At 36.0% G+C, this 1025167-nt stretch overlaps 4 protein-coding genes, 5 long non-coding RNA genes and 1 pseudogene across 26 annotated transcripts; 5 read left to right on the top strand and 5 right to left on the bottom strand.

The window, feature by feature from the left end:
- Positions 1 to 226368: 226368 nt before the first annotated feature.
- LOC309627307 lies at positions 226369 to 233510 on the bottom strand. The gene is made up of 2 exons (XR_014243668.1): positions 233226 to 233510; positions 226369 to 229881 (listed from the first exon to the last, which is right to left on the bottom strand). It is a non-coding gene; the product is annotated as an uncharacterized lncRNA (long non-coding RNA).
- Positions 233511 to 290497: 56987 nt separating this feature from the next.
- On the bottom strand, positions 290498 to 302674 carry LOC309627300. Its single transcript, XR_014243661.1, has 2 exons — positions 301054 to 302674; positions 290498 to 294149 (listed from the first exon to the last, which is right to left on the bottom strand). It is a non-coding gene; the product is annotated as an uncharacterized lncRNA (long non-coding RNA).
- Positions 302675 to 354763: 52089 nt separating this feature from the next.
- Positions 354764 to 362655, bottom strand: LOC309627310. The gene is made up of 2 exons (XR_014243671.1): positions 358822 to 362655; positions 354764 to 358751 (listed from the first exon to the last, which is right to left on the bottom strand). It is a non-coding gene; the product is annotated as an uncharacterized lncRNA (long non-coding RNA).
- A 109903-nt stretch (positions 362656 to 472558) lies between these two features.
- LOC309627290 (dihydrofolate reductase pseudogene) lies at positions 472559 to 473341 on the top strand (annotated as a pseudogene). The gene has a single exon. The product of its transcript is annotated as a dihydrofolate reductase pseudogene (transcript).
- Positions 473342 to 536719: 63378 nt separating this feature from the next.
- Positions 536720 to 625542, top strand: TACR3 (tachykinin receptor 3). The gene is made up of 5 exons (XM_082389087.1): positions 536720 to 554707; positions 580306 to 580494; positions 582251 to 582401; positions 620545 to 620741; positions 622168 to 625542. Exons 1-5 carry the CDS (start codon positions 553692 to 553694, stop codon positions 622478 to 622480), a joined length of 1866 nt encoding a protein of 621 aa, XP_082245213.1. The 5' UTR covers positions 536720 to 553691; the 3' UTR covers positions 622481 to 625542.
- Positions 582441 to 876124, bottom strand: LOC309627298. Its single transcript, XR_014243659.1, has 4 exons — positions 876022 to 876124; positions 870864 to 870941; positions 639252 to 639354; positions 582441 to 600120 (listed from the first exon to the last, which is right to left on the bottom strand). It is a non-coding gene; the product is annotated as an uncharacterized lncRNA (long non-coding RNA).
- Positions 876125 to 876164: 40 nt separating this feature from the next.
- On the top strand, positions 876165 to 950093 carry CENPE (centromere protein E; the record flags this gene model as incomplete). Of its 7 annotated transcripts, none has more annotated exons than XM_082389055.1 (51): positions 876165 to 876367; positions 877876 to 877967; positions 880349 to 880438; positions 880555 to 880673; positions 881814 to 881933; positions 882379 to 882460; positions 882619 to 882686; positions 882764 to 882829; positions 888816 to 888867; positions 890347 to 890434; positions 890781 to 890910; positions 891879 to 891998; positions 892865 to 893023; positions 897298 to 897439; positions 898100 to 898188; positions 898797 to 898964; positions 902747 to 902821; positions 903046 to 903165; positions 904814 to 904936; positions 905018 to 905183; positions 905577 to 905731; positions 906226 to 906540; positions 906654 to 906926; positions 907081 to 907239; positions 910305 to 910508; positions 912228 to 912386; positions 914221 to 914511; positions 914637 to 914795; positions 915697 to 915987; positions 917222 to 917512; positions 917662 to 917820; positions 918045 to 918338; positions 918441 to 918593; positions 918775 to 919062; positions 919634 to 919792; positions 919963 to 920244; positions 920925 to 921083; positions 921764 to 922054; positions 922991 to 923149; positions 923346 to 923636; positions 925599 to 925703; positions 927678 to 927896; positions 929885 to 930082; positions 930753 to 930956; positions 933049 to 933267; positions 935368 to 935553; positions 941399 to 941511; positions 942949 to 943046; positions 944914 to 945097; positions 946727 to 947013; positions 949737 to 950093. In XM_082389055.1, 51 exons carry the CDS (start codon positions 876165 to 876167, stop codon positions 949829 to 949831), a joined length of 8712 nt encoding a protein of 2903 aa, XP_082245181.1. In that variant the 3' UTR covers positions 949832 to 950093. The 7 variants fall into 7 exon arrangements, with proteins under 7 accessions (XP_082245181.1, XP_082245182.1, XP_082245180.1 ...); XM_082389056.1 differs by having other exon boundaries at positions 925596 to 925703; positions 946748 to 947013; XM_082389054.1 differs by having other exon boundaries at positions 925596 to 925703.
- A 4257-nt stretch (positions 950094 to 954350) lies between these two features.
- Positions 954351 to 976612, top strand: BDH2 (3-hydroxybutyrate dehydrogenase 2). Of its 4 annotated transcripts, none has more exons than XM_082389152.1 (10): positions 954725 to 954849; positions 958415 to 958506; positions 959330 to 959408; positions 960966 to 961062; positions 962742 to 962850; positions 968057 to 968117; positions 969320 to 969433; positions 973387 to 973445; positions 974045 to 974137; positions 976382 to 976612. In XM_082389152.1, the coding sequence occupies exons 2-10, from the start codon at positions 958435 to 958437 to the stop codon at positions 976433 to 976435; spliced, it is 738 nt and encodes a 245-aa protein (XP_082245278.1). In that variant the 5' UTR covers positions 954725 to 954849; positions 958415 to 958434; the 3' UTR covers positions 976436 to 976612. The 4 variants fall into 4 exon arrangements, with proteins under 4 accessions (XP_082245275.1, XP_082245278.1, XP_082245277.1 ...); XM_082389151.1 differs by having other exon boundaries at positions 959303 to 959408; XM_082389150.1 differs by lacking the exon at positions 976382 to 976612 and adding an exon at positions 956969 to 957077 and having other exon boundaries at positions 954772 to 954849; positions 959303 to 959408; positions 974045 to 976375.
- Positions 968386 to 974038, bottom strand: LOC309627306. Its single transcript, XR_014243667.1, has 2 exons — positions 973945 to 974038; positions 968386 to 969120 (listed from the first exon to the last, which is right to left on the bottom strand). It is a non-coding gene; the product is annotated as an uncharacterized lncRNA (long non-coding RNA).
- A 2418-nt stretch (positions 976613 to 979030) lies between the features above and the next one.
- On the top strand, positions 979031 to 1024854 carry SLC9B2 (solute carrier family 9 member B2). 8 transcript variants are annotated; one of them, XR_014243646.1, is made up of 13 exons: positions 979031 to 979476; positions 991329 to 991458; positions 992119 to 992296; positions 997106 to 997276; positions 1002231 to 1002373; positions 1003255 to 1003382; positions 1004596 to 1004771; positions 1007763 to 1007869; positions 1010113 to 1010262; positions 1018063 to 1018171; positions 1021437 to 1021573; positions 1023384 to 1023500; positions 1024489 to 1024588. XR_014243646.1 is itself a non-coding variant. In XM_082389098.1 (13 exons), exons 3-13 carry the CDS (start codon positions 991369 to 991371, stop codon positions 1024708 to 1024710), a joined length of 1611 nt encoding a protein of 536 aa, XP_082245224.1. In that variant the 5' UTR covers positions 979040 to 979476; positions 987750 to 987810; positions 991329 to 991368; the 3' UTR covers positions 1024711 to 1024854. The 8 variants fall into 8 exon arrangements, 7 of the variants coding, with proteins under 7 accessions (XP_082245226.1, XP_082245228.1, XP_082245227.1 ...); XM_082389098.1 differs by lacking the exon at positions 1023384 to 1023500 and adding an exon at positions 987750 to 987810 and having other exon boundaries at positions 979040 to 979476; positions 1024489 to 1024854; XM_082389097.1 differs by lacking the exon at positions 1023384 to 1023500 and adding an exon at positions 987750 to 987871 and having other exon boundaries at positions 979040 to 979476; positions 1024489 to 1024854.
- The last annotated feature ends 313 nt before the right edge of the window (positions 1024855 to 1025167 follow it).

Raw genomic sequence — 1025167 nt, 5'->3', positions numbered from 1 at the left:
TTAATTATGCTTATAGAAAAATGCTTGCTTTTATTTATGACAATGAATGCTTTCAATCTAATTGGAATACCTTATTTAAAATAAATGGTTAGACTTCATAATGACTCTCTATCCATATTTATGAATTTTCAATTTATTTGTCATTCCTGAGTCATTAGTAGAATATATACACATACATATTAACAGTGATTTTTAAAAAACAGATGGTAGTCATCCTAAAAACAAGACATTTATGCTTACAACATTGATAACATTAATAAATTCACATATATAAAAGCCTAAATGATAGTTGACATAAAGAATTCTTATATAATTTGATATTAGACAATTCTTATATAATTACTGCTACTTTTATTTTTCTGTAACATTTCACACAAGTTATTGTTCAATTACTTATTTGCATGTCTCTTCTTCAGGATGCAGAAGTCAACTAAGTGGATCCAGTGTTCTGTTCAGTCCTAAAAAGGTAGCTTCTTAATGTCACAAATAGCTCACAAACTTATATAATTACATGAATATTATATTTCTCAAAAGCTTCCACTAAAACAAGTATGCAGTTAAACTAGACACCAAACAAACATACATTTTAATAAGCCTCATCTACATTTGATGTCCGTATCAGCATGACATTAATTTTAGTTTATTTTGCTTTTTTAAAGGAATGATTGATATCCTTCTATATCATTTTCTATTTTGTAAGCAAGAACATATTACAAGAAATGGAAAGTACTGAAAAAAATCACTAAACAAACTGTAGCAACTTTAAAAGAAGCTGCCTCTGTCGAGGTCTCCCTCCTACCCCGCCTTCAGCCCTGAAAACCCTCTTTCATCCAATGACAAATAGTCCCGTCTTAATTACTACTTAATGATTTTTTTCTATCAGACATCAACACATGTGTGGTGATTCATTTTTAAATGAAATAATTCATTCTTAAATGTATTATCCTTTCATATACAATCAGGTATACTTTCTCAGATGGATGCGGCCCCATCTCTTACTTCACCAGAGCTCTGCTAAGGGTGAATGAAAAGGCCTCCTAACTGGGCCTTGGGGTTTGGCGACTGCTCCAAGGCAAATTGAAAAAGGGGATTACTGACCTCCTATTATTTCCCATTGGTTAGTCAGTCATTTAAACATACCTATATTATTTATCCACGCCAAGGTATATGCATTATTACCTCAAGTTTTGAAAAAGTTTAGATGATTTTCAAACATCTGATTCCTAATCCCTTTTTCTTTTCTCACCCCGATTTCCCAATTATTATACTCCCAGCAACATTTGTTTATGTTAAATACTTGCCATAAATCACCAGTTCTCACTAAAACACATCACTGAGGGGTGAAGACATGCTTTTAAGGTGAATGATCAGATTTGGACCTTAGTTTCCAGCCTCATTTCCTATTTTTGCTCCTATAAAACCTTTGGCTGACTGTGTTTACTTTTTGTGTTAGTATAGGTTCACCTAGAAGCACACAATCATACAGGATGAGAAGCACAAGAAATTTATTCTGGGAAGGATCAGGAGAAGGTGGGGAGAACCTTTAGAACACAAGGGATGTGTGACTTGTATAAGGAAAGTGCAGGATTAAGAACTGGGTAGCATGAGTATTGGCAGGTAGCACAGTTTCAAGAAAGATCTGCTTAAGCTGATCTATGCAAGCTGTGAATTTGCCCATTCCCTGAGGGCCTTTGTCAGGATGCTAAATCTGGAGAAAGCTGAATCTGGAGAAAGTGCCCCTTTCCTCCAAGTCAATGAATTCTTCCCTATCCAGTCTTACATTCTGGCCCTCTTGATGAAGCACTTTCTAGATGCAATCCCAGGGCTCCTTTCCAGGCTCTTGCTGGTACAGGCTAGCTAATTCTTACAAATACATTCAAATATAGTCTCTGTGCTCCCTTATCAAGCCCAGCAACACCCAGCTGGATAATTCTGGGCTTTAACTTTAGTTAAGGTCCTGGAAGCCAGGAGAGGAGGTAGGGGTAGGTCCTTTAGGGGATACGCATTACCATGCAGAATTGTGGCCTCTGCAGCATCTTCTAACATGGGGTGGGGGGAGTGAAGCTGTAGGCCACCTTTGCAAGTTCTGAGGGGTCAGTGCAGAGCAAACATCCTCAGTGGCAACTGTCTGCATGTCCGCATCCCATGTTTCAAGATCCCAGGTTTCCCAAAGAGAGCCCTGAGTTTAGTGTAACATCTCTTTCTCTTCTGAGCATTCTAAAGTCCGTGGAACTCTGTGACTTATCAGATCTTTGGTCTGCTACTTAGCTGATCTGCTCTTCCATTCTAGGAGACAAGGGCTTTTTGTAGGTTACTAGGAGTCCCTCTAGTTCTTATACTTATTAACTACTTATAATGGCTCTTAGTGTCTTACTCTCTGTAGGGTGTCAATATCAGTACAATTTAGCAGTAATCAGCCAACTCCACCCTATTTTAAATGTCTGAACCATTATAGTTGAAAGGCAAATCATCATCCACAGTGAAACCTTTAGCAATTGGGCCTTGTGCCAGGGACTTTCTGCAACCTGCCTTCCACTCAGAATGGGTGGTTAGTGAGACATAACCAAATTCCCATCTTACCCCTTGTTTTCTCAGACCGCACTTTGTACCACGTGCCTTAGTTGGGGCTCACAGAAAAGCAAATGACAAAAGAGGGTTAGACATGGAAGAGGTTTATTGGGGGAAGAAGCAACAGAAGGTGAGGGCAAGGTTCAGATCATGATATAGGTTTGACAGCTGTGGTAGAGGCAAGGAAGAGGAATTAGGTAGAGTCTCAGACTGTAACACAGTTCCCATGAAGATTTGGTTAGGCCAACGGGAATCCTTGAGCTAAAATCCCCACTGGAGGAGCTCCATACGTAGCCTTGCCATGCTCAGTCATTTCATGGGAGCAACTAGTAAGAAGTGTAGCATTAAAATGAACGCAGAGGTGGACCTAACAGGACAGTAGTCATGTTGGGGCATCAGTCAATCATGTTGCCCATAGGAGATGTAAGCAGTGCATTTGCCTGGATACCACAGTTGCCATTTCCTGTAAAAGGATGGCATAGTGACTGGGAACATAGATTTGGCGGTCAGATTGCCTGAGTTCAAAGACAGCTGGGCCACCTACTAACTACGGTAGCTTGGCCAAGTTAATATATATGATCTTCCAGTTTTTCATATTTAAATTTATAATTATAGTTGTGCTCATAGAGCCATTGGAGGATTTGAAGGCGATCATTCACATAAAAGCTCTCATTATCATGGAGATTATGTCCACAATTCAGTCATGCAAAAAAATGTAATTATCTTTTTCTACAACTGAACTTGTTTTCATGTTGATCCCTAAACCTAGCTGGGGTTAGAAACTAAATCTTAGGTAGCACAATGTGTCTTCTTTAGATAGCACAAAATGATTATGAGCCCTATTTAGAATCAGACTAGATTCAAATAACAACTCTGCCATTTCTAACGGAATGATTTTGGATAAATTACTTACCTCTCTGTGACCTACTTGTATCATCTATAAAATGGGAATACTATAATGGTCAGTCCCTCATAATCTGGTTATGACTCAAAATTTGGTGAGAATAGTGCCTGGCCTTATTAAGTGCTTGATCAAGGCTGGCCCTTATTGTTCTTATTTTTGGGTTTGAATTAGTCCCATCCTGTTTTTGGTATCTCAAGCCTAAAGGTTTAATTATACCTTCCAAAGTTAAGGTAGGGCAGAGGGCAGGGTCCTTTTCAGGCATCTAACAATATCTAAGCCCTAGCTTCCTCCTGGGTTATCTTCCATTTTTTTCAGTCTGTGGAATCTTTATGTAGTCTGAATGGGGAGGTATGGTTCTTTATTCCTTGTTAATGGCATAAACTTTATACCTTGAATGGTTCAGGGCTTAGTTTCTTTCACTGCAAAAGCTTTGCCTTTTGAGATTTAAAAGCTTTAGTTTTTGAAAATCAAAAGGTTTTTCTTTGTATATAGTGATATTCTATCTTTCCCCTAATGTGAGAGGAGGAATACAGGGCAAAGAGTAAAAGGAAATACATTACAAGAAGCAAATCTCAGTTAATATCTCAAAATATTATTCCCTACAATGTTTCTATTTAGGCTCCTCTCTGTTCCTGAAATTCCTTTTTGTTACCAGTTAGAATCCTATATATTCAAGTTGCAATTTGGATGCCTTCTCTTCTTGGAAGCACTCTTTAATCTCTCCAGTCCAAAGTGCTTTCTTTTTATAATTTTCTTAATGCAGTCTTTGTCACATACATTTGAAATGGGCTGGTACATACTCTATTTTCCCCACTATACTATGTGCTACTTGCGATCCAGGAATAAACCCTATTCATTTTTTATACCTATATTCTCTTTAGTACCTAACATAGGGCTTGACACATAGAACTACTTAAAAATGTTAATACAACTAAACAAATTATAAGAAGCTTTTATAGCAAGGGCTTACACTCCTGCCTGAATCTCTACCTATGTTTTCTTGGTCTTTTGAACAGGCCTATGTGCTATGGATCATTGATACATTGATACTTATATAACTGTTGCAGGAAGGGGGACCCCTTCCAGGGCCCCAGAGTGGAGTCTTGTCTAACACAGGGAAACGAATTGTCCGAGGAGACACGTGCTGACAAAGCAAAAGACTTCATTGGAAAGGGGCGCCCGGGCAGAGAGCGAACCCAGGAGAAGGAACCCAGGAGAACTGCTCTGCCACTTGACTCACAGTCGCAGGGTTTATGGTAATGGAGTTAGCTTTCTGGGTTGTCTCTGGCCAATCATTTTGCTTGGCCCATATTTGGTCTGACCTCAGGGTTCTTCCTGGTGGCAGGCGCATCTCTCAGCCAAGATCGATTCCAGTGTGAGCGTTTCTGGGCGGTCGGCAGGACAGGTGGGCGGTGTCTCCTCCCTCCTCTTATTGGCCCCTCCCAAATTCTTCCAGGTTAGCTCACAAGCCATATTATGGGCTGGCGTCTCCTCCCTCCTTTTGGCCCTTCCGGAATTCTCCCTGTTAGTTTTTCTCAGCAGCACCGCATTCAGGATCTCCTGTTCTTAGACAACTCAGGCAAGTGGTTATTATCGTGACTGACCAAGGCAGGCGGTTTTGGTCAAAAGTTCCCTAACATAACTAGATACAACGTATTCATCTGTATTTCAGTTAAAAAAATATTAAGTGCACTATGTGCCAGCCATTTTAGCAGACTCAGGAGATGAAAAATTGAATAAGGCTTGTCATCAAAGATAGAGGTTCTCAAAACAAGACATTTAAATGACACATATACCTAGCACAGAACCTGACACATGGTAGCTCTGAGAACGTTATTGGAGAGGGAATGAATAAAAAACTGATGGAGGTATGCATGGGTTTACTTGGGAGCACAGAGCAGATAACTTTTGTTCATCCCAAGGAAGTCTTGAAGGAGGCTGTGACCAAGCTGAGTCTCAGAGGATGAACAACAATCGGGCAAGGAAAGAAAAAGTAGAGGGACAGGCTTGGCAGCATAAGCAAGAACATGGTGGCGAAAAGCAACAAAATTATGTATTTTTCTGTAAAAAAAAAATCAGATTGGTTTATATTTTAGCAAAAATACATTTTCTGTGCAACGTAAGATTATGGTTTACAGTGTGGACTCTGGAGCTAGACAGCCTAGGTGTAAATCTTGGTTCTATCACTTATAACTTGCTCTATACTCTTAGTTAAGTATTTTATCCACTCCGTGCCTAGGCACTCCACCTGTGAAACTGGAAATCGAACCTCTTAATGTTGTTATGAACTTCAGATGAAACAGTATATTTTAAACCTTCAGAAGTGTCAAAAGAAGGGGGACCTTCAAGATGGCGGAGGAGTAAGACGTGGAGGTCACCTTCTTCCCCATAAATACATCAGAAATACATCTACATGTGGAACAACAACTACAGAACACCTCCTGAACGCTGGCAGAAGACCTCAGACCTCCCAAAAGGCAAGAAACTCCCCAAGTACCTGGGTAGGGTAAAAGAAAAAGAAAAAACAGAGACAAAAGAATAGGGACGGCACCTGCACCAGTGGGAGGGAGCTGTGAAGGAGGAAAGATTTCCACGCACTAGGAAGCTCCTTCGCGGGCAGAGACTGCGGGTGGCAGAGGGGGGAGGCTTCGGAGCCACGGAGGAGAGCGCAGCCACAGGGGTGCGGAGGGCAAAGCGGAGAGACTCCCGCACAGAGGCTCGGCGCCGAGCAGCACTCACCAGCCGGAGAGGCTTGTCTGCTCCCCCGCCGGGGCGGGCGGGGCTGGGAGCTGAGGCTCGGGCTTTGGTCGGATCGCAGGGAGAGGACTGGGGTTGGCGGCGTGAACACAGCCTGAAGGGGTTAGTGTGCCACAGCTAGCTGGGAGGGAGTCCGGGAACAAGTCTGGACCTGCCAAAGAGGCAAGAGACCATAGTTACGAGGTGTGCGAGGAGAGGGGATTCCTTCCCAGCATGCCCACAGAAGGCAGCACACCGCCTAAGCGAGCTCCAGAGATGGGCACAAGCCGTGGCTATCACCTCGGACCCCAGAGATGGGCATGAAATGCTAATGCTGCTGCTGCCGCCACCAAGAATCCTGTGTGCAAGCACAGGTCACTATCCACACCTCTCAGCCTGTGCAGCCTGCCACTGCCAAGGTCCCGAGATCCAGGGACAACTTCCTCAGGAGAACACACAGCGCACCTCAGGCTGTTGCAACGTCATGCCAGCCTCTGCCGTCACAACATCACTAATCATTAGAGAAATGCAAATCAAAACTACAATGAGATGGGACTTCCCTGGTGGTGCAGTGGTTAAGAATCCACCTGCCAATGCAGGGAACACGGGTTCGATCCCTGGTCCGGGAAGATCTCACATGCCATGGAGCAGCTAAGACCATGCACCACAGCTACTGAGCCTGCACTCTAGAGCCCGCAAACCACAACTACTGAGCCTGTGAGCCACAACTACTGAGCCCACGTGCTACAACTACTGAAGCCCACGCACCTAGAGCCCATGCTCCACAACAAGAGAAGCCACCGCAATGCAAAGCCCGCGCACCACAATGAAGAATAGCCCCCGCTCTCTGCAACTAAAAAAAGTCCGCGTGCAGCAACGAAGACCTAACACAGCCAAAAATAAATAAATAAATAAATTTATTAAAAAAAAAACAAAACTACAATGAGATATCACCTCACACTGGTCAGAATGGCCATCATCAAAAAATCTACAAACAATAAATGCTGTTTCCCACTGTTGGTGAGAATGTAACTTGATACAGCCACTATGGAGAACAGTATGGAAATTCCTTAAAAAACTGAAAATAGAACTACCATATGACCCAGCAATCCCACTACTGGGCATATACCCTGAGAAAACCATAATTCAAAAAGAGTCATGTACCACAATGTTCATTGCAGCTCTATTTGCAATAGCCAGGACATGGAAGCAACCTAAGTGTCCATCAACAGATGAATGGATAAAGAAGATGTGGCACATATATACAATGGAATATTACTCAGCCATAAAAAGAAATGAAATTGAGTTATTTGTAGTGAGGTGGGTGGACCTAGAGTCTGTCATACAGAGTGAAGTAAGTCAGAAAGAGAAAAACAAATACTGTATGCTAACACATATATATGGAATCTAAAAAAAAAATGGTTCTGAAGGACCTAGGGGCAGGACAGGAATAAAGACGCAGACGTAGAGAATGGGCTTGAGGACACGGGGAGTGGGAAGGGTAAGCTGGGATTAAGTGAGAGAGTGGCATGGACATATATACACTACCAAATGTAAAATAGATAGCTAGTGGGAAGCAGCCGCATAGCACAGGGAGGTCAACTCGGTGCTTTGTGACCACCTAGGGGGGTGGGATAGGGAGTGTGGGAGGGAGATGGAAGAGGGAGGGGATATGGGGATATATGTATACGTATAGCTGATTCACTTTGTTATACAGCAGAAACTAACACAACATTGTAAAGCAGTTATACTCCAATAAAGATATTTTTAAAAAGTGTCTAAAAAGTGCTCGATAAATTTTAGCTTATGAAGATTAAATGTCATTTTCTTTTTTTTCAACTTTTCGTAAGAAGTAGTTCCCATTTAACATTACTGAGATCCTTGTTTTCTGCCCATAGATTCTCAGTAGGGACACAGTAGGAAGAATGGTCCACTCTCTTAGAAAACTCAATAGAGTAATTTAGGGGTCATTTAAAATCACAGATCCATTTGGCTTCCCTCCTACACCCCAATTTCGGAAGTACTGTCACTGCTTTAGTGAATCACTGTTAGTGGAGGGGGGGAGTGCACTGTGACGTTTTATTCAGGGATGTTGGGGCGGAAGAACGACTTTGAATTTTATTTTATAGGCATTCTAGATACATAATAGAGACAGTTAGTTCTAGATTAAAATAGCTGAAATATCTGACCTCAAGTCTCTTCTCTTACCAGTTTGCGTTGTTGCCAGAACTAGGAAAATACCACGGAGGCACACTTGTTCTGGGTATACTGCAGCCTCAATGACTTCTAGTAAGTATGCCATAACCAACCCATTTATTTGCTTTCTTCTGATGAAAAGATATTTTTTGAACATTTTTCTACAATGAGTCAAGATAAATTAGAAGTGAACAGAAAAAATTTCAGTGTTTTGACTCAAAAATCATAAATTTTAAGTTATGGCAGAGAAATTCCACACGATAAATATTACTTTATGCAAGAATGGATTTTGGCTTACCTGTAATTTTCATTTGTTGGAGGAAGTAGTTGGGAAGTGTGGTGTAGGAATATGGAGCGTGTTTCAATGTTTTTCTTGGCTCAAATGTATTAATTCAGTATTTAAAACCTGTTCAATTTTCAGTTAGAAAATTGCATCAATTATATTCACAAATACTTTCACTTAGCTAAAAGTGATTAATCATTAAGCTTTTATTTCCATGTGTTTTATTCCCGACTTATACCACAATTTTAATCAAAACAAGTCTTACCTATTTGGTCAGAAAAACCCACTATGTGTTAAGCACAGGTAGTTGCTTTATTTGTAAAGTGAAATAACTCTTGAAACTAAGATTCAGATGATACAAATACAGTATGCTGTGCTCTATTTTATTTGTTAAAACCATGTAAATCAATAAAAATGTAATTTAAAAAACGGGGACACTTTAAGACATTGTAGTTTCGTGACTAACATATAGTTAATTCATAAAATAATATTCTGCATTCATCCATCACTATAACTACAGTTAACCCTTGAACAACACGAGTTTGAACTTCACGGGTCCACTGAATATGTGGGGTGTTTTTTTCCAATAAATACTACAGTACTACACAATCTGTGGTTGGTTAAATCTGTGGGTGCTGAATTGTGGATACTGAGGACCAACTATGGGACTTGAGCATCCTTGGATTTTGGTATCTGCAGCAAGTCCTGGATCCAATCCTCCGTGGATACCGAGGGACGCTATAATGCAATGTGATGATCCAACGATCCAATATAGGTGTGGCATTTTGATATGCTACAAATTGCTACTTTCAAACTACTTTTTAGATCAATTCCCCTATACCAGATACATCATAAATAATTATATGTAATAATGATGATATCATAAATTTGTGCAATATTTCCCAACCTTCAAAATATAACAATTTTTAAAGGTTCCTTTCAATCTCATACACATCAAGTAAAAAAGTAGCCTCCATTAGAAGTAACAGTAGTTTAGGATTTGAACGCGTGTCAGACAGACATTGTGTTAACATGCATTGACTATGTATAATTTAAAATGTCTTAACTCTTCTAATCCTCATAAGAAACCTCTGAAGGAGGAACTGGCGTTAACCTCATTTTACAGAAGAAGAAACTAAGATGGAAACCAAGTTAACATAACTGCTTGCTAGTAGAGCAAGAATTGACATAAAGATATGTCTGATGTGGAGTTCACGTTCTTAAGCACGATGTCACACTTCCTCCTATAACTTTTCCTTGTTGTCATTGATGAAGTCACCCATTTCTTTCAAAAACAGTACCTGGTTAGGATATTTTGACACCACATGATTAGAACCTTAATCAACTATATGATTCATTTGAAACTCGTTCCTTATACACAGAGTGTAAAAATGATAATCAGCTTAGCAAAGAATTAATTTGTGCATGTACAGTTAATGAAAGAAATCTCTAACTAATTGTTGGGAATGCATTTGTTTCTATCCGGGTGGCCTGGGTCCAGATCTTCTCCTCTTTTGGTCTTATTTCCTTGTCTTTCGTAAGAGCCTACATTGTCCTTGCAGATCCTGCTGGCTGAGCAGTCTGTCATTTCTTGGACAATCTTTCCAAGCTGGCAGACATGCTATTCCAAGGCGCTCACAGTTGTTATAAGTTTCATGGGAGATTTACAAATTCCTTCCGCAGATATCTCATTTTCCTGCTGATACTACTGCTTGATTTCCTTGCAGTAAATCCTTATTATCTCACTTTATTTCTCCACTTTCTCCTTCCTTTCTAGCCATGCTGCTGCTACTTCTCTCCACTCACTTCTCTTTATCCCTGTGCTGTTGTCATTCTCATTTAGACATCAGTCTTGTTATATCTACTTGCTTATTTGTGGTGGTATGCAGGCCTTCCTAATTTCTTTGGCATCTATCCTCCATAAACAGAACCATTTTGTTAGAAAGGACCACCTTCTGGGTGACACCACCAGGAATACATCTCTCCCCCAGGAAATAGGACAAAAACCTTTCTCTCCAATGCTTCCCGTTCTTTCCCTTTAAAGCATTTCTCTGCTGAAGCAGCTAAGTGGCTGCACAACATAATCCTGTATAAAGCTGGCAGAAATGCTATTTCAGAGCATTTGTGTTTAACTCTTTATTGTCCATTTTGTACAAGTTGCAAGGCACATGAATAATCCTTCAGTGAGTTTTCACTCAACATACACCTTTTAAGCAATTAGGATCTGTCAGCCCCTTTAGACCCTGCACAGTATATCGTTTTCCTTTGTTGTTCCAGTGTGCTCTTCCCTCAACTGCCACCCCGAAAAGCTAACCATGTGGGCTACATTCATTTCCCTCTGGCTTGTGGGTTGGGTTCAGAATATGGGAGACACTAACAGAGACAGAGGACGCTGAAGCAGGAATATTTATTACCTTAGTTCTCTCCCTATTGGGTCTGCAGGCTGATGCCATCTCTGTAGAAAAGGCCACAGCTTCGGGGTCACAGGAGGCCCTTTCCATATAACGACCCTCTCCGGGTTCTGTAATTACTTCCTCCCCTTATCCTTCAGTATGGCTTTCCTCTATGTTAGCTTCCAAGTCCTGACTTATCCATTATTGGTCCCCCAAATTCCCACCACACCCCTTGAAATGAGCCTCATTATTAAACACCCCCCAAATTACAGACTCTGAGTGTGGCATCTGTCTTCTGAACTGACTGACACAGACTTGGGAGTACACCACGAGAAGTTAGATATAGCTGTTACCTTTAAGGAAGTTGAACTGTAGAAAAAGAGTCAATCATGTAAACACATAAGTGAATTATGAATTATAGAACATGTGATAGAAGCAGATATAAGGTACAGAGAAATCACACAAGAGAAAGTGATTTGTTCCATCTAGGAAGAGGTTATCAGAGAGGGCTTCTTGGAGTAATGCTTGAGTGATGCCTGGAATAATGAACCAGTTGTCAAGGTTTGATGAAAGGATTGGGCTGGGACTGGGGCAGAAAGGCCATTCTCAGATGAGGGAACAGACCTGGTGAAACAAGAAAGCCTGGGACGTCATTCTGTGTGTAGACAACTTCAAACTCATGATAGCCAGAGCTTATAGTGGGAGAAGGGGCATGTAAGTCCAGACAAGTCTGAAGATCTGAGAGGGTTTAATATATCATACTGAGGAATTTGGATTTAATTCTGTATGTCATAGGGGAGCCCCATAAGTTTGTACCCTATAAAGTAGAAAAATAAGTTTTGTCTTTAGACAGAGTACTTTGGTGACAGTGAAACTCATTTGAAGGAGAACAAGACTGGAGACATGGAGAAGAACAAAGAAGCAGTGGAAGAGGCAAGAGACTGATTAAAGCAATTATAATATAAAGTGATATTAAAAAGGTAGAACTGATAAAACTTGTCCATCTATTGGAAATGGAGGTGAAGGAAAAAGAAAGCTCTAAGATGATCCCAGGTTTCTGGCTTGGTGGTTGGTAGTACCAATTCAGGAGACTTGTAGTTCACAGGAAGGATACGTTTGGGGATAAAATAATAAGAAAAGACAGTTCACTCTGAGGTTGAGTTTTTCTGTGGGACACTCACATGTAGAAACTGGAGTGTAGAAGAGAGCTCTGGACCAATGATATCGATTTGAGCATCACCACCAAATAGATGTAGCTGCCGCTGTGGAAATGGTTGAGATTGCCTGGGAAGGGTGTTTCTCTTAGTAAGTAAGAGAGGGACAAGGCTAGTACCAGCCAAATTTATGTAATGATTAAAAAAAGAAACAGAGTATTCAGAGTATGCTAAGCATTTCAATAGTCACTTTCTTCTGTATCTTATTCAAGGTGTACCATATAGCTAGGTTGTAGACGTCTTATTTTCCTAATTTCACAAATGAAGAAACTCTGGCTTAGAGAGTTAACCTAAAGTCACAACACACTAAGGCTAGAAATGAGGCTAGAGTTCAAACCTTTTACCTCTTTTCCAGCACATCTTATTGTCTTACTGCTTTATTTTAGCAGTATTTATGAACAAAAGGCAAGAAATAAAGAATAGGAAAAAATATAGACAAATGACTCTTGGGATCCACCAAAAATAGCTCTAGTGATAGAAATGTCTGCCTTTACTCTATAACGTGCCATTGTTTAAAACATATCATTTTGAGGAATGCAGCCTTTTTTATTTTACATTTTGGAAAGTGCACTTCGAATTTCATTTGTTGAACTTTTTTATGCTCTAGTTTTCTTAACCTAAACCTACTTTACCCTTTCTCTGCTCACCCTGACTGCCCCTATAGCATTTGCTTGCTAGCTCACATGTGTGGTACATTGTAAGCTTGTTAAAAAATCCAGGGCTCTAAAGACAGGCATAGCCTTCTTTCAGAACTGCCACAATTTTCACTTATAGTTCAGTATTATAGGGGGTATAGATCTTGAAACTAATTTGGAAACAGAAAAAGCCATTAATACCAGGTTCGTGCTTCACATTTACTTCCATATTAGTTTCCTGAATCATAATCTAAGGCTATGAATTGGAAATGCCTTGTGAAGAAAATGCAAAGATAAGAGCCCTTAGATTAATGTTAATGCTCTGCATTATGCAACATGACCCATAAACCGGAATATTCTTATTCCATGGTGCAATCATTTACAGCTGACTTGCACAGGATGGAGTCATGATTTACTAAAGGAAAAAAGTTCATCGGAAAAGTCTTTATACATATCCTAATGCCAATTTCTGGGTATTTTGCTAAAGTCTTACAAGTTAGCTTTAAAGAAACAGATTGGCTCAAGGGAGACTCATCATATGGGCCTGTTTCATTCTGCAGTTGAGAAGAAATAAATCTGACAGAATGCTTCCATCATCAAATTAGATGCAGATTTATTTGGTAGGAAGAGGATAAGGAACCACTTTTACAAATTGCTAATTGCTTCTGTTTCCTCAGTGAAACAGGAAACAAAGTCAATCTGAGAGTCAGTGAGTGAGAAGGTGTTGGTGATAAGAAGAAAAAGGAGGGGAAATGCAGATAAGTTTGGGAGAACAGGAATGTCAGTTGACTGGAGAAAAGTAGTAGGGCTTATCAGGCTGGGGTGAAGGCTCACTTGGAGTTTGTGGTCATTGACTAAAAGTAAAACCTGTCAACATGGTTGTGAGTTTTCCTCCATCTATGGTCACCAGAGGAATGTAATCTAATATAAATAGAGAGTTAGATTTAGCAACAAAGAACTCTGAAGAGATAGAAGGGGCAAGGGAGCTACGTTTAGGTAATGCGGTGATTATAATGACATAACACGGAATCTAAGATAGTTAAGGGGAAAGAGAGCATGAGGGGATTGTGGGTAGTAAAAATGAGGACATTCAATCGATTAAACTGGTGAATGTCAGAATGGGGCTACCCTAGGGAATGAGATGGATTCAAAAATAATTATCTTAAATTTTTAAAATTACTGAATGAGAAATTGTTTAAAAAAATGGTAAAAGAATAGTAAATACTCTAGATCTTAAAAGTTTGAGAATATTGCAGCAAAAAGGTATGAGGACAGACATCAGGGACATTTTTTCCTTTTGCTAGACATCTGGTTACCTAGCTTAAAGTACATATTTGAACAGTATTCTCTTGATTATCTGCTAAACAAAGTGAGTTTGTTTCTTGCATATAAATGTATGAACATCTCACAGTTAGGTACTAATTGATTTGTACATAGTAAACCTATCACATAAAGTGGGATCAAGGTATAAGTGTCTGTTTAAAATGTTCTCTTTTCAAAAGGCTCTAGCTAAGAAATTATTTTAGCCATATGATCTCATATATCATAATTTCTTGACAAGATTGTCCTATATTTTATTTTTTCTCCCTAAGAAAGGAGAATTCTGAAAATGCCAATGGTATGAGCTTTCTGGAAAGGTATTTACTAAGTCAAAATTTTAGGAAAACAAAGGCTCTGATAAATTTGGGAAAATGATTTCAAGAGAGTGTGTAGCAATTAAACTCCTAAGTTAGTGTCTCTGTTTAATACATCTTCATCTCAGTACTGGGTTTTATTATTGTATCATTCACTAAGTTTATGACAAAATAATATCTCATAGATATTTTAATTGGCATTTGTCTGGTTACTAGCATGATTAAAATCTTTCCCTCATTTTAGTCTCATATTTAGTTTGTTAGGTATCAATTTACATCTTTTGTCTATTTTTCTACTGAACTTTCAGTTTATTTCTTAACAGTTTGTAGAACGTTTTCAAATATAATATTAATCCTTTAAATTTGGGGGCAAATATTTGTCTATTTGTTTGTTTTCATCTGATTATTCAGAGTTTTTGACATATGTATTTTATATGTAGTCATTCAAATTTCATAACAATTGTGCACAATAAGCATTACTCTTCCCATTTTGCATATGAGAAAATAATGATTCAGACAAGGTTGAATAATCTGCCCTAGGTCCCACAAAGTGAAGTTTCAATGCAGGTTTTTCTGGCCGCAGAACACATTCATTTTTCTATGTTACACTGTAACTGGACGCGCAAAGTCTGATGATGAGAGCATTTTAATAGGAAACATTTAAGAAGGGGTATAAAGTGAAAGCATAGTGAAAAAGGGCCATATTTGGGAAGTATCAGTATAACTACAGCAAGAGTTGAAGAAATTGGATCTATAGAACAAAGGACAGTGATGAGTTGACAATTATTCCAAGATTTCCTGCATGGCTGGCAGCTGATATAGTGGCATTACCCAGTGTGACAAAGAAGCCAGGCACCGAGCTCTGTCATTGCAAGATGATAAGCTGAGTTGCCTTCTCCACATTTCATTTCTGTTAGTGACAGTACATACAGTTTGAAATGCCTTGTACAGAAAACTCTCGCCAAGTTGGGTGGAGAGGCCAAGTTCACAGTTAGACAAGGAGATCTGGACGGGTTTTCTGTACACAGATGGAATCAGATGACATGCCCAATGCTGGGTGTGTGGTAAGAGGAACAGGACACCTATTAATTTCCAGAGGAAACTCCATAGAAGCAATTTAAGAAGGAAGAGGAAGTTCAGGGCAAGGAAGTGGAGGAGTTTCTGCTATAACACAATATACAGGTTTCTGAAAACCCTTGTGTTCCATAACATTTACAGAAGAATAGCAGGGCATAGAAGAGGTTAGGTTTGGGGTAGACCACTTGAAACTTTTAGAGTTTCATGAAACTTTGGAAGTTTGTAATTAATGCACTAACAAAAACCAGTAACAATCCTAATAAAAATACTAACACAGTTTAAAAGATATGCTAAATTCCTTATACATGGAGAACTACAAGAGTAAATACAGGAAATTTGCCCTTTTTAAAAAATAGGTGAAGATAGGCTTATAAAAGAGTTTTTTATCAAAAGGTTGAGGTTGCTGCGTTATGGAGACAAGGGGGAAAATGCAAAACCATCAGGGAGACCGTGCAATAAATACTGTTTTCAAGACAGAGCATGTGGCCAGACTGAGCTAAGAGCCAGAGACTGAGGTGAGTGGGCACAATGTCCAGTCTGCTACCCCTGTGCCCTCCTTCTGGGTTCAGCTGTGAGAGAGCTTGGAGGAACCAAATCTTAACACCAGCTAGGGAAAAAACTATTCGTGAACCAATGCAGCTTCCATGTTTTACTGACATCGTTCTCTTATTTACAAACCATGATTGAGGCAATTTGCCCACAGAATTAGAGAACACTGTATTTCAGAATTCAAGGCCATGGAGGCTCCAATTCATAGTCCAAATTAGTCCTCCCACTCCTGGTACTCTTTTGTTTACTATATCATTTTCCTTCTTGAATTTTACCACAATTTGTATCTTTTCCCCACTTGACACTAAACTCTATGAGGGCAGGGATTTTAATTATTTTGTTTATCACTATGTCCACTTTGTCTAGCGTAGTGCCTGATGTATATGGTATCAATAGATATTTGTGAATTGAATGAATACAGGCAGCATAATTATTTATTGATTCAAAGATAAATGCATACTATATGCCAGTCCATGTGTAAGCTGCTAAATATACAACAGTGAACAAGTCACAGGCTCAGATTTGGAGAACGTAACTAGCTAGATTTAGTGGGATAAACAGATAAGTAGGCAATTGTGATACAATGTGTGTGCTAAGTGCTTAAACAAGGTAGGCACTAGGTGTTCTGAAATCTGTACACTAAAGAAGTACAGATTTGGTTTTGGGGAAGGGTATCTTTCAGAAGAAATAGAGTTTAATCTAAAATCTGACAGGTGATCAGCAGTGAGAAAAATTAAAGGAATAAGGAAGGCAGAGAATTCTAGACATTTAACAGTAAGTGCCAAGCCTGGAACTGAGTGAACACTTGAAACATTCCAGGAAAAGTAGGCAGCTGAGGTCAGGCTATCGGATCATGTAGAAACTAAGAGGATGTTAACTGCTATTAGAGATAAACCACAAATTCTAATCCACTGCCAGTGTTCCTGGGGTGTGGTGGGGGGGGCCAGTCCTCCATGTAATAATTCAGGGATATGTGCCTCCTTTGTCTTATATGACTATCCTAAGTCCTCAAAGTCCTCTTTATTTAGCAGGCAGATGCAAAAAGACACCATGGGGAAGATGCACCTGTTTCTTAACCAGTGTGACTCAGAAGAGACACTTTATTCCTGCTCTCATGCCATTGGTCAGATTTTTGTCATATGGGTATAACTACCAGCAAAGGATGCTGAGAAAGGTAGTCTAGCTCTGTGAACAGTTAAAAAATAAATTTAAAAAAAATTTTTTTAATGTTTTATACAATTTTTAAAGGTTACTTTCCATTTACAGTTATTACCAAATTATTGGCTCTATTCCTCGTGTTGTTCAATGCATCCTTGAGCTGACCTTATACCCGATAGTTTGTACCTCCCACTCCCTCACCCTTATATTGCCCTTCCCCCCCTCACTGGTAACCACTAGTTTGTTCTTCTATATCTGTGAGTCTGCTTCTTTTTTGTTATATTCATAGGTTTGTTCTATTTTTTTAGTTTCCACATATAAGTGATATCATACAGTATTTGTCTTTCTCTGTCTGGCTTATTTCACTTAACGTAATACTCTCCAAGTCCATCCATGTTGCAGCAAATGGCAAAATTTTGTTCTTTTTTATGGCTAGGTAATACTCCATTGTATGAATATACCACATCTTCTTTATCCATTCATCTGTTGATGGACACTTAGGTTGCTTCCATATTTGGCAATTGTAAATAATGCTGATATAAACAGTGGGGTGCATGTATCTTTTCAAATTAGTGGGGTTTTTTTTAGGTTATATACCCAGGAGTGGAAAAAAAATGCAACTGTGACCTGGTCATTGCAACTTAATAATTTCAGAAAAAAAATATATAACTCTTATGGAACAAATTCTTGGTCTTTAAGTGTGAGAAAAAAATAATAAATGGGTTTTAATGAACATACAGAAGCGTCTGCCACGGATGGGAGTAGTAAACTTAAAAATGGTAAGGTTGGAGAATCAAACTAGGACCAGTTTATGAGGGACATTTTATTACATGTTTAGACTTTACCCTGAAGAAAATGAAGGCCAAAGAAAAATTCTGAGTTGAAGTATGGCAATATCATAGTTGGACTTTGAGTAGACAACATATGCAACTGTTAAGAATGGATTGGATAGAGACAGCTTAAAACTGAGTAATAATGCAGATTCTAGTCTAGAAATGATGGCCTGGATGGGGGTAGTGGCAATGACGTTGATTCCAGAACTGATAAAGAGGCGTTATAAAAAATAGGACTTTTCTAGGTATGTGAGGGACCATGAAGAGGAGAGAAGGGTCACTAGTTTCTAGCTTGAGCCAACTGGGTGGATAATGATGATGGTATTTGTAGAGATAAGGGGCGAACAGAGGTAGGTTGAGAAGTGGTGATATAGATGATGAACTCAGAAATAATGAAACTCTTTAATGACTGTAGTATATTGCATTCCTCAATTTCCAGTCCCTGTGTTGTACTTATTACAGGGCCCAATTGATGCATATTCATTATTAATCCAAATGGAGTGATTCACTGACTCAGATCTGATTGGCTATTTGGAATCAAAATTTCAGTGGAATGCAAAGAAAGAGTATACAAGAGAGTATCTAGAAAAGATTTTGTCACAGGGAAGTTAATACATATGCTGCAAGAATTTGGTTAAAGCCCACTACCTCCATTTTATAGTTGTGTCACAGCCAATATCCTAATAATATGGTACATAACCTTAGAAATTAAGCTCAGAAACATCTATTATATCTTTTTGGAGACTTGCTTGGGATTCTTCCTTAAAATATGCTTCCAGTGTTTTCCATATTTATATATACAAAACACTGGAAACATATTGCTGTATGTATACATATATGTATATAATATTTCTGAATTTGACAGAAAGTTATTTCCTGATATTGACTTTAATAATGGAGCAAAGAGGCTTTATCAAGTATAAAGATTAATTACAAATGAAAATGTATCTGTTAGGTTCACCCAACAGAAGTCATCCCAGGGACTGAGAAGTTATCTGGTAAATTAATATAGGTAAATAGTCAGTTTGGATAATGTTTACCTGTTGCTACTAATCTCACTTTATTTGGCACAAATCTCATCCAGAGCCACTAGTTAATTCAAATAAGTTTTGCTGGAATTAATTATCTGGAAGGATGGTACATATACTAAGATCATTCCTAGATAATTAATCCACTTTCTTTTTAATTTTGACTGTCTACAATACACTGTTATGAGGACCTATGGACTCATTGACAGAGAAAAGGAAACAGAATTCTCAGTTTATGAACTCAGTTGTATAAATGGTACATGTGCATTGGATGTATCACTCGACACTTGACACCCTGTTCCCAGGTCTTATATGGGTTTACTTGCCTTCATCCAGTTCACATCGCCCTTTGTGAAGTTAATGAGGTAGTATGTATAAAGCTCTCTGAACCAAAAGGGATTATACAGCTACAAGGAGATATGATAAAGTAGCCAACTGTGATGAATGAGAGTTTGCTGGAAGGATCCTGGCTGGATTCGTCTTGATAGTTTAACTGCTATCAAACATTATTTTTACGAAGGAAAGGACATGGGAGAAACAGGCTGTTCCACACTTTATAAGTCAACCCCTTTCCTCCAGGTATTTTTTAGAGGCAGACTGGAAAGATGATTAAAAAAAAGGAATTTTTTTTGAAGAGAGGTGTGCCATTTTCAGTCCACATGGGAAGAGAGTTCTTCAATCATAGTGCGGCTGCTGTTGTCTTGTGGCTCCTGGAAAAATGGGGAAATGCTGGCTGAAAAGCTAAATGATAGTGCTTTGTTTGGTGATATTATAACTGGGTTTGTATTGCTTACACTCAATCTTACATGACTTTTGTGAGTAAAAGACAGTAAATGTTCATATCACTCTCTCCTACCTCACTGATTATATTAATATTTAGTTATAGCTTCACATGAACCTTATTTTTATATGGCATTTAAAGAAGAGGTGATCACATTATCATTTGCAAGAATGGACAATGTGTGTGTGTGACTTTCCCACAAAAAGAATGCTGCAACTCTTTTTCTCTGTTATATTTTAGGCACTTGGAAAGAAATCTCAAATTGCAGAATAAATCAGTGGTAAAGAACGAGGGACAGCAGGAGAGTTTACCGGCATTTTGAATGGGGTTGTATTTGACTGTGATCCTCAGGAGATTTGTGTCAGGAATTTCAGCTGAGCACGCTCTATAGAAGCCAGACAGACATTCAGTAAGGGGAACAAGTTTTACCGTAATTTTTTAACATCCCCTGAGCACATTTGTTGGTGTGGTTACATTGTAGCAATGAATCACAATACCCTGGAACTACAACTTTCTGCTTCTGCATTGATTTCATCATTGTATTATTTTTAAATATTTTTAAAATTTTAAAAATTTAATTTGACTTTATTTTTTATTGAAGTATAGTTGATTTGCCATGTTTCAGGTATACAGCAAAGTGATTCAGTTATATAGATAGATAGATAGATAGAGGTAGATATATATTCTTTTTCAGATTCTTTTCCATTATAGGGATTTCACCATTTTAAACAAATATTTATGTATCACCTAGTTTGTGTAGAGCGCTGCATAGGCTGGGGAGATATATTTTGTCCCTGTCTTCACAGGAAAACACTAATTACCATATTCTAAAGACCAATTTAGTGTCAATTGATACCAAATAACTATCTCCTATCCCACTCTGATGATGAAAAATGGCTGCTTGGAGCACTGTGTTTAGAAGGATTATGAAAGTAACCCTGAGTTCCAAAAAAAAAAGTACCTTGATTAGTTTTTGATACCTGTCCATGGTGAGGGAGAGAGAGAGGTAGTGCCCGATCTATGTATAGAAATTACAAGTTACAAATTTTAGAATGTCTGGAAGTTAATAATTTTTTTTCATTTTATTAATTCAAATACTGGATAAATAATAAATAATTAATAATTAATATTTATTTATAATAATAAATAATTAATATTTATTTATAATAATAAATAATTAATATTTATTTATAATAATAAATAATTAATATTTATTTATAATAATAAATAATTAATACTTTATTAATTCAAATACATTTTATAATTCAAATTATATAGTACTAAGCTATATAATAGGTGCTTGTGAGTAAAACATACGCCATAATTGCCTTCATGACCCGATGGGTTTGTCATCTCTTGTGTCTGTGTGTTTTTTTGTTTTTTTTTTTTAAGTTGACTTGAATTTGAATTTTGGTAAAGGGAGTTCTTAAATTCACTTGAACATTTTTCAAAACATATACACACACACACTCACACTGGATGTCAAATTCCAGTGAAGGCCACTGCAGTATATTTAGGTGTGGATATTTGGGGGTTGTTCTCGGGTAGAATGAGGAGAACAATTTGATAAAAAGAATGACTTGATTGAAGGTGAAAAGGCAGAAAAATGTGAATAATGTCCAGGGACCAATGAATTGGAGCAGAGGATTCATGTAAATAAATCTTATAAGATTGCAATATTAGTTACATTTCAGACAGTAGAAGTTCTTGAATTGTAGGCCAGCTGGGCATTTATCGTCTTGTGTGCTGTGGAGAAATATTGAAATTATTGAGCAGAGGAGCTATGTGGGCGAAGCTGGACTCTATCTTATCAGATCCTATAAGGGGAGATGAAGTATCCTAAATGTTGTAGATAAACAGAAGTTGTTGACTGCCTGTTATGGGACTTTGTATTTCAAAGCTTTTACTGCATGCAGTCATTAAGTTTTGATAAACTAAATACCGCCTGAGTATGTGTGTGTGTGTGTATACATATAAAATATAAAACATAATATATATTTTATATAAATATAAAATTAAGATTTGCTATAGTTAAATACTGTTATTTTTTAATTTTAAGTAATTTATTCCAATAGAAATATTTCAGAAAACTGTACTTAAATTCATTTTAAGTTAGCTTATGCAAACACACTGAAGAGCCACACTCACATTTGCACATTGAACAGAAACAAAAAGTGAGAGAGGACCCAAGCTGCACGTCACTCCAGGAGGTCATAGTGCAAACGAATACTTCATCTTTAGAACCTCAAGTTAACGGGGATGAAGGAAAATAAAAATGGCTTGTGTTTTCCTGTATAGTATCATCATTGGATATTTATCCCTACAGGTGCTCTTAACTCCTTTAGATTACACTGCGAATGAGTTCCCCACCCCCTCCCCACACATACATACTTCAGTCAGCTGTAAAACAACGGATTTGTCAATAATCAAGGTAGAGAAACTCTTGAGAGGCTGGTGACTTATTATCAGCTACTCTGTCAGACCTAATAAGTCAATAATTATTGGACTATATCTGTGAATAGTTCTAATAGGTGATATCTTCATGGAAAAATTAATATTTGTTACCTGATATCTAAAGCACAGCTAATTACAAAATCTTCTACTTGTCTATTTTTTAATAAGTTCAATCCCAAAGCATTCTAATTATGTATTCCTTTAATCCCATCACCACTTTGCAGTCCAAATGACTAGAATCAAACTTTAAATACTACTAATAACCCTCAAGGACCAGTTAACCCTTCATTTGACTTTAAAGACTAAATTTACTTACCTATTCTAGAACATACTAGCCCTTTAAAAAATGTGAAAAAAGCATCTTGACTCAGTTGGACAACAGTGGCTCCAGATCTTGCAATAATCTCAGAGAAGTGAAATGCTTCCAAGTTTTGCTTTTACTGAGGAAGCTAGCTTAGTCTCTTAACTTCTCTTTAATGTATATTTTGGAGTTGTTTTCACTTTTCTGACATAATATATTCAAGTAAACAATAACTGGTAAGTTAAGAGACTGCTTGTTTGTTCTGAGTCTTATTTAAATATAAGAATGTACTGAAGGAAATCTCACTTCTGGGCAAAGGGACTCTTGTTATGGACTTTATAATGACTGTTATAATTTGGGACTATCTATCAAATGTATTTTGATTAGAACAGAAATTTTTAAATGTTCCTTGAAACTCTAGGCTTCTGCATAAGTACTTCAGGAAATCTCCTAAGATTCATTTGGAATTTTATGGATCCTGACTTGCAAGTATCACCTAGAATCCCTAGAACGAAAAACTTTCATTTACCAAAGCAGCTTTATTTATTCTCAACAACTTTTTAGTAACTTGTAATTTGTATTATAATACATGTGAACTTATAATTTACATGCCTGCTTTGGTCATTTACTGTGTATTATTGCTTCTTCTTAAAACTTCATTTGAAAAAATATTGGTTTTGCTGCCAAAAACATTAGGAGATCGCTGGAGTTGAACATGATTCTAGGCTGAGTTACCAGTCCTTTCTCTATTACGTTTGTACATTTTATATACCCCCATTGTTCATTCAACAAATACTATTTGAAAAGCCACTGTGATGCTTGTTTGCCTATTGTCTCTCAGCTCCGTTTCCACCCTTCATTGTTCTCCTTTGTATCCCAGCAGGCTGAAAGCCTGCAAACTACTTTTCTAGACTCCCTCATCAGCTGGCTTTTCGTTAGGTTCTGCCAATGGGAGGAATTAGTAGGAGTTTGGAAGACAAAAGGAGAAAAGAAGCCTACCCCTAGCCAGTCCCAGCTGCAGGAGATGCCTCCCACAGTGGCCAGCAGCAGGGAGGACAAGTTCTGCTTAGGTAATGCCTTTCTAACAGCAGAAGCAGCAGTACCTCCAGAGAGATCAGCACAAGCATATGCTCTTGAGTCTCCTTCTTCAGACGTGGTGCAGTTCCAATAGTGTCAGAGCAGTAGTGAGTACAGGCTCCTGGCTTCAGCCTGGGGGCAGGAGCAAGTCCCTGGTCTCTGGGTCGTGCTGTTCTCTGTAGTGTATCACCAGCCCCAACTTTCTTCTTTTAGTTCCTACAGATCTTCTAACTCCCTTGTAAGGATTTCCTGGCGTTAAATTCCCCTTTCCTGGAAATACCTTGAGTGGCTTCTTTTGTTTTTCTGATTGGACATTGACTGATTGATATGTCAGAGCAAGACTGTGCTTTGGGGCTACTGGTGAGTCAAAGAGACAGAAAACCAGACTTCACAGAACTAGCGAATACATTGAACTTCCTATATAATACTTTAAATATTGTTTGCAGGTCATTCTCCTCTATTAGAATATACACGCTATGTGGGCACTGAATCCTATTAGTCCTTTTATTTGTAGAGCCTGTCACATTGGCTGAGACTAAAAGATACCCAATAAAAGCTGCTCTCCAGTTGGATCCATGGAAATGTAAAGGAAGGCCATGGGTTCAATGTCAAGTTTATAATTTCACAGGGAGAAGCAACGCACTTATACTTCCCTTTCTTCTACTCTTTCCTTCTTCCTTGTATTTGTGATCTATTTAGTCAAACACTGTATTCTTATGGACCAAAATATTGAGATAAAAGGAAAAGAAATGAACAGCAAAGAAGAGAACTACTTCAAACAGAAATAAATGACACTGCATTTTAAATCTCTGTATAGGATATTCCTATCTCATTGGAAAAAAGGGCACAGAACTTGAGGAACAAAGCCTTTTTCTTTTAGTTTTGCACAAAATGTCAAGATATGAAGCTGCCCTTTTATGATGCAAGCTCAGACTCTTCCTACATAATGGTTTGATGCTAGGTTTTGAATTATCTCTAATCCCAGGTAGGAGCAGAAATTGTTGAATGCATATTAAACTTATTCTGCTGGGTGGTGAAATCTACATCAGTGACGTTGACTGAAAAACAAAGATTTGATTATTTTAACTACTATGTTGGAGAATCTATTAACAAAGGAAAAATTCTCAGTTTTCTTGGCTAGATGGACAGATCCATGAGAAATTTTAATAGTTACTTCTCATACAGTTCTAGCTATTGTAGAAGCAGTTGATATTTAATGAATATAAGGATGTTATAGAGTATAATTCTTCAGTTTTTCCATGTTAGATATAATTGTAGTGACACTATCAAAAAAGAAATACCAAAAAGATGATGAAATTTAACAACAGGGTATTTTTTCCAACTATGGGGATAAGAATATTAAACAAAATATTATCCTTTTTACTTTTTGTCATCGACATTCGTATGCCTATGCTCATTTTTACCACATATTTTGTTACTGCTGTTGTTTATTTGTGTTTTGCTTGGTTTAGGCTTAGAAGCCAATATATTGATAAGAAGTCACCTTCAAAAATTATCCTTTTTACCCTGACTTTTACTAAATTTTCTTAACAATAATTACTTTTATTCAGCCAGTTTAGAAGCACACGGTTTAACACTACTGCCTAGGTGTTTCTTTCCTCCTCCCCACCTTTCTGGAAAAAAAAAAAAAAATTGTTAAAAGTCATCATTAAATAAAATTCCATCATAATTCCCCTTACTATTGCTAAAAGCTTATAGCCACTGCTTCACAACATTACACCTCCCTGGGAGATGCAGAAAACACAGATTGTTTGTTTTTACAAATCTCTAATTGAAGGGTTGAGAGAGGGAGGGATTTGGCGGGGGAGGAACTTGTAGACAGATTAGACTGCTGGGGATTTCTCATGTTAGATCATAACTGTTTGTGTTACATACCCAGTTGAAAGTTGAGCTAGCTGGCTTGTTTTCTGCACACTGGAGGACTGAGAAAAAAGAAATGGCTCTAGTGGTACAACATTTTATAAACATTTACATTTTATTTATGAGTTCTTGATGATACTTTAAATAAAGTTAGTACATGGAATTCCATTTCCTCAACAAAGAAGTCAAAAAGCAGTTTGGTTTCTTGTGCTTTTAGCTTTTTTTCTTCTAATAATTCTGAAGTGTGGTTACAGATCACTTAAAAATATACCTATGGCTTAGCAGCTCTAAAACGAAATAAGCATGTAAGAGAAAGTGCTTCAGAAGGGAGTTTTCTTCTATGTTGTCTAGGAAACTTGTGCTGAGGAGTATAATAAGTTTAATTAGTTCACTTCCTATTAAAATTATTTTAAAATTCAGTAAGTAAGCAGAAAAAAAGAGTTTTCTTAAGGGTATATCTCTCTTTTTTTTTTTCAAACAATTGAGTTGATATCACTCTAAATAAATCCTAAGAAGACTGGGGTAGTTTTTTTTTTTTTTTTAATTTATTTATTTATTTATTTATTTATTTATTTATTTATGGCTGTGTTGGGTCTTCATTTCTGTGCGAGGGCTTTCTCTAGTTGTGGCAAGCAGGGGCCACTCTTCATCGCGGTGCGCGGGCCTCTCACTATCGCGGTCTCTCTTGTTGTGGAGCACAGGCTCCAGACGCGCAGGCTCAGTAATTGTGGCTCAGGGGCCCAGCTGCTCTGCGGCATGTGGGATCCTCCCAGACCAGGGCTCGAACTCATGTCCCCTGCATTAGCAGGCAGATTCTCAACCACTGCGCCACCAGGGAAGCCCCTGGGGTAGTTTTAAAGGCAGCTCCCTAATGACCTGAAGGTTACCAGCTGTATGCTTCCTTTTTGATGTTTCCAGCATCCAGCCCCATCTCCCTGATTGTATGCTATGGCCTCACACACCATCCAGAGAAGGCCCAATAAGCAGTCAGAGCAGTTTCAGAGAGTTGTCAGGTGGATTGTGCTGTGCTAAGTAGGTATGCAGGAAAAGAAGAAAAGAAAAAAGAACCAAACAAACAAAAAACCTGAGTCATAAGCCAGTTCCTCAACCTTTGGTAGGTTGACAACCTCCCAAGAGCTGAAGATGGCCCAAAATGATTGCCTCAGGTAAGGCGTCTCTTGGTGTCACACCTCCCAGGGATTTGAACCCAGCTGGCTATATGAAAAGCCAGATGAATGTATGTGAGGGTTACAGCCCACTTCCCTCTTCCCCATTCATGCTAATCATGATAATCCCACCCTTAGTACTGATGGAGCACCTTAGCCAGTTGTTTCTGGGCCCTGCACCTCTGTGCACTGAGCTGGAACAGCTGTCTCTGAGCACTAACCTGAAAACAAAGAGGAAACAACACAGAGTCAGGAGACTGGCTCCTTGTCCCCTGCACACAGCTTGGACCTAAGCCTCTTTGCACTGGGCTCCGTCCCCAGGCTGCCCAAGAAGGGGCATATTCATCAACAAGGGTGGGTAAGGCGGAACATTAATGAACCACTTTCTTGCCCATGTATATCTCCAGATATCTATACAGATATAAGAACAAATCATGACATAATTGCATGATGGTGATAAAATTAATTTATGTTATCAAAGAAAAGAAAAAAGGAAATCACTCATTCAATAATTTTAGTGTGAATATGAAAAAAGACCATATGCAAAGGTGTTCTCATCTACTATGGGAAAAATGACTTTGCTTTCCATATATTATGAGTTTTTTCCCTCTTTTATATATACAAATCAAATAAAATAAACACCATTTGGTTATAGAACTCTGAGGTTGCTAATTTCTAATTGGATCCCCTTCCCCCAAATAATACATCATGAGCCTTAAAACAGAATAACTTCCTGTGACTCTAAACAGAAGTTAAAAGTAGCATTTTACTCTTTAAAGCTTTAAATTCCATCTTGTTTCTAATCAGCCATCTGGAGTGACTATACAAGGTTACACGGACCTGACTGATTTATGAATATAATTTTTGTTTTAATTGAAACAGCAACATTTAGGTTCCACCTTAACAGTGCACCTTAAAAGATTATCTCGGTTATTTCACAGGCACCGAGCCGGCACTAATAGTCCAAGGCAGATATTGAAAAGCAGCACAGGGCCAGGCAGATCTATTAGAAATTCCCATCCACGCGCCTCATACATATTGATTTCTGACACCAAGCAGCAGTGAAAGCCCCCGTGGGAATAATATATTTAGCAGGGTTCGCTGCGAGGAGGTCACAGAGTGCATACAGATTAGCTTCAGAAGACCAAGGCACTAGTGTTGGAGCCAAATGCTAGATTTTATATCATTTTAATCTGAACTTTTATAATCCTTTTAGTTCTTCTTTCTCTGGATGGCAGAGAGAAGGCTCCTTCACATGTATCATGCATCTTTTTCTTTATTCCTCCTATAAATGTGCAAACGCCGTTGTAATGGGGAGGAATGTTCTTTTAGCATAAGCAGCAGAGCCCTGACCAGATTTGCCTTTATAAACGGTGGTCAATTCAGATGAAGACATCTTTATTTAAAGATTTCTTTCTGTGGGGGAGGGAAAAATCACAAATCTGTATCTCCAGTTTTAAGATCTAAGCCTAAAACCTGCTCTTATTAAAAGAACCATTCCTCCCCTCCCCCGCCTTTGATGCTAGGGCTCATTGAGCAAAAGTTGCATTTATACTGTTATGTCTATGAAAACAAAAATCTAAACATTTTTTTAATTACCTTTCTGATGGGTGGGGAATGCCTGCTCATTATGCAAAGAAGTGTTGTGACTGTATCAGATAAAGGTGTCAGAGGAGAGTCAAACAGGCATTTTGGAGACTGGAGAGATGCCAGCAGTGCACAGGGAAAGGTTAGAGTGGACACACTTTGACAGAAGGGTGAAATACATTCAGACAACAAAGGGAAATAGGAGGTTTCACTCAACAGACACACAAAGGCTTATTGTCTTCTTCTAGACTGCATTTAAATTTTAGGTGTTCTATGAAAAGTTCCCATGATTACCAATAATCAGAAACAATAACTACATCTTTTGAATCCCACTTATTTTCTCTGGCATACCCAACAAGCATAAAAGGCTGGAAAAAAAAAAAGAAAACAGTGTAGGGCAAGCAATCAAGACTTATCCTTGAAAATATAACAGTAATTATAAGGAAAACGTGAATTTGAGTTTTGTTTTATTAATAAAGATTTGTTTTACCCATAAGGAATAATTAAAGTATCCAATTAAGACCTGGAATTTTGCCTGTCAGATTATCTAACTAAAATATGTCAAACATTCAGAATAGTTTTTCAGGACTGTCTCCAATGATATTATGTGAACTTTTATTTTATTTCCTAATATGTTCAAGCTGAGCACAGACCAGTAAAAGAGAGCCATTAAGTTTGGAAAAGGAGAAAAAAAGAGAAATTAAAATCTCAAACATAATTTTTAAAATGAAGATCTGCTTTGGGCAAATGCCCCTGTCAGAAGTGCTTGGCCATAGTGCTGTCTAAAAACCAGACTTAAAGCACACACTGAGCTAGCCAAAAACATTTAACTTTCTATTTGGCTTCTTTGTGGAATTACAAGTGTGCTGAAAGTTAGAACAAACCCAGAGTTCTTAGCAACTAGAGAAATGACAGGATTAAGGAGTACCTGGATGCTGAATAATCTGAGAGCCTCTCACTCAGATCACTCTGGTCTGAAGAGATTGTACCGAAACACTCAGATTATAGGAAGCAGGTGCAGAAAATCAGAGGGAACTGGATCAGCTACACTAGTTGACAAAACCAGAGGAATGGAACTCTGTAGAAGTTAGAAGTTCCTTCCATTAGAAAAGGAGAGTGTGTGTGTACATGTGTGTGTTCATTCTCATGAACTTGGTTTAATTTTAAATTGTGGTATAACAAAACAGAATGTTTGGTATAATCAGTCATATTTGCAGGTGCTGATGATAGGGCACATGGTGATCCAGTCGAGAGAAGTCCAAGGTAGACTTTGACCCAAGATTGGATCATGTCTTTGGTCAAGTCTCTCTCTTCCCTGGTGGAAGTAGCCACTCCCTTATTTGGGACATTTCTGCATGCTGTACCAACATCTATAATAAATGACTGTCAAGGTCTGTGCATGCTCTTTGGCTGAGGGAGATGCCTTCTGGTTAGAAAAGGAGGAGTGGGCAATCTTGAACCAAGGAGCCTGGAATAAGCCTGAAGTAAGCAACAACACACTCAGGACTGGGTGCAAATGTAACAAGAAAGCTAGAGAACCCTGTGGAAGCAAACTCCTTTATCACAGCACTGGGCAAAATCCTGTACCACATTTGGCAAGGAGACCTTGAATATAATATCACCCATCTTTCCCAGTTGTCAGCACATTTCTTAACTTCCTTGTACCTAGATGTTAGTCAGTAAATATTTGCTGACTTGAATAAATTATATTAGATAGAAGTTACACCTAGGGGACAGAGACCAAAAGATAATTGGCAAAAAGCAAAAACACAACCAAACAAAAAACAGCAAGTCATTCATCCAGCAGTTCTGTCTTTAAGGTGTCCGACATTCTGCTTGACTGCTTCTTTCTGAACTGACCCTGGATCTGTGTTAGGTAGACAGTCTGAGACGGATGAAGCTGTTCATTTTTGCCTGAAGGAGGAGGGGCATATTTTCCCTCTCAGAAACAAGCTCCTGTTAGTACAGGAGCAAGGAAAGTACAAGTATTGATGGCTGATCTGAATTTGACTGGAGTTCCACTGCCCAGGTGTCAGTTCACAGTTTACATTCCATTTTTCACCCTGAGCCCATACTACAGAGCTCTGTCATATAATCCCAGCTGACACCAACCCTGCTAGCTATCTGTCCTGATGAAAGTTTAAAAATTGAACATTACATTTCTTCCACTTGCAGCTCTGAGCTTGTTTTAGTAGATGAATTGCTTATGGGGGATGTTACCTGTTAAATTTCTAGTAACAACAACAAAAGAATCACCTAAAATAACTAAAACTACAAACCTTTATGTATCCTCCCTCCACCAGATATGTAAAATGTCCTCCTACTGTAAAGCCATTATTATGTTGCATTTATTTTTATTATACATGTTGATGAAACCCTGCCAGCAGGGGAGGGGACAATGACACTAGCAGGGGTTGTGAAGCTGGTTTGATTTCCTATCAGCATTTAACCCCTGGTCAGACCAGAGGCTTCATCCTGTCGGCCATCATTTGTAGCGCCTGCTTGGTAACTCAGAAGCTGTCCTTGGGCTTAACGACAGCAGAATGCAGGTGTTTGCAAGGCATTTTCCCATGCGAAGAAAATTCAGAGTTTTTATTCACTGAATATACTGTATAAGCTTGGAAATCCTGAAGAAACAGGCATCTTAATTTTAATTATTTATGTGAAATCTTCGCCTTAGTCAAAAGAAGCTGGGTGGTAGAATCTTTTTGGATGATTTTTTGAAAATGTAATGCTTGATTCCTACATAGTTAAGAGAGTATAAAAATAAAATAGAAATTAAGTGGTGGAATTATTCCTAAAATTAATTTGGGCTTCCAGCCTTCCTAGCTGGGTTAAATATTTCCTTTGTTTCCATGAAGAGCTTAAAAATAATGGGCAATGTGTGTGAGGAAATGAAATGTGAAGGTGTTATAAACCAAGAGCATAAACTATGCGTGTGTGGTCTACAATTCCAAATTCTGACAATGTCCACAGTGTAAGAATAAGACGCAGAGAGAATATATAGATGCATTTGTGAGCAGGAAACAGGGAAAAAGTCCCTTTTAGTTGAGGGCAAAAATATGCATTTACTTTCAGTTGAAGTAGACACACTTAAATCCCTGCTGAGCGCTGGGGAGGGGTTGGATGCGCTGTCTAGAAAGCATTTTCTCTCTCTTTATAATGTTAGAAATCCTTGGACTGCATCGTGCATTGCAATGCAAGGATTCTGCAGTGTAAGAGTACATCAGGGCATTGAGAAAGGCTTAATGCGTTCTCATTAGAGGAGGATGGGGGAGGGGGAGGGGGAGGGGAGGCGCCTTGGGGGACGAAGCTGAGCTCGACCGCTCTGGGAAGCATTACAGTTTTGTGCCTTCTCACTTCAACTCCCTGAGTCCCCTAGCTTTACATAGCTCTTTCACAGACGGTTCAGTAAAATTCCTCCCAAGCCTCGTGTAAAGAAGAGCAGTGTTGTATATCGTTGCTTACAGTTTAACAGTTTGTTTGCTCGGGCCTTTTAAATATTTTTTCCTTCCTGGGCTGCCTCCGCAAACCTTTTTCACATTCACTTCTAATCAGATGAAAACTGGAAAGGAAAAGAGGACCATCTGATCAATGAAAGAAAATCTAGATGCTTTTAGAGTTATTAAGCTCCGCAGAGCCACCAGCATGGAAAGTCCAGAAGGAGCCGCAAAGCAGGCTTTATAATTGGGATTCTTCATAGCTGGTTTGATAACTGTAATCTTCCAGACTAATTTACTTCACTTTTTTTTTTTCTTCCCAGTTTGCTTCTTTTCTAGGAAAAATCAAAAATAGACGTTTTTCTTTCTTTTTTTTTTTTCCAAGAACATTTTTTATGTGACTTGGAGATTTTAACTTGGAAAGAAAAATGACCATGTGGGAAGACTGCCCCCTGAGTAGCAGTTCATCTTGCGTTGAGCAGGGTGATGCCTCCCAAAGCCAAGGAGCCGGGTGAAGATAAGGTCCCTCAGGTATCAAATGTTGAAAATAGCTGGTGACCCCTTTTGTTCATTCTCTATGGTGCCTCCCAGAGGGACCAATGGAATTTCATGCTGCAGAAACAAGGCTAGCCTACTCACTCTTATGTCATGGGTTTCCTAAAGTAGATTAATAACCAGAGGGAAGTGTGAAGTTCACTCTAGCCATTCCAGTTTTGAAATCTCAACTTACTCTAAAAATTTTCTGCTTGGAAATAATTACAGAAACACAGATAATATGTATTCTCACAGAGAAAGCCACCAGACTAGCTAGACCACCCTTTGAGATTCTAGTGAAATTGGGGTCTTTGTTATCCAACCGGGATATTTTGTTTTGATGAGTTTCCTAAGTACAGTCTCATAAGAATTACATTTATTGTTATTGCCTCTACTGAAAAAGTAAATAGTTTCCAGCATTTACTTATTTTAAAAAGATCTGGCAGAACTGTCAGTCAGTCAGTATATATTTGAAGTTCAGTATGCTGAGATTTTCTTCTTGCAATCCTCTAAAATTTTAGTTTGGGGAAAATTAACTAAGAACTGTTTTAATTTTTTTCTAGACTGTGGGTGGAAGGAAGAGGCATGGCAATTAAGTCCTAACTGAAAGAGAGAGTAGTGAAAATTGTCAGACAAAATTCTATCTTTATTATAATTGGACACCTGTTCAATGAGGTGTTTATGGGATTGGGGACAAATACAAGCATTTGGTAACACAAATTAGAAATGATCTCCAAGGCTACTGGCTGTTGACCATAGAAACATAATTTCTAAGCTTTCTGAAGGATGACCATTTTGTATATCTTATTTTTAAAATAGCTAAATACTGTACTTTAGTTAGGTGGGGAAACTAAGTTTCTATCCCATTTACGTAACTTCAGTTTCACCAAAACCATGCCATACATACAGTTGCCATTAGACTGACAGTCATGGGTTGTGTGACATTACTATTATGTATTGTGTATGCCTTTTGAATTTTATAATTGCACATTGCTATGTGTTGAATATGTTAAACAGAAATACGTTGGATATTTTAATAGGATGGATTTTGTAGTTTTTGCTAAAATAAAACGTTGGCGAATTTTTGCATATTTACTCATATATATATAACTAAGTTGAATATAAAAAATTAAATTCATTTTTTCTCCTCATTCTAACATTGTCCCCCAAATTATAATTTGGTTAGATTCTAATTCTCATGATTTGAAATTGAGCAATTATTTTTTATTCCCATATTTTCAGAGAAGGTATCAAGTGATAGCATGGCAAAACACTATTTTACCCAGTTATCTTAACTGAAATCAAACCCAAAATAAGTGGTAGTGTGGCAAAACAGTATTTTTATCCTGTTATCTTAAACAAAATATTAAATTAAAAAGATTAAGACAAATAAATAAATGATTAAGTTATATATTTATCTTTATTTTGAAATTTTCAATGCTGGCTATGAATTTATTATCTGCTGATTCAATGTAAAAAGAGAGATTTTTGACTTTGATTTCTTTATGATGGTAATAATAATAGTTAACGTTGATTGAGTACCAGGTTCTATGGTTAGAGTTTTACATACGTGACTTTATTTAGTCTACACATGTTGCTATGTGGTAGTACTATAACTATTCTAATTTTAAATTTGAGGAAACCATGGCATAACTAGATTAGATAATTTACCCAAGTTTGTAAAGCTTGTAATTAAAGATGTCAGGATTGAAAGCAGGTCTGTTTGACTTCAAAGTTTTGTGCATTATGTTATACTGATTCTCTAAAGATTAGGAAACATTATGAATCATCCATTTTATGCTAGCCATTAGAGTGACTTTTCCTCAGAAGGTAAACAGAATTTTATCATTGATTGAATGGAAGCTTTTAGCTAATCTTTCCTCTTGGATAATCCATTCATTTATTTGTTCAAAAAGTATGGAGCACCAATTGTCTGGGTAATGTCACACTGCTTTAGGTGTTGGCATGCCTCAAACCTAAGTGAACAGCATGAACAGTGTCTGCCTTCATTGTATTAATGTTCTACTATGGCCATGGGAGAGAAATAATTATAAAAGTAAACGAAGTTTTAGGAGAGATTGTGTCAGAGAATGATAAATAGTTTGAAGGCAATAAAACAAGATGACTGGGAAGGATTTATCTTAGGCTGGTCAGCGAAGAGTTCTCTGAGTGAAGGCATTAGAGGTGCAATCTGAACGATGAGGAACCAATCACCAGAGTCTGGAGCAGAAAGAAAACAAGTGAATCGGAGTCCTCTGAGTGACAAAGGCACAGTGCTGTGACCCTGGGAGGTCGAGGTTGGCATGGCTATATTATTTTGTAAACCGTGGTAGTAACTGTGGATTTTATTTTAAGAGCAATGGGAGGGACTTCCCTGGTGGTCCAGTAGTTAAGAATGAACCTTCCAATGCAGGGGACGGGGGTTTGATCCCTGGTCGGGGAACTGGGATCCCACATGCTGCGGGGCAACTAAGCCTGCGTGCTCTAGAGCCCGCTCGTCACAACTAGAGAGCCTATGCGCTGCAACTACTGAGCCCGCGTGCTCTGAAGCCCACGTGCCACAATGAAAGACCCCCCATGCCGCAACAAAGATCCCGAGTGCTGTAACTAAGACCCGACACAGCCAAATAAATAAATAAATAAATATTTTTTAAAAAAAGCCATGGGAAACCTCTGAAAAATTTCATGCAAGCTAATGCATGATCTGTATTATTATTATTACTTGAGGGAGCTTTCTCTATGGCTGTGTGGAAATGGATTTTGAGGAGCAAAAAGATGGAATCAGCGCCAGGAAATGAAAGCTTTCCAGACTTTGTTCTCTTTAACATATGTGTGTCAAATTACATAATATTTATAATGTCATGCTATGATGTCATGTTGTGACATGTTATGTTATAATCACAAATTGTGTTTGATGGAGTTCTATGAGACAGTATAACATAGTCGTTAAGGTCATAGATCCTGAAGCCGAACAAACTGGGGTAGAATCTTGACTCTAACGTTTTATAGCAGTGTGACCTTGGAACTTATACTGACCTCTCTAAACCTCAGTTTCTTCATTTGTAAAATCAGGATAATTAGAGCCTCCATTGACCCCACCTCACTGGGTTGTTATGAGGCATAAATAAATTTGTAAAAAACAGAACAGCTCTTGGAACCTCGTAAATACTATAAAAATGTTTGTTAACTAACATTAATTAAATACAATAAAATGCGTACATGGCTTCTCACCACCAGAGAACTGGAGAAACACTTTGAGAGATCTGAGAGGTGCCTGTCTATTCTGGCTGGTCTGGATTTCTCCTTTTCTTGAGCTCTCTGAATCGTGTATGGGGCCCCTTCTGAGTACATCATGCTGAGCTGTGCTGGGATGTTCTTTGTTATTTCAGGCCCCTCATTCCTATCCCTTAGCAGGTGCATTTGTTTAAAGTTCCCATTAAATGCCTAGTTTTTATTGGAGGCATTACCATGGAAGCCTTCCTTCCTTCCAATGTTCTCTGTAGGATTCTCTCTGGCTGCCAGCTTCCCTCATTACCGCAGAGATGGCTGTGTGGCTCCCAGTCCTGTGGTCCTGGGCACAGACTGAATCCTCAGCCAGCCTCTGTGTTCTGCTGCCCCTGTCTTCTCTCCCAAAACAGAGAGGGGTTTAGTCCTGGTTATGGAGAGAGTACCTCTCTGAGCAGGCAGATCTGGTTAAAACAAATTGCCTCTTGGCAGGAACTGTTTAAGGCCTACTGTTACCTGGGAGCGATTCCCTAACTTTTTCAAGTCATGACTTTACAGAAATTATCATTTTTATAGAGTATTGTGAGAAAAATGGGCACAGCAGTTCAAGGTGTGAGGGGACACATGCTGGGGATCTGGCTAACTTGTTTCCCTCTCATCACCTGAGGATAACAGGTATAACCCATTCTCACCCATGAATCCCAGCACAAGTTGGGGAGAGTTCTGACCTATAGGATAAAATTCAAATCCTCTGGAATTTGACTTGTCTACCCTTCCGGATTAATTTCTAACTGTTCACCCTTTAGGCATTTAAAATCCTAGCATTTTAATGGCCTTTGCTCCTTTAAATTTCCTTTACTAGAATGCCCACCACCTCCCTTTCTTCTAAGTTGGCCCTTATCATCTTTATGTCTCTGTTCAGGTGCCACAATTTCCAGGAAGTATCATGGAAGTCTTTTCACTCCCACATGATCAAGCTGGTGAGTTAACTTTATTTTATACTTTCCAGCACGCAATCCATTCATTTGTCATAGCTCCTAACACACTATCTTAGAATAACTAAACCCCCGAGTAAGTGAATCTTATTCATGAGTGAGGGACTCTTACTCACTTTTGAACCTCTTGAAAAATTAACACAGTAATTAGTAAACAGTAAGTGTTCAAATTATATTTGTTGCATGGAAACTTGGATGCCTTGACCCTTTATTTTTAGATTTACTAATTATCTTCCTCAGTGAAGGAGCACAGGGATTTTCCATTAAACCACTCCTGGTCCATATAGACTATATTTTATGTTTTTTGTTATTTTACAAGTGATAAAGCTGAGGGGTTAGTGATGTACCCTCAGGTCATGTAGAACAGGCAGAATGGGGCCTGGATCCCATAAATTATGCACACAAATCCAGCAAAACTGAGATCCTCAGAACCTTAGTTATAATAGTTTTACACGTAAATACAAAAGTTATAAAACTATCTTTTCAAATTACATTAAAGCACACTTTTATATTGGACAATAAAAGGAAAAAAATAAGTATTTTAATTTATTTTTCCTGTTGTCTTTCACTTTTTTTTTTTAACATCTTTATTGGAGTATAATTGCTTTACAGTGCTGTGTTAGTTTCTGCTGTATAACAAAGTGAATCAACTATATGCATACGTATACCTCCATATCCCCTCCCTCTTGCATCTCCCTCCCACCTTCCTTATCCCACCCCTCTAGGTGATTGCAAAGCACCGAGCTGATCTCCCTGTGCCATGCAGCTGCTTCCCACTAGCTATCTATTTTACATTTGGTAGTGTATATATGTCCATGCTACTCTCTCACTTCATCCCAGCTTACCCTTCACCCTCCCCGAGTCCTCAAGCCCATTCTCTACATCTGTGTCTTTATTCCTGTCCTGCCCGTAGGTTCATCAGAACCTTTTTTTTTTGGATTCCATATATATGTGTTAGCATATGGTATTTGTTTTTCTCTTTCTCATTTGCTTCACTCTGTATAACAGACTCTAGGTCCATCCACCTCACTACAAATAACTCAATTTCGTTGCCTTTTATGGCTGAGTGATATTCAATTGTATATATGTGCCACCTCTTCTTTATCCATTCATCTGTCGATGGACGCTTAGGTTGCTTCCATGTCCTGGCTATTGTAAATAGAGCTGCAATGAACATTGTGGTACATGACTCTTTTTGAATTATGGTTTTCTCAGGGTATATGCCCAGTAGTGGGATTGCTGGGTCATATGGTAGTTCTATTTTCAGTTTTTTAAGGAACCTCCATACTGTTCTCCATAGTGGCTGTATCAATTTACATTCCCACCAACAGCAAGAGGGTTCCCTTTTCTTCACACCCTCTCCAGCATTTATTGTTTGTAGATTTTTTGATGATGGCCATTCTGACCGGTGTGAGGTGATACCTCAGTGTAGGTTTGATTTGCATTTCTCTAATGATTAGTGATGTTGAGCATCTTTTCATGTGTTTGTTGGCAGTTTTTATATCTTCTTTGGAGAAATGTCTTTTTAGGTCTTCTGCCCATTTTTGGGTTGTGTCGGTTTTTTTTTGTTGATAATGAGCTGCATGAGCTGTTTGTCTATTTTGGAGATTAATCCTTTGTCAGTTGCTTCATTTGCAAATATTTTGTCCCATTCTGAGGGTTGTCTTTTCATCTTTTTTATGGTTTCCTTTGCTGTGCAAAAGCTTTGAAGTTTCATTAGGTCTCATTTCTTTATTTTTGTTTTTATTTCCATTTCTCTAGGAGGTGGGTCAAAAAGGATCTTGCTGTCATTCATGTCATAGAGTGATCTGCCTATGTTTTCCTCTAAGGGTTTTATAGTGTCTAGCCTTACATGTAGGTGTTTAATCTATTTTGAGTTTATTTTTGTGTATGGTGTTAGGGAGTGTTCTAATTTCATTCTTTTACATGTCCAGTTTTCCCAGCACCACTTATTGAAGATGCTGTTTTTTCTCCATTGTATATTCTTGCATCCTTTATCAAAGGTAACTTGACCATATGTGCATGGGTTTATCTCTGGGCTTTCTATCCTGTTCCATTGATGTATATTACTGTTTTTGTGCCAGTACCATACTGTCTTGATTACTGTCGCTTTGTAGTATAGTCTGAAGTCAGGGAGCCTGATTCCTCCAGCTCTGTTTTTCTTTCTCAAGACTGTTTTGGCTCTTCGGGGTCTTTTGTGTTTCCATACAAATTGTGCAATTTTTTGTTCTAGTTCTGTGAGAAATGCCATTGGTAGTTTGATAAGGATTGCATTGAATCTGTAGATTGCTTTGGGCAGTATAGTCATTTTCACAATGTTGTATCTTCCAATCCAAGAACATAGTGTATCTCTCCAATCCAAGAACATAGTGTATCTCTCCATCTGTTTGTATCATCTTTAATTTCTTTCATCAGTGTCTTATAGTTTTCTGTATGCAGGTCTTTTGTCTCCTTAGGTAGGTTTATTCCTAGGTATTTTATTCTTTTCGTTGCAATGGTAAATGGGAGTGTTTCCTTAATTTCTCTTTCAGATTGTTCATCATTAGTGTATAGGAATGCAAGAGATTTCTGTGTATTAATTTTGTATCCTGCTACTTTAACAAATTCATTGATTAGCTCTAGTAGTTTTCTGGTAGCATCTTTAGAATTCTCTATGTATAGTATCATGTCATCTGCAAACAGTGACAACTTTACTTCCTCTTTTCCGATTTGGATTCCTTTTATTTCTTTTTCTTCTCTGATTGCTGTGGCTAAAAATTCCAAAATTATGTTGAATAATAGTGGTGAGAGTGGACAACCTTGTCTTGTTCCTGATCTTAGAAGAAATGGTTTCAGTTTTTCACCATTGAGAATGATGTTTACTGTGGGTTTGTCATATATGGCCTTTATTATGTTGAGGTAGGTTCCCTCTATGCCTACTCTCTGGAGAGTTTTTATCGTAAATTGGTGTTGAATTTTTTCAAAAGCTTTTTCTGCATCTATTTAGATTATCATATGGTTTTTCTCCTTCAATTTGTTACTACGGTGTATCACATTGATTGATTTGCATATAATGAAGAATCTTTGCATTCCTGGGATAAACCTCACTTGATCATGGTGTATGATCCTTTTAATGTGCTGTTGGATTCTGTTTGTTAGTATTCTGTTGAGGATTTTGCATCTATGTTCATCAGAGATATTGGCCTGTAGTTTTCTTTTTTTGTGACATCTTTGTCTGGTTTTGGTATCAGGGTGATGGTGGCCTTGTAGAATGAGTTTGGGAGTGTTCCTCCCGCTGCTATATTTTGGAAGAGTTTGAGAAGGGTAGGGGTTAGCTCTTCTCTAAATGTTTGTTGGAATTCACCTGTGAAGCCATCTGGTCCTGGGCTTTTGTTTGTTGGAGGATTTTTAATCACAGTTTCAATTTCAGTGCTTGTGATTGGTCTGTTCATATTTTCTATTTCTTCCTGGTTCAGTCTCGGAAGGGTGTGCTTTTCTAAGAATTTGTCCATTTCTTCCAGGTTGTCCATTTTATTGGCTTATAGTTGATTGCAGTAGTCTTTCATGATGCTTTGTATTTCTGCAGTGTCAGTTGTTACTTCTCCTTTTTCATTTCTAATTCTGTTGATTTGAGTCTTCTCCCTTTTTTTCTTGGTGAATCTGTCTAATGGTTTATCAAGTTTGTTTATCTTCTCAAAGAACCAGGTTTTTAGTTTTTTTGATCTTTGCTATTTTTTCCTTCATTTCTTTTTCATTTATTTCTGATCTGATCTTTATGATTTCTTGCCTTCTGCTAACTTTGGGGGGTTTTTTTGTTCTTCTTTCTTTAATTGCTTTAGGTGTAAGGTTAGGTTGTTTATTTGAGATGTTTCTTGTTTCTTGAGGTAGGATTGTATTGCTATAAACTTTCCTCTTAGAAATGCTTTTGCTGCATCCCACAGGTTTTGGGTCATCGTGTTTTCATTGCCATTTGTTTCTAAGTATTCTTTGATTTCCTCTTTGATTTCTTCAGTGATCTCTTGGTTATTTAGTAGTATTGTTTAGCCTCCGTGTGTTTGTTTTTTTTACAGATTTTTTCCTGTAATTGGTATCTAGTCTCATAGTATTGTGGATGGAAAAGATACTTGATATGATTTCAATTTTCTTAAATTTAACAATTTACCTGGAGGATGTTCCATGAGCACTTGAGAAGAACGTGTATTCTGGGTTTTTTTGGATGGAACGTCCTATAAATATCAATTAAGTCCATCTTGTTTATTATGTCATTTAAAGCTTATGTTTTCTTATTTATTTTCATTTTGGATGATCTGTCCATTGGTGAAAGTGGATTGTGTTACTATGATTGTGTTACTGTCAATTTCCCCTTTTATGGCTGTTAGCATTTGCCTTATGTATTGAGGTGCTCCTATGTTGGGTGCATAAATATTTACAATTGTTATGTCTTCTTCTTGGATTGATTCCTTGATCATTATGTAGTGTCCTTCTTTGTCTCTTTTAATAGTCTTTATTTTAAAGTCTATTTTGTCTGATATGAGAATTGCTACTCCAGCTTTCTTTTGATTTCCATTTTCATGGAATATCTTTTTCCATCCCCTCACTTTCAGTCTGTATGTGTCCCCAGGTTTGAAGTGGGTCTCTTGTAGACAGCATATGCATGGGTCTTGTTTTTGTATCCATTCAGCCAGTCTATGTCTTTTGGTTGGAGCATTTGTTCCATTTACATTTAAGGTAATTATCGATATGTATGTTCCTATTACCATTTTCTTAATTGTTTTGGGTTTGTTTTTGTAGGTCTTTTCCTTCTCTTGTGTTTCCTGCTTAGAGAAGTTCCTTTAGCATTTGTTGCAAAGCTGGTTTGGTGGTGCTGAAATCTCTTAACTTTTGCTTATCTGTAAAGATTTTAATTTCTCCATCAAATCTGAATGAGATCCTTGCTTGGTAGCGTAATCTTGGTTGTAGGTTTTGCCCTTTCATCACTTTAAATATGTCCTGCCACTCCCTTCTGGCCTGCACAGTTTCTGCTGAAAAATCAGCTGTTAACCTTATGGGGATTCCCTTGTATGTTATTTGTTGCTTTTCCCTTGCTGCTTTTAATATTTTTTCTTTGTATTTAATGTTTGATACTTTGATTAATATGTGTCTCAGCATGTTTCTCTTTGGGTTTACCCTTTATGGTACTCTCTGTGCTTCCTGGACTTGATTTCCTTTCCCATGTTAGGGAAGTTTTCGACTATAGTCTCTTCAAATATTTTGTCAGACCCCTTTTTTTTTTCTCTTCTTCTTCTGGGACCCCTATAATTTGAATGTTGGTGCATTTAATGTTGTCCCAGAGGTCTCTGAGACTGTCCTCAATTCTTTTCATTCTTTTTTCTTTATTCTGCTCTGCGGTAGTTATTTACACTATTTTATCTTCCAGGTCACTTATTCATTCTTCTGCCTCAGTTATTCTGCTATTGATTCCTTCTAGAGTATTTTTAATTTCAGTTAATTGTGTTGTTCATCACTGTTTGTTTGCTGTTTAGTTCTTCTATATCCTTGTTAAATGTTTCTTGTATTTTCTCCATTCTGTTTCTGAGATTTTAGATCATCTTTACTATCATTACTCTGAATTCTTTTTCAGGTAGGTTGCCTATTTCCTCTTCATTTATTTGGTCTTGTAGGTTTTTGCCTTGCTCTTTTGTAACATATTTTGTTGTTGTTGTTTGTGTGTTTGTTTGTTTGTTTGTTTTTTGATGGGTGGTGCTGTATTCCTGTCTTACTGGTTGTTTGGCCTGAGACATCCAGCACTGGAGTTTGCAGGCAGTTAGATAGAGCTGGGTTTTGGTGCTGAGATGAGAACTTCTGGGAAGCCTCACTCCGGTCAATATTCCCTGCATTCTGAGTTTCCCTGTTAGTCCGGTGGTTTGGACTTGGAACTCCCACCACAAGAGCTCAGGCCCAACCTCCGGCCTGGGAACCAAGATCCCACAAGCTTCGTGGCATGGTTAAAAAAAAAAAAGGAAGAAAGAAAGAAAAAAAAGGAGTAGTACAATATCAAAGAATAAAAAACAAAATAAAATTAGAAAGATAAAAAATATATTAGGAAAAATAAAACTATAATTGGAACAACTGCAACACGGTAAAATAAAACCACAGCAGAAAAAAGAAAAAACAAAAAGTGGGGGGGGGTCAACAAGCCAAAAGAAGAGATCACTAACAAAGTATAAAGAATAAAATAAAATTAGAAAAATAAAAGATTTATTAGGAAAAATAAAAATATAAAAGCATCAATAGCAATGTATCAACAAGGTAAAACAGAACCCCAATCCAAAAGAGGAAAAAAGAAAAGAAAAAAAAAAAAGAAAAAGAAAAACCTTGGCTATGTGGGTGGAGTTTAGACAGGGGGTGGAACTTAGGCAGAGGTAGGGTTTAGGGTTGGGCGGGACCTAGGCAGGTGGGGGGTGATGTTTGAGCGTGCAGCGGGGCCTAGGCAGGGCAACGTTTAAGCATGGGGCGGGGCCTCTGCTTAGTGCCTGCACAGAAGGGGAGGTTCAGCAAGTCGAAAGGAGGGCCTCTGGAGTGTGCATTTCTGGAGTCTGGAGGTAGGGCCCTGGGTGAGGGTGTGGAGGCGGGACTTGGGCTCTGTGCGGCCGGAGGGAGACTCCAAGGGCAGAGGATTAGGCCCAGGAGCCCAACAGGCTTCCAGGTGCCTAAGTGGACAGGGAAAGCACTGGCTCCGTTCCCTTCTGTTCCTTCACACCCCTCCCCCACTGTCTCCCCCAGGGTCTCCCCTGTCGCTGCTGGACCCCTAACCGAGGGTGGGTCCCTCTGGGTGTAAGAACTTCTCTCCTCCCCTAGCCACCCCTTAGGGGTGCCAGTCCCAGAGGTCTGGCCTTTACTTTTGCTCCCCCTTCCCTCCCTCCCATTCCCTCAGGACCCACGTGGCTGGAGGGGGTCTAGGTGGGCAGAGGATCAGGCCCAGGATCTCAGCAGGTTCCTGGGGGCCCAAGTGGGCAGGGGAAATCTGGCCACACTCCCTTTTGATCCTCTTCCCTCCCACTGGTTCCCCAATTTCCCCCTTCGGGCCTGAGATCCCTTCACCTCCCCCAGCTGCCCCTCAGGGGTGCCAATCCCATCCTGCCTCCACTTCTCCTCCCCCTTCACTCCCTCCATGCCCCACGTCCTACCTGGTCACTGGGGGTTACTCCTGTCCCCTTAGGTGTCCGTGGTCCCCCACGGGTGCCTGGTAGGTGCCCTAGTTGGGAGGAGACATGAATTCCGCATCCTCCTAGTACGCCATCTTGACTCCACCCTGTTATTTCACTTTTAATGTATCTTTAATAATTATTTTCAAGTGGTAATCATCCTTTAGATAGCTTATAACTGGGTTTGAATAATATTTTATTTAATCATTGAGAAATACTTTTGGAATCTTATTAATAATACTTTTTACTTTCAAAGTTCACAATCCCAATAATTTTAAGAAATCTGTTCCTGTGATTAGAAACATGTGGAAATTGATTTATTTGAATTAATATTTTTAAAGACTACCTCAAAAGACAGTGGTTAGTAACTTTATTTTTTAAAGGTTGTTTCCAAATAAAGTGATTTCCTTAGTTAAGGCATGTTCCATTTAATTTTTTTTTTTTTTTTAAAGTAGAGGGAAGGATTTTTTATTTTTTTATTTTTTTATTTTTGGCTGTGTTGGGTCTTCATTTTGTGCGAGGGCTTTCTCTAGTTGTGGCAAGTGGGGGCCACTCTTCATCGCGGTGTGTGGGCCTTTCACTATCGCGGCCTCTCTTGTTGTGGGGCACAGGCTCCAGACGCGCAGGCTCAGTAGTTGTGGCTCACGGGCCTAGTTGCTCCGCGGCATGTGGAATCTTCCCAGACCAGGGCTCGAACCCGTGTCCCCTGCATTGGCAGGCAGATTCTCAACCACTGTGCCACCAGGGAAGCCCCCGTTTAATTTTATAACTTAGTGAATCACTGGCCAAGATTTTTCTCATCCTTTCTTTTCCTCGGACATATTCATAGATAATAAAATGATGATTATGGCCTTTTCTGACAATAGAAACTTCATATTTGAAGTCCAAATTTGCAACATTTATAGAATTAACTGTTTCAGACTTAGGAAATGCTTGATTTTTACATTATCTTTAGGGTTTAGAAAACAATAGTGACATTAGTGCAATTTATAATTGGCTTGAAAATAAATTTGACTTGATGAAAATATCAAATTATTTATCATTAGTTTTGGTTTATTTCTTGGCCAAAAATAAATGTAACTTGTTGTTTTAAAAGTATGTATATACAAATATATTGAAAATATTTTTAATTTTTAAAGTAAACATTATTTTACTTTAAGTAAAAAGAATTGACAAAGTTACCTTTATATGCTTTTTACTTATTGCTCTGTCATTATGGGATAGAATATAGTCTTACTCATACCGTAAGTTATTGCTCTTTGAGGTATGTGTTGATAAAATAAAATCACAAAATATGAACAGAATTATTTCAAATAATTTCAGTTTACCAGACAAATTATCACAGTAACTACACACACTTTTATTTTTAACCCATCTTATTTTTCTTTAATTATATTCTTGAATGAAAAATAACCACAAAATTTTAAAGAATTAACCTGTTTGGAGAGTAAATCAGATTGGAAGGTAAAGCATTTGATACTCATTGAACAAAGACATAAAAATGACTTAGATTAGTGTGAATATGTGTCAAGAAAAGAGGAACCCAAATGACTTGATGAGTAATTCTCTACTTATCAATATCACTTTCCATGTGAATAACCATGTAATACATTCCCCATTTACTTACTTTAAAAATGAAGCAAATATAGCCATAAATACACAAGCATTTGCTTTAATCTTCTTTATTTGCTTGTAAATAAGTTGCTTTCTCTCTTTCACATTCTATATTGAACACTCAGAAAATTATATCAGCTTAACTGAAAGAATATCTAGAATCTGACCACTTTCACCATCTCCACTGCTATCATCCTAAACCAACTCACTATCATCTGTAGCCTGGACTCATGCAGTAGCCCCTGAATGCTTTCCCTATATCCCACCTTTCCTTCCTTGCCTACTGACATGTCTGCTTGGCACCCAGAGTAATGCTTACAAAACAGAAGTCAGCTGCTGTTATTCCTGTTTCCCTTCCCAGTAACCCCGCCTTGCTTGGAGTAAAATCCAAAATGCTTACAATGGTCTACAAGGTCTTGTATGATCTATTCATTAACTAATACCTGCCTGAACTCATCTTCCCTCACTTTCCCCTTGCTCACTCTCTTACAGTCACTCTGGCTTCCTCATGCTTTCCATATCATGCCAAGTATATTTCAACCTCATGGTTTCCTCTTTGTAGATATCCTTCCCTTAGATATACAAACAGCCATCTCCTTACCTCCTTCCAGCCTTTGTCCAAATCCTTACTTAATTTAAAAAATATTCCCATCCCAACTAAGAATTCTTATTCTCCTTCCTTCCATGCTTTATTTTGTTGCATGGCACCTCCCATATTCTTAACTAACATATTTACTTTGCTTTACTCATTTTGCTATTGTCCGTCTCCCACCATAGAATGCAAACTTTATGAAGACAAACCTTTTGATCTGTTTGATATTTGCGTGGAGCAAAATAAATGCTTAATACATATTTGTTGAATAAATCGATGGATGAGTCAATGTAAAAGAGAAGAAAGCTTCAGAAAATGAAAATGCTTGGCATAGACTTAATGATGTTTGTTGAGCCAATGAGTTTAATGAAAATTCTTTTGAAAGAATGTTTTGTGGAGAATCTTCTATGAGTTGTTTCAATATAATTCTAAACAATAATTATTTTTTAAAAAACTGTTATTTGAAATGAAAGTTTATTTATTGCCAGTCTTTCTGTGTTTGTTACCGCTTGAATCAGGTTATATCAGAAAGATGGAAATATGATTAATAATACCCGAAATACTTTTTCAGCAAAAACTGAAATGTGGGGCTCTAATTCCCCAATCTGCTGCAGGAATTTGTTTTTTCTGGGATCAAGGAGAAAAAAAAGAAAGTGGCACACTTGCCTCCCTGCTGCTGTCACGTTAAGCATGCTCACTTCACAAGCTCCTGCGGATGAAAGTGTAATTGTGTAGAAGGTGAATTGATTGCAATTAACCTCAGGACTTACCCTCAGGCTGGGGTATTCTACCTCCTTTTCTAGAAATGTGCCACCAAGGCCGTAATACATGGCTGATGAATACATATATCATACAGGGAAACACATATATTATGGGATAAAGTGCATAAATCATGTAGGAAAACATGCATTATACTGAGATGATCAAATTATAAATGAAGCACATAAATCATAAGATTACACTGTTGAGTTGTATCAGGAAACATAAATTATATAGTGAAATCCCAGGGTCACTAGAGGGTTCACTGAATAATGAAATGAGCTCCTATAACTTAAGGAAAAGTGGAGTAACAGTGAAAAACCCATTGTGCATTATGTTGAATATTCTATTTAATCCAATTTTATCTCCTATACCTCTTGTACCCAAGGAATCAACACTGTACAGTATGAGGAAAGGGGAATAAATAAACAACAAATTCAAGATTGAATGATGATATGCTATAAGTACATTAAAAAATATAAACTTTCAAATATAATGAACATCCGTAACCAAGTTTTAAGTCAAAGTTGGAAAGAATGGCAGTTCCAAAGTCAGCTACAAATATCAGAAGGGCAAAAGTCTCATTCTAAAATGAAGAACGTCTTGAATCTCAAGGAGAAAATCCTAAAAAGAGAGAAGAGATGAAATTAAGATTGGCTTGCTCTGAATGTAGATAAGCAATTGAAATTTGGATTGATTCACTGAATTAAATAATGAAGAACAAAAACACTTATTTTATATTATACATATAGAAAGACTTTGCTTGCCTTCCTTCGGGAATCATTTTTCACATTTGACTTTGTTTTTTCCCCTTTACTTCTCCGTACCTTTGTTCACACATGTATTAATAGGATGAAAGAGAAGCAAAATGGAAAAGAGAATTCTTTAACCTAGTTTTGCTTTTTAAAAGAAAGTCAAAAGCTGGTAGAGACCATTCTGCAAGGCTTTAAGAGAAGCTCAGGCTAAGACAGACTTTCACACACAATACAGGACAATGACACAAATCAGATCAATCTCGCAAAGTTTCTCAGCGCAATGTTCATCCATGTGAATTATGTTCTCACTAAAGCAAAGGGCTGGAATTCACATCCATTCCCAGCTCTGGTGAGTCAGGGTTATGGTCAAAGCTTGGTGTACTGAGGGATTCCTTAGTCATAAACAAAGTGTTTGACCCGCTCTGTTCCTCAGGGCAATAGAGAGCCAGAGCTAACTGAATTTATACAGTGGGAATTGATAGTTTATTGCTGACCCTGGAGGGGCAGGGGCGCTGACTCACATCCTATTTCTGGCTTTCTTGGCATTTGTTACTGCAGATAAAGGTAGATTGTGTCAAATGTTCTGCTGGTCCTGGAATACAATTCTGTCAAAATGCAGGTGCTAAATTTTATTTGAAGGGAAGCAATAAATTGGCACCCCAAACACCCCCTGCCTTCCCTAAACATCATATTTCAATTTCTCACTGTTACTCATGTTGAGTGCTAGTTAACACACCAGTAAGGATGTTAAAAGATAAATGTCCTGTTAATTGTGCATAAGTAATTGTAGAAGAAACTGTAGCGCCAAAGACACATAGAACTCCTTTGTTTTGAACAGCAAGTCACATACAAAATAATAATGATAATCATGAAGAGTTAATCCAGAAAAATGTTGCGTTTGTTATTTGTAAATTCAATTTTGGCCTGCTAACCAAAACTGGTTTGTCCTTAAAACATCCATAAATGGTTAAATCTGCTTGATATAAGGATAATCATTTTACTCTATGATCTATGTGTTTCATTAGTTGAGGTACACATTCTGCTGTAATAAATGTGCTTCAGTAAATGATCTATGCATTTCTTTCTGAAATGTATGTGTTTCACTAGAAAAGGTATGTGTTCATCAACTATGAATAATGTTCCTAACGGCACCACATTATATTACTTGGCTGGTATCAGCACAGCATTACACATCCACTCCCTCATGACCATGAGCACTGCATCCGCGAGAAGACACACATCAGCCCCTGTCACTCTCAGGTGTTGATGCACGTGTGCGTGAACTCTGCAGGCTTGGGAGACACAAATGGGGGAGAAGGGGAAGGGAGTCATTTTGTAGGTGAATATGTTTGTTAAATGAACAGGAAACAAGGGATTTTTCTAGTCCTGCCCTTTTACAACCCAGAGGAAGGAAAAACAATACAGCAAAATACAGTTGAGATTTTACCATTTCTCACAGGCGAAGTTCCTTCCATATACTTCAGTTAAACATCACTTGGGTAAAGGATGAAATCATATAATTCCAAGTTAAACATTAGAAACATTTTTTTAACTTATGTGATATATATTAAAATTCCACCAATTCCCTGATTTCAGTGAATTGGCATCCAAACTGATGAAGTGAAATTATCTTTATAGAGTGAAATTAATTAATTACTTAAAAAGTTAAATATGTTCTCCTGTAAAAGGTGTTGTTGGTATTGATGAGGGATTTTTGTTAGTTTACAATTTAAAAGGGAAAAGAGAGTTTTTCTTAGGTATTCTGAAACGTACAGTGATTTACTTCTCAACATATTAAATTCAAACAAATCAATTACCCAGTTGAACTCACAACCAATTCTCTGTGGTCTCCAACTTATCTGGAAGCAGTAACAAAAGCACATTTCTAGATTATCTATAGAAATCCCTATTTTCACCAAGTATTTGAGTTTCTTATGCCCAACTGTCAGTGTTTGGAAATGTGCTTGATTCTCAGAGATTACCATTAATTTCATAACTGTAACCTCTGCATGACTTTTTTCATTGTGATATAGAGCCTGTAATTCAATGTATAGGATATGGGTTAATATTGCCATGAGCAGACGGGATGAATTATAATCTCCTTATGTAAATGTGTTAATTATGACTCACTTATTTTTCTCAGATTAAAACTAATGCTTTGTATATGAACTTTCCATTCAAAAATCATTTTTCAATAAACACTGAACACTCTTTTACATATGACATCAAATAATTCATTATACATGTCTCCATTTAGTGACCTAATTTTCTCTACTTTACATATATCATTGCAGATATTTCTTTCGTTTATATCTGCTTTTTACATATTTTATTTACTGAAATGACTGAAACCTGGGAGTTATTTTTTACTATTAGGGGAATTAGGAATTTCTATAGACCTTATCAGCTAACAAGTCATTTATCTTATATTTGAGATATTCTCTATATAGGAATAGTCTACATTAAGTAGTGCTGAAATAATTAATTCAGTGCTTTTAGAGAATTGCTATAATTCTTTTACAGTAGAATGTTTTGATGTTACCCTTGCTCTCATTTTTGAAGAATTATAAACACACAGTATGAAAAAGGAGAAGGTTCTAGACAAAAGCAATCTTTCTGATAAAATTAGTTCAACATTAAAAGTGATTGAATTCAATCTATGTATAAAACTGGGTCAGCCACTAATATTTTAGGGACATCCAGAAGCCATTAAAGAAATAAAAATTTTGGTTTATACATAGGGATTAGACATAGTCCTTTTCTTTAATGCATGTTACACTAAGCATTATTTAGTGATCTTGTGAATCAAGTGTTAGTAATATTACAACTTTGTCTGATATTTTGGATATCACCAATAGATAAATTATTTGTGGTAGCCTATAAATTGTTGCTTAAAAACAGAAGCAGGAAATTGTGCTAAATATGCTTTCAGAAATTCTCACTGAGAGTTTTTGAAGTCTATATTGAATTTCCCTCTTACCAAGTTGGATTAATATCCTGAATTACATACTACATCTTACTTAGAGAAAGCCCTCATTGGGCTCAAATCAGTCATATGTGAGTAGATCATAAGCAAGTTCCTTGAGACCTGAAATGGTCTGAGTAACAAACATTTAACCAATTTAATTACACTCTGCATATGATTGTGTATCTGAAAAAAATCTCTTTGGTAAAGATTCCTTAAAGACCCATACTGAGATTAACCTGAAATCAAAGTATTCCACTTTGTGAATAAAGAAAATAATAATATATATGTCGTACTTTCAAAAATATAATATTTTATTCACAGATTTCCACCAGCATACATCTCCTGTACACATAGGTCTATAATATAGTTATAATGTCTACAGGTTATTTAAAGAATAATTTTGTTTAGTTTTATTTTTGCTTTGGTCTCATTGTGATTAACCTGTTTTATGGGTACCATGAGGACCTATATAATGTTTACTGAATCCCAAATGTGATCTGAATTAGTGCTCTCTGTACAAAATCTAGCTCTGGCTTTGTCTATGACCTGGATGTTTTAATACCATGGTATCTTTCCTGTGGCTTCTACGATACTTTGAGGGCTATATCATAAATTTGATACAAAAAAAACCCCCAAAAAACCTTCAGCCACTCTGAGGTGAAAAGATAAGTTGAATATTAAATACAACTTGAATATTCCTTTAAGAATTTGTGCAAATGCCAGTACATTTAAAAATCGGGTTAAAATCAGGTTATATTAGGCCAAACACACCTTGTATTGCTAAAGAGTTTCACTGTGACAATTTGGTCATCAACTGCAGCCATTATCTGGGGATAAATCAATTTGCAGCAGCTGTGGACAGCTATTTGAGTGTAGAGCAGAGCAGCTTAACTGTAGAAGCACGTTAAAAGTTAAAAGGCCAGAGTCCTGCTGACTACACGTAGGAATTTTTTTAAGGTAAAACCATAACACAACATTGCCTAGCTCTGAAGGCATCAAGCCACTCTTGTTAATTCATCCAACCTAATAGCTGATTTGATATGCTTTCTTTTCTAGCTCCCTTGTTAAGGGTGGTGCATATTACAGAAACTTGTCTAGATCCATTTTTTTTTTTCTTGTGGCAAATAATTCTCTTTAGAGGTTCAGTTAGTGCTTCTGGCAATGGCAGAACTAGCACTTTTATGGCGTTTTAATCTGATTGGTCTTTTAAAAGATTGTCCTTGGTTTCTTTAAAAGGTCAATATCAGGTACAGAGTTTTCAGCTGTAAGCAGAATGGTGCTATACTAGATAAGGAGGCTTGCAGCAAATGAAAAGAAGGGAGGTGCACAATTTGCCCCAGTTATACATTAGCTTATTTATAACCTAGAATTTGTAATCTTTTTACCTTTGTTTTTCTTACTTGACACAATAGTTTGTTTTCTAAGTTTCAGACCTAGAGTTAGAAAGTAAAATAATTTTCTGTGTTGTGTTTTATTTTAAATTTCTATGTTGGTATATCTAGAAAATGGATGATGGAGAGAGAGGAAAGGAAGGGTCTTTATAGAAAAAACAGCTTTCTGAATTAAGTTGAAATTATATATACAAATTTAAGTGTGCATCAATTGTGGCTTGTTTAATAGGTTTACTTTTCACAAAGTAGTGCATCCAATGTAACCTCAAATGCCTGAGACAGTGTACAAAGATGGTTCATATCCTGTAGAGTGATGTAATCTAATAAGGGCCAGTCATTGTTGTTGAAGCTGGAATAATGATTCTGTCAGAAAATATTCTTTGTAAGTAATCATTGCCATTGAAGACATGACATTGTTGTGGTCTGAAGCTTGTAGTGGGATAATATCAGTAGTCATCAGTCATGAAAAAATTGGATTTGAAATATCTGACACATTTTAAGTGCCCCACCCAAATGTTATGTGATAATAAAATTATTTATGTAATTTTACATTTAATTAATGGTAATTACATATGACTATAATTTTAGGAAAGAAAGAAAGGAAGAAAGAAAGACAAAGAAAGAAAGAAAGAAAGGGAAAGAAAGAAAGAGAGAGGGAAAAAGAAAGAATAAAAACCTGTTTCTACAGGCTAAATATGCTTGCTGGAAGTTGTAATTTGACTGATCCTAATGTTAAATTGAAAATTTTTAAATATATAAATATCATAAATTCAGCTTCCATACAGTTTGGTCATATGTTAAATTTTTTAAAATATTGAGGTAAATTAGTGTAAATTCCTGGCACAAGGATTATTTGGTGGTTCTACATAAATATTTTTGTGGGAACATGTCAGAATCTGAGAGAGCCTGAGTCTAAGTACTATTATCCTTAAATTAAAGGCAAAAATGAAGAGCATATAGATTCATTTTTAAAAGTGTGAGTGAAAGTATTTTAGGTTCACAAATGGATACTTTTTTAGCTATTAAGAACTGGCAGAAGCAGGATATCAATTTAAATTATTGGTCAATAAGCACAGTTACTGGCTAAAGGTTCTCTTTTTGAATTTACAGAAATGCCATTGGTGCACTCTATGGTAAAATCTCGAACTCAAAAATCCTGAAAAACTTCCTGGGAAAATACTTGACCTTACGTTATTAGCAAAGAATGAAAGGAAATATCTGTTGAGGCTCCTGTTAACAGTTCTTCAAATGAATAATGCACATTAATAGCAATAACCAACATCCATTAGTACCTATCTCATTGCCTGACACCTAGTCAGTGTTCAGTAAAACTTTGGTGCAAGTTTGATCAACATTCCTATTCTACAGATGAGGAAACTGAGTCAGAGAGTGAAAAGGCCTTACCTATGGCCACACCACAAATAAGTAATGATTTGGGGACTCCTAGTTGTCTCCCAATATCCATTCTCCTCTTCTCCTTTCAGTAATAAAACCCCTAAGTTTAGATTAGGCACGTAGCTTAAACCCCAGCTTGAAACTCCATTTCCCATCCTCTTATTTATTTATTTATTTATTTATTTAAACATCTTTATTGGAGTATAATTGCTTTACAATGGTGTGTTAGTGTCTGTTGTATAACAAAGTGAACAGCTATAGGTATACATATATCCCCATATCCCCTCCCTCTTGCATCTCCCTCCCACTCTCCAGATCCCACCCCTCCAGGTGGTCACAAAGCACCGAGCTGATCTCCCTGTGCTATGTGACTGCTTCCCACTAGCTATCTATTTTACATTTGGTAGTATATATATGTCCATGCCACTCTCTTACTTCGTTCCAACTTACCCTTCCCCCTCCCCGTGTCCTCAAGTCCATTCTCTATGTCTGCATCTTTATTCCTCTCCTGCCCCTAGGTTCTTCATAACCTTTTTTTTTTTTCTTTTAGATTCCATATATATGTGTTAGCATACGGTATTTGTTTTTCTCTTTCTGACTTACTTCACTCTGTATGACAGACTCTAGGTCCATCCGCCTCACTACAAATAACTCAATTTCGTTTCTTTTTATGGCTAATATTCCATTGTATATATGTGCCACATCTTCTGTATCCATTCATCTGTCGTCCCATCCTGTTTTGAAGTTAGTTATAGATAACCATGATACTATGTTTTTGTCAGTAGTTTTAAACTGAAGTATGTTAGTTGCAACTTCTGGGTCTTATCTTTAAAGGGACTGGAACTTATTCAGCCACGTGTCTGAAAGCTGTGTGTTAAGGGTGACAAAGCAACATAATGCAAGGAGCCTGAGAACCCAACAGTGTCAAACCACAAAGCCAGACTGGGACACCTTACCAGAGTTTTACATGAAAGGGATTAAGCCACCTTAGTTGTCTTTTTATACTTTTGTATTTAGGGTTCTCCCTCTTTCTTACTCTCTCAGCAATCCAATAGGTATCCTAACTAATATGAACTGAGTTTCAAATCCAGATCAGTTTGAATCCAGAGCCAAAGCTCTTAAGCATTATAACAAGTCCAATTAAAATTACTATTTATTAGGATTATCAAGGTCATTTTTGATGTAGGAATTCTTTAGTTAGTAATTTATGTCTCTAGAAATGTTGGATCAACTAACTTTGACAAAGAACAAGTAGAAGAGATGTATGGAAGGAAATGTTATAGGCTCTACTAATTTTCTTCCTGAATTAACATTCCCCAAATACTTTGAATTGTTATCAAAATACCGATCATTTATAGATTCATTTTGATAATGATGATATACAGAATTTTCTTGCCAAACAAGATACCTTTTATAAAATACCTCATGAATGGCTTTCTTTATATGTACATCAGAAAAGCAAAACAAGTTTAAGTGCTACTGGCTGGGGTGCTGAAGTGGTTTGTCATTTAAAAAAAAGTTAGTTTTGTAATTGTAGTCATTAAAACAGGATTCTACTTCAAATTTAAGGTGTGATTATTATTACTATGTAAAACAATGTCTTATTGCTATGTTTCTAATAGCCACAGTCTTGCTAACAACTGGGCAAGCATGATACTGTATCCATATGACAGAAAAGAACAAATCCACAGCAATTTATTGACCAGCACCCCAGTTACCAGAAAGAGTTAATTGCTTTGTCCAAAGTGCTTGATTGCTTTCAGGAAGATTTGTAGAGAGTAATAGTATTAGAGATTTTCTAATTAACAGTGGCCCTGTTCAAGCAATTTTACAATTTGAGTTAAAATTTATATAATACATAGGTCTTAGGGGTGCAATTCAAGGAGGTTTTACAATCATATAAACTTCTGTGACTGTCACTCTAATCAAGGTAAACATTTATATCACCCAAGTCACTGGTGTCCCATCCTATTGAATTCACAACCCTATCTCAGAGGTAACTACTGTTTTGTGTTTTTATTACCAAAGATAAGTTTTGCCTGTTCCTTAATGTCTAAAAGATTGAATCAAACAGCATGTATTGTTTTGACAGGGACTTCTTTTGTGCAGCATAACCTTTTTGAAATACATAAATGATTTTGTATATATCAGTAGTACTTTGTAATTGCTGAGTATTCCAACATACAAATATACCACATTTTGTTTTCTTATTCGCCTATGATATATATTCAGATTTGTTCTAATTTCCTGATATAATGAATGAAGCTATTCTAAAAATTCTTATTAGTCTTTTTGTGAGTATATGTTTTCACAATTTTCTATATTCCCAGCATCAGTGAATGAGAGTTACAATTGCACTATATTCTCAACAACATTAATTTATCAGTCTATTTTCATATTAGCCAATCTGGTGAGTGTGGAAGTGTATCTCATTTTGGTTTTAACTAATGACAACTAATGATGTTGAGCATCTTTCTCATGTACTGATGGCCATTCATATATCTTCTTTTTAGAAGTACCTGTTCAAGATCAGTTTTCTATTTTTTAATTGGTGGCTTGTCTTTTTATTGAGTTGTAGAAGTTCATTATATAGTCTAGACACAAGTCTCTTGCAAATTTTGCAAATAATTTTGTTCTTTGTAATAGTGATTTTTTTTTTTTTGGTGAGCAGAGGTTTTAATTTTTGATGAAGTCCATTTTAATAATTCTTTATTTTATGGTAGGATATTTTGTCCTGTTTAAGAAATCTCTGCCTGTACCAAGATCACAAAGATATTCTACTGGTTTTATATATAGGTTTATGATACCTTGAATAAATTTTTGTGTATGGGGCGAGGTAGGTGTTGATACTTATTATTTTCAATATGTTAATCTATTTTTTCCATCACCATTTGTTAAAAAGACATTTCTTTTCTTATTGACTTGACTTGGGATTTTATATGTGAATCTAATTTCTCTATATTCTATTCTGTTGATCTAGTTATATGTCTTCACATCTGTATCATGTTGCTTGATAATGGTAGCTTTATAATAAGTCTTGAAATTAGACAGTGTGTGTACTCCAGCTCTGTTCTTCTTTTCAAGACTTTCCTGCCTACTTTAAGATGTTTGCATTTTCATGTGATTTTTGGAAATAACTTCTCAGTTTATACACACACACAAAACTTTTTGAGATTTTGGTGGAAATTGCATTCAATCTACAAATCAACTTAAAGAATATTGATATCTTAAAAATATTGTCTTCCAATTCATAAGAATGGTATATCTTTTATTAATTTAGGTCTCATAACATTTTCATATATATGTGGTGAAATATAATAAAATATTCTTACCACAAAAATACCATTATAAGTTAGAGTTTTAATTTCCAAGGTAAATGTAAAATAATAAAAAGATAAAGGACAATAGAGAAATTAAAAGAGAATTCTAAAGATATTTTATTCACCAAAAAAGAAGGCAAGAAGTGAGTAATTGGAAAAAAATATAAGATAAATGACTAGAAAAGAAATAGCAAGAAGATAAACTTAAATCCAAGCAGATGGACAATTTTATTAAATATAAATGAATTATATTCTACAATTAAAAGCCAAAGATTGTAAGAATGGATTTTTTTAAAAAAGACCAAACTATATATTTTTTTACAAGAAATGAAACTTAAATATAAATATATAGATAGATTAGAAGTGAAATGATGGAAACAGATATGCCATGCAGTTAATAAGCATAAGAAAATTAGGGTTGCTATATTAATACAATGTAAAATAGACTTAGGACCAGAAGTGATTAGAAACCTTTTTTTTTTTTTTTTTAACCACACAGCACAGCTTGTGGGATCTCAGTTCCCCAACCAGGGATTGAACCCGGGCCATGGCAGTGAAAACCCAGAATCCTAACCACTAGGCCACCAGGGAACTCCCTAGAAAACATCTCATTAAAGGTCAATCCATGAATTTAGTTCTAGGTATTTTCTTACACCTAACACATAGGCTTTCTAGACCTTTACTGAGTAGTCAGGTTGCTCAGCAAGGTCTCTTAGTCTGGTTATAATTTCTGGTCTTACCATTCAGCAGTAAATTTCACATAAAGTGGTTACCTCTAGGCATTTTGGAGTCTTATTCTGTGCATACCCAGGCCAGCCTTTAGCCAAGGTTCATGTTTTGGATCCCCAGGAAGACTTCTGTTCTCTGACTCTATGCTGCTCCTTCTTATCTAGTACTCTGAAAATTCTGGCCACTTTAGCTGACTTGAACTCTTATAACTGAATCTGAAGCTCAACAAGACTGTTACTCAATTTGGGCTCAAAAACCCTGTATACTGGAGTAACAAATTATTTCCAGCCAGAAGCCAGGGTGATTGCAATAATTACTTCAAAGTTTATAGTCTTCCATTGCCTATTGTTTAATGTCTGAAAATAGCTGCTGCATATATTTTATCTAGTTTTATGGGTTTTTTTCCTTTTGGCAAAAAGGCAAATCAAGTACCAGGTATTGTCAAGACTGTAAGTGGAAATTCATCAACGTTTTGCCATAGCACTCTGTTTAGAAAACTTACACTTCTCTTACACTTCTCCTATGTTTCTCCTTTACTGTCACACTACCATCACACTCATAGCACTTTTGACACCAGACGTGTTGGGGTTTCTCTCATACCAAGCAATTCTGTGACATCAATTGGTACCCTACAATTTAACTCAACTGGCACTTTCCACCTGGAGATAGCATGAGATTTCCCCCAGATTAAGGCCTCAGTCCCACAAGACTGCCCCTCCCACCCTCTGATGCTAATTGCAAGTTCGGTAGTTACTGTGCTTCTCACTGACTGGCTACCAATTGGAGGTTCCGAAAACCCCTTCCTTAGGTTCAATTAATTTGCTAGAGTGGCTCACAGAACTCAGGAAAATGGTTTATTTACTATTCACCAGTTTATTATAAAAGGATACAATAATGAATACAATTGAACATCCAGTTGGAGGATATGTCTAGAGCAAGATAACTGTGAAGGGGTGCAGAACTTCTATGCCCTCTCTGAGCACACCACTCTCCTGGCACCTCCATATGTTCACCAGCCTGGAGCTCTCTGAAACCCATACTTTTGGGATTCTTACAGAGGCTTCATCACCTAGGCATGATAGACCATTAACTCCATTTCTAGCCCTTCTCCTCTAGAGAGTGAGTCATGGGGATGAAAATTCCAAGCTTCTAGTCATGGCTTGGTCTTTCTGATGACTAGTTCCCATCGAGGAGCTCACCAAGACTCACCTCATGAGAACAAAAGATATTGTTATCACCCAGGGAATTCCAAAGGTTTTAGGAACTCTGTGTCAGGAATTAGGGTCAAAGACCAAATATTAGAATGACGACATAATGACTGACATCATTTTCCATTCAATTTTTATTATAGACTATTTAATGATGTTTTTGTCAGATTTTATTTTATGAACATTTTCCTTTGATTGGCATAAAAGTAGAAGATTTTTTCTGACTACTTTCCTATATTCAGGTTTCCATAAAAGAATTCCTATTTCTGGGAAGAAACAGTATGGGAGCAACAATTAGAATTCATCTTTTTTCTCACCTCTTATTTTTCAAGAGAAGAATTGAAACCCAGCTCTTAATTTGTTTCATATTTGACCCTTCAGGCATAAAGTCAGCAGCTTCTTCTTAACCCAAACTGTACAAAGAATATAATAAATGAACACCTTAGTCTCTGTTACTTGTGAAGCATACAGGTGACTATAAATAAATTACTTTTAAAATAAACCTCGTCAAATTATAAAAGTGTAGTGGAGTAGCATACCCCTATCTAAGAAAGAGGGATGGTGGCATTGTTCTGGGCAGATTTTCTACAAGGAAAACCTCAGGTAATTAACGTGACTCTGGCCCTTTAACTTTTAACATGCTTCCCCAATTAAGCTTTCAAGGCCTTGAACTGTAATATCTGGCCACATCTGCTAGAAATTGATTTATACCGGGAGATCATTGGAGCTTCTGACCTCTCTGTTAGAGAATTTTATTTAGCTTTTTGGCTATTAGTCTCTTTTCTGCCCTAGAAGGAGGGTGAAAAGGAAATGATGTAAATATTTGTGTATGTTCTAAGAGGAGCTTTCACTATTTCAGTCTTCTTTTTTAGCCACTAGATAACTGTACTCAGTCATTATTCTGTGAATGTAGAACTATAGCTATTTAATGTTAATAAGCACTTACAAAAAACATAAATAATGCACGGAAAATTTGGAGTTGGCTTATCTCCTAAAATTAGAATAACCTGTGGTGGATATTTGCTTACGTGATAAGAAATTTTATTTCAGTCCAAATCCTCATGTAATTTACTATTATTACTATTATTTGGGTTGTTGTAGTATTTCTAAAATTAATGTTTAAGTATTCACCTAATAATAGGTGGAAAATGATCATCAAATGAAATTCTGTTCTGAGATGTGCTAAATAATCAAAGATTGTCACCATGGGTACAGGACCTGTATGGCCCTTTCCATTGGCATGCTGTTTTTTCCCCCTTTTTAATGGAGTTTGCAAGGGTTATATAAGTCAGAGACATGTCTGCTTTTTTAAGGAGTCGAAGCCTAGTCTGCACTGTCTTGACTCTGCTGAAGACCACCTCCTTGCACACAGCACCTCATATTTAAATGTGAGATCTGCCTTTAGAAGATTCCTTCCTCATCTGGGTCCTGGCATGTAGTGACCCCGTGGGACAAGGAACCCTCTCTCGCACTGCCTTTGCCTGCACTGCATTTTTGCTTGTTATCCCCCCTGCCTTGGTCCTAGCAGTTGTAACAAACCACAGGTGTTACAAACTCTAAATTGGAATTGGATGTTGGATTAAAACAACAACAAAAAAACAAAACAAAAAAAACTCATGATAATTACACAGCTGTTTTAAATTGTGGTTAAGTGGCCGAAAACTGCCAAGAAACTCCACCCACATTCATTACTGTCTAAACGAAAAGGACGTGTATACAGTGATTATGAGGTTTCGTATGAATCCCCCAAGCCATAAAGCAGAATTTCCTAATTGTCAGCTGGACTGTGCAGAGCTTGTTTAAAATAATTAGAGTGCAGCAGCAGCTTCAGCAGCAAACCTCGTGTTTTTTTTCTTTTTTTTTTTCCAAATCTCAGTGCAGGTTTTTATATCAGATACTATCAGCTTCCTGTTCATTTTGACACTATCATTCTGCCAGTCTGGAAAATGGGGAAGAGGGAAAAAAAGAATTATTCTTAATGTACACAAATGATGCAGCCCCCCCAAATCAGGAAGATCCAGCCCCATGTGTAAGATGGATGGAAACAATTCAGCAAACAAATCTAAACTGGGGGAAAAAATGTGATTCTCTCTTATTTTTTTCAAGAGGGATAGCTGAAATCTTTCTTAATTACCGCTTATTCCAATGACAGAATTGTAATTTATCATTTAGTTGTAATTTGACATATGTTCACACCTTTGCCATTTCCAATTTCCTCCTTCATTCTAATTGTCTGCTTCACTCGCCTGTCATGCGCTCCTCTTGGGATTAATTCGAGCTGTCTGTCTGCACCAGGCTACCAGCACACTTGGGGCTGCGGAGAGCGTGACAGTGTCAATGTGCACACAGTTTATCTATGGCATTACCCAGCCATCACACTCCCGGAGCCTCTCTTCCTTCACTGTTTACTGTTTATTCCACTTTGCATTTGTGACTTTTCCGTGTTTCATTAGACTCTAATTATGCTCTTGGCTGTCAGCTGTAAAGAGAGAAAACGTTACGTTAATTACAGTGGAGGGGGTGGTGCTTGGGGTCGGTAATAAATGGACCAGTAGATGTCTCTCTCTGTCTCTAAAATCCATGCATGATTTAAATACTCTTCTAGTTTCACTTTGGTTTGAATCTTTGATAGATGCCTATACTTAAACACAAACATGCAAATGTTCAAGCTAATGTACCTTTTGTGTGCAAAACCGATTTTTTCCCCATCTTTTTCCTTCTCATCTAAGGCTAGGTAAATTGGCATTAGTAAGACAGAAACGTCAGCTTTCAAATAACCATGGGTTTTCAAAGGTCAGTTGTGTAATCCATGGATGGTGTCAAAACAAGCACATTAGCGAGGGGTGGTGGTGGGGGCATATCCAGTGAGCACTGATATAGTTCAGCTTTTTAGAGGTAGATGTTGTTTTGGTCCATTGGCAACTGTTAATTTCTCCTTCCTAAGGGCATCTCAACCCATTAAAACCCAGCAATAATTTCTGCATTTGACCTCATTTTTTTTTTGTCTTCTTCAGAAAAAATTATTCTTGTTGTTTCAAGCCTACCTAAACCATAATAATACAGGTTCTCTGTTCTCCTGCTGAATAGATTTTCATTGCAGCTAAAACTTCCTGGTAATATGAAGCAGAGGAAATATATCTTCCCCGTACCCATTTAGTCCAGTAAGATGTATGGTAATTCCTTGAACTAGTTGCATCGTTCCCCCAAAGGTCTGAAAGAGTGAATGTGACTGCTTTGAATATCTAATTCTCTATGAAGATGGACTTATATATTTTATTCTTCTCTCAGAATTTCGTCAGTCATACTTCAGGTAATTGTGAGGCTGAGGATATCCTGTAGTTTAGATTTCGTTTCTTTCTTTCATAAGCCCAGCAATTAAAGTTCTGCTAATTATGGTTTTTTTTGTTTTGTTTTGTTTTTTAGCTTCAGACTCATAGCTTCCATTCTATATACTGTTAAAATACTGTGTAATATAATTCTATGGTCATTATTTTACATATTCTCGGCCTGTGAAATGGCTGTATTTCTTCAAGTAAACACATTAATTCACATGGCTAAATTAAAATTTTTATGAAAAACTAATAAGGCGTGAGTGAAGAAAGTAACAGCCTATAAAATATGATATATAAAGACAAAAGTTGTGAAATATTGTCCAGACTTTTTAAAAAAAGTTTCAAATAACAGATCACAAATTTCTGGCATTTACCTAAACTACCTGAACTATATACATTATATAGTAAGACTATTAACATCTCTTCTCTTTTCTTTTTTTTTTTAATTTATTTTTGGCTGTGTTGGGTCTTCGTTTCTGTGCGAGGGCTTTCTCTAGTTGCGGCAAGCGGGAGCCACTCTTCATTACAGTGCGCAGGCCTCTCACTATCGCGGCCTCTCTTGCGGAGCACAGGCTCCAGACGCGCAGGCTCAGTAGTTGTGGCTCACGGGCCTAGTTGCTCCGCGGCATGTGGGATCTTCCCAGACCAGGGCTCGAACCCGTGTCCCCTGCATTGGCAGGCAGATTCCCAACCACTGCGCCACCAGGGAAGCCGTCTCTTGTCTTTATTTAAAGCAAATTTTTGATGTTTCATTTTTATTCTTCTATCCTCACTCTAGAATAAATCAATTCTAAAATATTGAAGTCTAAATTGAGTTTTTTAAATGTCATGCAAATAGAATATCATCAATTATAATCAAAATTTCAGCAACCAGAATTTTCTAGTATTTAATGTTTTTAGCTGAATATATTTAAGGATAAAAAGTTCAAGAATAAGGGGATAGGTATGAAAGGATAAAGAAAGACAGGAGAGGAATGAGAGGACAAGTGCAATTTAAGGGTGACAAATCATCAAATTAGCTAAATGCAGTATTTAACTGAACAATCAAATAATGATATATAATATTTGAAGTCTGCTTTGATGGGTTTTTTAGCACTACACATGCCCTCTTCATTTGCTAGGTATGTTTCATTTTTATTTTCTGAAAACAGTGCAAGACCTTGATTATTGCACACCTATATTCCTGCAGCACATTTCCAGCTGGCTTTTTTTCAAGGGTGGAATCTCTCTTAGTACATGTTGTTTGTGATTCCCTGATGAATCTAGCTCAAATATTATTTTTATTTATTGGCACCTGCTTTAGCTCTTTTGCTAGCTTTCAAGGTCATCCTTAATTTCATCTTGCTCTGAATATGCATAATTATTTCCGACTACTCCAACATAAGAACATGCCACTCTCATTATTGATAGATTGATTGGTTCATTCATTTACTCGTGTTTGTTCAACAGGTGATAATATTGTGTATAAAGCAGTGAACCAGACAGAAACAGTTTCTACTCTGAGGTAACTTCAGCTTGTTCTTTGCCCTGATTCCCAAACAGTTATTATTTCTGCCTCTGTGCTCTTGCTTATATTTTTTTCCCTTCCCATGTACTCTTACCAGCTCTGCAAATCCAACCTGTTCTTAAAGGTCCAGATCAATTCTAATCTTCCTAATGAAGCCTTTCTAACTCACACTGTGCCAGAAAATTCAATTTTTAATTATACGTTATTTTATACATTTTAAAGTCCTTCTTGATTTTTTTTTTTTCAAATTTACTGAGTCAAGGCCTATTTCTTCCTTATCCTGCAGTGGCTTAAAGCAGTATTTCTCAGGAAAGACTGTGCATCCCAATCATTTGTAGAACTCTTTAAAAATCCACATGCTCCAATTTACTGTACCTTAGGGCTTAGGATCATCACAAGGGAATCTGATGCACTCTCCTGATTAAGAGTCATTGCCCCAACCAACACTGGACACAGTACACATTGATTAACAGATGAACTGATTGATCTGGGCACTAACTATGGCAGATCACTTCCCCTACATGGACCTAACCAAGTTAAATCACCTTGCATGTGTCTCTGTTTACACATTTACTGTATAAACATGGTAAAGGACTTTGGAATAATTGTATGAAAGATGATATCATACCACAATGTCTTATTTCATTGTCTTTTAGTTTTATTTATGGATAAAATTGATCATAGATGAATTTAAAATTGTATTGAATGATGAGAGGAAAATTACAAAAAATTTTAATATTTATTTTACTTTATACAAAACAAATTTTCATGACAGATTATACAATTAAAGAATAAAATAAAAGAAATTATATAGATAGACAATAAGTGGGTTATAAAAATATCATTATGAAATAAAAAATATCAAGATACTTCATGGAAAACAGGAGATGGAGAAAAGAGTTGTTTCTTAATACCTTGTAGTTGAAAGACTTCCTAGCTGAATATACGGACTTATTCTGATCAATTGTGGTGGAAGTAATTTGCTCTGCAAAGTGAAGTTACAGGCATTTGAAATTATGACTAAGTGGCCAAATAAGCAATTCAATAACCCATTAAGAAGGCATATGGTCAAGGTGCCTGTTTGTTTGAATGGGTGTGACTGTGGGAAGGGAACTTTAATGCATATCAATCTAAAAGATTGCAATAGGAGAAGATTAGAAGAGCTTACATAAAAACTACAAGATCTAAACATAAATAGGATTCTAGAGTCCTGCTGGCATTAAAAAATAAACAAAAAAATAACCTGAAATATATGTTAACTTTCATTAATTTGAGTGTTTTCCGGACATAGGTGAGAATACATTTCTGTGAATCTCCTTTCCTCCATCTGTATTTAGTGAGAAAAAGAAGATTATATGTACATACATTTTTCTTTCTGCATACAAAGAGAAAAAGCAAAAATTTATTTGGTTATGCCACATTAACTTGCTGCAGATCAACATCCCCAGCAAAAAATAATAAAAAACAAAAGTTGAACAAAATGTTAAAAACAATGTCTTTTTAAAGTCATCATTACAGGGGGAAAAAAAAAAAAGGAATGTATAACAAGTAGGACAAAGAGAAAACAAAAGAGTTAACCCCCAACATATCAGATATAACAATCAATATGAATTTAATTAATACTTTTTTAAAAGAGTTGGAAAATTACACTCCACAGGCTGAAACTGGCTTGTTGCTTGTTTGGGTTTTTTTAATAGATAAAGTTTTATTGGAACACAGTCTCATTCATTCATTTATGTATTGTCTATGGCTGCTTTTGCACGGCAATAGCAGAGTTGAGTAACTGTGACACATATTGGATGTAGCCCACAAGGTCTAAAATATTCATGCTCTGACCCTTTACAGAAAAAGTTTCCCAACCCCTGCTCTAAAAGACAGAGATTATCAAACTAGATTTAGGAAAAGAAAAAAAAATTATAGCACTTAAAAATGCTATCAATCTAAATATAAATGTATTGTAAATGTATATTATATAAATATAAATATACAGGAAGATTAAAAGTAAAAAAATAGAAAAATATATATCACACAAACACTAACTGGAAGAAAGCTGGTGGAGCTATGCAAATATCAGACACAATAATCCTTAAGGTGAGAAGCATTTCTTGAGATAAAAATGGATGTTTCATAATATTAAAGAAAAAAAAAACTAGAAGAGGAAATAATAATTATAAGTTTTTATGCACCTAATAGTAATATTTATAACACCCAAACTGATAGAATTGAAAGAGGAAACTTTATAAACACTCCTTTTAACATTTCTATTATTAACTGATAGAACAAACATTTCTGTTAGTAAGGGAGAAAGGAAGAACTGAACCACACAATTACAAACCACCTAATTGATTTTTGCTACCTACCTATCTACCTACCTACCTTTCTATGTAATCACTTGCAACCACAGAATAAACGTTTTCAAGTGCATGTGGGACATTTATCAAAATTTACAATACACTGTGCAGTAAAGCAAGTTGCAACAAACGTCAAAGCATAAAATTAGATAGAATGTGTTTTCTGTATTAGAATTAGTCAAAAAATCAATAGCAAACAGATCATAAGAATATTGCTAAATGTTTTAAAATTAAGCAACAAACTTGCACATAACCCATGGATCAAAGAAGAAATCAAAATGTAAATTAGAAAATAGTTTGAGCTGATTGATAGTGAAAATCTGACTTATCAAAACTAGTATATGCATACTTATATTGCATATATTTTGCTATAATAATAAAATTATTATAAAAGAAAAAGACTAAAATCAATGTTCTAAAATTATTCATCTCAAGCAGTTAGAAAACAGCAGCAGATTAAACACAAAGGTAGTAGAAAGGAGGAAATAATGACAATAATAGTAAAAATTATTACTATTACAAATTATTACAAATAGTAAAAATGTAGAAGAAAAACAGTACAAAGAAGATGAGGAAAGTCTAAACTGGTTCTGTGAAAATATCCGTAAAACTGATAAATTTGTTTAGCCTGACCAAGAAAGTAGAGGGAGAAGAAATTGCTCTGTCAGAAATGAAAAAGGGGACACCACTAAGACATTAACTATCAATATTAAAATGATAATAATGGCAAGTTGAAAAGAACTTTATTCCAAAGAAATGGAAAATTTAGAAAAAACTGACCAAGTTTCTCCCTTAAAAAAAAAGCTGTGACAATATACCAAAACTGACACAAGAAGAACTGAAAAAATGAAAGCAATGGTCTGATATAGATTAAATTAGTTGGCTCTCTAAATAAGAACTTTCCTCCAAGAAAAGCTTGACTGTGTTTATTTCAATAATGAATTCTGCAAATCATTTAGAAAAAATAAAATCATATATGAACTATTCCAGAGAAAAGCAAAGAGGGAGCAATTTCTAATTTATTTTATAAGGTCAGTAAATTTTTACAAGAATGGAAAAAAATATACCAATATCTCTTAAGTCCCTTAAAAAAAAGAGCAAAGCAAATCCAGTGATCTATAGAAAACAATACATCATAACCAAGTTGGATTTAGTCTATAAATTCAAAATTGAGTAATCATTAACCAATCAATGTAAGGTATCACATTAATAGAATAAGGGAGAAAAATCATTTGATTATTTCAAAAGTTGCAGAAAAAACAGCTATCGCAAAAACTATTGGTAAATGAGGAATATAGAAAATTCTCCTTTAGATAAAGGTTACCTACAAAAAATACTTATAGTTAGATTTCCATCTGAGATTAAAAAATAGTATAAACATAACTGCCATCACACTTCTATTCAAATATGTACTCAAGATTGTAGCCAGTGCAACATATGAAAAACAATTAGAATTCAAAAGGAAGAACAAAAATGTCTTTTCCAGATTATATGTATACATGTAGAAAATCCTTAAAAATCTATGGAGAAACTATTGGAATTAATATCTACATTTAAGATGGTCTTTGGATATAAAGTCAGTAAACAAAATTAATTGTATTTCTATATACCAACTACAAACGCTTACAAAGTGAAATTAAGAAAATTGTTATTATTTGCAATAACCTCAAAAACCACTGAATACCTAATAAAAAATCTCACAACATTTGTACAAAAATATTACATGGAAAAATACAAAATATTTTTGAAAGATTAAAGAAAGCCTTAATATGAAGAAGTGCATATTATGAATAAAAATGTCAGTGTTTTCCAAATTGGTCCATAGATGTAATACCAATGAAAATTCCAGAAGTTTTATTTTGTAAAAATCGACAAGATTCTAAATTTATATGAAAGTGCAAATAGCCAGGAATAGCCAAGCTTGAAGCAGAACAAAGTTTTAACACTTAACACTACAAGATTGTAAGAATTGTTATTAAGCCATAGTAATTGACAATGTGGATATATGGGTGGAAATATAAATAGGCCATTGACGTAGACTAAGGAGTCCATAAATAGACCAAAACATGTAAAGCCACTTGCCTCACGACAAGAGGGTGCTTTAGAGCAATAGGAAAAAGATCGTCTATTCAATAAATGATGCTGGTTCATTTGGATATCCCTTTGGGAAAACAGTAAATTTTAACCTTCTCTCACACCATAAACAAAAACCACTTCCAGGTGGATTATATTATGATTATGATTATTATTAAATTATATTTTTATATAAAAGATAAATCATGGGGCTTCCCTGGTGGCGCAGTGGGTGAGAGTCTGCCTGCTAGTGCAGGGGACACGGGTTCGATCCCTGGTCTGGGGGGGATCCCGCATGTCGCGGAGCGGCCAGGCCCGTGAGCCACAACTACTGAGCCTGCGCGTCTGGAGCCTGTGCTCCGCAACAAGAGAGGCCGCGATGGTGAGAGGCCCGTGCACCGTGAGGAAGAGTGGCCCCCGCTTGCTGCAGCTGGAGAAAGCCCTCGCACAGAAACGAGGACCCAACACAGCCAAAAATAAATTAATTAATTAATAAAAAAAAAAATGTCCTGAGATCAGCAATTTAAAAAAAATTAAAAAAAAAAAAAAAAAGATAAATCATGAAGCTCCTAGAAAATAACAAATGGAATGTATTTAAGGCTTTGGTGTAGGTGAATATTTCTTAAACGGGAAACAATTATTCCTAACCATAAAGGAAAAGATTGATAATTTAAATATACTAAAATTAAGATTTCTGTTTATTAAAGTTACTATTAAGAGAGTGATAAACCACAGTGAGTTAGAACGTATTTGCAACATATGTAACTGACAAATTGTGTATTGGTAGAATACATGAAGGACTCCTAAAAATCAATAAGAAAAAGAAATCCCTAGACAACCAAATAAAAAACTTGGCAAAAATGCATTAAAAAGTATTTAGGGAAATGCAAATTAAAATCAGAATTAGATACTACTGCACACATACCAGAATGGCCAATGAATTAGACTAACACCACCATACGTCAGGAAAGACGTAGCGTAGTTGAGACTGTCATACGCTGTTGTAGGGGGGTTAAATTTGTAGCGCCACTCTGGAGATCAGTGTGGTAGCATCTGCAAATCTAAATACGTATACCCTGGCTCAGCATTTCCACTCCTGGGTATACACCTATCAGACAAGTGCATGTCTGCATCCCAAAACGTATATACAAAAATATTCATAAATTGTATTATTTATCACAGTCAAAAGTGGGAAAAAACAAATGACCACCAAAAATAAAAGGGGTAAATAAACTGTGCTATTTTCACACAATGGACTACTATAAGGCTATGAAAATAAATGAAATATTGCTACACCAACAATATTGATGAATCTCAGGCTGTTACTGCAACTGAAGAAAAGCCAGACACAAAATAGTATGTATTATATAACTCCATTATATAAATTTTCAAAACAGGCAAAGCTAATTAATATTAAAAAACAATTAATGCCGTTAGACACTAGTATGGGCAGTGTGACTGTGACGGGAACAGGCACATTGGAGCTACTGAGATTTTTGCAATATTTTATTTATTAATGTAGCAGATTCACCAATCTGTGAATTCTCTATCTTCTTTAGCCCATGCTGTGGACTGATCTGTGTTCCCCACAATTCAAATGTTGAAGCCCTAACTCCCAACATGATGGTATTTGGAGTTGGGGCCTTTGGAACATAATTAGGTTAGATGAGGTCATTTCAATGGGTCTCTAGTCCTATGGGATTAATGCCTTACGGGTAGAGACACCAGAGAGGAAAGGTTATGTGAGGGCACAGCGAGAAGGTGGTCTCCTAAAAGCCAGGAAGAAAGCTCTCACCAGGAGCACAATGGGTTGCAACCTTGATCTTGGACTTCCCAGCCTCCAGAACCATGAGAAATAAATTTTTGTTTTTTAAGCCACCCAGTCTATGGTATTTTGTTATGGCAGCCTTAACAGACTAAGACAGCCCAGAAGCTTCAGGAAGAGAAAGACTATATTTTTAAATCTTGCATCTTCTGCATGTAGCACTATGCCTGTCTAAAAGTAGGCTTGCAAGAGATATTTAAACACTTCCTTTCAACATGCTCTTTCAGTGAAAGTAAAAATCTCACATCATTTCTTTAGCTTGTCTTACAAAAACGAAACCACGTTATCTACCATATATAAAAATTACAATAAGTAATATTGAATATGCTTTTTCAAATATACTACCTTGAAGTTTCACTACATCCTCTTGCTATTGCTCCCACTTTGCACTCTTTTGGATACTTTACCACTGGTTTACAATTCTTTATAGAATGAGTCACCTCACCTTCCAAATCAGTACTGCAACTTGGGTAAATCTATCAGAATTTAAATCTCAGCTGAAAAGTATGTGTTCTTAGTGCTGTATAATACACCTTCTTCTGTGGACCAAAAGGTATTATCTGGGATCCATTATGTAATGCAGGAGGCATATAAAGATATTAGTGTATATGATCATAGATTATTGGGAAATTCAATCCCACATTTTCTGAGGCATTCTATAATCTATATAATAATAATATGTATGCTTTTGGTTTTAACTCAATAGTGGGTGTGAAATAATGCAAATCTTTCAAATATGCATCTTTCATTCACTGACTTTCTTCTTTTTTAGGTTTTTACTCTCTTCTAAGCCTTTCTTGATTACTTGTTTTTTAGCCACTTTTAAACAGTGCTGCTAAAAAATGTATAGTCAAATATGGACTATATTTATAACTCTCATTTTAATTCTTTCAAATACCATTCCTGCACTCCCAAAAAAGAGAAAAAAGGGGAAACTACCCAAAGCAAGACACTGATTCTGTTTATATGAACATGCATGTTGAAATACAAGGACTTCAAAGTGTAATAATATATAGTGCTTTGCATTTATGTAGCTCTTTGCTTACCAAACAGCTTCACATACTTTATCTCCTTGTATCTGCATATGTATTTTATTAGTATATTTTTGATGTGGCCTATAAAAACATAAAAATTTTCTGTTATTTATTCTTTAAAATACCTGTGTTTCATTCTGTTTTTGCATTATCAGTCTTACATCCTGGTCAGTTATCTGCTCTTTGTTCTTTCAAACTAATACATTTCAAAACCACAGTGTTAAAGAGTAATTGTAAATAAAGAGTGCCCTTCTCCTGAATTATTTCATACTTAACTTTGTGTCTTAATTGTGTATTTTATTCTTTCTGGCATTTTTTTTTTGTAATAGAGTTAATCCTATTTTAAAAATAATCACGGTCAATAATTTGAAAAGGGGGATATATGTTATAAGGTCTATTCCAAAGAGCCTTAATTGATCACCACCTTATTGATCACAGCTAATTCTTTATCCTCTGTTGCTAACTAGTTTAAAATCCTCTCATATTTAACCATCTTAAATTGTAGGTTTTCAATATCTTTTATACCTTGATCCTCCAAACCTCTTACCCTTGGGAAGCAACCTCATAAGGGGTAATTTTGCATCTCTCCTTTTTTTTTTTTGTCCCACATTTTGACCTTTGGCAGTATTTTACCCTGAAATGTCATATCTCCTTTGAGCAGCATTGACAATCTCTGCTACAAGATTGAATCTCCTCCACAATGATTTCAGTTGCTGCCTTTCAATTGTTTGGGCTTACTGTTCCATAAAGCAATAAAAAAAAAAAAAAAAACTCTCCACAGAGATATCCCACATCCAGTTGGTAGAAGGCAAACATAATTAATGCATAAAAGACAAAGGATTAAAGTTGTTTTATAGTACTGTATGTTTCTAAGAAAAAGCTCCCCCCTTTTTTTGCTAAACCATCAACAAACATGTATTGTGCATCCTAATAAGAGTGTCGATTGATAAGCACATTACAGTCCCTCTTTACAAGTTTAATATATAGATTATTCCTAAAAATATTATGTAAAATATAGTAGCCAATTTTTTCATTCCCATTATATTTTCTTTATTTCTCATCACTCTAAACCAGTTTTTTATTGATTGTGGATGTTGAGTTTTTGCATTTATTTTGTTCCTAAGTATTCTTCTTTCCTGACATCATCCCAGTGATTCTGTTCTTCCAGTAGTTGTTAATAATGGACTTGGCATCAATATTTATAAATTAATTTATTTATCATTCACTACACTGCTGTTACATTGGGCCACTGTTTTCTATTAGGAACTCTATTGTTTAATATATACAGAGTAGAGGGTATCCTGGACTTTCTTTACATCATCTTTTCACATCAGATCTTATATAGCAAGTCAGAATAACCTCTGAAAGTCCAGAACAAGAGGTCTAGTTAGGCCAGAAGGCTGAAGAACATGGCATTTTGGAAAAAGAAAGAGTACAGTTGGCTTATAATGGGCATGGAAGTGCCATAGATTTAAATAGAGACACAAAATCCAGAGTCTGTGTGATCACAGTCAGGTTTTCAGTTAGATCAGTGATTTAACCCAAAGAAGCCCTTTGGTTGCAAGTAACAAAAATCTTAATCTAATTTAGTTTTTAAAAAATGCTGACATAAATACACTCTTACTGGCTTCAGGATTGTATAGAACCAGGGATTCAAGTAATGTCTCCAATTACCTCAAGAACTCCCTCAGAAGAAAGAAACTCTTCAGAGAGCTCAGACTAATATGTCCCACTGAGGACTTGGTCCACTCTGAGTCACGGGCCTGTTTCTGAAACAAGTGCAGTGCGTGTGGTGTGAATAGTGCAGTGTCAGCCCTACCCCAACCTGTGTGAAAAGCCCTCCTTCACAAGGAACAAGTGGCTCTATTAGTTGAAGGGGATTGGGGCAGTGGGCAGGGAAAAGCAATAGATATGCAGTCGCTGGTCAAATTCCGGATGGTTATGATCAAACAAGCCAGAGGAAGTAGGAACCAATCCTATAAACATATATAACTACTAGTGGGAGGCAGGGACAGTGAAAGAAGAAATACTGGCTACAAAGGGCCAGAACCTAGACAAGAAGGAAGGCTTGGTTGATATCTCCAGAACCCAAAGTCAGAAGGATTGGCTAACTGGGGTCAGAACCACAGCAGAAGTGTGTGCAATGGTTATGGAAGCCAGCTGCAAATTGACATTGATAATGAACCAATATCTTTGGAGGCATGGGCTCCTGGTACGCTTCCCCTTCAAAACCTCAGTTGATATACAGAAGCTGAAATAGAGTGTGGGTGGAATTAAAGTCACAGGCCAAGCAAGTAGGGGTGCATTCTTAGAATGGAGGAACAGTCACAAACCTTATAACGTGTATCCCCTTTTTCAAATTATTGACTCACTGCCAGGGAATTAGATAGACCTATCAGGTAAATATTATATTATTGCTCAAAATAAATGTTACTATTCTTTTTCTCCAAGCTGATGTTTGATATAGAGGAATTTGTTCTGTACAAGTCCGTATATCCCCACCTCGTTAAGAAGCCTATAATCTTGAATCAACTATTAAGTGGTATTTTCACACCTTGTTTATTCATTACTTTTTCTTGTTCCTGTTTTTCTAAGGAAAAAAATTATTCTAGCACTAACAATTCCATCTCTACTAATTATTATTACCTTGAGGATTATGAAGCTGGTCTAGGTAAAGCACCCAGCACAGATCTCGGCCCTTAGAAAGCACACATTCAATTTTTTTTCTACATAGGAAAGCATAACAAAATAATTCATGATCTGTACTTTTTCACACCATGGCTGACACAGTGCCTGAATTACCATATATTGAATGGAATAACACGAAGACAGAGTCTCAGCTGAACACAACATTCTGATAAACTGATGGGTCAGTGCCTCTGAGTTATCTATTTTCATGAGTTTATAAATGAGGGGAGCCTCATCCTTTGGGGACGTGTCTCAGAGGAAGAGAAGATGAGAGACAGAAGAATCAGGAATGACAGGATGGAAACTTTTCTCAGTTGGGCCTGAGAGTCCAGGCCTAAGTCTGTGGTAGAAGGAAAAATGGTTGAAATGAGATTTCTTCATAAGGGACTCGATGAGACTCAGGCAGAAACCATGCTATTTCTAGGGCCCAGATGACAAAAGTGCAACACAAACTTGGAGACATGAGCTTTCTACAGACTTTTTCATGATAGGCATTCTTTCTGAAATTGAAGGGTAGTTTGTCCCTGTGAAGATGTGGCAAATTGGGGAGACCAAGTTCAAGGGCAGTGCTACTCAAAGTGTGGTCTACATTTGGTCCCAATCCATGAACTATTGGTACAGAGAGTGAGAGTAGGCACTCAGAAACTTTGATAGCAATTTGACATTGCTGTGACTTTCAAGAATATGCTATTTTTCTAGAAATTCATTTTTATTGTATTTTACAAACGTATTGGTTTTTTGTCAGATTAGGGGAGAAAACTCTTCCTTCAGCTGAGGTAGTTTGAAGAGAACTGCTCTAGGGAATGTTCTGTGTATTACTGGAGATCACTGTCAGCTCTGTAGGGGGCAAGTCACCTCCCTTACATGAGTGTCTGGTAGTGAACATCAGTGAAAAACTGAAATGGGGAACGCTTGAATGAATTTATCCCCAAACATATGTGTGCTGAATAAACAGGTTCTGATGATTTGCTGTGTGCAAACATAAGTAAAATACATGTTGGTCTTTATTGTATATATGACCCCACTAGATTTCCAGAAAGAACTGGGAGAGATTTTGGCCTGAGAACTGAGATCCTGCATCAGGAGGTGAGGGGCAATGAGTCAATAAAATTTGGGTTATTAATATCACTGTTGGATTATTTGTTCCTGCCTAGAAATTTTGGGTTAATATCCTACTATTTTCTATATATGTCTATGTATAGTAAAATAATACTATAAAGTAACAGTTGAATGGATTGTTACAGGAGAAACAAAACAGAACAAAAAATAGCTGCTTGGTCATCCCAATAAATAATCCCAAATAATAACAGAGCAAAGGGTAATCTAAGCGCTTTAGCCAGCCCACTGAATAGGAGGACATCAGTGAATACCGTGGGAAGGGGACACCAGGAAAGGGTTCTGGTTGTATTTATTTGAGGACATACACCAGATCTGAGAAAAGAAACCAGAGATCAGAAATAATTTATAGCTTTTTTTGTCAATTAACTCTGTCCAAGTACAAAGTGAAGTGGATTGCAACTAGGGGGATATTCAAGGCTTTCACAGATAGAGAAAGGAAATTCTGGGTGAGAGATAGGCAGATGCCAGGAACTTAGATCTTGGTATCCAAAATATGCAATCATCGAGATAAATACTCATGTCCTATGAGATGGTAATTTCATAGGAGTATCAATTGATTTTAAAGTAAAGAAAAAGAAGAAATGAATTCTGACTTGGTGGAATGCAAGAGTTTCATTGTTTGATGGTAAATGACTTGAGCCTTGGGATTAAAAAAAGATTTTCAAGAGACTGAGTTGAGTTGGTGGGAAGAGTATATTCCACACTTCACTGACCTTGTAACGATGAGTGAGTTACTTCAGCTCTCTGTGCCTGTTTCCGCCTCTCTAGGAGATGACTAACAATAGTAGTGGTTTTATAGGTTTAGTTATAGAAAGAACGGAGGACATAGTGAGAAAGTGAAAATTAGTCCTGCTGAAGATCACATGTTCCTAAAAGAACATCAATGCTATTTGCAATGAGATACAATGAGGTCAAGAAAACAAAATGTTTTCAACAGGACATTCAGCTACACGATAACTAAAATCTTCTCCTTTTGAGTGACTGCTGCCTTCCACCAATGATATTCCAGGTGTGCTTTGTTCCTCCTGAAAAAGATTACATAGATATTCAATTGCTAGACTTGGTCTCACAACTAACCCTACCTGAGCATCAACAAGCACAAACAAGCCCTATAACATACCCCTCCTTATTATTCTCACTGAGGTGCAGCCAGGGGATCTGTGGAGTGAACTTTCCCTTTGCTGCAGCAAGCTAAATAGACCTAACTTTTTTTTTCCTTGGCTACAAGGGTGTGCCTCGTGGCCCTCAGTGGTATTTAACAACAGAAATCATTTACAATAGAGGATGCAATGGATAGAAACACTACACTCTGCCATGCAGGAAGGCCGAGTAGTCACCTTCCATTTTACAAGTGAGAAAACTAAAAGGAATATAGATAGTGAAGTCATTTTCTTCATCAGGACACAGAATACCATAGTGAATGGTAAGCCTGAGCATTAGCCAAGTATCCAAATCTGGTGTTTGACATTATTGTAAAGAGTTTTTGCCAGGAAACTCAGTTTGAGGGTAATGGAAGAGATGATAAAGGGCCAGAGTGGACAAGAATGAAGTCTAAGAATTGCAAAGCAAACACAGGATGCCTGGCCAAGGTGTTGGTCTAAGTCTCTTACTCTACTCAATGCCATGCTAACATTTACCAGCACCCTCCCTCACCCCACTGTCTTCACTATATTCAGCTATGGATGACTTCACTTCTTAAACTCGCTTTTCTGAAAAGGGTTCTTACAGCGCCACAGAACTACATCATCTAGTACTTTATTCTCCCCTTCTAGATACACAAAAGGAGAAAGTCTAGCTAGTTAGAAGGGAAGCCAAAAGTTCAGGTCTCCTTACCCTACAATGCTCTTCCATGATAAAAAGCATCCTAATTAGTTCCCGTGTTGTGACTTTGGCCACATCCTCTTCATTCACAAACATGTCTGCCTTTCTACAGTACATACTTCTGCCAAAGGTTGACCAAAACAGGCCATAATTTATAAAATCCTATGTGCAGACCCCGTGTCTCAAGAATTTTAGCTTTTCTCAATAGCTTCATTGTACAATTTTAAACTCTTGCTTTTAAAAATTCTATAACTTCTTATATCTTAAGAACACCACGCTCTTCACCCAGATATTCTCTCTTCAATACACAGTGAAAAAAATCAAGGAAATTCCCTAGTGCAGATTTTAATAAGACAGAATTAATTTGTTCTACATGTGTTAACCTGCTCTGTGACTGTAGAAAGTCACAGAAAATTGTGACCTTTTTTTGACAAAATAAAAGAATATCTACTCAAAAGAAGAAAAAAAATCAAGGAAATTTATATTATTTTTCACTTGATTTATTTAATAGATCATTAAATCACTTTCACTTCAAGTTTTAAATTATTTTAACATATCTACTAAGAGCACTTGATTTTGACTATCTTTGCTCTATTAAGTTACGCTGACTTTCCTTTGTACATCTCTCATTAATTCCTTGACCTTTGCTGTTTTTCTCATGGTCCTTCATAATTTGCCTGTGAAGGTTTCCACTCGCCATTTCTCTAATTATATTTATGTGTAAATAGTATACGGTTTTCACCCTCTTTAGTAATCCTAGAAATGAAATCTAGTAATCTGATAAATTAAGTACAGTACTTCTCACTCTTAGATTTCATGTATTAGGTGTTGACTTTAATTCACACAATTATAAATAAAATCTACCAAAGCCGAATAATTTTCTCCCAAATATACTTTCCCAACTTAATGACAAAGTTAATATTTATTGTATTTATCCTAAGTTGTACAGATGTAAAGCAGAGATGACAAATACTTGGCAATAGGGGATGCCTTTCCCTTCCTATGACAATGGTTTGTAAGACTCCTAAGAAAATCCAGCAGCTTCTTCCCTACCTCTCAACAAACCTACATTCTACTCCTCAGAGGTCACAGAGTTCAGTTCTTTTTGGTGTTTCTTCTGATACTTACCTCTGTATTTTTTTTAGTTTATTTTTTATGGAAGTATATTTAATTTACAATGTTGTATTAGTTTCTGGTGTACAGCAAAGTGACTCAGTTATATATATATATTTGAATATACACATGTATTTGAAAAAGAATATATATATATTCTTTTTCAAATTCTTTTCCATTATGGTTTAATACAGGATATTGAATATAGTTCCCTGTGCTATACAGTAGGATCTTGTTGTTTATCCAGTCTATGTGTAATAGTTTGCATCCAGCTAGTCCCATCCCAAACTCCCAATCCAATCCTCCCACATCCGCCCCTTCCCCCTTGGCAACCACAAGTCTGTTTTCTATGTCTGTGTCTTTTCTGTTTTGTAGATAAGTTCATTTGTGTCATATTTTAGATACCATATGTAAGTGATATTATATTACCTCTATATTTTTAAAGTACTATGTGTTTACTGATACTAGCTTTTAGTTATGATGGTTTAGCTCTCTTAAACGCCCCCTCATGCATGCCCATATTCTTCCCCCATCCACCACATTGTAGCTATATCGTAATATGTGCTTACACCAGTGCTGAGTGCTTACCTCTTATGAGTGTATCATTTTAATTCATAACTAAGCCGTATATTTTATGATAATTGCACATTTTTTGCACAATTCTTTGTTTTGTGTACAATTAATATTGATCCTCTTTTTTTGTGTGCTTAGTTTTTCACAAAAACATCACTAATATATTCCCAAACTCTTTGCCCATTAAAAAATCCCCTATCAATACGTGTAAGTACTTTATTAATCTTTCCATTTTATTTTCTGATGCAGATACATCTCTCCCTAAGCCCTCTGTTCTTCTGTATATACTGGTTGCTCTCTAAGCCTGATAGCTTGCTCTAAACCTATCATCTTGAGATCTCCCTTCCTTTGAGTCTAGGGCTTCTCTTCAATATTCTTCTCCTTTAAACACTTTGATTTCTTTTTCTTCGTTAAGTTGTTCATTTTGTTGGACTATCTTTTATAAGTTCCTTGAGAAATTGCACAAGGATGGTAAGTTTATGATCTTACATGTCTGAATAACTCTTTAATCTACTTTTAGATTTGATTGATAGTTAATGGATTCTAGGTTGGAAATCATATTCCCTTAGAATTGTAGAGGGATTATATGGTGAAGACATATACTTTGTTGTGCAAAGGCACACACTGTTTCATTTTCCTCTAGGCCTACTTTGCAGTTTGGTAGGGCCATGTGCCTGGGATTAAGTGATGAATTCCCTTTCCAACCCTGGCCCTTACAACCTCCTCATGAGCTGCCACACTCTCCCTTTTCCCTTGGACTGCACCCAATGCAGGGGGTCCAATGCAGAGCTCCGGTGAGTCCCTAACTGACAGCAGAAGCACTATATGAGAGAACTTAGGCTCCTCAGTACCACCATCTCAGATAGGACTGAGTCACGACAGAGCATTAATATTCCTTTTGCTGAGCCACTGGCATTTGAGAGTTGTTTGTTGCAGAAATCAGCCTTTCTTAACTAATAGACATATTCCATTGTCTTCCAGCTCCAAGATTTGCTGATAAGAGGTCTAATGCTATTCTGATGCCTGAGTTTTGTATATGACCTAATTAGTCTTCATTTTGTCCTTGTCGCATATTTTTTATGGGTCTTTCTTATTCCTTACTCTGGGCAATCTATAAACCACTTCAATTTGAAGATTCATGTCATTTAATTCTTGTGCCTTTCTTTTAATTATTTTCCCTCACATCTCAAATTAAATAGCTATTAATTAGAAGTTCGACTTCCTAGATTGACTTCTGTTTGTGTTTATCTTTTCTTTCTAATTTTACATCTCTTTCCAAGTTTACATCTTCTACATTTTAAAAGATGTCCTCAAATTTAACTTTTGACTGAATTTATGATTTCAGTCATATTTTTAATTTTCAATTTTCCATAACTCTTTTATTAGTCTTTGAATTTTACTTTTTAAATAATCCTCTGCTCTTATTTCATGGATTCAATATCTTCTCTTATTTCTCAGGGTTTATTTTTTCAAAACGTGACTGTTTCACTTAGCATAAAAGCCAAATTGTTTACATTTTTCTGGGGCTCTTGTAAGACCTCATACTATCTGACCCTGTTTTCCCTCTCTGACATCATCTCCCATTGCATTTCCCTGTGCTCACTGAATTTTATCTACAGTTTCCCTTCTCTGCTTTATTTTTCTTCTTAACACTTATTTTTTACTTACTCTCTTACTCATTGTCTTAGAGTGCATAGTAGAATACAAGCTCTATTATATTTTTTCTTTTTTTTTTTAAGTGCTAGTTCTCCAGTTCATAGAACTTTCTTGGAAGCTATTAGTGCTTATTAAACATCTTTGAATGGATCTTGAAATCACATCTGTATCCAATGCACAGTAGGGAAGGTGTAAGTTAAAACATAAAAAAGCTGTTTTTCTGAAAAACCTGCAAACCTTAGGGAGAACAATCAGTCTCTCTTTAGAACTCCTGCAATAGATGTAACATGAATTCTTATCAATGATAACATTTTCTGGCTCCAAAGTTTATTTATTTTGTTCCCTACCTTCTGATACCAACTTTCTGCAGCCATCCTAAAGAATACAGAACCATCTGACTCAGCGTAGTATTCAGTCTTTCCTTTGTTGTTTAGATGGTCTATAACAAGATTAGCAAGATACTGCTTTATCCTTTTATTTTTGATACCCTTCCCATCCCTTTAATCATTTAACTTTTCCTTTTTCCTTTTTGTCTTACAGCTCTTTCTCCGTTATCTAATGTCCATTTATAAGTCCTCATTGTTTAACATATTCTGAGTTCAAAATTGTGGGAGGAAGGAGTGGAGATACAGAAGTAGCCGAAAATGTAATGTTTATTTTCTGTGTTTCTTAACTGGATTTTTTTAAACAATCACCCTAACTTTTCTGTAAGTCTCTAGAGCAATTTAGCTATACTGTTGCTTGTATTTTTGATTTCATTTATTTGTTTTACTATTGAATTAAATATTTCCTTTTACATGTGTGCTGCAAAATATACTATTCTTTATCATATAATATTATTCCTCATTCACCTGAGGTGTAAAGTAGGATAAAACTGGAACATGTACAAAGGTCATATGGTACCAGGGCAATGGCACATTTGTGGAATTGAGGGAAGACTGCTATAGTGGAAACTGTAGTCTGCAACCCTGACCTCCCTTCAATGGGAGATCTGTCAGACCCTTTAGGAATTGCCTCATCTGTAAGAAACCATCTTGACCAAGGCCAAATTTCTTCCTAAATAGACTGCATCCAGTGACTGATGTGTGAAATTAAAAGTCAGTTCATTTTGGCCCTACTCAAGACAATTCTGAAGGGTCATTGAACAGCAAAAGCTGACATTGAGCATAATATTATATCTTGACTTCTCCTTTTACCCAGCCCCACTTCTTTCCCTTTCCTTCCACAGTTGTTGATACAGAGTTGCACAGAAGGCTTCAGAAATATTCAGAGGAGAGATATAACATAAACTGAGAAGCTGGAGGTATATAAGGAAAAGCTTCCATGAGGAAGAGATGCTTTAAATAAAACTTAAATACTTAAGCTGTAGAATATTAGGCAGTTGCATTAGTCAAGTGGGTTAGGTTGTGCTGTGGTAACAAATCAAGTGGCTCAGTACAATAAAAGTGTGTTTCTTTCTCATGTTGCATTCTAATGTGCACAATGGCTCTTTAGGATAACTCTCCTCTCAACAATCTAGTTTCCTTCAATAATGTGGCTTCACCATTTTAGAATCCATCATTTCCAGCTATGCAAATGGGGAAGAACAAGCTGGAAAGACAGAGCACTGGGTTTTCACTTAGATATGAAAAGCTGTATACGTTACTTTGACCAAAATTATTTTATTAGATCATGTGACTAGTTACTAGTCACATGATCTAATCCTCATGCAAATGAGGAAACTGAGAAATATTTAGAAGAAAGAAGAAATAGAATTGAGGTGTGAATAGCCATTCTCTGCAACACAGATGTAAAAGTGGAAAATATTTCTGATGGAAAGAAAAGCATGCACAAACACACAGAGTTAAGAGACAGTATGGTACATATAGCTTAAGATGAGGTAAGGAGGAGCAGGGAATGAAGTTAAAGTGGTCATCTAGGATCAGGTCATAAAGGAGGCTGGATGGCATACTAAGAGATTTTGACCTTTTGCCAGACATAAGACTGCCATTAAATATTTAAACAAAAGAGTGGTGTGATCAGAATTTTTGCTAAAAAAATTGCTCCATGCCTTGTTGAGGACAGAATGGGAGAAGAGGACAGGACAGGGTAGCAACCTGGAGGCAGGGAAGCTAATAATGATATGTAATATGCTGTCTATCATATATTTTGTTACCTGATATTAAATATATAACTGGATAATTGTTTCTTTTTTTTTTTAATTTATTTTTGGCTGTGTTGGGTCTTCATTGCTGCACGCAGGCTTTCTCTAGTTGCGGCGAGTGGGGGCTACTCTTCGTTCTGGTGCACAGGCTTCTCATTGCAGTGGCTTCTCTCATTGTGGAGCACGGGCTTTAGGTGCGTGGGCATCAGTAGTTGTGGCATGTGGGCTCAGTAGTTGTGGCTCACGGGCTCTAGAGCACAGGCTCAGCAGTTTTGGCACACGAGCTTAGTTGCTCCGTGGCATGTGGGATCTTCCCGGACCAGGGATCGAACTCGTGTCCCCTGCATTGGCAGGTGGATTCTCAACCACTGTGCCACCGTGGAAGCCCTGGATAATTGTTTCTTAACAGACATATTAAGTGGTCCTATGATTTGAACTATACCCAAGAGATATGATGTAGAGCTTCTTTATTCTGTCAAGCCATGTTTTCTCCCATTGGAATAATTTTTTTTTCATACTGAACTCTATCAGTTCGGTTTAAGTTCATCTTCATAAAACAGAATCTTAAGTAAGAATTGCTTAAATAAGAGAGAGGTATATTTCTTCTGCATATGAAATAATTCTGTAAATTATTACAGCACTGTCATGAGAGTTCTGTAGGCATCAGGAACCTGGGATTCTTTCCAGATCACTGCTTTGCCATCCTGGTCCAAGATGGCTGTTGAAGCTTTAGCCATTACATTTGTGTTTCAGGCAATAGGAAATGAAATAAAGGTTAAAGAGGGATATGCCTCTTCCATCCTTGCAAGAAGACTACTTGAAAGTTCTACATCACATATCCACTTATACCTCAGTGACCAGATTTCCTCACATGATCAAACCTAGTTGTAAGGCAAGTTGGTCTTTATTTGTGTGACAGTACACACAGCTAAAATCAAAATTATTTTCATTTGTGAAAGAATTGGAAAAAATATTTGATAGGTATCCAGAAATTTCTGCCACTACCTTTTCAAGTCACTGTCATTACCCTTTCAAGTTTATTTCACTCACTATCCACTATTAGAGTGTCCCTGTATACAGATTCATATCTCATTTATTGTTTTACTAGGAGACACTAATTTTAAGAAAGAAACCATTCTCCTTCACTGGTGTTTCCATATGGAGTGCCCTCTCCACATGGCCTCTCTTCACACCATTCCCACTCTTTGAGGAAGGAATGAATTGCTAATTGGTGGTTGGCAAAAGTCTGACATTCATTGTCCAAGTTTCTTTTTTGGCCAAAGCTAATCTAAAAAGAAAATGAAAACTCTGGAGATTAGCATTCTTTTCTGCCCTCTCTGCCTGAGACCCATGTGAGACAAGAATCTTGTGTGAGTCTGTTCTTTAGACGGAGTAGTAGTCCGCTCCATAGTCTATACTAGGAGGTGGGAACATTTGCAGACACATTTGGGCTCACACCTAAAGTCTCACCTTTTAATTAGTTTTTATTAAAACTATAGTTGGTATTTTGATCTTTTGCTTCTGAATTCTTTCTCACTGGGTTATAAGTTCAGGAGGGGAATTAGTACACGATTTATTAGCTCTCTAATTCTCCACCCTCCTGAAGATTCTAAACCATAGCCTGTAGGAGTCAGGTAAAAACACAACGAATGAAGCTGCTTCATGAAAAAAGACAGACAAACTGGAGAATTTTACTTATATAAAGAGAAAAGAAGTTTCTCAACTCTGTTAATGACTGACAGATAGGAATTCAGACTCACAGTTGTGAGATTTTCAGTTTTTGAAGAGAAGCTAGAAAAGTAGATTTTCATATTAAATCATCTGTTTTCAAAATATTCACTAAACTTAACAAAGAAACTCTAGTGAATCAAACAAAACCTGTCTACAGATCCTTTAGTTGCCAGTTTATTCTAAAACCTCATAATTATCTACAAATTCCAGTGTATTTATTCTAGAAAGGCAGGTTATTATTCCTCTCGGTAAAAGGGGTTCACGTAATTGTGACTGGGCACCTTAGATGAGAATAAAATATGACTTTAGGGAGAAAGTCCCCTAGCAATATGAAAATATTCATGGCCAAAAGTAAGGGTTACCTGGCGCAGTCTATATTTAATGACAGCCACTAGCTGGAAAAATGATTTGCCTTTGAAGATTTTTTGTTTGCTTGTTTGGAAGTAGTGACTAAATTTTTATAAAATTAAGACTGAGAAAATGTTAATTGTTACAAACACAGTCAAAAACTTGCTTATCATGGATATTCAGGTAGTAGAGAAGAGATACTCAGAATATTCTTACATATAAGGCAACCAGCCTGTTTCAGAGGCATAGTAGGACTTTAAAAATAGAAACTAGCTAAGGTATTGTCACAGGGAGCATCGCTAAGACTCCGTGGTGCGTTGACAACTCATATGAGCAAGGGAGTTTGGGCTTTCTCTCTCTCTCTCTCTTATTTCTTCTCTCTAATGTAGTGAGTATATTTCCCAAGAGTCGTTGCATATTTTTTAAATTTCACCACGCATTCATGCATCAATGTCTTTTTTTTTTTCAACTTCAGGACACAGGACTAAGTTTATTTTTTCAAATAATGGAGGTCAGGGATAAGCCATAGAGGTTGTAGCCTTGCTCTGGGAGGAATGCTCACATTTCATTACCAGGTGATTTCAGTTAACAAAGTACCAAATCCAAGATTTTATATAAAATCTAGAATATCAACTTTAACTCTTTTTATTTTTTTTCTTTATACTTTATAATGTTTGACCAATCCTGAAATGTAGACTTTTAAAAAATATATATTTGAGAATAAATCTATGGAGTAAATGATTTGATAGAATTTTATCATTTTAGCTTGAACTGTATGGAAAACTAATATTCTAGAACCACACTTTTATCATTATTTATTAAATTAAGTCCATTATATCATTGCTGATATATTAAAAAAAAAAAAAAAAAAAACTTCAAACTGATCCAGTGAATGTCACCTAACAGTGAAAATACTATCAACAGGTATGTAATATTTCCTTTTGTTCGTATTTCACTAAGAAGCACTTAACTTTAAATTATTCTTATTCCTAAATCTTATGTAAGACATAGGAACAATTAAGTCTCCTATTATCTTTAAGAGCATTCTGCTGTTTAGTTCTCTGTGTTACCTGAACGACTAAAGAATAATGTACACAGTAACTGAAAAGCTTGTTCATGTGGAATAAAAAAGTAAAGAACTGTCTATTCTTTTCTTGGGCAGGATATTTTATGCTCACACCCTCCTGAGGTATGGCATGATGAGGAAATTTGGGCACTTTATGCTGTAGCACAAGGCAGTAAGGTCAATTTCACTGTAAGGTGCAACTTCTCAGTGTAGCTTCTGGGGTTTGTTGGATATTTTTTAAGGGAGTCAGTCATTCATATACCTGGTCAGTCCTTATTCCCAGCAGATAGGACTGCCACATTCAGCAGCTCCCAAGAGATTTACAGCAGACCTATTACATTTATCAGCCAGTATGTCAGGAAAAAGCTTCAGGTTCAACTTCCTGCTACCCTTCAGAACTTGCTTGCTACCTGAGCCATTAGTCAAGCAAGACTTGCTTGCTACCTGACCCTTCAGAACTTGCTTGCTACCTGGACCTCTTTCACAACTTCTCCTTCAGCCTGGGATGCTGTCTTCTGGTATGTGTCTTGGCAACATATTTATACCTTCTTAGCCTGTCCTTCTCTTCACATAGATCTATTTCCAGAATCAATATTCTCTTCCATTGAACTATTTGTCTATTTTATATCAATAACACACTGTCTTGATTACTATGCTATATAATAAAGTCTTCTGACTTGCTTTCTTCAAGGTTATCTTTGATATTCTAGGTTCTTTCCATTTCCATATGTATTTTAGATATAGCCGGTCAATATGTACAGAAAAACCCACTGAGATTTTGATTGGTATTGCATTCAATCTATAGATCAATTTAGGGAGAGTTGATATTTTAAAGATACTGAGTCCTCACACTCATAAACATGATACATCTCTCCATTTATTTAGGTCTTTCTTCTTTCAGGTCTTTGAACCTATTGTCACAATTTTTCCTATGTGATATTCTGATACTGTTGTACATGATGTGTCTCTGTCTCTCAGTGTCTCTTTTTCTCAGAGCCCTTATTCTGAAAGAAATAAGCACTCTGTAGATGGAAAGACCCATGTGGCAAGGATTTGTTGTCTTGAGCCAATAGTCAGTGAAGACTTGAAACCTGACAATATTTATATGAGCGAGCTTAGAAGAAGCAGATCCTCCTCTAGTTAAAACTCAAGATGACTACAAGGCTGACCAACACCTTTGAAGGCAGCTTTGTGAGTGATCCAAAGTCAGAGGCTGCAAGCCACACCACATTATATGGCCCATTGAAACTGTGAGGTAATAAGTAGCTGTTGCTTTAATACACTAAATTTTGGAGTAACTTGCTACACAGCAATAGATATCTAATACAATGGTTTCTATTTACAATTAGTATCACTATAAATTACATTGCATAATATATTAAAATAAACATTACTTTTCTTTTTTACTATTTTAATAATGTTACATCAAAGTCTACAGATAATCATTTAAACTGAACCAATCAATTGATACCAACTAGATAGATGATCTGTTTGGGTATAATACTAGAACCATCTGGTTACATGTGATACTAGAAATGATCCAATACACACTATAATACAACAAGCATCCAACACACACTATAATACAACAGTGACATCTTACATGATGCAGTGTTTAAAGTGAAATTACTCCAACCAAAATAATAAAATTACATTTAATGGGAAAACATTTTACAATGCTTGCATTTTTTAATTTAAATTTAAATTAATGAAAATTAATAATTCAGTTGATCAGTCTCATGTTCTACATTTCAAATGGTTAATCGCCACATGTGGCTAGTGACAGACAAATGTTCTAAACAGGGCAGTCTTAAGATGTGTTCTGCTAGATTAAACTATCACATTGATAGATGATTTGCTATGTTGATAGGATTTTTTTAAGATCACAGAGCAAAGCAAAGACTGATTCAGAGACCCAAGTCACATCTCCTTTTTCCTGTTTCATATTATTATGCATTAATTCAGCTAGCTACTCCTCTGTTGTATATATTTGCGTGATAATAAACTGCAGTCTCTGCCACATATAGTAAGGAAGAATTTCAAATTCTTCTCAACTGCAAAAAGGTAAACTGGTCAAGGCTAAAGAGGCTCAAAGATAATGATGGACAGATGCAATTTTCAAGAATTTTCCTGTTTGGAAGGAACATAGGCAGATGTTACAGGGCTCACAAAGGCTAATATTCCATGGCAAAAAGACAATTTGTCTTATTTCTCATGTTCTGTACTGCCCTTTCTGAGCAAGGATTTCTTGCACAGGTTATGTGTCTCTCTTGTTCAGGTCAGACTTTGTAGTGCTTGTGGCATAAATTTAATCATAAGAGAACATGCTGGAATTCTCTAATGCTATTCACCTCTAGAAAAAAGGCAATGCATCACAGTTTAGTGCTTTTATGGCACCATCTTATTTGGTCAGATAACCATTGTTTAAAGAACACACTGACACTTTTTATGTGAAAGCTGTTAAAGTACTCTACTTGGGTCATATCCACATGGGAAACATGAAGTTAAAAGTTGCACAATTATTTAAAATTTTTAGGACATAATTGATTTTTTTTCTTCACTTTAGCTATCAAAATTTTTAATGAAAATTGTATCAACATTTCTTCTTTAATTTCAGGGACACAAATACAGGTAAAATTCTCTGTGTATGGGAACAAATCATTACAAGGTTGAATACACAAAAGTCAGAGAGGTGCAAGGATGTGAATTTATTTTATTTAACTGAACTGAGTTTGCTCATGAAATCCCGCATTGTGGTTCAATATTTAGGAATTCAAGATTTAAACCTAGTCACTGTCCAGTTTAAAAAATAATCTCTTTTGGGCTTCCCTGGTGGCGCAGCGGTTAATAATCTGCCTGCCAATGCAAGGGACACAGGTTTGAGCCCTGGCCCAGGGAGATCCCACATGCCGCGGAGCAACTAAGCCCGTGCGCCACAACTACTGAGCCTGAGCTCTAGAGCCCGCAAGCCACAACTACTGAGCCCACGTGCCACAACTACTGAAGCCTACGCGCCTAGAGCCCGTGCTCCTCAGCAAGAGCAGCCACGACAATGAGAAGCCGGCACACCGCAACAAAGATTAGCCCCCCCAACCCCAACTAGAGAAAGCCCACACACAGCAACGAAGACCCAATGCAGCCAAAAAATAAATAAATAAATAAAATTTATTTAAAAAAAAAATAATCTCTTTTAAGTTATTTCAGACAATTAAGAGTTTCCCCTCTTCTACCCTTTTTTCTTCACTGCTCCTCTACTGTCATCTAAGCATGGAATGATGGCAGGTTTCATGGAGTATCTGGGGGCAGATATCTCTGCCCCACTTTTTTCTGCTGTATCCTCAGTTAAATCCTTCCTGGCCTCCAGGATGTGCAACCAGCCTCCTCCTTGCTGGAGGGAATTTGGTGGAATTTGCTGTTCGTGTCCTCAGTTCCTCACAGGGTCTCCCTCTGCAGGGAACACGCTGCCGTTTCCTTGTCTTGGAGCCACACCCCAGCCTATCTCTCATCAGCACTCTCAGCACTTTCAAATCCTTCATAAGATCTTTTTGAAAATTCTAGATCTTGCCTCGTGTCATGTAATGTTTATGAGGAATTCTCAAGTTGATATGTGTGAAGTATGTTTCAGATATTTCTTTAATATATTATGCTACTATTTTGGTTCTACTCTGTCCACTCAGTTTTGGCAAATGACAATCTGTAAGGCATTTCTTCTCGCAGTTACAAACCAGAAGAGTATCACAAGCCCTCACTGCTTTTGTTTTTCCCGTCAGCTTATTTGAGAGTTCTATCATCTTACTCTTCCCCTGGACCTTAGGTTTATCGAGATGAAAGCGCTAAATCCTTTCTTAGCAACATGAGCAGTGTTTTACCTTTAGTCTTTTCTACTACCTAGTTATTCAGCTACTCCCTATTAGCCCGTTAAGTGCTTTCTCCTTCCTAGGTTTTAGACTGTTTTCTAAAAATGATCTCTTTGTTCTATGATATCTGTTTCTTCTATCTGACAAAATAAATGTCATTGATCTAATGGGCAGCGAGCCCCAGGAGAAGTTGGAAGTAGGAATAACGTCAGGAAACAAAAGGGAAAAAAAGCCCAGACAAAACAAAACCTTTGTACTAGGTCTGCAATACCTGCTTGCTTAGAAGTAGAAGGACACCTAGGAGTGCAGATAGTCTTTGCAAGAATGCAAAGATTTGCAAAGTTGGGAGGGTGTAGAATGCAACAGGTAAATCTGGAGAAGTACCTAGTTGCCTGGGTGTCAAGAGGTTATTAGAGTGACCTGACTGAGTATAATATGGGACCTTGTCTGAAGCCTCTGGGAGGAAGGCTTTTCTGCAAAGAGACAAGAGAACTTTCATTACACCAGACAAGAGAGAAGCTGAGATTAGTCAGGGTAAGAAAAACCGTCAGAGGCCAGTGAATATATCCCTTGCCCCATGCCACAAAAATATACAAGCCACCCAAAAAATTAACCCTGGGTGATTACGGCAGGAGATGTGGGAATTAAAAGAACACTGACTGTGAATTAATAGTTACAACAAGAGTCTTAGTTTTTCTCCTAATTTTTTTGGTTTGTTTTTGGTATTGTCTTTATGAGACTTAATTTTTTTAAAAAATCAACAAAGTATCATCCTTAAGGGCAGGATTTAGTCTTGCCATCTCAGCATCCATCAAATAAAATGGAGGCTTTAGACTTTATTGATGTAAATTATAGAATATAAAGTTATAATTATGCATTTTACACATATTTAAAATGCTCAAAGCTTGGCATATTAATATAAACTCTAAGGATGCTCCCAAAGCAACCCCTGCATCATATCACAGAAACATGGTTTCTTATCCTTGTAGAGCTGGAGGACCCCAGGAGATGGCTCCCAGCTTTTCTCTTTTGACTTTTTTCCTAATGAATCTTATAATTTAAGATAAATATTCTACGAAAATGAGTAATAGAAAGTGTAGATTTATTCAAAAAAAATTAACACTGAAAATAATAGTCAACTTTGGGGAACTTTGAAGAGATCCAGAACCCTTGGTTTATAAAAATTAATCTGAACGTGTTGAGTTCTCTCACTTGAATTGATCTCCATTGCTATTCCCATCTCCACTGAACAGCGAAACATATTTGGATCTATGCCTCTTTTCCTAGATTTTCTCTCCAAAAATCCCTCTCTCAGGGCATTTGTGTATACAGCAGAACTTGTTGAAAGTTTGCAGAGGGGTTCTAATCATAACAACTAAAACTCTTTAATATTAAATAGCAGACATATTTGTTCTTAAAAATTCTTTGAGCGTGAATCACTGGTAATTTCTCACTGACAAATTTTCTCTGCAGGCTAATGCCATGTAATTTGTTATTTAGTTCCCTTTCACTCTCCTCTCTCCTCAATCTTTGTTTCCTCTGGTGTTCTGTTTTTATTGTGAACTCATATTACTCAGGGTATAATTTGAATTCTATGAGAACTTGGTTTTAAATGTGCCCTTGCCAGGATGATATTCTTATGGCTGGTGTTGGAGGGGCCATCAACCCATGACTATTTTAAATTAAATCTTAAATGGGCTTTTCCAGGTCATGTAATTTGTGAGAATTTGAAACCCACACTCTTAATCCTGAGATATATTATTTTTATGCACTCAAACGAAGGGCTGAACTAGTTAGTTTCCCTTGCATCTACATTTGTGAGCAGGTGATTTTCTGGTCCACCGTTTTACTTTATATACTTTGGCTTCTTATGTGAATGTTTAGTCCAACTCTTCAGTGTACATGGGTTGAGGGTCATGTGTCTTTTTCCACATGTGCCTTTTAAACCCAGGAGTCTGAAGTAGAGGAATTGGCCAACTCTGCTAGGGTAGCCACCAGCTTTAGCCCCTTCTTTGATGTATGGATTCAGGCTTTCATTTCATTTTCATCTTCTGTGGAAGCCCGCTTATTACTTGCCAGCTCAGATGTGATTTTAAGAAAACTAGAAATATTTCAGCCAGCATTGTTTTGTATTTAATGTTTTGTAGACAGAGAGTTTTCAGGATATCTAGTCTACTGTGTTTCCAGAAGTGCCAGTCCCTCCCTTCTTCTCTCACTCACCACCAATTTCTGTTCATTTCATAGGCAGAGCTGTCCAGTTTTCATCTTTGTGGGGAGTTGTATTTGAATATTGTAAATATTGTAAATATTTCTTCTGGGCCTTGCCTTCTCTGCACAAAGAAGCCTAACAAGGTACTATTTTAAGCAAAGACAATTTTGACTTTAAAGGAGATGTCTGTGACATCTATTAAAATACTAATTCTTCATACAACTATATCATGTTTTCTAAAGTTTTACCCCTAAATCATTAACATTGGCAAGTAGTAGTAGTTGTTTGGTCTTTAATTTGTAAGGATTTTGAAAAAGTATTTATGAATGGACCACATCATGCTTGGGCCTTATTTTATTTCATCTTCATAGTGTCAGAGTTCCCCAGCCCTTGCTGGGGCTTATGCCCAGCTGTCTAAACTAGTGCTGCTCCAAGTGTGATCTGCAGAGTGATGTTAGTTCATAGATTCTTGGTATTGGTCTCTGTTAAGTAAAGTACAGAAATGAAGTGCTTAGAAACCTTTACAATTTGACATTTCAGAAATATCTAAACATGTGGTATATGAATTAATCTTATTGAGCAGGACATAGGTTGTGCTGATGGCAAACTCATGTGATAATTTGTTTTTGGTGGAAACTATGTGATAGGTGTGCATAGAACAAATTCATTTCAGTCCATGTAAAATGGGGATGGTAAGATAAAAACTGATCCTTTATAAAAGATAGTTTGAGAAAGATTGGTCTAAATAATAATGGGTATTTTATACCTTCAGATGAATTCAGAGAGTTACTGCTGGGGATATATACAGTTATTTAGAATATATCAGTGATAAAGCCCAATTCTAGATTTTGTTTTCTGAGTAGCCAGTGTCTTTAATCTGAAATTGTATACCTTTACCTCTTATGTGCATGCCACATGAAGGAACAAACAAAAATTCAAGTTATAAACGTATGTACCTCACTGGACCCCCATCAGCTGGTAATTGGTGCTATTACACTAAGCAAAGATAGCATAAAAGTTGTCACCATTCAAGAGTCAGTGTAGTTTGGGAGTTGAAAATCCCAGCTCTGAAATAAGAATGCCTAGTTTTAATCCCAAATTCCACCACTTAGTAGTTGTGTGATGTTGGGTAAGTTACTAAAACTTTCTGAGCCTCACTTTCCTTATCTGTAAAATGAAGATCATGGTAGTGATCCCATGTGATAAATTTGTTTGGGAAAATCTCAGTAAATGTTGTCATCATCATTTTTGTTACTATTTCATGTACTTAGAGCAGAGAAGAATGCAATGGTAATCCACGTGTCCATCAAGCACACATATGTTATTTTTTGAGCTTTAATAGTGAATGAGAAAATGCAAGTATGCAAGTTTTAAATGTGTACTTTTACTCTCCTCTTAATTTTCCTAACCCAATTTGCTTTTTGGTCCTGGCTCCTAACTCTTCTCCAAGCAGCTCTCTGTATCTTTGTTCACCACAATTTTCAAATATTCTTGCTTGTCATCATTCTTTACAAAATAAACATTCATTCAACACCTTCTAGGTGCCAGGCAGTGTTATTGGCTCTTGACATAAAGAGAAGAATCAAATACTGTTTCTGTTTTCAAGAAGTTTACAATTTGGGCTATCACATATGTAATAAAGATGAGTGTTGTGAATGTTATGATAAATATATGAACAGAGTAAGAGATCAAAAAAGAGAAGTCTCAAAATTCTGTGTGAGAGGGTTATGAAATATTCTGTGAATTAAGTGATGCTTCAGCTGATCATCAGTGATGGATGTGTATCCAAGAGGACTGGGAAAAAGGTGATCAGGTGAAATATTTGTTAGCAAAGGTAATGTAAACAGGAATAATTCCATACAGGCATATAGAGAAAACTTTTTATAAGAGGTTAGTGACAAAAACAAAAAGCCCCTCACAGTTAGACCCAAAGCCCTGACAACATTATATCCCCTAAGTAGGATAGAGATCAATGTTTGCACTCAGTATTTCCACCAGACCTTTCTTTTTCAGAAAATCTTTGATTCTCTTCATTCTATTTCCTTCATGTTGTTGAGGCCGAAGAAACAATCAGGAAAAAAAAAAATCATGAATTTGTTATATATCACAAAATGAAAATAAGCTGGTTACTTGCTCAGAGTAGGGAAGCAAAGTGGGGAAACATACCTAGCCAAGGAAAGGAGGGAGAAAGCCAGTAACTGCTGAACAAGAATGGGCAGCCTGGGGCTGTATCAAGCCGGGGAGTTGCCGAACAAGGGCTCAGGCATGCGCAGTACAGACGGCAGCTCTGCAATACAGTGAGCCAGGGGAGAATTTCTGGACTCAGTTAAGTGACAGGGAAATGCCAAACTGCAGGAACACTTCTTAATGAAATGAATACTCCTGCAGCAAGTTATAAATTGAATATATTTAAATCTACTACTGCTTTCCACAACTTAGTTCTGATTTCCTTGCATGCATTTTCAAGAAACAAAGATCGAAATGGTATAAGCTAGAATTTCTACCATTCATTTTATTCCTCTTTTCCTAAATTTCAACCTCTTAAAGAAATATATACAATAACACTTTTATTTCTAATCCATATTGCTAAGGCTAAATAAAGAGAGAAGGCAAGGCTTGTTTACACAAATGAACTAGTTGTTTCCTTTCTTATGTGATCACTTACTAAACATTAACTCACCTTTATATTTAACCTACACATATAAACACACACAGATAAACACACACACACACACACACACACACTCTCATGCACTTCAATACGTAGAAAGAAAATATTTTAGATACCCTTGACTAATACACTACAACTAAGTACTTAATTTAAATCTTTGCCAGGAAGCTGGGGAGGGGGGGAGGGAGGGGCGGGGGTATTTTGGATTTCAGCTTTAATTTGTGAAGATTCTCTGCCTGTTGTAAGTTACAGTGGAGAATGGAAAAGGATCCCTCTATGAAAACTGGGTTTTATGTGACTGACACATGCTGCATTTTTAATAACACAGACTGAAATGCATTATTCAGAATTCACTGTTGTCCAGTAATTCAGCTCTGCTGTAGATCTGCATACTTCTAGTAAGTCTGTTACCTGCAAAAATTCAAATTCTTTTGGTGATCAATACTAGTAGCCAAGATAGTATTTGTCTGCTTAAGTAGAATGTAGTGAACTAGCACAAGGGATTATCATATCATATTTCAAAATCAGATAATTATGAATCAGTATCTACTGTGAGCTATCTCAGTGAATATCTAAATGTATCTAGCCATTTTGATTTTGATTTTCCTTTGACTAGTGAGAATAACATTGCATTTACACAAGGGAAGCATTCCATTTCAGGTAACAATGCATAAGTATAGATATCACTTCTTAAAAGCTGTAACAGAGGCCTTATAGAGTTTCAGAAATTCTTGAAGCTCAGGGATGGTGTATTTAGAGGTGATATTATTTATTGTTATTCATCTAATAATGAATATAATCTCAACTTTTCAAGATCAAACATATATATTATATGGCAACCCAAACTACCAGAACTAGTTGAATAGCCCATACCCTTCTAAAATTAATATACATACAATAAGACAATCATATAAAACTTAGAATCAGAAAGTTTTTACTCAAGATCCAACTCAGCTACTTGCTCCTTACTGAGTGGGTTTAAGTCATTTATCTGATCTGAACATCATTTTCTTCATCTGTGAAAGAGAGTTTATATAATCCGTACTTCAAAGATTCTGTGAGATTCAAATGAGATAACATAATACATATGCTTTGTAAGTGATGTTATAAAGCCTTATACAAGGGTAAGTTTTATAATTATTGTTATTGCCAATGTTTTCATTTTTATGTCAAAATATTTGCTGCCATCACTTTGAAGCATGCTTTAAAGATCAAAGTTTGCTGTGATTAACTGTCAGTGACTTTGACTTCCACCTGCCTTATGTTAAGTTTTTCAATCTAAACTCATACAGGAACAGTGCATTAACAACAAGAAAAATTATTAGCATAACTTCAGAATGCTTACCTTGTATAGATGCAGCTCTTCCACTAGGATAATGTGATCTGTAAACTGTACAACTTTGGTATTTGGTATTTAGCATTCTTGCTTATTCCTATTCAAGAGTGACCACTGTAAGTTCATGATCTAGAGTAGTTTGTAATTAGAATAATAATACCTTCTCCATGGGGTTTTGGTGAAGGATAAATGAAGTAATATATGCATAATTCTCAGTGCAAATCTCAGTGAAACCTGGTAACATGTGTCTAGTGTGTGGGAATACAATCTCGTAAAGTTAATGATCATAAGCTAGCACCAAACAACTGAATTCAAGAAGTGCCAGGGAAAAAATAGAAGAAAGACATGAAGTTCCTAGGGAATGCATTTCAAATGATTGATGGAGATCCAAAATATTTTTCTTCTTTGTATGTCTTACAATAAAGAATATATACATATCTATCTATCTATCTATCTATAGTATTGGTTCTGGCTATCTGGAAAACACTAATACATTGAAAATCCACAAATTTTATCTTAAGTCTGAACTGCTCATCAAACCCTAAACATATATATCTAGCTTCTAACTTGACTGCATTGGAATGTGTAATAAGTACCTCCAAATTAACATGATTAAATCTCTTCCCAAATTCAACCTGCTCGTCCTTCAATCTTCTCCATCTCAATAAATATATATATATATAATAGTCTATGTGTGTGTATATATATATAAAGATATTTATTATAAGGAATTTGCTCACATGATTATGGAGGCTGAGAAGCCCCAAGATCTGAACTTGTCAAGCTGGAGACCCAGGAGAGTTTATATATAGTTCCAGTCTGAGTCTGAAAGACTGAGAACCTAGAGGGTCAATGATGTAAGTTTCAGTCAGAAAGTCAGCAGGCTTGAGACCCAAGTAAGAAGATTCAATGTTCTAATTCAAGTCCAAAGGCCAGAAAGGACCAATGTTCAGATCAGATCATTATGCAGGAGGCCTAACTAACCCTCTTACTCAGCCTTATTGTTCCATCAAGCAAGTCTTCAATTGATTGAATAAGGGCCAGCCACATTAGGGAAAGCAATCTGCTTTACTCAATCCATGAATTCAAATATTAATTTCATCTAAAAATACCCTCACAGATACACCCAGAGTAATGTTTGATCAAATATCTGGGCACCATGTAGCCCAGTCAAATTAACACATAAAATTAACTGTCATAATTACCAAAGATTTAAAGTCATGATACTGGATGAGATCTCCAAAGAAGATGCAAGAACTAAACCCTGGAAACTCTAATGTTTGAAGGCTCTAAAGATTAGGGATATTCAGCAAAAGACAGAATGGTGAGACCAAGCTGACAACATACCACTCAGCACAAATGACCAGAATGACCTTCCAAGTGATATGAAATTCTTTGATGGAATATTTGACAAGATGGAGAACCATGATGCTGAGCATATATGGAAATAACATCGAATAAAAGGTGGAAGAGTGTATCAATTGTCTATGTAGAGATCTTATGTAAGTTATATTAAGACATCTGACAAGGGACATACAAGTTGGGTTTTTTCGGTTTTAAAACACACACACGAGGATTAGGAACCAAGATGGCAGAGTAGAAGGACGTGCTCTCACTCCCTCTTGCAAGAACACCAGAATCACAACTAGCTGCTGGACAATCATCAACAGGAAGACACTGGAACTCACCAAAAAAGATACCCCACAGCCAAAGACAAAGGAGAAGCCACAATGAGATGGTAGGAGGGGCGCAATCACAGTCAACTCAAATCCCATAACTGCTGGTTGGGTGACTCACAGACTGGAGAACACTTATACCACAGAACTCCACCCACTGGAGTGAAGGTTCTGAGCCCCACATCAGGTTCCCAACCTGGGGGTCTGGCAACGGGAGTAGGCATTCCTAGAGAATCAGACTTTGAAGGCTAGTGGGATTTGATTGCAGGACTTTGACAGGACTAGGGGAAACAGAGACTGCACTCTTGGAGGGCACACACAAAGTAGTGTGTGCATCGGGACCCAGGGGAAGGAGCAGTGAACCCAGAGGAGACTGAACCAGACCTACCTGCTACTGTTGGAGGGTCTCCTGCAGAGGCGGGTGGTGGCTGTGGCTCACTGTGGGGACAAGGACACTGGCAGCAGAAGTTCTGGGAAGTACTGCTTGGCGTGAGCTCTCCCTGAGTCCACCATTAGCCCCAACAAAGAGCCCAGGTAGGTTCCAGTGTTGGGTCGCCTCAGGTCAAACAACCAACAGGGAGGGAACCCAGCCCCACCCATCAGCAGTCAAGTGGATTAAAGTTTTACTGAGCTCTGCCCACCAGAGAAACAGTCAGCTCTACCCACCACCAGTCCCTCCCATCAGGGAACTTGAAAAAGCCTCTTAGATAGCCTCATCCACCAGTGGGCAGACAGCAAAAGCAAGAAGAACTACAATCCTGCAACCTGTGGAACAAAAACCACATTCACAGAAAGATAGACAAGATGAAAAGGCAGAGGGCTATGTACCAGATGAAAAAACAAGATAAAACCCCAGAAAAACAACTAAATAAAGTGGAGATAGGCAACCTTCCAGAAAAAGAATTCAGAGTAATGATAGTGAAGATAATCCAGAACCTCAGATAAAGAATGGAGGCAAAGATCAAGAAGATGCAAGAAATGTTTAACAAAGACCTAGAAGAATTAAAGAACAAACAAATAGAGATGAACAATACAATAACTGAAATGAAAACTACACTAGAAGGAATCAATAGCAGAATAACTGAGGCAGAAGAACAGATAAGTGACCTGGAAGACAGAATGGTGGAATTCACTGCTGCAGAACAGAATAAACAAAAATGAATGAAAAGAAGTGAAGACAGCCGAAGAGACCTCTGGGACAACATTAAACGCAACAACATTCGCGTTATAGGGGTCCCAGAAGGAGAAGAGAGAGAGAAAGGACCTGAGAAAATATTTGAAGAGATTATAGTCGAAAACTTCCCTAACATGGGAAAGGAAATAGCCACCCAAGTCCAGGAAGCGCAGAGAGTCCCATACAGGATAAACCCAAGGAGAAACACGCTGAGACACATAGTAATCAAACTGGCAAAAATTAAAGACAAAGAAAAAGTACTGAAAGCAGCAAGGGAAAAATGACAAATAACATACAAGGGAACTCCCATAAGGTTAACAGCTGATTTCTCAGCAGAAACTCTACAAGCCAGAAGGGAATGGCATGATATATCTAACGTGATAAAAGGGAAGAACCTACAACCAAGATTACTCTACCCAGCAAGGATCTCATTCAGATTCGATGGAGAAACCAAGAGCTTTACAGACAAGCAAAAGCTAAGAGAATTCAGCACCACCAAACCAGCTCTAAAACAAATGCTAAAGGAACTTCGCTATGTGGGAAACACAAGTTTATAGCTATACAAGCCTACCTCAAGAAACAAGAAAAATCTCAAATAAGCAATCTAACCTTACACCTAAAGGAACTAGAGAAAGAAGAACAAACAAAACCCAAAGTTAGCACAAGGAAAGAAATCATAAAGCTCAGAGCAGAAATAAATGAAATAGAAACAAAGAAAACAATAGCAAGGATCAATAAAACTAAAAGCTAGTTCTTTGAGAAGATAAACAAAATTGATAAACCATTAACCAGACTCATCAAGAAAAAGAGGGAGAGGACTCAAATCAATAAAATTAGACATGAAAAGGGAGAAGTTACAACAGACACCACAGAAATACAAAGCATCCTAAGAGACTACTACAAGCAATTCTATGCCAATAAAAGGGACAACCTGGAAGAAATGGACAAATTCTTAGAAAGGTATAACCTTCCAAGACTGAACCAGCAAGAAATAGAAAATATGAACAGACCAATCACAAGCACTGAAATTGAAACTGTGATTTAAAATCTTCCAACAAACAAAAGTCCAGGACCAGATGGCTTCACAGGCGATTTCTATCAAACATTTAGAGAAGAGCTAACACCCATCCTTCTCAAACTCTTCCAAAAAATTGCAGAGGAAGGAACACTTCCAAACTCATTCTATGAGGCCACCATCACCCTGATACCAAAACCAGACAAAGATACTACGAAAAAAGGAAATTACAGACCAATATCACTGATGAATATAGATGCAAAAATCCTCAACAAAATACTAGCAAACAGAATCCAACAACACATTAAAAGGATCCTACACCATGATCAGGTGGGATTTATCCCAGGGATACAAGGATTCTTCAATATATGCAAATCAATCAATGTGATACACCATATTAACAAATTGAAGAATAAAAACCATATGATCATCTCAATAGATGCAGAAAAAGCTTTTGACAAAATTTAACACCCACTTATGATAAAAACTCTCCAGAAAGTGGGCATAGAGGGAACCTACCTCAACATAATAAAGGCCATATACGACAAACCCACAGCAAACATCATTCTCAATGGTGAAAAACTGAAAGCATTTCCTCTAAGATCAGGAACAAGACAAGCATGTCCACGCTCTCCACTATTATTCAACATAGTTTTGGAAGTCCTAGCCATGGCAATCAGAGGAGAAAAAGAAATAAAATGAATACAAATTGGAAAAGAAGAAGTAAAACGGTCACTGTTTGCAGATGATGTGATACTATACATAGAGAATCCTAAAACTGCCACCAGAAAACTGCTAGAGCTAATTAATGAATCTGGTAAAGTTGCAGGATACAAAATTAATGCACAGAAATCTCTTGCATTCCTATACACTAATGATGAAAAATCTGAAAGAGAAATTAAGGAAACACTCCCATTTACCATTGCAACAAAAAGAATAAAATACCTAGGAATAAACCTACCTAGGGAGACAAAAGACCTGTATGCAGAAAACTATAAGACACTGATGAAAGAAATTAAAGATGATACCAACAGATGGAGAGATATACCATGTTCTTGGATTGGAAGAATCAATATTGTGAAAATGACTATACTACCCAAAGCAATCTACAGATTCAATGCAATCCCTATCAAATTACCAATGGCATTTTTTATGGAACTAGAACAAAAAATCTTAAAATTTGTATGGAGACACAAAAGACCCCAAATAGCCTAAGCAGTCTTGAGGGAAAAAAATCGGAGTGGGAGGAATCAGACTCCCTGACTTCATACTATACTACAAAGCTACAATAATCAAGACAATATGGTACTGGCACAAAAACAGAAACATACGTCAATGGAACAGGATAGAAAGCCCATAGATAAACCCACTCACCTACGGTCAACTAATCTATAACAAAGGAGGCAAGGATATACAGCGGAGAAAAGAATGTCTCCTCAATAAGTGGTGCTGGGAAAACTGGACAGCTTCATGTAAAAGAATGAAACTAGAACACTCCCTAACACCATACACAAAAATAAACTCAAAATGGATTAAAGACCTAAATGTAAGGCCAGACACTCTAAAACTCTTAGAGGAAAACATAGGCAGAACACTCTATGACATAAATCACAGCAAGATCCCTTTTGACACACCTCCTAGAGAAAGGGAAATAAAAACAAAAATAAAGAAATGGGACCTAATGAAACTTCAAAGCTTTTGCACAGCAAAGGAAACCATAAACAAGAGGAAAAGACAACCGTCAGAACGGGAGAAAATATTTGCAAATGAATCAACGGACAAAGGATTAATCTCCAAAATATATAAACGGCTCATGCAACTCAATATTAAAAAAACAAACAATCCAATCCAAATATGGGCAGAAGACCTAAATAGACATTTCTCCAAAGAAGACATACAGATGGGCAGGAAGCACATGAAAAACTGCTCAACATCACTGATTATTAGAGAAATGCAAATCAAAACTACAATGAGGTATCACCTCACACCAGTTAGAATGGGCGTCATCAGAAAGTGTACAAATAACAAATGCTGGAGAGGGTGTGGAAAAAAGGCAACCCTCTTGCATTGTTGGTGGGAATGTAAGTTGATACAGCCACTATGGAGAACAGTATGTAGGTTCCTTAAAAAACTAAAATTGAATTACCATATGACCCAGCAATCCCACTACTGGGCATATACCCAGAGAAAACCATAATTCAAAAAGACACATGCACCCCAATGTTCATTGCAGCACTATTTACAATAGCCAGGTCATGGAAGAACCTAAATGCCCATCGACAGATGAATGGATAAAGAAGATGTGGTACATATATACAATGGAATATTACTCAGCCATAAAAAGGAACGAAATTGGGTCATTTTTAGAGATGTGGATGGATCTAGGGACTGTCATACAGAGTGAAGTAAGTCAGAGAGAGAAAAACAAATATCGTATATTCATACATATGTGTGGAACCTAGAAAAATGGTACAGATGAACCAGTTTGCGTGGCAGAAATTGAGACACAGATGTAGCAAACAAATGTATGGACACCTCATATATTAATGCATGTATGTGGAACCTAGAAAAATGGTACAGATGAGCCGGTTTGCAGGGCAGAAGTTGAGACACAGATGTAGAGAATGGACATATGGACACCAAGGGGGGAAAACTGCGGTGGGGTGGGGATGGTGGTGTGCTGAATTGGGCGATTGGGATTGACATGTATACACTGATGTGTGTAAAATTGATGCCTAATAAGAACCTGCAGTATGAAAAAATAAATAAATTAATTAATTAATTTAAAAAAAAAATGTATGGACACCAAGGGGGGAAACTGGTGGGGGGTGGTGGTGGTGGTGAGATGAATTGGGCGATTGGGATTGACATGTATACACTGATGTGTATAAAATAGATGACTAATAAAAAAATAAAATAAAAGACACACACACATGCACAAAAAAGATAATAGAATAAAAAGTGAAAGGTAATGATGATCAGCTCATGTATCATACTTGCTACATGCCAGGCACTACTCCAAATACAGTGTGTACATTGACTCACTTATGTCTAACAACCCTGAAGTGATTATTATTATTCCTGTTTCACCCAGGTAAACTATAGCATGGAGACATTAAGCAAATTGTCCAAAATCATGCAACTAATAAATGGCTAAGCTAGGATTTGAATCCAGGTAGTACAGTGCCAGACTTTGTGCACTTAACAGCAATGATGATGTCTGGTAGAAAAAGAAAAGGATATAGCAAAAGGAGAAGATGTATGGGTATAAACTTAGATGTAAGCAGGTGAATCAAGCAGCATGATAAATGGACTTACTTTGATTTATATTGAGTTTATAGGTAATTTGAAGATAGAGAATTCCTATAAAATTTTGAAGAACGATTAAACACACTTACGGATTTCTGAGTTTAAAATGTGTTCCTCATGATGAAATTATAGGTTAATTGTAAGCCAGAGAATTAGGGGAATTTGGAAAGCATCTTAATAGTTTGAGTGCAAGTAAAATTCAGCAGTGTGGATGTTACACCTTTTGTTCTTTAGGGGGAAGTAACGATGTTTGGTTACCAGTTAAAGACCTAAGCCTTCCGCACCTTTGAGAATGTATGTGCATTCTCAAATTCTTAACTGGAACTCACCCCCCATCCCCGGACCCAAAGTCATCCTCAAATATTAGCTCCATCCTGAAGTCTTCCTTCCTCCATTTAATAAATTCAGGCATTCTTTCCTCTGGATTTTCACAGAAAGTATTTTGTTCACGCCTCTGGCTTAGTGGTTATCATTGTATAGGCGTCCCCTGCTTTTTGAAAGTTTGCTTTATGCCACTTTGCTTTTATCAAAGACCTACATTAATACCTGTTTTTCTAACTGAAGAAGAGTTTTGTTTTTACAAAAAAGGCGAAAAGAGGAAATAGCATCTGGCATTTGTTTTGCAGCGAGACACCGCAACGGCAGTGCTCACCCCAAATGCTGCGAGATTCGCCCCACCAAGCTCCCTCCCTGGGGACTACTCTCAGCATCTCAGCAGAATCTCAGTCCAGCATAGCTTTGGACTGTGTCCGTGAGAATCTGTGCTTGATCTGGGTTTATTTTGTGCATCCGTTAGCAAGATACGTCCTACGGTAATTGCTGCTTCACTTTATGCCATTTCAGCTTAGGAAAGGTTTCATAGGCAAGCTCCACTTCTGGATACTGGGGAAACCCGTATGGACATTATCTGTAACTGTGTGCAGGTCATCCTGTAGTGCACTATTTGGATATCCCTTCAGGACTGAGACACTTATTCTTCCAGTTGAGACAAGGTTTGCCTGTTGACAACTTACAACTGTGTCCCTCTCGGTGAATTGCTCTCAGCAGAATGGTACTGCCTCACCTTCTTCCCCAGGGAATCTCACATTCAATAACTGTTTGATGCAGGAGTACAAAGACCTGGCCCATTTGCTCCAACTGGGGATAACCCTGAAGGGACAGCCGAGCTTCAAAACTCCCTGGGGGATTGACTAAGTTTGCTGTTGCAACTGCACTATGGTTCAGTTTCACCTTCTGCCCAGTGCTGCGTCATAGTTGTAACTAGAGCACTCTCATAAATCTGATGCATACAGATCTTTGGTTTCTTGAAGAAGCAGATCTTAACCATCTGTCTGTCTTTAGCATTAGAACTGTGCTTTTAGAAGGAAAAGACATTTCCTTTTTTCCATGGAATAACTTCTATGTAACTAACATTTTGGGTGCCTGCTATGGCTTAAGTGCAATGATCTATAATTTTTTATTACAACTCTTGAGTTAGGTAGTACCATATTTCAGTGATGCTAAGATCCATTGTTTATAAGATGCTTAATCAATTTGTAACAGCTATTAAAGATGAAATATGATTGTATAACAGATCACAGCATATGATATCCATACAAGTACATATACATATGTATTTTTATTTTTCACTTCTGATTTTTTCATTTGAACTCTCCTGCATTGTCAGTGTAAACAATCATCTGAATGTGTTCAACTTTTAGGAATCATCAGTGATACACTGACATTCATAATTCAGTCCTGTGATTTTGATTGATTTAGCACCTTTCAAATGAATGACAAAATTGAAGAGCATGTTTAAAATGCAGGAGGTTTCACTGCATTTTTTACATCATGAGATTTGTACAGTTGGCTCCTTAATGGAAACCATGCTTTCCTGAAATTTAAACACTACATCGGAAAAATCAGTTTACTTATATTGGATAAATGAATGAATGAATGAACAAGTAAATTGATTAAAATGAACTTGAGGGGTTCAAGACAAAATACCATCTAAACATACTTCAGACCAATGCATTGTGATGTTTAAGTTCAATTCCCTATAATGTTAGAAGAAAAATAATGTCACGGATTGCTAGAGAATCGACATTAGTCTGGTGACTTAAAGAAGAGAAAAAAGGGTGACAAGTTAAATGTAGTATTGGAGACATTGAGAAATATGGGCTGAACAAAGAGCAACTTAGCAGGCCAAATAGAATGGTGTGTACTAAGGAATACTGAGATCTATTTGCAAGTTTGTGTATATTCAAAAATATGAAAATTAGCTATCAACTTGGAACCTCTGGAGGTCATGAAACTTCTATAAGTATATTTTTTAAATGCATTGGTCTTACCTGAAAGGAAAAAAAAACTCCAATCATCAGAAACTCATGACTTCGCTTCTGGGGATTTAAAAGTTAGCTATTCCAGCAGGAAACACATGGATGAGGATCCTTAGGCAATGACTTGTTTTGAACTGTGACAAATTATATTGCTGGCATTACTCAGGCATGTGTATCACGATGCCTGTACAACTGCTTAAGGCCATGAGGCTTTATTTAAAAAACCATAAATGAACATTTAGTTAGTTTACTTTTTTACTTATTTCAAATACTTATCATTAAAGGACATAGTTTCCTAGTAGATTCATTTTACTATTTCAACATGAATTTTAGTAATGATATTTTTAAAAGATGGTTTTATGATTCCTAAGAGTTCAATGAAAATAGCTTTGTAATCTCCTGTCCAATTCTACTTATAAACTTTGAATTCAAAATCAATATAGACTTTTGCTAGATATGACTACTTAGTAATATTTATCAGGAGTATTTGCGTGGTCAGGCACCATGTGTATTCTCGCTGTGAGAAATGATGTTAAGTATATTATCAGACTGTGAAAATATATATATACTGGAGATTATTGTTATTTATCATTTTTCATGCCTTTAATTTAAATATACTAAAATATGAGCTCGTAGAAAATATAGCTATTTTTATATAATTACATATGAATTAATTCAGCACGGTATAAAGTAGCCTAGTCAATAAAACAAAATCATTCCCCTGAACCCCTGTTCAGCTTTTAGCAGAATACAGACACTTGGTGAAGTGTGAGAATTACACGAATTGATTCTGTATTCCTGAGTCTATGTAATATCTGCTAGATTTTAGGAGATAGTTTAGTGAGCAGACAAGTTTAAACTAGTGGATAAGTGAAGCAAAATGGCATTCAATTCCAGCTAGACTTGGATAAGCAAAGACCGTCTGAGATCATGGTTTTAAATAATGATTCAAAGTTCATTTTAATTTTTGTCAAAACTTTTCTAGTGTTTAAAATAAATATTTGATAACAGACCCTAAACAAACATAAATTTGAATCATTTCTCTCCCTGGAATTATTGGGAGTAAGACTCACTGAAGATTATATAGGGGCCTTGCCATCCATGTACCCCTTTATGTGATGAGGAAAAATGTTGCTTCTTTGTACGCTTAACCACCACGCCCTACAACCAAGGAAAACATCATCATCACATCATCATCATCATCAACAACAACGTAGCAATAAAACCACATCATAAAGGAGAATTCCCAACAGGCTATGTATCTACTCTAAAAATCAAAAAAAATAATTCCTAGAGGCTCAAGAAAACATCTTGAATCTTTCAAATTTATTCTCCCTTTATGTTCACTTATGGACATGAGGAGAATCTTCTCCAATTTTACCTAGTGTCCATAAATAGCCTCACTGCCCGGGAGAGTATCAAGGATATTGTAGGAACTAAGTGAAGTACAATTATGTGAGAAAGCACCATCATAATGATAGCTGGAAAATCGCAAACTGAATATCAACCAGTGCATTTCTACATAATCCATTGCCAAAATAATTAAAACAGGAATTAGATATCTTAAACTTTTTACTTTGACATAATTGTAGATTCACAAGCAGTTGCAAGAAGTAATACAGAAGGATTCCATGTATCCTTTACTTAGTTTCTCCCAGTGGTAACATTTTGTAAAATTAAAGTAAAATATTACAACCAGAATATTGACATTGATAAAGTCAAGATACAGACAATTTCTTTCCCTGCAAGGCTCCCTCATGTTGGTGTTTTATAACCAATCCATTTCGGTCCTGTCCCTCACCCCTCCTTAACCCTTGGCAACCAATAATCTACTTTTTAATTTCTGTAATTCTGTCATTTGAAGAATGTTACATAAATTGAATCATGCAGTCCATAATCTTTTGAGATTGGCCTTTTTTTTCATACAGCCTAATCATTTAGGTTGTTCTGTATATTAATAGTTTGTTCTGTTATATTTAGTTTTCTATGGTATAGATGGACCACAGTTGGTTTAACTAGTCACCCACTGAAAGACATCTGCTTTTTCCCTCCATTTTTCAGCTATTATGAATAAAACTGCTATTAAACATGTATGTGCTGATATTGTGTGAATATAAGTTTAAAATTCTCTGGCATAAATGTCTAAGAGTGCATTTGCTGGGTTGTATGGGAGTTGCTTGCTTAGATTTTTAAGAAACTACTAAATTGTTTTACACAATGACTGTATCATTTTATATTCCCACCAGAAATGTATGAGTGATCAGACTTCTCCACATCTTCACCAGCATTTGATGTTGTCACTACTTTTTATTTTAGCCATTATAAGTATATAGTGATAGCTTAATTTGTAGTTTATACCTGTAGTTCATATTTGCATTTCCCTAATGGTTAATGATGTTGAATAACTTTTCATGTGCCATCTGAATATTCTTTTTGTTGAAATGTTTTCATGTCTTTTGCCTATTTCTAATCTATTATCATTATTATTATTATTATTGAGTTTTGAGAGTTCTTTATATGTTTTAGATACTCATCTTTTTCTGGATTGTGGTTTGCAAATATTTTCTCCCATTTTTTTAGCTTATTTTTTCGTCTTTTTTATCATGGTTTTTCTCTGAGCAAAAGTTTTTGATTTTGATGAGATCCGGTTAATCAAATTTTTCCGTATGAATTGTGTTTCTGGTGTCAAAGAGTAATTTGATAGTGGAGAAATCTGACAAACGTTATCTCAGCCAGTTTATCAAAGTCAGAATCAATAATGGTGAGACATGTTGATAGTGTGTACCCTTGATAATGATGTGATGAAAATTGTACTTTATGTCTGTGGTTTCTCTCCTCAAAAAAAAACACAACTAAGTCTTACCATGTGAAAAATACCAGACAAATCCCAACTGATAGACATTCTGCAAAATACCTGCTAAGGTCATCTGAAACAAGGAAATTCTGAGAAATTGTCACAGCCAGGAGGAAACTAAGGAGACATTATTATTGAATGTGGTGTCCTGGATGGGAATATGGAACAGAAAAAGTGCATTAGGTAAAACTAAGGAAATGTGAATAAAGCATGGACTTTAGCTGATTATAATTATAGTACCATACTATAGAAAGATGTTCATAATAGGGAATTCTAAGTGTGGGTTATGAAAACTCTCTGTACTACCTCTACAATATATCTGTTAATCTAAAACTGTCCTAATATATAAAGTCTAAGAAATACATATTTTTTTCAGCTCTGTCCACTGAAAATGCCTAGAAACAATGAACAACCCAATAACAAGAATCACCCTAGTGGCCGGTGGGGCAGGAGTTACAGATAACAAAAGTTGTCTGTGTTTCGATAATTGTTAAAATTGTGTGATGAATAAATCAAATTCCCTTTATTATTCTCTCTTGTTTGTGTTTGAAAATTCCAAATTTAAAAATTAAAGAGCATGCATAGACCTTAAAACAGCAATATTGCTGAATGAATATTGTCTTTTATAACCTGATGTTAGTTATACCTGGACGTAGCTGAACCAACATCATCTGCACATTGAATAGGTATAGCCACTAACCCACTAGCATCCACCCATTCCCAGGCATGTAGGAGAAACCAACCAGTCTCTCTTGGGGACAATGACTTGTGAATCAAATTTATTTTAGCTAATGAATTATTACAGTCACAATGATTTTCAAGGAAGGCATTATGTCCAGAGAAGTACTGAAGCCTGCTTCTACTGGGTGGTTTACTTGGTTAACATTTTTATAGAAGCATAATAATCTTCAAGACTAATCTCTCCCTTCTTATTCTGTAGTCAGAAGTTTTCTTTTCATGGACAAAATATTTAAGTACAATGGGCTCTTTTATAAATGTGAATACAGATGGCACCAGGCACAAGGTTGGCAAATTGTGTTTTGATATTTTGTTGTTGTTGCAGCCATATATAAATGTATACCTCGTGGCCGGGGACCATGCTTGCTGAGTGCTAGAATCAAGAGTTGAAAAAAGAGAAAAAGTTGCTCAGCATCCTGCATAAGTGCCAACGAGCCCATCACAGCTTCTCATTGACTCTTTTTTCTTTTTTATTTGAAGTATATTTGACTTACAATATTGTGTTAGTTTCACGTGTACAGCAAAGTGATTCAGTTTGATATTTTTTTTCAGATTATTTTCCATTATAGGTTATTACAAGATATTGAATATAGTTCCCTGTGATAAATAGTAAATCCTCATTGTTTATCTATTTTATGTAACTTGTTATCTGTTAATCCCACTCTTAATTTATCCCTCCCCCCTTACCTCCCTTTCCCCTTTGGTAACTATAAGTTTGTTTCCTATGCCTGTGAGTCTGTTTCTGTTCTGTATGTAGATTCATTTGAATTGTTTTCTAGATTCCACATATAAGTGATATCATATAATACCTGTCTTTCTCTGTCTGACTTACTTCACTTAGTATGATATTCTCTAGCTCCATCCATGTTGCTGCAAATGGCAATATTTCATTCCTTTTTTATGGCTGAATAATATTCCATTGTATATATACATTCATCTGTCAATGCACATTTAGGTTGCTTCCATGTCTTGGCTACCTTAAATAGCGCTGCAGTGAACATTGGGGTGCATGTATCTTTTCGAATTATGGTTTTCTTTGGAAATATGCCAAGGAGTGTGTTGGCTGGATCATATGGGAGCTCTATTTTTAGTTTTTTAAGGAACCTCCATACTGTTTTCCATAGTGGCTGCACCAATTTACATTCCCACCAACAGTGTAGGAGACTTCCCTTTACTCTACACCCTCTCCAGCATTTATTGTTTATAGACTTTTTTGTCTCATTGATTCTTAACTTAGGCACCAGCCTCTTTCTGCTTCTGTTGCCTCATATTTGACTCATATTTTAAGATTATTCACTTTTCCTTAGTGTTTTACTGTGGAATTTTCAAATATATTTAAAAGCAGAGAGGGTATGTTAATCATTCAATTTTATATATTATCAATGCCAGCCAATCATTTTTATCTATAACCCCTGCCACAGTGGGCACTAAGGGTACATGTTGATATGACTTGGTCATTTCTCTCAGCCTTTTCAGTGATCAGAGCTAAGAATTTTTTCAGTTCATTGTGGAGTCAGCCTAAGAATTCAACCTGTAAGCCTGGGGGAAAAATTGCATGAGACGTCAGTGATTGGTTTGGGTGTCAGGAAAATTTCATGAAAAAAGAAGTTCCCATTTCATGTTATTAAATGCTTTTCCTTTAAAGAAGTGCCACTCCATGAAAAATTCCTGTTTGTTCCTTCACATTTAATGTTATGTTGTCTCTGTTAGGTTTCTTACAGTGTTTTCTGCTTTTTAGTATTTATGCTCAAAATGAAATTTTCAAAAAAACCCTAGCAAACAAGAATACAAACAAATCCCTCCATTCCTACCAGCATGAGCTTTCAATTTCAGAAATGCCTTTTGCGTACGGTTCTTCATATGTAAAGAAGACCTATGAGGTCAAATAGTACAGATTTTCTATTTTTCACATCACTGAACTACCAAAACTACAGCCTCCCATTTTATTAACATGTTAGAGAAAAAACACTCTCTTTCCTACTCATTCTATTTTCATAAGGGTTGCCTTTCTTTTGCAGTCCACTGAAATAGGAAAACCATGTTCCTTTACCAAATCACTATATACTAACATGCAGGCACACAAACTCTACTATAGTGTGATGGAAACACACTATAATCCCCCATCGTAAGGCAAACCTGTAAGTGAAGATTGCACAAACAAAAACTAGCAGACAAACTTACAGAGTAAGATTAGTTTGACAAAGCTATATATATTTCTACATATTTTTGTGATTTACATGCCTGATGATTTCTTCCCCAAATGCTTTGAATAAGGTGTTTCACACTTCTAAAATTATTAGGCTTCTCATTCCAATTCTGACTTTGGAATGAAAATTTCATTATATGTAACATTTATTTCCTAAAATTTTAATAATATACTTAAAAACAAAAAACCTTCACAACTAGTGGTCCCACTGAATTGGAATTTGAGGTTGAAAACAGGCCATTGGAGTCCCTCAGGGTACCAAACCACCTGGCAGAAAAAGGAATGCTCTACTGGTTGGGGGAAAGTTTTCCTAATTACCAAAGAGAAATGTGATTGCTGCTACCTGATGTGGCTATAGAGAAATCTGTTCATCTGTCCAGAATCTAGGATTATTTCTAGGGCAACTCTAGGATTTTCATTGTACAATAGAAACATATGACAGGTCCTCCAAGGATGTAGGTTTTGGGGTTTTTTGACAGGTAAAAAAAATGCCACCCAGCTTGAGCTATGGCTGCCAGCAAAGGGAAGGTAGAATTGATGGTGGAAACAAGGATTTTAAAGACCAATTTGGCCCCATAACCAATTGCAGAAATGAGAGCAGCAGTGGAATTTTTCTTTTTGTATTATTATGTATACATGTATATATTGACCATTATCTCATCCCTTTTTCTTTCCCATATTGTTTTTGGGTGGTAAACAACTTTAAAACTTAGTCTTTCTACTATATAACGTTAACGTTGGATTATGATTAAACTAAAATGTGTTAATATCACAGAGCGACTATTGGGAGTTTTGTCTTCCGATTTGGAGGAGAAATGAATGTCTTCATTTGTATTAAAATTAATTGCACCTTATTACCAAATTGATGTTATTATTGTTGCTATGATGAAATTTTTGTTATTTATTATACGTAAGCTCAGATATGAAAGAGAGTATTTTGACCCGTAAGAAGGGTGTCTCATGGCTAAGTACCATGTTTTTGAAGCTCCCTCTCAGGGGTCTACACACAGTATTCACAGGGCCCCTTTTCTCTTTAGTTTCCGTAATCCTCGGAGTGGTTATTACTTTTGGCAGTAACTCACCTCTGAGTTTCTTCAGCATCCATTTATGGCTTTTCCACCATCTGACACCTGGGTAACCAATTTTCTATATTAAATCACTTGTGTGTAAAATTCCATGGCTGGTTTCAATTAGGAAGTAATGAATCGCTGATAAGTATATCCACATTGATGAAAATTCTCTCTGACATATATTTTAGTAAAATTTTCGTGTCTTTAACTATATCCTTAGGCATATTGATAAAATCATAAATTCTATTTTTTAACAATGCCTGAAACAAATGTTTTTAAATGAATACCTACTTTTTAGTCATCCAGTTATACTAAAATTGCTCAATATTCGGGGAAGATCCTTCCATGAAGCTGATCTTAGAACAACTCCTTGAGTTACAAAATATCATTAGTTTCTTTATATCACATCTAGGTTTTAACCAAGAATTATATTACCCAACTCAGTTATCTTCCTTTATTTACCTAACTTGATTGAAAATAGTTTTGTTATTCTCCCCATCCCCAAAATATCTATATGCAAAGGATAAAGGAAGAAATAATTTCATAACTTACCAAAGTTACCATTTTGAAGATAATACAAGTTGTGCAAATGTGTGTCTGTAGTATGTATGTGTGTGCTCCTTTTCATTTATAATTTTAAATTAAAGGTGGAATTTAAAGTTTAAATTTATTCTGTATAACTTCCATTATTGGAGATTCTCCCTTGTGAACATTCCCCCCTCATACACACAAAAAGATATTTTAAACATTGAGACAGCTTATATAACCCTTCTCTTCTTTAGATTAACCATTGTTTTACTTCCCTTAATTATCATTATTTTTTTTTTTGGTAAAGAATTTTTTACTGTGGCAAAATATATTGGGCTGGCCAAAAAGTTCATTCATCTTGGGTTTTCCATAACATCTTACGGAAAAACCCGAACGAACTGTTTGGCCAACCCAACTCATAACATAAAATTTGCCATTTTAACCAGTTTTAGTGACATTAATTATGTTTACAATGTTGTGCAAATATCATCACTATTTCCAAAACTTTTTCATTACCCTAAACAGAAACTTTGCAACAATTAAACAAGAACTCTCTAATCCCCCCTCTAACCATACTCTAGTAACCTCTAATGTACTATTTATCTTTATGAATTTGCCCAGTCTACATATTTCATTTAAGTGGAATTAAACAATGTTTGTTCTTTGGTATATGGCTAATTTCACTTTGCATAATGTTTTCAAGGTTTATCCATGTTGTAGCATATATCAGAACTTCATTCCTTTTTATGGTTGAAAAAGATTCTATTGTATGTACATACCGCATTGTGTTTATCTTTTCATCTGTTGATGGACACTTGGGTTTTTTCCACCTTTTGGTTATTGTGAATAACGCTGCAATGGACATTGATTATAAGAACACTTTGAATTCCTATTTTCAGTTCTTTTGGGTATATACTCAGGAATAGAATTGCTGGGTCACATGGTAATTATATGTTTAGCTTTTTCAGGAGCTGTCAAACTATTTTCCACAGTAACTGCACCATCTTACATTCCCACTATCAATGTTTGAGGGTTCTAATTTCCAAGATCATAAAGTTTTAAATACAAATTAATTAAATACCACAGTTAAAAGACAAAAGGAGTCAAAATGAATTGAAATAAGTTTATGATTATTATAAGTTATTAAAATTAAATATTAGAATATAAACAGAATGAAAATAAAGAATGGAAACATTTATGTTTCATATAAACATTAAAAAAAAAAGATTGTTTAGCTACATTAACAAGGGAGAAATGTCAAGGCAAAAAATTACATAAGAACAGATGTTAAAAAAAATTGTAAAAGTCAATCATACTTCAGTAAAAAAAGAAAAAAAGTGTTAAAATTTACTACAAAGATATAATAATTCTAAATTTGTACAACCCAATAATATAGTCTTTAAAAAGGTTTAAAGCAAATATGATAAAAGCCAAAAGGAGAAATAGACAGATCTACAACCACTGTGGGGGTTTTCTATGCAACTCTCAATAACAGATAAGAACGTGTAGACAAGGCTTTGTGGAAATTCAGATGACCAAGAATGTTTGACTATCTTGGGGAAGCAACGGCATTTGCAGTTCCATATGAATTTGAGGACTGGCTTTTCCATTTCTGCCAAAAAGGCCACTGGAATTTTGTTAAGGATTGCATTGAATCTTAATTGCTTTGGGTTGTCTTATTGTTTAACAATACTGTCTTCTGTTCTATGACGTGGGATGTCTTTCCATTTACTTAAGATTTATTTAATTTCCTTTAGCAGTATTTTGTAGTTTTCAGTATAGTGTTCAGTCTTTCACCTCCTTGGTTAAATTTATTCTTATTTTATTATTTTAGATACTGTTGTAAATGAAATCGTTTTTTAAATTTTCTCTTCAGATTTCATTGCTGGTGCATAGAAACAGAACAGAGTTTTGTGTGTTAATCTTGTATTCTGCAATTTTGCTAAACTCTTATTAGCAGTTCTATTAGCTTTGTTGGTGAATTATTTGGGATTTTTTATGTACAGGATCATGTCATCTGTGAATAGAGATAGTTTTACTTCTTCTTTTCCAATTTAGATGCCTTTTATTTCTTTTTCTTGCTTAAGTACTCTGGTTAGAACTTCCAGTACACTGTGGAATAGCACACAGTGAATGTAGGCATCCTTGTCTTGTTCCAAAATTTAAAGGAAAGCTTTCTGTCTTTCACCATTTAGTATGGCTTAGCTGTAAGCTTTTTATAAAGGTCTTTTATAATTTTGAGGAAAATCCCTTCTACCCTAGTGTTCAGAGTATTTTGTATTATGAATATATGTTGGATTTTCTATGTCAAATGGGATGATCATAATAGTTGGAGACTATGTTGTGGCGTTTGACAAGATTTCATTCCTTTTTAAGGCTGGATAATATTCCATTGTATGTATCTATGTGTTCTTTATCCATTCATCTGTCAATGGATATTTGAGTTGCTTCCACTTCCTGGCTAGTGTGAATGGTGCTACTATGAACATGGGTGTCTTAATTGATTTTTGTAGTGTACCATTTTGATGGTCTTATTATTTCCTTTTGTGTATTTTTTAAGAAATTTTCTTACTGGTTAATGTAGTGATTACAATTAACCTCTTAAATTTATGATGGTCTAGTTTAAATTGATACAAGTTAGCTGAACTATCATACAAAAACTGTGCTACTGTACAGCTCTTTCATACCCACTTTATGTTGTTTTATCATAAATTGTGTCTTTATATAATTTGCTGATTAATATAGATTTACAACTTTTTTTTTACATTTATCTTTTTAAATTATAAGAGGGCTTCCCTGGTGGCGCAGTGGTTGAGAATCTGCCTGCCAACGCAGGGGACACGGGTTCGAGCCCTGGTCTGGGAAGATCCCACATGCCGCGGAGCAACTAGGCCCGTGAGCCACAGCTACTGAGCCTGCGCGTCTGGAGCCTGTGCTCCGCAACAGGAGAGGCCGTGACACTGAGAGGCCCGTGCACCGCGATGAAGAGTGGCCCCCGTTCTCCGCAACTAGAGAAAGCCCTCGCACAGAAACGAAGACCCAACACAGCCAAAAATAAATATAAATAAATAAAAATTAAAAAAAAAATTATAAACAAAGGTTACTCTATAAAAAACAAACAAACAAAAAAAAAAATTATAAGAAATAGAAAGAAGAGTTACAAACCAAAAATACCATAATCCTGGCTTTTCTATTTATCTCTGTTTTTACCCCTACTGGAGTTCTCTATTTCTTCATGTGGCTTCAAGTTTGTCCTTTTATTCCAACCTGAAGAACTCCCTTTAGCATTTTTTGTCAGACAGATTTACTAGCAACAAACTCCCTCAGATTTGTTTATCTGAAAATGTCTCATTAATCCCTTATTTTTGAATAGTTTTGCCAAGTATAGGATTCCTGATAGACCTGGTTTCCTTTCTGCAGTTTAAAAATATCACCCCACTTCAACAGACCTCCATTGTTTATAATGAGAAATCTGCTGTTTCCTTATTAAGAATACTTTGTACATGGTAAGTCACTTCTATCTTGCTGCTTTCAAGATTCTCTTTGTCTTTGGCTCTTGATGCTAATTATGTCTTGATGTGGAACTCCTAGTGTTTATTTTTTATGGAGTTTGTTGAGTTCATTGGATATGTAGATTTGTGTCTTTTATCAAAATTGGAAATGTTTTTCCATTATTTCTTCAAATATTCTTTCTGCTCCTCTATCCTCTCCTTCTGAAATTCCTATTATACATATGTGACCCACAGGTCTCAGGCTTTGTTCATTTCTCTTCATTCTTTTTTCTTTCTGGTCCACAGAGTGAATAATTTTAGTTGGTCTATCTTTAAGTTTGCTAATTTGTTTTTCTGCCTGCTCAAATCTTCTATTTAAATCCTCTAGCAAGTTTTTCATTTCACTTCTTGTACCTTTCAGCAGAATTTCTATTTAATTTATTTTTATAATTTCTTTCTCTTTTTTATAGTCCACATTTTCTTTTCTTTGCATGGTTTATATTTTTTTGTTTTTGAAAATGGAACATTTTTGAGTATTATAATGGGGGTAACTGAAAATCAGTTTGTTTCCCCCTCCCTAGAGTTTGTTTTTGTTGCCTACTATGTGCTGTAGCTCTTTGTTTAGTGTTTAGTGGTTTCTAAACTACTTTTGTAAAACCCATATTGTTTTCACATATGGCCTCTAAAAAGTCTGTTTCTTTAGCTTGTGTTTTGCTAGTTTTTTCACATAAATTTATTTGGCTTCTAAAGAGAGAGAGAGAGAGAGAGAGAGAGGAAACAAAGGAACAAAAGAAAGAAGGAAAACTCAGTCTTTGCAGATTGGCTCTGTGCTGTGTCATTCCTTTAATGCTTAGCCAGACTGTTTACAACACTGCTTTAGCCTTCACTTCCTGCTTGCTGTGAGCCTAGAGGTAAGCCAGAGGGAAAGCTTAGAGTCTTCTCAGGGCTTTTCTGAGCATTCATCCTGCCCTGGGCATGTGTGATGCTTTCTGAGTTCCTAAATCTATGCAGGCACATTTGAATGCCCTAAGTTCCCAGTGAAAGTCTCTGTTTAGCTTTTCCTCCCAAGATTTCAGCACTCTATTATTTGTCACAATTGTAATCTTTTGCTCTGAGCAGCTGCTGAATAATTCTTTGCCTTAGGTTGTTTTTGAGGAATGCCAGGGCTTTTCCACCACTAGCTTTTCTTAGGGAGTTCTGAGTTAGGCAAAACAAAGGTAAGTGCCTTGCATCAGTCCTTCAGGTAACCATCATACATATTAGAACAGATAAACATAAACACAATTCTTTGAGAAAAAGGTCTGTTCTGCTTCTTCTGGAATCAAGAGCCAGGATTACACACTGGGAATATAGGCTGCCATCTCCAAGACTGCCACATGGATACCACAGAGGGGATGAGGCAAGGACAAGTAAAAATGTCACAAAGCTTTCCTAATGTTTTTAAGTTGTCTTTTCTTGAAACATTCTCTGGGCTGTTGTAAACTTTTGACTCTTTTCCAGAATTCTGACAAAGTTGATTCTAACAGTTTTTACTGGATTTTTAAAATTCTTCTGTGTTGAGATGGGCCCTTGGAGCTACCTGCTCCACCATTTTTGGTGATGTCTGATTTATGTACTTCAAAAATGTGTGCTATATTTGTAGTGGATCTGTAGTTTGTTACACAAATGCACTCATCAGAATCATGACATTTATTTCCCAGCTGGCAGGCATGTTGGCTGCAGATAGTTCCTAGATAAATCTCTCCCCTGGAATTTCTCTCAGCTGAGGGGAGAGGTCTCTTCCAAGATTAAACCTACCTGGTGGCAGTTCATATCTAATGACTGGTTAATAAGAAGGAACAAAGACTTAATCCTCTTTTCAGGACATGTGATGATCCAGGATAACTCTGAAAGTTCATGACACCTGAAAAATCCTGTGGGATTGCTGAGCTTTTCTCACACTTTCATAGATATGGTTCCTTCTCAATACTTTCCACACACAGAATCTGAGGAATAGGATGTAAAACAATACTTAAATTCAAATGTTAAAATTAAAAAAAAAAAAAAACTGAGGAAAATAAATTTAGTTTGTGAAAACTTGCACTTTTTACACCCTGCCTCACTTCTGATCATTACCAATTATTTTCCTAACTTCTTACAAATAATATCCAATGTTTTTATAAAAACTTCCTAGACTGCAGTTCATGTTATTTACCTTCTTTGTCTTTTTTAAAATAAGGGAGAATTACCTGTATTTGTTTTTTATAAATTTATTCCAAAATTCCTCAATGATTACTGATACAAGGCAGCATCTTATTTCTGTGTTCTTTCACCTCCTGGTAAGTAACTAGTTACTACATAAGAGTTAACTTTTTAGAGTTATGGATTTCAAAGTTTGCAGTGAAATTCCCCTTTATTTCCCCAAATAAAATCTTATGCCAAACCTTACTATATGATAAAACAAGAGAAACTATTTGTTAGCATAATTTTATTTTTTTAGCATAATTTTATTTTTAAAGTCTGTATCATTTTCTCATTCTGCAGCCAATTGATGAAAACTATAAAGGTATTTTGATTAATATAAACATTTGAAATAGGAGCTTATGGGTGTAGTGATAGGCTTATTTTAGCCTCAGAATTCACTTAATTTCTGTACTTTGGTTTTGCATATGCAGTGTTGAAATAACCATCATTCCCATTAATACATAGTTTCAAATAGAAATAGAATTTTAAAATATTTCTACTGTGTAATGGCATGTTATGCTTTGTTTAAATAGATTAGTGGAATGTAGTATTCCACTTTTTTACTAAAACTATGCATGCAAAACCTAGGTAACCAAGTCAAGACAGAGTCTGGAAGACCACACACCAACTTCTAGCTTCACAGTGTGTCTGAGCCTCTGTTAACTTGGAAAACAAACTGGAGACACAATTAGCAATAGGGGAACTTAAAACAATTATATAAGATGGAGGAGTATTAAATGTGCCTATATAAAAAATTGAATTTCGATTGCTATTTATTGTTGAGAGAATTTACAATTCTGTGTTTCGTTTACTGAATCAGAGTCTTCCATCTTATTCACTTAACTATACTTTCTCTTCAGCATTTTAAACACAGTTTTAAAAAATTTCAGTGTGAAACACTAACATTTTAATGGGGGACATAATTTTCAAGTGTAAAAACAAAGTTTCAAGTATAAAAAAGTTTTTATTCTTTTCTTTCAGTTTTATTGAGATATAATTGCCATACAGCACTATATAAGTTTAAGATATACAGCGTAATGACTTGACTTACATAAATTGGGAAATGATTACTATAATAAGTTAATATCCATCACAATGTAATTACAGAAAAATTTTTTAAAAACCATAGTTCTAAACTCTTATAGACATAGTAAGGCAATACACTTTAAAGATGAACATAACAGTTTTATTACTAGACATACTAGAATAAAAAGTTAATCAAGATTTAAATTTGTTTGCTTTGTTGGATTGTATGCTCTCTGTGTGCCCAGTATGCAATGTAGCATTTGGCACCTGGTAGGTTTTCAAAAAATTCTTGTTGAATGTATAAATGAATTCAGGGTCTTTAAATAGGAATAATAGGATTTTTTTCAGAGATGAATAATTAATATATCTTATAACCACTGAATATTTGGCTAACAATTAAAATTCGATTTGTATTTTTTCTGACTTTGTTTCTAGACTACATGGCAGGGACCAGATAGGATTTTTACCAGATTCAAAGATCTCATTGTGATGATCTAATTCGGGGGCCAGCAAACTGTGGCAAGGTGACCAAGGGATCACCTGTTTGGGCAAATAAAGATACACTGGAAACTCCAACAACCCAAAATAAAATGTTATTTTATTACTTTTTTAAATTAATTAATTTATTTTTTGGCTGCTTTGGGTTTTCATTGCTGGGCGTGGGCTTTCTCCAGTTGCAGTGAGCAGGGTCTACCCTTCGTTGCAGTGCACAGGCTTCTCATTGCAGTGGCTTCTCTTGTTGCAGAGCACGGGCTCTAGGCGTGTGGGCTTCAATAGTTGTGGCACATGGGCTCAGTAGTTGTGGCTTGCAGACACTAGAGTGCAGGCTCAGTAGTTGTGGCGCACAGGCTTAGTTGCTCCACGGCATGTGAGATCTTCCTAGACCAGGGCTCAAACCCATGTACCCTGCATTGGCAGGCAGATTCTTAACCACTGCCCCACCAGGGAAGTCCTAAAATGTTATTTTAAAAATAAAAGTTTAATTTTAGAACAGTTTTAGATTTATGGGAAAATTATGAAGGTAAAGAATTACCATGTACCATACAACCAGTTTTATCTACTATTAATATTTTATATTAGTAGAGTGTATTTGCTAGAAATAATGAACCAATATTGATACACCATTATTAACTAAAGTTCATATTGTATTCAGAATTCTATAGCTTTTTCCTAATGTTCTTTTCCGTTCCAGGATTCCATTTAAAATACCATGTTACATTTAGTTGTATGTCTTCTTAGGCTCTTCTTGTCAGAGACAGTTTCTCAGACTTTCCTTGTTTTTGATGACCTTGACAGTTTTCAGGAGTACTGGACAGGTATTTTGTAGAATGTCTCTCCGTTGGGATTTGTCTGATGTTTTTCTCATGATCAGATGGAGGTTACATGGTTTTGGAAGGAAGACCACAGAGTTGAAGTGCCAGTCTCATCATATCACATTTCAAGGGTATATACCGTAAACTTTCTGTATCGCTGTTGATGTTGACGTTGATTACATAGCTTGAGGTCCTATTTGTCAGATTTCTCCACCATACGGTTATTCTTTTTTTTTTTTTTTTTCTTTCCATATTGTACTCTTTGAAAGAAAATCACTTTAAACAGCCCACACTTACAGAGAGAAAGCTATGCTTCAAGGTTGGAATATCTACACAAATTCTTTGGAATACTTCATGAGACATTTGTCAATTCTTTCCCCACTTATTTATTTATGCAATCATTTCTTTCTATCAGTGTGAACTCATGGATATATAATTTATACTTTGATTTATGATCCAGTTTAGTTTGTTGCTCACATTTTTCCAGCTTTAGACATTGGGGTTCTTTCAATTTGGTCATGCATTCCTTTGAAATACTCATCATTGTGGGCTTTTTGGATTTTTTAAAAGTACTTCCTGGCATTATATTGATAAAATGCTCCAGGTTCATTTTGTATATTTCCTCTCATGGTCCTAGAATTAGCATTTCTCCAAGGAATCTTGGTTTCTTTTATTGGGAAATGGTATTAGAAACCAAGTTCTGAGTGCTAGGTATGCTTGATTCTACTCAGAGGTTATTGCTTCTAGGCCCTGTCAGTTAACAGAGAAAGGCGATAATATGTATGTATAATAACCCATGTATATACATATATCTATACATATTTCTACGTATTACCACCTGTATCTGTAGTAAATAAAAGAGTATTCTGATGTATCCGACTCTAGTTCATTACCACCTAGAAAATTCTAGCCTTCTTCCCTTGCTCAAATATAACCTCCAACTCCAACAGTGAGAAATCTGGTTCCCACCACCTGCCACACATTTACTAAATTGTTCAATTCCAGTATACATGTATTGTGGTTTCAGAACCGTTAACCCACACTTTCATGGGAAATAACTTTTTAAATTAGAGTATAGTATTTATGTACAGTTCCTTTTGACTCTGCTTTTACAGATTACATTCATTTCCAGAGTTACTTGGATCAGAACTTGATTGCCTTACACTCTTTATTGAAGGTGTTTAATACATTGGTAATACATTTAGATTTTCTTGTCTTATTCTGTGTCCCATCCTGGGTTTTTCCAATCTTCTAATTTTTTTTTAACTTGCATATTAAGGTATACTCTTTGTGCTGTAAATTTTTAGGGGTTTCGACAAATCTTAATGTCTTGTAAGTACAAGACATTGTATACCATTACATTATGATACAATACCATTGCAATATCATACACAATAGTTTCACTGTTATAAAAAAATCCCCTGTGCTTCACCTATTCAGCCTTTTCCCTTTCCCCCTAAACTCCAGCAACCAACAATCTTTAACGTCTCTATAGTTTTGTCTTTTCCAAAATGTCATATAATTGGAATCATATAATATGTAGCTTCTGCAGACTGGTTTCTTTCACTTAACAATATACATTTAGGAATCATCCATGTCTTTGTCTTACTTGATAGCTCACTTCATTTCATCATTGAATAATATTTTAGTGTATGGATGTACCATAATCTGCTTATCTATTCACTGGTTGAAGGACATTTTGATGCTTCCAGTTAGGAGGGAATAAAGCTGCTGTAAACATTTGTGTGCAGACTTTTTATTTGGTTTGTATGATTTCTTACTGTTAAGTTTATGAATTCTTTGTATATTTTATATAAACAAATTCTTTATTATATACGTGGTTTCCAAATATTTTCTCCAAGTCTGTGGTATGTCTTTTCATTAGCAGTGTCTTTCACAGACCAAACAATTTTAATTTTAATAAAGTTCAACTTACCAAATTATTTCTTTCATGGCTTATGTTATTGGAGTTGTATTTTGAAAATAATCAACAAACTGAAGGTCACACAGATTTTTCTACTATATTTTCCTCATGAATTTTTAGTGTTTTGCATTTTACATATATGACTATGATATATTTTGAGTTATTTTTGTGTAAGTTCTAAGGTTTGTGTTTAGGGTTTTTTTGGTTGTTTGTTTGTTGACATATGGACATCCATTTGTTCCAACATCATTTGTTGAAAAGACTAGCTTTTCTTCACTGAAATCAGTGTCATTGCTCCATTGTTACATTGTATTTTTTTTAAAGTTAAACTGCCAAGTGTTTATTGCTGGTATGAAGTGCCAAGTATTTATTGCTGGTGGCCTTGCTATACTTATTAGTTCCAGGAGGGTGTTTTTCTATTTTTTGGGTCATGTCTTTGATTTTTCTACATAGATTTTTATGTCACCTGTGAATAGAGACAATTTTATTTCTTCCTTTCCTATCTGTATAGTTGCTTTTCCCTTTTCTTGTCTTATCACATTAGCTAGGACTACCAGTAAGATGATAACAGTGATGAGAGAGGACATTATTGCCTTTGTCCCATAAACATCAGTGATGTATTACATAAGCTTCATCATAACAAGAAAGCAAAAACCTATGGTCTATACACATACGTAAAGAGAAAGGAACCAAAACATATCACCACAGAAAATCATCAAACCACAAAGGAAGACAGAAAGTGTGGAATAAAGGAAAAGGGGAATTACAGAACAGCCAGAACACAGTTAACAGTATGGTAATAGTAAGTTCTAATAGCCATCTTCTTAAGAACTATGTTAAAAAACTCTGCATGAATTCCCCAGCCCCACCCCTTTAAAACTGCCTTACCTCATATCCTATGACTCCATTCTTGCACATTACAGTCCAGCCATATTGGCTTTTTTGGTATTTCTAAAAATCCAGTTATTTTCTTCCTGCAAACACTTTGTGCTCACTTCTCTTATCCATCTGGATGGCTACTTCCTTGTTCAAATGTCCCTTTTTCTTTCTTCCTCTTTGAGGATTACCCTCTTTACACTATTTAAAGCTGTCAAGGCTTCACAGCCCCCAGAACTCTCTATCTTTCTTGTTTAATTTTTCTTTATAGCAATTTAACTAGATAAATAATATATATATTTCATAAATGAAATAAATAATATTTCATTTAGTATCTGTTTTCTTGAAGTAACGTGTAAGCTCCATGAAGGGAGAAAAATATTTTTTAATGTTTATTTTACTGCTACATCCATAGCACCAAAAATAGTGCACTTATAGAAGTTAATAATAAATATTTGTTGAATAAATGAACAAATAAGGAAATGAGAATAAACATGCACATATACATTAAGAGTTCAAATATATTCATGGAGATAGAAAATTATTTATTTCAAGTTTTGTACCTATACATGTATATATTTGCATATATATGTGCAAAAGTGCTGTTAAGGTCAGCAGTTTTGATATCTTTAAGTCATATTCTGTGTAAATTAAACTGGTTACAATAATGATAATTTACATTTATATAGCATTGTATGATTTTTCAAAGCACTTTTCATATACTGTTTCTCCACTGGTATTATTGTTATAATTCCTCTTATCATGTAAGGAAACCGAGACCCAGTTTCCTGCCAGAGGGCACTTATCAGATGAGTATCAAAGTCTAAAATTAACTCTAGGTTTTATTATTTAAGTCTATTTTCCTTTCTTTCACAAAGTGCATTTGTGTTTCTTTATTGTTTGTCATGATTATAATTATATAGTAAATTTCTATCAGTCGCACAGGGTTAGTTAAAATCTGTCATGTAAAGAAATACAAAATGATTCAGTGAGTATGATTGACATGCTAAATAACTAAAAGTTTCATTAATTAAAAAGCTAAAGAAACCCTTATATAGTGAAATACTCCATCAATGCCTTTAGGAGGAACTTTGCTCAGTGTCCCTAAGACTAAAACTAGGATAAATGATGCTGCAGTATCTCCTCCCTATACAGATTTTCATTCTTTCTAAAACTGACTCTATTTGCTATGTTTGCTTTCCTTGTTATTGGCATCACTCTCCACCAAAATAAGAAACCTGAGAAGTCTACTTAATTCCTACCTCTCCTAGCATCACTACTATAACCAAATAATGACCAAATCCTGTTAACTTTACTTGGAAAATATTTCTGGAATATGTGTATTTTTTTATTTCTACTCTCACTACAGTAGTTGAGGCTCTCATCGTCTTTCACCTGACCTCCAGCAACAGCCTTAACTTTTCCTCCTTAAATGGTCTTAGCCAAATCTTCAATATATCCTCCACAGAATAGTATATCTGTATTCCAACCTCATTGTATCCTCTTCTGTAAAGGGACAGATAGTAAATATTTTAGGCTTTGGGATATACAGTCTCTGTCACAATTACTAAACTCTATCATTGCAGTACAAAAATAGACATAAACAATATATAAACAAATGAGTGGCTTTTTTCAATAAACTTTTATTAACCAAAGCATGCTGTGAGTTAGTTTTGGCCCATGGGCACTAGTTGCCAATCCCTGTTCTTAAAGAATAGGGCCTTTGCTATCATCTAGACCATCAGCATCTAGAAGGTACTCAGCACACAGTAGGAGCTAAATAAAAAATTATTGGAAAATAAATGAATGATTCCAAAAAAGGAATAAATAATGGGTGACCACAAGTCAAATATATACCCCAAGAGCATTTGGGTATAAGCTGGGATATTGATTTAGTCATTCACTTAAAAACTGTCCATGAGGAAAAAAGAGATATAATCTTCATCTTGTATAAAATTAAAAGTTTTCATAAGGTAGCTAGTGTGTTTGGTAGGTTCCAGGCTGGAGATGTAAATCTCAGAAGCAGTAGCATAGTAGTGGCATTTAAAGTCACAGCTTTGAGGCAGCTGAGTGAATAAAGAACCAAGGTCATAGGTAGAGAGTACCAAGGACACAAGTAAGGAGAACATCAACTTTTAAAGAGCTAACAATGAAACTAGATTCTACATAGAGAGGTCTGAGGGATAGCCAAAATGCAAGGAACAATTCTGAAGATGATCTTTTCATAAGAGTCATGGGTAAAAAGAGTTTAAAAAGTAGAGAAGTAAGAAACAGTGGTAAATACCACCAAGATATTCAATGAAGTTAATCCTTGGAAAGTGCTCATGAATTTAGAATTAAGTCACAAATCGGCTTATCAATTTAAAGCAGTGAAGGTAAAAGCCAAATGGTGCTGTGTTCAATAGTGGATGAAAAGTAAGAAAGTGAAGATAGTGAGGGTGCAGTGGCTTCAAAACAGAAAGAAAGAAAAAACACAGTAGAGCTATTGGGCATGTCATATTATGGTTTGTTTAGTGTTTATCTTGCTTATTTATGAGTTTCTGTGAAATGGAAAAGCTTTGTGCATGTCTAAATGTGTTGAAAGGGGTCAATACATAAGACTAAATTGAAGATTCAAGAAAAACTTGGTAGAAATGATGAGTAAAGTCCTAAAGACAGAGAATGGGGAAAATAGCTAGAGCAGAGTTAGCCTAAGAGAGCAGGAGAGACACATCTTCATCTGAAACTATGAGAAGAAGGTAAAGATAGGAGTAAAGAGAAGTACATTGTAGGCAAAAAAGAAGCTGAAAAAGTCAAATAAATGTCTTGATTTTTCTGCGTGGAATAAAATAAGGCGAATAACTGAGAAGGAGACAGAAAGGAAGAATTTAGAGGTTGAGGAAATGCAAGTTTCAAATAGCTTTTAAGGCAAATGGGAGGTTTTGATCATTAAGTACATGTAATAAAGTTGCAGAATAGTATGGAGGGCACAGCTATGAGTAAATCATAAATCTCTAATGGCACAATCTGCACTGTTAGATTTATTTTTGCAATATTCAGCAGGAAGGTATAGGTGCTGAGAAATTAGATGTTGAAAATTATCCATGGTTGGGTATCTGGAAAGTATGTGAAATCAAAGAGCAATGAGGTAAAGGAAGGAGCGTGTTACCAATAAATTAAAATAGAAGTGATATCCCATAAATCGCCAGTGTCACAGGAATGGGATCAAAGCTAAAAGGGAGCTGGTAAAATGGACACCAGTGACTGAAGATCACTGTAAAGTTAGGGATAGGTCTTATGGAAATGAGTTAGAATACCAGAAGGATAAGAAATTTTGTTCAGGACTTCCCTGGTGGCACAGTGGTTAAGAATCCACCTGCCAAAGCAAAGGACACGGGTTCGAGCGCTGGTCCAGGAAGATCCCACATGGCACTGAGCAACTGAGCCCCTGCACCACAATTACTGAGCCTGCACTCTAGAACCTGCGAGCCACAACTACTGAGCCCACACGCCACAACTACTGAAGCCCGTGCACTTAGAGCCTGTGCTCTGCAACAAGAGAAGCCATCACAGTGAGAAGCCCGAGTACCGCAATGAAGAGTAGCCCCTGCTCGCCGCAACTAGAGAAAGCCCGCACAGCAATGAAGACCCGACGCAGCCAAAAATTAATTAATTAATTAATTAACTTAAAAAATAAAAATAAAATCAGGGCTTCCCTGGTGGCGCAGTGGTTGAGAATCTGCCTGCTAATGCAGGGGACACGGGTTCGAGCCCTGGTCTGGGAAGATCCCACATGCCACGGAGCAGCTGGGCCCGTGAGCCACAACTACTGAGCCTGCGCATCTGGAGCCTGTGCCCCGCAACGGGAGGGGCCGCGATAGTGAAAGGCCCGCGCACCGCGATGAAGAGCGGTCCCCGCACCGCGATGAAGAGTGGCCCCCGCTTGCCGCAACTAGAGAAAGCCCTCGCACGAACTGAAGACCCAACACAGCCAAAAATAAATAAATAAATAAAGTAGCTATAAAATTAAAAAAAAAAAAAAAAAGTACTAACCATGTGCCACAAACTCAGGAATGACAACAGAACCACAGTGGTAGGGAGTTGATTTTCATTCTTAAAAAAAAAAAAAATAAAAAAATAAAAAATAAAAAATAAAAAAAAAAATAAAATCAGTAAGAACTTTAAGAAAAAAGCAACTTAAAAAATGTTTCTTAAAAAAACTTTAAGAAAAAAAAATTTCTTTTTTTTTGTTTAAAAAAAAAAGAAATTTTGTTCAGAAATAAGATACTGAAATTTACACCTCAAAAGCAGAGAAGTTCTGGGCAATGACTAGGACAAATTGTAGCTACAACCATTGGTGGATGCTGTAAAATGCAGATAAATGTAAACAGAGCTCATGACATCAGGCAAATGTGAGGCTAATGTGGTATAACCGCTATCCCATGTAGCTGACACTACAATGCCCTGCCCCATTCCTCCACCAATACCAATTACCAGGCTTACTTCTAACTGCCAATCCCTGTGCTTTTTTATTTTTAGCATGATGCTGTCCCTAGCTTTGGGATCCTGCTTTGCTATCTGTGAGGTAGGATGGAAGTTCTGGGAAATTAATGCCCTCCCTTCTTCCTAAAGCTCTTAACCAACAAGGGATCAACTCCCTCACCCTTTGGGTGGTACAACACTGACTGTGTGTTTTGCCCTGGTTCACAGAATTCCTCCAGGGAATTAAGTTTCAGTATTCAGTGGTAGCTAGCTATTCCCTTTACTGGTTCCATTCTCTTCCTTGTCTAACTCTTCCTTGTCTAACTTGTTACTTTAAACTCAAATTCTTATCTTAGGGTTCTACTTTTCCTACACACACTATGACATTTATACAGATCCTGAAGTTCCTTGCAATGATGCCAGGAGTGGGTGAGTAGAAGCAGCAGATAAAAGTCAGAAGGTGACTTCAATGAGGAGGGTTAAATGATATATATTTATATTTATATTATTTATACTTATATTACCATTTCCATTTATACACGTGGGTTGAAATAGAACAAAAAGCAAAAGAGGACCTAGAAAGAATGGTTGACATGGCCTCTTGTCCTAGTGACACCAGTGCATGATAAACCTCCACTGAGAAGACTCGAGGAAACATGGCTAAGAGAGCAAGTCCACAGTTGTTCAACAGACATTTATTGAATATCTGTTATGGGCTAGAAATAGATTAGGTGCCAGAGACACAAAAATAGATAAAGTACCACTTATAATCTTAATGTGTTCGCATACTATTAGCGTATTAATCCTATAATAAGAAAATTTTAATTCAATTGAAAAGTGATGACTAAAATATACATAGGGTACTGCTGGAATAAATGGGAAAGATATCTTAAGGTCTAGAGCAGTCAGAGAAGGCTTTGTGAAAAAGAGATTCCCTCTGAACTCAGTTTTAAAATTAAGTAGATATTAACAGGCAAAGGAGTAGAGGTAAAGAGGGTGGGTATTTTAGGAAGAGGGTTGGATAATATGTGTAGTAAATTACAAGAAACTTAGTGCTTTGGGAGCTTAGAAGAAAAGAAAAAGTGTATTGGAGAGCCAGGCAAGGAACAGATCATTTTTTGTATGCTGGCTCGTGGAAATCTATTGTTAGGCAATGGAGTGTCACTGAGGAATTTTGAATAAGCAAAGGAGTTTGCCAACACCTGTACTAGGCACAGAATTGTGTGCCTCTGTGTGTGTGTGTGTGTGTGTGTGTGTGTGTATGTTTGAGAGACGTTAATTAACACAGAAATAAATTTATAAACCAGAAAAATAGCAGAGATTGATAAAGAATTTATATTTAATGGTGTGATAATATATGGACAGTTCCTTTATAAGTGTTGGTTTAGTAAACCATCTCTGAAAAAGCAGAATTTAAAGTGAGATGTAAACGATAAGAAGGAGTCAGCTATGCGAAGATAGAGTAGGGCATCCAACCAGAGAAACAGCTAGTGTGGAGGGTGGAGGGCCTAAGGTGGATTTTGTTTGTCCTACCTGAAGAATAGAAAGACAATGTGGCTGGGATAGTGGTATGAAGGGAGTAATTTGGAGATAGTAAGAAAAGTCTAAATAAAGTAGGGCTTTAGAAGGTAGAGTAAAAACTTTATATTTTATTCTAATGCAATGCTGTGTGAGGAAGAATAATGGACCCTCGAGGAGGTCCACATCCTAATCTGTAGAAACTGTGAATATGTTACATTACATGGCAACGGGAATTAGGGTGGCAAATGGAATTAAGGTTGATAATCAGCTGACCCCAAGATAGGGAGATAATCCTGCATTATTTGGTATAATCCCAAGCATCCTTGACAGGAAGAGCAAGGCAGAAGGAGAGAGTCAGAGGAAGATATGGCTATGAAAAAAGGCACAAACAGACACAATGCTGATGGCTCTGAAGAAGGAAGAGACCATGAACCAAGGAATGGGGGTGGCCTTTAGAAGCTGGAAAGGGCAAGGAAATGGAGCTCCTTTAGAGCCTCCAGAGAAGAAGGTAGCCTTACCAATATTTTTATTTTAGTCCAGGGAGACTTGTGTTAAAAGTTCTCACACAGAACTGTAAGATGATACATTTGTCTTGTTTTAATCCACTAATTTTATGATAATTTATTATAGCAGAGATAGAAACTAATGCATGAAACATTGGGGACTACAATAACTGCATATGATTTTAACACTCTTCTTGTGATTACTGTATGGACAGTGAATTATGGTGTAAGAATAACAAAATCGAGGAAGTCAGTTATGAGTTAACTTACAGTAATTTAAATGAAAGATGATGGTAGGTTGGACAAGAGTAGTAATAGTAGATATGAAAAGAAGCAAATGGGTTTGGGAAGTTTTTGGAATTAGAATTGAGAGAAGATGCTCATTAGTTGGACTTAGGGAGTGAAATAAAAATAACTCTCAAGGAAAAACCATAAACGTGAAACTTGCACAACTGGGCTGATTGTGGTAACACTCACAGAGCTAGAGAAGACAGTGCAAATACCTTTGCTGGGGTAAATGAGGAGTTTTGAGACCATGATGTTTGTTTATATCCCAGTGGTTGTGTCATGTAGTGAGTTGGATATGTACATTTTTGAGTTTCTGAATTTCTGGGAAGAATTCAGATTTGTAGGTTTAGATTTGGGAATCATAAGTATAGAGATGCTCTTTAAAGCCTCAGGTCTAGATTCAATCATCAAGAGAGGATGTATCTCAAGAGAAAAAGAGGTGTGGCGCATAGCAATGTGACGCTGTCAAAACTAAGGGTAAAAGACAAGAAAATGAGGAACCTAGAAAGAGTGGTCAGGGATATAGGAGGACAATCAGAGTGACACGAGATGACAAAACTAGACGAAAGGACAAAGTGTTTCTAGAAGAACAGGTCTCAGATACTTTTGATAGGGTAATAAGATGAGTTAAAAACATTAGATTTGGCAGCATGGAGATAAGTAGGAATCTTGGCAAATTCTCAATGAAGTGGGGCCAATAAGAACCCAACAGATGTGAGCTGAGGTTAGACTCAGAAACCAGGAAGTATAGGCAGTGATTTCACGGAAATCATTTTAATAAATTTTGCTTCCCTTTTGTAAAGGGAAGCATCAAAATGGAGTAGGAATTATAATTAGGTGTTTTCATTATCAACAAAATAACTCTCCAGTAACACAAAGTGAATGCTTTACACATTACTTTTCTTTCTCCCATCTCATCCTGAAACACAGCCCTTAACTTACTTTCCACTTCAAGTGCATTTATTCACTATTCAGTCATTTGTTTATTTACTCATTAATTCCCAATAAATGTTTATTGAGCACCTACAAACTAGAAGACACTGAGATGCTATCTGGAGAGGGGTCAGATCTGTAAGTTTAGATTTGGGGGTCATAAGCATAAAGAAGACATATTAGCTATAAAAATATAGATGGCATCTGGCATCTAAGAATTATAATTTAACAGTTTTTCTTAAATTGCAGTTCTTATATTAAAAAAATGGATTGCCCAAAACCATAGTCAGGAACGGTTAATGCTTCTATTCAAAATTGCCCATGGTCCTTAAAACCATTTCCTTTTAATGGACTATAATGCCACTTTTTAAACCCATACTTCGTTATTTTCATATCTCAGCACTCTATCTTTTCCTTAACAACACTTTTTGTGTCAGTTCCATTCATAGAAATAGTAGCTGCAGAAACTTAAGGCCTCAGTCAATATTTTACTTCTTCCAGAAGTCTTCTGAAAAATCGACTATCCAACCAGAAGGAATCTCTTTGTTTTGAATTATTTTAACAGTTCTAGTATGTTCTGGGTAGATGGATTTATCATATTGCTTTACCTTGCCTGCAGAAAAGGGTCTCATGCCTTACTTTTCACTGTGTTCTTGAAAATAACTTTTCAGAGTGCTTAAACTTAGTAACTTTTAACGAATATATGCTGAATAGGTATTCTACAGTGCTTCGTGAAATAATTAGGGAAAAACAACACAAAACTGAACTCTCAACATGCTAAAATAATTGATTCAGCCCATATTCTAGCTGCTGTATTTACCAGTGGCTACAAACAAACCAACCCTTCCAAATCTAACAAAATGAAACAAGATACTACAAATTCTCTAAGGCATTTATTATTGATGTGTTATTCTGTGAATGCTATCTGCTTCTCTTTGGTATTCATTTGATAGAAGAAATAGTGAGTTATTTCATAATGAATTCAGATAGCTCCATTCAAATCTTTGTTAACCTCATTACATTCAAATGACATTACAGGGACTGAATGCTGAACTTAAACTTTGAGAACTTAGGTTAAATATAAAAATGCTTAGCCAGCAAGGTCTTTTATCAGCAATTGATTATTTTAGGCATTAAAATATAAAAATTACTCTTGAAAGTTAGGGAAAAAATACAGTTCCTCCCTCCCCACCACCAGATGATTTAAATTGAAATAATTCTGTATGTCATTGCGGAGAAAATTGTAAAAGATCAGACTTTTCCCATAGGAGTTTTAGTACTTCCAGGTTTGGGTTTAAGATATAAATATCTCAGAAACTGCCTTACTCATGGTGTTTCAAATTATTCCCAGTTGTATCTCTTACTGAAACCAAGATGCATGACTACACCTTTATACAGTGAAGGGAAAAACTCTCCAACTCTTTGAAAACGTTATATCTAGTTCAAGTTTGGATATGGCCTTTCTGTTAGCTAAACTAGCTTTTCAATAATTACAAAAAAGAAAAGGATTCGATGCTATCCTTGCCTGATGTGTGCATTTTATTTTATCTGGAATTGATCTCATAGGTTCTGGGCTTTTGGGGGGGTTATCCATCCAAATAACAAAAACATTGTTAAGACAAATGGCACATATCTCTCCATTTTTGTTTCCATCAAAGCTTCCCAACTACATGTGTGACATTTTATTAAAATAAAATTTTCTTTGCATACTGTCACATAATATTAAATCCTAATAAATAGTTTTCTCACATTTTAAAATCCTTAAGGTATATATTATATATTAAATTTATTGTATATTGTATACTAAATTAACAAAAGCAGGGAGTCACATAAGAGGGTGGCAAAAGTTCAAGTCACAGCAAAAAAGGAGAGAAATAAGGAATTTCCAGATATTTTTTGAAAGAAGAATCAATTCATTATTACAAAGAATCAAAATTCCATAGCAAAGAGGCAACATTTTTTTTTTTAGCCTGAACCCTACAGATTCTGTCTCTGAGCTTTTGGTGGTAAATCAGATTGAATCAGCAAAGGAAAATCCATCTGCTTTAGGAGTAGGTTAATAGACAATGTTAGCAAGATGTCAGAAAAGATAAAACAATTTTTGTCTTATTTTGAAGCCTTAGAAAATTAAAAATTTAAATATGCAGGTTCTTTATAAATTCTCAACCTCCCATTTGTATAACTATTTATTATTTTATTTCCTTGATTTACAAAATGAAAAATATTTGTTCCCTCCTCACGACTCCTAAAGTTATAACAAATAACTTCAAATATACTTGGTCAAAAATAACACATCTTGGAATGAGTAATATAAATTGAACTTTTTTTTCTTTTTAAGTCCAGCCTGAGAGATGTCAGAATGTGTTAGCTGCTTTCAATCCTGCTGGGAATTACACAGCAATTAGCATTTGGCCCATTCCCAGTTCCACACAAATAACAGTTTAAGAACTTAAGGTATAATAGAAGAAATCTGAGAAGTGCGATGATTTAAAAGACACAGAACTAGCTATGTAGCCGAAAGAGAAATTTTATGTCTCTAATTTACAGATTGATCTACTCTAACTTCTGGCACTTTCTTCCAGTAGTTATTCAAACATGCTTCAACATAGATGAACCTTGAAAACATAATTGTTAAGAGTTTAGCTAAACTACTCCATGGTATTGGTGACTTGGCACCCATTTTTTTGTAGCCTGTGAGGACCTTAAACTGTCACTAGCCCCTCATGCCCAAGTACATGCCAAGTACCTGCCCTAGATAGCAGCCCACAGTCACAGGCAAATGTAAGTTCCTGATATGACTCCCCCAGCATTTCTGGTGATCAAGTCTCCCTTGCTTCCAGGGCCTTCACCTTATTCGCCTCTTAGATAAGACCTCTGGGGGCTTTTCTGGTTTGAATTGACCAATTTGACCTTAGCCCAAGAAGCCCCAAACACTCCACTCAGGGACTCTAATAAAAGCATGTACCCCAGGTCCTATCATTCTCTCTGTCTGCACCCTGCCTCGATCTCCCTAAGTGGACCTGTGAGGCGTGTTGGGTACTTCCTTCAGGGTCTGTGAGTAACAGATTTTCTATTCCAGTTTCTCCTGTGGTCGGTGTTGACCACAACACCGTTGTAACCACTGTTCCCTCCACCATCAGGCACCCTGTGCTCTACTTAGCAATTGTCAATTTGACAGATTCTTAACAATAATGCTAAGTGAAAGAAGCTAGTCACAAAAAGCACATATTGTATGATTCCATTTATATGAAATGTCCAAAATAGGCAAATCCGTACAGACAGAAAGTAGATTAGTAGTTGCCAGGGGGGAATGAGAAATGACTACAAAGGAGAATGGGATTTCTTTTGGGGAAGATGAAAATGTTCTAAAACTAGATAGTGGTGATGGTTGCACAACTCTATGAATATATTAAAAACAAAACAACTGAATTGTACTCTTAAAAAAGGGTTAGTTTTATAATATGCAAATTTTATCTCAATAAAACTGTTATAAAAATAAGTATGGCAAATTTTGCATATGCAGGCAATGATTTTAATATTGTCTTTAATTGGCCAACTAAACAACATGTATTTAATACTATTGTTTATTTTTTAAATTGTCTGCTTTATACAGTGTTTTACAGAATATGTAGCACTTTTATCTACATTATCTTTCTAAAACCCACAATATCCCATTTACTGAAATAATTATTCTAAGGAAAAGAACTTTAAGACTTACAGAAATTGAATGATTTGTCCAGTGTTAACAGATCTAGTGAGTTACACTAGATCTTTAGGATAATTCTTTAGGATAATTCTCAGGTCAAGTCTCATGGTCTTTCCTTACATTACAGATGACTCCCTGAAGATTTACTGAGAGTAACACACAAATGGATAGGAATGAAATAGAAAGAGTCAGGATTCCAGAGAGAACTGGTTTAGGTATAACTATTCTGTCTAGAGAAAATGTAGATGGTGCAGAAGGGGAAGTCAGTAGCAATTTCTTATTTGATTTCTATGTTCCCATCACTAATGTAAAAAGAAACCACTGAATACGGGGTTATGATTACACAGGGAATACTGTTTTATAGGAACATTGAGAATAGAAATGATTCTGTAAAATTAGAAAAAAAAGAATATAGAAATTCTTGGGAAAAAGGAAAGAAGAAATTTTCTAGAAAAGTTATTATTATTAGAGACATGAAAAAATTGTTTGTAATCCTCAAATATCCTTATAATTCTTTATAAGGGCCATTCCACTAGTTCTGGCAAAGGAAATGTGAACAGAAGTGAAGAATGTCATTTCCACACAGAGGAAGTGAACAACTCATGCACTTCCTTCATTTCACTCTCTCTGCTGCATGAACTTGGAGCCGTCATGGTCCAGATTGCGTTACTGTAAGATGGACTCACACTAGATCATGAGGTAAGAGAGAAAAAGACTTTTTTTGTTTTAAGCTACCAATTTTTAAGGTTTATTTGTTCTTGTAGTAAGCCTATCCTGTCCTTGCTAACTTGAAGTTAAATGCTGCCCTACTCTTTAAAAATATGTGGCATTGTTGTAGCAATTGGCAAAAGCAGTGGAGAGACCAATTAGAAGCTCAAAAGATGGCAATCCATTTTATGCCCAAGCACAACAATAAAACAACTGCCTGATGCAACATGGGAGGCAGACTGCTTCGTGTGTGGACTACTGTTCACTGTGTTTGGCAAACTATTAAAAATGAAGAAACATCATTAAGAAAGAATTAACCAAGTCATAAGTAGAACTAGAAACAGAGAAAGTCGTTCGAACTCAGAGGCTTGACCAACTGGAAAATATTTTTTTATGGGATAAAAAAGTCTTTGATCAATAAAGACCCAATAGGCTTTCTCAGTTGATGCAGTATAGCACAGGGAACTCTACTTCACTTCGCTGTAGGTAGAAACTAACACAACATTGTAAAACAACTATACCCCAATTAAAAAAAAAATCACAGTATCTGCAAAGTGCAATAAAGCGAAGCATAATAATAATAATAAAAACTCCAATCAAGGGAGAGGTGTTTTCTTTCAAGCCTGAAACCTCAAGGTAGCCATCATTAAGGAGGTGGGGAAATGAGGATGAGAAAGTAAAAGAAAGCAAAGAAAGTGGATGTGAAACAGATGTCTCCAAATGAATCTGGGGTATGGATACTGACACACTGAACTGACTGGAAGAAAAATAGATACAAAACCAAATATTTGAAGAAAAAGGTATTGATAAAATGAATTTGAGTATTTAAGACTTAAAGAAACCCTTAGGTCTTTAATCTTTCTCAAGCTGAAACTGGAAAGTTGTCTATCCCCCAAGCAGAGCATATTCATCAACTCCCACTTTTAGACAGAGTCAAGAAAGATAATGGAAAGGGAAGAAACTTCCAGGAAAAGAATCTAGGAGCTTAGAAAAACTATGGACAAAAGAGTTCCTAGAGAGTGGAATTATGGACTAAAAAAAAAAAAAAAAAAACTCCCTTATTGCGAGGGTCAGGCGCCTTCACAGTGTTTGCTGTGTGTCTCCCACCTGTTTCCCGGTTAAGAGTTTTATTATGCTTGTGTTCTTGCTCTACTTTTTTTCTATTGAATGTGTTTGGAAGAGCATATAACTTGTCTTTTTAGTTCATATGACACAGCACTGATAGGAAATACTTCGGATCTAACGTGGATGGCCACGTGGATAAGCTTCCTCAATTTGCATTCTAAGGAGGTATAAGAGAGTGGACATTGGGAGGCAAAATGCAGTGTCATCCCACTGTATGACACCAATAAATATATTCCTGGCAGAAATACCCAAGGAAATTATTCACTTTTTTGCCATTTCATATTGAATTTAATATAAGCAAGAGTAGCAAGTGGTTGGATCTATATCTTGCTAATTTAGCATGGCAAATATTTATATATTCTTACTTATATAATGTTCTTTTTTAAATTTTCATTGAAATATAGTTGATCTACAACATTGTGTCAGTTTTAGGTATACAGCAAAGTGATTCAGTTATACATATATATATATAAAATATATATATACACACACAGTTTTTTAGATTCCTTTCCATTATAGGTTGTTCTTTATTTTTTTGATTAAGGTGATACAGGGGCATATGGAGAACCCTAAAATAATACAAAAAGGCTTATATTTTCTCACTGTCAGCTATCTTTAGATTACATGCGTTATTTTCCGCTCAACATTCCTTCTCTTCATCTTCTAGTAGTAGACCTCTCCTCCACGGCCATATTTGTGGGCATATCACCCAAACAAAATCAAACATAGTACTTTAGCCTCCTTGGTCAAATGACTATCTCCGAGGCTGAGCACACAGTCATAAACTTTACATCTGTATGACTTTAGCTAGTGGTCATGAGTTCATAAGAGAGTAAACCCAGGTTTAGATTTACCGTGCCTTGTGACTAAAGTTAATTTGATATAATTATATCAATATATGAGAAAGTTTCAGATTTTTTTTAAAAGGCAGACAGAAAAAATTCTGGGTTCATTTGAGTCTATGATTTCCAATATCCCCAGGCCAGCACATTTGCCTTTTCTTCTGATAGGTTTATACATCGAAAAAGTCACACTCCTCGCTTCACTTAACAGGTTGGCTTAAATTTTTGTCACTGTAATTCAAAACGACTTCTAATTAATTTACTTGTAGCCATACTTACAAGTTGTAAATGGTCATAATATTTCCTTGACTATTGTTTCAGAAATATTCCATCCATATATACACTCACCTGTCTAGATATAGCATATTTTACATACTGTTATTGTGAAACTTAATTTTCACTTGAGAGTAAATCATCTTTCCATTAGACTTGTTTGTTTGTTAGTTTGTTTCATAATTTCATGTGGTACCAGCCAACTTGAATTTACTGCAGTGGTAAAAATAGAAAAAGGCATTCTATTCAAGGAACTTATACGTAGACCCATGATCCATTTTGAGTTATTTTTTGTGTAGAGTGTAAAGAAGGGGTCCAAATAAATTCTTTCATATGTGGCTATCCAGTTGTCCCAGTACATTTGTTGTAAAGACTATTCTTTTCACGTTGAGCTGTTTTGGCACTCATTAAAAATCATTTGACCATAAATTAAGGGTTTATTTCTAAACTCTCAATTCTACTCCTTTGATCCATATGTCTAGCCTCATGGTAGTACTATACTGTCTGGCTTACTTTAGCTTTGTGTTAAGTTTTGAAATTTGAGAAGTGTGTGTCTTTCAACTTTTTCAAGATTGTGTTGGCTCTTTGCTGCCACTTGCACAGCAGTATGAATTTTACAATCAGCTTGTCAATTTCTGCAAAAACCCAGCTGGGAATTTGAAAGTGATTACATTTAATCTGTAGATAAGTTTGGGGAATATTACCATCTAAAAAAATAGTAAGTCTTCCAACCCATGAACATAGGATATCTTTCCATTTATTTACATCTTCTTTAATTATTTTCAACAATATTTTGTAGTTTCAGTTTTGCACTTCCTTTGTTAAACTTATTCCTAAATTTTACTCTTTTTATGCTATTGTAAATGGAATTATTTTCTGAATTTTATTTTGAGGCTATTAATTGCTGGTGTATGGAAATACATTTGGGTTTTGTATAGTGATCTTATACCCTGAAATATTGCTGAACATGCTTATTCGTTCTAAATTTTTGTGTGTGTGGATCCCCTATGGTTTTCTATATATAAAATCATGTTATCTAAAACATAAATAGTATTATTGCTTTCTTTCCAATCTGAATGCCTTCTCTCTTCCTCCACCTTCCTTCTTTCTTTCCTACCCTCCCTCCTTCCTTCCTTTCCTTTTCTTTTCTCTTTTCTTCCCCTCCCTTCTCTTTCCCCTTCCCCTTTCTTTCTTTCTTTCTTTCTTTCTTTCTTTCTTTCTTTCATTGTCCTTCCTAGAACCTCCAGTGTTGAATAGAAATGGCTAGAGTGGACATCCTTGCCTTACTCCTGACTTTTAAGGGAATGACATTCAGTCTTTCATTATTAAGTATGATAGCTGCTATTGTTTTTGTTTTCTGTTTGGTTTTTTTTTGTAGATGCCATTTATTAGATAGAGGTGGTTCCCTTCTAGTCCTAGTATGCTGAATGTTTTTAACATAATAGGGTGCTGTATTTTTTTAAATGCTATTTTGCATCTATTGAGAAGGTTACATTATATTATCTTTTATTCTATTGATATGGTATATTCTATTAATTTATTTGCAAATGGTAAACCAACCTGGAATTCCTGGGATAAATCTCAACTGGGCGTAGTATACAATCCTTTTTATATGTTGGGAATTTAGTTTGCTAGTATTTTGTTGAGGTCTAAATTCCCTTTGCCTGTTTTCAAAACATATTTTAAAATTATCTTTGCTTTGTGTATTTCTTTGAATCTCCTGCTTATATGCTATGCTCATTCTGAATTGATTTTTTTCTTATGTAATTTTAAGATATCTCTGTATATTACAGCTATTATAATTTTGTCTAACATAAGATTATATTTTAATTCAAATATCCTTCTTTTTTAGCACCTTTATGCTTTTATTTTTTCCATTTAAAATGTTGACCAGTTCCAATTTAGGGAGGGTGGGGGGGTGGTGAAAACTGAAGTAAAGATCCAGCTCCATTTGTTTTTCCTAATTGGCTACCCCTTTTCCCAAACTAAAACTTATTTTGTTTCCCACTATCTTCTCAGAGCCTAAGTCACTACATGCCATACAGCAGGCTCTCAATAGAGATTTGTTGAATTAGTAAAAGAAAACAGATTATTGTGTTTTGTATTAGGCTAAACTTTACATACAAACTTAATAAAATAGCAGTAATTTAAAAAAACCATGATAAAATGTACCTATATTTATTGACGTTTTTGAATTTTCATTATTAATTTTTAGTAGTTTCTAATGAAGACTGCTGCAAATAAACAGTGACATTTTCAGGCCTATGATATAGAATATAACTAATCAATATATGAAAAAGCTAAGACTAAACAAACTACAAGGAAATATTGAATATTTATTAGTAAAATAGCTATAAAATGTGGGTTGTAGCAAAAATTCAGAATAAAAAAATGTAAGAAGTTATTCACAGAAAGATTTTGCTGAAAGAGTAGATTTTTTAATATAGTTTGAATAGGAAATCAAAAGAGGCTTCCGACAAGAAAGCAGCAAGGCTTCAACCTGCAAAAATTAAGCAGAGTATTTGGGAAGATAAATAGGAGGGTCTTGAAGATGATTAAAGGATTGGACATCAAGAGCTAAAAGAAATAGCTTGGAGTCTTTCAAGATGGCAGAGGAGTAAGATGTGGAGAACACCTTCCTCCCCACAAATACATCAAAAATACATCTACATGTGGAACAACTCTTACAGAACACCTACTGAGCTCTGGCAGAAGACCTCAGACATCCCAAAAGGCAAGAAAATCCCCACGTACATGAGTAGGGCAAAAGAAAAAAGAAAAAACAGAGATAAAAGAATCGGGATGGGACCTGCACCTCTGGGAGGGAGCTGTGAAGGAGGAAAAGTTTCCACACACTAGGGAGCCCCTTCACTGGTGGGGATGGGGCATGGGCAGGGGAGGGGGAAGATTCGGAGCCATGGAAGAGAGTGCAAAACAGGGATGCAGAGGGCAAAGTGGAGAGATTCTCGCACAGACAATGGATGCTAACCAGCATTCACCAACCTGAGATGTTTGTCTGCTCACCTTCCAGGGAGGGTGGGGGCTGGGAGCTGAGGCTCGGGTTTCAGAGGTCAAGAGCCCAGGAACAGGACTGATGTTGGCTGCATGAAGACAGCCTGAAGGGAGCTAGTGTCCCATAGCTAGCCAGGAGGGAGTTGGGGAGAGTGTCTGGACCTGCCTAAGAGGCAAGAGACCAATGTTTCCAGGTGTACAAGGAAACGGAATTCCTGCTCCATGCATCCATGGAAGGCAGAGCACCACCTAAGCAAGCTCCAGAGACAGGCACAAGCCACAGCTATCAGCTTGGACCCCAGAGATGGGCATGAAACGCTAACGCTGCCGCCACTGCCACCAAGAATCCTGTGTGCAAGCACAGATCACTACCCACACTCCCCCAGGAGCCTGTGCAGCCCGCCACTGGGAGGACACACAGTGTTCCTCAGGCTGTTGCAATGTCACACCAGCCGCTGCCGTCACAGGCTCGCCCTGCATTCCAATTATGACTACCATATCCCTCCCCCTCCCTGGCCTGAGTGAGCAAGTGACCCCTAATCAGTCGCTGCTTTAACCCCGTCCTGTCTGGAAGGGAACAGTTGCCTGAGGGCAGCCTACACGCACAGGTGGGTCCAAAATAAAAGCTGAACCCCAGGAGCTGTGCAAACAAAGAAGAGAAAGGGAAATTTCTCCATGCAGCTTCAGGAGCAGTGGATTAAATCCCACAGTCAACTTGATGAACGCTGCATCTGTGGAATACCTGAATACAAAACAAATGTTCCCGAAATTGAGGCGGTGGACTTTGGGAGCAACTGTAGATTTGGGTTTGCTTTCTGCATCTGATTTGTTTCTGGTTTTTATGTTTTCATTAGTTTAGTTTTTAGAGCTTGTTAACATTGGTGAATTTGTTTATTGGTTTGGTTGCTCTCTTCATTTTTTTTATTTTTCTTATTAAAAAAATTTTTTTTATCCTTTTTTCTCTTTCTTGAGTGTGTATGTGTGTGTTTCTTTGTATGATCTTGTCTGTTTAGTTTTGCTTTTACCATTTGGTTTGGGGTTCTATCTGTTCTTTTTTTTTTTTTTCTTCCAAACTGTGGGGCTGGCACAGTCTTGGTGCTCTGGCTGGGTGTCAGGCCTGAGCCTCCAGGTGGGAGACCTGGTCCAGGACATTTAACCACCAGAGACCTCCCGGCCCCATGTAATATCAATTGGTGAGAGCTCTCCCAGAGATCTCCATCTCAATGGTAAGACCCAGCTCCACCCAATGGCAAGCAAGCTCCAGTGATGGATGCCCCATACCAAACAACTAGCAAGACAGGACCACAAACCCACCTGTTAGCAGAGAGGCTGCCTAAACATACTAAGTTCAGAGACATCCCAAAACACACCACCAGATGCGGCCCTGCCCATCAGAACACAGGCACCACTCCCCTCCACCAGAAAGCCTACACAAGCCACTGAAACAACCTCACCCACAGGGGACAGACACCAAAGAATATGGGAAATACAAACATGCAGACTGCAAAAATGAGACCCCAAACACAGTATGTTAGACAAAGTGAGAAGACAGAGAAATATGCAGCAGATGAAGGAGCAAGGTAAAAACCCACCAGGCCTAACAAATGAAGAGGAAATAGGCAGTCTACCTGAAAAAGAATTCAGAGTAATGATAGTAAAGATGATCCAAAATCTTGGAAGTAGAATGGAGAAAATACAAGAAACGTTTAACAAGGACCTAGAAGAACTAAACAGCAAACAAACAATGATGAACAACACAATAAATGAAATTAAAAATTCTATGGAAGGAATCATTAGCAGAATAACTGAGGCAGAAGAACGGATAAGTGACCTGGAAGATAAAATAGTGGAAATAACTACCACAGAGCAGAATAAAGAAAAAAGAATGAAAAGAATTGAGGACAGTTTCAGAGTCCACTGGGACAACATTAAACGTACCAACATTCAAAGTATAGGGGTCCCAGAAGAAGAAGAGAAAAAGAAAGGGACTGGGAAAATATTTGAAGAGATTATAGTTGAAAACTTCCCTAACATGGGAAATGAAATAGTCAATCAAGTCCAGGAAGCTCAGAGAGTTCCATACAGGATAAATCCAAGGAGAAACACGCCAAGACACATATTAATGAAACTATAAAAATTAAATACAAAGAAAAAATATTAAAAGCAGCAAGGGTAAAGCAACAAATAACATACAAGGGAATGCACATAATGTTAATCTTTCAGCAGAAACTCTGCAAGACAGAAGGGAGTGGCAGGAATATTTAAAGAGATGAAAGGGAAAAACCTACAACCAAGATTACTCTACCCAGCAAGGATCTCATCCAGATGTGACAGAGAAATTAAAATCTTTACAGATAAGCAAAAGGTAAGAGAATTCAGCACCACCAAACCAGCTTTACAACAAATGCTAAACGAGCTTCTGTGGGCAGGAAACACAAGAGAAGGAAAAGACCTACAAAAAAACCCCAAAACAATTTAGAAAATGGTAATAGGAACATACATATTGATAATTACTTTAAATGTAAATGGATTAAATGCTCCAACCAAAAGACACAGACTGGCTGAATGGACTAAAAAACAAGACCCATATACATGTTGTCTACAAGAGACCCATTTCACACCCAGGGACACATACAGACTGAAAGTGAAGAGATGGAAAAAGATATTCCAAGCAAATGGAAATTTAAGAAAAGCTGGAGTAGCAATACTCATAGCAAACAAAGTAGACTTTAAAATAAAGACTATTACAAGAGACAAGAAGGACACTGCATAATGATCAAGGGATCAATCTAAGAAGAAGATATAACAATTGTAAATATTTATGCACCCAACATAGGAGCACCTCAATACATAACGCAAATGCTAACAGCCATAAAAGGGGAAATCAACAGTAAAACAATAATAGTAGGGGACTAACAGTCTACTTTCACCAATGGACAGATCATCCAAAATGAAAATAAATAGGAAGCACAAGCATTAAATGACACATTAGACCAGATGGACTTAATTGATATATATACGACATTACATCCAAAAACAACAGAATACACTTTCTTCTCAAGTGCTCATGCAACATTCTCCAGGGTAGATCATATCTTGGGTCACAAATCAAACCTCAGTAAATTTAAGAAAATTTAAATCGTATCAAGTAACTTTTCTGACCACAATGCTATGAGACTAGATGTCAGTTACAGGAACAAAAACTGTAAAAAATACAGACACATGGAAGCTAAACAATACACTACCAAATAACCAAGAGATCACTGAAGAAATCAAAGAGGAAATCAAAAAATACCTAGAAACAAATGACAATAAAAGCACGACAACCCAAAACCAATGGGATGCAGCAAAAGCAGTTCTAAGAGGGAAGTTTATAGCAATACAATCCCACCTCAGGAAACAAGAAAAATCTCAAATAAACAACCTAATTTTACACCTAAAGCAATTAGGAAAAGAAAAACAAAAAAACCCCAAAGTTCACAGAAGGAAAGAAATCATAAAGATCAGATCAGAAATAAATGAAAAAGAAATGAAGGAAACAATAGCAAAGATCAATAAAACTAAAAGCTGGTTCCTTGAGAAGATAAACAAAATTGATAAACCATTAGCCAGACTCATCAAGAAAAAAAGGGAGAAGACTCGAATCAATAGAACTAGAAATGAAAAAGGAGAAGTAACAACTGACACTGCAGAAATACAAAGGATCATGAGCGATTACTACAAGCAACTATATGCCAATAAAATGGACAACCTGGAAGAAATGGACAAATTCTTAGAAAAGCACAACCTTCTGAGACTGAACCAGGAAGAAAAGGAAAATATAAACAGACCAATCACAAGCACTGAAATTGAAATTGTGACTAAAAATCTTCCAACAAACTAAACCCCAGAACCAGATGGCTTCACAGGTGAATTCTATCAAACATTTAGAGAAGAGCTAACCCCTATCCTTCTCAAACTCTTCCAAAATATAGCAGCAAGAGGAACACTCCCAAACTCATTCTACGAGGCCACCATTACCCTGATACCAAACTAGACAAAGATGTCACAAAAAAAAGAAACTACAGGCCAATATCACGGATGAACATAGATGCAAAAATCCTCAACAAAATACTAGCAAACAGAATCCAACAGCACATTAAAAGGATCATACACCATGATCAAGTGAGGTTTATACCAGGAATGCAAGGATTCTTCAATATTCACAAACGAATATGATACACCATATTAACAAATTGAAGAATAAAAACCATATGATTATCTCAATAGATGCAGAATAAGCTTTCGACAAAATTCAACACCCATTTATGATAAAAACTCTCCAGAGAGTAGGCATAGAGGGAACCTACCTCAACATAATAAAGGCCATATGTGACAAACCCACAGCCAACATCATTCTCAATGGTAAAATACTGAAAGCATTTCCTCCAAGAGCAGGATCAAGACAAGGTTTCCCACTGTCACCACTGTTATTCAACATAGTTTTGGAGGTTTTAGCCACAGCAATCAGAGAAGAAAAAGAAATGAAAAGAATCCAAATCGGAAAAGAAGAAGTAAAACTGTCACTGTTTGCAGATGACATGATACTATACATAGAGAATCCTAAAGATGCTACCAGAAAACTACTAGAGCTAATCAATGAGTTTGGTAGAGTAGCAGGATACAAAGTTAATGCACAAAAATCACTTGCATTCCTATACACTAACAATGAAAGACCAGAAGGAGAAATTAAGGAAACAATCCCATTCACCATTGCAACAAAAAGAATAAAATACCTAGGAATTAACCTACCTCAGGAGACAAAAGACCTGCATGCAGAAAACCATAAGACACTGATGAAAGAAATTAAAGACGATACAAACAGATGGAGAGATATATCATGTTCTTGGATTGGAAGAATTAACATTGTGAAAATGACTATACTACGCAAAGCAATCTACAGATTCACCGCAATCCCTATTGAACTACTAATGGCATTTTTCACAAAACTAGAACAAAAAATTGCACAATTTGTATGGAAACACAAAAGACCCCAAAGAGCAAAAGCAATCTTGAGAAACAAAAACAGAGCTGGAGGAATTAGGCTCCCTCAATTCAAACTAGACAACAAAGCTACAGTAATCAAGACAGTATGGTACTGGCACAAAAACAGAAAAATAGATCAATGGAACAGGATAGAAAGCCCAGAGATAAACCCACACACATATGGTTACCTTATCTTTGATAAAGGAGACAAGAATATACAATGGAGAAAAGACAGCCTCTTCAACAAGTGGTGCTGGGAAAACTGGACAGCCACATTTAAAAGAATGAAATTAGAACATTTCCTTACACCATACACAAAAATAAACTCAAAATGGATTAAAGACCTAAAGATAAGGCCAGACACTATAGAACTCTTAGAGGAAAACATAGGCAGAACACTCTATGACATGAATGACAGCAAGATCCTTTTTGACCCATCTCCTAGAGAAATGGAAATAAAAACAAAAATAAACAAATGGGACCTAATGAAACTTAAAAGCTTTTGCACAGCAAAGGAAACCATAAACAAGATGAAAAGAAAACCCTCAGAATGGGACAAAATATTTGCAAACCAAGCCACTGACAAAGGATTAATCTCCAAAATATACAAACAGCTCACGCAGCTCAATATCAAAAAAACAAACAACCCAATTAAAAAATGGGCAGAAGGCGTAAACAGACATTTCTGCAAAGAAGACATACAGATTGCCAACAAACACATGAAAGGATGCTCAACATCACTAATCATTAGAGAAGTGCAAATCAAAGGCACAATGAATTATCACCTCACACCAGTCAAAATGGCCATCATCAAAAATTTACAAACAATAAATGCTGGAGAGGGTGTGGAGAAAAGGGAATCCTCTTGTACTGTTAGAGGGAATATAAATTTATACAACCACTACAGAGCAGTATGGAGGTTTCTTAAAAAACTAATAATAGAACTAGCATATGACCCTGCAATCCCACTACTGGGCATGTACCCTGAGAAAACCGTAATTCAAAAGGAGACATGTACCACAATGTTCATTGCAACCCTATTTACAATAGCCAGGACAGGGAAGCAACCTAAGTGTTTATCGACAGATGAATGGATAAAGAAGATGTGGCTCATATATACAATGGAATATTACTCAGCATAAAAAGAAATGAAATTTAGTTGTTTGTAGTGATGTGGATAGATCTACAGTCTGTCATACAGGGTCAAGTAAGTCAGAAAGAGAAAAACAAATACTGTATGCTCACACATATACATGGAATCTAAAAAAGAAATGGTTCTCATGAACCTAAGAGCAGGACAGGAATAAAGATGCAGACATAGAGAATGGACTTGAGGACACGGGGAGGGGGAAGGGTAAGCTGGGACAAAGTGAGAGAGTAGCATTAACATATATACACTACCAAATGTAAAATAGATAGCTCGTGGGAAACAGCCGCATAGCACAGGGAGATCAGCTCAGTGCTTTGTGACCACCTAGAGGTGTGTGATAGGGAGGGTGAGAGCGAGGCACAAGAGGGTGGGGATATATGTATACATATGGCTGATTCACTTTGTTATACAGCAGAAACTAACAACACTGTAAAGCAATTATATTCCAATAAATATGTTAAAAAATAAATAAAAGGAATAGCTTATATAATTGTAGGTCTTGAAATGAGAGTGAAAGCATTCCTGGCCTTTTTCCTCAAAGGGCCTTTAGTGTCATCCCAATCTGAGTGGTTTGAAAATTTTTATAGAATGCTCTCTTTTCTCTATATTTAATTTCTTTTGTTTTTCTAGCTTCCATATATCTTTAGGATTAGAGTAATGTAAGATATTTTATGGGATATATATATAATATTCTGTTTACCCTTGAACAACATAGGTTTGAACTGCACAGGTCCACTTACATGCAGTTTTTTTTTTCAATTGTAAATACTACAGTTACTACACGATCCGTGAAGGCAGATCCACAGATCTGGAAGAACTTCGGTTATGGAGGAACTGCTTATACAGAGGGACAACTGTAAGTTATATACATGGATTCTCGACCTCATGGAGGGGTGGTATCCCTAACCCCTGAATTGTTCAAGGGTCAACTGTATATACACTTTTTAAATTATTCTGGTTTTCTTTTTTTTTTTTTTGTAGAGATTGAAGAGGTGGGAGGAGTAAGCTAATTCTAGGGCTAAGTCAGAAATTAACTGGTCTTAAATCTTTCTCTTCGGTACATTAAAATGCAATGGAATCAGTAACAGAAAATGAATATAATCCCTTCAGATCATTTTTCATGGAGTAAAGTTGGGGGCCCTATGGACATTTACAACCGGTGAATGTAGCAGCGCTAGTTTTAAAGAATTCAGCACTAACCTAGATCATGCTTGTTTCGGAGTATTTGTGTAAAATTTAGGTCATTCAAACCTGGATAATCATTATGAGATCACCTGTTTGATTATTTGTCAGGCATTATTAGCTATGACCTCCAAATGTTTTTTGTTATTTTGCTTTATTTGTTTGTAATAGCTTTGAAGTTCAGATAAAACTGAAATAAGGATGGAAAAGAAAATATAGGTTCTCTTTCATTGTTCTCCTCTGGCCAGTCCAATGTAGTGGTTTACAGCTCAGAAAATCCTGGAGTCAGAGCATGGGCTTGGAAGGTAGGTTTGCCACTAGCTGCACCCAGGTGAATTTGCACCGGTGAATTAGTCAATCTGTGCCTCATATAATTACACTAGCTATGGCATAGGATTACTATGAAGATAAAACATGTTACTATTTCTCATACACTTAAAATGGTATATGAGACATGGCAAGCAAATAATGAATAATGCCTCTACTTCTATGGAACTCTTTAGGAAATAACCAGTAGATTACTTGTTAACCATGGAAGAAAACTTCCTAGAATTAATAGGAAACCTTGGTAATTTTGATGAATGGATGGTGCCCGGTCAAGCATCACATTTAAAAATAAAAATAAAACCAAACAATATGAGAAAATTGCCTAATTTTCAAACAAGAGCATCAATATAATCACATATATCAATATAAATGCCTCAGAAACATCTCCCATGCCAAGCTGATACATGTTTACCTTGCAGAGTTTAAATAAATTGTATATTATTTAAGAGGATTTACATATTAATACTCCAGTTTCTTTTGCACTCGTAAGTCTAAATTTATATCTTTTTTCTTCTTGTTCTTCTTCTCAAAATGGAGTTTATTTGATCATTTAATAAACGGAAACTTTCAAAGGTCTCCTGCCTTTTTTCTATTATTTTGGAAATACTGGTTTGTTTTAATTTTTTAAGCATTCCATGTGATCTATGATATTCTCTCTTTCTCCTCGCCCCCCCCCCCCTTTCTCTCTCTCTTTCTCTTTCACCCTCTTGCCCCCTTCCAATTTGTTCCCACTTCTTTGGACACTTCTTCTTGCAAGAACTTAAACAATATGTTTTCTGAAGCCTTTCTAAATGTTGTCATTTTAACATTTTCCAGTGGCAAAGGCAGAGTGCTCCGTTCTGGTCCTCACCATGAAAGGAAGGATTTGTACTACTCACTTTATTCTTCTGACAGGAATTTTAATAATTTAACACCAAATAAATGGCTTAGCTTTCCTTTTCTGTATCCACTCAAAGCCAAGACCGTATGTCCTATTTTCAACATTATGCACCCCTTCACAAACACTTCTTGTTCTGAGATTTAAATGTCCCATGTGCAGTGAGATCCCGATGGATTAGAGTTTTTGAGCTGTCAAGGGAAAACATTTGCACAGTCTCACAGCAGAAGCCTAGGAGGGTGAACGTACATTTCCTCCAGTGGAGACTAAGGCCTCCTGAGAAGCAAGGCAATTCCAACTGTCCTCTGGACAGCAGGATGCTGGTCACCACACTAATGCAGTCAATACTTCACAGGGTCAAGGTAGAGAATCCTCGCTGAAATACAGCCTACTACTTGATATACATATATATATGCATATATGTGTAGCAATTTTACAAGGGACTGCTGTCTCTCGTTCCCACAGCCTCATGGCTGCCTCTCTGTAGGAACGGTTGAACACATCATTTCTATGCAGTCTGTCACTGCTGCCAGTTTTACTATTTCACTGTTGTACAAATTAACTATGAAGTACAAATAGAGACAAAGCCACCACACAGGGTTCCTCTTCTTACATACATGGTACAATACAGGACACGGGCCTGAATTATTATCCTAACATAAGTGAAAAAGCACTATTTTAAATCTTATTACCAAGAGAAATCATCACTAAAATTAACCTTGGACATTGAGGAGAACCAGTACATAATGACCATAATCTGTGCTAAGGGGTTTAGCCCAGGGGATGTGAGCTACCTATGTAGCTTTTATATGTGTATAAAATATATATGTATATATATAGTTGTGCTGAAGTCCACAGCCACAGCCTGCTCTGCTGACTCCAAGCGATGGTTCAGAAGGTTTTGAAAACAGAATCCAAACATGCTTCTCTGGTAAAGGTTTCTTTTTAAAAAATATTTTGTAATATGACTTGGGACAACCTGATTAAATTGTCTGTGATTTTGTTTGGTTCTCTGTATAATGTTACCCCTGTGATAACACTACACTCAACTGTTTTTTCTAAGAACTTGTAAAACCAGTCTTGGATTGAAAAATTAAAAAGATAACTGAAGAAAGGACTTGTAAAGGCCTGAAAGAAACAACAGATGCAGGAAAGAAAAGGGCTTGAAAGAAGTAGCATGAAAACCAAAGTATTTTTCTTCCCAAGTCTTGTTTTGTTTTGTTTGCAAATCTGTAGTTGTCTTTAAGAGCTCAAGTATTAAGGATATTTCTGCAGAGGAATTGTTAGCTGGAAATAAAGTGCCTGGGTACAATATTCGTATTTTGTTTTAAAAATAAGAATACTACAGTGAAGGACCATCACAAAATGTTAAAGTGAAACTCTTGGTATATTTGAGGCAAAATGAATAATTTAAAATTCTTAAAATTCAAAGCAGTTACTAATATTATGGCTGGAAAATAAAGATACACTTGCTTTGTTTTTTTTATTGTACTTGCAGAACAGCCAGTATTTAGCAACAGAGTGATTTCTTTGATGCTTTAATTTGGAGAACAGAAAGCTGCAAATCCTACTCTCTTCTCTGGCATTCAATATGGCAATTGCTATGACTAAATAATTTGTAGTAATTACTTTTTTCTTCAGATTGGCAACTAGTTTTAATAATGTCACAGATTCCACCTGTTGTTTAAGTATCATAAAAACATAGCCTATATGTCTGTAATTAATAACAAGCTACCCCACAGCTTACCTACTCTTTGCTACCTGCTTATTGCATAGTGATGTTGAAATGTAAGTTTTAAACTTAAAAATCATATCAATATTAATGAGTTCTTTGATAATATATACAAACTTGAAAGATAGGCAGACTTGAGGCAAATAATTGTATTTGCTAAACACTGGTTGTTTGGAACAGTGTGGGAACTAAAACTCTACCATTAAATATGAAGTTTGGAGGGAACTAAAATGATACCAGATTGATAGCATCCTTTGACTCTGAATAAAAAACATAAATTATTTTTTTCAAAGAATGAATGTAATATAGCAATTAAGATTTTTATCAGTTATGATCAATAAAATAAGTTTATCAAATGTCAAAAACGTATATAGAAACAGCAAGAGATTAGAATCCAAGGATATCAGACATTGGAATTATTAGATAATATAAAATATAAGCAAAATGTGTGAAGTGCCAAGATGAAATCACAAAATGACAGATGAAAATATGGCTATAAAAAGCAATTCAAAAGGCAGATTTGGGATAAAACAAAATAGAAATTTAGAATTAAGAATATAATCACTGAATTGTAAATTGACTGAATGTCTTGGTGTAAATATTAGAGACAATTGAAGAGAGAATTTGTGAAATAGAAAATTTACAGAGAGAAATTCCAAAATGAAACACAGACAAAATGTGACCATATAAAAGAAAGATTAAGATATATTTAAGATAGAATGGAGATATCTAGCATATGTCTAATTAGAGTTAAAGAAAGAGACATAGAAGAAATAGAAAAGAAACAATATTCAGTTATAGTTAAGAGTGTGCCAAAAGTTATGGAAAAAAATCCATTCACAGATAAAAGCAGAAAAACATATATTGAGACATCAGAAACTAACTAACTCATTCCAACCTTAGGAATAGTATATTTTTGCAGAACAAAAAGTATAATGAAACAATCAAAATTGCATTTGAAATAAAAAGTCTCAAACTAAGGAGAAGAAACTAGGCTGAGAACTGACTGCTCATATAATTCTCTACTGTTTTATAGGAAAATGCTATGACACTTTCAAAGAACAGATCATTTTAACTTTATAAAAATCTTCCCCCAAAATAAAAAAGAGAAATACTTTTTTAACTCATTTATTTATTTGAACTTTAATAATACAGATTATATAAAGAACTCTTACAAATCAATAAGAAAAAGATAAACAACCCAATATAAAAATGGGAAAACTATATAAATAGGCAATATTTATAAAACCTAAATAGTAAATAAAAATATGAAGACATGTTCACCCCCCATAGTAATCAGAGAATTAGTAACTAGTACTATTATGATCCACTATGTCATACCCACCAGACTGACAAATATTATAATTGACAATATAAGTTTTGGTGAGGATATGGATTAATGAGAATCTTCATATGTTGCTAGAAGGGGTGTAAATTAGTACAATCCTTTTGGAAAATAATTTGGTGTTGTATTTTAAGTATGAAAATTCTTATTCCCTACAACTCAACAATTCCACTTTGAGATCTACACCATAGAGAACCTTTATGCATATGTACCACAAGACCTGTACAAGAATATTCATAATACTATTCCTCTTAATAGCGAAAACTTAAGACAACCCAAATGACTATCAACAGAACGGGAAAAAATTTGGAAGAATCACACAATGGAATTTTAGATTACAGTGAAAATAGATGAATTACAGTTTTATGAAACCACATGAATGAATTTTTAAAATCTGCTGAGTGACATATCATCAAACTAGTTTTTAAAAGCAAAGAAATGGTAAACAGATTTCAGAAGGGTTCTACCTATGTTGGAAAAGTAGAAGAGTGGGGTCAAGTGGGATCACATACCCATTGAAGCCACACTATCGATGATGCTCTCTTTTTTTTATTTTGCTTTATAACCTGCATTAGTATGTACCAAATGTTACATAATTAAAACTGTTTTAGAGTATTCATCAAAGCTGCACACAAGGACGAAAAGATAGTGATCTGATATAGAATAAATTCTTAACTACTGTACACACACAACGCATAAACTGTTAGATGTTCCTTCTGAACTAGTGATAAAAATAACTGCCATTCTGTATTTGTTTTTGGAAGGAAATTTCATCTGCAAGCACCAATAATAAAGTTTTGCATTTGTATTGAGGTAATGACAGAACATAGTACTACCTTAAATGTTTTCTTCTGAGTGGACATCTTGGTAATTAGTACAGCCAAATTAATAAGAAAATTTAACTTAAGAAAGTGGAAGAATCTGTGATATTGTCAAAATGGGACATGCTTTTCCAAGAGTCCCTTCTACCAGTATTTCAGAAGAGCAGAGTGAATGAGAGCTTTCAAAATGGCATGTTTTGGCCTCTAGAATATTATAATTAATTTCTGTAAAAATGTGTCTGAAAGCAACTTAATTCTAATTTAACTGTAAGAAAAAGATAAACATAAATATTGTTTTATTCCAAACCTATTAACCTATGTTTTCATAAATGGAAAACTTTGACCAATACTTAGATTTAACCATTATAAGAAGATGAGGCACCATAAACTTCTAATACTTTTGACTTTCTTGTTTTTTATTTATAGACTTCCACAGTTCTTTAGAATAGGTTCCTTTTCAACGTCTTCCAGTTCTTATGTTCAACAAGGGCTCAGTTAAACCTCTGTTGTTATTAATTATGATATGAATTATGCTTGCTGCTATAGAATAGTCTTGGGCTTTTTCCTCAGTGGAGCCACTTTTCAGGCATCCTGGGTCTCTAACCCTGGTCCACAATTTAGCAATAAAGTTTCATCATTTAATAAGAAGCATGGTTTATCTGATCTCAGGGATGAGTATATTTTCTAAACATAAAACCCAAGAGATATCCAATAATGGATAAGACAAAAATTTTACTACTTAAATATTAAAGGGAAGACGGAAAAAGAAAAGATAATCAATAGTTTCCAATTTGGGCACTAAAATAAGTGATGTAAACATTCACTGCAAGAAACTAGATGAAAGCAAGATTTTAGGGGAAAGTCATTACTTCATTGGGGACAAACCAGAAGATGACATCTGGTACTCACAAGTGAACCCAAGCTGGAGATAAAACTCCAGCAAGTATATAGCTGGTACAGGTATGGAAGAGATTTCCCAGGGAAAAGTTAAAATTGAGAAGGGGGTCTAAAGAGAATTGTGATGAGCACAGATAAGGAGTTAGTTTTAAAGGCTGGTTCCTTAGTCCCACAACACTAAGAGTTTGATTAGTTTGATTTAGTATGTCGGAGTTGAAACAGAGAAACTTGTATTTTCATAAAGCATTTGTTCTCTGTACTATCAAGAGAGGCTAAACAGCAAGGAGGGCCTACTCTTTTGTTTCCTTGTGTTTTGTTTGTATATATGCATCATGTCTCACTTTCTATCTTTCTTTTCTTTTTGTTTTATTTTGAGCGCATCCTATCTTGGACTTTTTTGAAACATGATTTCTGACACTTGGTAATGAAAAACATAAATGTGGCCACTTGCATAGAAGAGTTTATAATCTTCTTTATAAGCCAATCAAAGACCTGAAATCAGAATCTTGCTCATTGGTACATTTGAAGTACTTTCTTCTTTTTCATTCTATATCTAGACCTTTACTTCTTTTTTTTTAAATGTTTATTGAAATATCATTGATTTATAATGTTGCATTAGTTTAGGATGTACAGCAAAGTGATTCAGTTATACATATATATATATACATTTTTTTATATTCTCTTCCATTATAGGTTATTACAGGATATTGAGTATAGTTCCCTGTGCTATACAGTATCTCCTTGTTGGTTATCTATTTTATATATAGTGGTGTGTATGTTTTAAGCCCAAACTTCTAATTTATCCTTCCCTTGCTTTCCCTTCGGTAATCATAAGTTTATTTTCTATGTCTGTGGGTCTATTTCCGTTTTGTAAATAAGTTCATTTATATCATATTTTTAGACTCCACATATAAGTGATATCATATGATATTTGTCTTTGCTGGCTTACTTCACTTAGTATGATAATCTCTAGGTCCATCCATTTGCTGCAAATGGACTTATTTCATTCTTTTTTTATGGCTGAGTAATATTCCATTGTGTACATATACCACATCTTCTTTATCCATTCATCTGTTGTTGGACACTTAGGTTGCTTCAGTGTCTTGGTTATTGTAAATAGTGTTGCAATGAACATTGGGGTGCATGTATCCTTTTGGATTATGGTTTTCTCCTGATATATGCCCAGGAGTGGGATTGCAGTGTCATATGGTAGTTCTATTTTTAGTTTTTTAAGGAACCTCCATACTGTTTTCCATAGTGGCTGCACCAATTTACATTCCCACCAACAGTGTAGGAGGGTGCCCTTTCTCCACATCCTTTCCAGCATTTATTATTTGTAGACTTTTTGATGAAGTCCAGTCTGACTGGTATGAGGTGATACCTCATTGTAGTTTCTCCCATTGTACAATGGGAGAAAATATTTGCAAACGAAGCAACCGACAAGGATTAATCTCCAAAGTATACAAATAGCTCATACAGCTCAATATGAAAAAAAACCAATCAAAGAAGTGGCAGAAGGTCTAAATAGACATTTCTCCGAAGAAGACATACAGATGGCCAAAAGGCACATGAAGAGATGCTCAACATCTCTAATTATTAGAGAAATGCAAATTTCACTTTATTTCTAAAGTACTTCCAAATATCTTTATTACATGAATGAGGGAGTCTTGAATGAACATGACAACACACAACAGAATTTGAAAATATTTTCAACTATAAAAGAAGGTACTATGTAAAAGAAAATTATACCTAACTGTATATCTGAAAATAGCTAACTTAACTATATACTTGAAAATAGCTAATTTTAGTTCAGCATAACTACTCATAACTGCAAAATAAGATACTGCAAAAACACATAAATTTCATATACAGAAATTATTTCCCTGAGTTATGAGAATATCTCTCAATATTGTGGTGAGAAACATGTGCCCAGTTCATGAAGAGCAACTTTGTGGTAAAATGTAAAATCATTTATTCAGATGAATTACAGTAGAATCACACGACTAGATAATCAGCTTATCCATTCCTCTAATTTTGGTGGATCTAAATCACTTCAGAACAATCTAGCAAAAAGAATCTACTCTAAACAAGATAATGCCAAAAAAATCTTACTGAAGGTAACTTATTGAAGCTCTGGTTCAGTTAGCTTGAAATTTAAGTATTTTGAATGCATTGGTTTTACCAAGACAAATATTTCAATTAATAGAAAAACATGGTATTAGTAAGAGTTTAATCATTTCACATCATTACAAACTTGAGTTTTCTTATGGGAAAAAGATGTATATTCACGATTGTCATTCTTGTGCTGTTAATAATATGAAAGAAATAGAATGATGAGGTATAACAGGCATTGAATTCACAGACAAGTAATAAAAAGTCATGGTGATAATAAAATATTAATAGGGACTAGATGGAATATAGCTAGATTTTTCATTTTCCTAATAAAAGATTCTAAAATCTGGTGTATTTTAGAAAAGTCCTTGATTGAAAATTCAAAATTACAAAGGACACCTTTTTTTTTTTTTAACCTTGTTCCATAATAAGATAAGAACAAGGAGATACCTGATAAAAATAAGGGGCAGTAAATTCAGAACAAATGGAGGTAAATAATGCCTTATAAATGTGTATAGTCAACCTGTGAAACTCATTGACTGAAGAGGTCACTGAGTCAAATACTATGGTTGAATTTAAAAAACAGCTGGGTAATTTTATGACCACTAATAGCTTTGGGAGCTCTGCTTAGCAAGCAGAGATAATGATAAGGGTAATCAAATCTCTTGTTTCAGGATGTAAGTTACCAACGGGGGGTTGTCCAATTCCATACCTTACTTTTGTCCTCTGGACATTTCTCGTAAACACCCACCTTCAGGGAGGTACAACAGACATTGGTGTTGTTATTCAGCACTTTTATGCTGAAGTTTATAGATGGGTTGTGTGTTCTTTCACCTTCATCTGAAGTATCTGCCTCTGTAACATAGCAACAATGATAACTCGTTTGGGAAATAGCATGTTCCATAGTGATAATCAAGATAATCAATGGTTTATGATTTTGGCAGGTGCCTTACAATATTGCTCTTGTGATTATTGAATTTATCAAATTAAAGTAGTTTGAAAGTTGGCAACCATTGCATTTTTGGGGAATGAAACTTGATGGTGTCATTATGTATACCATTTTGTAAAGTGCTATTAGTGAAGTTACCGTCCCTTTAACACTTCATTCTAAAGGTGTTGTATATTTTAACACAGCATATCACTGAGTTTTAAAGTACATTCCTCTTTAGAAATACTATTAATTGCATTTTGCTACTTCATCTTTAATCAGTGTCACAGGCTTATTAATTTTTATTTATTTGAGGTCAAAATTCAAGTTTTATTGTTTGAATCAGTTTTTTCCAAAGCAGAAAACTTTGACAGAAAGACAAACCATCTATAATCTTAAAATCCAGAATAACTATTACTATTTGTATATAACTACACCTTTACAAACACACAATAATTTATATATATTTTTCTGTTGGCTATACAAAATTGGGAGCATGTTATAATACTATTCTATAACTTATCTTTTTAATAACAGTTCATCATGAACAATTTACTATGAAATTAAATATTTCTGAAGGCTATATCATATACCTATGCTATAATTTATTTTACCAATTTCTTCTTTGGACATTTAGATTGGCTGCAATTTTTCACTATCATAACTGTAAAGACATCTGTGATTATTTTTTTATTGTTGGTTCAAAGTGAATGCACATTATTTTTGAGGCTTTTGATTCATACTGCCAAGTTATTTTTCAGGAAAATTTTAACATTTTACTATCAGTTTATAAGGGTATAATTTCCTTGAACAATCAAGGGATTATATATGTATACATGTTTAATCTTTACTAGTATCATTAGTAAAATAGTAAGAAAAAAGGGGGAACTCATTAATAATTAAATTTTTGCATCTTTGATAACACAGTTTGAACGCGAATTCATAAGTTTATTGATCATTTGTACTTCTTCTTTTGTGAATCGCCGGATCAAGTTTCTTTGCAATTTTTAAAATTTGGATGTTTAACATTTTCCCTTCTATTTGAACATCGTGTTGTTATTAAGGATATTAATAATTTGTCTGCATATATTTCCCAGTTTGTTGCATACTTCTAATTTTATTTATGACATATTCAACATGCAGAAATTTTATATTTTTCTGTTGTCAGTTTCATCAACTTTTATTTATCATTTTTGCATAAGAATACATACTCATTCTGATAATATTTACCTCTACTTTCCTCTGGTATTTTATGGTTTCATTTTTCATATTTAATTTCTTAAAAGAGTGATCCTAAATTTGCCCTGGTTTTATGTAGAGTAATCTGAACCTGCTTTTTTCCTTCAATAGCAAATATTTCCAGCTCAATTAATAAAGTATTCCTTTTTTTGCCCACTGATATAAAAATCATATCTTCACTGTATATCAAATTGATGTCAATAGTTAAACCAATTTATGAGGTTTCTATTGATTTTAATAATTATTCCTACATTCACATTATTTAATTTTATACTATATTTAAATATTTGAGCATAAAAATATTTTCTAATTATTTTCCCTAAAATGTTTGGATTAATGTTATTTGTTTTCTGATGACATTTTAAATAATTTTATTTTAAAGAATTAAATAAATATAAAAATTTTATTTTAATTTTCCTTAAAAATTCATCTTGCTTATTTTTGAGTACACACGTTAAGATAGTTTTCCATTTATTTTATTATTTTATTTTATAAAATTTAGTAAATTATGTAGCTGTATCATATTGTTTATGCATATTTTTTGTTTATTACTGGAAAATTTATATTTTTGCATTTACTGTAAATAAAGTATTCTTTCTACTATATTTTCTAATTGGATATTGATGGTATATAGAGAACCTCTTGATTTTGGTTTTGTTGTTTTGTTCTATTGATTTTTTACTGTCAATTTCACTGATTTCTGCTCTAATTTTTATTATTTATTTTCTCCTGCTTATTTTGCTCTTTTTTTCCCCTAGTTTTCTAAGGTGGAAGTTTAGATTAATTGGTTTTAGTTCTTTCTTCTTTCTAATATATGTACTCAAGGCTAATATTTTCTTCTAAGTATTGTTTTCACTGCATCCCACCCATTTTGATAGTTTTATTTTCATTTTTATTTAGTTCAAAATATTTTAAATTTTTCTTGAGACTTCTGCTTTGACCCATGTTTTATTTAGAAGTGTATTGTTTAATATCCACATATTTTAAGATTTTCCAGCTATTACTGATTTCTAGTTTAGTTCCATTCAAGTCTGAGAGTGTACATTGTATAATTTCTAGTCTTTTAAATCTGTTAAGGTGTGTTTTATGGTCCAGTGAAATATATATTTTTAAACTCCCCTTGGAATGTTCATAACTTTCCTTTTTCTTCAAATTTTCTTTCTTTCATTTTTACTTATTTCTCTTTCTTTTCTTCTTCCACTTTTTCTTCTTACCTACATTTGTATTTATTTATTTATTTGACAAGTCTAACCATTTTTAAAAGCCATCTCTAAATGATGGACTTGGTTTCTAAATATCCTAATATTTAACAGTTACTTAAGTCTGGGGCTAAAAGATGAGTTTTATTCCAAATTCCTTCATAAACTAAAGATGTATTGCTTTAGTTCTTCCTTAATTTACTGGAGGACCTTGAGCAGAGTTAAATTCCATTTTCATAGTATTGTGGCTTTTGTCCTAAAATACTAATAGATTTTCTTCAAGAAATGGACAAAGATTTAGATCAATCAATGAGGATTCTATTATTTTATGTCAGATTTTATGGTACTTTATGAATTGCATACTCATTTCCTGGAGTCAAAAGGAGCCAGATCATAAAAACACTTGATGGGAACTTAGCTAGGTTTTTGTGCAGAAGTGAAGGTTTCCCCACCATTCATGAGAGTTCTAGCCTTTAACATGACTGTCAGTCTGTATGTCTGGGAGCTTCAGTAACACGTGGGTATGCAAAGACTGTATTCCTTACACCGTTCTTCAGGGAACCTCTTACCTGTGAGAGACATTCATTTGGGAACTTTTATCTGGGTTCACACTGGATGTATAAAGTCAATTAAAGGCACCATTTCTCTGGCAAAAATTGAATTTTCTAGTTTGGTAAGAGAATGGAAGGCTCTTTTCCTCTCTGTCTGCAACATAGACACATGCAAATTCTCAATATGAGGAAAATTATCGTTGCTTGGTAAATGTTAATCACGCCATAGATGTGCGTAAGAAACAAAGTTAATATAGCTATTATCTATTTTAGAGTTGAAGTGTCCGAGGCAAAAAAATAAAATAAAATGGATGTCATTTTATTTCTGTCCCTCATTAAATAAGATAATATTATTCACACTGAAAGTCACTTTACCATTTCTATCTGAAATTTCCTTGGATTTCCTAGAACAAAAATAAGTTAACTTCTGTTTTCTTCTATAGAGAGTTTCCAGAGAGCTATCATGAGGAACCATAGTGGAAATATGAAGTAATCCAGTTGAACTATATCTAATATAGGTCTACTCCAAGGATCCAATTTCTAGTTTCTTGGTAATCTTGGGTGTGGGGGGGGAGAATTATTTGAAACTCTGTACTATGTATTTTATCAATTTCCTGATATATATTACATCAATAAAAAATGGAAATTGTTTCTCCTGAAGCAAAAGTCAATTTTCACTTTAAGGTGAAAAGTACACACTAAGCTTGAGTGATAATAACATACTCTTTGTGTGCATGCTATGTTCCAGGCACTGTGATGGTTACTATCCATGTGTTAAGTCATTTAATCATCACAGAACCCCTATTATAGGTACTAATACATCTAGGAATAATTGAGGAGATAGGTAGACTGTAGCCATATGGATCCTGCATATTTAACAAACATGCAATGAATAATACACAATTAAAAAATAAAAATAGACTCACCTGGTCTTTCAAACAGTTAGCAGAGAAGAAACAAGAAACAACTTCTTGATTCCACATCATAGTTATGTTGGGATGATTTAAAATCAGAACTTAAAAAGCACTCGGAGATTAAGTAATATTATTGGGTGGGATAGTTTTACTAATATCTGTACGTGTATGTACTTTCTGGGAAGTAATTACCTTTCCTCCAGCACTGTCAAAACTATGGGATTTTTCTGTAGGAAACATGTAGTTTCTCTCACTGTGGGTGAGAAAGAGAGAGATTTTGGATTGGTAAGCTAAGGCGCAGGAACCAAGCAGAGCCAGGATAGCAACCTTTGGGAGTCACGCTGTGGAAGGGCCATTGGTGCCTGTGGAACACACAGCCTTGGTCCAGAGATGGCAGCGGAAGAAGGCATCGCAATGAGCACAGTGAACCTACATGCAGCATTGTAATGAAGAAACCCCATGAAATGAGACACGACCAAAAGGCTGTTTGTGCAAAGAATAGCAGCAGCAGTGCCTGGATTGGCCTAAAAGGGTGAGACAACTGGAAAGAGGAATGGCAAAAGAACTTTAAAAATAGTATTTAAAATAAAGAATGGAAGGAAAAGAGAGATGACTGCATAAAGACTTGGTGACAAAGACATAAAACTAGAATCCACAGCATGTGCAGTGATCACAGCTAATACTTAGCACTTAATACATGTAAGGCACTGTGCTAAAGACTCCACATAGATTACCTTATTTTGCTCTGTGAAGTAGGTACTATTAGTGGTCAAATAAGGCAGACAATGCACACAGTGGTAATCTGCCCAATGCCAAACTCCTTGTAAGGAGATTAGCCCTAGAATCAAATCTGGCAGAGACCATGTTTGTAACTAGTAGGCATCAACTGCATTACACACACGGTAAGACGAGGGAAAAAGCAGAAGAGAATAGCATGAAACTTATCATGACAGTAAGACAGCCAGGACCCTGTCTACCTCTAACTAAGGAACACTTGTCAACTCCTTGTCGTTACTCACTCATAACAATCCTTTTCCAAAAAGAGTGAAAGTGGCTCTTAGTTTGATGTTAGGAGGGGCAACAATAAACCCATATAGAATTTCATTATTGATAATGCTCTCCATACAGTAAATTTAATGATTTAGTTATTGGATGTGACTTAGGCAAATACTCTTTATTGCACGTCCAAGTTTGAGAAGCCTACGCTAAAAATGTTTATTCAAGAAGTCCAGGTAGAAAAAAATGTGGCCCTAGAAATGGAGCCCATAGAAGGATACACAGTCCCTTGGTTACCTGCTCCCCAGCCCGCAGCCTCCCTAACACAGGAAGAATAAGAGCAGTTAGGTTCAGACGATTAAAGCCACGTAGCAGAGTTGTGTCAGTCAGATATTTGAAGTCCACAGATCAGATCAGCATTTTTCTGGTACCCAGAAATTATGAAAGCCGTCATTTAAATCATGGAATTTGCAACCACTAAACAAATAGCCCAAATTGGGTGAAAGGTTTGATAACTCATGTCATCTCTCTAGGAAGATCAAACTATTAAAAACTTACCAATCGGGCTTCCCTGGCGGCGCAGTGGTTGAGAGTCTGCCTGCCAATGCAGGGGACACGGGTTCGAGCCCTGGTCTGGGAGGATCCCACATGCCGCGTAGCAACTGGGCCCATGAGCCACGACTGCTGAGCCTGAGAGTCTGGAGCCTGTGCTCCGCAATAGCAGAGGCCGCGATGGTGAGAGGCCCGCGCACTGCAATGAAGAGTAGCCCCCGCTTGCCGCAACTAGAGAGAGCCCTCACACAGAAACTAAGACCCAACACAGCAAAAATAAATAAATAAATTAATTAAAAACAAAAAACTTACCAATCAGATATATATATTATATATATATATATCTATATATACCTATATCTATATATCTATATAGATATATACTGAAACTAACACAACATTGTAAATTAACTATACATCAATTTAAAAAAACTTACCAATCAGGAAGAGCTTTACAGACATAAATGTTCCCCATAAGTAAGACAAATTATCTGTTTTCACTGTATTTCCTGGCTCAAAATTATATTAAATTACCTACAAAATGTTAGTGCCATTTAAGTGATGATTCCCCCATTTTGAATCTAAGCAAACAAAGGGTTTTTTTGTTTGTTTTTTGTTTGCTTTTTTGGGGGAGGGGATTATTTTTCCTTTTTCTCTGATTTATCTTGTTCATTTTAGCAGAGTAAATAAAAGTCTCTGCAAGATTTTTAGGTTGTCTTTGCAGAAGAAAAGTGTTTTTTGTTTTTTTGTTTGTTTGTTTTAATATCAGAAGTGACAGGAGGAATGGATATCCCACTATTGACTTTTCACTGGGAAATGACCAGTTTAGTGATACACTTTCTCCATTCACTCATGAAAAGTTTATTGAGGGCTTTTTATTTGCTAGACCTTGGAGATGCAGATGTAAGTAGGGCAAATATATTCTCTTCACTCATTGAGTTTAGGTTTTATCCAGGGAAATATATCTTAAGCAAGTGTTTACACATATTAATGATTTTTATATCACTTGTAGTGCATATCATAAAGGAGAAGAATAGTATGTTTCTAGCAATGGAGACTGATCTAGACCGACCAGTGGAGTGGGGTATAATATAAGTTAGGCAAGGTTTCCTAAAGAAGAAACTGTTAATGTAAAATAATGGAGGAAAAGTAAGTGCAGAAAAGGAAAGAGCACAGGCAAAGTCTACGAAGGCCGGCAGGAAGTCGAAGAGGTAAACCTGCTGAAGAGGAAAACAGGAGAAAGTGCTGGTGGAGGAGACTGGTGGACAAACAGCATCATACAGTAGTGACTTAGAGTGACCAGTAATCCAAAAGTAGAAAAGCGGTTGAGCTTTGACTTAAAGACCCCTGTTGGCAACAGTGATCTTAAAAGCATAAGTCCTGTATTGTTAATAATTGATTAATTAAAGAAAAATTTATTCCCTTCCTAGCCCCACTTCCATTTTGCTGGTGATCAAACCAGTGATGAACTTGGAAAAGAAAAAATTTAGTTGCTAAATGTATTGTGTTTTTGGAGGAATCAATTTATATAAAGTACTTGAAGAAACCTTGAAAGTGGTACACTTTTCATGCGGTAGAGTTGTAGATCTATTTCTTATAGCAAAGTGGATTAAAATTAAAGGCCTAAAACCTGAAATGAGGACAAACTTATCAGAATGCCAGTTGCTTAGGTTTAGAAATAGTACCACTAAGTGCAGAGCAGCTTGAAGAAATGCAGTTACTTAAATTAGGATGCACCAGTAGACATTAAGAGTTTAGTATTTTTTTTCTATTAAAGAATGTTTAAGTGATGAAGGTAGAATATGAGTCTTACCACAAAACTAGCTTTAACTTGACTTTCACCCTGAGAGCATAACAGCCAATTGCACTAATCTGTCCTGCCAAACAAAATGTGCTTGAGTTTTTATTCCATCAGAGTTAGATATTGTTCCAAGAAAATCCAAAAGCTCTCTAAGCTGGCACTGAGCAAGACAAGGAACATATAAAAACAACGATTCACTCAAAAAAAATGTTGAAAACCTATCATGTATTGACACCTCTAGTTGGTATAGAAGACAGGTAAGAGACACAGTTTCTAACCCCAAGACATTTGGGGAGGACTTACATTTCCTACATGTAAAATATAAGGGATGGCAGGTTATAACAGATGCCATGTAAAAATGCTATACTACAGCAGAAGAGGGACCACTCAACTGAGATGGAAAATGACACAAGCCTCACAGAGAAGGTAGCGTTTGGATCCCTTTAAAGAATGAACTGAAATATTAATAATAAAGTCAAAACAATACAACAGAAGCTGCCTTTGTTGACTGTCATGTCCTAAGTGCTTTACATACATTTTCTCATTCATTCCTCACAAGAATTCTTTGAAATAGCATTGTTATCCCCGTTTTACTGATGAAGAAACTGAGGGCAGAGAGACAAAGCAACCTGCCTTAGGTCATAACCAGCACATTTGAATTCAAGCATGTCTTGCAATAAAGCTTGCCTCATTATTTATTTTGCATCTCAGGTGGAGGGTCCAGCAAGGAATAAAGATATAAAAAGTCAAAGCATATTCTGAAATACCAGGTGTCCTATTTGTCAAGGGAGCATATGGATAAGAAAGCAAATCCTGAAAGACCAGGAGTCCTATTTGGCAATGCAGGGGATCTTACAGCAAGAAAAACAAGCTAAAGCTAAACTTTACAGAGCCTTGAATGTCAAGCAAGGGAATGTCAGCTCTGATAGAGCCTGGAGAAGATTTTACAATCTCTGATTAGAAGAGTGTTGTGATGAGTGCAGCACTTACCAGGATTAGTCTGGCTGTGGTAAGAAAGGTGTATTAGAGCAGAAAGGAAACAGAGAGTGAAGAGAACACTTCAGTAGCCCAGGAGAATGATACTCAGAGTCTGAGTCTGGGGTAGCAGCAAAGGAACAGAAAGAGAAAAATATATATGAGAGACAGAAAAAAATAAAAGGAGAAATAGCAGTGAGAAGCTTTGAAAGGTTTTTAATTCAGGAACCCATCATTTTTTAATGTTTTGGGAGATATAAAAGGTCTCTAAGCAAAAAAAAAAAAAAAAAAAAAATCTTCCAGGGCTTTTCCTTTCCATCTAAAGATTCTCAGTTTACAGAATGGTCCACTTATTGGGGGGGGGGGGGCGGAATGTCCACGGTTGTGCATGCTGGGCCTGTGCTGGGCTACCTCATTATTGCTCCAGCCTTTGTGCCTCGCATCTTCAGATGGATGGCTTTTTCCATCATATATCATCACCATGACAGCACAGGGATGATCTACTACAGCAAGCACACGGTAACCCTGATGATGTGGATGGTAGTAATAACACAGTCTATTCAGGGGAGCAAAAGGCAGTGTGTTTTTTTCTTAAAGGTAAACTGGAAGGTGGAGAGGGGAAAATCGAACTGAAAAATTAAATACTGCCTTTTCAAAGATTCAGAATAACTACTGCAGTGTTGGCAAGGGGCAGTGTGATAAGGCAGAGAGCATGGAGAAATAGAATGCTGTGGCTAATACTGAAATTCACTCTGGGAATCATAGATGTAGAAATCAATTTTAAGATTAAAAAGTGAATTGGTAATTTTTGACCCACTCTGTGACTGAATCATGTGGATCATGGATCTTAATTAGAGTTGTATGCCCATCAAGTAAAACTCTTGGGGGTGTATGATGCAAAAATAGCATTTAAATGGTTTTTTAAAATAAAAGACCATAAATATGACTTGGAAAAATTGTTTTTCTAAGAATTATCCCACTTTCAGTTTTATTTTTCATACCATGAGAAAATTCCAAGTTCTGATCGATAAATTAAAATAATGTTGCAGCATACCAGTAAAATACTAGCCAGGAAAATTAATAATGCTGTAGGTCTCAATTTTTCCATTTGGAACATTGACAAAAGTCAGATTAATATTTTAGGGTAAAGGCTAGCCTCTTTAATTCAGTCTCCCTGCATATCTCCTAAACAGATTCAGTTTTTCCCTTAGCTAAACATCTTGGATTACTTAATTTTCAGATTTACAGCTGTGGCTTGTAAAGAGTTTTTCTTCCCTCCCTTATACACAGATCAATTCTCCCTGGGTGCTGGTATCTTAATCATATAATCATTTGAGTTGGAAGGACCTATGCTGGGGCACTAATCTATCCCTGTGAATCACAGGAGGATTGATTTTATTATTACTAAGTCATTCTTGATCAATGGGTATGGGGTTTCAGCCTTGAACCTCTCCGATGATGGCGATTCCACAGCCTCCCCTGGCAGCTGATGCCATTCCCAACTACTCATATTATTATAAAGTTAGTACTTATATTTAACCTAAATTTTCCCTTGTGGAATTGAAGTCGATTACTTCTTGTTCTGTCCTCATTGACTAATGAGAATTGGTCCCTATCCTCTTTATAACATCCCTTAACGAATCTGCAGACAGTTATGTCTCCCCCTAGTCTTCTCCTCTCCAGACAGAACATGCCCACTTCCCTTAACCTGTCCACATAGGTCTTATTTTCCAAACCCTTTATCATCTTTGTGGCTCTCCTCTGAACTCTCTTTATTCTATGTCTCTTTTGAAACGTGATGCTACAACCTAAATGCAGTGTTTCACTGGGGGCCAAAACAAGAGAGGGAAGGGCAGAAAAGCAGCTTTTTGCAGTGTATGACAATTTATTTTAACTACTTTACTGCCATTCAGTAGAACTAGTAGAAATGTAATGTATGTAAGTTGAAACTCACCCAAGTCCTGTTAATTTCATAAGTTAAGATAGTGGCAGATCCATTGGTATTTGCTTGTATGGTCCTTTGAAGGGGTCAGTGATTGTAGAAGTATTGTTCCACGGCAGACGCATCCATGAGATTCTCTGAACTTGGATTCTTCTTAATGTCCAACTGACCTCCACTCCCAACATCAGCAAAATAATAATAAACAAAAGCAACAAAACAAAATACTCAACAAATTAAAGTCCTAATTATCATTCACTTTTAGCCTATTTATTATTTCTGCCTTTGTTTACACATGATCAAAATCAAAAAAGAAACCATGCAAGGAAATGGACAAATATATATGTATATTTTTTTAAAAGGCAAAATAGTTTTAAATTTTCCTTTTCTAGTTGGTTATTTATGCATCACTTAGATGCAGACTTATAACAATTTGCAGTGTAACACAGTGGTAAACTTTCCCTAAATGTCACTGCACAAAACAATACCAGAACTCACAGAATCCTAGAATGTTAGATCTGGATGACGTTTTAAAAATATTAAGTTTATTTTAAGTTTAATAAAAACTAAAACCCAGTGAGATTAAAGGATTGCTTAAGATCTACTCTTAAGATTGATTCATTATCTAATAATTTTTTTTTTAAAAAGTGTAACTGTATACTTACTAAGTGCCAGTCAAGGAGCTTAGCATGTGACATATAAAATCAAATATGAAGTATGTCTTATGCTACTTAGTTGAGGTTACAGGTCCAGAATCCATGTCTCCTGATTCTCATAATTTATGTTGTGTGACAAAGCCTGCCTCACACTGGTCCAGTGACATTCCATTCTTGTCAAAATCCTAGAGGATTAGATTGCCAAAGCTCAACTTCCAAATAAAGATTTCCTCAATTCTATCTGAAGAGAATCTAGTAGGACTAGTAAAAAAAGCTAGTAGGACTTGAAGAGTTGTCAATGATCGTGCACTTCCACTATGACTGGAAGATAAAATCTCATTTTGGGGAACATAGTCGAGTCTTCCCACAGACTTAGGGTTGTGCTTTTAGAACCATGTGATTTAGCTCATGTCTCCATTGTCCAGTGTGCACTCTGTAGTTTATGCTCAGAGGTCATCTCTCTTTCATTAGAAAGCTCTATATTTATTTAAATGAAGGAGGAATAAGAAGGAAAATCCATACTATAAAAATTAATGTGTATATACAACTTCCAGGTATCTTACTAAAATGCAGGTAATGATTGAGTAGGTCTGGGGTAGGGCTGAAATTCCACATTTCCACATTTCTGAAAAGTTTCTAGATGATAACTTGTCCTCAGGACACAGTTAAAATATAAAGGTTCTGAGAGAATTAATTTAAGATCTATGTTAGCTTGGCTGGATTTCAACCAGTGGAAATATCAATGCCCTGAGGAAAAGTAACTAGGACACAGAAACTTCCCAGGCCATGCAAAGGTAGTCACACGATATCTTCTCTTGTTTAATATGCTATTTCAAAAAGTGGCTAAGTAAAATGTAGCTTTTCTATATCTGCCTTAAGACAAAATTAAAATAGTTAAATATCCTTTCCTTATCCAAGGACAATAAGCAAGGCATAGCAGAATTTGTCTGATATAATTATTGGCTTTTTAAGACATCATTAGGGTCATTTTTATATATCCTACATAGAAGCTATTCATTGATTTACATTAATTTCAGTGTGTTAATTTCTGAATCAGATGAATCTTGCAATTCTTGTCCCTGCCACTTTTACTTTTATTGGTTTCATCCATGTGAAAATCACTTCATGATTTTATGCCATCTGTTATTCTGGATATTTTTACAAGGTTAAAAAAAAAAAAACAAAAAAAACCTAGGCAGTCAATTTGGTCAAGTCAGTCAACGAAACCACTCAACTGGGTCAAAAAAAGATCAATATAATGGGTTATTTTGCTCAATTTCCAAGGCATTTTTCTAAATTTACAAGTTGTTTAGTTAAATGAGTTAGATTATCATCTATTCAGACACAACAGAATGTGCTGTTCTCTGGAGCAAGATATTCATGTAAGGACTGGATAGAGTTCACCTAAAAAGACTTCTTAAAATGCTTGATTTTCTTCTCATTCACCCACTTATTCATATCATAAAATGGTAGGATATCTATTGAGTAAGAGATTTATTTTAGTTTTAGTAATAGAAACTGCTATTTAAAAATTGTTCAGTGGAGATTTGAAGTTACTTTGGAGAATATCTTTTTATTATGGGAGAATCATTGGAATTGTAATGAGACAGTGTTTGACTTTACAAAGACCAGGGGCTTTGTAGACTAGGAAGATGGAATCCTGACAAGTCTCCTTACATAGCCCATCATTGGTATAGAGAAACATTTGCAGAAGAACTAAGGAGCTAAATGATGGAAAAGAACCTCTAATGCCTATTGTTCATTTCATGGGCTCTGTTAGATAGTATTTAAATTAATAATTACAGAAACAGTTTTTAAGACATAATCAAATAAGCATACTTTAGTAATCCTGAAATTTCTTCCTAACCACCCAAAGAGAGTTTTAAGTCTGGATTGGATTTCACATATTTGAGACTAATGTCCCAAAGACCATACACTCCTGAGGAGCAGGTTCCTTGTCTTCCTTGCTTAGTACAGTGTTGCAGTCTCAGTGCATGCAGACATACAAAATAAATAGTTGTTGAATGGATTATTAATTACATCACAATCTCTTTTGTCAATTTTATTGCCAACTGAAAGGTTCAGGCTTGCCACAGGAAGTATTTATGGTTTTGTTTTAATAGAGTAAGTCCAGAATATTTAGGGACCAAAGAAAGTAGATCCAGGATTTCTAGGACAACATTCCAAAAGTTGGAAAAGAACCAAATGCAGTTGGCATGCTGGGAAACCAAACAAATGGCTTTTTAATTTTTTCTTCAACATTAGGTATTATAAGAAACCTTGATTCATATTCTTAGATTCATCACGGATATAAAGAAGCCATTTTGGTACATATACCTTTTTCTTTCGCTGCCTTTACGAGATTGTTCCAAGAATTACTGATGAGGAGGTAACTGTCAGGTGTGGTACTCAGTTGTTTTTCAGTCTCCACAGTGCACTTCCCTCCACCACCACTCTGGAGACAGGTGTACTTCCATCTACCAGACTAATCTTATCCCATTCTTAACTTTGCTAGAAAATATTTTAGGCATCAGAATTAACACTATTACTGTTAGCATTAAGGCATTCTTGCTCTTTGCACCCAAAAGCTGTGAATCATCCGTCCTAATGATTCCACTTTTGCCTTGCTTTGAGACATAATCTAAATTTTTATACCTCAGGCCATTTGTTTAAAAATTTCCTTAAATTCACATTTTTCTAATTACAGTCATAATACGTGTTAATTATGTAAAACATAAAAAATATACACATGTATAAGTAGAAGCTAAAAATTGCCTGTAATTCCAGTAATTGTGCCTGGAACTTTTCCCTTGTACTTAAATGTGTCTTGATAACTAGACTTATACTCCAGTCATGTTAAGAATGGGGTATTGCCTATTCTTAGTGACTGAGAATGGCTCTGTATTTAATCCAGTTCTTTGATCCCTAATCCCCACTAAAATAGTTCTCTGAAGTTGCCTACTTGTGTCTCTGAATATAAACTGCTTTTAGATTCTCCATCTCCAGATTAAGTTTGTTTTATCTCTCAATTATTACAACTTCTTAAAATTGCCATCCTAGATTCCCACAGCATTCTAATCATGTTGCTTATTAACATATTCTTCTTCCTTCTGAGCAAATGCCTTAATTTGAACAAGAGGTTGGAGTTTTGGATTAGCTGCAAAGCAGATTCTAAAGAATACAGGACTAGCACCTATATGGAGAAGCCACTACCCCTCGGGCTGATGCAGAGCACCCAAACAAGGAACATATCTGCAAGAGGCAGGACACCAGGGCTGAGATCCAGACCTCCGTGCAGAGGGTACAGCTGTGGCCTCCTAGAAGGTGGAGAAGTTAGTGAAGTGCTACATCTTCAGTATTTGCTGGAAAGCTACCCATGGGGAAGTTTCACACTTTAGAACTCATTGTGAAGCCACCTAAGTAGGTGCCAGTGGAAACCACCCATGGGGAGATACCAATGGGATTGAAACTCACTGGGAAACCACTCTCTGGGGTGATAGAGGCAGCTACCCACAGGGAGATGGGGAAGCCTGCCAAGAATATCATACATCAGAGTGCCTACTAATGATGAAGCTTAACATCATGCCAGCTGGTGAGGAAGAAATGTTCCAATATCACAAGCAAGACAATGAAGTGTGGATTTGGAGTTAAGAGAAAATAGATTGGTAACTGAGACAACATTTAAATGCCAGACTCTCCCAATCTGTCCCTTTCTGCTGGCTATTTCTTAAGATATAAAAAAATAACAGTATAACGAAAGGTAGAAATCTAAAATACCTAAGCAATATTAGATATTGCTATAACGCTAATACAATTTTATTGATCAAGTATTTTGTGGGTTTTTAGGGGCATGAATTGTTTTATATTTGCCTTACTTCTAGCTTTAGTTTATGTATCTTCTTTTATTTTTTCTCTTTGCATGTTTTGATTTGTTAGGCTTTTAAATGTTTTCTTAAATACAAAAGGATTGAAATAAGTCCATATCATGAATTATTTCAAATTAGATCTAAATGGATATGAAGTACTTTCAAATTGATATTGAATATAATTTCTCTAAAATCTCCATAACATTTAACGTAAAAGTTAAGAAACCAATTTTCCACATATAATGTTGGTTGTATAGTCATTCATGTTCTTTTCAATTCAGAGTTTGAGGCTTTTTCAAAGGTTTGTAATAAATATGAGAAATAACAGTTTCATTTTTTTCAGAATGTAAACATTTCTTATAATTAATTAAATACAGAAAACAAGCAGGAATCTGGGAAAGATGGTGGTGGTACAAGACTAGATTTTTAATCTTTTTATGTATTCTCATAAGACCAGACAAAACAACTGTATAAAAAAACTAAAACCCATGGACACAATTCTGTTCCCAGTTAGAATATTTAAAAAATCAAATGGAACTGTTGTTTCTATCCTAACAACAAGAACAAACTGAAGACAAAAATCATTTAGCTTTTTGTTTCGTTTTACCATAACTGAGCAGAGTAGGAAAAGAGTCTAAAATAACTACCTTCCAGAAGATGCAGAAAGTTGTCTTTCCTAGAGGAAAAGATACCCATAACTGCTTTCAGGCAGATAGAGGAAGGATTGCCTTAAAAGGGGGTAAGGAAAAACCAGCCACCCTTTTAGCAGCTGTGTCCAGAACTTAATGTCAACGTGTAGCCTGTCTTGAAGAATTAGCCTCTAGAGGTGCCCGAGTAACAATGTCTGCATCTACAACTTCCCACAGGCCTTCACTGGATGAATAAAAGTTTAGTGAATTTAAGCCTGGGAAAAGGCAAGAGAGTTGAAATAAATTCCTTCCCTTCAGTGTATTTCCCCACGTCCATGCATGGGACAGGTCAAGAGATGAAGGAAATCTTTCGGGGGCACACAGCACTGAGTAAAATGTAGCATAGCTCTGAAGGCTAGGGACTCATCAGGAGAGCTGAGAGAAATCCCTCTGAGGCCACCGAGCCTTCACCAAGGACATAAAAATGGCCTTCCAAAGGCTAGGGGCAGGGCAGCTGGGTGAAGACAGTTCTCCTAAATCAAATGAAAAAAGCCCAGGGGAGGCTGACAGAGAGCAAAGATAATTCCCCAGTAGAGCAAAAAAAGCTGGTATGTAGACTGTAATGCAGAGAAAAGTCTCCTACATGTTTGAAAGTTAGCTGCTGAGCCGTAAAGTATAAAGAGATAGGCAAAGTCTCATAAGTACTGAGACTCAAAGCTCTACTGAAAATAAAACCCTGATCCTACCCTCAAAATATTTGAACTGTGTGGTGAAGTGAATCTAACTACAGCTGTAATGAAGCTCAGACCCAGCTCAATAGCAGCTTAGACTGACTCAGCCTTTGGCACTAGCAGCCTGGCAGGAAAACAGTGATGTCCTTTTCTGGAGTGTATATTATTTTCTTCATCCATTTTTTTACAGATACTGTCCAGCATAATATGAAGTTATAATATAATATAAGAATATATGACACATAATTAACAGAGGAGAAAGAGTTAATAGAAAAAGACCCAGAGATCTGCGGGTGTTGGGATAAATTGACAAGGACTTTACTATAACTAAGACATATATGTTAAAGGTTCTAGTGGAAAATTGGACAACATATCTGAATAGATGAGGAATTCCAGCAGATAAAGAGAAATCATGGTAAGAGGTGGAGAAAGAGAGTCCTGCTTCTGTCTTAGGGCGATGATCTCCTAAAAAAACTGACCCTTCATAGATAACAACTATAACTTCTGTCAAGATACACATGCCAATTACCGGAGGGCTCTGGAAAGTGATCAAAGCATGTAGACTTTGGAAAAGAGTTGAAAATGGAGTAAGTGAAAAGTACATAGTGAGTTATTTGTTTCTGTGGCTCTGCAGTTCTGGTGAGGACAGAGGGAAGCAAAAATTCCAATAGAAAGTTCAATGTATTTCTGTGTGGAAAATCTATGGGAAAATACCAGATAGTGGGGGAACACTGGAAAGGAGAAAGCCAAAAAAGGGAAGCCCAAATTCTGTGTATAAGCAATGTTCATTCTCAGACTGACTCCTAAAACATGCTAGAGTGGGACAGACTGAAAGCATTCTTAACAGAGATGTGAACCACCACCAAGAGAAGCATGACAGAACATGAAGTTTAAGCCTAGACAAATTAATTGCCTGCTAAAATAAAAACATCAATAGCAGCACTTATTGAAAGATTACTATAAAATCCAGAGTCGGTACAAAACCGACTAGGCATAATCAAACTACTGATCATCAATAACAAAGAATACACTTGAAAGCATCCAGAGAAAAATGACACATTACATATAGGGAGACAATGATTTGGATAACTGAAAAGTTCTCATTAGATTTGTAAAGGCCAGAAATCAGTGGAAGAGTATCTTTGAAGTGCTGAAGAACTTTTAAGTCATTACCTGTATAAGAGTGCAAAAAACTCTCACTATACCACTCTGAGTTACAGAGGTGTTTGGCTTAGCATCTTATCTGCCTTGCATGCTAAGCTTCAGAATATAATAAATGTATTAAGATAAATTTCACAATAACTGGAATCAGCTTTCCAACTTCTAATCTTGTGTCTGCAATTTTTCCCCCTCTCGTCCTATGAGACTTACTATCTACTGCTCATTTCTTTGTCCTTTTTTATTACCTGTCTTCCTGGATTTCTCATAAACTATTGGCTCACCTCAAACTCACAGTTCTTCCTTTTCAAAATTTGTTCCCTTAATCCTTGGTTTCCTTGGTAGCACGCCAATGTCTTTGAAAATTTTTTAACTTATTTCAACCACTTTTTAAATTGTTCTCAATGAGGACATTGGACTTCATCATTCTTAGAATTTTTATAAAACAAAATTTTATTGAATGAAATTTAAGGAAAACTAAATAAATGAAAAGATCAATATATACCGTAATCACAGACTGAAGCATTCAATATTATAAAGATATCAGCTTTCCCCAAATTCATATTTAGATTTCTAAAATATATGCAGAAGTCCAAAGGCTAAGATACTGTTGAAGAAATAGGAAAAGATCAAAGATATCTTAGCAAGTTTCAAGACAGGGCATAATATGAGCTATAGTTATGAAGACAGTATAGTATTTGGAACTAGGCCCACGAACTTAAATATTGACTATAAAACTCTCTTACATGTGTATGGAAACTTCATTTATGACAGACACCTTATTGCAAGATCAGTCAGAAAGGGGACTTTTCAGTAAATACTGCTGACAAAATTGAATATCTGTTTGCAAAATAATGAGATTGAAATCTTGCACCGTACCATACATAAAAAGCAAGTCGAGGTGAACTATAGTCCTAATACGAAAGTCAAAACTACTTAACTTTTAGAAAATGATATGAAATAATATCTTAATGACCTCTATCTTGGTATGTTTAATTAAAAAATGAACATGCAAAAAGTCCCAAATTAAGATTTTTTAATCAATATATACCATAATAAGAGATAAAAGGCAAGCTACAACTAGAAAATATTTAAGACACATACAAGGCTAACATCTACAATTCTGTGAAAAAAGACAACTCAGTGAAAAATTGGGCAAAATATTCCAATAGATATATACAGAAGAGATTCAAATGCTTACTGAACATATGAAAAGGTAAGTACTCAATCGCATTAGAAATTCAGGAAATGCTAATTAAAACCACAAGTAGAATTTATTTCACATTTATGAGGATGGCATATAGCCACACAACTCAAGGGGCCACATGGGGAAGTCAAGGCAGAGTGTGGATAGAGAGAGGCAGGACCCGGGACACACACCTTCACTGGGGTCTGTGCAAGTGCTTTGGGGTTCCTGGGCTAAAGCCAGTTTGGTGAATTCAAACCAGAAAGAGCGAGATTTTGGTAAGTTTCACAGGGGTCCTATTTCAGGGGCACACAAGGAAAAGCCCCGGAAAGTAGGGGACAGAGCTTATCACAAGGGCAGTCGGCAGGTCATATCAGAAACTTGTATTTACTTACGACTCTGCAGGCTGTTATCTAGGGCTTGTGCTCATGGGAGCAGCTAGTGTCAGTTCAATGCCTCTGCAGGCTACTTGGCCACACAAAGTGGATGCCAAGGCAGCAATATTATGGAGTAGTTTAGCTAAACTCTCAACAGTCCATGTGTGATGCCTTGGCATCAAGAATAGCAATCACTAGTGTAGCAAATATGTTAAAGGACATAGGTATTGTCTTCTGAAGCCATTGTAAGGCGCACTTAACCAAAGCAGTAACGATGGTGCCTCTGATGAATAGACTCTACTGTCTGAAATCCTGTTCTCAGTCATTGACCCTGGCAGATGTCGAGAGAACAAATCAGGGACCTCAGAGAGTGTGAGGCAGGGTCATGGTGTACAATGGGGGTTATGAATAAGATGTGGGGAGGAGTGGAGGTGGCAATTCAGATATCTGCCATACCCGTTAGCAGAGTGGACCCATATTACATCAGGCCATGGGGGGAGTAGACAGCACTCACCGACTGGTCATAGAGATGTGGCATCCCCTCATCCCAGCTTTACTAAAAGAGAGAGTAAATCATTGCCTTCTTTGCTCCCAAACAAAATTCTGGAAGGCTCCCTGGTGGGAACATGTGCCCCAGGGAGACAGACCTTTTCGGGATGGCAAATTGATTTTATCTGTCCACTGCCGCCCTCTGCTGGAGCTGATAGGTATGCAACACTTTCCCTGGACTCCCGGTGGTCGCTCCTTCCAGTAACGCTGTTTCCCATCATGTAATCTTTTTCTCAACCAGGTATGTACTCCTCCCCTTTGGCCATCAGCCGTTATAGACTCAAATCAAGGTACCTATTTCACCTCCCAAGCAGGTCAATCCTGGGCTCTAGAACTTGGAATCTTGTGGAATTTCCATCTGGCTTACTTGCCCCAAGCAATCGGATTTATAGAGAGGCACAATGGCTTACTCAAAGACATGTTCCTCAAGCTTTTAAGCAATAGATGGTCCCCTAAACGGGCAGAAGATTTACCCCAGGCTGTAATACTGCTTAATTCCTGGTCCTCAGTTCTCCAATCCCCACACACCAACTCGTGGTCTTCTCCAAAGATTCTCCTGTTAAAACTGACAGGGAACCCCTTTGGCATTAGAGAAGGCATCATTCACATCTGCTCACCAGGTAAATGCTCCCCTTACAATTTTGATTTTTTGGTAGTCTCACCATCTTCCACATACTTGCAACCTGACTGAGGGCAGATTGAACAGTATTAGGCTCTCTTATAATAGACAGCCCAAAGGGGCAAACCTTTACCAAATAGCTTAGACAGCATGATTATACAGATTTTACTGACCCAGATATGCTTTAGAAATATGGTACCAATAGACACATCTGGCTTAATTTGTACTCCCTTTAAATTTTTACCTGCTTTGTTTTGTAGGCTGTATGAAGTTCCTTTGGGGGAATTTAGCGGAGTTACCTGGAATTATGTTGACTTGGGCTCTTGTGTCCAAAAGAGCCAGAAATGTCTGGTTATTGCTTTTGTCCTTCCAGAGTGGTAAATGGGCAATTGTCCTTGGGAGGTGGGATAAGCTCTGGGGAGCTGTGAATCCCTAGGGTAATACTCTAGGGGTCTTTTAAAAGGTTATGCATTTGGGGGTCCTTGGAAATACTGGAAGTTGCCTTATTTCTGTGGTGGTGAGTAGTAGCTCAGAGCCAGTATTAAATACTGTCAAAAGCCAGTCCACCCTTCTTCTCCTACTCTGTGAAGTCTTTAAAAATATCTTGACTCTTGAGATACATAAAGTTTTGAGTTTCAGTTTTTAACTCTCTATTATCCCCACTGATTTGACCTTAAGAATTGTCACTGGAAAGACCTGCAGTGGACTTGTAGGTGGCCGTGTCCCCCTCCAGTGTGTCCCAATTGACCTCACTGGGATTGGGATCAGCCTCCACTAGTACAATGATGGCAGGATCATTAAGGCTAGCTCCTGGAGCATGGAACCAGTGTCTTGACATGTTGGGCCTCTGCAGTGTAGAGCAGCTCCTGGGCTGCTTCTGTGGGCATCTTTCATTTAGGGAGGAAGTTAACTTCCACACAAAAAGGATGGCAAAACAGCAATATTATGGAGTAAAATTAGCCAAGCTCTCAACAAGCCAACATCTAACATTATCAAGTATCAATGAGAATAGAAAAATAGAAATACTTCAACATAGATGGAAGAAACATAAATTATAGAAGTCTTGGAAAAATGGTTTGTCATTATGTAATAAATTGAAAATCTGCCTATTCTATACTTAGACAATTCTCTCATAGATATGACTTGAAAAAAATTCTGTCCCTGTTCTTCTGGATACATATACAAGATTATTCACATTAACATGTTTTAGAACAGAAAAAAGAAAACTGTAAAAAGCCCACATATCTACCAACAGAGGGATGACTAAATCAATTATGGCGTAGAGAATGCTATACAACAAAAATGACTGAGTCATAACTAAATGTACAACTTGGAAGATTCTCACCCACAAGTTGAATGAAACAGAAGATTACAAAAGACAACAAAACTATGATTACATTTATATGAATTTAAAACATATATAAATAAAATTATCAGTAACTGTACAGATATAACTATCACAAAAATCAAGGTGGCAATTAGCCTTTATGGGGATGGGAGAAAGGCAAAGGAATGCTTCTTGACTCCTAGCAGTTTTCTCTTTCTTGATGTGAGTATTGGTTAAATGAATGTCAGCTTAAAGTTTTACATACCTGTTATATGTATTTTATGTATGTATGATGTATTTCATACTAAAATATTTTTTAAAAGCTAAGGTACTTTTCCTTTGAATAAAATATTGCATGTCTAGTAATTTAGCCTACAGACTTTCACAAGAGTGGAAAATATATATACAAACATTGCAGCAGTTTTGTTAATGACAAACAATTGGAAGCAATATCTATAGAAGAAGTGTTATGTTGACTATTTCATGGTACAGCGGTATTTAGGTTGATATTAGAAGAGAAAGTTTATCTGTGCTGATATAGAAAGATTTCTAGATACAAAAAAAATCATAGTGTAGAAATAAATAAGTGTGAAGGTGTATTTGTGTATGGTATGTTTCATTGCAGTTTTTCTGGAAAGGTATATCATAATCTACTTTTTCTTCTCTTCTTCTTTCTTCTCTCTGCCCTTGGAGGCTGGTCAATATAGATTAAATCAATGAACTTCCTGGCACTTTGGCTTCTTATTGAATTTGATCAAAGGGGATCCTGGTTGGGTATGCAAGAAATGAAGGAGAGTGAATTCAAGATGTGTGTTCCCTGGTTCCTTCCTCATCTCAGGCTCCCTGAGTTTTGGGAACTGCTACCTCTCCTCTTCAGATTTCTGTGTTGTCTTTTCTCGTTCCCTTACAACTCAGCTACACTCTTGCAAATAGACCCTTTATTAAGCCCTTTTCAAATTATTGTAATTTGATTGTGTCTTTTTTTTCATGCTGCAACCATAATAAACATTTAGTACAATCATACTAAGGACCATGGTACTATTCAAAAGAATAAGCAAAGACCATTAATTCTATTAAAAACACTTTCCAAGATATATTGTTGTTGGTTTTTTTTTAACATCTTCATTGGAGTATAATTGCTTTACAATGGTGTCAAGGTATATTGTTAATGGGGGAAAAAGGCAAGTGAGGAATGGTTTAATTCCAGTCATATTAAAATATTATATATTCAGACCTAACTATGTAAATATAATAATGCTTTGATATACTACCTGGTAGGTTTTGTTGTTTCTGTTATTTTATGCTATACTGTGATTCTTCCCTTAATAGGGGCTAAGAACTTCTATGCTTCTTCATTCATTCAAAATGCTTCACATATAACAAAGTTTTTCTGAATAAACGAGTCAATCTTGGCTTTTGAATTTGAAAAGCCTGAGTCCCTGCACACTCATGACCAAAAGAACTCAGACTTTCACCATCCCCCCTTCTACGAAAACATTCTAGGAACTGGGAAAGGATTGAAAGTTAGGAGAATTTGGATGGTAAACTTCCCTGAACTAGGTCTCTGTGGTTGCATCTTTTTCAAAATGATATAATTACCAGACATGTTTAGCAAGTCTTAGGATAGAAGTGATCTTTAGCCATTTCCAGGGAAGTTCCCCCCCAAAACAAGATCTTAATTGACTTCTACTCAGCAGAGTATGAAAGTAGTGAAAATACCTATTTAGTTAAAAAAAAACAAAAACAAATCTGAGACAACTTTGAAGCATTTTCTAGGACCATAGCATAGGGTGCGGAGTAGTTGTAAGTTTCCCGTCATTCATTTGTTCATTTAAAGGACATTTATTGAAGGCTTTCCGTATGCCAGACACATTACTAAAGCCTTAGAATATAGTAATGAATGAGATTACTTGCCTTCACAGAGTTTACATTGTAGAGTTGGAAACATATGGTAAACACAGTAGAACATAAAACACGTTATATTACTGGAAACTTCTAAGGGATATATCAAGTATTAGCTACAGAGGAACAAATGTTTAGATAGGGCAGCTATGGAGCATCTCAGTGAAGAAAGTGACTTTTGAATGAACACTTCAAGGATATCTGTGTGAGGAGCTTTGTGAGCAGAAAAAATAAAGAGGCAATAGAAAGGCCTTAAGGTAGAAGCACACCTGGTGGGTTCACGGAACCAGGAAGAGACTAGTGTTCTGGAGCAGAGTGAGCGAGTGGACAATAGAAGAGGATGATGAGTCATGTGGGTAAAGAGACCAGATCACGAGGGCTTTGTGGATCATTGTAAGAACTTAAGCTGCACTCTGGATGAGGGGAGGAATCCATTGGAAGGGTTTAAGCAGAGGATTCGCATATTTGGCTCCTGCTTTAACAATTGCTCTGACTGATTATAAAATAGTCTGTAGGGAAAAGGAAGTTAGCAGGAGAATGGCTAAGAGATCATTGCAGTTATTTAGGTGAGCAATGTACCCCAAACCAGAACGCATATGACAGAGAACAAGTAGAAATGGAGAGAACTTGAAAATGAAAATGAGGGAAGGCCTGGGAAAGATCTCAGTGAAATGGAGGTCTAAGACTGGATGGAAATTAGGATTCTTTTGTGGATGCAGGTGTGCCCAGGTGACAGCACTCAGCTCCACTCTTGATGCCTTGATACCAAACAGGTCCTATGACACAACCTCAAATGAAGGGTTGAGGAATTTAGAACCAATGGAGATTAGGTTTCTAACTGGGGCACTTTATACAATTTTAGTCCAATTACAGAAAATAAAAGTTATTTTTCTTTCATACCTAAATTTGTGAATGGAGATTTATATCTGATATGTGTATGTATTTGTGGTCTGTGTCTAAGACTTCAAAAAAAGTCTAAACGTATTTTAAATTGTCAGAAATGGTTACCTGAGGGTTAGACAGTGGAATTGTTCAGGGAATGAGAAGATCTGAAAAAAGTTGGATAATGAAGGAGAATTTTTATTTTTTACTAGATTTTTACAAGGCTTATGTAAGAGTTTTATAATTTAAAAAGATAAAGTTTAAAAAACTAAACTATAGTTTTCTAGTATGTGTTGTAATGGTTCTATTGCTAGATTTACCTTCTTTAAAAATTAGTATTCTACAAGTGGGTATCACATACTCTGCAGATTTGAATACATTCCAAGTTACTTAGATATTTTTTCAACTAAATATGATTTGAATTTTGCCCAGTTACATGTTTTTCTCATTAACTCTTATTGCCCTGAGCATCCTGTTTCTATTATAATTGTTGTCAATGACTGAGGCAAAGTAGCTATTGAAATTCAACCCTCACCTTGACACATTCTGCTTTTTCTCATGTCCCTGAAAAGTAGTGAGCCCACCCTTCCTTGCGCATGCTTCGACTTTGTAATGGCTTCTAATCTCTGACATACTTCCCTTTATATCCTTTGCTAATGGTAAACTGTTATAGCTTTGCTGTTTTATACATCCCCTGGATGCCCTTACTAATTATTTTTTTTTCTCCGAGCATCATTTTTTTTAAACTCGCATTTATTCTCATTAGACGATTGCCTTCCTTCTGTTATTCTGTTGCTTTATTTATCTGCTCCTTAAGTAGAGAGGAATTCTTAAAAAGAATAAAAATAATACATTTTTTGAAGAGAAATTTCTTTCTTCTTTGTTTCTTGGGTGAAAAAATGTAGATTTATTTGGTTTTCTTGAAGGGCTAGGTTCCCTTTCCTATGCATTGCCTTTCAAGTCAGTGAGGCAAGCTTTTCTCATTTTGTACCCCACACCATTCTTGTGACTTAAAACATCAGTAAGAAATACTCATATGGTGGTGAGGAGAACGGTAATTTTGTTGTGAATGAAAAAAATAATAAAGCCATGGCAGGGGGAAAGGGGTTTTTTGAGCTGCTTATAAGTTAGTACAGTGTGAAGTTTGGATTCTCACTCAAAATGCCTTCTGGGCCCTTCCAGTCTTTTAGGAGAAGGAAAAAGGGGGTTAAAAAAAAAAAAAAAAAGAACCTAAAACAGGCTGATATTATAAGGGCATTCTGTTACCTAGCCACAATGCACAAAACCTAAGTAAGGTGTAAGGAGTTGGAAGAATCCAAACAACTTAAATAGACTAAAAAATGAGGGGGGTTGAAATTTTTCCTATGTACCTGGCAATGTATGTAATCTTATCCACATAACATTTTCCACTTGTTATTATATTATATTACATATAATATATATACTATATTTTTTACTTTCATTTGAGAGCTTCTGAAATAGCTGTTTTAACTTTGATAAATATTTAATAATTTTCAATTAATGTAGAAGACCAAGTAGGAAGATACTTTCATAGAAGGGTATGTATTTTTTTAATGGACATTAAATTTTAAAGCCATTTTAGGTTTATAGCAAACTTGAAGGAAAGTACAGAGAATCCCCACATACTCCTGCCTCCCAACATGCACAGCCTCCCCTACTATCAACACCCTCACCAGAACGCTACATTTTTTGTTAATATAATTGATAAACCTACATTAACACATCATGATTACCCATAGTCCAGAGTTACATTATGGTTCACTCCTGGTGTTGTACATTCTATGTGTTTGAACAAATATATAATGACATCTATCCATCATTACAGTATCCTACAGATAATTTCACTGCCCTAAAACTCATCTGTGCTCTGCCAGTTCTTTGCTCCCTCCCCACTAAACTCTGGCAACCATTGATCGTTTTTACTGTATCCATTGCTTTGCCTTTTTTTCCAGAATGTCTCATAGTTGGAATCATACAATTAGTAGCCTTTTTCAGACAGGCTTCTTTTACTTAGTAATATTTATTTAAGGTTCCTCCATGTCTTTCTGTGACTTGATAGCTTATTTCATTTTAGCACTGAATTCCATTGTCTGGGTGTACTAGTTTATTTATCCACTCATCTACGGAGGGACATCTTAATTACTTCCAGGTTTTAGCAATTATAAGTGAAACTGTTATAAATATCCATGTTCAGGTTTTTGTGTAAACATAAGCTTTCAGCTCATTTGGGTAAATACCACAGAGCATGATTGCTGGATCATATGATAAGGCTATGTTTAGTTTTGCAAGAAACTGCCAAACTGTGTTTCAAAGTGCTGTACCATTTTACATTCCCATCAGCAAGGAATGAGAGTTCCTGTTGCTCCACATCCTTGCCAACATTTGGTGTTGTCAGGATGTTTTTATTAGAGCTTCTTAAAGTACATTTATTCTTCCTTCCTCGATGTTAAGTGTTTCCCTCTAGTGAACAGACATTTTTTGTCAGTGTGGAGAAGGGAAAAGAATGAGTGCAGTGTCACCAGCGTCCGTGCTGGTGAAGAAGCTGTGGCCGAGCTCAGCAATGTCCAATAGAAAACACCGGAATATCTAAATTTGACTTAGTAAAAACGCTCACCCATGCTGACTAGTCTCATTTTAAATTAAACACGATGAACTTCAGGTGGGCCCATGGTGCTTCTGGACCATCCTACTACAATTCTCTGGAATAAGGAAAGTTTCTCACTCTCCCAGATAAGTATTTTAAACCTCCCCTCTATTTTCAAACCCCCAACACCATTTCCTATTTCTCTTTCTCAGTTAAGGACATTGCATCTTAGTTTTCTGATTGCTTAGAAACAATCAGGGGAGAAATTTTACATTCTCCAGTTATCAAGTGTAACACCAATCCTCATCTGAATGCATATACCTAAATTCCTCTCAGTTTTTCTAGGTGAACTGTCTATGCTTGTATATAAGGCCACATTCTCTTTTGGGCACTAGAGTACTTTTCAGATATTCAAGGATTTTACTTCTATATGTGTCCCCATTCTCTCCATCCTGAATCATCAGTTTTTCCTATTCTGATAAGTCTTTACAGGTAGTGTGTGTGTGTGTCTGTCTGTGTGTGTGTGTGTGTGTGTGTGTGTGTATAAAATATATAATATAAATATAAATATATATAATATATATTATATTTCAAGTATATGCATACACTTATATATAAGCATATATATAAGCATATATATATGCTTATATATAAGCATATATATATATCTTTATAAGATATATATAAAGCTGTATGTTATATAGATACATATTTCCCATCTTAAACAAAACAAAACTCCTGAGTCCCACATGCCATTTCAACTACCCTGCCCTTTTGCAGCAAATTCTTAAGAGAATTGTTAATAGTAGTGGTCAGTTTTCAATTCCTCTTTTTTCCTTCTCTCTTGAACCTACTCCAACCTGAGCTTCTAGCTTTATAGCTTCATGAAAAATGTTCTTTTCACCTCTATAATGCCCAACCCAATGGTCAAATTTCAGCCCTCTTTTTGTGTAAACTACAATCAACATGACACAATCTCACTTTCTTGAAATACGTTCTGCATTTGGCTTCTGCTTGTCTTAACTCTCTCTTGGTTTTCTTTTTACCTTAATGGCCACTCCTTTTCAGTCTCATTCATGGCTTATCTCATATATATCAGACCTCTAAAATTTGAGTTCCCAGATCTATGATCTCTTTCCTTTTCACTCAATACTTCTTTTGTTATCTCCTCACTACCTTCGTATCTCTACCAAATTGTTGTCAGATTATCAGAGAAATTGTCCTGGACCACACTATCTAAAATAGACTTCTATCCCAATCCCATCACTCTCTCTCCTCTTACTATCTTTAGTTGTTTTTTTCTTAACCTCTTTATTTTTCATCTTAATACACACTACCACCTTGTGAGTCATTCTAGAATATAAACTCATAGACTATATAAACTATTATTTACTATTGAATCATTTGATTTTTTATTATCCCCTGGCCTATAGTTGTCATGCAATATATATTTATTGAATAATTAATACAGTATTTGCTGAAACATCTTCCTAGACTTCCTTGAGTCTTCACTGAGTATAAGAGTCCAATCAATCTGGAAAATGTTGCCCTGTCTTCTACTCAATCAAAAAAAGTTCCTTTTTCTAAAGAAGACAATTGCTCACGATTGCTCTGGTAACCATCTTTAGTGAAGATGGTCATTGAAATGGGCATCAGCCTGGTCTCTCACTATTCTCCTTTCACCCACTAGAAGACATTACAAACAAAGGGGAGAGCAAATGATATGGAGACCTGATGACCCAGATACTACATGTGAAACTCAAAGAGCTGTGACATATGGGTGCTTGTGATCACATGTTTTATTATTGCTAAGGACACCTAAGAACCACTTCCCTAGACCAAAGAGAAGATCTTATTTATGGCATAAGTTATGTTATGAGAACTTCAGTACTTGGACAGTTCATTGTTAGGGTTGAAGGAACACTGAAGAGGTCAATGGACACAGATGTGTAGCCAGCCAGATGTGGGTATAGGAGATGGCTAGAAAAGTTTAACTCAGACCTAACCCATGTCTTCATAGATATCCAAATGGTTGATTCTCTGGTAGTATCTCCAGGAGACACAGCCCTCACAGGACAACATAATCATGTATGTACTCATCACCTAGGATGTAAAAACAAAAACCAAACAAACAAACAAACAAAAAAAGACTGAGAAGATGAAGATGAAATTTAGAGGGAAATGACTCAGGAGCTACAGATCAGTTTAAAGTAGAGTGTCCTGGAGCAGCTGAAGCGTCCTGGGAAGTTTTTTTCTCTCTACTAACCCCAATATTTGTTTATTCATTCACTCAACACATAATTATTGTTCATCTGTTATGTGTCTGGCATTGTTTTCAGGCACTGGGAATAGAGAAAATAAAATATGAACAAAATCTTCTGATTTTAAGAAATTTACTTTCTATTGGTGAGAACAGACAATTAAAAATAATCTCATTATTCTAGATGAAGATAAATGCTAAAAAATAAAACAAAGCAGAAGTAGAGGGATGGGTGTGGAAGTGTATGAGGAAAGACCTCATTACAACTAACATTTGAGTGGCAACCTGAAGGAAGTGGGGGGGGGAGTGAGCCATGTGAATAAATGTGTGAGTAGGATTACTACATGGAACTCTAAGGCAGCTTAGGGTAATTTCCCACTGACTTGTAATTTTTCTATTTCTAGTCACACAGCAACTCCTCTATTGAGATAGTTCATTAGTGATAACAATGTGCTGAGAAAAAGTGGTATTAGAAGTTTTACTTTTATTGTTCTTGAAAGCAAAATCTTCAGATGGCTACATGTAGAAAATATTGGTTTCTGGAGACTCTTTAGATGCATAGAGCCATGATGTAAAGTAATATATCTATGGATCATTTTCTTTGTTACCTTTCCAGAAAATGAACTTCTAATCATTGTCAAGCTGAAATGAGGCGTTGTTTTACCACTGACATATGATTGTGTTATATGAATTCAGGTATGCATATTTTCAGTAATGGATATATTTTCTGCTCATAAAATAAAAGTGAACATTTAGGGAATATATTAAAAACACAAGAAATTTGTTTCCATAAGCCTACATATAGAGAGAGATCCAAAGGTTTAAATTACATCATCAAGTCTGCTCACTAGCACTGTCTCTTGGCTTTGCTTTCTTATGTTGTGGCTCTATTTTCAAGCAGCCTCTTTCTCATGATGACAAAATAGTTGCCATCAGCTCTAGCCTTATATTCTACTTCTCAGCATGCTCAGTAAAATAAAAAGAACACTTCTTCCCTGTTAACTCCAGCAAGTGTCTAAGAATTAAGTCTCAGGCTCTGATTGCTCTGGCTTAGATTTTGTACCCATCTCTGAAACAATTGCTAGGGCAAGGAGGTACAGTGCTTCAACTGGCTGGAAATATATGCACTTAAGATAAGCTACATCAAAATTCTTGGACTGAGAATGAATTACTTTTTGTTCCAAGGGAAACCAGGTGCTTTTACTGGAAGGGTTAATGTATGCAAATAAATAGATGCTCATACTCTTACCCTTGGTACATTATATACAGAACACTATTCCCCAGAACCTAATGGGCCCAAAAGATCCCCCTCTCTCTACCCCCCGCTCTCTCTCTCTCACACACTCACACACACACAAACACACACTGCCACCTCCCTACCAGCATCCCTTTACTATCTCCCCATTTGTTTCTAGGAATGGAAACATATGATTACATGTCAAAATGCATCTAATTTAAGGGTGAGAATGGAAAAGGGAGAGAATTATCACTATGAGTTCTTCAATATCTCAGCCCTCAGGTAGTAAAGGAACCATGCCATAATTTTTGGTAGTTGTAATTCTGTCTGAATAAAGAGTATATCGTGAGGAACTAAATGTTTTTATAATTACTTTAACACCAAAAATTTAAGTAATGAATATTTTATTCTGAGCCATAGATTAATACTACCCACCATTTGATTTTAACCTTTGGTATGTAGGTCCAGCAGCGAACTGATGGTAAAAGCCTTACCAAAGTACATTTGCTCCCCTTCCTCTGCCTTTTCTTCAGATTCCACTGGTTAGGAGTTCATTCCTTTAAGACTGCCCTTCCCCCACTTCAGACACCAGTCGCCAACCCAGACTATCACCTGTGCTTCTGACCAACTGGCTACAGATTGGAGGTTCCAACAGTTCCCCCCGCCACCGTCCCCTGACCTTGGACTTCAGATGCCAATCACAAGTCAAGGTTGTTACCTGTACTTGTGACTGACTGGCTGTAGATCAGAGGTACCTATGACTTCCTCCTTGGATTTGATTACTTTGCTAGAGTGGCTCACAGGAAAGCTTTCTCCAGTACCACAATTTAGATTATTTACTGTTATAAGTTCCCCTAGTCCCCTTATCTCTCTTCTCAAACACACAACTTTCTTGTAGGCATGAATTGGGACTAAGACGTTCACCTCAGTATTGCCTTAATTGTTCACCTCAGGGGCTTAATCAAAAATAGTTGAATAAATATTAAAAATTAATAAATTCAAGAGACAAATATGACAGTTCTTTCTCTTTACCACAGACTCCCACACAGCTTCAACACTATAAGGGTCATTTTTGCTGGATCAGTGGTGTTGAGCAACATCAAACCCCACGGCTATTCCAAAGTGCTGTGGCAACTGGATGGCAAAGTATGGAATAGACTTAGTATCTGGTGGGATAAACTCATGGTAGACCAGCGACCTCAACTGCAATTCCAGGCAATGGGGAGATAAGGTCATCATGGAGCCATGGAAAGTAGGGGTAGTATTGAGGACATGCCATCCCAGTCGGTATGGGTAGTAGACATGCCAGGGTGCATGGCCTTAATCCTGAGCAGATATGTGATACTTTCTGAATACTCAGTTCATAATTTGGAAGTACTTTGGAAAGAATTGGAGTAGCTCTGAGTACACAGAGGCAGAACAAACCCTGTTTGAGTTATTACTCATAATATAGCTTCATGTGAGGGCAGGAAATTTTTTTTTAAATTCCAATTCTTTATTTTTTTCTTTTTTTTCCAGTTTTATTGAGATATAGTTGATATATAACATTGTATAAATTTCAGGCATACAGCATCATGATTTTATATATTATAAATTATTAAATGACTGCCACAATAAGTTCAGTAAACATCCATCACCTCACCTAGTTACAAAGTTTTTTCCTTGTACTGAGAACTTTAAGATCTACTCTCTTTACTTTCAAATATACAATACAGTATTGTTAGCTCTAGTCACCATGCTGTACATTACATCCCAAGAACTTATTTATCTTATAACTGGAAGTTTCTTCCTTTTGATTTCCTTCACCCAATTCTCCCACTATCTCCCCTACCCCTCAACCTCTGTTTCTAGGAGCCTTTTTTTGTTTGTTTTTTTAGATTCTACATGTAAGTGAGGCCATAGAGTATTTGTCTTTCTCTGATTTATTTCACTTAGCAGAATGCCCTCAAGTTTCATCTATATTGTTGCAAATGGCAGGATTTCCTTTTTTTTTTTTTTTTAATAAATGTATTTATTTATTTTTGGCTGTGTTGGGTCTTCGTTGCTGCGTGTGGGCTTTCTCTAGTTGCGGCAAGTGGGGGCTACTCTTTGTTGCAGTGTGCAGGTTTCTCATTGCGGTGGCTTCTCTTGTTGCAGAGCACGGGCTCTAGGTGTGCGGGCTTCAGTAGTTGCAGCACGCAGGCTCAGTAGTTGTGGCACACAGGCTTAGTTGCTCCATGGCATGTGGGATCTTCCCAGACTAGGGATCGAACCCATGTCCCCTGCATTGGCAGATGGATTCTTAACCACTATGCCACCAGGGAAGCCCAATCTCCTTTTTTTTTTTTTAATTTTTGAATTTTATTTCATTTATTTTTTTATACAGCAGGTTCTTATTAGTTATCCATTTTATACATATTAGTGTATATATGCCAATCCCAATCTCCAATTCATCACACCACCACCACTCCCCCCTGCCACTTTCCCCCCTTGGTGTCCATAAGTTTGTTCTCTACATCTGTGTCTCTATTTCAGGGCAGGAAATATTTGACTTATAGTTTTCTCTGATTTCAGCACTATAAACTAGAATAGCCAATTTCAATTCTAATCCCATTTGCCTTGCAGTTACCAAAAAGGAAATTTCTCCCAGATTCTAACAATAAGTTTACTGTTATTTCTAGTTCCTAGTTTTCAGGGTGGTGTGTTTTTTAAACTTTTTTTTTCTATGATTCCCACTTTTTTAAACATTATTTTTGGCCATGCAGTGGGGCATGTAGGATCCTAGTTCCCCTACCAGGGATAGAACTCGTGCCCCCTGCAGTGGAAGCACTGGAAGTGCAGAGTCTTAACCACTGGACAGCCAGGGAAGTCCCTCTGTCATTGCTATTTTAGGTGAAAGTTAAGTGAAATTGCATTCAGCAGACAATGGTTATTGTTTTTATTTTCCTCATTATATAAGTATTATAGACTCTTTGTAGAAATTTTAGAAATAAAGTAAGTAAAAAGTAAATAAGAATCACCTCTAATCCCATCACCAATGTTTACCATTCTTAGTATTTTAATCCTCCTCTTTTTTCATAAACATGCAGTAAGACTGGGAGAAAATATTTTTGAAAGTCACATCCGAGACTATTTTACAAAACATACAAGGAACTCTTAAAACTCAACAATAAAAAAATAATCCATTTAAAATACGGGCAAAAGACCTGAACAGACACCTCACCAAAGAAGATATACATATGGCAAATAAGAATATGAAAAGATACTCAACATCATATGTCCTCAGGGAATTGCAAATTAAAACAACAATGAGATACCACTACACATCTATTAGAATGGACAAAATCCAAAACACTGACAATGATGAATGCTGGCAAGTATGTGGAGCAATGGGAACTCTCATTAATTACTGGTAGGAATGCAAAATAATACAGCCACTTTAGAAGACAGTTTGGCAGTTTCTTACGAAACTAAACATATTCTTACAATACAATCCAGCCAACACACTCCTTGGTATGGAAACCAAGCAGGACCCTGTGGGGCTTCTGAGCACGGAAGCCTTTCTCTCCCCCATTGTTGACTCCAGGCTCCATGACCTTCCCTGAGTTCCAAAGAGCAGATTCCAACCATTGCTAATCTGGAAAGGGAAGGGATGCAGAGACAAGGGAGGGGCAGCCAAGAAACAATAGTGCAGCCTTGGGGCGGGGTCCTGGTTCTACCTTGAGAGATACACATAATAACGTCTTTAAGCTCTTTAAGATGTCAGCATTCTTCCTATCAGAGAAAGACCACCTGAGTCTACATTAAAGGAACCAGAGAAGCTCATCAAGAAGATTACCTCAGACCAGATTAGAGGAGTGCAGGCCCTGCACACACCATAATTTTATCAGAAATTTATCACTGTGGCATGGGATGTTGATAATGGGGAGGCTGTGCATGTGTAAGGGCAGCGGGTATATGGGAAATCTCCGTACCTTCCACTCAATTTTGCTGTGGACCTAAAACTACTCTAAAAAATAAGGTCTATTTAAAAAAAAAAGAAATGAATTTCTGCTATTCACTACAACATGAATGAACCATGAAAACATTATAGTAAGGGAATAAAAACAGACACAAGAGGACAAATATTATGATTCCACTTACATGAAATATATAGAATAAGCAAATTCGTAGTGACAGAAAGTAGATTAGAGTTTACCAGGGACTGAGGAGAGGAGGAAATGGGAAGTTATTGTTTAAGGTGTACAGAGTTTCTGTTTGCAGTGATGGAAAAGTTTTGAAAATAGACAATGAGTATGGTCACACAACATCATGCATATAATTAATCCCACTATACTGTACACTTAAAATGGTTAAAATACCAAGTTTTGTGTTATAAATATTTTACCACAAGAAAAAATTTTTAAATTTTTAAAAAGACCATGAGAGGGACAGTCAGACTCCGACATGTAATCTAGAATTATTTGGCAAGATAATACCATAAGGAAAAGTCATGTTTTCCTTAGGATTTTTAATTCTCTTTTTCTTCTTTATATTTTTTTATTGTGGTATAACATTTATGTGCACAGTTTGCTCAGTTTTGACAAACATATGGACTTTAACCATCACCCTTTCAAACTATATAATATTCATATGAAAAATTTCTATTAAAAATTCCTTTCTGAAATTTTCCAGTCAAACACCACCATCACCATCAGAAGCAACTCCTGTTCTGTTGGTTTTTTTTGTTTTTTGTTTTTTTGCTGTTCTGTTTTGTATCACAACTGCTTTAAATTTCCTTTTAGCATCCTCATTAGCATGTCAGCAACAAGAGAGACTTGAAGGTTGTTAAGGCACGTTTGAGTCAGGAATAAAAAGAATAAACTGTAAAGAAGTAAAAGGAAAGCCCATCTACTTCTTGATGGTCCAGGGGCAATATCAACCTGGGATGTGGCATATTAAAATAAATTTGGTGCATGACTGATGCCAAGAAGAGGAAAGCACTGAAGTCAGCCCTCCTAATCTACTATAATATATGACTCCATGTCATATACAGGATTCAGAAATAGCTCAGAGGCTGGATGGCTTGTCAAATATAAGATAATGGAGTAAAGTATATCTATATAAAAGGCTACTGAAAGGACTGTCAAAGCCAAGGCAAAAATGAGAGCAATGCTTGACCTGAGGGGATCAACAGTGCTCCCTGGAGCCAGTGTGAAGCCCGATGAGCCAAGGAGGAGGAGAGAAAAAACCATTCAAGCCAAGAGAAACAAAAACAGAGCTCACAGAGTTCAACAACAAGTGGGAGTAGAGCGGACTGACCCCAGGGAGCAGGTGCCATTGTCCTTGAGAAGAGCAGATGTTGCAGCCAACGTACAGCAAAGAAGAGCAGTAGGACTTTGGGAAGGAGATGCTTCTGCTTCGTGCCACAAACCCACGTAAGTATTTCTTTCCTTCTGATCACCTAAATATCATTTAGGGTAAGAAATGGCCAAAAGATATCCATCTGAGACACTGTCTAAGGGCTTGTTTAATAGAAAACAAACTTATGGAGAATTCCCTGGTGGCCTAGTGGTTAAGATTCTGGGCTTTCTCTGGAAAAGTTCAATCCCTGGTCAGGGAACTGAAATCCCACAAGCCTTGCAGCACAGCCAAAAAACCATCAAACTTAAGGATACCAAAGGGGAAAGGAGGGGAGGGGGAGGGATAAATTAGGAGGTTGGAATTAACAGATACACACTACTATACATAAAGTAGATAACCAACAAGGACCCACTGTACAGCACAGGGAACTATTCTCAATATTTTGTAATAACTGCTAAGTGAAAAGAATCTGAAAAAGAATATATATGTGTGTATGTATATATATACGTGTGTGTGTGTATATATATCTCTGAATCACTGTGCCATACAACTGAAACTAACATGGTGTTGTAAATCGACTATACTTCAATAAAAAAAGAAAATAATTCAAAAAAGAAATATACACTTTTAAAAGTCAAAAAAGTAAATAATAAAGGCTTGTTTAAATCATTGGCAACAGATTAGCTACAGATTAGACATTTAATTTAATTATCTCCCCTGCTAACCAGTGATATGGGAGATTGGAAGGAAGGCCAGATTAGTTATTGACAAAAAATAAAATAGTTCTATTTTCTGTGAACATCTGAGTAGCTGTGTGAGTTAAATTTGTGGCCTGCTGCCATTGCAATTAAGGGCCAGGTTCAATAAAAATTATGAACTCTAGCTTTAAAAACTGGGGTCATATCTAGCAAAGATGACATCACCAAACTACTTAAATTGTTCCTACACTCTTTTCTGAACTAGTGTTTGTAGTAGAAATTTTGAGCATTCATACTATTCTCGGGCTTATACCCTGGTTATTTTCACTTAACATTATGCAATGAAAATTTTACATGTTTAAATATTCTCTAAAAATATATTTTTAATATCTGTACAATATTCAAATGGATTTACTGAAATGTGTTTACATATTCTCCTATATTTGGACATGAAATCAAGTTTTGCAATTATAGGAATAATACAAATGTATAGTCAGTTTGTACTATATCTCTAAATACTAATTTAGTATGTTTTTCCTAAAATTGGAATTTGTGAGTCAAAATAGATGAAGATTTTAAAAGTTAGCATATACAGCCAAATTGCTTTCCAAAAGCTCTGTGAAAATTTATACAGCTACTAGTAGGAATGAAAATGCCAATCATAAAGAGTACCCTTGCCAGGATTATATAATATCACTGTGAATCTTTTCTAATTTGACAGGTCAAACATTGCATCATCTTTAATCAGAACTTTTCATTATCATTGAGCAATAAGATGATAGATGGTTACTGGAAGGCACCAGCAAAGATCTACTTTCTGGACCTGGAAATCCTAAGGATGCCATTTAGAACTGGACCACAGGTTCTGGATTTTAATCTGATATTGTTCTAGGGCTCTGTTTACTTAGAAGAACATTCAATGGTCAAATTTTATAAAATGGACTATTTTTCTTTTTCAATGTCTAACATTCATTGCCCCAGATTCTAGGTGATACATTTTTTAAAATGGGGCTTGATTTATGTGAATTACATACCTTTTGAAATAGCTTGAATATTACTATTCTTTCATTCAGGGAACACTTTTTTGTCACTTATGTGTCAGGTACTATGTTATGTGCTGATATGTCAAAGATGGCCTCTGTTTTCAAGAAATTCATAGTCTTGGGGGCAGGTGTAGGAGAAAGCAGGAGACCTGTGAATATATAGTCAACTGTAGTATAATTCTCTGAATATTCATTAGAAGTAAAGAGAGTTATGGACTTATAATAAAACAATGAAGTTTGAATCTCAAGAGGGAAGTTTACCTCTACGTCCCACTGAGAAAATCCAAAGACAATTTTTTGAGGGGCAACTTAAGTTTATCAGCTTTTTAGGGCTATTCACATGGAGGGAGATTTTAAGATTCACAAATTACAAAAATTATATCTTTATTGACAAATATTACTTTTTTCCTCTTCTATATTTTATGAAACAAGCTTATTTACCTCTTCACAAATTATCTTTGATATTAGTGTCATCTTTTTTTTATTACCAAAGCCACATTGATGATATATTATCCAGAGCACTTTGCCTTGCTTCTATTTCACTTGGATACTCTTTGAGTTAGTCTGTACCTTGATTGCTGGAAACTTTACTCTAGGCCATAAGTATCCATTCTCATAGCTTTAAGGGAGCTGGCTATGCATTTATCCTATAGGTGTATATTTGTGATTCCTGCAACTTGACCACTGATTCTATCACTTATTTCACCTTTTTTAAAAAAAAGTTATCAAATTATTATGATTTTACATCATATCTCAAGAATAAAATGAATAATAACTAAATTCACATTAAATTTCTTCCCTCTCTCTCTCTATTCAAAGTTCCATCATGGAGACTCTGTAAGCATCCAACACTGTTACTTGTTGAACAATTTTCAAGTGAGGTTGTCTTCAATAAATAAGACTTTATTTTCAAAATAAAGGAAAAAATGAGAGTACCCTGTAATACTAAAGGTTTCATAAGCAGAAGATTTCCTCTTTACAACAAAGTAATTTGGGGGAAATTTTGCCTTACATTAAGATTTAAAATATTGTTCTGCTTGAGGGACATGAAAATTGAAATTGGCCTTAAAGTGTGGATTAAGCGGGAATTTTTTCACGTAGGTGATAGGCAGTTCAGGAACAGAGGTCTGTAAGTTCTTGTTCTGTTAAGGTGCTGGAACTATTAAAACAGGGAGGAGGCATGGGGCATTACATCAAACCTGAAGCGCTGTGAGGGACAATGCGAAGGGTTCTGAAGTTTGTAATTGCTGACTAGCTTTTCTCAACATTTTAAAGTATGAACAATGGGAATTATGTACAATATCTTGGTACAAACTCTAGACAGTAAACACCTTAAAAGAAGGCCCTTCTCTTACGTATCTCTTTTGAACTGATGAATTAAGTAGATATTTTTGTTTCCTCATTTTTTGTTGTTTCTTTGTTTCTCTAACAAAGTTCTAAATATTACAGACACATATTTCCCCCAAACTTTAAACTTCCTACACTCACAGCAGTGGGAAGTGAAAGTGCAGGCCCAGTATCTTCTTCTATCTATTTTAAAGCCTTTAAGCCCCAAAACTGTGTGCTCAATCAAGGATGTTAATTGTATGAGAATCGGAAGATGGCATTTTCTTGAGTTGATATTTCATTAGATCTTCATGAGAGTGAATGGAAAGGGTGAAGAATGACCTAAAAATGTAGATTAGATTTGTCTGGAAAGGTAATGAACTTGTAAGTGAGCATAAGCTAAATTCAGATTCCTAATAAAATGGAAACAAGCCAGTTTTTAGCACTCATTAACAAAATTTTGTATGGCTCCAATCTTTATTCATTTCATGCTGCAAAATGTCTATTCTGACATATCTCGGTGTCTTATGATTTAAAAAAAAAACTAAGTCCCCTAAATTTTATATATTCTGTCATAGGAAATTTAGAAAAGAGTATCTTCATCATTTATTAATTATGTTTAATTTGCGTTTATATTACTAATATAACTGATACAGTTATTGTATATGCCTAATTTATAACTGATACAGCATGTGATGAATGTACCTATTTTGGAAAAAATGAATGAATAATTATGTTTATGATTTTGATATGTATATTATTATTCTAATCAACATAAAAATGGACTAATTTTTTATATCTTTAAATATTTAAGGACACTAATAAGAATAAAATTTAATTAGAAGTTTAGATTACTGTTGGTAAACTATAAAATTACCTTTGCAAATGGATAATAATTGACCTTTATATATTAATATCTTTGAAGAACATGAAAAAAATACTCTAATATATACTAATAAAAAGAACATTTCAGTAGAGCTATAGTTAACAGCTTATATTATTAAAGCAATACTTAAATTAACACAGGATGCAATAAAATACCAGTGCAACCAGATAATTTGGGCAATCCTATAGAGTTTATTGTTCATGAGAATTAAAATTGTTTCACACAAGAGACTGAGAGGTTAAGATCAAGACATATTTTATAATAACTGATTTAGTAATTAGGATGATTTTCCCTCAAGGCTCTGCTGGTTTTTGAAGAGAAATGGGGTATTCACATAGACTTGGTTAGAGGGGGACTGTGGATGTGTACTGTTGTCCATTCCATATGAGTGTGACCTGTTTCTCACTCTCATTTGGATGGGAATAGAAAGGATGCATTCACCAAATCAACGATGCTACATCATAATGGAGTTCCACTGAATATAAGACTCCACATATTACCTAGTCTTTGGACTACTCAGAAAAAGTGTTTGATCGTCATTGTCATATGAAGCTAGGGTTGCTGCCAGAGAAGTATGACAGAAAGGAGTGTGCCTGGGACTGTGGGAATTCACATGAGCCTCTCTTTTTGCTTCTGTGCTCAGTGATTAACATAAGAAGGACAGTTATAGCAAGTGTGGCCTGATAAGGTCAAGGCAGCCAAAAGCTCAGACCTTCAGGGTGAAAACTGGCTCGCCACACCATGAAAGCAACCTAGACCAGTCTAAGAGCTGGGTGAGTGTTTGGGAAATCTGATTTCATGCTGGAGGGAGAGGGTGATAAATATCAATTATGGCCTCAGGACCAGTTGCCATAATAGAGACTATAACTTACCTAAAAACCTTCCTGTCGTAAGTCCTTTTCTTTCCTCAGAGATCTCAACTAGGCATCAGCTTGAAGTGTCAGTAACAGAGTGGTTTTCAGGTACAGCATAAGTTGATGTGAGTAGTGCAAGAAGTTGCCTAACAAATGCATGTTCTTATTTAAAAAAGAAGAAATGCCTTCCCTCCCAAAGCTTACATTCTAACAGAGAAAGGCATGATCATTATTGACAGTGTATCTTTATCTGAATATGTAAGCTTCACGAAGAAGACTTTTCTTTTCTTCTAGATCTAAGTATGGCATATGGTTGTCACCTAATATTTTTTGAATAAATGAATATTGACACACTCCTGATTATAACCTTCCAAAAGCTTCATATTATTTTCGAAATTAAAATCCACAAACTCCCAACTACAGTGCAGGAGGTCCTAAATGATCTAATACCTGCTTACTTTTCCAAAAATCATTCTCTCTCTCTTCCTCTCTCTCTCCCCCACTCCCCAAACACACACACCCCAAACACACACACCCCGCCCCCCCCCCCCCCCCGTCTCTTTGTACTGTTGTGCAGCCGCACTGGCTTTTTTGTTGTTGTTATTTTCAGTCACACCAAACTTGTTCCAAACTCAAAGCCTTTATGTGTAGGTGTGAGACTAGGTTAGGTATGTGAGGTATGTGTAAGTATGCTCTATTGCCTGTGAATTTTATTTCATAATGGAATTTTTACAAAATGCTGGTTATGAAAATGTACTGTTGAGTCTAACAGTATGAGAACCCCTGACAAAGGGAAGAACTTTCTTAATAGCGATGTGGTTTTTCAAAATGGTTGCTACTGATATTCCTCAAAAAGAAAACAACTACAGTTTTCTTTGATTTGTAAGGCAGTGTGTTTCTGTAAAAATTTCATAAATGTTAAATCCATGCCAAAGGTACTTTGAGTTTATTTGTAAAATATCATTAAGTTCTTGGCTCAGATTTACTTCTAGATTCAGATAATTATGAGCAGTTCTTTCATTTGCAGGTATGTCCTGTGGGCGCATATAAAGGGCATAAGGAATGAGACACAACTCTTCACTGGGCGGGCTGCCCACATGTGGCAGAGTGACCACAATGCCAGGCCTCTGTTTACTCGATACCAGCACTGCTGCTCCCCAGTAATGGTGACAAACAAAAACACCCCTAAGAGGCAGATCCCTCCGGAGAATTACCTCCCAGTCCATCCAATAGCTTGTTTCCCTTTCTTATTCTGGTCTCGGTTCAAATTTACAACTCAGAAATGTGGCCATCTAAATAAACTAAGCTTTGGGCTATAAAATAATACCCCCTCTCTCTTTCTAAAATAGCAACATAAATATAATATAGATCTGATATAGATCCAATGGTCAGTCCAAATGCAAGTAAGGAAATCAGTGAAAAGAAGATGACTAAATGTCGCTGGTGTGATGGAGGTAAACCCCCAGAGAATATGGTATCGTCATAATTAAAGCCCCAGAACCACCTGTGAGATCCTGTCCACTCGGAACTTGAATAAGATTGCTCAAAGGATATAATTAGTCTTTATAATTGGATAGTGTTCTCCTGAAAAAAAAAAAAAAAGAAGCAGCATTGTAACTAAGAGCACCAATTTCGGAATCAGACATGCTAAAGTACAAATTCCCTTATTAAGAACTTTACTTGGAGAAATTCTGACCTGAAGAAAACAATTTAGCATAGATTACAAAATATAATCCCATAATCCAATTTTGTTAAAGTTTGTAGAGGACAAGTGGGGTGGAAATAAGTAATTAGAATATTGGGTAAAAGAATAAATGTTGCCATTTGATGTTCCCAGGATTTTTCTATTGGATTTCCAGAATATAAATCAATGAACTCATTTCAATTATACATGAATGTATTGGATTTGTGATATGTCAACTTGTCTGGGCTGAACTACACTCCCCCAAATTCCGTGGCCTACAAATGTTTCAGGTTAGAGTGGGCTACAAAGGAAGCAGTTGCTGTTTTAAAGCAACATACATACATCTTCCCCGATTATTCAATCTAAAATTAATCTGGGTGCTGCTGTGAAGGGATTTGGTAGATATTTTGCTAAAGTGAGTTTTATGAACACCCCCTTTGTTGGAATCTAAGTAAGAATAACATTCATTCATTTATTCAATTAATACATATTTATTGAAGAACTACTTGGTGTTGAGCACTTTGGTGAGTCCTGGAGTTGTGAGGAGTTCTGGGGTTATAGCAGTAAACAAGAAAGATTACTGTTTATCCTTTCATAGATGTTTGAATTATTGGTAGATAGACATTAAATAAATATTCAATTTGAAATAGAAATGGCAGTAGAAAACTAAGCTTAATTCGGTTTCTTTGTAAACAATTTAAATCCACTGTGAAGCACCTTATGGTTTCCCTAAAATTGATTTTTTTCCCTCACTTCCGCAGCCCTTATCTACTGTTGTAACTTGTATTTATTTGCATATGGGACATATCCCTGTATACTTATTAGATTTTAAGTCAACTGCAATGTAAACTTAATAAGTGAGGAGAATTTGTTTTGTTACAGCTAGATCCCCAACTCACAGAACAGTACATATTACATAAAAGTGCTCAACAAATATCTCTTGAATCAATAAAAGACTCACATACATGTTTATGTCCTTCTTTGAGGGAGAATCTGGGTTGCACATCAATCACCTACCACAGCTACCTTGTGCTACTTGGATTCATTTCTTCATATGTATCTTAAGAGCATTTTTAAAAATAATTTTGAGGGAAATTTAAATTAGCAATGTTAATGAGATGAACCACAGCCACCACTGCTGCAGCTCTAAATTACTCAAGGGCTCCAATCATGTTCTTTTTTCACTCTCCAGTTTCTAAATGTCCTTAACCTTCATCCCTCTGTTAGCCTGAGTGTCTTTCCTGACATTCATCCTTTAGGAGTCTGAGCCCCTTGTCACTGCTTTTTCCAAGTCAGCATTGCTGTACTTGTCTTTTGACTCTATAACTGAGCAAATGAGTAAAAAGTGTCCAAGTGGATCATCTAGATGCCAAACATATTCTTCCTTGCCCCCATGATGCAGCATCAGGTCTAAATCATCCTGGTGATCAGGGTCAACTACTTCTACAAAGATGGTGACTTTTCTCTTTGCATGCTCTTCTCTTGGCTCAATGACCCCAAAGTTCCCAGATGACAATTTTAACTTATAATTCAGACTTTTTTTTTCTGTGCCCCCCTGGGTGGAAATATTCCCCTTTGGGAACCAGAGTCTTCAAACACGCAGAACCCAGGGATAAAGCACAGGAAGTCCTATGTGGGTGTCTGAGAGTGATGGTTAGCAGAGCTTCTCTTTCTTCTGCTACTAGATTCTCAGATGCATGTTGTCTTCCTATTGGGGACCCAACATAGATAAAGATCTTTGGTTAAAAGTGTATATTGCATCCTGAAAGATGGTTTTCTCATTCTTGCACAGTATTGCCTCTGAACTGGTACTTCAGTTGTACCATTATTGAGGTGTTCCAACACTCTACGAGGTGAAGCTTCTGGTTATTTCAGCATTGATGCAACCCATAGATCCCACGATCATGGTCGCAGCTTTGTGACTTCTTTGCTGAATAGTGGGGACTCTGATTATATAAGATCCCCTGCTAATAGATAAAGATTTTGTAAGCCCTGATACAATAGGCTGATTGAGACCTTGCAGGTAAAAACAAAAACAAAAACAAAAAAAAAAACACCAAGTCCATTCCTGGAATAGAAGCAGACCTATTCCTGGAATAGAGCCTATTCCTGTCTGAATAAACTGCCATTCCTTCCGTGGAGGAAGAAGTACAATGTGACGTGTGACCAAGTGACCCATTATTATCTGCAAGGGATGCTCCATGGAGCAAGTTAGAACTTTTTTTTGTTGTTAGAACTTTTTTGTTGTTGTTAGCTTCTTATAACTTATTCCCAACATTATCAAAGATGTTGGTTAAAGATTAGGGACCGATGTAGTTGTAGTAGATGACATGGCAGTTTCAGCTACTTGTTCATGGGGTTTGCATACGACCTCTAGTTTCATTTGTGCTCGCCTCCACTTGTAGCCATTTCGTCTTAAAATATATTGCTGCTGAGCCCTCTGATCTTCTAAAGTGGCATATTTGACAGAACCCAGCTTATGCTTCTCACTTGCTGCCCCATTTCTGCCAGTGCCCAGTAGCAACTCAGGAGTTTCCTTTAAATGGTTTCTAATTATGAACCACAGATGGCATGCCACAGAGCACCCAAATTCCTAGGTGTTGTGATTCCACCAGAGAGGCTGTAAACTCCACTGGGTATTTTTTCTCACTATCAATATCTCCAATACCGTAGGATTAACTGAGTAATATTATTTACACTACAGCCAGAATAAACTTCAGAGCCCTCTCATGCTTCAGGTCCCATTCAAAGCTGGAAACCTTTTGTGTTACCCAGTATATGGTTTGGAGTCATATTGTTAGGTGTATAATTTGCAGTTTCAAGAACTTGAAGAGGCCTATTAAGGTGTTGTGTTTCCTATTTTGTGATGAAAGGTGCAAGATGCAATAATTTGTCTTTTTTTTTTTTTTTTTAGTTTTTTAAACTTTATTTTATTGAAGTATAGTTGATTTACAATGTTGTGTTAATTTCTGCTCTGGGCAAAGTGATTCAGTTATACGTATATATATGCACATTCTATACATATATATACACATTCTTTTTCATATTCTTTGCCATTATGATTTATCACAGGATATTGAATATAGTTCCCTGTGCCATACAGTAGGACCTGTTGTTTATCCATTCTATATATAATAGTTTGCATCTGCTAATCCCAAACTCCCAATCCATCCCTCCACCACCCCAGGCATTGGTAGTTTTTAAATCTCCCCCCGTAATCCCAGCATGAAGCCAAATTTGAGAATCTGTATCTGACCAGTCCTTCTCAAGCTCTAATATTCATGCAAACCACCTACGGACCTTGTTAACATGTGGATTCTAATTAAGTAGGGGTGAGACCTGAGAGTCTGCATTTCTAAAAGCTCACAGGTGGTGCTGATGACGTTGGTCCATAGCTCACACTGGATTAACAAGGTCCCAGGGACTTCCCTGCTGGCGCAGTGGATAAGACTCCGTGCTCCCAATGCAGGGGGCCTGGGTTCGATCCGTGGTCAGGGAACTAGATCCCACATGCATGTCGCAACTAAGGAGCCAGTGAGCCGCAAGTAAGGAGCCTACCTGCTGCAACAAAGACCCGGCACAACCAAACAAATAAATAAATATTTAAAAAACAAAAAACAAAAAACAAGGTCCCAGAGAAGCTGGGTGGGATATCAGGACTTCCAATGGGGGTAAAAGCCAATATGAAGTGTGGCCAGGTGCAGGGGGTGCTGTGAATTGTGTCCCTCCCCATCAGTTCCAGCCTCTTCTAGGGTGCCTTCCTGTATGGTAGAGACAAGGAACCTAAAAACCACATTTCCCATTGCATCTACGGCTCTGCATCTGATTCCCATTCCTCCAATCCTAAGTACTCAGGTGTATTTGAACTCAGGACTGAGTTCAGTGGGGGAGGTGAGAAGATAAGAGGCACCCATCTTGCTCTGTGGATGGTAGCAAGTGTTCTAGAGCTGGGGGGGGGGGGGCGCGGGGGTGAGGCAGGCTCCCAATGCGGCAGAGAATAATTTGTCTTTTATTTTAGATGCAATATCCCAGCCTGCCCTAGATCACTAGACGTTTAAAGAGTTTACTGGCATGCCAGGCTCCTGAAATTTTGTAGAGTTTATTCCAACACTCTGATGCACCTATGCCTTACCAAGGCTTCTAACATACTAACCATTTCTTGTTTTTCTATTCTAATTAGCTCGATGATATCAATATGATTGTTGCAAGCGATCCAAATGGTTCAGATTACCCATACTATATTATGACAGAAAGTAGGAGTGTTAACATAGACTTGGTTAGAGGGGACTGTGAATATATACTGTTGTCCATTCCATATGAATGTGAGCTGTTTCTAATCCTCTTTCGATTAGATAGGAATAGAAAAGGTGCATTCACCAAATAAATGATCACATAACATGTACTTGAAACTTGGTTGTCTGCTCTAGGAGTGGTGTGATGACTGCAATTGCAGCTAATACTTGGTTAAGTTCGCAATATTCTACTCTCATTCTCCAGGATGAATTGGCTTTTGCAAGGGCCATGGTTTTAAATTAAATCGAGATAAAATCATTACCACCACCTTTGTATCATTTATTTAGAAATAATTAACGTACAACCAATGTGCCCATTTACTGTATTTGACAAAAGCATACACCAGTAAAATCATCATCACAATCGAACTGTAAAAGAATCTCATCACTCCCCCCAAATTCCTTTATACCACTTCTTGGTTAACACTCTACAAATGCAAACCTAGGCACCGTCAGCTACTGTTCTGCTTTCTATCACTTTAGATCAGCCTTTCTTAGAACTTATTTTATATTTGGTTTCTTTTTCTCAATATAATGTCTTTTCAAATCCACCCAGGTTATTGCCAGTATTAGTACATCTCAAATTTACACAAATATATTCTGATTAAAAAAGAGCAAAGAGTAATTTGTTTCTCTTAATTTCTGAATAATATTCCACAATATGGATATACCACAATTTGGTTATTTATTCACCTGTTGATGGATATTAGGTTGCTTCCAGTTTTTAACTATTAAAAATAAAGCTGCTATGAGCATTCACATATGTCTTTGTGTCAACATGTTTCACTTCTTTTATAAATATCTAGAAGTAGAATTTCTTTTTATGTGGCGAGTATATAATTAACTTTCTAAGAAACTGCTCAACTCTTTTCCAAGGTGGTTGTACAAGTTTAAATTCTCACTAGCAATACATGAGTTCAAGTTTCTTAGCATTTCCTCCAAAACTTGGAGTTTTAAAATTTTACTCAGTGAATGTGAAGTAGTATCATATTATGCTTCTAGTTTTTATTTCCCTAATGACTAATGATGTTGAGAATTTTTGTGTGTGTCATTTATATGTCTTATTTTGTAAAGCCTTTCTTCAAATCGTTTGTTGTTTATTTTTTTAAATTTGGTTACTTGTCTTCTCATTATATATTTTGGATATAATTACTTTGTCAGATATATCTTATCCCAGGCTGTGTGTTGCCTTTTTATGTACTCAATATGGCTTGTGAAGAGGTGAATTTTTAAAGTTCATTTAATATTTTTGTTTGTTTTATGAGTTGTGCTATTATTTCCTAAGAAGAATTGCCTCCTGCAAATCGATGAAAATTTTCATCTTTATTTGCTTCCAGAAGTTCAGTTTTTATATTTGTCTGTAATAATCTTTCAGTTAATTTTTGTGTATATTATAAGAAAGGATTTTAAGTTTTTGATTTTTCCAAAGGGCTACCTCATTGTTCTAGCACCATTAGTTGGACAGTCTATTTGAATTAAAATTACCATTGAATTCTCTTGGTGACTTTGTCAAAAATCAATTGACCATATATATTTGTGCCTGTTTATAACCTTTTTTTCCCTGATACATATATACACACATTTGCAACAGTTCCACACTATCTTAATCACTGTGGCTATGTGGTGAGTCTTAAGTAGCGTAAGTACTCAGATTTTGTTATTTTTAAAAATTCATTAAAAATTTCTCTCAGCAATGTTGGAGTTTGCAATGTGCTGGGCTTGCTCATCTTTTGTCAGACCACCTTCAACCATTTCACCCACACTTCCCTAACCCTTGGACACTCTTGGACAAGAGTGTACACCCTTGTCTTATTCCTGATTTTGGAAGAAAAGTTTCAGAATTTCACCATTGTGCATGATATTAGCTATAATCTTCTCATATATTATCTTTATTATGCTAAGGTATATACTTTCTATTCCTAATTTGGTGAGTTTCTATGAAACTTTGGTGAATGAAGTTGAATTACATCAAATGCTTTTTCCGCATCTATCAGAATCATCATATGATTTTATCTTTCCTTCTGTTGATGTGATGTATCACATTTATTGATCTGCATATATTGTGCCAATCTTGCATTCCATGGATAAATCCCATGTGATTACAGTGTATGAGTCTTTTACTGTGCTGTGGAATTGGTTTGCTAGTATTTTGTGAGAATTTTTGCATCTATATTTATCAGGGATATTGACCTATGGTTTTCTTTTCTTGTAGTACCCTTATCTGGTTTTGTTATCATGGTAATACTGGCCTTGATAAATGAATTTAGGAGTGTTCCATCCTCTGAAATTTTGGAAGAGTTTGAGAATGATTGACATTATTTATTCTTTAAATGTTTGGTAGAACTAATCAGTGAAACCATCTGGCCTTGGGCTTTTCTTTGTTGGCAGGTTGTAAATTACTGATTCAGTCTCCTTATTTGTTATTGGTCTATTCTGATTTTCCATTTCATTATGATTCATTCTTGGCAGGTTGTGTGTTTCTAGGAATTTATCCATTTCTTCTAAGTTATCCAATTTGTTGGCTTACAGTTGTTCATAGTAGTCACTTACGATCCTTTATTTCTGTGGTATCAGTGGTCTTCTCTTTCATTTATGATTTTATGTATTTGAGTCTAGCTATAGGTTTGTCTGTTTTGTTTATCTCTTTAAAAACCAGTTTAGAAGAGATGACTCTTGAGAAGGTGACTACTTCATCATAGTAAGTATCTCTGCAGATTCCACAGATTTCATGAAGGGGATAAAGTAAAGAGGGATTCTTTAGATAAAGAGTTAGACTAGATGGCATCTAAGATACACTGTAAGATTTTATGATCCATTTGCATCAATGCCTCATTTTCCTGCCATCTCTCTTTCAAACAAAATAATTACTTTCCCTTTGTCATTCTGTTTTAGAAATGGTATATCTTTTATTTGTGACAATTAAAACATAATGTATGCTTGAGTCCAAAATTTTAAAAACAATCAGCAAAATACAGCTAAAATACAAATAGAAAAGAAACTCACCAAAGAGTTACTGATATCAAAACTTAAAATTGGCATGGCGAATTTTTACCAGTTTTAAGGGCAAGAATAATTTGCTCAGAAATGCAGAAGCCTAATTTATTTCACAAGAAGTAATGATATTGAGGTAGAGGAAGAGAGAAAGAAAGCAAAGGCAGACAGGCTGACTGCTGCTTTTATCCTTGACAATCTCACTGCAGGGTGTGGGCCAGAATCTTATCTATTTAAGCTGAACGGTAAGTTGTTCTGAGGAAGATCTATAATGCATAATATGCTGTAAATCCTCCACTGCTGTTAGAAAATTATAACCTAATAAAAACTGCTTGATACATAATCTGGCACCCCATTGCTTAATTGCAGATAGAGAATACGTGGATAGAAGCAGATTACTATTATTTAACATTTATTAGGCACCCACAGTATACCTGGTATTCTATAAAACATGGATGAATCCATCCCTTCTTAATATCCAACTTCAGTTTCAAGCAAAATTATGTGCACACACGGAACATTTTTTAAAATATCATTCATGCTATATGCTTAAGCCCCTCATATATGTACACTTTATGCATTTTATATGTATACATACATACAAAATATACATTTAAAAATATCATCCCATACTATATACTTATACATGCTAAATGCATAAGCCCTTCTTTAATCCACACACACACACACACACACACACACACACACACACACACATTAATAAAGATTATGGCAAAAATAAGTGGTAAAAACGTAGGTAATTAGAACTAAGGATGACCAACAGAGCAGAGTTGCTGAAATTGGAAAGTATAAGAGAGAAGAGCACAAGAAATCTGTTTCTCTTCAAATAACTATAATCAATTAATATTAATTAATTTCCCTAACTTTCATGGGGCTCTCCTTTCAGGCTATACAGACGTACACATAGATATACATATACATATAGATATACAGATATATGTGTATGTGCATGTGTTATGCATATATAATATTTCATTTTGTGTTGGAAGAAAGTAGAATAATGTAGAAAGAACAAAAGGAATTTAAAATATCAGGATGGAGGGGTGATCATTTATTCAATAATTTCGGTAACATTCATAAGACTAAGTGATTGGAGTGATAAAACTTAGAAGGGGAGGGATTAAAATGATGAAAGCTTATTTTATGATAAAATCGTGGAACATAAGTGAAAACTCTTCACTGCTATCACATTTCTGGTTTGTGAATTCTGTTCCTATTATCCAAGTTTTCTTCGTTTCTCATTATCTTCACCATTGCTAAAACTAAATAATGACTCTGTAGCTGCAAGCCTCTGTGGCAAGTTTTGGTTAGGGTTAGGGGAAGTCTGCATGTTAACACAAAAAAACATACTCACATGCAGGCATGTGCACAGTTCTCATTTCAATTTTCAGCACTTTAAGTTCATTTCCCCTGAAGGGGCATTTCCTTCCACATTAATTCCAACAAAGTCAGTTCAGTATTTGCTGAGCACCTGTGCTGTATCACGTGTTAATTAGGAGCTTAAGATATAAGAAGAATATAAAGAAGATGATAAAAAGACCCTGCCTGTGAGGAATTCATAGCCTAAAAGAGGACACAGAAATATTAATGAGAGATTTGAGGAGTATGGTAATAAGAGTATTTATAAAATGCTTTGGGGGACATGAGTGAACACTTGATTCTACCCAGAACTCAGAGAAACTCTCCTCTGAATATAGAAATAAAATCTATTTTCAATGAGCAGTGTAAGAAGCAACAGGTGAGGCCCTCTTAGATAATACTAGTTACAAACTATTTACTTAGTAACTAATCATGGATTCCCTTGTGATGTTTCCAGTATTGTTATTTTGTATAGTTTGCTACTTTTGCCTGTATTTATGACCCATTTCCCCAACTCTAGAGCAAGCTCCCTGTGCCTTGCACATAGCCATTTAGCTACTGGTTTCATTTCAGTTGTAAGATAGAAAGCCATTGCTATGTCTTCATTCCCCCCCAACCTTGTCAATGAGGCACTTTCTTGTCTGAGATCCCAAAGCACTTTATAATACCTTTAAGAAGAACTTATCGCTTTTCTTTTAAATTGAGGTTTGTATATCTGACTCCCCCAAACTAAGTCCCTTGAGGCCAGGGCCTAGGTCATATGCTGGGCACATAGGTAGAGTTGCCAAATTTAGCAAATCAAATGCTGGATGTCCAGTTAAGTTTGAAGCTCAGATGAATATTAATTTTATAATATAAATGTATATCAAATATTTCATGGAAGGACTTCCCTGGCGGTCCAGTGGTTGGGAATTCGTCTTCCAATGCAGGGGGTGTGGGTTCGATCCCTGGTTGGGGAGCTGGGATCCCACATGCCTCTCGGCCAAAAAACCAAAACATAAAAGAGAAGCAATATTGTAACAAATTCAGTGAAGACTTTAAAAATGGTCCACATCAAAAAAAAAAATTTTTTTTAATATTTCATGGACATAAATTATATACTTAGAGTAATATTTATATTTATACTAATACTGATATATTTATATTCATATTAAAATTATTCATTGCTTATCTGAAATTCAAATTTAACCAGGCATTCTGTATTTTATTTGACAACCCTACTTGGGGATGACCCAGAAAGTATCACTGTGGCGCATGAAAACATTTTTTTTTCCTTTTTGTGGTTTATTCAGGCTGCTCATCACATCTCTGCTGGTGTGGAGAGTGAGACAGATCGTATTATTGTCACTCTGCTAATGAAAGGAGTTCTTGGACTTACAGGTATGAGAATCCCACCAGATGAGACCCATGGGGAGTTCGGGCTGGGCCCACAGCAGGCGGGGCAACAGCTGCGCTGGGTGTGTGCAGACTCTGTGGCCGTCAGCTTCGAGCCGTGAGCAGGTCTAGGAGACTATGGGGAAGCAGAGGACGGCTGGTAACCTTCAGCTGCAGAGAGAGCAATAGAGAGTTTTCAGCACAATGAAACCATTTGATATCCATCTTCCTTTTTGAGGAGAGAGGTTTTAATAACTCAGTTTTCCTCTTTAGAGATTATCCAAAGTTCGTCTTTCAAGGGATGCCGAATCTGACAATTCAGGAGGCGGTGCCATACCGGGAACAACAAACACAGTACTGGAGTCAGACAGTGGATGTGGGTCTCTGTGCTACTCTCACTACTAATGGTGTCCTCAGCTTCAAGAGGGCACAGGGGGGCTTCAGCTTCACCCTTCAGATGATTGCATTTGCCCTTCCCTCATTTTTTAATATTATCCAGAGAGATATAAAATGCAGTTTCAAGCCCTGTCTTCCAAATGTCTTGACACTTTTAATACCTCCCCGTATGGAATTCTGAAACCACTCCTGCAGTTGTGAGTTCCTGCACACAGTCACCTTCTTTGAAGGCCATTTTCCACATCTGTCCACTGAAAACCCTATCACATCCAGTGTATTTAAATATAGTAGACGTGATGCACCTGCCACCCATTAGGCATTTGATAAATGTTAATTCTTAATACTATGTTTGATACATATGCTTTACTTTGTTTCTTCTCCGTTTGTGTGAGCTTATTCTCACTATAGGTTCCCCTGTCACTGCAGCTTAGGTGTTCACAAAGATTCTTCTCTTCTTTTTGAGGTTTCTGTTTATGTCATCATTAGACTGCCTACTGGATATCTCCTCTCGTGTGAGCCAAAGCGCCTCTCATTTCAGGCAGAATAAAGAGATTAGTATTGGGGGAATATAATTCCAAGAATTCAGAGAGAAGTGCAAAGCGAATAATTTCTTACATATTTTTAATATTTGGGGAATTCTGATAACTGTGACTGGCCACACACATTAATACCCTCCAGATGCTACAGGTACATAACGTTGTAGTGTTATGTTTAGATCCCTTGAATGGGAATCCTCTATAATATGGTTTTACAAATATATGTTTAATATGTCTTTGCTCTTCACTTATTTTCCCATGCAGAGCATTATAAGACAAGGTGTCAACATCAGAGATTAAAAATGAGACAATTCCACAAAGGAGAAAATAACCCGTTGCTTTATAAATGCCAGTGTAATAATCACCTCTGAGGGTGAGGTGCTTCTAAGTTTCTCATCATATTTCATGATCTGTGATGGTGCTCCAGCTGTGAAGCTGTTTCTGAAGTCAGTGGGCATTTCATACTCATCTGATTTGCAAGAGACTGAGTCCCTGGGGCTAAACACCATCTCACTTGTGAACTGGCTTCAGGGAATAAAGAATCTTACATCTCATTTCAAGACAATAACCATCCTGGTGTGTGATATGGGACAAGGTGTTTGGCCTTGTTAGGAGAGTTTTCTTTCCTAGTAAGAAATAGGGAAATGAATCCTGTTGATTTTACTTCAGTGATAACTTTTACTATGCTCTGTACTGTACATGCAAATTTTTAGAATGATAAATACAAGGAATTCACCATTCTCTAAATTTCTTGTCTTAGCCATGAACAGGGATCTACTCTAACATGTGGCTAACTACTTATCTTCTCCTATTTTTGTAGAGCCCACATTTTTTTAGCCCCTCTTGATAGACTTATTCATTCTTATATCATTAATTAGAAAGTAACACTTGAACACAATGAATGAACACTTTATTATGTTTTATTTAATTAGTTTTAAATATTACCAAATAGAAAATGCATCTTATGAACCTTTCAAAAAGTGGAATGTTTTCTTAGAAAAAATTGTGCATTTGTGGTTTCCTGTATAATTTAATAAATTTAAATAAGTGCATCACAACTCACTTGACTGAATATAGGTATCTATACTACAAGCTTCTCATCATATATTTTCTTCTGTCTAGGAGAAGTTTATATTTATTTCTTCTCTGAAAGGGTAAAAGAACCGTTTTGTGCCTTGTTTTTCTCATCTATAAATTGAGTGCAATAGTAACATCTATTATATTAAACAAAGATAAGTGAAAAATAATTCAACATGTAAGGAGCCTAGACTAGTGCACGGCACATATTAAAACAATGCAATTTTAGCTCTAATTATGATTTACTGTCACCCCATGAAATCCCACTCCATTCTTGGCATCCAGCTTAAATGGCTTTACCTTCAACAGGACATTGATTGTTCCAGGTTCCTTGGGACTCTCTGCTAGTCACAGGACACTTAAAACAATTCTCTACATTATAGTAATTGTGTACAAGTTCTGTCATATGTCTCCTGTTAGAATCTGATTTTCGGTGGTTGGTTTACATCTTAATTATTTCAGTACTCTTTAAAGGCTTTTAAGGAGTATTGAAATAATTAGACAAATACCCTGTACACCTATGTAGTTGAATAAATGAACAAAATCCAAGGTAAGACATGGATGCCTGAAGTTCAGTCTGGAAAACCTTCAATCCATTAAAAGTTACCGTAAGTTGAAAACAAGTTTATGTCTATTTGGTTATGTTAACTCTTTATGAAAAATTAAGTAAAGCTTAGTTAAGTTTTCTTACCTGATCTTGGGGACTATTCCTTCAAAGGAGTCCAGATTTGATTGAATTAGTCTGTAGAGAAATTTATGCTTCAGGGCAGAGTTAACAAGTGATGGAGCAACCAGCCAGGAATAAGTGGAGTTTAACAGCTGGGTGGTCAGGGAAAGAAACAGTTAAAGAGAGCGCTGCCAAACCCACTGTCATCGCAGTGTGACCGAGGACAAACTGAAGTCTGCACCTCTCTGAGGAACAATATAAGAGGCTTAACACTGTGAAGGAGAAATAGACTTCACTAAAAGAATGCAGCCGGTCATTAAATAATAAATAACCAAACAATTATAACAAGCTCCAACTGGGGGATGGGAGCAGTCCCCAGAGTCACTACATTCAGTTACTACTACCCAGAGCTACTATCCAGAGTTGCTTCAGGCTGCTAGCAGAACGCAAGTCTGTTAACCGGGATCTTCATAGTTCATGGCTGTCAGACTGAATTTTAACCTCTTAAACATGGAAGTTACCAAAAGAATCTAAGCGCTCACCTTGCTTAGGGTCCCACACCCCCCTGAGTCTTGGCCTAATAGTTGTTGAATATCATGTCAGCTATATAATATCCTATCTTTTAAGAAGAAAAGACATCTTAAAAATGTCTTCTAATACTTCTTATTGTCCTTGATGAGAAGGCTGGTTTAAACTATCTAGCTGGCCATTAATGGAAGCAAAAATCGAGTGATTAATTTGTACTTTTATAAAATCTTATTTTGAGAAATAAGAGTCATGCGTATACTTTTTCATTAAAAAAGAATTCTTCTTGGTAATGTACAGCAGAGAAACAATAGTTAATAATACTGTATTGCATATTTGAAAGTTGCTAAGAGAGTAGATCTATTAGATTCTCACCACAAGGAAAAAAATGTGTAACTACGACTGGTGACACATGTTAACTAGACTTATTGTAGTGATCACCTCACAATACGTACAAATATCAAATCATGTTGTACTCCTGAAACCAATATAACGTTATATGTCAATTATACCACAAAAAGAAAAGAAAAAAAAAAGAATGGTTCTTCCCAACTTTACAAAAGCAAAAGAACTTTTTCAGATTACATTCATTCAGTTAAATACATGCCTTGGTTTGAGCAATCATTAATGCTCCCCTGGAACTACCCGCACTCTTTCTGGCATTTATTACACTGTTCTCTCTTCTTAACTTTCTTATTGAAGCATAATGTAAATATACACACACGCACACATACACGTAAGGCTTGATGAGTTTTTACAAATCGAACAGACTTAGTCACCAGCATCCAGATCAAAAAACAGACCTTATGAGACCCCCAGAATATCCCTCATGTTCCCTGTCATTATTCCTTGCCAAGTGTAATCACAATCACTGTTTTGATCGAAATAGAATACATCAATTTGGTCAGTCTTCATAGTTGATTAAGTGAATTTAGAGTATGTCCTTTTTTTGTGTCAGCTTCTTTTGCTCAACATTTAATTTTTGACATTTGCCTACTGTTGTATATAGTGATCGATTGTTTATTCTCATTTCTACATTTTTTTCCATTTTGTGAATTTGTCACAGTTTATTTATACATTTTACTGTTGATGAGAATTTGGATAGTTTCTAGTTTTTGCCTACATGTATATGAGTAAGTGTGTATATGTGTACATTTTTGTTGAGTATAGACTTAGGAGTGGAATTTCTGATTCACAGAGTATGCATACCTTCAAGTTTAGTAAATACAGTTTTCCAACATGATTACACATATTTACATACCTGCATGGAGTGCATGAGCGTCTGGTTGCTCTATTTCCTCACACAAACTTGGTGATTTTTTCATTATTTCATGCCATGCCAGTGAGTTTAACGGGCATTTCCCTGATGAGGTTGAGAATTTTCCATACATTTAAAGACGATTTAAATATTCTTTTCTATGATGGGTCTGCTCAGAGTTTTGCCCATTTTCTCTTGGGTTGTTTGTCTTTATCTAAGTGGTTTATAGGAGTTCTTTGTATATACCTGGATATAAGGATTTTGTCAGAGATATATATGTAATATATAATATTATATATATATCAATAAATATAACAATATATCTGATAAAAATATAATACATAATGCATAATATATATTATTATATAATCATAATTTAGATAAAATATGTAAGTGTATTTTATATTTTGTCATATATATATTATATATTTGTAACATCTTTTCCCAACCTGTGGCTTGCCTTTTCACTTTTTAATGATTTCTTTGATGAAGAGAAGTTTTAAATTTTACTATAGTCCAATTTGTTATTTTTTGTTTTAAATGTACTATTTGTGTCTTAAGACATTTTTTTTTTTTTTTTTTTGGCCACGCTGTGTGGCTTGTGGACCCAGGCCCTGGGCAGTGAAAGTGCGGAGTCCTAACCACTGGACCGCTAGGGAATTCCTAAGACATTTTTTCACTCCAGGATCATAAGACTATTTCTATTTTGAAAAAAAATGTTTATTGTTTTACTTTTCACATTTATATTTGTAATTCATAATGATTTCATCTTTGTGATATGACATAACAAGCAGTCAAGATATATTTTTCCCTAAATAATCTAATTGGCCCAACTTCATTTATTAATAAAACCAGCTTTTTCCCACTGAATTGCAATGTGGCCTTACCTGTATATAAGGTGATTCTATTTAGATGGGCTCTTTTTGCACTCTCTGTTTTGTCCATTGATTAGTTTTTATATCCTTAATTACATAGCTAAATATCGTCTTTTCATCTGGTATTGTAGGTCCTTTAACTTTTTTCTTCTTCTTCAAGATTGCTTTTGCTGTTCTTAGATTTTTATATTTTCCAAATAAATTTTAGAACTAATTTGCCACTTCCACAGATAAATAAAACTTCTGGGATTTTGTTAAGACAATGTTGCATCTAAAGATTAATATGGGAAAGTCTGACATTTTTAACATATGAAATCTTCTAATGCAGAAACATAGTATATATCTAAATTTGTCTTTTTAAAATTCTCAGAAGTTTTGTTTTTCCATTTAGAATTCTGCACATTTTATTAGATATATTCCAAAGTAATTGGTGTTTTTTAATGTGATTGTAAATGGTACCATATTTAAAATTTTATTTTCTATTTGTTTACTGTTAAAATGTAGAAATATATTTGATTTTTACATATTTAATTTTACCTAGAAACTATGCTAAAATCATTTATTTATTCTAATAGTTTTAGATTCTCTTTGATTTTCTTAGTACACAATCATGTTATTTATGCATGTGTAATTAAATAATGACAGGTGTTTGTGATTGTTTTGGCATCTCTATTTCATGCTGTACTTCAGCTAGAGCAGCTGTACTCACCTGTTTTTCATCTTCTTCCTAGGGCTGAAGTGCTATCTGGTACCTCCTTATGAAAATGGTAGAGGCATAATATATAAGATTGCCAAATAAAATATAGGATGCCAGTTAAATTTGAATTTCAGAAAAACAATGAATAAAGTAGTATAACTATGTCCCATAATTAGTATAGGGTTCTTACAGATTTTTAAACTAAATCTGTCAATTCTAATAACAGAACAATTAAAAACATGCAACACCTCTTAAGGCATACTTTCATGTTTATCTCATTTCTATTGGCCAAAGAAAGTCACATGGCTGAGCCGAGGGAAGGAGCAGGAATATTCCACCTCTTTAATAGAGAAACTGAAAAGTAACATGCTTAAGGGCATAGGTTTGGAGTGAAGGCTTGGGGCCAATAACACAATCAGCCGCATAGCATATTGAACAAAAGTAGGATTTAATGTAAAAATACAAATATTTAAAGAATTAAAACTAATTGAAATGTAAAATAAAATTGAAGAGGAACAAACAATTGAGCACTTACCATGAGCCACATGCTTTCATGTATGTTCTTTATTTAATCATTCTAACAACACCTTTGTTTCCTTTTTTAGTTAAACAAACTGAAGCTATTAGAGATATAGTGACCTGCTCAAGGTTAAATAATTTTTTACAAGGAAGAATGGTTCTTTTAAGTCTCTGAGTCCAGAGTCTATGCTTTTCTACTTACAACTCTAGCTTGGAAGTGAACAAAAATATCTGGAGTTCATCTAGAAAAAAAAAAATCTCTAACAAAGTATAAAGAATAGTGGGATAATATAATCTCATGATTTGGTAAAAAGATGGGGAATAGCTTTCTCAGTGGGAAAAACAGGTAAACAACAGAGTATTTATGTCAAAAGGAGAAAGTGGAAAAGTTTGATTTGTAGATTTAGTATATTAAAGATCTAAATATTTCAGAGAAGATGTACCAGTCTATCTACCTACTTATTTATTTTTGCAGAAATTCCACTCCCTGGTTTGTGTAGCAAACCTCACTCACAAGGCCACACCTTTGAAGACGAATCCCCAGATTCACTGAGTGTATGCTACCTATGTGATCACTGTTTCCAAAATAGGTAGGCTTTCTCTTCAGATATTTTAGAATCGTATTGTTTTGTAAGTTTATTCTTGAAGAGTTTTGAGGCTTATGCATTTCAATAACATTTTCTCCCCTTCTGGCCTACATAGACAATAATATAAATAACTATTTCATAGTTTTTATGTGCTTTACCTGTTATATAGCACTCCACATTAATATTTGGCCTGCTAAAATAAATGGAAATTAGCAGAGAAGAAATATGAGGAAGAAAGTTGAGTAACTACATCAGATATGGGTGTTGAAACTGTGCTTGACTGTTCAAGTATTTGAAAACATGCAAGACATTAAAGTCATAGGATCTAAAATTGATTAAGCAATAAGAAGCTTTACCCTCATTAATATTTCAAAACTCACAAATGGATAAAAAATTCTTTAATCACCAGGTCAAAATGAATATATTCTTCATTTTAAAAATGTGTTTATAAGTGATTCTGTGACCAGATAATATAAACCCTGAATTCTATAAATATCCTGAGGGAGCAGTAAATTATTACTTTGTATAAGAACTATGGCAAAAGTTCAATTCTGAGAATAATCAAAATATGATTTATCAAGTCACGAAAAGACAGGATATCTAAACTTCCAAAGGAATTCACTGTCCTAGGTGCAAGCTGTTGCGCTGTCAGAAAACTAACAAAGAATCTCAAAATGTCCCCTTAGACAACGTTATTACAATAATATAATAACAACAATGGCTACCGTGTATTGAACTTTTATAAGCCAGATGTTGTTAAATGTTTAATATACCATATTTAATTTTGTGATAGCCATTTTTCATATTTTTATACCTTTTGAATAGATTCTTCTAAAAATAGATGATCTCTTACAATCTTTGTGTGCAAAACAATTTTTTACTCAATATTGCCTGCACATGTGCAAACTTGGTCATTGCTGCTCAAATTTGTCTTGGTTTCAACCCACTTATTCTACCACACATGTTAAGCTTAATTGCTATTTTAAATGAGTTTAAAAATTTACACTGGGTCAAGAAATTGAAGAGAAATATGTATGCAGAAGGGCATAGATACGAAACAGTGTATGCAGATAAACATGGAAATGAACTCTAAATGTGATATTCATGATTGAAAAATTCACCAGAGAAATGAGCACAATTCCATATTTTCTTGAAAAGCCACAGCAAAATGCTTTCAGGATCTAAAAAAGGAAGATACTCATAACCTCAATAATCTCTGTTATGTATTATTTCCGAGCTATATAAGGATTGCCTATCATAAACAAGGCGTTATAACTAAAAGGTAGAAATATTGCTGGATTCCTTAAAAAAGATGAGGGAAACTTCAAAGAAACCAAGGGTAGATATGATTGATTTTTCTATGGGGCAAAACCATCATTAAGACATTAAACATCAATTTGTCAGAAACCTTCTATCAACTTTGAACAAAAGTTGCTCATATTTCCAGCATTCTGTGATTGAAATGAGAGGAAAACTAAAATTTTATGTTTAGATAAACAGTAAAGTGCCAGCATCCACAGTTCCAGAACAAGTGTTAATAACGTGGGGGAAAACCCTAGGGATAACAGTGCATCATTTTCTTCAGAAATGCTTCAACACCAGCACTTTCGATGGTACAGAGAATGATACTATGATTTAATAAAGCAAAAAACAAAAGCTCAACAATATGGACATTGATCAATTTGAGTTTCAAAGTGACTTAAAATAGGCTCTGAAAATGGTTCATTTTGGTAATACCTAAACCAATGTATTTTTCTTATATTTTAATTTTACTATTTTAAAAAAACCTTAGAAATCTCTTTACATATGTACAATAGAAAATAGAAAATTCTAAATGAAATAAAGAATTATAGTTTTTTTTCTTATTTAGTGACACTAAATAAAGTGATACTAAATAAAGGTGACTATTAGAATAAATAATGCATTAGATTTGGTGAAATGTAAGTTATTTAAATTATTCCTCAAAATTTTAGTTATACATGTTAGTATTTTCAGTTTACATATGAAAAAACTGAGTCTTAGAGAGTCTTCGTACCATGTCAGAGGTCACACAAATCATTCTGTGCCTGAGAGTAACTCTAAAGACATTTTTGTTGAAATGTTGGCTGTCTTTTATGATGCGATCAACTTTCTACGCATTTCTGAGGCTCAATTTCTTCAAGTATAAAATGAGAAAATTGAACTAAAAATACTATAAAGTTCTTTTCGCTGCTGACATCAATGGTTTTGAGGAAAACCCAAGCTATTGTCCAATGTCAACTGCAAAATAAAGGAAATGTTTGTAAGTAATGCTAATATTAATTCAATATTCAATTATGGCTCAAATATCCAATTGTTTCTCCAGAATCATCTCGATTAAATTTAGTACGTTTCACATACTCTGTACCCCATAAGGTGATAATGAGCCTCATACATTGCAATCTATAGTAGAAAAAAGAAGTTATTTTTGTTTGTCCTAAAATCAGCATTATGTCGTAGAATCCATGGATTTCATGAACAAGTTTTCTTTCCCTCATCTATACCTTTAATTAATTTTAAATTTCAAATATAGAAACTCTCAGCTTTTATTTTTTCTTTTGACATTGACTAATAGTTTTTTATCTTTTCAGTCATAGACATTCAAAGAGAATCTCTAACATCTTGGTTAATTTTCCCTAGAATATCTATAGCTGTATTTTAATGTCTACAGCTACAATGAACAAAGAGAAAGGTTTGTAGGTGTGGTGAATCTCCGTTTGATCTATGGATTTTATATATATATATATATATATATTTTTTTTTTTTGGCTCCTCTTAATAACTTGGCATTTGAGCTAATATCTTTAAGAATCAGTTTGCAACAAACCAAAACCTTCTTCTGAACAGAGCGAGACTTCATAGTCGATCACTTTAGTACAATTTTTTCCTTTTTCTAAATGTGTTAATTGACCCTTACGGATCCAGTGTGCCTCTGCAATATTTTGACCAGTCAACAATCTTCTTATATCTTCCTGTGATTTATCCCCGTTAGCTTTGAATGACAGCACCTGAGAGCTGAGAATTCGGAAATCATTCCACCCATTTTACTACTTCTCCATCCAAAATACAGTAAGATATTTCAGAGATGTAATTTTTCTTAGAGTTTTTCTAACACAATCTCATCTGAGAGATGTTAAATGAAGTCAGATAAGTGAAATAATTTGACCAAAGTGTCACAGCTGTTCTATAGTAGGCTTGTACAAGAACCATAGCTCCAAAATATGAGTTCACTATGCCGTGCTGATTATTCCAAGTCTGTTTATTCCATCTTTCTAATCACTCTTATTACGTAAGCTTCCTGACCTCTAACAAGGAATTTCTTTCAATACCATTAAAACTCAGTTACCTCTTTTCTTTGCAATTGGACTTTTAAAGAAACCTGACAATTCAAAAGACTATCTTGAAGAAGTTGAAAGCATAGCCTTTGGAGTCAGAAATACATTGAATCAATTCTGGGTTACTATGATACGAGCCTTTGCTAAGTCATTTGTTTTTTAAAATTTATACAATGGGAAAAATAATATCTATTTATAAGATTATTGAAAAAAATTGTATAAGATATATGAGACTATATATCTTAATCCTGGGCCATACCATGAGTTTTTAATAAATGTTAGTAATTTTATTATGATTGAGAAAATGAATGAATTAGAGCAAAATGTGAGCAGTAAAAATGACAAGGTGAAGAAAAATCATGAATACTTATTCCTTTTATGTAACTTTTCCAAATACTGTATAAAGTCATTATAATAGTAAATAACAAATAAATCAATACAGTTAAATTGTAGAGAGCATAAAGAGAAAATAAATAGTTCTTCCAGGTTCTCTGAGTTGCCTGTGTTGATGGGGAAGTCTGGGAAACTAAACAGTTTTACTCTTGTCACTCATCACCCCAAGGTCCATCTTCCTGACAAATAAGCACAGAAGAATTAAAACAACAGACTAAAAAACACAATAAGATGCACTACATAGTTATTGGAATGACTACAATTTAAAAAGACTTAAACCAAATATTGGTGAGGATGTAGAGCCAGTAGAATTTATTTAATTTTCTGGTGGGAATGTAAAATGATACAACCACTGTGGAAAACATTGTGTTAGTTTTTTTTTTTTTTTTTAATATCAAAGATACACATATTCCACTTCTAGATATTTAACCAATACCTAGGAAAAAGGTATTGGAAAAAACATGTCCATTTAAAGACTTGCACAAAAATGCTCATAGCATCTTTATTTCCTACAGCCTAAATGGAAACAATACCAATGTCCATCTACAGGTGAACAGATAAATCATGATACATCTGTACAATGGAATACTATGCAGCAATAAAAAGAAATGGACAATTGATACTTATGTGAATAAGTTATTCAAATAATTATGCTGGGTGAAAGAAACAAAACACCTTCCCTGCCCTAAAAATAGTGTGCATTCTAATTCCATTTAGTGTGGAATCTAGAAATGTATGCAAAATTATAGTGATATAAAGCAGATAAATTGTCGTCTGAGGGATGGGGGTGGGAATAGGGAGTGAGAGTATCAGACAAATTTGGGAGGTGATGCATATGTTCACCATGTTGATTGCAATAATGGTTTCACAGGTATATACGCAACCTATCAAACTGTGAACTTTAAATAGTGGAATATATTATATGTCAATTACAGTTGGCCCTCCGTATTCACAAGTTCTGCATCTGCAAATTCAACCAACCATGGATATAAAATATGTGATTTTTTAAATCCATAAATTTCCAAAAAACCAAAACTTGAATTTGTTATACTCTAGCAAATATTTACATAGCATTTAGATTGTATTTACAACTATTTACATAGCATTTACATTGTGTTAGGTATTATAAGTAATCTAGAGATGATTTAAAGTATATGGGAGGATGTGTGCAGGTTATATGCAAATACTGGGCCATTTTAGTTAAGGGACTTGACTGTCCTTCGATTTTGGTCTCCATGGGGAACCTGAAACCAACCCCCTGTGGATACCGAGGGATGACTATATACCTTAATAATGTTATCTTTTCAAGGATTATGCTCTACAGAACATAATCTTCTCTCTCAAACAAATGTTCTGAGTCCCTATCTTTACACGTGACAAAAGCTGAAGCATACAGGCACAATTAGAAAAATCATGTTTATAAGATTATCTCAGATATTTTATTCTAAGAATTAAGTATTATTTCACTTTTATTATTTTTATAACATCTAAAAAAGATCATATTTATTTTCCTCATTTTTTATAGTAAGATACTGACCCAGCACATGCATGAAAGTGTTGCAGTGTGTGTTCCTCAGGGTTCATCCTCCAATCTGTATTGGACTGTGTCTAACTTGGCAACCGAAGGACCCAGAGGAAGTGGAGTAAGAAGCCTATTTGGGGAGAATGTAGCCACTTCACAGACTTCCCAGTAGCAAGAACCATTTTATGAAGGAAAAACAATACCTGAAGTAAACTGGGGAAAAATTTCCCACCTCACAGTGCAATCAAGAGATAAAAGAGACGTATGGGCTTTACATTTTGTTAGAATGCAGGCTGTAAATAATGTAAATTGTGTGATCACAGTTTTTTAGCGTCTCGTCTTCTCCATTTTTCTATACAAAGAAGGTAAGAATCAGTTACAGCTGTTTTCAACAATGGTCTATACTTTTAGACTTCTGTGAAAAGCCTACCCAAATGCACTTAAAAGACTGAACAACAAATATCCTCCTTTATGAAAATTAAGAAACCGGCAGAAATTAAGGGGCAGTCAAAATTCCTTTATAATGAATACCATAGGAGTGAACAGTTTTATCATAGTGGAATTTCACTCTATATAAGTAAATTGCCATGAATCAAATTCCCATCCTACAGAGCAAGTACTCAGCTTCCCATCTTTCTTTATAAAAACTGTCAAGTCTCAGGCAGGGAATTAGTATGTAAAGAGAAATATTTTATATAGGGCAGGTGTTCTGTGAATGTCTTTGACTGACAAGAATCCTACTAAAACCTGGACTGAAGAAATTAAACCCTACTGTTTGTTGTCATTTAAATTTGCGGGATGCTGGGAAGCTCCCCACTCTCAGAATATTTCTCCACTGGCCTGTCAAAATGCCTATAATTTCACCATTCGAAATTCACTCCTTTCAACCAGCTGAGGCCGTGAGCGAGCAGAGACATGGGAGAGGCAACACGTGGACGCATGCTCAGACCTGGGAATCTCTGATGTGCCTGAACGCTGGACAAAGGAAAACATCATTGCCACCTTGTGAAGACTTTCAGCTCTCAAAATTGTTCCGTTAGCCCATTTAGGGTGGAGCTGAAGTGATACCAGTTTAATCACTTAGCGTTATTTCAACCTATTTCATTACAGTGTAAAAAGGGAATTTTCTAGAACACAAAAATCAGTGATAATTTTTTTAAAAGCATTCGATTTAACTGAGTTGAATACATTAGTGAGAATGTGTGTATGTACATGTGTGTGGAAGTGGGAGTAATTTCAGTATCCTTACACAATTAAGGGATACTTTGAAGGGACTGTTAGTATTATGTCATAGTTTATGCCCATGGAGAGCCAAGGTTTTAATTATTCCTGCCTTAAGGCTCTTGAGTCACATAACAGTAGCAAGCATATACAGCAATTAATAAACAGGCAAAAGCCAACGTCTCGGTCTCCAGAGCTCTGACTCTCAGGAATGAGGCAGAGGAAACAAAGAATAACGAGAGGCCTGCCCAGGAAAGCGGTTTTGAAACCCTAGTCTAAATCTCAGGTGTGTGTGCTGGGTCTTCCCTGGCCTTATTGTAAGCCATCCTTCTGTCATGTGATTGCCATCAAATTCCATGCAGGGGCATGCGCTGAATTATTGTTGCTTCCCTGCCTGTACTCTCCTGACATTTGCTGTTTTCTGGGCGCTCTCATTTGCTCTTCCTGAGGCTCCTCTGCATTGATGGGGTTGTAACACAGAGGTCAGTGACCAGACACCCACAATATAAAATGCTCATCTCATCACATTCTATGCATTTTGCTCTTGGGGTGGAGGGTGTCCAATCTGCAGTGAAACCATTTCTATCTTATATTCTTCGGACAGGCATTACACCTGTGTAACGTCATCTGCTTAGAAAATGCAAGTCTTCCCTCTTCCCTCTCTACGTCCTCTTGAAACTATTGCCTTCAATTACTTTTCATTCAGACCTCACATATGCTAAAATTGGAATAAAATCAAAAAGCTTTAAAAAGAGAGGGAGATGCGTTCATCAGGATGCATTTGGTCAACCCTGCTGGCTTTTTTTCTTCTCCTTCTGTTCAGAGAGGGCAGCCTCTTCAGATGCACACTTTGCTTTTGACAGCTCTGCAGTGATTGGGTGCAGCAGGAAATAGTGCCTGACACATAGTATCCACTGATTCAACCTTGCAATATTTATTTCATAGCCAACATAAATAAAAATAAAATATTTCCTTGAACATTTTGCTCACATGCTACCTGGCTACGTTGCCAGCAACTTTGCAGATCCTCCTGTTAGAAAACTTTTATTTGCTTTCCTCTCTACTGTAAATCATCTTCTCTGATCTGACTCTCACTGGACCATCCTTTGTTGAATACATTGTAGATAACGCAATAAAGATAAAGATAGAATGAGTACAGTTTGATGAGGAAACTATTAGATTCATGTAAGATAAAGCCTTTCAAGAGAAAATTAAAATTTCTTGCTCTAATTATCAATTCCCTGGGCCTTGGTGTAGTGCACTATGAAGCTCAGGGATTTGGGCTTTTAGGTGATTGGGGTAACCACGACCTCGGTGAATCCAAATCCCAATTATTAGAGTGGGACCAAGGTAGTTCAGGAAACTGCAAACAAAATCAGAGAGATCATCACTTGTGGTAGATTTTATAGCCTCAAGTGAGTCAAATAAGAGCAAGCCTGATTATCACCAGAGCATAAAATCTAACTGAGTTTCACAGAGACAGAAAGGTGGGAAATCTCTGTTGCTTGGGAAAGCATCCGTGAGTGTGGTACAAGTTTTCCTCAGGTGGCAGGAAATCACTAGTTATAAATGCAACAAGGCTTGGTTACAAGAAAAAGCCACAGAGGGGTAGAAATTAAGTAATAGAGGGATGCCCTAATGGGGCCACTTTTGGTGAACGTAATTGAAATCTCTCCATAATTTGGCAACACTGAGGCACTTTATTTAATCCCCTCACTAATATGGATTTGGGTTACTTAGTAGCAGTTTTCAAAGTTTTTTAGTCTGACACCCTTAAAATAATTTTTTAAGAATTACATAATCCTTGCAAATTTTTTAATTGACATCTAAAAGTTTTTCATAACTTAATTGTAGCAAGTGATATAATTTACGTGTATTATAAATATTGACATTCTACATTCACACTGTTTTACTACTTTTTAATTGTATGTAACTAAATATAAAACTATAGCATTAAATTTACACCTCAGTCCATTAAAATTACATTATAGTCAAAGATTGTTATAGTCAAAAGTTACATTAATTTTTTATATTTGTGTATTCCAATTTCACTTTTACAACATAATTTTATTTTAATGTAATATATTTTTAAGTTTGAAAGACATTAATCACAGATCACACATTTCTGCAGTTTAAATGTGTCTTATGTGTGTCTGTGTGTTTGTAAGTCTCTGAATATTGAAAGAAATTGTGACAATGTCTACAGGATTAAAATCATGATGATTATTTAATTAAACAGTTGATAAAAAGTATATGATCAGTTTTGATAATTAATTATTAAAAGATAAAATATATTGGAAAAGTATGTTAATGTAGTAAGCTGGACGTTTCAAAATTGCTTTATTTATACACAAATGAATACTTCAGTTAGAAGGAAGCAGTGTTCAGCATGAGCTCTGTATTATTTGTTTTCATGGGTATGAGATTTACAAATACTTTTTCTTATAAGATTTAGATTGAAATGGAAGAGTTTAGCTATTTAAAAATGCATCTGTTTTATGTCCTCATCAGTGGTCCCCAACCTTTTTGGCACCAGGGGCTGGTTTCATGGAAGACAATTTTTCCACAGACTGGGCGGTGTGGGGGGATGGTTTGGGGATGATTCAAGCCCATTACATTTATTGTGCACTTTATTTCTGTTATTATTACATTGTAATATATAATGAAATAATTATACAACTCACCATAATGCTGACAGGAGGCAGAGCTCAGGCGGTAATGGGAGCGATGGGGAGCGGCTGTAAATACAGATGAAGCTTCGCTCGCTTCACCGCCCACCTCCTGCTGTGCAGCCTGGCTTCAGGGGTTGGGGACCCCTGCTCTTAGCTATATACCTAAAATCATATGGTGGTCCATCATAAACATTATTCTTATTGCTCTAAAAGCTCCTTCGGGTTTAACTAAAAGCAAAGAATTAAAAGCTGCCTAAATGGCAAGATGATTTGTTAGGCAGTCACCATGGTCATTTACTTTCTCAGTTTCCGAAAATCCTTTCAAAAGATTCAGCAATGATTATTGATGCTGCTCACCACCTTTTCAGTTAGAGGCATTTTATTTAGCCCAGTACGGTCAGAAAATGTTGGAAAAATTAAAATATTGCAAATTTTACTATCCTTTGCCAATGCAGTTTTTAAACAAACTGCATTTATCTTACCATGTGCTTTGAACATATGTCCATCAAAACCTTGACATACATATTTAACTCAAGTTATGGGATACAAACTGATTAGAAAAGCCAATTCTTATCATAACTACAATGAACCAAATGAGATTTACGTTCCATCAGAAAGAGTCTAATTTTGTGTTCAATTCAAATAATTATTTTAATATGCATCATTTTGACTGCCTTCTATATTCTGAAGTAAATTCTAAAGCAGGCAGACATAGATAGATAGGTATTTACATAGATAGCTAGATAGATAGCTAGATAGATAGAGTCACAAAACCTTCCCATGAGTTTGTTGCCTACTTAATACAAGTTGCTGCCTCCTCTGATATTTTTTTAGTGGTGCTTTCCTTGCTTTGTTCTCTTGGGGCTCTTCCTGGGCTAATATATACTTTCATAGAGATGGTTAATCGAAGATACTAGGTCACTAAACAGCAATTATAATTTTTCCCACCACTCTCTTGTAAGATATATTTAAGAATATCTTTAATGTAAACTACAGTGCAGATACCCAATTTTTAATGTCACATTTTGCCCTTAACAAAAATATATATAAGACTAGAAAGATTCAAAAGTTTGCCACACATTAACGATATATTGTTTAAAGGAGCTTCAGTGACACCAACATTTTCCATTTTCCATTTGTGTTTTGTGTTTGAAAACTTTTTACGTTTCTTATTACAAAAATTTTCAGAGATATACAAAGTGGAAAGAGTAATATAATGAATCCTACATATCCATTTCCAGCTTCAACAATTAACAACACATAGTCAATCTTGTTTTATCAATACCCCACCCATTTTCCCCAGCCTGAATTATTTTGAAGCAAATTCCACATAATTTCATCTGCATGTATTTTATTATATATAAATTAAAAAGAAAAGACACTTTACAAATAACTATTATCAATTATTTAAAAAATAAATAACAATTTCTCAGTGTGACCAACTAGCCACCTTGTAGTCATATTTTCCTGTCAATTTTTTTAAAAAAATTTATAGTTTGCTTAAATCAGAATTCAGAGAAGATCAATAGATCATAGTTTGTTTTTTTAAAAATGAATTGACATGTTATTTATTTATTTAGTTATTTATTTTTGGCTGTGTTGGGTCTTCGTTTCTGCGCGAGGGCTTTCTCTAGTTGTGGCAAGCGGGGGCCACTCTTCATCGTGGTGCGCGGGCCTCTCGCTATCGTGGCCTCTCTTGTTGCGGAGCACAGGCTCCAGACGCGCAGGCTCAGTAGTTGTGGCTCACGGGCCTCGTTGCTCCACGGCATGTGGGATCTTCCCAGACCAGGGCTCGAACCCGTGTCCCGTGCATTGGCAGGCAGATTCTCAACCACTGCGCCACCAGGGAAGCCAGTAGATCATAGTTTTTGATATTTCTCTTAAGACTCTTTTCAACTATGTTTCCTTTCCTTGCCTCCCTCTCCTCTCCTCACTTCTCCTCCCATATTTTTTTCTGTTGTTGTTTTTGAATAAAATATATAATCCTATAGAATTTGCTACAGTCTAGAGTTTGCTGATCTTACTCCCATGGGGTATATTAAAGTACATTAAATATTTACATTTTCATTGTGTTATCTGTAAATTGCTTTAGACTCATACACTTGATCAGATTCTTCTTCCCCTTCTTCTTCTTCTCCTTCTCCTTCTTCTCCTTCTTCTTTTTCTGTGTCTACTTCTGCTTCTCCTGCTACTGCTGCTGCTGCTCCCTCTCCTCTTCCTCCTCCTCCTCCTCCTCCTCCTCCTCCTCCTCCTCCTCCACCCGCTCCCCCTCCTCCTCCTCCTCCTTCTTCTTCTTCTTTTTCACAGTTGTGCTGTGTGAACTTTATTCAAGAGTCACATAATGTTGGTGATCCCATTTTAAGAAATATTACCAGCTTATAATGATTATCACTTACATCCATTAATTTAATGTTTCATAGGGTTGTAAAATATAAAATTCTAATCCTATCATTTCTTCTTCATTAAAGAGGTGGAATATTTCTACAAATATAAAATTATCCCTTTAAGAATTTTTTTTTATCATAAGATACAGTTTGTATAGAAGCAATAAGATGAATGTTTGATTCTTCCCCTTTTCTGAAATATTTTCAGCTGGTAAGTTGCTTCCTAACATCTTCCACAAGTAGCCAAAGTGTTTTTGAATATCATCATGAACTCATGGATTTAAATCTATTTTATGATTGAGTCCATTGTAATTATAATTATATGGAAATTCAAGTGGTCCCATCTTTTGCCAGTAGTTTGCCTTCTGAGTCCTTCTGCCATGATTTAATAATCTTTTTTAACTTTATAGCTTTCTGATATGATCTGATGGTTCAGATCTATCTTGCATATTTCATGCTCAGGTCTGAAATTAACCATTTCTCCAAAGAGAGCCATATAGTTTTATAGGGAATGGCATTTGAAAACCAAACTTTAGATACTAAAAGTTACTCATTCCACAGGATTGATCATTGATCATTGTTTCTAGGCCTTTTTTTAAATATACTTCAAGGGTTTTTTTTTTCAGTATACAATACATCTTGAGTTTATTCTTACACTTTCAAGTCAAATTCAGCACTACACAAATTATACTGACTCTCATTTGTATCTTCTTTCACCCATGATGAAATATTATTTCTTAATGATACCAATACAATTCCTCCTTTTATTGGTTCTAGAATATACCCTAACAATTTCATAGCAATCATATTAACACTACCACTAACAATGTGATTACTGATTTTTACTGAGTTCTTTTGTCTGTAGCATATACCCCATTAGTGATGTAAAATCAAATAACTACTTTAAATATAATTATGCAATTTGAATAATTCCTCCTTGTATGGTTATTCTGTTAAACATAGAGTTAAGCTTACAAGTTTGTTTTTCTATTTCATTTAGGGGATATTAAATGTAAAATTGTATTATTAATATGTGAAGTATTTACATGGTCTGAAAGTTAAAATTATGAAGTAAAGTATATTCAAGTCCTGTATAATCCAGTTTATCCCTTCTACACTCATAGGTGATCTTTTCTTTTTAAGTTTATGATTTACTTTCCATTTGAAAATGCCCTTTCTGCCCTTATTTAAGCAGGGAATGATGTGCTCAGGTTTATATTTTTTAAAAACCACTCAATTATATTGCATGAAATACTTTAGCAGGGCAAATGCGAATAAAGGGAAACTAGTTAGGAGGCTATTGCATAAATTTAGGACATGGTAGCCTGTGTTTGACTCTTTGGTACTTTGATATTTTGTCCTTTGTGATATTCTTGATATCTGTGGTACCTGTATGGGATATTTTGATTATGTGCTATGGATTAATTTTTATTGCCTTATTTCTTAACTTCCTATAATTTGTTCATATGATTAAGATGTTTTGGGCTTTATTAGTTTACTGTCAATAAAGTTCAATAATTTGACGACTCTAAAATAGATTCTTATTTTCCAATTTGCCTAAAAGTTGTAATTTCCTTGATCCAGTGGGAATATTTAAGGAGGCAGGATAAAGTTTCATTGGTTTTCACATCCAAACTGTGGCATCAAGACTCAAACTCCAAATGCAAAAGAAATTACGAATCAAAATGGATACATTTAAATATATTGAACTATTAATGTTAATATGGCCCTCTTAATACCAACATCAGTGAGTCCATTCTTAAAAGCGCATACTTATGCCCTTTAATTTATCATAAAACTATTTCAATTGTGCTGATATATTCTGAATATGATCTGAGCAGCTTGATTAACACACTAGCTAGGTAGGCTTGGGCTGCTTTATTTAAGCTTTGGGGAAATGAGAGGGCAAGGAAGAAAGAATTGTGTGTTATGTCAAGTCTATAACTGAGAAATTACTTTTCTGTGAATATAGTCTCATGTTTGAAAATTCCCAATCAAGGGAAATAGAAGGAAGGAAATAAAGAGCAAGGGGGAAATAAATGAAACAGATACTAAAAGATGATAGAAAAGATCAACGAAACTAAGAGCTTGATTTTGAAAAGATAAACAAAATTGACAAACCTTTAGCCAGACTCATGGAGAAACAAAGAGAAAGGACTCAAATAAATAAAATCAGAAATGAAAGAGGAGATGTTACAAATGATACAGGGATCATAAGAGATTGCTATGAACAATTATATGCCAACAAATGGACGACGTAGAAGAAATGGACAAATTCCTAGAAACATACACTCTACCAACACTGAATTATGAAGAAATGGAAAATCTGAACAGATGGATTACTAGTAAGGAGATTGAATCAGTAATCAGAAACCTCCCAACAAAAGAGTTTAGGCCCAGAAGACTTCTATTGTCATTTTAGTCTCTGTTTTATTTATTTCTGCTCTGATCTTTGTTATTTGCTTCCTTGTGCTAACTTTCTTATGCTCATTTTGTTTTTCTTTTTCTGGTTTCTTTAAGTGTAAACTTAGCTTGTTTATTTTATACCCTTGTGGGCTTTTTTTTTCCTAATGTAGGAGTTTATCACTGTAAACTTTCCTCTTAGAACTGCTTTTGCTGTATTCATAAATTTTGGTATAATGTATTTCCATTTGCATTTGTCTCATATTTTTTCCTATTTCTCTTTTGATTTCTTCTTTGGCCCATTGGTTGCTTAGGAGCATATTGTTTAATCTACAATTTGGAAATTTTCTGATTTTATTCTTGTAATTGATTTCTAGCTTTATACCATTGTGGTCAGAAAAGATTCTTGATATGATTTCGGTCTTCTTAAATGTATTAATACTTGTTTAGCAGCCTGATATATGATCTATCCTGGAAAATGTTCCATATGTGCTTGAGAAGAATGTGTATTCTGCTGCTATTGCATGGAATGTTCTTTAAATGTAGAAGCTGGATGTGACTTCAGATTATCTCCATTTAGGAGATTATGAGTGCATTTATAGTAGTACGTATGACAATGGACATATGTCATGTGGAGGAAGTTTTTGAATTGTGTATAAGAGAAGTATATATAAGTTGAGCAACTGAGAGATAAAATGTACAGTGGAGTAATTATAACTGCCCAGCTTACCCTCCAAATATGTCCTCAGCAGTCAGGTTACTATTTGTCCACAAGACCAAAAGTGGATACTTCACATGAGTTGGCACAATTAAATTTCTCTCTCTCTGTCACCCCTCTGCACACCTCCTCCCACCCCAGGGCTTTAAGAGAGACAAGGAGACATGGGTTTTTTAATAAAGCAAATATCAGAGGACTAGAGATGTTTTATTTATTCCTTCTGCTGATATCATTAATGTTTCTCTATTTTTAGTCTTTACTGAGCTTTAATTTTTCACTTGTTCTGTGAACTCCGTGACTATTTTTGCATCCTTCTACTTCCATTAAGTTGCCCTTCACATTTAGGCCAATCCAAATTGGCATCTGATACATGCAAGATAACAAAGACATATTTCTGTTTCTGGTGCTGCTTGTGATATTGAGGTTTGAGATTTTGGATAAATTGGATAAATTGATCCTGAGATTGCAATAGCCATGTCCTGAACTATGTGGATTAGTCTTACATATTACCAATCTATGACTGGAAAATAATTATTTATATTTTTTAGACATACTATTTTTATGTAGGGGAAGTAGGGAAGGAGACAAAGAAAGAATGTAGGACATGAGAAAATTTTCTGAAGGGTAATTGTTTTCAGGCCTTTATATCTGTTTCATCAATGGTGTCTTATGCATGCATTTGAGACAGAAACTTCCAAGGGCAAGAGCTAAGTTTCCCCTGGAATGAAACAGTACTTCAGCGGCTGTGCTCTTTAAATCAGAAAGCCTTTTTTTCTTTCCTTATTTGTTTTAACTTTGTTTGCCTGTTTGTTAGTTTCAGTTGCTTCAAGTTAAGCTGCCACTACAAAGAAGGATAGAGTTACATGAATCCCTCTCTCCTGGATACTCCTTTTGAAAGGGTAATATCTGAAAACAGAAGTTTTTATAATGTACTCCTAATAGCACTGGCCATGTTCCCTCATACATTCCACCTCCTCCCCCCAACAAAAAAATTCTTTCCATCATCTTGTTTCCTATTTGTTTTCAGATAATAATACAAACATGTGCAAAATACACACTGCAGGAAATTTGGAAGTTACAGAAAAATATAGGAGAAAAATAAAAATTGTTTGTTATCTTCCATCTAGAAATAATGTCTTAATATTTCTAGTATATTTCATTTCTTTCTGTGCATGTTCAGATATGCCTTTATATTTAGAAATTTGAGATTATAACATACATTCTGACTTACCTGACTTATCTGTTTTTTCTTACATTGTAATATCTTCATAAGTCTCTGGTACCAGAACCAAAAAAAAAAAAAAAAGAGTACAATAGAAGATGATTACACACCACTATATTCTATGAACTTAGACACAAAATGCTCAACAACCTATTAGTAAACTGTTTTCAACAATATATAAAAAAATTAGCCGGTTCCACATGTAAGGAGTTTGGAAGTCGACACTCCATCCTAAAACAACTGAAAGCCGAACAGACTGAAAAACCATCTCTTCTTGGACCCTACAGAAAAGGCAAATCACTGCCCCAAAGAGACAGGCAAATACAGGGAGTCACAGCTTATCAGAGCAGAGAATCACTAGGAAAAATCACCCAGTGAACCAGAGCCAGGGAAACCTGAACTGTAATTGATGAATTGCTAAAGGCAATGTGTGGAAAACTGAAAGTTAAAAACTTCAGGGGAACCTAGTCTTAACAAGGTCCCCATAATATATGTAAGATTTACATCCAGAAGCTCAATCAGGTTTCCACAGTAAATATTGGGGAAAAATATCCTCTTGAGCTTCCAGCAGGGGGAGGCAAAAAGAAACCACTTTGAAATATGCCAGAGCATTTCTTCTTCTTAACAAGACCTGCCCTAACAGAAACTAGTTAACCAGAGCCTGGCCTGCTGGAGTAGTATCGGAGCCAAATTGACCTAGGGGAAAAGAAACACCCAACTCCAGCTCACTTTAGCCATCCTGTCCCACCTAAATGGCAATCTAAAAAAAGAGAGAAACACTTGTGAAGTTCATAGTCTGGACACATAGGCTCACTAAAAGACGGAGATCTAATCATAGGACTATAGAACGCTTCCCCTTCCCCACAACTTATACCACATTACTAAAAATCTATGTGTAGCAGTTCTTTTTAACCAATAAAACAGGTCTGGATATCAACAAAAAATGACTAGGCATACTAAAATTCAAAAACCATAATTCGAAAGGATAGAGCAAGCATCAGAACAAGACATGACAGGGATGTTGGAATTATCAGACTGGAAATGTAAAACAACCATAATTAATATGCTAAGAGCTCTAAGATGCAAGAACAGATAGGCAATGTAAGCAGAGAGATGGAAATCTCAAAAAAGAGCCAAAAGAAGTGCTAGAGTTCAAAAACACTGTAACCGAAATGAACATGCCTCTGATTTCTTAATAGACTTGTAGTCTTTTTATTAGTGGGCTGGACATGGATGAGAAAAGAACCTCTGACCTAGAGGATATATCAATAGAATCCTCAAAAACCAAAAAGCAAAGAGAACAAAGATGGAAAAACAGAACAGAATATCCAAGGACTGTGGGACAACTACAAAATGTGTAACATATGCATAATAGGAATATCAGAGAGAAGACAGAGAAAAACAATAATGACTGAGAATTTCCTCAAGTTAATGTCAGACACCAAACCACAGATCCAGGAATCTCAGAGAATACTTAGCAGGATAAAAGCCAAAACACTACCCTCAATGTATCATTTTCAAAACAGAAAATCAAAAATAAACAATCCTGAAAGATGCAGGGGGAGCAGGGAGTGGGGGGAATCCTACCTGTAGAAGAACAAAGATAAGAATTACATTTAACTTCATGAAAGCAAGAAGAGTGGAATGAAAATTTTATGCTGTTGAGAGGAAAAAAACAAACCCACCAACCTAGAACTCTGTACCCTATGAACTTATCGTTCAGAAGTAAAGGAGAAATAAAGACTTTCTCAGACAAACAAAAATTGAGGGAATTTTTGCCATTAGACCTGCTTTACAAAAACATTTTAAAAAGTCCTTTAGAGAAAAGAAAAATAATATACATCAGAAACTTGGACCTACATAAAGACCCTCAAAACAGTGAAGGTTAAATGAAAACATTTTTCTTATTTGTAATAGATCTAACAGATAAACTTCGCTCAAAATAATAATAGCAACAATGTATTCAATTATATACTTATGTATATATATATGTTTAGATGAAATGAATTACAGCAATGCTACAAGGGATGGAGGGAGGGATATTAATCTGACTATATCAATAGTCACTTTGAATGTTAATGGTCTATGTGCACTGATTAAAAGAGATTGTCAGAATGGATCAAAAAACACAATCCAACTATATGTTGTCTTAAAAGAAATCTACTTTACATATAAAGACAAATATAGATGAAAAGTAAATGGGTGGAGGAAAATATGCCATGCTAATACTAACCAAAAGAAAGCAGGAGTAGTTAAGTTCATTTCAGACAGAGCAGACTTCAAAGCAAGGAAAGCCATCAGAGATAAAGAAGGGCATTGCATAATGATAAATGGGTCAGTTCTCTAAGAAGACATAATCCTTAACATGTATGCACCTAACAAAGTGTCAAACTATATGAGGCAAAAACAAATATAATTGCAAAGAAAAATAGATAATCCATTATCAGAGTTGGAGACTTCAACACCCCCCTATCAAAAAAAAGGAGAGATCCAGTGGGCAGAAAATCAGTGATGACATAGTTGAACTCCACAACACTAATTAACTGGATACAGTGGACATCTGTAGATTACTTCATCCAAGAATAGCAGAATACACGCTCTTATCAAGCTCACATTGAACTTCACTAAGATAGATCACATTCTGGAACATAAAAAATGCACATTAACAAATTTTTAACAATAGGAATTATACAATGTCTGCTCTCAGACAACAATGGAATTAAACCAGTCATCAATAACAGAAAGGTGACTGGAAAATTCCCAAATACATGGAGATTAAGCAACACACTTCCAAATAATACATGGATCAAAGAAGAAATCTCAAGAGAAATTTTAAAATATTTTGAACTAAATGAAAATGAAACAATTTATCCAAGTTTGTGTGATGCAGTGAAAGCAATGCTTAGAGAAAAATTTATAACATTAAATGAATACATATATTAGAGATGAAGAAAGATATGAAATCAATCATCTAAATTTCTATCTAAGGACACTAGAAAAAGAAGAGCAAATTAAATTCAAAGTAAGCAGAAGAAAAGAAATAATAAAATTTAGAGCAGAAATCAATGAAATTTAAAACAAGAATTAATAGAGAAAATCAATGATATCAAAAGCTGGTTCTTTGAAAAGATTAATAAAATTGATAAGCCTCTAGCTAAGCTAACTAAGGAAAGAGAGGGCACAAATTACCAGTATCAGAAATGAAAGAGTATATATTATTACAGGTCCCATGAACATTAAAAGGATAATAAAGGCATACTGTGAACAATCTATGCCCACATATTGGATAACCTAGGTGAAATGGACCAATTCCTTAAAAGACACAATCTGCCAAAACTCATGCAAGAAGAACTAGGCAATCTGAATAGGCCTATATCTATTAACAAACTTGAAGGACTTCCCTGGTTGTCCAGTGGCAAAGAATCACCTTCCAATGCAGGGGACTCAGGTTCGAACCCTGGTCAGAGAACTAAGATCCCATGTGCCGCGGGGCAACTAAGCCTGTGTGCTGCAACTACTGAGCTTGCACGCCTCAACAAAAGAGCCTGCCTGCCACAAACTACAGAGCCCATGCACCCTGGAGCCCATGTGCCACAACTAGAGAGAGAAAATCTGCACGCCACAACGAAGAGCCCGCGCTGCAATGAAAGATCCCGCATGCCTCAATGAAGATCCCGCATGCCACAACAAGACCCAACACAGCCAAAAAAAATTTTTTTTAATTTTAAAGAAAAGAACAAACTTGAATTAATACTAATAACCTTCCAAGACAGAAAGCACCAGGCTCAGATGGGTTCATTGGTGGATACTACCAAACATTTAAGGAAGAATTATAGCAATTCTCTACAATTTCTTTTAGAAGATAGAAGCAGAAGGAATACATTCTAACTCATTCTATGAGGGCAGCATTACCCTAACACCAAAACCAGACAAAGAAATTACAAGAAAAGAAAACTATAAACCAATATCTTGCATGAATATAAAAATCCTAAGTAAAATATTAGCAAATTGAGCCCAATAATTTATAAAAATAATTATATACCATGACCAAATGAGATTTATCCAATATATGCAAATCTGGTTTAACATTCAAAAATCAATTAACGTAATCCATCACATAAAAAGGTTAAAAATATAAATCACATAATCTTAACAATAAATGCTGAAAGAGCATTGGACAAAATCCAATACTCATTCATGATAAAAACTCTCAGTAAACTAGGAATACAGGAGAACTTCCTCAATGTGTTAAAGAGTATCTACAAAAAAACCTACAGCTAACATCATACTAAATGGTGAGAAACTTTCTCACTTAAGATCAGCTATAAGTGAGAATGTCTCCTCATGGATTTTTCTCAACATCATCCTGGAAGTTCTACCTAATGCAATAAGGCAAGAAAAGGAAATGAAAGAATGTAGATTAGGAGGGAAAACATAAAAGTGTCTTTGTTCACAGATGAGATGATCATCTAGGTAGAAAATCTGAAAGAATTGACCAAAAAAACCCTCCTGTAACTAATAAGCAATTATACCAAGGCTAAAGGATACTCTAATATACAAAAGTCAATTACTTTTCTATATACTAGCAATGAACAAGTGGAATTTGAAATTAAAAAGAATTATGCACTCTAATCTAGCAGGGTTTTTCCTAGTTATCCAACATTCAAAAGTCAGTCAAACCAAAATTGAAATATCAGCTGATCATAACCATTGATGCACAAAAAGTATTTGACAAAATGCAACATATATTTATGATAAAAATGCTCACCCAATTAGAAATAGGGGGAAATAACCTCAGCTTAATTTGTTTAACATACCCTACAGCTAAGTTCACACTTAATGGTGAAAGACTGAATACATTTCCCTAAGACTAGGAACAAGGCAAGGATGTCCGCTCTCACCACTCTTATGCAATATAGTGCCAGAAGTTCTAGCCGATGCAGTAAGGCAGTAAAAAGATAGAAAGCACATAGATTGAAAAGGAAAACAAAACTGTTGCTATTTGCAGAGGACATGATTGTCTAGAAGGGAAATTCCAAGGCACCTATATACAAATATCCAAAACTTCTAAAACTGATGAGAGATTTCAGCAACGTCAAAGGATATAAGATCAACTAGTAAAATCAATTGTGTATTTAAAAACAAACAACGAATATTTGGAAACCAAAATTAAAAGCACCATACCATTTACAATTGCTCCAAAAAATGAAATAATTACATATACACTTAACAAAACATATATAGAAACTTTGTGCTGTAAATTACTAAATGCTGATGAAAGAAATTTTTTAAAAACCTAAATAAACAAACATACTGTGCCACAAATTGGAATACTCCACGTAGTAAAGATGTCAAGTCTTCCCAGTTGATGATACATTTAATGCAATTCCTATCTAAATCACAGTAAGTTTTTGTTTTTTTTTGTAGACTTAGACCAGTTTGTTCTACAGTGGAATGGCACAGGCTCTAGAATAGCTAAAATGATTCTGCCAAAGAAGAATAAAGTTAGAGGAATCACTTTGTCCAATATTTAGGTGTACGATATAGCTACAAAAATAAAGACTTTGTGGTATTGGCAGAAGGACAGACACATGTATCAATGGAACAGAATAAAGAATCCAAAGACCACATAGATATGTTTAACTGATTTTTGACAAAGGTGTAAAAGCAATTCAGTGGTACAGTGGCATGATAAACTTTTCAACAAATGATACTGGAGCAATTGTACATACATAGACAAAATAATAAACCTCAAATATAATCTTACACCTTATACAAAATTCATTCAAAATGAATCATGGTTTAAATGTAAAACTATAAAACACTTAGAAAAACACGTAAGAGAAAATATTCACTAGCTAGACAAGGCAGAATTCTTAGATTTATAAGGATTATCCTTAAAATGAAAATTGATAAATTGGACTTAATCAAAATTAAAAATTTTGCTCCGTGAAGGTAAAGAGTATGAAAAAACAAGCTTCAGACTTGAAGAAAATATTTGCACACTCTGTGAGGTCGATGAATAACCTCCCTCACAGAGATATCTGCATACTAATCCCAGGACCTGTGGCTGTCACCTTACATGACAAAAGGGACTGTGCAGTTGTGATGGGGAGATTATCTTGCATTATGGGGAGGGGGGTTATGGGCAGCAATGTAATCAAGGGTTGTTATAAGAGAGATAAAGGAGGGCCAGACAGGGGGAAGACGATATGATAATGGCAGTAGAGACTGGAGTGATGCAGTCACAATGCAAAAAGTGAAGGTGTCCTCTTGAACCTGTAAGAGGCAAGGAATAGGTTTTCCCCCTGTAAGACTCCAGAAGGAGCCATCCCTGCTGACATCTTGGATTTAGCCTTGTAACACTCATTTTGGACTTCTGAACTTCCGAAATGTGAGATGATGTATTTGAATTGTTTTAAAAGTCAGTAAGTTTGTGGTAATTTGGTATAGTTGCAACAGGAAGCTAATACACCACGTACCTGACCCCCCCCCCCGAAAAAAAGATCTAGATTATATAAAGAAATCTCAGAACTTAATAGTAAAAATAACCCAGTTAGAAAAATGCTCAAAAGGTATGAAGAAACATTTCACTGAAGGGGAGAAAAGTGTCAAATAAGCACATGGTCAACTTCATTAGCCATCAGGGAAACGTAAATTAATAGCACAATGACATAGCACTATACACTTATCAAAATGGCTTATAAAATAAGTTACAGCACTAAATACTAGCAAGCATGAACAAAAAAATGGGTCACTCATACATTGTTCACGGGAACGTAAAACTTCCCCTCTGAAGAAAAGTTTTGGCAGTTTCTTATAGAAATAAACATTGTTGCCAAAAGACCCAGCAGTTGCACCCTTGGGCATTTATCGCAGAGAAATTAAAACTTGTGTACACACAGAAACCTGTACATGAGTGTTTATAGCAGCATTATTTGTAGCAGCCAATGCTGTAATCAGCCCAGATTTCCTTCAACAGATGAAAGGTTAAACAAACTTTAGTGCATGTAGGGTGGAATACTACCTATCAATGAAACGAAATGAACTATTGATACATGTTGCAATTTGGACCGCCTGTGCAGGGAATTCGCTGAGTGAAAAAAAAATTAAAGTTATATGCTGTTTGATTCAGTATATATAACATTTTTGAAATGACTAAATTTTAGAAATCGATGACAGATTAGTGGTTACCAGATGTTAGTAAGAGCTGGGGAAGTGGATGTGGTTATAAAAATGAAATCCAAGGGATCCTTGTGGTGATGAAACTGTTCAGTATTTTGACTGCCTTGGTAGTTACACAAACCTAGATGCGATAAAATTGCATAGAACTACACACGCACACACACACACACACACACACACACACACACACACACACACACACACACAAGAACAAGTAAACTGGGAAAATCCGAATAAAATCATTGAATTGCACCAATGTCAATACCCTGGTTGTTATACTATAGTTTTTCAAAATGTTACCACTGGAAGAACTGGATAAGTACACACGCACGTGGAATATCTCTATAATAGTTCTCACAAGTACTTGTGAATCTACAATTATTTCAATAAGAATTTCAATTAAAAATCCAGCTGTGAAAGTGACAATGAGCCCAAGTGAACACCTTTGACTTATTTCTCCTTTGGGAACATGAGTCTACAGTGAGAATACAGGATTCTAATTCCAAGGCTTTGAGAAACACAATTTCTTCTGTGGTTATAATTCTTAACTTTTTTGTGTTTATATATTTACCTTGTTGTGAAGGAATTTTGTTTGCCAAGACTTTGTTGATAATTATCAGTTTCTTGTTTCCATAGGGTAGGAAACAAACATGCTGCTAAGGAACAAATTGGTGGGGGATTTTTAAATGGTAATGCCTTAAACTGGGAATCGGTCCCATTTTTGTTTTAAGTCATTTATTTTTCCCATATTAATCATATATCTTGAGGACAAATAATGCCTAAGATCATTTCTATATCTCCCAGTGCTTGGCATAATGCCATCCTTGAACATAGGAAATTGTTATACATTTACTGTTCTATTGGCAAATAGAACATACATATTCTGTTGCTAATTAACCAATCATATAAACTGTATGCCATAAAAATACAGTGAGAAATGAAAATGTAAGTAAGCATTTTTATAGAGCATTTTATAAATAGCTGTCTCAAATTTTCATTCATAAATACAAAGTTTATTTAGAATATACATGATATAATAAGGTAGAACAAGACAAAGATATTTTGAAAACAGTAACATCATTTCAACTATATCAAATAACCCCTCACCACACACATAACACACACACACAAACACAATTTGAAACCCAAAAGTGAAATAAAGTAAGCAACTATGTCCATCTTACAATGGGATAAGATATATATAAAGAGCTCCATCTCTTCTTTTCCAGTACAGACTATCATATTCAGATTCATTTCTAACATTCTCATTAAAATTGTTTTGAGTATGGCTTCAAGAAATATTGCACAGATAAGCATACCCCCAGAGAAGCCCCCTCCTAATATGTTGATCTATACATTCGGTGACTAAAATAGAAATAAATTTGTTAATTAAATGTATGATGTATGTTTGTTTTCTGACTTGAATTGTTTGAATAAATAAAACATTGTGCAAATTAATTTCTACAAATATATATATATATTTCTACATTCAAAAAAAAAAAGATGTATGTTGGTTCACAAGTTGGCCCCCATGCATGGAGGGGAAGGAGAGACCAAAGAAAGAGGCAGACCACTCCAGATTGGTAGGTGGCAGGTTTAAAAAACAAGGGAACTTACTTATGTCTCAGGCCACCGCAAAATGAGTAGATCTCCGCAGCCACATGCTAGAATCTTACAAGTTTGCATAGCAGCCTTAACTGCGTTCAGTCCTGTACACCCTTCAGATGGTCTCAACAACACATTGCTCTCTCAAGGCTGCGTCCTTGAAAAGGCTCCAGCTATGGGAACAACGAGGAGAATGAGAGCTCATGAGTTAACCACACTGGTCGCCTCACCTTGATGACCTCCTCCACCAATGTATATGATCTGGAGTCCTGGAAACAACAGAGGAGTAAGTGCTGGGAAGTCATTCTGATGACCTGTTTAATGTTTATCCTAGTCATGATTTACCTGGCTCACAAAGTCATGATTGTGAACACGCTCTTTCCTTTTCTCTCTCTTTCACACATACACAGATGGAAGATGTTTGTTTTTATACTTGGACATTCTATACTGCTCTTGATGTGAAAACAAGTCACCAGACAAAGAAGATGCAGAAGAGAGATATGACTAAATGGGAAAGAACTACTGATGCCCACCTGGAGGAACATATCTTTTATTGTGTGTGTGTGAGCTGAGCTGGAGGTGCTTGTGATCCGTATTTTTTTATTTTATTATTATTTATTTACTTATTGGCCGCAGCACACAGCTTGCAGGATCTTAGTTCCCCGAGCAGTGATCAAACCCATGCTCCCTGCCGTGGAAGGGCAGAGTCTTTTTTTTTTTTTTCTTGGCCACACTGCACAGCATAGGGAACTTCCCCGACCAGGGATGGAACCCGTGCCCCCTGCCATGGAAGCACAGAGTCTTAACCACTGGACCACCAGGGAAGTCCCTGGAGGAACATATCTTTGCATGCAAATATAGAGATCTCAAGCATTTTCTGCATCTAAAGATAGACTTACTCACCAAGCAAAATTTATCCTCTTTTACATTGTTTGCTTGCAGGCAGCATGATAGGGAAAAAATACCATAAAGGGACTATAGAATTACTTAGGTAATTTATTTTCAAATTCAAGGAATAATTATTAGTGAAATTAGTGAAATCACTAAAAATTTAAATCACAGAAAAATTTAGAATCAGGGAAATCAACTTCATAATTGGTGTTATATTTATTAGTTCCTTAATTTTTGAAGGCCATTTTATATTGACCCTGAGAACACACAGTCTATGTAACAAAACATGCAAGAGTATCAATTATTTCAACTTGGTTTCATAACTTAAAGCTAAAGGGATTGCAGTTTCAATGGATGCTTCTCCTTGGAAATAGTAAATGCTGAGTAATTGTTGTAATAGAGAATATTATAAAGAAAAATGAAAATGATGTGTGGTTGTTCAAATCATATGATGAAGAAAGAGTGAATTACTAACTATTGAAAAAACACATTTAACAATTTTTAACAATAATCTACTATAGCATAGTAATTGAGAGTGTCTTCTGGGGTCAGGCTGGATTTATGTCCCAACTCATCACTTATTACTGTGTGACCCTGTACAAGTGCACTGCCATTCTGTGTCTCAGTTTATTTCTTATAAGATCAGGATAATTTAGTGCCTAACTCACTGGGCTCTTGTGGGGACTGTGTAAGATAATCTACATTAACAACAACAACAAAAACTTAGTATAGTGTCTGACACAAAGTAGACTCAGTAAGTGACAGCTGCTATGACAATGCCATTGTTTGCTAACAGAGTAAAAGGTAACAGGAAAAAATAAAAGCTAAAACTTTTAAGAGGATGCACAAAATATTGGAGATGCAGGCATATAAATAGCCCTGCTAAAAATAAAGAAGTAAGTTCTAGGAAATGATCTGGAAGGAGCTAATTACAGTGGAAATGTTAAGGGTGATTTCAGAGAAGAACATAATTTGAGCTGAGAATTGAAATTCGAATAGAATTTCTATGGTTTATGGAAGTAGTGGAGGAGTGGAGTGACAAAAATTTCCCAAGACAAAGTAGGCCTAAAGACATAGGGGCATCTCAGTAAATAGTACTCTGGGGGGGGGGGAAGTAATGTGGTCAATGGAATTTAAGGGCTGTGAACAGACCAGGTGGAAGTTGAAACTGAAACGTGAGATTGAGAAGACCTTCTTTCAGGTAGTCTACTGTGGAATTTTGTTAGTCATGGTAAAAAGTGTACACCCGCTGTTCACCAAAGATTTGCAGTCCCGTTCTGTATTACAGATATAATTTGGAATGGCTGATTTGGGGAAGCTGCTGCCAAGGCAGGGACCCTGCATTTCTGCCCAGTTTGCATCTAAGTGGGACCACATGACTAAACCTTAACAACAGAATTTGAGCGGAAGTGATGTGAGTCACTCAGCACAGATATGCTTCCTCCGCCATCACTTTCCCAGTTCTTAGCCTGAAAGGGAAGAACCCTGAAGTCCTAGAGATGAGAATGCCAAAAGATGACGATGGAAGAAGCTTATCTTCCTACTGGCCCCTGAAACCTGCACGTGTGTGTGTGTGTGTGTGTGTGTGTGTGTGTGTTTGTGTGTGTGTGATAATAGCTACTGTTATCTTACCTAATAATAAAAGTAATTTTGACTTTATTCTCAAAGTCTCCTGAATTTTCTAGGAGAGGAACTCAAACAGTATTGTAGAGGCAAGCTGGTTCTGACATTAGTGAAAACTGTAGAGCCAATAAGCTAAAAGTAGGAAGGCCACTCAGGAATCTATTCCACTAATTCTGACAGAGTTGGGAAGTGTACAGTTAGGGAGGTGGCATAAGAACAAAAGGGAATATGTATGAAGCCAGTCATTGGAGATAGGACTAATCGTGGTAGAACTGGGTGACTGAACCTGAGGAACACGTGAGAAGGGAGAGAGGAAAAAACAGTGGAGGTTTCGTGTCTCTGTGACCAGAAAATAAAAGTCACAAGATAGCAAATTTTGGCTTAATTTATGATGTTGGCTAACTATAAGTGTTATCAAAAAAAATGACGGGTAGCCTCAAGAGGGAGTGAGATCTCCGCTACTCAAATATATGCAAATCATATAACAATATAAATAATATAATAATAAATGACTATTTAGCAAGGGCTTGTAAAGGGGCTTTCCATGAGGAGTGGATTCTTGTAAGAATATAACTTCTTGAATTTATTACAATTCAAAGATTTTATAAATTAGCAGTGATGCTGGGCAATATTCAAAATACAGTATTTCAATACTTTGTAAGAAAAAAATTAGGCAAATTTTAAAGAACAGACATTTATAGAGTACAAATACATTTCATGTATCATTTTTGAAATAAAGATTTTGTTTTAGATCAGAATGATGCAGCAATTACAAAGGTATTTCAAATAGCATTTATTGAAATAATCTAATTAATAGAACTTTCTTATAATGATGAACAATTATAAATCTTAAATGTAGCACTACATATTTTTATTTTTTTTCCTGAAATAATTACCAAAAGTGTGTTTTTGTGATTTTAGAAGACAATCTAGCACTTACCATTTCTCTTTTTAAGCCCTTCCTCAGTCTTCACGGGGTCTTTGATTTATCCACCTGTGATATTTCATCTGAGGCAGAGAAGCATTTTCTCTGCATTAAATAGTGTCAGGAACTACACAGGTCTGTACGTTATTATTTCTGCAACTGCATATTCTGTGTCCACTGCTGATTTGCATAGTATCTGCTGTCACTTTGTGCTTTCTCTGTAGTTTTTTTGCATTCTTGACAGCTGCTTCAGGAGCACTTTGCCACTGGATTGGCTGTGATGAGGAGAAGATGTGACATGTTCAGATTCTGATGACACAGCAAACTGCAAATTACCCATTGGCAAAATGAAGTCTATTGCTGGCAAATAGTCTCTGGAATTCCATAATAGGCAATGTGGGCACTGCGGTACTACAGCACAGCAGATGCTGTTGTGTATAACAGTTCCATTTTCTAGTAGTCAGAGTGGTAATCAGCCATAGCAAGGTATTCATGACTGCCCACTGTAAACAAACACATCCCTTCCTTACTTCAAGAGACTCTGGTGATTTCCCAAACATAGCAGGGTAATGTTGGTTGTTGGCTAGGAGCATTGTCATTATCTTTATAAATTCCACATTTATAAGTCTCAGAAACTTAATTAATTGGTTATCATGGACTTTCTCCAGCATTGGCTGACAAATACTTCTGAGCTAATAAAAGTATCAATTTTAATAAAATAAACTATATTTTAAATTATGTAATTGCACTATTAAGGTGTAACATAACAGTAATTTGCTTCAAAGACTAGAGAGACTTTATAGCAGTCAAGATGGGATGTAAGAAACATGCTCTTCTCATACCTGGTTGGAAAGCTTTAAAGTCCTGATGGAAATAAATTTAAAGATGTTTTAAACCAAAATGGATATATTTTATTATATCTTTTAAAACATCTGCTGTAAGTTTCTTGAAGGCAAGGGAGTTGTCCCACCATACCACATCAGAAAATGTATAACATAAAACATAAATAGAATATTGATTTTATATAAAAAATAAGTTATACCAAAAAAGTTCTCTTTTATACTATGATGCTTTCCAAACCTAGACAATATTCCATTACTGTCAGAGAAAAAGCTTTTAAATACATATATTGAATACCAGTTACAGGTTTATTCTATGCTAAATCCCTCTTTGAAATTAATAGATTAGAATAACATCCACAAAATCTGAAAGGGCGAGATTCACAAAATTAACAGAAGTTTTGTGTTGAGATACCACAGCAGAGTTTAAAATTTAAAGGACAAGGTTGATTCAGTGGCGTTAATGAGTGGTCCTTGCTGGGAGCAGTGTAGAATACAATGCTCTCAACAAATAGCATGGATGACATTTTTCTACCATAAGTAGTTAATTTAACAGATTCTGTTATTGTGAAAATTGACTAGGTTTATATTGACCTACAAGTCAAAAATCTGTTTTAAGGTATACAGTGTGATGTACTCCCTTTTTAGAAGCCCTGGCACCCAAAAGGCCAATTAGTTCAGCAATTCAAATTTTGACCACAATTGTGCAAACATTCATTAAAATCAACAACATAAATTTGCAAAGGCAAACATTTTTGCTGTGACTGACGTGTGCAAAATTGTGCGTTTGAGTTGTGGGGTGCTTATCAGTAAATTGGTTGGACAGGAATAAATATATAATTAAGAAAAATTAGTTTAACAGGATAATCATTAAGATCAATTTCAAAAATATAAGATCCAAATAAAGTAAATATGTCCAGAGGAAAGAATAAATTGCATTTCTCTTTTGCAAAACAGGTAGCCATTAGTCCAAAGATTACAAAAATATTAGGACAATGATTTTGTCTTCTTTGCACTTTTTTCCTTTTTTTTTGCTTACTTATTAGATTTTAGGTCGTGTTTGGGATAGTGAATTTAGTGAATAAATGACTCAAAGTGATGTGTTAGGTCGATGATAATTACTTCAGAAACACCAGATGAGTACTGATGAATCCATCTTAGATAAAGAGTATTTCAGGGGCTTCCCTGGTGGCGCAGTGGTTGAGAATCTGCCTGCCAATGCAGGGGACACGGGTTTGAGCCCTGGTCTGGGAGGATCCCACATGCCGCGGAGCAACTGGGCCCGTGAGCCACAACTACTGAGCCTGCGCGTCTGGAGCCTGTGCTCCGCAACAAGAGAGGCCGCGACAGTGAGAGGCCCGCGCACCGCGATGAAGAGTGGCCCCCGCTTGCCACAACTAGAGAAAGCCCTCGCACAGAAACGAAGACCCAACACAGCCAAAACTAAATAAATAAATAAATAAAATTAAAAAAAAAAAAAAAAAAAAAGAGTATTTCAGTGAACTCTCTGGGGTCCTTAGAAGCACTCAGGACAGAACCCTAGAACCATAAAAAAAGAGGAAGATGAGAAAGGAAGGAGATGATCCCTGGTATTTGTAGTCAATGTGCATAGTTGCAGGGTTATGGTGGGTTAGGGAAAATTGTGTATTAGGGATTGGAGATAATGAAACGTTATACATTTTAGCTTCAAGGTAGATTAATAGGATAAAAGCTTTAATTATGAATTTACTTTAGTCAGATATCTATTTTTACTCAGAATTGTATGCTGTTTTTAGTTTCATTGGACTTGAGAAATTGGATCAGAGAAATTTCCTGCTTTGGTGGAACACTAGAATCTAAATATAAAGAATTGATGAATCATAACATATAGAAGTAATATAAAATATTTATTCAAATTTTATACAATTATAGGGACCTTAAAACCAATTAAAACCATTATTCTTAAAACTGGAATAATTTATTCTTAAAAACATATGTTAGAAGTGCTGTCATGTATGAGACTATCTCCCAGGCTCAGTGAGAGTGCAGCTGGTTAACTGCTTTAGATAAAATAAAAACAAATGAAAGTGAACAACAAAAAGGCAGCAGAATGAGGGTCTTTTAGTCTGCTTTAAAAAATGCAAACTAGTCGCCACTTTTGGCCTTCAAAAATTGGAAGTGCTATGTGACTCCTCACCTCTACCCCTCTGGCTTTGAAAGAGTGTCCTTTGAAAATGAAGGCGATGTTTCTAAATGTGCTAAAATATTTCCGAAATAAATTGTGAAATGAGGGAAGATATAAACATGCTTCTTCAAATTATTGCACTCCAAATTCCAGCTGAAAAAAGTTAAAGATGCTTATAATAGAATGTTGTCTTTAATGTCAGAGTTGTACAATAAGCTATATGGTTCTGTATGTTAATTGTGAATTCAATTGCTTTTTTTTTTTTTTTTTTGGCCTTGGCAGTGCCCCGCAGCTTGCAGGATCTTAGTTCTCCGACCAGGGATTGAGTCCTGGCCCTCCGCGGTGAAAGTGACCGCAAGGGAATTCCCTCAGTCGCATTTAAAAATGAAGTTAGGAAACATAAAGACAGGGGCTAAAAACTCTTTCTACAACATATAACCTGTGCGAGTTTGGATGAGTAAATTAGACTTTTAAATCACAGCTTTCTCAATGCTAAAGTAGGAAATATTATAGAACTTACATTTTAGGGTTATTGAGTAAATTAACTCATATAATGTATATAAAATATCTAGCACAGTACTTATATGTAAAGGTATTAAAAAACATAGGCTATTATTATTAATAGCTTCTGAAATGAATTAGTTCTAGATTAAAATGTGCACCTGTATTATATTGCTTTCTTATATTGAATTTCCAGGCAAATAAAAATAGGTATTTTTCATATTTTGTTTATATAACTAATGTTCATAACTAAATTTAATCCTTAGCATTTCAACCTTAAAATTCAACTATATTTCTCAAATTATAACATTTTAAATCTCCTGAAATCATTATTAACCTGAACCTATTTGATAGATTAACCATTCCACTCTCATTAGAGATTTGCTTAACTGATAGAAAACATTCAATAGAACAGAGCTAATGAAGGAAACTCTGTGACTTGTCACCGAAGGGCTCACCTTAGATTGTCATGACTCCATTTATTTCTCCTTTCTGCAAAGATTTCTAAAAACTTGTTATAAATTCAGGTAATTGCACAATTCCCAGTATTTCTATACCTTTAACATAAGTATAGATAATTAGATACTTTGCCTTATAAACTGCTGAAATCATTCTTCACATTCCACTCACCACGTATCCCTGAAAAATTGGAAGTAAGTTACTTCTGCATGGCTTGCTCTCATATTGGTTCCTAGTAATGATGGTTCTGTTTTCTTATATACGTTTTTATATTCCTTTGTTTAACAAATCTTTATTGAATAACTCCTATGTTTTATTTATTTTAATAAGTGATATGATGGGAAAACTTTTGTGGACAAAGAAAACATAGGTTCTAGAGTTGTGAGTCTAGTAGGGGGTTATGGGCAAGAAGACAATTATAATACAATGTGATAAATTCAATTATAGACCAAATTTATGATGACATATAATTCAGATTGTGTGTGAGAAGAAGGACCAGTTAGTGAATATTTCCTAGGAAAAGTAAAAATTGAATATTTAAGCCAGGACCAGAAGGAGAAATACAATTTAGCCTCATTGAGGAAAAAAGAGTGTTTAGCACAAAGGAAATACATTTACAAAAATAGAAGCAAAAGAAAATTTGGACTATAATGAAACTGAATAGGTTAGTTGTGGCTGGAGTGAAGAGAGGGTAGAGGTAGAGAAAGGAAGAGGCTGGAATTGTGAATCAGCTAGAACATAAGGCACTGTGCAAACTATTGCACCTCTTCTGTCTATAGCTGTTGCAATCGACTTTCCTTGCCCCACCTTTGAGTACTAGAGCAAGATTTGTACATTTCCATGTCACAAGCATATTTTCAAATTCCCATTTATTTTAGTTTTTATTAAGGATTGACTTGTGTTAACAGTCACAAGTTCAGTACATTGGCATATAATGTATTAATTTATTCTTTCATTTGTTTATTCATTTATCATATATATATGGCTGAATTCTGTCCCCAAAATTCATATGTTGAAGCACTAATCACTCAGAAAAAAGTAATTGAGTTAAAAAGAGGGCTTTAGGTTGGAACTTAATCCAATCTGACTGGTGTCCTCATAACAAACGGACATTACAACACACAGAGACACCGGGGATGTGTGCACACACACAGAAAAGACTATGTGAGGTCACAGTGAGGAAGCGATCATCTGCAAGTCAAGGAGAGAGGCCTCAGGAGAAACCAAACCAGTCAACACTTTGATATTGGGGATTTCTAACCTCCAAAACTGTAAGAAAATAATATTCTGTTGCTTAAGCCACACAGTCTATGGTATTTTTGTTACAGCAGCCCTAGGAAACTAATACAAGATGTGTGTGTGTGTGTGTGTGTGTGTGTGTGTGTGTGTGTGTGCATTTATATATATTTAACTATGTTCTGTTCCCTGCACTGGAGTGTTAGTTAAGAATATAAAGAATATAAATTAATATAAATTAAATATAAATTCTTGAAATTTAAGAATTGAGGGACAATGTATTAATGTAACAAAAATTACAAAATATTCCTATACAATAATATAGGAATACACATAAAGGAACTGCCAAGGAATTAGCTCAACACAATACGTGGATGATTCTTGGAGATGGAGATGCTTGGGCAAAATTTTGAAGGAAACACTGTGTTCAGCAAATGAAAGGGCTGGTTCTAGGTAGGAAGGTGGCCTTGGCTTTCTGGCTGGCCACAGAAATGTGAGGGCGCATGGCAGATTTTATAACCTGCAGTACCCAGTGCTGTCAGCACGTGTGTATGCATATTAAGGAGTAATAGTCAGGCACTTCTTCGGTGATCTTAAAGTGAACTCTAATTACCTTTTGTCCTTTCTGGGGCTTCAGTTCCGGATGCCACTTTTTTAATCATTTTTAGTATGCTGATTTTTTCCTTTGTGAAAGAAAGGAAACAAGTTAGCAATTAACTAATCTTGTCCATATCTGTTACCAGTTTCCTTTACATGACCTTTCCCGTGGCGTGGTTGTGGCACTTCTTGGTCCATATTTTTTACTCTAAAGGAATACTTTAAAATATGGCAATTCTTTTTCAGGCTTCAGCCTTTTTCCTGTCCATCAGTTCATGCTGAGGTTCTTCCTCTCAGCTTTTAACTTATTTTAACCTGCTTTAAGTTAATGATTAATACCTACACCAGCTGTTATATGCTATCAGTACACACAGTAGCACAAAAACACTTACCCACACTTAGTTATAACACTGTGGGCTATTTACTTACCTTTCTTCCCTTCCCCCACATTTGTTTGTCTTTTGGATCAGTTCCTTTATGCTACGTTTTAGCTTTTTCCCCTTGGATCTATTGTTCTTAAACTTTAGTTATGTATCAAAATCACCTTGCAGTTATCGTTAAAAATGCAGATTCTCCCCAAATGTTCTACTTCAAAATCTTTGAAGGAGTAGCACGTGAAATGGGAAATCATGTCTTAGTTATTAACTGATATGCAGGGCCTTTATTCATAGTACTCAGCGGTAGGTACACTTACAACCTTTAATGTGAACACTGCAGCACAATGTGTTTTCCCTGTGTTCTTGAGTCCACCTCTCATGATCACAGAATAAATAGCAGGGTTTCATCGGTAGACTGATGCCATGAAGCATATTTAACAGAAAGCTCTTGGATCCCTGCTTTTGTAAACCATGTATGCACAAACACTGACTTCTTGTTTTTACACCCTGTATACTACAATTCATGCTTTTCAGTCAGGACAACTTTTGATGGCAAACATTAAAGCAGCTAATCAATTTCTTATATTAGGCTTAGTTTTAAATCTATTGAAAGAGTTTAAGGGTCCTGTATTAGGACTCTTGGTTTATTTCAAGGTTCTCCCTAGAAATAAACCGACAGGAGATAAACATGGGAAAAGTTTTATAATAAGGAATTGGATCACACAATTATGAGGCTGGCAAGTCCAAATTTGCAGAATGATGTCCCAGTTCAAGTCTGAAGGCTGGCAGGCTGTTACAGAACCAGAAAAAGCTGATGTCCCTGTTTCAAGCAGGAAAATTCTCTTTTGTTTGGGGGATGGTCAGCCTTTTGTTCTATTCAGTCCTTCAACTGATTGGACGAGGCCCACCCACTTGGCTACCTTGGCTGCTTGTCTTTCACCTTCATTGGCTCCTTCCTTCCTTCTATATTTCCCTTTTATTTGAGGGGAAGAGGAGATTCCTTCTTTCTTTTCTTCTTTCTACCCTTACTTGCTCTCCTCCATTTCGATCATCTCCGACTTTATGATTTTCTTCTCTCTTCCCATCTCCTTTTTTTGCTTCCTTCTTTCCTATATAGCCTCTTTCTGTTTCTTTTCATTACGTTCATAAAAAAAGAGAAAGATGATTTACTTCTGGCAAGTTAATTTCTAATACCATTTTAAAGAAAAATATTCATCACTTACATACATAAGTTGACATTTCAGTTAGTAGTCATACAAATTTATACTATTATCTTCATGTTTCTCACACATTATAAATTAGATTGGTTCTTCCCTTGGATGTGATTTGACTGTAAAACCTCAAATGTTCCAGCAGGGGCTAAGGTTGGGGGTGGGAATAGCTTCTTGCCAAAGTGCCACCCCCTTGTGAATTCCAGGATAAAGCTGTCGTGCGAAGACTCTTCCATTCCTTGAGTGATCTGCTAGGTCAGTTTCCCTCATCAAATTTGTCAGTGTGAGTAGGTCTTTACTACTGTTATCAGCTTAAATTCCAGCCCTCTCATCACCATTTAACATTTCTCTGGCATGATTTAAATGGATTTTGACGGTATTCCAATATCAGAGAGCATATTCTGCCAGTATAAAACATGTTCAGTAGCTACAATCACAAAACATCTAAATTTATCCAATTTCATTTCTTGGATGCTTTTTCCCCTCACCCCACATGCCAAACTAAGGCATTTTTCCTGCTTAGTGTTACAAACAGGCCCCAAAGTATCCAATCTGAAAACATTAAGATCGATTTAATGCTTTCAACTTTCTTTCCATTACTCTTGTAACTCTGCATCCTCAAATACTCAAGGTAATATTTTACTAGAATTTGAATGCTGGGTATACTATAAAAGATTTTTTAAATGTTAGGGCTCATGTATCTGTCTTCCAAGCACCCAATCATACAGACGAAGAAATGTGATGCAGAGAAGATAAAAGATTTGCCCCAAATCATACTTCTAGAGATCGGCCAAACTGGTAATGCCTATAAAGGCATAGATAGGTTCCAGGCTCTATCAGTCAACATCAGTATATATTTGAGGGCAGTCCAGATGCTGTTCTAAGTGTTTTGGGGTAGGGATATTGACCATCTGCTGGATAATATTCATGCTTGTAGATTACTTATCAGCTCAAAAAGAAAGCATCTCTTTTATAAATACATATTCTTGATACGGCAAAATCTCTTTGCTATTCATTGTAGGAAGTTATGGGACATATTGCAGTCAGTCCTCAGAGACACACCATTTCTTGGGGTATCCTAATAGTAAGTTGAACCTTAGGAAACCACTGAACTATTTTTTTGAACTAAAAGTTATAAGTTAATATTATCTAATCTAATACTTTGATGACATAGTAAACAGTCTTTGGGAACAAGATAATGCCAAAACCTGTGTCATTTCATTTCCTAAGTGTTAAAGTGGAGGTGGGTGGGAGTGGATGGAGGAAAATAAGAATTTTGACCAATTGGAAAAGGCAAATAATCCAAAGGGAAACATTTCTTTTGTAAATCTTTCAAAAGAGCATTGCAACCAATGGAGAATAGATAAGAATTAAAATCTAAGCATTACAGATACCTGACAAAATCCCTTTAACAGCTTCAGATTGATTCATTTTTCCCTGAGTATCCTGGCTTACTCACTCCATCATATATCTGTAGCTTGACTGACTCCCAATTTTTGTTGATGAAGCATGTGGGAACGAGCTCCATTATCTTTAGTTTCCAGGGCTATAAAATATCTAATAAACTTAGCAACCAGAATGCCAAGTATATGCAATGCAGCCAGCTGGTGAAGTCTTGTTGCATATTAAAGTGAAACTGTGCTTTCATTTTGAAAGGAGGCTTTGGAATCTTTTCTTTCATATGTAATGTCTCTTAGAGTTTTGGATGCATTAATTTAAAACTTCTCATCGTAACCATGGCTTTTCTGTCTGCTGCCACAAAGAGGGAATACAAGTCATTATTGAGGCAACTCTTTTGTTACTAACTAGAAAAAAAACATGCAATTTGTTAGGAGATGAGCAAATTTATAAATTGTGAGGAATTATCTATACAATTAGGAAACAAGTATCTGACAGAGGATATTAAGGGTATTTGAGATGCATAACCAAACGCTTAGTATGTTCTCAGATCTATCCCAGTATTTCCAATTCTCTATTTTTGATATGGGTGCATAAATGTTCAAAGTTATCATTTGTGAATGTATAGTTTACGTCACTGCTAATTAACTCACTGTTTTCTTTATTTACCAATTAGTATCCTGATTTATTCTAAAAAAATGTTTTTGAGATGACTCTAACTCAGATAGAAGACCAAAGTGGAATAAAATAATTTGTTAACAGGGCTGAGACAATCTGAATTCATAAATTGAGACACATGAGGAGACATTTTAAAAGCTGTGACCATATGGATTAAATATAAGATATTCAGAATCATACCTTTGTGAGAGAGAAAATGAAGAATAGATTCATAGACAAGAAAGATGCATAGTCCAACTTCTCCCTTCAATTTTTGGGAAATATAAAGGACTTTTTTTTAAACTTCTAAAGTTACTTTGTGATAATCAAGGATTTCCAATCCAGTATTCTTCTACTATGCGATAGAGACATAAAATTATCAAGGCAAAATTCCTTTGGATTCACTGAAAGCACAGGAGATACACGTGCTATTTTTCTTCATAAAAAAAAGATTAAGGCTGGGAGAACTGATTTTTGCAGATGGAAAATTAGAATATTTTCTTGTTATCCTAGAATTTCCCCCACTGAAGGTGCCCAAGAGGGAATACAACTGCAAAAATTGCAGTAAGTGACAGTGTGGAAATGATAGGCCTGATGCTAGGACATATGGTCCAAAGAAATGAGGGCAATATAGTTTTCTGTTGTGTGTTTGATAATTTGAAGAGAGAAATAGCAAAGAACATGTGATAGTTCTCTGCAGCAGCTGGAGGGTGAAGGGACACACAAACATCTTCTTGCTCACTGGTATCATAAAAAATATGATTTTTAAGGAAGTAAGTGTTTAGGATGTCTCTGTTTATGTTATGACTGTAGAAGTTGGCTTAATAAGCAAATATTTTTCTCAACCATCATAGACATGATTTTTACTGGGTAAGATAACTGTCTAAAATTGATTTTCCTTAAAAAAATGAAAACAGATCATTGCAAATCTAGGAACAATGTTTACATTTAGTTTGGAAAGAGAGAGATTGGTGGTAAGGAGTAATCCAGGTATGCAACTCTCAAGAAAGGAAAAAATCCAGTGAGGTGAAACTTAACGATTTTTTAAAAGAAGGAAGAGACTCTCCTGAAAGTTGGGAAACAGGACATACGTACTGTGTGGAAGTGACAGTGAGAAATGAGTTGAGCTGAAGCCATCCAAATTAAATCCCCTAAAGGAAGAAAAGAAAGACTGAATAAAGATGGAACATTATTATTTAAAACTAAGTCATTATTTATGTGTGGACACATGATGACTATAGGGATTTGAAATGCAACCGATGGCAGGGATCTGAGAACTGATTTCCAAAAGATACTTAAATGTTTAATGTTCATTGAGTGTATGATCTTTAAGAATGAAACCTTAGTTCAGGTTGACCAAAACCCTAAAGGACCTGCCAGATTACCATTCTATATAATGATGCCACAGAGAACTGAAGGTTCTGGTAGCTTCTATGAATACACATGCATCCTGTCACAGAGAGTAGTTTTCTCCAAAGAATAAAATATTGGGGGTTAATGTTTTTCCAAGAGGTAGATTAGTGGCTATTCCTTAATGTGCATCTTCAAATATGCAACAGAATTAATAGAGCAAAAGTGGTAATTAACTTCTAGGAAATTCACCTTTTTCACAAATGTTAACTTTGGCTTGTTTCTTTACCTTCATGAAATAGAAAAAAGATTTCATATTAAGAAGTATTGGGGGGGTGGAATGAATTGGCAGATTGGGCTTGACATATAGGCACTGATATGTATAAAATAGATAACTAATAAGAACCTGCTGTATAAAAAATATATAAAATAAAAATTTTTTAAAAAGAAGTATTAAAAATGGATTTTAGCAATTACAATTAGAGTTGCCAACAGGAACTTTGTTTTTCCTCTCAAGCCTAAAGCCTCTTGGAAAGAAATTTTTGTATTTTAAAGTTGTATTTAAATCAATAGAAACAGGTAGGAAAGACATGCACTATTTAGAGATTCCAAGAAACAACCTTCTCTCCAATATGTTTTATATATCGCTTTTACATCTTAAACAGACCTCACAGACCCTAAAGATTATACCAACTGAACACTACCAGTCCAAGACCTTTAGATGAAGCATACCATCCAAGACATATAGTCATTTCTTCACAAGAAACTGTAATTTGTATGTTTTCACATAGATATCTGTGCACCAGTAAATCTTCACATCTCCAGCCCTATCCCCAATCCTTTCATGATGTGATTTGCACTTTTTTTTCTACCAGCATTTTTCAAGAAATGAATTACGCAGTTGCCCTAGTCTCTCAAACTCTGAAATCACATGATTCTGACATTAACTTCACCTTTCCCCAACTGTGTAACAATTTTACGATATGACCATAATGCTTGCTGGAATTCTTACTGCCACATTTGAGGTATAGAAAAAGCACAAAGATTTAAACCATTAGGAGAGAAGGAAGGCTGTGGTATTTATAGCAAGACAGGGTGGTACCGGTAACATTAACAGAGTAAGTTATAGCATCGATTTAGTTGGAAATGGCTCTTCCAAGTTCTGTCCTTGTGTAATTTTTTGTCTAGTTTTATTAGGGTTATTCTGGATTTTCTAGGTATTATGAATTGGAGCACTTTCCAACAGAGATCTTGTAATCTTGAGCTAGAATCTTTTTGCAATTATCCTAGATTTTTTTTCCATCTCCTTACCGTTGCTATGCACCACAATTGTTGGTTTTCTTCCCCACCCCTCCCTTTTTGTCAATATGGTGACAGAATTGCTGTGTAATTTTGTAGAGCTTTATGATTCTAGCTACATATTTTGGAAAAGAACACTCTTTAGTACGGGAAGTAGAATTTCCAGCAATTTTATTTATGTTTACCTTTCATTTTAATAACTTTTTGGTCATTCTTGAGAGAAAAGCATCCCCTTTAACATAACAATGATATTTCATTGTCAGGGGTTTTAGGATGAATATTTTCAGGGTAATTTTCACCTGGTAGCATTTGGAAAATTTTTACATCCAAAGCAACTTATAAATTCCAAATTAGCTCATTGATCTTGACCACTTTGTGTCTGACAGCTACATTCAGGCTTTCTACCTAGGTATTATCTCTAAGTAATTAAACCACTAGGCTTGCATTGTTAGATTTTTTTTTTTAATATATAGAGAGTAGATTATAAAAGAGCTCCAATAGCTAAAATTGTTCATACTCTTGAACTGGCATTACCCAAAGTGTGCTCCTTATCTTGGATAATAGTTACTTGCAGGGGAAAAATGCTGGCAAGAGGGCAGCAGAAGAGGCATTTAGTGGATCAAGAAGACCGAGAAACACAACGCAAAATCGATGTCTTCTCAAAGTCTCGAAAGTGCTAAAATTCATTCTGGTCATCTCAAGGGGTTTATGATATGACATGTATTCCCAAAGAAAATCACAGTATCATCTTCTTAAATTTAATGGAAGCTTTCATTATGCTAATATTCACAGGAATATATTTTGGAAAGCACAGTTTTGGTCAATTTCCTTACTTAGGCTAGAAATCATCTCTTGCCTTCTAGGTTTTCTCACTGTGCTAATTTGTATACCATGCAAAGGATATTTCTCTTTCGGATCCATCTAAAGTTGTCTGTAGGTGAGACTACGAGTATACCGGCTTCTTCACTGGATTGCCTTCTTTCGATATCTGCCCATTTGGTGCTTGCCCCTCCAGGCCTCTTCTTAAGTCAGCTAAGCCTGTGACGCCAGCCTGTACTCTGGGCTTACTCTTGCCACAGTCTCTTGCCTCTGTCTACATCTGCTGAGCTATCAGCTCCCTTTGCTTCAGAGCACAACGCCATGCTGCCAGCTCTCATGGACCCTGAAGATGTTTATGGAGATTCGCAGAACTCTCTCTCTTCTTCTGTGTCAGAAGACAAGGGCACTCACTTTTCTTGTTGGACTCAAGGCGGCGTTTCTAGTTGGACTTTTAAGTTAGAGGCTATGCCAGAATGACTGCTAAAATGGGAAGTTTGAGGCATCAGTCTAGCTAGTAAATATATGTATATATATTTGACTGTGCAAATCAATGAATCTCTTTAAATCTATCTTTATTCAAAGAATATATTTGAGCACCTTTTTTGTGTTATTCCTAAGATAGGTTTTGTGGGTAGAATGACTATGACGTTCACTCTGGCATCTTGAATTAGTAAATTCCTAAGGAACGGGAATGTACAATACCTCAGTAGAACAATGAGAAGATGATTTGGGGGAAAGTATGATCTTAAGATATTCATTTCAAAAATGATTTTTGTGGGGAAGGAATTAAGCTATATCTTCTTGGGAATTACCATACATGATTATATTTACCTAATAGACTGAATGCAAGCTTAGAAAATTAGTAAAGAAATGGCATTTTAAAAGTATTTGGAAAGTATTTGATGCTTCTAAAGGAACATGATAATAGCTCTTATGATGAGAATCAGAATTTCACTGAATTTTCACATATTTTATTGTGCACTACAGTGTTGTCTCACTTTAAATTACCTGTGTATTTGTTTTATTGGGCTGCTGTAAGAAAGTATCACAACCTGAGTGGCTTAAAACTACAGAACTGTCTTTTCTCACAGTGCTGGAGGCTAGAAATCTGAAATCACAGTGTTGACAGGACTGTGCCCTCTCTGAGGTTATTGGGAAGAGTCTGTCCCATGCCTCCCTCTTAGCTTCTGGTGACTTCTGACAATACTTAGAGTCCCTTGGCTTCAGCTTTATCACTCCAATTTCTGCTTTCATCTTCATATGGCCTCCCGTGTGTGTGTGTGTGTGTGTGTGTGTGTGTGTGTGTGTGCGTGTGCGTGTGAGCGGGCGTGCATGTGTGTATGTGTGTGTCCATGTCCAAATTTCCCTCTTCTTTGAAGGACACTAAGTATATTGGATTTAAGCCCATCCTTCTTTAGGATGACCTCATTTTAACTTGATTACATCTGTAAAGACTTTATTTCCAAATAAGGTCATATTCACAGGTTTCAAATGGACAAGTATTTGGAGTGAAGGGCACTATCCAACCTAGAACAGTAAGTGTGGCATGTTTTAATCAAAGAGCAAAAGTGCCAGTGAAATAAAGAGTTAGTGTAGGGCTTCCCTGGTGGCGCAGTGGTTGAGAATCTGCCTGCCAATGCAGGGGACACGGGTTTGAGCCCTGGTCTGGGAAGATCCCACATGCCGCGGAGCAACTGGGCCCGTGAGCCACAACTACTGAGCCTGAGCGTCTGGAGCCTCTGCTCCGCAACAAGAGAGGCCGCGATAGTGAGAGGCCCGCGCACCGCGATGAAGAGTGGCCCCCACTCGTCGCAACTGGAGAAAGCCCTCACACAGAAACGAAGACCCAACACAGCCAAAAATAAACATAATAAAATAAATAATAAATAAAAATTAAAAAAAAAAAGAGTGTAGAAAGTTAGCAGGAATATTTTAAGTCAATACAATGATTTTCTTTCATAGTTTTGCTTTTGATCCCAATATGAGGATATTCTTTTTAATAAAATTATTCATATAACTTACTTATATTTAACCTTCCACTCTCTCTCTAGAATTAAAGCTCCAAGATTGTAGGATTTTTTTTCTCTTTTTTAAAAGCAAAAACCCCTAAAGTGTTTTACTTATTACAGTGATTGAAAAACTATTAGTAGAATTAACTAATTACCAAAAATACCAAAATGATGTTGTAAGTATTACCTCTATTTCTATTTTATTCTTTTTACTCTTATGTTTCTTTAATGTTGTCTTTCATTTGTATTTTGTCATGTGAGGCATGTTTTATTTGCTTATTTTCTCTTGTATTTTGTAAAGCGACTTGAACCTTTCCTTAAAAAGATTCTAACTAAATTTTCCAGATGATCAAAATGCAGAAATAAATAATAATTTTACCTTCCAATATGAAAGAGAGAGAATTAATGCTCCCACTTTCTCCAAATTCTCAAGTTTTCTTAATTTATTCTGGAAAAATAAATCTAAATTATGGTTGTGATTATATATTATATAATTATATGTTAATATAATATGATTATATAGTATAATCTAAAAGATATAACTGAAAAAATAAAATAAAATAAAATAAAAGATATAACTGTATTTAAGTAATTACTACAGGCTTCTGGCATTTAACTTTATAGCTGGAGTTGCAGCAATTATTTGAATTTATATCAAAGTAGGTAATTGGTATTAGCACTCTCCAACAGCTCTTATTCTACAGATCTCCTGTTCTCCTGGCTCCTTAAATTTTATTGATCACTGGTAGGCCAGAAGGTATCCTCTAATATTTTATTCAGAAAAACTAACACAGGAATACATATTCTTTACCATATTTGTAAACACCTTTCAGTAATTTTTGCATAGTTATGAATGACAACCTGGCTGGGTATAGAATTTTATGTGCGCAGTCCTTCCTTTGTGCATTTGTAAAAATGATTTTATATGAAATCCACTTTTATATGTAAAGTCTAAGAGAAGCCTTTTTTTGAAGTAATTTGTTTTCAGCTTTAGATATTTGGTTGTTTTTCTTTATCTGTCAAATTGAAAATTATGACTAGGATCTGTGTAATTTTATGTCTTTTAATATTGGTTTCTCTTTTTTCAGGAATGTAGTAGGCTTTTTTAAAAAAATCCTTACTAAGGGAAAATTTTTAAATTATCTATGTAATATTTCTTATATAATTTCTTATAACTTATAATTTAATTATTTATTCTCTGTATTTATATCTATGGCATCCCTTTAATATGTGTGGGCTTGATTTTTTTGTACATTCTGAAACATCTTCTCTCTCTTTTTATGAACTTAGTTTTTTAGGTTTTTTTGAAATTATTTATTCACTAACAAATTAGTTTCAACATAGTGCTCAACGATAAATAGTGCTCTTCAAAAATTATACAAATAGAATTCTTTTTAAAAATAGAAAAGAACATTGTTCATGTGTGTAAACCAAAATTTTTAAACAATTTTATACGGATTAAGAAAATATAAGCAAAATACAGTACAGGCATACCTCATTTTATGGCACTGTACTTTATTGTGCTTCCCAGATATTGCACTTTTTTTTTTACAAAATGAAGGTTTGTGGCAACCCTGTGGCAAAAAAGTCTGTTGGACACCATTTTTCCAACAGCATTTGCTCACTTCGTGTCTCTGTGTCACATTTTGGTAACTCTGGAAGTATTTTAAACTGTTTCATTTTTATTATATTTATTATGATGATCTGTGATCAGTGATCTTTGATGTTATTATCATAACTGTTTGGGGCACCATGGACTGTGCCCATGTAGGACCGGGAACTCGATGAATACTGTGTGTTTTCTGACTGCTTTACCGACCAGCCATTTCCCCTTCTCTCTCCGTCTCTTTGGGCCTCCCTATTCCCGGAGACACAGCACTTTTGAAATTAGGCCAATTAATAACCCCTAGGTGTTCAAGTGAAAGGAAGAGTCACATGTCTCTCACTCTAAATCAAAACCTGGAAATGAGGGAATTTCCCTGGCAGCCCAGTGGTTAGGACTCTTTGGCACTTTCACTGCTGAAGGCATGGGTTGGATCCCTGATCAGGGAAATAAGATCCCACAAGCCACACGGCACGGCCAAAAAAAGAAGAAGAAAAACAAAACCCTGGAAATGATTAAGCTTAACGAGGAAGACATGTCAAAAGCCGAGACAGGCTGAAAGCTAGGCCTCCATGCACCAGTTAGCCAAGTTGTGAATGCAAAACTCTTGAAGGAAACTCAAAGTGCTACTCCAGTGAACACACAAATGATAAGAAAGTGAAACAGCATTATTGCTGATATGGAGAAGGTTTTAGTGGTGTGGATAGAAGATGAAACCAGCCACAGCATTCCCTTAAGCCAAAGCCTAATCCAGAACAAGGCCGTTACTCATCAGTTCTCTGAAGGCTGAGAGAGGTGAAGAAGCTGCAGAAGAAAAGTTTGAAGCTAGCAGAGATTGGAAGAACTTAGTTTTAATGTCACTACCAAAAGAATTCTTTCCTGATTGTCCTAGTCAACAATAATATATCTTCATGGAGGAAGGTGAGTAGTTGTAAAGAGCAATAGAATTATTTTTATAGCATGGTGAAACATTTTTTCTCACTATTAATTGTATATGGAAAGTCTTCTATACATATGCATGCAGTCACAGGCTTGACCAGGAATGCTTGAACAGCTTGGTCCTACTCTAATGTCAGCTGGACACATGCACAGCTTCAGCCAGTAACATGCTTGGCCCAGTTGTAATCACAATCTCCAGCTAGTAGAACCAAGCAGTTGGCTCTCACCTGTTTGCTTGCCTTCAAGAAGTCACTTCCGCTAATAATGCAAACAGGTGTGGGTATCACCCAACATTCCAAATAGAAAGGTTGTTTATCCTCACAGCTTTTCGGTCCTGATAGAAACACCACACTGAGCTGAGAGAATGGCACAGACTGCTGCTGCTCTTCTCCAAAGTTCAGCAGTTGTTCAAGCATCAGCACTTCTCCATTTCTGTTCCTTTGGCTAATTTCCAGAGCATTGAAATAATAGCTTCTGTCAATTTTGTGACAACATATAGTTGCTTTTTGGAGACAGAACTTGCTGATCTCCTCAGTTAAAGTAAGAAGTCTTGACTTTTTAAATTTGTCTATATTTTGCACCAAAATGAACAAAAACAAAAACTAATCCAAATATATCTTCATGGAGGAAGGTGAGCAGTTGTGAAGAGCAATAGAATTATTTTTATAGTGTAGTGAGTTTTTGTTGTTGTCCCAACATATCAACCATTTAAAATGAATTTTAAATTCTAGATGCCCACCTTATAAAAATAGTACGAATGTAAACTTTGCTGAAAATTCATGACAAAATGGAAAGGGGCAAATTGGTATATAAAAGGAATACTGTGAAAATATGGAGGAGTTGAGGATTAAAGCTAAAAATGAATCTAGGTAACGTGCAAGAAAATGTTGAAGATTGTCTATACTCATAAAAATAGAATTTTATGCATTAGAAGACAAGGGTGTTATACAGATCACTGAGACATTACAGGAAATGAGAACTAAAGCACAAAGAAAGATGAAATGTGAAGATTATACTCAATAAGCCACTAGTAATAGTGAGTATACATGTTTTGAAAGGCAACGACAGCATCTTTCCAAGAAAAAATATTGTTAAAAGCATACACAGTCATATTTGAATCTGTGCCATAAAGAAAACTTTTAGAGAGAGTTGACAATCACTGGGAAATGATAAAAGGAAAGGATTTAGGAATCAATGTTAAATCTAATGCTATCTAAGAAGAATAAATGGCATTGACCCCAAAGACTCTAAGATAGCAGCAATGTTGAAACAAATAAATATATAAAGTGTTTGGAAGAGGACTTGAATTAATGAGAAAAGAAGGGAGAGCTTTGTGTTTTCTGTATTTTTAAGGAACTGGCTGAAATAAACTAATGTATAAGTTTTTAAAATTTCTCAACAGGAATAAATGTAAATATGCATAAAAATTAAAAAAGTGTTATAACAGAATATCTGGAATTGTACCTAGAGGTCTTGAAATGACACATACCAAAGTGAAAGAAAGTTCATGTTTAATTATACTTGAATATGCATACAGGGAAATAAGACAGTATGGCTTTGGGGTTTTTCTCCACTATTACTGTTCTGTAAAATACAAAGGGATGATTAGAAAACTTAAGTGTTATATTACCATTTGAAGCAACAAAACAAATATTTGTAAAGTATATTCTATATTCTTTGAAACACGCTAACTACTCACTAAAGACAGTGGATATGAGGGATTGACAGCCTTACAAAGGAATATTGTGAAATCTGAAAAAAAATAATGCTTAGGACTGTAATTATATCAGGACTGATTTTTAGGTAATATCAGCTAAGAATAATTTTCTAGTGTAACATGAATATTACATAAATATCTTTAAAACTCGTGTATTAGCTAAACAAACAGCAAATGTGGAAAGTAGGTTTTCCTAAACTGTGCATATAGTCATTAGTGCTCTTATTACCTCTTGAAATGGCACAGGCTATTATGAAATGCTCTCTTTCCAGTCCAAACTAAAAGACTATTCACTGGACATGGAATTCCAGAAGAGCTGCTAAGTGATAATGGAGCCCAATTTACGTCACTGAAGCTCCAAACCTTTCTTAGCTCAAATGGAGTGAAATACATTCATTTTGCACTACACAAGCTAGCTGCTAATGGCCTCATCCAGCACTTTGGACAGTCGTTCATGTAACTACTTTTTGCTTGAAAGTGAGGAGGATGTACAGTGCAACAGCAGCTGCCTAATGCTTGGTTGTCCTTCTACTGTGTCGAGGGTTTTCACTTACCATTAGATGAACTTCCCACTCTGTTACTTCTGGTCAAAGACAAGCACTGCCTTTTTTTTTATTTTTATTTTTAAAAATTATTTATTTATTTTTGGCTGTGTTGGGTCTTCGTTTCTGTGCAAGGGCTTTCTCTAGTTGTGGCAAGCGGGGGCCACTCTTCATCGCAGTGCGCGGGCCTCTCACTATCGCGGCCTCTTTTGTAGCGGAGCACAGGTTCCAGACGCGCAGGCTCAGTAGTTGTGGCTCACGGGCCTAGTTGCTCCGCGGCATGTGGGATCTTCCCAGACCAGGGCTCGAACCCGTGTCCCCTGCATCGGCAGGCAGATTCTCAACCACTGCGCCACCAGGGAAGCCCCAAAGCACTGCCTTTTTAAATTTCAGAGAACCAGAAAGACCAATAAGATCTTTCAGAGCAAGATGATTTGGAGGAGAAGGCATTAGAAAATGGGCTATGGGAACACATTTTCAGGCTGCTCCTTTAATATTTGTTGTTCTCGGTGCCTAAGGAAAAATAAGACTATGTTTCCTAATAATAAAAAGTGAAGACATAAATGAAGAGATGCAAACGAGAGAAGCAAACAAAAGGAGAAAACATATTTTCATAATAATGGATACCCATTTTCTTATCTGGTTCTTTCAGATATCGGTATATTGTATGTGTAATTTAGAAGTCAAATGTCTTAATTCAGCAAGAGGTCATGGATAGGACTCCAAATGAGGTTAGTGGAGTTTACCTAGAGGGAAGAGTTTATGATCCACTAGGATATGTAAAAAAATCTTGAAAGTTTTATTTTCTTCCATTTTTATATTTTTTTGCATTTCTTTTGTATTTTAAATGAAATGTACCTGCTGAATTAATGTAGTTAACACCTGCATGTAATTTACAAATAAATCAGTACACATACTGGGGTTAAATACTGATTTCGATTTTTACTTATAAAGACATAAAACGTTGGAGATTATCAATCTAGTGGAATGATCTATGAGGTCATAATCAGAAGACCTAAGTCCTAATACCATCATGGCCTTGATTTATTCAGTAATCTTGGTTCCATTGTTGAATTTTTTGTGCCCCAAATGCTTTATCTCCAAAGCAGGGATAATAAATATCTTCTTTGCCTGTTTTCTTATGTTGCTATTGTTGTGAGAATAATGATATAAATCATGAAAAACCTTTTTAAAAGTTATAAAAAATATAAAATACATATACATTAATTTTGAATGGATTTTCTACTTGAAAAATATTGCTTTTTGGTGTGTATGTGAGTTAATCATTTATTCATTTTATTTAAAAAGAATTATAAATCTTTCAATCAACTATAAAAGATATAATATTAGCTGAGGTACACTGACACACAATTCAAGCTATAAGAGGACCCCGAAAAGTCAAAGACAAATGGGAGATTTGTTCTAACTTAAAACGGAAGATTAGTTACTTAAGGTTACCAGACAGAAGAATCTAGCCCCAAAATGAAGCTCAAAGAAGGCAGATTGACAAGGAAAATAATAAAAAGAAGGTTTCACTTCAGAAGAATGGCCTACCCTGATGGTTTTTGATGACGTGGAAATAGTACTCTGGTAATCAAGACAGGATAAACCAGGCCTTTCACAATCTCATGGCTCTTAACAGAATAGTGGTAGGAGTGAGGTTTGAACATGGATGTCTAAGCAGAACTTTGAATGTGTAAGAAACTAAACACAAATTTTACGAGAAGAAACAGTCCACATCTACTTTATGTTTTCTTTTGTGCTTTGGTTTAATATGTTAATTAACCATAAGTTTGTGATCCATAAAATGATAAACATCTTTATCCTCTTGGAAGTAATATTTTGATTGTATAACACTTGTAATTTTTGGACTGTAAGAAGTTGTGTAATTCTAAATCACTAAGTTGGATTGGTTTCTCTGTGATTAGGAGAGTCATAACATAAGTTATAACCTAAACAAAGCAACTAACAAGCCCTGATAGAATATGTCCCCACCATTGACAAAGAAAAATGTATGGTTATCATAATCCTTAATAAATAGAAACCATACCTCTTTGGATTTAGAAATTAATTTAAAAATTAGGAAAAAATTACTCATATGGTCAATGACTTTCAGATTGTTAAAGTTTTATTGAGTGTCCACCATGCTTAAGGCCACATCTTCAGATAGGAGTGTATGAAAGGGAACAGGACTTGTATGAGGAGCTTCTAAAATGAACCTAGCATCATTTGGAATTTTCCTTCTCTGCTTTGTAATAGTTTATATAGCATCAGTATTATTTACCTTAAAAATTTTAAAGAACTAATTCAAAAAAATGTCTGGTCTTAGAAATATATTTGATGATGTATATCTATTTCTCTATTATTATCATTGGGCATACAGTTGGTGATAATGAATTATCCACTGTTTGGTCATTAAAGTGGTTTCACATTTTCAATATTATAAAAAATGGAGTTGCTACCATTGACTGAAAACAAATTAGAAATAAAAAACATAAATCCACAAAATGAAATTATAAAGATTCAAAGTATAAAGAGAAATCTTTATAGATGCATGAAAGGTGGCTACAAACTCTCCAATGACCATGCTCCACTTGGATCTGAAATCCAGAAAACATTACAGTCATTTCCCTAACAGGAGCAGCTATTAGTTATATAAAGCTTGAGGCTATATAAAATCCTATGAGGGATTCTGAATTTTTAAAATAAAGGCACCTATGTCTATGTGATTCATATTTCTGTACCTTCAATCTGTGAACACTGTTGCTTCAGAGATTGCCAATTTCCTTGGCCAATATTCATTCCCTTTTCATCGATATAAATAAGCATTGTGATCAAGTACATGGGTCACCCAGCTATGCATTTTCAGTCTCCTTTCTTGCCAGCTAGGGTCACATGACCAATTCTGGCCAATGGTATATAAGCAGAATTGAAGTGCGCAACCTCTGAATCACGCCTTTAAAATAGGGCTTCTTTCACCACTCCTATGGGTTATAAACTGGACATTGTGACTAATTTCAACCAGGCTGATGAGGTAATAGCCTAGGGATGTCAAAGCCAAAGAAATGGAAGAATTTTGTGTCCCTGACACCTCTGAGTATCTTGCCAACCCTAAATCACCTGCCTGGAGAGTTTCATCTCAGAGAAATTCCTGTTTATCTTGTTTAAGCCACTGTACTTTAGGATACCTTGTCACCATGGCATAGCCTGTATCCTAATACAACTTTTGCTGAAGTTACACTGAAGGACACATAAGAACTCAGTTTTAATAAGATGGAAAATGTGGTTTCTAACTAATTTGCTAAGACTTTTGAGCATGTTTTTCCATAGTAGCCAATTAAGGGTCAACAGCATTTCAGAATTAGGAATACCAACTGTGGGTTCCAGGCAACATTTCTCTTAACTTAGATATATGTTAACTGCAATTATTATTTAGCACACAATAGAACAGAAATTACATGGTGACAATAAGTTTTTTATGCTTGTCCAGACATGGTTGCCGTCTGTTGATTACATTAGACAGTGCTATTTAAATTTTTGTTAATTTGAAGAAAGTCGCAGGCATTCTTTCACCCCATCCCCTTCTAGATCCCTCTCGACAGCTTGCTGGGAGTTTTTACCATGCATTTATACATTTAGAAAAGAAAAACTTTTGACAGCACAGGTGTTGTCGACTTGACTAATACTGTATTGTAAAGGCCTTCTCAGGATGCACAAGCTTCTTAATGGAAAAGCAAGTTTTATCCATTGTTGTTCTACATCAGATGTGGACACATCTTCAGGATGGTACATTGTAAAGTGGTTTATTACCATAAAGTAAACCACAGTGTAAGTATCAGAGGTATTGTTAACACACTTCTCTTTGCTTCCGCTTTGACCTCCTGATTTCTTATAATGGTGTGGTCTTACAATTCTTTTCACTACTCTCTTTCACTTTCAATGTATTATCCCAGTAAATTCTGTTAAACGTTAGCCACTGTTGAACGAGATTTCATGCCATCAAAACAGTCACTGCTCTCTTTTTGATCATCTTCATTTCAAAAGTCTCTTATTCCAAGTTTTCTTTATTTGAATTGTAACTTTCTTTCCTTTGAAGCTCTTCACTTGCAGGATGATTTTGGCTCCTTTCAGGAAATAATAATAATAATAAACATTATCCAGCAAAAGAGGTTCTATGCTTTTATGTAATAGCCTAGCATTTCTGTGGCTTTTAAGAACAGTCTTCTAGCTTCTTGATAGTAAAATTCCTCTAAGATCCACATTTACTTTCCTTTTAGTGCCTCCCCTGGTACATGTGATGCTGCATAATACAAGAATTTGAGGCAGGATTTCTGATGGGTGATATTGAAGTGTGACACGGACAGGTGTAGTCTCTGGGAATGCTGCCGACAGGCTGCAGGCTCTGAGGCAAATATTGTGAGCATGTCACAGGGGAGCTGCCCCCTGGTGGAGTTTATCAGAGAATTTCTGATTATATGCATTATTTCAAAAATAGACCTCCTCCACTCCCTTCTCTTAGACAAATTTGAATTCTTATGTGTTCTGGAGCTGATAATATTAATTGCAGTCTATAGCATTGGGTCTGGTCCAAACAAGTAGGAATTAATTTAGAGGTCTCTGCCCAAACAGGAGAGAGGATTAGGCTAGAAAAAGCATTTTCCTTCAGTCAGGCAGAAAAAATACAGGGAAAACTAACACAATCTAGCCAAAGCTACCTCTGCCTAGACATAGGTGCATCTCAGACAAGCAAGCATGTGGCCTCATAAAAGGTTTCCAGGTTTCTGAGAGGAAGTGCTGTGAATCGCCTCATACATAAGCGAGCCAGCTAATTCCCCATGGCTCAAGACATCCCCTCATGGATTTATGATGATTCTGTGGCATAGCCCACTAAATTGCTGAGGATGTGCAGTGAACTCTGAGAGCTTAAAGAAACCTGCCTCGTGGACAAATCATATTTTTGTAATAAAATGTTTTTCACGCTCAAGATTCTACATTTTTCTTCCCACCGGATATTAAAAATGTGCACCTGTTTCAGGTGTCCTTTGAATCATTTATTAAGCACTTTCATTTTCATGAACATCATTATTAAGAGAAATTAGTAATCTCCAGGATGATTTCTTGGAAAAGAGTTATTTTCCCCTTCATCCATGACTTTTTCTCTTCTACCCATCCTCCAACATTCCTCTTTTCTCACTTCAATTTTTTTCCCCTTAGGGAGCTAGCCAGATCACCCTCTAGTTCTGTGCTAAAGCTCCTTGCTCTTGCCTGACCTGGCCTGGTTTTCTGCATGACCATGAAAATGAATAGACCTGCTTTACCAAGTCTGTGACTGATGTTATAGCATTCATACCCCATACCTGATCCCCAAATCCATAGCACATATACCATTTAAAACAAAATCTGCCAAATTAGTTTTGCTATTGTCGTATGTTTTTATACATATAGGTCCTGGGAAACCTTGCAATTAACTTAAAGAAATAGTATATACCACCGAAGCCACATCAAAATTTGCAAGTAGGATAGAGCATTTCAAAAATCTGACTAAATGAAATGAAAGTGTGCGCTGAAGGAGAGAAAGTTTGCTCATGAAAAAAAATTTTTTTAATTCACTAAATTGATACAAATTGATAATATTGTAACTGTATAAAAATATTAACATTTTAACAGTTTTCTTCTGTCTCAGCTATTATTTAGTAAGTATAAAAATCATATTTTTTTTTATTCTTCTAGGTGGTGTATTTTATTAGTTTGAATGACTATTAACTCAGTAATGAAAATGCAAATTTCAGCTTATTTAGCATCTTTCAGCCTAGGATCTAAAAGTTGTGGCTGCTAATTTTTTTTTCTACTTAGCACTGAGCTTTGAATGACATCTATGTGGATTTGAAAGCATTATTCTTGCCTTTACAAAACCCTGGAATTCTCCCTTGCAATCACAGGATGGATGCACTCTCTAAATAATTCCCTGTTTTCTGAAGGAGATATTGCTTCAGGCTGTAGGATCTTCACACTGAACAAGGCACAAAGAGAAATGGACCCTATGTCTAGGCCATCCTATTCAATCATTCATTTTCAAGAAGGACAGAGAAGACAGGCAGAGGGGAGTAAAAACATAAACAAGCAGAGTACATTTGCTTTATTTTCTGTTTAGGAATGTACATAAGGAATTACTTTCTTAACAGTGCCCCTTTATCAGTGACATAACGTTTAAAATCTTGATAATAAAGAATTAGATAAATAGTGAAGCTTTTATTTTGTCAATATATCACAATTAACTTAACCTCTAGAAATATAAGCATATATAATAAGCTCACAGGAATATGATCATTTTTTAGCTCTTGGTATTATTTGTGTATGATTTGTGTTGTGAAATTTCAAGTGTCATTAATACACTAAAATAAGACATCAGAACTTTTCATAATATTTTAAAAGAATATGATATTTTTTAAAAAGTACACCAAAGACTTCCATTATAGTCTCTTAATTGAGTAGAACACACTAAAATTAATGGTGAAAGGAAGTTGAAGCATTATTGCTAAGTGTGTAAAGTCAAAGAATGTTCATTTTAATCATTCAAACATTGACATATATCAAAGCTATCATATCTATTAATATAATAAACATTAAATGTATCAAGTAAATATCAAATATATTATTTTTATCAATATCTATCAATTGTATAGTATTAACTATTTATACAGGAATTCAATCTTGCCTTTAGTGTCTATGAGTGGGGAAACCAAAAAACCCTCAAAATAAAGTGTTTTTCCTAGATTTCAGGTATTTGAGCTATCAAATCAACACCTCTCTGTTTACATGATTCACCTGTAAAGTGTTAGAAATTAGAACTATGTGATTGAACAAGATATAGTTTTCATTCAATATAACTCCACTTAAGCGAAAAACAAAATAAGGCCCTGTCTCCAGTTTTAATTATAATTCAAAAAAATACCTCCCATTTGAAGATTTCTAGATTATATCAAATAATGAGGTAGGTATACAGTTTTTGTAGATGTATCTAAGCTTTATTGTAAAAATTACTAATAAGAAATATAGTAGACATACTGATTCGAGGGCAGGTCTATATGGAGACCAGAAATATTAGAATACAAAATGCTACATAGTCAGCCTTCTGTATCTGTGCATTCCTCATCCACAGACTCAATCAACAACAAATTGAAAATATTCCAAAAAAAATTTCCAGAAAGTTTCAAAAAGCAGAATTTGAATTTGCCATGGCTTAGCAACTATTCACATAGCATTTATATTGTTTTTACAACTATTTACATAGCGCTTACATGGTATTAAGTATTATAAGTAATCTAGAGATGATTTAAATTATATGGGAGGATGTGTATAGATAATATGCAAATACTATGCTATTTTATGTAAGGAACTTGAGCATCTGGGGATTTTGGGTCCACAGGGGTCCTGGAACCAACCCTGACGGATACTGAGAGACTACTGTGTTTCCTCAAAGTAATAACTCAGATAAAATCACTGTTTAAAATCAAGCTTTGAAACTATATTTTAAAAACCAAGATCCCATAATACATTTAAAATATCATTTAATTTTTAAAAGATGATTACACATCACTCTTGAGCACTATGTCCATGGAGTCCATTCTTCTAGTATATTAACAAAATGCTCCCCAAGTATCTATGGTCACTCTTAATTAGGATCATATTCACAAATGGGCTTCTAGCAGATATGGAAGGGATACTGAAATTCATTTCAGCACATTAGCAACAGGAAGGTGATAATATGAAATTATCATACAATGGCAGCTAAAATAATATCGGATGCCCTACCCATTTCGAGAGGTGTTCTCACTACAAGGAAAAGAAAGATGAGGATGGCATGGCTGTCAGGCCAACCTGTGATCAGATAGGGAAGAAAAGGAAGAGAAAAGGAAGGAAAGAAGGGTTCCTCCTTGAAAAACTAGTTCTAGATCAGAGTGAAATTCCCAGTGCCCGAGAAGAGGTCTTGCTGTTCAGCAACAACAATAATGAAGCAGCCGTTTACTCCATCCTGTTCCTCCTGGGAGAAGAGACTATGTTAAGTCTATCTCACTTAACTTGCTCCACCCTCTGTCACACTAACACCTATTTATCTTGGTGATTTGCTTTACATATGTTTTAATTTTAGGACTCTACTGTCCACTTTACTCTTCTACCTGACATCATAAAATTTATGTGGAAAGCAGTAGTTTAAAATTAAAATACCTAGTTTGATGTTTGCTTCAGATCAAGATCAAATAAAAGGGGTCAAATTTACTTCTCCATCTAAAATAGACAAATTCCACACAAAATATTTAAACAAGAGTTTGCGAGACAGTGGACATCAGAAAATGAAGGAAGATGATTCCTGAGAAATTAGAAACAAATGAAGTGACATCTACAGGTGTCCCAGCTTACTGTCTTGGAGAGTTTCCAGGCCATGACACAAGAAGGAGGAGCTAAGGTGGGGCTCAGAGCATGCCCCGAGGTGAGAAGATGAACCTGAGAGTCTAAGTAGATCAAAGTACCTAGAGTTTTCAGGACAGATGCTGAAGAGAAGAGATCTACACAGGGAGAGAAATCCATTGTTCTGCAGATGGGCCCCTTGAGTAGTCAGCAGTGCACTGATCATTACATGCACTTCAGGAAACTACCCGAGGCCAGGGAATCACTGGAAAGGATTAGAGGTAATGAGGCCCAGCTCATACCCAGGGAGAACAGTGCCTGTTGCCATGAGCCAGTGTGGAAAATCTCAAAATTGGGGCAGAGTATAAAGTGCAGAGAGGCTCTTGCCTTAGAAATGGGGAATAATCTGGCCTAGTCTGAGCCCTGCTCCACTCTCATCTAACAAATTCTAAAGGCAAGATGCAAAAAAGGATCAAACCATTTCTAAGTAATTTGACTGCACCCCTGAGTAAAGGTCAAGAATATTTATAAAAATACATCCAGAACACTACAAGGTAATACCTGCAATGTCTGGTATCTAGTCAAAGATTACCAGGCATACAAAGAAGCAGGAAAATATGAGCCATGATAAAGAGACAAATCAATCACTTGAAACTGACTCACAACTGACAGATATGAGAATTACAAGACAAGGACATAAAAAAAGTTATTATAACTCTATTCCATATGCTCAAAATTGAATCAGAGACATTGATGATAATATTGAAAAAAAAAAACCCAAATTGAAATTTTAGAGATGAAACTACAATGTCTGAGATTAAAAATACACTGGATGTGATGCCAGATTTTAAAGATTTTAAGTTTTCCTGTGCTATTATTCATAAACTGTAATAACTTTTTTAACCTTAATCCACTACTCTGTAAAACAAAACTAATAACACCTGATTAAAGGTATTGATGCAAAGATTAAAATGAGATGATAGTAAAGTGAGTTGATAAGGTAAAACACTTAGCATGGTTTCTGGCACACTGGAAACATGCAAAAGCTTTGTATTTATTATGTTACTCCCTGCTCAGATTCATTTCTGGTTCCCTAATGCTCTAGGAATCAAGTCCAAACTTTCTAGGTTGATATTCAGTCATATAATCTGGCTTCAGTCTTTTGTCCAGCCTGATTTCTATATTAGTTTATGCAATTATATTTTAGTCAAGCTAAAATTCACCATTCTCTTTATATATCTCACAATTCTTTCCCTCACTGCCTGTTATAGGCTGAACTATGTTTTCCCCAAAATGCATATGTTGAAGTCCTAACCCCATTACCTAAAAATGTGGCCATATTTAGAGACAGGATCATTAGATAGATAATTAAGTTAACATGAGGTCATTAGGGTGTGCCCTAATCCAATATGACTGTGATCTTATAAAGAAGAGAACATCTGGACACTGACATGTACAGAGGGAAGATATCAATAAGCCAAGGAGAGAGAGCCCTGAAACAGATCCTTCCTTCATGGCTCTCAGAAGGAACCAAGCCTGCAGACACCTTTACCTAAGAATTCTAGCCTTCAGAACTGTGAGAAAATGAATTGCTATTGTTTAAGCTCCTCAGTCTGTGGTACTTTGTTACAGAAGCCCTAGGAAACTAATACACTGCCTTATTCACACTTCCCTCTCTGACTGCCCCTGTGCACATATCCAAACTATGAACTTTGTTCAAGATTTAGATAGTTTGTCAATTTCCCCATCAGAATGTATTTTTTCCCCAATAAAATGTAATCTCTTTCTCCTCAGGAATCCTATAGTACAATCTATATTCTTGTGGTACTTACCTTTTCTACATTTTGAATTATCATTAGTTATATGCCCTATTGCTCCAATTGAACTGACATTTCCTACAGAGTGGAGTCTATTTCTGATTCATTCTTATATTCCCCATAGAATCTAGTAGTTCCAGCATGAAGTAGGATCTCCATTAAGATATTCTGGATGACTTAAAGCATAAGTCATAGGTCAAAAGACAACTCATATAGGTATGTATCTGTGTGAGTGTGTATTGTATAATTTTAAATTGTGTTTCTCTTACCAGAGAATAAACTCCATGCACACCAGGGATTTTATCTATTTAATGAAAGTGTTCATTCAGCTTTCAAAAAAGCCCATACTATTCTCAAGCAGTAATGGGTTGGTTTTTTATGTGTATTAGGCAAAATAATACATTTTTCTAACAACTTCAAAAGGAAGTATAATTAGCAATTTTGTAATTTTTGCTACCAATTGTACTTCTCTTTTCAGGACTAATACCTTTAGGCATAATTTATCTGCTTTTAGGCAGTAATCCTGCCATTTCGGTGAAGGGCATCATTCTGAAGCATTCTCTAATGTACGATATTTTCTCTCTTTTCTCAAAGCCTCTATATTTTGGTTCATCACCTCCAACATCACCACCACCTCCATACTGACCCAGCACCATACCTTACCTTTTGTTTTCTTCATCTCTAGAGCTAACTTATTTATATTTCTTCTCTCCCAAATCAATGGAGAAAGGTAATAGTAATAATTCTTAATTACTTTACATAATCAAAAACTGAGAGGACAGGGAGAAAGAGGTTTTACAAGATTTACCTTGAATTGCCTACTCTATGAAAACTTTCCTTACCTGAAAGTAAAGTTCTTGTAGAGTTCTTGTCTACAAGACAAGAGAGTAGAATTCTTGTCTTCATACTTTTTGTAGAGTTCTTGTCTTCATACTTCTTCTCTTGTTCCTCTGTGGGGACATAATATATCAAATGCAATGTTTTATAACAGGCAATTTTTACCATGTTTCACCTCTTACTAAACTCTAGGCCCAATAATTACAAGAAAAATGTCTCAAGAATTTTTTGTATGTATCTCCATTATACAGCACATGTCTGACACATGAAAAGATCTTCCCATGTAGAAGTCACTAGCAACTCAGGCAAAAAGAGTTCAATAGAGAAGTCAGGATGCTGTGGGATTTATTGTTTATTATTTCTCCTTCTTATTATTATTATTACTACAGTTACTACTACTATTCATTGTTGTTGTTGTCCTCGTTTTTTGTTCTTCATTTTTCGGTCAAGTATTCCAAGGGAAGACTCACAGCTGGTGGAGGTGACAGCAACAGCTGCTGTTGCTTCCTTTTCTTCTTCTTCTTTTATTATTATTGTTATATTTTGCTGCCATTATTCTTAGTGTTACTCTTCTCTATCAGGAAATCCAAATTCAGGTTTACAAATGATTTTTTAAAATATAAGTAACACCAATGTACTCAGTGTAGGATGTTTGTTAGAAAGTAAAAGATTTGTTTTTATGAAATCCATGGTCCCCTAGCTCTTAATGAATAATGCTCACCAGAGTTCCTTGCCCTTTTACCATGATGATTTGCCTTTCAGGTAAAGGCACTTCCTTGTGGTTCACCCAGACCTCAGCTGTCTCAAGAGGTGGTTTCTCACTTTCTAATTTGCAGATTGTGGTCTTACTGACATTTATGGGCGTTGCAATGGGCAAGTAAAGAGTCCCCAAGGGGTTTAAAATTGTAGGAACACCCTTCTCTGTATAATTAAATGCTCTGTATTTCAGAATATTTTATGGCTGTTTACAATTATAAATTAGTGCCCTCTCACAAGGAAGCCACCATAATTGGGTTTCTGAAAAGAAAGATACTGCCATCACTGGGAGCTACTGGCTCTAGGACCTGGGGAGCATGGGCCTACAGTCCAGCAGATCCAAAGGACTGGATAATGTCTCTGAGACTAAATATTTTACTTAATTGCACACAGGGAAATATGAACTCCTAACAGAGGAAATAGACCTAAAAAGATGTAAGCACAAGTAGGTAAGTTCTAGGGAGAATCCAAAAAGGCAGGGTAAACAGTCAGTGAAGATCCAAACAGCAAGATATGAGTGGATGTTCATAGGAAAATGGATTGGAGGCACAAGTACAGAACATGGTATAATTCTGGATATTGGTTATCAGAAAATAATAGTGGAAAGGCATAAGCCCAGAGACTGGTGACTGTGACATCAAGTTAAATTAGGACCAACCATAAAATATTCTTGTTGATAGTAAAGTGCCCACTGATACAAAGCTTCCTTAATTTCTCCTTGTTTCCTTTATTAGATTCACCATTCCTCCAAATGAAAATCTGATAAAGGTTGAGCTTAGGCTGATACAGGCTCAGGAAATGTGGATATAAGCCACTGGAGTAAAATAAATGCATAGGAGACAGCAGGAAAAAATCAAGATTTGACTCAGGCTTATCAACTCCCTTTTGAGAGAGGTTGCTGGTGCTTTGCTCAGGTTCCTTTTACTGGGCCAGTGCATTTATCACCTATCAGCTGTGAGTGTGGACCATTATGAGGTACAACTGCACCCTTCTCCAGATGATTGTCTTTGGATGGCAGGAGCTATCTCACTAGAAGATGCCTGAGAACTTCAGCACACTCTAAAGAGGAGGACAGAAAACAGTCAATGACTAGCTGATATGGGGATGAAAAACTGCAGCCCCCAAGACACTTACTTCAAGGCATAACAACTCCATGGTGCCATTCACACTCCAGAGCTCCCCGTGGGATCAGACTCTGTCTAGACTTCAGTGAAAACCACAGTTTTGCTTAGCTTCTTGCCCTGCCATATCCTGCTTATGTTTATTTCCTAATAGGTTTCTTCTGAGAGCACTCCAGGAGTGCTTGCACCAAAATATTTGTCTCTCAGAAAGATGGTCTAAGGCATTCCTTTACTGATGTTTACTTACAAAATTAAAAAAAAAACAAAACTCAGATATGGTGTGGGTTCTGAATTTAGCGAGGAATAGATTAAGCCTTTAGTCTACCAGGTTTTGCTGCATGCCTCTCTGAGCCTCAGTTTCCTTATCACTAACATGGGAATAATAACATTAACCTCCTTACAAGGTTTTGGAGAGGACAGTTAATAATCTTTATGTTAATTATAATAGTCTGCATTTACATATTAAAAACCACATTAATTATATTTCATTTATCCATTCATTTATAACCCCTAAGTTCCTTCTATATGCTAGGCACAGTCCTATACTATATATATAGTCTAGCATACTATATATATAGTATAGTATATATATGCTATATACTATATGCTATATATATCTATATACTATAGATTCTGTAGTAAGGTGATGAACAAACTGTTCCTATGAAAAATTAAGTGAGGACAGCAAATGTTCAAAACAAGAAAAACATACATTGATTTAGATAAATACTATGGGAAAAATGCAGAAAATAGGTGTACTAATTTTTTAATCCTCACAACATCCCTATGTGTTTTACAGATGAGAAAAATGAGGGTTAGAAAGGTTAAATACGTTATTCAATATCACACAATCAATCAGGAATAAAGGACAATACAAATCCAGACATATCTAACTTAATGGCTAAGCTATGGTACCTCACAACATATGATAAATGCCATCTATAGTAACAACAACATTGAATAAATGAAAAACAAACTATCCCACCTACTGTCATGGAGATTTTCCCCTATGTTTCCTTCTAGGAATTTTACAGCTTCAGGTCTTACGTTTAAGTCTTTAATCCATTTTTAGTTGATTTTGTGTATAGTGTAAGGTAAGGGTCCAATTTCATTCTTTTGCATGTGGATATCCAGTGTTCCCAATATTGTTTATTGAAAATACCATTATTTCCTCATTGTGTATTCTTGGCACCCTTGTTGAAGATCAGTTGGCTGCATACGTGTAGATTTACTTCTGGGTGTCTATTCTATTTCATTCATCTATGTCTGTCTTAATGTCCGTACCATATGGTTTTGATTACTATAGCTTTGTAGTATATTTTGAAATCAGGAAGCTTGACGCCTCCAGCTTCGTTCTTCTATCTCAGGAATGATTTGGCTATTTGTGGTCTTTTGTGGTCCCATATGAGTTATAGAGTTGTTTATTTTCTGCAAAAAAAAAAAAAAATCCCATTGGGATTTTGATGGGGATAGCATTGAATCTGTAGATTGCTTTGGAAATTTTAACAATATTAAGTTTTCCAATCCATGAACATGAATGCTTTTTCATTTATTTGTTTCTTTTTATATTTTTCATCGACATTTTGTAATGTTCAGTATACAAGTCTTTTACCTCCTTAGTTAAGTTTATTCCTAAGTATTTTATTATTTGTTGATGCTATTGTAAATGGGATTGCTTTCTGTAACTTCCTTTTCAGATAATTTGTTGTTAGTGTATAGAAACACAAGTGAATTTTGTATGTTGATTTTGTATCCTGCAGTTTTACTGAATTTATTTATTAGTTCTAGTAGTTTTTTTAATGGACTCTTTAGGGTTTTCTATATATAAGATTGTGTCATCTGCAAAGAGGGACAATTTTAATTCTTCCTTTCTGATTTGCATGCCTTTTATTTATTTTTCTTGCCTAATTGCTCTGGCTAGGATTTCCAGTACTATGTGGAACAGAAGTGTCAAGAGTGGCCATCCTTGCCTTGGTCCTTATGTTAGAGGAAAAACTTTTACTTTTCACCATTGAGAATTATGTTAGCTATGGGCTCAACATATATGGTTTTTATTATGTTGATGCACTTTTCTTCTCTTTCTACTTTGTTCAGAGATTTTATCATGAGGGGGTGAAGAATTTTATCAAACACTTTTTCTGCATTTATTGAGAAGATCAAGCCATTTTCATTCTTTATTCTGTTAATTTGGGATATAATATTAATTGATTTTCATGTGTTGAACCACCCTTGCATTCCAGGGACAAATCTCACTTGGTATTGATACATGATCCTTTTTATATACTGTTGAATTAGGTTTGCTAGTATTTTGTTGAGAATTTTTACACCTATATTAATAAGGGCTACTTCCTACTGTGCCTCTATCTGTCTTTTCTGTCAGGGTAATGCTGGCCTCATAAATGCGTTTGGAAGTGTTCCCTCCTCTTCAACTTTTTGGAAGCATCTGAGAAAGATTGGTGTTAATTCTTCTTTAAACGTTTGGTAAAATTCACTAGTGAAACCATCTGGTCCTGAACTCTTCTTTGTTAAGAGATTTTCAATTACTAAATCAATCTCCTTACTTGTAATTGGTCTCTTCAGATTTTCTACGTTTTTCATAATTCAGTCTTGGTACATTGTGTGTTTCTAGGAATGTATCCATTTCTTCTAGGTTATCCAGTTTGTTGGCATATAATTGTTTTTAGTAGTGTCTTATGATTCTTTTTATTTCTGTGGCATCAGTTGTAATGTTTCTTCTTTCATTTTCTACTTTATTTTAGTGTTTTCCCTTTTAATCTAGCTAAAGGTTTGTCAGTTAAAAATAATAATGAGGAGCCATCCAACCATTATACAATTGGATGCCACATTCTAATGTAGTATGCCTCCCCCTGCCCTCAGAGTGTCCTGTGGTCAAAGGATTATGCCACAAGCTAGTTTGTCTACTGATAAAATACTTTCTTTTCTGCAAAAATTATATTGCCACTGTAATGAATAATGATTCTCTTCCATTGGGAAGATTTTACATCTACATAGTTGGGAAGAAGTTAGAAAATTATTCTTATTTCTTATCACTCTAATAATGATTTTCAGTCACCAGGATATTCATCTTAAGTAGCTAAGAAATGTCTCTTTCTAAGACAAATTATAATAACACAAATAGGAATAAATAATAGCATAGGTAAGGAAAAATAAAGAAGGAAGAACTATATTTATTGAGGCTAATTCTAGTTAAGGATATTCTAATATCTTTACTTGAAATCATTCTATCCCATTTCATATTATGTTGCCTTTAATGGAAAAATGTGTTCATCATAAACTCCCAGTGTTAATAAAGAAGACAGATGAATAGATTTCAACTCCTCTTAAAAAACAAATATATGTTAATTGACAGTAATTCAGTGACTTCTCTATGCTGGATTGAATGGATGCAGAGGGAAGAAAATGGGACCCAGAATTCAGAAACAAATTATTATTTTCCCAGAGGTCTTAAACAGATATTTTAAAAAATTAGTACCTAAGAAATGAATGAGCTACTCTATATTGTAGGCAATATTTCAGTATCTTAATTTTATTAGAAAATAATTATCTTAAATAATTTTGCTTTAATCGAGGTAGATCCCATATTTTATCACGTAAAGGTAGGATGGAAAACTAAGTGAAGAATCTGAAAGACGCTGTATTAGTTATCTATTGCTGGCTATAGATTATCCCAAAATTTACCCCAAATTATCCCAAAACTTAACAAATTTAGAAAACATTTATTATCTCTATGAGTCCAGAATCTTGCTGTGGCTCAGTTGGGTGTTTATGGCTTAGTCTCTCAGGAGTCTACAATCAAGATGTTTTGCGGGGCTGCAGTACTCAACTGGAGGGGAATACACTTTGAAGTCCACTCAGGTGGCTGTTCACAGGTCTCAGCTCTTTGCTAGCTGAAGGCTGGAAATATCAGCTCCTTGCCACGTGGCCTTCTCCAAGAGGCTTCTCACATCATGGCAGCCAGTTTCCCCCAGAGTGCAGATTCGGAGAGAAAGAACCCAAGAAGGAAGCTACAATTTTTTTTAAAACTTGATCTTTGAATTGACATCCCATCGCTTCTCCTATATTCAATTCATTAGAAGCAAGTAACAAAACCCAACCTAACTTAAGGCAAAGGATTCCATAAGGATGTGAGAATGAGGAGTCGGGGATCATTAGGGGCCTTCTTAGAGTCTGCCGTTCACAGCCAGAATCTACTTATGACCCTCAGTGCTAATAGACACATTTCCTTTTCCTCTTGAACATCCGAAAGCAGTTCACTTTTTTCTCTGATGTTTGGACATCATGAATGAATGAAAACCAGTGGGACCCAAGGGTAAGGGATGAGTAATTCTAATACTATAGTTGGGTTTCAGACCTTAAGGTGGACTAAATGGGGCATAGCCATGTCATCTCAGAATGGCATTAATTCCCTAATGTATAATAACAAGATTCCTGTCTTTAATTTTTCCAGGTATCTACAAGACTCTGTGTTTTTTCTTTCTTTGTTTTTTCCTCTGTTTTCCCTCAATTATATCTTGATTTTGATTCTTTACTCTTTGACCTTCATTGGAGATCATTTACCATACATCATCTCTATAAAAGCAAATTGGACAGATGGAAAGCCTTACAAAATGTCTTGGTGTCTGCCAGATATGGCTTCTAAGGAGAGGAATTAAGGAGGAAACATTCCTTTGTCTAATTTTTTAATCTAGCTAAATATAGCCATTTTTTGTCTGAGGTCACTAAAACTTTCTGTAGATTGAATTTCTTTAGGCACACTCTGAGTATACATACTTCAGAAATAAATTTAACCACAACAGAACATGCTGTTATTAAAAGACTAAAATATGCACTTTGTATTTTATTCAGGAGGCTTGGCTGTTCCCATGAGCTAACAGTCGGTTAACACTAGGGCCTGATTCTTGTCTTTTCTGCTGCATTTAAATCCCTATTCTAATGACTAAAGACTATAAACATATAAGCATAAGCTTTTAGTGGTTTGGAAAAGGCTGAATACAAAAGTTCTGCACTTAAGTTCTGTAGTTAAATACAATTATTTTACAGGGCTCAGTCTCCTTAATGCATCTTATGTGTCACACGCAATTCATAATTATGCTGGGAGAAAGGAATTAAAAGCGTAGAATTTTAATAGCATATTATGTTTTCTCAATTTTCCTATTTTTTACTCTAAAACCTCAAGTTCCATTTTGCTGCCATTTTTCTTCCTTTAATGACCTTCATCAAATTCTAAAATTCTCACGCCACCCCCACTTGTGAAAATGTAATGATAAAATGAACCAGTAGCAAAGTTGAATGGAATCCAGTTCTAAAATCCCTTGCCTCACTCAGCGGCTTCTTAGATACCTGAAACGTGCTTCTTAATTTAGAAAGAAGAATCGCAGTGAGGCTGCAATCCTGCATTTCAGAGACAAGGGAGCAGGAAATGATTTGCGGTTGATTGAAAGGTGGTGTTTGCACTTAGGATTTCCTGAACTTTCCAATTTTAACCTTGGAGCTTACCTACCTTTGATTTTAAGAATTAGATCCAACCCATATTCTGGTTATCGCCTCACTTTCAAGGTGCATCTTGGCTGTGGATAAGAAAAAATGAAGGCTACATGCTAGTCCTAAAAAAGGAAAGAGCAAAACAGAATGTGATAGAAATAAATGGAGGCTACATTTAGCTTTTCTCTGAGCCAAGGACAAGGAGCTAAAGTCTCCTTTAACTTAACCCTTGGATTGTCACAGAGAAATAAGGAGATCTGGAGAAGATTATTGCATTTGCCATTTTCAAGCAGAAAAATAAATTTAGAGAATGAGAAAACATTTTTTAAAAATGTTCTTTGCAAGATGCTGTGAGTAAATATGGTAGAACTGAATGTAAAATATTTATGCATATATACATATTTTTGTATGGGTAAATGTAAATAAAGTGTGAAGCAAGGTATAAATCTCATTCTTTTCCTAAAATGTAGGATAATGAGTTATGCCTTGAAAATAAACTTTATCATTCTTTGTTTAAAAGGATAGTCCGGGAAAATTGACTCTTGTCCAAGAGACTACTATTAACTTCTTATTCAAGGCCTCCTGTATCTGAGTTCTGAATTAACTAGCACAGCACACCTAGCAAGCTCTCAGTTTATATTGGTTAAGTATCTGAATAAAACAATGAAAGAAATAAGGAAGAAAAAAGGAGAGAGATTGAGAGATAGAGATAGAGATAGGGATAGAGATGGGGGGAAGGGAGGAAGGATATAAATGACACAAAACATTTTATCAACTGGATATCACAACTACAAAAGCTTTCTTCACTTGACTTCCAGGAATACTACTTTTCTGTTTTTCCTCCTGCTTCACAAGTGCCTTTTCAGTCTCCTATGATGGTTTCTTTTCCTCTCTAATTTCTAATATTAAAGTGCATTGGGACTTAGTCCTCAGTTATTGATTTTTCTCTATATATTGCCAGTTCCTAAGATGTCTCTTCAAATTTCGTGACTTTATTACACCAGTAATCCAACCCACCTACCCAGTATATCTCTAAACTGAAGTTCTTTCCTAAACCCTGGATTAATATTCTTAACTTTCAACTTGAACCCCCATATAGATATCAAATGGCCACATCAAGGTCAAGTTTTACCAAACAGAACTCTTGATGGACATATCCTCCCTTCTAATCTCTTCCTTCCTCAGTCTTCCCCATATCTACCAATGATATTGCCTTAACCCAGTTTTTCAAACTAAAGCTTGAAGCCTTAAAATTTCTTTTCTTTTACTGCACCAGTTATCCAGTCCTTTCACATGCCTGGTTAGTTCTGCATTCAAAGGAGATCCCAAATCTCATCATTTTTACCTTGTCTATGGCTGTTATAGAAACTTGTTCAACTTGTTCTTCTCTCATTTAGATGACTGGAAAAGTCTGACAATAATCCTGCTTCACCTTTCGCCTCTTGTTTCAGTCAAAGTCTGACTAGACAAACAAATCACGCTAGAGAATTTCCCATCCATAGGTTTATGTTCAAAAGGAGGAGGCATAACCAGAACCCAAAATTATGTTCACTGCTGATGCAGAACCACTGTAATTCACTCAGATCATACTCAGTGATGAAGCAGACAGAAAGAAGATTTAAAAAATAACCTGGCTTCTCTCTTTCCTCCACCTGCTAGTGTCTCACCTAGCAATTTCAAAAGGAGACCTAGAAAATAAAGTACCAAGGGTCCATACCATTCCTCCAAAGATATAGAAAGGAACTCAAGAAAGGAGAGCATGAATCTGAAAGCAATTGGGCCAAGGAACAATGAGCTCTGCCCCCCCTCCACCCCAAGCATAGCTTATTTGTCCTGAAAAAGCAAGAGTGAACTGTATGAAACAGAATACATATCATGCCAAGTGCCTAGTCTCAACTTTCCAATGGCTTTACATCATGCTCTAAATAAAACGCAAACTTCTTACCATGACCTATAATGCCTCATGTGACCTAGCCACTGTCTATTACTCTAATTTCTTCCTAATACTTTCCTTTTCTTCCCTCATTTTGGCACATACCCTTTCTTGCATTTCTTTGAATATGCCTAGCAAAATTTCTTCCCCAAGAGCTTTCCCATTTGTTTGGTAAGTGGTTTCCCTTGTTTACTAGGTTTGTTTCCTAGTTCTGGTCAGGCCTGTGCTCAAATGTCCCCTCCCCAGAGAGGATTCTGAACACTCATCTGCAAGAGTGACTCCCCCATTAATTTATGTCTCCTTGCCCTGACTTATTTTTTTTCTCAGCATTATCACTACCTCACACTATATAGAATTCATATTTTTTATTGTTTTTCTTCCTTCTAGATGATAAGCTTCCTGAGGGTAAACTTCATTTCTTTACTAATTATATGAATTTTTTTGTCTTAGGTTTCAAAATTGGTTGTTACCCAATAGTTTATTTTGAAGTAAATTCTTTGGAACCCAGAACACGTTTTAACAAACAGCTCTATTGATGGTAAGGTGGTGAAAAGCTTTTCAGATTATTCTGGTCAGAGTGTGGCTACGTCATCAATAAAAATAAAAATGAATGGGAAACCGAACAAGTAGATTATTGGTATTTAAATAATATAAATTTTTGAATACCAATCATTATAAAAAGTATACTTAATTAAGGAAAACATAAAAATCTCACCATACATATATTTTTGGCATTAAAACTAATCTTATATGTAACCTAGTCAAAACTCCAAGCCAAAGAGGAAATTGCATTTTGAAACAAACCTGTGAAATGGTCATCCACTCTGTGTGAACATATCTAATGAGAAAAACTAACTGCATTGTGAGGCACCATCCCTACCAGAAAAATCTGAGCTAGTTCTACAATTTATTTATGTCTATTACAATGTCTCTCATCACCTAATATCTGCCAATGTTTACCATTTTGTCTTCTGAATTTATACTGGGTAAATATAATCCCCTTTTACATAACAGTTCATCAATTATTTGGGGGGAACCACTCTGTCCTTCCTAAAATTCTTCCTCTCTATGCTAAATATCCTAATTCTTCCAATCCATTCTCATACAGCTTGATTTTCAGACCTCTTCATAGTTTAATCACCCTTCTCTATATACACTCCAGCTTTATAATTTCCAGTGCTGGATTTATTTATCAGTCAGCTGTTGAGGTATAACCACTTCAATACCCAGCAGCCTAAAACAAAAACCAATTTTTATCACTCATGAGTCTATGTATGATATTATTTTTCTGGTCTCAGTTGGGCATATTCTTACATCCTGGCCAGCTGTGGGTCAGGTAGGCAGTTCTGATGATGTTGGCTGAGCTCCCTCACGTTTTCTGTCCGCTAGTGCTAAACAGGTTCTGGAAGCTTCAACTGGGGCAACTGGCCTCTCTTCCACATGGTCTTTATCTCCAAGCAGGCTAACTCACGTTTGCATGGACCACTGAGAGACAGAAGCTGCACAAGGACAATAGAGACCCAAGCTCAAGACAGGCACCACGCCATTCTACTGTAATCTATTGGCCAAAGCTTGTTAAGAGTCCAGCCTAGAATCAAGGAATGGGAAGAAGACTCCACCTCTTCATGGAAGGAGCTGCACTGTCACATTGTAAATGTGGTAGATAAGTGGAGAGAAAAAATTAGAACTATTTTTGTAATCAATCTGCTACAATTTCCAACAGTTAGACTAAGCATGTACAGAAACATCAAAAGGAGAGAGACAGGATAGAGACAATTTGAAAGAGTTTTGTATTTAATATATTGCTTTCATTTATTGAAATAATTATCTTAGAAATAATTAAAATTTAGTTTGGGTTATTATATTTACTTTACAAATTAGTATTGATATTTATTTTGAGTGACATATGGGAAAGAAGGCCACCATAAGCCTTTCAGTGCTTCTGGCTAAAAAATTTCTTAATTCAAGCTTTTAGTTGATGCCCTTTGCCACCAAATTGCACCATCACCTGGCCCCAAAACAAGCTTGAGGATATTTTTGGTAGCTCAAAGGACTGCATGTTCCACTCCAACAAGACCTCACTAACTACATGCAAAAACCACCTCACCACACTGCCTGGTGCCCAACTTTGACCTTCAGAGAGGATTGACTGTTTTATACTCCTACTTTCCAAATCTCACAGAAATTTCTCTTGCAGCCAACCCGTTGTGAATTTAAGTTAATGTTTGTTAAGTAGTGCCCCAGGGTGTTGATGGTAAGCCAGAGTTCAACAAAAGACCATAAGGGAATAGAAATAGGGAAGTCTGTAATTCACAGGTCCTGGAGGAAGTATGCGGTGTGCCTTCAGGGGTCACGCAGGGATGTCAAGGCAGAGGGCAGACAGAGGGAGTGAGGCAGGACTTGCTGCACGTGCCTTTACCTGGGTCCACAGGAGGAGTGCTTTGGTGTTCCCAGGCTTTGGTGTTCCCAGGCTAAGGCTGGATTGATCAAGTCAAACCAAAAAAAGGTAGAGTTTTGGTAAACTTCCTCGGGCGTCTTTTCTAATGGGGCACAAGAGGAAGGCCCTAGGAGGCAGGGGAGAGGGCTTTTTAAAAGGGCAGATGGGAGTCATATCAGGATATCCGGAGTCACGTCACATTTACTTGTGACTCTGTTTTCTAGGCCATGTGCTAAGGGGTTGGGGATGGGCCTACCATCAGTTCAAGGCCTTCCGCAGTCCACTTGGAAACACAAAATGGATGCCATGGCAGCAATATTGTGGAGTAGTTTAGCTAAACTCTCAACACAACTCTAAACTGAAACCATAAAGGGAAGAAAGAAATTCTAGGAAATATTGTTCAGTTTAGCTAAGTCGACAAAATTGGAAAACAAACCAATTCACCTTTTTCAACTTGAGATATATGTAAGTATCTCTTAATCATAGTTATCCCCCAAAGAAAGATAAAAACAAAGTCACGCTTCCAACTAACATGAGGCCAGTGAACTTCATACGACCAAAAAAACACTAAACTTCTCTCAAAAAAGGATAAAAGTCCTCATGTCACTTTATCTCTTTTTCTCCTCATTGAGCTGAGGCACATTTTAAATGCTGAATAAAGTTAAGTAGTATTAGCACATTTTATATTAAATTATAGTGGTAATGGAATTTTAAAAAAGGAACTGATGAGTTCATGCACGCATATTCATATAAAAGTAAGGAAGAAACACTCATAAGTATTTAGTGTGTAGCCGATAGTTATAATTTGACACTTCTGTATTTCCTTTGCCCTCAGTGAGCCCCTTTGCAGGCCATGATTCCTTGCCTACAAGGATGACACAAACCTGCATTTCTGAAAGGTCTGGGCTTTAGCAGTCCTGCTTGTATTGAGTACTTTGTAGTTTTCCATTTCCTTTATGACAAAACATGGGGCACTAAGAGGGTACCCAAGGCATCTACTTCATTCCAGGCACATGTCTTCTTACCCCATAGTAGCAAATTGATTTTCCCTGAAGAGTCAGGATCACTTATTTCAGAGAATATAGTAATCCCTTTCTTTGTGGATTCATTGTCATGAGAATTCTAAAGTGGCCATGTGGCAGTCTCTACTTCTAGTTTAATAAAGCAATTGTGTCCCCTGGTGGGAGCATTCATTCCTTAGGAACTAAGACATATCAAGCAGCAAAGCCCAAAGACACGAGGGCAGGAAGTAAAACTTTCACTAATAGTTCATTTACTAGGGGTAAGAGTAAGAGAATTACCCCCAAATTTTATCCCTTGTTTCCTGAGTTATGAATGTTTGTTGTGGGACAAATAGCACTAAATATTGGTCACAACATATACCACATCCTGGGGGTTATTCTAACCCCAGAAGCTGATGTGCCCATCTAGCCCAGTAACAGAATCTCCTAAAAGCTTTTTCACTATTTTATTATGCTAGTTGCTTCAGGATGATGAGGACCATAGGAGTGAATAAATTCCATAAGCATGAACCAGTTTCCAGATACATCAATTTTTCCTTCACCCTGAAAGTCTTATCTTAACATGTTCCAGATATGTGGACTCTAGAAATTTCACTGAAGCAGCAAACTATTGAATTTTTATGGCATTTATCTCCTTCCCTCTGGTACACATGGATATTATCAATGTGTCTAGAGAAGCTACTTCCTCCTCCTCACCATGTCCAAGGAGAACTCTATCATTAATTGAATGACTTAGTGATGTTCTGCAATGGAAAGGTCATCAAAGAATCTATGGACGAGATTATGATATTGGACTAGGAAGCTGATATTGCCTTAGTATAGGACAGTGAAGCTGTTTTCCTGGCTCTGCAAGGAGAAAGCAAACAGTTCCCAATAAATAGATAGCATATATAAATCAAAGTAGCATTTGTTACATTAATTGATGCATTCCAGGTACTGGAGATTATGTCTGTTTGCTCCAGCGTCAAAATTACATCTGAAATAGTGGCTAAAACCATACTCATAAATGACCATAATTGCCTCTGGAAATTAAATGCCACAACTTGGTCCCTGCCATCATAGGACACATCATCCTTATTGAATCAAGGATCTCAATTCAATGGTAGTAGTTTCCACTGTCATTCCTGGCCTACAGAGAATAACCAGCACAGAGATCTTCAAGAATACTAGAATTCCCTTCTGGATGTATTTCTCATAGCTTTTGTGAAGGAAATCATCTCTGGACATTACAAAAAATATAATAAATTGAGTGGGTGAGACTTTCATGATAAGTTCACTCTGGAATTCTGATTTCCTTTAGCCTTTGGATGCCTTCCTCTACACTGCACCAAGGAAGTTATGGCATTTCAACTTCATTTAGTGTAGGCCATATTTGAGTTCAAAGTTTAGTTGCTATTCCAAGAAAACTGTTACTCCCAGTCACCAGAGCTAACCTATTGAATCCAGAATCTATGCTTAATGCAAGCATATCAAAAAATTCAACCTGACCCAACATTATATTTCCTCCATCCTGCCCCGGTAGCTTTAGGATCTATTCCCATATCTGGAGTGGTAAATCTCTGATGATTTTCATCTGCCTTCTACATCCTGGGTCCTGCCAGAACTTGAATCTGGTTATAGGTCTACAAGCAATGAGAACTGGTTACCCCTTCCCATTTTCAGGGTAAAATCCTCCCCACTCATTGCCCTACATTTAACACATGCAACCTTGTGATTTTACAAATTAATTTTGTACCGTAATGTAGCACTCTCATGATTAGACTTGAGGTTTGGTTTTCAGAAATCTTGGCCCTGTGCCTGGCTAAGGGCCTTTATTTTAGGGCAAAGTCCTAAAACTCTGCTTTCTTATCCACAGTTTAAGGTGGAAAATTAAAGCCCCATGGTCCTCATTTTCTTCCTTCAAGTTCTCCTATGTACTCTCAAGTAACGAACAAACTCCTTTACGGTCTTTATTTTCACAAAAATGTTCTAAACCAGCACCACTCGACCTAAAGTATAGCCTTTCATAATCACTTGATTTTAGGTGTCCTCATAATCATTTGACTAACTGCTTTGCCATTGTATGGCATGGACAACCAGTGTCACTTTTACCATTTGCAACAAGGTTATTAAGGCAGTTAAATTTAATAAGATCAGGGAATCAATTCCAGATATCCCAGAAAACATTTGGATAATACATCCTTAAGTTTTTATTTCTCTAGAACCACTTTAGTACCAATTTCAGTGTCAGGGTTTTAGCAGGGAGCAAAACCACAATATAGAATATGTGGTTAGCAATACGGAATAAGATTTGTGATAAAGATGATAAAGATTCCACAGATGTAATTCTTGGTAAAGTTTACAGGAAGTTGTTGCCTCTCAGCTGGTGTTGGATTAGAAGTCACCGTAGGTTAGCAGGGACGGTAGTCAGGAAGAAAAGTTGCACGTGAAGCAGGGGGAGATAGGGCAAACTGGAATCATTGCAGATGAAGTAGAATCTGTCTCTTGCCACCTCCAACCTGGGTAATGTGGGAGTTCTGAAGAAGCTGACATCTTTTACCTCCAATCTGCACATCCCTGGCCCAAAGGTAAAATAAGCTGAAGGAGGAGATCCAATGGAATCTGTGTGAGCTGTAGTGCTGACTGTTGCAGAGACCATCAGTTCAGTCCCAAATGCATGAGCTTCAGGAATGTCTGGTGACCTGCACCAACTATCCAAACACAGCAGATGCTGCCTCCCTTCCACTTTCCAAATCTTATATAAATTTTTCTTGTTGCCAACAACCTTATAGGGAAAAGAATTCTGGAAAATCTAGTTCTAGAATAGCTGATCACCACAGTAAAAATGTGAGAAATATTTTTCCACCTTTTTTTTTTTCTTTTTTTTTTTAAGGAACTTAACTTCAAAGCTAAAGTTGAATACTCTGGAGCTTGCAGTCCATATATTGTCAATCATACTGGGAAATCACTTTCTACATTTTGAGGAGAATCCCTGTCAACAATCATTAGGCAATGCTGGTTACTACTAATGATTTTAACATTTTCCCACATTTAATTTATTCCATGCATGGAACAAAGAAATGTTAGAAAAAATGCAGCAACCCTGATGGCAAGGCTTCAGGCTCCCTAGGTACTTCTGCAGGCATCCTACTACGACAACCCTAATATTTATGTGTGTGTGTTTTACATATTTTTGTCTCTTCATGTTTCAGTTTGGATATTTTTCTCTGCTCTTATTTTAGTTTAGTAATTCTGTCTTGACTTATATTTACCTTCTGTAAAGTCTTCCACTGAATTTTGCATTTTAATTTTTAAAATTATATTTATGTATATAATTTAAAATGTTCTATTGGTTATTTTTCATGCGTCTAGTTGTCTGCAAAAATTCTCAATTTTGTCTTATATTTCATTTAATATATACAGTATATTTATTTTAGTCAGATTTTAACTGTATTTATTACCTGAATACCCTGTGGATCTGTTCCTACTGTATGTTTTATTTATTTGTTTTAAATTGTGATTATGTTATCTTGAGTTTTGTATGTCTGGTTATTTTTGGCTAGGTATCTTCCATTGAATATTTTAAAATGTACAAATAATTTGATTCTTTAAGTTATTTTTTTCCTCCATACAGTATTTGAGTTTCCTTCTGGTAAGTGGCTAAGGTAGTAAGGATTGATCCATATCAAATATATAAAGTTCTAAGAACTTACAATAATAAGAAAAATACTTTCTCTGGTCAGCGTTGAAGGTTCCTAGGGCACCAAAACATCATTCTAAAATTAATTAATAAGAAAAAGAATATATATTTAATCAAGATTTTTCTACATAAACTGTAATAAAAGCTAACCAAACAGTTGATTAAATGTTTTTCTAAGGAGAATTATAGCTAAAAAGTAGAAGGAAAATATGAGAATTGAAAAACACCATTTGAAGACTCTAATGAAACGATTTTTTAAAAAACTATTTTGCTAAAATTATTAGGGTGAAATGCTGATGGAGGAATTTACAATGGAATAAAAGATAAAAATTAATTTATAAGTTTGAAAACCAGGGGTATGTATCTCATGAGCCCTTGTTATAGGGGAATCCACAAAAGCACCTTTACAGATAGATATATTGCCCCTCCAAATTGATCCTAAATATGATAAAACCTTTAGATATAATTAACAGTTTAAAGACACTAGTGACTAACTTAACAATCAGATAAACCTAAAATAGGGGATATTACATATATATTTAAAAGATCAGTGCAAAAAAAAACCGCAAGGAATAATGAAATAAAACCATTTTATTATGGAAAAAAATATTAAAGACATAAGAACAGAGAAAGTGTGGTAATTTTATTTTAGTAGACAAGCTATACTTATCTGATAAGTGGTTTTTATCCAGGAGTTATAGATGTGAGTTATTTATTTGTATCATTTGGTTAGTGATATCATTTTACAAGAAGTAGAATATTTTTGTAAATTCAGTCACATATCTAACATTAACTTATTTCATGCACAAAGTTTTAGGAATATATCTGATTGATTTGAAACCTTTAGTTACTCCTAAAATTTTAGTTTCCAATGTTTTGTCCCTTCTTTACCAATCCTAATACCTTTATAAAAAAGTAAATTGTTTGTAAATACTGATTGCATGCAGGAATTGCTGATATTAAAAGATTAATGAGTTATATTTCTTAACTCAAAAGCTCCCCATAAGTAAATATAAATGTGTTATATTTCTTCTTGTGAGTTTATATTAGGATGTAAACTCCAAAGCAAGTCATACTGCAATTTTTAAAGTTCTTTTTATCCTCAATGGAAATACACTGATGTTAACATACTTCAAAAGCAGAAAAGTTCAATGGAGAGAATTTTATATTGATATATAGAGAATAAAGGGCCAAAAAAAATATCCTACAGCATCTCTGAAATCACCTGAGATTTCCTTGAAATTTTATTTCACTGAGATGAAATTCAGGGAAATGTGTAGGTGCCACTGTGAGGTTGACACATGCATTCACTTCATTTCTGCCACTAACTCTTTAAACACTCTTGGTTATTTCTGCACATAACCATCCATTGTGAGAAATGGGTATTTTTAGATGCCCATTCCAGGGCAAGAGAATACACTATTCATGACAGGAAATACTAGTTTTTATGGCCTGAGGCCTAAAAGGAATTTGTGTATTCTAAACTTAGCAAATCAGATGAAGCTAAAATAAATATTACACATCACTTGTCTGTTTGTGTATTCATTTTAAAATGAAAGTTTTCTTGGTAAAATATTTGTGAAGTAACTGTGTTAGCTGGGTACAGGATTTTTATTTATGCACTTATTTAATTATTTGCCTAAATATAATAGAAATGGGAGAAATAGGGATGGGTGGGAATAAAAGGAGGGAAGAGTTGGCTTCTTCAATTTTGCACCAATCTTTAAGTAACATCTTACCATTTCTTTCTCAAAGCAATCAAGGGAGGAGAAAACAATGGTACTTATTCTCTAGGGAAAAAATAAAAGCCTCATAAATTATTGAAGATAGAATTGGAAAGGTGGAATAAATTTTTTGACCCACCTTCTAGAGTAATGGAAATAATAACAAAAATAAACAAATGGGACCTAATGAAACTTAAAACCTTTTGCACAGCAAATGAAATCATAAACAAGATGAAAAGACAACCCTCAGAATGGGACAAAATATTTGCAAACGAATCAATGGACAAAGGATTAATTTCCAAAATATACAAGCAGCTTATGCAGAGCAATATCAAAAAAACAAACAACCCAATACAAAAATGGGTGGAAGACCTAAACAGACATTTCTCCAAAGAAGATATACAAATTGCCAACAAACACATGAAAGGATGCTCACCATCACTAATCATTAGAGAAACGCAAATCAAAACTACAATGAGGTATCACCTCACACTCGTCAGAATGGCCATCATCAAAAACTCTACAAACAATAAATGCTGGAGAGGGTGTGGAGAAAAGGGAACCCTCTTGCACTGTTGGTGGGAATGTAAATTGATACAGCCACTATGGAGAACAGTATGGAGGTTCCTTAAAAAACTAAAAATAGAATTCCCATATGACACAGCAATCCCAATACTGGGCATATACCCAGAGAAAACCATAACTCAAAAAGACACATGCACTCCAGTGTTCATTGCAGCACTATTTACAATAGCCAGGTCATGGAAGCAACCTAAATGCCCATCGACAGATGAACAGATAAAGAAGATGTGGCACATATATACAATGGAATATTATTCAGGCATAAAAAGGAACAAACTTGGGTCATTTGTAGAGATGTGCATGGACCTAGAGACGGTCATACAGAGTGAAGTAAGTCAGAAAGAGAAAAACAAATATCATATATTAACACATATATGTGGAATCTAGAAAAATGGTGCAGATGAACCTGTTTGCAAGGCAGAAATAGAGACACAGAAGTAGAGAACAAACATATGGACAGCAAGGGGGGAAAGAGGAGGTAGGATGAATTGGGAGATTGGGACTGACATATATACACTAATATGTATAAAATAGACACCTAATGAGAACCTGCGGTATAGCACAGGGAACTCCACTTCACTGTACAGTAGAAACTAACACAACATTGTAAAACAACTATACCCCAATTTTTTAAAAAAACATAATTTTCAATAGCTTAAACATGAGAAACAGCCTACAGAGCTTGTACATGGCAACCTCCTGCATTCAGGTGAACTCAACATGTAAGACACACAAAATGAGACGTGCACACTCACCAATGGTCAGAGTGCACGGGGACTGAACGTGCCCTTCACACCTTCATGGGACTGACAGTGTCAGGACACACAGTTGCTGTCCTCAGATCCTCTGCGCTGTGAGCTGCAATGCAAAGGCTTCTCTGAATATTGTTCTCTGTTACTTAGAAGCTTCTGATTTGCATCTTAATTTAGAGGGTGCTTTTTGCCACAGGCACTGCCCCATGATTACAGAGGTTATACCAGAAAAATGATTTTGAACATGACAAGGTTTGGCACTTAACTGGAGGGTGCTGGGGAAAAAATTAAAATCCTGTTATTTTCACTCTTGAGTCTTTATTTTGAGGTTCCAGGAAAATAATGCATGGTATTTCTGGAAAATGAATGCAACATTCTGTCTTCCTCTCTTTCAAAATAGACTTAATCAGTCAGCCAGTATTTATGAAATTGATATTCGTAATAGAGGACCATTGTATATTGGTTCAAAGGCTAGAAAGTGTGTTCACATTTCTTTGTTACCTTTCTCTCAGTTCTACAGTGTAGATATAGGATAAGTGTTTATGATCCTCATTTTTTACAAAGGAGCTATTTCAGATTGAAGGAAGTTATTGACTTAACTGGTCAAACAGCTGGTCTGGCTTTCGTTGTAGCTGTCATCCCAAAATAGTTCACAGTCTAGAGCATTAAGTTGGAGCATAGTGAGATAGAATGACTGTCTGCCTCTTAACAGAATTTTTATTTCACCACTTTTAGTCCACGTATTAGATGCAGCTTGAAAGGAATATAATAACACTAACAAAATAATAACTGATTTTATTGAGCTTTTATTATGTACCAGGCACTATGCTAACTACTTTGCATGTCTCATTTCACTCAAGAATTGCAACAACCCCATGAAAGAGGAGCTATTATTGCTGCTATTTTAGAGATGAGAAAAGTTCCCAACTCCAAAATCTGTGTAGCTAAATACAGATAGTGATAACTCAGTCAAAAGGTGATTCCAAAAAGTCAGTCTCTTAATGTAAAGAAATTGGAAATACCTTAGCCAAATTATTTTTACATTCTCCTATTATGTATTTCCAGGACTGTTAATTGTATAAAAATGTTTAATTCTAAAACAACTCTTTCAATAAATATAAAATACAAGTTCTAAATGAGAAGAACACACTGTGCTGCAGATTAATGACACTGCCTTTTCTTTTTTAAAGGTATATAAAAATACTGGTGCACCTTATAATCTATGAGTTTTATATCAGACAAAATGTGGTACTTTTAATCTACTGAAGGCTTACTTAGTATTTTAACATCAGCAAAGAGAATAAAGGATTCAAAAAATATAAACCTTTATTTGATATTCCACTGCTTATTATCTCTGAGTATAATTGGGAGGTAAGCCAATCGAATTCTATAATTCTATAAGTTCTGTCTAGTCCTCATAGAACTTCAGTCTATGAACAAAGTCGTTGCTAGAATAGAGAAGAAATGCGTGTCTTGTTGACACAGGTAATCACCTGCCTATCACCTCCAACAAGAGAGCATGAACACCTCAAATGCCCATGATAAACCCAGTTCACCTTGGAGCACTGGAACCCCATGGGCAGTGCACATGTTTCAACTAAATGAACATGAAATCCCAAAGGGTCACCAGAGATTCACACCATGCTGCCCCAATATTCTTCCTTTGTATATTGTAAATATTTATATTTTCACATGTAAAATATTATGTAATTTATGAGTGTATGGTATCTGATGCTCCTCTCAAGTAGGCAAAATCTACCTGCAAGCAGAACATTTTTATCTCTACATTCTCAAGACCTAGAATATGCTGAACCTATAGTAATGACTTAACAGATATTTGTGGAACTGAACTAGATGCTACTTCTATTTTTCTTATTTACCTGGTTATTGACCATCAGCCAAAGATATAGATTTGCTGCTCCTAAACCACAAGCACAGTCTCAGAAGTCTCACATTTTAGGTTAAAAGCAAGGGCTCCAGACTTGAACAGATTAGGTTTAGAGTCTTGATGCTCCCTAACTAGCAGGGGAGACCTTGGGAAATAATGCACTTTCCAAATCTCAATTTAATCTCTATAAATGCATATAATAAGTATTACTTATCTTCTGGGATAAGTGATACATATCCCAGAAGAAGAGTTAAATGATTCGATTAAATAGAACATTTAAAACATTTAGCATAATGTCCAATATGTGGTAAGCATTCTGAAAGTTCTACATATTAGTATTAATATTATTGTTATTATCATCAGTCAAGGCTCCAACAGAAAACAAATCCAAAATAAGTGGTTCAAAGAAAGAGACAATCATGAGGGACAATTTACAGAGATTTGGGCAGGATTCAGGAAGCCAACTGAATCTGCTGGAGCAAGCAGAGATTAGAAACAAGGGAGAGGGCTTCCCTGGTGGCGCAGTGATTGAGAATCTGCCTGCCAACGGAGGGGACATGGGTTCGAGCCCTGGTCTGGGAAGATCCCACATGCCGCGGAGCAACTAGGCCCATGAGCCACAACTACTGAGCCTGCGCGCCTGGAGCCTGTGCTCTGCAATAAGAGAGGCCGTGATAGTGAGAGGCCCGCGCACCGCGTTGAATAGTGGCCCCCGCTTGCCGCAACTAGAGAAAGCCCTCGCACAGAAACGAAGACCCAACACAGCCAAAAATAAATAAATAAATAAATAAATAAAGAGTAAGGGTCGCTGATTTAAAAAAAAAGAAAGAAACAACGGAGAAAGGCTGCCTCTAGTCCTGATGGGGCAATGGGAGAAAGTGCATTCCTAGAACACAGTGAGGGCTTGAGTCTGGGCCGGCAGGATCTATAGTCACGAAAGCATGCAGGTACTGCTAGAAGTGAGGCTCTAAAGTTGGAAATGTGCAGGGAGGAAAGCGCCATACTTTTCTCCTTCCACCCTCCAATCTCTTGCCAGTCCTCCTCATTAGTTGAAACCAACAGGGTGACACAATTCAAAAGGTAGCCCTCTGGAAAATTAAGTGGGGCAGAAAAAAAAGATTAATTTGAAAGGGTAGAGGTGGCAAATTAGTACACTCTCTACACCCACATTGGGACATAATAAAAAATTCTTTAATCTTTCTCCCCCATGGTCCATCAGCTCCCATATAAATTTGCATGGTGTCCATGAGAATAAATTAATAATTTTTCTCACTACTACAAAGAAGAAGCAATTTGACTGTATCTGAAATACTTGGATATATTATGATAATGCATTTTAAAAATGGAATTGGGAAATAAAGCTATCGACAACCAGTCTCCGATACGGTCTCCCTTATGTTCTAACAGCAGCGCCTGAGTGGTCTTCTAAGGAAAAATTAAATGAAAAATTCATTGAAGTCAGACTCAAAGAGCTCAGTTTATGCTCAGAAATCGTATAACACTTCAAACCATGGTGAAGCAGCCCAAGCTGAGCTGATAATGAAAGGTATTTAAGATACTCTGGCCTTGGTTAATAGCAGATATAAGAGAAAAGATATTAAGAACAGGATTTAGGGAGGTGTAAAGACAATTTCTTCTTGATCTATTTCTCTTTATTGTTTTCTGGGTTGTTTCTTTCTCTGACTCTCCACTTCCCTCACTTCCTCTACCAAATCCCCCCCCACCCCCGTAACTAGAGTTCTTAGAATACTGTCTCCAAGATAGGAGAGAATCCCTGATTTGGGGAACATTATCTAGAGATCAGTAGTTATACAAATTTTGCAGAGAAATCAGGTTTACTAGTACACAAGTTTAGTTTGAAGCTGCAAACGCTGTAACTTAAAAAAGCCTTTTTGTACATATTTCAGCCCAAAGAGCCATTGGACTTCCTCTAAAAAGTGGTTCTTTTTTCAAAGAGAAATGAACCACCAGCCAAATAGGTATCTGTACATGGAGAAAACTGCACAAAGACCCTAAGCACTTTTCCCCTGGAAGCTTTGCATTATAAAACCATCAGATGTTCTGCACATAACAGCAAAGCTCCAGAAAAGCATGATTGGCAGTGTTTGTTGGTAAGAAGCTGTCATTTAAAAATCAGGCAAAGTAATCTGCAGGGCCTGAGACTGGGCAGGTACCTAGATATCTTGTTAAGATATTAAAATTGTCAGAGCTCTAAAAAAAAAAGGGAAACATAGAATGTATAAATATTTTAATATTGAAATTATTTTTACACGTGTCCTCAGAAACACATATAATTTTGGATCTTGCCTGGAAGAGGGGGATAAAATAAAGTAGTTCTATTTTTTTCTCTCCACTCGTATTATTTTTTCATCACCAATGTTTTTATCCTAATAGTTGTCAATCTGATCTCCTTCTAGACCATGATATACTTCTTGGTTAGAATTCCATTAATAAGAACAAAACAGATAATTAATTAAAAAATCACCAACAGCATTCTATGAGACACAGGATGTGGTGATCAATTATCTGGATATATCCATATCAATACTTTAATCAGCAAATTAGCATTTCATCGTATACTATTTTCTATTTTTCTTCATTTGTGACTTTCTCCAACATATGCTGTTTCTCCTTTTCACTTCCGAAAGACAAAGCATAAAATAACACCAAGCTGTTAGGAAGTTAGGAAGTAATCACAGGTGAATGGATAAGAAAATGTAGTATACACATGCAATGGAATATTATTCAGCCTTAAAAAAGAAGGAGATCCTGCCATATGTGACAATATGGATGAACCTGGAGGACATTATGCTAAGTGAAATAAGCCAGTCACAGAAGGACAAATACTACATGATTCCAATTATATAGAGTAACTAAAATAGTTAAGTTTATAGATGCAGAGACTAGAATGGTGGTTGCCAGGGACTAAGGGAAGGAGAGAGAAATAAGAAGTTGCTGTTCAATGGATGTAACATTCCAGTTATACAAGATGCTGTTCAATGGATGTAACATTCCAGTTATACAAGATGAATAAGTTCTAGAGAGCTGCTGTGCAACATTGTACCTATAGTTAACAACCAAAGGAACACAAGGAAACTATTAAAGGAAATGTACATGTCAATTACCTAGATCATGGTGATGATTTTATGGTATTTGCATAAGTCCAAATTCATCACATTGTGTACATTAAAGATGTGAAGGTTTTTTTTTGTATATCAGTTATATCTGAATAATGCTGTTTTAAAAAGACATTTTTTTAAAAAAATATACTTTTTATTTTATTATTTATTTTATTTATTTTTTTGGCTGTGTTGGGTCTTAGTTGCAGCACGCATGATCTTTTTTGCGGCATGAGAGATCTTTTTCGTTGCGGTGCGTGGGCTCTTCATTGCAGCGCGTGGGCTCAGTAGTTGTGGCACGTGGGCTTAGTTGCCCTGCGGCATGTGGGATCTTAGTTCCCTGACCAGGGATCAAACCCTCGTCCCCTGCTTTGGAAGGCGATTCTTTACCGCTGGACCACCGGGGAAGTCTCAAAAAAGACATATTTTTTTAAAAGGATTAATCAAAATGCTAACAGTCAAATAACTCACCTGGTAATTTCTTCTTTCTGTAACTGTGTATTATATAGTATACCATATAGTGGTCAGCCAAGATTGTGTCCAAAAATGGATATAATTGATAGAGTAGTGAACTGTTATCCTGGGGTTCTGAGTAATAATCTATGTGTAATATATTCATAGGCAGGGAAAGTAACTCTTGATTAATATTTCTTATAATAAGAGATTGTATATTGAATGTTTCAAATTCACATTAATGTAAAAGCTTAACTTCCTTCCAGGTTTCTATATGGAGCAGAAGAGAACTCTCGAGGCTCCATCTACCTAAATCACTAATAGTACCAATAACTCATATTAATATTAATGAGTGATCTCAAATAATTTTCCTACGGCAGTAATGTATTTCAGTTTCAATAATTTTATGCTTTATAACCCCCAAATATAAGCCTATAAGTAATAAAGAAAACTAAAATCTATTGCTTGTAATCTTACTGTAGATCCAGATCTGGTGTAAGTGTTTTTATCTAGCTTACTAAACTAACTTAGGTCCTACAACTGCATTGGAAGCTGTGTGGGATTGGATTTCTTACTACTTTATGAAGTCTCCTCAATCAATAAGGAAATAATAAAACAAATAAATATATGAATGTTTCCAAGCCACATGTAAAAGAAAGTTGATGGATACAAGACTCATTTCAGCAAGTGTCTCTTGGACTCATGGATTGCTATATGCACTGATGACACATCAAACAAATGAATAAACATCTACACAGCCCTATCTAATGTATCTTACTAATGTGTTCTTTTTACCTGTTGATTGGTTGGCTACAAATGTGCCTTTCCATCTTTCTTCATACAGTTAAGCCAAAAGTTTTGCAACACTCCAGTGACAACTGTGGTCAAGAAGGAAAAATCAGAAAGCCAGAAAAACAAGTGTGCATACACATGCAAACACACACGGGCAGAATGCAGACGGCAAGGTCAGGAATTGTCACTGCACACCTAAATTAGTATGGTGCCGCTCCATTACCATCCCATTCGTCTGGGTATGTTACCATTGTATTTACCTGCCATTTTTACAAGCAGTCAGCTGAGAAGATAACTGGGTAAAACCTCAAGACTGGAACTAGTATTTTCTGAACAAGTTTCTCAAAGCAAAGATTGTAACGGTATTTTAAAAGAAATAACCGCTAAAGAAATACATATTGAGATTTAACTTTATGTGGTTGCTATAGCCCTAAAAGTCTTCATATATTTTCTAAATATTTATTACTGAACCATAAAACACTAGTAAGATACTCATGAAGTTTAGTTATTGAAAAAAGAACATACTATGTATTTGGGGGTGGGTACTGAGGGAGTCTATTTGTTGCTATAATAATTGCTTTTGGAAAATGACCACAATGAGTAAATAGTAATTGCTTTCCTGAGCTTATTAGTTTTAATCCTGAATTATTTTGAATTCAAGTGTTTCTTTCTGACTTCCCTCCTGCTCACTACTACTGAAACCACACAGGAGTCTTTCCTTTAATTAATTACGGTGTAATTAAACAGCAGGTACCTACACAGAAGCGGAAGAGTCGGTTCCATCTGTTCTGCAGGGTCTCAGGGCGGTGACAAGAGAGTTCCCCCACGAATTCTACCTTAAGCAGTTGTTGTATTTTAATTTCCAGCTATCTCTTTGATAAATTGCTCTTATGATTTTACTCGATAATTCAACACTTCAAAATTGTAGCCCCTCCAGCATTTACCCTGAAAACATATAAAAAAGGATTATGAAGGGGAGGAGAGAATGTCTTTTATAAAATTCATATTGGCAAACGCAATTAAAAGAATACATCATTCACTTATTAATGTAAAACAGTGAGCAGACACCATTTCATGAGAACAATCAATTTTAATTTGAAGATACAGGGGATTCATAGACACAGAGAAGATTGACAATATTCCAGAATGTAGAATGTAGAGGGTGGGATGAGTTTTAGGGGAGGCATATATTAGTATCTTATTTTTAGCCTGGAAGAGTCCCCAAACTTCCAAAACCGGAAATGTAATTTTTGCTAAAAGAAAATTTTCAGAAAGGAGAAGTAAAAACATTAACATCTGGTTCTCAGATAACAGGACACGTATATCACTTGTTAATGTATATTCTAATTTTTATGAATCTCTCTTATTTCTTCTGCAAAGCTGTAAGTTTTGTGAGGGGAAGATGTCTATTTTGATTCATTTCTTTATCCTCACAGAAGATACTGGAGTGCTCGCTCAGTGGCTAGTTGCTGAATGGCAATAATTCAATCATCTATTTATTTCTGGCCCATTATAAAAACCCTACCTTGCTCCTCGATCACAGTATGTTCAGGTCTGGAGGGGGGTGGCTAGTGCTTTGAATGGTTGTCAAGGTCACAGCTTGGTCCTCTTTGAAGATAAAACTGATGCATTCCAGTTAAGTTTTCAGGACGCTTACCTCTTAAATAGAAAGATTTTAATGAATATCATGTAGTGTAGGATATTAGGGGGATGACAAAAATAAAGGAGATCCATAAGGTCTGAGTTTGTAATAGATGCTTATTTTGTCTGGATATTAGAAAAAAAATTAAATTTATTTGCCTACAATAGTAAGTTAAAACAATGCCACACTTTAACTAAGATTAAGAACCAAGACACATATTATCAATTATAATGTAATTATTAAACTAAACTATCAATCATTGATTCAATGAATATGTATTAACTTTATGTGGTGAGTAAACACAAACTAATCCCTGCATACATGGAGTATACAGACCTTTGTTAAAATTGACAAAATGTCCTTAGGACAAGGAAATTGCAAAATAGTAAACAGCAAGAGATCCTGTAGTACAGGTGTTTTACCAAGCCAAGGAGACCAGGAGATGACCCCTGAGTTGAGATGAGAACAGCAAGTCAGACCTGACCAGGTAGAAAAGGAAAGGAAGAGTTTCTGAGCACAGGGAACAGCACATGCAGAAACTGTCTGTAGGTTTCCATAAAACAGTGAGAAAGCTGTTGTGGTAGTCCAATGAGGATCAATGGCAGATTTGGCTAGGACGGTGGTGGCAGTAGTGATGGAATGATGCAATGAAATTATAGACATACATTACAGTATTTTTACATGATATTGCGACGGTTGTACACCACTCTGAGTTTCATCATCTTTATTTTTTTTATTATTTTTTTAACATCTTTATCGGAGTATAATTGCTTTACAATGGTGTGTTAGTTTCTGCTTTATAACAAAGTGAATCAGCTTTACATATACATATATGCCCATATCTCCTTCCTCTTGCATCTCCCTCCCATCCTCCCTACCCCACCCCTCTAGGTGGTCACAAAGCACCGAGCTGACCTCCCAGTGCTATGCAGCTGCTTCCCACTAGCTATCTGTTTTACATTTGGTAGTGTATATATGTCCATGCCACTCTCTCACTTCGTCCCAGCTTACCCTTCCTCCTCCCCGTGTCCTCACATCCATTCTCTATGCCTGCGTCTTTATTCCTGTCCTATCCCTAGGTTCTTCAGAAAACTTTTCTTTTTTTTTTTAGATTCCATATACATGTGTTAGCATACAGTATTTGTTTTTCTCTTTCTGACTTACTTCACTCTGTATGACAGACTCTAGGTCCATCCACCTCACTACAAATACTCAATTTCATTTCTTTTTAGGGCTGAGTAATATTCCATTGTATATATGTACCACAACTTCTTTATCCATTCATCTGTCAATGGACACTTAGGTTGCTTCCATGTCCTGGCTATTGTAAGTAGTGCAGCAATGAATATTGTGGTACATGACTCTTTTTGAATTATGGTTTTCTCAGGGTATATGCCCAGTAGTGGGATTCCCGGGTCGTATGGTAGTTATATTTTTAGTTTTTTAAGGAACCTCCATACTGTTCTCCATAGTGGCTGTATCAATTTACATTCCCACCAACAGTGTAAGAGGGTTCCCTTTTCTCCACACCCTCTCCAGCATTTATTGTTTGTAGATTTTTTGATGATGGTCATTCTGACTGGTGTGAGGTGATACCTCATTGTAGTTTCGATTTGCATTTCTCTAACGATTACTGATGTTAAGCATCCTTTCATGTGTTTATTGGCAATCTGTGTATCTTCTTTGGACAAATGCTTATTTAGGTCTTCTGCCCATTTTTGGATTGGGTTGTTTGGTTTTTTGGTATTGAGCTGCATGAGCTGCTTGTAAATTTTGGAGATTAATACTTTGTTGGTTGCTTCGTTTACAAATATTTTCTCCCATTCTGAGGGCTGTCTTTTCATCTTGTTTATGGTTTCCTTTGCTGTGCAAAAGCTTTTAAGTTTCATTAGGTCCCATTTGTTTATTTTTGTTTCTATTTCCATTTCTGTATGAGGTGGGTCAAAAAGGATCTCACTGTGATTTATGTCATAGAGTGTTCTGCCTATGTTTTCCTCTACGAGTTTTACAGTGTCTGGCCTTAAGGTCTTTAGGTCCTTAATATATTTTGGTCTTTAGGTCTTTAATATATTTTGAGTTTATTTTTGTGTGTGGTGTTAGGGAGTGTTCTAATTTCATTCTTTGACATGTAGCTGTCCAGTTTTCCCAGCACCACTTGTTGAAGAGGCTGTCTTTTCTCCATTGAATATTCTTGCCTCCTTTATCAAAAATAAAGTGACTATATGTGCGTGGGTTTATCTCTGGCTTTCTATCCTGTTCCATTGATTAATATTTCTGTTTTCATGCCAGTGCCATACTGTCTTGATTACTGTAGCTTTGTAGTATAGTCTGAAATCCGGGAGCCTGATTCCTCCAGCTCTGTTCTTCTCTCTCAAGATTGTTTTGGCTATTCGGGATCGTTTGTGTTTCCATACAAATTGTGAATTTTTTTATTCTAGTTCTGTGAAAAATGCCATTGGTAGTTTGAAAGGCATTGTATTGAAACTATAGATTGCTTTGGGTAGTATAGTCATTTTCACAATGTTGATTCTTCCAATCCAAGAACATGGTATATCTCTCCATCTGTTGGTATCATCTTTAATTTCTTTCATCAGTGTCTTATAGTTTTCTGCATACAGGTCTTTTGTCTCCTTGGGTAGGTTTATTCCTAGGTATTTTATTCTTTTTGTTGCAGTGTTAAATGGGAGTGTTTCCTTAATTTCTCTTTCAGATTATTCATCATTAGTGTATAGGAATGCAAGAGATTTCTGTGCATTAATTTTGTATCCTGCTACTTTACCAAATTCATTGATTAGCCCTAGTAGTTTTCTGGCAGCGTCTTTAGGATTCTCTATGTATAGTATCATGTCATCTGCAAACAGTGACAGCTTTACTTCTTCTTTTCCAATTTGTATTCCTTTTATTTCTTTTTCTTCTCTGATTGCTGAGGCTAGGAGTTCCAAAACTATGTTGAATAATAGCAGTGAGAGTGGACAACCTTGTCTTGTTCCTGATCTTAGTGGAAATGGTTTCAGTTTTTTAACATTGAGAACGATGTTGGCTGTGGGTTTGTCATATATGGCCTTTAGTATGTTGAGGTAAGTTCCCTCATGCCTACTTTGTGGAGGGTTTTTATCATAAATGGTGTTGAAGTTTGTCAAAAGCTTTTTCTGCATCTATTGAGATGATCATATGGTTTTTTACCCTTCAGTTTGTTAATATGGTGTATCACATTGATTGATTTGCATATATTGAAGAATCCTTGCATTCCTGGGATAAACCCCACTTGATCATGGTGTATGGTCCTTTTAATGTGCTGTTGGATTCTGTTTGCTAGTATTTTGTTGAGGATTTTTGCATCTATGTTCATCAGTGATATTGGCCTGTAGTTTTCTTTCTTTGTGACATCTTTGTCTGGTTTTGGTATCAGGATGCTGGTGGCCTCATAGACTGCATTGGGGAGTGTTCCTCCCTCTGCTTATCATCTTTAAATACATACACAAAACATGACTCATGAAGGGCAAATCAAGTTTGATATGAATAAGATTTTACTTGGTACCCATGGAAGAACGATTTCTGACAGGTAAGGTTTCCTTGCCATTAAAAGTCAAAATGCTATAGATTTAATGCAAAGGAAAGATTAGAAATCTCTATACTGTCAGCAGGATAAGCTTTATAACAATTACAGAGAAGCCGAAGAAGTTATTGAGGCCAATAGAGTTAATATGTGTGTGTGAGCAGTGATAATACAAGACTTTAATTAAATGAATACGTTTAATTTGGGCGACCATAACACAAACCTAACAGCAACAACCATCCACATGCACCTAAAATTGCAAATGAAATATAAACTGTCCAAATTAAAGTGTAATGGAAATGACCGATAATTTGATCTATTCCAAAAACATGACATTTTACATTACAGACACGGGTCATTAAAAGTCATTAACACTATTCACTTTGAGATAGAAATATAACAAAAATTTATCAGGAAATTTGAAAGCAATATAATACAAAATTCAGACTAAAAAAATGATTTCAATGATTCTTAACCATATCTTACGCATTATGTAGGATAAAATGACATTGTATTTCCGAAATCAAGCATCCTATAGATGCAGAAAATTCATGATAGCAAGTGACACTATAAATTGTGTGTGTGTGTGTATGTGTGTCTGTGTGTGTGTGTGTGTGTGTGTGTGTTACCATGGTATTATAATGTCTATAGGGTACTGAATGATGCAGTTATACTACTAAAATTTTACGGAAAAGCTTAAACCTCAAATATTATCTAACTAGTTAGCAAGCTAGCTATTATTAAGACCATAATACACATTGGATGGCAAAATTATTGAAATTCATCTGCTAGAATGAATTTTGGAACAAAAACTTTTTAAAGATGAGCACTTTGGCTAATTCTCCAGTTGTTACATGGTGTGTAATTTAAATACAACAATGGAGGATGTTGATAGTTTTAGTACCACCCATCTCTATCCCTATTTCTGTTTTTCAAAGGCCAATACTTGCAACTCCTGGTTTTCACTCTTTATCCCTTTTTAGACTAGTACATTTGTACTACTATTTATTGATTCACCAATTGTCTTCCTGTTAAGGTAGAGAAGAATTAAGCTCTTTTGCATCATTATCTCCCTTCACTTTCCCTCTATACTGTCACCTATTCATAATATTTAATTAATTCAGACAGATTTTATATTGTTATGATTATGCAAATGTCACTCACTGTTAAATCCAGTAGTTTTGTGTTACATTTCATTTGTGAACATATACAGTGAACATAACATCCAGAAGCTACTAGTTGCTTGTGTTTCATCTACTTGTTTGTATATATTGTGATTGATATTCTTTCTCCATCTATTCCAGTAGATTTTTAATATCTATTTTCAAATATGAAATATTTCCAAATGCCTCGACTGCTTTATCAGTTCTACAGGCTTTATCACTTATCTGTCAGAAACAACTTCCTTACACGTCAGATTTTTAATAAGAACTTTACTCTTTTGCATGAATCAGCTCCATTTCCCCCACTAAATATCTTTTTTTCTGGAACACTTCTTATTTCTTTTTCAATCTGAATTCTATGCTGTCCTGAAGCCATCAACCTAGGAACTTCCCTCAACACTTTCATGGCTTGGGTATCTGTTTCCTCGGTTCCTAATTCTGAGTCTGTTCCCTTGCCTGAATGGAGTACTTTTTGAAGTATACATTTTAAGTTTCTTTTGTTCTACTTCACCATTAGTAATGACTTTGGGTGTAGAATTCAAGATTTTAAAATTTTTTATTGCAGAATATATAGGTATTGCTCTACCGTCTTCTAGTGAAGTTAAAGATTCTTACTTGTTTTTGATACTCAAGCCTTTGCCTGAGACAAGTATTGCTTTTATTTGGGTGTCTTTTATTTTATGCCTAATGTTAAAAATTTCACAGTGATGTGATTTAATATTTTACAGTTTACCTTTTGTACTATGGGACACTTTCTATGTGAAAACTCATGTTTTAAGTTCTGGAAATGTTCTTTTATTATTTCTTTGATAATTTCCTTTCAGTTTCTTAAAAAATATGTGAGACTCCCCACCCTGAATTGATATTCTAATAGCCCTATATATATGATTGTTGCAAGGATCAAATGAAACAATGTGCGGGTATAATGAAAGGAAAGTGTTATTGAAGGATAACTTCTTAAACTCCAAGATACACAAATGTGAAATAATTTTTAAGACGATTGATAGCAAAAGTTAAGCAGGTGATACACATCTGATTCAGCTAGGTATGGTAATAAATTTCCAAAAATATGATGCAGAATTGAAAAATTAAGCCATGGAATATGTCATCTGGTATGTAGCTTAATTGAATCACTAAGACTGATTATATTTGGCCAAGAAACATATGGTTTTTGCCCCAACATCTTATTCAAGTCATTACAAATTAATATCTTCTGCATAAATTGATGTTAAAAACATGCAGAAATATGATTATGTAGACTCTAGGATTTTATTTCTCTTGCCACATTTATAATATTGTTTAGAGTTTATGATATGGGTATTTCCTATATGGCAATATTCATAAACACTAAATTGCAAATTTTTGGTCTCTTGTTAGTGAAACAAAAACCAGTGCACACACTTCAAACATACTGTGATAATTGTCACACCTCCTTCCGGGTTGGTACAAAAATTTTCAAGTAAGAACAGGAAGACCCTGAAAGTTAAATTTCCTATTCTCTCTAAGAATACCACCAGTGTCAAAAGGGTAAAATTAGACTAAAGTTTGAAATAGAGCATCATGTTAGGAAACTCAAGTTACACTGAGTGTTTCATTGCATGTCTTTTATATAAAAGCTTCCTGTGGGGACAAAGAGGAGCCTGAACCAAGATGGCAGAATAGAAGGACATGCTCTCACTCCCTCTTGTGAGAACACCAGAATCACAACTAGCTGCTGGACAATCATCGACAGGAAGACACTGGAACTCACCAAAAAAGATACCCCACATCCAAAGACAAAGGAGAAGCCACAATGAGACGGTAGGAGGGGCACAATCACAGCAAAATCAAATCCCGTAACTACTGGGTGGGTGACTCACAGACTGGAGAACTTATACCACAGAAGTCCACCCACTGGAGTGAAGGTTCTGAGCCCCACGTCAGGCTTCCCAACCTGGGGGTCTGGCAACTGGAGGAGGAATTCCTAGAGAATCAGACTTTGAAGGCTAGAGGGATTTGATTGCAGGGCTTTGACAGGACTAGGGGAAACAGAGACTCCACTCTTGGAGGGCACACACAAAGTACTGTGCACATCGGGACCCAGGGGAAGGAGCAGTGAACCCAGGGGAGACTGAACCAGACCTACCTGCTACTGTTGGAGGGTCTCCTGCAGAGGTGGGAGGTGGCTGTGGCTCACCGTGGGGACAAGAACACTGGCAACAGAAGTTCTGGGAAGTACTCCTTGGCGTGAGTCCTCCCAGAGTCTGCCATTAGCCCTACCAAAGAGCCCAGGTAGGCTCCACTGTTGGGTTGCCTCAGGCCAAACAACCAACACAGAGGGAACCCAGCCCCACCCATCAGCAGTCAGGTGGATTAAAGTTTTACTGAGCTCTGCCCAACATAGCAACACCCAGCTCTACCCACCACCAGTCCCACCCAATAGGAAACCTGCACAAGCCTCTTAGATAGCCTCATCCACCAGAGGGCAGACAGCAGAAACAAGAAGAACTACAATCCTGCAGCCTGTGGAACAAAAACCACATTCACAGAAACATAGACAAGAAGAAAAGACAGAGGGCGATGTACCACATGAAGGAACAAGATAAAACCCCAGAAAAACAACTAAATGAAGTGGAGATAGGCAACCTTCCAGAAAAAGAATTCAGAATAATGATAGTGAAGATGATCCAGGACCTCAGAAAAACAATGGAGGCAAAGATCGAGAAGATGCAAGAAATGTTTAACAAAGACCTAGAAGAATTAAAGAACAAACAGAGATGAACAATACAATAACTGAAATGAAAACTACACTAGAAGGAATCAATAGCAGAATAACTGAGGCAGAAGAACAGATAAGTGTCCTGGAAGAGAGAATGGTGGAATTCACTGCTGTGGAACAGAAAAAAGAAAAAAGAATGAAAAGAAATGAAGACAGCCTAAGAGACTTCTGGGACAACATTAAATGCAACAACATTCGCATTATAGGGGTCCCAGAAGGAGAAGAGAGAGAGAAAGGACCTGAGAAAATATTTGAAGAGATTATAGTCGAAAACTTCCCTAACATGGGAAAGGAAATAGCCACCCAAGTCCAGGAAGCGCAGAGAGTCCCATACAGGATACTCCCAAGGAGAAACATGCCTAGACACACAGTAATCAAACTGGGAAAAATTAAAGACAAAGAAAAAATATTAAAAGCAGCAAGGGAAAAATGACAAATAACATAAAATGGAACTCCCATAAGGTTAACAGCTGATTTCTCAGCAGAAACTCTACAAGCCAGAAGGGAGTGGCATGATATACTTAAAGTGATGAAAGGGAAGAAACTACAGCAAAGATTACTCTACCTGGCAAGGATCTCATTCAGATTCGATGGAGAAATCAAAAGCTTTACAGACAAGCAAAACCTAAGAGAATTCAGTACCACCAAACAAGCTCTACAACAAATGCTAAAGGAACTTCTCTAAGTGGGAAACACAAGAGAAGAAAAGGGCTTACAAAAAGAAACCCAAAACAATTAAGAAAATGGTCATAGGAACATACATATCGATAATTACCTTAAACATGACTGGATTAAATGCTCCAACCAAAAGACACAGGCTTGCTGAATGGATACAAAAACAAGACCCATATATATGCTGTCTACAAGAGACCCACTTCAGACCTAGGGACACATACAGACTAAAAGTGAGGGAATAGAAAAAGATATTCCATTCAAATGGAAATCAAAAGAAAGCTGGAGTAGCAATACTCATATCAGATAAAATAGACTTTAAAATAAAGAATGTTACAAGAGACAAGGAAGGACACTACATAATGATCAAGGGATCAATCCAAGAAGAAGATATAACAATTATAAATATATATGCACCCAACATAGGAGCACCTCAATATATAAGGCAACAGCTAACAGCTGTAAAAGAGGAAATCAACAGTAACAAAATAATAGTGGGGGACTTTAACATCTCACTTACACCGATGGACAGATCATCCAAAATGAAAATAAATAAGGAAACAGAAGCTTTAAATGACACAATAGACCAGATAGATTTAATTGATATTTATAGGACATTCCATCCAAAAACAGCAGATTACACTTTCTTCTCAAGTGCGCATGGAACATTCTCCAGGATAGATTACATCTTGGGTCACAAATCAAGCCTCAGTAAATTTAAGAAAATTGAAATCATATCAAGCTTCTTTTCTGACAACAACGCTATGAGATTAGAAATGAATTACAGGGAAAAAATGTAAAAAAACACAAACACATGGAGGTTAAACACTACGTTACTAAATAACCAAGAGATCACTGAAGAAATCAAAGAGGAAATCAAAAAATACCTAGAGACAAATGACAGTGAAAACATGACGATCCAAAACCTATGGGATGCACCAAAAGCAGTTTTTAAGCGGGAAGTTTATAGCCATACAAGCCTACCTCAAGAAACAAGAAAAATCTCAAATAATCTAACCTTACACTTAAAGGAACTAGGGAAAGAAGAACAAACAAAACCCAAAGTAAGCAGAAAGAAAGAAATCATAAAGATCAGAGCAGAAATAAATGAAATAGAAACAAAGAAAACAATAGCAAAGATCAATAAAATTAAAAGCTGGTTCTTTGAGAAGATTAACAAAATTGATAAACCATTAAGATAAACAAAATTGATAAACCATTAGCCAGACTCATCAAGAAAAAGAGGGAGAGGACTCAAATCAGTAAAATTAGGAATGAAAAAGGAGAAGATAAAACAGACACTGCCTAAATACAAAGCATCCTAAGAGACTACTACAAGCAAATCTATGCCAATAAAATGGACAACCTGGAAGAAATGGACAAATCCTTAGAAAGGTATAACCTTCCAAGACCGAACCAGGAAGAAATAGAAAATATGATCAGGCCAATCACAAGTAATGAAATTGAAACTGTGATTAAAAATCTTCCAACAAACAAAAGTCCAGGATCAGATGGCTTCACAGGTGAATTCTATCAAACATTTAGAGAAGAGCTAACACCCATCCTTCTCAAACTCTTCCAAAAAATTTCAGAGGAAGGAACACTCCCAAACTCATTCTATGAGGCCACCATCATTCTGATACCAAAACCAGACAGAGATACTACAAAAAAGAGAAAATTACAGACCAATATCACTGATGAACATAGATGCAAAAATCCTCAACAAAATACTAGCAAACAGAATCCAGCAAGACATTAAAAGGATCATACCCCATGATCAAGTGGGATTTATCCCAGCAATAGAAGGATTCTTCAATATATGCAAATCAATCAATGTGATACACCATATTAACAAATTGAAGAATAAAAACCATATGATCATCTCAATAGATGCAGAAAAAGCTTTTGACAAAATTCAACACACATTTATGATAAAAAACTCTCGAGAAAGTGGGCATAGAGGGAACCTACCTCAACATAATAAAGGCCATATATGACAAACCCACAGTAAACATCATTCTCAATTGTGAAAAACTGAAAGCATTTCCTCTAAGATCAGGAACAAGAGAAAGATGTCCATTCTCACTACTATTATTCAACATAGTTTTGGAAGTGTTAGCCACAGCAATCAGAGAAGAAAAAGAAATAAAAGGAATACAAATTGGAAAAGAAGAAGTAAAACTGTCAGTGTTTGCAGATGACATGATACTATACATAGAGAATTCTAAAGATGCCACCAGAAAACTACTAGAGCTAATCAATGAATTTGGTAAAGTTGCAGGATACAAAATTAAGGCAGAGAAATCTCTTGCATTCCTATACAATAATGATGAAAAATCTGAAAGAGAAATTATGGAAACACTCCCATTTACCATTGCAACAAAAAGAATAAAATACCTAGGAATAAACCTATCTAGGGAGACAAAAGACCTGTATGCAGAAAACTATAAGACACTGATGAAAGAAATTAAAGATGATACCAACAGATGGAGAGATATACCATGTTCTTGGATTGGAAGAATCAATATTGTGAAAATGACTATACTACCCAGAGCAATCTACAGATTGAATGCAATCCCTATCAAATTACCAATGGCATTTTTTATGGAACTATAACAAAAAAATCTTAAACGTTGTATGGAGACACAAAAGACCTCATATAGCCAAAGCAGTTTTGAAGGAAAAAAACGGAGCTGGAGGAATCAGACTCCCTCACTTTAGACTATACTACAAAGCTACAGTAATGAAGACAGTATGGCACTTGCACAAAAACAGAAACATAGATCAATGGAACAAGATAGAAAGCCCAGATGTAAACCCACACACTTATGGTCAACTAATCTATGACAAAGGAGGCAAGGATATACAATGGAGAAAAGATAACCTCTTCAATAAGTGGTGCTTGGAAAACTGGGGAGCTACATGTAAAAGAATGAAATTAGAACACTCCCTAACACCATACACAAAAATAAACTCAAAATGGATTAGAGACCTCAATGTAAGACTGGACACTATAAAACTCTTAGAAGAAAACATAAGAAGAACACTCTTTGACATAAATCACAGCAAGATCTTTTCTGGTCCACCTCTTAGAGTAATGGAAATAAAAACAAAAATAAACAAATGGGACCTAATGAAACTTCAAAGTTTTTGCACAGTAAAGGAAACAATAAACAAGATGAAAAGACAACCCTCAGAATGGGAGAAAATATTTGCAAATGAATCAATGGACAAGGGATTAATCTCCAAAGTATATAAACAGCTCATGCAGCTCAATATTAAAAAAACAAACAACCCAATCCAAAAATGGGCAGAAGACCTAAATAGGCATTTCTCCAAAGAAGACATACAGATGGCCAAGAAACACATGAAAAGCTGCTCAACATCACTAATTATTAGAGAAATGCAAATCAAAAGTACAATGAGGTATCACCTCACACCAGTTAGAATGGGCTTCATCAGAAAATCTACAAACAACAAATGCTGGAGAGGGTGTGGAGAAAAGGGAACCCTCTTGCACTGTTGGTGCGAATGTAAACTGATACAGCCACTATGGAGAACAGTATGGAGGTTCCTTAAAAAACTAAAAATAGAATTACCATATGATCCAGCAATCCCACTACTGGGCATATACCCAGAGAAAACCACGATTCAAAAAATACACATGCACCCCTATGTTCATTGCAGCAGTATTTACAATAGCCAGGTCATGGAAGCAACCTACATACCCATCGACAGATGAATGGATAAAGAAGATGTGGTACATATATAGAATGGAATATTACTCAGCCATAAAAAAGAAACAAAATTGGGTCATTTGTTGAGATGTGGATGGATCTAGAGACTCATACAGAGTGAAGTAAGTCAGAAAGAGAAAAACAAATATCGTATATTAACGCATATATGTGGAACCTAGAAAAATGGTACAGGTGAACCGGTTTGCAGGGCAGAAATTGAGACACAGATGTAGAGAACAAACATATGGACACCAAGCGGGGAAAGCCACGGGGGGTGGGGGTGGGGTGCGATGAATTCGGTGACTGGGATTGATCATTGTAATCATTATAATGTTATAATGTTTTTTTTGTTTTTTTTGTTTTCAGAACTGATTTTATTTGGGTAACTGACTGAAGGAGTCTCATTTGTAACCAAGATGGAATTCACAGTATGTTGTTACATTCACACTTAAAAAATATATCTCTATGTACAGGAATTTGCAAATTGATGTAAACATACATTACTTCCACGTACATTTCTCCCCTTCTTCCTAGAGTAAAAAGAATAGAGCCATCCAGCAAGTCAACCCCTTCAAAATAACTTTAACACAAAGGATGTAAGTATCTCTAAATCAAAAAAGTGGTTCAACTGACCTACAGGTGTCACGGGAGAGCACATCATGGAATGATGGCAATGACAACAGCTTGACTTCAGATATACACTGATATGTATAAAATTGATGACTAATAAGAATCTGCTGTATAAAAAAAAAAGAAAAGAAAAAACCTATTTATTAGGTTTATAGACATGTGTGCAGTTTAAAAAAAAACACTACTGTTACCTTGAAAATTAATTAATTAATTAATTAATTAATTTTAAAAAAAAAACTTACTGTGCCTCCAGGAAACTACCCTTCTGACCAGCTGACCCTTTATAAATTCTCTGCCTGGTACACAGTCTCACACTATTGATAAATGTTGATTAATAAATGAGATCTTTGTCATTACTGCTGATAATTATGATAATGGGCACTATGGTTTGGAGTTTCCTATATGTCAAGGCACTACTTTTTATGCTCTCCAGAAGGATTTCTTTAAAGAAATAAATGGATCTCATCTCAAGATATTTAATTTAAAATATATTCTCTCATGTATGGCTTTCAGAATAACTTTATCATTCCAATGAGAGCTGACTCTAAGAAAATGTTCTCCTACATAACTTTTGATACTTTTCAATCCTACATTTTTATTTCAAACATACAGCTTTCCCTACTTCACTAGGTCCCTTAGATGCTCAAGTGCTTCTTCCCCTAGAGTGCTGTTCCAAGGCAGGAATAGAGTTCCTAGTTTCTCTAATGTCCACATATCAGTTTCATTCTACAGGAGTAACAGGAACACTCTCCTTCTAAACATTTTTCACTTCAACAAAGGAAGGTAGAAATTTTAAATGCCTACCAAATATGGGCTCTCCTTATCTTTCAAATGATCAGAACACTGATTTCCTGCTGAAGCATTGCCACTCAGCTGGAAGACTCTATTTCCCATCCTCTCTCAAGTAGACAGGCCTGTGTGACTAAGGCATAGATAAGGAGATATATGTAGACGTGCGGTAGAGGCTTTCAGGAAACCTGCCTCCAAGTGAGGAGATACAGCCTTTTGCTTCCCTCTCCCATCTCACTGCTTGAAACATGGATATGATGACTGAGGCTCCAAAAGCATCTCAAACCATAAGGATAAGGGCTACATAATAGCTACAGAAAACTGTTCTATTGCCTTCCCAGTGGTAGTATTACACATTCCTAACACAGTGCAACATAAGGCTGTGTATACTCTAATAAATGAGCACAGAGCTCAAAAAGAAGAGCTCAGCCCTGTGCAGAAATTAAGAAGCAAAGATTGTTCAGAACTTTTAAAAACTATTGTGAAAACTTCTCTTTCTAGACTATTCCATAGAACATATTAAAACATTTGATCATTGTAATCATTATAATGTTATTTTCCATATATATAAAATACATGTATATGCATATATATGTATTTAACACTATGATATTAAGTGAACTTATTTTTACAGATACTTTTAAATTTAATAGTAAATATATTCAGTAAACTCCTTATCTGGTAATAATTTTAAGGTATTAATTAGTTAAGCATTAGAAAAATAATCAAGGTTAAATTCTGATAACATTTGTGACTTTGTAACTGCTTACATTCTTGATATGTTCAGGTTGCCAAAGGCAAACTCTGTATAATCTTTCTAGACTAGGGCCTCTAACACAAAACCCTGTGTTTACTTCTCCACTTCAAAAGTGCTTTGCATATCTTTTCCTCTTTTGCACTTCTTAATTTAAATTTTCTATGTATGCTTTCATTTTTTCCTGAACTTTTTCCCATTTATTATCTCATCTTCTTTCATATACATTTCTTTTCTTACTTCTGAGGCATCTTTCATTGTTTAGAATAAGCTTGTCCTGGTTATTCTCTTGCTCTCCCACTCTCCGTTCTATACCCGTTCTGCCTTGATTTATGCTCCAAGAGACACAGATTCTCAAGAACTGTACTCCCAAGGTCAGGGCTTGGTGCTGCCCAGGTTTATATTTTGTTCTGCTAGTGGAAGGATGAGGAGATAGGAGGCTGCAGGGAGAGAAGTAGAGCTTTTCCTCTACTTCCCCTCTCTGCTGTGGGCCATGTTTCTTGCAGTGGCTGATCACTGCATAGCCTCCGTGCCCACTGGGGTCCTCTATTTCCTTCCCTTTCCCCTTCAGATCTAGGGCTGGGAAGAGGGTAAACTTTGTTGGTTCCTTTTACTGGTACTCAAACCTTTGTAAGTAGTCCCTTTATTTTCCATTATTTGATAGAATGCTAGTGCTCATCTTGCCTTCACTGACTACCCACTTCCACAAAAAATGTACTGTCAATCATTTTCTTAAGTCATGAATATCTCTATGTATCTATCTGTATCTATCCATCTAACCTCTTTCTTTTTTCTCAATCTCTCTTTCACTAGCAAACCCACTAGTTTTAGAAGTAAAGTGAATACAATGTGACTTTGACACTCACCTACTCAACTACAATTATTCCTCTGAAGTTCCCCTATAATCTCTGTAATCTCAGTCCAATGATATTATTTATGGCTTCCTTCTCCTTAATATCTCTTAGGAGACTAAGCTTGATGACCATTTGCTTATGAATACTTTTTATCTCACTGTTCTCCTGTAATTCCCTCTCATTTTTCTCTTTCCTCGGCTCTTCTCTGTCTTTCCTTTATCTCGTCAGTGTGACACTTTTCAAAATTCTACTCATTCTTCCAGGTACTTGCATGGTCTTAATGATCACAGATAAATCTCCAAACCGGTGCCATTTGCTGAATTCTATATCTCCTTTAACTGTATAACACTTCCACAGTCACTCCTTCTCAAAACCTTAGGATCATCTAGATTTCTTCCTTTATCCCTTCATGTAAAGTCAAATGATTTATTTCACATATATCTTAGCTTCATCTCTTGACTCAATCCCCCTTTTCTTTCCCTCTTCATTTTCCCTACTGAAGACACAATTTCTTCTATATTGTATTATTGTAGGAGTTTCCTCCCAGCTTTTTCTAGCTACACTTTTTCCTGTGTATGATATCCCACCACAGTGTTATGATTCCATTGCTCAAAATTCCTGACTGGCTCTCTATGACATAAATCTAGATTTCTAAAGGTGATGCTAAAGACTCAATTTGATTTGGCGCCAGTCTGACTTTCCAGTTAATCTTAGTTTTCTCCACTTCCCTAACTCATTTCACTGTTTTTACTCACCCATCCCTCAGCCTGGTAAAAACCTTCACCTCTCACTTCATTTCTCAAAAGCATGTCTATATTTGAGACTTAACACAAATCATGGTCTACTTCCTGATCTCCGCTCGAAAATAGTTTTTTCCTTCCCAGTACTCCAACAACAAAAATATCAATTTTTAAAAATTACTAACTGCCTTCCTTTAGAGATATGTACAGTGCAAATCTTATTTCATATATTATTTTGTATGCAACAGAAGACAAGAATTATGTTATCACTGTATTCCTCAAAATGTCTAGCAAAGCACCTATAAGAATGAGAACCTTCTAAATAATTTACATTTTGATGGGTGTAACTCACTATGACTCACTGAGATGCTCCTACGAACATTGCCAGGTTCCCAAATTCTCAGCATTAAATCCATTAACCTAATCTTTCAGTGATGCTCTTTTCTATTGTAACCTAAAACGGGGTTGGTGATTGCTTAGTGTAATTGGATGTGCCAAAAGTTCAGTTGTTCCGATTCTCCATGGACTACCTAGACAGATGGTCAATTGGCAGGAGCCCAGAAATGCTAGTTCTACTTATTAAGGACCATCTAAACAACTAAATCTTACAAATTCTGACATAACTATTACATTTTATTGTGATGATTTGCTGATAGTTGCAACCATTTGCAAATAACTGTATTTCTTAAGGAAATGTATTTGGATGAATGAAAATATTTTAGAACTTGGATTTCAAGAATCACAGCTTATAATTTCTTCTTCCTAGCTTTGACTTATTACTTTTACTTTCATATTTTTAGGTAAGTGCTTCATTATGTGGAAGGGGGCACTATACCTTGAACTGTTTCAATTTAGTCTTGATTTAAAAATACTAAATTGGAAACTGTGCAATAAAGGACATTTGCATCCCACCAAAGTTAAATTAACTCAGTCAGCAAATAAGAGCCCAAGTACCAGAGGCAGGTAATACAAGAATCCAAAATGAATTCTATTCTCAGAGGTGACAGAGCACTGATTCTCCAGCATGTTTGGAGGAGGCCCTGAGATAAGATCAACTTGGATGGAATTTCCTGTTTTACTGCATGAAATGTCTATGATGAAAATGGAAGATGAGAGAAAAGAGAGGGGAAAAAAGAATGAAAACAAATGAAAAAGAAAAAAAACTCACAAAAATTGCATGGCTTCAAATTCCAGATATAGAGTTTTAAATAGAAATAAGTAAAACCACATTAACTTTAGATGCCCCGTTCAATCTGGGTTTTATTTTCACTATGGTGAGCATGCTTACACACACGTGCATAAAAAAAGGAAAGAACTGAAGCAGAAACCAGAGTCAAAAAGATTAAAATGACCACTTATTTCTAAAGTACAAGATGCTTGCGACCAAGGACATTTATCAGAAGAATATCTAAATTCTAAAATGTGACTAGTTTGATTGTACCAACTCAATTTATCATGCAAAAATAATAATACTGGTACTTCTGGGACTCTGTTTAGAAGCAGTTATAAGTAATGGTTACATAATTTTAAAAATCTAAAATTTAGATTTTTAATATTTTGACTCAGGCCTTCTGTTCTTCGCTTGACTTGTGAAGATTAGGCCCTGTTGCAATGTCATTAGGTCTGAAATTTTCTTTAAAATAATTTGAATGGGGTTTCGTATACTTCTTTACTTCAGCAACATAGCAGCAAGTCCACGGATTCACAACTTATAGGAAAATATAAGTGTTTAATATTAAATTTCTACTAGTTCAAATACCTACTGTATTATTTTCAAGTTCATTTGAGAAATATTTTAAAACAAGTAATGATATTATCTATCCAATGGCAGTTGTGTGTGAGGTTTAAAATATTAGAATTAAACAAGGAAAGAATAATATCATAGGAAATCACAGTCTCCAATGTCTACACTGTTTTTTTCAAAATAAATTAAAATAGGAAAAAAAAAAACCCAATACTCCCCCCACCAAAAAAAAGAAGAAGATCAGATAGCAGATTGAAAACCACAGGGTGAAAAGTTCATGGCTGTAAAATTGAAAAGGTTTTTATTCTTAAAAGATATAAATCAGGATTACTATTAGGTCAAGAGCATTACACAGAATTTTAAAGAGAGCATTAGTGGGGTGGTAACCGGCAATACTTCGCATCTGTAACCTCAAAACAAATTAGCTTTGCCTTTTTCCACCATTGACTAGTTAGAAAAAAAAAAAAATCTGATTTTCCTGCTTGCATTTTTTTCTCTGGATAAACAATTAATGAAGAGTAAAATCATCCACCACCTTCATGAAGGCTTTAGTCTAGCAAATACTTGTGAGCTCTTGACATGCATTTCAGGTACCAACTTTTTCTTAAACTTTACCTAATTGGTCTGGTGCTTATCTTTAGCTTATCATACTATTCTACCATACACATTTTTTAAAAATAGTGTGGCGCTGTATGTGTTTTATGTCACTTCAATTTTTTTTTATTTAGAATCTTATGGAACACGCTAAGGGAGGGCAATTTTTAAAAAATCAAAAAGCCTATCGTAAGGCTTAGAAAGGGTAATGGGAACAGCAGAAAGAAGCTGCTGGGCCTTGACAATCTAATGCTTTCAGGTGAAAAACTTTCTTGTCTGGCTAAATCAGAGCATGGGGTAAGCACTCTGGTTTACCCTGGTCTATCTTCTCAATAGAGGTGCCTGTGCAACAGTCATGTCAACCCTCCAGTGACCTGTATTGATCATCAAGATGGCTGAACTAAACGATTCCGCTGTGCTTGAGGGTCTGTTTGTTTGGACATACAGTCACAGCAAGATATGCACAGGAATATTAATTATGGAAACAAGCAAGAAGCAAGAGGATGCATGCTGGAAACCCCTGCAAAAGAAGCAGTCTCACCTCACGCAGAGTTCTACCACACGCACGCTCTCCTGCTCACTGAGCACAGGCAGAGCTGTTGCCCTGCTGCTTTATGTTAATTAGAGAATAAATAAGTGGCCAGCTGGAGTCTGTGGGCATATGTTGGTCAACTGTCTCTGTCTAATTAGGTTGTAAGCCCACTGGGCAGGGGCCTCATTTAAATCTATGTTCTGGAAAGAACTTAGTGCCTTTTTTGAGGCCTCGTGAATGTGAGAGACTGGGGCAAATAACTGAGGTTTAATAAGAAAAACTTTTAAGAATGTGTGTGTGTGTGTGTGTGTGTGTGTGTGTGAGTTTGGTATCTTGCAGAAAGCTAACTAAATCCTTTGGGCAAAGAATGGAATTTTACTTTTGATAGAAGAATGCCAATACGTAGCTCTATGTAGCATAATAAGCATATATGTAATTTATATAAAATTTGTATATAATTTAATAGATTTATAATTTAACAAAATCAATTCTCTATAACATATGTTTAATTTAGAAATTATGTAGAGCATTTGCAAATGTAATAAACATAAACAAAAAACGGAATAAATACCAGTTTAATTTGAATGCCAGATTATTTACACCATATATTGCATGTATGTGTGTGTGTTACACATATAAGGTGAGTGTGTGCGTCTGTGTTTATAGAGTGCAGTAATGTACTGTATGGTGCATTTAACTGCACACAGAGTTAACTGAGTATTCAGACATTTATTAAAATGTCTAAATAGTGGGTATTCTCTATTTTATATTTTTGTTTGTGTAATTCAGGGAAGTCTCTTGTCTCCTCCTGTGTCCTCTGATGTCTGTCACTCCATGATGTCTGTTGCTCTTAGTTCCAGAATAGTGAGGTTAGCTACCAGCAGCAAAGGGCAAGGAAACAGAAATTAAAATATACACATTTATATATGTGTTTATAGGATTTTTTGTGTTTAAAGGCTCCTTATTTCCTGTGTAGAGTCATCATTCACTTCTTTGCACACCTACAGCATTAAATAATATACTGTCTTCCATTTACACTTGTGTACATGTGAATGCATCTGTCTGTAACATGTTTCTTTCCTCAAGAGGCTATAAGATATCCAAGGATAGAGACCCAACCTTATTTTATTTTATGTTTCTAGCATTTCCCCCTTGTGCTAGCCAAAGTAATTTCCAACAAATACTTGACAGTTTATTAAAACTATGTTTATCTATTGTGTATTTTACAATTTCTACATTACGGCAAATTTGATAATTACGTGAATATTTAAACTACTTTATACTTTGAAAAGTATTAGTATACACATAATAGATAAGGAATAAACCAGTGGCTCTGGCAAGAAGAACCTGGATTAATGTATTGACTCATGTTCAATTACAGAATGTAAATATTAATGTATTCCAAACACCAATATCATTAGAAAACTATTGTCTAAAACACCTACTTTCTATATTCTCTCCCCTAGATTTAAAGAAACTTGACATTTTAGATTATAATTGAAAATATATGTTGGTCTTAAGGCCAAATTTATATTTTCTTCCATGAATCTCTCATGCTGCTCTATGGAGGCCCTCTGAAGACAGAAGACAGCCATTTGTGGCAATAGGAGAGCTATGACAAAGAAGTTCTATGGTTTGGTTATATATTTGTAGAGAATAAAGTAGAGATTTAAAAATTGGATCAATTTATTCACTTAAGCATTTCCTTTAGTACTATATTGTTTGAAGTAGTTACCTTCATATATCAAATTTGCCTGATAAGGCGTCCATACACTGCTCGTTCATTCTTCATCTGAAAGCTTTTGTTCGCTATTGCTCTCTGCCTCTTCTTTTTTCCTCCTCACAGTGAAAAACCACTGGCTCGCAAAGTAATGGCTTAGACTCCCAGAAATAATTCTAGGAAAAGAGGTCAAATCCCCCCTGAAATAATTCTCAGACACTCCAAAGCAAACCAAGAACTCAACTATGAAAAATAAACTCTTGCTTTACTTCTGAATCCCCGTCTTTTCCACATTCTGCTCTTCTACTCTCTATCTACCTTCCGTTAACCATGTGTTACTTCTTAAAATTGAGCTTTAGTACACTCTGCTTACCATTTTTTTAAATTTAATTTTACTTATTTAATTTTGGCTGCGTTGGATCTTTTTTTTTTTTTTTTTAATATTTTCTGTACCTCTTAGGGTTGTGATTTTTTTTAAATATTTATTTATTTATGGCTGTGTTGGGTCTTTGTTTCTGTGCGAGGGCTTTCTCTAGTTGTGGCAAGCGGGGGCCACTCTTCATCGCGGTGCACAGGCCTCTCACTATCACGGCCTCTCTTGTTGTGGAGCACAGGCTCCAGACGCGCAGGCTCAGTAATTGTGGCTCACGGGCCCAGCTGCTCCGCGGCATGTGGGATCTTCCCAGACCAGGGCTCGAACCCGTGTCCCCCGCATTGGCAGGCAGATTCTCAACCACTGCGCCACCAGGAAAGCCCAGCTGCGTTGGATCTTCGTTGCTGCACATGGGTTTTCTCTAGTTGCAGGGGCTACTCTTCATTGCGGTGTGTGGGCTTCTCATTAGGGTGGCTTCTCTTGCTGCAGAGCATGGGCTCTAGGCACACGGGCTTCAGTGGTTGTGACACGTGGGCTCAGTAGTTGTGGCTCGCGGGCTCTAGAGCGCAGGCTCAGTAGTTGTGGCGCGCAGGTTCAGTAGTTGTGGTGCACGGGCTTAGTTGCTCTGTGGCATGTGGGATCTTCCTGGACAAGGGCTCGAACCCGTGTCCCCTGCATTGGCAGGTGGATTCTTAACCACTGTGCCACCAGGGAAGTCCCTCTGCTTACCTTTTTAAAAAGTATGTGACCATGTTCTGGTGACTTTCTGGATATCATAGTCACCTTCTACAACCAGAGGCTCATATTGCCCTTGTTGATCTGCTCTCAGAGATTGGAGAATAGCAACTGCCCACAGCTTGGTGACTGGAGGAGAGCTTCTCACTGATAGAGCACCTGCCATCAGTTACTGCCCCACTGGGATTCACAAGCCTAGCTTTCCCTGGCAGCCCTAATATTCTGCCCTCCTCACAGATAGAGACAGATACATATTTGTTACTTTGTCTCAAGCTTTGTCTGTCCTTTGCTTTTCTTCCCCCAGAATTAGTAAATCTCAATTACTAATTTTTAGTTTAATATCTTCTTGGATGACACACTTGCCTAGTGGATATACCTTTTTTAATCAACAAAAGTATCAAAAGTTGGTCTAGTGTCTAGAACTAGATGTTGCCCACCTGTCTTTTCCTTTTTCACTTGTGTAATTCCCTCTCATCTATGATTTTTTTAAACATCCTCCTCAAAAATAACTTTGTAAAATCAGTTTAAGACCCACAACATCCATGAATTCTCTAAATGAAATCAATCTTTACCTCTTCTTCTATTTCAACACTCCAGCCAACAATCAGTGTTTTGGAGACATATGCTACCTCCCCAATTAAACAGAATTTTCTAGTTAGTGATAATTAAAATTATTATTGCAACTTTAATCTAAATGTGACTATACACTAAGCACTTAGATAACCACTTTATATTCATTATCTCATTTGCTCTTTATGACATCCATTTGTAGTAAGCATTAGGCCCAGTTTTAATGCAGAAAATGAGCATTAGAGAGAATAAGTTCCTTGACCAATGTCATCTAGCTAGTAACAATAGAGCCAGATAATTTCTTACCTTCTTGCTTACCATTTTGTAGCATATATTTATGTTTTTATGATTTGCCTCCCCCTCCACTAGAATGTAAGTCCTTAAGGACAGAGATTTTAATCTGTTCCGTTCACTGTTGTGTCTAGAACAACACTTGGCCTCTAATAAGTTCAGTCTCTGTTTCTCTCTCTCTCTCTCTCTCTCTCTCTCTCTCTCTCTCTCTCTATATATATATATATATATATATATATATACACATAGCAATGCATCATAAAATAATTAAGTAAATTATGTAAGCTAGAGCTAAATGTAAGACACAAATGCTTTTTTATCCATCAAGGTCTGCCTCAAATGCCACGCTGTGAATCTTTCCTGGACCTTCCACCCATCTCTCAAACTGGAATTGATCTTACCCTTTCACATACTCCAGCTCTTTCACCGCACTGAGTAGTCTTATAGTTGATTATTTACTTGTTGGTCTAAGTACAAATAAACATAAAGCACTTTGCAACATAAAAAAACTCTCAAAGTTAAAAAGTTTTCTTTTAATTTTTAAAAATGTTAAAGTATATATTTATTTTGGTTTTCTTTAACCTGCCCTCTCAAAGAAGACAATGAAGAAAAAGGTGGCCAGGCTGCCTCAGATGTGCCTAAAGTTCAAAAAGTCACTTTTCAAAGAAGGAAAGGGCACCAGTGGCCAATTGGAACATGGCTTTGTTTTCTGTGACTTCACTGCTGCCACACAGGCATGACAAAGTCAGCACCAGGCACATTCCTCCTCTCCAGGAAGGTGTAGTTAAGTGTGACTGGTGTCAAAAGGGAAGCCATCATTCAGTGGAACAAAACACCACGGGACTGACCAGCTTAGCGGAGGCTCCAACACCAGCTGGGCACAGCTGGTCACAAGCAAGGCACTCCTGTGGGCACATTGGCTCCCACCCCAGCCCCACCTATGCTTTTCCCTTGTATGAATAGATGGAAGGGATCTATTTTATATATGTATACATCCATATAAAACATATACACAAATATATATTCTACAGAATATTACTTATAATATATATATATTCACTACGTATATTATAGAAAGAATGTATATAATCCCATGTTGTACCCCTTTCCTTATTGATTGATTGATTGATTTTATATATATAATATATACATATTATATGTGTATACAAATACACACTGAGAGAACATGTAGAATATAACATATAATCAATCATATATAATCAATAAGTGAATAAATAAAGGAGTACATGGGAGCTACAATCTAAACACCTCTTTTATATTAAAAAATTATCCAAATACTATTTTATCATTACTTTTTAATTATTTTAAAAATTAGATAATTTAGATAAAACAATAAGATCCATTGTAAAATATCTAAATCAATTTATCTTTGTTGATAGTAGGTGAATAGAACATAGATATGAAACCTTATAAGCAACAAGAATCCAAACACTAAGAATACAGAAGTACTACATTTTTTGTTTACTGGTACTAATGTCCACAGCGCCTAGGGCACATTTGAGAAACTTCCTAAGAAAAAAATGTTTTATTTTTATTTATTTATTTATTTTGGAGTATAATTGCTTTACAATGCAATTAGTTTCTGCTTTATAACAAAGTGAATCCGCTATACATATACATATATTCCCATATCTCCTTCCTCTTACATCTTCCTCCCACCCTCCCTATCCCACCCCTCTAAGTGGTCACAAAGCACTGAGCTGACCTCCCTGTGCTATGCAACTGCTTCCCACTAGCTATCTATTTTACATTTGGTACTGTATATATGTCCATGCCACTCTCTCACTTTGTCCCAGATTACCCTTCCACCTCCCCGTGTCCTCAAGTCCATTCTCTACACCCGCGGCTTTATTCCTGTCCTATCCCTAGGTTCTTCAGAACTATTTTTTTTTTAAGATTCCATATATATGTGTTAGCATACGGTATTTGTTTTTCTCTTTCTGTCTTACTTCACTCTGTATGACAGACTCTAGGTCCATCCACCTCACTACAAATAACTCAATTTCGTTTCCTTTTATGGCTGAGTAATATTCCATTGTATATATGTGCCATATCTTCTTTATCTATTCATCTATCAGTGGACACTTAGGTTGCTTCCATGTCCTGGCTATTGTAAATAGTGCTGCAATGAACATTGGGGTACATGACTCTTTTTGAATTATGGTTTTCTCAGGGTATATGCCCAGTAGTGGGATTGCTGGGTCATATGGTAGTTATAGTTTTTTAAGGAACCTCCATACTGTTCTCCATAGTAGCTGTATCAATTTACATTCCCACCAACAGTGCAAGAGGGTTCCCTTTTCTCCACACCTTCTCCAGCATTTATTGTTTGTAGATTTTTTGCTGATGTCCATTCTGGCTGGTGTGAGGTGATACCTCATTGTAGTTTTGATTTGCATTTCTCTGATGATTAGTGATGTTGAGCATCCTTTCATGTGTTTGTTGGCGATCTGTATATCTTCTTTGGAGAAATGCCTATTTAGGTCTTCTGCCCATTTTTGGATTGGGTTGTTTGTGTTTTTGATATTGAGCTGCATGACCTGCTTGTAAATTTTGGAGATTAATACTTTGTCAGTTGCTTCATTTGCAAATATTTTCTCCAATTCTGAGGGTTGTCGTTTCATCTTGTTTATGGTTTTCTTTGCTGTGCAAAAGCTTTTAAGCTTCATTAGGTCCCATTTTGTTCATTTTTATTTCCATTTCTCTGGGAGGTGGGTCAAAAAGGATCTTGCTGTGATTTATGTCATAGAGTGTTCTGCCTATGTTTTTCTCTAAGAGTTTTAGAGTGTCTGGCCTTACAGTTAGGTCTTTAATCCATTTTGAGTTTATTTTTGTGTGTGGTGTTAGGGAGTGTTCTAATTTCATTCTTTTAGATGTAGCTGTCCAGTTTTCCCAGCACCACTTATTGAAGAGGCTATCTTTTCTCCATTGTATATTCTTGCCTCCTTTATCAAAAATAAGATGACCATATGTGTGTGGGTTTATCTCTGGCTTTCTGTGCTGTTCCATTGATCTATATTTCTGTTTTTCTGCCAGTGCCACACTGTCTTGATTACTGTAGCTTTGTAGTATAGTCTGAAGTCAGGGAGTCTCATTCCTCCAGCTCAGTTTTTCTTTCTCAAGATTGCTTTGGCTATTCGGGGTCTTTTGTGTTTCCATACAAATTGTGAAATTTTTTGTTCTAGTTCTGTGAAAAATGCCATTGGTAATTTGATAGGGATTGCAATGAATCTGTAGATTGCTTTGGGTAGTATAGTCATTTTCACAATGTTGATTCTTCCAATACAAGAACATGGTATATCTCATCATCTGTTGGTATCATCTTTAATTTCTTTCATCAGTGTCTCATAATTTTCTGCATACAGGTCTTTTGTCTCCTTAGGTAGGTTTATTCCTAGATATTTTATTCTTTTTGTTGCAATGGCAAATGGGAGTGTTTCTTTAATTTCTCTTTCAGATTTTTCATCATTAGTGTATAGGAATGCAAGAGATTTCTGTGCATTAATTTTGTATCCTGCTACTTTACCAAATTCATTGGTTAGCTCTAGTAGTTTTCTGTTAGAGTCTTTAGGATTCTCTATTTATAGTATCATGTCATCTGCAAACAGTGACAGTTTTACTTCTTCTTTTCCAATTTGGATTCTTTTTGTTTCTTTTTCTTCTCTGGTGGCTGTGGCTAAAACTTCCAACACTTTGTTGAATAATAATGGTGAGAGTGGGCAACCTTGTCTCATTCCTGATCTTAGCGGAAATGGTTACAGTTTTACAACATTGCTAACGATGTTGGCTGTGGGTTTGTCATATATAGCCTTTAGTATGTTGAGGTAAGTTCCCTCATGTCTACTTTATGGAGGGTTTTTTTCATGCCTACTTTATGGAGGGTTTTTATCATAAATGGCGTTGAAGTTTGTCGAAAGCTTTTTCTGCATCAATTAAGATGATCATATGGTTTTTACCCTTCAGTTTGTTAATACGGTGTATCACATTGATTGATTTGCATATATTGAAGAATCCTTGCATTCCTGGGATAAACCCCACTTGATCATGGTGTATGATCCTTTAAATGGGCTGTTGGATTTTGTTTGCTAGTATTTTGTTGAGGATTTTTGCATCTCTGTTCATCAGTGATATTGGCCTGTAGTTTTCTTTCTTTGTGACATCTTTGTTTGGTTTTGGTATCACGGTGATTATGGCCTCGTAGAATGAGTTTGGGAGTGTTACTCCCTCTGCTATATTTTGGAAGAGTTGAGAAGGATAGGTGTTAGCTCTTCTCTAAATGTTTGATAGAATTTGCCTGTGAAGCCCTCTGGTCCTGGGCTTTTCTTTGATGGAAGATTTTTTTTTCACAGTCTCTATTTCAGTGCTTGTGATTGGTCCGTTTATATTTTCTATTTCTTCCTGGTTCAGCCTTGGAAGGTTGTGCTTTTCTAAGAATATGTCCATGTCTTCCAGGTTGTCCATTTTATTGGCATATAGTTGCTTTTAGTAATCTTTCATGATCCTTTGTATTTCTGCAGTGTCAGTTGTTACTTCTCCTTTTTCATTTCTAATTCTATTGATTTGAGTCTTCTTCCTTTTTTTTCTTGATGAGTCTGGCTAATGGTTTATCAATTTTGTTTATCTTCTCAAAGAACCAGCTTTTAGTTTTATTGATCTTTGTTATTGTTTCCTTCATTTATTTTTCATTTTTTTCTGATCTGATCTTTATGATTTCTTTCCTTCTGCTAACTTTGGGGGGGTTTTTGTTCTTCTTTCTCTAATTGCTTTAGGTGTAAGGTTAGGTTGTTTATTTGAGATGTTTCTTGAGGTAGGGTTCTATTGCTGTAAACTTCCCTCTTAGAACTGCTTTTGCTGCATCTCATAGGTTTTAGGTCATCGTGCTTTCAATGTCATTTCTTTCTAGGTATTTTTTGATTTCCTCTTTGATTTCTTCAGTGATCTCTTGGTTATTTAGTAGTGTATTGTTTAGCTTCCATGTGTTTGTATTTTTTACATATTTTTCCTGTAATTGATATCTAGTCTCATAGTATTGTGGTCTAAAGAGATACTTGATACGATTTCAATCTTCTTAAATTTACCAAGGCTTGATTTGTGACCCAAGATATGATCTATCCTGGAGAATATTCCATGAGAACTTGAGAAGAAAGTGTATTCTGTTGTTTTTGGATGGAATGTCCTATTAATATCAATTAAGTCCATCTTGTTTAATGTATCATTTAAAGCTTGTGTTTCCTTATTTATTTTCATTTTGGATGATCTGCCCATTGGTGAAAGTGGGGTGTTAATGTCCCCTGCTATGATTGTGTTACTGTCGATTTCCCCTTTTATGCCTGTTAGCATTTGCCTTATGTATTGAGGTGCTCCTATGTTGGGTGCATAAATATTTACAATTTTTATATCTTCTTCTTGGATTGATTCCTTCATCATTATGTAGTGCCCTTCTTTGTCTCTTGTAATATTCTTTATTTTAAAGTTTATTTTGTCCGATATGAGAATTGCTATTCCAGCTCTCCTTTGATTTCCATTTGCATGGAATATCTTTTTCTATCCCCTCACTTTCAGTGTGTATGTGTCCCTAGGTCTGAAGTGGGTCTCTTGTAGACAGCATATATATGGGTCTTGTTTTTGTATCCATTCAGCCAGTCTATGTCTTTTGGTTGGAGCATTTAATCCATTTACATTTAAGGTAGTTATCAATATGTGTGTTCCTATTACCATTCTCTTAATTGTTTTGGGTTTGTTATGGTAGGTCTTTTCCTTCTCTTGTGTTTCCTGCCTAGAAAAGTTCCTTTAGCATTTGTTGTAAAGCTGGTTTTGTGGTTCTGGTCCTGAAATCTGTTAGCTTTTGCTTGTCTGTAAAGTTTTTAATTTCTCCACCGAATCTGAATGAGATCCTTGCTGGGTAGAGTAATCTTGGTTGTAGGTTCTTCCCTTTCATCACTTTAAATATGTCCTGCCACTACCTTCTGGCTTGCAGAGTTTCTGCTGAAAGATCAGCTGTTAACCTTATGGGGATTCCCTTGTATGTTATTTGTTGTTTTTCCCTTGTTGCTTTAAATATTTTTTCTTTGTATTTAATTTTTGATAGTTTGATTAATATGTGTCTTGGCATGTTTGTCCTTGGATTTATCTTGTATGGGACTCTCTGCGCTTCCTCGACTTGATTGACTATTTCCTTTCCCATATTAGGGAAATTTTCAACTATAATCTCTTCAAATATTTTCTCAGTCCCTTTCTTTTTCTCTTCTTCTTCTGGGATCCCTATAATTTGAATGATGGGGCGTTTAATGTTGTCCCAGTGGTCTCTGAGGTTGTCCTCGATTCTTTTCATTCTTTTATCTTTATTCTTCTCTGCAGTACTTATTTCCACTATTTTATCTTCCAGGTCACTTATCAGTTCTTCTGCCTCAGTTATTCTGGTAATGATTCCTTCCAGAGAATTTTTAATTTCGTTTATTGTGTTGTTCATCATTGTTTGTTTGCCCTTTAGTTCTTCTATGTCCTTTTTAAACGTTTCTTGTATTTTCTCCATTCTATTCCCAAGATTTTGGATCATCTTTACTATCATTACTCTGAATTCTTTTTCATGTAGACTGCCTACTTCCTCTTCATTTGTTTGGTCTGGTGGGTTTTTACCTTTCTCCTTCATCTGTTGTGTGTTTCTCTGTCTTCTCATTTTGTTTAACTTACTGTGTTTGGGGTCTCCTTTTCACAGGCTGCAGGTTCATAGTTCCCATTGTTTTTGGTGTCTGCCCCCAGTGGGTAAGGTTGGTTCAGTGGGTTGTGTAGGCTTCCTGGTGGAGGGGACTGGTGCTTGTGTTCTGGTGGATGAGGCTGGATCTTGTCTTTCTGGTGGTCAAGACTGTGTCCGGTGGTGTGTTTTGGGGTGTCTGTGGCATTATTATGATTTTAGGCAGCCTCTCTGCTAATGGGTGGGGTTGTGTACCTGTCTTGCTAGTTGTTTGGCATAGGGTGTCCAGCACTGTAGCTTGCTGGTCGCTGAGTGGAGCTGGGTCTTACCATTGAGATAGAGATCTCTTGGAGAGCTTATGCTATTTGGTATTACATGGAGCCGGGAGGTATCTGGTGGACCAATGTTCTGAACTCAGCTCTCCCACCACAGAGGCACAGGCCTGACACCTGGTCAGAGCACGAAGACCCTGTCAGCCACACGGCTCAGAAGAAAAGAGGGAAGAAAAGAAGAAAAAACTAAATAAAATAAAATAAAGTTATTAAAATAAAAAATAAAAAAATTACTAAAAATTAAAAAATTTAAAAGTAATAAAAAAGAGAAAGAAAGAAGAGAGCAACTAAACCAAGAAAGAAATCCACCAATGATAACAAGCGCTAAAAGCTATACTAAAAAAAAAAAAAAAGTACAGACAGAACCCTAGGACAAATGTTAATAGCAAAGCTATACAGAAAAACTCACACAAAGAAGCATACACATACACACTCAAAAAAAGAGAAAAAGGAAAAATATATATATATATGTATAAAAAAAGGAAGAGAACCAAATCAATAAACAAATCTCCCAATGATAATAAGCTCTAAATACTAAACTAAGATAAACATAAAACCAGAAACAAATTAGATGCAGAAAGCAAACCCCAAGTCTACAGTTGCTCCCAAAGTCCACTGCCTCAATTTTGGGATGATTTGTTGTCTATTCAGGTGTTCCAGAGATGCAGGGTACATCAAGTTGATTATGGAGATTTAATCTGCTGCTCCTGAGGCTGCTGGGAGAAATTTCCGTTTCTCTTCTTTGTTCGCACAGCTCCTGGGGTTCAGCTTTGCATTTGGCCCCGCCTCTGCATGTAGGTCGCCTGAGGGCATCTGTTCTTCGCTCAGACAGGATGGGGTTAAAGTAGCAGCTGATCAGGGGGCCCTGGCTCACTCAGGCTGGGGGGAGGGAGAGGTACAGAATGCGGGGCGAGCCTGCAGCTGCAGAGGCCAGTGTGACATTGCAACAGCCTGAGGCGCGCCATGCGTTCTCCCGGGGAAGTTGTCCCTGGATCACGGGACCCTGGCAGTGGCGGGCTGCACAGGCTCCCGGGAGGGGAGGTGGGGAGAGTGACCTGTGCTTGCACACAGGCTTCTTGGTGGCTGCAGCAGCAGTCTTAGTGTTTCATGGCTGTCTCTGCTGTCTGCACTGATAGCCACAGCTCGCGCCTGTCTCTGGAGCTCGTTTAGGCAGTACTCTGAATCCCCTCTGCTCACGCACTCCGAAACAATGGTCTCTTGCCTCTTAGGCAGGTCCAGACTTTTTTCCCGGACTCCCTCCTGGCTAGCTGTGGCACACTAGCCCACTTCAGGCTGTGTTCACGCAGCCAACCCCAGTCCTCTCCCTGGGATCTGACCTCTGAAGCCCGAGCCTCAGCTCCCAGCCCCCACCCGCCCCAGCGGGTGAGCAGGCAAGCCTCTCGGGCTGGTGAGTGCTGGTCAGCACCAATGCTCTACGCAGGGATCTCTATGCTTTGCCCTCTGCACCCCTATTGCTGTGCTCTCCTCTGTGGCTCTGAAGCTTCCCCTCCGCCCCCCCCCCATCTCCACTAGTGAAGGGGCTTCCTAGTGTGTGGAAACTTTTCCTCCTTCACAGCTCCCTCCCGGAGGTGCAGGTCCCTTCCTTATTCTTTTTGTCTCTGTTTTTTCTTTTTTCTTTTGCCCTACCCAGGTGTGTGGGGAGTTTCTTGCCTTTTGGGAAGTCTGAGGTCTTCTGCCAGCGTTCAGTAGGTGTTCTGTAGAAGTTGTTCCACATGTAGATGTATTTCTGATGTATTTGTGGAGAGGAAGATGATCTCCACGTCTCACTCCTCCACCATCTTGAAGGTCTCCTCCCAGAAAAATATTTTTTAAATAAACAAAACTGTGCAGACACCGTCTTGATTACATACTCAAAAGACTGATTAAGGGAGATACAACTCTAAAGTTAAATCACAGATTTTATGTTGTTAAAAAAAAAAAGTCAGCTTGGCAACACCAAACATCTTTCAGAATCTTCTGGGATTTTTAAACTTTCTCTTGAGAGGTCTAGGTTTTAAAAATTGTTTTAAGCATTCTGATTATTAATTAAAATGGGCATTTATATCAGTGAAATCAGTTTTGGTATACATTTAGTGCTGACATACTCTTTCCATGAGAGAGTTTTTATTTCAAAAATATGGATTAAAAATGACATAATCATAAATCTTAAAACACTTCCTTTATGTTTAACAAGAAATAACTTCCCAATGATTTGCTTCACAAAAAATAAAACAAAACAGTAAACTATACAAAAAAAAAAAGCAATAACAGTTCCACTGGGAAACAAAAATGACTTTCTTTTCTAAGTACTAAGACAATATCTATATGATATCAAATACACTAATCAGACAGATGTCATAATGAGGATAGAAGGCCTGTTTTTCTTCTTTCAAAATCCTGGTGAAGTCACCAGTGAAAGGAAGTCACAAGGATAAAAATGAGTAACTCATCTATTTATCTCCTTTTCATTTTCTTTCAAAATATTTTTATTGTGTAGTATTAGGCGTAAGTGGACTTAAGAGATTTATAAAGTATAATGATAAAAGAAACACCATGACTCTGATTCCTGATTTCATGTGCACAGAGAAACACTGTTAATGCTATTTGTGGAATTCTTTTCTCTTTCCTTTTATTTATTTTATTTATTTATGACATTTTAGGATTGGGGGCAGATAACTGGTTTTCTGCAATAAGAATCTTTTCTTCTTGAGTAACTGATCCAACAAGTAATACCTCAAAGGGAGTGAGCTACATGTTGTGAGGTACAAGCAGATAGGATGGGGCAAGTGTTAGAAAAATAATTTGACAGATTATTTCAAATTTCTTAGTGGCCCAAGATTGAGATTACTAATTGCTATGGCAAATTTCCTTGTCTTTTCCTATTGGTTTAACCTGCAAAGTGTGCTCAGAATCAAATTTCTTCAGTTCATAAATATTAAAATTAATTATTTCCATATGCGAGGCACTGTTTGGGGTGGTCAGTATATAAATAATATATTGTAATAAATGAGAGAGACAAAGCCCCTGTCTTGACAGTGCTTACATTCAAGTAGGGAAAAGGAATTGAATAAAATACTGAAGAGATAGACAATATTCAAAAGAAAATAATGGAATGATGTGTTTTTATATTGGTAGAGTTTATATAGTAAAATATCAAACAAGACATTATATTAGTAATTTCCCCTTCCACCTCTTGCTCTGTTTTTCTTCAAACATAGTATGTTTTTCATATTTACTCATAAAGAAAAAATTAAATATACCTTTTAGATGAAATAGCACTTTCCCTTATAGACAAATTATACAATGTGTAAATAACCTCAGAACTCTGAAGAGTTTTGTTACAGGTAAACTGAGTTTGAATATCAGCAGTCCTTTTACACTGATTTTCAGAAAAGTTGGTAAGGTTGTCTAAATGGAATAATATTTTAAATGACTTGTAAAGACTGTCTAGAGGAAAATAAAGAGCCTTGTTTACTCATGGATGCTGATGAATCAATTTACCCCTGAGGCAATGATATTAATATGTCACCTCTATAGATCGTCCTAGGTGATTTGGTGTATATAAAAAGCGGGCTACCCTTTCCTTATTGATTAGACTAAGGTATGTTAAAATAAGCCTCTCTAATCAATTTTTTAATCCAGCAAAAAATAATGGAAAATATACTAAAACATTTTCTCTGTTTTAAAAAATATCAAGGGGAAAGTTAGTCCTCATCAACTGCTTTTCTTTAGCATAGTTTCCATGCCTGGTGAACAATGGAATAGTTAGGCCATCTGCTGGTAAGTGGCAAGTAGGCAACGTTTTTCATCCAAACTCAACTAAAGCCACCTTGGTGGTATTTCAGGGACTTAAGGAGTTTATTAGCAGAGGTCTTGTTTTGTTTTGTTTTGTTTTTCCCTTACCCACATTAATTGGTAATCTTTCACTTTAAATATTTTCAGTCACAGTAATTTAACATCATAACTTTAAACCCTTCTAATTGAGGGGGAGCTACAACAGGAATATGCGACTCTAGTGCTTGCACCATTTACATATTCAACTAATATTTATTGAAGGTCTGTTATGGAGAAGGCAGCATTTTAAACATACAGCAATATAAACGACAGCTTCTTTACCCTCACAGAACAAATATTCTAGATGGGCAGGTGTTGCGTTAACTAGTAAAATAATTAAAAAATAATTTTTTCTTAAAGAATGAGTAAACCAAGCTAGAGTGTTTCATAGTTTATAGTAGATGCTGCAGTGTTTCAATCTGGTTTCTAGAGAGAAAGACAAGGATTCTTGAATCTTTTTTCTGGAAAATACTAACTTATTCTGTCAGCATATGTCAACCAAATTGAATAAATGGTGCTAAAATTCAATTCTGAGGATTCCTGGCCGTTGTAAATTTGACTGACTCTAATTTCAGTGATCTTCCCAAATTGTAGCAATCCATGGAAATGATATATCCCTGTAACTAGGGATTTTAAGCAGACTTTCCTTGAAGCAGTAGAGACTAACTCTCCTTTCAATGTGAAGGGCAGAACAAGACATTCCAGCATTGAGGATATCTGCATTAGGTCATCCCGAATATAATTCATTGATGTTACTGCTAAAGCTTCTGCTAACACAACAGAACCTGTTTTCCAGGTAAATTGAGGAATTCAATTTTCTGGGGACTTCAATTTGGCACCATTCCCAGGATCATACTCTCTCTCTCTCATACACACACACACACACAAAACCAGCCTTATAGGTTCATTTCTAGTTCATAGGATCCTGCAGCAGAAACAAATTATCTAATTAATACCCAAATTGCCTAATTAATATTCAAATCATCCAGTTAATATCAATTCTAAAACCATTTTATTTTGTTGCTGTCAACATCTTTCTTCACGGGATTCTCTACACTCTAGACCCTATTCCCATTTTTCTCTATAGATTTCATTCACAAACATTTCATGTTTCATCCATATAAGTTCATAAATCTCTTCTATTCATTCATTTAAATGGCATTAAACTCACTGCAAATCTTTACTGTTTGATTGCAATGGGCTTGACTCTCTTTGGGCTTCTGTAGCCACCACAACATGCCCACTGAGAGGAGAGGAAGAAGGAGGTAGGGTCCCCCAGGAGAATTTGTCCCTCTAGTGATATTTACATATTTAAAGGAGAAATATTTTATAAGAGGAGCCAACTTCAAATATGTCCTGGACTGCACCTGAAATTAAAAAGTTAAACCTATGGGGTTTTTTTTTTGTTTTTGTTTTTGCTTTTGTTTTTTAGTGAATGAGGTACTGAGGCAGAAAAGATAACAGCCACCAGAGTTATCTTCCTAAAACAGAAATACAGGACTTCCAATGTCCCTGCATTGCCTGTAAGAATGCAGGCAACCTTCGGCTGCAGTCTGCATGCATCAAGCCTGTCCTCCTAACTGGTCCCTGGCATGGGAATAGGTAGAGAAAGTCTTCAAGGCAAATATCTTGGACTCAAAAAGAAGCCTTTGAAAGAAAATCTTACTCCAAGGCAAGACCATCTGGCCACAGTGGTGGAGAGTGGGGAATGGTGGAGGAACGGCCTCATGGGAAGAATGCAGCTGCATTTCAAAACAACTAGGGCAGAGTCTCTGGACGGTGATGCAAAAATGCATCCAGTTTTGTGGGGTATAGCGTGGAGGACCAGGAGCGCTTGCGTTGCTGGAACTAGCGACAATGCTGCTGCTCTGCGTTGCCAGTTGAAGAGTTGCCGTGGTTAGAGCGTGGCTTTTATTGACTTTGAGGGTACTGGTCAATCTGAACTATGAGAAGAGCAGCCAGATTGGTTGAGAGCAATTGCCTATATCTTACATATTTCCCAACGCTTTACACTCTTCTTGACATACATACATTCTGCCATTAAATCACTGTATGACTTTGGGTAAAACACTTCACCTCTGTGAGCCTCATTTTTTCTGTTAGATAGAGATGATGACAACGCCTATCTCGGAGTAGTTCTGAGAATAAGGTGAAGTAATGTATATGAATACATTTTGTGGTTCTTAAAGCATTACACAGATGTAAAGTATCAAAGGTTGGAAAGCTGCTTTGTACTACTAATTCACATATTTATCCACACATTAACACTTTAGTGACTAAAATAGAATACTAATTATTGTATTGGTATTCTTCTATTCAACAAAATAAATAACATCACTTGTAAGGATATATATATATGCATACACACACACACACACACACACACACACACACACACACACACTGCCCCCCCCAAGACTCAAAGTTATTTTCAGTTTGAATTGAAAAAGAAATGTAGCTCATAAATATTTTGATGTTTTCTGCCTTGCCTACTTGCACAAAAGTTGACTACCACTCATCTATAAAAATAGCTCCAAAGCTATTAGTGGGATACAAGATAATTGCAAGTTAACCTACTTCTCCATTTCATCTTGCTAGATTACCCTCCCCTTATCTTACTACATCTTCATCTAGTACAGACCTCTAAATTTTATCTAGTCTGTGTTCTCTTACTCTTCCGTGCCTTTGAAAATGTCAATCCCTACTTTGAATTTCTTGTCCACTTTTGTTTATCTCTTTAATAAAAAAAATTCGTGTCCTTCAAGATGCAATTCATGTCACTTTCTCTGTGAAACTACCCCAGTTCTCAATCAGTAGTAGAATGTCCCCTTCTTTGTAGCCCTTCATACCCGTATTAAATATTAAGTGTTATTTTATAAATGCTTATAAGTATTTAATATAAACCTCATTTAAATAAGACTCTTAAAGAGTAGGAATACTTTTATGTACATCCTTGTATCCCTGTATGTAGCCTAGTGCTTAGCATTATTACTATTACTATTTCTACTATAGTAATTGTTAACTAAATATACATTAAAAAGAAATGTTCTAGGGACTTCCCTGGTGGTGCAGTGGTTAGGAATCCGCCTGCCAATACAGGGGACACGGGTTCGAGCCCTGGTCCGGGAAGACCCCACATGCTGCAGAGCAGCTAAGCCCGTGCACCACAACTACTGAGCCTGCACTCTAGAGCCCGCGAGCCACAGCTACTGAGCCCACATGCCACAACTTCTGAAGCCCGCACGCCTAGAGCCCATGCTCCGCAACAAGAGAAGCCACCGCAACAAGAAGCTCGCACACTGCAACGAAGAGTAGCCCCCGCTTGCCGCAACTAGAGAAAGCCCGCGCACAGCAACGAAGACCAAACGCAGCCAAAAATAAATAAATAAATTTAAATAAATAAATTTAAATAAATACATAAATAAAATAAAAAGAAATGTTCTAGTAACTCACTCAAATTTTGAATATGAGCCTCAATTTTATTTTTTCTCTCCTTTTTGTTCAGTTGTGGGAATAAAAAAACAAGAAAAGACCTTGAAGGAAGATTCATATGGCTGCCAGGCGCATAGTCTTTCCAAAAGTACTCTTGTGAAGGCAGAGTACTTAGTCCTTCCCAGTATACAGAGAGGAATGACTGAGGCCAAAGGGACAGAGAGAGTGAAGAGTTCTCATGGTTGGGGTGGTTGACATTGGCCTTGTGGCCCTCAGTCGATCTAAATGGGAGGGACAACAAGGTTAGTGAGGGTCCATGAAGCTCTGACGTACTGACTGTGTTTCCAAAGTGGAGTCCATTAAGAGACAAGGATAATCCAAGCGAGTGGCCAGCTAGTGGACAGTTTCGAGAAGCAAACACTGTCCACAGCCCTAGAATGGAGCACAAAAGGCTAAAACAAAGTTTAGTTCTGCACATAGGATCAGACAAATTTCTTGCAATGCACTGAGAGCAGAATATACAGATACCAGATTGTGCAAGCAGGGGAGGGATGCAATGAAACAATATCCAAAATTGCAAAAGCAAAATCAGTATTTTAGAACAAAATAAAATATTTTATTCAGAATATGTAACACATTTGAATCTGGACTTCAGAAAATATTCTTATACGTAGATTTCCCCTAGAAGCATTAGCGTCACAGAGAAAAAAAAAGACAATGATCTAAGCTAAGAAAGTTTCTAAATATCCACGACTAGAATATTTTACCAAATCTGGGTGGAAAGATATGTGCAATTAGATAGTTCTTAACTTGGTATGCACGTGAGTTACACTGAGTGCTAGTTGTACTATAAAAATAGGTAAGGAGTTTGGTAAAATATATGTCATTTTCTCATAAAGTGTATGGTTTTTTAAAAAAATGGCTTTCAAACCAAATAACCCAATTTGCATTTTATTAAAAAAGAAACACTCAGTACAGGAGAGGGTGAAAAATTACAACCTTAAATATGACTTTTATGACTACTTAGAAATTACCTTTGATTCTAAGAGACAGTTACACAGCAGTTAGTACATACAGGATACCAAACCTGTTGGAATTTGCTGTGTTTAATACACTTGGGCTGCAAAAGCATGGTGACTGCACCACTGGCATTGGAACTTTGTACTTTAAGCAGGACTCAACTTAAAAACATATAATATAGCATATTATCCCAAATGGTCCTAAATCATGTTCTCTAGAGGCAGAGCCTGAGACAGGGACTCAAGCACAGGTAATTTACTGAACACACACTCAGGAGGAAAAATACACTAAAGGATTGTATAGGACAGGGAGAGGGAAAGGGCCGAGCAAGGATACGTCTCACATATAGTCTAGACTTGGCCTGATCCACTGGGGAGAGCAGGAGTCCTGGAGGACATACTAAAGTTTGCTCAGCTGAATTGCTATGCCTTGAGGAGAAGGGGCTGGACATTTCTAACCATTGTGTTCCACATATTTCAGACACTGGTCCTATGGGAGGAGGGATGTGGTTGGAATCTCTCAAGCATACCCAGGCCAAAGACATTTCTCTGGAGATAGAAGCCTTCCGAAGCACATTTGCAGCAGCTGTGGGATGAGTGCTGTGAGGGCCCATTGAAAAGAATCTGGGGCTTCCCTGGTGGCGCAGTGGTTGAGAATCTGCCTGCGAATGCAGGGAACACGGGTTCGAGCCCTGGTCTGGGAAGATCCCACATGCCGCGGAGCAACTGGGCCCGTGAGCCGCAACTACTGAGCCTGCGCGTCTGGAGCCTGTGCTCCGCAACAAGAGAGGCCGCGATAGTGAGAGGCCCGCGCACCGCCATGAAGAGTGGCCCCCGCTCGCCGCAACTAAAGAAAGCCCTCGCACAGAAACGAAGACCCAACACAGCCATAAATTAATTAATTAATTAATTAAAATTGATGACTAATAAGGACCTGCTGTATTAAAAAAAAAGAAAAGAATCTGGGCTGAGCACCCCAAGCAACTACTGCCAAAATCCAATGTACGTATACCGAATTTAAAATGCGAACATAAATTTGCTTTTAATGTAGTCACTCAATAAATATACACATATAAATAAACACAAAGAATTTAGGGCCAAACATTCATAAATTAATTAACTGCATACATTCTTTAAGCGGATGAAACTTTACAAACCATCTTATTTCCATTTTTGTTGATGCAAGAAGTTCTAACTTAAATTATTGGAAAAAAGTATTTTCCCAAGTTTAACGATTTGTGAGTTTCTTTTTTTAGCTTTATTCCATTCTATTAGATATGTTTTTATTTTAAGGAACGTCAAAATTCATATTCTGGAAATAGGCAGGGTATAAATTATAAATAAGGTATCACAAGATAGAATGAGGCCAGCTGAAGCCTCATAACTTTTATTCTTTGACATCTGAAAACACTAGCTACCTACACTGGAAACTAAATATTCTAAACATCTTTCCACACTTTCCTGAGCCAATGCTTACTTATTTTTCAGACTTTGTAGTTGTGTATATTCAGGTAACCCACATAGCTTTGAAAATGCAAAGTGAAATGCTGCCTATAATGGTGAGAAAGATAAGATATATTTATTTCAGATTAGTTTCTGATTTCAGTTTAAGGAACAGTCTGGGAAAATAGCCACCTGTCACTGGAGACACATGATTCATATACTCATTTAAATGAACAAACAAACAAAAACAAACCAAAACAACAACTATATATATATATATAAAATCTTTGTGTTTTCACTATAGTAAGAGCTCTATAAGATATACAGAAGTTACAAAAATTATAAGGATATATTAACTACCCTGAAAAGAACTCACCATCCAGCAGTGTCATATACTCAACTAGCCACAGTTATATAACTTGAAAACTACAAGAAAGGACTGTTAACAAATGACACAAGTGCAAGAGGTTTGGGGAATAATATAGTCTTCTGGGGAAATCCAGTATCAAGAAGTTTTCATAGATGTCATCATTTGCACTAAAGCCTTAAAGTATGAGTTAAGGAAGGAAAGGCATAATAAGTAGAATGAGTGAAAAGGGTGCAGTCATCAGAAACTCTCTTTGGATAATTTCATATGTGAATGATAGGGATGACCCAAAAAGGTTGAAACATCAAGTTTCTGAAAGTACAGGGGCCAAAGCATTTTCTAACATATAAATACCAGAAACTAATAAACAGCTTTCTTTTCTCAAAGTGCTATCATCAAAATGAATTAGCTTTGACTATTTTCGGACCTTGAATCGCCTTTTACACAGTTTAAAATTCTAGAAGTTGTATATGATTGGCCTAGGTTGTGTCAGGTGCTCATCCTTTCACCAGAGGAAATATGCCAGTCCTTGATGAAAAGTTTTACTGAGACTACATCCAATGGAGAATGGAAAGATGTCCAAAGAAAATTGGATGTGCTGTATCTAGAAGAAGATGTAATCGATAATTAGGATAGAAGACACAAACATCCAGTTCCCTGTTAGAAGAAGTCAAGTTAGTGCAAATGCTCTCTTGCCCTATATCATTCCCTTGTCACATAGCTTAGGAATGTGAACAAATGCTGAGATAGATAAGTTGAGTATTTCATCTTCATTGTCTATACTTCCTCACCCTGAAACATACTAATAGAAAATGTGTTAATTTCTACAGTAGGAGAGAGTCAGGAAAGGGTGAGAGCTACACAAGTGTCCCTCGACGATTGAGATCTAGAATGGTTCCCTTCCATTGGTTCCTTGATGTATTGCTAGCAGAAAGGAAAGGAAACACATGACCCAGGTTATGATAAACTGTATAGATACATGCTGAACATTGATTGCACTTTTTAATTTTCCTGTCGGGATTAATTTTTCATCAATTGTCCAGAGAAATAAGTGATGATTGAACCACAATTTTGCCAAGTTCTTTGTTTCTCTCTTCTTCTTTCTACCTTGAAATAAACTTCTGCCACCAGACAGTTTTACTGTGTCCTGATGCCTGGTACAATGTTTTATCATTTAGTGTGTTGGATTTCAATTAAGCCCTATATTCTGCTGTATTCTGCCCTGAAGTCAAATGCAAACTTCCTATTGAAATCATTTACTAATCCACATATACTAAAATTATTAGAATTATTACACATTTTACTACTTTTAATATATGGTTTTCTTCCTAGTTATATTTCAAATTTTGCCTAGAACATTTTAACTTTAACTTTTATAAACTCTGATATAAACATTTGAAAAATTTGTTTTAAATTTATATTATATATAACAAAATTTCTTGACGCTCAGAAACAGAAGTTGTTTTGTCAAAATATCACTTCTGAAGTAAAAGTATTTTGAATTGTCTTATTGTAATGTAATTTATTTTGACAGTTATTTATTGAATGCCTACTATAGCCCATCATTGATCTAGATTCTGGGCATACTGCAGAGTACTAGTCCCATGGGACCTCTGTCCTCTTGTACAGGAGACAGAATAAATAAACAATCGGATAAATACACAAGATAACTTCAGTACTGTTAGGAAATTAAAACAGGGTGCTCTGATAGAAAATCAAGTGAAGGTGCATTTCTGAGGAGATGACATTTGATCTGAGACTTGAATCTGTGTTATGCTATGCTCTGGGCTGAACTGTATCCCCCAAAATTCATAAGTTGAAGTCCTAACCTCATTACCTCAGAATGTGACTCTATTTGGAGATAAGGTCTTTAAAGAGGTAATTAGGGTTAAATGAAATCATTAGGGTGGCCTAATCCAATATGGCTGGTGTCCTTATAAGAAGAGGAGATGAGGACACAGACATGCACAGAGAAAAGACCATGTGAGGACACAGCAAGAAAGCAGCCATCTACAAGCCAAGCAGAGAGGCTTCCAAAGAAACAACCGTGCAGACACCTTGATCTCAGACATCTAGCCTCCAGAACTGTGAAAAAATAGATTTCTACTGGTTAAACCAGCCAGTCTGTGGTATTTTATTATAGCAGCTCTAGCAAATTAGCGCATTCTACTATGAAGGCATTGAATATCTTGGGAGTAGGAAAATCTCCCATTACAACTCACAATCCTAAATGTCTGCCTACCCTCAATTTCCAGTTGTAATCAAGTACAAGAAGAGTAGAAAATACACAGTTATTCACAAACTTTCCTTGGATCCAGTGCCCTCAAGTTCCAAATTTTTATTGGAGCTTGTAGTAAGGAAGAAGGGGACCAAAGTCGACTTGTATCTTTTTTCAGTGTCATACCCACACTTTGGGGGAGATACTAATGAGTGAAGAGGTAAATAAAAATCAGAAAGCATGTAGTAAAAGAAAACACAAAAGTCAAGATATATTTCCTAAATATTTGAAAAATTTATAAACATATCAAACTACAATGTAACATTAATTATTGATACTAAATTATATCTTTATGTCATGTTTGAAGTATTAAGTCAACAGAGGGGTTAAGGTAAATGTTGTTGATATGGGGAGAATTAAGAAATATATCTTCAATGGGAAAGAAAGAAAGCTTCCCCTTTTGCATTCCTGACACATGTATAGAGCTGTGCTTGAGAACACAAGATACACTTTGTTTTTCTTCTAATACAGTCATGTATGTATTTGTTTTAATTAGTTAGAACTTTTGGATTGCAAGTGACAGAATACTAAATGGATTTAATTTAAGCAAATCAGTTGATGAGTTATTGACTGAAATAATCACGAAGAACAGAGAGGGAAATGACCTTCCAAAATGAGAACCAGAGACTCAACTGCCATATAGCCTCTGTCCACCCACACCTCATATCTGAATGTGGGCTACTACTGAGGACCAACTTTTTAATATGGCAAGGAACTTGACCATAGAAAGTATTTGGCCTTATTCCATATGTCTCCATAAGCAAAGAGAAAGAGGCTCTTCACCACCAGTTCTCATTATAAATGATGTAAGGAATGATTCATATTAGATTGGCTTGATCATGTACCCATTCTTGAATCAGTCATAGACAGATGAGATCCTATTGCCTTAGTCTTAATCATAGCTTTACCCTTGCAGTCAGGAGGAAAAATCTGTTACCTGAGGGAGAACTGGGAAGGGGAGGAGCAGACAAAACTATTAACTCCACACTTTCAGCAGATGTAAACTAGACATGGACCATTCAGTGCAGTCTTCAGCATACTTAAGACCCTCGTAAAGACCCAAAAGGGCAAGATTCTTATACAAAGTGGTCTGTTAATAGTTGTTCTACAGTAAGTTTGTTGGTGTATCTTGAAAAATAAATAGATTAGTTAGTGAATAAAATAAAATCAGTTAAAGTTGAGTAAAACAGTTTTAACACAGTGATGCTGAGTTGAAGTTTAGAAACTCAAATTCTCCAATTTAACTGAAAAACCTTTTGAAAAGTTTTATTATTATGTGGATTAAAAGAAAAAAAGAAGCATGATCTAAATTTTTAGACTTGGAAATTTTGGCACAAAGCCAAAAATGAAAATAAAATCTGACTGAATATATAAAAACTGCCCTTTTATTTCTTCTTGTACACTACTTTGCAGATTATTACTTGAAGAGTCTTATTCCTTTAAATGATAACACAGGAAAAAGAAACATGACCAGCATTAAAAATTTGTTTGCAAAATACCTCTGAATTTTCCCCCCACACATATCATCATGTATTAAGCTTATGATCTCTCTGATAATTCTTTAACCTTAAATATCTATAAGGTGAGTGATATATAGGTTGCTAGAACAGTAAGTATGAAATGAATCTAAAGGTCTCATCTTGTTATTCCCTAAGGTTTTCCAAACAAAGTCATGCGCTAAGATAACGATTGATTATGCAAACAACTACCTGTCATGGCTCATGATATAGAAGATTCAGGAAAAAGATGCAGAAAATACAATATTTAAAATTAATGTGATGATAATGTAGATAGCAAAGCATGGTATATCTGAAGTAGAATCACTTCACTAGAAGAGAACCTGAAGATGATATTTTAATCAAAATTCTCTTATTTTACAAGTGAAGGAACTTCAAATTTCTGTAAATGAAGACACATAACATATAAGAAACCAAATGTAGTCATATAAAAGTATAATTATCTCAGAGTCATTTAGGAAGCCAAATTTAGTGAAAGATTAGAAATCAAAATTTCAAAATCCCAAATAAATGTTGAGGTCACTTACCTCACACCCACATTGATGCTGGGAGATTTTGAGCTTTGTTTTGCTTGCAGACCAAACACAAAGCTTTCTTTATGAAAAGTATAATATTCTTGAAGTACATAAGCATTTGTGAGGACAAGCAAAGAGCAAATCTAATGCACTTAACTTAAGTAGTGAGGAAACTCAACATAAGTGAAAGATCATCGTGCAAACAAGTTAGTTGCAAGAGGTTCACATGTTTATTACAAATTCCCAAAATGCCAAATCCCTACTTCTCTAGATAAGAAAACGAAGAACAAGGAAAAAGGAGAGAAATCATTAGTGTTAGGGACATTATGATCATTTTTAATAATCACATTTCACCTGAATAAATACTCTTAACATGGTTTTCTTTTCTCTTTTTCACAAGTACTTCATACTAAAATTATTTGTTTCAATTTAACCCAAATATATTTCTATGTGCTGAAAAATTTTTAAAAAGGAAAAAGATATTATTGGAAAATAGGAACGGCTAAATATCTTATAAATATAACCTTTACTTGTCTTGCTATAGCATTTGGCTCTGGAAGAATCAGTTTTTACTTTAAAATATCCTAGTGATGAATTCCTGAGTTTCTGCATATCTCTTGAATCCCTATTCTAGACTGCATTTCTTTTACTAACTTTCAGCTAAATATAGTAGTGCACTGACTGTCAATAGCTATCAATCAGACAAGTCACACACCCAGCTGGCCTTTGACAAGGCACAAATCTGCGAGGCACTTCATGTTTGCACCTCTTACAGTCTGATGACCCACAAGGCACTGAGGAAATATTTTTCTAGATTACATAGATTCTTTCACTAAAGTCATTCATATTCTGTACACTCCAATCTTGCCTGAGTTTTAGAGAGCCTTCACATAAACACAGTGGATCCAACAGTCATTTAAAAATATACGTATTTTAATAATAAAAGCTGAAATGTATTTCACCCTGACAATGTGACAGACATTGTTCTAAGTGTTTAACATGCTTAACTCATTCACCAGGCAGCATGGTATGGTAATCAAGAGCCTGACTTCTGAAGCCAGAATGCTTGAGTTCAAATCATAAGTCTGCCACTTGCTACAAATGTGGCCTTGGATAAGTTACCTCGTTTATTAAATGGGGTTAATAATAGCAATATTTACTCTATAGGGTTGTCATGAAGATTAAATGAGTTAATACTTGTAAATTTGACTACTCCTTGGGCTCTAGTAAATACTATATAAGCATGTTAAATAGAATTTCAATTTTAAGTAAGTTTAAGTTCTGGCATTTTACCCATCTTATAGATGAGGAAACTGAGATAAATATGTCAAATAACTTGATCAAGGGTACATAGTTGGCAAGTGGTAAAGCCAGCTTCTCTAAATGTGGTGTCCTATTTCGTGTGTGTGTGCACACACACGTGCACACGCACATATGTGTGGTCTCAAAAGTGAGTGGAATAAAATAAATAATATTTTTAAATGGCTGAGAATTTTCTAAATATTTTGAAAAATATCAAATTAGACTTCTAGTTAACTAGATGTCCACTAGACAGAAAGTTAAGCACACAAAAAAAATCAACAAATATAGTTAAATTACTGAAACTCAAAGCTAGAGGAAATAATATTAAAAGAATATGAAGAAAAATGACACATATATATATAGGAGAACAATAATAACAATAACCACTGACTTCTCATCAGAGACAATCCAAATGAGATAAAAATAAGAAGATATATACACATATACATAAACTGTTAAAAGAAAAATGTCAATAAATAATTTTATATTCAGTGAAAATATCCCTCAAATAGGAAGACAAAATATATACATTTTCAGATAAAAAAGCTGAAAGAATGAATGCCAGAAGATTTGCCCTTCAAGAAATGTTAAAGGATGCTCTTCACACTAAACAAAAATGATACCATATGAAAACCAAAAGGAATTTACCAAAGGAAAAATGAGCACTAAAAATGGAAATTTGTGAATTAATATAAAGTTTTTCTCTTTTATTTTGTAATTTAAAATGTGCAACTGACTATTTAAAGTAATATAATAATAATGCAATACTTTCATCAAAAGAAGATAAGAAGGAGAAAAATGGAAGAAAAAATAAAAATAAGCAGAAAAAAGTCATGAAATGGTAGGTATAGAATCAATCATATCAAAACTGAAAGAACTTATCATTCCAAATTATAGACAGAGATGGCCCCACTTTTGTAAAAAAGGAAGTCAAAACAATTTGCTATTTAGAAGACATAATTTACCTTTAAATTATGGCAAGTGATATACCGTGCAAACACTAATCCTAAAAAAGAGCTGAAATGATTGTATTAATGTCAGATGAACTACATACTATAAGACAGAGTCTTACAGAATCATACAAAGGTAAGAGAACTTTCATAATGATAAAAAGGTCACCTAATCAAGAAGACATAACTTCCAAAATGTGTATGCAATTTTTATATGGCCAATAACCAACTGAAAATGAACCCAGGTGGATCTGGTGCACTTGGCGGATTTATGTCACAGTTGAGAAATCCTGAATTAATGAAACCTCAATCTTTCATAATGGGCAGCAAAGAAATCTGCCCAATCTTTGTCCAAAGGGAGATGCTATTTTTATTATACTGAAAGGACAACAAACCCTGTCCTCTGCTCTATCTATAGGAATATCCTTGAAAATATAGGCACAGATGTCCAGAAATGTGAGAGACCCATGGAGAGACTGTCTCCCAACAATAAGTATAAATGTAGAAACAGGTATGAATGCACTGACAATGCTGTCTCTCATATTTCACTGTATGTAAATACGTAAATAGCCTACGTGACATTTTCATTATGAAATATGACAGGGTCATTTCCAAAATACTAGTTTTGCATCTTCATAAACCACCATGAGGAACTTTTATTGTAACAAGAAAATATAAAATATCTATAGCGACACCATTTTATATTTTCCTGGGCTTTCTGACTACTTGGGGAATAGCTGAGAAAACAGATGGCATTTAAAATAAATACTCCATGAGAACTCACTGAGCACAAAAAACAACCTTGCTGCAGGTCCCCATGTAGATTGGTTTCCAGTATTAGACATGATAACTGGGATCACAGTAACGTAGAGATCCAAGTAAACTGCAATGGAGAATTGAGCCGATTTCCTCAAAGTTTTAGAAGGGAAAAATAGAGGTGTTGAAATAATGGGCGTTTTGGTAAATGACTCATATTCGTTAATTTAACAAACATTTATCAATCTGTGACAGACATGAATATAGGTGCTAGATACAGAATTGAGTTAGACAGCCCTTGTTTTCATGAATTAAGTATTTTAGAAGAGATAGACAATATACAAATAAACTAATAACTTCGTTTGCTATAGTGTAATCCTTGAGGATGACAGAGGGTGCTTGGATAACAATTTTGGTGCTGATCTTGGTGCTTATCATGTACCACACCAGGGGCGCACGAGGAGCACGGAGCAGACATAGGAGAGCTGCATACCACACCCCCTTCCGTTCACATGCTCTGCAGGGAGCAGACCACCAGCCGATCACTTTCCACCAGCGCTCTAGTTCTTGGCCTTTAGGGGCCACTTCTTCCTTTGAGGCTCTGGTGGAGGTGGGTGTCCTCCTCTGTAAGAACTGATACATGGTGTGAAGACTAAATGCCCAATTCTTGTTGCTAAGTTTTGATATGGAATCACGGCTACAATGATATACATTTTTGTCAGCATTTGGTTGGTTTTAAATAAAGTACACACTATTTTATTCTCTATGCCATATAAAATGTATAAAAATGAATAAGTGACCAGGTGGCATTTTTTTTAAAATTATAATAATCATAGATGGAGACACTTGAAATCTGAGAGAACTGCTACTGTGAGAAGATATGGGAAAAGCTTACTGGTGAAAGTAACGGCACTCTGGACATCTGGACCTGGAATAACCTTAGAGTATTCAAGGAACAGCAAGAAGGCTGGAAAGGAGTGGAAAAGAATAGTAGAAAATAATGCCAGAGCATGGGGAGGGGGTAGGCTACGGCAAAGATCTCAGTTTATGGAAATAAATTCTTTTCTATCTGCCCAGAGAACCTTTTTCCTTTCTTCTAATAACAGAATCCCTTTCCTATGGAGCTGACTTGTCTCCCCAGATTAAAGGCATAGGCACAAGACCCAGACCTGCACAAACAAGATTTAATCCCCTAGTCATTGCTTGAGGGTAGACGCATTATCTAAACCAGGCCAATCAGAGGCATTCTTGGGATTCCTCTTATGGAGTTTTTTGAGAAATTACATCTTTTATTCCATCTGGAGAATAAAACAATCAGAGACGTGTACACCTATGACATGAAAAGAGAGGCTGGGCCCTGATGATAATCAAGACTTAGAATCCAGCCATGTTGTATATCGACTTAGAATCCAGCCATGTTGTATATCAACTTAGAATCCAGCCATGTTGTATATCAGAGAGCCACAGAGAGTGGCATACACCTGCAAGTGCCACATATTAATTAAGTTGGTCTGATTTGAGTTTAGCAACTTACAGCTGAAAAAGTCTTGGCTAATATGCCCAGAAACACCCACTCCCAAAATCTTGTTTACTCTTGCCTTGCTGTTTAAGCAGAATCATCAGGGAAGTCCTCAGAAAGTCCCCATCGGCCACAGTTGTTTACTCATCCAACATATAGTTCCAACATTGGAAGAGCAGCCTTTAATGCTTATGATCCTAAGCTGATGGTTCTATAGCTTCCATAGCGTGCAGAGAGGAGTCTTCCTCTTCAGTGTAATGCATATCCATGTGAAATAAATGCCAAAGTTGGCCCGGGCTTCTAAAATTGGAGTTCTCGAGAGACACATATCTTTCAATTCACTTACATAGGACTTTTAAAAGATAAATCTGCTGCAACGATGGCTTCGTTAAAGCACATTCTAGTATCATCTGCCTCACTTTTGACTCTTAGTTGAGCTGTCAATCCATTATTCTTGCCTCATACAACTCTTATGGTAAACTGTACATCAAAATTCTTATTTCCCTTTTTTACCATATAACATTATTATAATTATCCCAGTCAGTATCCTGATAAATGCTGATAGCTTAAATTATCATCAGTATGATATTGTCTTCTAAATTTATATCTCTACTCCAGTCTTCAATGCTAACATATGGGGCCAGATAACCAACAACTCACTCAAATTTTTTACCTAGATACCTTAAATTTAGTTCAGTACTCAACATGCACATAATCATAACATGCACCATGTCATAATCTCCTTCCCTTGACATATGTCTCATTGATTTTAGCTTTTAAATAACATTACTGTCTTAATCTTTGTAACCATCAACCTAGTCCTATTACAAATACCTTTTTTTTTTTTTAATTTTATTTATTTATTTATGGCTGTGTTGGGTCTTCGTTTCTGTGCGAGGGCTTTCTCTAGTTGTGGCAAGCGGGGACCACTCTTCATCGCGGTGTGCAGGCCTCTCACTATCGCGGCCTCTCTTGTTGCGGAGCACAGGCTCCAGACGCGCAGGCTCAGCAATTGTGGCTCACGGGCCTAGTCGCTCCGCGGCATGTGGGATCTTCCCAGACCAGGGCTCGAACCCGTGTCCCCTGCATTGGCAGGCAGATTCTCAACCACTGCGCCACCAGGGAAGCCCCACAAATACCTTTTATCTGAATTTCTGTAGTATCACCATAACTGTCCTCCGTGAAATTACTCTGTCCCCTTCCAATTACTACTCCATGTTGCAATAAAAAATAATTTAAAATTCAGTCTAATCATTCCGACTCCATGCTTAAAATCTACTGATAAATAGAGGCTCATAAGTTTTCACATAAATATAAAAATCCTAAGCATGCTCCCTGAGGCCCTGCATAGTCTATCTCTTACCTTCCAGCCATCCGCATCTCAAATCGCTCTTCCCCCCATTAATTCCTTTGCACACATTCTTTCTACGCCTATAATACAAAAACCTGCTTCAGTTTTGCAGCTGTAAATTATGATATCTAGTTGCCGTCCTTATTTCTTCTTCCTCTTCCAATATCCGTGCCCATCCCTTTCTAATACAAGCATTCATACTCAGAACTAGGTGAATATTTTTGTTACTGTTTTTATTTTTCAGAGCGAGATATGATAAGGAATGTGTTTCATAGATAGAGAAGGGAAGAATTTGAATTGAGGTTTGATACCTCGTCTTGATGATAGATAATTTTTCTTAGTGACAGGAAGGTCTCAATAATTACACTTGCCTCTAATATGTTTACTGGGATGAGTAAGATATGGCACACAGGGACCTCCCTCAAAAAAAGTGTGTGAATAAGAAGTAAAAATCTTGACAATTACTGCCGTACACCACTAAATCTGTCCTGGGATAGAGTTTTATTATAGTATCCTTAAAAATTCCTGGATCTGAGCCTACAAATCGTATCAGGAATCTTTCTAATTCCTTTACTAGATGGGTTAATATTTTTTAAAATCTCTTCTAATACATAAGATACTTTAAGGGGAAATCTAATTGAACGTAAGGAAAAGTTGTCCTCAGGATTTACTGAGTGATACTAAGAAGGCTCTGGCTACTGCTATTAAAAAATCATGATTTTCCTGGAGTAACCTGGGAAAGAAGATGTCAGAATTTTATTATAGACATGGAAAGGGATTATCATAGCATCCTTTCTTTATTCCTTCAAAAGTAGCCTAATGTCTCTACATCTCTTTTGCACAGCTCACGTTTTCTACAGCTACTAGTTTAAACCTTAACTAGCCTCTGTCCACATAATTCTATTACATGAAAAAGTGAGATTTAATACTTTAAATTCCATAGTCATTAGACTAGAAAAATTATCAGCAGGAAATCTGGTCTCTGCATCCATCTGTGGAGAAAATCTCAGTTAATGTTGCTGTGCACAGTGAAATTCCAGAGGCAGACCACTAAAATTAACACAGGAATGATAACTCAAATCGATATTTTAGTTTCACTCAATCTCTTCACAGATTAAAGCATAATTAATTTCATTTGATGTGCTAAGGAGAATCCATCTCAGTTATGATTGTTTCATATAATACTATCCTTACACACTTGTTCCTAAACAAACCAAGTTGGAAAATAGGCAGAAGACATCCTAATTTCCTGTTTGTCTCAAACGTGGATTATTTTCTCTCTCTATAGATATAATTAGGAAATTTAGAAGTCACGATGTGTGGGAAAATCTTCAAGAACAGAATAAGAATTCAAAATGCTTATGAACTTTATATGAGAAAGAAAGAGAGAAAGAGAAAGGAAAGAAGGAAAGAAAGAAAGGGGAGGGAGGTAAGGAGAGAGAGAAGAAGGAGAGAGGAAGGGAGGAAAGAAGAGAGAAAAGAGAGGGGAAGGGAGGGAGGGAGGCAGGGAAGAAAGAAAAAGAGAAAGATGCTTCCAGTTTACACCTATGATCTCTGTGATAATGATCCATGTACGATCTCTGGTAATAAAAATTCTTTAACATCACATGTGTTACACACGTGACCTAATATGTTAGATCAATTCTTGGTCACTGGTAAAGGAAGAGAAAAAACAAAATAACACACATAAATTCTATTACTGAGAAAATAAAGCTGACATATTCTACACTATTTCTCTGAGCCATTAAACATTAAAAAAAAATTCTGATTCCAGATTTAATAAAAATTTATCTTCAGAAACTGTTGATTTTTAAACATTAAAAATCATTTTAAACATTAAAGAATATTTAAACATTAAAAATGCTGAAATTTTTAAAAAATATCCTTCTTAGTAGCTAGCTAGCTAGAAGGAGAAACGATAACCACTGATTTTTCTCCAAACATCCACCTATCATTCCCCACTCCTGGACCTAGAAGTAGTTTTTATAGCCTTGAAAAAAATGTCAGAACCATCTCTGTTGGATTTAAAGGTTGGCTCATGTGAAGGGGATTAGGAGAGCTGTGGGAAAAAGCAGGGCTGGAATGTGCTTCAAAAGCTGCAACTGTTACAGATGAGTCACGGCCCTGGGCTCCTCAAGCTGGGCAAGGCAAGTTTTGTGCAGGCAGGGCTCAGCCTTGAAGGGTTTACAAAATAAAAATAAATAAAATAAACCCGTTTCTGTAGACTAGACTCTATTTCAGGTTTTAAAAAAGAAAGAAAAAAATGTTTTAATGTCTTTGTGTCAGCTTTGTTGAGAAAAAATAGAAAAATGTGTATTTTAAGTGATTGTGGGTGATTTGCCTATGAAAAAAGGTAATTTAATTATTTTCATGGCAAACACATTCATTGAGCTTTCCCTAAACAGCAAGACCTCAATTAGCAGCAGCTGCTAATGAAACAGCAGAAACCCTGATAAAAGTCAAGGTAGAACTTCCTTTACCTACAATATTTTTGCTTGGAACGAAATGGGACAGTTAATGTGCCTTGAGCAGAATGTTTGTAGTAATTGGCCATTTGCTCCCCGCCTCTCCAGCACATTCCAGGATTCCTTCCCGGAAAAGTAAGCAAAGGAATTAGTATCCCTACCAAGGCAGCTGTGATTCTCCCACCATCACCCCTTGCCCCCTCTGCCCCCCAACTCCCTGACAGTCCTCCGGTCACGTGTATTATGGGGATTGAAGGACAAAATGAAAATCATGGATTTGCCTCTGAGACTTATGATATTCTAGTGCCATCTATCGCTGCTCTTATTTCTGATTTTCATAGCCAATTTTTTTAAAAGTCTAAGCAATTCAGGACTTTTTATCTTAAAAAATGATTTATTAAAATATTGAAGCTTCATTCTCATTTCATATGCAGTGACTTTCAGCACTGCTTTTCTCCTAAATAAAATAAGGAAACAAGACCCATTTACTATCTTGGTTTATAGTGGAACTCAAATGAGGTAATCCCAGTTCTGTTCTGTTTCTGAAAAGCCCTCCTTTTAGATCTGAGTTATCAGGCTGAATATCTCAATTCTTTAGTCTGAAAGAATCAATCAGTATTTAATGATTTCATCAATATTGGCTCTACCCAGATATCTAAGAATACTGGTGAGGGAAAAATACCGAAATTGTAGTTTCTTATTTTTCAATTAAAAATGGAATTTTTAATCTAGAATTGCCTAAAATTTTGTAGCAGATAAATCCCTCTCTTCCCTCTTGCCTGTATAGGTTTTGCTAGCACTAGTATTTTGTTTACATGAGCAACAAGAAAAGTAGAAATGAACAAAAATCTGACGTTCTTGACTGTTGTAGGTGATAATTCTGTTGGGCAGAATTAGTGTGACAATGTTTTCTATGCTGAATTGAAAGATAATTTTACTTGCATAGAAAGAGACACTACTGATTTAACAATCTAAATTCTAGGTTCTAAGAGCATAAGGTGGAAATTCCATTTGTTTTCTGGCTTGACCTGCTGATTAAACACTAAAATAAAGTGAGCCTCCCATGTGGAATGCATGTGTTCAAAAGATATCTGGCTGAAGTTGTAATTCCTGACTCCTACTTGGCAATGTTTTGACAGCACATTCTGATCATGTCAAAACTGGCTGTGATTCTTGACTGTTGATCAACTCCAAAGGCTATTCTAAAAGTGACAAGAGAAGTAAAATGTTTCCTTATTTTTAAAAATATTATTCTCTCAGCCTATATTTTTCTTTGTTTGCTTTTTGTTTGTGTTTTTTTCATTTTTCTTTAAGTGCCAATGGAGGAATGTGTGCTCAGGTTTATCATGGACAAAAAATATTCAGAGTTAAATAGGTGAACAAATCAGTGGTCAAAAATAATTAAGTACTTTTAGGCGTCTGATCGGGGTGTATGTTTGTGTGTGACAGAGAGAGAGAAACAGACAGACAGAGAGACAGACAGAGATGGAGAGAAGGCATGTTCTTAGTATCCTCCTATTATATCATTAATATATATATATATACATATCCTCCTACTATATATAAAACTACCCTGAATTGCTAAATTTAGCAACCTTCCCTTCTTTGCCATCCTTCATTCTTTTCTTTCCTTTCAAACTAGTTGAAAGAAAATATTAGATTCTTGCTCAGAATCCGATAATTGAAACACGTTTTACTAAGGCAAGGAATAAAAACATTAGAGACAACCTTTTATACTGTGCCTTAGAGAAAGATTAATAAGATTAAGAACAAGAAATGGAAATTGTTTAGAAGTAGTGGCCATCTCTTATGCTGCTGTGGCAAAAAATAAAACAGAGCAAAATGCACAAAATTTCATTAAATACGTCTGACTGCAAAAGGAAACTAATTAGAATATAAAGGGAAAATGAATCAGCTGGAGGTAACATGATTTGAGCAACGGTTTTATTAGAGGACCAGAAGAGGGCGCGCATCTCCTACAAATGACAGCAAACTTTAAACAAATGGCAATTGATTGAATGTTTCATCAAAAAATGAAAACAAGGGACTCACTTCTAATGTGTCATAATAATAGATTTCTCTAGCATATTTTAACGATAAAGGATAAGCTGACAATATTTTATAACATCAAATAAAAACCAAAAACTGTACAATTAATTTGTATTACTTTATTGGTAGCTGAAGACGTTAAGCTAATTTATTTTTTAAAAATAAATCACCAGCCTTTTCCATGATTTCATATTGAAATGAGGATATAGGAATGATATGCTTTCCTTGCTTTTGTTTTTCTTATTAAGAATAAAAGAAAAGCCATGACTAATTTCCAAAGTTAATTAACATCACTAAACAATTTGACTAAAGATAGTTTTTAGGACAGTCTCCAAGGAATTTTCTCTCTCTCTCTCTCTCTCTCTCAATCTCTCTGTCTCTCTTTCAATAATTAGATAGGTATACACATACATACACGTATGTATAAATACATGGGTGTATAAGCTGCACACACATGTAAGTATGCAAAATTATAAATCATTAATAAGACAGTGTGTTAGACTTACTAAAAGAGAAAATTACTCTAATTTTTAAATAGGAAAACATTATTTCACATGCATTATCTTTTGGTCCTCATTATAATTCTTGTAACTAGAATTTTAATCACTCCTAATTTTACAAGTAAGGAATCTGAATACTAAATTAATTGTCATGATATAAGTTTATTCAAAACTTTGATACATGAAAGAAATGTAGTATAATAAATAGAAAAGAAATATGTCAGTTTTGAGCCCAATAGGAAACAGGTGGAGCCCTCAAATCAGAACAAATCCAAGAGGTTTATTTACAAAGGGGCTAATTACAAATGAGTGAATAATATGAATGGAAACCCATGGGGAGAGTGCAGGAACCCAGGGAAACAAGAAATTGCTAAGAGGTTCCTGGAACAGAGGAGAAAGTCTGTAAGAACCTACTTTGAAGGATAGTGATAGCTCCACTAAGAGAAACAAGGGAATGGAATAAATATCGAGGCTCACTTGCCTGTCTCCCTCTGATCTCTTAAAGATTTACGACATCCCTAACTCAAGCACTGGGGTTTTTTTTTGTTTGTTTGTTCAGTTTGATTTTGGTTTGGGTGTTGGTTTTTGTTCTTTTAAGAGACATCAGGCTTCCAGAGTTAAGAGCAAAAGAGGAAAAAGCAGACTTGAGAAACAAATAGGTTTCCAGCACAACGGTATTTTTATCAACTGCCTATAGTGTGCCAGAAAAATTACTAGACACTCCCATTAAAGTTACTTTATTTATTCCCTAAAATAACCCTGCAAAGCTAATAATATTATTGCCTTTTTTGTAGAAGTGGAAACTGTGACTTAAATACATTATTTTGTTCAGGATCATATGTCTACTGAGTGGCAGAGGAGGCATTTTAAATTAGATCTGTTTTACATAAAAGCCCCCTTTTAAATTGTTACGAGTAAAGATATGGAATTAGAATCCTTTGTATAAATTCTACATCAGTTACTGAATAACTCTGTGAACTTGAGCAAGTCACTTACCCTCTAAAAGTCTTGTCTTCATTTGCACAGTAGTCACTATTATGTACCTTATAGGATTTTTTTTTTTTTTTTTTTTGGTGAGGTTTAATTTAAACACCATATGTAAAGGCAGTTAAAATGGTATGCCACCTGGATGGATGATTTAGAGTTGAATACAAATGTAAAGTGCTATGATTTCATCCAATTTCAATCCAAAGACAGAAATAATTTGAGTTAATGTTATTATTAGGGGAATAGAGTCAGTGAGAAATCCCAGTGGCAACTGATTACACACAGTGTATTGAGAAAAAAAAATTAGATGAGATTAAGTTATAGAGAGACTTACAGACCTACTTTGCTCCATGGGGTGTCAACAAATATATTCTTAATAATTCATAAATATGTCCCAAAGGAACACTGATTTTAGTATTATTTGCTGTATCATTGAATGCCATAAAAAAAACTAATAAGAACACAATTTATTGGACTATCTGTGTTATTATTTGAGAAGGATACATCATTCTTATGATGATATTTCACAATGAGGAAAAAGGGTATTAAAAGAACTAGATAATTATTAAGCAGAGGCAAGTGAGAAAGATACATTGAAAAATATATGTAGACTTCCACTTCTAATTATGAAGGAGTAATAAGACCCAGGCTTACACTCTCTTGAAAATGTTAGAATATGTGACGAATGTGTTTATAGACCTTAGACAACAACCAGCACAGGTCTGTGATCCCTGAGAAAAGTGAAACAAATAACATGAGCCCTACAGTATCTCCAGCTCTTTGTCTGGAAGCAACTTTGAGTGGAGGCACAGGAAGAGACAATCCAAGCAGAACATGTTTGGACCTAAAGGTAGCAGGTAAAATTATAAACTTTCTAGAAGAAAATATACAATAAAATCATGACCTGTGGAGAAGCTAAACTTTCTCAGAAGTACACAAAAAAGCAGAAACTATAAAAGAAACTGATTTGGATATTTCATGAGAACTAATATTTCTTACTCTTTGAAAGAAACCATTAAGACAATTTAAAGACAAATGAAAGACTGTAAGAAAATATTCAGAACCTGTGTATCTTACACAGGCTTAAAGAAAGCTTACAACTATCTAAAGAGAAGCCAAGCAACCCAGTAAAAATAAGCAAAATGTTCATACACACACTTCAAAAAAACAATATGCAAAATGTGCTCAACATCCTAAGCCATGAGGAAAATGATAATTAAAAGCCAAATGAGATACTTTGGTATCGAAAACTTGTACACAAAAGTTCTTAGAACCTATAGTCCTAATAGTGAAAACTTGTACACAAAAGATCTTAGAAAACTTGTACACAAAAGTTCTTAGAACCTATAGTCCTAATAGTGAAAAACACTGCCCCAGGGTGGGGTGTAGGGAATGAACATACCCAAATGTCTATCAACCAGTGAAAGGATAAACAAATTGATGTATATTTATATAATGCACACCTGGGGTTCTGCTTAGCTGGAGCATCTGCTTGACATGTACTTTATCCTCATTCTGGGAACCAGCAAGCTAGCCTAGTCATATTCTTCCAATGATAAAAGCAAACATTCAAAAGAGAACCAGAAACATGCAAATCCTCTCGAAACATAAGTTTAGAACCAGCATACTGTCATTTCTGCCTCATCCTGTTGACCAAAGCAAGTCTTATGGCTAAGCTGAGAATCAAAAGGGTGTGAAAGTGGACACTATTCCTTTAAGGGAGGGAAACACAAAGTCACCTGGCAAAGAACAGGGAGGTGCAAAGCATTAGAGTCACTAATATAATATACCAACAGACCTAATATATTTTCTGTGTCATTTTGTTTATAAATCAGTTTGTTTCATTTTTATATCTAAGGACACTATAATGTTGACTTCTACTGTGACTAAAATTATCTACTTTTATTACATTCACTAGATTGTTTTTATTGATGATCTAGAATGCTCTTGATTTTGTATGTCAGACAATTTCATTGATTTGAAGTTTCTATTTTCTCTTACATTTTTGGTATAGACAATAATATTTTCTGTTATTAAAAAGAAACTTCTCTCATTTATTTCCAGTTTCTCTATATGAATCACCTCTTCTTGTACTATTGCTTTGTTTATAATTTTAAGTACAATGATAAATGAAAGCAATACTTTTAAGGTATGCCCTCTTCCCCTATTTTAATTTTAACTTTTTAAAAATAATCCATTAAAATGTTAATATTGGTTTATTCAATATTTAATTCTATTTACCAAAATATTTTGTCAATTTCTGTATACATTATATTTTTGTACTCAAATTGCATATCTCTATATTCATTTTTTTCTCCTTTAATAGTTTTTAGTGAAGGTCTCTGTGTTATAAATGTCTTTACATATTTGAGAATGTCTTTATTTTGCTTTCACTCCTAAAATTACTGAGGCTGGCTACAAAAGTATTTTTTGACAGCCTCACTCCCACCCTGCCTTTGAATTTTAAAATATTGTGGCATTGTTTGCTGGCCTCTATTATTATTAATGAGAAGTCACTTTCTATCAGTCACATATATTTTTTATTGTAAAGCAATCTTATTTTTTTATAGATAGTAAAATAGTTTCTTTATCTTTGATGATAGAACGTTTCACTACACTGTCTAAGTGAACATTCATTTGTATTTTGTTAATTAAACTGCCTTTGTATTCAGGGCACATTTTCAATCTAAAAAGTAATTACTATCTTCAAATCTGGAAAATTATCTCAAATATCGTTAGTGCATTCTCTTCTTTTGCCAACATTTTGAATGGATTTTGGAATCTTGCAATCTACCCAGGTCTCTTAATTACACTTCATTCTCTATGCAGTATTCTGTGTGAATTTCTCCATTGTATACCTTTTTAATTTTTATTTTTATACAATTGTTAAAGGCTACTGTCCATTTACAGTTATTACACAATTATTGTCTGTATTCCCCGTGTTGTACAATAGATCCTTGGGCCTATCTTACACCCAATAGCTTGTACCTCCCTCTATTGTATATTCTTAGTTCAATAATCTGCCCTCTGACTTCATTTACTATAGAGTATATTCACTTACTCACTTTCCATTTAAGTGACTATATTTCTATATCTAAGATTCCTAATTATTTTAATAGATACCTGACCTTTCCCCACTTATGCCTGATTCTGTTTCATAACACTTTTTTAAAGAAATTTTACCTTTATATTGCTAAACATTCTCAAATGTTTAATATTTTAAACATTTAATATCTCAAACATTTAATATCTCAAAACACTTAATATCTTCAAGATGTTTTGCATAAAATAAATTGTATATGGAATAAATAATTATTCAGAGTGTTGATTTTATTGGCTGTCTTAAAAAGCAGGGCTTTATTTTTTGTGTGGAAATGTGTATTGCAGGCTCATTTTGAGCAAAAGATAGTTTTTTGTCACTCCCTCCCTTAATGATCAACTTTAACTGTCCAAATGTTTTGTGATTATCTCTTTCCAGGTCTCTAGTTTCCTGAGTCAGAAACAGCTCTAATAATTATACTTGGGTATTACTGTCCCACGGGGATATGGCAGATCCAATTATAGAACCAGTAGGTGATTGACTCTTTTCCCCCATATCCTGGTATCTCTCTAGGGTCACAGCTTTTGATAAAGGTAGAGCCCTTTCTAGTGGTCAAATCTATTCTTTGAGATTCCTAGAATGTATGGAGAAAGCTGCAACCTAGCCTTTGAATTAAAACATTAAACATGGCCCTATTTCCCAAAATCACACAGAGAAAATTGGTTCATTTTAACCCACAATAGCTAAACTGTGGCAGTTCATTATCTGCTTCTGGACACCGATATCAGCAGGTCTGTAGCTTCAGGACCCACATATAATTCTGTTTCTATTTAGCTTAGGTTCACAGAGATGTTCGTATCTTAGATATGAGCCTAGCTGTGATGTTCTGTTTTACTCTTTTTGTAATATATCCATTATTTCAATACACTTGTAGAAGAAAGGGCCATCAAAGCTTCAGATGATTGTGCCATAATCTATATGAGCAATATTTTTATTTCCTTCATATCTTGTGTGTTAATAACTTCACATGCTTCTGGAGTCAACTGCAGGAGCTTTGGGACATGTTATACAAATAGGAGGAGAAGGGAAAAAAAGGACATTTTGGAAACTATTAGCATATGAGGGTTTTTAAAGTAACCTTTTTGAACAATAAAATACATATATAAAAGTGCATAACAAATAAAAATATAACTCAATGAATTTTCACAAAATTAACACATAATTAACACACAGGTCAAGAAACAGAATAATACTAACAAATGTAACCCTTCTCATAGCTCAGTCTATTCATTATATCATCCAAAATAACACTAATTTGACTTCTAACACCATGAACTGGTTTTGCTTGCTTTTGAATTTAATAAAAGTGGAATTAAATAGTATGAATTCTTTTTGGTTTAGCTTCTTTCAGTCAACATTGTGTTGTAAGGTGCATCCATTTCTTTGCATATATTTATGGTTTGTTCATTCTCATTACAGTATAAAATTGTCTTATACACATATACCTACAATGTTTTTATCCATTCCATTTTCTATGGAATTTTAGATTTTTCCCGGTTTTTAGATACATGAACAGTGCCACTAGGGACATTCTTACTCATATCTTTATGTTAATATGGAGGCTTTATGTTGTGTTATACATATAAATATAATTTTGATCATTAAGTACGCAAATATTCAGGTCCAATAAGTAGTGTAAAGAAGTTATCCAAAGCAGTTGTAGCAAATAACATCCCAAACATCAGTGAGCTCCAATTATTCCACATCAGCACCAGTATTTAATACTGTCTGATTTTGTATTTTAGCTACTCAGGTGAATGTAGTAGTATCACACTGTGTGTACACATTTGTGTGTTTTGAGTTTTAACTGATGTAAAATTTACAGTTCTTAAGTGTATAATTCTATGAGCTTTGCGTTTTGATAAACATACATGCCTTTGTAATCATCTTCCTAATCAAGGCATAGAACATATCCATTACCCCAGAAAGTTCCTCCCTACCTTCTCCCCAACAATTTACATCCTCTGAAGCAGCACTTTGAAAAATATTATTTCATAATAGATTAGTTTTACTTATTCCAGAATGTCATTTAAATGGAAGCATAAAGTATATGCTCTCTATTTTAGGTATCTGGGTATCTTTTTGCTCAGCATAATGATTTGAGACTCGTCCACGATGTTGCATATGTCAGTAGTTCATTTATTGTATTGTTCAGTGGTGTTCTATTCATGAATATGTTTTATACATTCTCCATTCACCTGTTTATTGTCATTTGGATTCTCCCTGGCTTAGGGATTATGAATAAGCTGCTGTAAATGATCTTGCACAAGTCATTTTGTGGGCAGATGCTTTCATTTTTTTTTCTTGAATAAGCACCTGGGAGTAGAGTAATTGTATCATAAATAGATGTCTAACTTTGTAATAACTGCAGAACAGTCTTCCAAATAGGTGGTACCACTTTACACCCCCATTATCAATGTATGAGTTCTAGGTGCTCCAAATCCTTGCCAAATCCTTGGTTTTGTCAGTCTTTTTCATTTTAGTCATTCTTCAACATATGAAAATACATGCCATTGTGGTATTAATTTGCATTTCCTTTATGATTAATAATGTTCAGCATTGTTTCACATTCTTTTTAGCCACTCATTAGTTTCATTAAAGTGTCAGCTCAAGCCTTTCCCCTTTTTTAATGGAATTGTTTACCTTTGTATTATTGATTTGTGGAAGTTCTATACATATTCTGTATACAAGGAATTTGTCATATGTAGTAATTGGAAATATTTTCTCCCTTTTACATTTCTTAAGAATGTCTTTTATGAGTAAAACTTTTTAGTGTTAGTTCTGATTTTAGTTCTAAATTCCAGTTTATCCTTTTTTATGGTCTATGCCTTTTTATGTATTAATTGCAAAATCCTTGCCTACTCCCATGGTCTCCAAGATATTAAGCATTACTGTTCTAACTCTTACATGTAAGTTTATGACATATCTTGATTTGATTTTGTATATAGTAGGAGATTATGAGGTTAATATTTTTTCTCTTTATTTATACAGTTACTTTAGCACCATTTGTTGCAAAGACTTTCAAAACCCCATTGAATTCCTAGAATACCTGTGTTACCAATCAATTGTCCTTTTAGATGTATGTTTATTTCTAGCCTCTCTTTTTTGTTTCATTGAACGATATACCTATCCTTAGGCCAGTACTATACTGGCTTGATTATTATAGCCTTATGCTAAACATCTAATATTGATAGTGTGAATTCTCCAGACTTGTTCTTCTATTTCAAGTTTTTTTTCACTACTTTAGGTCCTTTACGTTTCATTAGAATTAACTACCACTGACTGCGGTATCATTAGTTCTGACATAACAAATATTCCTATTTATTCCCTGGGCACAATAAAATGATTGCACTTCCTGGCTTCTAGCAGTTGAGTGGAGTTCTAAATCTAATTCTGATCTATGAATTGAAAGTGGAAGGGATGCTGGTACTTCTGGCCTCAACATTGAATTATCAAGTTGGCACCTTCAAGAGCTACCTTGCTTCCTTCTGACATAGTTACCAACTATAATTCAGGTGATACCATCTCCCCCAGTCTGAGTCCCTAAATGGCTATGACCAGGGACCTTTTGACTTGCACTTGTTAAGGGAGAAACAAACAATCCACAACTTCTTTACCAACCTCACTGATATCTACCCTCAACAGAGATTCCATATATCAATGATTTATAAAAGTCTGGAAAATTATTTCCATCAGCATATGTTCATAGGTTCATTTTTTTTTCACATCCATCACTTTATTTTCTTTCTCTTTTTTTTTAAATAGATATTTATTGGAGTATAATTGTTTCACAATACTGTGTTAGTTTCTGTTGTACAACAAAGTGAATCAGCCATACGTATACATATATTCCCATATCCCCTCCCTCTTAAGTCTCCCTCCCCCCCTCCCTATCCCGCCCCTCTAGGTCGTCACAAAGCACCGAGCTGATCTCCCTGTGCTATGCAGCAGCTTCCCACTAGCTATCTTGCATTTGGTAGTGTATATATATCGATGCTACTCTCACTTCGCCCCAGCTTCACCTTCCCCGCCCGTGTCCTCAAGTCCACTCTCTATGTCTATATCTTTATTCCTGCCCTGCAACTAGGATCATCAGTACTACCTTTTTTCTTTTTTTAGATTCCATATATATATGCGTTAGCATATGTTATTTTTTTTTCTCTTTCTGACCTACTTCACTCTGTATGACAGACTCTAGGTCCATCCACCTCACTATAAATAACTCCATTTCATTTCTTTTTATGGCTGAGTAATATTCCATTGTATGTATGTGCCACATCTTCTTTATGTTCATAGGTTCATTACATTATGTTCATAGGTTCAAATACATTAGACCCTTGAACAACCCGCCGGTTAAGGGTGCCCACCCTCCCCGCAGTCGAAAACCTGCAAATCCGCATGTGAAATAGGTGGCCCTCCACATAAGCGGTTCCACATCCGTGAATTCAACGAATCATGGATTGACCCAGTTCAAACTCCTATTGTTCAAGGGTCAACAGTAAAGCGTTATAATTAAAGTCTCCCTAAATATACATTTCCCTAACCATGCGCTACAGAACATTTGTCCTAGGATATATTTGTAGAAATTCCTCTTAAAAGTATCCAATGTTTTAATAAAATTGATAAACCTGGTATACTCTAGACCTTTCTTAGGGAGCAAAAATACTAAGGACCCAAGGAGACCCTGCAGTTAAAAAGCTAGTTTAACTTTATTTAATAAAACTTATTTGAGTACTGATAAAGAAATCAACCCTTCCATGATAAAACAGAACCACATTTCATAATTTGAGAAATAAAGTTAAAGGTGCGGCACATTAAAAGCTCTGTGATGTTTAACTCAACAGACACTTTAATCTTTTTCAAATATATGCTATTAATGCCCTTTGTAAATATTCTTCTGAAGTTTGCCAGCTGTATCTACAGAGTGCCCTCACCTCCTGTGCTATGTATCATAAAGTCTTTTCTCACCTACTTGAGTGTCTGGTCCCCTCTCCAGTTGCTGACACTAAGGTGGCTCTCAAAGAGATCCTTTGGTTGCATCTATGTAAAAAGAAAACCTAAACGTTGTAAGCATTAAGGAATTAGGTATGAGGGACTCCAAGATTTTGACTATCGACCAGCTTCCTCTCTCCTGAAGATTTTAGTAAAATTTGGAGTTTGCGGTCTGATATTCCACAACAGCACTAGAACATCCGTTGATTAACCTTTGGAATGACCTTCTGCAGTTTGGGAAACACCTACCAAAAAATCCTGCTGTCCTGAAAGAAAGTCTTAGAACATCCTTTACCTACTGGCCAACCTGACTGGCACGGGTTACCCAACCTCGGCAAAGATTATACAAACCAGAAGTTTGCTTTTACATTTGAAGTCATGACCTCAACCTCTCCTGTGAATTCCTAGGTCTTTGATTTTACCAGACACTTCATAATCTAGTCAAAGATGTGTTTCCATTCTGTAATAAAAGGAAGTTAAAGTAGGCAATAAGTAGAAAGTCTAGGTAAGGGAAGTATTTTACAGCCAGAAAAAAAGAACAGAATGAAGGAAGAAGAAGGAAATGAAAGGTAATAGAAAGAATAAAAAGGACAATGAATAACCTTGGAGGAAAAATGACCCTTCAATTTTCCCCACCTCAGGACCTCCATATCTTCCACCCTTACAGAGATCCAAACATAAAGTTTCTGAGTTACAATAATCTTGACCTTCAATGCACCAATGATCATGATCTAATTCAGTGAATATCTGTGACACACGTATTACAAGGCTGGAATGGTGCTAGGTCCTGGGACTTTTAAAAAGAGGGCATGAAATAATTTTCAATAAAGTAAGGAAGACAGATAAACATTAACTGATGTTCCCCAACCCTGGTATCTATGGTGCTAGTGGAGTCATATAAAGTGGAATATGTCAGATCCCTCTGTTTTATTCCTTCATGTTCTGCCACTAATCTAGACCTTTCTCAGATGCTTTCAGAAAATTTAGTGTGTCTCAATAATTTTACTATTACTCATCTCATGTTCTTCTGCTTCAACCATCTGGTACCAGCGTTCTGAATGAGAGTGTGGATCGTTTGCCCAGGTGTTGTTTCCAAGTGGCCCTCAAAGTTGCAGGTGTGTGAGGTGCCAGACAAAATGGCATTCATCATTGCACAGAAATGGGGAGAATTCTCTCTTCCTTGTCTTTGTACCATACGGTCACCTACATCCTGAAGCAAAACTTGTCACTCAAAGTCTAGGCTACCACACCCACCCCAGACTCCATCTCCAATCATGAAAACTGGCATTGCTCTTTTCTCTGCAGTACTTAGTGCTAGTCACTGGAATTGGGTAGACAATAAATGCCATGATTTTGTTTTTTGTTTTTACAGATTCCAGATACGGAATACAGGTATGTCCTCTCCAAGCTCTAGTTCTCTAGTGTATCTACTCATGCAAATGATGACTAGATGAGTTGGCCCTCACCATCCTCATCAGATACTATAAAGCTCTGAATTTCTATTTAACCTTAGCTAGAATGACTACCAATAAATAAATAAATAAAGGGCAGAGGTACAGAAGCCATTCTTATCCTACCTGGAGACCTGGAGATACATGTATATCTGAAGATAAGTATGTAAGTACCAATATAAATGCAGGCTCTCCTATCTGCTACATGTAGCTCAATGTTATTGGAAATATGGAATAAGTTGGGAGGTGAGGGGTAATCCCGGACTGTCTTGCGATTACAATCTTCCTTATGTTTTCAAGTGACCACTGTGAGGATGGGTGCACCACAGGTAAAGGAGATCTGGGTAGCAACACACAATAGTAAGATTTATAGACATCTTTCATCACAATAGATATAGATCTGATTCATCAGTGTGAATGACAGTATTTCATTATGTGAATTAACCATAATGATTATCCCCAATGATGAACATTTTAATTGTTTCTATATTTTACTATAATAAAAATATTAATAAATATAATCAACAACAATAAATATTTTTAAGCATTGGATCCATTTTCCTCAGTGTAAATCATTAGAGATAGGATAGCTGATTTAAAGGTTATGAGTATAATTACATTTATATACATATTGCTAAGCTACTTTGTCCATATTTTTATTTACATTTCAATGTAACAAACTTTCAAAGATAGGATTAATTCTCTTATGTCGAGATACAGTCTCATTATCACAATATCGTTTTGCAAGGTAATTACGAACTTGCTTTTGGAGAATATCACACTATAAATATTCAAACTTTAAACGTTATTGAAACTTTTAGAATGAACTCTCTTTAACCTCATGAACAAAAATACAAAGCCATTTTGAGAAAATCATTGAAAATCTGGATTAAAATATCAATATTTCCACTGTAACATAGGGTTTTAACCTAATAAAATATAATGAACTTAATTTGCAACTTGCCCTTTTTAATTTGAAGATGCTTTATTTTCACGTGTCCCTTTGACCTAGTACAATCATCAGCTACATGACCATGACCCTGTGGCTTTGCTGCCCTGCAGAGTAGTATAAAATGCTGACATTGATATTATTAAATAAATATGCCCTTGTGTATAGGTAAACATACAAAATACAATTTATGTGCATTTTCATGCGCAACTTAACCCAGTTAAAATCGCTTTGCTCCACTAGGACTAAAGCTCATGAAGTTAATGCTCTGGGCAGTGGCAAAGGGGCTAGGAATTGGCACAGATTCCTCCAGGACAGAACTCCAAACCCCTGCTTGTCCTGCGTGTGCCATTAGCCCTCTGGCTAAGTGAAATCCCAACTGAAGAAAGCTTCCGAATCAAGGTAGGGAGTCTAACTTTCAAGCCCAGCAGAGTTAACAGTTAGTGCCACTCAGTTTGCAAATGTGACAATAATGACTTATTCATGCAATGTATTTTATGCACTTGTTAAATGCATCAATTTTATAATTCTAACTTTCATGAAGTATATAGGGCAGTTATTATTACTCCCATGTTGACGTGTTTTTAGTAATCAAGCATGTCTCACTTATTCTTCTGTCTCCTTTGTTAGTCTTTACTTCTTTGCTGCACAGCCTGTCTATAAGAAGTCAGTTCGGCAAACATTTACTGCTACTGGGGTTCTAGTATTATAAGACATGACCCCACAGAAGAAGGAGCTAAAGTCCAACAAGGGAGGCAGACAGTTGAGCCTGTGATAGAAGTGTGTGGAGAGTGTGTTTCAAAGCAGTGGCGCTTTATCCATATGTAATGGAGCCATGAAGACGTTACTCTTTGGAGGATATAACATATGAGTTCCTTAAGAGTGAGATGGAGTTTGTCAGTCAGAGTGTGGGAGGTTTTTGAGACAGCACAAACAATGGGGGCCAAGGCATGAAAACATGAAATAGGAGTAAGAGGAGTCCAAGCATTCTGATAACAAATGTGAAGTGTAAGACTAAAGAGACTTAAACTGAGGCTGGGGTTTTGGTTGGTCCGAGGCCTTTGAGGGGTGTGTGTGACGTGGATGGTTTCTAAGCCCCAAGTGCTACTGTTACTTGTATTGTATAAAAGATCATGTGAGCTGTAGTTATGGACAACAAACAGGAGTATAAAACCTTAGTGCAGATAAACTACTGTAATCAGATTTTCATAAAAGTTAAACCTAGATGTTTTAAGAATCCAAACAAGGGCTGTGGCAGTAGGGCCAGACATTAGGGGTCAATTTGAGAATTGTTTATAAGGTAAATATAAAAAGACTAAATTAGATAGTATCAGGTAGAGATAACAGGAAGAGGGTATGTGAGGGAGCTATAAGCACATTGAAAATAAAACTTGGAAAGTCTGTGTTCCTCCCACTTCCACACAGCCAGCTGCAGAACATGTCAGTGTTTTGCAGGCCTTAATCTTCCCTGCACTCCTTCTCCTCAGATGCTGGATTATAAGTGAAGCTGCCAACTGGACCTCAGCCTCAAAATAGCCAATATCCCCTTCAAATGTTCTTTCTCTCTGTCCTGGCTGGGGCACCTTCATCTTCTCAGTCTAAACGTTAAAATCCTGGGTCTCTTAATTGTTTTTACTAGAAGAATGAGAGAATGGAAATAATCGAGGCCCAGGATTTTAAATTTAATTGAGCACCAAGATCCAGAGACTCTATTTCTTAAATATGTCTTAACTTTATCTTCTTATATTGACTTCCACTCTTAGAGCCTTGGTTCAAACTACTTAGACTATCATAACTGTCTCCTAATTTGTCTTCTTACCTACCTTTCGTCCCTTCTAGTCAATCCTCCAAATTGTTGCTGGAACGTTATTTCTAAAATTTAACTATGACTTGTCACGCTTGTGCTAAAACCCTTGAATCTCCTCCTAACACTCACATACCTAAAACACTGTGTTCTCATCCCAAAATCTAACGGGCCCTAACTCTTTAAAATGGTATGTTAGGTTCTTGGTAATCTAACTACCACATGAATCTGCTATCTCACACTCCTCTGAAATCGGTGAATCACACAAGAGTAATCCAAAATATACCTGGGTCTCTCATACCTTTCACGCAATAGCCGAGCTCCACAGTGAATACGCTGCTCATTTTGTCCCTTAAGTCCTCTGCCATCCTTTGATTTTCTGATAAGCTCCTGATGTCTCCTTTCTGCACTTAGTTTACGCATTCCTTTTCTGTGATACTCTCTCATATTCTCTCACCCTTCATGCGACACAGAACACATTCAATCATATGCTCTGTAGCATCCTTCAGATCCTTTTATTGCGGCATGCACGGGAGGGGATTACAATGATCATTTATATGTGTGTCTCTGCTAGACGATGAACTCTCTACAGTGAGAGTTATGTCTTCCTCACCTTTGAAGCCACATCACCTGGAAGAGGGCCTGTCTCATACATAACACTTAAAAACTATTAGTTGAACGAGTGATTACACAACTAACAATTGTATATACAATTGATCCTGATATGATTTGCAAGGCAATGTTAAACACACCATTTTAAAGGGGGCATCTACATTATTTTGGTCTGTAATGACTGTGACGTTGAACAAATGACAAAATATTTTATTTCTTTTAAAGGATCATTTTGTAAAATCACCCTCTCTGACAGACCACTTATGTTTCTAGGAATCTGAGAGCTGAGACTTTATAAATGAATTAAGCCTCCATCCAGGGTTTCATCATCTACAATCCCAGCAAGAAAACACAACTTATAAATGTATATATATATTTTTAAAATCTCACTGTTGTGTATTTTAATAAACTTCCTTTACAGGAACTTCACAATGAATTTGAACCATAAAAATATAGGTAGTTTGACTGCTACCAAAAATCTAGGTCCATAAAATCTAGGTAGTTTGGTTGCCATTTTCACTGGCTGGGGGAATAATTACGCAAATCTAGTCTCAAGAAAAGCTCTGCACATCTCTTAGCTCTGTAAGCTCAATATAAAAGCCAGCCTTGGGTTATATATAAAAGTAGCATGCACACATACAGAAACATATATTAATACACACATGTTCAGAAAAGTAAAAAAAGTTTAAGTGTAAAGCTCATTGAGAGGAGAAAAGAGCTTCAGGAGAGACTCGGTAATTGTTTCTCTGATTCAGAAAAAAGGACACTATTCTTGGTGACTATTACAGAATGTGAAGTCAATTTTCTAACCTGCATTTACTCTACATTAACATTTCTGCATATTTTAAAGACATATTTTTGAATGTTTCCATGTTTTCTTGTTTTTAACCACTAGGATTTTTAGGGTTGTCACTTTCAACAAATGCCTCTTCGATTTCACCCTTATCTATTTTATATCTTATGTCTGAATGTGGCAAACAAGTCAAAGAAATAGTAATTAAGCTTGTGCTGATAAGCTCTTTGACGAGTGAGCTATAAATCTGCCTATCATCTGAAATAAAAAGAATGTCCATGACTTAAGGGCAGCCATAGAATTTATATTAATAGTCTTCTTAGAAACATGATTATTGATACTTCGGGCAATGCAGATGTCTTAGATTGTTTAAAGTTTTGATGTATAGTTCCACCTGCCCATATATTTTATCTGTTTCAGGTATAACAAATATACCCACCAATATTAACATTTGGCTGAATAATTTAAGTTGTAATTTACCCTATTTTGTTTCTGTAACATCGTCCTAAGTCATCGTTTTCTCCCTGGGCATCACAGCAACCTCATTTCTCTCCGCCTGGTACTTGCAGACAGGCATTTGCAGGCTTTATGGCTCATTTCCTTCCTATTACCATTTGATTTGTATCTTTTTTCTTAATCTTCACTCATTTCTGTGTATCTTTTCCCATTTGAGGTGCAATTCTAGAATTTTGAGCTTTTAAATCTTCCCAGTGTGCATATCCAATCTTAAACTGAGTCTGTCCTGGTTTTGAAATCCTCACTCAATGAAGAAGCCACACCGATTATTCTTTTAAGTCCTAATTATTTTTAATCTCTTTTCCTCATCAATTTTCTTTCATATTCTCCATTTATGATAATAAAAACATCTCAGAACAACACTCTTTATTTTGTCTCTTTTTCCTCTGGATTCTCTGGACTATTCTTGGTGAATAATGAGACAGTGTCTCTGTGTCTCTCTCCCGGTGTCAGCCCCACCTTTTTCCCTTTCACTTTCACAGTTTCTTACAGTCTATTTGAACACATTATTTTCAGTAGATTTTCATTTCTCTGGGATAATTCCATGAGAAATTCCAGAATATCTCATATATAATGAATATACATCATTCAGATATTAATTAAACTAAAGTAACCACAGGTTTTCTTAACTGGGATCCACACAAAGAGATACCTGAATCAACATTGTCGACTGTAATAAAAACGCACAAGGGGGCTTCCCTGGTGGCGCAGTGGTTGAGAATCTGCCTGCCAATGCAGGGGACACGGGTTCGAGCCCTGGTCTGGGAAGATCCCACGTGCCGCGGAGCAACTGGGTCCGTGAGCCACAATTGCTGAGCCTGCGCGTCTGGAGCCTGTGCTCCGCAACAAGAGAGGCCGCGATAGTGAGAGGCCCGCGCACCGCGATGAAGAGGGGCCCCCACTTGCCACAACTAGAGAAAGCCCTCGCACAGAAACGAAGACCCGACACAGCCATAAACAAATAAAAATAATAATTAAAAAAAAAACGCACAAGGTGAGAGCTGTGAGTTTCAGTCTTATTCGGGGACTTACTGAGGACTATAGCCCTGGAGACAACCTCTCAGATAGCCATGAGGAACTGCTCCCAAGAGATGGACGGAAGTCAGGATACATATGATTTTGGTGAAGGGGTACGTGCACTCAAGCACACATCTGTGTGGAAGGTTACTGACAGTCACAAGGAACAGATAAACCAGTTAATGATTTTAGAGCTTTCTAAGCAGAAGAAGATGCAAGAATCCAAGTTCGTAAAATACTTCTCCTGAAATATTTCTGACTAATTAAGGGGCTGTTTTGCCTCTTTTCCCAGAGCACAAAGTGCCTCATCCTGATTTTTGCCCTGAATTCCTGTCAGAGTGTATTGTAGGTCAGTGACTGCAATGGCTAATGACTTGATTCTTGTAGAACTGGATGGTGGGCAACATTTTTTGTTTTACAATATTATTATTCACAAACATTATTGGAATTCAGAATGAAAATTTTAAAATATGTAATTTTATATGTATTTTAAAATCAATTTTGTAAATACTCCTTAAAATATATTTTCAAGTTTGAAAATATTATATTACAATCTTGACTTTAAAAGGCTTGCTAATAAAGTGCACATTTTCTATGAAAGCTATATCATCTTTTTCACCATCTTTATATAATGTGCTGAATTTTATACAACAAAATGATGTATTAGACTCAATTAGATATGGGAAACTAAGATGGTTCTATTCTTGGACGGACTGGTGTTTTCTTCAAGTTTATAGATATCAATGTCTCAGCTTGAACACTTCAGTTATGTCACATTGTGACAGTGTTAAGGACTCAGATTTTCCTTGACCACGGAGTTAATAAATTTCTAAACTGAATGATTCACTAGATGCCACTTTGCGAGGTTTTATGAAGTATTTTGGAACATCAAGATTCACAGTGAAAATTTTTTACTGACCTGGGTACATCATTTGCCAAGGGCACCTCCCCCTCAACTGGTTCTCTCTTCCTGTAAAAAGACAAAATAGCTCTTTACAACAAAGTTGCCCTTATAACGAATGGCATACTCCCAAGTCAATTAAATAAAAAGGAAGAGGAGCAGGAAAAGAAAGTGCATTTCTTACAAGCTCATTGATTTCTTCTTTGGGGGTCTTATTTTATTTAGCATTCAGATTCATCTCTTTGTTGTATCTAATTCTTTAAACCCCTGAGTAGACTTTCCCTTAACTAAAACCAAATGCACTTAACTAATTTTGCTTTAAATTGTAGAGTGGAAATAAATACAAGTTGTAGACACTAAGCTTTTAGTAATTAAACAGATTTTTGGAGGGGAGGGAAGGAGGGATGGTGGAAGTGGTGCCCAGTGAATACCAGCTGTCATCACTAAAGAGATTGCTAACTGCCCGTGAACTAATTTCATAGAGTGTATTACATAAATGAAGTTTCCTTGGTCTATGTTTGGGGAGGACAGGTATATTGGCTTGATCACCTCAGGAATGCTGAATGAGCCTAGTTAAACGTAAAAGAGACATATATTTATCAAAATCTGAACTTATGAATGAGTAGGAAAAAATATAACTGTCAAGTGAGTCAGATATTCATATCAGAAGAGCCATTTTCAGTTTCTTATTTAAGAAAAACTATGAAAACTCAAATAATTAGATTATTTGATAAGCCAGAAACTGGCCTAAGAGATTCGGCCTAACAAATGTAATGTTAATGCTCAGTTACCTTAAGGTCTGATGGTCTGATGTCTCTACATGTATTGGAGAAATATATCATTAAATATATAATGAGACTGGATATTTGTACCAGCGTTTCAATGTATTCTTACTCTTGGAAAATACTAGGAAAGACTTTGAGAAGATACTACCATGACCATGACCACCAGCTCCTCATCCACCCTACCCTTGTTTCTTTGTTTGTGTGTGTGTGTTTTAATTCATTTCACTTTAATAGGTCTCTTATTAGTATAAAAATTTGTAATATAATAATGCCAAATTTCTTAGAGCTTTTAAAGCAGAAGTTAATTTTCTGTAAAGTGTTAATATCCTTCCTTATGTGTTAGTGCTCTTCTCTCTCTCTCTCTCTTTATATATCTAACTTGATCCATCATATGTTATAGCTTAACTCTCAGAAATGTGGGGTATCTTGCCTGTGTCAGTTCTCTAACAGTGAAAATGTTATTTTAAAAATAAGATTGGATCATTATAGTGTTAACAATGACACCCTCATATGTGCCTAGAGGTTAACGACAGAATTAGAAAACTCTACTGCTCGAGATGACTTGCTAGTTGGGAGTCTCTCTCATGGGTGAGGCAAGCACTAAGTTTTCTCAAGAGTTTGTTCCACCACCAGGAAACCTGGACTCTTACATCAACTCAAGGTCTGTTTTGGGAACTGCATAAGGATCTCATATCCTTGCGAAGGGAAAGGTCTCTTTTTCCTTCTCACTCTGGATAAAGTCACAGGAAAATGTAAGGCTCATTTTTCTTCTCTGGATATTAAATGGTGAAATTTTTTAAATGATGATTAAATGAGAAAAGTAATATATCTGTTTTTTTTATTTTGACTAAGTATTATTGGGAGGTAGAATTATTAAGCTATATAAATCTCCTTAGATGAGCCAAATTAAATATTTTTAAATAAAAAGTGTATTTGATATTAAAATACTAGGAAATTAGTAGAAATCTTTATTTATACTTTCTAATATATGTCAGGCTTCATTCTCAATGTTTTTCCCAGATATTATAGAAATGGAATGAAATATCTTATGCCTGATAGTCAAATACAAATGCATAAAATGTGAAAATCACATATATCTACAAAATCTACATACATTTTCTGCCTAAGGGAAAATTAAATTGTGTGGGATTTTGTGAGGGTTGGGAATGGACTGGGAGGTGAAATCCCGTTATCTCCCATGTTCACTATTATTTGCCATGCTAAAGAGTAGCATTGCCACTAGAGGGCAGTGTTTGACTGAAAATCAAAGAAAAATACCCATACAATTCCTTGCAGACAGAAAAGTTATTAACAGTATACAGTTGTCTTGTCAGTAAACCACTTGAGCTTCACCTCTGACCTTAATTTTACTTTGTTTTTGTGAGTTTTGCTTGATACCCATAGCATCCAGTGATCCAAAGATATGGTCCCCATCAGACTCCTGTGAGGTTACTAAGCAGGTATGTTTTGTTTAGGCAGCCCCATTCTTCTACTCTAAAACTATACTTCTGACTTGGCACTTCTTGCCTTTGACAGTCAGTTAAGTTCAATCAAGAAATAATGCCTCAGGTTGCTACCACAAGCCCTACACTTTAAGCTTTTCTCGTATATATATGAATGAGGTACGGTCCTTCTTCTCCAGGCAACAGTGTGCTTTATGCTGCCCACAAACCACTTAGGACCTCCTGTGATTGTCCCACAAATCCCACTTTGATCCTATTATTGTCCATTTCTTTCACACAAAACCCATGTTTTCTAAGCTCATAGTTTATTTATTCCTAGGAAATTGGTATGCTTACAGATGATTTTAACAGCAAGGACTAAAGTGAAAATAAAGTAATATTTGCTGCTTCTTAAAATGCACTTTCATGTTAGAATTCACTCCTGTTAATTAATAATAATAATATTCATTTAATACTAGCATTCGTATTTCATTTGATTATTTCTCTTTAGCTAATATTTATAAATGTTTTCCATATGGCTAGCACTGTAAGTGTAAGGTGACCCTGAACTTAATCCTATGATATAAGTACTACAATTATTTCCAATTTACAGCTGAAATTAGGGCTAAGGGTGTATTTTTAAACATTTAGCCAGTTAAGAACTGTGAGGTACTAGGCTTTGGCTTATTTGAGATCACTGTGCACATAAGTGGCAGAACTAGTTTTCCTGACCCTAGAGTTAGGAATACACACCTCTCAGGTTTTCTATAAATGCCAACTTAAGTCATCTAAATTGAAGCCCATGGTGACCTCTGACATGCTAAGCAGATATTAGGTTTATTAATATTTAAACGTAAAGTCCTATCGTTATATTCTTATTCTTACTAGATCAATTAATTCATTCATCAAATATGTAACATACTGCTAGGATTTGAGGGTACAAAAATGACTAAGACTTAACTCCTCAAGGCGTGTTAATAACACATAGAAACTGATTGTGGAGATTGTCTTTTTTGTGATAATCTTAACTCAAGATAAAACGGAAAAACAATTACACACTTCAGATGTCTCATATACACAAGGGCTGATTTGAGGGCAGAAGTTGTACTGAACGCAGACATGCTGCTTTCTGGCTGGAAATCAAAAGCCCACACAAAACAGCCCTCTTTTCTGAGGACAGGAGGAGAGTAAGTAGTCCCAGCTAGAAGTGTAAATTAAAACAACAGGAAATGACTATATACATATTAAAATGGCTAAAATAAAATATAGTTACAACACCAAATACTGGCAAGGATGTGGAGAGAGTGGCTCTCTCATACATTACTGGTGGGAATGCAAAATGGTACAGCTGCTCTGGAAGTCAGTTTAGTACTTTCTTAAATTAAGCATGCAGCTGCCATATGACCCAGCAATTGCACTCCTAGGTATTTATCACAGAGGATTGAACACTTATATACATACAAGAACCTATACACAAATGTCTACAGAAACTTTATTATTAATAGCCCCCAAATGGAAACAATTCAGATGTCTTCAGTAGGTAAGTGGTTCAACAAACTCACATACGACTTAGCAACAAAAGGGAACAAACTATTGATACATGCAAAAATCTGGATGAATCTCCAAGGAGATGCTCCGTGAAAAAATCCATTCACAAAAGATTAAATACAGTATTATTCCATCTATATAGCATTCTTGAAATAATAAGTTATAGAAATGAAGGCCAGATTACTGGTTGCCAGGGGTTAACAAGGGGACCAGGAGATGGGGAGGGGGTGGATGAGATAAAAGTGGATGCGACTATAAAAGGGCAACATAAAGGATACTTGTAGTGATGGAACGTTCTGTATCTTCACTACACCGATGTTGCACAACACTGGTCGTGATACTGTACTACAGTTCTGCAAGATGTTACCATTAGGTGAAACTGGGTAAGGGATACATGGGACCTCTCTGAATTATTTCTTACAATTGCATACAAATCTTTATTTTCTATCTGAAAATAAAAAGGTTAATTAAAAATAAAAAATTAGGGCTTCCCTGGTGGCACAGTGGTTAAGAATCCACCTGCCAATGCAGGGGACACGGGTTCGAGCGCTGGTCTGGGAAGATCCCACATGCCGCGGAGCAACTAAGCCCACGTGCCACAACTGCTGAAGCCTGCGTGCCTAGAGCCCATGCTCTGCAACAAGAGAAGCCACCACAATGAGAAGCCCACACACCGCAACAAAGAGTAGCCCCCGCTCGCCCCAACTAAAGAAAGCCCGCGCACAGCAACAAAGACCCAACGCAGCCAAAAATAAATAAATAAATAAATAAATAAATAATCTGTCTATCTTAAAAAAAATTTTTTTTAATTAAAAATTAACTGGTCTGGGTATTTCTTACCAGAACCCTCTCTCTTGGGCAAGAGAAATTCACATTATGTAGAAAATAACAAGGAACATCTCAGCAAAGGAAAAGACGAAGGCAAGAACTGAAGGGAAAGCTGTGGAAGGGGCAGTTCCTGGGGAACAGAAAAAGGAATCATTGTAAATCAGGAAGGAGATGTGTTATCAAGATGACAGACGTTTCCAGACTAGACCACCCCTCCTTCTGGTCTGGAGGAGACCAGACTTCAGAAAGGAATAGTGTCCTGAGGCCCACAGGGAAGCTCAGGACAAAGCACTGGGATTGAGGTTCTGAGAAGATCCCTGAGCCTAAGTAGGGAACAGAGAAGAACCAGCCAAAGCTTCCAAAGGACTATTCTTGACTGCACAATGAGCACAAGCATGTCAGCAAGTGCTGGTGGTACCAACACGCAAAAGAAATTCCAAGTATCTTCTGGACGCTATGAAGATCCTAGATCCACTGCACACGTGTTGGGTGGGGAGGGAAATAAGGAGAGGGAAACTGGATTTTCTACACATACCAAATTGATGGGAACTAAGAATGTGATTTCAATTTATTCTAGAAAAATAAAGCAAGTTAGTATTTTGTTGTTGCTGTTGAAGTTGTTGCTATCCTCCAGAAACATGGAGTAAAATTCATATCTGCCAGCAGACGTCCCAAGATCTTTTCTTACTGATGTACTGCACAAGGAAAGATTTGGATTTACATAATTTCAAGAATCGTATCTTCTTTATATTATCAGGAGTAAATAGCCTGTATCACTTTGACAAAAAGACGAGAGTTTTCAAAGCCAGGATTTCCTTTCTTAATTTTGATGATCCCAAGTTGAATATTTTTACATTCTAGAAAGAGTGAGGGTTTCTGTTTATTGTGTGCTTTCCTTTGAATATCTTTGTATAGACTGGAATGATCATAGGCTTATTAGCAATGGGGCTACGCCTAAGATAATTAGTTAGACAAACAGAATGATTAAAGGAAATCTATATGCAGATAATGGGGATCCAAACTATTATACTTTTTAGAGATGAATAAGCTTTATGTAGATACTAAACCATTTCTTACTATATTAGTAATTTAATTCAATATATTTTAATATTAAACCTCTATAAAATGTTAACAGAATAAAGTTATCCTGTTATGTTTTGAGGCACAAGTGAACACTTTCTGTGGCTTTTATGATGAAACTTATTTTCCCTTTGAAGTTGAAATTACTCCCAAATTACTCCCCACTGGTGGGCACTTTTTCCCACATGGAGGACAAGAAATTCACTTATTATTCTGAGTTCCTTGGCAACCAGACTTACCTATTTTAGACTTACTTTGAGAATTGGTAGTGGGCGAATACTGTCCCTCCACAATTCATGTCTACTCATAACCTAGATCATAGTAGATTAGTGTAGGCCCTAAATCCAATGACTGGTGTCCCTATAAGGAAAACCAAGGAATACACAAAACCACATAGGAAGAAGGCCATGTAAAGACAGAGGCAGGGATTAAAGTGGTGCAGGTACAGCCAAGGAACACCAAGGACTGTCAGCAACCACCAGAAGCCAGGAAGAGGTAAGGAAGGAATCTTTCCTAGAACTTTCAGAGGGAGTGTCACCCTGATGGCACCTTGATTTCAAACTTCTAGCTCCCAGAACTGATAGAATATATTACTGTTGTTTTATGTCACCCAGTTTGTGGAAATTTATTAAGACAGCCCTAGGAAACTAATAAACAATCAATCCTCAACTCCTTTTACTGGGGGAGAAAATGTTTGGATGTTTGGTTTGAATCAGGATATTCACTTCTGTTCTCCATGGAGCATGTTGACTTATGGTGCTTTGAGGAACAGCCAAGTGGTTCTCCAACTGCTTTTTCAGCTAACTGGGAGAGAAGCTGTTAAACTAGTTGAATGTATTCTTAAATCATTCAGTGCCTTTCTTGTTAAAAAGAAAAATTGGTTTCCTCAACTCTGAACCACAGCTAGCAGGAATTGCTGTTGATTAGGAAGACCATGGTAGCAGAAAAAGAGACAATCAGCTGAGAACCTGATGAAGAGGAAGCATCAAATCTAACTACAGCTTATTTTCTAGCTGTGTTTCCACCTAGCTCATTTGTGAAATTAGTAATTCTGGCATTTAAAAAATATTTTGGTATTATTTCTATATTCATTTATATGATGCAATTTTCTCATCTCTTTGTGGGAGGGGTAAAAAGGAAACTGTCAATGTATGGTAATATTTGTTTTTACCAAGAATGACAGGATTTTATGGACATTACCATTATATTCTAAGAATATTTTAAAAATATAAATGGGATGACCATAGGAATGGAGCTCAAAGGGAGATTTGGGGAAAAGGTGGAAATAAAACTGGAATTAAGAGGGCTTTTTCATTCTTATTTATTTACTTATTTATGTATTTATTTATTTTTGGTTTGTTTATAAGATCAACTTATCTTTACTGAAAACAAAGTAGCCAATTGGATATCCTCGGCCGTAACCCTTAAGAAAACTGAGCCTGGCACATAAGACTGGTTCTCTAGTAGAAGAGTCAGGGGAACATCATAGTAATTCTGCTCAACCCAGCTAGGTCCCTCCTAAGTGGAAATGGCAGACATTTCTCAGCTGGTGGGTACCATCTCTTGGTGGAGAGGACAGTGGAGAAGGAAACAGGGTTTCCTGGCCCCCTTCATCACCGCCTTTCCTAATTGCTGCCCACAGGCTGCTCCTCAGGCTGGGGCCTTAACACCTCACCAGACTGCCATGGAAGGACACAGTATCTGCAGAGATGGAGAAAATGTTTTCTTGTAGATCTGCTCTAATTGTGAGATTTTTGCAATCATTTTTCAAGATTTCTGACATGTCTCATTACATAACTTATTGCTGGCCTCCAAAACATCAATTCATTAAAAAACCTCAAAGAAAAGAAGAACATAAATTATTGAACTTAGCATTATAACAGTTTGCACAGCTAAGGAATTAAACATTTATTGATTTTGTTAGTGTAAGCTTTCAGATTCATATTTCACAAATGACAAAGAGTTTAAAGCTTATCCCTTGAAGAACAGGGTGTACTTTGACAGTGTTGTAATGTTAAAAATTTATTGGAATAATATTCTTTTCTATGACTTTACAAATCGTGGTTTACACTTTCAAAATTGGAACAGGTAACAGAAAACAGTCCACCCAGTCACCTTTGCAATTCATCTGCCCCTGTTCTTTCTCTCATCCATTACAAAACGTTTGTTTTCCAAGGATCAATACGTTCCAAAGAATCTCAAGGAAAAATAAGTCGCTTAGAAGGGTATTAGTCATGGCATAAAGTAGCAGAGCTTGTATCGTAGATATCATTATTTTTCTGAGGTCCATCAGCCAGGTCTGTGAGTAGATGTATGCTTGTGTGTGTGTGTGTGTGTGTGTGTGTTCGTGTGTGTTTCTGTGCATGCATTCGTGTGAGTGCAAAGGAGAGAGAGAATAAGAAAAATTCATTTGCATGAAGAAGGGAATATAAAATATAAATTAGGCACTTCATTTAATTTTTTATTACATTTCTTATTGACTCTCTTCTTCCATTAGGGTCCAAACTCCATGGAGAGAGGACTCAATCTGTCTGTCACTGCTGTAGGCTCAGTGAATAGAACAGTACCGGTCACTCAAAGCCCATAGTTTACCTTAGTGTTCACTCCTTTTTAAAAAAAATTTTTTATTAGCGTATAGTTGATTTACAATGTTGTGTTAGTTTCAGGTGTACAGCAAAGTGAATCAGTTATATGTATACATATATCCAATCTTTTTTAGATTCTTTTCCCATATAGGTCATTACAGAGTATTGAGTTAGGTTCCCTGTGCTATACAGTAGGTCCTTATTAGTTATCTATTTTATATATAGTAGTGTGTATATGTCAATCCCAATCTCCCAATTTATCCCTCCCCCGCTTTCTCCCTTGGTAACCATGAGTGTGTTTTCTACATCTGTGACTCTATTTCTATTTTGTAAATAAGTTAATTTGTACCATCTTGGTGTTATATGTTTTATGGGTTTTGATAATTGTAATGACATGTTTTCATAGAGAATAGTTTCACTGCCTTAAAAATCCTCTGTGCTCCACCTACTTATCCCTCCCTTTCCTCTAGCCCCTGGCAACCACTGATCTTTTTTTTAACTGGCTCCATAGTTCTGCCTTTTCTAGAATGTCTTATACCAGGATTCATACAGTATGTAGCCTTTCAGATTGGCTTCTTTCACTTAGTAATATGCATTTAAGTTTCTTCCATGTCTTGTCATGGCTTGATAGCTCACTGAATAATATTCCATGGTCTGGATGGACCACAGTTTATCCATTTACCTACTGAAGTTCTATGAATAGAACTGTTATAAATATCCATGTGGAGGTTTCTGCGTGGACACAGGCTTTCCACTCATTTGGGTAAATACCAAGGAATGTGATTGCTGGATCTTATGGTGGGAATATGTTTATTTTTATAAGAAACTGCCAAACAGTCTTCCAAGGTGCTTGTACCATTTTGTGTTCCCACCAGCATGATGTTGTATTTTCTCTGTTGCTCCACATTCTTGCCAGCATTTGATGTTGCCAATGTTTGGAATTTTAGTTATTCTAACGCATGTATAGTGGAAACAATTTCATATTTTAAAATTTGCAATTCTCTAATGATGTATGATTTATCTTTTCATATGCTTATTGGAAAAATATGAAATGTATCACAAATTTATGTCATCCTTGCACAGAGGACATGCTTATCTTCTCTGTATGATTCCAATTTTGGTATATGTGCTTCCAAAGTGAGCACTGTCCTTTCTTTTGTTTCCCAAGATGAAGGATGTAATGGCTAAAACAAACATGTAACCATGAGATAAACTGGAGTATGCCATTGACTGAAGAGTCATGTTTATTTCTATAAAATATAAATGAGATGAGACCTGTGAATGGAGAAGGAGCAAGAGATATCTAGAAATGCAGAAGAGAAAAAAGCAGTAGGAAGAAGGTATACTTTCAGACAGAACCACAAAGGCACCCTAGGTTCAATGGGTGCAGACAAAAACAAGGCAGGTTTTTAGAAGAAAAAATTTTTTTTTTAAAAATGGGGGCAGGGAAGTAATTAGAACTTAGCTTTGGAAACACTTAGCAAGTTTTCTTGCAATATTTTACTTTCACCTTTTCCTCCTGCCTCAAGCCCTGTTTACACAGAGTTTAGGAAAACAGTGTGACTCCACACCTGTAAAAAAGTAATCAAACTGTTTAGGACAGGAATATTATCTTAAACTCATAATTGGACACCTATATTTTCAGAAGTGTGCGATTCCATACCATGCACCAGGCTCTGTTTTGGCACTGGGAATAAAAAATGGAACAAAACAAATTTCCTGTTTCAATGGAAGTTATACCTCAGTGGCTGGAAGCAAACTATATATATATATTATATATATATATATATATAATATATATATATGTATGTATATATATATGTAGTATATGTAGAGCATTATATTATATATATATAATGTAGAGCAATAAAGCAGGTAAGTTGGAAATGTAACACTGATGTAGCTCATTGTTCTATAGAGATTTACTGGGGGAGAGTTTTCTTTTAATATCTTATCTGAGAAGAGTCCTGAAGCAGATGCCAAATTTGGCCACGCCGTGGGCCAAGAACATTTCAGATGAAGAAATAACAAATGCAAAGTCTAGGAGCAGAACTTCCTTGGCCTGTTCACAGAACAGCAAGGAGGCTTGTGTGACTGAAATAATGGTAAAAGAAGCTTGTATTTTGAGCTAAATGGGCAAGAAGAGAAGTGAAAAAGTTGAGGTAAGAAATGTAAGAGGGAAAATTATATAGGGCTGTGTAGGTCTTAGAAATAACTTACAGTTTTCCTGAGAGCAAGATATGAAAATGCAATCAACCAATTTGTCCTAGATGGCATTTACAGCACACTCCATCCAAAAAAGCAGAATGCATTCACATGCACATAAATCATTACCAAGATTGATCATATTGTGGACAATGAGATAAATATCATTAATTTAAAAGTGTTTTCTTTTTTTATTTTTTCAAACTTGTTAATTTTTTATACAATTTTTAAAGGTTACTTTTCATTTACAGTTATTTCAAAATATTGGCTATATTCCCCGTGTTGTACAATGAATCCTTTAGCTCGTCTTACACCTAATAGTTTGTACCTCTGACTTCCCCACCCCGATGTTGCCCTTTCCCCCTTCTCCTCACTGGTAACCATTAGTTTGTTCTCTTATCTGTGAGTCTGCTTCTTTTTTGTTATATTCACTAGCTTGTTGTATTTTTTAGATTCCACATTTAAGTAACATCATACAATATTTGTCTTTCTCTAACTTATTTCACTTAGCATAATGCCCTCCAAGTCCATCCATGTTGCTGCAAATAGCAAAATTTTGTTCTTTATTATGGCTGAGTAGTATTGAATGAATATGGAAATATAACATATCAGAATATGTGAAATATCACTAAGACAATACTAAGGGGAAATTTATAGCACAAAAAGTTTATAACAGAAATCATTGAGAGACTCAAATAATGTACCTTAGCTTTCACCTTAAGAAACCAGAAACAGAAGAGCAAATATAAAGTAAGGAGAAGAAAAAAGATCATAAAAATCGAAGTGGAAATCAACAAAATAGCAATCTCCAAAATGATAGAGAAAGTATAAGAAGCCAAAAACCAATTCCTTGAAATAAATAAATAAATTTGAAAAAAACTCTAGCCAAGTGAATAAGAAAAAGAGAGAGTAGACACAATTCTCGATATCAGGCTGAGAGAAGTATCACTACAGATTCCACAGCTATTAAAAAGAAAGTGAAGAAGTATTAAGAACGATTTTTGCCTATGACTTTGACAGTTTATACGATATGGACAAATTGCTTATGTGACAAACTACCAAAATCCTTGCAAGAAGAAACCGACAATCTGAACAACTCTGTATCTACTAAGGAAATTGAAACTGTAGCTAAATCCTTCCCAGACCCAGGGTTTCACTGATGAATTCTACCAAATATTTTCAGAAAATATAATACCAATTCTATACAAAGTTTTCCAGAAAATTTAACAGAATTGAATATTTCCCAACTCCTTCTATGAGCATAATCTTGAAGCAAAACCAAAGACATTATAACAAATGTAAACTGTTCTTATTGTGGTGATCATTTTGAAACGTACAGAAATATCTAATCACTATGTTGTGTAACAGGAACTAACATGGTATTGTAGGCCAATTATACTTCTCAATCAAACAAACAAGCTCAGAGAAAAAGAGATAGATGTGCAATTACCAGAAGTGGAAGGTGGAGGTAGGGAAGAATTGGATGAAGGCAGTCAAAAGGTACAAATTTCCAGTCATGAGATAAATAAGCAAATGTACAACATGATAAATATAATGAACTCTGCTCTACGTTATACATGGAATTTGTTAAGAGAGTAAATCCTAAGAGTTCTCATAACAAGGAAAATAGTTTTTCTATTTCTTTAAGTTTGTATCTATATGAGATGATGGATGGTCACTAAACTTACTGTGGTCATCATTTCATGATGTATATAAGTCTAATCATTATGCTTTATACCTCAAACTTATACAGTGCTGTATGTTAATTATATCGCAATAAAACTGGAAGGGAGAATAAGTAAACTGCACATCAGTATCTCTCATGAAAATAGACACAAATATTCTAAACAAAATATTATCAAATCAAATCTAATGATATAAAAAAGGGACAATGCACCATTTCCACCTAAGATTTGTCCAGATAATTTAAGATTTATTTAACAGTAAAAAACCAATCAAGTCTAGAATCAGTTAGTCCTCTGATTCTTTGCTCCTGAAAAACTATTTTCCTTAGGAGTTAGTCCCCTGGGCCAATATAATAATTTCCAGGGAATCAAGAACTTAGGAAAAATACAGATTCAAAACCAGTTGTTTTTTTAGTTTATTTTTAGTTTTGAAGAATATGACGCTTAATAGTATTTGCCTTACAACACTGAATATTGTTCACATCAGAGTGGTTGCAATCACTGACTGCTGAATAGCTAATGAAGGTGATAATTAATGGAAACATAGGCACAATACAATTCAATTGATTGACCTCCACAAGACCTTAGAAGAAAGCTACAGTGACTTGAAGAATTAGTTATGTTTTCTATAGTCTTTATTTGTTCACAAGTCAGCCTTTTTTGTTTTGGAAAATACTACCCTAGATTATTCCTAACACACACACATACATACATACATACATACATACATACATACATAAAACAACTCTGCTTTTATTTTTTTTAACTTTTTATTTTGTATTGGGGTATAGCCGATTAACAATGTTGTGACAGTTTCGGGGGCACAGCAAAGCAACTCAGCCATACCCATACGTGTATCCATTCTCCCCCAGGTTCCCCTCCTATCCAGGCTGCCACATAACATTGAGCAGAAAAGTTGAAAATTTTTTTAAAATTTTTATTTATTTGGCACAGGACCTTCGTTGCCACTTGCAGGATCTATTTCCCTGACCAGGGATCGAACCCGGGACCCCGAAATTGGGAGTGCAGAGTCTTAACCACTAGACCACCAGGGAAGTCCCAAACAACTCCCCTTTTAAACAGCAGTAGCTTCCAAAATATTTCAGACTATTTCCTACACCTTTAAATCATACATATGTAACAAATTTTTCCTTTTATAAGTTGTTTTAACACCAATATGTTATTCAAATGTAGACTATTTTGAGACATAGTGGAGTCTCAGTAAATGTACATTAAAAGCTTATATTTGGAACTATCTCCTCCTATTAGCTTGCATGGTCAGCTCTAGGATATTAGCTACTAATTTCCAAGGAAGATTATTTTTTGGGAAAATATTATTAGATTTAATTTTCAGTTATTTATAAGCAACAATGAATTCACTAAATTCACTTAAAATCTTTATTTCCATGAATTAATAACCTTAAGCCCAAGAAACATGAATAAAATTACATCAAAGTACATGATAAGCAGATTTCTCAAAAGCAGTAAAAAAGAGACTTTTTTAAAAGCCAGCAAGAAAAAAAAGACACACTAAGATACACTAAATAAGAAAAAAGATTTCTTGTTGGAAACAATGCAAGCAAGAAGAGAGTGGCCAATTATCTTTAAAGAAAGTACTAAAGGACAAACAATGATGAAACTACTATTCGATACCAGTGAAAATATCTTTTTAAAATAAAGGAGAAATAAAGATTTATTTTCTACCAGCAACAGCAAAGGAATTCTTTAGGAAGAAAGAAAACGATTCTAGATGGGAATATGAATTTTCACAAAAGAACGTAGGCCACCAGAAATGGTGAATATGAGTAAATATGCATTATCCTTTTCTAGTATTTGTCTCTTTTCAAAATGTTGTCCTTTAAGCAAAAATAAAAATAATGAGGTCTGAGGTATGTAGACTATGCAGATTAAAATGTTTGAATAACAATAGCAGAAAGGCTGAGAGAGAGAAGAAATAGAAGTATAATACTACAAGTTTCTTATGCTATATATGACATGGTATATGACACTTTAATGCAGACTGTTCTTAATAACCTAAAATTGGAAATAACTCAAGGGTCTTTCAACAGATGAATCAATAATCATTTTACGGCATATTCATTGTACTTAGTATTAAAGAAGAATGAACTATCAGTAACTGTAACAGCATAGATAAATCTCAAAATAAATATGCTTAGTGAAATAAAAAGCTAGACCAAAAAATGCACATAGTGTATGATATCATTTACTTGAAATTCTAGAAAATGTATGGTGACAAAAAGTGTGTTAGTGGTTGTCTGAAGGCAGGGTGTGGCTGGGAGGCATAGGGAAAGGAATTACTAAAGGGTATGAGGAATTTGGGGGACTAATGGCTATGTTCACTAGTTTGTGCTGATGTTTTCACAGGAAGATACTTTTGCTGAAACATTAATTTGTGCACTTTATATATTTATTTATTACAATTGGGTCAAACTTTATTTAATACATCATGCTTAAATTATTTTTATTTTAGGAATGTAAGTTGATTTTAAAATTGGAAAAGCTGAACAGTTATCACATACATGGGGAAAAAAGAAAATCGTTCTTATCTTGAGAGATAGAGAAAAAGCACTTGTTAATATTCAACACACATTCATGATAAAAACTTGTGATAACTATAACACACTACATGATAAATATTTCCTCACTTTGATAAAAAGCATTTGCCATATCTTTAATCAACATCATAATTAATAGTGACATTGAATTATGTCCCTCAGAGATGAAGAAAAAGAAAACAATACCTAAAATCACCACTTCTATGTGGCATTATAGTAGAGATTCTAATTAGTGCAAGAAAGTCAAACATGAAGAATGAATGAGTAAATGAATAAATGAATGAATGAAGAGATAGAATATTTGAAAAGGAGCAGCAAATTGTCATTACTGATAGATGGAATTATTATATCCATAGAAAAGTTCAACAGAATTTACAAACTATTTAGTTAAGGTAATTAGAGAGTTGAGCACAAAAAAGAAAAAGACTCTAAAGGAGATAGCATTTATCTTAAACATAAAAATGTTAAGGATAAACCTAACAAAAGATCTGCAAGATTTCTACACTAAAACCTATAAAATATTTAGTGAAATTAAAGAGATCTAAATAAATTTAAAGTGATACTTTTGTGGGTGGAAAGACCCAGTACTGTAAGGATGGCAATTTTCTCAAATTGGTAAATTCAATACACTCTCACAGAATGTTATGAGTATTTGTGTGTGTGCGTGTGTGTGTATGCCTGTGTGTGTAGACAACCTGATCTAAAATCTATACAAAATATAAATAATCAAGAAAAAATAAGGCACAATGCTAGACAATTAGACCAATGGAACAGAATAGAGAGTAAAGAGACATATACACACACACACACAAACACACACACACACACACACACACACACACACACACCTTCATCTGACTTAGGACAGTGGGAAACTATGGTTGATTTAATAACTGGTGCTGGGTAAACTGGATGTTCATATGGAAAAATATTTAATTTCTAACTGTACATGCAATTCCTAATGGTAAAATCATTAATGCTTTTAGAGGAAAAAGTGTAATCATGACATTGAGGTAGGTGAAAATTTCTTAAACATTATATTAAAAGCCCTATTAATAAAGATAAAAATGAAGCATTAATACATTAATACTAATAACTTCTGAGAATAAAAGGGATGCTATTAATATAGTGAAAAAAATCCCCAATAGTGGGATATATATATATCTGACAAAAGAATTTTATTCAGAACGTATAACAAGTTCTACACATGGAGATGTAAATCTCCCCCATTGATAAAAATTCTTCACCAGACACGTCACACAAAATAATATTCAAATGACAAGTAAGCATACAAGAAGGTGCTCAACTTTATTTTTCATCACAGAAATGCAAGTTATAAAAGAAACACTGCATACCCATCAGAACAACTACCACAAAAAAGACAGTGCCAAGTGTTAGTGAAACCTAAAACAACTGAAGCTCATAAAATGCTAATGATGTATACATATCTTTAATCACTTTGGAAAACAATTTGGTAGTATCTACTAAAGTTTTACGTATACCAAATGACTCAGCAAGCCTATGTCTATTTATCCACAAGGAAATTCATAGAAATATTTCCCAAAAGACATGAACAAAATTGCCCATAGCAGGTATTATTCTTAATAATGCTAAACTAGGCTATTTTAAAATATTAAGCACGGGACAACAAACATACAAAAACCAACTAAATAAAACTAAATTATTTTGTAATACTAAATATTTCAGAAGAAATATTTCTCTCTAATATAAAAATCTTAATTTAAATTCAGTTATATATTGATGAAATTCTAAAAGCTATTTATAAAATTTATTGGAAAGAATTACTGCATGAGTACAGAGAAGCAAATTTTAACAAAGAAGAATATGAGACGATCTTGACTAAATATATATTAAATTACCATAAAGTGATAGTAATTTAAAGAGAAGAGCGCTGATACAGAAATTTAAAAATAAAGCAATTTAAGAGAATAGAAATTTCAGAAAAAGACCTTTTCATATATAGACATATTTTACGTAATAAATAATACATGTCATATAATGGAAAGATAATGGACAATTGTTATCTCAACATGAGATAATGTTGAGATAATTGGCTATTCATTTTAGGAAATATTGTAAACATATTTCATAATACCAGCAGAAGTAAATCCCAGAAGAGTTAAAGCTTTAAGTTTAAAACTATAGGCTCCTAATTTCTGCTAATGGTCGTCTTGATTAATAAGATCCATCTTAGTGCTGAAAATAAGTATGCTAGATAAAGTTTTTTTTAAGTCTTAGCACAAAATGTCTGAAATACATACTGAGGTCAAAATATACTAAGGTCAAAACTGACGAGGAAATGGAACACAGCTGTGCTTTTTTCTAAGCGGCATTATCAAACCCCAGCAAACTGGGATTATGGTTCTGATTACCTCCCAAAGTAAAAGGGACATAAATCAAAACCCAGAGCCCATGCTGGGGATTCAACCCATCACAAAATGAAGTAGTAACCCAAAGTAAGACACCCTCAGTGGAAGCAGGAGCTGGAATTAAACCAGCCATCATGCATATTTACAGCTTGTGTTCACATGTTCTGGAAGGTCGAAGAAGCACAAGCCATCAAATTGTTTTAAAGTAGCTCTGGACTACAAAGGCCTTTAGGAGCACAGTGGACGTGGTTAGGCAAACCCTATACAAATAGATTTTGAAATGGTCAATGTGAGGTCAAAGATACCGCGTACAGAGGAAAACAACAATGCCTGAGAATAAACACAAATGACAGCCAGGAGAAACAGATAGGTGAAAACATCAGATACTGGACCAAATGGACATAGATTACTGAAAATATAAAACTATAGTAACTACATATAAAAATAAGGTAAAATCTTGGAAAACTTCTGAAAGGAAGGTAAAATTACAGAGAGTGTCATGGAGATTTTTAAAAAGAACCAATTAGTGTTCTAAAAGTAAAAACTCATTAGCAGAAGTATAAAGTAATCCAAATTTAAAACTAAGTATATAGAAGGAGTTCTGGTTTAACTAAGGCGGTGAAGCTCTCCAGAGTGCATCTCTGGCCCTTACTACAGCTAAAATTTGGCAAATACATACACACATGCATATATAAAAATAAAAAATCAAGCTATCTGAAGAATCTGAAAATTAAGGCAGGTGAATTATGGAATGGACTCAAACATTAAGAAGCAGCCCTGGGCTTCCCTGGTGGCGCAGTGGTTAAGAATCCACCTGCCAATGCAGGGGACATGGGTTCAAGCCCTGGTCCGGGAAGATCCCACATGCCGCAGAGCAACTAAGCCCGTGTGCCACAACTACTGAGCTTGCACTCTAGAGCCCACGAGCCACAACTACTGAAGCCCACGGGCCTAGAGCCTGTGTTCCGCAACAAGAGAAGCCACCGCAATGAGAAGCCCGCACACCGCAATGAAGAGTAGGCCCCGCTCACCACAACTAGAGAAAGCCCACGCAGCAACGAAGACCCAACGCAGACAAAAATCAATAAAAAAAAAAAAAAAAGAAGAAGCAGCCCTCACAAGGGTGAGTTTATTGTTTTTTGTCTTTTCCTTCCCGTGGCTTGACTTCTGTCTTGGGTTCCAGTCACAGTGGTGTCAGCAACTAGAACAGTGATAGACTTACCTCTCTGTTTATGACCAGAGGAAAATATTGAAAGGGTCTCAGGTGAGTGGGACCGTGAGCAGGAAATACTAGAGGGGACAGAGCCGGAAAAGGGGATCCCCTAATTCTTTTTACAGGCATACCCTGGAGATACTGCAATTCAGTTCCAGACCACCACAATAAAGTGCAATAAAGTGAGGCACACAAGTTTTTTGATTTCCTAGTGCATATAAAAATACATGGACATTATACTATAGTCCTTGAAGTGTACAGTAGCATTATGTCTGAAAAAATTCACATACCTTAATTTAAAATATTTTATTGCTAAAAATTGCTACCCATCATCTGAACCTTCAGTGAGTCTGTAGTAGTAACACCAAAATCACTGACCACAGATCACCATAACGATACAATAATAATGAAAAAGTTTGAAATATTGTCAGAATTACCAAAGTGAAACACAGAGAAGTGAGCAAATACTGTTGGAAAAAATGGCACCAATAGACTTGCTTATTGCAGGGTTGCTACAAAATTTCAGTTTGTAAAAAGCACAGTATTTGTGAAGCACAATAAAGCGAAGTGCAATAAAATGAGGTCAGCCTGTGTATGCATTCATGAATGTTGTAGCCTAATCCCTAAATCATGTCTGTGTGGGACAAACAAAAACCAGCCTAAGAAAGCCTCTGAACTGAACTGAGACTTGAACTAACCACACAGTTTCAATCTAATCCCTGACTATACATCCTTTGGACAAACCTAAACCAACATAGCAAAAGCTATAAGCACTGAATTGCTATTTGAACTGCTGTCCATAATTTATATACAAGTTATTGATTTTTGAACATTTAGATTTTTAACTTTACAAGAAATTACTCAACAGTTTTCCAAAGTTTCTGACTAGATCATATTACTCCTACCTAAAGAATCTCTTTTCACATTACTTGTGATTCAGACATACTAGTTATGAATTCTCTCAGGTTCTTTTGTCCCACAATGTATTTTGCCTTTATTTTTTTCAAGTACAGAATTATAGTATGATTTTGCTTTCAGTACTTTCACAACATTTTTTTATACTTTTATAATTCCTGTCTTTGTTCCTCTCTATGTGTTGTCTTTCTTACCCTGGCTGCTGTCAAGATTTTCTCTTTATCTTTCTTTAATTTTCAGCAGATGGAAGATAATCTCTCATTTTCTCGTGCTCCTATAAGACTTAGCCTCATGAGACATAGAACTTGCACAGGCATTATTTGGAAATATTGTGGGTTCAGTTCCAGACCACCACAATAAAGTGCGTATCACAATAGAGTCAGTTACATGAATTTTTAATTTCTCAGTGCAAATAAAAGTTATGTTTACACTATACTGTAGTCTAGTGTGCAATAGCATTATGTCTAAAAAACCAATGTATGTACCTTAATTTAAAAATATTTTATTGCTAAAATATGCTAACCAACATCTGAGCCTTCAGCAACTCAGTCTTTTTACTGGTGAAAGGGTCTTCCCTCGATGTTCATGGCTGATAACTGATCAGGATGGTGGATGCTGAAGGTTGGGTGTCTGTGGCAATTTCTTAAAATAAGACAACAATTAAGTTTGCCCCATCAATTGACTCTTCCTTTCAGGAAAAATTTCTCTGCATCATGCATGTTTGATTGCATTTTACCCACAGTAGAACTTCTTTCAAAATTGGAGTCAATTCTCTCAAACCCTGCCACTGCTTTATCAACTAAGTTTACTTAATATTCTAAATCATTTATTGTCATTTCAACAATCATCACAGCATCTTTACCAGGAGTAGATTTCATTTCAAGAAACCGCTTTCTTTGCTCATCCATAAGAACTAACTCCTCATCCATTTCACTTTTATCATGAGATTGCAGCAATTCAGTCACATCTCCAGGCTCCACTTCCACTTCTAGTTCTCTTGTTGTTTCCATCACATCTGCAGTTCCTTCCTCTGCTACAGCACCACCAATGTCATCCATGAGGACTACAATCAATTTCTTCCAAACTTCTGTTAGTGTTGATATTTTGACCTCTTCCCAGGAATCACGAATGTTCTTACTGGCATCTAGAATGGTGAACCCTCTCCAGAAGGTTTTCAATTTACTTTGCCCCGATCCATCAGAGGAATCACTATCTATGGCAGCTACATATAGCTTTATGAAATATATCTCTTAAATAATAAGACTTGAAAATTAAAATTACTCTTTGATTCATGGGCTGCAGAATGGCTGTTGTGTTAGCAGGCATGAAAACAACATTAATCTCATTGTACATCTCCATCAGAGCTCTTGGGTGACCAGGTGCATTGTCAATAAGTAGTAATATTTTGAAAGGAATCTTATATTTCTGAGCAGTAGGTCTCAACAGTGGGCTTAAAATATTCAGTAAACCATCCAGACTTTGTTGTGCCATTGATAGAGCACAGCCAGAGTAGATTTAGCATAATTGTTAAAGGCCCTAATTATTTCAGAATGGTAAAGAAGCATTGGCTTCAACTTGAAGTCACCAGCTGCATTAGCACCTAACAAGAGAGTCAGCCTGTACTTTGAAGCTTGAAGCCAGGCATTGACTTCTCCTCTCTAGCTATGAAAGTCCTAGATAGCATCTTCTTCCCATAGAAGACTGTTTAATCTACATGGAAAATCTGTTGCTTAGTGTAGCCACCTTCATTAATTATTTTAGCTGGAGAGTCTCCATAACTTGCTGCAGCTTCTACATCGGCACTTGCTGCTTCATCTTGCACTTTGATGTTATGGAGATGGCTTCTTTCCTTAAACTTCATGAACCAATATTTGCTAGCTTCAAACTTCTCTTCTTCATTAACAACTTGGCTGTTTGGTGCAAGACGCCTAGCTTTCAGCCTGTCTTGGCTTTTGGACATGCCTTCCTCACTAAGCTTCAACATTTCTAACTTTTGATTTAAAGTGAGAGACAGTGCAACTCTTGCTTTCACTTCAACACTTAGAGGCCATTGTAGGGTTATTAATTGGCCTAATTTCAATATTGTTGTGTCCCAAGAAATAGGGAGGTCCTAGGAGAGAGAGAGATGGGGAACAGCCTGTGGGTGGAGCAGTCAGAGCACACACATTTATCGATTAAGTTCACCATCTTATATGAGCTGGGTTAGTGAAACACCAAAATAATTATAATAGTAAAAACAAAGATCACTGATCACAAATCACCATAACAAATATAATAATAATAATAAAGAGTTTGAAATATTGCAAGAATTACCAGAACGTGACACAGAGACATGAAGTGCGCAAATGTTATTGGAAAAAATGGCGCCAATAGACTTGCTCCAGGTAGGGTTGTCACAAACCTTCAATTTGTAAAAAACTCAATGTCTGCGAAGTGCAATAAAGTGAAGCACAATAAAGTGAGGTATACCTGTATATGATATAAAGATCGGGAATGTTTGCTTTCACTTCACCTAGAAGCATTTCCCTTTTCACATACCATGAGAATTATATCTGCAGCCCTTTGTCTAGTTAATTGTTCTGTTCTGAGGGCCAAGCGGCTACAGCCTGGATGGGGTCCCTAAGCCTCAGGTGGGAGGAACTGAGGAACTGAAGCCTATCTCCCTAGGTATTTACATTTAAAAAGGTAGGAAGCTCAGACTTGGAGTCACCTCTAGTTGGAAAAAAGTTAGAGACATGCAGATTTATCAGGCCATCAAAAAGATTCATTTACATCCCAAAATACTATAGTGAGAAGGCAGGATCCTCCTCATCCTGTCTCAAAGGCGCTAAAGTTAGTTTTTTTCTTTTTAGGAGGGAAGGGGGATAGCTGTCTTTCTCCTGACTATAAACCGAGATAGTCCATTTTTCCCCATCACTTACCTATGGAGTGTCTGGTCACTATTTCATAGGAGGTAGGTGATTTTTCCATTAGACTTTCATTGTATTGCCCCAGAGCTAATGTCTGAGGCAAGGAAGCTGAATTCTAGTTATTTACTATAAACTAACTAACAAGTAGTTTGACTCTGATCCTGAACACCTTGTGTGTGCATTCAGGATAAAATTAATAAAGATGAATATTAAATTACTAACAAATGATCAGTTTTGATCATTTATTCATCTTTCCAAAGAATAAGCTTTTGTGGGGAATTCATTTCAGTTATTTGCTTTCCTTATCATTGATTTCACCTTTGATTCTTATTTTTATACCATCTAAATAATTGTTTTTAATTTTGTGTTGTCTCTTCCTGTTTCTCAATTTCAATATTGAATTTAAATTTCCAATTTTCTTTTTGAATGATACCAATTTAAATATGACAACACTACAAGAAAGACTATTTTTTTCTTCATGCTTCCCTAGGATAATGCTATTTTGTTGGTATTTAGATCCGTGAATCACAGTCCTTTTATTTTAAAACACTGTAAAACTGTTTTCATTATTTTCTATCTTTTCCAGATTTTCTATCCAATTTCCAGATGACAAATTCAATACCAGTTTGATCTTCTTAACATAGTATGTAACCTACTCATTCTGTCTCTATTATTGAGGTTCAGAAATTGTACTAGGAACTTTTTTGCAAAGAATCTGTGAGATCTTTCAGTTATATTATTCTCAGCTTAGAGAGGTCTCCTTTCTCTTTCTAGATCTTTCTTTATTTTTCTCTCTTTGTTCCTCCTCTTACTATTGCTCATATTTTGCACAGATGTTTTATTTTGTTTAATTTATTATATTTGTTGTGTATGTGTGTTGTTATATTTTTCCAGATACATACATTAGAACATTAGTTTGGTTTTTAGCAGCAACATATCATTTCAAAATTTCTCAGTTGTATGTTGTAGTTTGAAAATTGTGCTTTTGAACTCCAAAAGTTTTTCTTGAATTTTATTTTATGTTTTTTATACAGCAAGTTCTTATCAGTTATCTATTTTATACATATTACTGTATACATGTCAATCCCAATCTCCCAATTCATCCTGCCTCCCCGCCGCTTTCCCCCCTTGGTGTCCATACGTTTGTTCTCTACATCTGTGTCTCTATTTCTGTCTTGCAAACCGGTTCGTCTGTACCATTTGTCTAAATTCCACATATATGTGTTAATATATGATATTTGTTCTTCTCTTTCTGACTTACTTCACTCTGTATGACAGTCTCTAGATCCATCCAAGTCTCTACAAATGACCTAATTTCATTCCTTTCATGGCTAATATTTCACTTTATATATGTACCACATATTCTTTATCCATTCATCTGTCGATGGGCATTTAGGTTGCTTCCATTACCTGGCTATTGTAAATAGTGCTGCAATGAACATTGGGGTGCATGTGTCTTTTTGAATTATGGTTTTCTCTGGGTATATGCTTAGTAGTGCGATTGCTGGGTCATATGGTAATTCTATTTTTAGTTTTTTAAGGAACCTCCATACTGTTCTCCATAGTGGCTGTATGAATTTACATTCCCACCAACAGTGCAAGAGGGTTCCCTTTTCTCCACACCCTTTCCAGCATTTGTTGTTTGTAGATTTTCTGATGATGCCCATTCTAACCAGTGTGAGGTGATACCTCATTGTAGTTTTGATTTACATTTCTCTAATAATTAGTGACGTTGTGCATCCTTTCATGTGTCTCTTGGGATCTGTATGTCTTCTTTGGAGAAATGTCTATTTAGGTCTTCTGCCCTTTTTTGATTGGGTTCTTTGTTTTTTTAATATTGAGGTGCATGAGCTGTTTATATATTTTGGAGATTAATCCTTTGTCCATTGATTCGTTTGCAAATATCTTCTCCCATTCTAAGAGTTGTCTTTTCATCTTGTTTATAGTTTCCTTTGCTGTGCAAAAGCTTTTAAGTTTCATTAGGTTCCATTTGCTTATTTTTGTTTTTATTTCCATTACTCTAGGAGGTGGGTCAAGAAAGATCTTTCTGTGATTTATGTCAAAGAGTGTTCTTCCTGTGTTTACCTCTAAGAGTTTTATAGTGTCTGGTCTTACATTTAGGGCTTTAATTGACTTTGAGTTTATTTTTGTGTATGGTGTTGTACATTTTCTCCTTAAAATTTTTCATTACTTTCACAATTATATTTCTTTCGTACAATTTCTAATTGACCTGTTTCAACAAAATTGCCTCTTCCTACATTTTTAGTTCTATTAGATCTATGAAATTATTGAGTCCTCCAAAATGGATTGTATTTTTTTCTTTAACTTTTCATGACAATGGATGTTATTCTTCAGAAACTTATTCATGATAATGGTATATCTTGTGTAGGTTAAACTTTTAGCTGGAAGAATACAAGGTAGAAAGTATGTCTCAGTTGGTCTGTGGCAAAAGAGATGGAAAATAACTTTCTGCTCTGGCGCAGTAGAAGAAGCTTATTTTTCCTCTAGATGTAAGCAAAGAGAGGTAATCTTTTCCTAGACACATTGAATGACATCAGTTCAGTCCACTACTTCAATCTCTTCTCCAGAGATGGGTACCACCACTGGGCACCATACTGAGCAAGGGATTCTAGGCAGGCCATTCTTACTTTGCCAAAGGGTTCAATTTGGTTAATCTGACTGGTTCTTATATGACAAGAAAGAATGTGTAGTTATTTCCATAGAAACCAATAATCAATAAGCAGCCTCCTGTCACTGAACCTTTATTTTCTTTCTCTTTTTTTCTCCCTCCTTCTACAAACACTGTTGCCCTACAGACACTTTTCTGTTCTCTTCTCTCTGCATATCCGGGCTTCAGATTCACCTGAGATTCCCTCCAGGCTATTAAGTAGTTGAGTCTTCCTAACAGGTTATAATAAGGAAGGTAGCATCTTGAGTCAGCTTTCAGATTGTCAGTTCCATAACATTTTAGTTTTTATATGTTGTTGTTTTAACTCAGACATTCAGCACTGTGTTACATTTTTTTCCCTAATTCATAGCAGACAATTATTATAACTTCTAGACAATGCTATTGATTAATTTTATTTTAGTATTTCTTCCTCTTCATTCTTCATTCAAACAACCATTCCTTTTCCTCAATGCACACCTACTATAATGGGTTTAATAAATTTCTTCAGTTAGTTAGATATTTATCCTTGGCAAATAATATATATTGTTTTTTGGGGTCAATCATGAGTGTATGTGGTACTAACTATAAGTTACATGTTTACTTGTAGTAATCTCTTTCTGTTTTCACTCCATATTCTTTTAAACTATCTATTCCTCTTACTGTGCATTTATCTAGTTCTTCACTACTCTACTTAATAATATTTATCCATTACCAGAATGATGAACTCAGAATTTACATCTAGATTCCTGCTACTGGAAACAATGCTGTGGTAGGAAAAAAAAACTCCATCGGGCTTATTTACATCAAATTATAATCACTTTATAATGGTTTTGTCCATTTTCACTGGTGATAAAGAGCAATGGTGGGATGAGTGGGAAAGACAATAATGGGAAAACTTATAAATCTGTATCAGCATAACCATCAAAATATGTGATTCATACAGATGCGTGGATCCACATCATGACAATTCAATATATGGAGTGTACCACTGTGTCAGGCTCATTGAATCATACAAAATTACTAATTCACAGGAAAAGAATGTGCAACAATCTAATCTTTTTCCATTAGATTATCATTAACTTTCACCTTGAGAAAGAAAAGAAAATGAGTGATGCTTTACTGAAAAACAAAGTCAATATTTGCTATTGGTGGAGTCAATCATTAGAAATGCCTAGCTATGTTACAAATGTCTGCATTTTATGTTACAGTTTCAAAAGACCAGGAGTCTAGGGCTTCCCTGGTGGCGCAGTGGTTGAGAATCTGCCTGCTTAATGCAGGGCACACGGGTTCGAGCCCTGGTCTGGGAAGATCCCACATGCCGCGGAGCAACTGGGCCCGTGAGCCACAATTACTGAGCCTGCGCGTCTGGAGCCTGTGCTCCGCAACAAGAGAGGCCGCGATAGTGAGAGGCCCGCGCACCACGATGAAGAGTGGCCCCCACTTGCCACAACTGGAGAAAGCACAGAAACGAAGACCCAACACAGCCATAAATAAATAAATAAATAAATAAATAAATAAATAAATAAATAAATAAATAAATAAAAAAGACCAGGAGTCTCTTGTCAGATAAAATCACTGATTAATATTTCATTCTTGCTAAAGCATGCATTCCCAATTGCCTCTTATTTAATTTTTTGGATCTTTGAAATAGATTTTCATATTCCTAGACTGAATATTAGGTACATAACTTTTTAAAAAGCTCAATTCACATACAACTATAAAAGAAATTAAAGTCAATTTAAAGTTCATTGTATTTACTTTAAACTAGTTGTTTTCAAAGACCTGGGTGATGTCTATTTGTGGACAATGATTTTATGCTGTCTTAATGCCACCAGCTATAATCAATGTCCTTTGATTGTAGAATTAAAAAAAAATCATTGAGAAACAAAATAATCAGAATGATTATTATATAATGACACAATCAAAATAAAGCAGATGGAAAAACCAGTGAAAGATGGTTGTTCATCCAGATAAAATTAACAAATAATTATTTAATTAGCTATATTACTACCACAAAGGGAAATATAGTGGTAAGATGCCCAGATAACATTAAGAAAGAAAATCAGCATCATTTAAGTTAAAATTCATTGTGTAAGCCATCATTTTGCTATACCTTCAACATAGTACCCATGCAAAATATTTTTCATATTTATTACTACACTTAGAAATATTTCTTTAGGGAGCCAAGAATGTATTCCACAGATAGTTTCTGTAAGAGACAAGAATACTTTCAAAACAGTAATATTTTTTGTATGGCAATTTTCAAATTCAATTATTTTTCTTCACTCTGTCTGGAGCCTTATAGGCTTTTGAATGGCTTCCAAGCTCGTTCCCACCTTAATCTAATCCAAATTTCTGATTATGTTTGAAAGATAATAAGCAAATTATATTTCAGTGGGAAAGTGCAGTTAGCCCTAAGTCACTTGGTGGCTTTTCAGCATCATCCAGTCAGATCAGGATAACTGGGTTGCAGTTCTGTGAATCCAAGCAGAGAATTCACAATGTGAAGGACAATAGTGTATCCTCTCATAAAGTCTGTGAGTATATTATTATTACCATTATTAATGATAATTAGAAAATGCAATGAGTATCTGAAAAGAACTATGCATTCTGCAAAATATTATCAAATGCAACAAGTACCACAGTAAACCATGCTGTGAAGCACTATTATTATATGTCTATATAAATTAATGTTGATGGAAATATTTGGATCTGAAATTGAGAATTAAACAATTTTATTTAATTAACCCAATTTATTGAGTTAGAGTTAATTTTTAAAATATATTCTGTTTAATAAGATAGAACCACATTAACATTTATTAATTTTGGAATCTTATAAACAGGAAGAAAATAAACATTTGCAAGTCAAGGAGTATGTATCTCTATAGTGTCAGATATCTTTCTTATAAGTAGACAAAGATCCCATCTCCTAAAATAACGGCAGTAGTCTTTGCCAAAATCTGGGATGGAATTTCAATTGCATTTCACTAAAGTGTGCTGATGTAAATATTCTCAACATTTTCTTCTCAGAAAAGTTTAGATTTTTTAAACTAAAGAATTTTTTTGCATAAAGGGTGTGTCAAAAACATGTAAAATAAAGTTACTTAGATGAATGGATCAGAAGCCTGAAAACTGGAATAATGAAACACACACATAAAGTCTACAGCAAAACTGAAATGAAAAGTTAGTACAACAAAAGGCTAATTAGGAAAGGGTTCTAAGACTACAATGCTTTTATATTAAAGTAGATTATGGAATAAAACTTATGAAGGATTAGAATATGTAGTTATATCTGCTACTCAAGATGCAATCTTCTTAAGATGTTTTTTGAGTCATAATCAGAAAGAATGAGTGGGATTTTACCCTTGGACTTGGCATTTGGACTGTGATGGAACCTAAGTAATTTACTCTAGTTTCGATTCATATTATCATTGGTACTGAAATACTTCCTTGCCATTATAAGATCATGTTTATAGGATAATTTTTATAATAAATCATCTCCTTTGATAGAACTCATCCATTATCATTATCGTGTGTCAATATATTAATTTGTTAACTATGTCATGGTGCAAATATTTCAAAACTGGCCTCCATAAGCTTACACTTTTTATACTTTTCTGATAATATTTTATGAAAGAATTTGAGGAAACATGGCAAGAAACTGTTCTATTTAGCATTATAATAAATTTTAAAATAAATAAATGGGCCTAATTAAACTTAAAAGCTTTTGCACAGCAAAGGAACCTACTGACAAAACAAAAAGACAATTTACTGAAAGGGAACAGATATTTGTAAATAATATGACTGACAAGGGGTTAGTATCCAACAAATAAACAGCTCATACAACTCAACATCAAAAAAACAACCTAATTAAAAAATGGGCAGAAGAATTGAGTAAATTTTTTTTTTTCCAAAGAGGAAATGCAGATGGCCAACAGGCATGTGAAAAGATGCTCAACATCACTAATTACTGAGAAATGCAAATCAAACCTACAATGAGATATCACCTCACACCACTCAGAATGGCCATCATTAAAAAGTCTACAGGGGTCCGCCACTGGCGTCCACTTTCCACCAGAGCAAATGGACGGCCGCTGCTGTCAAGGTCCTAAGGTAGCTGGGTTCCTACTCAGCAGTGTGGGCCACTGAAGACACTGGGAAAGGAGTTCACAGACATCTGAAAGCAAGGAAGGGTGAAAGACATCCATTATGGCTGTGGAGACTGATAAGAGTAGCTACAAGAAATGGATTCTCTGAGTGCTTCCTTCCTGTCAGACTGAAGACAAGAACCTCTGGAGAGGTGCCTCTTCAACTCTGCACTACGGGGAAGGTATCAGAAACTCTCTGAGAGCCAGACTCCAGAGAAGGCAGTGAGTAACAAGGATATTAGGGTCCTGCTTTGACACAGCACATGCTGCGTGGCTGATAGAGTCTTGGTGCTCCGGTGAGGTGTCAGGCCTGAGCCTCTGAGGTAGGAGAGCTGAGTTCAGGATATTGGTCCATCAGAGACCTCGCAGCCCCTTATAATATGAATCGGCTAGAGCACTCCCAGAGATCTCCATCTCAACACTAAGACCCAGCTCCACTAAACAACCAGCAAGATCCAGTGCTGGACACCCCATGCCAAACAACTAGCAAGACAGGAACACAACCACACCCATTAACAGAGAGGCTACCTAAAATCATACTAAGTTCACAGACACCCCAAAACACACCACTGGACGTGGTCCTGCCCATAAGAAAGACAAGATAGAGCCTCATCCATCAGAACAGAGGCACCAGTCCCCTCCACCAGGAAGCCTACACAACCCACTGAACCAACCTTACCCACTGGGGGAAGACAACAAAAACAACGGGAACTATGAACATGCAGCCGGTGGACAGGAGATCCCAAACACAGTAAGTTAAGCAAAATGAGAAGACAGAGAAACATGCAGCAGATGAAGGAGCAACGTAAAAACCCACCAGACCAAACAAATGAAGAGGAAATGGGCAGTCTACCTGAAAAAGAATTCAGAGTAGTGATAGTAAAGATGATCCAAAATCTTGGAAATAGAATGAAGAAAATACAAGAAACGTTTAACAAGGACCTAGAAGAACTAAAGGGCAAACAAACAATGATGAACAACACAATAAATGAAATTAAAAATTCTCTAGAAGGAATCAATGGCAGAAGAGTTGAGACAGAAGAACGGATAAGTGACCTGGAAGATAAAATAGTGGAAATAACTACTGCAGAGCAGAATAAAGAAAAAAAGCATGAAAAGAATTGAGGAGAGCCTCAGAGACCACTGGGACAACATTAAGTGCACCAACATTCGAATTATAGGGGTCCCAGAGAAGAAGAGAAAAAGAAAGGGACTGAGAAAATATTTGAAGAGACTATAGTTGAAAACTTCCCTAATATGGGAAAGGAAATAGTCAAAAGTCCAGGAAGCGCAGAGAGTCCCATACAGGATAAATCCAAGGAGAAACATGCCAAGACACACATTAATCAAACTATCAAAAATTAAATACAAAGAAAAATATTAAAAGTCACAAGGGAAAATCAACAAATAACACACAAGGGAATCCCCATAAGGTTAACAGCTGATCTTTCAGCAGAAACTCTGCAAGCCAGAAAGGAGTGGCAGGATATACTTAAAGTGATGAAGGAGAAAAACCTACAACCAAGACTACTCTACCCACAAGGATCTCATTCAGATTCGACGGAGAAATTGAAACCTTTACAGACAAGGAAAAACTAAGAGAATGCAGCACCACCAAACCAGCTTTACAACAAATGCTAAAGGAACTTCTCTAGGTGGGAAACACAAGAGAAGGAAAAGACCTCCGAAAACAATTAAGAAAATGGTAATAGGAACATACATATCAATAACCACATTAAATGTAAATGGATTAAATGCTCCAACCAAAAGACATAGACTGGCTGAATGTATATGAAAACAAGACCCATATATATGCTGTCTACAAAGGACCCACTTCAGACCTAGGGACACATAAAGACTGAAAGTGAGGGGATGGAAAAAGATAATCCATGCAAATGGAAATCAAAACAAAGCTGGAATAGCAATTCTCATATCAGAAAAAATAGACTTTAAAATAAAGACTATTACAAGAGACAAAGAAGGACATTACATAATGATCAAGGGATCAATCCAAGAAGAAGATATAACAATTGTAAATATTTATGCACACAATATAGGAGCACCTCAATACATAAGGCAAATACTAACAGCCATAAAAGGGGAAATCGACAATAACACAATAATAGTGGGGGACGTTAACACCCCACTGTCACCAATGGGCAGATCATTCAAAATGAAAATAAATAAGGAAACACAAGCTTTAAATGACACATTAAACAAGATGGACTTAATTGATATTTATAGGACATTCCATCCAAAAACAACAGAATACACTTTCTTCTCAAGTGCACATGGAACATTCGCCAGGATAGAGCATATCTTGGGTCACAAATCAAACCTTGGTAAATTTAAGAAAATTGAAATCGTATCAAGTATCTTTTCCGACCACAACGCTATGAGACTAGATATCAATTACAGGAAAAGATCTGTAAAAAATACAAACACATGGAGGCTACACAATACATTACTTAATAATGAAGTGATTACTGAAGAAATCAAAGGGGAAATCAAAAAATACCTAGAAATAAATGACAATGGAGATACGACGACCCAAAACCTATGGGACGCAGCAAAAGCAGTGCTAAGAGGGAAGTTTATAGCAATACAAGCCTACCTCAAGAAACAGGAAACATCTCGAATAAACAACCTAACCTTGCACCTAAAGCAATTAGAGAAAGAAGAACAAAAAAACCCCAAAGCCAGCAGAAGGAAAGAAATTATAAAGATCAGGTCAGAAATAAATGAAAAAGAAATGAAGGAAACAATAGCAAAAATCAATGAAACTAAAAGCTGGTTCTTTGAGAAGATAAACAAAATTGATAAACCATTAGCCAGACTCATCAAGAGAAAAAGGGAGAAGACTCAGATCAATAGAATTAGAAATGAAAAAGGAGAAATAACCACTGACACTGCAGAAATACAAAAGATCATGAGAGATTACTACAAGCAACTCTATGCCAATAAAATGGACAACCTGGAAGAAATGGACAGATTCTTAGAAATGCACAAACTGCCGAGACTGAACCAGGAAGAAATAGAAAATATGAACAGACCAATCACAAGCACTGAAATTGAAACTGTGATTAAAAACCTTCCAACAAACAAAAGCCCAGGACCAGATGGCTTCACAGGTGAATTCTATCAAACATTTAGAGAAGAGCTAACACCTATCCTTCTCAAACTCTTCCAAAATATTGCAGAGGGAGGAACACTCCCAAACTCATTCTACGAGGCCACCATCACCCTGATACCAAAACCAGACAAAGATGTCACAAAGAAAGAAAACTACAGGCCAATATCACTGATGAACATAGATGCAAAAATCCTCAACAAAATACTCGCAAACAGAATCCAACAGCACATTAAAAGGATCATACACCATGATCAAGTGGGGTTTATGCCAGGAATGCAAGGATTCTTCAATATACGCAAATCAATCAATGTGATACACCATATTAACAAATTGAAGGAGAAAAACCATATGATCATCTCAATAGATGCAGAGAAAGCTTTTGACAAAATTCAACACCCATTTATGATAAAAGCCCTGCAGAAAGTAGGCATAGAGGGAACTTTCCTCAACATAATAAAGGCCATATATGACAAACCCACAGCCAACATTGTCCTCAATGGTGAAAAACTGAAACCATTTCCACTAAGATCAGGAACAAGACAAGGTTGCCCACTCTCACCACTATTATTCAACATAGTTTTGGAAGTGTTAGCCACAGCAATCAGAGAAGACAAAGAAATAAAAGGAATCCAAATCGGAAAAGAAGAAGTAAAGCTGTCACTATTTGCAGATGACATGATACTATACATAGAGAATCCTAAAGAGGCTACCAGAAAACTCCTAGAGCTAATCAATGAATTTGGTAAAGTAGCAGGATACAAAATTAATGCACAGAAATCGCTTGCATTTCTATACACTAATGACGAAAAATCTGAAAGTGAAATTAAGAAAACACTCCCGTTTACCATTGCAACAAAAAGAATAAGATATCTAGGAATAAACCTACCTAAGGAGACAAAAGACCTGTATGCAGAAAATTATAAGACACTGATGAAAGAAATTAAAGATGATACAAATAGATGGAGAGATATACCATGTTCCTGGATTGGAAGAATCAACATTGTGAAAATGACTCTACTACCCAAAGCAATCTACAGATTCAATGCAATCCCTATCAAACTACCACTGGCATTTTTCACAGAACTAGAACAAAAAATTTCACAATTTGTATGGAAACACAAAAGACCCCGAATAGCCAAAGCAATCTTGAGAACGAAAAATGGAGCTGGGGGAATCAGGCTCCCTGACTTCAGACTATACTACAAAGCTTCAGTAATCAAGACAGTTTGGTACTGGCACAAAAACAGAAATATTGATCAATGGAACAGGATAGAAAGCCCAGAGATAAACCCACGCACATATGGTCACCTTATCTTTGATAAAGGAGGCAAGCATATACAGTGGAGAAAAGACAGCCTCTTCAATAAGTGGTGCTGGGAAAACTGGACAGGTACATGTAAAAGTATGAAATTAGAACACTCCCTGACACCATGCACAAAAATAAACTCAAAATGGATTAAAGACCTAAGTGTAAGGCCAGACACTATCAAACTCTTAGAGGAAAACATAGGCAGAACACTCTATGACATACATCACAGCAAGATTCTTTTTGACCCAGCTCCCAGAGAAATGGAAATAAGAACACAAATAAACAAATGGGACCTAATGAAACTTAAAAGCTTTTGCACAGCAAAGGAAACGATAAACAAGACCAAAAGACAACCCTTAGAATGGGAGAAAATATTTGCAAATGAAGCAACTGACAAAGGATTAATCTCCAAGATTTACAAGCAGCTCATGCAGCTCAATAACAAAAAAACGAACAACCCAATCCAAAAATGGGCAGAAGACCTAAATAGACATTTCTCCAAAGAAGATATACAGATGGCCTACAGACACATGAAAGAATGCTCAACATCATTAATCATTAGAGAAATGCAAATCAAAACTACAATGAGATATCATCTCACACCGGTCAGAATGGCCATCATCAAAAAATCTAGAAACAATAAATGCTGGAGAGGGTGTGGAGGAAAGGGAACACTCTTGCACTGTTGGTGGGAATGTAAATTGATACAGCCACTATGGAGAACAGTATGGAGGTTCCTTAAAAAACTACAAATAGAACTACCATACGACCCAGCAATTCCACTACTGGGCATATACCCTGAGAAAACCATAGGTCAAAAAGTGTCATGTACCACAATGTTCATTGCAGCTCTATTTACAATAGCCAGGACCTGGAAGCAACCTAAATGTCCATCGACAGACGAATGGATAAAGAAGATGTGGCACATATATACAATGGAATATTACTCAGCCATAAAAAGAAATGAAATGGAGGTATTTGTAATGAGGTGGATGGAGTTAGAGTCTGTCATACAGAGTGAAGTAAGTCAGAAAGAGAAAAACAAATACAGTATGCTAACACATATATACGGAATCTAAGGAAAAAAAAAAAAAAAGGCCATGAAGAACCTAGTGGCAAGACGGGAATAAAGACACAGACCTACTAGAGAATGGACTTGAGGATATGGGGAGGGGGTGGGGTGAGATGTGACAGGGTAAGAGAGTGTCATGGACATATATACACTACCAAATGTAAAATAGATAGCTAGTGGGAAGTAGCCGCATAGCCCAGGGAGATCAGCTCGGTGCTTTGTGACCACCTAGAGGGGTGGGATGGGGAGGGTGGGAGGGAGGGAGATGCAAGAGGGAAGAGAAATGGGAACATATTGTATATGTATAACTGATTCACTTTGTTATAAAGCAGAAGCTAACACACTATTGTAAGGCAATTATACTTCAATAAAGATGTTTAAAAAAAAAAAGAACACTTCTAACAAAGATGTTTCTAAGAACGCTAAAAAAAAAAAAAAAAAAAAAATACATAAGGCAAAAGCTAACAGCCATAAAAGGGGAAATCTACAGTAACACAATCATAGTAGGGGACTTTAACACACCACTTTCACCAATGGACAGATCATCCAAAATGAAAATAAATAAGGAAACACAAGCTTTAAATGACACATTAAACAAGATGGACTTAATTGATATTTATAGGACATTCCATCCAAAAACAACAGAATACACTTTCTTCTCAAGTGCACATGGAACATTCGCCAGGATAGAGCATATCTTGGGTCACAATTCAAGCCTTGGTAAATTTAAGAAACTTGAAATCATATCAAGTATCCTTTCCGACCACAACGCTATAAGACGAGATATCAATTACAGGAAAAAAAGTAAAAAATACAAACACATGGAGGCTAATCAACACACTACTAAATAACCAAGAGATCACTGAAGAAATCAAAGAAGGAATCAAAAAATACCTAGAAACAAATGACAATGAAAACACGGTGACCCAAAACCTATGGGATGCAGCAAAAGCAGTTTTAAGAGGGAAGTTTATAGCAATACAATCCTACCTCAAGAAAAAAGAAATATCTCAAATAAACAAGCTAACCTTACACCTAATGCAATTGAGAAAGAAGAAGAACAACAACAACAACAAAAAAAACCCAAAGTTAGCAGAAGGAAAGAAAGCATAAAGATCAGATCAGAAATAAATGAAAAAGAAATGAAGGAAATGATAGCAAAGATCAATAAAACTAAAAGCTGGTTCTTTGAGAAGATAAACAAAATTGATAAACAATTAGCCAGACTCATCAAGAAAAAGAGGGAGAAGACTCAGATCAATAGAATTAGAAATGAAAAGGGAGAAGTAACAACTGACACTACAGAAATACAAAGGATCATGAGAGATTACTACAAGCAACTATAAGCCAGTAAAATGGACAACCTGGAAGTAATGGACAAATTCTTAGAAAAGCACAACCTTCTGAGACTGAACCAGGAGAAATAGAAAATATAAACAGAACAATCACAAGCACTGAAATTGAAACTGTAATTAAAAATCTTCCAACAAACAAAAGCCCTGGACAAGATGGCTTCACAGGCGAATTCTATCAAACATTTAGAGAAGAGCTAGCACCTATCCTTCTCAAACTCTTCCAAAATATAGCAGAGGGAGGAACACTCCCAAACTGATTCTACGAGGCCACCATCACCCTGATACCAAAACACGACAAAGATGTCACAAAGAAAGAAAACTACAGGCTAATATCACTGATGAACATAGATGCAAAAATCCTCAACAAAATACTAGCAAACAGAATCCAACAGCACATTAAAAGGAGCATACACCATGATCAAGTGGGATTATCCCAGGAATGCAAGGATTCTTCAATATACACAAATCAATCAATGTGATAAACCATATTAACAAATTGAAGGAGAAAAACCACATGATCATCTCAATAGATGCAGAAAAAGCTTTTGACAAAATTCAGCAACAATTTATGATAAAAACCCTCCAGAAAGTAGGCATAGAGGGAACTCACCTCAACATAATAAAGGCCATATATGACAAACCCACAGCCAACATCGTCCACAATGGTGAAAAACTGAAACCATTTCCACTAAGATCAGGAACAAGACAAGGTTGCCCACTCTCCCCACTATTATTCAACATAGCTTTGGAAGTTTTAGCCACAGCAGTCAGAGAAGAAAGAGGAATCCAAATCGGAAAAGAAGAAGTAAAACTGTCACTCTTTGGAGATGACATGATACTACACATAGTGAATCCTAAAGATGTTACCAGAAAACTACTAGAGCTAATCAATGAATTTGGTAAAGTAGCAGGATACAAAATTAATGCACAGAAATCTCTTGCATTCCTATACACTAATGATGAAAAATCTGAAAGAGAAATTAAGGAAACACTCCCATTTACCATTGCAACAGAAAGAATAAAATACCTAGGAATAAACCTACCTAAGGAGACAAAAGACCTGTATGCAGAAAACTATAAGACACTGATGAAAGAAATTAAAGATGATACAAACAGATGGAGAGATATACCATGTTCTTGGATTGGAAGAATCAACATTGTGAAAATGACTCTACTACCCAAAGCAATCTACAGATTCAGTGCAATCCCTATCAAACTACCAATGGCATTTTTCACAGAACTAGAACAAAAATTTTCACAATTTGTATGGGAACACAAAAGACCCTGAATAGCCAAAGCAATCTTGAGAAAGAAAAACGGACCTGGAGGAATCAGGCTCCCTGACTTCAGACTATATTACAAAGCTACAGTAATCAAGATAGTATGGTACTGGCACAAAAACAGAAATATTGATCAATGGAACAGGATACAAAGTCCAGAGATAAACCCCCACACATGTGGTCACCTTATCTTTGATAAAGGAGGCAAGAATATACAATGGAGAAAAGACAGCCTATTCAATAAGCGGTGTTGGGAAAACTGGACAGCTACATGTAAAAGAATGAAATTAGAACACTCCCTAACACCATATACAAAAATAAAATCAAAATGGATTAAAGACCTAAATGTAATGCCAGACACTATAAATCTCTTAGAAGAAAACATAGGCAGAACACTCCATGACATAAATCACAGCAAGATCCTTTTTGACCCACCTCCTAGATAAAGGGAAATAAAAACAAAAATAAACAAATGGGACCTAATGAAACTTAAAAGCTTTTACATAGCCAAGGAAACCATAAGCAAGACGAAAAGACAATGCTCAGAATGGCTGAAAATATTTGCAAACAAAGCAACTGACAAAGGATTAATCTCCAAAATATACAAGCAGCACATGTAGCTCAATATCAAAAAAACAAACAACCCAATCAAAAAATGGGCAGAAGACCTAAATAGACATTTCTCCAAAGAAGATATACAGATTGTCAACAAACACATGAAAGGGTGCTTAAACTACTAATCATTACAGAAATGCAAATCAAAACTACAATGAGGTATCGTCTCACACCGGTCAGAAAGGTTATCATCAAAAAGTCTACAACCAGTAAATGCTGGAGATGGTGTGGAGAAAAGGGAACCCTCTTGCACTGTTGGTGGGAATGTAAATTGATACAGCCACTATGGAGAACAGTATGGAGGTTCCTTAAAAAGCTTAAAATGACCCAACAATCCCACTTCTGGGCATATACCTGGAGAAAACCATAATTCAAAAAGTGTCATGTACCAAAATGTTCATTGCAGCTCTATTTACAATAGCCAGGACATGGAAGCAACTGAAGTGTCCATCGACAGATGAATGGATAAAGAAGATGTGGCACATATACACAATGGAATATTACTCAGCCATAAAAAGAAATGAAATTGAGTTATTTGTCGCGAGGTGGATGGACCTAGAGTCTGTCATACAGAGTGAAGTAAGTCAAAAAGAGAAAAACAAATACCGTATGCTAACACATATATATGGAATCTAAAAAAAAAAAAAACGGTTCTGAAGAACCTAGGGGCAGGACAGGAATAAAGGCGCAGACATAGATAATGGACTTGAAGACACAGGGAGGGGGAAGGGTAAGCTGGGACGAAGTGAGAGAATGGTATGGATATATATACACTACCAAATGTAAAATAGATAGCTAGTGGGAAGCAGCCGCATAGCACAGGGAGATCAGCTCAGTGCTCTGTGACCACCTAGAGGGGTGGGATAGGGAGTGTGGGAGGAGATTGAAGAGGGAGAGGATATGGGGATATATGTATACATATAGCTGATTCACTTTGTGATACAGCAGAAATTAACACACCATTGTAAAGCAATTATATTCCAATAAAGTTGTTAAAAAAATTATGTAACAGCTCCGTGCATTAACGTATGTTTTTGTTGTTATGCTTACTCCTCATTTGTTACACATCAGTAATGGAAAATAAAGTAAACATCTGCAGAAACTAAAATCAGTACTACTCTAATAGATGAATAAATATTTCCTTTGAAACTGCAAAAAAAAAAGAAGTCTACAAATAATATGGATAAACAACAAGGTCCTACTGCATAGCACAGGGAATTATATTCAATATCCTGTGATAAACCTTAATGGAAAAGAATATAAAAAAGAATGTCTGTCTGTGTATAACTGAGTCACTGCTGTACAGCAGAGATTGGCACAGCATTGGAAATCAACTCTACTTCAATAAAAAAAATTTACAAATATTAAATCCTGAGGAGGGTGTGGAGAAAAGGGAATCCTCCTCCACTGTTGTTAGGAGAGTAAATTGGTGCAGCCACAGTGGAGGACAGTATGGAGGTTCCTTAAAAAACTAAAAATAGAGTTACCATATGATCCAGCAATCCCACTCCTGGGCATATACCCAGAAAAGACAAAAACTCTCATTTGAAAAGATACATTCACCCTAATGTTCCTAGCAGCACTATTTACAGTAGTCAAGACATGGAAGCAACCTAAGAGTCCATTGGCAGGTGAATGAATAAGAAGATGTGCTACATATATACAATGGAATATTAGTCATAAAAAAGAATGAAACAATGCCATTTGCAGCAACATGGGTGGACCTTCAGATTTTTATACTAAGTAAGTCAGACAGAGAAAGACAAATATCATTTGATATCACTTATATGTGGAATCTAAAAAAAAATGATACAAATGAACTTATTTACAAAACAGAAATAGACTCATAGGCATAGAAAACAAACTTATGGTTACCAAAGGGGAAAGGGAGGGGAGGGAGGAATAAATTAGAGGTTTGGGATTAACAGGTACACACTACTACATATAAAATAGATAAACAACAAGGACCTACTGTATAGCACAGGGGACTATATTCAATATCTTGTAATAACTTATAATGGAAAAGAATCTGAAAAAGAATATATATGTACACACACACACACATAACTGAATCACTTTGCTGTACATCTGAAACTAACACAACATTGTGATCAACTATACTTCAATTAAAAAAAAACTGTATGAGGTCGTTTCCTTCATATATTTCAAACCAACACAATATATTGCAAAAATATGGAATGCAGAAATGGACATAAAAATTCATTTTTATGTCATTAAGCCAGATGTTAAAAGTGCTTGTTTGTGGTGAGAGTTTGGCAGTTAATGTTTGGCACGAGAGAACCTTGAGAAAAGATAAAACTCGGGAGACGTGCTTGGGGCTGCTTGGTCCAGTTATCCATACATCCAATTAGAGTTTAATTTTCTGATTTCGAGATTTTTGTTCCTAAATAGGGAATTTGTGTATAGATGCAGCTAATGTCAGCATTTTACCTGTCATGATTACTTTTATTAAGCCTTTCATAAAATATATAAAAAATTAAATATATAGATACACCCACCTACCTCTACCTTGACACTGAATCTGATAACTGATGCATATCAGGTAATCCAATGGCTTTTCTTCACCAGAAGAGAAAGTAGCACATTATCAGATAAAAATTCAGAAATAGCTTTCACTAGGGGGGAGCTTGTACTCAAGGCTAAAATTTCTTCCCAACTGTATACTGCACTATAAGGGACATTTATGTGTTTTTGAAGACAAAAATATATCACACAGAGGAATTTATATTTTTTATTTCCATAAAATAAAATCTGAAAAACCTCAAGGGAAATTATATTTGGAATGTTTAACATACTCAAAATAAAGTAATATTACTCAGGAATTAAGAATGACCTAAACTTAGGAATCTTCAAATAGTGTTCATCAAAATGCTTAAGTCCCCCAAATATTTTATTCTACTCAAATTTGATTACATTAAAGAAGTCAGCTACTGATGAATGAGCATGAGATGCAAAGAGAAAGGCCTTGACCTAGTGGATTGTTATTAATTAGTTTGATTTGGTTAAACACTGTCACCATCAACGAAATTAATGATAATAACAAATTGAGAGGAAGAAATGAACAGATGGGAAGCCACCATATGCTCATGCCACACTCTTAATTGATACCAATTAAGTAATTATGGAATGGAAGAAAATGTTAATTCAAATGTCTATGGCATTTGAAATGTCTGTTTATAAAACTGTGTCATTTATAATGGATACTGTTCCACTTGGCCCCTGAATTAGCTAGAAGTATTGAGGGCAAAGGAAAGAAATCACTCCAGTGTTTTCTAAAACATCCTCAAGTACTGACCACATTTATTAAGCATTTTTAAAAATATGCAGACTCAATGGAAAAATACAGAATTAATAAACAAAAAATTTACGTTTTACATAAACATAAAATTTTCTTATTCTTGGTCCCAAGACAGCAGGTTATGCTCCTTGTCACGGGGCATTGGCTACTGAGATGGCTGTGGATGGTGATTGATGTGATACTAGTAGCACCTCTTAGACATGGCTTGACTACTTCTGGTCTTCAGACTTCAGTTGCTTGTTCATAACAGGGAAGTCAGGCAATTAGGTCTGGGTTCAAAACATCATTCACACTCTATGAACAACAGTGTTCTGACTCCCAAAGTTTTCTTTTTTATGTTTCTCTTTTACCTAGTCTAACTCTTTTCTATCTTTTCATTATAAACAGATACCTTTCTTTGTTTGTCCAACTTTCCTAACAATTTTATTTCACATTAAAGTACCGTTTCCTTTTGATTTATTTACCCTAGAGGTCAATGATTAGAAAGATAAAGCCAGTTTATTATTGTCTCAACTAGTTTGCTTCTTTTAGTGAAAAAAAAGAAAAAGAAAAAGAAAAAAGAAGCCAGCTAGCAACACTATGAATTGCAATGATCTTTAAAATGTTATTTTTACTGTCACTTTATTTTATTATCATAGTACCTGCCTCGCATAAACAAATTTGACATTGATCTTCCTTAACCATTTTTATGGCGAGGTAATGAATTAGATAGAATTTAGAGAAATTCCTACTCAGATACAGTATTGATTCCTCAGACTACCTGAAGCAAGTGAATTTCCAGTGCTGGATAAAATTCAATTAAATACCTAGTATCAAAGAATACCAATGTTTATTTTCATTAAAGCAGGCAAATAAACTACATGTCCAATACCACAAGATGTGCCTTTGAGGCGTAAAAAATGATTAGCCTCACTCACTTGAATTTCATCACGGAATTTGAAATGCTATGACAGGTAATATATTATCCGATAAACAAATTCAAGAAAATGTTTCCTGAATGTTTTCTAGGGCTGCTATAACAAAGTACTAGAGACTGGATGGCATAAAACAACAGAAATTTATTTTGTTCTCACAGTTCTGGAGGATGTAAATTTTAGATCAAGGTGTTAGCTGGCTGGTTTCTTCTGAGGCTCCTCTCCTTGGCTTGTAAGTGGCAACTTCTCCCTGTGTTTTCCCTTGGTCTTTGCTCTGTGTTTTTCTATGTCCAAATTTCTTCTTCTTATAGGGAAACCAGTCATATTGGATTAGGGTCCACCCTCATGACTTCCTTCTAACTTAACTACCTCTTTGGAGACCTTATCCCCAAATACAGCCACATTCTGAGGTACTGGAGGTTAGGACTTCAGCATATCAATTTGGGAGAATACAGTTCAACCAATAACATATCTTTAGAGGTTAGAACATCTGATAAATTATTTTTAATTTAAACTATTCTTATTGACAATTATCTTTAAGCACATGCACAATTTTTTAAAAAAAATAGTGATCTCATTCATTTGAACTGTCACTGGATAGATAACTTAGGAGAGAGGCGACTCACGGATGATGACAAATTATTTCACAGGATATACAGCCATCTGGGGAAGTGAGCTCGTTCATGTTAAGACTATTAATGCTCTGTGTTATACTGTCACTGATCACACTCAGAGTTTCCCCATCTGGCTAACTGACCTACACACTGTGTGAACCAATGAGGGGTAGTAAATGGCTTGCTTTCCAAGATACATCTGACTCAGCCACAAGGAGGCCGCCCTGTCACATTAAGAGATCCCAACTTGAGTTTTGCAATTAAGCAATAGGACAGCAAAACAATTCATATAACTCTTTTAAAAAATTGTAATTTCATTTATTTCTTCTATTATGCTCTTCCTTATCTTTTTCATTGAAGTATAGTTGATTTACAATATTATGTTTCCAAAGATATATTGTATAGCGTAGGGAATTATAGCCATTATTTGGTATAACATTTAATGGAGTATAATCTGTAAAAACAAACTTTGAGAGACAAAAACAAAAAGCCCAATACTTGCTTGATTCTTTTTTTTTTTTTAACATCTTTATTGGAGTATAATTGCTTTACAATGGTGTGTTAGTTTCTGCTTTAAAACAAAGTGAATCAGCTATACATATACATATATCCCCATACCTCCTCCCTCTTGCGTCTCCCTCCCACCCTCCCTACTTGCTTGATTCTTAAACACTGATTTCTTTAACTCCGTTTCTCACAGACTTTTCCCAAATCTGCATAAGATTCAGTAGAAAGTATTCTTCTTTCTAAGTAACATGTTGAACACTAATGACATGCCACGTCCCAAACCAAGTATCTTATGTTTTATCTTATTTAAAAACTTAACAAGTAAATGTAGTATTTTATTTTATTATTTTCCATTTCACACAAAAATAATCTAAAACTTAGAATGTGTAAATAATTTGCCAAAGATTAACAAAAAGTAGTAAGTATAGAGCTTGATTTCAAATCCAGGTAATCTGACTCCATAGTGATTTTCTTAAGCTCTGCATTCTACTACTTCTACTGGGAATTAAAATCTCATCAAAAATTGGAGAAGAAAGCATTCAGTCTCAAGATCATGTTAGCTGCAGGTTTTTATATATGTCCTTTATCAGACTGAGGAGAGACTGTTTTATTCTGACTCCACTGAGAGTTGTTTTCATAAAGTATATTGAACTTTGTCAAATGCTTTTTTTTCTCTATCTACTAAAATAATCATACTGTTTTCCTTTTTCTTTTTTTGGCTTTTGGTGCAGTGGATTCTACTGATTAATTTTCAAATCCTGAACTCACCTTTCATTCCTAGGATAAATGCCACTATCAAAATGCATTATCAATTTTATGATTATTATTTTATTATTGAATTCAAATTGCTTATCTATTGCTATGGATTGTTGCATCTATGTTTATAAGGAATGGTGATCTATAGCATTCCTTTTTTTTCGCTCATGTAATGGTTTGTCTGGTTTTTATCTGGGTAATGCTGGTCTCATAAAACGTGTATGAAAGTGTTCCTTCTTTTTCTCTATGTTTGCATAGTTTCTCTCTTAAGTATCTGATAGAATTTACCATCGAATGCACTTAACCTTGAAAATTACTTGACTATCTTCTCTCTCAACCCTTGAATTTAGCCTATTTATTCATTACTCTTGGTAACAGTTTTCAAGTTGAATCAACTCAGGATACTAATAGTAAAGCTGATCTCAACTGAAGTTTGGTTTCTTTCTTTAAAACTACAGTAAGTTCATATCTAATCAAAATATCAATAGATAATAGCATTTAGTGAAATTCCTACATGTTAAACCTATTACAATGCTTCACATGAATTGTCTCATTTAATTATTACATTTACCAAGTTAAAATCTTGAACAAAGCCATTGCATACTAAGAAACAGACTTGCTTTTTTTTTTAACATGGCATTTGTTCATGACCCTTATGTGGTTCATACTGTTTAAAACATATATAAATGTCAGTTTTCATGTTAAATCATTTCAGAGAATTTTAACTACGTCAGAGAATACTATTGGCAAGAATAGAAATCTTCCTCTAGAAATGTATATGCTATTTAAACTAAAAAGTGGCATTTTCCAACATTTTATTTTAATAAAAAATTCTTTTCAGTTTGAATATCCTTACATCAATTAACTCTGATACAACAGTTTAGATTCAAATCCATAATGTATTATATTGCTAGAATTAACCTCCCCTGATAGTTAAAAGTGAGATATCAGAATTGCATGAAAATTTGAACAGAGCATACAAAAATATTTAGTTTTTCCTTGATAATTTATATTTTTAAACTTGAGCCCACTCTACTTCATACGTCATCAGGGAAATGCAAATAAAAACAACAACGAGATAACTACACACTTATTAGAATGGCCAAAATCTGAACACCATGACTACCAAAAGCTGGAGAAGACTTGGAGCAATAGGAACTCTCATTCACCATTTGTGGGAATGCAAAATGGTATAGGTACTTGGTGGTTTCTTAAAAAACTAAACATGCTTCTACCGTATAACCCATCAGTTGTACTCCTTGGTATTTACCAAATAAATGGAAAGCTTATGTCCACATAAAAATATGTACATGGATGTTTATAACAGCTTTATTCATAATTACCAAAACTTGGGAGTAACCAAGATGTCCTTCAGTAGGCGAATGGATAAACTGTCTTACATCCAGGCAACAGAATATTATTCAGCACTAAGAAGAAATGAGCTATCAAACTATGAAAAGGCATGGAGGAACCTTAAATGCATATTTTACTAAGTAAAGGAAGCTAATCTGAAAAGGTTACATACCATATGATTCCAACTATATGACATTTTGGAAAAGGCTGAACTATGGAGATAGTCAAAATCAGCAGTTGCCAGCGGTTGGAGGGGGACAGATGAATGGGCAGAACACAGATTTTCATGGGGGGCAGTGAAACTACTCTGTATGATACCATAATGATGGATACATGTCATTGTACATGTATCCAAATCCATAGTATGTACAACACCAGGAATGAAACTTAATGTAAACTATGGGCTTTGATGTGTCTATATAGGTTCATAATTTGTAACAATTGTACCACTCTGGTGGGGAATGTTAATAATGGGGGAGGCTATGCATGTGTGGGGATAGGACATTTATGGGAAATTTCTGTACCTTCCCCTCAATTTTTCTGTGAATCTAAAACCTCTCTTAAATAATTGTCTATGAAAAACAAACAAACAGGTGTGCCCTTTAATTTAAAAACCATTTTCAAAACTATAGCTTTCTTGGGACTTCCCTGGCAGTCCAGTGGTCAAGACTTCACCTTCCAATGCAGGGGCTGTGGGTTTGATCCCTGATTAGGGAGCTAAGATCCCACATGCCTCGAGGCCAAAAAACTGAAACATAAAACAGAAGCAATATAGTAACAAATTCAATAAAGACTTTAAAAATGGTCCACATCAAAAAAAAAAAAATCTTAAAAAAAAACTATAGCTTTCTTAATCTAAGATATCTAAGAATTAACCCACAAACTTAAAATGAATTACATTTTAAGAGTTAAATTTTACATTACAGTATATCAGTCTTTCCATATCAATTTGTCCTTCCTTTGTGTCATGAATTGCTGGTCTTTTTTGCTAACATCTCAATCTTGTCGTTTTGCTCAAGTTCTACCATCAATTAATGATCATTCCTGGACTATTCTGTTTTCTATTTATGTAAAACTCCCTGCCCCCATGTCCACTTTTTTTCATTCTAGGGCCCAAAAGAGGTACTGGCAGGTAAGAGTGGATAGTCCTGAATACAGATACTAAGCTGGACTTTGTATTGTTTTAGGCAGGGAAGGAAAAAAAGAGGAATGATGAAATTCAACGTATTGAGAACTGAGCTCATGAAAACTCATCTCCAAGTGAAGTGGATTTGAATGGCTATTAGACCTTACGGTAAAGGATGTTTCTGTAATGTGAAGTAGGCCATAGGCGATTGACACACAGGAAAATGATGTCAGTATAATATGAAATATCCTTCTTTCCCATTCTGCTTGGCCACAGGCTCTGTATTAGAAGTGTTAATTGCATGGTTCTTTTAATTTTTTGTTCATTTGCCCTTGTGTCCACATTGAGCAGCTTTAACACTTCCTTGCACAACTTTCCATTACCTTTTTAGAAAGTTAAAAAAAATATTTGTAGTATTTACTTATTGACAATTTGAAAGATCTTTTTAACCAAGGTAGAATTTATATTAGAATTATTATTATTAATTTTAGTGTTCTGGGTACAAAGTTGCTTAGGATTAGAGCAGTCTGCACCTTACCCTATTTTTATCATGAAACTACTGTTTTTGCTTGCAATTTTGCTGAACAAAGTACTTTTAAGAGATGCAAATATGTGATTAGAGTAGAATCTAGTGTTTACATTATGACTTTGATAAGAAATTCAATACCTTATGTATTAAAAATGTTGTGGAGAAAGTCACATATGTTAAAAATAAATAAATAAAGCAGATTCCTAGATCACAAAGAGGATACTTGACTGAAAAATCTGAAAAAACCTTCAGTGTTTAATCCCAATTTACTTTTTGTTAGGAATTGTTGAACTCAAAAATAGGTTTTCAAAATACTATCCTATAGCTTAGCATCACATGTCTAAGGGAATTAGAATGTTTAGTAATGGAAATATGGGTTAAAAACCTGAGTCCAGGAGGAACTTTTGAATGAATCTCACAATGAAGCCAATAGACAGGAAATCCCAGGCAAGAAATACTTGTTATAAAAACTGCCCCTTAAAAATCAAATATTATGAATGAAAGGAGTTGAAACAGTGCTGCAAATGGTCTAAAAATTTAAGTTTAACTTTATGAAAGGCTCCAGTATATTAATCCCTCCCAATTACCATATGATTATTTTCTTTACTAAGCCCTTTTCATTTATGCACATGGAATTTCATACTGTTCTGTTGCCTTCTCTTAAATGTCCTTTGGAATACTCTCAGCCTAGTTTTGTGTTTATTAAAGGTATTTAACAAATTAGTTGTCTTTATTGAAAAAGTGCTTTTACTAACTAATGGCATGTATTTCTCAGTCATTCTTGGTTCTTCTTTTTATAAATTAAATGCATCTTGAAATATATTGAATTTTATAGTGAAAGAAGATAATTGTAAGGCAATTATCCTATGTTTTGAATTTTATAGAGGCAAATTTATATTTTATTGGAAACATCCTATTTCAAGAGAGTACAGATAATGCATAGGATACACTTATTAAGTTTAAAAGTATTCTCATTTAGAAAGAATAAGTTGTTGCCGTCTTTCCAGTACTCATTTGTCTCTCTTACTCTTACCGTAGGTTTTCTACCATGGTTTCCTCTCAAACTTCTACTGAAGCACCAAAGCAATTTATAACTTCGTATCCATGGTTTCCTCCAAGAGGGATGTCTCAATTTTACTCAACAAATATTTACTGTATCTTCTTCATTCTTGTGTCTGAAAATTATAGCAGTGAAAAAGATAGGCATGCCCCCTTGGAACTCACATGATGGCAGATGTTTGAAACTGACACAACTGCTTTAGCACACCATTTCTAGAGCCATCAGTTCCAAAATAAAACAGATTCCTATTTAAAACACTTTTACAATTGAGTTAACATGTAGGACTTGAAGATTATATATTACTAAAGCAGAACAGCTTTACTGAGGGGCATTACTATATTACCAGCAAGTAGGTGTATCTAAGACATAGTTAGAAGTACAGTTTCTCTGTTAAAAGTACAAACATTTTGTGCCAAATGAAAATAAGTACAGACATCTGTTACCCTGCTTAATGATGTGGCTTAATAAACATGGAAACTAGTCTCCACTGGGGTCAAGCATAGATTTTGGGGGTGGGAGGGTAAGGTGGTGGTAGAAGGAACAGTTTGAGAGCTAATTCTCTCTGAAAAATGGCTAATGTGGATATTTTTGCCTTGTGCTACAATTAGGCTCACTCTAGTACAAATCAATGCAAATTATTTGAATTATTTACAGGAGAAGCCATATAAATCTTCAATGAGAGGTTCAACGGCAAACATCTGAAGATGGCTAGAAAATGGTACTTTTAAATCTTTAGTCAGAGCATGACTTTTTACTCTGGTACTATTTAGGACACAGTTTTCTAGCTGAATTCCTCAGAATTCTTTGCATTTTACTTAATATTAGGTACTGGATGCTTAGCTTTATTGCTCTAGCTATGTCTGGCCTGACTTCTTTTGCTTTTTCTGCCATGGGCCCACGCTTGACTTTAAGAACACAGAAGGAAACACTTCAGCAACTTTCAAAAGCCAAATCAGGGTATATGAAATAGGTTTTTTTCATGGGCTCATAGTAGCACATATGAGCTGGGATCCTTGAAGTAAAAGCTATTTGAGAATGTAACCATAGCTGTCGCAATGCAAGTGTTGGAAGTCCATGGCACACTAAGCACCCCTTGGCAACACTAGGACTTAATTTAAATCATAAAAGAGAGAATCATATCAACCTCCCCTGCCCCAAGAAACACACATACACTAAGGCACACAGTTTTCCCAACATAAAGGAAAACATCACAGTAAATGTTGGTTTATAGAGATGGTGAAAAAAGAGCATATTATAAAAGAGAAACTATAAGAGGAGTACCATTTTATTTTGATCTGGAAAAAAAAAAAAACCCCACAAAATATCTTGTAGTCATCTCATGGCATTTAAGAGAAAAAGAAACACCAGCATTGTGAGGTCACTTTTGATCTTCCTTTAATGAGCTTCTAATCACTATGTTCATAGTGATTTTGTTTATATTCTCCCTTTTTCTGTTTCAAACATCTTTCTACTAAGTACCCTCTCCCTGTAGAAAATCTTAAAAGTAAAACCATGAAACAATGACTCATTGTGTTTTCGAGAAAAATGAAAGATGCAACTTTTTCTTTAGAGAAAAAAAGACTATCTTCTTGTTTCAGAAGAAATGAAATTATTTTCATATGATACAGATTGAATTGACATAAGATATGAATATCAGTAACCACTGTATGGGACTTTTCTTTGTTATGTTTTTGTTATTTCACCTTAGCAGATAGGAATGGGGAGCAACTGTTAGCATATTTACCGAGTGCAGGCAAAAGCAGGCAATAATCTGGCAGCAGGACTAGTTAATTCACAGTATTACTCAACTTTGTTTCATTAAAGCAAGATTAAGGAGTTAAGACATTCAGAAGCACAACAACAAGTTATCAGTATTTTTTTGTTACAAGTAGCGAAATGCCTAGGTGAAATTTACTTAGAGAAAAAAGTGTTTGCTAGTTTAAAACTGAGAAGCACAAAGTGTATTAACCTTAATTATGGATTGATACAGGTCTCAAATTATTTAAACATCAAATGAGTATGCCATCTCTAATCTTTCTAAACCACATCCTTAAAGTGGGCTCTATTCTCAGGACTGCATTATTTACAGAATAATTGTCACAATTCCATCTGGCACACCTTCTCTTGTCTACATCATCTGGTAAGGGAAAGTCTTCTTTCCCCAGTAACTCAAGGAAAAGCTCTGTAATTGAATTACATTGACTTGATTGGCTGACTTGGGCCACGTCCTTCATCTATGTAACTATCTAACTATCATGATCAGCAGGAGATGGCACCGAATAACTCAGCAGAGGTCATAAGTTCCACAATTAGAATTGAGGATAGAATACGTTTTATTGGAACATCTAGGATACTTTCACCACAACAAATTAAAGTACTAATGCTAAAATAACGAGTGGACTTGTGGCTGCTAAACAACAAATGTGCACTACCTATCACAATCCTGAATGAAATAGAATGCTGACAAATGCCCCTTCACCCCTACATTACCCCAAGACTCATGTGGAGAGAATAAGAGCAGTCATTGTAAGAAATGGCTAAACACAGATTTCTGTAATTCATATCTTGTTTACTTGGATGTTGTTTTGAGAGTGAACCCTTCGGCTATCTCCTTGAATAAACAAGTGATGCCTAGAACCCAAGAGGAGCCAAGCTACAAACCAGAAGGCGTCACTACCATTATATGTTATCAGCTGGCTCTACCATTATATGTTACCAGCCACATCCACCTTGAGAAAGGACAACTACACAGAGTAGTATGCCTTACAGCCAGTTATGTATGTGTAGTTGAATGGGCTTTTAGTGTCATCATTATTAGCTGTACCCTATGAAATAGAAAGTAGTCCTGATTTTGAATAGACTGCTGTTGGATGCTTAATTTTATAATTGAACATAGGGAGTGTCAGGGTAATTTAGGGTAAGATGTTTACACACACACACACACACACACACACACACATATACACTTTTTAATTTCAGCCAAAAATTTAGATCATCTAAACCAGGCACATTTTAGAATATTTATTCTACTGGCAGATAGACACCAACGCATGTACAAGGGATGCCCCCAAATATAATATTGTTTCTGTATTTAAGGAACTCTCATTCTAACAATAATGGTAAGATTCTTGGTAGTCACTGAGTGCTTCGTAAGTTCCTGGTAACTTAACTGACAATAACTCATTTAATCTTCATACCAAATCTGTATTCTACGGGCTACTATTATCTCCATTTTAAGGAACAGGGAAGCAGTGGCATAATGAAATTGAGCTAATAAGTGGCAGATTTAAATTTAGGGACATTGGGACTTCCCTGGTGGTGCAGTGGTTAAGAATCTGCCTGCCAATGCAGGGGACATGGGTTCGAGCCCTGGTCCGGGAAGATCCCACATGCCACACAGCAACTAAACCCGTGTGCCACAACTACTGAGTCGGCACTCTAGAGCCCGCGAGCCACAACTACTGAAGTCCACGTGCCCAGAGCCCGTGCTCAGCAATAAGAGAAGCCACCTCAATGAGAAGCCCACGAACCGCATGAAGAGTAGCCCCCGCTCGCCTGTACGCAGCAACAAAGACCCAACACAGACAAAAATAAAATAAAATAAATAAATGAATTTTTAAATAAAGAAATAAATTTAGGGTCCCTGATTCGAAAGACAGATTTCTTAACTATTCTGTGATACTCTACAGTCTACTAGGAACAAAATAGAAATCGAGCATCATTCTAGGGGTTAGAAAAACTTGTAAACACATACGTTTCAGCAGAAATAATGTGTCCTAGTAAATATGGTTATGGTAGGAAAATTCTGTAATGAGTCCATATAATATTAGAAATTGAGGCATCATTTTCTCTTTGTGATGATTCTAGCATGTTTTGTTGTTACCATTAGTATTTGTGTCCTCAGCTGCACTCTTATCATGCTTTACTATAGCACTTCACACAACATAAAATACTGATGTGTTTACAAGTTTCATCTTCTCCATTAGTCAATAATTTATCCCAGAGCAAGGACCTAGCCTCTTTCATGATTGAATGTTTACCATTCAACACTATGAACACAAAATAAGTATTTATGTATAAGTAAATTCACATTAAGAACACTTCTTTGACTGGAAGCAAAATATTTAAACGCCCAAAGAAGACATTTGAAACTTTAGATACATATTTATTTTACTTCAAATAACTCCAAATAACGTTAGTTAACTTATAAGACAAAAAACTATCCACAAAGCTTTTACTAACTTTAAATATCTACATTTTCTCTACTTGCAAATATGAGTTGGGTGCCCTGAAACCAATGAGTTCCCTGTTTCTATTACAGCATGCCATCCATAATATACAGAGCTCTACTCATGTATACCTCAAAATACTACCAGAAAGTCACTGACAGTACATAAAATATCTTCCCCCATCTTTGATAAACCCATTTATTTTCTTCTGTCTATGACTGCTAAATCTTATTTAGAAATAAGACCTGTGTCCTTCAGAGTTTCTACAAATATATCACAACTCATTCTTCACACTATTATGTGAATTTCCACGGTCAGATTAAGTGGCCATCTGTATGTCTGTTTCCAAGACATTTATTAAGCAAATAACTATAGGGAATACAATATTATTGAGAGTCACATTTCTGAAAGATACAAATAAAAACAAGTTATGATTTAATATTAGAGGTGCTATAATGAAAATTAAAAGGTGCTATGGCAACTTTACCTAACCCTCAAGAAAGTAGGAGAAAAGGTATGAGCTTGGGTATTTCACAAGCAGACCAGTTTCACTGTAATGGGATGATGGTAAAATGGGTTGAGAAAGTGTCAGAGAGTAGAAAGGCAGGCTAGAATCTTTCCCACCAGAGCAACAAGTTTGTATTTTAATCTATTTACAAGGGGAAGAGTGAACATCGTTAGGCAGCAAGTTGATGTAATATTGCATTTTAAAGAACATCACTTTGCCTGCTGCATGGAGAATGAACTGCAGTAGGAAGCAGAGATTTAGCTTCGAAAGATGTATAATCAACTCTAGTTTTTCCCATCTCCATGGGTATCTCTAGCCACTCAGATTTGTATCTAGAAATCCACTCAAAATAATGTTAATCATGCAATAACATGAAGTCAGTATGAAAGTTACAAAAACACATTGATCTGCAGAATTTCAAAGAAGAACCACACCATTTCTAATAATAAAAAAAGCTCTGCCCACAGGTGGACAGATATATTGGCAATAAGTAAGTTTCTTTCAAGAAGAATGACATTGAGGGTACTGGAACTATTCAGATATGCATAGCTATGAAGTTATTTAGAAAGTTTAAGCACAGGAATTAGTAACTGACTCAATGTGAAGCTCAAGGAAACTCATATTGCATCTAGTGAACTAGGTAAATGCAGGCGTATCATTCACTAAAACAGAAAATTCAAGATGAAATTTGTTTAGGAACAAGCAGGTTTATTGTGGAACATGTTGTTTAACTTCCATGTAAGACATTCATAAGTAGAGAACTGAAGATACTCATCTGGGATTCAGGAGTAAGTTTGGGATCAGGATTAAAGATTGTTGAGGCATAAAATGCAAAAAGATGAAAAGAAACAAACTTAGTATAAGCAAGCAAGGGTGCCAAAATTTATGGGGCCAAAGATAGAACAAATGGGAACTAATATTTATGAAAGGAAAAACAAAACACAATAAACAAAAGAGAATCTCATAAAGGACACCAAATGCTATTGGCCACTTGACCTGAAAGAACAATTCTAGATAAAATATAAATGCTATTCTTCCCATATTGATATGATCCAGATATACCGGTTTTCCACGTATATGGGCACTGAGTAGCTTTTGACAGAGATATGAAAAATGTATCACTTGCATTACCACTCTTCCAACATCTTAAGTGGCTAATCTCATTATTTCAGGGTTCAGTGTGATATCTGATTTTGTTCAATTGGATAACACCAGCCAACAACACTTTTGGAACACACATTTCATATGAGACCCTGATTTATATATGAATTAATCTAATGAATAAATCTTAAATTATAACAGCAAGCACAAAATATCTATAATGTTTGGTCATACGTTTTTTTCAATTCATAAAGTTACATTAAGAAAATGAATTATTAAATGGTAAATGGAAAACTAATTTTTAAATGAGGACTATAATATGCTCATAAAAAATAAACTAAGTAAAATATTACACAAAACCTATATTCTAACAAATTTTTTTCTCTTTCTTAGCTGGGGCATACAAGAACTCTAAGATGTAATCTTTACCTCTCTATATATACTTTCTCCAATAATTCCTCTCCACACATCATACAGTCAAGCAGTATCTTCCCATGGGCATTTTTTTAAAAATGTTGTCTGTTGTTTATCTCTACAACTTTGTACACAATGGGAATATGTGCCATTCATAAAGCTTCAAAGTTAAATCTATTGTCCAACCAGGATCACAAACCATATCTGAATGATTGCATTGCCATGGGATTACATGTAATGAGCTCCAAACTATTGTAGCTTTTTCTATTACTGCTGTCATTCTTATTGTTAATTTAAAAAAAAATCTACATAATAAAATTTTAATAATTGCTATTCTAAGTGTTCTGGTTATATCAGTGAACAAAATAGAAACAACGGAATAAAATTTTAAACACCTTCTGCCCTCATAAAGCTTACATTCTTACAGAGGAGATAGAATGATAAGCAAATTGAATAGCATTCTACATGATAATAAATATCATGGGAAAAAAGAAAAACTATAGCAAGGTAAGGAAGAATGAAGTGTGTTGAAGGGTGGGTGTGGGGTTGGTTACACTCTTAAATGGACTCATCAGGATGGGCCTCATTAAGAAGACGTCATTTGAACAAAGACTTGGAAAAGTGAGGTTAGCCATGTGGATATATGAACAAAAGATAAATAACTGCATTTACTCAGAAAATCTAGGACACCATTAATCAAAAAATTGTTTTAAATTCAGCAAAGAATATCTTGACTAGTGTATTTTTTTGTAAATAAAAGACACATCTTTTGTCTTATAAATAGTAAATATTCTGCAATTATATTTTCATTTAACTTCTGGAGGCTGATATTGCATTCATCTTTCAGAGCCCCAAGCATAGAGGAATTGTGAATTTGTTCTATGTATGCATCTTTAACTGAACAGGACCCTATGGGGCCTTCCCAGGACAGAGCACCCCTACCCCATGTCCTCTGCCTGCCTCTTGTTTGTAGAAAAACTTTAGCCTCCTAGGCCTTCCCTGAGTTCCAAAGAATAAATTTAATCAGAGACATGAGAAAATGAAGAAACAAAGGAAAACAGTCAAGCAAGATAAAATAATTATAATTTAGCCATTAAACAAAGGACCTTTTAGTTCCTTCTCAAGGGCTATAGATAATATTCTCAGCCAAATCCTTTGAGCTATTTTGCAGATACTGAAACCCCCACAAGATGGAAGAAGTTAACTGGATGCTGCCCCCAAGCACGTAGACTTCAGACTGATTGGAATCAGAAGGTTGATGATGTTGACTCCCAATTACCTTGATTACCTCACCACCAACCAATCAGAAGAATGTCCACAGGCTGATCCCACACCCCACAACCCTCTCCCTCACCCTGTCTTTAAAAACCTTTCCCTGAAAGCCATGGGGAGTTCTAGTCTTTTGAGCATTAGCTACCTGGACTCCTTACCTGGAACCCTGCAATAAACACTGCACTTTCCTTCGCAACTCAGTGTCAGTAGATTGGCTTTTACTGCACTTGCACAAGGGGACTCAAGTTCAGTTCGGTAACACATCCATGAGTGTTTAAAATAATGCTCAGTTTTCTCAGTTACTTTTCCCATATGTGCTATTCAATTGATTCTCTTTTATAAATCATTTTCTCTCCCAAGGTTAAAAGTAATATTTTATCTAACTTAGCCTCACATGCAAATAATTCTAGATTCTGAGAATGCAGGCATCACGGTGAGGCACAGTACAATTTGGTTCCGTGTACATTTCATTACGAAGGAGTTTCTGGAGTTCTAGATAAAATAAATGGCTGTGAGGGTATGTTATGGGTGTTTCTGATTTTTACAATATTCTCCTGAAATCCCTGAATATGATAAAGTCAAAGCCTGCTATTTATTCAATACACTGATTCAAAAGGAAAGTATTATTTTCACATTTTATAATAATTAGCACTAAGAATTATTAATCGATCAACCTTTATTTTGGAAAGTTTTGTTCTTTTTAAAATGTATACAGTCATAAGAAAATCTTATGAAAACAATAGCTGCAATAATTTCACTTATCTACTGCCTTACAGAAACATGATTAGTAAAATCCTATTTAGCATTTCTTAACTCATCGGGTTGAGTTAATATTAATGTTTCTTATCTCTTTAAATTGGTCTATATCACCACATTTATGGACTCTTAGCAGCAATATTCTTTGAGTGAATACATATCATTCAATATTTTAGAAATGTAACCAAAATATGTACTTCTTCAGAGGTCACACATATATATATTTTTTCAGAAGCACTGTTGACCCCAATGTCTTAATTATGAACTACTAACATTTAATGGGTAAAATACCTGTGGTGAGCTTTATAATACTGAAATATATAAAAGGGATATTTACAATAATATTTCCTGGCATAGTTTTAGTATATTACACTTTTTAAATGGACTAAGCTTTAGAGGACTGATTTGACTTACACTATATGAGTGACTATGCCTAAATTAAAAGAATCCTTCTTAATGAATTGTTAAGATGACCCAAAAGTATGTAAATTAACATAGAGAATGACAGAAGAGGTAACTTTCAAATGTATGTATATTTTTACAAAAAAAAATTCTTAAAATAATTTTAAGGTTTCAGTTAATCCCATACATAAAAATCAGTTTTACACAGTTAACTGAATTTACTCTTTAAATAAACCCAAACATATTTGAGGCTTAAACACAATTGATATTTAAGTACTTTCAATGTGAAGCATACGATCTGAAAGTGGCTTTCAGTTTTCAACCCATCATCTGACTTAGATTTATTTATGTACTTACTGCTGAAGATTTCAATATAAAAGGGTATATATTGGTACTGGACAGATACAGTTAATCAACTGAAAAGGAACATAGGGAAGAACAAGAACTCAACTTGATTTGTCCAATAGCCGATTCTGTACAATCTCATTGTATTTGTTGCCATTCTTTCACCTCATAGTCCATTTATCTTAATATCACATTGTTGAGAGAGGAGCTAAAATGCATGTTCCAGAAAGACAGTGTGGTCATCCTTTATGTAACCCAAAGAGACAGTGTATTAAGTTGAATCTAAAATTGCCCCCCAGTGATTCTCATCTCTTGGTATTCACACTCCTTTGTAATGTCCTCCCCTTGAACAAACTGTGGGTCTAGTGACTTAGTTCAAATGAATAGAATACAAAAAATGTTATATCACCCTCTTTTAATTATTATTATTTTTATTTGGTTAACTTTTTTCAATTTTTTGTTGTGGCAAAATATATATGACTAAAATGTATAATCTTTACCATTTTTAAGTGTACACATCAGTGGCATTAAATACATTCATAATGTTGTACAATCACCACCACCATCCATCTCCATAACTCTTTCATCTTGTAAAACTGAAACTCTATATCCATTAAACAATAACACTCCATGTCCCTTTCCCCCCAGCTTTTGGCAGCCACCATTCTGCTTTCTAAGTGGAATCATACAGTTTGTCTTTTTGCTATGGGTCTATTTCACTTAGCATAGTATCCTAAGCTTCATCAATGTTGTAGCATATGTCAGAATTTCCTTCCTTTTTAAGACTGAATGACATTCCATTGTATGCATATATAACATTTTGCTTATCTATTCTTCAGTAGATGGACACTTGGGTTGCTTCCACATCTTAGCTATTGTGAATAATGTTGTTATGAACATGGGTGTACAATTCTCTTGTATCTCTTCAAGACTCTGCTTTCAATTCTTTTAGGTATATCCCCAACAATGGAATTGCTGGTTATATGATAATTCTATTTTAATTTTATGAGAAACTGCCATACTGTTTTCCACAGTGACTAAGAATAGCATATTGAAGTCTACAACTATTACTGTAGAACTTTTTATTTCTTCTTTTAACACTGTTTTTGCTTCATATATTTTGATGATCTGTCATCAGGTGCATAAATGTTTATAATTGTTATATATTCTTGCTGTACTGAACCTTTTATTAATATATAATGTCCTTTTCCGTTCCTTGAAAACCTTTTAAACCTAAAGTTTATTTTGTTTGATATTAGTATACCCACCCCACTCTCCTTTTGTTACTATTTGCATGGAATGTCTTTTTTCATCCTTTCACTTTCAATCTATTTGTGTCTTTGGATCTAAATTAAATCTCTTATAGACAGCATATAGTTAGATCATGTGATCTTATTTATTCTGCCAATCTCTGTCCTTTGATTGGAGAGTTTAATATAGTTATACTTAAAATAATTACTGATAAGGAAGAACTTAATTCTGTCATTTACTATTCGTTTTCCACATGCCTTATAGGTTTTGTCTCTCAGTTCCTGCATTATGTCTTCCTTTGTGTTCGTTTTCTGTAGTGAAATATTTAAATTTTTTTCTCATTTCCTGTTTTGTATATTCTATAGCTATTTTCTTTGTAGTTACCATGGGGGTTATATTTAGCATCCTAATGTTATAACATTCTAATTTGAATTTATACCAACTTAACTTCAATAACATATAAAATCTCTAATCCTTTAGAGTTTCATCACCATTCCTTTCAGTTGATGATGTCACAAAATTACATCTTTCTACATTGTGTGCTCTAAAACATAAACTCATAATTATTTTAAGTGCATTATAGAGAATTATATTACATGGAAATTACATAGAAAAATAAATGTAGAGTTACAAACCAGTTATAATAATACTAGTTTTTAGACTAATAATTGCTTTTAAAATATATTAGACTCTTAAATCATGTAGAAAACAAAAAGTATAATTACAACCTGTTTCATTAATATTAGCTTTCATATTTGCATGTATATTTACCTTAATTGAATATTCATTTCTTTACACAACTTTAAGTTACTCTCTAGTGTCCTTAATTTCACCCTGCAGGACTTCCTTGAACATTTGCTAGTCTAGTGGTAATGAACTCCATCAGATTTTGTTTATCTGGAAATGTCTTAATTTCTCCTTCATTTTTGAAGGACAGTTTTGCCAGATATAAGATTCTTTTTTTTAAAATTTTTATTGGAGTATAGTTGATTTACAATGCTGTGTTAGTTTCAGGTGTACAGCAAAGTGAATCAGTTATACATATACATATGTCAACTCTTTTTTAGATTCTTTTCCCATATAGGCCATTACAGAGTATTGAGTAGAGTTCCCCATGCTATATAGTAGGTCTGGATTGACATATACACACTACTAGATATACAATTCTTGGTGGGCAGTATTTTTCTTTTAGTACTTTGAATATATTTGTCTACTGCCTTCTGGCCACCAAAGTTTCTGATGAGAAATCTGCTGTTAGTCTTATTGAGAATCGCTTGTATGTAATGAGTTGCTTCTCTGTTTCTGCTTTCAAGATATTTTCTTTGTCTTTGCCTTTCAAAACTTTGACATAAGCTATCTAGGTGTGAGTCTCTTTGAGTTCATTTTCCTTGGGAGTTTGTTGACCTTTTAGATGTATATATTCATGTCTTTCATCAAGTGTGGGAAGTTTTCAGCCATTATTTCTTCAAATAGTCTCTCTGCTCCTTTCTCTCTCTCTTCTTCTTCTGGGACTCCCAAAATGTATATGTTTGTCTGTTTAATGGTGTCTCACAGGTCCCTCAGGTTTTGTTTACTTTTCTTCAGTATTTTTTTGTTCCTCAGACTTGATAATTTACATTGTCCTATCTTCAAGCTCATTGATTCTTTCTTCTGCCTGCTCAAATTTGCCTTTAATCCCTCTAGTAAGTTTTTCATTTCAGTAATAGTACTTTTCATCCCAGAATTTCCTTTTGGTTTCTTTTTAGGTTTTCTATACCTTTACATATATTTTCATTTTGATCATACATCATTTTCTTGATTTTCTCCACATCATCCTTTAGTTCTCTGATCACCTTTAAAACAGTTGTTTTAACATCTTTGTCTAGTATATCTGCCATCAGGTCTTTTTCAAGGACAGTTTCTGTTCATTTATTTTTTTCCTTTGAATGAGCTATATTTTCCTGTTTTTTTTTTATGTCTTGTGATTTTTGATCAAAATATGGACATCTGAATCTACTAATGTGGTAACTCTGGAGCTCATATTCTCCGCTTTCCCCAGGGTTAGTTAGTTTGTTTTTTTTTAAATTATTGCTTTCATTTATAGTTTGTTTATTGGTTGTTATAGGCTATCTCTGCAGCAGATCAGTCTGAAGTGTATACTTAAGGTCTTCTCAGGTCTTATCTGTGCCTTGCCCTGGGCATCCATGGTCACTTTCTGATTTTCCCCATACATGCAATTGTTTTTGAATAGTGTAGTCTTTAATATGTGGCTCCAAAAAGGGGAAAAGAGAAAAATGAAAGGGGGGAGAGGTCACCAACACTTTAAATCTCCAGGATTTACTTCAGCTGGAGGAAAAGGGGCTTGCAACAATGGAGGAAAGTGCAAAAACATTGGACACACACCTCTTGGTCTGTACCTCTGTGATTAGAAGTAGCAATCATCAACTGGAGCACAGATCCCCAATATTTGGAGGACAGAATCCTTTTTATACTCATGCTGGCTCCTACAAGCTGTGTGCAAGCTGCCCAGGTGCACAGCTGTCTGCCACAGGGCTGGGAATGGGAGATGGGCAGCTGCTACTGTTCCAAGAGCTGACATTGACCCGAATTAACCTTAATTACCATCCAATTCTTCCCCTGGAAGTTGCGACCCTTCAATAAATCCCAGAATTCTGAAATATTTACATCAGATAGAGTTTGCCAGTGAAAGCAATGTCTAGGTGGGGAGACAGATTCCTGGTGCTTAATATTCTGCCATCTTCCCAGAATCCCTTCCTTAGGACATTACTTCGGAGACTGGGTACAAAAATATTGTGACATATATTGGGTGCTCTATCTTAGTTGTTTTGCTCTCTTGCTCTGAGTGAAGCCAGCTACCATGTTGTGACCTGAGCTATTCAGTATCCTCATAGAAAGGAAATGAGGAAAATCTCCAGTTAACAGCCAGAGAGGAAGTGAGACCTTCAGTTCAAAAGCACACAAGAACCTAAGTCCTTCCAACAATGATGTAATCTTTTCCCAGTTAAAACTTCAGATGAGAACCGTGGCCCTAGTTGACTGACAGTTTGAGTGCAGCTTCATGAGAGACATTGAAAGTCTTCCAGATCACCTTTGTCCAAATTCCTAACATACAGAAAATGCGAAATAATAAATATTTGTTGATTGAAGCTTCTGAATTTGGGGATAATTTGTTATGCAGCAAGAAATAACTAATATATAGAACACAATATATTCCGATTTGTCTTCATTGTTTAAGTCTATTCCTTGATTCTTCAATGCTTACTGAATTTTTTACCCTGTGTCATTTCTTAATGTGTATTGATATTTTCTACCAGCTACAAAAAGAAATGCTTCTTTTGACTGGTCCAAAGTTGTGTCAATTTGCCTCTTAATTCTCAAGAATTAGGCTTATATTCCACACTTATCTATCAAGATTTTGCTCATTTAAAACTGCCATTATTTGGGCTTCCCTGGTGGCACAGTGGTTAAGAATCTGCCTGCCAATGCAGGGGACATGGGTTCGAGCCCTGGTCCAGGAAGATCCCACATGCTGTGGACCAACTAAGCCAGCGTGCCACAACTACTGAGATTGCGCTTTAGATCCCAAGAGCCACAACTACTGAGCCCAGGTGCCACAACTACTGAAGCCTGTGCACCTAGATCCCATGCTCCACAACAAAGAGAAGCCACCGCAATGAGAAGCCCACACACCGCAATGAAGAGTAGCCCCCACTCGCCGCAACTAGAGAAAGCCTGTGCGCAGCAATGAAGACCCAATGCAGCCCAAAATAAGTAAATAAATAAATAAATAAATTCATTAAGAAAACCCTGCCATTATGAAACTTTCCCCTGCTTCCTAAGATTCTGCCACTGTTTCCTTAGTACTTTGCACATATCTGTTATTAACACTTATCACACTGTCCCACACTTTTGAATTTATGAGTTTTTCTCTCCATTAAGCTGTGAGATCACCAAGAGAAAAACCAGTTCTGATGTCTCTGTGCACCACTAGTGCCTGCCTGTGTAGCCATCTGCCATAGTGCAGAAACACAGTAAAAGTTGTTGAATGACTGGGTGTCCCATAGCATAAGGTATTATAGCTAATATCACATATTATTATGTACTGGTATTATTGTAAGCACTATATGCCTATTAATGCATTTTCGTCTCACAAGAATGTTATGAGTGGTACTATTGTAGTCCAATTTTACATATGAAGAAATTGAGCCACAAAGAGGTTGTTACTCCTGAAAGATTATGTACCCAACTGCCTTGCCAATAACATGATATATAAACTTCAAATATATTCCCTCCATTCCACATGACTTTTATCACTTAACTATTAACTAAACTTTCCTTCTTTGAATCTCCCATTCTTATACTTTATAATTTAATAGTGGAAAAAATAAAACCAGAACTGGCTATACAATTAAACATAAAGAAATATATTGCCATTTTATACAAGTACAAGATAATATTTGTTTAGTTACTACTGTGTACTTGATGCCCTTTTCAAAAATGTACAGCACCTTGATGACTTTATTGACTGCAAAACTTGAAACTTGAATTAGTCTTGGACCTCAAGTTCTTTCCCAGATTCTCTAATATACTTAAACACCATCCCAATTTTCCTGAGACTTTTGGGTTTTCAGTGCCTAAAACTAGGACAGGCCCAGGAAAATTGGGACAGCTGGTCATCCTACATTTATTTGACAAACATATCATCTCTCCATAATATGAAATCACTGTTCTCAGCACAATGAATGCACAATTTCCCCCTAGGCTTAACAACTGAAATTTGAAATTTATTTGACACTTTTCTGTTTGTTTATTCATATTACAAGGTCTTCAAGTAGTTTATTCTTAGAAACATATATATTTGGCTTTGTACCTCATGTTAAAAATAACTTGTTTAAAGATTAATTCAGTCTCAGTACTAATGCTCACTGACACTCCAGGTATTTCTTCAATATGAAGGTATCCCTTGCATATTGAGTCATTCTTGTTATTTCTCTCTTTTTTCTTAGTGAGTCTAGCTAAAGGTTGTCAAATTGGTTTATCTTTTCAAAGAGCCAGCTCTGAGTTTCATTGATCTTTTCCATTGTCTTTTGAGTCTCTATTTAATGTATTTCCACTCTGATCTTTATTATTCCCTACTGAGTTTGACCTGCACTTGTTCTTTTTCTCCTAGTTCCTTTAGGTGTAAGGGGTTAGATTGTTTATTTGAGATTTTTCTTCTTTCTTGAGGTAGACTTGCATTGCTATAAACTTCCCTCTTAGTACCACTTTTGCTGTATTCCATAGATTTTGATATGTCATATTTTAATTTTCATTTGTCTTCATGTATTTTTTATTTCTTCTTTGATTTCTTCATTTATCCAACAGTTGTTCAGTAGCACACTGTTCAGTCTCCACATACTTGTGATTTTTCCAACTTTCTTCTTTTAGCTGATTTCTAGTTTCTTATCATTCTGATCAGAAAAGACACTTGATATGATTTCAATCTTTGTAAATTTATTGATTTGTTTTGTGTCCCAACATATGGTCTATCTGATCAGAAAAGACACTTGATATGATTTCAATCTTTGTAAATTTATTGATTTGTTTTGTGTCCCAACATATGGTCTATCCTTGAGAAAGTTCCATGTGCACTTGGGAAGAATGGCTATTCTGCTGCATTTGAATGGAATGTTCTGCATAAATCTATTAAGTCAACCTGGTTTAATGTTTTATTTAAGGCCACTGTTTCCTTATGGTAAAGATTAAGTCATTACTGTGTCATAAAAATAAATAGTCAGTGATCAACTTCATCATATTAGCTCCTAGGTGAGGATGAATGTATCAAAAAATAAAAGATGAATTGTGTCCTCAAGAAGTTCATAATGGTTTAGTAATTCAAGGGTAACACATAAAAACAATAAGAAAAATGGTAAACAGACTGCCTAATTTGGTTAATTTGTGGGAAACCAACACTAAAGATTTAAGATTTTGAAAATTGAGTGGGTTAATGTTATCAGAGAAATCCCCACTCTGGGGAGAAAACTTGGGTTAGACCTGAGAAAAAGAACTTTTGAATTATCAGAGGTGAGATAGGAGAATGAAGTAAGAGAGACGCAAAAAGGGTTTACTGATGTGTTTACAATGGGAATATAAAAAAGGAAGTAGAAGGAAGAAGAGTGATGGTTTTTAAGAATATAAACTTGTAATTAGTAGTAAATAAGCCATAGAGATCTAATGTACAATAGTACTAGACAATGATATATATTATGTAACTAAAAATATGTAATGTGATAAATATCTCTACATTGGCAATCATATTACAATATATAAATGTATCAAAGTAACAGGCTGTATACCTTAAACTTACACAATGTTACACATTAAATTTATTCAATTAAAAAAATAAAATGCATTGCTCCACAAGGCCCTATAGTACTTACCACAATTTGGAGTGCATGATAGATATTCATTTATTTTTTATTTGTTGAATTCACTTGTATTTCTTTACTCTAAAAAGTTTTTGGATCAACTTGCAACAACAGTTGTAACAAAATAATTTATTAAATTTATTGAAAACTTTTAAAAAAGAATCGTTAGATATTATAACCATCCCCAGATTTAAAATGCCCTAAATAAAAATTCAATAATGGTTCAAATTATACTAATATATCTCCTTCACAAAAGGAGAGGAATTATGTTTTTGGAGTCCAATTCTGGATATAGTTTTAGTACAGAAAGGAAGAGAAATCTAGGCATGTGATGTGTATGGAGCATTTAATGAGATGTACTTTCTTGTTTCCCCCTTATTTTTAAAAAACATTTGTCCAAAGATATCCTCTGAATATGTATCTTTTTGTATTAAAATAATGCAAAACTCTTCTTGACATGACATTGCTTAAAATTGTTCAAGCCATTCTATGGCTCACCAAAGTTCAGGAGAGCAGTATTGTCATTACTATACCTGGAAGACAATCTGTCTGCCATTCAGCCTAGAAGGAGATATTGTACAATACTTGAAAAAGCTTTCACAGAAGTGTTTCTCTTCCTCTAAAAGAATTATATTTATTTGATTCCTTACCAAATATTTTATAGATTTTTTTTAAAAAGATTAATTTTTATCATCATAGAGACTTGAGTTAAATTACTAAAAATTATAGAGCTAAGCTGAAGAATAGAATCACAGATTAACTTAGCAGGTGTGCAAAGGCACCATCAGCCATTTTACAGGCCCTATCAGCCATATTTTTTGCAAAATAGCACTAATTATAGCTCTTGTAATTAGAAACAATGTTACGCATTCCCAGATTGCCAAGATTATATAAATGCCTATCTTGGCAGAAATTTTAAATCACTATAATTTCATTCTATATTTTGATTACCATAATTATACTTTATTAAAACAACTAATTCACAAGAAAATAATACCAAAGCAGATGAGTTGTATTTTTTCATTCATTTGTGTCATTACTGAGGTAAGTAGAGTCATAATGAATTGGAGTTACAAAATTTTTGACTGAAATTGTGTTTTATCTGTGGCTCTCTTTTACACTAAAAGTGTGATGAAATTTGAATATTAAGAAAGAGTTTAGAGTTCAGAGGTTAATGTCCCTGCATATATACATCTATGCCAATTTTCCCTTGCTTTCGTCAAATGGGAAAAAAAAATCTCCCCCAAAAATGGATTCTCCAAATTAGATTAAAAACTTTACTCCTGTATTTATTTCATTCTTTACTTTCTCCAATTATTCACAATATAATTAATATTCATTTAGTGGATGATTGCTTTTTGGTGCACGCGTGTGCGTGTTTTCTGCTTCCTATTACACCGTTGAGTTATTTGAAAGAAGGGATCATATTCTGTGTGTTTTTCACTCTGTTTAAATGGTTTATCCTCATCATATCTGACTTTCTGTCTCTGTCTCACATACACTCACAGCACACATGCACGCACAAACCCAGAAGAGCTCATCCATTGAGAAACTATGAATAATGTAGTGAATAATAGGTGAACAAGTAAATAGTAATAGAAGTACCAACAAGAGTTATGATAGTTTGAGTGATTCAATTTCTGAAGATTTTCTAGTGTTTGATGAAAGTGAGGGGGGAAATCACATGTTGATGTAGCAAAAACATGAGAGGTAGGAAAGAAAGTCAATTTAAGAATTAGTTTTGTACCCATGTAAGGATGACTTCTGGCCATCCATAAAGAAAGAATATAATGCTGCCAGGTGGCCGACTGCTCTGCATAAGGGAACAGTTTGGGGTCTAAAGGTGAGCTACTGCCACTGAGTACAGGGCTCTCAACAGTGGAGAGAGCTGCAGAAACCTTGGTGAAAGGAAGGAGACGCAATGTTGAGAACACATTCTATCCATGAACATTTAGCTACTTGCATCATAAGGACAATATTGAACAAGTCCTGAGATGGCAGGAAAGAATGTGCATGTGTGACTAATCTATGCAGGAAAAGGAAACAACTTTAGGTATCTTAAGGACAAAAGGATCTAAAACAGGAAAATAGATACTTACAAATCATTAAAAGAGCCAAAGGCATGGAAGTCAGGGGCATTAACTGCACTGCTAGATTCAGGGTTATTAACCACTATGCCTGCAATCTGGACGTGCTACTATTTTTACCTCTGCTGCTTCAATACAACTGCCACACATTCATGAAGCTGTTGACTAAACATTAGAACATGGAGCTTCACCATCACAAACTTGCCTGTCTGTGAAGAGTCGCTTGTCAACTACCATAGTCATCAGAAGATGGCTTCTACCCCACTTCCATCTTTCACATATCACAGATCTGCATCTCCCTGGAAGAACCAAACTTTCATTCACAATCTTAAGTTTTATGCCTTATGAAAAATGTAAATTTTGTCCTTCTAATTCTTGTGATAAGGAAAAAATATTGAAGGGGGCGAGAAGAAATTCTACTTAACAATGGGCAATATCCAACACAGGAGGCTGATTTATTTAACAAGAGAGTTACTCTTTCCATTCTTCTATGCTATCCTGTTGATAAGCATTCACACTGAACACAATTCTTTTCATGCTCTGGGTTTATTAGGAATGTTTCTCCCACATACCTCTGAATCTGGGGGATCTTTATCTCTATCCCTCTATCTCATGCAAAGTGGACAAGAGAATGGTGTTCTTTTTGAGAGAATTTCTCTATTCTATTTCTATTAACATCATGTCATGCAGAACCATCTAAAAATCAGGCTGTACTTTTTTCACACTCAGTTAAGTTGCTTTAGAAATCATCCCATGAAGATCATACATGTTGGTTGAAGGAGAGATGACAGTGATTAGCATTAGGCATGCTGGGAACGCGGGCAAACATCCTATGCAATTTACTTGTGACCCCAGGGCCTATGCAGGCTGGCTCTGAGCACCTTATCACATGGTGCTGTCAGTTTTGCCTGACTTTCTATGTAGGAGGAAGAAATCATATCCAATTGATATTGGGTGGTTTTGATATTGGGAGTTGCATAGTTACTACCTGACGTTTTAAGATCAGCTTCAGTCTTTTTCAAAGGTTATTATATTGCCAGGAGCAATTCCTCCAAGGAAAAGTACTACATTAAAAAGTACACAAGAGTTTTGTTCCCAAAACCTAAAAAATCTGTAATGTGTCTCCTATCTCCAAGCAGGCCTTGCCATAGGCTCTTTGCAGTATCCTGTAGCACAGATGCTGCTCTTATATAAAAGCCAAACATGAAGCAGCCAGGTTGCTTAACTTGCAGCATATACCAAAACATGAGCCAAATTCATAAGTGGAAGTTCTGAGTTACATAGTAAATGCTCTGGAGCAGGAAACCCGAATGTAGTGTGCATTGCCTGGGCAATACAGAAAACCATGTTTTGTTTTGTTTTTTTCCTGTCTTAAGGAAAATGACAAATGGCTTAAGATGCACCTCTCCATATTTTGGTGGACACCAGGAGAGACTCTGAGCATGGATATATGAAATAGCATTTGTCGAGTGCGTTTCAGCCTATCAATTTCCAGTGTTGTGGGTGGACTGGCCCTTGTGGTTCTTATTATGACTGCAAGACGCCTTCAGCAATAACCATCAGGAAGCTTTGGGGAAAAAAAAAGATTTATTACTTATAAGGCCTGGAAATCCCATGGCACACCTGCGGCCTCACAACAAGGTCATGGGGGAGGTGGGGAGGTGGGGGAAGAGAGAAAATGGGCCTGGGGTTCTGCTTTTATTGGGGTTGAGGGTGGGGACCTGGGGTTTCTTGGTCTCACTCTATATTGGTGAATTTAAAACATAAAAGCAGGAATTTAAAGAGTGAGAAGGAAAAAAAAAAAGCAGCCCAAATTGTCAGTTATCAAAATCCACCAAGATCTCTAAAACAAAGGAGCCTGGGGGGTGGGTGGGGAGAGGAAGAGGGAGGGGGAAGTGACTGGCCAGGTGCTTTATCTAGCTGTATGGCTGGGGCAATGTGTTTATTTGAGATAGCCATCTTTGAAGTGAATGTCTTGGCACTCAAAGCTTAAGTCAGGCACTTATATCACAAAAAAGAAAAACCAACTCTCAGGGCTTACACTAAAGCACTGCACACATAGAGAACAGCAGACAATTCACTGCTAACAGAGCACAGATTATAACTGAATGTTATGAGACTGATAGATACCAGTCACAATGGATCTTGATAACATATTAAGAAATTTAAGCTTTATTTGATAAGAGATGGGGTTCTGTGCTTTGAGGATTAATTCCAGCAGGCACGAATTTATTCTTATTTCAGTAAAAATTACAAATGTACCTGGCCTGGCACTGACCCCTAGTCAGCATGTGACATATTGATTAACAGTGCTGCTTGGTAGCCATAGGTCTTTGAAGTTTCAGGGAAGTTTGCACCAGCTTCTAAACAATGAGATTTATGAATTGCCCCTAGTCTTGGTAAGACCCCTGCATTATGTATCCAGAATATGCCTACATGACTGGTAGGGTATAAGGAACCCCAACTGAAACTTAATTTTGGGTCCCCTTATTCTGAGGTGTTCCATTCACACATTGGTGGTTTCTGGTTCAAGAAAGGAAGTGTGTCATGGGAAGACCCTTAGAGAGGGAGGACAGCTGGAACTTACTCCTGGTCTCTCCAGACACTTTGCTGTGAGGCAGCCTTTGGCTGAGATACATATCCTTATTTTAATGCTGTGACTATATCGTACATCTTTCCTGCAATGAACTGGAAATTTGTCAGCGTTGCCACTTTGGGTCCTGTGAGTTTCCTTTAGCAATTAGCACTGTGTACCTGTCACATTAGGGCAGGCCATATAAAAGTGTTAATCCATGAATGGTATATTGTTGGATGTAGATGCGAGGGAGGGAGACCACTCGCATGTTTCTGGTTTGGATGACTATAGATAGAAGCACCATCAACTAACACTGGAAACACAGAAGACACAGATTTTCTCTGGAGTATAATGTGCATAGTGTCATCATAAGGTTGGATTTGGGTGTATTTTGAGCATCTGAATGAAAATATTTGGACAGTTGGATATATAAGCCTGAAAGTGAAGTAATAGTTTTTCTTGCAGCTGTAACAGTCATTTGCAGAGATTTTTGTAGAGCAAGAGTAATGAGATGAAGACTAATGATATTTAAACAGGTGGTAGAAACAAAAGAGCCCATATTTCCAATCCTTAATATCATTCTCCTAGATTCAGATGTCATCATTGATTCTGGACTAGATTATGTTGTTTATGAACATTTTCTGATTGTCAGGTTGAAATTTTCATTAATTGCAGTCAGGTAAGCATTTCACCTTTGCAATTTTATAGGGTTGTAAAAGTAAATTACCATGGATTGATCATTTTTAACCTATAAAATACATTATCACAAAGGCACTGATTCATCAATTACATTTTGAAATGTGACCTTTAAAAATAACTGTGTCAAATGAAAATTGGCTCCAAGATAATAATTAAAATATATTCAAATAAAAATGACAGTGCAAATAGATAAATTTATCTGCTGACAAGAGAGTAGGGATGTAATAACAGAGTTATTGGTTGCAAGGGGCAGAAATCCAAATGATAAACAGCTTAGGAAATAGTAGGTAAATTATTTACTCTAGTAAAAATGAAACAAGAAAAATAAATTTGGAACTAGCTTCTGGGTCCTTTGGAACTTGTGGTTAATTATCACCAAGTTATCTCTCTGTTTCTCTGTCTGTCTCTCTGTCTCTCTCTTCTTTTCCCTTGTCTATAAATTTCATTTACCACTGCTGATATCATGCCTACTAGTAACTCTCACTTATCTTTTCAGCCTTATCAAGAGAGACTAAAGGACCTGTTTAGTTCTAAATTTTTTTTTTAATTCTCAGGGAAGGACTTAAGATGGCTTGTGTCACAGACCCACTCTTTCCACCAAGCATTTTTATGAAGAAGTGAGGAAATATAAGAATATTGCATAAAAAAAAAATGAAATTCTGCCATTGCAGCAACGTGGATAGACTTAGAAAATATTATGCTTAGTGAAATAAGTCAGACAGAGAAAGACAAATACTGTATGATATCACTTGTATGTGGAATCTAAAAATTAATATAAATGAATGTATATGCAAAATAGAAACAGACTCACAGATATAGAAAACAAATCTGTGGTTACCAAAGGGGAGAGGGGAAGGAGGAGGGACAAATTAGGGGTATGGCATTAACAGATACAAACTACTATGTATAAAATAGAACAAGGATATACTGTATAGCACAGGGAATTATAGCCATTATCTTATAATAACCTATAATGGAGTATAATCTACAAAAATACTAAATCACTATGCTGTACACCTGAAATTAATACAATATTATAAATCAACTATACATCAATTTAAAAAAGAAGAAAATGGCAGCTGATACGGAATCATAAGTGGGGATGGTGGACAGGACTGGAGAAGAGTGAATCTTGAAAAGAGGACGATACTGCTCTCAGGACAAGAAGGAGGTACTGGGGAGAGACAGTAGTTTATGTCTGCTAAGAAGGTTATAGTAATCCCTTGATATCTTTGCTGTTGACATTAATGGTTTAGACTAACTGTAACAAAAAATAATGATGTTGTATATGTATAGCTGATTCACTTTATTATAAAGCAGAAACTAACACACCATTTGTAAAGCAATTATACTCCAATACAGATGTTTAAAAAGTAATGATGTTTCCTTATATATGGAAATATGTATTTTTATTGAGAAAAATTCAATCATAGGTACTCAAGACTAGTGATAAAAACCTAAACAAGAAAATGAAGCAAAGCAAAACTTCATCTGACCCTCGCCCTACCACATGTAGAGCAATCAGGGATATAAAGCGGAGATAGCATTTTACTAAAAGTTGGAAGCTCTAACAATGAGTTTGAGAATATATAAGAAATATTTTATTTTCCACTAGACTATGATTTAGAAAAAAGAATTTTTAATGAATAACTTCATATTAATTAAGGTTTGGGGTTTGAGAAATTATCTAAAGGCAGATATTAATAGTCCCTTTGTACATACTTGTTTTTATAACATAGATTCTGTTTGCTTATTTTTTATAAGTTGTCCTTAATTTTTTATATAAGACTTTACAAAAGCAGCTAAAGTAGTATGTGGTAATTCTAATAGAAACGAGATATTGTAACTTGGTAGGAAGCCACCACCATTTTTGGTAAGTGAAAATTATTTATTTGGGGACAGTAAAATGCACACAACAGACACCCGTAAGGTAATCTAAACCACTATATTTTAAGGAAAGTTTAGTTAGGCTTCAATTTTTCAATCATCTGAAATGAGAGCATTTACCTAATATAGTGGAATCATATTGAGAAGATAAGCATTCTTATCACATCTTTGTTATTAAATAAATGTGTGTTGGGACAAGATACTTATTCTCTTTGGGTCTAGTTTCCTTATTGAGAGATTTGGAATAAAATACAGTTTTTGAAATTTTTTGAATAGCAGAATTATTTTACCAAAGGCAAAAAAAAAAAAAAAAAAAAAAAATCCCAATATATAAGACAGAGAAAAGCACATAGCTACTATGACTGAAGTCAACAGCCCTGTACACTTCACGACCCATTATCTCAGGTCCCCTCACTGCTCCCACTCATCTTTGCCCAAAAGAAAACTCCCAGAACAGGATGTTCTGGGGAATATCACTGAACATCTGGATTAGATGGTTTTTAGGGTTTTACCCAGTTCTAAGATGATTTTTAACTCGAAGAAAAGGTTGGGGTGAGGGAAATGGGGAAATGATGGTCAAAGAGTACAAACATTCTATTATAAGATGAATAAGTTCTGAGGATCTAATGTACAGCATGGTGACTACAGTTAACAATACTGCATTGTATACTTGAAATTTTCTAAGAGAATAGATCTTAAGCATTCTCACCCAAAAGAAAAAATATGACCATATGAGGTGATGGATGTGTTAATTCACTTAATTGTGGTAATCATTTCACAATGTATACATATGTCAAATCATCACATTGTATACTTTAACTATATATAATTTTATTTGTCAATTATACCTCAGTGAGGTTGGAGGGGGAAGAGCTATTAATTATACTTAGTCTCTAATATTAGTTTAATGCTGTGAACAATTAAACATTACTATTATTGTAAATAAAATATCAAAATAAAGGTAAGTTAAAATCTTACTCCTTTAAGTTAGACCATAACTATAGAGGTTCATATGCCTCTGGTGTCTGGTGCATAGGAGGTTTGAATCAGTGTGAGCTTTATTCTTTCCATCCTCCGTACTATTTAAAGGCAGCAGAGCCCTGCTAGCATCCACATAGAGAAAAAGAAAACAATTAACTTAGAAGTTTGACTTATTATATCAGAGCTGCAGTTCGAATGGGCTTTGGAAAACACTGCTGTCCAATGAGTAAATGGAATCAGAAATCTAGTGATTATCACTTTTAACTTCAAAATAGATTATCATTTATTTATTTTTGGTAATTTCCATATAGTGTTCAGCACTGTATCTGGGTGCTCCAATTTTCTCATAAGCATACCCTACAAAACAGTTTTTCTATCCCACTGACAAAAACATTGTCTATTGTTTATTTTGAGTCTGTGAGACACAGATCCATCCTTTTAAAGTGAGGTCTCTACTATGCCAATGCTTAGGTCAGGGCATGCATGGCCTTGTGTGAGGTTTTCCTAATATGTGAATTAGGCTGTTGGTTCTGACAAAGTCAGGAAAGGCCCTCTTGAGTATCACTAGGGACAAATTACAGGAAATCAAGAACTTTCTCAATTTCATTCATACTCCATCAAACACTAGATCATATTTTTTAAAAAATAACTGTTAGCTTACTCTCCTCTGATCTCAAGGCTGAAGCTTCTGGCTTCCCTAGAGTGTCCTACCAGGCATTCATTCGCAGAGTTGATAGCGAGCCATTAGGTTAGTTTAACTGCTCCAGCAGTAACTAGTAGGAACTTAACTCTCCAAACTCCCCAACCCACAGCAGGCTTTATCCCAGTGCTGGCTGTCTATGTGTTAGACATTTACTGCATCATTGTCGATAATATAAGGCATTCCCAGTGAGCACACCATCTGCCATTCCCCTCTCTGTTACAATAAAGAATTCACTTACAATGTGGTCTCTGGGATTTTCTCAGTGAGGTGAGGGAATAGGATGGAATATTCCCTTCAGGCATCAACCATAGCTCATTTGGGTCTTCACACTGGTGGATGAGTTTTCCCAGAAAAGTCTGGTGCATTGAACCAGGTGTCTGATGTGTGCAGGTGGCAGAATGTCTGATCTCTGTTATTGCCCTGTTTTCTTATGGTTTCCATTCCCTACTTCTATTACCAGAAGTGGGAGTTTTGGGGCATTTAATTTTTGTCCACTTAGAACCTTTTTTTCTCTTTCTTCTGGTATCTGGGTTTCTCTGTAAAGAACTAATTCAATATGGTTTGGATGAGCTCCCCTGCTCCCCAGTGTACCCATCCCCGCCTCTCCCCACACACATACACATACTTTCTGGCTGCTAACTGGACATGTGACCTAGGTTTGACTAATCAGAATTCTCCATTACTCTGGCCACAGAGATAAGTTCATTGGTGAGCATATGATTTAAAGTGGATCAGAGCTTCCCTCGAGGCTTTTAAAATGTACACTGGGAGAGACTGGTTCTCTGGAATAAACAGAATGTAAAGGCCATGTAAGCCTGAAGGGGACACCTGCCATCTTCTCTACCATATAGTAAAAAAAGAAACTTGAGAATTAAGCCAACATAGGCCAATAAGAGAGAAAGAGTGAGAGAGAGAGAGCACTGATAACATTGAATTCCTATAGCCAACTATATTTGAGGTTTGTGCAATTTTGGAATTTCCTACTTATATGAAACATAAGCTATTTTATTTCCCCTCAGCTATTTTAGTTGGATCTCTGTCACCATTGAAAAAGACCTAATATTTTTGTCTAGTTCTTATTTTCCAGCTTTATAATATGAAAAGCTTTACAAATTCTAGTTGTGCTTATAGAATTATCAATCACCAATGAAGACAGAATAATCTCTGTTTATCTTTAGCAGTATTCAGTCTCACACGGCTCTCTACAATAGATATCTATCTTATGTTGGATGCAAATATAGAAGGTTAAATGAAATGATAACTGATATACCATGTTCTTGAATTGGAGGAATTAATATTGTTAAATGACCATACTACCTAAGATGATCTACAGATTCAATGCAACCTCTATCAAAATACCAATGGCATTTTTCACAGAACTAGAACAAAAAAATCTTAAAGTTTTTATGGAAACACAAAAGACCCAGAAGAACCAAAACAATCTTGAGAGAGAAGAACAGAGCTGGAGGAATCAGGATCCCTGACTTCAGACTATACTACAAAGCTACAGTAATCAAAACAGTATGGTACTGGCACAAAAACAGACCATAGATCAATGGAACAGAATAGAGAGCCCAGAAAAACACCCATGCACCTGTGGTCAGCTAATCTATGGCAAAGGAGGCAAGAATATACAAAAGAAAAAAGACAGTGTCTTCAAAAAGTGGTGCTGGGAAAACTGGACAGCTACATGTAAAAGAATGAAATTAGAACATTCTCTAACACCACATACAAAATTAAACTCAAAATGGATTAAAGACCTAAATGTAAGACTGGATACTATAAAACCCCCAGAGGAAAACATAGGCAGAACACTCTTTGACATAAATTGCAGCAAAATTTATTTTTGATCCATCTCCTAAAGCAAAGGAAATAAAAGCAAAAATAACCAAATGAGACCTAATTAAACTTAAAAGCTTTGCACAGCAAAGGAAACCATCAACAAAATGAAAAGACAACTACTGAGTGGGAGAAAATATTTGCAAATGATATGACCAATAAAGGGTTAATATCCGACATATATAAACAGCTCATACAACCCAACATCAAAAAAACAAACAACCTGATTAAAAAATGGGCAGAAGAACTGGAATACACATTTTTCCAAAGAGGAAATGCAGATGGCCAACAGGTACATGAAAAGATGCTCAACATCACTAATCATCAGGGAAATGTAAATCAATATCACCACAAGATATCATCTCACACTGGTTAGAATGGCTATCATCAAAAAGAACACAAACAACAAATGTTGGCAAATGTGGAGAAATGGGAACCCTTGTATGCTGTTGTTGGGAATGTAAATTGGTACAGCCACTGTGGAAAACAGTATGGAGGTTTCTCAAAAATCTAAAAAATAGAACTACCATGTGACCCAGCAATTCCACTCCTGCGTATATATCTGAAAAAAACAAAAACACTAATTCAAAAAGACATGCACCCCAATGTTCATAGCAGCATTATTTATAATTGCCAACATATGGAAGCAACCTAAGTGTCCATCAACAGATGAACGGATAAAGAAGTGGAGTATATATATATATATATATATATATATATATATATATATATACACAATGGAATACTACTCAGCCATGAAAAAGAATAAAATTTTGCCATTTACAGCAACATGGATGGACTCGGAGGACATTATGCTAAGTGAAATAAGTCAGATGGAGAAAGACAAATACTGTATGGCCTCACCTATATGTGGAATCTACTAAATACAGCAAACTAGTGAATATAACAAAAAAAGAAGCAGACTCACAGATATAGAGAACAAACTAGTGGTTACCAGTAGGGAGAGGGAGGGGGAGGGGCAATATGGGGGTAGAGGATTAAGAGGTACAAACTATTATATATAAAATAAGCTACAAGGATATATTGTACAACACAGGGAATATAGCCAATATTTTATAACTATAAATGGAACATAAACTTTAAAAATTGTGAATCACTATATTGTACACCTGTAACATATAATATTGTACAGTAACTATACTTCAATAAAAAAAAGAGAAAGATTTGTATTCCTAAAGCCAAACTCAAGGACAAAATTGGGGGAAACAAAAACAAGAAAAGAGGTGCTCCATAAGAGTGTGGTATTGCTAAAACAACTCATACATGCATTTCAAAATCTATTATAGTAATGAATTTTTTTAACTCTTCCTAGATACTCTTATTTATTTTTTTACTTCTTTTTCTCAAATAGCAAATTTAGGAGCTGGTGATTCCAGGGTTGGCTCAGTGGCTGAATGACATTATCAAAGGTCCAGGCTAATAAAAAAGAAACGAAATTGAGTTATTTGTAGTGAGGTGGATGGACCTAGTGTTTGTCATACAAAGTGAAGTCAGGAAGAGAAAAACAAATACCGTATGCTAACACATATATATGGAATCTAAAAAAAAAATAAAAGGTTATGAAGAGCCTAGGGGCAGGACAGGAATAATGATGCAGATGTAGAGAATGGACTTGAGGACACAGGGAGGGGGAAATGTAAGCTGGGACGAAGTGAGAGAGTGGCATAGACTAATATATACTACTAAATGTAAAGTAGATAGCTAGTGGGAAGCAGCCACATAGCACAGGGAGATCAGCTCGGTGCTTTGTGACCACCTAGAGGGGTGGGATAGGGAGGGTGGGAGGGAGACGCAGAGGGAGGAGATATGGGGATATATGTATATGTATAGCTGATTCACTTTGTTATAAAGCAGAAACTAACACACTATTGTAAAGCAATTATACTCCAATAAAGATGTTAAAAAAAAAAAGGTCCAGGCTATTTCCAGCTTTTCACTCAACCATCCTCAAAACATCCATAATGTTGGATGTTAGAAGGTGGTAGCATCTCCAAGTAATCCACACTCATAGAACCGTGCTAAATTCAGGAAGAACTGACAGGAAAGAAAAAGAGAGTTATTCTCTATCATCTCTCCCTCCCTCTCTCTCTAATTGGAAGGAACATCTTTTCCAGAAGCTTTTTAAGATAGTTCTTTTTATATCTTATTGTCCTAAAATGGGTCATAGAGCCTCTCCTGGCTGCAATAGCATTTGGGGAAAATATCAGCCTCTTTTATAGGAGTTGCTCATCTCAGTCTGAGTTCTCCAGAAAGCAGAACCTGAGACAAAGCTTGTGTATTTATTTATTTATAGTTCATTCTTAGGGGAACAGAAAAACAGGATAGAGGCAGGGAAGGGGGAACAGCAAATATAAAGATTCATTACAGAGCTGGCCACTCTTTGGTATCAAGCACAACTGACAGTGCTGTCTGTGGTAGTATGTGGGCGGTGAGAAGAGAAGGGATGGAAGGAAGACGTGCCCCTGGCTCTCATCTCCCCAGGTCAAAAATTCACCCACGGGCATTAACTCCTCCTTTCTTCTGGGAAGCCCTTGCACGCGCACTGAATTGGTCCTGTATAATCTCAGACCACTGTAGCAACAGGCTTGCCCCAGGGGTGACGGCTGGAAGCATGCCTCACACCAATGAGGCAGGACCTGTTAAAGTGTGTCCAGAGAGTGGTCATCTCCATGGCAGATGAGCAGCACCCGCACAGAGATGGTCCCCTCAGAGACAACTGGAGTGAAACACATCACCAAGGGGCCTGGAGATGAGTGGGTCAAGATGCTCTCAGGGGGGGCTTCCCTGGTGGCGCGGTGGTTGAGAATCTGCCTGCTAATGCAGGGCACACGGGTTCGAGCCCTGGGCTGGGAAGATCCCACATGCCGCGGAGCAGCTGGGCCCGTGAGCCACAATTACTGAGCCTGCGTGTCTGGAGCCTGTGCTCCGCAACAAGAGAGGCCGCGACAGTGAGAGGCCTGCGCACCGCGATGAAGAGGGGCCCCCACTCGCCGCAACTAGAGAAAGCCCTCGCACAGAAACGAAGACCCAACACAGCCAAAAATAAATAAATTAATTAATTAATTAATTTTAAAAAAAAAGAAAAAAAGATGCTCTCAGGGGGCATATGGAAGTGTCTTGTTACCTATAAGGAAGAAGAGAAAGGAAAATAGTTCTAAGTCATTCAACAGAGTCTCTACAGCAAACAAATTGAGGTCTGAAAGAGGTAATCAATGCCTTGGAAGTAACTGACAACAGAGAGGGAATTAGAAAACCGAAAGCATTTTACATTTAAGCCAGCATTCTTCTGTACACATCATACTTGTCTTATTCATGCCTACATTTTTACATTAATTTTCATAACATCTCTTTGAATTAAGAAGGAACTAACATGTTTCTGGTTCTGGGGATGATGAGTGTAGGTTGAATTGAACTGTTTTACAGTTAGGAATAGGAATGAGAAAGGGACCCTGCCTAGAAGCAAGGATTAACTTAAATCCATAAAATTGCTATTACTTATTTCTAATTACTATTTATATGAAGACTGATGTATTTGAGTATCAATTTTAAGGCCACTCTCAAATAGTTCAGATTTTCATTTTGAAAAGAATAATCCTATAGGTAAATGCTAAAAACTAACATTTGGTTCATAATAGCAGAATCCAGTTTTTGACAGGAATCCTTGAACAACTGTATGAGCAATATAGCATTTTTGATCAGTATGATGCAAAAGAAATCCAACACAAGCTATTAAAAACAAACACACACACAGAGCACTTACTGAGTGCTTGATATTTACCTGACACTGGGCTCAGCTCTGAGGAAGCAATGAATGTAACACAAGAAATTGGCTGCAACATATCACCTAGGGTTGAGATATCTCCAGGTGAAATTTCGATGAAATTGTTATACGTAACAGACTTTTTTGGTTTTGCAATGTAGTTTTACAATCTTCAGAGAGTGTGATATAAGGCAAATATAGTAATTCATGTTTAGGTTATAGTCTTAAGGACTGAACAAAAGAAACTTAAAAATTCCATTTACAGTGCTGATACTTCTAATTTTGTACTATTCCCAATGAGTTTACAAATGAATTAAAGGGTGGGACAGAAATTTTTTTTAAAAACTGAGAAACTTTGATTAATAATAAAAATTAGCACCGAGTACTGAGCATAAGGAAGAGAATAAAACTAATCATCATTTTTTAAGACTACTGTGTTAAACCGAAGTTAGAAAATTTTGTTTATACACTGGCTGTGTGACTTTGAGCATATTAGTTTTTCTTTCTAAATTCAGTTTCTTCAGTTAGGAAATAATGAAAATTATATAGTTCATTAACTCACAAGACTTTGTAGTAATCAAATAAAATAACAAAGCTGAAAATATTTCACACATCTTACAAAGCACAGAAAATATGTAAGGCAAATATTTTATGATGATGGTGGTTCTGATCGGTTTATGTTCGACAAATAAATACCCTTTTTAAATAGAAAAGCTGACACAAAGTCAAAATGAAACAATAGTCCCATCTCAATGAATTGAGTTTTGCAGAAACAATGCTACATTCCAGGAAAGTTAGAGAAGGGTACAAAAAATTGACATTTTATTAATAAAATTCTTATATGATCTTGTATGATCATAGTGATATTGATGGTGGTGATGATCATAATTATGACGCCGGGGAGGAAGGGGAGAAGGGAAAATATATTTCCAGTGGAGAGTACAGAGAATCATGTGATAGAAATTCATCTTTCTAACAGTTACCAGTCTGGGTACAAAAGGATATGAGTAGCTTATGCATTTAGAGGACAAAATGAAGCAAAATCCATTTAGCATTCAAAGAATGTGAGTGGGTCTTGAGTGGGTCATGGTGGATATTAGAAAGAATAAACAAGTGTATATTGTAATGTTAGCTGATTTTTAGTTTAACACCTTAATAACTCTGAGTGACCATCCCTTTCCTCACCCTCCTAGCCCCATATACATTTCTCTTCATTTGTCTGGGAAAGTTCTTTCTGATAGCAATTCATAAATTTAAAAGTACTGACCTAGAGATGAAAAAGTGTTTATACAACTTCATCTAACTTTTCTGTTTCATCACATTTTATCTGTGCTTTGATTTCAGAATGAGGAAGAGACCAATAAGGACAAGCTATCATGATAAAAATGTATTTATACAGTTAAAGATTTGGTTACAACAGTGGAGAGACTGAACTACTGCAGGGGGGACATTTTATTTTAAAAACGTAGTCCGAATATTTCTGTTTTTAATACAAGCCTCTCAGAGTAAGAATTGGTCTATAAACATATCTTGTGTTAAAATTCAATGATTTAGTAATACTTTCACTAAAATATAATAATTATAGTTTTATTAGAATAACGCATTTTAGAATATTTGATCATGAGATTTATTTTTTAAATTTTGGTATTAGGCAATTTTGGCAAGCATGACTTTGAAAAGATTTTCATTCATTATCTCCTGTCCTTACATGTACTTCACTGTACATGAGTGAAATCAGCTCTTCACCTTCTAAGACTTACCAGGGCATTAATGGAAAAATAAAGAGAATGGAAAGAATTATGAATTATGAGGATTATGATTTCTGATCTAAAGAAATGGACCTGGAAAATAGCTAAACTTCCAATAAAATTTGTTTGCATTGATAATATTTCACCTTTTCCTTCAAAGGGTGGATATAATCAGATTAATTTTCAGTGCAGGATGCTACATTAGGAACCCTATCGCTGTAGTTTGTATACATGTGTGCATTGCACTTTCATGACCAACTGTTTCAAAATACTTTACCAGCACCTTTATTGTCTTGAATACTTGGACTTCAGTGACACTGTTATTGCCACGTCCTAATCAAGCATCTGTTTTCTAAGGCTCAGTCTGCTGAATTCTTCTAGAGAAAAACTGCATGACCTCAGTAATTACATAATAAACATATCTGTGTTCAGATCCCAGAAGCCTCACTTATTAGCTGTGCAAATTTCTGTAGATTACTTGAAGAACAGAAGTCTTCTAGGTTTGTTGTGAGGATTAAATGAAGTTATATGTGCAAAGTGTTTACAGCTGTGTCTGGCCCATAATAAATGCTAGATATGAATTATTTAAAGTCTAGCCTCAACTGAGCTCTGAGTGTTGCTTAGTTGTCATTTTACCTGTATTTGATAAGTTTCTTTCCCATACTCAGAAAGACCTATCCAAAACATCTGTATCATTCTACCCATGCCTCTGAGGTGTTTGCTCTGTTCTCTTATTTGAGAGCAGCAGATAATATCTTTTTCTCTGAATTCATTTAAAATATAGCTTTAAAGTAGAAATACCCTCATTTATCTGTCCCCTCTACTATGCATTTTTTTCTAAGATAGGAAAAAATGAAGTATAGATAAATAGCTAGGTAGATAGATAGATAAACAGATAGATATAGATGACAGTAAGATAGGTGATAGGTAGGTAGATAGCTAGGAAAATATATATACACGTACATACATAGAATTCAGAGGTTCAGATACAGAGGGTAATCATGATTCTTATTTCTAACACCATAGATTCCTTTGTTTGTTTTTGAACTATAGATAAATGCAATAATTCAGCTCATATTAATTTTATCTGCTTATTTAATTCAGCTTTTCCATGTTACTGGTTCTGGCTGCAGTTTAGTCACTTTCATTGCTAAATGTATTTCTTTATGTAAATATGCCACAACTCATTTATCCATTCTATAGGAGACGAACTTTTAGGGTGATGGAAAGCAATGCTGTATGATCATTCCTGACCACAACACTTGTTGTGTGTGTGCTTATATTTCTGTTAGATTATAACTGGAATGAAATAGGCTGAGTTTAATTATAACTTTCATGGAAGATGGCAGGTTTTTATCCAAAGTGGTTGTTGCAGTTTACACAACTATCAGCAATGTATTAGAGTATCTCTCACTCCATAGCCCTGTCAATGCTCAGTATTATCAGTCTTTTTGATTTTAGCAATTCTGAGATTTATTAGAAATATCTCATTATGGTTTTAATTTTGATGGGGCATTTATTGCAATTATTTAGGCTTTGCTTTATGCACTTGAGCCAAATATATATATATATATACACACACACACACACACACACATATATATATCTTATACCTTCTTGCTGCCTTGCAACATTTATCGTTATATAAAGATATCCATTAATTTACATAAATATTTTTTCAGTGAATTCTATGTTGTCTGTTATTAACGTAGCTATACCTGTTTTATTCTGATTGGTATTTATTTGCTATATCTTTTTCTATTTTTTTATTGTGAATTTTCTGTGTTCTCATGTTTTATATAGGTATTCCGTAAACAACAGAGTGGTGAATATGTGTGCACATGTGTGTATATGCACATGTGTTCTATGATATCACACCGGCTTTGCATTGTTTGCTAGAACAGTTAAATTTTTTAAAATTACTGATAAATTTGTATTTATTTACACTATCTTATTTTGTGATTCTTATTTCTCATAGTTTTCTTATATTTCCTTTTCTGTTTGTTTGTTTTGACTATATTACTTTTTCTCACCATTTTTCCCTCTGTAGTTTGGAAATTATGCCTTCAATTTATATTTATTTAGAATTTATAAATTTTTTACAGTTAACCCAAGAAGCTAAAAGTTATTCTTCCAAAATAAAGATCATTTAACTGCATTACCTCTCCTCCAATAGGTACTCCATATTTTTAGTTCTAACATGTGTTGGCTTAACCCTTTAAATGAGACATTATAATTATTGTTCTCCACTTTCAGTGGTTACTTCAATCTACTCATCTATCTTTTTTTTTTTTAAATCTGTTGTCTTTAAAGGTGCATTCACCACAGTCTGGTTTAGTTGTATATAACACTTCATGTGTGCTACTCATATATCATCATAATGGTTAGTTGGATATATGTTTAGTTGTATATTTGCCTATATCCTATGCTACTCTGTAAGCTGTTTAAAGGTACATCACCTTTGACTCATTTTATTTACCCTGTACACCCTAAGTATCTATGTCTGTTACTCAGTTGTTATTTTTTGTTTAAATCAAATTGTGAGAGACATTTCTTCTTTATAAAATATATAAACATCTAATCTCAGACTTATTAATTTCCACTATATTTTATAAATTAATGATACATTTAATGTTTTTATGATACATTTGTTTCATTGGCTATTTTGGTGCTGTGCAGAATCCTTGCTAGCTCTTATTCTAACCTTGTTCACTTGAGAATAATTATTACTGAGATCCGTGGGTCTTGGAATTTCTTAAGTTATGGACTTTAAGTGAAGAATCTGCTCAATATTCTGTAGTAACCTAAATGGGAAAAGAATTTGAAAAAGAATAGATACATGTATATGTATAACTGAATCACTTTGCTGTACACCTGAAAATAACACAACATTGTTAATCAACTATACTCCAATATAAAATAAAAATTAAAAAAAACTAAAGTCATAAAAAATAAAATTAAATTAAAAAAAAAAAAGAACCTAATGAAAGCTTTGGGATTCTTTCTCACACTCCATCTGCTTTTACACGGGAATCTTCTGAAGTTCATCAAGGTCTCAGGTAAAGAGCTAAACAGGTAGCTGCTTAAGGAGGGTTTCTTTGCTCATAATTAATTGAAACTCCAAATAGCCACTTCATGTCAAATAAGGAACTAGGGTGACAGAGACAGCGTCTGTATTAATCTCGGAAAAAGCAGCAACAGTGGGCATGTTTTCAGTCTGAAAAGATGAGATAATTTTTCAGTGAGTGGGAAGAATCAAGTGCATTGGGAGCAAAGCAAGAGGAATCCAGAAAATCCCCAAAGCTACTTGAGGTTAAGCCAGTGTTGTCTGCAGAAGAAATAACAGAAACAAACTAACCAGGTATTGTGGAAGTCAGGGACAACTGTATATACTAAATCCTGGGAAGGAAGTAGATCAGAACATACTATCATCAGGACTTCCCTGGTGGCGCAGTGGATAAGACTCTGCGTTCCCAATGCAGGGGGCCCAGGTTCAATCCCTGGTCAGGGAAGTAGATCTCACATGTGTGCCACAACTAAGAGTTTGCATGCCACAGCTAAGGAGCCCACGTGCCACAACTAAGGAGCCAGCAAGCCACAACTAAGGAACCCTGGAGCAGCAACTAAGACTTGGTGCAACCAAATAAGTAAATGTTAAAAAAAAAAGAACAGAGGGAACCAAGTAGCATTCAAAAAAAAAGAACATACTATCATCATATATAATAGTATATATAGTATTTTCAGCAAACTGCTTTAATATACACTTGTGAGGAGAAAAAGAGACTACAAGGGAGAAAAATCAAAATGCCAATAATATCTATGCTCTAAATTTTCTATTCTGAACTTTCCTGTGTTTTCCTGGTTCTCTACAATGAACACATGAAAGAAAAAACGTTATATTTTGTGGTGCTGGTTAGAAAGAAGGTACACATCCAGAAGTCAGGAGCTTAGGTGCAAAGCTGATAGGAAGACAGCATGTAGTTTCAGGAGCCAGTGCAGGTGACAGAAAACAATAAGTGACCCAATCCATTAAGAGAATAGACAGAACTGGGTTTAAGTCCCAATAAATGGAACCAATAAAACAGCTAATCAAACCCCAGCCCTTCCTGGCTGCTCACAGTGGGAAAAAGAGGTTGATACACTTCTGATCAAATGGTTCATATTCAAAGTGCTTTGTTTTACTGCACTGAAATAACAGAAGTCAAAACTATTGAGAACTTACCAACATGCCAGGGACTGCTCTGAGCATTCTGTATGAGTTGTATGATTGAATTCTTATAAACACCCTATGAGATAGGAAACTATTATTATGTCCATTTCACAGATGAGGACTCAGAGGTAATGTATCCAGCTAACATCACAAAGTTATGTTCCAGTCCTGTTTTATTATAATATACTGCCTTCCTATTTCTAAATGTTAATGATTTATTGCATGAAGGTTGCTGTCCCTTCTCAATTTAAGAAAGATGAAACAGTCACTGGAGAACAGGAAGATCATGATAGAAACGATACAGTGGTGCTAGGGCAGGGATGCTAATCACTGCAGTCTGACATCTGAGTTTTTCTAATGATGGCAAATTTCACTTTCATGTGCCGGACTGTGTAAAGCAGCTGCACTGATTTATTTTATTTGCCTAATTAGTCTTTTATTTTCATTTTGTGCTTATGCCCAAATGATAACATGAATTGGAAATCTGTGATACTGGAAAAAAAAAAAACTACATCTTTTAACTTGTCTTTTACAAAATGATTAACTGAGGTGATATATTTACAATGACAGTACTTAATTTTCTTGCTTCATCCTTAACTGGACGTCCTGTCTGGTTTATGTTAGTGCTGTATGGTAAGAGATCAGGACCAAAGATTCAAAGCAAAGCAGGAAACAAATAATGGTCCTGGCACTGAAGAAGCTTATGAATTGGAATTGGCATAAGTTGGGGATAAAGAAGCAGCCAGTCAGAAACTTCAGGATTAATGCAGGGAACAAACAGAGACAAAAGTCAAGGTCAAGTTAATAGTTATGAAAGCAATTAGGGTAAGTAGTACTTGTAGCCTCAGATACAAGAAGACCTATATTCAGGTGACTTCTGTCTCAGAAGGCAAACATCATGGTTTCTACCTATCAAAACAGTCAGATATTATGAAGGCCACCGCAGGGCCCATGAATAAAAGTGAGTGAGCCCAGAAGTGTGTGAAGTGGTACACAGTCTTGCTTTGGAAGAGTGTGTAAGCAGGGTAAAGAAGATTCTATATATAATAATTCTTATTGGCATACCTAGCAAGGTATAAAGAAAAATGTGCAGCTATTTATCTGCTTACAAATAAAACTCTAAGCAGTTAGAGTTGAGATGCTCTTATTAGACCTTCAAAATTATTATATCATAAGTAAGAAAAAATATTTGACTTAGTTTTGGCCCAATTTTGGTTATGTAAAGTTATAACAATGTCAAATTATGTAGTCACTTGCAAACTTTAATTTCTCTTTCCAATATATATGGCCATGATGACTAGTCCTTGAAAAATTGATGAAAATCAATCCCACCAAGACAGTGAAAAAGAAGGGAATTCAATCTGTGTTACGAGGTCTGGTTTGATGTAACTGTTTTGCTTAAATATTTGAATAAGCAGATGAAAGGCATCCTAAAGAAAGTATACAATTTTGGAAATTAGTTCAAGTTATCTATTCCTGTGAAACAAACCACCTCAGTCTTAATGGCATAGGAGCAAGCATCCTAAGCCACTAGAAGTTGTATCACTTCTTACGACCTAACAGCAAAAGCCACATGGTATCACGTCACTATAGTCACAAGGCCATCGAGAGTCAAGGAGAGAAAAAAAAAAAAAAAAAGATTCAAGGAGAGGGGGCATACACCCAACCTCTCCTTGGAAGAAATGTTGAGGTAAAAATGCAAAAAGAACATGTGGAATGAGAAACAGTGTGCACCTTTTTGGGAAAATACAATCTGCCACAAAGTATGAAACACATTTGACAGTAAATACATCACACAAACAACATAAAAAGGTATAAATAAAGAAGAAAATATTATGAAAATAAGGTAATTTATGTCCAAATGTATGCTGGGAATATAGAAACCGCATATATTTATAAAGAAAGAAAATGCAAACCCCACTGTCTGATCTTTAGTCTCAGTGCCTTCATCCTAGAGATTAGGGGTCTTCAAAGCTCTTACATTTTCTCATCATGGCGGAAATGTCCACTTTTGTCCCTGAGCTTAAGAAATGGCCTGCTTTCTCGAGATTAGCAATGGGATGGTTTGTGAAAAGCCTACTGAAGGGTGAAAGCATATTGGAAAAATTCCATATCATTACTATCTACCATTAAAATTTAATTTTGTTTAAAAATCTAGGTTTATTTATACTAGTTTTTCAGAGAAACTGAAAAAAATTGTGGACAAATTGGTTCAGAAGATACTAAACATGGTGGAGGGGAAATCACATAAATTGAAAACTAAGACACATATTGATTTGGTTGATTTTTGAAAATACTATCAAGGAGAAAACTGCTAAAAAAAGATGAACATACTGATTTTAGTCAATTGCAAAGTAATCAGTATTCTTTAATCCATTTAATCATTAAACAATGAACCCTAAATTTTATTTAATCTAGGTATGAACGTTTCTGGTATTACATTTTTTCAATTATGTAGATTTAATTTAAGTAACTTCAAGACATATCTAACAGACATAAGTGTTCATATTCCAATGGAAGTCAGAAATTGACATAAATTTAAACTAGCCGGGACTTCCCTGGTGGCGCAGTGGTTAAGAATCTGCCTGCCAATTCAGGGGACATGGGTTCGAGCCCTGGTCTGGGAAGATCCCACATGCCACGGAGCAACTGGGCCCGTGAGCCACAACTACTGAGCCTGTGCTCTAGAGCCCACGAGCCACAGCTACTGAGCCCACGTGCCACAACTACTGAAGCCCGCACACCTAGAGCCCGTGCTCCGCAACAAGAGAAGCCAAGGCAACGAGAAGCCCGCGCACTGCAATGAAGAGTAGCGCCCGCTCACTGCAACTAGAGAAAGCCTGCAAATAGCAATGAAGACCCAATGCACCAAAAATAAATAAATTAATTAATTAAAAAAAATAAACCAGCCATACTTATATTGTACAATACTTACTTACTTTGAAATTTTTCCATTTTTTGAATTAGTTATAAGTTAATATTTCACACCTTCGAACCAAGCTCCGCCTGACCCTCAGTGCTCCCCTCAACTGCAGGAATCCTGAAATGCAAAACCTGTTCGCGGCAACAGGTTCATCCTTTACAACGGAACTATCAAAAGAATCTTCAGTAATGCCTTTACAAATGGTTGTTTCCTGGTAGACAACAGCATTATTGTATCTTCAGTCTGAGTTCCATCTGAACCTAAAAAGATGAATGTTTTTGTTATTGTTGTTGGCAAATTTAAAAAAAAATTTATTTTATATGGGAGTTGATTAACAATGGTGTGTTAGTTTCAGGTGTAGAGCCAAGTGATTCAGTTACACATATACATGTATCTGTTCTTCTTCAAGTTCTTTTCCCATTTAGGTTATTACAGAATATTGAGCAGCGTCCTCTGTGCTATACAGTAGGTCCTTGTTGGTTATCTATTTTAAATACAGCAATGTATACATGTCAATCCCAAACTCTAAATCTATCCCTCTCCCCAACCCTTCACCCATGGTAACCATACTTTTAAGGAAAGTGTGGGCAAATGAAGGACAGAACATAGGCAAGAGATCACAGAACAGTTGCAGTAACATTGAAAGCTCTCAATAAACAATTTTAAAGCCTAATTCCTTTCATAACTATTAACCTGACTTTGACTTTTGTCTCAGTTTGTTCCCTCCATTAATCCTGACTGATGGTTTCCGATGGTTATAACATTTATCTGAAGATATCATTTATTTTATAATTAAGACAAGTGTAGGAGAAAATTTAATAACATTTTTGATTTAGTTTACTATGATAATATTACAACTTCTCTGATGAATATTTTAAGAAGTATAGAAATTCTTTTTGGGAGAAGAAATTTCCCGATACAGTAGAAGCATCTGTCTCTGTTGTTAAATCAAGATGATCTTTTTGGCTCCAACTCGTCTCTTCTCAATACTGTATAACTTCTATATTATTGGTTAATTTTATTTTCTTCTAAGTAAAAATGCATAGCGGGGAAAAAAAAGGGTGTGTGGAAGTAAGAAGTAAAATGTAATCTGACTGCTGTAGCTGTTAAGGTTAGTTGCAAAGAAATGAAAGCAAGGGTAAAAGAATGTAAACATGTCAACCATTTCTTAATTTTTTTTTTTTTTTTGGTGAATCATACACGTTGTATAGATTAAATACAGACCACATTCAGGGAGAAATAAATCTTGCTAAAAGAGCAGAAAAAGATAATATATAGAGAAGAAAATGTATCTAGTATTGCTCACCCAAGAATATTCACTGTAATACTCAAATACCATCTGCACACAAGGTATATGTTTGTGTGTGCACAATAATAATACACATAGAAGTTATCTCACAGCTCTATAAAGATTAAAAATGAATACATTGAGTAAATATAAATTCACATATTAATAATATCATCACCACTAACAACAATAGCAGCCACCATTTATTATATAAAATATGACGATGTTTTGAGCTTTATATGCATTCTCTTTCAATCACTTTACCATCTCCATGGGGTAGGCAACATAAGAACTTTGAAACTTAGACAGTATAGTTTGCCAAATCTTTGCTTCCTGTACTTGGGAATCTGGTTTTTTTTCTTTAGCTTTGGGAAGTTTTCAGCCATAATTTCATCACATATATTTTCTACCCTTTCTCTCTTCCTTCTCCTTCTGAGACCTCCTATAATGTGAATATTAGTATGCTTGATGTTGTCTCACAGGTACCCTAAACTGTCCTCATTTTTTGACTTTTTTCTTTCTTTCTTTCTTTTCCTTTCTTTCTCTCTCTCTCTCTCTCTCTTTCTTTCTTCCTTTCTTTCCTTTCTTTCCTCCTTCCTTCCTTCCTTCCTTCCTTTCTGTGCTGCATGGCTTTAAGGATCTTATTTCCCTGACCAGGGATTGAACCCGGGCCCTCGGCAGTGAAATTGCAGAGTCCTAACCACTAGACCACCAGGAACTGGACCTAACTGTCCTCAGTTTTTAAAATTTGTTTTTCTTTTTGTTTTTCTCTTTGTTTTTCTCATTGGGCAATTTCCATTATTTTATCTTCCAGATGATGTATGTGTTCTTCTATATTACCTTGTCTGCTGTTAATCCCTTCGAGTATGTTTTTCATTTCAGTTATTGTATTCTTCAGCTCTATCTGGCTCTTTTTTATATTTTCCAGTACTTTGTTAAAAATTCTCACTGTGTTCATCTATTCTTTTCCCAAGTTCCCTTAGCGTTCTTATTACTAATGCTTTGAACCCTTCATCTGGTAAATTATTTATCTCTGTTTCATTAGTTGATTTTTCAGGGTTTTTCCCTTTTTCTTTCATTTGAAACATATTCTTCTGTCTTCTCATTTTGTTTAACTTTCTCTGACTCTATGAAATTAGGTGAAACAGCTACCTATCCCTGTCTTGAAGTTGTGTCCTTGTTTGGGAGCGTCCCTATGCAATCTACATGTGCCCAGTGGCTTTGTCTGTAGAGCTGGATCTGAAGTAAGCAAGGTTCATGTCTTCCTCAGGGTGTGCTGACAGCTATCACCTTGATGGGAGGTGGGATTGGAGATGGAGGGGCTGGGGCCATAGCCAGGTGTGAGCTAGGGCTTCCCCTCTGCTCAGTGGCTGTTACCACCCTATCAGAGGTGGGGTCTGGCCCCAAGGTGCTGGAGCAGAAGCCATGAGGGTCGGGTCTGAGTTGGCTCGTTTTCTCTAAGTGTGCACTCTCCTTCCTCCCAGCAACACCTTTGCCCCAGAGGAGAGCATCACTGGAGCAAGAGGGCCCAGAGTGGGCACTGCAAGCCAGTCAGAATGCCAGACAGCTCCTGATCCTCCTCCTTTGCAAGTGCCAGCAGTGGCCACCCTTGCCCCATTCAGATGCAGTGCCAGGTTCTAAGCCAACTCCATGCCCCCCAGTGCACACTTTCCTTGGCATTGGCAGTCTTCACACTAGTGGGTAGCTGTGGGTAACTGTGCTGGAACAAGAGGAGCTGGAGCATTGCAGGAAACTGACCAGACCCCTGGGCAATTTCAATCTGTTTTTTTCATCTTATTCCGGGAAGTAAGCGTGTGTGTTTTTCACGAGCAGAGTCTTGGTTTTCTTACAGTCCTCCTGTAACTCTCACTGATTTTCATCTTCCTGGTGTCAGACCCCAAGGCTGGGGTGCCCAATATATGCTGGAATCCCTCACTCCCCAGGGAAGATCTCCAAGCCCATGATATCCCCCTCCCCTACTGTGTCCCCTGCTAGGGGCATGGTCCCAACCTGACTCATTCTCTGCCCTTTCTACCCAACTCCATGTGGATCTTTATAGGCTTGGATGTAGAAGAGTCTTTCTGCCAGTTTCCAGTTTGTTTTCATGAGAGTTGCTCCACATATAGATGTATTTCTGATGTGTTACTGAGGGAACGTGAGCTCAGCTTCCTCCTACTCCACCATCTTGATCACTTCCCCCTTCTTTTCTATATGTTATCTAAGGTTTTGTCTTCACCATTTCTATACCTAATATTTTGTGTGTTAAAAAAACAAAATTCAACTGAGTAAAGATCTAATTGGCTTTATCCAATGACTCATGAATTGGGCAGCATCCTATCTAGTAAATAGAAAGACGCTCTGAGGAGTTGTACAAAGTGGAGGGTTTTTATAAGAGGAAGGTGGGACAAGGAAGTCATTACCAAAAAAAAAAAAAAAATTGTTTCAGGCCAGTCTTTTGAGGGAAGGGAAGGGAACGGCAGGGGACATGGCCTCTTCTTCCTTTGGGGGCTGGAGAGGGCCTATGTGACAGATTATCTCATTGATGCTGAACAGATAATTCCAGACTAGCCAGTTAAGGTTACGTTCCTGGAAAAGTTTAAACTGCAGTTAGGTCAGGTATTAAATCCAGGTTTGGTATCTTGGGATTTAGCACAAGTAATGCCATTTTGGACTTGTGGTTTCCCTTTAACAGCTTCAATATTAGAAATTTTCTGATAATGATATCAGATAAAAGTTGAATGTCATCAACTTTATGCTACTCTGTCAGAAAATTAAATTTATTAATTCATAAATTCATACTTACAGTCAATTTCCTTAAAGAAAAACAAAAAACCTAGGTTTGGGGGAAAAAAACCAATGATTCCTTGGAACAGAGTCCTAAAATCCATTTTTTAAATGTTACTTGAAAATATGTTAGCATGAATTTTAGCCTTTTTAAGAAATGAGATAATGCCATCCTTGATTTTACTTCTCTAAAATATGTCCATTTACAGCAATAAATTACAGTATATTCTCTCCATTAACCTCATAAGCATTAGGAATGTTGAAAAGAAACAAGCCCAAAATGGAGTCATTTGTGTTAAGCCCCACCACGACTTAATAACTAACCTAACTGCAGTTTCAGCCTCTCCCAGGAGGGGAATTTTAAACCAATTGGTCTGGAATTTCCTGATCAACACTAGTGAGGTAATCTACCTGATAAAACCCTCTGCCTTCCCCAAAGGGAAGGTAGCCTTGCCTGAAATAATCCACACATTTAATTTCTTTGTCCCAACCTCCTGCCTATAAAGCCTTTTTTTAAAATAAATTTATTTATTTTTGGTTGCGTTGGGTCTTTGTTGCTGCACACAGGCTTTCTCTAGTTGCAGCGAGCAGGGGCTACTCTTTGCTGTGGTGCGTAGTTTTCTCATTGGGGTGGCTTCTCTTGTTGCGGAGCACGGGCTGTAGGCGTGCAGGCTTCAGTAGTTGTGGCACCCGGGCTCAGTAGTTGTGGCTCCTGGGCTCTAGAGTGCAGGCTCAGTAGTTGTGGTGCACGGGTTTAGTTGCTCTGTGGCATGTGGGATCTTCCCAGACCAGGGCTCAAACCCGTGGGCCCTGCATTGGCAGGCGGATTCTTAACCACTGCGCCACCAGGGAAGCCCTAAAGCCTTTCATTTTGCACAGCTCCTGGGAGCTCCCTTCTACTTGTAGATGGGATGCTGCCTGATTCATGAATTGTTGAATAAAGCCAACTAGATCCTCAAATTTACTCAGTTGAATTTTGTTTTTTACCAGGAAAGACAATTGCTTTGCTCCATTTTTTAATTTCTCATTCAGTAAGATAAACAATAATAGTACAAACCAGAGGAAAGAACTTTGAGAAAACGAGACTACTGCCTTCTGGGATGGCATATCAACTAATCAACTCTAGCTTCTTCCTTCTGCTCCTGGCACTGGTTCAACCACGTTCAATTACTTTTCTCTATTCTAACTTGCAGTGTCAGGTATAGGGTTGGCAGATGTGTGGTCCTCAGCTCTTTTCTTCTTGAACAGCACAAATGATATTACAAAGCATACAACCCTGCTTGTATGCCTTTACGGACAATCTGTCCTACTCCTCAACCCAATAATTCACTTCAAGTTGAAGTCCAGTGTTTGTTTATAGGTTCTTTTTTTCCACCTGACTTAGATGTGGCACACATTAATGTATTAGATAGATCCTTTTCTGCTGGACTGTGCTTTCTGATCTTCACATGAATTTAAGTTGTAATAATCATGCATGACTTAAATGCTAATTGAAGGTCAGAATACCACTTCAGAAAAAAAAAAAAAAAGAACACGTTTTGCAAATGACCAGGCTCTGAAAAAAATTGGTCAAAAAAATGATCTATTTCCAGCTCTAAAGATTAAATAAGCTACTAGCAATTTCCCTGAGTCTGTAGGTATAACATAGCTTGCTACATAAACTAAGAAGATTTGAGATAGCAATTTTTTTTTTTCAATCCCTTCTTAGTCTCTGTGCCCTTTCTAGCGTTGACCTGAAACAGACTGCCAAATATTTCTCCAGCAAAGATGAGTTTATTTGGAATCAGCAGAAAATTGCAATTCAAGGTCTGCAATCATGGCAAGCCACCTGAAAGTCCCTCCCAGTGGCAAGGGAAGGAGAATACTTTTATAGAGAGGAAAAGGAAGTTGGAAGGGCTATAGCGAACAGAGTCCGTGGCTTTTCATTGGCTGAGCCCTTGCCAGGAAAGAAGAGTCATTCTTCTTCATGTTGGGCTCTGGGTATGGTAGGGTATGACAACTCCCCTTTCTGGTCTCCCGACTCTATTTAATTAGAGTTTCTGTTTATTAATTTTTTACACTAGGAAGGGAAAACTACCCTAGGAAGGGAAAACGTCTAATAAAGAAAAACTACCTATCTGCTAGTAAGACACTGTGTCATTAGTAAGACTAGTGAAAATGGAGGTGAGATGGATTTTTTAAAAATCTCCTGTGCCTTTATTGGTGCAGGAAGAAAAACAATCCTTGAGTAGAGGCTATAGGCACTGAAGTGGAACAGAATTTGCCACCCCAAAATACGCCTCTTTGCGTAAGGATTATCTTAAGCCGGTTATTTCTAAGAAACGTCAGACATAGGAGAATCTCTGCAAACTGAGTAGAAGTTAACCTTTGGTAAGGGACATTTACCTTTATAAGGGAAATCTCCATTTGTAAGGGCGTCTTCCTCTCTGTACCAGGAAGAGGAGGATGACTAAATCTTTAGAAATTCATATCAGTGGAGACAGCAACTGACTTAAACCTGCAAAACAACCTTACCCTTGTTTACTGTGCTTTGCCTGGTAACTGGCTTCCCTCCCTTACCAAGATCTTTTTTTTTTTTTCTTTAGCTAGAGATGATATTTAAGGTGGTGGCTTGGGCCATTTTGGGGAGTTACTCAGTTTTCTTGGGTCTCTCTCACTGATACAAGCGGTATACATGTTATTAAATCTCTGCTTGTTTTTCTCCTGTTAATCTGTCTTTTTATTACTGGGGGGGATGTTTCAGCTAAGAACCTAGTTGGATAGAGGGAAAATTAGTGTTACTTCTCTATAACATGAAATGAAAAATGTTAGTATGTCCCAGTGCACTCCTGGTTTAACAATGTGATTTTTCAGTACAAAATAATTTGTTAAAATTGATGCTGCCAGGTAGTTGGCTGGCCACAGAATGTGCTAAAGTCATATATACATTTGCTTGCCCACAGAAAATCACTGAGTAAGCCACAAGTCTCAATATTTTAGGAGTTTCTTCCCAGCCATATTTGTCATTCAAATTACTCCAAAGTAGAGGAAAATTGCAAGTACTGTAAGAGAGTATGCTGAAGTTGTAAAGCCCTTTGTACTGAGTTCAAAATTTCACTAGGAGAGGGGCTTCCCTGGTGGCACAGTGGTTAAGAATCTGCCTGCCAATGCAAGGGACACAGGTTCAAGCCCTGACCCGGGAAGATCTCACATGGCACGGAGCAACTAAGCCCCTGCGCCACTACTACTGAGCCTGTGCTCTAGAGCCTGCAAGCCACAACTACTGAGCCCACGTGCTACAACTACTGAAGCCTGCACGCCTAGAGCCTGTGCTCTGCAACAAGAGAAGCCACGACAATGAGAAGCCTGCGCATTGCAATGAAGAGTAGACCCCGCTCACCGCAACTAGAGAAAGCCCACGCACAGTAAAGAAGAACCAACACAGCCAAAAATAAAAAATAATAATAATAATAAATAAATAAATTTATTAAAAAAAATTTCACTAGGAGAATACAAAGAACTTTTACTCAAATTTGCTGATAAAGAAGAATGTGTTTACTTTTGTCACCCTAATCTAATTTTGGTCTTAATAGTGGCCCTAGGAGGAGCAAAAAAGTCTCTGGGTGATAGCTAATTAAATCTCTGTGGCCTTTGGTGTTTAGTTGAATCTCATTTCTACTGCATATAAATCATCTGGATTTGACAGAAAGAGAAAAGATTTACTGGGAGTCCTATATCCCAAAGGATTGCCCTGAAGAAAGAAGAAACCTTCATTCCATCAGAGTACACAATTAACTGATCTAAATAAAATACCGTTGACCTGGGAGTTCAGCTGTTTTTAATTACTGCTTCAAAGCATATTGAAGTATAATTTGTTAATGAGTTTAAGTAGTTAGAATGAATGGTCAAAGTCTTTATCTTTGGTCTTGCATATGAATTTTTCTGCAGTTATAATTACGAGCGATAAAATGGCAAACGACCCTATTTTGGGGTTGTTGGAAAGTAAGAAATTTTCCTCTATCCTTCTAGGTTCTTCTGGCTGGTCTAATTATATTGACATAGATTAACAGGAGAAACTCAGATAAAACTTTAATAACATGTATACCTGAGAGAGAGTCAGGAAAACTAAGTAACTCTCCAAAGTGAATAAAATCCTTACCTTAAATGTCAGCTTCAGACAAAACAGGATGTTGGGGGTAGTGGTTTGGGATTTCAAAGGGGAGGAAGGCAATTTACATAGAGAAGGAAAAGCAAATGTTTGGTACACAGACCTTTGCTGGGCCCTGCAGAGACGATTCAACACAGAGCGGACTCTGATCTCTCGGCCCTGCTGAGTTGCCTGCACCACACCCCGCACATATTCTTTTCAGATTTCTCTGGTGGTAGCTCGATTCTGGGAACAGCCCCTTTATCTAAATTCTTTCAGGCAGTTAAGGGAGAGGCAACAAGAAAATCTTCCTGAGTCTTCTGTTTCTTAAAATTCATCAGTCTAAATTAATCCTTATGTCAAAGAGACACATTTTGGGGTCACCAATTTTGCTCCCCTCCCGTGTATTCTTTGATCAGTCACATTGCAAAATGGGTTGTAGTAGGAATCTGGACAATTATTGTCCCTGTTTTTAGCAAACTTCCAAATCTAATGAGATAAACACTCAAATAATTTTCCTTCAGAAGTCTAATATTTGCTCTGATTCTATTCAGTTCCAATATATTTGAAACAAACGTTGAACACCTACTATGTGCTTTCATTTTTTATTAATTTGTAATTTCCCATTTCCTAAGAAGGATTTAAGGCAGTAAGTCAACTGAGTCAGTCCATCACTAATTTAATCAAAGGGATATTGCTAACTGTGTTTTCCCCACAAATATTCCTTAAGCAATTAACAAATCATGCCATAAAACTGGTGGTTTTAGGGGTAAAAATATTCCTGCAGCACCATGTTTAATAAGTGCTTTTCTTTTGTATCATTCATATTTTTTACAAAGCTACATAATTAAGTGATATCTATGCTGACATTTTTTCATTTAAGTAATATAAATGGGTCATACTTGATTGTTGAGAATAGCTATAGGCTAATTAATAATTGTATCCTTTTGCCTTGAAAGTATACATCTGCTACACACATTTTTTTTAACCTGAAATTTCAAAGAAGCTTTTGCTTAAAGAGGTTAGTAATTGAAGCCAAAAACAAACAAACAGAAATTATGCACTGAGAAATCAAACAAGAACAATTCCAAAGAACTCTATAAAACTGCACAAGTAGAGAATCATTTTAGCAATGAAATTCCTGTATAGAACAATATTGTAAATATTGAGAATGGTTTATTGTTTTCATTACTTCTTAGTCTTTGTCTTATCTCTTCGCATTAAATCACAAGTCCCGTAAGACTGTCTTTTACTTTTATTTTAGCTCTTAGTCTGGAGCACTAGAACTCTATTTCACAGCAATAGTGTTCAAATTGCTGATCATCAAAAACCCCTGGGAATTTTAAAAATACAAGTGAGACTCCGGATCCCAGAGACATCCTCAGAGATTTTGAATAAATCAGTCTGCAGGAGATCACAGGAAGATGTCACAGAAGTTCCATAAAGGAATTTGATGGTCAGCCATAGAACTATAAAGCCACAAACTATGCTGCTGTTGGGGCCCAGGGCAGACCACCCCAAAATATGCCTCAATGGCATTTTGATTATTTTGGATTAAAGTTACTTAAGAAACAGCCAATGCAAGAGGGACACTCTGACCCACCTCTGGGCCTCCCTGAAAGCAGGAAATAAATCTCTCGGGTGAAAGGTGTACTCCCTGCTTCTGGAGACAGAAGGACACTCTTATTGCCAGAGATAGGGAATTTGGGGCCAAGAAGCCTATATAAACAAACCTTGTTACTTCTTTAATTCACTATCCCAAGCCCAAACTCTTAGATTCTTCACTAATTGAGCACCCCAAACCTAAGTTTCTTAGTCCTGTCAATTCCTCAAAAATTGTTTTTTTGTCTGAAAAGTATAAAAGCTGCCTGCTTTGGCCACTTCTTGGGTCCTACTTCTATGAGACTTCTGTGCACACAAATTTTTTTCTTTTTTTTTTCTGTTATTCTGTATTGTGTCAATTTTGTTATTAGTCCAGACAAAAGAATGCAAAAGGGATAGAGGGTGAAATTCCTCTTCCCCAACACGGCCTTGTCATTTTCATATTAAGTATAATACATTAATGTTTGCCATGTGTAAAGTGACATAATTTGACTTGATTTAAAACCTATGCATTTTCACTAAGAAAGACCTTAATTTCCTGACTATTAATAATAACCTCTATTATTCTACTTTAAGTAGATATAACCTAAGAAATGTGGTAACATCTGTCTTGGATATCTGGGACATGTTAACATATTTTCACTTAAGGTTAAAAGAAAAGTTTTCCCCATAATATTTTATATTTTTGTTCTGATTTCTTTCTGTATTGAAAATATTTTCTTTTTTTAAATACATAAAAGTTAAAATGCCCTACTCATTTAATCTCAAATTTCTGTATTAGGATTCTGGCATATTTATCTAAAGCCACCTCTACTCTTCAAAACAATATACAGCAACTATATAAGATTAAAAATAAGGTTATTAACAAGTCATTTTATTTATGATAGAGGCTCGGCTGCTATAACAATCACAACAACAGAAAATTCTTCAAAGTAGGAGTTAATTTTGCTTTCACCTAACAGGTTGGGCATAAGAAGTCAAAGCTGGTTTGCTAACTGCCTGAGATCAGACATGCAGGGTCTTTCTATCTTGCTCCCATTAACCCTTGGTATTGCTCCTATCGATGAAAAAAGGAATCACTAGTCAATCTAAGAAAGAAATGGAGGACTGAGGGGGCGGGTGGCCAAAATTTCGCGCCAAACTGGCGGGTAATCCCCGTGTCAGTGTGATGTGCTAGCTCGGAAGTGTTTTCTGCAGCTATCATGGTTCGTCCGCTAAACTGCATCGTCGCTGTGTCCCAGAACATGGGCATCGGCAAGAACGGGGACCTGCCCTGGCCCCCGCTCAGGAATGAATACAGGTATTTCCAAAGAATGACCACAACCTCTTCAGTAGAAGGTAAACAGAATTTGGTGATTATGGGTAGGAAAACCTGGTTCTCCATTCCAGAGAAGAATCGACCTTTAAAGGACAGAATTAATATAGTTCTCAGTAGAGAACTCAAGGAACCTCCACAGGGAGCTCATTTTCTTGCCAAAAGTCTGGATGGTGCCTTAAAACTTATTGAACAACCAGAATTAACAAATACAGTGGACATGGTCTGGATAGTGGGAGGCAGTTCTGTTTATAAGGAAGCCATGAACAAGCCAGGCCATCTTAGGCTATTTGTGACAAGGATCATGCAGGAATTGAAAGTGACACATTTTTTCCAGAAATTGATTTGGAAAAATATAAACTTATCCCAGAATATCCAGGTGTTCCTTCTGATGTCCAGGAGGAGAAAGGCATTAAGTACAAATTTGAAGTATATGAAAAGAACAATTAATGTGAAAGTGTTTTCTGATCTATTTCAAGCCTCCTCCTCCACCCCCAAAAATTATGTATTTTTTGTTGTAGAGACTTTTGTTGACTTTAGATCTATGGATAATTATTTCTAAGCAAAGCACTTTTATTCCCCATTAACCTTAACTAGACTGTATCAGATACCATTTGTGAAACATTTCTTGCTGTAACTTCCTGAATGCCCATCAAGAGTCAAGAATAGGTGACCAGCACCTGCCTAGTGTAGAATATCTACCAAGACAGCCCAAAGTGGGAGAGTGCCCTGGTAGCATGAGTTGAAACCAGAGCCTATAGAGCTAGGAGCTAGGCAGGTGGGTCCAAAGGTCAGAAATGGATTATAAACAGAAGAGCTAGCATTCAGTTACTTAAATTAGATCAAAAGAGGGACTGTGAATTACTTTATATCACACTTCTGAAAAAAATTCTCTTCACTCAGACCAGGAGCCAATAAGTTGAAATCCACAGGGATAGTAAAGAGGCAGGTACGAGACTACCTTTTCGGTGGTTAAAGGAGAAGGTTTGAGACCTTAAAAAACTTTGTTTCTGATCTTCAGTGAGACTGCACGGGATGTTACAATGATACAACAAGAATTGGCAGCCCTTTACAGAAAAGAATAATCTAATATCAAACATAATGGCTAAAATTAAAAATTCAAAGAGGTAATAAATTGAGAATGAATATTGCTAGAAACCAAAATTAGTAAGTTAGAAACTAAACTTCACAGAATTAAAAAATGAAAATTAAAATATGTTTTACCCATCACGTTAGCAAAGATTTAGAATAAATATCCAAAAAAAATAGCGTTTTCTGCCTTATAAATTGGTACAACCTTTTTAGAGTGTAAGTTAGCAATATCAATTAAAATTCAAAATATTCTGGGTTTGGACCCAGAACTTCCACTTCTAGAAATTAATCCTGAACAAAGAAATGGACCCAAGAGTATTTGTTGCAACTTTTTTTTTCAAACTTAGAAACAGCCCAAATGTTGATTAATAAGAAATAACTAACCAATATGTCTATAAAATGTAACATCTGCAGCAGTTAAAAAGAATGAAGTACTGACAGGAAAATGCCAAAAATTGCTAAATAAAAGAAGCAAATTGTGTATAATAAAAAAAAAAAAAATGGAAAATTTTATTCGAGCCAACCTGAGGATTATAACCTGGAAAACAGTCTTTCAGAAAGCTCTGAGGACTGTTCTGAAGAGGTTAAGGAGGGGAGGCAAGTATGTATGTGACTTTGGCAAAGGGGTACGTGCAATCAAACACATACCTTGGTAGAAGGTTTCTGCTATTCCCAAGGGACAAATATCTTAGTTAATGGTTTTAGTGCTTTTATAAGTATGGGAAGATACAAGAAACTGGGTTCATAAAATTTTCTCCTGAAAATATCTAACGGGCCAGTTCTGCCAGTTTTCCCAGAGCACAGCGCCGCATCCCGATCTTTGCCCTGAATTCCTTTCAGGGTGTTTTATAGGTCAGTGACTGCAGTGACTAATGACTTGATTCTTATAGAATCAGATGGTGGGCAACATTCTTTATTTTATAATCCCCTCCCTTCCGGTCTTATTTGCGACCAAGGGTTGGGAGGAATTTTGTGACCAATTTATCTTATGGTACTAGGGATTCTCATTCCCAGATAGGCAAGGATTTCATTGATAGGCCACTCAGAGTGCTGTTACTGGACCAGGCCCTGTTAACAGTAGCCAAAATCCTCTGGACTGCCTGTTTTACTAGTCTGTTATGGTCCAGAAACTGGTTCCCTCTTCCCATATCTAGAGTTACACTATTACAATCGTTGATATTATAGAACTATATATTTGGTCAATTGTTTCAAGTCACCTAGTCATCATTATTTTTATAGGATGCTCTGTCACACATTTGGTAATTCAAAAAACAATAATCTTATAAAATAGGCAGAATACAAGTAATACAGCTAGTAACATTAATAAGGTTATAAGTAAGTATTTAAGCTAAGAACTTCCATTAGGTGTGGCCCAGTATATCCTCAGGTCATCTGGCCCAGTCTGCTCTGTACCAATCACTATCTTTAAGGGAACTGATATATTGGCATTGTGCATAAAGTTCACCAAAGATATCTGCACATACAAGGCAAGTGGTGGGTCACTGTGACCCCTTACAGGATTGAGAAAGGAATGTTACCTTCTAAGGAGTTACATGGCTGGCGTCAGAAGAAAAATTGATCTTTATTGCAGGTATTCTGCAATTGGGAAGGTCTGGTTAATGCATAATGCAGATGCATAACGCACACTATTGGGGAGAGGAGACCCAAATGGGCAGAGGAAAATTTTATGTTTAAATTTTTCTTGTCTTGACTTAAAATATGCATTTTATTTCATCACTCCCAACTACATGCTCCCAGGAGGCTTCAGCACAACCACATTTCGACCAGTGAAAAAGGAGCAGGGACAAGGGACAATGCCCACTTTCTCTAACACTGGAAGTCATACACATCACTTTTGTTCACACCTCTTTGGCCTGAATGCAGTTATAGCAGCACACCTAGCAGCAAGGGAGACTGAGAAATCTAGCCTTTAGTTGGACAGTCATGTACTCAGCTAGAAATTATGTTATTGAGGAAAAAAAGAAGAATGGATATTAGTTGGCAAGTAGTGGTCTTTACCATCCATCAAGAATAGGATACTTTACGTGGGGCAAGTGAAATGAACCAGCACCAACCACACCAAAGGCCAGTCTTCATCCAAAGAAGGTGATGTTGTGTATATGGTGGGATTGGAAGGGAGTCCTCTATTATGAGCTCCTTCCAGAAAAGCAAATGATTAATTCCAACAAGTACTGCTCCCAACTAGACCAACTGAAAGCAGCACTCAACGAAAAGCATCCAGAATTAGTCAACAGAAAACACATAATCTTCCATCAGCATAACGCAAGACTGCATGTTTTTTTGATGACCAGGCAAAAACTGTTACAGCTTGGCTGGGAAGTTCTGATTCATCCGCTGTATTCAACAGACATTGAACCTTCGGATTTCCATTTATTTTGGTCTTTACAAAATTCTCTTAATGGAAAAAATTTCAATTCCCTGGAAGACTGTAAAAGGCACCTGGGAAAGTTCTTTGCTCAGAAAGATAAAAAGTTTTGGGAAGATGGAATTATGAAGTTGCCTGAAAAATGGCAGAAGGTAGTGAAACAAAAGGGTGAATATGTTGTTCAATAAACTTCTTGGCGAAAATGAAAAAAAAAAAAAGAATAGGATACTTTAACTATGCAGGAAGAAAATTACCCCTTTTTTTCCGTAGGCGCAATCAAAAGAAAAATATTTGCTTTTAATATGATGTTAATGCAGTAACTGAATGTATTTGTTTTTATGCAAATGATAAAGTACTATCCTATTATATGTACAATCATTTTGTTAGGTGCTGAAAGGCAAAATATAAAAGGTACAGTTACAGCTCTCGAGGAGTTTATAATAATGGCTGATGTGAGTTGGAAGGCAGAAAACAAATACTAGTATTTACATAATTAAGTCAGGAGACTAAATAAGGCAAGTGCCATCAGAAATGTGCAGTGATACTGGGGGCGGGGGTATGGTTTCAGAGAAATGAAAGTTTGTATTTGGTTACAGGGTTCAATAAAGGATAAAATAGTACTTGAAGAATGGTTGTAGATCTTAAGGCAGAGATGAAAGAGCACATGAAAAGCAGATACTTTAAAGATGGGAAAGCTTTAAGGTCATTTGAGGTATAAGTAACTCAATTTTATTGTCCAGAGGAGCAGTGGTAAAAGATGAGGTCAAATTGTCAGTTAATAGGCATATAGTGGATAGCCTTAAACATGAGACCTTTAGAATCGGTTTCGAAGGCAATTAGGGGTTAGTGAAAGTTTCTTAAAATGAGGGATATATTGTAATCCACTCAACAGAAGAATTCTATCTTATTCATTTCTGTGTTCCCAGCATCTAGAGCAATGGCTCATGAAGTGCCTGTGAGATAAAACATTTGTGAATCACTGAATGGGTGACAGAACATGTACCAAAGGAAAATTAATCTACGAGTGGTGTGTTGAATAAATTGGAAGGAGATTATCATACTACTTGCATCATTATGATTACTGTTAACATAACATGCTATTAACATTTAGTGCCCAGTTTTTGTCAAGCACCTTACAAGCCTATCTCACTATTGACATCAATCGTATAATGTAAAATACAATTTTAATCTCATTTTATAGAAAAGGAAACTGAAATTCAGAGGGTTAGCAATCTATCTAAAGTGTCCAAACCCAGGTCACTGATCTCCTGTCCCCACACACTTAACACTACAACTGTGCTTCAACTTTCTGAGAAGACTTTGCTGTCTTCTCACATAAAAAGAGTTCAAGGGCTTCCCTGGTGGCGCAGTGGTTAAGAATCCGCCTGCCAATGCAGGGGACACGGGTTCGAGCCCTGGTCTGGGAAGATCCCACGTGCCGTGGAGCAACTAAGCCCGTGAGCCACAACTACTGAGCCTGCGCGTCTGGAGCCTGTGCTCCGCAACAAGAGAGGCCGCGATAGTGAGAGGCCCGCGCACCGCGATGAAGAGTGGCCCCCGCTCGCCGCAACTGGAGAAAGCCCTCGCACAGAAACGAAGATCCAACACAGCCAAAAATAAATAAATAAATAAATAAATTAAAAAAAAAAAAAAAAAAAAAAAAAGAGTTCAAGTAAGGCAAAGTCAGTCTTCTCAGGTAAAGCAAGGTATTAAGTCACAGGCTAGGAATGGGGGAAGTACATGTGGAATTAAATTTCTGCAGAGGAGGTTTTAAAAAGTCTTGATTTGATTCTATGAGCAAATTAAAGTACTGTTGTATCTTTGGCCCAAATGATGTAAAAAAGTGTGGAATCTAACTAACCCAACTAATCTAGGAGAGGAAAAATATCCAACTCTTGCCACCTCCAGCCTTCTACATGGGAGAAAGAAAACTCTCAACTCCAGCTTATTTTAGCCCTCCTGTCCCTCTTAAGGGGGAGGAAAAACTTGTGAAGTTCACAGTCAAGAGGTATAGGCTCAATAAAGGACTAAGACCTAATCATAGCAATAGAGAAAGCTTCCCCTCCCCAACACTTCACCACCACATTACTAACAGCCTAATTACAGCAGTTTGGTTTACACAGTACATCATGTCTGGCTATCAAGAAAAATTACAAGGCATACCAAAAGGCAAAAAAAAAAAACAAAAAAAAACAATTTGAACGTATAGAAGAGGCATAAGAAGCAGACATCGCAGGGATGTTGAAAATATAAGTTTGGGAATTCAAAACAACTATGATTAATATGCTAAGGGCTCTAATGGATAAATAGACAGCATGCAAGAACAGATGGGCAATGTAAGCAGAGAGGTGGAAAACCTTAAAAAAGAACCAAAAATAAATGCTAGAAATCCAAAATACTGTAACAGAAATGAAGAATGACTTTGATGGGCTTATTAATAAACTGCACACGGCTAAGGAAAGAATCTCTGAGCTGGAGGATATATCAATAGAATCCTCAAAAGCTGAAAAGCAAAGAGAACAAATATTTTAAAAACACAGCAGACTATCCAAGGACTGCGAGACAACTTCCAAATGGGAATACCAGAGGAGAGAAAGTAGTAGAAGAATCGTTTGAAATAATAATGACTGAGAATTTCCCCAAATTAATGTCAGGCACCAAACCACAGGTCCAGGAAGCTCAGAGAACACCAAGCAGATAAATGTCAAAATTACACCTAGGCTTGGGAATTCCATGGCAGTCCAGTGGTTAGGACTCCGTGCTTCCACTGCAGGGGACATGGGTTGGGGAACTAAGATCCTGCAAGCCGTGTGGCCTAATATATAAATAAATAAATAAATAAATAAATAAATAAATAATAAATATAAAGTGAGGTCACTTAGATGAGTATTCTCTTTTGGCATCAAGTGCTTCATAAGAATGTTGTTTAAGGCTTAAATAGATTTAGAAGTATGAACAGGGCTTCACACTTCCCTTTTAAAAAAAACAAAAACTACGTAGGCTTATCATTTTCAAATTACAGAAAATCAGACACAAAGAAACAATCTTGAAAGAAGCCAGAGGGGAAAATCTCCTTGCCTATAAAGGAACAAAGATAAGAATTACATCCCACTTCTCAGAAACTATGCAAGCAGCAAGAGAATGGAATGAAAAAATATCAGTGTTGAGGGGGGAAAAAAATGTACCAATTTAGAATTTTGTACCCTGCAAAGTTATCCTTCAAGATTGAAGAAGAAATAGACGTTCTCAGACAAGCAAAAATTGAGGAAATTTGTTACCAGTAGACCTACCTTGCAAGAAATGTTAAAAGAAGTTCTTTAGAGAGTAGGAAAATAATATAGGTGAGAAACTTGGATTTATATAAAGAAAGGAAGAGGCTGAAGAAGGATTAAGTAAAAGTAAAATAAAAACTTTTTTCTTATTCTTAATTAATCTAAAAGACAACAATTTGTTCAAAATAATGATACCACCAATGTATTCAATTTGTATGCATATATGCATACGTATACATAGTGTGGGTGTGTGTGTGTGTGTGTGTGTATAAATGAAATGGATGACATTAAGGATACAAGGTATAAGAGGGAGGAATTGGGACTATTTTGTAATTATAAGGTACTCAAACTACCTGTGAAATGGTATAGTGTTATTCAAAATTGGACATGGATTAGCTGTAAATATATATTGCAAATTCAAGGCCAACCACAAAAAAAAAAGGTTAAAAAAGGAAGTACAGCTGATATGCTAAGCAAGGAGAGCAAATGGAATCATATAAAATGCTCAACCTGGGCTTCCCTGGTGGCGCAGTGGTTGAGAGTCTGCCTGCCGGTGCAGGGGACACGGGTTCGAGCCCTGGTCTGGGAGGATCCCACATGCCGCGGAGCAACTGGGCCCGTGAGCCACAATTACTGAGCCTGCGCGTCTGGAGCCTGTGCTCCGCAACAAGAGAGGCCGCGATAGTGAGAGGCCTGCGCACCGCGATGAAGAGTGGCCCCCACTTGCCACAACTAGAAGAAAGCCCTCGCACAGAAACGAAGACCCAACACAGCCATAAATAAATAAATAAATATTTATTTAAAAAAAAATAAAAAAGCTCAACTAAAACTAAAAGCAGAAAAGACATGAAAGACAAAAATAGAACCAAAGAACAAGGGCAACAAATAGAAAACAGAAATAAATACAGTAGATTATTAACATAGCTGTCAATGATCTAAGTACACCAATTAAAGACAGAGATTGTCAGAATGAATAAAAAAACAAGAACCAACTATAATAAACTTGCTTTAAATATATAGACACATACAGATCTCAAGTAAATGGATGGAGGAAAATACACCTAATGCTAATCAAAACAAATTAGGTGGAGCAATATTAATTTCAAATAGAGCAGACTTCAATGCAGGGAAAGGTATCACGGATAAAAAAGGGCATTACATAATAAAAAATGATAAATGGATCAATTCTCCAAAAGACATAACAATCTTAGCATGTATGCACCTAACAAAAGAGTATCAAACTACGTGAGGCCAAAACTAATAAAAATACAAAGAGAAATAGATATAGCTACTATCATAGCTGGAGACTTCAACACCTCTCTCTCTCTGAAATGGACAGCTCCAGCAGGCACAAAATCAGTAAAGACGTAGTTGAACTCAATAACATCATCAATCAACTAGATAAAATTGACATCTATAAACTACTTCATCCAACAATAGCAGAATACATAGAGACAATATCAAGAGAAGTAGAAGACAAACCACAGACTGTGAAAAAATATTTGCAAAAGTCGCATCTGATAAAGAACTGTTATCCAAAATATACAAAGAAAATTAAAACTCAAAAATAAGAAACAACCCAGTTAAAAAATGGGCCAAGACATTAACAGACACCTTACCAAAGAAGATATACGAATGGCAAATAAGCATATTAAAAGATGCTCCACATCCTATGTCATCAGGGAAATGCAAATTAAAACAGCAATGAGATACCACACAACTATAAGGATGGTCAAAATCCGGAACACTGGCAGCACCAAATGCTGGTGAGGATGTGGAGCAACAGAAAGTCTCACACGTTGCTGGTGGAAATGCAAAACAGTACAGCCACCTTGGAAGACAGTTTGACTATTTCAAACAAAACTAAACATAGTCTTACAGTATGCTCCAGCAATTGTACTCCTTAGTATTTCCCAAAAAAGAGTTGAAAACTTATGTCTACACTGCACTCAGATGTTTATAGCAGCTTTATTCATAATTGCCAAAAAACCTGGAAGCCACTACGATGCCTTTCAGTAGGTGAATGGATAAATAAACCGTGGTCCATCCAGACAATGGAATATTATTCAGTGCTAAAAAGAAATGAGCTAATAAGTCATGAAAAGACATGGACTAACCTTAAATGCATATTACTAAGTGAAAGAAGCCAATGTGAAAAGGCTACATACTGTCTGATTCCAACTATATGACATTCTGGAAAAGGCAAAACAGTAAAAAAAAAAAAAAAAAAAATCTGTGGTTGTCTGGGGGTAGGGTGTGGGAAAGGGATGAACAGGTAGAGCACAGAGGATTTTTAGGGCAGTGAAATTACTCTGTATGATACCATAATAATGGATACATATCATTATACATATGTCCAAACCCATAGAATGTACAACACCAAGAGTGAACCCTAATGTAAACTACTGACTTAGGGTAATTAGGATGTGTCACTGTAGGTTCATCAATTCTAACAAATGTACCACTCTGGTGGAGGGTAATGATAATGGGGGAGGCGATACAAGTGTAGGGGTAAGGGATATAGGGAAATCTCTATACCTTCCCCTCAAATTTGCTGCTTACCTAAAACTGCTCATAAAAAATAAATTCTTAATTCAAAAAAATATATATTTTCAGGAAGGATATAGGCTTTCCAAACTTTCAGAGGTCCATAGCAGAAGAAAAGTTTAAAAATCTGATATAGACTATGTCAATGTAACAAAAGATTATTTTCTTGATAAGACATAAAAAATTTTCCTTTCACGAGCAACAGCGTGAAGAGTAGTGAAAATATAAAGTGTTATCAAGGAGGTAGAAACCTAGAGAGGAGAGGTAAATCTGATTTGCAGGGAGCCAGTGCAGAGATTTTTGTATGGCAGTGATAAGGATAAGAGATTATTTTAATAGGTGGCATGTTAGATGAAACTGGAAGGTAAAGTAATCAAAGAGAGTTTTATGAAAAACAAGATTGGCTGCACATTACAGGAAAGAGAAAATATCTATTTTGGTTTAATTTTCAGTTTAGACATCAATTATATTTCTTCATAAAGTTTGGTTTATGTGACGGTGTCATTTATTTTTGAAGAAGAGTCATCGTAAAAATTTTGGACTGCTTTCACAGAAAATTGAAATCAAAGTATTGTAATGCTCGGAAGGGCAGTAACTTGTTCAAAGATCTGAGATGAAGAAAACAGTTCCTATCCATACATTCTCTAGGCCTTTCCAATCCTTCCTTTTATTAGTCCAAATTCTTGCCATGGAAATAACTATATAACTAATCAAGTTATTGATAGAGCACATGGAACCAAGTGGGTAATTATTTCACTAAGAACGCTTGAATACTGCCTAAGGCTTAGTAGGCACTAAAATCAAGTTCTTATGGTGTCACTAATTTAAGTTCATTAGAATTTGCTGTATTTCTAGAGTAAAAGTAATCTCAAAGGAAGTTATTTTTTTAGAAATATAAGTTTAATGATAAAGAGCATTTAATAAACAACAGGAGTGAGAATGGAGTTCATTTTTTTAAAAGCTATGATATCTTTGGCTACAGAATATGAATGAATCAGTCAACTTCTGTGGGCAAATGGCCTTCCAAAGTAATTGAGTCCTAAATGCCAAACTAAAATAGTTTGCCATAGACTCAATGAAAATGTTCTGTTCTAAGAATGTTCCAACTGATAGTAAATTTAATAAAGTTTAGAAATGTCAAGTTGAGTTTTAATTCCAAGTTCATAGCTCCTAGAATGTAATGTGTTACAAATTCAATATACTGAGACCATCCTTCTCCAGCTTTTTAGATTTTAGCAATAAGAACTTCAGAGAGCAAACATAATCAAGACTCTATTTTGCTTATGTCATTCAGAAGTTCAAATAGCTGATCTGAAATACAAACCTATAGGGAGCTATTTTAAAATAAAAATAATAATAATTATTAGGTTCAGAGTCTCCAAATCAGGCTGCTTTTTTTTTTTCTTTTTGATAACTAACATTTATTTGGTATTTACTATGTTCTGTATACTTTTTTAAAAATTGTAGTTGATTTACAACATTGTGTTAGTTTCAGGTGTATAGCAAAGTGATTGTTTTATATATATATACACACATATATATGTTCTTTTTCAGATTTTTTCCCTTATAGGTTATTATAAATTATTGAATATAGTTCCCTGTGCTATACAGTAAGTCATTGTTTATCTCTTTTATATATAGTAGTGTGTATCTGTTAATCCCAAACTCCTAATTTATCGTTCCCCCCTCCTTTCCCCTTTGGTAACCATAAGTTTGTTTTCTACATCCCTGAGTCTATTTCTGCTTTGCAGATAAGTTCATTTGCATCATTTTCTTAGATTCCACATATAAGTGATATCATATGATATTTGTCTTTCTCTGTCTGACTTACTTCACTTAGTATGGTAATCTCTAGGTCCATCCATGTTGCTGCAAATATCATTATTCAAATTAGGCTGCTTTTTATGATATCAAATAATTTGGCTTAATTTTTAGTGTCTAGCTAGACTAACCATGGAATAAAGTTTTAAATGGTAAAACTGCAAGATATCAGTTAAACATCTACCTGTTTTATAAAAGATATTATTTTTCAGTAAATATTCAACTATCTTGCTTGAGGACAAAATAGGTATCTATGTGGCTAATACAAGTGAAATAATAACTTGATGTTTAAGTATCTTAGTTACCTAAAACAATTATTATATCAACAAATATGAGTCACAGCTTATATAAACAAAACAATTGATCTGGTTAATAATTTTAAAATTTTAAACAATTATTTTGTCATTTATGTAAATATAATTTAGCCTTACTAATAATATCTTACATTCAAGCTTGCGTAGTTATACCCTATAAAAGATAAGGATAAAATCTGAAATTATCTTTTAGGAAGGCATTCTATTACACATAAGTTAATATCTTATTGAAAGGCACTGTTTCACTCATTTATGAATGCTCCTATTATGTATTCTGTAATCCCAGAGTCTTTAGCAACATAACAAAATGTCTTGACATTCCCTTCCCCCTCCCTGCCATTCCCAAAGAAGATAGAAAGGTTCTTTATGAAATTCAGTCATTTTTCTTGAATAAATGGTCCTTGCATTTTGTAAGCCTTTAATTAATTTCCAGAGCTCTAAAAAAGTTGATTTTAACAAATTTGCCAGTTATCATTGCTTTTTTTTGAAGAGTGGATTTTCAGAAGTCCTTACTTTGATATTCTGGAAGTGTTTCTATACTTGATTCCATTTTAACATTTTTAATCTTGAGTTCTGATTTTTGATTACTAGTATATAGATATGTCATTGTTTTATATATTTATTTTGTATACAGTTTCCTTGCAAAACTTGTTTAATTCTAGTAGCTTTAAAAAAATATATTTCACTAAATTTCCTGCATAGGCCATCATGTCTTTTTGCTTTCCAATTTCAATGCCTTTTATTTCTTTTCCTTGTGTTGGAAGCTCCAGCATAACATCAAATAGAAGCAATAAAAGTGGATCTGTGTGCCTTGATTCTGATTTTAAAAGAAGAGTGTTCAGGTTTTCACCATTAAGTATGAGGTAATCTGTATATTTTTTGTAGATTCCCTTTGTCAAATTGGGGAAGTGGCTAAGATGTTTATATAAGGAGTGGATATAGGGTGTTGTCAAATGCTTTTTATGTATCTATTAAGATGATCATATGGTTTTTCTTCTTCAGTTGGTTAATATGGTTAACTACATTTATTGATTTATGAATGTTGAATCAATCTTGAACTTCTGTGATAACTACCATTTGGCAATTAATGTTTTAGCCTTTTCATGCATTGTTGGATTCCATTTGCTCAAATTTTGCTACAAAATACCTCACTTACTTTCTTGAGGGTTATTGGTCTATAGTTCAATATTCTAGAATAATTTGCATAAAATTGGTAATATTTATTCCTTAAATATTAAGTAGAATTCACCAGTAAAGCCATTTGGACCTGGAGTTTTCTTTGTGGGAATCCAATTCATTTAATATAGTGCTATTCTGATTATCTGTTTCATATTGAGTGAGCTTTAGTAGTTAGTGTTTTTCAAGGATTTGTCCACCTCATCTGGGTAGTAGAATTTTTTGGCATAAGGCTGTCTATAATATTGACTTATTTTCTTTTTTAATATCTGTAGATATTGTAGTGCTGATACCTCCTTAATTCCTAACACGGATAACTTTTGTCGTGTCACTTTTTCCCAAATCATTTAGGCTGAAGGTTTACCAATTTTACTGATATTCTCAAAGAGCCAGCTTTTGGTTATTTTGGTTTTCTCTACTAGATTTTTCTTTTTATTTCACTGGTTTTTCAGTCTAACATTTCTTATGCTTAGTTTGGGGTTTTTGTTCTTGTTCTTCTAAAAATTTTTTGTGGTGGCAGCTGAGTTCATGTATTTGGGAACTTATTTTCTAGTAATGACATTTTGTGATACCAATTTCTAAGTGTTCTTTTAGCTGCATCCCAAATAATTTTATATCCTGTATCTTCATTTCTATTTAGTTGAAAATATTTTCTAATTTCTTGTTTGATTCTTTTATGGAATCATGAATTATTTAACGGTCTTATTTAATTATAAATATTTTAGGATTTTTCAGATATCTTTCAGTTATTGACTTCTATTTTAATCCCATTTTGAGCAGAGAACAACTCTATATGACTTGAATTCTTTTAAATTTATTGAAACTTGTGTTATGGCTTCAAATATAGTCTATCTTAAAAAAGATTCTGGGCTTCCCTGGTGGCGCAGTGGTTGAGAATCTGCCTGCCAATGCAGGGGACACGGGTTCGAGCCCTGGTCTGGGAGGATCCCACATGCCGCGGAGCAGCTAGGCCCGTGAGCCACAATTACTGAGCCTGCGCGTCTGGAGCCTGTGCTCTGCAACAAGAGAGGTCGTGATAATGAGAGGCCCGCGCACCGCGATGAAGAGTGGCCCCCCAACTTGCCGCAACTAGAGAAAGCCCTCACACAGAAACGAAGACCAAACACAGCCATAAATAAATAAATAAGTTTAAAAAAAAAAAGTTTAAAAAAAAAAAGATTCTGTACACACTTTAAAAGAATATGTATTCTATTGTTATTGATGTATTCTATTGTTATTGGTGGAGTGAACACTAAAAACACTTTACTGGAGTAAAATATAAATAACTACATTTTAGTGTAATATAAACTCAGTACTGGTTGCTAGTTTACAGGAAGGTAGTGAATTTGTGTTCAGGTTTATCTGAGTAATATTTGATCCTTTCCAAATTCTATGTTATCGTCTAAGTCACTTTTAATCCTAAGCCTCATTCTTTTTTCCTTAAAAAAAGAGGGGGATTAATAATGCTTACATTACAATTTGGCCTTGATTATTTATCATGGGTGTAAATTTCTAAAACCAAGCTACTCACCTATTTGTTCTATTGAATAATAAGCTATAGAGGAGCAGGGAGCATGTCTCTACTGCTAAAGAGTTTATCAACTGTGCCTAGGATACTGCCTGTCAAATAGTAGACACTCTGAGTATTTGTTCCAGTTTCCCTTGTTACTCAGTATTAGAATGCTCTCATAACTATCCATTAAAATCTATTTATGTGTGTGCTTTTTATTTCATCCTTCATATAATTCAGTTTACTCTTAATAGATAAAAAATATTTCCCAGCTTCAATGATGAGTCATACCTGAGAGAAGAACAAATTATGGAAATTGTGTACTAATACGTGATTTGTGATGGCCCATGTTGCCTCTACCTTTTAAAAAAGTTTTATTTATCTGTGATTCTTTGAAAAATGTCATAAAGCTCTCTGTGAGTAGTCATTTGACCTACTAAGAATAAGGGTACATTTAAAATAATGAAAATAAATATCATTTGTAATAATAAATCATAAGTCAATGAACATCTTATTTTTATAGCTCATTTCCTCTCAGATTTACTTGGCTGGAAATGTAGAGTGGTTGATCAAAACCACATTATGAAACCCTTTAAACCTCTTTAACATTGCCTGTCTCTACCATGAGGCTGGCAAAGCTAAATCTCATTTTTTAGTCTCCTTTCAAACTTAGGGTTGTCTATGTGACATAGCCTTGCACAAGGAAGGATTCCAGTGAGAAGGCTGTTACTTTACTGATAAACGCATATAGATGCTACCTGACTTTTTGCTTGATTTATTTGGGGAGGTTGCACCTTTTTTTGCCTTGAATAAGAACACAAAGTCTATAGATCTAACGGTCATGAACAGAGATCATCATATAAGAATGGCAGAACATAAAGATGGAGATGATCTAGGTCTTCTTATGGAATTATCTGGTAGAGAGTTCAACATTACCAAGTACTCAAATCTAAATTTCTTTCATGTGAGAAAAATATAACAGGAATTATTGTTTGTGTCTTGCTGTTAGTTCAGGCCATATTTCTAACCGATAAAGTTGACTTTCCTGACAAGCAAATAGTATAAATTCACACATTATTTATTTTAGGGTTAACATAATATTTAGAACTTTTTGACTCCTAGTTATTATCTTTAATATGGGAAATGAAGACAGAAATAATTAATAGTCAGATAGAATCTGTCTTTCAGAGAAGTTTGGACAATCAAAATTAAAGTGATATATATCATATAAATTAATTTATATTGCATGTATTAATATAGATACTACCAAGTGCTTAACATTTCCATACACCCAAAGCCTAGTCCTGGTCCTTTGAACCCTCATAGTTAAATCACCTTATACTTACTTAATCTTTCAGGTAGGTAAAAGTGTTTTCACATATCATCTCGATCATTGAAAAGTCCTGTGAAGGTGAATATTTTTATCCCATTTTTTTAACAGATAAATACATATAATAGTCTTTCTGATTCAAGCTAGTTAACTAAAACAGAAAGTTTTCCTTTCGTCTTTCTGAATCCATAAAAATAAAATTATAGAAATACAAGTAATAAACTTACTAAATGTGTTAAGATCAAATAACATTCCCCCCAAAATAAAACCATGAAGTTTTGTTTAAAGATATAAAAGAAATCACAAATAAATGTAGAGATTTCTCATGTTTCTCTATGGACAAATTTGATATTGTAAATATATTATTTCCTCTAAACACAGTCTATGAATTCAAAAGAATTCCAAACAAATCTCAAAGGACTCCTCATGGAACTTGAAAATGAATTCTAAAGTTAGTTTGAAAGAGAGAGAATTGTTAAAGAACAGCTAATTTAGAAAGTTAAAAATAATAGGGCAGTAATTACCAGGTTATTAAAAACATATACATATGGTTTTGGTATAGGAATACTTATGGGATCAATGGACCAGAATGGTGAATACAGATACTGATTTCTGTTAATGTGAGAATTTAACATAAGAGAAATAGGGCATTTATTTTTTTGTAGATGAAATTTGACACTATTTTACAAATGGTTGTGGAAAAAATGGCTGTCCGTTTGGAAAAAAATATTAGATTTCTATCTCAAAGCATTTATCACATTCTAGACAAACTACAAATGCATGTTAAATACACACACACACACACACACACACACACACAAACTATAAAAACATTCAAGGAAAATACCTTAAGACAGAAAACTTCTTCCCAGGACAAAATTCAATATCATCAGAGGAAAGATTGTCAAATTTGACTACCAAAACACTAAAACCTTCTTTACAACAAAGATAGCAAAAAGTTAATGGACAAATGAACATGTGGGAAAATATTTGCAACATAAATTAATATTCATAGCTACAAAAAGCTCCTACAAATATAAACTAAAAGATAAATGCCTCAATAGATAAGTGCATAAGGATCAATAGATAAATATATAAAGGTTATGAGCCAGGTAATTAATAGTAGAAGTACAACTGGCTAATAAAAATAAGAATTTCAACTTTAGTATTTATCAGGAAGACACAAATTAAAAACAAGGATATAATATTATTCACCCATCAGACTTTTAAAATTTCTATTTTTGTCTGATTACTGTGGCTGGACTTCCAATACTATGTTAAATAGAACTGGTGAGAGTGGGTATCCTTGTCTTGTTCCTGATTTTAGAGCAAAGTCTTTCAGCTTTTCACCATTGAGTATGATGTTCTTTGTGAGTTTGTCATAAATGGACTTTATTTTGTTGAGATATGTTCCCTTTATGCCAAATTTGTTGAGAGTTATCATTAATGAGTGTTGAATTTTGTTAAATGCTTTTTCTGCATCTATTGAGATGATCATGCGATTTTTATTCATTGTGTTAATGTAGTGTATCACATTGATTGATTTGCAGATAGTTAACGGTCCTTGTATCCCTGGAATAAATCCAACTTGATCATCCTTTTTATATATTGTTATGATCTTTTTTATATATTATTAAATTTGGCTTGCCAGTATTTTGTTGAGGATTTTTGCATCTATATTCATCAAAGATATTGGCCTGTAATTTTCTTTCTTTTTTTTTGGTAGTGTCTTTATCTGGTTTTGTTATCAGAGTAATGGTTGCTTTGTAGAATGAATTTGGGAGTGTTTCCTTCTCTTCAATTTTTTGAAATAGTTTGAGAAGGATAGCTGTTAACTCTCCTTTATATATTTGGTAGAATTCCACTGTGAGGCATCCAGTCCTGGAATTTTGTTTGTTGGGAGTTTTTGATTACTGAGTCAATTTCCATACAAGTGATTGGTCTGTTCAGATTATCTATTTCTTCCTGATTCAATCTTGGAAACTTATGTTTCTAGGAATTTATCTATTTCTTCTTGGTTGTCCAATTTATTTAGTCTTGATATGTCTTGCTGTGGGTCTCTTTGAGTTCATCTTGGTTGAAACTCTTTGTTTCCTGTACCTGGATATCTGTTTTCTTCTTCAGGTTTGGGAAGTTTTTCAGCCATAATTTCATCAAATACATTTTCTACCCCTTTCTCTCTCTCTCACTTCCTTCTGGGGCCCCTATAATACAAATTTTAAGATGCTTAATATTGCCTCAGAGGTCCCTTAAATTATCCTCATTTTTAAAAATTTGTTTTTCTTTTCCCTGTTCTGACAGGGGAATTTTCATTATTCTATCTTCCACGTCACTTATGCATGTATCGCCTAATCTGCTGTTAAGTTCTTCTAGTGTGTTTTCCTTTCCGTTATTTTTTCTTCAGCTCTGACCAGTTCTTTTTTAACATTTTCTAGGTTTTTGTAAAATTTCTCACTGTGTTCATCTATTCTTTTCCTCAGTTCAGTTAGCATTCCTATTACTATTGCTTTGAACTATTTATCAAACAAATTATCTCCGTTTCATTAGGGTTTTTTCCCAGCAGTTTTTTCTTTGTTCTTTTGTTTGAAACACATTCATCTGTCTTCTCATTTTGTTTAACTTTCTCTGTTCTTATGAAATTAAGTGAAAAAATTACCTATCCCACTCCTGAAGGTGTGTCCTTGTGTGAGAGTATCCCCATGTAGTCTTGTGTGCCCAGTGGCTTTGGTGGGAGAGCTGGATCTGAAGTGAGCATGGACTACGTCTTCTCCCAGGGTATGCTGGAAACCACTACCTTGCTGGGAGGTAGGGCTAAAGTTTAAGGGGCTAGAGCCAGAACCAGGTCCAAGCTGAGGTTTCTCCTATGCTCAACAGCCATCACTGTCGTATCAGGGGATGGGTTGGGGCTCGAGGGCTGGAACAGGGAGTCCTGAGGTAGTTGGGTCTCTCCCAGGTGTAAAGGCAGTCAGTCGTTGCCTCAGTTTGGGGCTGCATTTCTGTGCTTGTTTCATTTTTCCCTATTGTGCATGCCTTAGTTAGAGGCTGGGTCAGCCTGGAGGGGTTGGTTCCACACCACTGAGCTGACCCCACCCCCACCCAGCTGTGCACACGGTTGCTGGCTCTGGTGATGGCACTCTCCACCCTGAAGCTAGCCTCACTCCCTTTAGAGTGTGTGCAAGGACAGGGGAGCTGGCAATGGCTACCTCCACCCTGGTCAGAGGTAAGGTTGGTGTCCAAGCTTCCTCCATTCCCTCCAAGTATGCACATTCTCGTTGGCAATGGCAGACTCCACCTTAGTGGGGAGCAGCACTGCAGCAAGAGGGGCTCAAGCAGGAGCCCAGTGCAGATTGTTGGGGGCACACTGGGGTAGTCCTGGCAAGATGGCCAGAGTCCCAGGCAATTTTCAATATGCTGCCTCTGCTCTGTGATTGGGAGTAAGCAAGTCTGCATGTACCCTCTTCAAGAGCAGAGTCTTGGTTTCTTACAGCTCTCCAGTAAGTCCAAATGGTTTTCAAACCAGCTAAGGGAGCTTGTCTCCCCAATATCAGACACCAGGCCTGGGGTGCCTAATATGTGGCTCAAACCCCTTGCTCCCCAGGGAGGATCCTCTAGTCTTTGATATCCCCATCCTCTTGTGTGTCCCCCACTCGGGGTGCAAGTATGCACATCACTTCTCCCTTCCTACCAGAGTCCATATGGATCTTTTTTTACAGCCTTGGTTGTAGAAAGGCTGTTCTGCTAGTCTCCCAGTCAATTTCATTGAGTCGCTCTATATTTAGTTGTAGTTTTGATGTTTTAGTGAAGGGAGGTAAGCCCAGTGTCATCCTACTCTGCCATCTTGATCTCTCCTAAATCTTAATTCTTAAATGAATCAGCCTAAACATTAAACATCAGCTTAATTCATTATAAATCAGAAGCATTATAAGTTTGATTTACCCAATCTCATTGACACTGACTCCAAATTTATTACGTATGGGGGAATAAGATTGTCGATATGCAACTTACATGAATTTGTACTGCTTCCTACTATGTCTCTGGCATATTTGCCTAGAGCTGATGAAAATATTTATTCATTATGTAAACTGATAGCAGTCTCATTAGGTCCTGGAGATAGAATAATGACTTACATTTAATGAATTCTATAACTGAAAATGAAATGAAGCAAACATTTTCACACATGGCTGGTAGATACATAAATTCATGTAAGTTTTCTGGATAGCAATTTAATAATATATATCAAGATCCTTAGAGATGCTCAGAACTTTGACTCACAATTCTGTGAAAAATAATTAAAACTAAGGTAAAACAGAAAAAAGATTAAGATTTATGTACAAATATGTTCATCTTAATATAATCTGTAATAGCTGAAAATAAGTATTAAATAGTTGCAAGACGATTAATCAATTTTAGCTAAATAAATTACAAAGAGAGTAAAACTAAGCAAGGGACAAAGCTAGAAGAGATACATACAAACTTATGTGTATATGTATATGGACACGTAAGAAAACATTATTTTAATTTGTAATGTTAACAAATTTTAAAAATAAATCTTCAGTGGAGAATTATACCAGAACAAAGATTCTGGGAAACTCTTTGTAACAAAACTTGACAGCTATATGTTTATAATGTATTGTAATTTGTTTTGCTTCCAGTAAAACTACTGTTGTTGGTTTTGTTTCCCTCTTCTCCTCCATCATAAAGTCGGTAAGTTTAAATTTTCCTCATGTGTCAACAACTTAGGAAGAATGATGATTTCATCATGGTGAATAAAGAAAATAAGAAGTTAGAACCACTAAGATTTCATGGTCTAGTGCTTGAAAAATTGCTGGTGTTTATCTTATGTAATGACAATAAATACGTAGTATATTTATTGCTAAATATATTGATGTTTCTGTTGTAATGATGTTTAATGTTCTGAATTGTAAAATGTTTTATTAAAGCTCTATTATTTAGTTTAACTTGAAGTATGAAAAGTTTATTAAATACTGAACACAATTTTTTATTTCTTAAATTGTTTGAGGGTAGGATTGGTAAGGAAAGCTATGATTTTTTTATGAAGTATATAAAAATGTTAAAAGAACAGTGGAAAGGAAATGCACAAAAGAAACTGTGTCAGAATATTACAATGAGCTTTCACATCTATTTTGTCTTACTGACACTACTTTTAAAAATATATCTGAAATCTGATGAATTCTCAGTGTCTCTACTTCCACTACCATATCCCAGCCAACAATTTTTGCCTAGCCTACCATGATAGATATGTTCTCCTTTATTTCACGTGGTTCCTGTAATCCTGATAAAATGCAAGTCATTAAGTTCACATTATATCACTTAATGCTGAAATTTGTCCAATAACTTAAACTTGCCTTAAAAGAAAAAGAAGACCTACACAGTCTTTGTTATCTGTCATCTTATATCTCCAAAATCAATTACCACTGTAATCTTAACATTTCACTCCACTTCAGCCAGACTGGCCATCTTGAGATGCTTTAAACATTTCCCTGCCTCAGGGCCTTTGCCAATTCCTACCACCTAGAATGCTTTTCCTCCAAATATTTCCATGATTCACTGGCTCTCTTCCTTTGGTTTTTGCTAAACATCATCTTCTCAGAAAGAGAAGCCTCTAACACCGTACCCTGTATTCCTTTTCTTTACTGAGTATCATAACGACTTTAATTTTTTTGAGTTTTAATATGTTTCTCCCTCTGGGGCAGAGATTTGTCCATTTCTGTTTGCTTGTTTTAAGATACTGTATCCAAAGTATATAGAATAGTGTTCTACACATAATAAGATTTATATTAGTTAAATCAAAGCGTGAATTTATCCTTAATAGATTATGATTATAAAGGTATCATACTGACTTTATAATTAAGGGCACTAAGTCTAGAGAAGCTTTTACTTGGTGAAGTGCAGAAGTCCACTCCCAGAACCCAGAGCTATGTCATTCTGAAAGGTATACCCTTTGGCATCACACTGAATGAACTCATTCCTCTTTATAGACCTGAATCATCTGTGGATCTTTGTAAAAATATACATACCTGAGCTTCATCCAGGAAATGTTGATTCAGTAGGTCTGAATTGAGGTTCCACAGATAAGACTGGTATGCAACCAAGATTGCATAATATATTATATATATATATTTATATATACATGTACTATTACATACTTTTAGAATTTTTGTGTCAATAATAATATACTATTACATATATGTATAAGTAATATACACTGTATATATATTAATGTATACACTATTACATATATCACCATAGCAACTACAATTATATATGATACATATGATATTGTGTATATATACAATATGCACATATGTAACAATGTATATTGTGTATATATACAATACATACATATATAATAGTGTATATATATAAATGATATATATCATATAAAATTAGATTCATAATATATAGGTCACAATGTTGACATATATATGTAATAGTATAAATATATATACAATATATTATATTACATATGTATATGCAATAGTGTTACAAATATGTAATGTTACATATTACACATGTAATTGTGTATACAATATCATATACTGTATATATGATATTATGTATATTAACTCAATATTCATGACAATCTTGATTATATATCTTTCTTGAATTTCTATTTAAAAGTATTTTTCTCGCTGGGAAAGAAAGTGGGAAGAATTCAACCCATAAAGGAAGCAGTTTTTTCCAATTCAGAAGAAAACTAACATCTCATTTTGGACATTTCAAAGATTACCTCATCTTGAAAGTGTTTTTAAAAGCCAACACCTGGAGATAAGCACAAAATGAACATGTAGTTTTAAAGGGAGCTCCGGAGAAAGTTGTATCCGATGGATAGAAAAGTTAATAGGATTAAAAGCTTAATTTCAAGACCAAGTGACTAATTGTACTGGCAGTAAACATAAATCTAGTACTATAGGGAGGCCAGATGTATAGCAGTAAAGACCATGCTGAATCCTGGTTCTGCAACCTGCTACTTATGTGACCTTGGGCAAATTACTCCACTCTATATTTGATTTTGTCTAACTGAAGATTGTTGTGAATATTAAATGAGTTAATGCATGTCAAGTGCTTGGGAAAACGCTTGACACACAGTAAGCACTATGTGAATGCTTGTTATTTTAATTTTTACAAGCTGGGGAAGATATAGCCCCAGAATTAAATAAATAAACAAACAAACAAATATCCTTCCTCAGGGAGTATTAATTCCTGTATGCCTGATTGTCTTCACATATATCAATTAAAAGTTGTTCAAAATATTAGAAGTGTTGGAAATTAAATCATTTTTAAATTATTAAAAATCCAGAAAAATAGAATAAAATAATAGCAGTGATCATAAATACCTTTGTCTTTCAGTACATAGTAAAACCTTGATAACTTTTGTTAAATAAATGAGTGAATTTATTATAAACAACATATCTAATAGGAATTCTGAAGATGAAGAGACCTCTGTTAGCTGAGGTGACCTGTGAAGATTTCAAGAGCCCAGAAAACACAGTGCAGCAATTTTCAATGTATCTAAGATCTTTGTCTTTTACTAACATATTCCTAGTTGGAAGCAGTTGGGAACATTGTTTTAACAATGATAATACTACTCTCTCCAGTAGCCAGCACTTGGCTACAGTGCAATACATATTATCTTGCAAAAACCAGAAAAACTGAAAATATGTCCCTTATTTTTCTTATATTGAAGAATATTGACTACATATGCTTCTCCTTGATTTCAATCTTCCAAGTAGTTTATTCCGAAAGCACCTATACCTAGTGGCATTGTCTTCATCAAAATAGATGGCATTTTCCTATTGCAGGAAGCATTGGCACAACTCTGTATAAATAAGGTTGAATATTCTGTATAATCATTTTCTCTGCTGTGTTCTATTTTACTTACAAAAATCAATATTATAGTTGGCCTCTGCACTGATAATCCACTCAGAGAGAACTCATATTATCTAGTAATACATAGGAAACATAGGTCTATTATTTAATGTTTAATGTAAATTAATACAATTTATTTTTCTTAGTTTTTAAACTAACATTTTCAGATGTAAATGAGGCCCCTGAGAACATAGACAGAATTTACTATGCCCCTTTGCTCATTTAATAACTGCTCATACAAGTAAAATATTGAAAAAATGGCACAGAGGTAGTACTCATATTAACCTAGTTGAAACCATTTGGAATTTGGTGAAAAAAAATCAAATGATTAATCTGAATTCAGCCACCATTTACCATATCACAGACTTCAAAGACACCACAAGCATATCATGGATTACAGACACATCATAAACTGAAGGTGAATATTTTAATACCCCCTCTTCATTTCAAGGATACTTAAGGAAGGAAAACTCAAAAAATCTTCAGTGGATGAAACCACAAACGTGACAGACCATTTTTCTTCACCAGTTTTAAAGAATTCATGGTTTCCTTTAAGTGTTCCATAATATTTTTTTAAAATTTTTATTGGAGTATAGTTGATTTACAATGTTGTGTTAGTTTCAGGTGTACAGCAAAGTGAATCAGTTATACATATACACATAGCCATTTTTTTTAGATTCTTTTCCCATATAGGCCATTACAGAGTATTGAGTAGAGTTCCCTGTGCTATATATAACATTTTATATGTATTATAAAAATATTATTTTTCTTATTTTTCTTCTTGACGCATCCCTGTGATCTCACTGTTTGTTCATTAGGATTTGTAGAATCCAAATTAACTGATAATATTATTTGTATGTGTTAAATAGATGATTTGAAGAAAGTTTCCCAACTAATCTTTCTCCCTCCAACTTCCTTCTAGCACTCCCTACAGCCCAGCTACCTCTACTGCAACTATTAGCTTCCTAAAATTATGAAAAACATACATTTAATAGCATCGCTCCACCTCTTAAGTTTCTCCTCAATGGTTTCCCAATGCTTTTAGTATAAAGGTCAAAGTTCTCAGTATGAGATACAAAGCCCTTTGTGGATCTGACCCTAGTTTACATAATCTCAGATCAAACTATCCAGCTCACTTCGTGCTCCAATAATACTCTCTTGTGTCTGTGGTTTTGCACTCATCGTGTTTATTATGCTGGGAATAACTTTTTTTTTCATTACTTATCCAGCTAAATTCTAGTCACTTTCAAACTTCAGCTCCAGTTGTACCTTTCTAAGAAGAACTTCCCCAAGAGTTAGTAATTTCCCATCTTCTTTGCTCCTTAACTACCCAGTGCACACTCCCATTATACTATTTCTCCTGGTGACTTGCAATTTTTATTGGGTCTATGTGCGCCAATACAGTCTGAGTGCAGTATTTTAGTATCCATATTATAGGTACAACACACAGAGTTGTATATATACAACAAGAGTTTTATATATACAAAAATTATACATATATATATATATATATATACAATCAGTTAATGTATATTGAATTAATTACTCAACCACCACTTCTTATGGGCTAAAAAAAATTCCCTTTTGTCTGATTCTTCCTTGAGGTTAATAGCAGTAAAGTTCTTTCCTGAGAACTATACTAAAACTGTACACTCTCAGTAGCTAATATTTCTAACCCATCATATTTGAATTTAATTTTTCACTTAGTTAACCTTAATATTTTAAGCACAGCATAGCACAATAGTAATAAAAGTTCTGTGTATTATTATACAATGATTTTCCTGGAGGTGATATAGTATGGTAGAAAGAAAATGGAAATTTAAATTTTAAAAAAATCATGATAATGTCATAATATTACAAATTGGTTTCACTGTTATCTACTGATACACTAATAATTATTCTGTGAATTAAAGAATTCTTTGGCTAATAAACTTTCTAAGAACTACCAGAACTTAACATAGACTTTATACTAATAAAACTCTTTGCTTATTTGGTCATTTCATGAGTTCAGCTGCATTTAAAAGACACTCAACTACAGCGGCTTTAGCCAACATGTTTCACAAACAAGAAATCCCATGTATAGTGGCTTTAGTAGGTTTACAAAGCATCACTGTCTTAGATTTGTTCTAACTTCTGCTCCACCACTCTCATAATTACCTCATATTACCAAGATGGCAGTCAGCACTCACCCTCTCATCTGAATTTCAAGCAGGAAGAAGAAGGAAATGCCAAAGGGCTTTCAGAAGTCACCAGAAAGATTCCCACTGAAATTGCAGTGACCAGAACTGACAACTTATCCTAGCTGAAGGGAGGCTGAAATATGATTTCTGGCTATTGTTGTTGCAATCAAAACTGGGCTTCTGTGAGTAAAGAATATAGGCATATTGGATATTGGATAAGCAGCTATCAGTGACTTCCATTATCATAAAACCATTTTTTGTTCACAAATGTCAAGGGACATTAATATACCATGAGGCAATTCTTAGAATAATGGTGCTTTAAAAATAAATTAGAAACTAAATCTATGTACCTATCTTCTCCCACACAACCCTCCCCCTCAAATTATCAGATATAAAATATTATAAAGCATAATTTATGAATTTCATCATATTAAATCAAAGTAAAATTCTTGGAATGAAATACAAATTGAAACTTTTCTTGTAGAAAAGAGCCTTTGCAATAGGAACAAAATGATTATAAAATCAATTGAAAACGGTTTATAAAACTTATGAAGTATCTTTTAGAAACAATTTCTTCCTTTGTGCATTATAATATTATGCTAAGTATATGGTAATGTCAATTCATGTTTTATGTGTAATTCTACCACTGCTTTGTAGCATTTACATAACTTAAAGTTTAAAATATCCTGCTTTTTGTTTAAAAGTTTCAGAAAAAAATTTTCCTAGAATCTTTGCCAAGAGTTGTGACATCATGAAATTTGCTTTAGCCCCTCTGTAGAAGTCATAGACTATTCCCCCACTCAACCTTACATGTAACCCTGTGATAATCCTCCCAATTGTGACTGCCTGCTGGATGTTCATCGTTCTTGTTTCAAGAGGGTAGGCATTGCTATGCTATGCACTGTATCTCTACCACACCACACGAGACATTTAATGAATACTAGCTGAATGGATGCAATGCTTCAATAAACTAATACATTGTGAGACTCACACCAGATTAAACAAATCTGATTTCCTCTTCATTACCTTTAGAATATTCTGGCTATTCTGGGAACAATAAAAACTTGCTGTCTTTTTCGACAATCAGAAAGACAGATCAAAAAGACCTGGAGAACTACCGCTGTCAGAACACTGTGGTTATTTAAATTGCATTCAACATCTGTAAGAAAAGAGTAATTATGCCAATAAAGTCATATTAATTGGAGATAAGGAAAAAATTCCTAAATTAGCAGCACCAAATACAGCATTAACTGGAGTTCATTAAAATTTTAAGTTCTTCAAATTTTGATTTACTATAATCAGTATCCTAACTTATTATTTTGCTTATTCACTATTATCAATAGACCAATATTGTGTTACGCCAGAGACCCAAATACTACCTACAATTCAAAATCCTTTCACTTCCCTGAGCTCCTTTTTTTTCCCCACCAGCTATCTCTAATGATTAATAGCAATGCTTTGTGTTCATGCTATTACTCCATATTCAATAATAAAGAATAATTATTTTCTCTCTTTTTATAGTAGTACATATAAAATAATGCTTGAATTGTTTTATTATAATGAATTATTTTAAAAGATAAAGATGTATATAATGAGGACAAGTGGAGTGAATAAACAGAGAAGAGAAAAAGAATAATGCGAGTGGAGAGAAAATGAGAGTTTAGAGAGCAGTAAGGAAGTACAGTAAATCTGCATTGGAGGAGGAAAGACTGGGGAAGACTGACACGAAACACTTTTCTAGTCTAACTTCCCAAATGGAGCTGGAATAAAGCTTCCCACTTTAAAAGTAAGACAATTCTCACATGCACCAAGGGGTGCAATCATTTCTGTCTCATCTCTTACTTTAACCTTAAAGTGCAAATAATAGCCCTATTATGAGTTCTAGAGAAAATGGGAGCAGAGAAGCCAATTTAAAATTGGTTATTTAGGCAAATGTTCTTGTTGAAACTTCACAACTGTTGATCACCAGTATCTTCATTTATTACATCTTTGGTAGGTACTTAAGTTAGCAATATCTTTCAGTTTATGAATTTCAAAAAATCTCTTACATATGTAGAGCCTTTAAAATGAAGTAAATGTAAGACAATTTATCACTCTATTAAAAATATATAATTGTGCACCCTGGTTTTTATTATGAAAAAGTAGTATATCAATATCATTATTCTGAAATTTTGCCTTTGAACATTTTTACATGTAATTTCAAATTTTTATTTCTTTAGGTATCTATTAAGTCCTTGAATTAATGTTATTTATAATCAAAGCATTCCACTAATAACAGTTCTCCTTTTAATTGTATATGCAGTAATCATTTCTCAAATTTTCCTCAAAATCATGTTATGCATTAACAAATAAGTCTACTAGGACTACAAATAGTCAAAAAAATACAGAGAAAACTTGCAAGCATTTCCATGTAGTACAGAAAAAACATTGGAGTCTCTCAAAGTCTCTGACATGACATTACTTAATGCTCAGTGACAATTTTATATTAGTTTGTGGGACAAATGACAAAAAGCAGCCTCTATGATCAGTGGTCAATATATTGTGGCATGCAGCAATATTTACAGTTGAAAAAAGAACCAGAATATATAATCTTGTGATATCTTTTTATTTGGCATCTCAGCTTAATCTATAAGATATTTTATCAGGGCTAACTAGTTTATTGCGGTGGATGAGTATGTATTTTATATAGTTATTTCTTGCCTCCAAGTAACTCACTTCATTCTATGTTCTGTGTCTAAATTTGCTCAACTCTATAGTTGGAATATATGAATAAATATTATCTTCATGCTGAGGTTAGGTTGACAAAAATCCTTTTGCTAGGTCAATCAAAGGTACTAACACCTGTGAAGTGAAACATCACAGATCAAAAGATATAATAAATTAAAGGATCAAAAAATTGGACTTACACTAAACAAAATGGTTTTATGTTTATGTCTGGGTAAACTCCTTTATGCAGTAAAAATCTTCATATGCTTTATACTAAAAATTTTTAAATCTGAGCTTTCAATAATGAAAACACTTCATAAATGAAAGTATCTTCTTACTCTCAAAGATAGTCTTCCAATAGGATAAGACTCTAGTAACCATGAATGTGTTTGAATATATAAATAATCCTTGAACAACAGCAAAAATCCAACCTTCCCAAGCAATTTACTTCCAGTTTCAACAAAATGTAGTTGAGGAAGTAATTTCTTCCAGTCAGATATCTGGGTTTATTCTGGAGCCATTGCTTACTAGCTGTGTGACCTAGAACAAATTATTGCTCCTTAGCTTTCTCATGTCTGAGATAGAAATATGCCCTCTGAAATATTATCTAATATCTACCTCACAAGTGTGACAGAACTATTAAAAGATAGAACACAGGCAGAGGGTTTAGAAAGGGGCCAGCACACATAAAATTCTGAATAAATTCCAGATGTTATTATTTTTGTCATTCCTATTATTATTACCAATTGTTTTCCAAGTAATACACTTTGGTGGCTGATGTTCAACTAATTACCCAGTATTCTGTGAGTTCTCTTAGAAGTTAATGGATCATCTCTGCCTACTCTAGAAAATTAGAATTAGTAAGTAATATTGGACGAATGGACCCACAAAGGCCAGTCAAATTCTGGCACTCATACTCCTTCCCTCAAGAGAGGGAAGGCTTCAGGAGAGTTGAAAGCACAGGAAAATGAACGACAAAAGAAAACAAAACACAGTCTAGTCCACTTGGATTTGAGTATCAAACTCTGATCTTAGGAATAATGTAGAGAGGAGCTAGCATACTGGCTTAAGTAGGGGATTTAAGGAACTTCTCTCCCTTCTAGGTCTTGGCCTGAATCTTTAAAATTTACCAGAATCGTCTTAGTAACTTTGAAGAAGAGAGTAAATGGTAAGTAAGACGGCTGGGTGTTATCCTGTGTGGGAACAGTCTGGGCTCTTCACCACAAAAGGGAGAAGAAGCGCTCCATACCTTTATGCATGACCTTCTAATTCAGCAGCTCCAACAACTTGCAATCATGGCTCAATCAGAATTCAAATCTGACAATCTGTAGCAACAGCCTGAGGCTGGAATCAACTAAAAGTTTATTTACTCATATGTCTGGCAGTGGATTCTCGCTGTCTTGTGGGACCTCAGCTGAGACTTCCCCATGACCTCTTCATGAGGCCTTGACTTCCTCATAATAGGGCTGCTTCAGAGTAATCCAACTTCTTAAATAGCATTTCAGGGCTCCAAAAGCAAATGTCCCAGTGACAAGTTCATTACCTCTTCTGACATAGCCTTTGTAGTCATGCAGTATTACTTCCACTGCATTCTATTCATTATAATTGACTCAAAAGCCCACTTAGAATTCAAGGGAAGAGGATGAGAAGGGTGTCAAGATCAAATTGTCAAAGAACACACAGGATGGGAAATATTAGTGTAGCCATCTTTGTAAAATGTCATCTGTCACAAAGATATAGCATTACAATATATGAATAATATAGATCATATTAAAGAGCAAATAAATTAATTGCCAAATTTTGGAAATACACTATGAGTCTGAATGAATTTTAGGAAGTGTAGGCATCAGTGAAATGCCTACACTTAGGAGCAAATAACCTTATGGAAGAGACTGGCCCTGAATTGGACCTTGAAATATATGTGGTATCCTTTAACAATTCCTATAAACTTCAGAAAAAAGTACATATTAATGCCCAGCTGGTCTCCATTTTCCATTTAGAACAAGTTATAGTCTGCAATTTCTTATTAGAGCTAGTATTTAAGAGAGGTAGGAAACTTTAGTATTACTGACAATGACAAATATGAGAGTAAGAACTTCTAAAATAGGCTAAAACATAGTTATTAATATAATAACAATTTTCCTAATATAGCTAATAAAAAATTTTGTTTAATTATGGAAAAGAACAAAATCCTCAGGTTGTCACAAAATCCCAGATTAAAGAAATAAAGATAGCAACTATAAAGACTCCTCACTGAAAGAATATCAATGAATGGATTGTTCCATTTCATGTTAAATACCTATTGAACAATACTTTTTGAGTATGTTTAAATAACTTGGAAGGTAAGAGAAAAAAAATCCTGCCAGCCAGCCTGATTCAAAACAAAGGACTCACTTTACATAAGATATTTTCTGAACATCAGTTGCTAGAAATAGCATTCTTTCTCTGAAAAACTAGAAAAGATGAATTTACTTTCAAAAAATCAATTTATAATACAGAAAATTGTTGCCTGAAATATTCTGAATATACTAAACCTAGTGGCTAAGGATATTATTAATTAGTAGATAGTAGTAAAGTTTCAAATATAAAAATGAAACTGAAATTATATCAAATTTTAAAAATCAAAATGATTTACACTACAAAATGATATTTCTTTATTGAACAGATATGTCTGCTTGTGAAACACATCTAAGAATTATAAAGTGCACTGAGCCACAGATAAGATGGCTTAGCCAATAGGCCATTTTTTTTTGTTGTTTTTCGTTTTTAAATTTTTATTGGAGTATAGTTGCTTTACAATGTTGTGTTAGTTTCTACTGTACAGCAAAGTGAATCACCTATACGTATACATATATCCCCTCTTTTTAGGATTTCCTTCCCATTTAGGTCACCACAGAGCACTGAGTAGAGTTCCCTGTGCTACACAGCAGGTTCTCATTAGTTATCTATTTTATGCATAATATCAATAGCATATATATGTCAATCCCCATCTCCCAATTAATCCCACAGCCCCCTAACCCCCCGGTATCCATACATTTTTTTCTCTGCTTCTGTGTCTCTATTTCTGCTTTGTAAATAAGATCATCTATCTACACCATTTTTCTAGATTCCACATATATGTGTTATTATACAATATTTGTTTTTCTCTTTCTGACTTACTTCACTCTGCATGACAGTCTCTGGTCCATCCACATCTCTACAAATGACCCAATTTCTTTCTTTTTATGGCTGAGTAATATTTCATTTTATATATGTACCACATCTTCTTTATCCATTCCTCTGTTGATGGACACTTAGGTTGCTTCCATGTCCTGGCTATTGTAAATAGTGCTGCAATGAACATTGTGGCACAGGTGTCTTTTTGAATTATGGTTTTCTCAGGGTATATGCCCAGTAGTGGGAGTGCTGGGTCATATGGTAGTTCTATTTTTAGTTTTTTAAGGAATCTCCACACTGTTCTCCATAGTGGCTGTATCAATTTACATTCCCACCAACAGTGCAAGAGGGTTCCCTTTTCTCCACACCCTCTCCAGCATTTATTGTTTGTAGATTTTTTGCTGATGGCCATTCTGACTGGTGTGAGGTGATACCTCATTGTAGTTTTGATTTGCATTTCTCTAATGATAGTGATGTTGAGCATCCTTACATGTGTTTGTTGGCAATCTGAATATCTTCTTTGGAGAAATGTCTATTTAGGTCTTCTGCCCATTTTTGGATTGGATTCTTTGTTTTTTTGATATTAAGCTGCATGAGCTGCTTGTATATTTTGGAGATTAGTCCTTTGTCAGTTGCTTCATTGCAAATATTTTCTCCCATTTTTAGGGTTGTCTTTTCATCTTGTTTATAGTTTCCTTTGCTGTGCAAAAGATTTTAAGTTTCATTAGGTCCCATTTGTTTATTTTTGTTTTTATTTCCATTTCTCTAGGAGGTGGGTCAAAAAGGATCTTGCTGTGATTTATGTCATAGAGTGTTCTGCCTATGTTTTCCTCTAAGAGTGTTATAGTGTCTGGCCTTACATTTAGGTCTTTAATCCATTTTGAGCTTATTTTTGCATACAGTGTTAGGGAGTGTTCTAATTTCATTCTTTTACATGTAGCTGTCCAGTTTTTCCAGCACCACTTATTGAAGAGGCTGTCTTTTCTCCATTGTATATTCTTGCCTCCTTTATCAAAGATAAGGTGACCATATGTGTGTGGGTTTACCTCTGGACTTTCTATCCTGTTCCATTGATCTATATTTCTGTTTTTGAGCCAGTACCATACAGTCTTTTTTTTTTTTTTTTTTTTGGCTTTGTTGGGTCTTTGTTGCTGCATACAGGCTTTCTCTAGTTGTGGTGAGTGGGGGCTACTCTTCGTTGCAGTGCATGGGCTTCTCATTGCAGTGGCTTCTCTTGTTGTGGAGCATGGGCTCTAGGTGTACAGGCTTCAGTAGTTGTGGCGCATGGGCTTAGTTGCTCCGCGGCATGTGGGATCTTCCCAGACCAGGGATCGAACCTGTGTCCCCTGCATTGGCAGGTGGATTCTTTTTTTTTAATTAATTAATTAATTAATTTATATTTGGCTGTGTTGGGTCTTCGTTTCTGTGTGAGGGCTTTCTCTAGTTGCGGCAAGTGGGGGCCACTCTTCATCGCGGTGCACAGGCCTCTCACTATCGCGGCCTCTTTTGTTGCAGAGAACAGGCTCCAGACGCGCAGGCTCAGTAATTGTGGCTCACGGGCGCAGTTGCTCCATGGCACGTGGGATCTTCCCAGACCAGGGCTCGAACCCGTGTCCCCTGCATTAGCAGGCAGACTCTCAACCACTGCACCACCAGGGAAGTTCTACCATACTGTCTTGATTACCGTAGCTTTGTAGTATAGTCTGAAGTCAGGGAGCCTGACTCCTTCAGCTCTGTTTTTCTTTCTCAAGATTGCTTTGGCTAATCATGGTCTTTTGTATTTCCATACAAATTACAAAATTTTTTGTTCTAGTTCTGTGAAAAGTGCCATTGGTAATTTGATAGGGACTGCATTGACTCTGTAGATTTCTTTGGGTAGTATAGTCATTTTCATAATATTGATTCTTACAATCCAAGAACATGGTATATCTCTCCATCTATTTGCGTCATCTTTGATTTCTTTCATCAGTGTCTTATAGTTTTTCATATACAGGTCTTTTGCCTCCTTAGGTAGGTTTATTCCTAGGTATTTTATTCTTTTTGTTGCAGTGGTGAATGGGATTGTTTCCTTAATTTCTCTTTCTGATATTCTGTTGTTAGTGTATAGGAATGCAAGAGATTTCTGTGTATTAATTTTGTATCCTGCAACTTTACTAAATTTATTGATTAGTTCTAGTAGTTTTCTGGTGGCATCTTTAGGATTTTCAATGTATAGTATCATGTCATCTGCCAACAGTGACACTTTTACTTCTTCTTTTCCAATTTGATTCCTTTTATTTCTTTTTCTTCTATGATTGCTGTGGCCAGGACTTCCAAAACTATGTTCAATAATAGTGGCAAGAGTGGGCGCCCTCAAAAGACCGTTTTTGAAACAGTGGATCTTCAGCAGGCTGGGCTTTATCCACCAAGATTTGGTATCATTTTCCCTTGACCATTACAATTTTTGTTTATATGATGAGTCCTGCATTGCTCTTAACCTTCTTGCTACTTTGTGCAATTACATCTTGCAGTCTTCCATCTGGCATAGTATTGTCAAAATGTTATTCAAATAAAAAAACTGCATTTGCTCCCTTTGGACTACCCACATTTGAAAACTCTAGTTATATTTCTCACCAAGCAACCCTGTCCATTCCTTTTCTTGCCTTGCAAGTGTAACAAAGTACTAAAACACACAGTGCCTTTTTTGTTTCTATTTCAAGTTTACACAATTCAACATAAACTTTCTAGAAGACACTTCTAGATTTTTAATAATCCTGTATAAAATATAATCTATTTTAATTTCACATAATCATTTTAAAGCATGACAATGTTTATTGAGTACACTATGAAATACTTCAATATTGCTAGATATGCATTCCTTTAAAAATAATACATAGCAAGAATCATTAGTTTGACAGTACACAAAAGCATGGCAGAAATATATGAAATAGATGTTCTAAAAATTTATTAGTAGATTTCAAGCTTCAGCTCTGACATGCAAAGATCTTGAAAGTCTTCACTCCTATCCTTACAATGAGAAATAGTTGGACAAGCGGAAATTTGATGACTTTGTTTAGACCTATCAGAGAATTGAGGTCATAGGGCAAATGCCACCCTGAAATGTGGAAAGAGATGTGTATACAGAGAGATACAACAACCAAGATTTGCTTATCTGGAGCAGAAGCATACAGAGCTATAATGCTGAAGATACGTATGGCAAGAATTGTTGGAGACTGAGGACGGACTAGCATAAGAGGAGGGCTATAGTTTTAGAGGAACTCACACTTTCATGGGCTTCCCCTCCAAGAATCCTACCAGGTATTCATTGTGCGGCTACAGGAAAGATCCCATTGTGGTTCTGTCAGAGTGAGGAGAAGAGTGACCACTGTGAAACACTCCCAAAACCTTCTCCAGACAGAAGCTGTCTCTCCAGGGGAAAGAACTTTGAAGCACAATTCTGAAATCCTATTTCAGCTCGATAAAGGGAATTCCTGCCTGCTCCAGTCCTTCCTACCTTCCTGTCTCAACTACAGGGAAAAACTATAATTGACAGGGGACAGGGCTTTAAGGATATAAATTAGGAATTCTTTAGACAGGAAGGGAATAGGTGACAAAATTAAAAAAAAAAGAAACTATAAACTGGAAGAGGATCAAGAACACTGTGAAGGCCACAGCCTGAGGCAAAGTCCCACTAAAAGACTGAGAAATAATCAAAGGATTATAGAAAGTTTTCCCTCCCCGACAACTTACCATCCCTGCAAAAGGGCTCCACTATAATAATAGTAATTACAACTGAAAGAGCTGCAAAGCTTTCTCTCTCTGAGGAACAATACACAGAGAAGCCTCTAGGACAGGAGAGAAGACAAAAATGAGGACATTAGAGGAATCTGAAGACTGTGGTACCTATAGCTACAACAAACATTAAACACAGTCTGACTACAAGACAGATGAGCATAAATCCTCACACTAAAGGCCTATTTATTTTATTTCCTATTACTCAATACAACATGTACAGCTCTCAACAAAAAATCATAAGGCATGCAAAAAGGTGAAAACACACAATCAGAAAAGACAACACAATCATCTGAACTAGACTCAAATATTACACATATGTTGAAGTTATCAGAAAAGAAATCAAAATATTACGATTAATGCTAAGGGCTTGTGAAAGAGTCCTCATGACGACCCTCAAGCTCCATGATTCCCTAGAAGGACTCTCAGGACTCAGGAAAAGCTGTTATACTCACAATAAGTTTATTACAGTGAAAGAATACAGATAAAAATCAGCAAATGAAAAGATACATGGAGCAAAGTCCTGAAGAAAAGAGGCACATGCTTCCAGGTGTCCTCCCCCAGGGATTCATGCAGGGCTGCACTTAATTCTCCCAGAAATATGTGAGAACACATGAGGAGTGATGCCAACAAGGGAATCTCATTCAAGCCTTGATGTCTTGAGTTCTATTTTTTTTTTTTTTTTAAAGCAAGGCAATGCTTTTTTTCTTTTTTTTAATTTTTTTTTTTTTTTTTTTTTTAAATTTTTGGCTGTGTTGGGTCTCCGTTTCTGTGCGAGGGCTTTCTCTAGTTGTGGCAAGCGGGGGCCACTCTTCATCACGGTGCGCGGGCCTCTCACTGTCGCGGCCTCTCCCATTGCGGAGCACAGGCTCCAGACGCACAGGCTCAGTAGTTGTGGCTCACGGGCCTAGTTGCTCCGCGGCATGTAGGATCCTCCCAGACCAGGGCTCGAACCCATGTCCCCTGCATTGGCAGGCAGATTCTCAACCACTGCGCCACCAGGGAAGCCCTCTTGAGTTCTTTTTGGAGATCAGTCACACAGGCATGCAGCAACCACGTGACTTAGCTACTCAGATTCCAGATCCCCCCGCCAAAAATAAAGCATTACATATATGTTAGAATAACTACAATACGAAAAGCTAAAAATAAAAATTGTTGGCAAGGATGCAGAGCAACAAGAACTTTCATTCCTTGCTGGTGGGAATGTGAAATGGTACAGCCATTTTGAGAGACAGTTTGGGAATTTTTTACAATGCTAAACATACTCTTACCATGATCCAGCAATGGCAATCCTAGGTACTTCCACAACTGATTTGAAAACTCATATCCACATGAAAGCCAGAACATAAATGTTTATAGCAGCTTTATTCATAATCACCAAATACTGGAAGAAATCAAGATGTCCTTCCACAGGAAAATGGATAAACAAACTGTGAGACATCCACACAATGGAATAATAGTCAATGATAAAAAGGAATAAGTGATATATCAAGCCCCACAAAAACATGGATGAATTTAAATGTATGTTGCTAAGTGAAGGAATTCAGCCTGAAAGTGCCATAGGATTTCATTTTTATGATATTCTGGAAAAGGTAAACTACAAATTTGATAAACAGATCAGTGGTTGCAGTGGTTTTCAGGGTTTTGTGGAAGAAGGATACTTTTAGAGTGGTTAAGCTATGATATGTAATACTGTAATACTGGATAACGTTACTCTTTGCATTTGTCTAAACCCATGATAATGTACAACCACAGAATAAATCTTAATGTATGCAAATTAAATTTTAAAATCGTTTACAAGTTTGGGAGAATCCCACAATGGAATGCAGACTGTGACAAAAGAATCTAACTGTATTAAAAAATGTATTAAATAACCTCATTTATGAGGATGGAAGAGAAAGCTCTGAGCTAAGCAACTTTGGAAATGACTGAAAATTGTTTAAAGGTAAAAGAAAGTACACATAAGCACCTGTACTCTAATTGTTTTCTCACAGACAAGTTAACAATTCTGTAATCACTATACAAATAAAATGGAATTGAACAATTAAGTAAATTAATGTCTGATGGTGAATTCCAGGTTTATCACAGTTGGAATGGAACATTATAGACAAGCAAAGAGAAGGCTAGAAAGATCCACGCAGTACTAGATTAGAGTTAGAGACATTAATACTAATACATATTTAGACGAATAGGGAGAAAGATGGATACACATAGAAATATTTGTCAAAGTGGGTATATACAAAGGCTAGTATTTACACATATACTTCCTTGCTCTGTCCTCTAAGAGGGTCTAGAAGCAAGAATAGCCCAGTAGCAATAAACACATTCAGAGCCCAGATTTTAGTTTCTAATACCATTCTCCAATCAAAAGAAACAGGGCTCCTCAGATAAATGTCTGATTCTTAAGGTGGGGCAGGAAATATACCTGATGACGCTAGACCATCTTAGAGTGCCAGAAAGTAAGAAAAAGCTGAAAAATAATAATAATAACACAGCAATGGTAATTCAAAGAGACAGAGAAGCCAACTAAAAGAGCTCAATGGCCAAAGCTGGAATAATTTGAGCAAAAAATAAAGACAAAGTGGTACTAAATTATAACCCAAAGTATAAAATAAATATGCATGACTCAATACTGATATAAATAAATAATTTAATAAATAAATACATGGGTGATAAGAGAAAAATACCCCATGGAGAAGAATTCCAAATAATTTATGTAGCTACTCTGCCCTCAAGGAGGTGAAGCATAACTCCAATTCATAATTATGGGCTGCACATAGTGAGTACTGCCAAAGAATACAATATGGAAAGGGAGAAAAATATGAGAGGGACCTTCAAGATGGTGGAGGAGTAAGATGTGGCGATCACCTTCCTCCCCACAAATACATCAAAAAATACATCTACATGTGGAACAACTCCTACAGAACACCTACTGAACACTGGCAAACGACCTCAGACTTCCCAAAAGGGAAGAAACTCCCCACGTACCTGGATAGGGTAAAAGAAAAAAGGAAAAACAGAGACAAAAGAATAGGGACAGGACCTGCACATCTGGAAGGGAGCTGTGAAGGAGGAAAAGTTTCCACACACTAGGAAGATCCTTCACTGGTGGAGACAGGGGGTGGGGGGTGGAGAAGCTTTGGAGCCACCTAGGAGAGTGCAGCAACACGGGTGCAGAGGGCAAAGCGGAGAGATTCCTGCACAAAGGATCAGTGCCGACCAGCACTCACCAGCCTGAGAGGCTTGTCTGCTCACACGCTGGGGTTGGGGGGTGGCTGGGAGCTGAGGTTTAGGCTTCGGAGATCAGACCCCAGGGAGAGGACTGGGGTTGGCTGCATGAACACAGCCTGAAGGGGGCTAGTGCACCACAGCTAGCCGGGAGGGAGTCTGGGAAAAAGTTTGGAACTGCCTAAGAGTCAAGAGACCATTGTTTCGGGGATGCGAAGAGAGGGGACTCAGAACACTGACTAAATGAGCTCCAGAGATGGGCGCAAGCTGTGGCTATCAGCATGGACACCAGAGACGGGCATGAAACGCTAAGGCTGCTGCTGCAGCCACCAAGCCTGTGTGCGAGCACAGATCACTATCCACACCTCACCTCCCAGGAGCCTATGCAGCCCGCCACTGCCAGGGTCACGTGATCCAGGGATAACCTCCCCAGGAGAACACACAGAGTGCCTCAGGCTGTTGCAATGACACGTCAGCCTCTGCAGCCGCAGGCTCGCCCTGAATTCCATACCCCTCCGTCCCCCAAGCCTGAGTGAGCCAGAGCCCCCTAATCAGCTGCTCCTTCAACCCCGTCCTGCCTGAGCGAAGAACAGACGCCCTCAGGTGACCTACACGCAGAGGCGGGGCTAAATCCAAAGCTGAAACCCAGGAGCTGTGCGAACAAAGAGAAAGGGAAATTTCTCTCAGGAGCAGCGGATTAAATCTCCACAATCAACTCGATGTACCCTGCATCTGTGGAATACCTGAATAGACAACGAATCATCCCAAAATTGAGGAGGTGGACTTTGGGAGCAACTGTAGACTTGGGGTTTGCTTTCTGCATCTAATTTGTTCCTGGCTTTATGTTTATATTAGTTTAGTATTTAGAGCTTATTATCACTGGTAGATTTGTTTATTGATTTGCTTGCTCCCTCTCTTTCTTTATATATATATATATTTTTTTTCTTCCTTTTTCTGTTTTTGTGAGTGAATATGTATGCTTCTTTGAGTGATTTTTTTCTGTATAGGTTTGCTTTTACCATTTGCCCTAGGGTTCTATCTCTCCATTTTTTTTATTATAGTTTTCAGTGCTTGTTATCATTGGTGGATTTGTTTATTGGTTTGGTTGCTCTCTCTTTTTTCTATTACCTTTTTTAAAATTTAATAATATTTTTTTATTTTTTATTTTAATAATTTTATTTTATTTTAATTTTTTTCTTTCTTCCTTTCCCACCCCCCCCTCCTTTTTCTTCTGAGGCATGTGGTTGACAGGGTCTTGCTGCTCCAGACAGGTGTCAGGCCTGAGACTCTGAGGTGGGAAAGCCAAGTTGAGGACATTGGTCCACCAGAGACCTCTTAGCCCCTCATAATATCAAACGGTGAGAGCTCTCCCAGAAATCTCTGTCTCAATGCTAAGACCCAGCTCCAATCAACGACCAGCAAGCTCCAGTGTTGGACACCCCATGGCAAACAACTAGCAAGACAGGTACACAAACTCACCCATTAACAGAGAGGCTGCCTAAAATCATACTAAGTTCACAGACACCCCAAAACACGCCACCGGACTTGGTCCTGCCCACCAGAAAGACAAGATACAGCCTCATCCACCAGAACACAGGCACCAGTCCCCTCCACCAGGAAGCCTACACAACCCACTGAATCAACTATACCCACTGGGAGCAGACACCAAAAACAATGGGAACTACGAACCTGCAGCCTATGAAAAGGAGACCCCAAACACAGTAAGTTAAGCAAAATGAGAAGACAGAGAAATACACAGCAGATGAAGGAGCAAGGTAAAACCCCACCAGACCAAGCAAATGAAGAGGAAATAGGCAGTCTACCTGAAAAAGAATTCAGAGTAATGGCAGTAAATATGATCCAAAATCTCGGAATTAGAATGGAGAAAATACAAGAAACGTTTAACAAGGACCTAGAAGAACTAAAGAGCAAGCAAACAATGATGAACAACACAATAAATGAAACTAAAAATTCTCTAGAAGGAATCAATAGCAGAATAACAGAGGCAGAAGAAAGGATAAGTGACCTGGAAGATAAAATAGTGGCAATAACTACCACAGAGCAGAATAAAGAAAAAGGATTGAAAAGAATTGAAAACTGTCTCAGAGACCACTGGGACAACATTAAATGCACCAACATTCGAATTATAGGGGTCTCAGAAGAAGAAGAGAAAAAGAAAGGGTCTGAGAAAATATATGAAGAGATTACAGTTGAAAACTTCTCTAATATGGAAAAGGAAATAGTCAATCAAGTCCAGGAAGTGCAGAGACTCCCACACAGGATAAATTGAAGGAGAAACACTCCAAGACACATATTAGTCAAATGATCGAAAATTAAATACAAAGAAAAACTATTAAAAGCCAAAGAGAAAATCAACAAATAACATACAAGGGAATCCCCATAAGGTTAACAGCTGATCTTTCAGCAGAAACTCTGCAAGCCAGAAGGAAGTAGCAGGATACTTAAAGTGATGAAAGGGAAGAACCTACAACCAAGATTACGGTACCCAGCAAGGATCTCATTAATATTCGATGGAGAAATTAAAACCTTTACAATGAAGCAGAAGTGAAGAGAATTCAGCATCACCAAACCAGCTTTACAAAAAATGCTAAAGGAACTTCTAGGCAGGAAACACAAGAGAAGGAAAAGACCTACCAGAAAAAAACCTAGAATAATTAAGAAAATGGTAATAGGAACATACATATCAATACCTACCTTAAATGTAAATGCATTAAATGCTCCCACCAAAAGACACAGACTGGCTGAATGGATATAAAACAAGGCCCGTATATATGCAGTTTACAAGAAAGCCACTTCAGACCTAGGGACACATACAGACTGAAAGTGAGGGGATGGTAAAAGATATTCCATGCAAATGGAAATCAAAAGAAAGCTGGAATAGCAATTCTCATATTAGACAAAATCGACTTTTAAATAGACTATTACAAGAGACAAAGAAGGACACTACATAATGATCAAGGGATCAATCCAAGAAGAAGATATAACAATTGTAAATATTTATGCACCCAACATAGGAGCACCTCAACATATAAGGCAAATGCTAACAGCCATAAAAGGGGAAATCTACAGTAACACAATCATAGTAGGGGACTTTAACACCCTACCTTCACCAATGGACAGATCAGCCAAAATGAAAATAAATAAGGAAACACAACCTTTAAATGACACATTGAACACGATGGACTTAATTGATATTTATAGGACATTCCATCCAAAAAAAAAAAGAATACACTTTCTCCTCAAGTGCTCATGGAACATTCTGCAGGATAGATCATATCTTGGGTCACAAATCAAGCCTTGGTAAATTTAAGAAAATTGAAATCATATCAGGTATCTTTTCCAATCACAAGGCTATAAGACTAGATATCAATTACAGGAAAACAGCTGTAAAAAATACAAACACATGGAGGCTAAACAATACGCTACTACATAACCAAGAGACCACTGAAGAAATCAAAGAGGAAATCAAAAAACACCTAGAAACAAATGACAATGAAAATGCGACAACTCAAAACCTATGGCATGCAGCAAAAGCACTTTTAAGAGGGAAGTTTATAGCAATACAATCCTACCTCAAAAACCAAGAAACATCTCAAATAAACAAACTAACTTTACACCTAAAGCAATCAGAGAAAGAAGAACAAAAAATTACGCCACAGTTAGCAGAAGGAAAGAAATCGTAAAGATCATATCAGAAATAAACGAAAAAGAAATGAAGGAAAGATCAAAAAAAATAAAAGCTGGTTCTTTGAGAAGATAAACAAAATTCATAAACCATTATCCAGACTCATCAAGAAAAAAGGGGAGAAGACTCAAATCAACAGAATTAGAAATGAAAAAGGAGAAGTAACAAGTGACACTGCAGAAATACGAAGGATCATGAGAGACTACTACTAGCAATTATGTGCCAATAAAATGGACAACCTGGAAGAAATGGACAAATTCTTAGAAAAGCACAACCTTCCGAGACTGAACCAGGAAGAAATAGAATATATAAACAGACCAATCACAAGCACTGAAATTGAAACTGTAATTAAAAATCTTCCAATAAACAAAAGCCCAGGACCAGATGGCTTCACAGGTGAATTCTATCAAACATTTAGAGAAGAGCTAACACCTATCCTTCTCAAACTCTTCCAAAATATAGTAGAGGGAGGAACACTCCCAAACTCATTCTATGAGGCCACCATCACCCTGATACCAAAACCAGACAAAGATGTCACAAAAAAAGAAAACTACAGGCCAATATCACTGATGAACAGAGATGCAAAAATCCTCAACACACTAGCAAACAGAATCCAATAGCACATTAAAAGGCTCATACACCATGATGAAATGGAGTTTATCCCAGGAATGCAGCGATTCTTCAATATACGCAAATCAACCAATGTGATAAACCATATTAACAAATTGAAGGAGAAAAACTATATGATCATCTCAACAGAGGCAGAAAAAGCTTTTGAAAAAATTCAACACCATTTATGATAAAAACCCTACAGAAAGTAGGCGTAGAGGGAACTTACCTCAACATAATAAATACCATATATGACAAACCCACAGTCAACATCATTCTCAATGGTGAAAAACTGAAACCATTTTCACTAAGATCAGGAACAAGACAAGGTTGCCCACTTTCACCACTATTAGTCAACATATTTTTGGAAGCTTTAGCCAGAGAAATCAGAGAAGAAAAAGAAATAAAAGGAATCCAAATCAGAAAAGAAGAAGTAAAACTGCCACTGTTTGCAGATGACATGATACTATCCATAGAGAATCCTAAAGATGCTACCAGAAAACTACTAGAGCTAATTAATGAATTTGGTAAAGTAGCAGGATACAAAATTAATGCACAGAAATCTCTTGCATTCTTATACACTAATGATGAAAAATCTGAAAGAGAAATTAAGGAAACACTCCCAGTTACCACTGCAACAAAAAGAATAAAATACCTAGGAATAAACTTACCTAAGGAGACAAAAGACCTGTATGCAAAAAACTACAAGACCCTGATGAAAGAAATTAAAGATGATACAAACAGATGGAGAGATATAACACGTTTTTGGATTGGAAGAATCAACATTGTGAAAATGACTATACTACCCAAAGCAATCTAAAGATTCAATGCAATCTCTCTCAAACTACCAATGGCATTTTTCACAGAACTAGAACAAATAATTTCACAATGTGTATGGAAACACAAAAGACCCCGAATAGCCAAAGCAATCTTAAGAAAGAAAAATGGAGCTGGAGGAATCAGGCTCCCTGACTTCAGACTATACTACAAAGCTACAGTAATAAAGACAGTATGGTAGTGGCACAAAAACAGAAAGATAGATCAATGGAACAGTAGAAAAAGCCCAGAGATAAACCACACTCATATCATCACCTTATCTTTGATAAAGGAGGCAAGAATATACAATGGAGAAAAGACAGCCTCTTCAATAAATGGTGCTGGGAAAACTGGACAGCTCCATGTAAAAGAATGAAATTAGAACACTCCTTAACACTGTATACAAAAATAAAATCAAAATAGATTAAAGACCTAAATGTAAGGCCAGACACTATAAAACTCCTAGAGGAAAACATAGGCAGAACACTCTGTGACATAAATCACAGCAAGATCCTTTTTGACCCACCTCCTAGAGAAACGGAAATAAAAACAAAAGTAAATAAATGGGACCTAATGAAACTTAAAATCTTTTGCACAGCAAAGGAAACTATAAACAAGATGAAAAGACAACCCTCAAATTGGGAGAAAATATTTGCAAACAAAGCAACTGACAAAGGATTAATCTCCAAAATATACAAGCAGCTCATGCAGCTCAATATCAAAAAAATAAACAATTCAGTACAAAAATGGGCAGAAGACCTAAAAAGACATTTCTCCAAAGAAGATATTCAGATTGCCAACAAACACATGTAAGGATGTTCAACATCACTAATCATCAGAGAAATGCAAATCAAAACTACAATGAGGTATCACCTCACACCAGTCAGAATGGCCATCAGCAAAAAATCTACAAACAATAAATGCTGGAGAGGGTGTGGAGAAAAGGGAACCCTCTTGCTCTGTTGGTGGGAAAGTATATTGATACAGCCACTCTGGAGAACAGTATGGAGGTTCCTTATAAAACCTAAAAATAGAACTACCATATGACACAGCAATCCCACTACTGGGCATATACCCTGAGAAAACCATACTTCAAAAATATTTATGTACCACAATGTTCATTGCAGCACTATTTACAATAGCCAGGGCATGGAAGCAACCTAAGTGTCCATCGATAGATGAATGGATAAAGAAGATATGGCACGTATATACAATGGAATACTACTCAGCCATAAAAAGAAACGAAACTGAGTTATTTGTAGTGAGGTGGATGGACCTAGAGTCTGTCATACAGAGTGAAGTAAGTCAGAAAGAGAGAAACAAATACCTTATGATAACACATATATATAGAATCTAAAAAAAAATGATTCTGAAGAACCTAGGGGCAGGACAGGAATAAAGACGCAGATGTAGAGAATGGACTTGAGGACATGGGGAGGGGGAAGGGTAAGCTGGGATAAAGTGAGAGAGTGGCATGTACATATATACACTACCAAATGTAAAATAGATAGCTAGTGGGACGCAGCCACATAGCACAGGGAGATCAGCTCGGTGCTTTGTGACCACCTAGAGGGGTGGAATAGGGAGGGTGGGAGGGACACATAAGAGGGAGGTGATATGGGGATATATGTATACGAATAGCTGATTCACTTTGTGATACAGCAGAAACTAACACACTATTGTAAAGCAATTATACTCCAATAAAGATGTTTAAAAAAACATGAGGAAATTTAAAGTAGTTAAACTTGACAAACACTACCTCAGTCAAGTTATCAAGGCCAACACCAACAATGATAATCCATATTAATAGCATGTATACTTGACATCATATAGTGAGAATGGCACTTTATCTCTGGGGTCTCCTCCCCAAGCCTTGTAACCTCAGTCTAATCCTAAGAGAAGCATCTATTAAACCCACATTTAGAGGCATTTTATAAAATACCAAACCAGTATCTCTCAAAACAGTCAAGGTCATCATAAACAAGGAAAGTGTGAGAAACTCTCACAGTCTAGAAGAGCCTAAAGGACATGATAACTAAATATATTATATTAAGGTAGCCTGGATGGCATTCTGGAATAGAAAAATGACATTAGGCAAATACTAAGGAAACCTGAAGAATATATGTACTTTAGTTTATAATAATGTATCAATATGGTTGGTTAGTTTTAACAAATGTATCATTCTAATATAAGATTTTTAACAGTAAAGCATGGTTATCAGCTACATGTAAAATTTCTGTATTATCTTTGTAACTTTTCTGTAAATTTAAAACTATTCTAGGAAAAAATTATTTTTAACATGATTACAATCATGAATTGATTATACTCTTAGGGGAAAGAATGGAGGTAAATTATTGAGTTTTAGAGATTTTTTTTCATAGAGTATCCTAAGAATAATCATTGTTTACATTTCATCATCAATATTAGAGACAAAATATATTTATTGCCAAAATGTTCATTCCTTATACTTCTTGTGCTTGTACATAGATGTACATAAATTTAGGTGCTAAAACTCCATCTTTGATTCAATAATTCAGTGCATGCCATTGATCCCATTATTAGTTGATTACTACTACCTCTGTGCATGAGTGAGTGGTAGCATATCCATACACTACTCAGGCTATCTATGTTTAAGGCTAAGACACCTGATATCAAGCATGTGACTACTTAAAATTACACAAACATAAATAAGTTACATAAAATTAAAATTACATAAACTGGTATTAATTTGGTTGGAGAAAAAGTTTCTGACTTCTAAAAAATATATCAGTAGTCTTTACAATTTGGATTCCATATAAACTGACAGCAGTATTAGCATTAAGAGAGTGGAATCTTCTTGATTCTGTTATCTTTCATGTCTTTTGAGCTAATCCTACATTATAACAAGAAAGTGGAAGAGAAGCCATAGAAATCCATGAGAGAGAAATGGAACAGATGAGTAGATAGCAACAAATTATTGAAAATGTGCCCAACCCTAAGATTCACTCTAGAACAGATTTTTTTTTCCTTTTGACACTTTCTCATCTATTATCCCTATATTAAGTCAGAATAAATATGTTTAAAAACAAGGTCTATCTGATATAAATATAGTATCTCCCGTAACACAACAATCCTAAAAGGCAGATAATAGTAATGTCTCCCTTACAGATTAAGAAATTGAAACAAAAAGAGATTAAGTGATTTACCCACAGGTATACAACAAATAGATAAGAATATCAAAATATAACTGAGGAAGATTATATCAGACTTTGCACATCTAAAGTACTGTGAAAAAATTGCTGCTGCTTGTTATCTCTGTCTTCTTAACATTTTTTTAATCTGTTCCCTACACCCTGTCTCCAACACTCTCTATCCACTGCTATTTCCTAAATTCAGGGGCCGTTACTTTTCATCCAGACTTACAATAGCCTATCATGCCCTTCCCCACTCATTGCAGCCTCATTAAAATAAATTATTTGCATTTATAAATATGATAAAAATACTTGCATGAAAATTTTTATTTTTGATCTATCAAATGTAATGTACATCAAAATTTCTTGCATTAGAACAGTAATTATTTAAAGAATAAATTATAGCTTTCAATGTTTTAAAAACAATGCTCAGTGCTTCCCTGGTGGCGCAGTGGTTGAGAATCTGCCTGCTAATGCAGGGGACACGGGTTCGAGCCCTGGTCTGGGAAGATCCCACATGCCACGGAGCAGCTCGGCCTGTGAACCACAACTACTGAGCCTGCGCGTCTGGAGCCTGTGCTCCGCAACGAGAGAGGCCGCTATAGTGAGAGGCCCGCGCACCGCGATGAAGAGTGGCCCCCGCTTGCCACAACTAGAGAAAGCCCTCGCACAGAAACGAAGACCCAACACAGCCAAAAATAAAAATAAATAATAAAAAATAAAAAAAAAACAAAAAACAATGCTCAGAGAGCTTGGTTACTAGCTCACACATTTAAAAATCTAGTGAGTTCATACGGTGCAAAAGGGACTCAAAGCTAATTGACTAATGACTACATTACTTATGTTAACATAACTATTTGTTCTATAAAATGTTTATATATTTTCATTCTGTTTTATGAATTACAGCTCTAACTAAGGCCTCTTCCTTTTGAAAGAAATAAGTGCAGTAGAAGATTATATCATTGTCACATTTCATTAGGCAACCTGGCAGTAGTCACTCTGTGGTGTTTTTTGTTTTTTTGCTTTTGTTGAATACAGCTACTGGCATGGTTTATCACCTCTTTCCAAAAACTACTGAATAGTCATTGGGTACACCTCCCTCGAGCCATGTAGCTCCCAAGGAATTACTTTTATGATAAAGTAAACTGAAAATAGTCTGACTATAAGAAATATTAAAAGAATACCTACATGTTAATAGAAGCATTAAACAATGTGTAAAATTTCCTTTTTGTGAGCATTTGCGCATCAATTGATAATGGTTGCCTGAATTAAATATTACATTGAGACTATGAAATGATGATTTTTCTAATTATATGATTCCTTATAAATGTGTTAGTTGGTATTTTTCCATAAAGAGGTCTTCTGTCCTCCGCCACTTTTTTTAGTATTAAAAAGGACACATGATTTCCTTGTATTCAATATATCATGTATTACTATCGTTATTATTTTCCAATGCTGACTGATCCAGTTTGACCAGTGGATGCCCCTTCAGGCTGGCTCTCTGCCCTTTTGCTCTGATTCTATCAATCTTTAAATACCTCCTTGTTTTCACCATAACAAGATAGAATAAGAATGCCACAAAATGTATTTTAAGCAAAAGAAATGTGACTTTCCACTTCTCTGATTCCTATTGTGACCTCTTTCGGCATGTAATACATTTGGTCGTTTAATATTATATTTCCTTACACAATGTCACATGCAGTGTAGATACTCCAAAAAATATATATTGCAAAAATGAATTAATTGTGCATTTGTTGAGACAGTATTTAATTTTACTTCCCTTAAAGACAGATTGTGTGCAATATGCACAATCATCTTCAATAATACTTGTTAAATTAAATTAAATTATTAGAAACACAAAAGTGCTGTATAGTGCTCTGGTGTTAGTTATTAAAACTTTGACCCCTTGTAAACAGAAAAGGGTCCATTTGACCAAAACCTGGGAGTAAATTGCTCACATCATTTAATCCATTTTAGGCCTGAAAATTTTGATTCTAACAACCAGATAAGTTTCACCCAGCTCAATATCTGAAAGACTCCTTTTACAGAGAGGATTAAAAATAGCAAAATATTTGTTGAGAATGACTGAACCAAATTCTAGTGCCTGAGTTATATATAGTTTCTTATGTGTGCATATAAAAAAATTATGTGTGTGCTTATATATGCTTTTCCTAATCTTGCAAAGAAACAAATAATCCTTTACCAAAATGTCCTTATTGTTTCTATGTGTAATCAATATACAATTATCAATGAGTTATTTTAATTTGTTTTTTCATAGTAAGTGTTTAAGTCTATGTGTATTTTATACTTAATGCACACCTCAATTTGGACTGACCACATTTCCAGGCCTCACTAGCCACATGTGACTAGTGGCCACTATGGTTTTTTTGTTTGTTTGTTTGTTTTTCACAATCATACCTTACTTTATATCATGGACTTCAAATTCTTTAACTACAATGGATTTTTACTTAATTTCAAGTAAAATCTGTAGCTGGATATTACATTATACTGTAATATACTTGCTTTTAAAAATGGTTTTATTGATAATATATTTTAAGAGCAAAAGCATATGAAAGGTGATTTGATTAAAAGTTAACTTTTAAAATTACAAAAATGCTGCAACTTTATTCTACAAAAGTGAAAAAAAAAGGTAAAGAAAAAAATCTAAAAATTACCCTTAATCCCATTTTTCTTTTTAATTGGGGTATAGTTGTTTTACGATATTGTGTTACTTTCTACAATACAGCAAAGTGAAGTAGAGTTCCCTGTGCTATAGAGCAGTTCTTATTAGTTACCTATTTTATACATATTAGTTTATGTACGTCAATCCCAATCTCCCAATTCACCCCACCCCCCATCCCCATCCCACACTTTCCCCCCTTGGTATCCATACATTTGTTCTCTACATCTGTGTCTTTATTTCTGCCTTGCAAACTGGTTCATCTGTACCATTTTTCTAGATTCCACGTATATGCATTAATATACAATGTTTGTTTTTCTCTTTCTGACTTACTTAACTCTGTATGACATTCTCTAAGTCCATCCATGTCTCTACAAAGGACCCAAGTTCATTCCTTTTTATGGCTGAGTAATATTCCATTGTATATATGTACCACATCTTCTTCATCCATTCCTCTCTTGATGGACATTAAGGTTGCTTCCATGACCTGGCTATTGTAAATAGTGCTGCAATGAAGACTGGGTGCGTGTGTCTTTTTGAATTATGGTTTTCCCTGGGAATATACCCAGGAGTGGGACTGCTGGGTCATATGGTAATTCTATTTTTAGTTTTTTAAGGAACCTCCATACTGTTCTCCATAGTGGCTGTATCAATTTACATTCCCAGCAACAGTGCAAGAGGGTTCCCTTTTCTCCACACCCTTTCCAGCATTTGTTGTTTGCAGATTTTCTGATGATGCCCATTCTAACCGGTGTGAGGTGATACCTCATTGTAGTTTTGATTTGCATTTCTCTAATAATTAGTGATGTTGAGCAGATTTTTATGTGCTTCTTAGCCATCAGTATGTCTTCTTTGGAGAAATGTCTATTTAGGTGTTCTGCCCATTTTTGGATTGGGTTGTTTGCTTTTTTGATATTGAGCTTCATGAGCTGCTTGTATATTTTGGAGATTAATCCCTTGTCCACTGATTTGTTTGAACATATCTTCTCCCATTCTGAGGGTTCTCTTTTCATCTTGTTTATAGTTTCCTTTGCTGTGCAAAAGCTTTTAAGTTTCATTAGGTCCCATTTGTTTATTTTTGTTTTTATTTTCATTACTCTAGGAGCTGGGTCAAAAAAGATCTTTTCGTGATTTATGTCAAAGAGTGTTCTTCCTATGTTTTCCTCTAAAGAGTTTTATAGTGTCTACTCTTACATTCAGGCTTTAATTCATTTTGAGTTTTTTTTGTGTGTATGGTGTTCAGGAGTGTTCTAATTTCATTATTTTACGTGTAGCTCTCCAGTTTTCCCAGGTCCACTTAGAAGAGGCTGTCTTTTCTCCATTGTATATCCTTGCCTCCTTTGTCATAGAGAAGCTGACCATAGGGGGATGGGTTTATCTCTTGGCTTTCTATCCTGTTCCATTGATCTATATTTCTGTTTTTGTGCCAGTACCATATTGTCTTGATTACTGTAGCTTTGTAGTATAGTCTGAAGTCAGGGAGTCTGATTCCTCCAGCTCCGTTTTGTTTTTTCTTCTCAAGATTGCTTTGGTTATTCAGGGCCTTTTTTGTTGCCATACAAATTTTAAGATTTTTTGTTCTAGTTCTGTAAAAAATGCCATTGGTAATTTGATAGGGATTGCATTGAATCTGTAGATTGTTTTGGGTAGTACAGTCATTTTCACAACATTGATGCTTCCAGTCCAAGAACAAGGTATATCTCACCAGCTGTTTGTGTCATCTTTGATTTCTTTCATCAGTGTTTTATATTTTTCTGAATACAGGTCTTTTACCTCCTTAGGTATGTTTACTCCTAGGTATTTTATTTTTTTGTTGCAATGGTGGATGGGATGGTTTCCTTAATTTCTCTTTCTGATCTTTTGTTGTTAGTGTATAGGAAAGCAAGTGATTGCTGGGCATTAATTTTATACCCTGCAACTTTACCAAATTCACTGATTAGCTCTAATAGTTTTCTGGTAGCATCTTTAGGATATTCTATGTATAGTATCATGTCATCTGCAAACAGTGACAGTTTACTTCTTCTTTTCCAATTTGTATTCATTTTATTTCTTTTTCTTCTCTGATTGCCGTGGCTAGGACTTCCAAAACTATGTTGAATAATAGTGGAGAGAGTGGGCAACCTTGTCTTATTCCTGATCTTAGAGGAAATGTTTTCAGTTTTTCACCAATGAAAATATTGTTTGTTGTTGATTTGTTGTATATGGCCTTTATTATGTTGAGGTATTTTCCCTCAATGCCCACTCTGGAGAGTATTTTATCATAAATCAGTGTTGAATTTTGTCAAAAGCTCTTTCTGCATCTATTGAGATGATTATATGGTTTTTATTCTTCAATTTGTTAATATGGTGTATCACATTGATTGATTTGCCTATACTGAAAAAGCCTTGCATCCCTGGGATAAATCCCACTTGATTATGGTGTATGATCCTTTTAATGTGTTGTTGGATTCTGTTTGCTAGTATTTTGTTGAGGATTTTTGCATCACTGTTCATCAGTGATATTGGCCTGTAGTTTTCTTTTTTTGTGACATCTTTGTCTGGTTTTGGTATCAGGGCGATGGTGGCCTTGTAGAATGTGTTTGGGAGTGGTTCTCCCTCTGCCATATTCTGGAAGAGTTTGAAGAGGACAGGTGTTATCTCTTCTCTAAATGTTTGAAAGAATTCGCCTGTGAAGCCATCTGGTCCTGGGCTTTTGTTTGTTGGAAGATTTTTAATCACAGTTTCAATTTCAGTGCTTGTGATTTGTCTGTTTATATATTCTATTTCTTCCTGATTCAGTCTCAGAAGGTTGTGCTTTTCTAAGAATTTGTCCATTTCTTCCAGGTTGCCCACTTTATTGGCATATACTTGCTTGTAGTAATCTCTCACGACCCTTTGTATTTCTGCAGTGTCAGTTGTTACTTCTCCTTTGTCATTTCTAATTCTGTTGATTTGAGTCTTCTCCCTTTTTCTCTTGATGAGTCTGGCTAATGGTTTATGAATTTTGTTTATTTTCTCAAAGAACCAGCTTTTACTTTTATTGATCTTTCTTACTGTCTCCTTCATTTCCTTTTCATTTATTTCTGATCTGATCTTTATGATTTCTTTCCTTCTGCTAACTTTGGGGTTTTTTTGTTGTTCTTCTTCTTCTTTGCTTTAGGTGTAAGGTTAGGTTGTTTGAGATTTTTCTTGTTTCTTGAGGTAGGATTGTATTGCTATAAACTTCTCTCTTAGAACTGCTTTTGCTGCATCCCATAGGTTTTGGGTCATTGTGTTTTCATTGTCATTTGTCTCTACGTATTTTTTGATTTCCTCTTTGATTTCTCCAGTGATCTCTTGGTTATTTAGTAGCATATTGTTTAGCCTCCATGTATTTGTGTTTTTTATGGTTTTTTTCCTGTAATTTATTTTTAATCTCATAGTGTTGTGGTTGGAAAAGATGCTGCATGCGATTTCAATTTTCTTAAATTTACGGAGGCTTGATTTGTGACCCAAGATGTGATCTATTCTGGAGAATGTTCCATGAGCACTTGAGAAGAAAGTGTATTCTGTTGTTTTTGGATGGAATGACTATAAATATCAATTAAATATAGCTGGTCTATTTTGTCATTTAAAGCTTGTGTTTCCTTATTAATTTCCCGTCTGGATGATATGTCCATTGGTGTAAGTGAGGTGTTAAAATCCCCCACTATTACTGTGTTACTGTCGATTTCCCTCTTTTATGGCTGATAGCATTTGCCTTATGTATTGAGGTGCTCCTATGTTGGGTGCATATATATTTATAATTGTTATATCTTCTTCTTAGATTGATCCCTTGATAATTATGTAGTGTCCTTCCTTGTCTCTTGTAACATTCTTTATTTTAAAGTCTATTTTATCTGATATGAGTATTGCTACTCCAGCTTTCTTTTGATTTCCATTTGCATGGAATGTCTTTTTCCATCCCCTCACTTTCAGCCTGTATGTGTCACTAGGTCTGAAGTGGGTCTGTCGTCGACAGCATATATATGGGTCTTGTTTTTGTATCCATTCAGCCAGTCTGCGTCTTTTGGTTGGAGCATTTAATCCATTCACGTTTAAGGTAATTATCGATATGTATGTTCCTATGACCATTTTCTTAATTGTTTTGGGTTTGTTTTTGTAGGTCCTTTTCTTCTCTGTGTTTCCCGCTTAGAGAAGTTCCTTTAGCATTTGTTGTAGAGCTGGTTTGGTGGTGCTGAATTCTCTTAGGTTTTGCTTGTCTGTAAAGCTTTTCATTTCTCCAGCGAATCTGAATGAAATCCTTGCAGGGTAGAGTATTCTTGTTTGTAGGTTCTTCCCTTTCATCACTTTAAATATATCATACCACTCCCTTCTGGCTTGCAGAGTTTCTGCTGGGAAATCAGCTGTTAACCTTATGGGAGTTCCCTTTTATGTTATTTGTCTTTTTTCCCTTGTTGCTTTTAATAATTTTTCTTTGCCTTTAATTTTTGTCAATTTCATTACTATGTGTCTTGGTGTTTCTTCTTGGGTTTATCCTGCCTGGGGCTCTCTGCATTTCCTGGACTTGGGTGGCTATTTCCTTTCCCACGTTAGGGAAGTTTTCAACTATAATCTCTTGAAATATTTTCTTGGTCCTCCCTCTCTTCTCCTTCTGGGACTCCTATAATGCAAATTTTGATGTGTTTAATGTTGTCCCAGAAGTCTCTTAGGCTGTCTTCATTTCTTTTCATTCTTTTTTCTTTATTCTGTTCCATGGTAGTGATTTCCACCATTCTGTCTTCCAGGTCACTTATCTGTTTTTCTGCCTCAGTTATTCTGCTATTGATTCCTTCTAGTGTATTTTTCATTTCAGTTATTTTATTGTTCAGCTCTGTTTGTTTGTTCTTTAATTCTTCTAGGTCTTTGTTAAACATTTCTTACATCTTCTCAATCTTTGCCTCCATTCTTTTTCCGAGGTCCTGGATCATCTTCAGTATCATTATTCTGAATTCTTTTTCTGGAAGGTTGCCTATCTCCACTTCATTTAGTTGTTTTCCTCGGGTTTTATATTGTTTCTTCATCTGGGACATTGTCCTCTGTCTTTTCATTTTATCTATCTTTCTGTGGTTGTGGTTTTTGCTCTGAGGGCTGCAGGATTTTAGTTCTTCTTTCTTCTGTTGTCTGCCCTTCTGGTGGATGAGGCTAGAGGCTTGTGCAAGCTTCCTGATGGGAGGGGCTGGTGGGGGGTAGAACTGGGTGTTGCTCTGGTGGGCAGAGCTCAGTAAAACTTTAATCCACTTGTCTGCTGATGGGTGGGGCTGTGTTCGCTCCCTGTTGGTTGTTTGGCTTGAGGCGACCCAGCACTGGAGCCTACAGGTTCTTTGGTGGGGCTAATGGTGGACTCTGGGAGGGCTCATGCCAATGAGTACTTCCCAGAATTTCTGCTGTCAGTGTTTTTGTCCCTGTGGTGAGCCACAGCTGCCCCCCACCTCTGCAGGAGACCCTCTGACACTAGCAGGTAGGTTCAGTCTCCTATGGGGTCACTGTTCTTTCCCCCTGGGTTCTGGTGCACACACTACTTTGTGTGTGCCCTCCAAGTGTGGAGTCTCTGTTTCCCCCCAGTCCTGTTGAAGTCCTGCAATCAAATCCCGCTGGCCTTCAAAGTCCAGTTCTCTGGGGATTCCTCCTCCCATTGCCAGACCCCCAGGTTAGGAAGTCTGACGTGGGGCTCAGAACCTTCACTCCAGTGGGTGGACTTCTGTGGTATAATTGATCTCTAGTTTGTGAGTCACCCACCCAGCAGATATGCAATTTGATTTTATTGTGATTGCACCCCTCCTACCATCTCATTGCGGCTTCTCTTTTGTCTTTGGATGTGGGGTATCTTTTTTGGTGAGTTCCAGTGTCTTTCTGTCAATGATTGTTAGTGGTTCAAGTGGCCACTAAGTTTGCGCAGACTTAATATTTTACTATTTGCCTATGTTCTTGCTCAAAGTAAAGCCTTTAAGTATTGTTTTTTTTGTTTGTTTCCTTGTTCTGCCATTGTTATCTACTAAAGTTTTGCTTTAGACTAAAACTCTCCAATTCAAGACGGTCAACTGCTTTGCAGTTAATGAAATCATTTTTGTTTTGCTGAAGCTTTCTGCGTTTCTATATCTGAGAGTTCCATCTTACATCTGTGCTACTCTTCAGTGGATGTGGTATTCTCTGTAAATTGTGTTTTTATCTACATGCTTTGGAAAGAAATGACTTAATTTTTAGTGGAAAAAATAATGACCCATCCTTGTAATAATCCTATGAAACACTTCTAAATAACACTATTAAACATCCTCTTGCAAGAAAGAGTAAATTGGCATTATCTTGTAATCACTTCACAGGAAGCATAAATTTGATCCAATTTGAGCTCATTCAACTCTCCAAAATGCAAATTAACAATTTAGCTTTCTAATATATTCAAAGCAATTAATGTGTACTTATGACCAGTGGGTTTTGTTACTTACTCAACCCAATCTGGACAGTCTCTTACTGGAATTGGTCATAATAACCTCTCTCCCTTGAGATCACCAGGCCCTCCTGAGCAGTGTTTTTAAATGTTGTACTGATGGATTTTTCTTCCTTTAAATAAAAACTTTAAAGATAATATTTAATTATATTGAAGAGAGAAAAAAGGGCCTCAATCACTTTCTCTTATTTTTTCTCCTTCAGGCTTCAGATAAATTTTCTATGGCAGCACTATGGTGGTGAAAAACACAGTGAGAAAACAAATAGTTTACAGCAATTAAGAAGACTTAGAAATTCACATACATATAGAGAAAATTTTCATCTTCTTCCAAATCCTCCAATAGCTGTTGTAACTACCTATGCTATCCAAAATCAGATCCTAGCCAATTAAATATAAGTATAATCTGTAGAGCTATTTTTATGTTTCATTAGGTTATGTTTCCACAAAATTTTATACTGAAAACCTTGAGTATTTATAGAAATAAAACAAGTTCACACAGCATTATCACAGCCTCTGTTTTCTTGCTATCTTGCTTTTCATAGTATAGTTCTTTTTTTTTTTTTTTTTTTTTAATTTATTTATTTATTTACTTATGGCTGTGTTGGGTCTTCGTTTCTGTGCGAGGGCTTTCTCTAGTTGTGGCAAGTGGGGGCCACTCTTCATTGCAGTGCGTGGGCCTCTCACTATAGTGGCCTCTCCTGTTGCAGAGCACAGGCTCCAGACGCGCAGGCTCAGTAATTATGGCTCACGGGCCCAGTTGCTCCGCGGCATGTGGGATCTTCCCAGACCAGGGCTCGAACCCGTGTCCCCTGCATTGGCAGGCAGATTCTCAACCACTGCACCACCAGGGAAGCCCTATAGTTCTTGATATATTGCTTTTCTGTTGCGTGCTTCTAAAAACTAATGAGAAACCTTTCCACTATAAGCAAGCTATATTCAGACTCTTTGGTGGGCACCAACTAAAATAGGAGGCATCACACAAAAATACTGAACAAAGTGGGGAGATAAAGTTGGCTATAAATAATGCCAAGGATAACATGTACTCTGAGATCATAGATTCTAGCTTCAAGAGCATTTATTGCTATTTCTTTTCTTCACTATATGACTCCATTCAGTAAAACTATTCTAGTAAGTTAGTGGAAATATTATTTTGTTCAAAATACTATTAGTTCCAATTCCATGGATCAAAAAAATGTGTAAAAATATATACGACTTTTAAAAAATGATTCAGGAAATTCCCTGGTGGTCCAGTGATTAGGACTCTGTGCTTCCACTGCAGGGGACAGGGGTTCAATCCCTGGTCAGGGAACTAAGACCCTGCAAGTCACGCAGCACGGCCAAATAAATAAATAAATAAAATTTAAAAATCAGACGGGGGCCTTCAAGATGGCGGAGGAGTACAACATGGAGGTCACCTTCCTCCCCACAAATACATCAGAAATACATCTTCATGTGGAACAACTCCTACAGAACACCTACTGAATGTTGGCAGAAGACCTCAGACTTCCCAAAAGGCAAGAAACTCCCCATGTACCTGGGTCAGGCAAAAGAAAAAAGAAAAAACAGAGACAAAACAATAGGAACAGGACCTGCACCTCTGGGAGGGAGCTGTGAAGGAGGAAAAGTTTCCACACACTAGGAAGACTCTTCACTGGCAGAGTCAGAGGGGTGAGCCGGGGGAAGCTTTGGAGCCACGGAGGAAAGCACAGCAACAGGGGTTCAGAGGGCAAAGTGGAGAGATTCCCACACAGAGGATCAGTGCCGACCAGCACTCACCAGCCTGAGAGGCTTGTCTGCTCACCCGCCGGGGAGGGTGGGGGCTGGGAGCTGAGGCTTGGGCTTTGGAGGTCAGATCCCAGGAGGGGACTGGGGTTGGCTGTATGAACACAGCCTGAAGGGGACTAGTGAGCCACAGGTAGCCACCGGGAAAATGTCTGGACCTGCCTAAGAGGCAAGAGACCATTGTTTCAGGGTGCATGAGGAGTGGGGACTCCTTCCCCATTTGCCCACAGAAGGCAGAGCACTGCCTAAACGGGCTCTAGAGATGGGTGCAAGTTGCAGCTATCAGCTCAGACCCCAGAGATTTCCATGAAATGCTAACTTTGCTGCTGCAGCCACCAAGAATCCTATGTGCAAGCACAGGTCACTATCCACACCCCCTGGGAGCCTGTGCAGCATGCCACTGCCAGGGTCCCATGATCCAGGGACAAGTTCCCCAGGAGAACACACGGTGCACCTCAGGCTGTTGCAACATCACGCTGGCCTCTGCTGCTGCAGGTTTGTCCTGCATTCCAATTATAACCACCAGACCCCTACCTCTCCCCGGCCTGAATGAGAAAGAGCCCTCTAATCAGCTGTTGCTTTAACCCCATCCTGTCTGGGAGGGAACAGATGCCTGAGGGCGACCTACATGCAGAGGTGGGGCCAAAACCAAAGCTGAACTCCAGGAGCTGTGCAAACAAAGAAGAGAAAGGGAAATCTCTCCATGCACCCTCAGTAGCAGCAGATTAAATCCCCACAATCAACTGGATGTACCCTGCATCTGTGGAATACATGAATAGACAATGAATCATCCCAAAATGGAGGCAGTGGACTTTGGGAGTAACTGTAGACTGGGGGTTTGCTGTCTGCGACTGATTTGTTTCTGATTTTTAGGTTTATCTTAGTATAGTTTTTAGTGCTTGTTATCATTGGTGGATTTGTTTGTTGGTTTGGTTGTTCTCTTCTTTATTATTATTTTTAAAATTTTTTATTTTAATATCTTTTTTACTATTATTAAAAAAATTTTTTTTCTTTCATTTTTTTCTCCCTTTTCCTCTGAGCCATGTGGCTGACAGGGTCTTGGTCCTCTAGCTGGGTGTCAGGCCTGAGCCTCTGAGGTGGGAGAGCTTAGTTCAGGACACTGGACCACAAGAGACATCCCAGCCCCTTGTAATATCACTTGGTGAGAGCTCGCACAGAGATCTCCATCTCAAAGCTAAGACCCAGCTGCACCCAATGGCCAGCAAGACCCAGTGCTGGATGTCCCATGCCAAACAACTAGCAAGACAGGAACACAACCCCACCCACTAGCAGAGAGGCTGCCTAAAATCATAATAATGCCACAGACACCCCAAAGCACACCACTGGACATGGCCCTGCCTAACATAAAGACAAGATCCAGCCCCACCCACCAGAACACAGGCACAAGTCCCCTCCACCAGGAAGCCTACACAAGCCACTGAACCAACCACAGCCACTGGTGGCAGACAACAAAAACAACGGGAACTACAAACTTGCAGATTCCAAAAAGGAGACCCCAAACACAGTAAGTTAAACACATGAGAACACAGGGAAATATGCAGCAGATGAAGGAGCAAGGTAAGGTAAAAACCCACCAGACCAAACAAATGAAGAGGAAATAGGCAGTCTACCTGAAAAAGAATTCAGAGTAATAAAGGAAAGATGATCCAAAATCTTGGAAATAGAATGGAGAAAATAAAAGAAACGTTTAACAAGGACCTAGAAGAACTAAAGAGCAAACAAACAATGATGAACAACACAATAAACAAAACTGAAAATTCTCTAGAAGGAATCAATAGCAGAATAACTGAGGCAGAAGAACGGATAAGGGACCTGGAAGGTAAAGTAGTGGAAATAACTACCACAGAGCAGAATAAAGAAAAAAGAATGAAAAGAATTGAGGACAGTCTCAGAGACCTCTGGGACAACATTTCACACACCAGTATGTGAATTATAGGGGTCCCAGAAGAAGAGAAAAAGAAAGGGTCTGAGAAAATATTTGAAGAGATTTTACTTGAAAACTTCCCTAATATAGGAAAGGAAATAGTCAATCAAGTCTAGGAGGCACAGAGAGTCCCATACAGGATGAGTCCAAGGAGAAACATGCCAAGATGCATATTAATCAAACTATCAAAAATTAAATACAAAGAAAAACATATTAAAAGCAGCAAGGGAAAAGCAACAAATGACATACAAGGGAATCCCCATAAGATTAACTGCTGATCTTTCAACGGAAACTCTGCAAGCCAGAAGGGAGTGGCAGGACATATTTAAAGTGATGAAAGTGAAAAACCTACAGCCAAGATTACTCTACCCAGCAAGGATCTCATTCAGATTCAATAGAGAAATTAAAACCTTTACAGACAAGCAAAACTTAAGAGAATTCAGCACCACCAAACCAGCTTTACAACAAATGCTAAAGGAACTTCTCTAGGCAGGAAATACAAGAGAAGGAAAAGACCTACTAGAACAAACCCAAATCAATTAAGTAAATGGTAATAGGAACATACACATTGATAATTACCTTAAATGTAAATGGATCAAACGCTCCAACCAAAAGACATAGACTAGCTGAATGGATACAAAATCAAGACCTGTATATATGCTGTCTACAAGAGACCCACTTCAGACCTAGGGACACATACAGACTGAAAGTGAGAGGATGGAAAAAGATATTCCATGCAAATGGAAATCAAAAGAAAGCTGGAGTAGCAATTCTCATATCAGACAAAGTCAACTTTAAAATAAAGACTATTACAAGAGACAAAGAAGGACACTACATAATGATCAAGGGATCAATCCAAGAAGAAGATGTAACAATTGTAAATATTTATGCACCCAACATAGGAGCACCTCAATACATAAGGCAAATGCTAACAGCCATAAAAGGGGAAATCGACAATAACACAATAATAGTTGGGGACTTTAACACCCCACTGTCACCAATGGGCAGATCATTCAAAATGAAAATAAATAAGGAAACACAAGCTTTAAATGACACATTAAATAAAATGGACTTAATTGATGTTTATAGGACATTCTATCCAAAAACAACAGAATACACTTTCTTCTCAAGTGCTCATGGAACATTCTCCAGGATACAGCATATCTTGGGTCACAAATCAAGCCTTGGTAAATTTAAGAAAAGTGAAATTATATCAAGTATCTTTTTTGACCACAAGGCTATAAGACTAGATATTAATTACAGGAAAAAAACTGTAAAAAATACAAACACATGGAAGTTAAACAATACGCTACTAAATAACCAAGAGATCACTGAAGAAGTCAAAGAGCAAATCAAAAAATACCTGGAAACAAATGACAATGAAAACATGACAACCCAAAACCTATGGGATGCAGCAAAAGCAATTTTAAGAGGGAAGTTTATAACAATACAATGCCTAAAGAAACAAGAAACACCTCAAATAAACAACCTAACCTTACACCTGAAGCAATTAGAGAAAGAAGAGCACACACAAAAAAACCCAAAGTTAGCAGAAGGAAAGAAATCATAAAGATCAGATCAGAAATAAATGAAAAAGAAATGAAGGAAATGATAGGAAAGATCAATAAAAATAAAAGCTCTTTCTTTGAAAGCTGAGCAAAACTGATAAACCATTAGACAGTCTCATCAAGAAAAAAAGGGAGAAGACTCAACCAATAGAATTAGAAATGAAAAAGGAGAATTAACAACTGACACTGCAGAAATACAAAGGATCATGAGAGACTACTACAAGCAAGTGTATGCCAATAAAATGGACAACCTGGAAGAAATGGACAAATTCTTAGAAAAGCACAACCTTCTGAGACTGAACCAGGAAGAAATAGAAAATATAAACAGACAAATCATAAACACTGAACTTGAAACTGATTAAAAATCTTCCAACAAACAAAAGCCCAGGACCAGATGGCTTCACAGGTGAATGCTATCAAACCTATCCGTCTCAAACTCTTCCAAAATATAGCAGAGGGAGGAAAACTCCCAAACTCATTCTACAAGGCTACCATCACCCTGATACCAAAACCAGACAAAGATGTCACAAAAAAAGAAAACTACAGGCCAATATCACTGATGAGCAGCGATGCAAAAATCCTCAAAAACATACCAGCAAACAGAATCCAACAGCACATTAAAAGGATCATACAACCATGATCAAGTGGGGTTTATCCCAGGAATGCAAAGATTCTTCAATATATGCAAATCAATCAATGTGATGCCCCATATTAACAAACTGAAGGAGAAAAACCATGTGATCATCTCAGTAGATGCAGAAAAAGGTTTTGACAAAATTCAACACCCATTTATGATAAAAACCCTACAGAAAGTAGGCATAGAGGGAACTTAACTCAACATAATAAAGGCCATATATGACAAACCCACATCCAACATCATTCTCAATGGTGAAAAACTGAAACCATTTCCACTAAGGTCAGGAACAAGACAAGGTTGCCCACTCTCACCACTATTAGTCAACATACTTTTGGAAGTTTTAGCCACAGCATTCAGAGATGAAAAAGAAATAAGGGGAATAAAAATCGGAAAAGAAGAAGTAAAACTGTCACTGTTTTCAGATAACATGATGCTATACATAGAGAATCCTAAAGATGCGAGCAGAAAACTACTAGAGCTAAGCAATGAATTTGGTAAAGCAGCAGGATACAAAATTAATGCACAGAAATCTCTTGCATTCCTATACACTAATGATGAACAATCTGAAAGAGAAATTAAGGAAACACTCCCAGTTACCACTGCAGCAAAAAGAATAAAATACCTAGGAATAGACCTACCTAAGGAGACTAAAGACCTGTATGCAGAAAACTATAAGACACTGATGAAAGAAATTAAAGGTGATACAAACTGATGGAGAGATATACCATGTTCTTGGATTGGAAGAATCAACATTGCGAAAACGACTATACTACCCAAAGCAATCTACAGATTCAATGCAATCCCTATCAAACTACCAATGGCATTTTTAACAGAACTAGAACAAAAAATTTCACAATTTGTATGGAAACACAAAAGACTCCGAATAGCCAAAGCAATCTTGAGAAAGAAAACCAGAGCTGGAGGAATCAGACTATATTAAAAAGCTACAGTAATCAAGACAGTATGATACTGGCACAAAAACAGAAGTATAGATCAATGGAACAGGACAGAAAGCCCAGAGATAAATCCATGCACATATGGTCACCGTATCTTTGATAAAGGAGGCAAGAATATACAATGGAGAAAAGATAGCCTCTTCAATAAGTGGTGCTGGGAAAACTGGACCGCTACATGTAAAAGAGTGAAATTAGAACACTCCTTAATACCATACACAAAAATAAACTCAAAATGGATTAAAGACCTAAATGTAAGGCCAGACACTATAAAACTCTTAGAAGAAAACATAGGCAGAACACTCTATGACATTAATCACAGCAAGATCTTTTTTGACCCACCTCTTAGAGAAAGGGAAATAAAAACAAAAATAAACAAATGGGACCTAATAAAACTTAAAAGCTTTTGCACAGCAAAGGAAACCATAAACAACCTGAAAAGACAACTCTCAGAATGGGAGAAAATATTTGCAAATGAAGCAACTGACAAAGGATTAATCTCCAAAATATACAAGCAGCTCATGCAGCTCAATATCAAAAAAACAAACAACCTAATCCAAAAATGGGCAGAAGACCTAAAAAGACAGTTCTCCAAAGAAGATATACCTATTGCCAACAAACACATGAAAGGATCCTCAACATCACTAATCATCAGAGAAATGCAAATCAAAACTACAATGGGGTATCACCTCACACTGGTCAGAATGGCCATCATCAAAATATCTACAAACAATAAATGTTGGGGAGGGTGTGGAGAAAAGGGAACCCTCTTGCACTGTCGGTGGGAATGTCAACTGACACAGTATGGAGGTTCCTTTAAAAACTAAAAATAGAACTAACATACGACCCAGAAATCCCACTACTGGGCATATACCCTGAGAAATCCATAATTCAAAAAGAGTCATGTACCACAATGTTCACTGCAGCTCTATTCACAATAGCCAGGACATGGAAGCAACCTAAGTGTCCATCGACAGATGAATGGATAAAGAAGATGTCGCACATATATACAACGGAATATTACTCAGCCATAAAAAGAAATGAAACTGAGTTATGTGTAGTGAGGTGGATGGACCTAGAGACTGTCATACAGAGTGAAGTAAGTCAGAAAGAGAAAAACAAATACCTTATGCTAACACATATATATGGAATCTAAAAAAAAAAAAAAAAAGGTTCTGAAAAACCTGGGGGCAAGACAGGAATAAAGACGCAGATGTAAAGAATGGACTTGAGGACACGGGGAGGGGGAAGTGAGAGAGTGGCATGGACTTATATATACTACCAAATGTAAAATAGATAGCTAGTGGGAAGCAGCCGCATAGCACAGGGATATCAGCTCAGTACTCTGTGACCACCTAGAGGGGTGGGATAGGGAGGGTGGGAGGGAGATGCAAGAGGGAGGAAATATGGGGATATATGTATACGTATAGCTGATTCACTTTGTTGTACAGCAGACACTGGCACAACATTGTAAAGCAATTATACTCCAATAAAGATGTTAAAAAAATAAGTAAATAAATAAGTAAATAAAAGAAGCTTTCACTTGAAAAAATAAATAAATAAAAAATAAAAATCATTCAAACGAGTAAAAGATTTTCATTACTGAGTTTGTTTTTCAAAGAAAATATTGAGGACTTTTTTTTCACGTTTTGGTATGAATTTAAACATTTAAAATATAATATTTTCAGGCAGTTTTTTGTTGTTCTTTGAAGCAGAAATGAAAATGCAAAATTTCTAAATATAAATAGTTGTTTATATATATGGTTTTCTTTTAAATGTTAATCTTTCATAAAAAAAAGAAAGCAAAAGTTAAAGGGATTTATATTATATGAGGAAGAAATTTGTTTCACATTCAGGTAGCAGAGGTTTAAGAAACAATTCCTTAAAAAATTGTAAAACACAGAATGATCTTCACATGTACCCTTTTGAAATGCTGGCCTTTGCAATCAATTAAATATTTATTTAGCTCTTATACTGTGCATTGTGTATCTCTTACACGCATATGGTGAAGAAATTTTTAAGTTATAAAGTTCATTCTCTGCTCTCAGGAATATTATTAGCATATTCTTGAATTTATATTTTACATTTCACTTATAATGGCTCTACTGAGGTAGATGTAAAGGGATTCTGAGAACAAAACTAACTGAACAAGGAGGTCTTCCTTCCTCCCTGCTTTCTCTCCCTTCCAGCCTTCTCTCTTGAACCAAATGGTTTCTGAGGCCTTCAGAGTGTTTCATTCAGGTGTTCTGGAATCTCTACTGAGAATAAGTATTCTCACCTACGGGAGGGAGTGTGTTTGGAGACCACTTTGAAAGAGATACTATACTGCAAAGCCACAATTCACTATCTGGACATAAATTTATTCTAAGAGATCTGCAGGTGCCATTGGGAATAGAATAATATCTGGCAGCTCGACTATGCCTAGCCTTTCTGGCCCCAAGAAGGCAATTAAGAGTTGGAAGGAGTTACTCTGTTATTTCTGCTTCTTAGGATAGAAAAGTAGAAGGAAATAGGCTTTCTCCTATTGCCTCAGAAAGATCCAGTTGCCTAGGGAGAGAAAGATGAGTTAAACAGAAGAATATCCAGCAAAATAGAGCTGATGGAAGAGGCTCTTGAATACAGGAGAAACTTGAACTTAAAAATGATTATTATGGTGATTATACGAATTGAGAACATTTTGCTGTGGCTTACCAGCTTAAGGAATCAGTAGATTAATTGAATGAGGAGACAGAAACAGCTGTAACTTAAGTTAGTGGCTTGGAAAATCAAGTTGAACAAATATCTAAATCATAGAGCAAAATTGTAGAGAAATGGGTATAATGAAGAAAAAGGTGAGAAGATTGGAGAATATATTAATGGCACATGAAGTATAAATAATAGTAGTTAAATTTTTTTAATGAAGGCACAGATGCAGAAGGATAAAAATTAAGCTATGAATAGAAGAAAATGTCCTCAAGATGGAGAGAAACAAAGTTTGAAGATTGAAAAAACTCACAGCTGGTCATGTCATTTCTGAATTTTAAAGAATCTGAAGTCTAGGAATAAAAAAATAATAAGCACAGAAGTTTACCAATAGAAGTAAAATGCTTATCTACAAAAAATGAAACAAGAAATTTACATTGGAATCTTTATTTATAATACTGGAAGCTAAAAAACAGACTAGTATCTACAAAGTACTATGAAAGTGGGATGCAACACATGAAACTTGAAGATGGAGAAAACTAAGAAAAAATAGTGGTGAGAAATAAATTTTACAATATATTATAAAATGAGATAAAAATATTCATCAACAGACAAATAATGTGCATTAAAATTGATAATTAGTTTTCTTGAAACAGAGAGCTATACTTCAGGGGATATTAAAATAAAATTAAAGATCAAAATATTAAACTACCTCATCAAACAAAGAAGTTGGAACAATGCTGAAGAGGGGGGAGAATAGAAGAGAGTGAGGAGAAAGAAATTGAGTTACGCCTATCAACCCTGTTTGACAGCCAGCCAGCTGCTCCTTAGCTTCCTAGATGATGGACAAATGATCACAGATGCATGAATAAGCAAGTTTTCCCCTTCTAAATCCATAACATTTTCTATAACAGCACTGCTGAGATTTTTTTTTTTTTTATCTATCAGTTATCTAAAGCTCATTTTCTAGATACATTGCTGGTTCACTGGCTATTGCCCTATAAATGTTAAAAATCTATATTATCATTGACCGGTCACAGTACAGATGCTTTCCAGATGAAGTGTCAACCTCTGCTCTTGAGACATTTGTAAACCATGTTGAATTTTTAGCATCTTCAGATAACTGATTATTGGGTGACTCCCATTTAGCCAGAATGTTAGATAGTTCCTCAGGAAGATTTAACGAAGGACCCGAAGAATAATAGTCATGTGTTCATTTATTTGGTTGGTACCCTCAGTGCTTTCCCCTGTTGCATGTTCTTGAATATACCATTTCCACTTTCTGGGGAAAGACTCTGTGCACTTCCCACACTGTTGGGATGATGATTTGCTGTAACACAGGCCACAACAGGTATTTCAGGTCGCAGAATAACTGCATGTTATTCAACAATAGAAGCAGTTTTAATTAAAGCTGAAGAACTAGTTAGCAATTGCTAACTAGGCATGACAGTATGTTGAGCAGCAGTGTCCAGCAATACTAATAAAGTTTCTTCACTATCCCCCAAGCCATTTTATGTATAAAAACACAAATGGCTTGTCAACTCCTGGTGACTCAATTGCTCCTTCTCTAAGGGAACTGGATTAAGTGATCTCTACAGTCCCTCTAAAATAAGAGACCTTTGAATACTTTGAGTTAATTTTTCTCTCCCTTGATGTTATTTCTTCAGCCATCCAAGGAAATTTTTTATGTAGATGAAACAATCAGTTTCTTCTAAGCCCATAGAGAACAATTGTCTGAAGAGTTATAAATTCTTGTCTGAAGAGATATTTCTATAAATAAACTGCACCTTTTTATAAGTTTACTCTCTAAGGTTTCAGAGACACAGTCTTATTTATAGCTCAGCAGACATTTTTTATTGTCAAACAACAAATTGTAGCACCTGAAAAAAAGAGTGGTAATCTCTGCAAAGGCTATGATCAGAATTTTCCCATTTTAAGAGTGATTTATTCAGACTTTTTCGTCTCACTTACACATGATCTATCTTAACATAATAAACCAGAAAAAATCTCAGTGAATCTATTAGTCTGTTATTTCCAGAGAAATAATTTATAGATCTGGATAAAGGATTAATACCTGCTGAATAGAATGCAAGACATCAGGGTTAGCTTAAAGGTCTGCCAGGTAGAATGGAAATTATAAGCATAATCTCCTAAGGTAAAAAGAAAAAAAAAACTATTATGTAACCCTAATTTTCATACCACCACTGAGACTCAGGAAGATGGCACAAACAAGAGGGTAAATGTGGTCTTCTGTTACCCGGACATCCTTGTAGTCCTGCTAATTTAAGCCAACAGGGAAATATGTCAGGGGCAGAAGCAACGCATCTTCTCTGTGGCTGGGGAATGTGGTGTCAGTGGGAGAAAATGGACAGGGAAGGGAAGTACAGCATCAAGATCTTTTATAACAGAACTCCACCAATTGAAAAATTAGTGCATGCAGCACACACACACACACACACAATCATCAATGTACAATTTATATCTTTGTTCTACTTTACTAACATGTAAATTTAAAAATATGTACTAATAACATAAAACATTTAAAGGACAAGATAAAGAATAAAAATAATAAATGTTTGAATAGGTCCTCCCGCATCCTAATGAATCATCTCTAGCACTACATGGAGTATGTGCACCTCACTTGGAGACCAAAGGTATAAGGGAGAGATGCTATGGTTAGAACCATTTATATTCACTTAGATGGAATAATACTTCCCATTTCATAATTTTATAAATATTGTTATTCCTAGAGATTTTTAAATGTTATTTTTCTCAGTCTTTTCATATTTTCATACTGGTTTGTTTTATATAAACTTAATATATTTTCAAAACCTTACAAGAATTTTGAATCTAGAGTTTCAACTACTCTGGGAATTTTGCTTTGCCACAGAAAACCACAACAATAATGAGACTATGAGGGTTGTTTCAAGGTTAATATAATTCTCCCATATTTAAGCATCAAATTAAAATGAATTTACTTCATAGATTAGAAAATGTATTTTTCTTAAAATATCCCTACAAAATTAAGATTGATGCTCCTGTTAATTAAAGACAGAGAGACAGAGAGAGAGAGAGAGAGAAATAACTTCCTGCCCTTGATCACATAACTTTGTAAATCCTAGATTCTACCACCATTAGATATTTGTTCTGTTTCCTAGAAATCCCTGATCTTTTTCAGTCAAGTAATTTGATCTTATCAGGAATCTGATTTTTCAGATTAATAATGAAACCATGGAGTAAAATACCCTCACAGATGTTTTGTTTCTGTGGGAAATTGATAAGAACTCATTTCCATTGAAAATATCTACTTGGTATGGGAGTATAAATTAAATATAAATTGAATTGTAAATAGTTTTAAAATTGTTCCCCTTTATTTTCCCTTTCATCTTGTTAACTTTTAAGAAATATCGGTGTATTGTTTGTTTGTTTCACCCTGTCTATTTTACACTCTCTATGTGATGTTTTGATGTAGAAAACTACATTAGCCTCTTCCAGTGACTTCCCAATTAAATTGAGGTCAGAGAGTAGGTGATTAAGACTATATATGTTGCTGTTGAAACATCTGGATTTGAATCCTGGTCCTGCTAGTTAAGTTTCAAATTACTTCTCTCACTTTCCTCACTCATAAAATAGAGACATTATTAACAATTACGGCACTTTTTTAAAGTTGCATTAATAAATGCAGCACATATGGGGGAAAAGGACTAGTGACACCTCTCAAAATTTATATAATTTAGTTACAAGAGCACTAACAAAAGTTGCAATCAGTACTGGAGGAGAGACTTTGGACTACTGAAGCAAGTTTCTCAGCATGACTGGAGGCAGCCTCAGCAGATACAAAAAAATGTACCAACTTCCCAATATAGGTATCATTCCCTCATTTGCCAAACATATGTGAACTAGCACCTACAAATACTTCAGTATCAAGTGTCATATCTTTAGATATTGAAATACTGAGGAGCTTCAAACATTCTCACGATAGAAGATAGGATTTTATGGGAAGAAAAAAAGGGAAAATATCTATGTTTCAGTCAATTAGAAAATATATCAATACTATAAAACCTAGGACAGCCATTTCTGCATACACCTGCTGACTCCCAACTGTATAGGCAGCCATGGAAGTAGCAAGGTTGCTAACAACTAGTTTGTAGAGTTTGCGAGGGAAATGGCTATGCAGCATCATTAATATCATTTTTAATTAATTACAGAAGTAAGGAGAATTTTCATATCTATGAACAAAGCTACTTTGTGTAAATAGAGATTACATGCTAAGATGCTACATGTATATTTTCAAGACTATTGTCAATGGCCTCATCTTTCCTTTGTATTTTTGAATATTTTAAATGTACGTAATATATTCATGCAATCATGCAATATATATAATTTGAAAATAAATAAAGATACATAATTGACAGTATATGCTTTCTTTTCACCTCTTGATCAATAACTTGTAGAATACTACACTAGTCAGCATATAATAGTACAAAGATTAGAATGTAATATGTACCTGAGAGTTAGTTATATTTGAATTTTTAATCTAAACCATGCTTAGATTAAACCATGTCAAATGCTGATTTGCTTATAGATTATGTTCTTAGAAATCTTCTTAGACCACTAAGAACATTTGGGAATAAATTTGTATCCAGAAAATTTTGTGCACTACTATGAGTAAATTTGACCTATATTCTCCTTAATATACTTCCATTTTTGTGGAGCTTGTGCAGTGATCAGATTTCACATGAAAAATTATGCCAGCCATAAATGAAGCATATGTGAATAAAGATATCAGCACCTCCTATACATAATAATTTCTGATTCCTCCTTTAAATGAATGTGTGGCACAGAAATTATATACCAATCATGCAATCCTATAATTATACTGATTAACTCTGATCCAGTTAACAGATAGGAGATCTCCAAGGAGCTCTTATTTTGAGTATTAAAAAGAAGCTGAATTATTCCACTACACCCCCCCCTCAAATTCAGCAGTTCTTAAATTTATAGTAATAGATACTTTAATGGTTTTGAAATATTAATTTTTCTCTTAATTATGTCACCTGTATCTCTTGAATAAACATGGGAAACCCAGTGTCTGCAGATGTCTGACTTATCACACATACTTACTTGAATATAACCCTTTCTCCTCTTACACAAAAAAGTAAACAAATCCTAATGTGACTAGAATTATTTTGTAATTCACTTGTATGAGTATGTTTTTATTTCTTTGGAAAATTGTCTCCAAGTTACTTGAAAGTAAAAATGCAGGTGGCAAAATTATCATCACTATATAATTCTATGGAATTATATCAAATACGCATTTAATTTTCTAAAATTCCAATATACTTGGAAAATAAAGAAGGTAAAAAGGAATGACATGTAGGGAGAAAAGAAAGGAGGGAGAGAAATAATTTACATTGTTCAGATAATACACTTCTCATTTCTTTCAGTTAGCATAATCCCAGGGAGAAGAGGAGATGGGAGATAGGAATCTTCAATTTAGTCATTCTCAACTCTCACTGTGTAAAGGTTTTGTACAAACAAGTATGATTCTAATGTTTAAATGAGCATTTTATACCATCTGGACTTTAAATACAATCTAATACTTTATCTTGTGCTAAACTGAAGAAGATGCAATATATTCCAGCTTGAAGACTAGCTATTTTATTCATTAGGAAATATGGTGTGTGTACATATTATACTTTATAGGTGATATAGAGGACTCTCAAGTGTGACTTTAATAATGTGACTTTCTCTTCAGATTGTAGTAGCCAATTCTCATGTAATCTGTGACTATGTTGTACATGTATATGTTTAAAAACATTGGCAGTGAGGGTATCAATCATTTCTGAGTCATCACTGTGGTTCATATCCATATGCTGTAGTCCATGGTCCCAGTCTTTAAACCGTGGCTACTCCAGTCTGCCTTTGTTGGTTGGGTTAATTCTAAAGAAATTATCTGTTCGCTTGTTTGTTTGTTGATTTGTTGGAGTTTTGTTTGTCTTCTACAAAACACTCATCAGTGCTATACTTAAAACCCTGCATGTTTGAAAATGTCTTTCTGTTATCTTTATATTTGAAAAAAATTTAATCAATGGGATAAATTTTTTCGAACACACTTTTATTTCCCTAAGAATTTTTAAGAATTCCTCAACTCTATTCCAGCAAGCAATGTTATTGTGTAATATTTTGAGACCAGAATGATTTATTAAACTTATAGGTAATTTTTTTTGCTGTTACGTCTAATGTTATTTCCTTATCCATAAATCCAGTGGTCTAGTAATTTCACTTGAATACATCTTGAATTGATTCTTTTGTATAAATTTTGGTTGTGACATAATGAATTTTTCTGACTCTAGCTTTTTTTGGGAACAGTTTCCTGTTTTAAGTAAAATTCACATAACATAAAATTTTATGTTTTAAAATTTTAGGCAAAATTTACAAAACATAAAATCCACCATTTTAATCATTTAAAAGTGTACAGTTCAGTGGTATTTAGTACATTCACAAAGTTGTGCAACCATCATCTCTAATTTTGGAATATTTAAAACATGCTCTTAAATGACAGGATAAAAGCACCTCTTTGTAAACACCAGGATTAATTTTTTGGACATGTTAAACTTATTTTACATGTATTCCTTTTACATTTTTGACCTTGTAAATATAGCTCCAATATACATTCTTGTGTAATTTTGTCTGAATTTCTGATTACTTCCTTACATCAAATCACTAGGAGTGAAATTATTGAACTCAAGGAGTGAGATTATTATTAAGATTCCTGATATATATTGCTTTATATCACACCAATTTCTATTTCCTTAATAATTTATACACCAGCTTTAAGGGCTATTAAGAGCACTTGGTAATTTGAAGGGGAGAGGGACTCATGGTTTTTTTACTTATTGCTTCCCACCGAGTGCTTAGTTTGTAATATCTATACACAGCAGATGAGCTGTCATTCTCTAATTTAAAACTCTTCTTAAATAAAACCTTAAATAAATGTTAAAACCTTCAACATTGAATTTGTTCAAACATTGTGAGTGAGTTAATTTCTGGATACTGTGAAGTTTCTCCCTCTATTACCATCTCTGTGGTCTTGCACAAATTAACCTCTTGAAGTCTCCGTTTTCTCATCTGTAAAGTAGGTACCTCCTGTACTTTAGTAGTATTTAGGGATGAAGTAAAATCTATGTCACTACAGTGCCTTGCAGAATAAATGCTCCATAAATAAGGTATTTTAATTAAATTAAATGTAAAATCAATCTTTAAAAGGTAATATATTTTCATAGTATCTGTCCCCAAGAAAAAGGTACAGTACATTTAGAAAAACTCTATAGTCAAGCTGCATCAAAGCATAAGTCCTGTACAATTTCTATGCCTAGAACAGCACCTAGCATACAATAGAAGCTCAATAAATATTTTCTGACTGAGTGAATGCTGAGTAGCTTCTTGCCACACCGCTGGAGGTTTCAAGTCTTTTATAAACCCAGGAAAAAAAAATCATCTTTCCAGCTAAAGCCTATAAAAAAAGATCTGTTTGTAAATATCCAAACTTATGAGCATTTGTTGTGTCCTGTTAGAAAGAAAAAGAAAGAAAGAAAGAGGGAGAGAGAGAGAAGGAGGGAGGGAGGGAGGAAGGAAGGAAGGGAGAAAAGAAAGGAAAAGAAAAAAAAAAGAAAATTATACCAGAGAAATAAGAGTTACGTAACTGAATCATGATACAAAATGACAAAAATGAGTAAAACAAGAAAGTTAATATAAGGTTCTGTTTTGTGAAAATTGTACATTTTCAAGGAAAGTTAATTATAATATAAAATTAATATAGTCCTCTGTATGGTGACATATTTTTTCTTTCTACTAATATGCAGTTAGAGGGTGTGAGAGAAATATTTCTAGTGAGGTTACCCAGAAATAGAAGAAAATCCTCATTTTCAATATATATTTTGTACAAAAGGGGAACAAAAACTGAAGTTTTGTGAATATTTAATATGATATTTTGTTACAAGGAACGAACGTGGTATTCAAATACTCTGTGTGCGTATGTGTGTAAATCAAATGAATTCATAAAACTATGCCATTCTATTAAGTGTACAAGAATATGTAAGTATCTTGAGACAATTACGAACTTACTATCAAAATAAAATCTAATAAGATCTTCTGTGAATCTAGTGATAATGGTAGATAGTATTAACCTCAAGGTCTCTGGGATAAGGGGGAAAAAGACCAGTGCATCATTTCTTAAGTAAAATGTACCAGTGTATTTTCCTACATAAAACAGAATTACTTCTTCCTAACATCATTGAAAACATGGACTAACTTCTAAAATTACCATTTTCAATACAACATAAATTTCACCTATAAATAACAAACCCAATAAAATAAACTTTATTTCGGAAAGGTCATATTTTTATAAATCAAATGTGCTCATAAATAATTCAATTTAGGGTTGTTAATTTCATATAATATATAGAAAGAAGAGCTGGTCTATTAAGCATTTAGTAATTCCAATAACATATACTTGTTATAGATTCTAAGCTAGCCATCTGAATAAAGTTCATACTCGGCTCTTAAATGTCTTATAGTTTAATTGGGAAGACATACAGGTAAATCAATAATTACAGGATGTTGTGAAAAGAGCCAACCTAATGACAGAAACAGGGTACTATGATAGACTGCCCCATCATAAGAAGCTTCTCCAAAAAAGAAGGAAATAATCAAAATGAAATCTAAAGAACAGGTGATAAATTACAGGAAGGGAAAAGGTATTCCAGGAAGAGGGACCAGAACTGTGAAAACATGATGTATAAAAGAATAAGATATGTTGGAAGAATTGCCAGTAGTTTTAGATAGTTAAAAAGAAGAACAATGCAAGGGAGAAGTAAAAGATGAAGTTAAAAAAGCAAACAGGGACCTAATAATAAAGGGCCTTGTTGCTTTCCACTGAAAGCCTTTTGGCAGGGAAATGATTGATCTAATTTATGTTTAGAGAGATCTCTCTAAGCCATTGTAAAGAATAGTTGACAGGAGCAGTACTGACTAAAATCAGCAGTGATCCGTTCATAAGAGTGATCCACTATGAGCCTGTCACAGAGTCCACAGATGAAGTAATAGAGGTTGAAAGTAGGAATCCACCAGCGGACACTTTCCTACTTTAAATATCTATTACTTCTTCTGTGGATGTAAGAACTTCTAAGAATGCTGAATCTATTCTACTGGAGTTGGTAAGAGATTGGATTTGTGGAATAAGGAGAGAAAGACAGATGCAAAAAAAAATCTAGAATAATTCCCCAGTTTCTAGTTTGGAGAATTAAATTCAGCCAGATTTATTTCCTTATTAACATGGGAAAAAAATGGAAAGAACAGGTTTAAGACCTTGAAGGTGAGTTCAATTTGGGTACTGTAGAGTCTGAAGTGACTGTAGAACATCTGAAGGGAAATGTCCAGTAGGTAGCTGAGTATATGAGCATGGAGAAGTAGATCTGGTAGACAACAAGACTAATGGTAGCAAAGATCTGCATTTGCATAAAGTAGATATCTCAGGGAGAGTATATAGAGTAATAAAGGCAAAGGATCAAGAAAGTAATCTTTGAAAACACTAAAAATAAAGGGTAGGCAGAGGAAGTGAAGCCTTAAAATATATTGTTTGGATGTAGGGAGGAAGGAGAAAGCAGCAGACAGTTGTTCCATGGCCTTGTAGAGGGAGAGAAAGTTAAGAATGAAGAAATTAATAATAATATTGTGGGTTACATTGTGAGGAAGTGGGGTGCGGCTGTAAAAAATACTAAAAAATGTGAAATTGGCTTTGAAATTGGATAGTAGATAGAGGCTGGAAGAATTCTGAGGTACACAGTAGTAAAAACCTGAATTGCCTTTAAGAGACTATTAGAAATATGGTTGTAAAAGGGGATTCTGGTGAGATCTCAGAAGAAAGTAAGGTAGTAAAAACCTAAATTGCCTTGCAGAGACTCTTAGAAATAAGGTTGTTAAAGGGGATTCTGGTGAGATCTCAGAAGAAAATAAGAAATAGGTTATTGGAAACTGGAAGAAATGTTATCTTTGTTATAAACTTGGCTGAATGGTGTTTTGCTTTTGGAAAGTAGAACTTGTAACTGATGAACTTGGATATTTAGCTGAGGAGATTTCTAAGCAAAGCATGGAAGGTCAGGCTTGGTTTCTACTTGCTGCTTGTAAGGAAGTGCAAGAGGAAAGTGATAACTTGAGGAAGGCACTGCTAAGCAAAAAGGAACTAGAAAACTTGGGAAAGTTTGTAAAATTCTCAGCCTGTCCATATGGCAAAAGATGAGAATACTGTGCTCTGGAGAAAACACCAAGACTGTGGCTGGACTAACTTTTGCTGGAAAGATTAGGCATGTGATGGATCCAAACAACCATCTTAGCAGAAACACTGCTATCCTGGACTGAAGCAGACAGAGACAGGATGAAATGAAGAAGGGCTGCTGGACTTCTGGAATTCTGTAGGTAGGAAAAAGGAAATGGATTACTAGAGATACTAGGCTGTAAATGTGTGTTGCCTTTCAGGAAAAGGGAAGAACAACTCTGAAGGTGGCTGAGAGGCCAGCAGGGATGGCACCTCCTCAGTTCTAGAGAATAGGGTTACCACCTCCTTGGGCCAACAGGATGGGACCACCTCAAGCTAAGATGGCAGGACCACCACCAAGAGCCCAGAGGCAGGAACCAATAGGGCCTTGGTGGCCCCAGAGACAGGGACTGATGGACCCTCCACAGACCCAGAGGACAGAGCACCAAGCCACAGAAGATAATTCTCATGCCTTACATCTAATGGATTTTGTCTCGCTCGATTGTGAACTTTCTTTAAACCTGTGATTCCTTTATTCTGTCCATTATCTCCCTTTTCAAATGGGAATGCCTATTCCATGCCTGTCCCACGATTGTATTTTGGAAATAGATAACTTGCTTTCTAGTTTCAAAGATCCACAGATGGAGAGGAATTTTGCCAGAGGATGGACTATACCCAGAGTTTTAATGCTTACCTGATTTAGATGATAAGATTTGGGGCCTTTTGAGTTCATATTTAAATTAGATTTTGGACTTATAGTTGACATTGGAATAGGTAAAACTTTGGAGCATGTTGGGATACAGTGAACATCTTTTATATAGGTGAAGACATAATTTGGAAATAGGGTCTTTGCAGATATAAGCAAGTTAAGATGAGGTATACTGGTTTGTGGTTGGCCTTAATTAAATGACTGATGTCTTTATAAGAAAACGGTAATTTGGACACATAAAAACACACAGGGAGGTGATGTAAAGATACACAAGAAGAATATCATGTGATGACAAGCAGAGATTGGAGTAATGTTATCTACAAACACAGGAACACTGAAGATTGCTAGCAAACAGCAGATACTAGGAGAGAGACATGGAACAGGTTCTCCCTCAGAGCTTCCAGAAAAAAAACAGCCTTGCTTACATCCTGATTTCAGATTTCCAACCTCCCAAACTGTGAGAGAATAAATTCTGTTTTAAGCTGTTCAGTTTGTGGTAATGTGTTATGACAGCCCTAGGAAACTAATGCAAATGTCAAATGCTAATGTTACAGAGAGGTCAATAAAGTTAAGAATGGAAAGTGGAAATCTGTTCAACATGCAGGTAATTGATAGGACAGAGCACTGACAAAAGAGTATTAAGAATTTTAATACCTCAAGATATTGTGAGTGAGGAAGTGGAAATATTAAATTTAGCTATTTTGTTTAAAAAGCTCATCTAGAAATAAAAGAAGAGAGAGAAAAGCGGTAACTAAAATGGAATGTGGTCAGGAAAGGGCTATTTAATGTAGATTCTTGGATATGTCTCAATCCTAAAGAAAAAAAAAAAGAAAAGAGGTGTTCAAGAGAGAGAGAAAGGATAAGAATTGTTGAAAGAACACGTAGTACAGATGAAAGAAGATAAACCACTTTCACAGAGACAATAATAAATGACTTAAAGATGGATGAAATGCACAGAAATGTGAAGTTCTTGGCTGGTGGTCTTACTTTTATCAGATAAACTGTAAATAACATCATTTGCTGAGCATAGAGAGGAAGATGGAGAAGAAAGAGAATTGCAGAACAGCTGAGAACCGATCACAGGCCCACATGGAAAGAGGGTCCGGTAGACAGCAAGAATTGCTAAGTAGCTGTCTACACAATTAACTGGAGATGATCAATTGTTGATTGTCAGCAATACTCAGCAGCCTGATTGTCGGAGTCCATAACTCAGAGGGTGGAAATGAGCCAGTGTAACTGCAAAGCAGGTACGATGAAATAATAAAGGACAAAAATAAAGCAAGCAGCAAAGAGTGGACTATCAGGATCTGACATTGGTAAAAAGAAAAAAATATCTCAACATAGTGGGAAACAATGAACACACTGAAGCTAAAAGTGTGAGAGAACTGTCACACGGAAGATTATTGTCAGAGACAGAAATCTGGAAATTTGACTTTTTCTTTCCGAAAATAACTCTTCCACTAGCCAGCAACACTACCCGAAATTCCACCCTGATATGTTTATTTTTAGGAGGCCTGTTAAAATAAAAACACAAGCATGAAATATGCCATATTGTTTCCTCGAGTTGTAAAAGAGGAAAAAATAATTAATATATGACCAGCATCCATTCTATTAATATAAATTGTTAGCAAATTACTGGGGCACATCACCAGTATGTATTCTAAGCAAAAATATGGAGAGTAAATAACATTTGGAAGAAATGTAATCTATTATGCATAATAAAATAGGCTAATATTTCTTGGTCATTAGGAATAAACTGCAAGTACTCACATAAATGATCGTAATTTGTATTACAATTATTCAGTCAAACCAAGATTTACACACTATTATCTAAAACCTATTAATGTCTCCTAGGATACCATGCTTGGCTTATTTTCCAGGATCCTCATACATTTGCATAGGTGCATACTCACACACACTCCCAGGTTTTAAATGTGGGAGCATAGGATTCTCTCTAAGTTACCTTCTAGTGGGTTAACATTTTCTCAGCCTCCCTGCTCCTTTCCTCAGTAGTCCAAGGCTAAGGCTTTTGGAGTTCTTACGGTAAGTGAAAGAGGATGAGAAAGAATTAGGAAACAAGAAGAGTAGGCTCAGATAAGAGTAAGATTCAGATTCTGGAGCTACTATGGTCAGATTATTCACCAAATTCTCTTAGTTGGGAAACTTCCTCCTTAACCATTATCTCCTAAACCTTCCTGTTTTTCAAGGCATAAGTTTCTGCTAAGTCTATCTTTCTTTTTGGCACTTCATTTTATCCTCACAAAGAAATGTTTTAAGCAAAGTTAACAGAATCCAGTAGGCACACATCCTCCTACTTAGTTACATACTCCCATTTTTCTCTGCATCTTCCTATTCTACTACCCTTAACACTTGCTTTAATGTCAAAAACACTACTACACTACAGGCTCCATGAGGACAGGGTTTGTATCTGGTTGTCTCCTTGCTACATCCCTAGTATTTGGTACAGCTTTGGAAGGAAGTACACTCAATACACATTGAAGGAATGACTGAAGCAACGCATGAGCAATAACTACTCTACTGGGACACAGGGAAAGTCTCTCTATGTAAGGCAGATCTAAAAGGAAAGCCATGAGCTGGATCCCTCTCTTCCTCTGAAAGAAAACAACTCTTTAAACGCCTTTCATTGTAACTTCTTCTAATTCTATCACCAATCAATTTTTGTCCTATCTTCTACTCATGTTTAAGTCCAATAAGGACAAAATCACAACTTATAACGCTCTGTATGGATAAGTAAAACAGCAGTGTAAACTGAATAGATTTCTACACAACTAATTTTACAACTGTAAATATTTGATCAAAATATGCATAATTACCAAACCACATCATGACCCATTTTGTAATCTTGATAAATGGTGTGTTTCATACAAAGGAATTTTTTTTTAACAATTCTCCATTGATTTCATTAGGGAAGAAAGAGGTTTTCACTTGTAACTCAAGTAATTTCCCAAGATGGTGAATTAACAGAAAGAAGTAATTTGCCTTTCAAAAGAAAACAATTTAATTTAGAATTAATAAGCAGGAAGTGTGGAGTCTGTTAACTTATGATTTTTCACATGTTTTTGCAGGTCTTTCTGAGAAGAAATAGCAAATAATAACCTTTGATAATTATCATTTTCAGCATGCATTTATTTTGAAGTAGGGTTGTGTCCACAGAATTATTATCAGGTTGCCTCAAACTTACTTCTATACACTACCTTTTTGTCATAAAAAATATAAGAAGGAAAATATTATTTATTACCAATCACCCTAAGTTCACTTATGCAATAATCCAGGTTTTTAAAGAATAGGTACTTAACTGGGAAACTAAAGAATACAGTGTGCACAAATCACAAGCTACTTTCTCTTGAAGCAAATAAAACTTGCTCTCAAATACATCTTACCTGGCAATGTTTAGATGAAATGCACATTGTAACAAGAGAGAAGGGCACTAACATTTATTGAGGTCTCCCTCCTGCCTGGTATTGTCGAAAGGCTGTTGAAACTACTCATCCCCATCATTACCCTGAAAATTAGATTTTTTAAAAATCTTCATTCTCAAGTGAGGAAATCAAAGCTCAAAGAGTTCAAGTGGGGGGAAAAAAAAAAAAGAGTTCAAGTGTTTTGGGGGGATTGCTAAAATACGTGTAACCCTAAACCTCTTCTCACCTGCCCCCCAAGAGACTAATAAAAGAGAGTCTTGGCCCCAGAACATCTTAATAAATTGCCTGTGAGATCCACCTAAGCACAGGCTCCAGCTTGCACTCCACCGAACACTCCAGCTCACCTGCTCTCACCCAAAGCTCAGAAGTCAGGCCTGCCTGTCTGCCCAGGAAATTAAGGTTATTCTTGCATCCTCATCAGTGTGTCCTCATGGTCAGGCCCTGAAAACTAAGGCTCCAAATGTCCAAAACCGTATAGCCATGTGTATGTATTTAGATTGCTTACAGGATACTTTCATCCCAGAGAAATGAAGAAATTCAAGTCTTGCCCTTGTGTTTCAAGAAAATCTACATCTTGGAATTTCTGATTTACCCTCATTGTTTTATGGCATTCCAACCTGAGCAGAATCCTCCAGGAAAAACCGTAGTCTCTCTCTGCCTGGGGGAGAGGAGGGGTCGGATTTCTGGTGATAGAGATTAGAGGAAGAGGGGAAATGGGTGGATTTGGGAAGGGGGAACGAGAAGAAACAGGATCTGAGAAGGGAGAATAGAAACACACGAGCAGAAAGTTGAGTGAAATTCCAAAAACCAGTGGCACCTAACAAAGCGCGCGGCTCTCGGTGCCCACAGTCCGCAGCCGGCTGCACCCACACATGCTCTAGCCCTAGCTGAAAAATCCCCGGGGACCGTGCCTTTGCTTTACGGGTGAATGGCTTAATTGGTTTAGAAAATAATAGTCCACAGTAAATGTCTGAAAGCAGGGACCTCAGCAAAATATCTTGAAGTTAAAAGACGAAAAACAATCTTGCAATGATTCTAATTACGTATGAAAAAGTGCAGCCCTTCCTTCAGCGTATCAACCCGCCGAGTAGCGAATGAATGAAACCCAAAGGGCGGGGGTGGAGGAAAGGAGGGCAATCGTATCCCAAGAAGGGGCTCGTCAGCTCCGCACAACGTCACGAAAGCAGGGCACTATGACAAACTATAAAGCTCGCAGCAGCCCCCGATGCTCAGCGCTCCAGCCGGTGCCCGGGAACTCGCGCAGGGGCGGCCCCGGAGTCCTCCGCGGGCGACAGCCCTTAGCATCTCTTTTTCCGACTGTCTCATCCTTCCTGCCTGCTAGATTCGCAGACTCCTCGGAGAAAGTGCCTCCCTTCTCCCCATCACCTGCAGGTTCAAAGCATACCTTAACCAGCAAGGGCTGTGGGTACCTTTCTACCTCGCTTTCGGGCGGGGCTGAGGTCCACTCCGCAGCAAAGCTACCGGGAAGCAGAGAAGAACTTCGCGGGAGACGGCCCGGGCGGACAGCGGGTGAGTCAGGGGAGCCGGGTTGCCGACCCATCGCTATGGTCTCGCTCCCCGTAGCCGCGAACTGGACGGACTGGGGAACAGCGGGGGCGGACGCCGGGAACCCGAGTGCCGCGCTCGAGGCTGGGGCAGCCGCGGGAGAGGCTGAGCCTGAGTGGCTGCAACTGCTCGTCCAAGCCGGCAATCTTTCCGCTTCCTCCTCCACGCTGGGACTGGCCGCGGCCTCGGCGGCGCCTTCGCAGTTCCGGGCCAACCTCACCAACCAGTTCGTGCAGCCGTCTTGGCGCATTGCGCTCTGGTCCCTAGCATACGGCGTGGTGGTGGCCGTGGCGGTCTTCGGGAATCTCATCGTCATCTGGATCATCCTGGCCCACAAGCGCATGCGGACCGTCACCAACTACTTCCTCGTGAACTTGGCTTTCTCCGACGCCTCCATGGCCGCCTTCAACACCTTGGTCAACTTCATCTATGCGCTTCACAGCGAGTGGTACTTTGGCGCCAACTACTGTCGCTTCCAGAACTTCTTTCCTATCACAGCGGTGTTCGCCAGCATCTACTCTATGACTGCCATTGCAGTGGACAGGTGAGGAGAAGACCGGGAGGAAGGAGGAGGAGGAGGGAGAGAGAGGGGCTGGGCGGTGGGATAAGGTTACAAAGGAAATGGTGACAAAATGGGTTTGATAAAAGGAAAGGGACCAGGAAAAAGTTCTTGAAGAAAGGAGGTCACTAACGCATTTGTAGTCCTCTAATGGCTGAACTGGTTTCTGCTTCTATGGCCTCCCCACTCCCACCCTAATCCCCTGATCCCCATTAAGGGCATCTAGAAGGACTGAAGAAGGCGAATGAGAAAGATGGGGAAAATCTGTCATTCCAAGTAGGACAAACTCAGCTAGAAACGCTTAGTATTCGCACATTTTCTCAGATGGCTTCAAGTAATTGCCACAAAAATTATGTTATCTGTAAAATGTACTTTGTGGCCTTCCTTCTGTCAGTCATTATTCTGTCAGAGAAATGAATGATAAGTTACCCTTCTCCTCCCTCTGGTTTGCTGGTCCTCATCACCACCCAACCCCTTCCCCATCCTTGCCCCAAGGCCAACACTGGTTTGGTCTCCCAGTCATGGAGGATCCATCAGAGGCAACAAGCTCCCTCCAAATGATTGCCGTCAGCTAGCAGTTTCCACAGTGTTTCACATAGTTTTCACTTCCAGTAGTCTGTGAAGGCCATGAGATGGGTAAACCCTGTGTCTGGAAGATGGCATCCAAATCATTCAAATAATGGGCAACAAAAAGCCCAAAGAATAAGTGGTTAAGAAATGAGGCACACCACTTTATAACTGTTGAAGATAATCTTTTAGAATGTCCCCCCATCTACAGTAGGGATTCTGAGATTCTCAAGCAATTTTAAGAAGCTGGAGAGACCTCCAACAGTTGTCCTCATGTTCCAGTTTATGAAATTTCTGTGTGTATTTTCTTTCTCATATTGAACATTTCGGACTATGCATACTGTGTTAACACAATGGTAAACCTCTACCTGTTACTGATAGTTACATTTTAATTCAATATTATGCTAAAAAAGAAACACACCAGTTGATTTTAGTCTTCATTTTGTGATTGGCAGCTTGCAAGGGGGATGCATGGAGGCGGGGGGAGGGGATTGAAGTCACTTTAACTTCAAGTAACAATGTTCTCATCTGTGAAAAGAAAAAAACACTTTTTTTCTATATTAACAAACTTGTTCAAAATAAAATGAGGCTTAATATTAATTCTTACTACATTAAGCCACCATTATGAGAAAAAATAAGAAAAAACTATATTTTTTTCCATAAGTCCATCCTCTGTGTTTACTATTTTGAAATAGTGAGCACAGAGGTCTTGATGACATAAAGCTGTAGAAACAATTTTCAAATGCCACGCCTGGGGGATTAAATTGAAGGAGCAGTGGTTAGTGGCCACTAACTAGGATAAGTAAGCATAAAACCACATTTTAAAAGCCTCTGAAACTGCCAATCTTCCTTTCCCCTTTACCTCTGATTTTCCACAAGTATCTCACCCCTTCATTTTTGTAGGGACAGAGGTGAGTAAAAAGAAGAAATAAAATTAGCCCCAAGATGGAGAACAAGTGAAATTGCCTCTAATCTTGCTCTGCCAAGATAGAAAGGAATGTTTCTTTGGTTTGAGCATTTTTTTTTTAATACATCTTTTTTGGAGTATCATTGCTTTACAATGTTGTGTTAGTTTCTGCTGTACAACAAAGTGAATCAGCTGTATGTATGCATATACCACCATATCGCCTCCCTCTTGAGCCTCCCTCTGACCCTCCCTATCCCACCCCTCTAGGTCATCACAAAGCACGGAGCTGATCTCGCTGTGCTATGCGGCTGCTTCCCACTAGCTGTCTATTTTACACTTGGTAGTGTATACATGTCAGTGCTAATCTCTCACTGCATCCCAGTCTCCCCTTCCCCCGCTGTGTCGTCAAGTCCGTTCTCAACATCTGCATCTTTATTCCTGGCCTATCACTAGCTTCATCAGTACCATTTTAATAGATTCCATATATATGTGTTAGCATACGGTATTTGTTTTTCTCTTTATGACTTACTTCACTATTTATGACAGACTCTAGGTCCATCCACCTCACTACAAATAACTGGTTTGAGCATCTTTATTTTTTGTTTTTGTTTTATTTATTTTTCTTTGTTCTGATCTGGAGGAGAGGCATTAGCATATCATGTTATAAAATTCTCACAATGTTATTGAAATGTTAATGGTACATTATGAAATTTGATGAAAATTTAGTGTGTGAATTTGGTATGTCAAGTCTGCGAGGGGAAAAAAGGTCATTTTCCCAATCACTTTCTGCCAATATTTATACAAAATCTGAAATGGTCTTGGAGTTATTTTAATTGATAATGTAATGCTATTTCATCGCACTCACTGGTTTGAAATCAATGAATACTACTTATTCTTTCCTATTTCTTTACTAGAAAACATTATTCAATTACCAAAACTATGCAAAATTTAGGAGCATACAATTTGCAACAAAATCTGAAGCATACTCAGTTCAGATACTGAAAAACTTTTTAAAACTGTTAATTAAAAAATTAGCTTCCTGGGACTTCCCTGATGGTGCAGTGGTTGAGAATCCACCTGCCAAAGCAGGGGACATGGGTTTGATTCCTGGTCTGGGAAGATCCCACATGCCACGGAGCAACAAAGCCCGTGTGCCACAACTACTGAGGCTGCACTCTAGAGCCCCCAAGCCACAGCTGCTGAGCCCGCGAGCCACAACTACTGAAGCCCGCGCACCTAGAGCCCGTGCTCCGCAACAAGAGAAGCCACCACAGTAAGAAGCCTGCGCACCACAGCAAAGAGTAGCCCCGCTCGCCGCAGCTAGAGAAAGCCCGCGGGCAGCAATGAAGATCCAACGCGGCCAAAAATAAATTAATTAATTTTCAAAAAAAGAATAAGCTTAAGAAATAGTTTCCTTTGAGCAACTGACAAAAAAGGATTACAAAAATAGAGATAATTTTTAGAATCAAAGGGTATACAGATATAACAGAATTCTCAATAGTTTACCAGTCCACAGAATCTTTCTGCATTGGTGTCTTATCAAACATGAACTGAAAATACTAGTCCTGTGGTATCTGCAGTAATTTTATTGATTCAATTTGGCAAGGTTGACCCATCCTAGGAAGTTTAGGTGAGTCATGGTGCCTTTGGTTATGGTTGCATGGACTCCCTGCCCCATATAGAACATAGTTAACAGTATATGCTCAAGAAATTATCTTTCCCTATATAATTCATGCTTTATTGAAATAGCCATATAGTTATATAAACCCTAATTAGGTCTTAACTGATAAAGGAATACATCATTTAGACTGTGATACTAACACTTGATTATTGAATTGTGAGTGTTTTCTAATCCCATTTAATGTAAACTGAATTGTATCCTCCCAGCCTAAATGGAAAATGTATTGAACCCACTGTGTCCCCCTGCCTAAAATCAAAAAGATCTTCTGAGGTTTAAAACTACTTCAGCTTTGACTCAGGCACTTATGGCTTTCCTTCAGCTGCAGCAAAATGCTTGCAACCTCCTATGACCTCAGAAATCTTAGACCTGAAAGGATTGTAGATGCTTCCTTAATGAACACCTGTATTTTACAAATGGAGAAACTCAAGCCAACAGTCACACATTTTGTTGAGTAAAGGCGTTATTTTCCTTTAAGTGTTTTGCACTCATTTTGCACTGGGAGAATTGCTTGATTTCTAATTCCACATTTTTTATGTACTATTGATAACTCTACTAAAGATTTGAATGTGAGTTCATAGGTTCTGATCTTATCCTGAAACACCCTGTCCTTTTGCTTTGTTAGAAATTCTTGCAAAACTATGTTTTTATAGGCCAAGAAATCACCTTTAAGTTCTACATAGTTCCTTTTTGCCTGTAAGGCTACTTCACCATACACACGCACACATACACACACACAAACACACTGGAATTATTTGCCAATGAAGTCACTGTTTCTCTCCACCATCCTTCCCAAATTTGCCATTTTGAAATGTAACATTTAAACATAACATTTATCTAAAAGATGCTCAGCTCTTCCAAGATCATTCAGCAGAGCTTCAAACCACCGCAGTCCACTACAGGACCTATACTATTCTTAACCTCTATACTCTCTTATAGTTCCTAAGGAGTTGTGGTGACTACAGGTTTAAATTAGAATTTAGCACTTGTTTATGCTATATGTCTTACATGTATATATAACACATCTTACATATATATTACCTATGTGTCAATTGAGAATGCAGATGTTAGAAAATTAATAGAACAGTTTATAATAGAAATATTATCTTTTTAAAAATTTATGGCATATCCCACTTGACATACAGGGATATTAGAAAATAGAAAATATTTTCTTCCATTTTCTAAGCACATTTTTGAAGTTAAGTTAGAAACTCTAGGAAAGTTTATTAACATATAGTAAGGGACAATTTCAGGGCATAGGGTCCAGTATTGATTAAAATATTTAAAGAATTTTTTAAGTGACAGTCACTGTTTTTTACCTGGAAATCTTAAGGAAGTAATTTAATATGTTTTATTTAATAATTCAAAAGCATTAACAAACACAGCAAAAAAAACTTTATATTCTTCAAACCCAGGGACACCTGACATAAATAATTAGTAAAATAAATATTTAATCTAACTGAAGTAAGTTCTATTTCTAGCCAAATAGATAAAAATTTATCTTATATGCTATACTTTAAAAAATTTGCTTTTCATAAAGCTGTTATGCAAAGTATTCATAGAACCTCTATTTTTTTGAAGCTTATTACGGACAGATGAAAATATATAGTCATAAAAAATCATAAGGCCTCAATGTGGTAACAAATTATCTAAATGTATTGTGGTAAATTTTACCATTGCTTTAAATATTATGGTTATAAATACTTAGGTAAATTTTTTTTAAAAACATCTTTGTCAGTCTTTAATTCTAGTGCCTGAGCCAATCTCCTCATTCCTCTCTACTTTAGGGAGAGCCACTGCCCATGCAGTTATATTCTTTATTACAGTAAGACTTGACTCATTATTTAGCCCAGATGATAAACTGCATGAGCTTAGCCTAAGATAAACTGCTTTACATTTGCATTCTTTGCAAAATAGTAACTAAAACTATGCTTTGGAAAAGATTACTTTTAGAAAATTTTTTATGAATCTTTAGCTCTTTTTACAATTTGTAGTTCTTATTCAAGGATTTTAAAATATTCCATTTGCAGTCACTAAAATTACTGCTGTAGTGTGCTGTGAAAGTTCGATTAAAACTATCAAACAAATACAAATTCAAGTGCAAATTCTTATAAAATTAATCCTGAGCACATAATGAAAGCAACAAATGTGTATTAATTGAATGAATGAAACATAAAATCATGACAAAGTAAGGTGAAATCAGAAGTGTCTCTTAGATAACTAGCAGGACTCCAGTTGATATCAATGTTACATTAACAACACTGGGAGAAAAAGGAGTTTATATCATATTTAACAGACACAGTATAAAAAATGCTGAATATATAACGTATTCTTACACACTAATAAAAATATATATCTCTAATATAAAAAGAACAAAAGTAACAAACAGAGAATTCACAAAAGAAGAAATAAAAGTGTCTAACAAACATTAAATTATGGATTGCTTATATTCTGTATCTCCATTTTTCACCTGTTATTTGCTTCTCAAGACATTCAAATCTGAACTCTTTTCCCAACACTCTACCCAAAGAGCCTTACTGAGAAATTCAGTGAGCATTTAGTCCTCAACTTCCTTGACCTTTTAGTAGTATTCCTCACAGGTGGCTATTGCCTCTTGGCTTACGACTGTCCTGATCACCTCCTACCCCCTCAGCCTCTCTTCCATGGCATTATTAATTCTCAATAATTAGAATTATTTCTAATTCTCTGCCTCTATGTAGTAATTAAATGCATAGGTTCCACAATACCAAATCCTGGACCTGATTTTGTCCTTACTTTATTCTCTAAGTGACCTCATTCAAACCCACAGCTTCAGTTTTCACTTTTGAATGAGCAGTTTCCATTTTTTCTATTATATAATTGGTTTTCTTTTGAATTATAGAAGACACATAACAATCCATACAATAAAGTGGACAAATATAAATGAATGAAAACTTAAAACTGGAAAAAATAGAAAGGGAGAAAATAAAAACAAGATGGGAGTGAAGTTATAACATGGACATTCAGGTCAAAGACTCCCAATCATTTATGAAAGTTAAGCTTCAAATATGTCTCTGAGCCTCTTAGTGAACACACAAAAAAGGAAATACAGTTAGTAAATTTGTTTACACTGTCCGTAAAAACAATATATACACATTCCTTAAGGGCTTAGGAATTTCTGATATTTGAGTTTCAAGAAATTCTTTGTATGGGTAATTAAGAGGACAGTGTCTTTAACCACAGTGTGGCAAATGCAAAAGAAGATTTCCCATAGGTGTCTGCTTAGCATTCCTCTGAGTAGGCCAAAGACATATGCCAAAGCAGAACTCAGTGAATGATGTTCTCAGGGTAAAACCTCTATCTGAGCACAGTTTCCAGATGGTCTAGTTTGTTGCATTGAAAAAACTACGAAAAAGGATAAAATGTATTTCCTCCAAAAGTATTTTTTTTCACCTGAACTTTGGATATAGCTAGAGAATCAGATAATTCAAAGTTGTAACATACGGCAAAAGCTCTACAAATCATTCTCATTCCAGTCCCCAATCTCTGATCCTGATTCATCCTCTATACCAGTCTCTTATTTAAACTTATTTTCCCCTCATTCATTATAAGGATCATACATGCACAGTGAAAAAAATTAAAAATAGAAATATTAGAAAGTTAAATTTACCTGTAATTGTCCTACACCCCAAATATAGCCTATCTATGATCTTCACGTTCACATTTCAACTCTCCCCTCATTTTTTGTGATATGTATATCTCACATATTACATTATGTACATGCATAAATAAAGATATATTTTTTAATTACTAAAATAGTGCCACATTATCATGTCATTTTAAATTTACCATACAGGGTTATTAAAATTTATTGAACAAATTATAAATCTTGGACATATGTTATGAAGATATAGATGTTTATCTTACTCTATAACATTTTTACTTTAATTGTTTAAATTACAGTAAGTACATGTAAGATAGAAATAATACATACATATGTTTTAAAACTCAAAAAGTAAATGGATCACTGGCTTAAAATCCTCTAAACCTTCTTTGAGCTCTGCTCATGTACCTGACGTTTCCACCTGGGTGTCTGAAAAGCTCCTCAAAGTCCTCCAAACCCATTATCTTACCTCCAAACCTTTTCCTCTTCCAGTGTTTCCCATTTCAATAAACAGTACAAGCATCCATTCAGTTGTTCAAATAGCTCCCAATCTATTACCTTCTTTCTGACTCTACCCCCACTTCCCTAGTCCAAGCTACTATCATATCTTTCCTGGACTACTAAAAACACCTCCTAATTGGTCTCCCCACATCCAATCTTAATCCACCTTAGTGTATATAAGAAGATGTTTCTGCACTCCTACTTAATGCTACAATGTTTTCCTATTGCTGTTATGAGAAGAAGAATATTCTTAATCCAGATAACAATACCTTGTATAGCCTGGTTCCTTGACCTGTCCAACTTCAACTCATACCATACCTCAACTTCCTAATCTTTGTTCTAGCCACTCTGATCCTCTTTCAAGTCCCTAAATGTGCGATGCTATCTTTTTGCCATAAAGCCTTTAAACACAGTTTTCCTTCTGTCTCAAATTCCCTTCTGCCCATTCCTCATTAGTTGAATGTACTCCTCATTTAGATAACAGCTTGAATCTCATTTCACAGGGAAATGTTCCATAAGCCTCCCAATTTAAATTAAATGTCACTTTGTAGATTCTCTTAGCACATGTTAGTCATAGCATTTTTATATGTTAAATTAAGAATACTTGATTAATAATTTCCTCTAATAAACTTATAAACATCATAAAGACAAGTTCCCTCTGTTCTTAGTCTTTATTGCATCCTTATGCCTATCATACTGTTTTGCACATGGTAAGCACACAATCCAGATTCCTGAATAAAAGAATCATAAAAGTAATCAAATAAAAATTAAAGTGATGAGATATAACTTTTTTCCAATAAAATCGGCAGAGATTGCTAAGTTGTAGTAAACATGGCATTTTAACACATGATTTTAGACTGGACCATATGTAATTGCCAGTTTTTATAGTTTAAAATGTCAATTAATATTTCATATGGTTTAATCTAACAGTTGGGTATATATTGTCAAAAATATTTCAGGGTGCAATTTTCCAACATGTTCAAAGATATTTTTCAAATCAAAATTCAAAGAACTGAAAACAACTAAAAAGCCCAACAAAAAGAAATGAATGATGAGGCATCTAAAAATGAAATTCTATGTAGAAATTTTAAAATTACATTTGAATATAACCTCAGTTCTCTCAAGTCTCTAGGCACATGTATATAAATGTGCTAACATTAACATGCATATCCAAATTTTTTTAGTCCATAACCTTTGCTTATAAACCATTTCTTGCTAGTCTCCAATTATTTCAAAGAATCCCTAGGGAAGTCTGATGAGAGTTCATCAGTAGTCCTCCTTAGCACTTCCATTCTCCTCACCATACCCTGGCCAGACAGAGAGAGAGAGAGAAAGAAAGAAACAGCAATGTCAACACTTTGGTACAGAACATAATAGTGTCTCTGGAAAAAGCCATGCCTTTCTCCAGTTGTTTTGGGCACACTGCATCCAAATCTGCAGAAGTCATAAATTACAAACTGCCCTCTGCCTGAAGTTTTTGTGATGTCTATTTATGTTCCAAACAGAATTTGGAGGAATTATCTTGTCCCTAATCTTTGCTCCATTAACAAATTCTTAAAGACCAGTGTTCCTTCATCTTCTGCTTGCAACTCTCTCTCCCTGGGGCTCAGCTCTAAACCATATGTCCAGGATGAGGAATTGTTTCCCTACTTCCCTATGCCTCATTGCTTTGAGAATAAACCATTCTTATTGAGACTTGCTCACTGGTACGTTGGATAAATGGTGCAAAATATACAACTGGGGTTTGAAGCCCCACCACTTCATTAGACACAGTCATAGTCTGAATCCCACTTTAGACTCAGCAGGATCTCTAACACTTGATGAATTTTTAGACTATGGATTTAACAGGCTGATATAATTCTATATGTGCAATAAGATAGATATAGATTTGATTTTCTCTGAATGCTGAGATTTTGCGTAATTTTGTTTTACTTTATACTTTTCCTTTTCTAATTATCGACAACAAAATGTACTTCTTTTACATGAAACAAAATACATTGCTAATTAATTAAAGTTCTGAAGATGGATGGTGGTGATGGTTGCACAATAATGTGAATGTACCACTGAACTGTACACTTAAAAATAGTTACAATGGTAAATTTTATGTGTGGTATATTTTATCACTATAAAAATTTTAAATATTAATTAAATAAATAAATACTGTTTAAGGACCTGATAATGACTCTGAGATACATGCTAAAGAGTTTGGATTCAAGGAGAGAACAACTTGATTAAACTTTGTATAGATTTTTAGTGATAGATGTTTTATGGCAAAATTTTTAACACACTTTCTAGGCTAATTTAGAAATCATGAAGACATCTCTGGCAAAAGAGTACCGTTAACATTACAGTGGATTATTTTGTAAACTGTGAAATCTTTTTCTTGGGAATTATGCAAAGATATCACACCTATGTGGAGTAATTTAGAAGACTGCCTAAAGATACAGGGATAAATTAGCTTAGTATTTCTATTATTTAGTCTGGTATATGACAAAAGTTTTTAAATATCTGCTTAAGAAGTCCCCTATTTTGAGTTTGTATTATCATCTATGATTTTTTTTTACCTTCAAATCTGCCCAAGTATCAAGGTTATTTAAATTTTTCTTTTACGCATACCTGTAAGTAAGGAAAATGTGTATCTGATTTTATCACTAAGCAACAAAGGCCTCAACTGTGTTCTGGAGCTGATTTATACTTGTTAGAGGGAATCAATTGTGCACATTTCTTCTCAACTCTGCATTTAGTGATGTTACTTTGGTAGCTTGAAATCATGGTAGGAGTATTTACACCATAGAAATTTGCAAATGCTAGAAGTCATGAGTTTTGTTTTGTTTCTGTGTTTTTTTTTCCTTAGAGTGCTTGTGGTTAAACATTTACCAACACACAAATCACTATATTTGTAGTCATTCACTCAATAGCTATTTCTTAAGTACCTTCTAAGTATTAACATTGTATAGATACGGGGCACACTGGAATAAACAAGACAAACATGTCCCATATCCTAATGAAACTGTAATTAATATCTTCACTTGACTCCCTCAGCTGTAGTCCAGAGTCCTAAATCCAATAATCTATTGAACTTCAACATCTGAAAGTTTAATAAGCATCTCAGAATTTACATGCTCCAAACTGAGTTCCTGATTTTCCTCTGAAACTTACTACTCCTACAATCTTCTGAGGTCAAAAATCTGAACCTTAGGTCAGAACTCTTGGAAGTATTCTCACTCATCTCTTCTTTCATACTCTATGTTCAATCAATCAGAAAATCTAATCACTTTTACTTTCAAAATATATGTAGAATCTAATCACTCCTTAAGATGTCTATCGTTGCCTCCCTAGTCCAAGTCAATATCATTTCTCACCTAACTGGTTTCCCTACCCCTGCTTTTGTTTCCCTTTGGTTTGTTCTCAATGCAACAATCAGAGAGATCCTGTAATGAGTCAGATCATATATCCCCTCTACAAATCCTCCAATGGCACCTCAGTTCTCTCAGGGTAGAAATCAAAGTTCCTACAATGGTCTATAAGAATTTATAGTAGCTGGTCCTTTGTTACTCTCCAACCTTATCTCCTACTACTTACACTCCACCACTCTGCTCCACCATCACTGGATTCCTCTGTTACATCAATATACTAAGTGTGTTTCCACCTCAGGATCTTACACTCTGTGTGAAACACTCTTACTCCAGACACATTGTTCATTACCTGTACTACTTCTGGACCCTAACTACTCTATTTGAAATTGCTTTAAATTTTTCTTTACCACATGTATCACGTTCTAAAATACTATATAATTAGCTCATCTGCAATGTTTATTGTTTTTTGTATGTCTGCCCTGGATTCTAAGTTCCATGAGGACAAGGCTAGACCTGTGTCTCAACTGAGTAAATGAAGAATAGATAGAGTCTATGGTAACTGGGAACACATAGCAGGGAAAAGCACATTTATAGTGTTAGAGCAGAAAAACTCAGAAATGTAGAAGCATTTTTAAAGTTCCTTATTTCATAGAAGTAAAGAAAATATCTCCTGGGGCTTCCCTGGTGGCACAGTGGTTGAGAATCTGTCTGCCAATGCAGGGGACATGGGTTCGAGCCCTGGCCTGGGAAGATCCCACATGCCGCGGAGCAACTGGGCCCGTGAGCCACAATTACTGAGCCTGCGCGTCTGGAGCCTGTGCTCCGCAACAAGAGAGGCCGTGATAGTGAGAGGCCCGTGCACCGCGATGAAGAGTGGCCCCCGCTCGCCACAACTAGAGAAAGCCCTCGCACAGAAACGAAGACCCAACACAGCCATAAATAAATAAATAAATAAATAAATAAAATTTTAAAAAAAAGAAAATATCTCCTAATAAATTGGCTATGAGTAGTTACTATTTAAATAAAAACAAAACATTTAAAATATTCTATGCAACCTAATATGTGATTATCATATTAAACTGAATCATCTATAAAGAAAAAGATTAAGAGATTTTCAAATGAGCATAGGAAACAATTTTGAAGAAATTAAAAACTCACAAATTGAGTGTTTATGCTGAATAAGTACTATTAATCACAATTCAGAATTCTTAGATGAATAAACTTACTGAATTTAAAAGACGTCACAGTGCCATATGTATTGATTTTTATACCTTCAAATTAAATAAATATATGAAGGCTGTTTTCCCCATTAAGTTAACTACATGGTATAAAATAAATTCAAAACTCTTAAACTTACATCATGTTTTCATTAATTTAAAATGTTTTACCCCTAAAATAAAAATATTTTCAATATCTCTTCAACAAAGATTTACATAAGCTAAATTTCATGTTGAAGGCTGTGGTATTTCACAAACAAACTAGTGTAATAATATTTTTTAAATAACAGATTACAATGCTTTCCTGTGTAAGAAATTACTGACAATCCCCATTGACCAGTCACAAAACCATTTCTGAGACTATCTTTAATGGACAAGAATGAAACAGGTCTCCTTAGAAATATATAAAAGGACACCATTTTAAAGTTTTAGCAGCTAAAAAAATAGAACACATATGCCAAAGAACACACACACACACAACCAATTCCATGCATGCACAATTCAATACATGCAATCCTTGCTTTGCACAAATTTCAGTTACCAAGATTATTTATTTATATAACACTAGTCCCCTCAACAGCTTGGCTCAAGTTTTTCTTACCATGTCACATTAACTGTGAGTACTTGCATAAAGTAAAAAATTAGCTGCTAGCTCTTAAGCTCTCATGAATCACTCCACAAATAACAGATGCACTTCATAATCAGTGACCAATCATATTCCTATTTTTCAAAATCTGTTACTGATTGGTCACTGATTATCTTAGTCAGTTCATGCACAGACAGCAAAGCACATAGTTGCATTGCCTCATTGTCTTTCAATGATAAACTCAAATGACACCTTAGAAAAATGGCTAATCAAGAGAAGGACTTGCCAACAAAGAGGAAGAAATAAAAAGTGATAACACTGAAAGTGAAATTCAAATCCAATATAGGTGAAGATGAAGAAGAATAGCTGAATAAGGGAATGTTGACAGTCACTTTACAAGAGACTCTAAATATGCAGCCAGAGGAAATTAGTGAAGGTGAATTTATCAACATGAATGAGGAAAATGATAGTGACAAATGACGAAGATGTCCCAGAGGAAGAGAATTGGCAAAAATCTTCATATGAAAAAAAAAAAACCCTCTCAGATACTTCACCACTTTCAAAGTTCAAGGATAAAATGTTGGAAGCTGATTCAAACTCACAAAGGAGTACAACACTCTTCCAAGGTATAGAAAACATGTGGGCTCTGCATATGTTATATGAAAGAATAAAGTAAACACTATTCAAACTACTCATGATACCTTTATATTTTTTTCTAAGACTTTACTTTTACAGTAATTTTTGGTTAACAGCAAAATTGAGGGAAGGTACAGAGATTTCCTATATATCCTCTGCCCCCCACACATGCATAGCCTCCCTGTTATCAACATCTCCCAGCAGAGTGGTACATTCTTTACCACTGATGAACCTAACTGACGCATCATAATCACCCAAAGTCCATAGTTTACATTAGGCTTCACTCTTGGTGTTGTACATTCAATGCATTTAGGCAAATGTGTAATGACATGTAACCATCATTATTGTCTCCTCCAGAGTATTTTCACTCCCCTAAAAATTCTCTGTGCTTTGCCTATTCAACCCTATTCCCTTGAACCCCTAGCAAATACTGATCTTTTTATTGTGTCCATAGTTTTGTCTTTTCCATAATCACATAGTTAGAATCAAACAATACGTAGCCTTTTCAGATTGACTTCTTTCACTTAGTAATATGGATTTAAGATTTGTTGATGTTTTTTCATGGCTTGATACCAGATTTCTTTTTAGCAGTGAATAATATTTCATCATCTGATGTATTGGGTTGGACACAAGGTTCGTTTGGTTAGTGAATACGTTGTTCAATAAAGTTATTCGTGAAAGTGAAAAATGTGCCTTTTAGTTTTACTTAAAACCGAACGAACTTTTTGGCCAAACCAATATCATAGTTTATTCGTTCATCTAATGAAGGACATCCTGGTTGCTTTCAAGTTTTTGGTAATTATGAATGAAGCTGCAGTAAACATCCATGTGCAGGGTTTTGTTTGTTTTTTGTTGTTGTTGTTGTTTTGGTTTTTTGGTTTTTTGTGGGTTTTTGTTTTGTTTGTTTTGTTTTGTTTTGTTTTGTGGACATGAATCTTCAACTCTATTTGGTAAATACCAAGGAGCACGACTGTTGCTGGATCATATGGTAGTAGTATGTTTAGCTTTTTAAGAAGCAGCCAAACTGTCTTCCAAAGTGGCTGAACCATTTTGCATTCCCACTAGCAATGTATGAGAGTTTCTGTTGTTTCACATCCTTTCCAGCATCTGGTGTTATGGATTTCCACCATTCTATAAGTGTGTAGTGGTATCTCATTGTTGTTTTAATTTGCATTTACCTGGTGATGTATGATGTGGAGCATCTTTTTGTATGCTTACTTACTATCTGCATATCTTCTTTGGTGAGGTGTCTGTTAAGGTTTTTGGAACCTTTTGGGAACCTTATGCATATGTTAAATCTTTTGTAGTTGTCCCACAGTCCTTGGATATTCTCTTCCGTTTTTTTCAGTCTTTGTTTTCTTTGCTTTTCAGTTTTTATGGATTCTACTTATATATACTCTAGCTGAGAGGTTCTTTCTTCAGCCATGCTCAGTCTACTAATAAACCCATCAAATGCATTCTTCATTTCTGTTGCAGAGTTTTTCAACTCTAGCACTTCTTTTGGTTCTTTCTTTCTTAGGATTTCCATCTCTCTGCTTACATTGCCCAGCTATTCTTATATGCTGTCTGCTTTATCAGTTAGAGCCCTTAGGATATTAATCCAGTTGTTTTAAATTCCCAGTATGATAATTCCAACATCCCTTCTATGCCTGGTTCTGATGCTTGCCTCATCTCTTCAGGTTTTGTTTTGTTTTATTTTCTTTGTCTTTTGATAGCTGAACATGATGTTCTGGGTAAAAGGAACTGCTCTAAATAGACTGTTAGTAATGTGGTGGTGAAGTATGGAGGAAGGGGAAGCATTCTAGAGTCCTATAATTAGGTCTCAGTCATTTAGTGAGCCTATGCCTCTGTTCTGTGAACTTCACAAGTGTTTCTCGTTTTTTTTCTCTCCCTTTATTTTTTTTTAAATTTTTATTGGAGTAAAGTTGATTTACAATGTTGTGTTAGTTTCTGCTGTACAGCAAAGTGAATCAGTTATACATATACATATATCCACTCTTTTTTAGATTCTTTTCCTATATAGGTTATTACAGAGTATTGAGTAGAGTTCCCTGTGCTATACAGTAGGTCCTTATTAGTTATCTGTTTTACATATAGTATAGTGCGTGTATATCAATCCCAATCTCCCAATTTATCCCTCCCCTGCTCTTTCCCCCGTGATAACCATAAGTTTGTTTTTTACTTCTTCTTAACAAGGACTGCCCTCAGAGGAAACTAGTTGGCCAGAGTTTAATCTGCTGGGGTATTATTGGAGACTAACTGTCCTGAGGGGAGGATATACTCCAGTCCAGCTGCATCAGCCTTCCACTTGGGTGAAGGGAAATAGCCAACTCTAACCTACTCTAGACATCTGTCCCATCTAAAGGGAGAGAAACATCTGTGTTAAGAAGAATAGTCTTTGATGTGTTTAAATATAGTCCTTTTCCCCTTCATCCTGCTAGAATCTTGAGGGGGTGTTTCTCTGATATATACAGTGGGATCATGGTCCAGTTCCTGGAAGTAACTCACAGTATTGTGAGGGGCCTCTGCTATATTTCCAAAATGTGTATTTAATAATCTGAGGGGAAAATGTAACATTCTATAAAGCAGGACAAAATTATTCTTCCACAATTTTACTTTGTAGAAAGATCTAAATGTTCATATGCTTCCTCATTACTCTTTTATTCTGTTGTTGATTTACTTGTAGAAACCTGGACAATCGTTCTGCCTTTGCTGTAACCTGTTCCATACAACTCATCCTGAGCTTCATTACCTTTGCGTAGTAATTTCCATTCATCTTCTATTTGGATATGTTTAATTTGTTAATTTTTCCATTTGCTAATTTTTAGGGGAGAACATTCTAAAGGGTTCATTCAGTAAAAACAAAAAAAAAATGAAAAACTACAAGCAACATATACAACGTTTCAAAATAAATGGAAAGAATTGTTGAAATAATGAATGCTCCTCTATAATTACATCACATTTGTTATGTTCAAATCTTTTTTTATCTTTACTAGTTGTTGTTGTTGTTGTTTTGTCTTCTTCTATCAGTTATTGAGAAAAGTGTGATAGTCCAACTATGACTGGGAATGTATTTCTCATTTTAGTTTTGTCCATTTTGCTTTGTATATCTTGAAGCAATTATTTATACAAATCTAGGACTGCTATGCCTTCCTATGAATTTATCCCTTTTATCATTATGAAATGTCCCTCTTTACATTTAGTGACACCTCATGCCTTAAAGCCTAATTTTTGTGATGTTTTTTGAATTTTATTTTATTTTTATACAGCAGGTTCTTATTAGTTATCTATTTTATACATATTAGTATATATATGTCAATCCCAATCTCCCAATTCATCCCACCACCCACCACCAGCTTTCCACCCTTGGTGTCCATATGTTTGTTCTCTACATCTGTGTCTCTATTTCTGCCTTGCAACCAGTTCATCTGTACCATTTTTCTAGATTCCACATATATGTGTTAATATACAATATTTGTTTTTCTCTTTCTGACTTACTTCACTCTGTATGACAGTCTCTAGCCAATCTTTTCTTTGGTTAGTGTTTACATGGTAACCCCTTTCACACAAACATTTTAACACCAAGAATGTCTAATATGATTAGAAGTCACAAATTTGATCCCATGATGTGTGGAAATGTAAATTTTAATTACGTAACTTTATTTCATTTTTAAATTAACATGTACTAAAATTGACTTTAATTGATGTACAGATTTAGGATTTTTAATGCATGAATCTATTCATGCAACAGTCACCACCATCGGGACACAGAACAATTTCATTACTACAAACAAACTCCCTCATGCTATACCTTTGTATTCATACCCTCTCTCTGCCCTAAAACCTGGGAAGCACTGATTTATCTTTCTCCACTGTAGTCTGGTCTTTTTGGGAAAATATCATATTAATATAATCATACAATATGTGAACTTTGAGACTGGCTATTTTCACTCACCATAACATCTCTGAGATCTAAGTTGTTGAGTGTATCAAAAGTTTGCTCGTTTTATATTGCTGAGGGTATTCTTTGTATGGAGGCACCGAAGTTTATTTGTTCATCCACCCTTTGCAGTATACTTGGGTTGTTTCTAGTTTTGAACAATTATGATCTATTCATAGATCATAAACATCCATTAAAGATTTCTGTGTGAAAACAAGTTTTCATTTCTCTAGAGTAAATAAGTAGGAGTGGGATTGCTGGGCCATTTGGTAAATGTATATTTAACTTTATAAGAAACTGTGGAACTGTTTTCCACAGCGGCTATACCATGTTGTATTCATACCAACAGTGTATGAATGTTCTACTTGTTCCAGATCTTCATCAGCAATTTGTATTGTCAGTATTTTTGTTTTAATTTTATCCATTTTAATGTGTATCTTGATGTGCTTTTAATTCACATTTCATTAATGGATATTTATATTAGACAAGTTTCATGTGCTTATTTGTCATTAATGCATCTTCTTTGATGAAGTGCCTATTCAAGCCATTTGCCCATTTTTAAATTGGATTGTTTGTTTTCTTACTATTAAGATTTTATTTTTAACAGCTTTATTGAGTTATAATTTACATACCATAAAATATACTCATTTTAGGTATATGATTTAATGATTTTTAGTAAGTTTTTAGTTATGTAACCATCAACACAATATAATTTTAGAACATTTCCATTACCTCAAAAAGAAACCTCACTTCCAATTTTGTAGTCACTCCCCATTCTACGCGCAGCCCTAGACAACCACTAAGCTATTTTCTCCTGTTACAGATTTGACTTTTCTGGAATTTGATATAAATGGAATCATTTTATATCACATATAGTCTTTTGCATAGACTTCAAATTGTTTTCTCTGTTTTTAATTGGGTTATATGTCTTCTTATTAAATAGTGAGAGTTATTGTGTATTTTGAACACAAGTCCTTTACTGGACATATTCTTTGCAAATATTTCCTCCTTGTCTGTGGTTTGTCATTTTACTTTCTTCATTTCATATTTGAAAAACAAAAATTTTTAATTTTCATGAAGTACAACATATCATTTTTCTCTTTTATTGTTTGTGCTTTTGTAGTCAGTTCTAAAAAATCATTAGCTATTCCAAGGTTGTGAAAATTCATTTCTATGTTTTTTTTCTGATAGTTTTATAGTTTTAGATCTCACATTTATATGTGATACATTTGGAGATTATTTTTATGTGTGGTGTGAGATAACAGTATAATTTATCTTTTTGTATGTGGATATCTAATTGTCCTAGCACTGTTTGTTGAAAAAATACAATTTACCCCCATTAAATTGCCTTGGCACAGTTGTCAAAAATCAATTGAACATAAATGTAAGTGTTTATTTCCGGACTCTTGATATTTTTGCTTCACTGATCTACATGTCTATTCTTATGCCAGTACTACACTGTCTTGATTACTGTAGCCCTGTAATAAATTTTGGAAAGTATAAGTCCTTCAACTTTGTTTTTATTATTCAAATTTTTTGACTATTCTAGAAGGTCTGTACTTCCAAATTATTTTTAAGATCAGTTTTTTAAATTCTGGAATTAGAATAGGAAGTTTTATAAGGAATTGTTGAATTTTTCAGTCAATTTGGAAAGCATTGTCAGCTTAACAATATTGAGTCTTCCAATCCATGAACATGGACTGTCTCTCCATTTATTGAGGTCTTCTTTAATTTGTTTCAACAATGCGTTGTAATTTTCAATGTATGTCTCCATTCTTTTATTAAATTTCTTCCTATATTTATTAAATTATTCTTTTTGGTGCTACTGAATAGACTTTTTTGAAGTTCATTTTCAGATTGTTCATAACTAGTATATAGAAATACAATTCATTGAACTTGTATTCTGTGACCTTGCTGAACTTATGAATTCTAATGGGTTTGGGGTTTTGAGGATTCCTTAGGAAGATCATTTCATCTGCTAATAAAAACAGTATTACTTCTGTCAGTAATAAAGACAGTATTCCTGTTGAATCTGGATGCCTTTTATTTCTTTTCTTTCTTTCTTTTTTTTGTAGTTGTTATTGTTGCTGTTGTTTGCTGTTTTTTTTTTCATATCTGATTTTTCTCTTTAATTATATTTTCATGATATCTTATTAAGGTAATTTGAGCACAAATTATTCAATGATAGAAAATGACTGAAAAACAATTTTAAAAATCACCTCCATTCATTCATTAATTTAGTCATACAATAAATATGTATCAGGTGCCAAATACGTGCAGTCATTATCCTAGATGCTATGAATATATTTATTATCTAAGTATATATCCAAGAATATATTATTATCCCAGTTTAGAGGTTATCTATACCTTCTTTCTTCCATTTGCACAGTTAAATAAGCATTTACATCATCACAGCTTAAATACCTGAAGATTGGGTACTCCTTCTGCTTGATGGACAACATCATCTTTCTGAGTTTAAGGATAACAGAGTGGAACTGCCACAGGCCACTTCAAAAAGGAGTTTAATATGGTATAGGCCATATTAAACATAATTGAAGGAAATTAATTCCTAGTGCACCCAAAGAACTTACAGAGGCTCCAAGTATAACATTGAACATTTCTATTTAATCATTGAACCACTGAGCACTAGTTGCCCTGACTGATGTTACATAGAAGACCATAGTACTCTCCATACAAGAAATTCTTCTAAAAGGAGAGATTTGAAAGAGAAATAACCTATAATGCACTACCCTGATGGAACAGTTTCTGTTGAAAAGTTAAAACAATATCAAAAGAAGTTTGGTTTTTTTTAATCCTTAGATCAGAATTTTGGCGTGAACTTATTTTTCTTTCTACTCTGATCACAACTAGCTAAGAACCACATTAAATAAGTTATCTTTGCTTATTTTTGTCTCGAGCTTACCACAACAAATTTTTTAAAATTCTCAAGTGTTAATTTCATTTTATTCAATATAGTTTTAGAGTGATTTAGGTTGAGTGTCTACTGTGCCTGATATTACCTAAGTCTCCTTGAATACATTGTGTTATGTAATGTCATTTTAACCTCATAATCATACTCTACGCCATGTTTATTATTCCCATTTAGCAAAGTTAAGAAAACTGTTCCTTTTAAAAATTGTGTACACGCTGAAGTTTTTTTTGTAAACAATTATTCACCCATCCATCTGTCCAGATATTCAACAACTATTTGCAGTCACTATTCGACAATGATTTTGACTACTATAGATACTTTGTTAGGTGCTACAGAACACAGAGAAGAATAAATCGTATCTCCAATGAGCTAAAATCATTATGCGCATAATGCTGTTGCAGCACTGAGGAGGTAAAGACTAACTCTGCACAGAGAGAGGGGAAGAATCTATAGTGATCAGTCTGTAATCTGAGTGGAAATTAAAGGATGGTTAGAAGTTTTCCAGTCATAGAACTTTAGAATAACACATGAAGCAAAAGAAAAATCACTTCAGCAAGGAAACTAGCGTGTGAAAAACATGAAATTATTATCTGAGCTGGATAATTTCCATTTTTCAGTTCATATCTACTCACTATCTATTCCACTCTTTTTTTCTGCCCCTGCCCACCAGGCTGACTACTTCTGTAGACTGACTGTATCAATAGGGTCCCTCACTCTTGGGTCTCTTCTTGGCTTTTCCTAATGGGAGACCTCTGGAGGGGATGGGAGGAAGAAGAGTGCCTATGGGATATATCTACCACTCTTGCCTTTCAGGATTGCTGCAAATTGGCTAAGTCTCCAGCTGTATACATATCTCTTACCAAGTGCTCCTTCCTAAGGCTTCATCTCCTCACTTCAGATTATAGGATCCTGAATTTACAGACTAAAGCAGTGTCTACTGTGGCCAGAAGCAAACTGGAAAACAGTAAAATCTATATTACTTCAGGCAAATATTACTTAATATAATCAAGTAAACATCTGAAGACTGCACTCTGTCTTTTTTATTTTTTTTATAAATTTATTTCTTTATTTATTTTTGACTGTGTTGGTTCTTCATTTCTGTGCGAGGGCTTTCTCCAGTTGTGGCGAGCGGGGGCCACTCTTCACCGCGGTGCGCGGGCCTCTCACTGTCGCGGCCTCTCGTTGCGGAGCACAGGCTCCAGGCGCACAGACTCAGTAGTTGTGGCGCACAGGCTTAGTTGCTCCGCGGCATGTGGGATCCTCCCGGACCAGGGCTCGAACCCGTGTCCCCTGCATCGGCAGGCAGACTCTCAACCACTGCGCCACCAGGGAAGCCCTGCACTCTGTCTTTATACCAAAAATTTTAAATGTATATAAGCATGTAAAGATCCAGAAACAGAGCTTAATAAAAATGCTACCAAAAGGAAAAATTATACCATATACCACGAACAATTACAAAATGGAAAGGCTTACTTACTGAGAGTAGTAAAATTATGTCAAAAAATTGTTTTGCAAAAGACATCATCTTTTTGATGAAAAAGACCCCTTCAATTATGTCAGGAAAAGAAGTACATGGTAAAGGAAATTGGTCCTGTATTAGAGTGAAAAGGAAAACTAATAAAAGATGGCATTGTAATGTGAGCTTCTGATGGATATTTCTGAGAATTTCTTCCTCTATGAAAGACAACAAAATTGACTTTAAAACTTGTTTAGGTGATAAGCTAATTGGAAGAGGAAAGAATCCAATCTTAGCTATTCTTTGTGAAACAGTCAGACTAAGGAGACTCTAATGTATTTGAGAATCTATTTGGTGGGGAAGAATGGTAATGAGAAGCTCAGACAAACACCTAGGAAAATCTAGTGTGATCATATCAAAGATATATATTTCTTTAAAGGAAGAATAAAGTACTGACAATCATTTGAGTGAGATTGTATCCTGGGTTTGATCATTTCTTCTCAAGGTCCAGAGGGTATTTATTTGACCCTAAGGATCCATTTGCTTCACGCCTACTGTTGAGCAAATTATTATTCCAGGAGAGAGCCACAGAATAGGAAATGTTGATGCCACAGTGAATTCTAAATCACCAATTTCAAATTGGTCTTCAGCAGTGCCTGGAAGTTCTACCTACCTCTTTGGTCAACTGGCTCTCCCTTTCTACAATATTTCAACATTTCTTTGTTTTCCTCAATCATTAATGTAATTCAATCTCCAGTGGTAATACTCTATTCCAAGCAGCAATCATCTCTCACCCAAACCAAAACAATAATGAGGTAACTTATCATCTCCCTCCTTCAATCCATTTTCCAGATTAAAATCTGATTACTCTCCCCTCCTGATTGAATCACCTCAATTACTTTCCAGAGGACAAAATTCTATAACCTGAACTACAACTTTGTCTCAAATCACTTTCCCCCTTCACTTTCAGCATTTCAATTACATTAGCCCTTAGTTCCTCAAGTGCACAATGCACCCACCCTTACCCATCAAATTGGTTTCCTAGGGCTACTGTAACAAACTAGCACAAACTGAGTAACAACAGAAATTTATGTCTCACATTTCTAGAAGCTAGAAGTCTGAAATCAAGGTGTTGGCAAGGGCCATGCTCCCTCTGAAACCTATGAGGAAATTCTGCCTTGCCCCTTCCTAACTTCTCGTGGATTGCTGGCAGTCTTTGGCATTCCTTGACTTGCAGATACACCACTCAATCCTCCATCTTCATGTGGCAATCTCTGTGTGGTTCTCTGTTTCCAAAGTTCTCCTTTACACCTTATATTGAATTAGGGTCCATCGTAATGACCTCATTTTAACTTGATTACCTATATAAAACTCTATTTCCACATAAGGTCACCTTCTGTGATATTGGGTGTTAGGACTTCAATGTACCTTTTTTAGGGGGACACAATTCAACCCATAAAAACCCACCATTAACACAGGAGTTTTTCACATCTTGTTTGTTCCCCCAGAAATCTTGGCAACCCTCACCCTTCTGCTACCTTGCCTAGTCACCCTTTCAAGTTTCAACCCAGAATGCTTTTCTTAGGGAAGACTGATTCACAATCTAAATGTTTTCCCCAGTAAATGCACTCACACAGCCATAAACATTGCCTTTGTAACACTTATTATATTTGTAATTTTATGTTTATTGGTGAGATTATTTCATTAGTATCTATCTACTTCACTAGACTGTGAGTTCTGTGAAGGTCATTTTTTCTCATTGTTGTATTACTACAGTATCTGGGATACTACAGTAGACATCCAAGAAATGTTGGCTGAATGAATGAATAACAGATCAGACCAGAAATGACAAAAATGTCAGCTTGAAGTTTCAAAATTTCTACTTTCACTAACGTGTTAGTTAGTGAGAACATAAATTGACTGTTTCCATACAATTCAAATAAAACAATATTCTACCTGTCAGGGAAGAATTTCTCTAACGTTAAACTAATTGACAAAAAAATCAATAAGAAATTTGCAGTTTATTTTGAAGTGTCCATGCTGTAGTAGCTGTACAAGACTCTAAACCTGCTCACGTCACTCAACTTCTCATTACAGTCTCAAAAAATCAGCTGTCTAAATATTCAAATAGCATTCACAAATTTCCAGGCAAGCAAAAAAGCAAAGATTATGATAAGATTGAGGAATAGTCAGTTCAGTACAACAAAATTTATTGATAAGTACTGTGTCTGACTCTGGAAACACCATAAAGCAACAGTTCAATGTAATGAGAGAAATGCTATGGTGATTTATAGTCCATAGCAATGGGAACAGAAATGACCAATCACAATTATTGCCTTTATATATTTGACTTCCGTCTTTAATATTGCACATAAATGCTTTTGAATTTAGAGACAAGATGCGACTTCTGATTCTCTTCAAGGCATCTACCTTATATATTTTTCTTTCTCTTCCACAATTCCTTACATGAATGGTTATATTCAAAGCCATAATCTGTACCTATGTAGACTTTGAGGATTGGCAGAACTGGTTTAGAATTCCAATTCTTACTATTTGGGACATTTTTAAACAATTTACTTAATCTTTAAGCCTCAGTTTTCTTTTCTGTAAAATAGAGATAATATTAGTTAATTTATTGAATTTTTCTGGATACTAAATGTATATATATGTATATATATTGTGTGCAATAAGTTGTCTAGTCATGCTTAGCAATCAATATATGTTGCTATTATTATCTTTACCAACATAAGCATGAGAGGTGAATTTTGAACAGTTTTCAGTTTCAAGCATGTGTATTTTATTTTCTTTGTATGGTTCACTTTATTTCCCTAAACCAAGGTACCATTTTATGATTATTTTTTTCATATCTAACATTCACTTTTGCCTAATAGCTGTCATACATAATAAATTAAGAGTACTTCCTTTAAGTAAATTACAACTAAAGTTAATATTATGAATAGTAGGTAGATAAGTTCCAATATATCTACTGAAAATCTAATTCTGCCTAATAGTTACAAAAGCAAAGAGCAGTAAGCAAATTAATGAATTATCCTTATTTTGAAATAGTTACATTCATAAGATTAAATGTTTTTGGTTTAAGTAATACTCATTCTTTGATAAAAATATTACCTTTGAAAAATTTTCATAAATAAAAATATATTTGAGAAACACAAAATGGCCAATAGTAAAAATAATACAATTAAATAATGTGCTTTATTGATAGAAATGCCAAAATATAATTCATTTGATGTATGTTATTTTCTACTCTGAGTATTAGCCATAATTTGGCAATTAGCCATTTTATCCAGTTTAAAACTGGAATTTAATTCTCCCAGACATATTCTTACTATTTTACCAAGTGAATAAAGCTTGACTTCTGTTACCATATTCAAACAGTTTCTAATTTCTCAAAAAGTTGCACTCTAAAAATCATATGTAAATATTTTAGAGCCTTAAATATATTTTCCTATAACAATTATGTTATATATAGTTACATAGATAAATACTATGAGATTTATATGATACAGTATGAATTCAATTTTAGAGGTAATAGGAAAGCATAGCCTCAGTCAAACTTGATTTATTCATCCTTATCTAAACCCTGAACTTGTCTCTGGATGCTTTTAAATGGCTATGTTGACAATATCCTTCTGAGGGATTCCTCATTTTGTCAATCATGTAGACATTATCCATATTAGTTGTCTAGAATTTTCTTTTTAAAAAGTTAAACATACAAAAGAAAAATGGAGGTCTTGGGGTACAGAATTCATATTTTTAAGCACTTAATACGCATCTTTCCAATTCCATCCAGCAGACATGTGAGTTCTGATAATGTGTTAGGCACAGCAGCAAATAATCAATACCTTTCACTTACATTATTTCTATTGATCGTTACTTCACCACTAAGAGAGGGGTGTTCTTATTTCTATTTTAAAAATAATGGAGTTCAAAAAGTTAAATAAGTGACAGGATAGGGTTTGAACCTTGATCTACCTGATTCCTAAGACTATGCCATAATTATTCTATGCTGCCTTTATACAAGCAAAATCTTTTTCAGTTTGTTTACCAGAAGAGATAACCCTGACCCTAGAAACTCCTCTGAAACTCATTTTAAACTCCACTAACAAGATGGCCAACAAAATGGTTTTGTTTGTTTTTATATAGGTATATGGCCATTATTGATCCCTTGAAACCCAGACTGTCTGCAACTGCAACCAAGATTGTCATTGGAGGTATTTGGATTCTAGCATTTCTACTTGCCTTCCCTCAGTGTCTTTACTCCAAAACCAAAGTCATGCCGGGCCGTACTCTTTGCTATGTGCAATGGCCAGAAGGTCCCAAACAACATTTCACGTAAGTTAACGCTCTATTACAATTTTCAACTAAATGTATTGAACACTTAATGAACTACAGGTTGGGAGCAACAATTACATAGATAAGCCATAGACATTTTCCTCAAGGGCTCACACATTACTTGGGAAAGAGACACGTAAAAATACTATACTACAATATGATATAGTCAATTAGTTTGTATAAGTTACAAAGGTTTCTAACTGGAAAAATGTGAAGACCTCTATGTGGAGTAGCTCTGGAGAGTTTCTGGAGGAGCGGATAAGATCACTGGAAATGAAAGTGCAAAGGAAAGCCAGGTTGTTATCCACTGAGAAACGAGCCAGAAGGGAGGAACTGAAACCCAAAGGTGTAGATTGCTCTTTTAAGAAGCCTGGCTGAAGGGAAAGGAAGTCTTAGTAGGTTCTTGGTTGTGTTCCTTTGTTTTAGCATTAAAGAAACTTAAGCACTAGGTTAGAAAGGAAATAGGAATGCTATATGATAGAATTTGATATTTCATAATTTGAACCCACCTTAAGAAAAGCAAATGAAAAAAACATAATTGTTCAATTGTTTGCATTTTGTTTTTTATGCTGACCATTTAAATTTTATTTCAAAAAATTCTTATTTAGTGAACTATTTTTTCCGTTAAAAATAACCAATGACGCAAATACAGTGATCATCTTTTAAAGCAGCCATTTTATCAAACTCTGCTCTACTCAGAGTCCAGATTTTTAAAGAAAAACATTAAGAAGTACTTATTAAAGGAAAAGCAGGCAGCAGTTATTAAACTGAGGACTGCATTCTATCCATTATATACTATTAATAATTCTTAGGTTGTATGATAACAAAATTAATTTAATCAAAATAATAAAATTAAATTATTTGTTGACTTAATTCCCCATTGGCTTTAAGTTAATACTTAATAAGCTATCAGGGTACAGAAGTCAAGAAGATTTAAGATTCCCTTTACCGAAAAAAACAAAACAAAACAAAATTGGGATTGAGAAGACTAGCATACCAAACTCTTTAATTACTTTAAAGCCTTCATAAGATAGTAGAAGCCACCCAAAAGTTTATACAAATTCTAATTTGGCTATTATATTATTGGTTGCCCTTCTAGTCCTCCCTAATTGCATCCTTATAATTTTTATTGAAAGCTATGAAATCCCAAAATTTAGTTATAATTTATAGTATAATAATTTTGATGTGACTAACACACCTGTATATTATTTACCAAATTTAATGATGCAATCAAATGTACCATGACTTTGGAAAAATGCCAATGTGACTCAGAGCATCTAGTCACATTTTTTTCATTTGGATGAAGAATGATTTATTTCAAATATGACTGATGTTGTAGGATATATGTAATAGTTTTACATAGGAGAAAATATGTCAATTGATCAGTTTAATTTGTACCATCTCTTTTCCTCCGATTATACATTTAATTAGGTTAGCTCAATGACTACCAAGCAGAGAAAAGGCACTCATCCTGAGCTTCTATGCAAGGGAGAACGTGTGTAGTTTAAATGAGCACTACAGTTCAGCTATAGTTTTCATACACGAAGTAAAGATTGGCAAAGATCAACTGGTAGCATTTGGATGATTGTAAGTGACAATAGCATAGTATTGTGATGGATTTGTGAAATGAGGACTTAAAGAAAATGTGGGAATAATCTTTGGCATGTTCAATTATGACTTAAAATGGAACGCATTCAAAGTCTTGCTATTTCACTCCAATACGCTCTTCAGCACATATTTTTCTTATTTCTTACAGTTACCATATTATTGTTATTATACTGGTGTACTGTTTCCCATTGCTCATCATGGGTATCACATACACCATTGTTGGAATCACTCTCTGGGGAGGAGAGATCCCAGGGGACACCTGTGACAAGTATCATGAGCAGCTAAAGGCTAAAAGGAAGGTACTGTTTCATATAATTTATCCAGCATTTGTGTAAAGAGAAGGGAAAAAACCCAGTTATGGCATTTTAATATAATATGATTTGATGCTTGACTCCTACTTTATTCCTGTTTTCTTCTTTTTATCAATTTTTAATTTTACTTTCCTTTTATCTTCTATAAGCCACTGGCCATGTACAATATCAGTCTGGGATATTGTTACTTCCTTACAGAAAGACTTTTTATTACCTTTTGCAGAGTATTCTTAATTACACCACGTGAAACTTCTGAAATTTCACTGTTGGAGTCCCTGTGGATTGTATTTCTGCAGCTCTAGCTATCTTTGTCCTTTATTGAACAGAATGCCTCTGATGTACTATATAGTCTTTCAGAAGTTTCATTTATCCCAGGAATGGTATCTTTCTTAGTATGTGCTATAATTCTGTAATATCCATTTATCTATCCCTCCCTCCTTCCCTTCTCCACACTTCCTCACCGTTCCTCCCCTTTCCCTCATCTGGTGTCTGATTAAGAGATGAAGTTACATTAAAACCCTTGTACAACTTATTGGGTGACATGATAAAACCTATTTTTGAACAATTCACATTAAACAAGAAAACCTATAAAAATTATCATAGTGATATTTTACTAGGATTATTTTTTTCCTTTAGTTTTTTTCTGACTATCATTATGTGATTCAGTGAGTGAGATATTTTAATAAATTTGTGCAGTTAAAAGTAATCTTAAAGTCATCTATTCCATCTTCCTCTCTCCAATTGATGAGTACCTAGTGCAAGTCAGAGAAGTTTTTCCAAGGATAAGTGAGACATACTGATTATGGCAATTACTGTTTATTCCAATTATGACATGGACACTTACCTACAAACACTCACTTAACAACAATCAATCAGGTTTTAAAAATCTAGTATAGAAAATGAATTCTATTTTAACACTAATATGTGTTTCCTCTGTTATTGACAAGTGTACAAAGCTTATGTTGGGTTAACATTTTATCATGATGTCTAGTATTTGAAAACAAATTTTTTTTCACATATATTTAGTCATTTCAGCCTAAAATATATATATAATTTCATTTTATTTCATTAAAAATGAAGTGCATAATCCCACTCCTGGGCATATATCTGGAGAAAACTATAATTCGAAAAGATACATGCACCCCAATGTTCATAGTAGCACTATTTGCAGTAGCCAAGACATAGAAACAACTTAAATGTCCATCGATAGATGAATGGATAAAGAAGATGTGGTATACAATGGAAAGATATACAATGGAATACTACTCAGCCATAAAAAGAATGAAATAATGCCATTTGCAGCAACATGGATGGACCTAGAGATTATCATACTAAGTGAGATAAGTCAGAAAGAGAAAGACAGATACTATATGATATCACTTATATGTGGAATCTAAAATATGACACAAATGAACTTATCTACAAAACAGAAACAGGCTCACAGACATAGAGAACAGACTTGTGGTTGCCAAGGGGGGTGGTAGAAGAGGGACTGGGAGTTTGGGGTTAGTAGATGCAAACTATTACACTTAGAACGGATAAATAACAAGGTCCTACTGTATAGCACAGGGAACTATATTTAATATCCTGTGATAAACCATATCAGAAAATAATATGAAAAAGAATGTATATATATATATATATATATGTATAACTGAATCAGTTTGTGGTACAGTAGAAATTAACACAACATTGTAAATCAACTACACTTCAATAAAACAAAATATTTTAAAAATGCAGTGTACAATGTCTTTACCACATTAAAAAAAATCATAGAACTAGCAGAACTTCAGTAGCATGATCATCTTATAATTTTGACCCTCATTATCTAACATCTTACTCATGTTGCAAGATACTCTTTGGACGGGCAGTATTTTCTAACAGTCATGTTTTAGGCATAATCACATTAAATAACTGATGTGATGGTCTGCGTACTATTTTTCAGAATAATTTGTCTTTGCATTTCCCACCTAGTTTCTTGTCTTTTATTTCTTTCCTACTACTTTAAGTATTTTAAAAATATTTTTCCCATGTTTAATTTTAGTAAAATTAAAATAAGTCCAGTAATTATAGATTATAGTTCCTTTTCCTTCATAGTCATGTAATATTTTTCTAGGAAGAAATGAAAATTTAATCTGAGTGCTCCTTTTTATTTTTGAGTTGAGTCCCAGAGGGAACAAAAGAAAGAGGGAATGTTTTTGCATTTGCCCCCATATAACGGATGAGAGTAAGGCATAAGTATTCCATTTTTACTTCATTACTCTATAATTTCAAAGTATAAATATCAATTCAAACTGAGACTGTGACTCTTCTAGAATATCTCAAAAATTAAGACATTTCAAAGTTCTTGTCCATATTTCTTTTTCTCAGATTGTGTTCTGGGTTGAAATAGTATAAAATGACATTTATGACATGGACTTCTCATAATAAATCACTTTGTCCTTGTACTTCTTTCACAGTCACTTATTGATATTACCATCAGTATCTCAGAAATAACACCAATTCTGCTCAAAAATTTAAAATTTCACAATAAAGACAGCTCTTCTCTTAATTTCTTTTTTAATCTAAAATTTAAATATGGTCTGGTATGGATTGGAATACAGTTATTTCTAGTAATCATGCTCTTTTCATATTTTAGTATGACTACTTAGGTCAAAGATATGCATCTTACCCTGGATGGGCCATTTAATTATATGCCCTCTCCTAGAGAATACATCTTTGATATTAACAGATTGGACTTGAGAGTTAAGAGAGTATTGGTTACAAGAGTGCGAACTCCTCATGACAGTTGGGAAAAACAACTCCATAAACAACTCCGAGCCAGCGTACTACTAATAAAAGGATAGCAGTTGCTGATGGAAGCCCCACATATACATGAACAAGAATAAAGAAAAGCTTGAGACATTTTAGTCAAATCACTGAAAAGATCTTTGCAACTACTGAGAAACATTGCTTCCATTTCTCTTTTCCCACAATCTTCAGGAAGTGTGTTCAGTTTCAAGCCCTGTAGATTAAATTCTCTGAAGAACAACCAGAACTAAATTACAGGTCTATGTTATTTAGAACCTAGCATGTCTTAAATTGAAGCTAATATGAAACTTTCAGATAATTTAAGATTAACTGCCCCCACTCAAACTTTACATTTGTCCTGCCTAAGTATATAAATAGTTTGAAAATAATACCAGTGGTTCTAGCCAGTACCAGGTCAAAAGACTAAATATTAGTTTGGAGAAATAAGGTAATACCTCTAGAAATATGTGCTTATCATTAAAATTGGAATGTTGAACCTGAAAATCAGTATTAAAATTCTATGGCTGCAAGCAGCTTATTAAACTCTAGGAGGCAATTTGTAGGACTGTCTAACATTTAAGTCCCATATGTAGAACTAGTCTTTCCAAAAGAGTTAGCAAGCACACTAATATACTCTTTCTTATATGATGTATTTTACAATTTCAAAGCACTCTGTACACCTCATAACTGAACCAAAGGTATCCTTAACTTACAGTAAGTTTTCTGAGTTTTAAGACCCTGTATGCTATGTACCCATTGGCTTTAAATATGTCTACTTAAATATGTATATTGAAATAATAATGCCTCTTTAACTTCAGAATCCCTGCACTTTAAATAACAGTATCTTCAGATAGTAGAAAAATATAAAATATCAATTAATATCACACAATCCCCAAAGCCTTGGCTAAGGTTAATTCTGTTGTTTTTGGTGGTAATTGGTTAATATTCTTGCCAAAGCTCTCCTTCAGGAAATATGTACTATTCAGTAGATTGCTATAAAATTCAAATTGAAAATTAAAATTATTATTTTTTTATAAATTTCTAGGACAGAATGCTCTTCTAACATTATTCTCTTTTCTGAGCATTATTGTATTAATGCTTACATTCCAGTGTGAGAATAATTTAGTGCATAGAAAAAGAAACTGACCTTTGTGTATTTTATTTTACTTATTGTCAGATATAGTCACAGATTTTGGCTACCTATTAAAACCTTGGCTAAAATACTATAAATGAAAATTATTATTAAAGCTATCTATTAAAGTCATAATAATTATACAGCAAAACTTGAAACCTTCTCTCTTTATATAATATACCACATGTTGCATATGAAAAGTCAGATTTTAATATATAGTGTTCAACTCACAAGCTGATTTAAAATACATTTGCAGTTTTGAAAAGACCTATTCTAGAATGGTAGATCTGATCAGAACCTAAAATATCATGAACCCCTTGCCTTACTGCTGTTCTTTAAGGCAGCAGATTAAAATCTTGCCACAATCAAGAAACTGGCAAAAAGCTTCCATCCTGTACATAGTGCTCTTTCTCTCTCATTTTTTACTTAAAAAAAAAAAAAAAACAGGAAAATGCATCAGATTTGTGTAAATGAGGATATTCCAAGAGGGTGGCCAGTTTTGCTTTATGATCTTATGAAGGAAATTTGTGACCTGCCATATATATATATATGTGTATATATGTATATATCCCAAACCAGTAACAGGACTTTGTTTATATTGCAAATCAATATTATTTTTTCTTTAAAATTTTTAAATTAAAATCAAATTCAGTGTAAAATTGAATGTAGAACTCATTTCCAGACATTTATATCTGACTCTCATTTTACTTCTTTTAATTAATAAAGAATTTTTATTTAAGACAGCCGTAGGTTTTATCAAGATTTATAGTGAAGGTAAATTACATTAAGGATAGAATCAGTTTCCAAGTGACCTAAAGTTGCTTGTTTTTTTCTATGTATTAATTTAACAAGAGATACAAATGGCAATTTTCCTGTGATGACATTTAACTAATGTTAAAACATCTCAACCATAGGAAGAAGGGAAAAAAAACAGTTATTTTCAAATTTTTCAGATTTAGCCTATAAAAGCCCTTACTCTTGGAGAATATCCATTTTAAAAAGGTGAATCAAGAATTTGATACCATATTTTATTTTCTGTGTTTTAATATTTACATCACATTTTATGATATTAATCTGAGTTTTTTTCTTAACCGTTGTCTTCCTTTACTATCCAGCTGTAGCAAATAAAGTAACATAAAATGTATATATTTTTCTAAGAGAGCACTTACTGTGCAATACCAGCAGTGGTAAATGTCAGAGTACTTGGGAATCTGCCGAAATGCTGACCTTGAGAATAAACTAGAATTTTTCTGTCTAATTTTCCCCATAACCAAGTTCTTTATCTCTATGTACTTTGCTTACTATGTTGCAATAAAAAATACTTAGAATTATCCATATGATTTATACTTCAAATAGTAATACATTAAGTAGATGTACAAGCTTATATACAACGCAGTATGGCTCACCTATCTGTGTCCTTCTCTCATTTCTACATCTCCATGACACACTACCACTTATTTCCAGGCATTTTTATCCAATAATTTGTCATATTATTAATCATAAAACCATATATCCCTTTAAAAATATATCCATACTTTAAAAATACATACCTTGTGTATTCTACTTTCTTTTAAAAATGTATATTATCGGCACTTCCCTGGTGACACAGTGGTTAAGAATCTGCCTGCCAATGCAGGGGACATGGGTTCGATCCCTGGTCCGGGAAGATCCCACATGCCGCAGAGCAACTAAGCCCGTGTGCCACAACTACTGAGCCTGTGCTCTAGAGCCCGCGAGCCACAGCTACTGAGCCCGTGTGCCACAACTACTGAAGCCCATGTGCCTACAGCCTGTGCTCCACAACAAGAGAAGCCACTGCAATGAGAAGCCTGCTCACCACAACGAAGAGTAGCCCCCACTCGCCGCATCTATAGAAAGCCTGCACACGGCAATGAAGACCCAACACAGCCAAAAATAAATAAATAAATAAATTTGTTTTAAAAAATGTATATTATCATCCAGGTATAAAACCAACATTTTAGTAGTACATTTTCTAGGGAAATTAAAGTCAAAAACCATGAAATTATCTTTTTAAGTTTCTGTCATGTATAACACGATATTTCCCCAACAAAGAAAAATAAATATTGTAAGCACTTTTATATAGAAGTTCCTAATTTTTTACCAAGTATTTTTCATTAAGATATTTTGAGAAAAGTTTGTATTTTGGCTGATAAATCAAAGAACACCATTAGAACGTATCTGCTTTTTATACTTCTGAAATTATATAAACAGTTTAATTCATCAGGATATAATGAAAATTTATCCAACTGGGTATTTCAAAATCCCATCGTCTTAAAGGAAAATAACTAAAATCAAAACAAAGTCAAAAAGCACCTAAAATTTATAACAGATATGAATAATATTATCATGAAATACTTCTAATTGAAGCAGTGAAGTGTAAAGAAAACTAATAGCTGTTCGTTCCCTCTCTCTAACTTCTACCCCACCAGGGATACAACCTGCAATCGGGTGTACCGCCTACCTCTAAGCTTTGCATTGATTGCAAATGTCACTTGCTTTGATTAAACCTTCTCCCTAAGTGGCAGTGGATAGGAATTATTTTGAAAAGCCTAGAAAAGTTTCTGTGTATTCCTTTCGAGTTTGCTACAGTACTTGAGAAGTGGAAATGTTTATTCCTTTCGAAAAATATAAGAAAAGATAGCACTTTAGGAGGAAATATCTGCAGCCCTTTAGTGCGTGGCAATCACTTGAAAAGATTCCTCTATGGATTACCCATTAATATTTCTCATGCTGCAATTATAGGTGCAGGGAAGATTGCAACCAAGTTTACACAATGTGGATTTCTCAAAAGAAAATTAAGTTTAGCATATGAAATCAATAACAAGTGCTACACCATCAACATAGAGAAATTTGTTGCATTTCTACACACTAATAGCAAACTATCAGAAAGAGAAATTAAGAAAACAATAACACTTACAATTGCATCAAAAAGAATAAAATATCTAGGAATAAGCTTAACCAAGGAGGTGAAACACCCATGCACTGAAAACAATGAGACAGTGATGAAAGAAATTGAAGAAGACACAAATAAATGGAAAGATGTTTTGTGTTCATGGATTGGAAGAATTAATATTGTTAAAATGCTCATAGTACCTAAAGCGATCTATAGATTCAATGCAATTCCTATCAAAATTCTAATAGCATTTTTCACAGAAATAGAACAAATAATTATAAAATTTGTATGGAACCATATAAAAACACCGAATAGCCAAACCAATCTTGAGAAAGAAAAACCAAGCTGAAGGCAGCATGTGTCCTGATTTCAAACTATATTACAGAGCTATAGTAATTAAAACAGTATGGTATTGGCATAAAAACAAATGCATTTATCAATGGAACAGAATAGAACCCAGAAAAGAACCCACACATATATGCTCAAGAAATTTACAACAAAGGAGCCAAGAATATACAATGGAGAAAGGACAGTCTCTTCAATAAATGGTGTTGGGAAAACTGGACAGCTACATATAAAAGAATGAACCTGGACCACTATCTTACAACTCTCAATACTTCAGAACATGCTCTTGTGTGTGAGAATAGTATCAATTATTGTCGATTTTATAAAATCACTCTTTATATGGATAGATTAGATTAAATCAAACTCTTCTAGTGGTTTCATAATGTGTTTGTTGTGAAAAATTTAGATGTAGCTGAAGTTTATTTATGTAAGTTGTGGAATGAGACTCCAGTATTATTTTCTAGATGTTTTCCTGTTATATCTACTTCCATTTATTGAGTAACCCATCTTTTCCAACACTAACTTAAAATGTTACAGTTATCATATTCTAAGTTCTCCAATGTGTTTGAGGCTCAGTCACCTTTCTACTCTGTTTTATCTGTCTGTTCATGCATTATCACCATACTGGTTAAATTAATGAAGCTTTATATGTACTTTAATATCTGATAGGGCAACTCTTCACCTCTATTTACTCTTTTTTTCCCAGAATTTTCTCAGTGATTCTTGTTTATTTTTACATATAAAAATTCATAAAATCATTTTGTTTAGTTAAAAATGAGTTTTTGTTTATGGAATTAGATTATATTTATTAATTTTGAGAGAATTGGAAAATACATATTCAGAGAAACATAGAATGGGTTGATGAATGGATAAACAAATGGCATTCTTTTATGTTACTCTTAGACAATTTAATGTAATGACTGGGAACAGAGACTCTTATTCAGTGTGCCAAGTTCAAATGCTGGCTCTGGCACATACCTTGGGGAATATAACCTATCTGAGCCTCAGAGAGGTTACAATCCCTATAAGCTGAAATGAAAATAATAATAATGCATATACTATGTGGTTGTATAGGGATTAAATGAGGCAATACGTGTTAAGTACTTCAAAAAGTGCCTGGCACATAGAACTGTTCTCAGTAAATGGTACCTGTTACTTTAGGCACTTTACTGTGAATATATATGCCAGTACTGTGAAGATAAGAAAGCATCATGTGGTAGAAAAGTAAAGAGGTATAAAACTGGCCATTTATCTTTTTAAACATAATATTGACCTACATTTTACAGTGAGTCACAGTTTCTAAATAACTTTCACATGAATATTATTTAATTCTCACAGTATCTATGTGATTTTTTCTTGTTTTACATAAAAATGAAATTGAATCTCAAACTCACAAAATTAATAAGTGGCAGAACTTGGACTTGAATCCTGGACAAAAGTTTTTAGAGTTGAGTTCTTTTAGAGAACTGGCTCAAAGGACGAGGTTTCAGAATGATACTTTACTTCTGAGTATTTATATTATACAAGTTGTATTCTCATACATAGACTGTACTAATCTTCACAATATCCCCAGGAGGTAAGCCTGGTGGAAACTATTTTCTTCCATTTTTAACAAATCAGGAAACTCAAGCTCTTTTACCTTGCTTAAGTAGTTCTTAATGTAGACTTAAATAGTCTTAACTAGACTGTTTGAATAATTGAAATTTCACTTATCTCAACAACAATATATCATTTAATATCCATTTACAATTCTTCAGTTTATAATTAAACCTCATTTAAAAATAAGTTCAAGTACTGTTAGAGTATACAAAAAAATAAAGGAGGAAAGAATAAGGTACTTTAAAATTAGGTTAAATTAAAATGATGATTGGTAATGTCCCTAAGAAATGTGGGGCATTTTATCACAGGTAAATTCCCAAATCTGTTGTAGACTACTGAACAAGAGAAGTGCTGTACTCACTATTGTCTCCTCAGTGCCTAGCATAATGATTTCTGGATGGATGGATGGTGAATTAATAAATGATTGAAAGAATAAAGTTTTGTGAATCAGCTGCATTCTCATTTTATACATAAGAAAATGCAGTCATGTGATGTGACTTGCTAAAGGTCAAAAATCTTTAAACGGAGAACTAGTTCTGGAAATTAGGCTTCCTGAGTTCCAACCTGATACTCTGCCCCTAGACCCAGCACACAGAGGAAAGATTTTAGTCTGAATCTTCAGGACAAAGTTCATGTCTTCAGGATTATATTATATCCTCAGGACCAAAAATGAGGTCTACTTATCTATTGCTGAATAAATGAAACTGTTCTTGAAAGTTTTCCATATTTTGTTAAATAAAAATATTTCTTAGCCCTGCCACTAGTAAAATAATATAGGACTCTCCCCATTATAGATTATTGATATAGTATTCCAGTAAACAAAAAATTCATGTTAGTAAAAAGAATTTACACCATGCATATACTTTTGTTTTTACAAGGGTTTTCTATATAAGTTTGCTAGACGTTAACACATGTATTTTGTGATCAATAAATGGGTGCTAATTATTGGTGATAATGATTATATTAATTTTAAAACAAAATGTATTGGAGTATAGCTGCTTTACAATGTTGTGTTAGTTTCTGCTGTACAGCAAAGTGAATCAGTTATATATACACATATATCCACTCTTTTTCAGATTCCCTTCCCATTTAGGTCACCACAGAGCACTGAGCAGAGTTCCCTGTGCTATACAGTAGGTTATCATTACAGTAGGTTGTCCATTTTATATATAGTAGTGTACATGTCAATCCCAATCTCGCAATTCATCCCACTCCCCCCATCCCCCTTGGTAACCATAAGTTTGATTTCTACATCTGTGACTCTATTTCTGCTTTGCAAATAAGTTCATCTGTACCATTTTTTTGGATTCCACATATAAGCCACATTATGTGATATTTATCTTTCTCTTTCTGACTTACTTCACTCTGTATGACAATCTCTAGGTCAATCCACGTCACTGCAAATGGCATTATTTCATTCCTTTTTATGGCTGAGTAATATTCCATCATATATATGTACCACATCTTCTTTATCCATTCCTCTGTTGATGGACATTTAGGTTGTTCCATATCATGGCTATTGTAAATAGTGCTGCAATAAACATTGGGGTGCATGTATCTTTTTGAATTATGGTTTTCTCTGGGTATATGCCCAGGAATGGGATTGCTGGGTCATATGGTAGTTCTATTTTTAGTTTTTTGAGGAAACTCCATACTATTCTCCATAGTGGCAGTACCAATTTACATTCCCACCAACAGTGCAAGAGGGTTCCCTTTTCTCCACACCCTCTCCATCATTCATTATTTGTAGATTTTTTGATGAAGGCCATTCTGACCAGTGTGAGGTGATACCTCATCATAGTTGTGATTTGTATTTCTCTAGTAATGAGTGATCTTGAGCATCTTTTCATGTTTTTTGACCAACTGTATGTCTTCTTTGGAGAAATGTTTATTTAGATTTTCTGCCCATTGTTTGATTGGGTTGTTTGTTTTTGTGATATTGAGCTGCATGAGCTGTTTGTACATTTTGGAGATTAATCCCTTGTCGGTTGCTTCATTTGCAAATATTTTCTCCCATTCTGAGGGTTGTCTTTTCATCTTGTTTATGGTTTCCTGTGCTGTGTAAAAATTTGAAGTTTAATTAGGCCCCATATTTTATTTTTGTTTTTAGTTTCATTACTCTAGGAGGTGGATCAAAAAAGATCTTGCTGTGATTTATGTCAAAGAGTGTTCTGGCTATGTTTTCCTCTAAGCGTTTTACAGTATCCAGCCTTTCATTTAGGTCTTTAATCCATTCTGAGTTTATTTTTGCATATGGTGTTAGGGAGTGTTCTAATTTAATTCTTTTGCACATAGCTGTCCTGTTTTCCCAGCACCACTTATTGAAGAGACTGTCTTTTCTCGATTGTATATTCTTGCCTCCTTTGTCATGGATTAGGTGCTCATAGGTGCGTGGGTTTATCTCTGGACTTTCTATCCTGTTCCATTGATCTATATTTCTGTTTTTGTGCCAGTATCATACTGTTTTAATTACTGTAGCTTTGTAGTGTAGTCTGAAGTCAGGGAGCCTGATTCCTCCAGCTCCATTCCTCTGTTTCACGATTGCTTTGGCTATTCAGGGTCTTTTTTGTTTCCAAACAAATTGTAAAATTTTTTGTTCTAATTCTGTGAAAAATGCCATTGGTAATTTGACACAGATTGTGTGGAATCTGTAGATTGCTTTGGGTAATATAGTCATTTTCACATTATTGATTCTTCCAAGCCAAGAACATGATATATCTCTCCATCTGTTTGTATCATCTTTGATTTCTTTCATCAGTATCTAATAGTTTTCTGAGTACAGCTCTTTTGCCTCCTTAGGTAGGTTTATTCCTAGGTATTTTATTCTTATTGATATGATGGTAAATGGGATTGTTTCCTTAATTTCTCTTTCTGATCTTTTGTTTTTAGTATATAGTAATGCAAGAGCTTTCTGTGTATAAATTTTGTATCCTGCAACTTTACCAAATTCCTTGATGAGCTATAGTATTTTTCTGGTAGCATCTTTAAGATTTTCTATGTATAGTATCATGTCATCTGCAAACAGTGACAGTTTTAGTTCTTATTTTCCAGTTTGGATTCCTTTTATTTCTTTCTCTTCTCTGATAGCCATGGCTAGGACTTCCAAAACTATGCCAAATAAAAGTGGTGAGTGGACATCCTTGTCTTGTTCCAGATCTTAGAGGAAATGCTTTCAGCTTTTCACCATTGGGTATGATGTTAGCTGTAGGGTTGTCACATATGGCCTTTATTATGTTGATGTAGGTTCCCTTTAAGCACACTTTCTGGAGAGTTTTAATCATAAATCGGTGTTGAAAGTTGTCAAAAGCTTTTTTCTGCATCTATTAAGATGATTATATGGTTTTTATTCTTCAGTTTGTTAATGTGGTGTATCACATTGATTGATTTGCGTATATTGAAGAATCCTTGCATCCCTGGGATAAATCCCACTTGATCGTGGTGTATGATCCTTTAAATGTGTTGTTGGATTCTGTTTGCTAGTATTTTGTTGAGGATTTTTGCATCTATGTTCATCCATGATATCGGCCTGTTCTTTTCTTTTTTTGTGATATCTTTGTCTGGTTTTGGTATCAGGGTGATGGTGGCCTTGTAGAATGAGCTTGGGAGTGTTCCTGCCTCTGCAATATTTGGAAGAGTTTCAGAAGGGTAGGTATTAACTCTTCTCTAAATGTTTGATAGAATTTGCCTGTGGAGCCATCTGGTTCTGGGCTTTTCTTTGTTGGACGTTTTAAAATCACACTTTCAATTTGAGTACTTGTGACTGGTCTGTTCATATTTTCTATTTCTTTCTGTTTCAGTCTTGGAAGGTTGTTCCTTTCTAGGAATTTGTCCATTTCTCCTAGGTTGTCCATTTATCGGTGTATTGTTGCTTGTAGTTGTCCCTTATGATCTTTGTATTTCTGTGGTATCCACTGTAATTTCCCCTTCTTCATTTCTAATTTTATTGATTTGAGACCACTCCCTTTTTTTCTTGATGAGTCTGGCTAAAGATTTATCAATTTTGTTTATCTTCTCAAAGAACCAGCTTTTAGTTTCATTGATCTTTGCTACTGTTTTCTTTGTCTCTATTTCATTTATTTCTGCTCTGATCTTTATGATTTCTTTCCTTCTACTAACTTTGGGTTCTGTCTGTTCTTCTTTCTCTAGTAGCTTTAGGTATAAGGTTAGGTCCTTTATTTGAGATTTTTCTTGTTTCTTAAGGTAAGATTGTATTGCTATAAACTTCCCTCTTAGAACTGTTTTTGCTGTGTCACAAAGATCTAGGATCAATGTTTTCATTGTCATTTGTCTCTAGGTGTTTTTTGATTTCCTCTTTGATTTCTTCAGTGACCCATCGGTTATTTAATAACATATTGGTTAGCCTCCATGTGTTTGTGTTTTTTATAGATTGTTTCCTGTAACTGAGTTCTAACCTCATAGCATTGTGGTCAGACAAGGTGCTTGATATGATTTTAATTTTCTTAAATTTATCAAGGCTGGATCTGTGACCCAAGATGTGATCTATCCTGGAGAATGTTCCATGTGCACTTGAGAAGAAAGTGTATTCTGCTGCTTTCAAATGAAATGCCCTGTAAATATCAATTAAGTCTATTTGGTCTAATGTGTCATTTAAGGCTGTGTTTCCTTATTAATTTTCTGTCTGGATGATCTGTCCATTGGTGTAAGTGGGGTGTTTAAGTCCCCCACTATTATTGTGTTACTGTTGATTTCCCCTTTTACGGCTGTTAGCATTTGCCTTATATATTGAGGTGCTCCTATGCTGCATACATAAATATTTAAAATTTCATATCTTCTTCTTGGATTGATCCCTTGATCATTACGTAGTGACCTTCCTTGCCTCTTGTAACAGTCTTTATTTTAAAGTCTATTTTGTCTGATATGAATATTGCTACTCCGGTTTTCTTTTGATTTCCATTTGCATGGAATATCTTTTTCCATCCCTTCATTTTCAGTCTGTATGTACCCCTAGGTCTGAATTGGGTTTCTTGTAGACAGCCTATATAGGGCCTTGTTTTTGTATCCATTCAGTCAGTCTAAGTCTCTTGGTTTGAGCATTTAATCCATTTACATTTAAGGTAATTATTGATATGTAGTTCTATTGCCAATTTCTTAATTGTTTTGGGTTTGTTTTTGTAGGTGTTTTTTCTTCCTTTCCTCTTTTGTTCTCTTCGCTTGTGATCTGATGACCATCTTTAGTCTTGTGCTTGGGTTGCTTTTTCTTTTTTGTGTGTGTATCTATTGTAGTTTTTTGGTTTGTGTTTTCCATGAGGTTTTGATAAAGCAGTCTATATATATACAAGGTTGTTTTAAGTTGCTGGTCTCTTCGTTTCAAATGCAATTCCCATTTCCTGCATTTGTACACTTCTCTTCTCACTGTTGCTGATTTTAACATTATATTTTTTATGGATGATTTCCTACCTTTACTGTATGTTTGCCTTTACCATTTAGCTTTCCCATTTGTGATTTTCTTGTTTCTAGTTGTGGTCTCTTTGAGGTTTTTTTTCCCTGCCTAGAGAACTTCCTTTAGCATTTGTTGTAGGGCTGGTTTGGTGGTGCTGAATTCTCTTAGCTTTTGCTTGTCTGTAAAGCTTTTGATTTCTCCATTGAATCTGAATGAGAGCCTTGCTGTGTATAGTATTCTCGGTTGTATGTTTTTCCCTTTCATTACTTTAAACATATCATGACACTCCCTCCTGGCCTGCAGAGTTTGTGCTGAAAAGTAATCTGATAACCTTATGGGGATTCCCTTGTATGTGATTTGTTGCTTTCCCTTGTTGTTTTTAATATTTTTTCTTTGCATTTAATTTTTGTTAGTTTGATGAATATGTGTCTCGGCATGTTCCTTCTTGGGTTTATCCTGTATGGGACTCTCTGTGCTTCCTGGACTTGGGTGACTACTTCCTTTCCCACATTAGGGAAGTTTTCGACTATAATCTCTTCAAATATTTTCCCATGCCCTTTCTCTTTCTCTTCTTCTTCTGGCACCACTGTAATTCAAATGTTCTTGTGTTTGATGTTGTCGCAGAGGTCTCTGAGACTGTCCTCACTTCTTTTCATTCGTTTTTCTGTATTCTGTTCCATGGCAGTGATTTCCACCATTTTGTCTTCCAGATCACTTATCCATTCTTCTGCCTCAGTTATTCTGCTACTGATTCCTTCTAGAGTATTTTTCATTTCAGTTATTGTATTGTTCATCTCCGTTTGTCTCTTCTTTAGTTTTTCTAGGTCTTCATTAAACATTTGTTGCATCTTCTCAATCCATGCCTCCATTCTTTTTCTGAGATCTTGGATCATCTTTACTATCATTATTCTGAATTCTTTTTCAGGTCGATTGCCTATCCCTTCTTCATTTAGTTGTTCTGTAGGTTTTTATCTTGCTCCTTCATCTGCAACTGATTTCTCTGTCATCTCATTTTGTCTAACTTATTGTGTTTATGGTCTCCTTTCCACAGCCTGCAGGATCACAGTTCCTCTTGCTTCTGGTTTCTGCCCCCTGGTGGGTGAGCTGGATATTGAGCTGGGCCTCCCCTTTGCTCTGTGGTTGTCACTGCCCTGTCAGGGGTATGGTGTGCTCCCTAGTTGTTGAAGTATAGGCCCTGAGATATGTTTCTTAGCTGTGTTTCTGATCTGCGATGCAAGGTAGGCAGGATTGAAGTACTCCCACTGGGAGAGAATCCTCTGAGTATTCCTCCTCTGGGGTTGTTCACCTGTGAGTGTGCTCTGTTGTGTCCCCTTTCATGCATTGTGCAGGCTCATAAAGTACACTGTTGTTGGCACTGCTGTCAGTCCCACCTTAACCTTGGGTATGCCGGCAGATGGTCCTGGTGACTCACAGGTGTTGTTTTCACCAGGCCACCGGTGCAGATCTACTGAGGTCAGGTTCCAGGACTGCACTAGTCATGCACCTGGACCTGCTGTGGGAGCTATTGAAGCAGCTCAGACTCTGGCCTGGCATAACCCCTGCATGTACATACCCACAAAGCCCACAGCTGCTAAAGCCAGACCTGTCTCAGCTGCAGGAACACTTGTTGTCTATTCAGATGTTCCACAGGCATTGAATTTAGGAAGTCACCAGTGGAGGTGTAACTCTGCGGTTTGCATAGCCATGAAGAGAGATTCTAGCTCTTCTTCCTTAGTTGCACAGCCCCTCCATGCATATACTTCTCATTGTAAAATTCCAAATTCCCTTAACATCAAACTATGCTGAAAAAAAAATGCCTCCTTTCTTTCATAGAGGAAAATAACACTTCAGTGTTTTGCAAAACTAACTTTATCAACATCAAATATAAACTGCCTGATCAAGAAAATAATTAATAGAGAGGTTAAGTTAAGAGAATGATGGATAGCAGGGAGTATGCTCTTAGGCTTAAGTGGTGCATATCTCCAAAACAGATTTACTAGCCCAGCAAATATTTCCACGAGCCTCCCATTCTACCCCAGGCCCTCAGCTGGTAACATCAGCTAAAAATATTTTTCCTAAAAACAAAAATCCTTTCTAAAATGCAAAGAATACATGAATAATCTCTTTCTTGACAGCTAGGACACAGGGGTTGATACAGTCAAGGGCTTCCTGGCACCGAGGAGGATTTCTGCTCTGCTATAAAGATGCAAGTTTCCTGGCAAGTGAGACAGCTCTTTAATTAGGGTAGTGCTCCTCTCCACTTCATTCTAATAGGCTTAACCTTAAACAGAAAGAAAACCGAGGAAACTGTTTTTCTGTTTGTTCAACTTGAACATTTTACTCCCTTATCTCATCCCCAGTTGGCTGTTTGCTTTTGAGAGCCCTTCTATTTCCCCTTTCTCCTTTACTCCTCTTTCTTCATTCCTGCCTTAGAGGAGACAGTTCCTTTTGAAATTATTTTGCCATTCCATCTTTACATAATCTTCGCAACAAGGGGCAGTGCAGTCCTTAAAAGTGCCTAGAATGACACCTGTCTGCCCCACACATAGTGCTCTATAAGTATTTCTGACTCTTGATTTTGTACAATAGCTAGTTCCCGATAACCTACTGTTTTCATTTACCACTATTCATATGACCCAGATTTTAAGTAACTTCGTATATATCACTTTTTTTCATTTTCATGTATCCTGAATGACAGGCGTAAATTTTACTGAGGATTTTGTACATTAGCCCAAAGAGAGAATTTGCCTCCCAGAACATAAAACTCTTTTGGCATTTCTTTACAAGTCAGCTCCCAGGCAATTGTATGTGTCTCTCTCTCCCTCTTCATCTCCTTCCCCTTTCCTTCTCTCTCTTCACCTTTCCTTCTTGCAGCCTCTCCTTGATCTATTTCTCTGCCTCAGAAAGCCTATTCACCCATTATTTTTCAAGACAAATCCAGCGCAGTTCCCATAATCCAAACTGTAGCACAGACCCTATGATTCAAATAATTCCAAACTTGCAATCCCTATCTACATCCGTTACCCTTCTCAGCAAACACAATATTCTCCATAGACCCAATTTCACTCTCCTTCAAGTCAGGAGAGGATTATAAATAGAAAACTAATGTTGTTGTTGTTGTTATTGTTGTTTCTGTCACACACCAGGTTGCACATGAACCCTTTATGCATGTGATTCTAATTACTTGCTCCAAGTCTTTTCAGATGTCTTTCTGCTACTGTTTTCATTTTTATTTCACTTCTGAAAAGACTTCAGAGAGACCTTCACCTCTACTACTTTGCTTAAGTAGTAGATCCCCCAAAGGACTATGATTCTCTGTACTTATATGTGCTTCACACGGTGTATTTCCAAACTTATGGATTTTTCAAATTATTTGTATTTCTCCCAAACCTGTTTTTAACCTGTTTTTATTTGGAAATATTTAGATCAGTGAAATAATATACTGTAAATAGTTCTTACCTTTGGACTCTCAGATATGAGCGTCAGATTATTTCTGCCTAATTATTTCATCATTCTCCAACATGATCTGAAATGAAAATTATATAAAGTCTCTGAAATAGAAATTCCTAAAGCCTTTTGCCACAGCCACCTAAGCCCAGATGAAAAGAATGATTTTTACTGACACCTTAAAGGAACATATACATGCCTCACATATTAAATCTGTAAAGGAAAAAAGCATCCTAAAAGAACTGAAAACAATGGACAGAATAGTAGTTGCAAAACCAAGGGAATAGGAACTCCAGTAATAATTAGAATAAACAACAGGTCCTTCAAATGCTACCCATGCTGATTAAAAAGCAGAAGATCAAGTATTAGATAATAGTTCCCTTCATACACAGTGCCTCAAGGAAATTGAAAACTAATGACTGGTGACAGTAAGTTTGTATGCCACAGTTAATCCAGTTTGAACAAGAGAGAGTGTTCAATTTTAGACAAGGCTTCATGTAGAACTAGAACACACTTTTTCTTTCACTTGACTGAGAATACAAGCCAGGTCTCTATCATTACAATACCTGGAACATTACAATCTAACTTCTAGACATAAGATTTCATGAGGCATCTCCTGGAACATTTCATTATCAGACCACATATTTTCACTAGGAAGTATTCAGTAGAGTGAGCACAAACTCCAGTGTTTTGAGGCAATAAATAAATCAGCTTACATTTATTTAAGGATCATCTGTAATACAATGAATGGGAGATCCTAGGCCTTACAATTCCATTTCTATTGCTCTCTTATCTTCTTCCTATAAGATATCTGAGAATTTAGGCAGCTTTGAGCAAATGATTCAAAGGTAAAGGTGTATACCCATACCTTCTTCAAGTCTCATAGCCTGAGATGGAGGCATAGTTCAGGGACATTTTGCTGTAATGATCTCATTTCTTAATGTATATAAGGCACATCAATGGCTACTCTGTTATATTCTGTGATAACAAGCCAAAAAATTTTGTTATAAGCAAAAGGGACTATTTTCCACACAGGAATTTATTAATGTTATTTTAAAATTTTAGACAAAAGTCACAGAATCTCTGTCTTTGGGTGATTTAACAGCACAGATCAGATTCTCATTTCTCTGAAATGGATCAGTTTTTTCATCCAACTAAAGTACCAAGTTATACTAGTTGAGTGGGAAAAAGCTTATAGCTTTATTTATATTAACTTTAAGTAGTAGGAGAGAGAATTAATCTATTCATTTTGAATCCTTTATCCAAGAAAATTGTAGGTATACTCCAATTTGAGAGCAGGTAGATCTAGCAAATGACCTCACAACATTCCCATCGGTCATGTTTCCCTACAATTCATTTTGATTAAAACTTTAATATGCACTTCATTTTATTTTTGTAAGTGTGATTCCTTAAAGCTGATGAATATCATTCCCCAGTCACGTTGATACTGGTCTCTTCCAGGTCTGATTGTTCCTTGCAACTGAGCTCCACGTCTTCACAACAACACAGCTCTTCTGCAGTATTATATTTGGATTCACTTCAATGCGGGGGTGGGGGTTCAAGTGGCCACAGACTGCTGACGAGGCTCACTGTCTGCACACGTCATCCAGCTACTGCTATCTTCCTCTGATCACTGTCTTCTTATGTTTTTCATCAATACATTACCTGTGTTCTAGATGCTTGGCGCCTCCTTCTCAAGAGTAGTCATCTCTCAATTAAACCATCTCTCTTCTGAACCATGACCTCTTTCACTTCACTATTATTCTCTTCCAAAATGTAAGCACACTCACATCTCTTCCATCTTGTGTTGTTTACATTTGCTTTCTCCTCTTGTTTACCAATCTTTTGCTCCTCTTGTTAATGCTTTGTGACTTCCAACGTATCATTCTGCTGAAACTACCCTTGACAAAGACACCTGTGCCTTCTCTGTTGTAAATTCATTGGATATATTCAGTCCTTGATCAGATTGACACAGTAGATACCTTTTCATCACTCACCACTTGAGAAGCCTCTCCTTCCATGGAATTTGCCTCCTTTCTCTCTGCAGGATATTCCTCTTTAGTATCCTTTTCTGACTTTTATTCCTAGACTTCAATGCTACTCTTTACCCTGGAGGCCCATTCTTCATATTTTTATAGCTTTCATATACAGTCTTATTTGGATAATTTCATCCACTCTCACAACATCAACATCTTTGAAAATTACTCCCAAATCAACATTAACATTATGCCCATATCTAGACTTCTCTTCTGAGGTTCAGGCTCTGAGCTCCAGATTAAAATTCTATTAACCATCTCTCGTCCTAACCCTATGTATAACAGACAGTTCAAAATAAGCATGTCAAAATGAAATAACTGTCTTTGTCGAGACTTTGAAAGTCTTCTTCCCATTTCATAGAATATTACTAATATCCACAAAGTGACCAGAAAAAAGAAACTGGAAATAATCTGTAACATCTCTCTTTCCTCAACTGAAACTCAGTCAGTGAGAAAGTCCTTCAAATTAACTCTAAAAGCACTCAAATATAAATATATATTTTTCTTTCCTAAGCTTCTGCTCTACTTTTGTTTAGACTACATAATTTCTTACCTAGATTAATATACTCATCAACTAAAGATCCTCCTGCCTCTGTTAAATCTGATTTGAATAAAATCGATTCTACACTGCTTTCAAAGTAATCTCTCTAAAAATCTTAATTTATTAATACTCTCCTTAAAATCCTTTAATGGCTTCTCTGGCCCACCCTAATCTCACTTCAATCCATTTCTCTTACTTTCTTCATCAGCATATCTTATATTATGCGCTACATCCCCAGTCAGTCAAACTATTTGTAGTACTAGAGTGAGGTATGAGCTTTGCATATTTTATTTATGTGACTAGGACACTCTTCCCCCCACTCTCCCACTCCTTTTCTGCTCCTCTCACCTGGATATTTCCTATTTGTCTTCAAAGCTGTATCACAGGCACTTCTTCCTCTAGAAAGCCTCTTTGAAACTTCCACCCCCAATCTGCATTCAGTGTTCGTCCATGTGCTCCCATTACATCACACAGCAAACTCTAGCATGCAACTTACAACATTACATAAGAAACATCCATTTGCTTAACTATCTCTTCCAACAAACTTTGCAAAGCTGAAGGGCTCAAGTGAATCATTACTTTAAAAATAATTATTATTACACATGAAAGTTTATACTTATTATAAAAGGCAGAATATTTCAAAATGAATTAAAGTTTTCTATTTCTTTGTTTGCTTATTTGTCTTAAACCATGACTCAAATGACTCACAGTCTTCTAATATTTATGACTCAAATAAAATATTAATATTAAAAGATCATGACTCATTTTGGCTCTCTAAATCTGGTTTTCATTTTTGATAAGGCATTGTACATCAATTCTCGTGTTTTGTGAGTTGCTAGCAAAAATAGACTCTAGCCAGAAACAGAAGCAATTAATGTGGACTCAGCACTTCAATGATTTTGCTAGTTTAATGGTCCTAAAAAAGTATTTTTCTCTTCTAGTAGTAGTAGAAACAAAAGGAATGTCTTATTCTAGGAGTATAATCTTGGAAAGTGATAAGAGATACTGACGAAATGGATCAAGCATTATCAAGTACTTATCAAATATTTACATAGTCAGAATTGAAATGAAACATCTAATACTTTATTGAATTACTTCAGATATTGTTCTAAGATTTCCATCTGAATTTTTTACAGTTTTACAATTTTCATATATCTCCTGAAATTCTCCATCTTTTAAGCCATCTGTTTCTGTAAATACTTCAACATATTTTTCATAGTTATTTAAAAACCTTACCTATTAATTGCAAAACCTACTGACATTTTTTCTTCATTATGGGTCACATTTTTATATTTCTTTGCATGTACGACAATTTGGAGTTGTATACTGGGTATTGTGAGATATGATGTTAAGACTCAGGGTGCCATTCATCTGAAAAATGCTGTGCTTTCTCTGAGCAGGCAGTTAAGTTGCTGGTAGATCATTCAAATTTGCAGAGGTTTGGTACTTCCTTAGGATGAATCTATTTTAGTTTTGCCCTTAGTTTTAAGGTTAATTTCTTAATCCTAGGCATAGTATTTAATCTTAAGGCCTAGACCTTGTGGGAAAACCCAAGTTGTCTACTGAGACTCTAGTTTGAAGATACTCAAACTCTAAACTCTGTCTCTCTTATGAGGAGTAGCTGCTAAAATCTCTCCCCTCTTACAGCCTTTCAGCTGTTTTTCACCTCCTAAGATGCTCGTAGCCTTGTCTTGTGCATTGCAGGGGAAGCCAAGGAATTCGGAGAAGTTTATATAGGTATGAATCTCACCCAGGTTATGTAGTCTCCAGTTTCAGCATACTTTTGACCACTCTCCAGTGCCATGAAACAGTTTTGTAGTTGTTATTGTAATTTATACTTTTTCCAGAGCTTATAGTTGTTCTTAGGGAAAAAAGATAGATAGATGATGATAGATAGATAGATAGATAGATAGATAGATAGATAGATAGATAGATGATAGATAGATGATAGATAGATAGATAGATATAGATAGATATACATATACACACTCAAGTTACTCTGTATATATTATATACAATATACACTCTATATACTCTATACAGTATATACAAACTATACAATATGTTGATGTTTCTGATATTAGAAAGATCTTTATAATATATACTGTCCTTTTTCTTTGGTTGTATCTTTCATGCGTTGTAGTGACCCACAAACTTATAGTAATGTTTCACTTATAATTCAGTAGTCTCCCAATATCCTTTCTAGGAGTTTCCTCTAGCACAAGTCACTAATTTCTGACATTACTAGTCTAACTGAACCCATAAAATTTAATTTTCTGGAACACCACCAGTTTTCCTGACATATCATGAGGACGACTTAAATTTGATGTTTTAAAATATATTTCTGGAATTGTTAGAGTAAAGGATATTTCTCTTTCCCAGAAATTATTCATGCATCTAAAGGAGTAAATATATAGACAGGTTATTTTTATTTTTCTCAGATGAACTTTGCAAACAAATTGAGATCTTAAATACCAATAAAAAAGATACTGAGATTATATGCCTTGGATTAATTTTATGCTCTAAATATTATAGTTAACAGTTAAATGGGCATTAGAGTCTAGGTATTTTTTAACTTTTTAAAAATATTTATGGTCTTTTTATTGTTCAATTAATATTTTATTAAATACATTTCAAGTTCTTAATTCTCCAGTTATAAAACTAAAATATAAATCAAGAACAAAACATTTATTATTCTTTTTCTTCCTCTGGTAATAATCTTAATCATTTTTTTCCTATAGGAAAGATTTTTAAGGAACATCTGTTATGTTGTTATTTTATAGAAATATGCTGTGTTGAAGACGTGACAAAGCCATTGTGACTATAGAATGATTGGGCTTGTTATGTTTTAAGCTGTAATGGAAAACATGGAGTGATGCCATATCTCTCTATCTCTATCTCTATTTCTATTCACAATCACACAAACACACAAACTCAGATTAGCAGGAATTATGATTTTAAAACTCCTATTGTTTGCATATCTTCTCCCACAAAATTTGATAGAAGACCTTGGCTCTCCAGTACCCAATTTTCATTTTACCCACTGTCCCCCACCCCACCACCATAGCCCTCCATTGCCTTTATAAAAGCACATTCATAACCAACTTAGGTCCCGGTACCAATAATTTAAAATAAGTTAGTCAGATCTTGGGAATGAAGTAAAAATGAATATCTCAGCATGCTCTGAGTATTTTATGAGCCTGGCATTCTCGTTTCCATTTAATCCTCACAATCCCTTGTATGATGAGTGTTCTTATCTCTACTAATAAGACTATTGATGTTCAGAAAGTTTTAAGTAATTTACCCAATGTTACATAGCTGTTTACAATCAGGGCCTAGATTTAAATCAAAGTCTTTGAGTCCAGTGCTCTTGACACTGTTGTACACTACTGTGTAATGAACTTCAAAGTTCGCTTCTATCTATTCCATAAAGTTATGTGCTTAAATGTACACCACTGATCAGCCACTTGATAAGCCATTTAAATTCTTTGCCTCAATACTAAATAGAAACAAGTTTAAAACTTATACTTTAAAATATCAGGGAAAGAATTTCTCTCAACAACTCCCCAAATAAGTTGTGTGTCTCTTCCAATTTGGGAATTATTCTTCCCAGGCCAAACAATGAATTATGGTATATTAATAGAAATGTTAAAACTAATATCAAAAGAAAAATGTTACTTTCTGGAAAATATCAATAGGTAATTACCAACTCAAAGGGAAACTCTAGAAAATAATAGACCTAAACACATTGACAAATAAGAACTTGATATTATAATGTCTTACATTTAGTATTACTAAAGACTGAATTGTGTCTCTGCTAAATTCATATGTTGAAGCTCTAACCTCTAATATGACTGTATTTGAAGATAGGGTCTATACAGTGATAATTACAGTTAAATGTGGTCGGTCATCAGGATGGGGCCCTGATCCAATAGGATTAGTGTTCTTGTAAGAAGACACACCAGAGAGATCACTCACTCTCCCTCTCCTTAAATACACATGGTGGCCACCTACACACCAGGAAGCAGAACTTCACCAGAAACCAATCATGCCGGTACCCTGAACTCAAACTTCCAGTCTCCAGAACTGTGAGAAAATACATGTATGTTATTGAAGCCACTCAGTTGATGGCATTTTGTTATAGCAGCCTGAGCTAATTAAGACAATTATTATTTTATTATTAGCTATTAAAATATAACAATAGCTTTGACAGCAAAGTCCAATTAGGTGGTTATTGCATTAGTCCAGGAGAAAGATAATGATGCTTTCTCAGAGATTATAGTAATAGAGATGACAAGACAAAAAGATTTAGACATATTTTGGTGACTTGGCCAACAGGATTTGCCTAGGTATTGAATGGGGCAGTGAAAATGAGGGGATGCAAAGAAATAAGCATGACTTCTAAACGTCTGGATGGGTGGTGGTGCCACTTACAGAGATAGGGAAGTTCACAGAAAGAACAGCCTCGGAAGGGGGGTGGGGAGGGGGAGTGGAGAATGCAGGGAACTTTTTTAATACATAAAATTTGAGATGTCTGTGAGATATTCAGACAGGTTACCTATCTGGGGAAAATGGTGGCCTGAGTTCTACCTTCTCATCTGCCACATGCTAAGTCTTCTGAGTGAAGCAGCAACTGTGATAGGAGAGTGGGCAGAGCTCAGAGGGGTGTGTGAAGCCAGAAAGTGGTGCAATCAAGGAGAGAGAAGCACAGGGTTTTATGCATCAACCTCATTATTCCTGAGACTGTGAAAGTGCTAATACGCCCACTAGGGCCACACGGGGCAGACTAGACTGTCTTTCTCCATCTTCCGAGGACACATAGCTGACCAATAGGAAAGAAGACTGTGCTCCCTCTGTCATGTCAGATTTGCAGTCCCGAAAAGAACACTCAGTTTATCTTTACAGGCAAAGAGACAGGGCCTAGACTTGGCAAAAGGAAATAAAAACAAACCTTAGGGAACCCAGCTGCTGGAAACAAGACAAAGAAGCAGAGCACTTAGAATAATCTGTACTTCATGGACTAAAACACAAAAGATAAGATCTCTTAATTATGGAATGAAAATCATGAGACTAAATGTATCATTTTTAAATTTAAAACTCCAATTGTTGAAAAAGAAGATGTCACCATTGAAAAGTGAAGAAATATATCAAAACACAAACAGATATGCAAAACACCTAAGGATCACAAGGGAAAAAACAACAGAAGGTTAGAGGAGAGGTCTAGCTTAGCAATGTGGAGTCATTCACTTGAATAGAATTTAGTGTACAGAGAGATGTTCTATTTACCTTTACCTCCAGAATCAGCCTCTTTTACTTCTTGACAACACTCCCTGTTAGAAAATAAATTCTTACCTACTAGACATTTCACTTTAATTAAAACACAGTTAGCTAGGCACCTCCAATACATACCAATGGCATTAATTAAAATGAGCATATAATGCATACAATGCAAGCACAGTACCTTGCACATAACAGGGCCTCAACAAATTTTAGTTTCCCTTCTGTCTTAGGAGGCAACTGTTTGTCCCTTACTTTTACTCTTTGAGATTTTATTTATTATTTATTAATTTACTTATCTATTTATTATCCTCTTTCTTAAACAGTCTTATAAAACTAAATGTACCTACATATTGTTATCTTTTCTGAGTTATTCCTTTCAATAAAAAGCAAATTCTTTCTTTTTACCATTGCTGAAATTAAGGGGAGAAAGCACAAGCTTCTAGAATATGTGTTTTGACTTATATTTACCTTAGGGTATAAATAGATCTACACTGACATAATATCACACATCATAAAAACGTTTGTGTATGAAAATAGTTTCTTTAGCCACCATTGAAATAGAATGCAATGAACAATCCAGACATGTATCTATCTTTCTCTATTAGTAACATACTAAAATTCAATTCAATGGCATAATGAAGCCTATGCTATTGTAATGGTTCATTTTATGTGTCAACTTGACTGGGCCACCAGATACCCAGAGAGCTGCTTAAATATTATGTCTGGGTGTGTCTGTGAGGATATTTCCAGAAGAGATTAGCATTTGAATTGGTGGAATAAGTAAAGCAGATGGTCCTCCCCAATGTAGGTGGACATCATCTCATCTGTTGAGAGCCTAAATACAACAAAAAAGCAGAAGAAGGCTGAATTTGCTCTCTGCCTGACTGCTTAAGTTGTGATGTCAATTTTCTCCACCAGCCTTCCTGGGTCTCCATCTTGCAGATGGCAAATTGTGGAAGTTCTCGGCCTCAATAATTGTTTGAGCCAGTACCATATATATGCATATATATACAAAACGCTCAATAAATATTTGCAGAATCAATGAATTAACAATGTATGAAGCAATGCCATAATGCCATTAGCTAAACTGATGAGGAATAGATTAGATGATCAGAAAAAAATGTATTCTCCCCTAGATCAAATATATTTTTATATAAAAATGAAAGTGCTCAGAAATTGGACTACTTCTAGGAAGGCCAAAAATATGGAGTATACAATAGGGAGCTGTGCAGTATAATTGATATATAGCAGTATTAGTCAGGGTTCTTCAGAGAAACAGAACCAATAGTACAGAATATATTCATTCCTATCTTTCTATATTCATTCTTATATTCACTCATTTCCATGACATTAAGTATCATCTATAGATCTCTGACTCTCAAATATATATTCCAAATCAATACTTCCTCTATGAGCTCTAAGTTTATGCAATAATCAGCTGCATACTTGATGTCTTTGTTTTGGCTATTTCTGAGGTATTTTTAGATTATAATATACAAAACTGATCTTTAAGTCTCCATGTCTGTCATAAAAGCAGACTCTTTCTACAGTCATCCAAATATTAGTAGTTGGCACTTCCATTCACCCAGATATTAAATTCTGAAAAGAGTCATTTTTAAACTTCCCTTTCCCTCTCACTATCATCTAATTCATCACTAAATCTTAATGAGTCTCCTCCCTAAAAATATCTCCCATCTCTGTACTTCTCTCCACTTCCATTGAAATAATTCTCCAAGATACTATCATTACAACAGCCATTAGGTCCACTACAACTGCCTCTCCAACTCATTTCCCCAGATCTACACTTGTTCTCTTCAAATTTATTCTCCATTCAGCATCCAAGATTTTTTATTGAGATATAATTTAAAATATAACATTATATTAGTTTTAGGTATACAACATAATGATTTAATATTTGTATATATTGCTATATGATCACCACAGTAAGTCTGGTTAACATCCATCAGCACACATAGTTATAATTTTTTCTTATTATGGGAACTTTTAAAATCTACTCTCCTAGCAACTTTTAAATATACAGTACAGTATTATTAACAATAGTCACCATGCTGTACAAGATGATGTTTTTAAATTCTAAATCAACTCATGCAATCTGCCTAGTTTTTCAGTGGTTCCCCGATATAGTTAAGAAAATAGATCAAAGCAATTGCAAACCCCAAAAATAACCTATGAGATCCTGCAGAATCTTGCTACCGCTTACTCTGCCAATCTAATTCTATGAAACTTCACTCTTCACATACTATGTTCCAGTGACACTTGCTCTCAGCTGCTCTAGCACATCAAAGTTTCTCCCACTTCTCAGTCTTCACTCACACTATTATCAGGACATAGAATGATGTGCCCTTCATTCTTCTCTCTGTACATCCTCTAGGTTCCAGCTTAAATATTACTTCCTCAAATAGAACTTCCATTGCATTCCATAAACCTAGATATAATTCTTCTTCTCTATAGAATTCATCATAATTTGTAATTTCATATGTATTTGTGTATTTATTATTTAATGACTACGTCTTTAATAGGATGTAAGTTCTGTGAAAATAGACAACTCTTTTTTTCTTTTTTAATTTAGCACTGTATCTTGAGAGCCTAGGGCCTTGGTTTCTTTAGAAAAGTGGCATTATTGTAGAACAATTGTAATTTAAGGATATAATAGATTAAGTAAGCAAACGTAACTGAACTTCTTTCTTAAAGCTGTACCTTCACATGGTTCATATAGCTATTCTTTCCAAATATCCTGCTAAATACAAAAGCCAAGGACAATAACAATGATTTTAATTTCGGTTTAAAATATATAAAGGTGTTTTTGTTTTATTCACTGAAGTAATATTTTTGAAATCCTATTATGTGCCTGGTAGGGCAAAACACTGGTAAGACAAAGATAAATGATATTTTTTGCAATTAAAGTGTTCATAAAATGGGTGGTAACATTAAAATATCCTCAGTCAATAGGTATTTATTGAATGTCAAGAACTATGCTAAGTTTTGGAGCCACAAAGATGAATAATGCATGTCCCCATATCCAGACAGAAGAAAACAGAAACATGCTTGACTGTAACATGTATCTGTGTTATAATATGCTAAGTCTAATTAGGAAGTATCTAACCCTACCTGCATGAAGAAATGAGGGAAGCTACTCCAAGAGGTGAAATTGAGGTACTCTCCCAAAGGATGGAGAGAAAATTTTACGGGGAAAGAAATTGGATTAGGGTATTCCAGCGGTAAACATGTGCAAATCATGTAGATTTATTTCAAGGTAACTACAAATAAGGACAACATTTATTTATAAACCATGTTTTCTTAGTTTGTCATATACTGTAGAGAAAAAAAATTAATTTTCAGTGACTGATCTTATCTTCTATAGAAATATAGAAAAGAGTAATCTTAAATATTCTAGATTTATGCTGTTTCAAAAAACAATTAAAGTAGGCACACCTTTAAGATAAAAGCCAACTGCAAAAGACACTGGCTGGCTCAATATTTCAGACCACAGTTTATTAACAACACTGTGTTTCTAAAAGGACAAGATATATAAACACATATCAAGACATAAAATCTGCTGTTCTGGCAAATGATGTCAGCCTAGCCCTTCACCTGGCCAGGCACATTCTCAAGATACCAGATCCCTCCTTGCAACTTCTAGAACAGAGAAGGATGAGATGACCTGGCAGTTGATTGCAGCTCTTTCCTCTTTTACACCCTCTTCCCCAGAAGGGTAACTGAGACAGAAATCTTCTTGATTCTCTCCCCCACTTCTGTCTGTCAAAAGATCCTAAACCCTAACAGTAACTATTTATTTGAGACTAAAACAGTCCTTTCAGCAGACTTGCTTTATGGTTTCTAGGTATAATGAATATATGATATTGTCAAAGATTTATACTTTTTTTTCCATTTGTCTTTAACTGTGTTTGACATAAATAAATAATGTGGAAGTAAGTGGTACCATATGAGCACATAAAATATTTGAAGTATTGAGTCCCTATTTCATAGTTTCAGTACAGATAAATCTGTCCTTATTCATGTAGTGTTAGATAAGCCAGGTTCCAATCTCAAATTCTCAGGCCCACTCCACCATTCCAACTTATTTTCTCACTCTTTCCCCTTCCAGATTTAGAAAAATATCTCATATCACATAAATCTCATTTGAGCTGTCCCTTAGTGGAGTAAGATTCTTTGACTACCCTTCACTTAAGCATCCCCTGAGAATGCTACGTGAGGAAAGAAGCAAAGGCTATTTTTCAGGGTCTTGAGAAGCAGAATGTATACAAAATGATCCCTAGCTAATGAAGAATGAAGAGGCCCAGTAATCCTAGCTCTGAACTTGCCTTTGGGATCTTAAGAAATCATCTCCCTCCTTGGTTTTAAGTCTCTCATCCATAAAATGGAGAAACTATATGGTCAAAGGTTTGTCATGGAGTTTAAATAAATTCATATATTTGAAAGTTTTAAAATGAATATAAAAAGCACTAAGCCTTTTACTAAAATCAAAGAGGGACACAACTGCACTGACTCATACACCACTTCTGCCCTCAAATGTATCCACTGGCCATACCTCTCTCAAACGACAATGTAACTATCAGCTTGGCTTTCCTTTAGTGATTCTCAAAATGACTGTTAGAACTACCTGGCTGAGTGTATCACTCCAGCAAGCCGAGCATTGTTTCTGTAGCACAGAAACTGTGTCATCACAAACTAGCACAGAAAGGTAGTAAAGGGAAAGATAAGGAAATAGAAGTTTTGAAGGACAAGATAAGAAAGTCCTTAAGTAGAGCACAGAATGAGAAATTGTAAAACACTGCTATACCTTCCAGAATTTAAGAGAGAGAAATTTGAAATGTAAAGTCAGGAATGGGCTCTCTATTGCTGTCCAGTTACAGTGTAACAACCCAGGCCATCTCAATAAGTAAGAGCAGAAGAAATTGATCAAACAATTTCAAATTCCAGTCCTATTACCAAACTATAACCTTGTAGTTCATTATGAATGATACTTTTATATATTTTGTCCATATGTTCTGAGTACTATAATTTTATTACATTTTTGTGTTATTAGCTAGATGTATACCTTTAAAGTAAACCACATTTTTAAACCGTATTTTGACATTCTTCCCTATTCTACTATAAAAGAAGCCTCAAAAACATGACTTGGCCCCAATATTCATAATATGTGACAATTTGGTTTTTGTTAATTCTTGTTGAAATTGGTCTTATTTATTTGAATAGCTGAAATACTGGTAAATAAATTTGCTTCTATTGTTTTATAAACCATAGAAATTTTTTCTGGCTATTCTCTGTTTTAACTATCTTCCTCTAAATACTAACAAGCCAGATCTGCTCCTTCAGAAGTGAATACCTAAGTTTGATAACAAAGAAGCCTTTTGCCTTAATCAAAGGAACCACTCTTCAGTCTAAGCTCAAGTGACAGATTCAATTGGATTTTTGACTTGTATAACAACCACAAAGAATCTATCACCTTGCCCAGCAAGTAAGCTTTCTTTGTGCTTGTCATTTCTGTTACAAAGGAATTATCATGGAAAATAGTGCTTGTGAGGAAGACCATATATAACCTAAGAGAGGCTCAAGTGTTGGAAATAGAGATCCTGGTCTATCCTTTTCTTCCCTGAAAGCAATTTCCAGGCAATCAAAACCTCTCTGGAAGTCTCCATTTTCACTGGGAACTTGTATAGTATTTTGCCTCCTACTTTGTTGGAATTAAGCCATATGTAATATACTCTCCTTAGCATTTTAAACATTGTATTAATCTACTCAGGCTGCCATAACAAAATACCATAGTAGTTTACCAACTTTTAAACTACCATAGTAGTTTAAACAACAGAAATATTTTCTCACAATTCTGGAAGCTAGAAGTCTGAGTTCAAGGTGTCGTCAAGGGTTGGGTTCTTCTAAGACCACTCCGCTACATTGCAGATGGCTGTAACCCTCTATCTTCACATGGTCTTCCTTCTGTGTATCTGTATTCTAATCACCTCTTCTTTTAAGAACACCAGTCGTATTGGTTTAGGTCCCACCCTAATGACCTTATTTTAACTTAATTATTTCTTTAAAGACCCTGTCTCCACATACAGTCACATGCTGAGGTGCTGAGGTACTGAGGATTAGGACTTCAATCTATTAATCTGGGGGAGTGACATCAGCAAGATGGCCAAATAAGACATCCCTCATCATAGCCCCACTCAACAACAACAATTTGGCATCTATCCATGGGCAAGAGTGCCTCTGTAGAAACTGGGAGATCCAGGTAGGAGACTGTGAAACCGCAGTGCAGTCCAAGAATAAGGAGAGTCACTTTGAGAAGAATGGCCTGCACCCTGGCAGCTGACTGGCCTACCACCGTCTCAGCTACAGATCCAGAAACAGCTCCATACCTCTGAGGACTTGGCTACAGCCCCATCTGGCTTTGGTTCCATCACCAGCACCATATCTGGGAGAGTCTTGCCCACAGGAAGACAGATAATAGAGATACAGACCTCTGTCTGGCTGTGAACCCCTGAGTGGCCCGTGAACCAGCTCTGCCCCCCCCTTAGCTGTGAACCAGGAGTCCCTTGAAAAAAGTGATTTAGACAGTCACCCACGGATCAGAGAGCCTTTGTGGAAGTCCAGGAGTCCAGCAGAGAAGTTCCAGCACAAAAAAATCTGAAATTGGATGCCCTGGAAAGAGTAAGAGGAACAAACTGACTTTACACACATCACCTCTTCCCCAAGGTGACACAGCTCAGTGCCAAGAGGGCCTTCTCAGCTGTGATTTCTCCCTGGGGGGGCAATAAGAGCATGTGACGGGGGAGTGCCAGGCTTCCTCGGATGTGTGGGGCCCTGCCAAAGATGCCCATCTCTGTCTCCCTCCATCCAGAGGACTGTGGAGACCTGCACACCTAGGGGACAGTGAGCAGCTGGGAGAACGGCAGGCCGGGCTCCAAACTGAACGTATCAAAGGGACTTGGATCCTACTAACCCATCACGGACTCCATCAGGAAGCCAGCTCACAGGCCACTGCGGATGCCTCACAGATGTTAAGAGAGTAGATCTTAAATGTTCTCAACACGCACACACACACACACAAAGGGTAATTATGTGATGTAATGAAGGTGTTAACTAACCCACCTGGGATAATCATCTCACAATAGATTCATGTATCCAATCATTATTTTGTACACCTTAAACTTGCACAATGTTACATGCCAATTATACCTCAATAAATCTAGAAAAAAACTTTTAATAAATAAAAAGGTATATAAACTTTAAAAAATGTGGTGGTGAGGACATAATTGAGTCCATAATAAGCCTCTATAAGTTTTTATCTTTAACCACGATCCCATAACATCAATCTTTATTTCCTCTTGCCTTAATGGACTTCCTATTCAAATGTCCTCCTGTCTTCCTTTTTGTGGCTGCATTCCTTTTTATGTCTTCAGATCATCATAAACCTGAAGTCTTACAATACTTTAAAATTCTAAGTTTCCAATGGAAAAGTGAAATTACATTAAAAATGAAGCATGGGCTTCCCTGGTGGCGCAGTGGTTGAGAGTCTGCCTGCCAATGCAGGGGACACGGGTTCGAGCCCTGGTCTGGGAAGATCCCACATGCCGCGGAGCGGCTGGGCCCGTGAGCCACAACTACTGAGCCTGCGCGTCTGGAGCCTGTGCTCCGCAACAAGAGAGGCCGCGATAGTGAGAGGCCTGCGCACCGTGATGGGGAGTGGCCCCCACTTGCCGCAACTGGGGAGAGCCCTCGCGCAGAAACGAAGACCCAACACAGTCAAAAATAAATAAATAAATAGCGTTCCCTTTCAAAATAAATAAATAAATGTACCAATATTAAAAAAAAAAAAAAAAATGAAGCATGACCAATGAAGTGTAAAGAAGTAGAATCCAAACACAATACTGCACACACACACTCACACAGAAATATTTTCCACGTTCCATGTCTATACACATAGGGTTTTCTCATTTGTTTCACCTTGACATAATTCCTTATAGGCATTGCTCTAAGCTAATGTTAACTGGATAGTCATGCTAGGTGGATTTGGCAACAGTGTCAAATTTCTTGGATGACACTAACAAAATACACCTATAATCACATTTAATCCTGAAATTACTGGCAAAATTCAACTCATCTTCTGGACTATCCTGAACTTTTTTCACAAGTGTTACTACTTAGTTCTCTTTTTCTCACTTGGGACTGAAATTTTTAAGCATGTTCTTTTAAACTGAAGCAGCAAAAGCCCAACCTAAATAGTCCAAGAAGTAGTACTTCAGATTTTGATGCTTGTCATTAATTTTTTTCCATATCTTACTCTTGAGAATATTATTTTAATTTGCTGATATGAAGTTAGAATAAGCAGGCCTGTAATTTTGACCTAAGGAGATATAATGGTTATTTAAGAACATTTGTGCAGATAAAAGGTACAGAGAAGTGGTAGGGTATAGTCCATGGGATGGTTCTTCAAAACATGCTCTGAGGTTTTAATCAAAACAAGAAGTTTCTTCTCACATAGAGTTGACCATTTCCAATTCAGACATTTAAAAAGAATAAATTCCCCCTTGAAGAATATAATTCCTAGATTTTTTTAAGGTTGGCAATATTTCATTTAATTTCCTAGACTGATTCTTTTTTCTCTTACAACTTAAAACCTCAAAATCATCCATCCTGCATTAATTTAATATGATAAATAAGAACAACTGCAGACATTCCAGTCTAACCTGTACAGGATAAAAAGTCAAAGACTTTTTTCCCTGATACCTGAAGAAAAGGTGCCCAAAGCTTATTCTCACTAACTTATGACATGCATTTCCATCCTGCCTATGTGAGTAAAGTGGATTCCAAACTATTAAGAAGAGGCAATGTTGCTATAAGAGCTACCTCCCTTGTCCCACCTCCCTTCTTTCTCAGCTGGTAAGTCCCTGTGCCAAGGACAATGGATGGCCACAACTACCCATGTTGCCATGGAGAGTAAATCCAATCGCCTCAGAAGCTGGATATGTCTTTCAGCTTCAAGAAGTACCCAACATCGATCAATCTTTGTATCAAGTTACAATAAAATTTGTTAAGGCACGGTGAAAGATTTGAGTCATCTCTATCCCAGTCTCTTGCCTAAAATATATCAGGAGTTTCAGAAAGTCCACCAACTTTCCCGCTTAGCATATGTAGCCTGTCTGAGCTAGTGCCATTATCCAGCCATGAGACACAGGGGAACTGAGAAGTTGCACATCTATCATTGCTCAAGGTCTGTGCTTCAAAGTGCTCTTTCCCTTGCCTTTTTACGAGGAAGATGATTACAATTTCTTGATTTCAGCGTTTCACAAAGCAAGGCAATTTTGTCCACCCAGGAGCCTACTTTTGCATTTACATCAAACCTGGGGGCCTGAAAGTTTGATACATGAAATCATTCCAGAAGATTTTATGAGCAGAGACCCAAGGTAATGGGTAAAATGTATTTGAGAGCAATAAATCAATAAAATATAGCTGTTGTTTCACAATAAAAGATCCTTTCTTTTAGGTTCTTTTAGATTTCTCCTAAAAATCTTCAAATAGGTTTCTAAATGTTTTTCAACAGGGTCCTTAAGGCCATATATATGTGAATTATAAGTTATCTGATACTCTGTTTCTATACATGCACTTTAGTTTTCCCACATTCCAGACTTCTTCCACATTGATGGTAGGAAGTCACATTAAAAGACTCTGATAGCCTTTGCAGCTCTTCAGCTATTGTTGAAAGAGAGTTTCATGCAAAGGGAAACTGGTTAGTCTGTATAAAAGCAATTAAATAAGCTTTTATGTACATTTGCTGATTCTGTATTTATTAACATAGTAGCTTGTACCATGTTCACATTGTCATAAATATTTTTCTTGCCCTTAACATTTATTCAGAACGAAATGCAATGCTTTCATGCATCCAAAATAACATAGCAGTAATACTGTTTGTGCACTAATATGCTTTACCTGAATTTGTTTGCCTAGAAAAGGGAAATGGTTCATTTTATATACACATGCTCATTTTAAAGTTGGAGGACAAATGATACCAGTAATTCATGACAGAGTAAAACTGTGAACATCACTTAACCAACTACATGTCTTTTAGTTTCTTTTTGCATTCAGTTTCATTTACTTATTTTTCAAAACTTTGAACACCAATTATGTGTGAAATCCAGTCTACATGCCTGAAATACATAGGTAAAGAAAACAAGCAGAACATTCTTGCTTTTTTTGTATTCTAGCATAAGAAGACACAGAGTAAAGAATAAACACAACCAACTGAAAATAAAGAGCCAGCTAAGGGGTTTGGGGTGCTGGAAGGACAGACTGCAATTTTAAATAGGCTGGTCAGAAAATGATTCATAGAAAAAGTGACAACTGTGCAAAGGTTTGAATGAGATGAGGTTGCTAGTCAGTGAGAATAACTGGGGGAAGAGGGAGACGGAGGAACCAGGGAGAATAACCTTGGACAGGAGCTTGTGTACCATGTTCAAGGAGCAATAGGATGTTCACATATTCAAGAATGAAAAAAATCAACCAAATCCACGTCCTTCAGTCTAAACTTCCCTGAGTCTACAGGTAACATGCATTGAGTCATTCCTGCTTATAATAAAGTAGTAAGTTTCATTCCTGCTTATAATAAACTAGTAAGTTCTCATAAATATTTTCAATTTATTTACACATCTGCATCCCCATTCCTATGCAGTTTTAATTTACATTTTTGCATTTTTCATTATATTATAATCTTCTTCAGGGTAAGGAATGGGTTCTCTACTCATTATTTTTCTCTATTATGTATTTTAGACCCAATAGGCATTCAATAAATCTTATTAATTGTAAGCAGAAAAAACAGACTTAACAGGCTGAGTTTTAAAAATCTTAGATTCCATGAATCACAGTCATCAAATCTTTTTTGGTCTTTGCCTCAGCTTCCTAAAGTGCAATTGAAAACCAATTAATAAGTTGTTAGATGTGTGAAACATTGTATATATGTAAAATTATAATCAAATAGGCTCCTTACTTGTATTCTACAAATATATGAATAAAGAATAGGAGAGATAAAACGCAGAATTCTGAACACAGTTATTCAGAAAAAATGCAATTGACAGAACATTGAGAAAATCAAAACACTGCATGGTGTGGCCAGTGATGACATTCTGTGAGCTACTGACCTGGATTTTCAGCTCTGATGGCCAATTACCATCAGCTAATACTAAATACCTGGATGCTAACGTGATTAGGCCCTTGGGAAAGCTTTGCCTTCCACATTGACCCACTTCATGCCTTGTCTATTTCTAGAATCAGGTCTCTCATGATTTTTAATCTTGTCAACTTTCATCTGAATCCCAACTTGCAATCAAATAATGAATCCAGTACTTAAATAATGTATTTTCATAATTTCAAGATGCTACATAGGCTGTTTACATCAGGACTTTCTCTGATTGGTGTTCTAATATGACTGTGGTTAAGCCTCAAAATTATTTTGTTTAGTATTTATTATTCTAAACTTTTTACAAATTCCCAAAAGAAGTATGAACAAATTTACTCGACAGATTGGTAATGAGAAATATTAAATGAGGTTATCTGAGGATGTTATTATTATTTCCTTTCACATAGAAAGCCAAGCTGCTCACGGTGTTCAATAATTTTGAGTCTACCTTTCTTATAGACACAATGGAACAGATTTTATCTTATTTACAGACACACAAAACATCCTCCCATTCAACTTCCTGTTACAAATTGTACATTGTCGTTCATTACTCATTCATTTTATATCTAATTATCTATCTCCAGCAATACACTAGGGACTGTGGTAGATGCTGGGGACGTTAATATAATTAAGACATTCTCTATGTCTTTTAGGAATTTAAAGACTAGTGCAGGAGAAATAGATATGGACATTCTACTTTGATTAGAGCTTTCCAGCGTATTGTGGTTCAAAAGTGTAGAACAGAGGAAATGACCCATGCTTACCAAACTCAAAGAAATTGATATATAAACCAGTTGTATAAGCCAGTTGCCTACTTACAAATTTAAAAGTAGTGATATTTTCTCAGACTAATGTGAATATCCTTTATCACTATCCAGAGGAACCTTTACCAATATCAGATTAGAAAAGAAACCAAGGTAACATTCAGATGGTTTCCCAGCGAGCATGGTATTAAAGAAATCTAAATAGTCATAAGCTATACTCAGGGTATAATAAATACTGAAGAATACGCTGAGCCACTACAGCCTGATATACCTCCGTGGTGACTCAACAGTCAGTTCTCTAGATATAATGTCTTCACCATTTTACAGTTCAGGCTAGCACAGCCAAATCCTAGCTCTTGCTTCTTTCTCTCCCAGGCTTTTTGATGTTTTATAAACATGTATTTTCTTCAAGCCAATTAAAATATATTTGGTTCTGTTTGAGTGATTGCCACCCATTCACTAGGTGACACAAGCACGCTTTCTTGAAACTTACCTTAGGTAACTATCCTTATATTACCTTGCCATTTTTTAATATATTGACTATTTCTTAGGCATGCTATGTATTTAACTGTATTGGCAGAAAAATACGATTTGCAGTAAGCTATTAGAACTAATAGATATAATGACTTTTATATTTGCCAAAAATGACCTCTTTCTGTCTTCCCAGGTCGTAAAAATGATGATTATTGTCGTGGTGACATTTGCCATCTGCTGGCTGCCCTATCATATTTACTTCATCCTCACCGCGATCTATCAACAACTAAATAGGTGGAAATATATTCAGCAGGTCTACCTGGCTAGCTTTTGGCTGGCAATGAGCTCAACCATGTACAACCCCATCATCTACTGCTGTCTGAATCAGAGGTAAACACAAGATTACCAAATGCAAGTTCCTTGTCACTTCTGACTTCACTGAAAGCATATAAGGCTGTTCCAGCTCCCTGATGCACATTTAAAATTCAAAAGGAAGGGAAAATTGAAAAATTCACTGAGAGGAGCACAGAGCTAGATATTTTTCTAGACTCCTCCCTATTTAATGAAATAGCTCACCTTAACAATTACCTCCTCAAAACAATGCTTTTAGGGGTTCTAACTGGGTGGTTTTTTATATAGGCCAAATTCTCTCTCCAAACCCTTTGGAATTATACTTGCCAAAGAAAAAGAAATGCCCTGTTATTAAAGGAGGAGAGTTGAAAATGTGCTCAAGTCCTCGAAGAAATGAAGGCACTTCGTAGAAATGCACAGACGGAGAGATGATGGAATATGTGAGTGGACTCTATTAAAAAGGAGGTTTTGCAAATAGACTTCAAAATAGAAGGCGTTGTGACAGCAACAGAAGCAACACTCAGGAAAAGGATGGCAATCCTCCTTCCAGCATAATGAGTTCAGCGAGTTAGACAGGCTGCAGCCTCTGGAGGAGGGGGAGCTATTTTTTAAAGTGAAGTTGGAAAGAAAAGTAGAAATATTCACAGTTAAATATAAGACTGGAAAAAAAAAAAGGTAAACTGTGGTTTCCAGATAAAAAACACCTTAGTTGTAAGGTCAGCACATGGAGGAGGAGGGTTAAATTTCATAGGGTTAATAATTTCCTTAATAAACCAATGTGGTTTAGCACAAGCAGAAACTGAACTTCATGTAAGTAACTACATGACCTAAACTCTAAGCTCTCTTTCCAGCTGGACCTCTACCACACCGTTCCTCAAGTTTGTTAAAAGCTACTTAATTCTTGCTTTTTTTCAGTAAGTGCATAAGCCATATATCAATTCAAACCACTCCATAAGCAGTACATCTGTTTTTAATCAACTTCATTTAATGGTTTACAAAGCCAAGGATTTTGCACTTTCATATATGATTAGATAAAAACCATCCAGATGAGCAATTAATTTTAATATTAAATGAGACTTTATAAATGTGTAATTATTTCTGTAAGAAGCTATTTTGAAATATGTCAGCTTTAAGTGCCTTACCCAGCAAGCTTAATTCACTTATGTAAATGTATAAAATTATTGAAGAAATGTACACTGTTTCTTTGGCATATTGATTACTGATACGTGCTTTTACTATTTGATGACCTGCTTTCTCATTGATGGAAAATTAAGATTCAATTCAAACAAGAAGAACGTAGAAGACTAGTACCAATACTGTGGCATAAATTCTAAGAGTTTGACTAGAAAATTAAATTAAAAAACTGAGTTGGCTTAACTGCATTAAGTAGGGCTTTCTGCACCAGTTGAAGGAAATTTCCACTTGAAAACATGACTTTTTCTTCCCATGGCCTGCTTCTCCTCAGATTTCGAGCTGGCTTCAAGAGAGCATTCCGCTGGTGTCCTTTCATCAGAGTTTCTAGCTATGATGAGCTGGAGCTCAAGACCACCAGGTTTCACCCGACTCGGCAAAGCAGCCTGTACACTGCGACCAGGATGGAGTCCATGACAGTGGTGTTTGACCCCAATGACGCGGATAAGACCAAATCCATTCGGAAGAACAGAGTGCCTCCAAGAGACCCAAGCTTCAATGGCTGCTCCCGCCGGAATTCCAAATCTGCCTCCACCACTTCAAGTTTCATAAGCTCACCTTATACTTCTGTGGATGAATATTCCTAAATCCATTTCCTCAGCTGAAAGAGTAGGGTGAGGCCATCATGGTGCCACCATAGGCCCACACCCTCCTGATTGTTGGTCAGCCCTGTCCTACCTACTCTCTGGAAATAGAAGAGCAATTTTTAGGCAACTGTGTTTCAAATGAGAAAGGTAGCATATAAGTGTAACAAAGACACTATTCAGATATTTGCCCCCTCAAAAGTAAAATGACCTTTAAATTTATGCTTTGAAAACTGAATTATTATATGTAACAGAAAAATATACTGAAAAATACTTGTAGAGTGTTCCATTTTTCTCACTGAAAAACTACAATATACATTTGTGACACTAAAGTGGCATGATTTTCCCAAAAGATTAAAGAACCTTTAAAATATAATTATGTGAATGAATAAAAACAAAACCTTTATAAAATGAAACATTTTCATCTATAGCTATAAAACAGAAAAAAAGTTATATGACTAATTTTACCACTAGAATGATGGAAAATTAACCTCCAGGTGTAAAAATTAATGAAAATCTTTGCAAAAGAGAACTAATTCTGTGGAATAAAATTTTTTTGAGATTTAAAGATTTTCTCCAAGAAATGTAATTGAAAAAGAAATCTAATCAAATTATTAGGTATCTGTGCATATTATTTTCTTTACATTTTTTTTCTGGGAAAGTGGCTTCAAAAGAAAAAAAAATAATTATTTACTTTTTGACCATTACATATATTAAAGTGCCAAGCTAAGAAACGAAGTTAGGACCTTAAAATGACAAAGCAAATCCTTATGATCCTCCCTATTTTATTTTTCACAAATATTTTTAAAATTTTTAAAAAGATAGATAGATTACAAAACACTAAAGATGCTTTCTAATGAAGAAGGGAAGAATCTCTGACTACCAATTTTTAGGCAAGAATTAAAGATAGTAATTCATAGTTATGACAGCAGACAAGAGCATCTACTAGCTCCAAAGAGAAATGTGTTTCTCCTCCATAACCCAAGGAAAAAGTTTAAGGTGGATGTCAACTTAATAATTGTACGGTCCCCTTATTCTCTCCCCTTCCCCCACCGAAAAAAAGAGTAAGGACTAGGGGAAAGTATCAGAAAATATATTCAGATGCAAAGCCTTAGGACAAAAAGTTTATGTACTACCTATATGTATATTAGTACCTATAGGTAAATCAAGTAAGATGTAGAAAGCTGAATCAACTGTTAGAATACAAAGCTGGACAATACTTGGATAAATGTGAACTAATACCAGGCGAACAAGAATAATATACACCTTTCCACAGAGAGAGCCTTCCTTTTGTTTGCTTAGATAATTCAGAAATTCCTCCAGAAAGAAATGAGCTAATGGTCCTAAAGAAGCATCTGTTTTACTACAAGCAAAAATATACTGACACATTTCTGAAACCCATAACAAAACAAGGTACACCATTAAGCGTAGAATTTATCTTCCAGACCTCAGTGCTTATAAACCATCTTTTCCTGAATTAGGGATACTGTCACTCCTGCTCAAGAAAGCAGAAACCTTCTGAGAATGTGGTTGTATAGTACAAACTTCTCCTTTAAAATAGTCAGTTAGATTTTTAAAGCTATCCAGCTAAAATAATTACCTATAACACTTTACTGGATTGTTATGCCTCCATCAATACAGAACCGACTATTCTTTTTAAGAACAAGAAAAAAGCAATTATTTCAAGAGAATATCACGGTCTGTTGCTCCTACAACATCAAATTTTCCAATCCTACCCTGTTTTGGACCTGAAGTCAGAAATATTTAAATTGTTACAAGGTGTTAAAAAGTCTACACACCCCTCATCATATGTGTTTAAGCTGAATTTCTTCTGATTACAAATAGATACACATACATACATACGCACACATGCAAGTGTGCAGACACATACAGTCTGTTTAATGTATGTAAGAACTTCAAAGAATTAAATTCAAAATTGAATGCTGAAATAGTAGTGGCCATAACAGAGTTGCCACAAACAGTTCAATAAAGCCTGTGAAGCTTGTATGCATGCTTTAGATAAGCAAATGTATTATCATTTAGTACCTAATCGTTGAATATAATGTTTTTAAGTGTTCATTCCAAAATATGTAAATGCTTATCATACAATGTGAAAGTGTCAAGAAAAAGCCTAATATTTTAAAGCAAACATTTCTTCTTCTTAAATTTATAAATGATTGTGGGACTAGCATTAATGAACGTTCTAGATACATGGGACCATATTCAGCTGTAGAATAGGAATGTGAAGTCTGGCCCCCAAAATCAATGTAATCATCCCTCACCAAAATACATTAATACTGGGTCATATGGTAGTTCTATTTTTAGTTTTTTAAGGAACCTCCATACTCTTCTCCATAGTGGCTGTATCAATTTACATTCCCACCAACAGTGCAAGAGGGTTCCCTTTTCTCCACACCCTCTCCAGCATTTATGGTTTGTAGATTTTTTGACATGGCCATTCTGACTGGTGTGAGGTGATATCTCATTGTAGTTTTGATTTGCATTTCTCTAATGATTAGTGATGTTGAGCATTCTTTCATGTGTTTGTTGGCAATCTGTATATCTTCTTTGGAGAAATGTCTATTTAGGTCTTCTGCCCATTTTTGGATTGGGTTGTTTGTTTTTTTGATATTGAGCTGCATGAGCTGCTTGTAAATTTTGGAGATGAATCCTTTGTCAGTTGCTTCATTTGCAAATATTTTCTCCCATTCTGAGGGTTTTCTTTTAGGACAGGAATAAAGACGCAGACATAGAGAATGGACTTGAGGACACGGGCAGGGGGAAGGGTAAGCTGGGATGAAGTGAGAGAGTGGCATGGACATATATACACTACCAAATGTAAAACAGATAGCTAGTGGGAAGCAGCCGCATAGCACAGGGAGATCAGCTCCGGTGCTTTGTGACCACCTAGAGGGGTGGGATAGGGAGGATGGGAGGGAGATGCAAGAGGGAGGAGATATAGGGATATATGTATATGTATAGCTGATTCACTTTGTTATACAGTAGAAACTAACACACCATTGTAAAGCAATTATACTCCAACAGAGATGTTAAAAAAAATACATTAATACATCTGAAAAACATAACTCCTGCCTTCACACATTATGGAAACTCAGTATAATTTAGCAGGACATCTAAGGAAAAATATTGCTCCAATCAGCTGTTTTGTTTGTATTCTTTTTGTTGTTGTTGCTTTGTTTGCCAAGTATCATCCTTCTGGCATGATGGAAATACCTGAGGTCCAGAAAGTATCTTTAATACTTTTTAGGGAAAACTGACATCATTTACTCAATACTCATGACTCTTAAACCAAGACCTTATGAAGCAGAATATTTTAGGTTCAAAACTTTGAAAAGTAATAATAATAAAATGAATGAATACAATATGAAAAAATGAAAGAGATAAGATTTTAGTCCTTTTGTTTGAATTTTGACACTGAGAACGGTAGAATAATACACATGGAAACCAGCTTTAGTAGGAGTCATGTTAAATAAAGCTATGCCAGTAGTTTCATATTTGTCAGGGTTTGGAAGAATTTGCCTCCAAAATTCACTCTACCCTCTGATGTTCAAGTTCACTGTGAATCTTTTTCATTGTTTATAGGCAAACAGTGGCTAGAACTACCAGGCAGATGGTCAAAACATCCTAGGTGTTTTTGTACTTAGATCAACAGCAGAAAAATACAAACTATTTTGAGAGAATTCTAAAAGACTCAAAAAACCTTGCATCATTTTAAATACTGTTTCTAAAGACAAAAATAGTAAACATTGTATTTTCATTATTTTGCATCTGGACAAAGTGTTTTTGAAATTCCCTGCATGGGAAAAAATTAAAGCAAACATGATTACTATAGAATCCAATCAAACATCTTTCATTTTTTTTAGCAAGCTCAGTATGCTGCTGCATTTTTCTATCACCCAACTTCATGACAATGACATTTCTGACCCAGCAGCCAAATTCATATTCTTTTCCAGAATCTGCCAGTCTCTTATAAACAGAGATCCTATGCACTTCAAAGTGAACTCCACCCTTACAATGCACACAGAAGAACTCCAAGAAGCTTAGTATCATACCTCAGAAGAACAAAATAAATGTGAAAAATCAATGCTGGCCAGCTCAGAATTTGAATTTGATTTTTGTTAATGCAGAATTTCATCAGAAAACTTCTGATTAGTGTCTGGTAAATTACTCCATCAAATACAAAGGCAGGAAAATTATAACAATTTCTCACATTTACCAGTAACAATTTGAGTTCCCACTTATTTTTGTCCGTGTGCCAAAAGTTAAGAAAATTCAAGCATGACACTGGCCAGGTTGTAATATTTTCCTTCGGGACAAGCAGGAATGGAGAAGAATGTCCAATAGTTCTGAACAAGTTCAGTAACTGTGTGTTGTAAAATAGCTTGGCAAAAATTCTGTGTACATAAGAAATAAATGTATATAATGTCTGTAGCTAGTGAATAAAGTATTTTCAAGTTGTGATAATTATACTGAGTAGATTTAATACATTCATTACCCTTTGTATATGTGGTAATATGTAACAGATTTGATTTCTTTTTTATTTTCCTTTAAAAGCATTAAAGATAATATTAAAAATAAAAGCAGTCAATATTTTCCTACTGGTTAGCAAAACATATGTTATGGAAAGTCCTACCTTGTCTAAACACACTCACCTAACCATCCCTCAAAACTATATTGCGCTTCATCCTTTATTTTTCTTCATAAAAATGTCTAGTTTTCCTAAGTTACCTTGATTCGGAAAAAGCATCTATGCGAAGCAAAGGTATCAAACTGCAGAAGAATATTCTGAGTAGTAAGCAGGAGCAGGTTAATTGGAACATAGACTGAAAAGTGCATGTAGCTGAGTATAGAGCAGAGCATCTTAGAGCCATGGCATCAGAGCTATAACAACTGACAGACTCCAGTTTAAATCCAAGTCCCACCATCTGCTAGCTGGGGGACCTGGGGCAAGTGATTCTCTGCACTGAGCTTCATTTAACTCATCAATAAAAAAGAGAAAATAATAATTTCTTCAAAGTGCTAATGTGAGGATTGAATGAGCCACTTCATGAATAAGGCAGAGCCAAACATTACATAAATGTTCAAAAACATCTTTAGTATCATTGTGTGCATGGGGGGATTAAAGAAACCCTTGTTGCCCATATGATTCTGCCCCCATCCAAAGCTCTTTGAGGGGCATAAGGAGCCTATAGTCTCCTATTCCTGAGCCCTGGGCTGTTTTCAGAGTCCCCACAAGATCTCAGGGATTACATGAGTGTTCTGGAAATTTGCCATCTGGCCATGGGCCCTGAGCAGGGAAAGCTACACAGGTGAAGGGTTAGAAATGGCCAATTAAGAGAAGGAGTAGCTTCAGACATGTGAAACTAAACTCCCTTCTTAGGAAAGGTGCAGCCATTTTAGGTTGAAGAATAAAAATGTTGAACTTCAGAAGATAGTAGATGATGGAGGAAAAGCAGAAATTTTTCTTTCTGGTTTCCTTGGCAGCATCACTGACTGCTCTCTCAGGGCCTCCTCCCCCATGCTCTGAGGAAGAGTGCTCAGGGACAATTCCAGGTCAGGTGGCAGCAATGACCCACACTGACTCTCCATTTCCACCAGCTGCAAGGACATCTTATTTGATTCAGTCCCTCAACCCCATTTAGATACAAGCATTCCCTAACCTATCCTACCGACTCATTGAAGAAGCGGGAAGGAGAGAAAAGAGCAAGGGGTCTTCACCAGCCCACCACCCATCTAAAGCATTGGGAAATCCTCTAAGCTCTTAAAAGATAGCCAATGTTCTACTGACTCACACTATATCAACTGCTACAAACATGGTCCAAGTTGCCATCATTTCCTGCCTGGATTATTGCAATAGCCTCCATCCAATGCTCTCCTTAAAGTTTATTCTCAAGAAAGCAACCAGAGAGATTCTTTTAAAACTGCATCATATCATCTCTCACCTCTGCTTAAAACCCTCTTGTGGCTTCCCATTTCACTCAGAATAAAGCCAAAATCCTTACAATGGCCTAGTGATGTGGTCCTTCTTAGTTTTTCTGCTTTTCTCTTCCATGCTCACTGAGATCCATGGATCCATCTACATCGGCTTCTTTCTTAGCATGTGCCAAGCATGCTACAACCTCAGGACTCTGGAACTGGCTATCCCTTTTGTCTAGAATGTTGTCCACCGAAATAACTGCATGACAAACTCCATCATTTTCTTCAAATCTTTGCCCAGTGAGGCTAATACTGATTACCTTATTTAAAATAGCAAATCCTTACCCCCACCCCAAACTATTCCTCCCAATTTTCCATCTTGCTCTTTATTTTTTCACAGCATTAATCATTTTTTGGAATACCATATAACTTACTTATTCATTATATTTAGTATCTACTCCCCTGAATAGATGTACAAGCTCTACTAGGGAATGGGCTCATTAAATAATCATTAAATGAATGAGTGAATAAAAAAGTTTTGATGCAAGGTATAGTGGAGATTGAAGTTCTTCATAAAGCCATCATTAGTCAATGTCAGAGAATGTCAGATGACATTTTTCTACTGTCTCATACCATCAAGCCCCCTGTGTACACTCTTCACTGTGATGCCAGTGCTGGTATTTTGTAAAATACACTCTCCAGACTCCCTTATTGCCTGATTTTCTGTTAGGTTCTGTAATGGGAGTCATTAGAAGGAACTCAGAGTGTAGAAGGAGAGAAATTCTGGTCAGTGGTATTCCAGCAGCAGCAAACCTCTACCTTCTTCAACACCCCCAGCACTAGCTTTCCATGCATCCTCCAAGATAACAGTAGCAACTGTACTGTGCCCCTTTAATGATCAGATACCAACCACACCACATTCCCTCACCAGGTCTATGACATTTTCACAGAGTCCCAAGCACCAGCCCACTGAGGTCCCTCTTCTGAGTTCTCAGAGTCTAGCAATATCTCCTCTTACTTTTTTGTATCCCAAGATTCCTCAGCAAGTATGAATTTCTGCATTGTATCAAGACCTGATTTTTGCTCTTTCAGACTTCTAACATCTATGGAACCAAAATCTCTGCTTGAAATAGCTAATGTGATTTACCTTTTCCTTACTGGACTTCTTGGATTCTGGTTTAGTTTAATTATGTCTTTGATCTTGAATACCATCTGAACCCCCAATCAATGGAAAATTGGGCCTTAATAATCAATGGCATGCAATGTCATCGTGATTAAATTATCACCTTTGGTTACTTGGGATGAAAGGCCTACTGAAGGCAAGACTTTGGGAAGTTGAATGGCAGCTGTACTTATTTATTGTGGGATTATTAATTACAATGACTGAGGAGGGGAGGTAGTAGTATTTCTAATAATATCTACACTAGAAAACATACACAGTGAAAATGACGAGCTTAGGCCTTTAAATTTTTATCACAAGTAATTATTGGAAGACCATCAGTCCTATAAGAGGGCCCTAAAATAATCTCTTATTTTAGGCAACCACAGAGCAGATATGACTAAAAATTACTCCTAAAATTTAACTGTGTGGGTTGCAGAATTACAACATTTGTTATGTTCATAGTTCATTGAAAGAGGAAGACAGTTTCCCTTGAGGAAGAACCCTGCAACACAACCACAAGTATACATTGTAAATATTCCATCAAGGCTTTCCCCAGAGGACCTGTGGCCTTTCACTAGAAAGAATGTGCACTGTCAAAAGAGAAAATCCCAAATATTCTGAGGATTACAATATATTGAACAAGTAATGATGATTATGACAGGAAGAGCACAGATAGGTAAAATCAATAAAGAAATAAAAATTATGAACCAAATAGAAATTCAATAGTTAAAAAGTATAATAAACAAAATGAAAAATTAACTAGAAGGGTCAGCAGTATGTTTGAGCTGGCAGAACACAGAATTAGTGAACTTAATGAGTGCAATAGGGATTAAGTAACCTAAAGAACATAGAAACAAAAAAAGTGAAGACAAATAAAGTCTCAGAAAAAAAGTGAGATAACATGAAGCACACCTACATACACATTACGGGAGTACCAGAAGGAGAGAAGAGAAAGAAATAGGTCCAAAAAATATTTTTGAAGAAATAATGATTTAAAACTTCCCAAATTTATTTACTAATTTATTGAAAAATAAATTAATTAGAGATCAGTGAACTGCAAGTATTACAAACAAAAGAAAATCCACATGCAGACACCGCAAAGTTAAAATATTGAAAGCCACAGATAAAGAGAAAATTTTGAAAACAAGAAATGACTCAATATGGAAAAATATCTTTCATGTATGTAATAACCAAAATAGACTTTATGTCAAAAATTGTTACAAGAAACAAAGAAGGATTTTACATATTGATAAAAGGCTCAACTCATCAAGAAGATATAATAATTATAAACATATAAGCACCTAACAACAAAGCCCGAAAATATATGAATTAAAAACTGACAGAAATGAAGGGAGAAATAAACAGTTCTATAGCAATAGTTGGATACTTCAATACCCTACTTTCAATAATAAACAGAATATCTAGACAGATAATCAATAAAGAAATAGAGAACTTGAAAAACACTAGAAACCAACTAGGCCTAACATACATGTACAGAACCCTCCACCCAACAGCAGTAGAATAGATATTCTTCTCAAGTTTACATAGAACATTCTCCAGGGAAGGCCATAAATTATACCACAAAATAAGTCCCAAAATTTAAAAGGACTGAACTCATACAAATCATCTTCTCCAACCTCAATGGAATGAAGCTGGAAATCAATAACAGAAGGAAAACTGGAAAATTCACAAATATGTGAAAATTAAACAACATGTTCTTAAACAACCAAAAGATTAAGAAGAAATCAAAAGGGAAATTAGAAAATATCTGAGATGAATGAAAACAAAAACAAATTTCAAAACTTATGGGGTACAGTGAAGGCAGTACTCAGAGGGAAATTTATAGTTGTAAATGCCTACATTAAAAAAGAGGAAATATTTCAAATGAATTACCCAACTTTACACATTGAGGAACTAGAAAAATAAGAGCAAACTAAACCCAAAACTACCAAGAGGCAAGAAATGATAAAGATTACAGTGGAAATAAATGAAATGGAGAATAGAGAAACAACAGAGAGAATCAACAAAACCAAAAGTTTGTTGTTGGAAATAATCAATAAATTTGACAAACTTTTAGCTAGACTATCAAGGAAAAAAGAGAGACGATGCAAATAAGTAAGATTAGAATGAAGGCAGGGACATAACTACTGACCTTACAGAAATAAAAAGGATTATAAGAGAACACTATGAACAACTGCACATCAACAAATTTGATAAACTAGTTAAAATGAAAAATTCCTAGAAATACACAAATTACCTAAAATTATTTGAGAATAAATAGAAAACCTCAACATACCTATAACAAACAAAAAGATGGAATCAGTTAAAAAACAAACAAAAAATTCAACAAAGAAAAGACTAGGACCAGATGGCCTCACTGGTAAATTCTACCAAGGATTTAAAGAATAATAGCATTTTATCTTAAACTCTCACAAATAATAGAAAAGGAAGGACTATTTCTTAGCTCATCCTATGAGGTCAGCATTAAACTGATATCAAAGCCAGAAAAGACACCACAAGAAAATTACAGACTAATGTACCTTATGATTATAGACACAAAATCCTCAATAGAATCCTAGCAAACTGAATCCAGCAGCATATTAATGAAGAAAGTGAAAACTTTGTACACTGAAAATTACAACACATTGCTGAAAGAAGTTAAAAGCAAACAAATAAATGAAAAGACGTTCTATGTTCATGGTTTGTAAAACATAATATTAACATAATACATCCAAAGCAATATGAAGAGTCAATGCAATCCCCAACAAAATTATAAACAGCCTTCTTTTGCAGAAATGACAAAGTTAGTCCTCAAACCCATATGGAATTGCAGGGGACTCACACTGATGAAACAATCTTGAAAAAGAAGAACAAAGTTGGAGGGCCCCACTCGCACTTCCCAATTTCAAAACTTAGTGCAAGTCTATAGTCACCAAAAAAGTGTGGTACTGCCCTAAGAATAGACATCTTCTCGGACCAATGGGATAGAATTAAAAGTCCAGAAATAAACTCATACATCTATGGCCAGTTGATTTTTGACAAGAATGTTAAGACAATTTAATGAGGAAAGAATAGCCTCTTTAATAAGTAGAGCTGGGAGAACTGGATTTCCATGTGCAAAAGAATGAAGTTGAACCCTTACCTCACACCATACACAAAAATTAAATCAAAATGCATCAATAACCCAAATATAAGCACTAAAAGCATAAAACTCTTAGAAGAAAACATAGAGGTAAATCTTCATAACACTGGAATTAGCAAAGATTTCTTAGATATGACACCAAACACATGAGCAACAAAGGAACAAAATAGATAAAATGAACTTCAGCAAAATTAAATACTTTTGTGCATCGAAGGACATTATCAAGAAAGTGAAAAGACACATAGAGACTGTCATACAGAGTGAAGTAAGTCAGAAAGAGAAAAACAAATATTGTATATTAACGCATATATGTGGAATCTAGAAAAGTGGTACAGATGAACCGGTTTGCAGCGCAGAAATAGAGACACAGATGTAGAGAACAAAAGTATGGACACCAAGGGGGGAAAGCAGGGGGTGGTGGGGGTGGTGGTGGGATGAATTGGGAGATTGGGATTGACATATACATACCAATATGTATAAAATTGATAACTAATAAGAACCTGCTGTATAAAAAAATAAAAATTCAAATATAAAAAAAAAGAAAGTGAAAAGACAACTTACAGAATGGGGGGAAATATTTGCAACTCATATGTCTGATAAGGGTTTAATATCCAGAATATATAAAGAACTCCTACAACTCAACAAAAAGACAACCCAGTTTATAAATGGATAAAGGGTTTGAATAGACATTTCCCAAAAAAAGATATAAAAGTGGGCAAAAAGTGTATGAAAAGATGTTCAATATCACTAATCATTAGGGAAATGCAAATCAAAACCACAGTGAGATACCACTTCACATCCACTAGGATGGTGTAGATGCAAATAATAAACAATCTATAATAGGAATAGAAGAGTTTTATTCAAGCCAATGAGCACTTGAATTGTGTTCTGCCATACTACCAAATAGGGGAGGCTTAGATAAGCAAAAAATTCAAAGTTACATAAATTGTTTGTTAAGAATTAGGGTTGGAGCTGGCAAGAAGTAAGGGTGCTTGTTAAGCAGGTATTGGTTGTGGGCCAAAATAGTTACACAGTTACAGGGGGAAAGCTTGAGACCATAATGTTGCAGCTGGCAGCTGCTAGCAGATATTTTTTGAAAATGGCTGTCCTTGAGTTTGATACAGTTCAGAAAATTCAAGTTCTCAGTGATGCAAGAATGTGTCTGCACCCACATCCACAATGGCCACCCAGCTCCATTTTGAATGTCTGAACCATAGAGATTTTTAAATGCATTCTTTTCTTTAATGGTTAAAGCAGATGTACAATGCACGTTTGACAAGCCATAAGACTGGCTGTCCTAGTTAGCATAAAGCTCAAGCCATATCATGTATAAGCCAGAATGACTTCCCCATACCTCAATATGTGAAAATTTCTTCCATCAATGGAAACAATCAAAAAGACAGACAATAGCACACTTTGGCAAGAATGTGGAAAAACTGAATGAATTGAATGTGGGTAAACTGAAATTGAATTGAGAGTAAAATGGTGCAGCTGTGGTGGAAGACATTATGGCAATTCCTCAAAATGTTAAATATAGAGTTACCATACTTAGGTATGGTAAACACCTAAATATGGTATTCCAGCCATTCCACTTCTAGGTATCTACCCAAGAGAAATGAAAACATATGTCCCCACAAAACCTGTATATAGATATTCATAGCAGCATTATTCATAATAATCAAAAAGTGGAAACAACCCAAATGCCTTCTGGCTGATTAATAAATAAACAAAACATGGTATTTCAATAAAGTCAAATATTATTTGGTAATCTATAAAATGAAATGAAATACTGATTTGTGCTACAAACATGGGTGAACCTCAAAATCATTATGCTAAGTGAAAGAAGCCAGTCACAAAACACTACATGTTGTGTAATTCTAGTTATATGAAATGAACAGAATAGATAAATCTATAGAGAAAGAAAGTAGATTGTCTGTTGCCTGGTTGCCTAGTGCTAAATGGGAGAGGAAGGGCTGGAAATGGGTAGTGATTGCTAATGGGTACAGGTTTCTTTGGGGAATGTTGAGAATGCTCTAAAATTAGGTTATTGTGTTGGTCACACAATTCTGTAAATATACTAAAAAGCACTGGATTGTACACTTTAAATAGGTATAAATTATACATCAATAAAACTGTTTTAAAAATTAAAAAGGGGCTTCCCTGGAGGCGCAGTGGTTGAGAATCTGCCTGCCAATGCAGGGGACACGGGTTCGAGCCCTGGTCTGGGAAGATCCCACATGCCGCGGAGCAACTGGGCCCGTGAGCCACAACTACTGAGCCTGCGCGTCTGGAGCCTGTGCTCCGTAACAAGAGAGGCCACGATAGTGAGAGGCCCGCGCACCACGATGAAGAGTGGCCCCCGCTCGCCGCAACTGGAGAAAGCCCTCGCACAGAATTGAAGACCCAACACAGCCAAAAATTAATTAATTAATTAATTAATTTTAAAAAAAATTTAAAAGGATAGGGAATTTATGGACAAAAAGTCTAATGGGAAAGTCAATAACCTATATCATTAAAAGAGTCCTTAAAAATCCATCAAATCAGGCACAAACACATTTGACTGAACAGGTCTTAACAGGCAACTTACAAAACAGTGGAAGGATTGGTTCCTCTTTTACAAATGCAACTGACTTTTTTATAATGTTTGCTCTTATTATGGGCATAACCCTGTGTGATATTGTGCTTTATAATAAATGTATATCCGGTCTTCATTCCCGTTTCTGGCACAGATCTCCTAAAACCCTTGGAATTTCCAAAGTGATGAGACTGAAAAAAGTTATTTTGTTATGTTAATCAGCTATCTTTTGGACCCCATCTAAGGATGGGAGCTGGTTGCCAGAACTAACCAGGTAATAAAAGCATTGGAACTTTGAGTCCAACCTCCTGATCTCCTGGGAGTGGGGAAGGGCTGGAGGTTGAATCAATTGCCAATAGCCAAAGATTTAATCAATCATGCTTATGTAATGAATTCTCCATAAAAAGCCCAAAAGGAGCTTCTGGTTGGTGAACATGTGGAGGTGCTGGGAGAGTAGTACCTGGAGAGAACATGGAAGCTCCCTGCCCTTTCTCCATACATTCCGTACGCATCTCTTTCATCTGGCTGTTCCTGAGTTATATCCTTTTATAATAAACTGGGGACCTAGTAAGTAAAATGTTTCTCTGAGTTCTGTGAGCTGTTCAAGCAAATTAATCAAAAGCAAGGGAGGAGGTCACGGGAACTTCTCATTTACAGCTAGTCAGTTAGAAGGACAGGAAACAACTTGGACTTGTGACTGGCATCCTGAGTTGCAGGGGGTCGCTGGAACCTCCAGGGTGCAGCCAGTGGATCAGAAGCACACGTAACGTTCTGGGCTTGTGGCTGGCGACTGAAGCTGAAGCGGGTGCTCAGGTCGGGGAGATCAGTCTTTCAGAACTGATCCCTTTACCTGTGGAAATCTGACGTTCTCTTTGGGTAGACAGTGTCAGAACGGAGTTGAATTAAGTTGAATTCTCAGATACCCTCCTAGTGTCTGAGAATTGCTTGGTGTTATGTGGAAAGTCCCACCCCCACCCAGCCCCCACCAACACACGCACATGGGAAATGGGTCCAGGAACCCAAAAGACCCTGAAATTGAACATAAGAATTTCCTTCAAAAAATCCTAGCCCACAGGTAGCATTTACCCCAGACTCAGGATCATGTTGAAATACGATTCCAATCATATAATAAAGAATAATCTGAAGCAATTATACTCCAATAAATATGTATAGAAAAAGAATAATCCACTGATTCAGTGTCTTTAGTTGCAAGCAATAGAAAATAACTCAGGTAATCTTAGTCAAAACAAATTTTATAAAACATATTAGGTAACCCACAAACTCTCTTTTGAGAGCTGGAAGAACAAGCCTGGGGCCATGTAGTCACTGGCAATATATAAAATAGCATCCCAGAGCCATTAAAGTAGCCACACTGCCACCAGAACTGCTGGGCACAATCACTGTTACTTGCAAAACTTTCGTCACCAAAACCAGGCACCCGGTGCTGCCGCTAGTACTACCGCTGCTTCAGCCTCTGGAGGTTGGATGTTGGTGCCACTGAGGTACCACCCTCATTAGAATGGGTTCTCCTGTATCTCTGCTGCTTTGCTTCAATAGCGTTCAATCCAAAGCCCAGGATGGCTGCATTAGATTGGTGTAGCCTAGGCTATGTGCTTGCCCTTAACGCCAAGGCCAGCTGAAAATGAGTAATGGATTTTGTGCTTCTAAAATAGGAGGTAGGATCTGCTTCATAAGGTGGAAATTCCCCAAACATAGATAGGCGTTCAATAAGAACAGCAGATGTCTGTTATAAGTGCCTTGAGTAAATAAAATATACGTAAATATTATGTAGATGTTCTTGGTTACTAGAAGCACAGCTTACAATTTTTGTTCTATTGTTCTGTGTTAACCATATTTTCCCTCGTAAGCATACACGGCACAAATAATGAAAATTTTAAGAGTATTATACTGAGGAAAAGAGTGAAACTTTCTATTTTAACTGAATTCACAGGAAATGTCTCTATTTTTTCAAGGTTATTGTTACCATGCTTTGCAAACTTGAAAAACAATTGCTACAGGTTTTTAAAGGTTAGAATATTTGGCTTTTGATAGTCAAATGATATCACAATTAGGGGAAGTTGACATAATTACTGTCTAGATATAATGTCGCATTATAAAAGCACTGTATAAATTACAAAGGCACTCCTGTGACTCTGACAAGCCAAACAAGCAGTGATGAATGGCCCAATCTCCTCCTAAAGAACTTGAACCTCTACCTGGTCTGAGATTTCAGCAGGATGAGATGAAGACCTCTTTTAATTAACTTTATGATTTATTACCAATGAAATGTTCTTTTCAGTTTATAACAAGATGCCCACAGTTCATTCTAAAATGTATTGGAAATGATGTAGAAAAGGATTCTAGTGCATGAATCAAAAGGCATCAGAATATTGTCCTATGTTCTATATGAGAATTGTCAACTGTACCAGAGGTCTCAATTGTTGGGTTCCTCTTCCTCCAACCTCCAAATACCCTAAGAGTGGATCTGTGTGGGAAGTCCTAGTTAGCCTGAGAGGAGGAATGCATTTTAAATGGATTCAACCCCTGAGCATGTGTTTACGCACTAGGCTAAGGAAAGCACTAAAACATGCAAAACCTCAGCTTTGTGTTCCTAAAAGGCAGACTCCAAAAGTACATGGCCCTTTTTTTCAGCAGAGCACCATTAAGACTTAGATACTTGGGAATTCCCTGGCGGTCCAGCGGTTAGGACTCCTCACTTCCACTGCAGGGGGCACGGGTTCAATCTCTGGTCGGGGAACTAAGATCCCGCAAGCCACACAGCACAGCCAAAAAAAAAGAAGACTTAGATACACAAGTGTAGTGGGTGGAGACAGTTTGCAAGATGCTCAGATGAATGAACTGATCTCAAAATATGCACTGATGATAGCAACAAATGCTGAGCACCCAAGAAGATGCTGAGAACCTGAATTAGGCAAGTTGAAACCAAGTGCAACAGACCTAGTGGGGGTCCAGTGGGGACCTTGGATCAGTGAAAAGCAGTATGAGGGTTGTAAGCAAGAGAAACTGACTCAAAAATGTTGGGTATTAGGGAAAGAGTCCAGGCATCTCAAAGACAATTTTGCATACTTAAAAATATTTCATATATTCAAAGAATTGATGCTAAAATGCAAATCTTGACAAATACAGATACTTACTAAGGAATGAAGGGATTTGACTGAAGTTAAACTTTTTCTGCGTACACAATAAGGGCATGAGAAGAAGAACCTAACTTCCCAGCCAGTAATCTTTACCCTTTCATTTCAAGGCCTTGAAAGTACAGGTCAGAATAACATTGTTTCTTTACTTAAGAATAGTCACTCAGGCTAATGAGCTCCAAAAACTTGTGAAATGTATCTCCCTACTCACCAAAGTAGACCCTGCTGGTGCATAGGAATTACATCTCATCCCACCTCATCCTTTCATGTTGCATCTCCTCCACCCAGACATCCTGTACCACCCCTGGGCAAGTCAGTGTTCTGCTTTTATCCTACCTTTACACTAGCCCAAGCTGGGGTCTGCAATACTAATAGTGGAAATGGCAAAGAGATAGTTGTCTGCAAACTCAAAAGCTTTAGAAAGAACATAAGGGACAAATGGTTTCTTAGTCCTCTAAAATGTAAAGAACAAGGTGATAGTATAGAAAACATAGATCTGTGATGAATTTGCTAAAGTTAGTAGCTTAACTACCTCAATTTAAAAGCGAACAATAGTTTTAAAAATCAGATGTGCTATACATTTAATGACAAAAATTGAAAATAGTCCTCACAAACATAGTCAATTCAAAGTCACTAAAAAATAAAAGTTAAATAATGTATTTATTTGAAGAATTTGACTTCTAAATATCAAACACATATTTGCATTAGTTTAAGTAATGATCAATTAAATGTATGATACCAAAAATGTATAATATTTTTAAACAGTTTATTTTTCACACGAAGTTTAAAGATAGAATTCCTACTTTAGAAGATGTGGTTCTCCTCCAGGCTGAGTCAATGAACTGAGCTCTTTCCCTCTGTGGCACTGGTATCTTCAAAACTCAGCTTCCAAAGTGAGTGTGTTATCTTGAATCAAAGAATGAGGGAAACAAGTTTGGGTATGTCTGATTCCAAATTATATTCCACAGACAAGAGCTAGATACATGGTACCACCTAAATGCAAGGGAGCTAGAGAAATATTGACCTTGGCTAGGCAGCTACTCCTCAGCAACAGCTTTGCACTATGGGAGGACAGCATAACTCTTTGATGGAAATCTAGCCTCTGACACAGATGACCCATCTGACCACTAAATGTCTATGAGCACTGTTTGTGCTCAACACAGAATGTACTCCCCACACACCCCATTGCAGACATCATGAAATGGCACCCAGTTACTGCATCCAGCTCAAAGATCAGGATATCCAGGTGGTGTGTAGCCCTCTTCATCTGACCTGCATGGGGTTATTCCTGGTACTGTGATCTACAATCTAAAATGACAAGCCATTTGTCCCACCCCACATCCAACACACAGTGGTGGAGAAGGGACAGAATAAATATAACTACAAACTTAAATTCAAAAAAGGGAAGAATGGAAGCACACAGCAGGCACTGGTTCTTGCAATGATGAATTTCTAGAGGAAAAGTATTGTGTGTTCCTGGCAGTGGAGTATTTCAGTATCTGATTTTAATGGCTGTCATCTGAAAACACATGCATCACAAATATATGTATAGAATCAAATGGAAAAATGAGATATTGTTAGCTTCCTTTACTATTGACTATGGATGATAAAACACAAAATAAGTAAAAATACTCCTTAAAAGTATAAACTTACAAAATAATTAATAATTACACTTATTTTTCACCAAGTATGCAGAAGTTTTCCTTTAATATTCTGTTCTGCAATTCGATCACTTATGCTTACATACTGAAAGGTACTGTACTTTCTTAGGTTATGAACAAATATTTTAACATCTTGTTTAAATGTTGAAGAATAAAACTTTTAATATAGAAGATATAAATATTTCAGAAAGTTTTGTTTTTAGGTTTTGTAAGTATGAATACAAGAAGGATTTTATAGGAAGTATCCTTCTTTGTCCTTGGATTATGGGAAACCTTCTTTCAGAGTTGGAGCTCCAGATTCATAGTGAGCCAAAACCAAGCAACAGCTTTGAAAGTTCTTTTGACTCTGAGTATGACAACTAAAGTACACATGCTAGCTGTTCTCTTCAGGCTGAAAAACCTATCACCCCATCTCAAGTTCAAAGAGATAGCTGCTTCCTCTCTATGGCTTAACTTCTCTTAGATTTCACCTCGTGATTTCTCTCAGGAATCAAAGGAACTCCAGCAAACATGAATCAACCATTTCACTTTTATGCCTGTCAAAGTCCATGAAGATCATGGTCAAGTATAAAATGTAGTCCACCTACCTCATATGATAACAGAAGAGCAGACTATTAAGGATAGCCCTGTATGGATAGAGGTGAAAGCAGCTAAAAATTATCTAAACATTATATAATTGCTTTGCTAATACCCCTCAGTGATCATATGAAATTTCATTGTTCAGAGTAGAGTTGAGACAACCGTAATCTTTCATTTGATCATTTTGATCATCCTCAGAAAATGTGAGTGTATACAGACTATTAGGGCATAGAACAATCACAATAGCCCATAATACTATACCAAGGACATAAGGATTTCCTTGCCATGTAGACTTAGAAATTACTGTTTATTTTGTCTGTTTTCAACAGAAAACATTTGTGTGAAGGCAAGAGAAAACCGTGTTCAATTTAGTAAAAAATGTTTTAAAGTTAACACATTTATTTCAGCAAATAATATTCATCATCATCTTCAATCAGCTTCACCCTCTATTACCAATTTAAGCACTTAGACTGTATTCTTAAACCATGCATAGCTTATTAATTTTTTATACAGCCTTATGAAGTAGAATATTATCCCCATATTTATTTATTAATTTAGTAAAGAAATTAAAACACAGATATTTAAGCAATCTTCCCCAAATTACACAGCTTGCTGTTGGTGAAAGTAAGCTTTGAGCCCAGGGCATTTGACTCCAGAAGCTACCTACACCTTTGACTAGTAGTTTGTGAGATCCAGCCACATAAACCTGGTACAGTAAAGGCTATGTATGTCTGTCTCTGATGCTGATACAATCTTAGGAAACAAAAAATCCTGACACATTCTGATATTGTAATCTTTAAAGTGTGGATACTATACATTGCATTTGGTGGTTTCGAAGTAGATGAACTTCTACCACCAAACATCAAAACATGTAATATTTTCAGAGAAGATCCTGACCAGTTAGATGGAGAGACATCTTCTGAGGTCTAGTTATTCCAAGGAATAAATGTCAGTCCTGGTTCTTATCCTAAGCCTGTGGTGTCCCAGAGTTGACTCTAAATCAGATTAGTTAAGTAATATTAGTAAATCTCACAGGCAACTGGAGAAGATATCATAATATTGGCTAACTAGCATATTAGCTTCCTACATGGAAAAACAATTATTCAGGAAATTGATTGAGCATGGAATCTGGACAAGGGTTATAATATAGTCATTTTCTTTTATTAGTTTTCTCTATATGTTTTTCCTTGGACAATTCTTATCTATGACTAAGACACTGTTGATGAATATAGCATCTATTCTTTTGAATCTATCTTGTTGAATCCTCAAAATGCTGAGCCCCAGTTACATTTGTGAACAAATATTTCACTACAATATAGCAAATGATTAAAGAATGTAAGTATAAGGTGCCTTGGGAACAGATTGGGGAGCGCACCTCTGTCTGCCAGGGAAAATTGGGAGGAAAAAAGAGATGTATAGAGAATAACTTTCACGGGAGAAGTGAGGCTTGAACTGAATCCCGAAGGATAAATCTCTTTTCCAAAGAGAAGAAAAAGTCATGCATAGAGAACAGAGTGTAAGGGCCAAGGAGACCTAAAAAAATCCACATTTTCCCCCACTAACTGCTAAATTATTTTCAAAGTTAAAAGTAAAAAAAGCTAATGGTACATCATTAGGCAACACTAAAATTATCTTGAGGCTTGACAATGTCAAATAATAAATTACTTCTGCCAGGCAGAGCCAGTTACCTTTTATAACATCAATTTAGATTCACACAAATCACCCTCCTCACATCCTCTTTAGGTTCTTCCAACCATGCATCAAAGTCATAACAATGGACACTAATCTGATTACAAATGATCAAGGCATTTCCTGTCTGTAACATTTCAGATCAAACTCAGTGTGCAGTGTATTCCCTAAATCAATACAAGTAATGAAAAAAAGTTTTAATTATTTTACACTATTTGTACAAGCTGTTGGAGCTACTGGATACATAGCATTTTATTTTAACCCAACAACATTAACACGATCATTTTTGTTTCAGGAAGACTTTAATATAAAATATTCAGCTTTCTTTTATTGCCATTTAATATCTAAAACAGATGTGCTTACACCATGTCTAAGACTAACTACTTAAGGTCAGGGATGAAATGAAGGAAAAGATGAGAGTCAGGTATGAATAAAGAGATAAAGGGCTTAAGGTGGAGGCAATAAAGGTACAGAGATCAAGAATGGAATGACATCAAGTTCAGAATGAGTTAAATTTGGAGTGAGGACCATGTATGGAGTAAAGGTAATGGACCCAGGGTCAAAGTGTCCTTCCTCAGAACCTTTTCTACTGCTCAAGAGTAGATTACTAATACTTATGTCCATGGAATAACAAAAGAAATAATTCTGAGGCACTATTCCAACACCAATAAAATTTCCCTATATTTGTCATTTATTAATATTTAGCAGATAGATGCAATATAAAAATAGCTACAAAGATAGATGGGAGATGATAGATAGATAGATAAAATAACTTTGATAAAGAACTATATTAAGTAGGGTAGTCTTCCTTGGAATTATTATTTTTTAATTCAATATTACAGTTCTTTAAATATTCAATATTACAGTTGAATTCAATATTACAGTTCTTTAAACTTGAAATAGATTTTAAAAAATTCTTTAAAGAATTTTAAAGAATTTTAAAGATTTAAAGATTTTTAAAAATTCTTTAAATTTTACAGTTCTTTAAAAATTCAATATTACAGTTCTTTAAACTTTAAATAGATTTTTTTAAAGAGTGAAGTTCAACACAGAAGTTCAGCAGTACATATTAATATTTTCAATAAAATTATTCCAGTAAGGTATCCTAAAATTAGGAGTTTGGGATTAACATATATACACTACTATATATAAAGTAGATAAACAACAAGGACCTACTGTGTAGCACAGGGAACTATACTCAATGTCTTGTAATAACATATAATGGAATAGAATCTGAAAAAGAATAGATATATACATACAACTGAATCACTTTGCTGTATACTTGAAACTAACACAACGTTGTAAATTAAACTTCAATTTTTTAAAAAGCTATCCTAGGCATAAGGTGAAATGAAAAAAATATTTAGAATGGGTTTTGTCCTTATCCTTACTGTTGAATGAATCGCTTCCATTTCCACTTAAGACTGAGAAGACCATAATCAAAATACTTATTTTTCATTCACATTATACCAGCACTTGTGCCAAGCACTTGAAATATCATTAAGAACAAAACAGAGACTAGGACATCATAGAACTTAGAGTCAAGTAGAGGAGATAGTACTCAAATAATTACATGGATATGCATTTAATTATTACCATGGAAGAGTAGTGAAGGAAAAATTCACAGTGAGAATGCATAGCACAGAAACCTCATTTGAGAGGGGGCAGGAGGAGTCTCGAAAAGGAGGCATTTAAACAGAAACCTAAGGTGATCCTGTTGAGATTATCCAGAAGAAAATGAGAGATTCTTTTTTCAAGCAGAGAAAAAAGTGTATACAAACACTCTGAAGCAGGAACTCGTCTTGCTTGTGAAACTAAAAGAAGGTTATCAAGGCTCCAGAGTAAACATTGAGGGAGTATGACATGAAAGGAAAGCAAGGCCATGTGCTGGCTGGTATACCTCTGCCTGTTGTGACTTCTCAGGTGATAAGTACTTACCTTATAAGATAAGACCCAACCCACAAATTCTTACATCCATCTCTGAAAGAGAGATGAGACTAACTTCCTATGGAAGGAAACTCCATGCTTATTTACTGTATCTGTGTGCCTTAGATTCCACAGGGAATTTGCTGTTGTTGTCAACATTAAACAATAACTAGAGGCTAGAGAACAGTAGACACTACCAGTTTCACTAAACTCTAAATGAGGACCAACAAAGAATATCCAGTGTCATCTCCATTTCCCACAACTCCACAGAGACTTTCGTCATATTCCAAGAAGGAACGGATCTCTGTGACAAACGCTCCTGAGTTGTCTTGTACGATAAGTAATCATCGGATTTAAAACATGATAACCTCACTACAAACAAGACAGCTCAGGAGCGTTTGTCACAGAGATCCCTTCCTTCTTGGAATGCTTCTCTTGGATCAAGAAACTTCAGCCTCCTGGTTTATCTTCCTATCTCATCAGCTACTCTTCCTAGTCTACTTGACGCTCCTTCTCTCAGTGTGGAAATGTATCCAAAGCTAAGTCCTGGGCCCCCTTCTCTTCTCCATCAATATACTCTCCCATCCAGACCCATCACTTTAAATACCCGTATCTCCTAAATCATTACTTCCAACTTTGACCTCTCATAGTTCTAGATGTGTATATACAATTTGACATCTACACTTTGATGGAATCTTCACATAAGCATCTTAAAAATAATATGACCAAAGGGAACTTGACTTTCCTGCTGTATTATAAGATCTAACATTTCAAGTGCTGCCTTGACATCTTTGAGTTTCACAGGGCCCAAAGGTCTAGCTGTGAGTTCCCTGCTCTTGCCAGAAATGCTCCTACCCAGTGGAAAATGTTTCCCACCTGACTAGTTCCCTATCAGCTGAACTAGCTGCCATAACCTGGTCCTCAAGCTAACAAATTCACCTGGCTGCCAACCCATGAAATTATTCAAGCAAGCAATCATATCCTCCTGCAGGAACCAGGGGGCAACTGACCCTCCTGTTACTACAAGACCTGCCTTCCACAGCCCCTTCTGGTTCACTGTGCCCCTGACTGAAACACCTGTTAGGCCTGGCATGGCATGTGCTATCCTCTTGCCTGGGCTGTGAGAATACATGACTAATAAATTGTCGATCTCATCTGTCTAGTGTCACTGTTGTATATTTGACCACCTTCTATGATTTAGGGCATAGGATCTCTCCTTCAGCCATGGGATGAATAGGCAGTCATCATAATACCCCCGAAACTAACTCCTTCTGATCTACATTTCAAAATATAGTGCTACCATCCAACAAGTTGCTTAAGTCAATAAGCTATCTTTTACTCTTTTCTTTCCCTCTTACCCACATTTAATCAGTTTGAAAGTCCTGTCAACTCTGCCTCAAAAATGTAACCCAAAACTGTCTGTTTCTTTCCATCTGCATTACCTCCCATATTTAGCTAATATTATCTCTCACCTATATCACCACAGTGACCCCCTATCTGGACTCTTAGCCTTTACTCTTACTATGAAAAATTCATTATTCACACAATAGCCAGTTTAAAAAAATTCTAGTAGTTTTTCCTCACACTTAAAACAAAATATAAATTCTTTTCCTGGCTTACAAAGTCTTAAATTATTTGATTCTACTCGCCTCCTTGATTTATCTTGTCTTATGCTATGCATCACCCACTCTCTTTCAACCACAGAACTAAATTCTTCATCTCTCCCTAGAATTCTTGCTTTTGGGCTTTTAAATTAGTTGTTCTGGGCTCCCCTGGTGGCGCAGTGGTTAAGAATCCGCCTGCCAATGCAGGGGACCTGGGTTCCAGCCCTGGTCCGGGAAGATCTCACATGTCGTGGAGCAACTAAGCCCGTGTGCCACAACTACTGAGCCTGTGCCCTAGAGCCCGTGAGCCACAACTACTGAGGCCATGTGCCGCAACTACTGAAGCCAGTGCGCCTAGAGCCCGTGCTTCACAACAATAGAAGTCACCACAGTGAGAAGCCTGCACACCGCAACGAAGAGTAGCCCCCACTCGCCACAACTAGAGAAAGCCTGCGTGCAGCAACGAAGACCCAACGCAGCCTAAATAAATAAATAAATAAATAAAATTAGTTGTTCTTTCTGCCTGGAAAGAGTTTCCTTCTGATCTTGTCATGGCTGGCTAGTTATTGTCAATCAGATCTCAGTTAAAACATTTCTTCTTAGATATATTCCCTGATCTCTCAGTCTCCACCATATCACCTTATTTTAATTTTCTTCATACATCTACTATCTGATATCTTTCTTGTTTATTTATTTCCTCATTTACTTGATATCTGTCTCCTGTACCAGATTGGAAGCTGATGAGAGCAAGTACCTTGACTGGCTTATTTACCAGCATAATCTCAGTATCCAGGGCCTTGCCTGATACATAATGGGAAATTAATAGATAATGGTTAAAAGAACAAATGAACGGGGGCTTCCCTGGTGGCGCAGTGGTTGAGAGTCTGCCTGCCAATGCAGGGGACACGGGTTCGAGCCCTGGTCTGGGAAGATCCCACATGCCGCGGAGCGATTAGGCCCATGAGCCACAACTACTGAGCCTGCGCGTCTGGAGCCTGTGCTCCACAACAGGAGAGGCCGCGACAGTGAGAGGCCCGCGCACCACGATGAAGAGTGGCCCCCCACTTGCCACAACTAGAGAAAGCCCTCGCACAGAAACGAAGACCCAACACAGCCATAAATTAATTAATTAATTAATTAATAAAAAAAAAAAGAACAAATGAATGAAGCAAAGGACAGCAGTTGTTAAAGCATAAAGTTTGGCTTAATACAGGCCATTGTTCCAATCCCACTAGCTGTGTGATCCTTCTGAATCTTAGTTTTCTTCTGTAGAATGTGAATAATAACTGTTTCACAGGGGTTTCCTGGGAATTAAATTAGATATCAGGAGTTTTATGTTTCTAAACAATTCCTATAATGTAGGACCTACATAATAATAAAGACCGTTATGAAACAGACATGGTCAGCTTCAGTCAGCTTCTAACAAATCTTGAGACAACACACAGAAGAAGGAAGTAAAATCAGAATTACAAAATTCTAATTCACTCAGATTACTCAATTACTAGACAGTTTTTTAAAGAGGATTGAATATAAATTGTATAACTTCCTTAGCTTCTAGTTAAAATCTATTCTTCAAATTATAGCAAAATAAGTAAGGTGTAAATAAGAAGCATGTAAGAGAGGCAGTGCTCCCTTTACACTTTATTTGACTGAACTGTAATCTTGTTTATTTTAAATCGTGTCTCTCAAACTATGTTTAAGCCTCAGTACAATTCTGTAGAAATATACAAAAGTCATAGTGCTATAGTGCCACATTGAAAATTTATATAGATGCTTGGGATCACAAGAGTCAAGCAAATTAACACAGTTTTAAAAAGCTGAAAGACAATTTAACTTGCCTCACTCTTTTGAGCTGCAAATGCTATGTATTTCACATTCTTGAGAAATGATCATAATATGTATTTGACATTTGTTAATAAGGAAATTAATTTTATCATGAAACATGATTGTCTCTATGGATTTATATATAACACTTAAACCGAACATGTGTCAGATGTTGAGCATTTTCCCCCAAATTATTCTCCTTCACACCATCTCCAACATATAACATATGATGTACTATATGATGATAGAAGGTGTTCTATTTTAGGTTATAAGACTATGTCAAGTCCAATAGCTCTCCACCAAAAATAAAACCCAATAGTGGATTCAAGACTTTAAGTAACATTTGAAAGAAACCACTGACCTTCTTTTGCTGCATGAGATTTGAAATTGGTTAATGCTGTATATGTAGTACTCCATTGTTCTGTGGTTGAACATTGGGGTATTTCCAGTGTTGAGACATTACAAAGAGTAATTACAAAGAGTAAGAATGTAAGAAATATTCTTATATTTGTCTCTAGGTGCCTTGATCATAAAGTTGTAGGACATATGTAAGTTCAACTTTAGTAGGTACTGCCAAACAGTTTTCAAAAGTGGTGGCAGTAATTTATATCCTCACTGGCAGTCTACAAAAGTCCCATTTGCTCCACATCCTTAACCACTTTGGGATTGTCTGTTTTTCACATTAACTGTCCTTTATTGTTTTAATTTGTATTTTAGTAATGACCAATGAAGTTGAGTACCTTTTAAAAAATGTATTGGTCATACAGGTCTGTTCTTTTATGAAATGCTGGCTTGAGTCTTTTGTTCAAAACCCCTAAAGGAAAACATAGGCAGAACACTCTGACATAAATCACGGCAATATTCTTTTGGATCTCTCTCCTAAGACAAAGGGAAACAAAAGCAAAAATAAACAAGTGAAACCTAATTAAACTTAAAAGCTCTTTCACCACAAAGGAAACTGTCGACAAAATGAAAAGACAACCTAGGGAAAGGGAGAAAATCTTTGCAAATGATATGACTGATAAGGGGTTAATATGTGAACAGCTCATACATCTCAATATCAAAAACAAATCATTAAAAAGTGGTCAGAAGACCTGAATAGACATTTTTTCGAAGAAGACATACAGATGGCCAACAGGCATAAGAAAAGATGCTCAACATCACTAATCATCAGAGAAATGCAAATCAAAACCGCAGTGAGATATCACCTCCCACCTGTCAGAATGGCTATCATCAAAAAGAGCACAAATAACAAATGCTGGTGAGGATGTAGAGAAAAGGGAACCCTTGGTGGGGATGTAAATTGGTGCAGCTGCAATGGAAAACAGTATGGAGGCTCCTCAAAAACTAAAAATAGAGCTACCATATGATCCAGTAATTCTATTCCTGGGAATATATCCAAAGAAAACAAAGACACTAATTCAAAAAGATACATGAACCCCAATGTTCACAGCAGCATTATTTACAATAGCCAAGACATTGAAGCAACCTGAGTGCTCATCAGCAGGTTGAGCACTGCTGGATAAAGAAGATGTGGTATATATGTATACAATGAAATATTGCTCAGTCTTTAAAAAAGAATGAAATTCTGCCACTAACAACGTGGATGGACCTAGAGGGTATTATGCTTAGTGAAAATAAGTCACACAGAGAAAGACAAATACACCTTTGAACCAACCTTAGGACCATCTATGTATGAGCTTCTGATTAAAGAGACTTAAAATGATCCTTATGTTTTAAGACACTACTAATCAGGTTCTCTGTTATTTGAAGCCAAATGTATCATAACTGATACACAACCATTCCTGTTTTTCTTTCCTGAGAGATCTGGGCATTAAATTTTGAAAACTCTGATAGAAATCTATGTCTAAAATAGGAAAAATGATAATATCAATCTCACATTTCAGTGCAGGGGAATGGTTTTATTGGAGAATATAATATTCAAAGATTATCAACATATCAATTAATTTATCCTCCAGAAAAACATCTGAAATAAAAGTTAGAGTAAGTAGTTTCAGAGAAAATGGGTGTTTCAAAATTCACAAAATTATAGGCATGTAAAATTCAGAGCATTAAATTCCAGAGCTCCTCATTCCAATGAGCTGATACTAATTAATCAAAGTCATGTAACTGAGGATGCCTCCAAACTGAATTAAGACTTTATGATCTTTGCAGATTAATTTATTGCATTTCACTAGGATCAGTATTATACTAAATATATACTAAAGCAATTTCTACTAAAAGAGAAAGAATTATATGACAGCCTCTTAAGCAGATTTGGTCGATTATAGTTTTACTACATGGAGATTAACATTTTAAAATTAAAATTTTAGTAACTGCAGACACAATTATTTCTTTGTATTTAATGAATTTAATTCAATAATTATTTCCTTCACAGAAAGCTAAAAGTTATTACTCTAATTTAGGAAATTAAAACTTTTAGTAAAGTTACTAAAAAGCTTACATATTGATGAGCTGATACGTATTACCTTGTGCTTGCCTGGATAACTTCATTCTGCAAAAGTTGTAATTTTAAGATGAGAGGATAATTGCTAAGGAAAATAAGTTTTTGTCATTTTTTAACTTAGTGTAAATCTAAAGAGATTGAGGGAAAGATGTATTCAATAGTTTACCAGCAGTCTTTGGCAGAGAGAAAAACTAGGCAGCCAAGGGGGCCATGGTAAACCTGAAGTTGGCATAAAGATTCAAATACTATCTCATTTCTAGTCAGTACCTTTTCTAGATTAATCATAGATATTCAAAGATACAATAGGGATATTTATGAAGTATAATGAGTCAAATTATAGAAAGCTGTTAAACTTAAATACCCTTATCATTCACCAAAGCTTGAAAGTAGAAATGACATAGACTCTATCCCCAACCTTTTCTTTTGTTGTTGTTGTTTGTTTTCTTGCAACTTGAAGTTGATGATATTCAGCAAAGGAGGAAGGGCTGAAGACTGTCTTGGAAGTGGTATTTTTTTCTTGAACTCAACGTACATGTAATGACTAGCTATTTTGTGCTCAATACTACATAGAATCTTAATCTCACCAAGTAGAAATCAAAGTTAGATTACAGTATGAATCAGCACATGGTCAGGTTGCAGAGGAGCTAAGGCTTCATCGTGAAGCTTAACTTGGGCTCTGCCCTGAAACATGGTAAGGAATTAGCCAGAGAGAAGAGGGGAAGGCAGCACCACAGCAAGAACAAGGTGATTTGAACCCCCAAATGAACATGGAGAATTTTAAGAAAATTGCAGTAAAAGCTTGCTTTCTTTGAGTAAAGGGTTTAAGCATGGGAATGGACTTGATTTTGTGCCTTAGACCCTAATCTGATGTCTTACATGGATGACCTTTGTTGGATCTAGCAGAGATCATTATCATCCTTTTCCCCCTAAAGATCAAATAAATGAGAGCCCAAGGTGAACAACTGACACTTTAGCTCTCATTTATCAGGGCCTTCTTTTAGCCCTCCTTAGACCCCTGCAGCTAGACTTCCAAGGAGAAGTTACCTTGAGCCAAAATTTTCCTTTTCCTACAAGAAGAGATAATAACAAAAATGACTATTTTGAAGGGTGAAACTGTTAAGCATTATGTAAATGTTCATTAATTCGAGTTAAAGGAGCTCCATGCAATGGAACTCTAGTATAGATGAAGCATACTTATATAATTACAAATTTTGAGTACTTCGAGTTAATAAGTCCCAAGATAAACCCTCATTATGGCTAAATGCGTATTGCAGGATCTTCAACCAGGCCTCAAGATGTTAAGTTAAAAAATAATATAGTCTTCCACCACAAAAAATCTAACACATAACTTGATAATAATTCTTGTGCTACTTATTATTATAAAAGAAAATTTAGCAGAGTTCTTTTGGATGCCAAAAACCAGTGGCTATGTCCGTGCTTGAAGTCTGAACTAACCTGGAAATGAGGGGCATGTATTTTCCACTGCTATACTGCTTGCAGCTCCAGGAACCCACATCTGGAAGGCTGCTTTCCCTTCTAATCCTATCCTGCAGACAGCATTGTCCTCATTATCATAATTCTCTTATTCTTGTGAGGTCCTCGTTATCAGCATATGATTGGTATAGAGAAAAAAATCCAAGTAAAGGAGAATATGCATGAGGCATAGTCACTCTGGAAAACAGTTGGGAGTTTCTTATAAAGTTAAAACACACTGTATGACTCAAAAATCCCTCTCCTGGCTCTTTATGCAAGAGAAATAAACTTACGTTCACACACACACCCACACAGGTCAAAATCTCATCCCAAATGGATGCAGAAATCAGTTTCATGAAGTCCTAATTGGGGTCCATTGCCCAGAGTTGTCAAGCTCACAGGACACTGGAAAGACCAGAATAGAAATATCATAAGCTTATTGGCAGTTAAAGAGAAAATAAATGTGGCTTCTAGTTTATTTGAGTCTTAAGAGACTCAGAAAGCAGCTAATGTTCTCAAAGAGGTTTTTCTTTCTTGTTTTTTTTAACATCTTTATTGGAGTATAATTGCTTTACATTGTTGTGTTAGTTTCTTATGTATAACAAAGTGAATCAGCTATCCATATACATATATCCTGATATCCCCTCCCTCTTGCGTCTTCCTCCCACCCTCCCTATCCCACCCCAATAGGTGGTCACAAAGCACCTAGCCGGACTCCCTGTGCTATGCAGTTGCTTCCCACTAGCTATCTATTTTACATTTGGTAGTGTATATATGTAAATGCCACTCTCTTACTTCGTCCCAGCTTACCCTTCCTCCTTCCCATGTCCTCAAGTCCATTCTCTACATCTGCGTCTTTACTCCTGCCATGCCCCTAGGTTCTTCAGAACTATTATTTTTTTTTTTTAGATTCCATATATATGAGTTAGCATACGGTATTTGTTTTTCTCTTTCTGACTTACTTCACTCTGTATGACAGACTCTTAGTCTTAAGACTCTTAGTTCCATTATATATATGTGGTACAATGAACATTGTGGTACATGACTCTTTTTGAATTATGGTTTTCTCAGGGTATATGCCCAGTAGTGGGATTGCTGGGTCGTATGGTAGTTCTATTTTTAGTTTTTTAAGGAACCTCCATACTCTTCTCCATAGTGGCTGTAAAAATTTACATTCTCACCAACAGTGTATGAGGGTTCCCTTTTCTCCACACCCTCTCCAGCATTTGTTGTTTGTAGATTTTTTTGATGATGGCCATTCTGACTGGTGTGAGATGATATCGCACTGTAGTTTTGATTTGCATTTCTCTAATGATTAATGATGTTGAGCATTCTTTCATGTGTTTTTTGGCAGTCTGTACATCTTCTTTGGAGAAATGTCTATTTAGGTCTTCTGCCCATTTTTGCATTGGGTTGTTTATTTTTTTGATATTGAGCTGCATGAGCTGCTTGTAAATTTTGGAGATTAATCCTTTGTCAGTTGCTTCACTTGCAAATATTTTCTCCCATTCTGAGGGTTGTCTTTTCGTATTTTTTATGGTTTCCTTTGCTGTGCAAAAGCTTTTAAGTTTCATTAGGTCCCATTTGTTTATTTTTGTTTTTATTTCTATTCCTCTAGGAAGTGGGTCAAAAAGGATCTTGCTGTGATTTATGTCATAGAGTGTTCTGCCTATGTTTTCCTCTAAGAGTTTGATAGCATCTGGCCTTACATTTAGGTCTTTAATCCACTTTGAGTTTATTTTTGTGTATGGTGTTAGGGAGTGTTCTAATTTCATTCTTTTACATGTAGCAGTCCAGTTTTCCCAGCACCACTTATTGAAGAGGCTGTCTTTCTCCACTGTATATTCTTGCCTCCTTTATCAAAGATAAGGTGACCATATGTGCGTGGGTTTATCTCTGGGCTTTCTATCCTGTTCCATTGATCTATATTTCTGTTTTTGTGCCAGTACCATACTGTCTTGATTACTGTAACTTTGTAGTATAGTCTGAAGTCCAGGAGCCTGATTCCTCCAGCTCCGTTTTTCTTTCTCAGGATTGCTTGGCTAGTATTTTGTGTTTCAGGGTCTTTTGTGTTTCCATACAAATTGTGAAATTTTTTGCTCTAGTTCTGTGAACAATGTCAGTGGTAGTTTGAGAGGGATTGCAATGAATCTGTAGATTGCTTTGGGTAGTAGAGTCATTTTCACAATGTTGATTCTTCCAATCCAAGAACATGGTATATCTCTCCAACTATTTGTATCATCTTTAATTTCATTCATCAGTGTCTTAGAGTTTTCTGCATACAGGTCTTTAGTCTCCGTAGGTAGGTCTATTCCTAGGTATTTTATTTTTTTTGTTGCTATGGTAAATGGGAGTGTTTTCTTAATTTCACTTTCAGATTTTTCATCATTAGTGTATAGGAATGCAAGAGATTTCTGTGCATTAATTTTGTATCCTGCTACTTTACCAAATTCATTGATTAGCTCTAGTAGTTTTCTGGTAGCATCTTTAGGATTCTCTATTTATAGTATCATGTCATCTGCAAACAGTGATAGCTTTACTTCTTCTTTTCTGATTTGGATTCCTTTTATTTCTTTTTCTTCTCTGATTGCTGTGGCTAAAACTTCCAAAACTATGTTGAATAATAGTGGTGAGAATGGGCAACCTTGTCTTGTTCCTGATCTTAGTGGAAATGGTTTCAGGTTTTCACCATTGATGACGATGTTGGCTGTGGGTTTGTCATATATGGCCTTTAGTATTTTGAGGAAAGTTCCCTCTATGCATACTTTCTGGAGGGTTTTCATCATAAATGGATGTTGAATTTTGTCGAAAGCTTTCCCTGCATCTATTGAGATGATCATATGGTTTTTCTCCTTCAATTTGTTAATATAGTGTATCACATTGATTGATTTGTGTATATTGAAGAATCCTTGCATTACTGGGATAAACCCCACTTGATCATGGTGTATGATCCTTTTAATGTGCTGTTGGATTCTGTTTGCTGGTACTTTGTTGAGGATTTTTGCATCTATGTTCATCAGTGATATTGGCCTGTATTTTTCTTTCTCTGTGACATCTTTGTCTGGTTTTGGTATCAGGGTGATGGTGGCCTTGTAGAATGAGTTTGGGAGTATTCCGCCCTCTGCTATATTTTGGAAGAGTTTGAGAAGGATGGGTGTTAGCTGTTCTGTAAATGTTTGATAGAATTCACCTGTGAAGCCATCTGGTCCTGGGCTTTTGTTTGTTGGAAGATTTTTAATTACAGTTTCAATTTCAGTGCTTGTGATTGGTCTGTTCATATTTTCTATTTCTTCCTGGTTCAGTCTTGGAAGGTTGTGCTTTTCTAAGAATTTGTCCACTTCTTCCAGGTTGTCCATTTTATTGGCATATAGTTGCTTGTAGTAGTCTCTTAGGATGCTTTTATTTCTGCAGCGTCAGTTGTTACTTCCCCTTTTTCATTTCTAATTCTATTGATTTGAGTCCTCCTCCTCTTTTTCTTGATGAGTCTGGCTAATGGTTTATCAATTTTGTTTATCTTCTCAAAGAACCAGCGTTTAGTTTTATCGATCTTTGCTATCGTTTCCTTCATTTCTTTTTCATTTATTCCTGATCTGATCTTTATGATTTCTTTCCTTCTGCTAGCTTTGGGGTTTTTTTGTTCTTCTTTCTCTAATTGCTTTAGGTGTGAGGTTAGGTTGTTCATTTGAGATGTTTCTTGTTTCTTGAGGTAGGATTGTATTGCTATAAACTTCCCTCTTAGAACTGCTTTTGCTGCATCCCATAGGTTTTGGGTCACCGTTTTTTCATTGTCATTTGTTTCTAGGGATTTTTTGATTTCCTCTTGATTTCTTCAGTGATCTCTTGGTTATGTAGTAGTGTATTGTTTAGCCTCCATGTGTTTGTATTTTTTACAGATTTTTCCGTAATTGATATCTTGTCTCATAGCATTGTGGTCGGAAAAGATACTTGATATGATTTCAATTTTCTTAAATTTCCTGAGGCTTGATTTGTGACGCAAGATATGATCTATCCTGGAGAATGTTCCATGAGCACTTGAGGAGAAAGTGTATTCTGTTGTTTTTGGATGGAATGTCCTATAAATATCAATTAAGTCCATCTTATTTAATGTATCATTTAAAGATTGTGTTTCCTTATTTACTTTCATTTTGGATGAGCTCTCCAATGGTGAAAGTGGGGTGTTAAGTCCCCTACTATTATTATGTTATTGCCGATTTCCCCATTTATGGCTGTTAGCATTTGCCTTATGTATTGAGGTGCTCCCATGTTGGATGAATAAATATTTACAATTGTTATATCTTCTTCTTGGATTGATCCCTTGATCACTATGTAGTGTCCTTCTTTGTCTCTTGTAATAGTCTTTATTTTAAAGTCTATTTTGTCTGATATGAGAATTGCTACTCCAGCTTTCTTTTGATTTCCATTTGCATGGAATATCTTTTTCCATCCCCTCACTTTCAGTCTGTATGTGTCCCTTGGTCTGAAGTGGGTCTCTTGTAGACAGCATATATATGGGTCTTGTTTTTGTATCCATTCAGCCAGTCTATGTCTTTTTTGAAGCATTTAATACATTTACATTTAAGGTAATTATTGATATGTATGTTCCTATTACCATTTTCTTAATTGTTTGGGTTTTTTATTGTAGGTCTTTTCCTTCTCTAGTGTTTCCTGCCTAGAAAAGTTCCTTTAGCATTTGTTGTAAAGCTGGTTTGGTGGTGTGAAATCTCTTAGCTTTTGCTTGTCTGTAAAGGTTTTAATTTCTCCATCAAATAGGAATGAGATCCTTGCTGGGTAGAGTAATCTTGGTTGTAGGTTTTTCCCTTTCATCACTTTAAATATGTCCTGCCACTCCCTTCTGGCTTGCAGAGTTTCTGCTGAAAGATTAGCTGCTAACCTTATCGGGATTCCCTTGTATGTTATTTGCTGCTTTTACCTTGCTGCTTTTAATATTTTTTCTTTGTATTTAATTTTTGATAGTTTGATTAATATGTGTCTTGTCGTGTTTCTCCTTGGATTTATCCTGTATGGGACTCTGCGCTTCTGGGACTTGATTGACTATTTCCTTTCCCATATTAGGGAAGTTTTTAACTATAATCTCTTCAAATACCTTCTCAGTCCCTTTTTTTTCTCTTCTTCTTCTGGGACCCCTATAATTTGAATTTTGGTGCCTTTAATGTTGCCCCAGAGGTCTCTGAGATGGTCCTCAATTCTTTTCATTCTTTTTTCTTTATTCTGTTCTACAGTAGTTATTTCTACTGTTTTATCTTCCAGGTCACTTATCTGTTCTGCCTCAGTTACTCTGCTATTGATTCCTTCTAGAGAATTTTTAATTTCATTTATTGTGTTGTTCATCACTGTTTCTTTGCTCTTTATTTCTTCTAGGTCCTTGTTAAACGTTTCTTGTATTTTCTCCATTCTATATCCAAGATTCTGGATCATCTTTACTATCATTACTCTGAATTCTTTTTCAGGTAGACTGCCTATTTCCTCTTCATTTGTTTGGTCTGGTGGGTTTTTACCTTGCTCCTTCATCTGCTGCATATTTCTCTGTCTTCTCATTTTGCTTAACTTGCTGTGTTTGGGGTCTCCTTTTCACAGGCTGCAGGTTTGTAGTTCTCATTGTTTTTGGTGTCTGCCCCCAGTGGGTAAGGTTGGTTCAGTGGGGTGTAGACACTTCCTGGTGGACAGGACTGGTGCCTGTGTTCTGGTGGATGAGGCTGGATCTTGTCTTTCTGGTGGGCAGGACCGCATCCGCTGGTGTGTTTTAGGGTGTTTTTGAACTTAGTATGATTTTAGGCAGCCTCTCTGCTAATGGGTGGTGTTGTGTTCCTGTCTTGCTAGTTGTTTGCCATGGGGTGTCCAGCACTGGAGCTTGCTGGTCGTTGTGTGGAGCTGGGTCTTAGCGTTGAGATGGAGATCTCTGGGAGAGCTCTCGCTGATTGATATTACATGGGGCTGGGAGGTGATCCAATGTCCTGAACTTGGCTTTCCCACCTCAGAGGCTCAGGCCTGACACTCGGCTGGAGCACCAAGACCCTGTCAGCCACACAGTTGCTTAGTGTCATTCTTCCCCATCAGTGTTTTGCTCCTCTCAGCCAGTTGCTGTTGGTGGTCTCATTCTGCTGCTGTCTCCCTACAGGCAGGCCAAAGCCTGACACACAGTGGGCTCTCAAGAAATATCAACTCTCAAATAGGTTTTAAATCAGATTTGTTTTAGAAATTGACCCTAGTGATGTGTTTCCCTGCAAAACAAACTCTTAGTTAGGGCAGAACAGACCATTAGCTTGCTCCAAATGGTGTCCTAGGGTGATCACACCCAGATTTTGATTTTTTAGCTTCTCTGAGTACATTAACCTCTCTGATTTGTAGAAGAATTCTATGAAACTCAACCCCTGTGAAATAAAAAGGATTTAAAGGTAATTAAAATAATATTTGAATGCCTTTTAGAGATTATATAACCTAATCCTTGATTCTTAGACATTTATCCAGTTCTGTGACATTTTATTCAAGCAGAGCAGCAGACTAAGTTTTAAATTTATTTTTTTTTAATAAATTTAATTATTTATTTATTTATTTTTGGCTGCTTTGAGTCTTTGTTGCTGCACACAGGCTTTCTCTAGTTGTGGCAAGCGGGGGCTACTCTTCATTGAGGTGCACGGGCTTCTCATTGCAGTGGCTTCTCTTGCTGTGGAGCACAGGCTCTAGGCATGTGGGCTTCAGTAGCTGTAGCCCGTGGGCTCTGGAGTACAGGCTCAGTAGCTGCGGCGCACGGGCTTAGTTGCTCTGCGGCATGTGGGATCTTCCCGGACCAGGGCTGGAATGCGTGTCCTCTGTATTGGCAGGAGGATTCTTAACCACCATGCCACCAGGGAATTCCAAGTTTGTTTTGTTTTAATGTGAGTTTGTCTTCTAATCTCTCTTTTATCTTTTCCAATTTTTCCCTTTGTGAGTTATTTACACTTAAATGAAAATTAAGCATGTTTGTATATTTAGAAGATAAGGAGGAAGAAATTTACAATCAAATTTGCAGTTGAAGAAAATAGAACTTTTCCTGTTTTCTCAAAATTTTAGCTAATGCCTCAAAGCTGGAGAAAACGGGTGATACATTATGAGAAGCACATTGGACTTAATAAGAGCTACCAAAATTGTGTTATTTTTCTCATTTTTCCCTCAGATTGCCACGCCCTTTTCAAAAGTATTCAACCTAGATAAACGTTAATCTCTATTTTTATCCTAGTTTCTTGTCATTCTAGTAGCCCTTCATATTATTTTGCAATTCGCCTCTTGTTCTTTAGCTCCCCCAGGATACTTGGATCTGAATTTACAGTGGCAACAAAACAACTTGCAATCAAAGCCGCAGCTGGAACCCTGAGGCTAGTATGTTACTTTCAATACAGAGGAATACTTCCTCTGTATTCCTTGCCTTTCTAGTGCCTTTGATCTATAATCCACATTGCAAACCCCTCCATCTAATTTATATCTTTTCCCTCCCAAAGCTACCGTTATCTTGCTGATTCTACTTCCACCTCTTTTTACTGGAACTACATGTAATCCCATCTTATTTTAAAGAAACTCCTCTATAATACACAACATCTTGACAATTCCCTCCACCTCTTGCCCTAACTATAACCTGGCTCTCCTCTAATGATATAAAGGTCCTCCACAGAAGCTGTTAATTCTCCTTGTATTTCACAGTGAGACGATACATTCATCTTTCTCCTGTTTACATTCTTATTACATTTGATATTCATCCAAAAATCCCTCCTTATTTGAGCCCCTAAAAATTCAGCTATACCCTGTGCTTCTAACTTTCATCCCAGCCATTAACTAGCCTCCACTTTCTTTTATCACCTTTAGTATCCTGATTATAGTCTTTTATTCTACCAACTCCTGTCATTATTCTGAAAGACAATGTCCACATGAACAACCATCTAACAAACTTCACTCCCATTCCGCTCTGACAAAACATTACTAAGGTCTATATTTTGGGCCTTGTCATCTTCCCAAATTCATTTTCTGATCTGAAGTTTGAAAATATAATTGGCACACCTATGTTTACACCTCTACCACTATCTCTTCCCACTAAGCATCCATGAGAACTTATACCTTCTTTACTCAAACTGACCCTAGGAACCAGCACTTCAAGGACATCCTCACAGCACTGTTGTTACTTTCCTGTGACAGTCACACCTCTGCCAGCCTGCTTCATAAATCTCTATCCTGGAGGACTGATAGATTTGAGTACAAATCAAACCTTCTCTAATTGATAGCTGTATGTGCTTAGGCCTTAAATTTCCTGATTTTCAGTGTTCTCATCTATAAAATAAGGAAAATGTTGAAAATATTACATAAAACATTACATATAAAGTGCTAAGCTCATACCTGAATCAATATATTGTAGCCGTTATTAACCATATTGTCTTTAAAATGCATTGTCTCTGAAACTATACAATGCTGGAGAAAATCGTAATGGTTAGTTACCACTACAGAGCTGTGATTTTCAAACACAATTAAATACTCAACATTATTGGCCAACTAGTTTTTGTTTTACTCATTAATCTTCCGTCATCATTTTTCTTTGTAACAACATAAAATTTTACCAGTCTTCTCAATTTTTCTTCCAGCAACCACCTACGCTTCCTTTGCAGTTGTCATTCATAGGCAAAAACCAAAGATGTCGCACTGGAGTTGTATTAGCTTATTTCCCATTTATCCCCAAACTTACCTATGTTTGCACTGATCCATCCATCTATTCATCCATCCATGTATGCATTCAAGAAACACTTATCAAGCAACTGCTATGCGCCAGATGCTGGAGATTCAGTGGAGAACAAGACTGGGAGTTCTTTTACTCCTGAATCTTACACTCCATCATGGCAGACAGTCATTGAACAAGTTATTAAAGTTCTCCTAGTGTTACAAAGGAGACAGCAACTTTCTGCAGGTACATAAAGTACTCTTAATTCTGAATATTTTTCAGCTTGTGAAGAAGAGGATGAAAGGTTTATGAAGCAGAAAGAATTGCATATGCTAAACCCTCAGGGAAGGAAAGAACAATCAAGGAACTAAAACAATGTCTCTGGACCACAAGGAATGAAGAAGGAGAGAACAACAAATGGAGCTGAGACTGCTAATGATTCACCAAAGCCATTCCCCACTTTTTCCCCATAGTTTCTGGATATATGAATGCCCAACTGCACTAGATTTCCCATCTTCCCTTGGAATGAAGTGTGGTATGTAGCTACATTCTTTCTAATGGTGTCCCACTTCCATGCCTTACCCATAAAACACCCCATGCATGCTTTTCTACACTCTTTGTTCTCAGGAGTCATCATTGCCAGGCAATGTTCAGAACAACCTTGGAAGTCAAGCATTAGAGATTGCTGAGTTCATCAGCATGAGTCCCAGTGTGGAGCAGAATTCACCTGGAATACGAATCCTGGACTGTTATAAGACTGAGAAATAAATTTCCACTGCCTTACTTTTGGAGGTCTACCTGTTATAGTGGTTTAGTTTACTCTAACTGGAAAAGTGAGAAAGGGATATTTTATGCAGAATCTTGTAGAGCATAATAAGAACTGGAAACAATTGACGGATGTAAAGAAGAGGGAACAGTCAGTGATATATCATAAGTTTCCAGTTGGAGTTACTGAATGCAAATGGTCATGCAATTTGCAAAATAGGGAACACTGAGGAGCAAATTTAAACATCAAGAACATTAGTTCCACTTTGCACAGATTGAGTTTAAGATGGCTGTGAATAATTCAAGTGGAGATGTTTAGTGGGTACATAGCTATACAGGTATGGAACTCAGAAAGGAGATTTCAGCTGGAAATAAAAATATGAGTGTGGTAGATATAAAAGAAAATTGAAGCCACAGGGATATATGAGATGAGCTCTTACAGTTAAATGCTCTTTCACTGAGTGGTAAAAAGAAATTTATCTTTTCATTCTCAAACTATTTCTACTAATGGGTATATCTGGAGCAATGTAAGTTGTAGTTAAAGTACCTGTACTGTCCCAATAACCCCTCAAAATTAGAAGCTGTGACAAACCAAGCCATTAGTACAACTATACAAATATCTACTACAAGTTTCTTAATTAAATCATAGTATCCTTCTACTTTAATATATAAATAGAAACAGAAATTATACTTTACTTCTAACTTATAATTGAGCCACAGGAATCCCATGATTGTACCAAAATATTCTCCTCATATATTCAGTTGCTGCCTACAGCAAACGTCTTTCGTTGTATCTTTGCAGCTAAGCTTTTAGCACTTCTCGTATTTCCCACTGTACTCATAAGATTGATCTGAAATCTATTATGCCACTCTTTTCCACTTGAACAACTGCTCTTCAGATGTTGAGCACACATTGTTGCACGTATGGGGAAGGAGAGAGAACCAGCCAGTTAGTACGAGCTTACCACGTGCTCTACACATGTTATCTCTTTATTCCTCAGAGCAAATCTCATGGATTAAAAGAACTGTAATCCAAAAGCACCTGACAAGTTTGACTGGGTATCCTTCCACTCTTGTCCCCTCACCAGCAGATGAAACAGCAAACCTTCAAAGATTTATGCCTCTGGGTTAAACCTGTCCCAGTATCTGGAAGGTTTGCTCTTATCCCATAGGTCTCATCAAGGTCAAATTTCACCAACTAGTCAGTGCTTCTCTAGCACATACTAAGCACCAAAATAGGACTCAGATGGGAGAGACTCTAACTTATGCATACTTTATATAAGCAACAAAATTTTTGAAAACAGAAAGTTGGAACCTTGTCTCAATTACACTAGGAAGGAGAAGAGGTGAGGAAGAACGGAGTTCAAAGTGCTGGTTAAGGTATAAACCAGATTCCTGAACCTCCTGATATTAGGAATGGACATCTGAGAATGGACAACTGAGAATTAGACTCTTCTCTATGCAACTTCCTACTTGACATAACCATATGTTTGTTAAACGGGGTCATATAACATGTACATACCTGAATTTCTTGATTCTGATCTCCAATCCCCAAACTGACTTTTCTCTCAGTCTTCCCCATCTTAGTAAATGTTACCATTACATACCTAGTTGCCCAACTCAAAAACTTATAAGTCTACACTGTACACAAAAATTAACCCCAAATCAATCTTAGGTTTAAATGTTGAATGTGCAACTATAAAACTTCTAGAAGAAAACATAGAAGAAAATCTACATAACCCTGGGTTTGGTGATGAGTTTTGCATATACCAAAGACATGATCCATGAAAGAAAAAATTGACTTTAGATTTTATCAAGTTTAAAAGTCTACCCTGCAAAAGACACTGTAAGGAGAATGAGAAAATAAGCCACAGGCTGGAAGAAAATATTTTCAAAACACATATCTGATAAAGGAGTTATATCCAAAATTGCAAAGAACTCTTGTATCCAAAATATACAAAAAAACTCTTAAAACTCAACAATACAGAAACAACCAAATTTAAAAATAGGCAAAAGCTCTGAGCAGACACTTCATCAAAGAAGATACACATACAACAAACAAACATATTAAAAGATGCTCACTATTATTTATCACTAGGAACTACAAAGGACAACAACAATGAGATACAGCTACACACACATCTATTAAAATGGCTATACAGCAGAAACTAACACACCATTGTAAAGCAATTATACTCCAATAAAGATGTTAAAAAATAATAATAATCTAATGGAAGATGAAGACCCTCCATGAAGTGACAGGGAAAGAGAAAAAAGGACTTCACATATGGTGACTGTGAGGATTTAAACTGACATGTATATATTAAGTTACTACTAAGCATGAGGTAATATAAATTTCCTTAGCAGTGAAAAGACCAAAACCAATTTCGATTTGAAAAAATAATTCAGAAGACAGAAATACAGAATTGTATAATACAATTTGATACTTAATAAATATTGTAATTGCTCTATAATCAAAATAAATAAATTAATTAATTAATAATAAAATGGCTATGATCCCCAAAACTGACAATATAATCACTGGTGAAGATACAGAGCAACAGGACTCTCATTCATTGTTGGAGGAAATGCTTCTATGTTTTGGAAGAAAATTTGAATTCACTTCTATACAGACTATTTTTAAGACTCTTTCTTACGTGTAACCATAGCAACTCATATACTGGAAATCAGAATTTAAATTATTATGTACTTTACAAATGAACTTATTTACAAAACAAAAACAGAGTCACAGATGTAGAAAACAAGCCTATGGCTACCAGAGGGGACAGCAAGGGTGGGGAGGGATAAATTGGGAGATTGGGACTGACATATACACACTACTATATATAAAAAATAAAATAAAGTAAAATAGATGATTAATAAGGACCTATATATAGCACAGGGAACTCTTCTCAATACTCTGTAATGACTTATATGGGAAAAGAATCTAAAAAAGAGTGGCTATATGTATATGTATAACTGATTTACTCTGCTGTACAGCAGAAAGTAACACATTGTAAACCAACTATACTCCAATAAAATATTTTAATAAATAAATTATTATGTACTTTAACATATCTGAGTTGGAACAATACTACAAAGTAAAACTGAACTCCAGGAGCAGATATTCCAAAATATTTATTTTTCTAAGTATTTCTATAAGAAATCATGACCTACTCTGAAACAGTCTTTTTGATTTTTCATATTTATGCTCTTACACTTCAGGAAAAACAAGATTCAAATTTTATTGAGAACTCCTTAATTGTCCTTCTGCCTTTTCCTTTATACAAGTGAATTGAATACAGGTGATTTTTTTGCTCTGAAAACTGAGTTTGTTGAGAATTTCAGTTTTTCTTACGCATCCCCCAGACATTTTTTCTTGTTTTATTGTAAAAATATATATATATATTAAACTGTTTTTAAAAAGTAAAATTATTACCTCTATCTTAATACCTTTCTTTTTCCCATATTATGATCTTGTCCTTGTCCACATGCATTCATATTTTAAATAGTTGGAAAAATGTCATGTTATAAATTCTCCATCTCTATTCATATTCCATATTTGTTTCAGCCAGTATTTGGGTATACTTTCCAGTCCTGTACAATGCCCCATATCCCAGTACTTTTCCAGCTTTAGGAAAGAACATGGAGACTGTTAGATTCTACACTCCCTGGAGTGGCTCTGAGTCTTGAGTGATGAGAAAATCTGAATGGCTAGGAGAGCAGGGCACTGTCCCCCCAACTTGTAAGAAAGAAGGCAAAGTTGTCAGTAGTTTCCAACTTTCTTTTTTATATCATTTCCCCTTGCATAGGTGCTTCCCTTGTGAATTCACAGTATTCTTTTGCTATTCCTAGTCCCCATGAAAGAAGTCAGCAATATGCTAAAATCCAGCTAAAGATATTGTGATTTAATATGTTTATTTTAAAAAGAGTTCCACTCCCTCTCCCTGGAGAGAGCAAGCCTTCAATCCAAAAGGAGCAACTACACAATAGTGAAATGCGAAGCATTATAGGATCTGGGTGGTAGAGAGATTTTGGAGGTGTCTTTCTGGCACCCTTCAATTGCCTTCCAAAACATGCAAAGCCTGCTGCAAGCACATAATGCCCAAAGATATAACAGAGAATTAAGCCTGTAATTACAGAAACACATAGTTCAATTAATTCTCTCTTTTTATCATTAATTGTTCCTAAGTGGATCATAAATTGGGACTGCCACTTATCTACATATTTGCTGGCTTGATAATTAATTATGTGACCCAGTATGCACTCCTATAGATCAAGATGTTTTCTTCTGTTGTTCACCAAATTCTATCTTTCTCCTTAAGTTTTGCTAAGTACAACAGAAAATGTTTTCCTACTCTGCTTTTTATATCCTCTGCTCTGCAGTTTAGTACATATTTGAACTTAGTTTTAATAAGAATTGCAAACTTCCATGACTGTTCCTAAATTGCATTCTCTTCTCCCATGTGTGTGAAAGAAGGACTTTGCTCCTTAGTACTGCCCTCATATGAAGTTATTTACTTTCTGTAGTGGATGCTTCGAATAGTCTAATTGTACATCTCACAAACCGAGAGAAAATGTTTCTTGAATCATAAAAAAGCATAATTATGAAATATAATAGATATGATAACTTTAATATATTGCAATTTTCAAAGTCCCAGGCCTAATACTATCCTCTCCAACAAATATTCCCTTGTATAGGGGAAAGGCTTGAACTTCCAGAGCTTGGCAGAGGAGCATGAAAATGCATAATTTCCACAAACCAAAAGGGATACCCTGGAATTTAGCCAGGCTTGATCAGTTTTTAAAGGACGTCCTTCCAGGATACTAATCGGCTGTGGATAATAACCTGCAGAAAGAAGCAGCATGGCCTATGCCACCTCAACAGCTGTTGAGCAAGAGCCATGAGAAGCTGGTAGAAGTCAATGCAACAGGAAGTAGAGGATACAAGGTCCAAGCTGGGTAGACAGAGTTCTTCAAGAACCCACAAAAAGGTCCCACAAAAGCAAGCTAACTTTTATGCATCTGGCAGACAAAGGGCCTAAAGCCAAATAACAACAGTACCATTTCCTCTTAGGCCCCTCCCTGTCCCAACGCTGGAGGTGAAAGGATGTGGTGAGGTGAGGAGGGAGTGGAAGAACAGGTGGAAAAGAGGGAAAGGACAGATCACACCCTCTTTCTTCGCAGGACTGCAAGGTCTGGCCTGAGCTGAGGTGGGGACACAGTGGGGGTTGGAAATGGAAGAGAGATTGAGGTTTCAATTTAGATAGGACTTGTCTTTTTATATAAAAAATATGGACTATTAGTTAACACCTGAGAACAACTAGCAAAAACAATGTGCCCTACCCTAAAGTCTAATCTCAACACACAAGCACTGTTAATGAGACCCACTTATAGTATATCATTTTTTAAAAACTAGACAATAAAATCACTACCTTTAAATGTCAACATCCCTTCTGCTTATGTTCCTTCCTTCATTTCACTTTCCCTTTTGTTTTTATAGATCCTCTGTGGATTCTTGCCTGCTTATATTTCATCTTTTTTTTCTTTGAATATGTCCTGCCCCATCTAGACATCTGTTTGGCTATTTCCACAAATGTGGGATTGGCCCAGGAAGAGTGAGCTGCCTGGAAAGGTTTACAACTACATTTCTTTTTTGTAGTCAGGAATGTCCTACTACCAAACTTCTTTCATCCTCTTCCTAGGGGAATGACTCACCTTGTTTTTCAGAATTTAGGAGATCTACCTAACGGATGCTCCTTAAGTCACACTCTTTTCATATTGAATCTAGTGATGCTGTTTATCCTTCTTCAGTGGAAGGCTACATTAAAGATGATAGCAATTGTGTGTTGGTGACATGGTCCCTCCCTGTACATCCCCAACCAAGTTGTGGTTTCTATGGTGTAGAGCTAAGTCTCTTTAGAGACATTACCACGTTTCCAGAGCCCTTTTACACTTCAGATCTTGTTGCTCTAAACTAAGAAAAGAAGTATTAAAGAAATCTTTCAGAACTGAAGCACTTACTTTTAGAGACATCACCATACCTGGGACCTAAGAAGTTATGAATAATCTCTTAGCATCTTCTCTCATATAGGCCCACATTCACTAATACTAAAAATAAGACTGCATATTTAATTAATGTTGTCATCTTCTACCTATAACATCTTAATTATTTTCACAGTGTTCAGCTGATGGTCAATGGTTTGGAGTTGAGACTATCTTTGTCATTACTGTTAATTCTTTGAATGATAAAGACTAATCCTATTTCATTTATTTAATAAGTATTAAAAGTATTAATAAGTATTTTTCTTTTCTGTGTTGCTCATTTTATTGAGAAGACCAAAAGAATACACAGCCTCATCTTCTGACACTAAGCGATATGAACGTTTTGTTCTCGTCATACTTAGCATTTCCTAATTACTTGGGCATATACAGTTCATGACACAGGCCTTTGACCATGCTGTTCCTTCCGCCTCATAGACCTCTATTCCTTCATGACATTTCAAGAGTTACCTCTTTGTGACAGCTGCTCTGATTTCCCCAGAAAGAATAAGTCAGCCAGGCCCTCCTCCATGTTCCTACAGCTCTTTCTTCATGCTTTGCTCTAATATCTGACCTTTGAATGGGAAGGCTCTATTTCCTACCCTTGGAGACTCCAAACTTTTGAACCTCTAGCACCTAAACAGCACCTTGCACACAACAGGCACTCAATAAATTTTAGTAAATAAAATTCAAAATAATAAATATCAAATAACAAAATATCTAACATAATATATTCAATAACTTGTATTTTACATGGCATGGAAAAATAGACAAAAGTATGTAAATTCCTCACAAAATTCCTAAGTATAAAAAAAATTTAATACTTGAAGGGAATATAATTACTTTATATGGAAAACAATTAAATGGAATATGAATATTGGAAAAATTAAACACCATTACAACATATTCATTCATGTATATCATTTTTATAGTTTTAATAGGATTTCCAAAGCAGTTTCAAGACTTTGAAATACATCACTTTTCAGTGGAATAAATACTTTTAAATACATTTCCAAAAAAATTATTTTATTATATTTGCTAATGTATTGTTTGTGCAGTTATTGTTTGTGCAAAAAGTTCTTTGAGAAGAACTGGAAAAAATATGGGATAATGAATGAAAACTGAAAATTGTGAATTTGCTGTCTTCCATAATTATAGAAAGTGTACACACTACTAAAATTTTTTTTCTAAGAGTTCAGATTTAAAGATCTCCTGATTCCTTCAGTGGAGTAAGCCTATCTTTGTAGATATGTCTACCAAAAAAATGAATCTGCATTAGTTATTGAAATATTTGTGCTTACTTAATGAATGTTGGTTTTATTTATCTATGACATTTTAATTTATTCTATCATCTAGTCAATAAGAAATTTCAATAAACATCTGTTATTTTAAAGATATGATGTCACATGCTGGAATACAAAGAATGAAGTGTGGTCACTGCTTTTAAGAAGCCTGCTGTTAATTGAAGATACAGTTTCTCTTACTTCAGCAGAGAAATTACCTTATGTGCCATAAAGAGATCTGAATATTGTGCCAAAAGAACCTGAAGGACATGAACCTCGTTTTAATGTTACTGAAATAGTTAGAAAATGCTAACCTGAATGGGGATATCTGAACTGAGATTTAACAGGTAAGAAGCAGTTTGACCTAAAAGGAAGAAGGAATTTTCCTTCTTCTCTGACATTTTCCATATCCAATCCATCAACAAGTCTTGACTTTTACCTCCTAAATATATTTCACTTCTCACCATCTCCAGTCTGACCACTCTCTCAGGTTACCATGATCTCTCACCTAAACCAAAGCAACAACACACCACTGCTTCTCATTGCATTCATTTACTCCTCCGCTTCCAATCTGTTCACAATACAGCCAAAGCTGACCATGTCACACATACTTCTGCCATGGTTAATACCCTTTGATGGCTTCCATTGATGTTAGAATTAAGACCAATAAGCTCAGCCTAGACACCTGGACCCTGTATAGCCTGTCCCATACCTAGCAGTCCAAGTTCAGTGCCAACCACTTGCCCCCTTTCTCTCTGTGTTCCTTCCACATAGCTCTTGTCTCAGTTTCTCAAGCAGGTCATGTTCATTCCCACTACACAAGGTCTTTGCTCATGCTATTCCCTTTATCAGGAATGTCCAATTACAAAGGCAAACTCTCTGGGATCCTGTCCAAGGCCAACTTCTCCACTTGGGCACTGGATCCCACCTCCTCTCACCTACTCAAAGAACTTGCTTCTGAAGTTATACCCTCTCTCTCTCATCATCACTTTTTTCACACTCTCTACTGGCTTATTACAATCGTCATACAAACATGCTATAATATTTCCCATTAAAAAACATCCTCCCTAGATTCTATATGTTGTTTTAACTACCACTCTATTTTTGATCCCCTTTGTAACAATATTCCTTGAAAGGGTTGTTCAAACTTGCAAACTCCACCTATCCACTTCCCATATCCTCTCAAACCTGTCCCAATTAGACTTGCCCCTGCAAAGATGTCCACATTGCCAAATCTAATGATCAATCCCTTCTTACCCAACTCTCCCGACAGTATTTGACATAGTTGATCGCTTCATTTTACTTGAAACACTGTCTTCACTTGACTTCTAGGATGCCCGAAACCCCTGATTTACCTCTTACTCAGCTCATCACCCTGTTAGGCTCCTTTGCTGCATCTTCTGTTTACATTCTAAATTTTGGTGTCCCTGAGGACTCGGTCTTTGGACTATTTTCTATCCATGTTTATTCCCTCACATGCCATTTGCACAGAAGTAACTGCCAACTTTTTACCATCACCACACATCTCCCACCCCACACTCCTCACTTTTTATCCTCCACCTGAATTTATAATAAGCATCTCATAGTTAACAAGTTCATGTCAGAATTCTTGATCCCACTCACCTGAAGCTGGTGACCATGGATTTAAAATGAGATCAGTCAGAATAATGCTCATGTTTTTCTCCAGAATTCAGCTAAAGCAATTCAGGCTTGAAGTAGACATAGATTTTTATTTAACTAAAATATGGTTTTTCCAAACAATAACAAACAAACAAACGAGAGGCAAGGCAGTTGAAAGTGCATGTGTCTGTGTGATCCTGACCTAAAAGGCTTTTGATCAACTTACCCCAGACTGCCTCTCTGACCTAATTTCCTACCACTTTCTCCCTGCCCATTCCCCTCGAGCCATCCTGGCCTCCTTGCACATTCTAATCTCTGAGTCTTTGGACTTTCTCTGCCTTCTTCCCTGAACACTCTCACCCTAAATATTCATCTACACCTCTCCTCAAAAGGCACCTCTCAGGGAAAAAATTTCTCTCATTAACTTATCTGAAATAGCAGCCCCATCACTCACTATCCCATCACTCCATTCTACTTTCTTTTATTTCATTTATTGCTACCCATAATATTATATACTTATTTATTTCCTGCCTCACCATCTAGAATATATGGTACATAAGGACAGAAGTTTAGTCTCTCCAATTACCTAGAATTTAAACAGGATGTTCTATATAGCTAACACTCAATAAATATTTGTTGAAAAAATAAATCATTACTCAAAAGATCAATTTTGTGAGGCAACTCAGATGTTATCTATTTGATCATAATATTCTTACAGATATATGTATGGAAGCTTCTGCTAATAACAATAGAAATTTTAAAATGAGAAAATCTACATAGAGTACTTAAAACAGCGTCTGACAAGTAATGATCATTCAACACATACTAATTGTCATCATTAATTATTAATAGAAACAATACTTGAAAACTCGAAAGCACTCAAGGCATATTTTTGGTTTTATATGCCCTACTATTTTTTATTAATAACAAAGAAAAAAGGATTTTAAATGATCATTTTCTTTTTCTTTTAGTTTATTCTAGTTTGTTCCTGCAGTTCTGTTACAAGCATTACGAAGAGCTTCAGAAGAAGGGACTTAAACTCAATGATCTCTGCGATGCCTTTTCTATTATAAAGTGTAAGTACATCATGCCGCTAGCTCCATCCAGTCTTGTATATTGTTCTCAAATTGCTGCCTTCCATGCTCCTCTTTATCTCTAATGGAGTTGTGAAAGCTGAAGAATTATGTGCTTTCCAATAGATATAGAGCAATCAAAACTCCTATGAAAGTCAAAACTGCAATTATTTTCTGAGATACATACCTAGAGAAAGAAAATATACCTAGAATTGACAATTTAATTATGGTTTTTAGTTTGAGGATGGGGTTTTGTATAACATTCACTCTGGGCTGCTTCAAGTCTGAATCATGAAACCATTCAATTGCCTTGTTTGTCATCACCATGTTGCTCGAAAACCTTACATTTAGTATGTATTGGCTGAAGTAACAATACACAGTTTTGAAATAAATATGGCATTTTTATTATGAGAAGCCAAATGAAAAATAATAAAAAACTAATATCTTGGGTAATTTCATTGAATAAAATGCATTTTCTATAGTGTTAGACAAAGAAAATTTAAGAAGTAAAGTCATGGCTCCAATTCAGAATCCCACCAAAATTAGAAATGAAAATGCCCACTGGACTTCTCAATGTATAAGCTATTAATTTTCATCACAGCTTTTAGAACAATTAGAACTGTTCAGTAGCTGTTTAATCTTTTCCCATGTGTTGATCCCGTGTCATCGTCTCCAAGTATTTGTGGCCCATTTCGTTCTCTGTAGAAACAGAGAGATTAAAAATCTGTGGATTTTGTCAATGTGAATTTTAATTTACATCTTGGTTTCACATAGCCAAAGGAGAAGGTTTTGCATTATTATATGTCACCCTTTGGCCAGCTTCACATGGATTTGCAAGTCCTCAACTCCCCCTCTCAGAAGTTAAGTGTAGATATGATGGTACTCCCCAGTATCACTCCAAGGCCTATCAGGTCGATAATTCATATAGGTCATGCACAGTTGTATTGTCTTAGAGAAAACTGCCTGGCAATTCCAGAAGTTTAGTAAATTACACATTAATAAGGTAAGGTTAGGAGAGAGTCTAGACACTTCAATATTAAACAAATTGGGACACTTCTCTATTGCTTGTTTTTCTCACTTATAAAATGGATCCCCATTTTACAACAACACAATAATACATGCTGTTTTAAGTCATTTGGGGATGCTATAAGAAAAATACCATAAACTAGGTGGCTTAGACAACAAATATTTGTTTCTCACATTTCTGGAGGCTGGGGAGTCCAATATCATGATGCCAGCAGATTCTGTTTCTGGTGAGGGCACACTTCCTAATTCATAAACAGCCATCCCCTGACTGTGTCATCACATGGTGAAAGGGGAGAGAGAGATCCCTGAGGTCTCTTTTGTAGGGGCACTAATTCCATTCCTGAGGCTCCACCCTCATAACCTAATCACTTTCCAAAGGTCCCATCTCCTAACATCATCACTTTGGGGGTTAGGATCTCAACCTAAGAATTTGGGGGAGACATAAACATTCAGTCCATAACACCTCTTTATAAAGTTTTGAGACTTTAACAATACCTTACACAGACCAGGTGTTAAATACATGTTGAATGATTGATTCAAATAAGATACTGCTATTTAAAACATTTTGCACAAAGCCTGGGCCATAGTAAAAACTCAAAACATGACAGAAGCAGTAATAGCAATGATAGTAATTTAGTACTTATGACAATTGTAGTGCAATATTAATATTGATTTATTTTATACTGGATTGCTAGATCATTCATCGAGTGCTGAGAGTTAACAAGAACAATTTTCCAAACAATCAGGTATTCACACTGCAGATATGATATATGCTTCCCCAGTTCAGCTCTTCACCCATCTTTTTCTGTATATAGATTTATCAAAATAAGCTTTAGGCTGTATTCCTCTTCTAGTTTCCTCTTTTCTTTAAGCCTACCTAAGAATTTTAATATCCTGTACAAAGTCAGCTCTATGATATTACTGAATAGGTAACTACTTCAAGGTAGGACTTGAGTAATATTAAGATATGGCCTAAACACCCATCTCAACAAGGAAAGAGGATAAAGTTTACAAATTAATTATCCATGGGATAAAATAGACTTGGGATCAAATAGACTTGGGTTTGAATTCTGACTTTACTGTGCATAAAATCCTCAGAAAATTATTTAGTCTTTCTGAATCCCAATTTCCTCCTTCATAAAATGGTGATAACAACCTACACTGTTCGCTTATTCTGAAGATTAAACGAGATAAAATGTGGATCAATATCAGTGGTATGCTAGTAATGTTTAAATAACAGTTTTCTAGTTAATAAAAATATGATTTGTAGCATTTGCCAATTTATATGGTATAAATACTCCCTTCGTGGCTGATCTCAAGTTACCCATAATGTCACTGAACATAGAGTTACAGAGATGAGCACCATCAGCTCTCATTACAAGATGGCTCCAGTACACCATGGGCTGATAAAAATTTGTCAAATAACTGCAAACAATTTCTATTTCTCTTTAGCAGTAGAGACTTGGTTCATAAGTCAGTGTGAGATAGGGCAAAATCCTTATAACTGAGCCTAATGTTTTATAACTAAAAGTTTACTGCTTTTGTGAAAGACTAATCCATAGCCAAATGAGAACTGTAAATGGGTCTCTCTTCCAGGATATCCTACCATCATTTTCTATTAAACCACTGAACACTAAATAGAGACAGTTCTCTTGTTACCTATATTAACTTTAAATTAATTTAGTGTTAGTAAACTTACTAATGTCCAGAGGTTTTAGGTATTTTTGAAAATTCAAAATGTGCTCTAATAAAGAATCCTGTATCCAAATTTAAAAAAAGAAAATTTTAATTTATTCTATTTTATCTTTGAATAGCTAGGTAGAATACTATAACTTGGAAATGACTTACATTCTAAAGCAATGTCATTTACCATTTAACATAAAACTTTCTTGCTAACTATATGACTGTCCTCATTAAACATATTGTTTATTAAACTTATGGTTACCAAGGGGTAAGCGGGGGAGGGATAAATTGGAAGATCGGGACTGACATATACACACTACTATACATAAAATAGATAACTAATAAGGACACACTAATATAGCACAGGGAACTCTACTCAATACTCTGTAATGGCCTATATGGGAAAAGAATCTAAAAGAGTGGATATATGTACATGTGGAACTGATTCACTTTGCTGTACACCTGAAACTAACACAACACTGTAAATCAACTATACTCCCATAAAAATTTTAAAAATTATATTGTTTATTAATCAGAGAAAATTCTGATAGCATATTAAGTTATGCAAAAATAGAATGCTTCAATTTCTTTAGTGTAAATATTTTATTATTAAATTTTTAATATAGGGAAGTCCAAATATTTGGTTCTGCTCATTGTGCTCATAAGTATCTATTCTATCATCAGAACCTTAGAACGCAATTTCTGTTTTATTTTCTCTTTTAATAAAAATTTCTAATATCATGTCTAGTGTATAGTACCAGAAAGTAATAGAAAGAGCTAATAATAAATAACACTAAAAAGGCATAGACTTTAGAAATAATTTTATATTGAGTTTTTCATAAAAGCCAACTGCAATCAAATAATCAGAGTATAGTATTCTTGTGAAAGATAAGACCCAAGCCAGAATAGACAAGAAGATAGGCATTTTCCAATCAGCAAATCATGAGTGCATTGTAGAGCCCTCGTGGAATGACTGAAGTCACCCAGAAAAATTAGTTTCTGTCTCTAGGAACTAGTTAGGATTAGGTAAGGACGATGAAGGGCGGCTATAGCTGTGATTTTAGTGTAGAAAGCTTAAAGTAACATGTGAGCACGATCTAATTGGGAAAGTAGTTATCCGGAAATACAGTTAGGAGTCAATCATAATGTAAAGTGATATTTATATCTGATAAGATTTCTGTGACAACATCAGGAGGAAATACAGCAACCTGGAACTTTAATGATAGGCTAAATATAGAATTCTCAAAAATAAAAATCCAACTCTCTGTCAAGTGTGCTGTGTACTGTTGAAGTTAAATGCAAATAAAAAAATATTTTAAAACAACAGAACCACAATAATTAGTCCACAGATTAAAGTGCCAATTCTAACTTCTTTGGGTACTTTTAACAAATATGGATTTCCAAAAAGGAGTATGAAGAAGAATGAAAGGAGTATGTAGAAAGAAATTTTCTTTTAAATAGTTCTGAAACCTCCAACATCCTCTGACAATATACTAAAGAAAAAGCATTGTACAAAGGTTTTGCTTCTGTTGATTTCCACTTTCATTTTTAAGTCTTTAATTGGAATCATGAGAACTCCTTTTATAAGAATTTTTAATATTATTAATATTTATTTTAATAATATTTTAGTTTAATAAAATATATCAGAAGTTTCAGTAAACTGGTTAACATTGATTAATAGGTTAATTTCTAGTAGATTTGATAGAAGAAATTTTTACTGACTATTCTTTTAGCTAAGACATGAAAAATCAAACTATAAAATTTAACATGTAATAAATATGGCTCTTATTAACAGTAGCAACAAAAAATACAAATATGAAAATAAATATAATTGAAGATGTATAAGAACTTAATAAAATTGTGAAACTTTATTGAAAGACATTAAAGGAGTCCTAAATAAATACAGACATAATAAATTCATTGTTGGGAGACAGAAAACTGGAAAAATATCAATTTTCTCTAAAATGATTAATAGAATCAATACAATTCCCATTAAAATGCATATTATTCTTTTTATATCGTGACAAAAAAATTTTAAAATTTATATGAAAGAGCAAGGGGCCAAGGATTTTCTTTCTAAACATTAAGACTTATAATAAAGCTTTAGTAATTAAGACAGCCTTCTACTGACACAGGAAAAGACAGTTGAGAATCTAGGGACATACTCAAACCTTTATGGAAACCCAATGTTCCACAGGCTTGGTACTGCAAATATGACGATAGGGTACAGTCCATTAAATATCCAATGCTAGAACGACTGATATTCTAATGGAAAAATATACATGGACCTAGTCTCTACCTCTAACTATGGTATATACAGAAATCAATTCCAAGTGAATTAAAGACAAATATGAAAGCTAAACTTTTTTAAAAGTTTCAAAGAAAAATGCACATCTATTACTTTATTTTGAGGGGATCAAGAAAGATATCTTATATAAGGCACAAGAATACACAGATTTCTTCAACTTCACTAAACTTAAAAAAACTTTCATGCTTCCAAAGGATACATAATAAGAGTGGGAAAAAAAAGAAGCCACAAACTGGGAGGAGACTATACAAAATAAGCAAAATGGTAGTTTCTAAAATACATAAATAATTCTTTCACATTAATAAGAATAAAAAGACAAAGAACGTAATAAAAATTACTAGGGCAACAACACTATTAAAATGAGAAGACTCAAACAGATACTTTAAATAAGGATATTTACATGGCCAAAATGCATGTGAAATTATGCTCTACATATTCAGTCACCAGGAAAATGCTAATTAAAGTTAACAAGGATACATTACTACATACCCACCAGAATGTCTAAAATTAATATGATTGAAATACTTGGTGTTGTCAAGAGTGGCAACAGAAACTCATGCATTGGTGGGAGTGTAAACTGGTACAACCATTTTGAAATCTATGGCAATCTCTTTTCTGTTTAAATTTTATTTTATCATGGTAAGAACACTTAACATAAGAGCTATACTTAGCTAAGTATAGCTTAGCTATACTTAACATAAGAGCTATATAAATTTTTTTTATCATGGTAAGAACACATAACATAAGAGCTATTTATACTATTTATAAATTATAACAAATTTTCAAGTGTATGATACAGTACACTGGCACAATGTTGTACAGCAGATCTCTAGAACTTATTCATCTTGCATAACTGAAACTTTATGCCTATTGATTACTCTCCATTTCCCTCTGACCCCAACCCCTGACAACCACCATTCCACTCTCTGATTCTATGAATTTGACTATTTTAAATATCTCATACAAGTGGAATCATGCAGTATTTGACTTTCTTTGTCTGACTTGTTTCACTTAGCATAACATAATGTCCTCCAGGTTCATCCACATAATTACATATTGCAGAATTTCCTTCTTTTTAATGGCTGAATAATATTCCATTGCATGTATATAATACATTTTCTTTATCCATTCATTTATCTATGAACATTTAGGTTGTTTCCATATCTTGGCTATTGTGAATAGTGCTGTAATGAACAGCACTAACCCTAATATCTCTTTGAGATTCTGACTTCAATTCTTTTGGATAATACAAGAAATGGGATTGCTGGATTATACAGTAGTTCTATTTTTAATTTTTTGAGGAATCTCTGTATTGTTTTCAATAACAGCCACACCATTTTGCATTCCCACCAATAGTGCACAAGGCTTCCAATTTCTCCACATCCTCACCAACTTGTTGTCTCCTGTTTTTTTGTTTGTTTGTTTCTTTTTGATAATAGCCATCCTAACAGGTGTGAGGAGATATCTCATGGTTTTGATTTGCATTTCTCTTAATATTAATGACATTGAGTATCTTTTCATATACCTGTTGCCCATTTGTGTGTCTTCTTTGGAGAAATGTCTATTCGAGTCTCTAGCCCATTTTTAACAAGGTAATGATTTATTTTACTGTTGAGTTGTAGGCGTTCTTCATATTTTGGAAATTAACCTCTTATCAGATATAAAGTTTGCTAATACTTACCATCATTCTGTAGGTTGCCTTTTTACTCTGTTGATTGTTTCCTTTGTTATGCAGAAGATTTTTAGTATGAAATTACCTCAACATAATAAAGGCTATATATGAAAACCCACAGTTAATACCATACTCAATGAAAAACTGAAACCTTTATCTCAAAGACAGGAACAAGGCAAGGATGCTCACTCTTACCACCTCTACTCAGTATAGTGCTAAAAGTCATAGCCAAAGAGATTAGGCAAGAAAAAGAAAATAAAAAGCATCTAAATCAGAAAGGAAGAAGTAAAATCATTCCTGTTTGTGGAGGAAATGATCTCAGATACAGAAAACACTGAACACTCCATAAAAATTGGTGGAACTAATACAGAAACAGTAAATTTACAGAACACAAAATCAACATACAAAAAACTGTTTTGTTTTTATGGACTACAATGAACTATCTGAAAAGGAAATTAGGAAAATAATCTAATTTACAATAGCACAAAAAAGGAATAAAATACTTATGAATAAATTTAACTAAGATGGTGAAAGACTTGCACACTGAAATCTACAAAACATTGACAAAAGAAATTGAAGACACAAATAAATGGAAAGATATCCTGTGATCATGCATTGGAAAACTAAATATTGTTCAACTGTCCATTGATCTACAGACTCATTGCAATCCATCAGAATTCCAATGGTATTTTTTTTTTATAAAAACAGGAAAAATAATTCTAAAATTTATATGGAACCAAAAAGGACCCCCAAAAAGAAGAACAAAATTGAATGATTACACTTTCTGATTTCAAATATATTACAAAGCTACAGTAATTAAAACAGTATGGTACTGTCATAAAGACTGATATATAGACCAATGGAACAGACTAGAGAGCCCAGAAATCAATCCATGCATATGCACAGTCAACTGATCTTCAATAAGCTTACTAAAAATACAAGATGGGTACAGTCTTTTCAACGAATGGTATTGGAAAAACTGGATATCCACATGCAAAAAAAAAAAAAAATGAAATTGGACTGTCATCTTACACCACACACAAAAATCAATTCATAATGGATTAAAGACTTAAATATAAGCCCTGAACTATAAAACTTTTAGAAGAAAACATAGAGGAAAAACTTCATGACATTGGTCCTGGCAATGATGTTCTGGATATAACACCAAAAGCACAGGCAACAAAAGCAAAAATAGACAAATGACAGTCTCTATAAAGGCTAAATAAATTTAAATACTGAAAATAAAACTAAATATATGCCTATTCTTCCATAAGTAAAGCTGTTATAAGCATTCTTGACAAGGCTTTTGGTGGACACGTACACTCAGTCTTGGGTATCCACCTGTGTATACACCTTGTGCATATTCCAGACTAATGATTACACATGTTCCCCCCAAAAAACTTGTATGAGAATGCTTAGAGCAGCTTCATTCGTAATAGCACAAAACTGGAGACAATCCAAATGACCAATAGCAGTAGAATGGTAAAATAAATTATGGTATATTCATACATATACAGCAGTAAAAATTACAAATGTATTAGTACATGTAATAACATACATAAACACCATAGAATTAATGGTTAGTCAAAGAAGCCAGACATAAAAGAGTTCATATGGTATGACTGCATTTATTTAAAATTCAAGGATTGGCAAAACTAATCTATGGTGATAAAAGTCAGAAAAGTGGTTTCCTTGTGGTGATAGTCTTATTGACTTGACATTGGCATGAGGAAGTCCCTGAGATGCCAGAAATCTTTCATATCTTGATTAGTGATTATATATGATATACATATCTTTAAAATTTGTTGAACTGTCTGCTTAGGATATATTCACTGTATATCTTTTTATAAACTCATTGAACTGTACACTTATGTGCATTTTACTCTATATCTCTACATCTTGATAAAAAAATTTTAAACACCCTAAAAAATATCAACTCATTATCAGTTCACTACTGGCTCTGAGTAATTTCCCAACTAGTACTGACAGATGTCCACTGATCCAACACTTGATTACAAAATAAAATAAAATAGATTTAGAAAACAGTGCCAGGACAGATAAGAAATAAAAATTACCCATGTTTAATTATCATATTTAATAAACAACTAATAATTATGCTTAGCTCATAAGGCTGTGGATTTAGATGCATCTTTCAGGGAGATGTAGCAACTTTCCCAACCTACTACATCTTTTAGTAGAGCCTTCAGACTTTCTGGTTTTCTTTCTAGGTAATGAGGGTAAAAAGCAATGTTTTTGTTAAAGTAATCAGTGTATTCTCTTGAAAAGCAATTCAGGAAACTGTTCAGTTCAGTTCAGTTTTTTCCTCTAAGCAAATATTGTTTTAAATATCACCTTAGAAGGCTTTTTCTTTGGGGTCCATTTTTTATCTTGTCATTCCAGATACTGTCTGAAAACAGGGATGACTGAAAGTGTAATTTTTTAGTAGAGATGTTATATGTTTTATCAGGGTGAAAAGCTGACAATGGTAGTTTACAAGTACATCTACAATCCTCTTATCAGCCATGTGTGTAACACAAAAGAGAGTCTCATTGGGCTCTACTGCCAAGAGTAAAAGCAGAAGAACATCTGAAGAGTTCAGGAACAAATGGAACTAGGATTCTATGAAGGGGTTGAAGATTAATGGCAAGGAAGGTACTAATGAGAAACTGGAGGAGTTTAAACCAAGTGAAAACCTGTCCTCTATCCTAAGTGTTTTAGGCGCCTCCTGGTGATAACAGTGATGACAGTCCTGCAACGTGCACAGCCCACATGGAGGAATAAGTTCTTCACAGCACCACAGAAAGTCCTTTGTGCCCTATCAGCAAATCCAAGGGCAGAAGTGGAATATTGTTAGGAAAATGCACTAAATTGTTGGAGAAAGCTTATATTTTTCAGAAAAAAAATCTGAAATGAGAGTCATAAAATTCTTAGAAAAGTTGTCAGGGAGTAATTCTGTCTCATCTTTAACTAAATAAAATTTTATTACCCAAATTTCATGGATGTACAAACTTTTAAAATGTCATTTTTCTGAGAATTATACCTCCTAAAAATGAAAAATTTATGTAGTAATGTCTTTTCTGAAAGGCAAACTTGAAGAACTGTCTGTGAAAATTCTATTAAGAAAAATAGCTAGAAGACAGAAAAGACAGTTTATCCAAAAAATGTGAACTATGATGACAGGTCATTTTAAAAGGGGGAAGGTGGGGAGTCAAGATGGTGGTATGGGAAGATGATGAGTTAGCATCTCCCCACAGCTAGGGCACCTGCCAGCCGTTGGTGGGGGACTCTGACGCCTAAGGAGATGGGAGGAACCCCAAAGTGAACTGGTAGGTCGTAGAGGGACTGAGCAGGGAGGAGAAGTGGAGGCCAGACAGGATCAGCACCCCTAAGGCTGGGGAGATCAGGAGAGGCAGGTGGGAGGGACTCTCCAGGAAGAACGGGAGAGGAGAGGAGGGCTATCGCCTGGCCCACTTGGGCCGGGGAGCCTGCTGAGCTCCCAGACTGGTACCCCCCACTCCAAAGCCCCATCCAGGACACATGGGTCCTGGGGGCATAGGAGGGAGGCCGGGGAGATCAGGAGAGGCAGGTGGGAGGGGCCCTCCGGGAGGAGCAGGAGAGGAGTGGAGGGTGATTGCCCCGCCCACTTGGGCATGGGCAGCCTGCTGAGCTCCCATTCAGGTCCCCTGCTCTCCAGGACCCCCTCCAGGCTGCGTGGGTTCCTGGGGGCATAGCAGGGAGGCCAGGGAGATCAGGAGGAGCAGGAGAGGAGTGGAGGGTGATTGCCCTGCCCACTCGGGCATGGGGAGCCTGTTGAGATCCCAGGTGAGGTCCCCTGCCCTCCAAACGCCCCTCCAGGCCACATGGGTCCTTGGGGACATAGGAGGGAGGTGGGAGAGATCAAGAAAGGCAGGCAGGAGGGGCCCTCCCAGACTGGAGGAGCAAGAGAGGAGAGGAGGGTGTTTGCCCTCAAGCCCAGAATGCCTGCTGGGCTCCCAGGTGAGGTCCCCTGCCCTCTGAGACCAGGGGGGGGGGGCCACACCTGGGCCGCTTCTGTTCCTTGAGTCTAAGCCCCACCCCTCACAACCCCCTGGGCCTTTTATAGCCCTGTGGGTCCTGAGCATTGGCCCCACCCTCCACAGTAAATGCCTTTCTCCTTTTTTTTTCTTTTCCCTCCTCCTCTTTTTTACTACTGTGGTACTGATGTACCTTCTGGTTGTTGATTCATCTATATTTTTATATTTATATTCTTCCTAACATATCTGTTAGTTTCTTAGTCTAATTTTATTTTTAACTTTGGTTTTTTGTTTTTGTTTTTTTTTTTGCTGCCCCCAGTGGTTTGCGGGATCTTGGTTCACGAGCCTGGGGTCGGGCCGAAGCTCCTGCAGTGGGAGCTCCAAGACCAGACCACTGGACTAAGAGAGAACCTCAGACCCCAGGGAATATTCATCGGAGTGAGGTCTCACGGAGTTCTTCATCTAGCACCAAGACCCAGCTCTACCCAATAGCCTACAAACCCCAGAGTTGGAAGCCTCAGGCCAAACAACCAGTAAGACAGGAACACAATCCCATCATAAAAAAAAAAAAAATGAGATGGCAGAAAATTATGTCACAGATGAAGGAGCAAGGTAAAAACCTACAAGACCAAATAAATGAAGAGGAAATAGGCAATCTACCTAAAAAAGAATTCAGAATAATGATAGTAAAGATGGTCCAGAATCTTGGAAATAGAATGGAGGCACGGATTGACAAAATACAAGAAATGTTTAACAAAGATCTAGAAGGACTAAAGAATAAACAAACAGACATGAACAACACAATAACTGAAATGAAAAATACACTAGAAGGGATCAATAACAGAATAACTGATGCAGAAGAACGAATAAGTGAGCTGGAAGACAAAATGGTGGAAATAACTGCTGAGGAGCAGAATAAAGAAAAAAGAATGAAAAGAATTGAAGACAATCTCAGAGACCTCTGGGACAACATTAAACGCACCAACATTCGAATTATAGGGGTCCCAGAAGAAGAAGAGAAAAAGAAATGGTCTGAGAAAATATTTGAAGAGATTATAGTTGAAAACTTCCCTAACATGGGAAAGGAAATATTCACTCAAGTCCAGGAAGCACAGAGAGTCCCATACAGGATAAACCCTAGGAAAAACACACCAAGACACATATTAATCAAACTAACAAAAATTAAATTCAAAGAAAACATATTAAAAGCAGCAAGGGAAAAACAAAAAAATAACATACAAAGGAACCCCCATAAGGTTATCAGCTGAATTTTCAGCGGAACCTCTGCAAGCCTGAAGGAAGAGACAGGATATACGTAAAGTGATGAAAGAGAAAAACCTACAACCAAGATTACTCTACCCAGAAAGGATCTCATTCAGATTCGATTAGGAAGTCAAAAGCTTTACAGACAAGCAAAAGCTAAGAGAATTCAGCACCACCAAACCAGCTTTACAACAAATGCTAAAGAAACTTCTCTAGGCAGGAAACACAAGAGAAGAAAAAGACCCACAAAAACAAACCCAAAACAATTAGGAAAGTGGTAATAGGAACATACATATCAATAATAACCTTGAATGTAACTGGATTAAATGCCCCAAGCAAAAGAAACAGACTGGCTGAATGGACACAAAAACAAGACCCATATATATGCTGTCTACAGGAGACCCACTTCAGACCTAGGGACACATACAGACTGAAAGTGAAGGGATGGAAAAAGATATTCCATGCAAATGGAAATCAAAAGAAAGGCGGAGTAACAATACTCGTATCAGATAAAATAGACTTTAAAGTAAAGACTGTTACAAGAGATAAGGAGGGACACTACATAATGATTGAAAGATCAATCCAAGAAGAAAATATAACAATTATAAATGTTTATGCACCCAACATAGGAGCACCTCAATACATAAGGCAAATGCTAACAATCATGAAAGGAGAAATTGACAGTAACACAATAATAGTAGGGGACTTTAACACCCCATTTACACCAATGGACAGATCATACAAACAGAAAATAAATAAGGAAACACAAGCTATAAATGACACAATAGACCAGATAGATCTAATTGATATTTATAGAACATTCCACCCAAAGTGGCAGAATACAATTTCTTCTCAAGTGCACATGGGACATTCTCCAGGATAGATCACATCTTGGGTCACAAAACAAGCCTCAGAAAATTTAAGAAAATTGAAATCATATCAAGCATCTTTTCTGACCTCAACGCTATGAGATTGGAAATGAATTACAGTAAAAAAAACTGTAAAAAACACAAATACATGGAGGCTAAACAGTGTGCTACCTAATAACCAAGAGATCATAGAAGAAATCAGAGAAGAAATTTAAAAATACATAGAAACAAAAGACAATGAAAACATGACAACCCAAAACGCATGGGATGCAGCAAAAGCAGTTCTAAGAGGGAAGTTTAGAGCAATACAATCTCACCTCAAGAAACAAGAAAAATCTCAAATAAACAATCTAACCCTACACTTAAAACAACTAGAGAAAGAAGAACAAAGAAAACCCAAAGTCAGTAAAAGGAAAGAAATAATAAAGATCAGAGCAGAAATAAATGAGATAGAAATTAAGAAAACAATAGCAAAGATCAATTAAACTAACAGCTGGTTCTTTGAGAAGATAAACAAAATTGATAAATTCTTAGCCACACTCATCAAAAAACAAAAAAGGAGAGGACGCAAATCAATAAAATTAGAAATGAAAAAGGAGAAATCACAACTGGCACTGCAGATATACAAAGGATTATATGAGACTACTACAAACAACTATATGCCAAAAAAATGTACAACCATGAAAAAATGGACAAACTCTTGGAAAGGTACAATTTTCCAATACTGAACCAGGAAGAATTAGAAAATATAAACAGACCTATCACAAGTAATGAAATTGAAACCATAATTAAAAATCTTCCAACAAACAAAAGTCTAGGACCAGATGGCTTCACAGGCAAATTCTATCAAACATTTAGAGAAGACCTAACACCGATCCTTCTCAAACTCTTCCAAAAAATTGCAGAGGGAGAAACACTCCCAAATTCATTCTACAAAGCCACCATCAGCCTGATACCAAAACCAGAAAAAGATATCACAAAAAAAGAAAATTACAGACCAATATCACTGATGAACATAGATGCAAAAATCCTCAACAAAATACAAGCAAACAGAATCCAATAGCACATTAAAAGGATCATACACCATGATCAAGTGGGATTTATCCCAGGGATGCAAGGATTCTTCAATATACATAAATCAATCAATGTGATACACCATATTAAGAAATTAAGGAATAAAAACCATATGATCATCTCAATAGATGCAGAAAAAGCTTTTGACAAAATTCAACACCCAGTTATGATAAAAACTCTCCAGAAAATGGTCATAGAGGGAATCTACTTCAACATAATAAAGGCTGTATATGACAAACCCACAGCAAGCATCATACTCAATGGTGAAAAACTGAAAGCATATCCACTAAGATCAGGAACAAGACAAGGATGTCCACTCTCACCACTCTTATTCAACATAGTTTTGGAAATCCTAGCCACAGCAACCAGAGAAGAAAAAGAAATAAAAGGAATCCAAATCGGAAAAGAAGAAGTAAAGCTGTCACTGTTTGCAGATGACATGATACTATACATAGAGAATCCTAAAGATGCCACCAGAAAACTACTAGAACTAATCAATGAATTTGGTAAGGTTGCAGGATACAAAATTAATGCACAGATCTCTGGCATTCCTATACACCAACAACGAAAAGTCAGAAAGAGAAATTAAGGAAACACTCCCATTTACCATTGCAACAAAAAGAATAAATTACCTAGGAATAAACCTGCATAAGGAGGCAAAAGACTTGTACTCAGAAACTATAAAACACTGATGAAAGAAATCAAAGATGACATAAACAGATGGAGAAATATACCATGTTCCTGGATTGGAAGAATCAATATTGTGAAAATGACTATACTACCCAAAGCAATTTACAGATTCAATGCAATCTCTATCAAACTACCAATGTCATTCTTCACAGAATTAGAACAAAAAACTTTACAATTCGTATGAAAACACAAAACACCCCGAATAGCCAAAGCAATCTTGAGAAAGAAAAACGGAGTTGGAGGAATCAGCCTCCCCAGCTTCAAACTATACCACAAAGCTACAGTAATCAAGACAGTATGGTACTGGCACAGAAACAGAAATATAGATCAATGGTACAAGACAGAATGACCAGAGATAAACCCACACACATATGGGCACCTAATTTACAACAAAGGAGGCAAGAACATAGAATGGAGAAAAGACAGCCTCTTCAATAAGTGGTGCTGGGAAAACTGGACAGCTACGTGTAAAAGAATGAAATTAGAACACTACCTAACACCATACACAAAAATAAACTCCAAATGGATTAGAGACTTAAATGAAGACCAGACACTATAAAACTCTTAGAGGAAAACATAGGAAAAACACTCTGACATAAACCACAGCAAGATCTTTTTTGACCCACCTCCTAGAGTAACAGAAATAAAAACAAAAATAAACAAATGAGACTTAATTAAACGTAAAAACTTTTGCACAGCAAAGGAAACCATAAACAAGACAAAAAGACAACCCTCAGAATGAGAGTAAATATCTGCAAATGAAACAACAGACAAAGGATTAATCTCCAAAATATACAAACAGCTCATGGAACTCAATATCAAAAAAACAAACAAGCCAGTTAAAAAATGGGTGGAAGACCTAAATAGACATTTCACCAAGGAAGACATACAGATGGCCAAGAGGCACATGAAAAGATGCTCAACATCACTAATTATTAGAGAAAAGCAAATCAAAACTACAATGAGGTATCCCCTCACGCCGGTCAGAATGGCCATTAGCAAAAAATCTAGAAACAATAAATAATGGAAAGGGTGTGGTGAAAAGGGAACCCTCTTTCACTGTTGGTGGGAATGTAAATTGATACAGCCACTATGGAGAACAGTACGGAGGTTACTTAAAAAACTAAAAATAGAACTACCACATGACCCAGCAATCCCGCTCCTGGGCATATACCCTGAGAAAACCATAACTCAAAAAAAGACATGTACCACAATGCTCACTGCAGCACTACTTACAATAGCCAGGACATGGAAGCAACCTAACTGTACATCGACAGACGAATGGATAAAGAAGTTGTGGTACATATGTACAATGGAATATTACTCAGCCATAAAAAGGAACGAAATTGAGTCATTTGTTGAGACGTGGATGGATCTAGAGACTGTCATACAGAGTGAAGTAAGTCAGAAAGAGAAAAACAAATATCGTATATTAACGCATGTATGTGGAACCTAGAAAAATGGTACAGATGAACCGGTTTGCAGGGCAGAAGTTGAGACACAGATGTAGAGAACAAACGTATGGACACCAAGGGGGGAAAACCACAGTGGGGTGGGGATGGTGGTGTGCTGAATTGGGCAGTTGGGATTGACATGTATACACTGATGTGTATAAAATTGATGACTGATAAGAACCTGCAGTAAAAACAAACAAACAAACCAAAAAATTATATAACAATATGGAATGAATAAATAGGAAATATATTTTACCTTGTATACATTTTATAAATTATTGACATTTTTAAAACAAGCATTCATTCATACATTATTTTATATTTTTAATTTTACAAGTATAAAATTGATATACCACTTATATGTAAAGATTTATTATTTCCCAGAAAATGAAATTTTCTCCTCAAAAGGATTTAAGTTTAGAAAAATGTGGTTATATGCCATTGCCTGGGTCAGGCATAAGGAAGCTCATTGTGCCCTTTTCTCTTGACCATCCTGGAATAAGCCAACCTGCAGAAAAATCCAGCAATGGGTTGTACTCCAAAGATCAGAATGAAATATAGCATAGTCAACAGAATCTGACAAACCTGAGTTCAAAAATCCAAATTTATTATGTGACTTTGGATTTAACCACTCCATCTCTTGGTTTCTTTATATGGAAAAAAGAGTAAAGGACACAAGTAAGTAGGTAAGAATAAAGTGCTAAGCAGTTAGTTGCCATAGAGAGGTGGTGTAGCCAAATGGTTAGGGACAGTCTTTAGCACCAGTCTGCCTGAGTTCAAATCATAGTCCCATGAGTCACTAGCTGTGTGACCTTGGTTTAAATCACTCAACCTCTGTAGATTCCAGTTCTCCATTTGGAAAATGGGATAGTAATGGAACAAGGTTGTAGCAGCATTAAGCAAATTAGCATATGCAAAGCACACCAAACAGTGCCTGGCACATAGTAAGTGCATGTAAGTGCTTTCTGTAATTGTTACTGCTAAACCTGCAACTCTTCCCAATTCTTAAAGTTCCTTTTAAAAATAATCTACTAAGGAATTGCAGAAGAACCCGTGGCTGGTCTAGGTTTTTTTCACTGGTCTCTAAGGCACTTACGGGGGAATGGATCTGAGACTGCAGCACTAAGTTTAGGAATGTACTTGGAACCAGGACCTACTAGCCTGGAAAGTCTATCATAGATGAGGGCATTCCTGATTTCTGAATATATTCTACCCTGTAATTTTACTTTGTTGTGTATACTCCATGATCATTAAGCTGGACCTTGAGGTGGTATCTGGCAAGTATTAGACTAGGTTACATGCAGGACTACTCCACTGTGCAGACCTAAATAGAGACAATTATGCTTCTAGATGGGATCCTCAGTCACTTAGACCTTACTATGTGCAATTATGTATCTCCTGGTGAAGTTTAAGACCAGGGGCCCTGTACCTCCCTCTGCCAAAGAAAACATTGCTGATCCATCCCTGTGCCATGTGTTTTGGATAAGCTTTCTCTAATTTCTTTAGGTAAGTAGACCTTGTTCCCTCTACTAAGCAGTGTATGCACCTGGTATTTACCTTTTACTGATATTTATCAGTAAAGTGGTAATCCAAGCCCTTGATGTGTCATATTCTTGAATGTCCTCTTTCTCTGTACATAAAGCTTTTGGCCTGTCATTGCAACTTCACAACCAGTCATAACTGGTATATCTTTCTCCATTTTGTCCCACATTGTTCTTTTCAAGTTCCATTCATAAAATCTGTTACTTTTCCTTTGTTTTATTTTTATCACTCCTTCCTATGTGAATTGGTTTTGTTTTTATTTTTGTGGTGCTATGGATGTATGGGTGTATTCTGCTTTCCCTAGTTTCTCTTCTTCAGATTCTATATTGATCTTGTTCATTTCTTAATAGATAACTAAAATTTCCCAAATTATCTTCCAAGAGGAATTCATTCATGAAACATAAATATGTTATTCAAAAATACCCTTCAGAATCATTATTTTCACCTCTCCTTTACTTTTATTCCATTTAATTACTTTGATCCTATGACTATTACTATGCGAGAAAAGAAAACAAGTCACACCAAAATGTCGCACACACAGCAGACTGCCCTGAGTAGCCATCCCTGTTCCAGAGGCTCTTAAATGTTCCTTCTTCCCTTCCCTTTTCATTTCCAGTCTCAATGGTTCCTTCCTACATTTCAGGATCCAGTCATGCCTTCCGCTGTTATCCTGCTCCCCCCAGGTTCTTATTCTTATTCATTCTAGAAGGTAAAAAAGCTATCATTTCTTCTTACAGCTCTTTCTCAGAACTCTCTTGTCTCTCAGAACTATTCCATATCTTCACATTCCTCTCTTCTCCAAACAATTTCTTCCAAAACATTGTGGGATTTCTCCCAAGAGAGAAATAGTTTCATTTCATCATTATGAAGCAGTATTATTTCATTTACCGGTTTTGCTTTCCTAGAATCATAAAATTAAACGACAATAAGGACAGGATTAAAATAAAGCTCCATTTATAAACACTGTGATGCTTTTGTCAGTGCCTACACGAGTCCTTTGTTTTATAATATGTAACTATGCCAACCATCTTCTGCACTTGATTATGGCCTGAACTCATTCCTATGAGCCTCACAGACAAAAAACCCCTTTAGTCCATTTTACTTAAGCCTTTTCTGCAGGCTTAAATGTACTTGGAACAGGGAAGGAAACAGCATTATTCAAAGCGAAGCAAGATTTGAGTGTGGGAATGGGTTAGAGGGTATGGAAGCAGAAGAAGCCTAAAATGGGAGGTTCATTCACTCATTCATCAAAAATGCACTGAGCAGCTTAAACGCACTAGGCCCTGGGTGCTGGGGACACATCAACAATGAAAGTTGGGGACATTATAAAGGCTTTTTTACACTGTGCTAAGAAGTTCAGGCTTTTTCTTCTAGATATTAGAAACCATATAATGGTATTAAAGAAAGAATTTATATGATCTTATTTTTAAAATGACTGGTTATATTGTGGAGCAGGAACTGGAGTGGAAAATATTGTAGGAAGACAGTATAAGAAAGTTACAATTTACACAGTCAAGGTAAAGGACCAATAAGAAGACCAAACAACAATGCTGGCTGTGGAATTAGAGTTGAGAAATGTCTAAAAGGCACAGTAAACAAAACTGCATGATTAAATGATTGGAATTTGGGAATATTGGCAAATTTTTTCTTAATTCCCAACGTAAAACTAGTAAAAGGACTTCTTAATCCCATTGAATTAAAACTATTTTATTAACCATTTTATAATCATACACCAGTAACCATTACAATTATACAAATACTTTAAATTAAAAAATATGAAAATCATATTAATGGATTTAATGGGGGGTTTTAGTAATGCCTTCTTTATTTCCACAATTCATGACAATAGAGAATAAATAAAACCAAGAGCAAAATAAAGATGATTTCAGGTAAGAGACAGTTATTTTGGGGAGAATTGAGAATATAATCACCAATGCTGATATTATACCCTGTTTTTAATTATTCCATATAATCAAATCAAGCCTCTCTTTTCCTCCTGTATTTTACAAATAATTCATTAGCAATAAAAACCATCATTAAGACAAATCATCTCTAAATGTCTGCAATAAATTTAATACTAAATAAACAACTTTGTCCATGTTAAAGACACACCTAAATTATAATTACCTTGTTTTAGCTAATTTAAGCAAATGTGTCTTTTAAAGTTTAAAATATACATGCTACTCCTTATTTTATCAAAGATGTAAGTTTTTCCCCTTTGACTTTTAAACGCCAAATAATTCAGTAATAACACATCAGACAGCTATGAATATAGATGCTCTACAGACTCAGGGAATTCTTATAACCTTACGTTGCCTTTCCAATTCCACCCTGATCTGATGCTTTGTGCCGGATACTTTCATATGCACTGTCTTGTTTAAGCTCTACAACCATCCAGAGAAGGAGGATTTTACAAAAGAAGAAACTGAAATTTCTAAAAAATAAGCTATTTTCCAGATCACATGAATCATAAGTGGTAGAAATAATAATTTCAAGTCTGATATCATTCTATATCGCTGAGATATCATTGAAAATACTCATATTGCCATGTACAGTGATATGGTGACAGCAAATATTAAGGGGAAAAAGGAGTTCCAGAAGAAAAATTTAACAAATTATATGGAAGGCAAAATGGTCTCCTTTTTTTGAGTATGAGAAATACTCCGCTTTCCTGAAATCTAACATGCAGTCACTATGAGGGCCTAAACTGGGTCGTTTTTACTGCAAGTTTACAATCATCTAACTTATTACTATGGCCCTCCAGAACCACTTGGGGCAGGAGTTTCTAGACTGTCTTTCAGCAAGATAACAGAAATGTTCTTCGGAAAACATTCTTTTCTATGCTGTAGAGATGTCTCAGAGCATATGGCCACTCTCTGGCTTAGTTCCAGGTTCTGCTTTGCAGTTTAAACAACCCTTTGTAGAATTAATCATCATTACTGTTAAAGTGCAGATGGGGCCCCACAGGATAGAGGAGGCTGAGTAGAGCAGACAAGTTAATAAGCTAGAAAAATACAGGCTGATGCTGGTGTTCTTGCATACTCGCAGGCAGGATTTTTTTGAGTAATATGATATGGGAAACAACAGAATTACCAAATGTTTACCAAGGTTACATATTTAACAAATAAAATAACATAAAATAAAGAAAAAAATTTAAATATCTTCTCTTTTCATAATAAAAATAAGGTTGAAAAAGAAAAAATTAAAACAATTTCCCTCTAGTATCTAAATAAGAAGTAAAATAACTTTTATTATTATATTCACAGCAGGAAAGTTCTCCAAGATGATTAATGTAGAGAAACAAAGGTACACTGTGTGATTCCATAATAATAACTTAAAGAATATAGGAAAACAATATGATTACTTTTACCAGTATTACATATTTTGATGTTATCAACCAACATTGAGGTAAACCATTACGAAGAGAGTGAAATGGAGCTTCACGATTGCATGATTTAAATAAATAGAAATAAGCTAGAAAGGCTTCCCTTTACCTCCATGCATTCTTCCCCTCCATCACACACAATCCCAACTCAAGTTTTTCAGCCAATATTTTTAAAGAACTTGAACAGCCAGCCCCAAGTCCCCTAGACCAGAAAGAAAATCTTGGACAGAATATTTTCTAGTTTTATATTTGTTGCTTTTTGTGACAAAACTTTTAAAGTTAAAAAAAAAGTGAATAAAAAGTGTTCTCCAGCTATTATGAATAAAGATAGATACGCAAATCTGGCTACACAATCTATTAAGTAGGACCATATAAAGAAAATCAACTTTCATAAAGCTACTGACAAATTTTTAGAAGTTAAGTTTCAATAACAAAAACTGTATTATTATATATTAATTACTGTAGCAGACCAATATAGTGGTGTATTAGTCTGCTCAGGCTGCCATAACAAAATACCATAGACTGGGTGGCTTAAGCACTAGAAATTTATTTTCTCACAGTTTTGGAAAGTAGAAATCTAAGATCAAGGTTCTGGCTGATTCAGTTTCTGGATTCTCTTCCTGGCTTGCAGATGGCTGACTTCTCACACTGCCTTTACATGGTCTTTCCTCAGTGTGTGCTCACAGAAAAAGAGAGAGAGTAAGCGCTCTGAAATCTCATCTTATAAGGACACTAATCTTATTGGATCAGGGTCCCATCCTTATGGCCTCATTTAACCTTAATTACTTTCATACCCCATATACAGCCACACTGGGAGTTAGGGTTTCAACATATGAATTTGAGGACACAAACATTCAATCCATAACAATCAGCATATATATAACTTTTTCTTCTTTAAAAAAATACATTAATGTAGTTTTAAAACATTAATCCATTATTGTTTTCCATTCTTGTACTATAATATTAATTTTATTTATTATTATTTTTCATCGGTATGATTATACACAATTTATGAAAAGAAAATTTTCATGATCTCCCTTTTTTCCTAACCATTATTTTTGCTTTATTACATGACTACTACTGGAAGTAATTTTGTCTTATAAATAAGCTGTTTGAAGTGTCAAATATGCTAGGTGTGCAACTTATTGTTTCTGTTATCATAATCCCCATAATCAACTTTGTAATACATAGATCATATCTTAAAATTCTAGGAAGGATTTGTGACTTAAGGAAATTTAGATAGCGTCTCTAGAATGCAGGTTTCTACTCCATAAAATGATGTGTGCGCCTTACAGGCAGGAGGGAAGAGACAGAAAGTAGGTAAAGTTGTGTTCTTTAAAAGATTAGTTTCATAAGCTCATAATACATGTTCTATAGTCAAATAAGTTGGGGAAATGCTGGTTACTTTATAGCACAATTCTCAGAGTACCCCTCACCTCCACAGCACTCTCAATCCTCCTTACCCTGCTCTCCTTTTTTTCTATAGCATATATGGCCTTCCTTACACTATATAATTTACTTTTCATTATATTTATTATTTATTTGTCTCACTCGCTAGAAGTTAGGGAGTTATATCTGTTTTACTTTTTGATGTATCTCAAGCACTTAGAATAATTCTTGGCACACAGAAGGTGCTCAATAAATATTAGCTGAATGAATTAATAAACAAATGAATGAAGTTACAATGTGCTACTGTGCATATGAATTCCAAAAAAGCAATGTAATATATAAACATGTCTTAAATGTATTTGTATCTAGCAAATGTTTGTCATAGAACTCCCCACAAGACTAGTGTGCTATTTTGAATAACGGGTAAAGAAGGCTTCTCTGAGGAGGTGATAGTTGAGCTAAGATTCAAGAAAAATAAACTTCCATGCAAAAAGCCAGAGAAAGAGTATCCTAAATGTTGAGAATATCAAGTGACAATGTTCTGAGGTGGAAAAGAGTTTGGCTTACTCAAGGAACAGAAAAAAGGACAGAATGGCTAGAATGGAATAAGCTAGAGGGTAAAAGGTTAAGAGATGATCTCAAAGAGGTATCCCAGGGCCAAATCATACAGAGCCGCCTTGGCAGTAAAGATCCTGGACTTTATTCTAAATGACATGGGGAACCACTGAAGGGCTTTAAGCAAGCATCAGGATCTGATGATACGTTAATAAAAATTAATCTGGCAACTATGTGGGCATGAATCAAGAGAGGAAGCAAAGACAGTAGTTAAGAAGCTACTCCAATTGTCCTGGCAAGATATGGTTGTGGTGGTGGTAGTAAAGATGGGAAGAAGTAGACAGATTTAAAATATATTCTGAACATGCTGATGGATTCTGTGAGGAGGGACTAGAAAAAAAAATGGAGAAATAATATATGACTTTTAGGTTTGGGACTTGTGCAATTGGGTGGATGGTGGTATCACTTACTGGGATGGGGGAGACTGCCTGAAGAAGACTTGAGGAGTGGGGAACAATTAAGGGTTCTGGTTTGAAAATTTTAAGTTTGAGGTGCCTATTAAGCATTCAAATGGACATGCCCTATAAGCATTTGGATGTATAAATCTGGAGCTCAGAGTATAGATAGGGATAGATATATTTCATAATTATTAGCATTTAAATCATTGTGTCTAAATGAAATCACCTAGCTAGAAGGTATGGATATGGTGATTTCAGGTAGAAGAGAAGGACCAGCAGCACAAGGAGACTGAAAAAGAGGAACTAGCCTAGAGAGTCTAGTTTTTAAGGAATGAGAGGTGAATCATATTGAATGTTGCTGCGTGGTACAGCAAGATGAGTACAGAGAAGGTTCACTAGATTTTGATGAGCAAACTGTAGGTGAAGAATAGAACAAGTTAAGACAACAGTGTTTTGAAAACTAGAGTAAAATATTTAGGGGAAAATGAAATCAAGGAATAGACTTTTTAATGAATGACATAAAAGCATATCAAATAAAGGTGAAAACAATTCACTAGAAAGGAAGCCTATTATGATACAATTCTTCAAAAGGTCTTGAAAAATTGAGAGAAGCTGGGGTTTGTACCACAAGCAGAAGTATTGGTCATGATAGGCTTTAAAGGAAGATAAAGAATATGACTCATATTCTCTTATGGAGATGGGGTTACAGCTATCGAGCTAAGATGAAAGCACTCCTATGTGGCTGTTTCTATTTTCCCAGTAAAGTATGAGCAGCTCTTCAGCTAAAAGCTGGAGGGTCAGCTGAAAGGAAATGTTACACAGGTTATAAGGCTGGAAAATAGATAGGGGCCAGAATGTGAATAAAATCATAAGGCAGATGATAGGGAGTCAAAATATTTATAAGCAGAGGAATGCAATTATTAACTCTATGTTTTAGAAAGATGACTGTGGCAATGTGAATGATGGAGTTGAGACCAGTTAAAACACAATAATCCTTTGGCTGAAAAGTGCCCCACACTAAGGTCCTGGTAGCAAAGATTTTATTGGGGGGGAGGTGGAGAGCAGGTTGGGAGAGCTAGGAAATAGAAGAGTTAGAAAATAGTGCATGGCAGGGTGGCAGGGGTGGGGGGGTGGTATTTATCTGTCTCTTCTAGAAAGTAAACTCCACAAGAGCAGGGATTTTATTCTGTTTACTATTTTGTCCCAGTGCCCAGGATATTCTCAAGAAATATTTGTGGGATGATGAGTACGTAAATAGTAGGCTTCTAATAAATGTTTCTTGATTAAATTTCCCAAAGCTCAAGATAATTTTTCTATGTTTGTTTTCTAAAACAAAAATATGTTTTTGTTTTTTTCTGGTCCATTGTAATGTTTTCTGATGATACTACTCATTTTTAATACTTTTCAGTTTCAATTCCAGATTTTTTTTAACTTTTACTTCTAAAGAGTTATTCACAACAACAATTTGAAACAAATCATAATAATATAACAAAACATAATAATATTCCACTAGGTTAAATTATGTATTTATTTGTAAATTTATTTGTCTCCTCCCACTAGAAATAAACACTATGAGGACAGATACTCTTTTAGTTGTTGTTGTTGATTTCTTTTCACTGATGTATCTCCTAGTTCCCAGAACAGTGTCTGGCACATGGTAGAGTGAACTATGAATTTGATATAGAGAATGAGGAAAAGAGTGAATTTGAATAGAATTACAAAGATTTGTAGCCTTGAAAGTGGGTGGATAGTGATAATATTAATCAAGAATGATACGAAAGAAACAATTTTTGGTGGGGGAGGGGAATATGAGTGAGGTCTGAGATACCTGTTTGAAACAAATGGGTATCACATTAGGACATGCTTTATAAAATTAAAATAGCACCTGTAGAAATGACTTCTAAACTAGTTTATCTAACTCCCCTTAGTCCACCAGCATGGCACAACCCAGTTAATACACTTGAAGCGCAGCACATTGGGTACAGTACATTTGTAAAAGAAAAAAGAAAAGTGGGGTAAATCGTCCCTCTCTTCTTCCATCCCTGACCCCAAGATAAGAGACGATTACAACTCTGCGTTCTTCCTTGGGATGGAAATAACTAGACATGTTTATAATGTTAACACCCCCTTTTGGACCCTGAGTCACTTTTCCTGGACCCACATATGTTTCTCATATAGTAAGCGATCAAAGGCAAGCTAGATCTCAAAGCACAACAGTGCTGTGCACTGCAGGAGTCCCAACCTTGAGAGAGCCTGGCATCTTATATTTCTGCCACACTCCTGGCCAGTGACCATCAGAAACAGGCCCTTTCCTTAGTAATCCATCAATCTCCCTCTGCTGCAGCAGAATTAGCAGCTTAGCGCTTATTGGTTTATTTCACCTAAGACCTACTGATACTAATGAGGATAGCAAAGAATTATAACTTCTCCAATACTTTGCCTTATTAAGGGGCAGAATTCAGTAGAACAGTTATTACTTAGATATTAAAAGATTCTTCTAACCATCTCATACTGATCAATGCAAAATTTTCTCTGATTCATTGTACATCAATGTTAAATCTAATCTTGATTAGTGAAAATCTTAGTACCCTTTTCCAGGCGGAGATTATTATAATACTGCTCTGTAGGAAATTTGTTCTGCAGGTTTATAATTCATATCCTTTTCTCCTAAGCCTTCCCAAATAATTTTAAAAAACAGTAACAAAACAAACAATTCTATAGCCCTTACTGTGTTCCGGGCACTCCTCTAATTGTCTTACATATATTAAGTCATATAATCTTTATAACAATATTGTGAAATAAGTACTATTATTTTCCTCACTTTCTAATGTAAAACTGAAGTTTAGAAAGATGAAGTAACATTCCCAAGATGGAGCACGCCAGTAGTGGAGCTCAAATTCTAACCTAGGCATTGTGGTCCCAAATACTGAGATATGCAAATGTATTATTACATAACAATATTGTGAACTTTATTTTTTTTAATTAATTTTTATTGTAGTATAGTTGATTTATAATGTGTTAGTTTCTACTGCACAGCAAGATGAATCAGCTATATGTATACAGTCTTTGGATTTCTTTCCCATTTAGGTCACCACAGAGCATCAAGTAGAGTTCCCTGTGCTATACAGTATGTTCTCATTAGTTATCTATTTTAAACATAGTATCAATAGTGTATATATGTCAATTCCAACCTCCCAATTCCTCCCACTCCCCCCTTTCCCCCTTGGTATCCATACATTTGTTCATTCTACATCTGTGTATCTATTTCTACTTTGCAAATAAGATCATCTATACCATTTTTCTAGATTCCACATATATGCGTTAATATACGATATTTGTTTTTCTCTTTCTGACTCACTTCACTCTGTATGACACTCTCTAGGTCCATCCACATCTCTACAAATGACCCAGTTTCGTTCCTTTTTATGGCTGAGTAATATTCCATTGTATATATACCACATCTTCTTTATCCATTCCTCTGTTGATGGACATTTAGGTTGCTTCCATGTCTTGGCTATTGTCAACAGTGCTGCTATGAACACTGGGGTGCACGTATCTTTTCAAAGTATGGTTTTCTCCGGATATATGCCCAGGAGTGGGATTGCTGGGTCATATGGTAGTTCTATTTTTAGTTTTTTAAGGAACCTCCATACTGTTCTCCACAGTGGCTGTATCAATTTACATTCCCACCAACAGTATAAGGGGGTTCCCTCTTCTCCATACCCTCTCCAGCATTTATTGTTTGTAGATTTTTTGAAAGTGAAAATTTTTTCAATAAAATATTTCCCAAGAAAAATCTATGTATAGGTACTAAAGAATAAAATAATTTTCAAAATGCCAACATAGAGATTTGAAAATATTTTAGCATTGCTTAAATATTATAAATCAATATTATAGTCATAAATTGAAAATATTTGAGATGCCTGTGAGGATAGTACTTCCTGAGGAAATTAAAATTGGTAGCCCAAAATATTCAAGTTTCTATCTTAAAATTTCCCTGAAAAAACAAACACAACTTGTGTTGGAGTGTGGGCACACAGTACAAGAAAGCAAAATTAGTACGAAAACTACTAAAATTTTCTTTATACTCTATTAGATAACTGTGTTAAACATTCAGAAAATAATTAAAAATACAGTAATGTGTATGTGAAAGTGTAAATCACATCGTTGGACCATATTAGCTGGCTTTATCCAATAAATTTATTTCAGATAAATTTATTCTATGTATAATTCAGGCTTGAAAACCTCAGTGATCTGATATACATATACAACCGGGAAACCAAAGTAGAAATTCTATGTTTCAAATATAAACTATAGATTTTATACAAAATAAAATATTTTTTAAAGATTTACCCAAAGCAAATCAAACCAAAAAGAAGGAGATTAGTACCAAAGATTAGCAAGGTAAATGTTACAAAGAATTACAAAATTAAATCCCAAATGTGCAGTGCTTAATATTACAGTTCCAGGTTCTCTTGTGACATTTGAAAATATTAAACATTTTTAACAATGTGTATGATAACATTTGCCAACTTATAATCTAACTTAAACACTTTTGAATAGTCAAACCACTTGAGAAAGCAATGTTGTAACTTAATGATATCATCAATGGTAGTTTATAAACTCTAGAATCTTAAATATATTCATAATAATAAAAAAATTGGAGTTTTACGTATTATTTCTGTATTGAGACTGTACTAAAGCTGTTTACTTTGCATTGCTTAATTTAGACTATTTAGCATTACCCTTTTATGTAGAACATAAAGTTTACTTGTTGCTCCGTCCAAAAATACTCCCAAGAAACAAAATACTGTGAATCTATCTGAGTACAGGCATCAGGAGTACCAATCCCTGCACAGTCGAAAATCCATGTACAACTTTTGACTCCCCCAAACTGAACTATATAATAGCCTACTGTTGACCAGGAGCCTTACCAATAACGAAGAGTTGATTAACACATATTTTGTTTGTTATATGTACTTTATGCTGTATTCTATAATAAAGTAAGCTAGAGAAAAGAAATGTTATTAAGAAAATCATAAGGAAAAGAAAATGCCTTTACATTACCGTATTGTATTTATCAATACCGTAAGTTTACATCATCTGTTTACAAGATGAATAGTCTTCCTGTCAGTACCTACATCAATATTGTCTCATATGATACAAAACACTGTAGATGTTATATGTATTACTAACACTAGACATCAAAAATGAAAAGATAATGTGAAAAGAAATGTATGTGTATTTACAATCATGCATGCATTGATAACAAGGAAGCAGCAATATGATTGCTTATGGTACCCTAGTGCAAATGATACTATTGCTTCATAGCCTAACCTATATACTAATGAATGAATCATTATAAAAATTATATGGCATATGGTATTACAGTCATATTCATAGTACAGTTTTAGAAACATTGTTACATTTTTTTAGAAAGCCACTTACCTGTGATGATAGGCTTATACACAGTTTCCACAATTATGAGAGGCATCCTGTGCAATAACATAATTCTTTGAAAGCAAAGTTATAAAACCGTAAGAAAACTAACACGTTATTAATTTTGTACCAAACATCATTCACCTTATGCCTATATAAAGCTACGTATGTCTACATATATTTTATGCGTTCATGACACACCTAATTTTTCTTAACTTGTTCAATTTTCCTAGGCTATATGACTTCTTTTTTTAATTTTTAAAATTATTTATTTATTTGTTTATTTATTTTTGGCTGCGTTGGGTCTTCGTTGCTGTGCGCGGGTTTTCTCTAGTTGCGGCGAGCAGAGGCTACTCTTCGTTGCCGTGCACGGGCTTCTCATCGCGGTGGCTTCTCTTGTTGCGGAGCACGGGCTCTAGGCGCGCGGGCTTCAGTAGTTGTGATACGGGGGCTCAGTAGTTGTGGCTCACGGGCTTAGTTGCTCCGAGGCATGTGGGATCTTCCGGGACCAGGGCTCGAACCCGTGTCCCCTGCATTGGCAGGCGGATTCTTAACCACTGTGCCACCAGGGAAGTCCTATCTAGGCTATATTATTTGACTACAAGTTTTTTCAGATTGTCACAAATCTCCAATATATAAACTGAAAAACATCTGTGTGTGACTGAACATATGCAATTCAGTCCCACGTTGTTCAAAGGTCAACTGTACAACAACAACCTCGGCCCCACCAACGTAATGTGATTGTTATTGTGCCAGATGTGAGTACTCTCCAGCAGTTTTCTGGCTGCAAATTTCCCCTGAATTTTCTTTTTCTTCCACTCAAAGAATCTACTGAGTCCATCTTTGGGGCTCTTTTATCTTGGTTCCCTACCTAGTGGAAGTAATAATAATATAGCAAATATTTGTTGAGTGTCAACTATATGCTGGGCATTTTCCATAGCATTTAACATTCATTAATCTATTAAATTCTTACAACAACATTATGAAGCAAGTAACATTATCCCCATCTCACAGATGAGGATATTGAGGCACAGAGAAGTTAAGTAAGTTTCCCAAAGTTACTGTAAGTAGTATAACTGAGATCTGAACCCAGGTAATCTAGCCCCAGGGACCACGCTCCTAAGCATTACACTGTGCCTCATTAGGAATGACTTCTTCCTTGTACTCTTGCCTTTCTGGGTGTCCGAGACCATATTACCTCTTGACAACTGTCCTCACCTGGGATGGAGAGGGATCTCCCATATGCAGTTCCTGTGCTGTCTGTCACAGTCCAGGGTTCTTCTATGAGTATAGTACTGGCTCTAAACTTTAATGCTATGGCCCACTTGATTTGAGGCATCAGCTATGACTGCATTTTTCTTATGACTAGAATCAGCATATTAGCCTTCCAGCTTAGAACAAGTGTCCAGATCCCATTTGAGCTTGCCACTCTCTTTGGGTAGTGTATTGAATAACCCTTCAACTGCCTCAAGGTTCAGCTGGTATAACCCAATTAATTTCTCCAACCACAGTTCTGCTCAGCCTGGCTTCCATCCCATTCCCCTCTATAACTATAATTATAATCAACTTTAATCAATGACTACTTGGTCATTAGTATTACATGACAGGATGAATTTGTACATTGAGATTCAGACCTCCACAAGAGAATGCAAATAGATGGATTACAGTACCAAAGGACAGAATCTGTGGAAAACCACCCTAAGGAAAAGCAACCCAATGAGAGTATGCTACAACAGGGATAGGAGAGAGATTAACATGTATCAGGCAACCATATATTACAGATATTGTTCTAGTTGGAGTTATGTAAATGATCTCTTTAACCTGTTATCCACAGGAAGAACTCTGGGGAAGCAAGAGCTTTGGGGAAACAAAATTGCAGCCAGCTTTAGTAGGTAGAACAGAGTAAAAGTGGCGATGGAACTCAAGTAGGCCCGTGATAAGTATTAAGATAGTAATAAAAAGTAGTTACCCTATGCCACGCTATATATAAACAGTATGTCAGGAATTTTAATTACATGAAGTCATTGAATCCTCAGAACAACCCCATATGATAGGTAGTATTACCCTAATTTTAAGGATAAAGAAAATAAGACTCAGAGTTTGAGTAACTTACCCAAAGTGTCACAAAATTAGTAAGTGGCAGAGTTAAGAATGAAATCTCAATTTTATTGGTGGAAAAGCCCATTATTTTTCTATATTCCATGTTCATAGTAAAACAAGATCAGGGCCAGCTACTGCAGATGAGCTGGAGGCTTCAATTATGATCAGCACAACAGTCCTGGAAAATCTGGGGACTGCCCGTGACCATGGTGGCACTGGAGCCAGCAAAAGCAGCAACAGTAATAATGGTGTTGAACTAGAACCAGCAGAAACAGCCACAAAAATTAGACCAAGGGAAGGGGCAAGAGCAGTTAAAGCCACAAATGAGACCCCAGCAATGCTGGTGATATTGATTAGAACAACAGTGGGGGAAGGAAGTTATTCAGTACCAGGTGGAGGCAGAGACCTTGAATCACCCCGGAGTCAAGGAGAGTCAAGCATGTGCACGTGGGAATCAGCTCTTGGCTTCCCACAGGCAAACACTGTCTGATAGATGGTATATAATTATTGTAGGTTTAACTGGTTATCAAATCCTGCCTATTTTCCCTTTCCAGCACCTATTTACTCTCTTCATCCTGACTACTTCTGACTAGAGAGTATTTCATTGGAACTATTACCGTAATATCCTTAAATCTTCCTCCTGCTTCTAATCCATCTTCTGTACTGTTGCCAGAAGGTGAACCTGATCATGTCACTCTCCCACTGAAAACACTATGATCATCAAGATAATGTCCAAAATCTTCAATGAAGTCATTTTTTTCTATCCATACCACTAAATACCACCGTGTTATTTCATGCCCTCTGTCCCTTGTAATTCTGTACCTTCTACCATTTTCATCTTTCCCCATTCCATTCCTCAGTCTACCAACCAACTGGAGAACACAAAAATCAAGGCTTAATTTAAGCATTATTTCTTTTATGAAGTCTTTTAATGACTCAATTAGAATTAGCCACTCCCTTTTCATAAATATATTTAGGCTGATGATAAATAGAAAAAGAGAGAGATTAATGATGGAAAGAAAGCAAGTATTCTCAGTACCTAGGATAATCTGGAACATATTCGTTAAGTAGTAAATGCTGGCAGAAATGAAGGGAGAAAGGAAGACAGGGAAAAAGGAAGGAGGAAGGCAGGAAGAAAAGGTAGGAAGGAGGGAAGAAGGGAGGGAGGGGAGGAGAAAGGAGAGAAAGTAAGAATAATTTAGTTAAGGCTTAATAGCTACGTGATCTTGAAAGCTATAATCAAAAATATATTCATTTCACAAAATTATATGCAAAGATGCTTCCAATGATCTTGCTCTATATACGTGAGTTCACCAGAGAAGACTTACAAATCTCAAGTGTGAGAATCCTCTGATTTATAGCCTCTATAAAAAGAACAATTCTTAGTATGTGCCAGGTATTCTATTATGTATTTTATGTGCCTTCTTAAGCCTTACAACAACCATATGAGGTAAGTACTATTATTCCCACCATACTGATCAGAAACTAAAACAGGAGAAGTTTGCGCATAGCTAGTATATTGCTAGCAAGTGGTATAAAAGAGAGTACAAGTTCAGGCATTCTGACTCCAAAGCTTGTGCTCTTAAATTACCCTCTAGATCCATCCATTTGATCACTTTGATTTCCAGACTTGCCTTGACTTTGCTGGTCCACTCCATCTCTATTTTCTATGAAAATAGTCCGTTCCATTTATATTTTCTGTATGGCATACTGCTGTTCCCTCTGCCTTCCTCTGCCAGCAAATCACAAGTTCATGACAGTACTTCAAGTTGTGCTTTGGGAATTTGAGGTATTTCTTCCCTTTGAGCACATTATTTTCAAAATATGCCAGACTTGGGGGGATCCAGCTAATACACATTTTTCACAAAAATCTAGACCAGAAAGGTCATATTTTTTCAAGCATCTCAATAGACTAAAGAATTAGAGTATGTGTTCATTTAATAGAAAAATATAGTATTTTGTACATTAGTAGCATGTGTAAATATCCTTGATGTCTAAAAAGGGAATAGACAGAATTGAGAGAGAAGTGAAGATACTGTTAGGATATTATACATTTATTCATTGATTCATTTATTCAAAAAATATTTATTGAGTATTTTAATAGACAGAGCTAAATGTTATGGATTATTAATGGGAAAAGTAGAAAAAAAGTGTAAGGGAATCACACTGGAAAGGAAGAGGTTGAGAAATCTAATCTATTCCCTCAAATTTCCAAAGTCTCAGCCTTTCACACAGGAAGTACATGCTTGAGGCTACTGATGAACTGTTTACTTGACAATATTTACGTGACAATGAAAGCTACTTCTAAACTAAATGGATCTCTCTATTCTGAATGGCCTACTATGTTTTCTTGCAGAGCTCAGGGTCTAGTTTTCTGAAAATCTATCTATGTTTGGCTGAAAGCATCTTCAGTATTCCAGAGTATCAAGAAATGTTTATACCAGTAACACTTTAAAATGGGAATACAGACTAGTGGCTACTTAATACTTCTTCAGCAGAAGTTTTCAGCAAGTTGGTATTACAACCATCAAAAGGTCATAATAATAACAAATCAAAATAAATCCAAACCAAAAACTCAGATTCATAGATAGTTAAAACAATCATTATAAACAATGAATTAGAACATACCAACAATGAGTGCAATAACCCTGCTTTAAAATATAATGTACTTTATTCTAAAGAATGAGAAAAAGTTGTAAAGAAAGTTTATAGGAGAGCTATAAAAATATTACGGGTTTGAAAATCTTATATCTTGGGAAAGATTATGTGAGCCGAAACTTTTCAACCTGAAGAACCAAAGGTTGAAAATTAATTTATTATGTTGTAAAGGTGCAAAGTCTTTAAAACAAAGGATGGCAACAATCATTTTCTAATTCCCTAAATGACAGAGTCAGCAAACATAAATACATCAGCAGAACTGGTATCATTCTCATTTTTATCATCATTGAAGAATATACTGAATGTTTGGTATATACCAGCACTGTGCGGAATGCTTTAAATATTTTACCTCATTTATGCTCAAAAAAACCCTTAGGTTTTAATAACCGCTCTTGAGAAATTAAGAAACTAAAGCTCATAAATATTATATAACTTGCCCAAGTTCACACAGCTGGTAAAGGGAGCGTTAAAATGGAATATTTCACTCCAGAGCCAATGCTATGAATCATTAACTAAGATTATTCTAAGAGTGAACAAATTGAAATGTTTTAATGTTTAACTCCAGTTCTACAGTGCTGTCCCTCCCCATCCATGGCACCTTGATAGGAGGACTTAATTTCCTCATCTATAAAATGATCAGTTGGAGTAATAATCTCTAAGATTTCTTTCTATCCTACAATTTGGAGGCTCTAAGACCTAGAGAAACTAGTTGGCATATACCTAGATATAGAGAATCTATAAAAGACTATAAGGTATTCCAAGAAACTCAAAATGGTTTATTGCTATTTCTGTCTTCAGAAGTTTACACTGTGGTTAGAGTGATGACAAGTATGGGAAAAGTTGGCACAGAAGTTACATAATTGTTCAAGATGGCAAATATACCATGGAGAAAATAAGGTCTACAGCAGTTCAGAGAGGAGGGCATGGCTTGACAGAGAAGACATTAAGATGAAGATAGAATGTGAGTGAGATAATTAAAAATGAGAGCTTGGATCTATAGATGCAGGAGTGTATTTTATTGCCCACATATTATGTGTCAAGCACTATGTTAGGTATTTCATTACATTATTTTATTTAGACTTCAGAATGTTAATACTATTGTAGAGTCAGGATTCTAAGATTCAGAGGGGTAAAGAAACACAACTAGAAGCTCAAAAAGAGAATGTGGCTGAGCTAGGATGAAAACACAAGTTTATCTAAATCCAAATCCAGTCTCTTTGCACTACGTGACACAGTCGTAGACGCAACTTCAGGAGTAAAACTGTACGGCAAAACATTGCCAAAGCTGTTCAGTGGACTGCAAGAAAGCCACTTTAATGGGAGAAGCAGGCTAAGCTAGGATGGCAGAGTCAGGCCAGGTCACAGAGGGCTTCTCAGACAGGAAGCCCAGACCTGAGCAAAAAACGTGGTTGGAAAAATAAGTGAATCCAGGGCAGGGGAAGAAGAGAGTGCACTCAACCAGAAAAATAGTTAGAGCTGCCCTATTTTACTATAGTTGCAAAGTGGCAGACCAACAGCTGACTCTGGCCTACCAATCAGTTTAATTTACAAGGTGCTTTTATAAATTGTAAGTAGTTGAAATTTAACAATGTAAAAATAAAAACATCAACATTTCTGTCTTTTCTTTCAAAATCAGACTACTTAATAATATTGGACATTCACTTGTTGCCATTCCCAGACAACAGCAGGCATCTGCCTTCTATAAACAGGGCATGAACTCAGTCTAGACAGAGTGCCCACTCCAATGGGTGGCTCTCTAATCTCTCCTGCTGGCACCTGGGGCATTTGAGTTTGTAACCTCTGTTTAGAATCTATTAGATTAGCCTTAAGTATTAGAAGGAACAGTTCTGAAACTGATATTCTGAAATCACTAAGTTGGATGGATAAGGAGAGAATCATTTGCATTTGCTTATAATATGACAAACATGGGAGCTGCTTCCCACTAGCTATCTATTTTACATTTGGTAGTATATATATATATATGTCAATGCTACTCTCTCACTTCGTCCCAGCTTACCCTTCCCCCTCCCCGTGTCCTCAAGTCCATTCTCTACGTCTGCATCTTTATTCCTGTTCTGTCCCTAGGTTCTTCAGAACCTTTTTTTTTTTTTAGATTCCATATATATGTGTTACCATACGGTATTTGTTTTACTCTTTCTGACTTATTTCACTCTGTATGACAGGCTCTAGGTCCATCCACCTCACTACAAATAACTCAGTTTCATTTCTTTTTATGGCTAATATTCCATTGTATATATGTGCCACATCTTGGGTTATCTATTTTAAAATTCTCTTGGAATTAAATACTGAGTGTTCGGGGTTTTGTTTGTTCTGCTTTTGTTTTGCTAGTTTTGCTATTTTAAAAAGCTGAATCTTGGGCTTCCCTGGTGGCGCAGTGGTTGAGAATCTGCCTGCCAATGCAGGGGACATGGGTTCGATCCCTGGTCTGGGAAGATCCCACATGCCGCGGAGCAACTAAGCCCGCGCGCCACAATTACTGAGCCTGTGCTCTAGAGCCAGCAAGCCACAACTACTGAACCTGCGAGCCACAACTACTGAGCCCACATGACACAACTACTGAAGCCCACATGCCTAGAGACCGTGCTCTGCAACAAGAGAAGCCACCACAATGAGAAGCCCACTCACCACAACAAAGACCCAACACAGACAAAAATAAATAAATAAATTTTTAAAAAAAAAAGCTGAATCTTTTGTTACATCAAATGAATTCATAAAAGGTATATCATATACATTTTATTCATGAGTTGGTCCCATACTACATTGCTTTGGGTTTTGTTTCTCTTTGTCAATATGCCTAAATAATGTATACTTGAGTCGGGAGCCAGAAAGTGTTTCTTTGTATGAGATGACTGTGTTACTCTAACTTCCTCATCACTTTGATAACTCCATGTGCCTTAAATCAGCAATACAATATCAATTGCTTCTTCTTTTCTGACCTCCCCATTCCACACCAAGTGTCTTATATCCTCAAAAAGTGACAGAGATGGAAACCATCTCATTCCTTGAAAGAAGAATTCAGCCTTGATCTAATTTCACTGAACTGACCCTGTAATTTTTCTAAAATTAATATCTTGACTGTTACACATCAGGTACTGTGCTAAGATATTTCATATATCATTTCATTATTTAATTATGTATTAATTCCTAATTATATACCTATTTTAAACACAAGTAAACTTGTTTAAATGATTCATACAAGATCAAGCAGCGAAGTGACCAAGGAGAGATTCCTATCACAGTCAGTCTGAGTCCAAAGCACAAACCACCCATAATGCTAAAATAAGTCCAGTTTTAAGTAAGTAACTCCAGTGGTGGAATGAAGGTGGGGTGGGCTTAGAAAGGAAAAAGAATAAACATAGAGAAACGAATTAGGAGGCATTTCTAAGAGTCCAGGAAAGTAAAAATGTGAACTAATAATGTGAACTAAGGCAGAGGCACATGGAATGGAAAGAAGGGAATGAATAATTTTAAAGAAAAAATTAAACAGTTTAATGATGGAAGTGAGGTCTATACATTTAATGAGGGGAAAAGAGCATGCTGATTATGGTAGATTATTATAGTAATGGCCTTTAATGAATGACACCTCTTTGTATCCATGTTCTTGTGAAGTCCCCTCCACATTAACCCTGAGCTCAGCCATTGGCAGCGTGACATGTTTTGGCTGATGAGACACCAGCGAATGTAATACAAGCAGAGGATTTAAAGATATTTTTCATTCTCCAGCTTGGCTGCCTTGCTGTTCATTGGGAATCCTTCTGGCACCATATAAAGAAGCCAGGCTAGCCTCTTTAACCATGAGACCATGTGGAGAAGAGACAAGCTATCTCCCCTGAGACCCCTTAGATCAACCAGCTCCCAACTTAGCCACCTGCTGACTACAGTTACATGAAGAACCCCAGATGAAACCAACAGAAAAACCATTCAGCTGAGCTTAGTTCCCAAACCCAAACTGCTGACCCACAGAATCGTGAGCAAATGAAATGGTTGTTTGTTAAACCACTAAGTTTCAGGATGATTTGTTACAGCATAATAAATAAGATATATCTGTTTTGTTCTCCACTATATCTTCAACAAATAACACAGTACTAGTAAACAGATCACACGATAAATATTTTTAAATGATAAAATGAATAATTGATGATGAAGATGTTTCTAGTTGTGTCTCCTTGAAGGATGCTAATGCTATAATAACCTGGATGTCAGCTAAGGTTGACTATCCTTATAAGATATTTAATAAATATTATGGACTAGAAACCATATTTTACATCCTAAGGAAGTCAAATATCACCAACATGTATATAGATTGCTGGGATACAAGTTCTCATGGTTATGCTTTTGCTGTCTTTAGCCCTCAAAGAGATTATCTAATCAAGAGCATTAATCTTTACTGGATTACACACACGTGCACGCGTGCATGTACACACACACACACACACATTTGCGAGCACACACATATGTGTGCCCAGAAGCACACATACATATATGCACACACATACCTATGCAAGATAGAAAAAAAACTCACACAATCACATATATATATATATATGAAATGAACTTTAATAAATATAAAAGGGTCAGAATGAGGTCTCAATAAAAATCCTAAAATTGTTTATTAGATACTGCTCTCCTCAAAGGTTATTTCATTCAAGTACACTTGTCCCTTGGTATCCACGGGGTGTTGGTTCCAGGACCCCCGAGAATACCAAAATCCACAGATGCTCAAGTCCTTTAAATAAAATGGCATAGTAAATACTCCATTTAACTTCTTAGTTACCAAAGTGTTTTCCAAAGTACAATAGTTGCAACGTTTTCAATGTATGAGGCTTCCAGTTCCTCCATATCATTGCCAATATTTATTGTTGTCAGGTTTTTTTTTTAACTTTAGCCATTCTAATAGTTATATCATTATTCAATAGTAAACACTAAAACTTTAATTTCCATTTATAAAATTAATTTATATGAGATGACAGCAAAATTTTTACACAAATTTAACCCTATAAATAAATCTCTTGCACAATACAATCTTGGTAGACTTTTCAGAAGTCACCTTACCCTCACAACCTATTCAAAGTCAGATATTATTAGAAAAGTTATTCTCCCAATGGGGAAATCAATTTAAAAGATCTTTTAGAAAAGGTTTTCTCTCATAAACAGGTATGAATTTTTTTCTGGAATTTGAAAGATTTGCAAAAACTATTTTCTCTTACTTCTAAGAATCTACTCAAATACCACACATTCTAATTTCTTTTTTTCAATTCAAAATCTTCAGTACCTGCAAAACTTCCCATGATTCTCCTAAGTTTGTCTTAATGGTTAGGTTCCTTGGCTTTTGATGGTCTAATATTATATTTATTCATGTATACTTTATTTTAAATTAGTAACCAGTGGTTAAATAATTAAAATATTTCTAAATATTACAAATCCAATTTAAAGCTTACTTCAAATGTCATTAGGCCTAACTTCCTTAACTTTAATTCTTATTCCAAATACTAAGGAGAATTTTAAAATAATTTACCCTTAACATACATAGGGATTTTTACCCCAAAACTCGGAGCTCAGAGAAACACAGTTTTGGATTTGGAGGTCATCATGACCAAAGTGTATCTTTTGAGATCTTAGGGATTCCAGACGGAGAGAAAGAAAACAAAAAAAGAACATGAATTATTGTTCAAGCCACAAGGATGCCAAAGGAGAGCAAATATTCTCCAATTACAAAAAACCCAGCTTCTTCCATGTATATAGTGGGAAAAAGTACTCGGAGTCCAAAGAGACAGATTCTAACCCTACTTTTGTCACTAACTATGGAAACATAGATAAATCACTGGATCACTTTACATCTTTCTCCTCAATTAAATGAAAATCTTATGTGTTTGGTACTGACATTGATCTACATGGTGGACATCCAGCAAGTGTTTTGCTAATCTAAATACATTCAGAAAGAAGGAAGATGCTTATGGGACTCAAGGAAAAACATGTGAAGCCCTATCTGTAACAAGTGTTCCCTAGTAAACCTTAGGCGAAGCACAGGAAAGTAGTATTACAGATTTACCATGGATTTTCCCAATATCCAGAGTCAATTTCCTCATTTAAACTAACAAGTAGCATCAAGTTAATAGGAACAACTGTTTGGTTTTTAATGGAGTACTAATAAGTAAAACATATTCCATAGAAATTATAATTGTAACACTTAAATTCTCCTATTCCTTGTTATGGTGGAAAAGAATACCTCCTCCAAAATATCTATCACACAGATCTATTTTAGAAAACAGACTGGGAAGAAATATAGAAAAATTTGAAAGTAGAATTTTTTAAGTTGAAGATAGGCAAGAAGCCTAAACAATTTTGTCAAATACTTTATAAAGAAACACAGGACAATATGGAGAGCAAGAGAGACATACACATAAGGAGAAAATAAAGGAAGAGAAAGAGTAAAAGTTTGGAAAAGGATAGATCCAAAATCTAAAATCCCAAGAGCTATAATATGATATTCAAGGATGCTAATACTATGGGGTGGCATCTTTCTAAAGTACTGAAAGATGACATAGGAATAATTCACTTATTCATACATTCGTTCATTCAACAAATATTTCTTGCCTATTTAATATGCTCTAGACACGATTCCAGACACTTCGTACACAGTACTATGAGTGGCATCTTGGACAGCATTAAAAAAGGCATTAGCTCTTTGGAGAGAGGCTAGCAACTCATGAACTTGTGAACTATAATCTAAAGGTAAGAGAGCAGGATCTTCAAGGCCAGATTACCTAGGTCCCTGGTATTCTCTGTGGTCTTCCACATAGGTACCACGTGTTCCAAGATATTAAAGCAAGTAATTTAAATCATGAAATTAAAGCAATTTTTCTACACTTGGGTATATTTTAAAGTGGAAATGCAACTGCTTGAAGGTAGGAATGTGGTAGAATTGGTGAGAAATCCCAGAAGTTAAGTCATGGAGTCAGGGACCAGCTCTGCAATCCAGTTACCAGCATCCACAACCACACCTTCATCTCCATCACCTGTCAAGAATATTTTTCTTCCCAATTCATTTTCTTAAGACATTCTCTCCCTTGACCATAAAAAGAATTTATGTATACCACTGTTTATTTTTGCATTTAATTATTTTCTGTTTCATGGTCTTCATTTTTACGTAGTCAACTCTTCAATATTTCTTCTTGAACATAAAAGCAATCAAATTGCTTTCAACTTTTATGACCCTCTGATGATAACTGCAGTGTCATTGGAAAACAAAATTCCCCGGCCTTACCATAAACTTATTTATGTATCACTGATTCATATTTTCCCAGAATTTTATGAAGCCTTCTTGAAGCCATCAACAAACAATTTATATTAGTTCTCTACTCTGCTTCTTGAAACTATCTTCTACATTTGTTCCATCTCACAATCTTCCCCTGGTTACTCAATGTTTTTCTGGTACTCCTTTTCCATTTCCATTATATATTCCCCTTCTTGTGACAATCTTTTTTATTTTATTTTATTTTATTTTATTTATTTATCTATTTATTTATTTATTTTTGGCTGAGTTGGGTCTTTTGTTGCTACACGCTGGCTTTCTCTAGTTGCGGCGAGCGGGGGCTCCTCTTCGTTGTGTTGCGCGGGCTTCTCATTGCGGTGGCTTCTCTTGTTGTGGAGCACGGGCTCTAGGCGCGTGGGCTTCAGTAGTTGTGGCACGTGGACTCAGTAGTTGTGGCTCGCGGGCTCTACAGCGCAGGCTCAGTAGTTGTGGCGCACGGGCTTAGTTGCTCCGCAGCATGTGGGATCTTCCCAGAGCAGGGCTCGAACCCGTGTCCCCTGCGTTAGCAGGCGGATTCTTAACCACTGCGCCACCAGGGAAGCCCTCTTGTGACAATCTTTAGATTGTGGCATTGCCAATATTCCATCCCAGCACCCTTCTTTTGTAATTCACTCTTCCACAAACGCCCTTAGCTTCAGCTAACACCTACTTGCTGATGATTTCTTATTTTCAGAGAACACTTGGCCATTGGTTGTAAGACTGTCATTTCCAATAGCCAGGGCCAGGTCTTAAATTCAATGTTTCTTTTTGTAAGGCAATAAGTAAATGTTTCAAAAGTCCAAGGGATGGCTCTCGGTGAGATTTTTTTTTCTTTAAACAAAATATGTTTTTATAATTTTATGTTTTTATTATTATTACATTATTTTATTTATTATTATTTAGATTATGCTTTTCTTCTTACTATTATATGTTTTATTATTACTAACATAAATAACATATATTATCAGCACTGGTTTCTCATTTCAAAATCTAAAAAGGCACACAGTGCCCAGTTCATGGTTTCTAAATACTATTCTCCAGTAAAAGGAACCAAGGAACCCTGGGCTAAATGATTGATTCTAGAGTTAGGGCAGGGAATATACAAGATGAGTCTAGAGCATCCTGTGGTGTCAGAAAGTAAAGAAGTCTTCATAAATCAGAAGGATGGTGCATGTCAAAAAACACAGGAGCCAATCTGAAGGAACTTCCAATGACTGAAGCTGGAACAATTGTTGCAATAAAAGAATGTAATATTAGATTGTAAACCAAATTACAAAATACCTTATCTGTGAGTCCATGCTGAGAAAAAATAAACTATTATGAATAAATAAATGAAGGAAGGGAGGGAGGGAAGGAAGGAAGAAAAGGAGGGAGGGAGGAAGAGAGAGAGAGGGAGGGGGGAAGCGATAAAAGAAGGAAGGAAAAGAAAAGAGACAAATCTCCAGTACAGATGAATTTCAAGTTATATAGATACTTCCTCCACTCCAGGAAGTAAAGCTTAGCCTTCCCTTCCCCACCACGCTTGAGTGTTTTCTGTGCTTAGTGACTTGCTTCCAACAAGTAGAGCAGTGAAAGTAAAACTTTTCAGTAGAGAATCCTGACAGAAAAAAAAAAAAAACAAACCCTGACTACTTCTGCCCATTTATTAAGGTTAACATACTCTTGATAGGATGTGATGAGAATGCAATTCACCTCTGTGATCGACCTTCCTTAAACCTGTAACCTCATTCTAATAAAAGGAAAAAACCTCAGACAAACCCAAATTGAGGGACATTCTACAAAATACCTAACCAATACTCCTCAGAATGCTAAGGAGACATGACAATTAAATGCAATGTGGCATCCTAGATGGGATCATGGAACATAAAAGGAACAAAAAGGAAAAACTAGTGAAATCTGAAAAGTGTAGATTTAGTTACTAGTAATATTCCAATGTTGGTTCCTCATATGTGACAAATATACCATAGTAATGTAAGATGTTAACAATAGGGAAAACCGGCTCAGAGGTATGCAAGAACCCTCTGTACTATCATTTGTAAATTTTCTGTAAATTCAAAATTATTATTTACAAAGTGTTTTTAATGCCCCCTTCTCTCCTACCCCATCAAGCCTTAGGAGGAGTAAAAAAAAAAAGAACATCAGCTAAAGTCAAACTCCATAGGCCAGACCCACCTTCCTCTTTCACCTTTGAGATGACTGACAGTGATGACATTTAATTACTTTTCTTTATTCATTTTGGGCACTGAGAGGCAAACTTTCTCCAGTCACTAATAGAAATAAAAGAATCATGCAGGAATTCTAACAAAGGGCCAGATATAAAGACTTTGCAGAATATTCCAGGCCTTTGTTCTCCCTGCCTTATTGTAACATATAAACTGTTTGGGGGTAACAAAATAATACAAGCCTGGAAAGACTCTCTTCTCAATTTTTCCAAGTGAAGATTATTACATGGCATGTCAAAAGAAGCCTAGGCTTAGAGAATTTTCCAAGGGTTCTCTGTCTATTCTCAAATATGTATGATATATATGATTTCTCTATCAAACATCTCCATCTGGATGATACACAGGCAACTTAAACTCAGTATGTTGAAAACTGAACTTGCCTTGGTTCTATATTTCTTCCCTTGTATGCCTTATCTCACTACTCACCTAGTTGTTAAAGTCAGGAATCTAGGAATTACCCTAAATTTCTGCCTTTCCCTAACCTCTTAAGTCCAATCAATCAAGAAGTCATTCTCCATCTTTCTCATATCTGACTCAAGCTCAGAATCCCCACTATCATTGCCTTGGTTTCTTCCTTCATTGTGTCTCATCCAGATATCTGCCTACAAACTATTTTCCAATTTCATTATTCTAACACAAAATTCTATTGTTCTCAACTGCCTTTGTGATGAGTCAAAACTCTTAACCTTCATGATTTGGTCCCAGCTTACTCTCTAGGCTAATCTTTCACATTCTCCTTAAACCTGCCACTCTGGACATACAAACTGCCACTCATTCACTAACACGTCATGCTCTCTCACTTATCCATGCCTTCCACTCCCATTCCAGGTGCATGGAATGCATGTAAGAAGCAGGAATCCTACCTGAAGAAAGGGTGTCTGACCAGTTTTGAAAAAAATGCTTATCCTTAGTAGAAATATGCTTCGTTACTAGCACTATTTGTCTATGCTTCTTCTTGTCATTCCTATTGTTCATTAGTGAGAGGAAAGTTCATAAGGAAGAAGATGGAAGTAGATCCTGAAATAAGCTGTTCCTCAAGCCAACCCAGGGGACAAAGAAGAAGTTCAGAAGCTTCCTTCTCAGATCACCATCTTTGTAAAAATTTTACCATAGGTTAGTCACCAAAACCTTACAAGAACTTTTTTCAATCTTGTCTCATTTTGTCTGTATGAGAGACATGGGAAGGAACACGTCTTCAAACATTTTCATCCTTCCTTGTGGGAGGTTTAAAGTTGTATGATCCAAGCATTAGTTTCCAGCACCCAAGATATGAGGTCCATAAAGAGCATTTTTGAATCAAACGTTCCTAAACTCTCATGGATTTACCTCAGTCAAAAGTTAAGCTCATGCACCATACACATAAAAAAAAAACTCAAAATGGATTAAAGACCCAAGTGTAAGGCCGGATACCATAAAACTCTTAGAGGAAAACATAGGCAGAACACTCTTTGACATAAATTGCAGCAAAATCTTTTGCAACCCACCTCCTAGAGTAATGAAAATAAAAATAAAAATAAATAAATGGGGCCTATTAAACTTAAAAGCTTTTGCACAGCAAAGGAAACCATAAACAAAATGGTTGAAAAGACAACCCTCAGAATGGGAGAAAATATTTGCAAATGAAGCAACCAACAAGGGATTAATCTCCAAAATATACAAACAGCTCATGCAGCTCAATATCAAAAAAACAAACAACCCAATCAAAAAATAGGTGGAAGATCTAAATAGACATTTCTCCAAAGAAGACATACAGATGGCTAAAAAAAGCACATGAAACAATGCTCAACATCACTAATTATTAAAGAAATGCAAATCAAAACTACAATGAGGTATCACCTCACATGGGTCAGAATGACCATCATCAAAAAATCTACAAACAATAAATGTTGGAGAGGGTGTGGAGAAGAGGGAACCCTCCTACACTGCTGGTGGGAATGTAACTGGTACAACCACTATGGAGAACAGTATGGAAGTTCCTTAAAAAACTAAAAATAGAGCTACCATATGATCCAGCAATCCCACTCCTGGGCATATACCCAGAGAAAACTATAATTCAAAAAGATACATGAACCCAAGTGTTCAATGCAACACTATTTAAAATAGCCAGGACATGGAAGCAACCTAAATGTCCATCAACAGAAGACTGAATAAAGAAGATGTGGTACATATATACAATGGAATATTACTCAGACATAAAAAGAATGAAACAATGCCATTTGCAGCAACATGGATGGACCTAGAGATTGCCATACTGAGTGAAGTCAGACAGAGAAAGACAAATATCATATGATATTGCTTATATGTGGAATCTAAAAAAAGGGTACAAATGAACTTATTTACAAAACAGAAAGAGACTCACAGACATAGAAAACAGACTTATGGTTACCAAAGGGGAAATGGGGGAGGGATAAATCCTTCCTCCAGGAAGGATTCCTGTTTCTTACAAGTATTTACAATATAACCCAAATTCATGTGCTTAAGTTCCTAAATGGCATGATTTCACCAAAGATCATGTAGAATTACAATGGCCACTCTAGGAAACTTTTGATATGATCAACATTTTTTAGAGACGTATTAGAACAAAAGGTAAGCTCTGCTTCCAATACAAGGAGAGAATTTTGAAATGAGCATTTTGAAAACACCTTATGATGGAAAAAAAGTAGAATCCATGCTCCCTGATTTCAAACTATATTACAAAACAGTATGGTGCTAGCATAAAAGCAAAAACAAAGATCAGTGGAACAGAATAGAGAGTCCGGAAATAAACCCACAAACATATAGTCAATTAATTTACAACAAAAGAGTAAAGAATATACAGTGTGGAAAGGACAGTGTTTCCAAAAAGTGGTGTTTGGAAAACTAGACAGCTGCATGCAAAAGAATGAAACTAGACCACTATCTTACAACATACACAAAAATTAACTCCAAATGAATTAAAGACTTGAATGTAAGACCTGAAACCATAGAACTCCTAGAAGAAAACATAGGTGGTAAGCTCCTTGACATTGGTCTTAGCAATTATTTTTTGGATTTGATTCCAAAAGCAAAGGCAACAAAAGCAAAAATAAACAAGTGGGACTACATCAAAGTAAAAAGCTTTTGCGCACCTAAGGAAACATGAAAAGCAACCTATTGAATGGGAGAAAAATTTTGCAAATCATATATCTGATAAGAGGTTAATATCTAAAATATAAAAAGAACTCATACAACTCAAAAGCAAAAATAAAAATCCAATTACAAAATGTACAGAAGATCTGAATAGACGTTTTTCCAAAGAAGACATACAGATTGCCACTAGGCACATGAAAAAATGTTCAGCATCACTAATCATCAGGGAAATGCAAACCAAAACCACAAAGAGATATCACCTCACACCTGCCAAAATGGGTATTACCAAAAAGACAAGAAATAACAAGTCTTGGTGAGAATGTGGAGAAAATGGAACCCTTGTGCAATGTTGGTGAGAATGTAAATGGTGCAGTCATTATGGAAAACAGCATGGAGGTTCCTCAAAAAAATAAAAATATAACTACCATATGATCCAGTAATTCCATATCTGGGAATTTATCTAAAGAAAACAAAAAGACTAATTCAAAAAGATACATGCAGCCCCATGTTCATTGCAGCATTATTTATAATAGCCAAGCTACAGAAACAGTGTCCATCAATGCATAAATGGATAAAGCAAATGTTTTATACACACACACACACACACACACACATATATGTATATACTATGTATATACATATACTAGTATATGTATATACTATATATATGCATGTATAGTATATACAATATTATTCAGCCATAAAAAAGAAGGAAATCTTGCCATTTGCAACAACATGGATGGACCTTAAGGCCATTATTCTAAGTGAGATAAGTCAGACAGAGAAAGACAAATACAGTATGATCTCACTTACATGTGGGATCTACAACGAACAAGCAAACAAACAAAATCATGCTCACAGATACAGAGAACAGATTGCTGGTTGCCAAAAGTGGGGATGAGGGTTAGGCAAAATGTGTGGAGGGGTACAAAAAGGTACAAACTTCCAGTTATAAAATAAATAAGTCATGGGGGTGTAATGTAGAGCGTGGTGACTATAGTTAATAATACTGTATCACATATTTGAAATTTGCTAAGAGAGTAGATCTTAAAAGTCCTCATCACAAGAAAAAAATATTTTTTTAACTATCTATGATGACGGATGTTAACTAGACTTATTGTGGTGATTGTTTCGCAATATAGACAAATATCAAATCATTATATTGTACACTTGAAACTAATATATGTCAGTTATATCAATAAAAAATGCAGAATCCTGAATGAATATATGCCCTTACAGATAAAATAACTACATGCTCCCAAATCAGTCATTCAACCCTAAAGAAGGGGAGTGTCTTAATAAAGATACCTGTAGATACTCTAAACAGAAAGGACATGGGGGTAATTTTTTCTCTGTTGACTAAGAAAATAGAGAAAATATGTTAAAAATGAAATGATTAATCAATGAGGTGCTCAGAAGGAACACTCAAAGAAAAGTCTCTCCAAAGATTAAGGAGCGCTTCTTAGTGGCTTATGGAGATAAATGAGTGCTTATATACTGAATCTTCCTAAAAAGTCCTAGAAAGTAAGGTCTTTAAGCTATTACTTGCAAAACGCCAAAAAAAAAAAAAAAAAAAAAAAGAGTATTCTCATAGAAAATTGACTCAAATGTTTTAAGAATCCAAGTTCCCATACTTTAGGTAAAATTTTGCAAGTAAGAAGTCTAGGGAGTTCCCTGGTGGCGCAGTGGTTAAGAATCCGCCTGCCAATGCAGGGGACACGGGTTCGAGCCCCGGTCAGGGAAGATCCCACATGCTGCAGAGCAATTAAGCCCATGTGCCACAACTACTGACCCTGCACTCTAGAGCCCGAGAGCCACAACTACTGAAGCCCGTGTGCCTAGAGCCCGTGCTCTGCAACAAGAGAAGCCACGGCAATGAGAAGCCGGCGCACCAAAACGAAGAGTAGCACCCGCTCACCGCAACTAGAGAAACCCTGCGCGCAGCAACAAAGATGCAATGCACCCAAAAATAAATAAATAAATTTTTAAAAAGACGTCTATTATTTCTATTTAATAAAAATAGCTATGTCTTCTCTGATTTTCAGATTAAGTATAATATGAGCTTACATTTTTCGTCTATTTGAGCATGTTCTTCCTAAACTTACACAGACTTACTGATGAAATAAGCTGCTGCTACTTCTACTTACTGTGTAAAGCTTTGAAAAATGTAAATTGGCATTTAACCAAATTGATTCATTATTCTGAAATTTTTGTTTCAACAGTAATTATATTTTATATTATGTAAGCTAGAAGATTAATGTGCAAGATCTTTATTTAGGACTACTATGAAGCTGAGTTAATTAATGGTTATTAACTTGATGCCAAGATGATTTCTAAGCAAGACAGAACAATAGATGATTACTAGATAGAGTTTTAGGTTCATGTACTTTTGCTTATGTTTATCACTATAAACAGAGAGACTATATTTTTTAGTCTATTTTGAGAAGTTGTATAAGGGTTATCTGTGTCTGTAGAATGTTGTTTAATGTGTGTTTATAAGCTCTGCTTGACATATATACACTATTGTGTATAAAATAGATAACTAATGAGAACCTACTGTATAGCACAGGGCACTCTACTAGGTGCTCTGTGGTGACCTAAATGGGAAGGAAATCCAAAAAAAGAGGGGATATATGTATACGTATGGCTGATACACTTTGCTGTACAGCAGAAAATGACACAGCAGTGTAAAGCAACTACACTCCAATAAAAAAAAGAAAAAGAAGAAAAAACTGCAAGAAAAAAATAAATAAAATTTTAAAAAATAAAATGCTAGTCTGTGACAGTGATAATAATCCATCCCCTGAATCTTCTCTGTGAAATAGAAATCACTTTTGTTAAAAGTTGTGATTAATATACTTTAACAAGACTCTACCATAAACATTCTTGGCAGAGAGGCACGACTTTATGTGCAAGGTAATATGATGTTTTTTGTTTTTTGTTTTTATTCTAAGGAAAAAAGGAATCGTTTTTTCTTAAAGTGAAATGACTGGTTGTTCCAGAGTGGAAAAGAATGACAAAGGATAAAAACTGATGGATATAGAATGTAGTAGAAGGAATACAGAAAGGGAATTTCAGTTTTCTCAGATTCTATTAGGTGCAAAAAATGAGTCTGACAAGAAAAGAAATATGTTAAAATCCTATCAAATTTTGCTCAATTTTGATGGGTTTAATCCCTCGGTTTACTGTTTCCTGCTTTCACCTAAAATATGAAGGATTTTTTTTTCTGTGTAAATCTACCTAGACAGAAAAGATTCTGTGTTTTGCCAGAATAATTTTCTGTGCTTTCCTTTGGTTTTTATATGTCTTTATTCAAGAAAGTAAAACTTCCTCACTTATGAAAGACTTACAGTTCTTGATAATCATGTTGATTCCAACGTGTTTTTTTTCTTAATACATCTTTACTGGAGTATAACTGCTTTACAATGTTGTGTTAGTTTCTGCTGTACAACAAAGTCAATCAGCTATATGTATACATATATCCCCTCCCTCTTGAACCTCCCTCCCACCCTCCCTATCCCACCCCTCTAGGTCATCACAAAGCACCGAGCTGATATCCCTGTGCTCTGCAGCAGCTTCCCACTAGCTATCTATTTTACACTTGGTAGTATATATATGTCAACGCTACTCTCTCATGACAACCCAGCCTCCCCTTCCCCTCCGCCATATCCTCAAGTCCATTCTCTACATCTGCATCTTTATTCTTGCCCTGCCACTAGGTTCATCAGTACCATTTTTCTAGATTCCATATATATACAGTTAGCATACAGTATTTGTTTTTCTCTTTCTGACTTACTTCACTCTGTATGACAGACTCTAGGTCCGTCCACTTCACTACAAGTAGCTCAATTTTGTTCCTTTTTATGGCTGAGTAATATTCCACTGTATATATGCACCACATTTTCTTTATCCATTCATCTGTCGATGGACAGTTAGGTTGCTTCCATGTCCTGGCTATTGTAAATAGTGCTGCAATGAACATTGAGGTACATGTATCCTTTTGAATTATGGTTTTCTCAGGGTATATGTCCAGTAACAGGATTGCTGGGTCATATGGTAGTTCTATTTTTAGTTTTTTAAGGAACCTCTATACTGTTCTCCACAGTGGCTGTATCACTTTACATTCCCACCAACAGTGCAAGAGGGTTCCCTTTTCTCCACACCCTCTCCAGCATTTATTGTTTGTAGATTGTTTGATGATGGCCATTCTGACTGGTGGGAGGTGATACCTCATTCTAGTTTTGATTTGCATTTCTCTAATAATTAGTGATGTTGAGCATCTTTTCATGTGCCTCTTGGCCGTCTGTATGTCTTCTTTGGAGAAATGTCTATTTAAGTCTTCTGCCCATTTTTGGATTGAGTTGTTTGCTTTTTTGATATTGAGCTGCACGAGCTGTTTGTCTATTTTGCAGATTAGTCCTCTGTCCGTTGCTTTGTTTGTGAATATTTTCTTCCATTCTGAGGGTTGTTTCTTTGTCTTGTTTATGGTTTCTTTTGTTGTGCAAGAGCTTTTAAGTTTCATTAGGTCCCATTTGTTTATTTTTGTTTTTATTTCCATTTCTCTAGGAGCTGGGTCAAAAAGGATCTTGCTGTGATTTATGTCATAGAGTGTTCTGCCTATGTTTTCCTCTAAGAGTTTTATAGTGTCTGGCCTTACATTGAGGTCTTTAATCCATTCTGAGTTTATTTTTGTGTATGGTGTTCGGAAGTGTTCTAATTTCATTCCTTTACATGTAGCTGCCCATTTTTCCCAGCACCACTTATTGAAGAGGCTGTCTTTTCTCCCTCATACATTCTTGACTCCTTTGTCAAAGATAAGGTGACCATATGTGCATGGGTTTATCTCTGGGCTTTCTATCCTGTTCCATTGATCTATATTTCTCTTTTTGTGCCAGTACCATACTGTCTTGATTACTGTAGCTTTGTAGTATAGTCTGAAGTCAGGGAGCCTGATTCCTCCGGCCCCATTTTTCTTTCTCAAGATTGCTTTGGCTATTTGGGGTCTTTTGTGTTTCCATACAAACTGTAAAATTTTTTGTTCTAGTTCTGTGGAAAATGCCATTGGTAAATTGATAGGGATTGCACTGAACCTGCAGATTGCTTTGGGTAGTATAGTCATTTTCACAATGTTGATTCTTCTGATCCAAGAACATGGTATATCTCTCCATCTGTTTGTATCATCTTTGATTTCTTTCATCAGTGTCTTATAGTTCTTTGCATACAGGTCTTTTGCCTCCTTAGGTAGGTTTATTCCTAGGTATTTTAATCTTTTTGTTGCGATGTTAATGGGATTTTTTCCTTAATTTCTCTTTCTGATCTTTTGTTGTTAGTGTATAGGAATGCAAGAGATTTCTGTGCATTAGTTTTGTATCCTGCTAGTTTACCAATTCATTGATTAGCTCTAGTAGTTTTCTGGTAGCATCTTTAGGATTTTCTATGTATAGTAACATCATCTGCAAACAGTGACAGTTTTATTTCTTATTTTCCTATTTGGATTCCTTTTATTTCTTTTTCTTCTCTGATTGCCATGGCTAAAACTTCCAAAACTATGTTGAATAATAGTGGTGAGAGTGGGCAACCTTGTCTTGTTCCTGACCTTAATGGAAATGGTTTCAGTTTTTCACCACTGAGAATGATGTTGGCTGTGGGTTTGTCATATATGGCCTTTATTATGTTGGGGTAGGTCCTACGTTTATTTTTAAATGTTTCATCATTACTTTCAATTGAGTAGCCAAATATTTCTCAGGCATTCACATTTCTGTCTTACTTATTCAAATCTCCTGACAATTTTTAATTTTTTTCTTCCTAATATTGAATCCTAAATATAAAATGGAGTAAAATAACTTTCAGAATATCTTTTGTTTTCAAAGATATCTTTGGGATTTCCCAGAGGGTTCCTGAAAAGTTATGAAGATTCATCTTTTCACTGTAAAAAGGGAGATGCCAGAAATAATTTAAATTATTTTGTATTATACTGTCGATGAGTTTCATGGAAAGAATTGTCAAATCATAAAAGATGCCTCAGCTTTCTCCAGGTTAAATGTGTGTAGGTAAAATGCTTCAATATTTCAGAAACCATATTCTGTAGGAGAACCAACTAGAGACTTGTCAGTACCCTCCTTGGCCTTGATATGGGTCTATTTATCAGAGTCTTGGTGGTGCTTTGCCTGATATAGGCAACAGTAGTTATCAGTCATAATTTTAGTTATTATTTTAAACATTAGCTTGGTCATACAAAATCACAAGCTGGTGCCAATCCATTCTTTATGAATGGTCTCAAAATGTTACAGTATTATTTGACAACTCCATAGGGGCATTTTTGCCAAAGATACATCACTGGTTTTCCCCCAGTGATTGGTAATGGATTTGTGGTATAAAAGCCTACTGACTATTATGCACAAACTGGACAGGAACTCACTACCTTGGCAAACTAATACCAGCTTTCAAGATGATCTCTGACATCATTCTGGGTCCATTTTGGCCCACTGAGTTGTCTTTTAGGAAAAAGAGATAAGTGTGTAGTTTAATTCAAGAAGAGGAAAACTGGGCTCTGATTCAAGAACTGAAATGTTAACTACACTAGGGGAATTCTGAGAAAATAACAGGCAATTTAGATAATGCCACTAGGGTCAAAGAACTCCTCGACCAAGAAGTTCATGAAATTGGACATAGGTGGTTCAAATAGAGTTGCATTAGATATAATATTGGCTTCTTTAGGGGTAACATGTGCTATTTTAGGGAAAGAACTTTGTACTTGCATCCCTGAAGACCTCTCTGAAATGTTTAATAATATTAAAAATATCTGGGAAGTAAACAAAGAAAAACAACTGTGTTTTTAACTGTTAAAAAAAAAAAAAAAAAAAGAAGACTTACCTTTAGAGGACTGCCATGAGTTCACCTAATACTTCACTTGGTGAATTCTGAACTAGAAGTCTCTACTCCCAAGTGCTTAGTAACTATTAAAACTACATATTCGGATATTATTTACTGTCAAACTGGTTCTTACATTCATTTCTCCAGGCCATTCGAAACCCTGAAGAGAATTTTCAACCCCAAGTATGTATTGTTTAAGCCCAACTTTAAAATTGAATTCTAAAGCTGAACTTTAAAAGCTTGAGCCTATCAAGTATTGGGAGCTTTGACTGAATAAAATAAACTTCAAAATAATAATCCTCTCTCTAGGCTCTTATGCATATGCCAAACTAATCTTCCAAAAATACTTCTGTAATTATGTTAATTTCTTGATACAGAAAATATTTTGAGAGCACAGCCAAGTAAGTGTAGGCTCTGGAGTAGACTTCTGGGTTTGAAAGTTAGCTTGACCATTGACTTACTAGCTCTACAAGCTTGACAAGGTATTTAACTCCTCAGAGTTCTACTACCTTTACTCTTAAAATATGTAACAGTGTATAACACTTAATACTACACTGAATAATCAAATCATTAATTATTTAATCAAGATGAGATAATCCATGTGTATTGTCCCAGGATCTGGCACAGACTCGTGGTCAATAAATGTTTCTATCATTATTATATAGTGAGAACACAGCTTGAAATATTACTCTTTTTCTCTTATTTCCTTATGTGTAATTCTCTAGCCAGTCATAGATTAGAATTGTGAAGCAGGAATAAAAATTAAAAGAAAGTGCCAATGTTCAATTTTTGTTCTTGTTGTTTTTTAATTTTAAATAAGCTCTTGAACTCATATCGAAAATAAAAACAAAGCAAACAATGTTTTTTTATTTGTAGGAACCAAGATTATTAAAGGAAGAAAAGACTTTCAAGAATCAGAAAGGAAGGCCCAGAAAGAAGCAGAGCACAGAGTTCATGACATAAAAATAGATCCATAAAAGACTATAGGGTGACCCTGATTATCTTACTCAGGCAAGACTAAATTTTAGAGAATTATTGGACTCAGGAGGAAGGATGATTCAATGACATAGGAACTTGTAGGATGTCTATAGAGCACGGAATGAGATGCCAAAGACAAGACCTGGGGAGACTCCAGGAGAGGAGTGAAATTGCGTCTAGAGCCTGCCAAGAATCATCTGGCACCAGCAAAAAAGGGTTAGGTAGAGGGAGCCAAGGCAAGCCTACTGTCCATCCCTGTGATAAGGAGCCCTGTTAGTGTGCACTTTGTAGCTGCTTGGTGCGAGCCTTGCATCAACAGTGGTCTGTCTGCATGTCTCTCACAGGACTGTCAGCAGAAATGACACCCTCCAACAGCTAGGAATTTACTGAGTCCCATCCAAACTCTCCCTTGTGAACTCAGCTTTTTCAACAGTCTAGAACATTCATAAGCTTCCTAAAACAAAGAGTTGAATCCTCAGAGAAGTGGTGGAATAGAAGGGGAAACCTCAACAGTTATGCCTGGGCTAGTACTGAAACCTACTCTGATTACATTTTATTATTATAATAACTTCATATTGCCTTTTATGCCATATCTAACCCCAAGACCTTCATAATCTGGGCTCCAGAGTCAAATTATTGCACATTATTTCCCCTCTCGCTCCAAGTATAAGTCATTCATCCAAATCAGTCATTCATCTAAATGTCTGTATAAAACAATGATGCCGCCTGGTGTCTCCAAGCATGTCCAGGCTATTTCTGTTGTTTCTGCTTTGTCTATTCAAAACCTACCTATTTTCCAATGGCCAGCTTACATCCAACCTTCTCCGTATGTTTTCTATAACAACCCCAACCAACTTATCCATCTCTAAGCCGCTACTATGGTTAGAAACTACGCAGTTATGCCCTTGAATGTGCACAGCCTTGTGTCAGTATCTCTTTGTATTTTGTGCATTTTTCTTATACCTTCAAGTAGTTTAGCTGTTCATAATGGTTAAAGATTATACCATATTTGTCTTGTGTATGCTACACAATGCCATTCCAAAGTCTGAGTCTTAAGTATCTGTTGAGTAATTGAGAAGGTGTTCTGAACATCATAGGTTCATAAACCATTTTAGACCATGTGAAATACCTATTTAACTGTGCATTAACTATGTATTTCAAAAATGATATGTAAAATGATATCAACATCCCTTTGATGAGAACACAGAAGTATAGATGAATATTTTTCTGAAGGAAAAACATCTATAAATCCAAATATTCCTGTGTTTTATATCAAAATGTGTTATATATGGTTTTCACTTTTTCCACAGGCACAAAAAAAATTTAGCAGAAGTGTGTGAAATCAATTAAAAAGTTTTTTTTTAACATCTTTATTGGAGTCTAACTGCTTTACAATGGTGTGTTAGTTTCTGCTTTACAAAAAAGTGAATCAGCTATATGTATACATATATCCCCATATCTCCTCCCTCTTGCATCTCCTTGCCACCCTCCCTATCCCACCCCTCTAGGTGGTCACAAAGCACCGAGCTGATCTCCCTGTGCTATGCAGCTGCTTCCCACTAGCTATCTCTTTTACATTTGGTAGTGTATATATGTCCATGCCACTCTCTCACTTTGTCCCAGCTTACCCTTCCCCCTCCCCATGTCCTCAAGTCCATTCTCTTCATCTGCAGCTTTATTTCTGTCCTGCCCCTAGGTTCTTCAGAACCTTTTTTTTTTTTTTTTAGATTCCATATGTATGTGTTAGCATATGGTATTTGTTTTTCTCTTTCTGACTTATTTCACTCTGTATGACAGTCTCTAGGTCCATCCACCTCACTACACATAACTCAATTTCATTTCCTTTTATGGCTGAGTAATATTGCATTGTATATATGTGCCACATCTTCTTTATCCATTCATCTGTTGATGGACACTCAGGTTGCTTCCATGTCCTGGCTATTGTAAATAGAGCTGCAATGAACATTGTGGTACATGACTCTTTTTGAATTATGGTTTTCTCAGGGTGTATGCCCAGTAGTGGGATTGCTGGGTCATATGGTAGTTCTGTTTTTAGTTTTTAAGGAACCTCCATACTGTTCTCCATAGTGGCTGTATCAACTTACATTCCCACCAACAGTGCAAGAGGGTTCCCTTTTCTCCACACCCTCTCCAGCATAAAAATAGTTTTTGACTTATGAAACTCTCTACCAGCTGTATATCTGCCTTTTTGTTATGATGACCCATCCTTTATACTATTCTTGGTACTATAGTCTTTAATGTACTAAAATTTTCATAAAATACTAATAAAATTAAAATACCTTAAATATTAATAAAATAAAGTTTAGTAATATATGCTACCAATATTTCTTCTAGAGATGATATCTGATTCCATTTAATGTGTTAGATACACCTGTTGTGGGTAAGTCAATGATCAGAGAAATAAAGATCACAATCCAGTTCTTCTTTCATTGGCTTTCTTTTTATTTTCCTACCTCTGAACAAAGATAAACTATCTATTCCATAGAACCCACTGCTAAGTCTCCCTCATTTTCCCTTCTTCATGTCTTCTACCCCAAATATGAAAAGGAAAACGAGTGTGGTGGGCATGATTGTACTTACTCTGTGGTGTGGCATTTGATTCCAGGATGCCCATTCCCAGGTCTCTCATTGTCTTCAAGTCTACCCAGTCCTGACAGTAAGAATTGTTGCCATCAGGAGGATGGGACATTTAAGTAAAGTAAATATCTTTAAATTGGTCCCAAATAAGGTAACAACATGTAGTTTTTCCAAGGAAAGACAGGCAAGATTTTTAAACCTGTTTATATGAGTTGTAACATCAGAATATCTTACAAAACAGTAGACTCTAAACGATAGAGGATTTTCTTGTGTCTACTCTAATTTGACCATAATAGTGTACACATACATACCCACACACACACCCAATAATTTTTATTTTATCTTATAATATTTGAGTTAAAAAATAATGTGCGTGTAATATCCATGCATACACGCAGATACACAGACACATATGCACATATGATAACTTCATGAACAGCATGAAGCAGAACAAGTACTTTTCAGTTTTTAGGACTATTTAGTTCGTATCAACTTTTATGTAAGTTACTCCCAAATTTATTAGCTTTTTCGTTAGGAAAGAAATCATGTCACTTCAACAGAAACTAAATCATAGTGTTTGGATATAAAGAGAACATAGTAAGCAAAATCCTTGCTTTACACAGGAGAAAGTCTGCAGAGTGTTATTTTTTGTAATCATTAGTTATTTGTAAAATGTGGTGTTTTTGTGTATAAATACAAGGCAATAGGTTTTCATTAGGCTGCTAATAAAAAACAAAACAAAAAACCATTTATTCCCATGGATGCATACTGGGAAAATTACACTCTTTTGCTCTGAGCCATCCCCACTGTTATTAGGAGAAAACTAAAATATATCATATTAAGACAGTTCTGTTCTCCATAAATAGTAATTGTTAGCAATAGCATAGGGGAAAAAATCTCCTGAACCAAGATCTTGATTAAAAATACCTATTTTAAATAAAGTGATAAAAGTAAGCATCTTAAATAGGATGATCAGTGTAGATGATCAGGAGAAAAACAGCCAAATGAGTACTGTCCTACAAAGCAGTCACCTTGGGAAAGTATAATTTATTCCAATGAAGCTATTTTGACCAGATAGTTTTGTATTTTACTTTGGGAATTATCTAAACATTCAGTTTATAAACGATTCAAGAAAACAAGTCACATTACTATATATTTACACATTTTTTAAAAATTCTCAAATATCTACCATATTCAGAGCACTCATTTATAAATAGCTTCTAAGTTTTTTCTAAAAATGAAATATATGACCAAAGAATAAAGATATACCACAAATATATTTTTTAAAGATAGATTTCCCAAAACAATTCTTAGAAAAGGTATTTCAGAAGTTTCAAAAAAATGGTAGAATTTCTTGAATAAGCTATTAGTCCCCAACTATCAAATCTGAAAGAATATTCATGTTTTTCCCTCTATGTTTGCTAAAAATTTGTTTTCTTGTCTCTTAGTAACATGCCACTCATCTTTAGATTCCAATCAAAATATTTAGAACCCAATTTCTCCAAAATAATTTGATTAAGAAGATGCTTGCTCCCCTGGATTTACAAAGAACAGTCTATGAAACTGTGATAAATTTGGTCCTTTCTTATAAATAATAATTTTTGAATATTCCTTTTACATCACTGAGCTAACACAGGATTAGATAGTTAGATCAGACTAATATGGATCAGAGATTTTAACCAGTATTACATTCTAGTAAATAATTTCAATTAAAAGGATCGGACAAACAGAGAACAATCTCTGGCATCAAGAGTGGCTCCCCAGGTCCTTCCTTGCTAGGACAGTCCACCCTTCTGAGCAAGAATGGATGAGGTCTCTAAGAGAGGTTCACAGCATCCTCACACAGTGGGAGCATTCAATCATAAAACATCTTCATGTTTTACCCCAGAGGGTTCCATAGTTTAGGAGACATTTTCCAGGGTTCCAAGCTCCTAATCCTAGTTTTATTTGCTAAGCCTGGACATCATGCTGACGGCATTGCCAAGATAAGGCTTTTCTTCCTACCAAATACAATTTTTCCTCTTTTTTACTCTGGGGTCTAGTTGATAAAGAGATTAAAGCTGACTTTAACTCCTTCCTCCCAGTCACCAAGCAAAATTTTAAGAGTGGGAAGAAAGAAAATAAATAACAATGACAACAACAACCCTTGAAATCTTATCGTCCATGGTGTTACCTGATCTTGAGGTTTATGGAGGTTTAAAAAAAAGTTGATGCAAACCAATTAGTCAAAGTTAGTAGGGGGAACTCTGTGACTTTTAGTAGTCCTAAAAATCACTTTTGGGCAAACAAACTACTAACTGTCTAATAGAGGGATCTATGGGAGATTATGGTTCATCGACAAAAATATAAACATAATGTGTCTAGATGTCACCATCTGCCAGTAAAGAACTTTAAAGAGTAAAGTCATCATCTGGTAGTAAAGAGAAGTGTGTGCTTAGAGCCCTACTGGATGTTAACAAGGAATATGAAATTATTTAGAAGTCTTATTGCAATCTTGTCAAATGTCTTACAATGACTTTTCAAGTTCCTATAAGATATGTTCATACAACACCCCCAATTGTTCCGTCTCTGTCATTATCTTACTTATTCTTCTCTGGCCACAAAAACCACAGGGCCCTGCACTGCTTATTTCCTTCCATGTGAATCGCTCTTCCTCTGGACATGTGCAAGGTCACTTCCTCAGGCTTTTCTCAGATGGAATTTTCTCAATGGACCTATTCTTATCATCTTCCCTAAAACAGCAAACCATGCCCATTGTCAACTCCATGTAGCCAGGTTTATATTTTTATGCATTTCAATTATCATCTTCTATCCTATCTTACAATTTCCTCCCTCATTTTGTTTATTTTTGATCTCCATCAACAGAATAGAGTCCCAAGGGGATAAAGATCATTATCAGTTTTATTTATTCATATGGTCCAAACTTAAAACAGTTCCTGAAATACAATAGGTGCTTAATAAGAACTTATTAAATGAATGGGTAATTCTAAAGATGACAATGAGGTGAGAAACACAGACATGAGACAATCAATTAGAAAACACTAAATAATTCTAAATCTAGCTAAGAAGATGTATTATTAGCCTGTGAAAAGCTGAGTAATTAATCAAATTTAAATCATGGTTTAAAACCACACAGAAGAACCAATGCCATTTTTCACAGAACTAAAACAAAAAAATTTAAAATTTGTCTGGAAACACAAGAGACCCCAAATAGCCAAAACAATCTTGAGAAAAGAACAGAGCTGGAGGAATTACACACCCTGACTTCAGACTATACTACAAAGCAACAGTAATCAAAGCAGTATGCTCTGGCACAAAAACACATATATAGATAAATAAAACAGGATAGGAAGCCCAGAAATGAACCCATCCACCTATGGTCAATTAATCTATAACAAAGGAGGCAGGAATATACAATGGAGAAAAGACAGTCGCTGGTAAAACTGGACAGCTACATGTAAAAGAATGAAATTAGAACATTCTTGAACACCATATATAAAAATAAACTCAAAATGGATTAAAGACCTAAATGTAAGATCAGATACTATAAAACTCCTAGAGGAAAACATAGGCAGAACACTCTTTGACATAAATCGCAGCAATATTTTTTTGGATCCATCTAGAGTAATGGAAATAAAAACAAAAATTAACAAATGGGGCCTAATCAAACTTAAAATCTTTTGCAGACCAAAGGAAACCATAAATAAAACAAAATGACAACCTATGGAATGGGAGAAAATATTTGCAAATGATGCGACCAACAAGGAATTAATTTCCAAAATATACAAACAGTTCATACAGCTTAAAATAAAAAAAAAAACCCAATCAAAAAATGGGCAGAAGACCTAAATAGACATTTTTCCAAAGAAGACATACAGATGGCCAACAGGCACATGAAAAGATGCTCAACATTGCTAATTATTAGAGAAATGCAACTCAAAACTACAGTGAAGTATCACTTCACACCAGTCAGTATGGCCATCATTTAAAAGTTTACAAACAACAAATGCTGGAGAGGGTGTGGAGAAAAAGGAACCTTCCTATACTGTTTGTGGGAATATAAATTGGTGCAGCCACTATGGAAAACAGTATGGAGGTTCCTTAAAAAACTAAAACTAGAGCTATATGATCCTGCAACCCCACTCCTGGGCATATATCCAGTGAAAACTATAATTTGAAAAGATACATGCACCCCAGTGTTCATAGCAGCACTATTTACAATAGCCAAGACATGGAAGCAACCTAAATGTCCATCGATAAATGAATGGATAAAGAAGATGTGGTATATATACACAATGGAATATTATTCAGCCATAAAAAAGAAATAATGCCCTTTGCAGCAACATGGCATTATCATAGAGATTATATTAAGTGAAGTAAGTCAGACAAAGACAAATATATGATATCACTAATATGTGGAATCTAAAATATGACACAAATGAACTTATTTATGAAACAGAAACAGACATATATATATATATATATATATATATATATATATATATATATATATATAACTGAATTGCTTAAAACTAACACAACATTGTACATTAACTATACCTCAATTTAAAAACAGTTAAAAAAATAAAACTACACAGAAGAGAGACACACAAGAGGGCCATCTGGGCACTCACTCTATCAGGAGGCACCATATCCTCAAAGGAGGTTGGTTATGCACACCTTCTAGGTACAGAGTAGGTTAACCATATATACTAGTTGTCCAAAAAAATCATCAATTTTGCCAATTGTCTCAGTGCGATTTCTTTTACTCTAAAAAATGTTGCACTCTGGATAATAAATTGGATTGTCACTCTACAAATGGGGGAGCAGGTAAAAAGGCCCTGCTCTTTCCCTGTGCCTTGCATCATCCCCTTGGAAACCAAAAACTAGAGACAGGAAATCAGGATGCAAAAGTCCTATGGCTTTACTTTCCTCCCCGAGTCATTCCGTCTCTTTTCTTTCTTTTCTCCTCTCCATCTTTCAGACTCCAATCTCTGGCTAAGCTTTTAAAAGAAGCACGGATATTTCTTCCACATTTCAGGAGACATCTAGGAGCTGAGTCCTCCAGGATGAATTTGTGGTATGATAATAAGGCAGATAAACAAATTCTGCTTAATTCCTTCTTAAAACGATACCCTTGCAAAATCTATACTGTTGCATAATCCTGTTTTTTAATGAGAGAAGCTGAACATTTGGCTCATACTCCTTACTTTGCTAGAGCTTATTCTGTCTATTGGGTCAGATTACAGGTGCTAAGACTGTAATATCTGTGTTACTCACCCTAAAGTGTTTTCTCTTATCAATTTTCTCTTAATGATTTTTTCAATCTTACATTAATTCAACTGAGACCTTCTTCAAAGAGATTAACTTCAATTACTTAAATACCAAAGGCAAGAAAGAGTGTTCTGTAAATCATGAAGTGAGTACCTCTTAATCAAAAGATGAAACCAGAGCTGAACAGGAGTAAAGTTGTAAAGTTAACAGTTTGCCTCAGAGTTGCCTCCACATTTCTAATCAGCATCCTCTCCACTGAGGCACATTCACCTTCCTACCAACCGTTCTTCCGTTAGATTATTCTTCCCCCTAAACCGTGTATTTTGTTCTTGAAAAAAAATATTCTGGGGGTACAAATTTATCTTCTATCAATACCTACTCCATAAAAATAAACAATTGGGAAAGCACTAACAAAATGAGGGAGAGTATTATGTTATATGTCAGGAGAAATAATGTGAGCCTGGGAAAATGAGTATCCAGTTTTTTGATTCTCTAATAGACAGCAATGGAAAGGACAGTAGGGAGATGACTTTTGAGTTGGCCAGAGAACAGTATCTGCCACTACCTCCTCTCAATCCCAATGTCCCTGAAGGTTATACGTCAGGAGAAATAATGCCAGGTAAATTTTTTTTTTTTTTTAGGATGGAGCAATTTTTTATTTTTAGACACTTTCACAAAGAGGTTTCAAAGTAAAACCTTCTTCTCTTTCCAGGGGAGAAGAGAGAACGTGAAAATCAGCCTGCAACTGTCAGCAGCTGCTCTGCTTAGGGCCTAGGCTCCTCCTTGCCCCAGGGCTGAGGCAGAGGTGTGCACTTTCCTTCCTTTATTAGCTTTTCCACTACCTCTTGATGTAGATGTTTCATCATTTCCTGCTGAAGCATACATTTTGATGAAAGACAACACAAAGATGTTAGAAATGTGTTTTTGCAAATTTGGGTTTTTTTTAGAAATTCGTCTTTGCAAATATAGTTCACTTAAGGAATTTTTTTCAAAGAGGCAGAAATCCTGGGGTCCAGGACATTTCCCTGAAAAGATTCTAGCTGCACCCCACCTCCACAAATCACACAAACATAATACACACACACCGTTGCATTAAAGTATGTCATTTATGCACAAAGAAACTGTAAGGGAATTCTTAGCTGAGCTCCTTCTATATGTCAAGTATTGTAATTACATATATTGGTAAGATATAGAGAGAAATCAAAATAATAACAAATTAACAATAACAACTAACATTTATCAAGCATTTAGCATACGCTGAGCATGCGGTTATGTCATTTAATTTTTACAGCAACTCTATGGGATAGGTTCCATTATTATTCACACTTGACAAATGAAGATAGGAAGCCCCACAGAGGTTAAATAACCAGCTCAACATTACAACAGCTAGAAAGTAGCCCAGCTGGGATTCAAACCTGAGCCATCCACCTCCAGATCCTATACTCCCCACTACTAAACCATACGGTCAGAAAAGAGACGGAATAAGAAATAGTTTAGGAAACATCATGTGCAGGGCCAAAATAAACAGCAAGTGATACAGAAGCAAGGTTCTGAAAGAACTTCAGGAAGCCCTACATGGTAGTTAAGATGCCTTTTCAATATTAAAGCTCCCAGCAATCTTGTTCTCAAAGTGTCCAGCGCCAGGGACACCAGGAATGAGAAGACATTGTGGCAGATGCTGTTCTTTGGCCAACTCAAAAGTCATTTCCCAACTCTCCTTTCCATTGCTGTCTATTAGAGAATCCAAAAGCTAGATACTCATTTCCCCAGGCTCACAATAGGTTGCATGTGACAGAGTTCTGGTCAAAAAGCCATAAGTCAAAAAGGGAAATCTAGTAGAAAGTTTTTGGAAAATATTTCATTTGCTAACATTTTTTTTAAAAAGCAATAGATAGTACCACCCTTTCCTCCCTTCTTTCTGCCTTGGCTATTGGCATAAAGCCAGGAATTGCAGCCGACACCTTAAGTTGCATCAATCTTTATTTCATTTTGTCAGAGTAGAATCAGCCTCCGTTGGATTTTAGGAGTTTCAACTAAATGATTAGTGAAATGTTTATTACATCTGCTGCCCTCCCTTTTCCAGTGGGTAGAGCACTTTGTGAGATCAAAGAGAATGACAGGGAACACAGAAGGAACTTTGGGTAGATTATGGATTGTCTTCATTTTTTTAAAAGTCAGTCTTTAAGCGTATTTTAGGACCTATACGTATTTATTCTCCCACGAGACCTTTCAAAGATTTTCATTGCTTTAAAATCATGAAAAACAAACTTGTTTATGTCACATTGCAAAACTAAAAAGTAAAGAGTAGTTCCTTTCTTTGTATTCAAAAATAATTCAAGATATTTCTTTAAAAACGGCAAGTACTTAGGTCGCCATGGTGATTCAGTATTCTAACACATAAACACTCTGATATCACACAAATATTAAGCATCTACTATGAGTTCACTCATGGGCTAAGCCATGAATGTAATTTAAAAGATTTATCGTCTAAAAATGATTTTATTCACTATTTTATGTCCTGTTCAAGTATGTTAATCATTGCTCACATTAGATGTTGTGATTTCTGGAACAAAGGTTCTCAAACATAAGGGAGCATAAGAATTGTCTAAAGCAGTTATTAAAGATGCAGATTCCTAGAATTAAAATCCAAATTTTAATTCAATGGATCTGGGTAGCATCCAGTCATCTGCTTATTTAATAAGCATTCAGGAAACTGTGATGGAGTCAGAATCAAACTGTCCTGAAATCTTTTCGGTTCTCTTTGTCCAGGAGGGTTCTTAATCACTTAATATGGGACTTGCTGATGAAAGTGGATATAGGATTTTTATACATAGTTCTGGATAAATGAAAGTATATAAAATAAAAAGTGTAAAGTGGTTTATGTTCATCTTTGCTGTAAGTATGTTTTCACAGAGTTTATATGATCATACTCTGCCATGAGTCAAAGATGTCAACTATAAGACGAGTTCTGACAGAAAGTAGAAATTTCACAACATGTTCTTTTATATTTATTGGTATTTATGGTACTTGTTGATATCGGTTTGTAAGGTTAGTTATCTTAAATTGACTTTATTAAAAGCAAAATTTCCATTGTAATCATTAAATTATTAAAGCAAAATCTCTAATTGTAATCATTCAATTAAAGTCATAATTTTATTAATGTCTCCAGCATTTATTCACATATGGATTACTTCACAGAAAAGTTTGTGATTCAAAATTCACATTTGTCGAAAAATTAGAATTAACATAACAGCAGTGGATTACAATCTTCTTCAACCCTCTTTGATCTTCTTCCAAAAGGTAGAATTTTGGGGGATAATTTTGCTTTTTTTTTTTTTGTTTCCTTTATTCAATTTCTCTTGTCCTTTTTCATTTCTTTTATGTGGTATGATGTGCTCTATCACTGAGTCTAAAGTAAGTTATTTATTTATGATTGCAAAGCACTTTACATCATACAAAAAATGCTGAAGTAAACTTTTATCCATGTGATGTGATAATGGTTGAAGTGTTCTAACATACAGTGTTACTGAATGTCAGAAGCAGGATAAATAAAAAGGAGGGATTGGAATAAAAGTTACTGACTTTGAGTGAAATATATACTAACAAATATATCTGAAACATGTCTTATTGGCCTGTGAAACTAAATATTTCTATTTATCTCTTCATCTACTTTAAACAAACATGCCCTCCCAATTTTCCTCACCTCTCTGAACTCTCTCTCCAGACTTTGGGATTACATTTCCTTTTCTTCCTCTGTGTCTCCAACATTCAATTGCCCCCTCTCTGCTGCTCTATTGCTGCCTGGGGTTGGCCTCTCTTTCACTCTCCTCAGTCCCCCTCTCCATCAGAGGCTCTTTCACCTCACACACTTGTGAATGTCATGGCCTCTCCCAGGTGTCTGCTCTCTCTGCCTCCACTGCCTTTCCAGTTCCCAACCAAAGTTCATTATGTTCCAAATTGTTGATATAAACTTGCTCCAAAATCACTTTTATAATATAATGTTCCTGCTTAACTATCTGTTATCCATTCTCTATCCCTGAATTTTAACAGATTTCTTTGTCTCCTGCGTAGATTTGCTTGTATCAACCATGCTATCCAGAGAGGTATGCATGGGTGCCTTCTGAGCCAAAAGAAGCAGAGTATGAGATGAAGACCAGAAGAGTTGGGAGCAGGAGGCAATGACACATTTTTTACAAATCTAGCGAGTTCCAACTATTTTTGCCAAACTGTGTGCTTATTTGTTAAAATTTATACTCTAAATCAGCCTGTTTCAATAAGCAATCTTAATTTGCCGGAAAGTAATGGCAGCATCTTAAGGCTCATGATAGATAAGGAGGCAAATTTGCTCAGTATCTGAGACTGAAAAAAATAATACAGCCTAAGGGGATTAGGCATCTAAATGAGAAATCTTAACTATAAAATGGCTAATTAGGCATATGAGAAAAGCAAAAACAATGTAGTTTAGAAGTAGTAGTTTACTAGAAGCAATCCAACATCTTCAGAATACCAAAGAATACAAATAAACAAGGTACACATCAAAGGATAAATATTAAAATATGGTATCATTCTGTAAAAATTGTCACAGAAAGGCTAAAGCCATAATGAGCTGATTGGGAAGACAGCTCAAGGCCGCAAAAACAAGGCTTTTTAACATGCTCAGAAACAGGAAAAGAACAAGGGGGACAAAAGATCTGCTTTGAGGACAAACAGTGTCCTGATGGTTGGCAATAGGAAAGCAACACTTTATCCTATTTTCTCTGTCAATAATAAAGATTACAAAACTGAAGATATAAAACCTGCCAGTATACAGAAATCAAAGCCCAAGGAAAAAATGCAAGACAGCATTTAGCTCCCTAAAGTAAGTGTCAGGCTTCTGGTTAGGCAAATTACATTTCAGGACTTTGAGACAATATCATGAAATCTTTCTCTTATCTTAGCATATAACATACCTCATGTATGACTGAGAAGAAATGGGTTGCTTACGGATTTATTGTGGCTGCAAGACAAAGCATAGAGGGGAATGTAGAATATAATGATAAATCATTCACAGTTGTCAGATAAAATACATCTGCAACCTTTTCTCATTACTCCTCTGGGAGAGATACTGTTGAGATGGGTTTCTGAAAAGAAGTTAGGTAGAGTAGAGCTAGAAAATTATTCCTAAACTCAATCAGAAATTGTTCAGCTAAAAACTGTACCACCACTTGGGACCACGAAGTGCAAAAAGAAACATAATTCCCATGTCACCTTTTACTGTGAGGGTCTGTAGCACAGGGTTCTGAGATAAGGAAGGATGTGTTGACTTCTACAAACCAAGGCAAGAAGGGCATTATGCAACTAGTATGTTGATTCAACTCTTGGAGGTATAAAAATAAAACAGTTTTTTCCAATTTCTAATTAAAAAAATCCATTGACGCATCCCTCTTTCTTGTTCATTAACAATATTTTAAGTATTTCATTTTTCTCCAGGCACTTTTGGTTATCTAGACTTAGTCTAGTCCATTTTAAACACTCCAAAATCATATGCAATTCCAAGTTTTCCCTTTCCTCCAATGAGAATAGGTCTGGGCCTTATGAGCTACATGGAAAGGAGGGGGTGGTCTAGTCTTAACACTCCTCACCCTCCTCTTCAACTTGAAGTTTGAATGAAGTCATTATTGTGACAGGTAGAAGAATTCTGGGAAATTACATATGTCGTGTACTTACCTGGATGAGATCATATAACTCTGCCTACAGGTCATTGATGCTCTAGGCTGGCACTGACAGCTGTTATTTCTCCTCCCTGTGGTACAAGTGTCCATACTCTGACCTTTACATACATGAATACTTCAAAAGAGCCCTGCAGGGACTCCCCACTGCAGAATTCCTTAAAATAAGATCTGGCTCTGGATCACCTTCCTCCATCAGCTCTCAGTCCTGCACCCAGCTATACACCTCTGCCCTCTTTGGTGCACTTCTGGTATGCGGGCTTGAGCCTGACTATTATCTGCACAATCCATTATATTTATAAGAAACGCACACATTTTGCCAATCCAGTTCTGCCCCTTCTCTTCTCTCTTCAACACTCTTCTCTTCTGATCAGATAGATACAAGCGCAGATCAACATGGCCATGCCCTAAGCATATGAGCCACAGCCAGGAGATGATCTACCAAATTCTTTTTCATGCAGGCATCTCCAGCCACAGTCAGTGATTTCTCTTGGACCCTCAGCCCATGCTCTTTGCGTCCAAAATGGAAGGGAACAACCTCTCGCCACAAGTACTACACTCCCTACTGAAGTGCGTATTCTGGCATCCTCCCTTTGTCCTACACAGACTTTTCCTTAAATGTTTTGGGGGCTGAATGGAGGATGGGTGCAGGGTGATTGACTCTAGTTGGGCCTTGTCCCTGATAAACCTCAGGGAGATGGTACCTGGTGCCAATTTTTAGTGACTTGAGAGCAGCTTTTATCAGAATGTTGGATACTTAGCGCTTCTTATTCTCACTTTGGGCATGAGTAGCAATGTTAACTTAAACTATCATAGTGGCTTTAGAGATGGAGTGCGTTTTTACAAAACATTTTTCAGATTCCTGCAAATCTCATTTTTGGAAAGAAGATTATATTCCTCCATAAGAGAAGCTCGGTGACTTGCCCAGCTTGTGCCCATGTGAATGATAAAGTTAGACCTATCATCTTTGCTACATTCTTCCCTCTCTGTTATTTCAAGGTTCTGAATTGCCAGTAACCACCTCCATTCTTTAGCCATGCTACTGCCAAGACCCTTATCCTTGACAAACACCAGATTTGGGACTAAATCTTCAGACACTGGCAAAGCTGAAAAATCAACACCCAAATAAAAGGGGAAAGCTACTGGCTTATATAAGGAAGATCCAAATAAATTATGGGGGATATTTTCATGACCTGTATCGGTAAGTCTATATTCATAGCTTCATAGTGCTTCACAAACTCTAATAGGAATCTTTGTCTTGGTGTTTGTTTGTGTTGCGTCAAGCAACTGCCACCACTGTCATGCCAGATGATCATGATACCAAAAAGGGCAAGAAACTCTGACACTAGAAGATATCAAAATGACTCACAACCCATTGAATAGCAATACAGATCTGTATCAATCACATGTGCAGAAAGCAATGACTTTTTCTTCAGCTTAGGCTAAAGAATGACCAGAAGTGGAAAGGGACACTGAGAAATAAAATAGAAAAACACGGAAACCGCAGAGAGTAAAACTTTATTATGACTATGAAAACATTTAAATTGTACCTAGCCATGTGCAACATAACAATACTTTTAAGCTCAAATACTTTAACACTTTTAATACCAACCCATAATGGACTCCTGTGTTATAACAAAAGAAATATTGGTTGTTCCAGCTATTTGCCCAGTTTACAAATTTATTAACCAACTCCTACCAGACCACCTTTATAAGCACTCTTCAAACTTTTCCCTTTTAAGACACTACTGAGGCTCCCTTGCCTGGAGAGTTTGCATAATAAGTAAGTTTTCCTGGTGTTCTTTGCATGGGGGCTTCAAAGGCGTACAAGCACATAGGAACAGGATTCAGACATTACAGGGCATTGTTATGGGCTGAATTGTGTCTTCCAAAATTCATATTGTGAAGTCCTAACCCCCTAGTACCTCAGGATGTAACTGTATTTGGAGACAGGGTCTTTAGAGAGGTAATTAAATTAAAATTATGTAATTGGGGTGGGCCCTAATCCAATGTGACTGGTGTCCTTACCAGGAAAAGGAGAAAAGGAGATTAGAATAAAAACATGCACACTAGGAATACCACGTGAAGACAGGGAGAAGACAGCCATCTACAAGCCAAGGAGAGAGGCCTTAGAAGAAATTAACTACACTAACACTTTAATCTCAAAACTCTAGCCTCCAGAATTGTTAGAAAATATATTTCTGTTATTTAAGCCACCTAGTTTGTGGTGCTTTGTTGTGGCAGCCCCAGAAAACTAATACAACCATGTTAAGGATTTTGGTCTCTAGCCTAACTGTAATTGGAAAACCTCTTACCTTAGTCCATTCATGCTGCTCTAAAAAATCTACGACAAATTGGGTGGCTTATAAACAACAAACATTTATTTCTCACAGTTCTGGAGACCGGGAAGTTCAAGATCATGGCACCACCAGAGTCAGTGTCTGGTGAGAGCCTATTTCCTAGACAGCCATCTTCTCAGTGTAACCTCACATGGCAGAAGGGAGGAGCTAGCTCCCTGGGGTCTCTTTTACAAGGGCACTAATCCCAATCTTGAGGGCTCTACCCTCATTTTTATCCAAGGAAGATAAATGTCTTTTGAATGTTGAACTAAAACACACCTACAGGGCTCTGCCCTCATAACCTAATCATCTCCCAAAGGCCCCTCCTCCTAATACCTTCATCTTGGGGATCAGAATTTCAACATATGAAATTTGTGGGAAGACAAACTATTTAGACCATAGTACCTCTGAAGAATTTCAGCCTAGAAAAGGAGTGCATAATAATCTGACCTAATTTATTTTCTGAAAACTCTGATTAGATCACAATGTGGAAAACAGACTGGAGAGGTGTAGATTGGATTGTGTAGACTATTTAGGAAACCACTGCAACAATCTAGGTGATCAGCAAAGGTGGCAGGCTAAGGATGGTGCTGGCAGTGGTGGTGGTGAGGAATATGAAATTAGAGAAGAGAGAAAAAAGAACAGAGTTAAGAAATATAAAAAGAAAACATGATAGAGTTTGGTGCTGAATTTTGCACAGTATTGGTTAAGATTTAGATTCAGGTACATTTGGCAGAAAACCCAAAATGGCTTGAACAATATAGACATTTGTTTCTATTTCTTTTTTTTTTAGCAATAAAGTATTTTTTTAATTTTTATTTTATATTGGAGTATAGTTGATTAACACTGTTGTTAGTTTCAGGTGTACAGCAAAGTGACTCAGTTATACATATACAAGTATCTATTCTTTTTCAAATTCTTTTCCCATTTAGGTTATTACAGAATACTGTGCAGATATTGAGCAGATCTGAGCAGATATCCCTGTGCTATACAGTAGGTCCTTGTTGGTTACCTGTTTTAAATATAGCCCTGAGTACATGTTAATCCCAACCTCCCAACTGTTTCTATTTCATATAAATTAAATCTACAGATAAGTAATACAGGGATCCAGGTTTCTTCTATTGCTCCTTTAATATTCTTAGCTTGTTATTCTTCATTCAAGATGGTGACTCAAGCTCTGACCACATTATAGGTAGCAGGCAGGAGGGTGAGAGGAAAAAAAAGTTTGCAACCTCCTGTTAGGACTTCTGAGAAATCTCATATAATATTTCTACTTATATTTCACTAGCTAAAACTTAATCATGTGGCCACATCTACCTGCAAACAACCTGGGAAATGTTGAGTTTTAACTGGATTCACTGCAACTCCAAATAAAATTAAAGATCTGTTAATAGAGAGGAAGAGAAGAATGGATATTAAGTTTGTCCCCACCCGAGAAGTCCTTCTACAGTAATTCTAAGCAAAGCAGTAAGTTGGTTTCATTCTGTCCCATGGTCACTGACTGCCATGTAAAAGAAACTCGATAGGGCCCAATGAGCACTCAGCTTAAATAAATCCCTAAAATATGTCAAAGTATATGTTCTGCATTGGGGGGAGTTAGTGGCATCTTTCTTATACAAGAAGACATATGGGCAAATATTAATAAGAACAATAAATTGAGGGTCTAGCAATGCTTTAGGCATCTTCTTTCACTCTATACATCTTCCACCTGAACATTTACATTAGAATTCATACTCAAACAAGTATAAAAATGATTCAAAGAGCCAACAGGAACCACATTTGAGGTTAAACAAAAGCATGACGGGGGCTTCCCTGGTGGTGCAGCGGTTGAGAGTCTGTCTGCCAATGCAGGGGACACGGGTTCGAGCCCTGGTCCGGGAGGATCCCACATGCCGCAGAGCAACTGGGCCCGTGAGCCACAACTACTGAGCCTGCGCGTCTGGAGCCTGTGCTCCGCAACAAGAGAGGCCGCGATAGTGAGAGGCCCGCGCACCGCGAAGAAGAGCGGCCCCTGCTCGCCGCAACTAGAGAAAGCCCTCGCACAGAAACGAAGACCCAACACAGCCAAAAATAAATAAATAAATTTATTTAAAAAACCCTGATACTATTCTCCCCACTTTAAAAAAAAAAAAAAAAGCATGACGTTATAATACATGAAATGATACATTTTCAGAAGTAGAAATGGTATCTCAAAAATAGAGAACAACCTCCTTCTTTCTGTAGACGAAGGAACCAATATCCAGAGAAGATAAATGCCTTTTGAATGTTAAACTAAAACAGACCGAGAGGGTGAACTCACAATTCCTCATTCAGTGCTTGCTTCATTATATCACTAACCTACTTTACTGATACTGTTAACTTATTTGCAGTAGTACCAAAGGCCAAGCTAAAATGGAAAACGTCTTCTTTTTATTCTTTTTCTTCAAAATTATTCTTAATTTGTTGCTGAAAAGAGAGAATATGGCATTGATTCTTCATATACATGGAGAACAGCTAGCTCCCTTGGAGTAGACGTATTTTGATCTACATAAACATCTACATTGAAGACTTTTGATAAAAATACAGCTTGAACTTTGCTAAAATCTCCTGCATTTTTTAGCATATAGCATGTAATATGTTCAACTCATTCCCTATTCCTTCCTCCACCATACATCCAATGTACACTCAGGCCATATATTAAGGTATCTTCACATACACTGTGCATTTTTATAGCTTTTCAATTTGTCAAGAAAGTTTGCTTTCTGGAAGGTCTTATCCCTTCTTCTCATCTGAGACATTCCTACTCCTCCCACCACCCCAATCAGAACAGTTGTCTTCCTTGATGTATACACATCACTCTGTGCCTCTATCATAAGTACTTTTTAGCTTGTAACATAATCAATGCATGTATATTCTCCCAATGGGACCTAAGTTCCTCAAGAGCAGGAGCATGTCTTATGCATCTTTATAAAAACGAAACCAGCCACAACATCTGGCACATAGTAGGAACGCGACAAAAGAATGTTAAAATCATGGATCCAAACCTTTAGCAATAGATATTAAATTGTTCTGAATCAAACATTTTTCATTTAGGGAAAGAGAGCATTAGGAGCTGGTATTATTTAGGATTTTTTTTTTTCAACTTGTAGGTAACACAGAACTGAAATAAAATGGATTAAAATTTACAACTTAGGAATGCACTGACTCCCATGACTGCAAATCCCAAATGTGAGGCAGTCCTCAGGAATAATTGATCAGAACCCCGGCTCCACTTGTCTTGTCCCTTCCTTCTTCTCTGTGTCAGCTGTATATTCAGGTTGGCCTCTTCATGGTAGAAAATGGTTTCAAGAATTCCAGGCACCACATCTGAATATCTCAACTTCCAGAGGATAGGTAAGCTTGTCTTTTCCCAACCATTAACTTAGTTAACAAGTCAAGCACTCAGCAGGGAAGAAAGAGTTAAGGTGTTTGGTTTAGACAGCTTACAGTCCAACAACTTGCAGATGGTTATTTACAGCAAATCCTCTTGCCCGAGAAATTCAGTGTCCTATTTGGAAGTGGGGAGTGGGGAAAAGAACTAGTGATAAGCAATCAAAAATGTCTACTACAACTAGTTAATAACTACAGATCCTTCCAACTCTCGGGGTTTATGTTTCTATTAATTTCATGGATATCCTTATTATTTAACTTATGAATTATTAAGAGTCTGTATATTTTACTGAATTGCTTTCTATCTTAAAGAGAAAGAAAACACTTTAGAATTATACTACTCTCAACTCTAATGCATAATTGATACTTGAGAAAAAGAAAGTAATATATCTTTTCAAGAAAAGGTTTTTTCAATACTCATTTCACAAGAACACACACATACATATATAACCTGAAAATATCTGCCTTGTTTCATTTTACTAGTTTCAATTTCTCTTCATGTAAATTTAAAGACTAATCTACAATCCACCTATAGCATTGTGCCTTTTCCAAGAAAAATTCTTTTACCAAGACAAAATGAAATTATTATTAATGATATCAATAACAAATCAGGTTTTGGGGTAAATCACCCAGAACAATGATCCAGGTGTCTATTTTATAAAATGACAATTACAAATTAATCATTTGCATCTTGGCAGAGAAAGGCTCTTTTCAAAGACATATAGCATTATTTCCATTCAGACCTGTGACTGAAGCAAGATTTGTCTTAAAATGCATGAAATGCTTATTCATTTTTCTGTGTCCTGATGGGAGAAGGTTCAGGCCCAAAAACATAAGCCAGTGAGGAGGGGTGAAATGCAGAGGAAGGATATGAAACCTAATACAAACATAATGGGTGACCTTTGAGAACAAAACCAGAATATCCAGGGGAGAGTGTGCAAAGGTCATGGTGATCTTCCTTGATTCTAAGCACGTGGAAGCAGCAGTAGAGAAAGACCTCGTGATGCTCTGGTTCCAGGAAACCTGCCCATTTCTAGCCATACCTTAGCTAATGGATGGTTAACTTCATTATAAAGAGTTCTGCTTCTGAAAAAAGGAAGGAAGGAAAGGAGGAAGAGCAAGATAGAAGGAAAGTAGGACTGAGAAAAAAGGGAGGAGAAAAGAAGTAAGGAGAAAAGGAAAGGAAGTGGGGAAGTTCTAAATAAAAGGTGATAGGTGCAAGTGAGGAGTATTTTGACTCCTTGACTTTGAAAGATATGTAACAGTGACTTGCTGGTAAATATTTAACAATCAGGTTTCTGGAGGGGAAAAAATAGCTTTATTTTTAGCATCTGCAGATTCCTGTGGCATAGATACTCCCACCATAACCCATTTCAAGCTACCAATGTGATGTCACTGTGCAGAGATACACAGTAGTACACCATTGTGTGGTATGTCTACCTTACAAATAAAATGGATATAAATAACTTCAAGAACAAAGATAATAGGAAAATATAGTAAAATAATGAGGAAGTGATGAAATTTGAGTTTTTATTAACTTTGCTTTAATATATTTTATTTAACAATAAGGTTATATAACTTTAATAATGGCTGTGCATATAACTGGTTTACAAAATTCATGAAAATTAACCATTTAATTAATAATCAGCTCTTGTAAGCTGACTTCCCTACACCACACATGATATCCTCATCCCTGGCAACTAGATTCAGAGTTTATTAACGTCAATACATATTTCAAAACCACCTAAATATTAGGAAGATGTTTGTCAAGTTAAAAATTAGGTAAGATACTAAAGCAGAAAATATCTGTTTAAGCATGATGGAATTAATACACATGTTTTTTCTACCTGTCCCCAAGATCAGCTAAAATGCCCATGAAATAATAAAAACAATTAAAATACACAAGGACAAAGAGAATAGGAGAGGACAGGATACCACACACAAAAAATATATGTAACTCAAATTTTAGAAGCTTGAAAGTAGAGACAGGAAAGCCAACTGTTTTATTAGCAGAATGGAGAAATAGAACTTAACTATCTGTAGAGGAGCAGTTAGAAATCTGTATTTCTCATTCATACCTTCTATTTCACACAGTCATATGATCTCCCCTCCCCAAACACTTGCAGGAGACAAAAGGATGTATGTGGGAGGGTTGGTGGGAGGGTGTGGGTGTATTGTTTGTGTGTGTATAAAATATGACAAAGTACTTAGTCTTGTTTTAAGATTGTAGAGTAAAATCAGAGGCTGCCCATTGGCACTGTTATACCTGAATTACATTAGTGTATCCTTGGAATATCATGGTCTTTCTACAAACTGTATATCCTCCACACAGCTGCAGCTGGGTCTGTCCATCTTTGCTTGCCCCATTAATTCAACAAATATGTTTTTGAGTTCCTGCTGTGGGCTGGGAAACTTCATAAGCCCTAGATATACAATGAAGACTAAGAGGTACTTACTTTCAAAAAACACTCAAAGATTAATATAGAAGACATTATTATAATAATAGCATAATTATTATAAGATATTAATATAGAAATATAGAATAAATTAATGTAGGGATGAGAACAGAGGGGGCACAAAACAGGCTGACTCCTGAAAGTTAAGGAGGTGTTGAGTGGGATGGGATATGGTATTCTGTCAGAAAAATACATTACAGTAAGGCCAAGATGGAAGAAGAATACTTCAAATTTGAGAATCAGCAAGTAGATCTGAAGTAATGAGTGTGACTGAGATACAAAGTAGAAGTAGGAAGTGAAGAAAGATATAGATACAGAGATAAACAGGGACCATATTATGACTGACACTAAAACTCAGGTTAGGAATTTTGGACTTTACCCTAAAAGCAATTCAGTGTTTTATATGGAGGGGTCACGATTTACAATATTTTCCATAGCATTGGGGATCTTGGCTTGACACATGCTATTCTACCTGCTCTAACTGCAGGTAACAGGACCATGAGTATTTGTACTCCAACATCATCCCGCTATAAAAATCTCCTTATGATTCACATACAAAGATGTCTTAAATTCTGTCACAGTGAATAAGCTATGCTAAGTTCTATTTAACCTTCTACAGGTTGATTTTCAAGTTGCATTGTGCAATGTTTACTTATTCTTAAAGCAATTTGCAGAATGCTCATGTAAAAAAATTAAGACCGAGTAACAAAGATTATTTAACCAGCAATGTGTTTGGTTAGAAGGTAGGATATTGATGATTTGGTGATTTTCTAAAAATAACTCTTTATTGTTATTCTCAGAATTCCCATGCAGTGATATATTATAGGTGACTCTCTGCAATCTGACTTAAAAACTCTAATTTTATGGTCTTTTCTGTTACGTATAATATCCCCAAATTATCTACCGCAACTTAATTCTTGAATACTGAGGGTTTGAAATCTCTTGAGAAGAAATGAAAGTCTAGAGTCAGAGAGACCAAATGCACATGTCTGTCCAAAAGAGCAGAATGAGGATGCAAATAAGAGAAGGATCAAGAGTCAGTGCCAACGTGGAAACTGGATGAATGTGGAAGTTGGCTAACAGTGAATGAGGAGAATCTAAAACAACTCACATTTGTATTTAATATTGATGTTTTTGGATGAAAACTGAGTGTGTTTATGTCTGTGTCTGTGTGTAACTCACACAAAGACATAAAGGTAAGATAAGCACTATATTCTCCCTATGTTGCTGCTCACGGGTCTGTGCCACGCTAGCTCTTACAGGTGAGATCATGTTACACCAAGTTTCCTCTGGAGCCTCTTTCTTCCTTGGATGGGCTTGCAGGTAGGCATATATCAAACTAAATTACGGTCTAAGTATCTTCAATGAATATTTATTTCTTCAAATAAGTCAACAGGCTTGTCTTTAGCAAGAGCCATTTTTATCAGAATGTGGATGGGAGTGAAGAGCTTTTCTCTAAATTGTTGGTACAGTATTCTAGCAGAACCCTGCATCTTCCTAGGGGTTGTTGTACCTTTAAAACTAAGAGGGCCATTCCTGGACAAAGCAGCTCCTCAGAGTCCTGACCTCTCACGATCCATCTCTGATTATCCAAACCTCTGGCCCAGGAGAATCACTGCTACTGTACATGACCAGCTCATCTTCTGCATCATCTACCTCGGTTTATCAAGAGCAGCCAGGCTTCTCAACCACCTGATCTTCATCTGCTAGTCCTAGTACCTAATCCCATTTTCTCCAACAAGCTACTTATTCTAGTAAGAAGCTCTTGACTTTATTCCTTTCAATTTGCCTTATTCTTTCCTGTTTTGCCTTCCTTCTTTTGCTTTAGATTTCAGTGGATAATAGCCAAAGTGCAATAAAACACTACATGCCTTACATGGGAATTTTCGATTCAGAGTCCAAGCCAGAAAATAAAGCTTGAAGTAAGAAATTAGGTTGGTAGATGCTGACTGATGATGAATTTAAACTACTGAGGATTAAAATCTCAAAGAGGAATTCAAGGGACTCCCCTGGTGGTGCAGTGGTTAAGAATCCACCTGACAATGCAGGGGACGTGGGTTCGAGCCCTGGTCCAGGAAGATCCCACATGCCGCGGAGCAACTAAGCCTGTGTGCCACAACTACTGAGCCTGCGCTCTAGAGCCCGTGCTCCGCAACAATAGAAGCCACCGCAATGAGAAGCCCGCGCACCGCAATGAAGAGTAGCCCCCACTCTATGCAACTAGAGAAAGCCCGCACGCAGCAAATAGGACCCAAGGCAACCAAAAATAAATAATAAATAAAAGGGTCAATTGTACATTAAAAAAAAAAAAGAGGAATTCAAGCAGAACACAAGCAAAGATATTCAAGTTGGAGGAACTCAAATTAGTGTTGCCAGATAAAAGGTATATAACTAAATTTGAATTTCAGATAAACAACAGTTCAAATGTAATTATACTTTTATTTGCTAAATCTGCTCACCCTACCTCCAGTGGAATCTTAATACCTCTCTAGACCAGCATTCAAAACTCATCTTCCATATTATTTAAGTGTGCAGGCTTGGGCCAAAGAACTGCTGACCTTGAAAAAAGAGGAAGAAGCCAACAACCAGCTATCACTGCATCTCTCACATTATATTTAGAGGCAAAATTTACAAGTATGATCTATATCAACAATTGGTTTAAATACAATTTAATTTTGAGTATCAAACCTGCACAGGAATAATGACATGACTGCTTTACAAAAGAATCCAATATACAGATATGTAAAAGTTAGCAAGTTTGCCTAATATATAACAGGGTCAAATAAACCTGGGTATGAATCTCATTTCCACTTTAGCAGGGTCAGTTTGGAAAACTTACAAAACTTGCCTCAGAGTTCCACATTTGTACAATGAGAATTATATATATATACACATATATATATATAAATCATTACATATAATCATTCTATGAGGATTTAATAATAATAGATTTATAAAGGACTTGGCACAGAACCTGGTCTTTAGAAGTAGTCAATAAAAGTTAGTTAAATGTTCGTTCATTCAATCCATATCTATGTTCCAGAATGCATCAATTGCATAAAACAAAACATACCAGTTATAATTATTTTTAAACAAATTTTATAAGTGTTTCTCTTCCTATTGAGTAGGAAGAGAATTTTGGAAAATCCTACCAATCATTCCATTGTTCAAATCTGTCCCTCTAACAAGGTTAGCTCAACAGAAATGAAAAACAGGATATGAGTTCTTGATTCCTGGCACTCTGCTTTACTAGGATGAGCTCTCCTGAGTCAGCCACTAATCAGATCTCTTTGCCTCTTCTATCCTACAATTTATGCAGTGACATTTTCTAGTGATAATTGCTTTGTAAGGAGTGGACTGCTTCAGTGCTAAAACCTATTTGCTGAAACAGGACAGACAAAGAGAAGATGTCTAGCAATGTTGTGAGCACCCAGGCCCTCAAAATTATATTTTGTATAGGTGAGATGCTTTGGCCAGTACTGCCATAGCCAAAATTACCTCTGACATTTCCAAATGTCATAGTTAATCCACTCTTAACAGTTATGTTTTTAAATGGTTTCAAAGGAAGACTTCCAAAAGTCATGTCTAAGCTAGAGGAAGCATAGTGATTTTAGCTCAGGGTCTCTCAAAAAAAAAAATAGCCGAGCTATTTAGACATGCACTTGGAAAGTTCATTATCAGTACTTGAGAATCTTCACAAAGTTCAACATAGAAAATGCTTAATGTTATCAGTGAGAAGCTGACACTTTCATATGTTGAATCTCAATATGGCTGACTTAGTTTTACTCTGTTCTATGACTACATATTTCCAGCCATGACATTTCACTAAACCCTTCTTATGGAGCAAATGTTTGTATCCCACCAAAATTCATATGTTGAAGCCCTATCCCTCAATGTGATGGTATTAGAAGGTGGGGCCCTTGGGTGCTAGTTAGGATTAGATATGACCATGAGGGTGGAGCCCCCATGAATGGGATTAATGGTTTTATGAGAGTCAACAGAGAGCTTGCTTCCACTCTCTGCTCTCTACCATATGAAAATAGAGAAGTTAGCAATCTGCAACTCAGAAGAGGGCCCTCACCAGAACTTGTCCATACTGGCACCCTGATCGTTGACCTGCAGGATCCAGAACTGTGAGAAATAAGTTTCTGCTGTTTATAAGCCACCAGTCTATGGTACTTTGTTATAGCAGCCTAAACTGACTAAGACGACCCTCATCCATAGTAATAGATGTTGTAAGCCTAGTCTAACAAAGTAGACTAGGCTCTCTTGACCACATAACTGACCTGAAAATTAGAAGATGACATAACCCAGGCCAATCAGAATTATTCTGTGAAATTGTATAAATGGGCGCCATCTCTCTTCTCGGTCATGGGTCACTAAACTGGAATGACATAATTTTGAAGCTCTCTGTGGCTATGCCATCATTTCCCTCACCACACGGAGAAAGCCAGTCTATTGTAGGAAGCCAACACACTAATAGAAACAGAACCAAGTAATGGAGAAGAGATGGGCCAGAGAGACAGACCAAGAAAAAATATCATTCTTTGAATCCACAGTGTTCTTAAAGACAATATTACCCTCTTGGAATTCTTGGTTACATGCATGATTCAATAAAATCTCATGTTAAAACTAGTTTATTTGGGTTTCTGTCACTGCAATATAATAATATCTTGATCATACTATTTAGCCCACCTAAACAAAAAAGGATTCATATTTTATAGTAAAGCAAGTCTTAAATATTGCTTTGAAGATTCAATCACTATTGCCACATGATATTCTTAATAATGTAAATGGATTTAGATAAGCTTTTTATTTACAGCACAGTAGAGTTCAACTGGAAAGTTCCACTGCAGTAATCATAAGCACACATTTTATCAGTGCCAAAATCTATCCAGATAGCCCTTGCCTTTGTGCATGAATTACATGCATGAATTTATATGACAAGATTTTGAAACTTCTGCAAGATAGAAACGTGTGTCATTTCACCTTCACGTACTCCTCAGGTGGGCCAATTTGTAGGAATAACTTCTGAGTTTTAAAATAATAAAATATTTGTCCTCTCTTTCCAGAAGTCAGACAATCAGTATAAAAATGTTTTTGTTTGTTTATCAGTGGTATAGTATAATGAGTTGAATAGTGCTCCCCAAAAGTTGTGTCCACATGGAACCTCAGAATGTGACCTTATTTGGAATAAGGATCTTTGCAGATACAATTAAAGTAGGATCTTAAGATGAAATCATCCCAGATTACTGTGGGCCTCTTATAAAAAAACAGAAAAGGAGAAGACACAGAGAGACACAAAGAAGAAGGCCATGTGAAGATGGAGGCAAAGACTGAAGTGATGCAGCTAGAAGACTAGGACCACCAACAATTGCTAGGAGCCACCAAAAGCTAGGAAGAGGCAAGTAAGAATTCGTCCCTAGAGCCCTTGGAGGGAGCACGGCTTTGTCAACATCTTGATTTTGCATTTCTAGCTTCCAGAACTGTGAAAGAATAAATTTCTGTTGTTTTAAATCAACAAGTTTATGGTAATTTGTTATGGCAGCCCAAGGAAACATCATATAGTAATGCATATTTCCTATAATTAATTTGAGTGTTCTTTCTGTTGGTTTCCTGGTGGCTCTCAAGATTAGGGTTTTAACACTAAGAAAATCTACCATAACACATTTTGCCATGTGTGAAATTTTCTGGGAGGTTTGACCTATTTTTCCCTGGATGATTATTTTTATGAAATAAAAGAGTATGGACCCACCTATATTCTGCAGCTAAACTGCATTTTTCAACTATATTTCTATAACTGGCTTTCTTAAGCTTTATATTTGAACAAGATGTCTGCTAAATATTAATTTATACTATCATTCAGAAAGTATTTTTTAAGTCTTGTAGTTAACAATTCCATAATCAATTTGTTTTTCTGCCTTAGCTCAGGTTTGTTTTGGGGTCCCTGTGAGTTCGTAAATCCTATTTCGTATATGAAAGTCTCTCAGCTCCTTTACTCACTATGATCTTCATTGGCTTCAGTTTCCCAGCATCAAGGTAACAATTAAAATATTTGAAGGACATTTTAAAATTTATGAAGCATTTCTGCATACAACATGCCATCAGTATAAGTAAATGTACCTAATATAATTCCACCTTTATAACACTAGGAATCTCTGGTTTTTAAATAAACTAATAGTATGGATAATATTTCTGGGCTTCTTCTTGTGGTTTGCTTATCTTATATATCACATGTCTCCCAGTGCCAACAAAGGTGTTTTTTGTATAATAACTATCCACTAAATGTTTAACAGATGGATAAATAAGTAAATGATTTTCTATTCTTATTCCAGAGAGAGATGCAGCCTCAAATTAAATACTTCCCTTCCACCTCCACATTGTTTGCTGCAGACAGCACTAAGAGAGGAACAAGGAATGCCATGGGTGAGGGGGGGCAACACTGAAGGCTGTAGTTTTCCCCAGACCTTTCAAAGCCAGCATGAAAAATCATGGATTGAGAGTAGAGTTTCCTAATTTGAAGTCTGAAAGGGGCTCCTGGGAATAGTCTATAAGAAATTTGCTATAAAAATTTACATATATTCCTAGAGAGGAACTGCATAACTTTCATCAGATTCTCAAAAGGGTTCTTGATCTAAAAACAAGTTTAGAACTACTGATTCATAGGCTTCAGTAATACAAATCAAAGAGAAACATATAATGTATGCATTGAAAACATTTGTTATTGCTCAAGAAAAAAGCTATAAAGCTATGAAATAGGTATCTGTGCAGCTAGCTGAAAGTGTTCAAGTCATACTCTGTAGCATTATTTTCTTAATAGATGGGCATCCCATTGTAAAACTGCTGTCAGGACCAGAGTTACCTGCCAAATGTTTCCAGTCTCATGGTGAGAAATTTATACTACATGTAACTGCAAATACAAGAGGCTTGATTCAACCAGCAAATAGCTAAGTTAATTCTACAGCAGGATACCTTACTATGGAACTACTCATGATTTTTTCCCATATTTGTTACTTTATCTTAATAGTCTTATCCTTATTTGTATTCAGATATAATTGACATTATAAAGAGTATGCATCCATCTCTACTTGAAATCCATATATATGCAAAATCCCCTATTAAGCACTTTTAATAAATATTTGAAACAAAAAATATTTATTAAGTATAATATGTCCACCATTCTGGAGATGTTTTCCTTTCAGACTTCCTCCCATTTCTTGTAGCTGGCTTTTCTTTTCTGAGTTTAGATCTGGGTCCTTCTGGTCCCCTCCAGATAACAGGACAAGCACAGCTAGCTCCCTCAGAAGAAATGAAAGAAGAAATTGGGGGCAACTCCAATCAAACTTTCAAGGTCTCTCGCATCCTCCCACATTACTACACAAAACATGATAAATACCTCAGATCATTTCCTGCTCTGCTACACTCTGTGATAAGAAACAAGTCACAAAGGACAATGTCCACCCTGATCAATACCAAGAACAACAAAATTTGCTTGATACCTGCCAAAGTGTAAACTAACTCATGATGTCACTGAATGTGGTTACACATTTTTGCATGTTGACTGCAAAAATAAAATTTTAGAAAGATGTAAGGCCAAGTGAAAAAGGGGAATCAAGGACACATGTTTTAAAATCCTAAAACAGAATTCTTCCACACCTGTAACTTTCCATTTAAGTGCTAATTTGCCCATTATAATTTTCACACTTGGTGCTTTCCTTCTTCACACCCCACATATAACAGCATTCATTTTGTGGGGGACTTCAGGAGAAGACACACATCCTACGTTTCTACTTTAACCCTCACTGTAACAAGCTTACAATGGGCATTAAGTAATTCTTTTACTGAAGGGCGAAGTTTCTCTAAGAAATGTAGAAACAAAGGATTCAAGAATGTACCTGGCAGATAAGTAGTTAAGCATGTGATCTACAAAGGCACACAAGGACGAAAACAAAAGGCATTAATACTGTTAATACTTTCCAGTGTCCCTTTTTGAAGTCTGAAATCAACGAGGTAATGCCTGCAGTAGTGAAGAACTACATGAACAACTTTTTACCTAAAATATCCAAGTAGGCAAAAGCTTTTTCCAAATGTACCTTTCTAACCAGTTTAGTATTTGACACTTAGCTCACAGGGTAAAATTTACTCCTTTATTTCTGAGGCAAGTTACCCAATTATAATTTTTCCTTGATACAAAAGGGACATAATCTTTCCTCCAAGAATCTTGGAACAATTAAAGAAGCAAAAAAGAAAGAAGGGCTTCCCTGGTGGCGCAGTGGTTGAGAGTCTGCCTGCCAATGCAGGGGACACAGGTTCGTGCCCTGGTCTGGGAAGATCCCACATGCCGCGGAGCAACTGGGCCCATGAGCTACAATTACTGAGCCTGCACGTCTGGAGCCTGTGCTCCACAACAGGAGAGGCCGCGATAGTGAGAGGCCCGCGCACCGCGATGAAGAGTGGCCCCCGCCTGCCACAACTAGAGAAAGCCCTCGCACAGAAACGAAGACCCAACATAGCCAAAAATAAATTAATTAATTAATTTAAAAAAAAAAAAAAAGAAAGAAAATTTTAAATACTCATAAAGCCACCCCCCAGAGAGAAACACTCAATATTTATCATTTTAGACCTTTTATAACATAGAGGCATTGTGGATAAAAATGATAAAAATGATCCATTGGCCACATGCAATCTTCCATATTCTTTTCCCATTCTACACATGGCACATGTTGAAGATGGCAGTGCCACAGAAGTAAGAAGCTGAGCTCTTCCATTACCACAAGGAAGGTTACCACCAAACATCCAATTAGACTGATATGTGAGTAAAAAATAAGCACGTTAAACTATTGAGATTTTCACATTGATTCATTTGGCAACAATTAGCTTACTCTGACTAATACAGTAATTGGTACTTTGAAATGAGATGTTGCCTTGACAAATCCTTAAATATACGTCATTAGCTGAGTAGTTAGATGTTGAGTGGTGAGGCCACTGATATCAGAGGTTAAAAACAATGAGCCTTATACATAATGGAAAGTAGTTAGAATAAAGAAGCAGTGTGTTGGCTACAATTATATGAGGGTAGCTAACTATTACAAGAAATAGATAAGCCTAGGAGAGAATTTGCTGACTTGCAAGGAAATAGAGTCAACAATTTGGAGTCTTGAAAAATTGGAAAATCTGATCACTTCCAGAAACCAAATAGTAAGACATAACATAGAGAAGGTTGTTGAAGAACCAAAGCCCTTTAAGACATAGCCTTGTGAAAAAGACAGAATAAGGAAGTGGATTTTTAGCTTTGACAGGACTTTAGATTGCCCTTGTTAGAAAGAAGGTGAGAATAAGAGTAAGAATAAAACGTATATTTCGTGACTAGAAGAGAAGGCGGAAGAAACAATGCTGTGTGTTCATTAAACAATTTTATTCTCCTTTTGAGCACACACACATAAAACATATTTTCAAGTCTCCTTGCATCAAAATGGGACCTTTATTTCTCATCAGAGAGAGTGAGCAGAGTTCTATGTTTTGAGCAGTCAAAAGCAAGTATCCCTTCTCTATGCTCCTGCTTTTCTCTCTCTGCTGCCTGGGTGATGCCGTTGTAACTCTGAAGCCATGCATTCGGCCTCATGATAATGCGTGATAAGCCTCTGAATGACGACATGGAGCAGACCTTACTCACACCCCTCGTCCCACCCCTCCTCCCACCACACGCACAAACTGATCCACATCAGATTGTGAGATGAGAAATCAATAACCTTGTATTATATTTAGCAACTGTGATGTTGAGGTTGTGACAGGAATTAGCACTACTTCCTTGACTAATATAAATGGATAAATAGATCATGTTGTACTTATGTAATGGAATACGAAACAGCAATGTAAATGAATGAATTAATGAATTATAGGTACACACTATATCAAGGGCAAATCTCAGGAGTACGATTACTGAGACTAAAATAAGTAACTAAATAAGCAAACAAGTTTAAGAATAAATGTGGGGAAAAAAACAAATTCAATATGGTAGTTATCTCTGAGAATGAAGAAAGGGGTATGAGATTGGGGAGGAAGATCAAACATAACGTTCAAAGACAAAGGTAATGTTTATGCCTTAAATTAGGTAGTCCTTGTTATCATTTTTTTAAAATGTATTCACACATTTTATAAAAATCACTTACTATTCATTAATATTTACCTTAAAAAACTTAAAATCAATATAGTTAGCACTAACATTTTTGAGATCACAAATATATACAAGGTAAATAAATAAACAACTTGCCCAAATAATATGGAAATATATACTGAGACTTTTGAAAAAGTCTCTAGTGACAGCATTGGGTGGGCTACACAGAGTTCTGTCTCAGACAAACTTACAGTCAACATGTTGTTCTCTGGACAACTGTTAGGCACCCCAGAAAGTGGTTCTAACAATGAAAACAAATTATTGATATCAAATACACAACGGAAGACTTTGAATAAAGTTAATTCTTAAAGTGTGAAGAGGCAATATTTACATTACAAATCATATTTTATATAACATATGGTTTTAAATATGTATGTATAACAACAAATATAAACAGATATGTAACTGTGGGTCGTGTGATTTTTATACTTTTTTTTGTATTGTTCAGTACTGTTTGAAGTTTTTTATAATGAGCATATGTGTCATTTTTACAAAAACATAAAGTCACTCTCTAAAAAATCAGAAAATACATTGTACCACAATGAGTGTCGTGAAGCAACTCTGCCACTTCACATTCTATATGGCTTAGCTATTGTTACCCTCAAATCTGGTAGCTTTTTTTTTTCCTTAATAAACACTAGTTGTTTATTACTGCTATATAGTATTTTTTATTAGAGTTTAATTGCTTTACAATGTTGTGTTAGTTTCTACTGTACAATGAATTGAATCAGCTATATGTATACATCTATCCCCTCCCTCTTGAACCTCCCTCCCACTGCCCCCATCCCACCCATCTAGGTCATCATAGAGCACCGAGCTGAGCTCCCCGTGCTATACAGCAGGTTCCCACTAGCTATTTATTTTACACATGTTAGTGTATTTATGTCAAACCTAATCTCCCGATTCATCCTGCCCTCCACTTCCCCCCATGTCCATTCTCTATGTCTGAGTCTCTATTCCTGCCCTGCAAGTAGGTTCATCTGTACCATTTTTCTAGATTCCACATATATGAGTTAATATACGATATTTGTTTATCTCTTTCTGACTTACTTCACTCTGTATGACAGACTCTTGGTCCATCCACCTCATTACAAATAACTCAATTTCATTCCTTTTTATGGCTAATATTCCACTGTATATATGTACCACATCTTCTTTATCCATTCATCTGTCAATGGACATTTAGGTTGCTTCCATGTCATATTGTAAATAGTGCTGCAGTGAACATTGGGGTACATGACTCTTTTTTTTTTTTTAATTGATTAATTAATTTATTTATTTTTGGCTGTGTTGGGTCTTCGTTTCTGTGTGAAGGCTTTCTCTAGTTGTGGCAAGCGGGGGCCACTCTTCATCGCGGTGCGCGGGCCTCTATCGCGGCCTCTCTTGTTGCGGAGCACAGGCTCCAGACGCGCAGGCTCAGTAGTTGTGGCTCATGGGCCTAGTTGCTCCGTGGCATGTGGGATCTTCCCAGACCAGGGCTCGAACCCGTGTCCCCTGCATTAGCAGGCAGATTCTCAACCACTGCGCCACCAGGGAAGCCCACATGACTCTTTTCGAATTATGGTTTTCTCAGGGTATATGCCCAGTAGTGGGATTGCTGGGTCATATGGTAGTTCTACTTTTAGTTTTTTAAGGAACCTCCATACTGTTCTCCACAGTGGCTGTATCACTTTACATTCCCACCAACAGTGCAAGCGGGTTCACTTTTCTCACACCCTCTCCAGCATTTATTGTTTGTAGATTTTTTGATGATAGCCATTCTGACTGGTGGGAGGTGATACCCATTCTAGTTCTGATTTGCATTTCTCTGATAATCAGTGATGTTGAGCATCTTTTCATGTGCCTCTTGGCCGTCTGTATGTTTTCTTTGGAGAAATGTCTATTTAAGTCTTCTGCCCATTTTTGGATTGGGTTGTTTGCTCTTTTGATATTGAGCTGCATGAGCTGTTTGTCTATTTTGGAGATTAATCCTTTGTCCGTTGCTTTGTTTGCGAATATTTTCTCTCATTCTGAGGGTTGTCTTTTCATCTTGTTTATGGTTTTTTTTGCTGTGCAAAAGCTTTTAAGTTTAATTAGGTCCCATTTGTTTTTGTTTTTTTTTATTTTCACTACTCTAGGAGGTGAGTCAAAAAAGATCTTGCTGTGATTTATGTCAAAGAGGTTTTTTCCTATGTTTTCTACTAAGACTTTTACAGTGTCTGGTCTTACATTTAGGTCTTTAATCCATTTTGAGTTTATTTTTGTGTATGGTGTTGGGGAGTGTTCTAATTTCATTCTTTTACATGTAGCTGTCCAGTTTTCCCAGCACCACTTATTGAAGAGGCTCTCTTTTCTCCATTGTATATCCTTGCCTCCTTTGTCATAGATTAGGTGACCAAAGGTGCATGAGTTTATCTCTGGGTTTTCTATCCTGTTCCATTGATCTATATTTCTGTTTTTGTGCCCGTACCATACTGTCTTGATTATACTGTCTGGTAGCTTTAAATAGGAGCCATTTATTATTCCTTCATGAGTCAGTGGGTCAGGTGGGTACTTCTGCTAGTCTGAACAGGTCCAGCTGATCTTGACTGGGCTTGCTCGTGCTTCTTTAATCAGCTGGTGGGTCAGCTGGGGACTGGTCAGAGCTGGGATGACCTGGCCCCACCTCCACTGCCACAAGCCGTCCCAGGCTTGCTCTCATGACAGAAGGAAAAGTCTAAAAGAGGCAAAGCCTCTTGTGGTTTGGGCTCAAAACAGTCACTTCCACTGAACTCTTTTAGCCAAAGCAAGTCAAAAGTACAGCCCAGATTCAAGAGGTGAGGAAAAAGACACCACTCATGGAATGGAAGAGATGCAAGCATTGTAACAGGAAAATGGGGTAGAGAATTGGGGCCCTTTTTGGCAATTAATCTACACAAGGTCTTATTCAGAGCCTAGAAATTGAAGCCAACTATTCACTGAACCAACCCCAAAACTACTCCTACTTCTCTTTGATGTTACTTACTTCATGTCTCCAAATATCCTGCTTCTCTAGCCCTTCCAGTGGGACCTTAATTGTGAGATTTCTATGCCTCACAATCCTTGAACCTGATTTCTATGTATTTTAGTTTAGTTATTTATTTACAACAAAATTACTGAGCACTATGCTAAGTGTCAGAAGCACAGCAGTAAGCACGGCACAGTCTCTGTCCTCAATGAACTCTCAGAGTAACGGAAGACACACAGAAATATTACACTTAGAAAATAATATGGGTGTGTAATGACAGAGATATTTAGAAAGGAATAACGGAAGCTCAGAATGACCCCTAAATAGCTTGGAAAAAGCAGAGGGAAGAGGTCAGGTAAGATTTCCTGAAAAGATGATTCTAAGTTGAATCTCAGATCAGCTATGTCGATAAAGAAAACGTGGAGGGCATTCCAGTCCAAGTTGCAGACTAAACAAAGGCATAGACATGAAAAACAGTAATGAGGGATGCCTCAGTGGGAGAGGGAACTACAGGTAATTCAACATTGCTAGAGTGTAAAGGAAAAGAAAGGAAATGGTAAGAGAGAAGACTTCAAGTTTATATTTTGGAAACATTACTGGCAGCAGTGTAGAAGATGGAATGGAGGGAAGAGGAAAAGATTGAGAGAAGAAAAACTAGAAAGTGAAGCTAGTTCTTTCCTATCACTTTCTATCATATGCTAAAATTTACATGCTTACTATGTTCACTATTGATTTCTTCCCTCCAGTAGAAAGCAACTCTGCAAAGGCAAGGATTTTGTCAGCTTTTTTCATGGGTGCATCCTAAGCACATTAAATACTGCCTGGCACATAGCAGACACCTAATGATAATATTCACCTAAGAAAATGTTCATTCAAAAAATATTTGCTGAATGAATGAATGAAACTTAACCTGAGTTTCCCAGAAAACAAACCATAAGTTAAAGCTTATCTACTAATATTTTATGTGGTCATTCAATCCAGAATATGTGGAAGAAAAGGAAGTGAGACAGCAAAACAAATGCAAGGATGAATTACTGAGTTGGCCATAGCTTTTAAGAAAATAAAGGTCGGTTTCTTATCATGAAGGACTTGTCCAGATAGCCTCCATAGAATCACTGTGCCTTGGAAAAGTCCTTCAGATAGAGGAAGGGAAAGAAATTTATCTGCCAGTTTTCCATCTCTTGTATCTCACTGGTCAAAACTCATTCCAGAATGTTGATCCTTGCCCAGTGCCTCCAGTCAGATGCTGGAGAAGCCGGATCTCGGGCCCTTGGTTCAGTGCTTCATCTGAGCCTGGGTGTGTAAGGAGCCAGAGCCTCCATAAGTGTAGTCGGTGAGGCTTTAGTACAAGAGATGCAGATGCTGCTATTGCAGCTGCAAGCAAAAGGGCAAGAGAGTAACAGAACTGAGTACATCTACAGATCCAATACAGAACAAATGAATAATAGAGCATCAGACATAAAGTAGACATGAACACAGTAGCTTCTATTATCTCTTATGTTCGGCAAAGGTATACAGAGCAAACTGCAATTAAAAAAAAAAAAAAACAACCTTTGACCTGTATTTAACATACTCAGCTCCATAGAGTATTCTTTCCCACACCCAAACCCCTATGCTGGGTTCAGGAGTTCTAACCTACTCCAAAAATTCCACTTCAGGACTCAGTAGAAGCCATCAGAGTGTGCTAAGACCTATTCTCTTCCACAATTACTCCTTCACATTAGCCATTTTCCCCTGATGGGATGGAAGTTCCAAAGCCTGAAATGTTTGATTTCACTTTCTCTCTCCGCAAACTATATTGCAGAGGTATTCTGAAGAAATATTGTATCTGTCATACCATTCTTGTGACCTCTTCCTTGATTCCTAATAACCTTGACTTTCCCAGTTTATGAATATCAAAAGCAAGGTTTAATTAAGTTTTTCGTGGAAAATAAGGATAGACCCAAAAATAAATAAATAAGTACAAATAGACCTACCAGTTCCCAATATCTGGCAATAGCTGTTCTATGAAATTTAAGACTCTAAAACTAAGTAAAAAAAAATGTGATCTTGATAATGGCTGCCATAACCTCAAGGATCTACCCTGATATTGAAATAGCATTGTAGGAGAAGTTTTATACCTTTGGAACTTTTAAAAACTCTGTAAAATGGGGGGTAGTAATAGTACCTACCTCACAAGATTGCTGCAAGGATTAGATGAACTTGCACACTATTGATTTACAAGATTTTTCTGATGCACTCTTGACTTTTACTTGCAGCTGTCCCTGTACTGAACCCAAGTATAAACTGAAAAGGGTCTGAGAAAAATAATATATCTGGAGAAAACTACCCTTTCATTCCTAGAATCACACTTCTCCTCATACCACAAAGCCTGTTACTGAGTCAGGCATGTCAGCCTTCATTCCCCAGGTGCACGGTGGACCTACTCTCTGTTTTCCAGACATATTCAGGCTCATTGGTGGACACAGCTTGAGCCCAAGCTGGAACTTCTACCTAATACAAAATTAGGGCTTTAAAAATTTCTATGTCACTAATAAAATTTCTCCTTGCTCATCCTTGTATTGAACAGTCATACATGTGAATGAGGTCTAACGTTTTTGCCCAAATTTTTACCTGATTATAAAGGTAATGTTTCATTATTTTTATGTCTGCTGCAGAATATCTGCTTTTCCTAAAAGGCCTTTACTATTGTCCTACTATTGCCTTTACTATTGTTACTTTACACCTATTGTCCCCTTGGTACTATATCTACAAGTTGGATTGTGTCACTAAGTATGTTGTGGGGAAACAGCTGAATGGTCCAAGACTTTCTTTGGGCCTGGATAATGGAGGGTCAGATCACAGCATATGATCCAAACATTCTATTTTTTAATAGAGCAATTCAAGTAACATTAAAAAGATTAACAAATCGTTAACATGCCTTCACATATTTAAATGTAGAACAAGATTTAAAGACACCAAATACCTAAACAGAATTAAATAACTTGTCATAATTTAGAATAATCGATACAGAAAAGAGTGGCAATACTAGAAAAGAGTGCTAACAAGATTAGACATACAAGCAACTACTACTAATTGGAAGTAATGTATAATTATTATGTGGGTGTGTTTCATGGAAACTGATACCATGGCCAACAGAATGAAATAAAAGATTTGTATGATCCATATTCATGACCTAGTCCAGTTCACAAAGCCATCACCAGAGGTTAATCTCTTATATCCTGTTTACACAGTGGGAAGTATCTAGTGTCAAGTTAACTCTCCTTCGCTCCTAAACATGTGGAATATGACATATGGAAGCCTAATTAAAGCAATAAACCTCACTTTCTATGTTAGCCATTCTGCAAGATTTTCATACAGCATTACACAGCAGAAAGCTTCACTTGAATATCTAATAAACATCTCAAATTTAACATGTCCAAAACTGAACTCCTAATTACCCCCTCAAACTGCTCTTCCTACACCGCTTCCCCCTCTCAGTCAATGGCAACTTCATTATTCAGGCTGCTCAGGCCAAAAATCTTTGAGTCATCCTTCTCCATTCTCCATCCCTTAGTCAATCTAAACCTGGCACCTTTCCCTACAAAAACATGTCCTGGACCAGGCCACCTCTTACCACCTCTACCACCAGAACCCTAGCACAAGCCACCAAGGTTCTGTCTCTTTGATTATTGCACTGGCCTTCTGACTGGTCTCATTGCTTCTACGCTTCCATGCTACAGGTATTTTTCTCCACATAGGATTAAGAGATCCCTTTAAAATAAGGTCAGAGTATGTTACTCTTTTGTACAAATTCGTTCAGTGCCTTTCCATCTCACTAAGAGTAAATACCAAAGTCTTTTATACCGGCCTATCCTCTTCTCAAGCTCTCTGCTATTATCTCCTACCACTCTCCTCCTGTTCACTCTACTCCAGCCACACCAGCTATTCCTCACTGGTTTGTTCCTCAACCATGCCATGCATGTTCCTGCTGCAAGGCCTATGCCTTTGCTATTCCCTCCTAGGAACGTTCTTCCATCAGATGCCCACATGGCTCACTCTGACAGTTTCTTCATGTCCTTGCTCAAATACACTCAATTCCTGTTACTCACAGTAGTAATGTTCTATGTGTTATGTTCCATAATATAACAGTGCCTAGAACATAGAAGGCATCCCAAACATAATTGTTAAATGAATGAATGATATTGGTCAGGAGGGAGGAAGCAGCTTTATATCAACTGTTCAGAAGCAAAAGACGTCATCAAGGAAGACTGCAACCCAGTGTAGATGCCAAGTCAGAAACCTAGGAAACTAGGTACTCTCTCCCATGAAGAACTCTTAGAGAGGAGCTAAGGAAAGAATTGGTAAGATCAATTATATCTTACCAAAAAGGACAATTTTTATTATCAAACAAAGTATCCAAGGGGGAAAAAATTGCCACGATCTGCCCCCACATGGGAAGCTGAGGTTCCCATTGCATTACAACCTCCTGTGTTACCTAATTCCTACAGGCTAACATGGGGAGAGAGATTAAGATCTCTAAAACGTCTAGTGTAAAGCACAATACATTCAGTTTGAAAAATTCAAGCAATGAAATATTTCTCCCTTAAATCCACATAGGCATATGCTACTCAGAACCCACTATGCTGCCTGAAACCTTTTTTTCTGTTAAACATTCTAGAAATTCTACCTCTCCAGAATGGCTACATTCATAACAAGTTTATAACTCACGGAGGCTTCACTGAGGTTTAGGCCTCCCCAACTCAGAAAGACTTGGATTCAGGTGCAGAGGAGGAGGGCAGCAATACTGTGTTTTTTCTATTCTAAGATGCACATCTCTGAAATAGAGATGCATTTTAGGGTCTTAGGACCCTTGGGTCTTAGCACTGTCATCTTTTTTTCTATTATATACATTAAATAATGCATAATCTTAGAGCCACTGGTGTCTTAGATTCAATGAAATGTGTTTAAAGCAAATTTAGAAGTATCAACCAGAGCCAGATGAATTATACTAACAGAGGCTTTTGTCAGATGCTCACAAAATGAGGATCTTTTTGTTAGACGCTGACTAGAGTGTCTGGCCTGAATGGAAGTAGAAGCTGTTTTCTTCAGGCTAAGAGGTTTTCAGATCTATCTGAAGAAGGAGCCATCTACCTCAGCATGGAATGCAGGCCAGATGAAAGTCAAGTTCTCCAAGCCCTCTGCTTCCTTGCAGCCTGAGACCAGAATCAGGGTTCTTGTAGTAGGTCTTTTGACTAAGTCTCTACCACCCACAGTAACAATTACCATATACCCCAGTTTTGCTAACAGTAAATACTTAGCAGCTAGAGCTCCTTAGCATATGGACATCATCTTGTTTCCTTCTCATCATTCAAACTCACATATTAGAAAGATAATTTAATATGTCTTCATACATTACTTCATTAATATTTTAAACTATGTAATTTAAAATGTCTTTTAAAGGTGAGAAATTTTGTCTAAGGGAAGAATAATAAAAGTATCTTCTATACCTAGTATCTTTCATATTTATCTTCCAAATTTAGAATATTCTGAGCTGTCAATTTTAATTTCAGATTTAGTAGAAAAGAACCACCTATTAAAAGGAAGTGGGTTTATACAACCTTTTACTTTTAATAAGAATCTTAAATAATATCTCACACAGACTAGTATCTATTTTCAGAAAAAAAGTCTTTCTTATGAGGAAATCTTATCTTTACTCTGGTACTTCTTGATACTTTCATGACTGTGTTGCGTGGCGGCCTCCTGGGGAAAGCAGTCACAAAAGAAACAAGCCTAAGAGCTCATGAGCCTGGACAAGCTAAAGCCAAATCCATGGAAAAACATCCTCTCTCAGACTGATGCTGCCCTCCTGTATCTTGGCAAGGTACTCAAGCAGAGCAGGCAATTAAGAGACTGTTCAAGAATCTGGATACAGCAATTGAAATCCTGGGCACTGAATTTCAATACTGTCACCACTGCAGGGAACAGAGTAAGGAAATAGGACAGAAACAGGAGGCTCTACAGAATATTCAGAGGGCACTTTAAGTCAATTTTCTCTTAAAAAAAGGATGGCAGCTTCATCTTCTCAACAAAGGCTCTAAATAGTAACAATAGGGGACTTCCCTGGCGGTCCAGTGGTTAAGACTTGCCTTCCAATGCAGGGGGTGTGGGTTCAATCCCTGGTTGGGGAGCTAAGATCCCACATGCCTGGCTGCCAAAAAAACAAAACTTAAAACAGAAGCAATATTGTAACAAATTCAATAAAGACTTTAAAAATGGTCCAACATCAAAAAAATTTTTTAAATAAATAGTAATGATGGTTATCACTGCAAATAAGTCTTGACATTCTAACTCCTTTGAGTTACCTTATGTTGTTCAACAGATACGCAGTTAAAAGGCATTTTTTAAATCTTAGGTTGGCTAGTGCAATCATATCAGAGCTTCTTGAATGGACCAAAGAAGCACCAACATTTTTTATTAGGAAGAAAATGTCTCATGAATAAACAAAAGTCTCCAAACTATGTCTTCATTGGTGATTATTCTATAATGTTTTTAAAATAGCTGATATACCACTAAATATCAATTTACTCCATTTAAAGATGAATAAAGATAACAATTTTTCTGGGGTAATTTAAAAATAAATACTGAAAAGCAAAAATGAAGATCACTAATGTTTTTCTTTCTTATTCTCTTCCCTTAACCTCTCCTAACCTCTATGGAGGGACTAATGCCTTGTGTGTGTGTGGCTTTTTTTTTTTAATCAGACCATTTGCCCTTCATTTGATGAACCCACTTCTTTACTTCATTCCTTTTGAAATTGTTACAAGAAAGCAATTTCTTACTATTCACTCTAGGAAATTAGTTTTAGATCAAAACAGTTCTAAGGTCTGACCATGCAGTTCAGGTTTCCTATCATGGCCTTTCAAGATAATGTCCATATAAGTCCAGCCAACTAATTAGCTGGCAGTCTTCTCCCTCTTGTTTAATCATTTTTCAGTAAAAGCCAAGCTTTCTGACTCACTAGTTATGGAATTTTTCCTTGAATCTCAGTGATGCAAGAAAGCCTACGGTACTTAATATGACACTTTTATTAACACAGTCATAACACATGCTGTCTCTAAAATTTCCTATTCAGGAAAACAAGACTTGCTTCTCCTAAGTAAATTCTGTCTCAAAGTCTTCAACATCTCTAATCTAATTAAATAATATAGCAAGATGTTCTTACACACTAAGGTCAGGCACTTCATTTTTCTTCCCACCATCACATCCTTCTAAACCCATTTTTCAAATTTACAAATAGATTACCGGTCAAGTTAGGGTTCTCATCTTGTTGACATATGTAGAACAGGCTTTGGCTCCCTAGAGATCATTTAAACACTACATAATAAACATATACACATGGATGCTATCTGTTTGTGTATATGTGTATGGTTGTGTTTTTTAACATATAATGATATTGAAATTCTGTATTTGATTAGCTATCATTTAATTCTGTTCTTTAAACAATAAAAATTAACTGGCTTCTATACAAGAAATTATATGTCATAAGATTTTTCAAACCACCTCTAATTTATTTTTCTTTTTTTTTTAAACATACTTATTGGAGTATAATTGCTTTAAAATGGTGTGTTAGTTTCTGCTTTATAACAAAGTAAATCAGCTATACATATACATATATCCCCATATCTCCTCCCTCTTGCGTCTCCCTCCCACCCTCCCTATCCTACCCCTCTAGGGGTCACAAAGCACTGAAGTGATCTCCCTGTGCTATGCGGCTTCTTCCCACTAGCTATCTATATTACATTTGGTAGTATATATAAGTCCATGCCACTCTCTCACTTCATCCCGGCTTACCCTTCCCCCTCCCCGTGTCCTCAAGTCCATTCTCTACGCCTGCTTCTTTATTCCTGTCCTGCCTCTAGGTTCTTCAGAACGATTTTTTTTCTTTTTACATTCCATATATATGTGTTAGCATACGATATTTGTTTTTCTCTTTCTGACTTACTTCACTCTGTATGACAGATTCTAGGTCCATCCACCTCACTACAAATACTCAATTTCATTTCTTTTTATGTCTGAGTAATATTCCATTGTATATATTTGCCACATCTTCCTCATCCATTCAACTGTCGATGGACACTTAGGTTGCTTCCATGTCCTGGCTATTGTAAATAGAGCTGCAATGAACATTGTAGTACATGACTCTTTTTGCATTATGGTTTTCTCAGGGTATATGCCAGGTAGTGGGATTGCTGGGTCATATGGTAGTTCTATTTTTAGTTTTTTAAGGAACCTCTATACTGTTCTCCATAGTGGCTGTATCAATTTACATTCCCACCAACAGTGCAAGAGGGTTCCCTTTTCTCCACACCCTCTCCAGCATTTATGTTTGTAGATTTTTTGATAATGGCCATTCTGAATGGTATGAGGTGATACCTCATTATAGTTTTGATTTGCATTTCTCTAATGATTAGTGATGTTGAGCATTCTTTCATGTGTTTGTTGGCAATCTGTATATCTTCTTTGGAGAAATGTCTATTTAGGTCTTCTGCCCATTTTTGGATTGGGTTGTTTGTTTTTTTTTGGTATTGAGTTGCATGAGCAGCTTCTAAATTTTGGAGGTTAATTCTTTGTCAGTTGCTTCCTTTGCAAATATTTTCTCGCATTCTGAGGGCTGTCTTTTCGTCTTGTTTATGGTTTCCTTTGCTGTGCAAAAGCTTTTAAGTTTCACTAGGTCCCATTTGTTTATTTTTGTTTTTATTTCCATTACTCTAGGAGGTGAGTCAAAAAGGAATTTGCTGTGATTTATGTCAGAGTGTTCTGCCTATGTTTTCCTCTATGAGTTTTATCGTGTCTGTACTTACATTGAGGTCTTTAATCCATTTTGAGTTTATTTTTGAGTATGGTGTTAGGGAGTGTTCTAATTTCATTCTTTTACCTGTAACTGTCCAGTTTTCCCAGCAACACATATTGAAGAGGTTGTCTTTCCTCCATTGTATATCCTGGTCTCCTCTATCAAAGATAAGGTGACCATATGTGCATGGGTTTATCTCTGGGCTTTCTTTCTTCTTCCATTGATCTATATTTCTGTTTTTCTGCCAGTACCATACTGTCTTGAATACTGTAGCTTTGTAGTGTAGTCTGAAGTCCAGGAACCTGATTCCTCTAGCTCCATTTTTCTTTCTCAAGATTGCTTTGGCTACTCGGGGTCTTTTGTGTTTCCATACAAATTGTGAAATTTTTTGTTCTAGTTCTATGAAAAATGTCATTGGTAGTTTGATAGGGATTGCACTGAATCTGTAGATTGCTTTGTGTAGTATAGTCATTTTCACAATGTTGATTCTTCCAATCCTAGATCATGGTATATGTTTCTTTCATCAGTGTCTTACAGTTTTCTGCATACAGGTCTTTTGTCTCCTTAGGTAAGTTTATTCCTAGGTATTTTATTCTTTTTGTTGCAATGGTAACTGGGAGTGTTTCCTTAATTTCTCTTTCATATTTTTCATCATTAGTGTATAGGAATGCAAGAGATTTCTGTGCATTAATTTTGTATCCTGCTACCTTACCAAATTCGTTGATTAGCTCTAGTAGTTTTCCAGTAGCATCTTTAGGATTCTCTATGTAGTATCATGTCATCTGCAAACAGTGACAGCTTTACTTCTTCTTTTCCCATTTGGATTCCTTTTATTTCTTCTTCTTCCCTGACTGCTGCGGCTAAAACTTCCAAAACTATGTTGAATAATGGTGGTGAGCATGGACAACCTTGTCTTGTTCCTGATCTTAGTGGAAATGGTTTCAGTTTTTCACCATTGAGAATGATGTTGGCTGTGGGTTTGTCACATATGGTCTTTATTATGTTCATGTAAGTTCCCTCTATGCCTACTTTCTGGAGGGTTTTTATCATAAATTGGTGTTGAATTTTTTCGAAAGCTTTTTCTGCATCTATTGAGATGATCATATGGTTTTTCTCCTTCTATTTGTTAATATGGTTTATCACATTGACTGATTTGTGTATATTGAAGAATCCTTGCATTCCTGGGATAAACCCCACTTGATCATGGTGTATGATCCTGTTAATGTGCTGTTGGATTCTGTTTGCTACTATTTTGTTGAGGATTTTTGCATCTATGTTCATCAGTGATACTGGCCTGTAGTTTTCTTTCTTTGTGACATCTTTGTCTCATTTTGGTATCAGGGTGATGGTGGCCTCACAGAATGAGTTTGGGAGTGTTCCTCACTCTGCTATATTTTAGAAGACTTTGAGAAGGATAGGTGTTAGCTCTTCTCTAAATGTTTGATAGAAGTCACCTGTGAAGCCATCTGGTCCTGGAAGATTTTTAATCACAGTCTCAGTGTCCGTGTTTGTGATTGGTCTGTTTATATTTTCTATTTATTCCTGGTTCAGTCTCAGAAGGTTGTGTTTTTCTGAGAATTTGTCCATTTCTTCCAAGTTGTCCATTTTATTGGCACATAGTTGCTTGTAGTACTCTCTCATGATCCTTTGTATTTCTGCAGTGTCAGCTGTTACTTCTCCTTTTTCATTTCTAATTCTATTGATTTGAGTCTTCTCCCTTTTTTTCTTGATGAGTCTGGCTAATGGTTTATCAATTTTGTTTATCTTCTCAAAGAACCAGCTTTTCGTTTTATTGATCTTTGCTATCCTTTCCTTCATTTCTTTTTCATTTATTTCTGATCTGATCTTTATGACTTCTTTCCTTCTGCTAACTTTGGGGGGTTTTTGTTCTTCTTTCTCTAATTGCTTTACATGTAAGGTTAGGTTGTTTATTTGAGATGTTCCTTGTTTATTCAGGTAGGATTGTATTGCTATAAACTTCCCTCCTAGAACTGCTTTGCTGCATCCCATAGGTTTTGAGTCGTCGTGTTTTCATTGTCATTTGTTTCTAGGTATTTTTTGATTTCCTCTTTGATTTCTTCAGTGATCTCTTGGTTAATAAGTAGTGTATTGTTTAGCCTCCATGTGTTTGTATTTTTTACAGATTTTTTTCCTGTAATTGATATCTTGTCTCATAGCATTGTGGTCAGAAAAGATACTTGATACAATTTCAATTTTCTTAAATTTACCAAGGCTTGATTTGTGACCCAAGATATGATCTATCCTGGAGAATGTTCCATGAGCACTTGAGAAGAAACTGTATTCTGTTGTTTTTGAATGAAATGTCCTATAAATATCGATTAAGTCCATCTTGTTTAATGTGTCATTTAAAGCTTGTGTTTCCTTATTTATTTTCATTTTGGATGATCTGTCCATTGGTGAAAGGGGTGTTAAAGTCCCCTACTATGATTGTGTTACTGTCGATTTCCCCTTTTATGGCTGTTAGCATTTGCCTTATGTATTGAGCTGCTCCTGTGTTGGGTGCATAAATATTTACAATTGTTATATCTTCTTCTTGGATTGATCCCGTGATCATTATGTAGTGTCCTTCTTTGTCCCTTGTAATAATCTTTATTTTAAAGTTTATTTTGTCTGATATGAGAATTGCTACTCCGGCTTTCTTTTGATTTCCATTTGCATGGAATATCTTTTTCCATCCCCTCACTTTCAGTCTGTATGTGTCCCTAGGTCTGAAGTGGTCTCTTGTAGACAGCATATATATGGGTCTTGTTTTTGTAGCCATTCAGCCAGTCTATGTCTTTTGGTTGGAGCATTTAATCCATTTACACTTAAGGTAATTATCGATATGTATGTTCCTATAACCATTTTCGTAATTGTTTTGGGTTTGTTATTGTAGGTCTTTTCCTTCTCTTGTGTTTCCTGCCTAGAGAAGTTCCTTTAGCATTTGTTGTAAAGCTGGTTTGGTGGTGTTGAATTCTCTTAGCTTTTGCTTGTCTGTAAAGGTTTCAATTTCTCCATCAAATAGGAATGAGATCCTTGCTGGGTAGAGTAATCTTGGTTGTAAGTTTTTCCCTTTCATCACTTTAAATATGTCCTGCCACTCCCTTCTGGCTTGCAGAGTTTCTGCTGAAAGATCAGCTGTTAAACTTATGGGGATTCCCTTGTATGTTATTTGTTGTTTTTCCCTTGCTGTTTTTAATATTTTTTCTTTGTATTTAATTTTTGATAGTTTGATTAATATGTGTCTTGGCGTGTTTCTCCTTGGATTTATCCTGTATGGGACTCTGCGCTTCCTGGACTTGATTGACTATTTCCTTTCCCATATTAGGGAAATTTTCAACTATAATTCTCTTCAAATATTTTCTCAGTTCTTTCTTTTTCTCTTCTTCTGGGACCCCTATAATTCGAATGTTGGTGCATTTAATGTTGTCCCAGAGGTCTGTGAGATTGTCCTCTATTCTTTTCATTCTTTTTTCTTTATTCTGCTCTGCAGTAATTATTTCCACTATTTTACCTTCCAGGTCACTTATCCATTCTTCTGCCTCAGTTATTCTGCTATTGATTCCTTCTAGAGAATTTTCAATTTCATTTATTGTGTTGTTCATCATTGTTTCATTGCTCTTTAGTTCTTCTAGGTCCTTGTTAAACGTTTCTTGTATTTTCCCCATTGTATTTCCAAGATTTTGGATCATCTTTATTATCATTACTTTGAATTCTTTTTCAGGTGCACTGCCTATTTCCTCTTCATTTGTTTGGTCTGGTGGGTTTTTACCTTGCTCCTTCATCTGCTGTGTTTCTGTGTCTTCTCATTTTGCTTAACTTGCTGTGTTTGGGGTCTTGTTTTTGCAGGCTGCAGGTTCGTAGTTCCCATTGTTTTTCATGTCTGCCCCCCGTGGGTAAGGTTGGTTCAGTAGGTTGTGTAGGCTTCCTGGTGGAGGGGACTGGTGCCTGTGTTCTGGTGGATGAGGCTGGATCTTTTCTTTGTGGTGGGCAGGACCACGTCCAGTGGTGTGTTTTGGGTGTCTGTGAACTTATTATGATTTTAGGCAGCCTCTCTGCTAATGGGTGGTGCTGTGTTCCTGTCTTGCTAGTTGTTTGGCATAGGGTGCCCAGCACTGGTTGTTGAGTGGAGCTGGGTCTAAGCATTGAAACGGAGATCTCTGGGAGAGCTTTTGCCGATTGATATTACATGGGGCCAGGAGGTCTCTGTCGGTCCAATGTCCTGAACTCGGCTCTCCCAACTCAGAGGCACAGGCCTGACACCCAGCTGGAGCACCCATGACCCTGTCAGTCACACAGCTTTTGGGAAGTCTGAGGTCTTCTGCCAGTGTTCAGTAGGTGTTCTGTAGGAGTTGTTCCACATGTAGTTTTTTTTTGTTTTATTTATTTATTTATTTATTTTTGGCTGTGTTGGGTCTTCGTTTCTGTGCGAGGGCTTTCTCTAGTTTTGGCGAGCGCGGGCCACTCTTCATCGCGGTGCACGGGCCTCTCACTATCGTGGCCTCTCTTGTTGCGGAGCACAGGCTCCAGACGCGCAGGCTCAGTAGTTGTGGCTCACGGGCCCAGTTGCTCCGCGGCATGTGGGATCTTCCCAGACCAGGGCTCAAACCCGTGTCCCCTGCATTGGCAGGCAGATTGTCAACCACTGCGCCACCAGGGAAGCCCCCCACATGTAGTTTTATTTCTGATGTATTTGTGGGGAATAAGGTGATCTGCACATCTTACTCCTCCGCCATCTTGAAGGTCTCCTATAATTTATTTTTCAAACTAATTAAACCTGACAAAAGCCAACTGTGGTCATTAGTAATCATATATCTTGTCTAACTGTCACAACTTTATCACCAGTCCTCTGGCCTGTATGCCAAGCAAACCTGTTTGTACATACACAAGTAGGCCAACCAGGAAACCTACATAAGTGGATATTTTCACAAAATTTCAGCCCTCCGAACTACTTGTAATTGTCCATCTATAAAAAAATACAGTCCTTCAAGCAATGACATTGTAGCTTTTCAGTGAGCACCTCACAGAGCTGAAAAATGTCATTCCATTGCTATAAGCATTTTCCCAGCAAGTTACCTTTTAAAGCTAAGCTGGGGTTTGAAAGGCATTTCTTATGCATTTACAACTTTGAGCTCCTGGGCTTCTCACAGTTTTGAGTGTAGTCAACTAGGTATTGTACAAGCTGTTCAGGCAAATGCAAAATAGTAGAAAATAATGTCTTCACCTTAAGCACAAAGAATAACTCTAGCTTAGACTAAGGGAGCAATGTGGGTTCAAATAAAAAACAGAGCAAAAAATAACCCTAAGGAATAAGATAAGGAATATTGCCCGGATGACCTTAATTGTCCCTTACTTAATAACATTCAGAAGGCAATTGATCAACCACCTATCTCACTTTGCTTGACTAGATAAAGCTTGTACATACATTAAAGAAATGACCTACCAAATTATAACTAAGTGATTTGATACCTAGCTAGCAGTTCATATGTCTTCTCTCCTTTCTAAATCCTGGAGTCTTCATTTATGTAGCATGTATCCCTGGCCTTCTGAAAGCTATCACCATGTAAAAATAATGCTTAACACTTCTCCTTGTCCCTGAATGAGGACCTGAAAAGCCAAGATTCTGTCTAAGTCTGCTGCCTGTAGCCTGGATGAACTTAGTTATTAAATCTTTAAAAGCCAGTGTGTTCTCATCTGCACAATGGGGATAATTTTGCCTTTCACAAGAGTTTTGGTGAGCATAAAGTTAAATAATGAATGAAGAAAATCTTTGAAAAGAAATACAAAGTGCTATATCAGTGTAAATTATTATTGAATATTTTTCATAGTTATATGCCATGAATAAATCACATACAACTCTTCAAATACATGCCTAAATGTTATTCAAATCCAGTATTATCTAAAGCAAATGTCAAATTTTGCCACAGACACTAGAGTAAAATAAATGCTTCCTGGGTCTTTTCCTAAAGTTTTCCTAGAAAACAGAGAAGAAGAACAGATTCAGACATATTACTATTATGTTTTCAAAGATAGTTGAACTTTTAAAATTAAATTGAAATATGTTTAAATATAAACATTATGAGGTTTATTTAATACCAGCTGGGTAATCAATCACAGGTGGACAGAAAGATCATTTAGGAACCAGAAGTATGTGTCTTTCAAATGAAGAAGCCACATCTTTTTTTTTTAAAGACTTTATTTTTTAGATCAGTTTTAGGTTCACAGCAAAATTGAGAGGAAGGTACACAGATTTCCCATAAACCCCCCTAAACCTACACATGCATAGCCTCCCCTATTATCAACATCACCCATCAGAGTGGTACCTTGTTACAATTGATGAACCTACACTGACACATTTTTTCCTTTCTTAGGATATTAGTTATACTTTTCTTTTTACTTCTTTAAGTGGTTGTCCTAGGGTTTTCAATATACAGTTACAAATAATCCAAATTTACTTTTAAATAACAGTATAGCACTTCATAGGTAGTATAAGTAGTATAAGTACTTAAAATAACAGAATCTTAATTCCTCCCTGAAGGAGCCACATCTTGATTGCATCCCCTTCTTCACTTATCTTTTTAATCAATGACCAAATCCTCCTAAATATATCTTAAATATGTCTGTTTCTCTTCATCCATTTGAACACTGCTACTGGCCTGGAAGCAGTATACTGGATTCTGGTCCAGTACACCAACACACAAATTGCACATATACCCAACTATTTTAAGATAAGAAAATCTACCTTCCCAAACTTTGCTAGTCAGTTCTGCATCTATTTTAAAAACAAGTGTTAAGAATCTCTTGATTGCACAACTCTGTAATAGCTTGACTCGGAGTTGTTTAGAATGATTCGTCGTCTTCAGATAATCATATCAATTTTTATCCAGGCATAAACCCATATAAAGCTGTATTTCAAGTTTATATAGAATATCAGGACTTAATAAGGTGTACTGAAGAATCAGCAATCATCTTTATTTATGAAGAATAATACTAACACCGTAACATTGCATATTATTCTCAGGCTCAATCTTATCTTTCATAAGCACTAACATCAGTAAACTCTCTGTAACGATCACAGTTAAATATAGAAGAAAAATATTTGGTTCTTCTCCAGATTATCTCAGCTGCTTTCATTTCCATATTCTATATTTCAACCACACAGAAAATTTTTCAATTTTTCAAATGTTCTATATTGTGTCTCACTGTAAATCTTTTTACAAATGCTAATGTCTTTAACAGGACACTAATTACCCAAAAACCTTCCTCCAACAGTTCATTTTAATTTGCACATCATTCAGGTTGTTTCTCTTTCCTTTGGGAAGCCTCACCTGACTGTTCCTGATAAAAGTTCATGTTGTATCCTCTTATTCTCCCAATGGAGCTGTTGCCAGAGCTGTTGTAATGATGATTGATTTTTTGTATTGGACCGTAAGCTTCATGAAGGCAGGAACTGTGTCATTCTTGCTCACTTTATTATCCCAAGCACTTAGTACCATATCTGGTATATATCAACAGCTCATAGTATTGATATTTGTTGAGTGGATTAAGACCCCAAAACTCAACATCTACCTTTTCTGTGAATCTTTCCTATTTTTTTCAGCTCTGTCCATATCCATCATATTAAATTAATATGTCAACCCAAAATTTGGGGTTTTACTCTTATGTTATTCATTAAAGGTGGATACATTTTAGCCTCTTATATCAATCAATGTCCTGAGTTACAAGCAATAGAAAGTGATTCTCACTATATTAAATATTTTGAGTAACTCACAGAATCTGAAAGAGTCCAGCAACTAGTCATGGAGATTTCCTAACAAAGAAAATGCCCAAACTCATATCATAAAACTGTTTTCATGAAGACATCACATCTATTACCCATGGATGCAGACATCTTAGGTTATCCCACCAACCCCAGCAGTGCTAGCCATTAGGTACTCCTACTATCCCTCCATCACCGTTGTCAGTTGTTTCTGGAGAGAGGATGCAGTGGCGGCCACTGCCTCACCTCACCAAAATGCATTCTGAGTGGTCCATCTTACATCTGAGGAGGTGTGTCTGCTTGTCAGAGCTAGGCCAGATGCAAGGGAGGCTGGGAAGGGAGGTTCTCCAGTAGGAGACACACAATCTCATGAGGTAGAAGAGGCTTCAACTACTGGAGGTGGTTTTGGGGCAAAAAAGAGAAATGTTTACTATATCCCACACAATTATTTCATGAGTTAGCATGAATGAATGGGGACAAAATCCTATCTTATTGTTCAATGGTACCTCTCAAAGTGCCCAGAACAATGTACTGCATACAGTAGAATGTAAATGATTAATATTTTAATACAGTAACCAACTTTCAGGAAAAAATAGCAAATAAACTCATATCAAACAATGCCACTGAGAAGGGCTTCAAAAATCCCATTTGAAAGCAGAGTCCAAATTTTACCACAGTCTATGTGACCTTCTTATTTATTCCACAACATCTGTGATATTACAAAAATCTAAGCCTAGTTAACTGTAGTGCAAAATATGTGAAGCAGATTCTCCTTTAAGCAGCCCAGCAGGTGCTGACTGCTTAGCAACATGGAATAATGAAGTGATTAAGGGACTCCATAGAGAATATTGTAGATTTACACAGTATTAGGAAGAAGACGTCATGTGCCATGCAGAAGCCAACCCTCAGTAAGATTCTCAGACAGCTGGTCACCAACATCATTCAGAGGAATGCCTGGTGGACAAGTTATAAAAGTGAATTCGTTTATTTTTGAAAGCAAGCATTCCACCAATGAAGCAATGACAGAGAGATGGAAAACACATTGTATATAGACACATGGTCTTTGAGTAATAAAACAGTTATCTCTTTCTTCTAAAGCAATTCTTTGAACTAGAGGATACTTAGTAGATTTTAAAACATCATTTCACAAAGCCAGGATTAATAAAGATTCAGTGGCATGGCATTATTTATGTGAACAAGATTTTATTTTCTGACAGAAATGTTGAAATATCCATATTTGAATGAGCTTTCTGCAGTAGGCTGTGACAAGGCTAGACAAAGGACAATTACATTACTAGCTTGCTTTTAACCTCTAAGCTTAGATATAAAATTTAATCTATAGAGAAGCAATTTCAAAAACAAATACACATAAAAGAGATTACCATGGCTTTTCTTTTCACACACAAAACTGTTCAATAAAATCTTAATATATGGAGTGTAATCATTCAGAAAGAATAAAGAAAGTAAATTTTGAAAAAGGAAGACTTTCTCTGTCCAACAGTTTACACTGTGGTGACAGGATTACACACACAGCTTTCACAGATTTAAAAGACCTGAAGAGTGTTAAGGCCTTTGAGAAATGTTTCAGTCCTTCTCTCCATATCCTTTTTGGAAATGATTAATATTTCAAGCCATGCCCAAAATATAAGCTCCAAAATTTTTCTTTAAATGTCTGCACTAGGAAAACTCAGTGTCTTTCTGAAATGTTTTCTTTAGTCCTGATCAAAATATAATACTAAATTGGAAAAAAATTAGGCATAAATAAAACAAATAAAAGGTATGACTTTGCACAGCTTACACATGCCTTATCTTAAAACAATTCCTTTAAATAAACAGAAAACACTAATAAATATGTTCAGAATGATGCCATTTTTACAACAATGATAATATTGAATATTCCTTTATGCCTATACATGGCAGAGGCTACCAGCAATCTCCTATATTCATTTCACTCTTTCTTTAAGTCTTCTCTTTTAATAGGCACTAACTTTTACCTATGTACATAGCCACCCATCATAAAAGGTAAATTTCTCAGCCTCCCCTAATAGCTAGGGTGTGGTCTGATGACTAAGAATAAGACAATGCAATAGAAGTCAAAAGTTTCAGAGCAGCTTCAGGGAACCTAACCTTAATGACTGCCAGTGCATGCCCTTTTGGCTCCTTTTGACTTTATCCTTTTTTCATGCAACTGCTTGAAATAGAATTAATGTTTCAAACCATGGGAATGAGGCCCATTTTCTACAGATGGCAAAGTAGAGTCTGAAAGGAATCTCACTCCTTGTACTACCTGCTCTGAACTTTTACAGGAGAAAAGTAAATTTCCCTCTTGTTTAAACCAGAGTTATCTGAGGTCTGTATTACTTACAGGCAAACCAATCCTATATAAACACATTGATACAATGTGTATAGAAGCTACTGCTAGTGACCTATTCAGGAGCCTTTCTCTTCTTGTTTCTTTAAAAAAAAAAAAAAAAAGAATTATAATTCTGTTCTAGAAACAACTTTCCTAGACCCAAGAAAATCATAAGTGGGTGAAAATATCCATTCAATTCCATGACCCTCTGCCAGATAATCATTTTCTCAGCCTTCTTTATAGCAAATGAGCCAAATATCTAGTTCTGACCAAGAGACTATGGGAGATTTATGAAATTATTTTTCTCCCTGATGAAAGTAAGACCCCTTTCTTCACTCAGCCTTTTCCTCCTGCCAGTAATGCCCTTGAATGAAGACGTAACACTTGAGGTTGTGGCAGTCACCTTATAATCATGAAACAAAAAGCCTCTGGGGGGAAAAGCCATCAGGTAGAGAAAAGCAAGGGAAAGGCTAGGTGCCTACGTCCCTGAGCGGTCCCATCAACCCTAGAATCACTTCTCTACAGGGTCCTTGATTATATGAAATAACTCAACATCACAAATGATTAAGGCACGAAAGGTCTGGTATTCAATTTCAGCAGAAAGCTTTCTCTACTGATACATTTTAGTACTTATGTAGGAAAAAAAATCCATTAATAAAGCTACCTTTAGAGACTAGAATAATAGGACTTATATTCTTTATACTTGTAATGTTCAGACTTGTTTATAACAAATATAAATTACTTTATAATAAAACTAATTTTATTACAAAGAAGAATAGAGTCACAGAACTTCTTTAAATATTTGTTTAAATCTAGTTCATACATTGCTTAGAATATTCTGTTTGTATTTTCTTTACGTTTAAATGTTTTACTCTATTAGGTACTGTATCTTAATCTCACAATCATCTTTCTTATCAATAAATATCTACTTAATAAATTAATCATTTCAAATATTGTATGATATCACTTATATGTGGAATCTAAAAAATACAATAAACTAGTGAATATAACGAAAAAGAAGTGGACTCACAGATACAGAGAACAAACTAGTGGTTACCAGTGGGGAAGGTGGAGAGAGGCAATATAGGGGTGGAGGAGTGGGAGGTACAAACTATTGGGTGTAAGACAGGCTAAGGTTGTGCTGTACAACATGGGGAATATAGCCAATATTTTGTAATAACTGTAAATGGAAAGTAACCTTTAAAATTGTATAAAAATAAATGAAAAACTAAATAAATCAGTCATTTTATTTGGTATTCTAATATGCATATGCTTTAAAATAAAATCCACTTTACAGAGAGAGTATGTGGTCTGACTACCTACTAAAAAACACTCATTTGTTTTTTTAAAAAAATTGCAATATTCGAGTCATAGAAGGAAGGAATCAGGAAATTCAAATTAATGACTCAAAAGGAGTAAAAAAGTACCTGAAATACAGTCTTTCTAGGACAGGGCATCACTCTACAAAAGATAAAATTGCAAGTATCTTAGAGTTATTAGGGAGAAGTGGGGAGCAGGGTATAGGCGGGAATTGAAAAGGGAGCAAAGAATGTCTATACCTGTTATAAGTACCTGACTGAAGCCAGCAGAAAGCAAACTAGCCAATAACTTACTAAAATATCGGGAAGAATAAGAGCCACAAAATAGAATAGAATGTGTGTCAGGATAAAGAAGATGAAATTGAAAGGTGTTTAGAAATAGAAATAGAATAGCCAGAGGTAAGACAATGTTCAGGTGGGACTAAAGCAGAACAGAAACTAATTACACAAACCTGGCCCATCCAATACCTTATTCCATATTTGTACATCTTATTGCACCTCAAGAAACTGGGAGCAAATTTTCAGTAAATTTAATTTTAATTAACTTCTACATATATAGAGTATGTAATTCAAAAGATGCAAAAGGGTATAAAGTGAAATATAAGTCCTCTTCCCTTTCTGTCTCACACCACCTAGGTCTCTCCCCCATACCACAACTATTACCAGTTTCTTGTGTGTATTAGGGAAATTCTCTTAAGGATACAATTGAAAAATAAATGGACATTTTTAAAAATGTTATTTGGGATCAAGATTTAAATGAATTAAAAGTAATTTGTTGTTCATGGCTTGGAAGGCTTAATATTAAGATGACAATATGCCCCAAATTGATGTACAAATTCAACACAGAAATTTTAAAAATCAGAAATAAAAGGAATTATCAAGAAAGAATGTAGTAACCATTCTCCAAAAGGAAAAAAATGGCATAATTAGGACTGAACATAGCTGTCATATTAATAAATGTAAATAGGATAAATTTATGTATTAAATACAAAGACCCTTTAGAGTTAGATCAAAAAAGAAAATACAACTACATGTTCTAAATATAAGAAATATCTAAAGCAAAAAGACTTGAAAAGATTGTCCATGAAAAGAATGGACAAAGATTTACCTATCAAGAAAAACCCAAAGGAAAGATGAAGGGAGAGGGAAGAATGAGATTAAGAGTAGAATTTTGTAATAATAAAGGATATTATCTGCCATCAATAAATAAATCAAGAGATAGATAGATAGATAGATAGAATAAATAAAATCACCAAGGATCAGGGGGAAATGGATTACAAACAGAAACAAATACAAACAGAAACAAATGAATCTATCTGTATTTTAAATGATTAACATAACCACACTAAAGAGTTGCAGGTATGGAGAACAGTATGGAGGTTCCTTAAAAAACTACAAATAGAACTACCATACGACCCAGCAATCCCACTACTGGGCATATACCCTGAGAAAACCATAGGTCAAAAAGTATCATGTACCACAATGTTCATTGCAGCTCTATTTACAATAGCCAGGACCTGGAAGCAACCTAAATGTCCATCGACAGACGAATGGATAAAGAAGATGTGGCACATATATACAATGGAATATTACTCAGCCATAAAAAGAAATGAAATGGAGGTATTTGTAATGAGGTGGATGGAGTTAGAGTCTGTCATACAGAGTGAAGTAAGTCAGAAAGAGAAAAACAAATACAGTATGCTAACACATATATACGGAATCTAAGGAAAAAAAAAAAAAAAAAAGGCCATGAAGAACCTAGTGGCAAGACGGGAATAAAGACACAGACCTACTAGAGAATGGACTTGAGGATATGGGGAGGGGGTGGGGTGAGATGTGACAGGGTAAGAGAGTGTCATGGACATATATACACTATCAAATGTAAAATAGATAGCTAGTGGGAAGCAGCCGCATAGCACAGGGAGATCAGCTCGGTGCTTTGTGACCACCTAGAGGGGTGGGATGGGGAGGGTGGGAGGGAGGGAGATGCAAGAGGGAAGAGAAATGGGAACATATTGTATATGTATAACTGATTCACTTTGTTATAAAGCAGAAGCTAACACACTATTGTAAGGCAATTATACTTCAATAAAGATGTTGAAAAAAAAAAAAAGAAAAAAAAAAAGAGTTGCAGGGATACGAAAAATTAATCGAAACTATTTTTGAACAGACTATTTTGATACTTCATCCTATTCTAGTTGGTACGTTTGTTTCTTGCAAGGAGATGGACTAACAATTTCTAATTTAGTTTATATCTGGGAAGGAATGAGTTTAGTAACTGGCCTGTAATAGATTTATCTCTCATTAACAGGAAAGAAAGAAAAAAGGGAGATAACCTAGTCTTATCTCCTGTAACCATGTTGATAAGAGACTTATGGTTTATCTATAATCTATAGAATGATTTTAGCAGGATGTCCCTGGTTGATGATTGCTTGTGATAAACAAATCAAGAATCTATGAATTTGAGGCAATGCTCCCTGGAAAATGTCATGCAGTACATGGCTGTATACACAAATATCAAATCATTATGTTGTACACCTACAACTAATATAAGGTTATATGTCAATAACACCCCAATAAAAAATAAATATCCTCCATAAGAAGATTATTTTAAAAAGGTGAGCAAATGAAACTTAAAGTAGAAGGAAATAATAAAGATAAGAGCAGAAATCAGTAAAATAAAAAACAATCAAAAATTTATCAAATGCAGATGTTGTTTCTTTGAAAAAATTGAAAATATTGCTAAACCCTAGCATAAAATACCACATTTACTGCAAATATATTTTCCAAATCTATAATTTGCATTTAATTAATTTATAGTCTTTTAATGTTCAAAAATTGTGTGCAAATCTGTAACCAGCATTAAGTCTATGAATTATCACTTTATTATTCCTTTCACATATTTTATCTTAGAAAATCCTTCTTATCTTGAGATAAATTTTCACACATATTTTCTCTAGCATTTTTTATAATTTTTTTTACTTAACTCTTCAATACGTCTAAAATTTATTCTGGTGATTAGTATAAGGTAAAGCTACAAACTGATTTTTTTGAGCAAATCAACTTTCCCTTCCACAGCTTTAAATCTTAAATATCCAACTGTGAAAGAATATCATTGCCTAAATTTAGTGAATCTAGATAAACCAAATGTTAGGGAAAAGAAAACAAACCATGGCAGAGGCAAAAAACTTGAAGATCCTTTCATCTACTGTTGGCTGGTAAACAATTGATTAGAACCACTGTTCTAGGGCATTTAAGAACCTTATATATCCCAAGAATCACACAAAACACAGTGCAATTTTAGTTGGAAATAATGTCATATTAATAAAAGATCTGGAAAATGTTTTACTTCTAATGTTTTGACTGATTCGGGTAAATGTACAGTTGATAAATTATCATAACATAGTTTAGATTCCTAAACTATCTTAACATTGTTGAAATTTTCTAATTCACTCAGAGGTGAAAACATAGACTCAAAACAATGCTAATATTTTCAGTGGTTTAGCTTATTATGACAAGCTAAAGCTGCTTTTTAAATTTTTTAATTTTTTAAATTTATGATTTATTGGTGAAAGTGATTTTACACATTCACACTTGTTACATAGCAATATCTATATAAATAAGAGACTGATCATACAGCCTTTTAAAACCTTCCTAACAAAATGATTAACGTAATCAAGAACTTAAGGATAAAAGAACATAGAAAACAGTATTATATGAATTCAATCTTGCTTTCATTTATTTGTAACTAGTGTATCATCCAGGGCACCTGCATGACAGTACAGAAAATAAACAGAGTTAAATATTTGTTTATACTGAAATATGACACGTCAAAGATATCACATTCTTTACAAAACAATATTTTGTTCATTTTCCCATATAAATCATGTTAAAACACAAATAAATGACATACTAACTTTTAGACTACCATAGAAAAACTGCTATAAAGATATACAAATGACCAACAAGCTCATGCAAAGATGCTCAACATCATTAATCACTAAGAAAATGCAAATCAAAACCACAGTGAAATACCACCTCACACCCACTACAATGGATATAATCAAAACAATGGAAGATAACAAGTACTGAGAGGATGTGGAGAAATAGGAACCCCTGTACATCGCTGGTAGGAATAGAAAATGGAGCAATTGCAGTAGAAAACAATTGGGCAGTTCCCTCAAAAGTTAAAAACAGAATTACCATATGACCAAGCAATTCCACTCCTAGGCATATACCCAAGAGAAATGAAAACATATGTTCACCCAGAAACTTATACAAAAATGCTTATATCAGCATTATTCATAATGGCTGAAAGGGTAGAAACAACCCAATGTCCATCAACTGATGAATAGATAAATTGTGGTATATCCATGAAGTGCAATATTATTCAGCCATGAAAAGGCACAATGTTACAATTCGATGAACCTTGAAAACATTAAGAGAGAGAAGCCAGACACAAAAGGTCACATATCATATGATTCCATTTATATGAAATATCCAGAATCCACAGAGACAAAGAGCAGATTAGAGGCTTCCAGGGGATGAGGGAGACAAGTTAAAGGATATTTAAAGCCGCTTTTTTAAATTGAAATTCCTATCATGCATGATTTTAACAACAAAATGCTATATCAATCACAAAAAAATTTTTAATCCCCTACCATATGAGAATCATGCTTGAATATCCAAATGGATATTTTCCTACATTCAGGGAAGGAAACTATAGGATCTATCTTATTCCACTTATTTAACATGTAATCTTTTGTATGAGGCTCATATCCTCAATATTTTCTTCAGTGGAGAAAAAGAACAGTAAATGTGCCCTTTTAAATAATAACAGGATATTTGATAATAAATATTTATACTTCCACTAAACATTTCCATTAAGCTAATCAAGTTCTTTCAATACACGTCTTCTATGATAAAAAAAAATTTTTTTTTTCCATACTGACTTGTGACTGTTGGGTTTTTTTCTCTCAGTATTTTGCTTTCCTTTCATTCAAGCAGGAACGTTACAAGAAAATAGAAAAACCCTGATTTTTCTCTCTGGTTTTTGGCTTCCAAAAGCCTGAGCCCCAGATAAGTCAGAGATCTTAAGCTGTGTTATATGCAGAATAATGGCCACTCAAATATGTTCACATCCTGATCCTTGCGACCTGTGAACATGTTACCTTACATGGCAAAAGGGATTTTGCAAATGTGATTACACTAAGGATTTTAGGATAGGGAGAGTCTGGATTGTCCAGGTGAGCCCAATGTAATCACAAGGGTCTTTATAAGTGAAAGAGGAAGACAGGAGACAGGAGGCCAAGAGTCAGAAAGAGATGTGAGGATAGAAGCAGATTTTTTTTTCCTTAATTTTGTTTTTTTTTTAATTTTTATTGGAGTATAGTTCATTTATAATGTGTTAGTTTCAGCTGTAAGCAGATTTTAAAATGATGTGATTGCTGGCTGGGAGACACGAGCCAAAGGCAGCCTCTAGAAACTGGAAAAGGCCAGCAAAGGGATTCTCCCCTAGAGGCTCCAGAATAGACTTGTACATGTCACTAGCTGTGAAAAAAGAGAAGTTGATGTATTAGTTTACTGACCATCTCGATACTGAGTTCAGTAAAAAAAGTTTATCTTATAGTTCCTACATACCACGTACTTTGACTTATTTTAATATATGAGCCACTAAAAAAGAAATATAATAAAGCCTGAATTAAAATCCTATTTATCAGTTTTACTAATTGGATATATTTAAGTGTTTTACCTACGCCCTTGTATGCCTCAAAGATGAATAGGATATCTGTCTCTATTTACTTCTCATAAAGATGTTATAACACAAATAAGTATAACCCAAGTTTTCCAGTCTTGACTAGCCTATGGGTGCAAGCAAAACCAAACTAACAGTAGTAACTTAGATTTTATTTGCTCATTTCTCCCAACTCCGTTATATATAGAATGTTAGCAAACTTGCCCGAAGCAAGCTCAAATGATTTTGAACCCATTTTAAGTTACTAAAGGAGGTGAAGTAGAGTCTCTGTGTTGGAGCTCAGGGGGTAATTTTTAAATAAGAGGTCTCCAAAATAACTTCCACGTAGAATAGAATATGTATTAAAGAATAAAGTCATTAGCAATCCAACACATGTTCATGTGCTAAATTGAAGCTATTAAAACTCAAGAGTAATCACAGCAATTGTTTAGATTAAAACTTAGACCAATAAAACATTTTTTTTCCAGGGAGGAGTACTTTATCACTGACATTTTTTAGAACTGCCTACACAAGGTGATAATAAAAAGCAGACCAACTTTGAATTGGTTTTTAAACCAATTTTAATTTAAATTTTAAATTTTTTATTTAAATTTATAATTAAAGTTTATTAGTTAAAATTTTAAATTTAAATTTTTTTATTATTTTAAAAATTTTCTACAGAAAATTCATTCCTTATTGCCTGCACTCAGAGAGGACAGCTCCCACTATCCCCACCCTGTTCACCACTGAAGACAACTAATTTCAAAAGAGCTTTCACTATCTCAAAATGACTATTTTACACCTTTCCCTCTCTTACCAAACCTCCATAACCTCCTCTTCCTCTCAAATTTTAGCAGATTGTAATGCATTATAATTCCCTGAGAAAACAGAAGTAATCATAAGAGAATTTCCTCATCTTCCTATTGCAAAATCAACCAACCCTCCATTACCACATAATTCTGATATGTTCATACACCTGGTAAACCATCACCATGATCAAGAAAAACAAACATATACAAATTCTAAAAGTTCCTCTTGTCCCATTATAATTCAGTCCTTTCTCTCCACTCCCAATCCCTAGGCAACGACCCATCTTATTTCATTATAGGTTAATTGGCATTTTACAGAATTTTATATAAATAGAATCATAAAATATGTACTCTAGCCTATTATAGGCAAAAATGAATTTTGAGATTCATCCATTTTTTACATTTATCAATAATTCCTTTTTATTACTGTAGTACTATTTGATATTTATAGATACTTATATTTCACTATTATTGAAATTTATCATATGGATACATCACTGTTTATTCCTTCACCTGCTGATAGACATATGGGGTGTTTCCAGGTTTCATTTATTTCTAATAAAAATGCTATGATACTTTCTTTTCTCTTGAATAAACACATAGGAATAGAATGACTGGTTCAGACCGTAAGTGATATGTAACTTTAAAAAAAGAACTGTCAAACTGTTTACCAAAGTTATTGTATCATTTTATACTTCTTTTTAAAAATTTTTTGGGGCTTATTGACTGGAAGATTCTTTCTATAGTGCTTTACAATTTTCAAGTTTTTCAGACATGATTTTATATAATCCCATAATAACCCTTTTCTCCCCCTATCCTTACATTGCCCTTCTATCCTTCCCTCTCCCCCTAATTTGTTAGCCACTAATTTGTTCTCTATATCTGTGAGTCTGTTTCTTTTTCACTCCTGGGTTTATATCCAAAAAAAAAACACAAACAAACACTAACTCAAAAAGATACACGCACCCCAATGTTCATAGCAGCATTATTTACAACAGCCAAGGTATGAAAGCAACCTAAGTGTCCATCAACAGATGAACAGGTAAAGAAGATGTGGTATATATATATACAATGGAATATTACTCAGCCATAGAAAGAATGAAATTTTGCCATTTGCAGCAACATGGATGGATTTGGAAGGCATTATGCTAAGTGAAATAAGTCGGACAGAGAAAGACAAATACTGTATGATGTCACTTATATGTGGAATTTAAAAAAATACAACAAACTAGTTAATAAAACATTTTATACTTCTAACAACAATATTTGAGAGTTCCCTTTGCATCTTTTATATTTATCCACATATTTGCCATTTTGAATATACTTGTCATGTCTTTGTGTAGATTCAGAGTTCCCTCTGGTATCTTTTCCTTCTGTCTGTGAAGCACAACACTTTAACATTTCTTTATAATGAAATTCTGGTAATGTTAAATTCATTTAGTTTTTATGTCTGAAGATGTCTTTTAGTTTGCCTTTTTTTTAAAGATATTTTTGCTGAGTATATAAATCTAGGTTGATAGATTTTTTTTTTTTCAGTACTTTAAACATGTCACTCCACTGTCTTCTACCCTGAATTATTTCTGATGAAAAGTCACTATCATTCTTTACTTCATTTCTCTGTACATAGTGTGTTTTCTCTCACCCTCTCTGGCTGCTTTTCAGATTTTTACTTTATCACTGCTTTTAAACATTCTGATTATATGGCCTGGAGGGTAATTTTCTTTGTTTCTTGTGCTTGGGGCTTGTTAAAAATCTTGGATCTGTAGTGTTTATCAAATTTGATAAATCTTTCAGCAATCATTCCTACAAATATTTTTTTTTCTGTCCTGGCCTCTCACCCTCCTTTCTTTTTGGGATTCTAATTTCCCATGTATTAGGCCACCTAAAGTTGTTCTGCAGCTCACTGTATACAGTGACAGATACTCTGTCCACTTTCTTTCAGACTTATTTCTCTCTGTGTTTAATATTGAATAGTTTCTATTGCAACATCTTCAAGTTCATTCATCTTTTCTTCTGTAGTGTCTAATCTACTGTTAATCCCATCCCATGTATACATCTTAAACCATGTATTTTTCATCTCTAGAAAGTGTTATTGGGGTCTCTTTTACATATTATGTTTATTTTCTTAACATGCTCATTTTCTCCTACTTTCCTACTTTCTTGAACATATAGAATAGAGTTTTAATATGGTTTTAATGATTTTGTCTATTAATTTCATCTCAGTCATTTCTGGGTCTCTTTTTTATTTAATCTTTTAAACTGAAGTATAGTTAATTTACAATGTTGTGTTAGTTTCAAGTGTACAGCAAAGTGATTCAGTTACACATATATATATTCTTTTTCAGATTCTTTTCCACTATAGGTTATTACAAGATATTGAGTATAGTTCCCTGTGCTATACAGTAGGTCCTTGTTGTTTACCTATTCTATATATAGTAGTGTGTATCTGTTAATCAGAAAATCCTAATTTATCTCTTCCCCCCACCCCCTGCCCCGCTATCCCCTTGGTAATCATAAGTTTGTTTTCTATGTCTGTGTGTCTATTTCTGTTTCACAGATAAGTTCATTTGTGTCATATTTTAGATTCCACATATAAGTGATATCATATGATATTTGTCTTCCTCTATCTGACTTACTTAACTTAATATGATAATCTCTAGGTTTATCCATGTTGCTGCAAATGGCATTATTTCATTCTTTTTTCTGGCTGAGTCATATTCCATTGTGTGTCTGTGTGTGTGTGTGTGTATATATATATATACACCACATCTTCTTTATCCATTCATCTCTTGATGTACATTTAGGCCTTGGCTATTGTAAATAGTGCTGCTATGAACACTGGGGTACATGTATCTTTTTGAATTAGAGTTTTCTCTGGATATATGCCCAGGAGTAGAATTGCAGGATCATATGGTAACTTGGGTCTGTTTCTATTGATTGATTTTTCTCTTCATTGTGTGTCCTATTTTTCTGCTTCTTTTGCAAGCCAGACATTATGAATTTTACCTTGTTGAGTACTGAATGTTCGTAAGTTTTATTCTAAGAAAAGTTATTTGGAAAAGTTCATCCCTTTGACGCTTGATTTTAGGCTTTATTAGGTAAGAACAATACAGCCTTTAGTCCAAGACTAATTGTGCCCACTATTGATGCATTACCCTTCTGAGTACTCTAACTATGTATTTCTCTACTCTGGCAGGTGGAAACACAAACTATCCCAGCTCTCTGGGCCCTCCAAGGATTGCTCTACTAGCTCCTTTCCAGTGGTTGGTAATTTCCTCACACATATGTAATACGCAATACTCAGCTGAACACTCAAGGAGAATAAATCCTCTAGAGAATAAATCTTTAGAATATATAACTAAGCAACTCTCTCTTTCCTGGTATTCCATCATGTGAATTCTAGCTGAGCTGATATTCTGCAATTTCTCAACCTTGTTTCCTCAACTCAGAGATGTCTCCAGGTTCTGTGTGGGTTAACCTTTACTGCTCCATAGACTGTAAGCTCTCTCTAGGCAATAATATGAGGAATCAAAGGCTTATCTAATTTTTTTTCCTTCCCTCAAAGATTATCCTTTTGCTGACTATTGGCCACTTTGAAAATTGTTGTTCTGTATGTTTTGTCCATTTTTAAAATTGTTAGAGGCAGGAGAGTAAATCCCTGTTACTCCATTATGACTGGAAGCTAGAAGTGGGAATACTGGTATTTTACACTGAGACATGGTTTTGATATTTCTCTGGAGAGAATCAATTCTCTTTTAGGATTGTTGTGAGAAAAAAGAAAAATCCTGAGAAGGCAAATCCTCTGCTACAAGCCAGAACCACCTAGACCTGCATACTGCAGCACAGGCTAAAACGTTAATATAGTTTCATTAGTACACTTTACTAGATTTGTGCCCTGAAGTCTTAAAATTTAACCTGAAAAGAACATTTTATTGTAAGAATTCAAGTGCTTTCACTCACAATGCTTGTCAAACAATGTATATCATCCATGACACAAAGAGAATATTTTAAATAATATAAAATCTTTTACAAATTTTGAAATGAACAGTTACTGCCAACTGAATCACTTAACAACAAACAAAATTATCCACTGATCTCCTGAAACTGATCACTCAATTATTCTTGATTGAAAAAGCCATAAGTATCTTTATTGTTGAAAATAATAGCCTTGGTCTTTTATTTAATAATATATTTATATATTTTATATAATTATGCATATAATTACATGAGATTTATTTTGTATTCAGCTTTTTGACAAGTCACAATAAACATAAACCTAAAAAGCAAAGAATTTTGCATACTAAGCTTTGACTAACTAGATTGTGGAAAATATAAATGGATTCATTTATAAGAATGTTTTTCTGAAGCTGAATTTTAGGACATTGGAAAAAGACTGTCTTTTATCAAAATATCTATTTAATGATTACAAATCCTTTGTAGAAAAAAGAAAAAATATAAGTAAGTAAATGAATAGAAGATAAAATTTAAAACTTTTGGTATTTGTTTACTCTTAAATCTGATTATCAGGCATAGCCCATACATCTTATACATTTTTGTATGTATTTTTATTATTATTCACTAAATGTCTGTTACTTGAAAACTGAGGTCTTATACACAAGTATCCTAGAAGTCAAATGGGAAATAGGGCATTGCTTAGTAGGTATGAATTCACTTATGTGGTATACCTCTTAAGTATTCTCCTTCTGAAAAATCAGGAAAGGCATAGATCATTTAGAGTAGCAGATGCAGTCTACAAGACATACACTACAAGCGTATTGAACACACTTTAGAGTTAGTTTTGAAAACTCTGACAATTCTTTTGCCCTGCTTTCTTTCTGGTATCTTTAATTAAATCCCTTCATGCTCTCAAATCCAAAAGCATAAATATTGCATTGCATGCTTTCAGGCATTTTTTCCAGAGAACCAAGTGAGTCTTTCCCACTTGGATATTGTCCTGTCTAACCTTATAACTGCTTTGTGAGATGAATTCAGTTCAATTTCAATGGTTTTCTTGAGCGCCTACTTCTGCACTGGGTGCCTGACAGAGATTAATATGACATGCTATCTGCCCCCAGCAAATAATAATGGCAAAAGTTCCTGGAGCATACAGGGTATGCCACACACTATTAAGTGCTTTACTTACATTAACTCATCCAATTCTCAAAACCATTTTACAGAGAAGGAAAGTGAAGCTTTAAAAAAAAAAAATAGTAAGCAACTGATTAAAATTACACAGCTGGTGAGAGGTGGAGTTGAGTCTTAAATCCAGGCTGACTGTCTCTTGACCAAAATGCATACTGCCCTTCCCAAAGAGAGGTAGAACCATACATACAACAAACTATACTATAAGATATTACCCCAAAACACAATAAGGGAAAGTGCCATAAAAGCATCAGGCTTTGTATGTAATTCATTTCATCTAGAAAAATTAAGAATAGCTTTACCAAAGGTAATATCTGAGCTGAATATTAAAGGCAGGGAGTATCAGCAGAGCTGAAAGCAAAAGACAGTCCAAGCCAAAGGCTCATCGTGAGGTGATTGGCATGCCCTGTTTTAATGGTTCTTGGACTCCAGAGCACATAAGAATCACACTTTAGATGCTTCACAGCCATGCAGCATAGACACACACTCAGAGAGAGAGTTCAGAGAGTCTGAAAATCCACATTCAGAAAGGCTTCAAAATGGTTCAAATGTAAGTAATTTCAGGATCATACTGAGAAACACAAACCTAATTGACTTTAAGTCCCAGCATCTATCTTCACACTTCCTCCTTTCTGTAAGCTCAAACCTCTCACCACCATCCTCATTCCAAGCTAAATCTAACTTCCTGCAGGTAGAATCTAAGGATTCTGATTCTCAGGATTCAGCATCTATTATCCTCACTTCTGGTCCAACTCTGATCTTGTATTTGAAGTCAAATAACGAGAGTATTCTCTTACTCCCTTTTTGGTCCTTGTAACTGCTTCATACCAGTCTTTTCACTGGTACTAAATACTGAGAAGACTCCCCTTGTTTGATATATTAAGTGAATTAGAATCTTGATTCTATAAAATGCCCAGAACAACAACATTTCCAAAACCAGGCCTTGAATACTATATTCTTTCCAAGGCCCTATGGACTAGAGTTCTGATCCTAACCTCTAGCCCAGAGGTTAGAGAATACATGGTACCAAATGAGTTTTGACACCAATGTCTCCTTGCCTGTATTTCCAAGTGTCACTTGCTTCCAGATTTCCAAGCTATGCTCCACCTGTCAGCTAAGATGACATCATTCATTCATTCATTCATTCATTCTGTATATACCCTACTCTGGCCCTGTTCTCCATCATCTCCCCTAACCATGGAGAAATTTGGTGTGTTGCTACTAACTAGGAGGAAAAGTATTATTTCTTTCACATTTTTTATAAATTAGAGAAGGTGGTACACAAAAAGACAAGGGAATTCTAGACAGAGACAAACCTAGGGTTACACAGAGCTTTTAGAACTTTCATTAAATCAGGCAATGTTTGCCTTCAACAAGAAAAGTCATTTTTATACATGCATAATATAAAATTCTAAGCTTTTCACTGTCTCTTTCGGATATTAAACTGGCTCTTTAAAAACATGACATTTATACATATTTTCCTAACAGTGGCATAAATTAGGGCAGCATTTAGAGAATGAACTAAGAAATAAGAGCCAAACTAGTTATAAAAACAACTAATGTACTGCTATATTTAAAAAGCCAAAAAGTAAAAAATGCATTGCTTTTCAATAATACATTTTAAGTTATAAAAGTGATATAGTCACAAAAAATGGGAAAGTAAATACAAGTTCAAAAGAAAACACCCATAACCTCACCACCTCTTCATAGCCAATGTTAGTATTTTGAGGCACATCCTTCTGTTTTTTTTTTTTTTTTTTTTTTAAAGTTAACCAAGTGGAATTTTTTTTTTTAATTCACGTTCTTTTTTATTTATTTATTTATTTATTTATTTATTTATTTATTTATGGCTGTGTTGGGTCTTCGTTTCTGTGCGAGGGCTTTCTCTAGTTGCGGCAAGTGGGGACCACTCTTCATCGCGGTGCGCGGGCCTCTCACCATCGCGGCCTCTCTTGTTGCGGAGCACAGGCTCCAGACGCGCAGGCTCAGTAATTGTGGCTCACGGGCCCAGTTGCTCCGTGGCATGTGGGATCTTCCCAGACCAGGGTTCGAACCCGTGTCCCCTGCATTGGCAGGCAGATTCTCAACCACTGCGCCACCAGGGAAGCCCCATCCTTCTGTTTTGTGTTATGTTTACTAAAGCTGAATTTCAATCAAGACCAAAACATGATTGATCTTGCATACCAGAGAGAAGGGTCGGACTCAAATGTATAGTTTATTTATTTTTAAAAAGTAGAAGGGAGAGGATTCTTTCGAGCCTTTTAGAATTTTTCACCAAATCAGGGATGCAAAATGAAACCCAAACAGGAGAGAGGAAGACTTTCAAGAGAAGATCTGGGGAGAGAGATACTGAAATGCTGGGCATTCTACTGATACCCAAGGGGGAAGCACTGGGAATGCCTGTCTCACGCCTAAAGCTCAATGATGAAGGAGGGAACCCCGCTTCAATAGAACTAATAGGAGAGTTTAATATGTGACCCCAAAGTGGGGGTGGAGTCTGACATTCCCCTGGGAAAATCTAGAGGGTGAAAAGGCTGACTGCTCTGATGGAGGAGCTGGGTGAGCCACTGCTGCATGAGACTTGGCCTCTACTTTTCTGAGTTGCTCAGGTTTAAAGATAAGTGAAAATTTCCCATGTGAAAAAGTGCAGGGATTAGAATTGCCTTGGGTCTCTAGAAGGGTGAAGAGACTCCAGCAATGAAAAATTGAAGGTGGACTCAGAATTCCTAGGGATTGCAGAAAACATCTTGGAAGATCACACAGAATAGCAATTTGCATGCTGAGGCATGTCATCAAGAAGTCCCAGATACAAGGATCTGAGGAATCCACCAAAGTGCTCCATGGAAGAGTCACACGTCAACCATCTGCCTGTCCAGAGAGCCAAAGCCAGCTTACAACACTACGGGTTCCACTGAGAACTTTCTTATTCCCCTTTCTTTCCTTTCTCCCACGTGCACCAGTCACGAAAGGGCCTGACATCAAGTGGGAAAACTTCAGATCAAGTGCAGGAGGAGGAGGAGAAGCTATCCGTACACCCTTCCCAAATGCAGGTAGCCCACCTGAACACTGTGCTGGCTGAAAGAGGAGAGAAGATTTGATCTTAAAGTTTGGAGTTTTGATCGTTAAAACTTCACATCCTGTTTTCTAAATCCATACTGTGTTTTGTAATTTAGACAGTTCATTTTTAAGTTAACATTCAGGGGGAGAAACTTTCTCCACTAAATTAATTTTAAAGGGGCTGAAGGAGACAAAAATAAAATTTCATTTTGATTTCATTCCTACAAGTTATGCTTTTATTAACTTATTGGGCATATGCATATTATATAGACATATGTGAATATTTTATGTGACACAATATGTTTATATATATATCTTTAGAATATAGTATAACAACCTACACAATTTTGTCTCCTGTTTTAATTTCATATAGGAATATATTGGGAACATTTTTTCCCTTGTCGACAGATGTTATTCAACAACCTACCTGCTCCAACTGTCCCCAGAACAGCAGCTGCAGCATGACCTAAGAACTTCTTAGATATGAAAATTCCCAGGCTTTATCCTAGACCTAGTGAATCAGAACCTGCATTAAAATTAGACCACAGGTGATTCATAATTCAGTGGTACGCTGGAGGTGGCTTGCATCTTAAGAGAGCCAATTGTGCACATTTCTTCCCAACTCTGCATTCAGTGGCATCACAGGGATACCTTCCCCTTTTAACTCAACCTGATTTTTGCACCCTTTTCTCTTCCTAGCTTCAGTTAATTTTAATCTTACTTTTGAGTTCTACAAATTCCCTAAAATTATATTTAGAAATTTGAATGTATCTATATGTGCATATTTTTCTTGAAAAAGTGCTATGGATTTCATCATATTCCCAGAATGGTCTCGCTTCAGTTCTAGTGTTGGAGATTCCAGCAATAAACTCTCATGGAGTCCGTTTCACAAAGGAAGAAATGTAATAGACGACTAAAGAACACCTCCCTAAATGTAGTAATTGAGTTCCCCACGATTGAGGCCAATTACAAGTTTACCTTCACAAGTAAGTCTACTGTATTATAGTCAATTGTTTAACTAGAAGCAATTTTCATTCTATTATCTTCATGGCCAACTGCTAAACTCTCTGTGCAAGTGGTCACTTTTCTACTATAAAATACTCATCTGGGTAAAAATGCCTGTGATAGTAAAAAATTCCACCTTTTTAAAGAATCTGATATGTTAAAATAAGAATATGTAGAATCAAATAAACCAAAGACTCTTAATAAGAGACCATACCTAGAGACTTCTTAGTATATATTTATTCACTCAACCTCTAACAGTAGCATGTATTTTGTTCAAATGCACTATGGTTCATGTTTAATTTCCCTTTCTTCTCTGGGAAGTTATAAAGTTTGGCAGACATCAACAATTTAAAGTCAGCGGAAATGAAATAACGAATGCAGCAGTTAGAGTTTGGAAGAAGATTATTATGGAGGCAAAGATATCCACAAAATACCAAGGCCTTGAACTATGGAAGAATACAGTTCAGTTTAATAAATAAATCACAAAGGGAGATTTGAACTAGTATACAAGCCTATTCTAACAGGCCCTAAAGGACAGCACACAGACTAGTTTCACTGATCATTAATGGCACTCAATTATTCCCACAGTATCCAAACGAGAAGATTTAGTGCTTCATAATCAACCCAAAGATTGAACTGTGCCTCTGGGAGAAATAAATGTAGCTATTTATGCTACTGATTATTCATATTTTAAGAAAATAAATTGAAATAACAAGCTTCACCAGGCTCTCATTCTGCATTAAGACAAAGCATAAAGTACCTGACAAAACAATGAATACCAGGCCTACAGTTGGTTAATAAATGACATAATTTGCATTTAAATAAGATTTTTATGTGGTGTATACACACGCGAAGTTTAAGAAGCACTGCTTTAAGGGACAGTGAAGCAACAAGATAGGGGTACTTAACATCCCTGGGCCACCTCACAGAACAGAGCTGCCCTGTAAGAAGTAAGATGCATATGAAGCTGACCTTCCAAATCTTGCACTGGTAGCGCTCTAATCCAGAGACTTTTAAAATGTCATTCTTTAATTTCTCTCCTAAGTCAAAGAAAACATTGAACCACAGGATCTGCGGAGAGATTTCATTCAATGAAAGTAACAACATTCATGTTCACTTATCATTTCTACCCTGTAAACATCTAGCAAGAACAGGTATTCATTCATCAATTCAGCAAATGTTTATTGAATACTTCCTCCATGTAAGATATACGTATCATACAAAATAGAACTAAAGCTGTTGTTTAGATAAACTGATGGGGGAAGTCTTTATCTCAATCAACTAGCATATTCAGAAGTCAAGTTTGGAAAGATCTAAATTATCTGAATGGTTATATAATTGATCCTGCAAAAAATAATAAATATACAAATAATTTTTTAAAATACCAAAAAGAGAGGAAACAAGCCTGTTTCCTTCCACATAGGAATTACATACCTTCAAAAAACTGGCTCTGTTTCTATAAATGGAAATTATGGCTTTTGGGTTGACAGAGTTTTTCAGTCTCTCCCACTGTAAGGCTTGATTACAGGCTAAGACAGCAAAAGAGGATGTTTTAAATGAAGTTTGTAAAGAAAGAAAAAAATATAAGTAAATATCTTTGAAACACAGATTAGGAAGTACATTCAGAACATAACAAATGCAAAAGGCTTCAGAGGTGTACATAAAGCAGGCTCCAAGCCAGCAGAATAAGAGTCAGGTAACATATTGGGATAGAATGTGGGTATCACAAAAGAAATCCTGCACCAAAACTTCTGCTGGCTGCCATAGTTCTCCCTCCTCTCTCTCTGATCCCTCTTAACCCGAAACCTGGAATGAAATTCTCTTTTTTATGTCAGCATTATATACAAAAGACTTTTGTAATCTGTACAAATTATCTGGGAAGGGATAGACATACAGCACACTTTTAATTATCAACATTCATTAACTAGCATGGATTTACCTCTTTGATACCTTGGAAATTAAAAACAAGAAAAGAAGAAAAATGAAGGTTGAAAATATGAGGTACCAATTCTCTACAATCTCTTTCAGAGGACAGAAGCAGAGGGAATACTTCCTAATTCATTCTATAAGGCCACTACTACCCTAATACCAAAACCAGAGAAAAACACTGCAAGAGAGGAAAATGACAGACCAATATCTCCCATGAACATAGATGTGAAATTCCTCAACAACAACAACAAAATCACCAAATCAAATCCAACAAGGTATAAAAAGAATTATACACCATGACAAAGTGAAATTTATCCTAAGTATGCAAGACTGGTTCATCTATTAATCATCAATTAATTGTAATCTATCACATCAACAGACTAAAAAAGAAAAATAACACGACCATATCAGTAGATGCAGAAAAAGCATCTGATAAAATCCAGCATGCATTTATGATAAAAACTCTCAGTAAATTAGTAATAAAGAAGAACTTTTTCAACTTGATAAAAACTATTCACAAAAATCCTACAGCTAACATCATACTTAATGGTGAAAAACATTTCCACTAAGTTTTCTCACTAAGATCAGGTACAAGACAAGGATGTCCCCTCTCACTACTTCTTCGCCCTTGCTAATGCAATAAGGCAAGAAAAGGAAATAAGAGGTATACAGATTGGGAAGGAAGTAATAAAACTATCTTTGTTCACAGAAGACATGATTGTCTATGTAGAAAATCTGAAGTAATTGACAAAGAACTCCTGGAACTAACAGCAATTACAACAAAGTTTGAGGACATAAGATTAATATACAAAAGTTAATCACTTGTCTATATACCAGCAATAAACAAGTGGAATTTGAAGTTAAAAACACAATACTATTTACATTAGCACTCAAAAATACAAAATCTTAGGTACAAATCTAACAAAATGTGCATAAAATCTATATGAGAAAAAAGATAAAATTCTGATGAACAAAATCAAAGAACTAAACAAATGGTGAGATATTTCATATTCATGGATAGGAAGACTCAATATTGTCAAGATGTCAGACAATTTTCTCAGCTTGATCTATGGATTCAATGCAATCCCAATCAAAATCCCAGCAAATTATTTTGTGGGTATTGACAAACTGATTCTAAAGTTTATATCAATAGGCAAAAGTCCCAGAGTAGTCAATACATTATTGAAGGAGAAGAACAAAGTTGGAGGACTTAGGCTACTCAACTTCAAGAATTACTATAAAACTACAGTAACCAAGACAGCATGGTATCGACAAAAGAACAGACCAAAAGATCAATGGAACAGAATAGACAGCCCAGAAATAGACCCAAATAAATATAGCTAACCAATCTTCAATAAAGGAGCAAAGGCAATGCAATGGAGCAAAGATAGTCTTTTCAACAAATGGTCCTGGAACAACTGAACATCCACATGTAAAACAATAAATCTATACAAATAATAAATGCTGGGGAAAGTGTGGAGAAAAGGGAACTCCCCTCCACTGTTGGTGGGAATGTAAATTGGTGCAGCCACTATGGAGAACAGTATAGAGGTTCCTTAAAAAACTAAAAATAGAGTTACCATATGATCCTGAAATCCCACTCCTGGGCATATATCCAGAAAAGGTGAAAACTTTAATTCGAAAAGATACATGCATCCCAGTGTTCATAGAGCACTATTTACAACAACCAAGACATGGAAGCAACCTAAATGTCCATGGACAGATGAATGGATAAAGAAGATGTGATGTATATATATAATGGAATATTAGTCATTAAAAAGAATGAAATAATGCCATTTGCAGCAACATGGGTTGACCTAGAGATTATCATACTAAGTGAAGTAAGTCAGACAGAGAAAGACAAATACATTATATTACTTATATGTGGAATCTAAAAAAATGATACAGGGGGACTTCCCTGGTAGCACAGTGGATAGGACTCCGCTCTCCCAATGCAGGGGGCCCTGGTTCAATCCCTGGTCGGGGAACTAGATCCCACACGCGTGCCGTAACTGCAACTAAGACCCGGCACAACCAAATAGTTAATAAAATTAAAAATTAAAAAATGATACAAAACGAACTTACTTACAAAACAGAAATAGACTCACAGACATAGAAAACAAATTTATGGTTACCAAAGGGGAAAGTGGGGGGGAGGGATAAATTAGGGGTTTGGGATTAACAGATACACACTATTATACATAAAATAGATAACCAACAAGGACCTACTGTATAGCACGGGGAACTATATGCAATATTTTGTAATAACTATGATGGAAAAGAATCTGAAAAAGAATATATATATATATATATATATATATATATATATATATATATATATATATATATATACACACACACACACATATATAACTGAATCATTTTGCTAACTCAACATTGTAAATCAACCATACTTCAATTAAAAATAATATATTAAAAAAATAAATCTAGACACAGACATCACACCCTTCACAAAAATTAACTCAAATGGATCACATACTTAAATGTAAAATGCAAAACGAAAACTCCTGGAAGATAAAATAGGGGTATACATAGATGATCTTGGGTATGGCGATGACTTCTTTGTTACAATGTCATAGGCATAATCCATGAAAGAAATAATTGATAGACTGGACTTCATTAAAATTAAACTTCTGCTCTGTGAAAGACAGTGTCAAGCCATAAACTGGAAGAAAATACTTGCAAAAGACACATCTGATAAATGACTGTTACCCGATGTATACAAAGAACCCTTAAAACTCAACAATAAGAAAACAAACAACCTGATTTTAAAATGGGTCATAGGTGTTAAAGAAACCTCACCAAAGAAGATATGCAGATGGCAAATAAGCATACAAAAAGATGCTCCACATCATATGTCATCAGGGATATGTAAATTAAAACAGCAATGAGATACCACAACACACCTATTAGAACGGCCAAAATCCAGAACACTGACAGTACCAAATACTGGTGAGGTTGTGGAGGAACAAGAACTCTTATTCATCACTGGTGGGAATGTAAAGTGGTACAGCCACTTTGGAAGACAGTCTGGCAGTTTCTTATAAAACTAAATATACTCTTATCATCTGATCCAGCAATTGTACTCCTTGGTATTTACCCAAATGAGATGAAAACTTAGGTGCATACAAAAATCTGCACACAGATGTTTATAGCAGGTTTATTCATAAATGCAAAACTTGGAACCAACCAAGATGTCCTTCAGTAGGTGAATGCATAAATAGACTGTGATCCATCCAATGGAATATTATTCAGTGCTAAAAAGAAATGAGTTATAAATCCATGAAAAGACATGAAAGAACTTTAAGTGCATATTTCTAAGTGAAAGAAGCCAATCTGAAAAGGCTATATACTACATGATTACAACTATATAACATTCTGGAAAAGGCAAATCTATAGAGACTGTAAAAAATATTAGTAGATACCAGGAGTAGAGTGGGTGGATGAATAGCAGAGCACAGAGGATTTTTAGGGCAGTGAAAATGCTATGTATGGTATTATAATGATGGATACACGTCATTATACAGTTGTCCAAATCCATAGAATGTATAACACTAAGAGTGAATCATAACGTAAACTATGAACTTTGGGTGATTATAATGTGTCAGTGTAAGCTCATCAATTAAAAAAGAAAAGAAAATATGAAGTGTCAAACAAGGAAAATATACTCAGTAAATCTACCTGGTGTGTTGGACAGAGGTGGGGAGAAGTAGGTTTGGTGCCCTAAATTGGGTAAAGGGAGTTATAAGGAGGAATATAGGGTAAAGAACAACTATTCTTATAGTTTAAACGTTTCAACTACTTCGTAATTTTTTATTGTCATCCACGATCCATGTCACAAAACAGAAGACTCCCATATTTTTCAACCATGACCTCTTCAGAGTTTTGGAACATATGTATGGTGAAATAATGTTTTCCTATATTAATTGCTATATTTTCAGTCCTGGTTATTCATTTTACCCCATGTTCTTCCTCCTCACTCAAGCAGAATTCCTATTACTTCAAGGCAAGTATTTCATCACAGAAAACAATAAAAAGAAATAGAATCATAGCTTTGGAGTTTTGAAATAACTTTCTGAAACTCATGCAGAAAAAATAGTTTGGGGAGCAAAGGGTTTTTGAGTTTCAAAAATTTAAACTTTTGGATATCAAAATCCCAAACTGTGATGGATTCAGGGCATAACATTCATGATACAATAACTTTGAAATAATACAGATTTTAAAAACACCCTATCCCAAACTACACAGTCTTTGGACAGAGGGTATCAAGAAATCAGAAGTTACCTAAAAAGTAACCTTTAACTTTTTCTGTCCCTTATAAGACAGTATTTCTCTTGAAAGAGGCCCTGTATCCTGACCCCACTTCAGGACAGTTTGAGATTACAGTGAATAAAGAATCTCAACCAAGACCAAGAAATTATATAGAACTAGAAATTAAATGGAAATTCTGGAGATGGAAAGTATAATAACTGAAAATTATATTTTAAAATGGAATTTTAAAAATCAACAAAGGAATTAAAATAGTACCTTGTGAATATTTATAGTCTCCTTACTCATAAGAACCAAAATCTAGAAACAATCCAAATATCCATTAATTGATGAATGGATAAATAAAACGTGGCATATACACACAAAAGACTATTATTTCACAATAAAGAGGAATGAAGGAATGAAATACCAATATATGCTACAACACAGATGAACTTAAAAAACATGCTAAGTGATAGAAGCTAGACATAAAAGACTACATGTTATATAATTCCATTTATATGAAATATTCTGAAAAGACAAATTTAAAGAAGCAAAAAGCAGATCAGTAATTGCCTGTGACTGAGGGGGTTGGAATTAGGCTTAACTGCAAGAAAGATGAGGGAAATCTGTGGAGTAATGGAAGTGTTCTAAAAATGGATTGTGGTGATGTCTACACAAATATATAAATTTACTAAAAATAATTGAAATGCACATTGTTTTCCTTGCACTAAACCCTAATCTTTAGTGAGCCCTTGAACCAAGAACTGCTTCTCTGCTTCTCCAGTAAACTCCCTCTCCCTCCTAAGCAAAAGGCAATTCCAAATCACTTTGGAAGGCCTCAGTTTGTGAGTCAAAAAAAGTGTTTTTCTTTAGACAACCATTGTACTTTGATATGTAGTGGAAGGACATTCTCTATTTTAGTGTTGTCTTAAATTCTTACTCCAAGTGTGTGGTGCCTTAATTCCTGCTAAATTCCAAGAGTTTCATTTACCCTTGCTTTTGCACTATTGGTGCAAATGTTAACACAATAAAAGAGGCAAAAAAGGCTTACTAGTATTATGAAAATAATTTATCTCACAGACCTCCTGAATCAGGGCTCAGGTACCTCTGAGGGTCTGTGGACCACACTTTGAGAGCCAGTTTCCTGGAAAGAAAATGAATGATAATGAGGGAAGGTATAATTAGTGCCTTCAACCAAATAGCTGAATTGGGTTTCAAAAAAGGAAAATAAGAAAGCATGAAAGTGGCATGATTTGGTAGGAAAACAAATGGTGACCATATTTTCAAAACTAAGATTGAAGATAATTTGACCAAAGATTTCTTTTGTGTGATTTCTGAGAGCAAGAAGCAGCCTGGATACCAAAATGTCAGAATTGCCAAGACATTTAGGTAGTTTATAATAAATGGAGCAGAACATTTTAAGTCCATATTTTTTTAAAGACACCTATATTTTGTGAGCACAAAGAAAACCTTTTTAAAAAAATCATTGTTCTGAAAGGCCCTAAGCAACCTATATCCAATATTTTTCTCTCCTATAAAAACTAAAAGAAATAAACACAAACAAAATAAAATACAAAGGAAAAAAGAGAAACGAAGAACTTCAAATAATGCATAAAATGAAGAAATAATATCAACTTTTGGGGAAGATTTTATATTTTGTATGTCAACTGCTACTAGACATTATGATTGCCACCCATCTCAGTATTTACCCAATAAATTTGGAAATCCAATTTTCTGTCTGACAGTAATATAGTCAACAAATATTGAGTACTGACTATAATAGGACCAGACACAGTAATAAGCCAAGTGGTCTCAGTCTCTTCCCTAATAGAATATAGAATATAGCTGTCAGAAATAAGCCTTCATGTGAATGACACGATATTATTAAAGAGTGGTAGTGAGATTTGGATTGCTATTTGCAATAAAGAGGAGTCAAATGGCATTAAATATAAGCCTGAGCCTAAAGATCTCCTTGCACATAAGTTATAAACCTGTAAGCTACACACCAAATACAGCCCATAGACTTGCTTTGTTTGGTCCATGACATATTTTGTTTTTACTTAGTTTTAAAATAATGGAACATAAAATCCATATTTCTGGCTACTCATAAATAACTGCAAAATATGGCAAGAAACAGGTTTACATTTTCACATGACAATTGACATGCAATTCACTCCAGTCCCCAACACTTCCTGTCCTAGCCCTTTTAGACTCACTGCTACTCCCAATTCCGATGTCAATTAACTGGAGGCAACCAGAAAATGGGAGGATTTTTCCCTATTTTCTTATTTCCCAATGGTTGACACCAAAACAAAAGGAACAAAAATAATCCTTAGAAAACCTCAAAAAGTCTCATTTTAAGGAAGGGATGTAAGAGGAAAGCTGTGAGAATCTGCTTTTCTCCCACATGGTGAGTTTGAAAAGAGAAAAATCTTAATTTGAAACAACTAATAGTGAACATGAAAAGTACACAAATCAACTAATATTTCCAGAAGATCAACCATGTGCAAAATTTAGTGCCAAATACTATAGGAGGCCAAAGCATAAGCCTGAAGCTAGGTAAGCTCATGGTCTAGTGTCATGATTCCCAAACTATGAGCAGCAGACCACTGAGGTACATAAACCAAGCTTTAGCAGTCAACTAACTCATATCTGCCAACTAATAATTAATCAACTAACTCATAATGAGTCAACTAAGTCATCTTGTACATATATACACAAACATTTTTTTTCAAATATGGGATGCTGCTATTTTGAGAACTAAAATTCAAACTTTTTAAATGCAGCGATATCGCTATATGACAAGCAACAATAACTGTAAGTATAATCATGTCATATATGGGATCATGAAATTCTTTACACTAAGAAGAGATCCTTCAAAACAGGAGGTCTCTAACATTGAATATAAATTATTTTATAGGAAAATTTGGAAGTATCTATTAAACTTTCAATGCATTAACTTTCAGATTTTTCACTTCTAGGAACTTATTCTTCAGATATGTACACTTGAACTAGTAAAAATGAATGTTCATTGAATATTCTTTGTAATAATACAAGTCAAGAAAATGGTTAAAATCCATTAGAAGGTAAGGAAGGACAGTGGACTAGAGAAGTTCTCCCAGCTATCTGAACTGGGGTCTGCCAGAGGACCTAACCAAGGATCTTAACCCTCAGCTAAGGCAGGAAGTCCTTGATATTCCTGCCCAATGTCATTTGGTCACTGTTACAGGCAGTGACTACTATGTATTTCCCATTCTCCCCTTTTACGAGCGATTTTATGTGGTTGTTTTGTTATTTCTCACCAATATAATATGAGGGTACTGGGGCCAGATAACTTGCCCTTTGGTTTATAGAACAGTGAACATCCCTTAAATGTTAAAGGCACTTTTGGATCCAATGGAGAGGACTATGAACTTTAAGCTGGATGCAGGGGCTGAATAAGATCGTGGAGTTGTCTCGCTTAAGAAGGATGAGTGTTCCATACATGGCAAGAAGAGTGTGCATGGATGAATATTAAGTAGCTGAAGGAGTCTAGACTACCTGATGTCAATTCTCAACATTTCCATTATTAGCAAACCCAGATTTTTAAAAGTTAAATTATGCAACCACCGTTGCATCTAGAGACCACGTGGCACTATTCTGGGTGATGATATATAAGCAGAAGTTGTAGGATAGGTCTTTGTGACAGACGCCTTAAAGGACGGGCAGACCAAGAGGACGCCTATAAATCTGCAATGCTCTGAGTTGATCAGCCATCTTGCAATCTCAAGACAACCACAGAAAGCCAAGAAAGCCACAGAGACTTCATCCTTGACATCTTGAACCCCACGACCACTTCCAACAACTACCTATACCTGGACTCTTTGTTATATAATAAAAAAATAAAACCCTTGTCTTGCATAGGTCCCCATTATTGAATTTTTTATCAATAGTTGAATAAAATTCCTAACTAATACAACTACTCTTTGTATACCATTCACCTCATCATTCTTTCAAACATCCCCCCACAAAAGCCCTCTTTTCTGTCTAGTTTCAGATTTTCCTATTTTTCTGTGTCTTTCCCAATCTCTCTATGTATTTCCTTTTCCTTAAGCAGGTCTCCAACATTGTATTTCACCCCTAGAACCTCATTCACTTAACTCCCACTTAGGGAAAAAATGATTCTGTTCTTAGAATCTACCTTCCTTAGATATCTACATAGATAGTTATAGGCAAATATAAAAATAATTGCTGCATTTAGTCAACGTCTACTATATTTCAGGGACTAATTCTAGTGTTCCAAAGCATTATTTAAAGAGTTTTATTGTATTTTCATATTAACCTTCAAAACAGCCCTGAGTTTATCCCAGTAAAGTGCAAAGGTTAAGTTAATTTGACCAAGATTACACAACTAGTGGTGATGGAGTCAATATCTGAAACTGGAAAGTCTGGGCCTGTATATGTGTGTGTACATGTGTACACAGAGGACACTTAGATCCTCAGTGTTGCAGGGTTACTCCTTCTGTCATTACAGATGAACTGTGAAGCTTTGTGCCCCCAGATAGCAAATATGACCTAAAAGGGATCCCCTCCATAGAAGAGTACATGGAAATCCCATCCCTCCTAGCCCAGGAGATGAAGGGTTGAAATAAAAAGTCAGTTGCTTGGGCCCCTGTTTATACTCACCCTCAGGGCCACACCTTGGAGTAGGAAGCACAGAAATATGTAGATGGGGATGACCTTAAAAACAGCAGGAGTTAAGAAGTCGTCCCTGGCTAAGCCTTAGAAATTCTGCAGGTCTTGAAGACAGTGATTCTCAATTCTGGTAGTACTTCAGAAATGCCTAAAGAGATTTTTAAAATACTGATGCCCTGGCCTACCTCCTAGCATCTGCCCAGTATCTTTTGACATTGACTCTAAATTATGCAATTCTACTCGATATTCACAACCACCCTGTTAGGAAAAATCCTGCGGTCAGTTCAGCAGCTCATTCTAACAGTATGACACAAGCTAATCAGGGCAGTAGATTTTGCCTGAGTCCAAGCTCCAGAAACTCAGTAGTCTGTACTGAGAACGTATGGGGAACCAGAAGTTCCCATATAACGCTGTTGGGATGCAGTGGTACTGAGAACATGATAGCAGTAGGGGCACAAAAGAGCCCTTTGTGATTTACACAAAAAGACCACACAGTATAGACCATAGGAACATGGAACCACAGATAGAGGCTGTGCTTGAGTCATGTCCCCCACTTCCAGTCTGTCAGAGGCTCATGAAGATTCATTTTAAAATAAATACTTTTCGGGAGTTCCCTGGTGGGCTTAGTGGTTAGGATTCTGGGCTTTCACTGCCATGGCCCGGGTTCAATCCCTGGTCGAGGAACTGAGATCCTGCAAGCTACCTGGCATGGCCAAAAAATCGAAGTAAAATTAAATAAATGCTTCAATTTCTTCGCACATCTGAGTTCTGGTGTGAAAATATCAATCCCCTCCCAGAAGTATCTTCAAGAATACATACCAAATAGGTTATGGGAGTAGGGTTTTGGAGAGCTGGTATCTGAGGGCTTTTCCTTTTACCACTGCATCCTACAAGCACCTGCATCCTTATGTCTGCCTTTCTTCCTGAATGTAGATGAAACATCTGTGCTCCTTCCATTAGCAACCCTCCTACTTGTGCACCAGACACCATCCCCTTTCTCTTGTTAAAACACATAAAATTTCCCTTCTTTCTCCTATATCACTAATTTTTCTGTCTATCTTGGATCTTTCTTATCAACATACAAAATACTGTTATTTCTCCTATCTTAAAACAAACATTAAAAAAAAACTCCTGTGTGCCCTCTTTTCCCTTCAGCGACTATGCATTTCCCTATGTTCCTTTATAGCAAATCTCCTTGGAGTTGACCATAGTTACTGTTTCCAATGAATCTCTTCCTATGCTCTATTAAATCTACTGCAATCAGGGTATTGCCCATACCACTCCATTAAAACTGCTTTTGTTAAGTTACAAATGACCTCCACATTACTCAATCCAGAGGTCAATGTTCGGTCCTCATGCGATCTGACCTGTCAGCAGCATTTGTCTTAGGCCACTCTCTCCTCCTGGAAACACTTTTTCACTTGACTTTCAAGACATCACCCTAGATTTTCCTTCTCCCTCACTGGCCAACTCCTTCTCAGTCTCCTTTGCTCCTTCCTCCTCATCAACCTCTTGAATCAATTTCCAAAGCTTGGAATGCTCAGGGCTCAGTCCTTGGTCCTATTCTCTTCTCAGTCTACACTTATTCCCTAGATCATCTTAGCCAGTGTCATGGCTTTAAATACAATGCCAATTTTATATCTCTAGGCTTAGACTCCTATATTTAAACAATACTCACTATATCCATCTGGATAGTAATGAGCATCTCAAGCTGAAATTCCTGATCTTTCCCCTAAAACCAGTTTGACTTGCATCTTCCCCACTGCAGTTAATGGCAGCTCTGTACTTCCGCCAAAAATGTTGAGTCATGCTTGACACCTCACTTTCTCTCACATCTCACATCTAACCTATCCAGAAATCCTATTGGTCGTCTCTTCAAAACACTGGAATATTCCAAATCCAGACACTTCTCACCACCCTCACTGTTACCACCCTGGTTCTGGCCACTAGCATCTCTCACCTGGATTTTAGCAGTAATATTCTAACCACCCCTTCTGCTTCCACCTGGGCTCCCTACACTCTGTTCTCAACATAAGCAACCAGAGTACTCCTTTTAATACTTAAGTCAGAACACAGCACATACCTGCTCAAACCCTCCAACGGCTCCATGTTTCTCTCAGAATAAAAAGTCTTGGTCACTGTAAGGACCCCCAAGGCTATCCACCACCTTCCTCTCTCATTCCTGCTGTCAATTCCACTCCTCTACTTTATCTTCCATTCTCTCTGCTCATTCACTCCTCTTGCATTTCCCACCAGTATCTGCCTCCTCATATGTTTTGCCCTAGCCATTATCTCTGCTCTTCTCCCTGAGTCTTCCTCATGACACATGAGTCATCCTCATATCTCTTTTAAGTCTTGGCTCACATGTCACTTCATCAATGGGGTAACATCGGACCAACCTGTATTTGATTCCCAATTCCCCTTAGTTTCTTCTATTTTTTTCCAAAACATTTATCAATCCAAACATCTTACATAATTTATTTATTTACTATTTTATGGTTTATTATCTATCTCCTACAATTACAATGTAAGCTTTACAAAGATAGGAATTTTTACTGGCTGTGTTCACTGATTAATATACAGAATCAGAACAGTGCCTGAAATATAGGAGGCACTCAACAAATATTTGCTAACTAAATTAATGATACACGGTACATTAATATATAGGTTGACTTTTTACATCATGTAATATTTTTATGGTGATTTGTTTTGAACAAGACATTTTCATACTCAATATAGTTAGAAACATTCATGAGAAGATGGGTAATATACCAGGCATAACTGCATATGGTATTTGTGATCCCTAGCAAATTACATCAACCTCTCTCAGCCTCAATTCCCCCACACTGGAAAAGTGGAAATCATAATTCTTACTGTGTACGTTCTCCCACCTAGGGAGAGCAAAAGAAAATAAATAACTCTGTGTAATATATATTAGAAAGTTAGCTCAGATATTGTTATATTATGAACTAGGCATAGGTTTACCGCACCATGCACTTATGAGTCAAACAGCTATTAAATTTTGTGTAAATCCTAAGGCACTCTTTGGTCACTTTGCCACCTCCAGCTATTCTAAACTCATAGCAAAAATAAAAACAAAAGAGAATCTTTCTCAGACTTAACTTTTGAAAAATCTGTACAGTACTTCTTTCTGAAAAAAATCCTTTTATAATCAATTAGAAAACAATTAGACACAGCATATCAATTGGACATCCAAAGATTCAGACTGGTTTTTCTATTTCTCTCCCTTGTCACATCTAAATGTATGGTAGCCTGTTTTGTTTTCAGAGCATGTTCCAGTCCCCAAATAGATTTCTCAAGGCCACAACTTCCACATATTTTTGTTTATGACTGGTATTATTTCATCTTGATTTTTATATGACTGTCTCTATAAAAGTATTGTTGCCAAAATGTCAAAAATATCCCTAAATATACCTAACTCAGAGAAGTCTGAGAAACAATTTCTTGAATTGACCTTCAAAAGTAAGTTCAACATCACAAACAGGAATTATCCATTTAAAGTAAAGCATAAGAGATGTGTGTGTGTGTGTGTGTGTGTGTGTGTGTGTGTGTGTGTGTGTGTGATACCATAGGTCAGTTTATTGTGTTCTTGATCACATAATTAACACTATAATTACACGGAAATACCTTGTTAAATAAGAGTATTATTGGCGCTTTATACCAAAGTGCTGCTTGGGAAAATGTAAGTAAAATATGATTTATATAATATTGGTCTACATAACCAACAAGAAAAAATAGAAAAAGAAAGTAAAATAACATGACAAAAAAGAAGCACAACCAGACTAAATAAGTTTATCTTACTTTTACCAAGAACACTAAATTCTGAGAGGTGATGATTAGGAACACATATTTCTTTATTAAGTAAACATATTTTCCAAAATGAAAAAAGCCTCAGCATACAATATCTTTATACTTAAGGCAATAAATCTGTTTATTAAATGTATTCATATTTGATATATTCAATTCAGAACTATTCAACTGTATTAATAAATTTCCCAATATATTTTAAATAGATATGCCACCTACAGAAAATTAAAGGAGGGCTACACACTATACTTTATATATTAATAAAAACACAGTAACTAATACTAATGTTTCCAATAAAATAACATGAAAAAGTGTATTGGGGGGGCAAATAAAACTGCTGATTCTAGTATACTTGGAAAAATAAAGACTGAAATCAAAATTTTTTTAACATCTATATTGGAATATAATTGCTTTACAATGTTGTTTTAGTTTCTGCTGTATAACAAAGTGAATCAGTTATATGTATACATATATCCCCATATCCCCTCCCTCTTGGATCTCCCTCCCACCCTCCCTATCCCATCCCTCTAGGTGGTCACAAAGCACCAAGCTGATCTCCCTGCTTGATGCAGCTGCTTCCCACTAGCTACCTATTTTACATTTGGTAGTGTATATATGTCAATGCTACTCTCTCACTTCGTCCCAGCTTACTCTTCCCCCTTTCCGTATCCTCAAGTCCATTCTCTACACCTGCGTCCTTTTATTCCTGTCCTGACCCTAGGTTCATCAGTGAAATCGAATTTTAAGATCATTTGCTAATCTCAGTAAAGCTTTGATAAACAATTGCATTTCTAAGGAGATGGAGGGACTGGGAGGTAATTTCTTAGGGACACTTTGTTTTGCGCTTTCGAAATAAGGTTAGAAATCATTCTGAACTCGATTTTATGTAAATAAAACATAACACAATTTGATGGCAGATTTTTAATTAACATTAATGAAGTAGGTTGGATTAGAAATGTCCCTACTGCTACCCTTGAAGGAAATCCTTTCACTGCACCAGAGCCAGTGAAATCACTTGATAACCCACCTCAGATGGTACTGTCCTCCTGCTCAGAACCACACAAAATTTACCCATTCCCCTTGTAATACATATCTAAAGTCCTAACTGTGTTGGCCCATGAGGCACAACAAGAACTGGACCCCACCCACTGCTCTGAACTCATCTCGCACCACTTCCTGTGCTGCAGCCACAGAAACTTCTTTATGTCCACCAAACATGTCAAGCATGTTCCTGCTCAGGGTATTTATACTTGATCTTCCTTCTTCCAGCTAACTCTATCCTGACATAGCTGTATGTCTGGTTCCTTTGTGCATTTAGGTCTCAATCAAAGCTTCATCAGAGAGATTTCCCTGAACATTAAATCACATAATGCTTTGGGGCACCTGTTATGTCCTGTTCCAGGTATTGAGGGCCAGGTACCTGAGGCTCAGCAGTGAATAAGACAGACTAGTTCCCTTACTGATGAATGATGGGACAGATCCACAATAAACAAAGAAATACTAGGCAATGTCTGAGTAGAACGTAAACACCATTAGTCCCCGCCAACAAAACTAATAGAAATAGCTCTCTGTAATAACATTGCACATGGGACATTCTTAAAACATACATTTTTAGATAAAAGACAAAATATGCTAGTAAGTTAGCTCTCTATTCTATATCTTGTAATTTAAAGAATAGGGAATAATTTCTGGAGCCATACTGTCTGGGTTCAAATTCTCTACCATTTACCTTGTGTGATCTTGAGCAATTACTGAACCTCTCTGTCCCTGTTTTCTCATATACAAAGTAGAATTCTTAATACTACACCTCATAGGGCTGTTATAAGGACTGAATGAGTCAAATATTTCTAAGGCACTTAGAGTGGTGTCTGGCACATAAGAAATACTATGTAAAACTGTGTTCAATAAATAAAACTTGTCCAAGTTCCAAGTTTTCCTTAAAGTTTATCCATTAGTTTCCAGTACAGAGAAAACACACTGACAAGAGTTGAGAAACCTAGGTTCTGATACCCAAGCTGTCACCAACAAGCTCAGCTATCTTGAGCAAATCACTTCATTCCAGTGGGCCCCAGTCTACTCTTCTGTTCTCAGTCCAATACTCAGTTGTTTGGGATTGAGCAGTCACTAACATGACTATCCTCTCAGACTGCAAATGGGTTAATAGTATAAAGGGCATAGAGAGTGTCGAGAAGCACAGAAAGAGGTTTCAGTTGAATATGCAAATGGAATTTTTAATTTTTCTGGGTTAAAATATAATGTAAAAAAAAAAAAAAATACCACAGGTGAGCTAGGATGAGTGGCAACAGGTAGCTCTCACATGACTCAGAAAGAAGCATAAATGGCTGCAACCTTTCCGGAAGGCATTCAGGCAACACTCAACAAAAGTCCTTAAACATGAAATTTCCTTTGACCAAAAAATTCCATCTTTGTCAATTATTTTAAGATTACTGTAGACTAGGATACTCATCATGTTATTTTTAATAGTAATAGGGAAAAACTAGAAAACTAAATGTTCAAAAATAAGAAATAAATTGGTTAATAAATTCTGGCATAGTGGGCTTCCCTGGTGGCGCAGTGGTTGAGAATCTGCCTGCCAATGCAGGGGACACGGGTTTGAGCCCTGGTCTAGGAAGATCTCACGTGCCGCGGAGCAACTAGGCCCGTGAGCCACAATTACTGAGCCTGCGCGTCTGGAGCCTGTGCTCCGAAACAAGAGAGGCCACGATAGTGAGAGGCCCGCGCACCGCGATGAAGAGTGGCCCCCGCTTGCCGCAACTAGAGAAAGCCCTCGCACAGAAACGAAGACCCAACACAGCCATAAATAAATAAATAAATACTTAAAAAAAAAAAATCTGGCATAGTCATAAAATGCTTTACTATGTAATCAGTAAATTGTGCTGGAAAAGAATATTTAATGACATGTGGAAACATGGAAAATATAGAATGCCTAAATGAAAATTCTTGTTTGCCAAATAATATATACAATATGAATACAATATGAATTTAATTTTTAAGCATCTTTATAATTAAAGATATTTACCATGATGATTAATTTTATGTGTCAACTTGAGTGAGACATGAGATGCCCAGATTAAACATTATTTCTTTATAATAATCGTGGTATTTCTGGATGAGATTAGCATTTTAATCAGTGGACTGAGTAAAGTAGATTGCCCTCCCCAATGTGGGTGGACATCATCCAATCTGTTGAGGGCCCAAACAGAACAAAAAGATGGAGAAAGAGGGAATTCTCTCTCTTCCTGAATGCTTGAGCTGCAACATTATTCTTCTGTACTCAGATTTCAGACTGGGATGACACCATTGGCTCCCCTGGTTCCCAGGCATTCCAACTTGGACAGGAGCTGTACCGCCAGCTCTCCCGCGTTTTCTTGTGGATGGTAGTCCGTGGGACTCCTCAGCCTACACAACCACATGAACCAGTTCCTTATGATAAACATACATAAAGCACACACGCACACACACACACATAACCTGTTTTCTTGGTTCCTCTGGCAAACCCTGACTAAAACATTTACCAAAATGTTCATGGTTATCCATGCAGGATGGGATCATGGGTCATTTTTACTTTCTCTGAAACTTTTTGGTTTTTATTTTAGTTTTAGGAAGTTTTCATGATAAATATGAAATTATACTTGCAACCAGAAAAAAATGATAAATGTAACAGCCACGTAGTGTACCCCTCAGGTCTGTTCCAAGTAAGAACCTGTCGTGAGGAGTGCATTCTGCTGATAACAGCTATAACACTTTCAGGAATCGTTACAGTATTTGAGCTGAAGCAATGCCCTCCCCAGCAGTTCCCGGCCAATGACTGGGCCTGGTCAGGGTACTAGGGCCTGTCCCTTTCTTCCCAAATTTCTTCCCAAATTGTGGGTCCTGTGCACAGAAGCTCCCCATAGGGCTGGCTGAGGTTTCTCAGAACTGCTCTATAATTTGAAGCTCTTTCTACCCTCTTCTCTTTCCTCCCATTCTCCCTTCACAGTCTCAGAGCAATAGCATTTTCTGAAGTGTTTCTCCACGTGCACCTGCTTACTCTGCCCCTGTTCTTCCCCAGGCTATTTCTCCAATAAATTTCTGACACTTCTAACTTCATCTTAACATATGTTTCCTAGAGGACCTGAGCTGATACAATCATGGTCCAAAAATACTGAAGTTAAAAATCATCAAAGGTAATGTGAACCCAGAAATCTGGACATATAAACAGTGCCTCCTTTCTCCAGGTGCTAACACTCCGGATTCCTTCTGCCCATATCTCTGACTTCAGTGACTAAAGTCTTCACATCTCTCCTCAAACTTGGCATAAACTAAGTTCAAATATATTATTTGATTATACTGTTCATATCAACCACAAATCCAGTTTCCTTATATTGTTTCTAACATGGAGAGAAGAAAATTACAATAGAAGAATTGGTGATACCAGACCCACCCCTAACATATTGTGGAGGCTAGATAACAGTACAAATGGAGATCCACAAAACATACAATTAAATATTTAAAATTATACATGAAGCTTACAAACATCTAAATAAAATATATCCTGCTACTTGAAAAATATGCCTTTACCAAAACCTGGAAAGATAGGTTCAAATTTATAATTCTCATAGTCCTCAAAGTTCCACATCAGAACACAGAGACACTAAGAGAACTGTTCCCTTTTCTCTGCCTCCATCCCATCCAGGGCTTCCCCCCACCCCTACTTTTTCCATCCCTAGCCCATTCCTGCACATTTGGAATAAAGGATCTTGCACATCTGTGTGTGGATATCCCAGCCCACGTGTTCAAGCTCCCCCAGAATCCTCTTACATAGCTATAGCCTGGGTCTAAGGTTACAACTTCTAGTGGACAGATCTGCCTTCATGAGAACTGACAAGGGTAAGAGGCCCACTCAAGCCCTGAAAGGGGACCCAGGCCATTTATTTATAGAATTTCAGGGTCTAAGTCCACATACGTAGTTTAGAAGGCAGGCATAGGTACCAGATGGTCCCATCTCTCAAGTGGGCATGTCCCCTCGGTCCTGCAGACCTCTAGTCCCTTACAAAGATAAATGGCAGGAGAAGAGCCAGAATGAGGCATTCTGAATCATAATATTGATATTATTCTGCTAGGGCTCTCATTACAAAATGTCACAAACTGTGTGGCTTAAACAACAAAAATTTATTTTTTCACAATTCTAGAAGCTACAAGTCCAAAATCAAGGTGTCACAGGGTTGGTTTCTTCTGAGTTCTCTCTTCTTGGCTTGCAGATGAACACATTTTCACTGTCCCTCTATCTATGTTCTCTGTGTCCTAATCTCTTCTTATAAGAACACCAGTCATATTAGATTCAGGCCTGCCCTAACCCTATTTTAACTTAATTACCTCTTTAAAGGTCCTATCTCCAAATACAGTCACATTCCAAGGTATTGGGGATCAGGACTTCAACATATGAATTTCGGAGTTGGGGGGACACAGTTCAGCCCATAACAAAACCCAAAGAAGGGGTCTCTCTTGTCTGAGTTTAAGGGTGGTACTAGAGATTACTATATAGCCTGGAGGATTTCAGATAGTGCATGATCAACACAGAACAGCTGCTGTGTGTGAGATTGCCTTAAACACTATACATGGAGACTAGCCCCCATGTAATAATCTTAAACTTCTACAAAATAAGACAGGAAGTTGGGAGTTTGGGTGGAGTGGAAGAAGTTCCACAAGTAAACCCTGAGTATTGAAAGTGGTCATCTTTACCACTAGCCGCCTATGGAATTAACATACAGGACAGATACACTAAATATGAAAAACAGAAGAAAAAGTTGAATCACCTTCAACCTTGGAAAATCATATTCAAACCAGCTTCACTTGTTAAACACCAATGCCTGAATTTAGCAATATATGAACCCAAAAGAGCCTTCTGCATAACAGTGTTCAACACCTAAGTGATGCTTTGATTTAACAGAAAATGTGATTTCTGTAAAATAGACCAGCAACTGAATTATTAAAAGGATTAGTTAATCATAAAATTGTAATATTAACCAAGATCTTAAAATGCTGTTATCCAGTCTCTCTCCAATATCCTCCTTGAATTCCCAGAGAGAGTTTAAACTTCTTTCAATATAGCCTATTGGGAAAGCCCCTCTGAAAATTATAGGATATAATTTCTCACCCCAAATACTATCTCTCAATGACCCCACTTCTACCTTCTCTCTCCTCACTTGACTTCCCCAAAAGCAGATAGAATTTCCTTCTATCCTTATGATATTGAATTACACTCATTGTTGAGGCTTATTCCTCAAAATATATTTCAGTCCTTCAGGTGTAATTCAACATCAACTCTTTTGTCTTTCTTCAGCAGAAAATGCACGATAAACAAACACCACACTCTGCTTAGAAGATTTTCTTACAGTTGAAAACATTATTAAATTGTTCCTCAGTGTTCAGTTTGATAAGAAAAAATGTGGTTTCCAGTAATTGTGTATCAGGAGGTAGAATCATTGAGAAGACCAAGTACTCCTATTCAGCAGCTGTGTTTTAGTATCTTTAATGAATGCACACCTCTACTGGTTTACCATATCAAGGTCACTGTTTACAAAAATCAACACATTGGATCAAAGCTACAAACTTAGGACATACACACCAATAAACATAACACAAATGAAGGAGCATAATATAACCTTTCTGTGCACATACTTTTTTCTTTATGCTAAATTCCTTAGATGTCATAGTTGAAAGACTCTTTTAAAATAGGACTTGGAATTTTATTGTCTTGAACTGAGAGGAAAGCAAAAGAGTCAAATTTTGAGAGGTAAAATTAAAAAGGAAGTAACTAATACTATGACCTGTAAATGATGCTATGGTGATATTATCAAATCAAACTGATATTGGGTAAATAGAGTCAAGAGAACACCTCTCTGTTAATGCTTGCTATTATTACTACAGGTCTGGGCTCTTGGGACAACTACAGTTTTATTCTTAACCCACAAAAGAAGAATATTATTAGTATACTTAAAAGTCATCTAAATACATTTTAAAGGTGCATAAACATAAAAAGAGCAGAATAAACACTACAAAAATAGCTGAATGTCATGTGAACTCCAGAGTCAGATTAGAAGAAGCCCTGCTCTCTGGGCTTTCACTACCCAGAACCAAACCTTCCAGTTGAAGAAGATTGTTTTTACTTTGTTTTTTTTTTATTAATTTTTATTTTGGCTTGGTTTATTGTAGGAATTTTTGGTTTGCTGTCATTGTTTGAGGAGTGAGGAGATTATAAACAATATAGACACAACAAAGCAAAAAAGCAAGAAGTTCACTACTTGGAACCATTTACTACATTAGAATACATTACTAACAAATAACAGAATAGAGAGAACTAGGCCTCTTGTTTTGCTTTCATCTTTGCTTTAAGGAGAATAATCTTTAAACAAAAATGGATAGAATAAACTTTTTAAAAACACACAAAGGCCCCAAAATAGAAAAAGGAATTTTGAGAAAGAAAGCTGGAAGCATCATACTCCCTGATTTTAAACTCTATTACAAAGCTATAGTAATTAAAACAGTATGGTATTGGCATAAAAACAGACACATAGATCAATGGAATAGAATAGAGAGCCCAGAAATAAACGCACACAAATATGATCAATTAATTTACAACAAAGGAGTCAAGAATATACAATAGGGAAAGGACAATCTTTTTAATAAATAGTGTTGGGAAAACTGGACAGCCACATGCAAAAGAATGAAACTGGACCACTACCTTACACCAGTAACAAAAATTAACTCAAAATGGATTAAAGACTTCAATGTAACACCTGACACCAATAAAACCCCTAGAAGAAAATATAGGCGGTAACCTCCTTGACATAGGTCTTGGTGATGATTTTTTGGATCTGACACCAAAAGTAAAGACAACAAAAGCAAAAATAAACATGTGGGACTACTTCAAACTAAAAAGCTTCTGCACATCAAAGGAAACCACCAAAAAAATGAAAAGGCAACTTACTGAGTAGGAGGAAATATTTGAAAATCATATATCTGAAAAGGGGTTAACATCCAAAATACATAAAGAACTCATACAACTCAACAGCAAAAAACAAAACAAAAAAACAATCCAATTAAAAAATGGGCAGAGGATCTGAACAGACATTTCTCCAAAGAAGACATACAGATGGCCAACAGGTACATGAAAAGGCTCTCAACATCATTAGTCATCAGGGAAATGCAAATCAAAACACAATGAGATATCATTTCACACCTGTTAGAATTAACAAAAAGACAAGAAATAACAAGCGTTGGCGAGATATGGAGAAAAGGGAACACTTTTGGTTTGATTTTGCTGGGAATGTAAATTGGTACAGCCACTGTGGAAAGCAGTATGGAGTGTCCTCAAAAAATTAAAAATAGAGCTGCCATATGATCCAGCAATTCCACTTCTGGGTATTTATCTGAAGAAAACGAAAACACTAACTGGAAAAGATATACACACCTTTATGTTCATTGCAGCATTATTTACAATAGCCAAGATATGGAAGTAACCTACGTGTCCATCAACAGATGAATAGATAAAGAAGATGTGGTGTGTGTGTGTGTATATATATATATATATATATATATATATATATATATATATATGAAATATTATTCAGTCATAAAAAAAGAATGAAATCTTGTCATTTGTGACAATATGGGTGGACCTCAAGGGCATTATGGTAAGTGAAATAAGTCAGACAGAGAAAGACAAATATGGTACAATCTCTCATATGTAAAATCATTTTTAAAAAAACCTCATAGATAGAACAGATTGGTGGTTGCCTGAAGTGGGGGGGATGGGGTGAGAGAAATGGGTGAAAGGGGTCAAAACGTAAGATAAATAAGTAAATAATTTTTTAAATAATAAAAAATGCAAGAGTTCCAAAGTTCATTTCAAATCTGTTTGAGGAATATAACAGATATGTGATAACTAGCTTGCTATTATTTCTGTCCACTTATTAATTCCTCACATAAGGTCACAAGCATACTGTAGCAAAGAGAGTGAGCTGGTGTCAGGTGGGGTTTAGACTGGCACTCCCCTTCACCCATTGTTTTCTCAAGTCTAAGATGAGAGTAGGAATACATCACCATGAAGACCATGAAGCTCCTTTACCTCTTCAGCAAATCTAAGACATCACTTTATAGAAGTGTGGGTTTTAATAAGGAGCCTCTGTTAAAAACAAATTCATTTCTGTGTTTTCAGTATCCTTGTAAGTAAAAGGGTCTTTAAATAATTCGAATTTCAAGTTCAGAGCTAGACTTAAACATAGTGCCTGAATTTGACAGCTACCCTTCCCTCACAGTGGATGTTAGATAGCATCCAATTTTTCATCTTAACTTACAGACAGACTACTGTCGAGTCTAACAGATAGTAAGTTCAATGTTCACATGATTAAAAAAAAAGAATTGAAATCAAAAATTGGTGACATGAGAGTTGAAGAGCTTCCATCAGGTTAGTTTTTTGTTTGTTTGTTTGTTTGTTTTTTAGGTTAGTTAGTTTTTTAGTTGTGTGTGTGGGGGGGGGGAGGGCCTGCTTGCTTTCAGTTCAAGTGGATCTAACCAGGATGAATTTTATCCCTGAACACTAAAAGAATTTGCAAATGCAATGCAAGATAAACATCAGCATTTGAGACACTGTAGTCAATAAATGAGAATGGCAAAAGACTGAAGATTATCAAGCCAATGTTCTGTTTTCCAAATATATTTTCTGGAAGCTACAGACTTAGAAAGTTTATTTCAACCACTGGCAAAAAATAAATAAACTTGAACAAATCATTAATAGGGTGTGTGAAATTTTTAAGTGTTAATGACTAGGACCCAGCAGGGCCTTAGGAAGAAAAACCCACGCAAATTAACCTAATATCCTTTCCTAATTACCAGGCCAGCATAAAATGTTATATTGGGGTTGCAGCAAGACCTTTGAAACTTTTAATTGTGTACTTACTAATTCCATGGAGAAATGTGACATGGATAATATTACAAGTGAGGGAATTTAGTAGCTAGATGAATAATGATAAAAGAGTGTTGGTTAATTGATCAAATTCAATCTATAATAAATTGTCTATTTTGATGCTTTCACCAACATTTGGATGGAAAATTTAACTATCTGTTTATAAAATTTACAAATAAACAGAACCGGAGAAGTAATATGTTTGAGAGTGTAGTCAAGATCCAAAATATGCAACAGCCTATACTAATAAACCTGTTAGGAAGATTTTTTAAATTTTTAAGGAAAAATCTAAAATACTACCTACAGATTCCAAAATTCAAAAACATAAGTGCAAAATTAGGGAAACTAAGTCTTTTTTTACAATTCTGCTGAGATTCTTGCCCACCTCCTCAGGGCAACACCAACTTCCTTTTTACCCAGGGAGGTAAAAAGAGAGTGCGCTAGACCTTTAACAAGATGCATGTGAAGGACCAGAGCAAATTATGGTCTTCATGCTGAGGAGCCAGCAAGCAACTCTGCTAAACTGGAGCAAAAAGCCTGAGGTAATGAGAAATGAGGAAAGAGGAATTCGGCTGGAGGAAAGAACTGGTGAGAATAATCTGGCAGTAACTGTTAAGGCAGGAAGCAGGTAAACAGCAAGAGACTTCAGAACAAGGGAAACAATCATATCAACACCATTTAGGGAGATAATCACCTGAATACCGTTCCAAGTTTATGATTCCTCTTGCTGCTGTATGTTTTAGAGACTGCATGGAAGGATGGTGGCATGAATCATGTTAAAAATGCTGTCATTTCGTAGTGTATATAAGTCCATGCCACTCTCTCACTTCATCCTAGCTTACCCTTCCCCCTCCCCCTCCCCCTCCCCGTGTCCTCAAGTCCATTCTCCTCTACGTCTGCGTCTTTATTCCTGTCCTGCCCCTAGGTTCTTCATAACCTTTTTTTTTTTTTTTTTTTTTAGATTCCGCATAGCGCAGGGAGATCAGCTCAGTACTTTGTGACCACCTAGAGGGGTGGGTTAGGGAGGGTGGGAGGAAGACGCAAGAGGGAGGAGATACGGGTATATGGGTATATATGTATATGTATAGCTGATTCACTTCGTTGTAAAGCAGAAACTAACACACCATTGTGAAGCAATTATACTCCAATAAAGATGTTAAAAAAAAAATGCTGTCATTTCCATCCAGGTAGAGACTGGACCAACTCAGTGACAGTGAAAACAGGAGGCAAACATTGGTCATATTTGAAATGGCATAATTTTTCTTCCTGCTGCTGTCGGGTTGGCCTCTTCAAAAACAAAAACAAAAAACTTTTAATGAAAAAAGTTGAGACAAGGCATAGTGCAAGGCATTTTGGAGGAAACAAATATGAGCAGGATACCAACTCTGCCTTAGAAGCTAAAAATTTAATAGAGAAGTTTTCATTCACATTGAATCCAAAGCAGTATCTGTTGTGTTTAACGACTAGGACAAACAGTACTAGAGATGTTCAAAAGATAGCAAGGCTCTTTCTGCCTGGGCTTAGGAAGAAGCCTTCTTGGAGGAAATGGCACTTAGCAGGGCTAAAGTTAGTAACCCAGGCTTTCCTTGGATATGAGACAGCCTACTACTCGAATAATGCCTGAACCCTCAAAACACAGAAAAATAATGTGGCCATAGGTTGATCTCTTCTGATTTTTCTCTCCAGATCCTCTTCCACCCTCTCCACCCTGGTCTCTTCCCTGGGAGACTGGCCTGTGTCGACTGCAGCAAGCTTCCAGCTGGGTTCAGTCAACCTGAGGCACCAGCAGGACCGCTGAAGGCAGGAGGAGAAGGAGGTCAGAGTCTTTCGTGTTCCAGCTTCCTCCCTGCTGGCCACCCAGATTATCTGTGTCTGTCTCGCAACAGCCAGCTCCTGTCATAGGACCATCTCCACACAGCTCTCTCACCAGGTTCAGGGTTCACCCTCTTCCCTTGCCCCTTTCAGCCTAGGAGGGCAAAGGCTCCCAGCAAATACTCTAGTGTAGTATAGTGTAGCTCCCAAAGGAGCTGCACTACCCTCTATGGTCTTCATTAAGCCCTGCCCACACCTTTATAACTTGTTCTTTTATTCAACTCTGGTCAGTTACCCAGTTTGAGTGTGCCATCTCTTTCCTGGCAAGACCCTGGCACATACAGTCCCCTTTGGGGTGTCATATTCATATCGCTAAGCTGAAGACTCTTATCAAGCCTTGAAATATGAGTCTTTGCCTATGGAAAATGAGCGATTCAAGACCCCAGTCTGACTGCATAAGGACTCTTAGGAAAGAATCGTCAGAAGCAGGTACAAGGGCTTGCCCTTTCCCACATCATTATTAACTTCGTGTGCGCACATTCAGAATCAGAAAGACAGATGAAAATGACTACCTCAGTAAGATAAACAGCCCCTCACTTTGCACTCCTAAGCCAAGCTAAAGACAAATTAGGAATCTTCACTCACCCAGGCCTAAGAAATATAACCCCACAACCACTGTCGCTGCCCCGACCACATACCCTGCTGGCTTCTCAATTTGGGGAAACTTGCTGCTTGCTTTAGTAAAATGTTGCAAAGGCAGCCTCAACATTATTGGTAATACTATCCCCTAGTTTAGGTAGATTCATGTGTTTATTTGCTTACTACATTTTTTTCCTTTTTCTCACTCCATCTGGCCTCAACCTTTATCTTTCGGCAACCAAAGACTCAAAGCTGTGCCTGCAGGAGACTCCACAGGAATCTGGAAAGAGCAGATCAGTCTCACAGCACCGTACAGCACTGCCAACAATTTACAATTAAGGATTAGACCTCCCTTCTGCCACTTCCACCTCAGAGGCATTTTCAATACTTGTGTCTTCCCAGGCTCCAGTCTCCCAATCATTCTACAGATTCTCCACCTTCCTCCCACCTTTTCTCTCCTCCTCTCTCCTCCCTGGATCACTCTGCTCCGAACCCCCCAAGTTTCTTTTCTTTCTTAGCCAGAGCAGTTTATCAATCTCTGTTTTACTGCACTCCAGAAGACCTCATCTTGGTAATCAAACATATCCACTAATGTAGGTCCCCAAATAAAGACAGTTCTCTCCTTGAGATAAACACTCTGAATTAGCTTAGAAAGTAATATATACAGTGTTTTCTCTTTACTACAGCTGTGAACATGCTTTGTAAATGGAATGGATTTTAATGTGCATATTTCACAAAGAACTTCTAATCCCTTTTTGCTTACAGACACCATCAGTATCTAAACCATAGGTTTAAAGAAAAGATGGATGAAAGACATCTTTGGAGACTTCCTTCCTGCAATACGGACCTTTAAGTTTCAGGGCTTAAAATGCCCAATTCATACCTCCATATTTCTGCTCCCTTTCACAGCACAAAGCAAATGCTAGAGTTACTTCACAATATAAACTGACCATGGCTGGCAGGCACAATCAATATTGCAGACTCTATAACTCTTGGTACAGCTTTCTGCACACAGTGGGTACTAAATAAATATTGCAGACTGATTGATTCAGGCTCCAGTGGTCCAGAGAGCTCACACAGAAGCCATCAGTTTGAAAAAGAAATTTTGTTCAGTTGCAGGCTAATAGGAACTGTGCAAGTAGATTATGTCTAGGGAAAATTTGTTTTAGAACAAACTGAATGCAGTTTTTACTTTTTCATTTTTAATTTTCAAACTAGTGCTCTGCTATGGGCTGAATTGCGTCCTCCCTCCTCCAAAAAATTTATATGTTGAAGTCCTAACGTCCAATGTCTCAGAAAGTGACTGTATTTGGAGATGGAGTCTTTAGAGAGGTAATTAATTAATATGAGGTCATTAGCATGGACCCAACCCAATATGACTGGTGTCCTTATAATAAAAAGAGATTGGAACACAGACATGCACAGAGGGAAGACCATGTGAGGACACAGGGAGAAGACAGCCATCTACAAACCAAAGAGAAGAAACCAACCGTTCTGAGACCCTGAATTGTGAGAAAATAAATTTTTGTTGATTAAGATACTCAGTCTGTAGTATTTGTTATGGCCACCCTAGCAAACTCACACGTCCTTCCATTACCTTCTAGTAACAAGCTTCATATCATTTGGAGAAGGGGAATTTACAGAACTCTCTAAAAGCCTGATGAAAGTCTCTGGAATCTCTTTCCCTAAGAACAGCTTATAAATGCAAAATAAAATTTTTGCATATAATTTCAGGGGATTATTGGAGTATAGTTGATTTACATGTTATGTTAGTTTCTACTGTACAGCAAAGTGAATCAGTTTTATATATATATATCTCCACTCTTTTTTAGATTCTTTTCCCATAAAGGTCATTACAGAATATTGAGTGGAGTTCCCAGAATGATTTTATAGAATGAGATTCCCATTACTTTTGGATCAGATATCACAATTTTTCAGCCTTCCTCAAGTACTATCCACTGAGCTATTACACTGGGCTCCTCAAAGCATGGCACTCAGGCAACCACCTGTATCCCATACACTCCAGAGACTGCTCTGCCATTTTTCATTAGTGGGTCATGGTGATGCCATTACGAAGTTAAAGAACAGCATGTCTAACTACACTGTGATAACAGGGGAGTTCTCAGTGCCCTCCTCACTGCCCACCCATCAATTTACATGACACCATTCTGTGATAATGAGCTCTTGCCACTGTTGCTGGACCACAGCTGCTAATTTTGCTCACAGTCATGATTCTTGACAGTACCTGCTTGAAGTACATATTTTGATCTTATTTCATTCATTCATTGAAACCTTTACATTTGTTTCTATGTTGGAGTTCTGCTTTCAACCCTATTCCTAATGGTCTTGAGGACCAATCTAAAAATCTACTTCAACACTGCATTATAGATTATTATGGTCTTGATATATAACTGTATGTTTAACTTGATTCCTTCTAATTATTTCTGGGTTCTTTTTTTCTCTTGTTCCCCTGAACCCATACTCATATTCTTTCTCACTGTATCCTAAAGTCCAATACTGTACTCCAATTCTTATCAGATTAGGAACAAGTATTTTTCCTACACAGATTTTCTAGTAGAACTAACCCATATAAACAAGCATGCAAAAAACTGTTAAACTCTTGTGCAAATTAAAATTAAAATATCCAGAATACTCAGAATATGCCCTAGAGAAACCCAAAAACATCATTCAGAGAAAACAGCTAAAGCCCTTCTGTGTAAAAAATTGATACTGTCATTTACCCTAGACAATAACGTTTTATTGGACACGTTGAAAGACGACATATGCTAGCTTTTCTAAAAGGAAGCCTCCAGCCTTTTTCTGTTGGTTTGGAAGGTGTATTTTAAGGAAAGAAAATCTTTGATAACCTAGCCTTAGAAGTAGAGGTAGGCAGGAATGTGACAGTCAGAGACAAAAGGGGAACAAAAAGAATAATGGGCCAAGTTAATCAGTCATATAAGATTTTTCACACAACGATATAAAACCCAATTACAAAATGACAGGTGTTCTAAATTATCCTGCCTGAGTGCTTTTGATTGCACTCATAATATTTAAATTCATGTCACTGGTATGACTTATGCAAGCTGTGGCTAATATTCACCCTCCATAAATTATGGGGAAACCCAGGCACATATATGGTGGCAACTGGCAAGAAGGAAAAGGTAAATATATTCATCAAGTCTACAGATCTGAGCCAAAGAGCAGCAACAGCCATATGTTGAGGCTCACTGAACACAAAGACATATTCTTCAACACCTGTGAACCTTTCAGTCATGTATTTTATCAAATATAGTGTTATGATCTTCCAATTGCTCAGCCCAAAAATTTGAGACTTCTATCTTTGGTTTATCTCTTTTTCTCAGACTCTACATCCAATTCACCAGTAAAACCCCCGGTCTCCATTTTCAAATTACATGCTGAATCCACTTCTTACCTGCACCACTACCCATCTCCATCCTAGAGTATTGCAAGAACCTCCTTCCTAAATACTCTCTCTCTGCTTCTACTCTTATACCCTATAATCTGTTCTCAACCCAGCAATCAGAACAATCCTTTTAAACATAGGAAAGATGATATCCCTTACTGTTCATAACTTTAACAGCTTCCCATCCCATTCATAGTAACAGCCACAAAACTTACCATGATCCACAGTCTCCTACATAATTCTTCTACCCTCTGCTCCACCACACTTCTCCAACCTCTTATACTACTCCTCTACTCCATCCAGCCACACTGGCCTCCTTGCTATTTCCCCAATATATCAAACTGCTTTCCACCTGTATTAGTCAGGATTCTCCAGATAATAGAACCAATAGGATATATACAGATATATAAAAGAGATTTATTACAGTAATTGGCTCATGTGATTATGGAAGTCATGAAGTCTCATGATCTGCTGTCTGCAGATGAAGAACAAGGAAAGCCAGTGATGTAATTCAGTCTGAGTCCAAAGGCCTGAGAAGGGGAGTCAATGATGTAAATCTCTGTCAGAGTCTGAAGGTCTGATAACCAGGAACACTGATGTCCAAGGTCAGGTGAAGATGGGCACCCAACCTCAAGCAAAGAGAACAAATTTGCCCTTCCCTCTGTCTTTCTGTTCTATTCAGGCCCTCAACAGATTGGATGATGCCCACTGGCATTGGTGAGGGCAAACATCTTTGCTCAGTCTGTTGATTCAAATACTAATCTCTTCCAAAAATACCCTCACAGACACACCCAGAAATAATGTTTTACCAACTATCTGGGCATTTGTTAGCCCAGACAAGTTGACACATAAAATTAACCATCATGCTACCCAAGAGCATTTGCAGCAGTTGCTGTCCCTACTACAATTTAATTTCCCCACATACTGTCATGACTCACTCATCCTCACTTCCTTTAAGTCTCAATTAAAATATCAACTAATCAAAGAGGCTGCCTTCATAAACATCCTTTAAATAATGGCAAGTCACCCCACCCCCCAGTATTTCTTATCCCTTTATCCTGATTTTTGCTTCTCTATGCACTAATTATCACATGCCTTATTATTTGTATGTATATGTCTCCCTCCCTCCATTATAATATTAACCCCATAAAAGTAGATACTTGCTTTATCCTAAATCCTCTAAACTTGAACCTAGACTCATGCCTAGAACATAGTAGCATCCAAAAAATATCTGTTGAATTAATGGATAAATGGATTCATTAATAACAGGTATAATTTTAATCATTTATGGCTCTTCTCTATGTGATTTCAGCTAGCATAATTTCTCTTTGAAAGGGAATTCTTGCCATTTTAAAAATTTCTCTCCTGAGGAAATCACTGTATACATTTTAGCTTTTCTTTATTTATAGCACCTTGAAGTTGTAAGGGACTTGAAAGTTTCTCTAGTTTAACTGCTTCTTCCCAAAACAGCATAACCCATCTTTGAATATGTCTGATTATCAGAGAATTTTTGTTTATGCTGAACCAAAATTTGTCTACTTGTAACATTTATACTGTGAATCTTGTTCAGTTGTGCCTTTGTATGTTCAGAAAGAAAATTTTTAAGAAAAAAACTTGAAACAAAGGACTTAAAGTAGGATTTCAGAACTTAAAGAAAAATTGCTTCAATTAAGGGAATTATTGCCATGGTAATATGTCACCCATGACTTGTTTAGTATTGAGTGATGATTGCCTTGTTCTCTGGGTAAACACCACCATATTAGAAAGAGGCCATCAGAGCAGGAGACTTACACTCAAAATATTTGCCTTCTTATCAATGGAGCCATATGAAAAATAAGCTAGAATGATACAGTACTCTGAGAAATATCTGACATCTACTAAAGAAGATATTCCTATTAAAAAAACAGGATTAAAAGTGATAGGGAATAGTTTAAGGACAAAGGTTTACGTTTATACATAGGTGGTTGTATTTCTATAAATCCTAATATGTCTAATGAATGTCACTTTATTAAAAAGAAGATTTTTTAAGTACTTTAATTTAAAAAGATATTTTAGGGGAAAAGCACTGCTTTACGAATCATATACAACCTTGGTTATCCATTCCAAGGAAAAGATGAGAGTGTATGTATTTATATGTTTACGTACGTACGTATGTATTTACTTACGTACTTGTTTTCCATCTCTCCCACCAGCATAGAAACTGCATGAATATATGGCTTCCCTCTGATGATTACATTTTTAACATCTTATTTTGGAATAGTGATAGATTCACAACACATATTTGCAAAGATAGTGCAGAGAGATCTTTACCTTTCTCTAAACTTCCCCCAATGGTTGCATCTTACATAGTTATAGTCCCATATTAGAACTAGGAATTTGACATTGATACAATATATGAGGTGTAGTTCTGTGTCATTTTATGGTCTATGTAGACCTATGTAACTACCAACACAATCAAGATACCGAACTATTCCACCCACAGAGATCTCCCCCATATGCTCCTCCTTCAGTCACACCCACTTCTTTCCCCCCACCCCAACACCTCTAATCCCCCAGCAACCACTAATTTTTTTTAATCTTTATAATTTTGACATTTCAAGGATGTTATATAAATGGGACCATACAATATGTAACCTTTTGAGACTGACTTTTTTATCACTCAGTGTAATGCTCATCCAAATTATTACATGTATCTATAGTTCATTCATTTTTGTTGTTGTTGTTGTTATTTCAGTTTTGGGTCTTTGTCGGGTAACATTCCATGGTATGGATGTACCTGAGTCGGCTTAACCACTCACCTACTGAAGGATATTTGAATTGTTTCTAGTTTTGGCTACTATAAATAAAACGGTTATAAGTGACCACGTAACAAATTTTTGTGCAGACATAGGGTTTTTTTTAGTTTGTTTTTATTGAAGTATAGTTGATTTATAATGGTATATTAGTTTCAGGTGTACAACATAGTGATTCACTAGTTGTACAGCTTTATATTCCATTTAAAGCTTTTACAAACTAGTGACTATATTTTCCTGTGCTATACAATATATCCTTGTTGCTTATTTACTTTATACATAGTAGTTTGTACCTTGTCCCTCCCCCTTTCCCTCTTCCCATTGGTAACAATTAGTTTGTTCTCTATATCTGTGAGTCTGTTTCTTCTTGGTTATATTCACTAGTTTGTTTTATTTTTTAGATTTCACATATAAGTCATAACATACAGTATTTGTCTTTCTCTGTCTGACTTATTTCACTAACACAATAACCTCTAGGTCAATCCACATTGTTGCAAATGGCAGAATTCCATTCCTTTCATGACTAATATTCCACTGTATTTTTATGGCTAATATATATATATAATTTCACATCTTCTTTATCCATTCATCTGTTGATGGACATTTAGGTTGCTTCCATATCTTTGCTACTGTAAATAATGCTGCTTGTGTAGACGTGGTCTTCATTTCTCTGGGATCAGAGCCCTGGAGTACAATTTCTGTGTCATAGGGTAAGCGCATGTTTAAATGTTTTAAGAAACTGAAAAACTATTTTCTAAATTGGCTGTATCATTTTACATGCCCCCCAACAATGTATGAGAGATCTCGTTTCTCAGCATCCCTGCTAGTATTTGGTATTGTCATATTTTCAAATGTATCTATTCTTATAGGTGTGTAGTAATGCCTCACTGTGGTCTTGATTTACATTTCCCTAATGGCTAGTGATGCTGAACATCTTTTCATGTGCTTATCTGCCATCCATATATCCTCTTCAGTGAAATATCGCTTCAGGTCTTTTGCCTATTTTCTATACACATTGTTGTTTTTTAATATGAGTTTTCAGAGTTCTTTATATATTCTAAAAATGAGTCCTTTGTCAGATATGTGGTTTGCAAATCTTTTCTCCCAGTTTGTAGCTAATCATTTCATCCTCTTAACAAGATCTTTCACAGAAGAAAAAGTCTTTAATTTTGACATCTAATTTATTGATTTTTATCTTTTATGGATTGTGCTTTCTGTGTCATGTCCAAGAACTTTTCACTAAGCCCTAGATCCCAAAGAGTTTACACCTATGCTTTCTTCTAAAAGTTGTATATTTTATATTCCACACCTAAATTTATGATGCATTCCAGCTTAATTTTTGCATAAGGTGCGAGATTTAGTTTGAAATTTGGCTTTGGTTTTGGTTTTTTGTTTGTTTTTTTTGGGGGGGGGTGGATAATATGAATATAAAATTGCTTCAGCACTATGTTGAAAAAATTATCCTTCCACCATTGAATTGCTTTTGCACTCTGTCAAAAGTCAGCCAGCGATACTTGTGTGAGTCTATTTCTTGGTTCTCCATTCTGTTCCACTGATCTACATGTCTATCACTCTGCCAATACCACGTAGTCATCATTACTGCAGCCAGATAATAAGTCTTGAAATCAGTTCGACTGATTTCTCCCATTTTATTCTTCTTTTTCAAAATCGTTTAAGCTGTTCTAGTTCCTCAACCTTTCCATAAATTTTCGAGTAATCTTGTGTATCTCTATAAAAAAGTCTTCTTGGGATTTTGAATACTTTATATCAATTACAGAAGAATTGACATCTTTACTATATTGATTCTTCTAATCCATGAACTTGGTATGTCTCTCCATTTATTTAGATCTTCTTTAATTTCTTTCATCAAAATTGTGTCGTTTTCAGAATAAAGTCCTGCAGATGTTTTGCTAAATTTACACCTAAGTATTTGAGTGATGTAAATGGCACTGTATTTTTTATTTCAGCCTCAACATTTATTTATGATAAAAAATCTCAGAAAACTAGGAATAGAGGAAAACTGCCTCAACTTTAAAGAACATCCACAAAAACCCATAGCTAACATCATACTTAATAGTGAAAGACTGAAAGCTTTCTCCTAAGAGTGGGTTCAAGGCAAGGATGTCCATTCTCACCACTGCTATTCAACATAGTATGGGAAGTTTTAGCCAGTGCAACAAGCAAGAAAGGGAAACAAGAGACAAACAGATCAGAAAAGAAGAAATAAAACTGTCCTTATTTGCAGATGACATGATGGTCTACATAGAAAATTCCAAGGAATCTATTAATAAAAAAAAAAACCCTCCTAAAACTAATAAGTTAAGCAAGGTGGCAGGATACAAGTTTAACATTAAAAAATCAATTGTATTTCTGTATAATAACAACAAACACCCTCTCCTATCTCTCTCTGGAACTACAGTGACTTGAATTGTTGTAGTCCCATATGTACCTGAGGCTCTATTTATTTTTTCATCTATTTTTATATTTGTTCTTCAGACTGGATAATTTCTATTGTTCTATGTTCAAGTTCACTGATTTTTTTTTGCCTTTGTCTTCTCCATTCTTCTATTGAACTTACTCCTTGAGTTTTTTTATTGTGCTTATTGGTCTTTTTAGTTCTAAATTTCCATTTAGTTCTTCTTTATATCTTCTAGTTCTTTGCTGAGAATTTCAACTTTTTGCCCAGACTTTCTATTACTCAATGGTTTCAAGCATATCTAGGTTTGGGGGTTTTTAATTGAAATATAGTTGATGTAAAATATTATGTTAGTTTTAAAGGTACTGAATAGTAATCTGACATTGGTATATACATTATGAAATGATCACCACTATAAATCTAGTAACCATCATCCCCAACAAAACCATTACAATATTATTGATTATATTCCATTTGCTTTATATTACAGCCCCGTGGCTTATTTATTTTATAACTGAAGGTTTGTATGCCTTAATTCCCTTCATCTAGGTATCTCACATCTTCTTTCTCCATTTAGGTTGCTTCCATATCTTGGTTACTGTACATAACACCTTATTGTAATTATTGTAAATAATGTAAACATAGGTGTGCATATATCTTTTGTAATGAGTGTTTCATTTTCTTTGAATAACTACCCAAGAGTAGAATTGCTGGACCATACGGTAGTTCTATTTTTAATTTTTTGAGGAATTCTCCATACTGTATTCCATAGTCGCTGGACCAATTTACAGTCCCACCAACAATGCACAAGTGTTCCCTTTTCTCCACATTTTTGCCAACACTTATTTTTTGTATTTTTGATAACAGTCATTCTAACAGGTGTGAGGTGATATGTCATTGTGCTTCGATTTGCATTTCCCTGATGATTTGTGATGTCAAACATCTTTTCATGTGCCTGTTTGCCCTCTGTATGTCTTCTGTAGAAAAATATCAATTCAGGTCCTCTGCCCATTTTTTAATCAGATTTTTTATTTTTTGATGTTGAGTTGTATGAGTTCTTTGTGTATTTTGGATATTAACCCCTTACTGGATATATTGTTTGCAAATATCTTCTCTCATCCAGTAGGCAACCTTTTCATTTTGTTGATAATTTCCTTTGTTGTGCAAGAGCTTTTTAGTTTGATGTAGTCCCATTTGTTTATTTTTGCTTTTGTTTCCCTTAGCCGAGGAGACATATCCTAAAAAAACACTACTAAGACTGATGTCAAAGTATATAATCCCTATGTTTTCTTCTAGAAGTTTTATGGCTTCAGGTCTTACATTTAAGTCTTTAATCCATTTTGAGTTTATTTTTGTACATGGTGTGAGAAAGTAGTCCAGTTTGATTCTTTTGCATGTAGCTGTCCAGTTTCCCAACACCATTTACTGAAGAGGCTGCCTTTTCCCCATTGTTTATTCTTGCCTCCTGTGTCATAGATTAATTGCCCATATAAGTATGGATTCATTTCTGGGCTCTCTATTCTGTTCCATTGATCTATGTGTCTGTTTTTATGCCACTACCATATTATTTTGATTACTCTAGCTTTGTAGTATAGTTCGAAATCAGGGAGCATAATAACTCCAGCTCTGTTCTTCTTTCTCAAGATTGTGTTGGTTATTCAGGGTCTTTTGTGTTTCCATGCAAATTTTAAAATTATTTGTTCTAGTTCTGTGAAAAAATGCCCTTAATATTTTGATAGGGATTGCACTGAATCCGTAGATTGCCTTGGATAGTGTGGTCATTTTAACAACAGTAATTCTTTCAATCCATGAAAACAGTATATCTTGCCATTTGTTTGTGTCCTTTAATTTTTTTTTAAAATCAGTATCTTATAGCTTTCCGAGTACAGGTCTTTTACCTCCTTAGTTAGAGTTATTCCTGGGTATTTTATTCTTTTTGATGCAATTATAAGTAAAATCGTTTTCTTAATTTCTCCTTCTGTGGCTAGGACGTCCAATACTATGTTAACTTATTTTTCTGTGGCTAGGACTTCTAATACTATGTTGAATAAAAGTGGGAGAGTGGGCATTCTTGTCTTATTCCTGATCTTAGAGGAAATGTTTTCAGCTTTTCATCATTGAGTATGATGTTAGCTATGGGCTTCTCATTTATGGCCTTTTTTATGTTGAGGTATGTTTCCTCTATACCCACTGTGTGGAGAGTTTTTATCATAAATGGATGTTGAATTTTGTCACAAGCTTTTTCTTCATCATTTGAGATGATCATGTGATTTTTATTCTTCAATTTGTTAATGTGCTGTATCTCTCTCTGTGTATACACAGAGGAAAGGCCATGGGAAGACATAGCAAGAAAGCAGCCATCTATAAGCCAGGAAGAGCATCCTCACCAGAAAGCAAATTTTCCAGCACCTTCAGCATGGATTTCTAGCCTCTAGAGCTGTAAGAAAACAAGTTTCTGTTGGTTATGCCACCCAGTTTGTGGTAGTCTATCAAGGCAGCCTAAGCAGACTAATACAACTTCTAACACATCACACTCTCCTGGTATTTCTCCTACTTCACTGGACACTCAGAATCCGTTTCCTTTGGAAATTACTCCTCCTCTCTCCACTTTCTACATTGGAATTCTCCAGGTTTTATTCCTCAGGATCCTTCCCTTTTTAATCTATACTTATTGTTTAGTAATATAATTCAGTATTGTATTCAACATTAAATATATGTTGATGATACCCAAATGTATGTCTCCTTCCCAGATCTTTCTCCTGATACCTAATCACATCTCAAACTTAACATATTCAAAACAGATATCTTGGACTTTCTTCCACAACTTGCTTCTTCCACATTCTCCTCCAATTCAGTCAGGGACAAATTCATCATTCCAGTTGTTCAGACCAAAAACTTTAAAGCCATTCCTTGACTCCTCTCTTTCTCTCATACCTTACAATCAACCTGTCAGGAAATTTTATGTTCAACCTTCAAATTTTATCAAGAACCCAACCACATCTAACTACCTCCTCTGACACTGCTATGGTCCAAGCCACCCTAATCTCTCATCTGGATTACTGCTGGAACCTCCTGCTGGTCTCCCTGCTTCCAGAGAGGATTCTCTACAGAGTAGCCAGGGTGACCAGTTAAAACAAAAATCTTATCATGCCATGCTTCTGCTCAAAATTCAACTATGACAGAGTAAATTTCATTCTTTAGAGTCACTTATTAGACCAAAAGGATCTGCTTTTCACATACCTTTCTAATCTAATCTCTTTCTCCTCTATTTCTTGCTCACTTTTGCTCTACCCATAAAGATCTCTTTGATGTTCTTTAATATATCAAATATTTTTCTATCTCTGGGGCTATGCATTAACTATGTCTTTCTGTTCTATAAAATTAAAATAATATTCGCCTTCGTTGGCTGTTGTAAGAATTAAAGGTAATGTATATAAACCACCTGGTACATACTAGAGATAGCTCTTATTAACATGGAAATTAAATTTCATTATAAGAAGTTCAAAGGTGTGGTTGTTCTGTCTGGGAAGCTTTTTACCCAGATGTCTACCTTCCCTTTTTCAAGTCCTTGTCAAGAATCCTCTTGTAGTTAGACGTTTATTGAGGACTCAATTTAAAATTATAAACACTACTTACTCCCAGGATATCCTGGCACTCTTTATTGTCCCTGTCTGTTCTTCATCACAGTACTTATTTCCATCTGATATACAATATATTTTACTTATTTGTTTGCTATCATTATCTACCTAATAGAATACATGCTTCATGAGGGCAGGGATTTTTCTTCTAATTTTTTTCTCTAATTTTTTTTATTACTATAATCCTAACACCTAGAATAGAGCCTACCACATAGTATACACTCAAGAAATATTTACTCAATGAATAAAGATATTTTTGAGATTCCAAAGCCCAATTTTTACTGCAGTTAAATAATTCGAAATGTTTTTCTATAAAGATTTTCAAAGAGCCTGAGTCATTAGAAATTATATAAGACAAAGCAAAATATGACAAAAAGAAATGTCAGAATTCTTGGTCTTATCAAGACCCATAAAGTCAAAAACTATTTCAGACAGAAAGACAAAACAACAAAACCCAACTAATCTAACAACAGCAACTACAATTTCTAACCCAGTGTTCCAGACACATACCACCTTGATTTTATATTCCAGGAAAGAGACACTTAGGAAATTCATGATATAAAATTTCTAGCTCATTGCCTTTTCTCTCCTTTTCCTTTACTTTATTCAACAGAAAAGACACACCTCTTAGAGAATGAGAGAGATTTTTTTCCTGAAATCTGTAACTTCTCACCATGGTACAATTCTGGGAATAGAAATAGACATCACAGACTTTGCTTCACTTTGGTGTGGGCTTTCAGTCAGCCTGATGTAATGAAAAGAGCACAGGTTTCAGAATCAGACACAACTGTGTCTGAATCCCAGCTCTCATCACATGTGAGGTACAGGACAAGCCAGTAAACCTCTCCAATCTTTGGTTTCCTCATTTGTAAAATCAAGATATGAAATTTGCATGGGTGTTATAATGATTAAAAGTAATGTATATGAACTCTCTGGCACACAGCAGGTACTCAGGAAGGGTCTCTTTTATTACTGTGGTGATAACTTCATAATAACAAGCTCTAAGAGGTGGTCTTTTGCTATAAACTTCTATTGTGTTAAATATTACTGGCTTTCATTTGTCATTCTCCATAAAGTAATAATAAAGTGAGGTACATTTTAAAGCTTTTTTCCTGACCCTTTTCTAACAAAATGGGAGAAAATTCCATCTCAAAAGACTATTGGCAAAAGCTGGTAGCAAGTTGTTTTTAGATAATGCACTTTACTATATCACAGTAGGTAAGAAAATGAATTCTATAGTCACCATAGCTAAGTGTGAACACTGACTCTACTTGTTTCTTCTTTGTGAAATAGAGCTAGCTCACAAAATATCCTTGAGAAGATTAAATGAAGCAATATAAGCAAACTGCCCAGAACAGTGCCTGGAAGAGAATAAACATTCAATAGATGTTATTTATTAATGCTCTGAAAACATAAACTTAGAAAAAATTTTCACAATTTAAAACGTCATATGAATTTTTATTACCTATTTATTTATGTCATATGTATATCTAACTCAAAAATCAAAAACTAACACAAATAATTTGTAGGAGGTAGACTACATCGACATATTATCCTTATAATCCTTATTTTTTTCTGGGGGCAGGAAAAGCAAAAAGTTTACCTAAACTACTAAACAAGGTAGAAATTCTAGATTTTTAACTAATTCTGTGTATAATTTCTATATTCTCTGTGGAAGTTTTAAAAACCTGTTGGACATTATTTTTATTTGAAATAATTTGCTTCAGAAAAGTGTGAAAGCTTAATGTCAATTCTCAACAAAATTCAAAACTAAATTATCTATCACACGACAATAGATGACTTAAAAAGTAAAAAGCAATTACAAAGAGATAACCAGTGTTTGTCAAAAACAAATAATGCCAAACTAACCTATTTTTTTCCATTGGTAAGTTTCCTTCTGAAGTGGGAAAGAGGAGAATCTTACTGATTTTCTACATTTTGGAATTTTAACAAGACTTTTGACAAAATATTTAATGACTAAAGTAGGAAAATGTGACCTAAGTGAAACAACTACATAGGTGAATTTACAGTAATTGAAAACTGTCATCCAAAGCTGGACTGCTGTACACAATAGTGAATTTGAATCTATGTGAATACACACCCAGATTTGTGCACTGCACAACCTGTACAACTAAAGATAGAGGCACTGAATTGTTAGTTTATTCATCTATAAATTTAAGGAATTTTCCCATGATCAAAAGTTTGGCATCAACCTAAAGGGAGTCTCTAATGAAATACAGTAGTTTTCAACCCTTGGCTCTTTCCTGCTTGACTTTTTAAAATCAGTAAGTCAGAAAGAGAAAAACATGTATCATATATTAACGCATATATGTGGAATCTAAAAAAATTATATAGATGATCTTATTTGCAAAGCAGAAATAGAGACACAGACGGAGAGAACAAACATATGGATACCAAGGAGGAAGGGGTGGCTGAGATGAATTGGGAGATGGAGATGGGGATTGATATATATACACTGTTGATACTATGTATAAAATGATAACTAATGAGAGCCTACTATATAGCACAGGGAACTCTACTCAGTGCTCTGCGGTGACCTAAATGGGAAGGAAATCCAAAAAAGAGGGGATATATGCATACATATAGCTGATTCACTTTGCTGTACAGTAGAAACTAACACAACATAGTAAAGCAACTAAACTTCAATACAAAGGAGAAAAAAGAAAACAACAACAAAAAAAGCAATTACTTGGATGAAAACAAAGAAAGCGTTCTTAACAAATTTTCAGAAGGACAGTACTGGGATAATAGCTGATAAATCAAAAAGGGAAATCAAGATCCAAAAGGATCTGAATAGGCTGAATCATTGGTATGTAGCAATCAAGAAGAAATTTAACTGTAATTGAGTTATTTTGTATCCTAGACTTCAAAAAATCAATTGTATTGGTATCTTGAGGAGAAAACGCAGCTTGGTAGCAGTTCTTATGAAAAGTACCTAAGGATTTTAGTTGACTTCAAGTTCATATGAGACAAAAGCATAACGAGCTTTGCAAAAGAGCTAATGCAATCTTAGATGGTATTAATAGAAGTATATTTCGCAGAACCGAGTTGCTAACAGTAGCATCATAGTCTTCACTCAAGAAGTATTGTGTCCAGTTCTGGGTATCAGGTGACAAGATACATTAATTGTAAAGGAAAGCACTAATACAGGTTAAAGCTAAATTGCTGTCAACAGTATCTTCACAGTTTGTGCTTTAAATGATCTATACAATTATTTTCTTAACATTTATGCTTAAATCAACTAAATCACCATTTAACTTAAATATATTTTAAACAGAAACTTTATATCACTGCCATAAAAGGAAATACGGCATCACTTCGCCAAACCTAAAAGTAACCATTAAAAAAGGAATGAAAAATAAACTGTGTTGTTAAATTTTAGCTGCCAAAGCCCAGAGTTTGAGACCTGCTCTCCCTTTATAAAAAGTTACATTATGTAGTACTAGTTATTAAATATATGCTACCATCAAACTGAGGTTCTTTCTTCACTAATTAGAGGAATTGTTAACGTTCAAAAATCTGTGATTTTGATATTTTCTTGATGCCATGTCCCTCAGGTATACTATCTAAAATTATCTCTTTTACAAGTGGTATGTGCCTTCACTTTGGGGAACTGAATGAAAACTACCTGGTCTACCGGACTATTACAGTGTGGAGATTGTAATCTGGAGATGACTAGAAATACTAGAGAGCTCTTTACTCAAAAATATCTACCCTGAATAATTACAAAATCATCTGGATGTAAGTATCTGTTTGGTAGTGGTACTATCCCCTATAGTGATTTCTCTGCTCCTGGCAACATCTATTGAGATATGTCAACAAAAGAATATATGTCCATAAAAGACAGTGGGCTGAGGGGCAGGGTGGGAAGGAACCAGGTAAGGGGAGGAGTAAAAGAACTGAAAAAGATTTCTACTCTTTGGTGAACCTCCTCCCTTAACTCCCTCTCAATTATTAATTTATTATTAACATAAGTGTTCTGAAGAGTCTGATACATCTTTGGAATTCAATATCCTCAAAATGGCTGAAAACGATTCATTTTCCAATCCAAGTTAATACGTTGGCTCTATTATAACCCCAATAATTGGGATATAAAATTTCTACAGGATAAAATATTCTAACTTCACAAATCCTTAACAGACTCATTAAGCTCATTAGTCTTTCAGCTTAAGTTCAGTGACTTTTGAACTTGTTCAAGGCTGAATTGTAAATGATCCTAATTGTCTAGTAGTCAATAGGTAAAACAAAGAGCCTAAGATATGTGAAAACAACCCACCGTGATTCTAAGAAAGGGCTTCATTTTCACATCAGACATTCAGCACTAACGCAGTGTCATATACGCACTGTGTTTGAGATGAATTACTAATTTGCGGTATCATCCAAGGAACAAAAATAGTTTGACTACAGGAAGTAGTATAGACTAGGAAGGAAACAAATAACATTTAGTCAATGTCTGTTGTATAGCAAGGACTTTCCCAAAATCCTCTTAATATCCACTCCAGAGTTCTGTAAGTGAAAAAATACACACAGAGAACTGGCACGGCTTAAGTAATTTGCTCAAGGTCACAGAGTTAGTAAGTAGCAGGGTAGAAACTAAACCCAACCTAGAGGTTACCAGGGGCTAGGAGAGTGGGGGAAACAGGGAGATGTTGATCAAACAGTACAAACTTCCAGTTACAAAATGAATACTTCCTAGGGATGTCATGTACAGCATGGTGACTATAGTTTACAATACTATTATATACTTGAAAGTTGCTAAGAGAGTAGATATTAAATGTCCTCACCTCCCCGCCCCCAAAAAAAGGTAATTATATGAGGTGATGGAGGTGTTAACTAACCTTATTGTGGTAATCATTTCTCAATGTACACATGTATCAAATCATCACGTGGAACACTTAATGTTATTTGTCAACTATATCTCAATAAAGCTGGGAAAAAACACATCTTTAAAAAAAAAGCTGAGAGGCAGCAAAAAACACCTGAGATTCAGCCACAGCACAGTTTATCCTGGCAATAATAAAAATAGTAATAATCATCAGCATCCTCAGCATAACTTTCTCATCAGACATCCTCAAATTAGATTCCCAGCTATATCTCAAAACTTGGCAGGCCATGAGTTTTTAAGGATCTAGCACCTAATGCGGAGAGCATCGGTGTCCAACAGTTGTCATTTGTATGCATGATTATGGACAAATACAATCCATAATGGGAGAATTGTTGGCAATGTCAACTGAAAATTACTTAAGTTGTAATGGATATGCAAAAAATATGAAAATATGTTATATTAGTATTCCAATTACTCTCAACATTCCATGCCTTCCATAGCAAAATTGGAGCAAGTAAAGAGGATATATAATTAATAAGTATGATATACTTTCTTATACTTGCAAGCTTCTTAACTAATATACACCACAAACCACATACAATATTGAGCCTTTCAAACATTTCAGAGAAAAGAGTGGCTGTATTTGGGTAAACTATGTGGTACACAGAAAACTAAGTAGAAATCAGGTTGGGTAAAATATAAATTTTCTAAAAGATTAGTTTTTTCCATATGTATAACTGAGACCAGATACTCTCTGCCAGTAATAGAGTTTTAACAAGAAAAGAAAATAACATTTTTATTGTAGACAAGGCTCATCCTCTATAAACTATGAAGAAAGAAATAGAAGTTTTCTCTCTGGAATGACATTCTGACATAGCCAAGTATAGAAAATAATGTTAAGCTCCTCAAAATAATAGCCAGGCTTATGTTTTTATGATTTTATTATTTCTGGTATTATGTTTATAAAATATTTTAATGAGTCACCCAAGCACAATAAAGAATTTGCTTTGTTCATCCATTCTGCAGTCAAAGAGAAACTGGATGAGAGATTATGTACTATCTCTAAATCTGTCAAATCAGCAGTATTGAAAGCCATTAATAAATATTCATTACAGGCTGCTGAACAGGTTCACAAAAGAAAAGTAAGGAAAACCTGAAACCATCTTCACTTGTAAATCAACAAATATCAGTTATAAATTGAGTAAATCTCAATTAATAAATGCTGTTGAGAATACAAAAACTTCATGCGACACATAAAATCTCTACTCAACAATTTTGAATTTTAGATAAATTTGTAAAAACATTAAAAAATGAGTGAGCAATATGGGCATGCAATTATATTAAATGTAAATAGTGGGTTAATGACTCTAAGCAAAGGTCAATGAACAAAACAGATGACTAGCTTCCACTCTTCTTGAAAAGCAGAGAATTTTGGTTTATGATGCACAAAAGCTGAAAGAATTCTGAAAGAGAGAGAAGTAGAAATCTGTGAGGAATTACTTCAACAGAAGATAGAAATAGAGTCAGAGGACTGATTTGATTACTACCCACAGGTGGGAGCCAGGAAGACGTACAGAAGCATTTACCCAGAGTGACTGACAGTCCAGAGGACTGCAGACATCCAAGAGGGGCTTACCACTCCAAGTATTTCAAATGTATTACGAAATGAACGCCAATTAGAGTCTGTGGATGAAATTGTAGTTGGAATAAGTGAATAACAATAAGAATTAGGGAGGAGAGTGCCAAATATTATAGAAGTTTGTGTTTATCCTGTTAAAAACACTGTAAAAAATATTTCCCTTACTATTTAATTTTGCTATGTACCATGGTGTTTTACATTTTTAGATAAAAAGAAAAATTAATCTGTATTTTATGTAAAACACTGAATGAATTAGACTAAAGTACCAACCACCAGCTTAAAACAACATGCTTCATTTTAGAAAAACCTTAAAAACTTTAAATGTTAGTACTGCAAAGCAAAATTTAACTACATGTACTACAGAAACATAAATATCTGAGAATAGATATCACATTAAAACAGTGGCTGACATATTCCATATTTTATTTTTACTTACATTTATCAACACAATTTAATCCAACAGAAATTTATTGAGCACCCGTCATAAGCCAGGCATTGTGACAGATACTGGGCAAGAGAGATGAATTAACAAATTAAATGGTGCTTCTAAGTCCTCTAGCTTCAGCTTTCTTCCAGTGTTTTTCCACACTCTCCTTTTCCCATCTCATTCCACCTGAATTTTAACCCAATAAAAATTAACCTAATAAAAAAGTATTTGATGCAAATAGTAGTAGATAGTACTACTATTAGTTCTACTAGTAGTAGATGCAAACATTACATATAGACTGGATGGACAACAAGGTCCTACTGTATAGCACAGGGAACTATATTCAATGTCCTGGGATAAACCATAACGGAAAAGAATATTAAAAAGAATATATATATATATATATATATATATATATGTAAAAAGAATTTGGAGATGCTCATATCATTTTAGATTTGATCCAAATATTTTTCAATTTCAGTGAAACTTGCAAAGTAACTCAATTATAAAATTCAAATTAGATTATGGCATAATTTTACTTCCATTTTGCATTTTACAGAAATAGTCATCCTTTTCAAGTTTCCTTCTCCCTCCCTCTCTCTCTCTCTCTCTCTCTCTCACACACACACACATACAACCTTTATCTACACTTAATCTTTCAGACATCAGTCATTCTGAGCTGATTAGCTAGCTATTTGAATGATTATCATTTCAACATTTTTATTAGTCATGAAAATTGTTTAAAACCTAAAATCATAATACATAAAACAGAGTCTTAGGGATCAACTAGGACAATCCATTGATTTTACAGGTAAAAGATGCCAAGTGATTAGTGCACATTCACACGGCCAGCAGTTAGCAGAGTCAGTGCTTATACCCAGCTCCTGTTACCCTTATTCCAATTCTCTTTCTATTAGCTACAATGCTTCTCTGTATACCTCTTGGTGTACTCTCATCATGGGTTCTTTATTCTTAGAATCATTTCTGAGTACAGTAGCACATTTCCTATAAGCCACATAAAACATTACTTGATCAATTACTTCATAGTGATTCTTCCTATATTAAACCAAAAGATTTAAAATATCTATGGAGGGCTTCCCTGGTGGCACAGTGGTTAAGAATCCACCTGCCAATGCAGGGGACACAGGTTGGAGCCCTGGTCCAGGAACATCCCACATGCCGTGGAGCAACTAAGCCCGTGCGCCACAACTACTGAGCCTGCACTCTAGAGCCTGTGAGCCACAACTACTGAAGCCAGCGAGCCACAACTACTGAAGCCCGTGCGCCTAGAGCCCGTGCTCCGCAACAAGAGAAGCCACCACAATGAGAAGCCCGCGTGCAGCAACGAAGACCCAATGCAGCCAAACTAAATAAATAAATTTATAAAAATAAAAATAAAATATCTATGGAGAAACCACCAATACCATTAAACTTTAATCATATCATCTGGAAATATGTCCTATTATTATCTTTTTATTTGTAAGTAGCCTTTAATACCAGTTTCTTTCTTTCAAATATCCCAAAAGTAGTATGGCTGCAAATTTGGAACACTTTTCACTGAAGCTACCACCTTCCAGTCCAGAAATATTAACCCCCCAAAATTATATCTGAAATACTTAAATGAAAATAAGGACAGATTAACCACTCAACAGAAAAGGCAAACCTGATGATATACTAGAAAAATCAAGTGTATTTTCTAAGGCTGCAATATATTCAAATATTTTGCAATATACCAAAGATCAAAATTCCACTCAATAAATATTTATTGAATATATAGCTTTTTATGCATTATGTCATGAATATTATAGCCAAACTTGTGCATCTATAGTCATCCAGCATGTGCACTTTAAGTATCAATTCAAAATTGATGAGATAGGAAGCAAAAAATCAAACCAAAACAAAAAGCAGTAGAGCCACTATATAAATAAAAAGCTGATATTTGGACCAAAAAATTTTAAGTATTTTTTTAAAATACTAAATAGCTTAATATAAAAGGAAAAGCATAAATACCCAAAATAAGAAATGATAATATATAAATAAATACATATATGTTTTAAAATCTTAAAAGACTACTTTGAACAATAAATCAACTTTAAAACTTAAAATTTAAATGCAAAATTTTCTAGCAAATTACAATTTAACTCAACTGACAAAAGAAAGAAGAAATGTAAAACTAAATAAGTCAATTTCCATCAGAAATAAGAAAAAAATATAAAAGAGCTACCCCAACAAAGAGCACCAGACCCAAATGTTTCTGAGGAGAATTCTACTATATAGTTTAAGATCATACAATTCCAATGCTATTTAAACTGTTTCAAAGCATATAAAAGAGAGAAAAACTAAATTTTCATTTAAAAATTAGGGATAATATTGATACCTAAATTTACAAAGTTTATACAGGAAAAAAAACTACAGACTAATCCCATTTATGACTATCAATGTAAAAATTTTTAAATAATGTATTAGTGAATGGAATCTTAACAGATTACACTAAAAGGAAAACACAGGATGACCAAGTAAATTTTATTCCCGGAATGCAAAAATCGTTCCGTATTAGGAAATCCACTAATAGCTCAGAGGAGAGAAAAATCATACAAATATCTCCATAGGTGCTGAAAAGGCATTTAGCAAAATTTAATAGCAATTTGGGATTTTAAAAAAGAAGAAAATAGTTAATAAAACAGGACTCGGGACTTCCCTGGCAGGCCAGTGGTTAAGACTCCGTGTTTCCACTGCAAGGGGCAGGGGCTCAATCCCTGGTCAGGGAACTAAGATCCCGTGTGCAGCGCGGCACAGCCAAGAAAAAAAAAAACAGGACTCATTGGATGCTTCTTTAATCTGTCCTGATTCTTAATGGGAGAACATTAGATGAATTTCTGCACAAGTCAGGAATAAGGCCATTTGCTCATCATCATTACTATTTAACATTTCAAGGGAGTTAGATGATCAGATATGCATTCCAAAAAGCACCTACCGGCACCAATGAGGAGAATGAATTGGTGGCAGGACAAAGGATTCTACAGGACAAAAAAAGAGTTAAAAGGCTGTTGAAATAATTCAAGAATAAAAGGGCAAGTGCCTGAACCAAGGCAGTGATAAGAGGAATACAGAATCACAAGCTTTAAAAAAATTTAAGGAAATCAACCTAATAAGATTTAATCATTGATGAAATATACAGATGAATCTTAGATTTTTGGCTTGGGCTAGTTGGTGCATCATCTGTTATTCATCAAGACAGAAAACACAGTGGGACATCTATGTAAGAAAATGACTTCAATTTTAAAGAACTTGAGTTAGAGGAAATACTGAAAACCAAAGAGGGACTACAGTCATCCCCAGGTCCCTCAAGGATACCAAAATCTGAGGATGCTCCAGTCCCTTATGTAAAATGGTGTAGTATTTGCATAAACCTACACACATCCTCCCATATACTTTAAGTCATCTCTAGATTACTTATAATACTTAATACGAGGTAAATGCTATGTAAATAGTTGTAAATACAATGTAAATACTATGTAAATAGTTGTCAATGTGTGGCAAATTCAAGTTTTGCTTTTTGGAGCTTTCTGGAATTTTTTTCTAATATTTTCCATCCACAGTTGGTTAAATCTGTGGACATGGAGCCCATGGACATAGAGAGCCAATATCTGGGTTCAGGAGAGATTCTAATACAAGAAATCTAGATTGCTTTATCACCTTTCTATTAACCTTCATGACAACCCCATGAGAACCTGACCAATGAGGAAATAATCAGTAAATTATAGAACAAAATGAAAACCCAACTTTAGGAGACTGTCTCAGCACCCTGTCTCTAAGGTAGAAGTCTGACCAATAATGAAAGGTCCTGATGGAGATGGTGCTTAATCGTGAGCAGGAAGGAAACAATAAAAGAACAACAACAAAAAATTAACCATGGCCTCAAGGACTGATATGCCAATAGTAATAACACCAACTTATAGTTGCATATGTACAAAAAATGTCTGCAAATTACTTCTGCATTTTTTTAATTTGATATAATAAAAATCTCAAATATCATCATTCCTACTTTACAGTGTTAGAGAAGCTTAATGGTGTACTAGCAAGCCACACTGCTGGTAAATTCTGGAGCCAGAATGTCAGCATTTATTTTTGGCATGCATTTTGGTGTTCTTTCCTTTTTTTTTTTCTTTTTGGTGTTCTATTAAAATGTGCTGCCTCTCCATAATCGTATATGGAATAAAGGCTATTAAAATTTTTAAATCAATTCAAACTTTTGACACAAGGAATTAAAGGGCCTCCATTAGTTAGATCACTAAACTATTACAGAATAATATTCATGATAGAGATACAATAATTATTTTTTAAAATCTAATACAGAAGAAATAGTTCTGAAGTAAGTCAGGCAAAATATAAAACCCATGTTGGATGTAGACTCATTTCTGCTGATTCACCGTGAAAAACAACATGGTCAGAAGGTAGTGGAATTCAGCTTGAGCAACCTTGAAACTCTACTTAGAAAATGGAGGGTTTGGGGGCACAGGTGGTGCTGCTCCTTCTGCTTCTATTGAAGATCATGATTCTGGAAATGAAAACTGAACAGCAGCTACCCAGATGTCGTACAAGAATAGGGTTTGCTAATTCATAAGCCCTACTATGCCAGTCTAGTTGAGGGCATTTAGATGAGGGAGAAAAAGAAATAATGTCATTACAGATTCTCACATGGAAGAAAGGAGTAACGCATCCCTAACACAGGCTACAAATCCAGCACAAAGGCAAAAGACAGTAGTGATAGGGTGTTTCAATAATCTGGATATCTGCTAACGTCAAATCCTTCTTTTAAAAGAATACTCTGCATCAGAAATTCTCTCTATCTCTCTCTCTCTCTTTCTCTCTCCCATTTCTTGCCTTTCTGATAATATCCTCATGCACAAAATTGAAAACATATGCTAAACTGCTATTAACATTCTGTTTTAAACTAGTTTGTGATATATACAAGATAGAAATTTAGGTAGGAAATGACCTCTTCATTTTGGAATAAATAATAGCAGAGGAAGGAAATCCTGGACATACTGGACATCGTCAAATACAGTCAAACTGCAGGTTTTAAAATCTATTGAGAAATGAAAGGATCTCAAAGTTTTAAACACAAACATTACAGAAGTGACATAAAACCTTTAAATAGCTCCAGAAAGGTTTAAGCCCAAAATGTCCTGAAATTTTGGGAAACATGAAAACAAGTGGGATGTTTTTACCTAATTCCAGGGGAGCAATAAATAAGGAATGTCTATTTCCCTGCTGGAGATAGATAATAGAATGCTAATGGATAATAAAGGAAAGGCAGAAAAATCCATTAAATGATTTCATTTTTATCTTCTCCAAGGAGTACAATCTTTCTGAATATGTTACCCCAACTTGCCTGAGCTGTTCAGATACCAACTACAAATTCTAAACAAATTCTGGGGGGCCAATAAGGCAGGACTAAGTAGTCCTTTCCAATGGAGAGCAAATATCAGACATTTCACTTCACCCATAAATATTTTAATATATGTGTCTGCAAGAAAAGGATTATTTTTTATTAAAAAATACCACTGGGACTTCCCCGGTGGCGCAGTGGTTAAGAATCTGCCTGCCAATGCCAGGGACACAGGTTTGGTCGCTGGTCTGGGAAGATCCCACATGCCGCAGAGCAACTAAGCCCATGAGCCACAATTACTGAGCCCGCGAGCCACAACTGCTGAACCCGCACACCTAGAGCCTGTGCTCCGCAACAGGAGAAGCCACTGCAATGAGAAGCCTGTGCACCACAACGAAGAGCAGCCCCCACTCTCCATAACTAGAGAAAGCCTGTGTGCAGCAATGAAGACCCAATACAGCCAAAAATAAATAAATTTTAAAAATTAATTAATTAAAAAAATATTTTTAAAAAATACCATTATAATCTCTTTAAAATTAACAACAATAATCCAGGTACCCCCTCCAAAAAAATTAACAATATTATTTTTAATATTATGAAATGTCTAGTCAATGTTAAAATGTTTCCAATTGCTTCATTAGTGTTTTATTTAGAGCTGATTAGTCTCAATCAAGAACCAAGCTAGGTTCAATGTTGCATTTGGTTGACTTTCTTAAATCTCTTTAATTCATACGTTCCTTCTCCCTCATTTATTCCTTGCATTTTTTTTTTTTTTTTTGAAGAAACAAGACTGCTACTCCTGTAGAGTTTTCCATATTCTAGATTTTGCTGATTGTACCCCCATGGTGTCAGTTAGTAGTATGCCATTCTGTCTCCTATACTTCCTGTAAATGGGTAGTCAGATATAGAAGTCTGTTCACATTCAGGTCGATATGTTTTCAAGAAAACATCATAGTTGGTGTTATGTACATCTACTAGGAAGTATATAATATTTGCTTGTCCCTCTTTTTGTGAGTTTTGGTGTTGCTGGCCTGATTCTTTCATTAAAATATTTTTTGCATCTACTGTTGGTCTTTGCCTAGATCTATTTCTCATTAGAGATTAGAAAATGAGAATATTCTAATTATTTGATTTTTAAAATTTATTATTTAGAATGCTTCAATAAAGAAAAACAGGGCTTCCCTGGTGGTGCAGTGGTTGAGAATCTGCCTGCTAATGCAGGGGACACGGGTTCGAGCCCTGGTCTGGGAAGATCCCACATGCCACGGAGCAACTAGGCCCGTGAGCCACAACTACTGAGCCTGCGCGTCTGGAGCCTGTGCTCCGCAACAAGAGAGGCCACGATAGTGAGAGGCCCGCGCACCGCGATGAAGAGTGGCCCCCACTTGCCGCAACTAGAGAAAGCCCTCGCACAGAAACTAAGACCCAACACAGCCAAAAATAAATAAATTAATTAATTAATAAAAAAAAAAAAAAAAAAAGAAAAACATTCCCGTATTAACTATATGGCTAATACTCTGAGGTTCTTCATACAGCAAAGACAGATGCATGTTTGAACCTTTTTCCTTTATTTACCAAGTTTCAGAATAATGAGTTGGCTCTGTAACATTCTCCAAAAGTAACCAATGAAGCTTTTAATTTGAGCATCATTATGAAGTCATGAAGTTTAACATATCTGTTGTGCTTTAATCTAACACAGTTATTATTCCTTGTCTGGTGAAGCCTCTTTAATTTGGCTTCTCTGTCATTTTTATCATTGTTCATAGTAGGATTTGGTGCTTCCTCGGTTTCTGGTATGCAAAATCTTTCAGACTCTCTTTGTACATTTTTCTGCCCTGGACCTAGAAACACTCATTTCTGCAAGAAACTCTGGTTCCCTTTTATGAGGAAAGAATTATTTAAAGACCACAGCTTGGGTACTATAAAGTAATGTCTCAGGACTTTTTCAGTAGACAGGGCTAGGAAACACTTGTTTTAAGAGAAAATATATCATGAGCTCATCTTAATATCTCCAACCTAAATTTAGGATAAGATGTTTTTACTTAATTTTTTGTTTGTACTTTTAGATGTCTCTTCTCTTTTGCTAAAAATATTTGGTTCCTAACAGCATTAACATACTTAGTTATTCATTAGTTTTGAACAGTATCAATATCAGGGCTAACACTGATTACTAAAAAAAAGAAAAATTAATGTCTCTTTGCAGTTCTTTTTCTCTTAACAGTACATTCATTAGACTTGTACAGTAAAAATTATTTTGTTTCAAAGTCACTTGTAATATCTACTCTCTGTGTGGTTAACCTAGCAACTCAATTTGTTTCATTTTGCTCCCAATTTTTAGGAACTGCTTTTTATTTTGGACTAATTTACTATACAGTTATTATAAAACACTTACATGTTTCCAAAGTCAAATCTTAAAAAAAAAGAAGGATATATTCTGAGAAGTCCAGCTTCCATTTCCACCCTTCCACTTTGTCTCTTCCACAATCAGTGAAGTTCTCAAGTGAGACAATAGTGCCCCTTAGGGAACATTTGGCAATGTCTGATTGTCACAACTAGGTAGGAGCTGCTGGCATCAGCAGGTAGAGGCCAGGGATACTGCTAACCATCCTACAATGCACCAGACAATCTTACAACAAAGAATTATTAAGTCCAAAGTTTCAATAGTGTTGCCGTTGAGAAATCCTGCTCTATAAAACACTTTTTCCTTTCAGTTTTGGGTTGCTCTTTCATTTTTCTAATACAAGCCAAAAAAAAAATTTACTTCCTTAGATAAACAGTAAGCATAATATACACAGTTTTCCCCTTGATTTTTTGACTTAATTATCTACCCTGGAGCTCATTTCAAAGCAGTGTATAAATATATTCTTTATTCTTCTTTACAGGAGCATAGTACTTTATTATGTGGATGCATAATAGTTTATTCAACTATTTCTCGTTCATGGATACTTGACTTGTTTGAATCTTTTTCTATTGAAAATAGTTCTACAATGAAAAGCTCTGTGTATGTGTTCTTTTTTACTTTTGCAATGTCCATATATTTGAGATGAATTCCGAGAACTGGAGTTGCTGGGTCAAAGAAAAAATGCAAATACAACTTTGCTACATATTGCCAATTCCCCTCCATAGAGTTTGTATCTTTCTGCATTTCTACCAGCCAATAGAGTATATTGCCAAAATTTTTACTATTGTTTTTCTGATGGTTGAGAAATTGTATGCCAGTGTAATTTTAATTTGCATTTCTCATTATAGGTGAGGTTGAATATCTTTTAATTTTATTTAGGACCATTAGCATTTATTATTACCTTTATTAGTTAACTTCTGCCAATTTTTCTTAGGGTTACTGGTCTTCTACTGTATGTTTAGAAGCTCTTTTTATATTAGAGATAGCAACCCTTTATCTGTAATATAATTCATAAATACTTTTCCCAGTTTGTTTTTATTTTATTTTAATTTTCTTATAGCTTTTTTCATGCAAGAATTCTTTTTTATTTTGGTACAGTCAAACTTATCTGTCATTACCCTATTTCTTCTAGATTTTTAAAATCTTAACCAAGAAAGTCTTCCCATTTACGAATTATAAAGGAATTCTCCCATATTAGTAGCATGATTTCTCTGATACATTTGGAATTCATCCTGGTGTATGCTTTAAGGAAGGATCAAATTTTATCATTTTCCATATAGCTATTCAGCTATGCGAATATCATTTATTAAAATATCCACCTTTCAGCACTGCTTTAGATATATTATCTTTATCCTATATCAATTTCTGTATGCATTGGGGACAGTTTCTGGATTTTTTTATTCTATTCTATTAGTCTAATTACATTAGTTTGTCTATTACATTAGTCTGTCGAATTCATGCAGCAATAATATCTGCTGGGACTAGCTTTCCAGTCATTTCTCTTCTTTCTTAGGGTTTTCCTGGCTATTTTTGCTTAGTGATCTTCCAAATAAAAATTTTAATCAACTAGTATAGCTCCAGTTTTCATCTGGATAACATTAAATTTATAAATTAACTTAGGAAAAAGTGTCATATAAATGATATTCAGTCTTTCTAGACAAGAATATGGTGTGTATTTCCATTTGTTCAAATCTAATTTTGTGCATTTTGGAGATGTCTCATAGTTTTCCTCATACAGGTCTGAATATTTGCTAAGTTCATGCCTAGATATTCTATTTAAATTCATTCCATATTTCATCATAAACAGGATCTTCTTCCTTTCCTATTATGTCCTCTAATAGGTTATTATGTGTAAATATGAATGCTATTGATTTTGCCTGTTGATTACATAACCTACTATTTTACTAAATATCAGATGAATTTGAGTTGGTGTAGCTTTCCCTTATAATGGTTGGAACACTTCTTTATTTTGTTTGAGAATTCCTACTTTTAGCTTAGATTGATGTAGACTAGGGAAACATAGATTACTGTGAATCAGAAGAGTAAAACAAACACCATCAAGAAAGAATTGAAGCCCTGTCAGAAAAGGAGACAGTAAAAGCATACCTTGGGGAGCCAATTTTCTGAAGTGATGGAAATGCTCTGTCTTGGTAGATTTGTGTTTATGAAAGTGACATACATTTGTCAAGATTCATGGAATTCTGAACTTAATATTTTTGCATGTCACTGCATATAAATTTTACCTCATAAGCTGTTAAAAAAAAGAGTATCTAGGTTCTTTTCTAATTTCTTATTTTTTTATTCTAAATAAATAAACAGCCACTGAAAAACATCAAACCAATAAATATAGACAGTTAAAATTTTCCACCTCCTCCCAAAGCCTACTCTTCAGAGGAAATCACTGTTAACACTTTGCTTATTGAGAATAATAACTAGTTTGCTGATTAGTGTCAACCTGGAGAGTGTTGTCTATTGATTTGCTGGAGAACTCTATTATTGGCTCCACCCTGTCCAACATTTTTATTGATAATTTGAATAAAGACATAAAAGTATGCTTCTCAAAACTGTGTTTGACATGACTATAAGAGAGATTCTTAACATAATGGGTGACATAATGAGGATTCAAACTATTCCTCATAAATTTAAGTAAGCTAAAAATCAACATGAAAAAATATGAAAGGAAAACATAAAGTCTGAAACATAAGAATAAAACCTTAATAACTCAGGTACAAGATGAAAAAGAGTAACAGTAATTCCCATAAAAACAACCAAAGGAGTTTTAAATTACCAAAACTACAACATTAAGAAATAATAACTCATGATATCTAAAACACAATTCTTCATTTGCGTTGACAGGAAGTTAACATCCAGATCAAAGAAGGTCACAGTACTCAATACTCACTGTAACCTAACAATGAACAGCCATATTGATTGGTTTAATTCTGGGCACCAGACTTTAGGAAGGATATTGACAAATAACAGTGACAAGGACAATGAATTGTATGGAAACTACTTTACATAAGGTATTAGTTCATGCGAACGAAATTACTAAAAGTGATTTACCTGTGGAAGCCATAATTAAATATTTCATATGTCTGAAGGGCTGACATGTGAAAGAAAGACAAAAGAGGACAAAAAAAAATGTATCATCCACAAAGGAAGAGTAGGATCAATGTACTGAAATTAGTGAAAAGCTGTGCTTATTAGAAATAGCCATACACAACTTTCTACTGTACCAGCCTTATATATAGAGAAAGAATAAAGAACAATGTACTTTAATTTTAGGGATAGCACATCTTTTATTTAATGTGTCTTTTTTGCTTTGTTCATCTGAAGGGTGAAAGAAACATTTCCTATCTTTATGTGTTATTGCCAAGTTGTCTATTGTTGCAAACTCTGGTATATAAGCCATCTAACCAACAGTCTGGCAAAGGTCCACTGTCAGTAAAGTTGGTGACACAGAACTGTAGTCTTCAAACCAATGGTTCAGGGCCAGGAGTGGTGATACCACACCACATTTGGAAGAATGCGAACGTGTTTTGGTTGTCCCAATAACTGGGGATACTGCTGTCATTTAGTGGGTGGGGCAGGGATGATAAACATCCTGCAAAGCATGTGAGGTTATTCTTACAGCAAAAAAAGTCCCAATAGTGGCCATGTTGAGAAACATGTTTAAACAATGACTGTGTTCACAGCACACTTTGGATACTAGAATATTTGGCTGTATATTCAAAGGAATGCAACTGTATCCACCTATTACTACAGAATGCCCTTAAATGACCTTCAGCACCATCTTGCTGTTTGAGTTGAAGTGTTTACTGCCTTGACTTCTATCCTATAACCTCACCAGGCCAAATCCTCACTTGTTCCAATAAACACGAGCATTTCCTTTGTGTCAACTTGGTAATATACACTACCTCTCATATGTTCCTTGCAGCAAGTTGTACCCCACTCCTCACCACATCTTATGATACAGCTGCGGGTTCAGTCTGCCAGACATTTGATAAAATAGTTTCTATTCTCAGTTGTAACCAAAATTCAATGAGCAAAATCTGGGACCATGTTTGTAGGAGATTTATAGCATGTATGCCCCAGGAAACCAACTGAGAATCAATGGCGTACAGACCATCAAATTTTTTTTTACAAATTTATAAGTAATTTTCTCAGCTCTTTCTTTTCATATGCCATGACTTCCTTTCATTTTACCAAAATGAATTAAAAAATTCATAAGAATAATTTATCAGAAGTCTTCAAATTACTATTTCTTTTGTTATCTAAATCTTTTTCCAAATGAGATACTGTCAATAGTGACACTTATCATTGGTTAGCTATACCTTCTATTTCCTCTTTCTTCTAGTACATTCAGAGCTAAAATGGCTTGATTGCCCCAGGGTGCTAATCAAACTCTTTTTCAATAACGGATGGCTCAACAGCTGTTGACATTTGATAAATCCTTTTGTTCTTATTCTAGAACATTTTGTTTATTCACATTAAATGCAAAAGGAAGAAATGAAAGAAAACACAAGAGAGAGACCTTGGACAAAACTGTTCTTCAGAAAACTTTCTAGCTTAACCTATGAGCCATGAAATTAGTGACTGTGCTAAATAAACTGGAAATTTTACAATTTAAAGAGCCTCACAGTGTAGCATGCCCATGTATATAAAGAAATACATAAATTATGGACATAAATTGCAATTCATATCAACACTGCAAACAGACCTTCTTCAACAGGGGCTGTCAAACTGAGGCCCACAGGCGAAATCCAGCCTGCCACCCATTTTTGTATGGCCCAGGAACTAAGAATGGTTTTTACATTTTTGAATGGTTAAAAACAAAAAAAATAGGAATAATATTTTATGATACATAAAAATCAAATGAATTTGTTTCATTGTCTATAAATAAAGTTTTATTAGAATACCACCACACCTATTCATTTACAAATTATCTATAACTGCTTTCCCACTGATGGCAGGGTTGAGTAATTGCAACAGAGGCCATATGGCCCACAAACCCTAAATTATATGGCCATGGTCTTTTAGAGAAAAAGTAAAGGGTAAAGAGTGTCAAAAAAAAGTTTAAAACGGTACTAATGGTACAGAAGCACTGGACCTGCATTCCACTTCTGATTCAATAGCAAATAACTCAATCTTTTAAGTTTAGCTTAGTCAACTGTGAAACAAATGAGAATATTTAACTCATCTTTTTAAAAATAAACTATGTAACTGAAGTATAATATACATAATATACAAACTACAAGGGTCAGCTCAGTGTACATTCACAGAGTGAATGTACATTGAGATTTTGCAATCTCCACAAATATCTAGAAAAAGAATATTACCAGCATCCTGGAAGTCCCCATCAAACCCCCTTCCAATTATAATGCTCCTCTTCCCCAAAAGAAAAAACTGTCCTGATTTCTAACACTATTGATTTGTTTTACCTATTTCTGAATTTTATTTAAAATAGATCAAACAGTGTGTACTCTTTTGTGTCCAGCTTTTTGTGTTCATCATCGAATTAGTTTTACCCACCTCACTGTAGGTAGCAGTACCTCATTCATTTTCATTAGGTATTTCATTATATGAAAATACCATAGTTTATTTATTCATTCTACTGGTGGTAAGCATTTGGTTGTTTCTACTTTTTTGGCCATTGAAAATACTTCTGCTATGAACATTTTTATATGTCTCTTTTGATGCACACATGTACACATTTCTGTGTGGTATATACATAACTTTGTCTTATTTATTTATTTGTACCCCAAACTGTTTCCAAAAGTATTATAGGCAGTTTTTTAAATTCCAGTAGTCAGGTTGGAAGTATTATAAGAGGCAGCACTCAAGCTCCACTGATGAAGGAATCAGCTTTGTTAGAAATGAAAGGTGAAACTGTGGAAGTATAAGTTGGAGAGAGACAATGAAACCAAGAAATGGCTCTGCATTTTTTTAATGCAGAAATTTATGGGCAAGAAAGAATATAAAAGAGAGAAGCGTAAAGAGTATGGGGAGAGAGGGATAAGATTACATGGAAGAAGGCTAAAGACTACAAAAATAACTGGCCTATGAGAGAAGTCACCAAAGAACTTTTAAAAAGAGAAATTTTAAATATTCAATATTAAGTTGCATATGTCATGTAAACCATCTTCATTTATTCCCACCTAAAAAATTAGTTGCCAACACAAATGCCTTTGATAGTAAATTGGTCAAATTGTTTTTTCCATGAACATCAAGGAAAAAGGGAGTTGTTATACACCTGGAGTAATACAGTGCAGAATAGGGCAGCAAAATTAAGAAATCAGCAAATATGTTGATTATCTGAAATGATTAATGTGTTTTGTTTGTTACTACCTGTGGAAGCAAACAAAGATGAATAAGACACAGTCCCACCTTGAAGTCCTACATAATTGGCAATCTTTAAAAATTAAAAAAATTATTTTTCCTAAAGCAATGTGGCTTTATTTAAACAAGCAAAAAAAATTAACTCTTTTTTTAAGAAAATCATTTATGACTGTGTTACCTAGAGCATGAAGAGTCCACCGTCTACATTTATAAAAACTTATCTTGTTAAATATTGATTCAGGGCTGCTTTCAAAATTTTTAGCACAAAGATTAGGGTAATCATTGTGAAACTGCTGAACATTGAGTAAATCGCTTTTTTAACTTTTAATTTTGAAATAATTGTAGATTCACCTGAAATTGCACACAAAAAAAAAAATGTAAAGGGAGCTACCTTGTACTGTACCCTTTATCCAGTTTCTCCCAATGATAACATCTTTCATAACTTAATAGTACAGTACCAAAACCAGGAAAATTACATTGGTACAATCTACAGAGCTCATTCAGATTTCACTAGTTTATATGTACTCATATGTGGATGGAGCTCCATGCAATTTTATCATGTGTGTAGATTTGTGTGGTCACCACCATCAAGATGCAGAACTGTTCCATCACCACAAGGCTCCCCCTCACCTCTGTATATAGCACACCCACTCTACTCCCACCTCCCATTTCCAACACTTGGCAACCACCAATCTGTTTTTTGTCTCTATAATTGTATTCCAATATAAATAGAATTATACATAAACGGAATCACAAGGTATGTAACCTTTTGAGATTGGCTTTTTTTAACTCAGCATAATTACTCTGAGATCCATCCAAGTGACTGCATGTATCCCTGGTTCCTTTTTATTGCTGAGTAGTACCGAATGGTATGACTGTATCACAATTTGCTTATTCATTTACCTGTTGAAGGACCTTTGAGTTATTCCCAGTTTTGGGCTATTACAAATAAAGCTGCTAAGAACATTCATGTACAGGAGTTTGTGTGAACTTGTTTTCATCTCCCTGTAATAAATGCTCAAAAGTACAATTGCTGGGACATATGGTAAGTACACATTTAATTTTTTTAAGAAAATGCCAAACTATTTTCCAGAGTGCTTGAACCATTTTACATTCCCACCAGCCATGTATGAGTGATTCAAATTCTTTGATCCTCACCAACATTTAGTGGTATCATTATTTTTAACTTTAGCCATTCTGGTAAATGTATATATCTTTTTGAGGCACATAGTTTTTTCAAAAAATACCACTCATTACCTCTGATAGCTAAAACATTAACAGTGATAGAATAGCCCTTATAACCTAGATAATAGAAAATGTTTTGTCCCTTGAATTAGAAACCGTGCATATACAAAATATTGTTTTAAGTGAGAAAATGTATATTAAGCATATGCTTCTTTACATACAGTAAGTGCTAACGGCTAATGTTAATTCAGCACTTACTGTATGTAAAGCATATGCCTGATATATATTTTCTCATTCAGAAGAACAGAACAATATTTTACTATTTGCCCCTTCCAGCACTTGTCATTTCTTCTATTCCACTTCTTCCGTCTAGAACACATGCTCTAGTAGTTTTCTCAGTGAATATCTGTAGGTATATAAATTCTCTTATTATCTCTATATCTGCAAATATCTGTATTTTTACCCTTAATCTTGTCATAGATTAACTAGGTATGAAATTCTACATGGTAGTTATTTTACCCCAGCATTTTGAGGATACTCTATTATCTTCTGTTGTATACTATTCCTAGTGAGAAGTCTGTTCTCAGTCTAATTGTTAATCCTCTTTTTCCTTTCTGGAAGATTCTAAGATTTTTCTCTTTGTTCATGATATTCCCCCATTTCACAATTTATGGCTAGGTACAGAGTTACTTTTAATTACTTTACTTGCCCTTTGGGGTATATTTTCTTTTTTTTTCCTTTTTTTTTAAATTTTTATTGGAGTATAGTTGATTTACAACGTTGTATTAGTTTCAGGTGTACAGCAAAGTGAATCTGTTATATATATACATATACCCACTCTTTTTTAGATTATTTTCCCATATAGGCCATTACAGAGTATTGAGTAGAGTTCCCTGTGCTATACAGTAGGTCCTAATTAGTTATCTATTTTATATATATAGTAGTGTGTATATATCAATCCCAATCTTCCAATTTATCCCTCCCCCCCACCCTATGGGTTATATTTTCAATCTAATGAATTCCACCTTTCTCAATTCTTGAAAATTCCTCAGCCATTGCCTCTTTGAATATTTCTTCTTATTTCCTCTTCTCACTTCTTCTGGAATTCCTGTTAGATTTCAGTATGAATGTTGGAGCCTCTTTAGCTCCATTTCCTCCACTTCCTTTAATTAGTCATATTTTTAAAGTTACTTTATCTATCTAGACTGAATTCTGAGAAAATTCCTGAGTATGATCTTACAGTTCAATGATTCTCTTTGACTTTGACCTGTCTAGGGTTTATCCTATGTGCTCATAAGGGTTTTATTTCATTTATTTTGATTTTTCATATACTCATATAACTTGACATACATAGGATCGAACATAATCCTTTCCTCCTTCTACATCACCAGCCTATCCCCATTTCCACTATACTTCCACCACATAGGCCTTCCACCAGTTCCTATATTTCTTTTCTTTTTTTCCCAAGACTAAATTTTTTTTAATTCAATTACTGTGCTTTCCATTTCCAAAATTTCTATTTTTTTTCATATCCACATGTTCTTACTTCATTTCTTCCTGTAGTTCTTTTTCTTTTTTCTTATTCTGCATTATTCCTTTATTCGTATCTTTGAGGATCCTAAACATACTTATTTTGAATGACTTTTTGGATTATTCTTTTATTTTCATGCATCTAGGATGAATTCATCTTCCACTTATTGATTTTGTTAGATGTGCTTCCTAAAATTAATTTTCCACATGTTTTGGAATTTGGATTTTGGAGATTTTTCTCTAGTTGGAGGTTCTTGTTGACTCTCTGTTTTCTCTGCTCACCTCTCTTTTGCCCAATAGTTTGGCAGTCCAGGACCAAAGAGCATACTGGCTGCTCAGCGCTCCTGCCACCCAATAATATTGGGCATACTGAGAATCAATTTGCTGCATAAGAGGGAAGCTTGGCTCCAGACCTTAATAAACATCACAGAAGGAAGAAAGCTAACTCTGCCACTCATATGCCTGGTACAAATAACAGAACAATTCAGAATCTGATTAAGTTATTTTAGTAACAGTTTCACTAGAGGGAGTGAAACTAAATTCGCTCATATTTATTAGTCTCTTAGTTTTCTATCAGAAAAGATTTTTAGAAACAATAGTCTTTAAATCAAATCACGCGAACCCTAAAGAGTATGATATCAGAGGCTCCAAATTTACTTGGCTTCTTCATAGAAAACATGATTGCAGAGTTCCCAATTTAATACATTCCCTTTAAGTGAACAACACCTCTTTCAGGATTCTGTATATAACAATGCCAATAAACAATTTAGCATGAGATTACAAACAAACAAACAAACAAACAAACAAAAAAAACATGTATCCAGAAACCTCCACTCAGGCTTTGCATAAGTCACAACCTCAGGCAGGGATCCTAGTAAATATTCAGTCTCCTCTGCTGCTGTTTTAGTCCCTGGATTGAAACCAAACCTGGTTTGGTTTTTTGCCCTCTTCCCTTTACCTCGTAAGAGCTGAACTCCCAGCAGATCCTTGGCTTCATCCTTTTCATTCGTGTATACTGCTGTGTCACTTCTGGTTTATAGAAATTCTTATTTTATTTTAATTTTCTCTTATGGTGTATTTTTCATGAATAATATGCTTGGATGCAGTGGAGTGAAGTAAGGGAATGCCCCAAAGCATGAATTTATAATCCCTGCTCCCTCTATTTATATTTATTAGATAATACTTCTTATAGAATAAGGGAACTATCTTCGTTACTATATAAGACAAAATTCATCTTTATTAATCACTACTTAAAGAAATAAAATGGAGTGTACGTAATGCTTCAGAAGCAAAATCATCTTGCTTAAGAGACATAGAATCAAAATCTTATAAATGATCATTTAATTTTTGCTATCTAGTGGCTAAGAACATCTCCTAGAATATAACATCTTAGCTAAAATAAAAATGATAAACAAACCTAACAAAAATTCAAAAAGAATATACTTGATGGCCTTTACCAGAAAAAAAGTAGGAGTGATAGGAAACAATCAAATTAAAAATATATTTATATTTCAACATTTACCATGAAATAGTTTAAATTTTAAATAGTGTGTGCATGTGGGGGGCAGGGAGAAGAAAAATAGGTCTACAGGGAATGGAAATGTAGTTGGAATTTCAAATCTCTTGAATTTCAAATCTATTTTTATCTATTTTGATCAAGATGTATCCTAAGTTCTTAGTTCCTGGCATAAAGAGATACTCAGTTATTGAGGATCAGTCAGGAATATGTAATTGATATAATGTATCTTGACCTCATCAGTACAGTTGACAAGCAGTCTCCCAAGGCAATAGAAATAAAAACAAAAATAAACAAATGGGACCTAATCAAGTTTACAAGCTTTTGCACAGCAAAGGAAACCATAAACAAAAGGAAAAGACAGCCTACAGAATGGGAGAAAATATTTGCAAACAATGCAGCAGACAAGGGCTTAATTTCCAAAATATACAAACAGCTCATACAACACAACAACAAAAAAAAACCCAATCCAAAAATGGGCAGAAGACCTAAATAGACATTTCTCCAAAGAAGACCTACAGATGGCCAAAAAGCACATGAAAATATGCGCAACATTGCTAATCATCAGAGAAATGCAAATCAAAGCTACAATGCAGTACCACCTCACACCAGTGAGAATGGCCATTATTAAAAAGCCTACAAATAACAAATGCTGGAGAGAGTGTGGAGGAAAGGGAACCCTCCGACACTGTTGGCGGGAATGTAAGTTGGTACAGCCACTGTGGAAAACTGAGGTTCCTCAGAAAACTAAAAACAGAATTACCATATGATCCAGCAATCCCAATCCTGGGCATACACCTGGACAAAACTACAATTCAAAAAGATGCATGCACCCTTATGTTCACAGCAGCACTATTCACAATTTCTAAGACATTGAAACAATCTAAATGTCCATCGACAGATGAACGGATAAAGAAGATGTGGTACATACTTACCTGGCAGGGGAGATACCATGATCAAGAAGATGTGGTACATATATACAATGGAATACTACTCAGCCATAAAAAAGAATGAAATAATGCCATTTGCAGCAACATGGATGCAACTAGAAATTATCATACTAAGTGAAGTAAGTCAGAAAGAGAAAGACAAATACCATGTGATATCACTTGTATGTGGAATCTAAAATATGAGACAAATGAACCTATCTATGAAACAGAAATATAATCACGGACATAGAGAACAGACTGGTGGTTGCCAAGGGGGAGGGGTTTGGGGGAAGGGTGGAGTGGAAGGTTGGGGTCAGCAGATGTAAGCTTTTATATAGAGAATAGATAAACAACAAGGTTCTACTGTATAGCAGAGAGAACAATATTCAATATCCTATGATAAACCCTAACAGGAAAGAACATTTAAAAAAGAATATATATATGTATAACTGAATCATTTTGCTGTACAGCAATAATTAACACAACACTGTAAATCAACTATACTTTAATTTAAAAATTAAAATTAAAATACATTTTTAAAAAGAATTTTGTAAGAGAATGAAATATTCTCATGGAAATCAAAGGAGGAGCATATTAGAGCAGGAAGAGTCATTTTGGTAAAAGATCCTCAACTTCATTGCCCTCAATTTTGTATATGAAAAGAGGAAGTGAGGATATTCAGTGGTGTCAGGGAAGCTCAATCAGGAATCAGGTGGTATGTACTCTGAACCATTTAAAATGGCAAAAAGGAAGGAAGAGTTTTCTGACAATGGTTTCTGACCAGTTTGAATTTGTAGCACACTTGGTAAGCTTGGCTCTAATACTTGCTTTGTGAGCTCTTTGCTGAAGGAAGCCCAAAGATAGAATTCACTGATACTACTTTAGAGATAATGATCACTATGTATGTACCTATTCATGAAGAGGAAAATTAGTCAATGTCCATTTTGACATGGTGTATTGAGATAGAGCTGGTGATCTTATGTCAATGTGAGCATTATATATAATGTACACTTGTGAGCATTGTATACAATGTACAATATATATTTATACATTTGGTAAAAAGACTTTCTGATTAAATTTGATTAGACTCTTGACATTTATTTTTAAAGCTTGATACTCTTTGACAATAAAACAGAATAATGTCACTTAAAAAAAATACAGTTGAGGTCTTCCCTGGTGACGCAGTGGTTGAGAATCTGCCTGCCAATGCAGGGGACACGGGTTTGAGACCTGGTCTGGGAAGATCCCACGTGCCGCGGAGCAACTAAGCCCGTGAGCCACAACTACTGAGCCTGCGCTCTAGAGCCCGCGAGCCACAACTACTGAGCCCGTGTGCCACAACTACTGAAGCCTGCACACCTAGAGCCCATGCTCCGCAACAAGAGAAGCCACTGCAATGAGAAGCCCGCGCACCGCAACCAAGAGTAGCCCCCACTCGCCGCAACCAGAGAAAGCCCGCGTGCAGCAATGAAGACCCAACACAGCCAAAAATAAATAAATAAAATAAATAAATATATTAAAAAAAAATACAGTTGACAAGGCTCGTGTTACTTTGGGAACAATTAAAGAAATAAAACTGAATAACAAGTACAATTAGGTAAACTAATCATTAGCTCCTGATCTTTCTCAATATTCACTTATTAGTAGGTTGAAGTCATCCTGAATGAAAATGAAAATAAAATACTTTCAGACAATCTAATTCCAGAGAATACTATCCACAGTCATCATGTGGAAAAGGTGATATAACCCATCTAGAGGCACCTGCTCTAACAGAGGGTCATTAGATCTATGAGTTGCCTTCTGTCTTAACAGCTTGCTCCCCACATAATCTAGAGAAACCAGCAAAAGTTCTATCTTTCTTTTCCCTTTTACTCTACCTGGAGACTTCCTCTGAGTTGTCTGGCTACCCAAATGGATCTCACTGATGAGAACCCAGAGCTTAATGCCTCCAAAGGCAATGGGCTTATAGCACGCCACGCCCAGAAGGTAGGCAAAGGAGGGGGAATTTTATCCTTATCTCCATTTTTCCCAGCTCTCGTCATAAATCATGAATTCATTCTGGCAACTTTGTCCCCAGCATCAATCATGCTAAGCTGAATGACAAAATCTGGTCAAGGGACAAAGATTAGTAAGAATGGTAATTTGACCCAGCTAGAGTTATTTTCATTTTATTTTACTATTTCTTCAATTATCAAGCAAAGGAGATCAAGGACATGGATGATGCAAGTGGATTCTGCTCTAATGTTTCACAGAGTAGAGACCAGGGTTTTATGAAGGATACACATGTCTGAGAATCCCAGAAGTAGTGGTTTTCTGGTTTCATTCCCCTTTTAGACAGGAAACATCAGTCCATCACACTGGCTTTTGGAAGCGGAGTGGAAAGGACTACATTGGGAAGTAACTTTTTCTCTTTGGGGGTATTTGAGGAATCTCTCACCTGTGGTTCCCTTGATACAAGTAACGACTCCCCCCAGCTGTTTGCTCATGACTGACTCCTGCCCCAGCCACTGATCTCCAGGAAGGGCTTTGAGAGAAGCCCCACTCAAGGAGAACCACTCCAGCTTTCTTTCAATGGGTGTACATCTAGTGTATAAGAAAACACAGGAACTAATGCCCAGGTTTGGGGTTGATAATTTCTTTTTATAAGTTTTCTTGTTCTACGTTAAGTTTTATTTTTATTGAAATACTGTGTGCACCGAGTTTACAAATCAAATCATGTGAAAAAGCTTAAAACAGAAACAGCAGTTTCTACTCCTTATCTACTACCCACTCCTGTTCCTCTGAGGCAGCTGCTTTCAAATATCTTACCTAGATAATGTGGGCATTGAACTCTGTTTCCAAATAATAGATGCATTAATTCCTACAGGATTGGGTTATTATCAGTGGATTTATTTGGGGGTTTTTTCAGTCTGAAGAAGCCAGGTAAAGGGGTGAGCTATTTTTTAGGGGTTCCTTGGGATTTGCTTCTACTTTCAGTTAACTCTCCAATAGTTTCTCACAAGATGACAGGTTATCTCACAAACAGAAAATTCTAATTACAAACTTGTTTAGAAGAAATTGAAAAATAAACAATCAAGGGTACACTCTAGCAAAGAGGTCAGTGTTTTGCTGTAATGAGTACTACTATTAGGTTTTCAAATAAACATTACTATTCTGTGCACTAAGAAAATTCAGGCTGTTCGCACACATACATTTGCAAAAGAACTTCAAAAATAAATTTTCAAAAACCAAACTGAACAGTTTCGCTCAAAATACTTAGAGAAACATATGAACAATAAAGCGAAACCAGGGCGTTTTACTGTTGAGCAGATCTTACACTTCACCAAATTAAATAAGTGTTTTATTATAAAAATTCAGTGTATCCTCTTGTACTAGGATGTATACATTAATGATTGTAAAAGTCAAAGAAGCAAAAAAACAGATACATGGAAATCATAATCAAAATAATCACTCTTACCCACCATGCAAATGTTTATGTATGTGCCCCACTTGTCAATTTGTTCTGCTAATTACATATGCAATGCCCTTCATAGATTCTGGAATAAAATGATGTGGTTCTCAATATTACTGATATATACTCATTTCAGAGATTGCACTTCAGAGATGGCTCTAAGCATTAAAAAATTATGTATTATGGGACTTCTCTGGCAATCCAGTGGTTGAGACTTTGCCTTCCAATGCAGCGGGTGCAGGTTCGATCCCTGGTCAGGGAGCTAAGATCCCACATGCCTCGCAGCCAAAGAAACAAAACATAAAACAGAAGCAATGTTGTAACAAATTCAATAAAAGGCTTTTAAAATGGTCCACATCAAAAAAATCTTTTAAAAAAATTATGTATTATGGTCCATTCTAGTTGTAGTGTATCAATTAACATTTTCAGGAAGAAACTTACTTCATGGGTATTTTCATGCTTCTCTCAGTAGAGAAATAACTTCTTTGGGGACAATCATTTTTTACAAGTATTAAAGTATCTGTATTCCACTTCTTATAATATCATGAAGATGTTGAGGGCATAATAACTGTCATCAACTGATGCTTCAAAAAGATATACATCAAGCATTTAAATAATTTAAAAACTAGGATATAAGGAAAATGAGACTGAGCCCTACTCTCAAAGAGCTTACTGCCTGTTGGGAAGTCATACAATGCTCCAAGTTATAAGTACTACCTATGGTACTACAGGAACACAGAGGATAAGAAACCAGAGGCTTCTTAGAAAACGGTGTTTGAACTGATTCTGGAAAAAAAAATAGGAGTTAGTCACAAAAGGAAGGGGATGCTGAAATATATCAGTGGTATTAGTGATGCACAAGAAGGCAAGAGTCCAAAAAATACTTAGGAAAAAAACCCATAAGACTTGTTGATTTGTTAGTTGTGGGCTCTGAGCAAGAGTAGGAGTTAAAAGTAACTTTCAATTTTTTTCTCTTAGATAACTGGGTTGTTGTAAACCAATTGAAAATTACAACAAAGGAGACAGAGCTAATTTAATGAAAAGTATGAGGGTAGTTTGGGAAATTTTGAGATGTTCATGTGATGTTCGGTATAGAGTCAGATGTATATTTCTAAAGCTTAGAAAAGATTTTGGTTTAGACATATAGATTTGGGAGTTATCTGCCTACAAATGGTAACTAAAACAATGATGGGGACAGAGAATAAAAAGAGCAGAGGACTTTGAATGAAGCCACAGGGAACCATAACATCTAAGAATAAGGCAAAGATAAGGAGCTTACCAAGGAGACCAAAGAGCAATGGCCAGAAAGAAGGGAACCAGGGAAGGGACATATGTTAGACTCGAAGGGATCAGAGCTATACTCTCCAACAGAGTATCCACCAGTCCCATGTGGCTACTGAGGACTTGAAATGCTCCTAGTGCACCTGAGGAATTAAATTTTTAATTTAATATAAAAATTGATAATTGATTCAGTTTTTTAAAAACTTTTAAGTATGTTTAAGATAACTTGAGTATGTGAATCTATTTTTTAATGATAAATTTTATAAACTCTCAACAAGATTAAGTGTTCTGATCAAAATTTAGCATCAGAATTTTGACATACAGTGAATATAAAAAACACTCATTTTGAAGATTTTTGTATGAAGAACAAAGTGTAAAAATGTTTCATTAAAGTTTTTGTATATTGATTACATGTTGAAACAATAATATTTTGGATATACTTGATTAACTAAAATGTTATTCAAGTTAATTTCACTTGTTTTTCTTTTTAACTTTTGAAAGTGGCTAGTAGGTATCATGGCTTTCATTTTATTTCTATTGGACATAGAATATTTCAGGAAAGAAGTAATCATGAATGTAGGGAGACAATTCTCCATAGATCTCATGTTTCTGTAGATCTTGTAAGTAAAGCACTGTGCACCCTTTATACCAACATATCTTTTCAAGGATATCTGTATAAGAAAAAGCCTTGGAAAATGAAGATGTCTCATTGCAGAACAAAGAAAAGGCATACTTACCACCCATTATAAAAGATATAGATTTCTTAAGCTCAGGGTTCCTCTTTTGTGATTAAATCCACTGTGTGTGCAAGTGTCACTTGACCCTCTTTGCACTGTCTTGTGGGAATTGGGGTTTAAAAAACCAGTACAGGGGCTTCTCTGGTGGCACAGTGCTAAAGAATCCGCCTGCCAATTCAGGGGACACGGGTTCGAGTCCTGGTCCAGGAAGATCCCACATGCCGCGGAGCAACTGAGTCCGTGAGCCACAACTACTCAGCCCGCATGCCACAACTACTGAAGCCTGCGTGCTTAGAGCCCGTGCGCCACAACTACTGAAGCCCTCGCACCTAGAGTCCGTGCTCTGCAACAAGAGAAGCCACCACAATGAGAAGCCCGCACACTGCAACGAAAAGTGGCCCCCGCTCGCCACAACTAGAGGAAGCCAGCACACAGCAACAAAGACGCAACACAGCCAAAAATAAATAAATAAGATAAATAAAAATTTTAAAAAAAACAGTACAAAAATGCTGACATTCTGGCTACTGTTATTGCAGTAATAAGTAATAAATTTTTGTTTTTTATAAGTAATAAACTTTTCCTCATCCCTGACCCAGAAGTCTTCTACCAGCATCCATGAAATTGTGGCAGGCTAACTTGTTAGCTTACAAGAAGGGTAAAATCTCAGACATTTCACCGTTCCCGACAGTGACTCTGTCAGGTATATATTGCTGTATAACAAACTGCCCTAAAATTTAGTAGCTTAAAACAATAACAATTAAAGATAGACATATATATCAATGGAATGAAACAGAGAGTCCAGGAACAGACACAAACAAAAAGATCGAATGGCTTTTTTAGAAAGGTACAATGGCAATTCAATGTAGTCTAGAGAATATTTTCAAGGAATGGTGCTGGCACAAATGACTATGCATATGCCAAAAATGAACTTAAATCCATACCTCACATCTTATATAAAAATTAACTCAAAATAGACCATAGACATAATTTAAAATCTAAACCTATAAAACTTTAAAAGTAAACACAGGAGAAAACCTTTGTGACCCTGGGTTAGGCCAACAGTTCCTAGATATGACACCAAAAGTGCAATACATAAAAGAAAAAAATGATAAATTGGGCTTCATAAAAATTACAAACATTTGTTGTGTGAAAGACATTGTTAAGACAAATCATAAACTGGGAGCATATATATGTAAATAACATCTGGTAAAGGACTTGTATCTAGGATATATAAATAACTCTTAAGACTCAAAAGTAAGAAAACAAACAGCTAAATTTTAAAAAGTAAGCAAAATATTTGAACAGATACATAATCCGTATTTTTAAAAAATGGGCACAGAAGCAAAGGACTATTTAATCCAAATAGAGAATTCAAAAAATAAGATATAAATATTACTAATAAGCAATAAAAGGACATTCAATCCTATTTGCAGTCAGGGAACTGCAAATTAAAACAATAAAATATCCTTTTTCCCCATAAAATTGAAAAAATAGAAATACTGATAATATCAAGTGATGGTGAAGGAATGGAGAAATGAACACTCACATACTCTTGGCTGTAATACAAATTATTCAGGAAGCAATTTGGTAGTACTTATTATAATTCAAAACAAGCATATCATTTGGGTCAATATTTCAACTTCTAGCAATCTATTCTATGAAAATAAAATCATGAAAGTGTAAAGATGTATCAATACATAGATGGATTTTGTATTATAAGCTATAATGAAAAAATTGGCAACAATCTAAATTTCCATAAAAAATTGGCTAAATAAACTACAATGTAACCATAAAATTGAATATTAGGCAGACAAAAATAAGGAAGATCTGCATGCTGATCTGTTAGTGTAAAAAGCAAATTGCACACCAATAAGTAGAGAATGATTCCATTCTTGAAAATATAAATGTGGCTGCTTCTCTATATAGATTTCTTGCATCTATTCAAAAAAAGATTGGAAAGGAACTTAATTAACATAAGTCACTTTAGGGAAGATGAAATTTGATGGGTGGGTGGTAAGGAATATTCACTTGACAGCCCTAGATAATTTTTTAGAGTACTGGAATTACAGATGATTCTTATTTTTGTTGTTTTCTAGCATTTTTCTGAAATAAAGAATAATTGCTGAAGCAAAGTCCTGGAGGAGACTGAGAGGAAAGAATCGAGGGCATAAATGGAAGGATCCATCTCAGAAATGGCAGACACCTCATTCTCAGGAAGGGCATGAAAAGTGGCAAGAATTGGTGGGGATATAGATCAGTTGGAGTTCAGGCTGTAGGGGTGGGAGGGCTGGGAGATGAGACATGGTTTGCCTGACAGCTGTGATTTCTCAGTAAAGTTGAGGATGGGACCCAGGGTTGAGGACAGTGGTCAAGGTCTGGAACAGTCAATGAGGGAAAGAGGAGGGATATTCACCAAGGACGAGGGAGGAAAAGTGCACCTGTGAAGTTTTTATTATCTAGTCCTAGAAGTAGCAGACAAGGTATAAGACAGGCTGGGAGGGTAGTCTTACCTTCTGGACAGGAAGAGGGGAATGGATTTTGGTGGACTGCCATAAGTCTCTGTGGCACTATGACTACCTCAGATTTTGTCTGTAACCTAGATTGCTTTTCGCACCCCTTCACACGTCCATATTCTACTTGACACTCATCCATACTCAATTTTAACAAGTTTCTTTTTTTATGAAGACGTTATACACTTATTGTAGCTGAAAGGAACTTTAGAAATACCAATTTCCCCATTTTGTGGATGAGAAAATGGTGAATCACAGAGATAAATGATCTTTTAGTGAGGCAATAGTTTATAAATGATGGAATTAGACTGACCCAGGTCAGTGCAGTTTCCAAGATGCCACACAAACCCTGTGTAACCATGATTAAAAAGAAAAGGATGCTATGTCTGGGATCATCACAAATAGTTGTCATAAAACTAAAGCAAGACTTGTGCTTTGGAAATTAAACATAGTATCTATTAAACAAAAATTACTCCTGTTGAAGGTGATGGCATAATACAAATATACTGCAGTTAATTTTATATGAGATGCATAAAAGAACTGAGTACAAGTAAGTAATTTGAAATGATGCATATTTTTAATACCAGGATCTTCTCCAAATCCTAAAATTTACACCACATTCAAGAACTGCAAAGCACTATCTAAGGCTACGTCATGCTTTCAGAAGGATTACAGTGCCCTCTGCAGCTTCAGCAGAAATAAACACAAATTTGATTTCAAAACAAAACAAACAAACAAAAAAAACCCAGTAATTTAAAAGTCAACATGGAAGTGTATGCAATTAACATGCCTCAGAAATTCACTTTACTTTTAAACTGAATTAAAATACGTATGTAAAGATCACATTTTAAGCAAAATGCACTACAGCATGTATAGCAGGTACCTATTTGTGTAAAAAGATATGCAATATAGAAAAAGATACATATATGTGTGTATCTATAGATTAATTTGAGGATAATACTCTAGAATATGGCACAGTTGCCTTTGGGGAGATAAACTAGCACCCTGGGGATCATACGTGGGAAGAAGATTTCTTTTCACTGTGACTCTTCTGGTACTACTTAAATTTTTCATCACATGCATGTATTAATCTTTCAGGTAAGAAAAAAAAGTTAATCAATAAAACTTTTGATTACCTTTTAAAGAAACGGTATGCATCCAAATTTTAAGCCTCTCTCTCCAGAAGTTCCTTAACTTCAGACAAGTTCTTTAGTCTGTTAAAAACAAAACAACATGCCCAAAATGGAGTCACTTATGTTAAGCCCCATATCCACAAACTGAGATTGAACTTAATTACAGTTTTAGCTCACCCAGAAATGGAATCGTAAACCAGTCAATCAGGAATGGCCTAATCAGTTAGGTAATCTGACTGACAGAACCTGGCCATCCCCTAAAGAAAAGTAACTTTTCAATTACCAACCCGCTTTTTTGCCCAGTATAACTTCCTGTCCCCTTGTGCCTATAAAAGTCTTTCATTTTATACTGGTCCTTGGAGCTCCTTTCTGTTAGACTGGATGCTGCCTGATTCAAATCAGCTTTTGATCAAATAAACTCTTAAAATTTTTAATATGCCGTTGTTTATCTTTAACAAATCTCTTTGCCCTCCCTAACCACTTAATTTAAATTAAAACATAGCTTCTTTAACTCTGTGTTATCTTATTAGATATACCCAGCATCTTCAAAATTTAGCTGTGAGAAAAGTAGTCTATACTAGCTCACATTTGGTTAACCAAAGCAATATTGAATAGAATACAAAAGAGTAGACTATTTTATTTACAGTTTTTATCTACTAATTTCTTAATTTGGGGAGAAAGTAATATTCACTAAGATATTAATAATTATGAAATAGTATACAATGAAAGGTAGGTTTGTTTTCTCAGTCCTCCCCTCCAAAGGAAATTAAGTGTATTCCATGTATCTTTTCAGAAATTATGTCAATATTATTGAGCAACTGAATATTTTAATTTATAGGCAATATTATTGAGTAATAAATATATCAATTTATTGAGTAATTGAATAAGCAATTTTTTAAATTGAATGTTTACTAAACTGCAAGTATCTTTCTAGGTCAGGGTATAAGGAGTAAATAAAAACTAAGTTGCTAGGCTTCCCTGGTGGCGCAGTGGTTAAGAATCCACCTGCCAATGCCGGGGACACAGGTTCGAGCCCTGGTCCGGGAAGATCCCACATGCCGCGGTGCAACTAAGCCCGTGTGCCACAACTACTGAGCCCACGCTCTAGAGCCTGAATCCACCACAATGAGAAGCCCGCGCACCACAACTAGAGAAAGCCCGCGTACAGCAACGAAGACCCAACGCAGACAAAAATAAATAAATAAAATAAATTTATAAAAAAAAAACAAAAAACACTAAGTTGCTAACCTCACAGAGTTGACAATCTGGTGGGAGAAGACAGATAACATAGACATAAATTAATACATATATATTATATCAGAAAGACATATTTTAAAAGAAGAGTAAAGACAGTAATGAGAATGGGTGGGAGAAATTTGGGGATGTCAGTGGGCAATGAGCTCATTCTCTAGTGGAAGAAAGTATTGAATTTATATTCTGGATAAGTCATTTACTAACTGGATAAACTTCAGTGAGACATTTAAACTCTGTAAATTGAATTACTTATTTATAAAAATATGGGATAAAAAAACCTCATAAACATTTGTGGTGACTAAGATCTTATTTAACATATTAAGATTTAGGAAGTGCTCAATAAATATTTGTTAATAGCCTATTTTCAAAATGCTTTCATCTTTTATGAAAGGAATTATATATGGTGAAAACTGTTTGGAGGAGAAATAACAGTGAGCCTGATAATGGTAATAAAAATGTCAATTGTTAAAAAAAAAAAAAAAAAAAAGAAGAGTAAAGAAACAGAAGTAGTAGACAAGAGAGTTGTTATCTTATACAGACAGAGTTCTGAGAAGATGACATCTGGACATCTGAGCAGATGCCAGAATTAAATGGAAGAAGAAAACATGGAAATCTGGGGTAAGAGCCCACCAGGCAGAGTAGCCAGTGCAAAGGCCTTAAGAGGGAGCCAGTCCAGTATTCAATAAACTACCAAGAGGCTGCTGTGGCTGGAGGGGAGAGAGCAAAAGGGAGAATGGTAGCAGGGAAGGCCAGAGGGGCCACAAGGGGCAAGATCACGTAAGGCTTGGGAGACAACTGAGCCTATAGGCTTTATTCTGAAAAAATCAGGGTGAGGGTCGCAATGGGGGTCTTGAGAGAGGATTAACACGACCTAACTTACATTTTTAAAAGATCACTCAATTTGCTAGGTTGAGAATAGACCAGGGTTGGGGGGTGGCAGGGGGCAACACAAACGTAGAACATGAAGACCAGGAAGAGATGGTATTTTGGACCAGGCAGATAGCAGAAGTTGTGATAAATGCTCATATTCTGGAATATTCTCTAGGTAGTCCCAACAGACATTCAGACACATTGAATGTAAACTCTGAGAGAAAAGAAGTCAAGCATCATGATTCCATAGTTTATGACCTGGGTAACTGAAAGGTGGATTTGCTGTAAACTAACCTGCAGAAAACGGTGGATCAAGCAGGTTTTGAGGGGAAAATTTGATATTAGAAAGTTTTGATATTAGCAGGTTTTGATATTAGAAAGTTTGTAGTATTTATTAAATATCCAAGATGGGAGAAATAAAGGCATATGTTTGCTGATGAGACCAGTTTATTAAAGCAGGGGAAATGACTATGCGAGACAGACAAGAGTAAGAGAAAAGGGGTAGGATCTAGGGCCCACGTGGAGAGATTTTCAGAACGGAGGACAGACAGTTCTTCATCTATCTAAAATCTGGAAGATGAGGTAAATGGGCACAGACGTTACGTGGGTAGACAGGTTGGCAGGAATCAGTGCAAGGTTTCTTCTGGCTGCTTCTATTTTCATAATGAAATAGAAAAGAAAATCTTGTTTGAAGGAATTAGTGAATCCCTTTTCACTCCCTTGCATAAAACCTTCTATAGGCTTCCCCTCACCATTAGAATAACATTTTAACATGACAAGATCCCACAGGACCTTTCTCCATTGCCTCAAATGCTCAAGCCATGGGGGCCTTCCTTCTGTGCCTCAGACACATGACAAACTTATACAAGCCTTGGGTCCTCTGACTTACTTGTCACTCCATCTGGTAAGCCCTCTCTCCCACCCTCCCAAGTCTGGCTAATTCTTATCATACAAGGCCTCAACCATCCCCCCTAGGCCTTTCTTGAGTACCCTATCTACAGTGGCCCATGCTCTCCTCATAAGTTACTTACACATTTATTATGCATTGTCTGCTTCTTCCCACAAGAACGTTTCATAAGAAACTGGCACCCCCTATCCCCCACCTTATTACTCCCTCTCTCCCCAGATCTGGCTTTACTTTTCTTCTCAGTCTTCATCACTACTTGATAGATATATAGATATAGATATAGATATAGATATAGATATAGACATAGATATGGGTATATATATATAGATACAGATATATAGACATAGATTTGTGAATTATCCATCTCCCCTGAGAGAATAATAGCGCTACGAAAGCAGGTACTTTTCTAGTCTATTCACTCTGTGCCTCATAAGTCTAGAACCATGTCTGACACATAGTAGGTACTCAATGAAAATTTCTTAATGACATATTTGAAAAAGTAAATGAAAAAAATGCCTGTAGAGCATATAACAGAGTCCCTGGCAATGGTAAATCTTCAATAAATGTCAGCTGTTATGATGATAACAAAAACAGCCATGGCATCAATCATGAGCACAAATATGAAAGGCTAATCCTCCTCTGTGCTCTTGAATCAATTCCCCTTTTGTTGTTAGAGACTTTCTTTCATTAAGTATATGTCCCTTCCTCCTCTTCACAGGCTCCTTCCCTTTAGCTAAAAATGTGCAATATTTGCCCACCGTTTTTTAAAAATCAGTTAAAACACACTTTTCTTAACTCTGTATTATCTTATTAGATACAGCCAAGTATTTTCACAGTTCAGCCGCAAAAAAAGGGTAGTATTTTGGTTAGGCTACTCTTGGTTAACCAAAACAAATCTTGAATGAACAAACTCATTTTGTCTACTTTTTTTTCTACCAGCTAGTTTCTTCAAGTTGAATGAAACTACTTAATATTTGCATGCTTAAAATATTAATAATCACAGAATAGTATACAATGAAAAATAGGTATTTTATCTAACTTAGTCCTCCCTCTCTAGGGAAACTAGGTATATTCTGTGTATCTTTCCAGAAATTATGTATGCATATGCAGACATATAAATATCCTTTGAAAATATCAAATAGCACCATACTGTGCACACAATTCTGCATCTTGGGTTTCTTCCAGCTAATGAAACATCTTGGATGACTTTCTAAAGTACACATAAAGAGCTGTATCATTCTTTTTACTCGCCACATAATGTTTCACTGTAGTGATAAAATGTCATCCATTTCCTATTAATTGACACAACGTGTTTCCTGTCATTTGCTACTATATGTGATGCTGCAACTACAGTAATAGCTATATGGCTATATAGCAAGATTCTTCATATATCTATAAATAAATCCTTAAAAGCAGAATTACTGGTATAAAGGACAGCAATTCAGTTTTTTATTGATATTGCCAGATTACCTTCCAACATAGTTTTACTAAATCAGTAGTTTTCTAATCCTCTAAATAATGAACAATTATTAGTAACTGCAGGTCATATTTTTGGCGAGGGAAAAGGGGATGATTCTTGATCCTTCTTAAATCAACTAAAACTGAAATTACTCCTAAAGAAAATGTTAATACTTTACTATGACACATATTTAAAACAAAGGAAACCAAGCACTATTTCTGGGAAAGAATTACTTAGAATCACTTTCCCATTTCTGCTAAAAAAAGTTTCACCTCACTACTAAACGAGTTTTTCCAGTCTTTAATATCTTTAATAATTCTCTTCCTAAGTCAACCTCTTAGGAACTCACAGAAAATGGAAAAAAGGAGTTTAAAGGAAAAACATAAACTCAAGAGTTTCCAAGGAGCACAAGATTCTTCTGTTTCTGGGCTGGGCAGTAACTTTCAACTCTTGGCATTTGAGGTGTCTTTTTGTTTTGTTTTGTTTTAAATTTAAAAAAAATAACAAAAAACAGTGTAATTCTTTAAAGGTCCTAATTCTCTTTTGTTAGTGAAGAAAAAATTCTCGGCTTTGTTTTTCCACAGATTGCAAACTCTTTAAGGGTGGGGTGGAGGATTGCGTTTGTAAACGGCTGCCAGCACTTCAACGGCGATAGTTACCTCTGCTATTACCTTGAGAGCCTCTTGCCACGAGCTTCCCGGACCCTCTCTCTGCGACCCCCAAGCTTCCTTTTCCTCCAGACCCTTAAAACTGCTCCCTCAACCCTTATCCGTGGACGCGCCGCCGGCCTGACGTCCCCCGCGCCGCGACGCAGATGGAACGGCCTATGACGTCACGAGGCCGCGGCTCAATCAGACGCGGCGTTTGGGAAATTTTAAATTTAAAGGCGGGGTGGCTCTTACGCTCAGAAGCGCCGGGCGCGGAGGTTTTTGTACAGTTTCCTGGGATCCAGCCCGGCAGGATGGCCGATGAAGGAGCCGTCGCCGTCTGCGTGCGGGTTCGGCCGCTCAACAGCAGGTAGGTGGGCCAGACCTTGCCCAGGTTCCCGTTGCGGCCTCCGGCCCGGGCCTGAGGCGGAGGAGTGAGTCCTCGCTGCTCCTTCCTGCTCCGCTGCCTAGAAACTCGGCCATTGACCCGCTTTGTGCCTTGGTTTCTTTTGTGTAAAGTGACGGGCCAGGATCGGAGGATCTAGAGGATACTTTCCAGCTGTGGGATTCTCTTAAGTCTATAACTCAGGCTCGCCGACATTAAAGACCCTACTCCCTGCGCAGCACTGCCGTCCCCCCCATCTGCGCTCCCCATCCCTCCCCCAGGAAAGTCGAATAGGAAAAATTCTTACTGGCACTCTTCACAGCTAGTCATTTTACATTTAACTGACTCCCCCCCTTTACTGTATACTCCTTCAGCGCAAGAACTAGTCAGTCTTGTTGCATTGTATTCGGTAGACACTCAACACTTCAGTCAGTGACTGAACTCCACGTTCAGAATGTTGAATGACCAATATTCATCAAAATTGATTTTTTTTTTAGTACAGTGTACTGTACTAAACACACACTACCATCGTTGCCCAGTGGATCTTACGTTCTAAAGGGATAGACAGAAAATAAAGTGAAAAATATAGAATATTAAGTGATGATACTGGAGTAATAAATGCTATAGAGAAAAAGCAGGAAGGGGAAGAAATGAAAATGAAGTCTGTTTGCTTTTCCTGTCTCGGGCCCTTGCCCCAGAATGCTGACACATTTTGTTTGAGAAACATTTGTTAACCATTACTGGGTGTTTAATAAATAAGAATAGCAAAATGAGGAATTTCCTATTTTTAAGAAGCTCATTAATGCATTAGAAGAAAGCTACATAAAGAAAGCATTATAATACATCATGACAGGTGTTATGATAGACAGGTGGAGAATGTTTGCTAAAGGAGTCTTCAGTCCTTAAGTGAGATGACAGTTTAGGGGAGGGACAGGGCTGTGTAGGAAACTCCTGATACTCTTCATGAATGAAAGAAGAGTTAAGTTAGTCAATGGAAACATAAGTCAGGGTATTCCAGGCAGAGAGGGTTCAAATCTTATTTTGGAGTGACCTTCAGGCAGTTGATTTGTATGGAGTTAGGGTGTATACAGGAATTTAGAGGAAGATGTGGGTCGAAGAGAGAAATTACAATGATCCAGGTGTCATGTGCCAAATTAAGGATTTCAGATGGTTTTTAAAGGCTTTAAGCAAGAAGGACATAATCAGAGTTGCATTTTCAACGTATCTTTTCAGCCGCCAGTACTGGGTTGGAAGGTGGAAGTGAAGAGCTTCACAAAGAAACTCCCATGAAAGTGCAGGAGGTCACGAAGCCCCATTTAAAATCCACCTTTGACCCCTCAAAGGTGGATTTTCCACATTTATCCTATTTATGGTATACGTCATTACCATCTTTTAAAATATTCATCAGAAGATGAGGTCTTTTCAGTTACCTTTCATGTAACACAACTTCTGTGACCAGTTATTCTAAAATGCAGTTTTTTTTATTCTTTTAGAGAAGAGGCGCTTGGAAAAGATACTCAAGTTTACTGGAAAACTGACAATAATACAATTTATCAAGTTGATGGGAGTAAATCCTTCAATTTTGGTAAGTTTATAACAGCATCAAAAGTTAACCTGGTATCATTTTTCTATTATGAGTACAAAAGCCTTATGAATAACACTGGATTTGTCACTAAAGATCAAACTAAGCCTTCAGTAAACTGCTTCAGTGGAAACTTTGAAAAATTGTTCATCCATTCATGTATGCTAAGTAAGATAATAAACTGACACTTAAAGCATAGCAATAATTTAAAAAATAATAAGTAAATAAAAAATTAAACACAGTTATAGTCATAGTGCCTTTTAACTGAAATTAACATTTTTCCTCTTATTCGTCAACGTACTTGTGGCATAAAACTCTGTAAGCCCAAAATATGTTATTTAATGTCAAGTCATCTTTAAGATCTTCCAGTTTGGTTTCTTTGTTGTTGTTTCTTTTGTTGTTGTTGTTTGTTTCCTTTCTTTTCTTTTTTTTCAGTTGTTTTTCAAAACTTTTTAAAGAATAAATAGTGAAGATATTCCTTCTTTGTCTGGTAGAATACAGCAGGGACCTACCTCTGCTTTTGTGGATCTTATTTGGTGGAAAGAAAGGCTTTAAACAAGTATTTACACTTATGATGACATAAGCTTTGTGGGAGTTTATAGCAGGGATCTAACTAATCTAGGTGTCTGAAATGGTACCACTTACACTGAGACCTGCAGGATGAGTGAGAGCTAGCTAGGACAAAGGGACTTGGAGGACCTAACGGTTGACTAGGTTGATTTGTGTATTGATTTAGCATGTATATAGTGCTGACAATATGCCAAGCACTGTTCTAAGCACTTCATATATATTAACTCATTTAATCCTCCTAACAAGCCTATATATTTGGCCTTCCCATTTTAATGAGGAAGCAGAGAGGCCTGGAGTCACACAGCCAGCAAATGAAAGAGTCAGGCTCCAGATCTGTGTTCCAGCCACACTACCATGCTGCCACTTAGGCACCATAGAGCAACAGTGACAGCCTGTCAGCAACCTCAGGAGTAAGTGATTAAGTTGTCAAATTAGTGTTTAACTAGAAAGCCACAAAGATACGTAGAAGAGAAAATGATTCCTGGTAAAGGAATGTTTGGTGGTATTAACATAATTTTTAAAAGGTAATATGTGCCAGAGATTATAAAACCTAAGTATCACAGATTCTCAGTAGCCATATACGCCCGTGAAGGTTTTGGACTCATCCAGCTGTCTGAAACAGATAACATTAAAGTTTGAATCATTCTGCCATTTCTCCTTGCTCTAAAATCATGACCCTTAAGCAGCCTTCAGATGGCACTTTGGTTTTCCATATTGTTCTGCCGATAGGGCAGATGTGTGGTCATGGTGCAAGCAGTGTGATCACTGAATTTCTCATTGTAGGTCAGTACATTTCCCTCCTGATTTACAAATCCATTTCTTGTGAGCTTTTTAATGTGAGGGCACCACTAAAAGAGTGGTCTATTTTTTTTTTTTTAATTATTTATTTATTTATTTATTTAATTTATTTATGGCTGTGTTGGGTCTTCGTTTCTGCGCGAGGGCCTTCTCCAGTTGCCGCAAGTGGGGGCCACTCTTAATCACAGCGCGCGGGCCTCTCACTATGGCAGCCTCTCTTGTTGCGGAGCACAGGCTCCAGACGCTCAGGCTCAGCAATTGTGGCTCACGGGCCCAGTTGCTCCGCGGCATGTGGGATCTTCCCGGACCGGGGCCCGAACCTGTGTGCCCTGCATTGGCAGGCAGACTCTCAACCACTGCGCCACCAGGGAAGCCCAAGAGTGGTCTATTTTTAATGTGCTAACAAAAGCAGAGAACCACATCCTGGACTTGTGAATTCATCAGTGCAAATGCTACTCTAAACCCAGCCTTTAGCAGAACTTCAGCTTTGGTCAGTACTTTTCTTCCAAATATCTGCATTTTTTGGTTTCGTTTGAGCTAGACCTTCTTGCTAGGTATGTTAAAAACATTAACATTTCTCAAAGAATAGTAATAGTCTATATTTCCTAAGTATTAACATATGTTCACAATAATTCTATGAGGAAGATAATATATATCCATTTTACACATTAGGGAACTGAGGCACGGAGACATCAACCACTTTGGCCAAAATCACACTGTAAGTGGCAGAACCAAGATTTGCAGGCAGTCTGATTCTGGACCCCCATATTCAGCCACCATGCCCTACTGCCTCTTGAAAGCACATAGGGTAACAGACTTGTATTTTTTCTGTGTGAGGACCAACACATTTTACCTAAAGAGAAGAGTATTTTCAGAGGACCAATAAGTTGAAGGAAATATTGTGTCTTAAATCTTTTATCATACCATATCCTGACAATTTTATTTCTGTGGGCAACTACTAATTCAGAATGAAAACAGTTAATTTGTTTGATTTAACTTTATGTTTTGTTTTTTAGATCGTGTCTTTCATAGTAATGAAACTACTAAAAATGTGTATGAAGAAATAGCAGTACCAATCATAGATTCTGCCATACAAGGCTACAATGGTGTGTATTCACTGCAAAAACATTTCAGTCTTGGGTGTCTGTTTAGCAAGTATTGATAGTTTTATACATTATAGATTCATTTTTAATCTTTGCATGTGTGTGTTTTGTTTTTGCAGGTACTATATTTGCCTACGGTCAGACTGCATCAGGAAAAACATATACTATGTTGGGGTCACAAGATTATTTGGGAGTAATACCCAGGGCAATTCATGACATTTTCCAAAAAATTAAGAAGGTAAATAATTTAGCTAAATTTCTAGTACATGCAGGTAAAAGTGGTGATAATAGGATAGCAACCTTAGTGTTCTCTTGTAATGATGAAGTATATTTATAGTTATCTCTTGATTATCCATGAGGAAAGAAGGAAGGCATAGCATAGATTCATTTTTTTCCCACAAACTTACTAACTTACAAAGCTTAAAGTTCTTTCATTCTTTCCTTTGAATCATGAAACACTACTCCCACCAAAAAGTGGGCATTAAGGAACAGGAAAGTCTTATCATGATGATTAGGTCCTCATTGCCTTTGTTTAGCTACCAGTGATTATTAAGGAGCAGTAAAAAGTAGACTAGATAAAAGACAAGGGAATCAGAAGGTCAGACTAGGCAAGCTAATTAGTTGAGTTGGTTTTAAATTAGTTTTTTCATCATTTTAATTATTTTTAATTTCTTGAATATATGTAAGTTTTATTTTGAGGTTAGAGAATTGGACTGGGTACTTTCCTGTTATAATTCTATGATACTATACTTTTCATTATTTCTGAAACAATGCTTTGCTGTTGTTGTTGCTTGTTATTATCAATATAGAAGCACAGGGGAAGTTTTGTTTTTTGTTTGTTTTACAAAGATAATTTCCTGAAAGACAAATACCACATGACTTCACTTATATGTGGAATCTAAAAAACAAAACAAATGAACAAACAAAACAGAAACAGACTCATAGATACAGAGAACAAACAGGTGGTTGTCAGAGGGGAGGGAAATTGGAGGAATGAGAGAAATAGGTGAGGGAGATTAAAGGGTACAGATGTCCAGTCTGAAAATAAATGAGTCACAGGGATGAAATGTGGAGCATGGGGAATATTGTCACTAATATTGTAACATCTTTGTATGGTGAGAGATGGTAACTAGACTTATCATGTGATCATTTTGATATGTATGGAAATATTGAATCACTATGTTGTGTGCCAGGAACTAACATAGTGGAATAGGTCAACTACACATCAACTAAAAAATAAATAAAAATTTTTAAAAGATAGTTTCTCAAAGAATATTTTAATATTTAATATTAGCGCATAAGCATTCATTATTAGGTTTTCATAGTTGGATGATCTCTGATGTTTTCTGATATGTTTTCACATATCTTTTTCTTCTAGTTTCCTGATAGGGAATTTCTTTTACGTGTGTCTTACATGGAGATATACAATGAAACCATTACAGACTTACTCTGTGGCACTGAAAAAATGAAGCCTTTAATAATTCGGGAAGACTTCAATGTGAGTAACAGAGTTAACAGAGTGGCTCAAAAAATAGAGTTACTCATTGGGATTATTTTTCTTGAACATTTGCCTTTAATTTCTATATATTTTAAAGTGTCTCCTGTTACTATGGTTTGTTTTTTATTTTCTTTCTTAAACATTTATAGAGATTATCTCTTAAGTAACATGTATAGTTTTTAAATATTGACAGCTATAATATTGTGGCATAAGTGCCTAAAAAGAGCAAGCTGGAAGTATCAGGTTAGAATTCGGTGTATTTTGATACAGGAAATAAATTGTAAATAGCATAGATTTAGTTGTTATTTTTGTACAGAATAAAAGTACCCATTTTCTACTCAACTTCCACAAATGAATTCTATAATAGTTTGCACTTTCTTTTTGAAATGCAAAATTTTAAGTGACTTATATTTCTCTACTTTTCCCATAATTAAACTTGTTTCAGAGGAATGTGTATGTGGCTGATCTCACAGAAGAAGTTGTTTATACATCAGAAATGGCTTTGAAGTGGATCACAAAGGGAGAAAGTAAGACTTTATACTGTATTTCTTCAAAACACGTATAAAAACTATTTAATTGAATGTATTTAGGCTTTAAATCACACTTTTCACTTCTAAACTTAAATACAAGTTAGTGTTTTTCTTTGGATTTTAATATACGCAGCTGAAATATGACTCTTTTACAGAGAACAGGCATTATGGAATTACAAAAATGAATCAAAGAAGTAGTCGTTCTCATACCATTTTTAGGATGGTAGGTAATTCTCTCTATATTTGGTCTTTCCAATTAAAAATACACTAATTTTTCTACAAGTTGCCTTTTCTTTCTAGATTTTGGAAAGTAGAGAGAAAGGTGAACCTTCTAATTTTGAAGGATCTGTCAAGGTGTCCCATTTGGTGAGTATTGATGAACCGTGATAATATACTAAATGAGCCGAACCAAAATTTAATTTAGCTGCTGGATGTTTGGTTTCATGAGAACTGTTAACTAATTGGCAAAAGCATCTATAAATTGGTAGTTTAGTCTCATCACTAACATGAGATTACTAGCGGATATGTAGGAAGAGTTGAGAGAATCTTACTTCCTGTGATCTTATAGCTGCCATTTCCTGAACTTTAGATGTAAGAACTGTAGGAGTTGAGGCTTTCCCTAACTAGTAATTGAGGAAGGATTGACTCCATGCACATTTAAGAGTTAAAGTAATCTTGGAATTTGGTGATTTTTTTGTGTGTTTGTGGTTTTGGGGTTTTGAGGGTTTTTTTGGTCTCTGCTAATGGTATTGAAACTTATGAGATGAATAAAAACCTGGGTGAGATAGTTAAAAAATAAATCAGATTATTCAAGTTCATAGTTAAGTACAATAAGAAAATGAGCTTTGTATTATAAACAGTGTTTTAGACTATAAATCCCTTGAAGGGAAGAGTGATATCTGCTTTATCTTTGTAACTCCAACACATTGTACATAGTTTATATTCAATACCTGTTTGTTGATAAGTGAATATAAGCATTATGCAAACATTCCTCCTTGCTGCACTGTATCATTTCTCTTTTTTTGTGCTTCCTTTCTATTCCTTACCATTATTGCTTTATTCTCTGTCTTCAAGGCCTAAATTCTTTAGTTTGATGTGGGATATGATGTAAGATTTCTCAATTTGATTTGAAAACTTCAGGGGAAAAAGTAATAAATCTATAATACGTTTGTTTTTCAGATTTTGAAAAATCAGAGTCTTAATTAAGTATCTAATTCTAGTTCACCTCAGTTATTTTACTATACAAGTATATCATTTATTTTAGTAGACTAGTCTTTAACAACAACGAAAAACATAAAACCTAACTTCTGTTTTGTTTTCCAAACCTAGCCTGTGATATATCACTACAATTTTAACTTTTCTCTTATAGTTTAGCTTTAATTATAAATTAAGTTTAATTATAATTATATTTAATTATAATTTAGCTGGACATATTCAGTGATCTGTTTGGTGTCTTTTCTTATATTATTTGCTGCTCCATCATCTAGGGACCATAGATACCATCTGGTCCAACACTCCAGACTTCCCGCTTACTCTAAGTTTCACCTTGGAAAGAAGCCTTCCCCAAAGAGTCTTTTTCTGGCTCTTTGGAGGTGGTCTTTTTATGAGTGTCTCCTGGCCTTTCTGGAGTAATAACATCCAGGTGCTCTTAGCTCTGCTCCTTTATTCCCTTTTGTGGCTTCTTTCCTCCTACGCTCTTAATCAAAGCACAGGAGTGTTCTGTGGCTTTTCTTCCCTTGTTTGCCCTTGTTACCATTTCTGTGTTGACGATGGTCAAATATTTATTGTTTCTAAAGTCTCTGAGTTCTAGTTTATTTATTTTTTTATACAGCAGGTTCTTATTAGTTATCCATTTTATACATATTAGTGTATACATGTCAATCCCAATCTCCCAATTCATCCCACCACCACCACCCCACCACCACTTTCCCCACTTTGTGTCCATACGTTTGTTCTCTACATCTGTGTCTCAGTTTCTGCCCTGCAAACCGGTTCATCTGTACCATTTTTCTATGTTCCACAAATATGCGTTAACATACGATATTTGTTTTTCTCTTTCTGACTTACTTCACTCTGTATGACAGTGTCTAGATCCATCCATGTCTCTACAAATGACCCAATTTCATTCCTTTTTATGGCTGAGTAATATTCCGTTGTATGTACGTACCACATCTTCTTTATCCATTCATCTGTCGATGGGCATTTAGGTTGCTTTCATGTCCTGGCTATTGTAAATAGTGCTGCAATGAACATCAGGGTGCATGTGTCTTTTTGAATTATGGTTTTCTCTGGGTATATGCCCAGTAGTGGAATTGCTGGGTCATATGGTAATTCTATTTTTAGTTTTTTAAGGAACCTCCATATTGTTCTCCATAGTGGCTATATCAATTTACATTCCCACCAACAGTGCAAGAGGGTTCCATTTTCTCCACACCCTCTCCAGCATTTGTTGTGTGTAGATTTTCTGATGATGCCCATTCTAACTGGTGTGAGGTGATACCTCATTGTAGTTTTGATTTGCATTTCTCTAATAATTAGTGATGTTGAGCAGCTTTTCATATGCTTCTTGGCCATCTGTATGTCTTCTTTGGAGAAATGTCTATTTAGGTCTTCTGCCCATTTTTGGATTGGGTTGTTTGTTTTTTTAATATTGAGCTGCGTGAGCTGTTTACATATTTTGGAGATTAATCCTTTGTTCGTTGATTCATTTGCAAATATTTTCTCCCATTCTGAGGGTTGTCTTTTCATCTTGTTTGTAGTTTCCTTTGCTGTGCAAAAACTTTTAAGTTTCATTAAGTCCCATTTGTTTATTTTTGTTTTTATTTCCATTACTCTAGGAGGTGGATCAAAAAAGATCTTGCTGTGATTTATGTCAGAGTGTTCTTCCTATGTTTTCCTCTAAGAGTTTTATAGTGTCCAGTCTTACATTTAGGTCTCTAATCCATTTTGAGTTTATTTTTGAGTATGGTGTTAGGGAGTGTTCTAATTTCATTCTTTTACATGTAGCTGTCCAGTTCTCCCAGCACCACTTATTGAAGAGACTGTCTTTTCTCCACTGTATATCCTTGCCTCTTTTGTCATAGATTAGTTGACCATAGGTGCATGGGTTTATCTCTGGGCTTTCTATCCTGTTCCATTGATCTATATTTCTGTTTTTGTGGCAGTACCATATTGTCTTGATTACTGTAGCTTTGTAGTATAGTCTGAAGTCAGGGAGTCTGATTCCTCCAGCTCCAGTTTTTTCCCTCCAGACTGCTTTGGCTATTCGGGGTCTTTTGTGTCTCCATACAAATTTTAAGATCTTTTGTTCTAGTTCTGTAAAAAAATGTCATTGGTAATTTGATAGGGATTGCACTGAATCTGTAGATTGCTTTGGGTAGTATAGTCATTTTCACAATATTGATTCTCCCAATCCAAGAACATGGTATATCTCTCCATCTGTTTGTATCATCTTTAATTTCTTTCATCAGTGCCTTATAGTTTTCTGCATACAGGTCTTTTGTCTCCCTAGGTAGGTTTATTCCTAGGTATTTTATTCTTTTTGTTGCAGTGGTAAATGGGAGTGTTTCCTTAATTTCTCTTTCAGATTTTTCATCATTAGTGTATAGGAATGCAAGAGATTTCTGTGCATTAATTTTGTATCCTGCAACTTTACCAGATTCATTGATTAGCTCTAGTAGTTTTCTGGTGGCATCTTTAGGATTCTCTATGTATAGTATCACATCATCTGCAAACAGTGACCGTTTTACTTCTTCTTTTCCAATTTGTGTTCATTTTATTTCTTTTTCTTCTCTGATTGCCATGGCTAGGACTCCCAAAACTATGTTGAATAATAGTGGTGAGAGTGGACATCCTTGTCTTGTTCCTGATCTTAGAGGAAATGCTTTCAGTTTTTCACCATTGAGTCTCTGAGATCTAATTCATGTCTTTCTAAACATTGTCCCACTGTTATCTCAAACTTCAATGGGTCTAAAACCAAATTAATTTCTTCCTATTATAATGAATATTCCTTTTTCCAGTAATACTAGCATTATCCTGGTCACCTAGGCTGGAAACCCAAGTCAATTTTGGCTCATTTTTTCCTGCTTTCTCTTTTCTCCAGTCATCACCATTTCTTCCTGATTCTACCTGTCATCATTCCCTTGGGTGTCATACTCATTTAGGTTCTCATCTGTCTTGAATTACTCTATCATTCTCCTGAACCTGGCCTCTAGGACTCTGGTCTTCCTTTCTTTGGTCTGTTATGCAGATTTCTAATGTCACTAAGCACTACTTTTGTTGTGGCATTTCCTTGGACAAGATCTGGCTTAACCAGTCTTATTACTTTGCTTCCTTCTGGTCCACATAAGCTCCTCTCTTATACATAGACTGAGCTTCTTAGTGCCTTTGAACACGAATGCTTGTTCTCATCTTTTTGCCTTAATTCATGCTTTCATCACCACTTTTCCCCTTTATTATATATCTAGATCACTTGTAGTAGATACTATATAACAATGATTAGACTTCTTTGAGTATTTTAGATAAAGCAGTATCTGAGACAGGACTGTAAAGCAGGAGTACATAATTACCTGCCTACTCCTCAAAGAGAGAGGTAACTTAAATCTCTGACTTTCTTTTAATGCATTAAGAATATTTACTGGGCTCTCAGATTAAGAAATAAAGAGGACATCCCTCCACTACTTACTGTCTCCACTATGACGTCCCTAGCCCAAGCCACCGTCATCTCTCACTTAGATTCCTGCAGTAACCTCCTAACTGGGCTAACTGCTGCCACTTCTGCCCCTCTCCAGTTCATTCTCCATCTAGGGTGCCACGGTTGATCTTTCAGAAAGTTAAATCAAGATACGTCACTCTTTTGCTTAAAGCCCTCTCTTGGCTTCCCATTGTGCTTGGAAAATCCAACGTTCTTACCCCTACTTACAAAGCTCTGCATAATCTGACTCCTACCTCCTCTTATGCTATGTTGTCCCATCGCCACTTCACCAACTCTGCCATGTTGCCCTTTTTATTTTTTGAGCATACCAAGTTCACTTCTGTTTTGTGTCTGTGGCTGCTCTTTTAATCTGCACTGTGCTTCCCTTGGTTTTGCATGGCTGCCTCCCTCTGTCATTCCAGATCTTAGCTTAATGGGAAGCCTACCCCTACCACTCAGTCCAGAGAATCTACTCTGTCCCTTTTTTCCTCTTTCAGGTCTCTCTTTAAATTATTTGTATTACATTTACCAGATTATGTTTCCTATCTGTTTTCTTCTGTCTTCTCACCAACTTCCTCCTCTCCTCTTACCACTCCATATAGAATATAAGCTCTATCAGGACAGGGACCTTACTTGTCGAATTCACTGCCATATCCCTAGTACTTAACATACTGCCCGAAGGATGACAGTCACTTTTTTTTTTTTTTTTTTTTTTTTTTATTTATTTATGGCTGTGTTGGGTCTTCGTTTCTGTGCGAGGGCTTTCTCTAGTTGCTGCAAGTGGGGGCCACTCTTCATCACGGTGCACGGGCCTCTAACTATTGCGGCCTCTCTTGTTGTGGAGCACAGGCTCAAGATGCGCAGGCTCAGCAATTGTGGCTCACGGGCCTAGTCGCTCCGTGGCATGGGGGATCTTCCCAGACCAGGGCTCGAACCCGTGTCCCCTGCATTGGCAGGCAGATTCTCAACCACTGCGCCACCAGGGAAGCCCGACAGTCACTTTTTTCCAACAATATTTGCGAAATGAAAGAGGTCCATGCTTTTAAAGGTGCTACAGTATAGTCAGAGACAAATGACTAGCTCCACACAATAAGTGCTGTAAGAATAAGTCAGATCTATAATGACCTCTGGGTACAGTTAAAAGAGCAACTCATTCAAGGTACGGGAGGAGGAAGGATAAAATCAGCAAAGCTACATTGAGCAGGTAACATTTGCCTTTGGTCCTGAATAAAGACTAGGGGCGGTCTAGAACTTTAGAAGTAACAAAGAGAATGGCAAAAGGTAGCACTTGGGAGTGTAGAAGTACATGAGGCGTTTAGGGTATAGTGAGTAGTTCAGCTAGAGTTAGGAGTAAGTAATGAATAGATATAATGCTAGGGCCACACAAGTGCCAGATTGCAAAGAATCACATTCATATGATAAGGTTTTGAACTTTGTGTAGGAAATAGAAAACCTATTCTGGCAGAGTTATGGAGGATGTAATACAAAGAAGGAACAAGGGTTACAGATCAGTTTGATAAGGGAAGGCCTGAACAGTGGGGTGAAAGATGAGGCTACAGATGGGGTGTTCAAGTAAACTATGTGTTTTAAATGTTCTTTCAGTAGTTTGGGTTTTATCTCGTTATGCTTCCTAAAGGTTTATTGTCATCTATCTTACAGAATTTGGTTGATCTTGCCGGCAGTGAAAGAGCTGCTCAAACAGGTGCTGAAGGTAATGAAAACTTATGAAACATGTTGGTCTGAGTGTCTTCCTGTTCTTTCACAGAATAAAAGTGCTACCATGCATTTTAGAAACTAATAATGACAGTAATAATTTTGTGATAAAAGTCCGTCATGTAAAAAGCAACTTATGTATCTAGCTAATTATCTAATTTGGGCTACTATAGCTTCAATTAAAAAACTAGAACTGTACAGTTGATAGGATTGTATAGCTGAAAAGCTCATGAGAGTACCATGAAAACCATCTAAATTTCCATATCAGTAAGAAAATTCAGAAGGGAAGTGGGGCACAAAATTAATATACAGACATTAATAATTCTATAATACAAATAACCAGTTAGAATATTCAGTGTACAAAAAGACTCAGTTTACAATGATGGCTTAAAAGATGTAATACCTAGGAAGAAACTCAACAAAAATTGCACAGGGCCAAAATAAAGAAAACTTCAAAACAGACCTGAAGGACATAACCAAATACTTAAAAAAATGGAAAAGCATACTTAGGTGGGAAGGTGCAAAATCATAAAGATGTCAAGCCTCTCTCTGTGTTCATTTCCTGCAGCCTGACATAAAGACACCCAGCTGAGCGTGGCCTATATCCACCAAACCAGACCCATGAACAGGAAATAAATGCTTGTTGTTTTAAGGTGGCTTGTTAAGCAGCAATTTTATAGCAATAGCTGAATAATGCACCTGTGAAATAACAGCTATTCAGAGTTATTTGTTGCAGTATTTTTTGTATACATGGTAGATTGAAAACCTACATATCCCTCAACAGGGTTCTAGGTAAATAATTCTGATACATCCATACAATGGAATTCTATGCTATGAAAAAGAATGAAAAAGACCAGTGTTTACTGATATGATGCACAATATACTGCCAAGTGAAAAAAGCAAAGTGCAAAATAGTGTGTATAGTATGCTACTATTTGTCTGAAAATGAAAGGGGAGAAATGAATATATACGAACTTGTATTTCTAAAAATCTAGAAGAATAAGTAATAAACATGGTTAACTGGTTGGGGCATAAAACTGGAATAGAGCTTTTTCCGGGTACTTTTTTTTAATGTTAGAGTCATGTGAGCATACTCACAATATTAAAATGAGAACTCTTTTTGGTTTTGAGCCTATAGTTGCTTATATTTGAAGGTTTGGAAAAAATAGATTTGAATGGAGGAATTAGAGGAGCTCTTTTAGACAATGGGCTTTCCCTCCCTCTTATTCTTTTCTTAGTCATCTTTTTCATTTTGCCATTTCTCTCAGGTGATAACCTTTCTGATTCACCTAATAGGGGGGAGGATTAGGGAGAGAGCTCCTCCATCAGTGGTATTAAAGGTGGGCTCAGATCTAGTCCAAAGCATAGACTTCAACATCTGTCCCTTTAATTTCTACTTTCTCTCATAATTTACTGATAAGTTCATCATCCAGTACAGGGCTCGATTTTAGTTTTTATATTTGTTTAATAAATGCAGGTTTGCGACTCAAAGAAGGCTGTAATATAAATCGAAGCTTATTTATTTTGGGACAAGTGATCAAGAAACTTAGTGATGGACAAGTTGGGTATGTTTATCTCACTGTACTCTACCTGTTAATGCTTATGTTTTCATTAGGTCGAAAATCGTAATATTTTAGTGACAGTCAAATAAATGTTCTTATTTCATATATTCAAAAGCTTTCATGACTCTGTGATGATGCGTGGCTTCTTATACATATGATTGTGTCCTACTAAATTTACTTTCTATATTTTAAATATTTTTTAGTTAGTAGTTTTGATCTGCCTCATGTAACCTGTAAATAATTATTTTTTTTTAATTGTAGCTATTTTAAGGTTCTACATTAAGAACCAACCACTTTTGTTATATAAAAATTCTTACTCTTTTTCTTCCCAAACTCATTTCTCACTAAGTGGTTTCATAAATTATCGAGATAGCAAATTAACACGAATTCTCCAGAATTCCTTGGGAGGAAATGCAAAAACACGTATTATCTGCACAATTACTCCGGTGTCTTTTGATGAAACTCTTACTACTCTCCAGGTGAGTGTGATTTTTATCTCAACTTAATAGGAGGGGATATCATCTTTAAGAAGGAAAATTTACCTACTAAAAGTAGGTAGTTTTTTTAATTCACATAACATACCTGTTAAAATAAAATTGATGTGTTGTCTACTAAATAGCATTTCTTAATTTTCCCAAAATTCAATCATTCATATCCCACCTCCACAATTTTTGCCACATCCAACACTATTTTACTGAAATTGACTTGATATTTTTCTTTTACAAACTCACTTTTTTACTTAATTGATTATGAAAGGAAACGTTATATCAGTTCCATAAACGAAAAACTAGTATCACTTGCAACAAATAGAAGGTGACCCAAAAAACATGTGTATGTGCTTATAATAAAATAATTCCTAAATTCCTGCTAGCTAATTGTTGCCTGCCTTTGCACGAGCCTAAGGCCTGCATTTTATGTTTAAAAAAAAAAAAAAAAAAAGGAGAGGGGCGAGTAGGGGGAAATTGAATTGTCAGTAGAATAGCTGTTTCAATGAAGGATTCAATGTTATATATAATGGATACCTTGATGTACCCACTTAAAGTTACTTCTGATACTCATAATCTAAGAAACATTGCTTTAAATAGCTACTGAGCACTGGGTCGAGGTACTGTCAGAAAAAAAAGATAGAAAATAGAGTCCCTGGCTTCACAGAATGTATAGTCTTATAGGGAAGATAAGACCTGTCTTCCAACATGATTGCCTTGGATTAATACTTAAGTAGCTAGTAAGTAGGATAGCATTCAAAGGAAGGAGAGAGGCTTTTGACTGGAGCATTACAGGAATTGTTACAGGGACATAAAATGCACTCTGTACTCAAAAATATTAAACTACCTGGGAAGAGTACTGATTTTTTTTTTTACAAAACTTAATTACAAGAAGACCAAATATTATTAATTTAATTAATTTTTGTGCGTGGAGCACATAACACTCTTGTATTTTTTCCCAGTTTGCCAGCACTGCTAAAAATATGAAGAATACTCCTTACGTTAACGAGGTATCAAGTGATGAAGCTCTCCTGAAAAGATACAGAAAAGAAATAATGGATCTTAAAAAGCAATTAGAGGAGGTATGCATGAACCATGTATTTCAGTAAAGAGTAGGGACGGATTTAGAATTGAGATCTACCTAATTGCCCAGAGATTCTTAAGTCATCAATATCTGAGTTTTGCAACCTAAATTTAAAACACTTTTCAACTAAGAAGAAATCAACTCATAAAAATTTTAGTTTAATTTACTATAAACTGAAAGATTTGGTTTCTTGAAGTTATTTTAGATTTTGTTTTTCATTTTCAAAGGGGAAAATTTGATATTTTCAAATGGGCCAAGTGGAGATAATTTTTTTTTTAATTGTCACAAATTATACATAGGGAATTAGGTTAAAAAAGAGACACCATGTATAGTTACCTAAAACTACTTTCTCTAGTTTCACGTTAACTTGAATTTTTCTTCCAACCCTGAGATAGCAATCTAATAAGATAGCATAATCACTTGTCATTGTTTTAACTATTATGGTCCTCTATTTTATATAAATCTTGCATTTTAGAGATCTTTTTAGGAATAAGCTAAAATATCAAATGGTAGTCTTATGAAAACATCTCTTCCTTTTCTGTAGGTATTCAAGTCTCTGCTTTTATGACTTCTCTGCCTACTATTTATATATTTTTAGGTAACTAACAGAATTGCTTTAACAACATTGTAATGGCATATAGAATAGTGACATGTGAAGAAATGTATATTTTACTTTATTTTTAGTTTGAGAAATTACTGATTATGGTAACTGTGTATTGGTGTTCTGCAGGTAGGGTATATCTTATTTCAATAAAATTCTCTTAGTTCACATACAAATTTCTGTTCTGTTCTTTTAAGCTACTTTCGAGGTTTTAAAATCTAGCTACATTTGTTATTAACATAACCCAATATTACATTCTGTAGGTTTCTTTAGAGACTCGGGCCCAGGCAATGGAAAAAGACCAAATGGCACAACTTTTGGAAGAAAAAGATCTACTTCAAAAAGTGCAGATTGAGAAAATTCAAAACTTAACACGGATGCTGGTGACCTCTTCTTCCCTCACATCACAACAGGAATTAAAGGTAAAATTTAAAAGATGACAACTTAAACTTGGTATACAGAAAATAGAACGGGTATTCCTATGTGTTTATTACATAGTTAATGCATTTCTTATCTTTTGATACAGTGTATTCAAGAAATCCAGAACTTTTGTGTTGCTGTTTACCTATATAGCAACAAAACACCTAAGAGAAGAGGTTCATTAAAAAATACTGATCCCTAATGTAGAGATCCTAATTCAAGGATTCAAGCTTACCACCTATGTTTTCTTCTAGGAATTTTATGGTTTCAGGTGTTAACATTCAAGTCTTTAATCAGTTTGAGTTGATTTTTGTGTATAGTGTAAGATAGTGGCCCAGTTTCATTCTTTTTCATACGGCTATCCAGTTTTTCCAACATCATTTACTGAACAGACTGTCCTTTCCCTATTGTATCTTCCTGGTTCCTTTGTTGTAAATTAATTGATCATATATGTGTAGGGTTTATTTCTGCGCTCTCTATTCTGTTCCATTTGTCTATGTGTCTGTTTTTATGGCACTATCATACATATTGTTTTGATTGCTATAGCTTTGTAATACAGTTTGAAATCAGGAAGCATGATGCCTCCAGCTTTGCTCTTCTTTCTCAAGATTGTTTTGGCTATTTGGAGTCTTTCATGGTTTAGAGTCTAGAGTATATTCAAGGAATCTATTTGCAATATGCTTCTTAAGAAATTCAAATAAAATTAATTAGGAATTGGAAACCACAGATGTCTAGAGTATGTGGGAATATTTTCTGTTTAAAGAAACAGAAATATTAATATCAGGAAATTGATCTAGAATATAGATCAACATACTGATCAAAATTCTGGCTTCCAGTTTTTGTGGTTTTTATTTTTACTCCAGTAGGGATTTATTTATCCAACAGGTATTTTTTTAAGAGGATAGCCTCTGGATTTGAACTACCTGGGTTTGAATCCCCATTCTATCAATTCCTAACAGTTGACCTTGGGCGATTTCTCAAATAGACTTTGCTGCAGTTTCCTTATCTGTGATATATAGCTTAATCCCCACCTCATAGGATTGTTGTGAGAATTAAGTGAAGTAACATACAGTACATGCTTAACACTATACTTTCTGCTCAGCAAATCCTCAATAAATATATACTATTAAGATAATTATTGATAGACATTATGTTCAGGTCACCATTCTAAGTATATAGAAGATGCTCTAGATCAATTTGTTGATTGAGTGATGAGTGGGAAATAGCCCAGTGGAAGGTGTAAGGAATAGTGTTTCAGGAAGACACTTACATGTACAGAAGCTTAAAATTGTGGAAAAACAGTATATTTCTTGGACTTTCTGGTGGCAGGGGCATTTTAAAACCTCAGTGAAGGATTTGAATGTTGCATTATGCTAAGGACAAGGAAATGCCTTGTATGGAACATAATCGGAATTGCATTTTGGGAAGGTGCGGCTGCTATGTGCATCAGATTGATTGGGCCTCTGCAATGATTGTGGCTCTGGAGATGGAAGAAATTGGATAAATTGGAAAGCTATTTGGGAGGTAGACTCAACAGGATTTTGTGATTATGTAGACAAAGCGGCAGGGAAAGGGAGAAGGAGGGATCCAAAATGACTTGCTGACATTACTAGGCTCTCTGGGGAGCTGGTAGCGTATTCACTGAGTTGAGGAGCACTGAATGAAGAGCACTGGAGCTGCTCAGTGTTCGATTCAGGGCATCTCCATTTTAAGATGTCAGGCAGTCGAAAATGTGAAAGGTCTGAGATGGAGGTATCAATTTGGCATTAACTACTGCAGATCCAATTTAGAGTCCTGGGAATGGATGAGCTTGCTCTGGAAGCATGTTGAAAATGGAAAAAACAGAGAGTCAAACACAAAACCCCAAGAAACAACAACTTTTTAGGTAAAGGCAGTAAAGAAGAATCCCTGAAGCAACCCATGTTTAGCTCAGAATTTAGAAGGAAACCAGCTGAATGTGGTAACCAAGGGAACAGAGTATTTCAGAGAGGTAGTGGTCAGCAGTGTCACATTCTGCTGAGAAGTTAAATAAGATACACATAGACAAAAATGCTTTGGATTTAGGAATAAGAAGCTCATTTGCAAAAGCAATTTTGAGTTATGTGTTGGTAGTGAAAGCCACCTTGCAGTGGGTTGAGATGACCCAAAGGGATGGGATCTTGAATACAGTAGAAGGGTCTGGCCTTAGATAGAAGGAGAAACATCTATTCGTTGTAACAAGGACAGAGGAAAGGATAGGCATCAGTGCAAGTAATGCTTTTGTAAGTTTAGGCTTATATTGTCTTTCTGAAGTCGGAAGTTTAATTTTTCTGCTGTCATAGCAGGAGATGGTGGAGACACAAGTTCATAGACAATGCTAAGAGTTTGAAATAGTATAGCCTTTATAGGGAATAGAAAAGAAAGCCAACAAGGAGGAAAGAAGTCTTACCAGGAAGCATTAAGGACCCAGGTGATGGAGGCAACCAGTCTTCTGGCTGTATGCCCTGGCAGTGTTCAGGAGGCTGATAAAGTCTTAAAAGACAGTGTAATTCATCTGAGTGTACACTGTGTTGGGATAGGTTTGGGGAACAGAGATTGGGTCAAATAATTCGAGGCAGTTGACCCAAAAACATGGTTGAAGTGATGATCTATGGAATCTAAGATGATAGGAAGAGAAAAACAGGAAGAAAGCAAGGTGCCTCATAAGCTAAATAACTATAATGGGATTAACTGGATCAAGAAAGTGGAGGATAGCCACTGTACTAAGAGCAGGTCTGGGTTTATGAGTTTGAGATAATGACAAGGTCCAGGAGTGGCTTTGGGAGCACGTGGAGTTGAGGTGAAGGTCATTAGAGTCAAACATGTATATACAACTAGGTTTTTGCAGAGCAGGCTGTGGAAAGGGCTGGCTATTTCAAGCAGAAGGGTAGTATGTGGTAGAGGCATGCAAGCATGCAGAATATTCTGGGGACAGCAGATAATCTTGACAGGCAATGCGGTAGAATGGTTGGTGGATAGGCTCTGAAGTTAACAGGCATGGGCTCAGCTTCCAGTTGGATGTATGACTCTACCCAGCTTCTCCAAACTTTCTGGACACCCAGCTCATCTATAAAATGGATGTGGTAATAGAGGATTGTTGAGAGGATCAAATAAGATGAGATAATCCTTGTACTAGTAGAGACACAAGAGAAGAATGCTAGCTGTGAAATATGGAAAGACACAAACATTTACGAAGTGGGCAGGGGAAGAGAAACCAGCAAAGCAGAGTGAGATATGAAGACAGCTAGCTGGGTGGGATAAGAATCAGGAGACAGAAATGCCCCTGAAGGGATGAGGAAGATGTAGATAGCTGATGAGGAAGAAGACAATGTAGAAACTAAAAGAAAATGGTAGCTAGAGAGAAGTGAGGAGGGATTGTTTTTTTTTTAAATCAAAAGCAGATAAATAGGCTTGAGCATTCGTAAAGCTGAGAGGAAGGAGCTAGGGAAGGTGACAGATGAACAGATAACTGAGGGGAGCAGAACTGGGTACCCAAAAGTGCTTTTGGTAGCTGTAAGGGGGCAGCAACAGCTGTCCCTTCCATGTAACACCAGATTACTTGAAGAGTTGAGAGTCAACCGATTCCTTTCAGTTACATTCTAGAAAAGCTTATAAGTAAACCTTCTAATAAAATATGTAATTTAAATAGTAGTTTCATCAAATTTATTATGGGGTTAAATACTGATTTGAAAAGTTTGAATATGTTTTCTTATCTCAGGTTATCCTTAAACTGGTAAGATATTAAAGTGTAGACTTAGTAAAAATTCTGCCAAGTCAATGGGTTCTTTTTGTTTGTTTTGGGGTTTTTTTTTTGTTTTTATTTATTTATTTTGGCTGCATCGGGTCTTAGTTGTGGCACACAGGATCTTCACGGAGGCATGCAGGGTCTTTTGTTGCCGCACGTGGGCTCTTTGTTGCGGTGCGCAGGCTTCTCTCTAGTGGCGCACAGGTTTTCTCTCTCTAGTTGTGGCGTGTGGGCTCCAGAGCACGTGGGATCTGTAGTTTGCAGCAGGGGAGCTCTCTAGTTGAGGCGCAGGAGCTCAGTAGTTGTGGCGCAGGCTTAGTTGCCCTGCGGCATGTGGGATCTTAGTTTCCCGACCAGCGATCGAACCTGCGTCCCCTGCATTGGAAGGTGGATTCTTTACCACTAGACCACCAGGGAAGTCCCAATGGTTTTTTAAAATGGAAATTAGTTCCCTTGTTTTACGATGTTTGAGCCTGGATCTATGTGAGGTAATTTTGATTTCTTTCTCTTAAGGCTAAAAAAAAACGAAGAGTCACTTGGTGCCTTGGCAAAATTAACAAAATGGACTCAAACTATGTAAATGAATTTAATATGCCAGTGAATGTAACAACAAAAACACATAAGGCTGCTGTAACTTTAGGAGAAATTGATGAATGTGAGTACTTTTTCAATTACTTTTAATTATAAAAGCATCCCTATAAAGAGAGACTTTATTTATAACTCAGTTAATGTGATAAACACATTTAAATAAAATGTATGTATTTTAGGTGTAATTACAACGGAGATAATGATAAAAATAAGTAATTTTAAGAAAGTGAACGTTCATGAAGTTCTCTATTTCTAGATTTCTTAAGAATAATGCATTATAGTTGAAAAACACGTTTTTATTCTAATCATTATCCAGTTAAATTAGTATCCATATAACAAATATCAGCCTTAAACTCTGCTAACCTTGAAAGGATGGTGTTTACACAGGAATCCGTTTCAAAATTATGTCTCCAACATAGTTATAAATATTTTTAGGGGCATTTTTAAATCTACTTAAAATAATCAAATCTCAAATTTAGAATTTGTCCTTTTTATCTATATTGTATTAAGGACCCCTATATGTTATCACTCATTCTAACCAGTGATCTTAATTGACACAATAATATAAATGATCACATCTGTTGTTAATGTATTCTTGGCTATGATCATACTGTGAGCACATATTAGCTAATTTGAGTTTATTACCTCTGATCAGATTTTTTTTTTATCTTTGAGTTTTAAGAAAATAACAAGTTTATGGATAAATTTCTTTTCCCTCTAATTATAGCTCTCTGTTCAGAGTCTGATATTTTCAGTAACACTCTTGATACATTAACTGAGATAGAGTGGAATCCAGCAACAAAGCTACTAAGTCAGGTAACTTAAATGTATTTTACGGAGCATTATCCTTTTACTCTTTTTGAAATTCATTTGTTATCAGGGTTTATTGTTGTTGTAACACATTTCTAGCTCGGACTTAATTTCAGTAACAGTTTTGGTTCTAATTAAGGCCACTAGAGTTTTAAAGGTCAATAAATAATCCCTCAGTTTCACTTCCTAAATTCAGAGCTACCTGAGAAATAAGATAGTAGTCAGACAGGTGGAGAGTTAAATTATCAGCATTATTACTAAGGAGCTTAAGGATCTGTATCCCATTATGAGCCCTACCTCCTACTTCTGATTCGACTTTTCCAGTCAGGCACAGACAGAGAATTTGTTATATGATTTTATTTTTTTTTAAATTTTAACCCTTTCAAAATAGTCGTCTTCTATTCTAAGTTAGCCAGTTTACCAAAATGCAGATCCTTTATCTTACTCTGGATCAAGCTAGACCATTAAAAAGTTATTGAAGAAGAAAATGGTCTAAACCACCAAATGATTCAAAGTTAAATTAATTATTTGGTTAATCCAAATTTTGTTAAGGAAACAAACAATATATGAGTGGAATTCTCTCTGACTTGAAAATTTGGTTTTGTTTGCAATAGGAAAACTTAGAAAGTGAATTGAGTTCACTTCGTGCTAACTATGATAATCTGGTGTTAGACTATGAACAACTAAGAAGAGAAAATGAAGAAATGGAATTGAAATTAAAAGAAAAGAATGATTTGGATGAATTTGAGGCTCTAGAAAGAAAAACAAAGAAAGATCAAGAGGTAAAGGATGTGGAAATACGAAACTAAACTAAAACCACACGTTTAAATGAAGTATCATTCTCTTAAAGGTATTTCTAAGGTTGAGATATTGGGGATCCAACCATTTTCCATATGTATACACAACTTAGAGAATTTGAGAAATAATTAATTTATTTCTATTTTCAAAAGCGTTGAATCATATTTGTTTCACTTGTGCTTATGCACAAGAAGAAGAAATTAAGAACATCTTTAGGAAGTTTTGGTGAACGTGCCTATTGATGGATTTGTCTTGAAGAAGTTATTTCCTTATAATTTGTATATTAAAATATTTAATTTATTAGCATATCAGAAGTCCTGCCTAGAACGTAGCCATTTCCTACTGAGACCGACATGAATTTTAATATCTTGATGAATGTTTTATATATGGATACTACCTACTAATGGATTTTGTTTTCTTTAGAAAATATTTTCCTAAATAGCTAGAACATTAGAATAGCTAGGGAAGCTAATTTTGCACATTTCTTTTTCCATATAAGAAAGTTACTGTGAAAATTAGTATAATTAATACTAAATAGTTTTAATGGAATTTTTAGAAATGAAATGGACCACTTAAATTTTTCAAGTGTGTAGTATTAGGCTACATGTTAAGAGAACGTAATCCATAAACCGTCAGACTTTGGGGACTTGGTAACTGTCCAGAAGATTCAAGCAATTTCTTAGTGTGGAGAGTCTTTAACCTAAAGTTCATAGACCCTATGAAATTATTCTATAGAATTTTGGAGTGCATATTCAGTTTTGTGGAGTAAGAATCCATAGCTGTTATCAGACTTGTGACGTGATCCACGAATCCCCTCAAAAATAAGAGCTGGTGTTTTGATGTAGGTAAAACATGAGTTAATTTGCAGCTACTTATTTCTGTATGGAGAGCCCAAAGGGACACAGTTCCTTTTCCTCAGTGTCATAGTTTGTCACCTACTTTTCTTTTTTAAAAAGAAAAAAAAATTCTGTGCCAAAACTATTATTTCTGTTCTACCTACAAATTACATTTACTCCTACATTTCATAAGTATTATATCCTGAGAGGCAAAAAAGTCTATAACTTCTCTACAGAGTTTCATTTAATTTGTTTTAAAATTTGTGAATTCACAGAATGTAAAACTTCTTGAAAAGAACAGTGGACTTCGTAAACGGTTTTATTGAGAGGGGGTGCTCTAGTGTTGTGGTTAAGAGCACGGTCTCTGGAGCAAACTACCTGGAATGAAGCCCTAGTTCTGCTGTTTATTAGCTCACCACAGATTTGAGCCTGTCACGAATCATTGGCAAGGCTTTGAGCAAGTCATCACATCTCTCAGGGCTTACTTTTTTGTGTATCTTCCTCCTTGAAGTTAGATCGGGAGCTTGCCAAGTCCCCTTCTAACTCCAAAATCTCACCTAATTTTTTGTATATATCTTATAAATAATACGGTATAAAATTACCTTTGGGCATATGTGTAGCGGTAATTTCTCTAATTTTTCTTACATCACTTATACATTCAATTAATTATTAAAAGCAAAGCTCACTGAATTGACTCACACACGAAAAGATTACAAAATAACACAGAATATATGCCTTGAATCTCACATCTCGATTTTTTTTTTCCTTTTTACAGTTAAGGGGGAAAATAATCCTATTCTCTTTACTTTTACTTGGACACACATTGAAATCCTAGGTTCTGTGAGGTAACCTAAAAGTTTAAGTAATTTAAACTTACTCTGTTCAAAGACAGTTTTACAATATCCATTTCATGTTAAACTACAAATACAAGTGTAGGTGTATGCAACAAAATATGTTCTGAAACCTACGTTTTGGGGAAAAGTTTAACCAAAACGGAGTAAAGGTCAAATTGCAGCCTTAGGACATGTGGCCATTGCCCTGGTCTCCTAAGGGTTTTGTCAAAAATCACTAAAGCTGTGGATAATTTTCAAGTGGGGATACAGTAATATAAGATGTTTAAATAGTAATTTAAAAGAAAGGAATAAACAAAGTCAAATATTATCACGATCAGGGAACAAGAGAAATTTCATCTCTCTACCTATTTTAACTTGATTTAATTTTATAATTTTCACAACTTGGAGATGTTTAAGAAGTGAATAAATTATTTCATTTCACCTGCTGAAAATTACAGTTGAAATATGCAATATTTTCTTTGTAACAGTGGATTAACTTGATCATATCGTGTACTTTCTCTATGCCCTGCATCTTAAACAATACATCATTGGGAGAGTGTACTCAGCTCTTTTCAAAAGTGACTTAATCTTTTTCTGTTTATGTGAACCAGTACTTAAAATGAAGAGTGATTTCAAATGAGAAGTGGGGGAACTTTCCTTTCTAGATGTTTTCAAAGATTAAGGTTGATTATTTAGTTCTTCATTTCTGACAAATGTGGTTTCCTTGCACAAAAGTTAGAAACAGAAGAAAAGGTAAAAGATAGAGCCAATTGAAATTATAATCAATACAGATGTCTAAAACTTTGCTGAACAATGGTAACCACTCATCACATATGGCAATTGAGCACTTGAAATGGGGCCAGTCTCAAGTGACTTAAGTATGAAAAAAAGAATATGCAATATTACATTAATTTTTTAATACTGATTACATGAAGAAATAATATTTTGCATATATTAGGTTAGATAAATTATATTAAAATTAATTCTGCCTGCTTCTTTTTACTTTTTTTAAAGGTGGCTACTAGAAAAATTTTAATTATAAATTTGGCTCACATTATATTTCTGTTGACTCATGCTGACCTAAAATACGAATGTCAAACCAGCACTAGTCTAAAATCTAAAACTAGTCAGGACTGAATTAGACATCCAGAAAATATTATTTAAACAAGGTGCTATTTTTGTAAGTCCCTTACATTTGACTAGAATTTGCTTTTACTCTTTAAGGACTCATCTGATTATGATTAAATAATTATCAGGGAAATTATGTTTACCTTTGTTAAACTGTAGTTTACTTCGTTTGAACACAGAAGTTTCTGGTACTCAAATATTTAATGCTACAGATATTTCGATAAAAAGGAAACTTTAATAGAAATACTTGTATCTTTAAGTATTCTTTATACTTTTAGACAGTTGAACAATATAAAGCAATAGCATCATCTTTCCTATATTTCCTGTAGAATAAACCAGCAAGGTAATAGTTGATAATGCCATACATATGTCTTTAGCTTTGGTGAACAGTAATAATATTATAAAGGTACCACATGAAACTGTCATAATCCAAACCTAAATTCCAAGTCACAACTCATTAAAAAGTATGCCAATATAAAGCTAGGTGGATAATTTATGGGAAGAGAAAAAAATCTTACAGAATAAATACATTTCTGCACTTCACTTACCCAAAACAAAAATCTATTTAAAGTATGTTTTTTTTAAAAGTTTGATTACCACTCTATCTTATACAGTGGTGGGTACTAATTTGCTTTTGACGTTATTGTAGCTTTATTAACATGACGTAACTGTTTTGGGGGTCATGCTTAGGCTTTTTTCTTATTTGCTTGTTTTGTGGGGTTTGGGGATTTTTTTCGTTTGGTTGGTTGAGTTTGGGTTTTATTTATTTATTTATTTTTAAATAACGAGGTGCTTCATTGCAGTAGCTTGAACGGTTGATCTCTGGTAGTTGAACTAGACTGATCTCCCAGTCTTTCTTAGTGTGTTGGGTGATTCTAAAGCGGTGAATGAATGCTATCTTTTTTTTTTTTTTTTTTTTGCTTTATTAACTATTGGTTTGCTCTGTTGCCTGTTCACATGCTCTTACAGATGCAACTAATTCATGAAATTTCCAACTTAAAGAATTTAGTTAAGCATGCAGAAGTGTATAATCAAGATCTTGAGGTGAGCATTTATGTTGGTATTTCTATTGATAAGGAACAAAAACTATAAAACGTACATCATATGTAATTGAACATGATTTCAGAAAATAGAAGGAATTATATTCTTTAAATATCAACTTTTTGAATTTTACTATCTACCAATTTAAACTATTAACTGTAATTTCTTTTTAATTCCTTAGAATTCAAACCCAATTAAATTGTTTCATTCTCCTTTAATTGTTTTAGGATGAACTAAGTTCAAAAGTAGAGCTGCTTAGAGAAAAGGAAGACCAGATTAAGAAGCTACAGAAATACATAGACTCTCAGAAGTCAGGAAGTATGGAAATGGACTTGTCATACTCATCGGTAAAAATCAGGTTTATTTTGTTGTGTCATCATTTTGGTATTGGTAGTATACTGTCATCATCATCATCGCAAATGTTTATATTGAGCCTACTGTGTGCCAGGCATTGTTCTAATTGTTCTAAATATAGTATTTTATTTAATCCTGTCAGTAACCCTATGAGAGAGGCACGATTAGTAGTATCATTGCCATTTTATGGATAAAGAATCATAGAGAGTTAAGGATATCATCCTTTGATTGAATGTAAGTAAGTTAGAGATGAGCTTCCATTAAAAATCAGTAATTCAAAAAATTTTAATGTTTTTCAATTGTTTTATACAAATGCAGAAGTGTATAGTCAATATCTTCAGGTAAGCACTTAACATTGATTAGTAACTAGAACTGTAAAACATGTAATTGAGCATGATTTCATAAATTTCATTAATTTCATTAATAGATATTAATGCATTCTTGTTATAATTATGTAACTATTTTAACAGTTTGATATTTTTCAGAGTTATAGCTGTAGGTGATTTTAGTTGGTATAAGATCATGGCATTAAATAGTATTGAATGTCATGGTGAAATTAACTTTTTTTTTCTATTTGCTTTCAATCCACCTGATTACTTCAAGAAACTATCAGTTGGATTCTAGTTTTTAACACTTTTTTAAAAAGGCAACAGTTACTAGCTGGAAAGTTTAGAATATTAGTTTCTATTGTTCTTCTTTTGTTTTCATTTGAGTTTTTCAGAGTACTTTTTGTTACCTTCTATTAGTACTCTATTAATGACAAGTGATTCTTTTTAAAAGTGTTCTCATTGTTCTGAGGCCTTGGGAAGAAAGGCACTTTCATATCATCCTGGAGTATTTGTTGATAGAATGGCAAATAGAATTGCCCATTTTTTTAAATTGTTGTTTATTTCTTTCTCTTTATTCATCCAATTTATTTATTCATTCATGCATGCATGTTTGCATTAATATTTTGCCAAGGACATATGGTTGAATTCATGTAAGTGCAAGTCATGTTGAAATGCCACTTCTTTCTAAAAATGAGACTGTGGATTTTTTTTCATGTATTTATCAGTCATTTGCATTTTCTCCTCTGTGAGTTGCCTGTTCATATCTTTACTCTATTTTTCTATTGGATTATTTATCTTTTTCTTTTTAATTTGTGATTTAACATCCTTAATTTTAACTATTAGCGAGTCACCTGTCATGTTTTGCAGAGAGTAACTTAAAATAAAAATACATAGGAAACTTTAACAGGCTAGCTGAGCAACAATTGTGTTAACCTTTTTAAACAATAACAGAATTATTATAGTACTTCTATACAATGCTTTTATCCTTTTGAAAAATATAGCCAGAATTTTTTTAATATTTTTTTTTTGGCCACGCTGTGCCACTTGCAGGATCTTAGTTCCCCGACCAGGGATCGAACACAGGCCCCAGCAGTGAAAGCACTGAGTCCAAACCACTAGAATGCAGGGAATTCCCTAAAATATTTTTATTATTGGAAATGTTAATTTTTTTAATCTATTCTAAAAATACATTTGGCAATTCTCATATTTTAACCATTTTTGATTTGTTAGGAATAACATACATGTACGTGTTAAGTCTTTTCCAACTCTAACAAAGTTAGATTTCACTAAATCCTTTTTGTCCTGTGTATAGGAAAACACTGAAGACTTAAAACAAATGAAACAGACTCTGCTTGATGCTGAAACTGTAGCTCTTGATGCCAAGAGAGAATCAGCCTTTCTTAGAAGTGAAAATCTAAAGCTGAAAGAAAAAATGGTAAGTTATTTTTGTAATATTTGTAAAAACAGTTACAATGATCAGTACATTTCTGTGAATCTGCAGTGTTTCTCTCAATAGAAAGAACTTGCAAGTACATGCAAGCAAATGGAAAATGATATTGAGTTATATCAAAGCCAGTTGGAGGCGAAAAAGAAAATGCAAGTTGATCTGGAGAAAGAATTACAATCTTCTTTTAATGAAATAACAAAACTCAGCTCCCTTATAGATGGCAGAGTTCCAAAAGGTATTTTATCATTTCAGACTTATCTCTTTGCAAATCTGACTTTATACAGAAATGTACCTAAAAGATTTTGCAACTATATTGCAATAAATAATTAAAAATCCATTATTCTCTGGTGTTTTTAATAGCTTAATGTGAAGTTTTAATGTCGTTTGGTATCAGTATTTATAAATGTTTCCTTGGACCTCAAACCATAAGGGTTTAAAAGTTATTTTTCAAATAAATTGAACCCAATCTTGGACAAGGTGATTAACAATTGGATGAGTTGTTTACCAACACTGGCTCTTTCTTTAATAAATTTTATATAATCTGGTTAAATAATCTAACTAGGTATGTAATTTAGATTTACCCAACAACTGCAAGCTGTTTTATTTAACTTAACTAAAAATTTCCTAGATTTGCTCTCTAATATGGAATTGGAAAGGAAAATTACCCATCTCCAGAAAGAACTGAATAAGGAAGTCGAAGAAAATGAAGCTTTGCGCAAAGAAGTTAATTTGCTCTCAGAATTGAAATCTTTACCTTCAGAAGTAGAAATGCTAAGGAAGGAGGTAAACACTTTTTTAAGCAAACAGCTCTTACCTTGAAGTAAAAACCTTTGCAATAGTGCCTTAAATATTTTGCCATATTTTATTTTAAAGTAACAGCCAAGAGACTGTAAATGCCTGACTCAGTTTGTTAGCAATAGAAATATGTCAAATTCTAAGAAAAACCATGAAATGCCTGCTACACCAGAAAGTTAGAAAACACTTTAAAATGATAGATGAGGAATTAAAGGCACATGCTGACTGTGTTTCTACTGAGTGTCCTCCATGCAATCCTTACTAGAACCAGAGACTAGAAATCAAAACTTTGAAGGTAAAGTTAAACAGGATAATATATTGTTAAAGAGATGTCACAATAAAAATATTGCCTTTCCTCAGTCAAACCTTTGCTTAATTTCAATGTCTTGAAATTGAGGTGAGGCAGAGAAAGCTTTTTTCCTGAAAATTGCTTAAGTAGATATATATTGCTAACATAGCTAAGTTTGCTTTCTTTTCCATAGATACATGATAAATCTGAAGAGCTCTGTATAATAACATCAGAAAAAGATAAATTGTTTTCTGAAGTAGCTCATAAGGAAAGTAGAATTCAAGATTTACTTGAAGAAATTGGGAAAACTAAAAATGACCTAGCAACTTCCCAGTTGAATTATGAAAGCACTGATCAAGAATTCCGAAATGTTAAAAATCATCATATTGAATTTGAGCAAAAGTATAAGATGGTCCTTGAAGAGAATACAAAATTGAAACAGGAAATAGGAAATCTCTCTAAAGAAGCTCAAGAACTTGGTTTAAATTTGGATGCTTTGAAGACAGAGGTTGGTACAAGACACCCTCTAGGGAAATGATCTTTAGTCTTAATGGGGTTTGGCTTCCATGTGTACGTCGCAGAATGCTCTGCTTTTCACATTTACTTTTTCTTATCTTAAAGCTCTCTCACAAAACCCAAGAACTTCAGCAGAAAACAACTGAGAATCAAAAAAGGTTAAAAGAAGTGGAAGAGCTGAAGGAACAATTAGAAAGTAGAGATTCTAGGCTGCACACTGTAGAAAAGGAGAAAACACTGCTTACTGAGAAACTTCAACAAACCTTAGTAGAAGTAAAAACCTTAGCCCAAGAAAAGGATGATCAAAAACAACTCCAAGAGAGCCTGCAAATTGAGAGGGACCAACTCAAAAATGACATTCAGGATACTATAAACATGGTAAGGTTCTGCCTGATTAAACTTTGAAATCTCAGAGCCTCTTTAAAAACATTACAGGAGCCATCATTTATTATTTATGATCAAGCAATAGCTATAAAATTATTTTCATTGTTTCACATTCTAATGGAAATTATTTTCTATTTCTCTGACAAAGAATATAGACACCCAGGAACAACTACGAAATGCTCTTGAGTCTTTGAAACAACACCAAGAAACGATTAACACACTAAAAATGAAAATTTCTGAGGAAACTTCCAAGAATTTGCATATAGAGGAAAACTTAGGAGAAACTAAGGATGAATTTCAGGAGAAGGTAAGGGGTGTTTCTGTTCAAAGTTTTTATATGTTTGTATATGAGCTTTCTCCTTAACCTCAAACACTTAAGTGCAGAATAGTAATCTCAATCTTATTTATTATTCACAGTGGTAATAACTCAGAATAATTTACACGCTTAAGTCTAATGTCTTTGAAATAACTTCAAATATAACTGCTTACAATCAATTTGAAAAGGAAAAGACAAAAAAATACTAGTTCGGACTTTGAGCTGATATTTTTCTGAGGCCTATTGTAATTTACACATCTTTAAAAGCCCCTCTGAATTCTAAGAATGTAAGAAAGATTCAGTGCTTATTATTAATTATGGCTAAAATATTTGTTTTATGTTGGATTTTGTATACTATATTTGTTTAGAGTTTGCTATAGAATCAATGTATGTATCGTATTTGTGTTTATCTTTAGGGTTTGGACCATAATTTTACTATTAGGTGCTTAAATCTTGCCTTAATAATTCATTCTAGGTAAAATGGTTCATTTTGTCCTGAGACCTTAGGAGAATAACTGCTTAACTAGTTATTCAATTATATATAAGAAAAACTAGGATGCTAATGGTGACTTTTAAAGTGAGGTATGTTAGTCTGCTAGGGCTGCCATAACAAAATATCACAGACTGCTTGTAAGCTATATGTTTATCTTCTTTGCAGAAATGTCTGTTCAAGTTTTTCCCATTTTTAAATTGGTTTTTTGTTGTTGTTGAGTTGTAAGAGTTCTTTGTATTTTTCTGGTCATTAACCCTTTATCAGTTATACGATTTGCCAGTATTTTCTCCCATTTCATAGGTTGCCTTTTCACTCTGTTGATTTTGTCCTTTTTTGCACAGAAGCTTTAAATTTTGATATAGTCTAATTAGCTTCTTTTTTCCCCCTTTACCCTGGCACACAATATTCCTGCCTTGGAAAATGAGCTTTCTCCTCTCTCTCCCTATTCTTGAGTCCTTCTCTCCTAGAAAAGCATTTTCACTTCCACTATTATCTTGTGTTCTCAGCTTATCTATAATTTGGATCAACCATGGGCCAAAGGTTCTCGACCTTGATTTGAAATTCATAACTTCTACTTTCACAAGGGGAAGGTTTTTTGAATAGTTTTTTTAGAATAAGATACAACAATGTATAGCTGCTTTTAAACAAATGAAAAATGCAATCATAGGGCCCCATGAGAAGGAGGCAGTAGAGGAGAAGTGAGGGAAAGGAAGAGTTATACTCACTGGGACCAACTGGCTCCTGTAGTATTATGTTCAGGCTAGAAGCGTCCATGTTGATAAAAGAGTCTGTTGGGATTCTCTGGGGCCATTCTGTTCATTAGAGATCTTGAAACCTGGGCTGGAAGTCTGAGATCACCTTGTTCTTGTGATAACCTTGTTCATGCTGGAATCACCCATGTAGCTAAAAGAGTGGGTCTAGGAATTTCCAGGGGCCCCTCTGTTCATCTGGGTACCACAGAACTCCATTAAGTAGGTCTATCAGGAATCCCTTGGAGTACCCGTTTTCAGTCCTGTTTGATGTGTCTCTTTGGAAATGCAATTTCTCTAGTGTGTCTCAACAGAAATTAGATTTTACTCATAACCACGGTAGCTGAAATACTTCCTAGGCTGAGTTCAGTTTTGAAATGTACCTTGGGTATCATTATAGAATACTTCCTCTCCATCTGCTTTGTCTTTGTGTATATTCCTTTGTTTAGGAGTAAAGATGCAGGCTTCTGAATTATAATATCTGACAAACGGCTCCCAAAGACTATATGTTCCCCACCTCGTGTATTGGGTTGGCCAAAAAGTTCGTTTGATTTTAAGTAAAAATAAAAGACACCTTTTTCATTTTCACCAAGAAATGTATTGAACAACATCTTCATTGACCAAACGAACTTTTTGGCCAACCCAGAAGTTAGCTCTGTGCGCACCATTGTCAGAAGCTCATGAATATTGCCAACACTAAGAGGTTAACTAAACAAAGTATAGTTTGTCCATATCCACTTTAGAGAATAGAGCAACTACTAAAAATACTAATTTGAAGATTACGTAGCAGTATGGGAAAATGCATATGATCTAAGTGAAAAAGAAAAGCTAAAATGAATCCTATATATGTAAATTAATTATGATGGCTATGTTTTAAAAAAAAGTAATGGAAAAAACTGGAATGAAATATTTTAGAACTCTAATAGCGGTTGTGTTGGTGACACTGGATGACATTTTTTCTCTTTATTTTTCAAATTTTTTTCTAATGTTAATTATAGATTACTATAAAAACTTTTTAAAACATATGTGGCCAGTATGGAACTGAATGTATTTATTGGGCTAATATAAGGTTATATAGTGACACTCTAATTTCATGCCAACAATTGTAATGTCAGTCTTTATCTCCTTATACCAAAGAGTTCATGTTTTAAGTTACCTTTGGTTAAGACTTATTTATGGATAACTGAATTTATATAACATGCTTTTCTTAAGCAGTAAATGAAAATTGTATGTTAAGAAAAGATGAATTATGCTATTATAATGTGAGATATATTTCTACCAAAATTATTTTGCCCTGTACATGTAATAAAACTCCAGCTTTGGTGAGTATGACTACCTCTGAAAATAAAGATTAATTGGGAATAGGGGGTAGGGAATGATTTCCAGCTTTTAAGGAAAAAAATAAAGTGATAGAGTTCAAGGCGGCTTACTTTTTCATAAGATCAGGTTAACCCATCATACATGAAGATAATTGTTAATTATCTATAGCTGTCCAGGTAGTTCGTGTCAGTGAACAAGCACAAGAGCACACACTCTGGAGCCAGACCATTGGATTCAAAACCTGGGTATTCTTCCCTGGGTGACCTTGGGCAAGTGACCTTGGGCAAGTGACCTATCCTCCCTGGTATTGTTTCCTCATCTGTCAAATGGAGATAATACTAGTACCTACCTCATAAGGTTATAGTGATGATTAAACGTGTCAATATATGAAAATAGTGCCTAGTACATATATAAGTAATATATGTTGGCTATTTTTATTATTATTAAAATTATTATTAACTAAGAAATTCTTCTTTAATGTATTTATATTTTAGATGGTTGGCATAGACAAAAAACAAAATTTGGAAGCCAAAAAAACCCAAGCACTGACTGCAGATGTTGAGGATAATGAGCTAATTGAGCAACAGAGAAAGATATTTTCTTTAATACAGGAGAGAAATGAACTGCAACAAATGTTAGAGAGTATTACAGCAGAAAAGGAACAACTGAAGACTGACCTAAGGGAAAGCATTGAAATGGTAGGATTTGGCACTGTATACTTAGCAATACAGTTTTGTCTTTGTACATTTTAGATTTTTCCAACTTTATTGAGGTATAATTTACATGCAATAAATGTATCTGATATAAGAGTACAGTCTGATGACTTTTGACAAATGTCTCTACTTGTGTACCCTCCACCTCAGTCAAGATGTGGAATATTTCCATCACCCCAAAAAGTCCCCTTGAGTTCTGATCTATTTGATCCTAATCTTACCCTCTGCCCCATATAGTCACTGTCCTTTTTTTTTTTTTTTACCTTAATCACTTAATCACATTGTTTTCACTTGCCTTTCCCTTCTAGAACGTCATACAAATAGAATCACACAGCATACACTCTTTTGTGTCTTCTTTCTACTCTCCTGCTTATCGCTGGGTAGTGTTCCATCGTATGAACAGGCCACAATTTGTTTAGACTTTATCCTGTTGGTAGAAATTTAAATTATCTCCACTATTTGGCTATTTTGAATAAAGATGCTGTAAACATTCATATACAGATCTTTTTATGAACATATTTTTTTTTTATTTCTCTAGGGTAGCTATCTAAATGGAATAGCTGGCTCATAGGCAGATGTATATTTAACTTGATGAAAATTTCCTAGACTGATTTCCAAAGTAGTTGGTACCATTTTACATTCCCATCAGCAAATTAAGAGAATACTGAGGGCGCCACATCCTCACCAACACTTCATAGTATCGGTGTTTTTAATTTTGGCCATTCTTTTGGGTGTGTACCTCATTGTTTTCACTTGCCTTTCCCTAATGACTAAAGATATTGAGCATCTTTTCATGCTTATTAGCATGAAATGGCTTATTGGCCATTGTGTATCTTTCTATAAATTATCTGTTGTCTCAGTGATGTGTTATAGATTTCAGTGTACAGGTCTTTTCCATATTTTGTTAAAGTTGTTCCTAAATGTTTCTGTTCTATTTACACTGTTGTAATTTTTTTATTTCACTTTTAATTATTTGTTGTTAATGTTTGCCAATATTTTCAAACCTACTTTATTTTTTGTTTCTAAATTTAGGGACAATATAATGTGTCTAGATTGAAATTAATATTTTGAGAAGTTTGCTATGGATCATAGTAGAACCTGACCTTTTGTGTAGTTTTCCATGTTTCTTGGCATTGTCTGTTTGGTTAAAATTGATGAATGTAAATAAGAATACAGACAAAAGTCATATTCGTTTCTCAGTCTCTGGCTTGTGATGTTTTTGTGATCTTGATACTTGAGAAAGTCACTGTTTAAGCTTAATAACTAGGATTAACCCACTTTATGCTACCAAAGGATGCTGCCTTTTTGAGCTTGCTATTAAGCAATGTATAAAACCAAAGTCATTCCAGCATATGACAAGCCCATAACTATATATATATATATGTCTCATATATCATCTGTTGTCAACAAAAGCTTAGAAAGTCTCTTTTGGCTTAGGGGTAGAAAATGAGCAAACCTCTCATGATAGAATACAAAATCCAGTTCTAATTCTCATGATAAGAATGTAAGATGAGCAATAAAGAAACAGTATTAAAAAAGCAGATTCTTGACCTTTATATGATTAAGACTCTCTTTTTTTAATTAGTCTTTTCCAATGTAGTTTGCCATGATTTCTTCATTTTCAGGCTAAGGTAAATGCTGATTTTTACCTGATTTCATAAATGTAAGCTAATATATTAATCTCAGTGTTTTTTTTAATTCTAGACCATTGAAAACCAGGAAGAATTAAGAATTCTTGGAAATGAACTTAAAAAACAACAAGAGATAGTTGCACAAGAAAAGAGCCATACCATAAAGAAAGAAGAAGAGCTTTCTAGGACCTGTGAAAAACTGGCAGAAGTTGAAGAAAAGCTGAAGGAAAAGGTGACTTTTTTAAGTTATCTTCCTGGTCATTTTTTGTGACTAAACTTTTTCTTCTTTTTTTTTGGTAATAAATTTGATTCCAGCAGACCTAAATTCCAGAAATAATACATACCTCGCCAATGAACAGATCTTAATGCTGATATTTTGGATAATTTCAACTCCTACTGAGATGTTAACTAACATCCTTTGTGAGGATTATATTTTTTTAGTCTTTAAATGAGAGAGGGGGCCTTCATTCATCTAAACGAATCATTTGATATATTCATTCATCAAGTACTGTACATTCATACAGTACCACCATGGGCCAGGCACTGTTCTGGGCTCTTGAGATACATTAGTCAACAAAACAAAGATTCTGCCCTTATAGAGGTGTATTAGTTATTCTCTAAAATGTAAGATTTATCAGTACAGCCGGCCCTCCATATCTGCACATTCTGCCTCCATGGATTCAACCAACCACTGATCAAAAATATTCAGGGGAAGAAAGTTCCAGAAAATTCCAAAAAGTGAAACTTGAATTTTGCCATACACAAGCAACTATTTACATAGTATTTACAACTATTTATGTAGCATTTATATTGTATTCAGTATTATAAGTAATCTAGAGATGAGTTAAAGTATACTGGAGGGTGTGCTTAGGTTATGTGCAAATACTATGTCATTTTATATAAGGGACTTGAACATCCACCGATTCTGGTATCCACAGGGATCCATGGATACCAAGGGATGACTGTATTACCATCTCTTAGATATTTACAATAAAGTGCTACTGTAAAATTTATAGAAGAGCTAAGACCCTTGTAACAATTGTACTCCCCAAGTAATTCTAAAAGGCACCCACCGAGATCTTTCTGTATATTCTAGGAGTAGTGCCACATGCATTATAGATAATATATTGTGATTTCCATTGTGCTTCTGTATTTTTTTTTCCTAATATGGGTTCTCTTAATTCTCATCCTTTTTACTGTAACTTAACTGAATATATTAAAACCTTACATCTATTTCATATTCCTCCTAAATAAGTGAAATCAGTAAGTTTATGTAAAAGTTAATGCCTCATTGTTTGTTTGGGCCACCCCATATGGACCTTATTGGGAATGAAAATAAATTATCCAAGTTTTTAAGAGAAGTGGAATTATAGTTATTTGGCAGTTATATCTGCATATTTAGTCTCTTTTTTAATTTTTCTCATTTTCACTTCTTTGATTAACCTAGTGACACTATATTAGTTTCCTAGGGCTTCTGTATCAAATTACCACAAACTTGATGGCTTTAAACAACAGAAATTTATTTTTTCACAATTCTGGCTCTTAGAAGTTCAAAATCAAGATGCTGGCGACCAAGCTCCCTCTGAAGGCTCTAAGGAAGAATCCTTTCTTGCCTCTTCCTGTCCTTGACTCCCAGCTGTCCTTGGTACCCTTGGCTTGTAGCTGCATCTCTCCAATCTCTGCCTCCGTCTACATATGACCTTCTCTGTGTCTCTGTGTGTCCTTTTCTGTCTCTTATAAGGACCCTCTCATTGGATTTAGGGCCCACCTTAACCCAGGAATATTTCTTCTCAGTCCTTAAGTAATTACATCTGCAAAAACCCTATTTTCAAAGAAGATCACATTCTCAGAGTATGGGCAGACTTGAATTTGGGGTGGGACACTATTTGACCCACTGTAGGCACTATCTAAAAGGTTACGTTACTTTTAGTGTTACTTGTCTGTTTATACTGGAGTAGTAGGCAGGGCTATGATAATGATTATTTCAGTTTGGCAAAGTACATTTTACATAAGAATTTTAAGAGGATATAGACAAAATGGTAATTATAAAAACTATATTTCTTAAGAGCCAACAACTCCAAGAAAAACAGCAACAACTTCTTAGAGTACAAGAAGAGATGACCGAGATTCAGAAAAAGACAAATGAAATGGAAAATTTAAAGAATGAACTAAAGAACCAAGAATTAACATTGGAACGTATAAAAATTGAGAGGCTAGAGTTGGTTCAGAAACTTCATGAAAATTATGAGGAAATGAAATTCATAACCAAAGAAAGAAATGATCTAAAGGAATTACAGGAGTCATTTGAAATAGAGAGAAATAAGCTTAAAGGACACATAAGAGAAATTGAAGCTACAGTAAGTCATACCCTTCTCTTTCATCTATTAAATGTTTCTTTAAAAACTGAGTCAGTTGGAAAGGGGGAGGCAATGTTGGGATGATGTTGTTACAATTATTCTTTAAATTTAACTTGCTAATAAAGGGTCTAGAAACAAAAGAAGAACTAAAAGTGGCCCACATGCTTCTAAAAGAGCACCAAGAAACTGTTGAAGAACTAAGAAGAAACATTTGTGAGAAGACAGCTCAAATAATAAATATTCAGAAGAACTTAGAAAAATCCAATACTGAATTGCAAGAAGAGGTTTGTCTTTTCTTCCTTCACTCCTTGTCCCCTCTTCCTTTCTTTCTCTGAAAGAAAAATAAGCAGTAGGTAGTGACTGAGTTATGGTTCATTCATTTATTGGGTAGTATTTGTTGAGTGTCTAATGTAGCAGGTACAGTCCTGGATTATAGAAATAAAATGGGAACAAGGTGGACAAAACCTCTGTGATCATAGAACTTACTTTGTAGTGGAAAGAGGTTCTCAATAAATAAGCAATCAAATGAACAGGATAATTTTAGATAATAGCAAATGCTATGGAGAAAATGAAACATTGGGGTAACTGGACCAACCTATGTTAAAAGCCTACTATGTGCCAAGCATTGAGACTGTGGCTATGAATAAGACATTGTTCTTTTTCCCCAATATAGGCATATACAAAAATCTCTCAATTCCAGTATGACAAATGCAGAAATATGCTGTGCAAAGCTACATGGTACCACTAGTGATCATGGAAAGGGGGAATCAATCTGTACACATAACAGATTTGTGCAGTAGCATTAGAATTCATCTGAGAATGGGGGTCATTCATTTGTTGAGATATAATCTGCTCAATTCTGATTTTTCTCCTGTTGCATTTGGGAACTGGTATAGAAATGAAGCATGCAACTGACTGGATTGATAATTTGTTGGTAAAGTGTACTTTGGATGTAAGCTGGAGAAAAAAACAATTATGACAGACTATTACTAGCAGAAAAGTCATGAATAATAGCTTGAGTAGGAATCAAGAGGAAATGAATAAATAGGAGTTTGTGCTCCATGGTAGGCAATGAAGGTTCAAAATCACTTTCATTGCTATGGAAAGTAGCCTCATCTTTTCCCTTTAAAAAATTATGATAACACTCTCTAGATAGTAACCTTGGTATTTTATGAATATCACAAGATCCCAGTGCTTCATGAGGAACAGGAGCTACTTCCTAATGTGAAAGAAGTCAGTGATATTCAGGAAACAGTGGATGAACCAGAGCTATTGAAAGAACAATCCAAAACCAAGGATTCAAAAACACTGGCAAGTGTAGAAATGGAAAGTCTCAGGTTGACTGAAAAACTTCAAGAAAGTCACGAAGAAATAAAATCTCTCACTAAGGAAAGAGACGATCTTAAAATGACAAAAGAAGCACTTCAGGTTGAATGTGACCAACTGAAAGAAGAAATTAGAGAAACTTTGACTAAAGTAAGTTTCATCCTTTCCTCCCATTTTAATAACTGTTTTATAAATAAGTCTTTGGGAAAAGGGGCATTTATAATGTTCCTACCAATTTTGTTTAAATGTCTCTTAATTATGAAGTGATTGGAAACAGAACAACTAAAAATTGCTCATAATTACTAAGAAACTATGGAAAATGAGTTGTTTTCTTAAATATTCAAAATGATTTAGAAAAAGCAGTGTTAAATTACAGGAAAGGATAAAGTCAAAAACACTGTTTTCTTCCCTTGTTTAAACCTATTTCCCCAGCATCCCATAACGCGTTACCATCTTCCTCACTGATCCAGTCAGAAATCTGGGAATCGTTCCTACTACTATCCCTTCCTCCCCACTCACTCTATAATCCAAGAACCAAACCTTGTTGATTTTAAGGTGTGTGCCTGTGTGTGAAATCCTCCCACTCTTCTCTCCACATTGCTGATACCCTAATCCAAGTCATGATTATTTCTCTCTGGCTTTGTGCAATAGCGTCCTACCTGGTCTCCCCATTCATATCATACTTCTCTAATTCATTCCCCTTTCTGAGCCCAAGTGATCTTTTCTTCTTAAAACCTTTTAATAACTTCTCATTGCTCTTGAAGTACATACCAGCGTGCTGCTTCACATGAGCTTTGAGACCCTAGATCGCAGACCTTGCTGGTTTCTAGCCCTGTTTCACCTCACTCTTCCTCCTGCTCACTGTGCTCCAGCAACTCTCGTCTGTTGCTCTTCTGCATCTCATGCCTTTCAGATGTTCTGGTCTCCCTTCCTGTAGTATTTCCATAGTCCTCTTTGCCTCACAAGTGCTCTCATCTTTTAGATCTCCACTGAAGCTTTCCATCCCCTAGGAAGCCCTTCCTAAGCACTCACAATAGGTTAGGTTTGCCACTGGTAGCCTGAAAGAACCCAACACCTCTGTTTGGTAAGATTTGGTATAATATGTATCTTTCCTTCTAAAGTGTGTAAGTCTCAAAAAGGCAGATCATGTAAAGTGTCATTTCCCGTTTCATCTCCAACCTCTAATAGGATACTGACAACACAATGAGTACTCAATAAATGTGTTAAATATCTGAATAATGGAAGAGTGGGTGAGTGGAAATATTGTTCTGTAAATGAGCTGTTGAATCCCTGACTTAATTGTTTTAGAAAGTATCCTTGTTTCTTTTCCCCTAAAATAAAGTATCTCTGGATACCGACTGTATTGTTTTATGATCCTCTTAAGAGTCAAGCATCTCAAGACAAACAGGAACAGTCCTTCGATATGAAAGAGAAAGACAATGAGACTAAGAAAATAATGAGTGAGATGGAGCAATTGAAGGAGCAATTCAAAGTCAAAGATTCAGCACTACTAAGACTAGAAATGGAAAAGCTTGAGTGGTCTGAGAGACTTCAAGAAAGTCATGATGAAGTGAAATCTATAGCTAAGGAGAGAGATGACCTACAGAGGCTACAAGAAGTTCTTCAATCTGAAAGGAGCCAACTCCAAGAAAACATAAGAGAAATGGTAGCTAAAGTAGGTTTCATCCTTTTTCGTGTGTGTGTGCTTAGTATTCTATAAGCAAATATCTTGGTAAAAACTAAACCTTTGGGGAAAGGAATTAGTTACAGTGTAATGGTTATAACGTTTTCATAAATTTCTTGCAATTTCCTTTAATAATGAAGCACCTAGAAACCAAAGAGGAACTTGAAGTTGCTCATTGTCACCTAAAAGAGCAGGAGGAAACTATTGGTAAATTGAGAGTGGATCTTTCAGAGAGGGAAACTGAAATATCAAGCATTCAACAGGAATTAGAAACAACAAATGATGAATTACAGAAAAAGGTAAATTGGGAGTAAAGTAACAGTGGGAGAAAACTTAAGGGAGGTAGCTAACTGGATTACAAAGACTACTGTTTACCTCCTAAATTGTTTTAGAAAGCATACTGGATTTTTTTCCTTAAAAAATATACGTACACATATATATACATATATAAACACACGTTTTTATGTGTGTGCACACATAAGTATATTTTTGGCTATTATCTTATTTTATTATTATTTTTAAGACCCAAGAGCTTCATGAGAAACAGAAACAATTTATTACCATAAAAGAAATCAGTGAAACTCAGGAAAAAGTGAGTTGGAATGAACTGGAACAGTTAAAGGAACATCTCAAAGCCAAAGATTCATCACTACAAAGAATAGAAAGCGAGAGGCTCAAGTTGACTGAAAAACTTCAGGCAAGTCAAGAAGAAATAAAAACCATAATTAAGGAAAGAGATGATCTGGAAAGGGTGCAGGAAGTCCTTCAAAAGGAAAGAGACCAACTCAAAGAAAACATTAAAGAAATTGTAGCTGAAGTAAGTTTCCCTCTTATAATGTTTCTGGATATAAAAATAGTGTTAAAGTGATAATGATGATGTTCACTACTAAGTTTGATTAATTTTCCTCCAATCATAAAGGGACAGAAAATCAAAGAGGAACTAAAAGCTACTTACATTCTTCTGAAGGAGTACCCAGAAACCATTAATACAAGGAATAGTTCAGAGAAGACAGATCAAGGAGCAAATATTCAGAGAGACTTAGAAATTTCAGATGCTGAATTACAGGCAAAGGTAGGTCTTGTTTTGTTAAGTTGGAAAATGACATCTGATTATTGTGTTCATCATATCCCTTACGGAAGAAAATAATGCATACGTTAAACTAAAATGTAAAGATGATTACCTTAATTTTAGAGACAGTTCTTTTTCCTAAAATTTTCTGTCTATGTCATAACTTGTTTTATGATTTTCTCAGATTCAAGAACTTCAAGAAGAAGAACATCAACTTCTTAAGACGAAAGATGTCAGTGAGACTCAGGAAAAAATATGTGAAATGGGAAACTTGAAGAAGCAACTTGAGGCCCAAAAGTCAACCCTGGAAAATACAGAATTGGAGAACATAAGGTTAACTCAGAGACTCCATGAAAATCTTGAAGAAATAAGATCTGTTACAAAAGAAAGAGACGACCTTAGGAGTGTGGAGGAGACTCTCAAAGTAGAGATAGACCAGCTCAAGGAAAACCTAAGAGAAACCACAATTAGAGTGAGTTACCATCTTTCCCCCAACTAGTAAATATGACATCGTGTCCTAAAAGAGCCATGGTTGATAGAGTTGGTGAGGTTGTAAAATTGGTCCAATCTTGGGGAAGGCTGGAGGGACGGATATATGATAATATCTTCCAAAGTTTTCAATAAGTGTATGCATTGACCCAAAAAGTCCAGTTATTGCTGTTTATCCTGCACACATTAGCACAACTGTGCAAAGATATTTGTACAAGTTGCAATAACAAAATAAAGCAAACCCCAAAACAGGAAAAATTCTAACTGTCCATTAGTAGAGACTGGTTGAATCAATACAGCACATTCAGACCATGGAATACCAACCCACAGGTAAAGAACGAGATAGAGCTGATTTGGAAGTACCCTGATAGAGAAAAGGGTTACGTTACAGAGTAGTGTATCTAGAATATATTGACATCTAAAAGTCATTTAGAGGATGAGAACTGGGAGGCCTAAGGAGAGAGGGGAATTTTTACTTCTTACCCTGTACCTTTCTACACACGGTTGAATTGTATTATTCTGAACGTATTATTTTTCTTTCTCTAATAATAAAGGACTTGGAAAAACAAGAGGAACTAAGAATTGCCCAGATGAATCTGAAAGAGCACCAAGAAACTATCGATAAACTCAGAGGAATTGTTTCAGAGAAGACAGATGAAATATCAAATATTCAAAAGGCTTTAGAAAACACAAATACTGCCTTAAAAGCACAGGTATTTCTACTAATATCTAAGTAACTGAGAGTTTGAATCAAGTCTTTTGTATTATGAAACAGGATATCAGTTAGCCTAATATACATAGAGACTTACCTATTCAATTTAGAAACTATTAGCTTTTTCTCTATATCTATCTATATCCTAACTTATTGTATGATTATCTCAAGATCCAAGAACTTCAGGAGAAGGAACGTCAACTTCTTAAGGTAAAAAATGATCTCAGGGAAAATACATATCAAACAGAGCAGTTGAAGAAGCAATTAGAGGCCCAGAATTCAACCCTGGAAAGCATAGAAACAGAGAAGTTAAGGTTGACTCAGAAACTTCAAGAAAACCTTGAAGAAATAAAATCTGTTACTAAGGAAAGAGATGACTTGAGAAGAATAGAGGGAACCCTCAAAATGGAGCAAGACCAGCTCAATGAAATCCTCAGAGAAACAAAAGCTAAAGTAAGTTACACTCCTTCCTCTTCCCAGCGAGTTAATGTGATGTTTTCCTTACATCAATGAACCCTTCTTTGAGATGAGTGGTACTTTTGGTGAGAAGTAACAGGATACAACCTTTTAGGCAGGTAATTTGGTATTATTTTTGAAAATTTTAAATTCTGTAACCAGCATTTTCTTCATGGACTTTACCCTACATGTACACTTACTCAATTTTTAAGGTCAAGAAAAATATATATGTGTGTATATTCATAACACGCACACACACATATACCATAAGGTTGTTCATTATAGCAATTTGTGATAAAAAATAGGAAATAACCTAAATGTCTATCACAAGGAAACTGGGTAGATAGAAGCAATATGTCAGGATACGTGCAACCCTTAAAAAAATGAAATAGATTTGAATGTTCTAATTTGGAAGCTCAAAATAACTCTTAGGGGGAAAAGCAAGTTGTAGAATAGTATGTGTATAGCATGTTTACCTCTGAAAAATATGAGTACATTGTGGGGAGGTGAGGACAGGGGAAGGGAAAGCCGATAACTTTCTAACAACATCAAAGATGTGGAGTAAGAAATAAGAAATGTATTATTTTTACTAAGAAAATGTATCACTTTCATTAAAAAGAAAATATTAGTTAACATTAAGCTATGTCATTGTTTTTTAATTTTTTCTAACAATAAAGGACCTTGGAAAACAAGAGGAACTAAGAATTGCTCACATGCATCTGAAAGAGCACCAGGAAATTGTTGATAAACTCAGAAGGATCGTTTGTGAGAAGACAGAAGAAATATCAAATATGCAAATGGGTTTAGAAAATTCAAATGCTAAATTACAAGAAAAGGTATTGAGGGGGTCATGGCGCTTATATGTTTGGATACCTGATTTATTCCTAGAATAAAAAGTAATGCCTAAAATCCCTGAGGGATGTAAAATGCTTTAGCCACATTAGAAAACAGCTGGGTAGCTTTTACTAGCACCGAACCATATACCTGCCTGTGGCCCAGCATTTCCACTCCTTGGCTATGTACCTAAGAGAAGAAAGTGCACACTTCCACGTAAAGACATACAAGAGTGTTCACAGCAACTTCAGTCATAATTGCAAAAAACTGAAAACAACCCAAATACCTATCAACAGGAGAATGGATAAATACATTGTGATTTATAAGTTTAAAAGCAGGCAAACTGATCTGGGATGAAAAAGGTCAGAATAGTGGTTTGTTCTAGGAAGGGACACATAGGAACCTTATGGTGAGGTAAGTAAATGTTCTGTATTAATTCTGAGTTGTATTTTAATCTGAGTTGTAGTTACATAGCTGTATACATATGTCAAGAATAGTTGAGCCATATACACATAAGATTAGTATGTAGTTATATAAATTATACCACAAAAAAAGTAAATCCTGTATGGAATTACACAGAATATTAATGAGTGACATGGGAAAACTGTCTTAATCAGCTTAGAAACTATTCTTTATCCCTCCCTAAGAAACCATCTAACCCTAACGTTACGATTATCTTAAGGTCCAAGAACTTAAAGCAAATGAACATCAACTTTTTAAGTTAAAAGAAGAGGTTAGTGAGACACAGAAAAAAATGTGTGACATAGAGCGACTGAAGAAAGAATTCAAGGCCCAAAGTTTAACTCTGGATAAAATAGAAATGGAGAACTTAAATTTGGCTCAGAAACTTCATGAAAACCTTGAAGAAATGAAATCTGTAATGAAAGAAAGAGATAACCTAAGGAGAGTAGAAGAGACTCTGAAACTGGAGAGAGACCTACTCAAGGCAGACCTGCAAGAAGCCATAGCTAGAGTGAGTTGTGCTCTTTCTTCCTGTCTTGTAAACATGTTTTTACTGCAAGAAGTTTGAAAATAAGTGATACTGTTGGTGAAAATTTGAATGTTGTAACCTTTTAGGGAAGCAGTTTGACAATAGCATTTTAAAAATTATCAACATATACATTTGCTACAGCAGTTTTGTAGAAATTCATCCTACCAATATATTCACATATCTGGACAGAAATACAGCAGCATTCACTACAACATTGTGATGAACAAAATCAGAAACAATCCAAGTATCTACCAGTAAGGCACTGGCTAAGTGGTGTTTGTCTGTATAGTGGAAAACTAAGCATAAGAATGGGACACTCTTTATGTGATACTGATTTAGAAAGATATCCAAGTGGTGTGAAATTTGAAAAATAAGTGGCAGAGTTCAGCATGTGACAGGACTGCGATGGGTGAGGCTAGGGACAGGGACTTGGACTTTATGTCCTTCTGTACTGTTCTAATTTGGGGGTGGCATGGAGGTTTTTTTTTTTTTTTTTTTTTTAATTTTTATTTATTATTTATTTATTATGTTTATTTTTGGCTGTGTTGGGTCTTCGTTTCTGTGCGAGGGCTTTCTCCAGTTGCGGCGAGTGGGGGCCACTCTTCATCATGGTGCGCGGGCCTCTCACTATCGTGGCCTCTCTTGTTGCGGAGCAGAGGCTCTAGACGCTCAGGCTCAGTAGTTGTGGCTCACGGGCCCAGTTGCTCCGCGGCATGTGGGATCTTCCCAGACCAGGGCTCAAACCCGTGTCCCCGGCATTGGCAGGCAGATTCTCAACCACTGCGCCACCAGGGAAGCCCCATGGAGGTTTTTTTAACTATGAACATGAGTTTTTTAAGATTTTGTTTAACTAGTTCATTGTTAAGAAAAGGTAATGTGCCTTTATATCATATTTCTCAATTTCTTCTAATAACAAAGGATCTGGAAACACAAGAGCAACTAAAAATTGCCCATATGCATTTGAAAGAACACCAAGAAACTATTGATAAATTCAGAGAGAGAGTTTCAGAAAAAACATCTCAGATTTCAAATATTCAGAAGGATTTAAATAAATCAAAAGACGAATTACCGAGAAAGGTATGTGTTGTTCTGTTCTTTGGGGGAATAACTGTGCCGGAAATTACTTATGGAATGAGAAAGGACATAGATACAGATATGTCAATATAGATATATATGTACATGTACTATACTATATGTACATATACATAGACACTATTTTCCTTTCTTTAAGGAATTCTGTTTGCATTCTAACTTGTTTTATAATTATGTCAAGATACCAGAACTTCAGAGAAAAGAGCTTCAACTTCTTAGAATGGCAGAAGACGTCAATAAAACTCATAAAAAAGTGAATGAAATGGAACAATTGAAGAAGCAATTTGAGACCCAAAATTTATCTGTGCAAAATGTGGCAATGAATAACTTACACTTGACCAAGAAACTGTATGAAAGCCTTGAAGAAATAAGAATTGTAGCTAAGGAAAGAGATGAGCTAAAGAGAATAAAAGAGTCTCTCACAATGGAAAGAGACCAATTCAGAGAAACATTGAGAGAAATGATAGCTAGAGTGAGTTCAGAATCTTCCCCTATCTAGTAACTATTTATAAGAATCAAACTTTCTTGGAAAGGGTAACAGTGTTTTTTTTATATTTCCTGGAAACGTCTATAAACAGTGAAGGATAATGAGGGAAACTATTAATTATAATTTTTCACACAAATAGAAAATACAGTTTTAAAAGAAGCCAAAATGATGTTATTCAGATATTACTACTTTTTTTTTTTCTTTTTGGTAATAACATTTTTTTTAATTGAAGTATAGTTGATGTACAGTATTATATGTTACAGGTGTGCAATATAGTGATCCACGATTTTTAAAGGTTATACTCCATTTATAGTTATTATAAAATATTGTTTATTCCCCATGTTGTGCAGTATATCTGGGTAGCTTATTTCATACATAATAGTTTGTACCTCTTAATCCCCTACCCCTATATTGTCCCTTCCCCCTTCCCTCTCCCCACTGGTAACCACTGGCTTGTTCTCTACATCTGTGAGTCTGCTTCTTGTTTGTTATATTCATTAGTTTGTTATATTTTTTAGATTCCACATGTAAGTGATATCATACAGCATTTGTCTTTCTCTGTCTGACTTACTTCACTTAGCATATTCCCCTAGAAGTCCATCCATGTTGTTGCAAATGGGAAATTTTCGTTCTTTTCTATGGCTGAGTAGTATTCCATTGTGTATGTGTATGTGTATATATGTATATACCACATCTTCTTTATCCGTTCATCTGTTGATGGACACTTGGGTTGCTTCCATATCTGGGCAATTGTAAATAATGCTGCTATAAACATTAGGGTGCATGTATCTTTTCGAATTAATGTTTTTGTTTTTTAGAAAATACCTTTTTTTTTTTTAACTCTTTATTTTCTATTGGAGTATAGCCGATTAACAATGTTATGATACTTTCAGGTGCACAGCAAAGGGACTCAGCCATACATGCGCATGTATCCATTCTCCCCAAAACTCCCCTCCCAATTCTTTAGTTTTAAGAAAAAAATTGTTAAATAAAGCAGACTATTTTCTTCAGTGTAGTTTTTAAAAGGGTTTTTAAACCAGGAAATAACATTATTCTCAGTGGAGAAATATTTGTAAAAGATTAAATATCTCATTTCTCTACCTCTACACGATAGAGTTTTAAACATAGGCTCTTGTTAGTGAAGTTAGAAGGAAGAAAAGCAAGATGAGTATAAAAAAGGAAGTTCTACTAATATGTCTATTTATAGATATTCAGAATCACATATCTCAAAGAACTGAACTGAATCCCTCTATAAAATTCAGACAAATAAGAAATTGTATGAAATCTATAAAAATCTTATTTTCATATTTCATTCTCATGTTCATCATTATCTCATAGTAAAGAAATAATAAAATGGAAAGCAATACCATTTGTAATCTCAGTAGAAATTTCAGACAGTTGGAAATCATCTTTATGTGGGCTCTAACTAAATTTATAGACTTAATTCATTCAACAAGTATTTATTGAACAATGTTTTATTTTGCACTTTTAATCAGAAATACAAAATATAAACAGGATATGAATTTTCTGTTCCAAGGTGCTGGAAAGAATATATGAACAGGGTTTGGAACACCACAGGCAGTATACTTGGTTTTGCTAGCATATATGAGTTGGCAGCAGTGATTCTAAGACAGAGATTTGGAAGAGTAGGAACCAGAGATATATCTAAAATCCAATTTGCAACTATAGATAGTAAAGCAACAAATCCTATCTTCAAAAAATATGTGGTTTTCCCACTTTTTCCAATGAGTTGAGGTCACTCAGCATAAGATTTAGTGTTACTGTTATTCATTTTCTGAGCACTTTTAACATTGCTTTTGAGTTGCATGTGTGATATTTAATTCCATTATTGAAAAGATATAAAAATGTAATCAAAGTATATGATTAGACATTGTATGTTAATATAGTTACAGCTGAAGCCTTGCTTATTTCTTTGTATCAAAGCAGAAGCAACAGAACCATGAAGAGGTAGTAAAATATGAAAAAAAATTACTGTGTGATGGAAACCAACACCTTATAGAAAGCCTGAGAGAAAAGTGCTTCAGGATAAAAGTAAGTGCTCTCCTGTTAATATTACAAATGATTATTTGTAATACCCTTCCAAAGGCCTAATGTGGAATGAACAGATAATGCTCAATATTTTTCTAAACTTTATAATCTAGTACAAGTATGTATATGTGTACATATATACGTGCATACACCACACACAGAAAACAGAGGAGTTTGTGATTTTAAGGCCTCACTGGAAAGGTGATGTTTGAGCAAATACCTGAAAAAGGTAAAGGATCAAGCCACACAGGTATACAGGGAAAGAGCAGTATAAGCAGAGGGAACAGCAAGTAGAAAGCTTCTGAGACAGAAGCCTGCCTGGTGGGTTCCAGGAACATCAAGAAGGAGGATAGCCAGTTAGAAATGAGGTCAGGAGTTAATGGGGAAGAGGCAGGCTGTGGGGCCTTCAGCGGACTTTGGGTTTTACTGTGAGTAAGACGGAGAATCCCTTGGACAATTTTGAGTACAGAGAGACATGATCTGAGTTACATTTTAAAGGAATGTTATTGAAAATGAGTGGAAGCAGGAGGGCCATGTGAAAGACTAATTTCAGTCATCCAGGCAAAGGTGATGGTGGCTCAGCCCAAAGAGGTAGCAGCAGAACTGGTGAGAAGTGTTCGGATTCTGAATACATATTGAGGGTAAAGCCAACAGGATTTACTCTCACCCCTGTTAGAATGCAAAGTCCCTAAAAACTTTTTTGTGTTGGTTATGGCTGTATCACTTAGAAAAATTCCAGACGGAAATCAGCATTCAGTATGTATTTCTTAAAAGTACAAATGAATGACTCTACAGTGCTGCTCCATACCATGATGTGATTCATTCTGAGACTAAAGGAAGAATCCCCCCTCCAACATCCCACATTAATGAACATCTGTCTAGCTTTTCCTTAAATTATAAAACAGAGAGCTCGTTGTTGTCAGAAGCCCCTTCTATAATTTAACACCCTGAACTAAACATGTTATTTATTACATGACTGTAGCAACTTGAACTTAATGTGTTCTTCCACCTGTACTCTGACCAAGGGCTCACTTGCCTAGCCTCTCGTCATTTGTGTTGATGGGCCTAGGCTCATTGAGTGTCTTCCACGTGCAGGCACTGTACTGGGTACTTTACATCATGAGACGGGTTTTATTGTTCCATTTATAAACAAACAAACTGAGGCTCAGAGAGGAAGTTTAGTGGTTACCCAAGGTCACATAGGTAGTAAATTAGTAGAATCAGGGTTTGAAACCAGGTCTGACAAAGTAAAACTTGGGCATAGAAGCATTTTTACAAATATAATTTTATTTCCTTTAAACTATAATGTCTATATATTTTATAGATTGCATAGATATAGATATTATTTAATATTTGATCCCCTAGAAAACTTTGTGGCAATTATTGTGGTCTTCATTTTGTAGTGGTGAAAATGACTCAATGTTTCCCCAGTCAGCAAGTGGCAGAGCTAGAACCTGAACTCAAACTCTGATAAAAGGTCAGAAAACTTGGATTCTAGGCAGATAATAGAAATGTGTGAAGAGGCTCCACCAAGTTGACAAATAACTAGTTTGATTCTTAGTCACCTATCTACTCACTTACACTGCCTTCTGTAAATAGAAGCCAGCATTCAGCCTTGAGCTACAATACATACTAGATTGAATTCACTCACATTTCTCTTCAGACTTTGTAAATAAATGCTCCTTTAAATCATGGATATTCAAAAGACCAAAAGAAAATGCAGCAAAATGATAACAATGTTTGCTTCTGGTTTTCTTTGTTATATTTGTTTAAATTCTTTTAAATTTCCACAATAATTTCTATAATCCAAAATCAACAATAAGAGTTCGCTTTTGTTTATAAACACAAAGGTCGTAATTTATTTTTCTCCTACAAAAAGTATTAAAGAATTAAGTTTTGTTGCAATTCTAGGGCTGAGACTATTTCTTGTTAAATTAGAATGAATTGGTAAATTGAATAAATTCTAATTTTCTTTAGGAGCTTCTTAAGAGATACTCAGAGATGGATAATCATTATGAGTGCTTAAATAGATTGTCTCTTGACTTGAAGAAGGAAATCGAAACACAAAAAGAGCTTTCAATTAGAGTAAAAGCAAACCTCTCACTTCCATGTCCACAAAGCAAGCAAATTCAAAAACTTCTCACTGCAAACCAAAGATGTTCCATGGAATTTCATAGAGTCATGAAGAAACTTCAGGTACCATCTTTTTTAGTAATATCTTTGTAAATATCACTATAAATTTCCATTACAAACTTTAGTGTTTAAGTCCTGCTTTGAGAATTGACATATTTGTTATTTTAGTGTATTTACTACTGAATTAAAGATTATGTGGGTCTAAGAACAGTGTGTGCAAGATCCTCAATGCACCTAGGACCTGTTTATTCAACAAAACCTGAGCTTTGCCTATGGGCCTAGACACTGTCCAGGTGTTCAGGAGACAAGTATGAATAACATCTCAAGGATCTCATAGTGAGTTAGGCAGACATATAAACAGGTAATAAGTGTAGCAATAGAAGTACGTTTAGATTATATGACATACCAGATAAAAAGTTAAAGAAGATAAGACTGTAGTAGAAGACAGACTCAAATGATAAAGCTTGGAGTTCATTTTGTAAATGAGACAGAGCCATTGGACAGTTATTTTAAGGGGGTGGCAGTAGCATGATCAGATTATCATTTTAGATAACTTCACTGCAGACAAAGAAGAAATGAGTTTGTGGAGGATAAGCCTAGTGGCAGAGAGAAGAGATAAGAGACAGTTACAGTGGTCCAGATGAGCTATTATGAGCGACTGTACTGCTAGGGAAGGATTCATAGGAATGGAGAGGACAGACGAGGTTAAAGAAACATTTGGCAGCTTAAGATAGTAGTTCATGTTGTTGGTGGTGGAGGTACGGGAGAGAAGTTTAGATTGAGTCCCAGAATTTGGGCTTAGCCAGGTTTGTGGAGAGTGGTACCATTAACTGAGCTAGAGAGGGAAAAGAGATGAGGTGTTTAGTTTGAGATGTTTTGAGGTAGAGAGAGATACCTAAGACAGAACGTCTAAGAAGGGAGACCAAGCAGGCATTTAGTCGAGAGTCTGAGGCTTGTCAGGAGAAAAGTCAGGACTAAAGATAAAGATTTGGGATTCATATAGGTGATAGATTGCACAACATGTGTAAGGTCTCCCAGAAAACATAATAGAGGAATAAGAGTTTGGGGATAAGTTTGGATAAGATCCGAACTCCAGAAAAGATAGTTCTCCAAGAGACAGTAGCAGAAAAGAGCAACTCATGGGTTCAAGGTTAGAAAAGTCAAAGTGACAGAAAAGAACCAAGCAACAGTGCTATTACTTAAGTCAGTGGATGAGGGTACGTCAGAGATGAAGTAGTCAAGAGTGGCAGATGCTTCAGTCAGCTAGAATGTGGACTGAAGAGATCTCCTCAGTTTTTTTATAATAGAGCTCACTGGTGACATCTGTCAGAGCAGTTTTAGTTGAGTAGTTAAGGAAAAGGCCAAATTATAAGACTTAAGGAATGGTGGATGTTAAGGAAGTAAGGAGCTGGTATCTGCCCTTCCTAGGTGAATTGCCCCTTATGCCCTGATATTCTTCCACAAACCCTGGCAATCAGATATCCAGAACTTATTGAGGAGATCCGTGAAGCATATGGCATTCAAATTATTGTCACCTTAAAGCCAAACATCTAAATATGCTTGACAAGTAAATCTTGGGACACGTCATACCCATTTTGGTTACCCAATCAAGGTAGGCAGAAGATGTTGAAAATGAATCTCAGGTATCTAGCTGGGAACTGGGTGATTGATGACATAATTAACCAAAAGGGGGGTAATAGGCAAAGGTGGGTTTCTAGGGAAAGGAATCGTGTGCATTTTATTTATTTTTTATTTATTTATTTATTTTTTCATTTTAAATCTATTGAATTTGAGGTAACTGTAGGACATCCATGAGGTATATCCAGGGGCAAGTCAGAAATATGGAACTAGATGGAGGCCTGGAAGTTATTCTCCCAACTTGCTGAGAAGAGAAAATTGGGGATAGAGAGAGGCTCTTTCCTTCTCCCTCACTTACCATAGGATATAGATAATAAGAGATGCCATCCTACCTCATAGTCTCAGGGGTTTAAAACTTCATCTAAATGTGGTACAAGTTTCATTTTCCAATTTGTTTAATGTTTTTCTGCAAGTATGTGTTAAGCCATGTTACAAAGATAAAGGAAGAACAACATGAATCCATCAATAAACTTGAAGTGGCTTTTATTGATGAAGTGGAAAAGCAAAATGAACTGCTAATTAAAATACAGCACCTTCAACAAGATTATGATGTACTGCCCAAAGAATTAAGGGACCTCAAATTGAGCCAGAGTATGGATCTGCATATTGAGGTACAATTTGTTTAAAATGGGTTTAATTAGATTTCAAGCCTTTTTATCAAGTAGAAAAGTACCTTTTCATATGTTTAGAGTCATTTTTATTTACCAAAAATTAAAAATCAGTTGCAGAATGACAGCTGACCAGATGTAAAGAGTGCCAAGTAATAGTCTAGCCTCCTTTCAGAACCCCAAAGATACAGAAAATAGATGTAATATCATCAAGTGGGAATTCATGGAACCCCATAATAAGTTTCCAAATGCCTTCTAAAACTTCCTAGATCTGTGACTGGGAGTCAGAAACATTTTTATTACAACAGCTCTGCATGAAGTGTCCTGCTCCCTCTCAGCAGTATGAGGCAGGCATTCAACTCCCAAAACCATGTACAGCCTGTTTTATGCACAGAAAACTACATCCAGAAACAATTCATATTTTGTGATTATTAGTCACAGTTTTATAGTTTTGAGGGATTTTAATTCTAACATGCAGATTTGTAGACGTGCCTCCGTCATAAGCTATACACCAAAATTTTATTATCAAATAACTAAAGTTTTAAATTAGAATTATATTTACAGTACTTCAAAATATTAAGAATAAGAGTTCAGTAAGGTGTTTTCCCCTTTTTATGATATTTAGATTAAAACTTTTCTAATGTTCATGTGATTCAATGCTTATTTTTCTCAGGAAATTCTCAAGGATTTTTCAGAAAGTGATTGCCATAGCATAGAGACTGAATTTCAGCAAGTACTAAGTAATAGAAAAGAAATGACCCGGTTTTTGGAAGAGTGGTTGAATGCTCATTTTGATATAGAAAAGCTTAAAAATGGCATCCAGAAAGAAACTGATAGTATTTTTCAAGTGAATAACTGCTATAATAACAAAATAATTGTAAGTAGTAATTTTCTTGTGCTACCTCATTCTTTTTGTTGTTGTCTGCTTTAATTTTTATACCTCATTTGTAAAAAGACTTAGAGCAACTTAATTTTAAGTATTTTCTTAAAATTTATTTGAATATGCTTTGTGAAAAAAAACTGTGTAAAAACATCTTCTGCCTCTAATGTATTATGCTTCCTTAGGATAATTGAATATATATTTATACTTGTAAAGAAGATAACAAAATCTTGGTGTGTAGTAATCAATTTGTTACACACAGATTTGGAATCTGTGGAATCCGGAATCCTCTTGCGATTCTCCTCTTTCTTTTCTCACTTCTCACTGCTTCTGTGGGAATTGAGCCTTTTCCCCAAGTAGGCTCAGACAAGGTGAGACATGAGCCTGTTTCAGGGCTACAGGCAGCAGCTGTAGGAAAGCCCTGGACAAGCCTAGCCAGCTGCTTTATTAATAAGGCCTCACATGCTTTTTGTCTCAGCGGTGTCACTGTCACATGCCCTGATCCTTCAACTTTGATGTTCAAAAATGTGGTTTGTAATCATTGTTCCCAAGGTGATTAGCCCTAGTGGACAGATTCATAAGAAGCAACATTGCTTAAGACCAGTTTATTAATTTGTTTTACTTTCCACTGCTCAGAATATTCATTCTACTTTCTGAAGTAATCCCTATCTCATATACTTAGTAAAATATGCAGTAATCAGAAAGTTGCTTGTTATTATATGTAATTGGAACAAAGGGCCCCGGATTAATATTACAGCTTTTAATATTGGTTTTATATTCCTATGTTTGGGTAGTTATTTCCAGACAAAGACTTTAACTTCATCTAGAAACTAAAATCACATTGAAATATAGATAATGTTTAAAAAAAAATGTTTTCCTGTGGCTGGATTGTTCATCCATTTGTTGAATACCCCAAGCAAAATAGTAAATGAGCTGTTTAAAAAAAAAAAAAAAAGTCCACAGTCAGTGGAGAAAAGCATAACTGATGTTTGGACAAGATAATTTCCATATAATTCTGTGTTGTTCTGTAATGTTGAGGGCCCAGTTGTGATTAAAGAGTAGGGATTCCTTCAACAAGGTCCTACTGTTTAGCACAGGGAACTATACTCAATATTTTGTAATAACCTATAAGGGAAAAGAATATGAAAAAAAAGGTACGTATGTATGTGTAACTGAATCACTTTGCTGTACACCTGAAACTACACAACATTGTAAATCACTTATACTTCAATAAAAAGGAAAAGAAAAGAAAGTAGGGATTCCTGCTGTGGGGATCAGCATGGATCAGCATGGATATGTGGTTTCTTCCAGCACCCTGAAAGAAGGAACTGGTAATTCTGTATGGTGGGAGGTCCATAGTCTAGAGCCATGGAGGGTCCAGGATGCCAGCAAGAACAAAACTAATTTAGGATCCAAGTCTGACAGAATTGCCGTAAAACCACAAAGAAATTTATAGGTAAGACCAATAAGGCATCCATGATGAGAGCAAAAAAGTACATCCCTTAGGAATTAGGAAGTAAAAAGATGATATGAGTAATTTCAGAGTTAGTTAGGCTTTGATGTAAAAGAAGACATTGGTTGATCATTATTCCCGGCACAGAAATACAAGGTTTTCAGATTAATTACCAAAAGTCAGTGAATGATTTTCCCTGGAACCACTGAGGTTTGGAATGAAAATAGCTTGTTGTTAAGTTTATTGGTTATGCTCTGCTATTAGATGTCAGTTAATGTTTATATATGACATGATATGTGTCATAACATACATAATAACTTTAACCTGCACAAGTCTTCAGTTTCTTCTTCATACATTAGTACTGATCTAATAAGGTAAGATTATCATCTTGCAAATCAATACGAATGCTCTCCAGCCTTTATTCTTTTATTCTCATCACCAACATCCAACATCGTTTGAAATTTCAGGAACTGACGCAAACCACAAAGAGTGTTCACATTCTTTTAAAGTGCTGTTCTGGAATATTCTGAATAATTTCGGCATATGCCTTGTCCTAGAAATCTATTATTTTCATAGTGGGGTTTTTTTTAATGTAATTCATCTTAGAGCTATAATGGTGTTTTTACTATCCAATAGGCTATAATGAATGAATCAACAGAATTCGAAGAAAGAAATGCCACCATAGCCAAAGAATGGGAACATGATCTGAAATCAATGAAAGAGAACAATGAAAAACTGTTTAAAAACTACCAAACTTTGAAGATCTCCCTGACCTCTGGTGCCCTTGTTAATCCTACTACACAAGACAATAAGAATCTTCATGTTACATTAAGAGCTACACAGCAAGCCACAGAGGTATGTACTTTCTTATGTTTTTCAATTTGCAGCTTCATCAAAGACTTAAAAATGCATTTAATATCTTATATAACATTTATATATAACATGTCTTATATAACATTTCAGAGCAAAATTATAGTATTGAATGTGTTGAGTAACATGGACCATCTTTGTGTCCATGTGATGGGCTTGTTTTTTAAATATAGTTCTATCGTGGCTATCACCCAACTAAATATGAAGCTAGACATTATACAAGAACTTCCCTTTGGATTATAAAACAGAAGTAACTCATAGCTTAATTTGATTACTAGATACAGACACTTAAAGTATTATTACCATACAGTGTAAGTTTCCTAAATCATGTGACTTTCTATTAAAATATAATCTGTGTCTGTATACAGAACTAGTTTAGGGGGAAAGAGCAATTTAGTTTTTCTCTAATTATCATCAGTGTCTTTCATACTGGTTAATGTTATAATCAAGATCAAAATGGAAGAGGCCAAAAATATAACAGATTTCTTAAGCGGATTAACCTGTATCCAAGAATCAGTATGTTATTTGAATAGTTCAATTACTTTGTTAACTACCCTTACGTGGGACTCTGTAAAGAGAACATGCTATTTTATTTTGTTAGCACACAAAATGACTTAGTAGGGCACCCAAGAGTGTATATAATTTATACACTTATACACTTATATAACTTATAACTTATCATTTTTACCAAAATAAATACTTATAATAAAACATCAACCACTAGTTTAATCATTACCAGTGGAAACTAGAAGGTCACTAGTATACTATTGATTGATCTGCTGCACTACACTACCTCAGTCAGCTGGCAGAGATAAAATAGCAGAAATTTGAAACCCATCTACCAAAGCAATAAGATAAAGAAGCAGAGGGAGATTACATCCTTAGTGACCCAGGAAGTGCCCTATCAGATAAGAAATAATATGCTATCAGTTTGGTAATTATGCCAAATTAGAGTAGTTTGGTAATGATACAGAAATAGATAACTAGAGTAGTTTGGTAACGATGCAGAAATAGGTAAACAGAGCATTGGAGCAGAACAGAGTTCAGCATCATACTCAGATAAGTATGAGAATTTAGTTTATGATAATGGTAACAGCCAGCTCAGTGGGGAAAAGACGATTTACTTAACGTTTGATTCAGAGCAACCATCGAGCTATCTGGAAAAAAAGTCTGGATTTCTACCCAACTCATGAAACAAAGATAAATTCTGAGTAGGTCAAAAAACACATTTTCCAGGAAAACCTGCATATATATATATGTGAATAATCTTATAAATATGAACAAATTCAGGTATTTAAATTCCAGTATTTTTGTACTTGGAAAAAACTGGAAATAACCTAAGCGTTCATTAGTGGATGATCTCCGTGAAACAGGATGTATGTATCCATGAAAACAAATATGAGAGATCTATGTGTATCGATAATGGAAAGATCTGGAAAATATATTATTAGATTTTTTTTTAAATGCAGAACTATATATTTAGTATACTATATATTTAGTAACTATATATTTATTTCCTACTGTGTGTATGACTGTTTTTATGAACAGAATATTCACTTACGCTTAGATACACATAGAAAACTTCTGGAAGGATACACCTGAAAGAGTTTAGTCATTGCTTCATTCAGGGTCAGCTAGGGTTCTGAGGTGGGGAAACTTACTCTTCATCAAATGCCTCTGAATTTTTCCATATGCTTGTATTTTTCAAGTTAAAAAGTAGGTAATAAAAATAAAGGAAAAGACATGTATTACTTTAAAGAGCTAATTATCAAATGTACTTTCTCTAAGTGGTGTTAATTTAAAATGTGAGTACCTATTTAATATGCTTGGCACCATGCGAACTAGTAAATAAATGCTAAACCTTATAATGTAAAATGTGGGCATTTTTTAATCCAAAAGACATCAGCTTATAAATAAAAAAAAATACATGTGTAAATTGAGTGACATTGGCTTCTCTTCTTTTCTATCCTTTGTTAGTGAAATCTGTGAAAATTAATTCCTATATATGATTATTTTTGTCTTAAACTTATATACTAAGACTCTGTCTATATGGCAGACCTTAAACATGTGTACTTTTTCTAATAGAAAACTCAAGAGCTGGAAATGTCACTCCATGAAGCTAAAGAAAGCGCTATGCATAAAGAAGGCAAGATTATAAAGATGCAGAAAGAACTTGAGATGACTCATGACATAATAGCAAAACTTCAAGGGCAAGTTAATGAATCAAATGATTGCCTTGAAAAAACAAAAGAAATGATCCAAGTACTTCAGGTAATTTAACAAACTCATTTTATAAATAAAAGGGTTTGGTTTTTTTATTTTCTTTTACTGTTGAATTTGACAGATAATCTAGGACTCAACTTTTACTTCAACTTCCTATTATCTATGAATATCTGAAGTTCAGTACTCAAACTTTTAAAAAGCAAGTGACAACTTAGAAATGAAATGCAGGAGTATATTTTCATTCAAGATAATGATTTTTATCTTCCTAGAAAAATTATTTTTAAGAGATATAAATATTATTCTTTATAGTTTAAAATGTATATTTTTTTATTTTTCAAAAAAAGGCTTCCTATCTAAATATTTAACATTCTTTATTAGATAAGTGCATTTTAAAATTCTCTTTTCTTCTGCTTAATCCCTTGTTATTGAGTCCCAGCCTTTCGGCTGACTCTGACCTATTTTCTTTATAAAGAGCAGTAGTATAAATCTTTTTGACAATGAATGCCATTACACAGTTTGCACCCTCATTCATCATATCCTTACCACTCCCTTTTGTTTTAGCCCAGACACTTCTCACACTTCTGCTACTTGAGTCCAGCCCTAATAAGTATTTGTGCTATTCCTGCTCCAGTGTCTCTTCATTGCAGTTAAAATTAGGAATAAGTCAAGGATGTCTGTTCTTTCCATTATTTAACATTGTTCTAAAAATTCTGGTTCATTCAGTGAGACATGAAACAGAGAGGCAAGAGAAAATAATCTCAGTTTTGTTTTCCAACAATTGTTGATATAGCTAAAAACCAAGAAAATCAACTGTGAGGCTTTAGAATTTTTGATAGTAATTTTTTAATATTTCAAATAATTAAATGACCACATTTTTATTCTTTCAACAAATATTTTTGGGTACCTGCTGTGTGTTGGTCATTGTTCTAGATGCCATGTATACAGCAATGGGAAAAAAAAATAGAAGTTTCTCCCTTCCTTCAAGGAGTTTATGTTCTTGTTCAGGAAGACAGAAAATAATGAAGTATATATGTGTGTCAAATGGTGAAAAGTGCAATGGAAAAAAATTAAGCCAGACAAGGGTACATGGATACTGAGTGAGAGTTGGGGTATAAGGGAAAGAGATGTGACTTTATAAAAGGGCATTGAGGGCTTCCCTGGTGGTGCAGTGGTTGAGAATCTGCCTGCCAATGCAGGGGACACGGGTTCAAGCCCTGGTCTGGGAGGATCCCACGTGCCACGGAGCAACTGGGCCCGTGAGCCACAATTACTGAGCCTGCGCATCTGGAGCCTGTGCTCCACAACAAGAGAGGCCGTGATAGAGAGGCCCGCGCACCGTGATGAAGAGTGGCCCCCACTTGCCACAACTAGAGAAAGCCCTCGCACAGAAACGAAGACCCAACACAGCCATAAATAAATAAATAAAAATTTAAAAAAATAAAAGGGCATTGAGGAGAGCCACACCTTTAAGGTGACATGAAGTGATGGGGTGAGTGGAGTGATGTGGTAGGAAGAGGGCCTTCTAGGCAAAGGAAATAGCAAACACAAAGGCTTCAACACAGAAACAGTCTAGACATGTTTAAGAAACCACAAGAAAGCCATTGTCTCCTGAGCAGAGTGAGCAAAAGAATAGAGGTGGGAAATAAGGTGAGAAGTAGCAGAGAATCAACTCATAAGGGGTCTTGCAGACTACTTTGGTTTTTATTCTGGGTGAGATGGGAAATCATCAGAGGATTTTGGCTAAAGGATATTGTGGTCTTACTTAATTTTTTTAAAATTGCCCTTTGAAGACAGAATACAGAAGGGTGCGTTAGTGTGACATGCTAGCTGCTACAGCAAAGGGAACCAAAAATGCAATGGCTCAAATAAGATGGAAGGTTATTTCTCTAACTCATATAAAAGCCTGAGTTCCAGGCTGGGGGATGGCTTCATTCCACATGATCAATCAGAGGCCCACATCTCTCCCATCTTGTTTCTCTGCCACGCTCTTGGGTGCTGTTTTCATCTTAGTGGTTAAAGCCAGGTTGTAAGCTGTCCATGCTTGGGCTCACAGGAAAGGGACAAGATAGAGAAGCTAAAATATCTTAAAATCTCTAGTCTCAAAGCCTCTGGTCCAGAAGTGGCACACATCTCTTCCTCTCATATTTCTTGGAGTCAGAGATGATTTCCCTAGTTTTTGGCCTGAGCAACTGGAAGAAGGACTTGCCGTTTATGGAGATAGAAAAGACTGCCAGAAGAGCAAGTTTGAAAACATGGGAGCAGACTCAGAGTTCAGTTTTGAGCACGTTGAATTTGAAATGCCTATCGGGGACACCCAAGCTGAGATATGTCTTAGGCAGTTGGATATGTGACTCTGAGAGAGAGAGAGAGAGATCTAAACTTGAGGTGTAAGTCTGGGGAATTGTCAGCATATAAAAGTCATGAGACTAGATGGGAGCATGAACATATGGAGAAGAGATGTGGAGTAACTAAAAGATACTGAGATGGAGCAGGCGTGCATAAAAGAGAAAGAGGGGCAGGTGGGGGGCAAGAGAGAGTGGTTCTAATTTCCTCATATAAGTGAAGAAAGGGCATAAAGAAAGAGGGAGTGAGCAGCAAACTTCACATTCAGTATAGATTGATACCTATATTATGGAGAGACAAGTATCTTTCCTGCATACCAGAAGTAACCATTTAGATAATATAGCGGGGTCTGGGGGGTCTTGTACAGCACCCTTGGGGAAAGAAAGCAAAATACAGGGTATCCATAACAATCTTTGTACAGTTTGAATTTTTGAAAAATTTGTTTCTGTGTATTATATAAATATTCTATAAAATGCAGTCTTTTGCATGTAACTCAAGAGTTGGCATAATAAAAAAATTAAAAACTATTTACCACTATTTGAAAATACCTATCCAATATAATGTAGGGTTTATTAATGGAATATGGAAGAAAGTAGTTTGAACAAATGAATCATTAACAATTTCATTTAAATCTTTATATTTTTCCTCTGTTGTATCTTTACAAATTGTTTATGTCAAATAGCAGTGAATTTGTTAAAAATTTAAACTGCACTAGAACTTTATGGACATCCTACACAACAGGAAAAAAATCTTATAATGGCCACAGAATCTAAAATAAAGTGTTTGAAGACTAAACAAAAGATGAGGAAAACATATATGAAAGGAACAACAAAACTTCAAAGAGTAATATAGGAGAACGTGTGGTTTAAGATTTGAAACTTACCATTTCCTGTTTTGGAACCTAAATACTGTACATCCATCAGTTTTTCCCAAATTAATTTCTAAATTTGATGTAATTTAATTCATACTCTCAAAGGAATTCTTTTTCTGGTAGAACAAGGAAAATTTCTTAACAGAATCCATCTAAAATATAGATGATAAATAGATCATGTTAACTAAAAATTGTATTTTCAGTTTATTAGGAAAACTATTTAAGGTGATCGGTATGTCTTGAGTTCAGCTTTCATCACATGCCAAACGTTTGAAATATGGAATTCTTATTGTCTTTCATTTCTAAGGCAGTATTTCCAATTTTGATTTTTTTTACGTAAGAATTATTTTAAACAATGTTATATATGCCTAATTTATTTCATTATATTGTGGTAAAACGTTACTGTAACTTCTGCACTTATAGAATATATTTAAAAAATTTTTGATATCATAAATGGATAATTGTTTTTGGAGTTCTTTGAATTTTTAAAACAGTATATAGACAAATAGATCAATGGAATAGAATAGAGGGCACAGAAATAGACCCACACAAATACAGTCAACTGATCTTTGACAAAAGAACAAAGGCAATTCAGTGGTTCAGTGGAAAAGGATAATCTTATCAACTAATGGTGCTGGACCAATTGCACATTCACAAGCGAAAAAACAAGGCTTGACACAGACCTTACACCTTTCACAAAAATTAACTCAATTGATCATAAACCTAAATATAAAACACAGAACTAGGAAACTCCTAGAAGATGAGATAGGAGAAAAAGTAGCTGACCTTGGGTTTGGCGATGACTTTTTTAGGCACAACACCAAGAACACGATCCGTGAAAGAAAAAATTGATAAGTTGGACTTATTTAAATTAAAAACATTTGCCCTGTGAAAGGCAAACCATAGACTGGGAGAAAAATGTTTGCAAAACATATCTGATAAAGGACTGTTATCCAGAATATACAAAGAACTCTTAAAACTAAATATAATAAGAGAACAAACCCGATTAAAAAACAGGCCACAAATCTGAATAGACACCCCACCAAAGAAGACAGACACATGGCAAATAAACATAAGAAAAGAGGCTCAACATCATGTCATTACAGAATTGAAAATCAAAATGACAAGAATAACACTACACACCTATGGTATCTCAAAATACCGTAACAGCCAAAATTCAAAACACTGACAACGCTTGATGCTGGTGAGGATGTGGAGCAACAGGAACACTCAGTCATCATGGCAGAATGCAAATAGCACAGCTACTTTGCAGGAAAGTTTGGCAGTTTCTTAGGAAACTGACACCACTTCAGCCAGACACACGCCCAGGGAGTCCCTGATAACAGCGTCTGGTCCAGAAGGCCTGGGTAGTGAACTGGTGCTCTGACTGAGCAAACAGTGGGTTCCTCTGACCCAGTCATCAACCTCCTTAAGCTGAGCATCTGTCATTTTTAGAAGCTTTGCATCTTTTTAGTCTTTGCTAGCCATTGTGTGTGTACAGATGTTTTTATGGGGGTTGGAGTGGGAAAGCCTAGAGGAATAGAGAGCTCTCTGGGTTCCTATTTAGATGGGTTTATTTTTGTATTCAATATCTAATAGTATTCCACTGTGTGGCTGTGGTACAGCAATAAAAAGAGCAATTTATTCAGCAGTAATAGGAAGTGAGCTCTCAAGCCACAGAAAGACGTGGAGGAATCTTAAATGCGTATTGTTAATTAAAATAAACCAATCCGAAAAGGCTACATACTGGATGATTCCAGCCATATGACATTCTGGAAAAGGCAAAACTAGGGAAACAGTAAAAAGATCAGTAATTGCCAACAGTTGAAGGGGAGGGAGGGAAGAAGGATGGATAGGTGAAGTGTGGGGGGTTTTTAGGGCAGTGAAACTATTCTGAATGATAGAGTAATGATGAACACACGTCACTATACAAGTGTTAAAACCCATAGAATATACAATACAAACAATAAACCCTAATGTAAACTATGAACTTTAGTTAATAGTATTGTATCAATATTGGCTCATCATTTGTAACAAATATACCACATTAATATGTTATGTTATAACAGGAGAGTTGGGGCAGGGGGAGGGCACAGTATATGGGAACTCTGTGTACTCTCTGCTCAATTTTTCCATAAGCCTAAAATTACTTTGAAAATGAAATCTATTCATTAAAAAAAAAAGATTTATATATGGATTTTTATTTCTCTGAGTAGAAAGTAGATATATCACTGGATTGAACCATCTTTGACTACAAAATATCCTCAACAATGCTACATAATACTTTGTGCCTTAAATTCAGTTCTAGTTTGATATTTATATTGCTGTTCTGACATCTTTTTCTTTCATTTTCCTGATTAACCTTCGTCTGCCCTTTTCATTGTTTTCAACCTTTGTTTCATTTGTTTAGGTAGATTGTTTTTAAATTGGGAAAAAAATTGTTTTAAGAAACAAAAGTCACATGTTTTCTAAGTACGTATTAGCTTCCAAGAGCTTCAAGTTATACTTCACATCGTATATCTATTTGTTATTCATTTCAGTGTTAAAATTTGTGCCTTCCCTGCTTTTCATATATTTGAAGATGGCTGTTTTAAAATGTTTCTACCAGATCAAGGCAGTTAACAACTCTTCAGAACTGCTCTAAAATTATTTTATTTTTCTTTTCTCTAAAAAATTTAGGACAAAGTTGCTTTAGGAGCTAAGCCCTATAAAGAAGAAATTGAAGAGCTCAAAATGAAGCTGGTGAAAATAGACCTAGAGAAGATGAAAAATGCCAAGGAGTTTGAAAAGGAGTATGTCTTTGCCTTAATTGAACATGACTTTAAAAGCTTAAATTTCCTTTCAAAACTATATAAATTTCTTTGCATTAGTTAACTTTTTAAAATATATGAAAATATTTTTATTGCTTTTTAAAAATATAAATACAAACATTCACAGATTTTAAATCTATTAAATTCTCATTACATATGCAAAGTTTTTAAAATAAGCACAATTCTGATTACTAACACACTATGTCTTTGGATGCTTCTTGCTCAATCATATATAAATAGCTTTAAAATATCCTTTTTATGCTTGAGAGTAAATGTTAAGAACCTGTGGTGTATTTAGCATTTGATTAAGGTCTCTGTTGGTTCTCTTAATTTTATTTGTTCTTCCCATCATGTTTTTATGAAAAAGTTGTATTTCCTTTTAAATTATAATACCTAATGCCCAAGAGCATATCCTCTTTTTATTGATTTGTTTATATATAGTACTACATACGTAATAGCATGCCTCAAGTTCTTTGTGGTATAGCATAATGAAAAGAACATTAGCCAGTGTCAGGGAAACTAAATTAGAAATATGTTGCCTCTAATGAATATATCACCTTACACAAGCTGTTTAATCTCTCTGGGCCTCACATTCATAATCAATAAAAGGATAGGTTTATATTAAAGGATTTTTTAAGATCCCTTCTGGTTCCTAACACTTTTAATTCTTCCTATAAATCTTTAATAAATATCTAATGATGATATCTAATTTTGCCTAAAATGTAACACTCTGAATCTTCATTCGTTCTAACCAGGCTTCCGGTGATAAGAAGTGAAACTTAGGTCTATTAAGATCTTCATTATAAAAAGCAATTTTACTTATAGAATAGAATGGGCAGATACTGTCAGCCTCTAAGAAAAGCAGAGTATCATTGCTGATTTATCATTGCTGATTAATGCTTAAGCAAACAGTTCACAAAATTTTTCTACGAGGGAACAATGAGTAGAATTTGACCTTTGACTGTATCACCTCAGACCAGAGCTGCAGCCAGGGTTTGCTTTCCTGACAATGTAGAAAGGAAGCTGCTTTTTGCTTTCATGCTCTGGTAATTGTTGTACCTTCAAGGTATTTCTAGGACCTCATGGTAACAGACCAATTATTTATTTTATGGTGCCCCCAGATATAATTTTACACACTATCTGGTTAATAGCTATTGGGCTTCCAGAAATTTAAAAAGAATTGATTTCTCAATGTTAAAAACAATTGCTGCTGCAACCAAACAGAATACTTCCAATTTGGTGGTGTGATAGCTGTGAGGTGCATGATACCAGGAGGGTATCATGAGGGCTCATCTACTGCTACCAGGACATTGTGTTGATGTGATGTGTCTTATTAGAAAATTCTTGACAGCAGTTGTGTTTATTCCTTTATTAAAAATTAGTTTCTGGGCTTTTACATATTTCTGTTATTCTTAATAGAATCGCTTCGACAAAAACCACTGTGGAATATCAAAAAGAAGTTATAAGGCTATTGAGAGAAAATCTTAGAAGAAATCAACAGGCCCAAGATACCTCAAGTAAGTAGAAAATGCTGATATTTCCTGATCTTTCCATTTTACTTCAATACACTTACATATTTTGAAGACTGCTATTACAGGTATGATAGTCAAAAATAAAGCTAAGTTAATCACTGATTTAGAAAGAACTATTTTTATTTTTTTGGCTGCATTGGGTCTTTGTTGCAGCAGCATGCGGGTTTTTCTCTGGTTGCAGTGCGCGGGCTTCTCATTGCGGTGGTTTCTCTTGTTGCAGAGCACGGGCTCTAGGCGCGCAGGCTTCAGTAGTTGTGGCACGTGTGCTCAGTAGCTGTGGCTCACAGGCTCTAGAGCGCAGGCTAAGTAGTTGTGGTGCACAGGCTTAGTTGCTCCGCAGCATGTGGGATCTTCCCAGACCAGGTCTCGAACCCGTGTCCCCTGCATTGGCAGGCAGATTCTTAACCACTGTGCCACCAGGGAAGCCCCAAGAAAAAACTATTTTTAAAATGAATTCATTGGGCTCATATTTATCCTGTGACATCTCCTTAGTTTACTGTAATCTTAACTGTCTATCCATTATAGATTTTTAGAAAATACAAATTTTACTTTTGCATAATCAGATCTTTACCTATTAGTGAAGATATCTTCAGCACTGCAAAAGAATGACTTAACTATCAGGGTAGAAGTACACTTCCCAATAAAAATACAAGCATATGTCTTAATAGATTGTAACCATGTGCACAGTAAAAATATTATCAGTTCACAGTAAAGATAACTAAATATTATCCTACTTGTCCTTAATACTGAAAATATAGAGTTGATGCATACTTGCAAACTTTTTGAAATTTATCTTAGGAACAGTCTTTAAGTTTAATGATCAAATTTCTGCATATATATCTCTCAAACTATACCTTTTTTTGTATTTCTGTCTCTTATATTTCATTTGAAAAGAGAAAATGCTGAACAGTATTTGGGGCAGCTTTGTATAGTAAGACAAGCATTGAACAATGTATGTAATAAGGATCAAACTAAAAGTTGTGTGTGCAAGCACACTGAAAATTCTAAAGGTCAAGCAAATGTAAGATGATATTTATGTGTATTATTGTCCACTCATTAAAAAAAAAGAATTAGAGATAGTGTTAAAGATGATCACAGCTCCTATCTGGAAAACTTTAAGGGATAAAAATAGAACTGAGGATTCCTTGTTGTTACAGAAGGGTCAGGATAATTACTCTTGATTTGTAAGTTACTTTCAGGTACATATTGTCCCTGAATTCAGAATAATTCAAAAGGAAATGGACATTGAGTATCTTCCCCACACACACCTTTCCCCCCTTTTATAAATCGTGAGTGACCCAGTGGATTATTCTATTTCATAAGCACCTCACATTTGTATGCAGTTTTATCTAAAATTTACAGAACAGTTCCTTACATTACTTTTACACACACAGTGTAGAATACTTAATAATATATGCTCTAATATCATTCTAAGGTTTATCTAGTGAACAGTTATGTGTTGAATACTTGTGATGCACTGAATGACGGGGGTGGACCCCACACACACTGTAGGAAGAAGCCCGCCAGGTGATTCTACTGCTATAGAAGATAGATCAATGGAGGACAGCTCTGAGGAGGATTGTTACTACTACAGTGATGGTGAACGATCTCCGCAGGATTATGAGAATGGAATTGGTGGGTGGAGAGAAGCAGGAGGATTCGAGAGCTGTTTAGAATTGATGACCAAATAGCCGTGTGAGGTTAAGGGAGAAGGAGGTGGGCAAGGATGACTTCCAGGGAGATGGTGGTGTATTGGTTTTTATAGTGACTTACTACCTTTCATAATGTTTTCTTTATTTCTTTATTTGGAACTACTAAAATTATCACCTGTCTGTATTTTTGCCTCCCGCAGTGGTATCAGGACACGCTGATCCTCAGCCTTCAAATAAACCCTTCACCTGTGGAGGTGGCAGTGGCATTGTACAAAGCACGAAAGCTCTTATCCTGAAGAGTGAGTATATACGGCTGGAAAAGGAAGTTTCCAAGTTAAAGCAGCAAAATGAACAGCTAATAAAGCAAAAGAATGAGCTGTTAAGGTAAGATCTGCTCACACGATATAGAAATTATACTTACGTCTTACATGTCGGGGAGGATGATATAGACACATACATAAATAGCTTTTGCAGTTGGCAATCCTTCACACATACGGAGAAAGTAATTTTTAAGTTTCATAAAATATGTCTTTTTTAAAAGGCATAAAAATATGGTAGCACCATTCCAGATGTTGGCTATCTATCAATTGACCTATGTTTAACTAAGCCGAGAACTAGGAAGTAAAGAAAGATCTTTGAGGGAACAGCTTAAATATACCACAAGTCCATATACCCAAGTCAATGAGGCTCTTACTCAAGGAGGAACCCCTTAGGTCCATTATCGTAGCCTACTTAGTTTTACTTTATAAACAGTTCTGACAAATTTAATTATTTGGCTTCTACCAAAGACTAGAATCTTGTGCTAACCTCTACCAATGAGACAATAGGAGAAAAATAGGCATTAAACAAATAATTCCACAAATAACTAATCCTTTGTAATGAGTGCTATCAAGCAAACAGCAACAACAAAAAATAGGACATTATGAAAGGGTATATCACAGAGGGATCAAACCTTATCTAGGTACGGGGAGAGGTGGTGATCAAGAGACTAATCTTTAAGACTGGATGTGAAAAATGAGTAGAAATTAGGCCAGGTGAAAGGAGAGGTGGGTAAGCCTTCTAGGCTGAGGGAACAGCATGTGCACAGGCTTTGAGTCAGGAAGAGTGACCAGCTGGTGGAACTGAAAGACATCCACTGTGGCCAGGGCATAGAGACTGAGACAGTGAGGTGCAAGATGAGATGCCAGAGGTAACTGGTCCAGGTTACACAGGCCCCAGAGGTCATTGGGAGGACGTTTGGGTGGTATCCTAAATGTAATGGAAGGATTAACTCCACTGGAGGATTTTAAGCCAAGGCCTGCTGAGATCAGATAGCGGTATAGGAGGCCCCAATTTAGGAATGTGTTTATTGTTGTCCAAGCAAAAGATAATTTTGGCATGGGCTGGAATGGTGCCAATGCAGATAAAAATAAGGAAACGAATTTGAGAAATAAGTATGAGGCTGTATCAACAGACTTGGCTCACATAAAGGAGACAAGGGCCCCTAGGATGGTTGCCCAGGTTTCTCTCTGGAGAAACTGGATAAACGCTGGTGGCATTTCCTGTGAGAAGCAAAACTGTAACTAATCCAGAAAAACACCATGAATTATTTCTTTTAAAATGACAAAGGTACATTAGAATCATCTACCCAGACTGATTTATCAAATTATGGCCCCAAATTATCAACAGATAAACCTCTGGACGATATCACTGATTTGTTTAAAAACCTGATGTCATGCTCTGAGCTTTCTTTTCAAAACTCCATGATTCTGGAGGTTTATTACAATTACTTAAATTATACTGACCTCATTTCATTTTCTGAACTGTGGAAACAGTCCAAACAGGAAGCATTAGGTTGAAACTTAACTATAAATATGATAAAATGGTAAATTATAGGTTATGTATATTTTACCACAATTTAAAGCAATTTTTTTTTTAACTTAAACGTGAGTACGTTGCAGGAATTGTAGTCTTATGGTCTCCTTTTTTCTCCACCTCCACCCCCCCGCCCCACCCTGACCCCTCACATTTAAGCAATAATCATCATCTTTCCAGAGAGGTCAACACGTGGAAGGAGAGAACCCTTAAAAGAGAGGCTTACAAAGAAGTAACTTGTGAGAATTCTCCAAAGTCTCCTAAAGTGACTGGAACAGCCTCTAAAAAGAGACAACATATGTCATCTCAATGCAAGGAACGGAATTTACAAGATCCTGTGCCAAAGGAATCGCCAAAATCCTGGTTTTTTGATAGCCGATCAAAGTCTTTGCCGGTACCTCCTCCAGTTCACTATTTTGATAACTCAAGTTTAGGCCTTTGCCCAGGTAGGTAAATACACTGGTTGCTTGGAAATGGGGCGGGGATGGGGGGCGGATAATGGTTGGAACCTCTCTTTAATATGTGGTCCCCACAGGGCAGGTGTAGACAAGAGAGGATGGCGTTGGTCAGGCTCACAGTGCCCAGACTTCATGGCTATTTCTGTGGGAGAAAGTTTCTCCAAAGCACAGCTCTGAAGTGCAGTAGTCACTTTTTACCCCAAGTGAAGCCTTTGTTTTTTTTTTCTTTCCTTTGGTATGTAAAAATTCTATTTGTGAGCCATTGCTTAGCAAATCAAATCTGAAAATAAGATATTATTTCTTTAGAAATACAAGAAAACAACCCCAAGTGAAGTTTGCCTCTTAAACCCTCAGCTTTTCCCTGGAATGAACAAGCAACTGTCCCAAGGACATAAGGATACTACCTTATAAACAAAACCAGTTTTACTGAAAAAGACTTTATCAATTCAATAGGCCAGTATTTCCTATAGGATTATATTCATTTTACGCAAGCCAGATCATAGACTTGTATCATTTACTTATTCATTTAATCAACAGAATTTTTTTATTTCAACTCTGTGTCACATATTAGACCCTAATGGTACATTAATAAGCAAAACCAGATATGGTCCCTGCCCTCTTAGAGCTTACAGTCTAACAGGTATAGACAGTAATCAAGTGACAAAACAAGGTAAAATTCTAGAGTGCAAAAGGCTATGAGACTTATAATAGGTTGTTGTTTTTTAAATATTACAGAAGTCTTCCTTGAAAAAGGGAACTGAGATCTAGGAGGTTAATGTGAGTTAGCTTAACAAAAAGGGGAGGGTAAAGCATTTCAGGCAGATGGAACAGTGACAGCCGCAGTCAGGGTAGGAGGGACCACAGTCAGGGGAAGGATTGAAAGAAATATGCTGTGGCCAGAGCACAAGGAACACAGGCTTCTGTGGATGTAGTCAGTGAAGCCAAAGAGAGAGCTCAGAGCCAGACATGCAGGACTTTGTAGATAGTGTAAAGGAATTTAAACTTGATCCTGTAGGCATATAGAGGAAGCCGTTGGAAGACTTTAAACAATAGCAGGGGAACGTGATGACTTGTAAACTTTGAAAACATTACCTCAGCTGTTAGGTAACCAACAAATCATAGGAGCAAGAGTTTGACAGTTGCCTGGGCAAGGGTGACAGCATGAACCTGGGCAGGTGCAATGGAGATGGAGAGACGTGGACAGATGGGAGAGATTTGGGGGCAAAATGAGCAGTGCTAGGTGCCTGATCGGATGGCCTGGGGTGGAGTCAGGGATCGCCCCCAGCTCTGCGGAGGTGCTATACACAGAGGTGGGGAACATGTCAGGAGAAGCTCTGTGATATGGCGTTTCTCAGTCTTTCTCACCACATAGCATTTATCATGTGCCCACATGTGTATGGCCACAGCCCTTTGTGACAGTGTATCTGCCTCTCAGAAACACCCTTTTATGCACTTGTAGAAACCTAAAGCAACAAAACTGTACATTAAGAGAGGCAGCTGCCAGAGATCATTTAAAGCTCTGAGCAAAGGTTGCCAGGATTTATGAGAACTCTACTTTGTGACAAAGAAGGAATCAGTCCGTTCTCATCAACTACACGTCAGAATTGGATCACGTCAGCACTCTGACAGTGCTGTTAGAGATACAGGAAGGAACAACGCAATTTGGAAAAAATTTTGAACTATTCACTTCATTGAACAGTATGTTACAAACATTTGAGGACATTCCATTAGCTAACACTTCCGTGGAACTTTTGCTGTATACACACACACCACACCATTTTAGAAGGGTCTATTCAAAAACTGATAAAGTTTTATAATCACCTTTTGATTTTTATCTGACAGTGCCAAAGGCACGTGCATAATATGAAGTAATCCAACCTCAAATAAAAATGCTTGAGTCTTTTTATCAATACGTGGATCTCTCTGGTACAACTTTTAAGTAAAATAAAAGAGTAGTCTGGAGGGATATATAAATCAAAAACTGACCAATTCCGAATTAAAGGACATAGTCTCAGCTTGAATTAGTAAAATATCAGTCTAAAAAAATTTTAATTATAAAAGGAAATTTATATTATCTCAACACCTAAGATAATTTCCAAGACCAGTTATTCTAGATTTACTTTCATGAATATAATAATTTGAAAATAAATATTGTTTATAAACAAATAGATGCAGTTGAAGTGCTTTTTAAAGGCTCAAAGAAAACTTTTTAAAGATGGCTAAATATTCTCTAAAATACATAGTATTTGTACAGCTCACCATTTTTTTTCCCAAAAAATAGGACAAAAGAAAATCTGAGTTAATCTGTGTTTGGTTCACTTTGAATCTCAAATTGATGAATTCCAAATAAGACTTTATTACTTCTTGGTTTTATGTACAATATGGTTTTTCTAACAATTCATCTTATGAGAAAATGGGAAATAAACTTCTTCAACTTCTGAAACTAACACACTATTGTGAAGCAATCATACTCCAATAAAGATCTATTAAAAAAAAAAAAAAACTTCAACTCTGCTGAAGTGAAATATAGTTTTTTAACAAGCAAAATAATGAACCATGTTTAAGTGCTGTGTTTCATTCTTCTTACATCTCTTCTTATATCTCTACTCCAAACATCCTTTTCACTTTAGCTGTATTTGGGATTTGTGTATGTTTTTACTAAGATTACTTTTGTAGTTGATTTTTTTTTTCTTTTTTTTTTTCCCTCTCAGAAGAACAAATCGCTGGAGCAGAGACTGTGGATCCCCAGCCAGGTCCTTGGCATGCCTCCTCTGGAAAAGATGTGCCCGAGTGCAAGACTCAGTAGATTCCTCTCCGTCACTTTTCTGGGGGCCCAGCATTCCATGTTTGGAAATGCCTGTGTTTATCACTGGCGATGATGTCACAGGCCAACTTAATTTCAGTTGTTTTCACTTTGCCGGTAGAATTGGAAGGTGAAGGAACGGGATTCATTCCCGTAATTTAGAATGGTGATAGCAATACCTTCTTCTTGAATGTGGTAATCCTTTAGAAGTTGAATAGTTTTATTTATTTATATGTTTTGTAAAGAATAAAGTTATTGAAGGAAATTTCCAATCTTTCCATGTATACATAAAATGTATACTTTTTTATTAATGTAAAGTTATCCACATATGACTTAGAGAATTCCAAAGCATGATTCATAAATTAATATGAAACATCATTTAATTAACAAAATTACAGACTCCTTAAACATTCAATAAACGTTTGCTTAGTTCTGAATGACAGCACCATGTAATATTAACTGATGGTTTCTCGGTGGGGTACTCAGGGTATATTTGGCTCTCTTCTCTTCTGGTTTGTTGACTTTCAGAAGTTTGCTCTAAAAATACACACATGCATTCCACACTTAGGTTGTTAAGGAATAGCAAGTGATACGACCTCTTCATTTTCTAGTTTTAATCTTCCTTTTGCTGTAATAAGCTACAAAAGTTGTTTCTCACTTTTCAGTGTTTTACCAACCAACCCACTCCCTATACAAGCACCCTAAATTGGTTGGTTTGTTATTAGACTTAGTACTCGATTGCACATTTATTCCCAACTGGAAGAACCACATAGATTTATTCTACCCTTTCACTTTAGACATGGGGAAACAGCAACCAGAGTTTCCATCAAAGTTTTCAAACCTGGGGTCCCCACAGATAACGTAAGGCATTCTAAGGTGGACCTCATGTAGGCTGTAAAACCTCTGAAATTTAATGTTAACTTTTGTGTGTGGATTCATTTTTCTAGAGTACTAAGGTCCATACTTGCTTTTATCATACTCCCAGAGGGGTCTCTGACCCTACAAGAGGTTATGAACTACGTTTTAGAGAGTATTTGATATTTTATAGCATATAACTTTGAAAAACCACATAGAACAGCAAGATGCTTAAGGTTCAGAACAGAGTTAGTGATTTCAAGGCATTCTTGGCTCTTTGGTAAGAATATTTATTCAAAGGAAGAGATTATGAATTGCATCATAGCCATCATTCTAAAGTCTGGATTGGATATTTTCCCTTATCTTAACATACTGTCACAGGAATTCACTAGGGCTGAGGGGAAAGTGTCCCCTCCTATAATCTTCTCCCCCGGGCCTGTTTCTCCTTTTCACCCTTACCCAAACAGAACACTATAACAGCACTGCAGGTTTGATTCTTTACAACGTCTAGTAGGTACGTTCACCTGAATAATAAAACTAGTTTAAAGACCATTAAAAATATAATCAGTCATCAGGTTTCCAGTCTAGCAGAATGTTGCTTAACTCTCTGAATTTGGATGTCCATTTCCTTCCTTGGATTTGGGAAATTTGGGGCCATTATTGATTTCTTCAAATCAGCTATTTGTCCCCGTCTCTCTTCTTCTGGTCTACTTGCTAGTGTCCCATAAGTACCTTAGGCTCTCTTCACTTTTTTCTTTCTTTTTGCTTCTCTGACTGGATAATTTCAAATGACCTGTCTTCCACTTTGTTGATTCTTCTGCTTGATCAAGTCTGCTGTTGAACCCCTCTAGTGAATTTTTCAATTTGGTTATTATATTCTTCAGTGCCAGAATTTGTTTGGTTCTTTTTAATAGTTTCTATTTATTTGTTAATATTTTCATTTTGCTCGTGCATCATTTTCCTGATTTCATTTAGTTGTCTGCATTCTCTTGCAGATCATTGAGCTTGTTTAAAACTATTATTTTTAATTCTTTGATAGGTACTTCTTAGATTGCCATTTCTTTGGAGCTGGTTTCTGGAGATTTATTTTGTTCCTTTGAATGGGCCATGTTTCTTTGTGTGCCTCCTGACTTTTTGCTGGGTTTTATGCATTTGAAAAAACAGCCACCTCTTCTAGCTTCGTACAGGGGAGCACCATCAATGAGCTCATGTATAGATGCTGGGGTCCTCTGAAACCTTTTGGTGGGATTGCAACTTCTCTGGGCTTGTGTGTGTGACTTGCCAACTCGAGAGGGTTGCCAGTGCCTTTTTCAAGAGCTCATAACCTCTCCCTCCTTCTGGTGTCTGTCTGCAGTACTGCGGGTTCTTTGTTGCTACAGCAGGAAGCCACCCCACTGTCCATTTTTCTCATTGGCCCTCAGGCAACCAGAGTACATCAGCACCCCAAGTCAGGCGAAACACAAACCAGTCACTTGTGCAGCCATCCAAAAAGCTGGAACGCCAGACACACACTCTACTCTTCTTCCTCCCTCTCAAGGATGAAGCTTCGAGCTGGGCACCTTGTCCTGACTGTGCAGAGCCACACCAGCCTCTGATGGCACGGCAGGCTCTCTGGTGCCAAACTGTGCCAGTTCCATCAGCACTCCAAGTAGGGGAGCATGACCAGTCACTCAAGCAGCCCTCAAAAAGCTGGAACTTTGGATGAATCTTCCACTCTCCTTTTTCCCCCCTACTCCCCATGATGGGGAAACTGAGCCAGGGGCTAAGCTGTGCTAGCCTGGGAGAGGCGTAGTAGCAGGTCAAAAACGGCTCTTCTCACCCGCTTCAGTGTGGCTGTCCTCAGCTTTGCCCTCACCTAGGGTACTGCAATTTCTTAATGGGCTTCTGAAGTTCTCACAAAAGTATTTCGGTCCATATATTGTTGTTAAGTCGGTGTCTGTCAGGGAAAGAGAGCTGGCACTTCTGTTCCTCCATCAATGTTGGAATGTTGCTAACCTCTAATGATCTGAGTTTCAATATTGTGATGAGTGTTTGTGAAGGAATGGTAATGAAAATCAGCAGTGGAAACTTGCAAGAAGGTTAAAAAGCAGTAATATGGTCAGACAATACGAGAAGACAAAATATATTTATTGTTCATAAGAAACATGTTCTTGAGCCTGGCAGAACTATTACTGAGAGCCTACCATTCATATTCAGCGAATATTAAAAGACCATCTACTATGAACTTATCATTGGTCTAGGCACCAAAAGGTACTGCCTTTGTGGAACTCATATTGTATTTGGAAAACAAATAACTCATATACTTTTAATATGAGCTGATCACAGGGTGAAAAAGATACAGTCCCTAGCCTTGAAGAAATTTAGTCCACTGACAATACAGATGGTTAAGCAAATATTTGCATTACCATGTGACAGGCTGTCGGAAAGTAACCATTACTGTTGAACATCAGTGGGTGAAGAAGGGAGGCTGAAGAAAGTTGCATCAAGAAAGATGCAGCTCTGAAAGTATCAGAGTTGGCCTTGATTAGAGAACTTTCATGTTCATAAAATGTGTATTCCAAAATCTTCAAAAGTCAAAGGAAAGGGATTGTTATTAAAGCAAGGAGCACAGCTGGATGTGGTTACAGATCATTAGACCCAACATTAGAAGCTAGAGTAGGGCAATGAGGTTCAGTTACCAAAGACATGCAGAAACTAGGTCAGGGATTTGGGGGTTTTTTTTTAATTTTTAAAGGGCAATATTTGCTATCCATTATAATTGAATTTGTAATAATCATTAAGTACAAATGTAACATACTGTACTGATGGTTTTAAATGCCGAGTCCTTCCTCACAACATCCCTGAGGTAAGTGCTATGACTATTTCAAGGATGAGAAAACTGAGATTTATAGTTAAGTGACTTAGCTAGTGAGGGAAAGATGTGGGACTTACCTTTATCCTTCTGACTTCACAGCCTTTGTTCTGAGCCACTGTGACTATTATAAATACACTTAGCTCCAAGAGCAAAAAAGTGATCTAAAGAAGTTTATTTTTCTCACATAAGAAATCCAGAGGAGTTAGTCTAGGGCTGTTGTCTTGAGGCTGTCTTCAAGGAACCAGGTTCCTTCTCTCACCCAGCTGTCTTTATGCGTCTGACCTCACACCAAGTCACAACATGGCTGCCATGTCCCTAGGCATCATAGATGCATTCCAGGAGAAAAGAAGGGAAGGAGCAAAAGTCAAAAGCCTTTCAGAGAGGCATCATCTTTTTATCCAAGAAGGAAGCCCTCAGAGATTTCAGCCTATGTTTCATTGGCCAGCTCTAGTAGCAAAGAACGCTAGGAATTTGATAGCTGTTTTCCAGCCTTTATAAAGTAAAAGGCAGGGAAAGTCAGTTGGGTGGGTGTTGAGTGAGCCCTACTTAAATAGCCCATGCACAAAATAGCCTAAACAGTCTCGGCTCAGTTACACACCTGATAAAGTGATGAGTTACTAAGCCTCTAGAGAGGGCTCACAGGATCTAGTCCATCCTTTTTGATCTGATATTTCTGTTCTCTTCAGCCAAACCTGATTTTTTGCTCTTACCCAACAATGCACTTTGAAGTTCCCCAGACTCAACCCCCTCAGTGTACTCAGGATGCCTGCATTCTGCCACTAAGTATATATTAGTGTTAGAATAGACTGCGTGTGCCAAAATAACTACCTATACCTTAAAAAGCACAAGAGAATTTTTATTTCCCTCCCTCTAAACTATCTAGGTCAGGGTCCGGGAAGGAAGGCTCCAGTATCTTCAATGACCTGGGTTCCTTCTATTTTGTTGCTAACTTCCACATGCAATTCCTGGCTCATTCAATCTTTGAGTGCTCCCAGAGCAGCACATAGTAGGTTCTAATAAAAGAGAAGGACTTAGGTTAAATTAGTGAAGGAAATGATTTCAACATTCTAGGTAAGATGCTTTTCTGCTTTTCACCTTCTACGTAATTGGAGTTAACAGTTCTACCTGAGCTCCACTAGATGGCAGCACATTACATATAAAGTATGTGAATGTGCGAATCATTTTCTAAAAACGAGGAACCTGAACTACAAATCCCAACATGCATTAGGGACCTGACCTGTTTTTGCACAAAGGTCTTAAGTTTGTTGCCCGCGCAGTGATCTGGAGGACGCCATCAACTTGCTGCTTTAAAGTAAGATTTCCCAATATATTTTATTTTATTTTAAATAGATTTATTTATTTATTTATTTTTGGCTGCGTTGGGTCTTCGTTGCTGCCCGCGGGCTTTCTCTAGTTGCGGCGAGCGGGGGCTGCTCTTCGTTGCGGTGCGCGGGCTTCTCATTGCCGTGGCCTCTCGTTGCGGAGCACGGGCTCTAGGCGCGCGGGCTTCAATAGTTGTGGTGCGTGGGCTCAGTAGTTGTGGCTCGTGGGCACTAGAGCGCAGACTCAGTAGTTGTGGCGCACGGACTTAGTTGCTCCGCGGCATGTGGGATCTTCCCCGACTAGAGCTCGAACCTGTGTCCCCTGCATTGGCAGGCGGATTCTTAACCACTGTGCCACCAGGGAAGCCCTCCCAATATATTTTAAATGAAACTTTGGCCGGGGAAAAGGAGAGGTTTTCTTTTCAGATGTTAGTTTTGCACATTACCTTTTTTCAGGATTAAACTTAGACGTTAGTTCAGGATAAGGATGGGTTTTTAATAAGTTTGAAACTCCCGTAGGTTTTTCAAAATAGCCAAAGGAGAGGATTTTACAGTGGCAAAGTGGACATTGTTTTCCTGGCTCATGAAGAAAGAGTTCCTGAAAATGCTCTGTGTCTCTGCTAATCAAAAATTAACACTTTGAGGGAATTCCCTGGTGGTCCAGTGGTTAGGACTTGGTGCTTTCACTGCTGGGGCCCGGGTTCAATCCCTGGTGGGGGAAATAACAGCACATAAGGCCTACGGCGCGGCAAAAAAACCCTTAACACTTTGATTCCAATGTTTAGAGTAAGAAATCCATCATGTCTGGTTTTCACATTGGATTTATTGAAAGTTGCCTCATTTCACCATTTCAGCCCATGTTTGCACTCATTTTCCCAAACAAATCCGTTTTAATGTAATAGTGCAGTTATATCTAGTAGTAAGGCTTTGGTTCGAAAATCTGGTCCCAGAAAATAGGGCGGACAGCTCGGGGGAGCTTTTCATAGTGAGCAAAACGGCTGCCCTGTGCTTCAGCAGTTGTTTAGTAAGTGCTTCTCTGGGTGTCAAAGCCTCCTAGGGAAACATTTGCAATGTGCCTTCACAGTGTCATGGGCCAAAAGTCACTACTGGCAGTAGTGTAAAATAGCAGCTTTTTAATACATCATGCTCAAGATTGGGGGAGGGTAAAGATTACTGGAGTTTCGACTCTTAACCATGTTTTAAGTAAAAACGTATCACTCGTGTAAGAAGAAAAAAAAAGCTGAAAATTCATTGCATCAGAGTAGGTCAGGCATTGTAAAAGCCCAGCTCTCCGTCAATCAGAGACCATCAGTGAAGTCGTAAGCTAGTCCCTGGAGTAAGCTCTTATAAAAACGCGCTGTTAGTCTGGCCCTCCGAGAAGCTGACTCCGAGAGTTAAACACGCACGGGATTTATTAAGGGAAATGCTGGTGCGAGAGAAAATGAGTAGGGAACTAGGTAAGGCTGGGAGAGCCAGCAGACCACGACGTAAGTCTGCCCGCAAGGGAGGGAGCGAGGGACGCTGAGATGGGCGGTGTGGGCTCATCCTTCACAGCGGCGCGGGAGGGTCCGCAAGGCCGGCGGGAGGAGCTCGATGTGTCCCAGAAATGGGCCTGCCTTAGCGTTCGTGCCGCACCCAGGCACCGGCTGGGAAAGGCCAGGGGGAGGTGGCCTCTGCACAAACTCGCCGATGGGTTTCAGAGCACAGCGCCGGCCTCGTGGTCAGTTACCGGGCACCTGTTCCGCAGGCCCCTGGCGCCGCGTGGGGATTTAGAACCACAAGGTCTTCTCTTGGACCCTCAATCAGGAGGCCTAGGTTTGAATTCATAGCCGTGAAACACTGGGCAAGCCACGTAATCTCTTTGAAGTCTGTGCACTGGTGACCAGGCCCTATGTCAACTCTTAAACACTTCCCTCACCCACCCCTGCTCTCCGTCCCTGCTGTTTCTCCACTGTCTCTGCACCACTGCCGCCACCTCCGAAGGAAACCCCCTGCTCTCGCCTGCTCACTCCCTCCCCAGGTCTGTTCTCCACTGTGAGCTTTCTAGAATACACATCTGATCATGTCATGCTCTTAAAAACCTCATTGCCCATTGCCCATTGCCCACAGGAGTAACTAGCCCTCAGAAAGGAGAGCTTGCACAAAGGGTGCAGCCTTGAAATCGGGTGAGTGCACATTGGGTACAGCAGAAAGCAAAGTTTGGCTGAAGAGAACAGAGGTAAGTTCAAAAAGAAATGACTGGATTATGTGAGCCCTCCAGGCAAGACTAGCTAGCTACCTGTACTCTTTATCAGGCAGGTAATTGAGCAGACTGATTGTGGACCTTATTTTGTGCATGTGCTGTTTCAGTTAGTTCACTCAACATCCACCCAACTCACGTGCTCACCCGCACCTTTTTACTTTGTAAAGCCTGGAAAACAAACTCAGATTCTTAGCCTCCACTGCTAGAGCTGGCCAATAAAACACTGGCTGGAATTTCTGAGGAAGGCTTACTCCTTGAATAGAAAGGTGAGGCCTCTGAAAGACTTTTGGCTTTTGCTCCTTTCCTTCTTTCTGCCTGGAATGCAGATACGATGTCTTGGGAGAAAGCAGCCATTTTGTGGTTGGTGTGTGGTCAGAGGCACACACTAAGAACAGCAGGGTAAGAGAAGGGACTTGGTTCCTTGCAGACAGCCTCATTTAACCATCATTTGACTCTTCACTACCCCCAACCTCATCACTAGCCATTCCTCTCACTCTGAGATCTACAGTCCAAGCACTGACCAAATATCTTCTGCATATCATATTTCCCCTATGTCAGAATTTCTCAGTCCTCCCTTTTAAAAATTACTGATTGCGTCTGTTAAAGTGTTACTGCTGAATGCTTAAACTTTAAAACAGGATCAGCGGCGTTGTGGGGTAGAATGTTCACATAGCAAAAGAGTCAGGAGACCTGAGTTTGGTTCTGGCTCAGCCGTTGCCCAGTTCTATGACCTTGAGCAGGTCAAATCAGTTCTCTCATCTGTGAAATGGGGGTATTGGACATGATCTGATTTTCCAACTCTTTTTTTTCAATGACTCTCTGAGGCCAACTGTGAAATCTTCCCAAGGGACATGGAAAAAACACAGATGGTTAATAGTGCAGACCCCAAGAAAAGTTTACAAGAGAGGAAGCAAGAAGCAGCCCCAAGTAGTAAGGACCCATCCAGTGCCATAGCAGTGTGTGCAGGGAGGGCCAGCGGGGAGGGTGGGTGGTAGTGAGGGGATGCTGCTGTATCAGCACCAGAGGCTGACTTCTCCGGGTACTGAAAAAATCTGAACATGGGTCAAAGTCCGATGTCTGTCTGTCACCAGTTATCACTTCAGTGGTTTTTGCTAAATGTTTTTCATATGCAAAGCTAGGTATTTAGAGTAATCATTCTTGGAGAATGATGGGAATATTCTCAAGTGGTAGGAGTATTTGTACAGAGGTGCTGTCGTCAGGTTCTTAAAGGAGTGCATTGAACCGTTCCTTCTAGACAATACTGCACAAGGCCATGTGCTACAGTGTAAGCCATTAAATACACATGTCTATAGATTAAACTACAGGTTCCATTATGGGTCGACTTGACGGGAAGGTCATCGTCCTGACAGCAGCTGCTCAGGGGATTGGCCGGGCAGCTACCTTAGTAAGTTATTATCTTTTGTTGTTTGCTTACTAACTTTTGAGGTATTGAATTATGTGGACGGGTTCCATGGGTATTTAATTCTGCTCTTTTTTTTTTTTTCTTCTGTTCTGTTTTCTTCTGCTTCTGTTGTCTTAAGTTACAAAAAGAAAAGTGGCTACTCCTAACTCCAGGCAGATAAAGGAATGAATACCTCACATGTGACATCACTGATAACCTTTGACCTGAGAAACTTCTCTCTCTGCCTCAGTTCCTCTGCACCGTAATAAATTTACTGCAGGGACCCTACAGAAGTGCATGGCTTTCTGAAATTATGTCAGTCCAGATATAGAACTCCAGAGTTATGAGACTATCAAGTTACCTTTGCCTTCTGATTTATATCAACTTCTCACACATGAAGCCCCCCACCAGAGCTAATAATGCACTGTTATTAGGAGGAAAAGTGTTGATATAACCCATTTTCTCTTACTATTTGGGGTTTACTCACCTGCTCAGAAATAGAATGCATGCTATCAAATCAAAAAATAATAGTATTTTGAGAGGTGTTTAATAACAGAATCCTAGTTTTTTTTAAAAAAACGTTTATTTGGTATTAAAGGGACAAAGTCGGCTGACAAGCACAATGTATGTCACGTTGTTCTAATTAATGATAAAAATAGTAACAATGGGAAGGATGAGGTGAGACTAGATAGTTTGAAATTCCACCCATTTTATAGGGAAAACAACAGTGAAAATAAGATAAAAGAGAAAGGCTAAATGACTTTCAGTTCATGAGAGCAGTTTAACCATGTAAACAAAGGATGTATTTGTGCATTGTGTCTACCAGGCTTTTGCGAGAGAAGGTGCCAAAGTCATAGCCACGGATATCAATGAGTCCAAACTTCAGGAACTGGAAAAGTACCCAGGTAAGCAACTCCGCAGCTTGAATCTGGGATTCAGAGTCTACAAGGGATTATAAAGCATTAGTACCTACATGTTGAAAGAAAATTCCTTAGCTGTTCAGCTCCACTGGCCTTCTTTTTAGAGCCTGATTCTCTGATATCAAATTTGTATTCTGTGAACCTAGAGACAAAAATCTGTACACTTAAATGTAAACAAAGTATTTAAGCTATATACTTAAAATTTTTAATTTATCCAACATGTCGAAGGATTCAGTAGCTAATTACAAAATCATATGTGAACACTTAACAGTTGTTATGTTAACTTTTGATGACAACTGTGCCCCCCTCCTCTGAGGGCAGCGCTATCCAAGAGAAACATGATGTGAGCCATAGGCATAATTTTAAATTATCTAGTAAAATTTACATTTAAACTTGACATTTAAAATGTTAAAAGAAACAGGTGAAAATTAAGTTTAAGAATATTGGTTTCAATATCATGACCAGAAACCCTAAGAGATTACCCAGATTATTTAGGTGTGTATTACCCCTTACAGCACCACACTGAACCTAACTCCAACACCAGAGGACTTCAGTTTGAGTTACTCTGAAAGAAAGCAGAACAGAGAACTCACCTGGAAATCGACTATTCCAGCAAAATAGAACAGGTTCCATGATCAAACACAAATCATTTCACTGACCTAGTTAACTGCATTAGACTTACACTGAATTATAATTCCTGTAAGTCAAAGTCAAACTGTTGGAATAGAAAAGCATAGAAGAAAAGAAGTCTTTCTGAAACTCAATTTCAGTCTTGTCTTTCTTTGTTTATAACCTTTTCTTTCTATATCCAAAAGAGAATAATAAACTATATATATATATTCTTTAAGTATAAAAATAATAACTGCTGCTTTCATTAGAGAATGTTCAGGGGTTTTCCGTAGGTAGTGCAGTATGTATCTCTCAGACCCCATGCCAGATCTCTTATGTCTGGCTTTCAAGTATTTCATCCCCTCTTCTGGCCTCTCATTTCTTCTACTTGTAATTTTGTCCAGAAGTAAGTGATGGCACCCTTGGCCAACAGAGTCATTTCTAAAAAATAATAGAATTAACATAAAGGTAAAGTGCGCAAGTAGAAACAATCCCTTATCCACCGCCCCTGCCCTTCCCCTTCACACAGACAGAATTCAGCACTACTGTAGCACTGACTCAACCTCTGGGGGGAAAGAATGGGCTAAAATGAGCCAACTCTCAGCTATTACTGCTGGCTTACTAAGAAGCATCTGCTGTAGATCATTCATACTTCACTGTGAAGTCTTTACTCAGAAAAGGCCTGTATCATTCATTTCAGAGAATAGAGAGAGAGAGGGAGAAAGAGACATGTTATTGGGTGGTCAAAGTGGGGTGGACTTCAAGATTTTTACTGAGAGTCTTCAGATTGTGAAGACCCTACGAATGGTCAGCAATCCTACAAAGCCCAACTGGACAGATATTGCCATCTTCACACTTCGAAACAGCTAAATCTTCAAGGCCAACCATTCTCTATAAGTATAGGGAAATAGTGTCCTTTGTTTTATTTTTCAGGTATTCAGACTCAGGTCCTTGATGTCACAAAGAAGAAACAAATTGATCAGTTCGCCAATGACATTGAGAGACTTGATGTTCTCTTTAATGTTGCTGGGTAATTCATAGCTTTTTAATTTCACTCTCCTTACAGAAAGCTTTCTGCAACTTTCACTAAAAGAATTTTGATAATATGGCAAAATTATTCACTGTGAACCATAACATATTCCTTGGGGAATATGGCTAGATTTTGGACAGGATTTTTATTACAAGTAAGACAGCCATAGACATTGACATGGGCTTGGGGCCTAAAGGCAGTTAAGGTCACGCAAGGCAACCAGCACTAACGCTACTGCTCTACCAGGGCTGGTAACAGGCTCATGCCAATGGACTTGTTGCTGTACCAGGACTTATAAAATAAGAAGAAAAACTGTTTTCCAGTAGAGTGCCTTTAAAGTGAAGTATATATACCAGAAGCCAAGTACTCAGTTTATTGAAATGACGATGTTGCCAATTTTTTGGCATATTCTAGTAAGTCCTTTATACCTCCCAAGCTCTGTGTTTCTTACTGGGACAATCAATCCCAGCAAAAGAAGGTTCACGTTGTACCTTTATACACGGCACAAAGAGAATGGCTTAAATAAACTTATTAGGGTGGTACCAAGCTTGCTGAACCATGCATGAATGATGAAAAGCTGGACCTGGAGCAGCTACGTGTAGATACAGCGAGTGCTGGTACCCACTGTCCCTTCTCAGGCATGACAGTAGATGTGAGGAACCAGGAACTCAGTAGATACCTCCGATATCCCACTTTTCTTGTGTAGTGTTACATTTGTACTGCTGCATTGGTAGAAAAATTCTAGAGCCTTCTAATATATTTCTGTGGTTCTTCCCAATCATGATTCAGAGTAAAAAAAAAAAAATCTCAGTTTATCCATAGTTTATCATATGTTACAATGTATGGAAATTAAAGTAACGATTGTGATGATCTAGTTTATAAATAACCTGCTCATTCCTCATATGAGAATATACCCAGAGCCATGAAAAAAACAACTAGCAAAATTAGTTTTTGAGCCTCTGTTAAATTTTCAGCAGTGTAAGGGATACAGAAATAGAGCATGTGGTTCTTTCTGTCATTCAGTTGAACTAGAAATACAGTGGTGCATAGGGATCACAGCCGACAATATGTTATAATTAATTACATAATTTTGGTCTAGGGGACAGTGCAATCAGTTAGGACTCCAGTGTTTAGAAAGCTTCCTTGAGGAAGTGTGACTTCAAAAAGAGGGAAGGTTATTTTAAAGGTTTTGTCCTGTTCTGCGTTGTTTACTCCGTATGTTAGAACTGTACAGTAGGGGTATTACTTTGCTACCCTGAGATGTTGAGACACTTGTTTTCCTTGCAGTTTTGATTTCCCTTGAGAATGTTAAATCTGTGCCACCTGAGGGCGCTCTTGCTCTTGAAATAGGAGTTAAGACAAGCGTCCTGTTCTCATTTGTTTGTTTTTAATGGCAGTGATGTTTCCTGCGCAGCAGGTATAGAGTTTCTTATGTTTGGTGGCTTCTAACTCCTGCCTTCTTTTAAAAGAAGGATTTTGTCTTCAAATAAATTTTTTTAGCTTATGTCGTTGGGATACTTCCGCACCTAATGTACTCAGTGATACTCTGAATTGTTAATCTTGCTAAGGGAAAGGACAATGGTCTAAGCCAATAAATGACAATAAAAAGGATAAGGAAATTGAAGTAGAAATTTTTCTAAATGATCATCTTTTTCCCCATTGTTTAATCATACTGGCAGTTTCGTCCATCATGGAACCATCCTGGACTGTGAGGAAAAAGACTGGGACTTCTCAGTGAATCTCAACATCCGCAGCATGTACCTGATGATCAAGGCGTTTCTTCCCAAAGTAAGGTGACCACCACCGCTAGGATAAGTACCACTGGATAAGTAGGTCTCCATACTGGACATCCAGAGAGGATCCCTCCTCTGAAGAGTGATAATAGCTGACATAATGACTAACCTGTATTGAACATTTATATCAAAGCATTTACTAGAAATTAACTCACTTAACTTTCCACTTCATTCATTCAAGGAATATTAAGCACCACGTGCCAGGCTGCTTTCCAGGTGCAGAAGGCACATCAGAGAACTAAACAAAGTCCTTTCTATAAGGGAGGTCCTATTTTGAGGGGCGAGATACGATAATGTGTAATCAAATAAACTCTAACGTGTGTGGTGGTTATAAGTACAGTGAATTTAAAAGAAGCTAGGTTAGGGAATTCCCTGGCAGTCCAGTGGTTAGGACTTAGCACTTTCACTGCGGTGGCCCAGGTTCAGTCCCTGGTTGGGAAACTAAGATCTCACAAGCTGCTCAGCATGGCCAAAAAAAAAAAAAAAAAAAAAAGAAGCTAGGCTATCAGTGAGGTCTAGCAGGAGGGCCTCATTAATAAGGTGAAATTTTCATAGAGGTCCCAATGAAGTGAGCAAGCTGACCATTCAAGTATCTGGGAAGAGGGTTCCAGGGATTGGAACAGCAAGGGGGCATGTGGGACCAAAGCAGTCCGATGAGGTAGGTACTATCACAGCCACTGTGCAGAAGGATGAAACTGGGAGGTTAGATAACTCGCCCAAGGTCATGTAACTAGCAAGTGGTTAGAGCCAGGATTTGAACCCTTGAAGTTGGGCCCCTTCTTGAATGTCAGCATCTTGGCCCCCCCATCTCAAGGTGGATGTACCCCATTGCTTTTCTGTACCCCGAGTATTCTCCTTGCACTCCTGCTTTTAGCTGAGCCACAGAGGTACCAGAGAGGTGAGAGACAGTGTGTGCTAAGGAGACAGTATTCCTCCTGAGTCTGCTACCCTTGAATTTGCCAGCCTTCACACAACTCCTGACTGTTTTTCATTTTATTTTACAAACAAGCATTAAGTGCCTTTTGATGGAAAGCACCACACTAGGTTCTCTGGGGGAGGGGGGGGGTATAAGTATGAAAAACATTGACTTCAAATGATCTTATAAGCCAGTAGTAGCAGACAACACAGGCTCAGACAATGAACGAGGTTGACTTTGTACAGAACCAGCTCAGTTCAAGGTTGTAAGCTGAACCCTAGTGAAATGCAGAAGAGCCATGCTTCTCTTCCATCCCAGCTGGATTAGATAACTGACATACTGAATGCTGCCCAACCCAGGGCAGGAGAAGAGTTTTTTGATGGCAAGGCAGGGCAGATACTTTGCTCTGGACATTCAGCCTAATGTCAAGAAGGATACAGATGAATGCTAAAAGGAAAATTAGAGAAATTGACCTAGTAACTAAAAAAAACTAAATTTGTTTTAATCTACTTGTTTAGCCCCTAGAAGGAATCTTTGGGTTGGCTCATGGAATGTTGAACTAGCAAATTTTTAAAAAATATAAATTGCCTTTTTTTTGCTTATTTGGAGTTCATGAGAATCTGTTATTTGGAACTTAAATGTATTTTTTGAAGACTAATCCTTAGCATAGGATATGAGGAAAAGCAGAGGCTGTGGTAAAAGAGGAAAGCTCAGGTCAAATGAATAAGACTTACACATACATGAGACTCATTTGTAGTACTGAATGCTTGACAAATATCAGGGAAGGACATAGGTGTGAGATACAGTGGAGCTGAAATTTAAACTTGTTAAGTGTTAACTTTTAAAATATCAAACATTAACTTGCAAATTAGTGAGTTTGTCTATGATTTAAAGCATCTTAACAATAATCCATATGAGCCAATGAAACTCATCTGTAAGAAATCCTAAGAGTTATTAATGACTGGGATGAGGAGTCAGAATGAGTTGGTGCCACTTGTTAAAGTGACCCTAACCGACCTCACCTGGGATTTTGGAATCTGGCTTTGGAAGACCTTGGGGACAGCCTGAGCTGTGCCCCTAAGTTCGCCACAGGACCTGGGAGATGGCACCTGTGCTCTCTCGGTGTCTATTTCTTCTATTTAAAATGAGGGTGATAGATTACACAATCCTTTCCAGCCCTAATTATGTTCATTAACCATGACGCACATATACCAGATAGAACTTTCCAGGGGAAGCCAGGATTTAGAGTCTAGGCAGATTTGAAAGGTCAGATGGTCAAAACATAGGAACACTTGTAGGAATTTTTTGTTCATGGGTAAGCATACAGAAAACCATTCCAAGACTGGAAGAGCAGTCAGAAGGCAGAGAACAAATTAAAAATACTGTGAAAAGAGGTCAGTGTAGAATCCAAGGTCCACCAGAAGAGAGGATCCATTACAACAAGGGTTCAGGGAGGTCTTGGATATTTGGGTGTTCTCCTCCTTTGCTATATCTTAGAAGAGTCTCTCGCACGTAGAGCTGCTTAGCAAACATTTGCTGGATGAAGAAATGAATCTAGGTTGTCAGTCCAGGTGGAGGTCAGGCATGGAATCACTGAAGACCCAAGAAGCCAAGGTCTGCCAGGTTTAGGAGCTGGGCTCTGGTCAGTGGGGGCAGAAGAGCTGCGTCACAGTAGGACTAACTAGATGCAGCTAGAGGGAATCTTCCGAGCTCTTTGTAGCATCTGCCTGAGCTTCTGAGAGATCAATCCTAGACAGCATTACTACATCCAGGCACTTCACTTTATTGTTGTACCTGCCAGAGAGGGCTGTTGCATGCAGAGCCAAGAAGAGCATTCACACCATGACAGCAGGTGCTGAGCTGGTGTTGCGAAGGCAGCACAGAAGGACGCAAGGACTGTGGGCTCTAGAATCAGCGGCTAGACCTGGGCTGAATGGACAGTCCAAGTGTTAGGGGGCAGCACCAGCACCTCCCAGGTGACTGTTTTCTAAAGTTCTGCCTGAGGATTTTATTGCATTTCAGAAGATCGGAGACTGAACTTATTTAATAGCCCATCTTTATATATTAAATTGGGCTACATGTATTCCATATGTATTAAAAATGGGTTGTATATATTATCAATTATACCTCAGTGAAACTGGGAAAATAAATTAATTAAAATGGGTTATGTTATTTGCTAAACTGGATAAGAAAGAATACTTTTAAGGCTTAGTTTTCAACACTGGTATGTTTTACTAATTTTCCTGGTCTTTTTTTTATGAGGACCCCATTTCATTATGATCCTCTTTATTATATAGACAAACAAGTTGGGTTCAATATCTTCTTTCCCTGCCATCTTCTGGATTTCACTGGGTCACCTCAGCCTCTCCTTTTATCCTTTTAATCCATTCAACATAATACCTTAGGGTTGTTTTAGACTTTCTGCTCTTAGGTACGATTAGTAGCAAAGTATCAAAACAGAAAGTAAGAATACTATAAGGAAAAATAGAATCTTGGCAAACTCATCCCTGGATCATCCAGTTATTCACCTTCTCCATTCCTACACCTCCTTGAAAGCTGCTGGATAAACTCACCCCAGCAGAAGTGATTTTTCTCTTGGACCCTTTACACTGCCTACTGAGACTCCTCCCTCTTAGAAGCTCTTTCTTTACTTGATTTTCATGACAGAGCATATCCTGGTTCTCCTTCCTCTGTTCTCCATCTCCCCCAGCACTTATTTCAACTCTTCACCACCTCCTCCTTGTTCTTTATGGTCATCCCCGCAGCCTCTGATTTCAGTAAGTTAGTGCCCACGAGGCAGGAATTCTCTCCAACTCTTGCTTCTTCCCCCGAAACATTGATGGGTGGATACCCATGCCCTTGCATATACCTATATCATCTTGAAAACATACATACATCGTTTAATTAAATATAAGTTCATCCGAAAACATTTTTTAATTCATAGCAGCTTTTTTCAGTGATGTATTTGTTTAGGTCTGGGGCAGAGCTCAGCAATCTGCACTTTAACCTAGCACCTCAAGAGGTTTTGATTCCCTGAAATGTATTGACTGGCTGCTGTGTACCCTGTCTAGGAGGGCAGAACAGCCACAGACCCTCCTCTTAAGACTTTCACACTTCCCGTGCGGGATTCTGAAGGACGTATTCTTAGGAAATGCTGCCGGAGACGGGGAGCAGCCCTCACTGCGTGTAACCATGTACCAAGTCCTGCTCATGTACCTCAGCTGTCTCCGCCCCTGTTACCCACAGACATTTCTGCTCTCTGCTTTCATTACTCCTTTCCTGAATCCCTGCATCGGCTTCCAGTGCTCTCCTCTACAAGATGCCAGAGTAATCTGTAATCTTCGAACCTGAACATGCCACTCCCCCTCTGCATTAAACCCCTCATTGTCTCCACCGAATTGCCTTCAGGGTAAAGCCAAAATTCCTAAATTTAGCCCCGCTGGCCTCTGCAGCTTTATTCCTCCCACATTCTGTCTTGCAGCCAGACCCATCCCTTCTTCCCACTTCCGTGGGAAGACTCTTTTATTTTTCTGATTAACGCTCTAGCTTTCGAAACATAAGCCCTCCTCTGAGTGCTCTACAGCCTGATCCCTTCTTTCCACGTCCGCCCCCTCCCCAGTGACAGTCTTTCCTGTTGCTGGATGCAGGTTATATCAGCCACTTCAATCAGACTGGCAGCTCTATAGGCAGGCAGGGACTGAGTCATTTCTCTTTGAATCTCCTGGACCTACCACTGTACCTGACCACAGTAGGTATTCAACTATATGTTGAATATGTGATGAATGGAGACAGAGTTTTCCATCAGGAACATACAGTAACATTAACGTTCTTTAGCCTTTCATTCAGCTCAGAGTTCCTTCTTGGTCTTGCTGATGCTTTTGTGCCGCAGGAAGGCAGTAAACCCCTGGGAAATGTTCCTGCCAATGTGGACATAAGCCATCAATTCCCAGCAGTGATTGGGTGAGACCATTAAGACTGCTTAACAGGGAATTCCCTGGTGGTCCAGTGGTTGGGACTCTGTGATTTTACTGCCAAAGGCCCGGGTTCAATCCCTGGTCAAGGAACTAAGATCTCACAAGCTGTGTAGCATGACCAGAAAAAGAAAAAATAAAATAAAATCCGTTAAAAAAAAAAAAAAAGACTGCTTAACATGCTTAACAGTGCTTAATGTTAACAGCTAATGAGATGGTCCTGCAAACCATAAGTAAATGCACATCTTTTAAAGAGGTAGTATTTTTAGCCTGCAGAATAGCATCTTTTTTTGGCCTTGGTTTTGTTTTGGCAGATGCTTGCTCAGAGATCTGGCAACATTATCAACATGTCCTCTGTGGCATCGAGCATCAAAGGTAGGTGTGTCTTCCTCTGGGCATGATGACACACGTACTCACACACCTTCAAGAGCTAAGGGTTTGGGGAACAAGCATAGCAGAGATCATAAAACCCACACATAACTTCAAAACTGCTTTTTTTTAAATTGCTCTAAAGTTTCTTAAGTACCAGTCCTTTTGCCTTAGATGTGAACCAGTCATAAAGTTAAATACAAGTTGGTTTGCTTTGCTCTCCCTTTTATTCCTTCTAATGGATATGGAAATGAAGATCAAACTGGGAGAAGGAAACATTTATACATTTAATTAATCAAAAAAGATGTATTAAACACCCACTAGATGTCCCTGACCCCAAAGAATTCACAGTCTAAAAGGCGGAGAGAGTCAGGCAAATGCACGTCTTCTGCAGTGTGATAGGATTATAACAGAGCTTTGTACAAAGTGCTGTTACAATAGCAGGGACATAACTCTGCCTGTGGATTGGGGGAGTGCTTCACAAAGACATTTGATCCAGCCCTAAATGAGAAGTCAAGTTGAAGGGCCAGATTGCAGTGCAAAAGTGGAGATGATGGACAATGGCACAGTCTGGCACAGATGGATTTCGAGTTGAAAATGAAGTAGTTACTGCTGAGATAACATTCCTTCTCTTAGCAAGGATGTACACAGTAAGCCTGCACAGGAGAGGAATGCAAAGAAGTGCCTAAGCCTCTGGGTTTGTTTGGGTTGTGTTTTGTTTTGCTTTGCTTTACCCTAAATTTCTTTTTTCTACCAACTGATGATGAAAAACTAAAGCCACTGCTGTCACTTAGGTGCAGCATCTCAACACTGAAGTCTCAACTGAATTGTGCCAATAATGATATTATATTCCCAGATTCAGAAACTAGCTCTATTAAAGGAGAAAATCTGATATCGATTTTTAGAAAGGGTGCAGGGACTTCCCTGGTGGTCCAATGGTTAAGACTTCGCCTTCCAATGCAGGGGGTACGGGTTCGATCCCTGGTCGGGGAGCTCAGATCCCACATGCCTCGAGGCCAAACAACCAAAACACAAAACAGAAGCAATATTGTAACAAATTCAATAAAGACTCTTTAAAATGGTCCACATCAAAAAAAAACAATCTTAAAAATGGTGGAGTGTGAGGAAGCATGACAATGGTCTCCTGCTTCCTAAAGTTGACTGTGTTTTTTTATTCCTTCAACTGTTGAACTTCCCTTCATTCTCAGGAGTTGTGAACAGGTGTGTGTACAGCACAACCAAGGCGGCTGTGATTGGTCTCACAAAGTCTGTTGCTGCAGACTTCATCCAGCAGGGTATCCGGTGCAACTGTGTGTGTCCAGGTGAGTTGGGCACTGTGGGACTATGAACTTGTCCTTTCTGACCTCCCGGCTGCCACTGTGAAAAGTATCTATGTAAGCTTGTTTACCACATGTTGTATTGTCATTGGGAAAAGCTCCAAAGAAAAAAGAGTCCAGGCTTATTAAGATAACAGTCCAACGGTAAGTTGGGAAAGAGATCCTAACTCATTAGGAATAACCCACAGATGTGTTAAAAGACAAAATTCAACCAAGTAAATTTGAAGATCTAATTGGCTTTATTCAACGATTCATGAATCAAGTGGCATCCCATCTAGCAGCTAGAAGGATGCTCCAGGGAGTCATATACAAAAATGGAAGGTTTTCATAGAAAGAAGGGTGGGGCAAGGAGGTCATTGGCAAAAGAAAAAAAAAGGTTATTCTGGGCTGGGACTTCTTTTTTAAGGGGGAGGGGATGGCACAGGTTTTATACTACAGGTTGCCTCTTCTTCCTCTAGGGGGATAGAGAGGGGCCACAGGGGCCCAATTACCTCATTGGTGCTGACCAGAAAATTCCAGACTGGTTGATTAAGATTACATTTCTGGTAAAGGTTGAAACTGCAATTAGGTTAGGCATTAAATGTAGGTTTGGTATCATGGGCTTTAGCACAAGTGATGCCATTTTGATTTAACAGATGCAAAAAGTTTAAATGCTACTTGTGTGGATGGGGACAATTCCAAACCCTGTGGTTGAGAGACATAACTGGCCAGGGCTTGGTGTTTTGGAAGCAAGCCCAGGATGGCCTCGTCAGGGGAAAGTTGAAACGTAGACCATGCTCACAGGACGGCAGGAAGAAAGAGGAGCCTCCCAGACACAGGGAGACACTGAGTCATGTCCATCACCTGGGGCGGCCCATAAACAAAAAGGAGGGATTAATACCTTCCTTTATGCTGTAAACAGGGGGTCAGCAAACTGTGACCTGCAGGCCAGATCCGGCCTCCCACCTGTTTTGTAAACACAGTTTTATTGGAGTACATCCACACCCAGTTTGCTTTTATATTGGTTAAGTTTGCTTTCATGCTAGTCAGAGTTGAGTAGTTAAAACAGACCAAATGGTTCTCAAAGCTAAAAATATTTCCTGTCTGGCGTTTGACCAAAAAGTATGCTGGCCCCTCATATAAAGGAAAGGAGAAAAGCAGAACTTATTGTGAGTAGAAAGGACATTTATGTTCACACTATACTGTAGTCTATTAAGTGTGCAATAGCATTGTGTCTAAAAAAACAATGTACATACCTTAATTCAAAAATATTTTATTGCTAAAAAATGCTGACCATCATCTGAGCCTTCAGGGAGCCATAATCCTTTCGCAGTAGTCACATCAAAGATCACTGATCACAGATCCCCATAACAAATATAATAGTAATGAAAAAGTTTGAAATATTGCGAGAATTACCAAATGTGGCACAGAGACATGAAGTGAGCAAATAAATGCTGTTGGAAAATTGGTGCCGATAGACTTGCTCGAAGAAGCATTGCACAGCCCTGAAATTTGTAAAACAAATGTAGTATCTGTGAAGCTCAGCAAGGCAAAGTAGAGTAAAATGAGGTCTGCCTAAGAAGAATGATCAACTTCCTCTCTGAAAAGAAATTCAATACTGCATGTCCAGCATCAAGGTTTCTCTTAGTAGTTCACAACCGGTATTGTGGGTTTGGGGAGGAGAAGCAATTCACAGTTACCTGTGGGAGCTTTCAAAACCTGAGGGGCATGCCGGCATTTGGAGAAGGAGTTGATGGGGAACACTGTGTGTAGTTTGGAAAGCGCCACTGGAAATTCTGATGTAATTCATCATGGTCTCCCCTCAGGTTGAAAACCACTGACTTATTAAAGGGAGACACTACTAAATAACCTTCAAGGGACAGAATTTCCATGATTGAGGTTTTCTGTTTAATTTTTCTTGGACTAGAAAGGTAAACATAGGTAATACCAAGAAAGAGGAGGCTACAGGAGAGAGAGTTTCACTGGGTTTTAACATACACATTGGTGATACTTGAGTCTAGCTATTCTTGGTGCCATTTTCCCAGTGGAATAAATGGCAAAATGATTTGGAAAATGTGGTTGTTTTGAAGCTGAACTTTTCAGAAGATTGGAAAATATATTCTCCCACTCTCTGGAACAAGGAACTAGCTGTGACTCACTGAGCCAGTCACAGAAGAAAATGTGACAAGGAATGAGTGTGTCTGGGATGGTGCTGATAGTATAGTCACAACACTTCAACACCAGCCTGGTGTGGACAGTGGCATGGTGTGTCAGTCTGTGCCAGGGACACAGCAGAGTCAGGTGACAGTGGAATTAAGTGCGAGGCATAGGCTTGCTACACAGTTTTCATGTAATAGTCATTAATACCAGCCATATGTAAGATTCGGTGAGCATTTGCCTCAGCGGGAGGAAGCTGTTAAAGATTTAAGGATTTTGAGGAGAGCATGAAGTGAATGCTTAAGGTGCCTTGAACACACTGTTGGTAGAATCGTGGACTTTAAGGAGGCTATTGATGAGGCAAGGGAGGAAAATATCACCAGAAATTGGATACAAAGAGATTTTTGCTTTGTGGTTTAAGAAATTTCATCAACACTATTGCCTGCGGTAACTGTGGAGGGTAGAAAACGTTCCTGATGAACCAGGTGATGTAGCCAAGGCAACTCCCACCCGGCCTGTTGAAAGTGCCGCCTACTTACAGTGAAATGTGAGAGCACAGAGACAAGCTAAGGAAAGGGCTGTTAAACAAAAAGGAGCCAGGATTTGCAGATTTCAAAGGTTCCCAGTCTCTCCAGAGAAATGGCAAATGATAATAAAATTAAGAAATGGTTTCCGAGGTGGGGAGGATAATAAATTGGAAGATTGGGACTGACATATACACACCACTATATATAAAATAGATAACTAATAAGGACCTACTGTATAGCACAGGGAAATCTACTCAATACTCTGTAATGACCTATATGGGATAGGAATCTGAAAAAGAGTAGATATATGTATATGTGTAAAGACTTACTTTGCTGTACACCTGAAACTAACACAACATTGTAAATCAACTATACCCCAATAAAAAATGTTTTAAAAAAAGAAAGAAATGATTTCCAAGCAAACATCAAATCTATGGCACACCCAGGAGCATGGTCTAAGGATGGAGCTGAGAGTATGACTGTGAAATCACTTGCTATGACCTTAGGTCTCCGGGAGTACGGTCAGCAGAAGAAAGCCCTCTGAAGAGAATTTGCAGATCACAGAAGTTAACAGAAATGTATGGGAAATTGCTCTGTAAGGAATGTGAACTAAGTGGGATTTAAAATTTTTTAGTGTCATTATTATTTTTCTTGTTTTTAAGTAAAATAAAGTTATATTTTTTTGATGAGAAATATGAAACAATGGTTAAAACAGGAATTTAAAACCAATGAAAATAAGCAAGATAATGAGGAAAGTTAAGAGCCACCTAAGTTATCAAGGACTATGATGGGCGTGGAGTTGTCCCTGAGAATCCCCCCAGAGTGAACCTGACAGCAGAGAATGTTTTTGAGATCATTAGGTAGTCTGGGTCCTTATACTGATATAGTGCTTGTATGATTTTATCTATAATACATCTCAGGGTTGTTGCAAGGATTAACTGAGATAATACCTATAACAGTGCTTAAGATCCATAAAGTATCATGTCAATGTGATGTGACTAAAGTATGTCCTGGGAATGCTGGGTGTCATTTTTTGCCTAATATACTTCACAAAGAAGTATAGTCTGTGTTTTTGAAAATCATAGAAATTTATTAAAGAATTTATGAGCCTATTAAATAAAAAGCAGGCAGGTAGAGGTGAAATAGTCACTCCAAGTCATGGAGAAGGCTTTCACTGATCGTTGTATCATATGGAAAGGAAGTTTAAAATTTAAATCATCAATTTCTTTTTCAGTCTAAGTAAGTAACCAAGCTGAATGCCCTCCTTTGATTTAGGAACGGTTGATACCTCATCTCTGCAGGAAAGAATACAAGCCAGACCAAATCCTGAAGAGGTATATCTGCTATTTTAAATGTGTTTAAATCCTCTGGTTAAAAAAAAAAAAAAAATGCCCCTTCCTTACCTAGAGTAGACAAATCCATAGAGACAGAAAGTAGAAGGGTGGTTGCCAGGGGCTGGGGGAGAGGGAGTGGGGAGTTATTGTTTAATGGGTATAGAGTTTCAGTTTTTCGAGATGAAAAGAATTGTGGAGATCTGTTGCACAATAATATGAATGGACTTAACACTGCTGAACTGTACACTTCAAATTGGTTAAGATGGTAAATTTTATATTATGTGCATTTTACCACATTTTCAAAAAATATGAAAATGACCTCTTCTTTAATATTATCTTTCTGGTCTGTCACAGTCTCTGTAAGTTTTAGTATAAAACAAATAGTTTGAGTAGATTGGGAGTCACCACAGTCCTGTTTGGTCCACAATTAATGATATTAATGATATTCTCCTGTATCTTGTATCATGTATAATTAATCAAGGCAACAAGCCAGTGGTACCTTTGTAGATTCCTCTTGCCTTTGACCTTCTGAAGGTGTTGCAGGTGAGTTACTTAAGCAAGCTCACATCACTGATGTCCCGTATGGTTTCCGGTTACAGGCACTGAGCGATTTCCTAAAGAGACAGAAAACAGGAAGATTTGCAACTGCAGAAGAAATAGCCCTGCTCTGCGTGTACCTGGCCTCTGATGAAGTAAGCACTGTTCTTCCCAGGGGGTTCGTTATCCTCAATCACATTTGGCCACAACTTGCTCATCAAAATAGTATGATTTAGGGAGTGATGGCATGTAGGTGCTAAGATGCTGCTTTTACAAGATAGGAATGAGTTCTGATTTAATTTGCTCATAGAAAGGCCACTTTGATCTGAGCCACCAACTCTTCCTCATTCAACTTTACATGTCACTGAATCTGATAGCAAATGAAGTGGTGGAGGATTGAAAAAAATTAAATTGCTCAATTTTATAATTACTTTCAAAAATTACAATTTGGGAAACCATTTGTAAATTTGATTTGTAAATCAAACCAGTGAACCTCCAAAATTATGAGAGCTTCAGGTGAAGTGGGGAAAGGGTTAACCAGATTTGCGTTCAGGAGACACAGAATTAGCATCTGGTGTTTTCAGTTTTACTGGTGACTTGTTTAGAACAATACCAGTACCTCTTTTTTTTCCCTATGAATTTTTACCTATTTATCATCATGTATGGAAATTCCTAATTCTGTCTCTTTCCACTTTGCACCTATTTAGTAATCAGTTTTTTCCTTAATGGCTACTGTATATTTTTTAACGGCAAACAGCTGTGGAAGCAGAAAGTCTTTCATAAGAAATATTTCTTATAAGGTATAAAGCACAAGGACATCCCCTCTGTTTTATGTCTGTGAATAGTACACGACCAGGGAACTAACTGTAAGAGAGAAGAGAGAAGGAAAGGGGAATAGGCGGGAGTGAGGAGGTGTGTTACTGATCACTTAGCTTCTCTTCAGTGTAACTTGGTGCACACCAGGTGGTGGTGAATGTGACAGATACAGAGGTTGAAATGTTTTAGTGACAGAGCAATTACTACTTCTCAGAACTATTAACAACAGTTGTTCATAGCTGAGGAAATGACTAGGCAGATTATGAATGACTGAGTACATTGACCTTTCTGATTTCTTTGAATCTGTATCTTCACAAGAGCTCATTTGATTTGCGGGTACTGCTGATAAGCTAAATGGCCCTGGTTTAGCCAGAGCTTAGGTTACCAAATATTTGGGAATGTTCTGGCTTGAAATGTGCAACAAAAGGACCTTTGTCCTTTTAGAAAGATCCAGAAGAGTCCATATGTAAAACAGAAAGCTTGCCTTCTTAAAAAAACTTGGAGAAATTGGGTTGTTTCTTGGTAGAGTGTCTAGTAACCCCCTAGTTTATCTACTTTATATGATCAGTCTTCATATATTGAATTTTATTTTTTTAAATTTTTATTGGAGTATAGTTGATTTACAATGTTGTGTTAGTTTCAGGTGTACAGCAAAGTGAATCAGTTATATGTATACATATATCCACTCTTTTTTAGATTCTTTTCCCATATAGGCCATTACAGAGTATTGAGTAGAGTTCCCTGTGCTATACAATATATATTGAACTTTAAAACACTCTGTACTCCTGTTATGATGTCTTTCCTTCCAGCCTCTTCCATTGTCGTAGGCTTTAGGTGAATTTAAAACTAGGAACACAAATTTGAGTCTATTATCCATGTTTAAGTTAAAACATTTTTAAACCTCTACCACAAGAATCACTTCAGCTTTCTTTGGAAAATGAAAAATTCTATGGGGAAAAAAATCAGTAATTTTTAAACTCCTTTAGTTTTGTACAGATTTGTATGTCTGAAACTAGTATAGAATTTTTTTTTGGTTAATAGATTATAATAATTATTACTCATATAAATTTTAAAAAGACATTTAGTGTGCTTCAGTTCCTGGAATTACCCATGTATATTGATTAACTAAATATACATCTTTTTTAAAAAATTCTGTTTGGTAATTGACATTACCACTTTGTTACTGACACACTTATGTTCAAAGGTTTATCAGTGGCATAAAACTCAGCTAGTTAGAATACTTCTGAGTTTCAAAATGAAAATGTACTGTTTTAGCCTATACTTTATCCTAATTCGGGGAATGGCTCTATATCACAAAATTTCTTAATTTTCTGATTCTGAGTCCAGACACTCTTAGAATGATGTGACATGTGCTCAAACACCAGCCAGAGGCCAGTCAGATCCAGATCACAAGAACACTGTTTTAAATCACCTGAAATTTAATTCAGATTTTCCTAATTTCTAGTTGTTAAAAGTGTGGTTTGCTGGTACTATGAGGATAAACTGTTTAGCTATCTCAGTCAGGAAAATTGAAGAAACACAACCTGGTTAATTGTTCTATCTCCTTGTGTTTATCACTGCAGTCTGCCTATGTAACAGGTAATCCTATTATCATTGATGGAGGCTGGAGCTTGTGATTTCAGGATCTCCTTGCTGGGAAGGCAGACCGTTCCTGTCTACAGTGAACCTGCTTATGAAGAAAACTCACCCATCCTCTCTTTCCTATTAATGGCATATTAATGAAAACAAGACCTTTTTGATGATGTCATTGTTCACAAGAGTCTGATCCTTTAAATATATTCATCTCTTTCTAATCTCTTCTGAAATCATTGTAGATAGGTGAGATAATGAACTCACTGCAAAAAGAACATTTTAAGAATAAATCTCAATTTCTAAGTATATAAAATTAAAATGTGAATATGAAGAAAAAAGGAAGTTTTTTTTTTTAAGAAAAAAGCTATTCATTTCTATTTTACTTCTGTTTTGCAGTATTCAAATATTTTTGTACGATTCTGCATTGGTCTGTATGTGGGTACTAATTTTAAAATTTTACACGGTTATAAGTGAACACCAAAGGTATAAAGGAGTTTGGCTTCAGTAACTTACACTTAAAGGAGTTTAGGTTCAGGACTATATATTGGTGATCTGTTATGTAAAAGAAAAATAATCATCAGATGTTTATACTTAATGGATGTCATCACTTATAAGTAAATACTTTTTTTTAGTCTAACTAAAAAGTCTTTATTAAAATAAGCAATATTTGACATGGACATAAGAAACATATAGTTAACTACCTTACAGTATTGTCAATTTGAAGAATATTTTTTAGATTAAGTATAGATTTCCTCACCAAATTCTGAGATAACAGACAAGAGAACATGAAACTTAGCAATAGTCTCTGGATGAAAAATCAGAAATAAATCATGTAACAGGAAACAAATAAAATTAAAGAAAATAAAAGTTTCAATAAGAAATTTAAATTCATGGAAAATAATTCCATAACAGATTACTAGGGAGAAGTTTTTTCTTGTTCTTTTAGTTTCAGGGTTTTATGTTTGTGTTTTATTTGTTGTTACCTCAAAAGACCAAATGGTATGATGCACATGTAGATACTCAGTAAATGAGCAGTTAATCTTTCATCTTAGAACTGTAACATTAAAAAGGAAAATTTTGAAATGGACAATGAAAGTTTAAAATTTTATGTATGAGGAAGAACATGCAGTTGATGAAGGTAAGTTAAAACCGACAGCAAAAAATAAAATAAAATAAAATCTGACAGCAAAGGATATTTTGACTAACATTCCTGAAGAGTCCATTGATTTTAAGATTTGCTTTAGGGTTCTGGACCAGGTATTCCACTACTGGACCACATGTAGCTTGGTTGGTTACCTAGAACCTAAGTCATCCAATTTCTCTTCCATTTTAGTTTTTTGCTTTGTAAAATTAGGGAGTTGGGCCAAATGACTTGGGTTTCTTTTGATGTATCATTATCAAAATGCTGTAACTTCTTATCAAGTGAAGTAATGAACACTGAAGCTTTTAAGCTTTTATGAAGTACTTCATGCTCTGAGCCATTATACATGTATATGTAAGCTATGAAAAAATGAATTCTAAATAAACACATGATGGGACTTCCTGGTGGTCCAGTGGCTGAGACTCGGCACTCGCAATGCAGTGGGCCCGGGTTTGATTCCTGGTCAGGGAACTAGATCCTGCGTGCCGCAACTAAAGATCCCACATGTCACAAGGAAGATGGACGATCTCTCATGCAGCAACCAAGACCCTGCGCAGCCAAATACATAAATAAACACATGATGAATACTGCAAAATGGATTCTAAATATTAACAAATGCTCCCTCAGAGTTAGTTCTCTCAGAGATAACTATAAACCATAAAACATTATAAACAATAAAAACGAAGGAAAAACTAGCCAAAAAGTTCAATGTTCTCCAAAGTTGTGTTGATCAAATCATGTGATGTATCAATGATCATATGACTGAAAGAAATGGAAAAATATATTTGATTCCTGTTATAAGAGGAAGCTGGATGTCGCTAGAAACTTTTGCGAGCTTTACGAGAGGAAGAGTTCCGTTTAGGAAAATAATCATTTTAGATGCTCTGGAGAAGCTTACTAGACGGAGCCTAGGTTCATCCATTCTCTCCATAAGGGAGGACCTAAGAGGGAAGAATGAGTGGTTTCCGCCTGGTGGAGACATTTACGTGACATTGTACCTCTTGCCTGCAAAAGGGCGATTAAAATTGGCACTTGCTTAAAGGAGTGAAAAACAGGTAAGAAAATTTTCATTTCCGAAAGGGGCACACGCGCATATACACACACTTAGTTGAAAGGGGAGGGGGAGGGAAATATAGAGGAAAGGAAGACACGGAAATGGAAGGCAGAATTAAATGAATGCTGATGGAAAAGTTAAAATCTGAAACGCAAGAAGGGCAAGTGTTAAGCGATAAAAGGGAGAAGAACAAGTCTTTTATCCCACTTAATTGGTCACCTGAAGAGAGGTCTTCCCGCCCCACCTGAGAAGACACTTCTAAAAAGCACAACTAAAAAGGTGGAGTGAAAATCCAGACTGTAGAAGGGAGCGATAAAGCCAGCAATTGGCTGCCCGGGCAGCACTCGTGGCTCCGCAAGAGGCAGTGCTGCGCGTCCTCGCCCAGGAGCTCGTCATCGCCGGCCGAGACGTCGCCAGGGTCGGCGCGCGCTGGGCAACCATCCCTGTAGCTTCCCGGGGAGACGCGCTCGTCCGGTCCCCAGGGGCCGGCGAGGCCGCCCACCGCGCGGCGCCGCCCCGAGGTCCCGGGAAGTGGACCCGCGGTTGTCCGGGCCCCCAGTCAAGCCGCGCGCCTGCCCCCTGAGGCCCCAAACCCGCGGAGAGCGCGTGGGGTGGCCGCTACGGGGTCCCAACCCGCCCGGGCTCCCTGAGCGGTCCATACAGCCCGCGCCCGGCCGCCTTCCCGGAAACGCCCACGCCGCGGGGAAGGCGGGGCCGCGGACACCCGGCGGCGCGCCCAGCGCCCCGCTATCTGCAATAATTGCAGCATCCGCCGCCGTCTGGGGCGATTCGCCACCCGGAAACCGGCTCCGCCAGGCTACACCGCAGGCCTTTGAGCCCCTTTTCGCATCCGTGGGGCTGAGCTGGCTGCCTGAGCCGGAGAGCTTTAGGTGAGTAGCCCCCGGAGAGCACTGAGCGTAAACTAAACCGGCGGCCGTGGCGGCAATCCTCTAGTGCCGGGCCAGAGGCTGGGAGCTAGCGCCCAGCGCCTTCTGGTTGTACGCAGAGTGGTGGGTGTGTGTGTGTGTGTCTCCTGTCGTTAGTTGTTATTGGAGTAGGTTTTTCTTGTTCGTTTTGTTTTAGTTCGAAAATCCACCATACTTTGCTGCTACTGTGGCCTGGGTTAGCACCTCTGATGTGCTAAGACTAATCAGTTCCTCCTGTTTGGGGAATATAAATAAGCCCCTGCTCAAAGCGCACGCTGAGTCTGTGGCTTTATTTTACTTACCAGGCATCAGCTTGTTATGTCAGCCTTGTTATCTCACCCTGGATTCTGGTGTGTTTTGTTGCCCAAAAGATCAATAGCAGGAAGACACCACTAACTTTAGCCTTCCATCAAGAAATCCAGGACACCAGTGGCTAGAGACAGAGCAGGTGCTTTACTTTGCCAGATCTACCTCTGTTTTCTCTGAAAGGCTAAAACCCCCTTTCCCCATTCATCTATAATGAGCCCTCCACCTGATATTATTGCTGCCATACAGTATCTCATGAAATTCTGGTTTACTGTTTCTCTCTAAGTCAAGAGTGAAACGTTTCAATTCAGCAAATACCTGTGCATCGTCTGTGGGCCAAGCAGGCCTGGGGACAAGAGATACAAATAAGAATGGAATACAATTCAGGAGCTCAAAATCCAATGGATCAGAATATACCTAACGATTAATTAGGTAGTGTGATTTACCCTACACTAATGATGTGAGCAAAATGACCGGTTCACATATTTTCTAGCATATTAAGGTCTTTAGAATTACAGTCCTATTGACTAGATTTTTGCCTTTTTAGAGTTTCCATAGAAGGCATGATAGAATAAGTAGGGAAAATCAGTGATGTAGGTCTGAATCCTGGGGCCTACACAGTAAGTTGCTGTGCTGGATATGGAAGTTTGGCACTCACACTCATTCCTACCTGTGGCTAGTGTGCCTTCTTGTACAGGAGAAACAGGAAAGCTAAAAACATTTCCCAGACTCCCTTCCAGTCAGAGTTCTGGGTGTAAATTAGAGTTCTGGATGACTTGCCTGAGATTCCAAAGGCAGAGATAAGGCAGAAGCCTCCCTGCTCCTCCCTGATATTTTTGGCTCTTTTCTGTTAGCATGGAAGGTGCACAAGGTGCCCGTGTCCAGGCTCCAGAGCTGTGGGTGTTGGGAGGGACTTACAGCAACCAGACTCAGCATGCCTTGTTGAATCACCAGCTCTCTGGCTGTCAAGAGGCAGCTGAGGGAGGTAGTGAACATACTCTGAGTTCCCTGTCCAGACAACTTCCGGATCCCAGCTTCTCAGGGTCACAGGTACAGTATGTTCTTGAACTCTTTGGTTCCTGTAGGCCTCCTGATTGTGGCAAAAATAGTATATTCCCTGGTGGCTCATCTAGTAGTGTTCTAGAAGTCATTCCTAGAGGCCCAGCCAAGACCCTGCACTTGTAGCCCTTTCAACAATCTCTAGCCTTTCAACAATTAATTTAATTCTCTGTATAAAATCTCTTTCTGCTTAAAATACTTGGCATCGTGTCTGTTTTCTGCATTGACTCTGAGTAATATGTTTGCTGTATAGCCTCTAAAAGCCACCTAAACCTAACCTCTTCAGTTTCTTTAGATGGGAAATGAAACCGTGAGATTAGATCCAGGGCCTGGCAGTGATTTGAATGCCTTCATTTGGGCTCTGCCCTCTCTAGTTGCTACAGACTCCTACATTTGAGTTGGCCCCCGAAGGTATTTGAGTTGGCCCCCTGAAGATATTTGAGTTTGTTACCCATACACTAGATTATCTCTGAAGTCTCTTGCTCTACAAGTATAATGTAAAACATTTCTTCGTTTAAAACATTCTCAGAGTATATCACAAGAGATTGTTGACTATCTGGTTCGTAACTAACTGTTCACGAGTCCTGTTGATAATTGGGAGGCCACTGACTCTTGGTTGGCACCCAAACCCTAATGATAGAACAGATTTTTCCTCTGGGGAAAAGGAATTTACATCTTTTTCACACAAAGCCTAGGAAACCAGTATGTGGGGAGATGGAACTCCCTGTATATGCACTTGTGTAATGAGGGAGCATTCTTTGTAGTCTTGGGTCATACACGTTAAGGAAAGTGCAATGATGATAAGTTCGAAAGAGTTTTGAACAGCCTTATAAAGTTATTAAGTATACCTTGCCAATACGGTAAAAGCTCTTTATGTGTGTGTTTTTTTAGGAATCTATTATTTATGTTTCTGTGGTTCATAAGGAGGAATGAAAGGTTTGAGTTTACCAGTGTCCCTTATCTGTGCTCTTCAGTACAGTACATGTATGCTTCTTTCTCAAGGAAAATCTCGTGAAAGGAAGATAAAGCACTGGGGGGACTTTTTTTGGGACTCCATGATGTACTTAGTACTAGTTTAAGGTTTTCTGTGACGTAGGCATTATCACCATTTTGCGGTTGAAGAAAATTGTCCAGACTGGCTAAGTAACTTGCCCCAAATGGCCCAATTAGGAGGCAATGACACAAGAAGGATTTACACTCAGGGTTTCCATGTCCTTTTTCCTCTGATCGCTCCACATAGCTTGCATATGATGCTCATTATGATCTCATTGACATGGATGTGCACAAAATTCCCTACCTGCACTTTCCTTTTCACCCCTTACCCCTTAATCATGTGATTCCTCTGCCTGTAATGGTCTTTATTTTCTTTTCGAAACTAAGTCATCTTTCAAGGCTTGATTCAAGTATCAGCCACGTAGGGCATTATCTGCTCTCCCCTGTTTAACTCTATGCCTGCACTTCTCACATTATAATTAAATTACCTTAAGGTGGCACTAGCTGCTGTAACAGATAATCTCCAAAACCTCAGTAACTTAACACAATAGAAGCTTATTTCTCATTCATATAAAGCCCAACCAGGTGTTCAGCTGGTGGCCTTCTCCTCAGTGATTCAGGAACGCTAACTCTTTTTATATTATGGCTTTGCCATCCCCTAAGACCTTGGAGTCCTTAGTTTCCAGGCAATGGACAGGAAAAGAGAGAACATAATGTAAAACATGGGAACTTTCTTACAGCAATGGAAGTACAACACATCATTTATCCCGACATCCCTTTGCCAGACTCAGGGACTTGCTACACTGACCTGCAAGGGAGGCTGGGAAATGTCAACTATCTGTGTGTCTAGGCAGCAGAGGAAACTGGTTTGGTGAACACATAGCAATCTCTGTCCCTTTCTTAAAGAGCAGAGACTGCATCTCAGTCATCTTTCTGTCTCTTGTGTTTACACACCATAGAAACCCAGTAAAAGGCTGATGAACTTCAATGATTGTGAAAAGATGGGGTTGCTTATCTCATGTGCCTTAAATTAAAACTTAACCACACTTCATTATGGTTACCTAGGGAATGATCTGTCATTCTCTGACTAGGTTGCAACCTTTGAGTATAGGAACTGTGTCAGACTGTTCACATTCAAATCCCTAACACAAGGGCTAGAACATGGTAAGAGCTTAATAGAGGTTTGTTGAATGAATGAGTCCTTAGAGAGAAAAAAAGAGGGACAGAGTTAGTCTACATGGAGTTAGGAAATACTAACTGAGATGGTGACATTTGGGTTAGATCTTGAATGACTCGTAGAACTTTACCAAGTAGAGAAGTAAAACATGAAACCCCAGGCAGTGATGGTAGTTGTGTTTTGTTGTTCTTGTTGTTTTGTTTCATGAGTGGAAAGGAACAATCATATGTTTATAAGCCCAACTTTTAAAAATTCAATATTCAAATATTACAACTAAACTTCAGGGATAGGGCAGAAAAAATACATAACCTTACAAGCTATACAATCTCTAGAGACTAAAAGAATGGTGCTAAAAACCTTGGCACTGATTTTTAGCTACTGAAATATTATTTTCTGGACATTTTTGAGAAATTTCGATACGAAGGCAGTGTTCTATCAATATTTGTTCATCCTCTGTGAAGGTTTTGCACCATGTCAAGAAGCTAGGGAGACGTGTAAGCCAAAGGTTCCTCATCACTGCTCCTTATCAGAGCTTCTCAGAGACGGCTCTGCATCAGAGTCACCTGTTGTATTGGTTAGGATGCTTTTGGCTATAAGTAACAGGATATTCAGCCAAAACTGCCTTCAAAAATACAAGCTTCTTTTTTCATACGACGAAATGTCTAAGGTAAGTAGATCCAGGGTTTGTTCAGTAGCACGTTGATATCAAGGTCCAGGTTGCTTTCCATTAGCTAATCTTGACTTTTTCTTCATGGATAAATGATGGCTGCTAGAATTCCAAGAAACACAATCCCCATCCACAGCTTCATCCTCCCCTGCTAACACACACGCACACACACACACACACACACACACACACACACAAAGAGAAGAGGGTTCTCCTCTTGCCTCTCTGTCTTTATATTAGGAAGGAAAATCTTACCCAGTGGTCCACAGTAACCTTGCCCGCAAATTTCATTGGCAAGAAATGAATCATGCTCATCCTTAAACCAACAACTGGCAAAGAGGAATGATGTTACAGAGATTGACTTAGACCAGTCATGATTTATTCCTAGGGGTGGCAAAGGGACCCACTGGCATACCTGAGCAATGGCTCTTAGGTAGGTAATAAGTCACATTGCCACACTTGGGGAGATTCAGTCTCTGGAGATTCTGAGTTTAGTAAGCCTAAAAGTAATATTTTAAACTTTCAATTAAACATATTTGCCTTTGGGTGGGGGGAGAGATTTTTTATAAAGAGAAGCAAGTATTGGGTCCCTTCTTACCTAGGGATAATTTCCTTTTATTCCTATCTCATTGCATAGTGTTTTACTTCATGATGATTCAATCAAAACACTATATTAATTAACCAAATAGAATAGTGGTTGTTTTCTTTTGATAACTTGATTGCATGCAGTTGGAACACTTAATACTTTCCGATAAGGTAGTTCTCATTCAAGGAGACATTCTTAGTCATTTCAGTAATTAATTGTCAAGGAAATTTTAAGCCCTACTCTTCATTTAATCTGAAGTCCTCACTGATAGAATAGGGCTTCTTTTGGGAAATGAGCATTAGATCAGAGTTGATTAGCAGAATCCAGAAATTGGAAAGTTTCAATATGTTCTACATAGAAATACCGTATGATATGGAGACCCTATGCTTTTAACACATAAATGGATGAACACGAAAGATAGGAGATTTTTATTATAATTGTTATAGAGTACTTAATGAACAGTCATGGAGATGCTTTTTCAAATGCATGACTACAGTGCATAGAGTACTCCAGCAATATATGTAAATTCTCAGTACAGTCACCCCATTAAATGCCAGCCTGTCCTACCAAAGACAGAAAATAACACAACCAGTCTTTATCCATGTAATGATCTTTCAGCAGTAATTCAGTTGATAGCAGTAAGTGTATTTTACTTGCCCAAGAGCCTGTGGACATTTGCAAGTTGATAATTCTTTCATTTCCTCTGGAATATTACAGAAAGCACTTTTAAACACTTAGATTAACAAGATAACCTGAAAAAGAGAAGGCTGATTTAACAAACCTCTTTCTGTATATGAAAGCATATTTACGGAAGTGGTTTTCAAAGTGTGCTTCACTTGCCAGGAGGAACGGGGGTGAGTGGACAGGGCTTCTGCAGCCCCACCTTTATCTGTCCCATTTGTTGGATTTCAGGATAAGGTTTCATTTAGCAAAAGATCTCTGGCTTAAAAAAATATTTGAAAATTGCTGTAGAAGATTCTAGGCAGTTCCCCCATCTTCTTTGAAAACCGCAAAAACAAAAAAATGACTTAAATTGTGGCAGGCGGAATTAAGCTACCTAAAATCAAATTACCAGAGTCTATCTGTGGTGGAATTAAGTTACCTAAAATCAAATTACCAGAGTCTATCTGTGAAAAATATTATTACCAAAGAAAGCTGTATCATTATCTTTTCTCTAAAGCTCGAAGAATTGCATAAATTCTTTTTAAATGTATTTTAAATTGCATTTAAAAATTTTTTTTAATTTATTTATTTATTTTTGGCTGCATTGGGTCTTCTTTGTTGCACACAGGCTTTCTCTAGTTGCGGTGAGTTACTCTTTGTTGCGGTGTGAGGCTTCTCATTGCAGTGGCTTCTCTTGTTGCAGAGCACAGGCTCTAGGCACGCGGGCTTCAGTTGTTGTGGCGCACGGGCTTAGATGCTCCACGGCATGTGGGATCTTCCCGGACCAGGGCTCGAACCCGTGTCCCCTGCATTGGCAGATGGATTCTTAACCACTGCGCCACCAGGGAAGCCCCTGAAAATCTTCTTATTGTAAAAATACTAACAATAAAGAAACATAGAGAATAAAAATGAAATTCCAACAACTCCATTTCCTTCCCCAAAGGCAACTACTGTTAACATACTTTTTCCTATTTATTTACGTATATATACATACCAGAACTGCTCATATTCTTGATCTATTATTCTTGATCTGCAGTTTTCTCTCAAGTTTGGAGGAAAGACAAAGGAGACTGTTCCTTTGAAATCCACAGCTCTATGATTTTGGTGGCATATGTGCCTAATACTGGAAAATAAAGCTCAAATTAAATCAAGATAGTTTCTAAGTATGTGTATCAGTCCTGTAGGAAATTCCATATACTGGGAATGCTAAAGAGAGGCATGATTGGCCAGTAGCCTTTGCATTTGTTTTTAGAAAATACTTGACCTACTAACTTATAAGCAAGTGGGCAGTCACAACAGTCATAACAGCCATGTCCCTGGGCTTACGTCAAGCCTCATTCTTCTATTGAAATCTGTATTTGAGTCAGAGAACTTAGATTAAACTCACATTATTCACTGAATTTATGAAGTCTATAAAATTTCACCATTTGAAAAAAATACATTTTTTTCTAATATGGTTTACAGGTTGTATATCAGTCTGAATAAAGCAATATCCTGATTGAGAGGCAGGAAAAAAAACTTGAAAAAACTTGGTTCTGTGTATAGGCCCTTTTACTGTTTATTTAAAATGTACCTTGCCTTCCTAGTTCTCAGTATAATTCTCTGATATACAAAAATCTCTCAAACCATCTAAGTTTAACTGGATTTTATTTTAAATGAAAAGCTTCTTAATTCTTAGACTCTTAAGTCATATTTAAGTGGCAAGTTGTCACCTAGCCAGTTAACTGATAATTCAGAATATGTAAACAATATTTGTCAAGAGAATAGAAGTTCTTATTTCATTCATTTTGTTACCAATGTTGTACAACTTAAATGGATTAGTAAAAATTTTTTGTTTGTAATAAACTCTATAACATTGATAACAATGGAAAAAAGTAGAGCTGAACAAAAGATAGAAAATTTTAATATTTATATTTGCTTGTGGAATGTGTTTTCAAACTTACAATTAACTATGGGTATATACAAGTAGAATTTTAAACAAAATATAACAAAAATGTAAAATTATAATGCAGTGACTTGATAGAAAGGACATGAAGTCAAAGATATAGATTAAAGAACTATCTCATTTCACAGATTTTTATAGTTTTACTATGGGGCTTGGCTGATATTGGCTGTGTTCACTGAGAAAAGTTATTTAGCTTCTCTAAGTTTTAGTTTTCTTATTTAATGAAAGAGATTGGGCAAGGTAATTTCTAAAGGCCTTTCCAACTTTTATTATTCCATTAAACTATGAGTGATTTTTAGCTGCTTAGAAGCCATCTAGTTTCTCCATATTTCCTCACTTTTTAACTTTTCCATCTCAGACACCTAGCATCTCATATCGATTCTTAACTCTGTTGAACCTTCACTGGACCCAAAGACTTTTAAAGACTTCCATGAACACAATAAAAAAATTAATTAGGGTCTGTTAACTATAGTATATCAATCATTTAACTAGCATTGTTGAAAAACAAAGCATTTCACTTAAATTAATTTTATTGGTAACTGACACCTATTTTACTGAATATAACATTTTTGTTTAACATTCGCTTTAAAGAAAAGCTCTACAAATTTGCCAACACAGAATGCTAGGTTTGAATATTTATGAACCATCCAGGCAACTTGAAAAGAATTAAAGTGATCTTGTTAAGGAGTATAGTTTTTGAGTTCACATTTTGATGCATATATAAATAAACAAATTCTAGAGAGAGAAAAAGAAAAGAAAAGCTCTAAACTGTACTGTATATTTTAATGCCTTTTAAAACAAAATATTTCCACCTAATTTTTTCATTTTCATTTTCTTAAAGATGTAGAATCACCTTTCTAAACATCTGTTACTATACAGGGGCTCCTTCAGGGCCAATTCAGGTATGAAAATTCTTACTAAGGATTTATTTGGTGGCAAATGACAGAAACCCAGCTCAAACTGGTAAGAAATTTATTGGCTCACCTAACTGAAAAGGAGCTGCTTTCAGGGGTACCAGCAATGTGATTATTAATTTAGAGCTTTCTCTTTCTGTCTTTCCATATTAAGACTCTGCTTTGTTCTGTGGTTAGTTACCTCATTCTTTAGAAGGCTTTTCTTGTATGTTACAACGATTGTCAACAGCAAGTCTGGGCTTAGCAACCCCGACAGAAAGAAAACTCTTTCTTAATGGTTCCAGTGAACACCCTAAACCTGACTCTCATTGGCCAGCTGTGGGTCACATGCTCATGCCTGAACTGGTCAAGGTGACCAGGGAAGGAGTTCCCTCGCTGGCCAAGCGTGTCCTCATCTCTGGAGCATTGGTGGAGCATGGGGGATTAGAGAGGGAAGGATAAGAGTCTCACATGAACCATGTGTATGGGGAATAGAGGAGGCATGGATTCCACAAAAGAAGATTAGTGTGCTATCACCAAAACAAGGGGGGGAAAGATGCTTGGCCGGCCAAAACTATAAATATCCCCTATGAAAAAGACACTTATTCCCACATTTTGTAGCATTAGATTGCAATCTTTTCCATCTCTTTCATTGTCAGCTGTCACTCACGCTGCTCTCAATTTGTCTCTATCACAATCTCTTCCTACATTTTAATGTATAACATCATAAGAGGGCTTGGAAGTCAGATGAGCAAAATCATTAGAACTGTTTTCAAAATAAGAGTTAATGCGCTCTGAGAACTTGAGAGCCTCTCTATGAGTAAGGAGTATAAACTTTCTGCTTTTTAATGGACTTCATGATATTTCTTACGGTCCTTAAAAAGCTCATTTTTCCATATTTTCTGATTTCTTTACCTTCTTCTGCCTTCTTAATGGGGGATATACTATTGTAAATTTGTAAATATTGTAAATTTCAAGACCCAGTGACTATGAACAATAAATGCCATGAACATGGTTGCTTTAAGTTACATTTTTGTGATTTTTCTAAATTTAAGTTGGGTTTTGAAATGAGACCGGTGGTTTAAGTATTCTTTTGGAAATGGAAACATAGCAGAGTATAAACAAACAGAGCTGACCAGTTATAAGTTGTTTTACTGGACTTATTAAAATACTGGTATTTTATTTTACCTTTTCTCTCTTCAATACCTCTCTGATCTCAAACACTACTTTGGTATCCATGGTGGAGACTATGGGAGAATAGGGACATTTTTTTAAACACAAAACTATATGAATTCTCGAAAATAGCATATATTGTGCAACATGCCCAATTTTGATTTTTTATGTTAAAAATGACTAGAATAACATTAATAAAATGAATTCTCAAATTCATTTTAGCCAGTAGTGTTACGTCCCCTAATCAAGAAGTTTGCCTTGGAAGGAAGAGGTTAAAAGCATGATCAAAGAAAATGAATGGAATTATGTAGCAAATTCTTCAAGACTGGGGAGACCTTGTCCTGCTTTAAGAGGAAAAGCAAAAAGAATCTCAGAGATTTATGATAATTAGGGAAGAGGAGTATGAATGGCTAATAACCAACACTAGTGAATGCCTACCATATCCATGGTTGGACCTACTCTTGTCTCCATTGTACAGATGGAGAATTACTTACAAACAGCCTAAGAAATTTGGTATATGATGGAGCTGGACTTTAGACCCAGGTTTGTCCAAATCCAGAGCCAATAGACTTTGTCACCTACTATATTAGGGGGTCAGTCTCTACAGAGGGTGAAGGCCAAGTGTCATGGTTTGGGATACAATGTCCTAACTCTCCAGCCTCGTCTCTCATTATCCATAGCCTGCCACCACAGGCTCTAACAGAGTTTTCCCTTGCACCGCACTGGCTTTCATGCCTCGATGACTTTAAGGCAAGGGTTCTCTGAACCCAGCATTTTCCTGTCAAAATGCCATTCTTTCTCATGAGTCTGAAGTTTGAAGTATTTAAATTTTAAAAACTATATATACATATACATAAACACATACACATATGTAATGTATCATTCTATATACTTGTATTTATTTTATATAATATATAATAAAAATCAAACTGAAGGCTTTTTGAGATGCCACTCTGGCCAACATTGTATTCTGCAAGGAAGAAAAATGATGATGGTGGTGGTGGAAAGGATATCATTTTTGTTGAAATTTTAAATGCAAACATCTTGGCATTTTGTTAAACAGAAAATGATGCCTTGAGGCAGAGGTCCTAGCTAATTTATCCCTGTCTTTATGGTCTAGCATAGTGTCTGGCACATATTAGGCACTCAAATGTGTATTGAATTAGATTTTCCCTTCTCTCACATAATTTCTCTTTGGTTCTGCCAATGCTTATAGTTTGTACCTCTATTATAATACTCATCGTACTTGTTGCATTAGGAATAAGTTTGGTTACTAATAAAAAGCAAACTTGGCTAATAGTGGTTTATACAATTACTCCAAACCTTGGCAGTCCAAGACTGACTCAGCAACTCATGATGTCGTCAAGGAACCAGTCCTCCTTCTTACTTGTCTACTGTCCTTGCATAGGGATTTTTATTTTCCTGGTTAAAAGATGACTGTTGGCCCTCCAGGAGGTATATACATTCTAAGAAGGAGAAAGAAATGTGAGAGGGCAAAGAGTAAACAGTATGATCCTTGAAAGGTCTTGCCTTATTGTTTGGGAATGAAAGCCCTCCCCAGGGACTCCCACTTATATCTCATTGCATAGAACTATGACACATGGCCACCTCTAGCTGCAGAAGTAGCTAGGAATTAGAATATTTGGCTTTTCAGCCCATATAGCATGGGAAGCCAAGGGAGAAGAGATTGAAGTGGGTGTTTATGAAGGCAACCTACAGGTCTGCCCTACAGGTTTTTTAGTTACTTCATACAAATTTATTTTTCTTGGTGTACTGTAAGTCTGTAGAGAACAAAGGATGTGCTTTGGTAATCTTTGAATTACCCACAGTGACTACCAAGAGTCTGTCACAGCACTTATCACAGTGTCTAAGACATTGTGGCTGCTCCATCATTGTTGTTGTATTTTTTTTAACTTCAATTTTGAAATAAGAACTAGGCAGGAATTAGTGACTCTGGTTTCTCTGAATATGATGGAATCCATAGATTTCTCTTTGGTGACTCATTTCCTCATATCAACATTGGAAAATTACCTGGGGCTTTCCTGCTTCAAGTTGGCCCATTAGAGAGGACAATTGAACAGTGATATTGCTGGGATTATTTGCAGTACACGTCAGAAAACAGGGTGGGAAAGAAATCATATAAAAATATGGTAAACAAGGGCTTTTTCAAGAAAGGTAAAAAGGTAGGTAAGAATTAGGATTATATATTGTAATCAAAGAAAAGATTAGCAATTGAAAGTTAAGAACAGTCTAATTTAAAATATTTTAGCCACTAAGGGGAAAAATAAGTACAGTTCATTCATTTAAATCTCAAATTGCTGTTCTATATCTATACTCTTTCTCCTTCAAAACAGATCCTGTTCTTCTTCCCTCTATCATTCTTAATTATAAATCATGGAGAATCAAGATAAAACAATTAACCATGAAGATTCAGAACCATCCACAGAGGTGAATCACACAGCCTCCAGGTGTCAAGAAAAACAGGTATGATCAAATGTAGAACATCCCAACCATTTCCTTAAGGAGGGGACTACGTTTCCAAATCGATGACAGAATTGTGTTCTCTTCATTCTCTATCACTCAATTAACAATTCTCCCCATTCTTAAATCCCCAAACTGGTGTAGTAGGTGTGACTGCCAGTTTTCCTAGATAGTCCTTAGCAGCTGGCCCTACATGGAGAGCCTGTGAAGTGCTTTGTGTTCCCAGCCTAACCCCTAGAATGATTCTGGTTTCTTCCCTCTTTATTGCTTAAGTTAAAGTAAATGAATGAATGTGAATTTGTTTTCGCCACAGATGATTATCTCTTTCTGAATCACTCTGACATATTTACCAACTATTGCCTTGAATCATATTTTAAATAGGCTAATTTTTAAACCCAGTATTGAAAATCATAATGAAATTTTATGTGACTCAAGCATTTATAATGCTGCAAATAGTGACTCAATGGTAAATACTCCTCCCATAGTTTGTTCTTACTCTGAGCATTCTCCAATTAGCTAGTAATAAAGCTCTGCTTTTCCTCTGTAAAGTGTTAGCCTTGATTCTAGCAACAGAAATTTGATTTGTGATGTGATGGCTCAGTACCTATAAATATGTACAGCAAATATATAGTTTTAAGGATTTTTTAATTGCTTTAAACACAGGAGGAAACAGTTATGAACCCCAGAGGTATAGATGGAAATGAACCAACAGAAGGAAGTAACCTACTGAATAGCAATGAAAAAATGCAAGAAACACCAGCTGAACCAAATCATTTGCAAAGACTAAGACAAACATTTGCTTGCCCTCCACGTGGTTTACTGGATAGAGTAATAACAAATGGTATGTAAATGATAAGGATGAATTCAGAACAAGAGGGTAAAAGATGAAGTTGTTATAATGAGAGATTCCAAAGTAATATGGTTTAAAGGACAAAAAAACGTTTACTTCTCTCTCACATAAAAACTACAAGGTGAACAATTCATAACAGTATGTAGCTCTGCTCCATAGCCATTCAGGGTCCCAGGCTGACAGGGCTCCACCATTTTCAACACAGGGCTACCAAGAGCAGTGTTGTCACCACCATTCCCGCTAGCAGGAAGAGGGAGAGAGCAGAGGTCAAGGGCATTTTCCTTTTCTGTATCTGAGTAATTTCACAGGATAACGTTGGGCCTCCAATGAGAAAAATGACTGAGAAATTACTTATAAACAGAAAAGCACCAAATAAATGTTGGTTGTTATTACTGTTAAGTCATGCCACTAATGTTTGAGCAAACACAGCTCAATTTATACTTCCAAACAAATCCATCATTTTGTAAGTAAAGATCCTGGTTTCCAATTCAACTTATTGCTGCTATTACTTAAAATTGGGGGGGGTTAAGGAGGGGGAATTTATCTCTGCACTATTTTGATGTGTTAGGGTTGGGATATATTTGTCTTTTAGGAATGGATTTGGTCTTTGGAGGCATCCCAACATTATTCTGATATCAATTTGATGAATAAATGGACGTTCAATTTCAGTAATGTTCAAAAAGGAAGTGTGTGTGTGCATGTATACTGCATGTATATTGGAGGATGTGTAATATAGTAAGAAAAAGGAGAATGGGGTTGAAACTTCTCTATAAAGGCACATTTGAAGACAGTTTCAAAAATTGTGTTGAGGAATGACAGCATCATTAAATATATGGCCTCCCCCAGTAAATATGTTGAAGAATGTAACATGTTTGATCTAGAAGTTATATTTACTGAAAAATCAGGCTCACTTCTTTATACGTATACTTCATTTGTGAGCTCTGAAAAACATTTTTATCATTTGCCACTGGGACAATGGAAGCCAAGTATGATACGTTATATTATACTTCAGGCTCTAGATATGTTTTTAATGAAAATAGGTAAGTTTCTAAACTAGCATGAGAAAAAAATCTCAAACTTTATTTAAAACATGTAGAGAAAACCAGGTTCCAGAATACACACTAGTTGAGAAGGCAACAGATAATTTAATACCTTTTCTGTTCTTTTTATTTTTTTAAACTTTCACCGTTCAAGCTATGGCACATTTCTAGTTAAAACATATAAACTACTACGGATATGGATTGCATTAAGGAAAGGGGTATAAAAGAATGATGTGATTTGGAGACTAGTTTTATAAAATTCTATAATCATTGTCCTTAAAGCTGCCTGAGAAATGGGGACTCACGATACGTAAACACCTCTCACTTGTTTTCTTATACTTCTGTTTCCGAGACTTACAAGACTGCTTTTTTTCCCTGTACTCCTTCCTGTGACCATTCATCATGCAAAGTATTCTTCTTAAGAAGTAAATCTTACGTGTGAAAATATTATTTTTCAAAATTGTAGATAAGAAATAAATTATTAACTGAATTAAACATGATTTAGAGAAACCTTATACATGTACACTCACTATGTATTTAGAATTTCATTTTGAATATGAGGAAGGAAAAGGAAAGTTAGAGGTTTTTTTAAAAAAGTAGTGTAAACGTATGGGCACCAAGGGGGGAAAGTGGCAGGGGTGGGGTGGTGGTGGGATGAATTGGGAGATTGGGATTGACATATATACACTAATATGTATAAAATAGATAACTAATAAGAACCTGCTGTATAAAAAAATAAATAAAATTCAAAAAAAAAGTAATTAAGAAAACCCTTAATTCTACCTTTCTGAATTAGTATAAAACTAGGTTTATGCTGTGATAAGATACAAGTTAGTAGCTGGCAATTCCTGATTTCCCATTATATTTCAACCCCTGTTAGAAATTTCAGCCCCTATAGCCAATTGGGAAATACTGAAGGCCCCTTTGTTATTTTGTTGTAATAGCGTCATAAGCCTAGAAAACCTGGAACAATTCTGTAAGGGTTTAAAAAACAGGACATTGGACATGATCTCTAGCAATATGTAGAGGAGACTCAATGAATAATCCTTTCACTTATGCCAGTGAAAACATCTGAAAATAGTTTAAGTCTTTTTAAATATACCTTTTATCTGTCAAGAAAACAGAAAGTCATCGGACACCAAAAACAAATTATAAGTAGGAGAGATAAATAAACACTCAAGCTGGCCTTCTCTCCAGAGGCTTCTGCAAAACACCAATGAACTTAAGATTTATTTTGAGAACCAAGAGAGTATAGGAGGCTTTGCTAGAGCCGCCCAGGTTGGGAGAAGTATCATAGGAGAAATCATTCTCCCTCACCCACACAAAGTCGGAACCCAATGTGATGGTGGATTTGAGGTAAACCTGCCCTGCAGAGGGGCCCAGTAACTAAACCTGTCTGTCTAAACTGTGGTGCTGGCTGGAGGAGGGGAGAGTCTCCACTAAAAATGGGTAACTTCATTCTGATTTGTGCTCCAAATTCACAGAAAAATAACTCAAACTGAACGTATATCTAAAAGTGGTCCCAGTTTGTAAGCATCTAAACACATGGTAAAAGCAAATCCTATCTGGAAAAAGTCAGACTCAACCTAAGGCTCCAGCAATTCCCAGAGATACAGTTGCAAGGAAGAGCTCACTGTCGCAAGAAAACAAACAAAAAATCACAAATAAATGCACAAGGAAACATTGCAACATTTTCCATTATCAGAAAATAGAATATAAAATATTTTTGATATCTGTAAAGAAGCTAAAGAGGAAATAGCAAGTATGAGTACAAAACAACTCTTTATAAAAATGAACAGATTTTAATAAGAACCAAACTGAAGTTCTAGAGATGAAAAATAAAGTACAGTAATTGAAATTTAAAACAGTGGATAGACAGCAGAGTAAGTGGAAAGAAACTTGGTAAACTAGCAAATAGATCTGAAGAGATTATGTACAATGCAATACACAAAGACAAAGATGGGAAATATGAAACTAGGGTTAGCAACGCAGAGAGGCGAGTGTGACTGTTTAATCATAGTTCCGGAAAAAAAAGAATAGGAAGAATGGGGGAGATAAAATATTTGAAGAAATACAGAATTTATAAAAAGCATAAATCCTAAGCAAACCAAAAGGAAGCCATTCCTAAACATACTGAATTTGCAGAAAGCTGAAGGAAAAGAAAGATCTTAAAACCAACCAAAGAAAAAGAATTCCCTAAAAGAGCTGAAATTAGACTTACAAAACAGTAACGAAAGACAGAAAACCAAAGAATAATATTTTCAAGGAACTGAAAGTAACTCTCAACTTAGAATTGTATACATAGATAAGCTATCTTTTAAGAATGAGAATAAAGATGATTCCAGATAAATAAAAATTTGCTACCAGCAGATCTTCATGAGAAATATAGCATGCTCTGCTACAGAGTGTTTCTGTACCATGAATTAGTTTATATGCGATGGTAAATAGGGAACTGTGTCAGTGTAATATGGAGTTTGCATTTTTGTACATAATTTTTCCTGGCATATTAATATTTAACATCATCGAACAATAGCAGATAAGTACAAAGTGAATTGAACCCTCCCCCCAAAAAAGATCAGGTATATACTTTATTACAACTAAAGATAAAGACTTACTAACTTTAAAGATAAAGCCTTTTAAAAAGCTGAGCACCCTGTGTAAGTACCTTCTTTTGAGGTGGTTAGTTGTTCTCTTAGGGACGTCAAAGACTTAAACTTTCCACGACATTAAGCTGTCTAATGAAGCCACATGTGATGAAGAAGCTGCCAACACTGACCTCAGATAAAAAACAAAACAAAACAAAACAAAACATTAACAACAACAAACCATTTGATTGATGGAGAAGGCTACAGTCTGGATAGGATTTGCTGGAACTACTCTCTGTTTAGAGCAAATGCTCTCAAGATTCTGCATCGTAAGTGCGGTTCCAGTGTTTTAAGTCTGCAAAGAAGAGGTTGACTATGGGAGATATAAATATTAGTGGAGATTTAACTGTGCTGGTACTTTTTTTAGGATCGTTGTTGTTCCTGTTAGTGTTTTGGTCACAAGTTTTGTGTTGTGAGTAGTCTGCCCAACTCTCTTTTTTCCATGTGCCTTTCTATTGTCAGTGTACAATTTTGTAGAACACAAGGTTTTCAAACAGGGAAACATATTTCACATTCTAACAGACATGCCTCTCCTAAAGGAAATACTTCAGGCAACAAAATAATTGTCCAGATGAAAGGTTTGAGATGCCATAATGAATGATGATCAAAAAAAAAGGTAAGTATGTGGGTAATTCTAAACAAACATCGACAATAGAAAAGAAGCAATAGTTAAACAATAAATTAAACAATAATGCTTAATTCAAGGCAGAACTAAAATACTGGAGTGTGACTGTTAAAGTGTTCTCATGTTTCTGCGAAGAGGATATAGATAGTGACTGTTTCTCTTTTTATTAACTAATGAATATTTATGGTAAAATTATAAGGAAAAATAGGGGAATAGTTAAAAAAAAATCCAAGATAGTAGTTTCTTCTGGCAATGTGAAAGGAGATGGGCGATGGGATTAGGAGGAGCACACAGGTGGATTCAAAGGCACTGGTAATATCCTACTTTTTAAGGTGGTTGGAAATTACCCAGTTTTTTATATTACTGATGTTCTTTAAAACTTACACATGATTATAAATATTTGTATGTGTATTCATTTTTTTTAATGTTTATATTAAAACCTGCAGATGACCACTTGTTGGTAGAAACTAGTTTTCCTCATTTATTTCAGTTACCATGGTGGTTCTTCTGTGGGCTATAGTTTGGTCAATTACTGGCCCTGAATGTCTTCCTGGAGGAAACCTGTTCGGAATTATAATCCTATTCTATTGTGCCGTCATTGGAGGTAAACTTTTGGGGCTCATTAAGTTACCTACATTACCTCCACTGCCTCCCCTTCTGGGTAAGTGCTAAACACATCCTGTTTTCTTCAGAGTAAGTCATATTTAAGTCATATTATGGAAATAATATATAATGGTGTGCCTCTCATGCTCTCTTCCTAAATCCACATTCTTTGACACCATGTCGGTAGCTTAACATCAGCCATGGTGGAAGTATCTTTAAGACAGAAATCAGCAAGTGCTACAAATCAGAGCTTACTATATTGTTAGTCATTCACATCACTGACAAGTGAAGTTCCAACATGCATTTTCATTGGTTCATTTTTGTCTTACTCATTAACATAAACAAAATTATCAACCGATATTCATGGTGACACTATACTCGCTCGTCATAATGTGAATGACTTCTTTGCTAAGCCAGATAGTAGTCAAGCATTTATTTGTAATCTGGTTTTGTCAATTCATTGTTGAACTGCAACCGTAGTTGGTTATGGATATGGAGTTCAACAATGAAACACAATGAAAGCATTCTATGAGAATCAATTGGCTATATAGAATTTACAGCGATGATTGTTGCGTATTTATAAACTGTATTCTGCACATCCTTTATATCAGTAAAATTTATAATAAATATGTAAATATATAAATATAAATACACACACACTTTTTTGGACAGCTACTTATTAAGCATTTACCAGCACACCTTTGGGTGTATTGTATTATCATGCTTATTAAAATAATTTAGCCAAAAATATTCTTCCAGAGACCATGAGAACTGTCCAAACATGAAACACATGAAAGTTAGTCTTAACACTGGACATTATATCTTTAATGTTTCTTCAAAGAATTCCCTATTACAAAATTTAATTTACCACTTTCATTATACCACAAAAGGCATTTTGTGTCCATTTCTAACAGATTTATAAATCACTAAGTTTTATTTAAAAATCACATATCTTTTACACATATATATTTGCACACATTTCCTGAGTAAAAATTTTTCATGTTATTTTATGTTAGTGAGGACAATCAATACTGGCTAACAAAGACCAAAATTACTTGCTTTTGAATTTGTGGTCAGCAGTTGAAGCTAAATATAAAAAGAAGTAGAGTTATTTACATTTGACCATGCACTATTTCTCAATATACTTTTCAATTTTAGGTAAAAATAAAGTTATTTTGCTTAATTCATATTATTTATCATGAGTGCTTTTTGTTCTCTAAAGTTATTAATTGAATTATTGTTAAAATGAGTTGTTTCTAAATATGCCTGTATGCTGTGATAAAGGGTTGGCAATCCACCTCTTTTGTAAATAAGATATTACTGTAACACACCCATGCTCATTCATTCACATATTGTCTGTGGCTGCTACAGACTACAATGGCAGAGTTGAGAAGTTGTGAAAGAGACCCTGTGGCCCACAAAACCTAAAATATCTCTTATCTGACCCTTGACAGAAAATGTTTGCTGACTCATGCATCTAAATCAGTGCTTCTCAAACTTTATCATGCAGAAAAATGACCTTGGGACCTTGTTAAAATGCAGATTCTAATTAAACAGAATCAGGGTGGGGCCTGAGATTCTGCATTTCTAATAAGCTAATCATAAGTTTTCAAACATGGCTGTGCATAGGAATCACCTCGTGAAGTCTTTTAAAAGCTGATGCCCAGAGATTCTGAATTAATTGATGTGGCATATGCCCTGGGCATCAGAATTTTTAAAAGTTCCCCAAGTGATTCTAATATGCAACCTAAGTTGAGACTGCTGTTCTAGACTCCATGAAAATACCCTTTATACCTCATCTTTTTTTTTTCCATTCTATGCCTAATATTACAACAAACTAAGTATACCACATTGCCAAGTGGTACAGACTTGGGCTTTGAGATCACATGAAATCTCCTGGGGTAACTGAAATTATTCTGAAAGATCACATACGTTATATATCTTAGCATCTCTTTTTGTAGTGTTACACTTGTGATAGAAAAAAGTTTACCACTTTTTATTGTAGTAGGGCCAGTAACCAAAACCGAAACATTATCTGAATCCATAAAGACTTGTTAAGACAGAATATGTGTGATGATTGCCTGTTCTATATTTTCATAAGCTCATTGAAATAATTGCTAGAGATAGAGGATGAAGGAGAATTTATTTATTCCCAAAATGAACGGGAAAACAATTGCCCTGGAACACTTTCCTTTGCCCATGGTCTGGGCTGATGTGGCCACCTGATTTTGATTTGGATGTTCCCTTCTTGCCTCTGAGCCCCCATGGGCCTCTCCTTTCGTTGTGGGGAGAAGAACACCTTTCCTAATAGAGGGGTATTATTCTTTTTTCTCTTAATTTGTATTATGGAAATCTTTTTAAATATGCAAAAGTTATCAATACATAACCAATCTTATTTCATCTACTCCCAAGTTTTTTTGGAGCAAATTATAATTGAAAAAAATTTCCATAATACAAATTAAGAAAAAAAGAAGAATAGTCCTCTATCAAAGGAGGTGTTCTTTCCTCCACAACCTACATGAGAGGGAGAGGCCAACGTGGGCTCAGAGGCAAGAAGAAGATGCCTGCCAAGTCCATATCAGGTGGCCAGAGCAACCCAGACCATTGGCAAAGGAAACTGGGTCCCAGGGAAATTTTCACATTCATTTGGGGAACAAAAAAATGCTCCCTTCCCCCCTAAAACTCCAAAAAAAAGCCCTCTTAACATATTTTTGAATTCTTGTTAGATTATTATTCTTTTTTGATTCCAGGTAGTTATATGCTATAATTAATTTAGGACTGGTTTAGATCCACATTTTAAGTTTCAGTAAGGAACTATTGACGTATTAATTAAATATAAGGTTAGTGCAGCATTTTGGGCTTGGTAATTCGTCAATATCTATGAGAATGAAATATGCCTGTACCCTAGGGCTTAACATTTCCACTGCTAGGGATTATCCTGTGGATATACTTACGCAAACCTACAAACATGTAAGCTCCATATGGACAAGGACCATGTTGGTCTAGCTGATATCTGTATTAGCAGGGTATCATAAGGGTCTGGCATGTAGTGGGCACTTAATAAATACTTGATGTATGAACTGTGCTCATTTCAGCACTGTTTGTAATGAAAAATCTTAAAGTCTATTAATTGGTTCCAAAATTATGGTACTTCCAAACAATGAGATACTATTACAACTATTATAAAATAAGGCAAATATATATATCAATGGGAATATATCCAGGATATATTGTTAAATGGGGAAATATTATACCATGGTATATAAACATGCTTTCATTTGTGTCCAGCACACACACACAGGCATGCTTAAATAGGTATAGAAACTTTCTGGAAGGGCACAAATAATCCTTAACAATGAAAACCTTTGGGGAATGAAGATCAAAATTTGCCCTTGGGGTTGGGCATGTACTTGTCACTTTACACTTGTCAGTAATTTTTAATTTTACCATAAGCATATATTATTCTTCTCATTATTATTTTAAAAATAGTTATTGTAGGCTAGTTTATGTTTTCACAAATTCTAGAAAGACCATGACTGCAGAATTCAGAGCTTAGAGACCTTCTTCCAGGTTAAGTGGCAGTGATGAAAGATGCGTGGGAGTGACGCTCCTTTACCTGACGGTGTCTGGAGCAAGTCACAAAAAGCCACACCGGTAATTCTTTTCTATGCTCATAGCTTACATTCAAAACATCCCAACACTAGTAAATTTGTCCAGTCATATAACAGGTGGTGCTTATAAGGACATGGTGAGAAGAGGGTAGTGCTGGAGCACGGAGGGTAGAAGCCTCACAGTATCCGCCGGAGAAGTCTTTCCCTTTGCGTGGGCATGTGGTATTATCATTGAGGGCAGGATTCCCTCACAAACTACTCAGTTTCCTCAGTCACACTCAGCTACTTGCAGTTCCTAGAATGTCACACTTCTTTTTCATACCTGGGAAGAAACTGCTTTCTCTTTCAGAAACTTTTCAACTCCCCGGCCTCTTTACCCCTTTTCTCCTTCTTTGCACCCCTCTGACTCACCCCTCCCGTCTCAGCTCATGCAATACCTCCTCATGCTTCCATAACATTCAGATTGTCAATTTGTCTCGCTCCCCTAGAGGCTGAAGGCTTGTTGAGGTGTAGTACCCAGTTTTTGTCCATTATTATATCTCTAGTGCCTATTATAGTATCTAAAATACTGAAGGCATTTGGTGAATGTTGAATGGCTGAATGAAAAAAAGAGTCACCAGCTGACATGACAGAGCAATGTCCATTTCATCATAACTCACCTTAAGCCTTTGCAGAGCAGGTTATGTGGGGGTTTTTTTCCTTAAATTATCCTGTTTGAAGGTAAAATGGAATCCATATAGGTATTTATTGACATTTCAGGTAATCTGACATAGCCAATGAATGTTAGGAGCTCTTTGCTAGTTGCACACAAAGGGATGACTAAATTGGACATTGTATTTTTTTAAATATTTATTGTATTTATTTATTTTTGGCTGTGTTGGGTCTTAGTTGTGGCACGCGGGATCTTCATTGTGGTGCGCGGGCTGCAGAGCGCGTGAGCTCACTAGTTGCGGCACGTGGACTTAGTTGCCCCGCGGCATGTGGGGTCTTAGTTCCCCGACCAGGGATCGAACCCACGTCCCCTGCATTGCAAGGCGGATTCTTAACCACTGCACCACCAGGGAAGTCCCTGGACATTGTATTAAAACATTTTACATTTAGAACTAGATCACACTTTCTATCCAAATACTGCATCCTGTTTCTCCCTTTCAGGTTCAGTTATTTAGGAATTATTAATTATTCTAATCCGTTGTTTTTATCTTCATATTAAAGCCTTGTCTTAGCTCCTCTAATTTATTATATTATTTTAATTAAAAGCGTAACCTAATTTCACCTAACGAATAAGCAAAAAAGGAAGTATTTCCTAGGATTATAGGGTAGTCTCTTTCACAGCTAAAGTGCCAAAACCTATTGCCTGTACTTGAAAACTAACTAAAGAGTTGTTTGACTTTTCCATTCTAGGCATGCTGCTTGCTGGGTTTCTCATCAGAAATATCCCTGTCATCCGTGATAACGTACAGATCAAGCACAAGTGGTCTTCTGCTTTGAGAAGCATAGCCCTGGCTGTCATATTGGTTCGCGCTGGCCTTGGGCTTGATTCGAACGTATGAAGTACAAATTTCTAATTATTGACTAGGAATTTTGTTCCTTCACCACTGCCAGTGTTTAGAATCACTGAGCTTTGGGAAATGGAAGTGGGCCTTGTGCATGACATTCGCAAGAAGAGAAGAGAATCTGTTTCATGCAGAACTCTCCCCAGAAGATGTTCCCATACTCTTTCTTGGAGAAAGGTGGAGTTACTGTGCGGGGACAGCACCAAGAATAAAGCCCCCCCCCTTTTCTCTGACAGAGATATGGGCCACAGTTATAAATTATGGTCATGAGAGAGAAGACATCATATTTTTGGCATGCGAAGCCCTATATAAGAGTTTAGGGCTAACTGTACTGGCTCAGGAAACTGCCTCCTATATAGAATGAGTCTCAAGTATGAGTTTTTTTAAATGCTTTTTTTCATTAGGAATGAATTTTTGGAATGTTTTGATTTAGAAATGCATGTTTTGGGGGACGGAGGTTTTCACCCAAGCCTCATTTTGGGACCATAAATTGTAAATAAAGCCGACACTGAGAGGGTTAAATCAGCTAGCGTGGGGATTATGAGCACAGACTCGGGAAGCAGCCTGCCTGGGTGCAAACCTAGCTCCACAGCTCACCAGTGTCATGATCATAGGCAAATCACTTTAACTTGAGCCTTTTTAGATGAGGACATCTACAAAATGGGCATAATATTACCTATATCATAGGGCTGCTATGAGGAATAAATAAGCTGTCTCTAAACACTTAGAACACTAGATGTTCTAAGTGGAACATTCCTGGAAGATTTGTGATGATCCAGATGTGGGCTGAATATTGAAGCAAAAGCATTTAATGTCATAATCTCTGCATGTCTTTAGAGAATTATTTTAGTATGTCTATGTTTCTATTTCAGGCCCTGAAGAAGTTGAAGGGTGTTTGTGTAAGGTTATCCTTGGGTCCTTGTCTTGTGGAGGCGTGTGCATCTGCTCTTCTTGCCCACTTCCTCATGGGTTTACCGTGGCAATGGGGATTTATGCTGGGGTAATGGTTTTTCTTTATTGTATGAAAATATGCACAGACATTTAGGGCTTTCCCTGATTCCTTACAAGAGAACACGTAGTAGCATTTTCTTAAGGACATCAAAAAATACAACATCGATATCAGCATAATCTAAATATTATAACTTCAAATTATAGTATATGTGTATAGTGTATGTCTAGCTTTTGCAGTGATTATAATAATTTAAACTATTGAAGAAGTAATTATCTTTTACCTATATGTGATTCCAGACTGGTGAGAGAGATGCCAGATCTCACTTCAGAGTCTGTATAAAGGATAATAAATATATCAACAGTCATCAACACCCAGAAGTGTTTTCCTCCTCCTTTTGTCACCAGACTGTTTGATTAGATAGCTCTGCTATCTCTTCCGTCCACTGTCAGTTCTTATTTCTAATGGTTAAAAGCCATGAGAATTAAATAGATATGAAAGTACTTAGAATTTAGTACTAGTGAGTATGCAACAAGTAAGAAGTTCTTATTTCTCAGGGTTAGGACCCTGGAGCTATACTGCTTGGATTCAAATCCCAGCTCTATGACTTTGCGTTATGCAATCTTTGGCCAGTTATTTAATCTCTCTGTGCCTCAGTTTACTCATTTGCAAAACAAAGATAATGATTGTAGCTTTTTCATGGCGTTACTGTGAGGATTAAATTAATATATGTAAAGTGCTTAAAATGGTGTTTGGCACGTAGTCAGCACTATAAAATGCTTTCTGGTGTTACTACTGCTGCCATTATGAATGTCACTGTCAATGTCATTATGGCCTTTTCCTTCTAATCTGTTGTCTTATTTTACATACTCAATCCTGGTAAAAGGCCTAACGTCACTGGGTTCCAATCCAAAAAGTCTATGGCCATATTTTTCAAACCTCATACCATGAATGTTTCGTTTTTAAAAAAAGGCATTCCTGGGGCCTAACCCCATTAGGTCTTCTATACCACCCATAAATATAACTTTCTAGGCAGCCTAAGTAGTTCTAATACAGGTTATCCATGGCCATACTTTGAAAAAAGTGTTCTATAGAACTCGCATATATGTATATGTTTCTGGGTTGGTGCTTTGCTCCCATCTGAAAGACTTTAGTTGTCCAAAGTGTAACCTCTAAAAGAGTAGAGGTTATTATACTTTCAACAACAATAATAATAATAATGAGTAAGATACTGTCATAAATGCCTAAAGCGCTGCCTGCTTAGTTTTGTTTTAGGTGCTGTATCTCCAGCTGTCGTGGTGCCTTCAATGCTCCTTTTGCAGGAAGGAGGCTATGGTGTTGAAAAAGGCGTCCCGACCTTACTCATGGCTGCTGGCAGCTTCGATGATATTCTGGCCATCACTGGCTTCAACACCTGCCTGGGCATGGCCTTTTCCACAGGTACAGGGATCCATTCACAATGTGCTGTTCTCTTGCACTCTAGAAACATAGATTGTGGTGTTACAAGCATGGCATAGTTGCTTGACAATTAATTAAGGCAAATTAAAATAGAAAAAGTCACCTCCCAAGATTTAGTTCCATACTAGGAAGGGACCAGTAGTTTCACCCTCTAGACATAGACTGCTCAAGCAGTTTGGTAAGTGCAGTAAGGGGAGATTCAAAGAAGGACTTAAAGAAGATTTAGAGAAGGACTAAAACAGCTTCTACATGGAGCCTCTGGGAAAGTTTAATCTTGGAGACTTCACACAAGGGATGAGTAGATTTTCAATGAGCACAATGACAGCAGGCCAAGTGGGAGGAACAGCGCTCTTCTAAAATGGGAACAGTTTTAACATTTGGTGGGTAGTAGCAGCAATGATTTTAATGGGCGTCTTTTTCATACTTACCAAGTGTTTGAAATGTAGGCATTATGTTTTAAGTAGTAATGAAAAAGAACTTAAGGCATTTTTTCCTCTCCCACTATTATTCAGTACCTTTACTCTCCTTTGGCACAGCATAAATTTAAGTTCATGTTTTAATCCATGTCCAAAAGTGGGAAATAAGATTTGCAATTTCATATTATTGACAAAATGTAATTGTAGCTTAAATTTAGCTTCAGGTTATTTAGTGGGAACACACCTTCATAGAAAGTCATGTATTTTTAGTCTCTCCACCCCGCTGTAGTTATTGGCCCATTTTGGGGGGTTATGTATGATTTCTGCTGAGCACCTAGAACTTCGCCTCTTCCTGTTGCCCCAAAGTTGCCTTACATCCAGTCCCTGCCATATGTCACTGGTTAAATTGATCTTATCAAAAACATGGCTTTCGTAAGGTTACCTTCTTGTTCAAGAACCGGTAAGGATTCCCTCTTATCTATTAAGTCAAATCTACACTTTTTTTCTCTTTTAACTCTGCTCTACCTATCCAAAAGTATGTTTGCACTGTTTTCCTGGTATACACCTTTTAAACAATAGCTCTCAGCCTCAGCTGCATACTAGAATTACCTGGGGAGTTTTTTAAAATACTCTTGTAGGCACTGCCTTAGACCAATTAAATTAGAACTTCTGGGAATGGAAACCAAGGCTTTAGAGCAACAGTTTGGATTAGAATCACAAGGGATGGGGAAGAGCAGGGCAGGGAGGGCAATGAGGAGGGTCTGCAGGGCTGCCGGCTGTAGACTGTCTGAAGAACCTTCCCAGTCCACCATGCTGTATTCCCTCTGCCCTGCCCCACTAAACGTGGTCCTTAGGCCTTTTGGATGGGAACTACCTGGAGCTTCTTTAAAATGTGGATCCCAAGCCCTGCCAGATTTACTAAATCAGAATTTTCAGAGGTAAGGCCCAAGAAGTCTTTTTTTTTTTAAAACAACCTTACTATATCAGAGACTGAAACTAATTGGCTCCTTTCTACACATTTATAGTAAATGATTTACCATATTCGCTCAAGACATAGGCTACTATCACAGCTAGATGCTTTTGACAGTCAGACCATTACCTAACAGAGAGCTATCCTAGCTAAGTAAAATTACTACAGAGGTAATTATTTTTTTAAATAAGAGAGATGATGGAAACCGTAGGGGAGGAAAAGCTATTTCCCCTCTACCCACCTTAGGTTCATTGGCTGGGACCCTGTAAATCAGACTGACCAAGGACAGATTAACAAGAGAAAAGGTTTATTAGCATGTGCATGCGTCGTGCTTACACACTGGAGTACGCAGTGGTGAGTAACTCAAGGGGTGGTTAGAATTGGGGCTTATAAAGCATCTTAGCAAAGAACAATAATTTTGTAGAAAAGTGCAAGACAAAGGAAAAGGACTTTGAGCTTTTAGAGGCAACAAATTGTGGAAAGGCAAATATATGAGCAAACTATTGTTAGATAAGGGCTGGTTTCAGCACTTTGTTACGTAGATTCCTCTGGTGCTGTCCCTCGGCTGATTAGGGTTCCACGTTGCCTCAGTGGTTAACTTCTGTCATTCCTGATGGAGAGGGGAGAGGGACAGCTTTATAAATTTGTGTCCTTCTTTTAAAAGCAAATAGGGAGAAGGCAGAGAGCTTATCCTGTATATGTTTCTTCTCAGTTGCCTTCAGCTCAAAATAATCCTTATGCCAAAGTGGCATACCTTGCGGGTGGCATATGCTGTACCCGAAATTATAATAACAAGAAACCACATAATTGGTTAGTACATATTTTCTTAGAACGGTTTGTGAGGAAGGCTTTATATATTGAGCAATTTTAATATAATTTTCTGTACAATGTGCTAGCAAAGATTTTTTTTTAATTAAAGTTTCCTAAATCCTGTTTGCTATGGGGGAAAATATAGTTTACTTACCTCTATATTGTGATATTTCAAAGAAGCTAAGCAACAAATAAAGACTCTTCCAAGAGCAATTTCAAAAATAATTTATTTTCAGATTTAATCTTAGAAATAACATTTGAGAAGGAGTAAGTCCCCTACATTCATTGTAGTAAGAAAAGATTTTACTTTTATTGCCAAATTCTTAAGTTACTGTATTCTGTATATATTAGAGCTACTCAAATCAATATGCATTTATTATTAAAAAATCAGGCTCTTAAATGGCAGTTTGAATACTAGATCTGTCTGCTCACCCAGCCTACGCATATAATACAGTAGAACAAATTAGACCTGATTTATGAATTTTATCTTTCATATTTTCTTAGTAAATAATAAATTATATAAATTTATACTGAAGTAAACATAGAAAAAAGTACACAAATCATAGCTTATGCCTATTTTTAAATTTATCTCCAATAATATGCATACCTTTCTTAATGTAGGCCCATTTTATTAGACATCTTAACAATGTGGAAAACAGGAAAGATCTGTACATTTTTCCTTCTATATAATTAGACTCTTTATGTTAATGATTAACATCTGTGCATTTATGGATTTAGAATTCTGTCTCAAGTTTTTGTTTTTATGTTTTTTTTAAGGCTCCACAGTTTTTAATGTCCTCAAAGGAGTTTTGGAGGTGGTAATTGGTATGGCAACTGGATTGCTTCTTGGATTTTTTATTCAGTATTTTCCAAGCAGTGACCAGGTAAAAAAAATAATCTGTGGGTAAGTCGTGCTCTAACATGTCATTGGAGGAGCATTCTAGAGCACTCCCCTGAAAGCTGATGTGAATTATGTGATTTAGAAAATGGCCCCCCATTTTAAAACTGCTCATTGCAATATTAGTGCTGTCTATGAGATTTATGAAGATGGCCGGATGTATAAGATTTTTAATGCAGTCCTGGAATTTTTTTCTCTAATTTATATTCTGTATACTTCAAATTTCACTGTAAAACAAATAACATCAATTCTAAAATAATACAATATGTCTTTTTATCTTAATTTTAATATTTTTATTTATTTTAATTTTATTATTACTCATAATACTCAACTAAATCAAGATATAAAATGGCTTTGGGGGCCTCTTTTTTTAGTATCAAAATACCTTGGATTCTTTTTTACTTTTTTTTAAAGATTTTTTTTGATGTGGATCATTTTTTTTTAAGTCTTTATTGAATTTGTTACAATATTGCTTCTGTTTTATGTTTTTTGGCCACGAGACATGTGGGATCTTAGCTGCCCGACCAGGGATTGAACCCACATCCCCTGCATTGGAAGGCGAAGTCTTAACCACTGGACCTCCGGGGAAGTCCCAAAATACCTTAGATTCTAATACTATCAAATAGACAGACCTTATCATCTCACATCATACAGTTCAACATTTCTCACCAAAGATATCAAAGTCCTTTACTGTACACAGTGATTTCTTAATAAACAAAGGTTTTGTTTGTTTTCCGTTACGCCCCTCGTCTCTTAGATAAACATATAAAAGTCTTTTTTTTTCCTAGAAGAACTGGCACTATTTTGAGATTTCAGAGCATTTTGAATGGAATTAGAAACTTAACTAAAGTAGAACTGTACATAAGAACATTAATATTAACATTACTTGAATGTATGTTGGTTTGAATTTTTACTGTGCGCAAAAAGCTTCAATTGTAGATTGTAGATTTTATGAATGCATAATAGAAAGTTATAGGATTTTCTAATTAAACAGCAAAATAAAGAGAAAAATGATAGCTTACATTTTGTTGTTTGCCGTGTATAAAATGATGTGGTATGTACAATAAAGTGCCACTAGTTCAATATAGCAGCCACTAGCTACATGTGGCCATAGCAGATATAGAACACTACCGCAGGCAATGCAGATACAGACATTTCTGTCATCACTGAATGTTCTGTTGGAAAGTGCTGATCTAGTGCACTCTAGACAATATCTCATGAAAAGAGTACTGTTAATATGAGCATTTTACTGATGAGGAAATTGAGGCTTAGGGAGAAATGATTTAAACAAAGTCACATAGCTAGAAAGCAGTGGAGCTGGGAATGAACTCAGGTAACCCACCGCCAGAGCCTGCACGCCTCCAAGCCAAGCACTTCTAAAAGCCTGCCTGCCTTCTAAAGCAATCAAGAAGTTTAAAAGGCCAAACAGGGAAAAGTGAAAGGAAAGAGGTACACATTTCTGAGACTTTAAAAATCAACAACAAGGACCTACTGTGTAGCACAGGGAACTCTGCTTAGTGTTATGTGGCAGCCTGGATGGGAAGGGAGTCTGGGGGACAATGGATACATGTATGTGTTTGGCTGAGTCACTTTGCTGTGCACCTGAAACTATCACAACATTGTTAATCAGCTATACTCCAATATAAAATAAAAAGTTGAAAAAAAATCAACAACGAAAAACTACTCTGTCTACAGCCTCTTAAAGCTTCTTGGTAATCAAGGATTTAGAAAGAAAAACCAGGAGAGTATCAAATTAAAGAGTGAACAGAGAACCTAAAAATAATAGAGATATCATATCTTTAGCCTTCACAGAATCCCTGTGATGTAACTGCTTTCGGGAACAAGGAAAGAAAACTTGAAGAGTTTAAGTAATATGGCCAACTACATATGTCAGTGGTGTAAAAGCTGAAATCTTATCCCTGGTCTCTCTGTCCCCAAAGCCTATGTGCTTTTTTCTGCTGTTGCATTTAGCCCTGTGAAATTCTGTTTTGATAACTGCAGAGAAGGATAACTGGTATTCCTGGGAGAGGAACCTAACATTTGTACATGTGCTAACTCTACTTTTACTAAGGAGAAGAAAGTAAATGTTATGTCATGCATTTATATGCTCAGACACAGACATTTTTATTTTCTACTAAGTCCTGAATATGGAAAAACCAATAGTTAAAAATCAGTTATATGAAATAATTGAGCTAATAATTGAGCTAACCAACCTCTTTCCTCCTCCAGGACAAGCTCGTGTGGAAGAGAGCATTCCTGGTCTTGGGGCTGTCTGTGCTGGCTGTGTTCAGCAGCCTGTATTTTGGTTTCCCTGGGTCAGGAGGCCTGTGCACGCTGGTCCTGGCTTTCCTTGCAGGCAAGGGATGGGCCAGCGCAAAGGTGAATTCATTTTAAGTTCTGCTCATGATCACTTTCTGATCAGATTAATTTTTTCTTTCCAGATACTTTCTTAACATCAAATTAATGAAATTATTTAATCATAAAAGCTATTTTCTATACATTTGTAAATGTATTTCCAAGTTCACACACGCACATCCTTTTCCCCTTACATACGAATCTAGAACTTAAGGTCTTTACTTAAAACATATTTACTTACTTAAAACATACCATGGTCCTATTTCCATGCTGCCTTCCTTATCCTTTGTAAGGGTTGCAGAGTACTGCATTGTATAGCTGTGCTATGCTCTATTTAATCAGTCTCCTACTGACAGACATTAGATTGTTTCTAGTTTGCTAAGACAAAAAGCGCTTCAGTAAAATGCCCTTACATATACTATATTCAGTAAACACTAAGGCACTATCCAGTCTTATTATTATTTTACATGCTATCAAGGAAGAAAAAGAATGCTGCCAATTAAACTGATATCCTAATTTCAGAAATATTAAAATGAGAAAAAATTCAATAAATTATAGCATATTATTGAGTTTATCTATAAGATACATTTCTAGAAATAGGATTGCTCTTTGAAAGACTGTGCACACTGATACTTTTGATGATATCAATTTGCCCTTTTAAAAGACTGTACCAATGTACATTCTCACCAACAGTATGTGAGAGAATCTGCTTCTCTGATCTATTTTCAGTCTTCAGATATTGTGCTAATCTGATGGGTGAAAAATGTATCTCATTGCTGATCTGTTGGCATTTCTTTATGAGTGAAACTAATCATCTTTTCATATGTTTACTTGCCAGTGTATTCAAAAGCTTGTGCCTGTTTTTTATGAGATTGTTTTGGTTTTTCTTACCAAGTTTCAAGATCATTAAGATTATCTGTTTTCTTCATATGTATTATGGAAATTAGCTGATTGCCATTTATTTATTTTAATTTTAAAATACGTTTTTGTAGATTTGAACTTGACAGGATCGTGTGCTATTCTGTTTAATAAAGAAATTAGATGTATGTGACCTAAACTAAATGCAGATATATCCTTTTGGAAAACCTAAAGACAACTGCTCAAAATACTTAAGCTTAATATAATGCCATATGGAAACATGTGAAGGTTATAAATCTTGAGATTAGATAAATAATCATATTCAATTATGGGAATCTCTGCAGAGATATACTAGAGATAGAATTTCCTTGTGGGTAAATAGCATTCAGATAGGAGGCTTCCATTCTCTAACAGTGTGATTATAAAGTTAGGACAAGTATAAGTGTGAGTCATCTTGCTTTAGAGGAGGGAAGGATTGGAAGGGGCTCCTGGAGCCTTGTGTGAACAAGCGTACTGAGGCCACAGGAAAGTGTGCTGAGATGGATTGAACTTCGAGGGATAGGAGAGAGTCCCTTTGAAACCCTGCTCTAGACACTAGATGGGCACCTAGGTTTGTTGCCCTGTCAGAGGCTTGGCTGTAAGGCTTTCAGGTGGTCTACTTTTTTTCTTTTCAGCAGCACCTGTATTATTCAGTTCTACTTTCTGATTTCATGTAACATCGAACAAGAACAGAGCTAAAAAGTAAACAAACTTCCTCGTATAAATCGGGTACTCCTGTCATCCCTCATCTCTCATAAGCATTTGCTCTTATCAGACATTTGTTTTTCCATGGTTTCCCTTTTCTTGAGGGCTGAGGCAGGGTTGTCCCGTATCGTGGGCAGTCTTCTGTCCAATCTCAGCTCGGGACAAAGGACTGTGCTGCCTCCCTAGCTTCTCTCTGAGGACTCACCACTGTCTGTCTTCCACCCCAGTCCGGGCTGCGGACTAATACACCTGCTCCTTGAAGCACTCTCATCTACTCCTTTGCCCCAGGACCAAGAACACAGTTTTCACTCAGTAAAGGGATGCAGCTAAAGTTGCATTGTGACCCCTTATCCAACACCTGGGAAGTTTGCCAGCCATTAGCATTCTACAAACTGTCCCTTAACTTCTTTTTTTTGTATATTGTTTGGTTTCTTTTTTGCTGTTGTAAATATTTTTTATTTCAGTTGTCAGTTGCTGGGTTACAAATTACCTCAACATTTAATGACTTAAAACAACAATTTTGTTTTGTTTTAATTTGTCTTGCATTTCTGTGGATAGACTTGGCTCAGGTGGGTGATTCTTACTTGGAGTTGCTCATGAGGTTGCAGCCAAATAGTGACTGAGACTGGAATCTGTCCCTTAACTTCTTAATTGTAAACTTTTGTCAGTATTAAAAGAAATAAATTACTAAAGAGAATAATTTTTAAATAAAATTAGTTTTGTTTCTGAGTATGAAAGTACTATATGCTCATTTTTAAATATTGGGAAATTAAAAAAGTCAGAAAGCAAAGGAAAGAAAAAATCATTTACAATTCCTCTACCTAAAGCCAACAGCTCTGTAAACTATTTAAATATTTTGGCTTATTTCCGTTCATTTATTCAACAGGAAAAATTTCAAATACACTTATAGTAAGTTTCTTCAAATTGAACTTTACTGGAAAATGCTATCTGTCGTCACCTCTTAAAAATTTTCAAAAATTAACAACCAACTCATATTATCCTGTCATGGGTAAAAGGAGGGAAAGGAACTAATAAATGTTATTGCCACTCTGTAAGGCCTTATACTAGGCACTAAGTGAGTATTCTCACTTATTTTCACAAAAGAAACTTTGAAAAAATATTGCCATTTCCATTTTATAGAGACTGTAAATCAGAAGAACTTAAAAAAACATGTCCAAGGTCACAAAATTAAAAAGTGGCACTGGGATTTAAGCTCAGGTTTGACTCCAAAGCGACTGGTACTACCCTTATAATATAACTGTAGCATTATTACACGGGGCACATTTCTGTATTTTGACATCTATTTGAATAACACATATCACATATATTAAAAACGTTATACTTCTACACTTTGCAATTTAAAATTAAGTTCATAAATGATAGGATTTTAAAAAACAACAAAAAAGAGTCATGTCATTTGGAATAGGGCAATAGTTTTAGCAACAGGGAGACTGATCCCTACTACAAGTGGTCACTAGCTGTGGGCATAGAAAGACAAAGAGGGAAAGGGAAACTTTGATGAGTTTCAGTTACGCTATTCTCCAGAATATAGTGTGGGTTATATAGAAAATATTGTTAAAGCCGAAACAAAACATCTGTTTCAATGCATTTGTCATAACTTTGCCTGAATTACCTGCAGCCTGGTTGATTACATAGAAGATCAATGTAATCTACAACCCAGAGAGAACTAGGTACCTTGTTTTCATATTTACCTCTGGTTACTCTCCTGTGTATATCTCTTTATCTACACACACACACACACAAAACACAACACACATACTCACACATACACACACACATAGGGATGCCCCATAATTTTTTTAAACCATTTCCTTATAGTTAAATATTTAGGTGATTTCCAGTCTCTGCTATTTTTAATTATGCTGAAATTCAATTTCTGATCAGTTCCTTAGGCCAGATTTCTAACAGTGAAATTTTGGGGTCAAATAATATGAACATTTTGAGGTTTTTGACATGCATTACCAAACGGCTTTCTAGAGTTGTATCCATTTACTTTTCCACTGTAATATATGAAGTACCTATCTCATTACACCCTCATCAGCTTAGAATAGTGTTTCTCAAACTTGAGAATGCATCAGAACCACCTGGTGGTGTATACACACATCTATACATATGAAGTTAGATTTTTGTGCCTTTTTATATTGTTCATTTTTTACACTCAAATATCATATACTTTCATGTGATCAGATCTATGAATCTCTTATTAGGACCCTTCCTCAATAGTTTTTTTTCCTTAAAGATGTCTTTCTTGTAAAGTTTTACATACGTCATTTCATGTATTCTCTACAATAACCTTGAAAGGTAGATATCAGACCATTTTACAAATGAGGACACCAAGGCTTAGAGATACTAGATAGACTGCCTAAAGTCACAAAGCCAGTAAGTGGCAGAGTCAGGATGAGAACACACAATTTGAATATATCAAACTGGTTCCCTAAAGAAAGGAAAGCAAAAGAATCTTCATTGAATCAATTATGTGGCAGGCACTCTCCAGAGCAGCACAACATTATAAAAAGAACGTAAAATTTAAGTTATGGGGACTGGGATTCCAATCCTGCTTCAAGCTGTATAATCCCAAAAAAGTCACCTACCTTCTCTAATACTCAGTTTTCTCAACTGTGATATGAAGAGACTAATAATAACATCTAAAGAATTGTGGCTGTTGTTTGGGGAAATGGAAATGAAGCACTTGTAAACTCAATAGTGCTATAGTAATACTGTTGAGTTATACTTTGAAAAGCTAAAATATTTTATAAAATTCATTTGTGCCTGTAGTTTCTGATGTTATTTCTTACTTTTCTGCTTGGTTTTCCATATAGTCATTAATCTTGCCATTTGTTTTATTCAAATGCACTCACCTTTTTTAAGCCTGTCATCTATTTTTCCATCTATTTTCAAATTCAGTGCTTCTAGATGACCTTTATAGTTATGGGATTTTGTTTCCTGTTATATTTTGGATCTTCTGAATCTTGAATTGTTCTTCTGTCTAAGAAGAGAAGTGTCCACTTACATAGATATTTAACCCATGATGAAACCTTCATTTCTCTTAACTTTCTCCTTTTGTCCATCCTTGAAAGTGATTTATATTTTGGAATATTCTTACCATTGATGCATAGAGATGTATAAAGTGGCCTTAACTTTCAATGGACAACACAGTCTTCATTCCCCTTGGCTCATCTTCTTTTATACTTCACTTATTCTATGGCTCCATTTTCTTTATAAACAAATTCATTTTGTTTTTGAAGTTATGAAAAAGCCACAAGATACACTGTGACTGTTCTCCCTTTCTTAAATTATATAATATGTAAGCCTATATCTGATGTTCAATTAGTCTAAAATGTTACAATCAAAATACAAATCATGGCTTTAGTCTACAGTTTAGAAGTAAAAATAATTTGATAGAGAAAACTCTTTAGGACTTCTGCTCTCATTGGAGTTCTGAATACATGAAATATTTTTGAGGACCTTCCTTAAACAATTAGTCCTGGCAACAAAAGGCTAAGTAACCTAAAGTTAATATAGTTGAATTTTGTTCTTTACAACTGTGGGTATCAATGAAAGTCCTAGTTTTAGCTATGATATACTCTAAAAATTAAATTCAAAAGTAAAATTTAAAGATACGTGGAAGGGTGGCAACTGGACCTGTTGGGGCAGAACTCGTCACTGTCATTAAATGATAAAGGATCTTGGATGTTTTCTAATATAAACCTCTCATTTTACAGATGAGACAAATGGGGTGCTAAGGGCAAGTGGCTTGCAGTTAGTGGGTGGCAGAATTTGAACCTCATTCATCATCTGATTCCTTATGATGTAGAAACATAACTGTTTTTTCATGATAGAGGAATAGAATTATATAAATAAATCAACGAATCCCCTCACAGATGCTGTCTTTATAAGCTAAGAGGAAATAGAACCTTCACCCTAATAAACATATCAGAAATAATAACTGAAGAAAATAGAGAAACAATGTAATCCTCCTTTGTCAGAGTTCCATACATATATGGAAGTGCATATCCTTAAGAACATGTAATTGTAAGGGTAAAAATGTGGTCCAAAAATACAGATTTTTTTTTAAAAAATTAATTAATTAATTAACTTATTGGCTGCGTTGGGTCTTTGTCGCTGTGCACGGGCTATTCTCTAGTTGCAGCAAGCTGAGGCTACTCTTCGTTGCAGTGTGCAGGCTTCTTACTGCAGTGGCTTCTCTTTGTCGTGGAGCATGGGCTCTAGCGATGTGGGCTTCAGTAGTTGTGGCACACGGGCTCAGTAGTTGTGGCTCGCGGGCTCAGTAGTGGCACACGGGCTTAGTTGCTCTGCGGTGTGTGTGATCTTCCCGGACCAGAGCTCGAACCCATGTCCCCTGCATTGGCAGGCGGATTCTTAACCACTGCGCCACCAGGGAAGTCCCCCAAAATGAAGATTCTTAATGTTGATTGAAAAAATCTGTTAAATGTAAATTCTTAGGTACTGTACTGGGTACTGCTAAATTGCCCTCCAAAAAAGCATTGTCAGTTTGCTCTCCTGCCAGTTATTCAGTTTGCTTACAATCTTACAAATACTTTACATTGTTAAAACTTTTTTAGTGTTTTTTTCAGTGTGATTACCCTCTCCCCCAAAAATATGGTATATCATTTTAATTTGTGTTTCTCTGATTACTGAGTGTTAGTGTCTCAGGGTTTTTGGCCATTTGTGTTTCTTCTTGTACAATTACTTGTGCATATGCATTGCCCATTTTTCTACTAGGGTCTCTATCTTTTTCTTATTGATTGGACATTGTTCCTTATTCTGTTACACATAGTACAGTTATTTTCTCCTGGTTTGTCACTGTCTTTTTTATGGTTTATTTTGCCACAGACATTTTAGTTTTGCATGGTCAACTGTGTCAGTCTTTTCCTAGGATGTTTGCATTATGTGTTATAAAGTTATGCTTATAGCAAATAGAGTCTTCTAAGGAAAGAGAAATCACATAGTAACGTGGAATAGGGAAGCTTATTATTAACCATCCTGGGGATCAGTTAACAAGGGATTGGCTTGTAAGATGTAAAGAGACCCCTAAATAATATAGGAATAGCAGCTATAAACTCCTAGGGCTGAGATAAAGCACACCCTTCCACCTCTCCTCCTCACCTCACTACTCCCTCCCCCAGGGCTGAGAATCCAGACCTTGTTAGAGCCTTGGTTCACTGGGTGACACAGAAATCATCATGGTGCCCTACCTACAAAATTTATTAGAAATCTACTCTCCAAACTTACAGGAAATCCACCCTCTAGGGTGCATGGGGAGGTATATGGCCCAAGGGAGGTGGCTACGAAACCACCCCAGGTGTCGGCTGGGGAAAGCTGCTGGCCACCATGCACGGTAAAAGCCTGGCACTGGAGAAGCCACCTGGACTGCAGGAGCCTTGTGCTGGAAGATCTTGCTGGGAAGAGCCACAGAAACCAGGCAGAGTTCCTTCTCTTGCAGTATATTTCAGCACCTTCTACTGACAATATTTAATATGGTACCAGCTGACAAAGGTGAAATATTTAAAGGGCCCAGCTCCATTTTCTGCAGAGAAACAAGGAAAGGCAGATTTGGAGCCAAAGAGCAATAAATTAATAACCGGCACAGCACTTTGTTATACCTGTATTTTATCATTGTGCATGATTTGAGATATCCACAAACAGTATTTTTTTATAAAGAAAAAATTGGAAACAACTTAAAGGCCTATCGATAAAGAAATGATTGAATAAACTATGGTACTTCCATACCACAGATTACTATGCAGCAATTATGAGGTGAATATCTAGCTATATGCACTGATATAAGGTCTTTAAATCATATTGTTGAATGAAAATTAACAAAATTTTAAACTATGCAATAATGTAATAATAATATAATTAATATAATATTATTCATTATAATACACACACACACAGATTGTGTATTCAGATGCAGAAGTCCTAAGATTACTTTGTAAGACTCTTTATAATTAAGATTTATTTGTAAACCAACACTAAAGTACCTCATATATCTTAATTGTGTTAGAAATATCTTTGCGCAATTTTTTGCTCTCTTCTAGCTAACTTCTTATTTATAGATGCTACAGAGGTAAAGGCTATCTCAGGTCAGATTGACTCAAATTTCAAATTAGTAAAATTCTTAGAACTTCTAAATTCATATAATGGAAGTCTGTTTGGGTGTGTTTGTGTTCCTTTTAGGCCGACGTTGAAAAGGTTATAGCAGTTGCCTGGTTCATCTTTCAGCCCCTTCTCTTTGGACTGATTGGAGCAGAGGTATCCATTACATCTCTCAGACCAGAAACTGTAGGTAAGAATTTTGCTAAAATCAACTCCTTTTATATTCAGTTGAAATATCTTTAGTAGGTATGTGTTCAGTGGTTCCCATTGTCACAATTATATAAAAAAGTAACGAGCTAAGTCTTTTAGAGCAGTTCGTTAGAAAATAATGTTTGTCAATCTAAGACAGTAAATATTACACCTTTAAATATTGTTCCTTGTAAAGAAAAGTGACACTGCTGACTGCCATCAGTAAAATGCAGGCCTTAAAGTGTTTTTCCAAGGATAAAAATGTTCATCTAGCCTTACCCTGATCAAGGGCCAGAATTTTAAAGATAACTAGTGAGTTCTATAATATGTACCCATAGAATAAAAATGTTTGTTCATTCATTCTTTTATTCATTCACACATTTGAAAGCCATTATGTTAAAACTCTCTTAATTCATAGCACTTCACTTAAAAATTAATTTACACGCATATACTCATCATTTCCTCCTTTCCTTGCATCTCAATACTCTTCCATCCATACTAGGGATCCCATCCCCTGCCACCTCTTTCTGGATCTTACACATAGATTCCTCCCTTTTTCTTATACATCCTCAAATATCCTTGTCACAGTGTTCTTCTCTTCAGAAGTTAAACAGACTTTACTCTCTATCTTAAAATAATATCCTTCCATTCAGATACATGCTATAACATGGATGAACCTGGAGGACATTACACTAAGTAAAATAAGCCAATCATAGAAAGACAACTACTATGTGGAATCTAAAATATGGCACAAATGAACCTATCTACAAATCCAAAATAGACTCATATACATAGAGAACAGACTTGTGGTTGCCAAGGGGGAGGGAGGGACTGGGACTTTGGGATTGGCAGATGCAAACTATTGCAAATAGAATAGATAAACAGCAAGGTCCTACTGTATAGCACAGGGAACTATATTCATTATCCTGTGATAAACCATAATGGAAAAGAATATAAAAAAAGGAATGTCTGTATGTGTATAACTGAGTTACTTTGCTGTATAGCCAAGACTGGCACAGCATTGTAAATCAACTCTATTTCAATAAAAAAAAAAAAAAGAAATCGACAAAGTAGAAAACAATAGAGAAAATTAACAAGGTCCAAAAAAAAAAAAAAAGACAGCTACTGTATGATTCTACTTATATGAGTCAAATTCATAGAAACAGAGAGTAGAATGATGGTTGCCAGTGGTTTGGGGAAGGGGGAGGTGGGGATTTGTTGTCTAATAGGTACAGAGTTTCAGTTTTACAAGATGAAAACTTTCTGGATATTTTTTGCACAAAAATGTAAATGTTTAACTTAATGCCTACTGAACTGCACATTTTAAAATGATTAAGATGGTAATTTTTGTTATGTGTATTTTATCACAATCAAAATTTAAATAAATACACACACATATATTTATGAAGGGTATATATATATCCTTCCTCCATTTCACTTCCCCCCTCACCTACCACTCTATCTCTCTATTGCTCTTTTCAAACTTTTCCAAAAGGGTGTCTATAGTCCCCTTTCCATTTCAGTTCTCATTCCCTTCCTCAGTACATTTCAGTTTAGCTTCTGCCCCATCACACAACCAACCCTGCTCTTACCAAGGTTATATTATTAAATCCACTGAATACTTACCGGTCTTTATTGTACTTGATTTCTCAGCAGCATTTGATACTACTGACCTCTTTAAAACACTTTCACATTGAAGTCTGAAATTTCATATTTTCCAGTGCCTTTTGCGTCTTTACAGTATGTATGGCTTAAGTGCTGCTCCTCTTCAAAGTTCTTTCCAAAACCTTCTATGCTTCTCGCTCTTTTATCACTTCCTTGAGCTCATCTACACTCAGTGACTTTGATTATAAACTATGTAATTCCAAAATCTTTATCTCTAAATCTATAAATCCAGTGGCTGATTGGACATCACCACTTGTAAATCCCACAAAACTTAAAACTCAGTGTGTCTAAAACTTCCTCTTCATCTTCTCCCCAAACCTTCAACGTTCCCTCCTGGGAATGGGATCATCTCTTTTGTATCTTGTACTTCAGCAACAAATATTTCTGAAAATCTACCAACCTGGGAGAAATATCTTCCAACAAAAAGCCACAAAACTTTTTGGTAAAAAAAAAATTGCAGATTTACAGTAGAGCCTCCTGCAGTGTTCTATCCCTTTTACCCAGCCTTTTGAACTTGACAAAGTTGTTTATCCTTTTTGAACTTCACTTTTTTCAACTGTAAAATGAGAGGAATTACCCCACAGGTTGTAAGGATTAAGTAAAGTAATGCACTTAAAGCTTAGTACAGAACCTGGCACAGAGTAAATGCTCAACAAATGTTACTTTAAAAAAAAATCACCCTATAACTTAGCAGTCACTTTAGCTGTGCCTTTCTCAGATTCCAGTAGCCTGCAGCGGCCAAGTCACAATCCTTTATTTTGCACTTCAGGATGAACTTACGTTTGCCAGAAAAGGATTCTAAATGCTGACTGAATGCAGTAGCTGTATATGAAAACCAGGGCTAATGGGCTGTCAGTGTACACACCAGTATGATGAAACAGATGTAGACTGCCACTGTCTGTTCTGATTGGTCACTGCCCAGCGAGCTCTGTTCTGATTGGCTGATTGCCTCCATAATGGCTCATAAATATTTTGAATATCACCTCTGGTCTTATACTCTGTAAAGAATTCTCAACCACTTTGATGAAAATAATATTTTTTTCTTCTTCTATGCCCTCTTACCAGTATGTTTATACTGTACTTACCTTATAGTATATTAATTAGTTTTTTATATTTCTGTCTTCCTCTGTCTTTGAAGTTCATAGAAGCAGAGTCTGTACATTATACATTTTTGGATACTAGTACCTAGTCCAGATCCTGCCATGCATAGTTATTGAATAAATTCTTGTTAAATAAATGCATGGAAGAAAGTGTGTTTCTTGCTATAAAGCTTAAAAGAACATTCAAATCTCCTTTGTAGAAATTAAAATATGTTTAATTTCTGTTTTCAGTTTAAGGGAATATTCTGGTTTCTCTTCAGAGCAAATAAATCTTTTGCATTTTACTATTAAAAAAAAAATCAAGGGGAAATAACTTCTTTTAAACAAGTGATCTGATTGATACTTAATATTGATGTTTTGATAAATTATGCCTAGCCATTTTTGTCTTTTTAATTTTGTGAATGTTTTTAGACTTCTGTTGAAAGAGTCCTGAATCAGTAACCATGTGATTCAGTTTTTCCCCCAGTATTTCATTATGTCTAAAAACAGTATTTCTTACAGGCCTTTGTGTTGCCACCCTGGGCATTGCAGTATTGATACGAATTTTGGCTACATATCTGCTGGTGTGTTTTGCTGGTTTTAACTTTAAGGAAAAGATATTTATTTCTTTTGCATGGCTTCCAAAGGCCACAGTCCAGGTAATGATGGATTTTAATTCCTATTTCTATATGATACCTTGAAATTTTTAATAAGAGGGCTTGTTCAAATTTGGTGAAAATAAGTAATTGAAGTTTGATTATGATAAGATTTTATACTAATTTACGCTTTAAAAGTTTTATTTTTGGTATATTGATTCATTAAATATGACAGCTCATTAAATTTTCTTAGATCACCAGGGTGCAACTCAAAATCCAATAAATCCCTACACTACTAGAAAGCAGTAGTAAGTAGCAGGAGGGAAGAGTTGGAATTTTTGTCAGTCAGAGCTCTCTAAAATAACCCGAAGAGATAGTTATTAACTCTATTCATTTCAATATCTTCTAAGAAGAGAGTGAAACAGAAATAGCATAGCCCATCTTAGTATTTGGAAATACTTCAATGTCTATATGATTGATGATCAGTTATGCTTGACCACAGTCTTTAATAGAGAAAGATTTATTGAGAAATAACTCAGAAAATGCTTTATTTCCTAGATTATTAGTTGATATTAAATTTTCAAACCACCTGAACCTCCTGACAAACGTCTCAATCACTTGACCCAAAATTTGTGCACTCTAATAAACAAAGCAGTAGCCAATAGGTACTCAAAAGGGTTGACCAGGTATTTGGTAGCATACCTATAATTGCTCATTAAATTAGAACTGTATAGATCATCATTTGTTGCAAATGTAATATATCCCTGATTGTATTGTGTATTCTCCAACTAATTACAACAAATGAGATGGAACTGTTTCATCCTTGATTATTTTGCAATTATTTAAATGTGTAAATTTCTGTTTCATGAAATGAAAATTAGGTGTTCTCAATTTAGGAAGCTTTGAGGGCTGCATTGTGCTGCTCTGTAACTATATGCCAGATTTTGTGAGGCTATGGGATTGGGGCATTATTCCAGAGAAGTTTTTCTTTCCATCAGACTTTCAAAGGTGTCTGAGACATAGTGGCTAAGAATGCTGTGAGGTTAATAGAGCACAGTAAGTAGAACAGTTTCTCCCTCACAGTATCTCCAGCCTCCACACTACTTTCAGTAACTTTAGTAAGTAAATATCAAAATAATCGCTCTAGTAGCTTTAGTATGAAAGATTTGTTTCTAACATCAAAATTTGAAAGATGGCACTTTCCTGCTATGAAAACAAACTTTAAAACAAGGAGAAATTATCTAGGATGTCTTGAATAGTGCATGTTCTCAAAGCAAGTATTGTATACAATTTTCTTTTTTTGCCACTGCACAAGAAACAAGACTTTCTTATACATTTTTTCCATATTAGTGTTCTTTAAACTTTTTTGTCTATGACCTACTATAAGAAATATATATATATATTTTTAAATATTTATTTATTTATTTTTTGGCTGTGTCAGGTCTTAGTTGCGGCACATGGGATCTTTCATTGCGGCACACGGGCTCCCTGTTGCCGTGCGCAGGCTTCTCTCTAGTTGTGGTGCGCGGGCTTAGTTGCCCCGTGGCATGTGGGATCTTAGTTCCCCGACCAGAGATCAAACTGGCGTCCCCTGAGTTGCAAGACAGATTCTTAACCACTAGGCCACCAGGGAAGTCCCAGAAATATATTTCAAATGACAACTTAGCAAACATACAAAACCCCAAACATACACACACGTACACATATACACAATGACAGAGAGCTGAAAGAGAAATATACATCATAATGTGTGCAGTTCTTGCTGAGAATTCATGAAATGTTGAATTAGTTATGGCACAAGGTGATCTGAAATAGCAAAGAGCCCTCAAACACGAGGACTAAATGAGATAGATTTTTATTTCTCTCTAACCAGCAGTGCAGCATGGGAATTCCAGAGCTGGCAGGGTAACTGCTGTCCTCAGCGTATGCCTTTCATCCATGAGTCCAACTTTCACTGTTTGTCATCCAATGGGAAGGGGGAAAGAATAAGGTACAAGTGTCCATTTCTTTTCAGGGAACAGTTACAAGAAGCATTTATCACTTCTGCTCACCTCTTAATGGCCAGACTTAGATACATAGCTTCAACTAGTTGCAAAGAAGACTGGAAAAAAAGTCTGTATTTGGACAGCAATGTGACCAGCTAAACTCAGGAGTTCTATTATAGAAGGGAAAAGAGACATTCAGGTATTTGTGGGCAATTAGTAGTCTCTGCCATTGTGTCTCATACACACTGGTATTTTCTCTTCTGTTTCATTGCTCTGTTCTGTGCCAATAAGAGGATAATCAGATTGATTAATGTATTTTCCCCATGTGCACTGATAATATTGCATTTTCTCTCTAAGAGTTTTCATAATACTTCCCAGTAGATAAATTTTAAACAAAACATTTCACCAACTCCCAAGGCAAAGAGTTAATCAAATTCCTAATAAGGTTAACTTCAAGTTTCAAAGGTACCTACCACTTTCAAGTTTCTTGATGTTTAACAATTAGTTTAGGCTCTAAAGCAGTATTCTTATTTTTTTTCATGTAAAATTTTACCATCTTCCAGTAAGTATCACTGCATTTTTTCATCTTGTCCTTTCTTAATTCCAAATTCCTAAAGACAAAAGAATGAAATGACCATTCAGTAACTTTCAGCTTTACTCAGGAGGAATTTAGTATGTAGAATCTTGTTATAGTTAATTAATATCCTAAGTCTGTATTTGCCTTGTGTTCTGAAATACATTTGCCTGATATTTTTGTGAGTTTACCTTACGCAAATAGGTACATATGAATCATCATTCTTTCCCTATGCAAGGGCAGGGAGAGCTTTTAGATCATTAAAATCAACTGTAGTACACTTTGAAAGAAGACTAATAGAACTTTGTCAGTTGAGCAAAAGAACAAGAAATTTGTTTTTGCAAATGATAAAATAATTAACCTTTTTTTCTATGTGCTTGTCTTATCATGCTTCCAACTTTACCTTTAAACTTTTATAGGCTGCAATAGGATCTGTGGCTTTGGACACAGCAAGATCACATGGAGAGAAACAGTTAGAAGGATACGGAATGGATGTGTTGACAGTGGCATTTTTGGCCATCCTCATCACAGCCCCAATTGGAAGTCTACTTATTGGTTTGCTAGGCCCCAGACTTCTCCAGAAAGCTGAACATCAAAATAAAGATGAAGAAGATCAAGGAGAGACTTCTATACAGGTTTAGAGGTGAAAAGAGAGAATGCTGAATATAGTCATCAGAAAGCTGCTCTCGGAGGCTACTTTTATCAACTAGCAGAGGCTACTTTTATCCATGTGGATATTGACATATGTAATGTTTAAGCTTAAAATATACTAGAACCAAAGTGTGGCTATTTCTTTAAACAGCATTTTTAGTCATTACCCTTTCCATATGGGGGGACGGGGGTAATGTTCTACATCTCCAACCTGATCTCTACCTTCTTTTTTTTTTTTCACACACCTATTCATCATTATATCTTAATTTTTATAGGGACATATACACTTGAATGTACTACCACAATTTAATTTCAGTGTCCTGTTCTGCTAGCCAACAGCATGCTCTGACTTACTATTACCATCACAGTTTCATGATTCATGGTCACCTAGCCTCTCATGCCTTGAATTGTTTTGGGCTCCTCTTTTCTTTTTTTAAAATACCATAA

The sequence above is a fragment of the Balaenoptera borealis genome (genome assembly GCF_965194805.1).
Source record: "Balaenoptera borealis genome assembly, chromosome: 4".
Taxonomy (NCBI): domain Eukaryota; kingdom Metazoa; phylum Chordata; class Mammalia; order Artiodactyla; family Balaenopteridae; genus Balaenoptera; species Balaenoptera borealis.
Note: the sequence above shows the minus strand (reverse complement) of the source record. Positions and strands in the feature narration are given on the sequence as shown.

Excerpts from the sequence above, each read along its gene's own strand:
- TACR3 (XM_082389087.1), top strand. The coding sequence starts at position 553,692 with ATGAATGAAACCCAAAGGGCGGGGGTGGAGGAAAGGAGGGCAATCGTA. Across the intron at positions 580,495-582,250 it reads GGTCCCAAACAACATTTCAC|TTACCATATTATTGTTATTA; the intron begins GTAAGTTAACGC and ends TATTTCTTACAG. Across the intron at positions 620,742-622,167 it reads TACTGCTGTCTGAATCAGAG|ATTTCGAGCTGGCTTCAAGA; the intron begins GTAAACACAAGA and ends GCTTCTCCTCAG.
- BDH2 (XM_082389149.1), top strand. The coding sequence starts at position 958,435 with ATGGGTCGACTTGACGGGAAGGTCATCGTCCTGACAGCAGCTGCTCAG. Across the intron at positions 959,409-960,965 it reads GGAACTGGAAAAGTACCCAG|GTATTCAGACTCAGGTCCTT; the intron begins GTAAGCAACTCC and ends TTTATTTTTCAG. Across the intron at positions 969,434-973,386 it reads GTGCAACTGTGTGTGTCCAG|GAACGGTTGATACCTCATCT; the intron begins GTGAGTTGGGCA and ends CCTTTGATTTAG.
- SLC9B2 (XM_082389096.1), top strand. The coding sequence starts at position 991,369 with ATGGAGAATCAAGATAAAACAATTAACCATGAAGATTCAGAACCATCC. Across the intron at positions 992,297-997,105 it reads GGATAGAGTAATAACAAATG|TTACCATGGTGGTTCTTCTG; the intron begins GTATGTAAATGA and ends CATTTATTTCAG. Across the intron at positions 1,010,263-1,018,062 it reads AGGGATGGGCCAGCGCAAAG|GCCGACGTTGAAAAGGTTAT; the intron begins GTGAATTCATTT and ends TGTTCCTTTTAG.